The 1,153,433-nt window shown below is 42.9% G+C and overlaps 2 protein-coding genes and 3 non-coding genes across 10 annotated transcripts; 4 read left to right on the top strand and 1 right to left on the bottom strand.

Moving 5' to 3' along the window:
• Positions 1-201,628: 201,628 nt before the first annotated feature.
• Positions 201,629-384,070, top strand: LOC126473596 (phospholipase D1). Of its 3 annotated transcripts, XM_050100743.1 has the most exons (22): positions 201,629-202,379; positions 218,237-218,387; positions 224,283-224,489; positions 228,284-228,404; positions 243,810-243,961; positions 249,173-249,370; positions 267,502-267,578; positions 283,646-283,881; positions 287,453-287,563; positions 300,463-300,602; positions 303,479-303,661; positions 306,035-306,313; positions 309,752-309,963; positions 313,119-313,237; positions 318,323-318,442; positions 329,647-329,858; positions 354,496-354,621; positions 359,102-359,210; positions 359,316-359,447; positions 370,223-370,438; positions 378,510-378,632; positions 383,170-384,070. In XM_050100743.1, exons 1-22 carry the CDS (start codon positions 202,193-202,195, stop codon positions 383,269-383,271), a joined length of 3,513 nt encoding a protein of 1,170 aa, XP_049956700.1. In that variant the 5' UTR covers positions 201,629-202,192; the 3' UTR covers positions 383,272-384,070. The 3 variants fall into 3 exon arrangements, with proteins under 3 accessions (XP_049956700.1, XP_049956701.1, XP_049956702.1); XM_050100744.1 differs by lacking the exon at positions 218,237-218,387; XM_050100745.1 differs by lacking the exons at positions 201,629-202,379; positions 218,237-218,387 and having other exon boundaries at positions 224,463-224,489; positions 243,848-243,961.
• Positions 384,071-398,147: 14,077 nt separating this feature from the next.
• Positions 398,148-1,061,723, top strand: LOC126474980 (zinc finger protein jing-like). 4 transcript variants are annotated; one of them, XM_050102513.1, is made up of 8 exons: positions 398,148-398,315; positions 857,928-857,998; positions 1,021,236-1,022,289; positions 1,026,503-1,026,700; positions 1,033,509-1,033,659; positions 1,047,196-1,047,326; positions 1,055,606-1,055,673; positions 1,059,122-1,061,723. In XM_050102513.1, exons 1-8 carry the CDS (start codon positions 398,277-398,279, stop codon positions 1,059,279-1,059,281), a joined length of 1,872 nt encoding a protein of 623 aa, XP_049958470.1. In that variant the 5' UTR covers positions 398,148-398,276; the 3' UTR covers positions 1,059,282-1,061,723. The 4 variants fall into 4 exon arrangements, with proteins under 4 accessions (XP_049958470.1, XP_049958471.1, XP_049958473.1 ...); XM_050102514.1 differs by lacking the exons at positions 398,148-398,315; positions 857,928-857,998 and adding an exon at positions 859,952-859,990; XM_050102516.1 differs by lacking the exons at positions 398,148-398,315; positions 857,928-857,998 and adding an exon at positions 937,190-937,415.
• On the top strand, positions 437,807-437,913 carry LOC126476723 (U6 spliceosomal RNA). Its single transcript, XR_007587193.1, has one exon. It is a non-coding gene; the product is annotated as a U6 spliceosomal RNA (small nuclear RNA).
• On the bottom strand, positions 493,894-493,968 carry Trnat-ugu (transfer RNA threonine (anticodon UGU)). The gene has a single exon. It is a non-coding gene; the product is annotated as a tRNA-Thr (tRNA).
• Positions 494,378-494,452, top strand: Trnat-ugu (transfer RNA threonine (anticodon UGU)). Its single transcript has one exon. It is a non-coding gene; the product is annotated as a tRNA-Thr (tRNA).
• Positions 1,061,724-1,153,433: the final 91,710 nt, after the last annotated feature.

The raw sequence follows: 1,153,433 nt of genomic DNA, 5'->3' as shown, positions 1-1,153,433 counted from the left end.
CGCAGTTTCACTACAAGCCGTTTGTGTGGCACAGTGTCAAACGAGGTAATTTATAATGTTGGAACACAATATACAGGATGAGTCACCTAACATTACCGCTGGATATATTTCGTAAACCACATCAAATACTGACGAATCGATTCCACAGACCGAACGTGAGGAGAGGGGCTGGTGTAATTGGTTAATACAAACCATAAAAAAATTCACGGAAGTATGTTTTTTAACACAAACCTACGTTCTTTTAAATGGAACCCCGTTAGATTTGTTAGCACATCTGAACATATAAATAATTACGTAATCAGTGCCGTTTGTTGCATTGTAAAATGTTAATTACATCCGTAGATATTGTATCCTAAAGTTGACGCTTGAATACCACTCCTCCGCTGTTCGATTGTGTGTATCGGAGAGCACCGAATTACGTAGGGATCCAAAGGGAACGGTGATGTACCTTAGGTACAGAAGAGACTGGAACGTCCACATGCTAACATTTTTTTTGTTGGTCTTTTTCACTGACGCACATGTACATTACCATGAGGGGTGAGGTACACGTACACACGTGGTTTCCGTTTTCAATTACGGAGTGGAATAGAGTGTGTCTCGACATGTCAGGCCAATAGATGTTCAATGTGGTGGCCATCATTTGCTGCACACAATTGCAATCTCTGGCGTAATGAATGTCGTACACGCCGCAGTACATCTGGTGTAATGTCGCCGCAGGCTGCCACAATACGTTGTTTCATATCCTCTGGGGTTGTAAGCGCATCACGGTACACATTCTCCTTTAACGTACCCACAGAAAGAAGTCCAGAGGTGTAAGATCAGGAGAACGGGCTGGCCAATTTATGCGTTCTCCACGTCCTATGAAACGCCCGTCGAACATCCTGTCAAGGGTCAGCCTAGTGTTAATTGCGGAATGTGCAGGTGCACCATCATGCTGATACCACATACGTCGACGCGTCTCCAGTGGGACATTTTCGAGCAACGTTGGCAGATCATTCTGTAGAAACGCGATGTATGTTGCAGCTGTTTGGGCCCCTGCAATGGAGTGAGGACCAATGAGGTGGTCGCCAATGATTCCGCACCATACATTTACAGTCCACGGTCGCTGTCGCTCTACCTGTCTGAGCCAGCGAGGATTGTCCACGGACCAGTAATGCATGTTACGCAGATTCACTGCCCCGTGGTTTGTGAAATCCGCTTCATCGGTAAACAGGTAGAACTGCAACGCATTCTCTGTTAATGCCCATTGACAGAATTGCACTCGATGATTAAAGTCATCACCATGTAATTGCTGATGTAGCGACACATGAAACGGGTGAAAGCGGTAACGATGCAGTATGCGCATGACACTACTTTGACTCAGTCCACCGGCTCTCGCAATGTCCCGTGTAATCATGTGTGGGTTCATGGCAACAGCAGCTAACACACCAACTGCACCCGCTTCTCCTGTGACGGGCCTGTTACGGACCCGTTTGCGTGCTACGACCATACCTGTTGCATACAGTTGGCGGTAGACGTTTTGGAATGTGCGGCACGTTGGATGCTCTCTGCCCGGGTACCGTTCTGCATACACCCTGCAGGCTTCAGCTGCATTTCGTCGACACTCACCATAGATGAGTATCATCTCCGCCTTTTCAGAGTTCGAATACACCATGGTCACAGTTCCTACAACACTACACTATCACAGACGTCTGGTAACACGGTGTACTACAGTTGGTCTGCGTGCGGAGACGAATGTAGAATAACAATAGCAGCAAGCGCTACATGCGGAAAATGCGACAGCTAGACCAAACCACAACAGTGCACTACAGCCACACTCGTAAACACGGTCGTCATCGTAAACATGTCCCTGCAGATGCTGCTCGCCGACCGTGGCCCGTGTTTGTTACAACACGCAGCTGACCGTCGGAGGTTTCAAGCGTGAACTTTAGGTGACAATATCTCCGGATGTAATTAACATTTTACAATGCAACAAACGGCACTGATTACGTATATGTTTATATGTTCAGATGTGCTAACAAAACTAACGGGGTTCCATTTAAAAAAACGTAGGTTTGTGTTAAAAAACATACTTCCGTGCGTTTTTGTATGGTTTGTATTGAACAATTACACTTGCCCCTCTCCTCACGTTCGGTCTGTGGAATCGGTTTGTCAGTATTTGATGTGGTTTACGAAATATATCCAACGGTAACGTTAGGTGACTCACCCTGTATATTCCAAAATCCTGCTGCATATCGACGTTAACGATATGAGCCTGTAATTTGTTTGATTACTCCTACTACCTTTCTTGAATATTGGTGTGACCTGTGCAACTTTCCAGTGTCTACGGTTCTTTCGTCGAGAGAATGGTTGGTAGGTATGAGGTAATGCATCAGCATACTCCGAAAGAAACCTAATCGGTATACAGTCTGGACCAGAAGACTTGCTTTTATTAAGCGATTTGCTCCTCTGATCGCCGTATTGTTGGTATGGGTCGGTGCTGCTCAGTGGCGTGTGTCGCCACCGCCACCATGGTCGTGTCGTCATCCGCCGTCGTCGGCATTTCGGCAGGACTGTCCGGCTGTGGGGCGCTGTCACTGTTCAGTGCGGCGTCCTACCGGAACGCCGGCCGCTGTGGCCGAGCGGTTCTAGGCGCTTCAGTCCGGAACCGCGCTGCTGCTACGGTCGCAGGTTCGAATCCTACCTCGGGCATGGATGGGTGCGACGTCCTTAGGTTAGTTAGGTTTAAACAGTTCTAGGTCTAGGGGACTGCTGACCTCAGATGTTTAGTCCCATAGTGCTTAGAGCCATTTGAACCATTTCCTACCGGAACACATTTGCATATGTGCGAGGGAGAGGTAGGTGTAGGTGTTGCTACAGTTTCACCTGTCGGTGTTTGTACAGGTCTTCTTTGGAGACATGCTGAGCGAACATGGCCTTCCTGACCACAATCTGAGCAAGATTTTGGTTGACTATCCTAAAAGACTATCGTTCTGCAACCTCCAATTGTGAGATAAGATGGCACATGTTTAGATAGCTCGACCCGCATATGTCGCATACCATTAAGTATCAGATACGGGGTAAAGGTCGTCCATTTTTCAGCTATGTTAGCAAGTGACCGACCATAGTGTTGTAGGACGGCAACCACGATCTCAGCCAGAACCTCAAATCGTAGCTCCAACACTCTGAGAGTTCTTAATCCAAGCCGTAAATTCTACTAAATACCTAGGTATTTCAGTTACGAAAAACTTAAATTGGGGAAGGCTAACCGAAGACTGCGTTTTATTGGCAGGACACTTAGAAAACGTAACAGACCTACTAAGGAGACTGCCTACACTACACTTGTCCGTCCTCTTTTAGAAAACTGCTCCGCGGTGTAGGATCCTTACGAGATAGGATTGACGGCGTACATCGAAAAAGTTCAAAGAAAGGCAGCACGTTTTGTATTATCGCGAAATATGGGTGAGAGTGTCACAGAAATGGTACAGGATTTGGGCTGGAAATCATTAAAAGAAAGGCGTTTTTCGTTGCGATGGAATCTTCTCACGAAATTCCAATCACCAATTTTCTCCTCCAAATGCGAAAATACTTTGTTGACACCGACCTACATAGGGAGGAACGATCTACACGATAAAATAAGGGAAATCAGAGCTCGTACGGAAAGATATAGGTGTTCGTTCTTTCCGCGCGATATACAAGATTGGAATAACAGAGAATTGTGAAGGTGGTTCGATGAACCCTCTGCCAGGCACTTAAATGTGATTTGCAGAGTATCCATGTAAATGTAGATGTAGATGATGCGGCCCGCCACGAATTCCTCTCCTGTGCCAGCATGTTCATCTCAGAGTAGCATTTGCAATCTCTGTACTCAATTATTTGCTACACGCATTCCTATCTCTGTCTTCCTCTACGTTTTTACCCACTGCAGCTCTCTCTAATACCATGGAAGTTATTCCGTGATGCCTTAACAGATATCCTACCATCATCTCCGTTCTTCCTGTCAGTGCTTACTTTATACCCCTTCCTCCGCTATTCTCCAGAGAGCCCCCTTATTCCATACCTTATCTGTCCAGCTGATTTTCAACACTCGTCTGTAGCACTACATGTCAAATGCTTCGATTCTCTTCTTTTCCGGTTTTCCCACAGTCCATGTTTCACTACCATACAAGCATGTTCTCCAAACGTACATTCTCAGAAAGTTCTTTCTCCAATTAAGGCCTAAGTTTGGTACTAGTAGACTTCTCTTGATCAGGAACGCCATTTTTGTCAGTGCTAGTCTGCTTTTTCTGTCCTCCTTGCTCCATCCATCATGGGTTATTTTGCTGCCTAGGTAGCAGAATTTCTTAATTTCGTTTACTTCCTGATCCCCTTAGTCTCATGTTATGTGTAGACCAGATGTGGCTTTAATTCAGAGAAATAGTATCGGTAGCAACTGAGAGATTTATACCAAATAAATTAACAAACGACGGAACTGATCCCCCTTGGTACACAAAACGGGTCAGAACACTGTTGCAGAAACAACGAAACAAACATGCCAAATTTAAACGGTCGCAAAATCTCCAAGATTGACGATCTTTTACAGAAGATCGAAATTTTGTGCGGACTTTAATGCGAGCTTCTTATAATAGTTTCCATAACGAAACTTTGTCTCTAAACCTGGCAGAAAATCCAAAGAGATTCTGGTCGTAAGTGAAATATGCTAGCAGCAAGACACAATCAATGCCTTCTCTGCGCGATAGCAATGAACATACTATCCAAGACAGTGCTGCCAAAGCAGAGTTACTAAACACAGCCTCCCGATATGCTTTCACAAAAGAAGACGAAGTAAATATTGCAGAATTCGAATCAATAATAGCTGCCAACGTGAGTAACGTAGAAGTAAACATCCTCGGAGTAGTGAAGTGACTTAAATCCCTTAATAAAGCATGTCTTCTGGTCCAGACTGTATACCAATTAGGTTGCTTTCAGAGTATGTTGATGCATTAGCTCCATACTTAACTAACATATACAAACTTTCGCCCGATGAAAGATCCGCACCCAAAGACTGGAAAGTTGCACAGGTCACACCAATATTCAAGAAAGGTAGTAGGAGTAATCCACTAAATTACAGGCCCATACCATTAACGTCGATAGGCAGCAGGATTATGGAACATACATTGTGTTCGAACATTATGAATTACCTCGAAGAAACGGTCTATTGAGACACAGTCAACATGGATTTAGAAAACATTGTTCTTGCGAAACAACTGGCTCTTTACTCACATAAAATGTTGAATGCTATTGACAAGGGATTCTAGATTGATTCTGTATTTCTGGATTTCCGGTAGGCTTTTGACACTGTACCACACACGCATCTTGTAGTGAAACTGCGTGCTTATGGAATATCGTCTCAGTTATGTGACTGGATTTGTGACCTCCTGTCAGAGAGGTCACAGTTCAGAGTAATTGACGGAAAGTCATCCAGTAAAACAGAAGTGATTTCTGGCGTTCCCCAAGGTAGTGTGATTTCCTGTCAGAGAGGTCACAGTTCGTAGTAATTGACGGGAAGTCACCCAGTAAAACAGAAGTGATTTCTGGCGTTCCCCAAGGTAATACAAACGATTTGGAGGCAATCTGAGCAACCGTCTTAGGATGTTTGCAGATGACGCTGCCGGTTATCGACTAATAAAGTCGAAGTAGAGAGGACATAAAATGTAGACTGGCAGTGGCAAGGAAAGCGTTTCTGAAGAAGACAACTTTGTTAAGATCGAGTATAGATTTGTCAGGAAGTCGTTTCTGAAAGTATTTGTATGGAGTGTAGCCATGTATGCAAGTGAAACGTAAACGATAAATAGTTTAGACATGAAGAGAATAGAAGCTTTCGAAATGTGGTGTTACAGAAGAATGCTGAAGATTAGATCGGTAATCACATTACTAATGAGGAGGTATTGAATAGTATTGGGGAGAAGAGGAGTTTGTGGCACAACTTGACTAGAAGAAGGGATCGGTTGGTAGGACATATTCTGAGGCATCAAGGGATCACCAATTTAGTATTGGAGGGCAGCGTGGAGGGTAAAAATCGTAGAGGGAGACCAAAAGATGAATACACTAAACAGATTCAGAAGCATGTAAGTTGCAGTAGGTACTGAGAGATGAAGAAGCTTGCACAGGATAGAGTAGCGTGGAGAGCTAGATCAAACCAGTCTCTGGACTGAACACCACAACAACAACAAAGTCATCAAAAGATCAAAACAAATTGCAAAACGACTATAAGAGATGTCTATATGGTGCGAAAATTGGCAATTGACCCTAAATAGCGAAAAGTGTGAGGTCATCCACATGAGTGCTAAAAGGAATCCGTTCAACTTCGGTTACACGATAAATCATTCAAATGTAAGACCGTAAATTCAACTAAATACCTAGGAATTACGGTTACGAACAACTTAAACTGTAATGAACACAAAGAAAATGTTGCAAAGGCTAACCAAAAACTGCATTTTATTGGCAGGACACTTAGAAAATGTAGCAGATCTAGTAAAGAGACTGCCTATACTACGCTTGTCCGTCCTCTTTTAGAAAACTGCTGCGCAGTGTGTTATCTTTACCTGATAGCACTGACAAAGTACATCGAAAAAGTTCAGAGAAGGGCAGCACGTTTTGTATTATCGCGAAATAGGCGAGAGAGTGTCATTGAAATGGTACAGGATTTGGGGTGGACATAATTAAAACAAACGCGTTTTCCGTTGCGGTGGAATCTCCACACGAAATTCCAATCACCAATTTTCTCCTTCGAAAGCGAAAATATTTTGTTGACGCCGACCTACATGGGGAAGAACGATCACCACGATACAAAAAAGGGAAATCAGAGCTCGTACGGAAAGACATAGGTGTTCGTTCTTTCTGCGCGCCATAACAGATTGGAATAACAGAGAATTGTGAAAGTCGTTCGATGAACCCTCTGCCAGGCACTTAAATATGATCTGCAGAGTATCCATGTAGATGAAGATGTAGATGTTTGTCGCTGTTCTCATTTCTGATACTTCTCATTATTTTCGTCTTTCTGAATCCATATTCTGTACTCATTAAACTGTCCATTCCTTCATCACATCCTAATCCTTCTTCACGTCCACTGTGGGTAGCAATGTCATCAGCGAATCTTTTCATTGGTATCTTTTCACCCTGAATTTTAATACCGCTCTTCAACCTTTCTTTTTTTTTGCCATTGCTTCTTCGATGTATAGATAGAACAATTGGGACAAAAGACTACTTATTTTTTAATCCGAGCACTTGTTTTTTGGTCTTCTAGCCCTACTGTTTGGTCTTGGATCTTGTACATATTGAATATTACCCGTCTTTTCATGTAGCTTATTCTCAGAATTTCGAACATCATGTATCATTTTGCAATTTCGAACGCTTTTTCTTGGTCGACAGTTCCTATGAACGTGTCTCAATTTTTCTACAGTCCTGTTTCCATTATCTACCGCAACGTCAGAACTGCATCTCCGGTGTCTTTAATTTTTCTGGAGCGTAAATGATCGTCATCTAACAGGTCCTCGATTTTCTTTTCCGTACTTCTGTATATTATTCTTGTCAGCAACTTGTATGCATGAGCTATTAAGCTGATCGTGCGCTACCAAGCCCATTTTCTCCCATAACCCTTTCTTCTACTCCTTCCCCTATAATCGGAATTCCAATTCCCAATGAAAGAGTTTCCTCTCCCTTTACGTAATGTATTACACGTTCACATACTTTCTCTGTCTTTCCATCTTCTACCTGCGACGTCGGCATGTGTAGCTGAACTCTTGTTGTCGATGTTGATTTGCTATCGATTTTGATGAGAACAGCTTCTTATTCATAACGAGTCCTACTCCCGTTTTACCATTTTATTCTACTGTTGTATTACCCTATACTCATCTGACCAGAAATCCTTGTCATCTTTCCATTTCATTTCACTGACCCCCACTGCACCCACACTGATCCTTAGCATTTCCCTTTTTTTATACGTAATATGTAATAGGTTATGATAAATAGCATTATAAGAAAGGTCGTAAGCGTTGTATTAGCTGACAATTTGACGTAAAATGCTGATACCATTCAGAGCCCCTTAACGTTCAAGAACTACGTAGTCCGACGTTTACATGTGTAGAGGTAGATACGCACGATTAACCATGGAAAAAAGCAAAGCTGTCTGTCTTTTAGTTAAAATATATGACTGAAGTAATAGGTGATGACGTATGATGATGAATGTATTATTCATGAAAATTTTCATTGATAAGTATGGGAGTAGTACACATATAAATAACGAAGTACCATTAAAATTGATTTTTAATATGTGCTGAAACATGAAACAAACAGATGTGTAACAAAGAATTAAGCAAGAAAGTCTGTCGATCACGTATCACATACTGTAACGTCAGTATGGTATGCTGACCGGGGTCGAGGTGCTAAGTAGGTGGAATGAAAACTTGTAAGGAACGCAGTGTTTCGGAATAATTTTCAGCGTTAGTAAGAAGTAACATATTTCGCTGCTTTACAAGGGCCATGATACATTAATTAATACTGCTGTCAGTAATAATTCAGCATCTATATAATAGGGAAAACTGCAGCCGTAATTCTTCCCGAGGGCATGCAAATCTACCGTAGGGGTTAAATAACGATGACATCTTCTTGGATAGAGTCTTCCGGAGGTAATATGTCCCCCATTAGGACCTCCGGTTGGGGACTACACACAAGGATGTCGTCATCGGAAGAAACAAAACTGGAGTTCAGCGTATCGAAGAGTGGAATGTTAGGTGCCCGAATCGAGCGGGTAGGTTAGAAAATTTAAGAAGGGGAGTGAATAGATTGAAGTTAGCTATAGTGGGAATTAATGAAGTACTGTGGCAGGAAGAAAAGGATTTCGTGTCAGGTCAGTACAAGGTTAGCAGCGCAAAATCACGTAAGGGCAACGAACGCACGACAACGGCTAATAATCAATAAGAAAATAGGAATGCGGGTAAGCTACTACGAACGGCATAGTGAACGGCATTGCCCTATTCAAGACAGACGTGAAGTCAACAGCCGCCACAGTAGTATAAGTGGCACTTAGCTCCGCTGATGATGAGGTGTTTGAAAAAATGCATAATGACATAAAGGAAATTATTTAGATAATTAAGGGACAAAAACTTTAATGTGTGACTTTAATGGGTCTCTGATATTCGATAGCAGAGAAAGAAAGAGAAGGAAAAGCAATAGATGAATATGGATTGGGGGAAAAGAATGAAACAGAAAGTCGCCTGGTAGAATTTCGCACAGAGCATAATTTATTCATCGCTAACACTTGGTGTACGAATCATGAAAGAAGCATGTATACGTGGAAGAGATCTGGAGACACCTGAAGGTTTCAGATTGATTATTTAATGGTAAGAGAGATTTCGAAACCAGATTTTGAATAGTAAGACATTTCCAGGGGTAGATGTGTACTCTGACCAAAATTTATAGGCTACGAATTGGAGATTAAAACTGAAGAAACTGCAAAAAGGTGGGAATTTATAGAGACGGGACCTGGATAAACTGAAAGAGTCAGAGGTTATAGAGAGTTTCAGCGGGAGCATTAGGGAGCTAGTGACAAGAACAGGGGAAAAGAATACAGCAGAAGAAGAATGGCTAGCATTGAGAGATGAAACAGTGAAAGCAGCATTGGATCAATAGGTAAAAAGATGAGGTGTAGCACAAATCCTTGGATAACAAGGGAGATACTGAATTTAATTGACGAAAGCAGAAAATATAAAAATGCTTGATTTGCTGAATTTTTATATTTTCTCCTTTCATTAATTAAATTCAGTATCTCCCGTTCTATCCAAGGATTTCTATTGGGCCTTGTCTTTTTATTTATTTAATTCTCTGCTGCCTTCACTATTTCATCTCTCAAAGCATTGAGAGTACAATCGACTAAAAGTGACGTTGACAGGAAGTACAAAACGGCTAAGCAGGAATCGCTAGAGGATTAATGTAAGGAGTTAGAAAGATATTTCACTACAGGATGATAGATATCGTCTACAGGAAAATGAAAGAGGTCTTTAGAGAAAATAGAAGCAGCTTTATGAACATCAAGACATCAAGTGGAAAACCAGTCCTAAGCAAAGAAGGGAAAGCTGCAAGATGCTAAGGAGTATATAGAGAGTCTATACAAGGAATATGAACTTCAAGGCAGTATTATAGAAATGGAACAGGACGTAGATGAAGATGACATGGGCCATATGATATTTTCGAGAAGAACTTGACAGAACACTGAAAGACCTAACGAAACAAGGCCCCGGAGTAGGCGATGTTCTGTCAGGACTACTGACAACCTTGGAAGAATCAGCCGTGACAAAACTCTTTCATCTGGTGCCCAAGATGAATGAGACAAGTGAAATACCTTCAGACGTCAAGAAGAAAGTAATAATCCGAATTCCAAAGAACGCAGGTGTTGAAAGGTGTGAATATTATCGAACTATCGGTTTAATAAGTCATGGTGGCAAACTACTAACACGAATTGCTTATAGAAGAATGGGAAAACTGGTAGAAGCCGACCACAGGAATGATCAGTCTGGATTCCGCAGAAATGTGGGAATACGCGAGGCAATACTTACACTATGACTTATCTTAGCAGACTGGTAGGAAAAGCAAACCTACGTTTATTTCATTTGTAGACTTCGAGAAAACTTTTGACAATGTTGTCAGGGATACTCTCTTTGAAATTTTGAAGATAGCAGGGGTAAAATACGGGAGCGAGAGGGGATTTACAACATGCACATAAACTAGACGGCAGTTGTAAAAGTCGAGGGGCACTGAAAGGGAAGCAATGGTTGAAAAGATAGTGAGACAGGATTCTAGACTATTTCCCGTGTTATTAAATCTGTACATTGGGCAAGCACTAAAGAAAAAAAAAGAAAAATGTAGAGTAGAAATGAAAGTCCAGGGAGGAGAAATAAAAATTTTGAGGTTTGCGATGACCTTGTAATTCTGTCAGCCACAGCAAAGGTCTTGAAAGAGCAGTTGAACGGAATGGACATTGTCTTCAAAGGAGGATATAAGATTAACTTCAACAAAAGCAAAAAGAGGATAATCGAACGTATTCGAATTAAATGAGATGATGCTGAGGGAATTGATACACTCAAAGTAGTAGATAAGTTTTGCGATTTGGGCAGCACAATAACTGATGATGGTCGAAGCAGAGAGGTTATAAAATGTGTACTGGCAACGGCAAGAAAATCATTTCTGAAGAAGAGAAATTTCTTAACATAGAATATAGATTTAAGTGTTAGAACTCATTTCTGGAGGTATTTTTATGGAGTGTAGCCATGTATTGAAGTGAAACATGAACGTTAAACAGTTTGAGAAGCTTTCGAAATGTGGTGCTACAGATTAGATGCTGAAGATTAGATGGGTAGGTCATGTACCTAATAATGAGGTACTGAATAGGGGAGAAAACAAGTTTGTGGACAATTTACCTAGCAGGAGGAATCGACTGACAGGACACATTCTGAGACATCCTGGAAACACCAATTTAGTGTTGGAGGGAAGTGTGGAGGGTAAAAATTTTAGGAGGCCAAGAGATGAATACAAAAAGCAGATTCAGAAGGATGTAAGTCGTAGCTGTTATTCGGAGATAAACAAGCTTGCACAGGGTAGTGTAGCATGGAGAGCTTAAGCAAACCAGTCGTCGGACTGAAGACCACAACAACATAATAGTGGACATATAATGTGTAGTTTTGGTACACTTCATAAATGTTGTAGTAAATGGCAGGGCTACGAATAGTATCGGCAGAATTGGTAGGAAGAGAAACATAAATGAACGTGTAACAGAGAAAATGGGAGCTGAAGACTTGTCTTTGTTTTTACGTTTGTTTGTTGTCTGTTTTGCATATAATTAGAACCGCTCATCATTCAATATTAGTCGATTGTCTATTTTATCTTCTTACAGTGTAGAAATTGCATTACGTAAGTAATAAAGACTAGTTGATCGCGTAACTTCTGCGCTGTTACGTAACTAAAGCAATTACATTTGATGCAAATACAGTTTACATGCACAAATATAACTTTGGCATTTTTCAGCAATAACAAGAAACTCTTGTATTCGATCATGATGAAGAACGTTCTGGTAATCTGTTGAGAATAAAATAACAACAATAATTATTTAACATATATACCTTTCATTTTTGTTATTATTTTGTACTCAGTGAATAAATATAGTGTTCTTCATTGTGATGAAAGACAAGTTTCCTATTGTTATTGATAAATACGAGAGTTGCCTGTAAATAACAAACATATTTTGTATAGCCCAAAGATGTATTGAAGCGATGTTTGGCATATGTTTTGCGGTTTTTTTTATTTTACCTTTTGTTGAGGAAATTGAGTTTTCTGGCATTATCTGATAAATCTGTGCTGTGTATTTTTACTACATCATCCCTCTGTTTCACGTTATGCATCGATATTTTTCGAATACAACCTGAACCAAACGTTGACGATTTCAGTTTTGCTGTAAGTACTTTTTACTCTTGAGTAACAACAGGAAGATAACTACGTCGAACAAAAATGTTCCGTAAGTTACCCTTAATATATCCTCACTGAGCTTCTAGACGATTCACCGCTTCCGTTTTTTAGAGGAATGTAGTAACGCACTGACGGCATGTGAAAAGAAAGCGAGCGTTATGAGGTAACGCCCGATAGGTATGCAACACACCTAAGACACAGGTAACGCTTGTATGACTTTAACTGACCAAAGCTACTAGGAAAACTACCGTTGTCCACTCTTACTTACTGTAGTCTGTGGTTGTCTACAGTGGATCTGTAACTGTAATCTGTATATTACTGACGCATGTTAAGACCAACATAACACTGCAAAAACCAGTGAACGTCGTAGTAGGCGACATTTACATAATGCTGGTATGTACAGGATTAACGAAAGAGCATGTGACAAGAGGAATGTAGTCGAATTGTTTGCTGAGTCGATCATAATATGAACATACCTTCATGTAATGTCATTCCTCTTTCAGTTAACCAAATTAGACAAATTGACATAATTATGTGCTGTCATACGTAAATGTCTCATTAAAGAGAGTATCTTAACGTCTGTGTGAAGAAAAGGCTGTGGTATAGATATTAGTTGCATGATAGAGAAGGTCTGTAGCTAATTCAATATTTGGCGCAGATTAGAAATGTGTAAACCTATGCCATCCAACTTCTTGTTAGAATATTATAACCAAATAGCGAGGTAACATGATTACTTTTTGCTAAAGGGCTTTTAGAAGTCGTTGAATGTCAATAGGAATGATTATGGAAAAAACGACATTCTGTCAATGGATTGAGTGATTGATTATTTTGTAAAAATTTTTTGTTTCATTTTTATAGATACAATCACATTCTTATGACACAGTCATAACGGGATTCGGCCATACAATGACCATCTTCAGATTCTAAAGGCGGCATACACTGAACACAAAGCATGAGGCTGCGTTCAGTGTATGCCGCCTTTAGAATCTGAATATGGTCATTGTATGGCCGAAACCCGTCATGACTGTGTCATAAGAATGTGATTGTCTCCATAAATAAACAAAAAAATTTTCAGTAATTATTATTATGGTCACATATGGCAATACGACAAATTAAGTTAGCCATTGTATATAGATTAGATTGTCATGTGGTTAATTATTAGAGAGACTGCATGTGGGTCATACAGTAAGCCACTTATAGTCCTTATGAAATGTGGTATAATCAATGTATATTTGGAGACTAAATTCTAGGTATAGCCACAAGATTATTATTAATATAAAACTAATTAACACTGTGTCAACAAATTATAAAGCCAACAATGATACATTAAAACATAAATAGGTTATACACAGGTCATACATAAAGCGACTCACAGTCCACATGAACTGTAGACCGAGGGCTAGGTATAGTGTATGCGATCGTAAACTTGGGTAAGAACTGTAGTCTCAATTTATACTTTTTATGATATATTTATGCACTATATTACATATGTCGTCATGATTTAAATTTGCCTTACAGATAATTCTAGAGGGAAAGAATTAGTGTGAGAATTGCTGTATGTATTTTGTCGGATCAGGGAAAAGACTGATGCGGAATACGTAATTATGCTTGTTAGCGAAATGAATGGGAGTTACGTTACGCAAGTAGGCGGGTAATGTGCGGTATGTGTACCAAGGAGCTTCCTACCTGGACTCCAAGAGATAAGAAAAGATCGAGACGATAGCGTAATGGGTGGATGGCATTAGCAGTTAATATGGAGTAGTAACGTAGCTGCTTGCAGTAGAAGACGGCAACGCTTGGAAAAGTCTAGAGGCCTCTATCCAATAGCGGATGCCAGATGGCAAATTGTGATTGCATATATCGGGTTCCCTCATAGCACGAAGCGCTGTGAGCTTAGCCGCTCAACGCTACGTCTGCACTTTTGCGCGTTCGCTATCTTATTTCCTGTCGGCTTCTCTGACTCAGTGCTATCAGAAGCGTTGCGGCATGGTGTTACCTTGACAGCAGTCACGAGTTATCTCTTCCCTTCCCTTCCCTTCCCATCCCTCCGCATCAGCGCCATTTCCTGCTGCGTCACGTGCCCGGTCTCCGATACTACTGGTGTAACGGGCCGACATGTTACGGGAAGTACTGTGACTCCGCTCTTTTCAAAGATATACTTTAGCTTTCACGAAGGCACCGATAGATGCCTCCGCTGTCACGATGGCGACGCGTATTGACAGCCATTCTATAAGCTCATTTTATCTTCGGGCGTTGATCACAATTTTGGAAACTATTACTGTCCTTCCTTTCTTTGAAACTGAGAGCACCAACTTCGTATTCGTTATTTGCATTGTTGTTGTTGTTGTTGTTGTGATCTTCAGTCCGAGGACTGGTTTGGCGGTGTTCTCCAAGCTGCTCTATCCTGTACAAGCCTCTTCATCTCCGAATAACTAATGCAACCTGCATCCTTCTGAATCTGCTTACTGTATTCATCCCTTGGTCTCTCTCTACAATTTTTACCTCACATACTAGCCTCCAATACCAAATTATTGATCTATTGATGTCTCAGAATGTGTCCTATCAACCGATCACTTCTTTTAGCCAATTGTGCCCCAGATTTCTTGCCCCCCCCCCCCCCCCCCCCAGTTCTGCTGAGGGCCTCCTATTAATTACGCACTCTACCCATTTTATCTTCAGCATTCTTCTGTTGAATCACAATTCAAAAGCTTCTATTTTCTTCTTGTCTAAACTGTTTATCATCCATGTTTCACTTCTATACATGGCTGTACTACATACGAATACCTTCAGAAAAGACTTCCCAAACTTAAGTGTACATTCGGTACTAACAAATTCCTCTTCTTCAGAATCGCTTTTCTAGAGATTGCTGGTCTACATTTTATATCCTATCTTATTGCGCCATCATTTATTTGCATATAATTTAATTATTTCCATGTGGATTCTGAGACGAACTTAGAGAAGCTCACCAATGGTAAATAAAAGTGCTGGCTGCGTGATGTATATTCAAATTTGTGCACAAAATTACAATTCTCTGTGAGAAAAGTAAACATCTTCCTTTGCACATGAAAGTAACTGAAACAATGAGAAAAACACCAGCACGAACATTCATTCCTGTACTGATACCAATACACATTTCGTATTGACGTGTGCTTTAATTGAAGACATTGATGTTTGAAAAACAAGTTCGCTAAAATAACTAGCTTGTAAATTTTGTTTTATACTTTATACACAATTGACACTAAGTCACATTTTAATTCTTATTCTCAAGTATAAGTTTTTTCTTTGCTTTTTATTCTAGTTGGTTGTTTTGCAAAATAATCAATGTGTTTTGAATATTTACTCGCATTTCCGTGTTTCAGACTTATTTGTAAATTACTGACAAGGGTAACTCACTCCTCAGAGAGAGTGCTCTTTTATGCACGTAACATCGAATATTACAGAACATGTTGTTGTTGTAGTGGTCTTCGGTCAAGAGACTGGTTTGATGCACCTCTCCATGCTACTCTATCCTGTGCAAGATTATTCATCTCCCAGTACCCACTGCAACCTACATCCTTCTGAATCTGTTTAGTGTATTCATCTCTTAGTCTCCCTGTACGGTTTTTACCCTCCACGCTGCCCTCCAACACTAAATTGGTGATCCCTTGATGCCTCAGAATATGCCCTACCAACCGATCCCTTTCTCTAGTCAAGTTGTGCTACAAATTTCTCTTCTCTCCAATTCTATTCAATACCTCCTCATTAGTTACGTGATCTACCCATCTAATCTTCAGCATTCTTCTGTAGCACCACATTTCGAAAGCTTCTATTCTCTTCTTGTCCAAACTATTTATCGTCCATCTTTCACTTCTATATGTGGCTACACTCCATACAAATACTTTCAGAAACGACTCCCTGACACTTAAATCTATACTCGATGTTAACAAATTTCTCTTCTTCAGAAACGCTTTCCTTGCCATTGCCAGTCTACATTTTATATCGTCTCTACTTCGACCATCATCAGTTATTTTCCTCCCCAAGTAGCAAAACTCATTTACCACTTTAAGCGTCTCATATCCTAATCTAATTCCCGCAGCATCACCCGATTTAATTCGACTACATTCCATTGTCTTCGTTTTGCTTTTGTTGATGTTACAGAACATACTTCTATTAAATTAATAAGCAAGCTCCAAAATCTATCAGGAGCGCGAAGGTAAATAAAAAACTTTTTGGAGATAGCAGGACATGAACCAGAACTTCGCAATTCGACGTCTGTATCCACTATACCACAGTGAACATTTATAAATTATGGACTTTCTCCTGTACCACAGAACTCCTGAAGGCTTTAAATGCCAATACGCCATTACCCGACATTTAATTGCAATCAAGTCTATCAATACTGACGCATTTTCGAGAAATCCTCAATGTAGTTATTTTTTCCGCGGGACATAAGCTTCAACAAAAAAGACGATATCCAGTATACCGTCTCCCAAGTTCTTCAGCCAAAGCATATCTTTGAAAGGAAAGGAGCCCTTGTATCTCTCATAACGTATATAAAAATAGTTGCACGTACGTGCAGTAACAGAAAAAGTAAAGTCAAAACGACCTCCTCGAAAAACAGTCTGTCCTTTCAACACATCAACTAAAACGGACGAACTGACGTTCATATTATATTTAGTCTCCACATCCAAAATAGACTTGTAAATCGTAGGCCTCCATCGGAAGACACGATGCACTCTGCGAAGACGCATGCTGCCGACTATGCGCCAGCTACCGGACAGGAATGGCGCCGGTCTCGATGTCACCTATTTCAGAGTAACGTCAGAAATATGAGAGTATCGTTATCGGAAGTATCAAATACTTATTGGGAAAATAATAGTGTTTCACCGCTATTTTATTGATAATCAAAATGTCTGTAGCATTACGTAGTAAATACGTTTTTAAAAGGATTCTGTCTTGGGCAAATACAATGTCCATCTTTTCTCACCCCTATGTGATTCAGTGAATTTTCATCACCATCAGTAGTTTACCTTTATTCTCGTTATTAGAACGCGCTGATGTTCATGTAATTTTCTGTCATCTACAGTACAGCTGAAATTTGGTACAGTTTGTGATTTACAATTATTGTGGTTTCTACGTTGTCGTGAGTCCATGAAACTGTGCTGGTATATACACACTGCATTACTGTTCACAAAATATTCAGCTGCCCGTATGCTGAACGCAATGTTTTATAACAGTATTGTGATCATGTGCACTATACATTGTTGCGCTGGTAGATAGTCTGATGTATTTCCTGTGTTCTCTCCGTTGCTACACATGGTACCTGATGATGATCAGCTGTGTGAAACTTACAGTTCATAAAGGTTCATTTCATCAGCAGCTCGTCGCAGTTCTTAAACACGACGTTCTACAGATAGTTACGAGTTGTGGAGCTTCATCTGCACAAAACATATTGGGATTATTTTTTCATTCATATTTATCTCAAAAGAAAACTCTAGAATTATGTGACTTTAGACCAACAAACGTGTTCTAGCTCACAACAGCTTCTACAAAACAACATTATTTCACGCCCGCCAAGCATTGAGAAATCTATAGCTCTTACGAAAGTTGGGATGTTTCTATTACTCCCATTAAATCACGGCCTGTATCACAAATCCAGAGGCTTATATTCTATACTCAATAAAAACATGCTTGGATTATATGCAGTAGCTGTGTGCTTGAGATTAATGTCACGCTTCTTCATTCTTTTACGGAAAGGAAACGTGCAACTCTTTTTTTCACCTAGGGAAATAGAAACTTTTATTCCATTTTCTCCTCTGTTTTCCTTTACGTATTCAGTCTAATTTATTATTTTCATTTTTGCATGATTTCAGGGGCTAATGGCTGCATCTCAAGGACCTTAAAAGTATACGGAAACTGAACTACATCGACATGAGCAAAGTGTTTTCCATGTATCAACTAGTGCGAACTAAATTTTTAGTTGAGTTGTAATCGGACTTGTTGGGACTCGGGAAACACTCTCTCTGTCTAGATATAACACAGAATGAGGACGTGGATGACTTGGCGCACACTTTTATGACGGCTAAAATCAATAGCATTTAAAACTGTAAACGGTAAGTATAGGCTAATTGGGTAGAGAATAAGACAAAGAAAAGATGAAAACAATATTTCATTCATAAATTAAGTTGTTTTCAGCTGACATTACAATTGTCTGACAGGGTCGTAACTCTTAGGGGGCTCCTAAGTTAATGCGAAGAGGAAACTTGCAAGAGGGCATTGTACTATAAACCAAAAAGCTAAAAGTAATGATATGATGTTATGAGTTGGAACAAGAGAGTACAATATTTGTCATGTTAATGACGAAACTGTTCCTACAATTTTTCAGTCTTCAGTATTTGTTCTGGTATAATTATAGAGCGCTTATGCTATCATTAACAGCAAATAAGTGTAGTAAAAATGTCAGCATTATCATCTGACTCGATGCGGCATTACGTCCGTCTTTGTTACCAGCGAAAGGCTAGTTTTGCCGGGAGTGCTAGACAACTATGAATGCTTGGAACCTCACTGAAGTTTTCTTTCTCACGTAACTACCATCAACAGCGAGACCAAGTGCTGTTTAAGAGTGTTGGGACAAAGCAATGTTTCCATTAGCAAATGAGAGGGAACGAGGCAGCGCTATCTTATCACACTCTTCGCCGTGTCAGCTGGCCCTGCGCTGTGTCTTAACAACTCCGCAAATGAGCTCTGCAAACGGGGCGGCCCACACCGCGTTCACGTCGGCCAAACTGGTTCCCAGCCGCTGCACTCGCTTTCAGTGAGCGGGTCCGTGCCAAAGTATCCACGCCGTCATTGCTCCGAGTTAGACTTTTTCAACATAGTAAAGGAATCATGTAACATATACGGACCACGTACAAGAAGTGGAAAAAAATATGAAAACACCAAAAACACAACACAGTGCCATGCCGACTTGGGTGAAGGAAAACCGGTGGCATTCAAAACAGCTTTCAGTCTTCTCGGAGTAGATACACTACTGACCATTAGAATTGCTACACCACGAAGATGACGTGCAACAGATGCGAAATTTAACCAACAGGAAGAAGATGCTGTGATTTGCAAATGACTAGCTTTTCAGAGCATTCACTCAAGGTTGGCGCCGATGGTGACACCTACAACGTGCTGACATGAGGAAAGTTTCCAACCGATTTCTCATATACAAACAGCAGTTGACCGGCGTTGCCTGGTGAAACGTTGTTATGATGCCTCGTGTAAGGAGGAGAAATGCGTACCATCACGTTTCCGACTTTGATAAAGGTCGGATTGTAGCCTATCGCGATTGCCGTTTATCGTATCGCGACATTGCTGCTCGCGTTGGTCGAGATCCAATGACTGTTAGCAGAATATCTACATCTACATTTATACTCCGCAAGCCACCCAATGGTGAGTGGCGGAGGGCACTTAAGTGCCACTGTCATTACCTCCCTTTTATGTTCCACTCGCGTATGGTTCGCGGGAAGAACAACTGTCTGAAAGCCTCCGTGCGCGCTCGAATCTCTCTGATTTTACATTCGTGATCTCCTCGGGAGGTATAAGTAGAGGGAAGCAATATATTCGATACCTCATCCAGAAACGTGCCCTCTAGAAACCTGGACAGCAAGCTACACCGCGATGCAGAGCGCCTCTCTTGCAGAGTCTGCCGCTTGAGTTTGCTAAACATCTCCGTAACGCTGTCGCGCTTACCAAATAACCTTGTGACGAAACGCGCCGCTCTTCTTTGGATCTTCTCTATCTCCTCCGTCAACCCGATCTGGTACAGATCCCACACTGATGAGCAATACTCAAGTGTAGGACGAACGAGTGTTTTGTAAGCCACCTCCTTTGTTGATGGACTACATTTTCTGAGGACTCTCCCAATGAGTCTCAACCTGGTACCCGCCTTACCAACAATTAATTTTATATGATCACTCCACTTCAAATCATTCCGCACGCATACTCCCAGATATTTTACAGAAGTAACTGCTACCAGTGTTTGTTCCGCTATCATATAATCATACAATAAAGGATCCTTCTTTCTGTGTATTCGCAATACATTACATTTATCTATGTTAAGGGTCAGTTGCCACTCCCTGCACCAAGTGCCTATCCGCTGCAGATCTTCCTGCATTTCGCTACAATTTTCTAATGGTGCAACTTCTCCGTATACTACAGCATCATCCGCGAAAAGCCGCATGGAACTTCCGACACTATCTACTAGGTCATTTATATATATTGTGAAAAGCAATGGTCCCATAACACTCCCCTGTGGCACGCCAGAGGTTACCTTAACGTCTGTAGACGTCTCTCCATTGATAACAACATGCTGTGTTCTGTTTGCTAAAAACTCTTCAATCCAGCCACACAGCTGGTCTGATATTCCGTAAGCTCTTACTTTGTTTATCAGGCGACAGTGCGTCATTGTATCGAACGCCTTCCGGAAGTCAAGGAAAATAGCATCTACCTGGGAGGCTGTATCTAATATTTTCTGGGTCTCATGAACAAATAAAGCGAGTTGGGTCTCACACGATCGCTGTTTATGGAATCCATGTTGATTCCTACGACATGATACGCGAGCAAAAAACATGTTCCAAAATTCTACAACAGATCGACGTCAGAGATATAGGTCTATAGTTTTGCGCATCTGCTCGACGACCCTTCTTGAAGACTGGGACTACCTGTGCTCTTTTCCAATCATTTGGAACCTTCCGTTCCTCTAGAGACTTGTGGTACACGGCTGTTAGAAGGGGGGCAAGTTCTTTCGCGTACTCTGTGTAGAATCGAATTGGTATCCCGTCAGGTCCAGTGGACTTTCCTCTGTTGAGTGATTCCAGTTGCTTTTCTATTCCTTGGACACTTATTTCGATGTCAGCCATTTTTTCGTTTGTGCGAGGATTTAGAGAAGGAACTGCAGTGCGGTCTTCCTCTGTGAAACAGCTTTGGAAAAAGGTGTTTAGTATTTCAGCTTTTCGCGTGTCATCCTCTGTTTCAATGCCATCATCATCCCGGAGTGTCTGGATATGCTGTTTCGAGCCACTTACTGATTTAACGTAAGACCAGAACTTCCTAGGATTTTCTGTCAAGTCGGTACATAGAATTTTCCTTTCGAATTCACTGAACGCTTCACGCACAGCCCTCCTTACGCTAAGTTTGACATCGTTTAGCTTCTGTTTGTCTGAGATGTTATGGCTGCGTTTAAACCTGGAGTGAAGCTCTCTTTGCTTTCGCAGTAGTTTCCTAACTTTGTTGTTGAACCACGGTGGGTTTTTCCCGTCCCTCACAGTTTTACTCGGCCGTTACCTGTCTAAAACGCATTTTACGATTGCCTTGAACTTTTTCCATAAACACTCAACATTGTCAGTGTCGGAACAGAAATTTTCGTTTTTATCTGTTAGGTAGTCTGAAATCTGCCTCCTATTACTCTTGCTAAACAGATAAACCTTCCTCCCTTTTTTTATATTCCTATTAACTTCCATATTCAGGATGCTGCAACGGCCTTATGATCACTGATTCCCTGTTCTTCACTTACAGAGTCGAAAAGTTCGGGCCTGTTTGTAATCAGTAGGTCCAAGTTGTTATCTCCACGAGTCGGTTCTCTGTTTATGTGCTCGAGGTAATTTTCGGATAGTGCACTCAGTATAATGCCACTCGATGCTCTGTCCCTACCGCCCGTCCTAAACATCTGAGTGTCCCAGTCTATATCTGGTAAACTGAAATCTCCACCTAAGACTATAACATGCTGAGAAAATGTATGTGAAATGTATTCCAAATTGTTCTGCCACTAATGCTGCTGAGTCGGGAGGTCGGTGAAAGGAGCCAACTATTAACCTAGCTCGGTTGTTGAGTGTAACCTCCACCCATAATAATTCACAGGAACTATCCAATTCTACTTCACTACAGGATAAACTACTACTAACAGCGACAAACACGGCACCACCGGTTGCATGCAATCTATCCTTTCTAAACACCGTCTGTGCCTTTGTAAAAATGTCAGCAGAATTTATCTCTGGCTTCAGCCAGCTTTCTGTACCTATAACGATTTCAGCTTCGGTGCTTTCTATCAGCGCTTGAAGTTCCGGTACTTTACCAATGTAGCTTCGACAGTTTACAATTACAATACCGATTGCTGCTTGGTCCCCGCATGTCCTGATTTTGCCCCGCACCCTTTGAGGCTGTTGCCCTTTCTGTACTTGCCCGAGGCCATCTAACCTAAAAAACCGCCCAGTCCACGCCACACAACCCCTGCTACCCATGTAGCCGCTTGCTGCGTGTAGTGGACTCCTGACCTATCCAGCGGAACCCGAAACCCCACCACTCTATGGCGCAAGTCGAGGAATCTGCAGCCCACACGGTCGCAGAACCGTCTCAGCCTCTGATTCAGACCCTCCACTCGGCTCTGTACCAAAGGTCCGCACTCAGTCCTGTCGACGATGCTGCAGATGGTGACCTCTGCTTTCATCCCGCTAGCGAGACTGGCAGTCTTCACCAAATCAGATAGCCGCCGGAATCCAGAGAGGATTTCCTCCGATCCATAGCGACACACATCATTGGTGCCGACATGAGCGACCACCTGCAGATGGGTGCACCCTTCATGGCATCCGGAAGGACCCTTTCCACATCTGGAATGACTCCCCCCGGTATGCACACGGAGTGCACATTGGTTTTCTTCCCCTCTCTTGCTGCCATATCCCTAAGGGGCCCCATTACGCGCCTGACGTTGGAGGTCCCAACTACCAGTAAGCCCACCCTCTGCGACTGCCCGGATCTTGCAGACTGAGGGCAACCTCTGGAACAGGACAAGCAGCCAGGTCCCGACGAAGATCAGTATCAGCCTCAGACAGAGCCTGAAACCGGTTCGTCAGACAAACTGGAGAGGCCTTCCGTTCAGCCCTCTGGAATGTCTTTCGCCCCCTGCCACACCTCGAGACGACCTCCCACTCTACCACAGGTGACGGATTAGCCTCAATGTGGGCAGTATCCCGGGCAGCCACAGTCGTAGTCCGATCGGGGGATGCGTGGGACGAGCTGGCCCCGACAAACACCCATCCGGACCCCCACAGTGATGCCCATTGGCAACAGCCTCAAGCTGTGTGACCGAAGCCAACACTGCCTGAAGCTGAGAAGGGATGCCAACTCAGCCTGCATCCGAACACAGCAGTTGCAGTCCCTATCCATGCTAAAAACTGTTGTGCAAAGAACATCTGAATTAATCTACAGAGAGCACAAACAATTCGACACAAAATTTAAACGGTTATTAAAATACAAGATTGCCTAGTAGATGCAGTAATGGTGCTACTTGCGCGCTGCTGACACACTGCTCGGCGGCGGAAGGAGACCACGCGATTTTACACTATTCAGGTACTAAAACGCGATGCTACACTCTCAAATACTATAATACGTCCGAAATTTATGAATTAAACAATGCAAGTACCAAAAACACGCAAAGAAATTAAGAATTAAACTATGTAACAAATAAATGAGCTAGGAGTATACGACTTGCTGCTGGCAGCTGCTTATCCAACGGCAGCAGGGAGCATATGGAATCGGTGGGATCAGGAGGGTAATACGGAACGCCGTGCTGGATCCCAACGGCCTCATACCTCTAGCAGTCGAGATGACAGGCATCTTATCTGCGTGGCTGTAACGGATCGTGCAGCCACGTCTCGATCCCTGAGTCAAAAGATGGGGACGTTTGCAAGACAACAACCATCTGCACGAACAGTTCGACGACGTTTGCAGCAGCATGGACTATCAGCTCGGAGACCGTGGCTGCGGTTACCCTTGACGCTGCATCACAGACAGGAGCGCCTGCGATGGTATACTCAACAACCAACCCGGGTGCACCAGTGGCAAAACGTCATTTTTTCGGATAAATCCTGGTTCTGTTTACAGCATCGTGATGGTCGCATCCGTGTCTGGCGACATCGCGGTGAACGCACATTGGAAGCGTGTATTCGTCATCGCCGTACTGGCGTATCACCCGGCGTGATGGTATGGGGTGCCTTTGGTTACACGTCTCGGTCACTTCTTGTTCGCACTGACGGCACTTTGAACAGCGGACGTTACATTTCAGATGTGTTACGACCCGTGGCTCTACCCTTTATTCGATCCCTGCGAAACCCTTCATTTCAGCAGGATAATGCACGACCGCATGTTGCAGGTCCTGTACGGGCCTTTCTGGATGCAGAAAATGTTCGACTGATGCCCTGGCCAGCACATTCTCCAGATCTCTCACCAATTTAAAAGGTCTGCTCAATGGTGTCCGAGCAACTGGCTCGTCACAATACGCCAGTCACTACTCTTGATGAACTGTGGTATCGTCTTGAAGCTGTATGGGCAGCTGTACCTGTACACGCCATCCAAGCTCTGTCTGACTCAATGCCCAGGCGTATCAAGGCCATTACTACGACCAGAGGTGGTTGTTCTGGGTACTGATTTCTCAGGATCTATGCACCCAAATAGCGTGAAAATGTAATCACATGTCAGTTCTAGTATAATATATTTGTCCAATGAATACTCGTTTATCATCTGTATTTCTTCTTGGTGTAGCAATTTTAATGGCCAGTAGTGTAGATATAGGACGGTATGGTTTTCAAGGGAATGTTTTGCCATTCTTCTTGCAAAACAGTGCCACGTTCACGCAACGCTGATGGAGGTGGACAGCGATCAGCCATCCTTCTCTCCAAAGTAGATCAACAAGGCCAGTAATATTGGTGATTGAGCTGGCCAGGGGAGAGAGGACAATTCATCGTTGTGTGCACAACACTTAGTCCTGGGCGATGCGATCTGTGTGAATAGGGTCCCTGTCGTCTTGGAACATATCATCACCACTGGAAGACGAATACTGTACCAGGAAGTGGGCCTGAACCGTCTAAATGGTCACATAATCCTAGACGGTAATGTGAACTTGCACAATAACCAAGGGGAACATGGATTACCATGGTATGGCTGCCCAAATCATTAACGGACCCCGGCGGTGTTTCTCTCTTGGGACGTAAAATGGTTCAAATGGCTCTGAGCACTATGGGACTTAACATCTAAGGTCATCAGTCCCCTAGAACTTAGAACTACTTAAACCAAACTAACCTAAGGACATCATACATCCTGCCCGAGGCAGGATTCGAACCTGCGACCGTAGCGGTCGTGCGGTTGCAAACTGAAGCGCCTAGAACCGCTAGGCCACACCGGCCGGTTGGGACGTAAAGTCGGCCAGAAATTGGAAACAATGAGAAACAAGACACATTCAACCACATAACTTTATTCTATTCCTCCATAGCACAACTTTTATGGCTTCTGCACCGTGTTTCCCGTTAAGACATTTGCGTCACTGATGAGTGGTTTTGGAATTTCACTTCGTCCAGCAATTCCCTGCTTCTTGAGTTCCCTTCATGTTGTTTTGATGTTGACATGGTTCGAGACCGCGATGTTCAATTCTACGGTGACTTTTGCACCTGACGTCGTCTTATTTTTCGTCACAATCCTCTTCAATTTCTGTCTGTCCCGATCTACATCTACATCTACACTCCTGGAAATTGAAATAAGAACACCATGAATTCATTGTCCCAGGAAGGGGAAACTTTATTGACACATTCCTGGGGTCAGATACATCACATGATCACACTGACAGAACCACAGGCACATAGACACAGGCAACAGAGCATGCACAATGTCGGCACTAGTACAGTGTATATCCACCTTTCGCAGCAATGCAGGCTGCTATTCTCCCATGGAGATGATCATAGAGATGCTGGATGTAGTCCTGTGGAACGGCTTGCCATGTCATTTCCACCTGGCGCCTCAGTTGGACCAGCGTTCGTGCTGGACGTGCAGACCGCGTGAGACGACGCTTCATCCAGTCCCAAACATGCTCAATGGGGGACAGATCCGGAGATCTTGCTGGCTAGGGTAGGTGACTTACACCTTCTAGAGCACGTTGGGTGGCACGGGATACATGCGGACGTGCATTGTCCTGTTGGAACAGCAAGTTCCCTTGCCGGTCTAGGAATGGTAGAACGATGGGTTCGATGACGGTTTGGATGTACCGTGCACTATTCAGTGTCCCCTCGACGATCACCAGTGGTGTACGGCCAGTGTAGGAGATCGCTCCCCACACCATGATGCCGGGTGATGGCCTTGTGTGCCTCAGTCGTATGCAGTCCTGATTGTGGCGCTCACCTGCACGGCGCCAAACACGCATACGACCATCATTGGCACCAAGGCAGAAGCGACTCTCATCGCTGAAGACGACACGTCTCCATTCGTCCCTCCATTCACGCCTGTCGCGACACCACTGGAGGCGGGCTGCACGATGTTGGGGCGTGAGCGGAAGACGGCCTAACGGTGTGCGGGACCGTAGCCCAGCTTCATGGAGACGGTTGCGAAAGGTCCTCGCCGATACCCCAGGAGCAACAGTGTCCCTAATTTGCTGGGAAGTGGCGGTGCGGTCCCCTACGGCACTGCGTAGGATCCTACGGTCTTGGCGTGCATCCGTGCGTCGCTGCGGTCCGGTCCCAGGTCGACGGGCACGTGCACCTTCCGCCGACCACTGGCGACAACATCGATGTACTGTGGAGACCTCACGCCCCACGTGTTGAGCAATTCGGCGGTACGTCCACCCGGCCTCCCGCATGCCCACTATACGCCCTCGCTCAAAGTCCGTCAACTGCACATACGGTTCACGTCCACGCTGTCGCGGCATGCTACCAGTGTTAAAGACTGCGATGGAGCTCCGTATGCCACGGCAAACTGGCTGACACTGACGGCGGCGGTGCACAAATGCTGCGCAGCTAGCGCCATTCGACGGCCAACACCGCGGTTCCTGGTGTGTCCGCTGTGCCGTGCGTGTGATCATTGCTTGTACAGCCCTCTCACAGTGTCCGGAGCAAGTATGGTGGGTCTGACACACCGGTGTCAATGTGTTCTTTTTTCCATTTCCAGGAGTGTACATGGATACTCTGCAAATCACACGTAAGTGCCTGGCAGAGGGTTCATCGAACCACCTTCACAATTCTCTGTTATTGCAATCTTGTATAGCGCGCGGAAAGAACGAACACCTATATCGTTCCGTACGAGCTCTGATTTCCCTTATTTTATCTTTGTGATTGTTCCGCCCTATGTAGATCGGTGTCAACAAAATATTTTCGCATTCGGAGGAGAAAGTTGGTGATTGGAACTTCGTGAGAAGATTCCATCGCAACGAAAAAAGCCTTTCTTTTAATGATTTCCAGCCGAAATCCTGTATCATTTCTGTGACACTATCTCCCATATTTCGCGATAGTACAAAACGTGCTGCTTTTCTTTGAACTTTATCGATGTACTCCGTCAATCCTATCTCGTAAGGATCCTACACCGCAGAGCAGTATTCTAAAAGAGGACGGACAAGTGTTGTGTAGGCAGTCTCCTTAGTAGGTCTGTTACATTTTCTAAGTGTCCAGCCAATAAAACGCAGTCTTCGGTTAGCCTTCCCCACAACATTTTCTATGTGTTGCTTACAATTTAAGTTGTTCGTAATTGTAATACCTAGGTATTTAGTTGAATTTACGGCTTTTAGATTAGATTAATTTATCGCACAACCGAAGTTTAACGAGTTTCTTTTAGCACTCATGTGGATGACCTCACACTTTTCGTTATTTAAGATCAACTGCCACTTTTCGCACCATTCCGATATTTCTTATAAATCGTTTTGAAGTTTGTTTTGATCTTCTGATGACTTTATTAGTCGATAGACGACGAAGACGGCTGCTTAGATTGTCTCCCAAATCGTTTATACAGATACGGAACAGCAAAGGGCCTATAACACTACCTTCTGGAACACCAGAAATCACATCCGTTTTAGTCGATGACTTTCCGTCAATTACTACGAACTGTGACGTCTCTGACAGTTCCAGTCACATAACTGAGACGATATTCCATAAGCACGCAATTTCACTACGAGCCCCTTGTGTGGTTCAGTGTCAAAAGCCTTCTGGAAATCCAGAAATACCGAATCGATCTAAAATCCCTTGTCAATAGCACTCATAAACACTTCATGTGAATAAAGAGCTAGTTGTGTTTCACAGGAACGATGTTTTCTAAACCCATGTTGACTGTGTTCATTCAGCACACAATTTCGTCCAAGTTGTGACTCAGCGGATGATGTTTTTTCACCACCCCTGTATGTGGCAATGAATCTTCGATACGGCGCCCCTTGAGAAGATCAAACACTACGACTCCCTTTCTCGCCGAAGCGCCCATCACACCAGCGCCAAATATTTGCAGACATTCGAATACACTGAGCTCCGACATCATGCAATCACAGCTACCAACAACACTCTTCTGACCGTGATTCGTACTTGGAACGTGTTGAGTGTATTGCACAGGTGCCTTTCTTGGTTAAATACGTCCAACCTTCTGGCTTGGCTAGCACCCGCATTTACGTTCAAGCAAACAATTCCCGCGGAGTTACCGTATTTTTGTCCGTTCCTGTATGTCTTATCGTACAGTACGTGTTTCTACAGAAGGTCTGGGCAGTGATGTTGACCTCCTTGTCAGTGACGGTGAAGTGTTAGGCTGCAGTACGTGCGGAAGAGCAAAGTCTGCTCCGACAACGCCGGCAGCACGGCTTGACGCTTAGCGAGCGCCAAGGTCGCCTGGATGTCAGAATCGTCTGCGGCTACCACAGCAACGCAGGCAGGTCATTACACCGCAGTCTCCGTAGTAATGAGGCCGACGTACAACTCTGTGACGTCACGGTAGCAGCTCACGTGAATTTCCACACAGGGAAGCCTGCTTAACCTCGTGACACTCCACGGTAAAGAAATCGTAGGCGCCTGATTTCTGCTGTTATACCTTCATATCTACTAAATCTACATCAGTACTCCGCAAGCCACCTGACGGTGTGTGGCGGTGGGTACTTCTGCTACCACTGTTTCACCCCCCTTCCCTGTTCCAATCGCGAACGGCGCGAGGGAAGATTGATTGATGATAAGCGTGTGTTTTTGTTGTTGTTGTTGTTGTTGTTGTTGTGGTCTTCAGTCCTAAGACTGGTACGATGCAGCTGTCCATGCTACTCTATCTTGCGCAAGCTTCTTCATCTCTCAGTACCTACTGCAACCCACATCCTTCTGAATCTGCTTAGTGTATTCATTCTTGGTCTCCCTCTACCATTTTTGCCCTCCACGCTGCCCTCCAATACTAAATTGGTGATCCCTTGATGCCTCAGAACATGTCCTACCAACCGATCCCTTCTTCTAGTCAAGTTGTGCCACAAACTCCTCTTCTCCCCAATTCTAATCAACACCTCCTCATTAGTTATGTAATCTACCCATCTAATCTATTCTCTTCTTGCCCAAACAATTCATCGTCCGTGTTTCACTTCCACGCAAGCGTCTGTATTGGATCTAATTTCCCGAATTCCCTTATTATAGTCATTTCTCGAGACGCATATGAAAGGAACTAATATCTTGTCCGAGTATTCCCGGGAATTACTCTCTTTGAATTTCAATAGTGAACGCACAACGCCTGTCTTGCAGCGTCTTCCACTGGAGTTCGTTGAGCATCTCTGTAACGCTCTTCCGGCGCTTCAGTCTGGAACCGCGCGACCGCTACTGTCGGAGGTTCGAATCCTGCCTCGGGCATGGATGTGTCTGATGTCCTTAGGTTAGTTAGGTTTAAGTAGTTCTAAGTTCTAGGGGACTGATGACCTCAGATATAAAGTCCCATAGTGCTCAGAGCCATTTGAACCATTTTTGTAAAATGGATTAAAGGATCCCATGACGAAACACTCTTCGCTGGATCCTCTCTTCTATCAGTTCTTCCTGGTAAGGGTCCCAGATTGATAAAGGATACTCAAGAGTTGGTTGCACAAGCGCCTTGCAAGACACTTCTTTAATGGACGAATTACATTTTCTTAAGATTCTGTCATCTGCTTTTCCTACTATATCTTTTATGTGGTCCTTTCACTTAAGGTCGCTCCGGAAAAATTTCCTAGATTTTTGCAAGTAGTTATTGTTTACAGCAATTCGTTATCGTTGGTGTAGTTGAGCAGTAGTCGATTTCTTTGGCAACGTATGCGCTAAATGTTACATTTATTTACGTTCAGGATCAGCTCCCAGTCCGTACACAATTCATCAGTTCTCTGCAGGTCCTTCTGCAAATCATTGCAAACAGTTGCTACGAAGCCCGATTAAAATTGTAACATATCATTTCCGGATCGCTCCTTTTTGTTCGTTTCTGTGGCTATTGCATACACAGGGGAAAGAGGTTTTCTCCAGCCCGGACGTAATGAGCTGGTCTCTCCCTAATCCCCCTAAATAGCGAGTGGTCGAGGCCTACAGGTTTGTGATTTCCCATGATGGCCGGTATTTTCCGACACCCGTTGCTGAGAAGCTTTTAAAAGTCCTTCTAAAGACTGTTGTTTATATACAGTGTTACATTACACTTACACAATCATGATTTCGGCTTCAAAGTGCCATTATCAAGTGTTTTAAGTGTTATAAATTGCCTAAGATGGTATACTGTCGTATTAAAATACACTATTAGACACATTGTGTACTTTAATACGACAGTATGCCATCTTAGGCAATTTATAACACTTAAAACACTTGATAATGGCACTTTGAAGCCGAAATCATGATAGTGTAATGTAACACGTAAATAAACAACAGTCTAATGGCGGTACTGACTTTAAAGAAATATATTATGACTGTGGCATCGCATTATGAAAAAAATTATTAAATTTCGTGAAGCGTCTGAGAAGCCATCTGACACTCATCCAGGGTTGAGTCAGTGACGCCTGGCGTTTCGTTCAGAGGTAGTGCTTTAAAGTTCGTTTCTCAAGTCAGTAGCTGGTGATGAATAATCAACCATGTCTTCTTTCCACTATGAAAAGTCTACAAGAATCGAAAGTACTTTCGTCCGATACAGCGTGGAATTCTGCTTAGGCACTGTCCAGTTTTCAGCACTGTAAGCATCCGCGAACGTGTCCGTCACTCGGAGCCCTCACATCACATCGCGGTGCCAGTAGTTAGCTGAACGGTGTGCGGACTTCCTTTTATAAACACTTTAAAGATTGAATTCCGAGCCATAAAGTTCATATAATTTCAGTTGCTATAGTCTGGTTTAAGTGAACCGCCGCTATAAGTAGCATAAAACAAACAAAAATTACCCGGAAAAATTAATTTACCACGACAAAAATCATAACTTACGACCTAGAATTCCCATATGAGCAACACCATCTAGAGAAAGGCCAAAGAACCGTACCGTTAATTCATAGCCAAGCGACAACACCAAAAGAATTGTGTGGCTCGTAAAATTAACGATTTATGAGTTGATACTTGAATGATTTTCGTTAACAGATGTAGCACATACATTTGTTTACGTGGAGATAAGACAAAGACAATGAGGAACGAATAACAGCGATTTATTTCGCACATAGCATATGCAGCGTGATTAGCAAATTAGTAAACAAAGCTGCTTACGTCGTTGAATATTTGCACTATTTTCGTGGGTATAAACCGTTAGAAACATTTGGAGCATTTTAAAAGTACAGTAGTGAATATCTCGAGTTCCTTAAATAAATGTGTTGCAGGTGTAATTGGATGGGATCCAGCTATTATTCTCATTACACGCTTTTGTCCAATGAATACTTTTGCTCTTAATGATGAATTACCCCAAAATATTATACCATATGAAAGCAGTGAATGAAAATAGGCATAGTAAGCTAATTTACTGATATGTTTATCACCAAAATTCGCAATAGCCCTAATAACATAAGTAGCTGATGGTTCAAATGGCTCTGAGCACTATGGGACTCAACATCTGAGGTCATCAGTTCCCTAGAACTTAGAACAACTTAAACCTAACTAACCTAAGGACATCACACACATCCATTCCCGAAGCAGGATTCGAACCTGCGACCGTAGCGGTCGCGCGGTTCCAGATTGAAGCGCCTAGAACCGCTCGGCCACCCCGGCCGGCATAAGTAGCTGAGGGTAACCGTTTCAATGTGTTTCTCCTAATTCGATTTCGCATCAATGTACACACCCAGAAATTTCGAATATTCTGCCTTTGCAACAAACTTCTGTTCATAGTTTATATTTATCAATGGTGTTATGCCATTTACTGTACAGAATTGTATATACTGTGTTACCTCTAAATTTAGTGAGAGTCCATTTGAAAAGAACCACTTAATAATTTTCTGAAAGACATTATTTATACTTTCATAAGCTGATTCTTGTTTGTTGGGTGTGATTACTATTCTTGTATCATCACCAAAAAGAACTAGCTTTGCATCTTCATGAATATAAAGTGGCAAGTCATTAATACATATTATGAACAATAAGGGACCCAAGACTGAACCATTTGGGGACACCATTTTTGGTACCTCCCCAGTTAGAGGACCCTGCTGATTTTTGCAGTCTAGTTTCAACCTTCTGTATTCTTCCAGTTAAATGAATTAAACCATTTGTGTACTGTCCCACTCACACCACAATACTTAAGCTTATCTAGAAGAATTTCATGATTCACACAGTCAAAAGCCTTTAAGAGATGTACGCCTATCAAGTCGGCTGCATCACACAATTTTCTGTTACGATATAACTGCAAGAGTCTGTCCAGGGACTACAATTTTGTTTAATGAAACCCATTTTGAATAGACCATTACTTTCAAGTGATTATCAGTCACAATATACACAAAGTGATGGGACTGCACAGATAGATCGATACACATAAGAATAATACACTCTTCTTTCACTATTTTCATCCATTCTTCTGAATGATATTACATTAACTTTATCTCTCACTTCCTGAAGGTTGTTATACTTTTAAATACTCATGATATTTTTAAATAATCGTTATGTTTGGCTACACTAATCTTAATGCTTTCCTGCAAAGCCGCTGCCTCCAACGTGCTCCTTTTTTCTTTCGGTCCCCCTATGGATGATCCTGCAGCTAAAGATAGGTAAACTGCACAGATAAGAAAAATGCATCATATCTAAATCAAGGCGCGGTTTTGAAAGTGGAGCAGTTATTGTTTGTTCGTCTGCGATTGATAATTCCCAGATAATGTCGCTAGCTTTGAAATGTCACTGACACATCTGATAAATGAGCAGTGAAGTACAGCACTCATAATATATTCAAAACAAATGATCTGGCAAACAATAATTTATCATAAACTAAAACATGGATTAGGAAACTTCAATAAAAAAAAAGATACATGTTACACTTACTGCAGAATAATTAATAACTGTGAAATCATGTGTTGGAATTGAATAGAGCCATTTCTGTCTCACTATATCGTTTTTCGGAAACTTTAACACAAGACCGTTGTTTGCTGTTGTGTACCTCCCATCACATTTCGGTTCACAACACTTTAGAATGATAATGAATATGAAACTGCATAAACGTGCATTATGTTACGTTAAACCGAAACCAAAAGCAACTTATTAACGCATATTATGATTTATACGTGCTTAAATAACAATCTCATAACGGTAACATAGGACAACAAGTATTTTATACCCATTGCATTGTTCATATAGCACACGACGGCTGTTGACTTTCGCCGCTTCTCGCTGACGTCGCAACTACGACTTCTCACATTTGTACGGTCTTCTCATCTATGTGGAGTTGATCCGACTGCCTTTAATTGTGTTCCACTCCTCCGGCTCCGATAAACCCCACAGAGTGCTACATGACAAAACAAGGAATAAATGGTAGACTCAGCCGGCCGGAGTGGCCAAGCGGTTCTAGGCGCTACAGTCTGGAACCGCGCGACCGCTACGGTCGTAGGTTCGAATCCTGCCTCGGGCGTGGGTGTGTGTGATGTCCTTAGGTTAGTTAGGTTTAAGTAGCTCTAAGTTCTAGGGGACTGATGACCACAGCGGTTGAGTCCTATAGTGCTCAGAGCCATTTGAACCATTTTTTGAATGGTAGACTCACATCCACATAGCAGTTAATAAAAACTGGGCTCTCTACAACAGACTGAAAATAAAATCATCTCACTACACCTTAGTTCATTTTGTAAAAGGAATGACTGAGTACTGAATTGTTGTTGTTGTTGTTGTGGTCTTCAGTCCTGAGACTGGTTTGATGCAGCTCTCCATGCTACTCTATCCTGTGCAAGCTCCTTCATCTCCCAGTACCTACTGCAACCTACATCCTTCTGAATCTGCTTAGTGTATTCATCTCTTGGTCTCCCTCTACGATTCTTACCCTCCACGGTGCCCTCCAATGCTAAATTTGTGATCCCTTGATGCCTCAAAACATGTCCTACCAACCGATCCCTTCTTCTAGTCAAGTTGTGCCACAAACTTCTCTTCTCCCCAATTCTATTCAATACCTCCTCATTAGTTACGTGATCTACCCACCTTATCTTCAGCATTCTTCTGTAGCACCATATTTCGAAAGCTTCTATTCTCTTCTTGTCCAAACTAGTTATCGTCCATGTTTCACTTCCATACATGGCTACACTCCATACAAATACTTTCAGAAACGATTTCCTGACACTTAAATCTATACTCGATGTTAACAAATTTCTCTTCTTCAGAAACGCTTTCCTTCCCATTGCCAGTCTACATTTTATATCCTCTCTACTTCGACCATCATCAGTTATTTTGCTCCCCAAATAGCAAAACTGCTTTACTATTTTAAGTGTCTCATTTCCTAATCTAATACCCTCAGCATCACCAGACTTAATTCGACTACATTCCATTATCCTCGTTTTGCTTTCGTTGATGTTCATCTTATATCCTCCTTTCAAGACACTGTCCATTCCGTTCAACTGCTCTTCCAAGTCCTTTGCTGTCTCTGACAGAATTACAAGTACTGAATTAACAATAAATTATACTCTGAGGTAACAAAAGTCATTGGATTCCTCCTAATATCGTGTCGGACACCCTTTTGACCCGCTTAGAGCGGAAACTCGACCTGGCATGGACTCAACAAGTCGTTGGAAGTCCCCTGCGAAAATACTGAGCGATGCTGCCTCTATAGCCGTCCGTAATTGTGAAAGTGTTGCCGATGAAGAATTTTGTGCACGATCAGATCCCTCGATTATATCCCACGAATGTTCTGTGGGATTAATGTTGGGCTATCTGGGTGGCCAAATCATTTTCTCGAATTGTCCAAAATGTTCTTCAAACACACCGCGAAGAATTGTAGCCCAATAACATGGCGCACTGTAATCCATAAAAATTCCATTGTTGTTTGGGAACATGAAGTCCATGAATGGCTGCAAATGGTGTCAGTTCTGTTGAACCAGAGGACCCAGTCCATTCCATGTAAACACAGCCCATACCATTATGGAGCCATCACCAGCTTGCACAGCACCGTGTTGACAACCTGGGTCCATGGCTTCGTGGGGCCTGGACCACACTCCGACCCTACCGTCTGCTCTTACCAACTGAAACTGGGACTCATCTGACCAGGCCACGGTTTTCCAGTCGTCTAGAGACCAACCGATATGGTCACCAGACCAGGAGAGGCGCTGCAGGCGATGTCGTGCTGTTAACAAAGGCACTCGCATCGGTCGTCAGCTCCCATAGCCCCTTAATGCCAGATTTCGCTGCACTGTCCGAATGTCTCACATTCGTTTCTGCAGTTATTTCCCGCAGTGTGCCTTGTCTGTTAGCAATGACAACTCTACGAAAACGCCGCTACTTTTGGTCGTCAAGTGAAGGACATCGACCACTGCGTTGTCCGTGGGGTGAGATAATTCTCGGCACGCTCTTGACACTGTGGATTTCGAAATATTGATTTCCCTAACGATTTCGGAAATGGAATGTCCCATGCGCTTAGCTCCAACTACCGTTCTGCGTAAATGTCTGTTAATTACCGTCGTGAGGCCAAAATCACGTCGGCAACTTTAGATATGCATCGCTTGAGTACAAATGACAGCTCTGCCAATGGACTATCATTTTATACCTTGCGTACACGATACTACCGCCATCTACAGATGTGCATATCGCTATCCCATGACTTGTCACCTCAGTATATACGCTACTGGCCATTAAAATTGCTACACCACGAAGATGACGTGCTACAGACGCGAAATTTAACCGACAGGAAGAAGATGCTGTGATATGCAAATGATTAGCTTTTCAGAGCTTTCACACAAGGTTGGCGCCCGTGGCGACACCTACAACGTGCTGACATGAAGAAGGTTTCCAACCGATTTCTCATACACAAACAGCAGTTGACCGGCGTTGCCTGGTGAAACATTGTTGGATGCCTCGTGTAAGGAGGAGAAATGCGTACCACCACATTTCCGACGTTGATAAAGGTCGGATTGTAGCCTATCGCGATTGCGGTTTATCGTATCGCGACATTGCTGCCGAGCGGCAGTTATTACAGCCAGAGGTGGTTGTTCTGGGTACTGATTTCTCAGGATCTATGCAGCAAAATTGCGTGAAAATGTAATCACATGTCAGTTCTAGTATAATACATTTGCCCAATGAATACGCGTTTATCATCTGCATTTCTTCTTGGTGTAGCAATTTTAATGACCAGTAGCGTATTCTTTCAGTAACATTACAGGCACTCATCTCGTACCATTAAACTTGTTAATAGTCTTTCAACGTATTGATGAAAAGTAACTGCGACAGTACTAAGAAAACAGCTCCTAGTCCAAGCCGTGGAGGCCCGCTCCAGTATCATGCTCTCCTTTGCAGCGTAATGCGGACGCAGTGCGGAGCGGTATGTGGTCAGAACACCGCTCTCCTGGCCGTTTTGCTGGCGTTCCAGACTGTGGAGCCGCTACCACATATCAAGTGACAACTCAGTTGCCATTACATTGCGAGGCTCTGTGCATCCCTTACCACCAAACGCAAATCGCTAGCAGTACCGGGAATGGAAACGGGGTTGTCCGCACGGCAGCCATTTATACTGACCACTCAGCTGCGGAGCCATACACTGGCGAAATTATGCCTACACTGAAGTCTAGAGCAAATACAATGCAAAGACTGACTCTTGAAACGGTACGACTTCCTTGTGTGAACACGGCCCACTGGAACAGTGCCTCCTCAGCACGTACATCTGTCCTGTGGCTATTGCATTCCCCAGAACTCCAGGCTGGGTGGCGATTCTGAAGATCTTTGTCGGTTACATCTTACGAATTTTTCCAAAATCATTAAATAAGGATTTTTCTCCGTCTCTTCCTCTTCTTCCATCACTCAGCAACAATCTGAAATTAGCATTTTCGTAGCTTACCAGGTATAGAAGTATGAAACCGGAATTTCCCTACAGATGGTGCTATGCGTTAGTGGAGGGTAGAGAGCCTATATAGGGAGAGAGTGGCCAATCGGCCCGTTGCCGCCATGTTTTTACCAGATTGCGCGCGAAACGTGCAATTAGGTAGCGACGCAAGCAGAAAGCTAGCCACTTCACGAGTAAAATGAGGCACGTGTTTGAAGCATGAGACCAAAGCAGACCTTTTTTTTAATACTCGGTATTTAATTAAAACAAATGCCACTCGTCTATGTTTATATAGCCCTAATAAATTTGTGAGCAAATGGAAGTATCGTGAAGCAGTGTGTATGTGTGCCGAATTTCAACAGCTGTATTTTATGATGCTATATAAACATTGACAACTGATTAATAACAAAAAGAAGTTTCATGTAACGTATCTCAGAGTACATGATGCTATTTCAGATTTTTCCTTGCGGATATTCATCGCTGAAATTGGTAAACTCTTGTCTCTTTCCGTTCCCACATAATGCATTTTAAGTGTGTGTCGATCTTATAACATTTTCTTATGCTGGCAAAATACGTCATTCTGTACACACTCTTAGGAACTCTATACCACAGAAAGTCAGAAAAATATCAATACTTACGTACTCTACTGAAACAGCAGAAGGTAGTTCAAAATAGGTAACTGAATATCCACACGATAATTATAATTTACAGGAATGTGAATAGCCAAGACTACAGACCCAAGTGCGAGTCGCCAGTCGGAAGTACGAAGACTTAGGGTTCCGTATGCATGTTAAAACACATCGTGTAGCATGAATTCTCACTCAAGAACCATTAAAAGTCTAAAAAATAACGTTTAAAAAAACCTGGTTCGATTAGGATTCGAACTCATGACCTTCAGATTACCAAGTTAAAACTCTACTCCCATGCTGCAATGCCACAAAGTACAAACTCTGCCCCCATGCTGTAAGGCAACATTATTGAAAGTGTGGCGTTCATTTACTTTTTGTTTCATGGAGGGGATGAATCAGTAAAAAGGTTATTCTGTAAATGTGAATGCATGCTTTCCCGGCGTATACAGCTGGCGCAGTTTGAAGACACCGCCACCCAGCTGGAAACCCGAGAACTCTTCGCCATGTTATTCTGTAATTTTTTTAAATTTTGTTTTGTAGGCATTATAATCATATAGAAAGAAATTGATTGAAACTTTCTGGCAGATTAAAACTGTGTGCCGGACCGAGACTGGAACTCGGGACCTTTGCCTTTCGTGGGCAAGTGCTCTACGAACTGAGCTACCCAAGCACGACTCAGGCCCCGTCCTCACAGCTTTACTTCCGCCAGTATCTCGTCTCCTACCTTCCAAACTTTACAGAAGCTCTCCTGCGAACCTTGCAGAACTAGCACTCCTGAAAGAAAGGATACTGCGGAGACATGGCTTAGCCACAGTCTGGGGGATGTTTCCAGAATGAGATTTTCACTCTGCAGCGGAGTGTGCGCTGATATGAAACTTCCTGGCAGAAGTAAAGCTGTGAGGATGGGGCGTGAGTCGTGCTTGGGTAGCTCAGTTGGTAGAGCACTTGCCCGCGAAAGGCAAAGGTCCCGAGTTCGAGTCTCGTCCCGGCACAGAGTTTTAATCTGCCAGGAAGTTTCATATCAGCGCACACTCCGCTGCAGAGTGAAAATCTCATTTAAGAAATTGATTGTTCGATACACAAAGAAACCAAACGAGCTTTCTAATAGCGACAACCAGTGAGTTGATAGATCCGACCAACAGCGTGACTGTAAAGTAATTAACGTAAATAGAACCGACAGAGAACATACAAAAGTCCTTCAGTACCTACCGTATTACAACCTGTACATAATTGTACAATGGAATTGGCGTTCGAAGCGTTGAAGAGAACCAATAGTACAGAATCACACACAGTACTCGCACAAAGTCAGCGTCAGTTTGGTAAAAACATGGCGTCCTCGGCTCTCAGCCAATCAGCGATGCTATCACCATTGGCCGACACTCTCCCTCTATATACGCTCTCTAGTGGAGGGCCCTTGAGGCCGCGTCTGAAGCGTCACCTGCTCCCTATAACGGCTGACGACGAATGTCAACACACAGTAACCCAAATTCCATACGTCGGTATCTGTTACAAACCAGTAAACATATCGACTTTTGTGCCTGCAGAATACAATTTGCGGACAGCGTGGGTCTTCTGTTAACATTTGAAGAAAACTGCTGCAGAATCACATCGAATGCTTGTCGAAGCTTGGGAAAACAGTGTTTCGATTGGTTCAAAAAATTCAAAAGTGGTGACTTTGAAGTGAGAAACGGCGAGCGCGGGAAACCACCGAAAAAGTTCGAAGGCAACGAATTGCAGGCTTCATTAGATGAAAATGGTACTCAAACTCAACAGGAACTCGCGGAACAATTAAATGTGACGCAGAAAGCCGTTCCTCTTAGGTTGAAAGATAAGGGCAAGGTGCAGAAAGTGGTAAAATGGGTCCCGCACGGACTGAATGAAAGACAGCAACCAAATCGAAAGACTACTTGTGAAATGCTGCTCCCAGACATAAAAGAAAGTCTTTTCTCCATAGAACAGTGACAGGTGATGGAAAATGGATATATTTTAAGAATCCTAAGCGTCGTAAATCATGGCTGCAATCCAGGCAAACCGTCGACATCCAATGCAAGACCAAATCGCTTTGGAAAGAAAACAATGCTCTGTGTTTGGTGGGACCAGAAGGGTGTCATCTATGATGAGCTGCTAAAACCTGGTGAAACCATTAACACTGATCGCTACCAACAGCAAATGATCGATTTCAATCGAGCGTTACGAGAAAACGACCGGAATATCGACAAAGGCAACACCAAGTCATATTGCTCCGTGACAACGCCCCATCACATCGCATCAGAGAAACGATAGAGGATTTGAGTTGGGAAATACTAGGGCATGCGGCTGATTCTCCAGACTTGGCTCCTTCCGATTATTATCCGTTCGCATCACTGCGACATGCTCTCGCTGAACAACACTTCAATTCGTATGAAAAGTACGAAAATGGTTCGTTGACTGGATCGCTTCGAATAAAATATTGTTCATCAGTTTCAAAGAACAAACGTGTAATTATTGCAACCAAATTCCGGTTTCATACTTCTACATCTGGTATATTTGAATTTTATATTTTAGCAGGGAATAAAAAACATATATAACTTCACCGTTACAGCAGTGGTGTTTTATTGAATGAGACGAACTTGGGGAGCATTAACGAAAGTCGCTAAAATATATTCGTTCCCGTGGAAACTTGAAAAATGTTTTTGTGCGACTCTTTCCCTGTTGAGTTGCTGTGCTGGTCATTAGCGGCAGCACTTGCTAGTAGCCACTTGTAGGCTATGTACTGAACTACCTCTGAATCGTTTCTGAAAATAGGAGGGGCAGCGAAGTTAAAATGAGACAGATGGAAAAGAAGGAAGTAAATTGTTTATTATTTCAAAACCGCCATAACCGTTAAAACATTTATCCCATTGTAAGAAAGACAATCAATGCTTTCGTGGAAAAATGTTTGCGGTTGCTACGGAACCATGATTGTACCCAGGCGTGGACCTCTTGTTCCATGAAAATTGACAACCAGGAATGTCTTTCTTCAGGACTCCAAAAATATGGGAGTCGCATGAGGATAGAGCGGGACTGTACGGAGGATGTTTGTAAGGGCTTCCGAGCGAAACTTCTGCAGCACGCTGCAAGCAAACCTTGGCAATACTTGGGCCCGGGCACATGTTGCCATTATATTTTGACTTGTGGTTATCTGTTACTCTCAGACGTAGACGGATTGTTGATAACAAATTCCATAAGTGAATAAATGTACTGTGAAGTACTATTGACATTTCCAGCTGCTTAGAGATATACATGCAAGATGTACGCTTGTGGGCTGTGGCGGCGTACGCCTTCGGCAGCACACAGTACGGCACTGGGAAACATTGTATAGCAGGCGCTGAACTAAGTGCGATTATGACAAGAGGAGACCAAGACACGCCCCCAGGCTACGCGCCGATAATGGGCCCTGAGCGGCGTGCACATAGGCCGCCGTCGCCGATCGAGCTGTTTTCAACAGTCCCCGTTTTATCGCCTGCTTTTCTTTTTCTCATATCTCCTAATTCTGTTTTCAACTTTTCTGTGGGCTGCAGAGCGGTGTATTGTGCTGCAGCCAGCCCGCCCCCCTCTGGGGGGGGGATCGAAATCCAATAAAGGAAAAAAAACGAGCTGTCTTAATTGCTCAGTCTCTCATTCCGCATTGCAACTCAATACGTCGCACTGTGCTCTAGTCTTCCACAGAGATAGTCATCACCTCGCAGATTAGTTACCCGTGAGGGAACGTTAGTCATTGTATATAGTCGTGATATGGACACGGACAAGATTCAAGAAGTTAAGTACTCAACTGGTTCCGTAAAAAAGTGTATTTTAACCAAGTGTGGATTTTATGTTGTAGTGAGAGGAAATTGGTCACCCACCTGTCATACCACCCTCTCCTTATCCAGCCAGGAACCGCAAAACATTACAGGAGGGCACACACACAACATGAACTTCATACATAACTCTAATTATCGAGGAGGAATTTGGTAAGGGAATTAAAGTTCAGGGACAAGAAACAGAGGCTGAGAGGTCTGCCGAAGAGACCATAATTTTGTCAGAGCTTACTTGGACACTGTCTATAGCGAAGAACATTACTGTTTGCATGTCGCCCATCGCTTGCGACACTTATTGTAAATTCGGAGTTAAGTATTGTCAATCTTCGTATTTGTAATAAAAACTATTAATGTAAATTTGGTTGAATTGTTGTATAGCATTCCGAGAATTCAGTGTCCTTTAGGCACCCTATACGAGACGAATGGCAGGACCCCACAGGTATCACAGCACGCTTTTCTTCATGACAATTCTGATGCTGACTATTTGTACTTTGTAGCTCGTGAACCAAGAAGAGGCACTTCCTTTTACCAATCATATGGAATTACTTGACAGGCACTAAGCAACGTTTAAGTAACGTAATCGTGCACGCGAAAGAAATGTTATGTTAGACTTTGATGCTAATGTTGACCATATCATGACGAGACTTAGCATATAATCTAAGTAAACTGCTGGCAGTAGACAACATAATATCATAGTTTCATTAGTCGCGCTTGTGGAGAAATAGTAGTGGTTGCAAGTTATCAGTTCAGAATATGTAATGCGTTGTTCCCGTGACCTAAGTGTTCGATTGCCAGAGGAGCAATAATTCGATCTGGAATTCAATTCAGAGAATATATTTGTGTGACTGGGACAGCGGCAACCCTCCGCGGGTTTTTGGAAGGCCTTTCGAAATGCACAGGAGACGGGGAACTGCATTTCCCTTACAGACGCGGAGATATTTCGCCCATGTTCGATCATATTGTGGCAAACGAATATGCTTTCAGTGTATGCAGTATTCAACACATTGCCTACGACATCACGAAAATTTTTTGGCATTACTTTGTAAGGTGTCAGGCAAATCCAACACCTTCCATGAAAACCCTGACATGATAAGCAAATCCAGTAGTATGTCACATAGCTCCGAATAAATCGTGACATTAAATTAACCAAAGTAATACGAGTAACGAGTGAGCAAATGGAATACCACAGACTAACACAAGAATGCCTAAATGCATGTCATACCTTCCCACCGTGAGACAGACGCAGTTCCGAGGGGAGAAACGAGAACAGAAGCCGAGAGCAGAACCGTGTTAAGCGAGAAGGCCCTACGATAAGGGACGGACACCCACGTTGCCAGCTAACGGCTACGACCACACCACCCGCAAGTTTTTAGCGTGAGACTTTTTCGCGTCTCTGTTACGTTAGGACCACCCCCCAGCCCATGTTAAAAGCTAGAGCCCTCCAGAAGAACAGTATAGATCTTACGATAACACAAAAAGGGCCACACCACCCGCAAGTTTTAGCGTGAGACTTTTTCGCGTCTCTGTTACGTTGCAAACTTTAAAAACATTGCCCCACCACGAAAAGTATAACGTTTCTCATTGGACAGACAGAATTTTTGTAGGCGGAGCTTAAGGTTAACATTGAGACCCTGATTGGTCAGATGAAAACACAGCCAGATAGTTTTTTTTAAACCAACTTCGGTAAATTGTAGTAAGGAGAAGTTAGGAGAGAGTTGCTTCCGAGAGGGCGAGCTGGACGGAGCTGCGCCGGCCGCCGCCCCCTGACGAACACTGACAAGGTAATGAACGCACGCGATGCCGCATTTTTGAGCGCATAAGGCTTCACTCAGAACTGCAGAAGTCTCATCTGTTACAACCCCATTTTACGTAATACTAGTGTCTATCGTCAATTGAAGCTCATGGTATTCACATTTGCTACGTAAGTTAAAATCTGAAACACAATGATTTTTCTGTTATATAGTTATTCAGAAGCCACATCAGCCACTGTAAGTTACGACAAGTTAGATAAGTAATTAAAGATAATTGAGGGTCACTGTAGACCATTTTGAGAGTTTTCTTTTTTGTGAAACTTAATTTAAACCTAGATTATAGATCTGATCGATCCATTGTAGAACTTGGAAACCCATTCGGGGAATATTCGTTCACATTTTTGTTGAACGCAGTTGGTTTTTACCATCCTGTATTAAAACATTTCCTTTTATCAATAGTGCAATTTATAAACGATGTTCTGTGAGTAGAATAAAATTTCCAATGGTACACTTAACTACTTTTTCGACGTTATTTTACCAGCTAACTAAAAATAGGAAAGCCTTGAACCCCTTCCACTAAATTTAGTTAGTATTAAGATACCTTTACAGGGAGTGCAGTGGAGCTGACGCTGAAATCATTAAGTATTTGGTTATATCATCGCTAGTCTCACTGAACTCTTCTGAATTCTGCGTGCCATGTGTGGTCTGGCGTCTCCTTACCAGCAACAGGTTCCAGGTTCAAACTAGTCAATTCCCTAAAAAACACACTCAGAGCGTCATTGCGCGAAAGTGGTAGGGAGACACGATATATAACAAACAGACACCACGCAAAATATTTAGAACTTTAGCCCATTTAATAACGCGTCTTGTGTTATTTGCCGTGCACGGAGCTGAAACAAGAGAATGTTGATTTGAACTCCAGACGTCGTAGCATGGATAGCGGACCGTCGAGGTGGGAAGAAGACTGCTCCAGTGGGAGCTGGCTGCAGACTTATCGGCTAGTCCGATCTCTGTAGACGGGCTTAACCAATTTTAGAGCGGGTGAGCGCTAATTCACGGCGGCAGCAGCAGTAACAACTCATCGCCACCTCTGGCAATCAGAGTCATTTGCACAACGATTCGTCCTGAATGATTGTTTTTATTCGGTGAGAGTTTTGTACTCTGTAAGGAAGCCCCTTGCGGGGCAGGTCCGGCCGCCTTTGTGCAGGTCTTATTACATACGACGCCACATTGAAATGATGAAGACAGCACAACACCCAGTCCTGAGCGGAGAAAATCCCCGACCCAGCCGGGAATCGAACCCGGGCCCGTAGGACGGCAATCCGTCACACTGACCACTCAGCTATCTTCCTTTTTTTCCCACCCATTTTGTTCGTTGTTGATCGTTGTGTTTGGTCTTTGCGGACGACACATGGCATCCGTTCAAGTTCGTTGTTGATCCTTTCACTTATGTTTTTTTTTAATTTTTTTATTTATTTTTTTTTATTACAGAGGCCAACCAGCTCTAGCTCTCTGACCGAACACGCTGAGCTACCGTGCCGGCTGCTATCGGGACTAGACTAGAATTACTAGGATTAATAGGGAGTAAGTTAAGGTTGCAGCTTTTCTGCTCTACTACTCAACCTGTACGTCGAAGAAGCAATGGAAATAAAAGAAGTGTTCAGGAGCAGATTAAAATTCAGGATGAAACGAGGGTGTACCAGTGACAGGAATCGCTGATGGTATTGCAGTCATTAATAAAAGTGAGAAGTATTAAGGAAGCTGTTGAACGAAGTGAACATTCTAATGAGCATAGAATATGCACAGAGAGTAAACCAAAGGAGTATCACAAAATGGTTCAAATGGCTCTAAGCACTATGGGACTTAAAATCTGAGGTCATCAGTCCCCTAGACTTAGAACTACTTAAACTTAACTAACCTAATGACACCACACATATCCATGCTCGAGGCAAAGGAGTATCAGAAATGAGATTAGCGATAAACTTACAGCGAAAGCGGGGAACACTTAACAAAGTAAAGGAATTCTCCCACGTTAGAAACAAAATAACTAATGGCGATAGGAAAAAGCAGACAAGCACAGACAAGGAGGGTATTCCTCGCGAAATCTAGTTTCCTGTTACCAAACGTAGACCTTAAGTTGAGGAAGAAATTTTTCAGAAAGCACGTCAAGAGCACAGTGTTGTACGGAAGGCAATCGTGGACTGTGGGAAAACCGGAAAAGTATTTGAGATGTAGCGTTACGGAAGAAGGGTGAAAATTAAGTGGTTGTATTAGATAATAAATGTGCTGCAAGAAAAGCGAGGAAAGGAATATGTGGACCTCACTGATTAGAACGACAGATCTACATCTACATCTACGTGTTTACTCCGCTATTCACAATTAAGTGCCTGGCAGAGTGTTCAATGAACCACCTTCAAGCTGTCTCTCTACCGTTCCACTCTCTAACGGTGCGCGGGAAAAAACGAACACTTCAAGTTTTCTTTGCGAGCCCTGATTTCTCTAATTTTATCGTGATGATCATTTCTCCCTATGTAGGTGGGTGCCAACAGAATGTTTTCGCAATCGCAGGAGAAAACTGGTGATTGAAATTTCATTAGAAGATCCAGTCGCAACTAAAAACGCCAGTGTTTTACTGATTGCGACTCCAATTCACGTATCATGTCTGTGGCAATATATCCTATTTGACTATAATACGGAACGAGCCGCCCTTCTGTGAACTTTTTCAATATCATGAGTCAGTCCCATCTGATACGCATCCCACACCGCACAGCAATAGTCCAGAATAGGGCCGACAAGTGTAGTGTAAGCAGTCTGTTTAGTAGACCTGTTACACCTTCTAAGTGATCTGCCAATGAATCGCAGCCTTTGGTTTGCTCCACCGACAACATTATCTACACTCCTGGAAATGGAAAAAAGAACACATTGGACCGGTGTGTCAGACCCACCATACTTGCTCCGGACACTGCGAGAGGGCTGTACAAGCAATGATCACACGCACGGCACAGCGGACACACCAGGAACCGCGGTGTTGGCCGTCGAATGGCGCTAGCTGCGCAGCATTTGTGCACCGCCGCCGTCAGTGTCAGCCAGTTTGCCGTGGCATACGGAGCTCCATCGCAGTCTTTAACACTGGTAGCATGCCGCGACAGCGTGGACGTGAACCGTATGTGCAGTTGACGGACTTTGAGCGAGGGCGTATAGTGGGCATGCGGGAGGCCGGGTGGACGTACCGCCGAATTGCTCAACACGTGGGGCGTGAGGTCTCCACAGTACATCGATGTTGTCGCCAGTGGTCGGCGGAAGGTGCACGTGCCCGTCGACCTGGGACCGGACCGCAGCGACGCACGGATGCACGCCAAGACCGTAGGATCCTACGCAGTGCCGTAGGGGACCGCACCGCCACTTCCCAGCAAATTAGGGACACTGTTGCTCCTGGGGTATCGGCGAGGACCATTCGCAACCGTCTCCATGAAGCTGGGCTACGGTCCCGCACACCGTTAGGCCGTCTTCCGCTCACGCCCCAACATCGTGCAGCCCGCCTCCAGTGGTGTCGCGACAGGCGTGAATGGAGGGACGAATGGAGACGTGTCGTCTTCAGCGATGAGAGTCGCTTCTGCCTTGGTGCCAATGATGGTCGTATGCGTGTTTGGCGCCGTGCAGGTGAGCGCCACAATCAGGACTGCATACGACCGAGGCACACAGGGCCAACACCCGGCATCATGGTGTGGGGAGCGATCTCCTACACTGGCCGTACACCACTGGTGATCGTCGAGGGGACACTGAATAGTGCACGGTACATCCAAACCGTCATCGAACCCATCGTTCTACCATTCCTAGACCGGCAAGGGAACTTGCTGTTCCAACAGGACAATGCACGTCCGCATGTATCCCGTGCCACCCAACGTGCTCTAGAAGGTGTAAGTCAACTACCCTGGCCAGCAAGATCTCCGGATCTGTCCCCCATTGAGCATGTTTGGGACTGGATGAAGCGTCGTCTCACGCGGTCTGCACGTCCAGCACGAACGCTGGTCCAACTGAGGCGCCAGGTGGAAATGGCACGGCAAGCCGTTCCACAGGACTACATCCAGCATCTCTACGATCGTCTCCATGGGAGAATAGCAGCCTGCATTGCTGCGAAAGGTGGATATACACTGTACTAGTGCCGACATTGTGCATGCTCTGTTGCCTGTGTCTATGTGCCTGTGGTTCTGTCAGTGTGATCATGTGATGTATCTGACCCCAGGAATGTGTCAATAAAGTTTCCCCTTCCTGGGACAATGAATTCACGGTGTTCTTATTTCAATTTCCAGGAGTGTATTTGATCGTTCCAACTTTTATTTGTGTTATTGTAATCTCTAAGTATTTGGTTGAATTTACAGCCTTTAGATTTGTGTGACTTGTCGCGTAATCGAAATTTAGCGGATTTCTTTTAGTACTCATGTGAATAACTTCACACTTTTCTTTATTCAGGGTCAACTGCCACTTTTCGAACCACACAGATATCTTATCTAAATCATTTTGCAATTTGATGACTTTACAAGACGGTAAATGACAGCATCATCTGCAAACAATCTATGACGGCTACTGAGATTGTCTCCTATGTGGTTAATATAGATCAGGAACAATAGAGGGCCTATAACACTTCCTTAGGGAAGCATCAATGAATAAATTCCATGGTACTAGAGGGTACTGTAGACGGGAAATACTGGAATACATACAACACATAGTTAAGGTAGCTGTGGACTGAGGTGAAGAGGTTGTCACAGGGCAGGAAATCATGGTGGAACGGATACAACCTACTCCTAAAAATAAAAATGATAGCTAATAGGTGGATGAGATACTCGTCTAAGAAATAGAATTGGTGTGATCGATTGAAATGGATTTGAAATTCTGTATACTGTTTCCGTGGTAAATGGAGTGTAATAACGGCCTTGATACGCCTGGACATTGAGTCAAACAGATCTTGGATGGCCTGTACAGGTACAGCTGGCCATGCAGCTTCAACACGATACCACAGCTCATCAAGAGTGTGACTTATAAAAGTGACCTGTTATCCCGAGATATTTTTCTCTGTCGAGGTTGCCAAAGACGTTGTAAAGCACGAGATGAATTGAAATTTGTAGCCTTGTACGTTTCTAGACCAGTGGCCAGATGTTGGAGTTTACCTGTTTGAAATTAGTCCAGAGTAGCTATCAGCTGTGTCGGAGATGCGACTTTTTAACCTTGCCTGGAGGGCAAAGCGAAGATGGCGATCACTGTCGGAAAGCATTTCACGTCGGTCGTTACAGGGGTCAGAACCACGGCGGTAAACAGGTTTGCAAAGCCTGCGATACTGCGGAAAGCTTGCAACGAGTCAAGGCTATTCATTCGGCGCTAAATGATACCCCCGGTACCCGTATTTCCTGACTAAACAGGTTAACGATTCCCGCATCGACACCTTGTAATTCAAATGAAGTGACGGGTGAAAGTCTGCCTACCTTGGCACCTCCTGTCACTCGTTTTCAGGAAGCGGAATTTCTTGGTTGCTGAACGTACGTCTGCCACTCCGTCTTCGCAACCAAGAACGTTTTTATTCGGAATAGTTCGAAACCCGTCGCTGTAGCACCCTACCACAATGGAATGGAAAAGTCTTCACACTCCTTTAGTTTATTTATCCAAAAAGTAAATTCAGAAGATATGAAGTAATGAACACTGAGACGCTTGAAAAACTGTCGCATCATGCATGACGTTGAAATATACACTACTGGCCATTAAAATTGCTACACCAAGCAGAAATGCACATGATAAACGGGTATTCATTGGACAAATATATTATACTAGAACTGACATGTGATTACATTTCCACGCAATTTGGGTGCATAGATCCTGAGAAATCAGTACCCAGAACAACCACCTCTGGCCGTAATAACGGCCTTGATACGCCTGGACATTGAGTCAAACAGATCTTGGATGGCCTGTACAGGTACAGATGGCCATGCAGCTTCAACACGATACCACAGCTCATCAAGAGTAGTGACTGGCGTATTGTGACGAGCCAGTTGCTCGGACACCATTGACCAGATCTTTTCAATTGGTGAGAGATCTGGAGAATGTGCTGGCCAGGGCATCAGTCGAACATTTTCTGTATCCAGAAAGGCCCGTCCAGGACCTGCAACATGTGGTCGTGCATTATCCTGCTGAAATGTAGGGTTTCGCAGGGATGGAATGAAGGGTAGAGCCACGGGTCGTAACACATCTGAAATGTAACGTCCGCTGTTCAAAGTGCCGTCAATGCGAACAAGAAGTGACCCAGACGTGTAACCAATGACACCCCATACCATCACGCCGGGTGATATGCCAGTATGGCGATGACGAATACACGGTTCTAATGTGCGTTCGCTGCGATGTCGGCAATCACGGATGCGACCATCATGATGCTGTAAACAGAATTTAGATTCATCCGAAAAAATGACGTTTTGCCATTCGTGCACCCAGGTTCGTCGTTGAGTACACCATCGCAGGCGCTCCTGTCTGTGATGCAGCATCAAAGGTAACCGCAGCCATGGTCTCCGAGCTGATAGTCCATGCTGCTGTCAACGTCCTCGAACTGTTCGTGCAGATGGTTGTTGTCTTGCAAACGTCCCCGTCTGTTGACTCAGGGATCGAGACGTGGCTGCACGATCCGTTACAGCCATGCAGATAAGATGACTGTCATCTCGACTGCTAGTGATACGAGGCCGTTGGGATCCAGCACGGCGTTCCGTATTACTCTCCTGAACCCACCGATTCCATATTCTGCTAATAGTCATTGGCTCTCGACCAACGCGAGCAGCTATGTCGCGATACGATAAGCCGCAATCGCGATAGTCTACAATCCGACCTTTATCAAAGTCGGAAACATGATGGTACGCATTTCTCCTCCTTACGCGATGCATGACAACAACGTTTCACCAGGCAACGCCGGTCAACTGCTGTTTGTGTATGAGAAATCGGTTGGAAACTTTCCTCATGTCAGCACGTTGTAGGTGTCGCCACCGGCGCCAATCTTGTGTGAATGCTCTGAAAAGCTAATCATTTGCATATCACAGCATCTTCTTCCTGTCGGTTAAATTTTCGCGTCTGTAGCACTTCATCTTAGTGGTGTAGGAATTTCAATGGCCAGTAGTGTATTATCACTGTTCTAGTAACTGCTTTCACAATAAATGTCGCAGGCAGTATCCACAAACACACCTTTAAACGCACCTACAATAGTACATCATGGCATCACACATAACTCCGGAGATATGATATCATAAACATTCAGATGCGTGAAAAACTAACGCGTTGTGCATGATGTTTACATTTATTCTTCTTTTCCACAAACTTTATTCTCAACACATTTCGCAGACAGTACCTGCAAACGCCCCTGAACGTACCTATAAAATTTCGTCATTGTATGACACATGGATCAGGAGATATGACGTCATAAACACAGAGATGTATGAAAAATTGTCGCATCATACATGAAGTTCTAATACATGTATTATTTACTACTACTACACTCGTACAGTCGAGTCAAATAAAGGAAATCCCGGACACCTGGCATCTCTTTTGACAGCTTTCAACTTCGAAGGACAAACGGCTGTACGCAAAAACAGTAGCCGCCTGCAGAGCGTCGCGCGGAGTGGCCACACGGTTTAGGGAGCCATGTTACGTATTGCGCGGCCCCTACTGCCGGAGGTTCGAATCCTCCCTCGGGCCTGAGTGTGTGTGTTGTTCTTAGTATAATTTAGTTTAAGTAGTGTGTAAGTCTAGGGACCGATGTGCTCAATAGTTTAGTCCCTTAGGAATTCACACACATTTGAACATTTGAGCCTACAGAGCTATGAAGAGGCGTTGCCGTAGAGACGTTTACAAAATCGCGTTGTAGACATGCGAAGCAGCTGCTCACAGGGCTCAGAAACTGTAAGGGGGCCCGTTTCTTAATTTACGTACTGTAATTGTACATTTGTACATTACACATATTTCTTTGTACGTCTGCTTCATAATTGCAAAGGTGTCTTCGCGAATACATGGCAATCAATTTTTTTTATACTTCACTACAAACGCAGTACTTTTGTTATCCTATCTAATAGAAAACTGGCAAAATGAATAGCCGGGCAATGCCGGGTTTGTCGTCTAGTAATTACGGCCGCACACATTTCGCATAACCGCCTTTCGCAATTGTTGCTAAGTAACTACCGTTTGCAAGAGACTTTCCGCTGATATAATGCTCAACACAAAGTGGTTCAGTGTGCATTGTCTTGTTTTTATGTCGCATTGACTGATCTGTTAGATTTTGGCCTGTAGCCTGTAATGGTTCTTTATTTGCGAAACCATTACCACCCGCCAACCCTATTTTTCGATACCGTAGATTAATGAATATTTTTCTACGTAATGTCTCATATTTTTCACTCTATTCAAATTTGGTTTCATTTTTATATGTAAGTACGTCGATATTTTGAGATGTTGAAATCGATATAATATCTAGTGTGAATATCTTTGTACTTATTGTTATATTTGATGCTGGCTTGTAACTTTTGGCGCGGAAGCGTACAGAGTAGTCGAGTTTTTGTGTTGAATATGAACAGTCTTGACTTTGTGTTGGAAATGAAAAGATGAGTCTGAAATGTGGACAATGAAAAATGTTGTGAGTTTTGTCAAGAGCAGTAACGGCTGCGAAATTGTATGATGAAGTAATGTTTTGAACACTCGAAAGCATAAAAAGTTTAATAAATGTGAATTTTTGTGAAAAGTGAGTGTCAAGAATTATTTTCAAGTGACCATTGTTTTAAACAAAGTATGAAGCACATTGCAGTGAAAAACATAAATCATCAAATTAATCCTGAAAGATTGTCTTCGTAAGTTCTTCAAGTTGACGTAATTAACATCCGAGTGCCTTTCGCACCAACAGCGATAGTAAGGCTACCTAGACAACATTTTCAATTACGAGCCAAAGCCAGAACGATATCGTCGTTGGATTGCAAATACAAGCTAAGTGATATTATTGTTCATTTTCTTCAGTGACTGTAATCAATTGATGTAGCAATACCTGACACATTAAAGACCTTTTAGTTGCTCAATAAAAAGATCATACTTTGAGTGCTCGACGTGATAATTTTTGGACTGATTGACTGTTAGTGGAGTTATTGTTATAAGCCGCAGAAACTCTAACTCTATTTCGACTGAAAGTACGCGGTGGAAATATCGGTTGAAGATACGGTGTTTCAGCGAAAGTGTACCACAATTCTAATGGAGCGAAGCGTTCAGAATTCATGTGTCAGATTGCACGCTTAACAAACCTTGTCCCACTACAACATCGGTTAGCAGTCGGCATACGACATAACGAGTCGGACAAAAATGTAATACTTACCTGTCGTCGTGAATTACTATCGGTCTTTAACTCAGCAGATGACGAAGAACTAAATAGCTCATTTTGCAAAAAGACGTAGTCTTCCACGGCCTATGTCGGTCCCATTGAAATTCTTCTGGGTGTGCTGCCACGTCAACTTATACTTAAAATACTAAATCACTAAAATAAACTGACGTTTCGGCTGAGTCACGTTTATAATGGCGTCGCTGGAAAAGCGATGTTTTGGAACATCCGTCCTCAGCTAATTAATATTTGTCTGAATAAGGTCGCTCCAACTCGGGCGAAACGTCGCTTTATTTTAGCGATTTAGCATTTTAAGTATTTTATAAGATGACACGGCAGTACATCCAGAATGATTTTAAAGCTACCATTTTACATGTTTTTTAATTATTTCTGGCCAGGTATCGACCACATTGTTTCAACTGGTTACACCTTGAACTTCGACATTAACCAGTATTTCCGGAATCTTTTCCGGCAGGCTTCCCTTTATTTGTTTCGTCCACACCGTGCCAACCTCGTTGGATTTTAAGAGGAAACTGTTGTCCACCAAATTTGCTTTTTAGAGGGTCAAATTCCATGGTATCACCTTATTTCAGAATAAAAACAGTCTTGATTGAGAAGTGAGCGTTCAGATTGTGTGTGCTGAAAGTAGTGTGCGATAGTCGTTGAAATTTTTCCGCCGCATTCGTGTACCTTCTTGATGATACTCAGGCGATTTTCTTTTCTTTTAACTAGGTCCTCTTTACAATATATGTGTTTTTATGACGGATGGATTACATATTCAGTTACTTTTTGCGTCCATTTTCCATTTTATATGGCTTTGTGGTGAATGGCTTACATATCTAGCCACTTTTACGTAAGTTCCTATTACTTCTAGTTCATTTTACCTGCGTGTTTGTACAAAATAGGACCATGTCCTTTCCTTTATTTGTTTCTAATTAATTACTTTTTTGTTTCTATAGACGGGCAACGGCCTTGCCGCAGTGGATACACCGGTTCTCGTGAGATCACCCAAGTTAAGCGCTGTCGTGCGTGGTTGGCGCTTGGATGGGTGACCATCCAGGCCACCATGCACTGTTGCCATTTTTCGGGGTGCTCTCAGCCTCGTGATGCCAATTGAGGAGCTACGCGACTGACTAGTAGCGGCTTCGGTCAAGAATACCATCATAACGACCGGGAGAGCGGTGTGCTGACCCCACGCCCCTCCTATCCGCATCCTCCACTGAGGATGACACGGCGGTCGGATGGTCCCGGTAGGCCACTCGTGGCTTGAAGACGGAGTGCTTAGTGTTTCTATAGACAGTCTGATGACGCATTATTTATATTAAATAACTTCTCAGCTAAAGCTCGTTTTATTCTGAAATAACTCGAAACTGGTTGCACTCTGCCACATTGGAAAAACTTTCACACCCTTTTAGTTTATTTATTCAAAGAGTAGACAAAGATCCAACTAGACAACCTTTTTGATCGCAGTTTTGTCAGGTGAGCCTTAAATAAATTCTTTTCCGGATGATCTCTGTAATTTTCTCGGCATGCGGATGTAGTTCATAGTTACGTATTCCCCCGCGTTCTACACTTTCTTTAATTCAGCCCAATATCTTACTCGGAATAAGACTTGTACTCTCTGCCAGACTGTAATTACTGACATTGACGCTTTCTGTTGCATAGAGACCTCCCAGTAGACTGCGCCACAAATGCAATAAACTACCAACAATATTCAGAATGAAAATTTTACTCTGGAGTGGAGTATCGGCCGATATGAAAATTCCTGGCAGATTAAAACTGTGTACCGGACCGAGACTCGAACTCGGGAACTTTACTATTCGCGAGCAATTGCTCTAGCGACAGACGACCCATCCTCACAGCTTCACTTCCGTCAGTACCTCCTCTCTTACCTTCCAAACAGTCTTGCATGCTTCGCGGGAAAACTTCAGTGAGCGTCGGAGGGCAGGGGACGAAGTACTGGTTTGATGCAACATCTTCATCTCGGAGTAGAACTTGTAACCCACGTCCTCAGTTATGTGCTCCCCGTGGTACCATGGAAGTTGTTACCCGATGTCTGAACAGATGTCCTACCATTCTGACCCTTCTTCTTGTTAGTGTTTTCCTTGTATTTCGTTCCTTGCCGAATCTGAAAAGAGCCTCTTCATTCCTTACTCTATCAGACCATCTAATTCTCAGCATTCTTCTGTAGCACCACATCTCAAATACTTCAATTCTCTTTTTTCGGGTTTTCTCACAGTCCTATTTAACTGCCATACAATGCTGTGCCCCAAACGTACGATACATTCTAAGCAATTTCTTCCTCAACTTAAGGCCTATGTTTGATACTAGTAGACATCCCTTGGCCAAGAATGCTCTTTCAGCCAGTGCTAGTCAGCGTTTTATGTACCCATTGCACAGTCCGTCATGAGTTATTTTACTGTGTAGATAACAGAATTCTTTAACTTCATCCACTTCGTGATCACCAATCATGATGTCAAGTTTCTCGCTCTTCTCATTTCAGCTATTTCTCATTACTTTCGTTTTTCTTCGATTTACACTCAATTCATATATTGTACTCATTAGATTGTTCATTCCATTCAGCGGATCATGTAATTCTCCACTTTCACTCAAGATAACAATGTTATCAGCAAAGCTTATCACTGATATCGTTTCACCTTGATTTTTAATTCGACTCTTGAGCCTTTCTTTTATTTCTGTCATTGCTTCTTCGACGTATAAATTGAACAGTAGAGGAGAAAGACTTCGTCCCTGTCTTACACCCTTTTTAATCCGAGCACTTAGTTCTTGGTTTTCCACTCTTATTGTTCCCTCTTGGTTCTTGTACATATTGTGTATTACAAGTCGTTCCTCATAGCTTATCCATATTTTTCTCAGAATTTCAAACATTTTGCACCATTTGACATTGTCGAAAACATCTTGCACCATTTGACACTGTCGAAAGCTATTTCTTGTTTCTGTTATAAACCGCAACGTCAGAACCGTCTTTCTGCCGCCTTTAACGTTTCTAAAATCAAACTGATCATCATCTAACAGATCATCGATTTTCTTCTCCATTCTCTTTCATATTATTCTTGTCAGAAACTTGGATTCATGAGTTGTTAAGCTGACAGCGATATTTCTCACACTTGTCGCCTCTTGCAAACTTATGTATGTTTTCCGAAAGTCAGGTGGCATGTCGCCAAACTCATACATTCTATACATCAACGAGAATAGTCGTTTTGTTGCTACTTCCTCCAACGAATTTAGAAATCCTGAATGAAATGTTGTCCATTCCTTCTGTCTCGCTGGATTTCAAGTCTTCCAAAGCTCCTGTAAATTTGATTGTAATACTGAATCCCGATCTCTTCTATATCGACTCCTGTCTCTTGTTCTATCATGCGAATCCTCCTCCTCACAGAGACCTTAAATGTACTTTTTCCATTTATCCATTCTCTCCTCTGCATTTAACAGGATCACCATTGCGCCCTTAATGTTACCACCTTTGCTTTTAGTTTCACCGAAAGCTGTTTTCAGCTATCTGTATGCTGAGTGAGCCTTCGACCATCATTTCGTTTTCGATTTCTTCACATTTTTCATGCAACCATTTCGCCTCAGCTCCCCTACACTCACTGTATATTTCATTTCTAAGTGACTTTTATTTATCTGTTCCTGAATTTCCCTGAACATTTTTGTACTTCTTTCTTTCATTGATCAACTGAAATATTTCTCCCGTTACCCAAGGTTTCTTCACAGTTACCTTATTTGTACCTGCGGGTTTCTTTCCAGTTCTGTGATTGCACCTTCTAGGGACGCCCATCCCTTTCCATTGAACTGCCTACTAAGATATTCCGTATCGCAGTATCTGTAGCCTCACAGAATTTCAAGCGTCCTTCTTCATTCGATAGTACTTCCTTATCCCACTTCCTTGTACATTGATTCTTCCTGACCAGTCTCTTAAACTTCAGCCTACTCTTTATCACTACTAAATCCTAATCTGAGTCTATATCTGTTCCTGAGTACGCATTACTATCCAGTATCTGATTGCGGAATCTCCACCTGACCATGATGTTATATAACTGAAATCTTACCATATCCCTGGGCCTTTTCCAAGTATACCTCCCTCTTGTGATTCTTGAAGAGAGTATTCACTATTAGTAGCTGAAATTTATTGTAGAACTCATCTAATCTTTCTCCTCTCTCATGCCTAGTACCAATCGCATATTCTCCCGCAACCCTTTCTTCTACTCCTTCCCCAAAAACCGCATTCCAGTCCTCAATGACTATTAGATTTTCATTTTCCGTTACGTACTGATTTACCCCTTCAATGTCCCCATATACTTTCTCTAGCTCTCCACCTTCAGCTTGCAACGTCGGCATTATACTGGAACTATCGTTGTCGGTGTTGATTTGATGTCGATTCTGATAAGAACAACCCTGTCGCTGGACTTTTGACAGTAACATACTCTCTGCCGTGCCTTCCTATTCATAAAGAGTCCTACTCCCGTTATACCATTTTCTGCTGCTGTTGATATTACCCTATAGTCACCCAACCAGAAATCCTTGTCTTCTCTCCATTTCACTTCACTGACATCCACTATATCTAGACTGAGCCTTTTCAGATTTTCTAGCTTCCGTATCACGTTCAAACTTCTGCCATTCCACGCCCCGAGTCGTAGAACGTTATCCTTTCGTTGGTTATTCAATCTTTTTCTCATGATCACCTCCGCGTTGACAGACCCCTCCTGTGGATCCGAAAGGGGACTATACTGGAATCTTTTGCAAATGAAGGGATCATCATGACAATTTTTCAAATACAGACCTCATGTCCTGTGGATACACATTATGTGTCATTAATGCAGTGGCGTTCATTGTCTTCTGTAACCTCTCGCCGTTGATCATCGTTGATTCTTCCTCCTTTAGAGGCAGTTTCCCACCCCTAGGACAAGAGAGTGCCCTGAACCTCTATCTGCTTCTCCGCCTTTTTGACAAGGCCGTTGACTGAATGAGAATGAATTTTTTTACTGGAAGTCTTCGGCCGCCATTACTGATGATTTTATTCAAAATTTAAGCAGGTTTCGAATCCGTGACTGAGCATGTTTTGGTTATTGATTAAAGGCACTACACCTAGACCACGGACCGTCTGTCCGGCGACCACTATTGGTCTTTCTCTGACGCTACAGCAGAGAAACGCGCACAAGCACCGGTGAGTTTAACCCTAACAATACCAACGCATTTTCCATAACGCGTACTATTGAGAAGGGCGGAGGTGGTGTACTTTGTGCCACCACATAAAAGTTAAAAACATATTTCGTTAGCTGTTGTTAATTTATTAATATTTTTTTAAGTAGTTAGTGATGTAATAGTAGGGTCTTGGACCCGGAAATACCTTTCAGCACAATCTTACCAATACCATCGCTTTTTACCTAACGTGTACACAGAGAGGAGGGTACCAGTATAAAAATATTTTCAAAATAAAAAATTTCGTTAATTTTCATTGAGTGTTATTCACAACATTAAAAAATGGTTCAAATGGCTCTGAGCACTATGGGACTTAACATCTGAGGTCATCAGTCCCCTAGACTTAGAATTACTTAAACCTAACTAACCTAAGGACCTTACACACATTCAGGCCCGAGGCAGGATTCGAACCTGCGACCGTAGCGGTAGCGCGGTTCCAGACTGTAGCACCTAGAACCGCTCGGCCACCCCGGCCGGCTTCACAACATAGTTCTTGAAGATGTAGAGATGTGTTGGAAGAGTATTGGATTTGAAAATACGAATACGACATCTTTTGCGGAAAGTCATATTTACTACTAAGACCTACGTCTGTGGGTTACGTTTTACTAAAAAATTCAAAATAATAACGGAATCTGGTACAAGAAAATATTAAAAACAGTAAATAATTTTTAAACATGGCAAGATTACAATATTTTCAAAAGGTAGACATAAAGCACTCACGCCCCCATCATCCTTGCTGCTGTGTGTGGGTTAATATCAACACTAGGCACAAGAGTGCCATCACGTCTAATTTTCAGACGAGACCTGGTTGATTGTACAACATCTTGATGGACACATGCCTGTGTAAAGGCGCTAAGGAGAACGAACGTTGGCAGATTGCATTCCTCATCAACATATGGGCCTAGCGCTTGGCGTGAAGGTATAGAAAAAAAACTTGCTGTTCTGCCTGACGGCAGGTCTTGTCATGGGGGAAGCCTCGTCAGAGAGGTCCACCGCATGAGCGTCTAGGGAAGTAATTCCAGTGGTGGTTTTCAGTTGCCTTCCAATGATGATAATGAAATGATAATGAGGACAACACAACACCCAGTCCCTGAGCGGAGAAAATCTCCAACTCAGCCGGGAATCGAGTCCGTGCCCCTTGAGGGACACATCGCCGCATTGATCATTAACCTATCGGGGCGGCCTAGACGACGCTATAGAGAGTCACAGGAAACACAATACAGGCACCGTTGGTTATGTGGACAGCAACCGTTTCATTTCTGTCGCGTTGAGATCAGTTCTGTGTTCCGTGGCATTGCCTTTCAACAAGACAATGCAACACCATATGTGCCTATGCGGTCCTAATCTGCCTCGAAGCAGAGAGTGTTAGAATGTTGCCTTGGCTGGCGCATATTCTAGATCTCGTACCCACTGAAAATACACTCTAAGAAGAAAAAAACAACACATCACGAACGAATTATCCAAATGGGACTGAAATCGGTAAATGTGCCCAAAAACAAATGATTACAGTTTCAGAAAAATTGGGTGAAGTCAAAGAGCTTCAAAAATTGAGCAAGTCAGTAATGCATTGGTCCATCTCTCGCTCTTATGCTAGCGGTTATACAGGTTGGTATTGATTGATAGAGTTGTTGGACGTCCTCCCTGACGGGCATGGTGCCACGTTCTGCCCAACTGTCGCGTTAGATCGTTAACAATGCCGACCTGTCTGCAGGGCCCCACCCATAATGCTCCAAACGTTGTCAGTTGGGGAGATATCCAGCGTCGTTGCTGGCTAAGGTAGGGTTTGGCAAGCACGAAGAAAAGCAATGGAAACTCTCGCTGTGTGCGGGCGGGCATTCTTTTGCTGAAATGTAAGCCCTGGGTAGCTTGACGTACAGTGCAACAAAACGGGGTGTAGAATATCGTCGACCTGTGCTGCGCTGTTAAGGGTGCCGCTACTGACAACAAAAGGATTCCTGCTATGAAAGGAGATAGCATCAGAGAACATCATTTGGTGCCGCTGGTGACAACAAAAGGGATCCTGCTATGAAAGGAGATAGCATCAGAGAACATCATTCGGTGCCACTGGTGACAACAAAAGGGTTCCTGCTATGAAAAGAGATAGCATCAGAGAACATCATTTGGTGCCGCTGGTGACAACAAAAGGGATCCTGCTATGAAAGGAGATAGCATCAGAGAACATCATTTGGTGCCGCTGGTGACAACAAAAGGGATCCTGCTATGAAAGGAGATAGCATCAGAGAACATCATTCTTGGTTGTTGGGTCTAATGGCGGGCAACAGTGAGGTTGAAACCACGCAGCCGTCTGGGGCATCTCTAGAAACGTCTTCGGCCTGGAATCTCATTGACTGGAGTAGGGTTCTCATCAGTGATGAGTCACGCTTCGAACTGCAATCCGACGACCAGTGAAGACGTGTCTGCAGACGCAGTGGATACCAGCCTGATTGTCACCCGCCATAAGGTCTGAGGACCAGGAGCCATCGTGTGGGGAGCCATGTATTTTCGCAGTAGGCTATGGTTCAAATGGCTCTTAGCGCTATTGGACTTAACATCTGAGGTCATCAGTCCCCTGGAACGTAGAACTACTTAAACCTAACTAACCTAAGGACATCACACATATCCATGCCCGAGGCAGGATTCGAACCTGCGACCATAGCGGTGGCGCGGTTCCAGACTGAAGCGCTTGGCCATAGCGGCCGGCTTCGCAGTAGGACGCCTTCGGTTATCACCCGCGGCACCCTTACAGCACAGCTGTACGTCGACGATATTCTATGCCTCGTTTTGTTGTCCTTCATGCCCAGCCATCCTGGCCTTACTTTTCAGCAAGATAACGCCCCAGCGAGAGTTTATATTGCTCGTCTTCGTGCTTGTCAAGCCCCACCTTGGCCATCAAGGTGAACGGATCTCTGCCCAGTGGGGAGCGTTTCGAGCATTATGAGCAGGGCTGTCCAACCACCTCGGGATTTTGGCGATCTAATGCAACCATTGGACAGAATTTGGCGTGATGTGGCTCAAGAGAACATCCAACAATTTGTCAATCAATGCCGAACTCAATAAATACAAGTTGGGGATAAATATGCAATTAAGAGAAAGGGTGAAGAGCTATGGCAACAGCAATGGGAAAATGAGGAAACAGGAAAAAGGGTATACCAACTATTGCCAAACATTAGGGAAAGACTTCAGATGAGCTACTTTCAGCCGAGCAGGGGTATGCTGTACTTTCTTACAGGACATGGGCCATATCCAACATATCTACGTCGATTTGGAAAACAAGCAACACCAGCGTGCGACTGTGGTGCTCCAGACGGAACACCCGAACATGTAGTCCATGACTGCACGTTATACGACGATGTGGCGCTCGAACTCAGGAACCAATTACCGAACAGAGATACACATGCACTAATACGACGTGCCGAGACCTTTAATGTCCTAAACAGTTTGGCAAATGAAATATCCCAAAAGATTACGAGGGGTTTTATCAGAGACCAAAATGGTTAGAGACCAAAGATAACCCGATGAAGACACAGGTACACTTGCGAATGCCGGCGAGCGCGGAACTTGCCGGCCGCTTCACGACCGGAATCCGCCGCGCTGCAGGACCAGGAGGGCAGGTGTACCATCCCCGAACTTGACATTTCGCACTAGATTTTATTAGAAAGTAGTTACACTAGAAGAATGTAAAATTAGAACACTAACATTACTAACATAGGTAGGGCCTGCAGCGATTTTTGAGTAGATAGCCAGCCCAGTGCCAGGGACACGCTCACTGGGATTAGCTCAGTGAGCAGGCCTTAATAGTAGGTTTGTATATCATCTGGCACACCTGCAACGCTGCAGGGTAGATAGTCTTAGAATAACCCAGTGTAGTCAAATAGTTAGATTAACCCTGTCCATAGCAAGTGCCATTAACCAATTATATAAGCTGCTTTGTCATGTATAACAATAGGACCCACTAATTACCTACCCCCATAAACCATGGACCTTGCCGTTGGTGGGGAAGCTTGCGCGCCTCAGCGATATAGATGGCCGTACTGTAGGTGCAACCACAACGGAGGGGTATCTGTTGAGAGACCAGACAAACGTGTGGTTCCTGAAGAGGGGCAGCAGCCTTTTCAGTAGTTGCAGGGACAACAATCTGGATGATTGACTGATCTGGCCTTGCAACACTAACCAAAATGGCCTTGCTGTATTGGTACTGCGAACGGCTGAAAGCAACGGGAAACTACAGCCGTAATTTTTCCCGAGTGCATGCAGCTTTACTGTGTGGTTAAATGATGATGGCGTCCTCTTGGGTAAAATATTCCGGAGGTAAAATAGTCCCCCATTTGAATCTCCGGGCGGGGACTACTCAAGAGGACGTCGTTATCAGGAGAAAGAAAACTGGCGTTCTACGGATCGGAGCGTGGCCTGTCAGATCCCTTAATCGGGCAGGTAGGTTAGAAAATTTAAAAAGGGAAATAGATAGGTTGAAGTTAGATATAGTGGGAATTAGTGAAGTTCGGTGGCAGGGGGACAAGACTTTTGGTCAGGTGAATACAGGGCTATAAATACAAAATCAAATAGGGGTAATGCAGGAGTAGGTTTAATAATGAATAGAAAAATAGGAGTGCGGGTATGCTACTACCAACAGCATAGTGAACACATTATTGTGGCCAAGATAGACACGAAGCCCATGCCTACTACAGTAGTACAAGTTTATATGCCAACTAGCTCTGCAGATGATGAAGAAATTGATGAAATGTATGATGAGATAAAAGAAATTATTCAGGTAATGAAGGGAGACGAAAATTTAATAGTCATGGGTGACTGGAATTCGAGAGTAGGAAAACGGAGAGAAGGAAACATAGTGGGTGAATATGGATTGGGGAAGAGAAATGAAAGAGGAAGCCGTCTGGTAGCATTTTGCACAGAGCATAACTTAATCATAGCTAACACTTGGTTCAAGAATCATAAAAGAAGGTTGTATACATGGAAGAATCCTGGAGATACTAGAAGGTATCAGATAGATTATATAATGGTAAGACAGAGATTTAGGAACCAGATTTTAGATTGTAAGACATTTCCAGGGGCAGATGTGGACTCTGACCACTATCTATTGGTTATGAACTATAGATTAAAACTGAAGAAACTGCAAAAAGGTGGGAATTTAAGGAGATGGGACCTGGATAAACTGACTAAACCAGAGGTTGTACAGAGTTTCAGGGAGAGCATAAGGGAACAATTGACAGGAATGGGGGAAAGAAATACAGTAGAAGAAGAATGGGTAGCTCTGAGGGATGAAGTAGTGAAGGCAGCAGAGGATCAAATAGGAAAAAAGACGAGGGCTAGGAGAAATCCTTTGGTAACAGAAGAAATATTGAATTTAATTGATGAAAGGAGAAAATATAAAAATGCAGTAAATGAAGCAGGCAAAAATGAGATCGACAGGAAGTGCAAAATGGCTAAGCAGGGATGGCTAGAGGACAAATGTAAGGATGTAGAGGCTTGTCTCACTAGGGGTAAGATAGATATTGCCTATAGGAAAATTAAAGAGACCTTTGGAGAGAAGAGAACCACTTGTATGAATATCAAGAGCTCAGATGGCAACCCAGTTCAAAGCAAAGAAGGGAAGGCAGAAAGGTGAAAGGAGTATATAGAGGGTCTATACAAGGGCGATGTACTTGAGGACAATATTATGGAAATGGAAGAGGATGTAGATGAAGATGAAATGGGAGATACAATACTGCGTGAAGAGCTTGACAGAGCACTGAAAAACCTGAATCGAAACAAGGCCCCGGGAGTAGACAACATTCCATTGGAACTACTGACGGCCTTGGGAGAGCCAGTCCTGACAAAACTGTACCATCTGGTGAGCAAGATGTATGAGACAGGTGAAATACCCTCAGACCTCAAGAAGAATATAATAATTCCAATCCCAAAGAAAGCAGGTGTTGACAGATGTGAAAATTACAGAACTATCAGTTTAATAAGTCACGGCTGCAAAATACTAACGCGAATTCTTTACAGACGAATGGAAAAACTGGTAGAAGCCGACCTCGGCGAAGATCAGTTTGGATTCCGCAGAAATATTGGAACACGTGAGGCAATACTGACCCTATGACTTACCTTAGAAAATAGATTAAGTAAAGGCAAACCTACATTTCTAGCATTTGTAGACTTAGTGAAAGCTTTTGACAATGTTGACTGGAATACTCTCTTTCAAATTCTCAAGGCGGCAGGGGTAAAATACAGGGAGCGAAAGGCTATTTACAATTTGTACAGAAACCAGATGGCAGTTATAAGAGTCAAGGGGCATGAAAGGGAAGCAGCGGTTGGGGAGGGAGTGAGACAGGGTTGTAGCCTCTCCCCGATGTTATTGAATCTGTATATTGAGCAAGCAGTAAGGAAACAAAAGAAAAATTCGGAGAAGGTATTAAAGTCCATGGAGAAGAAATAAAAACTTTGAGGTTCGCCGATGACATTGTAATTCTGTCAGAGACAGCAAAGGACCTGGAAGAGCAGTTCAACGGAATGAACAGTGTCTTGAAAGGAGGATATAGGATGAACATCAACAAAAGAAAAACGAGGATAATGGAATGTAGTCGATTTAAGTCGGTTGATGCTGAGGGAATTAGATTAGGAAATGAGACACTTAAAGTAGTAAAGGAGTTTTGCTATTTGGGGAGCAAAATAAGTGATGATGGTCGAAGTAGAGAGGATATAAAATGTAAGCTTCCAATGGCAAGGAAAGCGTTTCTGAAGAAGAGAAATTTGTTAACATCGAGTATAGATTTAAGTGTCAGGAAGTCGTTTCTGAAAGTATTTGTGTGGAGTGTAGCCATGTATGGAAGTGAAACATGGACGATAAATAGTTTGTACAAGAAGAGAATAGAAGCTCTCGAAATGTGGTGCTACAGAAGAATGCTGAAGATTAGATGGGTAGATCACATAACTAATGAGGAGGTATTGAATAGAATTGGGGAGAAGAGGAGTTTGTGGCACAACTTGAAAAGAAGAAGGGACCGGTTGGTAGGACATGTTCTGAGGCATCAAGGGATCACAAATTTAGCATTGGAGGGCAGCGTGGAGGGTAAAAATCGTAGAGGGAGACCAAGAGATGAATACACTAAGCAGATTCAGAAGGATGTAGGTTGCAGTAAGTACTGGGAGATGAAGAAGCTTGCACAGGATAGAGTAGCATGGAGAGCTGCATCAAACCAGTCTCAGGACTGAAGACAACAACAACAATAATTAAATAAGATGGTGGGTTATTGTGTATAACATACTGTTGTTGTTTATGAATCATTTGTATCATAATATCTGTTTTCAATTGTACTCTTGTATCAATAAAGTTTTTTTTTTTTTTTTAATACTTGCATAAGGTCCATAGATGTACCAAAACATTATTAACTTGCTCAGTTTGTGATGCTCCTTCTCCTGAATAAAACATCCTTTTTTTCTGAAATTGTAATCATCTGTTTGTTTGTACATATACGTCACAGCTACCGATTTCCGTCCCATTCGTATAATTTCTTCGTGGTCAGTGGTTTTTTTCTGTCTGAGAATGTATTTTCTCAATAAGCTACATTCCACATTCGAAAGCGCATTGCATTACTTGCGCGTTACTCGCCGGAAATGAGCAACTTATTTACAAAATTACAAAACACACTACATTACGTATCAGTTTTTTCCAGTGCACAATCGGGAGATAATCGTCTATTTTTTCTGATTTTCATTTATTTTTTCGCTGACGACGGTTCTCATTTTCCAGAGAGTCTAAACGAATTTTGTCCAGCATTCTCTAATGACAGGGCAACGCATTTCAGTGTCCCGACGTGCGTTCCTTGATCACCTCGTCTTCGCTTTCTTGTTCACTATATCTACACACAGTCGACATAGGTTTAGAAAACATCGTTCTTGTGAAACACAACTAGCTCTTTATTCGCATGAAGTGTTGAGTGCTACTGACAAGGAATTTCAGATCTATTCCGTATTTCTGGATTTCCAGAACGCTTTTGACACGGTACGTGAAAGCGGCTTATAGTGAAATTGCCCGCTTATGGAATATCGTCTCAGTTATGTGACTGGGATTTGCGATTTCCTATCAGAGAGGTCACAGTTCGTAGTAACTGACGGAAAGTCATCGAGTAAAACAGAAGTGATTTCTGGCGTTCCCCAAGGTAGTGTTATAGGCCCTTTGCTGTTCCTTATATATATATATATACGATTTGGGAGACAATCTCAGCAGCCGTCTTAGGTTGTTTGCAGATGACGCTGTCGTTTATCGGCTAATAAAGTCATCAGAAGATCAAAATAAATTGCAAAACGATTTATAAAAGTTATCTAAATGGTGCGAAAAGTCGCAGTTGACCCTAAATAACGAAAAGTGTGAGGTCATCCATATGACTGCTAAAAGGAATTCGTTAAACCTCGGTTACACGAAAAATCAGTCTAATCTAAGAGCCGTAAATTCAACTAAATACCTAGTAATTACAATTACGAACAATTGAAACTGGAAGGAACACATAGAAAATGTTGTGGGGAAGCCTAACCAAAGACTGCGTTTTATTGGCAGGACACTTAGAAAATTTAACAGGTCTACTAAGTAGACTGCCTACACTACGCTTGTCCGTCCTCTTTTAGAATACTGCTGCGCGGTGTGGGATCCTTACCAGATGGGATTGAAAGAGTAGATCGAAAAAGTTCAAAAAAAGGCAGAACGTTTTATATTGTCTCGAAATATGGGGGAGAGTGTCACTGAAATGATACAGGATTTGGGTTGGACATCATTAAAAGAAAGGCGTTTTTCGTTGCGACGGAATCTTCTCACGAAATTCCAATCACCAATTTTCTCCTCCGAATGCGAAAATATTTTGTTGACACCGATCTACATAGGGAGAAACGATCACCACGATAAAATAACGGAAATCAGAGCTCGTACGGAAAGATGTAGGTGTTCGTTCTTTCCGCTCGCCATAAAAGTTTGGAATAATAGAGAATTGTGAAGGTGGTTCGATGAACCCTCTGCCAGGCACTTAAATGTGATTTGCAGAGTATCCACGTAGATATAGATGTAGATGTGATGTCACTTAGCTGCTCAAATACCGGTTCATAGGCATTGCTATTTTACTATCTCCGGAAGTTTTCACCGTCTAAGTCTTTACAATCAGAAATTTGTATTCTAAACGAAAATATTCGTTCTAATTGCAATACAATACAGCAGATTTCGTTTTCTCATTTTTTTTCAATAATGTCTGACGTAGGCAAAGCACTGATAATCGTCAAGCCTCCCGGATAATCGAGACTATACTGTATTTCAGTTACTCAAGGTGACTGTATGATGCGTATGGAAAAATCGTCTGTAAAAAGAATAGTTACTTTGAAGAGGAAAATTTCGATTTCTTTTTTTTATTTAGCCTTTGATTTACTCAATTATGAGCGTCAAAGTCTTTTTTTTTCGGTATGTAGCCAGAGCAGGTAACCTTATTCAGGTGCTAGAATTAGCAGGCACGTGGAAGATTAACTGGTTTGTATTGACAGTATGTGCCCGATATGTGGACAGTGAAATACATGCCATGTTCACTCGATGTCATTCACCAAGTAGCGCTTTCAGTCAGGTCTAGTGGAAATACGGTGTTTCGCTTGATTATTACTGGAACTCTTCATACATTTTGTGCCCGGTGTCTTCCGTTTATATAATCAAGTCAATAAAATCTTCATGAAGTGAACATTTTACGTATGAAATAGCTGTATGTTATTCCGACTGGTCGTTCCTGAGCTACAGAAACGTAGCGATAGCTCCTCAAATACCAGGTTGTATGAGTAGCTCTATATAACTTTTCAACTCCCTTCAGCATTATCTGTATGCCTGTATTTGTTTCGTATTCATCGTTATGTCGGCCTGTATACAGTATACAGAAGCGACAGACAGAAGAAAACTGGTTGTAATGCCGTAGTAGTGGTACGTGTACATAGCACAAAAGAATTAGAGGAACAGTACTTTGGATGACTGGCATACTCCACTGGCAGTGATAGAGGATTGAGTATGTTACCAAATTATAACTTTATCTTTCACAAAAACGACGTGGAAACAACCATCCATCACGTCATCTTGGGTGTTTTTTTAATTGAACTTTGAGAGCCTCAGTAACGTGTAGGCTGTCTGCGAGCGTTTATCACTGCGTGACATCTATGTGGCATGCTCCGTATAAGCCTGTTGAGGTCACCCTGTGGTATCTGTTCCCATTCTTCAGTGAAAGGACATGAGAGTTATTGGTGAGCAGAACAGGACGACCACGAACTCGTCTGTCAAGAATGTGCCACACTGCACGATGGTGTTTACGTCGGGACTCACCGCCGGCCGTTCCACTCTTTCAATGTGCAGGCTAAGCAAGACATCCCTGGTGACGCCCGTCACATAGACCCTGGCATTAGAAGGAATTCAGTGCCACAACCGTATGCAGAAGCCACCACATAGTCCAACAGGATATGTTTGACATACCGCCCAGCGGTAAGGCGACCATGGACAATAACAATATCCGCATACCTGTCAACATTGAAGCCTCGGCACACCAACACAGAATCTCGGAAATCTATCGAATTGCTGGACAAGATTTGGCACCTACAGCACACCACGGGTCTCCGCACATGAACGCGACCATCACCTTGAGTCAGGGGATATCTGGACTCGCATGTGAATAACACGTTTCGCCAGTTATGAAGTTGTCAATTGACTTGGGGACGACAGAACAGAAGGCGAGAAGCGATGTGCAAAATGTCTCAAGCGGGATACTCGAACGTGGCGTGTGGGTCCTAAGACCCTTTCTCGTAACCTGTTCATTGCAGTGTGATCGAACACAGCAGCTCTACCGTGGCCATCGCCTTGCCGTGCTCTGCCGATATCCGTACCACACAGCAACACAGGGATGGCCAGATATCGGTCTTCACGTGAGGCAACATTGCGAAGGCGACTTTATCCAACCTTGTTTACTGATCTGTCTCCCTGCAGCGTGTCCACAACCTGTGAGTAACAAACACATGGATATTTATTCGCACCTGCAGCAACACGACGTTAGTACATTCTTTTTGAATCAGACAGACGGACGTTGCAATTTTCACTGCATTGAGATGTCGAATTGCATATGCTTGATTTAGTATGACGTCCACAAATGACAACTGCCATCTGCATACCTCGCTAGGAAACGACAGGACACCTGACACGGTAATGCATAACACAGCCAATAGATGGCGAATAATTTTGTTTCCTACATTGAAAGAAAAGGTCTCAAGCCGTGCAATAAGACCACAGGTACCGCCTGTATCAAAATGCACTACAGGCCATTAAAATTGCTACACCACGAAGATGACGTGTTACAGACGCGAAATTTAACCGACAGGAAGAAGATGCTGTGATATGCAAATGATTAGCTTCTCAGAGCATTCACGCAAGGTTGGCGCCGGTAGCGACACCTACAATGTGCTGACATGAGGAAAGTTTCCAACCGATTTCCCATACACAAACTGCAGTTGACCGGCGTTGCCTGGTGAAACGTTGTTGTGATGCCTCGTGTAAGGAGGAGAAATGCGTACCATCACGTTTCCGACTTTGATAAAGGTCGGATTGTAGCCTATCGCGATTGCGGTTTATCGTATCGCGACATAGCTCCTCGCGTTGGTCGAGATCCAATGACTGTTAGCAGAATATGGAATCGGTGGGTTCAGGAGGGTAATACGGAATGCCGTGCTGGATCCCAACGGCCTCGTGTCACTAGCAGTCGAGATGACAGGCATCTTATCCGCACATCTGTAACGGATCGTGCACCCACGTGTCGAACCCTGAGTCAACAGATGGGGACGTTTGCAAGACAACAACCATCTGCACGAACAGTTCGACGACGTTTGCGGCAGCATGGACTATCAGCTCGGAGACCGTGGCTGCGGTTACCCTTGACGCTGCATCACAGGCAGGAGCGCCTGCGATGGTGTACTCAACGACGAACCTGGGTGCACGACTGGAAAAACGTCATTTTTTCGGATGAATCCAGGTTCTGTTTACAGAATCATGATGGTAGCATCCGTGTTTGACGACATCGCGGTGAACGCACATTGAAAGCGTGTATTCGTCATCGCCATATTGGTGTATCACCCGACGTGATGGTATGGGGTGCCATTGGTTCCACGTTTCGGTCATCTCTTGTTCGCATTGACGCCACTTTGAACAGTGGACGTTTCATTTCAGATGTGTTACGACCCGTGGCTCTACCCTTCATTCGATCCATGCGAAACCCTACATGTCAGCAGGATAATGCACGACCGCATGTTGCAGGTCCTGTACGGGCCTTTCTGGATACACAAAATATTCGACTGCTCCCCTGGCCAGCACATTCTCCAGATCTCTGACCAATTGAAAACGTCTGGTCAATGGTGTCCGAGCAACTGGCTCGTCACAATACGCCAGTCACTACTATTGATGAACTATGGTTTCGTGTTGAAGCTGCATGGGCAGCTGTACCTGTACACGCCGTCCAAGCTCTGTTTGACTCAATGCCCAGGCGTATCAAGGCCGTTATTACGGCCAGAGGCGGTTGTTCTGGGTACTGATTTCTCAGGATCTGTGCATCCAAATTACGTGAAAATGTAATCACATGTCAGTTCTAGTATTTGTCCAATGAATACCCATTAATCATCTGCATTTCTTCTTGGTGTAGCAATTTTAATGGGCAGTAGTGTAGATTTAACATACCGGACGTTGGTACAATCTGTTTAGTGACAGTAGTGGATGTAGAATTAACTGCAGAAGTAGTTATGATAAGTAGTATAATGTTGCCTGAAGCAGTTCATAAAATTTCGCTAGCTGTCGATGAGTAGAAGACAATACTAATTGTTCGGCAAGCGTTCAGCAGAGAAAAGAGTATCATCAGAAGCTCCCTACGAAAGTGTGATAGGATTACTATTATCTTATATAAACATGGTCCATCCCTGGTAGCTGAATGGTCAGCACGACGGAATGTCATACCTAACGGCCCATGTTCGATTCCCAGCTGGGTCGGAGATTTTCTCCGCTCAGGGACTGGGTGTTTTGTTGTACTTATCATCATCATTTCATCCCCATCGACACGCAAGTCGCCGAAGAGGCGTCAACTCGAAAGACTTGCACCAGGCGAACGGTCTACCCGACGGGAGGACCTAGCCACAAGTAAAAAAAAAAAGTCCTGGTGGAGAGGGTGAACAGTAATTTACGGCTGACTGCTGACGACTGTAGTATGCAGCGAATTATCCGTCCTTGAGTGAGTGTAAAAAGTACTGGATGAGTTAAAATTTCTAGTTAATGTTTTGAATCGCGGCTTAGTCTAAATGTAGAAAAACGTGCGTTAATGCAGATGATACAGTCACTTCGATGAAATATCTAGATGTAATTTGCAAAGCGATATGAAATGGAAGGAGGACGTAAGGATGGAAGTAGGGAAGGCAAATGGTCGACTTCAGTTTATTATGAGAGTTTTAGAAAAGTGTAGCTCATCTACAAAGGACACTGCATATAAAACACTTGTTGGACCCATTCTTGAGTACCGCTCGAATGTTTGGGATCCCCACCAGAACGTATCAAAGGAAGACATCGAAGCAAATCAGAAAGGTGCTGAAACTTCCTGGCAGATTAAAACTGTGTGCCCGACCGAGACTCGAACTCGGGACCTTTGCCTTTCGCGGGCAAGTGCTCCACTTGCCCGCGAAAGGCAAAGGTCCCGAGTTCGAGTCTCGGTCGGGCACACAGTTTTAATCTGCCAGGAAGTTTCATATCAGCGCACACTCCGCTGCAGAGTGAAAATCTCATTCCAGAAAGGTGCTGTTAGACTTCTTACAGGTAGGTTGGATCAACAAGTGAGTGTTACGGAGATGCTTCGTGAACCCAAATGGGAAACCCTGCAGAGACGACGCCTTTGTTTTTGCGAAACGCTGTTGAGAAAGTTTGCATAAGAGGGATTTGTTGTTGACTGCAGAGTGATTTCACTGCTGCCAACGTACATTTCGCATAAGGACCACAATGACAAGATAAGAGAAATTAGAGCTGGTACGGAGACAGTCGTTTTTCCCTCACTTCATTTGGGTGTGGGATAGTAAAGGAAATGACAAGTAGTGATACGAAGTACATAGTACCCTCCACCATACATCACACTTGGCTTGCGGAGTTTCTGTATAGATGAGATGTAATGTCCGTACGTTATTTCGAGAAAAAATAAGACAGAACACCACGTGAGAAATTGAACTGAACATTACAAATAGAAGCAGTGTCTTTTTTGACGCCAGAAGTTAAGACTATCACAAATGTGATATACCTCTTTTCTAAATATACAGTGAATGACTAATAGTGAAGGAAATTAAAAATACATTAACTTTTTGCAAGTTATATTGTAATTTTTCCTTACTGTCTCGTGATTTTACCACCCAAGGTCCGCTACGAATTGCCAATTAACCTCTCTCGTTCACAATTTCGGAACGAAGTTCGTTTCGAATAAGTATACTACAAAGAAGAATATTTTCTATATTCTCATTTGAATCGCTTCTGTAATCGCGATCAAAAAAAGCCAGTCACACATAGTTTTTAGATGTACCAAAAGGTTTAATGAAGTTGTTCATCTCATAGTAATATGGAGTTAAGAAGCACAAGAAGATAAATAAAGTTCACCAGTAAAGTTCCAGAACTGAAACCGCAATTAAAGGTTTTCGTCTAACATTGATCAATTCTTTATTAATTCCTCTCGCCACTCAGACTTACACAGAAGGTGCATAAAAGAAAAATAAATGCAGATTCTAGAGATGCAATGTTAAATTAAAATCTGTCAATACTGAAAACTATATCCATCATGACAAACTCGGAAGTGTCAACTCGTATAAACGCGCAAAAAGTCAGCGGAGATGGTTCCTTTGCTGATTTCACAATCCCTGGAAGGAAGGGGAACAGGGAGCAACGTAAGGCAGTCTGCCTAGTTTGGCGTCAGTAACGCCTCTGCGTTACTTTCACTGCTTCAGTTGATTACATATATATATTGGATTTTATCGACGCAGCTGACTCCTTCAGTTTGCAACTTATCTTTTGTTGCGTGAGAAATTTGTAATGCGTGACTAATCAACTTAAAACTTGTAACTGGAAACTGCGTTATTTTTAAATGCTAATACTTCTAACTGAAAAATTGACAAAACCTCTTATTTAAGAATATTTATTACCCTAACTGCATACGTTAGCAGAAGTATGAACTTTTACTTTATGTTCCTATCTTTATTATGTTCAGTGTATTACAGTAATTTCGTAACGATTCCAAAAATGTAAGTTAAACTGTTCCAACCGCAATTTCAACGTCATTTCTAACATGTATTTTCATAAAATAAATTATGCTGTTTCACGCTACAAGAATGCAGTGTATTACTACATTATTAGCAATACGAAAGTATTCTGAATTATGATTAGGCTAAGTGTCGCCAATGTATTATGAGCTAGAATAGCGGTAGCTACACTGCTTTCAGGTGCGAATTTTAACCGTATAATTTTCATTTAATGTGTGCGTGAAGCAAATTGCTCCAAACTCTATCTGATAATCTATAAATGAAATTGGATATAAGGAATAACTAGCAGTAGTATATAGAATGGCTTCCTCCCCAAACAATCACAATACAATGCCTATAGCATATTGAATATGTTAAATCTTAAAATGGACAACTCTGCTCTGCTCTGTTCTGCTACAAATTTTGGGAGAACTGCGTTCCCAGAAAGAAATCACGCCGTTGCAAGTATTATTAAAATTTAGTCAATTGGTTTTTCCTAGAACTCCTTGTACTATATACTGCTACCTGACCAAGCAAGAATGCAAGGCATGTCAACACAGATGCATTCAAAGTTTGAGGAGAAACTTATTGAAATGTTGTCAAATGAATGAAAAGGTTGCTTTAAGTTGAAACTGTATTAGGATTTTTAATAACACGGTATTTTAACTCGAAAACTATGCTCTTCCCCTGTCATTGTCAACAAATGACAACTGAGTCAAACAGAACTTAAATTACAAAATTTTCTCTTGGGTTTTCTTATGAAAAACATTTAACTGAAGATGAAGAACAGTTACCAAATCTCTGCACATATGACGGATAATTTTGCAATGGATACCAAAGTACTCGTATAGCTATTGTTGATTGGAATCACAAAATGGTTCAAATGGCTCTGAGCACTACGGGACTTTACTGCTGAGGTCATCAGTCCCCTAGAACTTAGAATTACTTAAACCAAACTAACCTAAGGACATCACACACACCCATGCCCGAGGCAGGATTCGAACCTGCGACCGTAGCGGTCACGCTGTTCCAGACTGTAGCGCCTAGAACCGCTCGGCCACTTCGGCCGGCGATTGGAATCATACCTTTGTATTACAACAAGTTCAATGTGCAATATGTGCTCTTGGCAAATAAGAACTCTGTCCATGATACGTCTTTTCAAACGTATAGTCACTCCATAAAGCATCTCAAAACCGTCCCCTATCTTCTGCTATACCGGAGAGCATCTGAAAGAAAAATTATCCTCTGTTCGCCTCGTCCGCCATGAGATCTCCTCACTCACCGACTACTCGGCACAGACGCTCGCAGCAGAATGACAGTGACGTCATCTGCTCATCTGCTAACACAACTTCTGGTAGCCAAAGAGTATCGCTGATGTATTCAGGTAAGCAAAGGCACACATAATGGCAAACATAAAAAAAAACTGCCATTTCTCTTGATACAACAATTTTTTCAAGAAAATAAAAATTTTTGGTTGGGGAAAATTGGAGAACAAGGAATGACTGCCCTCTTGTTCTGACCATGTAACTGTATGGACTCAAAAAGAATAGAAAACGAGCCATTTATACACTTGCAAGAACGGATCTTGGTTAGGTTAGGTTAGTGTTGTTTAACGTCCCGTCGACAACGAGGTCATTAGAGACGGAGCGCAAGCTCGGGTTAGGGAAGGATGAGGAAGGAAAGCGGCCGTGCCCTTTCAAAGGAACCATCCCGGCATTTGCCTGAAACGATTTAGGGAAATCACGGAAAACCTAAATCAGGATGGCTGGAGACGGGATTGAACCGTCGTCCTCCCGAATGCGAGTCCAGTGTACTAACCACTGCGCCACCTCGTTCGGTAACGGATCTTGGTGAGTAACGTAATTGACGTAGCTGTCATTTTTCAAATGTTTATCTTTTTTAGATCCTTTCAGTTGCTGGCGATTTCTGGAGAACTTATAACAGCCATCCGTTCATAAAGAGAGGTAAGGATTTTGAATGAGCACGCCCCAGGGGATGCTAAACTTTGGAAAGCCCACGGTCGAATTCCTGCCCCGTCCTTTCCATATACGGTCTTCTGCTCCGTCTCAAGTGACATTGTCGTCAACGATACGTTAAACCCCAATCTTCTCTCTTTTCCACACCACATGAAATATTCAATTCCGACCGTTGATTCCTCATCTCAGAATATTCAGTTCATGATCGTTTATTGTGTGCCCAATTTAGTACTCGAGGGAAGTGTGTGGGGTAAAAATTGTAGAGGGGAGCAAGAGATTAAGACAGTAAGCAGATTCAGAAAGATGTAAGTTGCAGTAGTTATTCGGAGATGGAAAGGCTTGCACAGGATAGAGAAGCATGGGGAGCTGCATCCAACCAGTCCTCGGACTGAAGACTACAACAACAATAACAACGGTGTGCGAAATTTTGTGCCTAAAGGTTTGGAATGTTAGGTGTACGTAAAGTTATACTCAAAACGAAGACTGGTTTGAACACAAGAGTGCTTTACAATGCTGTTGGAGGTGGTATGCCTTCCCGATCTAGCAACTAACTTATCCTGTCACAGGGAGATCTGCAGTTTAGAATTACATTATAACCTGAAACTTCCTGGCGGATTAAGATGTATGCTGGACTGGGACTCAAACCCGGGACATTCGCCTTTTTCGGGCAGTGCTCTACGAATAAAGCTATCCAAGCACGACTCACAACTCCTCCTCACAGCTTTACTTCCCCCTGTACCTCATCTCCTACCTTGCAAACTTCACGGAAGTTTTTATCAGCGCACACTCCGTTGCAAAGTGAAAATTCGTTCTGGAAACATTCCCCATGCTGAGGCTAAGCCATATCCCCTTACTTCCAGAACTGATAGATCTGCAAGTTACGCAGGAGAAATTCTGCGAAATTTGGAAGATAGGAGATAAGGTACCACCGGAAACAAAGCTGTAAGGACGCTTGGCGAGTCGTGCTTGGGTAGCTCTGTTGGTAGAACATTTGCACACAAAAGGCAAAAGTGCTGGGTTTGGCATGCAAGTTTGTAATATTTCTGGCTTAGTCAGCCATCATATTAAGCTCCAAGAAGCTGTTCTCAGAGCAGTGGAGATGCAAGAAGCATATAGATGACGAAATGTGGTGTGAGGTACCTGTAACAGATGTTAGATTCGGTACCATTCCCGTGACAAAGACCGCCTGCATCATACTACTGCTCTGTGATTGTCTGCTGTGTTCGGAGCAAGGGCGCCAAAACGTTATAGTTCTTAATATTAGTTAAACTACTCATTGGAATCACTCCACTTTTTAATATAAATATCTCTCAACAGCTGACTATCAATCAGTCATTTTAGAATTATTAAAAACAATTTAAATCAAAAACAAAAGACTGACGAAATTGCAGACGAAGCGTTCGGGACACGCCTTTACTGGTATGGCGCGCGAAGTGTTTCGGGCTGTTCGTCACTCTGGCAGTCGAGAAGAACAGACATGTTGTCTGTCGTAGGATGTGTTTCCAATTCTTATTTAAGTTCCTGTTCGTCACTCTGGATTAGGCAATCGAGAAGTACAGTCATGTTGTCTGTGGCAGGATGTGTTTGCCAGTATTCAGTGTTAAAAGATTCACTCCGGTAGTCATGAGGCACAGACATGTGCCACAAATAGTGTAAAGATACATTTTCGTAAACATTGTGTTTGATCATGTACTTTGCTGTATCAGAAGGTGTTGTATTAAGATCATGCAGTCTTCTCGTGTGGCTATATTAAAATATGCGAGTGGCATCCCAAAGAAGTGATACGTTATTTCAGAGCAGACCCTCACTAAAAGTCAGTTTCAGCCTCAAGATACAGAACCTACGACCTGCGTGCTGTTTTCTGCGCTGGGGACATCAACTTGAAGACAGCAGGTTAGTGAACTATAACAGAACCTTCGTATTCCACACAGTGCAGTGGAAACAACTAGGCGCCTCACGTGTACTGCATGCACAGAACAAAGTTGCTCAGTGACACCTCATCTGCAGTATTGCAGAGGAGGTAAAGGAGGATGGTCCTTATTAACAAAAAAAAAAAGGCTCTGAGCACTATGGGACTTAACATCTATGGTCATCAGTCCCCTAGAACTTACAAGGGGAGGCCGCCAATTGTGAAATTCAGATTCGATTCCTACTGCGCATAATAAGAGCTCATGGCCAGAGGTGTAATGTGGCAAAGCACCAAGATGCACTTCTCAGCCGTTGTCGAGAAAATCGACAGTTAAAAGAAACTGTTGCGGTGAAATACTCTCTGCGATTAATGATTTTCTACAGCGTCGTGGCGCAACGGTAAGCGCTCGGGTTCGTAATCCGAAGGTGGCCGGATCGAATCTCGCGTTATGCAACTTTTTCTTATTATTTGTTTTTTGTAGTTCAAATGTGTACACACACACACACACACACACACACATATATATATATATATATATATATATATATATATATATAATATACACACACACACACACACACATATATATATATATATATATATATATATATATATATATGTGTGTGTGTGTGTGTGTGTGTGTGTGTGTGTATAAAATTCGCGGCAATCAGTTGCAACAATTATGCATATAATAAGTTGTTGAAAGTCGTTTGTCGTGGAAAAAAATACTTGAAATAAAACACAATATCACAAATAATATTCAAGTGGATACAAATTATTGAAAAGTTCGGTATACACTCGCACATAATTAACAATTAGTGACCAGAAGTAGCAGGAGTATCGCACGAACCAGAGTGATAGTTATCACAGAAACATGGAAAGCAGAAAACAGCACGACATCGAGCACATCTGATAAACGATGCGTTTTTACAAGAACAATTGTTTTTTAAATTATCTGTTGGGAAACACACCTGATTGACATTCTGAAAAATTGTTCTATCGTTCATCAGGTTTGATGCATACCGCGCGTATAGTATCATATCGGCAAAAATCGGAGAAGACAATTGGCGGTGGACGATGGATTGGATTTTTATACAATCGTCTCTGGAGTTGATGTCACGGTTTCGCTCGATTAAAAAAGCACAATTTTGAAGGCGCTTGATCAAATTTTTTACCTGCCGGTAAAAATACACGTCACACGGTTGGACGAGAGGACTGCACTTTGGAGGAATGACTTTCATAGTGCACTTTGGTAACTACTTATCGTCCTGGAACATCTCATCGTATAACACCTGGTTCGTTTGCCCACCCCAAGAGCCGATCAGAAGGTGAAATTCTTTCTTTTGTACGTATGGTACATACATTTGAATTACAAAAAAAAATTTTTAAAAATGCACGGCGCGAGATTCGATCCGGCGACCTTCGGATTACGAACCCGAGCGCTTACCGTTGCGCCACGACGCTGTAGAAAATTATTAATCGTAGAGAGTATTTCACCGCAACAGTTTCTTTTAACTGTCGATTTTCTCGACAACGGCTGAGAAGTGCATCTTGGTGCTTTGCCACATTACACCTCTGGCCATGAGCTTTAATTATGCGCAATAGGAATCGAATCTGAATTTCACAATTGGCGGCCTCCCCTTGTTAGAACTACTTAAACCTAACTAACCTAAGGACATCACACAACACCCAGAGAAAATCTCTGACCCCGCCGGGAATCGAACCCGGGAACCTGGCCGCGGGAAGCGAGAACGCTGCCGCACGACCACGAGCTGCGGACCGTTATTAACACCAACAATCAATTCATTCATCCTTTCTTGCTGTAAGTTATGCAGAAGAAGGTCCGCGAAATTTGAAATTTGTGGTAAGGTCTTATGGGACCAAACTCCTGAGGTCATCGGTCCCTGAGCTTACACACTATTTAATCTAACTTAAACTAACTTACGCTAAAGACGACACACACACCCATGCCCGAGGGGGCCCTCGAACCTCCGCCGGGAGGTGCCGCGCGAACCGTGACAAGGCGCCTCAGAAAACTCGGCTAACCAGCGCGGCCGAACTTCCGTGAAGTTTGGAGCGAAGGAGATGAGGTACTAGGGGAATTAAAGCTGTGAGGAGGGGCCGTGAGTTCCGCTTGCGTAGCTCAGTCGGTAGAGCACTACCAGCATTTTGTATCTGCCAGGATGCTTCATATCAGCACACACAGAGTGAAAATTCTGCGTTGGAACTCGTTAGTTGTCACATTTACTAATTAGTGCCAGGAATGTAAGAAGTTATAAGTGACAGCAAATATTCTAGAACTGACAGAGGCAAATCCTGGAATTTTAGTATGACACATGCTCATTCAGCTATTGATCCACACCCTATCAGGAGTGCAATAGAAAATTCACTTTCCGACGCACCTCATAGTGATTCAAAGGGAGTAGATACATACCCCCGAATAAAGAAGGGTGTCGGTAGGGACGTAGCAGTATGCGCTCATGTTGTTGTTGTTGTGGTCTTCAGTCCTGAGACTGGTTTGATGCAGCTCTCCATGCTAATCTATCCTGAGCAAGCTCCTTCATCTCCCAGTACCTACTGCAAACTACATCCTTCTGAATCTTCTTAGTGTATTCATCTCTTGGTCTCCCTCTACGATTTTTACCCTCCACGCTGCCCTCCAATGCTAAATTTGTGATCCCTTAATGCCTCAGAATATGTCCTACCAACTGATCCGTTCTTCTAGTCAAGTTGTGCCACAAACTTCTCTTTTCCCCAATCCGATTCAATACCTCCTCATTAGTTACGTGATCTACCCACCTTATCTTCAACATTTTTATGTAGCACCACATTTCGAAAGCTTCTATTCTCTTCTTGTCCAAACTATTTATTGTCCATGTTTCACTTCCATACATGGCTACACTCCATACAAATACTTTCAGAAACGACTTCCTGACACTCAAATCTATACTCGATGTTAACAAATTTCTCTTCTTCAGAAACGCTTTCCTTGCCATTGCCAGTCTACATTTTATATCCTCTCTACTTCGACCATCACCAGTTATCTTGCTCCCCAAATAGCAAAACTCCTTTACTACTTTAAGTGTCTCATTTCCTACTCTAATTCCCTCAGCATCAACCGATTTAATTCGACTACATTCCATTATCCTCGTTTTGCTTTTGTTGATGTTCATCCTATATCCTCCTTTCAAGACACTGTCCATTCCGTTCAACTGCTCTTCCAAGTCCTTTGCTGTCTCTGACAGAATTACAATGTCATCGGCGAACCTCAAAGTTTTTATTTCTTCTCCCTGGATTTTAATACCTACTCCAGATTTTTCTTTTGTTTCCTTTCTGCTTGCTGAATATACAGATTTAATAACATCGGGGAGAGACTACAACCTTGTCTCACTCCCTTCCCAACCACTGCTTCCCTTTCATGCCCCTCAACTCTTACAACTGCCATCTGGTTTCTGTACAAATTGTAAATAGCCTTTCGCTCCCTGTATTTTACCCCTGCCACCTTTAGAATTTGAAAGAGAGTATTCCAGTCAACATCGTCAAAAGCTTTCTCTAAGTCTACAAATGCAAGAAACGTGGGTTTGTCTTTCCTTGAGCTTTCTTCTAAGATAAGTCGTAAGGTCAGTATTGCCTCACGTGTTCCAACATTTCTACGGAATCCAAACTGATCTTCCCCGACGTCGGCTTCTACCAATTTTTCCATTCGTCTGTAAATAATTCGCGTTAGTATTTTGCAGCTGTGGCTCATGGCTGTTGATATTCTAGTTTTACAGTCTGCGTTGTCCGTGCTGACGGGCCTACGGCCACGTGCGGCCTTGCGTCAGTTGCGTTAACCCCAATACGGCACGGCGACCGTGGAACACTGCCGGAACACACTGTACCGAGGTCGCTACGTGTTCACCTGCTGCCGCCTCTTCCAGGAAACTTTCCGACTTCATTAACATCGTCCGTCCATTTGTGGTTCGTGTTCTGCATTGCCACATTCTTCCCACAGCCCTTAAAATACACATTTTAGAGCCCATGTTTGCTGGACACTTTTTCTCGATTTTGTCCATACTGCCGTCATCCATGTGGCAAGCAAAGAGTTTACAGTACAAGAGATGAACAAGTGCTCGTAACTACTGAGGTATGCTTTTTAGAGCCCCTGTTTACTGGAAATTGTTTCTTATTTTGGTGTAAGGAACCTGCCCTCTAAGTCAGTAAAGGAGATTTAATCATATCCTCTATATACAGTACATTAATTCCGCAAATGTATGATGAGATAAAACGAAATAAGGGCAAGCAGTATGTATGTATGTATGTATGTATGTGTGTGTGTGTGTGTGTGTGTGTGTGTGTGTGTACTTGTTACGGTGACGGGTCTTGGCTTTGTGTCTGCCTTGGCTAGCCGGCCGGAGTGGCCGAGCGGTTCTAGGCGCTACAGTCTGGAACTGCGCGACCGCTACGGTCGCAAGTTCGAATCCATGTATGTATAGCGCAATCGGTAGCGTAGTAACTTACAAATATCCTGTAGATCATGATTTTCAGCGTGTTCGGACAGAGAGCTGCTGGCCCTCTGTAATAAAAAAAACTGAGTAAAGGAATCAACAATAACTTGAACGGATGTTCTATGACGTCGGCCCAGGCCAAACGCAACGAACATTACCTAACAAAAAAAAAAAAAAAAAAAAAAATCCTGCCTCGGGCATGGATGTGTGTGATGTCCTTAGGTTAGTTAGGTTTAAGTAGTTCTAAGTTCTAGGGGACTGATGACCTCAGCAGTTAACTCCCATAGTGCTCAGAGCCATTTGAACCATTTTTTTTTGTCTTGGCTATGATAATCTGTTTATTACGCTGCATTTAATAATTCATCCACATTCTTGTTTTTTATTTATTTTCAGACCTAGTTCTGTATTACTCCAGTTTTATTGTATGCTGACAACTGTATAATCCCTCGCAACAAATTTTGTTCTTCCAGCCACCGCACTTGATTAAATCGCAGTATAACTAACTTCAACATATCTGTATTTCTTTTCAGATAATCTAACCTACCTACCTGACTAAGAAACCTAATATTGAATAATTGCCTGTTGGCTTCTGCCCGGGGTTCTTTGGCTGACATTGGTTTGATGATTTTTCTGACGTTTCGCCAGCATGACTGATTGACATTGTCAAAGCCTCACCCTCCATTGCTGGTGGTTGACTGGAGTCGAACTCGCGGCCGTAGATTATATGTAACTCGCGCGCCAACGTCCGAGGGCTTTTCTGTGGTCGTTACCGTTGTGGTTCTATCCTTGACACCTGTAACGATTGTTCCCTGCAGCTAATATTCCACTCTTCGACCCGTACAATGCCAGAATTTACAGTAATAAACATGTGTCATCATTTTATGTGGAAGTTTTGATGTGGAAGTTTATTGCTAATGCAGAAGACGATAATTTTGTGGCGAAATGAAGATTTCTTTGTTCATTAATCTCGTCTGAGACCGTTGTCGCGTCAAAATAACGACTGTGTGATTCATTTACGTGGTATACTGAAGCAGATGCAATGTCAGAAAACGTCAAACCAATACTTGAAAATGGATCGACAGCATCGAAGCCAGTGCCACTTGAAATGAGAAAAAAATATGACTGAAGATGCTGTATTACTGGTTAAAATATCCATGATGAACATTGTAAAATGTGTTGCAGAGAACATGAATGGAAGTACTTTTTCAAGAATCTTCGGGAAGTGCCACGTGACTGTTCAAACAACCATATATTAGATTTTAGAGCAGCCAATTCTAAACTGCAGCTCCATTGTTTAGGGTCCTCGGAAACTATGCCTGACGAAGATATTGAAAAGACTTTGGGACGTACAGACAGCATAGTATCAACTCGGGATATGTGCGTCTCTTGCGACCGTTCTCTGTGATACGTACGTTGTGCTCAAAATGTTTTATCTCAGAGACATATTCAAAGTTAAATAAATGGATAAATATTGCTGTCCATCAGTTAATGCTTACAACGTGGCATTCTAAAATATCGGTATAGTTCACTTTAATTGCTTTTCGAGTCATTAGTCATTGTCTCGTCTATTTGACGATCAGATACAGACTCTGGCACAAACTTATTTAGAGAAACAATTTCTGCTGACAAGACTGAAATTCAATTCAATTCAATTTCGGCATCTCTGTTGTCAACGAACGCCTGACGTAATTTTTGTCCGTTAAAGTTACCATTACGTAGGGTCTGAATTTCCTAGGCTACTTTATAATTTGTAAGTAATCTTTGGTTTGAAATTCTCTGAAAGTTCCTCTCATAACTGTCTTTATGCTGGATTACCTACCGTTTGTAATTTGTTTATCGGTAAAGGTGCGATTTCTTTCTAGTCTCTGTATTCTATGTAACTTTCTAAGACCATTATCAAGCCAAGGTCGATCATACCATTTCTTCACTGGTACATAGTTGTCTAAGGAGTTGTGCGACATAAACGAAAGTTTTGAAGAAAATAAATACCGACCGCCGTATTTTTATGAATTAGTTGAGTACCAGTTTCGGTGGCTCATTGGCACCATCTTCAAGCCCTTATACACGTAGATAGGTAAGTTGTCTAAACGTCTGCGCTGCTGTATAGGTATCACTAATTTCAACTGGCTACCGTAGTTTTCTGAAACCCCTCTCCATAACTTAATATATCTTATTTCGACACCTCTATTGTCAACGTGGCCCAGCGATCTGAGGCGCTGCAGTCATGGACCGTGCGGCTGGTCCCGGCGGAGGTTCGAGTCCTCCCACGGGCATGGGTGTGTGTGTTGGTCCTCAGAATAATTTAGGTTAAGTAGTGTGTAAGCTTAGGGAGTGATGACCTTAGCAGTTAAGTCCCATTAGATTTCACACACATCTAAACATTTTTTATTGTCAACGCGAGGGAGTCGACGTCTGCAGAGAAGCTTCAAAAATCTAACGTAGCCAATTGAAATTAGTGATCCGTGTAATAGCACAGAGGTTTGGTTGACATATACAGCTACGTGGATAGGAGCCTGAAGTTGGTGCCAATGATGCACCGAAACTGGTAGCAAATAAAATAATTCATAAAATTACGGTTGTCGGTATTTACACTACTGGCCATTAAAATTGCTACACCACGAAGATGACGTGCTACAGACGCGAAATTTAACCGACAGGAAGAAGATGCTGTGATATGCAAATGATTAGCTTTTCAGAGCATTCACACAAGGTTGGCGCCGGTGGCGACACCTACAACGTGCTGACATGAGGAAAGTTTCCAACCGATTTCTCATACACAAACACCAGTTGACCAGCGTTGCCTGGTGAAACGTTGTTGTGTTGCCTTGTGTAAGGAAGAGAAATGCGTACAATGACGTTTCCGACTTTGATAAAGGTCGGATTGTAGCCTATTGCGAATGCGGTTTATCGTATCGCGACATTGCTACTCGCGTTGGTCGAGATACAATGACTGTTAGCACAATATGGAATCGGTGAGTTCAGGGGGTAATACGGAACGCCGTGCTGGATACCAACGGCCTCGTATCACTAGCAGTCGAGATGACAGGCATCTTATCCACATGGCTGTAACGGATCGCGCAGCCACATCTCGATCCGTGAGTCAACAGATGGGGACGTTTGCAAAACAACAACCATCTGCACGAACAGTTCGACGACGTTTGCAGCAGCACGGACTATCAGCTCGGAGACCATGGCTGCGGTTACCCTTGACGCCGCATCACAGGCAGGAGCGCTTGTGATGGTGTACTCAACGACGAACCTGCGTGCACGAATGGCAAAAGTCATTTTTTCGGATGAATCCAGGTTCTGTTTACAGCATCGCGATGGTCGCATCCGTATTTGGCGACATCGCGGTGAACGCACATTGGAAGCGCGTATTCGTCATCGCCATACTGGCGTATCACCCGGCGTGACGGTATGGGGTTCCATTCGTTACACTTTGAACAGTGGACGTTACATTCGAACCCTGCGAAACCCTACATGTCAGCAGGATAATGCACGACCGGATGTTGCAGGTCCTGTACGAGCCTTTCTGGATACAGAAAATGTTCGACTGCTGCCCTGGCCAGCACATTCTCCAGATCTCTGACCAACTGAAAACGTCTGGTCAATGGTGGCGGAGCAACTGGCTCGTCACAGTACGCCAGTCACTACTCTTGATGAACTGTGGTATCGCGTTGAAGCTGCATGGGCAGCGGTACCTGTACACGCCATCCAAGCTCTGTTTGACTGAATGCCCAGGCGTATCAAGGCCGTTATTACGGCCAGAGGTGGTTGTTCTGGGTACTGTTTTCTCAGGATCTATGCACCCAAATTGCGTCAAAATGTAATCACATGTCAGTTCTAATATAATATATTTGTCCAATGAATACCCGTTTATAATCTGCATTTCTTTTTGGCCAGTAGCGTATTTTCAAGTGTTCAACCAGCCGCAGCACCTTTTCATTGAGACAAGACGGATCTACAGAAATTTAAACGAAAGTTGGGAGGCGAGTTTCTACAAGTAAAATATGATGTCTATTCAGATTCCGCACCAGTAGCATAAGACTGGCGGAAGTAGCGCCGCTATCAGGGTGCAAATCAGCTTTGCTTTATATACAAGCTTCAGCGGTCGTGAGCGTTAGTTACCTATGAGATTGGACGTGGTGAGTTGATGTTAGTCAAGAATGCCTCGAAGGCGATGTAGACGCCGTTATGAACATCTCACTGACTTTGAACGATATCGTGTATAGGGCTACGAGAAGCTGGGTGTTCCTTCTGCGATACTGCAAAAAGACTTGGCGAGAATGTAGCCACTGCACATGACTGCTGGCAGCGGTGGTCACGAGAATGCCCAGTGCAAGATGACCGGGCTCCGGACGGCCACGTATTACTACCGAGAGGGAGGACCACCGTGTTCAGCGTTTGGCTCTGTCGCGTCGTACTGCATCTGCAGCAGCAATCTGGGCAGCATCTGGCACCACAGTGACACAACGAACTGTTAGAAATCTGTTACTTCAAATTCCTGACTTCAGTGGTGTCAAGCGAGGGCTCGCTGGAGAGCAGCGTGGAGGCCTGTTGCCTTTTCTGAGGAAAGTTGGTTGTGTCTCGGTGACAGTGATGGCTGTGCGTTGGTTAGGAGGTCAGTCGAGGGCCTGCAATCAACCTGTCTGTATGCTAGACACACAGGAGCTACACCTGGAGCTAGGGTCTGGGATACAATTTCGTATGACAGGAGGAGTTCTCTCGTGGTCGTTCCACGCACCCTGACTGCAGATTTGTATGTCAGTCTGGTAATTTGACCTGCCGTGTGGCCATTCATCAAAAGCATTCCAGGGGGTATTTTCCAACAGGATAACGCTCGACCATATACCGGAGTTGTAATCTAAAATGCTCTACAGAGTGTCGACATATTGCCTTGACCTGCTCGATCACCAGATCTGTCTCCAGTGGAGCACATATTGGACATCATCGGACGACAACTGCAGTGCCATCCACAACCAGCATTAATCGTCCATGTAGTGAGCGACCAAGTGCAGCAGCTATGGAACTGACATCCGGCACCTGTACAACACATTGCATGCACGTCTGTATGTTTGCATTCAACATTCTGGCGGCTACTCTTGTTATTAATGTTCCAGCATTTCACACTCTCAATGGCTTATCGCGCCCTTACATTAACCTATGATCTTGCAATGTTAATCACTTAAATACACTCCTGGAAATGGAAAAAAGAACACATTGACACCGGTGTGTCAGACCCACCATACTTGCTCCGGACACTGCGAGAGGGCTGTACAAGCAATGATCACACGCACGGCACAGCGGACACACCAGGAACCGCGGTGTTGGCCGTCGAATGGCGCTAGCTGCGCAGCATTGGTGCACCGCCGCCGTCAGTGTCAGCCAGTTTGCCGTGGCATACGGAGCTCCATCGCAGTCTTTAACACTGGCAGCATGCCGCGACAGCGTGGACGTGAACCGTATGTGCAGTTGACGGACTTTGAGCGAGGGCGTATAGTGGGCATGCGGGAGGCCGGGTGGACGTACCGCCGAATTGCTCAACACGTGGGGCGTGAGGTCTCCACAGTACATCGATGTTGTCGCCAGTGGTCGGCGGCAGGTGCACGTGCCTGTCGACCTGGGACCGGACCGCAGCGACGCGCGGATGCACGCCAAGACCGTAGGATCCTACGCAGTGCCGTAGGGGACCGCACCGCCACTTCCCAGCAAATTAGGGACACTGTTGCTCCTGGGGTATCGGCGAGGACCATTCGCAACCGTCTCCATGAAGCTGGGCTACGGTCCCGCACACCGTTAGGCCGTCTTCCGCTCACGCCCCAACATCGTGCAGCCCGCCTCCAGTGGTGTCGCGACAGGCGTGAATGGAGGGACGAATGGAGACGTGTCGTCTTCAGCGATGAGAGTCGCTTCTGCCTTGGTGCCAATGATGGTCGTATGCGTGTTTGGCGCCGTGCAGGTGAGCGCCACAATCAGGACTGCATACGACCGAGGCACACAGGGCCAACACCCGGCATCATGGTGTGGGGAGCGATCTCCTACACTGGCCGTACACCACTGGTGATCGTCGAGGGGACACTGAATAGTGCACGGTACATCCAAACCGTCATCGAACCCATCGTTCTACCATTCCTAGACCGGCAAGGGAGCTTGCTGTTCCAACAGGACAATGCACGTCCGCATGTATCCCGTGCCACCCAACGTGCTCTAGAAGGTGTAAGTCAACTACCCTGGCCAGCAATATCTCCGGATCTGTCCCCCATTGAGCATGTTTGGGACTGGATGAAGCGTCGTCTCACGCGGTCTGCACGTCCAGCACGAACGCTGGTCCAACTGAGGTGCCAGGTGGAAATGGCATGGCAAGCCGTTCCACAGGACTACATCCAGCATCTCTACGATCGTCTCCATGGGAGAATAGCAGCCTGCATTGCTGCGAAAGGTGGATATACACTGTACTAGTGCCGACATTGTGCATGCTCTGTTGCCTGTGTCTATGTGCCTGTGGTTCTGTCAGTGTGATCATGTGATGTATCTGACTCCAGGAATGTGTCAATAAAGTTTCCCCTTCCTGGGACAATGAATTCACGGTGTTCTTATTTCAATTTCCAGGAGTGTATCTTGCCTCGACAACTGTATTCGCCAAATTTCATTACACTGCGTTAATTATTTTTTTGTACTGCGGTTTTTGCCATCACTGTACAAAGAAGACTTTTTTGGCGGAAAGAGACCTGCAATATAGCAATCTCGAGTAAATTGTTAAAGCAACTGTTCCAGATAACTTTCGAACCTTTCAGCACGAATCTCCCTCCCTGATTAAACACAGACATATCCGAATCAATAGATGGCACTTGAAATAAAGGAGTGAATAACGCAGACGTATTATTAATGTCCTGTCGATGACGAGGTAATTAGAGGCAGAGCACAAGCTAGCATTAGGCAAGGGTGGGGGAGGAGATTAGTGTTTAACGTCCCGTCGACAACGAGGTCATTAGAGACGGAGCGCAAGCTCGGGTGAGGGAAGGATGGGGAAGGAAATCGCCCGTGCCCTTTCAAAGGAACTATCCCGGCATTTGCCTGAACCGATTTAGGGAAATCACGGAAAACCTAAATCAGGATGGCCGGAGACGGGATTGAACCGTCGTCCTCCCGAATGCGAGTCCAGTGTGCTAACCACTGCGCCACCTCGCTCGGATTAGGCAAGGGTGTTGCAGGGAATAGGCTGCGGCATCATTTAAGGAATCATCCCAATATTCGCCACAAGTGTTACAGGGAAACCTGAGGAAACTCGGATCAGGCTAGCCAAGCAAGCGTCAAGTGAATACTCCCAATCATACAACACTGAACACATTAAATAGTATTCAGAGTGCAATTTAGTGGTCTAACACAAATTTTAATTTCAAACACAAGCAGCCAAGTGCTATGTCGCATGATTCTGATTAACTATTATGAGTCATCAACCATTTAAGCACGTTTCTAACATTTAATTGTTTAGATAGCAGTTTAAATACGAGGAGAAAAAAAAATATCTAATGCTTTTTCTGTTATCCAAGACACTGCGCTTGTCAGTCCTCTTTCAGAATACTACTGCGCGGAGTGGGATCCTTACCATAAGACTGACGGAGTACATTGGAAAAGTTCAAAGAAGGGCAGCACGTTTTGTATTATCGCGAAATATGGGAGAGAGTGTCACAGAAATGATACAGATTTGGGCTGGCCATCATTGAAAGAAAGTCGTTTTTCGTTGCGACGGAATCTTCTCACGAAATTTCAATCACCAACTTTCTCCTCCGAATGCGAAAATATTTTGTTCACACCGTCCTACATAGGGAGAAACGATCACCATGATAACAAAAGGGAAATCAGGGCTCCTACGGAAAGATACAGGTGTTCGTTCTTTCCGCACGTTGTACGAGATTGGAATAATAGAGAATTGTGAAGGTGGTTCGACGAAACCTCTGCCAGGCACTTAAATATGATTTGTAGAGTACCCATGTAGATGTAGATGTAGATGTAGACAGATTTCAGGCAGGAGAAATAATTCACATAGATGCACAAAGTTAATGTTCACAGCAATCCCAAAATTTGAACGTTAATCGTGTATGAAGTTCGTGACTGGTCAATGAACAAACCGTGAATTCCCTAACTACAGCGGTCCGTCGACATGTTAGCTGGCCACATACAAGCGTATTTCTACGACAGGCCGGAGGGGTAAGCCAGTTCCGCGGATATTTTTGACGTATCTGGCCCGCCGATTTCACAGCTGTCGTTTCCCACTAATGTAGAGGCCCCACCCGTTGGATCTAGTCTCTCAGATGCGTGCGGAGGCTGGATACCTTCGTGTGTGGCAGAAATAGGCGTATTTTTCTGATTTATTCGTGGAGCCAGGACTGTGGTGCATGCTCGACAGGCCAAAAGTCTCGGGCGACGGATTTAAGGAAATCCGACTACGTCTCGCCGGAAGTACGTAGCATAGAACGGCGTTTGTCTGTAGTACATTTTCGAATTTTGAAACACGTTTAAATTATCGAGGAGAAGTTATTATGGACGATAGTACGAGTAGGATGAAAATTGTGGTAGTCGCCGATGATTTTTAGGATGTGTCCTGACGTATTTCTCGAAAGAAAAATAGAACAAAATCGAGCAAAATATGAATTGCGGAAAAGCAACATTCCAGGCTTATAAATCTGATCAAAAATCGTGAGCATTCCCTTGAGTATCGCGAAGGTTCAATAGCCTAGGAGAGGATGTTCTTCATTCTTCGTAAAGCACAATAATACGTAGTACCCGTAGAGTTAAGTGGACTACAATAAGGGACATAGTACAAACAAAATTTTAGTGGCAGTCACTATAGTGTTGGGTTACACAATTCATCCTCACCCCCCCCCCCCCCCCCCGCCATCCCCCATCCCCGTCATTTTCTCTTCTTTCAAGAGGCCTGCACCTTTCTGAGCTCTGTGAAATTACTGAAGGTATTTTAAATCCGCCTTTGCAACTAGAAGATAATGTGTATTTTTGTCACCAAAAGGGTTTCGCTTTTTTTTCAAACAAAACATCTTCAGTGATCTGTTAGGAAATATATTTGCAATTTGGCTTGCTTTCTAGATCTAAAAACAGTTCGTTACAAAAGTTGTTGATTTTACTTAAGATATTTCATATCCTATTTTTACTAACATTAGCAGACACTGTCTGCTTGCACAGCTTTGAGGTATTCCTTTGTTTGTGTCTTGCACCGTAGTTGTGAAGATGGATTTAAAATATCTTGAATAATTACAAAGCAACTACGCACAACATGGCCACAAAAATGACGAATGTCTTTTCTGAAACGTTATTTCGGATTGTGTAGCTTAGATTTTATAACACTTTGCTCCACATTGGAATACCGCCTAGGAGTGTTCAATGATCTTTTTGTACATCCTATTTTTTTTATATGTTTGTTCGTGTGATGTTTGTGCGTCAGTTTTCACAAACATGGTTTTTCACGGTACAACTGTGAAAGTTGGTCAACGCCTTGGCTAAATTTGTAGGAACTATAACTTGCCATCGCCTGTGAACCACAGGAAAACTCACGGACTTCCTGAACAAGGTACTTCGCAGAAATCCGCACGTGTGTCGACAGCTAATAAGGCTGGATCGCCGCTTCCTTGTATGGTCTCAAGGTCATGTCTGTACTGACGCACAGACAGGGACGGCAGGTGTTCAGGAATCCGTCAGAAATATCCGTCTCCCGTCACTAAAATTCGGTCGTGTATGGCCAGCTATTATATCTGCTGTGTCGCAGGAAATGCTGCCAGTCCTTGCCGCAGTCGCAAAAAAAATTTAATACAGTGTCATTACAAGCAAACTGATCAGTCAATACATTATAAACACATTTTTAATAGCGTGTTGATCCGTCTTTAGAATGCAGGGCAGCAGCGATTCTGCATGGCACGTGTTTCATAACTTCTTGGAACGTTTCAGGAGACACGTGGAAGCAGATGTCTACGCACAAGACACACAACTCCCGTAAATTACGGGCCGGTGGTTTTTGGCGACAGAGCTGGCGTCAAATAGTTTCCTTGATGTGTTCCATCAGGCTCATATCATGCGAATTTGGTAGCCAAGACATCAACGTGCGTTCACTATTAAGCTCCTCAAAACACTTTAGCACGATTGTAGCCTTGTGGCACGGGCAGTTGTCCTGCTGGAAGATTCAGTCGCCTTTAGGGAAGGGAGGTAGCTCGTCCGCAGTAATGTTCTATAGCCCACAACCTACACGGTGCCTTTCATTACTACCATAGGTGTTCTCGCGTAACCACAAGCGCTGCAACGAAGATGAAGAACGCAAGAGAAGAGAAGGCGGTGAAACGACGTCAGAGAATGGTGGGCTGATTAGGACCACACCACGACAGGAGCGGCCTCTGCAAGAGGAGAGTATAAGCGCCGCTGCTGCCAGCATCGGCCGCTCAGTATTCGGTTAGTATTAGCACCGCCCAGCAGAGAGTGCTACGATAGCAGTGACGTGTGATCCATATCAGTCGCTTGCATGAACATATACAGGGTGGTCCATTGATAGTGACCGGGCTAAATATCTCACGAAATAAGCATCAAACGGAAAAACTGCAAAGAACGAAACTTGTCTAGCTTGAATGGGGAAACCAGATAGCGCTACGGTAGGCCTCAAATGGCGCTGCCATAGGTCAAACGGATATCAACTGCGTCTTTTTAAATAGGAACCCCCATTTTTTATTACATATTCGTGTAGTACGTAAATAAATATGAATGTTTTAGTCGCACCACTTTTTTCGCTTTGTGATAGATGGCGCTGTAATAGTCACAAACATATGGCTCACAATTTTAGACGAACAGTTGGTAACGGGTAGGTTTTTTAAATTAAAATACAGAACGTAGATACGTTTGAACATTTTATTTCGGTTGTTCCAGTGTGATACATGTACCTTTGTGAACTTATCATACCCGAGAACGCATGCTGTTACAGCGTGATTACCTGTAAATACCACATTAATGCAATAAATGCTCAAAATGATGTCCGTCAACCTCAATGCATTTGGCTATACGTGTAACGCCATTCCTCTCAACAGCGAGTAGTTCGCCTTCCGTAATGTTCGCACATGCATTGACAATGCGCTGACGCATGTTGTCAGGCGCTGTCGGTGGATCAAGATAGCAAATATCCTTCAACTTTCCCCACAGAAAGAAATCCGGGGACGTCACATCCGGTGAACGTGCGGACCAATCCGCCTGTCATGAAATATGCTATTCAATACCGCTTCAACAGCACGCGAGCTATGTGCCGGATATCCATCATTTTGTAAGCACATCGACATTCTATCACGCAGTGTAACATCTTCTAGTAACATCGGTAGAACATTACGTAGGAAATCAGATTGCCCTCGATAAAATGGGGGCCATTTATCCTTCCTCCCATAATGCTGCACCATACATTAATCCGCCAAGGTCGCTGATGTTCCACTTGTCGCAGCCATCGTGGATTTTCCGTTGCCCAGTAGTGCATCTTATACCGGTTTACGTTACCGCTGTTGGTGAATGACGCTTCGTCGCTAAATAGAACGCGTGCAAAAAATCTGTCATCGTCCTCTAATTTCTCTTGTGCCCAGTGGCAGAACTGTATACTACATTCAAAGTCGTCGCCATGCAATTCCTGATGAATAAAAATATGGTAAGGCTGCAATAGATGTTGATGTAGCATTCTCAACACCGACGTTTTTGAGATTCCCGATTCTCGCGCAATTTGTCTGCTACTGATGTGCGGATTAGCCGTGACAGCAGCTAAAACACCTACTTGGGCATCATCATTTGTTGCAGGTCGTGGTTGACGTTTCACATGTGGCTGAAGACTTCCTGTTTCCTTAAATAGCCTAACAATCTGGCGAACGGTCCGGACACTTGGATGATGTCGTCCAGAATACCGAGCAGCATACATAACAAACGCCTGTTCGGCATTTTGATCACAACAGCCATACATCAACACGATATCGACCTTTTCCGCAATCGGTAAACGGTCCATTTTAATACGGGTAATGTATCACGAAGCAAATACCGTCCGCACTGGCGAAATGTTACGTGATACCACGTGCTTATACATTTGTAACTATTACAGCGCTATCTACCACAAAGCTAAAAAAGTGGTCTAACTAAAACATTCATATTTCTTTACGTACTACACGAATATGTAATAAAAAATGGGGGTTTCTATTTTAAAAAACGCAGTTGATATCCGTTTGACCTATGGCAGCGACATCTAGCGGGCCAACCATAGCGCCATCTGGTTTCCCCCTTCAAGCTAGATGAGTTTCATTCTTTGTAGTTTTTTCGTTTGATGCTTATTTCGTGAGATATTTGGCCCGGTCACTATCAATGGACCACCCTGTATAGCATTGAATTTGCATGTCGCCCATCGCTTACGACCACTTGTTGTAAATACAGTTTAGGTATTGCCATTTTTCTTATTTGTAATAAAAACTATTAATGTAAATTTGGTTGAATTGTTGTATAGCATTCCGAGAACGCAGCATCCTTTAGGCACCCTATAGGAGACGAGTGGGCAGGACGCTACAATGGGGTTCCTGGAAGCCCAGGTAAATGTCGCCCACAGCACAATACTATGCTACCGCCCTGCATCCGTGGTTCGATACACGTTTTGAATAGCCATCTGTCTGGATAATGGCATATTCGGACACGACTGTGGACTTGGTGGTTTATTCGGCAGTGTGACACTTTTGCATCGATCCACGGTCCAGTCTCCATGATTCCATGCCCACTGCAATCTTAACTGATTACGACGTTGAATCAACATAGGAACACGTTTATTAATGTGGCTGACACGCTTCAAAACACTTGCGCCTGCACCTGCATTGTACGTTGTCGACAGATTCGCAACGGATCGCTGCTTATCCTGCTTCACAGAGCGGGCAAGTGTGCGATCTCTGCGTTGTGTGATGAGGCGTGAACGTCCAACGCCTTGTCGCCTGCTTGTGGTTTCAACGTCCCTGAATCACTTTTCTTAGATGCTCGCGACAACAGCACCGAGCTTCGCGTTCTCCGAGAACCTCGTTCGCAGACGCCAGTTCATAACAATCTGTCCTTTCTAGACTGAATTTTGCACTCTGCAGCGCAGTGTGTGTGGCGTTTAGAAACTTCTGGTGTGCCGAACCGGAATTCGATCTTGGAATCCACGGGTTGAGAGTCGTGCTTGGTGAGTAGAGCATTTGCCCCTGAAAGGCAAAGGTCGGAGGTTCGAGTCCCGGTCCAGCATACAGTTTTAATCTGCCAGGAAGTTTCAATCTGCTGTTTGTCGAAGCCGTTTAGGCCAGTGGGTTTCGCCATTTGGGGCCTTTATTATCGCTAGAATGATTCATCATTCGTCTCTGCCTACATACTTTCTTCATCGAGTTACATGCTTCACGCCAGCAGAGTACATGTACCAGTTCTCCCAGTCTATCACAAAGTTTTTCGTAAGAAATTGGACTAGGTGGTAAGTGGTAAGTTCCTATGGGACCAAACTGCTGAGGTCATCGGTCCCTTGGCTTTGACATTACTTAATTTAGCTTAAACTAACTTACGCTAAGGACAACACACACACCCATGCCCGAGGGAGGACTCGAACCTCCGACGGGGGAGCCGCGCGAACCGTGGCAAGGCGCCTGAGACAGCGCAGCTACCCAGCACTGCGAAGTCGAAATTTATGAACATTCCCACGTTAACCCTAAGGATTTGCTGAATGATCAAATCGCACAGAAAGACGTATTGTTTTTCGATTGTACAGCTTCTCTGACTTACCGTGCCTTACTCTTGTTATACACTCCTGGAAATTGAAATAAGAACACCGTGAATTCATTGTCCCAGGAAGTGGAAACTTTATTGACACATTCCTGTGGTCAGATACATCACATGATCACACTGACAGAACCACAGGCACATAGACACAGGCAACAGAGCATGCACAATGTCGGCACTAGTACAGTGTATATCCACCTTTCGCAGAATTGCAGGCTGCTATTCCCCCATGGAGACGATCGTAGAGATGCTGGATGTAGTCCTGTGGAACGGCTTGCCATGCCATTTCCACCTGGCGCCTCAGTTGGACCAGCGTTCGTGCTGGACGTGCAGACCGCGTGAGACGACGCTTCATCCAGTCCCAAACATGCTCAATGGGGGACAGATCCGGAGATCTTGCTGGCCAGGGTAGTTGACTTACACCTTCTAGAGCACGTTGGGTGGCACGGGATACATGCGGACGTGCATTGTCCTGTTGGAACAGCAAGTTCCCTTGCCGGTCTAGGAATGGTAGATCGATGGGTGCGATGACGGTTTGGATGTACCGTGCACTATTCAGTGTCCCCTCGACGATCACCAGTGGTGTACGGCCAGTGTAGGAGATCGCTCCCCACACCATGATGCCGGGTGTTGGCCCTGTGTGCCTCGGTCGTGTGCAGTCCTGATTGTGGCGCTCACCTGCACGGCGCCAAACACGCATACGACCATCATTGGCACCAAGGCAGAAGCGACTCTCATCGCTGAAGACGACACGTCTCCATTCGTCCCTCCATTCACGCCTGTCGCGACACCACTGGAGGCGGGCTGCACGATGTTGGGGCGTGAGCGGAAGACGGCCTAACGGTGTGCAAAGACCGTAGCCCAGCTTCATGGAGACGGTTGCGAATGGTCCTCGCTGATACCCCAGGAGCAACAGTGTCCCTAATTTGCTGGGAAGTGGCGGTGCGGTCCCCTACGGCACTGCGTAGGATCCTACGGTCTTGGCGTGCATCCGTGCGTCGCTGCGGTCCGGTCCCAGGTCGACGGGCACGTGCACCTTCCGCCGACCACTGGCGACAACATCGATGTACTGTGGAGACCTCACGCCCCACGTGTTGAGCAATTCGGCGGTACGTCCACCCGGCCTCCCGCATGCCCACTATACGCCCTCGCTCAAAGTCCGTCAACTGCACATACGGTTCACGTCCACGCTGTCGCGGCATGCTACCAGTGTTAAAGACTGCGATGGAGCTCCGTATGCCACGGCAAACTGGCTGACACTGACGGCGGCGGTGCACAAATGCTGCGCAGCTAGCGCCATTCGACGGCCAACACCGCGGTTCCTGGTGTGTCCTCTGTGCCGTGCGTGTGATCATTGCTTGTACAGCTCTCTTGCAGTGTCCGGAGCAAGTATGGTGGGTCTGACACACGGGTGTCAATGTGTTCTTTTTTCCATTTCCAGGAGTGTATCTGATTGCACATTGGAACCTAACATGCTCATACATTTTAAAAGCAATTTTATTTTATCGTTTCTATCCAATATGCACTAATGACTTTTATGTAACATAAATTTGTTTACTTTCTTACGATGTATTCTTGGTATAGCCACGAACTGCTACTTACTTTTAATGAGTAACTGTCACACGCTGACTTGTTCAAATGCCGACCAAGGCTTGTAAGCGCGCTCACACAATCTTTTATTTAGCATCTAGATACGCTACAGGCACGTTACTATACCCTAAGTCAACTTGTAAGCAAGCGCTGGGGCCCCCCGCACGCCATCGGGTCGGCGGCGTCCGCTCCCCGCTGTTGAATCCCGGCTGCAGCTCACGTATTTCTGTTTCCTGCTAACTCGCGTCCAGCGACCGGACTCGTCTCCGGGATACTGAACAGCTCACCGTATCGTCGCTGTTCCAGTGGTCCAGGGCGCCACTGTAAACTGATACTAAAATCTATAAAGTTTACCTTCCTTTGTTTAGCTCCCTTTACATTGTGATGATGTTATTTTTTATACGTCTGTTTGTTTAACATTTGGTCCATGGTTTTTTGTCTGTGTAAATGCTTTTGTTATTCATTCTATAGTTTCATAAGGTTTAATGCATACTTGCGCTTCAACTGTTGCAGATTTTATTGCAGTTTCTACACTACTGACCATTAAAATTGCTACAACAAGAAGAAATGCAGATGATAAACGGGTATTCATTCGAGAAATATATTATGCTAGAACTGACATGTATAACATCTTCACGCAATTTGGGTGCAGGTGCATAGATCCTGAGAAATCAGTACCCAGAACAACCACCTCTGGCCGTAATAATGGCCTTGATACGGTTGGGCATTGAGTCAAACAGAGCTTCGATGGCGCGTACAGGTACAGCTGCCCATGCAGCTTCAACACCATACCACAGTTCATCAAAAGTGGTGACTGGCGTATTGTGACGAGCCAGTTGCTCGGCCACCATTGACCAGACGTTTTCAATTGGTCACAGATCTGGAGAATGTGCTGGCCAGGGCAGTAGTCGGACATTTTCTGTATCCATAAAGGCCCTTACAGGACCTGCAACATGCGTTCGTGCATTATCCAGTTGAAATGTAGGGTTTCGCAGGGATCGAATGAAGGGTAGAGCCACGGGTCGTAACACATCTGAAATGTAACGTCCACTGTTCAATGTGGCGTCAATGCGAACGAGAGGTGACCGAGGCGTGTAACCAATGGCACCCCATACCATTACGCCGGGTGATACGCCAGTATGGCGATGACGAAGACGCGCTTCCAATGTGCGTTCACCGCGATGTCGCCAAACACGGATGCGACCATCACGATGCTGTAAACAGAACGTGGATTCGTCCGAAAAAATGACGTTTTGCGATTAGTGCACCCAGGTTCGTCGTTGAGTACACCATCGCAGGCGCTCCTGTCTGTGATGCAGCGTCAAGGGTAACCGCAGCCGTGGTCTGCGATCTGGTAGTCCATGCTGCTGCAAACGTCATCGAACTGTTCGTGCAGATGGTTGTTGTCTCGCAAACGTCCCCATCTGTTGACTCAGGGATCGAGACGTGGCTTCACGATCCGTTACAGCCATGCGGATAAGATGCCTGTCATCTCGACTGCTAGTGATACGAGGCCGTTGGGACCCAGCACGGCGTTCCGTATTACCCTCCTGAACCCACCGAATCCATATTCTGCTAACAGTCATTGCATCTCGACCAACGCGATCAGCAGTGTCGCGATACGATAAACTGCAATCGCGATAGGCTACAATCCGACCTTTATCAAAGTCGGAAACGTGATGGTACGCATTTCTCCTCCTTACACGAGGCATCACAACAACGTTTCACCAGGCAACGCCGGTCAACTGTTGTTTGTGTATGAGAAATCGGTTGGTAACTTTCATGTCAGCACTTTGTAGGTGTCGCCACCGGCGCCAACCTTGCGTGAATGCTCTGAAAAGCTAATCATTTGCATGTCACAGCATCTGCTTCCTGTCTGTTAAATTTCGCGTCTGTAGCACGTCATCTTCGTGGTGTAGCAATTTTAATGACCAGTACTATATGTACATTGCATTCGGGAGGACGACGGTTCAATCCCGCGTCCAGCCATCCTGATTTAGGTTTTCCGTGATTTCCCTAAATCGCTATAGGCAAATGCCGGGATGGTTCCTTTGAAAGGGCACGGCCGACTTCCTTCCGCGTCCTTCCCTAATCCGATGAGACCGATGACCTCGCTGTTTGGTCTCTTCCCCCAAACAATCCAATCCAATCCGCTCTCATTCTGTATATGGTCTTGTTCAATGCCGTTTATGTCATCAGTATGTTGATTGACTATCGCCGCACATCCTATGAACGAGTTGCGATTTGACAGTCAATTGTTTGTTACTCGTCGGACAGATCATATATTTCAGAGACTTTACACTGTTTTATTGATTCTGCAGCAAAGGTGTATCGTGCCTCCGAAGTTTAGCTTTTTCTCATTTGTTTTAACAAAACTATTTTACTTGTGCTGTTCTGTTTTTGTACATTTGTTTTTCACAAACTTGCTTTATATATGTATTTTTGACCAATCCTTCATAGGACACCACCGTCTGATTATTATTTCGACGTTGGATTACCAATGATTTGAGCCTATTTCGCTTCTGAAGATGACAGTTTAAGCTGTCGAAGCCGCTAAAGTAAACAAGTAAACGTTTTCTTATGTATCTGATGACTGACTTTCTTATCTTTGTTGAAATATTCTACAGCTGCCGAACTACAGCTATGAACAAAATCGTAAAGTATGCCACCTACAAGAATGTAATTAAAAAACACTATACTTGTTTTTATTTCCACAAAACATAGATGTTTGAAACTATAGTTACAACTGATTGAAATAAGCCTTTAAAAACCTAATTCTGAAGCAATCAACATATTTCCATCACCTGCAAAGATACAAACCAAAATGATAATATACTCATTAGGTTAATGAAAAATTTAGGAGGACTTACCCGTGTTTTAATTGTCACTTTGAGGCAAATGGAGCACTGTACGTCCATTCTTCTGACTGAAGGTTTGAGGGACTTCTGCCAGTGACATACGTAATAAAATGGAACACCTGCAGCCGTCCTTTCGGTGTTATTATATATTTCATAGCTAACAGTTTGAGTGATTCAGTACATTATCTTCAGGTCTTAAATGACACTGAGGGATGAAATCCAATCATGTACACTACCCCATCACTGGTCAACACCTATGAACTGGTTTCCGAAGACTACGGTAACAGCGATGTTGGGTCTGCAACTAGTAGGAGTTGATGGTTGCAAATACAACATCGCTGTTACCGCAGTCTTCGGAAACCAGTTCATAGGTGTTGACCACTGATGGGGTCATGTACATGATTGCATGACTTGAGTTCACTCCCTTAGCTTTAGTTAAGACCTGAAGATGGCGTACTGAGTCACAGAAACTGGTAGCTACATTATTATTACCATTATTATTATTACACATTTTTGCCTCCAGGACAGTGGTTAACTTGAATGTTACACGATTATTCATTTTTTATTGTTCCCTTCTTATTTTTCTCTTCCAAAAACCTCTTCGTTCTTTGGCTGTGTTCCAGTTTCCTTTGCTCTGTCCATATTTTGCCTGTTTTCTTCCTTTCTTTTACTTCAGATTTCGTGTTCATAATTTTGTTTCTGATCGGTCTCTTTCAGCTATCATTTCAATACTGATCCCTGCTTCTTTAAGGTATTATTCTATTTCTTCAAACCAATTGGTTTTTTAAGTGAACTGTTTACTACATCAAAAATCCTCTTTGGCAGACTGTTGTTGTTCATTCTACGTATGCGTCCATAGAATGTTAGTCGGCGTTTTCTAATCATGTCTGTGAGCCTGTATGTGTGTTCATGTAATTCTTTTGTTGGTCTCTTCATCCTAATACCACCTCTGTGTACTGCTCCAAAAAATTTACTGAGCATTTTACGTTCTATTTTTTTCCGTCTCTGTGATGCCTGATGCTCCGATTATGGTCGTTTCTTTTGTGTAGAGCGCTTCTGATAGTACGATTGGCAAGGTGCCTGAGTTTAGCCTGTCTTGAAATATTTATTTTATTGTCGTACGTCTATGTCAGTATGTTTTTCTGTTCTTTGTATGTTAGATGCCTCGTCTGATCCTCCTATTTGTGTATATTTCCCAAAATACCTGAATGTTTCCACTCTGTTAGCCTTTCCGTATTTTGTGTACATGGCTCGGTTGTTGTTGTTCTTCCTTTCCATGTATTGCCATTTCTCATATGTTAACTGTAGACCTCTTTCGGCAGACACTTCATGTACCTGTTCCAGTTCTTTTTGGGCTTCTTGTCTATTATTGCTGAGTAATCCCAGGTCATCTGCAAATGCCAGGCTCTTTATGATCGTCTTGTTTGCACATGTTCTTTCTAACTGAATTTTCTTTCCATTGTTTGATCATATTGTCCTACACAATTCCGAATAAAGGCGGTGAGGGGCCATCTCCTTGTCTGACCGCTGCATGTGTATCGAATGCATCTGTGATTTCTCCCACAAGTTTTCTTCATCTACATCTACATGGATACTCTGCAAACCACATTTAAGGGCCTGGAAGAGGGTTCATCGAACCACCTTCACAGTTCTCTATTGTTCCAATCTCGACTAGCGCGTGGAAAGAGCAAACACCTACATCTTTCCGTGTGAGCTCTGATTTCCGTTTTTTTATTGTGGTGATCGTTGCTCCCTACGTAGGTCGGCGTCAGCAAAATGTTTTCCCATTCAGAGGAGAAAGTTGGTGATTGAAATTTCGTGAGAAGTTTCCGCCGCAACGAAAAACGCCTTTGTTTTAATGATGTCCACTCTGAATCCTGTATAATTTCAGTGACACTCACTCCCCCATTTCGCGTTAATACAAAACGTGCTGCCCTCCTTTGAAATTTTTGGGTGTACTCCGTTAGTCCTATTTGGTAAGGATCCTAGACTGCGCAACAGTACCCCAAAAGACGACGGACAAGCGTAGTGTAGGCAGTCTCTCTAGTAGATCTGTTACATTTTCTAAATGTCCTGTCAATAAAACGCAGTCTTTGGTTAGCCTTCCCCACAACATTTCTTATGTGTTCCTTCCAATTTAAGTCAATTGTAATTGTAATTCCTAGGTATTTAGTTGAATTTATGGCCTTTAGATTTGACTGATTTATCGTGCAACCGAAGTTTAACGGATTCCTTTCAGCACTCATGTATATGACCTCACACGTTTCGTTATTTTGGGGTCAATTGCCAATTTTCTCACCATACAGATATCATTTCTAAATCGTTTTGCAATTTGTTTTAATGACTTTATTAGTCGGTAAACGGCAGCGTGATCTACAAACAATCTAAGAAAGCTCCTATATTGTCTCCCAAATCGTTTATATAGATGAAGAACAGGAAAGGGCCTATAACACTATCTTGGGGAACGCCAGAAATCACATCTGTTTTACTCGATGATTTTCCGTGAGTTACAACGAACTGTGATCCCTGTGACAGGAAATCACGAATCCAGTCACATAACTGAGACGATATTCCATAAGCACGCAATTTCACTACAATCCGCTTGTGTGGTACAGTGTCAAAATCCTTCCGTAAATCCAGAAATAGGGAATCAATTTGAAATCTCTTGTCAATAGCACTCAAAACACTTCGTGTGAGTAAAGAGCTAGTTGTGTTTCACAATAACAATGTTTTCTAAATCCGTGTTGACTGTGTATCAATAAACCGTTTTCTTCGAGGTGATTCACAATGTTCGAACACAATATATGGCTGTATGGATTTTGAATGTGGTGTCTGTAAGTGTGTGTTGCATGAGTGTCCTTGTTTTTCTGTCTGTTCCATATTCTTCTGATGTGTCAAACAGAATCTGCCTGTCTATAGTGTCGTAGGCCTTCAGAAAGTCCACGATTGTGACAACATTGTTGTTCGTCTGTTTGACCTTCAAGCGCGTTCGCAGGTTCCAAATCTGTTCAATACGGGCCCTTCCTTTTCGGCTGCTTGGTATTCTCCTGTCTTTGAATCAGCTTGTGGTTCTATTTTGTTGAGTAATGCCTTGCAGAGAACTTTTTAGATTACCAGTAATAACGAGACACCTTTGTAGTTATTAGGGTCTGTCTTGTCACCCTTTTCGCTAAGTGGGTGAATCAACGCCCATTTCCATTCCTGTGGAATTATCTCTGTATTCCATATTTCTGTAAGTATTTCATGGATTTTCTTTGTGATAGTTTGGTCTCTGAGCCTCCAGATCTCGGAGACAATGTTGTCTTCTCCTGGGACTCTGTTCTTTTTAGTTGTTTTATAATATCTTCTACCTCCGTTATTGAAGGCGGCTTTGAATCTGGGTTTGCTACTATTTTCGTGAAGCGTAATTTTTCTTTAGGCTTCTCGCAATTGAGGAGTTTATCAAAATAATGTTTAAGAATTTAGCAGTTTTCTTTAGTATTTGTTTCCAAGAGATCCGTCTATTCTTTTCAAGCAAATTTTGGAGACTGATAACCCTCTATATTTTCCCTGAAACTTCTGTAAAAATTTCTCGTGTTATTTCTCTTGAAGTCTTCCTCGATTTCATTTAGTCTATTTTTGTCCTATGTCTCTTCTAACATATTTCGAGGATTGTTTCTGAAATTTGTGGAAAGCGTGAGACGTCTCTTCATGTTCTGTTAATGCTAAACTTTTTTCAGGCCTGGATTCTACGTTCAATGGCCTGATCACAAGTTGCGTTCCATCATCTATATTTTCGTTTCCTGGGAGGTTGACCCCAACGCATTGCATTCTGAATTGTCTTCGTGAGGTCTGTCCAACTTTCTGCTGTACTATGATTAATTTCTTCAGTAGTTTTACCTTTTTTTCTTAAATTATTCTGCGTCCACTCTTAAAAGTTGTTTTCTGAGTTGTCTTTCTGTTTCTTGGGACTGACCTTATTCTTACTCGTAGCAGATGATGGTCGGACACGAAGAATCCGTTCCGTATTCTCACACTCAGAATTTTGCTTGTATTTTTGCTTGTTATGGCTACGTGATATATTTGAAATTCTCTCCATAGTTTTTGAGCGTTTTCCATGTTGTGAGTTTTCGTTTTGGCTTTTGAAATTGCATTGACATAATTTTTATGTTAAAATTTTGACGGCAAAGTATGACGTGTTCTCCACTCTTTTTGGTGCGTTTGTGTGTTATGTATGGGCCTGTGATTTCCTTGTACTTCCTCTCCTTGGTTAGTTGTGCATTGAAGTCTCCTAATACAATTTTAACATGCCTTTCTGGTATTTTATTTGTTATTTCTTCCCTGTCTTCCCAAAAAACTTCGATTTCTTGTGATCATTTTTTGGTACGTGTGAGCTGACAATTATGTATCTTTCGTTTCCTGATTTGAAGGTTATCGTAGAGAGGTGGCTTGCGGAGTATGGGTGTAGATGTAGATCCCTTGTACTGCGAAGTTTTTGATGTGAAATTTTCCCAGAACACCCGTAAGCTGTTTGAGTTTGCCTATCTCGACCAGCGTATTTGTGTTGAGCGTGCCAATATAGTGTCTGCGAAGAGGTTTGGAAGCCATGACTCTTCTCCTTCTCATGGTGTTCCTGGTCCCCCCAGAACACTGCTGGGGCCTGGGCTACCACCCATATCTGGGAGGCTTTCCCCTGTCTACTTGGAGAGGCGTCCAATGTGGATCTAACAACCTCACACATAGTAAATGACATCGAAAGGACGGTTGCAGGTGTTCCATTTTATTATATAAATCGAACATTGATTGGTAGTTGTTGTTTTACTGTAGTGTTGTGGAATGCGTGGCGCGAGTATCATTGTGTGGTCCTCGTTTGTAGCTATTGCATGAAGTCCATGTTTCTCCTTGGAGGAAACCGATTTCTGCGAATGACAGTAGAATGTGCGTGTGGTGGCAGAGTTGAACTGGGACATGCTGCTATTAGCAATAGTTCAAATGGCTCTAAGCACTAAGGGACTTAACATCTGTGGTCATCAGTCCCCTAGACATAGAACTAATTAAACCTAACTAATCTAATGGCATCACACACATCCATGCCCGAGGCTGGATTCGATTCTGCGACCGTAGCAATCGCGCGGTTCCGGACTGAAGCGCCTAGAAACGCTCGGCCACCGCGGCCGGCCCAAAAGTAAGGTCTCCTATTTTTTTTATAAGTACATAGACCTGTTTATATGTACAATGGTTTTCACCAGATAGCTGGAACATTTAGCTATTTTTCGACATAGTCACCATTTCTGTCGATGCATTTTTGTAGATGCTGTGGCAGTTTTTGTATGCCCATGTCATTCCAGTTCGCCGCCATGCTATTCAGAAAGTTATGAACCTCTTCTTTCACCTCGTCGTCGGAGCTGAATCACTCGGACCACAATTAACGCTGACAGGTACTGTGAGACTCAAAAAACTCAAACGGGCAATTCAGAACCGGAGAAGAGGAATGTTGAGCAAGGGCGTACACATTATTCATGACAACGCTCGCCCACACATGGCTCGGCAAACCGTTGCTCTCCTGCTACAGTTTCAGTGGAACATAATCACACACTGTAGTGGGACGCGAAATTGAAGCGTCACCTATCCACCAGTGTTAGCCCAGTTTACAGGTGAATATAAGTTTAATTTAGTGTTTTGTTTATGCCTTTTGTAATATTTTTAATGTTTGTGAATTATCTACAGTTTTGTATTTATTTTTGTGTTTCATGTACGGAGAGGGCGGCGCAACGAACGGAGACAGCATCTTCACTGCCGGAACCAGAGAGAAAATTGCTGGCCACTATACGTCACCGGTCGACAGCCAAAGACCAACAGAAGATCCTGAAACCGAGTTGTTACGTCGTGCTTCTAAAAACTGAAAAAATGAGAATTTGTAATGTTTCTACAACAATGACGTAATAGAAAATTTAATCATGTTGTAAATGTTCAGACCTATCTTGTCAAGGCTCATGTTCACGTCTATATGTAGTATACATGAAGATAATAAACTAGTGTATACTACAAAAGTTTAAATACGTGTTCCGAGAATTTATTTATGAAGAATTATATTTAGGAAGAAGTATTACTGATTTATTTGACAAGATTATTAATGTTTGACAACGTTCATCGCGAGTTTGAGTCTTAAAAGTTTATTCAATGTGGTTTTAATATTTATTAAAGCAGATAACTTGCATTAATATAATTTCTGATAAGAAACAAACGACATCTAAACTGAAAAAAGTTTGCGCAAACCAATTGGACTGAGTGACGTAATTCTGCGCATACGACTCAAATGATGATGTTTTAATTACAGTTTCGTTCAAGAACCATTCAGAGACAACTTTAAAAAGAATTTAAATAATTTTGAAGTGTTTTGTAACTGGCGTAGGTGACGAAGTCTGTACATGGTCATATGTCAAAAGAAAATCATTTATACAAAACTTACGTCGTTACACTACACCACCCACCCTATAGTCCTGACTTGGCGCCCAGTGACTATCGCCTGTTCCCTAGGTTAAAAGAACATTTGGCCGGAAAGCGATTCAGCTCCGACGACGAGGTGAAAGAAGAGGTTCATAACTTTCTGAACAGCATGGCGGCGAGCTGGTATGACATGGGCATACAAAAACTGCCACAGCGTCTACAAAAATGCATTGACAGAAATGGTGATTATGTCGAAAAACAGCTAAATGTTCAAGCTGTAAACTGATGTAAACCATTATAGAAATAAACAAGTCAATGTTCTTATAAAATAATAGGATACCTTACTTTTGGGATTAACCTCATAGTAGCACTGAAACTTTCATCGCACACGAGTTATAACACATCGATTTGTTGTTATATGTCACTTTATTATACGACGTTTTCCTGAGTTCCTCAGTTTACTAATACTTTGAAACAGCTTATAGTCGTACCACATGCTTTTTGATAAAGAAAACCACCAAAACTCAACAGAGAATAGCGGCTCCTCAGTTCTGCTTGTGAGGTAAAAACGACGACACGTCTCATTGGCGAAGTTCCTCTCTACAGGCGAAAATCTGACACATCAGATTGATTGTTTCACTCACCGCACTGTAGCTGAATGACGAATTCCACGCTGTGACGTCACCAGCTCCTCATCCAGGTGACGCGTGAGAGGACGGCTTAAGGCACCGTTGTCTTGTTACTATTTGATAAAGTTTCACCCATGCTGTGGTGTTAAAGTCTTCTTGGAAGGCTCTTTCCAGTGCCACAGAAAGTAAAATATTGTGCCATTTAAAAATAAAACAGAGTCAGTGTCATAATTCAGCAATCGTAAACGTTAAAAATTAATTGCAAATTTTGCCAGAAAATTCGTCACATTTTCAGCTTAAACTTAGCTAAAAGCTCACCTCTACTCTATCTGGATACATTTGGGGGGGGGGGGGGCTCTCCTTACAAGGGAACCTCCCCATCGCACCCCCCTCAGATTTAGTTATAAGTTGGCACAATGGATAAGCCTTGAAAAACTGAACACACATCAATCTAGAAAACAGGAAGAAGTTATATGGAACTATGAAAAAATAAGCAAAATATACAAACTGAGTAGTCCATGCGCAAGATGGGCAACATCAAGGACAATGTATGTTCAGGAGCGCCGTGGTACCGTGGTTAGCGTAAGCAGCTGCGGAACGAGAGGTCCTTGGTTCAAGTCTTTCTTCGACTGAAAAGTTTAATTTTTTATTTTCAGTTTATGTGACAAACTCTTATGTTTTCATCACTTTTTTTGGGAGTGATTATCACATCCACAAGAAAACCTAAATCGGTCAAGGTAGAAGAATCTTTTTACCCATTCGCCAAGTGTACAAGTTAGGTGAGTCGACAACATATTCCTGTCACGTGACGCACATGCCGTCACCAGTGTCGTATAGAATCTATCAGACGTGTTTTCCTGTGGAGAAATCGGTTGACCTATGACCTTGCGATCAAATGTTTTTGGTTCCCATTGGAGAGGCACAGCCTTTCGTCTATTAATCGCACGGTTTTGCGGTGCGGTCGCGAAACACAGACACTAAACTCATTACAGTGAACAAAGACGTCAATGAACGAACGGACAGATTATAACTTTGCGAAAATAAAAGAAATAAACTTTTCACTCGAAGGAAGACTTGAACGAAGTACCTCTCGTTCCGCAGCTGCTCAGGCTAACCACGGGACCACGGCGCTCCTGAGCATACATTGTCCTTGATGTTGCCTATCTTGCGCATGGACTACTCAGTTTGTATATTTTGCTTATTTTTCATAGTTCCATACAACTTCTTCCTGTTTTCTCGATTGATGTGTGTTCTGTTTTTCAAGGCCTATCCACTGTGCCAACTTACAACTAAATCTTACGGGGGTGCGATGAGGAGGTTCCCTTGTTAGTTGCATCACCTCGGTGTGGAGAACTTCGAAGAATGGCTCTCTAAACCACGCACTGTATAGGAAAATCGTTTAAAGGCATTGTTTGGCCGTGTGGTGGAGTAAAACTGCTAAGATTCTTGTGACACCCTAATAGCATACAAGACAACATCAAGTTAACCATATACGTTAGATAAATATATGCCGTTACGGCACAATGATTAGCAAACAGAAAGTAAACGTTACATGTGTTTCAACAGACCTGTAATTGAGTATAATTGAATCAGGCGTGGTACTCTCTATAGTTAAGATAATTATGTATGGCGTATAATTGTAATGTTAAATCATGTGTAAGTGGAAAGGTACTTTTATGAGTTGTCTAAACCTGTCGCATGGATTTCTGGACTGCGAGAGGAGCCGGCCGCGGTGGTCTCGCGGTTCTAGGCGCGCAGTCCGGAACCGTGTGACTGCTACGGTCGCAGGTTCGAATCCTGCCTTGGGCACGGATGTGTGTGATGTCCTTAGGTTAGTTAGGTTTAAGTAGTTCTAAGTTCTAGGGGACTGATGACCACAGCTGTTAAGTCCCATAGTGCTCAGAGCCATTTGAACCCGAGAGGAGGCAGTGAGCGAGTTGACAGAGTGTATATTCCATGCTGGCTTGTTACGTGCTTTACCATGCAGTACAGGTCGTCCGGAAGGCCGAGCAGTATCAGCCAGTGAGCATGCGCATATCTACTATCTGTTGTGTTCACTACCGAAAAACTTAACAGGCTCTTACCTCAGTCTGTGCCTGCCAAGAATTGCCCCATTCCGGGCGGAAAGTAACAAGGACTAAGATCGGGTGAAGCCGAAGAAGGTTGACTAGCTAGTCTCAAAGAATTGTATTCTTTAGCGGAACAAAATTATTACGATGGGCATTCCATAAGTAATGCAATATACAGAGTGTTTCAAAAATGACCGGTATATTTGAAACGATAATAAAAACTAAACGAGCAGCGATAGAAATACACCGTTTGTTGCAATATGCTTGGGACAACAGTACATTTTCAGGCGGACAAACTTTCGAAATTACAGTAGTTACAATTTTCAACAACAGATGGCGCTGCAAGTGATGTGAAAGATATAGAAGACAACGCAGTCTGTGGGTGCGCCATTCTGTATGTCGTCTTTCTGCTGTAAGCGTGTGCTGTTCACAACGTGCAAGTGTGCTGTAGACAACATGGTTTATTCCTTAGAACAGAGGATTTTTCTGGTGTTGGAATTCCACCGCCTAGAACACAGTGTTGTTGCAACAAGACGAAGTTTTCAACGGAGGTTTAATGTAACCAAAGGACCGAAAAGCGATACAATAAAGGATCTGTTTGAAAAATTTCAACGGACTGGGAACGTGACGGATGAACGTGCTGGAAAGGTAGGGCGACCGCGTACGGCAACCACAGAGGGCAACGTGCAGCTAGTGCAGCTGGTGATCCAACAGCGGCCTCGGGTTTCCGTTCGCCGTGTTGCAGCTGCGGTCCAAATGACGCCAACGTCCACGTATCGTCTCATGCGCCAGAGTTTACACCTCTATCCGTACAAAATTCAAACGCGGCAACCCCTCAGCGCCGCTACCATTGCTGCACGAGAGACATTCGCTAACGATATAGTGCACGGGATTGATGACGGCGATATGCATGTGGGCAGTATTTGGTTTACTGACGAAGCTTATTTTTACCTGGACGGCTTCGTCAATAAACAGAACTGGCGCATATGGGGAACCGAAAAGCCCTATGTTGCAGTCCCATCGTCCCTGCATGCTCAAAAAGTACTGGTCTGGGCCGCCATTTCTTCCAAAGGAATCATTAGCCCATTTTTCAGATCCGAAACGATTACTGCATCACGCTATCTGGACATTCTTCGTGAATTTGTGGCGGTACAAACTGCCTTAGACGACACTGCGAATACCTCGTGGTTTATGCAAGATGGTGCCCGGCCACATCGCACGGCCGACGTCTTTAATTTCCTGAATGAATATTTCGATGATCGTGTGATTGCTTTGGGCTATCCGAAACATACAGGAGGCGGCGTGGATTGGCCTCCCTATTCGCCAGACATGAACCCCTGTGACTTCTTTCTGTGGGGACACTTGAAAGACCAGGTGTACCGCCAGAATCCAGAAACAATTGAACAGCTGAAGCAGTACATCTCATCTGCATGTGAAGCCATTCCGCCAGACACGTTGTCAAAGGTTTCGGGTAATTTCATTCAGAGACTACGCCATATTATTGCTACACATGGTGGATATGTGGAAAATATCGTACTATAGAGTTTCCCAGACCGCAGCGCCATCTGTTGTTGAAAATTGTAACTACTGTAATTTCGAAAGTTTGTCCGCCTGAAAATGTACTGTTGTCCCAAGCATATTGCAACAAACGGTGTATTTCTACCGCTGCTCGTTTAGTTTTTATTGCCGTTTCAAATATACCGGTCATTTTTGAAACACCCTGTATAATGCGACCGACCGCCGTGCGGGAGATTGGAAACGTCTGCGGAGCTTGTTGCGATGATGACAGACGCGTCGCCCAACGACTCGCAGTCCGTTTGTTCACTTCCAGGGCCTGTAGATATTCTGTAAGCGCCTGAGAATATCTACGATGCTCTGCTTTTCCGCCAGAAGAAACTGAATGGCAGCTCTCTGCTTGGAACGCACCTCCGTTACGGACGCCATTTTGAATGCTACGTATAGCACTGCCATCTATCGGAATTCAATGTAACAACAGGGGCTGAAGCGGGTATATTCCAAGATGTTACACAACAAATTCCGAATTTCGTATCAGAAATTAGATGAGAATGAAAATGTGCTGCATCACTTATTGAACGCCTCTAACATTCTTGAGTCAGAATTTAAATCGATTTATCAACATGTAATGAAGCAAATCGTTCATTACATTGATAAGAGGAGTTCAAACAGCTTTTATCTAATCTCAAGGCAAGTAATCCTCCGTTAATGCGGTCAATGTTCTAGTTAAATTTTTCATTGTCTCCCACTTTTGAATGTTGATTGCGAGTGGAAGGCTGCAGTATTCCAAATAGTGGAAGAAAACATGCACGGATTTTTACCTAACCGCTGAGTTGCAACCATTTGGCACAGAGCAATCTGTGCTCACTCCCCTCTTGCAAAGACCTCGAAGCATCTCCATAAAAGAAAAGCCTGAAAGAAATTTGTATATGTAAGAAAAAGGTACTCTAGATGCGAGCAATAATAGGAACGTTGAGACAGAAGAAGACATCAAGCAGAGCCGCCCATTGTCAAGACAGCCAGTAAATTTGACAAACATTACATGAAGACCACGTTCCACCCAACATGGAGAACTAAAGAGATGCTCGGTTCCATCAGAGACCAAGCAGGGCTACAATGCCTGACGTCAAGAATATTAAATGCGAATTCAGTAGTCGGGTACAGCACTGTATTTCGCATCGCATTGCTGTGAGGAGTTCCCTCAGCCAGACAGAGTAGTCTGCAGTGTAAGACCACACGTCAAAGAAGTTACGTCTTATGGTTTGTGCAGATCAAGATGCTGTGTCGTGTCAACGGCAACTGAAACTTTATGATGAGGGACGCACTGGAAAATACAGTAAAGGACGAACCAGTGTACTGGAATAGGGTTTTCATTCAAGTTGTGCACGGGATGAGGCATTTGCGATAATTCGGTAAGAACGCTGTGCTGTGGCGAGACTGGACGACCACTACTCTCATTTTACTGCAACCCCCTCTCCCTACCCATACGACTGAGACACAGTCCTCAGACACATGCCATTCGTTCTCCCAGCACTCTCTCGGTCCTGGAAAAACGCACCCCAAAATCCGTAAATGATGGTGTCCAACTGGTGCACAATACTTCGCCTGGAGAAGAAGAGTAGGAAAGTTGTCTGTGCGTTGATATAGTCGAATGCTACTACACGACTGATAACGCAGGAATTTCATTGATGTTGGCGGTTATATCCGTAGAATCAGACTCCTGGTGCTGCAATTTTTCACTAGCTGTACAAAGCACATTACTTAATGTGTGAGTCAGTCCCCCTGTCTCAGATTTGTGCTCGCTGGAACGGTATAGTCACAGTATGGCGACTGTGCAGGACAGGCAGTTCACTAATAAACGAAGCAAAGGCACCAACCGAAGGTTGCATTAATCAGGTCTTTCACTGGGCGAGCGACGTCAAGTGTTGTGCCATCTCTACGCTTGGCAGGTGCTCTGGGTGTATTCTCTCCAGACAAGATCGGACCTAGAATTAACTTGTTTGTGAATCCACACCGCAAAGTCACGTAAGACGCGTGCAGTGGCTCCCCGTGCACAACTCGCAGTTTAACAGTAACCCAAATTCTACAGTTCTGTCTACTCACTGCAGCCCGTAGTGTGAAAAGTTCCTCATCACTCCATAGAATACCGCCCGACCACATGTCGTCGACTTCAATCCGTGCCAGAAACCGAAGAGCAAATACAGAACGTCGCTACAGATCGTGTATCAGTTGCTGCACCGTCTGGATCTTGTGCGGGTACCACTGTGACATAGACCGCAAAACTTTCCATACTACACTACTGGCCATTAAAATTGCTACACCACGAAGACGACGTGCTACAGACGCGAAATTTAACCGACAAGAAGAAGATGCTGTGATATGCAAATGATTAGCTTTTCAGAGCATTCACGCAAGGTTGGCGCCGGTAGCGACACCTACAATGTGCTGACATGAGGAAACTTTCCAACCGATTTCCCATACACAAACTGCAGTTGACCAGCGTTGCCTGGTGAAACGTTGTTGTGATGCCTCGTGTAAGGAGGAGAAATGCGTACCATCACGTTTCCGACTTTGATAAAGGTCGGATTGTAGCCTATCGCAATTGTGGTTTATCGTATCGCGACATTGCTGCTCGCGTTGGTCGAGATCCATTGACTGTTAGCAGGATATGGAATCGGTGGGTTCAGAACGGTAATACGGAACGCCGTGCTGGATCCCAACGGCCTCGTATCACTAGCAGTCGAGATGACAGGCATCTTATCCGCATGGCTGTAACGGATCGTGGAGCCACGTCTCGATCCCTGAGTCAACAGATGGAGCTGTTTCCAAGACAACAACCATCTGCACGAACAGTTCGACGACGTTTGCAGCACCATGGACTATCAGCTCGGAGACCACGGCTGCGGTTACCCTTGACGCTGCATCACAGACAGGAGCGCCTGCGATGGTGTACTAAACGACGAACCTAGGTGCACGAATGGCAAAATGTCATTTTTTTGGATGAATCCAGGTTCTGTTTACAGCATCATGATGGTCGCATCCGTGTTTGGCGACATCGCGGTGAACGCACATTGGAAGCGTGTATTCGTCATCGCCATACTGGCGTATCACCCGGCGTGATGGTATGGGGTGCCATTGGTTACAAGTCTCGGTCACCTCTTGTTCGCATTGACGGCACTTTAAACAGTGAACGTTACATTTCAGATGTGTTACGACCCGTGGCTCTACCCTTCATTCGATCCCTGCGAAACCCTACATTTCAGCTGGATAATGCACGATCGCATGTTGCAGGTCCTGTACGGGCCTTTCTGGATACAGAAAATGTTCGACTACTGCCCTGGCGAGCACATTCTCCAGATCTCTCACCAATTGAAAACGTCTGGTCAATGGTGGCCGAGCAACTGTCTCATCACAATATTCCAGTCACTACTCGTGATGAACTGTGGTATCGTGTTGAAGCTGCATGGGCAGCTGTACCTGTACACGCCATCCAAGTTCTGTTTGACTCAATGGCCAGGCGTATCGAGGCCGTTATTACGGCCAGGGCGGTTGTTCTGGGTACTGATTTCTCAGGATCTATGCACCCAAATTGCGTGAAAATGTAATCACATGTCAGTTCTAGTAAAAATATTTGTCCAATTAATACCCGTTTATCATGTGCATTTCTTCTTGGTGTAGCAGTTTTAATGGCCAGTAGTGTATTTACCATAGGATGGTCAATTCTCGTGACACTGCACTAGCACTAGCCGGGGCTTGTGCTGCATGGTCATTTACACCAACAGGAACCTGTCGATAACCCCACCAGGACAGGTCGCCTTCCTCTTCCAGGTGCGACATTAAGCTGACCCATATTTTGGAATTTCAGTATGATCTTTCTTAAATCATTTAATGACATCAGGCATATCATCAGACTTTTCAGTTGTCAGTACTCTCTATGCACCACTGTAATTGCTGCCCTTCACATAAAACAACTTAACTAACAGCGACGCGAAGTTCCATACTGTTCTCTCACGATATGTCTTCTCAAATGACAGCGTGGATATCATACAGTCATACAGTGCACAGCGCCAGACTTCCACCTCCTGGCCAAAATTTGAACTATTTTTTTCCGGTGTAGATCGGTTCCGCATTAATGGCGTAGCATATCTACCGAGTTTGGCTGCCATACGATACTAAAAACCCCACCCTGGACCTCCGTGAGTAGTCGCACTTTAATTATAACAAGCAGATATTTTGGATGTTATTGAGTTTCATTTGTTTTTCATTAATTAATGCCAATGAAAACATCATCTTTATGTGAAACTAGTTGCTGTGAAGCTGCTGGTATTTTTTCTTCGGAGGATCGTGGTTCGCCAGTCCTTAGGTTCGTGAACCTTCAGACACCATTTCTATACAATCGCAGAGTTGTGCATGCAGATAAATGAAGCTGAGGAGTTATAGAACAAACAAATCCCGTACTTTCCAATCATTTGTATTCTGTTTTAGCCGTGTAGCTCGGGTACTTTCATTGTCATTGTGCAATTAAACTGAATATTATTCCATGTCTTTTTAATGGGTTGCACAGCTATGTGTTACAGTGTGACTAATGTCTAGTATTTACATCTTTGCGATGTTTTTATGAAGCAGTAATAAAAATATTTTTAATATTTAATAACTCTCTCTGGTTTTCTCATTATTATGTGCTATTCACACTCGTGGAACCGTGATCAAGATCACGGCTTCTTTGAATACCTTTTCGAACCTATAGCTGAATAGTGCTTTGTCGTACACAATGTCTGATACACAAGTGGACATTAAAATTGCAGCAAGAAGGTAAGAGTAACGCCATCTACGAGGGGTTGTTGGAAAAGTAATTCCTCCGAATTTTATATGTGAAAACTCTTAAAGCCTTTTAAGTAAAACAAATGTTATTGACATTCTACATCTTTATTCTTCACGTCTGCATATTTAAAGCCCTCTGCCGCTATGGGGCTCCTAATTACAGCGAGTAACATGGCGGTGTGTAATGTAACTATGTTGGTGCATGAGGAACAATGTTCTGTAGCCCAGTTTCACATTCAAAGAGTTCGTCCACACATGGAGTACTCTCTGCTTCAGCACGACAATGCCAGACCAGCGACGTCTGCAACTACTCGATGCCTTGGGTTGGGTGTCATCGATCATCCTCCATCAGTCCCGAATTGTCTTCATCCGATTTTCATCTGTTTCCATAACTTGAACGAGAACTTTACTTGACAGCGATGAAGCGATGCAAGCAGAGGTGAGGTTCTGGCTCCGTCAACAGAGTCAAACATTCTACAGTGACGGTATCAACAGACCGATCTCTTGTTGGGAGAAGTGTGTTCGTCGCCAGGGTGACTATATTGAGCAATAAATATGTACACATGACGAATAAAGGTGTAGAATGTTAATAGCGTTCATGGAGGTCGGCAGATGGTAGGAATTGATTACGTTTCCATAAAAATTTGACAAAATATTTGGTAAGCAATTTTATTGAATGATATAACCTGCTGTAACTCTGTTTTATAAATTTTATAAAGTAAAATTACTTCCCTATTTTAAAAATCACCATTTCTGTGGAACCGGTGGATGGTTAGAAAACTTTACTACTAACAGAGATGCAAAAGTTGGCGGTAGCTAAAAAAAGGATTACTACCTCTGTGTTAGAATATTTTAAAATGGGTCTGAGCACTATGGGACTTAACTTCTGAGGACATGAGTCCCCTAGAACTTAGAACTACTTAAATCTAACTAACCTAAGGACATCACACACATCCACGCCCGACGCAGGATTCGAACCTGCGACCGTAGCGGTCGCGCGGTTCCAGACTGTAGCGCCTAGAACCGCTCGGCCGCTCCGGCCGGCAGAATATCTTAGATTTCCAGTCTAGTAAGCTATAATTTAACGAATATCAACCTACAAACAAATTTCATTTTTATTCGGTTTTGTATACGTTCTTCATCCACTTCATTTTACTTTCGACATTTTGGTTACAAAACGCTCAGTGCTCAGAGTCGCCTGTGATAGAGCAAAGACCCTGTAATCTTTCCTGATAAGCTATCTCCCGCGTGGTATTTCTTAGCTTTGAGATATAGTTCGGAGGTTGAGATAGGAATCCAACAAGTCGGACAGGACTGTCGCAAGCTTTTTGACAGCACCCAGCAGCGCTATCTCTCTTCCGAGCAGCTACTGTAGTCTAGTTTCTGTCCAAACGCGGCGCGAACTGAACTGACCTCGTAGCCCTGGGCCCAGTTTGACTCGGAATAAGTATTTTTTAGCCGACTGGCAGACGGCCAGCTCTCGGCCTAAATATAATATTCATGAGAGTTCTCCGTTCCTTGGCGCCGCTTCCCCATAAGCGCCCCAGTTCCTAAGCTTATAACCATTCAAAAAAGCTGACTCTGACTGCGCTGCAGATTCATTAAGGCGTTTCGAGTATCGTGCGTCTTCTCGTCTACTGAAGGACGAAGTCCAAAAGCAGACCAGTAAATGGTGCCTTCTCTCGCCCGTTGTTACACAATAAGAACGGGGCGCCAACCAGTTGAATTTATCGGAATACAAATACTAGTAAGAGAGCTCTCACTAGTATTATTAATACTAGTATTAATTAATAACAGGAGTATTACTTAATACCAGCAGGTCTATACATTTTCTGAGTCGTCTCCACAGGGTGATCACAGCGCTTTACAACATTTGGGTATCAACTATTCAGACTCACACAGGCCTGATAGTTTGTTAAGTAGTATGAGTACTCTGTTTGATTTACACACATCGAAAACAGTTTTGCATCACCTCAGTTCCGAGAGCTCCGGAACCTGTACAGAAAATTGGAATGGAGATCAACATAAACATCATTTTCGCCCTTTTTATTGCTCATGAAAAGCACACATTGCATGTTGTACCACCATACAGCGAGACCTTCAGAGGTGGTGTCCAGATTTCCACATACACCAGTACCTCTAATACCCAGTAGCACGTCATCTTGTATTGACGCGTGCCTGTATTCGTCGTGCCATACTATCCACAAGCTCATCAAGGCACTGTTGGTCCAGATTTTCCCACTCCTCAACGGCGATTCGGCGTAGATCCCTCAGAGTGGTTGGTGGATCACGTCGCCCATAAACAGCCATTTTCATTTTATCCCAGGCATGTTCTATAGGGTTCATGTTCAGATGGTTCAAATGGCTCTAAGCACTATGGGACTTAACATCTGACGTCATCAGTCCCCTAGACTTAGAACTACTTAAACCTAACTAACCTAAGGACATCACGCACATCCATGCCCGAGGCAGAATTCGAACTTGCGACCGTAGCAGAGGCGCGGTTCCGGACTGAAGCACCTAGAACCGCTCGGCTACAGTGGCTGGCTGGGGTTCATGTCTGGAAAACATGCTGCCCACTCTAGGCGAGCGATTTCGTTATCCTGAAGGAAGTCATTCACAAGATGTGCACAATGGGGGCACGAACTGTCGCCCATGAGACGAATGCCTCGCCAATATGTTGCCGATATGGTTGCACTATCGGTCGGAAGATGACATTCACGTATCGTACAGCCGTTACGGCGCCTTCCATGACCACCAGCGGCGTACATCGGCCACACTTAATGCCACCCCAAAACAGCAGGGAACCTCCACCTTGCTGCACTCGCTGGGCAGTGTGTCGAAGGCGTGCAGCCTGACCGGGTTGCCTCCAAACGCGTCTCCAACGATTGTCAGGTTGAAGGTTTATGCGACACTCATCGGTGAAGAGAACGTGATGCCAATCCTGAGCGGTCCATTCGGCATGTTGTTGGCCCCATCTGTACCGCTCTGCATGGTGTCGTGGTTGCAAAGATGGACCTCGCCATGGACGTCGGGAGTGAAGTTGCGCATCATGCACCCTATTGCGCACAGTTTGAGTCGTAACACGACGTCCCGTGGCTGCACGAAAAAAAAAATTCAACATGGTCGCTTTGCTGTCAAGGTTCCTCTGAGCCATAATCCTTAGGTAGCGGTCATCCACTGCAGCTGTAGCCCTGGGGCGGCCTGAGCGAGGCATGTCATCGACAGTTCCTGTCTCTCTGTATTTCCTCCATGTCCGAACAATCTTGCTTTGGTTCACTCCGAGACGCCTGGACACTTCCCTTGTTGAGAGGCCTTCCTAGCGCAAAGTAACAATGTGGACGCATGTGACCGTCTAGGCATGGTTGAACTACAGACAACACGAGCCGTGTACCTCCTTCCAGGTGGAATGACTGGAACTGATCTGCTGCGGACCCCCTCCATCTAATAGGCGCTGCTAATGCATCGTTGTTTACACCTTTGCGCGGTTTTATTTCAAAGTGGTTCAAATGGCTCTGAGCACTATGCGACTTAACTTCGGAGGTCATCAGTCTCCTAGAACTTAGAACTAATTAAACCTAACTAACCTAAGGACATCACACACATCCATGCCCGAGGCAGGATTCGAACCTGCGACCGTAGCGGTCGCTCGGCTCCAGACTGTAGCGCCTAGAACCGCACGGCCACTCCGGCCACTCCGGTTTTAGTGACATCTCTGAACAGTTAAAGAGACTATGACTGTGATATAGTATCCACAGTCAACTTCTATCTTCAGGAGTTCGGGGAACCGGGGTGATGCAAAACTCTTTTTGATGTGTGTATTTATTCGGTTTGTTTGCACTCCCTAGGAGCATGTTATCTTTCTCCGCACATATCTCTTTATTCTATCGTTCCCCGTGGTTCCCTGTGATGTTGTGAACTTAATTTTGATCGCGGTATAAGCTCACCTATGATCTCCCACCACACTGGTGGGCAAAGCGTAAGGATGAAAGCAACTTCCGCATAATGTGTCACTGACAAATAAAATCGCTCGATGAAACTTGGACCATACATGGGAAGAACTACTACAATATTGTACAGAAGGTAACTGAAAGAAACACACAATGACATGAACAGAAATTACACTTTTATTCGAAGACAATAACTACAATGAAGTCTCCGCGATTTATGATGGTCCCCTGGACATTAAAAAAGTCGGGTCATGGAAGTTAATGGAGCATGGCGTCTGAACACCACGGATGGCAAATCATGCACTGTAACGTGCTCCTACGCTGCACACAAGATCGGTAATGAGTTCTTAATAATTGCTGTATGGTCTTTGGTCCATGTGGACGGGCCGCAGCACGTCACCCCACACCTGCTCGATCGGCTTTAAGTTCGAGGAACGGGCAGGCCAGTCCAGTCACCGAATATCCTTCCGTTCCAAGAGCCACTCCACCTGCGCAGTTCGATTCCGTCGTACATTGTCATCCATAAAAAGGAAACCAGGGCCGAATGCATCCCTAAAAAGTATTATAGAGTCACAATATCACAATACCGTTGACTGGTGAGTATATCATGCTCAAAGATTTGGAGGTCCGTATACCCACACAACGTTATGCCCCTTCATTCTACAACAAATGGACCACCAAACGCATCATGCTGGACGTGTCCTCATAAGGTGAGAGGTGAGAACAAGTAATGCACCCAATAACATTGTCGAACACGAGCGCAATGGTAGTCCACGTGTTATTATATGGGGAGGCAAAATGTCGCATGGGCATACTGACCTCCGAAGCTTTGAACAGGGTATTTTTACACTGTACTCCTTCCCCACGTGAGTCTTTTCAGGGTAGCATTCAGCCCTGATTCGTATTGACCGACGCAGGTGGAAGAGGTCGTGGAACGAGAGGATGCTCGGTGAATGGAGTGGTTTGCCGTTTTCCTCAACTTAAATCCCATCGAGCAACTTTGTAAGGTGTTTCAGAGACGTATTGCAGCATGTTCACACGACCCAATGAAAATCCAATAGTTGTCAACCGAGCTGCTGGAGAAATGGAACGTCCTGTCACAAGAACTTATTACCAACCTTGTGGACACAATGTTGGAAGGAGCACGTTTCAAAGCATGCATTCATGTCCATGGTGATCACATGCCTTATTAAGAACCTTTTGTAACATCCAGAGGGCTATAATGAATAGCGGTTAATAAAGGGTGATTATTGCCTTTGAATGAAAGCGATATTCCTATTCATCTCATTGCCTATTTCTTTCAGTTTCCTTTGTGCTATACTGTACTGCTTCTTTTAATGTATAGCCTATTTTCATCGAATTATGTTACTTGGCAATGAATCATCATGTGAAAGTTGCTTTGTTCCTTAAGTTTTGCACACCTGTGTAGGTAGATTCCTGTAGCTGCAAGTACCGTGCAGTACTGCACGTGGAACTTTTTTCAACTTTTTCCAATTTTTCCTCGCTTCTTCCAGCTGTCCACTGCTAAGCATGTTTTCTTTTTGGTCAATATATTGTCGTCCATCATCACAATGGACCCAAGAAATCTGGATATTGTCTTATGTTACATGCTTACAACTGATTCTACATTCCCATACTATTCATGTGTTAATTTATGATCCAAACTTCATTTTATTTTTCGAACCCCAGATGACTCTCAGAATCTTTTGTTTCTTCATCTCCGGTTGAATATAAGCTTTCGCGCGCGGAACTCGGTCCTCTTGTAGCCGCTCTTTGGAGAGTGGTTATACAGAAACGAGTATTAGATTAAATTCTGTAATACTAAGTGGCCTAAGAGCCAAAAAACGGTAGTAGCACTTCAAAGTAATAGTTAGTTAAAATTTTGCAAAGAGTATATATTCGAAATAGAGTAACGTAAAGTAGTACAAAGGGAATCCAAGGAAGACATAACAGAGCTGCGTTTTGTTTTGAATGCAATATATACACCAATGCGAAGCATTGTTAGGTCTCTTGAGTTTTTGTTTTCGTAGGTGGCGAGTGTGTTCGCAATTCTTCCGTGGTAGTCGGAATTTTGCGATTAGAAGCCTAATTAAACTGCATTCTTAGAAATGGATTAGACATTGGAGTGGTGGAGAATAGATTATTTTGGGATAAATTCAGAGACGGAGTCAATTAGAGGTGATTGGGTGTATGAACATTCATATTCAAGTGAATGGTGATTGTACGTGTTAAACGAAACGCTACGATCGTATACTTACGATTGTGAAGAGATTTATTGACAATACGGAAACTTTTATGGTGAATTAGGACTTTATTCACTGTATGCGAATTATTAAAGAGTATTGGGATCGAAAATAGTTTGGACTTTATCACATTAGTATCTTTGCCGCTCGTTGTCTAGGTGATTCCGCTAATAAACGATAGGTGAAAAATAGTGACTGTTGAAAGACTAAACTTGTGCTGAACAGACATTGAAAGGATTCGAACCCATAATTAATATCATGTCGTGAGAATTGAGAAGCTTAGACATTATAAGGCCCAGAGACATGTTTATAATTTATCGGACATTAATGGCAAAAGACAGTTTCATGGGAAAGCATATCTTTGGTGATAGGTACACGAAGGAATGTAGTAGTGACTGTTATCATACCGAAACAATACACACTAGGATCAACTCTCCTTTCATTGATCCCCCAGTGCTATCTTTCATTAATTTAAGAACTTAATTGTGTCAATAAAACAGAAATATACGAGACTTTCCCAGTGTTTACTAAATTCCATAATTAGCTAGTACATACACAATAATATCTGTGAACATTCAAGGGTTATTGAAGGAAGATGATAAACCTTATACAAACATATTTAATAGGACTCAACGAATGCATACAGACTTCTAAAGTAACGAAATCAAATTGCTCAGGGAAACAAATTAGTGAAAATAGGCTGGAACTCAATTGATATCTTACTCCAAACTGTCTTTCGATCCGTCGTGGTTAAAAGTGTATGAATTATCTCTGGAAAAACGCGATCAATTTTCAACTGCTAGTTCACACGACTAGAATCACAACGTGATTCAGGGATGTTTTATGCCCGAACCACACGGCAGGAAATGGTTCTTAACTAGCCAGGACAATATATACACAAAATTTTGAGATCAGCTCCGCTGCCGGGGGCAAACGTCGAAGCGATATCTGTGCAGTCGCGACGACGGTGGGTGTGCAGACATACTCTCCATAGCATATAACGGATAACCGGTGTCTATAATTATGGACATATAGGCTAATGTCGCAATTTGGTGTTCCTCAATTACTTTTTTCCATGCGCTGTCTTTGAAACATATTGTAGTCTCTGCAAAATTTGTAACTGTGTGTTATGTTTTCGTTCGCTTGTCGCTTCCTGTTATGTTCTCCCCCAAATATGGGCTGCTGTGCGCAGACTCCGCCAATTAACCATCAACTTTACAGTCTGTTTCTGCATTTAATGCCTTAGTCTTATTGCTGGCTACATTGAGACCACCTTTCACTGAAGTCTATATAAGAATGTCTCTGTTGATGTTCTTGACTGTTCAGTACCTATCTGCTGGAATAGCCCTGCCGAAGGATTACTGTGTGTGTGTGTGTGTGTGTGTGACAGAGAGAGAGGGGGAGGGGGGGGGGGCAAGTTCGCAATATTATTAGGATATCAGTTATTCAGTTGTAGTAGAGATATGGGTGACAAATTATTTGTGTATAAATCCAGCTATAATCTTTATTGTGTACCAGTTGGATATATTTCGACAATGTGATATACTCAGTATCAGCGTGCAAAATGACTCAAGGATGAACTAACAATAAATATAATTCATTTATATAATAGATTGGCGCAATACTGATATTGAAGAAAAATGACGAAATAAACTAAGAGCAAATGAGAAAAGCCTGCAAGCAACGTCATGAGTCATCAGTGGAACCCAAGATATTTGGGTGACAGAGGTCTTGTGGTTATAAAAGCAAAAATTAAGTAACAAACTCAGAAATTTCTTACTACTGCATTATAAAGAGTGTGCTGCAAACAATTCAACGTCAGTGCATCTCAATCAACAAGTGATAACGAGAACACAAATGTAAAACTATTGTTTAGGTGACAGCCTTACGAAGCAAACAAGGAAAAACTTGAGAAAAAATCGTCGTACTATTTACTGTCGCTATGGTAGTCGTTCGTAGTAGCTGAAGGGATTGATGGTGTCTACACAAAATGAAATAATTTCGGTAAGAAACTATCTATGTACGTCATAAAAGAGCCTTCTGTTGTTCATAGCAGCTGCCGATATAGCTGGATTAATCCAGAAATCTTCAAGAATATAATATGAGCAGAATACAAGATAAGACACAGATCAGTTGCAAAAACAGTGCACGAGGAAGTTGCTCTGAAACATCAACTTATTTCTGGTGATAAACAACCATATCACAAATACGTACCGCAAAGTGTGCTAGAAAGTAAATTTATGGGAATCGAACAATGTACATACATACATACATACATGTTAATAGATTGTGCTTAAGCGAGCCATTCTGTTCTAATTTTCATGGATAAAAACAGTCACGGTGTGTAACTTGTTGATTCCACACTTCCAAACAACTTACACCCAAATGATACACAGAGGATAAGTAAATACTGAACGATTACAGGGACAGTGGCACATTATGTGTCTTATAGAATATCATCAATCATCGTTTTAGGCACAGGATTCATACTTCACACGACGTGAAGGTCTAAATGATTAATAATCAAAGTTTTCATGCGAAGGAGGCACTAGAAGGGAAAATATTGTGTGTAGTATGATATTCTGACTCCAGCGCACTTTGTTTACATTTGTGAGATCACATGCACATGTCAGTGCTCTACCCATGCTGCCAAAAGCCTCGCCCACTTTCTATGACGTCATCATCATGATGTTACAAACCTTGGAATAAATTATTTTATTTTATTATCGAAAATACATGATGATATTGATAATACTGGTGCAACTTGGCGCTGATGATCCAACTTACAGACTGAGCTGCATTTGTCAATGAGCGTAGTTCCAAGTACCATGCTTGGTGTAAGACAATGGGGCTTCCCAAATTAAATAATTCTGCATCCGAATCGTTTGTATTATTTATCAGAAATATGCTAGCACACCCACAATGCTATTTCCACATAAAAAATATACAAAGACATTGGCAATACTTACAATATTTCCATATCTAAAATGACTGCAAAAATGGGTGTTAGAAAACTGTTTCAGTTCAAAACTGTTTGTACCAACTAGCAGTACCTTGGCTGCTTCGAATTGTAGTCTTCGACTATCTGATAGCAAAAGTTATCATTTTCAGCAGAAGATTGCACACGTTTTGCACATTGGGAGGAGAGGGTATTTTGTTACAATTTTGCTGTAACATGGCGATGCCTGGAGGAATTAGTTACAGTTTCATTTGATGCTTATATGTAACCGAATATAAAATGGGGTAATTTGTGCGTATTTTTGATGTGGGAGTGACATAGTGCGTATTTTTACATGTTTTTGATTATGAAGAATACAGACAATTTGAATATCGAATTATCTAATTTGTAGAGTTCCATTGTGCCTTACAGATATCGACCTATGCTCATCGACAAGCACAGCTTAACCTGTAATTTAGATCACTAGTGCCAAAGTCTTTGATAAATGATCGAATACTGGACATTAAAATACTGGGCTGCAGTCGCTGTTCTGTTGTAATGGCAAGTAAAAGAATGGGCTGTGGTTGGCTGTTTCGTTTTAGTGGCCAGTATAATGCCGCCATGGCGTCATCGAAAGAGTGCGCAGCTTGTGACATCATGATGATGACATCAAAGAAAGGCCGTACGACTTGGGAGGTCACGGGCAGAGATCTGTCCTGTGCACGTTACGTCACAAAATGTAAGTAAAGTGCGGTGGGGCTGGAGCGGCTGTACTACCGTTGTGTCCCGGTTGTGAGTGTAAAGTACGTCACTTTATGTGACGTTATAATAAACGTAAACACAATAACAATAAAGGGACAGCTGGGAAGGGTATGCCCTTGCCTTCTTCCATCTACACTGGCAGTTTATTTTCAAACTTTTGGAATTTAATATTTGCTTGGCAAAGATTAGGGCCAAGTTGTTCACTGTATACCAGTCACACTGATCTCAATATTACGCCTCAGTATTTTTCAGTGGTACCTTTTCTGTTAAAACTCATAAATGAAACACAAGTGCATTGTGTATCGCCACAGCTGCTGTCCACAAGCTGAATGGACCTATTCGTCCCCCAGAACGCTCGTACTGACAAAAGCAAGATGTCCAAGAGATATACAGCCAGCTCCCTGAGATTGACAAGGATACAAGAAGGAACCACTTATGTAGCCATAAGTGAGCGGTTTAGGGAACAGCTGATCACCAGACTTCGCACCATTGCAGTAGCTCATGGAGGGGGGGCATGTCGTGTTATAGAAGATGATGCGTCTTTCGAATGACGACGTTAAAACCAGTGACATTCGAGACGAATGGGCTGTGTGCTAGACCAGGGTTTCACCCTCTCCTTCTCCTCATCATCACACAACACAGTCGTGACACCGCATTATACATTCATCCATTACTGTCATCTGTATTCAACAGGCGCGCTTAAGACACAAAACTCACACCGTGAGTAAAATGATGTTTATATACGGAGGAAACAAACTCTTTTCAGTTAGGCTACTGAACAATCCCTTGGGGTTTTCCAACCAACAAACAACACCATATGTTATTTTTTTAGAAAAGTTTTGCCAACGCAAAGTAGGCGGGGATATCAGTTGTAATCAAGAATGTATATTATGTGGAACAAACAGGGAAAAAATAGAGAGCGGGAGAGTTGCAGGAAGATGTAGAGTCTGTCTGTGAAGGTCAAAGTAACACTGCAGTGGATTCTGATTCCTGACATTTCCGCTACTGGCATACCACGTGCTCTCAGCAAGAAGGTAAGAAGTCACCACAGTACGGTTTCAGCGACTCGTCGTTTCTCATTTTAAAATCACTGTGAGCCGTATTGGCTCTTGATTGCTCAGTCTGTGACGAAAATGCAGATAAATATCTGTGGTCACTAACAGTCACATAACATCTATACCAAACAGGATAAACATTTTAGCCTGGAGCAGATAAAATCACATGGTCCTTTACGTAGGATCAACTGGGATAAACTTAAAAAGCGTTTAAAACAACAGGTTGACTGCTTCAGACATGATAAAGAGTATAAATCTGCAATAGCTACCCACTTACATAGTAAATTCATTCATTCAAATATCGTCGTGGTCTGTGAATTTTGCCATAAGTAAGTGTCGTCAGGTATGTGGAACGAGTCAGATTATACAAAGGCAGAAGCAGCCATGGAAGACTATTTCCGTAAAGTACACTGACAACAGTTTGCAGCTACGGATAATCTACTCACTATGACAGTACGTTACAGATCATTCATTTCGGAAGAAAGTAGTCCTTAAATGCTTGAATTTTCTCATTTTGAGAAGGCAGAAGGAGCGATCTGTTTTACTTGCTAAAACTATTCAAAGGCAAAGATCGCATAAATATTTCTTTATTTAAAAACAAGTCATTTCGACAGACTTTACTGTGATCTTCAGGACTTAAAATTTTTTATGAAACGTGTTCATTTTAAGTTGGACCTAAATCCAAGTTGTCATATAGATAAAAAAACAGTGCATTATAAAAGGTCTGTCGTAACTAAAATACTTAAAAATATACAATACCTTGTGCAAATGGCCATGTTCATATACAGAGTGTCCCATTTATCTTGACCACCCTAAATAACTGTTTGTCCAGTGAAACATCCCCTTAGAAAAATTAAGAATGGCTGTGCTGGTAAACATCTACTTTATTTGATTTTCAAACAGCTGAGCAAAACTGAACGTACTCAGACATTTCTCTCTTTACTTATTCTGATCAACACTAAACTGACACACAATATTTTTAGCGCAACGCAATCTGAATTTCAATAATCCCTGCAAAAGAATGGTCCTAACTAACAATAACCTATATCTTTCATGAATCACTTACCTCACAAAAATCTTCGTTACTCGAACTACTGCAATACAGCTAGCGCCAATACTGCCAGCTAAATAGAAGATTCTAACTACTGAAGGCACTAACTGCTGATAGGCATAGTTACCAAATGAAAGATTTTGATAGAGAACAAACAATGTATTTACCTTAATAGTGGTCAAAAGTCATATATATCAGTTCATGACATCCAGTCTTACCAATTTACAAATTTCGTTTTTCTGTCGGACACACGTCCAGATCGTCCGCTCTCAAAATTCTGCCATCTCTCTCCCCACATCCATCACTGCTGCCTGCTCACCTCCCACTGCGCAACGCTATGCGCTGTTCACATCCAACTGCCCAACACTACAATAGCGAATATTCCAACAATGAGTCCAACCAGCCACAGACTGCGCACAGCACAGTCAGTGATTTTCATACAGAGCGCTACGTGGCGTTACCAACATAAAAACCTAAACAGCCTACTTACACCAGATGCAAATTACAAAATGTTTCAAGCAAATGTTCTTTAGCCGTCAGGGGGACATCAATCACCATGATTGTCTTCGTTGTAGCTTTGTTTTTTACAAAGATATGAACAGCGGTATGACTTTTTAAATGGCAACCTGTATTTTTTATTGGGTAATTCATTTCCTCTCCCAAAGACCTATTCAAAAACGCACCACACTGGACCATTCACTGAAACACAACGTTCTTAATTACGTAACAAAACAGTGAATTTGAGCCCGGGTTCACAAACTCGTCCACTTGCTGCAGTTGTCAGAAAACTAATGAAAACCAAGTAAATAAAACACAAAATTGACTTTGATTCTCCTGTACCACTGTCCAGGAGTAGAACATTCAAAGGTGCTCAAAGCGGTGACCCTGGACACCGACACACTGGTGCACTCGTTGAATGAAAGAATTATTTACTGCTTCCATAGTGGTGTTGTTTTATTTGTGCTGCAATTCTACAGCCAAGTAATTTCCTGTTTTGACTCCACGTAACTGATTCTGGTTTTTGCCTATTGAGCGTCCTGTTCTAGAAAGTATGGTGAAGGAAAGCATAAATATTATACTAATGTCAAACTATACTATGTAAAACTTTTTTCCCACCACAAACTTTTCAAGGAAGAAACTGTACTCACATGCCACATTTTCGTTACATGTCCCAATTTATGAGTGTTTGTTTTGAATAATTTCAAACGGATTTACAGACACCAGGAATCCTGTCAGAATAGTACATCGAAAGTTTGGTGCTTTTCATCATCAAAATATAAATGTGACTGCTTACTGCAGTAACACAGACGAAATTTTATTTGAAATTCTAATTAATTAGGCGACTGTGTAATAACATTACAATCCACTTCATGAAAATGTAATACACAACAGAAAGTTACTGTCATCTTTTACAATTCCAGACGTCCGCTCTAGAAAGCTGTTAGACAGCTGCTCAGTGTTGCATTGAAGACTCTGGCTTGTGTGAAGCTGGCTGTGGTTTTGCCCTGTATACAGCATCGTGGGCAGTTGGAGTCAATGCAAGCAATAATAGTGAATGACTGTATGCATCGGTTGTCAGAATTAACTTCTACGTGTTTCTCCCGCCGATGATAACGAAGTTGGTCAGTCGACATGATTCAAACTTTTTGTGGGGTCCTGCCCACTCGTCGCTTATAGGGTGCCTAAAGGATGCTGCTTTCTCGGGTAGCTATACAACAGTTCAATCAAATCACATTAACGGTTTTTATAACAAATAGGCATATTCACAATACTTAACTTTGAATTTAAAGTGGTGTCGCAAACGATGGGCTACATGCAACCAGTCAATGTCTTTCGTTCTAGACAATGACCATACAAGCAATGGATATGGATCACTAATAACTGTTCTGCAAGGCCGGTCTACTACTGTGCTCTAACTGTCCTGATCTAGTACTGGCCAGGGGCTGGTAGAAGCAGCGCTTATATTCTCTTCTTGTAGAGGCCACTCCTGTCGTAGTGTGGTCCTAGTCAGCGAACTATTGGCTGACGCCGTCTCACAGCCTTCTCTGCTCTTGAGTTCATCTTCGTGCCAGCGCTTGTCGATACGCCGGAACACTTCCATTAATCTGCTGAAGAGATAGCTCAGTTAAAACCAGCGGCATAAAGTATTCTGGTAAGGTTTGTTATGATCGCGGAAAGTGACAGTAACAATAAATGATAATTATCAGACAGAAACCTCGTGTAAGGCAATCAAATCAGTTTCCTGATTCGTACTGCAATGAGCATTAGGACAAGCGAGGAAGAGGGAGATCTGCGAGACGGCACGCAACGAGAGTATAACGGAAGGGACATTGAAAGTACTAAAAGGACACGGCGCTTTAATTGGAACGAGACTACTATTCTACCAGCAAGCAAGTTTCAGCTGTCGCATCTGGTAAACTTTTTCTCTTTGTCAAACAAGCCAAGTTGAATAACACTCACAAGTTCAAAAATGGTGGTATGTGTAATTCAGCAAACGACCTAAGAGAGCAACAAAAAGAAACAAGCAGGTAATCATTGTTTCGCCGCAACAGTTTGATAGTACGGTACTTGCCGTTACAGGTCGAAGTCGTTGTTGTTGGAACTGCTGCCAACCAATACGATCTAACAGTGGATGACGGTGTATTGTTACCACTGTAATGCATTTGAGTAGACAGTAACTCATAGCGATTAAGCATAAGCGAAGATCAGCCATCTACAACTTCTATAACGCCTCGGCACCTATAGAACGTTCATAATGAACTTTGGCAGCAGATTTCAAATGCAGACGAACAAATGAATTATTTGGGTTAAATGGGCTTACATAAATTCCTCATTTAATGCCGTGTCCGAAACATTTGGTCGCGTGTTACCAATGGCACGCATGCCACTGGTTCGGCGTCTCTGCCCTAGGGTCCCTGCTCTAAGGTACTGCTCCCAGAATGAATTTTCACCCTGCAGCGGAGTGGGCTCATATTCGGCTGCAATGTAAAAATTCATTTTGGTATCACTACAGATTATCTAGTGACACTGTTGATGCTAATCCGCCCATGGGATGGGGACATTAAGCTCAGTGCCCATGTGCTGCTATTCGACAGCTGTAAGTTATGTACTGCCACTGGCTTGGTTCAAATGGCTCGGAGCACTATGGGACTTAACATCTGAGGTCATCAGTCCCCTAGAACTTAGAACTACTTAAACCTAACTAACCTAAGGACATCACATACATCCATGCCCGAGGCAGGATTCGAATCTGCGACCGTAGCGATCGCGCGGCTCCAGACTGAAGCGCCTAGAACCGTTATACACTCCTGGAAATTGAAATAAGAACACCGTGAATTCATTGTCCCAGGAAGTGGAAACTTTATTGACACATTCCTGGGGTCAGATACATCACATGATCACACTGACAGAACCACAGGCACATAGACACAGGCAACAGAGCATGCACAATGTCGGCACTAGTACAGTGTATATCCACCTTTCGCAGGCTGCTATTCTCCCATGGAGACGATCGTAGAGATGCTGTATGTAGTCCTGTGGAACGGCTTGCCATGCCATTTCCACCTGGCGCCTCAGTTGGACCAGCGTTCGTGCTGGACGTGCAGACCGCGTGAGACGCCGCTTCATCCAGTCCCAAACATGCTCAATGGGGGACAGATCCGGAGATCTTGCTGGCCAGGGTAGTTGACTTACACCTTCTAGAGCACGTTGGGTGGCACGGGATACATGCGGACGTGCATTGTCCTGTTGGAACAGCAAGTTCCCTTGCCGGTCTAGGAATGGTAGAACGATGGGTTCGATGACGGTTTGGATGTACCGTGCACTACTCAGTGTCCCCTCGACGATCACCAGTGGTGTACGGCCAGTGTAGGAGATCGCTCCCCACACCATGATGCCGGGTGTTGGCCCTGTGTGCCTAGGTCGTATGCAGTCCTGATTGTGGCGCTCACCTGCACGGCGCCAAACACGCATACGACCATCATTGGCACCAAGGCAGAAGCGACTCTCATCGCTGAAGACGACACGTCTCCATTCGTCCCTCCATTCACGCCTGTCGCGACACCACTGGAGGCGGGCTGCACGATGTTGGAGCGTGAGCGGAAGACGGTCTAACGGTGTGCGGGACCGTAGCCCAGCTTCATGGAGACGGTTGCGAATGGTCCTCGCCGATACCCCAGGAGCAACAGTGTCCCTAATTTGCTGGGAAGTGGCGGTGCGGTCCCCTACGGCACTGCGTAGGATCCTACGGTCTTGGCGTGCATCCGTGCGTCGCTGCGGTCCGGTCCCAGGTCGACGGGCACGTGCACCTTCCGCCGACCACTGGCGACAACATCGATGTACTGTGGAGACCTCACGTCCCACGTGTTGAGCAATTCGGCGATACGTCCACCCGGCCTCCCGCATGCCCACTATACGCCCTCGCTCAAAGTCCGTCAACTGCACATACGGTTCACGTCCACGCTGTCGCGGCATGCTACCAGTGTTAAAGACTGCGATGGAGCTCCGTATGCCACGGCAAACTGGCTGACACTGACGGCGGCGGTGCACAAATGCTGCGCAGCTAGCGCCATTCGACGGCCAACACCGCGGTTCCTGGTGTGTCCGCTGTGCCGTGCGTGTGATCATTGCTTGTACAGCCCTCTCGCAGTGTCCGGAGCAAGTATGGTGGGTCTGACACACCGGTGTCAATGTGTTCTTTTTTCCATTTCCAGGAGTGTATATTTTATGATTTTGGTTGGTGTGGCTTTGAATATTGTGGGCTAGCATGAGACTTTTAATTAACTTATACCGCGATAACAGTCGTACGGACACCGCCTCGCCGGCCGGAGTGGCCGTGCGTTTCTAGGCGCACAGTCTGGAACCGAGCGATAGCTACAGTCGCAGGTTCGAATCCTGCCTCGGGCATGGATGTATGTGATGTCCTTAGGTTAGTTAGGTTTAATTAGTTCTGAGGTCTAGGCGACTGATGACCTCAGAAGTTAAGTCGCATAGTGCTTAGAGCCATTTGAGCCACTCACCGCCTTCTAATAAATGGTAGTTTGCGTGAGCGCTGCTATTTAGAAAGGAAAATATGCATATTCTTACGCAAACTGTAGTTATTAATATGGGTCTCAGGGGCTACTGGTTATTTATGTACCACATTACATAAAGATTAACTGAGATATTGCGGATGTAATGATTTGCATTATTTCTTGTTCATTATTTGCAAGGCAAAACTGGAGAGGATCTCGTCTGCCGTTAGGCGGCCAAAATGAAACATACTGAACGCATTCAGTGCTGTGAATTTTGGTAACTGGAATTAATTTTAACTTCGAAATTAATGAAAGATCAAATTGAAAAGTCTCTCGCATTTACATTTAACAACATGAATCGGCAGCGTAATGGCTGACTAAATCCTGCTAGGGGAGATGAGCTCCCTGCACTACGAAGTCATGTAAAAACATTGTTAATTATAATTAATGGTTGCGATCATGTGTGGTGACAACTAAGTCAATCATACACACTTTCTAATAACAGTTTCTATTATATGTTTCAAAAATTCAGATAAAACTTACGTTAATTATCAGACAGCACTACAATGGCGGCCTACCGCTAGACGAAACAAAACAGGAGAGATAGTTCAATCAAAGCATTGTCTCTGATCTTCATGGCCTATGTTACACAGAGATTATACCAAAAAAACTGTGTTTTGTTAATTACTTCGATATCTGTGTTTTGATAATAATAACTTACGTTCTTTACTATTTGTTATACATCGCGTACACGTACACAGTCTTGAAATAATTCATAATTCACATGTCCCATAACAAAAACTTCCTTTCCCTTTCTCCAAATGTCCATTTATGTGACGTACCGTCACAACAGCCATCTACACGACATAGGCATCTCTTCATCACTTGCTTCACAAACCCCAGTTTTTCAATGGATTTCACATTAAAAGTCCAATTCTTACTGCCGTAGGTCAAGAACAGTAATCTCAATGGATGTGAATTTTTTTTTGTCTCAGACAAATCAGAACCGTTATTTTGTAAACTCTATTTAGTTTTCAAATATATCTAAGCTATTTTTATTATTACTTTTTTCTCTTCTGCTCTCCATCCGGTAGCCGTCTTCAGATGACTAAATACAAAATAGTAATCAACTACTCCATAGCTTCATTCCAGGTGATTATAATTAAAGAATAGCTACTACAGAGGTCCAATGTGCGCTATAATAATCGTATGATAGTGAAACGTGGTACATATGCTAATGCGTTATTGCGGAACCGACTTATGGTGGGAAAAGTTAGTTCCAAATTTGACCACGACGTGCAAATCTGGCGCTGTACACTGTATGACAGTATAACATCCACGCTGTCATTTGACAAGCAATAACGCGAGTGAACAGTATGGCTATCGAGAAAAGATCATGCGCTGTTTGTGAAACAGTTTTATGTAATCGGCAGCAATTACAGTGCTGCAATGAGACACTGAAATGTCCGAGGAGATGTCTAATGTCATTAAGTGGTATAAAGAAGGTAGTAATAAAATTCGAAAACACTGATAAGCTTGGCGTGGCACCTGGAAGAAGAAGATGTCCTATCCCAGTGGTAATTATTGACGAAGTTGCTGCTGCTGTAACTGGCCATGCAGCACCTGCCAGCGCTCGTCCAGTGTGTCGAGAATTGTCCATCCCATGGTCAAAAGTCTGTTTTCATGGTCCACCACGAATTGTGCCAACATCTTCATCTCAGTGTGGCGCTTGCAACGTGTGCCACTAATTATTTGCTGCATGTATTCTAATCTTCCCCCCTCCCCCCATGAACCATGGACCTTGCCGTTGGTGGGGAGGCTTGCGTGCCTCAGCGATACAGATGGCCGTACCGGAGGTGCAACTACAACGGAGGGGTGTCTGTTGAGAGGCCAGACAAACATGTGGTTCCTGAAGAGGGGCAGCAGCCTTTTCAGTAGTTGCAGGGGCAACAGTCTCGATGATTGACTGATCTGGCCTTGTAACATCAACCGAAACGGCCTTGCTGTTCTGATACTGCGAACGGTTGAAAGCAAGGGGAAACTACAACCGTAATTTTTCCCTAGGGCATGCAGCTCTAGTGTATGGTTAAATCATAATGGCATCCTCTTGGGTAAAATATTCCGGAGGTAAGCTAGTGCCCCTTCGGATCTCTGGGTGAGGACTGCTCAGGAGGATGTCGTTATCAGGAGAAAGAAAACTGGTGTTCTACGGATCGGAGCGTGGAACGTCAGATTCCTTAATCGGGCAGGTACGTCATAATATTTAAAATCGAAATGAATAGGTTAAAGCAAGATATAGTGGGAATTAGTGAAGTTCTGTGACAGAAGGAACAGGGCTTCTGGTAGGATGAATACATGGCTAAAAACACAAAATCAAGTAGGGAAGTAGGTTTAATAATGAATAAGAAAACAGAATGTTGGTAAGCTACTATGAACAGTGTAGTGAACTCATTATTGTAGCCAAGATATTAAGCCCACACCACACACTAGTACAAGTTTATATGCCAACTAGCTCTGCAGATGAGGGGCGATTGAAGAAATGTATGATGAGATAAAAGAAATTCTTCAAATAGTTAAGGGAGACGAAAATTTAATAGTCATGAGTGACTGGAATTCGATAGTAGCAAAAGGAAGCGAGGGAAAAGTGTTAGGTGAGTGTGGACTAGGGGAAAGGAACGAAGGAGTAATCCGTCTGATAGAATTTTGCACAGAGCATACTTTAATCACAGCTTACACTCGGATTAAGAATCATGAAAGTAGGTTGCATACATGGAAAAGACCTGGAGACACTGCAAAGTTTCAGATTGATTATAGAATGGTAAGACAGAGATTTACGAACCAGGTTTTAAATTGTAAGACATATCCAGGGGCAGATGTGACTCTAACCACAATTTATTGGTTATTAACTGCAGATTAAAACTGAAGAAACTACAAAAGGCGGGAATTTACGGACGTGGGACCTGGATAAACCGAAAGAACCAGAGGTTGCAGAGAGTTTCAGAGGGAGCTTTAGGGAGCGAGTGACAAAAGAATACATCAGGGGAAAAGAATACAGTAGAAGAAGAATAGGTAGCTTTGAGAGACGAAATAGTGAAGGCAGCAGACGACAAAGTAGGTAAAAAGACAAGGTCTTGTAGAAATCCGTGGGTAATACAAGAGATATTGAATTAAATCGATGAAAAGAGAAAATATAAAAATTCAGTAAATGAGGCAGGTGAAAGGGAATACAAACGTCCAAAAAATGAGATCGACAGGAAGTGCAAAATGGCTAAACAGGAATAGGTAGAGGACAAATGAAAGGATGTAGAAGCTTATATCACTAGGGGTAAGATAGATACTCCCTACAGGAAAATTAAAGAGGCCTTCGGGAAAAAAAGAGAAGCAGCTGTATGAATATCAAGACCTCAGATGGTAAAACAATCCTAAGCAAAGAATGAAAAACCAGGAAGTTGGAAGGAGTATATAGAGGATCTAAACAAGGGAGATGTACTTGAGGACAATATTATGCAAGCGGAAGAAAACGTAGATAAAGATGAGAAGGGAGATCTGATAAAGCGTGAAGAATTTGGCAAAGTACTGAAAGAAAAGGCGAAACAAGGCCCCGAGAGTGGACAACATTTCACTAGAACTACTGATAGCCCTGGGAGAGCCAGCCATGACGAAACTCTTCCATCTGGTGAACAAGATGTATGAAACAGGTGAAATACCCCCTTACTTCAGAAATAATATAATAATTCCAATTCCAAAGAAAGCAGGTGCTGACAGCTGTAAAAATTACCAAACGATTAGTTTAATAAGTCTGACCCTATGACTTCTCATAGAAAATAGGTTGAGAAGAAATAAACTACGTTTATAGCATTTCCAGACTTACAGAAGGCGTTTGACAATGTTAACTGGAATACTCTCTTTCAAATTCTAACGGTGGCTGGGTAAAATACAGGGAGCGAAAGGCTATTTACAGTTTGTGCAGAAATCAGATGGCAGTTATCTTGTATAAGAGTCTAGTGGCACAGATGGGAAGCAATTGTTGAGAAGGGAGTGAGACAGGGTTGTAGCCTATGCCCGATGTTATTCAATTTGTATATTAAGCAAGTACTAAAGGAATCAAAAGAAAAATTTGGAGTAGGAATTAAAAAGACAGCAAAAGACTTGGAAGAGCAGTTGAACAGAAAGGACAGTGCCTTGAAAGAAGGATACAAAATAAACATCAAAAAAGCAAAATAAGGATAACGAAAAGTAGTCAAATTAAATCAGGTGATACCGAGGGAATTAAATTAGGAAATGAGACACTTAAAGTAGTAGATGACTTTCGCTATTTGGGAAGCAAAATAAACGATGATGGTCGAAGAAGGGAGGATATAAAGTGTAGAGTGGCAATGGCAAGAAGAGCGTTTCTGAAGAAGAGAAATTTGTTAACGTCGAGTATAGATTTAAGTGTCAGAAAGTCCTTTCTGAAAGTAGTTGCATGAAGTATAGGCATGTATGGAAGTGAAACATGGACACTAAACAGTTAAGACAAAGAAAGAATAGAAACTTCTGAGATGTGGTGCTGCAGAAGAATGCTTAAGATTGGATGGGTTGATCATGTAACTAATGAGAAGGTGCTGAATAGAACTGGGAAGAAGAGGAGGAGGAGATCAGCGTCGACAACGAGGTCATTAGAGACGGCCCAAGATCGGATTAGGAAAGGATGAGTGTGGAAATCGGCCGTGCCCTTTCAAGGGAACCATTTGGGCATTTTCATTAAGCGATTTAAGGAAATCATGGAAAACCTAAATCAAGATGGCCGGATGCTGGGAGAAGAGAAATCTGTGGTAAAGAAGGTAGGGCACGTTCTGGGGCATCAAGGGATCACTAATTTAGTGCTGGAGAAAAGTGTGGAAGGGGAGGGGGGAGGGTAAAAAACGCAAAGGCAGACCAAGAGATGAATATAGTAAGCTGATTCAGAAGGATGTAGGTTGCAGTAGTCACTCGGAGATGAAGAGGTTATCACACGATAGAATAGCATGGAGAGCTGCATCAAACCAGTCTTTTGACTGAAGACAGCAATTCCAATCGCTGTCTTCCTCTACAGGTTTTATCCTCTATGGCTCCCTCTAAGTACCATAGGAGTTATTCCCTGATGTCTTAACAGATATCCTATCACTTTGTGCCTTCTTCTTGTCAGCGTTTTCCATATATTCCTTCCCTTGCCAATTCTGCGAAAAACCTCCTTATTCCTTATCTTATTAGTCCACCCAATTTTCAACGTTCGAAGTAGCACCACACCTCAGATGCTTCGATTCTCTTCTGTTTTGGATTTCCCACTCTCCATGTTTCACTAATGATAAAATTCTGTGCTCCAAACGTACATTCTCAGACATTTCCTTCTCAAATTAAGGCCTTTGTTTAATACTAGTAGACTTCTCCTGGCCAGGAATGCTATTTTTGCCAGAGCTAGTCTGCTTTTGATGTCGTCCTTGCTCCATCCGTCATCGGTTATTTTGCTAGTTAGGCACTAGAATTCTTTAACGTCATCTACGTGTAATCACCAATCCGGAGGAGGACGTCCTGCCGACAGCGAGGCCATTAGAGACGAAGCATAAGTTCGGGTTACGGAACGATGGGGAATGGAAATTGGCTGTGCCCTTTGCATAATAACCAACCTGGCATTTGCCTAGAGCGATTTAGAGAAATCACGTAAAACCATCGTTGGCCCGAATGCGAGTCCAGCATGCTAACAAACTGCACCATCTCGCTCGGTACACCAATCTTGATGTTAAGCTTCTCGCTGTTTTCATTTCTGGTACTTCTCATTAATTTCATCTTTCTTCGATTTATTCTCAGTCTATATTCTGTAGTCATTAGATTGTTCATTCCATTCAACAGATCCTGTAATTCTTCATCACTTTCACTGAAGATAGCAGTGCTATCAGTTAATTTTATCACTGATATCCTTTCATCTTGATTACGTCCTATCTGTGATTACATCCTAGTTAAAGTTTTGTCCCTAGTTCCTGTCTCCAAACCACATTTAATTGTTTTTCCTGGGTGCATGGATTGTAAATTGTAATATTTCATTCTAGAAGAGGTGGTTCTTCTATCGTATTGCATCAGTCCATAATATCGTTATGATTTAGAAATGGTTCTATATGCAGTTCTAAGGCTAGCATATTTTTATTTTTATTTTTTTTATGAAACTCTAAAGTTTCTTTTTACGAGATGATGGTGAAAATTTAAGTAAATATCTCGTCAGTTGTGGAGAGGAAGCTGTTAATCCAATACTTTCTTTATGTATTGCCCCTCTCTTTTCTTGTGAAGCAGAGTCTTTACAGTACATATATCGACTTATTCTGGAGACACTCCGTAAATGATTCGCTGTATATCTCCAACGTGAATCATTTCTATTAAAACTCCAGATGCCTTTTCTTTCTATATATTTCGAATTTCTTTATACCCCACATCTGGTGTTACTTCCGGAATTTCATTATACTCAGAATTAATTGTCTGTTTATGATTCGTCTCATAAATTACATACACATATAAAAATTCCTATAAAGCTTTAATAATTTTGTCTCTGATGTTAGCTAATGCCACCTGCAATCTTAACGTTGTTGCGTTGTTATGTTCATCGTCTTACAGTTTTCGGTTGTCTCTCTTATCACATTTCCGTTGTGTCTTCTTACATACTCGCAAAGGCATTTCCGAAGGTTTAGTTTAATTCTTATTGTGTCACGTTCTTTGTATCGTTTGATCGAAACTATGGCTTTCTCTTTCCTGGATGCTGTGTTCCATTTCAAATTTTCTTTCCATTCTCGTTCTTCATATAAGCTTTCTGTAACATTTTCGTTCTTCAGATAAGCTTTATCTAACCTAACTACTTTTGTTATATAGTTGCGTCTTTCGTACACGTGTGTATTATCTTGTTTTTCTAAGATGCTGAACTCTTCCTTAATTTAATTTGCTACACCTCCATTTCCTTACACAATTTCTATTCACGTACATTTCTGATTTTTACACTTCGGATTTCCTGCCTGAAGAATTTAGTTCTTCCTAACTTTCTATCAACGTTTACACGGTATCTTACGAATCTATGATTACATTCTAAAGTGATTCAAGGTTGTCACATCCACTACAATTTCTCTTTTATAAATATTTTATGAACGAAGCCCATCAACTGTGCTTTTTTCGTGTTTTATTTCCTATTTGCATTTCTGAGTGAAACCTGCATTAGGGTTTTCAAGTTTCAGTTGAGGCTTACCGTCATCGCCTCGCGAAGCAGGGCACCGTATACTGCGAGAATCTGCTTCACTGTTAGATTGTGGTGAAATTATTCTATAAGTATATATTGAGAGAGTATTATCGACAGAAACGTACGAGCAGAGGCCCGATGTCATTAATTGGTTTAAGGAGATGATAATGGAATTCGAAAAAAATGGCTTAGTTTCATGTGACACCTGGGAGAAGAAGGCGACCTACCCGGTGGAAATTATTGACAAAGTTGCTTGTTTGATTTCATTACATACATATCGTCAACAAAATGATTTAAGAAAACATTGGTCATATTGTATCCCTTTCACTGTCTTATGTGCCACATGAAGTCGTACCAGTCATTAACACATTTATATTTTGACTAAAGTTCAGTCTTGATCACATGTATGTTTTAATGGTATAGGTAACCGGTTTCGGTTCTTTCTACAAAACCATCATCAGACCTGTGGATAAATTTTAAGAAATACTAGATACCAATCTTTAAATAAAATGAAAGTGTCTAATTATGTCAAAATTTAACAAGATAAAATAAAATTAATTATACCCATGGCTCCCTTAGGATGGTAGGCGGAGCTCTCCTCGCTGCTACGTGGTCAACTGATGGTTATGAGTGCTGAGCACGAGCTTAAATATGCAGAGGCTTATACCCTACTGCTATAAAGAATATTGCTATAAAAACTACAGTTAAAATAAGACGATTCTGCAGCATCCAACAAAGATGCAATTGTGATGTAGGCGACTCGGTATAATCGATATATACCACAACGCCAAGGACTTTCACATCTTTGATGTAACTGGCACTGTAATTGTATTAAGGTTGCCCATAGAGGGCACAACTATTACACATCGTAGTTCACTGTTTTTATCCAAAATATAAATAAGCTGTAGACATACTATCTATCTGTTAATCAGACATTTAAATGAATGAATTTTATGTTAGTAGTGTATTTCCTACTTTTATACTTTGACGATGGCGTCATATTATGAACGCTGATTGGCAGTTGTGAAGTAGTGTGACAGGAAGTAGGCGGAGCCTCTGCATATTTAAGCTCGTGCTCAGCACTCATAACCATCAGTTGACCACGTAGCAGCGAGGAGAGCTCCGCCTACCATCCTAAGGAAGCCATGGGTATAATTAATTTTATTTTATCTTGTTAAATTTTGACATAATTAGACACTTTCATTTTATTTAATGATTGGTATCTAGTATTTCTTAAAATTTATCCACAGGTCTGATGATGGTTTTGTAGAAAGAACCGAAACCGGTTACCTATACCATTAGAACATACATGTGATCAAGACTGAACTTTAGTCAAAATATAACAATTAATTGATCACTGCTTTCCAAAAATGTTTACCAAAATTAACACATTTTATTGTTATGCAAAACAGTATCAATTTTATTGTTGGTTCAATTTGTTCCATCCCATTTTCTGTTTCTCAGCTTTTTGCTGTTCTTAAATTGTAATACCAAGACAGGTTCAACATCCCTGCAAAATGATCCATGCATGTATAAGCTTACTACTACTATATGTTTTGTTCTTTGAAGACAAAAATGAGAACTAATAATGTTGTTGTGATTCTTCAACTTGTCCCGGCGTATTTGAAGCTCGAACACTCCACGGGTGTACCGCCAGTCCATAGCGTCCAACGGGCACAGTATTTCGGCGATCAGCCAAGTCACCATCGTCAGGTGCGCTGACGAACTCAGCTCCTGAGGCCGCGCGGCCGCGTAACACCCCCTCCCCCGCGAGGCGTTCTCTCCACCGTCCGCGCCCGCGGCCGGCTGGCGGTGGTCGCTGAGACGCTGATGTTCTCTGGTATATACCAGATTCCCTGTAAGTGTGGGAAGACTTTCATTGCACGGACAGTGCGCACCATCGAAGATCGTTGCCGATAACATCAGAGGCACATTCGACTTATGTACCTCAACAAGTCGGCAGTCGCAGAGCACTGTTTGTCCGAAAATCACGAAATGGACTACCAACGTACCAGGGTCTTGGCACAGACATCTAAATACTGGGACAGCGTCGTTAGAGAGGCTATCGAAACTCGTACCAGGGACGGACTCATCAACAGAGATTGCGGCTATAACCTCAGCAAGCCATGGGAACCAGCACTGAGTCTAATTAAAAAGAGGTTCAGCAAAGAAAACGAACGAGCGACCAGGGCGGATGTGGCAGTTACACCGACGCCACCACAGACGCCGCCGCCAGCCTCTCAGCGACCGCCGACGCGCGGCCGCGGGCGCAGACCGCAGTGAGAGAACGCCTCGCGGGGGAAGGGGATTTAGGACGGCCGCCCGCCCTCAGGAGCTCAGTTCGTCAGCGCACCTGACGATGGCGACATGTCTGACCGCTGAAACATTGTGCCGTTGGTCACTGTGGACCGGCAGTAAACCCGTTGACTGTTCGAGTAATAACGTTGTTGTTCTCAGCAAAATATGTATGAGCTCAGTCGATTGGGCTACCATAACCTAAGTTTCCTCCTAATGAACAGTTCTTCAGTTTTACGATTACTTTTAGAGTATCCTATTGGTATTTTGTTGTTAGCTTTACTTTCAGTTATACTAATTCCTTGCACAGGTTCTCTGCCTCTTCATCAAACTTTGAGCTCATTAATGCATAGATTTGAATGATTTCCATGGAATATATTTTATTTACTTACTAAAAAAAATCATGCTTTTCCTCGTTCAGTGTCTGCAACATAATTCTTAATTTTCATATTTTCAGTGAAGTCTACACCTAAATTTCCTCCCTAATCTGTACCTCTGTAATAAAACATATCCCGTGATATGAATTCAGTTTCGTTTTCATTATTCCACTGCACTTCTGATGATCCCACTAAATATGAGGGTTAAACATAAAGATTTCATTATCACTTAGTGAAAATAAAGTTCTGTAATTTGCTATTTGTTTGTTTGCAGCTGTATGTCTACAGTCCTGGTTCCTAGTAGACATTGAAATCCCAGAGCCACCGTTCCGTAGCGCGCTGCTAAAGGGACCAAATCGAAATGGTGCAGTCCACTGGCCAAGTGGAGTATCGTGAGGTAATTCGTTTTCGGCATTTGAAGGGAAACAAAGCAGCAACAATCCACGCTGAATCTGCGAAAGTTCACGTTAACAATACATCATCGTATGTCACTGTGGTTATATGGTGCAGACGTTTGTAGTGGGGTCAAACAAGTCTGAAGGAGGGAAGACCATCTCTCTGCGAAGAACCAAATTCGCAAAAGAAGTGGAGACCTTGGTGCTCGAATACCAGTTTATCATAATCGAGGTGATACTTGAAAAAGAGAATATCAGCCTTGCATCGTTTTACATCTTGTATGACATTTTGATCATGATCAAGAACACGGCCTCTTGGGTTCCACGACTGCTCACACAGATTCAAAAAACCCACCGTACCGAAACAGTAGCGGAAATGTTGCACTTGTGTCACACAAATCCAGATAACTCATTTAGCCACCCAAACGTTATGGACAACTGCTAGGTGTACCATATGACTCCGAGACCAAAGAACCGAGGAAATAATGCAAACATTCGGATTCACCACCGCTGAAAAAAGTGAAACCCCAACTCTCAATGTGCAAGGTGACACTGAGTGCCTTTTTTGCGGCTGGCATTGTGTGGTACTAACAGCTCATACGCTCGTAAGAGGAAAACACAATATCCTCTACCAAAGTCTCCTGACGGGTTTATGTGAGGCTGCCATTTCGAAGGGTCGTGGGGAACCTGTCCAATGGGGTAATGTTGGCACACAACAAAGCCCCATCTCATTCTGCACAGGACACATACAGGGTGCTTCTATGAGCTATCAAATGTATCCTCACCGACCGCATTCACTTGTCGTGGCACCAAATGACTTCTTCCTCTCTTCTCATATGGATGAACCATTGTGTGGCAGGTATTTCCTGAATTACAAAGAAGTGACTTTCGGTGTGTCAATGGCCTTGTTGCAATTTTAACACCGTTTCCCGTTAGATCGCCAAAATTAAGCACTGTCTGGCTTCGTTAGCTCTGACCATCTGGGATTGCTGAGCACTATTTCCAAGCAGGGAGCACTCAGCCTTTGTTTGGCCAATGGAAGACCTACGTGATTGAGAAGTAGCGGCTCCGGTCACAAAAACTGACAATGGCAAGAGAGTGGTGTGCTGACAACACAGTCCTCCCTATCTGCATCTAGTGACACCTATCGGTTGAGGATGGCACGGCGGTCTGTCGGTACCGTTGAGCATTCCGAGCCTGATGGGATGGAGACGAGAGTTTCGATGTGGAATGTTTTCTGAACAGCGAAAATGCAGACCTCTACTACCAAGATTTCTGTTAAGTCATGCGTCGCTGGGAAAAATGTGTCACATTGAAGGGTAAATATGTAGACTGGATAATTAAAACATTGGAACTATCGCTGGTACCTACGTCCCAGGAATTCGCATGTGGCAACTGGGCCTCTGTCACCCCTAACCATGCTGCACTAGCCAGCCACATCCTGAAGAATTTTGTGAGACACATGCAGTGAGCAGAGTTACAGAAAAGCTGCGTTCGCTGCACTCTCAGTCAAGGTGGAGTGCTTTAAATATCGGAGATTGGGATCGGCCCTCAAGTTGCTATAGTCATTTAGGATCCAGTCAGTATTTCTGCGGGCTAATGAGCAGTCAGTTAATATACACTATTTGATCGTAAGTATCTGGGCACCTATTAGTGGACATTAATATGGGACGTGTGTACCATTCGCCTCTGTGATACCTTGAACTCTGCTGCGGATATTTTCAGTGAGATGTCTAAATGTCTGTGGAGGAAAGGCAGCCCATTTCTTCTCAAGAGTCAGAGAAGGTGATGATCTTGGACGCTGGGATCTGGAGCGAAGTCGATGTTCTAACTCGTCCCAAAGGTGTTGCATTGGGAAAAGGTCGGGACTCTGGCCAGGCAAGTCCATTTTATGAACTTTACTAGTTACCATGCAGTGCAACAGTCAACGCTGAGCAGTATTGCAACAGATTGCTGAAGCTGGAACAGGCCATCAAGAACAAGTGTAGGGAAAACTCTCGAATGAAGTAGTGCTTCACCAGGGTAACGCTAGGAAATATGTGGCAAGAAAACCCTCGAGCTCTTCAAAAAATTTCGATGGGAGACTGGAACGTCCTCCTTACAGCACCTGTATCTCCCCATGTGGCTCTCATATCTTCAGCCTATTAAAACAATCTCTGAAAGGTCTGAGGTTCACCTGTGACAAGGAAGTGCCGGACACCGTGAAAAACTGGAGCGTCAGCAACCCAAGAGTTTCTACGCTAAAGACATCCACTCCCTTCCTGCGCGCTGGGATAGGCGTTATCAATGCCAATGGCAACTCTAATTATATATGGTTATTAAAATTTCTTTACATTCATCTGTAGTCTCCTTTTCATTTGGGCACACCTTATAGATAAATGCATCATCTTCGAAAAGTCTGAAGTTACTATTAATATTGTTTGCTAAGTCATTAACATACATCGTAAATAGTAAGGGTCCCAACACATTTCCTTGCGGCCTGACCTCAAGTTACTTCTGCATCTGTCGATAACTGTCCATCCAAGATAATATGTTGCATCCTCCCTTCCGACAAACCCTCTTTTTGCCCAGAAACGTTCAGCAAGACGTGCGCCTGTGTAGTGAAAGAGGGACGTATGGTTGAAGGAACCGCCCAGATGTGTTTACCTAAGCAGGCGACCGGGACCAATACGACTTTGTGTGCTCATTCGGTACACCTGCGCACATTATGACTGTGCAGGCAAAGCAGAGTGTGGTGTGTGTGTGTGTGTGTGTGTGTGTGTGTGTGTGTGTGTGTGTGTGTGGTGCCGACTCTTCGAGTAAACCGAAGTGCGCGAGGAGATAAACGGCCTGGCTTCACGACCTCAAAACGAAACGGGGACGAGAAGTTTATTGAAATCCACCTCAGTGAGCCATGCCTCTAGTAAAATATTTGTAAAGATTATCATGTAGCGAAAAGAAACAAGTGGGGTATTCAGAATCGGTAGAAAAAATGAAAGAAATACAACTTGCTGCCAACAAACTAATTGTAGCCTCCAAAAACAAAATAGGCAATTATTATTGAAAGTAATCGATGGAATCTTGAATATCAGGAAGTTAATTATTTCAAATGCATAAACCAGAGCTGCGGTACTTGCAGTTGTCGAATTTCTTAAATGATAAAGGCGTTCAACAAAATATTTGAAGTGATCGCGAGAATAATGCAGCTGAAATTGGAAATGGAAGTCAGGTAACTAACATAAAATAGTTTCTTGTAACAAACTGGCATGTAAAGACCCTTGCCTTCTCTTCTGCGATTCTTTACAACACTCAACACATTTTTTCCCGGTTTAACCCTTTCACTGAGCATGTAGTCGGAGCGGCCACCTCCCAAATGTGCGTAATTTACAAGTGTTGCGTACGTACGCAGTGTACTGCGTCGGAATTGCCGCCTATGAGTGTCCGCGTATCTAGCCCTCAGGAGTCACCCCAACACAGTACAAGAGTAAATCGAGAAAGAAATTAATATAGATGCAATACATTGCTGATAATTCATGGAGAGGCGCAATATACACTCCTGGAAATGGAAAAAAGAACACATTGACACCAGTGTGTCAGACCCACCATACTTGCTCCGGACACTGCGAGAGGGCTGTACAGGCAATGATCACACGCACGGCACAGCGGACACACCAGGAACCGCGGTGTTGGCCGTCGAATGGCGCTAGCTGCGCAGCATTTGTGCACCGCCGCCGTCAGTGTCAGCCAGTTTGCCGTGGCATACGGAGCTCCATCGCAGTCTTTAACACTGGTAGCATGCCGCGACAGCGTGGACGTGAACCGTATGTGCAGTTGACGGACTTTGAGCGAGGGCGTACAGTGGGCATGCGGGAGGCCGGGTGGACGTACCGCCGAATTGCTCAACACGTGGGGCGTGAGGTCTCCACAGTACATCGATGTTGTCGCCAGTGGTCGGCGGAAGGTGCACGTGCCCGTCGACCTGGGACCGGACCGCAGCGACGCACGGATGCACGCCAAGACCGTAGGATCCTACGCAGTGCCGTAGGGGACCGCACCGCCACTTCCCAGCAAATTAGGGACACTGTTGCTCCTGGGGTATCGGCGAGGACCATTCGCAACCGTCTCCATGAAGCTGGGCTACGGTCCCGCACACCGTTAGGCCGTCTTCCGCTCACGCCCCAACATCGTGCAGCCCGCCTCCAGTGGTGTCGCGACAGGCGTGAATGGAGGGACGAATGGAGACGTGTCGTCTTCAGCGATGAGAGTCGCTTCTGCCTTGGTGCCAATGATGGTCATATGCGTGTTTGGCGCCGTGCAGGTGAGCGCCACAATCAGGACTGCATACGACCGAGGCACACAGGGCCAACACCCGGCATCATGGTGTGGGGAGCGATCTCCTACACTGGCCGTACACCACTGGTGATCGTCGAGGGGACACTGAATAGTGCACGGTACATCCAAACCGTCATCGAACCCATCGTTCTACCATTCCTAGACCGGCAAGGGAACTTGCTGTTCCAACAGGACAGTGCACGTCCGCATGTATCCCGTGCCACCCGAAGTGCTCTAGAAGGTGTAAGTCAACTACCCTGGCCAGCAAGATCTCCGGATCTGTCCCCCATTGAGCATGTTTGGGACTGGATGAAGCGTCGTCTCACGCGGTCTGCACGTCCAGCACGAACGCTGGTCCAACTAAGGCGCCAGGTGGAAATGGCATGGCAAGCCGTTCCACAGGACTACATCCAGCATCTCTACGATCGTCTCCATGGGAGAATAGCAGCCTGCATTGCTGCGAAAGGTGGATATACACTGTACTAGTGCCGACATTGTGCATGCTCTGTTGCCTGTGTCTATGTGCCTGTGGTTCTGTCAGTGTGATCATGTGATGTATCTGACCCCAGGAATGTGTCAATAAAGTTTCCCCTTCCTGGGACAATGAATTCACGGTGTTCTTATTTCAATTTCCAGGAGTGTATCTTGAACTAACTCCTCAGAAGATAACAGGTTCTTGAAAACACTATGAGCAATTCAAGAAACAATCAGCACTCGTGTACCTGATCGAATTATTAAGCAAGCTTTTCAATACTATTATGCTACAACGATCCCACGGAACTTTTTGAGATTAGCTCATAAATAATTATAGAGATCATCAACACACAACAAACGTGAGTACCGTACAAATTACAATTAAGGAAAATTATACAGAACAGTCATATTCTACCACGTAATACTGACACCACTTAATTCGTTACTCTGCCAATAACAACGTTGTACTTGGCGTTCAATTACTTAATTAATTCTACATCTTAATTACAACACTTACGGATTCCAAAATGTATAAAAGTTCTGCAGTTAATTACCCATAAAAGCACTTGTCTCGGGCCAAAGATGTAATGGTTACTATGGAAACTAACAACAGTTGTATCTTCTGATTAGCGAGTCCTCTGCTAATAAAGTTTAAATATAGTCTTTTGTACTAAAACCGAATTCTTTCACAAGTAAATCTTTGCCTATTAGTTTATAGTTGTTAGTCTTTTTTTACTGTCACCTCAATGTTATCTCTCAAGACGTTACGTAAATAGTAAAAACTTTGCGTCGTTAAACTTTGTTAAAGTACTTCTCAGCTTTCTTTTTAGGGACTCGTCATTCATTTATTTATATTATATCTCTGACTTGAGCGTGTTTGCTCTACTTATTATACGCCAGATCACTAAACTTTTTTTTTTCTTTTCGGAGCCAAAATTGGATTTCACTTTATTTAGAATAGTGGGTAAAATGATAATACGGGGATTTGGCTTTAATTTTAACGAATCAGAGTTTATTTAAAATGAATCAGATCTTTACACTGGCAAATGTTGATGTGAGCGAGTGACCACAAATCTAATCTCACACTGAACCAGATAGAAACTAAATTTTTTTTAAAATTAAAGAAACACAACAAAAAACCTACGAGCCATCACCACTTCCAATCTCAACTTAAAATCATATTTTCAAAACTCAACCAGTTTAGGTGTTGGTTTCTCGTATACCCAGTACAAATATAAATGAATGTCACTCGTCACTTCCTATTAGAATAACGGTAGCATTTGGATTTTCTTTCTTCAAATGGTGCACCTAGGGCAAGCGAATCTCTGTAATTGCGTCATTAAGAATATGTACGGGGTAAATGCTGTGGTAATCGTAATTCACTTTCGGTCCATTTGTTCCTGTACTCGATTCTTACGATCAAGAAAAATTCGAGAACGATGCTCGATTATTGAATGATCCACAGTATACAACAAGTTACTACCTCGTTGTAACACTATCCCCCACAAATGTACACAAATAGCTAATATTCAACTACCTTAGAGTTTGCGTATATCAAAATCTTCAAATTATAGGCAACTCGCAAATCCTTTGGCGTGTGCAACAAATTGTTAGAGGCAACATAACAGGTTCTCGGAAGACACCATGGCGGGCTTTAAAACTTTCATTCACGGTCGTATCTAGGACACACAACTATCAGTCTTCAAACTAACACAGCGTACCAGCAACGCTACGCTAGGCCTGTCGCTCAAAGATCGCTTGACCACAGATCAAGTACAAAACAAAATTACGAGGAGCTGCGTTCCAACAAAATTCATCAAACAATTCCACGGATTGCCCTCTAGTATTGCTGCTGCATCATCTAATCTTGTATTTAAAAATCTAAATGCACTCATTACAAGTTTCCGAAACCTTTCCAACAAAATTCACGGAAAATCTCGAACTTTCTAGACAGTCGATACCGAATTCTCATAGCAAAGTATCGATAGTGACACACGTAAACGTCCAGAATGAAATTTTCACTCTGGAGCGGAGTGTGCGCTGATATGAAACTTCCTGGCAGATTAAAACTGTGTGCCGGACCGAGCCTCGAACTCGGGACCTTTGCCTTTCGCGGGAGAGCCTCTGTAAAGTTTGGAAGGTAGGAGACGAGATAGTGGCGGAAGTAAAGCTGTGAGGACGGGGCGTGAGTCGTGCTTGGGTAGCTCAGTTGGTAGAGCACTTGCCCTCGAAAGGCAAAGGTCCTGAGATCGAGTCTCGGTCCGGCACACAGTTTTGATCTGCCAGGAAGTTTCACGTAAACGTGTCTCAACCCACGTGAAGTAACACAACAGACTTCGCCTGAAGATGATGGAGAGGCATTCCATCGAAACGTTGCTACGAGACGACGACGCTACTCGGCAGACAATCCGTGAAGACTTCATGCATGAAATTCGCCGAGAAAGCCCCCACTCGCATGTAACACAACAGTCGTTTTACCGACTCAAGCTCGCGTACTCTTCGACTCCTCGATAGTGATTAACTGCTTCTTTCCACAAAACCATAGCTGAACCATAAATCTAGACAAATGTAAGGCCGTGGCATTATTCTTTAACAATTGATATAATTGTTGCGGCTGTCGTTTCATTGTATAGCGGCCAGCTCGCCCAGGATGATCTCTGGCGCGCGTTGCTGCTATCAGCCCCCGCAGCAATGGTCTTTCCCGATTCTGGATGAACACTTGTACCGCTGGTTACAATACTGACATTTTGCTGCTGTCATAATACATTGGAACGAGCTTGTTATTTACGTAACGATACGAAACTATTCAAAATTAATTTTGACACTTTACAACTGATCAGGCAGAACATTATAACCACCTAACTACTACAGACGTAAAACCCATCCAGGCGATAGCAGCGTTACCTGGCGAGGAATGATTGCTAGTCAGACACATGCACGGTGCATGTACTATCAGTGAGGTTGATGTCCGTGTGAGGAATGGGGAAGACGCGTGATCTGTCAGTTTGACCAAGATCAGATGGCCCGGAGGCTCGGCACGAGCGTTTCGGAAACGGCACGACTTGTCGTGTGTTCGACGAGTACTGTGGTGAGTGCCTTCAACACGTGACGAAACCAAGGTGAAACCACGTCCAGACTTCGTGTTGTTGGGCGGTTACCCATCACTACAGATGACGGACATCGTAGGCTGGGCAGACTGGTAAAACAGGACAGGCGGCCAACTGTGGCGAAATTAACATCAGACTTTAATGCCGGGCAGAGTACAAGTGTGTCTGAACACACAGTGCACCGAACAGTCCTAACGATGGGCCTCCACAGCCGACGACCCACGCATGAGCCAATGTTAACACGACGACAACGGCGACTACTGCTGAAATGGGCAAGTGACCATCGGCACTGGAAGCTGGCGCAGTGGCAGAACATTGCATGAGCTGATGAACCCCGATCCTTCCTCATCATGCCGATGGCAGGGCGCAAAAACGTCGTCTTCCAAGGGAACAGCTCCTTGATACATGTACGGCTGAACGGTGACAAACTGGCGGCAGCTCCATTATGCTTTGGGGCATTCACGTGGGCGTCCATGGGTCCAGTGGAGCTCGTACAAGGCACCACAGACGGCCAAGGAATACCACACAGTGGTTGCAGACTGCGTACATCCCTTCATGACGATCATGTTTCCTGACGGCAGTGGCATTTTTCAACAAGAAATACGCCGTGTCACAAGCCCATGAGTGTGATGGAGTGGTTCGAGGAACACAGTGACGAGTTCCAATTGATTGCCCCCCAACTCGCCAGATCTGAACCCGGTCTAACGCATCTGGGATGTGATTGAACGTGGCTTCAGAACTCTTCGCCCCACACCCCGGTATTTACTGAAATTAGGTGACTTGTGTATCCAAATGTGGTGCAAACTCCCTCCACAGATCTACCAAGGCCACGTTGCTTCCATGCCAAGACGCGTCGCCGCTGTTATCCGTGCCAAAGGCGGACATACCGGCTGTTAGATAGGTGGTCATAATGTCCTGGCTGCTTAGTGTATATGGGCCTGAAGCACTGAAACAGTAAGCGTCTATATGCGACTGGAGCGGTGATAGGGTTAGGGGCAGTCTTGGTTTGTCAAAACTAAACTGAGTACCTCTAAAACGTTACCTGTTAAGGCCATGATGTACCAGTAAACTCACAGGATATCTGAATCGCAGTAGGCGTCAAGTCGACCTGACAGATGGATCAATAGAGCTCTAGCCGCACGTCTGTAGCCGGCATGGGTCACTGTCGGGCTCCTTGCTGTGTGTTCCGTTGTTGATCAGCACATAACTGGCGCACCTCACCCGTTAGCAGCTTGGCGCCACTTCAGTCTTTGCTAGCTCCATATAATTGCATTATTGGGGTTAGTCTCTTTACTGAACATGGAGCTAGCAGTTTAGTCGCTTCAGCTTATCATTACACAGTGTTCCACCAGTCTACACACTCAATCTGCAAGACACAGTACAGTTCTTTCTCTACCCCTTTCCCGATCTGCTCATGAATCGAGCACGGGAGAAAAACTGTGCCTGCATCCGTACGCCCCAAGATACTTCTAATTTATCCTGAAGAGCCTTCCGCGAGATGTGCAATGAGGGCATTAGAATTTTGTGCAGACGCCCACACTGAATGACATTTAGTTTCTCTAAACTCGCCAAACGGCATTCCGCAAAAGGCACGTCGTTTTTCTTGCAAAGATTTACATGTAAGACCGCCGGCTACAAACCGAACAGAATAAATATGAATTTCTCGTTGAAAGTAAGCTGTTGGGGTCTCAAAAACTCGACTAATATTCTACCAGAATGAAAAATGCTCCTTTCACAGCACAAAAAATGTCAGTCTATTCTGGGCACAGCTGGGGACGTAAGAGAAGGAAACTAGTTTTCAACTTATCTGGCAGCTTTAAAGACATTTAAATCAAAACATCTTCACATATTCGAATTTTTTACTTGTCAGTATTACTACCCAGGCCAAGTAATATACGAAGGTTGGAACTTAAATAGCGGTAACTACACTCCTGGAAATTGAAATAAGAACACCGTGAATTCATTTTCCCAGGAAGGGGAAACTTTATTGACACATTCCTGGGGTCAGATACATCACATGATCACACTGACAGAACCACAGGCACATAGACACAGGCAACAGAGCATGCACAATGTCGGCACTGGTACAGTGTATATCCACCTTTCGCAGCAATGCAGGCTGCTATTCTCCCATGGAGACGATCGTAGAGATGCTGGATGTAGTCCTGTGGAACGGCTTGCCATGCCATTTCCACCTGGCGCCTCAGTTGGACCAGCGTTCGTGCTGGACGTGCAGACCGCGTGAGACGACGCTTCATCCAGTCCCAAACATGCTCAATGGGGGACAGATCCGGAGATCTTGCTGGCCAGGGTAGTTGACTTACACCTTCTAGAGCACGTTGGGTGGCACGGGATACATGCGGACGTGCATTGTCCTGTTGGAACAGCAAGTTCCCTTGCCGGTCTAGGAATGGTAGAACGATGGGTTCGATGACGGTTTGGATGTACCGTGCACTATTCAGTGTCCCCTCGACGATCACCAGTGGTGTACGGCCAGTGTAGGAGATCGCTCCCCACACCATGATGCCGGGTGTTGGCCCTGTGTGCCTCGGTCGATTGCAGTCCTGATTGTGGCGCTCACCTGCACGGCGCCAAACACGCATACGACCATCATTGGCACCAAGGCAGAAGCGACTCTCATCGCTGAAGACGACACGTCTCCATTCGTCCCTCCATTCACGCCTGTCGCGACACCACTGGAGGCGGGCTGCACGATGTTGGGGCGTGAGTGGAAGACGGCCTAACGGTGTGCGGGACCGTAGCCCAGCTTCATGGAGACGGTTGCGAATGGTCCTCGCCGATACCCCAGGAGCAACAGTGTCCCTAATTTGCTGGGAAGTGGCGGTGCGGTCCCCTACGGCACTGCGTAGGATCCTACGGTCTTGGCGTGCATCCGTGCGTCGCTGCGGTCCGGTCCCAGGTCGACGGGCACGTGCACCTTCCGCCGACCACAGGCGACAACATCGATGTACTGTGGAGACCTCACGCCCCACGTGTTGAGCAATTCGGCGGTACGTCCACCCGGCCTCCTGCATGCCCACTATACGCCCTCGCTCAAAGTCCGTCAACTGCACATACGGTTCACGTCCACGCTGTCGCGGCATGCTACCAGTGTTAAAGACTGCGATGGAGCTCCGTATGCCACGGCAAACTGGCTGACACTGACGGCGGCGGTGCACAAATGCTGCGCAGCTAGCGCCATTCGACGGCCAACACCGCGGTTCCTGGTGTGTCCGCTGTGCCGTGCGTGTGATCATGGCTTGTACAGCCCTCTCGCAGTGTCCGGAGCAAGTATGGTGGGTCTGACACACCGGTGTCAATGTGTTCTTTTTTCCATTTCCAGGAGTGTATTTACTCACAACCGATATAAAAGAGTTACATATTTGCACCTGTTGCTGTCCTTCAAACTAGTCATCAGCGTTGTGTAGAACCCGTTGCCAGCGATGTGGAAGGCGTAGTATACCGTTAGCAGAGCCTGTTCTTTTGATGGTGCGAATGGAGCGGTCTGCTGCCTATCTAATCTCTGAAACAGTTCTGAAGCGAATGCCACGAAGTGGTTCCTTCATCCTTTCATCCTCGGAATCAAATCAAAGTCACAAGGACTTAAGTCCGGGGAGTATGGTGGATGGCACAGTACTTCCCAGTCCCATCGACCGAACAGAGCAGCCACAGCTTGCGCTGTATGCACCCGCGCATTGTCGTGCAAAATAATGGGTGGGTTGCGCAGAAAGTGCCGCCCCTTCTTTCGCAAAGCTGGTCACGGGTGATGCTCCAAAAACGAATAGTAATACTGTGCACTGACGGCCTGCCGTAGTGGAACGTAATGCCTTAGGATAACACCATCATAGTCGTCCACGAGGATCACCATAACTTTAGACCGTTCCATTCGAACCATCAACAGAACAGGCTCTGCTAACGGTATACTATGCCTTCCATATCGCTGGCAACGGGTTCTACACAACGCTGGTGACTACTTTGAAGGACAGTAACAAGTGCAAACGTGTAACTCTTTTGTATGGGTTGTGAATAAATAGTTACCACTATTTAAGTTTCAACCCTTGTAATACACTGTTTCAAGTAAAGTAACGTGATAAGCGATGTCAGCCCTCCACGAACAAACCCTCTCCCAGAAATTTTATCGCCTCACAAAAACTTTTTGGCTGCTACATGTACGCTCTTCAGTCATATGATTTTACATATTGTTTACATGGCTGGGGAATCTTCTGGATTTTGGGTGTAGGAACAGGGACTGCAACTTTTAAATTTGCAAGACGCAAGTGCCAACATCTTGCAGCTGAAAGAGCTCACTGCGTTGGAGTAATAGGGTTAACTCGTAAAAAACTGCTAGTATGTCAAGATAAGTCGAAAAGTTGGTTCCCTTCTTTTACATCCACAACTCTACCCAGGACATATTCGCTATTTTTTGTGCTGTGACAGGTACATTTTTCATTCTCGTTCCCAACTTTTAATCAGAAGTTTGACATTAGTCCACTATGGCTTTTTATAGTCTTTCGAACCATGTTGCTTATACGGTGGCGACGTATAAAGATTTCACTAAACGACAGGACGACCATTAATTATATGCATTTTTCTACCTTTTTACAAAATTTGAACCAATTCCTACAAGGAGGAGGAGGAGATTAGTGTTTAACGCCCCGTCGACAACGAGGTCATCAAAGACGGAGCACAATCTCGGATTCAGGAAGGATGGAGAAGGGAAGCAGCCGTCCCCTTTCTAAGGAACCATTCCGGAATTTGCCTTGAGCGATTTAGGGAAATCACGGAAAACCCAAATCAGGATGATCGGACGTGAGTTTGAACCGTCGTCCTCTCGAATGTGAGTTTAGTGTATTAAACACTGCGTTACTCCGCTCGCTGATCCCGACATTTGACTGGGTGCAGACTGTGCCTGATAACCTGGAGGAAAGGACATCAGAATGGTACCATACAGACACTTTGATGTTGCCTTAGGTAAGCATGACAGAAATTTACACACAGAGAGAGATATATAAAAGTCGAAAATATTTTTTGGAATCTAATGCTATTGTATCTCGTTACTTGTTTCTACAGGAGCATTTAATCCAGCAGGAGGCACACTTATGGCATAGAAACCATCAAGAGCATGTCCGTCATGCTGCTTACACTGGCACATTTGTTGTGACCTGGCCCTCTACATTCTTCACAGCCAGGCCTGTGAACTGCACACTCACTGCCATGGCATCGGCCATCATGCAACCGCCTTGGGCCAGCCTGCCAGCGCCTTGGGCGGTCTCACTCACCATAGCCATCAAACTCGACAACTGCCAATAATTAAAGTAACACTCCAGCTAGCAGCAGCTTCTTGTACCATCCTACTAATAATTTAGGCATGCACCAGGTTAGTAGTACGCTACCTTCAAATAACTCAATGGTTGCAAGTGTGTTTGAACGAGGAATCTCTTTTGCCTGTGTAGATGATTCCACTGCTGTGTGTAGAGACCTCATGCATTTCTCCAGTCGCTGTCTGAATATTTTGGAAAGGGAACTCTTCCAAATCGTTAACAATCCACGATATCCCACCATTAATTGTAGTGTGGTGTTATACTGCAAACTGACACACCCTCAAGAACAACCTGGTGGTGTTGCAAGGAAGACCATTGTCTATGTTTGGGAGGATATTGGTCACATAAAGTAGAGAACCTCAATTACTGAGCGGTTCTGAACTTTACCTTGAGCGTCACACTGGGTTATTTTTCCAAGATGCAAGTGTCCAGTAGGACACTCAGCCACTCATTTTTTTTATCCATTAAATGAAGGGCCCAGCTACACCAAGCTTCCACAGGATATAGCCAATAAGAAGGCCATTATTAATGACCAAAATCTTGATGACATGTTTTGTATTTCACAGTCAATCCTGGTCTGTGAGAGAAATTAGAGCACAAATGCACAGCATCCCATTACATACCATACAGGTAATAATATTAATGGATGTTATGACTTTGATTGTACTGATTTTGTTGTCACACTTCAGGTCATACTATAATTTGAGAGGCAGAATACCAGTACGGTTCACATTTATGACCAGAAGAAAAGCAAACCAGATAATAATGGTACTATCACAAATAATGTTCAAATGGTTCAAATGGCTCTGAGCACTACGGGACTTAACATCTCAGGTCATCAGTCCCCTAGAACTTAGAACTACCTAAACCTAACTAACCTAACGACATCACACACATCCATGCCCGAGGCAGGATTCGAACCTGCGACCGTAGCAGTCGCGCGGTTCCGGACTGAAGCGCCTAGAACCGCTTGGCCACCGCGGCCGGCACAAATAATGTTGTTGCACTCAGATTTCAGTAGTCATATGCATATAAATTTGCTTCTATTCTCTGAGGAAGACAATCAGCCCAATTGTTGGATGAAACTCGTGTCCAAACTCCTTTCCTCCCAGTTGAGTAAAGATGGACATAAACGGAATTTTCGTCATAGATGACTGAATTCCTTTATTTCAAGTGGGCATTTAGCGAAGCATCTAATAGATCGCTCTTCACAGTTATGGGTATGTGTCGATAGACTTAAAGAGAAAAGAAATTCTTCATTTTTTTAATTTATGTTAATGTTTCTAAACCCATTAATTCAATATCGCACATGAAATATTCTTTATTTGTATGAAATACCAGTTTTGGCTAACAATCTAGCCAGCTTCAGACCTAAGATACGACACAATTTTTTCCCTCATATTAGCAACATATAACAACTTACAGAAGTGTACATAATATTATAACAGGGTTCAATAGCATACACATGAATTAATTACAGAATACATACCATAAAAATTCTTGATTAGTGTTTGTGCCTTCACAGTTTTACACATCATTAAAATTTTTCTTAAAATGACAACATCCATACATGGCATACTTAAAAACAGTTTTTCATCGTTCATGCCAGTGTAACTGAATGATGGTCAAAAACTGAAAATATACATTAAAACAGAAAAGATGCAGTGAAAATAAAAGAATAACATTTATATAAGGAGCTATCCACTAAAATGACTAAATGTACAGGGTGTTGCCTTACAAAAGCTCTTATGCCATTAAAACTTTGTAACTGTTACAATCAGTATTTTCGTCATCTCATGCGAAAGATCATCATATATATGTTTTTGCAATTATGAAGCTGTGAATAGTACAGCAGATGATCTCATTACAACAAACGCATTTTGGCATATGCATAGAACACACAGGTGTGCCCAGTACTGTAGTGAAATGTGGACTGATTACCACTGGATTTTGACATGTCACTTGAGACAAAGACAGCTAGATGGTGTTAGCAGCTGGCTATATAACATACATAAAATCTACATGTTCTAATAACATTTTAAGAAACGAGATGTAAATGTATTTAAAAATAAATGGTTGATATCAATATGCACATCTTATAATTAAAGCAACAGGACTTTAAAAATAATGACTAATATGATAACAATCTACTGATGTAATACAAACCAAGTGGTATAAGTTTATGTAATAGGTTATTGTACTCATACTTTACAGAGGATTGTTGGCCTTAGCCAATGTCTCAAAATGATTTACATTTTATTAAAAGTCTGTACAACAAACAAAATTGTAAGGAACATCTCCAACACAGACCACTACAAGCCACAACTGAGGTTGAACTAATGACAGACAATTTTTTCTTCATTGTGATGGTAATAGGTAATGAAGAAGATTATACAATTATTAAACTGAAAAGAATGTAAAATGTGTGAAAATGTACACAATAAAAGAAAAGAATTTTTTAATATTTTATGCTACATGTCTTCATGACAAACCATAGCATAAGCTCATATGCAGCATTATGAATCATAATGGAGGTCGAAATAATGTCAGGCACTTTTTATGTCTTAGTAGTGGCTTAGTAGTGGTAGTATGTAATAACAATGGAGTATTCAATTTCTTGAAATGAAAAAGTACAAAATGTATGAACATATGAGTAATTTAATAAGATATTATAAAGAAAAATAATAAAAACAGCATTTAGCTCTGTGGCTAGGTACTTACCAAGTGTGCATATAAAAGTACAATACAGATAGCGTTGTCTGTTGGTGGTGATCCTTATTATTTCATTTGTTGTGCAGTCATGAAACAAAATTAAAATTATTTTGAGACAGTGGCTAAGGCCATAAATCCATTATAAAGTATCAGTGTAATAAAGTATTATGTAAAATTATAACACTTCTTTTATATAACATCAGCAGATTCTTATCACATTAGTCACTATCATTAAAGTCCTGTTGGTTTAACTGTAAGATGAGCTGTATTGATGTCAGTTATTTAATTTTCAATACATTTCCATCTTGTTGCTTAAAATGTTATTAGAACACATAGATCTTATATAAGCTATACAGTCAGCTACTGATGATATCTAGTATTCTTAGGTTCAAGCATTGTGACGAAACCCTCTCAGGCACCTTTTGACTTCAATACCAGCCATAAAAAATGGTTCAAATGGCTCTGAGCACTATGGGACTTAACTTCTGAGGTCATCAGTCTCCTAGAACTCAGAACTACTTAAACCTAACTAACCTAAGGACATCACACACATCCATGCCCGAGGCAGGATTCGAACCTGCGACCATAGCGGTCATGCAGTTCCAGATTGTAACGCCTAGAACCGCTCAGCCATCCCGGCATACCAGCCATACACTTGTATACTATGTATATGCCGAGTGTTTCATTTCTTGAACAGTGAAAATGGGAATTTGCTTCTATACTATTCACCTGTACTGTGTTACAACAACATATATGTCATGGTCTCTGCTTCAAGATGAAGTAAACACTGACTGTGTCAGTTGCAAAATTTGAACCGCATATTGCCTTTGGAAAGACAATACTTATTACATTTAGTGGATAGTTCCTTATAAATTATTGCTCTTTTATTTTCATTGCATCTTCTCTGTATTCTTGCACATTTTCCGTTTTATGACCAAAATTCAATTACACTGGCCATGAACAATGAAAAGCTGTTTTTAACTATGTCATATATGGATGTCGTCATTCTAAGAAGGGTTTTAATGATGTGTGAAGCCTCAGTGACACCTAGACTAATCAACAACGTTTTACAGTATGTATTCTGTATTTCATTCATGCATATACTCTTGAGACCAATTACAATATTGTGTTCAGTTTGGTAAGCTGTTGTATGTTGCTAATATGAGAAAAAATCTGTTTTATATCTTAGATCAGAAAATGGCTAAATTGTTTGCCGAATCTACGCTACTGGCCATTAAAATTGCTACACCACGAAGATGACGGGCTACAGACGTGAAATTTAGCCGACAGGAAGAAGATGCTGTGATATGCAAATGATTAGCTTTTCAGAGCATTCACACAAAGTTCGCGCCGGTGGCGACACCTACAACGTGCTGACATGAGGAAAGTTTCAACCGATTTCTCATACATAAACAGCTGTTGACAGGCGTTGCCTGGTGAAACGTTGTTGTGATGCCTCATGTAAGGAGGAGAAATGCGTACCATCACGTTTCCGACTTTGGTAAATGTCGGATTGTATAGCTCATCGCGATTGCGGTTTATCGAATCGCGACATTGCTGCTCGCGTTGGTCGAGATCCAGTGACTGTTAGAAGAATATGGAATCGGTGGGTTCAGGAGGGTAATACGGAACGTCGTGCTGGATCCTAACGGCCTCGTACCACTAGCATCTTATCTGCATGGCTGTAACGGATCGTGCAACCACGTCTCGATCCATGAGTCAACAGATGGGGACGTTTGCAAGACAACAACCATCTGCACGAACAGTTCGACGACGTTAGCAGCAGCATGGACTATCAGCTAGGAGACCATGGGTGCGGTTACCCTTGACGCATCACAGACAGGAGCGCCTGCGATGGTGCACTCAAAGACGAACCTGGGCGCACGAATGGCAAAACGTCATTTTTTCGGATGAATCCAGGTTCTGTTTACAGCATCATGATGGTCGCATCCGTGTTTGGCGATGTCGCGGTGAACGCACATTGGAAGCGTGTATTCGTCATCTCCATACTGGCGTATCACCCAGCGTGATGGTATGGGGTGCCATTGGTTACAAGTCTCGGTCACCTCTTGTTCGCATTGACGGCACTCTGAACAGTGGACGTTACATTCCAGATGTGTTACGACCCGTGGCTCTACCCTTCATTCAATCCCTGCAAAACCCTACAGTTCAGCAGGATAATGTACGACCGCATGTTGCCGGTCCTGTACAGGCCTTTCTGGATACAGAAAATATTCGACTGCTGGCCTGGCCAGCACATTCTCCAGAGCTCTCACCACTTGAAAACGTCTGCTCAATGGTGGCCGAGCAACTGGCTCGTCACAATACGCCAGTCACTACTCTTAATGAACTGTGGTATCGTGTTGAAGCTGCAGTGGCAGCTGTACCTGTACACATCATCCAAGCTCTGTTTGACTCAATGCCCAGGCGTATCAAGGCTGTTATTATGGCCAGAGGTGGTTGTTCTGGGTACTGATTTCTCAGGATCTAGCACCCAAATTGTGTGTAAATGTAATCACATGTCAGTTCTAGTATAATATATTTGTCCAATGAGTACCCGTTTATCATCTGAATTTTTTCTTGGCGTAGCATTTTTAATGGCCAGTAGTGTACTAATCCATCCAAATAAAAAGGATTTGATAGTTTTTCAATCCTGAGCACAAATAAAAAATTTACAAAAGTTCATACATCTCCTGGTTGACAACACCAGTAAACTTGATAAATCCTTCAAATTTAAGAATGCTTGCCACCAGGAACGTTGTCCCTTTGTTATGAATGCTGACTTTGAGTGCCTCCATGCTCCATACTCCGTAAGTGTGACCCACAGTCTCCCATACAACCTTCACAGATCGACATGTACCATTTACAGCATGGTATCAAGTTGTGTGTGCATATGACTCCAACCACAATAATTCTTTCTGAGTCATACGTTGGGGATAATCCAGCGAGATGGTTGCTCTCTGAGCTTGAAAAACTTGCATGTGATATGGGTCAGATTTACAACAACAACATCATTATGACAAGTAGAAGGAAAACGAAGATCTATATAATAATGCAAGTAAGTCTCACATTTGTGAGTTAGAATCAGAACAGAAAACTGAATACTCCATCTAGGGACCACTGTTTTCTGACAGGGAAGTTCTTCTGTGCATTCAACAATGCATACAACTTGAAACAGCAATTACCATGACACAAACCCGTTTTTTGCATGACTTGAGTTGTTATGATGCTCAATTTGTCGTTGAACACTTGCCTGATTTCAGCTTAGACCAAGACCAGGTTAGCGCCCTGGCTGAGAGTATTGAAAAATACATCTCGTTCTCCAAGCAAATGACGCCGAGATTCTCGCTCTGCTTCCTTTACTCGCTACATCTAATGCATGCACCATTTCAGAAACTTGCTGCAACAATGTGTCAGGCTGATATGCACATAACTAGAGGTGTATATCCCGATGATGCAAAGTTTCAGCTCGTGATGAAGAAAGGAGTGTTCCCATGAGAGATCTGGATTCAATGGGAAGATTCGAGAGAACCACATTGCCCAATATAAATGCATTCGCCAGTAATCTTAAGGTAGCGCCATAACTGATGCCAAGTATGAGCATGCAGTGAATGTGAGGCAGGAATTCAACATCCCTGATTTAAGGGAGTATGCGAGACTTTATATGGACATGGACGAGCAATTGCTTCCAGACATTTTTGAGAAGTTCTGGAGTGTATACATGACCACATATCCTAGAGACCATGCCTGCTATTACACTGCACTAGGGTTTTCTTGGTACACCATGTTGAAAATGACACATCAAGCTGCCGACTGATGTCTAATAACACATGGATGGGTGAAATCTTCAGTGCAGCCAACGATCCTAGTTACATCCTGCACTTTGATGTTAACAACTTATATATGCATGCTATGCAGCAACCTCTGCCTGTTGGAGAGTTTCGATAGCTGTCTGATAAAGAAATCGCTGTATTAGGTAAATTCAGATATGGCTGCTGATTCTGACATAGAAGGCAGAAATGGCCTATCCTAATAGTTTGAATGATGTGCACAGCGATTTGCTGCTATGTCCAGAGTGACTAATTACACGAAATGGTTCCCTTCTCAAGCTGATGATGATGCTGGGAAATAAACAGATACATCACTCATTATAGATACCTCCAACAATGTATCTGTGGATCTGATTACAGTCACCTATGCTATCTCCTTCAAACAGACATGCAGATCCAAGGTGTATATTGTTATTAATATCTAAATGATGATTTCTGTGACATGTGATTTTGAAAAAGACGTTTTTAAATTAATGAATGATGCAGTTTTTGGCAATTCAGCAGAGAATTTAACAAACCAACGAGAAATTTATTTAAGAACGAAATGGGATGGGCATTGTGGCGCAAAGACTTACACCACCAGGCCAAACTTCAAACAGGCCATGATCTTCAGCAAGAAGTTCATCACTCTAGAGAGACTACGGTTTTGGTTGAGCTCAAGAAACCTTTTTATGTTTGTATGTGTATATCAGAGCTATCCATCCGCCACATGTAGCAGTTTCATTGCGACTTTGATAAAACTCAGTTTGCAAACCCAAAGTGACTTTGTATGTACATAGAGAGTGAAAGGTTGAGATCCATGTGAAGTAATAATATGCCACCAGCCGACCGTAGTGGCCGAGCCGTTCTAGGCGCTTCAGTCTAGAACCGCGCGACCGCCACGGTCGGAAGTTCGAATCCTGCCTTGGGTATGGATGGGTGTCATGTCCTTAGGTTAGTTAGGTTTAAGTAGTTCTAAGTTCTAGGGGACTGATGGCCTCAGATGTTAAGTCTCATAGTGATCAAAGCCATTTGAACCATTTTTTGAATATGCCACCTGAAACATTTGACATATCTGGATATGCAGTGAATAATCCTCATGGCATAACATCTGCCAACAATAAGGCTGTTGGTCATACAAAAAAGAGACGAATGAGTTATAGATTCAGGAGTTTGTGGGTCTTAGATAGAAAATGTATGCATACCGTAAAGCGATGGATGTCATCCAAAGATAGGCGACAGGTGTATGTCTCATGTCACCAATGGCTCTAGGGGTTGAAGACCACTTTGAGTGCCCTTGCAGTGGTGTTGCTATTGCTCTGCCTCAATTGCTGCATATGGTGTGACAAGTTAGTTATCTGTCATAGGACCATGAAAATCAATCTGTCACCTCACAACAATAAGTGAGTCATATGTTGGGATGGGACTGAAACACTTGTGCACTCTCACTATTTGCTCAAGTGAATATATTTATTTGTAAAATGTGTGTGTGGGTTTGTGTGTGTGTGTGTGTGTGTGTGTGTGTGTGTGTGTGTGTGTGTGTGTGTGTATGCGTGAGTGAGTGTGTGTGGAAGAGGGGAGTGAGCTATTTATCAAAGTCTAAGTAGTTGTTTGTAAGTTTATTCCATAGCATGAGTGCTGTAATGAAATGTGTGCTGTGTACGCTCATGTATGTGTTCATTGCACAACATGTGCATACCATTACGAAATGCATACAGATATGAGTATTTCCATATTAGTTTTTTCACCTGCTGCCAGCTACCACCATCTCTAGGCTTTATTGTAATCTAGTTCCCATGTCAAGTCAGTCTTTTTTGAAAAAGTATCTCAAATATACTGCAAATTTCTCCATTCTATCAAATCACATTGGGATCGTAAAATTTTTTCACTGCTTATCAAATTACATTGCAAAAGCTGGATTGTAGTTTTTTCTATTGTGCCATCGATGGCTTTGAAGGGAAACATAGTGTTTTAGTATTGAAAAAAGGGTTTCTGTAAATAATAAGTTTAAGAACTACTAGTGTAAAAAAATACATCTGTATATAAAAAATCATTATTATTGGTGCAAATTAATTCATTAAATGTATTTCCATATTATTATTGCTGTAACCAAAGAAAACATCGTATAAAATTAATTGTTGAATGATGAAGAAATTTGTTACCCTATGTATTCTTATTATTATTTACAGAACAGCAAATCACGGTCTTGTCAGTCATATAGTATATACAAAGGGATAACATGAGTAACAGCAATAAGGAGTAGTTTAAAGATGAGGACAAAAGGGTTCATAGACTGATGTCTTGGGACTTTGTGTAGCGATCAGCAAGTGTAGGTTTCTGGGAAGAGGTAGCATGGATTTTAATACCTACTCCGAACTTTTATTTTGTTTCCTTTACTGCTTGCTCAATATACAGATTGAATAACGTAGGGAATAGGCTACAACCCTGTCTCACTCCCTTTCCAACCACTGCTTCCCTTTCATGCCCCTCGACTCTTACAACGGCCATCTGGTTTCTGTACAAATTGTAAATAGCCTTTCGCTCCCTGTTTTTCACCCCTGCCACCTTCAGAATTTGAAAGAGAGTGTTCCAGTTAACGTTGTCAAAAGGTTTCTCTAACTCTACAAATGCTAGAAACGTGGGTTTGCCTTTCCATAATCTACTTTCTAAGATATGCGTTAGGGCCAGTATTGCCTCACGTGTTCCAATATTTCTGTGGAATCCAAACTGATCTTCACTGAGGTCGGCTTCTACCAGTTTTTCCATTCGTCTGTAAAGAATTTGCGTTAGTATTTTGCAGCTGTGACTTATTAAACTGATAGTCCTGTAATATTCACATCTGTCGACAACTGCTTTCTTTGGGATTGGAATTATTATATTCTTCTTGAAATCTGAGGGTATTTTTCCTGTCTCATACATTTTGCTCACCAGATGGTAGAATTTTGTCAGGGCTGGCTCTCCCAACGCTATCAGTAGTTCTAATGGAATGTTCTCTACTCCTAGGGCCTTGTTTCGACTTAAATCTTTCAGTGCTCTGTCGAACTCTTCACGTAGTATCATATCTCCCATTTCATCTTCATCTACATCCTCTTCCATTTCCATAATATTGTCCTCAAGAACATCGCCCTTGTATAGACCCTCTATACACTCCTTTCACCTTCATGCTTTCCCTTCTTCCCTTAGAACTGGGTTTCCATCTGAGCTCTTGATATTCATGCAAGTGGTTCTCTTTTCTCCAAAGGTCTCTTTAATTTTCCTGTAGGTGGTATCTATCTTAACCCTAGTGATATACGCCTCTACATCCTTACATTTGTCCTCTAGCCATGCCTGCTTAACCGTTTTGCACTTCCTATTGTTCTCATTTTTAAGGCGTTTGTATTCCTTTTCGCCTACTTCATTTACTGCATTTTTGTATTTTCTCCTTTCATCAATCAAATTCAATATCTCTTCTGTTACTCAAGGATTTCTATTAGCCCTCGTCTTTTTACCATCTTGATCCTCTGCTGCCTTCCTTATTTCATCTCTCAAAGCTACCCATTATTCTTCTACTGTATTTCTTTCCCCCATTCTTGACAATTGTTCCCTTATGCTCTCCCTGAAACTCTGTACAACCTCTGGTTTAGTCAGTTTATCCAGGTCCCATCTCCTTAATTCCCACCTTTTTGTAGTTTCTTCAGTTTTCATCTACAGTTCGTAACCAATAGTTTGTGGTCAGAGTCCATATGTGCCCGTTGAAATTTCATACAATTTAAAACCTGGTTCCTACATTTCTCTGTTATCATTATATAATCTATCTGAATCCTTCCAGTATCTCCAGGCCTCTTTCATGCGTACAACCCTCTTTCATGATTCTTGAACCAAGTTTTAGCTATGATTAAGTTATGCTCTGTGCAGAATTCTACCAGGTAGCTTCCTCTTTCATTCCTTACCCCCGTTCTGTATTCACCTACTACGTTTCCTTCTCTTCCTTCCTTGTATTACTTGTATTACTGTGGTAGGTGTGGGCTTTGTATCTATCGGCCACAATTATTCGTTCACTATGCTGTTTTTAGTAGCTTACTCGCATTCCTATTTGTTTCTTCACTATTAAACCTACTGTTGCATTACCCCTATTTGATTTTGTATTTGTAACCCTGTATTCACCTGACCAGAAGTCTTGTTCCTCTTGCCACCAAACTTCACTAATTCCCACTATATCTAACTTTAACCTATCCATTTCCCTTTTTAAATTTTCTAACTATCCTGCCCAATTAAGGGATCTGACATTACAAGCTCCGGCCTGTAGAACGCCAGTTTTCTTTCTCCTGATAACAACTTCCTCCTGAGTAGTCCCCGCCCGGAGATCCAAATGGGGGACTATCTTACCTTCGGAATATTTTACTCAAGAGGATGCTATCATCATTTAACCATACAGTAAAGCAGAATTTTCCCCTCGGGAAAAATTATGGCTGTAGTCTCCGCTTGCCTTCAGCCGATCACAGTACCAGCACAGCAAGGGCGTTTTGGTTAGTGCTACAAAGCGAGATCAGTCAATCATCCAGACTGTTGCCCCTGCAACTACTGAAAAGACTGCTGCCCCTCTTCAGAAACCACACGTTTGTCTGGCCTCTCAACAGATACCCCTCTGTTGTGGTTTCACCTAAGGTATGGCTATCTGTATCGCTGAGGCACGCAAGCCTCCCAGCCAATGGCAAGGTCCATGGTTCATGGCGGGTAAATTTCCATGGGATGTGCAAATATCCCTCTTTAACGTCACCATAGTAAGAACGACGAAATCCTACATCCATAACGAATGCTAGACTGTAGATTACGTTTATGTGTGACACCGTGCCCTCTATGTCAATAACAAATTCTTTGTATTTGTTTCCAATGGTCTGTGAACTCTCTTTCAACCTTTAGCGCAGATCTACCAGTTCATTTTTTGGGAACAGATGGTGCGGTGATTCTAATAGTTGTCTCCTTCTGGCAGCTTTCTAGGGAAGTATCCAAGAGATCTCAAGTAGTTTGATGTAATGCATAGGGCATAAAAAGTTTTGGATACTTCCAAAGTACAAATACAAATATCTTGTACAGCCATCTTGTAACCGCTTGCTGACTGTTTTATTTTTTTTACCACTTACCCTAATTTTCCCTTTTTTTCAACTTTTCCCATATTTTCTATGTTTCTTATGTAGAAGTACAAGTGCATAGATGCTCTTGTCGCTTACATCACCAGGTATGGCTTGTTATTTTTTGCACCATCCAACTGTGGTACCGAATCCCAACCCAGCCAGTGTATCTGCAAACTATACCTTTCCCTGCACATGTCATCACTAACAATGGAAGCGTCCATCCTGACATGTCGAAACCTGTCCTGAAATTTTTTATACAGGAAGAACGCAACGAAAGAAAGACTGTGTCTGCTAAGACACACTGCTAGCATTTTTAAAAACTTGAATTTTACGAAATTCTTAGCTCACCGGGTGGCTAGAGAAATGTATATCACTATCATAGCTGTAGCAGACAGTGCATGTGCAACATGGTGTGCATGTACATATGGTTGACAGCACTTTGATAAACAGCTAACATGGCGGAACACGATCTTATTTTGTATAGCGTATTTCAGTTTCGAACGCTGAAGATTAGATGGGTAGATCACATAACTAATGAGGAAATTGAATAGGATTGGGGAGAAGAGAAGTTTGTGGCACAACTTGACCAGAAGAAGGGATCAGTTGGTAGGACATGTTCTGAGGCATCAAGGGATCACCAATTTAGTATTGGAGGGCAGCGTGGAGGGTAAAAATAAATCGTAGAGGGAGACCAAGAGATGAATACACTAAGCAGATTCAGAAGGATGTAGGTTGCAGTAGGTACTGGGAGATGAAAAGCTTGCACAGGATAGAGTAGCATGGAGAGCTTCATCAAACCAGTCTCAGGACTGAAGACCACAACAACATTTCAGTTTCTGTAGACAGTTGCTCTGACACAATTGTTCACAGTCACTATTCGCTGGAATTTGCATTTCATTTCATATCCACAATAATTAGTCGCCTATGTGTTATCGCCAAGTATTGACATTGGAGGTAAAACTGAATTAACTTTGAAACTTCCTGGCAGATTAAAACTGTGTGCCCGACCGAGACTCGAACTTGGGACCTTTGCCTTTCGCGGGCAAGTGCTCTACCAACTGAGCTACCGAAGCACGACTCACGCCCGGTACTCACAGCTTTACTTCTGCCAGTACCTCGTCTCCTACCTTCCAAACTTTACAGAAGCTCTCCTGGTTCGCAGGAGAGCTTCTGTAAAGTTTGGAAGGTAGGAGACGAGGTACTGGCAGAAGTAAAGCTGTGAGTACCGGGCGTGAGTCGTGCTTCGGTAGCTCAGTTGGTAGAGCACTTGCCCGCGAAAGGCAAAGGTCCCGAGTTCGAGTCTCGGTCGGGCACACAGTTTTAATCTGCCAGGAAGTTTCATATCAGCGCACACTCCGCTGCAGAGTGAAAATCTCATTCTGAATTAACTTTCTTCGTGATTTCTTCGTATATGCTTGCTAATGGCATCTCTCTCTGTGCATGTTCCAGAGTGTCAAAGTATGTTCTCAATCTTCCAAAGATGAAATATGAAGAATGTGGTATGCAATCACAGATGCAAAAAGATCTATAGGAAGATGCTGCAAAAATGTCATTTAATGACAAAACAATATATGATGTAGAGAATAAAAGCAAATCAGTCTGGGATGTTATAAAAAAAGGCAAACAAATGCAGAATAATGTATTGCTAATGGAGTGGGATAAGATAATAAATGATCCACAACACTTAGCAAACTATGTAAACGAACATTTTTCAAGTACTGCAGAGAAGTTACAGCAAATTCCCCAAAACAAATATAACCGTTGTAAATAATGGTGCACTAAATACGTAGCACTAAATACGATGATGTTAGTTCCAGCCACAGAGAATGAAGTCAATAAAACTGTTCAAAAACTAAAAAATAAAAGTCAATTGCCTTAGACGAATTGCCAATGTGTGTGCTGAAACAATGCATAGAGATTATACAAGGCCTCTTAACAAATATAATAAATGAATCCTTCACATGAAGGACATTTCCAGAGCAGTTAAAACAGGCAAGCGTTGTACTTTGCTTAAGAAAGGTAATGCAGAAGACATTACTGGCCCATTCCCTGCTGTTACCATTCTCAAAAACAATAGAAGCAATTATGAAACATAGATTAATTATTTACCTGAATAAATACAATTTTTTAAGCAGATCACAGTTTGGTTTCTGAAGTGGCAAAAATATGGAGTCAACCATAGTAGAATTCACAAAAATTGTACTTGATGCTCTCAAGTAAGATGACGCATATTTTTTGATCTTTCTAAGGCCTTTGATACAGTCAACCAAAAAATTCCATTTAACAAATAGAAGCATTAGGAATAAGAAGGGCAGCTAAGGACTGATTTCGATCATACGTAGCAGATAGGGTACTAAGAGTAGAGATAACACATACTTCAAATAGGTCTAAACATTTTGAAAAACACTTATCAGAATCAAAATACATTAATACAGCATTCCACAAGGTAGCATATTAGGACCAATACTATTCCTGATATACATCAATGACTTTCCCAGAGGTATTGCTCATGGTGGAAAAATTATCTTCTCTGATGACAGCAGTCACTGAGAAAACAAGATAACTCCTTGCAGAGAAAGCAAATGAAACTCTCAAGGAAGTTTACGATTGGTCAATAAGCAACAAAGTGACATTGAAGATGAAAACTAATGCCATAAATTTCAGTTTGAAGAGGGTAAATGACAATGTTAAATTAAATGTGCATGGCACCTCTATAGACTGTGTTACAAATGCAAAATTCCTAGGAATGAATACTGATTCTCAGTTGAAGTGGTGTGAACACACAAAGGTACTTGTAAACAGAATGTCATCAGCATGTTATGCCCTTAGAATCCTATCATCAGTGTGTAACATGCAGTGTCTTTTAGTTACATACTATTCATATGTAGACTCATTTCTTAGGTATTTCATTCTTTTTTGGGGAACAAATGCACAAAACATGAACACAATTTTCAAACTCCAGAAAAGAGCCATAAGAATAATAACCAAAAATACTAGTCGAGCTCATAGTAAAGATCTGTTCAAAACACTGTGGATTCTAACTGCTCCATGTGAATACATTTACCAGTCAGTTGTACATGTCAAAAATAACATTCGTAATTACTGCACAAACAGCTCTGTCCATGACCATGGAACAAGAGCTAGACTCAACTTACATTTATCAAGAAAAAATAAACATAAAACTCAAAACAGCATTTTCTACCAAGGAATAAAACTGTACAATAGATTACCAAAAGGGATTAAAGAAATTGTAAAAATACATTTATTTAAAAGGCATCTAAAAAGTACCTGCTATGTGTTACTTTTGATGCATTGAAGGATTACGTAGATAAAAAAGAGTAGGGATTTGTTAAAAAAAGATGTAAAAATAAATCATAATAGTGATTATAAAACATCCAACATTCCACATTACACCTTCACACTGTGGTTTTTTTCCTTTTCTGGAAAAACTCACCCCCAAGCTATGCGTAGCACAATACTAACATCTCTTCCTCTTTCTGATCACAACATCTCACCCATTATAGAGAGATGCTGACTCAGTTTTTCAGGATAGCAAATGGGAAGATGCAGTGCAGAAAATGGCCCTGAGATCACCAGTGTGTGTTTGTGTGTGTTGTGAGTGAAGTGTTATGAAACAATGTGTGTATAGTATTTGCAGTGACTGATAGTGAGATAGGGGTGAACAGTGTGGCTTTATATTACTTAATAAGTTATTCTTAGAAAAAGTATTCTATACCAGGAGTAAATCTAATGATTGTCTCTAACTAGAAGTCTGTAAATGTATGTGTATACGAATTAGCTTATTTTAAATTGGTCTAAACTTGTAAATACTTTGGCATGTCCTATATCCTTGTAAAAAGAGATCTACAGATGAACAAAGCTACTACTAGTACTACTACTACTACTACTACTACTACTACAACAATCGAAATCATCTACTTATCTTGAAGACTTTCATATGTGTTACTTATTAGTAACTACCTTGGACATTCATTTGAATGATGTTGACATTTCGTTAACAGTTGTGGGAACATTAGAGGAAACAGAAAATAACTCGTATGATTCTGTGGAATGCGGTTTGAACAATGACTGTTGTGCTAATTAAAATCCAGAAGAAAAATGGAATTCCTTCTAAGCCCAAAAAAAGGGTATACAGTAATAGCTTTCAGTGATAGAGAAAAGATGATAAATTTTTTGATTAAACGAAAGAGGGAGGAAACGTCAATATCTACGAGACTGGGCGCTCTGAATTGCAAGTGAGATGAAAGTGACTAATTTACAGGCTTCTTCGACCTCGTTAAACATATTCAGGAAATTATACAGAAAATGAAAACGCAAAATTACGAGGTTTACCTCAAGTAAACATGTAGATGAGATGCGATTAATAGGTAATACTGTAGAGAGAGATATTCGTAGCTGACATGAAGATGAAGCTTATTATTATTCCCTAAAATGCAGCGTTTGAAGCCAATCAGTCATGCTTCGAGGAAAAAAGAAGACAGAGTCGCTTGTGCAGTATATCAATGCTGCGACACACTTATACATAACAATGCCAGTCATAAGTATAGGTGGAACGTCAAGGAAACATCTTCAGGAACATCAAGGCAAATTAGGACCAAAAATTTAAAAAAGAGGACTATTTATGTGCAAAAATTCTTTTAATTGACATACTTAGTTGTTTCTTCTTCAGTATGCCAGTGTAGAAGTGTGAACAGAATCAGCTAAGTGAAAAATCCGTACAATACCTAAGTTTATTTACATATAAAAGCTGACATGGTGGTTTTCCTCTGTGTGAGACAGCATATACAAGATCGTGTGCTGATTTTAAGTTCCAAATTCGCATATTATAATGTTCACATCGGTTCTGCTTAATCTTTCAGTGATTGTATCAACACACTTTTGTATTGTGATATATTGTGAAATTTCGAACGTGCACAAATGCCGCAATCAACTCATACTATTATTGTCAGTTGTAGGCTTAAACTTAATTTTGATCTTTTAACATTTTTGAGAGCAGTAGGCCTATCCTCGTTGAAAACTATCGTTCTCTGATTTCATTGTACAATTATGTGAGAAATAGATCATTTTGAGAATTTTTGGGCGCTTGTAAAACTATATTTTTGTAAGTGACTTGTGAGAGTGTTTTTGATACATAATTTATTTCATAACAAATCAGCGTTTTTGGTTCACACGTCATCCAAAGAATACTTCACCCCTGAATTTCATTGTATATGAAAGCAAATAAATGCGCGTTTTTGAGAATTTTAGGAAGCTACCAATTTCCTTTGCATAACCTACAGGGAATCTGTAGCAAATTGGCATCCATAATTTTGTTACTGTAGCAGATTTTCTAACTAATATATAGCATTGCATCTAGTTTCCCTTAAAGAGGAGAAGCCCTACACATGGTGATTCATGAAGATATGCAAATATTTTAATATGTTATTCTACAAGTAAAACTAAAGAAAAAAGTTCACATAAACGTATGTCCACAAATGTTTAATTACATAGTAGATAATAAAAGATTTTTCCTGAAATTTAGCTACTTCACTAATATGGAGCCATCACAAAATTGTATGAGGTTAAAGTAAAGCACGATTTCCATTTATTTTGTTGTTATTAATCTGGTGAATCTAACAAAATATCTCCCAGACATATATCTTCAGTAGTTTTCCAGAAGATCCAGAGAAGCAAAGACATAATTTTGTAAAAAATTTCATTTATTAAGTATTTGACCCAATTTGTTTTTCAAATTCCAGACAACTGCACAAAGTTTTCAACAGAAGTTGTAGAGAATTTAATTTTCGAAAAAAGATGGCAATAACGTTAGTTGAAACTGCGTGAATGAGTCGATAATCTGCTTCTAGTAACACCATAGCACATGTGAATTCATGTTAAACTGGTAAAAACGAAGCTCAGTGTAAAGGAAGTAGTACAGTGCACATACAGTTTGAAAATACATTCACAATAAATGTTCAAAAATGTCTCGACTAAGTTCATTGCATTTAGCTGCACGTGCAGGAATAGATTTTGTTGCTCATTTCAGTTTCACGTGGTTGTTCTTAATTTCGTCTATTGGATTCATTATGCGAGCAAGTAACACATTACGTGTACTGACTTTGTCCTCAGAAACTATGTCTTTCATCCATCCCCATACATATTTAATGTGAATGTATTGTGAAACTGTATGCACACTGTACAGCTTCCTTAACACTGAGCTTTGGTTTTTCTGGTTTAACACGAATTCACATGTTCTATGGTACTGATAAAGCAGAATATCTGACTCATTCATTCAGTTTCAGTTAAAGTTATTACCATCATTTTTCCAAAATTAATAAATTCTCTGCAACTTCTGTTGAAAACTTTGTGCAGTTTTCTGGAATTTAAAAAACAAACTGGGCCAAGTAGTTAATAAATTAAAAAATTTACAAAATTACTTGTTTGCTTTTCTGGATATTCTGGAAAACTACTGCAGATACACGTCTAGAACATGTTTTATTAGGTTCACCAGACCAATAACAACAAAATTAATGTAAATCGTGCTTTACTTTAACCTCATAGTTTTGTGATGGCTTCATATTAGCGAAGCTGCTGAATTTCAGGCTAAATCTTTTATTAGCCTTAACTCTGTAACTAAACACTTACAGACCAAGAATTTTTTCTTTATTTTTACTTGTAGAGTAACATAATAAAATATTTGCTCATCTTTGTGAATCACCCTGTATATCATCTGCATTTATCGTAAATTAGCTCTGTTCTCGAGTTTGCTGAAAACTATAAACCTCAAAAAGTTTTGGGAGACTAGTAATTTTTAGCATTAGTTTTTGTGTTGTCTTAGTAGAAATCTCGTTTTGTGTATCTGCTTCAATTCTTATGGGGAATTAGTAACTTTTTAGCTCACCAGATTAAAATATAATCAGTGGGCTTAATTTAAAATTATTTGTCACTGCACCAGCCAAAATTCAGTCCCACTGTGAATACTGTTCTCGAACATAGGATGAGTTGGTTGATGTACATAAGCAGCTGGAAATCACGGTGAGTACTGTCAAACGATTGGCTCCTGCTGCCTCAGTGTGCTGGAACAGCTTCCAACAGTCGTATAACTCTGATACCTGTACCAGAGGTACCTCAAGCACTATCGTGTCAATGGTAGATCTAGGTGACCTGTACAAGGTGGATGAGGACGAGGGAGGATTCAGGGTGTTGCATCGATCCCCCAACCAACAAGTTTGAGATGCTGCCTTTCACTGAAACTGAAACTGAGCCAGTGGGACGCACTTCACTTGTATTGGGGGAACCTGTTTTGTTCAGTGTCAGGAGGAGGCAAACGCAAAAGGGTAGGGTCTATTAATTGTCGACAGTTCAAAGGTACAGCGAATGATGGCACCCCTTACGGAAATGTCAGAAAGGGATGAAGGGACGGGAAAGGACACCAGGTGCATTCAGTGTTTATGCGTGGGGATCTCAATCAACATATTGAAGAGCAGACACTGAGGATACAGGGTGAGACGAACTGCTACGTTGGAACAAATGATGACAGTCACCTGGGCACCAAGGTCACTCTTGGTCATTCAAGCGACTGGCAAAGAAGGTCAAGGAGACCAGCCTTGCACATGCAGTTTCAACGAAGCTCACTATTTGCAGCGTTGTCCCGAAAACTGATTATGGCCATTTGGTTCTGAGTCGACTGGAAGAACTGACCCAAAAACTTCTAAGTTTCTGTGACAAGCTAGGCTGCGACTTCCTGGACTTTCGCCGTAGTTTTGAGAATTGTAGGGTTCGCTGAATATGTCGGGTGCGTGCTATGCATCAGAGGCTGCTATTCAGCTAGCTGACTCTGGTTAGGGCGCACACAAGGGTTTTTTAGATTGCCCGACTCGCCATCCAACATGGATAACGATAGTTGAAGGAAACTCAGAAGTATCAGCGTAGGATCGAAAGAAATGCCTGCCACAGGTGAGAGTATTCAAATCTTACTAGTAAACTGCTGAAGCATTCGCAACCAACTGAGCTCATGGAAAGCAGTGCATCTCACATAATACTAGGTACAGAAAGCTGATTGAGACCTGAAGTTGACAGTAGTGACATTTTTGGGGAAAATGTAACAATATATCTAAAGGAGAGGTAAATTGGAAATTGGGGTGGTGTATTTGTCGCAGTAGACAAGAAATTCAAATCCACTGAGATAGAAATTGAAGCTGCTTGTGAGATTGTTTGGGCAAGACTCGGTGCCAGGGGTAGACATAAAACGATGATTGCATCCTTCTATCGTCCACAAGACTCATTTCCTGAATTAACCGGAAACTTTAGAGAAAACCTCAGTTCGCTTGTACGTAAGTTCCCCAATCAAACAGTAATCATTGGTGGAGACTTTAATCATCTAACAATTAATTAAGAAAATTACAGTTTTGTTAGTGGTAGGTGTAATAAGACATCCTTTGAAACTTTACTAAATGCCTTCTCTGAAAACTACCTACAATAGATACTTAGGAACCCCACTCATGAAAACATCAACTGCAAGGATTAGAGGCGTTTTCCAAATGAATTGTCGCATTTACTGTCTTGCAAGAGAACGAAGAAAAGAATAGTAATATCGTATCTGCAGTCTTCTCCTCTCAGCGGCGTCAGGCTTTGAACGTGTCTCCAATTTTTCTGATTTGTACTTTGGCATCAAGGCAGTGTCATACACGGGGCAATGTCGGAGCACTAGCGATATATGAGAACCAAGAGAGAGGTTAATTCGTGATAAAATCATAACATACCAATTTACCCCTGATAATTATATTGTATCGAGTACATGTAGGGATGTTAATAAGACTGTATGGGCAAATCAAACCGCTCACGGTCATGTTCAGTGACTTATATGAGCTTCTAGATGAAAATAATTGTAGAACGTTTGAAGGTCGTCTTCATATAGCGCTCTGAAAGCCTGCAAGAATCTCAGTTTAACAAGTAAGTGCATGGGCTCCTCTATCTAGCGGCCGCCTTAAGAGGCAGTGTGAGTTATATGGCGAAAGCAGTTGCTCTTGTTACGACCCACTTATAGGAATTCTGGAGCATTAACTGCACAGATCCACAGGTGGATGATTCCCCCTCCCCCCTTTGTTAGATTGAATAGGACTTTTTCCAGTGGTTACCGTCAGCCAATGTCCGCTTTCTGAGGCTGTGGTGGTTCTTCCCCAGGACTAGGTGTTTCATTTACGCTATGAGCGCCATTGACATCTCTAAGCTCACAGGGGTCACAGGAATCACGAGGAAATGATGGTCATTATAATGTTATCAGATATGTGCAGCCCATTTATCCAACAGTCATTAAGCATGTGCTGTTTGCAATTTGAATCCCGTTGGTGGTAGTCTAACTATAACTGAGTCTTTGGAGAAGCCGGCCGTTGTGGCCGAGCGGTTCTAGGCGCTTCAGTCTGGAACCACTCGACCACTAAGGTCGCAGGTTGGAATCCTGCCTCGGGCATGGATGTGTGTGATGTCCTTAGGTTCATTAGGTTTAAGTAGTTCTAAGTTCTAGGGGACTGTTGACCCCAGATGTTAGGTCCCATAGTGCTCAGAGCAATTTGAACCATTTTTTTCTTTGCAGAACAGTTTTATCGGCGGATGGTGCTCGATCTCTGTAGCTCTCTAAGGTTGCATTTTTTCGTACAGCGAGAAGGATGATCTGTGGGTCGTTGACTCTGTATGTAGGAATACCAGTTTATTTTTGATGAACTGTGCCATTGCCCATTCTGTTTTCGGTGGCGGGGACATTTGCATATACTCTATATCTATTTACGAGTCTTATAGTGACGTTCCACACTATTATTGCGAGAATTAAATGTTTTTTTCTTTTTTTTTGGGATTTTACCTGGGAGTCATGATAGATCGCGTCCATAACCAGTATGTTTGCAGGATTGTATTTACGAATCTTACAGCGTCGCCACAAACTAATAACATTGCAGGATTTGTTTGTGTAGCTATCATGTTGTAGTAGGTTAATAGTAATGCACTACTATTCTGCTATTGTGCGCACGTGTTTATATATGAGATATCACTCATTATTAAATTACAGATATGTTTTTCGTAGCAATAATTTTTCCAAAAAGTACTGCAGTGTGCTAGTTGTCCATCTTATGTCTTTGGAATTCTATAGCTCAGTCAAAAGTACGTTAATAGTTATGACCATACTCGGAGTTTTCTGTAGTTAATATACAAGACTTATAATAATGTCGTAAATCATATTCCAAACGTTAATTTTGTTTAGATATCGTAATTGTAATTACATGTCTTCATTCCACCTGAGAGTGCTGTCTGGCTGAAAACGGGTTACCCACACACAGGAGCTAGTTTCAAAAGCATGATGGGTGGGGGAGGAGAGGGAGATTGTTGCTTATTGGTCCAGAGAGAAAGGGGATTGGGAGGCACTTAAATTGTTAGCAACGTTTACTTGCAAAGTCAGCCTCAGATTTCTGCTGATGACCGTGTCGGCATCTGCAAGTTTTGACCGGTTTACTGTAATGGGATGTCACCCTTCCTGAATGACCGATTTCGTAGCAGTGACTTTTGTGCCAACCACTGGGTCAGAGATTATTACACCTACAACTAATCAACTTTCTCGATCATTGCTGGGTTGGAGCAGCGTTACAGCTATACTCCACATGTCAGAGTTTTTAGAGTGCAGGACACTTGGGGAGGGGTGGGGGGGGGGGGGAGGGTATTGTCTGAGATACTTCTTACCTCTCTAGGTGTGTATTTTTTTCTCTGTGCCATTTCTTATAGGCTTCACGCAGAATCTTTGGTTGAAATCATAAGAACTTGCTTCAACGTCATTATTTCCACCAATATAATAACAAGCTCATTTTAACCCACCCTAATATTGTAGCGATGGTTTTGCAAAAGTTTATATATCGAGCTGTGGTGTTTCCGCTAGGTGTTCCCACCAGGCTAATCTCACCGAGGTGATGAACGCACACAATTCACCTAAATGCGGAGATAGACTACATTTTGCAAAACATCTAATAACTCATAAGAATCAAATTTAGAAATAATGTCATGTCCTCTAGATGCGTGTTTTGTAGCACTGTGCTAATTCTTATATACATGCAGTATCTTTGGTTCGAAGCATCAGAATTTTACTACAATGTCACACTGTCTAGTATTGTAGTGATGACTTAGCAGGGATTTATCTATCACATTGTGGTATTTTCTACACAGTTTGTCGGAAATCGGTAAAACTGCAGAGCATATAGAATTTGCTCGGACATATTTATTTCCAGCAATGTGAGATGGAGCTCTCATAATTGGATAAAATACGAAAAAATGTGAAAAAATATTTAAAATTTGGGAAAATACGGAAAAATACGAAAATGACTGAAAAATACGTAAAACTGGTGACGAATGAGAGTACTTATGTATCTGCCTAGGTGGGTCTCTGCTGGTGTCTCTCATGACGTAATATTAAATTGGTACTAACGAATAGAGAGCTTGACAGACATGCATTATCGTAATTTGCAATTAACAGATAGACACTATCTGATACCCTTCCCACGCTACCCGGCTTCAGAGTGAACCCCACCCACTCAGGTGCCCCAGTTATAAAACATAAACACTGAGGCGGGGGAGGGGTGCTTCAGTCTCAAAAAAATGGCTCTGAGCACTATGGGACTTAACATCTATGGTCATCAGTCCCCTAGAACTTAGAACTACTTAAACCTAACTAACCTAAGGACAGCACACAACACCCAGCCATCACGAGGCAGAGAAAATCCCTGACCCCGCCGGGAATCGAACCCGGGAACCCGGGCGTGGGAAGCGAGCACGCTACCGCACGACCACGAGATGTGGGCTTTCAGTCTCATTTGTCCAATGGGTGGGGATGGGGAGGAGGAGAGGAGGGGAGGGGAACTTGATCAATTCCCAATGGTTCCCCAGTGGGAGGGAAGCAGGACGTCCCCCAAGTGTGTATCCTGACACTGGATATGTAACATGACACCATAGGTGATAAGTGCATCAACTCAGTCGGAACTTTCCTTGCTATTCCATTTATCACTTCTGCTAATGCTTAGGAGACTAGAGAAATGCTATTTGCAAGCTAGCTCTTTTCTTTTCAATGTAGTATTGCATCAGTGGCGTTCAGGACAGGGGGGAAGGTGTTGTTTCCTGTCAGTCTTGCTGTCATCAGTGCCCCTGGGAGGTGTTGGTAGAAGTTTATGATTTCCAAAAATCTTCTTAACTGCTGATAACCCTTCAGGTGTGGGATGTATTTAAGAACCTCTACCTCCTCTCTGAGTGCACAAATACTGGCCACAGAAACATGCATGTAAGTCCCTGTTGTTTGGGTGTTAGCCACAGCTCTACTGTCATTTCATTGAGAATAGAAAATCGTGCATTAAGAATGGCTAGTTACTATCCGAAATCTAGATTTGCGTAATAAAATCTAAAAAAGGGCAACTGATTGCTGCACTCTATAATTTATCCTATCAAACTGTTTTTTGTGCCCTGTTGGACACTACACTGAAGTGTTTCTCCTGTACTGCTGCAGTCTGGGAAAAGACCAAAATATCGTTTAGATATCTGGATAGACGAAACAGAAATTCAGTCCATGTACCACTTCATCTACAAAACACTTCCATGAATGGGCAGCATACACTCCTGGAAATGGAAAAAAGAACACATTGACACCGGTGTGTCAGACCCACCATACTTGCTCCGGACACTGCGAGAGGGCTGTACAAGCAATGATCACACGCACGGCACAGCGGACACACCAGGAACCGCGGTGTTGGCCGTCGAATGGCGCTAGCTGCGCAGCATTTGTGCACCGCCGCCGTCAGTGTCAGCCAGTTTGCCGTGGCATACGGAGCTCCATCGCAGTCTTTAACACTGGTAGCATGCCGCGACAGCGTGGACGTGAACCGTATGTGCAGTTGACGGACTTTGAGCGAGGGCGTATAGTGGGCATGCAGGAGGCCGGGTGGACGTACCGCCGAATTGCTCAACACGTGGGGCGTGAGGTCTCCACAGTACATCGATGTTGTCGCCAGTGGTCGGCGGAAGGTGCACGTGCCCGTCGACCTGGGACCGGACCGCAGCGACGCACGGATGCACGCCAAGACCATAGGATCCTACACAGTGCCGTAGGGGACCGCACCGCCACTTCCCAGCAAATTAGGGACACTGTTGCTCCTGGGGTATCGGCGAGGACCATTCGCAACCGTCTCCATGAAGCTGGGCTACGGTCCCGCACACCGTTAGGCCGTCTTCCGCTCACGCCCCAACATCGTGCAGCCCGCCTCCAGTGGTGTCGCGACAGGCGTGAATGGAGGGACGAATGGAGACGTGTCGTCTTCAGCGATGAGAGTCGCTTTTGCCTTGGTGCCAATGATGGTCGTATGCGTGTTTGGCGCCGTGCAGGTGAGCGCCACAATCAGGACTGCATACGACCGAGGCACACAGGGACAACACCCGGCATCATGGTGTGGGGAGCGATCTCCTACACTGGCCATACACCACTGGTGATCGTCGAGGGGACACTGAATAGTGCACGGTACATCCAAACCGTCATCGAACCCATCGTTCTACCATTCCTAGACCGGCAAGGGAACTTGCTGTTCCAACAGGACAATGCACGTCCGCATGTATCCCGTGCCACCCAATGTGCTCTAGAAGGTGTAAGTCAACTACCCTGGCCAGCAAGATCTCCGGATCTGTCCCCCATTGAGCATGTTTGGGACTGGATGAAGCGTCGTCTCACGCGGTCTGCACGTCCAGCACGAACGCTGGTCCAACTGAGGCGCCAGGTGGAAATGGCATGGCAAGCCGTTCCACAGGACTACATCCAGCATCTCTACGATCGTCTCCATGGGAGAATAGCAGCCTGCATTGCTGCGAAAGGTGGATATACACTGTACTAGTGCCGACATTGTGCATGCTCTGTTGCCTGTGTCTATGTGCCTGTGGTTCTGTCAGTGTGATCATGTGATGTATCTGACCCCAGGAATGTGTCAATAAAGTTTCCCCTTCCTGGGACAATGAATTCACGGTGTTCTTATTTCAATTTCCAGGAGTGTATTTTAGACTTAATGGCATGCATAGATACTCAAAAAGACCAAAAAGTGTTATCAATGCGGTCTAGGGGATGTCTTCTTCTGCCACCAGAAACTGATTATAGGTCTTTTTACATTCAATCATGCTAGAATTTTAGCTCTCACTAATACGTTTGTGAAATCCCTTATATTAGGGACTGGATAGCAGTCAGGGATCGAACATGCACTCAAAGCACAGTGATCCCTGTAGGACTTTCAGGTGCCAACTTTCTTCTTAACCAAATGTAATAGTGGTGCCCACAGACCGTCGATATGTATCATTCCCTCGGATTCTACTAATACCACTGAAAAATCATCAGGTGCCAATCTCCCTGGCTGCTGGAAGCCTGGTGGACTGGGTGTTGTCTTAATATGGTCTACTGTGGAACACCATATTTCACTTAACTCGATAACTTCTTGTCTGGTTTCTGGTACCACAAATTATAGAATGACATGAAGGTATTGATATACTTTTGCCTATTTTATCTGTGACCACTTCGTTGCCCATATTGATCTCTGTTGTATGGAGGTTTAATTCCAATCCTCGGTGGTGAATGAAACCCACTCCTAACACAAGCTCAATATCATTTGCTAGAATGAACCTCCCTTCGAACTTCTGACTGAAACTCGGCTTGCTGTTACTTCACTTTCACATTATTTTCCCATGGCCAAGAGTAGTATAACAAGATGGGTTCAAGCACACTTGGCATTGTTGCCAGGTTTCCCCTCTCCCCATGAGCCTCCCTATATGATGTAATTGATGACATCAAGCATTGTTGACAGATTTCCCACCTATGACACAGGCCAATTGCCCTACCTATATAATGATGGAAAATGCAAAAGGTGTCGGGAAATTCGAAAATTGGCAGGAAACTCAAAATAGCCTAATTGTGCAACAGTGTTATCACCATTCCTATGACACCACTATTTGAAAAAATGGTTCAAATGGCCCTAAGCACTATGCGACTTAACATCTGAGGTCATCAGTCCCATATACTTAGAACTACTTAAACCTAACTAACCCAAGGACATCATATACATCCATGTCCAAGGCAGGATTCGAACCTGCGACCGTAGCAGCAGCGCGGTTCCAGACTGAAGGGCCTAGAACCGCTCGGCCACAGCGGCCAGCCACCACTATTTGAAGTTGGGGAATTGTCTAAGACATAAAATACAGAGAAATTTGAAAATGCGAGGTGGGGAATTCTCCTGTTGGTATGAAATTCAAGGTGGTGGACTTGGGAATGAAGCCACATGTTCTATAATGGCACATTGAAGATGGCTGACCTGGAACTATGAGCACAAGCTCTATGGTGTCATAATCTGGGAATAAAAGCACAGGTTCTATTGACGCCACATTCAAGAGGGCTGACCTGGGACTACGAGCATGTTTGTCAGATCACTAGTTCCAAGCATAAAATTCAAATGGCCACAGGGTTTTCCCTGATATCACACATATCGCTTTTCCTAAGTTTAAGTCCACTAATCCTATGTCTAAGCAATTTCCCCCCACCCCTCTGACATCAATGTTTAAATACTTGTCACTCTAAGTTTGTGCCTGTCTTCTTCTAAGTTGAAGTCCACTTGCAACATGCTTAAACAACTACCACCACAGCTGGAATAGGATAAGAGTGTTTATGTCCTTATTTAAGCAAACACTGCACCGGATGGGGAATCGTAGGACGCCCCTAGATAGGTTAGGGCTGCACTACACAAAGGAAGTGGCTACTCGGCTAGCAGAGTACTTGTGGCGTGCACATGGGGTTTTTTTAGGCTAGGCAGTAGTGCGAGGTGTCCTGATGAACACTCACCAGTCGACGTGCGGGCAGGGAAATCAGGACGCGCTCAGTGTAAAGACACTTCAGCTATCAAGATATTAGCAGTCAATTTTCAGAGTGTTCGCAATGAAGTTCCTGAATTTACTGCCCTCCAGGAAGCGTGTGGCACGCAAATTATTCTCGGATCTGATACCTGGCTGAACCCTGAGATAGGAAGTTCTGAAATATTTAGTGAGGGTTGGAACGTGTATCGGAAAGACAGATTAGACACCGTAGGAGGTGCTGTCATCATTGCAGTTGACAAAAATATTGTGTCTACTGAGGTCGAAGTAGAGTGTGATTGTGAAGTTATCTGGACACGTTTAACAGGGCTAGGAGAAATAAAGTTAATTGTTGGGTGTTATTACTGGCCACCAGGTTCCACCGTGACAGTTCTAGAATCATTAAAAGGGAGTCTACACTCTTTATCGCAGAAGTACCCGGATCATGCTATATTAGTCGGAGACGACTTCAACCTACCTAGTATAGACTGGGATGTCTATGGATTCATTACAGGTGGTACAGACAAGCCGTCGTGTGAATTACTTTTGAACACACTATCCGAAAACTGTCTTGAGCAGCTAAATCGACAGCCAACGCGTAATGGAAACATTTTACATCTGGTAGCCACGAACAGACCAGACCTCAGCGACGGTATCAGTGTTGAGACAGGGATTAGTGATCATGATGTTGTCATTACGACTACGGTTACGAAAATTAAAAAGTCGGTCAAGAAAGCTAGGAGAGTATTCTTACTAGAAAGAGCAGATAAGCAGTTGTTAGCATCCCACTTAGTAAATGAATCGACTTCATTTACTTCCGGTACGATGGACGTGGAAGAATTATGGGCAAATTTTAAACACATTGTAAATCATGCATTGGAGAAGTATGTGCCGAAAAGCGGGTTACTGACGGAAAAGACCCACCGTGGTTTAACAACGCAATTCAGAGAATGCTCAGGAAGCAAAGACAGTTGCACTCGCGGTACAAGAAAGGCCGGGAGAATGAGGACAGGCAAAAGTTAGTAGAGATTCGTGCTGTTATAAAAAGAGCGACGCGCGAAACATACAACCACTACCACCGTCATACCTTAGCAAAAGATCTTGCTGAAAACCCAAGGAAATTCTGGTCTTGCGTAAAATCGGTAAGCCGGTCGAAGGCCTCCATCCATCACTCACTGATCAGTCTAGCCCGGCAACGGAAGACAGCAAAACGAAAGCTGAAATTTTAAATTTAGCATTTGAGAAATCTTTCACGCAGGAGGATCGCACAAACATACCGCCGTTTGAGTCTCGTACAGATTCCCGCATGGAGGACATAGTGATAGACATCCCTGGGGTTGTGAAGGAGCTTAATGGGTTGAGAATAAATAAATCGCCAGGTCCTGATGGGATTCCAATTCGGTTTTACAGAGAGTACTCTACTGCATTGTCTCCTTACTTAGCTTGCATTTATCGCGAATCTCTTTCCCAACGTAAAGACCCGAGCGACTGGAAAAAAGCGCAGGTGACGCCTGTATATAAGAAGGGTAGAAGGACGGATCCTCAAAATTACAGACCAATATCCTTAACATCGGTTTGTTGCAGGATTCTCGAACATATTCTCAGTTCGAATATAATGAATTTCCTTGAGACAGAGAAGTTGCTGTCCATGCATCAGCACGGCTTTAGAAAGCATCGCTCCTGCGAAACGCAACTAGCCCTTTTTTCACATGATATCTTGTGAACCATGGATGAAAGGTATCAGACGGATGCCACTTTCCTTGACTTCCGGAAAGCATTTGACTTGGTGCCCCACTGCAGACTCCTAACTAAGGTACGAGCATATAGGATTGGTTCCCAAATATGTGAGTGGCTCAAAGACTTCTTAAGTAATAGAACCCAGTATGTTGTCCTCGATGGTGAGTGTTCATCGGAGGTGAGGGTATCATCGGGAGTGCCCCAGGGAAGCGTGGTAGGTCCGCTGTTGTTTTCCATCTACATAAATGTATTGATCTTTTGGATAGGGTGGATAGCAATGTGCGGCTGTTTGCTTATGATGCTGTGGTGTACGGGATGGTGTCATCGTTGAGTGACTGTAGGAGGATACAAGATGACTTGGACAGGATTTGTGATTGGTGTAAAGAATGGCAGCTAACTCTAAATACAGATAAATGTAAATTAAAGCAGATGAATAGGAAAAAGAATCCCATGATGTTTGAATATTCCATTAGTAGTGTAGCGCTTGTCACAGTCACGTCGATTAAATATTCGGGCGTAACATTGCAGAGCGATATGAAGTGGGACAAGCATATAATGGCAGTTGCGGGGAAGGCGGATAGTCGTCTTCGGTTCATTGGTAGAATTTTGGGAAGATGTGGTTCATCTGTAAAGGAGACCGCTTATAAAACACTAATACGACCTACTCTTGAGTACTGCTAGAGCTTTTGGGATCCCTATCAGGTCAGATTGAGGGAGGACGTAGAAGCAATTCAGAGGCAGGCTGCTAGATTTGTTACTGGTAGTATTGATCATCACGTGAGTGTTACAGAAATGCTTCAGGAACTCGGGTGGGAGTCTCTGGAGGAAAGGAGGCGTTGTTTTTGTGAATCGCTACTGAGGAAATTTAGAGAACCAGCATTTGAGGCTGACTGCAGTACAATTTTACTGCCGCCAGCTTATATTTCGCTGAAAGACCACAAAGATAAGATAAGAGGGATTAGGGCTCATGCAGAGGCATATAGACAGTCATTTTTCCCTCGTTCTGTTTGGGAGTGGAAGAGGGAGAAAAGATGCTAGTTGTGGTACGAGGTACCCTCCGCCACGCACCGTATGGTGGATTGCGGAGTATGTATGTAGATGTAGATGTAGAAGAAAGACCTGAAGTGGACTGCCACTCCATCACCACCAGGGGCTGCCACTGTGCCATGCCACTCTGTTCCTGGGTACACACAACTGGTGCAGATGCTACTGAATGGTCGAGAGCTGCCAGTAGCCTCAAGGCGCCGAGTATCTCATATATTGTGCAGACGATCCAGTCTCTATTGTTTAGTACCCCAGCCAAGACATCCCAGTTAAGTAGTTCAACTTTTGCCTGCAGTTTTCGTATCTGGACCTGCTGTGCTGTGCTATACAAGACGAGAATGCTCCAAATGACATTGATGCCTCTCGAATTTTGTATATCTAGGAGAGCAATGCAGATAGCAGAACGTGTATAGTTCTGGCATGTCGCAGTATTACACATTGAATTATCACATTAAGGGTGCCCCCATCACTACCACAGGCTCATAATAACCACAGCTAGGAAATTGGTGTTCCCATGCATATTTCTCACAAACACTAGCCTTAGCTGGTTTTGGCTGTTGGATAGATGTGTGAAAGCAAGGTATAAACCTCTAAGGTTTCCACATGATTTCTAAGTCGCTTCTGTTGAATATAGGTGCGAATCCTTCAACAAGCTACTACTGTGGAAAGCTTTTGCTGACCAAATTTGCGGATGGTCGTGATAGAGAGGTCTTCTGTTACAAGTTATACTTCACTCTTTACAGTGGCTAATGATTGTTAGCAGATTGAGTGTTGTAGAAACCCAGTGCTACTATGGATTCCTTCAAGTTCCCAGAGCTATATGACACCCCATGTTTTATGCAAAGCCTAACGATGCAGCACATCAGACAACAACTATGCTAAGTGGATTGAGATATGAGGAAGCGTGGAAGAACTAAACATTTAGGGGGCAGCTTGGAATAATACTCGAACTATAATTCCATATATTTAGCAATACATTAGCTCTCAAGTACACTATATTTACGTATTTACTGGTGATACATCTTTCAACCCTCTGGAAGTCTTGAGAAAGATATTGTACACAGCGCTCACTTTTATCAAACATCCTTTTGTTTTGGTCAGTGACTACTATTCTCAATACACGTGTCACTGGCCGATGCAATGAAACCTTGACTCAGATACTGACCTATAGAGAGCAGCAGCGTTTGAGGTTTGAACTTAACAGTACATAAATGATATTGCACAAATGTCATAAATGGAATACAACACTAACTCATATGATATCTTTCTCACAATAACTATCAAGCACATGGCTCGAGATATGTGTGCATAGTGCTGGTAGAATCTTACTTGTTCCCATTACTGACTCGGAATCGCTACAGCATGAAAATAAACGACCCAGATTACGTTTAAATTGTCCACATGTATTCCAGATGTGATGTAGGAAATTCTCTCAGAAGTTTGCTACAGCGTTTCACAGTAGAGCAATCCCCCGCAATTGTTCTATAAACAACTGCAACTCCCTATACCCAACAGCACACAGTTAATATAGCAGTTAGCATGCCATGTATTAGGCTACTATTACAGTGATCTATACACACACTTAAATCAATGTAACATGATTCAGCCCTTGTGCCACAGACACCTATTCTGCTGGAGGACAACACACAACTCACCATACTGGTTTGTAAATGTCACACATCTCAATATACATAAACGATAGGCATAGATATCAAGCGTTTCACCAGGATTTATAAATCATTTTGGACGAACACCGTGTATAATCACAGTTTGTAGCTTGGCCAAAGTAATGTGTCAGTGTTGTACCCACAAGTGCTGCAAATAGCTCTGGATGAGGAAGAGTAATCCTGTTATTTGATGAAAATCTCGTCTTGCATCATACTAGATGAACGATGACAAGAGTCACACGTTTGCGATCGAAGACGGATGGTAGTGGGTACAATCATTCAGAAGTGTCACAAACGATGTGCAGAGAGTTAATTTTCAGGTATACGCTTCATATGTTTCCACAGGATTTCTTAAACATTTCTAATGAATCTGAGTGTGATTTCTTCAACAACTCGCTTGTGTTGCAAGTATTTTGCTGGAAAAGGTTGAGGATGGTCGTGATAGAGAGGTCTACTGTTCTGACTTACGATACATTCCACATGCAGGCCTGCGATAGTCAGTAAATTTAGCATGCAAATGAATCAGTTCCCCAGTTGTTTCTTCTGGAGGTACTGACATATTTTTGCACACAACTCCGTAAAATATAGGTGCAGAATTGACGTCAAATAGCGATCCAGGTGCCTTCAGATCAGACAAGTTTGATGTATAAAACATCAATATAAATCACTGTAGCACAACTGAACCGCACACCACAGTCAACTACAAGTGTACTTATTCAGGAAAATGTGCTGCAGTATTTCTTAAAGTTATGAGGTCGTTGTCGTTCAGTTGTTGCAGCAGCATATTCAGTCCATAGATTCAAACAGTAGGCCACGTAGTGAATTCAGCAAGGTAGTTGCAGTAGGTTCATATTATATTTTGAAATAGGATCCCGGCTAGCTTTCGTAATAGATTCTCATCATATATACTCAACTAACTCTGATGCAGTAACGACGAAATTTTTGGAAGATGACAATATTATTATTTAACCAATACTGCTTCTCGCTCTAAGTATGCCTTGGTGTGACAGAAATTTGATATCGATGTAGGTGAAACATTGAACTCAGATCATCCTTCCTATAAACAGAAAGTGATCTAATGTCCAAGCTAGCATTGCATTTTTAAGTGATTTTTTAGGTGAGTACTCTCATAAATTGCAGGTGTTTTACTTTATACGTAGTAGACATCAAAGATTTCTAACGAATTTCTAAATGATGACAGCTGAGGAATTTGAAGAAGTCAGTTGTACGTGAGACATGTTAGTAATTGATTGGTGGGGTAGTGGGACTTTTATTTCCAATCTCACACACTTCCTTAGCATTTCTAAATCATTTAACTATGAATGCCTGCGTGATTCCTCTAGCCACACCATCTCTGCAAGGTGCTTGTGCGGGAGAACTTTCTGCTGATCACAATAGCAGGTATCAGGAAATTTGACGTGAACGGGCCATGTGTATGGTCTTGAGGGAATTCTACAAACCTGCTAGGTTTTAGGACATTGAAATATGTTCAAGTGTAGTGAAAAAGTTCCAACAATCGTTAAACTTTGAGTTATTCAATGTCGTAAGGGGTTTGATTTTATGAAAGCCATCCTGAAATAATTTAGATGAAGTTTGGACTTTTACTGTGCCATAGGAAACGGGAATATGGTCGGAAACTGAACAGTTTGAGTGCTGCAGAGTAGAGAGTACATGACACTTCACCCCATAGTATACCTGTTACAGCAAAAACTGTAACAATGTGCCCTAAAACTGTAACAAATTGCCTTCAAAACGGTAACAAATTGCCTTTAAAGTGTAACAAACAGCCTGAAAGTGTAACAATATGCTTCCCAACTTAACAAAGGCCCCCAAACTGTAACAAATTGAAAAGTATCCTGGACTTCCCAAATTTCCCACCAAACTGAAAAAAAATCCTCCTAAACTGTAACCAAATGCTCCCTAATCTATAACAAATTACCACACTACTGAAACAAATTGTTCCAAATGTGTAAACACGATGACTGGCTTTAGTGCAGTCTGCATTGTTCTAAGTTTAGAATTCAGTATGACTATTCATGACGTCATTGATAACTTCAGAATTCAACATAGCGGTCCAAGATGGTGGACCTACGTATGAGACTGCAGTGCGCAACATTACCAGTCCAAAATAGTTGCTCCAATTTCCGTGAGGCTGCAGCCTATCTACCATGAGACACCGTCATTGTCCACTCATCAAGTGAGTGAAACAGGCAGAAGTGTTCAGCACAGCCTGGTGAAAGTATGATCATTATGAAGTGTCATCAGAGATCCATCATCTCCAGATAGAAAAGTTCCAGCTCATACAATCGACAGTAAATATTAAACAATCCCTCTCTCTCAATGTTTGTTATTATTATTCATTGTGTGCACACGTTTTTAGAGTTTTAATTTATATCCCCCTCTGCACAACAGTTCTCTGGCATAGCTGAGTGCCTGATACATCTAAGCATGAGCAGAAATCAAATCAGTATGTCGATTCCATGAGGCTCTGTGTCATATATCAGAACATGGCAAGTAATTATTTCCAGACTTCGAGTTTCCAATATATCCAACATATGGAGCAATCATCATGCCACCAGCATTGCATAATGCACCTGTTACATTAGGGCAGAAATGAAATTAGCTTACATAATTGTTCCAGACTGTTTGTTTCCACCGAGCGGTCTAAGGCGCTGCAGTCATGGACTGTGCGCCTGGTCCCGGCGGAGGTTAAAGTCCTCCCTCGGGCATGGGTGTGTGTGTTTCTACTTAGGATAATTTAGGTTAAGTAGCGTGTAAGCTTAGGGACAGATAACCGTAGCAGTTAAGTCCCATAATATTTCACCACACATTTGAATTTTTTTTGTTTGTTTCCACTATCATTATCGTCTGAACCACTTGTCCAGTGCTATCTTGGTATAGTGCAGCTATAGAAGTGGTATTATTTTTTGGAAGATACAAGCTGAGTGGAAGTGACAGTTAACGTGACATTGTAGTCTTGTCCTCAGATCATGAGAACAATGTCATGTTAATTTTTTAAATCCAGTATTTAGTAATATGAAAGCAGTGCTTTCAGGCTATGAATGGTATCAATTATGTTAGAATTCAACACAAATAACTACAACATTCAACGCTCAAAACCTGGATTGTTACTTGATTTCAGACGTATTGGAGACTACCCAAGGCCAGTGAAAACATACAACAAGAATACTACGCAGTGCATTCACTTTCAGGAATCTATATTCAGAAACTTAAAGAGTGTTTGCTTAGCTGTCAAGTGTGTGATATATAAGTGTCTTGGATGGTAGGATTATGTGTATGGACATTTTTGGAAATGTTTAACATGCACTTACAAATCTCACTCATCAGAGCAATTCAGAGTCTTTGTTATTAATTTTGTTGCATGTTATGCTGCAATATGCAGTATGTATGATGCATCGGCATGATCATTACCAGAGGTTGCTAGAGAATTAGGTGTATACCTGTCCTTATTTGTATACCCTACAATGTTAGCTCAAGTTTTTTAAAAAATTGAATAAACGAGTATTTATCCCTATAAATTGTGTTTCATTTCATCAAAAACCTCAAATATGTTGAATAAAATATACAGTCAAGATTACTAAAGTTCTGATAACAACTAGAGTTATTTACATGTTCAGTAATCTAGAAAAAGAGGTAATCTGGACATGTCTCAGGGAAGGACTGGAAGGATTCATCTATGGGTAGAATCATTTAGAAGGACTGTAGCTCAAGTTTAAAAGAATAGTTGCCCATGCCCTGGATACATACATATCTAGTAGAACAGTTCTTAATGTGGGTGTCCATGACTCTATAGTTCAGTTATTGTTATGCCAAAGAGACTTAACACATTTTTAAAGGTATGAAAATTAATACTTCAGCTGTCACATTGTTAGAGAGTGAGGAACACTTAAGAGTTGTTGCAAAAAATATGATTTGTTACATTAAAACTTAACAAAATGCTTCATTTTACAGCAGAAACTGTTACAAAATGCCTCTAAAAATATGAATGTTTTATGGCTTTACATAGAGAACTCTCAGAACTGGTAACCTCAGACATCCACTACATAATAGCATAATATCATAAAACTACACCTAGAGAAGGACTTTACAGTCCATGTTGTTACGGTGTTGATAAGAGTTAAGACATTTTACATGAGATGAAACTTAACTTTTCAACTGTTGCAAAGTCAGAAAGAGACTTAAGAGTTCATAAATTTTCAGTTGTTGTCGCTGTGTTAGACAAAATTAGCAGCTCATGCATTTTCAGCCGTTCTTGACCTTAGCATTTCGTTATTAGACAAGACAAAGTGTGTATGGTATGTGGTTGCTCAAAAATTAAAGTATGTGCAAGTCAACCACGCAAGATATCTGAGGGATGGAGGAAGGCCACCCCCGCATTACAAACAAAATGCAAGACATTGAAAGACAATGAGTAATAAAGTGAAGGCAGTTTTCACACTACAACGAACCCAACAATTGACATAATTATTTGCAGATGGATTTGGGAACTTATAGTTATCTCTTGATGCCCATAACTCCTCATATAACTCGGAAAAATACTTGGATGAGGGGAGAAATTATCCCACATGAGCAGCTAGAGGTGACGTTAAGGTTGTTGGTAGCAGCAAAAAGCTGCAAGGATCTAGAATCTTCTAGTGTATTTTCGAAACAAATATTGAGTGAAATCATACCCAATTCACGTGAAAGTATTTACAGTGTCCTGAAGGAGGATTTCTTGAAAGTAAGTTGTGTACCGGTACCTCAATTCTATTATATATCAATTGTGACAATGCACAGATAATATTTTTGAAGTTGTTGTTGTTGTGGTCTTTAGTCCTCAGACTGGTTATATGCAGCTCTCCATGCTACTCTATCCTATGCAAGCTTCTTCATCTCCCAGTACCTACTGCAGCCTACATCCTTCTGAATCTGCTTAGTGTATTCATTTCTTGATCTCCCTCTACGATTTTTACCCTCCACGCTGCCCTCCAATACTAAATTGGTAATCCCTTGATGCCTCAGGACATGTCCTACCAACCGATCCCTTCTTCTAGTCAAGTTGTGCCACAAACTTGTCTTCTCCCCAATTCTATTCAATACCTCCTCATTAGTTATGTGATTTACCCATCTAATCTTCAGCATTCTTCTGTAGCACCACATTTCGAAAGCTTTTATTCTCTTCTTGTCCAAACTATTTATCGTCCATGTTTCACTTCCATACATGGCTACACTCCATACAAATTCTTTCAGAAACGACTTCCTGATATTTAAATCTATACTCGATGTTTACAAATTTTTCTTCTTCAGAAATGCTTTCCTTGCCATTGCCAGTCTACATTTTATATCCTCTCTACTTCGACCATCATCAGTTATTCTGCTCGCCAAATAGCAAAACTCCTTTACTACTTTAAGTGCCTCATTTCCTAATCTAATTCCCTCAGCATCACCTGACTTAATTCGACTACATTGCATTATCCTCGTTTTGCTTTTGTTGATGTTCATCTTATACCCTCCTTTCAAGACACTGTCCATTCCGTTCAACTGCTCTTCCAAGTCCTTTGCTGTCTCTGACAGAATTACAATGTCATCGGCGAACCTCACAGTTTTTACTTCTTCTCCATGAATTTTAATACCTACTCCGAATTTTTCTTTTGTTTCCTTTACTGCTTGCTCAATATACAGATTGAATAGCATCGGGGAAAGGCTACAACCCTGTCTCACTCCCTTCCCAACCACTGCTTCCCTTTCATGCCCCTCGACTCTTACAACGGCCATCTGGTTTCTGTACAAATTGTAAATAGCCTTTCGCTCCCTGTATTTCACCCCTGCCACCTTCAGAATTTGAAAGAGTGTGTTCCAGTCAACGTTGTCAAAATCTTTCTCTAAGTCTATAAATGCTAGAAACGTAGGTTTGCCTTTCCTTAATCTAGCTTCTAAGATAAGTCGTAGGGTCAGTATTGCCTCACGTGTTCCAACATTTCTGCGGAATCCAAACTGATCTTCGCTGAGGTCGGCTTCTACCAGTTTTTCCATTCGTCTGTAAAGAATTTGCGTTAGTATTTTGCAGCTGTGACTTATTAAACTGATAGTTTGGTAATTTTCACATCTGTCAACACCTGCTTTCTTTGGGATTGGAATTCTTCTTGAAGTCTGAGCGAATTTCGCCTGTCTCATACATCTTGCTCACCAGATGATAGAGTTTTGTCAGGACTGGCTCTCCCAAGGCTGTCAGTAATTCTAATGGAATGTTGTCTACTCCCAGGGCCTTGTTTTGACTCAGGACTAATGTGTATGAAACTCAATAGATTTGTGGGGCCTCGACTAATAACACTGTTGCTGTGAAGGAAAGTACCTCTCCGGTTCCTAGCAGTAGTGTATTGTGTGGATTCTCTTTGGTATGACAGTCTGTTCTCTGACTTGTAATGTGCTGGTCACACTTTGCATGAGCCCTAATTCTTAATAATAAAACGTAATTTATACTAATTGTATGTCTATTAACTATGTTCTTTACCCACCACTATGGCAAAGAACTACATTGGTGACCTGTGTCGACCTGACCTGGCTGCAATTTCGCGCCATGCAACCACGTCGGTAACTACGCAGTGACAATACAACCATTTTCAGACTCCAGAGTCCCACAATTATCATGAACAGATAATGACCGTCCTGCTACTTTGTGTTAAATGAAGTGCTACAACACCATGCAACCGAGAACGTCTCATCAGACTAAATGGAGGATGTGATGCAACAGTGCCATGTACCAATGACGAACAATGTCGGCCAGATACCTGAACACTACTGTCAAACAAACACTTCGTCGAGTGTCACTGCGTATTTATTGCACCCCTGACATCTTCGACATTTTCCGAGCTTCAGACCGTGAAACGTTCCGATCCGTATTCCCCACTTGAGTATTTGTGCCTACCGCATCACAGTTGCCTACACTCCCACCTGAACGATAGCATCAGACACACAATTGTCGACTGTGCACGGTGTTCCTACCACACCCACGACTTTTCCAGTGTTTTCTGTGCAACAGATTATGCAATGTCCCAAACCGTTTTCCTCATCCATGTATGCCACTCCTACTGTGTAGCACATGTCTACAATGCTATTTCCCATGTCACAAAAGATGATACAGGCAAGTGAACTTTTACCTAACGACACTACTGCTGTGTCTATGGCGCCAGGTTTCGTTACGCCAGCTCCGCTTGTGCTCTGGCCTGCACTGTGACAACTACCTTCAAAGTACTCGTCCACTTTTCATTCGACATTCAAGCTTCCACCATTCCACGCCGAACAACTCACCATGTGTTTCACCATCAGTGAGTGCATCATTGCCTCACATGAAATAACTGATTACAGTGCTAAATTCGTCATCTCCTGAGCCACTTCAACATGCAGGAAGATTTGATTAGCAACTTATTTTTCACACATCGAACAAGCATGACACAGCCAAGTCGCTGCTGCTCCAGTACTTGTCGCAGACAACAACTCAAACAGTTTGTTTACAAGGAAGCCATTGGTAACAGCACTCCTTCACAGCTATGGGTCCACCAACAAATCCTCATGGATACGAATCTAATGCCTAACCGGAAATTTGGAAATTTGTGGTAAGGACTATGGGACCAAATTGCTGAGGGCATCAGTCCCTAGGCTTACACACTAATGAAACTAACTTACACTAAGGGCAACACACACACCCATGCCCGATGGAGGACTCGAATCTCCGACTGGGAGAGCCATGCGAACCGTGACAAGACGCCCTAAACAGCACGACTACACCGGGCGGCACCTGATAGGACTCTGTACACCTTGTGGGTCGTGAAACTGCCGTCACAGGTGTAACTCGCAATGATTTCGCATGAACTGGAACCTCTGGATGTGAAATTATAGCTCAGGAATAGAATACATGACAATGGCCGGACCAACAAAGTATCAGTTATGCAGCTAACAATACATAAGTCGCTGAGTCATAGCCACCTCGCTCGATGACCCCCAATGATGCTGCTGAGGCCGACCGAGTTCACCCAACTTCGCCCGAGCTACTAGCACCAGCTGCCATGACGGACAACGCCCTTCAGCATGTCAGCAAGTTGACACACAGACCCACCTATGCAGCAACACAGTCTTACCTGCCACTCCAGCCACTCCCCGCCCCCCCCCCCCCCCCCCACTACTGCTGGTTTCACCCTCAGTTTGGGAACTCGGCGCTCAAAAGCTGTGCACCGTATACATTCCCAAACTCCAATAGTGGCCCACAGTTGGTGCACTGGGTCGCTTTCATCAGTCAAGCTGCCGCAACACACAAAATGTGCATGAGATTTAAGCATCACAGGCATGACCTTCCCGCTTTTGCCTCTACATATTTGACCAGAAAACACAAAACCACCTACTTGTTGATACAGCTACCGATGTCAGCACTGCACCCCCAACAGACAAGCCACCTCCTGCTGCCATGTCGCACTTTCAACTTTGTGCGGTGAACGATCCTACAATCACTGTGCACGATTCAACCACAGTCGATCTGTGTTCTAACGACCTGCTACTATAGTCCTTCCTCATGACAGTGTCGCAGAACCTGTCCTCGGTGCAGACAGCTCACGACATTACCAGTTGCTACCAGACCTGGCTCATGGTGTTTTACTTTGGTTCAAATGGCTCTGAGTACTATGGGACTTAACATCTGATGTCATCAGTCCCCTAGAACTTAGAACTACTTAAAGCTAACTAATCTAAGGACATCACACACATCCATGCCCAAGGCAGGATTCGAACCTGCGACCGTAGTGATCGCGCGTTTCCAGACTGGAGCGCCTAGAACAGCTCGGTCACAACAGCTGGCTTTTACTTTGGCGAGACAGCTGTCAGCCCATCACCAGCGTCACTAGTGACAAACTCCCCTCTCGATGCCGAGGATCTGTAATAATCTCTGCTATCCCTCTCACTGTCGATTCTCATGGACACCTCACCCAGTGCCTCGCCATTCTCAACGAGATTCAATCACTCCAAACACAATATTTTAACATACGCCTCTCCAACACTCGTACATGTAACGAAAACGACAACCTTCAGCAACATATCGCTACAGACACTGCCGCACTGCAAGATGCATGACTTGATATCGCCAATTTACATCGATGTCACACGCCCCCACCTTATGAGGCCGGGTCAGTCAGCTCACTAGATTTCATACACAAGTTTAGTGAGCTGCCATTATTGGATACAGTGCATGATCCCTCTGGCACAACCGGCATATCGCCCTCATGTGTCCCTACACACCTTGCAAATAGTGCTATCGAAATGGATTTGACACCAGATCGTCACCATCCTATGTCTGCCTGTTCAGCGCCAACCATGCTGTCCACCTCCACACAAACTACGTGCAGCAAAAGCTGTTGTTCATTACCTGTTAGAAGCAGGGACTGTACACCCCTTTTGTTGGGCTTGGACGTCGCTCAATAAACTTTTCCTAAAGAAAGACTGCACTTGGCGTGTGTGTAGTGATCGTAGAGCTTTAAACTCGTACACCATTATTGACAGCTACCCGATTCCTAACACTTAGGATTTAACACGATCTCTCACAGTTATATCAATTTTTCAGTGTGGTAGGTTGCAGAAAAGCATACTTACAAACTCCTACAAGTGAGGAGGACATTGCAAAGACTGCTACCATTATGCCATTTGGGCTTTGTGAATTTCTGTTCTCGCCATATGGACTCAGTGCAGTATCTTGAAGATATCATCACTTTCTCCACTACTCCAGAAGAACACGACCGCCACCTCAGACTAGATTTTGGCATTCTATTACTCAACGGAGTGATCATTAACGATGTCAAGTGTCGGTTATGACAACACGAGGTAACCTTCATTGGCCACCTCATCAACACCAATGGTATCCATCCAATTCCTAAAGAAACAGATAAAATCAGACTGTTACCGCAACCCACGACTATCACGAATTAAATTGTTTATTAGGGATGACATACTTCTGACCAATACCACGTCCCTAACGTCGTTGCCATCCTTCTGCCTCTAACTAAGCTACTGTTGGGCAAAAATGAAACTGGTAACCACCGGATCAAATGGACTCCACGTATGCAACAAGTTTTTGATGGCATCAAAGATGACCTTGCCAAGGCTACTACTCTAGCCCACCCTTGTTATAAAGTCCACCTTTCAATCACTATAGATGCAAGCGACTACACTATCAGGGCTATTCTACAACAGGAACTTGGGAGCATAGCCCAAGACCTGAGCTTATTCTCACAGCATCCTTCTAATTCCCAATGATAACAGTCCACCTTCAGTCATGAGCAGTCCACAGTGTATGAAGCCTCACATTACTTTCAGAACAATGTCAGTGGCCAACCCTCAAAACCTACACAGATCACCATCCTTTAGTGGACGCCTTCAGACACCCATCAATTGATTCTCCTCCCCAGAACTTCTGCCACATGGACTGCATCATCCAATTTACTCTTGATGTTAGGCACCTTAAGGGTATGGAAAATGTCATTGCAGCCTACCTACAGTATCCACAATCACATCACACATGGACTATGAGCAAGTCATCAATGTGTGAAGGGATGACCAGGATGTCATCGACCTACTCCAGGACCTGGAAACTGGAGTATGCTTTGAACGCCATTGCTTTCTGGGCTGTAGCAAATGTGTGCTGCATAACAGCCTCTGCTCAGTCCTACCAGGCCCTTTCCAGGAAACCTTGTTTGGCCACCTGCACAATGTTTCACACTCCAGGACTGAGCCATCAGCCAGACTTGTAACAGAATGATTCACCTGGGTGAAAGTAAAAACGGAAAAAAACTGTAAGACCTGGACTTGCAGCTGTGTAGCCTGCCAAAAGAATGAAGTCAGCTGGCATGCGCAGCCCCCACAAGGCAGATTCGAGATTCCCCATGGCTGTTTCCAACACATCCATGCATACCTTGTCGGGCCCTTCTGGAGTCAAAGGGGTTCCGACATATCCTCTCCATCATAGGCAGGCTTACATAATGGGTGGAAGCCACACAAATCAGAGACATCAGGGCAGAAACAGTCGCCAGTCAATACCTCGATCTTCCGTTCTGGTTGCCCAGTTCCTAGTATGAATGATCAGTGACGTAATTTGAGTCCGCCTTATTCAAGGAACTGTGTAACCTATGTGGAGTCTGCAGATGCCATACCACACAACAACATACGATGCACAGAACAACAGGCTGGTTGAATGCTGACACCGCACTCTTAAGGCCACTCTGTGTCTATGACAAATCATGTACTGAGGGCCTTCATGGGTGTTGGAGGGTATGTGCAACCTACAAAGAGGACCTTCATGCTTCTCTATGAGGAACCTTTATCCCTCCCTGCCAATTTTGTCACTCAAACTTCCACACCAATGATTCCAAGCTTCCAATGCTGGATGTAGGCATGTGCCAGCATGTAGCCTGCCTGCAAATTCCATCTCCCAAACCATAATCCAGGCCTCATGTGTTCATTCACAAGGCATTAGCCTTGTGTTCCCACATCATACTCCATGACAACACCATCAGGCCCACTCTGTAACCGCATATTCCACCATGTACAAAGTGGTTCGACGTGGCATGAACATATTTGACACTATCATTAATGGTAAATGCTCCACCATCTCCTTTAACAACTTGAAGCCTGCATATCTCCACCGACAGGATCCTGCACATCATGGGGCTGAGGATACTGCCTCTTCCACTCCCATCTTCAGGTCAGGCACAGCTGCCGTCCTGAGCATACCTCCTACAACCTCATTACCGACACTGGCTATCATTGGTATGTCTCACTTCGGATGACTTCGCCGTTTACCCCAGCATCTGCAAGATTACCGCCTCAGCGTCGTCCACCAGCTACAGCCAATTTCTCCCACAGCATATGTCACAACCTGAAATGCATCACTCGCACCCTGGCATGCCACAAGCAATGAAAACTGTCATACATAGCCATAAACGGCACTCCAGCACGCCAATGCCTGGTGCTCCTTCCCTCCTCCCATACTATTCAGAATGAGGGGGAGTAGGAGGACCGCCTCTGTGGTGACTCGTCTAATAATACCGCTGCCATGAGAGAAAAATTCCTCTCTAGTACCCAGCAGCATTGTATTGCGTGGACTCGGTATGGTATGACAATCTGTTCTCTGACCTGTAAAGTGCTGGTCGCAGTTTGTGTAAGTTCTAATGCTCAGTAATAAATCGTCGTTTATACCGGTCATATGTGTATTAATTATGTTCTTTACCACTGCAGCGGCCAAGCATTACAGATTCTAGGAAATTGTAGGTGTTACCAATGAGCTATACTTTAGTTTGTTCCTGAGTTGAGATTTTTAATTCCTTGCGTGAAGTCTGCCAGCAACCTGTTAATAACGTTTGCACCAGCACATAAAACTTCATTCTGAAGCCTCAGCAGCAATTCATAGTCTATACAGGAAGTTTTACTTCAGGTATTGTGCTATTGAATTCTACTGCTCACCTCCATTTCACTTTTTTTATGAACCGCATATTATATTAGGATTTCGTTACTTTGCTTAGATCTTTGCGATAAACAGTCCGCAATTTTTGTTATTATAATAATTATTATTACCAATTCCCCCTACGCCGTAGGGTCAATCACTGGTAACTTTTCTATTAATGGATTATAGGCAGGGGCCTTTTTATCTCGATCGCTGTATTCCTTGGTCACAATTTTTCCCAAACATGAGTGAGTCCTATACATTTCAGTAAATTCAGCAGTGAACTCTCGAGAGCCATTTTAAAATTCACTCCGACCTACAGACGAGAAACACTCTGTGCTTGCCAACAGCTGACTCAAACACGTTTCGCTTATCTGGTTTGCGGCGATCTGCTATTAACACGCTACGATTTGTCTGCGCGTATGTGGTTGGTATCCACAGTGGAGCAAGTTTGCCCAAACCTCCAACTTCAACTACCAGGTTTGCACGCACCTAATTTCTGCACAAAACTCCTGTCCATATGCAACGATATGTCTGTGCTTACTCTTGCGCAGACATATTTTTGCGTACAAAATGGCCTGATGGTAGTCCCCTTACTGAGCAGCATATGCGTTGCAGTTTCTGCGGTAAAAACATAGACAAGAAATTGAAAAATGATCGTTCCAGTCCTGCAAATATTTAGTTCTGAAATAAACAAAAAAATAAGGAACTACCCTATTTTGTACATTTAATTTTAGTCGATGTCTGTCGCCATCGATCAAGAACAACAATCGATTGTTCGAGACCATCGATTGTAGCAACTGTTGATATGTGCTACAGTATTCACTCGCCAGTGCCGACGCAACGGTTGCGGGAGGGCATGTAGTGCGATGGGTGTCAGCTTCACTAGCCAGTGATGTTTATCGTTATAAAATTTGGAGATAAATGTATTGTTCTGTGTCATCAGAAGAAGGGATGATCTCACATAAAACGCCAAGAAATTCTTTATGACAATGAAGAGACGAGAGCTTCATTACGTTTAGAATAGCGTTGCTTTTTTATAATGCATCACTTAGGTGACTTGAAATATGAACTGGTAATTGAGTGCAATATGTACTCCGAGTGACTGTTCGTATACAATAAGGCCTAAACATGACTGTGTTCTGTGAAGTGAAAAGATTGAAAGTGTGTTGATTTAATGATTGTGTATATTCGTGTTCTGGCGGTCCGTTTGATTCTGTAACGTGGGACAGACAAAAAGCATCGTTTCGTTGTTCCAAGAAGCCTGTATATAGTGTTGTATGAATTATTAAAAGTAGAGAATTTTTCTGTCGTTTCAAAAGCTAACAGTGTGCACAGTTGTAGTTTAATACTCATATACAGCATTACAGAGTGATATTTGTAACGAAGACACACTCTCGCCAGATTTTATGATGACAGATGCATGTTATGTTAACGAAGCAATGGCAGATGAACAAACTCTGCCAACCTCTCCAACTTCACAAGACTCAGATTTCGATGAGTTTCTAGCAATAGGAATAGAAAACATCTCATCAGCTGATGCTGCAGATGGACCAGCATCGATGGACAGCAAAACTGAAACGAATTCCGCATACGGTAACGTGTTTCGTACTAACTTTAACCAACAGTTTTCTACAATGTGTTCAATAAAAGCGTCTTAAATGAATGCGTGAAATTAACTAAGCCTTTGCTGATTTTGTCAAGTGATTAGAAAAGTATGTTTAGTCTGTGCCATCATGCAGTTTAATTCGCATTTTTGCGATCCTACAACCTACATCGCTTGTGTCTCTAAATTATGTTTGCAGGACGGTATGCAGTGTAGTATTTACGTTTTGGGTCCTTAATGCTGCAGAATACATCAGCACTGATGTTAGACAGATGAGAGTGGAGATATGGCACTGTATTGTATGAGTCTTGTTTTATGACATGTTCTACATAATTGAGGAACTCCTCACAATGGATTTATGGAATAAAACGTACATCTAATCTGACCCACGCGAATTATCGTCGCATTTCCATGGTTATATAGAAATTATTCAGTATAGTCTCTTGCAATAAGATGCTGTACACAGTATCTTCTAGACAGGACATGGAACTCAGTAGGTCTGTTACAATTTAGCAGCTAGTATCATGCATTCTTTCTAATTTTCGTATTTATATATACAAATGTACCACTGCATTTCATGGGCACTCGTCATCTGTGGTCTATCCTTTCTTCAAGGAAACCACAAATGGAATTTTCAGGGGGTCATTGCAAGTAAGCTGTGTTACAGCCTTATGTTAAATTCTAATGCATATGCCAGTTTTCTTATTGATTGGTGAACCTTCACCTATACTGCATCTGCCCATTCCTTCATTTTTAGGCATTTTTAAGACTGTTTTATTGCAAAGAGCCAGCCTTCGCAGCATTATAAATTTGTTAAATCCTTAGACAGAGCTAAGTTTCAGGTCCATACACTCTCATTTGAGAGGAAGATAGCCAGTCACATGTGATGTGACCTCTAAAAAGTGTTATTTCCCACAACTCACACTAGAAGGTGTGTTGCCAAATTCACCATTTTAATTGGTGACATGGGAAATGCAATTTGTATTGATTCATTTCCTCGTTGAATCTGTGTGCAGTATTTGCAACTCTCATGGCTAATTTTATCATTGACATTATGTTATATAAGATTCCAGAATTCTTCTATTACATGCTGCCCTTCCCTTTCCATCCCTGAAAGAATAAGTAGGCCATCTACTGCAGTAATTTTTTATTTCTTACCTTCATCAGTTTCGGTCCATAACACTGTGTGTTAACATTTTTGACAGAACTTTGCATTTTGTAAGTTGCTGCAAATTTGTTGACCTGCATTTACATAATTCCTTTCATTAAGTTTTTATTTGTTTATTCAAGCAGGTAACCCAGCTTTTAAAACTATGACCTCATATGCGAGAGGAGCCAAGTTTAGAGACAATTGAGGTTTGCTATACCTTCAGTCTATCTCCCAAATTTTAATAAAAGTGTGACAGTTTTGAGCTAGGTTTCTGTAGGCTCTGTTTGTAAGAATTTCTGGATAATAGTTGTAGTAATGCTTATCAGTTGGCACCTACGACCTTATAAAGATAAACTCAGAGTATTCTGCCTTTCATCCCTTGCTACCCAACATTTGCAAAGTGTTCAGTCAGCAAATTATTGCTCGTTTATGAAGTGAGACTGGTTAATTATGAGGCTTAGTGTTTTTCATATTTTTCATTGAGCTACCTACATTACTGTGCTTGCACATCCGTGTACTTACATGATACTGGTCTTTCATATCTTCCATTTCATACTTAACATGTGACATTCTGGTGTTCATCAGTATATAGGGAATTACTAATACAATAATAGGTAGTGGAAAGTCCTGGCAAAATGTAAATAATTTAACAAGGAAAGTCAATAATTCCCCAAGTGGGGGGAAGGGGGGATGTTGGAACTTGGTTTGTCAGGGATGAGTTGGCACAGGTTTGTCAGGTTCCACAATGTATTTTTGTGTGTGAATTTCAAAGTGGTAAATTACCTTTTACTGACAGACTTGCATAGCAGGTGCATAACCAAGTATTAAAGCAAAGTAACTTAGCTTCAGCTCATACAGATGTACACGCAGCTATGCCATCCTTCCATTGTTGTCGTGCTGTGGAATTTCAGCACCAGGACAGTGTTACGGTGAGTTTGTTTTCATTTGAGTGTTTACATCTCCCGTGTACTGAATATTTTCGAATATTGTTTTGTTGTGAGTACCAAGAAAGGTGGCACAGTTGTTAGACATGGGACTCGTACTGGCCAACTAGATTTAGATTTTCCATGGTTTCACTAAATTGTGTAAGGCAAATGTCACGGTGGTTCCTTTGAAAAAGGACGCAACTGAATTCCTTCCCTAATCAAAGCCTGTATGTGATCTCTGATGACCTTCCAATGAATGGGACATTATACACAAATCTCCACTTTTCTGTGTGCATATCACCACTATGACTCCTGTTAATTACCTCATGGACATATTTTACATTTAGGTTATAATGAACATATGTATTCAGTTGCGTAGAAAGTGTAAAAATATTATTTCAAAAGCAGAGAATTTAAGAGTTTAATTATCTCCTAGCAGAATGCTTTCTAAAATCTTACTTCAGTTAATTAATGGAATCAACTATATTTACTGATGTTTATATGCAGACTGAAATGATGAATGAAGATTTATACCAAGGTCAGAATTTGAACCCAGGTACCCTTCTTACTTGGCAGATGTGCTAATCACTTTACCACACTCACACAGTGGCTGTGCACAGATTACCCTAGCACACCACCCTACTCCCTGAAAGAGCACCTGAGCATTGAACCTGCCTTGGTACAAATTTTCCTTTGTCACTTCAGTCTGAACCTATACATCATAGATGTAGACTTGAAAAAGGTCTCGGGAACCATATAGTTTCATTTGATTGTTTTTAGTGAGTAGACAGTACAATTAAAAAGTGCCACTAACAATAGCCTTAGGAAATGGGTGCTCTTTTATATCTTCCAAATAATGGATTGTATAGGACGCAGCAGGAGCTTCTACTGCCATTCATCCTTCCTTTAGTTTGTTACTTTGTTCTTACCTTTTGGTAATCACAACAGGTTAGTGTAACGGAATGTAGTCAAATTAAATCAAGTGACACTTAGGTAATCAAATTCAGAAATGAGATCTGAAACTACATAGTAGGTGACTTTTGTTGTTTAGGGAGAAAGACAAATGACGTTGACAGGCTATACAATGCGGACTGGCAATTTAGTGAGAAAAGTATTTTCAAAAAATGAGATATTTATTACTGTTGGATATAAGTGCTAGGAAATCTTTTCAGATTTTATTAAGTGTAATGTTGTACAAAAACCAAATATGGATTGTAAAACTGTTCAGAAGAAAAGGGGATTTTGAAATGTGGCTGCAGAACAATGCTGGAGATTAGATGTGTTGATCAAATAGCTAATGAGGTGCTAACGAATTTTATTTGGGGGAAAAGAAAGTTGTAGCACAACTTGACTAACAGAGAAGATTGCTTCATTGGACACATCATCCTGAGTCATCAGTGAAGTATGGGCAGTAGTAACTGTGGAGGGAGGCTAAGATTTGACTACAGTAAGCAGGTTCAAATGAATCTTGTTTGCTGCAGTTATGTAGAATTTCTGCTTTCGTGTTGTTTACTAAAAATATTTCTCTCTTCTTCAGCCATAATGCAAACTTATTTTATGATTTTCCTTGTATTAATTTTCCTCCAGCTTTAATAATTTTTATTGAAAAATAATTATTTTAAGGTGCCTACCCATTATTCGTACCTTTAATTTGTATCCACGTCATCTGGTATTACTTCTAGAACTTAATTTTTTGCATGATTACTGGCAACTACCTGTGTTTCATCTCATTAAGGCTACAAACATTTAAAGAAATTTTGGAATGCTTCTAGCCTATGATTTGTTCTTTACTGTTAGTTACTGTACCATCTGCCACTTTAACTTACGAAATATGATGTCCACAGTTCTTTCTTTTCCTCATATTATTTTTCACATTAAATGTTCATTGTGTCCTGTCTTGTACTGTTAGAGCCATTTTCAATATTTTTTGTGTAACTCACCCTATCCAATCATGTTCCTTTTATAATTTGCTTGAAACTCACACCTACTTCCCAGTTAAAGAAGAGTCCAATTCCACCCGTCTGCTTTGATCCATGATGTCAGCAATGTGGCGGAAATGACCATTCTCAACATCTCCAATATGGCGCCCATGACGTCACTACATAAACACGACAACAAACATGAAAATACACATGAATACGACAATAACATCTCCCTCCAAAAATATAATCACACTAACAGGACAACCGCAGTAAAATGGGGGTTTTAGGGTGGGGACTAGCCAAATATAAACATAAAAAAAAAACACTCACTACGATCCCAAACCACTCAAAATGACGACAAAAAAAGTGACAAAAACACAAAATTACCACATTCTGCTTCACCCACGAAATCCACGGGAACTGGACACTTCTGTTGACCTATATAGCTCAACTGCAACTATCGATAACACAAAATAACTAAAACAACAAAAATTGGACTCGGACACTTCCCTTGACCTATATAGGTCAGCCGCAGCTGACAATACCAAAAGACACACAGCTACAATGACAAAAATTGGAACTGAACATTTCTCTTGGCCACAGCTGACAATACCAAAATACAAACACTCACAATTGCGATAAATAAAACCAAACCCACAACATCTCAAAAACATGTAAAACATCACAACCCACAAACAATAGACCCAAAAAAAAACTACTACTTACCACCAACAACAAATTTCGACGCTACACACTGGGTTGGTCACTCCAATCACCGCCTCGCATGCGCGCGTCACACACACACACACACACACACACACACACACACACACACACACACACACACACACACATAAGAATAACACAAACAAAAAGAAAACTCCCAAACCACCCACAACCTACCAACGCCAATCCAACCCCCCACCCCCCCAAAAGAAAGCCAACAAATAAAAGCCACAAAATAAACGAAAAGCGCACATTTCAACTCAAAAACAACTGCAACCTGTACATCTTACTCACTGCCCTCAGAAAAACATTAAAAATACAATAATGCCCAGGGATGCTCTTCCCCCAGCAATACTCATCTAAATGAGATAGCAGGTTAGAAGAGCACCTCTTCTCCCTCCCTATGACTGGTTTAACCACCCTCCAAAACCCCTGTGTTGTATTAGTACACGCCCCAGTTTAGTATTTTTTTAAACTCTAAACTATTGTTTACAATTTAATGATCATAACCCCTCTTACCCAAACCTCTGTATGATGAAAAAGCATCTGAAACTGCAGTACTCCCCTCCTCAATATACTCTTCAATTAACCCTATCAATTCCCTCTTAGTATGCCCCCCCCCCCCCAAAAAAAAACCCTGAAAACACAGTCTCCATACCCACTCTCCGAAGTAACAGCCCCCCCCCCCCCCCACACACACACACACCCATAAACCAACTGGAGACTTACCCCTCCTATACTTCCTCTTCCCAAACTGTGACTCATCTATCTCAACCACCAACAATAAAGGTTGGATCTTTGACAATGCCAGCCACTTGTGCTACGAAATCATTAAGCAAATGTCAGTGAAAGATTCTTAGATAAAACCAACGTACCTTACATCCTTGCTCAACACATACCTGTCTAAAGCAGAGTGTACAACATACAGGAAACACATTTTCTTCTCAGCAAGTTCTGCTGACGTACGGTCTCTTACCGTTCCTGCTGTTGTGTACTAAGTTTCCCACTGAAGGAGGAAACCATTCTAGAATTAAGTAACTTAGACCTGTGGTGAGACTATAAATAAGTATGTCAACAAAACCTTCATTCCAAATACTATTAAAGGCACAAAAGAAATATTATTAGTATTCTATACTCTTTGTGTTTGCATGCACATGACGTCATGTCACCATTATGTCACAGGACAAAGTCTACACGTGATACCAGTAGGTTCATTTAATAAAAATAAAATGAATTAAATGGCCCTGCTATGGCATATGAATAACTCTTAGGAATTATTGATTGGTATAACTCTGCACACTGTACTAGATGGTGATTATTCGCCAGAAACAAAGATAGGCTAATGTTTGGCATGGTCAAAGAAACTTGATGGAACAGCTGAGAATGTGATTCTGTATACCAAAGTACCATGTACAGATAATTTTAGGATAATTCAGAACAAGTTAGACTAATGATCTACTTCTCTTAAGAGTAGAGTGAAAGTTAATGTTAAGAATTAAAAAGAGGATCCTTGCAGTTATTCAGTATTGACATAGCATAAGTAATATGTTGCTGTAATCATTTTCACTCGTTAAATATGTAGGAGTAATCTTAGAAAGTCAAGCATCTATAAATTGAAGCAAGAGCAAAATGGACAACATTGGTCTTGGAATATGTAGTGCAAATGTAAGGGAGATTTGTAAAAGGCCAGTATCCAGCCTGTTCTTGATCATTTTGAATCTCCTCCAGGTTACATTAATGGAGAAGATCATTGGAATACAGAGACATGCTGCTAGCTGTGTAACAACTCAGTTCAATGAGTACGACAGCGCTACAGAGATGACCAGGTAGCATATTGGATTTTGTACATGTTTTCAGGGGAATTAGTGCCATTGTTTCAATTTGTTTTATTATTAATACTGATGTTCCTTTCATTTTTATTTGTGCACATAATTTTTGTTTTGTACAATGAAATCAAAAAGTTGTAATTCTTTCTACATCTACATCCATACTCCACAAGCCACCTGACAGTGTGTGGTGGAGGGTACTTTGAGTACCTCTATCGGTTCTCCCTTCTATTCCAGTCTCGTATTGTTCGTGGAAAGAAAGGTTGTCGATATGCCTCTGTGTGGGTTCTAATCTCTCTGATTTTATCCTCATGGTCTCTTCACAAGTTATATGTAGGAGGGAGCAATATACTGCTTGACTCCTCTGTGAAGGTATGTTCTCGAAACTTCAACAAAAGCCCATATCGAGCTACTGAGCGTCTCTCCTGCAGAGTCTTCCAGTGGAGTTTATCTATCATCTCCATAACACTTTCGCAATTACTAAATGATCCTGTAACAAAGCGCGCTGCTCTCCATTGAATCTTCTCTATCTCTTCTATCAACCCTATCTGGTATGGATCCCACACCGGTGAGCAATATTCAAGCAGTGGGTCAACAAGTGTACTGTTACCTATTTGCTTTGTTTTCAAATTGCACGTATGCATGGAAGCCATGAATGTGGTAAATCACTAAGCGAACACTTGTATAATAAGTTGGCAGTGAATCTATGAGCCTTATTGAAATGCTGAAAGTGGCACATTTTAGCTGTTTATGTCTCTATTACCTTATGGGTATCGGGGGATGGGAGGGTGGGGGGGGGGGGGCGGGTTCAAATCTATATTATTAGGAAGAATTTGATTCAGATGAATGGTGGACACGGTTGTAAATATCACTTGTAGACTTCAGCCAAAAGACTAGTCTGAAATCTGTCCAGGCTTCTCTTTACGCATTCCTACGGGAAGATCTTCCCCCCACCAATTCCTCTCACCACCAGTAAGTTACATTTTGCATATCATTTCTATTCATGTAATCTGTCTGGAAATGACCTCTACAGGCACCAAACATCCCCCCTCCCCAGGGTGCATGCTTGGCTACTACAAGGCCCCAGCATTTCCAGCTCTACTTCCTTTTTCTGTACTGCAAACCTATATTTAGACTACGTCTTACCTCCTCTGACTTTCCATCGGATGACCCTTTTGGTGCTGACCCTGCCTGGACTTGGTTCACGATTTTGGTCTTAATTTTTAGTTTCACTCTTGGCACTATCTACACCTCCCATTAATGATTATATGGTCCCCATTATTGGGTTTGACCTACCAGAAGTGCGTGTCGTGTGCCCACTCTGGTGTATACTCTGCCCCTGTGCCCTGTCAATCTGGCACAGTTCATTTCTGTTGTAGTACACCTACAACTCAGCACGATAACATCAAGTTCCTGCACAGAGGGTAGCCCTCTGACAATGCATGGACTGCACTGTTGGTGCTGGTGGCCATACAGCCCCAGCAGTCTCTTGAAATGGAAAGGCCTCGCATGAGGCAACAAAGTATGTTCCCAGTCCATTCCCTTCCCTGACCACACCATAGGAGGAATGCAAGACTATACGACAAGGAGCAGAATCGCCCCCCTTCCCCCTCCCACCCATTACGTGGTCTGTATGGGGACTGACAGGGCCAACGTTTTGGCCACAAAGACTTTATTTTTTGTGGAAAACGTTGAAGACAAACATGGGGAAGTTGCAACCATCTCTAAGATGAAGAGCGGTTTCCTCCTGATTAAAACGCCGTCTCCTGCCCAGTCACCGGTTCTGCTCCTGAAATGCCCGCTAAACCCGCTGGGCAGAGCAGGTAACTAGGATTGTGGAAACGACCAAATAAGGTTGGGGTCAGTTTCACCTTCTAATTTAATTATTTATTGTAATTTAATAACACATTTAAAACCAAAGCGGCACATAGCCAGACCGTTACCAAATGCAACTATTTCACGCCTGAAGGCTTCCTAACAAGAAATCTTAAAAATCAACAAGATAAAAATGCAGTTAAAAAAGCAAATAAAATAATTAAAAAAACATATATCACAACTAGGTGGAAAGCCTCAAGGCAAAGTAGATAGAACAAACGTATGCAAGGTGCAGTACAAATGGCTGAAGGCCACGAGTAAGTTTCCAAATTTAAAGTATATTACCGTAATCTTTTAAAGGCAGAAGGCCGCGGTGTTTAAGCTTGAAAGATAATTTTAAGAATAAAGTTGCAAGGCTGAAAGCCCACAATTAATTTTCCAGAATTTTTAAAAAAAATATAACCATAAGCCTTAAATATTTAAGTAGCTGAAAACAGATAATTAAACACCAGTGGGAAAGACAATGGCACTCTGAAGCCTCCAGGGAGGTCATTCTGCCCTTGTTTACTTAGGTGAGACAGGAGGTGAGCCCAACTGCACTTGATCCATCGGAACCCAACCAGGGAAAAGCCACGGACCGACCGACACAACTTACTTGCCGCCAATCAGTACATGAGAACTCAAACACAAAATGTTATGGACGTAATTATCCACAATCAAATATGTACAAACACTCGGTGTTGCTCACAGGAAAACCTCTCCAACAGCGAACCACTGAAATGAACCACAACATGAATGGACGAGGCTTGGGTACTTAAAAACACCACTCAACTTTGACGTCATTGGTCGCTGAACCACGAAGCTCGTAGCCATCGGACATCTCCACACATGCTCTGACACTGTGCAGGGACCAGTAGCGGACTCAGCAACTGCACCACGTGGAGATATCTTCCCTGGTCGCAGCAACCGACCGACTGCCTGCTGGTCTGTCCGCAACTGCTGCTCAGTCACAACTGCACTATTGGTGCGTCCGCGACTGCTGCTCAGTCGCGACTGCATCTCCCACTCACTTCCAGACACCCAATGGCGGAAATACTGGCTCGGACCCAGCCATGCAGAGGCAACATGCCCACTGACTAAACGACATCCCTGCACCAGGAAGGACTGACCCAAGTTCCACAAGATGGTAATTGAAGAGGCCCAGAAGCACTCAGAGAACCAGTTATACATCGCCCGATGAGACGACCAGCCTCTCAGAGCCAGTACACTGACAACATTTAAAATAATTGTCATTGGAACTTACGCCAACTACACACACAACCTGACAAACACTTGCACGAAGACCTGAACGATACAACAGCAACTAAGCGTGCACAAAAACAAATCGAGAGTCGATGTGTGCGCGCGCACACACACACACACACACACACACACACACACACATACACACACAGCCGACTCATGAACAATCAGCGAGCCAAAACGCGTCATCCGGTATGATGACCGACCAGTGATCCACCAAGACCGTGGCCCGGCTCGAGTGATGTGTGGTGGCAACCGTCGGGCGAACCAAGTCGGCGCAGACTTCACTGCTCCAACCCGACTGCACTGGTGCCGCATGCAACTCCCAAACTGTCAGGTCCAGACTGCGCTCCAGACACATTCCAACTGACTGGCAGACCCGAAGTCGCAATCCGAACTGCTTACGGCAGATGACGACAGGGAAGTAATAGCAGTCGAGCAAAGATACTGCGAGAGGGGATATATCAATACGCGCTGCTAGCACCACTCACGGTCAGGCAAAGCAGCAACTCAGCGACAGTAATAATTGAAATTAACGTAGTGAGGTGGAAGTACGTTAAAAACAGGGTGTAAAATACATGATGGTGGAAACACAAGCAACACACAGCTCAGCTCTCTTGCAAAAAGGTGGGTAACATTTCTGTGACTGTCACTTCCCACAGGAGTCTTAATATGGTCCAGAATGTTATCTTTCACTGCGATCCTCTTTTGCAATCTGATGATGAGCTGTGGCCAACTTAGAGTGATGGTGTGTGCACTTCATCCCTCATGTCCATAGAGGCCAAGGGAAAACAGAGTTGTTACCGGGGCTTTCATCTTAGCTTTCGAGGGTCATATGTTACCTGATAAGGTCAAGGTGATGGTCTACCTGTGTGATGTGAAACCCTATGTTCCTCCTCCTATGACATACTTCAGATCTATGAAGCTCAGATGTATGTCCTCCTGTTGCACTACTACCCGTATCTGTAGCAGTTGTGGACGTCTGCTGCACACGAATGTTCCTTGTGCCCCTCCCCCCGTCTGTGTAAATTGCAATGAGCTCCACTCTCTCTGATCTCCAGATTGCTCTGTTTTTAAGTGTGAGAAGAAAATTCAGGAGTATGAGACCTTGGACAGGCTCACATATCAAAAGGCCAGAAAAAAGCGTGAAGGTCTTAATCCCATACAAATGTCACAATCTTACGCTACAGCTGCAATGTCACCCTTCTCTGTTGACAGTGCCTTCCTCTGCTATGCCCCTTACAGTGGACCATCAGAGCCACACACTGATACCACCCCCTCAGGCAGTCGGGAGCCCTTCTGGTGCTTCCACCACACCCACTTCGGGAGCATCGGCTCCCCAAGTGCCAGGGACACCAGTCCCCATTCCGCAGCCAGAGGCCCCTAATCCTCTGGCTTCCCTAGCTAAACTCTTCCTTCGACGATTCCTGCTGGTGCACATCCAGACACTAGCTGGTGGCTGAAAGAACCACAAAGTGCTGTCCATCAGACTTCTTGTTCTTCCACTGTCTCTGCAATCAGTTCAGGGACTCCTTCCCAGTCCTCACCTTCTGACAACAAGGAGGACAAAAAGAAGTCCTCTAAGATGAAGGAAATTCCGCTGGCCCCACTCTGCATATACATCTCCTGTGCCCCAGGTGGAGATACTGGTGGTCCCCAAGACACCAGATCATCTCCCTATGCAGTGTGCCCCAGAACCTATGTCAGTAGATCCCCTGCCATCTAAATCTATGGCACAACCCTGGGTCATAACCTGCTCCTCCCTCCTCCCCCCCCCCCCCCCCCCCCTCGCCATCATTTCATACCCCCACAATATTTGGAGAATCTCATACTCCAGAGGAATTGTAACGGATTTTTCCCTCTCTTGGCTGGGCTATGGCAGCTTTTAAGCACTTACCACATGTTCTGTATTGCCATTCAAGAAATGTGTTTTCCAGCATCTCAAACCCCTATCCTTCATGGCCACCGAGGTTATTTTAAGAATTATATCGCATAGACTGTGACAGAGCATCAAGTGGAGTTTGTATGTATGTGCTGAACTCTATGTCCAGTGATCTTGTTGTGTCTCTTGATAAGCCTTTGGAGGCTTGCAGCTATGCGGGTAAGGACACACCAGGATTCCACCATCTGTAATGTTTATCTCCCACCCGATGGTGTTTCTCAGGAAGTTCTTTCTGCATTACCATCTCATCTCCCCCCACCTTTCCTAGTCTTCGGTGCCTTTAACGCCAATAACTGTTTGTGTGGTTGTACAGTGATGACTGATCATGGTAAAGACACCAAAACTTGACTGGCACGGCTCGATCTTTGCCCCCTTGAACTCTGGTGCCCCCACACTTGTGGCACATTGAACTTACTCGGCCATTGATCGCTCTTGTGCAGCTCTGGTCTTCTGCCATCTATCCACTGGAGAGTCTATGATGACCTGTGATCACTTACCTCTCCATCACAGATACGGGCAAAGATAGACACCTCTATAGCTTCCAGTCCCCTACAGGTTACCAAGCACTTCCTTAGATGATGGCATTTATGCTGATCCAGACACTATCACTGAACATTTTGCTGAACATGATACTTGCTCATCTACTTCTGACAACTACCACCCCACCTTTCAGTTCGTTAAATAGGGGTGGAGCAAATACAATTATCTTTTAGTACACGCCAGGTGGAGCCGCATGATGCTCCGTTCAGTGACTGGGAACTCTCCAATGCCCAAGCCCACTGCCCTGCTATGGCCCCAGGACCAGACTGCATCCACAACCAAATGCTGTGAAACACCTCTCAGTGGATTGTCGTTGTCACATACTTGCCCTCTTTAATCAAATCTGGAATGAGGGTGAGTTCTCATCTTGGTAGCGAGAAAGCACAATAGTTCCGGTACTGAAACTGGATAAGAACACACTGGAGATGGACAGTTATTGCCCTGTCAGCCTTACCAACATTATCTGTAAGTTGCTCAAATCCATGGTGAGCAAGTGGCTGTGTTGCCTGATTGAGTCTTGGGGCCTTTTGCTGCATCTCAGGGCAGTTTTTGCAAAGGCCGCTCCACTACCAATAATTTGGTTCACCTGGAGTCCACCATCTGGAGAGCCTTTGCATGTTGTCAGCATGTCATCGCTGTCGTTTTCGACCTATAGAAGGTGTACAACACAAAATGACATCACCGCATCCTTACTACATTACATTAGTGGGTTCACCATGGTCCACTCCCAATTTCTGTCAAGAACTTCCTGTCGCATCATATGTTCCAGGTTCAAGTGGGTGCTTCACTCAGTACCTCCCATATCCAAGAAAACGGGATCTGCAGGGCTCTGTAACAAGTGTCCCTCTCTTTTTGGTGGCCATCAGTGGCCTAGTGGCAGCTGTGGGGTCTGTGGTATCGCCTTGCATATATGCCAACGATTTTTGCTTTTCTTATTGCTCCTGTAGTACGGGTGTTGTTGAGCTTAGCCTGCAGGGCGCGACACAAAAGGCGCAGTCATGGGCTCTCGCCCATGGCTTTCGGTTTTCAGGTGCCAAGACTTACATTATGCACCTACGTCACCATCACCCAGAGCTTTACCTACATGATCAATTACTTTTTGTAATTGAGATGCACCACTTTTTGGGATGGTCTTTAATTCCTGGCTGTTGTGGCTTTCCCACTTTCGCCAACTTATGCAAAAGTGCTGGCAATGCCTCAGCAACACTAGCTGGGGTGCAGCTGTCCCAACCTTTCTGCAGCGCTACAAAGCCCTAATTCTCTCCCATCTTGATTATGGGAGTCTTGCATATGGTTCAGCATCACACTCGGCATTGCGGATACGGGACCCCACATCATTGCAAGAGGAGCTTTCCGAATTAGTCCTGTGAACAGCCTACTAATTGAGTCCCTTCATTACCTATCAGACGCCAACAATGGCTGCTGAACTACACTGTATGCATTCGTAGCTTCCCTGGACATCCCAGATATTGTGTCCTTTTCCCAGGAAGGGAGCTCCACCTCTCACAACAGCAACCCAGAACTGGGTTTACAATTGCTGCACGCCTCCAGTATCTCTGTTTGTAATTGTAACTTCCTCCACTATCACATCTAGTCAAGGAGACATCACATTTGCCCCCATGGCTTGTGCCCCAACCTCGGTTTTGCCATGATGTCTCCTTTGGTCCAAAAGATTGTGTTGACGCCATGATTTTTCACTGCCTGCTCTCAACTATCCTTAAGACATATCTGGATTCAGAGTGGTATTGTCCGATGTCTCAACAGTCAGGCTGAACAGGCTTTGTGTGTGCACGTGCGTGCACACTCTCCACTAGACGGCTGCACTGCCTTCACTGCTGAACTGATGACTATCAAACTAGCCCTCTGCCATATTCATTCTTGCACTGGCAATAGTATTCTAATCTGTAATGACTCCTTTAGCAGACTTCAGGTTATAGACCACTGCTGCTCACCTCACCCATTGGTTAGGGCTATCCGGGATCTTGTCTGACCCCCATAAAGCTGGATGGTGCTCCAGATCTTTGAGCATTTATTTTCCATAGATTGCTGGAAGTCTGAAACTCAGAATGGTCTGCCCTGGTCTCCCAAACAAAAGACAGTTAAGGAGACCATGACCATGTGGCAGTCTTCCCTGTGAGCTTCTCGCAGGGAATCCACTGTCCTCTGTTGGCGCCGCATTTGCCACTCTTAGCTGACCCATGCCCACATTGTCCGATGTAAGGACCCTCTCACTGCTGATGTGGAGCCTGCCTGGCAGTGGCCCACATATTCGTAGACTACCCTAATTTGGGTGCTTTGAGACGGCATCTTGATCTTCCTGACACATTCCCATTGGTGCTAGCAGATGACGCCAAAGTGGCTGATCTGATGTGTATAGCATGTGAAGGTGGTTTCTGTTCATCCCTGTTAGGCAGAGCTTTTTGGAGTTATTGACCACCTGAGGGATTGATGGGGTACCGCCCCCCCCCCCCCCCTTAAGTCTCTTGTCGGCCTATGCTCCGTGGCCCAGCCTGGTCTCTACCATTTCCACCTTTTTATTCTCTTTATTGTCCTTCATTTCTTGTTTTTAATGCCTTACCTTGACTGATCTTTAAATGGCTTGTCTGTGCTGCCTTTTTCCTGAGCTTTTATCTCTATTTTTTATTGCATTAGTTACACTTAAGCTTTCCAGGATTTGCCTTTTGCTTCCACCCTTTGACGCCCACCAAGGATATGCCACTTAACTGATGTAGGGACTGATGACCCTGCAGTTCCTTTCAATCCAAACCAACCAACCAACCAATCAACCAACCAACTGACCGACCATGCCCCCCTCCCCCACTTAAAGTAAAAATGAAAGTGGAACTACAGGTATGAAATATATGTGTGTCACAAGAAGACCTTGTGTTCAGACATTTGAAGAGTTTCTTATTCGTAATAGGTGTAAGAAGTGTCGTTATTCTACATTTGTAAATCTGTATATAGTTCAGATATCAACTTTGCCTTTATCCTAAACAATTTTCCATTGTAGCAGTTATTAAAATTTTAAAGGCACACAAGTAATTACATCAATCTCCATAACTTTCCCATCAGTTACATTCTGTTGCTACTTTATCTTGTTTCTCTGCCTTCTGACTTCTCCTTTTTTGACTCGGAAAAATGAACTCTGAAGTTGTTTAAACATTAAACTGGGATTCTGTCTATTATTTCTGGCATTGACTGTCATTCTTCATGATTTTTCATATAAATTAGCATATGTAGACTGTATTTTCTGTGATAGTTTTACAATTAACATTTTGTACTATGGACAGAGAAATGTTCACAAAGCTGTAGCAGATGGAAACAGGTAGATTGGTGTAAAATTGCTACTTGTATTTTGAAATGTAGAACTCCTGGCAGGAAAGATGAAGTGGGAGAAAGAAAGAAAGAAAACAGGGATAGCTTAAGAATGTAGGAAAGGTGCTGGATCAAGAACAACTTCCCTCATAGTTTCTCTGATACATTTATTTTTACCTAAGGTCCAGGATGAACTGTTTTATAATCATAATCATTACCAGTTTCTTTTCCACCTAGCCTTTCCTCACTTCTGCCAGAAAAGGGAGTCCTACATTACAGATGATAAAAGTTTTATGTATTTCTACATCTTCCCACCTGCTGCTGCTTGGTGATCAATTTTCTCTATAAATATTTTAACTGAATTTACTTCTTTGACTTTACAGGTGCAAAGGGCTTGCCTTTTAATGTTGTTCACAGCCCACCAGTCAGTTTCAAGGCTCTCCACAGGCATTTGTTCATCCCACATGTCGAAATCAAAGTGAAAATTATTGATGTGGAACGCAGCGTCACAACTCATATTCTGAACCCAAATCTGTGAGTGACATTTCTTTTTTCATTCTTTGCCTCTTTGTGACATGAAATTTGTTGTAATATAAAATTGTTGAGCCTGGTTGACATAGTTTGTTGGCTTTTGCTTTGGGATCTTTGGCTAACACTTGTCTCATGATCTTCAGCTGACGTTTAACAAATTCTCTGACATTTCACCATCATGAATGGTGGGATTGCCAAATGTTCACCCTCCATTGCAGAGTCCACCACCAGAAATGGATGGTGAATCTTTGGCGTTATCAGTAATTTGCACTGGCAAAACATAAAAAAAAATTGTTAAATATCAACAGAAATTCTTGAGGTAAAAGCCATTGAGGGATAAATCATTTATTGTTATAATCTTTCAAAGTTACAGTAGTACCATTAAGTTCCATTTTGTACACATACTAGTAAGATTACTCCAAAAACAAAAACCGCTATGGGGCCTCAGCTCTTTTGTGGGTATGTGTGTGGGGCACAAGGGCTCTCGGTCTGCATCCCATCCCCTATTCACTCTTTCCCATACTAGCTCCTCCGCCTCCTGCCACCCCTCCCCCCTCTTTATCCCTCGGTGTTTTCCTTTACAATGACCTTGCTGTTCCCTTGGTTCTGCTATTCCTTTATAGTTTTCTCTTACATTTCCTCTCCTCTTTTTTCCCAGCTTTTCCTGATCTCCTTTGGGGTTTGACTTCCCTTACTTAATTGTTTCCTTAGTGTGAGCCATTTGGGGAAGAACTCCATTCCTTGCATCTGTGATGTGGGTTCCTCTCCTCCCCTCCTTCCCCTTTTCCTTCCCTGCTGTAGCCTCCATCCCTCTTCCCCCCACCCTCCATCCTGCCTGCTAGGTCATCAGGACAGTAGCAAGTCCATGTGGTGAGGCTGTTGTGTACCCATCGGGCTGAGCCCCATGTCAATGCAGTGATAACACTTCTGGTAACTTAGCTGTCACCACCCCATGTATGCATAGGAGTGATTTCCCATCTTTTTGGGGCATCAGAACTTTCAGCAACTACCACTGTGCCAGGCGGCCCTTGCTGCTGCTGGGTGGTGCCCACGGGGTAAGCCCCTGATCAGAGTGGATGGTACATGAAGCATGCTAAAATCCACACTTCTGGCCTTTCTTCTGTGTCTGTCACTGCAGATACAATCAGTTCTCTCTCTGCACCTACTTTTGCTTCTTTGGCCTTCCACTTCCCTTTTGTAGAAAACATTGAAGTTTGGTGAAGTTGATTCCCTTAGTAAGATGAGCTCTTGTTTTCCGTACCAATTGAAAACTCTTCTGCCAGTCAGTTTATTTTCCTTTGTGCTTGTGAGCACTTAGGAGACATCGTGGTGAGTGTTATTCCTCACCAATCCTTAAATATTACTCAGAGCACTATTTTCCACAGGAACCTCATTCTTCAACCTGATACGGAATTCAGGACTAATCTGGCACAGTGCAGTGTTCATTTCATCCAGCGAGTCTAGAGAGGTCCTAAGGACAGTTGTGTTGATACCAGCACTTTCATCCTCTTGAGCGGGATATCCTTCCATAAAAAATCAAACTTACGGTTTAGTATTGCGACATGAAGTTCACCTCCCATGCACTGTTTCTTGTGTCTTGCTTGCCAGATTGCCCAATCTATGAAAAGGAAAGGATGATTCAGAAATGCAAAACACTCAACTATCTATCCTGCTCAGATGCATGATGGAAATTTGACTGTCTCCACCTAGCATCTTTCACGACTACCTTCACTTCTGTTGCGTCCTTTCCTCCTCTTCCTTCCTTTTTACCTCCTTCCGGTTCCCCTTCCTTTTCCTCCTTCCTGGCCGTTTCCGTTCCCTCCCTTCAAAGAACCACTCTTTCGCCTCAGCCGGAAAACCCTCATCTCTATCTCCCACCAGGGCTGGAGCTCCCTGTAAGAGGGGATGTCACCCCTTCCCTCTCAATCAGGGTCTAATCATATGTTCATGGACATCACTTTGTCCTTACCAGTGACAGACACTGGTGCAGCAAGGTGATCGATTCTGGCCCGTTCAGTATCTGTCCAGACTCTTGTACTGCTCTATTCCAACGGAACTATAGCAGTTACTATTGTCACCTTCCAGAATTACATCTTCCTTGGTGATCTATAGCTTATGTTGTATTGCAGGAATATCATTTCATGGAGACTCATTTGCCAACTCTTTGTGGTTTCCAAGCCTTCTGCCGGAACCGGATCAGGCCTTTGTGAACCTCCAGTGGTGTCTGTACATTGGTCCACACAGACATTGCTAGTTTCTGGGTTCCTCTTCAAACTGCATTGGAAGCCGTGGCTGTTCAGATCCATTTACACTTAGCAGTAACAATACGCAATCCTTAACTCTCCCCAGACCATCCTGCTACTTTTCCTGCTTTTCTTGCTCTCCTTCGACAGCTCCTTCCTTCCTTCCTTCTCCTTAAGGATTTTAATGCACGTCACTCTCTGTGAGGTAGTACTGCGGCCACTGCAAAAACTTGCATTATGCTTTTCTGTTGTCACCCTACAGTACATCCCTATCCAGATCTGAACCTTGATGGCCAGCCCGTCAGTGTGGTGGACTCTTATTATCTCTTGGAATTGGTCATTGATGCCTGGTTGACGTGGTTTCACTATCTTTGTCAACTAAAGCAGAAATGTTACTCTCACCTCAATGCTCTTTGATGTCTCGGCGATACCAGCTGGGTTGCAGATCGCTCTGCTCTGCTCTGCTCTGCTCTGCTGCAGCTCTACAAAGCATTGGTCCAGTCTTGTCTAGATTGTGGGAGTCTCTCATACTTCTCAGCGGAATTGTTGATGTTACAGATGCTGGAACCAATACGTCATTTTGGGATTTGACTGTCAACTGGCTCCTTTCAGACTAGCCTCATGATCGGCCTCCTAGTGGAGGCAGGAATTCCACCATTGCAGGTTCTCTGCACCAACCACAGTTGATTGCTTATGCATTAAGCATCCACTGCTCCCGGGAGCAACTGAACTACTGACGTCTCCTCTTTCCAGATACAGAGATCTGTCTCCCGCAACTGCTGCTCATTTCCTTACTCGTGCTCCTCATTCCCCTCTGCCCCCCCATTCCCATTCCCCTCTGCCCCCCCATTCCCATTCCCCTCTGCCCCCCCCATTCCCCTCTGCCCCCCCCATTCCCCTCTGCCCCCCCATTCCCCTCTGCCCCCCCATCCCCCTCTGCCCCCCCCCATTCCCCTCTGCCTCCCCCATTCCCCTCTACCTCCCCCATTCCCCTCTGCCTCCCCCCATTCCCCTCTGCCCCCCCATTCTCCGCCGCCCCCCACATTAGCCCCCCCCCCCTTTTGTTGACCTGCCTATCAACTGGTTTCCTATATTCCTTGCAGTTTTGCTCCCCCTTGCCTTTCTTTTTTCATTATTTCTTTTTGGTGTTTTTGGTCTTCCTTTGGTACCTGACCACCTCTCTCTGTAGTGTGAGCGATTTGGGGAATAATTCCCTTCCTAGCACCTACAGTGTGGATTCCTCTCATTCCTTCCTTCCCTGCCATATTCTCCCTCTGCCCTGCTAGGTCATCAGCACGTGTAGCCAGTCTGTAATCAGCACGTGTAGCCAGTCTGTATCGTGGGGCTGTTATGTACCGATCCGGCTCAGCCGCTTGACAGCACAGGGTACCTGAACTGTTGCTTCCCATGTATGCCTAGGAGTGGTTGCTTATCATTCTGGAGCATCGGAACTCCCAGCAACGACTAAGCTCCAAAAAATTAGCTGTTATCCTACAGCCATCTCTTCAATTGGTAACGGATTATTTAAGCTGCTTCTTAACGATCCTGCAGGCCTTCCTTCTCTGGCTACACTCTTGAAGGAGATCCAGGCTCACCAGCTTTTTGTGAAAAACTTTTCCCGTTACTTGGTCTGCACTAGGGTGAACGACGACCAAGCTGTCATTTTTGTGAAAAATATCAAACACAAGTTTGATGAAGTTGAATCTCCGAGTAAGATGTGATTTGGTTCACTATTGGTCAAAACTACTTCTGCCATCCAATCTGCAGCCATTCGTGCTTTAATATTGGCACACAATTCCTGGATGGTTGAACTGGTTCTCAGTTTCCTCTGTGAAAGTGGTTTTTATTTTCAGTTCTAAGGTTTTTAATCTCCCTCTGTAGTAGGGACAGGGCAGTGAGGGTTGGGGTGTCTATCACTGTAAGCTGTGTTTGGAGGTTCCTGACTCCCCTCCCTGGCCAAGATCCTCTTTTCTCTTCCTTTTACTACGTTTTTATCACCTTTTATATTTGGTTAGTCTCCTTTTACAATACGCACTTTTACATTCTAGTGGTTGAACGCTTTTGAATAGCAGGTGGTCTTGCCTGTTTCACCATTGACAGCGTGACTGCACTTTTATGTTTTTTAGCGTTTTACCTTTTATCGTTATGACTCTCCTGAGATGTAAATCCGTACGGATCTACCACCTTTGAAACAAGGGACTGATGACCTTGCTGTTCGGTCCCTTTAACCCCAATCAAGCAACCAACCATATTCTGCTGGTCTGCCTCCACCTTTTGGCCCTTCTAACTAAATATGGCCTCACTCTCTCTTTGTCTCATGTGTTAGCAGACAACAGTCATATGGTTACATCTGTCCTCGGTTTTCTTCACAAAAGTGGTTTGTCCTCTCAGGTTCAAGTCCCTGAATTTTCATCTGGAATTTCAGTTCCTCAGTTAGCATAGCTGTTGGTTACGGAGGCCTCAGCCTTACCTCCAAACAGGCCAGGTTCTCCCTGCCTTTTCCCCTACATTTTGTCTAGTCAGTTGTGCAGTTTTGTTTCCTCTTTTCGGGTGTCCTCTTCCCCATGATGATAATGGTATAGTGTGGGTGTCGGGACAGGTCAGTGGTAGTGCTGGTTCCCCAGCATCCCTGCTCTCCCTGTTTCCACCCACCCCTCCCTCCTGTTCTTTCCTCTTGCCTGACATTCCTTTTCCCTCTTTGTTTGTCGGTTACCCTTTCCCCTTGATTGAACTGTGCTGTTTGTGTTGTTTTCTGCCATCTAAGATCATTCTTTCTTTTACTCTTTTTCCCTTTCTTGTGTGTTCTGTCTGACATGCTGTTCTTCTTCTGTTTCCCTGCTCTCGCACTGTCAATAGTCTTTACTGTGTGTAGTTGGGTGGAGTGCCTCAGGTAAATGTTCCACATCAGTTTCTGCCTTTGAGAACCTCCAGCTGCTCCCTGGATGGGGCACCTCGCCTGCCTTTCTTCCTTTCCATTTTTTTCTTGTTCCTTTGTTGACCTTTGATAGACTGTAGGGTTTTCTTTCCTTGAGTTTCATCCACTATGCTCTTCTTTGGTGTATAGTATTGTTGACTTGCTTGTTCCAGATAGGATGGCCTGATGATCTCATAGTTTTGTCTCTGTAATCCTTAAACCAACCAGCTATAAACAGAAAGTACAGGATATTAGAAGAATAAATGTGATCAAATGATCTGATCTGTGGGATTGTTACAGCCAGCACAGTAATATTTAAGTATCTTCTACAATACAAATATGTAATATAATCTCTGCAGTAAAATATTAATTTTTGAAGTCTAGTAGCTGCAGATTAAATTGAATAATTTTAATCTTATGTTATTGCAAATTAGTATTGAAATGTGAATAAAGATACAGAACTGCAGATGCAGATTCTGGTTTAGTGTGTGTGGTATGTATGTTTGGCACTAGACCCTGGAGGCAAGAATCATCAGAAGTGTATACATACTCCTTTGCTCGTGCATGCTATCAGAGTAGTTCAAGAAATACTCAACAAACATGACAGCACTTGTGTTGATCCCCTGATGTCAGTCTGGTGAACTGAAAATTGCAATAACACACACACACACACACACCTGAGTTTTTATTGTGTACTGGCAAAAAATCAAGTATTACTTTTCAATGTCATTAATGTTGTAGATATACTCTGGCAGTTCAACACGGAGATTTTACTTGGCAGATCAAGAAACGTTACAGCCAGTTCCAACAATTGCATCAGCAGCTTATAATGTTCCGTACTAGTCTCAATGTGCCGTTTCCTTCACGGTCCCACCGTGAAAAACGCCACAGCTTCAGAAATGAAATATCATCGGGTGCAAAAAAAGGAGGAAAGGGAGCCTTGCCCAGGTAATCTTTCTTATTTGTCTATTTTAGCTAGAGTACCAAGATATAGAACAATTTAAACTGAAATAAAGCTGTTGTATGAACCTCACTGTCTAGTTGCATGTGGTAAAGTTTTGTTAGCTTTGCTTACAGCAAATCTGTGTATATATTCTAATTCAAACCCAACGTAGAATTGTTACTGAATCAAATGAACAGCAGAATAAAAACAGCTTACATTATTTAGGGAAATGTATATACGACCAGCATAATGCTGATTTATGCTGCAAAAGATACACCACCATAGCAAGGAGCGTCACATCTAAGCATTCCACTTGATATTTCAATTCATGCCATGCACTCTAGGTATTAATGGGAGAGAAAGTCAAATCATGTCACATTGGGGATTCTGTTGAAAATTTTTTTGACACTAAGAGGACTGTCCTAATTGTTTGCTAATATCATACACTAACTTACTCTTGCTGTCTGCTTAGTTTACTGATTTTATTACAAAAATCTGTCATGAACTTTGCTGAGGACGTTAATAAGTGTATCTCTGTCCTACCATTATTAGTTCTGTAATGCTCGGAATGCATCCCAACTTTTTGTACAGCAGCCATTCTCTTACAAGTCACTTGCACCATTCAGTGTTCGGAAATGCAATGCAATGCGATGTGGTGTGAAGTTGACACTTCAGTTAATGTGATCCTTTATCTTGAGAGGCTTAAAAATTCAGCAGTTTAGGTAATGTGGTGGAGTTTGAGTGAATTATAGACCTTCCTACTGGGCAGCTTTTCCCCACTCTACAGTAAGAGTATTATAACAGAAATTCTGAAAATTAATGTTTTAAGTTGTATTGTAAGTATTAGTGACATTGTAATTCAATATTATTTCATAGTGGTAATCACTTAATTGTATTGCACTTAAATAAAATGTACATCCTTGAGCTCTTTCCGCATACCATAGACCCCTCTCTATGGAATCCATGAAATATGAATAAAGTAATGTAAATGTTATCCACTGTGCGGAATGGACAGCAGTCCTCATCTTATTCATTGCACATCTTTTAATGTTAACCCTAATTGTGCACATGAAAGGTGATATTTACCTATATTTGTATAGAAAAATTTTGCAAATGCATAGTGAGTAAAAGAGATTTATGAAAAGAGGGGAACTACATCATATTGCTTGATGATAGGAATAGCAGTCATTGAAGTGTGAATATGGAAAGCTGGCCTGCTAGATACTGCTTTTACTAAAATGATAAAGCCTGGTAATGGTTTATGCTTACGGATGACTTACAGGGCTACCAAGAAGGGCACTGCAGGACATAAAAGTATATCACTGGATATAAAATAAAAATCTGGTTAATGATGAGTAGAGTACCATATTTGCATGAATCTAATGTTCCATTGATGTAGTGTGCGCTCCAATTTTAAAAATTAAAATGATGAAAAAAGAGTTTGTTGGTACACCACTACTAGGCTAAATTTGTTTTAAACAGCAATGAATGTATACACAGAGCAATAATTTTTGAGTGACACATTAACACAGTCAAGCATTAAAGTTTATCACTCATCCCTTCTCTTGGTTTCAAACAATGATGTCTCCAAGGAATAGCTTTTCATTTTTAGGGGTCTTGGGGCTTGTTTTCCTCTTAAAGATTAGGAATGGGGGATGCCTGTGCCCATCTGCTGCAATTTCCAGCATTACAGTTATATGCTGTCTTTCACACCCTGATCTTTTGATGGTAACTTCTTCTGTCTCCTTCTCATCAATCATGTAATTACGTAGTGTATCAAATAAAATTGGTGTCTCACGAACATTACCTATCTGGACAATTGAAAAAATTCTTCTCTTTTCAAAGTGTGATGAAATAATTGAAGTTTTTTCTCAAAATCCTGTGGAAGCTTTTGGTATATTGTGCTGTGGTGTCACATAGATAAGCTCACCCATTTCATAAAGAGATCAGCCCATCCACGGCTATTCTTAAATTCTTGCCTCGTTATATTAAGAACTGTGTCCATGTCTTTGGCTTTGTTTCTTATTGTGTCGCTACTCACAGCTTGCCCATTCTACATCCTTTCATGGACAAATTCCAAAACTTTTACTTTAAGATCAGGATGACTTCCTTTGCAACGGCCAGTCTAGTAGTGGTACTTGCAAATAGTGCCAATTGCTGTTTCTCCGTAAGCAAATTTTACTCTCAGCTGCTCTGAACTCTCATCCTGCCCTCCTGTTACCATATTTTTCACCATAAAGAATTACTTTATGCTTGAAAGTAGCATCATATGATCATCTTCTCTTTCTATTTCGTGACTACCTAATGCAAACACATTATGCAGTAATATGCCAACAACAATGTAACGAAGTTGAGAACTATAATGATGCTTTGTGACATAAGAAACAGTACCTGAATTTCAGTGATGATGTTGGTGAACAACGGATTCAAGTTTGCAATAAAAAATAATGCACCATAGAATCTTATGCACACCTCAATTTTGAATGCCGCATATGGTAAAAAACAAGTGTGCATTAGATTTGTGTAAACAAGGTAAGTTAATTAAAGAAATAATGAGAAAATATGCAAACAAAGACAATAACCATGTGAAAAACCTAGTTGCAGAAACAGCTTGGAAAGGTTACAGCTAAAAACAATAGATTTTGACACCTAAGGTACCATATGGATAAGATACATTAATTTTAGGAGAAAGAAACATGTTTGATGATAATAATAAATAAGACAAAGCCCTAGTGGAGATTCAGTTCTTTATCCGCCCATCCAGATTTAAATTTGTTGTGGTTTCCTAAAATCATGTAAAGCAAATGCCAGGATAGTTCCTTTGAAATGGACAGGGCCTCTTTCCCTCCCCAATCTGAGCATGTTTTCCATCTTTAATGATCTTTCCAGCAGTATGATGTTAAAAACACCATCTTTCTTCCTTTTGAAACAAAGCAGTGCATCAACAACGGCTGTCAGTTGGTTTGCATCCATATGTTCTACAGATCTAACTCATTTATCACACTCGGCGCGGTTTCAACTAACACATGATTTATGGTTTTATGATTATTTTCATTCTGTTATGTTCATTTGTCTCTTCTTGAATATTTTTAAAATCTGTAAAACAGCAGCACTCTTCCAGCAAAACAAATTCAGTTTCTACAAAAGCTTAAAAGCCCCCCCCCCCCCCTCCCCGCTCTCTCTCTCTCTCTCTCTCTCTCTCTCTCTCTCTCTCTCAGCACATTATTGGGCTAGGTGGATATGATTTTGATACCAGATTAAAAATTCATTTTACACCCAGTAAAGTATTACACATTATCATTCAGACCTAAATTCAATAAACTGCTCTTAAACAACCAGCTCTTGACACCACAAGTGTGTGCCTGTGTATATCCAGGCTGCTTTATTATCCATAGATCATTCATATAAAACTTCTTGCTGATGTTGCTTGGGAATTGACAGGTGTCAACAAATAAAAATTATGTAATTTATTTTAATCAAATTTTTATTTTGTAGCACATAAACTTATTGACAGTATAGTCAGTTTCCTCCAGCACAATCGTTTCCTCTATTGCAAATTCAGTAGTTAATTTGCTTTAGTGCCTGACAGTAATTAGTTTCAGTCAGAGACTCAAGTCTCGATCTGTAGTTGTATTTCTCATCTGCAATTTCCGTATATCATAGTACCAGACATAGATGCAAATTGGTTTGTTTTTATCAGAAAAAATTTCTGTACTTATTCTGATTTTTTTGTATGCCTTTGTTACTAAAGACTTTTTGTAACTCAGAAAACTGCTACTCACTGTTATGTTTTTTGCAGGTTTCCAAATAAACCAGAAGCACTTGTGCCATATGAAGATATTGACAAGCGATGTCGTCAGCTGGAAGATTATCTGAACAATCTTTTAAGGATAAGGGTCTACAGAATGCGACATGAAACGGTACTTTCTAATACTACATCTGTGATAACATCTATATCAAAATCATACATTTACTGTGTTGCCGATGTCCTACTCTCTCTGTTCCCTCCCACTTTGTGCTTCTCACTTTGTTTCTTTTCATCTGTCAAAAGATAGGTCTGCCTCAGTGTGTGGCATCAGTGACCTGCCCCTCTTTTCTCAATTTATCCAACCCCTTTCTCTTTCCTCCCTGCGAAGGAACTAACATTTCTAAAATCTGAAGTAGTTTCTTCTGCTTTTGTGTGCGAGCATGTGTGTGCGTTCTGCAGCAACTGTTATTTACATTTCAGGTTTCTCCATTCTCTCTTTCATCTCTACTTCGGTCAAACTAATCATTTCATTGACTATTTTTCTCTCCTCTTTCTTTCTCATTTTCCTTTACCTTATGGTTCCTTAGACAGAGATTTATTTCTAACTTCTCATTTCTCCAACTCATTATTGTGTCCATGTTTGCTTACAGATAAATTTATTTTTGGATGGGATCTGCCTTAAGCAAACATTTTTTTTCTTCTTTTTACCTAGACATGGTTAGTCTGATCTACAACAAACTCTGAAACACCACAGCAAAACCTACATCACACTATTCTAAACATAAAATTCAACAAATCAAATGTTGATGCTGTAACTTCAGCAAAACATGTCTGGATAAATAGAAGAAAAAGTCGGTTGCCTAAGGTGGATCCTGCACTAAAACAAAATTAATGATCCCCTTTTGAAATATGCTGCTCTCTGTTGGATCTTCTCTATCTGTCCCATTAATCCCACATGTTAATGGTTTTTGCCATGAACAATACCCAAGGATTGGTGTTAAAAATGTTTCATTAGTTACTTCTTTCATGAATGTATTAAGTTTCCTGAAGATTTTTCCAATTCATCTCAGCCTGGCATCTGCTTTTCCTTCAATTATATTTACGTTATCCTGGATGTTTTATGTCTGTTACAGTTTCCAGTTATTTATGTTCTCATTCTTTCTCTCCCTCCTCCCCCTGCCCCCCCTTTCCTCTCCCTCTTTCAGTGTATGAATCATTGGTTAAGTATATAATTTGCTTTACTTGACAGTGTAACTTTCTTTGTTATGTTCTATTTATTAATCATTTTGCCTTCAGCTCATTTCTTACTAGCAACAAGCTACATAGTGCAAAGGGTAAGGCACTAGACTCTGGCCATCCACATTTAGTTTTACCATGGTTTTGTTAAATCAATCAAGGCAGATGCCAGGATAGAAAATGATGACCAGTTTGCTCTGTCAGTTCAAGCTTGTATTCTATTTTTATCCATCTCTCATGAATGAGAAGTTAACTTCCCTTCTTTCATTCCTTTTTTTTTATTTTTTTGCATGCAGTTTTCTCTGTGTTTGTTGCAATAGCGTGTGCAATGTTTTATTAAAATTGTAAATTTGAGAAAAACAGCTTCAGTTGTGTCTGCATAACATGATGATTTTTATATTTTCACTGTGTCACATTAAAAATGTGTTATTCATACTCCTGTCATTGTACATGGTCCTGTCAAAACGGAATAGAATAGACTAACTTCCAAATATGTAAACACAAAATGATGATTATTCCACTACATAACAGAATAATTACCAATGCACTGTTAGTCCTTAAAGTATATCATCATTTTCTAATTACATTAAAATATTTCTTTGGTGGGACATTATCGTACAAAATCTTGGTACTAGAGTTCATATCATCATTAGACAAGTTAACCCTTCGACTGCAGAAGGTGCGCCACCTGCTTGGCGCGCTGAGGTGCCGCGGTCTGCAGCGTAATCCGTCTACCTACACTGCATGCTTGTCTCTCGGAGCCGCCGCTGGACCGGATCGGCCCACATTGCTCAACCTGCCCTGTGCTGAATATTTCTCAGCTGAATACGACTCGCACAGAGCCAACATGAATTTCTGGCGACTTTGAGCTGTAATATCTCGGGCAATAGTTTTTGTAAAGAAATAAAATTTGGCCATCTTATACAACTTTATGCATTCTCTTAAGAATAATAATGACAAGAATTTTACGAGCCATATTGAGCCAGAAAATTGTAGATAAATCAGCCAAAAAAATAGGTGCATGAAAAAATTTCGAAGTTTGGCTTCTTGATTCTCCTGAACTAATGCTATGACGAACATGAAACTTGGCATGTAGTAACCTAACAACACAAGGTTCTTAAATATAATGTTTCATTTCCATAGTACTTTTCAGTACTGAATGAATTAAGCACAAAATTGAAGATTTTGTAAAAACGTCAAAAATGCTGTATTTTCATTCTGATTTTGCTAAAAATCTATGCTCCATAAAATATACCAAGCTGTACAACTGGAATGATAGTTGGGCGCGAAAATCAGGCCCGAAAGAATGTAAACTTTGGGTTAGCATAACTAATAGTGTGACCGCATGATGGAAATGAAATTGAGTGTGCAATAGATTGACTGCACAATGATAAGGAATAAAAAATTTTATTCCCCTACTATTTTCCAATAGTCTACAAATTAGTCAAAAAGATGTTACTTTTTATGAAAAGATGAAAGCAGGGTGTATTTGATACTTCTTTTTCAAATATCGTTTTCTGTTAATGCTTCAAAGCCAGTCTCATTCAAACAACAAATTTTAAGCCCCCCACACTCCCCAGAACGGTCAGTTTAATTTTCAATATTGGGTAACAGAAGCAAAGAAGCAAGAAAAATCGCACTGAGAAAAGAGTTTTAACTTTGGCATGTTGTTTCTCATTGATCAAAGGCGTTTAAATCAGTTATGGAAAACATGTTTTTACAAGTAGACTGAGTGTGATCTACATTTTTACTACCAAGGATAAAAGAATATAACTGTCTATGTTACTTGTTAATAATTTAACTATATCATATGCAGATTAATGTATGGGTTTTGTTATACTGGCGCATTGTACTCGGCATAATTAAATTTGCCAGAGTACAGATATTGCGCCATCTCAATCACCAAGTCCATTCATTTGCCAGTAAACTGCTACATATGAAGAAGTCAGACTTCGTTTGACTAATTTTAAACCTGTTGCATCTGTTTCCCATCCTTCTTTTCGATCTGGGCTTTGGACTGGCACTGGCGAAGTTAAAAATAGATTTATATTTTTTTTTAATTTACATTTTTACCTCTTTTTTTTTTAGTAATTCATTCAGAAGCATCAACAAATTTTCTCAGATTTAGTTCCCAATGATTAGTAATGCCTATTTGCATGATAAGTCTCAAAGCAGGGTGCAACACATAATGAAACATTGCAGGTTTTGCATTGGTATCTAGTTTCCCAGCACACTTTTTTTCATGTAAACCATGCATCTGCGCATTAGCGTACTTTTCTGCGAATGTTCACTCATGATAACAGCTGGAAAATGTCTCCCTGTAAATCACAGAGGATTCTAGTCATCGTAGCACCCTCCCCTACCAGCTTTACTCTGTTCTGTAGCATATTTTTCTACAATCTCCCTTACGAGAGAAAGGTGAAACTCTGCGAGTGCCATTTTTTGCCCTGTTACTGACTGGCGGGGAGCATGAGCATTTAGAATGCACAAATCCAGAATGCGAAAAAAAATATTTCTTATGCCATTTCACAGTCTTACGCACTGATCCCACTGAGCTAAGTAACATTTCATAAAGGTCGACTGCACCCATACTCGAATTGTAATCTGCAATACATTGTGGTTTTTTTTTTTTTTTTTTTTTGACAGTATTTCTGTCAGTCTTCTCTGTTTGAACCGTTTGTGTTGTGTGACTTGTGGTCAGCGTGTACACCTCTCCCTTATTGCACTGCTTGATAGCAAGGACCTTGTCAGTGGATCTAAACTCAGTTTCTCCTCATTTTAATTTCTTCTGCAGTTTTGGCGTGTTTCGCCTGTTCTTATGAACAGTGCAACATGCAGCTGTTCCATGGTTGTGAAGCCAGAGGAACAGATCCAGGCTGGAGTACCAGTTATCTACATATACAATATGACCCTGTTTCAGATATGGTCCCATAAGAGTTGCCACTATGTCACCATTTTTTCCAAAATTGTGGTAGCCAATTTCTGTTGTTGTGCCTGTATATACAGTAAAATCTAGAATACACCCACTCTGACAGTCACACAGTACAAATGTCTTTATTCTGAATCTACTTCGCTTGGTTGGAGTAAATTGCTGAAAAGATAATTGTCGTCGAACAGCAAGAGACTTTCATCTATATAAAGCTTGTGATGTGGGCAAAATGAATTAGGAAATGTCTTACAAACTTTGTTAACAATCATCCAAATTTTAAATAGACTGTCGCCTCCAGTACTTGCAGAGTTATCACCGAAATATAACATTCTCAGAAATAGACAAAAACGCTCTCGGGACATATTCGCTGAAAACTGGTGTGTTCAAAAGTGTATCTCTGGACCAGCAATCACTTAATTTTAACTTCTTAACGTGCGCCATTAGAAGGCAAACAGCAACAAAACATTACATTTCCTCAAATCCAGTGTCTTTCCCCTTTGACAGCTGAGAATTCACAGATTCTGTAGTATTTTCTCTGGTGTAAACGTAAAAACAATTTGTTTCGTCTGCAATAAATTGCAACATTTTGTGAGATGTAATTATCACAAAAAATGAAAGAATGTTTGGGTCAGTGTCTAATTGACATTTGTATCCTGAACCCGAGTCATCGAAGTAATGGTTGAACGGCTGGAAATCTGTTTCTTTCCAGTTAAATGTGTCACTTAAGTGCGCTCTTTTCTGAACCATTTCACTGTCACTTTCTGATTCCTCAGATTCATAGGAACTGCTGACTGTAATTATTGCTCTCCCCTCTGATGTAAAGAGCTGAGAACTACAGCTTCGAGATTCTGTTGAAGACTCATCACTGTTAGCAACGTCAGATAATTCACACTCACTGTCGCTCTTAGTGAGCATATCCAGGATTTCTTTATCTGTGCAACCACGACGATGTGACATTTCTCATATAGAAAACAAGAAACTGGCGAAAATACAGAAAACTTAGTCGAATTCTGCAAAGAGCGAACACAGCAACAAAGATATATGCACTCTCGAACTACACAGTCAGACCGCTGAACAGTTACTAGTTGAGCAGGGCAGAGAGACAGCTCTGCATGTGTACATGTCTGTAGTGCTCAGGTAGCTGTGACTCAGCGCGCCTAAACTTGTCCCTAGCGGTGGGAAGGCTGGTGGCGCGGGATGTGTAAACACGTCCTTAGCACTGTATGGAAGATCCAAGGCCGCGTATATAGACATCAGGCACGCCAGGGGAATGACGAGGCATGATGAGTTAACATGTCCACAGCAGTCAAAGAGTTAAATATGACTAAACTACTCGTTGTAATTCAAACTACATGTGTAATACAGGGCATTATTTGAATTGTTCTAATATAGGAACTGTGTGTTCATACTTAATATAACTTTCATAATGGATGCAAACAATTTTTTGCTACTTTTAACATACACATAATAATTAAAATTATTTTTGTGTGTTGTATACTCTGTACTGAAGACTATTTCAGAGAGCTACACCACAATCCTTGCAACAGTATAATGTCATTTTTGTTTTAGTAGTTTTCCTGCAGAATATTTCACTGGTCTTTGTTGGTTTATTCTTCTTTTCTGCAAGTGAAGTTCTCTCAGTTCAGCACCTTACTGTGAGCTGTATATGAATACACATTTGTAAAAGCTGTGTGTGCCCAAATAGGACTGGAGTCAGTGGGTCCTTTTTTTTTAAATGCCTTCTGCCATGATTCATTACAAGCAGCAGCAGCAGCAGTGTGGTTGAAGCATCCAGTTGCCTCCCAAGTGAATTTGTGGTGTGTGTGTGTGTGTGTGTGTGTGTGTGTGTGTGTGTGTGTGTGTGTGTGTGTGTGTGTGTTCGAGAGAAATATTTAGAAGCAAATGTTTCTTGAAATTTAATTTTGTTGATAGCTTCTGGAAGAATCTCTTTAGCAGTATAAGGCAGTGCCATGTGTAACAACCCCTTCCCAATTAAGAAGCTATGATTGTGACAGATTATAATTCTGTAGTTTAGTTAATTATCTGCTTGACAATTATTTCACAACCACATTGTTTAGCAATCATGTCACTGAAAAATGATTTTAATGCTTTGACCATAAGTCCACCTCCATCGAGTGGTATATCGAAAAGTGCATAAGACATAAAGCTTCTTCCACTTCAATCTATTTCACTTCATGTATATTTAACCATGAAAACAGACTTGTCATTTGTAGCTGTTTCTTCTTAAATTTTTTCTGAGGTTTTTTGCTCAGACTCTCTCTCTCACAGTCTTAGTACAAGCTGTCACATGTACTAACATTTAACGGATGTGTTAATTAAAGTTAGTAATAGTATGCACCTACATAAAACTTTGTGATGTTACGGATGTATAGCTTCACCTTTGTTAGCTTTGTTCGGACTGATTAAATAACAGTTATTTGCTTGTAACTTGAACCATCCTTGTGAAGATACTTACAGTATATAATCAAAGATATTCCTCATATTATTTGATGAAATAATATCACTGACAGTGAACATAAAGCAGAGCAATACATTTTTATGAGACAGACTGTAGTTGGTGAGTAGCCCTCTTGTTACCACCCGTACAATCGGTTGCAGCACTAGAGTCCAGTCTTGAGCTGCTGACTTGAACGATTAAGTCGCTGTGGTCAAAAAAGCTGCATAACCTGTTCATTTTCATGTTGGAGCTTTCAAATCTGTGATATCACTGCTTGTGAGAACACTTTAGCCCCATTTGCTTTGAGAGAAGTGTCTGAAATACACTTTCTGATCAAAAGTATCCAGACACCTATTAGTGGACATTAATAAGGGATGTGTCCTCTCTTCATCTTGTGATAGTTTGAACTCTGCTGGCAACATTTCTGATGAGGTGTCTGAATGTTTTTCGAGGTATAGCAGCCCATTCGCCAAGATCAAAAATCGGAGAAGGTAGTGATGTTGGAAGCTGGGGTCTGAAGTGGAGTTGGCATTCTAACTCTTCCCAAAGGTATTCCATTGTGTTCAGGTTGGGGCTCTGTGCACCCCAGTCCATTTTGGGAATTTTATTGTCGACAAACTGTTGCCTCGCAGGTGCTGCTTTATACTGCACTGTCATACTAATACGAACTGTCGTAGTCTCCAAACTCTTCCTCTGCTATATGCATTACAGCATTTTCTTAAGTACAATAAGAGGACCACAGACTAAAAATGAACAGCAGCCCCATAGTGTAACACCACCTCCTCTGTGCTTCACTATTGGCAATGCACACGATGCCAGGTAATGTTGTCCGGGCAACCGTAAACCCTTCCATCAGTTCACCACAGGGTATGACATGATTCACCACTCCCAAATCACTTTGTTTCCAGTCATCCGGTGTCCAGTGATGTCACTTTTTGCACCACCTCAACCACGATTTTGCACTGACTGTAGAAATGTGTGGCTTATGAGGAGCTGCTTGACCGTTGTACCTAATCCTTTTTAACTTCCTATGCACAATCACTGCATTACCTGGACTGCTGGTAGCACTTATCAACCAAAGGTGATTCCTTTTGTCAATTTTGTGTGATTTTCTACAGCTGCCCTACCCAATGTTTGATGGTCCCTGTCCATCAGATCGTGAGGTCTGTCTGGTCTTGGCCTAGCTGTGGGTGTTCCTTTTTGTTTTCCCTTCAGAACCTCATCACCAGCTTAACTTTGACAGCTTTATAAGGTTGACATATCTCTAATGGATTTGTTACTCAGATGACATCCAATTACTATTCCACATTAAACGTAACTGAGCTCTCCCGACTGACCCATTCTGCTGTTACTGCTTCTCTACTGACGACACGATACTCCCAGTCTTCTTTTATACTGATGGGTTTGCCTATCACAGTATCTATTGGTCGATTCAGCTTCCCATTGACATGTGTGGGTAATTTCGATTAGATAGTGTATTGTAGTGCTTCATTGAGCACCACAAGGAGACAAAGCTTTCTTAGTCGTCGTTGTCCCCTACTGTTCAACCAATAAACCAAAGTCTCCTACCTGCTTTACTCATGACTGCACCTTTGTGATTGTTCCATTTCATGTATTTACCAGTGGTCACACAGGAATTTGTTTGAGTTTACCAATCCCAACTGTAATTCTTTAGTACTGTAGCCTTAGGATACTACATTATTTCATTTTGTGATGCGCACAATTTTATAAATCTGAACATTTCAAGGAAGTTACCAATCTGTGTGACAATTTGAAATCTTATCAGGATCTGACTGAATATTTGTGCCACTTCCATCATATACTTAATAGTAGATACATGCATTATCTGTGAAAAGTCTGAGGTTACTAGTTATATTGTCCGCAGGTTCATTAATATACAAGAGAACAGCGAGGCACCCAACACACTTCCTGGTGTACACATGAAGTAACTTCTATGTCTGTCGATGAGTCTCCCTCTGAGACAAATTGCTGTGTGCTCCCTACCAAAAAAATCCTCAATCCAGTCACAAATTACACTTGATAGTCTATACAGTTGTATTTTTGGCAATAAGTGAAGATGTGGCATCAAGTCAAATGCTTTTTAGGTATCAATAAATACTGCATCTATCTGACTGCCTTGATCATTGGTTTTCAGCATGTCATGTGGGAAGAGTGTGTGTTAGGTTTCACATGACTGACAATTTCAAAATCTGTGCAGGTTGGCATGGGGGTGTTTTCAGACAGTGGGCCGTAGAAAAAAATTTCTGATCATGATAGGCGGTCTGTCTAAGCTTTCAAAATAATCTTTCAGTGGCTTATATAATTGTAAGTCATTATATTGTGAGAAAGAGGTGAAGCTATAATGTTTTTAGTGAAATAATAGATGTTTGTATTTTGTTTCTGTGAGTACTTCTGTGCAAACTGTATAAATTGAGAAAATGTTTATTATTTTCAATGCCATAGGTGCTGTTGATAAGAAGTATGTCATATCCATGATGCAGTGTTATGAGCTATATAGGCAGAACATACTACACCAATACTGTAATATTTGGATTTACTTCTATTTTCAGCGTATACAAGACGTTGTGTGTCCCAGCTGTACCCCCTCCAGTGAAGACTGTGCTGCAGTTGTCACCAGAAAAATCATACATACTTTCATAGAGCATGTTTCCACAGTTACTATAGAATAATCTCAGTAATTTTATCAGATGTCTAATTTTCAGTACTTTTGGTTTCAAGGAGCTTTGATGTGATGCCATTCTTTTGGTGGAGTGCTGAATGATGGTGTGGAATAATGTAGTGCTTCCATAATTACTAGCATCCTTAGATACTTATGAACGGCTCACCTTTTAGGTTGTTAACATGTTCTTCACAGTAGCTGTAGCTATGGGGTGCCATTGCATCCTATCTCTTTTGCAGTATTTGACTCTGGAAATATTAATCAGTTCAAGATTTAGAGCTATACAAAGACTTGAATGACATGTGGTGAAAAACTGTGTGGTAAACCAGTATACCTTTCGCTGCACAAATCAGATTTTCATCTGAGCCAGGTGTAGCCTTTTCATAGAATGTTGTGATGTTTGAACCACTAACCTTGGTTTTTGAATTATTTTTATGCCTCTTTCTGCTTAAGTGGTAATTTCTCTCGGAACCATCCTTATTTGCAAACAAATTGTGCAGTCTACTTCCCAGTCATAATTTCTTGCTTTTTACACTGGATGTTTGTTTTGCAAACCACTATTAATTATGCATTTGAGAGTCCAGGGTGGAATAACAGCATTATTATGAAAAAGATAGATAGCTACTCACAACATAGGCAAGACACTGAGTCACAGGCAGGCAAAACAAAATGACTGTTGTACATTTAAGCTGTCTGCAGTCCAGCCACAGTGTATGGTCATGTGTGAGCGAGTTGTGTTTATGTGAATATGTGTGTGTTTTCTGCTCTGGGGGAAGGTCTTTTAGCCCAAAGCTTAAATGTATAAAAGTCTTTTCATTGTGTCTGTCTGCAACATCTCATCTGGATGGTTAGTAGCAGTTTATTCTTTCCGTAATATCATTGTTAAATATGCATTTATGTTTTGGCATTTTGCATCTACAAATAAGAAATAGTCTGTTGTGACTGGAATTTTAGGGCATTTAACAGCACGTTTACTAGCACACGTACAATTAAAAGAAATAGGCAACAGATATAAATAAAAATAAACAGTAAATGGTACAAAATTACATAAGTTATTGTGCTGCAGTATCAAGATATTGTGTTTGTGGCACAGACATGTGGAGTGAAACATTGAGTTGAGTTAAACCATTGAGTTGCCTCTATGCAACTGTCTGGCAGGTAGGGCAGCGGCACTGTTCATGTGTTCGTAGATTGTTGGCAGCTTCTCACTGTTGTCACTAAAGTCGTACAGAAAATATGTGCATAAGAAAAGGTCTCATTTTTTAAATTCAAAATCTGTTTACTTCAGATCAATAGAATTTCTCCAGGCACAGAAAAAGGTCTGGGTGTATGTTAGTCAGTTGTATAACACCTCCCTCCCCCCGGCCCCCCCCCCCTCCCTCCCAGGACACCCTAAAAACTAGGACAAATGCAAGGAAAGCTGGACTCATCACAGCTCTCAGCTCTGATCATGCGAGAAACAGGCCCTTGATCTCTTCTCCAACAACAGAATTTCTTGTGGTTTTTAACAGTGCCTAGTCTACAGATAACTCCAACATTCCAAAAGCATGTCTCCTCAATCATTTTCTTGTGGCTCATATTCCACAATGAGTCTCCTTTCACTTTCCTTCTTTAGTCTACAGCTACTATTGCATTGTTAGATTTTCAGCTCCACTTTCCACTAAATTTTAATACACCAAAGGCAGACTTCATTCGTATTCTTTCTTAAGTACGTTGACTTGTTGTTATTCAAGTTTGATCAAATTAATGTTGCATGTTCCTAGTTGTTCGGTCATTCCAAAGATGTTGATTTTAGTTCGCTTGGATGCTTTGATTGGGCAAGTCCAGCATTGTTAACCCATTACCTTGTGATACCAATGCAGCAACCCTTGTTTCATGGACTGGAGCATTATATTCTGCTACAGAAAATGTTAGATTAGAAACTGTTGCTAAATTGTGGTTAATATACTAATTGCTAACACATTTCTACAAAACTGGTGTTCATTTTGCCATCAACCAAGGCTAATGAGCTAATCACAAACTAGGTAATGGGTAGACCTGCACATGTCCTGTAGGATGCCACATCCTCCACTGTGACTCATCAGTCCATACAACCTCTTGTGTTACTCCACACACTGTTGGCATTTTCTATGTTTGTACTTGGCAAACACATCATCGTATGTGTAGTATAGTGTACATTGTAATTTTCCTCCCTTCCTGTTCCAGGCACAAATAAAATGTAACAAAGAAGGCAGTCAGTAAGTGTTAAGTAAGGTTTGTTCGTGTTGCTAATGTTTTTGAAGATCTGGGGCTGAAGTAGTTTAAGAATAAATTGAATAAATCCTTTCACATCCACTGTCAAGACTGTTTAGTTATTTATCCAAATGATCAGTTTTGAGACACTCAATCTTACTATCGGGTGATAGTTGTTCAGCAGTGATAATGAAATTGAATGTCTCATAACTGATTGTGTGAATATATAAACAAAAAGATACTAATAGTGGCTGCAGAAGCACTTCTTCAATGTATTCCTCCATACAAGCTCAAATTCCCCAGTTCTGTCATAACTGAAGGAAGTATTATGTTGCTGGACTCTTCTTGGAATGCGCATTAGGTTTTAATAGCGAGCCTCTTCATAATTAACATCATTTTGGTTGCAGCATTTGCCGCTAGATTTAAATGACCATTTCCATTATACTCTCACCTGTTGTCGTTGTTCACGATATGTGTATGAAATTGTGCAGTGGTTCTTGTGATCGGTGGCTTCTACCAGCAGCAACCACAAGAAAACAGACTCTTATTGCCTCTCTAAATATATTTCTGACCCCTAAATCTGTGCTACAATGGAATATTTATCTAAGGGGCAGTCAAAAAGTTCTTGTTCAAAGGCCACACAGTCAGAATCGGTATGTTGATCAGACAAAATCATCCCATCAAGGCACGAAGTTGATGATATCCATTTGGTAAAACACTGTCTCCTGCTGCATGAAAAAGTACATATCTTCCTGTTGCATATCCTCATCCACAGGAATCATCGACCTTTCAGGGCATTTTTAAAGGTACTGAAGACATTATAATTGCATAGGAAGAGATCAGGACTACAGGACAAGTGCTCAAGTGTCTCCCACTTGAGTTGACGTAACTTCCGTGTTCAGGCATCTTCAGTATGGGGTGTGCATTATCCTGAAGGAGCAGCAGCACCACTTGGTGCACCTTCTCACAAAGATGGTTTCTGACACACGTACTGTCTTATTCATATTCTCCATTCTCTGATGGACATCTACCGTTATTACTCCTTTGGCAGCCAACAAAGGAATAGCAGCACAGTGGTGATGTTGGAAAGATTTAGTAGTAATGTCACCATAGTTTCTGCATTTACCACATGCATGTCAGAAAGACTCGAATGCTACCCTAATCCGGTGCCTATATGTCTGTGTTTATATACTTACATCGGAGTCATGCTAAGTTGCACATATGTTGCGGCAATGCAAACTTTTTGATTATCCCTTATATAATGCTGTAAGAGCATTTTACAATTTATTCAAACAGCAAGCTATTGAGTTTTGTGGGCCCTATAAGTTAACTCTATTAGGATTAAGAAGCCAATGTTTTGTTTTAGTGCTTCCCTGGCATTTGTATTTCACAGTAAATGTGTACCTGGGTGCTTGTGTCTCCTGAGGAACCTCTCTGAGAGAATGCCTGACATTGCGAATCACACCTCACGCACACTCACTCAGTTGTCTCCATTGATGCACTGTAACAGACAAACATGTTTATGGTGTTGTATATCCTCAGTTGTATAGTCTAATGTTGTATGCAGTGTGTTCAGTGGCTGTCTGGGGACTGTAGTCTCCTTAGTACAGTATTTACTCGAATCTAAGCCGCACCTGAAATTTGGGACTTGAAATTCAAGGGAAGAGAAAAGTCTTCGGCCGCACCTCCAAATCGAAACAACGTTGGTCCATTCTAATACGAGACACAATTTAGGTCGAATGAATATCGATACAACTACAGCAGTTTTTCGAGTCGTAAGCTTAACAGTTAAGCTTTACCAGGTAGCCATTGCTATACGTCAGACGCTCCGTCCGTATTTATACGGGTACCCTTCCTTTTTCACGTGCTTCGTCTGGTTTCAATAGATTGCTTGTTTTTCTGTTATCTGATTAGTGCCGTTCTCTTTGTTATAGGTGTTTACGTCACTCTAAGCTGAAAATGCATTACTGTATCATGTCATGAATTGTTTGTCGCATTCTGATAATAAGTGCTTATGGCCTGTCGCTGCTCACGGCATGGCTTGCTTTTGTGCGCGCTGCTGCCGCTTACAATTAAAAAAAAAAGACAGGAATCGTCATCAACAAGAACCAAATAATAGACTGCATATGATAGAAGATGTTCTGAACGAGAGTTTAGCGAAAAATTTTCTCCATTTGAAAATCTTTGCAGACGCCTCTTTAGTATTTTACATTCTGTATAGAAATTAGTCATCTTAGATTTAAAAATCTAGTCAGTTGCCGTGCTTCATTTCTGACTGTATCACTATTATGCATAAGAATAAAACGAATATAAACATGACATGATATGTATATTCTTCCGCGTTTGCTGTTGTCTCACTCTATTTCGTAGTTTATTAGGCAGACAGGATTTAAATGAGATAGCAGCAAACACGAAAGAATACATGGCAAAATGTTGATATTCGTATTATTCTTATGGAGAAGAGAATACTGCATGTGATTCACAATTCATAAAAGTTCCTGTCAGCAACCATCTCTTCTCACAGGTAGGAAAAAATTCAGAACGTAGGAGTTGGCCCTATTGGCAAACATCCCAAACAGTCTTGCCAGTCGGATTTTTGTAGTACATTGAAATGCTGCTACATTCGAAGATGAACAATACGAAATTTGTATTTACTTCGTTGGATAATGTACAAAAATGCAGTAGTCGAAACTCGGGGCGGAGAAAAAAGCTCGTCTTCCACCTTTTTTTAAATTTATTTACTGTCGCAGAGGTTTTGGCGCCATTATTTATCTTTGTGCCTGCAAAGCATGCCTGTGTAGCACTACATATATTCGATGGCAGAAGTTAGTTGTGGCAGCACCTACCAACATTTTTCAGAACTTCCGCTTACTTTGCACTCGATTCTAAGCCGCAGGCAGTTTTTTGGATTACAAAAACAGGAAAAAAAGTGCGGCTTAGATTCGAGTAAATACGGTATACATTATTATCTTGTTTGGTAATGAATTTTTTCTCTTATTTTGGTACTTTGTATTTGAGAGACAAATTTCTAATTTGAGTATTGGCCTTTAGCATTGATTCATTTTCACGGTTGAATAAATCAGCTGAAGATTGTTTCTTTACTGTACCAGACATATGAAGTCATTCACAGCTTAAAATTTTTTTACTAAAAATCATTCTAATACCTATGACATCATTTGCTGGTGACATAATCACACTATAGTCACTTAGTGAAAAGTCTTCCTCTTCTTTCCATTTGGCTTTCTCATTCTTCAGGCTTTTTATGCCCCTGTTACATACCAACTCTCAAAATTCTACACAGGGGCTGTTGCAAATGCAAAAAAGTACAGAATATGAGAGAGGTGATGAATCAACTATAAGCTTCCTATGCCATGACTGTGAGGTACATCCACAAGCAGATTCTGTTTTGGTCTGTCTTGCTTAGTTGTGTACGAAGTCATCATTAAATTATGAGAACAGCATTTCTTGTGGATACAGTTGTCACATAGTCTGCAGTTCCCAAAGCTTTCTGTGCCCCGAATCTTTCTGTAGTCCAAGAACAAGAAAACCTGACAGTATCCCTTCCATAATTATGGTTACTAGACCATAAGCATATTGATATGAACTCCACAGATGGTACATTCAAAATAATCACTGTCAAGACATGCAAATGCTGGCTTATTTGTGTGATACCTGTGGCTCATAAACTGCTACAATGCATTGCCATGAGTGGAGGAATTGCAGACCATAAGCATATTGATATGAACTCCACAGATGGTACATTCAAAATAATCACTGTCAAGACATGCAAATGCTGGCTTATTTGTGTGATACCTGTGGCTCATAAACTGCTACAATGCATTGCCATGAGTGGAGGAATTGCAGTGCCACACCACTGCCACTGAAGTTTCATGTGTACCACCTCTGGTATGTGCAGCAATTTAAGCCAATGACTGGCAAGCATTCTATACTGTTTCTGCCAGGACCATGTATGATTTTTCTGTATATTAATAATACTAATTGCTGCATTTTCCATTACATGTTTCAATCACTTGTATTTTAGGCGTATTTCCTAGAAGTGAGTCACCTCTCATTTGTTAGGGAATTGGGCTTAAAGGGCAAGGAAGGAATGGTGCTGAAGAGAACGGGGAGCACCCAGCTTGCCCGTGCAGGCTGTGACTGCTTCGGTGTGTGCAGATGCGCGGTGTGTGTTCGGTAAGTAACCTTACTTGTCCTGTTTGCTGCCTCAATGTCCTTGTTATCCTTTTCATTTTCAGTGACTTAACTGAGACAGTGAGAGCTACAAAACCTCAGATAAATTGACAGAATGTGGGATATTACTTCGCTACCAGACACACATGTAAAGTGTACCTGATGCATAGTCATCTGTAGCTTATTGTGAATCTCTTCTTCCAAACACTATATGTTAGCCATTTATTTAAGTATGTTGCTTCACTTTGTTAATTATTTGATGATGATCTGCACAACTACCACTTCATCTGGGAATGTGCAGACAATTCAACTGTCCCAGGCTTGCTCCATTCCTTTCCTGTTTCTAGCACTCTTACCTACACTTCTTTCACTTATAACCTTTAGCTAAACCTTATTTATAATGCTCTATTTCCTTACTGAATTACTGTAATATAAAGATAATCTTACTTCTGCTTCATGGGATCCTATCCTCCAGGTGAGGTTTGTGATCCATTATGTACACCACTGTCCTCTAATCTTTTAATGTATGTCTCTCCATGACTTGAAGTTCTTATTTGGTGAAATCTACAAATACTGTGTTTTCAACTATTTTCTGTTGAGTTTAGAATCTGCTTGAAATCTGGTAGTTGTTTTTGAAACCAGCTTTATTTGATGAATTTTCCTTGTGATGCCTTTTATGCCACTCTATGGTTCATTGAAGAGGGTGTAAAATACTTCTGGCAGGAGTGTTATGCCTCTGTTTGTCATTCTAGTCCATTCTCCTGTGTTTACACAAAGAATTCCCAGCCAGTGTACATTGTAAACCCTCTTAGTGTACCATAATGTATGTAGCTGTTGAAAAACACTCTGCCACATTAGAAATACCAGCTTGAAACATTTGCCGTGAATCTGTGTCACCCAGTTGTTCTTCGGCGATAAAAAAAAAATGTTCTATGGTTTTATTTTTGTGTAGTGGCATAGAATCTGGCCCTTATGCCTTATTTTACTGCTTCATTAAGTTCTTTTTGTGTTCATTGCAGTTTAGAAACTTGTTAAATAACAACTAAGTCTTACAGTTATCATTATTATTCCGTTTATTTTTCTAATTCATCTTTAAATCTCTGTGTCAGTACTCCATGTTCAGAAAGCTTGGTTTTAAAGGTCTGATAGGAACTTCTTATGTTGTTCTTTTTGAGACAACTGTCCATTTGTGCCAGCCATTCCTTGCCATATGCACTCTTTGTGAGCTTTGTGCTTCTTAGCACCTTCCTTTCCAGTGTAATGAAAGGTGTCACAGATGACCCTTTTATATTATGCATTGTTGGTAGATAGCCTTGCAACACTGTTTCAGACCAATCAGTTTTATTATAGCACCATATGTGTCTTCACTTTTAGACTGATGTCAAAATGCCTCTGAATATTTGCTACATAGTTTGTCAATTATAGTGAGCATTGCTTGCTGTTTTTCTGTTTTCTCCAGTTAAATTCTTGATTCTACTAAGTAGTCCCCCTACTCTCCTCAAGCTATTGCATAACTTCTTGCCTTCCTGTGCTGCAGTTTTACTCTTTGGCTATATCTTTTCTCAAGACATATTCTCTAGGACAGATTACCTGCTGACAATCTAGCTTGTTTGTGGCAGGTAGATTATAGTTCTTCCACTTTGTTCCATTATTTTATATTTTGATGAAGTTATGTTTGGTCACCACGCCTGGGTGTGGTCTGCATCTTACCAAAATTTTTTATAGAAGTGTAGGCCGTGCAAGGAAGCTTGCCCAGTCTCTACCATGGTAACCAGTCGATGCAAGGGTGAATGCAAGGCGGACTCCAGCTACCTGTTGGGGGATAGCTCCTTGACCACGCTGGGATCGCACTATTGATGCCGGCCTGTCACCTTACACATGCCATGGAGTAGGTGCCTGTCTGTCTGAGAACACTAGGACTCCGGGCACTGGCCATCAAGGCAGGTAGCCTTTAACCTGGCAAGAACACTTGTTTAGAACAGGTGGCACCATCACAAGTATCGGATGTCGCAAAAAGACCTAATTATGAAAAGAATAGTTGCTGCTCACCATATGGTGGTGATCCCAAGGCCAAACTTCAGAGTCTGGTTTTGGCAGCCAGAGATTGTGGTCATGTGTGTGCGAGTTGTGTCTGCACGTGTGTGTGTGTGTGTGTGTGTGTGTGTGTGTGTGTGTGTCTGTGTCTGTGTCTGTGTCTGCCTGTCTTCTGATGAAGGATTGGTTGGCCGAAATCTTTGTTTGACAGTCTTTTTGTTGTGTTTATCTGAAGCTCAGCATCTGTGCTATATGGTGAATAGCAACTATCCTTTTCACAATATTGTCATTATTCCATTCTGGATTTTCCATTCTTTGATGAAAAGACCTAAGTTAGCAGCCACTAGCCAAAAGGCTCTGGCAGTCTCTTCAGACAAATTACAATTCAGTGCAGATTGCTATAACCTTAGAAACTTTCCCTCCTTGGCCACACTGTGAGAGGAAAGCAAAGTCTAGCAACTTGCAGACATTCTCTCTCCTCAGTTCCTGGTTTGCATCTGAACATGTGGGGGGGGGGGGGGGCCTTCTTTACTAAAACAATGTTTTTTGTGGAGAATATTGTAAATGTGTTTGGCGAACTCTCTTCCTGTAGTAAATTACGAAGTGGTTCCACCTTAAGATGAAAAATTCGTGTGTTACTCTCTTGGAAACAAATTGGTGCTGCAGCTTTCACCATAACACCCCATAAGAATGTAAACATAGTGCAGGTTAAATTTTTTCCAATGACGTGTCACTGCAGATGGATGAACTACTACATGAACATTTGGAGAAGCTAGGGATACATTTCATGCATCACGTATGTTGAGCCCCACCAGACAACAGGATTGACACTGGACCATTTATCCTGACTTTTGAGAGGGATCCAATTTCAGGAAATGTCAAAATAATGATTTACCAGTGTGATGTGAAACGGCACTTCCCACTCCCAATTCAGGCATGTGTCTTCCCAGAGTACATATGACTCAATTTTTGGAATACATATGACTCAATTTTCATATGACTCAATTTTTGGAGTACATATGACTCAATTTTTGGAGTACATATGACTCAATTTTTGGAGTACATATGACTCAATTTTTGGAGCACATATGACTCAATTTTTGGAGCACATATGACTCAATTTTTGGAGCACATATGACTCAATTTTTGGAGCACATATGACTCAATTTTTGGAGCACATATGACTCAATTTTTGGAGCACATATGACTCAATTTTTGGAGCACATATGACTCAATTTTTGGAGCACATATGACTCAGTTTGGGTGTGAATCGTGCTACTGTACTCCATATTCACTGGCCCTGATCTTGCTCCGACTGGGCTATGCTTGTCAGATTTAAGGCTCAGTAGCACCTTCGACTTTGAAATTATTGGACCCAGTCCAATATCAAGGAGTAAGACTAGCCACTGGTGCCTTCCGGACTAATTCCATAGTTCCCGTCTTTGAAGCAATCTTCTTCAGTTATGATGGTACCATCTCTGGAGTTCAGTTATGCAATCACCATCCAACAATTTGCTCATCATCCATCTTATCAGATTGGTTTTGCATACAGGGGGCATTCACCCTCTGAAACACACTATCATGTAGAATTGCCATTTGGAAGGTGCCCTCTGCCAGGCTCTCTTCATAACCCCATCAGAACGCACTTCTTATTTTTCCCAATACTCCCACACCCTGGTTAGTATTCAGGCTGCATATTAGGAGCAATCAGTTTCAGGAACCTAAAGTTTGTCTCCCTCATGACCATTCAGCATCTGTTTCTCTCAGTTCTTTAGGAGCATGAGGGTGCTACCTTCATTTACAATGATGACTGTATAAAACCACATATAGGATGGGATATACTTTTACATTTCACACTGATCAGAAATAACATTTGCTGCCAGGAATATACAGTGTTTTTACAGTAGAGCACTACTGTTTGTTAAATAGCTCTTCCTCGACCATTTTTTAATTTTTAGTAATTCAGTGATCAATCTCCAGGCTGTTGATGATGTTACTCTTGGCACTCTGAGGGATCTACTATTCACCATCATCTTTTCTCTGACCTAGGTTGTACTGGCCGCTCAGTTGTCTCTGGGTACCAATTCATGTAGATATTTCAGGGAATAGACTGGCCGACCATTGGCTATAGAACCAATTACTTGCCCAACATTTGCTTCGTTGGTCACAGGTGCAAATTTGTGAGTGCAAACAAGATGTCTCCTGTTTTGGAGATTGAACATCCCCAACCTGGTGGGTCACTGCTTCATCAGATAAATGCTGTGCTGTCAAGGAGATTACTGCTGTAGAGGGCTGCTCCTGCCATTGCTCCCAGGGAGATTCCACCTTACTGTGTCACCTCTGCACTGGTCATACCAGATTAACCCAGAGTTTTACCTTACATAATGAGCCACCCCCATGTGATTGCAGAGCCTTACAGAGAGTAGCTCACATCCTGGTAGAATGTCCCCTCCTACTGGCTCTCAATGCTAAGTATGGTCTTCCATATTTGTTGCCTCCAATATTGAATACTTACAAATAGTTTAATTTAGTTCTTCATTTTCTATGAGAAACTTATTTTTTGTTCTGAGATATAATATTTGAAACTACTTCTAGGGCAGGGTGGTCAAAGGCTGGCTGTCTCCCACTGTGTGCAGAGCCCAGTGGGCCCTCAACTCTACCTCCTCTGCCAGCTGCCTTGATCGTCCGTGTTTACTCTTCTGTCGCACCTTAAAGTTTTAGGGATAATACTCTGATGAAGGCAAGACCTTGAGGATTCCTTAACCTTGATACCAGCTGATAACAAAAGAACAGTTAAACAGATTTTTAATGTTTTCTGAAAGGTAGTGGTCTGTTCCTATCTATACCACTTTTGTTATAATGGTTCAGAGATGGGATGGCTGTGGAAGGGGCACCCTCTGTTATATGGTAAGCCCCGGAGGACACACACCTGGCTCTACCTACCTTTTATTGGTCTCACCTTATTTTACTGTAACTGATCTAGTTGCTGTTCATTATGTTTTGACCTTCTCACTTTTACAATTATGTTTCTTCTGTCTGGAAGACCTTGTTTCTTCCATAACTGTCTTGGCCTTTAATTAGGTTGGAAGGGGTCAAGGAACCGTGTCGTATTGTCTGAAAACTGTAATCCTTCAGCCCTTATTATTATTATTATTATTATTATTATTATTATTATTACAGATGTTCCTTCTTCTGTGGTGACATTTGTGCATCATGGAGGCAACGCTGGCTGTTCGTGAAAGACACCTACCTAGGCTACATACGGCCTAAAGATGGCCGTGTGAAATGTGTGATGCTTTTTGACTCTGGCTTTGAAGTTTCATCTGGTATTTATGCTACGGGACTCAACCATGGAATGCATATATTCAACTTGTCAAGGTTAATTTTGACTATTTAATAAAAATTTGCTTAGTATGTAGATCTACCTACTCAATTACTTGAATGTAATGCATATTTCAGGATGGAGTATAACATTTAAAGAATGGGTGATTAGATTAGATGTACTTTTTGTTCCATAGAGTCAATGTGAGGAGTTCCTAAGGGATGTAGAACTTGTCATAAAACAATAATACGTAATATATATTTACAAAAGAGGTAAGCTAACGTCCCTTCCACAGATCCCGAGTGAAATTGTACTCATGGATGTGGAATAAGTGAAAAATGTTAAACACCTTTTCATTTAAAAAGTAATAGCAAACATGCCACAAAGCATGTAAAGGTACAATAAACTGAGGTGCGTATGGTAATTCTTACACTATTGTAGTCTCACAGAGAAAATAAGTTTTCAGCACTTGTTAAAACTGATCGCTTTACTGCACTGAAGAGGTACAAAAATCATATTTTACGTAAAACATTATTTTATACACTACTGGCCATTAAAATTGCTACACCAAGAAGAAATGCAGATTATAAACAGGTATTCATTGGACAAATATATTATACTAGAATTGACATGTGATTACATTTTCACACAACTTGGGTGCATAGATCCTGAGAAATCAGTACCCAGAACAACTACCTCTGGCCGTAATAACGGCCTTGATATGCCTGGGCATTGAGTCAAACAGAGCTTGGATGGCATGTACAGGTACAGCTGCCCCTGCAGCTTCATCACGATACCACAGTTCATCAAGAGTAGTGACTGGCATACTGTGACGAGCCAGTTGTTCGGCCACCATTGACCAGGCATTTTCAATTGGTAAGAGATCTGGAGAATGTGCTGGCCAGGGCAGTGGTCGAACACTTTCTGTATCCAGAAAGGCCCGTACAGGACTTGAAACTTGCGGTCGTGCCTTATCCTGCTGAAATGTAGGGTTTCACAGGGATCGAATGAAGGGTAGAGCCATGGGTCGTAACACATCTGAAATGTAACGTCCTCTGTTCAAAGTGCCATCAGTGCAAACAAGAGGTGACCGAGATGTGTAACCAATGGCATGCCGTACCATCACGCCGGGTGATACGCCAGTATGACGATGACGAATACACGCTTCCAACGTGCGTTCACCGCGATGTCGCCAAACACGGATGCGACCATCATGATGCTGTAAAGAGAACCTGGATTCATCCGAAAAAATGACATTTTGCCATTCGTACACCCAAGTTCGTCGTTAAGTTCACCATCGCAGGCGCTCCTGTCTTTGATGCAGCATCAAAGGTAACAGCAGCCATGGTCTCCGAGCTGATAGTTCATGCTGCTGCAAACATTGTCGAATTGTTCGTGCAGATGGTTGTTGTCTTGCAAATGTCCCCATCTGTTGGCTCAGGGATCGAGACGTGGCTTCACGATCCGTTACAGCCTTGCGGATAAGATGGCTGTCATCTCGACTGCTAGTGATACAAGGCCGTTGGGATCCAGCATGGCATTTCGTATTACCCTCCTGAACCCACCGATTCCATTTTCTGCTAACAGTCATTGGATCTTGACCAACGTGAGAATCAATGTCGCGATATGATAAACCACAGGCTACAATCCGACCTTTATCAAAGTCAGAAACGTGATGGTACGCATTTCTCCTCCTTACAAGAGGCATCACAACAACGTTTCACCAGGCAACGCCGGTCAACTACTGTTCGTGTATGAGAAGTCGGTTGAAAACTTTCCTGATGTCAGCACGTTGTAGGTGTCGCCACCGGCGCCAACCTTATGTGAATGCTCTGAAAAGCTAATCATTTGCATATGACAGCATCTTCTTCCTGTCAGTTAAATTTTGCATCTGTAGTATGTCATCTTTGTGGTGTAGCAATTTTAATGGCCAGTAGTGTATTATTAATAATATACACATCAGTTAATCCAACTAAGAAGTTCATTCCATGAGAAGAGATATGTATTATTTATGGGAAGTTTGACGTAGGAATTGAATACTATATCTATTGGACTATAATATGAGAATATAATAGAGGGAAACATTCCACGTGGGAAAAATATATCTGAAAACAAAGATTCTGTAACTTAGAAAGCTCAAAATTTGTGTGTGTGTTTGTGTTTGTTACTGTTTCTATCAACGTATCAACGCTTTTGTTTGGTAAGTTACAGAATCTTTGTTTTCGGACTATAAGATAAGGTTTTTCCACAAATTTGATAATGAGGAATTATGAAGTCATCTTACTTTCACAGATTGGACTATTTTTGATGATGTCAACATTTCTACGTTGTGTAATAGCTTAATATAGGGATTGTCTTATATTTATAGATAAAGCTTTGGCAATTGAGGTCACACACAAATTTAATTTGAAGAATTCAGAAGGATAGGATGGATAACAGTGGCACCAGCTTGATTGAGCTTTAGGATGGAACTGAGAAAGGAAGTTGTGAATGGGCAACATATATTGTCAGGCTGCCAACCATTGGAATATATCGTGTACCTTGAATTTTTCATAAATATCTATCATGCTTAAACTTTTAACTTCCCTCCCCATGAAATCTGAAGTTAAATTATTATGATTGAATAATATCTAGTTACTTGAATGGCAACTTTTGGCCAAGCAAAGTCACTTTTCCAATATTTTTACACAGTTATCTCTCAAACTTCCAGGTAGAAATTTTGTTGCTATTTTTAATTCTCAAGTCTATAGAACAAAATGATTAGTAGTTATAGTTCATGATCATACTCTGGCTGACACTCATTGTCGATATCAGCACCTGGAATAAAATCTCTGGGGCTCTGCAGAAGTCTGGCAATCATCGACTCTGAAAATTCTTAAAATAATCAGAGGCACAATTGTACACCAGTGGGAAATCATCTTGGGTGCTATGACGTACTCACTCTGCAGCTTGGAAATCAGTGTCCAAGTTGTGTATCGGTTTTGATAAAGGCCAGAATTTAATCTCTTAAAATAGAGCATAGACCATTGTGGTGCAGGCTCTACTGGTTTCCCAGGATACAAAGTTCCCTATGAGTTATGGCACACCAACCAATGTTCCAAGCCACAGACAAGGGAGAAGTTAAAATAACCAAAGAATTGAACGTACCTTTTCTACTCATGAAATTATATTTTTCCATAAATTATCTTCCTAGCTACATTTCAGGATATATCATCCTCTTGTATGAGATGAAATGTTATCATAGTTTATTAAATAATATTCGGTATTCAAAATGGCAGCTTACAACAGTGCTGCTAATTATAATTCCATTGTGATTCTACTCTCCGCAATTCTCAATCAGAAGCAAGTCCATTGTACACATAATGTTTCACATTATATACACAGAGTCTGTATATTATGAGTCAAAGGTAATATCTCTCTCTCTCTCTCTCTCTCTCTCTCTCTCTCTCTCTCTCTCTCACACACACACACACACACACACACACACACACACACACACACACACACACAGAGTCATAAAGAGTCTTTGAGACATGTAAATCACTTGCTCATTTATGGCCAAAGTAGAGAGGATATAAAATTTAGACTTGCAATGGGAAGGAAAGCGTTTCTGAAGAATAGAAACAGACTCTCGGGTGAATCTGTAGTAAAAGGATTCAAAAACTGCTGCATATCTAATGCTACACTTGATTCAGAATGAGATGTAATATGGAAGGAGTGCCAGAAAAGAAGAAATGGCATTGGGCTTACAAATAAAGATGAAGATGATACCCCATGACGATGATTGATGATGATGATGATGATGATGATGTTTATGGTTATGATTAGGATGATGATGAAGATGATAAAATGTGGTGGTATGAACTGGTTTGTAGTAAGGAAACAAAGGAAGTGAAGAAAAAAGTTAATGTAAACCATTTTAATTCACTTTCTATTTCACTTTTCTCAAGCAGGCTCTTCAAAAAACTACGGGGAGGTGTGAGTTTTTGCCTAAAGATTTGTTTCGGCACTTAAGCATTTATGTGGTTTGCTCCTCTCACTTTAATTTGATATGAAGTTGTAATTCCAAGAACTTAATGCTCTCAGTGTCTTCAGTCTGCTTGTCAACATATTTTACATGTATACTGGGGTCATGTCTTAAAAGTTTTGCACTACAAATAGCGGGTCTTTTCAAAGTTTAATGACAAATAATTGGCTGGTAACCATTTATGAGGTCTGCTCAAAGTATTCTGGAACTTTGATCACTTTTCTACACTTCCCTTTTATTTATTGTGCATGATTTCCTGTGAACTACTCTCCTCCACAAGTGATATGCAGCTCCCAGTGCCATTTCCACTTCGGGAAGCAGTCTTGGTACTCCTCTTACTGGATCACATGAAGCACTGTCTGTAATTTTTCTTTTATCACATCTATTGTTGCAAATCTTCATGCTTCCAGTGAGGTTTTCAGCTTTGGAAATAAAAAAAAAGTGAGCAGGGGCCGGGTCTGGAGAGTATGGAGGATGAGGCAGCCCAGTGATTTCACTTTTTGGGCAATAGTCACACACCAACAGGGATGAATGTGTTGGGTGTGTTATCAGATGTAGGGGCCATTAATTGTCTCATCACATTCTAGACCATTTCCTTCTCACATTTTCTCGAAGGTGTCAATAGTACCACCGTTACGAATTCATTATGAACTAATCCTTCAAAGTCAACAAAAACCGTCAGCATTGCTTTGACACTTGACCTGACCTGATGACCTTTTTTTGGTCTTGGAGAACCTTTCCTGACCAAAAGTGAAGACTAAATCTTGGTCTCAGCATCATAACCATGACCCACATCTCATCACCAATTATAGTTCTCTTAAGGAACATCTCGTTATCATTTGCACAAGCCAAAAGCTCTTCGCAGATTGCTAGGCGAAAGTCTTTCTGGCCTTGACTCGTGGATTCATGAGTCTTGGGACGAATTTGGCAGCAACGTGATGCATTCCAAGATACTGTGACAGGATTTCATGATATGATTCCAACTAAAATGTTACATTCTTCTGCAGTCTCTCAGACAGTCAATCTGAGATTTGGCATGTACAATTTCGTTGATGTTCCTGACATGACCATCATTACTAGACGTTGAAAGGCATCCTGAATGAGGCTTATCTTTATCTTCTGCCCAGCCATTTTTAAACTGTGTGAACCCTTTGTAACTCTGATTATGGCTTAAGCACTCATCACCATAGGCTTCCTGCATCATTTGGTGTGTTCTGTGAAGGTTTTCTTGGGTTTCACACAAAATTTAATGCTGAAGCAATGCTCCTCTGACTCTGCCATCTCAGAATTTGCAAACTGTACAGCACAACACTCTAATCAATACAGCACTGAACAACAATTAATAGACATACAAGAATCAAACTTCCGGCAGTTACACATTAAACATATGCGTGTGCAGGGATGCCAGCCACATTTCACTCCAACACACCATTCGCGCAAAATTATGAATGTTCCAGAATTTTTTGAACAGACCTCATATTAATATCCATAAAAATTTCACTATTTGGTCTTTGTAAAACTAAACTTGATTTTCTCTTTATTTCAATGTTTGTATCATCTGCAAACAAAACAGACTTGGCAGCTGCTAATGTTGCTAATGAAAGGTCATTGATATGCACAAGAAAATTTTTAGGTCCTTGAGGTGGAACCTTGTGGGACACAACATGCTGTTAGTTCTTAGCTGGATGATGCCTGGTTGTTTAAGAAATGCTTTTCCATACACCCTTTGTTTCCATTGGATAAGATTTGAATCATTTTGCAGTCTTTCCAGTTATGCTGTAATATTCTAATTTACTTGAATGATATTATTTGCACAGCCAAATACCTTTGACAGTTCACATAATATATCAGTATCCAGTAATTTATTGTCTAATGAATTAACTACATTCTTGCTATTTGTGTAAATATCTTCCTCAGTACTGCAACCCACTAGAAATCCAAACCATGGCTTTGACAATTTTTATTTGTAGTCAGATGGTTAAGAAGGCACTTATATATCAGTTTTATAGAAAAAGTTCCAGAATGCTGCCAGAAGTGAAATTGGACAGAAATTTGACCATATTTCATTATTTCCTTTCTATACAAAGTCTTAACTTCAACAGATTTCAACCATTTGGGAAAAGTTCCACTGATAAATGACAGCTTGTACAAATAATTTAATAATATATTACTAAAGTAAGAACAGCATGCTTTAAGTATGTTGGTATTTTATCATAACCACTAGAACTTTCTGAAGTGACGGCCGCCTTTCCCCATGGTGTGGGGGTTGGTGCCCCATGGTAGGACGCGCAGACCACTGTTTGACTCTAGGCACAGTCAGTCTTGTGCAGACTCACAAAGTGTCAACTGCTGGGTGTGGTCTTGCTGTATAGCTGCTAGTGCAAGATTCCATGCTGGACTCGGGTGGTAGCCATCGTCCCTTTAATAAGATTCATCCCTGTTAATGAGATTCCTGTAAGGCCTTATCTCAATTAATTCTTTAATAATGCTCTTCCAAAAGCCACTGGTATGGTACAGCATTTTTGTTTCCTCAAATTGGAACATATGTCCTTTACATCCCAGACGTATTCACCTGATGTGTTCCATGCAGTGTTGTGAGATACGGTGCTGTTTTTGTTCAATATACTGGCAGCAGCACCCTGACAAGGGGTGCTATGCCAGGTATTTGCATTTGCAGTTTGTCCTTTACCAGGCTAAGCGTATCTTTAGTTTTTTGTAGTGATTGAAAGAAGGCTTTGACTTTTTTAAAATGATTTTCTCAATTTTGGCTGGGGGGGGGGGGGGGGGGGGGGATATAGGAGATAAAGACAAGTTACAATTTCTCTAACTCTTCTTTGCAAGTAGCTGTAGCACTCATTATCTTCAGTGCGTATCTAATTTGTGTTTTTCCATGTCAAATCAAATGATTTCAGGACATTTTCCTGCTCGACCATCACCAATATTGTATGTGAACATTTGCATATGTCCCCGATGAACATTGGTAAAGTTTAATGTTTGTCGAAGCAATACTGACCAAGATAAAATCACTTGTTTGACTCCATGCACAACTTTGCACAAAGCAACACGAAGATCTGGCGAATTCAGGCTGTTATATCTTGGGCAATATTTTGTTGAAAGAAATGAAATGTGGCCACCTTGTACAACAGTAAGCATTGTCTTAAAAATAATAATGAAAGAAAAAAAGTTAACAGTCATGGTCGGCCAGAAAACTTTAGACACAATCGTCCAAAAAAATTGTTATGTTTGGCTCCTTATATCTCAGGATCTAAAGGTATGGAAAACGTTAAACTTGGCTTGTAGTAACTTAACAACACAAGGTTCTCAAATATAAAGATTCATTGACGTGCCACTTTCCAATACTGAATAAACTAAGTACAAAGTTAAATTTTGTAAAAAGTTCAAAATGTACGAATTTCAACCTGATTTTTCAAAAAAATATGTTCTGTAAAACTCTCCATGTTTTTAACCCCCTAAAAAGTATATTTGATTATCCAGTACTAACTAACAGTGTTAGATAATTTGAATCCAAACTGGACGCAAAAATCGTGGCATTAAAAAAATGTAATCTTTGGATTCTTACATCTCATAGAGTAAATGCATGCTGAACATGAAAGTTAATAACCAATAGCTCGGTAGCACAAGATTGTGGAATACAAAATTTCATTCACCTCTTTTTCGGTAATGTGCAAAGTCATCGAAAAGATGACAATTTTTGTGAGACGTTGAAAATAGTGTATATTTGACACTTCTGTTGTAAATACCATTTTTTATTAAAGCTTTAAAACCAGTCACGTTTGAAATAACATATTTTAAGCCCTCCTCCCATCAGAACAATGGGCAAAATTTCCAACGTGGATTAATGACGTTACATAAATTGAAATATCTGTGTGGTGCAAAAAAGATATCTGTGTGATGCAAAAAGTGGCAATTGACCCTGAATAAAGAAAGAATAAAGAAAAGTGTGAAGTTATTCACATGAGTACTAAAAGAAATCCGCTAAATTTCCATTACGCGATAAGTCACACAAATCTGAAGGCTGCAAATTCAACTAAATACTTAGGGATTACAATTACAAGTAACCTAAATTGGAGCAGTCATATAGATATTGTTATGGGTAGAGCAAATCAAAGACTGTGATTCATTGGCAGAACACTTAGAAGGTGCAACAGATCTACTAAAGAGACTACTTACATCACACTTGCCCACCCTATTGTGGAATTATTGCTGTGCGGTGTCGGTTCTGCATCAGGTGGGACTGATGGATGACATCAAAAAAGTTCAGAGAAGGGCAGCTCGTTTTGTATTATCGCGAAATAATGGAGATAGTGACACAGGCATGATACATTAGTTGGAATGGCAATTATTAAAACAGAGGCATTTTTCGTTGCGACGGGATCTTCTCATAAAATTTCAATCACCAGTTTTCTCCTCCGATTGCGAAAACATTCTGTTGGCACCTGCCTACGTAGGGAGAAATGATTATCATGATAAAATAAGAGAAATCAAGGCTCACATAGAAAAATTTAAATGCTAGTTTCCTCCATGCATCATTCGAGAGTGGAACAGTAGAGACAGCTTGAAGGTGGTTCATTAAACCCTCTGCAAGACACTTGATTGTGAATAACAGCATAACCACATAGAAGTAGATGTAGAAACAAACTAGCCAGAAAAATCATGCTGCAAATAAAGTTTTAACTTGGTTTCTTATATCTTGTTGATTGAACTCATGATAAACATAAAACTTTAGATGCAGTGACTTAGTAACATAACGTTTTGCAATATAAAACATCATTCACATACTGCTTTCTAAGTTTCTACAAAATCAGTTCAAACTTGATTTTCGTAAATATTACAAAAAATAGGTCACATTCAGTTTGCTTGTAGAAAAGCTGTTTTGCAGTATTTATTTCAGACTAATCACAGTTGGAAATAGCACATTTTCAAGCATTCAGAAAATCACATTCAATTTTGCAATTGGTCTAACAAAACCTGAAAATGACAGACAGATCTGAGGGAATATACCATGGCAACAGGCTACATTGCAACAATCTTGTGATTTTTATCAAGTCATATCTCACTATATTGTGTTGGTAAGAAATTGTTGCTGCCAGTTCAAGAACAGGAACCAGCAACCGCATTGCCGTAGGGGTAATGCACAATAGTAGTGCAGTACCAGCCATGTGTGGGTTTCTTCATCCAGATTCCCGAGCCTCTAATTTGGTTTCTTAATTTAACTTCTAAAGCCTTCTGGTGGTACCTGTATGCTTACAAAGCCATTTGTTGATTTCTCAAATGTGTAAAAGTATCTCTCATAGGTAGCAAGCAAAAAGTAATATCAATTTCGATTTTAAACTTTTGAACATTGCAACATTATTGACATATCAATGGAAAAAAGTGAAGCGCTGATAAAATTTATGCGTCCTTGTGGTCTGGCTCTTTCATTTTAATGCCTCAAAAGACTGGATGCTTGTGGGTATCAGTGGAACACCTCATTTCCACTCTCTCTGTTCCTTCATTATATCCATCTGGCTGACGATATCAATTTCCAGAAGATGAACAGCAGAAAGTGGTTCAAAAAATTTCAAAAGTTCAAAATCAAAACTAATATTCTTTTTGCTTGCCATGTATATGAGACACTGCTAAAGATTTGACAATCATAGATAAGGTACTTAGCAAATGGCTCTGTAAACAGCAGGTGCAACTACAAGGCTTTGGGACTTAAATTAAGAACCAAAATTTCAGGCTTGGGGACCTGAATGAAGAAACCCACCTGTGGCTGGTATTGCTCAGCTACCTTATGGCAATGGGCTTGCTGGCTCCTGTTCTTGAACCAGTAGAGACAATGTTGCCATTTACCAACACAAGATAGTGAGATATTACTTTTCAATTTAAAAATAAAAACCGCATGCTCCGAAACACGAAGAACAGGTTGTTGCAATATAGCTTGTTGTCGTGGTGTATTCCCTCAAGTTTGCCGGTCATTTTAGTGTACAATGGAAAATCAAACATGATTTTATGAATGCTTGAAAATGTGCTATTTCCTACTGTAATTAATTTGGAATCAGTTATGGAAAACAGATTTTCTAAGCACAAATTGAATGTGATCTATTCTTGCAATTTTTACGAAAATAAAGTTTGAAATCATTTTGTAGAAGTTAAAGCAGTACATGAATGATATTTTATACTGGAAGACCCTTATGTTACTAAATTGCTGTTGTCCAATGTTTCATGTTTATCATGCCTTGAATCAACGGGACATAAGAAGCCAAAGTGAAAACTTCATTCACTATGTGATTTTTCCAGCTAGTTTGCCTCAATTTGTGTAGTAATTGTTAACCCATGTTGGAAATATTACGCATTGTCTGGAGGGGGGGGAGGGGGGGGGCTTAAAATACATTATTTCAAATTAGACTTGTTTTGAAGCTTTAATGGAAAATGGCATTTGTAACAGAAGTGTCAAATATACACTATTTTCAACTTCTTACAATTATTGTCTTTTTATTTTTACCATTTTGCAGTTTATAGGAAAATACATGTGTTTTACATCCTTGTGCCTCTGAGCTATTGCATATTGAGTTTCATTTTCAGCTAATGCTTACGAGATATAAGAATCTAAAGTTCACATCTTTTTCATGCCATGATTTTCACACCCAAACTCGATTCAAATTACCTAACATTATTAGTTTGCACTGGATAATCAAATATACTTTTTAGGCAGTTAAAAACATGGTCTTTCTAATGAGCCCAGCTTGGAAAATTTTATAGAACATAATTTTCTGCAAAAACACATTGAAAATAGTGCACTTTTTAAATTTTTACAAAATCTTGAATTTTTCTCTTAATTTATTCTATACTGGAAAGTGGTACATAAATGAAACTTTATATTTGAGAACCTTGTGTTGTTAGGCTACTACATGCCAAGTTTAATGTTTGTCATACCTTCAGTTACTGAGGTATAAGAAGACAAACTTTTGAATTTTTGGGGGCAATTTTGTCTCATATTTTCTGTCTGAATATGGTTCGTAAAATTCTTTTCATTTTTATTGTTAAGAAAACACTTACAGCTGGACAAGATGGCCAAGAAAAACAAGAAAATCCAAATTGAAACTTCCTGGCAGATTAAAACTGTGTGCCCGACGGAGACTCGAACTCGGGACCTTTGCCTTTCGCGGGCAAGTGCTCTACCATCTGAGCTACCGAAGCACGACTCACGCCCGGTACTCACAGCTTTACTTCTGCCAGTATCTCGTCTCCTACCTTTCAAACTTTACAGAAGATCTCCTGCTAACCAAAGTTTGGAAGGTAGGAGACGAGATACTGGCAGAAGTAAAGCTGTGAGTACCGGGCGTGAGTCGTGCTTCGGTAGCTCAGATGGTAGAGCACTTGCCCGCGAAAGGCAAAGGTCCCGAGTTCGAGTCTCGGTCGGGCACACAGTTTTAATCTGCCAGGAAGTTTCATATCAGCGCACACTCCACTGCAGAGTGAAAATCTCATTCTGGAAACATCCCCCAGGCTGTGGCTAAGCCATGTCTCCGCAGTATCCTTTCTTTCAGGAGTGCTAGTTCTGCAGGTTAATACCGAAAACTTGTTTAGTGACGTTAACTAATGTGGATAACTACTGAAGAAAATTATGTTCATTTCTTTATACTTTCTTTGTTTAAAATATGTCCTTCCAACACAGTTTTCAGTTTCCTTTTGTTTAATGACCTATGCACCTTGTCATTTTACATTTTACAATAGTTATTAAGCAAAATATTAACACCTGCCGAAACAGATTTACACAATTCCTGTGCTGAATGTTTGTTACAGACATCTACTGCAAAATCATCATTGGCCATGACACTATCATGAATTAATTTACATGCTGTTTACTGTTGGTTTTGAAGCCTGAGAAAGGAGTCACAGTGTTCATCTGACAATAGTTTTCGCATGAAACAAAAAGAATAAATTATTATCAGCAATGGCATTTTCTGTGGATATCACAAGCCACTTCTATCAAGATCTTTATTTAGTTTGTGCTCAGCATCACATGCCAGCTGCTTATCTATTGTTAAAAACTGAGCACAGTTACAACTCTTTAACTTCTTTATTGTGCTGTAACAACAGTATCCAGCAATGAATGTAGGCACTGGTAATTCTGGATCGATAAGTTCCAAATCACATTGACTGACACTTAATTTACAAATATCTGATACTGAAATGTCACAGGGAACATCAAGACATTCGGACTGATCACAGCTTTGTAGAGATCTAATTACAATTTTCTTAGTTTAGTCACCTTGTAACGAAAACTCTAACAAAGTTGGATAATCTCATCTTTTTCTCTGCCTCAAATATTTGCCTCATTGACACATGGTACTGGGATCCAGATAGCCATCGATACAATCCAAACCTGGCTTCCAAGTCATAAGTCTGAAATTTTCCAGGCAGCAAGTATGACATTTTAAGTTCTGACAGACAATACGTCCTCGGTTCTAATAATGCATGTTGTATGCTTGAGTGCAGAGTGTGTTTCCTTACTGAGCTTACCATTTGACTAATTCATAGAGCTCCAGTTGTCTAGCCAATTTAGAAAATTTTCTAGAAATTTATACCTCTCATCATCCTTGTGGCTTATTAGAGGCTTTAGCATTTCCTCTCTAAGTATAAGGCCTTTTGAAAGGGACTTAACATTAACAATTTTCTTCCATGTGCTTATTATTTTAATAAATTCAGCAGTTCCTTAATAATTTTTGATTTTATTTGTAGGCCCCAACTCCAGTAAACTAGCCTTGATGTTGTAATTGAAAATTTGACAAACAAGCTTTACATTTTGTTTTTCTAATGAAGAGGGACACCGAGCTTTCATATTGAAACTATACCCAAATTTCAATAATTTGTTTCAATGTCAAATATGGACCTAATTGCAGAAATTGAAGCTTGCATTCTCACAGATGTGTTTTCAAAGCTGGGGAAGCAAAATCTCAGAAGTTCATCTTTCAAATTCATCCAGTTATGTCTGATGCGTTTATACATGCGTACTGGGTCTCTAACATAAAACAAGGGTCCGGAATGATATGAAGGATGTGGGTAAGCAATACTAAGTTGTGATGGATTTGCAAAATTACTAACAGCTTTTCTATAACTGAGTTATTGTCAGAACAAATACAAATTACCTTTAAACGTAAGTCTTCCAACACAATCAATACTTTTTTTATTACATTGAACAACTGGTTAGCAGTCATTTTATTTACAGGCAAGATGTGGACATCATTATTAAATGATGAAATTACACCTTGCACCATAAACACATGAGCAATTGTTGCAAGAGTAGTGGTATCATGTGCCATACCAACGAAATTTCCTCCTTTTTAGTCCATGGTGGGCTTAATGTGTATTTCATCTAACATGAGTGTCACAAAACAATCATGATGATTCAGGTTTGATACTTTCTCCCTAATGTAAGCTAGAAAGTTTGGACTGTTAGGATCAACATCAATATTTGCACAGATGTTTGTAATAGTATTAGGATGAGGCAGAATAACATTTCCAGTGCTCCGTATGAATCTGTAAGCATGGCTTGAAATAAAAAACAACAAAGAAGCAAAAACTAAAACATGGGGAGAAAACCTATGTCTCTCAGAGGGTGAAAGGCTTAACTGAAAGTGGCTTCTTATGAATTTAACAGCAGGTTTAGTTTTCCCCTCTCATTCTAAGTTATCTAATGACTCAACAAGTGTGTCTTGAAGATGTTTGTCTTCCTTTTTGCACACAAAACTTTCAACAAATAGTGTAATATTGTCTACATCACGGATATTACTTACAGTTTTTGGAACTTTCTTGAAAGTGATTTCACAACCCTTAACATAAATGCTTTCACTGAGTTCCTGATTAATAATTATGTACAAAATGTGACATGGTGTTCTTTCAGTGTTTACATAAAAAACAGCATATATGAATCTTTCACTGCTTTTGACCACTTTTCACTACAAGTAACAGAGTCAAGCATCTTTATCAGTTCTTGAAATGAATTGAAGGAAAACGTCTTACTATATTCTTCTAGAGATTTAATACTGTCCTCTACGGGTGCTCTCTGTGCAGCAGCTGTTTTTCAGAAGGAGATTCTCTGGTTTTGGCATCACTTTGGACATATATGAAGGGCAGTTAGGAAATTTGCTTGGGACTGCATTTTGTCGGAGTTGTGGCTTGCTTAGTGGTGCGGTGAACGTAGACCCAGTTTCCCAGTCTACTGCTTGTATTTCCCACAATATATTGTCTTCCCAGAAGTGCAAATGTCAGACCTAATGAAGTGAAAAATAATATATTGCACACATGTCGCTGAAACTTGTTCTGATACTCAAACTTCAACTGCTATATACTTTCGTCAGTAAGTATGGCTTAAAATGAAAGGTACTCACCACAGAATGCTTGTTGGGAACAAAATTCTCATTGGCTGGAAATTAAAAATGTGAGCCTTCTTCTTCTCATCGTAATTACCGTCACAACCTGGAACACAACACTTATTCACCATGGTGATGATCACTTCTGAACTGCTACAAGCAGTACACACTTCAAAGAGCAGAAAAGCAATTTGTTTTTACAAGGGAATTCAACTTACTAACTCTACAACTCCAAAACAGTTGTTTACATGGCTCCACATAACATTCCTACTGGCTTCTAGGTCGTGCTGCTACCGGTAGGTGGCACTGGCTGTATGCCTGAAGTTGATGACGTCACTTGCCTATTGGCAGAGAGTTTTAAGGCCTTGTGATTAAGGTGATTTTGGCCTAGATAGGTTGACATAAAATGACCCATCTGCACTTTACTGTATCCATTCTTGGCAAAAACACATCTTTAAAGTGTTGCAGCTCAGCTGGGAGGCTGTCTTTGCCACAAATGGCACATGCCCTGTGAAATAGCGTTTTTAGAACAGTGTACCGCTGAGTTGGAGGTAGATAGCTCATTGTGTGTAGGTACAGATCTGTATGTGCAGACTGGGAGAGATTTATTAAAATGGGTTCCAGGGTAAAGATTTGTGTGATTTTGTACTGAAATGAAATGAAATGTCGTGTGACGAGGGCCTCCCGTCGGGTAGACCGTTCGCCTGGTGCAAGTCTTTCGATTTGACGCCACTTCGGCGACTTGCGCATCGATGGGGATGAAATGATGATGATTAGGACAACACAACACCCAGTCCCTGAGCGGAGAAAATCTCCGACCCAGCCGGGAATCGAACCCGGGCCCTTTGGATCGACAGTCTGTCGCGCTGACCACTCAGCTACCGGGGGCGGACCTGGTAGTGGAGGGAAGTTGTGTGGAAGTGGTGTGTGGTAGAAATTATATAGAGAGTAAAGGCATGACTACAGTAAGCAGGTTCAAATGGAGGTACACAGAGATGAAGAGGCTTGCACAACTGGGTAGTTTAACTTGGAGAAGGTGGTGGTGGTGGTGGTGGTGGTGGTGGTGGTGGTGACGGTGACGGTGACGGTGACGGTGACGGTGACGATGAGGATGACTACGATGACAAGTGCATGTTTTGCAGATCTCCACTATTGCACTTCATAGTTGGACATAACTCACTGGACATATTGTATTTACTTCAAAGTGAGTTACATTAAAGTAAAAGCAATTCTGAAGTAAAAATAGCAGTCTTCCACTGCTAAGCTGAGATATTTACTTTCCTCTTGTGCCTGAATCCAAAAAGCAGAATTGCTGGAAAACCATGAGAAATAGTTGTCAGCCAACCACACCTCAGACTTGGTCAGAAGTGTGATATGTCAGGCAAAGCTCCAGCTCAGAGAAGCCTGTTCTATTTCAAGAACACTTTTACATTCATCATTATACATGGCGTGCCATTGTCTTGCTGAAATATGGCATTTAGTAGAGGAACGTTTCTTGAGGCTCTAAAACTTACATGGTGTAGTTACTGTCCTCAGTAACCAATGGTGACACAAAGTCTGGCACACAGCATTTGTCCCATAGGTTGCCAGAGTGTGATTTCAAGGTAACGTTACAACACATTGCGATCATCAGTATAGGACAGGTAGAATCAGGTATCCCCCAATAATACCACATTGTACTGTTGCAGTGGCCTAACGTTGAGCCAATACTGTGAACAAAGCTGTCCTCTGACCATGCATGCAGAATGTTAATTGTGTGTTGTGGTCACATTGTGTGGTCCAGCGCCACCTTGGCACCATACTATGACTTTTCTTTCCACTTGTTCCAGACGTACAGCAGTATCTTAGTAGTATATCCTGCTGATGCTTAACATTCCATTCCACTCCACTTGGACTCTGAAGCAGTTTACTTTAATATTTTGACTTTATTTGACTAGCACTCTACTGATTCATTTCACAATTCACTACCTGACAACGGAAGAGAGAAAGAAAGTTGCTTAGCCTGTGTACACTCCATTTGTTTGGAGCTGTAATTATATGTCTGTCATACATTGTTACAAATATTCCCTGACTTTGACTACTTCCTGATCATTGTTTCTGGGTGTTGCAAGTTTCACAAATTTTCTAAACATTTTTGTGACATGAGGTGGTAGAAGTATTACTTACTACATCAATTTCAACTTTTGTTTTACGTTCAGTGACTACAACACTGCTCATAAAGAGTGCCCTAGAAGTTCCTATCAGGTACAGAACAACAAATTGGTATCATAAGATGGAGACTCATTGGACTGCCCTTTACTGAGCTTCAAGGACAGTTTTCTTGATGTTACCATGTGGAAGCAACAGTGTGAACAACCATCAGAGGTTTGGCCAAAAAGTTCAAATGAACTGGGAATGTCTGTGACTAGAAACATTCTGGGCAGCTGTCATAGGAAACTGTGGAAATCATAAGACACACCATGTCAGCCAGGAATATGGCATCCCAGAGTCCATTGTGTGGCAAACCTTATGCTTTGTACAAAAAAAAAGGGGGGGGGGGAGAGGGTTTATCGCATTCAGATGCTCCTCATCTTGAACCTGAGGACTATGGGGTATGCATGGCCACGACTTCATTGGGGCAGTAAATAATGAACATTTGGTGGCATACATCCTGTTCAGGAATGAGGCTGGCTTTCATTCCTGTGGCCTCGTCAGTCGCCACAACAGTAGAATATACCCTGATGAACAACCGCACATTGCCCTGGAAATGGAATGGAACACTCCAAATTTAAATGTGATGCTGGGCCTCACACAACAGCACATTTATGGACTATTGTTTTTTGCTGAAGCAACAATCACTTTGACATCATACCTGGACATGCTTGACCAATTTCTGCAGCCTCAGGTGTTTGCCAACAACATTCAGAATTTTGTGGTGTTTCAACAGGAATGCGCCCCACAACATTTTGCACTCTCTGTGTGTAATTACGTCAGTGAGATATTCCCTTTATACTGAATTAGACAAGGCTCACCACAGTTATGGGCAGCATGCTCAACTGATATAATGCCCTTGGCCTTCTTTGTGTGGGATCACATCAACAGTCAGATGAACAAAGTGAAGATTGGGGATTTGTGGCACCTGCATGAATGCATTTCGACAATGCAATTACACCAGCGTATGTTCAGGTGCACTGAGGAAAAATGGCAACCCTGTTAGAATATGGAGTGCAGTCATGTCGAGCAACAGTAATGATTTCAAAGAATTGTGGTGTCTTCTTTCATGTTATATTCATGTTCTTTCATATTATTGTAAACATTTCATTTGAATTAAAAAGCTCCATCCCAGAAATGTTTTGGGCTTCTCGGGCATTCTGTATATTCTTTTAATTTGACAGATTGTGTTACACAATGGGATGCCATCTCAGTTTCCAATTGTATACTTATGATTAAAGTGTTTTGCATTATGTTAAAATGCTAGGTGGTTTTCTAAATTTCATTGTCATCAAAACTTTTTTTTTCTCTGGTTTCAGTGCCTCAAGAAATCTGTTGTCACAATCAGTGCTCTCAGAGGTGTGTGTGTGTGTGGTTTTTTTTTTTTTTTTTTTTTTTAAAGAAAGTGACCTAAAGACAACATTCAAATATCAAAAGGGTATTAATTCTACACTAGGGTAATATGTAAAACAGCAACACATCAACTCAAGTTTTCACATGTTATTACTTAGCATCTGTCTCTATACAATTCAGCATAGCTTTCCTTTGCAGCTTCTAGATTCATATCTAATTGTAATTCTCTTAATTTTAGGCAGCTAATTGTGAAGTGCTGGTCTCGAAGAAATCGGAAGGAGTGGCTCTCTTTTCTCAAGGATGTTACAGCCAAAGGTAAATTATTGTAGATCTTAAGATGAAAACTTGTGGAATAGAAATTTCTTATAGAATATACTTTATAGTTACGCTATATTAATTTTAGGAAAATTTGTTTATTGCTAAGTTGGGTGAACAGACGATTATAATGTTAGCAGTTGCTGCCATCTGCTCCACTTGAAAGCAATTGGTATCTGTATTTTTTAAAGGTAAAATGGAACTCATAATTTATTGCCAGACCTGTTGGTATGCTAAGGACTGTTCGCTTCTAGCAGTGTAGTTACAGTCCATAAAACTTACTTTTGTATTTATGCAGCAGAAGGTACGTACTGACTGCAGCTTTGCTTGGTCTTGTTTCTTTCTCTGTACTACTCTATATCACTGATGCCCACTTTATGATAATTAGATCAAATGCTATTTCTTAGTAGCCTATCTACAAAAAATTTTCCTAATTTACTTCTCTTACAATTCACAAGGAAAACATCATAATGCACGATTACTTCTCCATTGAAGGCATCATCCAAAAACAAATTACCAGATGGCCCGGGCACCTGCATGGCACCATTCTGTGCCAACCTATTCACAGTCCATCTAGAGGAATCCTCCCTAGCCGTACAGAATCCCAAATCCCTCTCCCGGTTCTGATTCATTGATAACGTCTTCATTATCTAGACAGAAGGTAAGTACACTCTACCCATATTCCTGCAAAACCTCTACACCTTCTCACCTGATCCCCCTCAACCCAACAAATAATCTTTCTCGATACTAGCTCCACCTCACGAATAATTCCATAAGTACCTCTGTACCTCAAGCCTACTAACCACCGACACTACCTCCGTTTCAACAGCTGCCACACAATCCACACCAAGAAGTCCTGTCCATGCAGCCTAGCCATGCTGGCCATCAAATTGAATGCAAAGAAATAGTATAGCTTTTCTCTTTTGAGCTCCACAGCTGATTCTTCTTAATACTAATAAGAACCAGTTTGCTTGAAGAGTGTTCAAAATATTTACAAGTTTCTAACTAATAAGAACCACCACAGCTGTTTTGATACACGTTTATTATTTAATGACCAGTTTTGTTCAAAAGACAATCATCAAATTATGCTGTGAACAGACTTCATAAGAAATCCTCAGAGATGTGGTAATATCATAACTTAAGAATTCTAGTTATTTTACATAATGTCAAGACAGTTTGTCATGTTCCAGAATTTGCCTTTAATCTTACGTGAGATTATTAGACTTCTTAAGTAATGATATTGGTGCAATTCTGTGAGGATTGCTTGTGAAGATTGTTGAAAGAGTAACATAATGATGATCTTTTGAATGAAACTAATTGTGATGTAATAAATTGCATCAGTATAACTTTGGTGGTTCATATTAATATTAACCAGCTTTCGTGAACTGTGCAGGTGGGAACTCTCCCTGCAACACATCCTCCACTTTTGTATACGCCATGGCCTCAACCTTCACTAGTCCCAGTCATCCATCTGCCTCTGTCCGCATCCCTCCTCCCACTTCAGCCTCACGTGTGTGTGTGTGTGTGTGTGTGTGTGTGTGTGTGTGTGTGTTGTGTTGTGTTGTGAGTAGCAATCTATGCTATTTCATATCTTTGTTTAACAAGGAAAAAAGTTATATTTAAACTGCATATAAGCACAATCTCAGTGAACAACTGTTCACTCATCAATATAATTTCCAGCCTTTTCAACATTTTATCGACTTTAGAATAAGAGCACGCACATTCTGGTGTGTTACTAATTTCTCCCTCTGCTGTTCTGCAGATGACAGGATGATTATATCTTCAAAATGATGACCACAATGTACTTTCTTTAGTAGCCCAGACAGATGTAGTATATTACACAGATCACAAGGATACTCTTCTAATCCTTACCTGTAGTTTTTTCCTCTTGTTTGGTGGTTTTGTGTGATGCAATTTCATTGACCAAATTTTCAGTTCAAGTCTTCCTTTAGTCTTATTCACAGGAACTGCTAAAATGTTCAGCAAATAGAATATTTGATTTTTCTCTCCTTTGAGATCCAACAATACTGTTGTTAAGTAGCAATCATAGTTTTAACATTGAACATATGTTGCTTGTTCAGATGTAGGTGAGTGAACTGAGTGAAACATTCTCACATAAACATTGTTAGCAATAGATATCTGTTCGTAATTATTGCTTCAATACAATGCTTCTTGAGTGACAGCTGCAGTTAAAAGTCAATCTGACAGCTATATGCATTTGCAGTCGTGTTGAGTTGAAGGGTTCTCATTGGCAGTTACAGAAGACAATGTGAGTGACAGAGAATGATGTTCCTTCCCAGTCACTACTTTAGCAGCAAGCTCACAGTATTCTTACAAATACACATTTTTAAATATAGATTTTTTTTCCTTAGATGTCTAGCTTTGGAATTACAAATTTTGAAAAATATGACATTACTGGATGGTCATTCAGAAAATAAAGAATATTTGTACACAGCATCTTGTTGCAGCTGATCTTCATTTTCAGTAAAAGCCTTGCCTAACATTAGTGTTGACTGAGCTTTTAGTTAAGATTCTTGGGCTTTCTGTGTTGTACAGAAAGTGCAGAAAATTCAAATAGGTGGATTCACCTGTGTGCTTCTGGTTTCTGTATTTTTGATGCATTTAGATACAAAAATTGTTTTACGTGCTTTTGATAGACTAAAAATGTGGAGAACAAGAAAATTATCTCTAATTGTTCTGCTATATTTTGTCACCAGAGAAAAAACTTCCGAATTCATAATAGTGAATTATGCATAACATACATTGTATTTATTAAAAAACAAAGATGCTGTGACTTACCAAATGAGGAAGTGCTGGTAGATAGACACAATAAAAAACACACAAACATGCACACAAATTTTCAAGCTTGTGCAACCCACGGTTGCTTCATCAGGAAAGAGGAAAGGAGAGGGAAAAACGAAAGGATGTGGGTTTAAAGGGAGAGGATAAGGAGTCATTCCAATCCTGGGAGCAGAAAGACTTACCTTAGGGGGGAAAAGGGACAGGTACACACACACACACACACACACACACACACACGTTGTGAAAGCTTGAAATTTGTGTGTTTTTTATTGTGTCTATCCACCAGTGCTTCCTCGTTTGGTAAGTCACAGCATCCTTATTTTTTAATATATTTTTCCCATGTGGAATGTTTCTTTCTATTATATTCATACATTGTGTTTACTTGGATATTCATGGGCATGCTGCTAGATTTGTTAACAGTAAGTTCGATCAACACTCAAGTATTAAAAAATGCTCTGTGAATTTCAGTGGCAATCCCTAGAGGGAAGAAGACATTCTTTTTGTGAAAATCTATTGATGATGTTTATAGAACTATCATTTGTGGCAGATTCCAGAACAATCTTACTACAACTAACATACATCTTGCATAAGAACTGTGAAGACGAGATAAGAGAAATCGGGGCTCATACAGAATCATATAGACAGTTCCCTGACAGCATTAGCAAGTGGCACAGGAAAGGGGATGACTAATAGTGGTAAAAGGTACCTTCCACCATGCACTGCATGGGACTTGGAGACTAAGCATGTAGATGTAGACAATTGTGTTTTGTTTTCTAAGAGATAGAAGTGGGTAGAAAAGCTTAAAGATCTCATCTGCATTTAAAGTAATTACAACATTATTAGTTTTGAAGAGTAAAGCCCAAAAAATAAGTTAAGAGCAATGAAAGACATTTTTTCTATGTAAAAGAAATTATTGGTACTTCCATTGATATTGAGAGAAAACGTTTTACTGACATTAAACCTGGAGGGTCTCACAAGTAATCATCAAAACAGAAAATGACTTACTCAATGTGGCATGAAACATTCTTGTATAATATAAATAATTTAGGAGTAATGATAACTGAATAGTAGAGGCACAAAAACAAGACAAAACCCTGCTCGCATTCAAATTAATCCTTTTTCAAGCTACAGTTTACACAGACACTTGTACAGTTACATGTAGCACATTATAGCTGTACTGCTATTTGGGTGGGGGGGGGGGGGGGGGGAGTTCAGATTTTTAAAACAATTGCTGTACTTAGGATTGTTGTTTGATATAAGTTTGTTTGCTCTTTTTTGTCAAGTGAGTGAGTGTCTCCTCCATTTTCTAATAGCCTCCTACTACAGTACCAAAATTGGCCATTCTTAATGCATTAGTCGGTATTTCCACATTCACTGTCAATGGCCAGCTCTACTCTGGTCAGATAGCAACATTTAAGTATTTAAAAATAGTGAGCGTATTTCAACTATAAACTTTCACACAGATATATATGCTAAATTTTCAGGGGCACAGATGTGGCAATCAGGATGGCTCCTTTCTATGTCAAGCTTTTCATGGGTCACTTGGAAGGGGTTTTCCCGGGATTCATAAAGCCTTCATCCCCTAGTTTGGTTTATATACATTGATGACATCTTTGCCATATGGGCTCCTGGTGAAGGTGATCTGTTAGAATTCTTGGAATCTCTAAATACATTCTCCAAGTTAAAATTCACATAGTCATATTCTGAATCTCAGGCCATTTCTGTTGATGTTGACCTCATCCTCACTGAGGGTCAGCTATGTACAGTTCTGCTCACATTAAACATACTAACAAATAACATTACTTATATTTTGACAGTTGCTATCCTTTCAATGTCAAACATTCCCACCATAAAAGAGAAAAAGTATTTATTTATTTATTCAAATGCAGACTCTTTACAGCAGTACACGACCATTCTCATCTCACCCTTCAGTGGATGAAATTACCCCATAAGTCTAGTTCAAAAGCAGATTTCCTAGTCCATCAATTCCAAACCTGATACTGCTGATTTCTCCAAAAAACAACTTAGGAGTACACCTCTTGTCACTCAGTATTATCCAAGTCGCGAATGTATTAATTAGCTGCTTTGACAAGGCTATGACTTCCTTAAACCATCACCTGAAATGCAGCATCTTTTTGATCTTTTTGCTTCCATGCTGCATGTCTATCCTCTTGCTGCTCTTTTTCCCCTCCCTTAGGGAACATGTCTTTCTTTGCTCACCTTTTCCTATCCATCCTCCACTTTGATGATTAAGGTTCCTCTTTTTTTTCTTCCTCTCTGTGTGCTCCTGAAGGCTGACCATATGTCTAATGTGTGACTGGGGACTAGGTAACACCCAATTCCCAGCACCGGGTCAACTGGTAGGGTTCACACATACCACATGGTACAGGCCAGTCCCAAGAAGGGGAAATTGCCTGAACTGCTATCTTCCCAAATTGCCCATTGGTACCTCTGTCAGGTTATCAGGAGGTGTGACCTGAGATGTGAACAATCACCTAAGGCAGGAGAGGCTTGCCTCTGAGGGGGTAGGAGCGTGCCATCGGAGACGCTGGCAGTCATGGGGAATTTTCTCGCAATGAGCCAATCATCGTCTTTGCAGTCCATGTCTACCAAACATAAACAGAATGAAGCTCCTGATTCAAAGACCCTTCCAGCTGCACCATAGTTCCTCATGGTTTCATATACTGAAGATGGTCAGTCCTCTGCAACGGTAAATCCATTTCTAATGCAGAAAAGCGTCGATGCAATTGCCGGCCGTGTGAATTCCTGCTTTTGTTTACGCAGTGGCACTTTGCTTTTGGAGACTACTTGCCTCTTAACTTCTCCACAGCTATCCTGTTCGTCTTGAGGCCCATAGAACTTTGAATTCTTCCCATAGTGCTGTTCACACTAGGCTGCTCAATTGTCTGACTGAGGCAGAAATCCAAACATACCTCTCTGATCAGGGCATCATTGCCATCCATCGGGTGATGAAAAAGTAATTGCATCCTTAGTGCCCACACACACACACTCTTCCTCACCTTTGACAGAGTGGTGCTTTCCTCCAAGATCAAAGCAGGCTATGAAGTTATCACAGTCCAACCACACATTCTAAACCCAATGCGCTGCTACCAGCGTCATTGTTTCAACCACACTCAAACGTCTTCTTGTCACCTGTCCAAATATGTAACGTGTGGTAGGGATGTGCATGAGGGCAATTGTCCGCCTCCTCCTCCCCGCTGTGTCAACTGCAATGACAACCATGCTGCCTCCTCTCAAGATTATCCCGTGTATCTCAGTGAGCGGGCTGTTCAGACGATCTGGGTAAAGTTTAACGAATTCGTCGAAGTGAATGGAATTGATTTGAAATTTCGTTAAAGAAGAATAATAAATTTTATCTTTTGCTTTTAAGTTAATTTTCTTTCGTGCGAACTTTGTTGTAGAACCACTCTCTTATTTTCGTGTGGTAATAAAAATTTTTACTTTCTTAAGAATTACGTATATTTAAAGAAAAAATAATATTTACGTGAACTCATATGAACTGGTTAAGAATATTAGGTTGAGAATTGAGTCCTTTAAATCATTCGGCCTTGGCATACACTTTCCAGATGCAGTGGGTTTTTTGTTAAATATTTTTACTGAATTTTATCCCGGCACTAGCCATAGAACACAAGATTACCTCTATTAGCAGAAAATGTTTTAATTATTGCCAAGCCGACATTTATCACTGATCAAACCTACTTCATTACACATTTAAGATATTTTGAAAGAACCAAACTGTTTAAATTTCAATGTTAACTAACATTAGCTATCCGCCTACGAATGCACAAACGTATAATTAATTCAAATTTTATCAGCCACAGGATCACTGAAAAAGAACAACAATTTCTTAATTCACCATTGATTTTTATGCATCTGTTCCCGATTTACGGGTTTGCTATTGTTGGTCGCGGCACAGCCCAGCAACACCGCTAAAAAATGCTGAAAAATTCTTAAAGAAATTTTATAGATGACGTGGGCAAGCTAATTTACATAAATAATTCACACTTTTGATAAACTCTAATATATTTAGATCAAACAACAATACAACTCACATTAATTCGTAACGCATCGTCTAATGGCGGCTAAGTCCAGACAGAGACAAAAGAAGTCTACCCATTCGTAAAAAACTCTTTCACAGTGTCCTACCGCAATGACTTCTGAACAGAGAAGACCAAAGAATACATAATGCATTGTGCTTAAATAGTATTGCTGACTATTAACATTTCTTTGCAAATTGACGATATTATTCTCTTCTGGCAACATATCTCTGCTATCGCAAATACTGGCACATTTTACAATCACATAATAAATACAGAAAAATTCCTATCCTAAATACAGAGAAATATTACAACCAAAAAATATAAGGAGAATAACAAATGTCTTTTACACCACATTCAGTAATATTTTTGTTCAATAATTACGATATATACAACTTGCCCAGAGCGGCGTATATGGTACAAATAAACTCTTGTTCTTTAATAACATGAGTTTGCCAGGGAACGTTACAAAAGGAAAAAGTGCCTTACCCGGTCGTTCGCAAGTTATTGGCTAGTTGCAAACACTGCGTTCTACCATCTGGTGCTTAAGTGCTGTTCTTACTGCATCTCGCTCCATGAAGGACATGGCCACGCAGACATGCGACCTCAAATTCATCACTGAGGTTGTGAAATTGCCCAGTTTCATTGTAGCATCACCATTTCCTCTTCCAGCTGTGCAACAAGCCACCAAACATTCATCTCCTGGGGCGAAGTCACCTGCTACCCGACCAGCAGGCCAGAAAGGACATAAGGAATACTTCCACAAAGACTTCGTATGTCCCTCCCGCCAACAAACATCTGAGGCTTCCTCTGCCAACCGGAAAGGCTTCAAGAAGTCAAGCAAAGGCAATCTGTCCTGGACTCTGCACATCAAAAGAGGGAGAGTGCCGACACCTGTGTAGATCTCATGGAGCAAGATCCTCCAGCGTCTGCACTGTGTAACAGTGAGTCTTTGAAGGCTGGCACTTAGCAACCACCAAGGTGATACCCCTTCCTTTTCTCCCTCCTCCCCTTTCCTCATTATGGCTCTCCTTCATAGGTACATCCATGGTCTTCCATCAAACAAAGAGGATTTACAGCTGCTCTTAGAATCCCAGTGCTTGGTCTCTTCCTTCCAGGAAACAAAATTGCATCCTCATGACCGTTTTGAGCTCTCACATTTCTTTCCTGTTTGTTGTGAACTTTCCTCTGAGTACGACATTCCATCTCATGAGAGAGTCAAGCTTCTCATACGGGATTATATTCATAGTCAACCCATCTCCCTGACTACCCGCCTTCAGGCTGTTGCAGTTCGCCTTTTCCTTTCTCACTTTAACTTTTCCCTTTGTACAGTTTACATCCCTCTGTCATTCAGTGTCACCATGCAGACTTCTCCAATTTATTGGGCAGCTACCTCACCCCTTTCTGCTGCTCTGTGATTTTAATGCACACCATCCCCTTTGGGGTTCTTTCAGAACTTGTCAAAGAGGTGCCCTCTAGGCTGGCCTCAATCAACTCAACCTCTTCTGCCTTAATACTGGAGCACCCATATTTCTTTCCGACTCTTCGCATGCCTATTCCCATTTGGACCTATCCTTCCACAGTACCCAGCTTGCCCATCGTCTTGAGTGATCTGTTCTTTCTGACACCTACTTGAGCAACCATTTCCCATGTGCTATGCATTTGCTGACTCCTACCCCACCTACGATCACTCCCAAATGGCAGGCTTGCTCTCGACTAGAGGCTTTACTCCTCTCTGGCGACTTTCGACAAACAATATTTCCCCAGTTGTGATGACCAGGTGGAATATATTAAGAACATTATCCCTACTGCAGAGTGTTGCATTCCTCACAGTTCGTCTTTACCACGCCATGTCCTGGTCCCTTGGTGGAATGAGGTGTGCCGCAACACATTCGCGCGTGGAGACGTGCTCTCCACATTTTTAACCACCATCCTACAATGGCAAACTGGATTCATTATAAACAGTTGCATGCACAGTGTTGTTGCATTCTTGAGGATAGCAAAAAAGTTATCTGGATTACGTTCACTAGTTCTTTTAACAGCTCCACTCCCTCTCTCGTCCTGTGGGCCAACCTCTGGCGGCTCTCTGGGACCAAGATCCATTTCCCAATTTCTGGCCTGACAATAGCAGACAATGTCAAAGTGGATCCTATTGCTATCTCCAACATCTTGGGCCTCCATTTTGCTGACATTTCGAGCTCCTACCACTATTTTCCTGCCTTCCTCCATCGGAAATGAGCGAAGGAGACTCGGGTGATACCCTTCTCTTCCCAGAATTGTGAGTGCTACAATGTAGCCTTTACTATGAGGGAGCTATATCATACTCTCACTTCATTCCATTCCTCTGCCCCAGGGCCATCCATTGTACACATTCAGATACTGCAGCACCTTTCTCTTGCAGGCAAGCACTTTTTGCTTCATACATACAACTGCATTTGGGCAGAGGTCATAATCCCCACCCACTGTTGTGCATTTGGGCAGAGGGCACGTCTCCCGGACACTGGCATGAAACCACTGTCACATTCATACCTAAGCCCGGTAAGGACAAACACCTTCCTTCTAGGTACTGCCCCATTTCTCTCACCAACTGTGTTTGCAAGGTTTTACTAACCACTGCACAGTGTGGATTTCGAGCGCAGCGTTCTGCAGTTGACCATCTTGCCACTTTATCCACCTGTGTCATGAATGGTTTTCTGTGGAAATCCCAGACTGTTGCCATGTTTTTCGATTTGGAGAAAGCCTAGGACACCTGCTGGAGGACTGGTATTCTCCTTACTCTCTACACGTGTGGCTTGCATGGCTGCCTGCCCCATTTCCTTCAGGAATTTTTAAAAGACTGAGTTTTCAAGGTATGTGTGGATTCTACATTGTTGGACACCTTTATCCAGGAAAACCGTGTGCCTCTGGGTTCCATCCTGAGCGTTGTCCTCTTTGGTATCACCATTAACGCTATAATGACCTGTCTACCACTGGGCATCTCCGGCTCCCTTTTTGTTCACGATTTGTCTATGGACCTGTCTCATTGAGCAGTATATTCAGCAATGTCTCGATTGTCTTTACTACGGAGCATCGACAATAGCTTAAGTTTTTCCACTGAGGAAGCCGTGTGTGTGAATTTCTGATTGCGCAATTGATTTCTTCCACCATCTTTACATCTTGAGCCTGTTGCTCTTCCATTCATTGATACTATGAAATTCCTGCGGCTCATGCTCGATAGAGAACTTTCTTGGTCCACTCACGTGTCTTACCTGACAGCTTGCTGTATGTGGTCCCTCAGAGTCCTAAGTGTCCTCAGTGGTACTTCCTGGGGAGCAGATCACACCACCCTCCTCCATTTGTACTGGTCTCTTGCTCGTTCGAAACTAGACTATGGGTGTTTCGTTTGTGCATCTGCACATCCATCCCTCTTTCACCGTCTTAATACTATCCACCATCGTGGCATCCGTTTGGCCACTGGCACCTTTCACACTAGCCCGGTTAAGAGTCTGTATGCAGAAGCTACCGAACTACCGCTGTGCCACCACCGTGACTTTCTCCTTGGCAGATATGCGTACTGTTTGTCTGCCATGCGTGGCCACCCATCCTATACCTCCTTATTTGATGACTCCTTTGATCACCAGTATGGGGCGTGTCCCTCTTCTCTGTTACCTCCTGGAGTTCGCTTTCAGCTCTTGCTCTTGCAGCTTAACTTCACGCTACCTGCCACTTTCCCAGTGGGTGTGGACCCTTCACCACCTTGGCTTCTTGCAGCAGCCCGTGTTCTCTTTGGCCTTGATTCACTTCCTAAGGACACTATTCCAGCATTGCTCTATCACCGTCAGTTTCACGACCTTTGCACGGGACTTCACGATAGTACCTTTGTGTACACTGATGGCTCTCAGACTGACCTTGATGTCAAGTGTGCCATCATTGGCACCAATGTTTTTCAGTATCGGCTTCCAAAACACTGTTCAGTATTTACAGCAGAGTTTTTCGCCCTGTATCGTGCCACGCAGTACATCCGGCGACACAGGCTTTTCAATTGCGTCATCTGCTCCAACTCTCTAAGTGCCCTTTAAAGCCTCTGTGTGCTGTATACCATCCATCCCTTAGTACAACAGGTCCAGGAAAGCTGTCACTTGCTCACTCTTTATGGAGCCACTGTGATGTTTATGTGGGTTCCTGGTCATGTTGCTGTGATAGGAAATGAGGCTGCTGATACTGTTGCCAAGGCTGCAGTCCTTGTACTTCAGCTCACTAGCTCTTACATTCCCTCTGATGATCTCTGTGTTGCCATCTGTCAATTGGTGGTGTCCCTTGGCATCACCACTGGTCCTCCCTTCACCGGAACAAGCTCTGGGTTATTAAGCCTCTCCCAGTAGCTTGGACGACCTCCTCTCGGCTCTTTCGCTGTGAGGAGATTATTTTGGCTAGGTTGCACATCCGGCACTGTGGTTTTAGGCATCGGCATTTGTTAAGTGTAGCAGTATGACAAAGGCCATTTAATGTTTAGTTCAGGACTTCATTTCTCCATGACAGGGCTTCCCAATCTGTGGTCCGCGCACCCCTTAAGGGTCCACCGGCTGATTCTAGGGGGACCGCGGCCACTTTCCACCAAATCGTGCAAATTAATGAGAAAAATTATTGAATAAAAATGTGAAAATCAAATTCATCAAAATTTTTTTTTGTGTGTGTGTGTGTGTGTGTGTGTGTGTGTGTGTGTGTGTGTGTGTGTGTGAGCAACATGTGCACTTTTACTTCAAGTCGTATCCCCAAGCAGCCTTTGCGGTTCCTAAGTGAGAACATATACACAGTTTAGTGCCGGAGAATACGGCTTCTCTGATCGACAGTTTAGCAACAATACGGGGGTCGTTTCTGCACCGGCTCATGGCACTAGATGTGCTGAAACCTTTTACGCATGTGCGGAGCGAGCTTTGTCGACCAATCACAGCTCTCGCTGGCATGTATGCGGCCCCAGGCATCATTAAATGTCAAACTTACTTTGTCAGTGCACTACCTATTTCATAAGTCGATTTTTGACCAGTTTATTACTTCTAACATAGATCGGTGGCCGAAGTCAGGATCATTGAAGAAGGGTGCAGTTTCTCCATCGCCTTCACAACAGGGGAAGTTTCCAGTTGAAATGAATGAGGAGGGAGGACGAGCAAAGGAAGACTTTACATACATTTGAACATTTTTCTTCAGATTTCACGAAAAACCACACACACACACACACGCACGCACACGACTGTTACGTAATATGGGTTCTCCTTACACAACAGTAGCCAAATAGTGGAAGTGAACAGACCATACGCGGCAGCTTGTCAACAGCGAACAGTTTGGGCGTGAATTGATTGCTCTTGGAGGAAGACAGCTCCATCATATGAAATTTCAATTACCAAGTAACTTTAATCAGGCTATAGTGTGTTGAACAAAGGGAGTAAATCCACTAGTAAGTGTCTGGATACAGTGGGAATTCAAATTGGATCGTTAATTTCAAGTTGTTTTGATTCATCTCTAAACCAAAGACTATTGATACTTCGGGGGGTGGGGGGGTTCATTGGGAACATGGCACTTGCATTAAGAAGCTTTCAGTTCCCATGGGTTTTGCTCTGAAATATAAAGTTACTGTGCTCTTGACTGACTAGGGGTCCGCCATCGATTTTCGACTGAAGAAGGGGTCCGCCAGCTGAAAAGGTTGCGAAGCCCTGCTCTATGACATATTTTACAGACCTTTTGCCTTGTCCCTGCTTTCACCTGTCTTCTCTTCCGTCACTTGGGATTAACTTATAGTCGTTGTTAACTCCTCTCTCTTTGTCTTCGTGTTCTACAGTTCTGACGTGGTTGCATATGACCCTAGTTGTTTCTGTGCTTTAAAACAAAACAAAACAACAATGGCAAAATATATGCTATTAAAGGGAGAGCCACTTGCGAAGCAACTTGTGTATCAACTGTTACATGGACACTGACCTGCCTTTTAAATTGGCGTGACTACCATCAAGTTACCAGTTAGGATGAATGGGCATAGGCAGAGGATTTATACTGGCAGTACACATTATCATATTGCAGAACATTCTCTACAGCATGACAGTTATAGTCTTGGTGCCTGTTTCACCATCGTGCTATCTTCAGTTATTCCCCCGGACACCAGTTCCTCAGAACTCAGCAGATGGTTACTGGTATTAAAATGTGTTCTTGGTTCTCACCACCCACCTGGCCTTAATTTTTTTGTCTCGGTGTTTCTCCTCAGTAACAATTCCTATTCACATTCCTCCCACTTCTGCCGGATAAAATGCACTTAGCTTTCCATTCTTACTAACTCGTGCATAATGTTTCTTGTGTGTAATCTATGTGTTTCATATTACCCTATCTTCCATATTTATGCTCTCAGGTTTTCAAACCTCGTCTGGTAAATCTCTTGATGCATGGTTCTGGGTGACTTTTCCAAACTTTCCCAGTCCTACTTCTCACCAGTCTTTTTCCTTCACCACTCTTCCTTTCCTTGAACCAATCTGCCAGAAGGAGGAGCCATTGGTTCCAAAAGCTTGCAAATTTCAGTATCTTTGTGTGTGTGTGTGTGTGTGTGTGTGTGTGTGTGTGTGTGTGTGTGTTCTCCTGCTTCTGTTGCTGCTCGGTGAGTAGATTTTTTTCTCAGCTTCAGGGTGCACAAAATAAGCATCAAAATGAATTTAAATAAATTAAATGAATAGAATTATTGTACTGTGCAATTTGCTTTATAAAGAGCATGTTGCTATGACTGTGATCCATATGTGACACCACCAGATAGAAGAGAGTCATAAGTAATGCCAAGCAGCTACTGCACCATACACTGTGATCACAGTATGGGATGACCACTACTATCTTGCCTTTGTGACCATGATGAACCATAAAGTTTTGTCGAGTATTGGGTGTGGACTTGTCTGCACTGATGGTGCCACACAGTCTGCTGCAATTTGGTCTGGAAGCTTGCATTCATTGACATGTTCCATTGCTTAAAAACCACAAATATTTCAGATAGTAATGGACATGTGAACAATAGCTCTACCATGCTGGGTGACACACTGTAGTACTTTTGTGTAACTTCCAATTCAGTTTGTCCTTCACCGAGCGAGGTGGCGCAGTGGTTAGACACTGGACTCGCATTCGGGAGGACGACAGTTCAATCCCGCGTCCGGCAGTCCTGATTTAGGTTTTCCATGATTTCCCTAAATCGCTCCAGGCAAATGCCGGGATGGTTCCTTTCAAAGGGCATGGCCGACCTCCTTCCCCGACCTTCCATAATCCGATGAGACCGATGACCTCGCTGTCTGGTCACCTTCCCCAAAACGACCAACCAACCAACCAGTTTGTCCTTCAGATGTTGCGACACACCTAATAGACTAATGTTGTGATTGCAAAAGGTGCCTTGTGCTATTAAGTGATGTATCAGGCAAACACAATATTTTTGGTGGACAATTAAGAAAAATGTGTGATAACAGATCCTTCATATTGAGGGCAACATGAACAGCAACTGCTACTCTGGGAGTTTCTTAGACTCAGTTATTGCTCATCCTTGAGGCATATCTGCACAGCATATATCAACAGCACAGTCCCCGTTCACATGTGGCAAAAATTGTGAACACTTTCTTTGATGAACAGTAGGTATCACTGCTTCCCGAACCTACACTTTTGTCCATCGTGTCACCCATCAAACATGTCTGGGCTAAGATTACTCACTGATTTGTTCGTGGTAGTCCTTCGCCAAGCACTTGCAGTGTACTCTCATAAGTGATGTGGTGGGAGATCCCTAGGATTAGTTCAGTTTCATGCCATAACATTTAATGAAGGTTATATTACATGGAGGCTTGGTACCAAACTTAATTCTCAAAATCAAAGTATTTAGGTTTGTGCAATACTAATCATTTGTATATTGCCATCATGAGGACCACCTTTTAAAACTTTACATAAACAAAAGAAAAACATTTTTTATTGTTTCTCAAAATATTCTCCTTCAAGATTTATAAATTATTGCATGCATTTGAACCAATTTTGGAAATATTTTTTCAACTCAAATTCTATACCCTTAAAAATATGATTTTGGAAGGATTCAACAGCTGCTTGGGATGATGAAAATCGTTGTCCACACATTTTTTGTTCGATATAAGGGAACAAAAGTAAGTTTTTTTGTATGACAATTCAGGTCAATAAGGGCATACCACATTAATTCAGTGTTTTCCTCCATGAAAGAGGCAGTTGTGCTGTTTTGACAGTGTGCACTGTCACAATGCTGAATGATGTAAAATTTTAAATTGTTTCTTCATATTCCTTTGTTTAGTTAACATTTAGCATTAACTGTTCTTCCGTCCTGTAAAGCAATAGGGAAAAATACCCATTGTAATCAAAATAACAGTTGATCTTCAATGGACCACTTTCATTAGTTTCAGTTCATCTTGGAACACCCAGGCAGTTGTTTGCTTTTTAGTTTCCAGTTTGTGCAAATTATCCAAGTTTCATGCCCTATTACAAAGTTGGAAATGAATTTTCCATTTCCTCAGTTAAATCCTTTGCTTATACCAATTGATATGAGCCTGGTTTTGAGCTTCAGCCAAACTGTATGGAATCCATTGCGAAAAGATCTTTTTGACAACTTTAAATATTCAGCGAAATTTAATGTACTGCCTAAGAATGACTATATATCATGGTAAGCACACACTGATCCTTGTCAGTTATAAGGCACTTGGGATTCACGTTTTTTTGGAACAAAACTGAATTCAATTGACCTTCATAAAATTCATCACTGATTGAAGTGTGATCACAACAAAAGTCTTCAAACCAATTGCAAACAGTCTTTTCTGAAGGAGATTGATTACCAAATGTCAATAATGTAATTAGAAGCATTGTTGGTGAGCTAGGCCTTTATGAAAATTTTGGAAAATTACTAAGTGAAAGCATTCAAGTGAAATTTTGATTTTTTTCACTATGCTGTATCTTTTAACTCTTGCTGTAAACAAACTACTTGGCAAATTTCTGTCCTGTCACTGGCTTAACAATAACAAATATTAAAACAATAGTAATGTCACTTGTTAGTACTGATGTTTGCAAAAACTTAAATGTTATTCCTCAGATAGTGTAAAGTTCATTTCGCAGTTTAAACATTTCTCATCTTGATCAAGGTCTTCCAGTGCCCTTTAGTGTAATCTTACCTGCACATTGCTCTATTCAGTACATAAAGTGTGTTTGCGGTTGCAGCACGTGACTTCACCATGAAGAATCGTTTCAACTCATTTGCTCCAATACGCTCCACCACCAGCGTCTCTTGGTTTGTCGATGGATGTTCCTACATGAGTGCAGTGGCGGATGCCTTAGAAGCAGCAAAAGAAGAAATTTTCATTGCAGACTGGTGGCTTAGTCCCGAAATTCACATGAAAAGGCCTGCAATAGCAGGAGACACATGGAGGTTGGATAAAATACTAACAAGGAAAGCTGTGAGTGTTATTTTGTCTCTCTTTAAAGTTGAATTATATTAACTATTATGTTAATGCACACAAACAAAAATTAACATTGTAATAGTATCAGTAAAGGTTCCAGTCCTGTGGTAACACAAATAGAGTACAAAGGATGTTAAAAATGTGTGGTGTCCTTATAGGTCTGTTTAGCAGGAAACTCTGAAGAATCCAGAATTGTCAAATCTATTTTAGTTTGTGCTGATTTCATAAACCATTCTACATGGAAGGTGGAATAGTTCCTTCAATGTAACAACACTCTTCTTTGCCAGAATTGTGTAGCTTTCTGTCTCTTATAACCGACCTTCCATTAGCGTTAAATCCCAGTGACGAAAAGTAGATATAGAACCTGCAACTTACAATACTTCTATTCACGACTGCTGTGGTCTTGTTGGTTGTCTTCTGCCTTTCATCTAGCAGCTGAATCCCAGTACAACATTATTACACATGACATATTGGTCTCGGTAATAAAACGTCAGACTGCAATTACTATCTCTGCTCAATATATTGAGCGAGATGACACTAGATCATATTCAGGAGGATCAGTGTTTAAATCTCTGTAACTGCTTTATACAAATGCCAGAATGATTTGTTTTGAAAAGAACATAGCCTGTTTCCTTCACTATGTTTGCCCAATGCGAGTTTATGCGCTCTCTCTCTCTCTCTCTCTCTAATGAACTTGTCATGAAGGGAACAGTAAGCCCTAACCCCTTTCATTCTTTTAGAATCCTTACATTTGACTGGTATCTGTGTGAGATACTAGTCCTTCAGCATTACTATTCTCAACCAAAGAAACTCCTCTGATTTGTTTTTGACAGCAGCGAAAATAAAGTTTCCCTGACAAAACTGGTTAAAAGCATCCTAATGAATTTTTGGAAGATATGTAATGGAGAAGAGTGAAACTAAATACACTGTATTTATATGCATTTCCACTTTTGAGAGTATTTTTTGACTTGTTGCTTTTTTTGTTGATAGCCCATAGGATTTTCTCAGTTCTGCCTTTTTCTGTTTCAATTTCAGTTATTTAATTTTTAGTTTTCCACGCCTGAATATGTAAAAACGGAACCCTTGTATGATTGCATTGTTGTCTGTCTGTCTAACTGTTAAGAACCCTTTTTCTGAGGAATGGGTAGATATATCACATTCATATAGGTGATCTAAATGATTAATGGAAAATCTCATATAAGATGTGAAACAAATACTAACAAAGAGATAGAGGGGCTGGCCAGTACTTACCTCAGCTCAGTACAGCCGATAGATACACATAAAACAGAACTGAAAATTTACATTCCTAGCTTTCGGAACTTTGTTCCTTCATCAGGGAGGAGAGAGGGGAAAAAAGGGAAGAAGGGAAAGTGGATTCAGTTACTCACAACCCAGGTTATGAAGCAACAGGGAAAGGTAAACAGGGAGGGTAGCAAGGATGGAGGCATGGTTGTCAGAGGGAAGCCAAAAAGTGAAACTAAATACACTGTATTTATATGCATTTCCACTTTTGAGAGTCTTTTTTGACTTATTGCTTTTTTTGTTGATAGCCCATAGGATTTTCTCAGTTCTGCCTTTTTCTGCTTCCCTCTGACAACCATGCCTCCATCCTTGCTACCCTCCCTGTTTACCTTTCCCTGTTGCTTCATAACCTGGGTTGTGAGTAACTGAATCCACTTTCCCTTCTTCCCTTTTTTCCCCTCTCTCCTCCCTCATGAAGGAACAAAGTTCCGAAAGCTAGGAATGTAAATTTTCAGTTCTGTTTTATGTGTATCTATCGGCTGTACTGAGCTGAGGTAAGTACTGGCCAGCCCCTCTATCTCTTTGTTAGTATTTATATCACATTCATATTCATTCACACATTAGGCTCTATGGTCCCTTGGTGGTGTAAAAATTTTAAGCTTCTAAGTCAAGGGGCAGGAAAGGGAAGCAGTGGTTGGGAAGAGAGTGAGACAGGGTTGTAGCCTATCCCCAATGTTATTCAATCTGTATACTGAGCAAGCAGTAAAGGAAACAAAAGAAAAATTTGGAGTAGGTATTAAAATCCATGGAGAAGAAATAAAAACTTTAAGGTTCGCCGATGACATTGTATTTCTGTCAGAGACAGCAAAGCACCTGGAAGAGCAGCTGAACAGAATGGACAGTGTCTTAAAAGGAGGATATAAGATGAACATCAACAAAAGCAAAACAAGGATAATGGACTGTAGTCGAATTAAATCAGGTGATGCTGCGGGAATTAGATTAGGAAATGAGACACTTAAAATAGTAAATGAGTTTTGCTATTTGGGGAGCAAAATAATTGAGGATGGTCGAAGTAGAGAGGATATAAAATGTAGACTGGCAATGGCAAGGAAAGCGTTTCTGAAGAAGAGAAAGTTGTTAACATCGAGTATAGATTTAAGTGTCAGGAAGTCGTTTCTGAAAGTATTTGTATGGAGTGTAGCCATGTATGGAAGTGAAACATGGATAATAAATAGTTTGGAGAAGAAGAGAATAGAAGCTTTTGAAATGTGGTGCTACAGAAGAATGCTGAAGATTAAATGGGTAGATCACATAACTAATGAGGAAGTATTGAATATAATTGGGGAGAAGAGGAGTTTGTGGCACAACTTGACAAGAAGAAGGGACCGGTTGGTAGGGCATGTTCTGAGGCATCAAGGGATCACAAATTTAGCATTGTAGGGCAGCGTGGAGGGTAAAAATCATAGAGGGAGACCAAGAGATGAATACACTAAGCAGATTCAGAAGGATGTAGGTTGCAGTAAGTACTGGGAGATCAAGAAGCTTGCACAGGATAGAGTAGCATGGAGAGCTGCATCAAACCAGTCTCAGGACTGAAGACCACAACAACAAGAAGTCACTTCAATCAAAAAGTACAGCCATTTATGCCACATATTTTGATACTGAAAAACTTGCTCATCAAAACCTGTAGGGTACTTCTTGTTGACCTAGAATCATGAAATTTGGCAAGAAGCAAGGTTTCGCAGTACAAGTAAAGTAAAAAGTGTGAAACTTGTTAAATTGTAGTTATATCATACAAAAATGTGTATATTGCCATTTGAACATGAACATGAAATACAAAAATGTAAGTTGTTGCCATGTTTAAGTAAATAAATAAAAAATGTTTTATTAAATTTCCTCTCTCTACATATATAAACTGAATTCCCCTGCTTGCTTCTTTTTGTGTGTCCAAGCTGCTCTGAGAAACTACTGTAGAGATTTTGATTCAGTCTTGGAACTCATAGGACCAATATCTCGTCAGTATCAATATTGATTGACAACAGGCAAAAATCAATGAGATTCTCAGATTCTCAATTCCAAGGATGGTTGAAAAATATATATCCTCTCCTGTCCCCCCACCCCTTTTTGGGTAAATTTCTGCATGTGCCTTGTTACACCATTATGTGTTACTCGTCACTAATTGTTAGATTTCAGTAAATGTCCCCATTATTAATATCTTGGTTACTTACTGGCACATAATTGATAACTATTTCTGCACTGTAAGGGTACCTTCTTTAAGAATTTCACATCAAGTGTATGTTTAATTAATAAATACCTTCTTTTGCAGGAAAATGGTGTCAAAGTATTTGTTATGCTTTACAAAGAAGTGGAGCTTGCACTAGGTATAAATAGCTACTACAGTAAACGGAAGTTAACATCTTGCAACCCTAATATAAAGGTACACTACATCAAAAAATATTTATTTTTTATTTCTTTCTACTCTTCTGCTGCTGCTGACACTGCTGCTAAAAAAAGTAAATTAACCCGTTTCTTACAACACCAAAGCTGATGGTGCAGGACTACATTGTTTAAGCTTTTTCTTGAGCCCAGGTTCCTTTTTCCAAGATAATTGCACACGTTTGTGATAGTAAATAATTTTCTTGAGCATCTCTCTCTGGAGTCTACTGACAATTCATGCATAGCTCTTGTACTGTTAAACAACCTATGATGCTTCCCACGCTTTTTTAAAAGTTCTCGCTCTCTCTTTAACTGATATTATTTGCTGCTGACTCCAAATGGGGAAACAATACTCAGTAATTATCAGGAGAAGAGTTATGGAAGTCCTCTAGTCTAAAACTGACTTGTCATTATGTGGACAAGAGTTAACCATCTGAGCCAATTAATTTCATGTATTCAAGCAACTCAACCAAAACAGCAGATGAAATGCAAACACTCATGTACCAGGAATAATAAACTTTTATTAACGTAGGCAGAACACAGAAGATCCCCTGCAAGCACTTCAGACTAGTTTTCTGCATTAGATTAGCACGCGTAGAGATCTGCTTGTTGACAAGGAAGTTCTTGTACTGTCACTTTCACAGAATGTCTCAAGGAACACACACAACAAATCAACTGCCAGTGATGAACAACAGCACCTCTGTCAGCTGGTACACAAACTATTTGACAGCTGTGAAACATGAACACAGTAGTCAGCAATCTTGATTACTATGTCAGCCCTATCCAAAGCATTGTGCAGGAAAGTGCACTCAACCTCAAAAGTGTGCTCTTCTTTCAGCTAATGAGTCTGCTTTAAATGATTACACTTGAACCATAAAACCAGTCTCAGCCTCAAGCAAGAGTGTTGGTGGCACTTTTGGGAACATATACGCAGTATTCACTCTGTAATTTGAGTCTATAGTAGTCTTACTATTTAATAGGACATCCACAGTTTGTGCTCACCTTATTGATATGGGTGTATACATGGAGATGGTAAACAAATCCACCACAGTGGTAAAAAAAATACTTTATTGACCAAAGTCTTGCACAACAGAAATTGCTATGCACTGCCACGATTTTGGGGCCTTAGTCCCATCATCAGGTGTATCTGAAATCTAACACTAGGAGGACATCATGTTAATGCCCTAACTACTGATAGGCAAATGTCTACTGTAGATGGATCGTCAGACATCCCAAATTGTGGCTGCAAAGAGCTCCAACATTCTGTCTGGTTGCTATAGCTGCACAGGCTACACAGCCACACTGTATCAGCATTTGACTGTATGCATCCCCAGTGGCAATTTCGGGACAACAGAAATTTTCCCAGGCTGTGATTGAAAATTGGAGCTGTTTGTAGTCACAATTTGGGATGTTGTTTGATGGTCCTCCTATGGTAGATGGTTGTCTATTAGTTGTTAGGGCATTGTCACGACGTCCTACTACTGCTAGATTTCAGATACACTTGATGATGGGCTAATACCCCAAATGGGCTAAGACCCCAAAACCATGATAGCATGAAGTTAGAAATTGTTTATTGTCACTTGCTCTGGTGGGTACATCAAATCACAGAGAAATGAGCACAAGTTCCTAAAAATCCTCAATAGACAGTTCACGAAGTGAACAAAGCACTAACAAGTCCAGCACAAAGCGAAGTCAGCATAGCAACACCACATTTCTAAATCAGCACCCACTCGAGAACAGGCACAGAGTCAACTCGGCTTTGCAATGGCGCAACATGAATAGCTACAAAGTACAGCAAGGAATGAGCTGCACCATGAGCCCAGGCCACAGGCTCAGCAGCAGACAGTTACCTCTGGGTGGCACCACATGACACACACGTCTCAGCAGCAGCTCCCTTTACAATGGCAGCCCACACCCATCATTTGCAGCCTTAGTACCTCTGACATGTCCATATCATTGCTAGGCAGGGAATCCAAATCACTGTCTGTTACAAAACCGCTCCCACCGTTTAATCAGCACGTATGTTGACTGTGTCGAGGACAGGGATAGGCAAAGCAGGAACCCCTGCCAGTGGCCCAAGTGCCACATGCTCAAATGGGATGTGGCACCATCTGCATGGATTGAGGCCCAGGATTGACCTGTGGGGCTCAATTAAAATCGACCCGCAGGGAAGTGGCCATTACATGCAATGGGGGTAGCACCAATTGGTCATGCTCCTTCCACACCTCATCCCGAGAACATGCACAGTCTCACAATTGTTTAGAGCGAGCGGCACCAGTAATAAAAACAGAAGCAGTACGCGGTACGATAGGAGGCAGGGGTCCGCCTGCATTGGCTCCAATCACTTACTTGTCAGTATCTGATTCCCCTAGGTGCCTTGCACTGGGACAGAGGGTAGAGGGGGAAGGAGAAGGTCCCATCAGTGCGTGAAGAGTATTCGGGGGCAGCGAGTCACGTTGTGGGTGGAGGTGATTGCGGCGACGGACCAGCTGCTCCTGGCTGCCTGCCACCTCGAACTTGCGTCGCTCCCCCTACTGCCGACCATACTGGCCTGGGATCACCCAGGATTTATGCCAAACAAGTGGGCCCTGACATGAGACCCAACTCAGTAATACAGTAGGAACACAAAGCCTGCACTTCCATATTCAGGAGATCAAATAGGCTACATGGTTGGCACCTATGCAAAATCTCAGTGGGCTGTGTCCACTGACATAGGTGGACCAGTATATGGCCAGGAAGGTAGTGAGTGCATCCCTGAGTTTGTCGATGTGAAGATCTTTCTCCATCTACAACTTGAACATCCTGACCAACCAATTGGCTTTTGAACTGGATACCAGATGGTAGGAGGCAGTGGTCAGGTGATTGATACTATTACATCTATTAAAAAAAAAAAAAAACGCCAAAGCCATAAGTAGTGGCCATTGTCTGGAGGTCTGGAGCCCCCTCTATAACAAAGATGGTAGATAAGGCCCAGACTGTGACCCTGAAGGGTGTTTTGGACATCCGCACTACAATTTGAAGGGGCTGGCAGAATGAAAGTACAGGCCAGGTCCGCGAGTTAAAATGCTCTGCTGGGACTGACTGGTCATACACATAGAAGTGGCAGTTGTAGACAATACAGTCAATGGTAGCATCTATGCTCGGCCAATACAAGTGACGCAGCTCCAGTTTTTTCATGCGGTACATTCCCCAATGCATAGTGTGGAGGAGTTGAAATATGCTAACAGTATTACTCCTTCTCTAACATTAAGTCTGTGCCTGAGGGAGAAATAAGTGCACTCCATTGGTTCCACGTCTTTAGGCAAAAGTAAGGTCAGCCCCACTGCACCGTGGACAACACCCTGTGAAGGAGAGGGTCCTGGTTTGTCTCTGCCATTACGTGGTCTGCCGTAATGGGAATCTCATAAAGGGTGCGCCGCTGGTTCGTGTTCAAGGCAAAACGCAGGGTTTCATGTCTGTCAAAATTGGCATCAGGGCCACACAGCAAGTGAGACGGGCCATGGGCATTAAGTGCTGTGTGGTAGTTCAATATTAAATGTCATAAGTGTAGTTACAAAGAGACAACACCCACTGCTGCAGCCGTTGTGCTGTTTCATCCGGAAGGTTTGCATGGGGACCAAATGACAGCAAGTTTTTTGATCCATAATCAGATGAAACTTGGTAGATAAGGAACTTCTAGACACTATAAATAATTTCTGAATAATTTCACTGTGCTGAGTGCCCCATCTTAGATGCAAATGCAGTAAGTTATTCCATTCCATTGACAAATTTATATGACAGGACAGCAGCAACATCACAATTGAATGCATCTGTGGCCAGTGTTAACAGTTTGCCTGGCTGGAACCTCACTAAACGAGGCAACCTAAGACTCTGTTTAAGTTGCACAAAAGCTCTTCCACACATAACTGGTTAAGCAAGTGGGAAATACAAGCAGCATTTGGAATGAACTTGGCATAATAATTGACGTTGCCAGAAAGACTGCAATTCTTTGAAATTCTTAGGCACTAGTAAATTAACAATGGTGATTACAGTCTTGTGTGGGTGTAAGCCCATCTTTACTTAATGTGGCCCAAATACTTGACTCTCGGCTGGAAGAAACTACATTACGTGAGACAACAACATAGACCATTGGCTCCCAGCTCCTCAAACAGCAGTCATATAATGTGAAAGTGCTGCTCCCACGTGTCTCCCGTAACTAACAAATCATCCAAATAATTCACACAATTAGGAATGCCCTAGATGAGCTGTGCTAGATACCTCTGAAAAATTGCAGGAGCACTAGAGATCCCAAATGGCAACCTGTTGTTATATTTGTACATGCCAGAAAGCACATTAATCACTAGAAACTGTATTGTGGACTTATGAACAGGTAACTGAAAAATATGCGTCATGGGGATCAACTTTTGAAAAATACTGACCTCCAACCAATCCCGCCAACAATTCCTCTTGCCTAGGGATTGGTTACAAATCAAAATCTGCTTTGGTATTAATGGTAGACTTCAAATCACCACAGATCCAAAGTGACCCATTAGTCTTCTCTGCAATAACTAAAGGTGCTGCCCACTGACTAGACAATACTGAAGAGATAATGCCCAGATTCTGCAGTCTGTCTAGTTCTTCCTTAACTTGTTCATGCTTGGTGAATGGTATTGGATGGGCTGTGCAAAACTTAGGAACTGTTGAATGCTTCAAATAGATATGTGCCTGAAAATTTGTAGCACAACCTAAGGTGGGTTCAAGCAACTGTTGCAAAATTTTCGTGCAACACTTCCGCTTCCACAAATGGATTCGCATTAGAAATTAGATTCACCTTATGCTGAATGTGGACCCCGAAAAACGTTAAAGTGTCAAGATGGAAAACGTTAGTAGTAATCCAAGAATTTACTATAAACAAAGTTAGTTGCCGAGCTACGTTTGCGTACTTAGCTTGCACTATGATTTGACTCCTCAGAAGGTGTCACCTCCCGGTGTCCAACTAGAATTCCTCTGTCACCCCCGGTGTCCAACTAGAATTCCTAGAATTCTCTGTCACCTCCTGGTGTCCAACTAAAATTCTGCTGTCACCCCATCAACGTCCAGTTGTAAGATACACCGCATCCCATCTGCTGTTGACCCTGGCAGCAGCAGAATATCGTGCAGCAGGCTAGTGGCCAAAGTAGACGCCCACCAGACAAGGCAACACTCGCTAGGTGTCCTCGCCTTCCAGCAAGCAAAACAGATAGTGTTATGGTGCAGGTAGTAGTACTGGCAATGATGAGGGCCGCACTTTGGACATGATTTGACAGTACAACTTGAGCTGTGGTTCTTATACAATGATGAGGAGGAAAGCTCTTCAAGAGCCACTGCTCACTATGGAAGACAGTGACAGCAAACTAAGTGCTTTCATCTTTGCACATCTACAAACACAGATGGTAAGGAAGCAATAAGTACTGAATCCCATGGCATTGGACTACCAGACTCGGTGAACCAGACGATGGCCTTGGCCGAGTCATCAGTTGAACGATGAGGACGATGGTGACCAACTACTGAATCCCGTGACACCGGACTACCGGATGCATAAGAGCTAATTAAATCAGATGATGACCTTGACTGGGAGTCATCAGTTGGAAGAGTGTGATGACGACAACTAGTACTACTAATAACGTCAAACCCAGAAGAATCATCAAACAGAGCTTGTGCTGAGGCAGTCACTTCATACTCAACCTTTCATCATCATCATCATCATCATCATTTATTGCCTTATCGGGCCTTTAAGGCCTACAGCAAGAAGAACAAAAGGAAAAGTAAAGACAAAAAGACTTACAAAGGTACTCTATACAGTAGTAAAAGTTACATATGTACATTACAGCTTAAAGAAAAACGAAAAAATAAACAGGGCATTCAATCAAAGGTTTAAAAGGCAAGAGGGATACATTACAGAAACAAAAAAAAAAAAACAAAAAAAAAAAACAAAAAAAAAAACAAAAAAAAACAAAAAAAAAACAAAAAAAAACAAAAAAAAAACACACACGCAGTGTCTGTCAATTACACGAGAGGAGGGAGCTGTTGCAGATGGCAGTCCATCTCATCCGGTCGTTGGCGTCCTCCTCCACGGCTGCTGGTTCCACTTCTTTCAGGATCGTTGTTATCCTATCCTTCCATCGAGTTCTTGGGCGTCCTCTAGGGCGTTTTCCTGTGGGTTGAGAGTGGAGGACTCTGTTTGGAAGGGATCCGTCTGCCCGTAGGATGTGGCCAAACCATTGGAGTCTCTTCTGCGCCAATATTCGTCCAATGTGTGTCTTTCCATACCGCTGGTATAAATCTTCTTTTTTTCTTCGTTCCCATTTACCTTCCATGGCATTGTAGATGGGTCCATATATCTTCCGAAGTACCTTCCTTTCAAATGCACATATTGCTTCTTCTGCTGTTGCTGATGTTGCCCAAGTTTCACAGCCGTATAAAAGTACTGGTCTCACCAGTGTCGTGTATAGGTGGATCTTGTTCTTCTGCGATATCAGCCGAGATCTGAAAAGATTGTTCAGGCTAAAGAACATGCGATTAGCATTTGTTATACGTTGCTGTACTTCTTTCGTTACTTCACTTCTATTTGTTAGTATGGAGCCCAGGTACTTGAACTCTTCAACTCGTTCGAAGGTATGCCTGTCGACATCAATGGAAGGAGGGAGATCTCGGCGGCGTGATACAACAAGATATTTAGTTTTTTCCTCGTTCACCACCAGCCCAATTTTCTCTGCATTGTGGAGGAATCGGGAAGTATCCCTGCGTACTTGCTCTAGAGTGTCGCCAAGGATCACAACATCATCAGCAAATGCCAAGATTGTGTCTGCTCCCACCATCTCCATCTCTCTGGTTCGACAAGTGTCACGGCTTACTTTTTCCAGGGCCAAATTGAATAATATTGGCGCCAATGGATCTCCTTGTCTCAATCCATTTTGTATACTGAATGATGGTGATAGTTGATTACCAAACCGCACTTGGGCCGTAGACTGAGAGTAGCAAGCAGCAATTAAGCGGATGTATTTTGATGGGATGCCAAGTTCCTCTAACGTTTCCCATAACGTGGCGCGGTCAATGCTGTCATAAGCTTGTCGAGAATCGATGAAGATGAGGTGTAGATCCTTATTGAATTCGTAGAATTTTTCTATCAACTGCCTCAGAGTAAATATGTGATCAATTGTCGATCGTCCAGCAACGAACCCACATTGATAGGTCCCTACAATTCCTTCAGCCAGTGGTTTCATGCGGTTTAGTAGCAGTGTTGTAAAAACTTTGTAGCCAATTTCAAGTAACGAAATCCCTCGGTAGTTGGATACATGAGTAGCATCTCCCTTCTTGAATATGGGACATATGATTGCTCCCTTCCATTCCTCAGGAATAACTTCTGCTTCCCAGATGGTAGAAATTAATCGTTTCAAAGCACCCACCAGTGTTTCCCCTCCCAAGCGAAGCATCTCAGCTGTGATACCACTACCTCCTGGAGCCTTGTTGTTCTTGAGTGCTTTTAGGGCAACACTGATTTCTTCCTCAGATGGTTCAGGGACTTCAACTCTGTCAAAACGGCCATCCGTCTGTGTTGTCCCTACTGGTGGGTTGTCGGGATTCAATAGGTTTTCAAAATGTTTTTTAAATAGGGTTGCTTGCTCTTCTGGCGGTACAACTTCACCCGTCTCATTCGTTAGGACCAATGTACGTTGTCTGTATGCGCCTCTGGCGAATCTTGAGGCCTGGAAAAACGAGCGTGACGACTTTGCTTCTTCGACTGCAATCAACAGACTTTTGTGGTGGTCCCGTTTCTTCTTTCTCATGAGTTGGTCCGTGTTACGCCTCGCTTCGTAGTAAGCTACCCTTGCTTCTTCCGAGAGTTGCTGTAGCCATTTTATCCTCTTCGCTGATCTAATCTCAACAGATTCTCGACATTGTTCATCGAACCAAGGTTTACTTCTTCGTTTTGCATCGCAAACTAGTTCTTCATTTGCACTTTCTAACACTGCATTCCTCAGCAGCATCCATGCGTTCTCCACACTGGTAGGGTTCTCTGTTATTGTGAGATGTTCTGCAATTTTTTCTTGATAGCGCTGTCTCACTTCTACATCTTTCAACTTATTCTTGTCGAAGCGGACCATCATTTCAGAATTTCTTCTCCACATGGTTGAAAGTTTCAGACGTAGTTTGACTACCACTAAGAAATGGTCTGAATTCATATCTGCCCCGCGAAAGGATCTTACATGCTCGACACTACAATGATGTCTTCGGTCAACAAGAACGTGATCGATCTGGTTCATCGTACTTCCATCTGGGGATATCCAGGTTACTTTATGCACTGCTTTGCGGGGGAAGTATGTGCTTCTAACGATCATTCTCCTTGTATCGGCAAGGTTAATTAATTTGATACCATTCTCGTTGCTTGTTTCATGGATACTATTAGGCCCTATCGTTGGACGATACTGCACTTCTCTTCCCACTTGGGCATTGAAGTCTCCCATTATCAACTGAATTGAGTGTCTTGGGAGTTTGTCTACTACATTCTCTAGTTCTAGATAGAAGTTATTCTTTGTTTCTTCATCGGCATCCTCTGATGGGGCATGACAGTTGACTAGGCAGATCTTATATGGTTTAGCGTGTAAAATCATCCAGCAGATTCGGTCGTTTACAGGAGACCATTTGTTGACAGCCGATATCATTTTATTGTGTACAGCAAAACCAACTCCCGAAGTCCAGGCTGGGCTTAGCTCATTGCTGTTAAAGAGCGTGTGAGTATCTCCAATCTTCATAACACCCTGAGGAAGTCTTGTTTCTTGAATTGCTGCCACTATGCATTGATATTTACTCAGTTCTCTTCCAAGTTGTTTCATTCCCCCCGTCATGATTGACCTTACATTCCATGTTCCAATTCTAAATCCAGAAAATCCATTTACGTATCCAGTTTCGTCACCATTTTGATCCGTCCAGTTTTTCCTTTTGTCTTTTTCTTTAACCAGAATCTTTTTTTTACAGAGGATGGGGGGTTGGCCCATCCTCTAACCCTCCTCCTTTCTCATCCTTTACAACACGAAATAAGTGAACCTTTGTCAAGACTGAGCAGCACTGTATACACCTAGCCGTCTCAAAGAGACTACCGGTAGATGGAGACATGAAGAACACAGACTGCTAGAAGGGGCAAAAGGTGAGGCACTCTGAAAGGACTGATACTTCTGTGGCACTAAGGCTTCTGGAGGAAAGATTCATGACTGTGTTGCAGCTCTTTTTAGGTTCTAGATTCTGTATGATGGTGGGAGGGATTTTTTTAGGTTGGGATAAATGCAGTAGGTCCACAGATCAGAGTTTATCAGCTGCGGGTATTTGTGGGGCAGGTTTGGAGGTTGTGGTAGACAGTGTGGTGGTTCAAGACAGGAGTAGGAATTGCACAGGGTGGAGAGGTTTTCGACGTGGCTTGTGCAGGCAACTTTGGTTCCTCGAGGGCAAGAGTTTCAATTTGTGATGTGGAATCCAGGAATTTGGGATTGCATTGCAGGAGAATTTTATGGATGGAGAGGAGGTACTGCAAGGAGATTTGGGCCTGATTGACATGGTTTTGCAGGACTGTGTTGGTGGGGGTTAAGGATTGGCCATATCTTAACACGACAGTCATTGGAGAAGGACAGTTGCAGCCAGTGATGAATAAATTGATGGTAATGGCATATGAGGGACTCTATGAGCAAAGCAACAATGCAGGAACAGTGTGGGAGACTGGGTTCTGGTAAGTGATAAGGAAACTTTTATGTATTGACCCAGATGGAAGGAGCGAGGATCCATGGTGGGGGATAAAAACCTTTGCCACATAGTGACCTGCTCTTCACTGTTGATGCCACGTCCCTTTACACTAACATCCATAATGACCATAGCCTTCCACTATTGAATACCATCTTTCCCAACGTCCTATCAATTCCAAACCTACAACCTCCTTCGTAGTTACCGTGACCAACTATATCCTCACCCCAATTACTTCTTCTTTGAAGGCATCACCTACAAACATCTCCAGAGTATGGCACTGGGTGCCCTGGCACCATCTTATGGACCATCTAGAGGAATCTTTTCTAACCACCCAGAATCCCCAACCCCTTGCCTGGTTTATATTCACTGATGAAATCTTTGTGATTTGGACTGAGGGTGAGGACACACTATCCACATTTGTCCATAACCACAACACCTTCTCCCCCATTCACTTCACCTGGTCCTCCTCAGCCCAACAAGTCACCTTCCTCGATGTTGACCTTCACCTTAGAGATAGCTTCATCAGTGTCTCCGCCAAATCAAACCTACCAACGACCAGCAGTACCTCCAATTCAACAGCTGGCACCTATTCCATACCAAGAAGTCCCTTCCATACAGCTTAGCCACCCATGGTCATCACATCTCTAGTGAGGAGCAGTCCTCTTGAAATATACCAAGGGTCTCACTGAGGCCTTCACAGAAGGAAATTGCCCTCCCAGCCTTGTAGAAAAACAGATCTCTTGTGTCTTATTTTTCCAGTCAGCCACCACCTCGCAAAGTCCCCCATCCGGCCACAAAGTAGCATTCCCCTCATGACTCGGTACCACCCAGGACCGGAGCAACTGAATCAAACTCTCCACCAGGGTTTCGACTACCTCTTGTGCCCTGAAAAGAGGAATGTCCACTCCACTATCCTTCCCACCCCTCCCATAGTGGTATTTGCCACCCACTGAACCTACACAATATCCTCGTCCATCCCTACACAACCCCTGAGCCCAACCCCTTGCCTCATGGCTCATATCCCTATAACAGACCTAGATGCAAGATCTGTTCTACCCAACCTCCCACCATCTATTCCAGTGCAGTCACAACCATCATCTATCCCATCAAAAGCAAGGCTCCCTGTGAAATCAGTTATGTGATCTAGAAGCTAAGCTGCAACAACTGTGCTGCATTCTACATGGTATGACAACCAACAAGCTGTCTGTCCGCATGAAGGAATGGACATTGACAAAGTGTGGCCAAAAAACTGCTGGACCACCCAATTTCTGAGCACACTGCCCAACACGACATTCTTCATTTCAGTAACTGCATCACAGCTGGTGCCATCTGGATCTTTCCCACCACCACCAGCAGCATTCCTGAAATGCACAGGTGGAAACTCGTCTTTCCAGCAACCCCCCCCCCCTCCTCCCCCCCCCCCCCCTTGCCATCCGTCTCTAACATTCTGACTGCTTCTATCTGCCCTACCCTCTTCCATCCTCATCCCTGTATGCCCCCACAAGCAGCACTTTGCTATCACTATCCCTATTTTGGTATCCCACCCCCTCCCCCTCCACCTCGTCTCCCCAGCCTTTTCCTTACCCCCACCACCCAGCTTGCTTCTCCCATCACATGCTGCTGCTCACAGTCTGGCCTCGGCAGTGAGAGACTGTGGTCGTGTGTGTTTTGTCTAATTCTGATAAATGCCTTTTTCGACAAAAGCTTACATGTTTGACAATCTCTTTGTTGTACCTATAGATGCAACTCAGCATCTCTGCTATATGGTGAGTACCAACCATCCTTTCCATAATACAGATATTGTCCTGTGTTAGAACTTGACATGCTAGCTCTTCTTGGGAGTCTGCAACTGTATATATATATCCTCTCTGGAATTTGCGTTAAGAATCTTGTGCAGCAGTAGCAGAAGTTACATCTTCGACTTCAGCTGCATAATGATGGTCAAGCTGACTGACTACCAGAGCATATGTGGATGAATCAGAATTTACACTTGCATAAAGGAAGCTTGCTTCTACCTGTGCAAACCAGAGAAGTAGATTGTGAGGATCTCACTGCAAATTGTGGCATTGATGTTCCTTCAGTGGGTGCTGAGTCTTGCATTTTCATGAGAAAATTCTTTATTCATTCTCAACAGTTTCTACTGATTCTTCTGGTCTCCATAGGCTGTTCATTTCTGGTGATATCACCAGTGCTGAAATCATGTCTGGGTCACCAAAGTCACCTTGGCCAAGTGTCATTATTCTGAAATTATTAAGTTTATGTGTTTTATCAATTGTGCAAATATAGCACACAAAATGTGAATACTCCTGTAGTGGGAATAGTAAACTTTTATTAACGTAAACAGAACACAGAATAACATGTCCTGTAAGCACCTGAGACTAATTTTCTATGTTACAGTAACACTGGTTGAGCTTTCACTCTCTATTTACAATGAAGCTCTCATGCTCTCACTTTCATGGAACCTCGCAAGGAACACAGAGAACAAATCAGCCATTAATGCCAAATAAAAGTGCCTCTTGCAGGTGGTGCGCGAACCCTTTGCCGGTTGTGAGGAACATAGTAGTTGACGATCGTGACCACTGCAGACTGAGGCCTTTACTCTGTATTTCCTCATCCTCACAGCAGGCAGGTCTCTCCTATCCTGAGGCTTGACTGACCTGCCCTTCCTTCCTTTCTAATGCTCCCTGAGAAAGGAGACAGTAGTTCTGAAAGGTAGGATAGTATTTTGTACTTTAATGTGTATCTGTTGGTCCTCCTAAGGTAAGTGATGTCCAGCATCCTGTTTCCTTGTGATTTTACAGTTTTCTTGAGTGAATTGTCCTTTTAATACAATGAGACCTGTTACCCTGATTTGCACCATGGAACTGGGATACGGGGTCTCTTTCACACACAACGCCCTCAGTAATCCATTTCCATCACACATTACCTTTTTCATGTATCTGCTTGTTACTTTCTGATAGATAACAGAATTTTTATATATATTTTACTGGTCAGAAACTGATTTCTGCATAATGAGTGAGGAAACAAGTACATTCCAAATGTTTTCTATTTTTATTGCCAATCATAATATAAAGCTAGGAACTTTTTGCACATTTCTGTTGTATTAACATCTAACAGTGTGATTTGACTCTTTCCTCTACCACTCTGAAGGTTCTGCGTCATCCAGATCATGCAAAAGCTGGTGTGCTTTTCTGGGCACATCATGAAAAGCTGGTTGTAATAGATCAGACATATGCCTTTGTCGGGGGCATCGATCTCTGCTATGGCCGCTGGGATGATAATGAGCACAGGTACAATTTTTGATACAACTTTATCATTTTATGACTGTATTTTTAACAGGACATTAATATTTTTTGCTTCATTTCTTCAGTTTTTAGTTATGCTAGAACTATCTAATACAATTTCAGATTCTGAATACTAGTCAGGGACAACAATTTTACATTGTTATGTAACATTCATTGTTTTCTCAAGAGAAAAGTAATGACCTGAAGTACTCCGTAGCAATTTTAGTGCCCAGATGACAGAATGGCTTAAGGAAGGCTGTTCCAACACAGATGGCGTGACTACCCACCAGCAGTCCTGCTGTACCACATTTTGCGAGTGCACAAGCCACTTGGCTATCCCTGTCCACAGGTGCTCACATGGGCTCCCACTTAGCTACAGGATTGTCCTTGCATAAGCTGTTTGCCCTCTGCCATGCGCAGGTGCTTCAGTGCCTGCAGACTGGCACTCGAGCCAGAGCAACCTGGTTTAAGGCAGATGATTAACTTGGGTGGGGCAACTAAATGGAGATTTGAACTACTGAATGGCATTTCCAGTTGAATATGTGATTTTGACATTAAGAAAACCATTAAGGGGATGAGAACCCTAGTGACATGATACTGTTTATGCCTCGCCTATGTTGATGAATGCTACAGGTAATCTTTGTAGGATGTGCATACCTAATGTAGTGCAGCTTTTGCAACTACTATTTTCATCAATTCCTATCCATCTGAAGATGCCGCCTTTGGCAAAACTAGTCCTTGATTTGGATACTAAAAAAGAAAATCATCTTGCCATAAAACAAGAAACTGATTTGTAATTGGTATTCCAGTTGCTATCGGTTTATTTATCGATTGCCATTTTTTATTTGTAGTTTGCTGTGCTATTTGAGTTTAGATATTGTCATTTGGAGATAGTGAGTGGTGCTGTGGACGCTAGAAAATGGAAATCAGAAAATTTCTGATCCAGAAATAATTGTGCCTGGTATGGGGATTGGTCAGTGCATGGCAAGAAAATGGTTTCCTCATTTTAAGTACGGTAGTTTTGACATTAGTGACTCAACGTTCAGGAAAACTTTGGGGTCTGATGAAGACCATTCAGTCACATTAATCCACAATGATCCGTGTCAGTGAATTCGAGAACCGGCAGATGTGGTGAACTGTGGTCATTCCAGCGTCGTGTGACATTTGCATACAATGAGAAAGGTTCTAAAATCTTATGTATGGGTACCACATGCTCCACACCAAAAATCACAAAAAGCAGCAGGTGGCCATATGTGTACCTCTGCTTTTTTGCCATCAGTTGGATCATGAAGGACACTACCATTCCTATCCTGTATCATTATGGGTGACAAGAAATGGTGTCTTTAAGGAAAGGTAGTAGGAATGGTTGACCCCAAACAGAGCAGCAACTCCTCGTTCAAAGACGTGCGTGCATCCACAAAAGATAATGTTTGCATCTGGTGGAAGAGCAATGGTGTTGTGTACTATATATTGCTGTGTACTACATATTGCTTCCCTGAGGTGTAACCGTCACTGGTGACATTTATGACACTGGTGATACTATACAGGAGTCGGGTTGGAAACTCATTCTGCATCCACTTTATTCACCTGATCTTCCACCATCAGATTTTCACCATTCTGCTCTCGATCAAACAACCTTCAAGGAACTTCCTTTCCAGATTAAAACGTGCTCCGAACATGGCTCAACGAGTTTTTCACTGCAAAACCATTGTTATTTCTAGAGCTGCAGAATTGAAAAATTGCTCCAGTGTTGGCAGTCTTTTGTAAATAGTTAAGGAGAATATATATTATTGATGAATAAAGTCTCTGTTATGTATATCTGTTGTGTTTATTAAAGTTATGAAAAAACGTAACAAACTTTCACACCAACCCAGTAAATTGGAGAGAGCAGTTGTACTGTGAGCCATATTAGAAGGAGCTGCACTAAAAATTACAATGTCTGATCATGAGATTGAAGGTATTAAAATCCATATGAGTCAAAGATAAAAATGAAAATATGTGTGGGAAAGAAAAAGATCCACATCAGGTCAGCCAAAAGAGAGATGGGTCTCACAGACCATTAGAACTGGAGAGGAATAACGTCACCGTCATTTTTTGACATTATTTTGTGTATTGTATTGTTGCAGTGATGACACCATCAAAATGACTGATATTTTGTCTCAAGATCTAATAGGTATAAGAAATGGTGTTCCTTCAGTGATTGTATACCAGCCAAAACAAATGTAATGTAATACTAAATGGAGTAGAGAAGCCAGTATCAGAAAATTTAATTAATCCCAGAAAGTGTTTGATTCAGTCCATTAAGAAAAATAGTCATGTGTGAAAAAAAATATATATATATATATATATACACCTCGTAATGTACGTAAAATCTTTGGTAATGCCTCCCTCAGACCCAACATCTTTGGTAATAGCTTCTTCCTCAGATACAGGAGCTGCTTAAAGATGAATCCAGCAACACTGATCTTTTAACACCAGTATTTCTCCCTAATGTGGACATAAGTACAAGCAATGACCCAACCAACTTTGATACCTTTAGGATACACATAATCTAAATTTTGCATATAGCTTTTTACTTCATCGCAATATGATGTAATATCTGTTGGAAATGAGTGCCAAATTAGAGTCCATCAAAAGACTGATACTGTACACCTGAAGCAGCTCAGAAATACAAATGGCACAATTTATTTATGTGCTGCGAAGGAAGTTCAGTAATTTACTCACTTAGGTACCATTGGGTTGGCTAATGGAGATCTCTAGAAAGTTGTTACCCATTAAAAAGGTATGGTGACAGCCATATTTCACTGCAAGTCTTATCTGTTAAACAACAGATGTAACAACCTCTGCGAGAACCAAGTTCTACAATGTTCTGATTATTCCAGATTAGTAGACCTGGGGAGCGTCTCTCAGACATTGGCAACAGGACACCTCCCACTGCGCCGGAAGCTGACGTCCAGCCGCCCAGTGGCTGTCACAAGTGTCCCACAGTCCGTCCTCAGCCTGGCTCATGCCACCAATATGGTGGGTGTTGGCGCACTTGGTGGTAGCTACAGTAGTATTAACAGGTATAACAAATATTCATAGAATTATGTGGGTAACTTGCATTGACAGCCAGATTTCCCTGCACTTCATGACTGATATATCTGAATAATTATTTTAATTATACTATTTAATTCTCCTACCGCATAAATATATAAAGCAAGTGTATCTCCATTCCTATTTTACCTTATAATTTCTTTAAAGAATTGGGGTTGTTACGTTTTATAGAGTTTATATTAAAGTTCTAGGTGTTAAGACCTAACTTTTGGTGTGATGATGCAGATGAGGATCGTTCTTGTACAGACTGCAACACATTACACAAACGTGTTTTTAGATAAAGCATACAATTATTTAACTGGCATGAAACATTGATCATAGCTGAGATGTTTACTCTAATGCGACTCTGTAGGGGAAGGTTTGGTGGAGACCAACCAAGTCATTTAATGAAGAAGATGTGTGATTTACTTGGTGCCATTCTAGATATTCAGTTGTGCTGGGAAGTTATCCAGTAGGCTTGAGCACAGAGAATATTTGGAATGAATTGAGAGCAATAGAAATAAAATGACTTAGTAATTGGTCTTGGCGCCTGTTCAGTAGTTTTCACGAGCATTGACGATAGCTAGGGAGTACATTTTGACAATATAATTTAGTCTAGGAGTATGTTTTTGACAATATAATTTAGCTATCTGTTAGAGCATGGTGCTGTTGAGATATATCATATATGTGCCACTGATTATTCAAATCTAATAGTTGTGTGAAGTACGGCAAGGGAAGCAGAGTATGTCTTTGGCTGAAATCTGAAAAATGTAAGTTATCTCAAGAGGCAATGCTTAACCAAAAGCTCTCCAACTCCTCAGATATTCTTTTTGTGTGTGAGGAAAACAGTAGACTTGAAAAAAAAACTTATGAAGTTTAAAGAAGAACTATACAGACTAGAAATTATGTGCCTAGGATTAAAATTTAGAGAGATGAGTAACTGTTTCAAGTGGCAGATTATTTAACAGTGAAGTCATTCCTCATGCAAGACACCAGTGATAGTGTAATTCAGAAATTCTGAAATAAAAATGTGAATAATCATTTTTCTCTGAGTTCAGTCTGTGACAAGAGACTGAGAACAAACGACACCAACATCATCCATCGTTAAGATGTTATGTATGATGGGACCGCGCACAATTTATTTTTGGATTCTCATCCCACTTCTGAGCAAGAAATTTGTTTGCAGCTGTGTTCTTTTTATGAATGCTGCTGTGTTACATTTTGAGGTGGTGATGTGGGTTAGGGAGGATTGGAGAGGGAAAGGCATCATGATATTAGAAAGACTAGAGTCATGCAACCATCATACTATTATAAAATTAGAAGTTTTGTGTCTAACTGCACTGGTGTGCAGGTCAAAGACTGCCAGGAGATAACTTGAGAAGTTCAAACAAAAGACACAGATAAATATGCTTGGATTCGTAAAATGAGGAGCATTGAAGCTCATAAAGAATTATGAAGTGCAGAATTAGTTGTGGGAAAGATGTGGCAATGCTAGAAAAATCAGATTGCCTTTTTTTTCCAGGCACATATTCCATATGAGCAGTAACAAACTGACCAAAATTATCTTGTTACAAACTGGGCAACTCAAAAGCAGATGAAGACAGAAAAAAGAAGTGAGTGAAGATTTGAAGCAGAATGGGTTGGAACATAAGATGCAATAGATAAGAACAGAAGATTAAGAATAGGAAGTCGTGCAAGCTTAAAAATCTAGATTGTCTGTATTGACAGCAATGGGTAAAGGAAAGGAGGACTGCTGATATGAAGAGAATGAAGGGCATTGGTTACAAACATAGCAATATTTTTGTGAACAGAAAGGCATGAGAGGGAGAAATTGGAGTAGAGACAAGAGGACAGAGGGTTGCAATGTTTTAGATAAAGGTCTGTGCTGTAGGGACAATTCACATATGCATAGTTAAAAGGAACTCGAATGAAGGATCTCTACAGCACAGGCTCCAGGAGTCTATTGTACTGTGGTCATGATTTTGATGCTCACGTTTGACCTTTTGTTTCCTATCATCATTTATGAATTTAAATTTAACTTGCCTGTACATGCACTAACACTTCTGTCTTCTCCTATCCAATTTTTCTTCCATTCATTTCACAAGTAATGCCCCACATGAGTAGATAAATGTCTTTATAGAGTAGCTAGTTTTTGTGTAGCATAATTTACATTTCATTCTTAAGCATGCAGTTGGAATAACAGGAAAATAGTATTATTGGATAGAAACATGGCAAAAAACTATATTTTCTGCTAATGATTTGTTTCTTCCATGTATCAAAAGAAGTTTACAAACTAAATAGTGTGTGTATATATTTGCAGTAGCATTGTGCATTTTTTTTTTTTTTTTTTTTTTTTTTTACAGTTCGGAGGCAGGTGTTTCGCTAGCAAGTGAAACAAAATTCATACCAGTCGCACCAACTCCCCCTCCAGATCCTGGCGAGAATGAGAAGCAAAACACACCCGAAATGGCAAGGCGGAACCTAGTGTCTCGGGTAATAGAATCTACAGGCCAGGCACGTGAATGGATAAGCAAACTGTATCGAGGAAATGAAGATGATGAAGAGGAAGAAACCAATGATAAGGACAGCATAGATGGAGACATGGTGCTGCCACATGTAAAAATAGAAGCTGAAAGTCCCATGTAAGTGAATAAAAGTTACAAGGAACATAATTTTATTATTTGAATGTTTTGCTCTTTGTCCTGACAATAAGAATAAATAGTAATACAAAAAAACAGTACTTACTTAATGCACATGCAGTAAAATTTAGACTTTTAATTCTGTGCACTGTGCAATAAATGTGCTACAAAAATCAGAAGCTTGAAGTAACTGTAGATGCTATGTTCCTAACTGCTGCAAACTACTAAACTAAACTAAACTCCGCCTGAACAGGCCTTGAAGGCCCGACAGTAGTGATGGACTGCCGTGCCATCCTCAGCCCACAGGCATCATTGGATGTGGATATGTCGTCAGCACACCGCTCTCCTGACTTAATGTTAGTTTACGAGATCAGAGCCCCTACTTCTCAATCAAATAGCTCCTCAGTTTGCCTCACAAGGAACGAGCGCACCCTGCTTGCCAACAGCACTTGGTAAACCGGATGGTCACTCATCCAAGTGCTAGCCCAGTCCAACAGTGCTTAACTACGTTGATCTAACGGGGACCAGTGTTACCACTGTGGCAAGGCTGTAACTGCAAACTGGGGGAGGGAGGGGGGGGGGGGCAACCAGTTAAAACTGATACCAGTATTTTAGTTCTAAATATTGTTTCTGATGACAAGACTCAGCTTATGGATTAACACATTATGAAATGATATTTATGAACAATAAATACTAGCCATTGGATTAATTCATTACTGAAATTTTAATTATTGTTATTTAATTGTTCGTGGCAAATGTTCCGTTTTGCCTTCTCTCTAAACTGTTAATTTGAATTTTTTGAATGAGCATTTTTATTTTTGTCAAGAAAAACTCAGTTATATTCAAATTCCTGTTAAAAAGTAAATAAATATATTTGATGTCAAAATGTGTTTTTCATTTGAAATAATTCAAGAAAAAGAACTCCGCAGATTTTACACAAAAGCTTATTATCTGTGTGCAATTTCTATTAAATAATAAGAGAGAAAACGAATTAAGGCAACAATAATAAATCACTCCATCCACAATTTCCACCCTTTAAAACTGACTATTTGCAATGCTCAGTGTGATAAGATTCTCAAGTAAAACATGATTTATGAGCAGAGTTTCAAAAAAAGTTAGCAAGATGGTGAACACTAGTGGGGGTAAAGAGTAGAGGGACGAAGTTTTCTTTTATTTACCTATTTTATTTGATATTTTGATTCTACATATCGTGAAATGCATAATGCAAAAGTCTGAGGGAGTCTTAGAATTTCTGAATCTCTGTTCAGTGATGACCTTATTACTAGGAAGGATAGCAGTAAAAAACATACCCTACGTTTTACCTTCTTTCTCACTCAGTTTCTTCTGATCCTGGATGTTCTATAAATTGATATTGATGTATGGTTTTCAATATTCATGTGTGATGGACCCTTTCCCTTGCTGGTAATTAGACATGCTTCAATCTCGGATACTGTTAAACATACTAATTCTGATTGGCAGATAATAGTTTGCTTTAAAGTAGAACACAATAGAAATACAAAGGGTACAGTGACATGCATTTGACACACCTCTCCTCTGAGTGTGTGGATGCCCCATCTTCACTGATTAACTATATTTCACAATATTTTATATATGCCTGCTAACTCAGTGTGCATTCTTAGCTAATTGAAATAAAACAGTGAAGCTGTAGCCACCTGAAGGTTGGTTTGAACACCACAGTGCTTTATTAGGCACAGTCCTGTTGGAGGTGGTATGCCTTTGCTTGTTAAGATATGTGTGCTGACTCACCCAGCCATTTACAGGGGATAAAAATTTTTTTTGTCCGTAGCTAGTTACAGCTGTGATATATTTGCAGAAATGCATTTCTATTTTTCATCAGCTGTATATATATTTGTTCTTGACCAGTTTCAGTTTATTAAACCATAATCAACTGGAAGAAAATTAATAATGTCTGTTGGTTTAAAAAAGCATATTACTCATAAAAGACACTTCAGTATACCACATGTGACAATGCAGCATAACCAGATTTTGACAGTATCTATGACATAGGACTCAGATGCAAGTTGCCTGTTAACTGTCTGGAGGTATGTGCAACTTGCTTAAATTTTTCAAGATATTGTCGAAATCTGGTTATGTTGCATTCCGTGTTTTGTCATTGTCACATGTGGTATATAAAAGTGTCTTGTATCAGAACTGTGCATTTTTAAACCAACATATGTTATAATTTTGCTTCCAGCTGCTGATGATTTAATACACCAAAACCGGCCAAGAATAAATACTATGTATGCAGCCGATGGCAAATAAAAATGCATTTCTACAAAATTGCAGGGGAACCTACAATTGAACATGGACTCCAAACCATGGTGTAACTTGGGATTCCTCACATTAACAAATCATTGCCAGAAATCAAAGAAGTGGTAGGTGACCAAGGACTGAACCTCAAATCTTTGGATTGATAGTCAAGCTGCATCTGAACAAAATAATAATAATAATAATAATAATAATAATAATAATAATGATGATGATGATGATGATGATGATGATGATGATAATAATAAACAAAACAGAAATTGTGAGTAAACATGCCACAACTTCATGTGTGGATGAGAGAAATGCATAGAATTGAGGAACAATAGACTGCAGCTAATGAAAGTAATTGGCTTGTTAAGCCATTCCTCTCGGAAAAAAGTTTAAATAGCTTTGACCGTTCTCTGTATGGGGAGTTTTCTTCTTATGCACAGGTTGTTACTATGACTGGAGGACATATGTTTCACATGCTTGTGGTGTTTGTATTTCAGTACATGGCATTTTAGCTGTATACGTTTTATATTCTGCTGAGAGAGTAATGGTAATGGTAAGATGGAGTGGCTCTCTGCTCTTGGTTCCCTGACATTCGCAATACGTCTAGAAACAGATTATTTTCAAAGTTTTATCATCATTGTTTTGTGTTTTTTTTTAAAAAGATTAAATTTTAATTTAAGTAACTGCCCCCAGCCCCCCCCCCCCCCTCCCCTGTCATTTCAAAATGTACATCACTGATGTTAATAACAGGTGCCAAACAGCCTGAAGTCAATATAAAAAATGCCTCTCATTGTGTTTCCTTTATCCACTGCCACAAAATGGTAGGTGAGAAAAGGCCATTGGCAGTAGATATGTTGCAGGAACGCACTGCAGTGTGGAAGCATGCACAATCTAATCAGTACTACTAATCACTCTCTATAGCTAGGCTGTCTTTATTTTAGAAACTTGCCTCAGAGTTTTTATTGCAGAAAGTATAAATTTTGTTATTTCTCCGTTGATGGTCATGAATCCCTTCCGATCGGCAGTGTAGTGTGTAATCTTACAGCGTTAAAAGTATGTACTGTTCCTTAATAATTCTGTTCAATACTGTCACCTCATTAGCAGATAAAACAGTTTGAACAATGTAGTTGTCACAATTTGTACATAATTATTCTGTTTCAGGAGGAGTAATGGAACAATGGCAGCAAATCAGAATGCAAAAGGTGTCCGCTATGCTGATTTAGAAGCTGCAGCAGAATCGTCCCCACCCTCAGAACGTGTTGCAGTGAACAAAGTTAGCAGTGAACTGACCGGAATGGCAAAATTTTGGATTGGAAAAGACTATACCAACTTTATCGTGAAGGACTTCCATAATCTGGAACAACCATACAAGGGTTTGTAGTAACAGCTTAAAATCTTGACTTCAACGATCTCTCTCTCTCTCTCTCTCTCTCTCTCTCTCTCTCTCTCTCTCTCTCTCTCTCTCTGTGTGTGTGTGTGTGTGTGTGTGTGTGTGTGTGTGTGTTATCCCTTCTCACATATCCCTCTTTTATGAAGTCAATGCTAACTACAGGTGTAAGGAGCTGAAATGGGCCTTAACCCCAAATCAGTCAATACACCCTCCTCAGTATGCACATCTTCCCCTCTCCTCTCCTCCCCGCCCCTCTCTCTGCCTCCTTGCCATCAGTCCTTTTCTCTGTCACCCCCTTCTAGCAAATGAGCTCGAGGAGGGGGGGAGGGGGGAGATTTCTTTCACTCACAATACTAATTTCAATAAATAAGTAGCTGTGTACACAGCTAGTGTGCTTACTAAATATATTCTGCAGAGCAGAAACACAATATGAAATTAGTTCACTTACGTAACATATCACAGAATAAAATAACTTTGAAGTCTTGATCATTCGTTGTTGGGAACCTTTAGTGTTTTTACAGCAGAGCTGATAACTGTTAAGTGTCCTGTGTTTTATTAAACGACCTCCCTCAAGTGCATTTTGATTCATAGTAAGAGAATGAGCAGTGTCCTGGCTATTGATCAATATTACTCTTGTTACTCTGTGATATCCACTATTCATGATCCTCTGTTTAACAGTCATACTATCTGTTCACTTGTCCTTATATGGCTCCCTATTCATGATGGTATCCAACGTTCACTTTGACAATACCAGGCACAGATTTCCTGGTGCAAAGGAGACATTTAATCATTCAGAGATGAGACATGAGGAGGAGGGGGGGAGCTACTGCCCACCATCTAATAAATTTCACACTATCATAGAGACTACTGCTACATGGTGCTCCTCCTACTGTTCCTTCTGGGAGGAATCTGCTCTCTTGTGTCGGCTTCAGGGATGTCACATCAGTTTAACCTATTGTTGTATCTTACACAATGAGCCACCCCTGCATAGTGGCTGCAGAGCCTTACAGACAGTACCTTACATCCTGGTGGAATGCCCCCTCATTATTGCTCTCCAAGCTGAGCATGGTCTTTCCCAGATTCTTTGCCTCTAAAATTGACAGATGTCATATTGGCAGTAGAACTAGTTCATCGTTTCTTCCAAGAAAGTGGTTTTTATTCTCGGATATAACATTTTAAATTGCTTTCAGGTTGGAGGCATGCTGTTTGGAATTGGCTTGTCTCCTGCCACATGCAGGTCTAGGGACCCTCATCATTACCTCCTCCTGGCAACTACCTTCGTCATCCCTCATTTTAATTTCTTTTACATTTGGTTATCCCATGTGTTCTGCCACACCCAAATTTGTATTTTTAAGAGTAGCACAGTAGTTGAAGGCAAGACCTTAAGGATTCCTTATCCTGGATACTAGATGATGACAAAAGAACAGCTGAAAAGGTATAATGGATCAGAGTGGAACAGTTGTGGGGCAGGCACCCCACTCCCCCACCCCCCTTGCATACTGAGTTCTGGGGGATGTCCAAGTGCACCCAGCCATCTAGTTATATGATTATCTCTCTTACTTTATTTTGCAGTTGTTGGTCCTGCTGATGCTCATTATGTTTTTAGCCTTCTCCCAGGTAGAAGGTATTATTTCTTGTTATTGGTTACTGTCTTCACTCTTTTTCAGGTTGGTGGGGTGGGAGGGGGTGGGGGGACGGTTCGCGTACGGATGAGGTTTCTCCTGCCACAGATGAGCCCTGTGGTAGCCCTTGTCTGCTCTCAATCTGCATATACTTTTACTCCTCTTCAAATTATTTCTCATCTCTGGCTTCAGTATTCCTTTTAATTCCTCAGTTGTACTACTTCTTCATACTCTCACACTTAAATCAATTCTGGCTGGACTATCTCGTGTGCAGGGGACTGATGACCTTATTGTTTAGACCCGTTGCTAATCCCTCACTCCCCCCTCCCCCCCTTCTGCTGCAAATCAACCAACCCACATAGCGCATGGGAAAAGTCTTTGTCTTTAAATATGTCTGCTTGTGTCTGTATATGTGTGGATGGATATGCGTGTGTGTGCGAGTGTATACCCGTCCTTTTTTTCCCCTAAGGTAAGTCTTTCCGCTCCCGGGATTGGAGTGACTCCTTACCCTCTCCCTTAAAACCCACATCCTTTCGTCTTTCCCTCTCCTTCCCTCTTTCCTGATGAGGCAACAGTTTGTTGCGAAAGCTTGAATTTTGTGTGTATGTTTGTGTTTGTTTGTGTGTCTATGGACCTGCCAGCGCTTTCGTGTGGTAAGTCACATCATCTTTGATTTTAGATATAATAAAAGAATTAGTCACAAATGTGGGTTTTGGTTTTTATTATTTTCTCATTTCCTGTTTTACTGTGTGCATTTTTTGCATAGTACCTTACAGCCAACCATGAAATGTGAACAAATGACTACAAAGCCATACCAGACCAAATAACTGCTTTTTATTCATTTGTACTTCTTATATAGCCATAAAACAACTGATACTTTGGACTATAATGCAACTGAACAATGGAAATTCCAGCTAGGAATATCAACATTGTAGGAAAAGACAGATTGCTACATACCATAGAGAAAGCACGTTAAGTTGCAGACAGGCACACTTAAGATACTTATGTAAAGCTTTTGACCACAGCCTTCATCAACTCCAGCATCCACCATCCGCCCAAGGTACTGGAGTTTGTTGTTATGTGTGCATGAGGTGTGCTTGCTTGCTTTCGTGTGTGTGTGTGTGTGTGTGTGTGTGTGTGTGTGTGTGTGTGTGTGTGTTTTACTGATGAAGGCTGTGGCCGAAAGCTTTATGTAAGAGTCTTTTAATTGTGCCTGTTTGCAACTCAACGTGTCTTCTTTATGGTAAGCAGCAGTCATTGTCTTTTCTTATTATGTAATTGGATAGAAAAAATATACTCACCAGCAGTGGCAGGAGAACACACATGTATAAAAAGGTTTTACTTGTGCAAGCTTTAGGAGCCAGTGGCTCCTTCTTCTGGCGGAAGGATTAAAGGGAAAAGAAGGTGGTGAAGACAAAGGAACTGGAGTGGTTCAGGAAAAGGATAGAGTTTGGAAAAGTCATCCAGAACCTCAGGTCAGGGGAGACTTAACTGAGAGGATATATGCTTGTTGCAGACCTGGTAGACCGCAACACAACCCCTCGGATGCCGTGGCATGATATTGCCGTATTGGTGCAGGGAGCTGCTGCGAGAGATGTAGCCCGGCACTTTATACAGAGGTGGAATGCAATCAAGGTAAGTTGGGATTCTACAATTCCTCTTCATTTCATACATTTTCAGTATTTGGACACAGATAATGGTACCTCAGAGTTCAACTAATCAAGGCATTTGGCAGCCTGTTTCATTGGAAACAGTGCTAGTGGAAACAGCCTCATAATTTAAATTTCTGAATAGTTAGTGTGCACAATTTTTTGTTTGTTTGCAGTATAAGTAAGTACTAGGGTGATTCAATTTCTACATGGAAGCTGAACACAGACAGAAACCAAGTGAAGTGGCGCAGTGGTTAGCACACTGGACTCGCATTCAGGAGGACGGCGGTTCAATCCCGCGTCCAGCCATCCGGATTTAGGTTTTCCGTTATTTCCCTCAATCTCTTCAGGCAAATGCCAGGATGGTTTCTTTGACAGGGCATAGCTGACTTCCTTCCCTAATCTGATGAGACTGATGACCTTGCTGTTTGGTCTCTTTCCCTAGATCAACCCACAGACAGAGGATTTTAAGTGCAGTTAAAATAACTTGAGACTTTTCACAGTTCAATTCAGTGAAGAGTACGTGATGCCATTGGTCTGGTAACCATGAACCATCTTCTTCTCTTGGAACAACAACAGGTTGACAGGTATAGGAGACACTGTTGCCACACAGTTATTAAACAGTAACACAGGTCGAGTACCAGTTAGTTCCATGTTCCTCAGCTCTCATTGTGTAGTATACTTTTTAAAGCAATGGACTGTCCTGCATTCATGAGGTGTTGTTATGATCTAATGTGTCCGCATTGGCATTATTTCATTAGTGCTGCAGCATGTCTGAACAAGAGTTTGACATAAAAGAGGTTGTTTGAAAACTCCTTCACTTGTTTCAAAGGTATCTAGTGTTGGAAGAGGAATTCCAATCTGTGGGTAAGGCTGCAAACTAGTGTGCATTTTGTGCAAGTACGTTCAACTGAAGGACAATGTTGGGGTCCGATTTTCAAAGTTTCAAGAGTGGTGGAGAGAACAGCTGCTTCACATAACATTCACTCATAGATCTATGGTGCTGAGAATTTGAGAAGGGAAGGAAAGAAAAGGAAGAAAGAAGAGAACAAGGAAGTGTCACCAGGACATTGCCTTTTGGAATCAACAGCACGAAAAGAAGTTAAGGTCAATGGGTAGTCAACATGGACACATTCCAGCAGGAAGCAATATGTACACTGGGGGGTTGATTATTATCAAAGCACAGAGTACCGTATGTTAAACGGACTTCTTTTCAGTCTAAAATAAATAGAATTGCTTAATGAGAATAAGTCATCTCCTTGAAACTGTCTTCACAATGTCAGTTTCAAGCACTAAAAGTTTTCATGTTGGATATCAATCATTGCAACAACTGACATATGGACCTGGTGATGCCAGTAACTGCACGCTGTGAGAAGTGCGTTGTTCTAAGATATCGTGCGGCACGACAAGACTCGGATCCGTTTGTGTCACACAATGACAAATAGCTGGACAGGTGCATTGGTTAAAGGAACAACAAAAGCACCAGTAAGGAAGGTTGGCTAGATAATTATCCTTCATGTTAACTTGGCTCAAGGCTTCATTCCAAACTGATTATTGCTACCCCATTACAGAAAAGTAACTAACATGAGAAAATGACCTCCACAGCTTTCCCAGAATGGTTTTCTAATTTCCTGTTCCAAAATATTCCATTTAATTCAAAAACAGTTGTGGACAGTGTGACATAGCACACTATTGTGTTGTGTTATATAAAGCTCTGATGATGGGGTGGGGGAAATGAATATTTCATTTTGGATTTTTCTGCACAGAAAATTAAATTGGCTTGGCTGTCTTATAGCACCTGTGAAGTTCCTCAAGCCAAAATACAGACGCGACTACATTGACAAACTGATTGTGGTAAAAATGCATAGTGTTATCAAGCTCTCCCATATTGTTCAGATTTCTATCTGAATGGATGTACGTGGGCACAGGTTGAAAGTATTTGGCAAGAAACGATAAAAAGTATATTTTCAGTAATATTATGAAAAGGGTACATTGCTACTCATCATGTACACTGAAGAGCCAAACTGTTACACCTGCCTAATATCATGAAGGTCCCCCACGAGCATTCGGAAGTGCTGCAACACGACGTGGCATGGACTCGACTAATGTCTGAAGTAGTGCTGGAGGAAACTGACATCGTGAACCTTCAGGGCTGTGCATAAATCTGTGAGAGTACAAGAGGATGGAGATCTCTACTGAACAGCATGTTGCAAGGCATCCCACATATGCTCAATGATATTCATGTCTGGGGAGTCGCATTGTCCAACTGGGATTGCCCAAGTCCTTTGGAATGCACAATGGACACGAATGGATGCAGGTGATCAGACTGGAGGCTTACGTACGTGTCAACTGTCATAGTCATATCTAGATGTATGAGGGGCCCATATCAATCCAACTGCACATGTCCTACACCATTACAGAGCCTGCACCTGCTGACATGCAGGATTCATAGATTCATGAGGTTGTCTCCATACCCATACACGTCCATACACTTGATACAATTTGAAATGAGACTTGTCTGACCAGACAAAATGTTTCTAGTCATCAACAGTCCGATGTCGGTATTGACACCCCGGAAAGGCATAAAGCTTTGTGTCGCACAGTCATCAGAGGTGAGCCTTCCGCTCAGAAAGCCCACATCGGTGATATTTCGTTGAATGGTTCTCACGCTAACACTTGTTGATGGCCCAGCATTGAAATCTGCAGCAATTTGTGGAAGGGTTGTGCTTCTGTCATGTTGAATGATTCTCTTCAATCGTCATTGATCCCGTTCTTGCAGGATCTTTTTCTGGCCATAGCAGTGTTGGAGATTTAATGTTTTACCGGATTTCTGATTTTCACAGTTACACTCATGAAATGGTTGTACAGGAAAATCTCCACTTTGTCGCTACCTCGGAGATGCTGTGTCCCATCGCTTACGTGTCAACTATAACGCCACGTTCAAACTCACTTAAATCTTGATAACGTACCATTGTAGCAGCAGTAACCACTCTAACAATTGCACCAGACACTTGTTGTCTTGAATAGGCATTGCCAACCACAGCACCATATTTGGACTGTTTTCATATCTCTGTATTTGAATACACATGTCTATACCAGTTTCTTTGGTGTAGATGAGACATTAAGTCACAGACAGGCACAATAAAAAGACAAGCTATACATTTGAACTTTTGGCCAAAAGACATTCTTTTAAAATAAAAATACATACACCATCTCTCTGGCCGCAGTCCAGCCTCAGCAGACAGAGACGGTGGCCGTGGGCGCATGTGTGTGTGTGTGTGTGTGTGTGTGTGTGTGTGTGTGTGTGTGTGTGTGTGTGTGTGTGTTTTCTACTTTAAAAGAAGGCTTTTTGGCCGAAGACTCTAATGTGTAGCAGTCTCTTTGTTATGCTTGTGTGCAACTCAACGTCTCCTCCACATGGATAGTAGTGATCTATCCTTTCTGTAATACTGTTTTTATTCCATCCTGTATTCTCAGTGAAGTAGGTATGTTGACATAAGAAGCTATCGTGAATGATACTGCTAAAATGGGACCACAGCTGCCCGCACACATTTATTTCAGAACATTACTGTGACTCTAATGTAGTGCTTTAAATTGTTTCCGCAGTGACACGCTTACAAACACCATAAACAGCATATTTTACTTAGCTCAGTTGGAGGATCCTGGATCTTGAGAACTTACTTTAGAATTTTGTTAAATCTCCAAATAATTCACAACAGCCCATTGCAGCACTGACTCCAAAACAAAATACGAACAATTATGACGTGTGCCAGCCATTTATAAAATAAAGCATATATCATTGGCAACATGTCAAGTTATAATTAAAACTACTAATTTATGAAGTGTTACAAACTTTGTGTAGTGTTTTTGGGTGATTTAGTTTCAGTCTTAATGTCTGAGATTAATATCGTTCATGAATATCCATATATGACATAAGGTTTGTAAATTTAAAAGTCTATTTTTCATACTGGTCCATTCCAGATTAAGTAATAGCATTTTCACAAGGATTATACATCATTCTTTGCATGTCTGTGTGCACAATTTCTTGAATGTGCTTTTACTGTTCCTAAAAGCTCAATCAAAACTTATTGAACCACTGTTAGTTCTGATAATGAGCAACTAGTAATGTAATGTAACATGCTATAAAACTGAAACGAACACAAAATAAATGTAAAACATATAGAATACATTTAAATAAAACTCAAAATAGTGAAATGAAACTTTTTCTCTGAGTAAAATTATGTAAGTATGAAAAAAGTACTCCTGGTGTCAGGTACTTTGCCAAACATTTAAATTGAGTAGTATATTATAAGCTGTCTGAAAAAATGGTTGCATTTCACCACTCAGGGCTGGTCCAGAATTTTTAGCCACCCCAAGAAAGTAACTGAGAAAACATGGATCCACTAAAGATTTCTGAAAGACAGATAAAAAAGATGCTCATTTCTGTCACCTCCAGCACCCATTTCAGGCCTAAGGAAGAGGACAGTCATCATTCTTCCCCTGGAGTCACACCATTTACACTGTAATCATAAGTATTTATGAAACAGTCAGTATCATAAGGTTCCAGTTTAGTATTGTCATATATTTATTCTTGATCAGTGCTTCGACAGCCTGGTCATGAGGGCAGCTCACTCCCCTCCGCTCTCTCCATTCAGAACTGTTAAAAAATCGTACTTTATTCTAATCACACTATAATCTGTACATAGACAAGTGCTTCATGTGTCTTAAGTTCATTCATACTGATTAAGGTTTGTAGTGCAATGCTGTGATTCATGTTGTGTGTGAAATGTGAGCATTGGCAAGATTGCATTTAGTGGAAACTTGCCCACTGCAGGAAGTAACCAGTGAATCTTTCTTATCTTATATACAATGTAAGTGAAAGTCATTGTATTTTGCACTCTGAGAAAATTGAGCCCCAGAATCCCGTGAGGAGAGACTGGTGCTCATATATTCATGACAAGTAACTAGTAAGAATTTCCATTGTATATAACTGTGATTTGTATCTAAATACAATTCACAGTCTCATTTATAGTAACGTAAGTTGTAATTAAAAAAAATTACATTCTTTCAGCTAGAAAAGATGCGACTGAATCCGACATACCCTTTCCTGCTGCCAAAATCGTACGAGGGTTTGGATGATTATGATATACCACCAATTATTGATGCAGTTAGAAGTAAAGTAAATTGCCAGGTAAGATAAACTTCTTAACTTGTCTTTCGTTTCTTACGGTATTAGTAATTGAGTAAGTACCAACCTCCTGTTCTCGTCAGACTGGTTATTGTGCATTTCAGAAAACATGTTCTCAATAGAAGCTATCCATGAGCTAAATATTACCTGTTGAGTGCTGTTTGAAGGGGTGTGTGGAGCAGAGGTAACAAACACTGTTGAATACACAAATGTGCACCACAAAAGGAACGGTGTGAAGGAAGCTAGCTCTACTTACCTTATGTAGTGCAGTCAATGTACCTATTGGTTGTACATTGTTCAGAGCATTTTAAAAAAATGAAATGTCACATAAATGTAAAGAATGCTTAAAAGTTTCATGTAACTGAAATTCAAAGTTCCTTTTAGACATGTTCCATAATGATACGACACATAATACTAAATATTACAATCACTTCTCAAAAACCTGGCATTTGTTTATAGATGGTAGAATGTTATTGCACACTGTGTTGTTTGTTCACTTAGGTTGGCTATAACTGAAGGCAAAACACTAGTAACCCAACGCCTTTAGACTTACATTGATTCAGAGCTAGGGATCTGAGCACTCAAGAAAAGGTTTACAGAAAGAACACCGTGTGTTAGTCAGTGATGCTCACCCCTGATGCTTCATGAAATATTCATGTTTTATACACACATCAAAAAAAGTTTTGCATCACCTCAGTTCCGTGAGTTCCGGAATCTGTATAGAAAATTGGAATACAGATCAACATAAACATCATTTCCGCCCTTTTTATTGCTCACAGAAAACCACACGTTGCATATTGTACCACAATGCAGTGAGACCTTCAGAGGTGGTGGTCCATATTGCTGTACACACCAGTACAGCATACCCAGTAGCTCTTGCATTGATGCATGCCTGTATTTGTCGTGGCATACTATCCACAAGTTCATCAAGGCACTGTAGGTCCAGATTGTCCCACATCTCAATGGTGATTTGGCGTAGATCCCTCAGAGTGGTGGGTGGGGCACGTCGTCCGTGAGCAGCCCTTTTCAACCTATCCCAGGCATGTTCAATAGGGTTCATGTCCGGAGAACATGCTGGCCACTCTAGTCGAGAGATGATGTTATCCTGAAGGACGTCATTCACAAGATGTGCATGATGGGGGTGCGAATTGTCATCCATGAAGATGAATGCCTTGCCAATATGCTGCCGATATTGGTTGCACTATCAGTCAGAGGATGGATTTCATGTATTGTACAGCCATTACTGCATCTTCCATGACCACCAACGGCATACATCGGCCCCACATAATGCCACCCAAAAACAGCAGGGAACCTCCACCTTGCTGCACTCTCTGGACAGTGCATGTAAGGCATTCAGCCTGACCAGGTTGCCTCCAAACATGACTCCGACGATTGTCTGGTTGAAAGCATATGCGACACTCATCAGTAAAAAGAACATCGTGCCAATCCTGAGGGGTCCATTCAGCATGTTGTTGGGCCCATCTGTACCACGCTGCATGGTGTCTTGGCTGCAAAGATGGACCTTACCATGGATGTCGGGAGTGAAGTTGCGCATCATGCAGCCTATTGCACACAGTTTAGTTGTAACATGACATCCTGTAGTTGCACGAAAAGCATTGTTCAACATGGTTGCCTGGCTCTCGGGGTTCCTCTGAGCCATAATCCATAGGTAGCGCTCATCCACTGTAGTAGTAGCCCTTGGGCGGCCTAAGTGAGGCGTGTTAGTGACAGTTCCTGTCTCTCTGTATCTCCTCCATGTCCAAACGACATCGCTTTGGTTCTCTCTGAGACACCTGGACACTTCCCTTATTGAGAGCCCTTCCTGGCACAAAGTAACAATGCGGATGTGATCAAACTGCGGTATGGACCGTCTAGGCATGGTTGAACTACAGACAACACAAGCCATGTACTTCCTTCCTGGTGAAATGACTGGAACCGATCGGATGTCGGACCTCCTCCATCTAATAGGTGCTGCTCGTGCAAGGTTGTTTCCATCTTTGGGCGGGTTTAGTGACATCTCTGAACAGTTAAAGGGACTGTGTCTGTGATACAATATCCACAGTCAATGTCTGTCTTCAGGAGTTCGTAGAACTGGGGTGATGCAAAACTATTTTTGATGCATGTACTGCACACATCTGCAGCATTGTTAAGTATAATTTGCAATTGCATACCTCAGAAGATTGCCCAGATCAAATTACCCCATACTTTGTATCATTCCCACAGCAGAGACAAGCTCCAGAATCAGTCTCTCACTCTTCATCTGAGTGTAAACCATTATAGAACTTCTTGACAGATTAAAACTATGTATTGGACTGAAATCTGTCTCCAAATGATCCAATACATATCCTAGTGCAATATATAGTTTTCAGGAAGTTTCACCATTAAGTGTATTCATCATAGGATAGTTCAGATTTCACATCTATGCTCTTAAAAGCATATTTTTTTTTATCCCTCAACTGCCAGTGGTTTTCTGTTAGCTTAATACTCACATCATGTTTAAACTCGCCTCCCAAATTTTACCCAGTGTTATTATGTTAAGGATGTTGGTTCGGCGCACAGAGCTGCACTGTCCTTGCACATTTATAATTGAAGTGCATCTAACTCACATTGCATTACTGCAGTAAAATTGATTTTGTGAAGAAAACAATAAATAAAAATGTGGAAAGGCAACCACTCGTATGAATCTCTTTGATGTGTGTAAACATGTCATAACGTGAAGACTTAACAAATAAACTGGGTGTCTACACAGTGACAGTCATCAATTCTGTGGTAATTTGTGAATATGTGTGTGTGTGTGTGTGTGTGTGGGTGTGTGTGTGTGTGTGTGTGTGTGTGCGTGCATGCAGCAATTAGTATTAAATGTGATAAAAACTGCAGTTTGACTTAAACTATAAAGTAATAAACTTTGACAGTCTATAAGAGTGAAATATTTTTCATGCTCCACAACTGTCGGGATAAATGCGGAAGGAGCAATCAACCTGGTAAGTGAATATGTCAAAATACTGTAAAATCTGTATTTACACTGCCTGCCAAAAAAAGTGAAACACCCAGAAGGAGAGCAGAAAATTAAATTAAACTTTATGGCCTGAGAGGGTATGTGATGTGCTTTGTCAGTAGTTACAAAATAGTCAAATTTACAAGGATCTTGGCAGTACAACCCCACTTATTAATGTGGTGTTGCACCCCATCTGGCTTGGATGAACACAGCGATTCGGTTGTGACAGGTATCACAAAGCCATTTTATCCTGTCCTGGGGCAAGCTGGCCCGTAGCTGTTGTCATTGTGCCTTTATATCGTGGATATTGTTATTGGGATAGAGTTGACAGTTGAGCCAGTCCCACACTTGTGCTATCAAGGACACATCTGGGATGCTGCTGGTCACAGGATTACCTCAACACCACACAGATAGTTCATAAAGAGCGTGCCGTGTACTCAGTCATTGTCCTGTTGAAAATTGGCACCATGATACTGTAGCATAAACAGAAACACATGATAACACAGGACGTCCGTGCTGTGCCATTGCACTATCAAGAGCTGTGACCTGAAGTCATACTGGATGGCTGCCTCTCCATGACATTGGAAGAACTGGACCTCTCGCATGTCGCCACCGTTCTCACCAAGGGTGGCCAGCGAGGAAGTACAGAACCACAATTAATCAATAATACAATGCAGCACCAGCAATAAGCAGTCAATAAACACAATGCAACACCATTCATAAGCAGTCCAAGCTTCCCAGTCACAGCAGTATCACAAATACGGACCTTTGTTTTATGGTGTTAATGGCTCTGTAATGGTGTAGGGCATGTGCAGTTGGGTTGATATGGGACCCCTCATACATTTAGATATGGCTATGACAGGTGACATGTACGTAAGCCTCCTGTCTGATCACCTGCATCCATTCGTGTCCATTGTGCATTCCAAAGGACTTGAGCAATTCCATCTGGACAATACGACACCCCACGTGGCTCCAAGAACACACTTCTGAGTTCAAACACTTCCACTATACACCAAACTTCCCAGACATGAACATCATTGAGCATATGTGGGCTGTCTTGCAACATGCTGTTCAGCAGAGATCTCCATCCTCTCGTACTCTCACAGATTTATGGACAGCCCTGAAGGTTCATGGCGTAAGTTTCCTCCAGCACTACTTCAGACATTAGTCGAGTCCATACCATGTCATGTTGCAACACTTCTGCATGCTCGCAGAGGCCTTACACGATATTAGGCAGGTATACAAGTTTCTTTGGCTCTTCAGTGTATATCCTACCAGTTGTGGTAATAACATTAAACATACACAAAACTAATGCTCTCTGGCGGCTGATCTGAATGTCATAGAGAATCAAAACTCTATTAATCATTTACATATCTGCCGATGGTTTATTCGTGTGCAAAGCTACATTCAAATCCAACAGTGTCTTATGGGTGCTTCATTTTTTGTCAGGCAATGCAGCTAAGGACTTGTTGCAATTATATAAGAGGCAGTCAAATGAAAATGAGCCAGATGGAAAAAAAGTAAGTATACTATTTATTGATTCGAAAGTAGTCACCACAATAGTTAATATAGTTATCCCACTGTGAGACAGGATGGTCAACGTCTTCATGGAAAAATATTTGCAGTTGCCTACTTAATCACGATTGTACCCAGACATGCAGCTCTTCACCCAAAGCAAATCAATGTCCACAAATGTCTTTTTTTTTTTTTTTTTTTTTAAGGGGCTCTAAAAATATGGAAATAACATGGGGAAAGATCAGGACTGTACAGAGGATGTGTAAGGGCTTCCCAAATATACTATTGCACCCTAGATTAAACAATCATGACAACGTGTGGGCATGCATTATCCTGCAAGTTTTGCCGGGGAGCCCTTACACATCCTCCATACAGTCCTGATCTCCCCCCATATGATTTACATATATTTGGAGCACTTCAGATGAGGAGGTGCACACCTGGTTACAATCACAGTATCATAGGCAACCACAAACATTTTTCCATGAAGACAATGGCCATCTTGTCTCACAGTGGGGTTAATGTATTAATAGCTGTGGTGATTTCTTTTCAAATAATAAACAGTTTACTTAATTTTTTCAATCTGTCTCATTTTCATTTGATTGCCCCTGAAAGTGTTCATTTTGTTTTTATATTTATTGTTATACTATAAGAAGTGAAAAAGAGGTGACAAATGATCCTTTCAGTGTCTGGGTGTTTGAAACAGAAGAACAGGAACAATTAACTAATGGCCTAAAACAAGAACCACTGGAATGAGCCTTGGCAGACCCACAACTGAAAATACTGGTTTCAGAGCCTTTGCTCTCAAAACTCGTAAGCTTTCATTCAATCGTATGAAACTGAGATTAGAGAACAGGAAGAAGCGAACAGATGAGTAACACTTTTCAAGTTCTAGTGGAAAGAGAAGTCACTCCCAATTATTGCTTAAAATAAAAATAATATGGAAAGTATGGATTGCTACTCACCACACAGAGGAGGAACTGAGTCGCAGACAAGCACACTGAAAAAGAATGTGATTAATAGTTCAGCTTTCAGACAATTCCTCCTTCAGAAGTAGGAAGCTCTGTGGGCATTGGTGTGTGCATGCGTGTGCAGCTGCACTTGCCAGAGTTTTTTACTTCTAACTGTCATGTAGAACAGAAGCATTAATCAGGGGCAGGGGACAGCAGGGTACAGATGGGAGAAGAGAAGAGCACTGTCTAGCGGAGCATGCAGTAACTCAATTGCCAAAAGGTGAAGTGTTGGGAGGCTGTGTGGCAGGTGGAGGGGGGGCGGGGGCAGGAGCAGAAAGGGAGAGAACTGAGAAAGGAGAAAGACAGGTGGGTGCATTGGCAGAGGGCAGCACACAGAGAGGGTGAGGGGATAAGAATAGGAAAGAGGTGATAGATAGGACAGAAGTGTCCGAAACTGTGGGTAGAGGCAGCAGGTTACCATAGTTTGAGGCCAGGATAATTTCAGGGGCAGGGAATTCGTTGTAAGGACAACTCCCATCTGGGCAGTCCAGAAAAGTTGGTGGTGGGGGGGAGGATCCAGGTGGCTTGGTTTGTGAAGCAGCCATTGAAATCAAGCATGTTACATTCAGCTGCATGTTGTGCCACAGTTTGGTGGTGATCATTCTTCCTGGTGAACAGCTGGTTAGTAGTCATACCAATACAAAAAGCTGTGTAATGATGGCAGCAGAGCTGGTATATGACACGGCTGCTTTCTCAGGTGGCCTGGCCTCTGATGGCACAGGATAAGCCTGTAACAGGACTGGAATAGGAAGTGCTGGGTGGGTGAATTGGGCAGGTCTTGCACCAGGGTCTTCCACTGGGACATGATCCTTGTGGCAAGGGGTTGAGACTGGGAGTGGCATAGTGAGGGACTAGGATGTTGTGGAGGATGGGAGGGTGATGGAACACCACTTTAGGAGGGATGGGAAAGATTTTGGGTAGGATGTCCCTCATTTCAGGGCATGATATTTGGTAATCAAAGCTCTGATGAAGGATGTGGTTCAGTTGTTCCAGCCCAGGGTAGTATTGGGTGATGAAGGGGGAACCCCTTTGTAACTAATTATTTGGGGAGGTGGGAGGATTGGGAGCTTGGGGAATGGGGAGAAGGGACGACACGGGAGAGCTGTTTTCAGACTAGACTTATCTCCTGTGCTTTTTCCCCACATATCCCTAATCATCCCACCACCTCCAAGAGCCAAATATAAAGGAGCAACCCCCTTCACCCAATAGTCACCTGGACTGGATTGGGTTCCAAAATCAAATTTTGGATTGTGTGTATCCAGAAGCAGATACAGAGTAAGATTATAAGTTTGTGAAGTTGAGAGGAATTATGGGATGCATTTGAAGTTCTCAGTGGCTGTAAATATTGTAATATAAATACCACAGTAGACAGTTCATTTGAAGAAGAATGCACATCTCTATAAAGAACATTCACAGAAGTTAGACAGAGAAATATAAGTACAAGGAAGGCAGCTATGAAGAAATCTTGGGTAACAGAAGAAATGCTTCCATTGATGGTCAAAAGAGGGAAGTACAAAAACATTCAGGGACAAATCATAGTACACCAGGGGGAAAAAACAATAAATGGTCAATGGTATGACAAACTCAGTACATAGAAAAGTGATCTTGTCTGATGACATAAAAGGAAAAGAAACGAGAATCAATATGGAAGACATAAGGGATCTAGTATTAGTGAGAGTTTAACAGAGCTTTGGAAGACTTGTGATCAAATAAGGCAAAAGTGATAGATACCATTCCCTGGGAACTGTTGTCGCGTAACAAGCTAGCTACGCCACATTGAGAAGGGAGCCGAAAGGCACGCGTACACACACGCCGACTGGCGTCAAGTCTGGAACAGGATACGTTATGACTGCTATAAAGAAAATACGTAGCTTTGGAATATACTTAACTTTTAATCACTCCTTGTGATACATCTCTCTTGACTATACAAATGAGACTCGTAAGATACATGCACTGTTACAATTGGCGCCTTGCTAGGTCGTAGCCATGGACTTAGCTGAAGGCTATTCTAACTGTCTCTCGGCAAATGAGAGGAAGGCTTCGTCTGTATTGTCGCTAGCAATGTCGTCGTACAACTGGGGCGAGTGCTGTATCGTATCTCGAGACCGGCCTTGTGGTGGCGCTCGGTCTGCGGTCACACAGTGGCGACACGTGGGTCCGCCATGTACTAAATGGACCACGGCCGATTTAAGCTACCACCTAGCAAGTGTGGTGTCTGGCAGTGACACCACAGGAACTACTTAAATAGCTGGCATAAGTGGCAGCGAAACTACTGTTGAAGTTGGTGTGTAAAATCTGTGAGGCTGGAGGCACTCTAAAACATCTGGAAAAATATCATGTAGTCAATTTTGAGGATAGCAAGGGTAGATAAGTGTGAGAATTATCGGTCAGCTTAACAGATCCTGCATACAAGTTACTGATGATAATAATGTGAAAAAGAATGGAAAAGAGAGTTGAGGATTTGTTATTTGATGATTAGTTTGGCTCTCAGAAAGATAAAGGAACCAGAGAGAGATTTCTGATGTTGCACTTGATAATGGAAGCAAGAGTAAAAAAAAAAATGAGGACATCTTCAAAGGATTTGAAATGTAGAAGTGTTTGATAATGTAAAATGTTGTAAGATGTTCAGAATTTTGAGAGAAATAGTTGTAAGCTGTAAGGAAAGATGGGTAATGTATAATATGTACAAGAACCAAGAATGCATAATAAGAGTGGAAGACCAAGAAAGGGTATAAGATACACATCCTTTCATTTCTACCATTCAGTCCATACATCAAAGAAGCAATGATGAAAATAACAAATGTTTATGAGTGGAATAAAACTTCAGAATGGAATGAACAGTTTAATGAACACAGAATAGGAAATGAGAATAAACAATGAAAGATGACAGGACTGAATAGTAGCAGGAATGAATATAGTGGTAAACTTAAAATAAAAATTGGTGACGAAGAAGTAGATGATGATAAGGAATTCGATACCTTTGAAGCAAAATAACACATGATATAAGAAGCAAAGAGAACATAAAAAGCAGACTAGCACAGGTTAAGAGGGCATTCCTGACCGAAAAAGGCTGTTATCATCAACCATCAGGCATAATCTGAAAAAGAAATTTCTAGGCTTGTACATTTGAAGCACAGCACTGTGTGATAGTGAATAGTGGGCACTATGAAAACTGGAGTAGAAGAGAATTGAAGTGTTAGAGATGTAGTGCTACAGAAGAGTGTTGAAAATTAGGTGAACTGACAAGATAAGAAATGAGATGGTTCTGTGCAGAATCAGTGAAGAAACAAACTTCTGGAAAACAGTGATAAGAAGAGGGGACACGATGATAGGACTTAAGTTAAGACATTAGGGAATAAACTTCTGTGGTACTAGAGGTAGCTGTAGAGGGTAAAAACTGTAGGGAAAAACAGAAGTCAGAATACATCCAACAAATAATTGAGCACATAGGATACAGGTGCTACTCTGATGGAAAGGTTGCTGCAAGAGAGACATTTGTCACAGAAGACTAATGATTCAGAAAAAATGGGATAGGGAGGGGGAAGGGTAGAGAGAGAGAGAGGGGGGGGGTCACTATCTCTGAACAAAACTTCTCTTGAAAGCTAAGCAAGTTATTGTTCTTTCAGCGAGTCTGTCCTCTGCTCGGTGTCTCCTATATCAGGTGAACAGTATTTTATCCTCATTTGCATATTTTTATCACGGTATCTTCACAAGTTGAGAGACAGTCAGTTGTATACAAGCAAGTGATATCATTAAAATTTGTTACAAAATGATGCGAGAAGTATTGATGAGCGTACCTTGATGCAAATACTGCCAATGTAGACTAAATATTAATAATTGTAATGTAATGCATTGTAATGTGACTTTGTCATTTGACTTCATGAAGTGTAATTTTTCCAAAAAGTAGAGTGCTTAAAAAAAACTCATTCAACCAGTTGTTGAATATTGTTCATCAGTCTGAGACCCTAATCAAATCTAGTTAATTGTGGAGATAGAAAATATTCAAAGAAGAGCTGCAAGATTTATCATGTGCTCTTTTAGTTAGCACTAGAGTGTAACTGAAATGTTTGATGCATTCCACAGATATGCTGTACAAGAAATGTATTGTGAATTGTGGAGAGGTTTATTCTCAAAATTCTGAGACCTACATTCCAGTAAAGTGAAGAAACATGTTGTGTCGTCCAAAATATATTGCCTAATGAATGTAGGGCATTAAAAATTACCTAAGTATGCTTGCATAGAATGCCAGAAAATAGCCACTAAAATTCCAGAAATACGCACTACAATATGAGAAATATTGACTAAAAAGTACTTTAACCATACACTTGAAAGAAATGAACCAATGCAGAACAGAAACTCCTTACAGATTCAAACCCTTAGTGGGCTGTTCCTAACATCAATGATGATAATTCCTCCTTGTTAAGGACAGCAATGTTTTCTTTTGGCACTTGAAAGATTTTTAAAATTTGAAAATGTCCTGTCCTCTCCCTATATGGCATCAGAGGATTGAACTTCAATTCAGCTATGTCGCTTGGAGAATAGTCCTCAAAATGTTTCACTGGTTTCTGCACTAGCACAAAGTTGACATCACAAATAAAATGTAACTTATACATATGTTTTCTCCATCATATTTATTTTAGCAGAAATTGTCTCCTGTGACAGCAGATCACTGCCCATTGGTAACAGAACTATGTATTTCAAAGCAAGCATCAAAGTCCTGTTCCCTTCAGTCATTTGATTGCTGAGGCTAAGTTATTGATGTATGATTTGACATATACAAATTAACTGTGTGTTTTTGCTTCCCCACAACCTTGACACCATAAAATTCCTTCAGTATAGGGACAAGTAAAATCGAAGTAAAATTATTTAGGAGGTACACTTCTGTTAATAGTATTAATAGAATTCTCTTTCTGTGAACTCATTGTTTCAATCAGAAGGGTTGTTTAAAAAAAAATTTCACAAAGGAACTATAACAGTGTGAGGATTCATGCATTTTTAAGCCATAAGTGTGTGACCATATCAGGAATTTGTGTAACTACTTTCTTCTCATAAACAATGCCTCTTTTCTTGAATGCACACACTAAGAAGAAGAAAGATTTGGCAGGGTGTGTATTTATATGAATGGTTATGCATTTATCAAAAAATAATATTCATTTACAATTTATTTTATGACACACATAAATATATAAACAAATTAGTCCTCTATTAATGAGCATAAAGGTAAGATTTGGGAAATTTGGCCTTACTGACAATCTTTCTTGTATCATATGTGAATGATACAGGAACTGATGGAGATAGTAATTCTGGTGCCCTATTTACCCTAGCCCGCACAGATGTAGAGGCTACAAAACCTTGTTTACCAAGTATTACAGTTTGCTATGTCAAGTTTTGAAAGTTAGTGGGTCATTTCCAAAGCTGAAATATTCTTCAACTGTACTCATTTTGGCCTACTGATTTTATCCTTCATGGTTCACAGTCCAACCACAAAGATAATGTATCATTTGCATAACAATATAAGTATTTTCCTAAATTTTACAGCATAAGTGTTAGTTGTAGCAAATAATTAATAGCTTAGCTGAATTTTCTGTTTGATATAAATGTAGATAATCAAAATGAAAATCAGAATTCATACAACACATATGTAAATACACATATTATCATCAAAAACTGTGGGAACATCATTTCAGGTTGTACGTAGTGCTTCAAGTTGGAGTGCAGGCTTCCTGGAGGCTGATACATGGGAGGAGAGCATACACGAAGCATATCTGGATATAATTACACAAGCGAAGCATTACATATACATAGAAAACCAGTTCTTCATCTCACTCGCTTTCCAGAGTACCGGTGTGCGCAATCAAATAGGGGAGACAATTTTGAAACGAATTATTCGAGCACACAAGTAAGTAATTTTCTTTATCATCAACTCGTACATTACTGTAAGAGTAAATTTAGCCCAGAAAACAAGTTGAAGTATACATGATGTTTGCACTATTTCTTCAGAGTGCTTGTTTGAATGTATGATAATGAGTTAAAACATTATGACCACAAGGTTAATAGCATGCTATTCCACCTTTGGAACACAATATAGAAACAATTCTGTATAGTGTGGAAACGACAAATCTCTTATAGGTTTCCAAAGATGTGTGGCAATAGATGTCTACCCACAAGTCAGAAAATTCCCATAAATTATGAGCTGGTAGTTTGTGGGCACAGAGCTGATGCCGAGTTGTGTCCCAGGTGTCGTCCGTAGGGTTCAGATCAAGCAAATTTGATGGCCAAGGCATCAATATCAGTTCACACTCCTCAAATCATTGTAGTACTATTTTGGCCTTAAGATGCAGTTTGTCCATGTAGTTCACAGTTACCATTGAGCCTTCAGTTACTACAACAGGTCCCATGGGAGCCCAGCTGAATGTATCCCACAGTATAATACTCCATCTACTGGTCTGCACCTGTGATGTGTTGTATGTTTCGAGCATACATATACCTGGATGATGACATATCAAGACACAAAAATTTACTTATGGCCCAGTATAGATGGTCCTCTGCCCACTGCTGTTGTAATTGTCAGTGTCATAGGGTCAGTGCAGAAAAATTTAGGGGCTTCTGTTCAACAATGTGCACTGAAGATAATGTTCCTAAGCGCTTCATGCCTACTCCAGTACACCAGCATTGTACTTCTATTATCAGATCTGTCACAGATAGCTGCCTGTCCTGCTTTACGGAATGGGTAACCTTCTGATTTACAGGTTTTGTGATGAAGCATGGATATCCAACTTCTTGTTGCCTACTTGCAGTTTCACCGTTTATCAACAATTTGCCATAGATGCTCACCAGCATGCTGACCGGCATCACCATTTCAGAGATGCTCATTCCTAGGCTCTGGGCTCTTCATCAAAATCACTTAAGTCAGTAGACTTTTCCATTTGTAGCCCATGTCTCCACTAGAATGATTTCCCATTTGTATCTACTCTGCTTATGTACTTTCTGTACCATATCATATGCCCACAACACCACCAGGTAGCATTCAGTCTCGTGGTGGGCAGTCGTTATAATGTTTTGGCCCATCATTGTTGGTAAGAGAACATACACACTTGTGTCCAAAATTAAAGCAACAAATGAAAATTTTGCAAGGTTGGATTTATTTTGCCACGAAAAACTGGTTCAAATGGCTCTGAGCACTATGGGACTTAACTGCTGTGGTCATCAGTCCCCTAGAACTTAGAACTACTTAAACCTAACTAACCTAAGGACATCACACACATCCATCCCGAGGCAGGATTCGAACCTGCGACCGTAGCGGTCGCGCGGTTCCAGACTGTAGCGCCTAGAACCGCTCGGCCACCCCGGCCAGCATTTTGCCACAAAACACTATAAACAGGTGACAACAAAGTAGAAATGATGTAAAGTCACCCAACCCAGTTGACATAATCTGCCTCTCTGAACACCATGTGACCACTGGTATAGGAACTAGGCCTAAGCACAATGAGAAACTCAGACAGGAGAGTACTGCAAATGTTAGAATAAGGAAAGGTTCTCATAAAAGTATAATTAAAAATAATGTAAGTATATTTCATCAAAATATTGGGAGTTTAAAGAATAAAGTAGATGAGCTTCTGGTTTGTTTAGAAGATTTAGAAGCTGAGAATGAAATAGATATACTATGCCTGTCTGAGCATCACATTGTTACTGATATGGATAAGGTAAATGTAAGTGGTTATAAGCTCTCTGCACATGTAATGAGAGAAAATATGGAGAAAGGAGGAGTTGCCATGTATGTCCAAAGTTATCATTGTGCAAAAAGTATAGAAACAAAAAAGTTTTGTGTAGAGAAACATATAGAAGCATGTGCCTGTGAGCTTAAATTAAATAAAGGCACATTTATAATTGTAACTGTATATAGGTCCCCATCAGGAAATTTTCATCTATTTCTGAAAAATTTGGACTCCTTGTTGTGCTATCTGTCAGACAGGGGGAAGCAAATTATTATTTGTGGGGACTTCAATGTAGATTCTCTGAAAGAGGGTAATAGGAAAAATGACCTTGAAGTATTACTTGGTTCTTTCAATTTGACACCCGTTATTGATTTTCCTACTCGGGTGGTAAAGGATAGCAGCTCACTGATAGATAACTTCTTTATAGACCAAGATAAGTTTAACCAGATAAATGCTCAGCCTGTTGAGAATGGTCTTTCTGATCATGGTGCACAGCTGGTTACAATATATGACATAGCTCCATTCAGCAATACTAAACAGTCCTCCAAAGTAGTACGTTCAGTCAACGATTTAACAATTGCAAATTTCAGGGAAAGCCTACAGCAGTTAGACTGGGATGAGGTGTACCGTGAACCTGATGCCAATTTAAAATATAATTTATTTCATGACATTTTTGTAAATGCATTTGAAAACTGCTTCCCCAAGAAAATAGTTAAATATACTCGTAAGAAACCTTGTAACAAACCATGGCTTACTAAGGGTATAAAAATATCTTGTAACCGGAAAAGGGAAATGTATCTGACAGCAAGAAAGAGTAGTGACCCAGAAACTATCAAAAATCATAAAAACTACTGTGTTATATTAAGAAAAGTTATTAAAAAATCCAGGAGTATGTGTATCATGTCTGAAATCAGCAACTCTGATAATAAAATTAAAACAATTTGGAATATTATTAAAAGAGAAACAGGTCAACCAAGAGCAGAGGAAGACAGTATTACCATCAAATTGAATGAAAACTTTACGAACAAAAAGTCAGAAGTTGAAAATATTTTTAATAATCATTTTCTAAATGTTGTGGATATAGTAGGATCCAGGTGTTCATTAGAAGATGCTAGGCTGTTAATGGAAGAGGCCATACCTACGCAATTTGATACAATTGAAATCTCACCCACTTCTCCCTCTGAAATTAGGAAAATAATAAACTTGCTTAAAAGCAAAAACTCACATGGAATTGATGGCATTTCCAGCAAAATACTAAAAGCTTGTTCTCAACAGATAAGTAAGATTCTCAGCCACCTGTGTAATAGCTCTCTGGAACAGGGCATTTTCCCTGATAGACTGAAATATGCTATTGTTATACCTTTGCATAAAAAGGGGGATAGATCTGATGTCAACAATTACCGTCCAATCTCCCTTCTAACAGCTTTATCCAAAATTTTTGAGAAAGTAATGTATTCAAGAGTAGCTTCACATATCTGTAAAAATGAAATACTAACAAAATGTCAGTTTGGTTTCCAGAAAGGTTTTTCAACAGAAAATGCCATATATGCTTTCACCAGTCAAATTTTGAATGATCTGAATAACCGAACACCTCCCATTGGGATTTTTTGTGATCTCTCAAAGGCTTTTGATTGTGTAAATCATGAAATTCTGCTAGACAAGCTCAAGTATTGTGGCATGAGTGGGACAGTGCACAAATGGTTTAATTCGTACCTAACTGGAGGAGTGCAGAAAGTTGAAATAAGTAGTTCTCGTAACATGCAAAGATCAGCACATTCCTCAAACTGGGGAACTATCAAGAATGGGGTTCCACAAGGGTCAGTCTTGGGTCCTTTGTTGTTATTATTATATATTAATGACTTGCCATTCTATATTCATGAAGAGGCAAAGTTAGTTCTCTTTGCTGATGATACAAGTATAGTAATCACACCTGAGAAACAAGAATTAACTGATGAAATTGTCAATACTGTCTTTCAGAAAATTACTAAGTGGTTCCTTGTAAACGGACTCTCACTGAATTTTGATAAGACACAGTACATACAGTTCCGTACAGTGAATGGTATGACGCCATTAATAAATATAGACCTTAATCAGAAGCATATAGCTAAGGTAGAATATTCCAAATTTTTAGGTATGTCCATTGATGAGAGATTAAATTGGAAGAAACACATTGATGATCTGCTGAAACGTTTGAGTTCAGCTACTTATGCAATAAGGGTCATTGCAAATTTTGGTGATAAACATCTTAGTAAATTATCTTACTACGCATATTTTCACTCATTGCTTTCATATGGCATCATATTTTGGGGTAATTCATCACTGAGGAATAAAGTATTTATTGCACAGAAGCGTGTAATCAGAATAATAGCTGGAGTCCACCCAAGATCATCATGCAGACATTTATTTAAGGATCTAGGGATATTCACAGTAGCTTCTCAGTATATATACTCTCTTATGAAATTTGTTATTAACAACCAAACCCAATTCAAAAGTAATAGCAGTGTGCATAACTACAATACTAGGAGAAAGGACGATCTTCACTATTCAAGATTAAATCTAACTTTGGCACAGAAAGGGGTGAATTATACTGGCACTAAAGTCTTTGGTCACTTACCAAATAGTATCAAAAGTCTGACAGATAACCAACAAGTATTTAAGAAGAAATTAAAAGAATTTCTGAATGACAACTCCTTCTACTCCATAGAGGAATTTTTAGATATAAATTAAGAAAAAAAATAGTAATAAAAAAAATAAAAAATTAAAAAAAAACAAAAAAAGTAGTTATATTAACTTAAGTATGTTGTTAAATTAACCTAATTATGTCATGTATTGGAAAATTCGACTCGTTCCACATCATTACGAAATATCGTATTCATGATCCATGGAACTAGTATTAATCTAATCTAATCTAATCTAATCTAATCTAAAAAACAGAATGTAAACAACTGCAACATGCAGAACAGGAGGAAAAAATGTTGTTCTTTTTTTTCCAACTTAACAAATTTTGCACCCACATTCCGGCTACTGGTTAATGTGCTCACTATGTGGTGTGACCACCTCTGGTAGCAGTAAAGGCCTGACAGCGACGGAGCAAGGTGTGAATAATTTTATCAATGTCATGTTAAGGCAATAATGCCCATTCTTCCTGCAGAGCTGCTCGCAAGTCTTGAAGAGTGGTCGGTGGATGTTGACGTGATGCAACTGGTCTCCCTAGTGCATCGCAGTCGTGCTCAATGTTGTTCGAATTGGGAGAGTGAGCAGGCCACGTCGTGCATCCAGTATCTTCCATTTCCAAGAAAACATTAACCACTCATGCTCAATGAGGTCAAGTGTTATCATCCATCAATATGAAGTCTGGGCACACAGCCTCTTGCAACATCTGTACAAGAGGTCCCAAGACCTCATCATAATACCTGACAGCATTTAAATCTTTCTGATTCACCCATACAATTTCATGGAAAGATGTTAAAGTGACCAATATAGTCCCTGCCTACACAGTTAGCTATCCTCCTCAATATCATTCTCTTTCCACAATGCTCAGGTCTCAAAATCGTTTTCCACATTCCCTTCAGATGCGAACCCGTTTAGAATCACTCTCCAGACCAAATTGGGACTCATCTGTCAAAAGAACATTGGCCCACACTCTGATTGTACCGGTGGCATGCTGACGACTCCACTCTAGACGTTTCCTGTGTGAAGACGTGTCAGAGACACACATAAGGCAGGTCTCTGACAATGAAGGCCACTATGTCGAAGTCTTCTCTACCCCTTTTGTCTCGATACAACATGTCCGGTTACTGCTGCGAGATCCGATGCCAGTTGTTACTCAGTACTAAGGTGGTACCTTTACAGCCAAATGATAGTCCTCTCTTTCTGACCTCACATGTGGTCCACCCTGCCCTGGTCTCCGTGATAGCATTTCAGTGTCTATAAACTGTTGCCACAGCCGAGAAACGATTCCCATTCAGTTGTCAGGCCACATGAGTGTGCAACTGTCCTGCTTCCATTCTTCCTATGGCCTCCCACTGCACGGAGTCTGGTAGGTGTTTTCTCAGTGCCATACTGCACTGTCTGTGACTGTGTACACAGTGATTGTTGATGTGGATGTACCCGACAGACATTACTCCATTTGATAGATGCCCTCATGTCATCATTAATGTGGTTTTCCATTGACCAAAATGGCATCTTCCGTGCAGGACATGATCATATGGACATCTGTTGACAGTTTGTATGATCATATTGTGAATTAAACACAGGACGAGGAAACACCAGTTTGTTGCTTTAAGTTTGGACACCAGTGTAGAAAAGATTGTGGTAACAGACTGAATTTACCTTAAAATGAGAGGCGCCCAGTCTGGTAACCAGAATCTGACATGACTCGGAGACGCAGGCTGACCAGCCTAGGGCGTTGATGGTGAATTGCCAGAATCACAGAAAGACAACAGCTATGAACAACAAGAACCAAATCGATAGCCTGGATGTAGCAAGATCAGGAACCAAACAACGATGAAAACAATGTATGGTACCAGAGCACAGTCTGAACACAACTAACTTCTGAGCACCTGCACTGTAGGCTTTATAGGGCTGCCGTTAGTGCCGAAACGCCAACACAGCGGACATGACCCACGCATAATGCTGTGGCAGTGACAGCAGCACTTGCCAGTTACAGGAGTGCTGCCTAGCAGCTGTTGTCTCTGTCCATGCCTTCTGGCAGGCTGTCCAAACTGTCAGACAAGAATACCAGACCTAGTGGTGGGATCGACTTTTTAAAACCAAATATAGGATGATGTAGGTAAAGGCCCAAGGTACCACACCCTGTAGCTATTTGCCCTGGTGGGCCGTCATTTGCGAGTAATTGACCAAAAAAAATTTCATAAGGCAGGAAATTAAATCACAATTACTACATAAAATTAATTCAAAATACATGAACAAAGATTTCAAGTGGAGAAAGAATGACATTAAGATAAATGAGAGCAAATGGAGCAGTTGGTATTATGACTAAGATGATGTGACATAGGGATGGAAATAAAAAATTACATTTAAAAAAAAAAAAAAATTACTGCCCCTGATGAGATTCAAACCCATAATCTCCTACATGTGAGAGAGAGCATGGTCTTGTCTTCAGAAGGCAAAATTCCAATTAAGAGGTTGTTCTTCCACATATACTCACACTTACTTTACTTTTTCATGTCCAGAGGCCAGAGTTTTTCAACACAGAATTGGGCTACACCAACACATTGTCACTTCCCTGCCACAATTCATCAGGAATACATTTACTGGGACAGTTAGTACAGGTCCAGGTATATTCCGTATCCTGGTATTCCTTACAATCACGTCTGCCATCAAGCTCATCTACAAGGCCTCACTTTATCAAGTTTGCCTTCACTGGTGCTGCATTCTTTCTGAAGCAGTTCAAGCTTCTCCAAATCTTCCATCTCAAATTCTTGCTGCTGTTAGCAGATTTTCTCAGTAAGTTAAGTCTTGCTACTTTATTATGAGTCTTCTCACAGTGCTGTTTGTATGTCAGTGACTGCCCCAGTATGACACTCACATGTTGGTTAATCTGCATGTTCCAGGGCAACACCATTCCAGGTTATATACTGCTTTCAGTTTGTTTGCTTAGAGCAAAGATGGAAGGTACTGACTTGTCTTTAAAGGATTTGGTTTGAGGGAATTTTCCTGTTACTTTACTGACATGGTGCTGAGAGCACATTCCAGGTTTTATTTTATCTCCTCAGAATGTTTTCCTGTGTTTTATCTCTGTCACACAAATGTTGTCAATCCCCACTGCTTTTCCCCTTTGTCATTGAGTTTAGTCGTAGATAGAGTTCGTTCTTCTCTTCTGTAATCTTTGTACAGAGTTCTCATCCATACCATCTTTGACCTCTTACTCTCTCTGACACATGGTCCTTCACCTTTGTCTCACCTCTTCAACAGATAGATCCATTTCACCTTGGATTCTGAGCGTCCTACCGCTCTAGTCAAATAGTCAAATCTTAACAACAATCTCTCTCTCTCTCTCTCTCTCTCTCTCTCTCTCTCTCTCTCTCTCTCTCTCTCTCTCTCTTTCTCCCCCCCCCCCCCCCCCCCTTTCTCTTTCCCATTTTTCCCCGAGGAAGGAACTAACAGTTCAAAAACCTAAATTCGTTTTTAGTTTTATATGTGCATATGTACGTATTGGCAGTAATCGGAATTTCACCTCCCAAAAGTAAGTACTGGCCAGCTATTTTGTCTCCTTGTTAAATTATGTTAGTAACATTGACATAATTAATCAAAGATGTGGGAAAAGAAGGACAAGGACAGTATAAATCCAGTGGATAGGTAATACAAAATGTATGTAAAATGTGGAACTAATATCTGTGTACAAAATGTTTTGCCTTCATGGAAAAATGTTTGCAGTTGCCTACAGAATTATGATTATACCCAGGCATGCACCTCTTCATCTGAAGCAAATTGACGACCACCAATGTCTTCCTTCATGGCTCTGAAAATATGTGAATTGCATGGAGAGAGATTAGGACTGTATGGAGGATGTGTAAGGGCTCCCAGCGAAACTTCTGGACGGGTTCACATGTTGCCCAGTTTGTTCCAACTACACTGCAGAATATTCACTGGGAAGCCCTTATACATCCTTCAAATAGTCCCTATCTGTCTCCATGCAATTTCCATATTTTTGGAGCCATGAGAAAAGACATTAATGGTTGTCAGTTTGCTTCAGATGAAGAGGTGCATGCCTGGGTACATTCACAGTTGCATAGGGAACAGCAAACATTTTTTCATGAAGGCATTGACCGTCTTGTCTCACTGTGGGATAAATGTATTAACAGTTATGGCAATTACTTTGGACATATTCTTCCATCTCTCTCGTTTTTGTTTGACTACTCCTTATAGATCATTGTTTGTGTGTATATGTATGGAGAAGTGAACGATTTTGTAGGAAATAATGCCTGGTAAAATGATTCATTTCATGTTTAGTTCATAGTAGAAGCCCTTGAGTTGTGCTTGATACACAGTACTCTACAGGCACTCTTTCAAAAATTCTCTTTCCTTTCTCACAAAAATGGTACAGTATCTTTTGGTCTAGGAAAGGAAAAACTTCATCATTTATCTGACAGGGCTTATCTAAATTTCAGTTCCAAATTCTGAGGCCATGTTCAGTCAGCAGTAAGAGTTCATTACAGAAATGTCCTATCAGTTTGTATCATGTTCTCAATTTGTTGCAACACTGAGGTGCCTCTGCTTTTCACTAGCTGTCAAGCAGTCAAAAAGTTATTGAGCACAGTGTTTGGGTTTTGCAAGTAGAATATCAAAATGAAAAATAAGGGTGGTCTTTACTCTCCAGTTGCTCTCACAATTTTTATGTACGTCATTTTGTAACCTTGGATAACCATGTTCAGTGCACATAGCACTGTATTTTAATCAGCTGTCATTTTCAGCAGCTATGTCATTTGGTCTTTCTTTATGCTGATGTATCCCCCTGAAAAAGATTGACTAACAGGAGAAATGGTACTCAAATCGACAGTACAATCACTAAAAGTGTCCTGCAAAGTCAAATTGGTTTCTGACACCCATATGCCATTAATAATCAAATACACACTCTGTGCCCTGTGTTGTTCCTGAGGAGGCTTACATAATTCTAGCACAGTTTCAGAACTGAATAACTGGAAAATGTTTTTAAGTACATCGACATATGGCATTTAAAGGTTGAAAAGTTCCACTTGCACTGAACACTTTTATTGGAACTTATAGGTCACTATCCTATACAAGAGATGTTGCCCTCATGTTCGCCAAAAAGATACCATGATACTGTCACATTGTAGCCGTACTCAAGTCGAGTCTGGAAGCACAGTCATCAATGAAATAAAACACTTAGCACTGAATGCACATTAATTACACACACACACACACACACACACACACACACACACACACACACATATACGTCTGGAACAGAACTGACTCCTGAATGGAGAATGCTGTTGCTTATACAAAGAATATTCCAGACTATGCAAACATAAGAAGTTTCAAGAACCTTTCATAAATTTTAAATACTAAACAACAAATGTTTGTTGATGGCATTTGAACCAGAGGACTGCAGTACACCAGGAAGCAAAACTAACCGCTTCTCCACGAGGCCTGCAGCACAATGCCCTCTCCTGAAGAAACAGCCATCTGTAGTTTTAGATGTCCTCATTGGAGCCAATTACAGCACCCTGGATCTAGGTCTTGTCTGGGATAGGAATCCTCTGTATGGTAGCACTGGAGGATCATTTCATACATGTTGAATTGTTATGTATTCCTCACTTTGATGAGCTTCAGTGGTACTTGGTAGACCCTCCCGTAGAAGTTTCATGTTAATTTTGGGGCATCAGCTTCATTGAAGGAGAAACCTCCATTGTCAGTCTGAGCCTCAGGACTGCAGTAAGTCTTCATATGAAGGACATAGATGTCTCTGCGCTTTTGTCTTCTTTGTGAAGGGTCATAATCTTCCACTTCATATGTGATATCTGACAAGTGACACAGGGTACAATGTGACCCAAAGTAGTGTTTCAGTAACTTTCCACACAGGCATAAAAATGCATATCAGGTCACCTAGGCTGTCTCACTGGCTGGTGCTTGGCATTATAGTGCTGTTGGTCCTTCTCCTGGGCATCAAGGGTCTGTACACAAGGCCGCTGTCTTGCTTATGTGGTTCTGTTGACATTTTTCATGTAGTCATTCTGAGTATCATGTGACTGAAACAAGAACAATGTATGAACTGTCGTTTTGGCCCCCTGATCACAGAGCAGAATGAATAGTATGAAGCTGTAGTATCTAGCTTTGCTGTGTTTTATGTGAGTGCCACAACAGGCAATATTGTATCCTAATCTCTGTGTTTGAAATCAACCTACATAGAAAGTGTATCGGCCAATGTCTTATTAAAGCAATCTGTGAGACCATTCATTTGTGTTAATAGGCAATTGTCTTCCTGTGTGTGACAGTGCAGCCTGAAATTACAGATATAATAGTCTTAACTGGAAACTTTTTCACAATCAGAGATCATCACAAGGGGTACTCTGCACTTCAAAATTAGGTCCTCTACAAGGAACCTTGCAATCTCTGGTGCTTCAGCAGTCAGCACAGCTCAGCTTCAGTGACAGTGTAGTGGGTGAGATAGACATTGCAAACTATTATCCATCAATTCCCGTTCATAGACTTCAGGAACCTGCACATGAGGTCAATTCCAATCCAGTGGAACGGTACTGCTGCATGTGGAATTGGTATCAAATGCACCAAAGCTAATTGAGGCATGTGCTTCCATTGTTGGCATTCCCTACAATGGCTGGGTTGTGTCAAACAGATTAGTAGAGACCTGGCAAGTAATATCTGTGTCTGATTCTGACTAGAGCCTTCACAAATTCCAGGTGACCAGATGTTTGAGCATCATGAAAATACTTCATGATTGCTGGCCATAGATGAGCCATGAAGATGAGCAACCATTTCTGTCCCTTTGGGATATAGTTCCTCTTATACAATGTTCTGTTTAAAATTGGAATTTTCCTGTACTAAGTTCCTCCTCCTACAACACCTCTATTATTTCAGCAATGCCAAATCTTCCCTCTGTTCAGCAGAAGTGCCATTTAATGCAGCAGTGACCAAGATATCATCCTCACTGCCAAAGGTTTCCTTGAAAGGCAGTTGGCTTCCTTGCATTTGTGCCTGTTTTTTAATACCACTGTGACATCGTACTCCTGAAGCCTCAATGCCTATCTTGCCAGTCAACCCAGCATATCCTTCAGGCTATTCAACCAACTTACAGAATGGTGGCTGTCATAGCCAGGCAGAACTTGCTGATGGCCCAAACAACTTCAATGCATTTATTCGCAGTTGCAGAGTAGTTCAGCTTGGACTTGGAGAGTACTATGGAGCCATAAGCTATCACCTTCTCATCAGCATATGGAATTTATACTAGAACTGCACCTATCTCATACCTGATAACTTCATTGTGGAATTCCATCTCTGCAGTCTCTTTGTGCAATGCTAGGACTGGGAAAGAGCTTTCCTGCACCTCGTTCCAGAAGAAATATTTGCTGTCACCCTGCAGTAGTTCTTGCAAGGCACATGTCTTGGTTTAGAAATGCTTTATGAATCACTGGTAGTAAGAGCACATTCTGAGAAAACTTCTTATATCACATATGGGCCAAGGAGTCAGAAAATCTGTGTCTGCTCTTATATTCTCGGAATTGGGACACACTCCTTCACAAATTTTTATTTATTGGGCAGTGAGGAGGCACTTTTTGGATTCAAGCAAAGGCCTGAAGTCTGAACGCACTTCAACAAAGTTGTCTAAGATGGTGGAACAGGTTGTTCATCATAAATTCGAAGGTGGCTGGAGCCTTACTTAGTCCAAACAGCATAATTTTGAACTCGCAGAGATTGTCAGGAGTTATGAAGGTAGTCTTTTCCCAGTCAGTCTTGATTTGCCAGTAGCCTTTCTCCATGTCCATAGTTGAGAAATACTTTCATACAGTCTAGGTTGTCATCAATGTATGGCAATGTGAAGACATCATTTTTTTTGTTCAGTCATCAGTAGATGATACAGAAATGTCATGTGCCATCCTCCACGAGTATCTCCCAGAGAGGACCAAAGACTCTGTGAACATTCAGTGATGTCATCATTCAGCATCTTCTCCACTTCCTCTATTATTATCCATTGTTTAGTCAGAGACACAGTATATGAACACTGGATAATTGGAGTTTCATCATGGGCCACTGGGCTGTCTTTCCTCCATTTCAGATTTGAAAGGATCTGAAAATTGGTGCAGGACAGCTAACGCTTGCTGATACAGTTCCTTGGTCAGGCCATGCCCAGTTGCCAGTTTGATGGTAACTCCCCACAGCATTGTTGGTAGTGGTGGCAGAGTAAGATTCGGTGGCACTGAGCTGCCCATCTTGGACTGGTTTGACTCTTCATATGTATGTACCTTTAGAGATGAGTTCTGTCTGCTCTTGACAATTAGCGTCCAAAGTTATCCTTGACCTCCTACAATTCTCATGATTGTCACTAGTATGTAGATCTCTTTTGTGAGCCTGAGTAGCTTCTTGCAATTGACAAAAGCTCCTCATTTTAACTTAACATCGTGACTGATAACTGGAACTCATCTCATTAATGATAACAGGTCTTACACAGTGAACAACCATCCAGAGCAATCACTGTAATGTGAACTTATTGGAATAACTTTGTCAATCTAGAGCTCTTATCTTCTTGGGGATGTGTTCTGTCACACTGCATGCATTCTTGCAACGCATGTTCTTGTCAGCTGGACGTATCTTCCATTTAGGACCTCCAGCACAATTGCTCCCATCTCACAGAACATAATCTTCTGTAAGTGACAATGATAAACTTTCAACATTACAGAAAAAGAAGCACCTGAGTCAAGTAACGCCCGGGTAGGATGACTGGTGAAGTTGGCATTGATAAGATTTCCTGTCATCTTAGTCCATGGAGGATTTTTATCTGTGGTGAGAACACTTCCATAGATAGTATCGTCACTTAGTTTTCTTGAGTTTGGCAGCTAGACGAGTGGTTGTTACCTCCGTACGACAATGGGGAATGACTGCATCGTCTTGGGGCGTGACCTCGTCCAGGGTGCAGCGATGAGCTTCATTCTTCAGGTCGCTTGTAATCATCTTCCATTGGCCATACTGTTATTGATCTCTACCTTTCCCAATGCCCGACAGATTCCAAACCAACAACATCCTTCCTAGTCGCCATCATGAACTATATTCTCACGCACAATTACTTCTCCCTTGAAGGCATTACCTACAAACAAATCTGGGGTATGGCTATGGTCACAGGCATGGCACCATCCTATGCCAACCTATTCATGGCCCATCTAGAGGAACCCTTCCTAAAAACCCAGAATCCTAAACCCCCTCACCTGGTTCAGATTCACTGATGACATCTTTGCTATCTGGATCAAAGGTGAGGACACCCTATCCACAGTACTCCAGAACCTCAACTACTTCTCCCCCATTTGCTTCACCTAGTCCTACTCAACACAACAAGCCACCTTCCTAGATGTTGACCTCCACCTCAAAGATGGCTGCGTCTGAACCTCTGTCAATATCAAACCTACTAGCCACCAGCAGTACCTCCACTTCGACAGATGCCACCCGTTCAATACCAAGAAGTCCCTTCCATACAGCCTAGCCACCCGTGGTCGTCGCATCTGCAGTGACTAGCAGTCCTTCTTGAAATATGCCGAGGGTATCACTGAAGCCTTCATTGACCGTAATTATCCTCTCAACCTTGTAGAAGAACAAATCTGTCGTGCCTTATCTTTCCAGTCTCTCACCACCTCTCAAAGTCCCACCGTCCAGCCACAGAGGAACATTCCCCTCGTAACCCAGCACCACCCAGCACTGGAGCAACTGAATTACATTCTCCGCCAGGGTTTCAATTGCCTCTCATCCTGCCCTGAGATGAGAAAAGTCGTGCCCACTGTCCTTCCCACGCCTCCCACAGTGTTATTCCGCTGTCCACCGAACTTACTCATCCATCCTTACACAATCCCTGTTCCCAATCCCTTACCACATGGCCCATACCCTGTAATAGACCTAGATGCAAGACCTGTCCCATACATCCTCCCGCCGCCATCCACCCCAGTCTGGTCACTAACATCACCTATCTCATCAAAGGCAGGGCCATCTGTGAAACCAGCCATGTGGTCTACAAGCTAGGCTGCAACCACTGTGCTGCATTCTATGTAGGCATGGCAAGCAACAAGCTCTCTGTCCGCGTGAATGGCCACCGACAAACTGCGGCCAAGAAATAAGTGGACCACCCTGTTCCATGACTGCTTCACAGCCTGTGCCCTATGGATCGTTCCCACCAACGCCAGTTTTTCTGAACTGTGCAGGTGGGAAACTTCCCTTCAATACATCCTACAATCTCGTAACCCTCCTGACTTCAACCTCTGTTATTCACTGTCCTCAACAATCAAGCCCCCTTCCCTGTTCCCATTCCAGCACTACACAGTCGTCATCCCACCGCCACACCCAGTCTTTTTATTTCTCTCCTTTTCCACTACTCACCCCCCGCCCCCCTCCCCTGCCCTCCGTCTAACCTGCAGCACTTCACTATCTGCTGCCCCCACCATACTATCCCTCCCCGTCTCAGTCTCCTCCTTATCCAGTCCCCACTTCCATCATGCACTGGTGTTGCTGCTCGCAGTGTGCTTTCCGTTGCCTGAGGCTGCAGTCGTGTGTGTGTGTGTGTGTGTGTGTGTGTGTGTGTGTGTGTGTGCGCGTGCGCGCTTATTAGTGATGAAGGCCAATGTCCGAAAGCTTTAATTGTGGAAGTCTTTTTTTTGTTGTGCCTATCTGAGACTGAGCATCTCCACTGTATGGTGAGTAGCAACTTTCCGTCTCATAATATTGTTACATTCCATCCTGTATTTTTCATTGTTTGATTTCTTCATAAATATTCCCTATTACCTCCTCAAGTATGAGGTAGACATTTGAGGCCACTATCTCTTGTGTGCTCAGTACAAGATCTCTGGCCGCCTTAAACCTCTGTATCTTTTCCGTTACTACCTGTTGCTGAAAACGCTCCACTGTGCTGGTGGTGGTGGTGGTGGTGGTGGTGGTGGTGGTGGTGGTGGTCCTCCACACTTGGGAGTCAATGGTACCTCTTTCATCCGACCCCTTGATGGACTGTTGTTTTCATCTTCTATTGGAAGGAGTTGATAAATGTCTTCTGTGACTCCTTTCATCAAACGTGAAATTCTGTCAACTTCTGTCATACTGAGATTAACGATGTTGCATAGGGCCATAACATTTTATATGGACGATTGTGTTGTTTCCCCATGCCTGATGTGCCGTTGACTTACTTGACTTACAGCTGGCTTGGAATCCATTGGTCTCCTGAATATACAGAGCTCTGGAATGATCTGGCTTGTATTCTGGCTCTTGTCCGTGTAAAAGATGGCTTTTACATTGCGTAATTAGTCACGGTGATGCAGATGTTTTGAAGTATCCAGTGTCTCTACCAAACCATGCCACATCGTAACCACACGAAGTCCAAATACAAAAGCAGACTAGTCAGTGAAGTACAACACTTAGCACTGAAAGCACATTTATTATAGACACTAAATGTACAGCCAGAACAGTGCTGACTTCCGGAAAGAGAATGCTGCTATTTATACCAACATAGAATATTTAAAAACAAGTAAACTTTACAAGTGTAAAAGTTTTGAAAATCTTCCAGAAATTTAAATACTAAATAACAAATAGTTCCTGGTGGTTGGATTTGAACTGACGATCCACACTTCACAAGGCATGCAGTACAGCTTGCAGCAGCAATATTTGCTCTCCTGAACCATTCTTGCAATCACTGCAAGATGTCTGCTATGTATGATGATGATGATGATGATTGGTTTGTGGGGCACTCAACTGTGTGGTTATCAGCACCCATACAAATTCCCAACCTTTGCTCAGTACAACCTCATCACTTTCATGAATGATGATGAAATGATGAGGACAACACAAACACTCAGTCATCTCAAGGCAGGTGAAAATCGTTGACCCCACCGGGAATCGAACACAGGACCCCGTGCTCAGGAAGCAAGAACGTGACCGCAAGACCACAAGCTGCAGACGTTATGGAAGGTGTATCTACTTACTCTACAGCAAATTAAAATATATCTTTGACCATATATTTAACTACTTATTACATTTCAATGGAGGCTGTGGCCCATATTGCCAAAGGCTATAAACTGTAACAAAGTCACCTTTTCCACACTGTTTACACTAGAGTGACACGAAAACACTTATTCTACAAGAAGTCTAATGCTAAAACTTCAATGACATGCAGTCTGCAACCCCCCCCCCCCCCCTCCTCCCTTTCACCCCACCCTATGGCCCCCCTCAACACCATCCCCCATTCATAGTGCCACAAAAGTATGTAGTTTTTTTTGGGAGGGGGGTAATTAATGAGTTTGCTCCTTAAGCACAAAATCAATTTTTTTCCCCGTCTAGACTAATGCGTAATTGGAGTGGGTACTAGGGATATTGTAACTGTAACAGTTTCTTGATCACCATCTGACTCTGAGCTCAGAAAGCATTTGTTTTCCTTGAGAAGGTAATGCTTGCCCCTCGCAAGCCGTGACTATACAAACTAAAGGTAAACTTAGCAGAAACAGAAAATGGAAAAAACTGGAAACAGTATCATGACATGTTGCTGACCAAATTGTCAGTTGGTAGATAACATTTATTTCACTGTCTATAGCTACTGTCTGTTCTTGTAAATGCCTTAAACAGACACAGCCCATGTTTCACAAACATTTTTAATGAGTGATTATTTATTGACATCCAAGCTGCTGTAGACTATGAATGAAAATGCAGTAACTCATGCAGAGAGGGGCTGATGTCACCCAAAATGGGGTAATTTAATTTTTATTAAAGAGCAATGCTGTATTTACATTGTGGTGACATTTTGTTTTCTCTGTTTCAAGCTATATCCCAGAACAGGTGATATGTAAGCCAGCTGAGAAGTTCAGTATTCCCACTATCATTTTTGCTTCATATGAGTTGTGGGTATTTAACATGATGATTAGCTTCAACAACACAGTGCCTTACTAGCCACAGTCTTATTGTGGGTAGGATTGTCTTTGTTGGGGTAGTATTGTATTGCTTTGAAGCAAGTTATTTGAGACTACAGTTAGCCATGGAAACATAACCTAAGAGCACCTCAATATTTTCACATACCTAAAGCATTGCTTACTCTCATTATATTATGGTAGAAATTGTAGAACCAACTGGTGATCAAATATTGCACCTATTGTAATCATTTTTCTTTTTGTCATTAACATCAGTGCTCCATGAATTAGTGCAGGATGTGACTTTTGCTTAAATTTTGTTCTTTTTTTTATTTATTTATTTATGTTGTGGGTACATAACAACTCGTCAGTTGATAATATTTTTGGCATTTGTATGTTAATTATAGTCACACAGAGATATGTAGGTACTCCACAAACTACCTTATGGAGTATGGTGGAGAATACACCATATACTGCCACATTTTTCCCCATTTCCTGTTTCATTCACAACCCGTGTGCAAGAATAAAGAATTCCAGTAAGCCTTCATAAAAACTCAAATTTCTCTGATTTCAGCATCACACTAACATCATAAGATACACATGAAAGGATGGTAGATGTCATTGAATTCTTCTTGTAACATGAAAGCTTTGAATTTTAAAATAAACCTCTCTGACACACAACTGCTCTTCTGTAGCACCAGCCAATGCAGTTGGGTGATCATCTCTATGACACTGGCACACTTACTATTGATGCCATAGTGAAATTTGCTGCTCTTCTTTGGTTCTGCCCCCCCATCTCTGCATTAACACTATTGACAAGAGTCTAGAATGCAAAGCAGTATCCCTAAATCCGACGAACAAGCATTTTGAATGTTACTTCCTGCACAGATGAAGTAAATTTGCTTAGAATTCTTGAAGTGAGCCTTTGTGTAGCATTCCCTCAACTGCCACTAGTTTTACATGGTTACTCCACTGCAGGTCATTGCAGGTGTTTCTGCTGATTTGCCAACCATATAATCAAATAATAATTTGTCTTCCTGACTCTTTCATGCAGTCCTTACACCAAGCAAGCAACACTTACAGACCTTCCTGACTTTTACTACATTTTTTTGGGGTTGAAGTGTCCCTCAGCCTTCTTAACTTCTGCTGTCATTTTATGGTGCTATAACTTCCCTACTATTTAAGCAACATGAGCCACAAACAGCCTCACATAGCTTTAATGTTACACACCACATCATTTATATAGATCATGAACAGTAATGATCCCTATAACACTCTCTTTGGGTACACATGAAATTGCTTTCACATTTAATGATCATTTCTGTTATAAATGACTTGCGTACCTGTCTCTGTTAGAAAGTCCTGACTCGAGTAACAACCCTGCTTCACTATTCTGTAAGCTCATCTTATGTTCACTAGATAACAATATATCATTGTACCAAATACACATGGAAAGTAAAGACATCAGCCGGAGTATCATAATCAACTGCCGTTGGATCTTGTGCATGATCAGTCTAGGTGGCACAGTGTACACCACACTGGAATTGCACACAGGAGGACAGTGGTTCAAATCCCCATCTGGCCATTCAGATTAAGGTTTCCCATGATATCCCCTAAAGTGCTTAAGGCAAATGGCAGGATGGTTCCTTTTGACAAAGGTACCATCAATATCCTTCCCTAATCTGAGCTTGTTCTTCATCTCTTAATGACCTCGTTGTTGACAGGGTGTCGAACTCTAATCTGCTGTCCCTTTTTTGGGTCTTGTGGCTGAACAGGGCAAGCTGAGTTTCAGAAGACTGCTATTTGTGGATTCTATACTGATTCCTACAGAGTAATCTTTCAAACCCAAAAAGTTTTCCATAATCCTGCAAAAGATTAGAATTAGTGTTGTAGGCCTGTATGTATGTGCATCTGTCTTGCGACATATGTATCTGTCTGATGGCATGTCTTGAATTTAGGACATTGTTTGAAATGAGGTTATCAAGGCAGTGAAGCATTCCAAGTGATTAGTAAAGGCACATGTCATTCTTATGATAAACTGCTGCTATAGGGGGATCAAGTTCTTGCCTTACACTAGCTGTATAGAACTGTTCAGGTGTCCCATCAAGATCAGTCACATGTTGTATCGTGCAGCACTGGTAGTTGATTTACTATTTTACAGCCACGTACTGTGATACCAATGACTTTGCTGTTCATCAACAATTGTGAGGAGGAAGTATATTACAGTCTTCCTCAATAAAACAGTTTCGGAAGATGCAATTCAGTATTTCATCCTCCTTTGTGTTATCTTCTGTATCAGTGCCAATATGATCATTGAACAACTGGAGAGATTACAGTGATCAGTTTATTGACTGAATTTAGGACCGAAATTTCCCTACAATTTTCACTATTATTACGTATGTAGTGTCTGTTCTTTCAGACGTGTCCAAAAGAACAGACACCATTTTTGATTCTATGACCATTTACATATATACATGATGTAAGTGGAACTCTGGCATCAGCCACAATTGGACATTGAAATAAATACAATGGTGACAAATGAAAATTTGCACCAAACTGTGACTCAAACCCAGATTTCCCCTGGTCGCCTTAACTGCTTCAACTGTACCAGCATGGTTTTCGTCCAACTCAAATTTTCGACTTGTCATACACTACACAAGTAGCATCCACTGTCCATTATCCTCATTGCTCGCTGCTTCACGTTATTCCCATAGGAGTTCACGACATAGTGTGCATTCGCAGTGAAGGTATTGTGAGGGTTTGTACCGACGAAGTGCCTTTTCTTACAGTTAGGCCTCGGCACTACTCAGACGACAATCCTGCAAAGTCCCAAAAACTCTTCTTGCGATGGCTTTCAAGCTACTAATAGAAAAGCCATGTACTGGTTAATGACTTGGTTTATTAAAATTCATTAATTCATAAAACATTGGAAACTTCAATTGACAACTTGAATGTATCATCTAGCTGAGTCAACATCAGGTCTGAACTAACTGAATGTTTTACATTGAATCTTGAATATATACTGTAGTTGTTGAGAAGTCCATGGCAAAGAACTTCTCCAGGAAGGGCTGCATGGCACAGCACACAGCTTTGCGCACTTGGAGGACACACTGTATGATGATGTAATCGCATAGTAAGGAGATCTTGCATTGCTGCAAGTCACCCCAGGAGTAACTCAAACATAAAGTTACCACCAAACAAAAACAGTATCACAGTAGTATTTTAACTAATGAACAAGAATTATATTTTGGCTGGACCTAGTTCAAAATATCTGCTCTCGTTCAGTCATACAAGACCCCAAATTCTGAACTTGTCACACACTACACATCTAGCAAACACTGTCCATTATACTCGTTGCACATAGATTCACCTGATTCCTGCAAGAGTTCCTGTAGTGTGCATCTGCACTGTGAAGGTACCACTTTAACTAGATTGCTAGATAGGGCTTTATTTTTGAACTCATTGAATACTTCTTGCATTTTTCTCCATACATTCATTGTGTCTTAATCCAGCTGTAGTTTGTCAACAAGGCTTTGGCTTCATTAAAATCTGTGATTATTTGCTCTTTGCTTTTATAACAACTTTGACGCAGCAGCTGAACCGAAGTTAGTCTTTCCGATCCCTCATAATCTTGATATCTTTCTTCGCATAAACATGTCAAGAGTTTTACCTATTGAAACTTCACCTTCTTCCCCAGAAATCAGTTGTGGGTTGTGGTTTCAGCACTAGGAAAGGCTGTGTAGCTCTTATGAGTGTGATCAAATTCTCAAATACCAGAGAGGCTTGCCAACTATTTTGTTTCAAAATACATGTTTTTGGCAGTTCTACCTAATGTACACTTCTCGAACATCTAACTGCACCTAACAGGCAACATGCAACATTGGAAAAGCATTGGCACAGTTCGACCTTTCTCTTTAAAATACTGGTGCCTTCACACATTTCAGTGTGGCGCATGACACGTACTCAGCCATTGACCTTTCGATCTGCAGCCCTAGCATATTACCATCTGTCAAATGGAGTGTGCATGACGACTTGTGCGGTAGTGACCACTTTCAGATCTTTCTGTCACTGCCACAGCGTCACTCTTCTGGGTGCCCCAGCAGATGGGCTATGAATAAGGCTGACTCGGACTTGTTCACCTCCATTGCCACTATTGAGCCTCTTTCCAGTGACACCATTGATGCGGTGGTTCACTCGGTCACCAATGGCATCGTTGCTGCCGCAGAATCTGCCAATTACTGGCCGCTTATGCTACACGTGTTTGTAGCTTGCTCGGGCATCCCAGCTATCCTGTTCCCTCAGTCGGTCATCCATCTTCTGGAACGGCGGCCCCGGTCAGGGTGTTCGATCGCAGTTTGCATCAGAGCTCTTCTCTCTGGGCTTGAGGTTTTCCCTCTTCCAGCTCTTTTCTGGGCCCCTCTACATATACTCCCGTCGCGTGTGCCGCGCCCATGCCTTCAGCTCGATTTGGCACAGGGCCCAAAGGACTCAGTCCCTCCTGAGGCCCTCCGCCGCCACTTTCTTTCCATCCTTGCCACATTTCAAGGCTCTGACGTTGTCTATACTGATGGTTCGATGGTAGCTGGTCGTGTCGGTTATGCTCTTACTTTAGGGATCATTATGAACGACACTCATTGCCGGTTGGCTGCAATGTTTTCACTGCCAAGCTGGTCACCATCTCTCGCGCCTAGGGTATATCCGCTCCTGGTCAGGTGAGTCCTTCGTTATCTGTAGTGACTCCCTGAGTGGTTTACGAGCTATCGACCAGTGTATCCCTCACTCTCATCTGGTGATGGCTATCCAGAAGTCCCTCCATACTCTTGCCCGTTGCGGCCGCTCTGTGGTCTTTGCATGGACCCCGGGTCATGTCAGCATCCTGGGAAATGAATGTGTTGACACGCTGGGCAAACAGGCTGTCAGTGCACCAGCCTTGGAGAGTGACCTCAGGTCAGTTTTGTGGCAGAAGGTACTCCGCACCTTGGGTGAAGAATGTCGCACCCTTCCTTCACCCAACGAACTTCGGGCCATCAAGGAGGCTACCGGTGCATGGCGCTCCTCCTTGTGGGTCTCTCGCAAGGACTCTGTTGTCCTCTGCCGGCTGCGCATTGGCCACACCTGGATAACACACAGCTATTTATTGCACCGCGAGAACCTGCCTTCATGTCGCTGTGGGTCAGCTTTGACGGTGGTCCACATCTTGTTGGACTGCCCGCTTTTAACTCAGCTCAGCCAAACGTTTGCACTGCTTGATATGCTTCCTGCACTTTTATCAGATGATGTTGCGATGGCAGATTTAGTTTTGAGTATTATTCGTGCAGGGGGGTTTTTATCACTTGATCTAAGTGTTTGTCCTTTTTTTTTGTGTTGAGTCTGGCATTGGGGTTTTTAGTGCATTTCTTGGTGGTTGGCTTTTCCTTTTTTGTTTCTATGGTCGGCCAACCACTGTCACACTCAGTGTAATTTTAATTCCTTTTTCCTGGTCTCTGTCTGTGTCTTTCTTGTCCTGTGTTGTCTCTTGTCATCTCCATTGTTTGTTCTTATTCTTTGTGGGTGTTTCAAGTTCATGGAAAAAGGGACCAATGGCCCTAGTAGTCTGGTCCTTTCAATCCCACAAATCAACCAACCAGTCTAACTGCACCTAATGTACCAAAAAGAACCGTGCAAGTAATTCTCTTTATCAAGCAAAAGCCATTAGCAAGCAAGGAAGTTGCTAGCAATGGAATGTATTGACAAATGTTTCATGCCCTTATTTTATGTAACCATTCGCGAAACTTGTGCCAGGTGATGACACTTAAGTTACTTTGCTCTGGTGCTTTCTAGTGAGACGCTTACAAATTTAGCATGCTTTTGCTACAGTGGATAAATTGCCAATGACAGAAACATAAAAGTATGTTTAACACTATCAAAACCTTGATATTAATCATTGATTAAAGATGCATCAAAACATAATAAATAGATGAAGAGATAGGGAATTGAGAGTGAAGGTTGAACCACTCTGTTGATCCCCTTCATTGTAATTAGCAGTATGTGAAAAATCATGTGGAGGCTGGTTTGGACTCCCTTAGGCTCAGCTAGCTGCCCCTTCTGGAAGCCTATAACAGCTGTACTCTACAGAAGCCACACCTTCAAACCTCTGTTACATGGAACTAAATGACATTTACCATCTGTGTAGTATCAATAGTTCTGAAAAAGTTGACAGTCATTATTTAATCTGTGGAGAAAATGTCCTAAATCCTTCCTGATAATTCAAATTCCGTAATACACTATTTAAAAATATATTTTAATGTATCTCTTGGGGTGGTTCTGCCTAAGATTTGTTAACTGTTTCTTGTCACACTTACAATGCAAAAATATTATCCTGCCTTATCATTCCTGTCAATATCTGTAGCCACTGATATTGTAATAACCATATTATCACTGATACCAGTACACAGCTCATGGTCTTGCAGTAGCGTTCTCGCTTCCCGCGCACGGGGTCCCGGGTTCGATTCCCAGCGGGGTCAGCGATTTTCTCTGCCTCGTGATGACTGGGTGTTGTGTGTTCTTCATCATCATTGACTCACAAGTTGCCGAAGTGGCATCAACTAAAAAGGACTTGCAATACGGCAGCCAAACTTCTCCGCATGGGGCCTCCCAGCCAACAATGCCATACGATCATTTCATTTTTCATTTTTTCACTGATACCCTCCTGAATTATCTAGCTCAAAAAGTTATGATCTGTTTGTTAGTGAGGGATTGAAGATTTTACTGCCAAAAATCCATTCTTTGAGTAACTGCTCAAGGTGAATCTCTGTTCCTGTCTCCTGCTTTAATCAGTAACTTCTGTCTGAAGGAAGCTACAATAACCTCATTTATTTAATTGAGTACTTTACACCAATAAATATGCCATTGTCCCTGGTGTCTGTCCTACCCTTGCAGTGCATTTCCAATCATAATTCAAGATTTGGTTTCATTTAGCTTTACATTACTAATGCTACATGGGCATTATTATGTTATTGTTAATAATTGAGATATGGTGTTAAAGAGGTGCTCTTACAATGGTAACTCCTTCAATTAACGAATGCCATATTAACATCACCTTCTTCTGCCCCGAGAGGAAGTAGTAATGAGGTTGATATACTCTTTATAGTTACATATATTCCTTACAATTAATGCTAGAATGTATTAGTACTACGCTATGCATTTTGTACAAGTTGTGGTGGCAAAGTAAGTGATTTCACTTCTTTGTTTATATGTATAGGCAGAGAGCAGTATTCAGAGTTTTTGTTGTCATGCCACTACTTCCTGGCTTTGAAGGAGATGTTGGGAGCCCTACAAGTACTGCACTGCATGCTGTCACCCACTGGAATTATGCATCAATTTCAAGGTATGTATCAGTACTGCACATCTACCTGTAATATTTAACACAAACAGACTTTTTCAACCCTGTACACCCAAATTTGTAACTGCTCATTCAAATTTGGAGAAAATATCATTAGCATAATGTCGTACTATTAGCAACACTATGCTTGTGGCAAAGCACTTGGCAAATAAGTTGAACAGAACAAATAGTGTGTTGAAAAGGGGTTATTAAGATAAGCCTCAACAAAAGTAATACAAGAATGATGGATATTCTGATTAAAATAGATGATACCGAATAAATTAAATTAAATATGAGATGGAAAAGATTTCCGTTCATAGCAAAATAACTGACAACAGTTTAAGTAAGGAGGTTAAAAATGCAGGCTTTTAATAGGAAGAACAGCATTCCTGAAAAGGAGAAATGTATTAATGTCAAATATAAATTTCGAGGTTTTAGTCTCGTACTAAAGTTAAATGTGGACAATGAACAGTTCAGACAAGGAGAGCATAGAAGCTTTTGAAATTTGGTGGTACATAAGAATAATAAAGATTAAATGAATAGGTAGAATAATTAATGACAAGATGCTGAATCAAATTGGGAAGAAATGAAATTTATGGTGTAACTTCAGTAAAAGAAGGGATCAGTTGATAGGACACCTCAGGTTGATAGGACAAACCATGAGGCATCAAGGAGTCATCAATTTGGTAATGGAGGGATGTGAAGGGGCTAAATATTGTAGAGGGAAATAAAGGCTTGACTGCTGTAAGCAGGTTTGAGTGGATGCAGGTTGCAGTAGTTATGCAGAGAGGAAGAGGCTTGCACATGATAGACCAACATGGAGAGCTGCATCAAACCAGTGTACAGCTTTGATTGAGTATCATGTGTGCTACAGAGAAGCAGTGAATTGAAATTCACCTGATGTTCAGTCTTTCAGACACTATTCTTCTCATCTGAAAAAAGACTGGTAAAAAAACTTTCTGATTTACCTGAACTGTTTCAGTACTGTGAGAACCATAAAGTCCTTGGTGATAGTGTTTCAGATACTAAGTGTAACATTTTACCAACCACTTCTTCTGAAAATAATCTGATTATGTAAATTCAACAATGGCTGTTTTGTGGTAGACCACGATAATTATCACCATCAACATACATTGTTAACAGGCTCTCACTCTTCCAAAATGCAAATACCTCTAATTTTTTCTGTTATTTGTGTATTGATAAAAGATATAAAGCAGTCAATAATAAGCAGCAGCTGCTTAATTGTAACTGATGAATTGGCAGTCTTTTTAAAAATAGACTTTCCCATTAGTTTTACTACTATGTCCCTACAGAACTTGTATAAGCAGAAAGGTCTGTCAGTTCAATAATACAAGGATCGCTTTTTAAGTTGTTCCAAATGACCATAAGTGCTTAAAGAAACTGCGCTGTGGAGAAATTTGGAAATTTCATGTAAAGGTTTCCGTTGGATAATTTTTGTACAATCTTGTAGGGGACTAACTCAACAACAGTGTATCAAATTACTTTATTCAACTTTTTCAGGCTTTCTTGTCATTGACAACAAACCAGTTGTTATTGCAAAAATCATGGATGACGTGAGCAATGTGACTGAAGAGGTTAGGCATGTAACTTACTGCTAGGTGCATTCTTAGTCACGTCAGAGACTACAGTACATTCAGTTTTGCATCTTTAATGCATCAAAAAAGATCTGTTCTCTGCGCATATTACACAGTTTGAAGCTCAAAAACTGGCTCATGCCAGTTGGTGGAAGGAGGAGAATCAACCAAGGAAATGAAAAATTTGTATACTCATCATAACAGAAGAGAGATATACACATATGAGCTCAGAAGTAAGCAGCAGTCAATTGCTTGAGTGTCAATGCTGAATGATATATAACAGTTTGTTTGTGACAAGTAACCAAAGTCAGAAAAAAATTCAAAAACGTCACATCTTTCATCATCACGGCAATGACAGCTATCAAACAGTTGATCATTTGAGGGGTGAAAAATCGAATTACTGTCTCGTTGTCTGAGTTATCACCAGAAGACTTCTTTTTATGTCCTTACATCAAACAAAAACTGTGTGGACAGTTATTTTCAACACCTCAAGAAATTGTTGGATCTTTTCTAAGCCATATTATTAAGGGTCAGACTGAACCCTGCCCCCCTCCCAGAATTGTTTCAAATGTATGCTAAAGTGTGTGAATTTTAAAGTTGGGTATTTTCAGAAACAATAAAACAGTTTATGCCAAAAATTTTTGCTTGTATTATTTTTGTAAAAACTTAACAGGTGGCCCTCATAATTAACTGTGTGATTTCAGTGTCTCAATGCCAATTACAGGTGAGGTATTAATTTTTGTTTGCCATTTTTGACTGATATACGGGGAACTGTGTAACATTTGTTGGTAACGTGAAATGTTGAAAATTATTGGCTGTGAGCTCAGTGAATCAAATTGGTCATTGGAGGGCTATAGCAGTAGTGTATGCAGTAGAAGACGTACAGAGAAAGGCAGTGCAGAGCATGGACAGGGATATGAGGCACCTATTGGAAGAGTAAGTAAATATGAGTAAAGGCAGGGAACAGAGTGAAAGAAGACAGTTAAATAGGACAGAAACTGAGAGATGCAGAACATGGAAAGGGAATGTACAAAGGGCTAAGGGCACAGAACTGGGATAATGAGAAGAAAACAAAAATTAGTAAAATCAAATAAAAAGCAAAACTATAAAGAGAAACAGTGGACATAATAGAATAGTAGCCAAGTTAAAAATGCAAAGTTTTAATGTTGTAAGTGGGTGTACATTTCAAATGTCATTCATCTGGAGATATTTTTGTTTTCGCTAATTTTTTCCACTTTGAGATTTCTATTATCATAACACTTAATTATTTAAACATTCCAAATGTGTTGTTGCAGAAGATGAAGCAGAGATACACTATGTGATCAAAAGTATCCGGACACCCCCAAAAGCCGGCCGCGGTGGTCTAGCGGTTCTGGGCGCTCAGTCCGGAGCCGCGCGACTGCTACGGTCGCAGGTTCAAGTCCTGCCTCGGGCATGGATGTGTATGATGCCCTTGGGTTAGTTAGGTTTAAGTAGTTCTAAGTTCTAGGGGACTGATGACCACAGATGTTAAGTCCCATAGTGCTCAGAGCCATTTGAACCATTTGAACACCCCCAAAAACATACGTGTTTGATATTAGGTGCATTGTGCTGTAACCTAGTGCCAGGTACTCCATATCAGCACCTCAGTAGTCATTAGACATCATGAGAGAGCAGAATGGAGTGCTCCGTGGAACTGAGACTTCAAACATGGTCACGTGATTGGGTGTCACTTGGGTCAGACTTACGTATGCAAGATTTCCACACTCCTAAACATCCCCACGTCCACTGTTTATGATGTCATAGAGAAGTGGAAATGTGAAGGGACACGTACAGCACAAAAACGTACAGGCCGACCTCGTCTGTTGACTGACAGAGACCGCCGACAGTTGAAGAGGGTCGTAATGTGTAATTAGCAGACATCTATCCAGATCATGACTCAGGAATTCCAGACTGCATCAGGATCCACTGCAAGTACTACGACAGTTAGGCAGGAGGTGAGGAAGCTTGGATTTCATAGTCGAGCAGCTGCTCATAAGCCACACATTATGCTGGTAAATGGCAAACGGCGTCTCGCTTGGTGTAAGGAGTGTGAACATTGCAGGATGGAACAGTGGAAAAATGTCGTGTGGAGTGACAAATCATGGTACACAATGTAGCAATCCGATGGCAGGGTGTGGGTATGGTGAATGCCCAGTGAATGTCATCTGCCAGCATGTGTAGTGCCAACAGTAAAATTTGGAGGAGGTGGTGTTATGGTGTGGTCGTGTTTTTCATGGAGGGGATTTGCACCCCCTTGTTGTTGTGTGTGGAACTATCACAGCACAGGCCTACATTGACGTTTTAAGCACCTCCTTGCTTCCCACTGTTGAAGAGCAATTCAGGGATGGTGATTGCATCTTTCAACACAGTCAAGCACCTGTTCATAATGCATGGCCTGGGGTGGAGTTGTTACAGATCAATAACATCACTGTAGTGGACTGGCCTGCACAGAATCCTGACTTGAATCCTGTAGAACACCTTTGGGTTATTTTGGAACGCCAACTTTGTGCCGGGCCTCACTGACTGACATCGATACCTCTCCTCAGTGCAGCACTCCGTGAAGAATGGGCTGCCATTCCCCAAGAAACATTCCAGCACCTTATTGAACGTATGCCTGCAAGAGTGGAAGCTGCCATCAAGGCTAAGGGTGGGCTAACACCGTACTGAATTCCAGTTTTACCGAAAGAGGGCACCAAGAACTTGTAAGTCATTTTCAGCCAGGTGTCCGTATACTTTTGATCACATAGTGTACATTCTACCTGTGAAACACAGTACAATTCCTGTGGCAGACTGATGAAAGCAGGAAGAACTGCACATGATTATGAAACACAAGAATGAAAAGTAGTGTCTCAGTTTTTTTTCTGTTGCAGGGGGAAAGATGCTATTTTGAATAAGTTGAAGGAAGCTGGTATTGAAGACCCCAGTGAATATATAACATTCCATGGCCTGCGGACACATTCTGTCTTGAATGGGGACTTGGTGAGAATTTATATTATTTGAGAGAAGTGTGTTGTAACTTACACAGAGTTTCTTCTCTGTGAGCATAAGCTTATTCTCAAAAATGTCCTCCTTCATTCCTGGCAGGTGTCTGAACTGATATATGTTCATTCAAAACTACTAATTGCAGATGACAATACTGTAATATGTGGATCTGCAAACATCAATGACAGATCGTTGATTGGTAAACGTGATTCGGAAGTGGCAGTTGTGTTGCAGGTATGTAATTGTGTTTTTTAGTGGTGAAGGAGTGTTCATAGTGAAGTACTGAGGTAATTTGAAGAACAGTGAGTGCAGTGAAAGAGTAGGATAAGGAGAATAAATTTCACTGAAAAAGATCTTCTCGGTATTAAAACCACATAATTTTAAATAAATTCTTGAAACTTAGATATCTATAAGCAAAATAATGTTAAAACCTCAAAAATTATTCAAAGAGATGCATTGAATATTCAGCCATGCCACTATGAAAGACTCTGAAAACAATATATACTTATAAATATACACGGTCAACTAAACCTGGCCACCTCTATAGTGAAGGAAATTCAAATAGACCTGTGGGAGAGGGAGAGGGGGCAACCATGATCATGGAACCAAAGCTACTCGTATCTCCGTCTTGGAAAAAAAATGTTGACATGACCTCTGTTCATCAAATTAAAGTAACTTGAAAACTCTACATCCTACATAAATTATAACCATGATAGCTATCAAGCAGGATCAACACCCTTACAATTCAGTACATGAATTGTTGTTGTTGTTTTTGTTGCTATTGTTGTTGTTGTTGTTGTTGTTTTTGTTGCTATTGTTGTTGTTGTTGCTGTTGTTGTTGTTGTGGTCTTCAGTCCAGATACTGGTTTGATGCAGCTCTCCGTGCTACTCTATCCTGTGCAAGCTTCTTCATCCCCAGTAACTACTGCAACCTACATCCTTCTGAATCTGCTTAGAGTATTCATCTCTTGGTCTCCCTCCATGATTTGTACCCTCCACGCTGCCCTCCAATACTAAACTGGTAATCCCTTGATGTCTCAGAACATGTCCTACCAATTGATCCCTTCTTCTAGTCAAGTTGTGCCACGAACTCCTCTTCTCCCCAATTCTATTCTGTACCTCCTCGTTAGTTACATGATCTATCCATCTAATCTTCAGCATTCTTCTGTAGCACCACATTTCGAAAGCTTCTATTCAACATGACTTCACGTCCATGTTTCACTTCAGTACATGGCTATACTCCATACAAATACTTTCAGAAATGACTTCCTGACATTTATATCTATACTAAATGTTAACAAATTTCTCTTCAGAAGCACTTTCCTTGCCATTGCCAGTCTACATTTTATATCCTCTCTAGTTCGACCATCATCAGTTATTTTGCTCCCCAAATAGCAAAACTCATCTACTACTTTAAGTGTGTCATTTCTTAATCTAATTCCCCCAGCATCACCCGACTTAATTCGACTACATTCCATTATCCTCGTTTTGCTTTTGTTGATGTTCATCTTATATCCTCCTTTCAAGACACTGTCCATTCCGTTCAAATGCTATTCCAAGTCCTTTGCTGTCTCTGACAGAATTACAATGTCATCGGCGAACCTTAAAGTTTTTATTTCTTCTCCATGGATTTTAATACCTACTCCGAATTTTTCTTTTGTTTCCTTTACTGCTTGCTCAATATACAGATTGAATAACGTTGGGGATAGCCTACAACCCTGTCTCACTCCCTTCCCAACCACTGCTTCCCTTTCATGCCCCTCGACTCTTATAACTGCCATCTGGTTTCTGTACAGATTCTAAATAGCCTTTTGCTCCCTGTATTTGACCCCTGCCACCTTCAGAATTTGAAAGAGAGTATTCCAGTCGACATTGTCAAAAGCTTTCTCTAAGTCTACAAATGCTAGAAATGTAGGTTTGCCTTTCCTTAATATATCTTCTAAGATAATTCGTAGGGTCAGTATTGCCTCACATGTTCCAACATTTCTACGGAATCGAAACTGATCATCCCCGAGTTCGGCTTCTACCAGTTTTTCCATTTGTCTGTAAAGAATTCATGTTAGTATTTTGCAGCCGTGACTTACTAAACTGATAGTTTGGTTATTTTCACATCTGTCAACACCTGCTTTCTTTGGGATTGGAATTATTACATTCTTCTTGAAGTCTGAGGGTATTTCACCTATCTCATAAATTTTGCTCACCAGATGGTAGAGTTTTGTCAGGGCTGGCTCTCCCAAGGCTATCAGTAGTTCTAATGGATTGTTGTCTACTCCTGGGGCCTTGTTTCAACTTAGGTCTTTCAGTGCTCTGTCAAACTCTTCACGCAGTATCATATCTCCCATTTCATCTTCATCTACATCTTCTTCCATTTCCATAATATTGTCCTCAAGTACATCACCCTTGTATAGACCCTCTATATACTCCTTCCACCTTCCTGCTTACCCTTCTTTGCTTAGAACTGGGTCCCCATCTGAGCTTTTGGTATTCATACAAGTGATTCTCTTTTCTCCAAAGGTCTCTTTAATTTTCCTGTAGGCAGTATCTATCTTACCCCTCGTGATATATGCCTCTACATCCGTACATTTGTCCTCTAGCCATCCCTGCTTAGCTATTTTGCACTTCCTGTTGATCTCATTTTTGAGATGTTTGTATTCCTTTTTGCCTGCTTCATTTACTGCATTTTTATATTTTCTCCTTTCATCAATTAAATTCAATATTTCTTCTGTTACCCAAGGATTTCTACTGGCCCTCGTCTTTTTACCTACTAGATCCTTTGCTGCCTTCACTACTTCATCCGTCAAAGCTACCCATTCTTCTTCTACTGTATTTCTTTCCCCCATTCCTGTCAATTGTTCCCTTATGCTCTCCCTGAAACTCTCTACAACCTCTCGTTCTTTCATCTACATCTACATCTACATCCATACTCCTCAAGCCACCTGACGGTGTGTGGCGGAGGGTACCCTGAGTACCTCTATCGGTTCTCCCTTCTATTCCAGTCTCGTATTGTTCGTGGAAAGAAGGATTGTTGGTACGCTTCTGTGTGGGCTCTAATCTCTCTGATTTTATCCTCATGATCTCTTCGCGAGATATACATAGGAGGGAGCAATATACTGCTTGAATCTTCGGTGAAGGTATGCTCTCGAAACTTCAACAAAAACCCGTACCGAGCTACTGAGCGTCTCTCCTGCAGAGTCTTCCACTGGAGTTTATCTATCATCTCCGTAACGCTTTCGTGATTACTAAATGATCCTGTAACGAAGCGCGCTGCTCTCCGTTGGATCTTCTCTATCTCTTCTATCAACCCTATCTGGTACGGATCCCACACTACTGAGCAGTATTCAAGCAGTGGGCGAACAAGCGCACTGTAACCTACTTCCTTTGCTTTCGGATTGCATTTCCTTAGGAATTTCTTGCAGTTTATCCAGGCCCCATCTCCTTAAATTCCCACCTTATTGCAGTTTCTTCAGTTTTAATGTACAGTTCATAACCAATAGATTGTGGTCAGAGTCCACATCTGCCCCTGGATATGTCTTACAATTTAAAATCTGGTTCCTAAATCTCTCTTACCATTATATAATCTATCCGACACCTTCCAGTATCTCCAGGCTTCTTCGGCCGCGGTGGTCTCGCGGTTCTAGGCGCTCAGTCCGGAACCGTGCGACTGCTACGGTCGCAGGTTCGAATCCTGCCTCGGGCATGGATGTGTGTGATGTCCTTAGGTTAGTTAGGTTTAAGTAGTTCTAAGTTCTAGGGGACTGATGACCACAGATGTTAAGTCCCGTAGTGCTCAGAGCCATTTGAACCATCCAGGCTTCTTCCATGTGTACAGCCTTCTTTTATGATTCTTAAACCAAGTGTTAGTTATGATTAAGTTATGCTCTGTGCAAAATTCTACCAGGCGGCTTCCCCTTTCATTCCTTATTCCCATTCCATATTCACCTATTACATTTCCTTCTCTTACTTTTCGTACTATTGAGTTCCAGTCACCCATGACTATTAAATTTTCGTTTCCTTTCACTGTCTGAATAATTTCTTTTATCTCATCATCTACTTTAGTAGACATGGGTTTCGTGTCTATCTTGGCCACAATAATGCGTTCACTATGCTGTTTGTAGTAGCTTACCCGTACTCCTATTTTTTTTATTCATTATTAAATCTACTTCAGCATTACCCCTATTTGGTTTTGTGTTTATAACCCTGTATTCACCTGACCAAAAGTCTTGTTCCTTCTGCCACCAAACTTCACTAATTCCCACTATATCTAACTTTAACCTATCCATTTCCCTTTTTAAATTTTCTAACCTACCTGCCCAATTAAGGGATCTGACATTCCACACAACGATCCATAGAACACCAGTTTTCTTTCTCCTGATAACGACATCCTCTTGAGTAGTCCCCGCCTGGAGATCCGAATGTGAGACTATTTTACCCAAGAGGAAGCCTTCATCATTTAACCACACAGTAAAGCTGCATGCCCTCGTGAAAAATTATGGCTGTAGTTTCCCCTTGCCTTCAGCCATTCGCAGTACCACCACAGTAAGGCTGTTTTGGTTAGTGTTAAAAGGCCAGATCAGTCAGTCATCCAGACTGTTGCCCCTGCAACTACTGAAAAGGCTGCTGCCCCTCTTCAGGAACCACACGTTTGTCTGGCCTCTCAACAGATACCCCTCCGTTGTGGTTGCACCTACGGTACGGCTATCTGTATCGCTGAGGCACGCTGGCCTCCCCACCAACGGCAAGGTCCATGGTTCATGGGGAGGGGGGGGGGGGGGGTGAATTTTGTTAAGATAGCCTATACACTAAGTAAAACTGACGACAAATCTCGAAAAAATGAAAAATCTTGATAAATATAACAAGCCATTACTAATGTAATCTTCTTGGATTATCAACCCGGCAACAGTCATGAAGAAACATCAACCAGGTAAAAGTCATGAAGAAACATTTTGACAAGTTCCCTATTTGTTACCTGTAGGTAAAGTCAAGTTGCCTGAAGATAAATCAGGAACTTGCTGATACATTGCATTAGGAAAATGCCATTACATGTCTTATAACCAAGAAGGATTCGTCAGTAAAATTTGTTAAAAAAAACAACATTGTTTAAAAGATATAATTTGTTGGAGAAAACACTAGTCAGCGCAGCTTTAGTTCCATAAGGATTACAGCTCAGAATAATTATAGTACAATTTGGTCCATATGCAAACAAAGCAGAAAATGAACTGCATTGTCAATAGGTTTGTTTATAAATAAATAAATCTTCTGCTACCAGTCACGATTTTTTCTTTATTTTACCAACCGCATGACGCATTTCTAGAAATAATTCCCATTTTCAAGTGCGTTTTTGTGTGTGTGTGTGTGTGTGTGTGTGTGTGTGTGTGTGTGTGTGTGTGTGAAAAGCCATTTCTTTTGATGTTGTCAGTGTGTGTGAGTCTGCTCTGCTTCATTTTGTTGACTTTTACTGTAATACATAAGAAGTGCGATTTTTAGTTGGGTATCAATTCTTTTTGTGAGGTTAGTGGCTAAAATTTAGAACAATTTGTACTTACAGTTTCCTAATGGTCCATTTGTGTAGAGTCTCACACACACTTAACATCACACACAACTTGTTGTACACTTTACACATCGAAAATATCTTATATAAACAAAACAGTTACAAAGATCTTCTTACAGGTAGTTCACAGAGATAACATTATAGGTCTTCCACAGATCATGATATGCTTTTGTACAGAGGTTATTTATCTTAACAATTTGGCTCATGAATTACTCACATTGATTATACAATTGTGCTTATTTCTATGTTTTACTACTTTTATTTAAGTATGTTAATCGAAACATCTGAAAAAATTCACTGATTCACTTTCAAGTTTTTCATTTAATATTTTATCTTCATATTTTCTATAATGTGACTATATAGCTCGAGTTCTTCAAGCAAATCCATTTTATGTCCTTTATTTAGTCAGTGGAGTACTTTGACATTTTGCTCTATTTTTCCAAAAGGGTGTCCTGTATTATGTATGTGTGTTGCTATTGCTGATGTAGTGTGTTTGTTGTGTGTGTATGTTCTAATGTGCTCTGTGTACCTGGTGTTGATATTTCGGCCTGTTTATCCTACGTAGAACTAGGAGTATTCCTGGCACGTTACCTTGTATATTCCAGAGTCTGAATATGGATCATGATTACACTTTATATTATGTATTAGTTTTTGGTGTAGTTTATTGGATGTAGAAAACCCAATTTTTACTCTGTGATTTTGAAAATATTTGCAATCTTCTGTGATACATTGCCTATGTATGGAATGCTACGTATATATTTGTTTTTCTCTTTTTCTTCTGTGGTGCAGTTTGTACCTGGGTTTCTCTTCACTTTGTCTAAGATTTTGTCAACCATGGAAGCATTGTAATCATTGGCAACTGCTATCTTCTTCACTGTGTTTATTTCTTGTTGCTTTCCTTGGTTCAATGGTATTTTTGTTGCCCTATGCAGCATTGACCTGTATGTTGCCTGTTTCTGGATATTTGGGTGACATGAGGTTGCAGGGATTGTGGTGTCAGTCATTGTGTTTTTCCTATAAATTTTGAATGTGCATGTGTTGTTGTGTCTTGTAATATTTAGGTCCAGAAAGTTGATACTTTTATTTTGCTCATGTTCCACTGTAAATTTCATTTTCTCATTTAGATTATTGATATGATTAAGAATGTCTGTGATGTCTTTGGTATCTCCTTTCACATTAAGAATGTACCCATCTAATCTTCAGCATTCTTCTGTAACACCACATTTCGAAAGCTTCTATTCTCTTTTTGTCCAAACTATTTATCATCCATGTTTCACTTCCATACATGGCTACACCCCATACAAATACTTTCAGAAACGACTTCCTGACACTTAAATCTATACCCGATGTTAACAAATTTCTCTTCTTCAGAAACGCTTTCTTGCCATTGCCAGTCTACATTTTATATCCTCCCTGCTTCAAACATCATCAGTTATTTTGCTCCCCAAATAGCAAAACTCCTTTACTACTTTAAGTGTCTCATTTCCTAATCTAATACCCTCAGCATCACCTGACTTAATTCGACTACATTCCATTATCCTCGTTCTGCTTTTGTTGTTCATCTTATATCCTCCTTTCAAGACACTGTCCATTCTGTTCAGCTGCTTTTCCAGGTCCTTTGCTGTCTCTGACAGAATTACAATGTCATCGACGAACCTCAAAGTTTTTATTTCTTCTCCATGGATTTTAATTCCTACTGTGAATTTTTCTTTTGTTTCCTTTACTGCTTGCTCAATATACAGATTGAGTAACATTGGGGAGGGGCTACAACCGTGTCTTACTCCCTTGCCAACCACCGTTTCCCTTTCATGCCCCTCAACTCTTATAATAGCCATTTGGTTTCTGTACAAATTGTAAATAGCCTTTTGCTCCCTGTATTTGACACCTGCCACCTTCAGAATTGGAAAGAGAGTATTCGAATTAACATTGTCAAAAGCTTTCTCTAAATCTACAAATGCTAGAAACGTAGGTTTGCCTTTCCTTAATCTTTCTTCTAAGATAAGTCATAGGGTCAGTATTGCCTCACGTGTTCCAACATTTCTGTGGAATCCAAACTGATCTTCCCCGAGGTCGGCTTCTACCAGTTTTTCCATTTGTCTGTAAAGAATTCACGTTAACAGCTCATATGGGTGTTAAAAAAATGACTTTTAAATTCCATCACCAAAATTATGTGTTACCTCAGAAGCATATTACTACACCAACAATCCAAAGCCTGTATGCCTTTAGCAACATTTATTTTTCTGCTTTGTGTGTGCCAGCCACTGAATCAACTGGTGTTAGATGATTCTTTTCAGTGATGGTGGCTTTAGTTTTACAATGCTGATAATCCAAACCGATTCTGTTACTTTTGTAAGTGTTGTGTCATGCCCACTCCTCCAGACACATACTCTCACTCGCTATTCCTGTGCGTACTGTAGCTACAGTTCCTATTGCAGAACTCTTTATTGGCATCTGTCTCAGTCAGTTTTTATTTGCCCCCATTCATTTCTACATTGAAGGTAAGTCATATCATGATGGCCAAATGCAGGCTTTTCTTCTTTGATATTATGAAATGTGTTCAGGCTGTTTGTCTTGTTAGGAGATAATCTTTAACAGAGTAGATCACACTTTATTTAGACCAGGGGCGAACAAGAATTCATCTCACGAGCCGTGCACTGGCACAAGTGCCATAGCACTCCGCCTGGCTCGCACAATTCCCGCACTGCCATGCCACTCTTTCTATTGCCAGCAGGCGGAAGAGGGAAAAACTGTGAACACGCCACATTTAAATGGCAATGCAGTCACATTATGTATGACTTTTTTTCATATTTCACACTTCTCAACAACACAGATAAAAAACAAAACAAATTTTCAGTATTATTTAATTATTTTCAATGCGCTAGAGATATAATATAATTTTTTTCTGGTGCAAAGAAGTTGTTTCTCTCCTCGCAGTGTCTTACTGTGAAACAGTGTGCAGTTAAGGCCACTTAAAATGAGAGGTCTGCAATATATTCTTCCATTTGTGCCTCTTAACTTAAACAACATACTTCGCAGTAATATATAAGATCTCCGTACTATTTGTTCACTTCCATTGAAAACTGTTGCAGAATTTTTTCTGTTTGTACCACCAATTTCTTCACTTGCTGCATGCCTGAAAATTTAGCACAGAGCACTTCTTGATGTACAGAGTAGTGAATCCTGTCTGCTAAACGTTTGTCAGCATAGGGACAGATGCAAACAATATCACAGATTTTGCCACTTAATTATTATTCAGTTTCATAATCGAAAAAATGTCTTCCAGCTACATATGTTGGTCAAAATATTGTGGCACTTTTACAATCTTATTATGGAGCCATGGAATTTCTACCTGAGGAAAGCAGCGTAGATGTCCTGGACAGTTTTAAAATCTTTAAAACAAGAATTACCAAGCAGATCAGTAAGTTACACATACACAGGGCGCTTTCAACTGGAACAGTAAATGGTCTCAAGAACAGATGTAAAATTGGCAGGTCCTCAAAACATTTAGGAAATGATCATTGTAATTCTTTCAAGGCCACAATGAATTCTTCAAAACTCGTGTCTTGTTTAGCACCAGTGAGCTTAGGTAACTGGAAAAAAGGTTGTAGGAATGTGTCCCTTCTACAACAAATTTTCTTTTTAAATGCATCCCCATCAAATCAGAAAGAAGTTGTTTCTCTCCTCGCAGTGTCTTACTGTGAAACAGTGTGCAGTTAAGGCCACTTAAAATGAGAGGTCTGCAATATATTCTTCCATTTGTGCCCCTTAACTTAAACAACATACTTCGCAGTAATATATAAGATCTCCGTACTATTTGTTCACTTCCATTGAAAACTGTTGCAGAATTTTTTCTGTTTGTACCACCAATTTCTTCACTTGCTGCATGCCTGAAAATTTAGCACAGAGCACTTCTTGATGTACAGAGTAGTGAATCCTGTCTGCTAAACGTTTGTATTTTTTGGTCTTTCATTGTCAACTAAATCTTTAAATTATTTCTCCATGGTATTATAGTTTCATAGCAAATTTGCAATACCCATCACTTATGAGACTGCATAACATATATTAAGAATTCTTTTCTGTCTCCCCTGTGATTTCCATTCATTTTTAAAGGCTTGTCAGGACAGGTCACTAGATTTCCTCTTTTTGTGCAAACAGCCATTGTGTCTGATGATGATGATGATGATGATATTTGGTGTGTGGGGCACTCATCTGCGCAATTGTCTGTGCCCATACAAATTCCCAATCTTTACACAGTCCAGTCTCACCACATTCATGAATGATGATGAAATGATGAGGACGACACAAACACACTTAGTCCCTAGGTAGAGAAAATCCTCGACCTGGCCAGGAATGCCGCTATGTCAGTGAACGTCCTTCATACTGTGAACAAATAGTGAACAGTAAACAGCACTGACACCATGATTCTGCCGAACTGATGAGAGTTGTGCTGGCCAAAAAAATGCCACACTGCAATATTCAATGAAGTGTCACATTGTGCCGAGTACTTCTGGGAAAGACTGAGCAAAGCTTAGACAGCACATGCTGCTCGCATGAAGTTTACACTTCATGGCTGGCCCTTATTCAGACAACAATGCGATTGTGCCCTAAATGCCAGTATTTTTAATTTTTCTTTCCTGTTGTTATTTGATTCAGACATCTCCAAATCAGAGATTTTTATTTTATAATTTTGATAGTGTAAATTCACTTCTGATCATTGTTACCCCACCCACATTCATAATTTATTTCATTTCTGTTTCCTTGCTGGAATATCCATAAATTTCATGTACATGGAACACTTAGTAATTATAATCATTATTCAGGTCTCCATCACATTTGATTTTCTCTCTCTCTCTCTCTCTCTCTCTCTCTCTCTCTCTCTCTCTCTCTTTTCCAACTTTAGTGACTACTCATCTTTGACATTTTGCTCAAAATTATATCCACTTTGAGAATCTGGGCACTAATACTAATATTAACACACTTTATATTGTGTATTTGTGCTCATGGTGCCTTTGCATTCCCTGTACATCCACACAAATTCATGTATATCTTCTCTTACAGACAGACAAACACAGCACTTGACTCGTGCGACTGCTTAGCTACAACTTGAAAGTTCTACATTGTTAATGTCTAGAATCACACTTGCATGCTAATAATGCCTGAAACTTGCAAAAAAATATATAAAATTACATACTCTTAGAGGTGTGTGTGTGTGTGTGTGTGTGTGTGTGTGTGTTTTCTCCACTGAAAGTCTGATAAAACTATTGCTCATAGTGAATTATGGCTACATTGTAATAGCGTACCTATAAATTACATGCAGTATAAGAAATTAAATGAAAAGAGATTTAGACATATAACAATGAAGTCGTAAATTTTGTATTTTCAACCATTAGTGTTTGATATGTAGAATACATTTTATTGTAGTTGTTTTCATTAACGCTACCTTGATAATTGCATGCTGTAGGATATAGAATTGGAAGATGGTGTAATGAATGGACAACCTTACAAGGTTGGACGATGTGCAGCATCACTTAGAAAGCAGCTTTTTAGAGAACATCTTGGTCTTCTGAAAAACAGGCAAAAACTCTCAGAGGAAGACATTATGGACCCAGTGAGTCACCAGTTCTTCAATAATGTGTGGAAAAGGATATCCACTGACAACACCAAAATTTATGAGGAGGTTTGTAATGAATCATGTAATTTCTAAATGATAAAAATGATCCATTAAATTTGTATTAATCAAAAGTCTCTTACAAGACCTTGAATTATTCCTGATTATTCTTGTATACAAGCTAGGTTTTCTGTTTCTCTCTCTCTCTCTCTCTCTCTCTCTCTCTCTCTCTTCTTTTAAAAAATAGGTAAACAGACAGTTTCAAGGAAAAGATAGAGCCAGCAGTTCATATGCGATGGTATCAGTTATGTGATAATTTATTTTAAGCACTTTACTTAATCTTCCTGGAGTACTTAATCTGTTAATGGTGTTCACTTTTAATCACTTATCAGTTCAAAGTATAACAAAATATCTCACCAAAACATGTCTCCCATTCCCCCGTTGCCATATTTATGAACACCAATTGTGTTTTAATTCGGCATTAACAACAAAATAAATTAAGACAGATTGCTACTCACCACATAAAGGAGGCATAGAGTGGCAGGCAGGCAGTTTAAAAGTACAATAAAAGTCGACAGCACTATCAGCTAAAACCCTTAGTCAGATTTAGAAAAACACACATATATATTCATATGTTGTGCACAACTCACACACAGCCAGTGTCATCTTCAGGCTATCTCCAGGCTCTGAGTTAGGCCTCAGTGCCCAGAGACACAGTAGCCGTGTGTGTGTGTGTGTGTGTGTGTGTGTGTGTGTGTGTGTGTGTGTGTGTGTGTGTGTGTGTGTGTGTGTGCGCGCGCGCGCGCATGCCACACAAATTTGTTAGTAGGGATATTGCATTAAACTGTGACTGACACTTTCGCAGTAATTTTGCACAGTACTTGAATGGTTGTACATCAGACACTACATTTATCTACCCATTCTACTTAAATCAGTAGACTGGAGTTCTCATTAACTTTATTTACAGACACAGTCACACAACATCCAATACCTCTTGCAATACTCTTAAAAGAGAACTCTTTCCCAAAACTTCAGACAAGAGACTCCTTAAATTACACATCAATGTTCAATGTTCTCTTGTATAGCATTGTTCATTATTTGTTCACAGAATCTTCCATTGGCTTTTTCCACAGAGCAGCAGTTAGCGATTAAATCAGTCTGCACTTGCTCTAATGTCAGAACATCGATTGCTATGCCCCAACACCATCCATAGCCCAACGAATAAATCGAACAGAATATGCACAAACCCAGACAGAGAAAAATATCTGGAATACATAATTTAAACATGAGTTCACAGAATAACATCATCTAACATGAATTAATTACAGAAAACCATATAAATCTACATGTTTACTCACTCATATACATCACCAGAAATTGTAGCATGATAAATGTGCATATATTTCAGGATTGAAACTCTCTCAATTCCTGCATCCTTTCAGTACTGGGCTTTTCGATATTCGATAACACTGAGTGATTGGCAGAGATCTCCAACAATAAAGTGAGCTTGTTGATTGGTGTAGTTGTCTGTAGGTGAAAATTGGAAATCTGCTCCTGGGGGTTTGTAAATTGACGACACAATACAACCATTCAGTTCTACAGACAGTATTTCAATATTGTTGAATTCTGTAAGTGAGGTAGAGAGAACAGCTATATCGTTCCTCACAAAGATAGCACTGCCATATTGTCTATGGGGTCGCTCAACTGCCAGTTTCATCCCAAGGATTTTTGGTCTTCTCATGGTGTCATCTCGATGGGTTTCTTGTATACATAAAATATCACACCTAGGTTCCTTGGCAATATGTTGCAGGAGTTCTTCTTTGGCAACAGACAATCCTTCTATGTTGATTGATACAATCACAAGGTGAGGTCTTGATAAAGACCTTTGGTTTCCATTCATAGTGAAACCTATAATGCAATGCTTTTGGAATGCTGACGTTCAGTTCAGTACTGGAGAATCTAGTCCAGTACCTATGCAGGGGCACCACGTGCAGGAGTCAGCTTCACCCCCCAATAGTCATAGCAGTGTTTGGGGTTATGCTGAGGACGACAGTAATGGTGAAGCAGTTTTGACTTGGGCTGATACCAACCATCTTAATCTTGTCCATGATAATAAACTCCCACCATCTTTTAACAGTGGGCGTTGGAAACGTGGGTATAACCCCGACTTAATTTTTGTTAGCGAGAACATAGCTCACCAATGCAGAAAAACTGTTCTAAATCCGATACCAAATACTCAACACCGCCCCATAGGCTGCCAAGTGTTTGCAGCCATTACTCCTAGAATCACATCATTCCGAAGGCGATACAATTTCAAGAAAGCAGACTGGCAGAAGTTTGCTGATCTCCTTGACTCAGAAGTTTCACGCATAGAACCCTCAGTTTCCAACTATGATGAGCTTGTAGAAGCCGTGAAAAGATGCTCAAGACTCTCAACTCCCAGAGGCTGTCGAGTTAACTACATACCTGGCTTGACAGAAGAATCCGTGAAGCATCTACATAACTATATCCAACTTTTCAATGATAATCCTTACAGCATTGAAACCTTAACTGCTGGCCAAAATTTATCCTCAGCCTTAGCCAAATCCAAAAAAGAACGATGGATAGAGCTACTCGAGAACCTTGATATGTCTAAAAGCAGTCAGAAAGCCTGGCAGTTGCTGCGACGCCTGAACAACGACCCTGTCCACAATCATGGCCATGCAAACATTGCACCAGATCAAATTGCTCATCATCTAGTTCAGAATGGAAGGATCAATTGTTCTAAAGATAGAACAAAACTCAAAAGAGAACCTGAACGTGAAAACAACCATATATCAAATGACTTCATCTTACAAGAACTCAGAACCGCAATTCAGAAATGCAAAAATGGTAAAGCGCCTGGTCTAGACGACCTAATGATTGAGCAAATTAAACATTTTGGTCCCATCACGGAAAGATGGCTTCTGCAATTCTATAATGGTTGTCTGAAGCGGAAACAGATCCCTGCCATCTGGAGGAAAACTAAAGTTATTCCCTTACTAAAACCTGGAAAGGGTGCAGCTGATCCCAAGAACTACCGACCGATTTCGCTCCTTTGCCATTTGTATAAAATCTATGAAAGAATGTTGCTAAATAGACTCACTCCCATTGTTGAAAAACAACTCATACCTCAACAAGCAGGTTTCCGACCTGGAAAGAATTGTACAGCACAAGTCCTTAATCTGACTGAACATATTGAAGAGGGATATGAGAAAGGATACATTTCCGGGGCTGTCTTCGTGGATCTCACAGCAGCATATGACACCATTCAACATCGACAATTATTGCACAAAGTCTACTACATCACTAGAGACATTAATTTCACCAGAACTGTGCAGACACTTTTGGAAAACCGGCGATTCTATGTGGAGTTCCAAGGAAGAAAGAGTAGATGGAGAAGTCAAAGGAATGGCTTGCCTCAGGGTAGTGTCCTTTCCCCCATATTGTTCAACATATTTACAAATGACCAGCCTCAACCTTCTCTTACAAAGAGTTTCATCTATGCAGATGATCTTGCCTTAGTCACACAAGCCAGAGATTTTGACACAGTAGAAAACCAGCTTACTGTTGCTCTCAAGGACCTATCTGAGTACTACAGAGTCAATAACTTAAGACCGAACCCTGCTAAAACTCAAGTTTGTGCTTTCCACCTACGCAATCGAGAGGCCTATAGAAAACTTACAGTGTTTTGGGAAGATCAAGAGCTTGAACATTGTTTCTACCCCAAATATCTGGGTGTCACCTTAGATCGAACGTTGACCTACAGAAAACACTGCACTAACACCAAGCAGAAAGTTGCTGCTCGTAACAACATCCTGCGGAAGCTCACTGGCAGCGTTTGGGGTGCAGATCCCAAACTACTAAGAACATCAGCCTTGGCCTTGTGTTATTCCGCAGCTGAATACGCATGTCCTGTATGGTACAAGTCATCTCATGCAAAGCAGGTTGATGTGGCCCTGAACGAAACCTGCAGGACAGTAACGGGATGCCTCAAAGCTACACCTATTGATAAACTCCATAAACTAGCAGGTATTGCTCCTCCAGACATAAGGCGTGAAGTCGCAGCCAAACTTGAGAGACATAAAGCAGATCATAACACCGATCACCTGCTACATGGATACCAGCCACCAATTAGTAGACTCAAATCTAGGAGGAGCTTCATGAGAACTACTACACCCCTCACCGGTCGGACTGGAGCAGCCAGACTATCTCAGTGGACAGCAAAATCTGACAGTAACGATTGGATGACTCCTTCTGAGACCCTTCCTCCTGGTGGAAATCAAGTCTGGACAGTGTGGAAGTCTCTAAATCGGCTCAGGAGTGGCGTCGGACGAACTAAGGACAATCTGTTTAAATGGGGCTTCATGAAGGAATCTTCCACCTTGTGTGACTGCGGAGAAGAACAGACAACCAAACATTTAATTAACTGTCCTAGATGTCCTGTATCATGTTCCACACAAGAGCTTGTTGATGTTTCAGACAATGCTGCTGCCGTTGCACAATTTTGGGCTAATACCGTTTAGTTTGTTCTTTTATGATTTGACCTGATTTGTTATATTGTATATATTGTAAATATTGTTGTAATGTTTTTGACTCGAAATAAATAAATAAATTGGCAGAGATTAGAAAATACTTTTGTTTATTTCTGAAATCAAGTACTTTATCCATATTTTTTAAAGACTGAGGTAGCAAGTTGAAAAGAATTTTGTTGGCATTTACAGAATCTGTATAAATTACGAAGGGACTTCAAAAAATAAGTTGCTCATGTTTTCCCTCAGTAAGACCATTGCACAACAAGAGCGGTACATTTTCAGAAGAGCATACATGTTTTATGTTACCTGCAGACACAGTTTCAGTGTGGTATGGTTAACAGGGGCATCACAGCATGCAAATGAAATGGCACAATAACTTTTAATGTACTGAGAAGTTGAAGTACATGGGACAATATAATTCACATGGCCAAAAAGCCTAAATTGCACACAGATTCACTGTGCATTTAGTCCATACACCACCAGAACTTCAGTGTTGGGTCTAGCCATGTTGAAGTGATTGCTGAAGTGATGCAAACAGTTTGACCAAGGACATACAGGCATTTTCGATGCTGGTCGTTACAGAAGGCCATTGACATCGACCACGGATGACAATGTCCAGGCAATTGAAAAGGAATTTGGAGCAATCACAGATTTTCCAACAACAATGATGTTCAAATAGCGGTTCCTGAATGGCTCTGATCGAGGAGCAGATGTCTGTCATTGAGGATGCTGACCATTGTTCACAAGAACTTGGCGGCTTTGTTCAAAAATAGTGTTATGTATCTGTTTTACTCTGATGTGTAGTGCAGCATGCAATATGAGGTACTTAGCCTGCCTTAATATGTGTAATTTGCTTTTGAAGTACCCTCATAGTTTTATTCTTTTGTTATCTGTGTGGTAGTAATCCTTTTTCCTTGGATTACGGTCATGCAAATCCTTGTTTAATAATGCATTGCAATTTATTCTGAAAAACACGTAGTTTCATAAATATATAGGGTGTCAAGAAACAGTGTGAAAGGCTTGTAAAGGTGTTGCACAATAAGTTGTACTGAGAAATAATTGTTAAGAGAAAAATTCAGTACGTGTGGGCCATTTCCGAACTAATTAGCATTGAAGATGGCCAGTCAGGCCGTCGCAAGCACAAATTCAAGCAGTTTTTTAAAAACTTGTTAGGATTTCTATGTTATTAGTTATGATTTAAAAATGAAGTAATCACTGAATAACACAAGATTTTCTCATGTTTTAAAATTTCATTAACCTTCAATACAAATGAAGTGTTCTATCAAACTACCATGGTTCTCAAGGTGTTCCATCGGAGAAAAATGTATGGGAACCATTGGTGAAGATAGTAGCACATGAGACTGCTCAGCCTTTAGCTCACATTCAATTCTTACTACTGCCCCCATGTCCAATTTTTGTATAACTCTCATGTTTCGTTTTAGGAAATCGAGCAAAGAATACATTTGATCACACAGTCTCTGATGGGCTGCTTGCTTGAATTTTCACATACAGCTGCCTGCTTGGCTAACTTCAACGCTAATTAACTCGGAAACAGCCTAACGCAGCAAAACTTTTTGTTACCAGTTATTTCTCAGCACAACCTACACTGAAACACCCTAACGAGCTTTTCCAACTATTTCTGGCCACCTTGTATATCTTATATTTATAAAGATACTATCAGTCTATTTTGTTCTTTAAATTTATCCTTGCAGGATTGTCTTGAGAGGATTCCAACAATACATCTGGTGGCTTTATGTTGTAGAATTAAGACTCTCTTTAAGATTCTATAAAAAAAAAGGGCATCAAACATCTTGTTAGAATTCCACAAGACAATCCTGCAGCGATAAATTTAAGGAACTAAATGTATTGATAGTACCTTCATTAGTTATGCATGAAACTATTACATTCCTGAAAACAAACTACAATGGCTTACATAGCAATGATGTGAACGCACTTGATGCAAGGAAAAGGAATACCTGCAACATCACTTCTAACTCCAGCCCCTTCAGTGGAATGTGATATGTCCCATGTCATACAAGCAATCAATGTGTGACCTATAGTTAGCTTCTTGTGTCAGCTGAATAACCACAAAGATGTCCTATAAGTCATACCATCCCATCATAGAGTGGTTAACAACCCAATGACGGGTCACTACGTAACCACCAACTTTTGGATGTCTCATTGCATGTCTCTGCAATTGAGTAATGGAATGACTGTTTGTTGCTTCTAGACATTTGTTATTGCTTTTTAGAGGTACTGCTGGCAGGAACCATATTAAAGTTATTTGTTTATTGACACAGTCTGACAAAACTTCAACAAAAATGACAAGTTTTGACACATTAAGGGATAGTGCAGCTCATGGTATGAATTATTACAGCTAAATGAACTACTTTCATTATGTGTAAATGAACCTAATTGTCAGATGTAAAGAGAGACATTTGTATCACAATGGAGACCAGTTTATGACTGATGAATCTCTCTCTCTCTCTCTCTCTCTCTCTCTCTCTCTCTCTCTCTGGCACAATTCCACAAAATTTCAAAAGAAATTATTGGCTTCAGTTGTCATCAGTTCAACTACTTGGCTCGAGAGGCTGTGGTTGATACATAAAATTATTCCCCGACTTCCATCTCCACCTGTGGAGGATGTTTTTGGAGATAAAATGGCAACTGTTATGGATATTCCTCGCATTCAAAGATGGAACACCAGGGAAAAGTTTGGTACATCAACCATGGGGCCTCAGCCAAGAAGTTCTAACTGAAGTAGGCCTAGACACATGCGCTGATGAAAAACTGTATTGTATGATTATTTGTTATTCCAAAACCTCCATAATAATTTAATCTCAGAATGAGTCTGGAGAATCGTTGCAATCTCAGTATTACATTCAGGTTAGTGTCCAAGATTAACAGTTAATGGAAATTTCTGGTGTTTCTACTTCATACAGTTTGAATTTAGCCAGCTCATTGTTTGTTTACCCATAATCTTTCTAAGTGTTAATACTCTCTATGTTATAATTTAACTACTACCTGTCAAATTCCATTAATTTCACAGCCTGAAAATAACAAAAGAATACTAGGGTGCAGTAACACTTTTACTGGGCATTTTCGAGTGTACAGGTTGTATCGTATGGAAGTTTGAAACAGTAATGGAAATTACCTACAATGCCCATCCATTATAATAATAGAGAGTTTGGAACTTAGTATAGGCAGGTTTGCCATCACATCTATTACAGGGCAATGCACCCACTTGTATGCTGTTTTATATACATGAAACTCCAACAGTTGCACACTTTATCTGCAAAACAGCCTGTATGATACATTCACTGTCTGACAAAAACCTTCATCACTGTTTATATTCCTTACTCTTTTCTTTCCTAAGCAGTTGTTGGATTTTATAATAATAATGTACTGTAATTTTGGTGCCTTTTTTCCATATTATCCATTTGTCCAATTATATTCATGTGTAGCAAAAAGTTATAATTTGATAAAATTGTCATTCTTTCTATCCAGAAATAGGATACAAATAGGCAGCTATTTTCTGCAGTTTTTGACAGTTTGAGACTAACACATCAATAAATTTTCATTCACAGGTATTCCGTTGCATTCCTTCAGATCAGGCCACTAGCTTCTCAAAACTGAAAAAATTCCAGGAAGAACTGTCTCTTTCTGACACAGATCCTTCCAGTGCGGAGGCAATGCTGGAGAATGTCCAGGTACAGTGCTGATAATATTAACAATGATTATCTAAAGTGTGTTGTGTGGTTCAATTGAGTGTAACATAAGTACATAATACGACATAGAAACATACAGAAAAAAACATGTTTTGTTTGGTCTTTAACCCTTTTTACTGAGTATCTGTGATGAAAATGGTTGTTCGATTTTTACTAAGACATATTGGTTCATGTCTAGAACTGTCCAGGCAAACTGTCCTTTGTACTCACACCATTTCAGAATGTAATGGCATCCATTTATTTTTTGTTCAGTTTACTTAAGTTCATAGACAAAAGGTTGCTATCTTTATTTTTAAAAAGATAAAGCTGTTATGAACCCAGAGATAGTTTTGAATATTTCTTTATTAGTCTTGGTCCTTTTGGACGTAGTATGCTTTTGCCTTTCTCTGACCCTTCAACTGACTCCCCAGTCAGTAATAGGGTAAGCTACAACTCAACAAGGATTATGAAGCATGGCACAACTTGGCATTTTCCACGTCAACAAATATTGCCAGAGGTGAAAGAAGTGATAAGAGACAGATTAAAATTCTAAGAGTGACTGGAGACCAAACCTGAGATACTGAATTTGTAGTTTGACACTTCACCACTAAGCCACGTGTACCTTTATTGATTCTTCATTCAAAAAAATAGTAGTATGGATTGGTGTAAACAGGCTACAAATCAGATTTCAATTTGCACTCAGTCCAGTATTTAACTCATAAAGTGAAAAAGACCACACTTTGTTGATTTATATTTGATATTAAGCTACAGCTATCCATATAACTGGCAAAGCTGTAGCACCTCCAACATGACCAGCACTGTGATGTTGGGTCAAACTGATGGCTGCTTTTCTTCTCACACTTATTAAAAATCAATTGCCCTGTTATTTCTATGTACAGGGTGATAAAAAAAACGACAAGAATACAAATTGGAACTGGGCTCAAGGGCACTACGGCCACAAGAGGGCACTGCTTTACAAACTTGCGCAGAACGCTTAGAGACCTATTGCCATTCACAACGTGGAACTTCCTGAGATGCATTTGATGTATGGCACAGCCAAGTGCAATGGACAAGAAGCCATCTGATGGTAACATACAAAATATCATCATAGAAAGGTGCCATACCACACATTATTTGCCACTTTGCATCTTCGATTGTGCAAAACCAGATCGTTCCATGTGCCCGAGCCAGATGTTGGTCACCGATTGACAACATGGACAGTTGGGATAAAGAATGCATTCTCAAAAGGCTGCAGCATACGCCATCAACAAGTACACGAGATGTGTCCTGCAGCACTGATACCCCACAACCCTGTGTCTGGTGCATTGTACACAAGGAACAACTGCATCTTTTCCATTTCCAACACATCCAGGCATTGCAACTGGGGAACTACTACAAGCGCACAGGATTTGCATGGTAGTTTTCTAGGAATCTGCTGCATACCGAAGCATCACAGAGAGTGTCCTCTCACCAGTAAGGCTGTGTTCTCCACGAGGATGTGATGAACATTCACACCCTGCATACGAGGGCAGATGTGAACCCACATCCTACACGTGTGCATACCTCACAATGAAGATTTACCCTTAACATACAGGGTGTTACAAAAAGGTACAGCCAAACTTTCAGGAAACATTCCTCACACACAAATAAAGAAAAGATGTTATGTGGACATGTGTCCGGAAACGCTTAATTTCCACGTTAGAGCTCATTTTAGTTTCGTCAGTATGTACTGTACTTCCTCGATTCACCACCAGTTGGCCCAATTGAAGGAAGGTAATGTTGGCTTCAGTGCTTGTGTTGACATGTTTCTCATTGCTCTACAGTACTAGCATCAAGCACATCAGTACGTAGCATCAACAGGTTAGTATTCATCACGAACGTGGTTTTGCAATCAGTGCAATGTTTACAAATGCGGAGTTGGCAGATGCCCATTTGATGTATGGATTAGCACAGGGCAATAGCCATGGCACGGTACGTTTGTATCGAGACAGATTTCCAGAACAAAGGTGTCCCGACAGGAAGACGTTCGAAGCAATTGATCGGTGTCTTAGGGAGCACGGAACATTCCAGCCTATGACTCGCTACTGGGGAAGACCTAGAACGACGAAGACACCTGCAATGGACGAGGCAATTCTTCGTGCAGTTGATGATAACCCTAATGTCAGCGTCAGAGAAGTTGCTGCTGTACAAGGTAACATTGACCACGTCACTATATGGAGAGTGCTACGGGAGAACCAGTTGTTTCCATACCATGTACAGCGTGTGCAGGCACTATCAGCAGCTGATTGGCCTCCACGGATACACTTCTGCGAATGGTTCATCCAACAATGTGTCAATTCTCATTTCAGTGCAGATGTTCTCTTTACGGATGAGGCTTCATTCCAACGTGATCAAATTGTAAATTTTCACAATCAACATGTGTGGGCTGACGAGAATCCGCACACTATTGTGCAATCACGCCATCAACACAGATTTTCTGTGAACGTTTGGGCAGGCATTGTTGGTGATGTCTTGATTGGGCCCCATGTTCTTCCACCTACGCTCAATGGAGCACGTTATCATGATTTCATACGGTATACTCTACCTGTGCTGCTAGAACATGTGCCTTTACAAGTACGACACAACATGTAGTTCATGCACGATGGAGCTCCTGCACATTTCAGTCGAAGTGTTCGTACGCTTCTCAACAACAGATTCGGTGACCGATGGATTGGTAGAGGCGGACCAATTCCATGGCCTCCACGCTCTCCTGACCTCAACCCTCTTGACTTTCATTTATGGGGGCATTTGAAAGCTCTTGTCTACGCAACCCCGGTACCAAATGTAGAGACTCTTCGTGCTCGTATTGTGGATGGCTGTGATACAATACGCCATTCTCCAGGGCTGCATCAGCGCATCAGGGATTCCATGCGGCGGAGGGTGGATGCATGTATCCTCGCTAACGGAGGACATTTTGAACATTTCCTGTAACAAAGTGTTTGAAGTCACGCTGGTACATTCTGTTGCTGTGTGTTTCCATTCCATGATTAATGTGATTTGAAGAGAAGTAATAAAATGAGCTCTAACATGGAAAGTAAGCGTTTCTGGACACATGTCCACATAACATATTTTCTTTCTTTGTGTGTGAGGAATGTTTCCCGATAGTTTGGCCGTACCTTTTTGTAACACCCTGTATAGACTATCATCTTTGGAGACTGTTTAATTGGCCCCTAAATTCCCCCAGGCCAACTTGATGTCGCATGTATCTCATATTTTTGCGAGAAGTTCTGTCGGATATGCTGAATGATGTTCCCATGCCTACTGGTCGGGAGCATTCAATATCAGCACAACGGAAAGACAAGTGCGGGCATATCTGCAGATGACCTCTCCTGGCTGCTGGATTGGTCACAGTGGGCCAGTCACATGGCCACCACGATCACCCGACATGCCCCCGATCGATTTTTTCCTGGTGGTGGGGATCTGAAGGCCCTTATGTATAAAACATGTTACAGCACTATAGGACCTAGTGGGCAGGATTGTTGCAGCAGCAGGAGGTTTCTTTCAGACGGTGAGCCATTCAGTGCGGCATCAAAGTCAGCTGCTTGTCTGGGCCAAACGTTCAGCATCTCCTCTAATGGGTGTCCATGTGACTAAGTAACTGCAATGTCATTTAATAGCTCTGGGTGGCCTTTGCGACCCCTGGTTCCTATATGAATACTGACACTTGTATGCCTGATATACCACATCAGTTTGTAAAAGTTTTTTTGAATCACTCTGTGTATGGCATTTACGAAGGGATTAATTTTTTAAAGTTGTATAGCAAATGAAAGGCATTTCTCTGAATAATCTATCATAATTATTGGGATTTCAATAAATCAGTGGGCATGATTAGTCCACCTCAGCAAAACAGTCTTGTCATTGAAGAACTTTCCGAAACTTTTTTCCACAGTTTTGTTTGGACTCTTGAGTGTTATGGTGAATCCAAGTTAATCTACAGTCACCAATAGGCCAAAAAAGTGCTGCAAATTCTGGAAACTTTGCTTAATGATGTTCTTTAGTTCTCATTTTTAATAAAAATTTAGAAACAGTACACACACACACACACACACACACACACACACACACACACACACACAAGACTATTTCATAACCAGTTCTTCATGTGATGAAAGTAGTGTACTCATTCAGTTCTTACAAGATGTGATTTAAAAAAACCTCCTTCCTGTTAAATGTATCTGGTTTATCAGTCTGCCCACATAATAACTATGCTACTTCATAGAAAAAGATTTGTTTTTAGTGATAAATTTTGGTTTTAATTATAGTATTGCATCCATAGTATTTGTGTACAAATTCAACAGAGGTGAGGTTTTAAATTTTGCAAACAATTATGAATGTAATAGTTCTTTAACATGGAATAATGAAAATGTTGCAGAAATCTGTGTGAGTCACTTTTGTTGAAGAATATGTAACAAAAGAAATATTTACTTCAGTTGTTGTTTGTTATAGTTGACGTTGGCCATTTTACTGTGCTGCATTTAATTGCTGTTGTTTCTCTCTTCAGGGTTTCTTGGTGAACATCCCCTTAGAATTCCTGAAAGATGAAATTTTAACCCCAAATCCAAGTTCTGTAGAAGGAATACTTCCCACATCACTGTGGACATGATGTGTTTATTGCAGCATGGATGACATAATAGTAAAGAAATACAGACTTACACCAGCGTACATTCCATTTTATTGGAACTGTGTTGTATGTAATGTAATTATATGTACAGTACTTTTGTTGCTCATAAAACATCTTTATTTTTATAGCTACATGTGACAAGACAGACATTTCTGTTAAGTGCAGCAGAACTGTTACATTTGTTTAGTTTACTGAGATTCATATGGAAGTTGTATTTTATTGCTTAAAAAGATACGCATAAATTACCACTTCACTTTTTAGGTGACACAGTGAAATCTTGCCATTAGCTGTCTGTCAGTAATGTTCCTATATGCAAATATTTATACTGAAAGTTTTTATTATATAGTTTATGATGTTTTGTATTTTTTTATATTTTAATGAATTTTATAGAGAGTGACATATATATTAACTGTTGTTTTCATGTTTTATTTTAAAGTCATGTTCTAGAATTAGTACAATGCTGGGGTATCTTGATCCATTAGAAGTTCGGTAGCCTCTTTGCACACAACTTGATGTCAGATATGTTTGAATATGTTGATCAAAATAACCATTTTCGAAGACTTTTTGTATGTGTAGGGAAATTTTGTTTGGGCTCAATAAAAGGGACGTGTGTAAACAAATTCTCATTCCAAGTAGCCTTGTCCTGTCAAAGATGCCCAGCAATGTGTCACACTAATAATGTTTGTAAAGAGTACTTCAAAAGGCTGTGATGTACATATCTGTCTCGAGCAACTCTCTCGAAGTGAATATGTGTGAGTATATGTTGTTTTACAGATACAAACATTGCTCTTTATTTTTCCATAATCGTTCCACTTCTGTCTCCATCCCTTTTCTGTCCTGACAGCCACCCTTCTGTGAGCCACAAATGTAAAAAATGTTAATTCTTCTCGTGGACTGAATGTGCCAATCACTGGGTGCTAATGGATCTTTGTAACCTAAACAAATCAGGTAGCATAGTGGTGGAGATATTTCTTTTTCCTATTTATGCATGTGTTGACCTATACAACTGCCTATAGTGGCATAATCCAAAACACTTTTCAAGCACAGTTGCCTCATCTCTAGTTACTGTGCTGGAATATCTACAATTGATTAAAGCTACCATTAGGTGCATGTAATACTGAAGGGTATGTCGTAATAGGATAGATAAAAGATCTACTCGGCTCCTTCTTCGAGCAAAAGGGATGAAGGGGAAGGAACTGGAGAGGTTTAGGAAAAGTGGTAGAGTTCAGAGAAGTCACCCAAAACCCCAGTCAAGGGAGACGTACCAGACAGGATGAGAATGGAAGACTGACTGTTGGGTATTGCACTGGATGAGATTTGAAAACATGAGGGCTTGAAGGTGGGTGACAAGGTAATACCCAGGACAGAAAAGATTATTGCAGAAACATTATGCACAAGTTAATAAGAGTGAAAAGTTAAGTGCATTATTTGTAACAGAGGTGAGAGGGGTACAGCAAAAATAGACAGATCAGAAAGTGGAAGATGTAGAAAACTAAAACAGAGTGAAGGAAGGAATAGTTACCGTGAGAAATGTTGAGATGAAAGAAATTAATGTAGGTGGGTGGCGAGAATCAAGGACATGTTGTAGTGTTGGTTCCTACCTGCGGCATTCTGAGAAACTGGTGTCTGGGGGAAGAATCCAGATGGCGCATATAGTGAAACATGGACCGAGGTCACGACTGTCATGTTGTTGTAGAGCATGCTCTGTAACTGAATATTGTGTGTTGCTGGTATACACCCTCTGCCTATGCCCATTCATCCTGACTGATAACTTGGTTGTAGTCATGCCAATGTAAAAGGCCAAATAGTGTTTACAGCTGGTATATGATGTGTCGTTTCATAGATGGCTCTCCCTTTGATAGATGTGTTTTGCCAGTTACAGGGCTGGTATAGGTGGTGTTAGGAGGGTACTCAGGGCAAGTTCTGCAGCAGGTACAGTCACAGTTATAAGACCCATATGGGAGGGAGATGGGTGCAGAAGGAGCATAGGGTTTAACGAGGATACGGCAGAGACTGGGAGGCCGATGAAACGCTATTCTAGGCGTGGTGGGCAAAATGTGAGACAGAAAGGATTTCATGTCAGGGCATGATTTTAAGAAGTTATGGCCTTGATGATTAATACATTCAAGAGCAGGATAATACTGAGTGACCACTGGTGCATTCCGAAGTTGTTAGTTGGAGGGATCAGCAGTACCAGGATTGGATGTGATGGCCCGAGAAATCTACATTTGAACTAGACTGGTGGGGTAATTATGTCCAGTGAAGACTGAGGTGAGAATGGTGGTGTACTTCTGTAAAGAGTCTGCATCCAAACAAATCCATTTGCCTCGAATACCAAGGCTGTATGGGAGCGATGTTTGATGTGGAAAAGATGGCAACTGTCAAAATGTAAGAACTGTTGTTTCTTACTAGGTTTAATGTAGACAGAAATATGTAGCCGGCCTTTGGTGAGGATGAGATCAACATCAAGGAGAGTGGCATGGGATTCGGAATATGACCATGTGAAATTTAGTTAGGAGAAGGTTTTTAGGGATTCCAGGAATTTTAACAGGTCAGCCTCAACATGAGTCCATATGGCAAAGATGCCATCAACGTATCTAAACCAAAACAAACCAGAGGCTGAAAGTTTATGGATCCCAGAAAAAAAACCTCCAAGTGACCCAAGAAAAGGTTGGCACAGGAAGAAACCATCCTGGTTCCCATGGCTGTACCCCTGATCTGATTATATGTTTGGCCCTCAGAGGTGAAGTACTTGTTGGTAAGTTGTTGTTGTTGTGGTCTTCAGTCCTGAGACTGGTTTGATGCAGCTCTCCACGCTACTCTATCCTGTGCAAGCTTCTTCATCTCCCAGTACGTACTGCAACCTACATCCCTCTGAATCTGCTTAGTGTATTCATCAAGTATTAAGTTGATTAAGTATAAAGTTGATTAAGATGAGCAGGAAGGGTGTCACGGTTTGAAATCAGGTGAGCACCGACTGAGGAAATGTTCAGCAGCAGACAGACCATGTACGTGAGGTATGTTGGTGTAGAGGGACGTGGCATCAATGATGACAGCAAGGTGTGTGGTGAAAGTGGGACGGGCAGGGATTTTAGACGATTTGGGAAATAGTTGGTGTCTTTAATATAGGAGGGAAGTATTTGTATTATGGGTTGCAGGTACTCATCGACTAAGACTGATATAGGTTCTGTGGGTTGTTTGAAGCCAGCAACTATAGGACGGCCAGAATGATTAGATCTGTGGATCTTAGGAAGTGAAAGGTGGGGGTCCATGATTTGGGTGAGGTAATAAGTTATGTGAATTGGGGTGTTAGCCCTTGGGAGGGGCCTGAGGTTTTAAGAAGGGATTGTGCAGGTCTATTTGAATGGGGTCTTGATGGCAGAAACTGTGTGTAAAGGTGTCAGACAGCTGCCATAGACCTTCACTAACATATTGTTGTCTGTCAAGTAACACTGTGGTAATACTTCGTCTGCTGGGAGGATAATAATGGATTCATCAGCTTTTAAGGAATGCAGAGCCTGGAGTTTCGTAGAGGGCAGGTTAGAATCGTGTTGTAGGGACCTGAGCAAAGATTGTGAAGCGATGCAATATGTTGGTACACTAAAGGAAGCAATGGAACATAATCTATTGTTATATCAAACAGAGGATGGTTTCTTGTTGGTTCACTAATGGACTGTACAGAAAATAAATACTGACAATAAACTTGAGTAACATCTTTTACAAAAGTAATCATGCCCATTTTCTGACATATTGATCATAGTTAAGAGTACATCATTCCTTCCATTTTGTAGACACATAGGGGAAAAAAAAAAGTTTTGCATCACCTCAGTTCCAGGAGCTCTCCAGAACCTGTACAGAAAACTGGAATAGAGATCAACATAAACATCATTTCTGCCCTTTTTTTTTTGCTCATGAAAACCACAGATTGCATGTTGTACCACCATATAGCGAGACCTTCAGAGGTACACACAGGTACCCCTAATACCCAGTAGCACATCCTCTTGCATTTATGCATGCCCATATTCATCATGGCATACTATCCACAAGTTCATCAAGACACTGTTGGTCCAGATTGTCCCATTCCTCAACGGCGATTCAGTATAGATCTGTCAGAGTGGGTTGGTGGGTCATGCCGTCCGTAAACAGCCCTTTTCAATCTATCCCAGGCATGCTCGATAGGGTTGATGTCTGGAGAACATGCTGGCCACTTTGACAATGTCATTATCCTGAAGGAAGCCATTCTCAAGATGTTCACGATGGGGGCACAAATTGTCGTCCATGAAGATGAATGCCTTGCTAATATGCTGCCGATATGTTTGCACTGTCTGTTGGAGGATGGCATTCACCTATCGTACAGCCATTACGGCGCCTTCCATGACCACCAGCGGCATACATCAGCCCCACAAAATGCCACCCCAAAACAGCAGGAAATCTCCAGCTTGCTGCACTCTCTCGACAGCGTGTCTAAGGCGTTCAGCCTGACCGGGTTGCCTCCAAACTCGTCTCCAACAATTGCTTGGTTGATAGCATATGCGACACTCATCAGTGAAGAGAATGTGATGCAAAACCTGAGCGGTCCATTCGACATGTTGTTGGGCCCATCTGTGCCAAGCTGCATGGTGTCGTAGTTGCAGAGACAGACCTCGCCATGGATGTCGGGAGTGAAGTTGCGCATCATGCAGCCTATTGCGCGCAGTTTGAATCATAACACAATGTCCCGTGGCTGCACAAACGGAATTAATTCAACATGGTGGCGTTGCTGTCAGGGTTCCTCTGAGCCATAATCTGTAGGAAGCGGTCACCCACTGTAGTAGTAGCTCTTGGTGGCCTGAGCGAGGCGTGTCGTCAACAGTTCCTGTCTATCTGTATGTGCTACATGTCTGAACAACATCGCTTTGGTTCACTCCAAGATGCCTGGACAATTCCCTTGTTGAGAGCCCTTCCTGGCACAAAGTAACAATGTGGATGCAGTTGAACCGTGGCATTGACTGTCTGGGCATGGTTGAACTACAGACAACACATCCTGTTTCCAAGTAGAGAAGGAATTATCATATTTCTTCAAAAATGCAAGGTATTAGAGATAAAGTTAGCAAACTGGTTATAGATGTTGACTTTGACATTACTGGTTTATCATAGCACCATTTAAATAATTTGACAATTCAGTGGCTTCCTTCACAAGGATACAGATTAGCTGGCTGTTTTTCAAGGAGTTCCTTGCGGGGTGGGGGAGTGGCTATGTGTGTATTAAAAAATAAATAAATAAATAAAAAATAAAAAAAAGTATTCCATTTGAGTCCATAGACATATCATGACACTGCATTGACCACATATCTCAATGTTGTGCAGGGGCAGTTGAATTTAGTGAAACTAAACTTCTAATTGTTGTTGTTTATAGGTCCCCTAACTCTGACTTCAGAGCATATCTGCTCGAGCTAGAGAGGGTTCTTGATTCACTTTGTAGGAAATTACAGAAGTTAGTTATATGTGGTGACTGCAATATAAATTTTGTATGTGATGGTGCAAGAAAAAGGATGTTGGTAGATCTCCTAAATTCACATGGTCTGATGCAGATTGTGTTTTTTCCAGCTAGGGTGCAGGGGAACAGTAGCACAGCCATAGACAGTATTTATATTCATTCTTCATTACTAGATGGGCATTCTGTAAGTAAAAGGATGAATGGCCTTTCAGACCATGATGCACAAATTTTAACACTTAAAGGCTTTTTTACTCAAACAAATGTCACATATAATTACAAACTATGTAGGAAAGTTAATTCAACAGCAATAGAACATTTTTTAAACCTAGAGTGGCAGGACATTTATAGTGCCAATAACATAGATGATAAATATAATGCTCTTTGAGAGTTGCTTTCCATTAGAACACACTGGACTCACATTCGGGAGGACGACCGTTCAATCCCGCATCCAGCCATCCTGATTTAGGTTTTCCGTGATTTCCCTAAATCACTCCAGGCAAATGCCGGGATGGTTCCTTTGAAAGGGCATGGCCGACTTCCTTCCTTCCCTAATCCAATGAGACTGATGACCTCGCTGTTTTATCTCCTCCCCCAAACACTCTAAGTGGGGTACTAGCAGTAATAGGCAGCCCGGGTGACTGACTAATGGGATAAGGATATCTTGTAGAACAAAGTGGGAATTACATCAAAATGTCAGAAGTACTCACAATCAAGCTACAGTAGCCCATTATAAAAAGTATTGTAAGGTGCTTAGAAATGTTATTAGGAAGGCAACTAGAATAGAATATGTGCTATGCAAATAGAATAGCCAATTCACACGACAAAATTAAAACCATATGGTCAGCTGTGAAGGAAGTGTCTGATCAGCAGCACAAGGTCGACGATATAAAGTCAGTTCTTAGTAAAAATATTTGTTACTGATAAATCAGATGTATGTACAGTATTTAACAATCATTTAGTTTCTTTAGGGAATTATATAACTTTCTTGGCAAACGCCTTTCCAAAATTGATGTCTGAAATACTCTTCTGTGATAGAGGCAAGAGGGAGATTGAGTCAATAATTAATAATAACAATTAAATTACTGAAGACAAAGGACTCTCACGGTTATGATGGAGTGCCTAGCAGAATATTAAAGTATATGTTAGACCTGTATATAGCCATATTTGTAATTTTTCATTTAGGAATGATCAGTTTCCTGAATGATTAAAGTACTCAGTAGTACGATTAAAGCACTCAGTAGTAAAGTCGCTTTATAAAAAGAGAGAATGGGATTATGTAGACAATTTTAGACCTATTTCTATGCCATCAGTGTCTGCTAAAGTTTCTGAAAAGGCTGTATATGTAAGGATAATTGATCATTTCATATCACACGATTTGCTATCAAATGTACAGTTCTGCTTTAGAAAATGCTATATTCTCTTTCCTCTGTGAGGTACTGGATGGGTTAAACAAAAGATATGAAATGCTAAGCATATTTTTTGATTTAACTAAGGCGTTTGAACATATTGATCATAAACTACTGCTCCAGAAGTTGGGACCATTACAGAATACGGGGAGTAACTCACAATTAGTTCAGCTCGTTCTTTAGCAGCAGGTCATTATTCACAATGTTGAGAATGGCTGTGATCTGAGGTCTGAGTGGGGTACAGCCACGTGGGGGGTGGGGGTGGGGGGGGGGGTCGCCAGGAATCAGTGTTGGAGCCACTCCTGTTCCTTATTTACATAAATGATATGTCCTCGAGTATTACGGGTAACTCTAAAATATTTCTGTTTGCTGATGACACTAGCTTGATAGTAAGGGATGTTGCACACAACATTGGCTCGGTTTCAAATAGTGCAGTTCATGACCTAAGTTCATGGCGTGTAGAAAATAAACTAACACTAAATCACAGTAAAACTCGGTTTTTACGGTTTCAAACACACAATTCAACAAAACGTGACGTTTTAATTTCACAGAGTGGGCAAATGATTAGTGAAACTGAACGGTTCAAATTTCCAGATAGTAATCTGTCGTGGAACGCCCACGTTCAGGATCTTGTTCAAAGTTTTAATGCTGCCATTTTTACTATTTGAATGGTATCTGAAGTGAGTGATCATTTGACACGAAAGTTAGTCTGCTTTGCCCATTTTCATTTGCTTATGTCGTATGATATTATATTTTGGGGTAACTCTTCCAATTCTAAAAGGATATTTTTGGCTCAGAAACGGGAAGTTCGGGCAGTAAGTGGTGTAAGTTTGCGAAACTCTTGTTGACCCATGTTCACGGGTCTGGGTATTTTGACATTGGCCTCTCAATGTATATATTCCTTAATGTCATTTCTTGTTAACAATATTAGCTTATTCCCAAGAATAAGCAGCTTTAACTAAGTCAGTACTCGGCAGAAATCAAACCTGCATTTGGATCTGACTTCCTTAACTCTTGTGCAGAAAGGTGTGCAGTATACTGCTGCATCCATTTTCAATAAGTTACCACTCAAATTCAAAAATCTTAGCAGTAATCCACGTGCTTTCGAATCAAAACTGAAGAGTTTCTTCATGAGTAACTCTTTCTATTCTGTCAATGAGTTCCTTGAAAAATTTCTTGTTGTATTGTTGATTGCGTTTACTTAAACTTAGGGATTGACTTTTTTCGGGTTCATAAAGATTTTATTTTTATCTGTTGTTACTTTTATGTTGTAATTTCATGTACTGACATGTTCCGTGACCGTGGAGATTTTCTCCTCCATTTTTGGTCCTATGGAACTTGGCGTGTAAATAAATAAATAAACTAGCCTTGTACCTCCTTCCTGGTGAAATGACTGTAACTGATCGCCTGTCAGACCCCCTCCATCTAATAGGCGCTGCTCATGTATGGTTGTTTACATCTTCGGGCGGGTTTAGTGACATCTCTGAACAGTCAAAAGAACTGTGTATGTGATACAATATCCACAATCAACATCTATCTTCAGGAGTTCTGGGAACCGGACTGATGCAAAACTGTTTTTGATTTGTGTAATTATGGCTTTTTCTAGATAAGTTTTATCTGTAAATGAAAAGTCAAGCACATAACTCTGTAGTTAAACAATAATGATTTTCTGCTGTGTATAAAATAAAATAAAACAAAACATTCAAACAGTTTTTGTTCAGCAGGCAGTAATGCACAACATAAAACTATACAGGGTTATTACAAATGATTGAAGCGATTTCACAGCTCTACAATAACTTTATTATTTGAGATATTTTCACAATGATTTACACACACATACAAAAACTCAAAAAGTTTTTTTAGGCATTCACAAATGTTCGATATGTGCCCCTTTAGTGATTCGGTAGACATCAAGCCGATAATCAAGTTCCTCCCACACTCGGCGCAGCATGTCCCCATCAATGAGTTCGAAAGCATCGTTGATGCGAGCTCGCAGTTCTGGCACGTTTCTTGGTAGAGGAGGTTTAAACATTGAATCTTTCACATAACCCCACAGGAAGAAATCGCATGGGGTTAAGTCGGGAGAGCGTGGAGGCCATGACATGAATTGCTGATCATGATCTCCACCATGACCAATCCATCGGTTTTCCAATCTCCTGTTTAAGAAATGCCCAACATCATGATGGAAGTGCGGTGGAGCACTATCCTGTTGAAAGATGAAGTCGGCGCTGCCGGTCTGCAGTTGTGGCATGAGCCAATTTTCCAGAATGTCCAGATACACGTGTCCTGTAACGTTTTTTTCGCAGAAGAAAAAGGGGCCGTAAACTTTAAACCGTGAGATTGCACAAAACACGTTAACTTTTGGTGAATTGCGAATTTGCTGCACGAATGCGTGAGGATTCTCTACCGCCCAGATTTGCACATTGTGTCTGTTCACTTCACCATTAAGAAAAAATGTTGCTTCATCACTGAAAACAAGTTTCGCACTGAACTCATCCTCTTCCATGAGCTGTTGCAACCGCGCCGAAAATTCAAAGCGTTTGACTTTGTCATCGGGTGTCAGGGCTTGTAGCAATTGTAAACGGTAAGGCTTCTGCTTTAGCCTTTTCTGTAAGATTTTCCAAACCGTCGGCTGTGGTACTTTTAGCTCCCTGCTTGCTTTATTCGTCGACTTCCGCGGGCTACGCGTGAAACTTGCCCGCACGCGTTCAACCGTTTCTTCGCTCACTGCAGGCCGACCCGTTGATTTCCCCTTACAGAGGCATCCAGAAGCTTTAATCTGTGCATACCATCGCCGAATGGAGTTAGCAGTTGGTGGATCTTTGTTGAACTTCATCCTAAAGTGTCGTTGCACTGTTATGACTGACTGATGTGAGTGCATTTCAAGCACGACATACGCTTTCTCGGTTCCTGTCGCCATTTTGTCTCACTGCGCTCTCGAGCGCTCTGGCGGCAGAAACCTGAAGTGCGGCTTCAGCCGAACAAAACTTAATGAGTTTTTCTACGTATCTGTAGTGTGTCGTGACCATATGTCAATGAATGGAGCTACAGTGAATTTATGAAATCGCTTCAATCATTTTTAATAGCCCTGCATAATCTCAGAAGAAGCAATCTGTGATTAGGGAATATATACCAAGTTCAGTAATAAAAAGATTCAACTCCATATTTCATTAAAATACTGTATTAAGATGTTTTGCAGTGTATAATCATTTTTGTTGCATAATATGTCCAGCAATAATTCTAACAGAAGTATTATGATTATGGCTGAAGCAAATCTTTTAATTATTTTTGACATTTTTACTATCATTAAAGTGAAGTTCACACATGAAAGGACAGCTGTGCATTTTGCATATGTGTATTGTGTAAAATGCGCAGGCATCTTTGTTCCTGTGTATTTTGTTTCCATATGCAAGAGTAATAAAGACTATGGTTAGTTCTACTTAATTTCCCTCACACATTTCCCATGGCTCTATCAGTCTCCTTCATAGCACACGGTGGTAGAATGCTTCACCCATCATTTTGTACACACCTTTGTTGACCAGACTATACACTCAGCAATGTATGTCCAGCAAGTAAAGTCCTTCAACTGGCTACGCAGTTTGTTGTTGTTGTGGTCTTCAGTCCTGAGACTGGTTTGATGCAGCTCTCCATGCTACCCTATCCTGTGCAAGCTTCTTCATCTCCTAGTACCTACTGCAACCTACATCCTTCTGAATCTGCTTGGTGTATTCATCTCTTGGTCTCCCTCTACGATTTTTACCCTCCACGCTGTCCCAAAATACTAAATTGGTGATCCCTTGATGCCTCAGAACATGTCCTAACAACCGAGCCCTTCTTCTGGTCAAGTTGTGCCACAAACTTCTCTTCTCCCCAGTCCTATTCAATACTTCCTCATTAGTTACGTGATCTACCCATCTAATCTTCAGCATTCTTCTGTAGCACCACATTTCGAAAGCTTCTATTCTCTTCTTGTCCAAACTATTTATCGTCCATGTTTCACTTCCATACATGGCTACACTCCATACAAATAGTTTCAGAAATGACTTCCTGACACTTAAATCTATACTTGATGTTAACAAATTTCTCTTCTTCAGAAATGCTTTACTTGCCATTGCCAGTCTACATTTTATATCCTCTCTACTTCGACCATCATCAGTTATCTTGCTCCCCAAATAGCAAAATTCCTTTACTACTTTAAGAGTCTAATTTCTAATCTAATTCCTTCAGCATCACCCGACTTAATTCGACTACATTCTATTATCCTCGTTTTGCTTTTGTTGATGTTTATCTTATATCCTTCTTTCAAGACACTATCCATTCCGTTCAACTGCTCTTCCAAGTCCTTTGCTGTCTCTGACAGTTTAGGATATGTTATTTGTTGTGTAGTGGAAAATGAATACCTCATCATATTTCATTATGTAGGTTTCTGTTGAGTCTCTGTAAGAGTCTCAGGAAAAGAGTTAAATGACTATTCATTTGCACAAATTTTGTTGAACTTCCTCAATTCCTCATCTCCATAATGACTTAAATGAATTCCAAATATCTGAAATTAAAATGGAGTACTCTAGTTGAGATGCTGTACTATAAGAGCACCCATACCTCCTGCTGCTCCAAAATTAAACTTATGTAATGTTACATATGAGAAACGTGCTATTGTAATTCATCTGCTCAAAAGATATGATGTACAAATTCTTGAAGCAATAAGTTAAATATAATCTTAAAAGTGTATTTTGAAAGCAGTAGTTTCAAACTACAATAATCCTACTTCAGTGAACAGATTGTCCGCCTCTGTAGCTTAGCGGTAGCATTACCGCCTACCACACAGGGGGCCCAGGTTCGATTCCCGGCAGGGGACTGGGTGTTATGTGTCCATCATCATGGACTCGCAAGTTGCCGATGTGGCATCAACTAAAGAGGACTTACAATACGGCGGCTTAACTCCCTCGAATGGGACCTCCCGGCCAACAATGGCATACGATCATTTCATTTCAGTAAACACATTAGGATTAAAGGAGATTATTCATTGGACAGCTGAAGTGTTGAGTTGTCCAGAGGCACACAAAAAAGAATGGAAAAGTACTAGCTTTTGGACTACAATTTTTTTACACACATGCTGCACGCACTCGCTCTCTCTCTCTCTCTCTCTCTCTCTCTCTCTCTAACTCTTTCCTCCATTATCAATATAACTAATGCTCAAGTTGTGGCATAATTTTCTTTTCTACTTGATGTTGTTAGTTATCTATTAAAGCCACATAGTCTTCAATCTTCGTCTCTATCAGCACATTTCAAAGCTTCTGTTCTGTTCTTCCATGTAAAACTAGACTACAGACAAATACTTTCAGAAGTGATTGCCTAACACTTAAATTTATGTTCTGTGTCACCAATTTTTTTCTTTTTCTAAAACTTTTTCTTGCTATTGCTCAGTCTACATTTGATTTTGCTGTTGCGTATGTCAGTAATTTGGTTCCCAAAAAAAAGTAACTCATTTGTTATTTTCACTTCTTCTTCCTAATCCAATTTCTTCAATGTTATCTGATTTAATGTAACAGCGTTCCATTGCCCTTGTTCTACTTTTGTTGTTAGTCTTATAATCCCTTTCAAAGACATGATTCCTTTTGTTCAGCTGCTCTTCAGCATCCTTCATCTTGTCTGATAGAATTACAATGTTACTGACACACCTTGCAGGATTTATTCTTTTTGCACTTTTAATTCCAGTAACAAATTTATCCTTTGCTGCTTACTCAGTGTTGGCCTACAGACCGAATAACATGAAGGATAAACAACCCCCCCCCCCCCACTCCAATTTCAACTACTGCCTCCCTTTCATGGGCTTTGAAACTTACAATTGCGGTCTGGTTTCTGTACAAGTTGTAACCTTCTATTTCCTTTATTGTATCCTTCATAACTTCAGAATTTCAAAGAGTGAGCATTACAGTATTAAAATTATTATGCATGACACTGTTGAATGACTGTTTAATGACTTTAACTTAAATATATTGGCATCACTTGAAATATAAGTCAGTAAGAAGGAAGAAAGACTAAGATTTAACATCGTAGCATTAGAGACTGAGCACATTCTTCTCATAGACTGTCAAGTGGCATAAACTATATTTTATTGGTTCTGTTCATGGTAGCAGGTATGGAAAAACAATATAGTGCTGAAATTCTATATCAGTACGAAGAGTAGAAATTAGAGTATAGATTGTTAACATATTTAGAAGACAACTTGTGTTCTGTTGTTGTTGTTGTCTGTTAGCTTTTGTTTCTCCCTTTTTTTCCCCCTACATATTGACTGACAGAATATGCGTTCCCATATTGTTAAGTTTTGTATAGCTCATAATCAGTATGGCCAATTTTGACAAGTGATTTCTTGTGGTGAACATGTTTGAGGTAAGTTTTGACAGTTAAAGAAGTTTTGATTAACAATGAAGAAATTGTTGCTGTATTTATTAAGCTTATTTTTATATGAAATTACTTCAAAATCAGTATGGTAATTTCGTGTTGTATTGCAGTAATTATCATGGTAGATATTCCTAGAAAAACTAATTCAGTTTGACATTGTTTATTGCCAAACTCTCAATCTAATTTTTTCAACTTTCACCTTTGTACAGTTGAGTGTAAATGGAGACTGACTTATTCATAATACATCTGCATTTTTTTTTATTTACTAGTTGCTGACTGAGAGTTATATGTTAAACTCATGAAACCCATTTTGTCTTACTGGTGCATATTTCACAAGTAAGTTACACATACAGGTTAAATTTTCAATACATGGAAGCGAAGTCCTTCATTACAATACTTTTTGTTTACATGTATTCAATATCTGGTGCACTAAGTATGGAAGACGAACATTATTATACCTCATGTGTAGTAATGAATGTCATGTTTTTCTATCATTTTAAAAGCCAACCACAATCAACAACTATTAACAAACAGCAAAGGATGAAAAAAAAAGGTGTTCTTATTTTGCCTTATAACCGCGTTTGTCAATTGTTTCTTTTGACAGCCAGTATGCGCTTGATAAAGAAGTTAAAATTTTCGCTATTTATTTACATTACCGGTATTTATTTTATTTATTTATTTTTGTTTGTGGAAAAGTGAAAATTGGATATGTGTGCCTAAAGAACGAAACCTGCACAATTTGCATCTGTTCTATATACAGAGTAGTGTCACGTCATTTTATGTGTATTCTGAGTAATAAAACCCTGCCACATACTCGGGATAGTGCATAAGTTCTCTCTGAACATTTCTAAACATTATCTCACAATCATAATTACAAACTACCGTCAAAACACATAAAAAGTGTTTACGGCAGTAATGATACGTAAGGACGCGAGATGAAAAATGTGGGTTAGCGTCACCTTGATAACTGATTACTAACAAGATATATATTTTTAAAAAAAGGCTCGATAACGATGCAAGCAAGTAAATGACAGTAAATTTTGTTGTCGGGGCTTCAGCGTTTGTACGCCTCTGTATTTGTAGTGATAATGTCGAAAATATGTAATTATGCGACTTACATATACAGTTAGGTAGGGAGAGCTTTCAGTTGCTTGAGCGATTGATTTTTCTGCATCTTAACATCGTCGCTCGAGGTCAATGGGTCAAACATCCATATTTAATATCTCCACACAAAGTCATTACTCCTGCTAGAAAATTATGTAATTGACGGCTGGCCAATGAACAGTGAGAGTTAGAGAAAGGAGGGGCTAGCGTCGAATACTTGTGACGTCACGTGGAGGGCTGGCCTCCCCACTCCGCCGCGTCTGTGACGTCACGTCAGTGTTGCTGTGCGTACCAAACAAGATGGCAGACGGGCTGTGTGTTCAGGGGACGGCGAGACGAGAGAATGATATCAAAGCGAAAGACACAGTAGATATTCTCAAAATAGCTCATAAAGACTGTATGAAGGCTAAAAACGTAACCAGTGTTAAACCGTCATTCTATATTCGCGACGACAATGGAGAATTGTGTTCAAATTATCGAGTGAATGGCGTGCTGAGCTTGGGTGTGCACGCTACGAAAATGCTTTGTGGTGCCAACTCAGAACATGTGGAATTTCCAAGCCTATGTCCAAATGAGGGGGACAACTGTAGGAAGAAGAGATGTGCAGATCGCTACGACAGCTCCGAGAGCTCGGACAGGTGAGTTTTTTCTCTTTGCTGTAGCGGCAAGTAGGCGAGGAATGCGTCGATTTTATACGACAGAAACGAATACAAAGGCAGCACGGTGTTATTTGACATCTGTGGCGGCAGTTCATGTACTCAGGCAGCGATCAGGTGAGTTCTAGGGCGATGTTAAGTCAGAAGACACCAGTACGTGTCCTCAAGGCGCTGTGGCAAAGCATTTTAATTTGAACGGCTGCCGAATGTCACGGCCAGCGCAGCGCCGTGGCCTCCGCTGCCGGGTTCGATGCTTCTGCTGCAGGCGGGCCCTTCACCCAAATTCACGGGCGCACGCACTGGCGCCAGGCACCTGCCTCGTCACAACAGCCGTAACATTTCTTTGGCTTGCGTTGCAACTTCACTACTTTCTCTTTCGCCAGTAATGCAGGTCATACGCTGCGCGATGGGTACAAGCTGCTTCGTAGTGGAGAGAGCGATATAGTTTTCCGTAGCCAATAGTAATTTGATATGGATGTCGCATATATCATAATCCTCGCAGCTACCCTTTTTTAAAAAAAATAATTTGTACTTCACTAAAACAAGCAGCGAAAAAGTAACAACACAACCAATGTTAATTAATTCAGTTTGTAGCGGCATATTTTAAAGCAGTAACAATCCAACGATGTAATTTTTTTTATTTGCCCGGCATCATATTTGTTAATTAGCGAGATTAAAAAGACCCTTGTTCCATTTTTTGTATACCGAATTTTTTTGCGAAATGTTTTTTTATATTTTATTGAGACTCTAATAGCAAAAGAATTATCGCAACAATGTGAGTTTGTATTCGTTTCTGCAATTGGCTTTTTTTTTTTTTACCTATTAGTACACGACCAAAACTTTTTAATACTATATTTGTCTGCCTATCGTCTCACGTATCACAATAGGGAAAAATTATTTTATTTTAATTCTGGCGCAGTTAAGTTTTAGAACGGAATTTCACGTACTGAAAACTGGCGTTCTTCGAATCATAGAGTAATATTTGAGTGTAGCGGCAATGTCAGCATTCCCATTAAGTTCGTACATTTAAAATTGCTATATCTCGGTTTAAAGAGCAAAGAAATTTACAATGTAAATTTGTGAGAGTACATGTATTGAGCAGAGTGATTCCAATAACGAGAGCGACGTATGAGTACTAATGTATGATCGTTGTCAGCTGCGGACGACCACTGCTGGATAAAGACCGTCTCCAGACATTTCCATGCAATAAGGCCTTAGGTGCTTATAACCAATGTTGCTCCTAAACGTTATCTAATTTCATCTGCCCGTCTTCGTTCAGGACTTAATCTCGTTTTTATCTTACCTTTTTGAATCGGGCAAATAATTTTCTTCTTCCATCTATCCTCCATTCGTCTGGCGACATACCGCGTCTACCTCTATTTCATTTTCATTACAGTCGTAATTACTTCTTCCCTAATCTAGTATTTTGATTTATTACCTCTGACGCTTAGTTCCATCATTCATCAGCTCGCTCAACATCCTGTTTCGGAACTCTTTTTCACATTAAAAACCGAATCTCGCTGCCATAAGCCAAAAGTGGCAACACATGTCGATATCGAACGTTTGTTTTGTGAATCATTTGGAGTTAATTCAGAAACCTATTTTCAGTTTGTCAAAAGCGTCTGTGATTTTACGTTTATTTCTTTTGGGAAAAAAAACAGCTGCGTGGAGAGTAAAAGAAATAAGTAAAATTGAAAGTGTAATAACAACAAGCATTTGTTGTTAGCTATGCACGAAGATAATTGTTGGGTGGGAAGATAGATAGTAATCGTTATTTGATACGCAGAAGTTGCCCAAAAATGTCAGATATAATGCTTGCGAGCTACTAAGAGCTTAACTGTTGCTGCCTATTTTGATTTATATTTCAGGTGTTTGAACAGCGTCAGTATGAAACGGACATTACCGAAAGATTGCTGTAGAGTTTCACAGTTGTTTTGTAGCTGTGTAGCGATAAATTATGTTGATTTTGTTGATGTCCTCTTGTGTATCTCACATTGTGCTAACACTGCTACAAGTTTTTCCGTAGTTAATCATATGTCAGCAGCAGTGGTGTTCAAGAAAAATAAACGACGTAATTTTGGTATGTACCATTTAATTTCATTAGTTAAAAGACAATGACATGGTTATTTGATCGATGAAATGACTGGACCTTAGAAGTTATTATTTTGATAATCGAGGTTTTTCGTTGATTGCCGTTCATGCGAAGCCCACAAGCTCTACGTAGTCAGCAGTGTAAATTAAGCTAATGGACTTAGTAAATATTGCGGAAGCAAGAAGTTTAGTTGTCATTATACTATGATTACCGTAACCCTGCCTCATAATACACTTTTTCAAAATGTATAACAGAGTTGCAGAAAACGAAGGGACACAGTCTTCAATTTGATATCCGCGTCTCTCTCTCTCTCTCTCTCTCTCTCTCTCTCTCGCTCTGTGTGTGTGTGTGTGTGTGTGTGTGTGTGTGTGTGTGTTTTTAGTACACATACCACGGCTTCACAAAGTTATCGTGCAAAACGTCCATGGGAACAAGCCCCCAAATGTCAGCATGCCTATAAAAATCTTTTCATGTCTGTCAAGAAAAGTGGTGGCATATTTATTTTTACTAGAATAGATAAGCAACCATATTTAACTAGTATCCTACATGCGCAGAAGACTTTCATCTATTTTAAAAGTTATTGCCCAAAGCTAACGGAAGAAAGCCCCCAAGTAATTTGATTTAATGACGACATGCGGGACAAGAGAGATGGTAGACAAGGGAAAGATTCTTAAGGCTTCTCTCTACCATGTCCACTACTGAACAGCGGCTCCCCTTAACTTATTCGTACATCACGGTTTTTTATTGTAAGTTAGCACATCCACGTTGCTAGTTATCGAGTGTCGTCTACCCACCGTTCACTGAATCGTCGTCTTGGTCTTCTCGAACCTCGTCCTGCCATCCAATGTAGGTTTTCCGTGATTTCTAGAAATCGCTCCAAGTAAATGCCGGGATGGTTCCTTTGAAAAGGGCACGACCAATTTCCTTCCCCATCGTTGATACAATCCGAGTTTGGGCTGTGTCTAATGACTTCGCTGTCGACGGGACGTTAAACTGTAATGTTCCTTGCTTCCTTCTGTCTTTTCTTGTATCTTGGAATCCAGCAAAAATTCTTTGGTCCATCTATCATCCATTCGCCCATTTAATTGCATTTTCGATGCTGTATTAATTATGTTTTTCACACCAACAGGTTACTTCCGCCAGTTTTGCTTTCTCTTCCAGTAATTCGCATCAGTGCTTCCTCAGCTATCTTCAGTTATTGAATAGTTTTTCCGAATTAAAAGTCCATGTCTCACTTCTATCAAGTAAAAGCTGCATAACATACACTAACAGTTAATTTTCTTCTAGAAGCAGGCTCCTCTTAAATTGTACCTTAGATATTTTTATAGTTGCATGCAAGTTAGTCAAAACTTATGTTTCTTAGTAGTGGCCTTTTTTAATCAAAGTAAGTGCTTCACAAGGTTTCGTGTATATCATCGTGTTCCTATTTGTGGTTTTGTGAAATGTGCTACTGTTTTGAAATAAAGTCTGTGTTATTTATAATCCGCGTCACTAAGGAATAAGTCTACTGAGAAGCAGTAGTTTAGCATACAAACTCTTTGAATGCGTTTCTGATTGCGTTTAATCCCTGTAGCACGCGGATGTCCGCATTCGAGCAGCGCGCAGTAATGTTTAACGGCAGCTAACTTCTGTAAAACGAAAAGTATTCCTTCACGATGGACACGTCTCATTGTGAATGTAAGTGTGTCAGTTTGTAATTAATGTTTCAGGAATGGAGAAATATCGCCTGACGTATTATCCGGCCACACAATTACATTACGGGGAATAAGAATCACTGTGTGGTTATCCAAAGCTCCGAATATCACAAAGTTACTGACTATGGAATTAGAATACGCAAACGTTCTCCAGGCTTAAGAAAACTCATTTGCTGCAGAATGTAGCTTACTTGACTCACTAACCGCTCTCCTCGATCGTTTGTGCTTTTTAGTTTAGCTTCGCCAAGCGAGGACACGAACGCAGCCCTTAAATCGTTCCTTTTGTAAATTGTGTCCTTTTATATAACTGGAGGAATGATGTATCGAAGTCGTCCCACTCTTCCCCTTTTTTGCAAATGTGAAACACTTTCTTCAACACAGTACACGCACCTGTAATGTGAGCACTTTTCCGACAAAGAATTTTGAAACAATTAGTACGTAAAGTAGATGGCAGTTATGTTTCCTTTACAGTACGAATGTACACTGGCGGTCATTCTTCCTGTGGAATAAACTTGCTGTTTTCGTTTCCTCGTTTCTACTACAACGGTTTGTATGCTAGGCAATCAAGCTTTGTGGGAGATGAATGATGTGAATTGATAACATTTTTTCTGCTGTACGTTTGCTTACGTGACACACACACACACACACACACACACACACACACACACACACACACACACATGAGATAGATAGAGAGAGAGAGCTGACAGTCGCACTCCGCTAGCTAGAGATGTACAAGGTGTGGACAAAAATATGGAAACACAACACATTATCATGTCTAATACGGTATGTGAAAATTGTTGGTATTGAGAACAGTTTCCAGTCGACTCGGAATGGATAAATACCAGTCTTGTATGGTTTTCAGTGGCTCCTATGCCTTTCTTCCTGAAAAATGTCAAATTCGGGTGACGATGATGGAGGTGGATAGCGATTACGCACCCTTCTCCAAAGGGGCTCAATAATACCGAGATCTGTCGAGTGTGATAGCCAGGGGAGATACGACAATCACCCTGGTGCTCACAAAAACAGTTCTAGACGATGCGAGCTGTGCGAAGAGGCGCCCTGTCGTCTTGGAAAACAGCATCACCATCGGGGAACAAATATTGTACCACGGGATGAACCCAATCAGTCAAAACAACCGCATAATCCTTGGCAGGACTGCAGCCTTGCAGAGTACCTACGGGCCCACGAAATCTGCCCAAATCGTCATCGAAACCCCGCCATGTTTCACTCTTGGGTTGTTAACTCGGCCAGAAGTTGTAAACAGTGTGAAACTAAGACTCATTCGACCAAATGACTTTCTCCAATTGCTCCATAGTCCAGAGTATTTACTTCGGCACCAGATTTTCCTGTTGCGGGCATTGGCATCACTTCTGCAGCTCCCGTGGTGTTCTTTGGCTGCTGACAGAGTTCGCAAGTGTGACGCTCAGTTCTGTTGTGACTTTTCGTCACAGTCCTCTTCAAAGACCGTCCGACTCGGCTGCTCAGCACGCACTTTTCGTCCACGTTACTACTTGGCGGATGCTGTTTTCCCCCTTTCCCTGTAATCGGTATAAGTGTTCTATGCGGTGTCTCGGCTGTATGGTTGCCTTGATACGGAAGCATCCACCAAACAAGCACAAACAATTTGCCCACATTCGAATTTACGTAGCTCCGACATTATGCCCTCACAACTACACAAAACACTGTTGTGTCTACGGCTGACTCTTGCAACGTATTGAAGACATTGCACAGGCGCTGTTCATCGCCAAATGCCCAGCGTGCTTGGCTAGAATCTACATTTATGTTCCAGTACGCATTTATAGCGACGCTTCCATGTTTTTGTCTAACATAGAAAGCACCTCACAGTGTGTGATAGAAGCTTCGTCGGGTACCGCTGTAATTTTGTTCCTCCATTCCACGGAGATCCCTTCCACGAAAGAGCACCTTTTACAGCTCACGGACTAAGTGGGAATAAACAGGAAAACCTCCTACTAAACATTCACTCCAGAATTCCTAGAAACAGAACCGACAGAATTCAGCTTCCCAAATACAAACACACCTGTCCACGAAATAACGCCAGAGAGCGCATAAATATTACCGGACAAGCAACAAAACTATTCTTTCACCTAATTAATGAAATAAACGAAAAGAGAGAACGAATGCCAAAGCAAGATAAAAAGAAAAGTCAACATCGTTATTTTGCTGTGGTTACCATCGACACTAGAGCAAATGCCAGTCAGATAAAGGACTGGCACAGGAATAATTAAATATAAGACACCCGGTCAATATAAAAAGAAGCAGAACATCATAACATAAACTGAGATACCAAAGGACATTAGGCTTCCCAAGTGCCTCTCTCTATCTCCCTCCAGTAAAAATTGGAAAATGGGGAAAAATCTCGATTGTTTGCTTCTGTGGATAAGCTACAGTTTCTCTGATTTTTGTCACCATGGTCATGTTCATTTCGTGAGATGCTACGGGAAGAAGTCATATGCTACTTGAATCTTCTTGAGATGTGACGCGCAACACCTCAGTGCTCTTGCTGTTACTATCTGAACCTGTGACTGCTCTTCTCTGTTACTTTTCTGTATCTATTATTAGCCTCGTCTGGTAATGATTCAAGATCGGTGAGCTGTACTCTAGAAACAGTCGAACGGGGGTTTGTAAACTACGTCTTCCATTGAGTTTACTCAGGCGCCTTTCCTACACTTGTGGCCACTCAACTTTCAGTCGTTCAGGTCGTATACCACAAGCTGTTACATGGTAGTGACGGTTCCGAGTGACTGATTACCAATCGTGCAGTTAAACCTGAAACGGTCTTCTCCGTCTATTCATGTGCACGGTTACAGTTATATATGTTGAGGGTCAAGTACAGTCCTCGTCTGAAGGTTTTCTGGCATTGCGAGTCCGTTGTATACCACAGTGTAATACATGAGCCTCGGGTATTTTCCGCTGTTACAACCCTCGCCCCAGCCCCCCCTCACCTTCCCACCAGGATATTCATATTCGTAGTCAAAGCGACGGTCCTCTGATGACGTGACCTCGAGATACGCTCGAAACAATCTTCTCGTCTAACGGTCTCTTCCCGTGACATACTGAATTCAGTTTCTTAGGAACACTTCAGTCCAGTCACGAATTGCTCCGTTGTTCTCTGCGCTAGCGTTTTGTCCGCAAGGCGACTCTGCAGGACTATCGAACGCCTACCGGAAGTGAGGAACACGGCGTCAGCCTGGGCGTTGCTGTCTGCTGTCGTTCGGATCTCGAAGCCGAGGAGGAGACAGAGATATCACATGCTCGCAGTTTACTGAAGGTGCGTGCGTGCGCGCATTTCTACAGAGGTGCTGCAGGCATCATACGAGGTACCTTCCACCACGCGCAGCCGTATGGTGGCTTGTGGTTTGTGTATGTCGATGGTCTTAGCCCGAAGCAAACCCGACGAAACTGGAGCCTGCTTCTGAATGTTGCCGTGTCGTTTTAGGACCACGTAAACAAGATAAGAAAAATTAGGGCTCGTACGGAATCATACCGATACTGTTATAGACCCTTTGTTGTTCCACCCGCTGACGGAGCGAGGGAAAAGCAGGCAAAGTGACGTGCACAGTCTTCTGGGATAGCCAGGGTGTGATTCTTTTGGACATCCTGGAGAAACTGTCAATTCAGCACGCCGCAAGATGACACGGACTAACCTGAAAACCCGAATTTCCGAGGTAAGGCCAAGAAGAAGACCAACTTCCACCTGCAAAATTATAACGCCAGGCCCCACACCAGTTTTGTGACCAAGAACTCATTGCGAAATTCGGCTGGACTGTTTCACCACATGCGTCTACAGACTTCCATCTCTTTGGGCCTCTGAAAGACAGTCTACGTGCCAGAGATTTTGAAGACTCAAATGCTGTTGTCACAGCTGCAAGGAAGTGGTTAACCTCAACTGGTTTCGATTTTTACGAGCGCGACGTGTAGGCTCTGGTTCATGGTTCGCAAAAGTGTATAACGAATGGTGGTGACTATGTGGAAAAATGACAGTCTCTAGCTGAAATATTGCCCAATTTATATGTGCTGTTGTGATTTATGTATCTCCTGTAGTTTCCATAAATAAAAATAGGTGGCACTACTTTCGGAACGACCATCGTGTATCACCTCTGTAGACGTACCGCGCACGGTGCGGCACAATATGCGGTGCCTCATACTAAATACCGTACGTCGCTAGCGAAGCAGAACTCGTGTGTGGTTCGGATCGGAAAGAAATGTACGTCGTGGCAGCCGCCTGCTCGGTTTAGGGCCTTGGCCTGTTCCGAGGGTCATCCGGTTTCGCAAGAGGTTCCGAGCTTCAGCGTGATAGCCAATTGTTCCGTCCGTATCGATACACGTGGCTACCGTCGCACCGAGCACTTGTGCGACACACTCTCCAGTACTGACTGAGTATTTGGAACCGTCACCAGATCCGTTACAAGAAGACATCGATGCAGTTTAGCAGTGGGCTGCTAGATTTTTTCCGGTAGGTTCGATCAACACTTAAGTATTATGGAAGTGTTCTGTAAACTAATGTGTGTATCTTTGGAGTAACGATGGCGTTGTTTTCGCGAAACACTGTTGAGAAAATATATAGAATAGGCATTTGTGGATGACTACAGATTAATTCTTTCGTTTTAAGACCGCGTAAACAAATAAGATAAGAAAAATTAGGGCTCGTACGGAATCATACCGACAGTCGCTTTTCCCTCGCTCCGTCTGCGGGTGGAACAACAAAGGGTCTATAATAGTATTGGTACAAGGTACCTTCCACCATGCGTAGCCGTATGGTGGCTTGTGGTTTGTGTATGTCGATGGTCTTAGCCCGAAGCAAACCTGAAGAAACGGGAGCCTGCTTCTGAATGTTGCCGTGTCCTCGTACTTCAGTCATCTTAGAGTGAAACAATAAAATGTGATATTTGAAGAAGGCGGATCCCGAGAAACTGAATTTACTTTGCGAACACGGAAAAGAACATAGGTAGAGCATTTACAGAAAGATAGCAAGAGGTTCGTATTTGACTTACTGTTAACTCTCTCTCTCTCTCTCTCTCTCTCTCTCTCTCTCTCTCTCTCTCTCTATTTTTGTGTGTGTGTGTGTGTGTGTGTGTGTGTGTGTGTGTGTTGCAATTCTGATGGGCGAGGATGCATGCTATTCTGTAAAAACAGGCCGTTGAATGTACCAGGTGGTTATAATTAAAGTATAGCTGACCACAGAGGTCGAGTGTGGTGTGTAATTATAGTACAGCAGCGAAATTTGGTAGATATGATAATGCGTTAATGTGGAACCGATTTACGCAGGAAAAAAAAATTGTATAGTTTTGGCTACAAGGTGCAAAGCCGGTGCTGTACATCATCTCGTCGACGTCTCCGGACTGGACAAATTGTAAGCGGCGGGTAATAATAAAATCAACATTACGCCTTCTCATCTGTCTGATCTTTTCTGCCCACATCCCGTTCCTAATCCATTACATATGGAAACATTTTCATACGTATTTCTTGCGCTCACAGCTCCAGATTTGCACCTGGAGCGCAGAATTTTTTTTTTTTTTTTCCCCCTCCAGCGTAAATCTGTTCCGCATTAACGCATTACAGTATCTACAAAGTTTCGCTGCCATACGAGTTACAGCCCCGACTGGAACTCTGGGAGTAGCTGCACTTCAATTATAACTACTCAGTAGATACCATAGCTCCGGTTACGCGGTAATAGTCGTCTGAATGGTTTCGTATCATTGCGTGATAGCACTTCAGTCCTGGTTGACAAGTGTAAGTGAATCCAGGAAACAGCTTCGTTGACGCACCTACCATCCATTCGACTGGCTACATGCCCCATCCACACTAGTCTCATCTCCTTGCCCCTAATTAACCCACACGTATGTAAAGTTTGGTTCTAGACTTGCCTTTCTACGAAATAACCTTTGTAAACCACCAACCTACCCCCATCATTCGCTCCCAGGTTACTAGAGCCAGGAGTGTCTTACCCTGTAGTACCTTTTTGTTCACAAATTCCCGCGTGTACTAAGTTTTGTGGAAATTATGCAAGGTATTCCAGAGTTGTGCATGTTTATTGTGTTTCACCCACTTACAACCGTAATCTTCGCTCCCAGGGGTGAACAATGCCTCACCCTCACTGTTCTAATTTTTTTTTGTTTCTTTTTTTTGTTTCTTTTTTTTTTGTTTTTTGTTTCTCGTATGGTCTGGCTGAAATTGCTCCAGGCGTTCCACAGCTCTCCTGGAACACACACACCAGATGTATTCTGGTCTTGACATCACTTACACGAGGCGCAACCGACGCTCCTTCGGTTTTTGTGCCTGCGATGTGATCGTTTTATTGGCTTTCAACGGCTGCACTAGCGTTGCTGGAGTGTTACGTTCCTACATTTCACGACTGCTACCCTGTGTATATGAATCAGTTTCAAATTTATGACCCACTGGAGGTGCAGCAGTCTCTTTCACGAAGTGCATATTTTTTGTGTCAGGGCAGGGTGTCCCTGCCCGCGAATTTGGTCGGAGCACCTTTTCACTTAATACATGTCAATTTTTGTGACTGGTCAGTGCATTGCTTTTGTTCATGTCTGCACTTGTTAAACATCGTTACATGAAGATATCTTTTAATTTATCAACAGGATGACAGAGGGAAACGACTGTAATTTTCCCGAGAGAGGTAGCGTAGTGAGCGTGCCGGCTTCATACCTCTGGGACTGAAAAAACAAAGGGTTCTGTTTGGTCATTGTACTGTAAAATAACAGAGAGCGTAATGATGCGGTAATTGCGAATTTCGCGTATTGGCTAGAGGAGTGTGTTTCGGAGTCTTTGGCAGAGAACTATCCGATTGAAAATACTGTGAAACGAGAAGCCTAAGGGTAAGAGGATGTTGGAATCCTGACTCATACATTATGCTTACACGCGACACAACTTCCAGAAGACCAAAACTGAACTTGGGAACCCATATTGGGCTGTCGTGTTTACATGGCAGCCGTGAGTGGATTTTTGCTATCCCGGTCAGTATCCTATTTCCTACGGGAAATTGTTTTACACAGTTGACCTCTGAAAATCAGCCTCTCCGGTTTCCCATTTCGTTAGCACGTTGGGCGCCTCTCTTCACATAAATATACGGTGTGATTAAATTGTTGGTCTGTCCAGTATTTCATCTTCTCCTTTGTTGCACAATAAATCGCCGTGTGCAGATTAGTCGGCATTTGTTAAAACAACTACGAACTATTCGTATCAGCTGAGCGTTTACAGGGAAGCGAAAATCGACTGTGAAAGAAAAAATCTGACAACTAGACTCGCATTTCCAAAAATCGATTTTGGGAGTGTATACGTTACTAGTCAGAAGTGATGTTGGGGTATTCGGTTTAGGAAAACTGATTTTGGCCCCATCTAAACCTAGTATCAGGGAACTGCGACCGCAGATAGCAAGTGGGAATGCAAGTCGGTAAACGCCACTTAAAGATCCTCGGACAATTTACATATAACCCCCTCCCCCCCCCCCCACGTGAGCTCGTACGCATGTCCTTCCCGGGTGTGCGTCGGTGAAACATTTCAACGTCAGCCAACGATGAATAAACTTTTTTAAAAAGAAGGTGGCTTTTTTGTCGTTTTTTAGTGTGTTGAAACCTAGTATGATACAAAAAACCGTATTACCCACCATCTTTTAACAATAAACACTCAATTTAAAAAAAAGTATTTTAGAGGTTTAATTCATTTGTGTTTCATATGCTATGTCAATTATAGTTTGATGAACTTCTGCGTTGTAATCGAAAAACACAGACATTTTGGGAACAACTATTTCATTCCCACTGAACTTTCTTTTCTATATTTTCTTTGTTTATGGGAAAGAAATTCTAGTACCAGCCCTACACATTAAGTTACTGCTAATGAAGTAGTTTATTGCCATACCCGAATATAGAAACTGATTCAAGTATCTCTCCGAGGAGTTTCCTTGCCCATCAGAGCGAAACTGAAAAGGTGTTTTTGTTGGCCTTGACATTCTAAAAACGTGGTTCGATTCTAACATTTAATCCAAAATGACAGAGTGGTAGGGTGGCTAGTAAGTAAGGTCTTAGGCAACAAAAACTACGTATATTATATTTCTGTTGTACACAACATGCTGGAAACGTTAGAGAAGTTACGCAAACTGATGGGCCTCAAGATTAACTTTTTGAACAGTTACGTCGAGTTTTCTTTGAAAATTTTGGTAATGTCAGTGAGAAACAAAGTGACCGCTTTCATTACATCTAAGGTGGAAAGATTCATCGGGGCTGCCTGAATACCAGTATGATGGGCCACCACTGTCGGTCACATCACTGATATATAAAATAGGCAATTAACCTGATGCTTTATGGAAAAGAAATGAGAAAACATTCCAATGAACACAAGTGTTTGCCAATTTTCTAGTTCGTTACGAAGTTACATTGTGATGAAAGTGTAAGTAATGGAAATAAAAAATATAGTAAATGCAAATACTATTCTAAATGAAATTATGAAAGTTAAAAGTCAAAATTCTTCAATATCCTTAACACTAGTGCAATACAATAAATGTAAGTCGCTCTAGTGGTAAACAAGTGAGTACGTAGCTATTATTACTGCAAAGATCGACGCAGTCAGAATCGATAATCGACACCATGACGCAAATTTTAATTCCGCCATATTGTAGTAGTATTGTGAAGGTCGAGTGAAGTTACAAACCTAGTTCTGAAGTAAATTTCAGAGAGCTCAGAAGACGGTGCTATGCATTTCTGCGATATAGCTCTGCCGGGAAATACGTGGATTTGAGGCATGGGACGCATAAATCGTAAGTAAACTCTCACAGAAGTAGAGAGAACGTTAAATAATTAGCGCGACGTAATGGTAAATTTTAAACGCGAACATTGTTTACTAGCGCAGTCTAAGTTGACACTCTGCGCGGTGGCTGATGGGAGCGATCGTAAACGCATTTCCCATTTCAATCGCTCCCAGCAGCCACCGCACCGAGTGTCAGCTTTTATTGCGCGAGAAGTAGGTTAGGCTTGACCGTGACCGTCGTGAACATCAACTGAGCACAAGCAAAATCTGTAATGAAATTGAAAATGACCTGGGCGAAGAAGACCTTGCAATGCTCATAAACTACTACAAACGTAATCATATAAAACCAAACCCCAATAAAACTCAATTGTATGTATTCCACCTTAACAACCGGGAGGCAAGAAAGAAGTCTGGAGTGGTACGCTCTTGAACAACTGTCCCTATCTATCCTATAAGAACATCCGTCCCGATAGAACCTTAACATGTAAGAAACATACCGAGAAAACATTAGCTAAAATAGGAGCACGTAATGGCATACTGACCAAACTGACATCTGCAAAGTGAGGCAACAACTCAAACTTATTCCATACCACAGCATTCGCCACCTGCTTTTCTGTTGCTGGATTTGGTGGATACCTGCAGGAAGATAAGTGGCAGCCTGAAATCTTTTAGAACGGACCATTTATATTCATTATCGGGTATTGCCTCACCAAACGTCGGAAAATCATTCCTGAGTTTGAAAGAGAGAAACGGATGACGGACAAGCGATACCTGCTACACAGCTACCAAACCATGCCCAAAAAGCTTAAATCTAGACGAAGTTTCATAAACTCAGAACAACCAACTGAAACCCCCATAAAATCATTATAGCAAGAAGAATATCTGGAAGGCCTGATCACAGACGAAGCTACGTATTTTTTTAATTATATACTCGTTTTTTTCAGTTGTTACGTATTTTATGATATAGTTTGTACACTAATAAATAATAATATATGTGTCTAGTTAAAGCAGTTTGAATATTTGATAGCCAACTAACTGATGCCATAAATCGTCATGGGTCCAACACAGGCCAGATTACAGTCATCAAAATCGAGGCCCAACACCCCAAAACAGCAACAGCAGTGCATTCATTTTCTTACCTCACCCCGGCAACCGTTTACTAAAATGATTAAATGAACATAGTTTCTAAAAAGACGTACTTTTTAAATTATCAGATATTTTATGTTTGAGTATTTGAGTAATTTCGGGTTTCATATGCATGAAATAAAAACGCCTGATGATGAGCAAAATATGTTCGGAACGCATAGTAATATATTAAATTAAAAAATAGATACTGGTAGCAGGACAAAACAATTGCCAAAAATGCATAACCCTGTGCTGTCTGTAATAATGTGATTTTATTTTGTTACTGGTTTCGGTTCTGAACCATCACCAACGCCAGGAAAATTATCACAGATGTGTCACATGTCATGCATGCTTTGAAAGAAGTTGTCACAGCAAACCATAATTGCCAAAGTAATATAAAATCGAAAATTGTAACAAGATAAAATATGATGGCACATTAACACAATGATCAATTGTTGCCCTTGTGTCAATGTGCCATCATATTTTTATCTTGCTACAATTTTCGATTTTATATTATCTTGGCAATTATGGTTTGCTGTTGATAACTTATTTCAAAACTAATTAAAATAATACAACTCACTCTAACCAACACCAAATCAAAAGTGAAGTTTAGAAGAGAAATTTCGGAACCATTCCTCATGAAAACATGCTTAAGACAAGGTGACTGCCTATCACCATTATTGTTCAACTGTGCACGGAATACATAATGAGAGAATGGTACAAGCACAATCCAAAGATGATACGAATTGGAAGTGCAAAAGATGATATTAGCTTAAACTGCTTGGGATTCGCTGATGATCTTGCTCTCCTAGCCAACACCGTTCAAGAAGCCAGGCAAGTTAAATCACTACAACAAATAGCAGAGAAAGTAGGCCTTGGAATATCATTTGAAAAAACGGAGATTATGCTAACTGATCCACCACTTGCAAACAAAATTACAACAGGAGAACAGGAAATCAAAATTGTTGATAAATTTAAGTATTTAGGCAAAATAATAACATACAATCTAAATGAGAAGCCATCATGGCAGAATAGAATAAAAAAACTGAACTACGCAAATTACATTACCAAAACTACATACAACAAAAAAGCCTATCTATAGATGCAAAATTAAAATACTATAAAACAGTTACACAACCAGAAATAAAGTATGCAACTGAAACTATCTTCAAAACAACTAATACAGCAGAAATTGACAGAATACTAAAAACAGAAAGAAGAATAATTAGGACATGTATAAATAAACAGTATAAAATAAATGGACATTGGAGAATAGCATCAAATGAAACAGTATATAAGAAAATAGAACCAGTCATGAGCACAATCAGGAAGAAACGCATCTCATTCTTTGGACATCTGATGAGAACTCCAGAAAACAGAATTAGTAAAAAAATAATGCAAAAAATGTGGAATAGCAAGAGCGACATTAAATGGATCACAGAAATTAAGGAAAATATAAAAGAACTCCAAATTACAGTAAATGACCTAAAAAAACAAGACAGAGAAAAGCAGAATACTACAAATGAAAATCAATAAAAGGAGTACAGGAAGAGTGGTCTCAGATGAAGAAAGAAAGAAAATATCTGAAAGAATGAAGAAATGTTGGGCAGGCAGAAGAGCAAAACACCTTTCATATAAGAATAGACTCTAATAATTATATTACCTAAATATCATATTAAGTTATTGTTGAACCAAATTGTATCCTTGTGTAACAACTTGTTTACGACTTTGTATTTTTGACTAGAGTGGTCCAATGAAGGCCATAAAATAAATAATAAAAAATAATAATAATAGTCAAAGCGTGTATGACATGTGATATGTCTGAGATAATTTTCCTGCCTTTGATGATGGATCAGATCCAAAACCAGTAGCAAAATAAAATCACATTATTACAGACAGCGCAGTGTTAGGTTTTTTTTTTTTTTTTAATTTGGACATGCTGGTCACCATCGCCTAAGCAAGATGTGCAAAACAACTGATTTGGTTATTTCGTTGCTCTTTGTTATCAAACAGCGATCAGCCGAAAAACCTCAAAAAGAGACGCCTCCTGGCAATATGTGAGTAGAGCGGAAGCCCAGGCGGTCGTAAGCTGTTGGGGAACAGTTTCACCACGGGAAGATGTTTCCCTGACGGTGAATCGTTCTTGTGGAGTGGTGCGGACGCGGTCCGCAGGTGAGGGGGGCCTGGCGCCAGCTGCTGGCCGCGCCGCTGGTAATGAAACCTGATAACCCCTCCCCCTCCCTGCCCCTCGCGACACCGAGGACTCGCTATCGATCGCGGCAGCGGAGCCAGGCCCGGGTGGGCTCAGGCAGCTGTGTGGGACCGCTGTGCCCGCCGCGTCTTACACACTTGTCACTGCCACTCTAGCTCTGGACTCCCATATCTCACTCATACTCGGCAGATATTGGTGACTCACAAAAATAGTCGCAAAGAGTTTTGCGTTACATTCCTTGTGAACACTACAGCATCACCTGCGGACCTGGCAGTACGGAAGTACGATCGTATGGCGTTCTTGTTGTTGTGGTCTTCAGTCTTGAGACTGGTTTGATGCAGCTCTCCATGCTACTCTATCCTGTGCAAGCTTCTTCATCTCCCAGTACCTACTGCAACCTACATCCTTCTGAATCTGCTTAGTGTATTTATTTCTTGGTCTCCCTCTACGACTTTTACCCTCCACGCTGCCCTCCAATACTAAATTGGTGATCCCTTGATGCCTCAGAATACGTCCTACCAACCGATCCCTTCTTCTCGTCAAGTTGTGCCACAAACTTCTCTTCTCCCCAGTCCTATTCAATACTTCCTCATTAGTTATGTGATCTACCCATCTAATCTTCAGCATTCTTCTGTAGCACCACATTTCGAAAGCTTCTATTCTCTTCCTGTCCAAACTAGTTATCGTCCATGTTTCACTTCCATACAGGGCTGCGCTCCATACAAATACTTTCAGAAACGACTTCCTTACACTTAACTCTATAGTCGATGTTAACAAATTTCTCTTCTTCAGAAACGCTTTCCTTGCCATTGCCAGTCTACATTTTATATCCTCTCTACTTCGACCATCATCAGTAATTTTGCTCCCCAAATAGCAAAACTCCTTTACTACTTTAAGTGTCTCATTTCCTAATCTAATTCCCTCAGCATCACCCGACTTAATTCTACTACATTCCATTATCCTTGTTTTGCTTTTGTTGAAGTTCATCTTATACCCTCCTTTCAAGACACTGTCCATTCCGTTCAACTGCTCTTCCAAATTCTTTGCTGTCTCTGACAGAATTACAATGTCATCGGCGAACCTCAAAGTTTTTGTATCTTCTCCATGGATTTTAATACCTACTCCGAATTTTTCTTTTGTTTCCTTTGAATAACATCGGGGAGAGGCTACAACCCTGTCTCAATCCCTTCCCAACCACTGCTTCTCTTTCATGTCTCTCGACTTTTATAACCGCCATCTGGTTTCTGTACAAATTGTAAATAGCCCTTCGCTCCCCGTATTTTACCCCGGCAATCTTTAGAATTTGAAAGAGAGTATTCCAGTCAACATTGTCAAAAGCTTTCTCTAAGTCTACAAATGCTAGAAACGAAGGTTTGCCTTTCCGTAATCTATTTTCTAAGATAAGTCGTAGGGTCAGTATTGCCTCACGTGTTCCACGTATGGGGTATCAAACGAAATTTGTGACTGGACTGAGGATTTGTAGGTGATGAGGATATAGCAAGTTATCTTGAATGGAGATCCATCGACAGAAGTAGAAGTTACTTGAGGCGAGCCCCAGCGAAGTGTATTGGGCCCTAACTGATCGTGTCGTATGCTAATGACCCAGCAGACAACATTAACAGTAACTTCATACTTTGCAGGTGATTCATTTATCTATAATGATGTTCTCTCTGCAAAAAAAGCTGCAAAAATATTCAGTCAGATCTTCGTAGGATTTCAAAATTGCTCAGAAATGTAAATTTGTGCACCTCTCAAAATGCTGAAAAATACACTACAGCAGTGTCCTTTGGCTACCGTATCACTTAATCGGAACCGGAATCAATCGACTCGTACAAATACCAGAGCGTAACAAATAGACTGTGTATGAAATGGAATGATCACGTAGGCTTGTAAAGGAAACAAAAGAAAAATTCGGAGTAGGTATTAAAATTCATGGAGAAGAAGTAAAAACTTTGCGGTTCGCCGATGACATTGTAATTCTGTCAGAGACAGCAAAGGACCTGGAAGAGCAGTTGAACGGAATGGACAGTGTCTTGAAAGGAGGGTATAAGATGAACGTCAACAAAAGGAAAACGAGGATAATGCAATGTAGTCAAATTAAGTCGGGTGATGCTGAGGGAATTAGATTAGGAAATGAGACACTTGAAGTAGTAAAGGAGTTTTGCTATTTGGGGAGCAAAATAACCGATGATGGTCGAAGTAGAGAGGATATAAAATGTAGACTGGCGATGGCAAGGAAATCGTTTCTGAAGAAGAGAAATTCGTTAACATCGAGTATAGATTTAAGTGTCAGGAAGTCGTTTCTGAAAGTATTTGTATGGAGTGTAGCCTTGTATGGAAGTGAAACATGGACGATAACCAGTTTGGACAAGAAGAGAATAGAAGCTTTCGAAATGTGGTGCTACAGAAGAATGCTGAAGATAAGGTGGGTAGATCACGTAACTAATGAGGATGTATTGAATAGGATTGGGGAGAAGAGAAGTTTGTGGCACAACTTGACTAGAAGAAGGGATCGGTTGGTAGGACATGTTTTGAGGCATCAAGGGATCACAAATTTAGCATTGGAGGGCAGCGTGGAGGGTAAAAATCGTAGAGGGAGATCAAGAGATCAATACACTAAGCAGATTCAGAAGGATGTAGGTTGCAGTAGGTACTGGGAGATGAAGAAGCTTGCACAGGATAGAGTAGCATGGAGAGCTGCATCAAACCAGTCTCAGGACTGAAGACCACAACAACAACAACAACAACACGTAGGCTTGGTCATAGATAAAGCACTTATTATTACGGCGTCTGTGACGCTCTGCAGCTGTAGTAGTATTACGTAATTTTGTCGCAGTTGCGAATATTTTGACATCAGCTATATTAGGTATGGAAATCACAACCTATTAGTGAAAGATGAAAATTTTTGCCGGACTGGGACTCAACCCAGATTTCCCGCTTATCGCAAGCGGTCGCCTTAACCATCTTTCTTATCTTTTTATCAAACACCCTACCCCCCCTCCCTTTTTTTTCACCTACCTTTTCCACTTGAGGTGTTGGCCTCTAACACCCATACAACCCTCAAAACATATGTAACCTACAAACAGAAATAATATCTGATGCCACCGCTTCTTTCACCATAAAGAGAGAGAGAGAGAAAAGAAAGGATACAATTCTCTTTATTATTTTTTTCATTTGCTTTTTACTTCCACAGCAGCCAGGCGGTGGGTGTCCAGGTCGTCTTCTCTTTCATCAACGGTTGATCACGGTATAATCTCTCGTCAACCCATCTTGTGCTATATCTTCAATCTCTTCTCACGCACCAGTGCTCTGGACGGTGCATTAACGACGACCCAAAGTAATTCGTGAAGAACGAACCATACGACGCCTTGCGACGTAAAACCGTGGAGTTGCTCCCTGAATAGTGCCAAAATGCTAAACCACCATCTTGGCTATTCGTGCGCACTTCCAGGACCAATCCTAATCTCCTTGTGGCATAACGTCTACGGCCCCATTATTCGTATCTTACCTAGATAGCCGCAACAGGGTTATGAGACAAATGTGTTCAACGTTAGTATTAACGTCGTTTTGCCCGTCTAGGCCGTAACGCTATTTATTACACGCAAGTTCATAACCCATGAGAATCCAGGTCAGCTGTGTGCAATGGGGGCGTAGACACTATAGTATATGGAAATTTAGATCGATCCTGGAAGTGTGCACGGGTACCCGAGATGACCCTCACGGGAAAGTTGAAATTAATGATTTTTATTTCCCCGACGGACAGACAGCAAGTGTCCCCTATCAAACTGTTCGTCTCGACGTTGCCTCCATCAATGTGATGCCGTGTAAACAGTTATCGTTTACGCCCAATGTATGTGAAACTTCCTGGCAGATTAAAACTGTGTGCCAGACCGAGACTCGAACTCGGGAACTTTGCCTTTCGCGGGCGAGTGCTGTACCGTCTGAGCTACCCAAGCACGACTCACGATCTGTCGTCACAGCTTCAAGGTCCCGAGTTCGAGTATCGGTCCGGCACACAGTTTTAATCTGCCAGGAAGTTTCATATCAGCGCACACTCCTCTGCAGAGTGAAAATCTCATTCTGGACCCAATGTATGTGTTTCTGTACGTGGTGCAGGGAAAAACCGGATTTCGTCAAATCGAACAACTGGCAGGAGTAATCAACTATCAGAAAATAAATAAATAAATAAATTCAGAATTTCTCTATCGGCTTCAGTTTCCATGTGATATTGGTTTTTTTAAACGCGTATATGAGCCTATGTATTTAGCATCACATGTCTGGCAAAAGGAAAATAAAAGACTCTTTGTTAGTACACAAATTAATCAAAGAAATAAGCAAGATAAGAACAAAAGAAAAGTGAATAAACATACGCAATAATTTTTCTTCCCAGTTTCCCTGTCATACTTTGTCTCAGGAACGTCTCTTCGTACGGGCCAGTAATAGTCGGACAGCTATGCAGTAAATTGGGATATTGCTCAATTTCCTTTGTGTCAGAGGCGATTCCAGCCATTTGTGACACATATAAAGAACAGTCTGTTGTGTCATTCGTTGGTTTCCTACAAGTCATGGGGACACCAACGGACGTGTGGCGTGATGCTTTTAACAAGCATGTCAAGAGTGCAACAGATGTCAAACAGCATATGCGGGGGGCCCATTTTTAGTCTCGGCCGCCAACCTTGCACTCGAAATAAAGTTCGTAGCATCTCTTTTAAAAAAAGATTAAGTTTTCGTTTTTGCAGTTTCAAAGTTAATTTTCCACAGATACAACAAAAGAATTTGTGTTACTTGTACTGGTAAGAGGCATTTCTTGTTCTGCATTCACGCAAAGCACAAACCTTCATGATCCTACAGCAAGTCACTTCACAAGGTCAGAGCTCTTCTCACTAATGAAACTAATACAACAAACAGAAAGCTATGCGAGGCAACGCGAGCAAGACCCATCGGCCTCCTCCGTATCCCAGCTGTGAATGTCAGAACTGAGGATCATGTATGGAATTCCTTGTATATAGAAAGGAAATTTGTGGTAAGGTCTTACGGGACCAATCTGCTGAGGTCATCGGTCCGTAAGCTTATGCACTACTTAATCTAAACACGCGGCCCTTGTATATATTTCGATTGTTTACCAACAGTTACATCCGCAATAAATAAATAAAAGCAAATTAAATAAGACATACCAAACTAATCAGTGTGAGCATTTTCGAGTTATTTTTTAGACAGAGGATGCCGTGTCACAAAATCTGAGCCTCATAAGCAAAAACCGATTTTATTTTCGAATTCAGTAATCACGAATTACCTCAAAACATCATTCACGTTCTTTGCGACAAAAATGCTCTTGATCATAATCATTCGCAACACAGCAGGAATTTTGGAGAGTGTGCCTCAACCATTTATTCGATGATGATAAATTTGTAGAAATGTTGTTGTGATTTTTCCATTACCATAGCCTACAGTCAGTGATCCGCCGCTTAGAATAAAAGTTCAGTTCATGCTGTCCGTACATTATCAAAGATTAAAACGCATGACGTTTAGATTTCATCAGTAAAACAATAGAACTTTATAGTACCAAATGTCGACGACTTGGCTACAGTGCTGCTCTGTAGTGCAGCTTGTTAGGCATATATTGACAAATTAAAGGTTTTACAGTACTTCTGGCATAGTGGATTTAATAGTCTAGCTTTACCCAGAAGAAATTACAGAAAAATAGCGTTTGAAGCAATCAACAGTGGATAGGGATTTAAAATTTACTTACCTTTGACTGCTTAGCTTAAACAATAATACTGAGCTAATCAAACTAGAAACTGTGGTTTTTAGTATACGAGTTGGAACAAGTGGTTAAAAACTCACACTTTTGCGCTCTCGTCACTGGTTGGCTGCAGCTTGACGGCTGTAACTCCACAACGGTACTTTGGCGATCTATGGTTATCTAGCGAATTTTTCTAGATTCCACGTCGCCTATCTAATCTGACTTATTTGTCAGTATTTTTGCACACCTGTGCAATTGATAAAAATGGCCCAAAAAAAATCGTACATTTGAAGTGTAGGCATAATTGCAAAGATCATGAGTTGAAAGAAGAACGAACGCCACATTTATAAAGTATCAGTAAATTCTCATGTATGAAACACCGCCAAACGTATGATTACTTTACAAATGCGTTAATGTATTGCATCTACGTCTGTGATCTGCAAGCCATCTTGCGGTTTGTGGGAGAGGGTATTTGAAGTTAAGCACGTAAGGGAAGAAAAAGTTTAGGACAGGCTTGAAATTATGTTTAAAGTTTGTTGGAAGTCGCTAAATGCTCTCATTATGAAACATTGGATGAGTATAGTGTAACTAATTTACGCTTCGTTTTGAGCAAAAGCTACTTTTTCACGCAGTGTTTGTGACTTCATATCTCCGGAACTACGTGTCGTGCTATGATGCAATTTTGGTATACGTGGGCACTGCCGCCAAACTTTGCTGCCAATAGAGTCGATACTGAAGAAATAATAAATTAGAACGTTACGTCTGATGCTGAAGTTTTACTGCACGAACAGTAAAAATGTAGCAGACGATAAACCTCTTTTTCTTTCATCATGTTGTGAAGAGTTTAAGCACGAAAATGTTCGGTAGTAAAGGTTGGAAAGTCTGTGTAAAGTTCCATTGTATGTCGGCAAGCGCTCTCATTGAGAATTGCTGGATGAACAAGAGTCCCGGTATTCTTCCGCCGTCTGTTAACGGTAGCTCAAGACAAATCCACAGTTTCTAAATGTAATACTCGTACTCTGAGCCGTCAGATATACAATCTACAACTGGCAACTTGTATCTGGCTCCAGGATAGCTGCAGAAATGTTGCTGTTCGTAATACGCCAACGCAGAATCCCCAGGTTCTTTGAACATGAAAGTAACTTACGTCCAGTGATTGTCTCTCGAACCAGTCGTCCTTAGTTTTCTATTCCGCCATCTTCCAAGAAGTCTTCCTCGAAGTCTTTAGCCTTCAGTTATCTTAATAAAGTTTCCTGAAGAAACCCAAACGTTCAACAGTGTGAGGAAGGATTTAAGAAATACCACATGTGTCCCTCAAGACATGTGAATCGAAATGAAGATTTCTTGTGCTGTATTTTCAGTCTCATATTAAGTTGGAGCTCAATGGCTCAAATGGCTCTGAGCACTATGGGACTCAACTGCTGAGGTCATTAGTCCCCTAGAACTTAGAACTACTTAAACCTAACTAACCTAAGGACACCACAAACATCCATGCTCGAGGCAGGATTCGAACCTGCGATCGTAGCGGTCTTGCGGTTCCAGACTGCAGCGCCTTTACCCGCACGGCTGTGTTGGAGCTCATTCGAAGTCTGACAATATCCTGCGCTAAAAATACTCTCACTCCCGTTTCTCTACCGTAATCAAACTTAAGCATTTTAGAGGCGACCGTCGATTTCAACTTCCCGATGTTCTTGCTCTTTCTTTATTAAGTCACTGATTGTACTGTAATTTCACTAGTTCCACGAAAATGTCTCTGGTTTCGGACCGTTGTGGGTAGGGACTCTGTAGCATTATGAATGCGACAAAGGAACCAGCTGCTGTGTCGGTACAGGAACATCTGGCAGTTTACCGTTGTATCCGTAATGAGAGCTGTGCGGCTGTGGGCTTTGACTGTCCCACGATAATGTGTGTGTGTGGGGTGGGGGGGACGAGATCTTTGATCCTGCCGTTAGAATGTAACGTAGGCGTCTGCTCGTATAACAACACCAAAATGCTGTGGATAGTCCACAAACTTTGCAGGTGCGCAACTTTACTGAAAGCAGCAGAAGGGCTCGTCGTCTCTCAGCGTAGGTGCCAGTGTGGAATTACAAGTCACAGAGGGCCACAAACAGGTTTCTAGCCGCAGCGTTCGCTCCTGCCTAGACCAGTCCGCGAGCACACGTGTTCCAGAGAGTTCACATCATAAGGTGTAGATGTGTACAGGTAGATAGAATTCCCGTCTCATATCGATAGCTGTTGCTTTGGTGGAATTCTGACACAGTTCTTCACGCAATATCTCTCTGCGGTAGAATCCTAAAAACATTCTGAGTTCACATCGTCTGTGTAACAGAAATGTTGAAAAAACTTAACTGTTAGACACTGGTAGAAAGCCGCTGAATATTTTGTAAGCACCTGCTTAGAAAACTAGGATAAATCACGAATATTCTTTTGCCCGCATAGCTCTTTCATATAAAGTCAGGTAAATAACAGTTTTTAAAGATATTCTCTGCTACGCACTTCATAGTGATGCGTATTGAATACGTGAAGCCATAGACTGAAATTGTAGAGGTCCTTTTACGGCGCACACTGGATTACCGTCAAAGTCCCATTTGCAACCCAAAGAACGTGTCATGGGGTTAGTGCATCGCAGAAGAAAGAGACGAGCTATAAGAGAATGATGTGATTTGTACCACTCAGGTGCTACTTTTATTCTTCCTGACTGTGGTTCAACGGCAGACAGGAAAACAAAGTTTACTTTTTGATTCTGGCATTTCTATACAAGTCGCCAGGTGATTCTAAACACGAAAATGACAAGTTTCATAGAAGGAGAGGGAAATATTTGATCTTACCAGCGTAGATACGCATGAATCTTGTAATTATTTTTTGAAAGCATCGAATGTATTAGACCTGCTGGCGCTAGTTGTGTTACAAGACTCCCGTTTGAAATCGTCAGTGCAACATGTTGACGTAGAAGATGTCGACAAACGGATTTCGTGCTGTTATTAAACACGGACGTTTGAAAGATTCGACAGCTGCGCAGATCGAAACCTAACGCGGCTAAGCTCGCGTGGACTCGTCACTGATCGGTGAGAGTATTCATTCATGGATTAATGAGTTTAAACGTGGTTATGACATCACTCAAGTTGAATCTCACACCGGATGGCACCTAAACATAGCCGTTGAATAAATTCATTGTATGGTAACGGAAGAGCGCTGAATGAATATACGCCACATAGCTGATATTGTAGGCATCTCAACTGAACGAGCGCTCTACATTCTTCGGAACGAAGAAACTAAGCAAAAAATACACGAAATATCCTGGATGTCACGATTCTTGACTTTTGACCATAAAGGGATGCGGAGGAATATTCAACGTAGAATGTGGGAATCCTCAAACAAAATTGTAGATTCGTGACCGTGGGCGACACTTGGATCTATCATCACAGTCCTGAATCAAGCAACAGTTAAAACCATCTTTCACCATAACAAGTATGCAGCCAACGCAGCAGCCACAATGGCAAGTTGGAATTCGAACATGTTCCTTATTTGGTTTAGTGGGAAGAAATATTCATTTAACAATAAGGAGGCCACTTCCGCTGTGGAAACAAAGTCTAATCTTAAACTTCATATCTAATGTGCTGAACAAACCTGATGTGTCATTAGAGCTATGTGGTCGTCAAGGAACATATTGTTGAGATATTTTTTTAGCAGTTACTCTTTTTTGCTTATCTAAATATTCTCATATTTATGTGTCAAATGAATCTTTTCAACCGTGACTTTATTAACACTACATAAAAATGGTACATAATATTTCTATGATTTTTTCGTCCTTTTATGACTACATAATACCTAATTGTAGCCAAAAATGCTATATTTTATTTCCAGTGTATGTTACTAGATATAGAATTCTTCAAATTATTGACCGGAAATTTTTATCAAATAATTAAAATACTATGGAGTGGTATAGGACTGGGTTGCAAAAAGAAGAACCTTAAAGTAAATTGCATTTCTTTCGAAGATGGTATGGCCCAGTTTGCTGAAACAATGGAAGAAGAGCGGGAGCAAATCCTTGAACTAAAGGAACAAGCAGCTAAAATAGGTCTTCATACCTCTTTTGGAAAAACTAAGATATTGACAAACATCAAGCATTCATGTAAATACCTCAAAGTTCAAGAACAAAAGATTGAAATAGTAAAAGAATTCAAATATCTCGGACAATGGATTAGTTGGAATGCTGGGGAAAGCAAAGCAATGGAATCCAGAAAAAATAAACTTGAATTGGCCTTCCAGCTAATAAAAAATACATACAACAAAAAATCCCTTTCATGGGGGTCCAAAATTACGCATTACAAGACAGTGATCAAGCCAGAAGCACTGTATGCATTAGAAACACTAAACATGAATTTCAAAGGCCAAATGGAGAAACTTGAGCTAAAGGAAAGAAAAATTTTAAGAAAAAACATAGGACCAAAATTTCAAGACAATAACATTATATACATCAAAAATGAAACTCTCTACAAGAAAATTGAAAAACTTTCAGATACTATGCGAAAAAGGAGGATAAATTTTTATGGTCATCTTCTCAGAATGAATTCTTTTTGTTTTTTCGCTGTGTACTCCAATATAGAATTGGGGAGAGATAGAAATGGACCCTGCAGGGTTCTCGGGTACTGTGACTGTTGAAGACCAGAGGTCGTACATCAAGATCGAAACTTAACGCGGCGAAAAGCCGACAGAAATCCACAGTGTGTTAAGTGAACTTTATGGTGCGTTTACAGTCGACCGTAGTACAGTTTCATGTTGGGTTAGTCCTTTTCGTGGTGGACGTATGAGCAGAGACGATGATCCAAGACCCGGAAGGCCAAAAACGACAACAGATGAAAGAAGTGTGAAACATGTGACAAGTACTCTTGAAGGAGGAACTCTCTGAAGCCACGGGTTTTCCCCCAGCTTCAGTATTCCGTATTCTAACAACTGATTTGGAGAAGAAAGAAATTTATGCGAGATGGGTTCCACACTGTTTGACTGCTGAAGAGAACCAGAAACGCGTGGACTTTGCAAACTTGGCCAAACAACAATTCGACCGTGAAGGCCAAGGATTCTTGCGCCGATTTGTCGCCTCGCCTTTGATGAAACGTGGATTACAGAGTTTGAACCGGAGCTGAAATCACAATGCAGTGAGTGGAGAGGCTTCAGCTTCCCCACGTCCAAAAGAATTTCGACGCGCTCAATCAAATCTCGAGCAAATGATAATTTTTTGCAAGGAATCATCACGACAGGTAGAGTTCCATGTGGAACTAGTGTCACAGCAGTGTATTATCGTAACTTCATGCAAAACCTGCGCAGAAAAATGCACGAACCCGACCGCAGTTGCTAGAGACTGGGCTACTCATTCTCCACAACGATGCTCGATCATATGTCGGCATTGTTGTAGCCCAAATACTGCGCGAATACGGATGGGAAGAGTTCCCTCGTCCTCCCTACAGCCCGGAAATGAGTCCGCCGGATTTCGACTTTTTCCCTAAGTTGAAAAAACCTTTGCGTTGACGTCTTTATCTTTATCTGGAAGAACTTTGTACCACCGTTACCAGAACCATTCGACAGATGAATAGAAGTGGTGCTCTGGATCCAATAATAGAGCTTCCGAGACGTTGGGATTCAGTCATAGAAAATGGCTCTGAGCGCTATGGGACTTAACATCTGAGGTCATCAGTCCCGTAGAACTTAGAACTACTTAAACCTAACTAACCTAAGGACATCACACACATCCATGCCCGAGGCAGGATTCGAACCTGCGACCGTAACAGCAGCGCGGTTCCAGACTGAAGCGCCTAGAACCGCTCAGCCACCGCGGCCGGCTCAGTCATAGAGAAGCAGGAAGACTATACTGAAGGACTCTAAAGAAATACTGAAAAAAATAAACTTGTAAGTAAAAAAAAAATAGTGTGCGTAATTTATGAAATGTCCCTCGTAACTGCTTGCTGTATTAACTGTGGGGTGTACCAGGCCCACGCTGCTTGGGTTCTTTCCCGTGGGAGCGGTCATGGTAGCAATAAAGTGAATTGTTTCTTTTGATAGTGATAAAATAGGCATAATAGTGATAAAAATATAGGCATAAACTGCCCCAGCCAGATTATTAAAACATTAGATTATCTTCTAGACAAAGTGAGACTAAGCCAGTGAACCGTGACTTTTTTGTTTACATGGATACTGGACAACTAGCAAGTACCAGGTAGCGTAATAACTGTCAGAAATGGTATAGAATCAGACTGCAGAATTGAGTATCCTTTAAAGAGGGCCGGGGTTGTGTGAAGGACAAGGCGGGGCACGCCGGGGTGGACGTGTATACAGTACGTGGCTGCCGGAAGCCTGGTAATAACCAGGGCGCGGCGCGGGCCAAACTGCTGGTCAAATATTTGTGCTGATAGCCGTGTGTGCCGAGGCGCCAGATTGGCCCGCTCGCTCTTTTTATTGGCTCCACCGCACGCCGGGCCCCGGTAAAGTGTAATTTATCGCCCAACGACAAGTGGACGGAGAAAAAGCGCAGGCGCCCTCGTTGCTTACACGTTTCCTCTGCCTGTCGCGCGAAGTTGAGGTGGAAGGCATTGAGTAACAAAGTGTTTACTGATTGTGTCTGTTCGCTTGACACGTTTTACCGCCAGCCTTTTCTCTTGCATTTCACTGTTCTGATATACAGGGTGTACATAAAGTCCGGGAACACTTTCAATTATTTATTACACAAGAATATAACACTGTATAGGTTCGCCGATGATATTGTAATTCTGTCAGAGACAGCAAAGGACTTGGAAGAGCAGTTGAACGGAATGGACAGTGTCTTGAAAGGAGGGTATAAGATGAACATCAACAAAGTCAAAACGAGGATAATGGAATGTAGTCGAATTAAGTCGGGTGATGCTGAGGGAATTAGATTAGGAAATGAGACACTTAAAGTAGTAAAGGAGTTTTGCTATTTGGGGAGCAAAGTAACTGTGATGGTGGAAGTAGAGAGGATATAAAATGTAGACTGGCAATGACGAGGAAAGCGTTTCTGAAGAAGAGAAATTTGTTAACATCGAGTATAGATTTAAGTGTCAGGAAGTCGTTTCTGAAAGTATTTATATGGAGTGTAGCCATGTATAGAAGTGAAACGTGGACGATAAATAGTTCAGACAAGAAGAGAATAGAAGCTATCGAAATGTGATGCTACAGGAGAATGCTGAAGATTAGATGGGTAGATCACATAACTAATGAGGAAGTATTGAATAGAATTGTGGAGAAGAGAAGTTTGTGGCATTGTGGAGAAGAGAAGTTTGTGGCACAACTTGACTACAAGCGATCGGTTGGTAGGACATTTTCGAGGCATCAAGGGATCACCAACTTAGTACTGGAGGGCAGCGTGGAAGGTAAAAATCGTAGAGGGAGACCAAGAGATGAATACACTAAGCAGATTCAGAAGGATATAGGCTGCAGTAGGTACTGGGAGATGTAGAAGCTTGCACAGGATAGAGTAGCATGGAGAGCTGCATCAAACCGGTCTCAGGACTGAAGACCACAACAACAACATATATCATATATGTGTCATTTCGAAGAGACCATGAAAGTCTTTCTTCTTTTTCATGTATACCGCCACAGTGTAGTTTGGTAATTTGCCGATAGTCAGCGCTAGTCGCAAACATGGCGAGTTCAGGTGCGGAGCGAGCTTTCTGTGTGTTGGATTTCGACAGCTGTTTCATTAAATAGCCTCCCCGATCACCAGATCTCACGCCGTGTGACTTTTTTCTGTGGGGACACATTAAATATCTGGTGTGCGTACCGCCTCTACCACGTAATGTAGCAGAGCTCCGGAAGAGAATACAGGAAGCGACTGCCACAGTCGACGATGCCATTCATACTGGGACGGGTATGGCAAGAATTCGATTATCATATTGACGTCTGCCGGGTCACTCATGGTTCGCATACTGAATGTTCGTAAAAAAAACTTTCAGAGTTTCTCTTCAAAACGCAATATATATATATATATATATATATATATATATATATATATATATATATATATATATATATATATATATATATATATATATAATTTGTTAACATCGAGTATAGATTTAAGTGTCAGGAAGTCGTTTCTGAAAGTATTTATATGGAGTGTAGCCATGTATGGAAGTGAAACATGAACGATAAATAGTTCAGACAAGAAGAGAATAGAAGCTATCGAAATGTGATGCTACAGGAGAATGCTGAAGATTAGATGGGTAGATCACATAACTAATGAGGAAGTATTGAATAGAATTGTGGAGAAGAGAAGTTTGTGGCATTGTGGAGAAGAGAAGTTTGTGGCACAACTTGACTACAAGCGATCGGTTGGTAGGACATTTTCGAGGCATCAAGGGATCACCAATTTAGTAAGCGTGGAAGGTAAAAATCGTAGAGGGAGACCAAGATATGAATATACTAAGCAGATTCAGAAGGATGTAGGCTGCAGTAGGTACTGGGAGATGTAGAAGCTTGCACAGGATAGAGTAGCATGGAGAGCTGCATCAAACCGGTCTCAGGACTGAAGACCACAACAACAACAACAACAACAACATATATCATATTATATATGTCATTTCGAAGAGACCATGAAAGTCTTTCTTCTTTTTCATGTATACCGCCACAGTGTAGTTTGGTAATTTGCCGATAGTCAGCGCTAGTCGCAAACATGGCGAGTTCAGGTGCGGAGCGAGCTTTCTGTGTGTTACGAGTATATATGTGTTCTGTGTGTTATATATGACATCAGTACAATGTTTAGTTCTTGTGCAGTAAATAATTGAAAGTTTTTGCAGACTTTACGTACACGCTGTATACAACGCAAGGAAACAAGAGCGGAAACAAAGGCGACGGCACCAAGGCTGGCCGTATACGATCAACACCGACTCAAAGGAAGGCCTCGGTCCCCGAGTTCGATTCCCGGCGGGGTCAGGGATTTTCTCTGCCTCGTGATGACTGGGTGTTGCGTGATATCCTTAGGTTAGCTAGGTTTAAGTAGTTCTAAGTTCTAGGGGACTGATGACCATAGATGTTAAGTCCCATAGTGCTCAGAGCCATTTTTTGAAGGCCTCGGCGCTTGTTCGTGACGTCACGTCGGCTAGGCACGGCGAACGCCAGGTCTGTTGCAGGCTTACTCATAATGCCTGTGTCTCCCTCTCTGGCACAGGAAAATGTGAAACTATTGGCGGTAGTTGACTAACACACATTGTTCTGAGAGATTTCTGCAATCAATTAATTGTGAAATTCATTACACTTCTTAACAAATAGTGTACTCCTGAACTTAAATTTCCACCTGTTTTAAGGATTGACATGCAAAAACAACTTCATGGTCCACCAGCAACAGAATTCGCGCTTCTTTACCTTATTTGTAAATCTGAGGAAGTTACGTTTATACTGGGTTGCTTTTACAAGAAACTGTGAATATATTGGTGCTTTTCTTCAGGTATCTTGGTTGACTATGGGGTGAGGAGCACTGAATGTTAATGAAATATCTTGCGATTGTACACGTTGGGGGAGGGGCCGGGGACAGAAGAAGAGGCAAAAGAGAGATACTTGTTTAGTGAAATAAAAATTTTTTGTCTTATAAAGTTTCTCCATTCAGTTGCAAGAGGGGAATATTTATCTTTTCTAATGTGCATGTTTAAAAAAGTTTAAGCTCAGAAATATTTTCGATGTATGAAGCTATTTTGTTTCCTGTTTAGAATTCCTTTCATTGAAAACGACTGTAATCTAATGACTGGCAACAGTTGGACATTTACACATGTAAATTAGTTCACATTTCCAGTGACCATGTCAAACGAAAATAAATAAATAAAAGAAACGAGTTAATTGTAATGGTGTTGGGGTAAGTTTCGATAACAAAATGGATCAAGTAAATATAGTTACTTGAATGTAAAATTTCTGAAGCTTGCGAGGGGGCAAAGCATCTTCTCATATTGATCTACGTTTGTTTCGACAGGATTCAGTAATACAGAACTATGATCTTTATTTGTAGCTGTACGATAGTGAGAAAATCTTTCATATAAATAAAAGTGCAGGATTCAAAACAATACCAAACATTTTGTCCAAAAATAAGAGATTTATAGTGATAAGCACGCCCAGGCGTTTCTGCCTGCAACAGACCTGGCGTTCGCCGTGCCTAGCTGACGTGACGTCACCTACAAGCGCCGAGGCGAGCCGAGGCCTTCCTTTGAGTCGGTGTTGACATGATGCGCAACCTGTACTGAGACCATACGCGTTTCACTTAATTTTAAAGCATCTCAGTGGTCACTGTAACAATGTGATTTTTCTTACAATTCCGTTCGCCAAGCTCATAAACACTTCTCATGTTTGAAATTACAACTATTAGAACTGTAAGAAAAACCACGTTGTTACAGTGTGATGGCTCAAATGGTTCAAATGGCTCTGAGCGCTATGAGATTTAACTTCTATGGTCATCAGTCCCCTAGAACTTAGAACTACTTAAACCTAACTAACCTAAGGACAGCACACAACACCCAGTCATCACGAGGCAGAGAAAATCCCTGACCCCGCCGGGAATCGAACCCGGGAACCCGGGCGCGAGGAGCGACAACGCTACCTCACGACCACGAGCTGCGGACTGCCATGTTTACACATGTTAACTGCGCACTATCCTAGTGAGCTCTAAATGAAGTTGTAGTGCTGGCGTGTATATTTTCCAGCGCTTATCATTTGTTCAAGTAGTGCCCCATTTGTTGAAGCAGTGCTTTGTTTCCCAAGTACTAGCAGTATAGGCTGGTGAACATCTCAGAACAGTATAAATTCGATAGCGTGAAAATTGTCAAAACGTATATGTTTATAGTAATAGCTGTACAAATAGTATAGCGTCGTAACAGTGTAATGAATTTAATTTGTTCTAGATACTCCTTCCGAACCAGTTTTGTGAATAAAAACTGTATAGTTTTGTCGGAAATGGATTACATACTCCGCCAAACCAATGCAGGTGATATTTCGTCATTGGGACACCCAGCAGAAACGTAGAATTTGAAAAGAATGATTTACGCAAACTAATGTAATAAATTATGGGGACACATTCGCGTACTGCAGGAGGACGACGTGCTAAACTACTGTCAGGAAATGTGAATTTCGTAACTCAGTCGTAGATCTCAATCGGTTCCATTGTAAAGTGGTTAAATTTAAGTTTGGATGCAGTGTTGGGTATTATTCAGAGGAAAAATGTGCTTATTGCTTCGTTGGAGATTTTCGGACGGTAGCGTAAAAATGACGCAGTGCAGTGCTGTCACAATCCGACAAATGTTCCAACAGTGGTGGCACAGTGGTTAAACCGCTGAATCCCCCGCCCCTACCGTGCCCCCCCCCCCCCCCTCCAACCCAAGACATGCAGAAAAACGAATTTCAAATCCGAATCCGGCCATCAGTTTCCCGTAGTTTCCTTAGCATTATCCTAACACGATTCCTTTAAAAGAGATAACCAATTTCCTACCCCACGATTTTCCAATCGGAACTTGTTCTATGTAATAACCGGCCGTCGAGGGAATGGGAAACCCTAATCCCACACCCCTCCATGCGACCCCACTCTCAGCAGCGGTCCGCTTACACTGCCTGGTAACAGTTTACTCTCTGATACACACTAAACGCTTGTTGGTATGATGGTATTTCCATATACGTTGTCGCTGCACGCAGCCATTGAGAAAAGCATTTCACTTAGGGCAACAGTAACAGCTATAATCTCACAAAAGCCTCATCAGGCATACAACCAAAGTTTCTATAATTGTGACGATGGCTAACAAAGCCTTCTTGGGCTTTCATTTGCATCAAGTAGTTAAATTCCAATTGAAGTGGCTGGAAACTCGTAAAGATTTTATTAATTCATATCACCGTGAGGTTATGCATTCACGTATCAGATATACAGGGTGTTACAAAAAGGTACGGCCAAACTTTCAGGAAACATTCCTCACACACAAATAAAGAAAAGATGTTATGTGGACATGTGTCCGGAAACGCTTAATTTCCATGTTAGAGCTCATTTTAGTTTCGTCCACCTACGCTCAATGGAGCACGTTATCATGATTTCATACGGGATACTCTACCTGTGCTGCTAGCACATGTGCCTTAACAAGTACGACACAACATGTGGTTCGTGCACGATGGAGCTCCTGCACATTTCAGTCGAAGTGTTCGTACGCTTCTCAACAACAGATTCGGTGACCGATGGATTGGTAGAGGCGGACCAATTCCGTGGCCTCCACGCTCTCCTGACCTCAACCCTCTCGACTTTCATTTATGGGGGCATTTGAAAACTCTTGTCTACGCAACCCCGGTACCAAATGTAGAGACTCTTCGTGCTCGTATTGTGGGCGGCTGTGATACAATACGCCATTCTCCAGGGCTGCATCAGCGCATCAGGAATTCCATGCGACGGAGGATGGATGCATGTATCCTCGCTAACGGAGGACATTTTGAACATTTCCTGTAACAAAGTGTTTGAAGTCACGCTGGTACGTTCTGTTGCTGTGTGTTTCCATTCCATGATTAATGTGATTTGAAGAGAAGTAACAAAATGAGCTCTAACATGGAAAGTAAGCGTTTCCGGACACAAGTCCACATTACATATTTTCTTCCTTTGTGTGTGAGGAATGTTTCCTGAAAGTTTGGCCGTACCTTTTTGTAACACCCTGTATGCTGATTGTATTACCAGATTCTTCACTTCACGAAGGCAATAAATTGCAGTAGATAGAAAATCTTATATTAACAAAGGGAGAGGAAGAGAGAATGATAGAGCTGTTCCTCCGATGAAGGCGAATAGCAACTACAGGCGCTGATTACTGCCCCTGGCGGGCTTTTTTTCATTCTTTTCTTTTTTCCAGGCTAATGAAAACTGTGGCGCTCCTTTTCTTTCACTAGAAATGAAGGCACTGTTTCCGCATTGTTTCGCACGGCGACAACGAATGCCAGGTAACAGCGCTAATGAGTAGTCGGATGTAGAAACGTAAATGTAGAATATAAATTGTAATTAGCACTGCCTGTCTGATGTGTATCGCCACTTATTAGCAGGTGTCACGCTTCATCTGGGTGTGAAGTTGCAACCAGTTGGTGTTGTCTGCGATAAGCGCACGTAACGAAACGCGAAGAGCGGGGAGGCGGGTGTCTGATTCCTGCAGATAGACGGGAGCTATAATTTGGCCTGTGTGAGTGGTTCTGCCCGCGCCACGCCCGTTTCTATGTCACTGGAAGGCACCTATTCAGGACAGCGACTGCCAATGCCCTTTTACCAGCGCCTAGTTGTGTTACTTCAATACATATTTATTTACTTGCTGACAAATTGGGCGCTGTCCGGGTATTCATTTTGCAATTTTCTACTTGTGACATACTGTTTCTATAAGCTGGGTGTAGGTACGTTGCGTATCTACAACGCGATATTATAACCGTCTCTATGGCGACGTCTCTTCATAGCTCTATAGACGGCTATTGTTTTGTCTTGGAGCCGGTTTGCATTTCGCAGTTGAGACCTGTCAACTCGACTGTAGGAGTGTTAGTAGTAAAGAATAAGTATATTGGTGGCATTTTTTCACGCATCTCAGTGTTATGATACGAAATATATTGTGAATCGAATTAGTAGCAAAAAAGTAATAAATTTAAACGTCATGCATGATGCGGAACTTTTTCTCCCATCCCATTGATTATGATGTCATACCTCCTGAACAGAGATACGTTGATAGTTCTTAACGCCATAGCAATTGTTGCTTGACAGTAAAGGGTATGTGTATCAAGTTTAGTTGAAATAGGTCTAGTAGTTTGGGAGAAATTGTGAAACATACACACACACATACATACACATACATTTTTATAACATGTACGGATTTATTTTATACATTCGTTCGGTAGTTCCGCGTTAAATTTTGTACAGGCAACAAGTGTTGTAAAGCGACTGCCGGACTTGTATAGTTTTAGTGAAACACTGACAGTCTTGTGCCATTTGTTGCCGTTAACACTGGAACATCTGTATGAAATCCGGAAATAAACTGAACATTTTCTTCCGCCAAGACTGTAAATATTTTAATATTAATAAATATAAGAATAAAAGTAGATGTGACATACATTCAGAGAAGCAGAAAAGGAATTGAGGTATAGAATAAATATCTTTGACCACGAACTCAGCGATATGTCACGAACCAACTAGATGATAAAATTATCTTCGGATGCAATCTCTCTCTCTCTCTCTCTCTCTCTCTCTCCCTCTCTCTCTCTCTCTCTCTCTGTGTGTGTGTGTGTGTGTGTGTGTGTGTGTGTGTGTGTGTGTGTGTTTAAAGTGCAACGTTCCACATTATAACACGTGACCAGAATTATGATCAGTATCACGTGCAAATAACTAAACACTTTCGTTTACTTAATCACTGTTGACATACTTCGACTTGAAGCTATTTTCAAGTGCACACATTTTTGATTACAGCGTGCTTCAACAGTCTTTTATACTAAAAACTGTCTTCCTCATGTGCACAAAATAATGGCCGATGTTTATTGCTAAAAGAGCGAATTGAGAATATTTATCGCATGTCAGCAAATGAAATATTTATTACATATGATAGGTACAAAACGTAATAAAAGGTAGTATATGTTCTAATTATTAAAACACGTGGGTTTATGGAAATGCTCAGGTAGAAACAGCGAGCACGAGCCATTAACTTTCCGAAGAGAGGTCGGATTTTTTGGCGTAACGCGTGGACAGCAAATCATCAATCATCGACGACGTTGAAGAGAAGAAACAGCTCTAGCGTCCTGTATTCCTCTTTCTTAGTTAATGTCAGATTTTCTATCTACTGCAATGTATAATCTTCGTGAAGTGAAGAATCTGGTAACATAATTAACGTATGTCTGATACGTGAATGCATGAACTCACGGCGATATGAATTATATTAATCTTTACAGGCCTCCAACGTCTTTAAGTGGAATTTAACCACTTGATGCATTGCATGAGCTGCAAGTGATCGGTTATCTCTCATGGCAGGAATCCCGACAACGATGAAGAATTGAGGGAATTCATTAGTGTTGTGTGACCCACCAATCAAACGGGTATGTGTCAGATCATACAAATCTAAAGATCTGCGATTCAACTCGCCATCAGTTCAAGTGTCTCTCCTCCTAGTTCTTGCTTGTTTCGCTTAAAGATGTTAACATTTATATCAGTAAGTTTTTAGAAAACAGCCACATGTCACATTCAATGTTTTTGTTTGCCGGTTTCGCTCTCAAATGAACAAGAGCATGATCGGAATATACGCTGTAAAAGATACAAAATTACTTATACGGAAAACTTACATTGAGGTTACGTAAAGTACATATTCATTTTCCAGTACGGTGACTTACGTTTAAAGTTCGCTGACAGCACTAAATATTAAACTGGCTGTACTATAGTACTTAACTCACCTTTAAAGTGCGTTTAACGTACGGTAGGGAATAATGATACTGACAGCGTCAAAGATTAAATTGAGTATACAACAGTACTTGTAACGTCCGAGATACAGAGCATCCAAAGATAATTTACAAGTGCTGGTAACGAAATTTACATTTTAATCGCGTCTTTTATGCACCTGTGTATAAACATTTCATATCCGTACATACTTGCTTATCTTTCAAAATACATCCGTAAAAATTACACCATCTTTCAAAATACATTATAAAAAGTACATATTTAAAAATGCCTTTACAAATATACATTCAAAATTATTGCTTTTGTAAATATTTCTCGCTACGGTCGCAGGTTCGAATCCTGCCTTGGGCATCGGTGTGTGAGATGTCCTTAGGTTAGTTAGGTTTAATTAGTTTTAAGTTCTAGGGGACTGATGACCTCCGATGTTAAGTCCCATAGAGCTCAGAGCCATTTGGACCATTTTTGTAAATATTTCTGATACGATAATACGGCAGGTATTATATTTTGTTCGTTTATGCACAGTACTTCATGAAGTAACTGGAAAAACCATGTAAATTAAATTGAATTTGTTCGTTTCATAAATTTTGCGGGTTTTCCTTCTTTTCTACAAAATTTTCCAGTTCTTTCAATTCGGTCGGTGTGGCCGAGCGGTTCTAGGCGCTTCAGTCAGGAACCGCGCGACCGCTACGGTCGCAGGTTCGAATCATGCCTCGGGCATGAATGTGTGTGATGTCCTTAGGTTTAAGTAATTCGAAGTTCTAGGGGACTGATGACCTCAGATGTTAAGTCCCATAGTGCTCAGAGCCATTTTTGAGTTCTTTCAAAACATGTAGCACAGGACCTGTATCTGCGGTGTTGTGGATGACTTTCATACTATCTTGAATCTCACGTTTAGTTGTTCCCAAATGTTGACCCAAGGCTGTAAGATTAGAATTTCAGTTGCAATGTTCCTTATAATGTACTTTGAACGCTGTTCGAGTTTGGCCATTATAAATGCTCTGACAATTTTGGCAATGCCTGCTCTTGGTAAATTTATATTTGTGGTGTGCGTACTGTAAGAGCTTCGGTGCACACACCATCAGATTATTTGACTTGTCGCCCTAACGAAGTAGGCGAGTGTCGGCAATACGTCTCGTGGTCTTATCGTGGCGTATTTATCTTCTGCCGTTAGGTCAGACGATAGAAATGCCACTTGCACGCTTAGAGTAGCAGATTGGCGGTGACCAACTTTAAACAGAACTTGATTAATTTTCACACAAATTTATTAAAATAATAAAAATAATAGAGATTACGTAACTTGATTCTGGATGCTGTTTACAATTGACAATCTGAAGTTCCTTTGGTCTTGGTACGTTAATCTTATTCTCATATATTTCTGATACTTGACAAAGTGTCTATACATTTATCTTGATGGCTATGTACAGGAATATGATAATCTTATCAGGCGCAGACTGAAACTTGACCATAGACTGATGCAGACAAATGCAGACTGACTAATCGGAGGTCAGTACACTCGTTATAATACCTCGCGCGTTCAGGTATCACTGCGCGAGTGTGATCCGCGAGTAGAAAAGGTTCTACGTTAGCAGCAATCTCATTGGCTGCGTTACATATTAATACGCGGATCGGCGGAAGCAGAATTTGGTCCGTCTCTATGACAGCGCCATCAAGTAGTGCGGAGACGGACGAGCGCTGCGCCTACGCTGTTGTGCTTAGCGGGCCGCGCTCTAGTGGGAAAGTTGTGTACGCGCTAGCTACGCGGAACTATGTACACAACAATGTTTCTGTTCACCCATAAAATCAAAACATTCACATAACTTTGAGTTTTGTACTAAAATATCTTTTGTGTTCTGCTGCCGAACAGTACCACAGGTTACCCCCAAAAGTCGTACAAACAATACATCCATGTGTACAGACACAAATCTACGTGATGATGCAGGTACATTCCACCTAAAATGCCCCGTGGAAAGCATAACATAAGATAGTGGTCACAATAATTTGTTGTTTCAGTAACACTTTGTGCCTTGGGCGGTAGCGCAGTTTTGATCGGCGTGTTCACGCAGAGATGCGAACGGGAGAAGGGCAGGGGCGGCGGCGGCGGCGGCTCGGCGCATGCGCAGCGCAGGTGGACGACCTGTGCGGCAGACGGCCTCCTGCTCTTTGTTTTGCCGCGGAGCAGGTTTGGCCGCGAGGTGGGCGTACCGACGCTGCAGTGCCTGCCGCGGGCTTTAACACGCGCGCCTGCCTCGCTCCGGCGCAGTCGCTGCCAAGTCTCATCGAAAGAGTCGCCCCAGGCTGCGTGACACACGACGTGTACACTTTAATGTGAACACCGCCTCTGTTCGACGTCAAGGTGCAATAACCACTCGGAGACAGCAGGTGGCCTCAGGGGGGAGGGGGACGTGGAAGCAGCAGTACTCGCTTCGGCGGTACATCTACTAAAGCTGGAACGTTACAGAGAAGATTAGCATGGCCCTTGCCCAAGGATGACACCCAAAGTCGTGAAGCGTTCCACATATTAAACACCCTCATACGAAGATTATGACGCCGTAATGAAGCTGTTGACGCTTCAAGCTGCCTGTGACCCTGTTTGCTAGGCAGTAGGGCTATGAGAGTTTATCGTTACTATTTATACCTCCAGAATGAGATTTTCACTCTGCAGCGGGGTGTGAGCTGATATGAAACTTCCTGGCAGATTAAAACTGTGTGCCGGACCGAGACTGGGGACCGAACTGGGGACCTTTTACTTTCGCGGGCAAGTGCTCTACCAACTGAGCTACCCAAGCACGACTCACGCCCCTTCCTCACAGCTTTACTTCCGCCAGTATCCCGTCTCCTACCTTCCAAACTGAAGCTCTCCTGCGAAACTTGCAGGACAAGCAGTCCTGAAAGAAAGGATATTGCGGAGACATGGCTCAGGCACAGCCTGGGGGATGTTTCCAGAACGAGATTTTCACTCCTCTCTTTCAGGAGTGCTATTCCTGCAAGTTTCGCAGGAGAGCTTCTGTAAAGTTTGGAAGGTAGGAGACGAGATACTGGCGGAAGTAATGCTGTAAGGACGGGGCGTGAGTCGTGCCCGGGTAGCTCAGTCGGTAGAGCACTTGCACGCGAAAGGCAAAGGTCCCGAGTTCGAGTCTCGGTCCAGCACACAGTTTTCATCTGCCAGGAAGTTTCTTATTTATACCTCGTTAAGACACCCGTGAAGAAAACCAATATCCTTAGAAGCTGTACTACTTATCAACTTAGATACGACAGGCAATGCCTTAGGGTAACGTACTGCATTCAGATGACCAGTAGAAGCAACCTATTCAGAAGAAATCTTCGATGCCGACGGAAGCAGTGCAGTCGTTGTCGTAATGCGGAAGCGGAACGATTTATCCGACGTTCAAATGGGCATTGCCATTGGCTTTCAGGCCAAAGGCGGAATCATTTCCGAAACGGCTAAGTTTGTAAACTGTTCGCGTGCCGCCACGGGCAAAGCATGTCATGCGTGGCAAAATGGCGCTACCCAAAACCAGCGGCGAGACAACTGTGGGGCACCACGGGCCGTAGATGAGAGGTGATGACGGCGGCGGAGATGTGCACGGGCAGGTAGAGCAACTGACCTTCCAAGTGAACCAAGGAGTAAAAAAAAATGCTTTAAATGGCTCTAAGCACTATGGGAGGTCATCAGTCCCCTAGACGTAGAACTACTTAAACCTAACTAACCTAAGGACATCGCACACATCCATGCCCGAGGCAGGATACGAACCTGCGACCGTAGCAGCAGTGCGGTTCCGTACTGAAGCGCCGAGAAGCGCTCTTCCACAGCGGCCGGCAACCAAGGAGGTTCCAACAGTGTCTCCTCAACGACCGTTCAGCGAACCTAGGTGCATATGGGCCTCTGCGGCGGGCGCCCTGCTCATGCGACCGTGCTGACTGAGGTTCATAGGCGATGCATGCCAACTGCAACTGGATGTCAGACGAGTGGCAACAAGTGCTGTTTTCAGACGAGTCACGTTTTATGCTCCATCTGACAAATAGCCGTTAGCGCGTATAGCCCTGCAACTACCATCGGAATGTCAAGGCCGGAGGAGACCGGGGAATGTTTTCGTGGCATCCTCAGAGTGAACTCGTCATTCCCGAAGGCGCAATGGATCAACCCAAGTATGCATCTCTCACTGGCGACCATGTCTACCTATACACCCAGTTTGTTTTTCCTCTGCACGATGTCAGTCACCAGTAGGACAAGCATGACAATGCGGGTGAGAGACAGCTCACAGTGTACGTGCATAGTTCGAAGAGCACCAGGACCCCCCGCCACCAAACTCCTCGGATTTTAGCCCATCGAGAATCTGCGAGACCACGTCGATCGGGTTGTTCCCGTCACGGATCCTCAACCGAGAAACCTAATGCTGCTGGCCGCTGACTCCACGTCCCAGTGGATTCCAGAACCTCACTTGACTCTCTTCCTGCATGTCTCGCAGCGGTCCTTGTTGTTAAAGTTGGTTACTCACGCTTCTGACAGGTGCCCACTTTTAATGCGTTTGGACAGTGTATAAGCCGTCTAAGAGAAGCAATACTTTAGAATCTTTGCTTTATTGTCCGCCTCCGTAGCGTAGCGGTAGCGTTACCGCCTACCAATCGGAGGGGCCGGGTTCGATTCTCGGCATGGGACTGGGTGTTGTGTGTTCATCAACACTGACTCGCAAGTCGCCGAAGTGGCGTCAACTATAAAGGACTTGCAATACGGCGGCCGAACTGCCCCGAATGGGGCCTCCCGGTCAACAATGCCATACGATCATTTCATTTGCTTTATTAACTGTATCACATACGACACAAATTATGTTCGATGAATCTATCACTGTTCGCGTAAAGTATATTTAAAAACCCATTACTCAGAGCCTGTTACAGTGAAGAGTGTAGCACGTTTACGTGATTCAACATTATTGTAAGTGGTTCAAGTGGCTCTGAGCACTATGGGACTCAACTGCTGAGGTCATTAGTCCCCTAGAACTTAGAACTAGTTAAACCTAACTAACCTAAGGACATCACAAACATCCATGCCCGAGGCAGGATTCGAACCTGCGACCGTATCGGTCTTGTGGTTCCAGACTGCAGCGCCTTTAACCGCACGGCCACTTCGGCCGGCTGTTGTAAGTCAACGTATACATGATGAGCCAAGTACGTGTCTAATATTGAACTATAAGCACATGTGGGAATGTGACTCCGTATCACGGAAATGTTCGGCAAAAAAATTCACAAAATCCGTTTCAGGAATTACAGCAGAACGTAGAAGTTTGTGGAACATATCGAGAATATGACAGGATGTTGTTGTTGTTCTGGTCTTCAGTCCTGAGACTGGTTTGATGCACCTCTCCATGCTACTCTATCCTGTGCAAGCTTTTTCATCTCCCAGTACCTACTGCAACCTACATCCTTCTGAAAATGTTTAGTGTATTCATCTCTTGGTCTCCCTCTACGATTTTTACCCTCCACGCTGCCCTCCAGTGCTAAATTGGTGATCCCTTGACGCCTCAGAACATGTCCTACCAACCGATCCCTTCTTCTAGTCAAGTTGTGCCACAAACTTCTCTTCTCCCCAATTCTGTTCAATAGCTCCTCATTAGTTATGTGATCTACCCATCTAATCTTCAGCATTCTTCTGTAGCACCACATTTCGAAAGCTTCTATTCTCGTCTTGTCCAAACTATTTATCGTCCACGTTTCACTTCCATACATGGCTACACTCCATACAAATACTTTCAGAAACGACTTCCTGACACTTAAATCTATACTCGATGTTAACAAATTTCTCTTCTTCAGAAACGCTCTCCTTGCCATTGTCAGTCTACATTTTATATCCTCTCTACTTCGACCTTCATCAGTTATTTTGCTCCCCAAATAGCAAAACTCCTTTACTACTTTGAGTGTCTCGTTTCCTAATGTAATTCCCTCAGCATCACCCAACTTAATTTGACTACAGTCCATTATCCTCTTTTTGCTTTTGTTGATGTTCATCTTATACCCTCCTTCAAAGCCGGCCGGGGTGGTCGAGCGGTTCTAGGCGCTACAGTCTGGAACCGCGCGACCGCTACGGTTGCAGGTTCGAATCCTTCCTCGGGCATGGATGTGTGTGATGTCCTTAGGTTAGTTAGGTTTAAGTATTTTTTAGTTCTAGGAGACTGATGACCATAGAAGTTAAGTCACATAGTGCTCAGAGCCATTTGAACCATTTTGAACCCTCCTTTCAAGACACTGTCCATTCCGTTCAACTGCTCTTCCAAGTCCTTTGCTGTCTCTGCCAGAATTACAATGTCATCGGCGAACCTCAAAATTTTTATTTCCTCTCCATGGATTTTAATACCTACGCCTAACTTTTCTTTCGTTTCCTTTACTGCTTGCTCAATATACAGATTGAATAGCATCGGGGAGAGGGTACAACCCTGTTTCACTCCCTTCCCAACCACTGCTTCCCTTTCATGCCCCTCAACTCGTATAACTGCCATCTGGCTTCTGTACAAATTGTAAATAGCCTTTCGCTCCCTGTATTTTACCCTTGCCACCTTTAGAATTTGAAAGAGAGTATTCCAGTCAACATTGTCAAAAGCTTTCTCTAAGTCTACAAATGCTAGAAACGTAGGGTTGCCTTTCCTTAATCTATTTTCTAAGATAATTCGTAGGGTCAGTATTGCCTCACGTGTTCCAACATTTCTACGGAATCGAAACTGATCTTCCCCGAGGTCGGCTTCTACCAGTTTTTCCATTCGTCTGTAAAGAATTCGCGTTAGTATTTTGCAGCTGTGACTTATTAAACTGATAGTTCAGTAATTTACACATCTGTCAACATCTGCTTTCTTTGGGATTGGAATGACAGGATATGCTGTTTTAAAATGATGCCATTGTCACCCTTAAATTCATATTCTATGCAATGTAAATTGCGGGGTCCATCCATAAAATGTCAAAGAAAATTACGAAATGTCTTCTGAGCAGGAGATTTTTAACATACGACTAAATAAGCCACACTTTTTTTAACCACTCTTTGTTAGAGGCACAATGAAAAGAGTTCAAATTTTATGTGACTGACATTGAAGTATGTACAACCATAAATTCGCAGCAAAGCCTCAAAGCCGATTACGGACTTGAGCACATAAAAAATTCAGGCCAGGCAAAAGCCTATCGTGCGTCATACCGGACGAGTCAAAGCAATTCGTTACACTTCAATATCTACGGATGTATACCACAGACAAACGGTGCGCCTATAGATAGCGTTTCTCTTGTCCGTGCAGACCTCTGCCTTAACAGTAGGTGTTCAGTCCAGACAGATCATGCCTACAGACACCGACCTCTCGGGTTTCCAATGACCTCCTGGGACTTTTATGGTGTGGGAAGTTCTGGCACGCGGCAGCGTAGCGTCGTGATGCCGCATGTGGGACTCCAATAATAATAAAGATAAGCAGCGAGTCTTGCCACCGACCGCTGTCGATCTAACATCACAGAGAACTTACAAGGGAAGCACCTTAGCAGAAACGGGCGAAATCGAATAAACATAATTTTAATGTATTCATATCTATTCTACCACCTATCAACACCGTTTATCTGCTCAACTCTGGATTTGAATGAAGTCGATGTTTGACACCCAAGTTAACGAATCTAAGACTACAAAAGCCCAAGTCGCTGAAGAAACGATAACAGGGTGGCAACCTTGTTTCAACGAAAGATTTCCCTGTGATTTCAAATTTTTTCCAGGTTGGAATTTCAGACTGAATGTGAGAACAATTTTACTTCACCATTTTATTGAGTTGCTCGTCACTTACTAATACTGATTATTCTAATTTTAGCTAGGATATACAGTTCTTATCAGCTTTTCTGTAACTTTACAGCTTTTACCGGACCTGTAAATTCCATTTTTTCCTCGTCCTTCATCGTTCCGTACTGTGCCGTGTCATTGTGCGATTACCTCGAATATGTGAGAAATCCCTACAGAAACACGCTTCGAAATGTCGTCACTGTAATGTAATATCAGTACACTTTGACTGCATGTTTCAAACCGGAAGCTCTTCAGATATGGTCGTTGCTAATTGCAAGAAAGTCGACAAAGTACTATTCACGATGAAATCAGTAAAACGGAATCGAAGCCTAACGAGGAATTCACAGCTACTGTGCAAATTCTCACCCGCCGGTGACGACGCCACAATCACACACTGGGAAACGGGCCTGCAGCCCTACAGTGTACGAACAATAACGAAGATACTGGAGGTCGGGAAGCGCGCCGGAGCTGGCAACGAACTTCACGACAGTTCAGTGTACTTCTTCAGTTTCCCCCTGCGACTCCACAATCGATTGTTTACGAAGCAAAATTTCCGAGTGATTTGTAAAAGATTAATATTTCTTCCCGTTAACGAACGGTGTAAATACCCCTCGAGTCTTTCAGAAATCCCTGAGTCCTACAGAATACCCTGACTTTTCCAGTAAAATCAGTTTCCTGAGAATTCGCGAAATTTATCAGACAAGTTGCTATCATGAATAATATGTAAAAGACAGTCCTCGCCTACATATTCGCAGCAGTCCTGTGCCAGAAAGTATTTGGCAGAAAGTTAACATTTGTTTGAAACAATATATATTAACACATGCTGCACTTAGGCCTGCAAAAACATGTTTCGCAAAACAGAAGTCGCTCTTTGGTACCCAGTGATCATATTATTCAGATCTTTACCACAAGCTGTTCCATTCCGCTGTGTTTTAATCATTTCATTGAAATTCACATGGGCAAAACCTTGGTAAATTTCCCAGAACTGTAGTGTTTAAGCAATGAAGTAGAAGTTATGACTTGCTGGTCGGTTCCCAATTTCACAAATAGCCTCGGTGTTGTTTGTGAATGTAGGCTTTCCCGGTTTATACTGCTGATGAAATCTTCTCGGGCTTCCGTCCGGGTAGCTGCGTCGAAAATCCACGACGTTTCGATAAGTGTCATTCTCATCATCTTTTGGCGAAGTCAGAAGCCAGAAGATCAGGAGAATGACACTCATCGAAGCGTCGCGGATTTTCGACGCAGCTACCCGGATGGACACCCGAGAAGATTTCATCAGCAGCCTGGGTGCTGTTTATAATTTTAGTCTAACAGCCAGTAGAATGTCATCTATATACTACTTGTGAAAACAAAAGTAGCGGCATAAGATTTCAGACGTATTAAAAAGATCGCTGCTTCAAATCCAACGCAAGATTCAGAATGTTTCGTCTTTCCACTTGTAGAGTGTACCAAAGACGGACAAGCTGCCATAATTAAAGAGGATGGGTACCAGAGGAAGGGAAAAAAGCGAAGGACTGCAAAACGGTGACGATTGAAAATTGTCCGTTGTTCGAACTCCGATTTCCTGCCTTTTGCGATCAGTCACCTTGACTATTAGGCTGACAGCACACCTCAAGGCCTGTTCATTACATTGCAGGTTCATAATTCCTGAACGGTTTCATATCATTGCACCTTCATAGGCCCATTTCATTCAATTCATATATGTGTACTATATTGTAAATTAGTACAATGAAATCCCTAATTATAGAATTACTGTACAGTGGTTTGCATATTCTAGCACTAATACTGGTGGTGAGTCAAGATTTGTATGATAGTAGCGTACAAGAGTAAAACACGTCCAAAATATATAGCATTCTGCTACTAAATTTTCTAACACAGTTACAAAATAGTTCACAATCACCTCTTAGGAAGTACAATTACTCTGTATTATAACTGTGCACTTATCGTACATTGCGCGACTGCTACGATCGCAGGTCCGAATCCTGCCTCAGGCATGGATGTGTGTGGTGTCCTTAGTTAGGTTTAAGTAGTTCTAAGTTCTAGGGGACTATTGACCTCAGGTGTTAAGTCCCATAGTGCTCAGAGCCATTTGAGCCATTTTTTCTAGTACATTGCGCTGTATGTCGGACGTGAGACCTCTGCCTTTCGCGGGCAAATGATCTACAAGCAGAGCTACCCGAGGAGGACTGTGTCACGAAGTTTCGTATCAGCATGCACTCCGCTGCATCGTTGAAATTCAGTCGCCATATTATTATTACCGAACGCGGCGGATAACAGTATGGCTTCAACAATTACTCTATCGTTTGCATTCCTTTGTTTGGTCTGGTTTCTACATCTTGAGTTGTGTTGTGTGTCAGTTTTTTGCTGGTTACCTTTGTTGCTGCCCAACGACATTTTCAGTAATTCTGTGTGTGTGTGGGTGTGTGTGTTTTAATTCAACCTAACGTTATTAACAAATGTACGATGTCCATTATTTCAGGATTTGGCAGATTTTATTTTATTATTTAACTCTGTGTCCAGACGCTCTTCATGACAGCAAGGTAATATAAGGGAGGGAGGTCGCGTGCGCCATCCGTCCTTGAAACGTGTGCAGTTTGTTCTGCTTTGTATTTTAATTTTTTGTGTACCGCATTTTCTGAGGCGGAATTTCGAGGGCCTGGCCCAGCATTTGTCTAAATGAGCGCGGGAGACTGCCTAAAAACCACACTCAAGGGGTCGTTAAACCGGTTCTGGCTGGTCTCCCGATCTCGCAAGCTAACGCGCTCGCATTGCGCTGTTAGAGCAGGTGAAGGGTATATTTTTATATCGATCAATAAAAGAGATGGCATTAATATTGAAATTAGTAATATAGAATGATGCGCTTTGCTAATACTAATGAAAACTTCCAAGAAGTAGAAAAAATTCTTGTTGTTGTTGTTGTGGTCTTCAGTCCTGAGACTGGTTTGATGCAGCTCTCCATGCTACTCTATCCTGTGCAAGCTTTTTCATCTCCCAGTACCTACTGCAACCTACATCCTTCTGAATCTGCTTAGTGTATTCATCTCTTGGTCTCCCTCTACGATTTTTACCCTCCACGCTGCCCTCCAATACTAAATTGGTGATCCCTTGATGCCTCAGAACATGTCTTACCAACCGATCCCTTCTTCTGGTCAAGTTGTGCCACAAACTTCTCTTCTCCCCAATCCTATTCAATACTTCCTCATTAGTTATGTGATCTGCCCATCTAATCTTCAGCATTGTTCTGTAGCACCACATTTCGAAAGCTTCTATTTTCTTCTTGTCCAAACTATTTATCGTCCATGTTTCACTTCCATACATGGCTACACTCCATACGAATACTTTCAGAAATGACTTCCTGACACTTAAATCAATACTGGATGTTAACAAATTTCTCTTCTTCAGAAACGCTTTCCTTGCCATTGCCAGCCTACATTTTATATCCTATCTATTTCGACCATCATCAGTTATTTTGCTCCCCAAATAGCAAAACTCCTTTACTACTTTAAGTGCCTCATTTCCTAATCTAATTCCCTCAGCATCACCCGACTTAATTAGACTACATTCCATTACCCTTGTTTTGCTTTTGTTGATGTTCATCTTATATCCTTCTTTCAAGACACTGTCCATTCCATTCAACTGCTCTTCCAAGTCCTTTGCTGTCTCTGACAGAATTACAATGTCATCGGCGAACCTCAAAGTTCTTATTTCTTCTCCATGAATTCTTAAAGAACAAAAAAATTATAAGGCATGTGGAGAAGATCAGGTTTTTGTTGAAATGTGGAAATATGCAAGTGACACAGTCAAGACCTCTTTACACATGGCTCTAACAAAAATTTGGGTAACAGAACGATTCCCCGAACATTGGACCACAGCTATCATCCACCCACTACACAAAAAGGGAGATCAGAGCAACCCAGACAACTACAGAGGAATCTCTCTCCTAGATTACACATATAAAATTCTATCCAAGAAAGAATCAAGGAGCAAGTAGAACAGAAGTTAGGGGAATATCAGAGAGGTTTCAGACCATCGAGAAGATGTGCAGAGCAGATAATTAGTTTAAAATTGATTATGGCATACAACAAGAAACGGAACAAACCTCTGGCAAACCTTCACTATTAAAAATTTACAAGAAATCTAGGACTCCATCCAAAACTAATTAAAATAATACAACTCACTCTAACCAACACCAAATCAAAAGTGAAGTTTAGAGGAGAAATTTCGGAACCATTCCTCATAAAAACAGGCTTAAGACAATGTGACTGCCTATCACCATTACTGTTCAACTGTGCACTGGAATATATAATGAGAGAATGGTACAAGGACAATCCAATGATGATAAGAATTGGAAGTGCAAAAGATGATATTAGCTTAAACTGATTGGGATTCGCTGATGTTGTTGCTCTCCTGGCCAACACCGTTCAAGAAGCCAGGTAACAAGTGAAATAACTAAAAGAAATAGCAGAGAAAGTAGGCCTTAGAATATCAATTGAAAAAACGGAGATTATGCTAACTGATCCACCACTTGCAAACAAAATTACAATAGGAGAGCAGGAAATCAAAATTGTTGATAAATTTTAATATTTGGTTCAAATGGCTCTGAGCACTATGCGACTTAACTTCTGAGGTCATCAGTCGCCTAGAACTTAGAACTAATTAAACCCAACTAACCTAAGGACATGACACATCCATGCCCTAGGCAGGATTCGAACCTGCGATCGTAGCGGTCGCTCGGCTTCAGACTGTAGCGCCTAGAACCGTACGGCCACTCCGGCCGGCTTTAATATTTAGGCGAAATAATAACATACAATCAAAATGAGAAGTCATCATGGCAGAATAGAATAAAAAACTGAACTACGCAAATTACATTACCAAAACTACATACAACAAAAAAAGCCTATCTATAGATGCAAATTTAAAGGCTATAAAACAGTTTCACAACCAGAAGTAACGTATGCAGCTGAAACTATCTTCAAAACAACTAATACAGCAGGAATTGACAGAATACTAAAATAGAAAGAAGAAGAATTAGGACATGTATAAATAAACAGTATAAAATAAATGTACATTGGAGAATAGCATCAAATGAAACAGTATATAAGAAAATACAACCAGTCATGAGCACAATCAGGAAGAAACGCATCTCATTCTTTGGACATCTGATGAGAACTCCAGAAAACAGAATTAGTAAAAAATTAATACAAAAATTGTGGAATAGCAAGAGCGACATTAAATGGATCACAGAAATTAAGGAAGATATAAAAGAACTCCAAATTACAGTAGATGACCTAAAAAAAACAAGACAGAGAAAAGCAGAATACTACAAATGAAAATCAATAAAAGGAGTACAGGAAGAGTGGTCTCATATGAAGAAAGAAAGAAAATATCTGAAAGAATGAAGAAATATTGGGCAGACAGTAGAGCAAAACACCTTTCATATAAGAATAGACTCTAATAATTGTATTACCTAAATATCATATTAAGTTATTGTTGAACCAAATTGTATCCTTGTGTAACAACTTGTTTACAACTTTGTATTTTTGACTAGAGTGGTCCAATGAAGGCCATAAAATAAATAAATAAATAATAATATATCCAAAGATGATAAGAATTGGAAGTGCAGAAGATGATATTAGCTTAAACTGTTTGGGATTCGCTGATGATCTTGCTCTCCTAGCCAACACCGTTCAGGAAGCCAGGCAACAAGTGAAATCACTACAAGAAATAGCAGAGAAAGTAGGCCTTAGAAATAGAGAAATAAGAAAGGAAAAATCTCAGGAAAATTTTTGGCCCGATACAAGAGCAAGGAATCTGGAAGAAGAGACCAACATCAGAAATATATAAATACACAGACATGATTACGGATACAATAAGAAAAAGAAGAATGCAGTTCTACTGACATATCCACAGGATGAATGAAAACAGAATTTCAAAGCGAATTCTTAAAGTCATCTACTCAGGCAGGGGAAAAACAAAATGGATAAAAGAAGTTGAAGAGGGCCTCAGACAAGCACACATAACAGTAAACGATGCAGAAAATAGAACTGAATTCAGGATCATCATCAAAAAACATAAATTTGACACAGAGACCAGGATGCAAATGGACAGCGGAGCGAAAGAAACAACACAGTGAACACATGAAGAAAATTTGGGCTCAGAAAAAACATAAACAATCATCATAAAGGAATTCAAGCTCAAACGCTCTCTTTAAATGGGAATAATCGAAAATAATAATAATAACTAATGAAATACGTGTATCATTTAGGTTTCAAACTAATCTGTCTTAAAAATATTGTGTGGATGCCTGTCAGTTGTTTGAGGTGTAATAAATTTTAAATTTAGTTGCTTTGTCAAGCCCGCCGAATCAGTTATGTGAAAATGGTAGTTTTAGAATCTTTCTGCCCCTTTGTGTCGCCCCGGTACGTTTGGCTTTCTCCCCGTGCGGTGTGTATGGAGGTGGCCTTGCCGCTCGTTTCGGCAGGAGGAGACCGCGAGGCGGGAGCAGAAGATGCACGGCGTGATAAGAGGCGGAGCTCTTCATCGCAGTCCGTCCCGCGCGTGGATACCCGACCGCGTCTCTCCCCCAACCCCCCCCCCCCCCCCACCCCCCGTTTGCCGCCGACCCTTTCGCCGGACGACCCCGTTATCTGGTCATCCATAATTCATTCACGCGATTGTCAACCCTGCCGTATTCGGGGGGGAAATGTGCCACAGTTCTTTCCTCGTAACTGTACTGTCCCGCATCCATAAGGAGCGAAGTAGAATGGACGCTCAACTCGCAGTTGATGGCCCGTCAGAAAACGGCCCTTCCCTCCTCCTCCCCCCCCCCCCTACCTCACATAACCTCCATCCCCCTCCCCAACCGTGGAGCTTCATTCTGCTGCCCCGACTTGTTTTCCCGCCAGCCATGTGTTCTCGCCGGTAGCGGTAATACCCAACACTTCTCAGCAACCGTCATTCTAAACCGATCCCGGAACACACAGAGAATTCAACAGGTGGCCCAACAAATTGTAATTAATTTCTACTGCGTCAAACGCAGAGTTCCCACGAAATCCATTATGTGTTTTTTCAGTTGTCACCTGTAAACAACTGCTCGACCATTTTTGCTCCGAAATCTGTCGTCATACTCAGCACCTAGGATATATAGGCCGCTGCAATTCTCATGATGGGATTATCTGCCCCCCCCCCCCCTCCATCGCCATAATGACCTCTTCCACGGCTATAGCCACTACTCATAACGTCACTCAATTCTTCTGAGCGTGCGCCGGCCGGGGTGGCCGAGCGGCTCTAGGCGCTACAAAAAAATGTGTGTGAAATCTTATGGGACTTAACTGCTAAGGTCATCAGTCCCTAAGCTTACACACTACTTAACCTTAATTATCCTAAGGACAAACACACACACACACACACACACACACACACACACACACACCCATGCTCGAGGGAGGACTCGAACCTCCGCCGAGACCAGGCGCATAGTAGGCGCTACAGTCTGGAGCCGCGCGACCGCTACGGTCACTGGTTCGAATCCTGCCTCGGGTATGGATGTGTGTGATGTCCTTAGATTAGGTAGGTTTAAGTAGTTCTAAGTTCTAGGGGGCCGGTGACCTCAGATGTTAAGTCTCATAGTGCTCAGAGCCACTTGAACCATTCTCCTGAGCGTGCAGTAAAATAACAAAATCCTGTATCGGTCGTTTCACAGAGCCACACGTGCGCGAAGCCACTGCCTCATCTCCGCTGCTCATAAACTCACCTCAGTTTTGTCACTGGTTGCCGAAAAACAGCAAATTCGTCTTAATAATATTCTACGTCAACATATGTTGTCCGCAAGTCACTGTTTTATTAGAAGCTTTTATAGGTGGCAGAAGCAGAGAGATAAGAAAATTATCGCAGAATGACTCTAGCAGTATCGGATGCCTCAAAAACGCACATGAGTACTTCATCCAACAACGGAACGGAAATTCGAAGGTTCCGAGTGATTATAACTAAAGCGGCCAGTCTGGGCTATAGCTATCGTTTGGCAGCGAAACTTTGTAGATATATGGGGAACCGTTTTACGATGGAAAAAATGAGTTCCAAATTTGGCCAGCAAGTGCAAATCTAGCGCCGTGAATGCAAGAAAGACGTACAGAAATGTTTGCATATGCAATGGATTACGAACGGGACGTGGGCAGAAAAGCTCAAACAAGCGAGAAAGGCATAATATTACTTTTATTATTAACCGCCGCTTACACAATTTGTTCAATATGAGCACAGGAGGTGTCGACGAGAAGATGTACAGCGCGCCCAAAGTTGGAGCTAACTTTTTACAACGTAAATCGGTTGCACATTAACGTATCAGCATATCTACTGGACCTTCATAAATATCTGCGCTTTACAGTAATTATAACCATCCGTACTTCAAGAGAGCACCAGTTTGCTTTTAAGACAAGGAGTGATACTGGAGAAGCAATCTTAGCATTGTGTGTATCCGTATGTGTGGACAAGGAGGGAGTGAGGTATGAACTACGGCATAAATGGTAATCCATTATTTTTATGCGAAGCAAACTGGATTTAGCTACACTGACGAAATGACACAAAATTCGAAAGCACTAGAGGTGTAAGGCAAGGTCGATCATGGTTAACATCGATACTGAATTTGTATATTGATAAAAAGACGAGGGAAGTGAAGGCCTGTCTTGGTGTGAGCTGTTTGTCACAGACAGAAAACCAGCGTGATACCGTTTGCTGACTAAATGGCTGTTGACGTCGAATATAAACAGGAACTGAGTCGGGTGCTTAATGAAATGAAACCTGTGATAACTGTCGGCTGTAAAATCTACAAACACAAAAGGAAACAAAGATAACAACATATTCGCCTTTCTTGTGTACCGACAGGTGCACTTACCGCTGGTTTAACATAAATTAATGGCCCCCTCCGCGTTTCTCTGCCAGTATGTGAATTTTGGTATGGCTTTCACTAACAGCTGAGCAGATTCACGAGGGAGACTTGCGTGTACAGTTTATTACGGATATACCAGATAAGTCGTACAGCTGTAGATAATTGGTGCTACCCGTGCGAAGAAGCGTGGGCGGGTCACTAGTTTATAAATAATTTTGATTCATTATGTACAGTCTGGAAACGCACGACCGCTACGGTCGCAGGTTCGAATCCTGCCTCGGGCATGGATGTGTGTGATGTCCTTAGGTTAGTTAGGTTTAAGTAGTTCTAAGTTCTAGGGGACTGATGACCTAAGATGTTAAGTCCCATAGTGCTCAGAGCCATTTGAACCAACACAATACAATGTAAACAAGCATAACATCGACGCCTAGCATCTAAGCAATAGGGTAGAACAAACAGATGTCGGTGTTGTAAGTAGGCTGTTTAGGTTTTTATGTTGGTAACAGCACGTAGCGCTCTGTATGAAAGTCACTGACTATGCTGTGTGCAGTCTGTGACTGGTTGACATTGTTGGAATATTCGCTATTGTAGTGTTGAGCAGCTGGATGTGAACAGCGCGTAGCGTTGGGCAGTTGGAGGTGAGCCGCCAGCAGTGGTGGATGTGCGGAGAGAGGTGCCAGAGTTTTGAGCGGACGACCTGGACGTGTGTCCGTCAGAAAAATGAAATTTGTGTAATTGGATGTCACAAAATTATATATATATATATATATATATATATATATATATATATATATATATATAACTTTTGAACGCTGTTAAGGTAAATACATTGTTTGTTCTCTATCAAAATCTTTCATTTGCTAACTATGCCTACCAGTAGTTAGTGCCTACAGTAGTTAGAATCTTTTATTTAACTGGCAGTATTGGCGCTCGCTGTATTGCAGTAGTTCGAGTAACGAAGATTTTAGTGAGGTAAGTGGTCCATGAAAGGTATGGGTTATTGTTAGTCAGGGCCATTCTTTTGTAGGGATTGTTGAAAGTCACGCTGCGTTGCGCTGAAAATATTGTGTGTCAGTTTAGTGATGATCAGAATAAGTAAACAGAAAACAGTGCGTTGAGCTTTACTGTGCTGTTTCTATATCAAAAAACGTAAGAGTTTTTCCAGCACCGTCATTCATAGTTTTTCTAAGGAGACGTTTCAGTGTTTACAATCTTCACAATCTATAAACTGAGTTTCTGTGAGCCGGACCGAGACTCGAACTCGCGACCTTTGCCTTTCGCGGGCAAGTGCTCAGCCGTCTGAGCTACCCAAGCACGAGTCACGACCTGTCCTCACAGCTTTGCTTCCACCAGTACCTCGTCTCCTATTTTACAAATTTCACACAAGCTCTCGCGCGAAACTTGGAAGATTAGTACTCCTCGAAGAACTGTATTACGGAGACGTGGTTGACGGAAGGTATGAGATGAGGTATTGGCGGAAGTGAAGCTGTGAGGAGGGTAGCTCAGTCGGTAGAGCAGTTTTCCGCGAAGGGCGAAGATTCCGAACTCTAGTCTCGGTCCGGAATATAGTTTTCATCTGCCGGGAAATTTCATATCAAATGGCTCTAAGGACTATGGGACTGAACATCTGAGGTCATCAGTCCCCTAGACTTAGAACAACTTAAACCTAACTATTGTAAGGACGTCACACATATCCATGCCGGAGGCAGGATTCGAACCTGCGACCATAGCAGCAGCGCGGTTCCAGACTGAAGCGGATAGAACCGCTCGCCCACTGCGGCGGATAGTTTCATTTCAGTGCACACTCCGCTGCAAAGTGAAAAATGTCATTCGGAAATTCGTAAAGTGCAAGCAACAAACATCATTGACGTTCTCATTTTAGGATTTTAGTATGATAGGCGTTGTCCCATGTAAAAATTTGTGACTTTTGTAAAACCGTGCACTTTCGTCGACGTCTCGTAATCTGTGTACTGGCTGCAAATACGCACCTTTGCCTACAATTCTTTTCTTTGAAAACCGCATATCGACCGTGCCTTTCGTGACCGAAATATTACCGGTGTGTTAGGTGTTGTTTTTGTGGTCTTCAGTCCTGAGACTAGTTTGATGCAGCTCTCCATGCTACTCTATCCTGTGCAAGCTTCTTCATCTCGCAGTACCTACTGCAGCCTACATACTTTTGAATCTGCTTAGTGTACCGAGCGAGGTGGCGCAGTGGTTAGACACTGGACTCGCATTCGGGAGGACGACGGTTCAATCCCGCGTCCGGCCATCCTGATTTAGGTTTTCCGTGATTTCCCTAAATCACTCCAGGCAAATGCCGGGATGGTTCCTCTGAAAGGGCACGGCCGACTTCCTTCCCCATCCTTCCCAAATCCGATGAGACCGATGACCACGCTGTCTGGTCTCCTTCCCCAAACCAACCAACCAATCTGCTTAGTGTATTCATCTCTTGGTCTCCCTCTACGATTTTTACCCTCCACGCTGCCCTTCAGTACTAAATTGGTGATCCCTTGATGCCTCAGAACATGTCCTACCAACCGATCCCTTCTTCTAGTCAAGTTGTGCCACAAACTCCTCTTCTCCCCTGTTCTATTCAATACCTCCTCATTAGTTATGTGATCTACCCATCTAATCTTCAGCATTCTTCTGTAACACCACATTTCGAAAGCTTCTATTCTCTTCTTGTCCAAACTATTTATCGTCCATGTTTCACTTCCATACATGGCTACACTCCATAAAAATACTTTCAGAAACGTCTTTGTGATACCTAAATCAATACTCGATGTTAACAAATCTGTCTTCTTCAGAAACGCTTTCCTTGCCATTGCCAGTCTACATTTTATATCCTCTCTACTTCGACCATCACAGTTATTTTGCTCCCCAAATAGCAAAACTACTTGAAGTGTCTCATTTCCTAATGTAATTCCCTCAGCATCACCCGACTTAATTCGACTACATTCCATTATTCTCGTTTTGCTTTTGTTGATGTTCATCTTATATCCTCCTTTCAAGACACTGTCCATTCCGTTCAACTACTCTTCCAAGTCCTTTGCTGTCTCTGACAGAATTACAATGTCATCGGCTAACCTCAAAGTTTTTTTTCTTCTCCATGGATTTTAATACCTACTCCGAACTTTTCTTTTGTTACCTTTATTGCTTGTTCAATATACAGATTGAACAACATCGGGTAGAGGCTACAACCCTGTCTCACTCCCTTCCCAACCACTGCTTCCCTTTCAAACCCTCGACTCTTTATAACTGCCTTCTGTTATCTCAAAATGGTTCAAATGGCTCTGAGCACTATGGGACTCAACTGCTGTGGTCATCAGTCCCCTAGAACTTAGAACTACTTAAACCTAACTAACCTAAGGACATCACACACATCAATGCCTGAGGCAGGATTCGAACCTGCGACCGTAGCAGTCGCACGGTTCCGGACTGGGCGCCTAGAACCGCGAGACCACCGCGGCCGGCATCTGTTTTCTGTACAAATTGTAAATAGCCTTTCAGACCCTGTATTTTACCCCTTCCACCTTCAGAATTTGAAAGAGATCAGAATTTGAAAGAGAGTATTCCAATCAACATTGTCAAAAGCTTTCCCTAAGTCTACAAATGCTAGAAACGTAGGTTTGCCTTTCCTTAATCTTTCTTCTAAGATAAGTCGTAGGGTCAGTATTGCCTCACGTCTTCGTACATTTGTACGGTGTTAGGTGATTAACCCTATATACGCATTGTTTGCACCGTCTTTGGCCTGGGTGAATGTTTATCTACCCGCCGCATTCTTTGCAAAAGTCCCTATCTGCTCGCGCCGTGTTCCGTACGTGGATTTTTGATGTGTTTGTGTGCAGTGACGTGCGTCGCGGGGAACTGGCCGCCGTGCGGCAGCTGCGAGCGCGGCGGGGCTGGGAAGTGTTTGTGTTGAGCAGAGCCCGCCTGGGAGGGCGGTCTGGCGCGGCCGGACCCTCCGCGCCGCCACTGTCGGAGGGTCGGCTCCGCGCCGCAGGGGTGTACGCCTCATTACGCGCCACCTCTCCGCTCTCCCGCCTCCTCTTCCCTTCTCCCGCTTCTTCCACTGCTTCGTCTTCTCTGCGCCTCTCTTCCGGCTCCGCTGCTCCCCGTCTAGCGACTATCGAGCGGCGGCCGCGCGCTCACGTGGGGTGGGATGCTGACGCCGCCGTGCTGCTTATCTCGGAGTCCTCGCTGCATTCCGGCCTCGCTGGCCGGATTAAAGGGACAGCGGCAGCGTCGCAGAAATCGCCCTTACGCCGTCCTTTGGAGGCGGAAAATGACGCCGCGATTCCCACCTAGACACACGAAACTTGTGTCTGCTCAGCGATCTAAGCAAAGTTTGCCCAAATGTTGACTTTCCTCCCAAACGCCTGCCGGTATCGCCTATTGTGTAACCAGGCCTTCCACTCCACGTGTCTCGTTACTGTCTGAATGAACTCCAAACCAGACCACCATGTGCACGTTCGGCAGTAGACGTACTCGGCGAGGAAAGAATCCAAAATTTGTAGCGTGGACGTACCATTCAAAACGGAATGCAGATGAAGCCAACTAAAAGCAACGACAGGAGTTATGAGGAGTAAACGGAAACGGCAAGAACGACTTGCCACGTGGCAATGAGCGACTGTGCCGAACCCGTATTGAAACTTATCTAATATATAAACATGATTTTTTTTCCCCTTCTTCGGAGTGGACCACAGCCAAGAAGAACTTCCTGAACAAAATTTCCCACATTTGGCTATTTTGTTGTTGAGGTCTTCAGTCCTGAGACTGATTTGATGCAGCTCTTAACGCTACTCTATCCTGTCCCAGCCACTTCATCTCCCAGTAATTACTGCAATCTACATCATTCTGAATCTGATTACTGTATTCATCTCTTGGTCTCTCTCTACGGGTTTCACCCCCCAAGCTCCCCCCCCCCCCCCCCCTACTAAATTGGTGATCCCTTGATGCCTCAGAATCTGTCCTACCAACCGATTCCTTCTTCTACTCAGGTTGTGCCACAAATTTCTCTTCTCCCCATTACTATTCAGAACCACCTCATTATTTACATGATCTACCCATCTAAAATTGGTTCAAATGGATCTGGGCACTATGGGACTTCTGAGGTTATCAGTCCCCTAGTAGGTAGAACTACTTAAACCTAACTAACCTAAGGACATCACACACATCCATGCCCGAGGCAGGATTCGAACTTGCGACGTAGCAGTCGCACGGGTCCAGACTGTAGCGCCTAGAACCGCTCGACCACACCGGCCGGCCTACCCATCTAATCTTTAGCATTCTTCTGTAGCATCACATTTCAAAAGCTTCCACTTTCTTCTCGTCTAAACTGTTTATCGTGCATTTTTCACTTCCATACATGGCTACACTTGACCTTATATTTCTCTTCAATATATATTTAAATATTTTGAGGACGAAAACATGGTCCGTTCTGTTCTGTTTATTATCCTTGCAGTTAGTCAGTTTCAACCGTAGGACATTTTTAAGGCACATATTTTAAGCATCACGCTTCACTTTACATTCTAATACATTGTCGGTACCTGTGGACAAGTATTCAGCGTATTTCTTTGTGTATATTGCACAAAAACAATGCAGTGCAGTACCACATACGAACAGGAATACGATATGTACCTGTTCACAGGTACCAGTGATCTATTAGGATGTGAAATGAAGCATTAAGCTGAAAATATTTGCTTGAAAAATGACCCACGGTTGAAAATGGTCAATTGTAAGGATAATAAACAGTACACATCCTACTTGGACCATGTTTTTCATTCTCAAAAGACGTTTAGGCTGTAGGCCTCAATAAAAATAAAATTTTAATTTATTTTACACTACCGCGATTTGAGCTTTATAGCCCTTATTACGTGCGAAGTTGAAATATCACAAAATTTCCGACGGGACTGACATGTCATCATCGAAATATTAAAATATATATCTAGTCCTATAAACGAGTTGCCGCGTTACAGTTAACATTAGTTAACGTACGGACGTGACGCATACGTATCGGAGCACGGTATCGGCCGTCTTATACGCAGTACAGTATGTTAAATTTTGTCTGCCGTGCACAGTCTCAAGCGCATTATGTGTGTGAAATCTTAGGGGACTTAGCTGCTTAAGGTCATCAGTCCCTAAGCTTACACTACTTAACCTAAATTATCCTAAGGACAAACACACACGCCCATGCCCGAGGGAGGACTCGAACCTCTGCCGGTACCAGCCGAAGCGCATTATATATGTTTATCCTCTTATATCCTGTGATGTGACTACTGGTTTATAAGACCAAATATACGTTTTAATATTTCGACGATGACATGACGTTTAGTCATATTTCAGCTCAAACCGCGATGGAGTGAAAAAAATTAATATTACAATATATAGTCGAATGGAGGAAATTTCGTTCATAAACAATATTTTTGTTTGTTCTATGCGCTCTTGTGTTCTCTGCGTTCCTGTACCAGTCATCTGACTATACTGAAACTTTGTTAAGATGTTGTGCGCACACCCGCTACGGTTTCTGTGTGTGTGTGGGGGGGGGGGGGGGGGGGTTAAGAACCGACTGCCACCTATAGAGGTGGGGGTGACATACAAGCTTAACTCAGGAACGGCCAGTTTCGGTCAAATTTTGTGTACAGGGTGAATCACTTGCACCGCAAATATTGCGGAAATGGAAAGTACTATTGATGAGCAGTTTTCAAAGAGTGGGTTCGTAGTCAGGGGCTCGTGTTATTAGTCAATCAAGATATTGTAATAATAGTTAGAAAGTGTATTTTTTGTGCTAACATACACTTTTTTTAAATTGGAACAATCTGTATTGACTTTAACAGATTTAAAGTAGGGCAGACTAGAATGTGTTTGTTGCAGGATGCTAGTGCGATTCGTTTACGCGATATCGTATTTTGGAAGGTTCCTACACCAACACTTGTTTGTGCCATTAAACCTGCGTAGTTGGTTGGTACGATGTTGTCATGTTTGCTTACAGTGTGCTTCTGTTTTCCTTGAGTGCATTGCCACTTGCTAGTTAGTATGCGACAGTCCAAGCAGTAGATCGTTAGTGGACGATGTGATTTACCAAATGTAGAAAAAATCGATATGCTTATAATGTAAGGAGAGTGTAGGAAGAATACAGTTCGTCCTTGTGCGGTGTATGCGGCAAGACATCCCAGTAGGGGTCACCATCTCTGCAGTTATTTATCAATTTCTTCGACCACTTATGAGGAAGTGATAGAGTAACACCTAGACAACGTAACGGACGGAAAAAGTAACGACAAAATGTATTCTCGCTGGTTACATGGGCATTAAGACAGGATACTCCAGATGTATCGTGTACCGTGAGGAAGCCATATTGGCCAATCATGGTCAGGTAAATCGCCGAAACATGCACTGTTGGTCTGTTGACAATCCCTGTTGGCTTCGTTCAGGTGGAAAGTCAGCGTCCGCGGAGTGTAAACATGGCTTGGTATATATGTATCAAATTAGAAAGAAAAGGATACTTTTTAATGCATGCCTGGCAACACCTAGTTGAAAAATAACAACTGTCCCCGAACCAACTCTCCGAGCCTTGCATTTCGCTGGCAATGCTTTTACAGAGTTAGCTACAACCCGCGTGCGAAAGGGAAGGTTTTGAAAGAGCTCCTGTCCGGTACACAGTTTCAGCTTTTCAGAAAGTCACAAATAACTTGTATGGTGCCTGCAGTTCTTGAAAATGTACCCCTAGCAGCTCGCACACCCAATATGATTCAAATCTGATGAGCCCGGAACGTCACAGTTTTCATGTTCGCCATCTTTTTTTTCATACCTTCCCAAAATAGAGTCGAGGACCAGTCCATTGGCCTTTTGTTGTGATGACACAAAAAAATGTGGTATATCTTGCTTGATTATGACCAGGAGCATCGTATTAACAATGCGACTACGGCTGTTTGACGTCTCCATCCACACGGTGTGCGGTGGAGAGCACTTTTGGTGGCACTGCCTATTCCACCGCTCCCTTTTTCCACTGTTCCATTCGTGAATAGCGCGTGAGAAGAATTACTGTCGTTAAACCTCCGTATGTTCGCTAATTTCTCTGACTTTCCCGTTGCAACCATTTCTTGATACATGAATGGGAGGAAGTAACATGCTACCCTACTCTTATCTTACGCAATGGGGCTAACGTGTGGAACATTCAAGTCGACGCCTTTTCCATGGTCACCAGTTCTCTCGAGGATTGCCCCTCCTCACCCAGGGCGACAGCTACAGATGATAGAAGAGTGGAAAAAGAAATCTCGGTCTCCAAAGATCTGACAGTAAATAATACATTGAGCTCCTTATCCCGTAATACGCTTAAACCTAGGAAGCCTACCTGGAACCAAATTCCATCCACCCATGACATGGAAGAAAAAAAAATGGGATCAGAACGGACATCCGTTCGGAATCACAACTACACGGCCAACATGCATCCAAACAAACCACTTCGAGGAATACATGGGGTTCGGAGATCATCGAGCCGCCTGTACAGAATCAGAACATGGCTTGCCAGAACGAAAGCTGAAGGCTGAACATTCTCAGTGCGGCCGTGGCGCTCAACAACAGGCAATACAGCACTAACAAGGGAACCTCCCCATCGCACCCCCCTCAGTTTTAGTTATAAGCTGGCACAGTGGATAGGCCTTGAAAAACTGAACACAGACCAATTGAGAAAACAGGAAGAAGTTGTGTGGAACTGTGAAAAAATAAGCAAAATATACAAACTGAGTAGTTCATGGGCCACATATGCAACATCTAGGACACTAGAAACGCAGAAGCGCCGTGGTCTCGTGGTAACGTGAGCAGCTGCAGAACGAGAGGTCCTTGCTTCAAGTCTTCCCTCGAGTGAAAAGTTTACTTTCTTTATTTTTGCATAGTTATTATCTGTCCGTTCGTTCATTGAAGTCTCTGTTCACTGTAATAAGTTTAGTGTCTGTGTTTTGCGACCGCATCGCAAAACCGTGCGATTAGTAGACGAAAGGACGTGCCTCTCCAATGGGAACCGAAAACATTTAATCGCAAGGTCATAGGTCAACCGATTCCTCCACAGGAAAACATGTCTGATATATTCTATACGACACTGGTGACGGCATGTGCGTCACATGACAGGAATATGTTGTCGACCCACCTAACTTGTACACTTGGCGAATGGGTAAAAAGATTCTTCTACCTTGCCCGATTTAGGTTTTCTTGTGGATGTCATAATCCCTCCCAAAAAAGTGATGAAAACATAAGAGTTTGTCACATAAACTGAAAATAAAAAAATTAAGCTTTTCACTCGATGGAAGATTTGAACCAAGGACCTCTCTTTCCGCAGCTGCTCACGTTACCACGAGACTACGGCGCTCCTGCGTTACCAATGTCCTTGATGTTGCGTATCTTCCCATGGACTACTCAGTTTGTATATTTTTCTTATTTTTTCACAGTTCCACACAACTTCTTCCTGTTTTCTCAATTGGTCTGTGTTCAGTTTTTCAAGGCCTATCCACTGTGCCAGCTTATAACTAAATCTGAGGGGGGTGCGATGGGGAGGTTCCCTTGTAAGTGACGGACGGTGCACACAGGAAATTCCACAGGGGACGCGAGACGATCTGCTAGCGGCAGCAGTTGAATGGCTGAGTTCTTTGGGCATCACACTGTAGCAGACGCACACTGAAAAATGAAATGCTATGTAAAAATATTGTTGTCACCATTAAATATTCAGTGTCTTTCATATTTTATTTATTATAAGCGTTTTTTGCCAATGTTGCATAAGTCTCAGTACATAAATGTTTTATATTTGAATGTAAGAAACTGATGAGGTCCCTAGGCACCATGCGTTAAATAAATAAAAAATGAAAATGTTCTCTCTGAAATTCAGCAGTAAAATTTTCCGTGGTGCATAACGCCGCTAAGAACCGTCGGCCACTGGAATCCTCCAGAATATTCCCGCGCCGACCAAACGATTCTTTGACGAAACTCGCCGAGATTCGTTGGCTCTTTTGTATCTCTTGTATTAATCCAACCAAATGGATGATGGACAATATTCAAGCATCGGTCGAACATGTGTTTTGTAAGCTACAGTTTTAGTAGATGAATTGCATTTTTTTTAAGTTTCTGCCAGTGAGTCTGAACTGGCATCTGATATGACCCGCAGCTCTGCTCACATTTTGTTACGATTGTTTATTGAGTTCTGTGGTTGCATAACAAGTATGGTCGCCTATTACAATTCAACGACAGCTCCGAAGTGGATACGTATGATCGAGATCCCGCCACATGTGAAGAGCATCGAACGGTAGTTGCGTTAACGTTTCCTAATTTCGTTATCATAATCGATGTTCTGGAAAGCCTGCAACAGCGCCATTTGTATCTGAATAATGAAAATCTGCGGCAGTTACTTATTTTTACATGCTTAGCACAACGCTTTTCGAAAATTTATTCTAATTTTTAAGAGCATTTGTTTACATGAGTATTTTTTGTGCCATTCGCATTTGCGATTTTCTGCCTCTCTTGCGCTGTAGTTGTCTTTTTTAGATTATTCCAATCGGAAAATCGGACTAAATGAATCTTCGAATGATTTTATATGCTATGTTACAGATGGTATTTTTCTTTGTCTGCTTGTAATTATTGTGCCTGCTGCAGTACATAGAATATCACACACAGGCAAATCATCACTTTCACTCTTCGTTTTTGTGGTATAACATGCTACACAGGTATTAAGACAGGGTCTCACAAAGTGTTTGACACTCAGTCACAGGTGTTACATTTTCTGTGGATTGCATTATTTGTACCAGGTTGTCGATTACAAAATTTATTTTACCATTACTGACCATGAATTATCGATTACATTGTCCCTCTCTTTCTCCCTCTCCATCTGTGTGCACATATTTATAAAAGGTACTACAGTTATCATACGCAGGAGAAACATTTGAAATAATTTGCTGAAGCGCTATCTAGTTTGTCTTTGAGCATTTTTTTCTTCTTGATTTTTGCGGTGCACAGACATTTCAAGCTCTCCATTAAATCCATTGTGTGCGATTTTGGGAAGTGGTGGACTATCTTAAGATCTTCTGTGCTTTTGAATGGGTGTCCGTGTTTTTTATTTGTGCCTCTACGGCTGATTTTGTAAATTGGTTATGTGTGGTAACAGTTGATATGTTCAGTGTATCTATTTTCTAAATTCCTCTCAGTTTGTCCCTCCATAGAATATTTTGTCCGATTTTGCGACTGCAGTATAAACTCGAAAAGACAAGTACAGTGAAAGAGAAACAAAATCACACATGCAAACATAAAAAAATGTTTATATGGACAAATGAACTTGAAAATTAGAATAAATTCACGAAACGTTTAGTGCTAAGCATTAAAAAAATAACTCGCTGGTGTTGTTTTCGATTATTTAAATCACCAGTTTCTGATGTGCAAAGTCTTCGGCAGGAATACGAGATGCTATAAGGACGGTGACGGGAGAGATTCTGGTAAAGATAAAGAGAGAATCTGACGTTCTAAGGGCAGCAAATAGGGCACATGTGGAAGTGTATGCTCAAACGTTTGTGAGATAAGCTAGCATTTGCAGCAATCTGCACAGCTTTGTCTAGCATAGTTCCTTAGAAATATTTTTTTCGTGATCAGGGGAAAAGTTTACGCTCACCGTGTGTATTACAACCGAGTAGCTCCAGTGGCCAGTGTCAGGCCACGTTGAAGCCGACGTAAAAGTTCCCCATAATGCGTTATCTCGTATACCCAAGACGCTTGAACTGTACGGTGCCTTTTCGTCACGACGGTTTTACTCCGACCGAGAGAACACGGCCTGGCTCACACACCTTTATCTTCTCAAATTAGCGTCCACTGTAGCTCCCTCCGGCTTAAGAGTCCCTATACAAATGCTGTGAGAGGGGTTGGCGGTAAAACCCGTGTTGGTGACCTGGTTATTGGACGCTTCCGGTCACCCCTCGCCCTATGGTGCGTCCCTCCTTACGCGATGCAAGGAGCGCATTCCCCCGGTCGTGCACGCCCTGCGCTGGCACTTCATTTGCTGGGTGAGGAGGGAGGGGGGGGGGGGGGAGCCAGTTGAATGGGTCCAACAGGTGCTTGTGCCGGTGTTTTCATTCCTCCCCTCCATCGGGCGCGGACAACCCGTTACGTAAAACACGCCAGATTGACAGCTGGCGGCCAGGAGTGGGGGGAAGGGGGAATTCGCTCCCTTTTTACTTTGGAGAGCTTTATTCGGAAATGAGCAGCGCGTGATACCCTCATCTGTCATGGAATACAGTAACAAGTGCATGCAGATGCTTTTCGTTGTCCTTACGTAAATTTGTTTCGCTGTGTGTCTGTAGCCATTTCTACTTTTACCTTGCCTCTTGCGTGGTCTTCCGTTGTGGCTGAGGTGTTCGGAGAACGAGGGCTGACATTCGTTTCGTTCTTTGAGATGCGGCTTTGCTATTGTACCTGGCTACAAACTTTTATTTTGTTTTATTCTGTTCGGAACATGATGCTTGTGTGTGTCTGTGTGTACTGATTGTTAGGCCTTCGGCGCCTATAATATTGCCAGTGTAATGTGTCTGTAATGCGGCTTATCCCTCCGAACGAACGAGCATCGGTAGGCGACAAACCATGGGCAAATAACACGATGTTCTACATGCAGAATAGCCGCCAGAAGGGTGTGAGATAGTTGCAGTATACACATTGTACGAATAATCGCGGTATTAACTAACTACAGTCTCGCCCACACAAACACAAGTACACAAAACTGTTTAAATCTTTCCATAAATGCGTCATTAGCGCCATTTATCACAATACCAGAATGGTTTATCGTCAAAGAAGTGGGAACAGAATATGGTAACTGAAGAAACCTAGACTTAACAAAAGCGTGAGATGGTGCCTTAAATCAAGGAAGAGTAAATTTCGAGTAAACCCAAAAGTTTCACCTTTTATTTGACATACATTTAGAAGAATTATAAAGACTAGGTCTTTATTCATTAAATGCATTCTGTTCTTAATTGAAACAGAGTGGCTAACATTTTACTAACGTTGGGTTGGGATCTCCAGTTGCTGAAGTTTTCAAGTTTGCATTGTGGAAGGGGGAAAACATCCCGTCGATGTCGAGGTCGATAGAGACGGACAAGCTCGGCTTGGGGAAGGATGGGGGAAGAGAACGGCCGTCTCATTTATATGGGAGGGTTGGGGAAGGATGGGGGAAGAGAACGGCCGTCTCATTTATATGGGACTCATCCCTGCACACACCTTAATCGATTCGGGCATATCACGGGAAAACTTAAATCGATTTGGCCGGACGAGGAATTGAAAGCTGATTCTTCTGAATATGAGTCTAGCAGTCTAAGCACTGTGCATCTCGCTTTAGTACCGAGTCAGTAAATCATAGTTCATCGTGGGACACGTCGGAAAAACCCGGAAAAAAGGGAAGTCACTGGCTCCGAAAATGTTATTACTGGAATCTGCTCGTATTATGGAATGGTCACCTAGCAAATAATGTGTTACCAGCTCTTGATAGGCATAAAATATTCTCTTCCGTGCACGCCAGTTCAGTCATCACAGTGCGTTGTGATGGTGCATCGCGATTTTGATTTACCCTGGGCCATTATTTGACTCGCCACTGTATTATCGGGGGTATTAAGTTTTTCCAATTCCGATACCAATCACAAAACAAGTATTACTTCGTATTATGTGCATTCTGTTACTAATCAGAACATGTTGCGCTCTTCGAGCTTCAGCCCATCCTCAGGCGACTAATCAGAAAACACATTACATTATTATTATTATTATTGTTTGAAAGTCATCATATGTTCAAATTTATTTTACTTCCAAATGATATATTTCCGGAAATGATATCCTTATCAAAACTTTATCTACTAAGTCCGTTAACAATCCCTAGTAGCCTGTAACAGGAATTCTGAAATGCCATGTATATAGAGGGATTTAAAAAGGTTTTCCATATTTTGAGAGGTGATAGTATGGAGCAAAGCAAGTCAGTGTCCTGTAAGTATGGCCTCTAAAATGAATACGTGAAGAGCTACGAGCACCTTTTCATCTTCGCTACTGTGAAATATCTCTCTTCTTCTGGAGGCTGTTTGCTATTACGAACGACCTACAGACTGCAGTAAATATGAACACATTATTGTGTTACTGTAAAACAGCTCAGCTTCAAAAATAGTCTGCTTGCTATTACATACTCAAGAACTTCCTTTGCCAGACCACAACAGAAGAATTCCAAAGAAAACAGGTGCTGACAGGTATGAATATTAATGATCTGTCAATTTAATAAGTTATGACTGCAAAATACTAACATGAGTTATTTGCAGAAGAATGGAAAAATTGGTTGAAGCCGACCAAGAGGAAGGCCAGTTTGGATTCCGGGGAAACAAAAGAACACGCGAGGCAAAACTGACCCAATGACTTATTTTAGAAGGTAGGTTAAGGGGCAAACATGTTTGTAGCTTTGTAGATTTAGAGAAAGATTTTAACAATGTTGATTGGAATACTCTCTTTGAAATTCTGGAGGCGTAAAATACAGTGACAGAAAGTCTATTTCCAACTTGTACAGAAACCAGAAGGCAGTTATAGGAGTAGAGGGCCGCGTGGTGTGAGGCGTCATGTGATGGAGTGCGCGGTACCTCCCGACGGAGGTTCGAGTCCTCCCTCGGACGTGGGTGGGTGTGTTGTTCTTAGCATAAGGTAGTTTAAATAAGTCTGGGGACCGATGACCTAAGCGCGCGAGATTAGCCGAGCGATCAAGGCGCTGCAGTCATGGACTGTGCGGCTGGTCCCGGCGGAGGTTCGAGTCCTCCCTCGGGCATGGGTGTGTGTGTGTTTGTCCTTAGGATAATTTAGGTTAAGTAGTGTGCAAGCTTAGGGACTGATGACCTTAGCAGTTAAGTCCCATAAGATTTCACACACATTTCAACATTTTGTTGACCTAAGCAGTTTGGTCCTTTAGGAATTCACATACATTTGAAGAGGAGAGGGGCCCAGGTAGAGAATGGAGTGAGACAGGGCTGTAGTCTGTTGCCGAAGTTATTCAGTCTGTACAAAGATCAAGCAGTAAAGGAAACCAGAGAAAAAGTTCAGGGAGAAGAAATGAAAACTTTGAGGTTTGCCGATGACATTGTAATTCTGTCAAGAGACAGCAAACGACACGGAAAAGCAGTTGAACGGAATGGACAATGTCTTGACACGATGATGCAGGATTAACATGAAGAAAATCAAAACGAGGATAATGGAATGAGTCGAATTAAATCAGGTGGTGCTAAGGGAATTATGTTAGGAAACGAAACAGTTAAAGTGGTACATGAGTTTTGCAGCAAAATAACGATGGTGGTCGAAATAGAAGGGTACAAAATGTAGAGTGGCAATGGCAAGAAAAGCACTTCTGAAGAAGAGAAAATTGTTATCATCGAATATAGATTTAAGTGTTAGTAAGTCATTTCTGGAAGTTTTTGTAGAGTGTAGCCATGTATGGAAGTGAAAAATGGACGACAAACAGTTTAAGTAAGAAAAGAGTCTTTTGAAATGTGGTACTACATAAGAATGCTGAAGATTAGATGGGTACATAACGTAACTAATGAGGAGGTGTTGAATAGAACCTGGGAGAAAAATTTGTGGCTCATCCTCAGTAGAAGAAGGGATCGGTTGATGGGACACATTCTAAGACATCAAGGGGCCACCAATTTAGTACCGGAGGGAAATGTGGGGGATAAATATCGTAGAGGGAGTCAAAGAGATGAATACAGTAAGCACAGTCAGAAGGATGTATGTTGCACTAGTTACTCGGAGATGAAGAAGCTTACACAAGATAGAGCAGGATGGCGAGCTGCATCAAACCAGTCTTCGGACTGAAGATCACAACAACAACAGCGGCAATAACAACAAGAAGAGAATATCATGGCTGCCAGTTCGCTTGCAGAATAATAGGCTTCCCTTACGGTGGTGGATGGAAAAATAAAACTGCTATGTAAGAGCATTTCACAAACTTAACAGAAAACAAACTGGCTCCATTAGAACCGATATATTCGATGCACTCTGTCAGAAAAGCGAATTCGGTTTACACTTGCAACACTAGCAGATGCTCACTGCATATTGTATCCACGGATAATAACGGGGCACTGAGTCTTCATTTGTTCACTGCATTTCATAGGTCGTTCGCAGTAGAAAGAGATTTCAGTAGAAGAAATCTGTTTCAAACTACTCACAGCTCTTAAGGTATGCATTTTAGAGCTTATATTTACTGAATTTTTTTGTCTTGTCCTGGTCCACACTACCACCTCACAAAATATGCAACTTTTTTACACCCTGCAATATAAACTGTAATTACACTCCAGGAAATGGAAAAAAGAACACATTGACACCGGTGTGTCAGACCCACCATACTTGCTCCGGACACTGCGAGAGGGCTGTACAAGCAATGATCACACGCACGGCACAGCGGACACACCAGGAACCGCGGTGTTGGCCGTCGAATGGCGCTAGCTGCGCAGCATTTGTGCACCGCCGCCGTCAGTGTCAGCCAGTTTGCCGTGGCATACGGAGCTCCATCGCAGTCTTTAACACTGGTAGCATGCCGCGACAGCGTGGACGTGAACGGTATGTGCAGTTGACGGACTTTGAGCGAGGGCGTATAGTGGGCATGCGGGAGGCCGGGTGGACGTACCGCCGAATTGCTCAACACGTGGGGCGTGAGGTCTCCACAGTACATCGATGTTGTCGCCAGTGGTCGGCGGAAGGTGCACGTGCCCGTCGACCTGGGACCGGACCGCAGCGACGCACGGATGCACGCCAAGACCGTAGGATCCTACGCAGTGCCGTAGGGGACCGCACCGCCACTTCCCAGCAAATTAGGGACACTGTTGCTCCCGGGGTATCGGCGAGGACCATTCGCAACCGTCTCCATGAAGCTGGGCTACGGTCCCGCACACCGTTAGGCCGTGTTCCGCTCACGCCCCAACATCGTGCAGCCCGCCTCCAGTGGTGTCGCGACAGGCGTGAATGGAGGGACGAATGGAGACGTGTCGTCTTCAGCGATGAGAGTCGCTTCTGCCTTGGTGCCAATGATGGTCGTATGCGTGTTTGGCGCCGTGCAGGTGAGCGCCACAATCAGGACTGCATATGACCGAGGCACACAGGGCCAACACCCGGCATCATGGTGTGGGGAGCGATCTCCTACACTGGCCGTACACCACTGGTGATCGTCGAGGGGACACTGAATAGTGCACGGTACATCCAAACCGTCATCGAACCCATCGTTCTACCATTCCTAGACCGGCAAGGGAACTTGCTGTTCCAACAGGACAATGCACGTCCGCATGTATCCCGTGCCACCCAACGTGCTCTAGAAGGTGTAAGTCAACTACCCTGGCCAGCAAGATCTCCGGATCTGTCCCCCATTGAGCATGTTTGGGACTGGATGAAGCGTCGTCTCACGCGGTCTACACGTCCAGCACGAACGCTGGTCCAACTGAGGCGCCAGGTGGAAATGGCATGGCAAGCCGTTCCACAGGACTACATCCAGCATCTCTACGATCGTCTCCATGGGAGAATAGCAGCCTGCATTGCTGCGAAAGGTGGATATACACTGTACTAGTGCCGGCATTGTGCATGCTCTGTTGCCTGTGTCTATGTGCCTGTGGTTCTGTCAGTGTGATCATGTGATGTATCTGACCCCAGGAATGTGTCAATAAAGTTTCCCCTTCCTGGGACAATGAATTCACGGTGTTCTTATTTCAATTTCCAGGAGTGTATATGCACATAACGTGGAGTAGCGCTTGTTTTGTAATTGGTATCAACATCGTAAACACTTTCATGTCAATCATTGAAGTAGAATTTTTTTAAAACATACCCAATATGATGGAACGAATATCGAATACGTTTTGGGTCCAACTGAAGCAGGTGATAACGGATCCACAACCTATTTTATTGAGATAGGGAACCAATCGTCGGAAATACATATTTATTGTGTTGTGGACGTACAAAGCATACCGCATAACAGCAACATGGCTCATAGTAATTATATAAAGCAACTACCGTCAGTCATGCTTCAAGTATTGCAACAGCACATGCAATTCTGCCGCAGTCTCGCAAAGATGGAAAGTTATTAGTCACAACAGTTGGCAGAGATGCATTTAACGTACGGGTGTGGCATGATGTAGTGCCCGTAAAGCAGCATGAGTGTACAAAGAACGCTTCCCCAGTAGGCGTCATCCTAATTGGAAGAAGTTTATCTGCGTCGGTACCAACTTACGAGAACCGGGGTCGTTCATGCGACAGAGGGTCGGTCAAGGTTCTCATGAAAGACGTGTTAGTACACCAGACTTTGAGGAGATGGTGTTGGATCGTGTGGCCAGCCACCCACCAGTAAGCACCTGTCAACTTGCCACTGACGCACACTTCAAAGAATACAGTGTAGAGAGCGCTGGTGGAACAGGTATTACAACCCTGTCACGAAGAATGTGTGCTAACTCTGTGAGCAACGGAAATGAGTCCCCGTTTTTATTTCCGTCAATGGATTATCCACCGCAGTGCTGTACTGTTTAATCTTTTTGAGTTTGTATGAGGCCTCATTCACCCGTGATGATGGTATTTTCAACAGTTGCACATCCATGTCTGGAAAGAGGACAATTTCGACGCCACCCACATCGGTAGCCACCAGCAACGATTCTCTATCAACGTATGGGCAGACATTGTCCAAGATGACGTAATAGGGCCTTATATGCTGCCTCTCCGTTTGACTGGTCCACGTTACCTGGTGTTCCTGCGAGATGTGGTGGCACATGTCTTGGAAACTGTAGCTCTTGTCCGTGAAAGGATATGGTTTCAGCATGACAGTGCACAAGCCCACCTCGATGGTAACGTCCGCGAGCACCTGAACAGTAAGCAAGGTCATCATTGGATTGGAAGGGGAGGTTCTGTCCCATGGCCAGCGCGATCGCCGGATCTCATACCTCAGGACTTTTTCCTTTGGGGTTACGCCATAACGTTGGTGTATGAAATCCCCGTAGAAACGGGTGAAGATTTGCTTGCTGCGCTCCAAGCAGCCTGTCATCTGCTACAACAGACACCAGGGATCTTCGAGAGAGTGCGGCAGAACTGCAGTCGCTGTTGCAGGACATGCACTGAGACTGAGGATCGTCGCTTTGAACAGTTACTACGAGCTACTTTGTTGTTGTGCATTGTACGCTGTGTATGACCGTAACAAAATAAATATGCATTTCCTAACACGGGTCCCCTGCCTCACTATAATCGCTGTAGATCCTCTGTCACCTGTTTGGGTTTGAGCCAAAGGGTTCGAGACATCCCGCTTCCCTGGGGACTGCCCCTGACGCGAGACGTGCCGGCTAAGCCAAACAAAGACTGGCGGCGCTCGTGAGTGAGCGGCTGCGGACAGCGGCTGGCGCGTCATCGCCGGCAGAGGCACCTGCGGGCGCCGCAGGCCCGATGGAAACGCACCTGGGAGCTGCCGCGGCCAAGCGTGTCTCCGGCCAACGCGGTTTGTCTTCCCTGACAAACGAGCCGGAAAGAACAGCGCTGTAAACACACGACTGCAAGTGAGGAAGGCGGCCGACTACATCGTGTGCATGACAGAGTCTACTTCGTACAGACGTTAGCGAATTTCTGTACTACTCCAATCGCGTATTGGCTGGTGAAAAATAACTGAATGTATGACTCCTCTGGTATGTTATCCAACAGTTGCCTATACTAGATACACTGTGGTGGCAGCAGAATTATCTCATACTCTTCCTCGAATACCGCTTTCCCAAATCTACACAGCAATGAAGGTCCAGGACTGCTCTGTCGCCGGCCGGTGTGACCGAGCGGTTCTAGGCGCTTCAGTCCGGAACCGCGCGACTGCTACGGTCGCAGGTTCGAATCCTGCCTCGGGCATGGATGTGTGTGATGTCCTTAGGTTAGTTATGTTTAAGTAGTTCTAAGTTCTAGGGGACTGATGACCTCAGATGTTAAGTCCCATAGCGCAAAAAAAAAAAAAAAAAAAAAAAAAAAAAAAAAAAAAAATTGTCAACTGTATCCGCTTCTATAGAACGTTGGACTCTCCACCAGGGTGAAATTAAAATTGGTTTACACCACGTTAGAAATTTGTGCAATAGCTCCAGACACCGACAGCGAAATAGTTCAACATCTCCTAAATCGATTTTTCTGCATAGCAACGGGTGCTCCATGCTTCCTTCCAAACACTTACATGTACAACACACTCAAACTCCAGAAAGACACACATTATCCAAGAGAAAGCCATCTCCTCCTGTGAACACTCCAGGATCTCTCCTCAAGCACCAAGTCAAGACGCGGCAACTATAAAAAATGGTTCAAATGGATCTGAGCACTATGGCATTTAACATCTGAGCCCATCAGTCCCCTAGAAGTTAGAACTACTTAAACCTAACTAACCTAAGGACATCACACACATCCATGCCCGAGGCAGGATTCGAACCTGCGACCGTAGCGGTCGCACGGTTCCAGACTGTAGCGCCTAGAACCGCTCGGCCACACCGGCCGGCGCGGCAACTATCTCAAGGATACAGTTCCCCCCACATGTTCGCCACTCGCCAGTTTAACTCGTAATAATTTCTTTCTCCGACTCCTCTGAACCCTTTCGCACTTATACCATGCCTTCTTTATGTGCCGAGTCTCTTCATCCAAACGCCTAATTGTCCGACAAAAGGAATGAGACTCAGCATGTCCCGCGCCTTGAATCTCTGGGGGACTCGTCTCCACCAGACACAGTGGTTGGTCGGTCAACTTCACTCCGCCACCAGCAGTGGAAACTTTGACAATGACTTGTCGAGGCGAAACATGAGAAAAATCGTTGAACAAACGTCGGCCGAAGACCTCGAGACGAACAGGCAACAGGTCTTCAAGTGTGGGAGAATTTGTCTAGAATTTTTCACACTGTCGTTTGGATGCGATTTCCTTTCCAAATGTCCCGCACTTTGCCAGAGCCCTATCAACAGATTATACTGCCCAAAACCTAGCTTAACATTCCATCACTATTTTCTAAAAAAATACAAGTTTTAGGATAAGGCGATTACAACTTAAGTTAAAGTTTAGATCGGAGTAGAATAGACAACCAGGGATAGTGAGAAAACTGTAGATAAAATGACACCCACATACGCCGTTAGTAATACGCGTAATATAACATGGTACTCTTCACAAAAGGTGCAGAGAGCCGATGACGATGATCATGTTTGGTCTGTGGGGCGCTCAACTGCGCGGTCATCAGCGCCCGTACGAAGTCCAAGGTCTTTTCACAGTCCAATCTGACCACTCTCATGAATGATGAGGATTATGATGAAATTATGAGGACAACCAAACACCCAATCCCTGGGCATAGAAAAATATCCTTCCCGGCCGGGAATCGAACCTGGGACCCTGTGGTGCAGAGAGACGAAGTAACGGTAGAAGTAGTCCGGTATTGATTTGCTTTGTCTTGATACCGGCCGGCCGAAGTGGCCGTGCGGTTAAAGGCGCTGCAGTCTGGAACCGCAAGAACGCTACGGTCGCAGGTTCGACTCCTGCCTCGGGCATGGATGTTTGTGATGTCCTTAGGTTAGTTAGGTTTAACTAGTTCTAAGTTCTAGGGGACTAATGACCTCAGCAGTTGAGTCCCATAGTGCTCAGAGCCATTTGAACCATTTTTTTGTCTTGATACCAGCCTTAATTAGCAAATAATACTGTTTGCAATAACATTTCACGGTACTAGTCTGTTATTTGTAGCAATAACATTTCAGTTTCGTTCAAAATGTTTCAAATGGCTCTGAGCACTATGGGACTTGACTGCTGTGGTCATCAGTCCCCTAGAACTTAGAACTAATTAAACCTAACTAACCTAAGGACATCACAAACACCCATGCCCGAGGCAGGATTCGAACCTGCGACCGTAGCGGTCGCGCGGCTCCAAACTGTAGCGCCTAGAACCGCTCGTCCACTGCGGCCGGCTTCAGTTTCGTCTGTATAAAATTTTCAAGTGATTGTTGGCTCCGCTTGTTACCTCTTCTTTCGCAGAAACATAGCTGCGTGCCTGTTTTATTAACTGTGTGCCTCGTGAGTGCAAAACGCTCAAACAAAGTTGACACTCGGCGCGGCGGCTGATGCGAGCGACCGTAAATGAATTTCCCATTTACAGTCGCCCCCATCAGCCACTGCGCCGAGTGTCAACTTAGTTTGCGCGTGTAATACTATAGGCACTCCCAGAGAGGTGCTGGTGGGGGTAACTGAATCGAAAAGAGATGACATTGTTAAATGGTACTAAATGCTTCCCAGTGACTGCCAACCTCAGCTAGCACACGATACAGTGTTTAGTGCGTGTAATAGGACAATAAATAGGATGAGTTCAAACTCGTGTACCGTAAACATTTCAGCGATCATTAACTCCGTGTGTTACTACCGGTTATGTAGTTGAAAATGCCCTAAACACGGTGTTGGCTTCTAGTAAACGTTTGCATCGTTAGAAAGCAATAAACAACGGTCGATTTTATTTGATTCTTATTGACTCAGCTACTTGCATCAACTACCTTCTGACAGTGATCTTAAGATCAGTGCTACCAAAGTAGCAGTTTTATAGCTAAATTTAGCACGTTTTCAAGCGATATGGGATTAAGAAATTCAGTTGAGCATATAGTGCTATATTGGCATTTTTTCCTGGTAAGTCAACGATTTTGCGTTTCGTTCACAAAACAAAATTACGTTATCAGGAACATTTTAATTTTCACCATGCCGCCGCACTGCTTTAATCGACATCCGACGTGCCATCTAGTGTCATAGTATCATACTAGGACATCCTACGTCATTCGTTGTCGTTGGATTGGGGAATTCTGGAACCTCAGGGTCGAAACTTACGTACAAATCCAGATCGGAGATTATTTGTTGATTTTGATGTGTATTCTCATTTTTAACTAAAATATATTTCAAGTTTTGTTTCAGATAATTTTTAAGATCAAAATATCTTCTTACCGACGCAAGCTAATTAATATTTTCTGCTTTGTCTGGTAGAGTTGTATTTTTGTAGTATTAGAAAATGGTAAAGTTATCGTAAGGAAGTTTTTTTTTTTTTTGGTTGAAAAAGGGAAATGCGTTTAGGGGTATGTAATTATTCTGGTAATTTTTTATGTTAGTAGATTTGGTAGACATGTTAATGGTAGGCTATAATGATTGGTACATTGTGAAAGTGGTAGACATATTTATGGTTGATATTGGATTTGGCAGAGTGTAGAAGTGGTAGAGATACTTATTGTAGAGCTGTCATGCGGTAGGTTTCGTAAATGGTAGAAATGTTGCTATGGAGAAATAACATTTGATAGAACTGTTTATTGATATAGGTATTTCCTGGTCGTTAAGGTAATTGTGTTGGCATTTTTTCAGCATTTACCGTAAACCTTCGCGTATTTTCGGCTTTTTATAAACGCAGATTTGGCTTAAAATGATTTTTGTAGAGTTTCAATGTTGGTAGCACTGCGTAAGGTCTGTGCACAGTTTCTCGCAAGTCCCGAGTTGCTAATGACTTACTCAGTGTGAAGTCTGAGCGCAGAGGAACCGCTCACGCTCAATGCGAACGCACTTAAAGTGTTCGCAGAATGCTCAGACGAGCCTCGCTGCGTCTGTTACAACCACAAGTGGCTCATGGTCGCCCGGCAGCAAAGTGTATATGCACCTTAAAGAATGAGTTCGTGTTTGTGGTTTGCAGGGTCGCTTACTTCCGCTGCAGGCAGCAGCCGCGCGACGTACCACGTTATACTGCGCGTCTATCAGCACTTCCATCACGACACACTCACAACGCAGAGTATTATACATGATAGAAACTTTAATACTTCTCATAACCGCAGTGAGTCGTGTCTGTTGTGAAATATAGCACATTATTGCCAGATTTAAACAAATTATTCCGTGGTGGAACAGCAAATTACTTAGTGGCAGCCGGCCGGAGTGGCCGAGCGGTTCTAGGCGCTTCAGTCCGGAACCGCGGCTGCTGCTACGGTCGCAGGTTCGAATCCTGCCTCGGTCATGGATGTGTGTCATGTCCTTAGGTTAGTTAGGTTCAAGTAGTTCTAAGTCTAGGGGGCTCATGACCTCAGATATTAAGTCCCATAGTGCTCAGAGCCATTTGAACCTAAAACTATTAGCTGTATTTTTAGTACAGTCATTGTTAGATGTATTATTTAAAACACGATTGAAATCCAGCAGATTGTACATACTCTATATGATTTGTGCATCGTATAGAGCACAAGTATACAAGTACAAGACACACAATACTTTGACTTTCCTAGAGACACAAGGAATCACACTATTTTACGGAGCAGGCTGAAATGAAACAAGAGCCTTCCTCGAATCTTGTGATACTCTTGACAACAGTGAATATAAACTAACATCAATATTTCCGAATTCATGGAATTTTTGTTTATAGTTCAAATGGCTCTGAGTACTATGGACTTAACTTCTGAGGTCGTCAGTCCCCTAGAACTGAGAACTACTTAAACCTAACTAACCTAAGGACATCACACACATCCACGCCCGAGGCAGGATTCGAACCAGCGACTTTTTGTTTATCGTTCACATTAAATTGTAACCGCTCAGTGTGTGTGTGTGTGTGTGTATGTGTGTGTGTGTGTGTGTGTGTGTGTGTGTGTGTGTGTGTTTAGTTCTCTCATTTAGAAACTTGTTTTTAAACTAATAGGCAGAGACGTTTTGGCCATTGAAATTTGTGTTTTCATTACCCAGAAATTCGCCAGTGACTTCAGTGAAAAGATAGCCCTGTAAATCTGAACTGCCGGGCGGAGTGGCCGTGCGGTTCTAGGCGCTACAGTCTGGAACCGAGCGACCGCTACGGTCGCAGGTTCGAATCCTGCCTCGGGCATGGATGTGTGTGATGTCCTTAGGTTAGTTAGGTTTAATTAGTTCTAAGTTCTAGGAGACTGATCACCTCAGAAGTTAAGTCGCATAGTGCTCAGTGCCATTTGAACCATTTGTTTAAAATCTGAACTAAACATATTGCTGTACCTAGAGGTCAGTAAAATGGAATAAAATAAAGTGATACAAGGAAGCAACAAACGCTTCTTCGGGGACTTGTAGGTAGCGTCCACCGTGGGCCGAGAAATACATCGTTTCCAAAAGCAAACGGGAAAAGAAGATGTGCGTGGGGAATAAACCTAACTTCTCTCTCTCTCTCTCTCTCTCTCTCTCTCTCTCTCTCTCTCTCTCTCTCTCTCCGAGCCGGCAGCCTACACCCAGGGTCTGTGCTCTTGCGAAAGCAAAACTGACATTTCGTAGTAGGCGTCTGTTGCCGCGGGAAGCGTACTCGAACCTCGCGATGGACCATGATTAGCCTCTTCCTCCATTTTAAAACAAGACAGGAAAGCAACTAATTACGCACAACACAAAGCAAAGAGGAATTCGCAAAGGATTCCGTTACACTATCGCGCAATTGCTTGCTGAGGGTGGCGATGGCGTAAACGATTTGGTACAGTCGACTTCTGCAACCGTAGCTGAAACCCTACCTCCATTCCCCACCGGCCTAAAACTGGCACGGTTCAAATGGTTGAAATGGCTCTGAGCACTATGGGACGTAACATCCGTGGTCATCAGTCCCCTAGAACTTAGAACTACTTAAACCTAACTAACCTAAGGACATCACGCACATTCATGCCCGAGGCAGGATTCGAACCTGCGACCGTAGCAGCCGCGCGATTCCGGACTGAGCGCCTAGAAGCGCTAGACCACCGCGGCCGGCCAACTGGCACGGTCAAAGTGTCTGTCCGTACTATACGTTATTGCACGATAACCTTTTGTTAGATCTGTAGGACTGGCAGTGGTTAAACAAAACACACTAGAGCTCGAAATTTTCCTGTTCCTACCGATTCAGTACTACGGACCCCAACGATCAACAGAGTTCGACAAATACTAGCTGGTGTAGAATTCGGAGCGACTGATTTCTTTCACCAGATTTGCGGGCAACTATTGCGACATTTACATTACGGACAAAACAATCTTCTTCCGACCAAAAGAAATCCCATCTCCGTGCCAGACTGCACCTAGACGGTCACAAACGCGGCTGGTCTCGTGCAGAGCTCTCATCACATTGCTGCAGTAGCAGGCGCATGTAAACAAACTGTGTGGTTTGCGAACCAGATACTGCCGACAGCTACTGCTGGGGAGCGCAACAGCGCAACCCACGTGAGGCGGGCGCCATCTCTCGTGAGGTGGGGTTGAAGCTTTATTTTTTAAAAAATAATGTACAGCTGTTACGGCGCTGGAGAAAAATTTAGCCACTTGATGTTCACCAACTTGAATTTCAGTTGGATTTCCCATCGGCGGCCACGCTAACGTTAGCTGCCTCGTCCCGTGTGAGAATGACTGCACAGTGTTTTGCAGTGTAGCAGTACCTCTCGAGAACTAATGTTTCTGAATCGGCCGGATCAGGAGGAGGAAGGCCGGCTCGAACGGAGAAGCCGCAGGACGGCTTTGGGTGGAGTGTGAGCCTACGGATGTCGCCGTAGCGCCGGGAACGCAGGAGGTCGCATACCGCGAAACTCGATCTGCAGGCCAGCGCTGGCGGTCTCCGCTTACGCGGTTACGCCGCGGCCGCGGCCGCCATCCTATCCTATCCTGCCCTGCCCCATTCTCTGCGGGCGCCGAATTCCAGCCCGGCACCTGTCCACATTGATAGCCAGCACGCCGGGGCCGCGACGAGACACGTCAGCGAGTGGACAGCCCCGAAGCCGAGCCGCGACGTCGCTATAGGTGCGTAACAACCTGCCGCCAGCGGACTGTTACCCCTTTCCCTGAGCTTTGAAAACAACTGCAGTTAGTGATAAGCGATAAATACCGCACTCTCGACAACAAGCAAGTAAAAAATGGTATCAATAGTGTTTATTCGGAATGAAATTTTCACTGTTGAGTTGCGCCGGCGTGAAACTTCGTGGCACATTAAAGCTGCATGCCGGTCCGAGACTCGAACTCGGGACATCTGTCTTTCGGGGGCAAGTGCCGACTGAGTTACACAAACACGACTTACAGCCCGCCTTCACAGCTTTACTTCCGCCAGTACCTCGTTTCCGATCTTCCCGAGTTCGAGTCTCGGTCTGGCATACAGTTTTATCTGCCAAGAAGTTTCAAATGGTTTAAATGGCTCTGACCACTATGGGACTTAACATCTGAGGTCATCAGTCCCCTAGAACTTAGAACTACTTAAACCTAACTAACCTAAGGACATCACACACATCCATGCCCGAGGCAGGATTTGAACCTGCGACCGAAGCGGTCGCGCGTTTCCGGACTGAAGCGCCTAGAACCGCTCGACCACAGCGGCCGGCGACAGGAAGTTTCAACAGTGTTTATTTTCCGTAGTGACAAGCTTAGCAGCTGACTTCCGCATCCGATTCAGCGCCATCGAAGCAATAAGATTAGCGCAACTCCGTTCAGTAGTCGTTCATATACACTGCTGGTCATTAAAACTGCAGTGCCATGAAGACGATATGCAAGGAACGCCTAATTGGATCGACGTATACTACATACTGGTACATGCGAATTATTACAATTTCAACCCAACCGCAAGATGCACGTACGGCTAACGCCATATACTGTCTGTATACAAGATGATTCAACTACCATCTTACCTCTTTGTTTTATGAAACCCGCAACCCTTGAAATGCTACGCACAAGATTTTCATATTCCTTCGCTCGCTACGCCCTGGTTATTAGAGAAAAACGGACAGCATCTTTTCGTAGGAAATTTAGAGTAGTTAGATTTTGCACTCGTTTTGGAATTATCCAACAAAAACGCGCAAAAGTAACCGTCAAACGCGTTTGCCTTGAATAACCCGGAAAACGTGGCCTCCAGCGAGAACATATTCCGGTACAAAATTCATTAAATTTTCCACAAAAAGACGCTGCTCATTTTTTTTTTCCTGTAGAACTCAACAGTTTGTGCATAGCGAGCGAGAGAATGTGAAAACCTCGCGCGTGGTTTTTGAAGGCGTTGCAGGTTGCATAAATCCGATCGGTAGGGGTAGCTGAATCATCTTGTACGAGGGAACGATTAAGCAGCAAGTTCCTCGATGATAAATCCCATTTTAGCGTTTGTTGTTTGTGAAAAGATCGTCGTGTTAGAGCGAGACACGTCTACCAGTACGTTTCGGAACCTGGCCACTGCAGGATCGTGGGCTGTCTGCACTGCGGGTTAATCATACCGCAATGTTCCTACGCGAGTTGTTCGGGATCGGCGGACTGTCGTGCAAATGTAGAAACTATGGGTTTAGAACGGCCGTACTCAGTGCCATGCATAATCTCAGAGCCTGCGCACGACTAACTCCCGAGAGAATAGAAGAGTTATGTACTCTGCTGTGCAGGATCGCCCGGCCGCAATACATACGCTAAGTCAAGAACTGGGTGTGTTTGCAGCAAGCCAAATGCTCTCGCAGGCAGAGCGACGACATCTGCACCAACCACTGTCAGTACGGCTTTCGTTGGCACAGCAGCAGAATTAGGAGCGCCGACACACGAGTATCACGACTTCGTCTTTTCTGGCGAGTCCCGATTCTCGTACAGCCACACGATGGACATATTCGTGTGTGCAGGCTCTGGGGAGAACGAACGTTGCCATATTGTATTCATACGGGCCCAGCACCTTTCGAGAGAGCAAGGAGCCGTTGGGTACTCAGCATGATCACCTTCGGTTCACTTAGCCGGTCATTTGGACAACAGAATTGTATTTCTGACGGGTTGCGGCTGGTGGCTGCATGCTGTCGTTGAGCGGCCCCTGACTTCATTCTTCAACAAGACAACGCGACCTCACATGTTGCAATTGCTGTCCTGAGCTACCACTATAAAGTGTGTGTTCGATTCTTGCCCTGTCCACCTAGTTTTCCAGATCTCTCATCCACTGAAAACGTTTGGGCTGCCGATAGACTCTCCATCAACTACGATTCATGAACTCCGGCTTTCCGGCCGCTGTGGCCGAGCGGTTCTAGGCGCTTCAGTCCGGAGCCGCGCTGCTGCTACGGTGGCAGGTTCGAATCCTGCTTCGGGCATGGATGTGTGTGACGTCCTTATGTTACTTAGGTTTAACTAGTTCTAAGTTCTAGGGGACTGATGATCTCAGATGATAAGCCCCATAGTGCTTAGAGCCATTTGAGCAACCTGCAAGTGATCATGGGTTGCAGTATCGCCTAGTAATACAAATGTAAAGAGACGATGTAGCTAATAGTCAAATGGCTTAACAGAATAAATGGTTTAGTTTGAAGCGGAGTTCGCACTGTTTTGAAACTTCCTGGCTTATTAGAACTGCGTGCCGGATCGGGACAGCAACTAAGAACCTAAGAACCTAGCCCTCCGCTGGCTGTTCTGGTAGGTAGTGGCGGTAGTAAAGCTCTGGATGGGTGTGGGGGCAGAAGTGGAGGGTGGCTTGTGAGGCGTCCCCGAATTTCTCGGACGAGAAGTGATACTCGCCAAAGTCAAGGTTTCGGGATCGAGTATCGGTCTGCCAGGCACTTTTAATTTGCCAGGAAGTTTCGGTGATATGGATTTTAGATGTGTGTGTGTGTGTGTGTGTGTGTGTGTGTGTGTGTGTGTGTGTGTGTGTGAGTGAGGGAGAGAGAGAGAGAGAGATGTGTGTGCTAGTGCTTGTTTACAGACGTTAGGTTCAAATTGCTCTGAGCACTATGGCACTTAACATCTGAGGTCGTCAGTCCCCTAGAACTTAGAACTACTTAAACCTAACTAACGTAAGGACATCACACACATCCATGCCTGAGGCAGGATTCGAACCTGCGGCCGTAGCAGCAGCGCGGTTCCAGACTGAAGCGCCTAGAACCGCTCGGCCACAGCGGCCGGCCAGACGTTGGGAGATGTTGGAGTTAGATCAGGGTATAATTTGTGTTACATACAGAGAACCTGCAGAACGTCGTGAAGAAGTTTCGTGATCATACTATTGTAATAGGGGGAGACTTCAATCTACCAGGTATAGAATGGGATAGTCACACAATCAGAACTGGAGCCAGGGACAGAGACTCTTGTGACATTATCCTGACTGCCTTGTCCGAGAATTACTTCGAGCAGATAGTTAGAGAACCAACTCGTGAAGCTAACGTTTTAGACCTCATAGCAACAAATAGACCGGAACTTTTCGACTCCGTGAATGTAGAAGAGGGTATCAGTGATCATAAGTCAGTGGTTGCATCAATGACTACAAGTGTAATAAGAAATGCCAAGAAAGGAAGGAAAATATATTTGCTTAACAAGAGTGATAGGGCACAAATCGCAGAATATCTGAGTGACCACCATCAAACGTTCATTTCTGAGGAAGAGGATGTGGAACAAAAATGGAAAAATTTCAGAAACATCGTCCAGTACGCCTTAGATAAGTTCGTACCGACTAAGGTCCAAAGCGAGGGGAAAGATCCACCGTGGTATAACAATCATGTACGAAAGGTACTACGGAAACAAAGAAAGCTTCATCATAGGTTTAAGAGTAGTCGAATCATAGCTGATAAGGAAAAGCTGAACGAAGCGAAAAAGAGCGTAAAGAGAGCAATGAGAGAAGCATTCAACGAATTCGAACATAAAACATTGGCAAACAATCTAAACAAGAACCCTAAAAAGTTTTGGTCATATGTAAAATCGGTAAGCGGATCTAAATCCCCTATTCAGTCACTCGTTGACCACGATGGCACCGAAACAGAGGACGACCGAAGAAAGGCAGAAATACTGAATTCAGTGTTCCGAAACTGTTTCACTGCGGAAAATCGTAACACGGTCCCTGACTTCAGCCGTCGCACGGACGCCAAAATGGAAAATATTGAAATAAACGATATCGGAATTGAAAAACAACTGCTATCACTTAGTAGCGGAAAAGCATCCGGACCAGACGAGATACCCTTAAGATTCTACAGTGATTATGCTAAAGAACTTGCCCCCTTTCTATCAGCAATTTATCGTAGATCGCTGGAAGAACGTAAAGTACCTAGCGACTGGAAGAAAGCGCAGGTCGTTCCCATTTTCAAGAAGGGTCATAAATCAGATGCGAATAATTATAGGCCTATTTCGCTTACGTCAATCTGTTGTAGAATAATGGAACATGTTTTGTGTTCTCGTATTATGACGTTCTTAGATAATACAAATCTCCTTCATCATAACCAACATGGATTCCGCAAACAGAGATCATGTGAAACTCAGCTCGCCCTATTTGCCCAAGAAATTCACAGTGCCGTAGACACTGGCGAGCAGATTGATGCCGTATTCCTGGACTTCAGGAAGGCATTTGATACGGTTCCGCACTTACGTTTAGTGAAAAAAATACGAGCTTACGGAATATCGGACCAGGTTTGTGATTGGATTCAGGATTTCCTAGAAGAAAGAACACAACATGTCATTCTTAACGGTTCAAAATCTGCAGATGTAGAGGTAATTTCGGGAGTACCGCAGGGAAGCGTGATAGGACCTTTATTGTTTACAATATACATAAATGACTTAGTTGACAACATCGGTAGCTCCGTGAGGCTATTTGCAGATGACACGGTTGTCTACAAGAAAGTAGCAACATCAGAAGACTCGTACGTACTCCAGGAGGACCTGCAGAGGATTAATGCATGGTGCGACAGCTGGCAGCTTTCCCTAAACGTAGATAAATGTAATATAATGCGCATACATAGGGGCAGAAATCCATTCCAGTACGATTATGCCATAGGTGGTAAATCATTGGAAGCGGTAACGACCGTAAAATACTTAGGAGTTACTATCCGGAGCGATCTGAAGTGGAATGATCACATAAAACAAATAGTGGGAAAAGCAGGCGCCAGGTTGAGATTCATAGGAAGAATTCTAAGAAAATGTGACTCATCGACGAAAGAAGTAGCTTACAAAACGCTTGTTCGTCCGATTCTTGAGTATTGCTCATCAGTATGGGACCCTTACCAGGTTGGATTAATAGAAGAGATAGACATGATCCAGCGAAAAGCAGCGCGATTCGTCATGGGGACATTTAGTCAGCGCGAGAGCGTTACGGAGATGCTGAACAAGCTCCAGTGGCGGACACTTCAAGAAAGGCGTTACGCAATACGGAGAGGTTTATTATCGAAATTACGAGAGAGCACATTCCGGGAAGAGATGGGCAACATATTACTACCGCCCACATATATCTCGCGTAATGATCACAACGAAAAGATCCGAGAAATTAGAGCAAATACGGAGACTTACAAGCAGTCGTTCTTCCCACGCACAATTCGTGAATGGAACAGGGAAGGGGGGATCAGATAGTGGTACAATAAGTACCCTCCGCCACACACCGTAAGGTGGCTCGCGGAGTATAGATGTAGATGTAGATACTGTTTACAGTCTTCAACAGAAGTTGGTTCGATAGGTAACGTCCGAGGGGTCCGCGAAGCAGAAATAAAAGATGTGCTCTAGGAAGGTTCACTTCGCTGGTTGCGGTAAGAGTGGGTGCTCACTGCTCGGTGCAGTGAGTGCATCGCGGCGGCTTTCACCTGAGCGCGGCGCCGCGCGCAGCGCAGCCGGCCTGCCTGCCTGCCGCCGCTGCTTTACGATCTCGTAAAAGTCCGCCGCGGCCTCTGCCCTCGCGGCCTGCTAACCACGCCACACGTCCGCGCTCCGCTCACCTCTGCACGTTGCTCCCATGTGTCGTCCGTTTAGAGGCTTTGGCGGCAGAGAGCGAACGACTAGCTTCCCTGTTGCACGAATCCTTCTATGTACCCTACTGGCCATCAAAATTACTACAACAAGAAGAAATGCAGATGATAATTCATTGGACAAATATATTATACTAGAACTGACATGTGATTACATTTTCACGCAGTTTGGGTGCATAGATCCTGAGAAATCAGTACCCAGAACAACCAACTCTGGCCGTAACAACGGCCTTGATGCGCCTGGGCATTGAGTCAGAGCTTTGAGGCGTGTACAGGTACAGCTGCCCATGCAGCTTCAACACGATACCACAGTTCATCAAGAGTAGAGACTGGCGTATTGTGACGAGCCAATTATTCGACCACCATTCACCAGACGTTTTCGGTTGGTGAGAGATCTGGAGAATGTGCTGGGCAGGGCAGCAGTCGAACGTTTTCTGTATCCAGAAAGGCCCGTACAGGACCTGCAACATGCGGTCGTGCATTATCCTGCTGAAATGTAGGGTTTCGCAGGGATCGAATGGAGGGTAGAGTCACGGGTCGTAACACATCTGAGATGTAACGTCCACTGTTCAAAGTGCCGTCAGTGCGAACAAGAGGTGACCGAGACGTGTAACCAATAGCACCCCATACCATCACGCCGGGTGATACGCCAGTATGGCGGTGACAAATACACGCTTCCAATGTGCGTTCACCGCGATGTCGCCAAACACGGATGCGACCATCATTATGCTGTTAACAGAACCTGGGTTCATCCCAAAAACTGACGTTTTGCCATTCGTGCACCCAGGTTCGTCGTTGAGTACACCATGGCAGGCGCTCCCATCTGTGATGCAGCGTCAAGGGTAACCGCAGCCATGGTCTCCGAGCTGATAGTCCGTGGTGCTGCAAACGTCGTCGAACTGTTCGTGCAGATGGTTGTTGTCTTGCAAACGTCCCCATCTGTTGGCTCAGGGATCGAGACGTGGCTGCACGATCCGTTACAGCCGTGCGGATAAGATGCCTGTCATCTCGACTGCTAGTGATACGAGGCCGTTGGGATCCAGCACAGCGTTCCGTATTACCCTCCTGCCAATTCCATATTCTGATAACAGTCATTGGATCTCGACCAACGCGAGCCACAATGTCGCGATACGATAAACCGCAATCGGGATAGGCTACAATCCGACCATTATCAAAGTCGGAAACGTGATGGTACGCATTTCTCCTCCTTACACGAGGCATCATAACAACGTTTCACCAGGCAACGCCGGTCAACGGCTATTTGTGTATGAGAAATCGGTTGGAAACTTTCCTCATGTCGGCACGTTGTACGTATCGCCACCGCCGCCAACCTTGTGGAATGTTCTGAAAAGCTAATCATTTCCATATCACGGCAACTGTCGGTTAAATTTCGCGTCGTAGCACGTCATCTTCGTGGTATAGCAATTTTAATGACCAGTAGTGTATTTAGGGTTCATAACACGATCTAATTTGGATGAGCTTGTTTCCGAACTCAAACCGCACGGTGTGTCACATAGTGGCAGACACGAGTAACAAAGAAAAACACCAATTGTGTTCACAGATTTCCCGGTGGCACTAAATGTCGCGAATTGGCCCGGCAGCCAGTGGCCTCAGGACGTTGTTGTTACTGTACGACACTGCCGTGCCTGTGTTGTTAAAAAGAACGATGCGGTGTTTCTTCGAACAAGCTGCCTGCCCTAATCGTTTATATGTCCGTCAACCACGTGTCCACAACCAACACTCGTACACACATTAAGTCATTTTTCGTACATGGCAGGATATTTTTAACTGAATATCGCTGCCTGGTGTCGGCGTATAAATACGATACTGCAGTGCGTATGTTTGTAAGCAGGCATGTGTGTCCGAAGGATCATCGCGCCATTTTTCTTAACGACACAGGTCCTGAATATCGTATTTACACGCCGATGTCAGGCAGCGACTTTCAGTTAAGATGTCCTCCGCAGTGCGCGAATTACGTAATATGTGTACGAGTACAAGTTATGACGCAGAAACGACGACATGTGGAAGCTTGGGAGTGGTCGTGAGTCGGGCACGGACAGCCAGAACGGTTAACGCGACCTCTCGCGTAAAGCGGGACATCCAAGTTCGAGTCCCAGTCTGGCACAGAATTTCACTGTCGCCTTTCCCTTATACAGCTGACGGTTGTTCGTATTCGCAACTGCGAACGTATTTCATTGCATTGAAGTTATTGTTTTTTTCAGAATAGTGTTACCTTTAGCCATAGTACCCCATATATATAGAGTGTAACAGCGTGTAACGACAAACTTTCATAGGCTGTAGAGGTTGCCGAATATCAACAGAAACAGCGTCGACCAACGACGGTACAGAGCACTGAAGTTACGGTAAAACGTCATCACTTAATTAATTATTCAAAATTAAAATTCGGAAAAAGTACTGACTGCATCTATAACAAAGGAACCCCGCTACTATATCAGATGTATATACTGATTAATGGTGATGCACTCAATATCATGTCTACGCTGAAGCCGGCCGAAGTGGCCTTGCGGTTCTAGGCGCTACAGTCTGGAGCCGGGCGACCGCTACGGTTGCAGGTTCGAATCCTGCCTCGGGCATGGATGTGTGTGATGTCCTTAGGTTAGTTAGGTTTAATTAGTTCTAAGTTCTAAGTTCTAGGTGACTGATGACCTCAGAAGTTAAGTCGCATAGTGCTCAGAGCCATTTTAACCATCTACGCTGAAAATCTTCGTAACACATTCTTCCAATGATCGCACATCGATCCGAAATCTGGGCCTTACCTGCCAAAAGCGAATACATGTCATACCTGTACCGAATAGATTCTCATTAATGCTATTGATACTTAGAAAATGTAACAGACCTATTAAAGAGACTGCCTGCACTACGCTTTTCCGTCCTCTTTTAGAATACTGTTGCGCGGTGTGGGATCCTTACCAGATAGGACTGACGGAGTACATCGAAAAAGTTCAAAGAAAGGCAGAACTTTTTTGTATTATCCCGAAATATGGGACAGAGTGTCACAGAAATGATACATGATTTGGGCTGGAAATCATTAAAAGAAAAGTGTTTTTCGTTGCGACGGGATCTTCTCACGAAATTCCAATCACCAACTTTCTACTCCGAATGCAAAAATGTTTTTTTGATACCGACCTACATAGGGAGGAACGATCACCACGATAAAATATGGGAAATCAGAGCTCGTACGGAAAGATATAGGTGTTCATTCTTTCCGCACGCTATACGAGATTGGAATAATAGAGAATTGTGATGGTGGTTCGATGAATCCTCTGCCAGACACTTAAATGTGATTTACAGAGTATCCATGTAGATGTAGACGTAGATGTAGATACTTCTGTCATCTACCAAACTCAGTGATAAATAAAGAACTCCAGATCCATGAGAGCCTATAACTATTATTCCAAGACCAATCTTGCCCCTTCATGTCAGTCAAACTGTACCTGACGTCCCACACCACCTAGATTCCTCGACTGATTCTTACTCGCCAACTTAATATCCAAATTAGATCATCGATACATCGTAGAGAAACACGACACAGCAACATTCATGATGTAATCAAATCCTCAATATGCAGCACCAAAATCAGACACAACAAACGTGAACTATGCTGCTGCGTATCGCGAAAGGTAAATGTCCTTGAATAGCGCAGTTTATTCTGTCGTGCTGTAAACCTAGTCCAGTATTGTAGGCTGATTCAAGAACCATTGCGCCTTCAGCCAGTATGCGTCGTATGTCGATAACATTTTATCCCCTGCGAGTCGAGAGCTCGCAAGTAGGGGAACTGATCCCTTCAGCAACAGGATTAGCAGTGAATCGTTGGCAATAGTAGTACAAGGCGAATCGGCGTGTTGTCTTAAAAGAAACGCTTTTAGGTTGGATCGTTTTTATGATGTCAACAGTGCAGCCAAACCGGCTCATGAACAATGAAATTATGCGTGCCGCGCTGAGGCATCGTGTCGCGGACTGCGTAGCCGCTCCCGCCGGATGTTAAAAGAGTCCTCCCTCGGGCATGGGTGTGTGTGTTGTTCTTAGCATAAGTTAGTTTAAGTAGTGTGAAAGTCTAGGGGCCGATAACATTAGCAGTTTGGTCCCTTAGGAATTCACATACATTTGAACAACATTTGAAACTATGCATCAGCTCCATCTTTTGACGTGAAAACCTATGTTCGCCCGCCGGTCGAACTTACTAGTGTGACAAAATACCGTCAGATTTGAATTGCTGATAACTAGGAGACTAATAATACATTAACAGTGGTTGAGCCCCAATGTAGATACCAAATATATATATATCGTGGCATCAGAATATCTCTAGGTCTTGTTTTATGGTACCATTGTGAGCAGCTTCATATGAAGTTATAAACTGGCATAGCGTGGAAACTCGTATAACTTGGGTGACACCGTGAAGTGTTTGCGGAGCACTACAAGGATCCAAAGAGAGATAATAAAAAATATTTGCCGGAATGTACGTGAAAATCGGGATTAAATTGAAAATTACAACTATAGGAAATGTCTCATTATAGCCGTTAATACGCTCGGAACTAAAGAAGATGCAAATCAGAGGTAAGGTCGCATCGAAGTTTATCGAAAAAGCCTAAAAAGTCCAGTGCCGAGCAAATGCGAGACCTACGGTAGAGTCGAAAAGCAAATGAAGAAAAAAAAAAGCCGGCAGCCAGAGACTGTGGTCATCTGTGTGTGAGTTGCGTTTTCATGAGTGTGTGTTGTCTATTTGCGATGATGATGGCTATTTTGCCCGAAAGCTTACTTGCTGACAGTCTTTTTGCTGTGCCTATGTGCGACTCAGCATCTCTGTTATGTGGTGTGTAACAACTATCCTTTTCATAATATTGTCAGTGTACTAAAGAAATTGATAATTAAATTACGTATTAACGCAAAACACTTGTTACGATTTTCTGCCGACGTTTTCACGAAAAATCTCAACTGCGCGGACCAGAATTGCGCAGACACAATTTTTTTTTATCTCTGTTGGTCCATCGCGGATACGGGGCAGCGGCCGATCAGGTATTTAGCGAAGAAAAATCACCAAACAGACGTATGTTTTCAGAAGTTGTTATTTTATTTACACTAGATGCCGAAACCGGTCGTGTAAATAAAATAACAGCTTCTGAAAACATACGGCTGTTTGGTGATTTTTCTTTGGGAATTTTTTTTTGTTTCTGTGCACTATGGACGAGGTACATGTTACAGCCTACGTTGAGAAATCTAAACTGAAAGTGACATGCAGGACTGCCTCTGTGAGCGCCGTGGCACAAAACCTCCACGTAGCTGTGTTTGGACACCGGTCGTGCTGTATACATATGTGCGGGAGGCTTATCTACAGGGTGTAAAAGATAACTGTTTGCAATATGCCGTAGTAATGTTCAAGACGAACAATTTGATATGGGACACTTCTGGTCTATCAAGTAGGGGAACAACATAAAATTGGCCTACAAAAGCATGCGCGGCACACGAGGCTTCAAATATACTCGCCCCCTTAAGCCACCGGCGTAGTCGGTCTTACACTGTTAGAAATTCATTTCTTTCCCTCGCCAAAATTGTTCTTGAATTTTTAACAAATTTTATTCTTGCACGTTGTAAAATTAACTTTTAGTGTAAATTTTACCTCAAAATTCTGTGAACTTTAATAGCGTAAGCGCAACAGTTAAATCGTTTTCCTTTTCTGACCTTCCTATGAGATTTCTGTACTTGTAAGGGCTAAATTTAGATCAAAATTTACACATAGTTTTTGCATACCGTTTACAAAAGTCTTTTTTCTCTCATTACCACCACGAAAAATTTTTAATTACTAATTTTAACTAAAATAAAGGTATTTCAGAATCTGACTGATTAAACTAGTGGATTGGGAGGACGAAAGGATATTCAAAATCTCGATCGGCGATGATGTGATGTGGCTTTTGTAGGCAAATTTGAGGTTGTTTCCCTGCTTGACGCAACACAAGTGTTCTGTACGCGGAGCTGACTAACGTCATTGGATAGCGATATGCGCATGTACAGAGGGCGGTAGTACCGCGTACAGAAGGTACAATGGGGCAGTGCATTGGCGAAGCTGTCATTTGTACACAAGGCAATCAAGTCAAAGAGTTGCCAATGTGGTCATGTCCACACTACGCGAATTAACCGACTATGAATGGGCAATGGAAATTGGAGCTAGGCGCATGGCACATTCCATTCGGAAATCGTTAGGCAATTCAATGTTCCGAGATCCACAGAGTCAAGAGTGTGCCGAGAATGCAAATTTCTACCTCTCACCACAGACAACGCAGTGGCCGACGACCTTCACTTAACGACCGACAGCAGCCGCGTTTGTGTAGAGGTAGTAGTGCTAAAAGACAAGTAACACCGCGTTAAACACCCGCAGAAATCAATACAGGACGTATGACGAACGTATCACTTAGGACAGTGCAACGAAATTTGACGTTATGAGCTATGGCAGCAGACGACCGATGCTAGTGCCTTTGATAACAGCGCGACATCGCCTGCAGTGCCTCTCCTGGGCTCGTGACAATGTCTGTTGGATTCTAGACTACTAGAAAACCGTGTCCTGGTCAGATGAGTCCAGACTTCGGTTGGTAAGAGCTGATGGTAGGGATCGAAAGTGGCACATACCCAGCGAAACCATGGACCCAAGTTGTCAGCAAGGCACTGTGCAAGCTGGTAGTGGCTCCATAACGGTGTGGACTGTGTTTACATGGAATGGACTCGATGCTGTCGTCCAACTGACACCATATGCAGACATTCATGGACTTCATGTTCCCAAACAACGATGGAATTCCAGAATAAAATTTTCACTCTACAGCGGAGTGTGAGCTGATATGAAACTTCCTGGCAGATTAAAACTGTGTGCCGGACCGAGACTCGCACTCGGGACCTTTGCCTTTCCCGGGCAAGTGCTCTACCGACTGAGCTACCCAAGCACGACTCACGCCCCGTCCTCACAGCTTTACGTCTGCCAGTACCTCGTCTCCTATCTTCCAAACTTCACAGAAGCTCTCCTGCGAACCTTGCAGAACTAGCACTCCTGGAAAAAAGGGTACTGCGGAGACATGGCTTAGCCACAGCCTGGTGGATATTTCTAGAATGAAATTTTCACTCTACAGCGGAGTGTGGCTGATATGAAACTTCCTGGCAGATTAAAACTGTTTGCCGGATCGAGACTCGAACTCGGGACCTTCGCCTTTCGCGGGCAAGTGTTCTACCGACTGAGCTACCCAAGCACGACTCCACGCCCCGTCCTCACAGCTTTAATTCCGCCAGTACCTCGTCTCAAAGAAGCTCTCCTGCGAACCTTGCAGAACTTGCCCGCCAACGGCAAAGGTCCCGAGTTCGAGTCTCCCTCCGGCTCACATTTTAATCTGCCAGGAAGTTTCAACGATGGAATTTTTACGTATGACAATGCACCATGTTGTGGGGCTACAGTTGTTCGCGATTAGTTTGAAGAACATTTTGGACAACTCGAGCGAATGATTTGGCCAACCATATCGCCCGATATAAATCCTATCGAACATTTATGGGACATAATGGAAAGGTCAGTTCGTGCACAAAATCTTGCAATTATGGCCAGCTATAGAGGCAAGAGAATGGGGCATCCAGCGACACATTGAGTCCATGCTTCGTTGAGGTGCTGCAATACGCCAGGCAAGAGGAGTTCCGACGAGATATTAGGAAGTATACCGTCACTTTTGTAACAAACTGTTCGTCTCGATTTCCCCTGAGAAACTGTGGTACATTGTAAACTGCTACGTTTACGCCCTGTGTAGGCCGGAACGTCAGTGTAACAGACAAAATTTACGTCGATAGTCACCATAAAAACAGACTGTGAACTAACGAAGTTGTAGACATTTGCCCTCTTACAAGCCAAACTGTATGGCCCACGATAAGCCGCCGGCCGCGGTTTTCTCGCGGTTCTAGGCGCGCAGTCCGGAACCGCGCGACTGCTACGGTCGCAGGTTCGAATCCTGCCTCGGGCATGGATGTGTGTGATGTCCTTAGCTTAGTTAGGTTTAAGTAGTTCTAAGTTCTAGGGGACTGATGACCACAGCTGTTAAGTCCCATTGTGCTTAGAGCCATTTGAACCACGATAAGCCTCAAAGTCTAGTAAACAAAGTGGTGCAGTCGATGTTTGTCTTCCTCTGTACTTTGTCTCGTGTTCGCCTACAGGCGTTTACAGACAAGTCAGATGAGCGGCCGAGCGGCGTGGCAGCGCTGCCCGCGGGAAGATGGCGGAGGGTGCGTCCGTGGACAATAGAGACAGAGCGCTTTTGTGTGTCCGCCGCCGCCCACCTGCCTGCCAGACAAGTTGCCTCAGCTTTTGTCCGCGAGGCCGGCGCTGCCGAAACACGAAAACTCGGTCACCCAGCCAGTCGTGCAGGCCCAAACGCGATTCCTCCTCTGCTGTACGGGCGTTGTTTTTACTGCCTTCGCACCACCTTGCACGTGGCTCGCTGTTTCCGTATTGGGGTTACCAGTAGCTTAATGTGAAATTCCACACTTTCGTGTACACGGCATTCCTAGAGGTCAGGGTCATCTCCAGGTCCGAGAAAAATGCTAGGAGCTAAAATGAGTCGAACGTCCGCCTCGGTAGCTGCGGGGTTAGCGCGATAGATTGCGAACCGAAGCGGCCCGGGTTCGTTTCCCGGCCGGGTCGGAGATTTTCTCCATTCGGGGATGAATGTTGTGTTGTCTGTGACTACGTACCGTTTTAACTGACACGATAATCGTCTGCATGGCGTCACATGACAAGTCTAAGCCTATGTAACTTCGTACCAGGTATGACCTGGCCGTGATGAAGGTTCTGAACTGTCGAAACACCGTTGAGATGGCTGTATGGGCACGCCCCGGGGTTAGTTAAAAAAAAAATCGAACTCAGAGCCTTTAGGTCGGATGGTGAGGGAACAAAGTACACCATCATCTGTTGTATGGATGCGGTTCCTGCTGTTTCGACATCTATGAATAGAAAGAAGACCAATAGTTCTTTGCACAAAGTATCGTATGCTCGCATACTGCAACGGCGGAAGCAGTGGAAGTGTACTGAGTAATTTTCAAATACATGTCGAAACGTCGCATGTGGTACACCTATATATATATGAGATGATAATTAAACGGACACCCTAGCTGCAAACAGGCGTTGATGTACTTCATTGGGGACATGTTGAAAATGTGTGCCCCGACCGGGACTCGAACCCGGGATCTCCTGCTTACATGGCAGACGCTCTATCCATCTGAGCCACCGCGGGCACAGAGGATGGTGCGTCTGCAGGGACTTATCACTTGCACGCTCCCCGTGAGATCCACATTCCCAACATGTCCACATCACTACATTCGTAGTGCGCCTAATAGATGTTTGCCCATCATACTCATTACTCGTGGCAGATTAATCTACCAAGTCCCGTACGAGTTCGGGCATAGCGTGTGCGTTCGCACAAGAAGGTCAATGGCCGGGAAGCCATATTTTAACTATATATGACGGTAGTGTCTGTTCCCGAAAGAACAGTTACCGTGGATGACCATGCAGCTTTGCTAGAAATGAAATGACAATTAAACGGACACCCTAGCACTACGAATGTAGTGGTGTGGACATGTTGGGAATGTGGATCTCACGGGGAGCGTGCAAGGGATAAGTCCCTGCAGACACACTAGCCTCTGTGCCCGCGGTGGCTCAGATGGATAGAGCGTCTGCCATGTAAGCAGGAGATCCCGGGTTCGAGTCCCGGTCGGGGCACACATTTTCAACATATCCCCAGTGAAGTACATCAACGCCTGTTTGCAGCTAGGGTGTCCGTTTAATTATCATTTCATTTCTAGCAAAGCTGCATGGTCATCCACGGTAACTGTTCTTTAGGGAACAGACACTACCGTCATATATACCTATATATATATTTTGTTACTGTTTCCAGTCATTTATAGCCGATTGAAATGCAGTCCGCGGTTTCCGCGGAGGAATGATTAGCATTTAAGGATATGTGCGGGACGATCACTAGCAGCATCTTCAATACGGTGAAGCAAGTATCTTCTACTGCAAGTTGCGTGCTCTCCATATTTTGGGAGGAGGGAGAATGGACCAAAAAAGAAAAATTGTGCAGTAAACATCGGCTCTAAGATACATACCTTAACAGCTATGAGCAGTTGTTCAGTAGAAGGGATACGTACCTAGACAGCTATGAGCAGCTGTGCAGTAGAAGGGATATGTTTCACTGTAGCGAAGGTGAAGAAGTGCCAAGGTGTGCATTTATAGCGTAAATTTATGACTTTTTTGTGCTTCGGATTACTGTTCCTGTCATATTCCTGAATATTGACCGTTCATCGTGGAACACACTGTATGTTACATTTATTTAAGTTCAGGGGCAACTTCCAATGCCTGCACCAGTTTTCGGTACTCAGCAGATTTTCCTGCATTTCGCTACGATCTTCTGGCTTTGCAACCGTCCTATAGATAACAGTATCGTCTACGAAGAGCCTTTCGGAGCTTTGTCTATTACAACATGCACACAGCGTGTTTCAAAAATACAGGAATGCATTCACGATATGTGGACAAAAATGATCGTACAATATGTGTCCGGGAATGCGTTGTTTCCGAGTTATGGCCTTCAAAGCAGTGATGCTGACTGGAACGTTCTTCTTGCCGCAGGTAGTTTCCTTTACGGAAGACGTTCAAAATGCCATCGCATGTGAATGTTATAAGGGTAGGAAAGTTGGGATTTTAGCATAGTGCTAGAAGAACCTATAAAATAAATAAAATAAATAAAAAAAATGTTGTTTTGAATATGTTAATTATTCTATCTGTATGATGGTGATTGTGATTGCAATTGGATTTGCTTATCTGGAACGTGGACGTTTAATTATTCGTTATCAGACGCTTGACAATGGCTTTTTCGTAAAGGCAATGTTACTCGTAGTTGACCGTGAAATAAAACTGAATAATCGGACTTCGTAATTAAATCGTTTCCAAAGACTGCTGCGGTAGGTGCGGACTCATAATCTAAATCTCAATATTACAATAATTTGCCAGCCATGCCAATACGTCGTACAGAGGTGATTGTCTACTAAACATAAAAAAGTTACACAGTTAGTTAAATCAGATATATTCAATGAATAAGCCTACAGTTCATAATCCTACTTACTTTTATAAATATAAATTCTTTACAGAATCGAGTGCCTAGTGTGGTTGCAACTCGCAGTATTCTTCTATAACATGAAATATGGCGGTGTGCCAGACAATAAAATAAAATACGTGCTTCTCGCACCACTTCAACCAGAGCTCTCCCTTTCTTAATCAAACATAAGAGTAACGTAATTGTGCTTTTGTTTTATCAGCGACACAGCGCTGCAGTTGTGTGCCATGGGCTTTATTTATTTGTCACTGATTATTTATTTAATTAATATTTCGCGTTTCCGAGGAAACTCACGCTCGGCATGCAAATGTGCCTTTATAAACCACTGGCAGAACATACGCCGTGCAGGGTAAAGTGCTGGGGTCGGAGCATTTACACGCTGTAGACGATAAATATACAACTGTTTTTCACGCAACAGTCTCCAGGTAGTTGTATCAGGAAAGTTCACTTGCAACGCTAACCTTCACGCGCCACACTTGCTATTGCATATCTGGATCGGCACCTCTCCAAACGAGGAGAGCTAAACTGTCGTTGAGAGCACAGACAGTGATGGAGGCGTTTAAGCATATCCCGATCTGGACGTCTCCGCTATGGGTACAAACAGCGAACCAGCGCAGCATTGCCGTCCACCTTACCGTACACGTAGAGGACATATGCCCACCACAACATCCAATGTATCCCTCCACTCGGAATTATGTGCTATGTTAATATCTCCTTTTACGGCAACTACAGTACTGGCCATTAAAATTGCTACACCAAGAAGAAATGCAGATCATAAACGGGTATTCATTGGACAAATGTATTATACTAGAACTGACATGTCATTACATTTTCACGCAATTTGGTGCATAGATCCTGAGAAATCAGTATCCAGAACAACCACCTCTGGCCTTAATAACGGCCTTGATACGCCTGGGTATTGAGTCAAACAGAGCTTGGATGGCGTGTACAGGTACAGCTTACAGCTACCCATACAGCTTCGACACGATACCACAATTCATCAAGAGTAGTGACTGGCTTATTGGGACGAGCCAGTTGCTCGGCCACCATTGACCAGACGTTTTCAATTGGTAAGATATCTGGAGAATGTGCTCGCCAGGGCAGCAGTCGAACATTTTCTGTACCCAGAAAGGGGTGTACAGGACCTGCAACATGCGGTCGTGCATTATCCTGCTGGAATGTAGGGTTTCGCAGGGATCGAATGAAGGGTAGAGCCACGGGTCGTAACACATCTGAAATGTAACGTCCACTGCTCAAAGTGCCGTCAATGCGAACAAGAGGTGACCGAGACGTGTAACCTATGGCACCCCACACTATCACGCCGGGTTATACGCCAGTACGGCGATGACGAATACACGCTTCCAATGCGCATTCACCGCGATGTCGCCAAACACGGATGCGACCATCATGATGCTGTAAACAGAACCTGGATTCGTCCGAAAAAATGACGTTTTGCCATTCGTGCACCCAGATTAGTCGTCGAGTACACCATTGCAGGCGCTCCTGTCTGTGATGCAGCGTCAATGGTAACCGCAGCCATGGTCTCTGAGCTGATAGTCCATGTTGCTGCAAACGTCGTCGAACTGTTCGTGTAGATGGTTGTTGTCTTGCAAACGTCCCCATCTGTTGACTCAGGGATCGAGACGTGGCTACACGATCCGTTACAGCCATGCGGATAAGATGCCTGTCATCTCGACTGCTAGTGATACGAGGCCGTTGGGATCCAGCACGGCGTTCCATATTACACCACTGAACTCACCGATTCCATATTCTGCTAACAGTCATTGGATCTCGACCACCGCGAGCAGCAATGTCGCTATACGATAAAGAGCAATCGCGATAGGCGACAATCCGACCTTTATGAAAGTCGAAAACGTGATGGTACGCATTTCTGCTCCTTACACGAGGCATCACAACAACGTTTCACCAGGTAAAGCCGGTCAACTGCTGTTTGTGTATGAGGAAGCTGTTGGAAACTTTCGTCATGTCAGCACGTTGTACGTGTCGCCAGCGGCGCCAACCTTGCGTAAATGCTCTGGAAAGCTAATCATTTGCATATCACAGCATCTTCTTCCTGTCGGTTAAATTTCGCGTCTCTAGCACGTCATCTTCGTGGTGTAGCAATTTTAATGGCCAGTAGTGTAGTTGCGGGAAGAAGAACATTCTGATGAAAGTTCTGGTAAAGCTGTCGTAATTAACTTTTTGCAGTTTTTGTATATGGGGAATACATACCTGAAATTATGCGCTCTATTTTTGAAACACACTGCAAACATTAACGACTCAACAACACTTCGTTGGGGTACTCCCAATATTACTCGTACTAGGTGTGTGGGAAAAGTAATGAGACTGACTTTTTAGTTAGCAAAACTTTAATGTTTTTGAAACAACAGTGCTGTCTTGTCCCCTTCAAAGTAGTTCCCTTCGGCAGCTGTACACCGATGGAGCCGTTCCCCAGTATTAGTAGCAGCGCTGAAAAGCTTCCACTGGCAGAGCCGTCAACATGTCTGTGACATACTTTTGAACATTCTCCAGAGTCCCAAAATTACGTCCTTTTAAGACATTTTTCAATTCCGGAAAAAGAAAAGAGGAATAAGGACTCAATTGAATAGAGGGATTGTGGTGCAACAGGAATGCCTGTCAAAATTTTCATCATCGAAGTGGCCGTGTGACATGGGGCGTTGTCACGATGCAGGATCCAGTCTCCCTCGATTCACCCTTTTCTTGATTTATGCCTGATCCCTCTACTGTCAAAGAAGCAAATGAGAATTGTTGTGATCTTTGATTAGCTCATTCGAGCTATTTTCGGTCGAGGAGATGTCTAAGTATGACACTCCTCACTTTACCGCTTTGTCTGGATCGTGCTCAAAAACCCAGGATTCATCACCTTAGATAACACGGCTGAATTGTTCGTGGTCATTAGCAACCCTTTCAAAAAGAACAATGCACACGTTTCTTTGATTGCACTGCTCAATTACGAGATTTTTCGCCACCATTTGGCACAAACCTCTCGCATGTGCAAAATTTCGCCCAAAATTTGATGTGTGGTGAAAATGTTGCCGGCTGGAGTGGCCGAGCGGTTCTTGGCGCTACAGTCTGGAACCGCGCAACCGCTACGGTCGCAGGTTCGAATCCTGCGTCGGGCATGGGTGTGTGTGATGTCCTTAGGTTAGTTAGGTTTAAGTAGTTCTAAGTTCTAGGGGACTGATGACCTCAGAAGTTAAGTCCCATAGCGCTAAGAGCCATTTGAACTATTTTTAACACGAAACGTGATTGCAAGACGTTGCTCTGAATTCCACTATTTCATTTTCGTAACACACAGCTTCACTGACAGCGCTCTCAAAAAGCACGTGTCGGTTGTACGGAGCTGAAACTCGTACTAAGCATTTGGAAGGCATGAACACAACTGTCTGCACAAGTAGAACAGCACAGCGTTGCCAGATCGCGCCGCGGTGTTGTCAACCTCATTACTTTTCTCACACTCCTCGTACACCGTCAAATTCGTCCCATTGAGGACGACTTCCTCTAGTCCGTCAGCTCGTAAGTTCTGAATCCAGGCACAGATCTGGTCGCAGTACATATTTGCCGTCGCAACTTTGACTGAGTCGTTTTCTTACCATAGTTACACGTGTCAGACATACTTGCCCTTGCCAGTCGTCAGGGGAAAGCCGCGCAGAGGTGACTGTTCTCAGAATTCAGCGTGCAGTGGGGCTCCCGTGGTGTGTGGCGTGCGACGCAGCGGCCGAGCGGCGGCGAAAGCCGGCGGCTGCGCCAGCTAGGCGAGGCGAGCGCTGCGCCCTGAGCAGCGACCTGGCGGCCGGCTAGACAAAGCCGGGGTCGCCGTCCGCTCAGCGCCTCGCCACGCACTCCCTGTCCAGTCCCCGGCCTGGCCTGGCCTGTCCTGTTCTCACAGTGCCGCTGCTGCCTGCGCAGCCGGCGTCGTGTGGACTTTGCGACCCGAGACTTCGACGTCATCTTTCCGACCGCAGATACCGGCTGCTCGGGAAGTGAGGACGAATTTGAATTGTGCGCCATTTTCTCATATGACGGCTGGCAGCCGTGGTTTTTTTTCATGTTTGTTATCTGCGATCCTTCATTAGTAGCCTGATAGCTTTTATGTGGTGAGCATTGTTGTTTGGTGTTTATTTTCGTCAGGGGGCAAATGACAACTGAGCAACGTATCTTCTTCTTCTTCTTTATCGTCGCCTTGTCCCACGTCACGTAGGGTCGGCGTTGCTCTTCTGGATCCTTCTCCTCCATAGTACGCTATCCATTGCCTCTTCCTTCTTCCATCTTTTCTCCCTTAGGTCCCCAGATATCTCATCCTTCCACCTCATCTTCCGTCTTCCTCTCCTTCTCGCTCCTTCAACCTTTATATCTTCAACTCTGTTTCCGATATGCTCTTCCCCTTTTCTCTGTTAAGTGTCCGTACCACCTTAGTCTGTTCTCTTGTATCTTTTTCCCCATGGGTCCCACTTTCATAGCTCCTCTAACAAATTCATTTCCAATCCTGTCCTTCCTTGTTACCCCACACATCCACCTCAGCATCCTCATTTCCGCCACTTCCATCTTCCTTTCCTGGGCTGCTGTGATTGGCCATGTCTCTGCCCCGTATATCATAGCAGGCCTTACCACCGACTTGTACACTTTCCCTTTCAATCCAATGCTCACCTTCTTGTCACACAACGCGCCACTCATCTTCCTCCAGTTGTTCCAACTGCAATTTATTCGGTGTTGTATCTCGCTTTCCAGTCCTCCGTCGCTCTGTATCTCCGACCCCAGGTATTTAAATTTGCAGACCGATTTCAGCTCATCATCCTGGATCTTCCAAGACCTCATCTGCACATCCTTCAGTGCAAAATGACAACTGAGCAACGTATCCAAGGGATAAAAAATTATGGTAATTTCCAAGAATGATTGCCTATCGAAGCTGTAGGGCGCCAATCGATACATATCGAACGTGCGATAGTAAATCGATTATGGAATTCTCGTGACGCACGATACGAGTACCTTTGAAGTTGTCACTACAGCAACGACAAAAGAAAATCGTTAGAGAAGCACTTCTAAATAGAAAGGAGACGACTTACCTTCCTCGTCGTCGGTGTTATCGTCTTGTGACAGTCCGCGTGATGTATAAGCTGCACACAGGATAAACTCTGCCAATATCGCCCAGGAATATCGGCAGAGTGTCGCATGCGTCGACTTTCCCCTGCAAACGCAAGTTGTAAAAGTATAGGTACTGGAACAAGTACAGTTCGTCCCTCTGTCTTGGACGCCATTCTCTTTTTATGGTAGACTTGACAGACTACCACAGCCGTTCTATATTCTGGGTATGGACACTGGCGTCATCTCAAGAGACGAACTCCACAGAGTGGTTCACGAATTCGTGGTCGAACCCTTTAGCTTTGAGAGTCTGGTACGACTGAAGCTTGCCGGCCGGTGTGGCCGAGCGGTTCTAGGCGCTACAGTCTGGAACCGCGCGACCGCTACGGTCGCAGGTTCGAATCCTGCCTCAAATGGGTTCAAAAGGCTCTGAGCACTATGGGACTTAACATCTGTGGTCATCAGTCCCCTAGAACTTAGAACTACTTAAACCTAACTAACCTAAGGACATCACACACATCCATGCCCGAGGCAGGATTCGAACCTGCGACCGTAGCGGTCACGCGGTTCCAGACTGCAGCGCTTAGAACCGCACGGCCACACCGGCCGGCAATCCTGCCTCGGGCATGGATGTGTGTGGTGTCCTTAGGTTAGTTAGGTTTAAGTAGTTCTAAGTCTAGGAGACTGATGACCTCAGAAGTTAAGTCCCATAGTGCTCAGAGCCATTTGAACCAATACCCTCACAACGAAACACTTGCGGGACTCCCTTTCTATCCCACCAACAACCCAAATATGATCTTCTTCACTTTTAGAAGGTCGTCCTCTCTGATTCTTTCGTCTAGTAGTATGAGACTCGTCAACTTTTACTGTTTTATTCGGTCCACCAGTTGGCACACTGTCATTTGTCACTATCACGTAGCACACTTCTCGGCAAAACCCGCACACACGGTATTTGCCGATAACTCAGTTTCTGATGCTGTGGCTTGCAACGTGTAATCTCGAATCCAGCACGACACAAGAATTACGCTCGTCTCAATCGATAATGTGGAGGACTAGAACCACGTGTTTTTCCGCAAAGTCCGCAATGAAATTGCAACGGACCTCAGTGTCCACACTCCTCTTACGAAGTTTCACAGACTTCGCAGCATCACAGTCAACACAGTCCCTCCTTTCCTCGTCCGGCAGAAGTGCATATTTCCGCCAAAAATTCAAACATTTGTCTATGCTGGATATGCATGGAATTAGAGCTTTCCATGTGAGGCAATCCGCAGAAGAAACGTTAATAGCAGCAGACATTAAACTCGCTATCAAGAGAAACCGTGTCGATTTCCCAATGGAATCACAAACAATTACGGCGGGAATGTAATGTACACGAACTGAAGAAACAACGCAAAACTGATGAAAATGACGGTCAGAAATAATTGATGATAACGCGCGCCACGAGACTTCCGTAATCGATTTACTATCGCACGTTCGTTATGTATCGTTCGGAGCCCTCCAACTTCGATACTCAGTCATTCTTGGAAATTACCAAAATTATCATAAAAACAATGGAAGTCCCTCGGCAACCGTTTGCCAATTGCGTCTGACACTCGGATGTAATGCTGCTCCAACCGAAACATCAGTTGGGAAGTTTGAGACCACGGGTCATGTTTCAAGCGTTAAGAAAACAGGACGACCGCGTTCTGATCGAACACAAGAAAACATTGCTGTCGTGCATGACAATGTGATCGTAATCCCCAAAAAGTTGGTTCGCCGACGAGCTCAAAAATTGAATTTGTCACCAAGTTCACTGTATGAAACCCTTTCAAAACATCTGAAACTGCACGTGTACAAGATTCAACTGACACCAGAGTTGAAGCCTGCAGATCATGGAAAGAGACATCGATTTGCTCAGCGTTTCTTGGGTCGACAAGCGGAGAACGAGAACTTCACAAAGCTCAGTTGAAACGCAATTTCACCTCAGTGGGTACGTCAATAAGCAGAACTGCAGAATTTGGGGTATCGAAAATCCGCGAGTGGCTGTGGAAGATGAGAGGCATCCGCAACGCACGACTTTGTGATGTGGGTTCTCAGCAGGAGTGATCGGCCCGTACTTTTTTGAAAATGATGAGTGAGCTGCCGTCACTGTGAACGGCGACCGTTACCGAAACTTGCCTTCTGATTGGTTTTTCCCTCTTACTGATGAAAATGGCGATTTTTGCTTTCAACAAGATAGTGTGACATCTCACATAACCCGTGAAACGATTGCTCTGCTGAGTGAAAAGTTTCCTCAAAAAATTATCTCTTTGCGTCGCAACCAGGAATGGCTTACCATATCATGCGATCTTACGGCTTGTGACGTTTTTTTGTGGGGATTTGTGAAATCAAAAGTGTACGTGAACAAAACACAAACAATGGATCAATTGAAGGACGAAATTAAAAGGGTGAACAGCATCCCACCAGATGTTTCTGAATGCGTCATCGAGAATTCCAATGAACGCATTGCTCGTTACCGCGCGGCCATGGGTGGTCATATGGAGAACATAATTTTTCATACATAATGGGAGATGTTACTTAGCGTGTTTGTAAAAAAAATACAATGTCAATAAATTTTGTATTTTCTGCAGACGAGGCACATTTTACACTACAGGTTGCAGTGAATACACAGAGCTGCCGAATTTGGGATATGTTAAACCGCTTGTTGTGCACGAAGAGCCATTGCACTCGCCGTATGTGACTGTCTGATGGCTTCATGAAAACCCTTTGTTGTCGGTCTGCCCTACCTTGAAAAGAGAGCGCCCGTCAGGTGCACCGTGACGTCTGCACCTTACCGAGGTCTCCTTGTACAGCATGTGATTTCTACTTTGGAGGAGCGCACCTGTGTGGAAACCTTTGCTTTCATGCAGGATGGGGCAACGCCTCATGTCGCTCGCCAAGTGAAATATCTGCTTAATGCAACCTTCCACGAACGTGTTATCTCCAAAGGTTTTCCAGATGCATGGCTTGGAAGATCACTTGATCTGAATACAAGTGGCTTTTGGCTCTGCGGAATAAGAAAAGAACGCGTTTACCAGGGACACGTTTCGTCTCTACCTGGATTAAGCCCAATGTACAGGAAGACGTTGCTGAAGTTCCACCGGAAGTGCTGCAGCAGCTGTTGATCACGTCCTTTTCTGTATGCAGGATCTCATCGGCATCTCCGGTGTTCATACTGAACAAATTCTGCAAGCTGCTGTAGTAATAAAATCAATCCGGAACTGCGCGACTGCTACGGTCGCAGGTTCGAACCCTGCCTCGGGCATGGATGTGTGTGATGTCCTTAGGTTTAAGTAGTTCTAAGATCTAGGGGACTGATGCCCTCAGATGTTAAGTCCCATAGTGTTCAGAGCCATTTGAACCATTTAGTAATAAAATAATTATCCCTTTCTCACTTGTTTGATCTTTTTTGGCCACATCTGTTTCTAAGCCATTACACAGGGAGACATTTGATACGTCTTTTTGCATTCACAGCGCCAGATTTGCACCTGGTGGTCAAAATTGGAACTATTTTTTTTTTTTTTTTTTTTTTTTGCATCTTAACTAGGTTCCGCATTAACGCGTTAGCATATCTGTCACGTTTTGCTGCCATACGATAATTACAGCACACATTTGACCTCTGTGAGTAGGTGCGCTATAATTATAACCATCCGGTATGATTTAACGGTTTTGCCGGGAAATTCGTGAGAAGGGACTTTTTGGGGCCAACGTTGTGTGTCTGAGACCTGCCGATCTACATCTGCATCTACATGATTATTCTGCAATTCACATTTAAGTGCTTGGGAGAGGGTTCATCGAACCACAATCATACTGGCTCCCTACCATTCCACTCCCGAACAGCGCGCGGGAAAAACGAACACCTAAACCTTTCTGTTCGAGCTCTGATTTCTCTTATTTTATTTTGATGATCAATCCTACCTATGTAGGTTGGGCTCAACAAAATATTTTCGCATTCGGAAGAGAAAGGTGGTGTCTGAAATTTCTTAAATAGACCTCGCCGCGACGAAAAACGTCTTTACTGTAATGACTTCCATCCCAACTCGCGTATCATATCTGCCACACTCTCTCCCCTATTACGTGATAATACAAAACGAGCTGACCTTTTTTGCGCCCTTTCGATGTCCTCCGTCAATCCCACCTGGTAAGGATCCCACACCGCGCAGCAATATTCTAAGAGGACGAACGAGTGTAGTGTAAGCTGTCTCTTTAGTGGACTTGTTGCATCTTCTAAGTGTCCTGCCAATGAAACGCAACCTTTGGCTCGCCTTCCCCACAATATTATCTATGTGGTCTTTCCAACCGAAGTTGTTCGTAATTTTAACACCCAGGTACTTAGTTGAATTGACAGCCTTGAGAACTGTACTATTTATCGTGTAATCGAATTCCAACGGATTTCTTTTGGAACTCATGTGGATCACCTCACACTTTTCATTATTCAGCGTCAACTGTCACCTGCCACACCATACAGCAATCTTTTCTAAATCGTTTTGCAACTGATACTGGTTTTCGGATGACCTTACTATACGGTAAATTACAGCATCATCTGCGAACAACCTAAGAGAACTGCTCAGATTGTCACCCAGGTCATTTATATAGATCAGGAACAGCAGAGGTCCCAGGACGCTGCCCTGGGGAACACCTGATATCACTTCAGTTTTACTCGATGATTTGCGTCTATTACTACGAACTGCGACCTTCCTGACAGGAAATCACGAGTCCAGTCGCACAACTGAGACGATACCCCATAGGCCCGCAGCTTGATTAGAAGTCGCTTGTGAGGAACGGTGTCAAAAGCTTTCCGGAAATCTGGAAATACGGAATCAACTTGAGATTCCCTGTCGATAGCGGCCATTACTTCGTGCGAATAAAGAGCTAGCTGCGTTGCACAAGAACGATGTTTTCTGAAACCATGCTGATTACGTATCAATAGATCTTTCCCTTCGAGGTGATTCATAATGTTTGAATACAGTATATGCTGCAAAACCCTACTGCAAACCGACGTCAATGATATAGGTCTGTAGTTCGATGGATTACTCCTACTACCCTTCTTAAATACTGGTGCGACCTGCGCAATTTTCCAATCTGTAGGTACAGATCTATCGGTCGAGCGGTTGTATATGATTGCTAAGTAGGGATATATTATATCAGCATAATCTGATAGGAACCTAATCGGTATACAATCTGGACCTGAAGACTTGCCCGTATCAAGCGATTTGAGTTGCTTTGCAACCCCTAAGGTATCTACTTCTAAGAAACTCATGCTAGCAGCTGTTCGTGTTTCAAATTCTGGAATATTCCATTCGTCTTCCCTGGTGAAACTTGACTAGAAGAAGGGATCGGTTGGTAGGACATGTTCTGAGACATCGAGGGATCACCAATTTAGTACTGGAGGGCAGCGTGGAGGGTAAAAATCGTAGAGGGAGACCAAGAGATGAATACACTAAGCAGATTCAGAAGGATGTAGGCTGCAGTATGTACTGGGAGATGAAGCAGCTTGCAAAGGATAGAGTAGCACGGAGAGCTGCATCAAACCAGTCTCAGGACTGAAGACCACAACAACATTCCCTGGTGAAGGAATTTCGGAAAACTGCGTTCAATAACTCCGCTTTAGCGGCACAGTCGTTTAGTGAGCAAGGACGGAGACAGGTGTAGACGTGAACAGTCGGGGCATTGCATGTGGCGGCCGGGTCTCGCCGTGTCGTGCGACGGCCGCATCGCTCACTGTGGGGGTCGCGTGCCACGCCGACGGCCATTTTTCTCCGCGGTCCCACTGTGCTCACGGGTGTCGCAGGTGGGGCAGGGCAGTGAGCCTTGCTCGGTGCCCGCCGGTGACGTGACGGAAGGCGCTGACGCGGCGCTCTGCAACTCAACAGGCGTCACAGCGCGGCGTCCCACGTGGGCTGCCACACGTCCGGAAAGTCCCGCACGCGTTGCGGGGCTGCACCTCGCCTGCCCATCGCTTCCGCTAACGCGTGCAACACAGTGAAGCTCGTGTAGTGCATCTCACTCGATACTACTTGCTGGGCTGATTCGAGCAGTCATTTTAAGCATTGGTAATCGAAGTTTATTATGAGGCAGCTCGAATTCCTCTCCTGTGCCAACCCTTTCATCTCAGGGTAGCACTTGCAACGTACGCCCTCAATTATTTGCCAGATTTATTCCGATCTAACAATTTTCGTTCATCGCATTAGAACAATCAGGGAAGCCCGCGGCTGTGTGTGTCATAATTTAAATGATGAAAGCTACATCAGTTATACATAATTGTTAAGGCTTTCGTGGCCACTTGTTGACAAACTGCCTATTGGCTTCTGTCTCGGGTTCTTCGGCCGACGTTCATCTAATGATTTTTCTGACGTTTCGCCAGCACGAGTGGCTGGCATTGTCAAAGCTTCGCCCTCCAGTTCACCACCGGCAATGGAGGGCGAAGCTTTGACAATGCCAGCCACTTGTGCTGGCGAAACGTCAGAAAAATCATTAGATGAACGTCGGCCGAAGAACCCGAGACAGAAGCCAATAGGCAGTTTGTCTACATCAGTTACTTATTTTTAATGGTTAGCACAACGCATTTCGGCCGGCCGGTGTGGCCGAGCGGTTCTAGGCGCTTTAGTCCGGAAGCGCGCAACCGCTACGGTCGCAGGTTCGAATCCTGCCTCGGGCACGGATGTGTGTGATGTCCTTAGGTCAGTTAGGTTTAAGTAGTTCGAAGTCTAGGGGACTGATGACCTCAGATGTTAAGTCCCATAGTGCTCAGAGCCATTTGAACCATTTTTTGAACAACGCATTTCGAGAATTTATTCTCACTTTCAAATGTATTTGTGCATTTCCTTGCCTGAATATGTCTGGTGATGAAACTTCCTGGCAGATTAAAACTGTGTGCCCGACCGAGACTCGAACTCGGGACCTTTGCCTTTCGCGGGCAAGTGCTCTACCATCTGAGCTACCGAAGCACGACTCACGCCAGGTCTTCAGTCCTGCTTCGGTACCTCAGATGGTAGAGCACTTGCCCGCGAAAGGCAAAGGTCCCGAGTTCGAGTCTCGGTCGGGCACACAGTTTTAATCTGCCAGGAAGTTTCATATCAGCGCACACTCCGCTGCAGAGTGAAAATCTCATTCCAGATGTCTGGTGATGTTTGCATGTCTCATTTTGTGCCTCTCTTGCATCTTTTTGAAGTCAGGACTCCAATCGGAGTGCTTTCCAGATACGCGATATACGCGATTGGCTCGAAGACTTCTTAAGTAACAGGATCCAGTACGTTATCCTCGACAGGGAGTGTTTATCAGAGACAAGGGTGTCGCCACAGGAGACGTATGATAAGCCCGCTGTTATTCTCTGCATACATAAATGATCTGGCCGACAGGGGGGACAGCAATCTGCGGTTGTTGGCTGATGCTGCTGTAGTGTACGAGGTGGTGTCGTCGTTTACTGACTGTAGGGTGATATAAGATGACTTAGGCAAAATATCTATTTGGTTTGATGAATGGCAGCCCTAGCTCTAAACGTAGAAAAATGTAAGTTAATGCAGATTACAGGAAAAACAGACCCAGAATGTTCGAATACAACGTCAGTTGGGTATAACGTTCGCAATGCGACAAGAAATGGAATGAGAATGTGAGGACTGTTGTAGGGAAAACTAATGGTCGACTTAGGTTTGTTGCGATAATTTTGGGAAAGTGTGATTCATCTGTAAAGGATGCCACATAAAGGAGAGTGACCTATTCTCGAGTTGTGCTCGAGTATTAGGGATTACGAGAAGGCATCGTAGTAGTTCACGGACGGGCTTTCTGTTTTCTTACCGGTACGTTCGAACAACGCGCAAATATTATGATGTTTCGGGAACACGAACGGGAATTCGTGGACGGGACGTGATGTTCTTTTCGAGGAACGCTGTTGAGAAAATTTATAGAACCGGCATTTGAAGCTGACTGCAATACGATTCTATTGCCGCCAATATAAAATACGCTTAAGGACCACGAAGATAAAATACGAGAAATTAGGGCTCATACGGAGGCATATAGATAGTCGTTTTTCCCTCGCTCTATTTGGTAGTGGAACAGGACTAGTAGTGGTACAAGGTACTCTCCACCGCGCACCGTACGGTGGCTCGCGAAGTATGTATGAAGATGTAGATGCAGAGAGAAAGGCTAGCAATGTGAAACTACAATTTAACATTTTAACTAGCCTGTAGACTGTAATATTCCGCCGCGTTGTGCCAATGGCGGGTGACGCGTGTGCCTTAAGTCCTCTGTGATGCCATAATTTTCAATGTGATGGAGTCCGCAGCTGCGATGAATTTTTTGAATGATTTTTTGAAGCCTTCAGCTGCCATTTTCTTTATTTCCTGTACGATTGTAAAATTTCGGCCTTAGGCCATTTTCAAGTACACTACTTGCCATTAAAATTGCTACACCAAGAAAAAACGCAGATGATAAATGGATATTCATTCCACAAGTATATTATACTAAAACTGACATGTGACTACATTTTCATGCAATTTGGGTGCATAGATCCTGAGAAATCAGTACCCAGAACACCCACCTCTGGCCGTAATAACGGCCTTGATACGCATGGGCATTGAGTCAAACAGAGCTTGGATGGCGTGTACAGCTACAGCTACCCATGCAGCTTCAACACGATACCACAGTTCATCAACAGTAGTGACTGGCGTATTGTGACGAGCCAGTTGCTAGGCCACCATTGACCAGACGTTTTCAATTGGTGAGAGATCTGGAAAATGTGCTGGCCAGGGCAGCAGTCGAACGTTTTCTGTATCCAGAAAGGCCCGTACAGGACCTGCAACATGTGGTCGTGCATTATCCTGCTGAAATGTAGGGTTTCGCAGGGATCGAATGAAGGGTACAGCCACGGGTCGTAACACATCTGAAACGTAACGTCCACTGTTCAAAGTGTCGTCAGTGCGAACAAGAGGTGACCGAGACGTGTAACGAATGGCACCCCATACCATCACGCCGGGTGATTCGCCAGTATGGCGATGACGAATACACGCTTCCAATGCGCATTCACCGCGATGTCGCCAAACAAGGATGCGACCATCACGATGCTGTAAACAGAACCTGGATTCGTCCGAAAAAACGACGTTTTGGCATTCGTGCACCCAGGTTCGTCGTTGAGTACACCATCGCAGGCGCTCCTGTCTGTGATGCAGCGTCAAGGGTAACCGCAGCCATGGTCTCCGAGCTGAGAGTCCATGCTGCTGCAAACGTCGTCGAACTGTTCGTGCAGATGGTTGTTGTCTTGGAAACGTCCCCATCTGTTGACTCAGGGATCGAGACGTGGCTACACGATCCGTTACAGCCATGCGGATAAGATGCCTATCATCTCGACTGCTAGTGATACGAGGCCGTTGCGATCCAGCACGGCGTTCCGTATTATCTTCCTGAACCGACCGATTCCATATTCTGCTAACAGTCATTGGATCTCGACCAACGCGAGCAACAATGTCGCCATACGATAAACCGCAATCGGGATAGGCTACAATCCGAAACGTGATGGTACGCATTCCTCCTCCTTACACGAGGCATCACAACAATGTTTCACCAGGCAACACCGGTCAACTGCTGTTTGTGTATGAGAAATCGCTTGGAAACTTTCCTCATGTCAGCACGGTGTAGGTGTCGCCACCGGTGCCGACCTTGTGTGAATGCTCTGAAAAGCTAATCATTTGCATATCACAGCATCTTCTTCCTCTCGGTTAAATTTCGCGTCTGTAGCGCGTCATCTACGTTGTGTAGCAATTTTAATGGTCAGTAGTGTAGGTCCTTTCGTAGTTTCCTTGATGATTCATTCAAGTCCCACCGTCTCTGTACGTCTGTATTTTCCGGCTTTTTGTGAGACTGACTGTATCTCATGACCACACTTTTGCCATTTAATACTAGGCTAAGCGACGTGATGTCACGGTGACGTACAGCCTAGTGCGACCACGAGTCATTTGACGGTGACGTTCTATCCCGTTCCTTTGACGTCCACTGTGAATCGACCTTGGGACGAGTGTCGTGTTTCGCTGGCGTAGAGACATCGTGAACCGCGCCGGACGTCACTTCGGCGCGTCAGTGTGGGAGGCGGCCGCGAGACGGGAGTTGCAGGAAATGGCGGCGGCGCTGGCGGCGGGGCAAGGCGAGGCTAGGAGAGGCCGGCACGTGGCCGCAGAGCGCGCCGCTGATCGATACCAGACTCGACGCGGCACGGCTCGACTCGGCGGAGCCGCCTGCCAGTCGCCATGGCGACCGCGGCCAGATGTACGGGCCGGGCCGGGCCGAGCCGAGCCGAGCCGAGCTGGCCGGCGCTCGCTCGTTGCGCGCCCACGCTGCCTGCACCTGGCGAGTAAACCCGAGGAGTTACAAAGCAGCTGCCAGGCAGCTTGTAACGCGCGCTGCTAAAAGTCCCATTCGACAGCCACCTGCCGCATAATACAACTGCGCTGAGGACATCCAACTATCTGAGACATCGAACGCTGCGTTTACGTGTGCTCCCAAACCCGACTTTTCGTACACCATTTTCCACTACCCCTTCTGGTTCGTCACGTAAACACTATAATATGCGTTCAGGAAGCGTGGTTCTAGCCACGGTATTTCAGATCACAAAAATCAGTTTACGCTCCATGTAAATGCTCTACCACATTTGAGTTGCTGTTGAGTTGTCTTGCTGCTGCTTGCCTCTTTCAGTGTTGCCAGACTGAGATTCATTGCAAGAATCCTAAGGAAATGCAATCCGAAAACAAAGCAAGTAGGTTACAGCACAGTACAGTACAGTAGAGCACTTGCCCGCGAAAGGCAAAGGTCCCGAGTTCGAGTCTCGGTCCGGCACACAGTTTTAATCTGCCAGGAAGTTTCATATCAGCGCACACTCCGCTGCAGAGTGAAAATCTCATCCTGGAAACATCCCCCAAGCTGTGGCTAAGCCATGTCTCCGCAATATCCTTTATTTCAGGAGTGCTAGTTCGGCAAGGTTCGCAGGAGAGCTTCTGTAAAGTTTGGGGTGTAGGAGACGAGGTACTGGAAGACGTAAAGCTGTGAGGACGGGGCGTGAGTCGTGCTTGGGTAGCTGAGGTGGTAGAGCACTTGCCCGCGGAAGGCAAAGGTCCCGAGTTCGAGTCTCGGTCCGGCACACAGTTCTAATCTGCACATTCCGCTGCAGAGTGAAAATCTCATGCCAGGTTACAGTCCACTTGTACGACCACTGCTTGAATATTGCTCACCAGTGTGGGATCCGTACCAGATAGGATTGATAGAAGAGATAGAGAAGATCCAACGCAGAGCAGCGCGCTTCATTACAAGGTCATTTAGTAATCGCGAAAGCGTTGCGGAGATGATAGATAAACTCCAGTGGAAGACTCTGCAGGAGAGACGCTCAGTAGCTTGGTACGGGCTTTTATTGAAGTTCCGAGAAGCTAACTTCATCGAGAAGTCAAGCAGTATATTGCTCCCTCCTACGTATATCTCGCGAAGAGACCATGAGGATAAAATCAGAGAGATTAGAGCCCACACAGAGGCATACCGACAATCTTTCTTTCCACGAACAATAGGAGACTGGAATAGAAGGGAGAACCGATAGAGGTACTCAAAGTACCCTCCTCCACACACCGTCAGGTGGCTTGCGGAGTATGGATGTAGATGCAGATGAAGAGTGGACTCAGGGGAAACAACAAATATTAAACTTACCAGGAAACTATTCATTCAATTTCTTTAACAAGAGAATCACATCTTTACAGTCTTTTAGGCGAATCAGAGTTTCGTTTCCGAAATGGCAAAAATACAGAGTCAGCCGTAGTAGATTTCACAAAAGTTGATGCTCTTGATAAAGATGAGTGTGTCACGGGTATATTTTTGGATCTTTCTAAGGCGTTTGATACAGTCGACCACAAGATTCTATTAAATAAATTAGAAGCATTAGGAATAAGAGGGCTAGCTATTGACTGGTTTCGATGATAACTAACAGATAGAGTACAAAGAGTAGGGATAACACATACTTCAAATAGATCTAAACATTTGATAAAGCAATTATCAGAACCAAAATACATTAATATAGGGGTTCTGCAAGGTAGCATATTAGGACCTATACTGTTCCTGATATACATCAATGACTTTCCCAGTAGTGTTACTCATGTTGTAAAAATTCTCTTCGCTGATGACAGCAACATTATAGTCACTGAGAAAAGAAGAGAACTTCTTGCCGAGAAAGTAAATGAACTCTCAAGGAAGTTAATGATTGATCAATAAGTAATAAAGTGACATTGAACGTAAATAAAACTAATGCCATGAATTACAGTTTGTTAAATTAAATGTAGATGGCACCTCTATAGACTGTGTAACAAATGTAAAATTTCTAGGAATGAATATTGATTCTCAGTGGAAGTGGTGTGAACACACAAAGATACTTGCAAACAGAATGTCATCAGCATGTTATGCCCTTAGAATCCTATCATCAGTGTGTAACATGCAGTGTCTTTTAGTTACATATTATTCGTATGTACACTCAGTACTCAGCTATGGCATTCTTTTTTGGGGAACAAGTGCACAAAATATAAACACAGTATTCTAGCTCCCGAAAAGAGCCATAAGAATAATAACCAAAAATATTAGTCGAGCTCATTGTAAAGATCTGTCCAAAACACTATACATTTACCAGTCAGTTGTATACATAAAAAGTAACATTGGTACTTACTGCACAAACAGCTCTGTCCATGACCATGCAACAAGAGATAGACTTAACTTACATTTACCAAGAAAAAATAATCATAAAACTGAAAACAGCATTTTCTATCAGTGAATAAAAGTGCACAATAAATTAACAAAAGAGATTAAAGAAATTGCAAAAATACACTTATTTAAAAAGGCAGCTAAAAAGTACCTATTATGCAATACATTTTATACGTTGGAGGATTACTTAGCTAAAACAGAGTAGGGGTTTGATAAAAAATGCTATACAAATAAATAATAATGATTATACAACACCTTCACTTTGTTTTTTCCTTCTTTTTTTCCCTCCTAGAAATACTTACCCCCTTGCTACGCATAGCACAATACCAACACCTCTTCCTCTTTCTGAGCTCAACATCTCACTGATTATGGAGGGATGGATGCTGACTCAGTTTTTCAGGATAGCAAACGGGAAGTTGCGGTACAGAAAATGGCCCAGAAGAGATTACCAGTGTGTGTGTGTGTGTGTGTGTGTGTGTGTGTGTGTGTAGTGAGTCAAGTGTTATGAAACAGTGTGTGCAGTGACTGATAGTGAGATATGAGTGGACAGTGTGGCATTACATTATTTAATAAGTTATTTGTAAAAAAAGTATTGTATACCAGGATTAAATCTAACGATTGTCTCTAACTAGAAGTCTGTAAATATATGTGTATACGAATTAGTTTATTTGAAATTGATCTAAACTTGTAAATACTTTGACATGTCCTATAGCCTTGTAAAAAGAGATCTACAGATGAATAAAGCTACTGCTGCTATTACTACTACTACTACATTTTGTCATTCTTAGATGAAACGACAAAAAGAAATTCTTATATATTTGCTGAATTAACAATATCTAACTGATTTGCAGCGTTGGAATGTTGTAACTTAATGTTACTATCAATTCAGCCTGAAAATCCACAGTAGCAGAGAACAGATTTCTACAATAGTTCTGTAAAAGGTGGCACTTACTTGACAGGGCGGTCCTAGGATAGGATAGACATAGTACCACCTTCACTCAACTTTCTTAACAGTCTGATAAGCAGACCTTGATGTTCTATGACAGGGGGTGTCCACCCTTTTAGCTTACCTGGGCCACGCTGGAAAAAGACAAGTATTTTTGGGATCCACTAAGAATAACCGCTGGACGGAGAAAAAAGAAAAAAAAAAGAGGCAGACAGGCGGGCCAGTGAGAGAATAGCATATATATACTCTCGAGTTTTTTTAGATGCTGGCTTCTTGGACCACACTTATCCTTGCTTTGTGTTGCATGTGATCTGCAGGCTGTGAATTGGACACGCTTGTCCTATACCTAATACATTAGCTCTAACAAGGGAACCTCCCCATCGCACCCCCCTCAGATTTAGCTATAAGTTGGCACAGTGGATAGGCCTTGATAAACTGAACACAGATCAATTGAGAAAACAGGAAGAAGTTGTGTGGAACTGTGAAAAAATAAGCAAAATATACAAACTGAGTAGTTCATGGGCGACATAGGCAACATCATGGATACTGTCAACTCAGGAGTGCCGTTGTCTCGTGGTAGCGTGAGCAGCTGCAGAAGGAGAGGTCCTTGGTTCAAGGCTTCCCTCGAGTGAAAATTTTACTTTCTTTATTTTTGCATAGTTATTATCTGTCCGTTCGTTCATTGACGTCTCTGTTCACTGTAATAAGCTTAGTGTCTGTGTTTTGCGACCGCATCGCAAAACCGTGCGATTAGTAGACGAAAGGACGTGCCTCTCCAATGGGAACCGACAAGATTTGATCGCAAGGTTATAGGTCAACCGATTCCTCCACAGGAAAACACATCTGATATATTCTATACGACACTGGTGACGGCATGTGCGTCACATGACAGGAATATGTTGTCGACCCACCTAACTTGTACACTTGGCGAATGGGTAAAAAGATTCTTCTACCTTGCCCGATTTAGGTTTTCTTGTGGATGTCATAATCACTCCCAAAAAAGTGATGAAAACATAAGAGTTTGTCACATAAACTGAAAATAAAAAATTAAAATTTTCACTCCATGGAAGATTTGAACCAAGGACCTTTCGTTCCGTAGCTGCTCACGTTACCACGAGACCACCGCGCTTCTGCGTTTCCAGTGTCCTTGATGTTGCCTATCTTCCCATGAACTACTCAGTTTGTATATTTTGCTTATTTTTTCACAGTTCCACACAACTTCTTCTTGTTTTCTCAATTGATCTGTGTTCAGTTTTTCAAGGCCTATCCACTGTGCCAACTTATAACTAAATCTGAGGGGGGTGCGATGGGGAGGTTCCCTTGTAAGTAACTTGGCTGTCTCATGGCAGTCTGTGACTGATAGTGTTACGCAGACATTCATGATTCACCCTATCGATTGCTCTCTAAATAACGACTGCTAATCTGGAACTGAGCTCATGGAATTGTGCAGGAACTGTTGCCACTGCAGCAACTGGGAGATTAGCGCGTCCACTTTTGTGGCTGTTGGCAGAAGGATCCGCATCAGTGCGAGTACTAGTCGGAAGCAAAGTAGTCCCCTGTTGTCAGTGCTCACCCTGGTGGCTGACAACAACACCGGCAGACGAATACCGCGTGGCGCGGAAGCACAGTGAAGTCCACTTTGGCGAGCACCGTCTGGAGGCAACTGCTCGGAACTGAGAAGGCGCCAAGCCGGAGACAATCCTGTGTGGTGGAGGTCTCTTGTGGTTCTGTTCTCTACCTCTACCATGTATTCTGCATAGCTGGCCAATTTGTAAGTTGCTGTACCCACTCGCGCTGCTAGTGTCACATAAGCTCTCATCAACAATCAGTAACTGTTGACAAAGTATTCACTAATTCTATGCTACGGTTTAAAAATGTGTATTTACTCACGAGAAAGTTTCATAGACATTCCAAGTCTCCTGAATGGTGAAGGGTAAAAATATTCGACTTAATTATCGTCTATACACAACATAAACATGTGTTTTGGTGGCTGAATAAAGTACAAACTACAGAGACCCAATAAAACCAAAACAGAAAACACAGTTTCCGCATTCAAGCGATTCTAATAAAACAGTTTTGCATGCTTTAATTGGCATGCTTAATATTTTAAGCTCTTTTCTTGAACAGCCCTCCCCCCCTCTTTCAACTCCCAGCCATCATAACGAAATCGTACTCCCTATTCATTAAAAATATTACGAAGGTGCTGATAACATTGCCACACCGTGTTGACGAAATAGGACAATTGTGTAAAGCAGCTGATGTTCGAAAATTCGGTATCTGAGTGGACTAGCATATAATAATATTGTTGTTGTTGTTGTTGTTGTTGTGGTCTTTAGTCCTGAGACTGGTTTGATGCAGCTCTCCATGCTACTCTATCCTATGCAAGCTTCTTCATCTCCCAGTACCTACTGCAGCCTACATCCTTCTGAATCTGCTTAGTGTATTCATCTCTTGGTCTCCCTCTACGGTTTTTACCCTCTACGCTGCCCTCCAGTACTAAATTGGTGATCCCTTGATGCCTCAGAACATGTCCTACCAACCGATCCCTTCTTCTGGTCAAGTTGTGCCACAAATTTCTCTTCTCCCCAATTCTATTCAATACCTCCTCATTAGTTATATGATCTACCCATCTAATCTTCAGCATTCTTCTGTAGCACCACATTTCGAAAGCTTCTATTTTCTTCCCGTCCAAACTAGTTATCGTCCATGTTTCACTTCCATACAGGGCTACGCTCCATGCAAATACTTTCAGAAACGACTTCCTGATACTTAAATCAATACTCGATGTCAACAAATTTCTCTTCTTCAGAAACGCTTTCCTTGCCATTGTCATAATGTTAACTCATATTTTCGAAGTGCCTGTAGATTCAAACGGAGTGCCATGTCTTCACATGTCATTCTGAGGCAGTTTAATAGCTCGCTAAATGTTGGTGGTGGGTTGAATAGAGCTGCTTTTCCAATACTTTTCTCTCCCTTCTCAGGTAGTTCAGTAAACATCACGTATATTGACCTATGAAAATAATTTTACCAGCAACATTTCATCTTACCGTGGCATTTAGCCAAGCAACACGTTAAATGACATATCGACATTAGAAGATAATTAAAAAATTTGGTGTCGTCGAAGAGAATGTAATAAATCCTTGTGTCAATCGAGTAATTTACATTGAATGTTTTCTTATTTTCGTGCCATTTCGACTTTCCTTTTTTAACAGAAGAGTGGCGAGAAATAGTTCTTCATACGTCATTCTCGCAACCATTTCCCAATGAGATGTGAGCTATATTAAACAGTGGCGCCGCAAGTAGCCTGGTTCGTCAAATCTCGCAGTCAGTGGCCATACTAGTGACGTCACGAGTGTCCCTCGGCTAATGGCGGCCTTACTCTCACCAGACATAAAACGACCATTAATAGTGTACATTTAGTTTCTTGTAGACATTCTTCTAACCAGAGATGATTCTGGAGCGAGGTGCCCGTAGCTTGTAAAGCTGCAATTCTGACCAGCATGATAGTGGTTCGAATTCCGATTAGATTCCCGCAACGAGGAATCTTTGTCGCAGTGGTTACACGTAAGAGTGAGATTATTAACGAGACGTCGGTGTCGATTTCGTCTCACTTCTCTTTGTATTTTGACAACCCTTGAGTTTCTCTGCAGAGTGAATGACACCCCGTGGACGGTGGGGGGGGGGGGGGGGGGGACTAAAACTTTATGAAATACTGCGTCGCAGATTAGTCAGTGATAGGCAGGCCACCTTGTTAGAACTACAGCCTTCAGGTATTTGCACGTCTCTGCAGGAACAGGATCAATGCACGCAGCTCAGTACCCCAGTGAGGAGTGGAGAGCGAGGCTATCGCTTCCCTACCTGTCGACTGGCGTCGGCGGCGCGTCTCTAACGAAGCGACCTGTGCCAGCGCCTAATGGACGGCCTGCCCGCAGTCGCGGGTTCGACGCCCGGCGGGCGCGTCAGCTGCAGCGCAGTCATCAACCCCAGTGTGTGTGGCCTTGCTTAGTCTGTCTGTCGCCGACACACAATGTTCACAGATGGAAAAGAAAGTGTTCACAGAAGGGAGCGGTCGTTTAGCAACACACCACAACCCCCATCCCTCCCCACCCCTCACCCCGCCCTTACACATGCACCGAACGGTCGACATGGCGCAATGACAAGATGCTGGTTTGAAATCCGCTTCTGACCACCGAGTTTTGGGTTTTTCTTGGTTTCTCTAAATCGTTTTAAGCAAATACCGGTTCATTTCAAAAGGACCCTGTTGAACTGGACACTGTTGCTTACCTTTTCCGTCCTTTTCGAATCCGTGTTTGAGCTTCCTCGCTAATGACAGCGTCGTCGGCAATACGTTACAGCCGAATCTTCCTTTCTTTCTTTATAGAAACAGAGGACCAGATGACAGAGCTTTGAATTACTAACAAGCCACAGCTCCAAACATACAGAACCAAACTTGTAAATATTATGAGTTCTAATTCTGCAACCTGTATGCACTTCACATTCCCAGGGCTCGAAGTAGAAGAGGGACAATTATACGCGAGTCTCAGAAACCATGTTGTCGGTAATTAAGTATGACATAGTTGTCAGAAATGTATAATCCATGACTTCAGCTTGTAATCTCCCCCATCCTTCCTTCTTCCAGATACTGTCAACATAAAACAATGCCCAGTCCAAGTAATTATTAAACAAAGTCTTCATGAAGATTTTGACAGGAGCGAAGATTACAATAAACTTTCGAGTTTACTTAGCTTGTCACGAGATGGTTCCATTTCTTCATGTCAAGGGGTCTTGAAGCTGAAAATCTCACATCAGGTTCTCACGGTTGGTTTGAACTAAATAAATTTGAAGATGGTTGTTGCAGACTTTTTACGTAAATATATTTTCTCACATTTTAGTATATTATACAGTCTTTTGATTTTTCACATTAACAAAGCCGAAATTACATTGTTCGCACTTATTAAACAAAAATACGTACGATCACATCAGGGGCAAGCTTGTGACTCTCACTTTGCGGAAAAAAACTATCGTCCAAAGCGTTTACAATTTTTCTTAAAAAATGGATTCCTACTAGTTTTCGTTACATTATTAATTTCGATTATTATTTCATAAATGAAACCAGAAATAAAAATAGTAAACAGTACAGGATTGCGTAATTAATAATAGAAAATTTAAGTGTGAAAATAATTCGTAATGTCAAATGTTTCTAAAAAAAATAATTTAGTTCTATATTCAGAACTAGTACTTATCGATTATAACATCGAAATTATAATACTTTATAAAGTAATTAATTTTCATAAACTTTAGCTTGAAATATAATGTACTGTGCATAAAATTAAATGAAAGTTTTCAGAAAAGCAACTGTGATAACACTGACTGTCCAAAATTCGAAAAATAATACTGGTATCGACAACTACTGATGAGGAAAAGTAATGCTAGAGGAGGATGTCCCGTTACAAGCTATATTTTTATACTGTTTATTAAAAATTAAAAATTGAAAGCCAGTGATGCAAGGCCTTAATACACATTACGAATTCGATAGTGCTGCGCGTTTGATCTAAAGATGGCTGAAACCAGTTATAATGTGTAGTGAATGTTGCCGTTTAATAAATATTATTTGAATATTGTATTTTAATAAGTAATATAAAAAAGGTCAGTAGATATGTTGTGAAAAGCGAGGGTGTAAAGTATGATAAGTAGCGCGACAGCTGCAACCCACTAAATTTATGAGACATTTAAACCATTTATTGTTCCTTGCTCTTATTGATATTAAACAGTACGTTCATCGTCTGATACTTGCAGTGTCATGCTGATTAGTTTACATGTGCAAAAGGTGACCCATTCCTTTCTTTAGTCCTCAGAATCCTGCAATTGTGGAGCTAAAGCCAGATGTTGCAGTAGAAACCGACGCATTATCATATTTTGTGCCATGTGCAAACGTAATATTTTCGAGGGAAAACCTGGAAGATTTGATTGGGAGTAGTTCTCTACGTACATTTATCCTGTTCCTTTTAAATCCAGGCTAGTTATTACCCTCATTTCCTTTTTCACTCTTTGTGACATTTATATTTTACACGAAGACATCTTGACGCTCAAGAACATCCAAGTTATGATGAAAAATTCATATCATTTTTGTTCTAGTGATGAGCGTTTTGCCGAAATCAGAAACAGCAAGTAACAATCAGTTTACTGGTTAGCACTGTATCGCTGGCTCAGTCAGGAATTATTCGTTTTTAAGATCTAGATCTGAATAAAAATAGGAGAAGATGCTGGCAAAATTGGAATTACCGCAATTATCAACAACAGAAGAAAGATTTTCACTTGTATGTCATCAGCACTGGAACACACTGCAGAAATTGCACCTCTCAAACACTCGTAGTACGGTACGTCTTCATCGCTCCATATAATGAGATTCTCTGCCTATATTTAAGATTAATGTCATCGCTAGATCACTTGAAAGACAGCTTTGAATCTTCCCCCACATTATATGCATTAATATTCTTTGCTCCTTTATAAAACTCATTGTGGATGCGCGTCACGTTTGAACGTATTTTAAACAACTCATTTAATCCTGTCCTAGCGCCGACACTGTGCCACAAATTTTCACAGCGATGAACATCTGGAATTGCAGCATTGAAATATTCTCGCCCCATATGTCTTCCGCGACTGAAGCGGTTTAATGATGCTGTTCGGCGCGTGTATGGAGGGGGGGGGGGGCGGGAGAGGTGTGTCTCCCGGCCGAGGAAAACAAGCATTCGGCTGCAATAATCGGAAAGGGCGATATTAACTTCCTGCCGGGCGTTTGCATTTTTAGTGTCGCAAGCGTATCGTAACAATCCGTGAAACAGGCGCATTTATGGTTGGAAATGGTCCACTAAAATGTGCAAGCCATATCTACATCTACAGGTATACTTCGCAAGCCACATTGCGGTGTGTGGCGGAGGGCGCATCTGGCAACACTCTCGTTTTCCCCCTTCTCTGTTCCATTCTCGAATGATGCTTGCCGGCCGAAGTGACCGTGCGGTTAAAGGCGCTGCAGTCTGGAACCGCAAGACCGCTACGGTCGCAGGTTCGAATCCTGCCTCGGGCATGGATGTTTGTGATGTCCGTAGGTTAGTTAGGTTTAACTAGTTCTAAGTTCTAGGGGACTAATGACCTCAGCAGTTGAGTCCCATAGTGCTCAGAGCCATTTGAACCATTTTGAATGATGCTTGGGTAGAGTGATGGTCAGAAAATATCGTGTGAGCTCCAGTTTCTCGGACGTTTCCTCCGCGCGGTCATTTTGCGAGACATATTTGGGGAAATATGTTGCCTGACATTTCTTCGAATGTATGCTCTCGAAATTTCAATTGCAACCCTCTCTGTGACACACTACGACAATCTTGTAGCATCCGACACGTACCTACCAAACGATCCCGTGATGAAACGTGCCGCTCGTCATTGGATCTTCTCTATCTTTTCTGTTAATCATTCTTGGCAAGCGTATCAGACCGATGAACAAACTCCAAGAATTAGTCGAACAAGATTTTTTAGAGCCACTTCGTATATGAATGAATTACGTTTCCTTCAGCTTCTTCCAGTGAATCTCAGCCTGACGTCTGTTTTTCCCATAATTAGTTTTATGTGATCATTCTACCTTATCTCTGTCTCTGAATGGTTACTCGTAGGACTTTTCGGACCCAGGGAACGTCGCACACCAGACGAGTGTAACCCCTATGTTTGCGTGGTAGAGTAATGGTGGTGTACGCGTACGTGGAGAACTTGTTTGCGCAGCAATCGCCGACGTAGTGTAGCTGAGGCGGAATAAGGGGAACCAGCCCGCATTCGCCCGAGGCAGATGAAAAACCGCCTAAAAACCATCCACAGACTGGCCGGTTCACCGGACCTCGACACAAATCCGCCGGACGGATTCGTGCCGGGGACCAGGCGCTCCTTCCGGCCCGGAAAGCCGTGCGTTAGACTGCACGGCCAACCGGGCGGGCTTACGGATGTTACTGTTTTCAGACATTTTTCTCCAGTAGCGTAATCGAACAGTATTGGATCTCTTTAACTGTCGGCGTGCAAGCGCTGTATTTATTTATGATCATGGCAAAGTGCCAGACCTTGCCCGAATCATTGATCCTCCGCAGGTCTTCTTGGATTTCGCTACAGTCTCCTACGGAGGAGACGGGAAGCAACTTCTTAAGGGTTTCAAGATTAGATGCAGAAGAAGCAAGACAAGCAAGGAAAATTTGCGGCTGAAAGCTCATAAAGCGAACTTTGTCCCTGCAACGTTGTAGCCACCGCTCAGCATCGCTCGGTCCGCTCGTAATAAATCAAGGCCGCGCTTGCGCTTGACTATCTGGTGTGCAGAAAGTTGTCATAGCGCAGAAGAAAAGCAGCAGTCACGGTACACATGCAGCTGTCCCCGGGCGTGTGTCTACCCTCGTGTCTAGCATATTAAGAGGGTCACTCCAAAAGAAATACACAGTATTTTTTTTTTTTAATCCATCTTTTATTCTACATGTTTGAAAGTTTTACAGTGTGTAGATACATCCTTTAGGAACAATATTTTCATTTCTCCACATAATTTCCATCCCTGTCAACTGCCTTACACCATCTTGGGACTAGCACCTGTATACCCGCACGGTAAAATTCTGGACCAACCTGTTGGAGCCACTGTTTGGCAGCGTGCACAAGAGAGTCTTTCAGTTTCCCGAAGAGATGATAGTCACATGGAGCTAGGTCAGGACTGTAAGGCGATTGTTTCAGTGTTGTCCATCCGAGATTTTTGACTGACATGTGGCCGTGCATTGTCGTGGAACAGCAAAACTTCCTGCTTTTGCCTATGTGGCCGAACACGACTCAGTCGAGTTTGAAGTTTCTTCAGTGTCGTCACATATGCATCAGAATTTATGGTGGTTCCACTTGTCACGATTTCCACAAGCAAGAGTCCTTCGGAATCGAAAAACACCGTAGCCATAACTTTTCCAGCAGAAGGTGTGGTTTTTAATTTTTTTTTTTCTTGGGTGAATTTGCGTGGTGCCACTCCATTGATTGCCTCTTTGTCTCTGGTGAAAAATGATGGAGCCATGTTTCATCACCTGTCACAATTCTTCCAACAAATTCATCTTCACCATTCTCGTACTGTTACAAAAGTTCGCTGCATACTGTTTTTCTTGTTTCTTTGTGAGCCACTGTCAACATCCTGGGAACCCACCTGGCACAAACCTTTTTTAACGCCAACACTTTCAGTATTCTGCAAACACTTCCTTCCCCTATCCCAACGTGGCGTGACAATTCGTTCCCTGTGATGCGTCTGTCAGCAGTCACCAATTCGTTAACTCTCTGCACATTGGCTGGAGTGTGTGCAGTACGAGGCCTGCCGCTGCGAGGACAATCCTCAATATTGCCGTGCCCGCTTTCGTCACGTAACCTGCTTGCCCACCGACTCACTGCACTGCGATCGACGGCAGAATCTCCATACACCTTTTTGAACTTCTTGTGGATGTTTCCCACTGTCTCGTTTTCACAGCACAGGAGTTCTATGACAGCACGTTGCTTCTGACGAACGTCAAGTGTAGCAGCCATCTGGAAGACATGCTGTGACGGCGCCACTCACGGGAACAGGTTAAAATGAGTTTGGAAACAAGCGCGAAGGATGTATCTACACACTGTAAAACTTTCACACATGCAGAATGAAAACTGTAGTTTTACGAAAATAGTGTGCATTTCTTTTGGAGTGACCCTCGTAAGATTATGGTTGATTCCCCACGTCAGCCTTAACTGCTCTTCATGGAAGTTTGATAGAAGCAATAATCGTCCCGAGCAAAGACTGTAGCGCTGCCCGCCGACCCTCAATACGGCTGACGCAGAACGCTGCCAAGCTCGTCGTAAAGCATGGGGGGGGGGGGGGGGGGGGAGGCTAATTTGCCAAGGCGAGCAGTCGGGACACTGCGAAAACAAAGCAGGCTGTTACGTAGCCAGTAGAATTCGCTATAACGCGAACAAATATCCGTCACAATTTGCTAAACAAGCAGGGCCTGAAGCGTAGAACCATGACATCGTTGTGATTTTTTAAAACTTTGCATTCTGGATGTAGAACACTCCAGCTGTGATGATGAAAAGTTTCCGGAAATAACTGCAAACACTCGCCTTTAATGATACTTCAGTCTATACGTACCAAGACCGGTTTCGAATTGCCTAGCGATCCATCATCAGATGGTACACTTTTAATGAATGTCTGGAGCATTCTGCGGGTCGTGTAGCTCTGGTAAGATATAAAAATGAAGCAAGTATGCCCGTATGGTGGCGAGAATTTTTTACATTTTACGTGGTGACTGCCACGTTATCCTTCGCCGCGAGATCTACACTACTGGCCATTGCTACACCACAAGGATGACGTGCTACGGACGCGAAATTTAACCAACAGGAAGAAAATGCTGTATATGCCAATGATTAGCTTTTCAAAGCATTCACACAAGGTTACCGCCGGTGGCGACACCTACAACGTGCTGACATGAGGAAAGTTTCCAAGCGATTTCTCATACACAAACAGCAGTTGACCGGCGTTGCCTAGTGAAACGTTGTTGTGATGCCTCGTGTAAGGAGGAGAAGTGCTCACCATCACGTTTCCGACTTCGATAAAGGTCGGATTGTAGCCTATCGCGATTGCGGTGTATCGTATCGCGACATTGCTGCTCGCGCTGGTCGAGATCCAATGACTGTTAGCAGAATATGGAATCGGTCGGTTCAGGAGGGTAATACGGCACGCCGTGCTGGATCCCAACGGCCTCGTATCACTAACAGTCGAGATGACAGGCATCTTATCCGCATGGCTGTAACGGATCGTGCAGCCACGTCTCAATCCCTGAGTCAACAGATGGGAACGTTTCCAAGACAACAACCATCTCCACGAACAGTTCGACGACGTTTGCAGCAGCATGGACTCTCAGCTCGGAGACCATGGCTGCGGTTACCCTTGACGCTGCATCACAGACAGGAGCGCCTGCGATGGTGTACTCAACGACGAACCTGGGTGCACCAATGGCAAAACGTCATTTTTTCGGACGAATCCAGGTTCTGTTTACAGCATCGTGATGGTCGCATCTGTGTTTGGCGACATCGCGGTGAATGCGCATTGGAAGCGTGTATTCTTCATCGCCATACTGGCGAATCACCCGGCGTGATGGTATGGGGTGCCATTGGTTACACGTCTCGGTCACCTCTTGTTCGCACTGACGACACTTTGAACAGTCGACGTTACATTTCAGATGTGTTACGACCCATGGCTGTACCCTTCATTCGATCCCTGTGAAACCCTACATTTCAGCAGGATAATGCACGACCACGTGTTGCAGGTCCTGTACGGGCCTTTCTGGATACAGAAAACGTTCGACTGCTGCCCTGGCCAGCACATTCTCCAGATCTCTCACCAATTGAAAACGTCTGGTCAATGGTGGCGGAGAAACCGACTCGTCACAATTCGCCAGTCACTAATCTTGATGAACTGTGGTATCTTGTTGAAGCTGCATGGGCAGCTGTACCTGTACTCGCCATCCAAGCTCTGTTGGACTCAATGCCCAGGCGTATCGAGGCCGTTATTGCGGCCAGAGGTGGTTGTTCAGGGTACTGATTTCTCAGGATCTATGCACCCAAATTACGTGAAAATGTAATCACATATCAGTTCTAGTATAATATATTTGTCGAATCAGTACCCGTTTATGATCTGCATCATTTCTTCTTGGTGTAGCAATTTTAATGGCCAGTAGTGTACTACCGCTCTCCCCCCCCCCCCCCCCCTCCTCTTCGCCCTCCGTCCCTGTTGCTCAGGCAAAAACACGACGGTGCTTCCACCCTACCCAGATCTTCAGTTCGCTCCGCAGAGTGAATAGATGACTTTTTTCTGGCCTTATCCGGTATCTTCAGGTGGTCTGCATGTTAATCTTGATTTGGCAATGTTAGTGATTGAGTGTGGCCTGTCGTCACCAATTTCCTCTTCATCGTCCCCCCCCCCCCTCTCCCCACGCCCATACGGAATTTGTGTACGTCTGGCTGCATCTAGTGTTATCCCATGTGAAAATGGGAAACGTTTGTGAATCGTGTAACTGAGGCGGGACGTGGAAGCCAGCCTGGTATTCACTAGTTGTATGTGAGAATCCGCGTAATATCCACATCCACGCTGACCACCACACCGGCTCTCGTCATTAATAATCGGCCGGGCCGATTCGATCCATCTCCGGCGCGCCTCCTCGAGTTCAGGAAGCGGCGTGCTAACCCCCACTGTTGCCTGCGGGGGGGATTGAGTAATAGATGCAGATGTATACACGAAACACGTTGTGGCGACAGCAGTGCTGGTCCGTGCCCGTGGCGTGTGCAGCCTGCAGGTGGAGCCGTGGGAGCGCGTCGCCTTTCACATTCCCCGGCGCTGAGAATGCTGCCTTCGTCCCCACCGCCGCCCCCGCTGCCGCCTCCGCCTCTCCCACGCCTCCCGCTGCCGGAAGGCGCGCCGACTCCCGCTGTCCGTAAAGCGCTACGCACCCCGAGTGTCCTGCCGAGCTGGCGACAAAAGGACGCAAAAGACGTCGACGATGATAGGAGGAGGGGGGGGGGGGGGGGGGGAGAGAGCAATCTGTCAGACCGCCCATGCGGACCCGTTTCCACCTCCTCTGACGTGCCGAGTGCTTGGGATGGTCCCGAATGCTAAAAGAGTCTGGTTAGGCCATTCCTCGATTGTTGATGTACAGGTGAGCCAAAGGTAACTACTCATTTTCGTGACATACATGTTTAGTATAGATAATGTATAACTATACAAGAGCACATACACTGACTGGCCAGAACAGTATGACCACCGACCTACTATCGCAGTAAATCCGTCCAGGCCATAGCTGCGTCATCTGGCGAGAAATGACATACGTAGGTCACATGTAGTATGAGTAAGTATGCTGTCCGTGTGTAGAATGGGGAGGACGCGCTATCTATCTTAGTTTGACCGAGGACAGACTGTGACGGCCCAGAGGCTCGGTACGAGCATTGCGGAAACTGCTCGACCTAGCGGGTGTTCGAGGACTGCTGCGGTGAGTGTCTCCAACACGTGGCGAAACCTAGGTGAAACCACGTCCAGACGTCGTGAGGTTCGTGGGCCACCCTTCATTACAGATGCCGGATATCGTAGGTTGGGCAGATTGGTAAAACAGGGTGGGGGCAAAACGTGACGCAACTAACATCAGACTAATGCTGGGCAGAGTACAAGTGTTTTTGAACTCACAGTGCACGATGGGCTTCCAAAGCCGACAACCCAGGAATGTGCCAACATTGGCAACCACGACTGAAATGGGTGCGTGACCACTGGCACTTAACGTTGGAGCAGCGGCACAGCATTACACGGTCTCACGAGTCCTGATACCTTCTTCATCATGCCGATTAGAGAGTGCGAAACCATTGTATTCCAGGAGAACAGCTCCCTGACACCTGTACTGCGGTACGGACACGAGGTGACGGCGGCTCCAAATATTCATGTCGGCATCCATGGGTCCAGTGTGTAATGAGACATCCTTCTCTGGCATTACTATTTCTCAACAGTAGTTGTCGATACCTGTATTATTTTTCGAATTTTGGACAGGTCAGTGTTATCTCAGTTGCTTTTCTGAAAACATTCATATAATTTTATACACAGTATATTATATTTCAAGCTAAAATATATGAAAAGGAATTACTTTATAAAATATTTTAGTTTCAATGTTATAATCGATAAGTGCTAGTTCTGAATGTAGAATTAAATAATTTTTTTAGAAACACTTGACATTACGAATTATTTTCACACTTAAAATTTCTATTATTAATTATGCAATTCTGTGCTGTTTGGTATGTTTATTTCTGGATTCATTTATGAAATAATAATCGAAATTAATAATGTAACGAAAACTGATAGGAATTAATTTGTTAAGAAAAATTGTAAACCCTTTGGAGTATTGTTATTTCCGCAGTGTGTGAGAGTTGTAAGGTTGCCTCTGATGTGATCGGACGTATTTTTGCATAATAGGTGCGACCAATGTAATTTCTGCTTTGTTAATGTGAGAAATAAAAAATATTGTATGATGTACTAAAATGTGACAAAATCAGTGGAAAATATATTTATATATTTATGTAAAAAATTCTGCAACTACAATCTTCCAATTTATTTAGTTCAAACCAACCTTGAGGACCTGATGTTAGATTTTCAGCTTCGAGAATCAGACCCCTGGGCACAAAGAACTGGAGCCATCTCAACATGACAAGCAAAATTTTATTGTAATGTTCGCTCCTCTCGAATCTTCATAAAAGACTTTACTTAATAATTACTTGTACTGGGCATTGTTCAATGTGAACGATAGATGGAACAAGGGCGGAGATTACAAGTGGAGCTCGTGCAAGGCACCATGACGGCCAAGGAGTATTGTACAATGGCTGCAGACCACGTACACCACTTAATGAAGGTCAAGTTTCCCAACAGAAGTGGTATGCTTCAACTAGATAATGCGCTGTGTCATAATGCCATGAGTGTGATGGAGTGGTACGGGGAACACTGTGGCGAGGTCCAGTTGACCTGCTGGCCCACAAACTCGCCAGACCTGAACACGGTCGAAGACGCCTGGGATCTGATTCGACGTGTCGTCAGAGCTCATCGCCCCCTTCCCGGAGTTTACTGGAATTAGGTGACTTGTGTGTGCAGATGTGGTACCAACTCCCTCCAGCGACCTACGTAGGCCTCCATGGTTCCATGCCACGACGCGTTGCCGCTGCTGTCCGTGCCAGAGATAGGTGGTTATAATGTTCTTACTAATCAGTGTATGAGGCATGTTCAACGCGGCCACCACGCAAGTCTACACGAAGAGACCACCTTTTAGCCGTAGCCCGGAGCACGTTACATAGTTGGTCACTTGATGTTGTTAACTGCTCCCACAATCGAAACACGCAACTGACTCGGGGTGCTGATGATTCGTAACCCTTAGTCTCGTTCTTCCTTCAGTTTTGGGGTGTCCCTCTCGCATTCTTGCACCTCATGGTAATTGTTGTCGGCACATATCTGGCAGTTATAACGGTTCACAAAGCCTCATGCGTGAAACGTGGCCTCATCTGGGCAGAGAACGTTATCTAGCAGTTTTTATTTTTCACGGCCTCCAAAATGGCACCTTACGTTTCGATTCGGGCGGCATAATCATCCTCCTCCAGGTGATGCACATTACCTGGTTGCGGTACACCGTCTTCTCCAGCCTAAAACGAAGAGTATGCCAGACAGTCGACCGTGGAATATTCAGCTCCTGGATCAGCTGACGAACGGAAGCGCGTGGGCTCCTTTTATGGCCTTCTCAATGCTCCGGACTGCGTCGTCAAATGTTGATGGTAGTGCAGGACGTTCCTAATTAAGGACGAAGCCTCTACGTCCGAATTTGTTGACAAGAAGCATAATATTGGTCTTTGTTGGTGACTCATTTCGGCCGGACGCTGTGGTCGAGCGGTTCTAGGCGTTTCAGTCCGGAACCACGCGGCTGGTACGGTCGCAGGTTCAAATCCTGCCTCGGGCATGGATGTGTGTGACGTCCTTAGGTTGGTTAGGTTTAAGTAGTTCTAAGTCTAGGGGACGGATGACCTCAAATGTTGTCCCATAGTGCTTAGAGCCATTTGAACTCTCTCTCTCTCTCTCTCTCTCTCTTTCGACGGCACAGCTCACGCTCTTTCTCGAAGCTTTGCAACCAAGTGTGTTGTACTAGAAGTGCGTCCGTCGCCGTGTGACAGCACGCCTGAATCTCCACAATCGGGGCGCAAAATTGTCGCCATATGTTCCTATATTCGGTCCAAAGTCGCTTGTGATCCAGTGATGGATTTGGCGAGCCCAGACGATTCACTGCGAGCCGTACGTATTCTGCTGCCAAGTGCATTATGCGTAACTCGTCGATCTGGGAGATAAGAGGGCATCCAAACGCGAGCGGCTTGTTTCGTTACGGTTTCGTTTAGTAAGCGCGAGAGCGCAACGGAGATGCTTATCAAACCCCAGTGGCACACGCTTCGGCAGAGGCGTTGTGCATCACCAAGAGACTTCTTGTTAAGACTCTGAGAGCGTACGTTCCAAGAAATCAGGCAACATGTTACTTCCTTCCACATGTACCTCCTGAAATAACCAAGCAAACAGGAATACGAAGGCTTGCCGGCAGTGTCAGTTTCCTTTAGTCTAGATGGCACTGCGTCACGTATCACAGTCAATATGGCCGACTTCGGTCGAAATCAACGTTGCATTCTGCTAAACATAATGAAAAAAGTAATGTTTTGAGGAAGCAGTTGTTGACAGTTGTAGAATGTATGAGAAATTTCATTCTGCGAGTATATACTACAGCTGCACATAGGTATTTTTTTTTTTTTTATTTTCAATTGAGGTTGTAACTAAGAAGTAAGTCTAGATGTTACATACAGTGCAATGCCTCGAATAAAAAGGCACTGTGTATTGAGTCAAGAATTGAAGAGTACGTAATAAATAAAATACAGCTGAAGGCCATAGCATACCATTCTGGAGTGTCTTTGGGACACAAGTATCACTGCCATTGTCGCTGTACGCGTTGGTAGTCTGCAATAAACACATGTTAAATATAGGCTGATAGTGTCCTGTACAAATATGTGCACGAATTATCGCCTGTAGACACCGCTAGTGATGAGGTAACGTACGAGTATCCAGTCTCACAAATGCATTATTTTATAATAATTATACTACAGTATTCACTATCATTGTTTGTACAGTGCTGAAATTAACATGTCAGTATTGTTAAGTAACAATGTTGAGAGTACCGTACAGTCTGTTACACATGGCAGTAACAGCGATAAACCATCGCAATTCCGTTCGTTTTGGCATAGGCTGAAGTGTAGGACCAATGATAAAAAGTAATATATCACGCAACATACATCAATAAAATAAATAAATCGTATCGCGGAATGTTTTCGACGGGTGTGGTTCAAATGGCTCTGAGCACTGTGGGACTTAACATCTGAGGTCATCAGTCCCTAGAACTTAGAACTACTTAAACCTAACGAATCTAAGGACATCACACACATCCATGCCCGAGGCAGGATTCGAACCTGCGACCGTAGCGGTCGCGCAGTTCCAGACTGTAGCGCCTAGAACCGCTCGGCCACCTCGGCCGGCCGACAGGTGTCGACGCTTCCCTATTCCAGTTTTCAACTGTTTTCTTTTGAATCTGAAATGGGAAATTTTTTAATTGGAGAGATGTTTCCTGGGAGAGTGTCAGATCAGACGCCCCAACCCACAAGTTGTAGGAACAGGAAAAATTTAATCGTTGTTCTCTGCTTTTAGACTCTTAACGCGGTGTGAAACTCGAAGTACCCCATTTCAGATTAGGGCCTCGACTGGAACAGGAACTGACTGAACGTCGTGTGGCACGCTTTGTATGGCCTCTTCACGAAAGCCTGCCCAGCTTGGGTGGCGCTGCTGCCGCTGGGGTGGGCCTGGGCTTCACTGGAGCTCAGAACACGTCACCCGCACTGGCAGCGTTTCGTTAGGGCGTGTCTTCTGGAGAAGAAACGCGTCGTTGAAAATCTAAGTCAAGCGGCTCGCCAGATACGACGTCAGGTGATAATGCATCTGTCTGCTCAGGCTTTGGGTCGGGTTCGATCCTTACTACCTACCGTCCCACGTCCAGTTTTTTGTATCGCTCTCTTGTTCGCTTTTAGGAAACAGAACAACACGTCTAGCGACGCTGTCTCTGGCTGGCTGCTCGAATTTGCGCTCAACGGCCTGATTGGTTAGTTTCAATGCGACTTAACTCGGAAACGGCGCAATGTATCGAATTTTTTCTTAACAATTGTTTCGCAGCGAAACTCACCCTGCAATACCCTTAGAAGCTTCCCAAACAGTTTTTAGGCATGTAGTCCCACGCGACAGCAAAGAAACGCAGGCGACTCCATATATAAAAAGGGTAAAAGAGCGGACCCGCAAAATTACGAACCAGTATCCTCAATATCGGTTTGCAGCAGCATTCTTGGACATATCCTGAGTTCAAATATAATAAATTTCCTCGAGACCGAAAAGCTGATGTCAACAAATCGGTACTCTCTTTAGAAAGCATCGGTCGTGCGAAAAGGAGCTTGCCCTGTTCTCACATGATACTCTGCGGCAAACAGTCGGAGTCTACTTTCCTACATTTTCCGGAAAGCGTTTGACACGGTGCCTCATTGCACACTGTTGACGAAGGTCCGAGCATGCGGAGAAGGTTCCCAGTTATGTGAGTTGCTCGAAGACTTCTACATCTACATCCATACTCCGCAAGCCACCTGACGGTGTCTGGCGGAGGGTACTTTGAGTACCTCTATCGGTTCTCCCTTCTATTCCAGTCTCGTATTGTTCGTGGAAAGAAAGATTATCGGTCTGCCTCTGTGTGGGTTCTAATCTCTCTGATTTTATCCTCATGGTCTCTTCGCGAGATATACGTAGGAGGGAGCAATATACTGCTTGACTCCTCGGTGAAGGTATGTTCTCGAAACTTCAACAAAAGCCCGTTCCGAGCTACTCAGGGTCTCTCCTGCAGAGTCTTCCACTGGAGTTTAACTCCGTAACGCTTTCGCGATTACTAAATGATCCTGTAACGAAGCGCGCTGCTCTCCGTTGGATCTTCTCTATCTCTTCTATCAACCCTATCTGGTACGGATCCCACACGGCTGAGCAGTGTTCAAGCAGTGGGCGAACAAGCGTACTGTAACCTACTTCCTTTGTTTTCGAATTGCATTTCCTTAGGATTCTTCCAATGAATCTCAGTCTGGCATCTGCTTTTCCGACGATCAACTTTATATGATCATTCCATTTTAAATCACTCCTAATGCGTACTCCCAGAGAATTTATGGAATTAACTGCTTCCAGTTGCTGACCTGCTATATTGTAGCTAAATGATAAAGGATCTTTCTTTCTATGTATTCGCAGCACATTACACTTGTCTGCATTGAGATTCAATAGCCATTCCCTGCACCATGCGTCAATTCGTTTCAGATCCTCCCGCATTTCAGTACAATTTTCCATTGTTACAACCTCTCGATATACTACATCATCATCTGCAAATAGCCTCAGTGAACTTCCGATGTTATCCACAAGGTCATTTATGTATAGTGTGAATAGCAACGGTCCTACGACTTCTTATGTTGTCCTCGACGCTGAGTGTTCGTCAGAGACAGTTGCATCGTCAGGAGGGCCATAGGCAAGTATGACAGGATCGCTTTTATTCTCCAAACATGTAAATGATCTGACGAATAGGGTGAGCAGCAATCTGTGTGCTCATGACGCTTCCGTGTACGCGAACGCGTCGTCGTTGGGTGGCTGTAGGAGGATAAAAAAATGACTTGGACCAAATTTCTATTTGGTGTGATGAAGGACAGCTTGCTCTAAACGTGAAAAATGTTATTTATTGGAGATGAGTAGAAAAAACAATTACGTAAAATTCTAATTCAGAGTTAGTGGTGTCGATAAAATATGTAGGTGTAGCGTCGCAAGGCGATTTGGAATGGAACGACAAGTAAGGGCAGTAGTAGGGAAGGCGAGTGGTCGGTCGACTTAGGTTTATTGGGAGGATTTTAGGAAAGTCAGCTCATCTGTGAAAGAGACCATATGCATATCGTTTATACAAGCCATTGTTAAGTATAGCTTGAAAGTTTGGGATCCACACCACATCGGATTAAAGGCAATCATCGAAGCAATTCATAGGGGAGCCGCTAGACTTATTACCAATAGGTTCGACCAGCAAGCGAGTATTACCAGGATGGTTTGTGAACTGGAATGGGAATCCCTGGAGGGAAGGCGATGTTCTTTTCGCGAAACAGTATTGAGAAAATTTAGAGAACGCCATTCGAAGCTGGCTGGAGACTATTCTGCTGCCGCCAGGGTACAACCGCGTAAGGAGCACGAGGATAAGATAAGAGAAATTAGGGCCTGTGTGGAGACATGTAGACAGTCGTTTTTCCTTCGCTCTATTTCCGAGTGGAACTGGAAAGGAAATGACGAGTATTGGTACGAGGTACTCTCCGCCATGCACCATCCGGTGACCTGCGGAGATTGTAAATGGATGTAGATACTGTAAACAGGCTATCAACTACTCGGTTTCTGAGTTAATTACTGTTTCATTTTGTATGTGCGTTGATAGCTGCATTAGGACATTCCAGAAGGTTTGCCATGGCCTCCAACTTTAGTGTACGAGGTGCATTCAAGTTCTAAGGCCTCCGATTTTTTTTCTAGTTAACTACTCACCCGAAATCGATAAAACTGGCGTTACTTCTCGACGAAATCGCCCTGCAGACGTACACATTTTTCACAACGCTGACGCCATGATTCCACGGCAGCGGCGAAGGCTTCTTTAGGAGTCTGTTTTGACCACTGGAAAATCGCTGAGGCAATAGCAGCACGGCTGGTGAATGTACGGCCACGGAGAGTGTCTTTCATTGTTGGAAAAAGCCAAAAGTCACTAGGAGCCAGGTCAGGTGAGTAGGGAGCATGAGGAATCACTTCAAAGTTGTTATCACAAAGAAACTGTTGCGTAACATTAGCTCGATGTGCGGGTGCGTTCTCTTGGTGAAACAGCACACGCGCAGCCCTTCCCGGGCGTTTTTGTTGCAGTGCAGGAAGGAATTTGTGCTTCAAAACATTTTCGTAGGATGCACCTGTTACCGTAGTGCTCTTTGGAACGCAATGGGTGAGGATTACGCCCTCGCTGTCCCAGAACATGGACACCATCATTTTTTCAACACTGGCGGTTACCCGAAATTTTTTTGGTGGCGGTGAATCTGTGTGCTTCCATTGAGCTGACTGGCGCTTTGTTTCTGGATTGAAAAATGGCATCCACGTCTCATCCATTGTCACAACCGACGAAAAGAAAGTCCCATTCCTGCTGTCGTTGCGCGTCAACATTGCTTGGCAACATGCCACACGGGCAGCCGTGTGGTCGTCCGTCAGCATTCGTGGCACCCACCTGGCTGACACTTTTCGCATTTTCAGGTCGTCGTGCAGGATTGTGTGCACAGAACCCACAGAAATGCCAACTCTGGAAGCGATGTGTTCAACAGTCATTCGGCGATCCCCCAAAACAATTCTCTCCACTTTCTCGATCATGCCGTCAGACCGGCTTGTGCGAGCCTGAGGTTGTTTCAGTTTGTTGTCACACGATGTTCTGCCTTCATTAAACTGTCGCACCCACGAACGCACTTTCGACACATCCATAACTCCATCACCACATGTCTCCTACAACTGTCGATGAATTTCAATTGGTTTCACACCACGCAAATTCAGAAAACGAATGATTGCACGCTGTTCAAGTAAGGAAAACGTCGCCATTTTTAAGTATTTAAAACAGTTCTCATTCTCGCCGCTGGCGGTAAAATTCCATCTGCCTTACGGTGCTGCCATCTCTGGGATGTATTGACAATGAACGTGGCCTCATTTTAAAACAATGCGCATGTTTCTATCTCTTTCTAGTCCGGAGAAAAAAAAATCGGAGGCCTTAGAACTTGAATGCACCTCGTACTTGTTCGGTACTCTTTAGATTTTTGTCTCTTAACAACTTTTGTTACTTTTTAAAAAATTCTGTGTAACCTAACTTGATGATGACTCAGATGAAACCGGTAAAAATAAAAAAAAAATGAAACGATCGTATGGCATTGTTGGACGGGAGGCCCCATTCGGGGCAGTTCGGCCGCCGTATTGCAAGTCCTCTATAGTTGACACCACATCGGCGACTTGCGAGTCAATGATGATGAAGGACACCCAACATCCAGTCCCCTGCCGGGAATCGGACCCGGGCCCCCTGTGGTAATGCTACCGCTACGCTACGGAGGCGAACATGAAACAGGTAAAATTGTGAATTATATGAGTGCGATCTGGAGTGAAAGGTGCAAATTGGGTCTGTTAAATATGAACACGGTGTTGTACATGGATTCGAGTCTTCATTTGATAAAATCGTTGATCCCGAACACATCTGGCGATTGGGATAACAGGTAGGGGAAGCTGCCGGAGGAGCAGGGGTGGTGGAGGGGGAAGGGGTTGTGCTGGTGGTACACCGCAGGGCGACTTGCGAAGTACACTTGTACTCGTAGATAGATGTATGTTAGTATCCTGGTCGATTTGATTTACCATTTGCTGTCGGTCGCTGATGATCGTGGAGCGGCCTCAGTGAGCCTACGTGCGTATTGGCAGGACACAGTGGACAGGGTAGTGTGTGGTGTTCTCAGAGCAGGTAGCGAGGGTGTTTAGTGTACCTCGTGCCAGCTGCTATTCTACTGTCGTTCTTCGTCTCTAATAAGGCTCTTGAACAAAGTTATATTACTGTGTATACACCTACATCTATACCCATTGCCGGCCGCCGTGGTCGAGCGGTTGTAGGCGCTTCAGTCGGGAACTGCGCTGTTGCTACGATCGCAGGTTCGAATCCTGCCTCGGGCATGGATGTGTGTGATTTCCTTAGGTTAGTTAGGTTTAAGTAGTTCTAAGTCTAGGGGACTGATGACCTCAGATGTTAATTCCCATATTACTTAGAGCCATTTGAGCCATTTTCTACACCCGTCCTATCTGGTATGGTACTTGAACACTAAAGAACATTCTAGGTCGACCCACACAGGTGTTTTATAAATAGTCTTCTTTGAGACTGACTAGATTTTCCCAGTATCGTACCAGTGGACCAAATGCTGCCATCTTCTTTACTTATAGTTGATCCTATGGTGTAGACACTGCCCAGTCACATTAATGCGATCAAATGCCAGACACATGAATAACCACATTTTGATGCGCGGACCGCTGCGAGACTTGAAGGAAGAGTATCATTGAAGTTTTGCAGGAAGAGTGTCATTGAGGTTCTGGAAGGTAGCGACAGGGACAGGAATGTGGAGCCGTGCCATTGGCGTGGCCAGTTGCACTAGATTTCCCTGTTAAGGATTCACGGCGCGAACACCCCGACCGAGGTGGTCTTGCAGATACTCGATTGGATTTAAATCCGGGGAGTTTGGTGACAAGTTGAATACGGTAAACTCATTCCGGTGCTCTTCGAACCAACCACATACACTACAAGCTGTATGATGCGTTGCATTGTCCTGCTGGTAGATGCCATCGTGCTGAGGGCAAACAAAACAGTATGTAGGGGTGGGCATACTTGTGTTGATCCACTGGGCCTTCCAGAATGGCGAGATCATCCAGAGAACGCCACGAAAGTATTCCCCCGACTGTAACACTCCTTCCTCCGGTCTAGACTCTTCCGACAATTGTTGCAGGGTGTTTGCTTTCAGTCCGATGGAGCATAAACGTGATTCATCTGAAAAGGCCACCAGTGGACGCCCAGTTGCGGCACTGACGTGTTAATTTCAGCCTTCGTCGTCGATGAACAGCAGTCAGCATGGGTGCACGAAGCAGGGGCCTGCTGCGGAGGTCCGTACTCCCTCTGAACCGTTGTGGGGGAGACACTCCTGGTAGCGCCTTGGTTCATCTGGGCAGTCACTTGCTCGACACTTGTACGTCTGTTCGCCCGTACTCATCTTCTAAGCTAGTCCATTCCTATCCCCTATGGTCCGTGGTGCACCACAACTGCCTCCGCACTGCCATTTTGCAATGCACGGGGTACTTTAACCACGGTGACACACAAACACTTCCATTTCGGAAATGCTTCAACCCTTGGCTCTAAAGCCAATGACCATGCCCTTTTCGGACCGAGGAAGTGTGACGCTGTAGATGGTGATCTACCCATCGGACGGCGACATTAAGCTCCACGCCTCCTTTGGTGTTGTTGGACAGCAGCAAGCTATGTACTGGGGCCAGGTCTGACCCTTGTTATGAAGAACAGAAAAATGGAATTTAAACTCCACATGCGCAAAGAGTAGTCATTTAAAATAAAAGGATTCGCTAAAGATATAGTTGCGACACGCCGCGAAAGATAAAATACCATTCCTCGCTAAGAAAGAAAAGCTTTTCCAATTAGGTGACTGAACTTGCTCCTCGGGATACCTCAGCCGCTATGTCGCATGACTCACTCTCGCTGAGCGTGTTGGCAGAGTGCCACGACATTGGTCTGTACTTTGGAGCACGGATGTTCAAATCCCCGTTCAGTCCCCCACATTTAGCTTTTCCTTGGGTTTTCTAAATTTCCTAAGACGAACTGCATTATAGTTCCTATGAAAGGGCATGGCCGACTTCCTACCCCATCCATTCACAGTTCGCGCTTCGTAATGACTACATCGGCGACCGAACGACAATCTCTGCGCCACATTCCTTTTTCTGTCACGTGAAATCAATTTTAACTAAGACGAATATATTTGTTGGAAGGATTCTGGAAACAGATCCGTTTAGACCATATGAAAGTAGAATAGAAATTCTCAAGGAACTTAAATTGGAATCTGTGGAAGAAATAATAGGTAGCTCTTACTAAACCCTGTTCGATAAATTTAGAGAAAAGGAAAGTAGTAAGCCGGCCCTTGTGGCCGAGCGGTTCTTGGCGCTACAGTCTGGAACCGCGCGATCGCTACGGTCGCAGGTTCGAATCCTGCCTCGGGCATGGATGTGTGTGATGTCCTTAGGTTAGTTAGGTTTAAGTAGTTCTAAGTTCTAGGGGACTGATAACCTCCGATGTTAAGTCCCATAGTGCTCAGAGCCTTTTGAACCATTTTTGAAAGTCCTAAGGAAAATTTTAGGACCTGTATACGTCGAAAATAACATGGAGAATAAGAAGAAATGAAGAATTAAGACGGCTGTACAAACACCGTAACATCGTCGAAGTGCTCAAGTGGAGAAGGTTGAATTGGGCCGGCCATATAGCAAGAACGACAGAGAATAGACTACCTAGAATGGCATTCAGCATACATTAGATGGAACGAGAGGAAGAGGGAGACCCAGAATAAGATGGCGGGATAACATTCGGGAGGACACAACTAGGATGAACAGCGACAGCAACTGGACAAACAGCGCATTGGACAGGCAGGAGTGGAAGAGGTTCGTGGAGCAGGCGTATGGTCGATAAGGCCCTTGCCATATGTAAAGTAAAGTAATATCCGAAGAAGACTGTGATAGTATTATGTTGCCGCTAAAGTATGTGTCGTGTATGTATCATTAGAATAAGATAAAAGACCGTAGGTACGTCTATAGCGAGGCCTACGAGAAAGACAGGCCGCGGCGCGTACATCACGAAGGTAGTCCTGCGGTCGCTGGCTCGCTCGCTCAAATCAGCAGACAAACTGCGTCTCTATACCTGTTCACTCGTAACTAGGCGTGTCCGTACAAACGAAAACTGAATCTTCTACTGGAATCCGCTGTTATGGAATCTCACTGTTATTACTTATTAGGCCTACAATGTTGGGAAGTCCATGGGCCTACTTAAAATTTGTTACGGCTGTACCGGTGTGCAATAAAATAAAATCATGCTAAAATGATTATCAGTTACGTAAGGAACCACTTCCAGTATGTAATGAGTACTGTTAAGCGGAAGAGACTAAATACTATAAACAAGCCGTTATACCATTTATATCGAGTATTGATCTTAAATTAAATTTTGCTGTACTGTTAATCAGTAAGACTTCATAATAGCAGATTCAAGTGGAAGATGCAGTTCCCGTTAGTACTTACATGCCCAGCTGCGAGTTAACAGGTTTCGAAACGCATTTTGTCAGCTCAGCTGAGCGAGCGAGCGAGTTCAGGACTACCTTCGTGACGTACGCACCGCGGCCTTTCTCGTGGGCCTCGGTCTGTAGACATTTTCCTCTGCTTCACTGTACGACTGGAATGGGAAAGAAACTCCGTAATATTGTTACGATCATCTCTTCGCCGTGCACTGCACAATGGCTTGCGGAGTGTACATGTAACTGTAGACTTTGTATACGATACACGTTCGTTATGTGTGAAGGAGTGTGGCCGTGATGTTTCCTGCGCTACCTGCGCAGCGTCAGGAGCACGAGCGAGCCCGTGGCGGCTGGGGCAGGGCGCCGCCTCCGTGCTGTGGCCCACCTCCCTGCCCACGACTCATTACGTGACACACCGCACGCTGCACGCCGCCATTAATTAGGCGACAGAGGAGAGTCACCGCGCGAAGTGGTGGAGGTGGCACACACAGGGTGCGGCAGCCGAAACTTCGTAGCCTCTCTTAAGGTACCTCACAAACGGTGCAGATTGGCGTGGGAGGAAAAAGAGAATTTTAAATTTCCTGCAAATCCATAGAAACGTGGTTATTTTCGGGTGTTTTGTATTGTCTCAGCAATGTTGTTGCTGACACAAAATCGGAAGCTTTGAACACTATGTGATCAAAAGTGTCGCGGAACGTATGAGGGTTGGTTCAAATGGTTCAAATGGCTCTGAGCACTATGGGACTCAACATCTATGGTCATCAGTCCCCTAGAACTTAGAACTACTTAAACCTAACTAACCTAAGGACATCACACAACACCCAGTCATCACGAGGCAGAGAAAATCCCTGACCCCGCCGGGAATCGAACCCGGGAACCCGGGCGTGGGAGAACATATGAGGGGTCGCTCCAAAAGAAATGCACACTATTTATGTAAAAATACAGTTTTCATTCTGCATGTGTGAAAGTTTTACAGTGTGTAGATACATCCTTCCCGCTTGTTTTCAAACTTAGTTCAACCTGTTCCCGTGCGTGGCGCCGTCACAGCATGTCTTCCAGATGGCTGCTACACTTGACGTTCGTCAGAAGCAACGTGCTGTCATAGAACTCCTGTGCTGTGAAAACGAGACAGTGGGAAACATCCACAAGAGGTTGAAAAAGGTGTACGGAAATGCTGCTGTCGATCGCAGTACAGTTAGTCGGTGGGCAAGCAAGTTACGTGATGAAAGCGGGCACGGCAATATTGAGGATTGTCCTCGCAGCGGCAGGCCTCGTACTGCACACACTCCAGACAATGTGCAGAGAGTTGACGAATTGGTGACTGCTGACAGACGCATCACAGTGAACGAATTGTCACGCCACGTTGGGATAGGGGAAGTAAGTGTTTGCAGAATACTGAAAGTGTTGGCGTTAAAAAAGGTTTGTGCCAGGTGGGTTCCCAGGATGTTGACAGTGGCTCACAAAGAAACAAGAAAAACAGTATGCAGCGAACTTTTGTAACAGTACGAGAATGGTGAAGATGAATTTGTTGGAAGAATTGTGACAGGTGATGAAACATGGCTCCATCATTTTCCACCAGAGACAAAGAGGCAATCAATGGAGTGGCACCACGCAAATTCACCCAAGAAAAAAAAATTCAAAACCACACCTTCTGCTGGAAAAGTTATGGCTACGGTGTTTTTCGATTCCGAAGGACTCTTGCTTGTGGAAATCGTGACAAGTGGAACCACTATAAATTCTGATGCATATGTGACGACACTGAAGAAACTTCAAGCTCGACTGAGTCGTTTTCGGCCACATAGGCAAAAGCAGGAAGTTTTACTGTTCCACGACAATGCACGGCCACATGTCACTCAAAAATCTCGGATGGACAACACTGAAACAATCGCCTTCCAGTCCTGACCTAGCTCCATGTGACTATCATCTCTTCGGGAAACTGAAAGACTCTCTTCGTGGAACAAGGTTTGAAGATGATGACTCCCTTGTGCACGCTGCCAAACAGTGGCTCCAACAGGTTGGTCCAGAATTTTACCGTGCGGGTATACAGGTGCCAGTCCCAAGATGGTGTAAGGCAGTTGAGAGGGATGGAAATTATGTGGAGAAATGAAAATATTGTTCCTAAATGATGTATATACACACTGTAAAACTTTCAAACATGTAGAATAAAAGATGGATTTTTTTAAAAATTATGTGCGTTAATATGAGGCGCCCCTGACCCTTATCATGTCTTGAACTGTGCTGAGGACACTTGGAATGAATAGTCTGAATGTCTCTAGAGGAATTCTTCGTCAGGAGCGGAAACCACAGAAGGTAGTGACGTTGGGATCAGGAGCGAAGTACACGTTCTTCCTCATTCCAAAGATGTTCTATTGGATGCCGGTCGGGACTCTGGGCAGGCCAGTCGACGTCCGGCATACTAATACAATCATCGTCGCCGAACTGTTCCTCTCCTGTAAGCAGCAGCAATGCCGTAAAATGTGTCCATATCATTCCGCATTTAGCGTTTTCTTAAGCGTAATGTGGGGATGATATCCTAACGACGAAATACGTCCGCATCCCGCAATAACGCCTCCTCCGTACTTCACTATTGGTGCTACACATGATAGGAGGTAGCGTTCTCTAGCCACTATCGGATTGCCACATGGTACAGTGTGATTTATCACTCCAGATCACTCGTTTCTGGTCATCCACGGTCGAGCAGCGTCGATCGTTGTGCCACCTGAAGCATGGCTTACGACGATTCTTTTTACTCCCTAAGCTGCTAGTTGGAGCGGTGGAAGCACTTTGGAACTCACAAGTGATTCCTTCTGCTGCTTTCATGCAATTTCTACAACCACTCTCCGTAATGCTCGTGACCAGATGAGGTCTGCCTGATGGTGGTGGCTGTGTCTCTCGGTACACTAGTGGTAAATTGTGCATTACACAGGGGTGTCTGGATACTTTTGATCGGATACTGTATGTGTCTGCTAGTGTACTCTTTTCGCTCAAAACGAAATGGAGCCTTCTGCGTCCAAGATGTAGCGTTGTGTGCTCTGCTGTAGGTCTTATCGGTGTGTGAGCCAACCTTCCGGCTGTGCTGTAACTTCCCGGTAAAAAGACACAGCGGGTACGTCACTGACTTTCCTCGTTCTTTCAAGAAAGCTGATATGCTGCCGTCTGTACTTCCCTGGTATGTCGTCACTACCATTCTGTTCAACAACGTGTAACCGAGCAGAAAAAACGTCAGATAGCGTTTAGACACAAACGCTGCTGCTAACCTTGCAAGTCAAAATAGTAAGCCCAAAAAAATTTTCACAATATTCCTCAGGAGAAATGCCAAGCCGAATAACTGCTTGCATACGGGCCAGAGGTGGACCAACGCTTTATTGACTTGCTGAATTTGTGAGGTTCTTGCTCTTGAGTAAATGATACGATTTTTCTGAAATTGTAATCATCTGTTTGTCCCTACATGTACGTTACGTTTACCGATGTCTGTCCCATTCGAATAATTTCTTCGTGGAGCGTTTTTTTGTGTAGTATCTGAAATAAATAGATACTTTTATGGTGCTAAACGTGTTTAGTAACGTTTCGCTTCTGGGACACGGGTACGCGAGCCAACCCCGGATCCAATCCGCCTTGTGGATTAGCGACGAGAGATACGTAACAGGCCATCGTCGATGTGATTTTTAGGCGGTTTTCCACATCCATCTAAATAAATGCGGGCCTGATACCCGTTTTTCGCCCTAGGTACATTTCAGGCAAACACTTCTTCGAAAGATTTGAACATGGCTCTACTCTAAGACACATGCAGAAGGGATGCAGAGATATCTTCCTGGAGGGGGAGGGGGGGGGGGGACGTCAAGGGGGGCATCCAGCCGCCAACAGCTTCTAACGCTCTGCCAAAGCCGATATAACAAATAACGCCCTCGTAGTGAAACGGGAGGAGGCAAAGGAGGAGAAGAAGAAGTATTCTCTCTCTCTCTCTCTCTCTCTCTCTCTCTCTCTCTCTCTCTCTCACACTCACTGACACACACACACACACACACACACACACACACACACACACACACATATATATATATATATATATATATATATATATATATAATTTTCGATTATTCCCTTTTGAGACAGCGATTGAACTTGAGTAGTCATGATTTCTTCTTTCTTCGTTCTTCCCAAATTCTCATCATACGTTCACTGACTTCTCTCTTGCGTTCTTACGACCATCTTTCTCCCGTTCTGTTCTCCGTATGTTCTTGTTTGAGTGTGTGTTTCTGTATGATGTTTCTAAACTGTTCTCTATTGTTTATGTTGTCTTGTGTGATCTCCAGTTCTTTAATGTCTTCTTCTGCTTCAGTGATCCACTTTTCTTGTCTTTGCTCTTGCGTACTATCTCAGAGATTGGTCTTGTGAGCCTGCTTTTATTCATCCTGCTGATATGTCCATAAAATTTCATCCTTCTCTTTGTAATGGTGCCTGTTATTGTTTCTGTGTCTTTGTAAATCTCTCTAGTTGGCCTCTTCATCCAAATTCCTTCCCGAAACACTGATCCATATATTTTGCTCAGAATTTTTCTTTCCTGCTTTTCAGTCTCTCTTATCTTAGTATGACCATGAATCACTGTAGTTTCTGCAGCGTAAAGTGCTTCTGGCAGGACTACTGTGTTGTAATGCCTTAGTTTCGCATTGACACAAATAGATTTCTTATTATAGTGATTCCAAAGGAGCTTATGTGCTTTTTGTAATCTGGAGATTCTTTCTTTATCGGCTATTGAGTTCAGTCCTGATGGTTGGATTATCTCTCGCAGGTATGTGAACTGGGGAACTTGTGTCACTTTCCCGTATTCTGTAGTAATGGGGAGACTATCTACTGGTTTGTTTTCCATACACTGTGTTTTCTCGTAGGAGATTTATAGCCCAGTATATATATACGCCAAATTGCATCGCTTCATTTCTCAGTAAAGGACAACTGAACCAAAATTATGTAAGCTCGGCTGAGGAAATCCAATTCAAAGCGATAACAAGATGTTTATCTTCACTGGGTTTCTGAAGTTCAAAGTATTAATCAACATTACTACCTTGAGGTTCTCGCTCAACAGCGTGAGAAAATAAGACAAATATGTCCCGTATTGTAGTAGAACAAGTCGCGTGTTCGGCATGAAGACAACGCACCGGCTCATACCGCACTGTCTGTCTGTTCAGAGGGGTCTAGCGAGGTACAGCATCCCAATGTTAGACCACACACCTTAGTCGCTTGATCTAGTAAGGTGTGACTTTCGTCTATTCGCCAAGGTCAAATCTGCAGTGAAAACAACAAGACTTCAGTCCTTCAAGCAGTGAAAGAAAAGGCGACATGCATCATCGAGGAGCTCACAGAGAGAGACATGCAGTACTGTTACCATCAATGGAAAATTCGTATGGAGCTTTGTGGGAACAGAGGAGGGAAGTACAATATTGGCCATTAAAATTGCTACACCAAAAAGAAATGCAGATGATAAACGGGTATTCATTGGACAAATATATTATACTAGAACTGAAATGTGATTACATTTTCATGTAATTTGGGTGCATAGATCCTGAGAAATCAGTACCCAGAACAATCACCTCTGGCCGTAATAACGGCCTTGATACGCCTGGGCATTGAGTCAAACAGAGCTTGGATGGCGTATAAAGGTACAGCTGCCCATGCAGCTTCAACACTGACCAGACCTTTTCAATTGGTGAGAGATCTGGAGAATGTGCTGGTCAGGGCAGCACTCGAACATTTTCTGTATCCAGAAAGGCCCTTACAGGACCTGGAAATGCGGTCGTGCATTATCCTGCTGAAATGTAGGGTTTCACAGGGATCGAATGAAGGGTAGAGCCACGGGTCGTAACACATCTGAAATGTAACGTCCACTGTTCAAAGTGCCGTCAATGCGAACAAGAGGTGACCGAGACGTGTAACGAATGGCACCCCATACCATCACGCCGGGTGATACGCCAGTATGGCGGTGACAAATACACGCTTCTGGTGTGCGTTCACCGCGATGTCGCCAAACAAGGATGCGACCATCATGATGCTGTAAACAGAACCTGGATTCATCCGAAAAAATGACGTTTTGCCATTCGTGCACCGAGGTTCGTCGTCGAGTTCACCATCGCAGGCACTCCTGTTTGTGATGAAACGTCAAGGGTAACCGCAGCCATGGTCTCCGAGCTGATAGCCCATGCCGCTGTAAACGTCGTCGAACTGTTCGTGCAGATGATTGTTGTCTTGCAAACGTCCCCATCTGTTGACTCAGGGATCGAGACGTGGCCGCACGATCCGTTACAGCCATGTGGATAAGATGCCTGTCATCTCGACTGCTAGTGATACGAGCCCGTTGGGATCCAGCACGGCGTGCCGTATTACTGCCCTGAAACCAGATTCCATATTCTGCTCACAGTCATTGGATCTCGAACAATGCGAGCAGCAATGTCGCGATATGATAAACCGCAATCGCGATAGGCTACAATCCGACCTTTATCAAAGTCGGAAACGTGATGGTACGCATTTCTGCTCCTTACACGAGGCATCACAACAACGTTTCACTAGGCAACACCGGTCAACTGCTGTTTGTGTATGAGAAATCGGTTGGAAACTTTCCTCATGTCAGCAGGTTGTAGGTGTCGCCACCGCTGCCAACCTTGTGTGAATGCTCTGAAAATCTAATCATTTACATTTCACAGCATCTTCTTCCTGTCGGTTAAATTTCACGGTTGTAGCACGTCATCTTCGTGGTGTAGCAATTTTAATGGGCAGTAGTGTATATTAGGCGCGACAATTACTAAATATGTATGTTGTTTAATCAAAATGTCTTACAGCAACAGTGCTGCTATTTTGCAGTCTCCCCTCGTATTTCTTCCCACGAACAACTCGCGAATGTGACGGGAGAGGGTGGGACTGATAGTGGTAGCAGTGGTACACCCTCCGCCACACACCGTAAGGTGGCTGCAGCAACGCCAGCACGGGGCGCGCCATGTGGCCGGCTGACGGGCGGGGGGACGCAGCGTCAGCGCGGCCCTCGCTGAGCCGGCCCGTGTTCCGCGTGGGTGGCGCCGCGGAGCTGCCAGATGGCCGCCGCCCCCGCCCCCTCCCTGGGGAGACGAGATACTCCGCGCCGGCCCGCGATGGCGCCGCCCGCCTTCACGGCATGTAAAACTCGCCACGGCGCGCCGTCGCCGAAATCACTTCCCACCGAGACACGCGGAAATTAGCTGCTCGCCTGAGAAACTACCGCCGCCATCGACGCGGTCGAGCCCTTAAAGAAACGGCCACCAACACGTACTACGAGGTGCATTCAAGTTCTAAGGCCTCCGATTTTTTTTCTCCGGACTGGAAAGAGACAGAAACATGCGCATCTTTTAAAATGAGGCCGCGTTCATTGTCAATACGTCCCAGAGATGGCAGCACCGTACGGCAGATGGAATTTTACCGCCAGCAGCGAGAATGAGAACTGTTTTAAATACTTAAAATGGCGACGTTTTCCTTACTTGAACAGCGTGCAATCATTCGTTTTCTGAATTTGCGTGGTGTGAAACCAATTGAAATTCATCGACAGTTGTATGAGACATGTGGTGATGGAGTTATGGATGTGTCGAAAGTGCGTTCGTGGGTGCGACAGTTTAATGAAGGCAGAACATCGTGTGACAACAAACCGAAACAACCTCGGGCTCGCACAAGCCGGTCTGACGGCATGATCGAGAAAGTGGAGAGAATTGTTTTGGGGGATCGCCGAATGACTGTTGAACAGACCGCCTCCAGAGTTGGCATTTCTGTGGGTTCTGTGCAAACAATCCTGCATGACGACCTGAAAGTGTCATCCAGGTGGGTGCCACGAATGCTGACGGACGACCACACGGCTGCCCGTGTGGCATGTTGCCAAGCAATGTTGACGCGCAACGATAGCATAAATGGTACTTTCTTTTCGTCGGTTGTGACAATGGATGAGATGTGGATGCCATTTTTCAATCCAGAAACAAAGCGCCAGTCAGCTCAATGGAAGCACACAGATTCACCGCCACCAAAAAAATTTTGGGTAACCGCCAGTGCTGAAAAAGTGATGGTGTCTATGTTCTGGGACAGCGAGGGCGTAATCCTTACCCATTGCGTTCCAAAGGGCACTACGGTGACAGGTGCATCCTACGAAAATGTTTTGAAGAACAAATTCCTTCCTGCACTGCAACAAAAACGTCCGGGAAGGGCTGCGCGTGTGCTGTTTCACCAAGACAACGCACCTGCACATCGAGCTAACGTTACGCAACAGTTTCTTTGTGATAACAACTTTGAAGTGATTCCTCATGCTCCCTACTCACCTGACCTGGCTCCTAGTGACTTTTGGCTTTTTCCAACAATGAAAGACACTCTCCGTGGCCGCACATTCACCAGCCGTGCTGCTATTGCCTCAGCGATTTTCCAGTGGTCAAAACAGACTCCTAAAGAAGCCTTCGCCGCTGCCGTGGAATCATGGCGTCAGCGTTGTGAAAAATGTGTACGTCTGCAGGGCGATTACGTCGAGAAGTAACGCCAGTTTCATCGATTTCGGGTGAGTAGTTAATTAGAAAAAAAATCGGAGGCCTTAGAACTTGATTGCACCTCGTACAACGTTCCTCACACGCGAGGCCTGTGTCACAAGGACGCGAGCTGTGATGGGGATCACTCAGCAGCGGAATATGACGGCAATTATTGGTAAAAGAACGGAAAAAGGAACGCTGCTCCATGCGGATAGCCCGTCACAAAGTCATACCGAACAACCGCGATCGTGCATCTTCGCATGTGTCTTCTACCGTACGGTCCAGAGGCAGGGTTTATTCAGTAAGCAGTACAGTCCTTAAAATAGCGGACTATGAGATACAACTACTTAACTTTCTCTCTACAGGACACGGCAAGGCTGGCGGAAAAAAGCATTTTCACCCATCGTTAACCACACCCGCGCCCTTCCAGTGCACGGATTGGCGGTTAGTTTCTCGATCATAAGTGGAAAAACAAGATTCGTCACATTTTATCACTCTTTCAAAGAAATTAGCTTTTTTCGCTCTCGGTGATGCTGGGCATTCCAGTGCAGTGGACTGGCGGTTAGTTTCTCTACCATAAGTGGAAAAACAAGATGCGTCACATCTTATTACTCTTTCAAAGATGTTAGGATTATTTTCAGTGGAGTTCAGAGTGTCACAAGAAACATTGTCGCCGCACGGGGTAGCCGCGTGGTCTGGCGCACGTTGTCACGGTTCGCTTGGCTTTCCCCGTCGGAAACTCGAGTCCTCCCTCGGGCATGGGTGTGTGTGTTGTCTGTAGTGTAAGTTAGTTTAAGTTAGATTAAATAGTGTATAAGCTTAGGGACCTATGACCGCAGCAGTTTCGTCCCATAAGCCCTTTCCACAAATTTTCCGAAACATTGTCATGAGCTTCTTTTCGTTCGCTCGTGAGGATTATCTGCACCATTCTCGCACACGCTTGTCTTGTGTTAAATTGGTTATGTAAAATTTGCCTTACTCATTCTGTGTCAGTATCAAAAGTTTCAGCAATCTATCGAATACCGGCGGAAACATCGAATCAGATTACTTACTTTCTCGGTATTTTCATCCGATTTCTATGTTGAAGGGCGTCCCCGGTGTGTGTCATCTTCAACGCTTCAACAGCTCAAAAACTTTATTTACTGAAAGATAGATTTCCGTAGCAGTTTTTTTGCAAGTTTCATGTGTAACTTAGCGACAATTCGTTGCTGTATTATTACATATACCGTTTTTCCGGCGCAACAAAATAACAGCCCTTAACACAAAAGAAGGCCAAGGCCCCAGTGGTTTATGTGCACACTCCAGAGTCGGCGCATTTGACTGAGAAGGCTTCACCCTTCAAAGCTATTGGTCGTTCATCTTCCGCCCATGCATTCTTCTCTGTGAGAGTAGTACGTCCATTATTTTATAGCCATACCTCCTATATGATGGTGAGGAAAACCATCCTAAAGTACAGGTAAACGACTGTCTACAAAAATACAGACAAGTATCGACAAATGATTGGAATAAAGAATACACTTCTCGAAATCAAGAGACCGACATTAAGCCAGTATATCATCATAAATACCAAGCAAACCTTTGTACACGAAAAGCTGTAATGACTGAAAGTTTGTGACCACTATAGCACGACTAAACTACAATCGTGCATGCTTCCGACGGCATCTACACCGCATTCACGTTGTTGAGTCGCCGCTTTGTGAATATGGAATCACGGAGGATGTGAACCACTTGTCCTTTTGACCCGACAACCAAGGACAACAATTCCCAACACTGATTCGGCGATTGGTGACGTTAAAAACGCTCTTTTCTAACATACGTACTGACACTCCTGATGACAAGAGACTGTAGGGTATTTAAGTAACCCTTTCACTTCCCGTACGCAGAAAAATTAAATTTGCGATATAGATATATGCAATCAGATGAATTACCCTTAAACTGAGTTTGAAGAAACTATGAATTTGAATTTGCCTGTTAATTTACGCGAATTAATACAAAATTATACTGACTCTTCTAGGACCTGCGAAGCAAGTATATTCGCCGTATTTCTATCAGTAATGTAAATCTGTTAATTATTTAGTTATGTAGTGTGTACCTTCCATTTTTTTTACTGACCTAACGCAATACTGCGCTTGTTAGATTCTGAACGAAACGGGGCACTTTTCTTTGGACATTAGGCTACCTCTTCTATTTATTCAAGATGGTAAGCTCCAGAACGATGAGCAATAGCCAAGAATAGGTCCAACCAGTGTTTAGTAAGCCATCGCTCTCGTGGACGAAACACATTTCGGTACGATTTTTCAAATTAATTGCAGCCAGTCATTTGCTTTTCCTTCAGCTTGATCCTTTTAAAGTTGCTCCGGAAGGCTTACTCTTGGCTATTTTACAGTTGTTACTTGTTCACTGATTTATCAGCAGTAGTGTATCGAAGAGTAATAGATCTTCTGGCGAGTTTATGAGCAGCAGGATACATTTATTTACGGTAAAGGTCAACTGCCAGTCCCTCCGCTAAATGTCGATCCCGTGTAGATTTTCGTTTATTTCTACATCTACATCTACATCTATACTCCGCGAGCCACCTTACGGTGTGTGGCGGAGGGTACTTATTGTACCACTATCTGATCCCCCCTTCCCTGTTCCATTCACGAATTGTGCGTGGGAAGAACGACTGCTTGTAAGTCTCCGTATTTGCTCTAATTTCTCGGATCTTTTCGTTGTGATCATTACGCGAGATATATGTGGGCGGTAGTAATATGTTGCCTATCTCTTCCCGGAATGTGCTCTCTCGTAATTTCGATAATAAACCTCTCCGTATTGCGTAACGCCTTTCTTGAAGTGTCCGCCACTGGAGCTTGTTCAGCATCTCCGTAACGCTCTCGCGCTGACTAAATGTCCCCATGACGAATCGCGCTGCTTTTCGCTGGATCATGTCTATCTCTTCTATTAATCCAACCTGGTAAGGGTCCCATACTGATGAGCAATACTCAAGAATCGGACGAACAAGCGTTTTGTAAGCTACTTCTTTCGTCGATGAGTCACATTTTCTTAGAATTCTTCCTATGAATCTCAACCTGGCGCCTGCTTTTCCCACTATTTGTTTTATGTGATCATTCCACTTCAGATCGCTCCGGATAGTAACTCCTAAGTATTTTACGGTCGTTACCGCTTCCAATGATTTACCACCTATGGCATAATCGTACTGGAATGGATTTCTGCCCCTATGTATGCGCATTATATTACATTTATCTACGTTTAGGGAAAGCTGCCAGCTGTCGCACCATGCATGAATCCTCTGCAGGTCCTCCTGGAGTACGTATGAGTCTTCTGATGTTGCTACTTTCTTGTAGACAACCCTTGCCCTTTTCTAGCGTTGCAGCTTTCCTATATACAACGGCAGAATCTGCGAACTGTCTCTTGGAGTTTTCGACGTTATCCGCCAGTTCATAAACGAGACGTTTCAAAGGCTACGTTTCAAAGGCTATGCGACAAACAGCTAGGACTGATAGATCGCGGAACAACTTTTGGTATAGACAAAATGTTTGCCGACGCTTCCCGGCATCACTAGGCAGGTCTATTGTTCTATTGTTATTGGTTATGCCAATGAGAGACGTACCGACCGAGGTGACTCAGTGGTTAGCACACTGTATTCGCATTCGGGAGGACGACGGTTCAATCCCGCGTCCGGCCATCCTGATTTAGGTTTTCCGTGATTTGCCTAAATCATTCCAGGCTAATTTGAAAGGCCACGGCTGACTTCTTTCCCCATCCTTTGCTAATCCGATGAGACCGATGACCTCGCTGTTTGGTCTCATTCTCCAAACAACCCAACCAACCTGACCTGAGAGACGTTAGGGCGTTGGCACACTGAGGCGTTTCTATGCAATGTGTGTTGCCTATAAGCCAGTCATCTGACCCACTTTAAACGCCGTAGCTCAGTCTTTTGAAATCACTGAAATAACTTTCTGCACTTCGAGAGTGTTCCTGCTTAGGTGAATGGTAACGTGGTTGCCTCCCATGCACCGGGCCAGAGTTCGATTCCCGTCAGCGTTGAAGATTTTCTCCGCTTGTGGACTGGGTGTTATGTTGTCCTCATTATCATGTCATCATTACAAACGCGCAAGTCACCCAATGTGACGTCAGATGAAATAACACCAGTGGCCGAATTTCTCCGTACGTGTTCTCCCCGCCAACAGTACCACACGATCATTTCATTTCGACTTACGGACACTCTTTCTTAAGGTTTTCTTATTGAAAATCACGCTATCAGTTTATTGGGGTAGGTAGTATGCAACTGCGGCACGCGTAGTTAGTAGACCGCGCTAGTTCGGTGAAATCTCGTCGCCGCAGGGCCGGCGAATTCAATAAAATGGTCTTGGTGTCGCCCAGAAACGTCAGGGAATATTTTGTCTGTAACAAAAGTTGTCCCCCACGGCATGATCTATTACCCCTACACGTTAGTCGCAAGGGCTATCAAGAGCAATAGTCGTGTAACAATCTCTTGGCGTCATCCCGAAGTTACTTTCATGTCCGTCGATTTTGTCTCGTTAAAAACCACGTGTTAATTTCTGCCAGATAGGCAGTACTGAATCCTTGCACCAACCTGTACCGTATTTCGTCCACTAAGCATCAGTGGCGGACCTACATTCAGTGCCTTTCGCAAGACTGGGAACATGCCGCTAACCTGGGCACCGTTCTCTACGACGCTCTGTGTGTGATGGACGGACGGAGCGTGGCGAGTTTCACAAGACTACTGTTTGTGAAATGCTGTGCAGGTGGTTTTCGTTTTCCAAAATGGTCTCCTGACTGGAATACACCCATTGTGCCTGGTACTGATGCTATTAGTCTCTCGTTGCGGCAGCATAACCCTGAGTGCTCCCGTTCTCCTGGTGGCCACAAGGAGGCCTCTGTCTCTGCGCACAGTGGACCATTGTTGAGCGCCTCTGTTGTCGGGGAGTCTCGTCCTTACCACCAGGCAAGTACACAAAGCTTAGGGGGCGGGGAACGGAGCAGCTGAAAGACCGAAGGAAAGAAAAACATGAAAAAAATATCACACTAAAGCTGTTTTCACCCCTGTACCTGAACGCGAACGTAGAACGGATGAGTTTTGTGACGTCATAACGAGGAATTGCACATTGGGGAGCATTTGTGTGTGTGAACAACAGAATCGAACTTGTTGGATTTTCTCATCGCACTATGAAAGGAGAACTAATGCGATGCAGGATAGCTTTCTGTGTCACAGTTCTGACTGAGTATACGTCATATTGCAATACATGTTTCTAAAATTAGATTGCGTGATTTTTGTACTAGAACTTGCATATGACCGAACTATATTGTTTCACTGCGTCGCCACGTTGAAGCGGTTAAAAAGCTCGTCGTTTTTAAGTGCAGTGGTATGGTTGTGAATGTAAACCTATCAACATTTACTCAGTCATTGTCTGTGGACGTATTTGCTGGTTATGTAGTACTGGACTTTGTATGACATAAACTTCAAGATACATAGGCATCTGTGAAATAACATTTGAGTGAGCCAGTGAGGCATGCATAGAAGCGCATTCGGAGCATACTGCTTTCGAAAAAAGCGATTTGTGTTCAAGTATTTTCACGTTTTATTGCTCGGGAAAGTTCCAAACTTATTCAGATCTATTGACAGCGATAGTTTCCGTAATTAATTCCCCTTTGGGCAAAAGAAAAATCCGGGCGGCGGATGAACGACCGTTGGTTTTGTACACCGGTCAACCTGAATGTGGTATTTTGGCGGTTTCCCACGCTAGTTTAGGCAAATGCTGGGCTGGTCGCTAATTTCCGACTCAGAAAATGTAATACACAAACAGTTAAGTTACGGCAACAAACAGAACAAAGTTTACACTATTCACCGACAAATGGCGCACTCGATTTCCAACAGCATAACTGACGGTTGCGACGACAGGAACGGCATCCGGCCGAAAAGTTAAATAACTTAAATTTACCTAATCTTGAGTACACCGGACCCCGTTCTTGTGGATGGGATTAACGCTGAGAAAGTGAAGAAGACGAAGAAAAAATAACTGTCTTACGAGGAAAACTGACAACTTTATGTAGACGAAAGGGTTTCAGCCTATTCAGAACACTTTACCTAGAGGGCCCTTTTTGAATTTTGGCTTAACAAGCACAAATATAAATAACCTTCATACATCTTCATCTTCTGATGAGCCATGCCGAAGCTACATATTCATTTTAGCAGCGTGGTACTAGGTTCTAGAGGTTGCTGCTTTGGGCTATGTGGACTTTATTGGTGTTAATAATATCCAACTGACAGCTTCCATTTTCCTTGCTTGTCGGCCGCAGAATTAACAACTATCTATTATAAAATAATGGTTCAAATTGCTCTGAGCACTATGGGACTTAACATCTGTGGTCATCAATCCCCTAGAACTACTTAAACCTAACTAACCTAAGGACATCACACACATCCATGCCCGAGGCGACCGTAGCAGTCGCGCGGTTCCAGACTGAGCGCCTAGAACCGCTCGGCCACCGTGGCTGGCTATCTATTATAAACGCCGAGTGTAAGCAACAATACGTTATCATACAGAATGTGGTGTAGCTTATCCAGACTCAAGTTTTCTGTTTATTCCCGAAATCGCATAACGAGAATATCGGTATGGTTTCCCTGAAAAGGACACACGTCATTTTCTTCCCCACTCTTTACAAATCCTAGCTTGTATCCCGTCTCTAATGACCTCGTCGTCGACGGGGCTGTAAATCGTAACATTTCTTCGACTTTTTTTGCAGATATAATTATTTTAAAGCTTTTTTAACACTCTAATCACCCTTGTATCTCTTTTTTGAATTTTCTGAATCAAACTCTCTGTGGTCGGCAGAAGTTCCAGGACACATTGGCCAAGCATGTCTCATATGACCGTATTTGAGCGCTCACGTACGACACTGAAAACCGCGACCACGTTCTCGTCCACGTCGCTTGAGGGGAGTTTAGCTTGTTGTAGAAATGAATGTTCTTGCATTTCCTCGGGTACGCAGGACTCAGGCTGTAGTGGTGATATTTGAAACTCGCACTCCTCGGGCTGCGCGAGCTATGAAAGGTGTTTTACTCTCCACTGTCTTCCTCTCTCCCTTTGACGAATTTGTTCCGCAGGTTCTCGGTCTGCACTGTTCTGAGTGACCTACACATCCGATCATGTATTGCTATGTCTGGACCATTGCCATTATGCGTGAGTTAGATATGATACAAAGGATACCAACACGTCCTCTCAGAGGTTGGTTTACTAAGCACGAGAACGGCAGGAAGATGGTCAGCCGCAGGGGCAGGCGCTACAAGGTGCTTCGCATCACAAGGAGATGAATCTCGAGACATTCCGTTTCAAAGAAGAGTCGAGGAGCATATTAGTTCCTCCCACATACACGTAACCAACTGACAGCAAAATCAGACAAATGCGAGCACACGCGGAAACTTAACGACAATCCTTCTTGCACGCACAATTCGCGGGGAGGCGGTAGTAGTGGTATCCGAAATATGTTCTGCCACATACCGTAAGGTGACTTGCGGTGTACTCTTATGTGCGTACTATATAGGCAGGTGAAACAACTCGTTTAGCGAACGCAGCGTGAAGTACATCTACATTTACGTGATTGCTATTCACAATAAATTGCCTGGCAGAGGGTTCACTGAACCATCTTCAAGCTGTCTCTCTACCGTTCCACTCTCGAACGGCGCGCGGGAAAAACGAGCCGTGGAATTTTTCTGTGCGAGCCCTCAGTTCTCTTATTTTATCGTGATGATCATTTCTCCGTATGTACGTAGGTGTCAACAGAATGTTTTCGCCATGGGAGGAGAAAACTGGTGATTGAAATTTCATTACAAGATTCTGTCCCAACGAAAAACGCCTTTGTTTTAATGATTGCCGCTCCAGTTCACGTATCATGTCTGGGGCACTGCCTCCCCTATTTCGCGATAGTCCGAGACGAGACCCCCTTCTTTCAACTTTCTCGATGTCATCCGTCAGTCCCACCTGATGCGGATCCCACACCACACAGCAATACTCAAGAATAGCGCGGACAAGCATGGTGTAAGCAGTCACTTTAGTAGACCTGTTGCACATTCCAAGTGTTCTGCCAATGAATCGCAGTCTTTGGTTTGCTCTACCCACAACCATATCTATGTGGCGTTCCAGTTTATGTATATACTTAAGGCTCACCGGCCATTTGACCATCTTCTTCTGTGCGGATGCACAAACAGTGCCCGAACTTTTTCGGGAATCGGCAGTAAAGCCGCGAGTAATGAGTTTAATGGGCAGGGGCATTATGAATATAGTGTGGGACAATAATTTGCGAATGTGGGTCTGACTGGAGGCGTGCGAGAGATAAGTCCCTGCAGTCGCACTATCCTCTGTGAACTCGGTGGCTCAGATGCCGGCACGGTAGCTCAGCGTGTTCGGTCAGAAGGTTAGTATCCTCTATAATAAAAAAACTGAGTCAATCGGTCAACAACGAACTTAAACGGATGTCATACGACGTCCGCCCCGAGCAGATGCAACGAACAAATGGGGGAAAAAAAGGATAGAGCGTCTGCCATGTAAGTAGGAGATCCCGGGTTCGAGTCCCGGTCGGGGCACACATTTTCAACAGTCCCCGTTGACTTATATCGTCGCCTGTATGCAGCTAGGGGTAATCATTTCATTGTAGTTCCAGTTTAGGCTATTTGTAATTGTAATCCTTAAGTATTTAGCTGAATTTAAAGCGTTCAGGTTTGTGTGACTTATCGCGTAATCGAAATTTAGTGGATTTTTTTTAGTACTCCGAATAACTACACACTTTTCTTTATTCAGGGTGAATTGCCATACAGATATCTTATGTAAATCATTTTGCAATTCGATGTGGTTATCTGATGAATTTACAAGACGGTAAATGACAGCATCATCTGCAAACAATCTGAGACGGCTTCTCCGATTGTCTCCTGAGTCGTTAATATAGATCAGGAACAACAGAGGGCCTATAACACTTTCTTGGGGAATGCCGGATATTACTTTTGTTTTACTGTTATTTTGAACATTTTCCGTCTATTACTACGAACTGTGACCTTTCTGACAGGAAATCACGAATCCAGTAAAGCTGGCGCTGTGAACTAAATCTTGCTATCGTCGACATCCACACTGAAGTCTCGTCATCAATTCTTGCAACTCGAGCAGCGTGCAGCACAGAAAGCTTAGGCCTCGTTGCTCGGCACGTGTGTCGTGGCGAGGCGTCGCGGCCAGCACGCCCCACTAGTTTGTGAGGAGACGCGGAAGCGGTGGCGCCGGCGCTGCTATGTCCTTAGCAGGCGTCGGCTTCCTGCCACGTCACTTCCGGCGCCCTCTCCCCTCCCCTCCGCCTCCGGCTTGCGTAACGCACAGCAGACGTTACCGCACACGGAGCATGCGCCGCTGCGGCGCGGCCCACGCGCAGAATCGCCGCGGCCCTTCTGGCGACTCGTGCCCGTATTCCTGGAAAGCGTCTCAACTGGTGTGCTGCGACCTGTCTGCTAGACTGCCGCCACGCACGTGCTACAAGAGCGGCGCTCTCTACTTTTGTACTCCGCAAAAAACATCATAGTGTGTGGCGGGAGGTTCTCTGTGTACCAGCTTCACTTGCCCCCTTCCCTGCTCGTTTCGCGAATGGTAGATGGGAAGAACGAACGTTGGAAAGCCACCCTGTGAACTCGAATCGTTCTAGTTTTCACCTTACGGTCTTTTCGCGAAATATACGTAGGCGTAAGCATTATTTTGGCTGACTCTTCTAGGAACGCTCTAGAATTTCGACACTGTATTACACTCTGAAGGACAACTGTTGTGGCGTCCGCCACTGGAACTGGATGAGTACGTACGTGATACCTTCGAACTCACTAACCGAACCTGTGACGAAACGCACTGCTCTTGGTATCTTTTCTATTTCGTCTACCAATCCTATATGGTAAGAGTCCCATACTGACAAGCAATACTCAGGCAACAGTCGAACGAGTATTTAGTAAGCCACTGCCTTCGTGTTAAGGAAGGATTCTTGCTGTGGATCTTCGCCCGGCCTCCCGACTTTCTTACGATTAGTTTTATGTTGCCGCTCCACTTTATATCCCGTACGCATACTCTCAAATATTTAATTGATGTGACTACTTCAAATGATTGTCCGGAAATCGTGTAATCATACAATAACGGAGATATCCGCCTCTTCATGTGCCAATCATCTAAAGCCAAATCCCAACAAGACTCAGGTGTGCGCATTTCACTTGAAGAACAGAGAGGCTCGGCTGGAACTGGACGTTACATGGCAAGGCAAACGACTGGAGCATCGTTCAACGCCAGTATATATGGGTGTTACCCTTGACCGAACTCTGACCTTCAAGAAAAATTGCCATAACACCAGGCTGAAAGTTATTTCAGGGAATAACATCTTGAGGAAGCTCACATCCACCGCCTGTGGAGCAAGCCCTCCCGTCCTGAGAATTTCGGCTCTTGCTGTGTGTGTCCGCTGCAGAGTACGCTTCACCTGGCTGGACTGGATCCAAACAGGTTGATATTGCAATCAATGAAACCGTCCGAATCTTGTCGGGATGTATGAAGCCAACTCTAGTCGATAAAATGTACCAGATTCTTGGAATAGCTCCCCCCATTATTAGAAGGGCTGTTGCTGCTGATGTAGAGAGGACTAAGCAGACTTATGGTCCCCGACACCCACTGCATGGTTATCAGGCTGTAGTCCGTCGACTGAAGCGGAAAAAGAGCTTCGTCGCCAGGAATCAACCACTAGAGGGAACACCAGAGTCTAACCGCATCACCAGATGGAAGCGCAAGCTACCACCTGATATCCCTGAAAAGGAAGAGCTAGCTCCAGGAAACGACTTGCCCTACCCTATTTCGAGATCGCTCAACCGTCTTAGGGTGGGCGTTCCTCTATGCAAGAACAACATGCGAAAATGGGGCATTCTTCCAGCTGATGGAGATACATCCTGCGAGTGCGGAACAACGCAAGACCCGGCCCACCTGCTAATATGTCCTCAACTTGAACAACCCTGCACAACACAGGGAACCAACAAGGCCATCGGAGTGTCTACCTTCTGGAAATCCTGACCGGACGCGGAATTGAATGAATGTGCAATATGTTACATTTATTTATCTTGAGGGCAAGAAACCACTCCCTGCACCAAGCGCCGATCTTCTTGCACGTATTCCTTCATTTCACTACAGTTTTCTATGCGGCGTAATTACGACCCTGAAGGAATCATTAATTGGGCGTTCCGATTCGAATTCCTACTCATCGCTACTTGTGAAGTTGCAGTCTTCTGGCTGGTTTCATGCTGTGTGCCATGCTTCGTCTCTTGTGGCAGTATCATAATTTCAGAGTACCACATACACAAAATGTCCTCAATTATTTATTGTGTGTTTTCTGATTTGTCTTTCCCTACACTTTTTGTCGCCTATGACTTCCTCCGTACCAAGGAAGTCAATCGCTTATGTCTTAAAACATGTCCTTTCATCCTGTCGCTTCTTCCACATAATATATGTGATTCTTCCGAGACTCTTTACATTTCTTATGTTGTCAGTACACTTTATTTACAGCATTTTTAACACTAAATTCCAAACACTTCTCTTCTGTTCCTTTCTGTTTTCTCCCACAGCCCATTATTCATTCACATACAATACTGTGCTCCAGATACATCTTACTGTAGTACCGTGAGCTCTGGATAACCTTGATTACATCACAGAGCCGACTACGGGACTGACACCTTCTTAGCTCTACTTGTTCTCTTACCGATATTCCACCAACGACCTTGAAGTTTCAGGGAGAAAAGTCTAATTATGAGGTAGGAGAGTCAAACCGTCTTTCCAAATCACAAACCTTAGTTTTCACTGAAAGGACACAATTTATTTACTTTGACTCAGCCTTGTCAAGTCCTTTCTCGGGTGCTCTAGCTGCGTTTTTTCCCCTTCTTTATAGTTCGTGTGTCGGCATTAGTTGCTGATCGTGCAGCAAGGCTAACGGTCTTGTGGAGAACCAGGGGTAATCCCCAAAACTGACGGTTTTGTTTTTTTCATGTTCGAGGATAGGACGGGATACTGTCACCCTCGCGATGCTGATTGAGGAGTCATTTGAAAAAGTAGTAGTGTCTCCAAAGTTTGAGAAGCTGACTAGCGACCGAGAGAACGTTGTATTGACTCCGCACCATCCATACCGCATTCGAATGGCGCCGTTGAGAGAGGGTGATACGGCGGCCGGTCGGTCCTGAATAGTTTGTCACGGGTCTTCAGCTTTATGTTAACTAAAATAGTCACAAAGTGTTTTACCGTTGTTTTTGTTGTGGTCTTCAGTCCTGAGACTGGTTTGATGCAGCTCTCCATGCTACCCTATCCCGTGCAAGCTTCTTCATCTCCCAGTACCTACTGCAACCTACATCCTTCTGAATCAGCTTAGTGTATTCATCTCTTGGTCTCCCTCTACGATTTTTACCCTCTACGCTGCCCTCAAATAATAAATTGGTGATCCCTTGATGCCTCAAAACATGTCCTACCAACCGATCCCTTCTTCTAGTCAAGTTGTGCCACAAACTTCTCTTCTCCCCAATCCTATTCAATACTTCCTCATTAGTTATGTGATCTACCCATCTAATCTTCAGCATTCTTCTGTAGCACCACATTTCAAAAGCTTCTATTCTCTTCTTGTCCAAACTATTTATCGTCCATGTTTCACTTCCATACATGACTACACTCCATACAAATACTTTCAGAAATGACTTCCTGACACTTAAATCTATACTCGATGTTAACAAATTTCTCTTCTTCAGAAACGCTTTTCTTGCCATTGCCAGTCTACATTTTATATCCTCTCTACTTCGACCATCATCAGTTATTTTGCTCCCCAAATAGCAAAATTCCTTTACTACTTTAAGTGTCTCATTTCCTAATCTAATTCCCTCAGCATCACCCGACGTAATTCGACTACATTCCATTATCCTCGTTTTGCTTTTGTTGATGTTCATCTTATATCCTCCTTTCAAGACACTGTCCATTCCGTTCAACTGCTCTTCCAAGTCCTTTGCTGTCTCTGACAGAATTACAATGTCGTCGGCGAACCTCAAAGTTTTTATTTCTTCTCCATGGATTTTAATACCTACTCCGAATTTTTCTTTTGTTTCCTTTACTGCTTGCTCAATATACAGATTGAATAACATCGGGGAGAGGCTACAACCCTGTCTCACTCCCTTCCCAACCACTGCTTCCCTTTCATGTCCCTCGACTCGTTTCTGTACAAATTGTAAATAGCCTTTCGCTCCCTGTATAAGTGCCGTAATGACAGGGAAAGGAGGATGGAGGAGTGAGGAGCAGTGCAGCTAGACTGTTATCATTTTGGAACGAGGGGAAGCGGATGTGATGTCGGAAGTGTCTCTGAGCTACAGATGTTCCTGGAAGCAGATAGCAGATGGGGTTGTGGGGTTATGGCAGTCGTCCGAGAGGCTGAAAGTGGTATTGGAACGTTCATCTACAGATAGGATTTAGAGGCTAGGGATGTAGTTGGTCGGATAGGTAAACATAAGTACGGGTACTGTGTTTCCGTGGGGTACAGTATGTAGGGTGTAGAGATGGTGGGAGGGATCGTGCTGATGTAGGCTCGGCAGCAGGATGGGACTGCAGAGCACTGGCGTACAGTGGAGTTTTGGTCTTCAAGTTTTGGGAATTAATAGGATTTGCGAAAATGGTGAAGGAATTTGAAGACACGTAGAAATTTTATCATTTGCTGTAGAGTACGTATGTGAATGGGACGACGATTTCTGAAGGTGAGGCGTAGTGCGTGGCGTTCAAGGACTACTTTTTTCGGACGCGAAGGTCAGAGCTATTTTGGCGCGAGTAGGGATAGTCCAGCTGGTTATTGACGCTTCCCTCTTATAAATGGCTGCCACCAAAAAGTCGCACTTGAAGTATCGGGCCTGGGCCGTGAGTTATTTTAAACATACGAAAGTCACTACAAGCGGGAATACACTCGACAACTAGTGTAGTGTGGCTGCGGGTAACAGTCCGTAAACGAGTACACGGCAAGTGTTTAACAGCACAGCGACAGTCAGTCTAAACAACATCGACAGACAGCGCAGGGGTCGTCCCCAAAGGGCGGTCCTGCGGACACCTTTCCTTCCTTACTTGCGAGTGCTGCGCGTGCTGCTGTAGAACTTCGCTCTGTTCAGCCAAAAATACCAGAAGGCTGGGTGTCGGATAGAGCAGGTCGCGGTTGGGAGTATCTGGAAGGAGAATTCCAGTTCTGGCATTCATCTGATAACCAGGGGGTATCTCCAGGAAACATTGGTCAAAAAAATGTTTAAATGTGTGTGAAATCTTATGGGACTTAACTGCTAAGGTCATCAGTCCCTCAGCTTACACACTACTTAACCTAAATTATCCTAAGGACAAACACACACACCCATGCCCGAGGGAGGACTCGAACCTCCGCCGGGACTAGCCGCACAGTCCATGACTGCAGCGCCTTAGACCGCTCGGCTAAACTTAAACTGTGTATTTTTTTATGACACCATGTTGTTCATTGTGCCAGACAAATATTAAATTTCCTTTTATGCGTGTATAAGTTTGTTGTGCCTGTGGGTGTAATGATAACATGAAGTGCTCATTTCTCATAGCAGATAAAGCATTGCGTTTGTACACGTATCTGTTGCGTTCTGATATGTTGCTGGAGGTGTTTTGTCTTTGGAGAAGAAAGTGTGTAACTAGCTTCAAGAGTAAGAGGTCGAAGCCACATTTGGACTATTGTCCATGGCACTATACTCGAATGTAATCTTGAAAAATGCGCGGAGTAAAGAAAAAAAGTATCTTGTCATCGATTGGCACGGAAAGAACTGCAGTAGACATTACCAAAGTTTCCACAATAAATGTCTCGCTAAAAATTAATAAAAGCCAACTCGAGTAGTCGCGCGCGTTAGCACGCAGCTTCAGCGATTCTGGGAGGCGCGCCGGCCCCCGATCGAATCCGCCCGGTCGTTTAATGACGGTGGACGGTTGTTTGGCCAGCCTGGATTTGGTTTTTAGACGGTTTCCTACATCCAACTAGGTGGATGCTATGTTGGTACCCACGTCACGCCGCAGTTACACGATTTGCAAACATTTAGAAAACATTCTCACACTTTCACAAGGGGTGACACTAGACGCAGACAAATGAGGTACACAGATTCTGTCCTGGTGGGGAGAGCGAGCGGTGGGTGGAGCACAGAAAGGGAATCCGGCACCCTCTGCCACTAACACCGCTAAATCCATATTAACTCGCCGACCATTTGAAGACATGGCATAAGCCCACGAAAAAAAAAAAAACAAGTTAAGCATTTACCTATTTTCTTCTCTTACCGTGGCAATGTGTCAAAACCCGTGCTTTATAATCTACATAATTATTTCATTCCAAGCTTCAGTTTACTAATTTTGTTTGCGTAGTTAGGGATTGGACAGTGGTACAGCTCTAGCGTATTTTGCATTTCCGCAATGAAACTCAACATCAGTGTCTTGATATCAAAGAGCCATCAGAAAATAATTTGAGACATAATGTCTGCGGAACTGCAGCGATTACTGTATGTTGTACATAAAAAGCAATGTCAATCGCGTTTATTTACTGTAGTGAGCGCTTTCGGTCAGGAGAGAAATTTGAGGCAGCAGTGACGTGGGCGTTGAGGTAATAGCGGCACGTATCTGTCAAGTGCTAGTTCTTGTCAGCGCAGTGTAATGTTGAATCGTAAGGCGTACCGAAGCGCAGACGGCCATAATCAAAATGGGGCCTTACTTACCGAGGTGCAATGGTCTGCTTCCCAAATGACTCCCATTAGCGAACTTGTCATAAATCGCTCCAGGCGAATGACACCGAATCGCTCCTTTGTCTCGTCCTCGGGGATGTCTCGATATAGACGGCACGTTTAACACTTGTCTTCCTTCCTTTTTTTACGACGTTTTTATTAGGTCGATTTCCTGTCTGAATGTTCGGTATAAATTTTGCAATTGATTTTAAACTAACTTCCCGGTAAGTTAGAGACATGAAATTTTAAACAGCTCAGAACTGGATGCCAATGCAGTATTAACTGCCTTCTTTCCTGGTTTGCGGCGGAGGGTACGTTGTATCGCACTGCCATTTCCCACCTTTCCTGTTCCAGTGGCGAATGATTTGCGGGGAACGATTACTGCTAAGCCTCCTTGTGAGCTCGACTATCTGTAATTTTTACCTTGAGGGTCTTTTCGCAAAATATACGTAGGAGAAAGCAATATATTAGTTGAGTCAGGTGAAGAGAAACTGGAGTAAACCTGAAATTTATCACACGATTGTGTTGTAATCTATCAAAAGGTTTGAAATCGATTGAAAAATTTTATATTAATTTATTTATACTTCGGTTCCATCCTTCAGAGGCGTTGTTATAGCGACGGCGTTTCCCATCGCAATTCCACATATCTCTTGCATTATGCTCGTTATCGAGCAACTGGTCCACAAAATTATCGTGGAGTTCCTGAATCTTTTGGTTTACAAGCGTCCTCATCTGACTACACAGCCAACTAACACTCAACATTTCCAGGGGAAGGTGTGTGAGAACTGAATACATTCTCATGTGTCAGCATATTTCTTCTTTCACCTTGTAGGCAGGAACGAGCTGCAACACTGATGGTTTCCATAAAACAATGATTAAAATGGCGATTACAACCCTTAATCTCCGTTTCAGGAAATCAACTTCTAAGTGGACGATAGCAATTTTGAAGACCGTAATGAGAGGCGCAGGTTCCATCCACAGAAGCTGGCATTAAAAAAATAATAAAAAACGATCAAATATTTTTCGCTTTTCGTTCGGCAGCAAAGCGGAGGCAGCTGGAATAGTGTTTGTTTCCTCGCAAGAACTGTTAAGATCGGCGTGTAGTATAAACAACTGTCCAAATTGCTTGTTCGAAGCGGTCTTTCCCAGTAGTAAGTTGCAGGTAGCGGCGGACAGGTAAGTGTAAGCTACTTTTGAAATTGCCTGGTCCACTAACAGAAGTGTCTTGGGCTCCACAGAAATGTCAGCACGTTCCATCTGCACAAATCTGTCACAGATTCATTTAACAAACAGTGTAAGTGTTTTCTGCAGCTCAGTCTAGGTGCCCTTGAGATACTGGTTGAGAGGAAGTAGGTACCACTGCCCGACAGCGCTCACAAAAACTGCCGCAGACAGGCTATTACGTCGCTGTATACACAGGATGTTACAAAACGGTACCGACAAACTTAGAATGGTTGTAGAGGGTGCCATGAGGAACAAATTGACGATAGCAATCCGTGTCCGGAAACGTCATCCAAAGATGGTACAGAGCGTCGAAGTTGTAGGCACCGGCGCCTGCCACTAGGCTATCCCTACGTGACTTTGTACGCTGACGGACCGTAGGTGGAACGTCTCGCAGTGTTGTTCATTATTCAGGGATCACGACTGAATGCCACTATCGCCAGTGGAGAAGATGGAGATAGCTGCTGCGTAGACAAGCTTTGTCTCCTATGAATGTGATGCTCTGTTGAGCCGGTGGGTGGCTGATTCATTTACATCCACATGGTTACTCTGCAATTCACACTTAAGTGCCTGGCAGAGGGTTCATCGAACCATTTTCATACGTCTTCTCTACCATTCCACTCTCAAATGGCGCGTAGGAGAAAGAAACATCTAACTCTTTCCGTTCGAGCTCTGATTTCTCTTATTTTATTATGATGATCATTTCTCCCTACGTAGGTGGGTGCCAACAAAATATTTTCGGATTCGGAAGAGAAAGTTGGTGATTGAAATTTCGTAAATAGATCTCGACGCAAAGAAAACAGCCTTTGTTTCCGTGATTGCCACCCCAACTCGCGTATCATATCAGTGACACTCTCACCCCTATTGCGCGATAACACGAAACGAGCTGCCCTTCTTTGCACTTTTTCGATGTCCTCCGTCAATCCTACCTGGTAAGGATCCCACACAGCGCAGCAATATTCCAACAGAGGACGGACAAGTGTAAAGTAGGCTGTCTCTTTAGTGGGTTTGTCGCGTCTTCTAAGTGATCTGCCAACAAAGCGCAGTCTTTGTTTCGCCTTCCCCACAATATTATCTATGTGGTCTTTCCAATTTAAGTTGCTCGTAATTGTAATTCCTAGGTATTTAGTCGAATTGACAGCCCTTAGATTTCTGCGATTTATCGTATACCCAAAAATTATCGGATTTCTTTTAGTACCCATGTGGATGACTTCGCACTTTTCTTTTCTTTCTTTAGTGCCATTTGTCTCTTTTCGCACCATACAGAAATTCTCTCTAGATCATTTTGCAATTGGAATTGATCGTCTGATGATTTTACTAGACGGTAAATTACAGCGTCATCTGCAAACAATCCTAAGGGGGCTGCTCAGATTATCACGTACATCATTTATGTAAATCAGCAACAGCAGAAGGCCTATGACACTACCTTGCTGAACGCCAGATATCAGTTCTGTTCTACTCGATGATTTACCGTCCATCACTACGAACTGTGACGTCTCTGAGAGGAAATCACGAATCCAGTCAGACACGGGTTTCCATCTACAGTTTATTTTTCTCCTGGAACCCTCTAAAATCTCCAGTGTTTTTCGGTGTGCGGGATAAAAGTAAACTGAAGATGGAAACCCGTGTCTGAAACCGTCATTCACTGAGGTAACAGAGCATCACTTTCAAAGGAGACAAGTCATTTCTACGCAGCAGCTAGCTCCATCTTCTCCACTTGTGATCGTGGCAGTCGGTTACGATTCTGAATAACGAACGGCATTGAGAGAATTACCACCTACGGTCCGTCAGCGTACAAAGTCACGTTTGCTGCACTGTAGTTTCTTCTCTAGATTGTCGCACAGATGACAAAATGGTAGATATCGAAATAGACGACAGAGGGATAGAGAAACAATTAAAATCGCTCAAAAGAGGAAAGGCTGCTGGACCTGATGGGATACCAGTTCGATTTTACACAGGGTACGCGAAGGAACTTGCCCGCCTTCTTGCAGCGGTGTACCGTAGGTCTCTAGAAGAGCGTAGCGTTCCAAAGGATTGGAAAAGGGCACAGGTCATCCCCGTTTTCAAGAAGGGACGTCGAACAGATGTGCAGAACTATAGACCTATATCTCTAACGTCGAGCTTCGAAAAAGACGTTCGTGTGAAATCCAGCTCGCGCTATTCGTCCACGAGACTCAGAGGACCATAGACACGGGTTCCCAGGTAGATGCCGTGTTTCTTGACTTCCACAAGGCGTTCGATACAGTTCCCCACAGTCGTTTAATGACCAAAGTAAGAGCATATGGACTATCAGACCGATTGTGTGATTGCATTGAAGAGTTCCTAGATAATAGAACGCAGCACGTCATTCTCAATGGAGAGAAGTCTTCCGAAGTAAGAGTGATTTCGGGTGTGTCGCAGGGGAGTGTCATAGGACCGTTGCTATTCACAATATACATAAATGAGCCGGCCGAAGTGGCCGTGCGGTTAAAGGCGCTGCAGTCTGGAACCGCAAGACCGCTACGGTCGCAGGTTCGAATCCTGCCTCGGGTATGGATGTTCGTGATGTCCTTAGGTTAGTTAGGTTTAACTAGTTGTAAGTTCTAGGGGACTAATGACCTCAGCAGTTGAGTCCCATAGTGCTCAGAGCCATATACATAAATGACCTTGTGGGTGACATCGGAAGTTCATTGAGGCTATTTGCGGATGATGCTGTGGTATATCGAGAGATTGTAACAATGGAAAATTGTACGGAAATGCAGGAGGATCTGCAGCGAATTGACGGATGGTGCAGGGAATGGCAATTGAATCTCAATGTAGACAAGTGTAATGTGCTGCGAATACATAGAAAGAAAGATCCCTTATCATTTAGCTACAATATAGCAGGTCAGCAACTGGAAGCAGTTAATTCCATAAATTATCTGGGAGTACGCATTAGGAGTGATTTAAAATGGAATGATCATATAAAGTTGATCGTCGGTAAAGCAGATGCCAGACTGAGATTCATTGGAAGAATCCTCAGGAAATGCAATTCGAAAACAAAGGAAGTAGGTTACAGTACGCTTGTTCGCCCACTGCTTGAATACTGCTCAGCCGTGTGGGATCCGTACCAGATAGGGTTGATAGAAGAGATAGAGAAGATCCAATGGAGAGCAGCGCCCTTCGTTACAGGATCATTTAGTAATCGCGAAAGCGTTACGGAGTTAAACTCCAGTGGAAGACTCTGCAGGAGAGACCCTGAGTAGCTCGGTACGGGCTTTTGTTGAAGTTTCGAGAACATACCTTCACCGAGGAGTCAAGCAGTATATTGCTCCCTCCTACGTATATCTCGCGAAGAGACCATGAGGATAAAATCAGAGAGATTAGAGCCCACACAGAGGCGTACCGATAATCTTTCTTTCCACGAACAATACGAGACTGGAATAGAAGGGAAAAGCGATAGAGGTACTCAAAGTACCCTCCGCCACACACCTTCGGGTGGCTTGCGGAGTATGGATGTAGATGTAGATGCTGCCGAAGTGGTGGCCTGGTGGCAGATGCCGGCCCCTGTAAAAACTTCGACGGTCTGTAGCGTTATTGGATGACGTTTCCATACACGGGTTCCTATCGTAGAGGGATTGCAGCAGGTTAACGGTATTATTTTGTAAAAACCTGTATACAGCCGTTTGTCGCATAAGATCATTGGCAACGAGTGTGGAGATATGTGTACGAAGAGATTTCCGTCGAATCGTTGACCTCGGTGAATGTTATCCAGGTCGGTATGGTACCTCTCTCTCTCTTTCACACACACACTGGCACACACACTGCACTGTCGAGTCAAGAGGCTGGAAGAAACGCGGAGAGGAATCGCGGCCGCCCCCGTTATTTGGGTCAGAGGGACCGCGCGCACCGCGGACGCAATAAGCGTGGGCCGGGCCGGGCGAGACAGTGGCCGGCGCTGGCGCCTTTGTGAGGGCGCGGCCTTGGAGCAGCCCTGAGGGCCGTGGCGCCTTTGTGCGGAGGGAAGAGGGCAGAGGGAGCGCGGCGCTGGAGGGCCGGGTCGATTGTCTGGGGCCGCCATAATAGCGCTCACCCTCCCGTCCGCGGACGACGCTCACAAACCGGGGCGCCGCGCCGCACCTAACCACTGCCCAAATACTGCCACGTCCAGGCACCGGACTCCTCCGAGAGACGCGCCACCTATTACGTTGCCGAAATAAGTTCGTAGAATTTTTGGTTTGCATGGCGGAATTCCTGTTGCTGTGGGTTTCTTTATCTACTGGTACTTTTTATTTGCAGTTTTCATATCATCGTTTTGTCATTTGGAGATAATGAGTGGAGCTGTGGATGCTAGAAAATGGAGTGTCAAGTGGTGAAATTGGAACCTTTCCGTGGTATTCTTTTTGAACGGAGTAGAGGGGTTGCAGCAGCGGACGTAGCCAAAAAACATTTATGCTGTGTATGGGGATAATGCCATTGGACAGAGCATGGCAAGAAAGCTGTTTTGTTGTTTTAAGCAGGATCGTGTTGACACAGTGATTCTCCACGTTCAGGAATAACTACGGGGTTTGATGAAGATCGTTGAAACGCATTAATCCACAACTATCCACGTCAGTCTACGCGAGAAATGGCAAATTTGATGGACTGTGACCACTCCACGATCGCGCAACATTTGCATGCAATGGTGAAGGTTCAAAAATCGGGTGTACGGCTATAGCAAGCTGTAAGCAAAAATCATAAATGGCCATATTTGCATCTCTGCTTGCTCGTCATAATTGGCTCGGAGGACATCGACCATTAGTATCCTGTACCGTTGCTGGTGAGGAGAAATAGTGTCTTTGTGCCAACTAAAAATCACGTGATTTCTACAATCACGGAATCGAAAAGTTACACCAGCGCTGGAAGGCTGTTGCAAATAATGAAGGAGACTATATTATTGATGATTAAAGTCTCTATTATCTATATATCTCTTGTGTTTATTAAACTTGTGGGAAAAGTTACGACCTTAAGGACGAGAGTATGTTTTGAGTGATATGTCGCTGCCAAGTAATATGGCTCGATGAAACTTGAAGCTCACATCGAAAGAACAGCTACAGTATACTACAGAAGATAACGGAAAGAAATACGCAATGAGACAAACAGAAATGGCACTTTTATTTACGGTTCTTAATAGGGTATGTGATCACCGCGGACGGCAGTGCAACGTGCTCCCATGCGGACCAAAAGATTGGTAAGGAGTTGTTGCGGGAAGGCGCTGCTGTACCAGCGCGATTGGTAATTGCCGGATGGTTTTTGGTGACGTGGAGGTGCTGCAGTACGTCTCTCCAGTACATCCCCCCCCCCCCCCCCATCTTTGTGTTCTTGCCATCCACACACTGTTCACCATGTTTCTCACTCTTTTTTGTACTGAGAAATATGGTGAACAGTGTGTGGATGGAGAGAACACAAATATGTGAATATATGGCAGTAATAAAAGTGGTAGTGCGACCTCCAGACCAGATGTGAGGAAACGCAGATCAGCAAATCGTAAGTAATTACTTTTTTTACAAAAAATCGCGAAGTGAACTGTTTGATAATCTATAACTAACAAAACTGTATCGTTATAGATCCCACTGCTGATGCCTTAGAACCGGAGAAGGCGAAACGCGTGTGGGATAAATAAAGTAACTGGCAGCGGGAAAAGACAGTTTGATTTGCAAAACAAGTATTTATATGCTTGCTGCGGAGAATGGCCACACAAACAAACTTGTTATAGTTTCAAACATTTTCTAAACTTTTACTGACTTTCATGCTTAAAGTCAGGTTTTAACGCATTAACTCACGTGTGAAATAATCAGAAGTTTGGAGCTGTTTTATAAGTGGGAGTTCAGTTCTTTAAACAATCGGGGTTTGCTCGTGTTTTGTGAAGCCCTTGTTAAGCGAGCAATTGTCTGCTCAAAACTGAATACTCGCGGTGAGTGCGCCTTGCGTGCCTGCGTGTAAATCAGCCGCTACTCATGTCGCGAGAGACGCCAATGATCGAATTACTGTGCCAAGAGTGCACAGATCCAAAACCCTGAGCGTGCCGTAGAATGCATGTCCACAGAGACATGTGACTGGCGTCGTCTGCTAACATCGGAGCCGTACGTCTGAGTGCGGCCATGAGTACCATTGCTGGCCACCTACAGATCCTCTGCCGCTGCCCCCCCCCCCCCCCCCCGGGTTTCAGAAAAAAGCTGGCCACGTACAAATTCTGAAGAATATAGAGTCGCATTATAATTTATTTCTAACGTAAGTAGCGCTTTCCAGAATCCGCCCGCTATGCGCCTGAAGTCACGCAAGCCACCTTGGGTCTATATAAGGGTCACAGACGATTTCGATGTCACCGAGAACTGGAAAGCGGGTCTGTCGTGCGGAGGAACAGACAGTTTAAACATTAACCTGTAAATTCATCCGGTACGTAAGTGTTCTGTTACACAATAAGATAGTAATAAAAATAATCGGATGTTAACATATTTTCGTCACACTCACTCACGTTACAGGAATGGGTTTTGTCTCTTTGTAATCTTTATTTTACCGTCTGCTTCGCTTTCGTGACACGCTGCTTAGGCTGCAGGAGTACGTGATATTCCTCCCACCAGCGAAACCAAATATCTGAAATCAAAAAGATGTTTATGGTTTCCGTTGAATGAATGGCTCTGAGCACTATGGGACTTAACATCTATGGTCATCAGTCCCCTAGAACTTAGAACTACTTAAACCTAACTAACCTAAGGACAGCACACAACACCCAGTCATCACGAGGCAGAGAAAATCCCTGACACCGCCGGGAATCGAACCCGGGAACCCGGGCGTGAGAAGCGAGAACGCTACCGCACGACCACTAGCTGCGGACTATGGTTTACGTCAGATGGACAAAGAAAAGCATAAATAATAATGTCAGTAGATGAAATACATGTTTAATGAAAATAGTGTCAATACTGAAATAGTCCGAGCATGGGAACGAGAGAAGTAATTGTCGATGTGTCGGCCGTTGTAGCCGAGCGGTTCTAGGCGCTACAGTCTGGAACCGCACGACCGCTACGGACGCAGGTTCGAATCCTGCCTCGGGCATCGATGTGTGTGATGTCCTTAGGTTAGTTAGGTTTAAGTAGTTCTAAGTTCTAGGGGACTGATGACCTCAGAAGTTAAGTCCCATAGTGCTCAGAGCCATTTTTTGAATTGTCGATGTTATTTGGCGCTTTGGTAAAAGCAAAACACAAAGGATAAAGTAAAAAGCCCGTATTTACTACTTTGTAAATATTGTTTGATCTCAGTCCAGTATGCAGTTTCTTCTGCATTTAGTACATCTTTTTAACTATGGGTATTTCTGTTCGAATTATTAAGACTGAATGTGCAAATTGTTACAAATTTCCACTTTTCACGAAGAGAGTTTTTCAAACACGTAAAAGAAAATGTCACGTTTTGAACGAGTGCAAAGCAAATGGTAAATATGAACAGAGGTATGATCCTATGAAAGTTCTTGTAATTTTCTCAAAGAAATGAAGGTTGTTGTTCTGAAATGTTTGGATGACGTTTTCACTATCCCTTCAGTTCTCAACAACGTCGGGAAATCATTATACGATCATTTTCAAGAAAAAGCACTATGGCTTTTATGTTTGTCATTAATAAACTCTGTTATCATTGCTAGTACCTTTATTGTGTTGCTGTTTTTCGATTTGTTGTTTGGACGGCCGCTCATAAACTCACTTTAACTGTTTAGGTGCTGAACCACATAGCACAAACCTGAGTCTCACAGCCATGTAACTCTGGCACCGATATCTACACGAAGACAAGGAGTCGTGACATGGCACGCTCAGTACAGGAGTACTACGCCGAGGGTGCTACCGTCGAGTCGATGGAGTCGAGGAAGATGGCGGTAACAGGGGTTTAAAGCGCAGCCGAGCCGTCGGGATGTCTCGCTACTGTACGGAGGAGCTGGGTTCAATTCAGGGCAGTCTCAGGGATTTTTCCTTGATCCGATAACTTGGAACGGCGTGCACTCGGTCAAGTAAGATGAACTGAAAAGCTACTTGAATGAGGAGTAGCGGCTTCAGAGTTCGGAAAGGTGACAACGGCTGGGAGAGCGTTACTATGAACCATTGCCCTTCCGAGTGACTCCCCAAGCAGAGAATGAGACGGCGGTCGTGAGCATCGCGTGGTCCTCAAATGGTTCAAATGGCTCTGAGCACTATGGGACTGTGGTCATCAGTCCCCCCAGAACTTAGAACTACTTAAACCTAACTAACCTAGGGACATCACACACATCCATGCCCGAGGCGGAATTCGAACCTGCGACCGTAGCAGTCGCGCGGTTCCGGACGGCGCGCCTAGAACCGCGAGACCACCGCGGCCGGCTGCGTGGTCCTCAGGACGTTGTTTGCTGTCACATTAGAATTCCTGTGTGTGGAAAGCGTACATGTTGGCTACCTCTCGCGTATAGTGCCTTTGTCTGACCTCAGGTCATAACGGTACCACACAAGTCTCAAATGCGCTCCCGCGCGGCCGGACTGGCCGAGCGGTTCTGGGCGCTACAGTCCGGAACCACGCGACCCATACGGTCGCAGGTTCGAACCCTGCCTCGGACATGGATGTGTGTGGTGTCCTTGGGTTAATTGGGTTTAATTAGTTCTAAGTTCTAGGGGACTGATGACCTCAGAAGTTAAGTCCCATAGTGCTCAGAGCCATTTGAACAAATGCGCGTTTTTAACTGAATGATACTTTGTTGATCTGAGAGTGTGTTAGACATTGTCTTCCGCTTGTGACTGATAATCGATGTACTTGAAACTGACTCCTAAACAGCAGTTAAATTGCATTAAATGACATTCCTCTTCTGCTAGAATGTCCTGTTTTGCAGGATTCAGTGTCCATCAGCTCACATTTCACCGTTGGGTCACAGCTACGGCTGCCAGCTCTCCCGTATTTTACCCACATTTTCTCCTGTCTCCCGTATTTACGACAGGTCTCCCGTATTTTACGGGTTTTCCCGTATTTTATCCATCTCACTTATTTGACGTATATTTGATAATGTTTTCCCTCGAGTTTGATAAAGTTTTATTTATTTACGCTAACACTTACGTACCATTCAGGGATTATCGTTCCCAAACCAGATATCAAGATTTCCAGTTTATCATCTTTGACTTATCTCTTTTTCACGTTGGCAACTCGAAGCTTCTGTGACGAAAGTTGTCCCTCGGTAGCATCTAGATGCGCAGTTCGATCTCAGTCCACTATGCAGTTTCTACTGCATTTAGTACATATTTTAACTATGAGTAGTTCTGTTCGAATTATTAAGCCTGAATTGCAAATTGTTACAAATTACAACTTTTCATGTAGAGAGTTTTTCAAACACGTAAAAGAAAATGTCACTTTTTGAATGAGTGCTAAGCAAACGGTAAATATGAACGGAGCTATGAGCCTATGAAGGTTCTCGTAATTAAATGTTTTTAAACATGAATGGCCCTATGATGCTATGAACGTTGCTGTAATTAAATGTTACGGTAACTATGAATAGTGCTATAATGATACGAAAGTTGTTTTAATTAAGTATTTAAATACCGTGTACAATCGCGTACTAATCCTTGTTAATTTTCAACTTGTTTTGTTAAAGAAGTTCCAATATGTAAAAGTACAGGAAAACACACATTATTTGTATACTCTTGTGAATAGCTGTATATGGCAGACTCCTAAAGGTAAAATAGGCCGATAATACCACGATGGGATTATTTTGGCCAACATTGGAAAATCTCCCGTATTTTTAGTTTGAAAAACCTGACAACCTTGGCCACAGCAGTGGAAATTGTATTTTACCCGCATTGTGCTACAGATTTACAAGGCAAACGGGTTCTGGCCCGGTTGCCGTTGTCGACTGTGGCTGTTGATACCGTTAGCAGCAAAAGTAACTTTACCAGCCTGGCCACTTACCCATAAGTTAAAGGGAAACTGAATTTGCTGGAAAGTTAAAGGGAATATAAAAGATTTGCGTTAGTATGTATATGGAGTTGAACTGTTCGTTGACGAAGGAAATCTTCTTGGTAACTTTTTACAAATCGCGCCGGCCGCGGTGGTCTAGCGGTTCTAGGCGCGCAGTCCGGAACCGCGCGACTGCTACGGTCGCAGGTTCGAATCCTGCCTCGGGCATGGATGTGTGTGATGTCCTTAGGTTAGTTAGGTTTAATTAGTTCTAAGTTCTAGGCGACTGATGACCACAGAAGTTAAGTCGCATAGTGCTCAGAGCCATTTGAACCATTTTTTACAAATCGCTCGTGAGTTTTTGCTTTGGAGACAATCTGTTGTGGAGCTGCGTAATGCAAGATGAAAGAGGGTACTGAATTATTGTAATGTTTATTGCTTTGTCGCTGCAACGTCCGTCGCATGTCGCCGATGTCCAAATTCTCCGTTACTGTCCGTTGGTTGTTCTTGGGCTTCAAATCCGTTTTCCATCGCACGATCGCGGAAGCGACGGAGTGTAATGTACGCTCGAAAATTTGTCAAATAACTATGAATTCGTCATTCGCGCAAAGGCAACGGTTTTTTTAACTATACAAAAAGCATCTTCGAACACAGATCATTCGTAAGTTAAAATTGGATACTTAGGCTTCGGCTCTCTTTTTAGTTAATTCAGCGCAGAGCAGTACTTTGGCAACACACTCGTATATCATGCTTGGAGTTAACAATGACCTCAGTGGAGAGAGCGTTCGGTTTGTAACATTATACGTGTTAACTTTCAAAGTTTGACACGGCATGGTGACAAAAGCTGTATGGTTCACAGAATAAAACTGTAAATCGTAGCTGAATTCGAATAAGCCCCTAATAGGTGGAGCGGATACCCAAAATATTTCCCTTCTGGCCATAAAAACGTAAAGTTGCCCTGACATGAGTATATAACAAAAACTGGTTCAGGGAAATTTGTAGTTTTATTCTGTTTAATCTGGAAATCTCAGGAAAATCTTTAGATGAAACATAGTCGCCACCCTTTGTATATGTACATAGTGATAATGAAACTAATCTACAGTAGTCCTACGACGATCGATAATGTTCATCATCTAGCTGCTCGCTTGTTAAAAAGTTTATGTCAGGGTTCTTTGCACAGTGGTCGATATTACAACTTGCCAAACATTTATCCTGAAACACTAAACTCAAGTAAGGAATATTGTTGACTTTGGAAACGATCACCACAGTAGCGTGGGTAAAGAGGTTTTGAGCTGGTGTGGTAGTGTTTATTGGGTGAGTGTTGCACACACGTATAATATTTCGTCATTGCCAGGGGCTTAGCGCTTGGCCGATAGTGCCGGGAGCTCGCAGAGTGAAGCCGTTGTTTGCCCTGCGGCTTGACTGCCGCGTACAAGAGCAGGCCGGCAGCTGTACAGCTGCGACGGGCGCAAGTGCGGGCCGCTCTTAGAAGCGCAGCTGTGGCTCGGAGGCCGCTCGTTCCGTAAGCTGTTACTTCCCACTCGTATCCCAGCAGTTGAGGCGCTGGAGTGAGCGGGGTGCCGTCAGGCTCGCTGAAAGACACGGCAGCTGCGTCCCACGGATGCAGCCAACAGCGTGATAAACTTCCTGCTCTGTGGCTGGATGGAGATCGCCGTACGGCAGCATCGAACTACCCTTCGTGGAAAAATGTCCATGGGTAAGTCATGTACGATAACTGTATTCCGTCATCTTCATCATGATCATCATCATAATTAGGAGCTTCAGCTATTGAGATGTATAACAATGAGCCAAACCGCGAGATGGTTGGTTGGTTGAGTCGGGGGAGGGGACCAGATAGCGAGGTCATCAGTCCCATTCGTTTGAGGAATGATGGGGAAGGAAGTCGACCGTGCCCTTTCAGAGGAAACATCCCGGCACTTGCCACGTGACGAGCCAAAGAAACTGGTACACCTGCCTAATATCGTGTAGGGCCCCCGCGAGCACGCATAAGAGCCGCAACACGATGTGGCATGGACTCGACTAATTTCTGAAGTAGTGCTGGAGGGAGTTGATACTATGAATCCTGCAGCGTTGTCCGTAAATCCGTAAGAGTACGAGGGGGTGGGGGGGGGGGGTTGGAGATCTCTTCTGAACAGCACGTTGCAAGGCATCCCAGGTATGCTCAATAGTGTTCATGTCTGGGGAGTTTGGTGGGCAGCGGAAGTGTTTAAACTCAAAAGAGTATTCCTGGAGCCAGTCTGTAGGAATTCTGGACTTGTGCGGTGTCGCACTGATCTTCTGGAATTGCCCAAGTCCGTCGCAATGCACAATCGACATGAATGGATGGAGGTGATCAGACAGGATGCTTACGTACATGTCACCTATCAGAGTCGTATCTACACGTATCAGGGGCCGCATATCACTTCAACTGCAGCCGCCCCACACCGTTACAGAGCTTGAACAGTCCCCTGCTGATGTGCAGGGTCCATGAATTCAAGAGGTTGTCTCCATACCCGTACACGTCCATTCGCTCGATATAATTTGAAACGAGACTCGTCCGACCAGACAACATATTTACTGTCATCAGCAGTCCAATGTCGGTGTTGACGGACCCAGGCGAGGCGTAAAGCTTTGTGTCGTGCAGTCATCAAGCGTGCAGGAATGGGCCTTGGGCTCCGAAAGCCCATATCGATGCTGTTTCGTTGAATGGTTCTCACGCTAACACTTGTTGATGGCCCAGCATTGAAATCTGTAGCAGTTTGCGGAACGTTTGCACTTCTGTTACGTTGAACGATTCTCTTCAGTCATCTTTCTTGCAGCATCTTTTTCCGACCGCAGCGATGTCGGAGATTTGATGTTTTACCGGATTCCTGATATACACGACACAGTTGTGGAATGCTCTTACAGGCAAATTCCCACTTCATCGCTACCTCGGAGATGCTGTATCCGATCGCTCATGCGTCGACTGTAACACCACGTTCAAACTCGCTTAAGTCTTGATAACCTGCCATTGTAGCAGCAGTAACTGATCTAACAACAGCGCCAGACACGTGTTGTCTTATATAGACGTTGCCGACCGCAGCGCCATATTCTGCCAATTTACATACCTCTGTATTTGAATTCGCATGCGTATACCAGTTTCTTTGGTACTTCGGTGTATATTACCGGATCAGAGATGAACGGATAATAATGCTAGCGATAACATGGGATGGAAATGGGGAAACCCACTGACTAAGCGACTTTGACTTAGGTCAGATTGTTATGCCCCGACGCCAACGAACGAGCATCAGGGAAACGACGAAGTTGTGCTACTGTAGTGGGCATCAATGGAAAGTGGTTGAAGGACAGTGAAACCACGAGTGGCCCACAATGTGTTGGATGTCCACACCTCATCACAGAATGTAGAGATCGGAGACTTTCCTGCTCCGCAAAGAAGAATACTTTCAATCTGTGGCAGATCTGCCGACAGAGTACTATGCTGATGGAGACACAAGTTTTTGGGGTATGCCATTCAGCGCACATTGTTGGAAATGGAGCTCCCTAGCGTACGACCCCTATGTATTCCCATGCTGATCAGAACAACATAGAAATTACGATTGCGGTGGGAATGGGAGCATCGAGTTTGGGCTGTGGATCGATGTAAACGTGACGTCTGGTCGGTTGAACCACAAGCCGTGTTACACCAGGTGGATGGTCGTGTCCCACTATGCCATCATCTTTGCGAACGGCTGCTCTAAATATGAACTGCGCAAGGACAAAGGCGGTGGGGACAGTATTATGCTATGGGGACATTCACCTGGGCACCCATGGGAGTCGTGGTAGTAATCGAAGGGACCATAACGTGTGTGCACTGGGTGAACATTGTTGCGGACCACCTTCATAAATTTGTATTTGATGGCATCTTCCAGCAGGGTAACTGGCCGTGTCACAAGGCCAGAGTCGGGCCGCAGGGGTTTGAGGAGTATGATACTGAACACATCTGGGACGCTACAGAGCGCCATCTCCGCATCTATAAAGCACCGGCTCTTAATTGGCGGTAATTACGTGACCTGTTCGTAGACAACTGATGCCACTTACCTCTGGTAACCTACCAGTGACTTTTCGAATCCTTTCCACGAATAATCACTGCTGTATTGTCTTCCAAAGGTGGCCCAATACCATATTAATCAGTTGGTCACAATGTTTCGGGTCATCAGTGTATGTTACACTTCCATCTTTTCTAACGCCTTGTATCTACCTTGCATTAGGTCATCGTCTCTGGCGCAGTGGTAGGCATTGCACGCGCATTCGGGAGGACAGTAATCCAAATCCCGGCTGATCAGCCAAATTTAGAATTTCCGTGCATCGCCTGAATCAGTTAAGGCAAATGTCGAAAGGGTGCCTTTGAAAAGAACACTTGCACTTGCAGTTTCCTTCCCCAGTCTGATGTTGTTGTCCGTCTCTCACTGCCCTGCAGATGAGACAGTTCTGATGGTGCAGGACACTACCCATCTCTTACAGAAGGAGGATAAAGAGATAATACTCTGCTGAGTACAGCGACACATTGGAATCGAGGGGTACAATGTAGCTGACAAAGCAGCGAAAGCACCCTGCCAGGAGAACCACGGCTCACTGTGACGTCACCGTACAGGCCGTAGTGTCGTGGGCAACGAAACTGGTAATGGCTGAATGGGAGAGACACTGACAATAAGAGAGAAAAAAGCAAACTGTGGCCTATCAAACCGAAAACCCGATCCAGGCAATTTCCTTCCGGTCTTTATAAGTGCATAGACCTGTTTATCTCTACAATGGTTTACATCAGTTTACAGCGTGAACATTTAGCTATTTTTCGACATAATCACCATTTCTGTCGATGCATTTTTGTAGACGCTTTGGCAGTTATTGTATGCCCATGTCATACCAGCTCGCCGCCATGCTGTTCAGAAAGTTATGAACGTCTTCTTTCACCTCGTCGTTAGAGCTGAATCGCTTTCCCGCCAAATGTTCTTTTGACCTAGGGAACAGATGATAGTCAGTGGGCGCCAATTCAGGACTACACGGTGGGTGGGTGGTGATGCTCCACTGAAACTGTTGCAGGAGAGCAACGGTTTGCCGAGCGATGTGTGGGCGAGCGTTGTCATGGAGAACGTGTACGACCTTGCTCTACATTCCTCTTCTCCCGTTCTGAATTGCCCGTTTGAGTTTTTTCAGAGTCTCTTAGTACTTGTCAGCGTTAATTGTGGTCCCAGCGATTCAGCTCCGACAACGAGGTGAAAGAAGAGGTTCATAACTTTTTTGAACAGCATGGCGGTGAGCTGGTATGACATGGGCATACAAAAACTGCCAGAGCGTCTACAAAAATGCATCGACAGAAATGGTGATTATGTCGAAAAATAGCTAATGTTCAAGCTGTAAACTGATGTAAACCATTGTAGAAATAAACAGGTGTATGTACTTATAAAAAATAGGAGACCTTACTTTTGGGATTATCCTCGTAATATAAGGTATATTCGTTCGTACCTTCTTCGTGTGTTTCAGTATACTTTTGTTTTCGTATAAATGTGTAGTCGGAAATTGTCTATTGAAAAAAAAATCATGTACAGCTGTAAGGTCTCGCTGATGCTATTTAGTCCTTAGTTGTCTGAGGATGCCCTTGACAACGAAATATAAGTTAAATATTGTTGTGGAACATCAGTACTGTGTATTTCAGTTTTTGTTCGATAGCTATTAGTGATGGTACATCATTTTTCTTTTGTTTTCAATGCTCATACAAATATTACTGAGGGTTGAGTTGGGTTTAGGAAAGGAGGGACAAAATTCCCCTACTTGTAAAGTGTGCCGCATTAGGTTTTTTGGTTTCTAATTGATGCTCCATTTTTTGGGGGTTTACAGAACATAAAAATATGTTTCAGTGATCAAAATGACAGGTTCACATGAACGTGAATCAGGTTTAAATGACGAGCTGAAGACAGCAGTGCGTGCATCGGGCTTAGAGAATATGTCACAGCGGAAAGACAGTGACGACGAAATGAGAGCACGTAGACATAGACATAGACATAGCTGGCACGGCCGGATCTTGCGTGTGGACGGTCGCTGGCTTGCGGGGCGGGAGTGGTTTAAATCGACCAGCCGGGAGCGGCGCGGCCTTGGCATTCCACCGTGTCCGGGGGTGCACAACGCGCCGCCGCCATCTTGGCCAGCGCCCGTAACGTCTCCCTCTTCCGTCGCTCTTCACACACAGCCCACAGCGGCCGAAGCCGAAGCCGTACAGTGTAACGGTGAGGTCATTAGTCACGTAACACGGGCTCAGACTGTCCAGGGGGCCAGGACGCGTCCGTTTCAAAGGAACCAGTCTCGATTCTATTCGATCGTTTCGAAGAAACCACGGAAAGCCTTGATCGTCGTTGAAGGAACAATACTGAGTAAATGCTCAAGCAGTCGCAGGACATTGTTAACACACCCATGCCCGAGGGAGGACTCGAACCTCCGCCGGGACCAGCCGCACAGTCCATGACTGCAGCGCCTCAGACCACTCTTTCTTTTGTTAAAATGGTTTGGAATATATTGCAACCTATATTGCTAATTAATTATAAAAAAATTATTGAATCTGTTGGAGTAATATATTCGCTGATTTCTCAAGTCATTATATCCAGTCTAATATGATACTACATGGGGGGGGGGGGGGGCGGATGCTATAGTCCCCATAGCCCCTCCCTCCCTTGCCACCGCCCCTGTTTTTGGGACTGACAACTGCCAGCGTCGGCCGATGTGGCCGAGCGGTTCTGGGCGCTACAGTCTGGAACCGCGCGACCGCTACGGTCGCAGGTTCGAATCCTGCATCGGGCATGGATGGGTGTGATGTCCTTAGGTTAGTTAGGTCTAAGTAGTTCTAAGTTCTAGGGGACTGATGACCTCAGATGTTAAGTCCCATAGTGCTCAGAGCCAACTGCCAGCCATTGCACCAATCGTCGGTCCTCTGCAGACCTTCCTGCATTTCGTTCCAGTTTTCTGGGGTTGCAGCCCCCCCCCCCCTCCCCCTCCGATGAATTTTTTCAGCTTCATATTCATTATACAGAACTGAAATTTTGCCCTTCCCGCAGTGCCAATAGGTTCACTGAGTCAAATTAAGCCAAACCACCGATCCCGGAACACACAGTTTTTATCTTCCAGGAAGCGTCATATCAGCGCACACTCCGCTGTAGAGTGAAAGTTTCATTCTAAGAATGTGTCAGTTTTAATATCATTGTCTTTGATTTACATGTTTAAAAAAATCAATGCAGTTCTAATCATCTTAAGAATTGTCATTAATTCCCTTATTATTAAATTCGGGGTAAATTTATTTTGTACGTCAGTCCATTTTAATGCCACCAGTGAGAAAACGTTTTCTGCGGAACAGCTGGAACCAGGGATACTAAAGATGAACGATACGACATGAAAAAGCCAGGGATTTTGTTCTGGAAAACCTCTTCCTTGGTTTTCTTCCATTACTCAATCACACCCTTATTTTTGTCATCAAAAGACTGTGCCGTCTCCAGGCTTCTTTTAATTGTTTGAAATTCTTGTATAAGGAATCCATGTTCAGTTGATCGATCTTTGAAACTTCTGCAGCTTTGTGAAAATGGTCGTTATTTATTGGTGATTTTAAGTTTAAGAACAGCGACTTGAAAAGGATGTAGTTTTCTGAGAAATCATATCATTACAGATACCCAACAAAATTGGTGTAGAACTGTAGAAAATCGTTCAGAATAGATTGTTGTGCGTTAATGCGTAATTCACCCATTATTTCTCTTCCCTTACTTTCGAAAAAGTTGTCATTTAGTCTTTGCTCAATCTTTTCGCGAATCCCGTGCGTTTCAGCATGCATCTCAACAACTGGCAGAGGATCTGATTCAATCTTCTTCATTGTTGTTTATACCGAAAACATTATGGTATGCCGGCCGCGGTGGCCATGCGGTTCTAGGCGCTTCAGTCCGGAACCGCGCGACTGCTACGGTCGCAGGTTCGAATCCTGCCTCGGGCATGGATGTGTGTGATGTCCTTAGGTTAGCTAGGTTTAAATAGTTGTAAGTTCTAGGGGACTTATGACGTCAGATGTTAAGTCCCGTAGTGCTCAGAGCCATTTGAACCATTATGGTGTGCAGAAACGATAAATACGTCAAAGCGCTTTTCTCTTCTTCTTTACAAGCGATTATCTTTTCTATTAGACGAGCACATTCCATTTCCATTGCGGAATTCCAGAAAATGAGATTTTAGTGCAGGCCATATTTTTAATATTATTTCAACAGTAGGCCAAGAGAGAAAATATTCGTGGTACATGTTTTGTTAACTCTTCCCATTGCATCTCATTCGCTTCAAATTGGAGTTGCGAGTCCGCTCTTCGTTTCGCAGATCTACCAAAGTGATTGCGTATTTTCTGTATCAGCCTTTCTACATCCCCTACCAGTTTATCAGTACTCTATTTTGCAGCATTGTGGAGAATATGCTCAGGGCAACCAGCTTTGACAATTTCATCATTTTCAGCTAAAAGAAGTGTATAAATGGAATGGTTTCTGCCGAAGCTTACATTAGTGATGTCAGCGGCAAATGCCAAACCTTTATTTAAAGACATTCTATTTCTTCTGCAATGTGTCTGTTAATAACTTCGAAACTTGATTCGTACATTCATCGGTACATTCTACAAATTCCAGTAGATGGTTACAACCCCAATATGATAATCAAAGCATCGTAAGCAAGCAGGAAACATTTTTCTTCTTTTTTCTTTTCTTTTTTTTTTTTTACTAATTGCATCTGTCGCTATAGGAAAGTATAGATTTTTTCCCTTGGATGGTCTGTAAAATATTTTTAACAGATGCTTTGGCCAGTACTTCACGTACAATAGCTTCCGCTTTTGTTCTTCCGGAGCTAAAACTTAGAGCGATTTTTGAATCACTGCAGATATATGGTAATAATTTATGTGAACAGCCCATACCATTGTAACGAAGAGTATGCTTTAGCGTATGATAAACGTGCGTGTTCTCCAGCAGTAATCTTGTCAGTCTCCGAGGCTGATGTTTCAAGCTTCGGGAAATATTTAGATAAGGTACTTGATGCTCTATTGCTAACAACAGTCATGTAGATTTAGTAGATACATGTTTTACATGAGCAACGCCTCCATGAGCACACGAGAAATCTTTATTTCACAGGTGACTGCATACCTTGTAGGAGTTTTCCTTCACTTGTCTTAACTATTTTCCCAGTTCAGATTAGACTTTTGGCTTTTTTTAGAAGGTGTTCCACCACTTCTAGACAAATTATCTGTGTCATTCTCAGTTAAATCACTCATTTTGTTTGTAGTTTTAGAAATAATTCACAAGCATAATACGTTCAACACTCAGCAGTAGTTCCAAAACAATGAACGAAATTTCAAACTAGAATGACAGTCAAAGATGGAATTAAAAAATCCTTACAGCGCTGTTAACAAGCATGCATTGACACAGCGTTTAAACGAGTTAGTAAAAGTATGGAAATGTTAAACATAAAACTGTAGAAAGAAAGTGCGATGGATAATAAACTAATAGAAGAACGTAAACAAACACACGGTAGCAACGCGCTGGTCCTGTCTCCATGAGGTACGTGGGTAGATAATAGCTGCTTGCCAGCTGTAGGACGAAAGATTTCGCAATAGTAATCGAACAAGGTTGAAATACAGAACAGAGCCTGTCTCGGCGGGACATTTAAAATTATACCGGAAATACGGGACATGTCGGGAAATAAGGGGTGTCTGACAGCACTAGTTACAACCCTAGAGGCGCTATATCTGAATTCGTTCGATGTCTTCTGCTTGCCTAGTTGATAAAAGACTGCAAACACTGAAGCAGTACCCTGGAATGGTGGTATTATCGGCTGGTACGCAATTTCCTTTACAGTTGTACTGCACTTTCCCAGAACGCCACCAACAAATCTACGTCTTGTTTCTATTTCTTATGATCCTACTTGTTCGTCGCGTTGTATGTCGCTTCTACGTATTACACATAAATATGTCAGCCATGTTACATACATTAGAAAATTACCAGTAATCTTTTAATTAAATAGAACCAGGGTCTTTCTTTTTGTTATGGCCGTTATCTCGCATTTATCCAAATTATCCTTTCATGGAGCAATTGAAAATTTTGTACAAGTCTTCATGCATTTTCAAATGACCGTCTAATATCAATATGTCCACCAATAATGTAATAATGCTGCTGATCCTATCCGACAAATCATTCATGTATACTAAAAACAGTAGAGGCCCTATTACGCTGCCTTGGAACACACTCAATGTAGTCTTTGTTTTTGTGAAGCATTCGCCGTTCAGTATGACGTGCTAGGTAATATTAATCAAAAATTCATCCAGCCAGTCTCATGTATGTGAAGATACTGCATAGAACCGTACCTTAGTTATAGGGTGACGATGTGTACAGTGTTGAAGATATTTCGGGAATCAAGGAACCCAGAATCCACTGTTTACGTGCACCTACTGTTTGCTCGATATCCCGCATGAGTAATTTCTGTTCAAGAGTTACGGTTTTCCGTCAGTGCGCGTTGGCTCTTTGAGAGAGGCTTACATCATAACGTTTATGCCTAATATTGGTTCAAATGGCTCTAAGCACTATGGGACTTAACATCTGAGATCATCAGTCCCCCTAGATCTTAGAACTACTTAAACCTACCGTGAATGCGCGTTGGCTCTTTGAGAGAGGCTTACATCATAACGTTTATGCCCAATATTGGTTCAAATGGCTCTAAGCACTATGGGACTTAACATCTGAGGTCATCAGTCCCCGTAGAACTTAGAACTACTTAAACCTAACTAACCTAAGGACATCACTTATATCCATGCCCGAGGCAGGATTCGAACCTGCGACTTTATCAGCAGCGCGGTTCCGGACTGAAGCGCCTAGAACCGGTCGGTCACAGCGGCCGACTGCCTAATATTCTCTAGGGTCCTGCGACAGGAGGATGCCGACGATAGTGGTCTGTAATTGTGCAGGATGTGTAGCGGCAGCTGAAGTGTGCTGGCCCAGCTGTGGCAGGTGGCAGCTTTCGACTGACTGGCCCGCATCCCGCACACCTGCCCAGCACACCACCAACACCACCACCCAGGCTCCCCCAAAAGGCACCACTGGTGCTTACCGCTGTCCAGTTGTAGAACCGGCTACTGCCACTGCCAGCTGCGCCGTGTCTGATGTGACGGCTGACTCAACCTGCCTGGTGCGACATACAAGTTGTATGAGTCCGCCGGCTACTTCCTGCAATGGAAGTGTGAAGTGGGTTCTTGGAAGCGTTCCCAAGCGAGCTCTGTGACGCGTCACGTTCTCTTCTTGAAGAGCACGCGGTCAGCAGGTTGCTCACAGCAGTGCGAGTAGGTAAGTATGTCACATGCCTTCGAGCCTGTTGAGATGAGGGTTCGGAGGCGGATAAGTAATTCGGTTCGGATTCTAACTGGAATGAGTATTTATTTCCTTTTGTGGCTGAACCGACCGACGGCCGCGCCAATATTGCGGATTTTGGCTGTTAGCAGTGGGGTAATGAGGGTATGGCAGCGACGGCGCGTGCTCTGCGTGCCTATTTCTGTACGGACCCAGTTTTGCGATAGGCGAAAAATGAACAAGAGAAGAGGAAGAGTCAAGTAATAGCGTTAAGGAGAGGAAGGGACTGGATTGGAGTACTAAAATGGGAAGCGGATGGAGATGTATGAAAGGGAATCTTGAGAGACCTGGATTGGAGTATTCTCAGCAACATTTCCGTAAGACCTACCTTTCCCTGATGCAGAGACGCCTGTTTCTTGTTTTCAGCTACCAGATTGTGTCAGTCTCATTAAGTGAAGTTAGGCAACTCAGCGAAAGTGTAGAGAATTTATTTTGTATTTATAGTTTTGTTGCCGGCCGCGGTGGACGAGCAGTTCTAGACGCTACAGTCTGGAACGACGTGACTGCTACGGTCGCAGGTTCGAATCCTGCCTCGGGCATGGATGTGTGATTTCCTTAGGTTAGTTACGTTTAAGTAGTTCTAAGTTCTAGGGTACTGATGAAATGGTTCAAATGGGTCTGAGCACTATGGGACTTAACATCTGAGGTCATCAGTCCCCTAGAACTTAGAACTACTTAAACCTAACTAACCTAAGGACGTCACACACATCCATGCCCGAGGCAGGATTCGAACCTGCGGCCGTAGCGGTCGCGCGGTTCCAGCCTGAAGCGCCTGGAACCGCTCGGCCACACCGGCCGGCAGAACTGATGACCTCAGATGTTAAGTCCCATCGTGCTCAGAGCCATTTGAACCATTTGTAGGTTTGTTCGTTAGGGCTTCGCATTGATCGGCACAGAAACATCGATAAAGGGGTCGCGTAAATGTTGCAAGCAATGCGGCTTCGGAATGTGTGTTATCCCATGTCTTGAAATGTACCACACCAAAAACGATTGTTGAAATATGTGCCTTATACTTCATACTAAAGTCGTGTCGATCTCAGTAATGAATAAAAGCATCGATGTTGGGGAGACCTCTGAAGGGGGACTGCGCTAAGCCGAGACAAGAAACGACATCCAGCAGAGTTTCATCGAACCGCTTGGACTGGTGGTCTGGCTTTTTGTACCAGGCTGGAGCCGGCGCGTTGGTGTTCCCTGCACTGTGGGGGAGACTCGCAAAACATGCTCAATGTTGTGGTCGGAGCACACCAAGCCTCGTTTAGCGGCTAAACACTTTTCCACTGACGTTTTGTTTACCTTCCACAAAAAAAGTAAGACAATCCGGGTGAAGAGAGTACTTGTGAGATAGGGGACTGCCAGTGAGAATGTCTGCATTTGGGTCAAAAGCCAATCATTCAGCCCGCCAGGTGTTATTGGCCGGAAGGGCTAAATCTATAAACAATTTCGAAAGCTGTCTTGAGCTCACGACAGCGGGAATATCTTGAGTGTACGGGGCAATACATGTTCCCTCTGTGGTATGGAATAATGGTTCACATCGTTACCAGTTTCGGGAGCTACATATCTTCACTAGTCCATAAAGTTGCGCTGCCGGTAAGGAAAGCTTACAGGAAATTGCAAGGACATCCCCTTGTGTAGGCGTGGAATTCTGATTAGCCTTCTTCCAATATTTGTCGGCCGGTACTGTGGAGCAGCGAGTCCGCACGTGATTAGTAGGCGCATGTTTTGCAACGCATCCTGGAGGTATTAGCCACCTGGAGGTAGTGTATGATGGAGGAGACGGACGCGGTGAAAACTGATTAAAGCTTTTGTCTCCGTGGATATCTGAAGTGCTTTGAGTTTGGCGTGAGTCTCGACCTACGCATGTCTGTACAGTAACCCGTCCTTGTCTTCCTGCAGATTGCTGTAGTGTGTGCAAGAGAAAGGTTCTCAGTTGACTGATAGTGGTGAACGTTTCCGGTTCCAATGGTCTGATTTCTTAATACTTTTGAACGAATTAGGTATCTGAAGGGCATTTATCGCAGCCTTTGCCGTGGTTTGTGTACCTGTACCGAACATTGATCCGGGTCCGCCGATAAACGTTTCCTTCCTTATCAGTGGTACAATACGTATTTGACTCGGCCGCTGCTCGCCGCTTAACCTCGTTGAATGCGACCGTGGAGTGAGGCTCGGCCGGACGTCGCGGCATCTCCGGCGACGAGTCCGAGGATCGTGTCCAGTGCCCACCTGGTGACCGCCTGAACAGCGTCCAGACGCTGATAGCACTCACGGGCGCGATGGCCACAGCGCGTAGAATCTCATGTAGTTAACTTCGTGTCATTTTCGGACAGTAAGAAGAGTAAGTGCAGCCTGATTAAGCGTTTCTTGCCAAATGTTTGGACACTTGTTCTCGGCAGGTGCTCTGAGCGACCTTATTATGCGAACTCATTGCAGTGGCTCCAACCGGTCTGGCCCGTCTTTCGTGCAGAGGGACGGCATAATCAGTCCAGCTGCACGACAGAAGACACAGCTGTACAAGACTATTACTACTGTTTTCTAACAATGAGAAAGAACCTGATAGCTTCTCATTACAAGGTTAGTGAATTTCGAGGGTGTGTAGCCTGTCACATAGTTTAACTGTTTAGTATGAAACTGGATTACACTGTAACATCAGTAGTAGGAAACAACAATGAAAAACTTAGACTTTTTGGGACGTTTTAGCGATGTTCTAATGTGCGGCACCTCTCAGAATATGAAAAACCATACAAAGTTCAAAATGTTTTTCCAAACCTCGTTTCACACAACAATACGGTTCAGGTGTCTTAAATAACTGAAGAACAAAGGCTCCACATTACAATTTTTTATATATTATTCCAACCATAAAATTGAAAAATAATTATTTCACTCTTCTTGCTTTCTTTAAGATGTACAGATTTTCTTTTCATTGCAGGCACCGTGGTCTACAGGTGCTTTAGATTCCCATTGGGTGCAGAGAAATATTAAGTTCTTTAAATGTAGAATTTCTGAATACCAGTAATAGAAGTTGCAGGCGTCTTGTTCACAATTATCATATTTATTTCACACTTTTAAGTAATTTATCCTTCAGATGAAATAGTAAGAAATACAAGGCATCAACTGTTTGCTAACAATGGCAACTTTCACATCATTATTTTCCCGCCAGCCACATAACAACAGCCACGCCACACAAGCACCTAACAAGAACAAAGCTTTTGTGCATATTAGAGTGATTCTTGTACGCAACAAATCACTTACTTGTATTCTTTGAAACTGCTTTGGAAATGTATAATTAACAATTTTAATCTCGATCCTGCAAATCGATTAATATTCAATAATTAAATATCGAAATAAACAAAATATTTTACGAAATGAATTTACATTTTGCGAATCCGGGTTGATGTCAGCTGCTCGTGACAAATGAAAGTTTGTGCCCGGCCGAGACTCGAATCGGTATTTCCCTCTCATTCCGATCGGGCGCTTCAACCAATTCGGTAATCCGAGCGCGGCCGCTGAGCGACGCAGACTTCCATATGTCACGGAGGCGCACTGGCATGGCCCAAGTCGTTAAGGCGGCCGCCCGCGATAACAGGAAAATCCGGATTCGAGTCTCGGTCTGGCATATACTTTCATTTGTCACGAACAGCTTATGTCAATCCGGATTCGCAAAATGCGAATGGATTTCGTAATAATTACCGCAGCTGCAATCCTCAGAACAGTATCTGCTCCTTCAGACACTGGTGCATGTCTGAAGGACACTGTAATGCGAAGATACAGATACTGTATGAAAACACACTTTGTTATCATTATTGATGTGAATGCATTATATAATAACTGATCAAAAATAAAAAAAATATTATTGATGCCAGATTCATATTGGAACGCATAGTTTGAAAACTATCTGATTAACATCTGAAAAGCCCGCCCGGTTAGCCGAGCGGTCTAACGCACGGCTTTCTGGAGTGGGAAGGAACGCCTGGTCCCCGGCACGAATCCGCCCGGCGGACTTGTGTCGAGGTCCGGTGAACTGGCCAGTCTGTGGATGGTTTTTAGGCGGTTTTCCATCTGCCTCGGCGAGTGCGGGCTGGTTCCCCTTATTCCGCCTCAGCTACCCTGTGTCAGAGATTGCTGCGCAAACAAGTTCTCCACGTACGCGTACACCACCATTACTCCAACTCTGGGTTCGGTGTGGGGCGGCGGAGGGGTGAAGTGGACTGCGGTAGTCGTCGTGGGGTTGTGGACCACTGCGGCTGCGGCGGGGACGGAGCCTCTCCGTCATTTCTAGGGCCCCGGTTAACATACAACATTTTAAAATAACAAAACCATTATTATTTATGCCAGATTCATATTCGAGCTCACACTTTGAATACAAAACTATCTGATTAACATCGTTAAGACCATCCAAAATGCAGGATCGCAGTTTTCACTCTGTGGAATCGTGTCGTGAATTCATCGTACGTTTCGAATACTCCAGTACGCGAGAAAATAAGGGCCCTTGACGACTTCGAAGGAAATCGCCAGTGCGAAAATTTTTCCACCCTCTCTCAAATATCGCTGTGGTCTTTCGTAAGGTGAAACAAGCAGTTAGGACTCACCAGTCATTTCCTCCTCATACAGTGTGTTAACTGTAAGACGGCAGAGTTGTGAGGGGAGTGCGGGGAGAGGAGGAAGCAAGCATTAGCTGGCGAGGTGAGAGGTGGCGTTTGGGGAAAGGGGGGGGGGGGGGGCAAGGCACGCCTACCAGTTGCAGTGCTGGCACTACAAAGTGCACGTCATGCTTACACGAAAGCAGACGAAAGGCTTGGAAGTTGTTGGCGATTCCCGAGATGGGCTACCAACTGCCTCTTCACTCATTTTGATAATGTTTAGCACAACTGCACAATAAAAACACGCAGAACAGTACAGCGCAAAGCAATAACGAAGCAGACGACAATGGCTACCTTGTACAACACAGTCAGCTACGTAATGTTGGCAGCAGTCGAGACTGCGTGCCTACCGAAGCCTCCCGACGTTTACCGACTTATACCGATTCAGGACTTGGGAGAGGTCTGCCATCTAAAAGTTTACACACTGTACAGTGCAGGCTTTCACGGCCAGTATTTATGCAATTGTGATTTTTGATATATGGGCGCTAGGTCCTGGCCAGTGTTTTGTCTTCTACTGCGGGAGACCTTCTCGTAGGCTAAAAGACGCAGTTGGGTAATTTTCGTCCTTACAACAGGCTGAGCGAGCCGAAATGTTGGCCCTGCCTGGGGCGCTCAGTGGCTTCTCGGACGAGGCAGCCGTTCGCTGCCGGCATTAGCACCCCGCTCCCGCAGCCCTCGCGTGGCTTCGCTGTTCACACGCATTCGCGGCTCTCTAACCACTGCGCCCGCCGAACAATCGAGAAGCTTCAAACCGTCCATGGGAACGAGGCAGCAGTCCGTGCGCTTCGTGAATATCTGTTAAATTCCTCTGCCGCACGTTAAGTGGGATCCATTACCTGCCATTACGCCGGCGTGTTGTGAACCTTGTAAGATTATGAACACAATAACCGTAACTTGCAGTTGATTACAGGCGGTGGTACGGCAGCAGTCATTACGCTTTTGCGTCTGTCCGACTCAAGGTTGCAATCACGCTGGCGACTGGTGCAACTTTCTATAACATAGTGACACCTACCTTCTGTTCCAGCCCCTACTAATAAAGTCGATCCTCAGTTCCACAACCTACTTATATTGTAGTCGTTTATTGTCATTGGTTGCAGTTCCATGGTTATGTTCTCGACGTAATCTGAACTTGATAAAGAACTAGGGATCCGCTCCGGCTACGCGCGGGTAGCACTAACTATGTGCCACCGGACGACTGGTGTGGCGTAGCAGTGATTTTGTTTAAGGGCACTGCGCAGAGTTATGATTAGAAATCAGAGACCAACCTTAGCTAACCGAATATCATCACTTTCAAATTAAACAATTTAAGCATTACATCTACATCTACATCTACATTTATACTCCGCAAGCCACCCAAAGGTGTGTGGCGGAGGGCATTTTACGTGCCATTGTCATTACCTCCCTTTCCTGTTCCAGTCGCGTATGGTTCGCGGGAAGAACGACTGTCTGAAAGCCTCCGTGCGCGCTCTAATCTCTCTAATTTTACATTCGTGATCTCCTAGGGAGGTATAAGTAGGGGGAAGCAATATATTCGATACCTCATCCAGAAACGCACCCTCTCGAAACCTGGCGAGCAAGCTACACCGCGATGCAGACCGCCTCTCTTGCAGAGTCTGCCACTTGAGTTTATTAAACATCTCCGTAACGCTATCACGGTTACCAAATAACCCTGTGACGAAACGCGCCGCTCTTCTTTGGATCTTCTCTATATCCTCCGTCAAACCGATCTGGTACGGATCCCACACTGATGAGCAATACTCAAGTATAGGTCGAACGAGAGTTTTGCAAGCCACCTCCTTTGTTGATGGACTACATTTTCTAAGCACTCTCCCAATGAATCTCAACCTGGTATCCGCCTTACCAACAATTAATTACACTCCTCTTTCTGGCGTGCTACAGAGCCTGAGGCTGAGCGGACTGTCTGACTACAACACACACACACACAGAAAAATGCGACAAGGGACTATCTGTAATCCACCATAGTTCAGCGAATTTGTACCAAAAATTCATAAATTACAAAGTGTGCGAGAAAAGTAGTGACGCTGATTTTTTTTATCTCCAAAAGTTTTTATTTTTTTCAAACAGCAACGTTGTCCACTAGAAAGTGGTCTTCTTCGGCAACTACACTGAAAAGCCAAAGAAACTGGTACACCTGCCTAATATCGTGTAGGGCCCCCGCGAGCACGCAGAAGTGCCACAACACGACGCGGTATGGACTCGACTAATGTCTGAAGTAGCGCTGGAGGGAACTGACCATGAATCCTGCAGGGCTGTCCATAAATCCGTAACAGTACGATAGGGTGGGCATCTCTTCTGAACAGCACTTTGCAAGGCATCCCAGATTTGCTCAATAATGTTCATGTCTGGGGACTTTGGTGGGCAGCGGAAGTGTTTAAACTCAGAACAGTGTTCCTGGAGCCACCCTGTAGCAATTCTGGACGTGTGCGATGTCGTATTGTCCTGCCGGAATTTCCAAAGCCTGTTGGAATGCACAATGGACATGAATGGATGCAGGTGATCAGACAGGGTGCTCACGTACGTGTCATCGGTTAGAGTCGTACCTAGACGTATCAGGGGTCTGCACACGCCTCACACCATTACAGAGCCTCCATCAGCGTGAACAGTCCTCTACTGACATGCATGGTCCATGTATTCATGAGGTTGCCTCCATACCCGTACAATACAATTTGAAACGAGACTCTTCCGACCAGGCAACATGTTTGCAGTCATCAACAGTCCAATGTCGGTATTGATGGTTCCAGACGAGGCGTAAAGCTTTGTGTCGTGCAGTCATCAAGGGTACAGGAATGGGCCTTGGCCTCCAAGCGCCCATATCGATGCTGTTTCGTCGAATGGTTCGCACAATGACATTTGTTGATGGCCCAGCATTGGAATCTGCAGTAATTTGCGGAAGCCTTCCGTCTCGTTGAACGATTGTTTTCAGTCGTCGTTGCTCCCGTTCTCGCAGGATCTTTTTCCGGGCGCAGCGATGTCGGAGATTTATGTTTTACCGGATCCCTGATATTCACGGCACACTCGTGAAATGGTCCTACGGGAAAATCCCCAATTTTTCGCTACCTCGGGAATGCTGTGTCCTATCGCTCGTGCGCCGACTATAACACCACGTTCAAACTCCCTTAAATCGTGATAACCTGCCATTGTAGCAGCAGTAACCGATCTAACAACTGCGCCAGACAGTTGTTGTCTTATATAGACGTTGCCGACCTCAGCGAGGTTTTCTGCCTTTTTACATATCTCTGTGCTTCAATACGGATGTGTGTACCAGTTTCTTTGGCGCTTCAGTGTACATACCGTGGGCGTCGTTGTTCCCAGTCTTGGTAGCAGTGCTGAAAGCCTTCCAGTGATAGATCTTTTAACTCGTCGGTCACGATTTTTTAAATCCCAAAATGACATACTTTAAAGACATTTTTCGATTTCGGAAAAAGAAAAAAGTCACAAGGAGTCAGATGAATAGGGGGTTGCGGAAGAACAGGAATGCATCCTTCCGTGATGACAGTGGCCGTGTGACATGGGGCGTTATCATGATGGAGCATCCACTTGTCTGCAATGTCCGGTCTCTCTCGATGCACCCTTTTCCTGAGCCTTTGAAGGTCAATTTTGGAAAACCCTTTTTTCCTGGAGAAACAAATTCTTTATGCACGATACCCCTACTATCAAAAAGCAAATCAGCTTTGGTTTGATCTTTGATTTTCTCATTCATGCTTTTTCGGTCGGGTAGATGCCTGAATGTGCCATTCCTCGCTTTGCCACTTTGTCTCAGGATCGTGCTCAAAAAGCCAGGATTTATACATTACCTGTGATCACACAAGTGAACCTTTCGTGGCCATCGGCAATACTCTCAAGAAGATCGACGCACACGTTTCTCCGCCTGCCCTTCTGCTCAGTTGTGAGGTTTTCCAGCAGCATTTTGGCACAAATCTCTCGCATGTGCAAAACTTCGATCAAAATTTGGATTCGGAGTGTTTGTCAGTTTCTGAAGTTGAAAGTCTTCGTGAGCGAGGTCCATCTTCAACGTATTCTCGACCTTCCAAAAATGATTTGTGCCAACGAAAAACTTGTGCTCTTGATAAGGAATGCTCCCCATAGGCTAGTTTCAACTTTTTAAAGGTCACACGTGCGGATTCCTCAAGTTTAACCCAAAATTTTATATTATTGCGTTGCTCTAAATTCCGCTGTTCCAGTTTCGCAACACACAACAAAAACACAGCTTCCCTGATGGCTCTCTCAAATATCGCATGATGGCTCTACGTAGCTGAAACTCAGACTGAGCATCTGGAAGGGATGAAAACACCGGTCTACACAAGTAGAACAACACGGCGTTACCAGGTCGCTCGCAGCATTGTCATTCTCATTACTTTCCCGACTCACCTCGTTTACACACGAACCTTCCTCGAGAATCAATGTATCAATTTGTGAAAACCTTATCAAAATCCCTACAGTACTTCCTGTGATTGGCCTTCACATATAGGCCCTTTAATATATATATTCGTGGTCTCGCGGTAGCGTTCTCGCTTCCCGAGCATGGGGTCGCGGGTTCGATTACCGGCGGGGTCAGGGATTTTTCCTGCCTCGAGATGACTGGGTGTTGTATCATCATTCATCCCCATTGCGGTCAGAGGAAGGCAATGGCAAACCACCTCCACTAGGACCTTGCCTGGTAAAGCGGTGCGTGTTTCCCGCATCGTTCCCCTACGCTCTGTAAAGAAGCATGGGACTTCATTTCCATTTTTTTCCATAGATTCTTTCGTGAGGCTCAGTGCCCTGGTTTTAAGTGTGAAAACATCGCGGCAGCGAAAAAGATTGAGGAATTCTCCTATCTAGGAATTAAGATCGCAGAGTCCGAACCAAGGGAGGTATCTGAAGTAGATTAAGACTTGTGAAGAAGATAAGAAGATTTCTCCAATAAAAAAAAGCTTTACTGGTATCACGTGCCGGTATGGAAATATAGAGATACTGAAGCGTTTGAAATATGGTGCTATCGGAGAATGTTAAAAATGAAATGGCTGGTAAGCTACGAAACAAAGGCCTGGTAAAAGTAAGACGCGAGAAAGATGGTGTATGGAAGACCCTTTGACAGTAAGAGGCAAGTAATGAAACCTGTTACGAGATTGCACAATATTTATGTGTGTGCTGGAAGCAGCAGTTCAAGGGAAAACTAATAGGGACAGAAAAAAGACTCGAAAATGCAACGTAGTTTATGACAGATAATGAATGTACTGGAAAAGCATTAAGCCATTCGAAATACTGATGACTCGAAAAAAAAGAAGTCTTGGCATACCAGCCAAGAGACTGATGAGACAGGGGGGGGGGGGGGGGCGGGGTTAGAGAAACTCTTTTGTATATGTTGCGCAATTCATGCATAACGAGCGATTTCCTGAGTCTTCGACGTAATGAATTGCTCATATTGATCGTAAATTATCAATCAATACACACGAGAAAGGACGTGCCTTTCGCTCATTTGCTGTGTATGTAATTTGTATGACAGTACTGCTTGACAAACCTGGCACTATCCGGCTATTCGTTTTGCCAATTTTATATTAGAAACGAAACAAAAAATGAACTCGAGAACACCTTTGAAACTATGAAGCAGTCGCACACAGAAATATCTGTGTTGTACAGACGCATAAGTAGCCTACCGTGTCCCGGACAGTTTGTCGTACGCTGGGCGCAGCTGTTTCGTGTATCCACATGGCGTTTTTTTAAACATCTCGATGGGAACGTATCTTCGTAACTTTCTAGACAGCTATTGTTTTCACCGACGGCCGTTAAGCGCTTTGTAGTTGAAAGTTGTCAAAAGCGCTGTCAAATGTCAGGGATTACCTTAAGTTTCCTGGACTGTAAGAGTGTCTTAGTAGTGAAGAATAAATGTATTAAACTTCATGCATGATGCGGCATTTTTTCACGCATCATTGTGTTTATGACATTATATCACTTGAACCGTGTGTCGTGCTGAGATGTATTTGTGTAGGTGCATTTAGCGGCGTCTGTGCATACTATATGCGAAATAATATTCCAAATAGAGTAAGTAGCACATAAATAATAAATTTAAACAGCGTGCATGATGTAGCAGTTTTTCACGAATCTCGTTGTGAGTGACGTCATGTCTCCTGTACTATGATAGGTGAGTGTTTTTGCCCCAATATCGATTGTTGATTAGCAGTAAGAGACACGTGCACCAAGTTTGGTTGACATGTGTCCAGCGATTGAGGAGAAGATGCGGAACATAGACACATACAAACATTAATTTTAGTAATGCACTACTGACCATTAAAATTGCTACACAAAGAAGAAATACAGATGATAAACGGGTATTCATTGGACAAATATATTATACTAGAACTGACATGTGATTACATTTTCACGCACTTTGGGTGCATAGATCCTGAGAAATCAGTACCCAGAACAACCACCTCTGGCCGTAATAGCGGCCTTGATTCGCCTGGGCTGTTGCTACGCACTAGTGAAATCAAGGGCACAGTAAAACTTCTGCACACACACACCTTTATTTTCACACGTCCATTTTACAGTTACAGTTAAAATATCCGCTGCAGAGGGCAGCACAATGTACAGACTTAACAGAACGCGTGTACCGGTACAGCTGCCCATGCAGCTTCAACACGATACCACAGTTCATCAAGAGTAGTGACTGGCGTATTGTGACGAGCCAGTTGCTCGGCCACCATTGACCAGACTTTTCAATTGCTGAAACATCTGGAGAATGCGCTGGCCAGGGCAGCAGTCGAACATTTTCTGTATCCAGAAAGGCACGTACAGGACCTGCAACATGCCGTCGTGCATTATCCTGCTGAAATGTAGGGTTTCGCAGGGATCGAATGAAGGGTACAGCCACGGGTCGTAACACATCTGAAATGTAACGTACACTGTTCAAAGTCCCGTCAATACGAAGAAGACGTGACCGAGACGTGTAACCAATGGCACCCCATACCATCACGCCAGGTGATACGCCAGTATGGCGATGACGAATACACGCTTCCAATGTGCGTTCACCGCGATGTCGCCAAACACGGATGCGACCATCACGATGCTGTAAACAGAACCTGGATTCATCCGAAAAAATGACATTTTGCCATTCGCGCACCCAGGTTCGTCGTTGAGTACACCATCGAAGGCGCTCCTGTCTGTGATGCAGCGTCAAGGGTAACCGCAGCCGTGGTCTCCGAGCTGCTAGTCCATGCTGCTGCAAACGTCGTCGAACTGTTTGTGCAGATGGTTGTTGTCTTGCAAACGTCCCCATCTGTTGACTCAGGGATCGAGACGTGGCTGCACGATCCGTTACAACCATACGGATAAGATGCCTGTCATCTCGACTGCTAGTGATACGAGGCCGTTGGGATCCAGCACGGCGTGCCGTATTACCCTCCTGAACCCACCGATTCCATATTCTGCTAACAGCAGCAATGTCACGATACGATAAACCGCAATCACGATAGTCTACAAACCGACCTTTATCAAAGTCGGAAACGCGATGGTACGCATTTCTGCTCCTTGCACGAGGCATCACAACAACGTTTCACCAGGCAACGCCGGTCAACTGCTGTTTGTGTATGAGAAATCGGTTGGAAACTTTCCTCATGTCAGCACGTTGTAGGTGTCGCCACCGGCGCCAACCTTGGGTGAATGCTCTGGAAAGCTAATCATTTTAATATCACAGCAACTTCTTCCTGTCGCTTAAATTTCGCGTCTGTAGCACGTCATCTTCGTGGTGTAGCAATTTTAATGGCCAGTAGTGTATCTATGGATGACGGCTATGCACCGTGTGCCAGTCGTTTGTTAATATGTTAAATGTTGTGACACCGTTGATCGGAGGAGTGTACTTTAAATTGTATGCCGCGCCTACGTCTGGCTAGGTAAGTCAAGCCAAAGGTCGAAGGAAGGGAAGGCTGTACCACTTCAAATAGGGCCATTGCGGTGTCCAAAGCAATCTTCGGCTTGCGCACATCTTTACTTCATGCACATGCCTGTGACGCGTGTAGCTGACTCAGGACTTGTGTGGTGTGAGCAGCGGGTGTCGCGCGCGCAGGAAGCGCCGTGACAAGTGCTGAGGCAGGCGGGCGGAGGCGATGCGGACTATCTGGCCCGCCGTAAACGCCGGCCGGCGATAAGCGCTATCTGGCTCGCCTCGCCAGTACAGGGGGAAACTCGGCCGCCGCGATGTCCCGCGCCAGATAACGCCCGTACCGTTCCCGGCGCCTCCTGGCAAACATTTCACTTCACCGCAGTACCGTTCCGGCATATTGCAACACTCGGGAGGATTCACCACAAGTGGTACATCCTGTTGCGCCCGCTAACGGAGATCTATGGCTACACTCAGGTGACAAAAGTCGCGGGATCGACATCTACATCTACACCCATTCTCCGCAAGCCACCCGAAGGTGTGTGGCGGAGGGTACTTTGAGTACCTCTGTCGGCTCTCCCGTCTATTCCAGACTCGTATTGTTCGTGGAAAGAAAGATTGTCGGTATGCTTCTGTGTGGGCTCTAATCTCTCTGATTTTATCCTCATGGTCTCTTCGCGAGATATACGTAGGAGGGAGCAATATACTGCTTGACTCCTCGGTGAAAGTATGTTCTCGAAACTTCAACAAAAGCCCGTACCGAGCTACTGAGCGTCTCTCTTGCAGTGTCTTCCATTGGAGTTTATCTATCATCTCTGTAACGCTTTCGCGATTACTAAATGATCCTGTAACGAAGCGCGCTGCTCTCCATTGGATCTTCTCTATCTCTTCTATCAACCCTATCTGGTACGGATCCCAAACTGGTGAGCAATATTCAAGCAGTGGGTGAACAAGTGTACTGTAACCTACTTCCTTTGTTTTCGGATAGCATTTCCTTAGGATTCTTCCAATGAATCTCAGTCTGGCATCTGCTTTACCAACGATCAACTTTATATGATCATTCCATTTTAAATCACTCCTAATGGCTACTCCTAGATAATTTATGGAATTAACTGCTTCCAGTTGCTGACCCGCTACATTGTAGCTAAATGATAAAGGATTTTTCTTTCTATGTATTCGCAGCACATTACACTTGTTTACATTGAGATTCAGTTGCCATTCCCTGCACCATGCGTCAATTCGTTGCAGATTCTGCTGCATTTCAGTACAATTTTCCATTGTTACAACCTCTCGATATACCACAGCATCATCCGCAAAAAGCCTCAGTGAACTTCCGATGCTATCCACAACGTCATTTATGTATATTGTGAATAGCAACTGTTGTGCGACACTCCCTTGCGGCACACCGGAAATCACTCTTACTTCGGAAGATGGCGGTATGCGCGTATACGAGGTACAGACGGGCAGTGCATTGGCAGAGGAGGCACTTGTAGTGAGGTGATTCATGTGGAAAGGTTTCCGGCGTGATTACGACCGCTCGACGGGTATTAACTGACTTTTAACGCGGAATCACCATTGGAACTAGATACATGGGACGTTCCATTTCGGAAGTCATTTGGGAATTAAGTATTCCGAGAACCACTGTGTCAAGAGAGTGCCGATAATATCAAAGTTCAGGCTTTACCTCTCACTAACGGCGTTCACATAACGATCGAGAGCAGAAGCGTTTTCGTATCGTTGTCAATGCTAACAGACAAGAAATCAATTTGTGACGCACGACCAACGTATCCCTTAGTACAGTGCGGCAAAATTTGGCGTTAATGGGCCATAGCGGCAGAAGACCGACGTGAATGCCTTCGCTCACAGAACTTCATCCCCTATGGCGCCTGTCTTGGTCTTGGTCATACCGGTTGGACCCTACACGACTGGAAAACTGTGTCCTGGTCAGATGAGCCCCAGTCTCATTTGGTAAGAAGCGTGGGGCAGATCTCAAGAAGGCATGGACCCAAGTTGTGAGCGAGGCACTGTGCAAGCTGGTGGCAGGTCCGTACTGGTTTGGGCTATGTTTACATGCAAGGGGCTCGATAGTCTGGTCCAACTGAATCGATCATTCATTATGCTCGGCTACTTGGAGACCATTTGAAGCCTTTCGTGTACTTAATGTTTCCAAGCACCAAAGGAGTTACTGCGGACGGCAATGCGCCATGGCACCGGGCCGAGATTGTTCCCACTTGGTTTGAAGAACATCCTGGTGAAGAACATCCTGGAAATTCGAGCCAATGATATGGCCACCCATCGAACATTTAGCGGACATATTCGAGAGGTCAGTTCGTATATCAAATATTGCACCGCAACACTTTCGCAGTTATAGGCGGCTATAGAGGCGGCATGGCTCAATATTTCTGCAGAAAACTTCCAGTGACTTGTTGACTCCACGCCACGTCGAGTTCTTGTACTAGTCTGGGGAAAAGCAGGTCCTATACGGTGTTAGGACGCATCCCTCAACTTTAGGCACCTAGGTTTATATTCCGCAAGCTACTTTACCATGTCTTCGGGAGGGTACTTTAGGCACTACAATCAACTCCCCCTTTTCTTTTCCGCTCGCGAAAGATGCGCAGGAAGAAGAATACGCGGTAAACGTGCTGATGGGTTCTGATTTCTCTGATTATTTCGTGAGATACACGGGTTGTTGGGATATGTAGTGCAGGTATTTTTATTGATGATTGTCAGTATCTACTTCGTTTTCAGACCAACAATTATAAATATTGGGAGTAGTTTTAGGTTCGTTAGTAACTCTAAGTACAAATGGCAAGCGCCACGCTTTAATGCTTATTTTCCCGTGAGCAGCAGGTCCGTGTGGGCGCAAAATGGGTAGTCTATACTGACAGGCGCAGTCCACTTAACGCTGTAGTTACGACTGTGCAGAAAACATTAGGTAGTAATTTATGTGACATGTTTGCGGGAAGATTGTTAGACATAGGAAAACGACGCGGGTACATATTAAGGCACCAACAATCCCAATATCTGCACTTATACCCCTAACACTCTTATGTTGCGAACTCTCTCCTGTAACATCTGCCTGTGCCAAAATACTTGTCACACCCTCGCACTTATTAAACCAACCCTACGCGCCGCTCTTCTTTGGAGCTTCTCTGTCTCCTCCAATAATCGTACTTCCTAAGATTCCCACATTGACAAGCAGTACACTAGAGTCGATCGGACGAATATCTTGTAAGCCCCTTCTGCTGTGAATTAATGTTATTTCCTTATAATGCGTCCCTCGAATCTCAGCCAGATATATGCTTTTTGTGTAACTGGCTTTATATGTTCGTTCTAATTGAGGTCGCTACATATGCTTATTCTCATACATTATATGGCGGACACCACTACATCTGTATCTATGATCTGCAAACCACTGTGAAGTGCATGGCAAAAGATACTTCCCATTGTACCAGTTATTACTACTTTTACGTATACCACTCACACTTGATGTGGCGGAAGAATCACTGCTTGACCGACCGAAATGGCCGTGCGGTTAAAGGCGCTGCAGTCTGGAACCGCAAGACCGCTACGGTCGCAGGTTCGAATCCTGCCTCGGGCATGGATGTTTGTGATGTCCTTAGGTTTGTTAGGTTTAATTAGTTCTAAGTTCTAGGGGACTAATGACCTCAGCAGTTGAGTCCCATAGTGCTCAGAGCCATTTGAACCATTTGAATCACTGCTTAAACGCCTCTGTGCGCGCTGTAATTAGTCTCATTCTGTCTTGTCAGTCCCTACGTGAACGATACGTTGGAGGTTGTGGTGTACTGCTAGATTCGTCACTTAAAGTTGGTTCTAGAAACTTTGTAACTAGGCTTTCACGGGCTAATTTCCGTCCATCTTCAAGACTCTGCCAGTTCAGTTCTTTCATCATCTCCGCGACAGTCTCCTGTGTGTCAAAAAAATGCGCCTGGCGTCTTTCAGCAAGGATACCCTGTATAGATAGCCAGGTACTTTGTGTAGAAACGGTACAGAGTAGCCTACAGCGAACATTTGCGCGTACTGTCAGATGCCGTTTACAACAGAATGCCATATCTGTAGGACGAGCCGTGTGCATCGTTTCTGACTACATAGACTCTTGCACGACACAGCTGTCAGAAATAAGGTTCAGTTTTTTTACAGTCCGTTGGCAGTATGCTTTGGGCATAGAACTATTTCCTCGAATATGGCTGCAGTGAGGTTTCTTATTCGATTGACACGCCGCAAGTCGTTAATTCCGTCACTGTCCTATTAATGTCGTTAAACGGGGACAAATTTATTAGTCAGAAAATTGTTCGTCGAGGGTCAGCGTACATTCAGTGAGACCTGACCCATCAGGTGACGGGCGACGTGTGTGAACTATTACAGAACGCTCTCGTACGAATTATACATTGGTACTTGGGTGCTTTCATTACGATCCCATTTTTTTCCGACAATTAATTCGAGTTGGGATATTCTGACTACATCCGAGTAAGGGGCAAGTTTCTAACGCGCGATGAATGGCTAATGTCGTTGTTCTCGCAGTAATTTGTTACTCGCGTAAAACTTCCTCTACAGTTACCACGGGCATCGCAATATTCTCTAAGAGTCTTATTAGACACAGCTACTTCTGACATATTAATGCGTTCGCATTAGAACTGAGAGAAGTATACGGTATCGTGTTTACCCTTATTTCAAAGTAAATTCAAAGTTTTGCAGAGAGCTGTTAATAACCACACGTGCAGAAGTACTGGCATTGTTTATGGGAAAGGATACGCACTCACCATTCAGACAGATTCTTCTGAGTGTTGCCGGCCAGACGTAGCGTAAGACTTCCATTCGAGAACGTTTCTTCTTTTTATTTAATTTTACAGTCATTTGGCGTCCATGCCGCCTAATGAGCCCCGTATTACACTAGTCGTACTTATGCTGATTACAACAATTGTATGTTAATCGTACACCGTTGATGTGCCTGAGGCATATAGAGTTTCACCTGATGCGATAATGATGTAGGCCGAGACAAAGAATCAAAATATGTACCAGTACCCGGATTCGAATCCGGGTCTCCCGGCTGCTTGGCAGATGCACTACCCGTTACGCAACACTGGCATCAGAAGGATGCCGTGCTAAGGTGACGAGTGCTGGTGTGGTAGCTGAGTAAGAGTGTGGCTGAACGGCTAGCACACCTTCCTAGCAAGCTGAAGTCCCGCATTCGAATCCTGGCACTGGTACAAATCTTACTTCATTGTTTCGGACTACATCATTAGCGTAATATTATGTTGTACATTCAGGGCACGTAGTAGCCCATCTCTTGAAGAGTCAGTGATTATTTTACAAGTTTTCTCATATTCTGACGTGGCGTCCGAGATGGTATTACTGGGTAATTACTATAATTCGCTTAGAATGTTACAGGAATTTACTTGCTGATCGCCGTGACTCACACAAAAATATTACGTGATTTAAGTCGCCTTCTGGTGATGAATCACCGGATAGAGTTAGCGAGCTGCAGTGAAGTGAACGGATCTTGGTCTTGCACAGTGACGAGATTGTTGGAGGCGTTATCTTCCTCTGTTATCAACGGCTGTGCTCGGTATTGTCCCTGTGACACAGTATCAGAGTGACTTTCGCTCTACACACAGCCTTTCATGTCTTATCGGACCTTGAGGACAAATATTTGTGAGACTTTTTTTTATCAGTCGGCGTAAATACTTGTTTCTTAACTGGATCCGACACTCTTGAGAGAGGAGGCACTGACTGGTGTGATCCGAGATAAGGTAAGCCACGGTTAAGTAGCGGCGCACGAGTGCTTTCCCGACAGGTGCGGCAGCTGGCGCAGCACCGAGCGGCCAAGGTCGCGGCTTGGACCCCGGAAGGGGAAGGGGAAGGGGAAGGGACGGGAAAGGAAGCGAAGGGCCAGGGCTAAGGGCGCCTGCGCTGCGCCTCCAGCCGCGCGGTCGATAGGCAAAAGGCCCGCCCGCCCGCCCGCCCTACACATAGGCCGCTCAGGGCCTAGGCTCCAGAGAGGGGGGGGGGGGGGGGGAAGAGAGCTTTCCTCAGATGGAAACCTGCTGTGGCGACAGAGAAGGAATGTGTATTCTGGTACCTTTACCTGGAAAGTATTTGTGAGGTCTTTGCTTTACCTTTCCGCTGCTGCAGACGTGTTCTCTGTGTTCCGCGTTGAGAGCGGCTTTTGTTATGGCTGCACTGCTCGTCATGGTGAGAGAGGACATTCCAGCCGATACGAAATACTTACCTCCGAATGAAATACTTATCCCCGATTTTTCGAAAACCGTTAGGTGAAAAAAAAATTGTTATTTGGTTTTTGCTCGTCTTACGGTCTGACCTCTTCACTCGATGTTGTTGTTGTTGTCTTCAGCCCAGAGAGTGGTTTGATGCAGTTCTCCATACTACTCTATCCTGTGCAAACTTCTTCATCTCCCAGTACCTACTGCAACCTACGTCCTTCTGAATCAGCTTAGTGTATTCATCTCTTGGTCTCCCTCTACGATTTTTACCCTCCACACTGCCCTCAAATACTAAATTAATGATCCCTTGATGCCTCAGAACATGTCCTACCAACCGATCCCTTCTTCTACTCAAGTTGTGCCACAAACTTCTCTTCTCCCCAATCCTATTCAATACTTCCTCATTAGTTATGTGATCTACCCATCTAATCTTCAGCATTCTTCTGTAGCATCACATTTCAAAAGCTTCTATTGTCATCTTGTCCAAACTATTTATCGTCCACGTTTCACTTCCATACATGGCTACACCCCATACAAATACTTTCAGACGAGACTTCCTGACACTTAAATCTATACTCGATGTTAACAAATTTCTCTTCTTCAGAAATGCTTTCCTTGCCATTGCCAGTCTGCATTTTATATCCTCTCTACATCGACCATCATCAGTTACTTTGCTCCCCAAATAGCAAAACTCATTTACTACTTTAAGCGTCTCATTTCGTAATCTAATTCCCTTCACCATCACCCGATTTAATTCGACTACATTCCATTATCCTCGTTTTGCTTTTTTGATGTTCATCTTATATCCTCCTTTCAAGACACTGTCCATTCCGTTCAACTGCTCTTCCAAGTCCTTTGCTGTCTCTGACAGAATTACAATGTCATCGGCGAACCTCAAAGTTTTTATTTCTTCTCCATGGATTTTGATACCTACTCCGAATTTTTCTTTTGTTTCCTTTACTGCTTGCTCAGTATACAGATTGAATAACATCGGGGATAGGCTACACCCCTGTCTCACTTCCTTCCCAACCACTGCTTCCCTTCCATGTCCCTCGACTCTTATAACTGCCTACTCGTTTCTGTACAAATTGTAAATAGCCTTTCGCTCCTGGTAGTTTACCCCTGCCACCTTCAGAATCTGAAAGAGAGTATTCCAGTCAACATTGTCAAAAGCTTTCTCTAAGTCTACAAATGCTAGAAACGTAGGTTTGCCTTTCCTTAATCTATTTTCTAAGATAAGTCGTAGGGTCAGTATTGCCTCACGTGTTCCAAAATTTCTACGAAATCGAAACTGATCTTTCCCGAGGTCGGCTTCTACCAGTTTTAGCATTCGTCTGTAAAGAATTCGTGTTAATATTTTGCAGCCGTGGCTTATTAAACTGGTAGTTCGGTAATTTTCACATCTGTCAACACCTGCTTTCTTTGGGATTGGAATTATTATATTCTTCTTGCCTGTCCCATACATCTTGCTTTCCAGATGGTAGAGTTTTGTCAGGGCTGGCTCTTCAGAGGCTATCAGTAGTTCCAATGGAATGTTGTCTACTCCCGGGGCCTTGTTTCGACTTACTTCACTCGATAAACAACTGAATTTCTTTTCGTTATCCATCACACATACTGCCCTGTATCAAATTAAGTAAAACATTGTACGCAATATTAAAGGGATTTCAGAGGTAGAAACACCTCGCGTGAACTTAAACTTAATGGCTGGTTTTAGGTCATACGTTGCAGCGAATGCAGTGTAGATCAGATGTCGAAATTTTATTTAAAATTGAAAGCAGAACGATATCTCATTTCGTTCTCGAGTTGTTGTTGTTTTATATCCGATGGGCAGCCGCGCGCCACGCGCCCGGTTGTGCTCGTACGGACTTGCCGGCTTCTATGAAATACGTATCATCCGATTTTAAGAAAACAGCTAGGTGAAAAAATTTGATTTTTGCACATTTTATAGTATGATACTTCGCTCGATAAAGGACTGCATTTCTTGTCGTTATATGCCTTAGTTACTACGCTGCTTCAAATTACGTAAAACACTCGCGAAATTTTAAAGAGTTTTACAGAGGTAAAAACGCGTAGTGTAAGCTTTGCGTGTGGTACATTTTAGCTCACACGTTGCAGTGCATGAAATGTAGGTAATATATGGAAATTTTATTTAAAATTGAGAGCCGAACGATAACTTGTTTCGCTCTCAAGTTGTTGGGTTTCATATCCGACGGCCTGATGCGCGCGATGCCGATTTCATATTACTTTTATCTTGAAAGCCTTCTCAGTTTAGTGTTTTATTTTTAAAAAAGCTTCTTTCTACCATTGTCCATTCTTTGATCTTGTTTCCTTGTATTTCTTTTCCTACTTCTGTAAACCATGCTGTTGTCGATTTCTTTATTCAGAAATACAGGATTATTTGTTTCGTTTGCCTGTTCTCATTCATTCGGTACAGATGCTCAAAGAAGGTTAAGCTTCGACTTGCCATTACTTATGATATTTTCTCTACGTTTTTGTAGATCTCCTCGGTACTTCTAGTTCTCCAACTATCTTTAGTTTGTATTGCACACATTATTTTTTTAATAGCCCTTCTTTCAGGTGCTTGTATTCTGCCCAGCTTATAGTTCATTGCTAAGCATTCATATACATATTAACATTCTGGTCTTGCCACTGTGGTGTAGTGTTTTATTTTTATTTGTTTAGATATGCATTTCTTGTGGTAGATATTTCTTGTCAAGCCACATGCTCTTCCCATTTTATTAATGGTTACATTTACTGCAAATTTTTCTAGTCCATTCTGCTGTATATTTTCTCGATTATATTTAAATTTTCTAACTCTCTTTATTTTACTTATTTGTGTTTCTTTGTATTTTTGTACTTTTTATATTTGTCATAAATTGTGTTGTTTCAACTGAAATTTTGAGACCAATTCTATTTGCTTTTTTCCCAGAAGATTTGAGTCATATAACTTTTTTTTTTCTTTTCTGTTCCAGGTATGTGCAGCTCAGCCACTTCCAGATCTTCACTCTGTAAGTTGTGTATAGCTGTTGGATTCAGCTGTTTCTTTTAGCAATCTACAAGTATTCCTGGAGAGCATCATCACTTGAACAGAAAGTCCTTGTGGTTGCAAGCGATGTATTATAAGCTGTGCGTCAGTGTAATCAGATTGTCTTCATGGTTTGGTAAACGCGTATGTTATTGTAATCGTTGTTACGTCAGTGGCCAAATCCATCACGTTTTGAGGCCCACTTCGAAATATACCCGGTAAACGTCACAAGTCCAGTATTTCCAGGCGTACAGTAATTGAGAGCGCTTACCATCGTGCTCGCATGCGTAGTACGGGCTTGTGAGTTCACAGGTTCACTGTCTGAAAAGTACTCGTGTGTAAGATTCCAACCCATTAATTTCAAGGAATACTGTTAACTTATATTTATTATCTAAATAAACAAACCGACATTTCAGCTGCTGTAGAAGCCAGCGTAGGTAACATGTAGGCACCCTAAAATTAATAAGAAAAATGATTTAGCAGACGCCGATATCATACTTACCTCCAACTCGGAAGAAAGTGTATCAATAACTGCTGCGTCTGCCTGAAGCAGTTCTGTTCAAAAACTGGACCATCTACCTCATCGTTTATGATTTAGATTCCATTTTGACCAACAGCATTCGTAATAAGTTGTTCGAAATACGTTTGCTAGAAGAAGACGATGTGACTGACATTAAAGAAAAAGAATAAAAATAGCTATTTTGTCCTTAGAAAGTATAATTAATTTTCTGATGTACGTCATTCACTTACAAGGTTGCCGCTGCAATTAAAATCTTCCATTGGTGAATGTTCAAGAGGTAAGTGCTGTTTGATGTGGCTTTTTCTTGAGTCCGATTGCCTGTGTCGAGGTAGTTCGATATCCTCCGCCGTGTGTAGCAGCATTATCACTGTGACATTTGACGTAATCAAAGACGCACGACATATGGAAATCACCATATATCAGATATGAGTGGTCAGTTTACTGTATCATGTACCTGCGTAGTGTGTTGGGTCACTGTGAACTACGTGTAATCAAGTCTTCGGTTATGTTGATGTCATTTGGCGCGAACACAGAATAGAGAACTGAACGTGTATATTGGATTTATTCTCAGATGTCCACAGGAGTAAATACAGTTAGCGTGTATAGCAAAAGTGATGCGAGAACTTTATGTTGGGTGCATACTAAATTTAAATGAAATATCACGTAAATTTAGGGTGTAGATTAGGACACATTACAGACGACTGTGTACGGTTTTTGAAGGTAGCTCAATCAACGACGATGCTGTCTACAAACTCTTGCCTCCTCGCAACCATTGTTCATTAAGACATCGTAGCGCTTGAAATATTCGTTATGACCAAAACGTTATCACTGAAGTATTGCACTAAATGCGCGCCACACTTCTGTTTTCGTGTGATGCAGAGGCTCTTTCAGAACTGCGGCATCGATTTCTCTGCCAGTTCACGTACGCCGACAAATGGAGGCGTATTTCCTCAGAGAAAGAGAGCATTTCAGGATCAGTCTCTGTGTCACGCGCAGACTGCAATAGCAGCTTGCAATAATGACGTCGCGAAGTAGTGCTATTTTGTCAAATGACGACGTTATTAGAGAACCGCGCCAGTTGTGTGGTACAGAGTATTTATGACACTCAGCTGTAAGCGCCGCAATAAGTTTTTTTGTTTACTTTACTAACAAAAGCACCAATACTGGATACAGTCAGCTCCAAATGACTTTCGTGATTTTATTTATACACGTGAACGTTGATTTAAAGACGATTTGTCCTAGGATGAACAAAAATTCATAGTCTCAAAATTGTGACGAAGATGGTTGCGTTACAAGCCCCTGTTAGACCATCGGAAACATTTGGTTTTATCGTCTTTGTTGAATGAACAACATATTCGTTGGGTTCCACGGCGAGGGTGCAGACGGCGCCGTTATAAAACACTAAAACGACTTACCGACTTTCGACGGTCTTTTTAGCGCGTTTTACTCCAAGACTTACGTCGTTCTTTCTGTATATACACATACCCACTGCGGTCTTCATTAACATTCAAGTTCGTTGGCAACAGCACAGAATATCTCTACTCACCACGTGTTTTTACTCACTTATATCAGATGAAGAGTCGTCACAAAGTACATGGGCGCCAAAGATGCTGCGATATCATGATAAAGCACTAAGACATGCCACTACAGAAAGAAAGAGACAGGTATTACTTCTCACGTATTTGTTTCCATCTGATATGAGTCAGAACACGTAATGAGTCGAGATATCATGTATTATTGTCCAGCGAACTTGAATAGTAATGAAGACCGCAGTGAGTGTATGAGATGATAAGCAGTATTCGTTCAAGAAAAATGAAGAAAACCAATGTTCCTTGATATCATTTCACCGAAGTAACATTGTAACACGAGCTGGTAGCGCAGTCGTCACTGCCACACTTCTGAAATCTTGAATTTTTGTTTATACTGGAGCAAATTTGTCATCTCGGTCGACGAAGATATCAAACGTGAACGCACAGGGTCCGTAGACGAGCAGGTGAAAATTCCACCTACACCAGCCAGCGTCCCAGCCGCGGTACATACACTACTGGCCTTTAAAATTGCTACACAACGACGATGACGTGCTACAGACGCGAAATTTAACTGACAAGAAAAAGATGCTGTGATATGCAAATGATTAGCTCTTCAGAGCATTCACACAAGGTTGGCACCGGTGGCGACACCCACAACGTGCTGACGTGAGGAAAGTTTCCAAGCGATTTCTCATACACAAACAGCAGTTGACCGGCGTTGCCTGGTGCAACGTTGTTGTGATGCCTCGTGTAAGGAGGAGAAATGCGTACCATCACGTTTCCGACTTTGATAAAGGTGGGATTGTAGCCTATCACGATTGCGGTTTATCGTATGGCGACATTGCTGCTCGCGTTGGTCGAGACCCAATGACTGTTAGCAGAATATGGAATCGGTGGGTTCAGGAGGGTAATACGGAACGCCGTGCTGGATCCCAACGACCTCGTATCACTAGCAGTCGAGATGACAGGCATCTTATCCGCATGGCTGTAATGGATCGTGCAACCACGTCTCGAACCTTCAGTCAACAGATGGGGACGTTTGCAAGACAACAAAGACAACAACCGTCTGCACGAACAGTTCGACGACGTTTGCAGCAGCATGGACTATCAGCTCGGAGACCATCACAGACAGGAGCGCCTGCGATGGTGTACTCAACGACGAACCTGGGTGCACGAATGGTAAAACGTCATTTTTTCGGATGAATCCACCCTCTGTTTACAGCATCATGACGGTCGCATCCGTGTTTGGCGACATCGCTTTGAACGCACATTGGAAGCGTGTATTCGTCATCGCCATACTGGCGTATCAGCCGGCGTGATGGCATGGGGTGCCATTGGTTACACGTCTCGGTCACTTCTTGTTCCCATTTACGGCACTTTGAACAGTGGACGTTATATTTAAGATGTGTTACGACCCTTGGCCTTACCCTTCATTCGATCCCTGCGAAACCCTACATTTCAGCAGGATAATGCACGAACGCATGTTGCAGGTCCTGTACGTGCCTTTCTGGATTCAGAAAATGTTCGACAGCTGCCCTGGCCAGCACATTCTCCAGATCTCTCACCAATTGAAAAGTCTGGTCAATGGTGGCTGGGCAACCGGCTCGTCACAATACGCCATACACTGCTCTCGATGAACTGTGGTATCGTGTTGAAGCTGCATGTGTAGCTGTAGCTGTACACGCCATCCAAGCTCTGTTTGACTCAATGCCCAGGCGTATCAAGGCCGTTATTACGGCCAGAGGTGGTTGTGTTGGGTACTTATTTCTCAGGATCTATGCACCAAAATTGCGTGAAAATGTAATCACATGTCAGTTCTAGTACAATATATTTGTCCAATGAATACCCGTTTATCATCTGCATTTCTTCTTGGTGTTGCAATTTTAATGGCCAGTAGCGTATTTCGAGCAACTGTTCGCACGGACACTATTATGATTAGTACCACAGAAAGGAAAATCCGACACTCAGCAAGTTACTGGTCACCGTTAAGGAATCAGGTCTCGTCAAGGCAGGCCCACAGTTTTTTCATTTCGTTAAATTATACCAGCGACAGAAAGATACTTCAAACATCCGTCATAGCGACACGAGCGATGCAAGTGGGGTTTGTCCACGATCACCGTAGAAATGAAATACAGGACGATTCAGTTGCATATTTGAAGTGTGCAAATGGTTCAAATGGCTCTGAGCCCTATGGGACTCAACATCTGTGGTCATAAGTCCCCTAGAACTTAGAACTACTTAAACCTAACTAACCTAAGGACATCACACACATCCATGCCCGAGGCAGGATTCGAACCTGCGACCGTAGCAGTCGCACGGCTCCTGACTGAGCGCCTAGAACCGCTAGACCACCGCGGCCGGCTGAAGTGTGCAATTTACAGCTGTAAGTAGCTATATAACAAAATTATTTTTTCGTAAGATATCATATATTAATAAGAAGGTCTTCTCAGCAACTAACTACAATTGAATTTGGTCTCAGGAATTCAGTCTATATCACGCAAAATAAATACTACTGTTTACAATGGAATTGCTGCAATACCGGAGTTACGTTTTTTTGGTTCAAATGGCTCTGAACACTATGGGACTTAACTGCTGAGGTCATCAGTGCCCTAGAACTTAGAACTACTTAAACCTAACTAACTTAAGGAAGTCGTCGCAGGATTCGAACCTGCGACCGTAGCAGATGCGCGGTTCCAGACTGTAGCGCCTAGAACCGCTCGGCCACTCCGGCAAAAATGTCCAGTTGTCCAGTGAAGTGTTGGACTGTGATCCGTCTATCACATCGAATGAGAGTGTCCGCACGTTCCAACATTGCAGGAGATCACAGCTGTCCAGTGGGCAAGCGGGAGTTGGACAAGTTTGCGCGACCTTGTTGCGATGATGACAGACGCTTCGCCCAACGTCTCACCTTACTTTTGTTCACTGCCACGTCTCCGTAGACATTTTTCTAGCACCTATGAACATCAGCGATGCTCTGGTTTGCCGCAAAAGGAAACTCAGTGAAGCCGCGCGGGATTAGCCGAGCGGTCTTTGGCGCTGCAGTCATGGACTGTGCGGCTGGTCCCAGCGGAGGTTCGAGTCCTCCCACGGGCGTGGGTGTGTGTGTTGGTCCTTAGGATAATTTAGGTTAAGTAGTGTGTAAGCTTAGGGACTGATGACATTAGCAGTTAAGTCGCACAAGATTTCACACACATTTGAACATTTCTGAATCTCAGCGACAGCTCTCTGCTTGGAACGCATCTCCGTTACCGACGGCTTTCTGAAGGCTACGTATAGCGCCGCCACATATCGGCACTACATGAAACTGTAGGGGACGCAGCGAGAGTATTTCACGATGTCCCACAACAAATTCCACTTTTTCTCAACCGAAATTGGCCGAGATAAAAATGTACATTACTTATTGAACGCCCATCTGTCTGTCTGTCTATCGCTTGAGCGTTGTCCCGCAGTGACGCAGGATCAGCCATCGTTAATCTGATTTCGCATGTTAATGTTTAAGGGGTGGTCGGACGCCCTTCCTGCCGCCACGCTGTACCCCCCCAGGATGGAATTAGTGCACCCCAACCGTCTGTGTCGAGTGTAATCCATGGAATAGTGCGAAAGTGTTCAGATGTCTGCGAGCCTCGTAAATGAGGCGGGACTTGGGGACCGGCCCGGTATTCACCTAGCGGGATGTGGAAAACCGCCTAAAAACCACATCCAGGCTTATCGGCACTCGTAGTTAATTCGGGACCGGCGCGACTACCCGAGGTCAGGAAGCAGCGCGTTATCGCTCTCGGCTACCCCAGCGCGTGCTTATTGGACGCCCATCGTAAAACTAAAATGAAAACATAGTGCAGCTCTTGCAGAACAGAGCGACGTAAGTTTCATAGTTATAAAGTGAGTAGGTTGCGAGTTTGAGGTACGTGCGCGACGTGGCAACTGTGCTCCGCGCCTCCAAGTGCTCCTGCAGAGCTGTCAATCCCAGTAATTTTGAGCGGACTATAGAATCAAGTGCGGCCTGCCCAGCTACAAAAAGTCGAAAGCTGCGATTGAAACTACGAGCCTGCCGGTTGCCGCGAGGGAAGTATTGTGAGCTCGCGTTTGCGTGCCGTGTCGTGGCACGGGCGGACGAGAGCGGCGGTCCCATTCCAGCGCGGCGTGCCGTCCAAAATAGCGCCTGGAGCACGGCCAAGCCCGCGGGAGCCGCGTGCTGTCTGGCCCGCTGGACTGGCCGCTGGCCGCCGGCCGCCACTGCTGGAAACGCGCACCTGCCGTCTGGCGCCACAGGTACCACCTCCCTGTGTTGTTCTATCTGTCGTGTACTGCTTCGCACACAACGGCAAAGAGAGGTGGGCCACAGACTGGTGCTGCAGCTGTCGTAGAGGAACGGGATGGGACCAGAAATGGTAAATACAGTAAACAGGCGTTTTACGGAACTTACAGCTTTCTCCAAGTGTCGCGTACAAACTTTACAAAAGAACAGACACCAATAATGTCCAGCTATTACAAGAAGAAAAGAGTATTGCTTAAAAACAGTCTTTGTTGCAATTTTAGTTTTTTATTTTTCAACGACGCGTTTCGCCCTTTTTAGGCATCTTCAGATTATCTTTTCTAGATGGACGCGAGAGGCACCAAGATCTGCATAACGCGTTCCCGTTCACAGGAGCGAGTAACAGAGTAAGATGGGGACTCAGGTAGTAAGCATACTACCTGAGTAAATGCAGATCTTGGTGCCTCTCGCGTCCATCTAGAAAAGATAACCTGAAGATGCCTAAATAAGGCGAAACGCGTCGCTGAGAAATAAAAAACTAAAATTGCAACCAAGACTGTTTTTAACCAATACTGTTAAGCACTGGTTTGCTGTATGCCACATATGGATTGGAAGAATTTCTAAGAAGAAAAGAGCGTCGTGCAGTACGAGGCTCCCGCTGCTAATTCAGGGACGAACTGTCGAAGGCTAAGACTGAAGAGTGTCGTAACTAACACTGAAGACTTTCGAAGACTGCGACTGAGACTGGAGCCGTGTAGCTACCGCCTGTCATCCCATATCTTACGTTTCCGTTGCCAGTTGTTAGGCGCCGGTGAGGGTGGTATCTATCTGGGGTACTATACTTCCGTTACAGCCCATCTAAGGGCCACTTTTAAGCCACTAAGTTACAGGAGCTAGTTAGGGGAGCCAGTATTAGAATTTAAAATACCTTTGGACGACTTAACTTCAAATAAGCCGAAGGCATAATTATAAAACAGTTGTAAGATCAGCGCTGTTGTGTTGCAGTGAAGTCTGCACATAAAAAAAGACTTACGAACAGGTACTCCATACAACAGAAATGTGAATGTTACGATTGGCCGGAGGAGCAACATTGAAAGACAAAGTGCACAATGACCTAGTAAGAGACAGCTTTAAGGTCGAACCCAGAAATGAAAGTGTGTCAGAATCCAGACTGGGACAGCACTTTCACTTAACACAAATAATTGACAACCATGATGTGGGCATGGATGTATGTGATGTCCTTAGGTTAGTTAAGTTTAAGTAGTTCTCAGTTCTAGCGGACTGATGACCTCAGAAGTTAAGTCCCATAGTGCTCAGAGCCATTTCAACCATTTGAACAACAATGATGTGAAAAAGTATCTTTCCATGGCTCCAAAGAGGAGAGGAAGCCTCAACTAGTTCGTTGACAAATATGCAAAGTGATATGAAGGAGCCAAGCCTTAGTGTTGATGACACCTACCAGCGGGACAGATGACACCGCATAATTAGGGAAGCTGACCCCAAGTAATGAGATACGCTGGGAACAAAGAAAGAAAGACCGTTTGATTAATTTCTTCTAGATGGAGTCCGTTCTTTCTTTCTTTTGCTTGTGCCTTTTTCCCGCAATGACGCAGGATCGGCATGGTTAATCGGATGTGGCAAGGTCTGTTTAAGGGGTGGCCGGATACCCTTCCTGCCGCCACCCCGTACCCCCTGGGACGGAATTAGTGTACCTCAATTGTCTGCGTCTAGTGTAATCCATGGAATAGTGCGAATCTGTTCAGACGTCTGCGAGCCGTGAAACTGAGACGGGACGTGGGGACCAGCCCGATATTCACCTATTGGGATGTGGAAAACCGCCTAAAAACCACATCCAGGCTGGCCAACACACCAGCCTCCGTCGTTAAGCAGCCGGGCGGATTCGATCCGGGGCCGGCGCGCCTACCCGAGTCCAGGAAGCAGCGTGTTAGCACTCTCGGTTAACCTGGCGGGTTTCTAGATGGAGTCCGTAGCCTATATAAAATTATTAAAGCAAAATGAAGAACAACGGCCTTCAGTAACAATCGTGATTTTATTTCGTAATCTTCGGGTGCTTTGATAGTCTACATCTTTTTTTTTTTATTTATTTTTTTTTTTATTTGGAAAAATAAGCTACGATATGTCAAATGTCAGAGTACCTGAAGATGATTCCCCAGTAATCGAAATGCATATTGCACTCAAATAAAATCACGGTTGTGACTGAAGTCGAGTATTCTTTATTTTATGAAAGTAGAACAGTCACGGAAGAAACACTGAAAGCAAGCGATAAATTTTTTTAAAACCTTGTTAAATGACGACATTATTCCTTGATTTTGCATTAATATTTAGATAAAAGTCTGTTGTCATGAAACAGTTTAACAGAACCGTTACGAACAGTTCACGCCGTTTGTACATTGCATATACCTTGCGTATTTTGCTTTATGACCTGCCCTGAAATGTGACAGTTTGGTGCCAAGTGAATATTAGTCCTATTGGAATTCGACAGAAAAACCTATGCGACCCTCGCGTGTAGTTGATTTCGGTCGCTATGTCTATTTTCAAGTGTTCAGTAGACGCAGATCTCTCACAAAAGTGCACGCAAAGTCCATATTACACATATGTGTCACTTGTCAGCAGATATTGTGAAACTGATTTAACAGTAAACAGTGCAAAGACCCGTGGATGGTCAGTGCTTGGTGCAAATATTTACAGCCGACCCACAACTTAACGTAACGTTATGAGCGTATTAGGCGGAAAGATCAGATGTCGTTTGACCACGCGATCGGCGATCCGTCACAGAAATCGGTGTAACCGTCAAGTGTTTAGCAGTTTCCTTCTAGAGTGATGTATGGTCGAACATCCACATGAACATGGGAAGGACAAAAAAATGGCCCTGAGCACTATGGGACTTAACAGCTATGGTCATCAGTCCCTTAGAACTTAGAGCTACTTAAACCTAACTAACCTATGGACAGCACACAACACCCAGTCCTCACGAGAGAGAGAAAATCTCTGACCCCGCCGGGAATCGAACCCGGGCGCGGGAAGCGAGAACGCTACCGCACGACCACGAGCTGCGGACTGGGAAGGACAGATGCCAGACTTGGCTTTATTGAAATAATCCTAAGGAAGTGTAATTAACCCACAAAGTAGGTAGCTTTTTCGACCATTTCTTTTGTATTGTTCGTCGGTCTGGGACCATTACCAAGCAATTTTTGACAATTTTGTACATTTTCCTTAGAAATTCATTGAACGTCTCTCGTCTAATTGTCCTTATTCTCGTATTATTTTGTTAGATTTCGCTGTCTTTATCTCGGGAATCTTTAATGAGACATATAAACAGTTTCATTCGAATGTTCGTTTTGCATACTTGAGAGGCAGTAAACAAATATTGCACGCTTATAAAGGCATTTTGCTTTTAGGGAAACGTCAGTCACATAACATGTTATGCAAGTTCTTCTCTATAGGAAATCAACTCGTATCTTAATAGTCTGTTAATGGTGGAGATAGAGAAGAACACTTGTTGAACATTATGTCGACTGATCAAACAATCAGTGTCGAACTCTACGACTACGTTGTTCATTGTATGTTCAGCCCCAGCTAAGAAGAACGAACGCTCCTGATTGGTCGTCGGCCGCAGTGTTCGTCCACCGGGTGTTGTAACGCCACTGGAAATAGTCCTGCTTATGTGTTAGGAATGTTTGACTCCCGTAGTCCTTGTGTGGAATCTCATCGGACATTTACTTTCTCTGTTGAGCCAGTCATGCCCTCGTGGTCTCGTCGTTCGTATGATTCTTGTAGGCGTGTAAAGCTGCTTCGTGTTCTTCAGTTAAATATAGTCGTAGAAACCATAAAGAAAGTGTGCTTAACCGTTTCCAATTAGTTTGTAAAGAAACAAACGATGCTACCGACACCACAGATGCGGAAATAACAACACAGTTTACTGGAGTTTCTGGGCTACTTGCTCTAAGAAAAACAAAGCACGGGTAAATTAGTTACTCTTGACTGTAAGTATTAGCTTCATTGGCTTCAGTATTTGATATAGTGTAAAATCTGTACAGTAAGATAAATCACTGTTAAGTTGAGGCAGAAGAAACTTGTAAATTTGAATTTGGTTTTTAATTTGCCTGGGTGGATACTGTCAACTATAACTGACTCTTCTGGAGCGTATGTAGCAAATATGTTGGTAATAGTTCTACCAGTAATGTAAATCTATTCATTTTCTAATTATCTAGTTTTCTCTATAGCTGTTTTGTCTCTGTTTTGTTTTAACTGACGTAGCGGAATACCACACGATGTTTCAATCTGAACCGTTCTAGTTACACCTCTCCATGTACTCAGGCAAAGATTTCGAATCCAGATAGAGACCTCAAAGCCAATAATTAGATTAAAAAAGTTCTTACAGCATAAATACCTCGTGCGGATTAAATATCTTATTTTTGTGAAGTATTTTCAGCCTGATCACTCGTGAGGCGTTTATTTGAATGTTATTATATTAATTCAACCATTTCACAAACTGTACTAAACTGCATTTGACGTAATCCCTGCTTACTTTTGTCGTTTTTACCAATAACATGTAAGTAGATGGAATTAGAATTTTTGTTGTTGGGCTGTTAGGGTAGATTCGTGCATAGATGCAGCCTATTTCTCGCCTGCGTTTCGGCAAACTGTGGGGAGGACAGTGCAGCTGTGGTTAAATGCGGCAGGAAGACGATGCCCGCAGCCGTAGCATAATCTTGCCCATCAGTGGTGGCGGCGTTGTGGCATGGTTTACTTCTGCGGGGAAGAGGCTCTGGAGTGATAAATGCAGAGGAATTAGTTGTGCAATGTTGACTTTCTTGTCACGCTTAGGATAAAAGGAGTATAATCGCAGAAAGGGACTGAAAAAAGACCCAGAAGTTTCCGGGAGCAACAAATTATCTTTCGGAGGAGAAAGTTCAACAAACTGACGCGTCGTGCAGGTACCGCGTAAAGCACGACTGCTGCGGCGGCTGACCTTGCGTTGGCCCGGCGTGCCCTTTTTAAATACCCGAGCTGGCGCGCCGTGCGACCGACCGCAAGTGCAATTGTGTCGTAATCAGATTGCCGCCGGCCGGCGCGGCGACCGCCAAGTGAATCACTGCCACGTCATAGCGCCGCCCCCCTCCCCACCCCACCCCAAAGCCCATTCGTCCCCCTCTACGCGCCTGGCTGCAGGCGGCGCGTGCCGAGCGGGCCCGACTGCGGTGACGTCAGCAACCCTTTGTGCGCGCGCAGCCGCCTCCGGCCGCCGTCCTTTGTTTACCGTTTTAATACCCGGCGCGGCGCCACGGCTGTGACTCGCCACGAGCCGTGTGTCTGCGGGTCAGTTGGCAGCGGGCCACCTCATCTGCCGGCATTTTGTTCTGTCTGGGCGACTGCCGCTCCACCCGGCACTTCCACTCGTCCAAGTCAGGTTCCTTCAGCTGCCAAGAGCTCATCAATGTTTCCGCTTACGAGGGTTTGGCCCGTGCCGAGTTCCGACTGATTAGATGTGCGCTTCCAAGGCACGTCTCACAGCTGGTACTTTCACCTCGGACGCCGACAGTAACGATAATTCTTTATTTAAGCGAGTTATCGTACATCGCGGGGTGGACGATAAAAAACTGTGAGAAATTATTTGCATTTAGGGAGAATGGGATTATTTATGCCGTATGTAATGTCAGTGGGGAAGAGATGTAAACGGATTGAGTGCCAAATAGGAGGAACAAAGTTAGAACTTGTGGACGGTTTCAAGTACTTCGGATGCATATTCTCACAGGATGGCAACATAGTGAAAGAACTGGAAGCGAGGTGTAGCAAAGCTAATGCAGTGAGCGCTCAGCTACGATCTACTCTCTTCTGCAAGAAGGAAGTCAGTACCAAGACTAAGTTATCTGTGCACCGTTCAGTCTTTCGACCAACTTTGTTGTATGGCAGTGAAAGCTGGGTGGATTCAGGTTACCTTATCAATAAGGTTGAGGTTACAGATATGAAAGTAGCTAGGATGATTGCAGGTACTAGTAGATGGGCCGTCTGTTGTAGCCGAGTGGTTCTAGGCGCTTCAGTCTGGAACCGCTACGGTAGCAGGTTCGAATCCTGCCGCGGGTATGCATGTGTGTGATGTCCTTAGGTTAGTTGGGTTTAATTAGTTCTAAGTTCTAGGGGACTGATGACCTCAGAAGTTAAGTCCCATAGTGCTCAGAGCCATTTGAACCATTTTGAACTAGTAGATGCGAACAATGGCAGGAGGGTGTCCACAATGAGGAAATCAAAGAAAAACTGGGAATGAACTCTGTAGATGTAGCAGTCAGAGCGAACAGGCTTAGATGGTGGGGTCATGTTACACGCATGGCAGAAGCAAGGTTACCCAAGAGACTCGTGGATTCAGCAGTAGAGGGTAGGAGGAGTCGGGTTAGACCAAGGTGAAGGTACCTGGATTCGGTTAAGAATGCTTTTGAAGTAATAGACTTAACATCAGAAGAGGCACTAATGTTAGCACTGAATAGGGGATCATGGAGTAATTTTATAAAGGGGACTATGCTCCAGACTGAACGCTGAAAGGCATAATCAGTCTTAAATGATGATGATGATGGTGATGTAATATTTTCTTAAAAAGGCGCGCCACGGTATCGCATGAGACAAGGAGGTCAGGAAGACGTGGATCATCTTCTTCTTCTTCGGCACTACAGACCTGGATGGTTGCTCAGCAATCTGCCTCTACAAATCTCGGTTTTTTCTAGTTTTCTCATCAATTCTCGTCCCCAACTAGTTAAAATCGGCTAATGCATTGTTCATCCATCTCACTCTTGATCGGATGTTCCTTCTGGTGCAATACAATTTTTCTGTCCACATTCTTTTGGGCACCTTGTCGTCTGCCATCCTCTACATACGTCGTAATCAGTGATGTGACACATGTAGCTATTTGGTAGAATTCATGATTAAATTTGATTCTCTGGCCCTCAGCTTTCCTCAAAAGGCCATTATTTTTCGTAGGTTTTTTTCTCCCAAAACCTATTTATATCTACATCTGTCACTGTCCAAGCTTCTAACCGACATATAAAAACTGGCTGTATAAGAGAACAATATACCCTTCGTTATGATGCTCTTGTTATTAGGGAATCTTTAATAACCTCCATGTTTTGCCTGTATTCTTTCTCTTACATATTGTCTCATGGTGTTTTTACTGGTTAAGATGCCACCTAGTTAACTGAAACAGTTCTTAGATGCCATCAGGTCCTATGGTATTATTTTGAACTTCGAATCGGACATTATCATAAGTTTTTGTCTTATTTTGAATTACAGTGAGCCCAATTTTCACTCTTACTGCTACCACTATTCAGCATATTTGTATTAAGGGTCTTCGTACCCCTTTACGCAACTGCAATACCATCTTCTCCATATACACATATTTGGAGATGTTTTGTCTAATTTTGGGACGGAATCTGCTCGTCGGTTTAATGGCACATGTGCCATTCCAGGTGTGATTTTTAGGAGGTTTCTCACATCCATTGTGGCAAATACCTTGCTGGTTCCCAATCTCAGTGTTAGAAAACATTCCACACAAAACAGTTACGACAAGACAGCACACAGAACAGAGTTTACACGTTTCACACAACTTTTCTACGTCAGGTTCACTGACATCTGCGGCTGCTTAAAGGACCGTCTACCACCTCATAATTACTCCTATTGAATCAACGAAACGCAACCGAACCAAGGGGCTTCGCTGGATTCAGAACTATTAACTTATCCAAGCATTTTACAGAAAAGTATAAGGACTGTGCGAAAGTATTTGAATTTCATCGGAAACTGGTGTTAATTATACTGGTGTTCCAGTTCAGAGCACACGACTTTCCTGTTCAGAGGAGAGTGCTGTTCAAAGCAACCCTCGGCTCGAGGACATTACTTATTGCGCTTTAATAAGCGGAACGACCGATTACTGTTCGATTAACAACCATAAAATATCCAGGATTACGCGCCCATAGCGACCTAAACTAGAAGTTTAGTTTAGTTCAGTTATCTTCCCGTTCCGTTGATTACAATTGCAACCTCTCACTATGAACGAATCAGTTTTGTGTGCCATGCTGACCATTTCATAATTGCCTTAACCTCATGTTTTGTGTATTCATGTACTGACTTATAGTTAACTATTTTGAGTCTCTCCCTCACACACACACACACACACAAAATATTATTACACATTCAAAAAACTTCTGTAGAATGATAATACAAATCTAATTCTAGGGAAAGGGAACGCCAGATTAAGATGCGTTAGAAAATTCCTAAGAGGATGTCTAATATCCCTCCATTCCAGCGATATGGGTACCGTCTCATAAAGTAGTGTTGATATGTGTTCGGCTCACGGTTCCGCCTTCGGTAGCCACCACCCCTGGGTCACGGCAAACACGTCTCATGAGCGAGACGATGGTCGTTAGTCCTTTAATAGAAAATAATACCGGGCATGGCGGATAGAACGAACAGTTCAGATTTCGTCTTTGAAGGCAATTCTAGAATAACGATATTACCTCGATTTTTGGACGCGGTCTTCAATTTGGAACTCCGTTAGAGTGTGTATTGTGTTCACCGGCAGTGATACGAGCTCTCATTCCTTGCAGTCCCATCGTTCTCCCCTCTGCTGCGTGTTACAACTATCAGCGACGAACATGGTTTCCAGGCGGCCACTGTTTCGGGGCGGCGATCTCCCTAGTTTGGTATCAGACTACGATGAAATCAACATAAAATGAACATAAAATTCCCGTCAAATAGACTATCTTACAAATCCGTCGTTCTACAGATTCACGAATATTTGTCGTCAGTGTGGGATATTTATCAGGCAAGATTAATATAGGAGATAAAAAAGATCCAAAGAGCAGTGGCGTGTTTCGTAAAGGTTTCATTTAGTAAGCAACAATACGGTAACATATTACTTTCTTGTATGTAACGCTCATGACGTGAGACCATAAGCAAATGGAAGAGCTATTGTGGCGGGTTGTTGGTGGTGGGGGGGGGGGGGGGGTGATGGTGTTATCCGAAGTACCCACCTTTAAGCACCTTTAAGTGATGTGCAGTTTCATAGCTGTAGATTTAGATAAACTTGTACATTGTTCTCAAGTTTTAGGACAACCGAAGACTTTGTTAGCTCCTAGAAGGAAAAGATAAATCGCTTCTGTATCAAAAAATGGTTCAAATGGCTCAGAGCACTATGGGTCTTAACTTCTGAGGTCATCAGTCCCCTAGAACTTAGAACTACTTAAACCGAACTAACCTCAGGACATCGCATACATCCACGTCTGAGGCAGGATTCGAACCTGCGACCGTAGCAGTCGCGCGGTTCCGGACTGAAGCGCCTAGAACCGCTCGGTCACCAGCGACCGGCGCTTCTGTATCGCTGTGTATTTTATTGAGTAGCTTTTTGTTAGAACGTTCCTGGTGAAGGGGGCGTCAGTGAGTGGGTAATTTTATGGTTTGTTAAAGAAGGGGAGACATGCAACAGGTGGAAGCTACAAGAAAATTGTTCCACCCTTTTTATCTCTCCATTCAGTGTCTTGGAATGCTTCTTGATGCTATTTTCTTCTCTCTGTCAAACATGACCCTCCGAAATTCGTTGCCATTCCGCGCATTCAGTTCAACGTGACTGATGCCGTTGTGAAAATCAGTTTCGTATCTTATCTCGGTTACTCCACTCCGGTGATGCAAAGTATCTGTCCTTGTGTTTGTTACTTGACATCGAACTTGGCGACTATATCAGGTGATAATTGGCCTCGCTGTGATCTCTGCGAATTGAATGAAGTGACACCGAACTTGTACAGGAACCAAACTGTAGTTATGAGCAGGAGGAAGGAGGCAGTGGTTGAGAAAGTAGTGAGACTGGATTGTGCTTTATCCCCCGTGTTAGTCAGCCTGTCCTTAGAGCCAGACGTAACGTAAGCCAAGGAGAAATTTGGAAAACGAATTTAATTTGAGCAAGAGGAATAAAAACTTTAAAGTTTACCTGTGACATTGTAAGTCTGTCAGAGATGGCAAAGGTCTTCTATAAATGGAAAACAAGGGTAGTGGAATGTTGTCGGGTTAATTCAGACGATGCTTGGGGAGGGGGTGGGGGGGGGGTGGAATAGAGTAGGACGTGTTGCGCTAGTTGAGGAGTTTTGCTAATTTGGCACCGAAATAGCTGAAGGCGGCAGAAGTAAAGCGGAAATAAAATGCGACTCACAATAGCTAGAAAAAAAACTTTTTTGTATGAAGTATGTTAACATCGAACATAAGTTCAAGTGTTAGAAAGTCTTCTGAAAGTACACTCCTGGAAATGGAAAAAAGAACACATTGACACCGGTGTGTCAGACCCACCATACTTGCTCCGGACACTGCGAGAGGGCTGTACAAGCAATGATCACACGCACGGCACAGCGGACACACCAAGAACCGCGGTGTTGGCCGTCGAATGGCGCTAACTGCGCAGCATTTGTGCACCGCCGCCGTCAGTGTCAGCCAGTTTGCCGTGGCATAACGGAGCTCCATCGCAGTCTTTAACACTGGTAGCATGCCGCGACAGCGTGGACGTGAACCGTATGTGCAGTTGAAGGACTTTGAGCGAGGGCGTATAGTGGGCATGCGGGAGGCCGGGTGGACGTACCGCCGAATTGCTCAACACGTGGGGCGTGAGGTCCCCACAGTACATCGATGTTGTCGCCAGTGGTCGGCGGAAGGTGCACGTGCCCGTCGACCTGGGACCGGACCGCAGCGACGCACGGATGCACGCCAAGACCGTAGGATGCTACGCAGTGCCGTAGGGGACCGCACCGCCACTTCCCAGCAAATTAGGGACACTGTTGCTCCTGGGGTATCGGCGAGGACCATTCGCAACCGTCTCCATGAAGCTGGGCTACGGTCCCGCACACCGTTAGGCCGTCTTCCGCTCACGCCCCAACATCGTGCAGCCCGCCTGCAGTGGTGTCGCGACAGGCGTGAATGGAGGGACGAATGGAGACGTGTCGTCTTCAGCGATGAGAGTCGCTTCTGCCTTGGTGCCAATGATGGTCGTATCCGTGTTTGGCGCCATGCAGGTGAGCGCCACAATCAGGACTGCATACGACCGAGGCACACAGGGCCAACACCCGGCATCATGGTGTGGGGAGCGATCTCCTACACTGGCCGTACACCACTGGTGATCGTCGAGGGGACACTGAATAGTGCACGGTACATCCAAACCGTCATCGAACCCATCGTTCTACCATTCCTAGACCGGCAAGGGAACTTGCTGTTCCAACAGGACAATGCACGTCCGCATGTATCCCGTGCCACCCAACGTGCTCTAGAAGGTGTAAGTCAACTACCCTGGCCAGCAAGATCTCCGGATCTGTCCCCCATTGAGCATGTTTGGGACTGGATGAAGCGTCGTCTCACGCGGTCTGCACGTCCAGCACGAACGCTGGTCCAACTGAGGCGCCAGGTGGAAATGGCATGGCAAGCCGTTCCACAGGACTACATCCAGCATCTCTACGATCGTCTCCATGGGAGAATAGCAGCCTGCATTGCTGCGAAAGGTGGATATACACTGTACTAGTGCCGACATTGTGCATGCTCTGTTGCCTGTGTCTATGTGCCTGTGGTTCTGTCAGTGTGATCATGTGATGTATCTGACCCCAGGAATGTGTCAATAAGTTTCCCCTTCCTGGGACAATGAATTCACGGTGTTCTTATTTCAATTTCCAGGAGTGTATTTTTCTGGATATTGACTTTTGAAATGTGGTGTTACAGGATAATGCTGAAACTTACATAGGTTGATAGGACAGTCAACGAAGATGTACTGAATCCAATCGTGGAGAAAAGAGCTTTGTGGCACAACTTGACTGGAAAAAGGGATATGTTTATAGGACACTGCCTGAGGCAACAAGGAATAGTTAATTTGGCGAAGATGCAAAGTGTGAGAGAAACATTCCTAGAAGGAGATCAAGGCTTCACTACAGTGAACAGATATAAGTGGATGTAGGTTGCAATGGTTATGAGGAGACTTGCACACAGTAGACTAGCGTGGACAGCTGCAACAAACCACACTTCAGACTTACGGCACATCTTTGGTACACTGCAGCCATAAATCAGTATATAAATGTAAGCGTGCGTACGTGTCGCTACAACTTCGCAACCCACCACTGCAACCCCTAGGGCTTGTATGGTACGGTATCCTCCATTCCCTATCCATAAGAAGGTTTCGTTTTGGAACCACAGGCATTGGTTTAGAAGATGTGGATGTCAAAAGAGGGCGTCTGAACGATGGCCTTGTAGGAAATCGGCGGAGCAGCTAGGAATCCAGTATCGAAGAGACCGAAGATTGGTCAGAATGATTCTTCTGGTCTAAAGTGTTAGAGAATGTTCGATATTGTTCTTGAATATTCCGTTATGCTGTTGTGGTGGGGAAGCTTTCCAGCGCGAGGGTACATAAAGTCGATGGCGAGACGCATGAGTCAGTATACTCTTGAAAATCGGTTAGAGGGGATAAAGGAAAAGTGTAAGCGATAAAACTTAACTGAAAGTGTGTTGCATAAGGTGGTGAGCAGTGTATTAAAGGGAATTTTAGTTAACGGGATGCCAAAACATAAAGGAAGAGAAGACCTTGGCAATAGTGAACTGAAAAGAAGGAAACAGAAGAACAGTGAGAAAAAAAGACAGGTAGGACGGAGAACAAGATTACCTCTACAACGGGAGAGGCAAAACCGATGAGGAACGAGATGCAGTTAGAGAAGAGGACCGAGTGAGACACTCAGCAAGCAGACATGGAGAAACTGCTGGAGAAACGAGATTATGAAATGAACTAGGTCGATATTCGTGAACGATCGCGAGCTCGTGAACGTCATATTAGTTGCCACTGGCAAAATGGGTCAAGTGTGCCAAGAAAGTGAGTAGAGAAACGCGAGCAAATTGCTGCGCGAGGAGAAAATTTTGATCATCACCATCGGAAGTGCCACCATCAGAATTATTTCATTGCATCATTGAAGAAACGCCGGACTCAAAACATTTGTTACGCGATATGAGAGCGTTTTTGCTTGCTTTCAAAAGACATCATTTGGTGCTACTCCATAAGCAGTAATATACAGCTATTTAATACTGTGTTTTCGATTAAAGGGCAGGTTTATCACTGAGTAGGATCATTGTTACCATTGCCAAACGAATGTTTGAAAATGTATTTCATTAGAGAAGAACAATCGGAAATCGATCAACGTTACGAAAGTGTAAATGGATAGAGACGAGAAATAATTTCAGAACTACAGGGAATTTTACGTAAGTACAATCAATTGGATTACTTATTCAAAACAGCAGTGGGTCAAATGGCATTCCATGAGTTGTTATTCGAGCCAACTGAAGACCAGTTTGAGGACGCGAACGTCGATTCGATACATCTTAGGTCAGTGAATATGTCGTCACTGTGGACCGTGAGTACACAAGTTGTGGTGTAATTATTTGACGAAGAATAGAGAGGAAAACATCGCTCTTTCAATTCACTTCAATATCGGTTAATTTTTATAGGAGGAGAAGAGGGTTACCATTTCAGTTTGAAATGGTAAAGTAAAGTAAAACCAAACACAGGCGCAGAAACAAATAGAAATGTAGCTTCGAAGGAATTTTGTGTGCATTGCACAATGGTGAAAAACAAAGAAGGTTAAAATCCTATTACCAATTCCCGTCATTTATTTGAACAGTTTTTAGTTGCTGTGTACACTAAAGTGGAGGCAGAAAGAACCGAAAGAAATTGCGTACAGAAGAGAACATTCATTTGCTAGACGTTGAGGGCTTTGGAAGGCTGGTGGTATTGCTGTCAACTGACGTAGGAAGTGCACGACACAACGATAAGTGCACGCAAGAATCTATGACCTGTGTAAGAAAACATTGCCGTCCTGATTGATTCATAACATTCGCTTTCAGTTCATCATGGTCGAGATCAAAGGAGATACGATCTATGGACTTGCTCCGATGGATAGTCATGACGTAATAGCTCGAGTTTTTCTACCGAACAAATGATATTAATGGACGTTATCAAAAACGTATCACGTTTTTAGAACCGTCAGATGCTGGATGTACACAGTCGAATGGCAGAAACAAGAATTACCTCTTTTAAAAATTAAATTTGGATACATGACAAAAACGTCTAAACCAGACTGATGAAATAATACGAGGTGCATTACACAAAACAGTAGTAAAAAATATTATTCATGATCCATGTGGAAGATTAAATTTGATTACGCCTTGTTTGCATGAAGACTAGTGTACAAAGAGATATCCAAAATGTTATTTAGATAAGACACAAACGGGAGAAGATGCGCATCCTGAGTACAGAAGACGGTCTCCGGGAACTGGTCGTTCCACTGCCAAAATGCGAGTACGAGGTAGCCAGTGCGAGGTGCCATACAGTCTGCTTCTCCCAAAAATATTTCAATCAGCCATAAATGTGAAGTAGAGAAAACAGGGAACAATATCCGAAAGATAAAATGTTTTAGTTTCAAAAGGGCAGATGTATAAATTTTAAGGAAGCGCCGTGGCGAATATTGGGTTTCCTGTTTCCCCAATACATGATTGAGAACCAACAGTTGTTTATCTGAATAAGCATATGGAAAACGACCAACGAGTATATTTTACACGAGAAAATGAAGAGGGAGTAGGCAGCGGATTGCTTGTGAGTACAGTAACTGCATTTTTCCAACCACATTAGAATGATCCATTTGAAAGAACACTGATATATGCCAATGTACCTTCGTATATACAAGGGATATAACAAGACGAATCTTTCAGTGAAAAAAAAGTACTCCAGTCGAAGGTTACGAAAGAATCTTCAAACGTGCATCCAAAAAATGTCGAGTGCTTCTATCTTCAAAAGCTACTGAAATTCGGGGAAAAGCATGTTTTACAGCTTTAAAAACTGTTGCTGGGTACGTGTGTGAGACGTACAGAGAATCATGTCAGCATTTAGAGTTAGTGAAAAATGATAACTCTCGGGAGAAGCTGCATTTGCAGCAACCACAGAAGAAACGAGATATGTATCCAAAAATACTGACAGCATGTAGTTCATCAAACCCAAACAGATCATGGGAGAAATTCAAAGAAATATGAGCAATGATGTGTTGCATGCGATGCGATAAGTTCATCATGAATTAAATACACCGAATTCAGTACAAAAATGGTTCAAATGGCTCTGAGCACTATGGGACTTAACTTCTGAGGTCATCAGTCCCCTAGAACTTAGAACTATTTAAACCTAACTGACCTAAGGACATCACACACATCCATGCCCGAGGCAGGATTCGAACCTGCGACCGTAGCGGTCACGCGGTTCCAGACTGAAGCGCCCAGTACCGCACGGCCACAACGGCCGGCCGGAGTTCAGTGAATAGATGTCAATCACTTATTCATTTGGAAGAAAAATGCTTAGCAGTAGGCTATTAAATTTTAGTTGAAACTCGAAATGCAAGGGCTACGAGAGATGGAACCGATACACTGAATTCCGAAATTTTGGAAGACAAAAGTTATAACTTTGATGAATTGTTGCAAACCATTGTCAATAGAAAGTCAAAAGCAGGGTTATGATTTCATCATGGATCATCAGAGTCCGCAGCTCGTGGTCGTGCGGTAGCGTTCTCGCTTCCCGCGCCCGGGCTCGATTCCCGGCGGGGTCAGGGATTTTCTCTGCCTCGTGATGACTGGGTGTTGTGTGATGTCCTTAGGTTAGTTAGGTTTAAGTAGTTCTAAGTTCTAGGGGACTGATGACCATGGACGTTAAGTCCCATAGTGCTCAGAGCCATTTGAACCATGGATCATCAGAACAGAGGTACTGATGGAGTAATCTATTTGGAGGCACCAGCAGGTAATGGAAAGGCATATTTGATAAGTTTTACGTTGACTGTAGTACGCGCCAGAAAAGAGTTTGCGCTTGCAGTGGCATGATGTGGACTCGCGGCAAATTAAAGCGGGGAGGACTAACTGCCCAGTCTGCTTCGAAATTGCAGTCACATTTTGCAGAACAATAATTTCCTGTTGGTAATGAATTATGAGCTTATGGACGATGTCAAATTTCAAAACAGTGTATAGGAATCTTTTGGGACGAATGTAGAATGGCCCATTAAAAATCATTCGAAGCGTTTAATAGAATACTAAAAGATCTCCGAGGTATCTCAGAATTAATGGGAGGGGCAAGAGTCATACATTCTGAAGATTGTCAGTCAATAAACGCAGCCAGTTATTCCAAAATCATCCCAGCACATGAAATTAGTGTATGTTTGAGACAATAATTTGTCCAGCCTCGAGTGAATAAAAGTACGATTAAAAACAAAATTGAGAGTTTAGTGTAAAGAAGCAAGACTTTCGTCGAACACTCTTAAATTTGGTGAAGCCGTTCGCCCAACTGATTGTGTAACTGGCCAAACTGAACTTGCAAATATTTACGTAACATTGTCGACAGTCCAGATGAATTTATATGTGAAGCTTATGCGAACATTGTCCAAATTACACAGATCAAAGTTCGTTATTTGAGAGAGCCATTTTAGCGGGAAGAAATTAAGTAGTTCACGATATTATTTTAAGAATTCAAAACAAGATTCCTGGCGAGGAAAGATGTCTGGAAAAGACAGAGGAAAAATAGTATTCATTCCGAGGATTTCTCCTACCTGTGGATTTACCGGTTCAGTTCAAAAGATTGCAATTTACTGGAAGGTTAGCATTTAGTATCATTTTAAATAAGGCACGAGGACAACGTTAAGAAATTTTGAAGACTTTTTTCCTCACTGTCAGCTAGCTATACTGATACGTAACTTGCTGTAGAATAAGAAAATTCAAGGAATTTATATATCTTCTCAAATAGAATAAGTTAATCGAGTGTGAAAGAAGTGAAAACGGGCAGAGCTGCCCTACACTAAAACAGATACAACTGTATTGAGAACTTGCCGCGCGGGATTAGCCGAGCGGTCTAGGGCGCTGCAGTCATGGACTGTGCGGCTGGTCTCGGCGGAGGTTCGAGTCCTCCCTCGGGCATGGGTGTGTGTGTTTGTCCTTCGGATAATTTAGGTTAAGTAGCGTGTAAGCTTAGGGACTGATGACCTTAGCAGTTAAGCAGTTAAGATTTCACACACATTTGAACATTTTTTGAGAACTTGTTGATTTTGTTCAGCTTTACGTTTTCTGTGTATAAAGGTCCATTTTTCAAAATTCTCATTTGGTCGGGTCAGGTTTTTGTGTCTGGTGCTATCTTTGGTTATCCTGAGGTGCACTGTAGTGGTTGTGTTGTTGTTTTGGAACTCGTCACTGTAGCAGTGCGGTGCTCACCAAGACAACTTCCGTCTTTTTCGCATCAGTGTATATTTCACTGGAAAAATACGAGATTTACCTGTAATATTCTCGAGCTTTTATGAATATTCTTGACAGCAAAGAATGTTTTCGAATCTTCAAAAATATGCTCTAGAATAATCCAGAGTGCTCTAGATCATTGAAGAGTGTTCTTTAACGTAACTTTCTAATTTTCTGGAATGTTTTAGAATGTTCCCAAGTGTTTCGGAATGTTCTCGATGTTCTATAAGGAAATGAGTAAGTGAGGGCCAGAGTTTTTTAATTCAAATTAGGGTACTGTGGATTTAAGAATATTTAAGAGTATTTTTGAGCATGGACTACGAATTTTTTTCGAGTTTTTTTACGATGTTCTCGAGTCATCAAGAAATCTCGAAAACAATTGTAAATAAAGACTAAGCGATGCGTGTCGTTTTCAGCTTGTGAATTAATTCAAACTTTGTAGTTTTGTCCTAGTATAGCTGCTACTGTTTTCTCCTATTTATGTTGTAGTTAATCCTAAGTGTTTTTTACCATACTAAGCGTAGGACTTCTTATAAAATGTATCGTAATGAACATAGTGTAAACTATGTAGATGATTTTACTGTATGTCAGAGGGTCCCAATAGACCTAGTCTCACCAGAGTAAATAAGTCCATAATTGTAAACATAGCTTCAAGTACCGTAGAACGCAGTCAAGCCTAGTGACTATGCGTTTGTAGATATCGACTAAAGCCTGTAACGACACATTAACATTTTGAGACCGTAATTTGCGCAATTAGTCTGTCCATTGGCCTCCTCCATCAAGCCTAAACGCTTGCTAGGCGGCACCCGGGACTAAGCAGGTGTCTTTATTTCAGGAAACAACGCAGGCGGAATTTTTTGAGTCGGAAACCGGCAGGGGAAAGTGGCAGATGTGTTCTTATCGGCGAGATAAATTTTCTGACGCCAACACTGGAGTGCTGGTCCGTGTTGCTTATCGTTGCCCATAAACTTGCTCGAGTACGTCCGATAACTACAAAAGTGCCGTTGTTTCCAAGTCGGCGGAGATATAATTGTCGAATGATTTATTGGACTGTACTCTGGTTCTTGTCCATTAAAGAAGAATAAGAATGTCGCTAATTAGCTAGTTGTAATAAATGGGAAGCTTTCGGCTGCAGCTGTAGGATAATACGTGCCACGTGAAGGCTGTTGCGTACATCCCTATTCGGTATAGCAATGGCTTTAAACCATCTGTTTGCTGGAAGCCTCTTCGTCCAGGCTTCCCGGCGGTGGAAGGTTCCTCGCTCTTCCCGCGACCAAGCTCATAGTTGCCGTCTCAGTCGAAGTATTTAAACTTCTTGGCGTATAGCTTACGTACCCGCTATCTTGTCGAAAGTAGGCATTATGAGAACTGTACTTGTAGTACAGTTATAAGGTTATCGTTTAAAGCATCAACCAGCCATAAGTATGATTTAAAAAAAGTTTTAAAAATTACGCTACCGATTTGGTATTTATTACAAATTTATCTTCAGACTGCTATTACAGATTTTCTGGCTTTCCTGCAGGTGCCTCGATTCGTAGTCGTATTGGTTTTGTGCACTACGAAAAACAAAAATCTTTTGCCGTTCACAAGTCGGCACACCTATGAAAATGTTCTTTTTTTTTTCTTTTTGACTTTCACAGAAAAATGCATGAAATGATTTTAAGGTTAGTAAAACATTAAATATGGAAAAACTTTGGTGGTGTACATTTTTATGCGACAAATTCTTTGTGTATTTGGTTATAAATTTTAATTTCTCCCCATATGTGAGTGCTGTTAAACTCTCGGGCATCCGTCTGGACACTCACCTTTCTGCGTTTTATTGCAGCAGAGTTCATGGGCACAGTGAAATATGTCTGCACTAGAGCTGTGAAATTAGTTTAGAGGTCCAAAAGATAAGCAAAATTATTTGGAATGCATTGTAATATATCATTCTATTTAATGGTTAAGATTATATAAACAAAATATTGTATATAAACAGGAGTTTTTAGGTGTGAACTACCTGATCAAGTCATTAACTAATCAGATGAAGCATATGTATATTGAATATGGGCCTTAGATGACCAACACCGCGTTAAGTACAGAAGCACAGTGAAACAAGGATTTTACCTCCTTCGTTACTGTGGTGAAATTGAATATAAACATCGAACCTGAAGTTGCATTCAGTATTATAGATAGCATTCAGATGTATTTTATTCATTATCCAGTTATTATGTAAGTGAAGCAGGGCCATGTTTTGTAAATGTTGAGCTTGCGTGCTGCGAAAAAAACGTAGGATGATGTGCATCCAGACAGTTGCCTGAGAATTTAACAACACTCACATACTGCGCGTGCCAAAATGTGGAGAAATTAAAATGTGTGACACAAATACACGAAGAATTCGCCGCACAAAAATATACGCCACCAAAGTTTTCCCATATTTCATGTTTTATTAACTAGAAAACAAGCACCTCCGCAAGTTTACCGAATTTTGAACGAAAAACTTTTTATTGATCGTAGTGCACAATACCAATACGACTACGAAACAAGTCCCCAACAGGAAAGCAATGAAAATGTGTAAGGGCTGTCTGAATATGGACTCGTAATAAATCGTAAATCGGTAATGGCTTGATTTAAATAAACTTTTTTTAAACTATAATCGTGGCTGGTTGCTGTTTTTAATTATAAAGCTTATAACGTACCTTCCCAGTATTAGGTCGTGTCCCGCATAAACTGCGCTACTCATAGGCTAACTTGTAGCAAGGTCAGTGTCACGTGTTGAATGAGGAGTGGCACGTGAGAACTATCTTCAGTACAGATTAGATAACCATCTCGTAATCTCTAAAACAATTCAAGTAAGGGCGCAGAGAAACGCTGTTGATATCTCCTGCTAGTAGTAATAATTAATGAGCTGAGAAGTTCTCGATTGCAACGAGTTCCAGATGAACGATGTCGAGTATTCAGATCTCAAAACCAGAACAAGACCTGCCGTTTCTCGTTGCGGATCCGGTCGTGTTGGCAGTAGTCGATACCATAGTGAGGAACTTTATTGGCTGTTGGAGCTTTCCTGCTAGTTAAATCTGTACTCGCCACGCCGTGTGACCTTCACAAGGCGATTTAGTCGTACGGTGGTGAATGAACTTGCATTCGAGAGGAATGAAGCTGATCTTCCGCACAGAGTTGCTACACAATTACGAGTAGTTCGTTCTCACCTATCAGACATTGCCCTCTTCGTACCTCTCGGCGGCAGGGTTATTCACGAAAAACAAACCAGTTGCTGGCTTTGACTACATATGGGGGAAGTATAATGTACACTGATCAGCGAGAACATTATGATTACCTACCTAATAGCCGCTGTGTCCAACTTGGTGCGACGCGTCGTGGCATGGATGCATTGAGGCCTTGGTAGGTCACTGGAGGAAGTTGGAACCACGTCCGCACGCAGAAGTCGGCTGTGGAGGCCCATCGTTAGGACTGTTCGGTGCACTGTGTGTTCAGACACACTTTTACTCTAGCCAGCATTAAAGTGTGATGTTAGTCCCGCCACAGTTTGCTGTCTGCCCTGTTTTACCAGTCTGCCCAGCCTACGAAGTCCGACATCTGTAATGAGGGGCAGCCGCCCGACCCCACGACGTCTGAACGTCGCCACATGTTGAAGTCACTCACCGCAGCAGTCCTCGAACACCCGTCAGGTCGTGCAGTTTCCGAAATGCCCGTGCCGAGCCTTCTGGCCATCATCATCTGCCCTCGGTCAAACTGAGATAGATTGCGCGCTCTCCCCATTCCACACACGGACAGGACGCTCACTGATACTACACGCACCGTGCGTGTGTCTGACTGGCAGCCATTCCTCGCCAGGTGACACTGCTATCACCTGGGCGGGTTTTCTATCTACAGTAGGTCGATGATCATAATCCCGTGGCTAATCAATGTAAACTGATGTATGGAAGTTTTATATATTCGGCGCCGCATCCTTTGCGAGTGCCAGTAAAGTTCATACACTGAAGTTGTGATTCCACCCACTCTTAAACAGTACATTGAGACTGTATAATCACACTTGACTCGTCGCTGCTTGAGTAGTTAATGTTAGTTACTTAATAGAAATTATACGACATACGAAGCGCGACCGGGCACACAAGTATTTTCAGGACCATGTCTGATCAACAACTGTCCAGTTCCGTTAACGCTGTAAGTATTTTATACTTGGAACATTATTACGTATATTTTCATGTACGTAAACAATCAATTTCGGCATTCTAGGGGTTACTTCATTATCCGTTTCTCACCGTAGCTTGGTGAATATGTATTCTCCTCACATCTTCAGCTGTGGCTCCCGCTGCTGAGCCAGCTAATGCCGGGCTTTCCTAGGAGCAGGAATTTTGCGCCGCGCAGTACGTAATGCGCCGTCCACTCAGCAGTGGCGAAAGAGTCAACGTGTTTTCCGACACGGCGCAATGCACAGCGCGCCAGCGCTTTACGTCAAGCGGACCGTCTGACTGGTTGTAGACGAGCCCAACGCGCTGTAGGCTGCATTCTAGTGACTGAGTGCCAAAGGCGGTGGAAGAGTATCCTTGATGACTACAGAACGCAGAGAAAGGAAGAAATTGGTATCACAGAATCTGCTGCAAAAAAAGTACAGATCCAGATAGTCGGACAGGCTGAGATTTCTAGAATGTGTGGAGGACGAAAGGAACACTTTTTTGGATGCTACACCGCAAACTGGAAATGTGAAAAGTTGCCTTAACGTGTCGTGCTGCCTCTGAAGCAACGCTGACGGTAATTGTCCAGAAACAATTTTGCCGCATACCAACGTCCTACGACCAAAATGAGGAAGGAAAGTGATGTCTTTCCGAAATATTTAAATGAGAACAAAGAAGACTGATTTTACTTTAAAAACTGCCTGGAATAGCTGCCAGAAACACCACACAAGAGGATGAAGCAGATATTTTCTTCAGAATCATGGCTATGACCGTGAAAAAATTTCCGCCACACCCCACTAAGTAGACCAAGACTGGAGTTATCGAATCGTCAGATATGGAAGTGATTAACTGACATTGTCGAAGCCGTTCTAGTTCATTAGTGAATTATAGTGAAGTCATTTGTCATCGACACATCTTAGTGACCAGTAGTAATATAACAAATAATACAGAGCGAGACAGTGGTTCGTATAAGGTGCGATACTCTATTTACTTCATAAAACTCAGTGAAATATACACACATCAAAAAAAGTTTTGCATCACCTCGGTTCCTAGAGTTCCGGCAGTTGTACAGAAAATTGGAATAGAGAGAAGCATAAAGATCATTTCCGCCCTTTTTATTGCTCATGAAAACCACACATTGCATGTTGTACCACCATACAGCGAGACCTTCAGAGGTGGTGGTCCAGATTGCTGTACACACTGGTACTTCTAATACCCAGTAGCATGTCCTCTTTAATTGATCCAAGGCTTTATTCGTCGTGGCTTACCATCCACAAGTTCATCAAGGCACTGTTGGTCCAGATTGTCCCACTCCTCAACGGCGATTCGGCGTAGATCCCTCAGAGTGGTTGGTGGGTCACGTCGTCCATAAACAGCCCTTTTCAATCCATCTCAGGCATGTCCGATTGGGTTCATGTCTTAAGAACTTGCTGGCCACTCTAGTAGACCGATGACGTTGTCCTGAAGGAAGTCATTCACAAGATGTGCAAATGGGGGCGCGAATTGTCGTTTATGAAGACGAATGCCTCGCCAATATGCTGCCGATATGGTTACACTATCGGCCGGAGGATGGCACTCACGTATCGTACAGCCGTTACGGCGCCTTCCGTGACCACCAGCGAGGTATGTCGGCCCCACATAATGCCTCCCCAAAACAGCAGGGAACCTCCACCTTGCTGCACTCGCTGGGCAGTGTGCCTAACGCGTTCAGCCTGACCGGGTTGCCTCCAAACACGTCTCCGACGATTGTCTGGTTGAGCACATATACGACACTCATCGGCGAAGAGAACGTGATGCCATTCCTGAGCGGTCCATTCGGCATGTTGTTGGGCCCATCTGTACCGCGCTGCATGGTGTCGTGGTTGCGAAGATTTACGTCGCCATGGACGTCGGGAGTGAAGTTGGGCATCATGCAGCCTATTGCGCACAGTTTGAGTCGTGACACGACGTCCTGTGGCTGCACGAAAAGCATTATTCAACATGGTGGCGTTGCTGTCAGGGTTCCTTCGAGCCATAATCTGTAGGTAGCTGTCATCAACTGCATTAGTAGCCTTTGAGCGGTCTGAGCGAGGCATGTCATCGACAGTTCCTGCCTATCTGTATCTCCTCCATGTCCGAACAACATCCTGGTTCACTCCGAGACGCCTGGACACTTCCCTTGTCGAGAGCTCTTCCTGGCACAAAGTAACAATGCGGATCGCGATCGAACAGCGGTATTGACCGTCTAGGCATGGTTGAACTGCAGACAACACGAGCCATGTACCTCCTTGCTGGTGGAATGACTGAAACTGATCGGTTGTCAGACCCCCTCCATCTAATAGGTGCTGCTCATGCATCGTTGTTTTACATCTCCGGGTGGGTTTAGTGACATCTCTAAACAGTCAAAGGGACTGTATCTGTGATACAATATCCACAGTCAAAGTCTGTCTTCAGGAGTTATGGGAACCGGTGTGATGAAAAAATTTCTGATGTGTGTATGAAAAGTGTTTTGTGGTTGTACACAGCTGGGGTTTTTATTGTATGTTACAAATCGAATTTCATGCAGATAATAAAAATAATTAATAACAATTGTAAGAAAACTGCCTCCCAAGCAACACACGTGGACTGAATAGTTAATGCGCTTGCAGTTTCATTTTCTGAGAAAAAAAGAAATGCTCTCCGTATTTGAGTTTTGTCTCCCCGCCAAAGCTAAACGCCCTGTCCTGTTCTCGCGGCGCAGAATTCCTGCTCCAAGGATAACCCGGCTTAAGGGCAGCAAGCGACTGCCGAGCGTGTGAACGAGATACGGGCCTCGGCCTACCCATTCGCACTGTCCAATAACGTTGCATGTTCTCTGCGCTTAAGGCGTCTCTTCCTGCTTTTTAACCGAATACAGTGAGTGCAGTAAAGAAAAGAAGAATATATTATTGTTTGTAATGGAGATGTCACATTGTACTAATGAAGATTCTTGCTTCTCCGTTCTTGGAGCTTCGTCGCCGCAGTTTGGCTTCTATTGGCTTTAGTCGTAAAGGTGCATTTACAAGGGCCGTATTTTACGGGAATGCGTGGTCATAGTAGTGTTGCCGTCAATACTGCTGCAATGCGGCTTCAATACGCGGCAGTAATGCAGTATAGCCGGGAACTGTTGCTGATGGAGCAGATGTGGCCGAGATATTGCTGGTGGTGTCCGCCTACGGTGGTAAATGTTTGCTATAGCGGGGACATACCTGCCTCTGTCTGTGCCTGTAAATGCTTCCCTCTCGTTCTTGCCGTCACCCTCGTTTCCTTTTTCTCACGCAGACAGCGTTGCGTTGCTGCGTAAAGGGATCTGAGCGGTGGAACAACGGTGGTGCTTCAGTTCGGCAGTTTGCGCTCATACGTAGAGATGCTATAGTAGCTGCTGTCTACAAGGAATGGTGAGGTGGACGAGCTACAGATGATATTCATAAATGCGATTTATATATACGACCAGAGCTACGGCACGTAGGAAGTAAAGTAATTTGCGAATCGTATATATCACAAAGTAATAAATTATGTTACTTTCATTAAGAGTTTATTAACAATCTGTCACAGTTACAGCACATATGTTTGGCGACTAGTCTCGAACCAGCTGGTTTATTCTCAAGCTTGGCCTACTGACGCTGCACTGAAAGTGCATTTCTTAATGACAATCATCAAAATGGCAATATATGCTTTGTAAAATGTTCTCGGACGACTGTCACAATCAACATGTACCTCTAAGCAAATCAGAATCAAACTCAATAGGCCAAGCTTGAGAATTAATCAGCTGGTTCGAAACTAGTCACCAAACATCTTTACTGCAGCTGACAGATACTTTCACGAAAGATTAAAATGTTGCTGCTCCTGTGTCAACAAAATGTTGAAACTGAAGGACTGTCCTAGTCTTGTTGGAACGAACGTTCTCAAGATTTTAGGAACCTTTTCGTGTTGCACGGCGCCTCTCTTGTAACGTCTTTCATTGATTAATGCGGAGCTTTTGCGTGTTCGACGATGTTTATCACATTTTTATACAAAATATTTCGACGACTGAGGAAGCATCTTCTTCAGGTGTGACGACCTAAGTCATCGTCCGCACTCGCACGTGGACTCCAACAAGACTCCAGGCAGCGAGTACGTATAACGAATCAGTTCGCAGCACTTGAAGTGGGCGGTTGGGCCAGTCGTTGAAATATTATGCATAAAGTGGAATTAACTGCTCATCCGAATAACCGAAAGCACATCATTTGTCTATCATGCTGAGGAAACGCGAGAGATTGCGTCATCTACTGAAGTTGGACGATGCTGTAGCGCTTACTAAATAAACCAGTAACGGGACTTGCCGCTGTCCTTTGTCTCCTCTATTAATCCAATCTCATAAACGTCCCACACTGGCAAGCAATACTCGAGAATGTATCGAACGAGTGTTCTGTAAGCTGCTTTATTTGTGAGCGAATTACGCCTGACACTAAACTAGGTAGATCACTTCCGCGGAGCACGGAGCGTCTGGAAACCAAGATGGGCATAAATTCGACAGCTGAAACACAGTAGACAGCGAACTTTATGTTTTCAAATTACATAAGTCTAAATCAGTACCAATGAACGACAGGCAGAATCGGTTTACACAACACAAAGTCCGACAGAGTTCCAAATCGAAGTCCAAGGTCAGAAAATAAGGTAATATCTGTATTCGGAATCGACGTAAATACGACGTCAATAGCGATATAAGAACTGTCATGCCTACCCGCCGTGCATAGTATTTACGGTGTCTTAACGATAAAAGCGAAGTACTCAGACGACATTGTCGAATGTCAGAGTACCTTCTTACACATACGTACCATCGGCTGGTACATAAATGATCCGAGCTGCAGTTCTCTGTGACAGATGGAAGGGCCACCACAGTGGATTAGCGTTGTTCGTGTTTAGTGTAGTTAGCAGGCCTCGTAGAGAACGCAAGGGGCGCGAACGGCATCAGATGCTGAGTGATCACCTCGAATGATGCGGAGATGCCCGGTACTAGTGTGAGACTGCGTTCTCAGCACGTGGCCTCGTTGTGGATCTTTAGTTGGTGGGTTGGTCGGGTCGTGCAGTATCCAGACTTGTAGGGAATTCGGATGTGACAGTGGGCCCATGTCGGATGGCGTGATACCTTCAGGACAGGCACACTCGCCCTCAAGCGTCCGGTTGATAGCGTATGACTACCACAACTGAGGACAGACGTACTGTGCACCAAACACATCGTGACGCCTTCACATCTGCGCCCCCATTCAAAAACTAGTAATCTCCCTACAACATCCTGTGTTATTCCGCGCCGTCGGTCAGAGATGATGAGCAGCCGGGCTAGGGAATTACCAGCCCATACGTAGTGTGCAGCTGTCGTGACCACGAAGCGTGGACTGATGATGAATGGTGTTCGGCTGTGAATCCCGGTCTGCACCATCATGAATGATCTCAGTCGGCCGGCCTCGGTGGCCGAGCGGCTCCAGGCGCTTCAGTCCGGAACCGCGCAACTGGTACGGTCGCAGGATCGAATACTGCCTCGGGCATGGATGTGTGTGATGTCCTTAGGTTAGTTAGGTTTAAGTAGTTCTAAGTTCTAGGGGACTGATGCCCTCAGATGTTAAGTCCCATAGTGTTCAGAGCCATTTGAACCATTTTTTATCTTAGTCGGCGACCTGGGAACAGATCCTATTCTTCTAATGTTTTGGAGGGGCACAGCGGTGTTGCTCCTGTCGTGGAGAACCACCTGGTAGGTCTTCAGATCGTGGCTGGTGGTGACAGAGATTTCTTACGGCACAACGGTGCGCCACGGACCTCCTGCGTCCTCATGCGACAGTATCGTGGCGCAAGAGGAGGAGGAGGATATTAGTGTTTAACGTCCCGTCGACAACGAGGTCATTAGAGACAGAGCGCAAGCTCGGGTGAGGGAAGGATGGGGAAGGAAATCGGCCGTGCCCTTTCTAAGGAACCATCCCGGCATTTGCCTGAAGCGATTTAGGGAAATCACGGAAAATCTAAATCAGGATGGCCGGAGACGGGATTGAACCGTCGTCCTCCCGAATGCGAGTCCAGTGTGCTAACCACTGCGCCACCTCGCTCGGTCGTGGCGCAAGACATGGTACTTCTGTAGCCAGCAGAACCCCCACATCTCTGCTCGCAGAACCGTGTATGCGGCCAGCTCAGACGTCAACTTCGTCCCGGTGTCAGTACTGAGGATACCAAGGACCAGTTACAACAGTTTTGAACCAGTTCAGGAGAGGATACAAAGGGTTATGGCCCTCTTCCAACTGAAATGTGCATACATCTAGGCCAGAGGGGTACAACGTCATACTGAAAAGTGGGCACATACTGGTAAGTTCTTTGTAACTTTGACTCGATATTGTAATCACTGGTGTTACATGCCAGTGAAGTTTCATTTCGTTTCATTCCGGGTGCTTCACTTTTTTTTGACACGCTGTGTACTTGCAGTAAAATCATAACGCCCATCTGATCCCTACGTGACGAACTAGCTGCGACACCTGGACATTTAACTGGCTACCGTGAGTCCATCTCGATACTCCTTTACGTTCTCGGCGTTGCTTTTACGTGTGCGTCGGATGTCTTGCCCGTTGTCCTTTGCCTGTGGTGCGCTGCTACGTACCGGTGACGTGGACGAGAGGTGTAAATCGGTACGCAACAAGTAGCTGCCGCTAGCTACCCCCCCCCCCCCTCTCGACCCTTCACCTAATAACGCTCACCCTCTGGCCATGTCCCCTTAATAACGTGCTCCCCTGCCTCTGGCGTCGCCGACCCCAGCGCTCCGCGTTATGCCGACGCCACGCAAATTTTCTTTCATATTGACGTCCTCCGTCCAGAGGTGGCGGTTGATGCCGTCACGCCGGCGGGGGTGGCCGAGCGGTTCTAGGCACTTCAGTCTGGAAACGCGCGACCGCTTCGGTCGCATGTTCGAATCCTGCCTCGGGCATGGATGTGTGTGATGTCCTTAGGTTAGGTTTAAGTAGTTTTAAGTTCTGGGGGGACTGATGACCACAGAAGTTAAGTCCCATAGTGCTCAAAGCCATGTGAACCATTTTTGATGCCGTCACCAGGAAACAAGCCTACGCGGATAAAATTTTCTTCACATTTGTTGGACCAACGCTTTCTGATCCGATTTGATGAAATTATTGTTGTTGATGTGTTTCCCAGCCCACGAAACGCCCCGTGAACTGGTGCAGACCGGAGTTTGAACCAATGGACGAGAGTCTGAAGACGAACGGTAGATGGGTAGATGATTGAGACTCAATACCCTCTTCAAAATGTATTCGGTCTCAGCTGCTTTTGTGTCACTGCAGGATGGGTGTTCCTGTGACACTTCACAACTTTGAACTTCCAGTTATATTTAAGTGCAAAACCAGCTAACTTCTGGATGATATTGATGCAGGAAACAGCCAAAGGTTGCAAAATTCAGTTCTTTTAATTTAACTGATGACATGTTTCGGGTATCAGAACCCATCCTCAAATGATCCAAACAGGAAAAATATTGTATTCTGCGAAATAAGTGATAAGTGAGGGAATCGTATTGAGACCTACTGGAGATCGAACCGCGGCCTCTTGGATTTGTACTCTGGCACTCACACATTGAGCCACCTGTATGATTAGTTCATTAAACTGTGATGCTAAATGTTTCGTATGTGTAAAACCCTGGTGAATCGTAAGAGAGAGTCTTCAAGTAGTAATCGGATTGCATTAAAACGAGTTTATATCCAACAAGGCTACTTCTTGAAGTACATCTGGAAAACTCCATTATGCCCTGGAAGTTTTAGAACAGCGTTGCACTGCAGTAAATTATAATTCCTAGACAGGAAGTGAACTTACACATCTCCACTTCCTCTCTACGACATGTGGGTGATTGATAGTTTCTAAGCCTATGTGTAACCGCTTTTGGAAGATAACACAGCCAAAGGTGTCAGCTGTTCCAGCCTGGAGCTTTGTCGCGAATATGGGAGCCGTCCCCTCGGTAATGAGCGCGGAGTCGGCAACACGTGGGGTGTTGATGCCGACGCGCAGCCAACAGCCAACAAGTGCGAATAAGTTTTGGGCTTGCAAATCCCCTGCTCACGCCTCGGAGCGTGTGAGCCGAATTAGGCGCTGCTAACTTCTGCCGAGGCACTACAGGCGGGCTTACGTACAGGGAAAGATGCCAGCAGCATATCATTGTGTGCCGAGCTAGTGCTGTGGTCAGCTGTCGTATAAATATGGGAGCGTCACAAATCCCCAGAGAAACTGACGCCGCTTCAAAGTTCTTACCGTTCTCGTATACTGATGTCCTTAACTTACGGTATAAGCGCACATTTGTCAACAAGACAAAATATCTCTTCAGCTGAACGTCTGCGTTTTTTTCGGCAGCCTTTTTTTCTATGTAGCAGCTAGACACAGAGAATGTTCGACTGTAACATACTATTCTGCTAACATGTATACGACTAATCATACACAGTCAACGTGGAACATGTTCAAGCACTTAAATATTCTCTCTTCAAGATACAACCCTTTCCATTCAGATCATCTTCAAACTTCTTTCCAGTTTCTGCCAGAATAGCATCCAATCTTAAAGCTTCCACTTCTCCCTGAATTTTAATTAGGCTACACCCCTGTTCCACTTGCTTTCCAACTGCTGCCTCTCTTCTAAAAACTACATTAGGCGTATGTACAAGCAGTAAGTAGACTTTCTCTTCTTGTACTTTGTCCCTGCTAACTTCATAATTATTTTAAAAAAAAGTATTCCATCAGCATTTTCAATTTTTTTTCCTAAATGTACCTATGCTATAAATGTACGTTTCCCATTATCCGACATATCAGATAAGTTGCAGAATCAGTATTGTCTCACGTGTACCCATATTTCTCCGGAGCACAGACTGATCTTCCTCCATATCGGCTTCTCTCAGTCGTTCCATTCTCCTGTCGATAATAACAGTGTATAACACATTTAAACGCTGTGTTTGCCCTCTGGATAAAATTATGGTGTTTCATTTCGTGTGGTTATGAGGAATGAGGATTTGAAACTAAACATTTCGTATCACACACCGTTTTGCAAAAGCAGAGGTCTTATTTTTTTATGAAAAATACATAATTTTGAAAGTTTGGAAAGGCGAATATTTCACCCGGGGCTAAGTTTGTAAGGACATTATTTTTTCTTAATCATGTTGTGCAATGTTTCTAGCTAAGGACCAACAATATTCTGCCAACGTGCTGCAGTTCCAACGCCCCACAAACTGCTTTTCCATTGCTACAATGTGCTGGTGAAAATGTTCCCCGTGTTCCTGTCTTGTATCCCTCACTTTCAGAGGGAATAATCAAATGGCAATCAATGAAATGCAAATTTGGTGACATACGACACCACATACGTTGGAAACATCATGATGATCACAACCTCTTTATATTCATCCAATTAGTGATTTCCGAGTAAGTCCGTACACAGTTACTTGAAGGCATTCCATGCATCTTTTTCAGTCTCAATTAACGAGTTGGTGAAATCTGCATTTGCATAGGCTGACGTGTTTGAGGACATGCGCCACTGACATTGGGAAACTTTGTCTTCAGGTGTGCAAAGGTTCTCCTTCTCTGCCCAGCACTTCTTAATTTCTTCATTAACCCCATTTCAATATGCAGAGGTGGGAGATACATATCTTCAGAGTTTACTAGCGGCTCCTACAAAACACTCATTTTACCTGGAATGAATACGTTTCGCTTAGGCCACTCTTTACGTACGTAATATTCTTTCTTGTTGCGACTGTACCACTCCCAAAGAAAGCATTCGTGTAACGTGGTTGTATGCCAATCAGCAGCCCTATTACTTCCAGATTTGCACACAGTTTATAGTTGTACATATCGTAATGTAAGTAACTGAGTAAATCTCGCATAGATTCACAAGGCTCTTTCTTGTTCACTGCGGTTCCGGCTGGAACTGAGGGATATTTATGACCATTATGAAGGAGGACTGCCTTTAAACTTGATTTCGAGGAATCAGGAAGGAGCTTCCGTCCCTCATGGTTGTGAACTTGACGCAGTGCTCCTAACAATTCACTGGTGCCACTACTGTACCAAAACTCGTTGGAGGAAGAGAAAAAGGTTTCAAACTCGATCTGACGCCACCAAGATGAATCGCTTTCATACCCTGAGCTAGCAAATCCCATCCTTGCAATCGCGAAGCCAGTAACTCTCTGACAGACTCAAGTCCCTGCATTGGTCCTTAAGTTTTCCCTGTGTAATGCGATGAGATGATGTTGACTGTAATCGCAAACACTCAGGATCCGGACCAGCACGTGCTGTGCCGGTTGCTGCTGCAGTTTCGTTTGCACAGCTGTCGGACAGCTTCTCTATACGTTTTTCGTCAATGATCCAATCACTTGGTGGCTTAGAAAATGCAGAAGCTTCATCAGGAACTGGCCGCATGGCTGAGGGCAGGTTTTGATATTGAATAGCATATTTTGATTTTCCAGAACTCCCTTTCACTTTGGTCAAGCAAAAATAACAGTCAGTGGCATGATCCTTCTGTTCGCGCCGCGCCATTTGTACCAGAAATGGCATTGATGCTCGAGAACCATGCAGCCACGTACGCAAGCTACTTGAAAATGTGCCACAACAATGACGAGGAGCAAAATGCTTATCTTGGTCCTCATCTCTGCAACCAAAATACAACTCGTGTGCCTTCTTAACACATATGTGACAAAACGTATTGGGGTTATTTACACATTGTCTAGACCTTTTGTTCAGAAGTACACTCGTACGTAAAAAAATAAATAAATAAATAAATATCACGTAAGCACAACACACAGTTACAGTAGCATCTGCCATTACAGTGTCGCACCAATACTCTTTCTACGAAATTGTATGAAAACTCACCAGATGGCAGCGCAAGGCGGAATAGTGAATTCTTTTTTCAAAAAATGGCTCTGAGCACTATGGGACTCAACTGCTGAGGTCATTAGTCCCCTAGAACTTAGAACTAGTTAAACCTAACTAACCTAAGGTCATCACAAACATCCATGCCCGAGGCAGGATTCGAACCTGCGACCGTAGCGGTCTTGCGGTTCCAGACTGCAGCGCCTCTAACCGCACGGCCACTTCGGCCGGCGAATTCTTTTTTGATAGCAAGTACTAGGTGGGCGAACACAGAGATCAAAATACTCGTAGAAAAGGAAGTTACCCTGTCGCATTTTAAACGGAAATTTCAACTAAATTAAAGCATATTTCCGTACAGAGAAAAACTGGCATCCACAAGAAACTGTACGTGAAGGAGAAAAACTAAAAGCAAATCTGAATTCAGCAGTCGAAAAATTAATCATCACGTATTTTCATGCAGTGGGCAAAAAGTGTGTTACATAGTGTAATTCGTTTTAATATCTGGCAACTACGACGTATTACAATGATGGTTCTGTAATCCTGCGTTCTTTGATACTGGCTTCACTAGATTCTCCTTGAAGTGTGTTGGTATTTAACCAGTCTCGTATCTCCTACATATACCAGGTGGACCAGATCGTTCATTTGGAACAAATAGTTTTTGTGTCGTTATAATAATGTTTACGATTCGAATGTGTGCTTTGTGTGAGAGTACGGGGTCTACAGTCGAGCTACGTTTAGGTACGTATCTGCAGTGCTGTAGTACGGATGTAGATGAGATATTGATTTCTCTCTCTCGCTTTCTCTACCACTGAACAAACCCCGCAGCGTAGTCCCGTCCTGATGTGGGATGGTTTGTGTGTGCGTTGTGGGAGGTGGGGAGGGAGGGGAGGGGGGAGCGCCACTCGCCTCTCTAGCATTGCGCCAGCATTGTCTGCGCCGTCCTTTGAATCGAGAAAGCTGAGCGATCGATTGTGCGCCGTTGATTAGGCTTATTGTGCCGCGGCCAAAGGCAGCATGAAAATTTCATAAAAATCGCTAATGGAATTCCGCCGCCGGCGACGGATGGTCCATTTGGCGACGCGCGAAACGCCGAATCACTGGCAGCTTCTGACTACGCTGAAAACGGCCCAGCGTATCTCACCATGTTCCCCGGTACCGTAGTGGTGTAACGTCGAACGGCATCTCTACCTTGCGACGCGTGGCCTTCCTCTTGGTAGCCCGACCTGTACTCGGCCATGTAACGTCAGCGATTTAACTGATTTACAACACTGCGTGGTGGTGTTTTTGAAGTATCGTAATGATATACTAATTATTTTACAAACACCCTGCACGATACGGAAAATATCTATACCTGGCATTAGACCGTTTTTAATATCTTAACCATTTGTATTATAGTTTGTAAAGTGACTATTTCAAAATAACGTTGTATATTACAACTGCCAGCTGGTTCCAACCTGATGCCAAAAATGACGAAAAGTATATCAACTGAAACAATTAAGTATTCGTATTCGTTTGTCAGTGGGCATCAATTTGGTTCAAATGAAGTTAAAAACGGTGTTTGGAAGTATACAACTGGGATGTGCCACATCTCTGATAAGCACTCTGTGCTGTCCGAAGCCTCTTATCGCAGTCGGTTGGTTACGATGTTACTACGCTTCACAGGTATTTTTAAACAGGTATAACTGCAGATATTACTAATGGTGAGTGAGGACAGTCTACTGAACAACATCACACCAGTATTTACGTCGTTTGCTGACTAATAATTCTAGTTGTTACAAGTTTTATGTTTTTAGGTTGGGTAGTACCTCGAAGTACATGTGGCAAGAGCAAGCCATTAATGCTTATTTCCCCCTGGGCAGCAGGTCAAGTGTAGAAATGTGAAGGCGTGAGCGAAAAACTGGTAGTCTATGCTTCCAGGTGTCGTTCATTTCACGGCCCAGGTAAGGCCATGGAGAAAACATCAGGTCTTGAAGTTTGTGACGTGTTTGTGTGAAGATCGTGCAACACAAAGAAAGAAAAAAAATCACTAATGTGTGTACATATTAAGGTACCATATATAAAAATATTTGCACTTATTCCCGTTACACCCTGTATGTGAGAGGCATTCGATGGAAACAAAATCATATTGTAAGTATGGATCATATTTGTAATGTCTGTCTAAGATGTATGTCCAGTTTGGTAAAATTTCGTTCAGAATGCAGGTCTGATTTTTCTTTGTACAACATTGATTTTCCTGGTAATTTGTGAGACGGAAAGCAGAAAGGGACCTCTCGTCGCAGAAATAAAATTTTCACTACAAAGAGAAATGTTCGACAGTATCTAAAATATTTATTTTCAGCTTTTTGTATGTTGCAGTAATTTACTTCATTCTGTACATGCTCGTATCGATTTGAAAATTGCTTGAATACAATAGGAGTCAATAGTATGATTAGAAGCAAACGACCTCTAGTTATTCTGACAGAAAAACATTAGCCCGACAAGAAGCCAGTTTTCCAAATCCCGCAACTGTGTATGCAGTGTTTAATAAAATAGTGCCTCCTAAATTTTATTGGCATTTTAAGAAGCTCAGAGCAGCTACGTATAATAGAATGTTTTGTGAATATAAGTGGTCCGTTTTATAGGAGAGTTATGAATGCTTACAAGTGCTTACAAGTGTTACTAATTTGCAGCTGGCATCTCTAAAATGCCACCTTATAGCTGTCGTTACTGTAGCAACAAAAATCTGCACGTGTTCCGCTGTTGCTGCTGGAATTGAAAAAGTTGAAGTTGCTGCTAATACATATGAATGGCAAAATATCTTGAAGATCCCCAAAATGTATCTCATATAATCAAATATAACGACTTTTAGTTCATAGTTAGCTACAAAGGTATATACGTTGCTGGTAAAACTGACTTAACAGCCTAGGACTCGACCGAGGCAGTTCTCTTGCCTTCACTTCGTCCCATTTACTATGCATTCAGGGCAATCAGACTGCAAAATTTACTACTGTATGACTCGATTTGGCGCTGTGTTGGAGCCGGTCGCATTTATTACGGCCCTAATGCATGTAGAGGACGTGTAGAAATCGGCATAATTTCCCGCGAACAGCGTGAAAAGTCCAAGATGGACAGTGAGGGCTGACGTCAGGGTATTTTGCGTCGGGGTCAGCAGTTTTAAATCTGCAGTACCGCAGAGTCGCTGATAATGATTTCTAGAAATGTGGGAGAATTTCATAATGAATAAAAAGCCTGTTCCCAGATACCAGGAGCCGCTCATTTGCGATCGCCTTTGCAAGTTTACAAAGGTACCCCAGGACACACCTCCCGTGTACCGCATAGCGAAAAAAAAAAGTTCAAATGTGTGTGAAATCTTATCACACACACACACACACCCATGCCCGAGGGAGGACTCGAACCTCCGCCGGGACCAGCCGCACAGTCCACGACTGCATGACCGCACAGCCGGCTCGGCCGCTGAGTGAGTGGTGTCGTACGCAGTAAGTGGGTGGCCGGTTTCCTCGAGACGTGACGGACGCGCCGCTAAGCGCCGGTTTCCGGCGCTAATTCGCGGCAATCGCAGCTGTCATCTGGCGTGGCGTGCCCGTGCCGTGTCGGTATCGCCGGATCGCGTAATGCTCGCTTCCGCAGGGGCCGCGCGGCACGCACCCCGGCATCGATCCGACACCGGCTGGCAGAGGCGCCCCCCCCCCCCCCCCTTCTCCTGTCTACATCAGAGCTGCACGCGGCAGAGTGCCGTCCATCGCTACGGGCCCGTAGAGCCAATAGCTACCTACAGGGTGTTACAAAAAGGTACGGCCAAACTTTCAGGAAACATTCCTCTCGCACAAAGAAAGAAAATATTTTATGTGGACATGTGTCCGGAAACGCTTACTTTCCATGTTAGAGCTCATTTTATTACTTATCTTGAAATCACATTAATCATGGAATGGAAACGCGCAGCAACAGAAGGTACCAGCGTGACTTCAAACACTTTGTTACAGGAAATGTTCAAAATGTCCTCCGTTAGCGAGGATACATGCATCCACCCTCCGTCGGCATTCGGGAGGACGACGGTTCAATCCCGCGTCCGGCCATCCTGATTTAGGTTTTCCGTGATTTCCCTAAATCACTCCAGGCAAATGGTTCCTCTGAAAGGGCACGGCCGACTTCCTTTCCCATCCTTCCCTAATCCGATGGGACTGATGACCACGCTGTCTGGTCTCCTTCCCCAAAAAACCAACCAACCACCCTCCGTCGCAAGGAATCCCTGATGCGCTGATGCAGCCCTGGAGAATGGCGTATTGTATCACAGCCGTCCACAATACTAGCACGAAGAGTCTCTACATTTGGTACTGGGGTTGCGGAGACAAGAGTTTTCAAATGCCCCCATAAATGAAAGTCAAGAGGGTTGAGGTCAGGAGAGCGTGGAGGCCATGGAATTGATCCGCCTCTACCAATCCATCGGTCACCGAATCTGTTGTTGAGAAGCGTACGAACACTTCGACTGAAATGTGCAGGAGCTCCATCGTGCATGAACCACATGTGTCGTATTTGTAAAGGCACATGTTCTAGCAGCACAGGTAGAGTATCCCGTATGAAATCATTATAGCGTGCTCCATTGAGCGTAGGTGGAAGAACATGGGGCCCAACCAAGACACCACCAACAATGCCTGCCCAAACGTTCACAGAAAATCTGTGTTGATGACGTGATTGCACAATTGCGTGCGGATTCTCGTCAGCCCACACATGTTGATTGTGAAAATTTACAATTTGATCATCAAAATCGAGGAAGTGCAGCGCATACTGACGAAACTAAAATGAGCTCTAACATGGAAATTAAGCGTTTCCGGACACATGTCCACATAACATCTTTTCTTTATTTGTGTGTGAGGAATGTTTCCTGAAAGTTTGGCCGCACCTTTTTGTAACACCCTGTATATCTGCACGACTAAGCCGCAGTGCCTGCCAGAGGGCCCTTCGAACCAAACTCAGACTATTTCTCTACCGTTCCACTCTCTAACAGCGCGTGGGAAAAACGAACGCGTAAATATTCCTGTACGGTTGTCTTGGGTATTAATAACCGCTTCAGCTGTATTTAGTCCTTTATTATTGGATCACTACCGGTTTCGCATCTGGAATGTGTTTTCTTATAGGACAACTATCCAAGGATTTCCACCCAATAATATCCAAACAGCAGACTCTGTACACGATTTATTAAATTGCCGATACTAAACTCTTTTAAATAACAACAAGTTCATATAACTTACAAAACTTAAACAAATGGTTAAAAGAATGAGATTTAAAAACATTAACGACGGCTTGCCACCATAAAAATCAAAGAACCTTCTACAATAGTGTTTTTTTCAGTTTACACAAGAGACAAAATCCAGTAATAAGTTAACTTAGCAATACAACTTAAGATCATTTCCAAAAAAACTTTTAAGAATAATAATGACTCTTGGCACCATAAAATCGGAAAACATTAAGAGCAGTAATAAACTTAAATAATAATAATAATAATAGTAATGGCAACTTGACACCATAAAATAAAAGAAATTTCTCGTGCAAGAACAAATTACAATGGTGCTTTAAAAGATTTTACTCCATAGACCAAGATCCAATAATAAGTTAACGTGGCATTACAATTTAAAATCATTTGTATAAAAAAACTTTGAGAAAGATAATGGCACTTGGCACCATGAAATCAAAGAAGCGCCACACACAACCAATAGATACAATAACAAAACAATAATTTGATACAACCAAAGGTCAAGGGCAACTCCCAACTCAACCACAGACGAGCGAGCTCTCGGCACTTCGGAGCCTTCCCACTAGAAACGGTCCCCGAAATAAACCGCTGAGAGCTCCCCGACATGCCTCCCACAACTGACCATCACTTACGCACCTTGGATATGTTCTGTAACACACGACAGATAATATCAACACAAGATAAAATTCAAAATACAGTATAACATCCCGACAGCACATGATAACCACGGCGCCGTTTACTCGGGTGCTCTTAACAAGTGCCGGAAGCCTAACTCAAAAATCTTAATAAACAATTCTCGCTTCTTAAAACAAAAAACAATAAAAGCCAAGCGCACATGAATAGTCAAACCACAGTCTTAGAAGTGCCTTAATGACACCAAACGCGACCATTCCACCAAGTTAATAACACAGTGAGATAAAAAATACAGAACATACCACTAAATGCTGTGACCCAAACCAAATTGACGAGATCGTGTTGTTCTGGTCCCAGAAGACCACATATACCAAGCAGCAGTAATTCACTATGCATATACTGTCCAAAACCGCCTTTCTTAGTCAGACTTCACCTAACACATCAAATGCCAAATATACCATACATGAACGCAACTCCGGGCAGGTAACAGGAACCACCTATGTGAATTCCTTCAAAAAGGAAAAAACAGGCACCACAAATTGCTCTGAGCACTATGGGACTTAACTTCTGAGGTCATCAGTCCCCTAGAACTTAGAACTACTTAAACCTAACTAACCTAAGGACATCACACACATCCATGCCCGCGGCAGGATGCGAACCTGCGACCGTAGCGGTCGCGCGGTTCCAGGCTGTAGCGCCTAGAACCGCTCGGCCACAACGGCCGGCAAACAGCCACCACCAAAGGTAACGGTGAGCAGACCGGGTGGACAACGACCCGTTCAGCAGGATAACCAAAAGATACTCCAGTTGAGCAAATAAATTAGTACCAACAAATACCGTAACGTGCCACACATACACACACACACACAGCAAAAACTTCCAACAACGCCGTCCCACATCAGAATGGAGTTCAGAAACCGCTGCTGGAGCTTCCAGCGGAAAATCTGACGAGCCAACCGAGCCCACACCCTAACCTGGCAGACGACTCCAAAATTCAGCAACTAGTTGTCTCCGGGCCTGAGTACCACAGGACCCCACCGGACCTCCACACCAGACAGGCAGGCAGAACAATTACGCCGACTCCAATTAATCACCACCGCATGGCCAGCGCAACGGCGAGTCGCCTCCGCCCCAGACCACTCTGCTCATATTGCGAGGCTCAACAACCTTAGCGCCAGTCACCAGCAGGTCAGGCAGAGCGAACTTCACGTTCCGTGCAGTACCCGGAAAACGACTACCCTCTCGCTTTCCGCCGACCACCGCAAACACACGCCGGTGACGTAATAGCCAATCACCACCGGAGCGCCACCCACACCAGAACAGCGAACTATAATCGATTATAGCGCGCACTCTAAACGAGACCAGAGTATAGCGGCGCGCGATATCAGCGTTACTAAATGCCACTTAACATCTGTATACGTAGATATCCAGAAGGAATAACAACCCTGAGATATACACTACTATGGTAAATTATTTTAACATTTTTGTACGGGCTCTGCTTTCTCCATTTTATCATGGTAATGATCTCTCCCTATGTAGGTTGGCGAAAATAAAATATTTTCTCTCCAAAGGAGAATGCTGGTAGTTGAAATTTCGTTAAAACATCTTGGCGCAAGGAAAAATACCTTTGTATCAACGATGTCCACCCCAAATCCTTCATCATGTCCGTGACACTCTCCCCTCAATTACTCGATAATACAAAACGAGCTGCCCGTCTTTGAACTTTTTCTCCGTGTCCTCCGTCGATCCTGTCTGGTAAAGATCCCGTGCGGCACAGCAGTACTCTGAAGCAGAGGACGAACAAACGCAGTGTAGGCAGTAGTTCTGCTGCATCTGCTAAGTAGGCTTCGGTTTGCCTTCCCCACAACATTATCTGTGTGATAGTTCCAACTTAAGCTGTTCGTAAATGTAATTACTAGGTTTTTAGTCGAATTGACAGCCTTTAAATTTGTTTGTTTTATCCTGTAATCGAAATGTAACAGATTCTTTTTTTACTCTTGTGGATGACCTCAAAATTTTCCGTATTGAGAGACCATTGCCACTTTTCTCACCATTCAGATATCGTGTATAAGTCAGTTTGCAATTGGTTTTGATCTTCTTATGACTTCTTGACGGTAAATGACAGCATCATCTGCAGACAACCTGAGACGGCTGCTCAGATTATCTCCTAAATCGTGTTTGTATATCAGGAACATTAGAGGGCCTATATCACTTCCTTCGGGAGCACCGGATATCACTTCTGTTTTACTCGATAGTTTTCCGTCAATTATTGCGTACTGTGAGAGGAAATCTCGAATCTAGTCGCACAACTGAAACTGAAGCAATTTGATTAGAAGTCGCTTGTGAGAAACAGTGTAAAAAAACCCTGGAAATCTAGGAATATGGGATCAGTTTGAGATCCCCTGTCTATAGCACTCAATACTTCATGCGAAAAAGGACTTAACTGTGTTTCACAACGACAATATTTTCGGAATATGTGCTGACTGTATGTCAATAGACACTTATTTTCAAGGCAATTCATAATGTTCTAACACAGTATTTGTTCCAAAATCCTTTCCCAGAATGTGGGCTGTCATGGCCGCGGTGTTTATGTCGTTGAAGCTTTCAGTTTTATGGGCATTACGCCGTTGTCTAAGCAAGTCACGTTACAGTGCATCAGTCCCCATTTACACGTTCGTTAAAGCGCGCGCTAAAACGAACGGGAAGAGTTCCGTGTGGTTAGCGCATCACGAAACGCACATTACTGGGAGAAGCTAGTTTCACTAGAAGCTTGCTCTGAAGTGACGACATAATGACGTGTAGTTATCCAGCACATCTGTCGACTGCTATCGACTTTCGCTGTCGCATCAAGATTTACCGGAAGTGAGATGTGCGAATGGACCCTCGGAAATAATGACATATTCAGAAATGAACTGCTAAATATTTGTCACAATCAATAGTACAAATGTAATTTTTTATACACTGATGGAAAAACAGCACCAAAAATGAAATTTCAGGAATGCATATTCTAGGTAACATATTTAAGTGATTAACATTGCAACATCACAGTTTAATGTAAGCGCGAGATAAGTCATTGAAAATGTGAAATGCTGATACATTACTAACCGGTGTAACCGTCAGAATGTTGAATGCAAACATGCAGATGTGCATGCATTATGTTGTACAGGTACCGAGTGTCAGTTTGCGGCATAGAGTTCCTTGCCTTTTGCGCTCAGTAGATCAATAAAGGGGTGATTAATGCTGGTTGTGGATGACGCTGCAGTCGTCCGATGATGTTCCATACAGGGTTATTACAAATGATTGAAGCGATTTCACAGCTCTACAATAACTTTATTATTTGAGATATTTTCACAATGCTTTGCACACGCATACAAAAACTCAAAAAGTTTTTTTAGGCATTCACAAATGTTCGATATGTGCCCCTTTAGTGATTCGGCAGACATCAAGCCGATAATAAAGTTCCTCCCACACTCGGCGCAGCATGTCCCCATCAATGAGTTCGAAAGCATCGTTGATGGGAGCTCGCAGTTCTGGCACGTTTCTTGGTACAGGAGGTTTAAACACTGAATCTTTCACTTAACCCCACAGAAAGAAATCGCATGGGGTTAAGTCGGGAGAGCGTGGAGGCCATGACATGAATTGCTGATCATGATCTCCACCACGACCGATCCATCGGTTTTCCAATCTCCTGTTTAAGAAATGCCGAACATCATGATGGAAGTGCGGTGGAGCACCATCCTGTTGAAAGATGAAGTCGGCGCTGTCGGTCTCCAGTTGTGGCATGAGCCAATTTTCCAGCATGTCCAGATACACGTGTCCTGTAACGTTTTTTTCGCAGAAGAAAAAGGGGCCGTAAACTTTAAACCGTGAGATTGCACCAAACACGTTAACTTTTGGTGAATTGCGAATTGCTGGAGTTAGCAGTTGGTGGATCTTTGTTGAACTTGGTCCTGAAGTGTCGTTGCGCTGTTATGACTGACTGATGTGAGTGCATTTCAAGCACGACATACGCTTTCTCTGCTCCTGTCGCCATTTTGTCTCACTGCGCTCTCAAGCGCTCTGGCGGCAGAAACCTGAAGTGCGGCTTCAGCCGAACAAAACTTTATGAGTTTTTGTACGTATCTGTAGTGTGTCGTGACCATATGTCAATGAATGGAGCTACAGTGAGTTTATGAAATCGCTTCAATCATTTGTAATAGCCCTGTATGAGCTGGATTGAAGACAGATCTGGTGATCGGGCAGGGCAAGGCAACGTGTGGACAATCTGTAGAGCATGTTGGGTTACAACAGCAGTGTGTGGGCGAGCGTTATACTTTTGGAAAACACCACCTGGGATGCTGTTCATGAATGGCAACCCTGCTGGTCGAATCACCAGAGTGATGTACAAATTTGCAGTAAGGTAGCGTGGGGCAATTAGGAGAGAGCTGCTGCCGTCACGTCCGAGACCATAACCCCAGGTGTAGGTTCACGATGTTTAGCACCAGACAGGCTGGTTGCAGGCCATCAACTGGCCTCCTTCAGACCAACACACGGTCATCACTGGCACTGACGCAGAACCAGCTTTCATCAGAAAACACAACAGACCTCCATCCTGCCCTCCAATGGTTCAAATGGCTCTGAGCACTATGGGACTTAACTACTGTGGTCATCAGTCCCCTAGAACTGAGAACTACTTAAACCTAACTAACCTAAGGACATCACACCCATCCATACCCGAGGCAGGATTCGAACCTGCGACCGTAGCAGTGGCGCGGTTCCGGACTGCGCGCCTAGAACCACTAGGTTCTATCGAGATGGAAGACCATCGTGTCCGGCTTACGGCTGTGGCGCACCCTACTGCATCTGCAGCAGCAGTTGCCACGTGGCCGTATGGAGCCCCGTCCTCTTGCCACTGTACACTCTCGTGACCACCGTTGCCTGCAGTCATTTACAGTGGCTGAATCATCTACATCTACATCCATACTCCACAAGCCACCTGACGGTGTGTGGCGGAGGGTACCTTGAGTACCTCTATCGGTTCTCCAATGAGTTCTCGCTTTTTGGGGCGGGCGGAATGCACGCCACAGGGCGTCTTGCTCAGGACTGTGGCTGAAGTAACCGATTTGTAAGAGATGGTTGTGTCACTGCCGTGGCAACTGCTGCTGCAGATGCAGTAGGGTGCGCCACAGCCGTAAGCCGGACACGATGGTCTTCCATCTCGGTAGCGCCACGTGGCCGTATGGAGCCCCGTCCTCTTGCCACTGTACACTCTCGTGACCACCGTTGCCTGCAGTCATTTACAGTGGCTGAATCATCTACATCTACATCCATACTCCACAAGCCACCTGACGGTGTGTGGCGGAGGGTACCTTGAGTACCTCTATCGGTTCTCCCTTCTATTCCAGTCTCGTATTGTTCGTGGAAAGAAGGATTGTTGGTATGCCTCTTTGTGGGCTCTAATCTCTCTGATTTTATCCTCATGGTCTCTTCGCGAGATATACGTAGGAGGGAGCAATTTACTGCTTGACTCCTCGGTGAAGGTATGTTATCGAAACTTCAACGAAAGCCCGTTCCGAGCTACTGAGCGTCTCTCCTGCAGAGTCTTCCACTGGAGTTTATCTATCATCTCCGTAACGCTTTCGCGATTACTAAATGATCCTGTAACGAAGCGCGCTGCTCTCCGTTGGATCTTCTCTATATCTTCTATCAACCCTATCTGGTACGGATCCCACACTGCTGAGCAGTATTCAAGCAGTGGGTGAACAAGTGTATTGTAACCTACTTCCTTTGTTTTAGGATTGCATTTCCTTAGGATTCTTCCAATGAATTTCAGTCTGGCTTCTGCTTTATCGACGATCAACTTTATATGATCATTCCATTTTAAATCACTCCTAATGCGTACTCCCAGATAATTTATGGAATTAACTGCTTCCAGTTGCTGACCTGCTATATTGTAGCTAAATGATAAGGGATCTTTCTTTCTATGTATTCGCAGCACATTACACTTGTCTACATTGAGATTCAATTGCCATTCCCTGCACCATGCGTCTATTCGTTGCAGATCCTCCTCCATTTCAGTACAATTTTCCATTGTTACAACCTCTCGATATACCACAGCATCATCCGCAAAAAGCCTCAGTGAACTTCCGATGTCATCCACGGGGTCATTTATGTATATTGTGAATAGCAACGGTCCTACGACACTCCCCTGCGGCACACCTGAAATCACTGTCACCTCGGAAGACTTCTCTCCATTGAGAATGACATGCTGCGTTCTGTTATCTAGGAACTCTTCAATCCAATCACACAATTGGTCTGATAGTCCATATGCTCTTACTTTGTTCATTAAACGACTGCCAAGCCTTTCTACAGTATTGCAGGAGGAACATCCAGCTTCTCGTAGCCCTGTTGTACAACCTAGTTCAAACTCAGGGAGGTGTTGATAACGGCGTCTTTGTCGTCCGAAAGACATTCTTGACTAACATCAACTCACCACGTCGTGCATCTAAAGCAAATGTGATCTGCATCCTTATGCGACTAGTGCGAAATTGGAACCAACATCGTCTTTCAGATGTAGCAACACGCCTACCAGCGTCCGCTTATGTCGCACAGCTCTTTCTTGCTGCTACCATTCTGTCCGAAGAATACCATTCATAACTCTCCTGCCATATACACGTGACGGAAGAGAAATTCCGACATCAGCTGCAATCGGGCGGTGAAGTAAATCCAGTGACGACAAGTGAAAGTTTGTGCCGACCGGGACCCGATCCCGGATTTCCACCTTATCGCGAGCTGTCGCCTTGACAACTCTAGCTATCCTGGCACACTTCCTGTCCAATCCAAATTCCCATACGTCGTACACATCATACATAGTATTCTCTGTCTATTATCCACATTGCGTACAGCCTCATTCCAGCAAGAGGTCGAACGAAGAGTCGTGCATCCACACTGAAGGTATCATTCTTTGCCATCGAGGAGCGTGTAGTCAGAGCTGTGCTGTCTGTTCTTTCGGATGTCATGGAGAGGGCACACTGCGTATGCAGCGTGCGACATATGAGAATTTGGGATAGACGGGAAGCGTGCTCGGTTAGCCGATGTTGATAAGGCGACCGCTCGTGATGAATGGGACATCCGGGTTCGAGTGAGTCCCAGTCCGGCACTTGTTTTCAATCGTTGCCACTGGATTTATTTCAATGCCCGATTACAGCTGAAGTTGATATTTCTATTTCTTCGTTTCACTCGCAGCAATTTGACCTTTCGTTTTTTTAATCAGATTGGTGTCACAAAATCGTTCAGACTCACTCCTGGTAGATAGCACTCTTGTATGTAAATAACATCGAATATTACAGAACATACTTTTATTACATCAGTTAGGAAGTCCCATAACAGGGCGCAAACCTACTTCTTTCAACTCCACATCTCTAAACTACAGGCACCACACACACGGGTGTTAACAACTGGATCGTTTTCGATGTATAATAATACAGCTCAATTTGTCGTGTAATTTTTAGGTGAGTGTCCAAACAAAACGAATCAAATTGGAAATACTGAATTTCCTAGGCCTACAGTAGTTAAATTATTACAAATGTGATATTGTACTTCACAGAATATGAAAATTGAACCCACAGAAGATGACACATTGGTGTCGAAACAAGTCTGGGGAAATATAAAAATAAACTAATCGTGTTTGCATAAGGCTGATTTCCAAAACGACCCAATTTTTAAATCGCAAAGACGAAGAACGAAAAAGAGGAGCTTCAAACCTTAGTAAAATGTTAACAACAGTATCTCTCAAGGATCTTCTGAAGACTTTTCCCACCGATGTGTCACTGACTGACATCTAATTATAACAAACCGTACCAAGAGTGACGTCTTTGTGATAACTGCGCCAAAGTCTTCAAATGGTATACCGTCATATCATGAAAGACACGGTACGAAAACAATGAAGTACGACAAAATCTCGATAGTTCTTCATTTTTCAACTGCTATCGAATTTTGTAGTCGCCTGTAGTTTTATGTCGAGATGACATTTGGACGTCACTTCACAGTAAGCTTCACTGAAGATAATAAAAATATCAAATTTCGTTATATATAAATATGTAGCTGTTTTCTACAGTAAATAATCGATTATGCTTATTTATAAATCCTATTTGAGCTGTGGATTGGACATCTGCTCGTATCTGTCAAGCGTATGTTCAGAAAATGAAGTCTGTCAAAAAAAAAAAAGAAAAGAAAAACACACATTTGGAGTACCAGTACTATTTCCATTTGAGGCCTCAGTGGTATGTCATTCTTGGCAGTATTTTTAAATGTAGAGTTTTTCTTATTTCTTTTAAAGCTGTTATCGCCTCTGCTACTTTTGGAATAGTCTTTATTTTGATGTCGTGAAATTGCTCGAGCAAAACGAGTATTCTTTGCACCAAATAGTCATATTCTGCCTTCTTTCTCGTCCAAATCACTTCGAGGGCGCGAGGTGGAGGCAGTGAATTGCACAGGTGCACACCGCCATTCCGTCATCTCCGTTTGAAAGCACACGTGTAGGTGAACGTTTGGGTAACATTCGTTTATCATCGGATGCGCGTTCACGCGCGAATACGGGCGCAGCTCGTGGTCTAGTTCCTTAGCGTTGCTATCTCTAGATCATGGGGTCCCGGGTCCGATTCCCGGCCGGTTTGGGGATTTTCTCTGCCCGGGGACTGGGTGTCTGTATTGTCCTCATCATTTCATTATCATCATCATTCGTGACAGTGACACGATTGGACTGTGTAAAAAATTGGACTGCGTAAAAATTGGGGCTTTGTACGGGCGCTGATGACAGGGCAGTTGAGCGCCCCATAAATCAAACACATCACGCACGGATACGTGGCACAGCTAAAGACTTGCCTTTCGTTCCTGTGGAGCATGCAGCAGAAGGATGGGGATAACGAATTCAGACAGCCTGCGTAACTATAGTCTAGAGTGACATTCTGGTCAAAATCGACTAGTCCAAGTGTGTACGGTTTTCGTGCGTGTGTAAATCGGCAACCAACCACGACGCGAATGTGTCTACTACGTCTGTGATCTGTAAATTGTGCCGTGTGCTGCACACTGCTCGTGTGCAGAAATAAGTGTGTGACGGTATTTGCCAACATCGAAAATTAACCTATTCTACCCGAGCTCACTCCTGTTATAAAAATGGATTTCGTATTTTCGTGTCTTCCTTGTTCTTGCTGTGTCGTTAGCTTTGTTTTCGTGACACAATGAAAAGGTTGGACGAAGTCCTTTCATTTTTCCTGCTAGTGTTGTCCTGCAAGAGAGACGAACTACACGAAAGCAAAAAAGTATTTGTTTTACAGGGAGAGAGCCTACAGTTTGCATAACTAAGATATACGTGTTTCAATGAAAATATTTCAACAGTGAGAAAGTAAGACCTTTTTAACGAGAAAAATAATTTTCAATTTATCAAGAATACAATATTTAAAGGAAAAATAAAAGGATGCTACGAGGGGCATTCGGAAAGTAAGGTCCGATCGGTCGCGAAGTGGAAACCACTGTGAAAATCAAAAAAAGTTTTATTTGCAGCAGTTAGCTACACTTTCCAGTTGCTTCTCTGGGTAATCGCAGCCTTAGTGTCGTACCAAATTTATAATACCCTGGTCGTAGAAGACAGCCGCCTGTGCTTTCCGCCAGTTCTCTATGCTGGTCTACAATTCGTTGTCTGCCCCAAAATATTGTCTCCATAGTCAGCGGTTCATGTGAGAAGGGGGAGCCAATTACGGGCTATATTGTGTGTGTTCAAACACTTCCTATCGAAAACTCTGCAGGAGTATCTTCATTGCCCCTGCAGAGTGTGGCCGAGAAATGGCATGAAGTAGGGAACGCATGACAATTACGTTACGCGGGTTGCATGAAATCAGGCAAAACCCGTGCCCAGGACGTCGCACTTGGCGGCAGACATTATTTTCAGTACATCTTCACGTGCTGAGTGTGCGCCCAGAACTGAAAAGACCAACGTGACGCGATGAACAGTCATACTAGAGACACTGCCGAGCTCATCTGTGCAAAGCTTCAGCAGATTTTCACTGTGGTTTCCATTTCACCTCCGATCGGAACTTACTTTCCAAATAACCTTCGTATTTACCGCGTTGTAGATGTTTCTTGATGTGTTTGCATGTATAAGTTTTCTCGGGCAAATTAATGTATATGTTTTGGAGTGTTTGGACGACACTTCTTTCAGCTCTCAGGGGCATAGAGAATTTACCACCTGCGTTTGACAAGAACATCCACTATGACTTTTGCGTTGGTCATTAATAAACTCTATTATAACTGCCTGTGCCTACTTTTTGGTAAAATATTTCGATTTTTCGTATAAAGGACAGTCTCTAATAAACTCGTTCATCGTTCAGATGCCAAAATGCACAGCACACAGATCTGACAACACATGTAATTTTGGCGCTGACGTGTAAACGGAAATGACTGCTCAAAACGGATGAGACTCGTACAGGAATAAAACGCCAAGGGGACTGCAGTAGCCACTTGGCTCGAGCAGTCAACTGGGACTAGAAAGTCGATCGTGTAAAACGGGCTTACGGTGTACAATCGGCACATTCCAGCTCGTTTTCGAAATACAGAGCGACAATAATGCTCCAAGCAGATCGTAAGCTACGCTGTTGAACACGAAATCGGGTGAGTACGAGTAGTTTTGTTTATATTGATTTGTAACAAAGGTTTTTTTTTAAGGGTGCATTGTGGTGCAATAAATAGCAGCAATAGAAACAGCACACGACAGGGCGGTTTACTTACGAGTCTCTTATAACCTGCAGGCATTTTGCAAAGAATGTCGTTGCCTTATAAAAATAAAAGAATTAACTAGCAAAATGCAGTAGACATGACCTTTTGCAGAAATACGTCGCATATATACTCAGTAACGTGAAGTTTTTTTTTTCCTACGCTTCCAGCCGAAAGATGACTGCCGAACATAGGTAAAGTGGTATGGAATGCAGTGCTTGTATTATTTAACGTAATAAACGCAATAAACGAAATAAACCACCAGAACTGTACATGAGATGAAAACCAACAGATGTGATAATGAAGCGTTAAATGCAATAAATATTTCCCATCATCCAAGAAATTAATTGCTGCTACATTTGAGCCACAGACATTAAAACCGCGAACGGCAGAATCGTCCTGACAGTAGAATTTTGAAGGAAAGGAAAGTACATTCACAAAAATATACCTAAATTGTTGGAAAGTTGAAGGCAGTTTAAGAATGTACGAATCATTAAACTCCATGCAAATTTGTTGCTTGCCAAGAAAAAAAGCCTATCATAAAAAGAGCGGCAGCTACATAGATACACGCTTCTCATGCGTGAAACACCACGTTTATATCGCCTTGCCCTCTGCAAATTAATCTGCAGTTATACGCAATTTCGATTTTCTTCGCGAATGCGTCATACCTTAAGTCATCGAGTCTATGAACTTCGACTCTTTGTACATTTATTACACGATCATTCGTGCCTCTTGATAATTTGCTTATGCTTTGCGCGCATAAATATAACTATTTCGTAAATGAAATAGAAATCATTTCAAAAGAAGTAGTAATCGTACGTTTGACTTTCTCTCGGTCGGGGGCACTAATGTCGCTCCATCGGTCAGACGGTGACGACTTTCACAGCTGTGGGTGTCGCGACTCTGTATATGTGGCGCAACTGCAGGGACTGTTGTTGCGCACTGAAAGGAAGTTTAATGAGGCACAAAAGCCTCCGAATGCCTAACAGATCCTCAAAGACTAAAGAAACGTAGTTAACTGACTGTCAGACTTAAAGAAGCTGATCAAGCCGAGCATTAGGAGACGATACGTGATCACACAACAGACGGATTATAAAGTCGTCCGACCGTTGCTAAATATCGCAAAACCGCGCCGACGTATGTTGTGGAGCGTGTACTGCAAAGCGTTTGCTTTATTTAGCACTAAGGCTCCGACAAGTGGGGGCGGGCAGTAGGGGGGGGGGGGGGGAGAGAGGCAGGAAGTTATCGCCTTGGTTACCGCTTGAGGCAGTGGGGTTTACATAAAAAACTCTTTACTTGTAAGGACAATAAAAAAATTATTACTCGTAAATTAAATTGGGCGTATCATGTATTGTAGTTAATTGTGAGCAGAGTTCATAGCTACATCTTCTGTACTAATAATAAAATTGTAAACCTGTCGTGCGTATCCGCTTGTCTATTTGAATACGCTGATCTCCAAAACCGCTTGACGAATTTTCAAAAGGTTTTCACCTGTAACATGTACGTAGAATTGGGGCAACGCACAGACTTCGTTACATCAAAATCGGACCACGGGAAAAAAAGACATCTTATTTAAATGTTTATCTAAAATCGTCTGCTCAGCTTAATAGTTCGGATGAGTAACCATCACGGCGTTGTACAGCAAAGAACCAACAGATTGTGCTGTTATCTTATTTAACTTATTGAAAGTGCATTTTAGGAAGTCTACGTCAGTGACAGAATTAAGCGCCGCAGTCTTTACGAATACAAACTAGCTGTGAATTATACTTGGCTAGGGTATACCGATTTACTGATTTCGCTTTGTGTATTTTTGCTTCCTTCGATAAGTTTCGTTTATGTTCTTTGCTAGCAAAAACGAATTTATTAAATTGCTTTGTGATTTGGGTACCAACTCATTACATTTTGATTTCGTTTTGTTTACGAGTAAAATTACCTACAAAAAAGTCGAGTCTCTCTGAATACACCAGAATGGTGAGCATTAGGCGGTGTCAAGAATTCAACGGAGATTAGGCTTTAACTCGTTCTTTGGAAACTGCTTCCAGATGCGAGGCGTCACGTGACCGTGATCGAGACGGTCATGCATTACCTCACACCCCAGAACCCTTCATTCAGAGAGGCCTAAAGTGACTTCTCTCCGAGCGGAAATTTTGACGGGAAGTGGCGCAGGCGAGGGAGTTTTTATACAACGAATCCCGCTTGTTCCTAAGAATTTACCAATTCGCTTTAAACGCGAACAACTCCCTGGAGGTTATGTTATACTGTGACCATTCACAGAGCATAAGACCAGAAGCTGCGGGTTGCAGGTGTGGACCTTAGTGTCTGCTGCTTTTCGCACTGCCACCTCTGCACCGCTCTTTACCGTGTTAGTGAAACAGAAAAGGTCTTCGCTCATGTCCCCAGTCATACTACTTTCAAATGTAATGCACAAAGCTTTGTAAGTCAAAAATAAGTACTTGGGCATATACGTTTGACTTTGATAAGAGACTCGGCAATGTAACATGCGAAGTGCAGGGGTATACTGAAATGTGAAATCTGTTTATGTAGAAGCCAAACAAAATACGCAGTTACACTCTTGTATGACGCATTAGCAGTGACATCAAAACTCCCCGTGGCTCAGTAGCTGCGCCAAACGAGCGTGTGACCGTACGGCTTTATGCAACGGGCTCTCCTCTTTTTGCGGAGAATTTAAAACCCCGGCGCTGCCGCGAGTCGACCGCTCCAGCGTAAATCAAAGGCAGGCCGCTCGGGCATTATCAGCGCGCGTGCACGTGTCCAAACAGTCCGCTGCTCGCCTAATTACTAAATGTGCTGTTGCCGGAAGCAGTCAGGGAGAGAGAGAGGAGTAGGGGGGCGGTGAGGAGTAGGGGAAGGGGTTGGGGGGGGGGGGGAGGGGAGAGGCAGAGCGGGACAGCGAGGACGCTGTAACACAGAGAGAGGTGTGTGTTTATCCGCAAGACCCCTCCCACATACTCCGAGCTACAAGCGGGCACGAGTGGGAACGATTCACTCGACATTGTGCGTCTATGCTGGCATCTCGCGCTGAAGATAACGGGCGTCTTCCACCTGACTGATCGTCAGCATTGGGCCGTCTCATGTGATGCTGCGCCGTGTGGCGGGTCCCTTTCTTAAAACGATATCTGACTTTATTTAAATCTTCTTTAAGATTGCCTCCATTCCCGAGCACTGCTTCTCCGCCAAAGCGTATGCTCACTTTACAATTTTGTGCGGGTGAGCGACCGCAGTAAGGAGCCTACGTAAAAACCCCAGGAAAAATTAAGTTACCAGTACATAAAAGTCATAACTGGCACCCTAGATTTAGCATCTGATTGTGTGAGACATGCACCTCTAATAAAACTATGAGACTAAAAATATCCTTTCCAAAGCGTAGGTGTCTGATGTACCTTCACGCACTCTGTGCAAAACTACTAAAAATAAACGAATAAGCTTTCATATTAATTCACATTTTAAAATAAACCATTTAATACAGATTTAAAGCAATATTATTGCAAGACTAACATTACATGTACTGCATCTCGTAGAACTAGCTGCCTTAGCCTGACGCAGTTATAAACAGGTCACTTCAGAATGGATAAAGTACAAAGAGTATCTTATCATACATATTTTTATCGTTTGTTCTTAAAAAACCTTGGCCGGTGTGTTATATAGTGCGACTCGCTCCACGGAAGCTGTTTTACGCCTCTGCCGCATCCACATTAGCTTAGCGGAAAGGCATGTGCATGGTGGCTCAGACGTTCTTCCCAGTAGCCAAGCAACAAATTTTTCCAAAATTATTAATAAAAGAATCGTTTCTCACTTGTCGCCTTTCTTCCATCACTCAGCAACCGTCGCTCTTCACGGGACAAAGTTTGCAAACGTGAACGTAATACCTGCAGCATTCCAAGGAAAAGTGATAGGACCGTTATTGTCTTACAGTGTACATAAATGATCTAGTAGAAAGCATCGGGTGCTCTCTAACACTGTTCTCAGATGATGCGGTCGTCCATAAGTCTATAACTTAGCACAATGCCAGAAGACAGCATCGATTTGCAGAATGACCTGCGCAGGATTGATCAATGGCGCAGGCTCTGACTGTTGACCCTGAACGTAAAAAAATTGGAAATTTGTTCAAAAATGGGTCTAAGCACTATGGGACTTAACATCTGAGGTCATCAATCCCCTAGACTTAGAACTAATTAAACCTAACTAACCTAAGGACATCACACACATCCAAGCCCGAGGCAGGAGTCGAACCTGCGACCGTAGAAGCAGTGCGGTTCCGGACTGAAGTGCCTAGAACCGCTCGGCCACAACGGCTGGCTGTAAATTTGTAGTAAGTTCCTATGGGACCAAACTGCTGAGGTCACCGGTGCCTAGGCTTACATACTACTTAATGTAGCGTAAACTAGCTTACACTAAGGACAAAACACACACACACACCTGCCGGAGGGAGGAACCGAACCTCTGACGGGGGGAACCGCACGGCCTAAACGTAACTTATTGCGCATGCATAGGAAAAGATATCCACTACTGTATAGCTACACTGCCGATGACAAACCGCTGGAAACAGTAACTACCGTAAAATATCTAGGAGTAACTATCCAGAACAATCTTAAGTGGAATGACCACATGAAATTGTTGTTGTCTTCTGTAAAACAGGAAAAATGCTATTTACTACTTTTACACATACAAATTTTAGTCTTTAACGCAGTATTTATATATTTATAAAAGACACACGAAATTTTGTACACATACTTCGTTACAACATGCTGTGTATTTCTTCTTGGATTTTATAAAATTTAAGGCCGTTGTTTTGTTTCACAGTTTGCCATCTGCAGGCATATAGAATTTAATGTAGAACAGTTATTTGCTTCCAAAATTTACGATTGGGTATTGTATGGTTGTGCCTGCCATTAACTAGTAATATGTGCAAGATTTTGTGTGCGTGTGTGTGAGTGAGAGATAGTTAGAGAGAGAGAGAGAGAGAGAGAGAGAGAGAGAGAGAGAGAGAGAGAGCGACAGAGAGAGAGAGAGAGAGAGAGAGAGAGAGAGAGAGAGAGAGAGTTTTATTTATTAAGTATTTCTTGTTTATTTTTATTTACTACTGTATTTTTTATTTTGTGTGTGTGTGTGTGTGTGTGTGTGTGTGTGTGTGTGTGTTTGGAATGAGGTTTGGGTTTTTATGGATTGCTATTGTCTGATAGTTCTTTCTACATCTACATTGATACTCTGCAAAATCACGTTTAAGTGCCTGGCAGAGAGTTCATCGAACCACCTTCACAGTTCTCTATTACTCCAATCTCGTGTAGCGCACGGGAAAGGTGAACACCTACATCTTTCCGTACCAGCTCTGATTTCCCTTATTTTATCGTGGTGTTCGTTCCTCCTTATGTAGGTCGTTGTCAAGAAAATATTTTCGCATTCGGGGGAGAAAGTTAGTGATTGGAATTTCGTGAGAAGATTCCGTCGCAACGAAAAACGCCTTTCTTTTAATGATGCCCAACCCACATCCTGTATTATTTCTGTGACACTCCCATATTTCGCGATAATACAAAACGTGCTGCCTTTCTTTGAACTTTTTCGATGTACTCCGTCAGTCCTCTCTGGTAAGGATCCGACATCGCGCAGCAGCGTTCTAAAAGAGGACGGACAAGCGTAGTGTAGGCAGTTTCCTTGAGGGCAGAGAACAGAGTCCCATTACAGCAGAGAACTGTGTACTCATTTATTACTTGTTTTCCTTCATTTATGGCTTTCTGTCTTCGATAGTTTTCTTCAGTTGTTAGTTTTTGTGAGGGGCTGAGAATTTTGAAGCCAGTGGTGCTGTTTGTCGGGCCGTGCTTTTGTTCATAAGATGTTCAGCAAATGTAGAATGACAGCTGTTACTTTTTAATGCTCTTCTGTGTTCTGTGTATCTAGTATTAAAGTTTCTGCTTGTCCATCGTATATACAAGTAAATTTAATACAATCTTGGCATGTTATTTAGTAAATAAGAGGTGTGGTGTGTTTGTCTGTGCTTGTCTTGATTGCTCTTAGATTTCTCTGTATTGAGTTATATGCGACGTAGGCCGTTTTTTAGTCCTCGTTTTTTGAATGTGTTGCCTATTCTGTGGTTCAAATGGCTCTGAGCACTATGCGACTTAACTTCTGAGGTCATCAGTCTCCTAGAACTTAGAACTAATTAAACCTAACTAACCTAAGGACATCACACACATCTATGCCCGAGGCAGGATTCGAACCTGCGACCGTAGCGGTCACGCGGTTTCAGACTGAAGCGCCTTTAACCGCACGGCCACACCGGCCGGCCGCCTATTCTGTGGGTTGCGTTGTTGTAAGTGAGAGCGTACCATTTGCTTGTTGTTACGTGTGGCCCGCATCTCGTGGTCGTGCGGTAGCGTTCTCGCTTCCCACGCCCGGGTTCCCGGGTTCGATTCCCGGCGGGGTCAGGGATTTTCTCTGCCTCGTGATGGCTGGGTGTTGTGTGCTGTCCTTAGGTTAGTTAGGTTTAAGTAGTTCTAAGTTCTAGGGGACTTATGACCACAGCAGTTGAGTCTCATAGTGCTCAGAGCCATTTGAACCATTTTGTTACGTGTGTTTCTGGTTCAACTTACACTTGTAAGTGTTATGCGTGCTTGTGTCGTGTGTGTTTGTATATTTGTGACAGATTTCTTTTGCGTGTTGGGTTTCCGTTTATTGTTGGTACTATTAACCAACAAAAGCGTAAGTGGCCCTGGACGCTTATCAGTGCCCACCTGTTTAGTGTAATGCTGACTGAAAAGGTCGGTGATTTGTTCCTAAAATCTCGTGTCAGGCATCATAGCTGGGTGGCAGTTACTGGCGGTTAGTGGTTAACGCTGCACGCGCCCTGCAGTGCGGAACAAAGGGCGCCCTCCCCTTGCTTCTGGCCCTCCACATTATCTTGCATCTCTGACACGGCTGTTACAGGTGTCGTCTGACGAACGCTTGGTCAAGCTGGGAAGTTAATTCTGCCCTTGAGTAGGGGTAACAAAACGACATTAAACTGCTGCAGAGATTTCGAGTTGACAGCACGTGTTCTGTTGTTGTCGAGTTGCGTCTGATTGATTCTCAGCCTACTTTCGCCTTATGGTTTGATTTAACTTCCCATTGTATTAACTGTATCACTATCATAATTATAGATATGCTCTCCGTCTCTGTCTTCATTATCACCATCTTCATCGTCACGCTCTTCGTACTCATTTAGTAGTTGCTCTTCTCGTTCCTGAATCTTACTTTGGTCCGCCGGTGGTCCGGTCATCTGATTGCTTGTACGGTAACCGGATTACGGGACACTGCGGTCTGTCTTGACGCACAAAAAGGTCAGCAGAGGGATGTTCAAGCAACTGCTTTGCAATATCTTTATTCCTTAATCACATTTATGCTATAGAATTTATCTCTTTTTCAAAGCAAAAGCTCCGTTCTTGGACTCAATAATCGAGATCAGAATAATCTCCGCAAAGGTACAAAGTCACTTACTTTCGTCTGCAAAGGTGTCCATTATTTAGGAACACACATTTGAAACTTCTAAAATATGGCACTGGATACCTCTACGACTCAGAAAAAGAGGAAGACACGGCTGCTTTGGAACGATGGAGTGAGGCGTGCGATTCAGCAGAGGACCGTGCAAGAGGAGGACTGGCAACGTGGAAGCAGGTGGAAACTTGGATGCATGGTGTAGAAAACTCGCAGAAAGAAAAGAAAAGAAAATAACTTGCCAGCCGCCATAAAAAGTTTAGCTACTAATAAAGTACAGTTTAAGAAAATTATGTACTGGTGGCCAACTCTTACTCCACTAGCTGATTTCGTTGTAGAACTATTTATATGAAAAATTTTTGAGGCTTTCGTGGCCTCTTGTTGAAATTTTGTTTGTTGGCTTCTGTCTCAGGTTCTTCGGCCGACGGAACAGCAATAGTGGGTAAAATTTTGACACTGTGTGTCATTCGTGCTAACGTAACGTTAAGGAACTCGTTAAACAAATGTCGTACGAACAACCCGGGACAGAAGCCAAGAAGCAAGACGTTATTTGCTGTATACATAATTAATAAGGTGAAATAACGTGTTACATGAACCTGACACCGGCAAATCTACAGTGCGGTAGAGTGATCTCTGTAAACGAGTGTTGTTAGCTGCTTTTCTGATTGATGATGCATGGCTATAACAGCCTAAGAATCACCTTGTGATCTTCAGTGTATATACATTTTCGTATTTGTTACGAATTATGCTGCCTCTTTACACAGGCACTGTCATGCACGGGTCTTCTTCCATTAGTGTAAAAATTGTCGTATCAGATCTACATTTCATCTTTATAAGGGGCCACTGTGGCACTCACTGAGTACGTTTGCGGAATCCTCGCCGCATTCCCCTCTGGAATCCCTATTTTCACACCAGTCCGGATGTACTTTCCGTCTGGAACTATTCTTCGCTTTCATTGTTGTGTAATACCGAAGAGTCGATCAGTAGTCAAAGAAGCTTCTGAAATTTTACGTTTTGAGTTCACTATTATTGAAAAGTTCGTTTCCTTTACGCGGTCGCCGAGGAGCTTTCGCGGCAGCAATCCACGTGCTCAAGGCGCAGCGAGCCGCGCTGTTTTGACGTAACTGCCCTACTCTAGCCGCGGAACTCTCACCAACTTCTCACACTCCTCTACTTCTGAAACCATCACTAGGTGACAGTCGCCAGTTTCAGTTTAACTGACGAGTCAGTGTTGGGTAGATACTGCTGCCACTGTTTTGTGTCGTGTCGTGTCGTGTCATCCTCTGCAAGAAATGTCACTAGGTACTGTATGGCCAGCACGCCGCTCTCGCTGTCGTTGACGGGCTTCTTGATGTTAGAACCGCTACTAATACGTCGAGTATCTCCTCAGTTCCTATCATGAGGCCGAGTGCACCCAGTTCCAGTCCTCCTATCGAGAAAAATATCCCTGGCAGTACCGGGAATCGAACCCGGGATCACCGCGCATCAGCAAGCCGTGTCGACCACTCAGCTACCTAGGCGGAATCACTGAGAATAACGGTGGCGAATCTTATTACTAGCATCATTTAACAATGAATTTTAATCCGTTCTTTGGACCTTTCTGTTATTTGCGTCATTGCTTTTTCAACATACATTCTACTTCGGGGAGAGTCGTGCAGTATCGGCCTGCCTTACAGTAGCGGCCGCTACTGTGATCTCCCTTTCCGCCTCTAAATGGCAGAAGTGTGCTGTAAGCAGAAGCAAGCCTATGTGTCCATGTGCACTGACCTCTGATATCTTCCTTCCTCTCTGCAGTGCTTTCTCTGTTTTGAGTGCCTGACGCTGTTGCTGTAGCACTTAGCGCATGAAAGATATTATCAGGCCTGTGGTACCCGTTTTTAAACTAAGTGGTTAATTTCGTTGGTATACCCCGGCTATGTATGTTATGTAAGCAATGACATCTGAGAAAGGTTTCGAGATGATTTCTATGAAAGAACGTACAATATGACTAGGTACTACTGTGTGTCTGTAGTGCTGTACCGGCCACCCGATTGTCTTTCAGTATCGGCTGGAAGTAATTGTAAGTAGTAAATTACATTTCTGCTTCCTACTTCTTTTCAGACTTAAAGGTTGGAAAATGAGAAAAAAAGTGAAACGAAAATGGAATGAAGAGTGCATGAGAAACGCTGTGAGCAAGGTTATGTCTAACAAAATAACCGCGAGGGTGACAACTAAAGCGTTTTCAGCAATTACAAAAGAGAAAGATCGCCATCGAAGAGAAGACATTAGAAGCCATAAGTAAATAAAGGTTGAAACAGAGTTTAAGAAAGCTGAACTCAAGTCGGGTGCTCCATGTTCCGGCGTAACGACAAGCGCCGGCACGAAGATCAACAGCGTAACCGCAGAGATGGCTGTGAGACAATAGTACGCTGACTAGGACCGCGACCGCACCACGACAGGACTGGCCTCTATCAGAAGAGAGCAGAAGCGCCGCTCCTGCGAGTCCCGGGCGGACAGTAGAAGACGCGCACTAGTAGACCCGGACTAGAAACCACGCACTAGAAGAGAGGCACTAGAAGGTCCGTGATGGGTGGTCCAGATGAACTTCTGTGAATCACTTGTATGGACATTGTATATAGCGAAGGAAATGGGTCATTTGCATGTCGCCAGTTGCTTGCGACCCGGTTAAGTATTGTCAATCTACTTTATTGTAATAAAAACAATTAATGTAGTTTGCTTGAATTGTTGTGTAGCTATACGAGAAAGCAGCATCCTTTAGGCACCCTATAAAAGACGAGTGGGCAGGACCCCACACTTCAAAATAAAATAAACACCCAAGGGGTGTCCGCGGAAACTCAGTTACAAAAGCCAGCCACTGTGGCCGAGCGGTTCTAGGCGCTTCAGTCCGGAACCACGCGGCTGCTACGGTCGCAGGTTCGAATCCTGCCTCGGGCATGGATGTGTGTGATGTCCTTAGGTTAGTTAGGTTTACGTAGTTCTAAGTCTAGGATACTGATGACCTCAGATGTTAAGTCCCATAGTGGTTAGAGCCATTTGAATCATTTTTCAATTACAAAGCGGCGAATAAAACTAGAGCGTACAGGAAATAAGGGTCGACAGAAGACTGTGAAACGTGCCTTACGTGTGAAACGTGCATTACGTGTTGGAATCATTTGAAGAAGAATGGGTGCTGTGTAACAAGTATAGAGGCTGGGCACGTGTTGGATGTGCGGATCACGAAAATATTTTGTATTTTATTTGCGATCTCTGTGAAACAGTGAGGTAAACATTGGTGAATTGAGCTGAAATAGTAACTATAAGTACCCTTGCTTATTACGTGGTAAGTATCAGTGCAGTGTGTCATTAGCAACCGATATTACCACAAAAAAAAGCACTCCGTCGTCCGGCCACGAGTGGCCTACCGGGACCATCCGACCGCCGTGTCATCCTCAGTGGAGGATGCGGAATGGGAGGGGCGTGTGGTCAGCACACCGCTCTCCCGGTCGTTATGATGGTATTCTTGACCGAAGCCGCTACTATTCGGTCAGGTAGCTCCTCAATTGGCATCACAAGGCTGAGTGCACCCCGAAAAATGGCAATAGCGCACGGCGGCCCGGATGGTCACCTATCTAAGTCCCGACCACGCCCGACAGCGCTTAACTTCGTTGATCTCACGGAAACCGGTGTATCCACTGCGGCAAGGCCGTTGCCCAACCGATATTATCACAGGAAAGATAATGGCCGATATAGCAAGAAAATTTCTACAAGCCTTGTAATTGTGGCCCTTTTATTTTCGATGTAATTAAGCACTAAAAATCTTAACTCTCTTCATTTTACAGAACATGTCTTGAGGTGATGGAATGGTATATTAATATTCGGATTAACCACCACAGTTACACAGTAAAGTCGATAAACCTAAGCAGGCCGATACTGCACGACTGTCCCCCACTAAAACTCCGTATTCGTCGAATTACCACCGTCTCCCTTCGGCGCCCAGCGGGCGCTCAAGAAAAACTAAAATCTTTTCTCTGCGGAAACCTGTGCTCGAATTCCCCAACCTTCTTACCCGTACAGCTCTGGGAAACATTCAGGCCTTTCAGCAAAGCAGCGGTTTCGCCTCCGCCACAGTCAAACCCTTCGGATCCGCCCACTTTCTGGCTGACTGCATTTCACTTTGTCCTTCTGCCTCTTGGCAGTACCTCTGGTGCCATTATTAACCGTACCAATGTTCAGGAGGTAAAGGGAACACACCAGCCAGGCACTATTCGGCGTCGTCTTCTGGAAATATTGCAAATGCCCACGCACACCGTATTAACACGAACATTCTTCTCGCGCTAAGGCGGTATCAGATTATGCTTGCAGCTGCGTCTCGCAACCAGTAGGTTACGTAGTAAATTGGACCGGTGGACAAATAAAACTACGGAAGGAGGCGCAAGGTTGACGCGTGACGTGCTACGGTGTCGTGGAATAAATAAGTAGAAGCGGAGGCGGGTGTGTGTTACGAGGAAGTGTGGAAGGATCAGCAGAGCACAGAAAAGACTGACTGATAAAATAGAAACATAAAGAGGCGCTGATGGAAGCACGGCAACAGGTTAGAGGCGCGTGTTCTCGTGAAGAGGGGCTCGCATAAAGCATTGTCAGCGGGCTGGCATCCGCGCTTATCGAGATGGCATTACGTTCTGCTTAGCACACTCTGCAGCAGGCATTCCTCTCGGTACGAAGGGAAAGCCAAGGCGAGGCAGCTGACCTCGCCGGCCGTCAGGAAGAGCCGTGGCGCGCGACCTTGCTCCCCTCGCCATCCGATACTGCCGGCACGCTAATTACTCGCGTCTCAGCGGGTCTCTGGTATGAAGTTTAACAACGGCCGTTAAAGATAAAGAAAAACGTCTTCGTCGACAGGCTGATTGACGGTCGCTCTCCTTTATACGTGAGCGGGAAACAACAAGATTAGGGTTTAAGGTTCCGTCGACAACAAGGTCGTTAGAGACGGAGCTCGAGGGAGGAAATGGGCCGTTCCCTATGAAAGGAACCATCCTGACACTTGCGATTTAGGGAAGTCACGCGAAACCTAAATCTGGATGGCCGGACGGAGTTTACATGTAGAGTAGAACGAGATATGAACCACGTAACGTCCCGAGGAGAAAACCACAACATGTCGAACACTAAATCCATTTGGTGCTGTAGGGTAAAAAAGTACGTACTGAATTACTCCTCTGTTGGGGACGACATGTGTCAGAGTTTATTAACTTTTGTACACATTTCTGAAGAAGTTAGGAGCATCCAAGTTAACGGGTACTGTGAATTTTAGATGCTGCCAGGAAGTCAGCACTTGTTTTCTGCCGCAGACATCGGTAGAGCGATTACATGCGAGTGCATAGGAAGGGAGAACAACCGGAATCAAGTTAATATGTCGCCTGGAGGAATGACGAACTACAAAATACGACGGAAGACAAAACAGACATGAACATTGCACCAGTGAATTTTACTAGAAATTTATGATAGTGATAGTCCTTATTTTGTGAATTAGTTTTTTTCCTATTGTAATCAGAATAATTTTTTCAGTAGTGTGCGTGTATCATTATTGCAGGTAACCCTCGAGATTGACACTTGTTAATACGTATAAATGATGGAGAGTTTTCGATCACGAAAAGAAAGCCGCATGCAAAGTGTTCCGATGCAAACTCGACACTTGTGTTCTGACGCCAGCGAGTGAAATGAACTCGATGTTTTTTGATTCCCCACGTTTGTGATTCCTGGCGGGACACTTGTACGACAGTACACTCAAGAGCTTTTTCTTAATTTTTTAATTAGTTTTTTTAGAAATATTAGTGCTTTTGTATTGATAACTAGTAATACGATGCAGTTACATAAGCAGTTCACATCATGTAAACAATTTTACGCAGCATTGTAAGCGCTTCAGTGCTAGCTTCATATTAAAGGCTGGGGCTCAACTTGACTGAAAGCCCTGTGTGAGAGTATACTTCTTGCAGTTCTTCTCATATAATAACGAAGCAATTGAAGCGGACAGGATACAGTTTAGTCAACAGCAGATCTCTCAATACAGGACTTATGCAATGACGCCGATTTGTGCAACCGAAGAAGAATCAGCGGTGTTTTCCTCATCACCTCATGCTTACGACGGGGTTTGTGTGAGTTGGATGCGGTGCAGATGTTTCTTGAAGCAGTTGCCATTGCTGCTGACATATGCGATGATGAGTCTAAGATCGGCATATGTGCGCCCGCCCGAGTAGGAAAGGATACAGCAGTCTCGATCTCTTCACTTACCTTTGGAAGACGCCTGTCAGTCTTTGTTGCAATACTCCGCGGTGGAAAGGAAAAATCCTCGTAGAAAATCGATGTCTGTGGCTGATTTCTTCATCTTGGACGCCCTTCTTAGCAAAAACTCTACGTCAGTAGTGGAACGACATCCAGCAAACGGCTGTTAGAGGGCGTGCGTAGCCACAAGTGGTTGTCCTGCGTGCCGAAGCAGCGGTCATTAAACCGGCCGCAGGTTCTAGGAAACATTACTGCGACACGACCAGAAATGCTAACCCTTCCAGCACTCCCTCGTCTTCCCCGTAGACGCCACAGCAGCGTCTCTCACGAGAATTTTGAGTCGTTTCCTTTCATTATACCGTAGACACCCACACGGACCAACACAAGTTTCCCACAAGACAAGGAGTTGCGGGAGCCGCAACATAGAATGTCACCGCACACGAGTACTGCCACGTCAGCTAGGATGTAGCTTTCCACAGTTGCTTATAAGTCTTCTCCTGTAAAATGCCTCGTGTCGACAGTTCCATAGACCTACACATTCGAGGACTGAGTTAGGAAGTGAATTTTTTATTATTTAGTCCCTTCTTCAGTAGACACAAGGGAACTTGTATAAAAGAATATCAGAATCTTCGTGATTTACCGACTATAACTAGCGTATTCTAATTTCTCAGATTATAAATACACGGGAGGAAGATTTCTCGCGCGTGTGATCCGCTCTAAAGTGTTCTGACCGAGCGAGGTGGTGCACTGGTTAAGCACACTGGACTCGCATTCTGGAGGACGACGGATGAAATTTGCGTCCGGCCATTCAGGATGAGGTTTTTCGTGATTTCTCTAAATCGCTCCAGGCAAATGCCGGTGTGGTTCCTCTGAAAGGGTACACGGCCGATCTCTTTTCCCCATCCTCGAAACAATCCGAGCTTGCGTCCCATCTCTGTTCCGTCTCTCGTGACCTCGATGTCGACGGGACATTAAACCCCAATCGTTCTTCTTAGATCCACATGTCCACGACTGCTCTGCAATTCACACATAAGTGGCTGGCAGGGAGTACAACGAACCTCATCCGAGCTTTTTTTTTTCTACCCTTCCACTGGTTCCGCTTATTTTATTTTGATGATGATTTCTTCCGGTGGTTGTTGCCGTCAATAAGACATCTTTGCATTCGGAGGAGAAATTTGGCGATTGAACCTTCGTGAAAAGATCTCGCCGCAACGAAAAACACTTTTGTTTCAACGATTGCCACCTCAACTCACTTATCATATCCGTGACATTCTCTCCCCTATTTCATGATAATACAAAACGAACTGCCCTTCTTTGGACTTCTTCGATGTCCTCCATCGATCCTATCCGGTAAGGATTCTGCGCCACACAGCAATACTCTTAACACAGGACGGACAAGTGCAGAGTAGGTAATCTCTTTAGTTGTAGTGAGCTGTACTCGTTCTTTTCGTCTAAAGTTGAACTTAAACATCACTGGGACTGTCACGAAACAGCCTACAAACTCGACATTTTAGATTAATTTTCGTCTCCTTCCCATTCGCACCACTACCTGATTCGGTCCAATGGGTTTCTTACAGAAGGAGTACTTGTTTTCATTTAGTGAGTTATAGTGTAACAAGTTCGTTTGAAATTCCTCCAGATCCTGCAAAGATACGTTAAGTTTTACATTTTACATTCTTCTTAGCCCCGTTCCCTGCCAACGAGTGCATCTTATCTTGCAGCAGATTTTAGTTTCTCTCAATAAGTCCTATTTGTGCCATCCTGGGATGCAATTGTTCTAATCAGCAAAGAGTAATGCTCCATTTTTCCATGTTTCGGTGTCTCCCAAAACATTTTATTGTATATTAACCGGGGGCCTAGAAACGACATAGAGGCTCCGTCAGCCGGCCGAAGTGGCCGTGCGGTTAAAGGCGCTGCAGTCTGGAACCGCAAGACCGCTACGGTCGCAGGTTCGAATCCTGCCTCGGGCATGGATGTTTGTGATGTCCTTAGGTTGGTTAGGTTTAACTAGTTCTAAGTTCTAGGGGACTAATGACCTCAGCAGTTGAGTCCCATAGCGCTCAGAGCCATTTGAACCATTTTTTTTTTGAGGCTCCGTCCCTGCCGCAGCCGCAGTGCTCCGCAATCCCACGACGACTACCGCAGTCCACTTCACCCCTCCGCCGCCCCACACCGAACCACTCTTTCAGGGTTATTGTGCGGTTCGGTCCCCGGTGGACCCCACAGGGAACGTCTCAGACGGGTGTAACCCTATGTTTGCGTGGTAGAGTAATTGTGGTGTACGCGTAGGCGGACAACTTGTTTCCGCAGCAATCGCCGACATAGTGTAACTGAGGCGGAATAAGGGGAACCAGCCCGCATTCGCCGTGGCAGTTGGAAAACCGCATAAAAACCTCCACAGACTGGCTGGGTCACCGGACCTCGACACAAGTTCGCCGGGCGGATTCGTGCCGGGAACCAGGTGCTCCTTCACGCCCGGAAAGCCGTGCAGTAGACCGAACGGCTAAACGGGCGAGCCTCCCAAAACGTACCCCCTGTGCTAAAGTGCGTGGCGCGTTCGCAGTATTATTTCCAGATAGTATGTTACATGCGTACCGAGTTTGGTTAAAATTCTGATGTATTCCTAGGTCGATACAATGCACAGTACGGATTCAGTCAGCGGTAAAAGCCACTACGTCGCCAAGTTATGCCATCGCCGACTGAATCGGTGTTAAACACCTCCCTGTCATAGGATACCACTGTGCTCTCATTTAGCAATATTCATTCTTTCCTTCATTATTTAGTGAATGATGTTGCCTCGTTTCCTGTTGACAGTCCAGATAACATAGCGTGGCTGCATTTTCAGGCAAATCAGTAGCGATATCGTTGGACGCAAGCCGGTTCCTGATCAGCGGGCACAGCCTGCCACTCACAGGTCAGAGGTCACGAGCTCCATCGCCGTCTCCTGGTCTCTCTTCGCCCAGACATTAGCGTGTGCGGGTCTCACATAAAACAACAATTACGTGAAACTGGAAAGCGTGCCAAAAAAATATACCGCGTCCCCTCTCCCACGGGTCGTTATCCGCATTTTCTATGGTGTTTCGGCACGTATCTGCAATTTCATTTTTGCAACGTATAGCTGCAGCCATGCCAAACAAATCCTGCACATCGCGTCAGACATACGACCACCCAGCCTCGACTGACAGCGTCGGCTTGTTTTCCTTTACGAACAAAACGAGTTTTGAATTGTAACTTTGAGTTACCATTCGATGGAGCGGTCCAAAATTAGTGTAGTGCGTTATTCGTCTTATCGATACGTATTGACAGGAACAGTAAAAGACGAAGAACCATCAGTACTGCAGCAGCGCCTGAGCAGCGCTTCTGCGTGGCGGTGGCAGTGAGCGCGGGTCAGCGTGGTGCTGTCGCTGGCGGAGTACTCCTTACTGTCCCTGTTGAAATGAAATGATCGTGTGGCATTGTTGGCCGGGAGGCCCCATGCGGGGGAGTTCGGCCGCCGTATTGCAAGTTGTCTTTAGTTGACGCCACATCGGCGACTTGCGACTCAATGATGATGAAAATAATGACGAAGGACACGCAAAACCCCCGTCCCCTGCCGGGAATCGAACCTTTTTTTTAACGTATATAGACTTTTATTTACAAAATAACAAATTCGTTTTACAATCTACAGTTTACATTTTACTTGTAGAGACGAGACAATCCATTCTTTATTTTTATTTTTCTGTTACTGTACTGTCCAGGTAATTATTTCATTTGGTATTTTTTTTTAATTTTTTTTAATATTTTTCGAAAGTCTGTCAGAGGTTTTTTTAGTTGTTTCTTGCACCGTTTATTGTTGTAGTTTAGCAAACCCGGGCCCCCTGCGTGGTAGGCAGTAACGCTACCGCTACGCTACGGACACTGTCCCTGTTACTAAGTATCGATAAAACTAATATCACACTAGACTAATTTGGGACCGCTCTGTGGAATTGACATGTAAAATTCACTTTAAAAATAATTTTGTTTGTAACGGGAAACAAACCGACGCTTTCTATCGAAGCTGGGGGCGACATAAAAGACGTGATGAGCAATCTTTGTTTGGGCTGACTCCGGCTAAACATTGAAAAAACGGAACTGCTGATATGTGCCTAAACTCTACAGAAAATGCAGCTGACGACTCTTAGGAGAGACGCCCTGTAGATACATGGGAAATGTAGAAAAACTACACACTCAGATCTTCGCGGAAGAACATAAACCAACGCTCCAGCACGCAGAGAGGAAAAATCCGAGCGTACTTCTCGAATATAGTGTCCGCTTGTCGAGTGCCACAGTTGCTTCGTGGTGCTCCGAGCTGGGTCGGGGGCTGTTTAAGTGATCGCCTTGGAGGTTCCATTTCTGATCAGGGAAATGCATCGCCGCAAGCACCTCACCTTGTCTAGCGTGGCGGCTGACCGTAGGGGCAAAGCGGAACAAGGAAGGAAGCAAGGTGATTAGCTTTAAAGTCCCGTCCGTGGCAGGACAGAGACGGAGCACTAAGTTGGACTGAGGGAATTATGGGGAGGGATATTGACCGTTTGCTTTTCGAAGTGACCATCCTGGCATTTGCGGAAACAACGGAAACCTGAAATCTGGGTGACCGAGCGGGAACTTTAGCCGCTGTCCTCCCGAATGCAGGCCCTGTGTGCCAACCACTGTACACCTCGCACGCTACAGTGCGGGACGGTCTGCATCGTTGGTTGGGGGAGTCTGGTGTAGAGACTCGTAGTCTGCCACTGCGTTGTGTGTATGGCAGTAATGCGTGCTGTATGTCTCTATTTACGGAGCGCTAGGGTCGGTACACGTATCTGTACAAAGCTTTCTCGTCTAGAATTCCTAATATCCCCACGACCTCAGAAAATTTCCTGCCTCCTGAAGAGGTTTGCAACTGCGTCCTCCTAATGGCATCTCTTTCAACTGTGCGCTGATGCTACGTAACAAGAAACAACACCTACTCCCATATTTTCCAACCAGTTACTGATGTGGCCCCTAGGACTCAACGTGACACCACTACCTTATCCCGTGCACACAGCGGATGTCCGTGAACTATCCTCTCCTACGTACCTGTTCCCATATATTGACGACTCAGCTTTTCAGGCCGTCCATCGTGCTCATCATTCGTCCCAGCTAACCCTTGAACTACGTGTAAAAAATTTCGCCACCTGGTGTAGCCAGCTGTACCTCTCCGTCATCCATGCAACAACCCTAGTGACGAAACTGTGTGCCCGACCGAGACTCGAACTCGGGACCTCTGCCTTTCGCGGGCAAGTGCTCTACCATCTGAGCTACCGAAGCACGACTCACGCCCGGTACTCACAGCTTTACTTCTGCCAGTATCTCGTCTCCTGCCTTCCAAACTTTACAGAAGCTCTCCTGCGAACCGGACGAGATACTGGCAGAAGTAAAGCTGTGAGTACCGGGCGTGAGTCGTGCTTCGGTAGCTCAGATGGTAGAGCACTTGCCCGCGAAAGGCAAAGGTCCCGAGTTCGCGTCTCGGTCGGGCACACAGTTTTAATCTGCCAGGAAGTTTCATATCAGCGCACACTCCGCTGCAGAGTGAAAAACTAATTCTGGAAACATCCCCCAGGCTGTGGCTAAGCCATGTCTCCGCTATATCCTTTCTTTCAGGAGTGCTAGTTCTGCTAGGTTCGCAGGAGAGCTTCTGCAAAGTTTGGAAGGTAGGAGACGAGATACTGGCAGAAGTAAAGCTGTGAGTACCGGGCGTGGGTCGTGCTTTGGTAGCTCAGATGGTAGAGCACTTGCCCGCGAAAGGCAAAGGTCCCGAGTTCGCGTCTCGGTCGGGCACACAGTTTTAATCTGTCAGGAAGTTTCATATCAGCGCACACTCCGCTGCAGAGTGAAAAACTCATTCTGGAACCCTAGCGATAATTACAACTACACAAGCAAGGTCACTGGCGTGTTGTCTGGTAATCGGTGAGTGTGAACTGTAGCCAGTTACGATTTTGACGAAAAGCAGTCTTCTAGTAACAGGATTCGAACTCACACGCTCTGTCTGTGTGATACACTGTTAACACAGTTTTGCAGCTTGCGCTAGTGTGGAGAGGCTGCGAGTTGTTGCGCCGTCTGCGGTGACAACGCACCAGTCAGAGGAGGGAGGCGAGGGGCTCACGTACCGTAGCAGACGCAGGCAGCTGAGAAATGATCCATGTATTAACCAGCAGCCGTCATACATACGGAGTGGCTTCGTATAATTCCGTCCCTCCGGTTCGTTCGTCGCTAACCTTGGCCGACGAATTCAGATTATCGCTTGATAAATGGCGGGGTCCGTACTGGGCGGTCTTTTTGACTGTGACTGATTTGGTGGTGAGAAAGGACACGACACGGCGCAGCCTTGGACATCGGCAGCCGTAAAAACGCTGGACGCAGGTGTCCAGAGGGCAGGAGTGTCACCCTGCTGTCGGAAGCGTGGAGTTCGTCTAAGTTCGCTGAGAGATATACCCAGAGTGAAAAGTCCACTGGGTGCGGAACGAGCTGGCAAAGCTATGGGATGCGTACCACAAGTGGAGTCCGGTCGCGGATAAGTTGCATCCCCCTTGGTTCAAATGTTTGGTTCAAATGGCTCTGAGCACTATGGGACTCAACTGCTGAGGTTATTAGTCCCCTAGAACTTAGAACTAGTTAAACCTAACTAACCTAAGGACATCACAAACATCCATGCCCGAGGCAGGATTCGAACCTGCGACCGTAGCGGTCTTGCGGTTCCAGACTGCAGCGCCTTTAACCGCACGGCCACTTCGGCCGGCTTCAAATGTTTCAAATGGCTCTGAGCACTATGCGACTTAACTTCTGAGGTCATCAGTCGCCTAGAACTTAGAACTAGTTAAACCTAACTAACCTAAGGACATCACACACATCCATGCCCGAGGCAGGATTCGAACCTGCGACCGTAGCGGTCGCTCGGCTCCAGACTGTAGCGCCTAGAACCGCACGGCCACTCCGGCCGGCGCATCCCCCTTGCCCGACGTGTAATCACCAGGACGCACTGCACGATGTCGCTTTGGAGAGCCAGCCGTAAGTAGTCCGCTGTGGCCCATTACCGCACTACGCCTGACGTTAGCCGTCCAGAGATTACAGCAGCTTGCATTTTCACGGGGGATGCGTAAAAACATCCTTCTTCGCCCTCGAAAACGGGCACATCGTTGCGCATGCGTATCTGAATGGGAGTACAGACGCTGTGTCATCTCGGTGCGCGCGTGACTTGGTTGGGGAGAGTATTTAGTACACAACACCACTCGTACACCTCGATACATTGTAAATGCCTATTCTACGGAGACGGCAGTTCAAATACCCATGTGGCCATTGAGATTTAGGTTTCCCGTGATCTCCTAAATCGCTTAAGACGAATGCTGGGATGATTCCTTTGATAGGGCACGGCTGGATTCCTTCCCCCTCCATCCTCATCCCGAGTTTGTGCTACGTCTCTCGCCCGCGCGCCGACGGTACGTTAAAAGTGCAGCATTTCATCCTTTCTATGGAGAGCGGTCAAGGATGTACATTTTATTAAAGCGTAATACAGTGCTTTCCACTGTTGTTGTTGTCTTAATTCTGAAGACTGCTTTGATGCAGCTCTCCACGCTAACCGATGCAGCGCAAGTCTCTTTATCTCGCGTAACTCAATGTACGGCGATAGGTTACATCCCTGTCTCATTCCGTCAGTTGCTGCTTCCAATTCTTGTAGCTGCAGTGTGGTATCTGTACATGTTGGAGATAACGTTTCACTCCTTCTGTGTAATCCGTGCTTCCTTCACAATCTCAGAGAGTGTAGTCCATTCACGTTACGAGATATTATTGTGTTATATTACTATTATTAATTATATTATAGCGTGCAAAATTAATTTTTGGATCTTCTGTGAAGATACTCTTCAGTGGAGCAAAAGCGTTTACCGAAAGGAAAGCTACGTAATTCAGGTTTCAACACCACGTTACCCATGAAGACAATAAACATGGCTCGAATGGGTTGTGAAAACATTTGTATCCAGGTATTTGACTTCTTTCTGCATTAATGTTCAACCTTTACAGTCTTTATAGAGGTTGGTTTAGTTTTCACATTACTTCTTCAAAGGACTTACAGAATATATTGTGAAGCAGTTGTCAAAATACTCGTACAATATTGTTTTAGAAAATGTCGCTTCAGGTATGATCTTCTTGCAGTCCCATAAATTTAAGATTTTTTGGTGCTGATATTTCATTGTTTTGAGATGACAATTTTTGTACATTGAATTCTATGAGAAGTTCTGAATTGTATGTACTGGGTCTCCTCAAGATTTAAGGGGCTCCGGAACGCCCTATACTTGCAATGTTAAAATAACGCTTATAAATTACATCTTTCCTCACAAAGTATTTGAGGTAGGAAGTTGAACCTTTTACAGATTATTTATTGGAATATGGGCTACAACTTAACACAGAGATTTTACAAAATTTTAGTTCGGTTATTAAAGATGATTTTTTTTCAATTCTAATGAAAATTCACAACATTTTTTTGCAATTTTTTATTTATATATTCAAAAATATACAGTTTTTTGGAAAAAGGCTGTGTTAAATTATGCAGAAGGTACTGTGTAACATTTACTGAAAGTTTGAAACAAATATGTTTGGAAGATCCTTAGAAAACATGTAATTAGTATGAGAAAATAAAAGTTTTGGGAATCGAGCGACAAAGATTGGATTAACTTTTTAGTGCATTCCAGGTCCATAGGATGGATTATCTTCATCCTCTGCAAACTCCTCCTCCAGCTTCCTCTTGTTCCTCCTCCTGTCTACTCTTGCTTGTATTTCTAGACTCTTTACAGCCCTGTCTGCAGCCCGAAGGCGTTCCTTGTCTAAAGCAAGCATCGCTCGTTGTTGTGTTCGTAGATTTTGCTACCATTTTCTTCAGTTGCAGTTACTGCAACACTGTTCCAAAAGGTGGTCATGTATGAACACTTATCACATTTCAGTTGTATTTCACTAGCAAGTCCTACGTGCTTTATTATGGAGAGTTCCAGACCAACTTCACTACAATGAATACATCTTACACAGTTTGAAAAAATTCCTTTGAGAACAGACATATCAAATATTTCATTCACATCCGATTCGCCCATAAAACATTCATAGTTTTCACTCATTGAACCAAGCTTCTTCTGTGAAGTATTTTCTTTCCCACTTTGACTGCTATGGGCAGGTGTACTTGAGAGGTTAGGTTCACTCACTTCGTTATCGTCTTTATTGTTTACAGTAATAACACATACCTTTGGCTTTCCAACATTTCTCCTTTTCTTAAAAGCCTTCAGAGGATTTCTAATAACTTTACTTTTACTCATTATTATACTTCAACAAAACAGAGACTCAAGAAACAGAATTAATTACGAATATTTTCGAGATAACGACAGAGTAAATAAACATGAAACAATCGACAATCACACCAGCGATATATATTGAACCATCACAGGTTTGCCACGACACATACTTTATCTCACATCACTAAAATGTACCTGATGAACACGGACGTTAATAATAACACCATTTGACAGCAGTTTAACAGCGCCAAAGTGGGTCACGCCCATGTAGAACACATTTCAAAAAAAAATTAAAAATAGTTGTAGTCTTCGGAACTGAATAAATTATATATGTATTAAAATGCAATAGTCTGCAGATTCAGAAAACGCAAAAAAGTAAAAATTGAACTTTTCATGATTTTGAGCCTTAAAGATGATCTTTTTGTCTTGAACCATATGTTTATGTTTTCAAAATTTTAATTAACTGCCTTTTCAGTAAGATTACCGGTACTACTTCTGATTCCTATACTTCCATCATCTGCAAATAGGACAAAATTTGCGTCTTGTAACAGTTACGATAATGCAATTAGAAGATTATTTATGTATTTGAGAAACAAAAGAGGACCCAGAAGAAAACCGTCTGGCACATCATGACTGGTTATTTCAAATTCTTTGTGGCTATTGCATATCCCAATTCGCTCCATCAAACGAGTAAAAAAAATTCTGTAACTGAGAGACTAGTTAGTGTTGCACTCTCGTGCCAAATGTTCGAATGTTCGTGAATTCCTAAGCGACCAAACTGCTGAAATCGTCGGTCCCTAGACTTACACACTACTTGAACTAACTTATGCTAAGAACAACACACACATCCCATGCAGGAGGGAGGTCTCGAACCTCCGGCTGGAGGGGTCGCGCAAACCAAACGGCCACTCCGCGCGGATCACTGTAGAAGCAGTACCTCTGTCAAATACTGTACCAAATAGTTTGCCGCGTAGTAAAGTAGTCAGAGACTGCGAATAACAAGTCTAAAGGCGTCCTGCTCGGTCTGAGTTGTGCTTTCACTGACTGGAGCAGAGTTTTACCAGCGACCTCCTTCCACAGGTAATCTACACTTTCCCCGAACTCTTTCAGTGAACGAAGACGTGAGTGCCGTCCGAGCTCGTGGAATAACTCTGCAGAAGGCGTTTCGTGCCAGCCGAGACATTCCGCCGCGAAGCAGCTGACAGATGGCTGGCCGGTCTGTGCAGTGGCAGGGCTCGGTTCAAAACCAGTTGTGCGGCGTGGCATTCCACGGTGACCTCACCGGCTATTGCCGACCAGCTCCATACTAGTCGGGCGGCGGCTTCACTTTATATCGTCTTATCGTCCACCTGTTTGCCCTCGCTGTTCCCGGCAATGGAGCAGTTCTAGGTGTATATTAGTACAGAAATTTGATTGGATCATAAAGAACAAGTCCGTGCCAGAACACTTGTTGAGAGACACACAATTTCACTGCCGTGCAGCTTGTGTGAATTGCTTCGCAAATTCCTGTGTTGTAGCAACGGAGTCCACAGACACGGCAGACTGTCACGATGATCATATTCGTCACCCATGTGTCACAACATGCAATCGTACGTTGCGTTTATTCTCGTCCAGGAAGGACATATTTATTTTTGAGAGTGAAGGACCTGGTATCGGCGAATAGATACGAAAAAGCAGTGTCTTGTGTTGTTAAGAAGTACGATGCAATGTTCCTTCGGATGTGTACGCACGACACGGAAGTTTTCATTGTAGTCATTCTAATATACAGCCGAAAGTGATTCATATTCGCAACTGCGAATACATTTTTCTTGCAGAGCAATAAAACCCGCGGTGTCCCCCATTACACACGTCACCTTTTCTCTTTCCTCTCTGGAGACACCTAACGAAGGACGTTTCCATTAGTGAGGTCGAGCAAATACCACAAACCACGGCCTCCCATATGTGGTAAGTTGAGCACGCACCTGCGTCTCGACTGCTGTACCTCTTGCATGTTGTCTGAAAGGACATCGGCGTTGTGCGTGTGTGAGTGCGCCCGCTCACGCTGACTCACTGAACTCGCAACCAGATTCCCCGTGTACTTCCGCACGTGCAGAGCTGAAGCAACGTGAGAATTTGTAAGAAGCCGACTGACTATATCATACGATGCAAGCTGCTCTGCGCTGCGCCACATCTGTGACTATTCGACCAGCGGCGATAGCTGTACACATCCACTTAAATATCCCGTAGTGCGTGGCGGGGTGTCTATCATATCTTTCCACGCCTTGCTCCTGACGACTCGCAAATGGACCGCGGAAAAATGCTAGCCTCCTGTGTACGCATTCTAATTTATCTTACATCGTTCTAACTCTCGATGGAGGTAAGGTTATAGTTTGTCGCCTGTCTTGCAGCTATAGGGAACTTTCCCATGATTTTCTTAGTAAGCCAAACTCATCCAAAGCTCTTCAAACAGTTTTATCGCAGTAGAGACCGCCTCATACGAGTGCTAAAGAGCTCTACACATTCGCTGACCGGATGTTTGTTCAGAAATGGTTCAAATGGCTCTGAGAACTATGGGACTTAACATCTGTGGTCATCAGTCCCCTAGAACTCAGAACTACTTAAACCTAACTAAGCTAAGGACATCACACACATCCATGCCCGAGGCAGGATTCGAACCTGCGACCGTAGCAGTCGCGCCGTTCCGGACTGCGCGCCTAGAACCGCTCGGCCACCGCGGCCGGCGGATGTTTGTGCAGCGCTGCCTACGCGTGGTTCGACGTTAGCGCTGCTCGGCGGTGTTAGCGATGTTCGCTGCTGTCGTTGGGTGTCTCAAGGCTTGACCACCGACTCCCTGTTGTATGTCCTCCTGGACGGCGAATGTTCGTCAGAGATGAGGCTATCGTCTGGAGTGCACCACGGAAGTTTCAGAAGACTGCTATTGTTCTCCACATACATAACTGATCTAACAAATAGGGTGAGCCGCAATGTGCGACTGTCTGCTGATGATACTGTTGTAGCCGGCCGGAGTGGCCGTGCGGTTCTAGGCGCTACTGTCTGGTGCCGAGCGACCGCTACGGTCGCAGGTTCGAATCCTGCCTCGGGCATGGATGTGTGTGATGTCCTTAGGTTAGTTAGATTTAATTAGTTCTAAGTTCTAGGCGACTGATGACCTCAGAAGTCAAGTCGCATAGTGCTCAGATCCCATTTGAACCATACTGTTGTATACGGGAAGCTATCGTCTTTGAGTGACTGCAGGAAGACGCAAGAAGACTTCAAAATTTCTAGTTGGTGTGATAAACGGCAAAAAAAAAAAAAAAAAAAAATGGCGAGCACTGTGGGACTTAACATCTGAGATCACCAGTCCCCTAGAACTTAGAACTACTAAAACGTAACTAACCTAAGGTCATCACACACATCCATGCTCGAGGCAGGATTCGAACCTGCAACCGTAGCAGTTGCGCGGTTCCGGACTGAAGCACCTGTAACCGCTCGGCCACTGCGGCCGTTGATAAATGGCAGCTAGCACTAAATATAGTAAAATGTAAGGTAATTCACATGAGCGGGAAAAACAATCCTGTGATGTTCGAATACAATGTTAGTGGTATGCTGCTTGACACAAACACGATTAAATATCTAGGTTTAAATTGCAGAGTGGTATGAAATGGAACGTGCACGGCAGGTGAGGACGGTATAAGGGAAGACGAACGGTGGAATTCGGTTATTGGGAGAATTTTAAGTAAGTTTGGCTTATCTACGAAGGAGATCGCGTGCAGAACATTACTGCGAACCATTCTTCGGATCGCCACCAGCTCGGATTAGAAAGAGACATCGAAGCAATTGAGAGGCGTACGGCTATATGGGTGCAAGGTAGGTTCGATCAGTACGCGGATATTACGGAATCTCTGGTGGAAAGACGATCTTGTTTTTGTGTGAGACTGTTGAGAGAACTTAGAGGAGGATCCTACTGCCGCCAACGTACATTTCGCATAACAGACCGCGAAAACAAGTCAAGAGAAATTAAGAGTCGCACAGAGGCAAATAAACAGTTGTTCTCCACTGGCTCCAGTTGGGAGTGGAACTGGAAAGGGAATGAATAGTAGTGATACAAGGTACCCTCCGGCATGCACCATACGGTGGCTTGCGAACTTTGTGTGTAGATGTAGATTGTCCTTCGTCAAACTAGTTGTTAACTACGGACTGTTCAGTTTCTGGACACACCTTTGGACGAACCAAGAATCTGGCTGGCCGGAGTGGCCGAGCGGTTCTAGGCGCTACAGTCTGGAACCGCGCGACCGCTACGGTCGCAGGTTCGAATCCTGCCTCAGGCATGGATGTGTGTGATGTCGTTAGGTTAGCTAGGTTTAAGTAGTTCTAAGTTCTAGGGGGACTGATGACCTTCGAAGTTAAGTCCCATAGTGCTCAGAGCCATTTTTTGAAGACTCTCTGAAAAAGAAAAATGTTACAGTAAAGTAGATTACAGTATTGGACTTGAGCTATCGCACGAATAACAGTTTCGTAGTATCTTTCGCTGTAATGAGGGTAACTTACTCTGTCTCGTTATCACTTCGTACGTTAGCTACTTGGAGTCGTAAAACATTACTTCCGGCTTCAGTCTTGTAGGCGATAATGATTCCCGCAAAGCTTTAAGACGCCTCAGTAGTATACATATTGAAGCTCTCTGGCCGCTGGTACACATCTCTATAGGTACGAGCCTCCATAACTCACTTGTTGGACAGAACAGTTGCAGAGGCTGCTGGCTTTGCGCTTTACGGGAAAATCTGATCGACGACTCGATATTTTATCTGCGGTTTGTCTCACTATTAAGCTGTGCTAAATAAATTGCTATGCTATTTTCAACAAGCTGATTACCTCTTATTTTTCAAGCTCATGGGCTTTGCAGTGTTAAGTGTTACGAGGCGGCGCTTTCCTTGTGGCGTGGACGCTCTGCGTTGCCTCGCGCAGCAAGACGGTGTAAACGTTGGCAGGCGCTGTTGTTTATATCCGCCGCATGTTTACGTTTTCGTGTGAACCATTTTTGTAAATGTTTCATGCACCTATGTGCCTCGAGGAAGTCGGTTTCAGTTTTAAAATTTCGTCCTCGCTTTTCACGACCAAACTTAGCACGTAGCAACGCCTGTCATGTACAGCGAGCTGGTGTGAGGCGTAACGTCGAAATCATCAGTGGCGACCATAATTGAAAATAGTGGCTGGCATAGCAAAGCATCTCCGTCTCCATGCATTTGCAGTCAGCGAAATCATCTTCTCAATACACTTTGACGGAGAGAGTCAAGTATGCAATTTTCACAACTGCAAAAGAAATGTTAGCGGTACACTGAAATTAATATTGAACTTGATTTCGTGCTACATATGGCAACGAGGTATTCCGGCAGAGTTCGCGAAAAATGAAATTTCTTCTTCTTTGCCTCTGCATCGGCGCGGAATCGGAATGGTTGTTAACCGATTTGGCACGGTAAATTTAAAAGGTGGCCGCATGCCCTTCGTGTCACCAGCCCGGGAATACGTGCACTGTAGCCGTCTGCGTGCAGTGTTGTTCATGTGAAAGTGAGCGGAAGTTTTGTAAATGACTGCGAATCCTGTAACTGAGCAGGTATTTGGGTGGCAGTCCTGTATTCACGTAGCGGGATTTGGGAAACACACAGTGTCTCTATATCTGCGGTGTGAGCATAGTCAACTGCGCATGTTATTAATATCGAGCCGGGCTAATTACGTGATTTTGGGACGACGCTGCTTGCCTACATTTTGCGGTAACAGCGAAACTTGAATGTTACACGAGTCACCTTTTTTATATGTACGTTTTTGCATGTTTGAGTGTTAGTAACAGCTATGATGCGTTATGGTTGATGTTGCGGATGTAAAGAGAAGTCTGTGATAGGAGGACCAATCACTTTTCATAGGTACGTACAACAAATATATAATTGTAAATTTCATACTTGATAAGAGGCAATTAGTATATTGAAAAATATCGAGACACCGTGTCATAAAGTTTTGCCGGCCGCGGTGGTCTCGCGGTTCTAGGCGCGCAGTCCGGAACGGCGCGACTGCTACGGTCGCAGGTTCGAATCCTGCCTCGGGCATGGATGTGTGTGATGTCCTTAGGTTAGTTAGGTTTAAGTAGTTCTAAGTTCTAGGGGACTGATGACCACAGATGTTAAGTCCCATAGTGCTCAGAGCCATAAAGTTCTGTATTATGGAGCTAATATCTGCCATTTTTTGGCCGCGTGTTTGCGAGACAAGTGCAGAATAAATTTGCAAGTGCGTTTGAGCAAACTGCCAGTCCAGTCAATGTATACATATTCGTGTTACGTTCATTTGCAGATAAAATTTATATGACAGTCTGTAGTGTGTTCAGGTCCTCAAACCGTTGTGCGTATCTAAGTAGCTTTTATAATGAGACAGTTTGCTACATTAAGTTGAAATTCAAATGGCTCTGAGCACTAATGGGACTTAACTTCTGAGTTCATCAGTCCCCTAGAACTACTTAAACCTAACTAACCTATGGACATCACACACATCCATGCCCGAGGCAGGATTCGAACCTGCGACCGTAGCGGTCGCGCGGTTCCAGACTGCAGCGCCTAGAACCGCTCGGCCACTCCGGCCGGCTCCATTAAGTGCTTCCTGTGTTCTAGTTTCCTGAAAGATGGACAAACAGTCAAAATACAGCTCCAGAAAATAAAAAGGAAGAACTGCGTCCCTACAAACGTATTAAAAAATGTGACCTAAACTTTTCGCAGAAGAATGTTTTGATCGGTTAGGTGGTGTGAAACGCATATTTTCTGTCAGAATTTCATAGTTCGAAATACATTGTTTTTTTAGTAACAGTTCGGCGACCTATACAACGTCGTTGTAACGTAATTAAATAGAACAAAGTTTCGACAATATGAATAAGTGCGATAGAGAACGTAAATAAAGTACTGTTGGTTGTCACATCTGTTCCCGTAACCGAAAAAAAACTAAATAAAATGGAATCTGAGCCATGTTACTGTGGCGAAAAAGCACTATACCCTTGCTCTTCACATCTTCAGGCTAACTTCAGTTCCAGACATCAAATTGTTAATATGTATAGAAAACACATATAGAGTACTTCTGAAGGTGATGTATCTGTAACGGCGAAGTGGTAACACTCAAAATACGCTAAGCGCTGTACAGCCTAAAATGCGCCGTCCCAAAATCACGTAACTTAAGCTGCAGGAGATGTGGACAGAATACTCGTTCTGCGCCTCTGAATGCCCACTCCATAGAGATATTTCTACTGTGTGTGTGAATCGCCTTGAGACCGCAGCCAGACTGGCCTCGTCGTTGACCCGCCGGGCGGATTCCATCCCGGCTCGTGTCGTCTGCGGTCCCGGAAGCGCGTCACGGAAGATGAAGCGTATGCTGATTTACTGAGGAACAACGCACAGCAGTCATCTGCTGTTTAGTTTTTCTGATTTATTTTGCTTCAGTTGGCCCGTTTCGGACGTTTTCACGGGTGGTGACTTACTGAGGAAGAATTTACAGCAAACATCCGCTATTTAGTTTTTCGGATTTGTTTTACTTCACTTGGCCCATTACGGACGTTTACACAGCAGTTCCGTTATGAAAGTTGCAGCTTTGGTTAAACACCAGATGAGGCGAATAAGAGCTCTGTTGTCTGTCCCGTTACTCGCCTTTCCTCCCCCGTATTTCCAGCGAGGTTATGGTATTCGTATCGAATGCATGGCGTTCACAATTTGTGCGTCTGACTAAAGTAAAGCTACAGCGTAATAATTAGTGGCGATCAGGAACCGAATGTTCCGATACGAAAACAACGAAACACATTTTTTTGTTAAAAACAGTTATTTTTTCTCAAAATATTCACCTTTAAAATTTATACACATTTGCAAGCGTTCTTTTTTTTCCACGAGGAAACAAAAAGTTGATAGGCGATGAACCAGGTGAGTGCGGGCAGTGAGGCTTTAATTCCGTGTTTCACTCTGTCAAGTAAGAAACTGTTTGACGCACTGTAAGACAACTGGCATTGTCGTGAAGAAGAATACCGCTAGATTTTCGCTTGTTTTTTTAACTTCGTGGATGACGTGGAAGAAACGAGATATCTCTCTCTATATCGGTTAACCAGGGGCTCGGCCCAAGTTGCAGTTTGCCTATGTGACTGCTTTCAGAGGCAACATAACATTTATTTTCAATATTTCACACGGTTATTGACCGATTTTAAAAATTTAAAATGGTTTCATAATCTGCTCATTAAGACGTGTAATCTAATGTTGAATTTTTAACGCAGTCAGTCAAGTACTGCAGCTAGAGATTGTGTGTACCTTTAGGCAGCATAATTCACGGCGCGCAGATTCCCAGATCATATTCATCCAGTATTCGATAATAAGCACACTTAGCGACTACCAAAAAACTTTACACATGATTTCAAACTTTACCAAATCTTTTGTCGCAGGCTGCCTCCACAAAACGATGAAAGGAAACACGTTTATTGTTTACTGCGGTTTCGCTGTTCACGTAAAACTGCAGCAACAGGCATGACGCTTCAATTTATTACTTCTTTAGTTCCAACTGTATTTGCATGCAGTATCCACATATACTAGTGAATGTATCTTCAAAGTTATACAATTTTAGGACACCAAGTTCGGGAGATATGACGTTAAAGCTGTACACTAATTTTTCGTTCCTCGATCGAATTTTTGAGCATTTCCCTGCACCAATGGAAACTAGTCAGTGTTCGGTCTAACTTAGGTCAAATTGTGCGGAATACATTCAAAACAGGGTTTTTGAGCAAATTTTTCATGAAAAAGCGAATGTACTGCAGTGTTCGATATGCCTGTATCTCGCGGTAAGGCCATATATTACACTGTCCAAGATCTTTACTAATCCTTTATAAAAGCTAGGACCACACTCTGAATTCTATAAAAGATGTGAAAAATGAATTCTATAAAAGATGTGAAAAACTATCCTAGTACATCATTAAAGATTTCATAAAAAGTTTTTTTTGAAAAGATATTTGACAAAAATATTTTACTGTGTAATACTGGCCAAAGTCACATGCAGAACAGCTTTAATCTCGCTGGACACAGCGTCGAACTGTTTGTGAAACAACGTATAAAGTCGAAATTCATGTACGCAAAGCGTCGCTGACGGAAGCAAAGCCACGTGGAAATTTTGCAAAGTCCAAACGGTATTTTCTGAACGTGATTGGTTACGAAGATTTCAACGAAGCAAGTTAAGCCTTTACGAAATCCTAAAATTTCGTCCGACGAAAAGCTCCACGTAAATTTCAGTTTTGTCACAACACACTTTCGCAACTGCAATTTTTTCTAGGGGAGAGTATTGTATCTTGATGACAGCGTACCTAGGAAGACTTTTCCGAAAGAACAGGCACCACGCATTCACGTAGTTCTTTAAAATATTAACAAATGTATCTGTCTTTAAAATGAAAATTTGTGTCAGTTTCAAATAGCTTCTGCTTGAAACTTTGTTTAACTGTGGCGAAGAGTTCTCGGGCTTCCAGCCGGGCGGTGTCTTCAAACTGCGACGTTTCGACGAGTGACATACTCATCATCTTCTGGCGAAGTCAGAAGATGAGTATGTCACTCGTCGAAACGTCGCAGTTTGAAGACACCGCCACCCGGCTGGAAGCCCGAGAACTCTTCGCCAGCTGTATACGCCGGGAAAGCATACATTCACATTTGTGTTTAACTGTAATTGATTTATGGTATCACTTCAACTTAATTTCATTTCAGTTGCTGATTATTGGCGTGTAGTAGAACAATGGAGTGACAGACATGAATACAGCAGTGACAAGATTTTCTCGATTGCGACCCTTTTGAAATTTTACTTTTCAAAGTAATTTTTGTAATTTCAGAAAAAGTCTACAGCATATAAAAAGGGGTACTGTACCAAAAAATGGAATGTGAAAATGTCTTAAACTTGAATTACAAAAATGGCTAGAGGCGAAAACCTCAAATGTGTGGCAGGCTACAGCACTCTACCGTCTCCCATGCGAAAATCAGGTGACGCATTTTACAAACACAGCAGCGCCATCTGGTGGTCGTTTGTAGGCGACCCTAGTAAAAACACGTTTCAAACAGACACGATTAACCTTTAACAGGCTTTCGCAATATATGAAATTATTTAGGGGTTTGGCAGACAAAATGGTGATGTGCAGGTGTTTGTTAGTGGTGGAGGTGAATGTGTGTGTGTGTGTGTGTGTGATATAAAGTGGCGTGTTTTGTCTCCTCTTTGGCCCTAGTGGAAGCGGTTGTGACTTGTTTGTGAAACGCGGTAAGTTGCGGTGAAGGAGGCGGTGCGCCAGTCCAGTACGTGCTGTGACGTGCGCTAGAGGGCGCGACACGTGTCCACACACACGGGCACACGACTCTGCTCCCTGTTCGACATGGCATCAGCGCGCTGCCGCCTGCGCAGGTAACACGCGTTTACTCGTACGACACGCTGCCCGCGCTATTCCTGTCCGCGGCGTCTCGGAGTCCGCCCGAGACTCGTGCGGAAATTCACAGCCACGACGGCTAACTGTTTCGCCCAGTTCGTGTCAGCACGTGTACCTAGTTCGCTCTCATTACTAATATGTTCATACACGCTGTCACCGCCGCTCCTCTCCTCTCCTTCCTTCCCCCCAAAACGTGACAGTGTTTTCGTCGAGCGAACAGCCGAATATTTGGATGTGTGCGTAATGTTTTCTCCATCGAGAGATTAAAGCAGCTGTTTCGTATTCAACGTATTTTAATAACTCCACTAAATGGAGAGTACAGTGGTAGAATAAATGTAAATATTCGCTACGAAACTTTTAGCTAAAATACCGAATAAACGTGGTTCGTGTGGGTCCGTGCGTACTGTATGTAAAACTGGAATCGCATTTGGATGCACGTCGCTGCAAACCCGCGTCCAGTCATCCAGACTTAAGTTTCCCGTGATTTCCCTAAATCGCTCCAGGCAGATAACGAAATCTTTCTTTTGAAAGGGCAGGGCCAATTTCCTTCCCCATCCTTTACACAATTAAAGCTTGTGCTTCGTCTCTAATGACCTTGATGTCGACGTGACGTTAAATACAGTCTTCCTTCCTTCATGTAATATGTAAAGCTGCACTAGTCTCGGCCGATTCTCCCTCGTATTACGCTTATTTTCTCGCAGTGTTCGAAAATAGGGTCTAAATTGAATGGATATTTACTAAAAGTGCCATCAGCCAGTATTGCTTATGATACGATGAGGTTGGAATAACATAGCCGTGTTTTTTGACCTGGTGCATATATTTGGCCACATTCGTTCGTTGGTTCAGTGTGAAGATTGGAGTAATGTATCGCCGTGCTCATTGTAGGTCCTGTTGAAGAAAGCTGGTAAAGTGGTAATTATAAAAAGAATTAAGTTCCGGGAATAGAATATCATTCGCTGTCTTTCCATAATTTCAGATGCCGAGAACCTCCTTGCAGTATTAACTACTTATGAAATATTGGAGTCGGGAGGGGGCGGGGCTGAGGAAAATGTGTGCTTGCTTTTTCCCTGAAGCAACGCGAGAGCTCAGACTTCCCTATCGGGCATACGGCTGTTTTGTTCTGAAATTTTGGAAATGGGTTGGGGGGGAGGGGAGAGGGGGTGGGGGGGAAGGCCTTGACTCAACTGTCCAGTGTAAAACAATTTCCCATTTCTCCCCAAAACGAGGACTACAAAGTAATTTGTACGTTCGTCCCTATTCGAATTTGGCAGCATCAACGAGAATTCTGGCTCTTCCCTCGTGAAACGTCGTTTGTAGATTTTTGAAACTCGTCGTTTATGTAGCATAAAATTAGTCGTAAGAGTAGCAATATTTTAAATTTTTATGATTATAAAAGGTGACTTCAAAGTTCAGATTCTTTCAAATTGAAATTCTATCGAACACACCAGTACATTCAGTCTGCAGTTTTGCTATTCTTTGAACATCTATTTTACAAAAAACTGAATGCAGTCAGTACGTATGGAATTGTAACGATGTTGTAACTAAGGATCTGAAATAAGTGCATACGACTTCCGCAGTTACGGATGCCTCTCGCAGAGCATACCCAGCACACATGACTCGTTGTAAGCGCTCAGTCAGAACATGTCTGGCCCAAGTTATTCTGCCAACGTCCATTTATTCTGCCTCCCCTTCTTTTGAACAACATGAAGCACATACTGCCACACAAAAATGCAATAGTCTACAGTAATTCTATTAACACTAGATCACTAAATCCCCATAAAATTGACGAGTGCAGTAGGGTATAAAACAGGCCATTTGTACTTAACTTGGTACGTAACATACCATTGGCGACGACAATGGTAATTAAATAATGCATTACCTAGAAATTATGACTTTCTTGGAACAAAACTTATAGTAACCTTTACGATGGTTAGTAGCAATGTAACTTTCTCTCATCTGTAGGGTTCTGTGTTTAAAAAATAGGCATAAAGCTGGAGATGCATGTGCGGCCTGGTCCGGCACAGTGAAACACTAAGAACAAGTACTACGCAGTCGATGTCGACAGTTTAATCATCAAAAATGTTCCAGAGTCTCGTGAGGACTGCAGTGCATTTGTTGTTGTTGTCTTCAGTCCACTGACCGGTTTGATGCAGCTGTCCATGCTACTCTGACGGTTAACAGACACAATGTCAGCAGTTGACTCTGACTTCGTGTCACTGCTGGGTAGTAAATGGAATTTTTGTCTTCTGTTCGCAGCCCAGGTGCGCGTTAAGTCACTTGATGTATGGGGAAAGAAGTAATTTCATGTGAAAATGATTTGACTTATGCGAATTCTAAGCATGAATAGGGTTGGAGTGTCTATAGGGGAGAGGATACTGTAGTTGACTGCCGATGCGAATGCCCGTGTTTCGTTTCTGGGGAATCGCTTGAAATATTTCTACCATGTACAAGGTTAGGCGGGAAAAATATCGAAGAAGTTGACGTGGAGGCTGCTGAAGAGTAGACCCCGTCACCCGTTCATTTGTGTGTTTAAAGTCAATGCCGTACTTTGTGTGTATTGGTGATTACCAAAAGGGAAAATATCAAGTTGTTTTATGTTCCCTAAAACTGAACTGCAAAGTTGTAAATACTTCAGTATTTTTCTTCAGTTCTAGAGAAAACTATGGGAAAGTATTACGAACTGAGTTTGCACCGGTAAACATTGTACTGTTCCGCGCTTTACCGACGAAGTTGTTTTAATTGGAAGAACTGGGTTGAGAATGAAGAAAAGATAAAACATAGGAAAATTCAAAGAAAGAAAATGGCACCTATTATTCAATGAAATAAATTGCATTTCTTTAATGTGATGTAAATTGAGATTACTTCTGTTACTTTCTAAATAAGTAGTTTTGGGCTTATTAAATTAGAAAGGTAAAGCACATTTACAGCATGTCACAGTACATTAATCGATAATAGTAGTCTAACTTTAGATGTCTAGCCGTGCTAGGCAAAAATTCTTGCACTTGGTGGCAGCTGTGTTGTCTCACCAGAACACACAAGAAACTGCTTTCCACATTTTCTCCCAAATGAATCTGTTGCATCAGATGCTACTGTTTTCATAACAGCAAAGTGACTAATATCAAAACTAATGCAAAAAAGCAAAAAAATCTGCGATGTAATTTCAATACTAGTGTTATCCAGACTTGTTTACAGGCTGACCAAAAAATTACTTCAACTTTTTACTTATTCTTCACTCATTCATTCCGATGTCTTGCAAAACTATAACACGACAGGCAGAGGCATTAGAAATCTATAAATTTGACGATACTATATTAACAACTTCTAATACGTGTAATTCATTAAAGTCTTGGCGGGGCGCCTCTTATACAAAGCAGAGACCGTTTGCTGATAAATGCTACTGCTGGTGAAGAAAACCAGGAATTAACTATACAAATACTCCTTAACTGATACTGATATACATAAGGGCAGCTAGTTATCAATCTAAAGCAAAATAAATTCTTCCATAATTGGCACAATGAAGTAATGTTTTGGCCGTCACTATTTGTCACCACACGTAATGCAATTCGTGGTAGTGTATTTCTCGGATCAAGACGTTAAATACTGAGTACTCAAGAAGACACTCTGAATTTTTTGCTACTACACGTGGTCTGTTTCTGCAACATCTGTTAAGGATGACGCGCCGGACGGATATCGGGAAGTGCTAGAAATGCTTGTCTGCACCCAGCAGGATACCTGTACACGCAGTAAATGTGCCTCTACAATTTTTTAGTAAGTCAGACATTTTCGGTTACCTGTTGCAGGAACAAAAGCAAAAGACATTGTAAAATTCTGCGGGTGAGTGTGTTATTCTACTTATGTGGGGGTCATCTAGTTAAATATTGTCATGTCGTAATGATCTGATAGTATTGTGGTACAGACTGTTACGGTCAATGACGTTGGTCTTATATATGAAACCACAAATAAATGACGCTGGAATATGGGGGACGGTGGAGATGGCAGAAACCTGCAAGTGTGCGGAACGTCTGCACTCTGATCAGAGGCCTCCAACCATCAGTGGGTATCCCTGTCTTCAGTACGTAAAGTTCAAGAGTGCAGCACTCATTTTCTCTCTAGATGCTTGGAAATTGACAATTGGCTCTTTTCTCACATTTCGGATGAGAGTAATTCCTGTCCATAGCTGCAGGTAATGTATTAGACTATCGTAGCCTTCGTCCAGGTACAGAGAGTGGCGGCCGCTGTTGAGAGAACACGGCGCTGCGCTAGCGAAGCCTAGCCTAGAGTTAGCTAGTCTAGCAGCTCGTGGCCTTGCACACGGCACTGCCTTTCTCCGGCCTCGAGCAGTCCCCACACTGCGGCCGTTCCTCGTGCTCGCAGACTGCCGGCCAGCTGACACAACGGTACACCCTCATAAATTCCGACCGAGTGCACTAACTTCGCACCCTCACATCGCTCTACAGCTGGGGATTTTATCGGAACATAATCTTTGGGGAAGGCCTGTTGTTGCTTAAAAGACTAAGTAGCCTCCATTATGAGTGCTAAAAATCTAGTTAAGGTGCTCGCAAAAATTAACGTGTGGCGGCATTTGCAGTTTACAATGGCTGTGACTGCACGTGTAGCAAGAGCTTACGACCTATAAAGTAAACGCCTCAGTTAAACCATTCCTCTGGTAAAAGAAAGGAGGTAGTGAAGGTTGTGGCGTGCTTTTCGGACCGTTGCTAGCAGCGCCCGTCTTCAGGTGAAGTGCGAGCAGAACTCAGATCCGTCGACAGCTGCTCGTGACATAGCCAGTGAGAGCAGCAGCAGCAGGCAGGCGGCGTGTTCTGTAGCCCTGACGTGAATGTAACTGACCAATACTCAGTCCGTTAAGGAGCTTCTGTAATGCCAAAGTTTCACAAGGTACCATCACAACAGACAGTTTCCTAGCGCCTAACTCCGTGACACACACCTCCGAATCACATCTTGGACTATTCAGTAACTGTAACAGAGATTCTTCTCTTTAGCCGGCCGGTGTGGCCGTGCGGTTCTAGGCGCTTCAGTCTGGAACTGCGTGACCGCTACGGTCGCAGGTTCGAATCCTGCCTCGGGCATGGATGTGTGTGATGTCCTTAGGTTTAAGTAGTTCTAAGTTCTAGGGGACTGATGACCTCAGATGTTAAGTCCCATAGTGCTCAGAGCCAATTTTTGTAAACACTGTCTCAAAACTACCTGCATTTCAAGGATGAGTCTGATCAGTAGAGGCGGCAAGTTGAGGCAACGTTTTACTCGTAACTACACTAACCAGCAGGAAAAACGCAACAAACACTTAATAAACGATGTGTAATTATCTCTTTAATTCAAGTGTAGCACTTCATCAAATGTTTTTAGACGGGGTATGTTACTAACATTGCTTGGCGAGGAGGCTGTCAAGCGCAGGTTGTTTATTGCATTAGCCTTAATTTTTCTTCGTGCTCCTGACACACACCTTTTCCTGCTCTTGTAGCTGTTATTGTGGTATTGCTCCCCTCTCAAGTGACTATCGTAACCAGCTTTCTGCAGCAAACATGCCGTTTAACCCTGGAGATGTTGCCAAAGCTGGTACTTTGATGGAAGATGGACGCAGAATACGTTACGTTGCCGAAGTGTTGAGAAGTACACCTTCCACGATTTCTAGAATCATAAGAAGGTACAGGGGAAACTGGAGGCTACGCAAAGAAGGCAGAATCAGGTCCGAGAGGAACAATGTCAGCGAAAACGACCACTTCGTACAACTCAGTTCTCCGACACCGTCACACAACGGCTGTTGAAGCGCGATTAAATTCGAAGAGTCAGTGTTACTGAGAACACCGTCCGAAGAAGGGCGGAAGACGCCGATCTCCAATGCAGAAGACCAGTTGCAGGCTGAGAAGCCATCAGACAGCATCGCACAGCTCGACTGCCTTCCGTGAGGACAACAATGGGACCAAACGTTGCCACCGATGAGTCGCAGTTTGGCCTGCTATCACCCAAGGGTGGAGGGGCTTCTGTGGGAATGTGTTCACCTTGCACTTTATCGTCCAGGACTGCGTTATAGGGTTGTTGTCTGATGTGGGCTGCAATCAGTAGGACTGCAAGGATTGAATTAATCTTAGAGGGGCAGCCTTATAGCACTCGGGCGAGCAAATCCTTTTGTAGCATGTTGTACCTTCCACTCCATTTATTGGTGATGGCTTTACGCTAACGCATGACAATGCATGTCCACATTTTGTGAGAACTGTGCTGCGGCTTGGGTTGCTCAGAGCCCTGATTTGAATCCTGTTGAGCATGTATCGGACCATTTGGGAAGAAGCGCTCGTCAGCACTATTCAGATACTCTATAGGGTCTAGGGGAGTCTATCCTGAAAGAGTAGATGATTCTTCAAGAGGACATTGCAGGATTAATAGAGCATGACGGTAAGGTTGGGTGCCGTGGTTGGTGCAACAGGAAGTGGTTCACGCTTTTGAAGATGAGAAAAAAGTTTGTGAACTACAGAAAGCAGAGATAGATTACCTTCATGATCTGCCTCAAAATTTGCGCCAAGTCCGAAACTATTCGCACTAGTTCGGCATCTCTAGCTTAATTTCTGTGTCTTTTTTATTGCTAAACTAGATGGGACGGTAACTCAATATTTTACCATAAAATAGTAGATAATTATCATAAAAGTAACTGCAATTTAGAATATATTTTGTTAATAAATTTAAGTGTCGAGCTTTGTGTGCTGGCCGGTGTACCGCCTAGGACTAATTTACTCAACGAAATCGTGTTGAGGCATTCAGATTTTTTTTTAAAAACTTAATTTTAATGATTATTTTATTCTATTTATAAAGTCCCCTGCCTGCCCCCCTTCCTTCCACCACCACACCGAACCCTTAACTTTCCTTTCTCGCAAATGTTCCAGCAGCGTTTACACTCGCCATGTACTCATCGTTAGGTGAAGGGTGAACGGAACGCAGAACCTCGTTTTAGGAAGTTCCCCAGTGCCTATAACGAATTCGTCATAGCTTCGACGTTGGAGCTGAGCCGCGTTCTTTGAGCACTGTTTTTAATTTTGAATAGTCACGTGGAGCGAAATGTGGAGGGTGGAATACCTGGAGGAAGACGGTAATAACTAACTAATTTTGACAGGCGACTCGAGAATTGACGAAGCTGATCACTTACAAATTTTGAGTGTTGATCGCAATACAGTCAGATATTAAGTAACTAATCGGCTTTGGTTGATCAAAATCGTCTTCATAGCATATTTTCACTGTAATTATTACAGAGATATGTGTTAGACATTAAAAACTCGTTATGAGTAACTTGTCAAATATCCAAAATTTGATCAGAGCGTGCATGTTGGCATGTAGAACTAAAAGAACTGTAAGCAGTTACCTGAGTCGATCGCCAACATAGTGTGTGTTAGCGACATCGGCTTCCGACAAGGGAGATTACCATCGCAGTACCCATCAGATTTAATGGTAAGAGGGCCCAGTGGAGTGCCCGTCAAAAATTGAAGACAGGTCAAGCGTGACCACAGGAACAACGTGTACTGGACAATGGAAAAAAAGCAAAGCAGAGTAGAGTGAACGGTCCAAGGACATGATCTGCAACATACAGCAGCCTTAAACAGCAACGGCGTCGTGTTAAGGGGTCACGTTGTTGGAATGCCAAGCGGGTGAGCTGTTCAATCCTCCTTCGCGCTATATTAATTAATTAATTTATTTTTCGTTGTTCACTGTATTCTACTTTGTCTGTCGTGGTGTAACGTCCGTTTGCAACAGCGAAGTGTAGGATAGGGGACTTAAGGCAGTTGATTCTACACAAGTACTCTATTAACAGACGAAGGAAGTGGCTTTCAAATGGGAATCGCAAACGTTTGATGACAAGGCGACAAGTCAACCGTATCCTCCACCGGAAAACAAACGTCTGGTGTCATACACGGCGTTAGTGACAGTGTTTGTGTGTGTGTGTGTGTGTGTGTGTGTGTGTGTGTGTGTGTGTGTGTGTGTGTGTGTGTGTGTGTGTGTGTCTTATCGACGCACCTAATTTGTACGCCTGGTGAGATAGGTTTCCTTGCCCGATTTAGGTGTTCGTGTGAATGTGAACACTTCTAAGGAAATGATGGAAACATAATAGTTTGTCACATAAGCTGCAACAAATGAACGCAACAGTTTCACAATCATACGGGTTCCCTGTGCTGTCAAAAAGTATGTTTTTAACGTTTTTGAAGTTGCGTTCAGTTTTGGAAGTTTTGACTCTCGAATTCCTTTGTTGTAACATAGTTCACACCTGTCTGAGAGACGTCCATGTCGTATCTGCTGTTCCCGCTATTCACACTTACTTGCGACGGTAACGTATTCTTACCGCATGACACAATAACCAGTGTATAATATGACAACTGCCAAGACTACAGAATGAGATAAACTTGTCAATGACCGGACGGATAGTTCATAATGATGTGAAAAAAAATGAAAGTAAGTGACGTGATGGAGTTTTAGAGTACTGCTCGTCCGGCGTACGGTCCAACATCGTGACCACTAGACCACAACGCCGCGGCTATTGAGCTTCTCTCGATAATGCACTTCTTAATCTTCACCGTTTCTGTTTTGCCTTTTTTTTCTCAGTTCAGTACACCTTCTGCCTGTTTTCGTGCTTGATCTGTGTTCAGTTTTTGACTGAATAGCCACAGGGCTATCGTACTACTAAATCTGAGGGGATGCAATGGGAGTTTCCTTTGTGAGGCGGCCGGCCTCTCGGTTATAATATAAAACTACTCGCGTGTTCTCCAGCGAAAGCCGATGCTGTAAATCTAGCCGCGTGGCGTGCCGACAGCTGAGAAGTCAGAAGAGGACGACGATGCGGTGTGGCGTGTGGTGCAGAGTAGCTGCAGCTGCAGCACGTGGTGGCTGCGGGCACCTGCTGCTCGTGCGGACTCTGTAAAGATGAGACGCTCGTGTCTCCACTACCCTGCGTCCTGACACTGGGCTGTCTGAGAGTCGCTTCAATTAAAGCGTGGGAACCATCTAGTTGTCGAGAAGGCATTGTGACAGACGAGCGCATGCAAATGGGCAAGTCAGGGACGTATTGCGGGCACGAGGTATCGAGAAGCGTTCGCTGCTACACACCCTTTTATTTCCTGAACGGTTCAAGATATACATAATGATTCCTCTCGAATGATAGTTCGCACGGTAGCAGATATTTTAAGTAGTTCGTGCTGTTCATTCCGCCAAAAGGGGCTGTCTCGCAGTCTCCGTCGTTATATGGAGAAAGAAAATCGTCAGACACTGCCACGATACAACATATTTCCTCTTGGTCATATTTTTAAATCACGCAGAATGATCTGTAAGTGGAACTATGCTAAAAATTAACATACCAGAAAGGACTTACAAAATCTTTTGTAGATCTTTATGACTAATGTAGGGTGTTTAGCAATTGCTATTAAAGGCTCCTGCGGATTGTAGAGAGAACGTAGTAGACATTTCTGACAAGAACCCATGTCCATAAACGTATCGTTTGGATGTAACAGGCGTCTGAAGATAAAGATCGAGCCACCTAGACATCTCCCGTTCACGACATGCCTACGGTGGACACGGTAATTCTGACCTGTGGACTCCATAGCAGCCCACGGCATGGGCAATACGTAAACTACTCGTCGTCGTCGTCGTCTTTTCTACGTCACGGGCGTTCTCTTCAGAAGCGAGAGTGCGATGCGTCCGTGAAATGGCGGTCAACGTTCCTAGCTGCAAATGTACGAGTAACTCGCAGCTGTAGCAGTAGGACGAAAATGGCATGTGAAGTTACGAATCAGAACAGGAACTGAAGACGGCGTCCGTTCTCAGTTTGTGTGCTTAACATGAAGCGGAGGACTGAAAAAATTCCAATGTTGAAACTTATTTTATATCCAAATGGTACATTTCCGTAAGAAAACGTAAGCTACGAGATCCTCTCAACAATGTGTGGAAGTCTGTAACAAGAATTGCGAAACGCTTTGTATTACGACGGAGCTTGTCAAGTAATCTCTGCTTGGCTGCGTTTACTCCCCGTAATCGGTTTCCGACCGTCTTGGCTCTCAATTTTAATACCTCTCTCTCACTTTTGTGGAGTTTCGAAGCAAAGATTACGACGATTTTCGTCGGTAGAGTTCGGTTTTAAAAATACTGCGAATGCCGCTGTAGAAAGATTAACATGCCATTAAGCAAAGCGTATTTGATTAAGTATCTCGATCGTAAATATCAGTTCCATTAACCATGTAACAAAATTACATATCCTTTACGTAACATCAGTTGCGTAACTCATATTTCACGAAATAAAAGGATTTGTATATCTTAGGCGGAGCTCAAGTACAGCGCGATCCGAGTATGTTTTTTTTTATCCGGCGTACGAGTTGACTCTGATAGTTTAAGAGCACATAAATAGGAAGGCACCCGATTTAGCACCGGCGTTACTCTTTTAATTTGTATGCCTTCTTTCCTCTCGTAGTTCATTGTGGAAGGCCTACTTTATTGGACAGGACTGGCCAGTCGTCAGATTTAGTGGCTGATTATGGAGATGCGTGCCGTACCGGCGAACTGCTGGCGTGTAATCAGTTTATCGCGTGCGCGCGGCGTGTGACGCGGGCGTTACGTAAGGCGCGGCAGGGGGACCTAGACATTGAATTCGGCGACTGGGTAACGAGGCCAGCGAGCGCTCACCTCAGCTCAGCTCGCGTCACGTCACGTCACGTCACGGGCCGGCGGCGAGCGCGCGACACGCCGGGCTCGATGGCGCTTTTCCTCGCGCACAGGTACGTGGGCGCGCGCGCGTGCGTTTCTTCCTCTGTACTTGCCTACATGTTCACCTGCACTCTGCAGTCCAGGCTACGGTGTGTGGCGGAGGGCGTTCAGGTACCGCTGTCATGTTCATTTCCTGTTACATTCGCCAGTGGTGCGTGAATATGTAGGAGGAAGTGTGACTTTGCCCGACTCGTGTTGGAATGTGCGCTCTTGAAATTTGAAGTTAACTTTCTCGTGATGCGCAACGTGATTTTGTTGCGCCTGCCGTGGGAATTTGATGAGGATACCCATAACACTTTCGCCCTTTCTACAAGAGGGCGCGTGACGTAATGCGCTCCTACTTGGATCTTCAGTCTCTTAATGACACCTGGTAAGCGTTCTCAGAGCGACGATTAGTACTCTCAAGATCGTTTCAGCCAGTGTCTTGTAAGCCTTTACTATCGTGGATGAAGTAATTTCGTCAATACGCACTCCACACGACGCCAGTGGCTTAATTGTGAACTGGCGTAGCAGGTGGTAGTGAGACTTCGGTGCCGCGTCGAAAGGGTTAACATTATGACAAAAGGAGTCATGCACAAGAACACTCGCCTTCATCGTTGCTGCCGGAATCATTTGAAAACATTCATCTTACGCGCCTTTGTGGGTCTGATGATGGCACTAGCACTGAAATCGTCTTCAGGACCATGAAAACATTTATTCGTACTGTCACCTGGATCTTCATTCTCAGTTCGAACGTCTGAATAACCATCGTTCATTTCTTTCCGTTTCCTGAATAGGGCCATCTGTAAAAGAGGAGGAACTTCGAGACGGCAATACACATTATTTCAAATATAAAAATATGATCAAAATGCTGAAGAGGCAGAAAGTTCACGAAGGCCACAAAGTTTGATGCATTGATTAATGGTGTAAACACATGAATAGACCAAGTAGTTACAATATATCACAGTGCGTAGAAAACAAGTTACCTCGAGACTCGGCCGAAACGGATCGCAAGCGGAAGCCCTGTCCCCATTGTGTTAAGAGTCTTCCTTTCCTGTAACTAGTTTCATGTAAACATTCCCTTTACATTTCTGAAGGCGGTGACAATTCAGGAATTTTATTGTTACTGTTTCGAGTGATGGCTCGTGGGAAACCGAATAGCAAAGGCATCTCTCCTGTTTACACGCAAAACGTCACATATACGTATATTCGCCAACCGTCTATCCTTGCGCAAACGTGCCTGTAGGAAGACCAGCATTTATATTTTTCTGGCATTGCTACTTACATATAAAGGTAATCCGCCGCGAGCATCATGACGGAGCTTCCAACATTACTAGTTGTTGATGGATCTATCTTCAGCAAGTGGTGGTGTCTCGAATTTTTGGACTTCACCTTGGCAGAAGAGTGTGTTTGTGGAACATCGTGCTGTTCTTGTCTCCCGAAAGAAGTTGGGCTCTTCAGTCGTGAACTTTTCGGCGTATTTTGTCACATCCACCGCACGGCACAGGACCAGCTGTGTTTAATTTCGGTGTTGCTTTGTGTTACGGCGCACCCTCAGCTTGCACGTCTAGCGGCTGGTAACTCGATCAAAAGTAACTTCCGCCGCCCAAGACTAACCACTAGCCGCCGGCGTACAGGGCCTCTCAAGGAGAATTATCGGGCCGTTGACATCGGCAGATAACTTATCTCGCGGCTCGAGGTAGTAGCGGGACCTCAAACGCTGGTTCCCACTTGCGATAATGTGCCATTGTGTCACCCAGTTGTGTGCCGCCGCTGCCGCCGGCATGTGTGTTGGCCGTGTAATTTGGACGGGCCGGCGCACTAACATCGCGGCAGCAATCATCAGCTGCACGACACCGCGCCTTCCACCTCGGGTCGCACCTGCTTCCGGCTTGCCTGCTGCCCCCGCTGTACACACGTTAGCGAACCGGTCGCTCCACGAGGCCACCCAGCCCTCAAAGCGGCTTTCCACTCCCTCTTCAAACAATAGAAGTTCGAAAGTATATTGGGAGAGTAACAATCTGCGTGTACTGGAGGAGAGGCGCTCGAAACGCTTTTATACCACTGCAACTAATAAGATAGATTCAGGATGAAAGCGAACTTACATTGCATTTGCAGATTTGGAAAAGCCGTTGTATGCAAAGCATAGTGTAGTGTTCATCGCAGATACAGGAAAGGTTTAATAAGGGATACTTACGCACCTCTGATATTTGGTGGAAAGATTCACCAAACAGCTCAGGTGAGAATAAAAATTAGTGATATTGGTGTGGTCACGAAGACGAAAGATGATTTATAGAACATCCTTAGCACAATGGAAAGAATATTGTTACCGGCATGGTGTGAAAATAAACAAGATAACGACTAAAGTGATTAAATGGAGTACTAAAGAAGAATATGATGCTCAAACAATGAGAATTAGAAGGGAGGGGTAGGATGGGAGGAATTTACCTGTTTGTGAGATGGTGGTGGTGATCTAGTGAGATCAAGAGGTGCCGAGAATACAGGAAAGCAGATATCTCTGGAGGCAGGCCCAAACAAGAGACTAACTCTTAGGACACATTTAAGACATAAGAACATCACTGGAACAATAGCAGAAGGAGCTATTGAGAGAAAGAATGCTGGGGACGACCAAGGATGTCACACATGCAGCAGGTAGTGAATGATGGAGGATGTGGTACGTGCGTGGAAACGAAGAGGAAGGCAGACGGAAAAGCGTGCTGATAAAACCAATCTCAGGATGATGATGAAATTTGATTACAGGGTCATCGACGGAAGTAGACTATATGGAACTGACTTGTTAGGCACAGACAGCAGTCGCAGAATGTAAAAACGCAGTTAATGATTAAATACCTAAAATGTACGTCTTTTAGTTGATGCCTGCAATATGAACAAGAACAGATAGAAATACAACGTAATGGCGTGCGCAACGTATAGGCGAGCTAGGTGGCTAAATCTCCAACTTTAATTAGTACTGAAGAGGACGAATTTGGATATATCGGAAGAAAAATAAAGGGAGATGTAGGAACATAGTAGCAAAGGCACAACACACAAATGTAAACTCTGAGACGGGGAAAAGATTAATAAAAAGCTGCATCTGAAAGAGTGCTCTGTATGAGTGCGAAACATAGGGACTAGGGAAGACGGAAATTAAACGATTAGAAGCCAATGAAATGTGGTGTTCCAGCAGGCCGTTGAAGATATGAACTGATCAAGTAAGAAATGTACTCCTAAGAAGACAGGAATAAAAAATTGTATAAAAGATTGTAAAGCATCACAGAACGTTTGGTCATACACAGGTTGATTAAAAGAACCAGGGATTTTGAGATTTGTATTGGTAGGCCTGGGCGACTGTTAACGCTGAATAACATTTGAAACAAACTCTCGTCATCCATTTAGTGAACATGGATACTTGGAGTGTTGCGTAACATACTTACGCCATCGAAGCTTTTTATAAAACCACTGACAGTGTGGAGGCGACACGTAAAGATTTCTCAGTGACATTAAGTCGCCCAGCTCACGTTCCATCAGCACACGCAGTTAATACGAGGGTACGTAATTTTGAGGAAATGGATTCAGCAGTGAAAAAGAAACCTCCAGGCCGTGTGCGAACCGTTCGTATACCGGACAATATTAAAGCTATCCATCTGCTATCATAAGAAGCCCACATTGTTCAATCCGTCATCATGCATAGTCTTTACAGTTGCAAGTGTTCAAAAAATATATGTACAGCATTTACATTACCGTCCATGGGAGTTGCAGATCTTTCAAGAACTTAAACCGAACGATTACCAAATTCTACGGCAATTCTGTGAACAATAAGTTCAAAGACTTGCGGAAGATGGACGAAGCCCATTTTCATCTTTTCATGGCTTTGTTAGCCAACAGTTTTCGTTATTGGATACAAGAAAATCCAGCTCAGTTACAACAATGTCCATTGCATAGCAACAAAGTCACAATGTGGTGTGCTGTGTGAACATTGGCTTAGGCCTTTATTTATTTATTTATTTTTTTTCGAGGACGACGAGAATGGCGGATCGGTAGGTCGCCGCGCTCGAATTCTTAATTGTGCAAAAACTACAGACATTTCTACAAATTGACAGTAGGTGGTTTTAGCTAGACAGACTGCACGAATATCGGTAGCAGCTGTATACCAATTATTAATCAACAGCATAATTTCGAGAAAGGGTAGCATTCCATGGCTTCCCAGGTCCCTTGATCTGTCAACTTGTGGTTCCTTGTTGTGGCTCACCTTAAAAGCAAAGTGTTTAGTAGTCGGCCTGGTACAACAAAATAATTGAAAGCAATTGTGGAAATTCCTGTTGAGATGTGAATTCGAACAATGCACAGTTTAGCCAAGATAGCAGAGGTATTTGCGCAGAAACCGAAATGATGTGCAGGATGTTATCTTCAACAAATAAGTTTGCTTTATGTATTCTTAAATCGCATGTTTTGTACTAGTAAATTACACACTTACTTAAACATTTGATAGAAATATTTTGTCTTCATTTTCCCTTGTCTTCGAATTACCTTGTATTAAGACATGCCATTACTGAAATCTATAGCTGAGGGAAGTGGCACATACCGCAGGTCATTGATAATGTGGGAAGTAGCAGTTGTGCTTCAATGAAGAAGGTAGTTGGCAAGCGACCGGTATGGAAAATTTCATCAAACCAACGTTAGACGCGAATTTGGTAATCGTTCGGTTTAAGTTCTTGAAAGATCTGCAACTCCCATGGACGGTAATGTAAATGCTGTACATATATTTTTTGAACACTTGCAACTGTAAAGACTATGCATGATGACGGATTGAACAATGTGGGCTTCTTATGATAGCAGATGGATAGCTTTAATATTGTCCGGTATACGAACGGTTCGCACACGGCCTGGAGGTTTCTTTTTCACGTTTTACTTTGAGAGGTACTAATAAACGGGCGAGCTGTATAATGAGTATGTTATTCTGCTGTCCAAGTTTAATTCTGAGTGGTGGTTTCTACGATCAGTGGCCCGTTGCGTCTCGTGCAATAAAAATTGGTTTCTTTTGTTGGTTTGTTTTGAATGTAAGACTTCGGGGCAGACGTCGCAGTATTATTAGGTTGTGGAATCGATGTATTTGCTCCAGACTAGCGGTCGACGAGACAGCGAAGCGTCAGCACCAAAGATATCGAAGCAGTTATTCCGGGTAGGGAGTAGCTAGAAAGACGTTTATGCAATCACACCGTTAGATAACTGGCATTCGCGAACACAAAATACCGCAGTACAAACATTTAAAGCGTGTCACGTAGGTCAATGTCAGCTTTAGATATATATCCAACAATTATCTCGCAGTAACTCAGCAGATTATATTACCTATGTGCTATTAATGAACGGTTCAATGTAAGGACTTTACACCATTTTTCACCTGACGAAGTGTGTTACCAGTGATTTAGATGGAAGACACTAGTTTTCCTACTTTATTACTCCGCAGAAATTACAAAACTGAAGCGTGAAGAACGGCTTTCTACAAAATTATATGAAGTAGGCTGTTTCCTCGCTTTATTAATATTTTGAAACACTGGCTACTAGCATCCCAGGGATATTTTTTATCACATCAACCCTTCCTCTCAAATACTAGTATACAATTCACATACTTGTATGATTGAGTTACACGTATTCATTTTGTGTGTGACATTTGTATTTTGTGTCCGCAGCCTGTGTCAAACGAGTAGAAGTGTAGAGAAATAACATGTTTGATTGTAGGCCCCTGTAGGAGGCATAGCCAGGCTACAGAATAGTAACAGCGATACGAATCAGTTAAAGGAAATTGGAAGCAGTTACGACCGTTTTAATCGCTCTCTAGAGTGGACACCACACTTTCCTAACTGATGAAAAATAGCATTCCTTGATATTATTAGTGTGAGTACAGCCGCGGAACTGCACATTACAGGCTTCTCGCTCCCCTCACGTAAAACTGTGTACCGCTGAATAGTACGTCCTCCGAGTCAGTCTGAAGCAATGCCTATGCATCTCGTACGTCGTGCAAACAGCTTGCAGAAATGGAAACGCAAGAAGTGGCTCTTATTTCGCAAGAGTACAAATGCAACGGGCAATCTCACGTGTAACACGCCGGGTAAGCAATGAAGAAACCCCTGGAACAGATGGAAGCACCGTGCACGAGTGGGCCGCGAGCGTGCACGCAGCCGAGGGCACTCCTTGGCGTGAAGGCGAGCCGGAGGGAAATGTCGCCACTTCGCGACCCTCTGGCGGCGGCGGCGGCGGCAAGGGCGAGAGTCGCTTTTCATCGCGCGCCACTGCGAGTCAGTCCTTGCAACGGTGCTACTAGCTGAGGGTTAGCGCACGCACACACGCGCACATATATGCGTCTCAAGTTCCACGGCCGACTGCTGTTTTCACGGTACGCCATCACGAATGATCGATACTCCTTATTTCGTCACCAGACAAGACCTACACAGCAGGCTGCCCGAGGACTGAGCAGCCAGAAGGCAAATGGGACTTTATCTCTGCCACCCCACCCCGCTCGCAACGTGAATCCACACAACTGTGGGGGCAATGATCTCCAGAAAACACGCGGGTTCTAGCCTGAAGTCTCTTTCGATTCCAAATTTATCGAGTCCCGTCATTACTGGCCGTCAGGTGAAAAATGGTGTAAAGTCCTTACATTGAACCGTTCATTAATAGCACATAGGTAATATAATCTGCTGAGTTACTGCGAGATAATTGTTGGATATATATCTAAAGCTGACATTGACCTACGTGACACGCTTTAAATGTTTGTACTGCGGTATTTTGTGTTCGCGAATGCCAGTTATCTAACGGTGTGATTGCATAAACGTCTTTCTAGCTACTCCCTACCCGGAATAACTGCTTCGATATCTTTGGTGCTGACGCTTCGCTGTCTCGTCGACCGCTAGTCTGGAGCAAATACATCGATTCCACAACCTAATAATACTGCGACGTCTGCCCCGAAGTCTTACATTCAAAACAAACCAACAAAAGAAACCAATTTTTATTGCACGAGACGCAACGGGCCACTGATCGTAGAAACCACCACTCAGAATTAAACTTGGACAGCAGAATAACGTACTCATTATACAGCTCGCCCGTTTATTAGTACCTCTCAAAGTAAAACGTTATATATCTGGTTCTGCATTCTGCAGGTTGATTTGTAGCATAGCTGAATTATTCAAATTCACGAAGGGCTGTCACGGACAAGTTTTGAGGCTTTAGTATATTCATAGTATATTATGTCGTTTTCTACGATGAATCTTCCCCAGTCTCTCCTCTTTTTCAAATCATCCTTCTTCTGATATTACTGACATTGATTCTCCTACTGGGCTAAGTGAGGTCTAGAATTACATTGAAATTACATATCTATGTATGACATGCAGGTGTACAAAACACAAATAATACGAACGTCAGGAAGGACAATACAGAAATGGTGAAAAAAAATGGATGCACACACAAAGCCTGGGCCAGAGTGGTCCGCCACAGTAACACCATATGTCGAAGTCCAATACATAGTGAAAGTAGACCGTGACATCCTTTACGCCCAGTCGAGACGCAGTAAGGAAATAAGCCGTGCAGGTTTTCGCAGCAGACACTTGTGAGCCTGCCTTTCTTATTCCCGAGTTTAGTGTTGATTTTTTTTCGGCGTCTTATGAAATACTCTAGCTTAAACGGTGGGAAAAGTGAAATACGTCGTCGCGCAATTATTTGCGTTTATAAACTCAGCAGTGTGCAAAACATAATATATTTCTTTTTCTATTTATCGAAACATGTCTGTGCACTTCAGAGTATAAGTAATCTGCGCAACTCGTATTTCTGAAACTACATTGTGAAAGTGCATCTGTACATGTCTGCTTCTTTTTACGCATTTTTATCGCGCTCCAGGCCCTTTTTACGCTTATTTCCTCGTGTACAGTCTCCTTCCAAAATGCAAAAGCTGTATTTCTCACTTCGTTGTTTATTTGAACTACTTCTTTCAATGTGCCAAATATACATCATAATACTTCATAGAATTTTTCACCGTATTTGCGAAATTACTCATTTACGCACTTCTGTTAAGTCGCTTCATCTGCACTGCCGTAAGCCATCCGTAAAATGAAGATGGTACAGTATTTACAACTTCTCTATAACTGATGCGAAATTTTTAAGTGGTACGGAATCTTATTGCATGGCTTGTCTTTGTTTTGAGTTTCCACTGTCCTGCTGAAGCGCATATTCGTCATATTCGCAGAGGCTAACTCAGAGTTACATTTCTCAAGAGCTCTCGGTAAAAATTTGGCGAAATCGAACCAAAGGTTTGTCAGTTTTCGATTGGGTTACGGAGATGGGATTCACATTTTCTTTTGTCCCACATTTGTTTTGTGATCGATAAATATATACGACAAAAAGTACTGTAAGGAACAAATCCCGAAGTTCAAAAATTGTCGTGTTTCTTAGGCGGTTGTACAGATACGATGTTTCGGTGACAGCATTAAAAAACTAAAAATTAGGGATGGTACTTGCTATTGCGATACAGCCGTGCTGCAGCAGCAACAACAGCTGCTGCTGCCACTGGAAGCCGTACGACGACTGCAGATTAATGGAATTACGACCACTGCCTTCCGTGGCGCGACGTCTGCCGCCACAAAGTTCTTCTACCATACTGCATCGATTAGAATCTTCGCTTAATGGTTTCACTCCTGTTTGTCACATTCATAACACACACTGTTCGATAAACAACTAGTGACTCTATTAACGTTTCTCTTAAACATACTTAAAAGTACACAATGCTACGCATATTAAATTGAGTAGGAAGTTAAGAAGATTTAAAATTAACTAACGTACATTTGATAAAGGAACTAAACGTCAAACTGTGTAACTTGTGTGTGACACCATGTAAGACGACTTTGGGTTTCCCATGTGGCGGATACATTTTGCACAAAATTTTCTCACAATGTTTCGTTATTTACGACAGAAAGATGTAACTTGCGTAATGTTCGAGGAATAAGATATGTTGTTGTTGTAGTAGTAGCAGTCTTCAATCCGAATACTAGTTTGATGCAGGTCTCCACGCTAGACGATCCTGTGCGAACCTCTTAATCTCCGAATAAGTAGCGCAAGCTGCACCCATTCGGACGTGCATACTGTATTCATTCCTTCGTCTCCCTTAATATTTTAGGCCCACACTTCTCTCCATTACCAAATTACGGTTCCTTGATGCCCCAGAGTGTGTTCTGTCAAAGATGCCTTCTTTTAATCAACATCGGAAGTAAATTTATTTTCTCCCCAATACTGTCCTGTGCCTCCTCATTCGGTACGCGATTTATCCATCTGATTTTTCAGCATCCTTTTATAGCATCATATTTCCTTTCTATTGGCAGTCAGCATTTTATATCTTCTTTAATTCAGCCATCGTCAACTATTTTATTGCCCAAATGGCAAAACTGATCTATTACTTGTAATGTCTCATTTCCCAACCTAATCCCCGCAGTACCATTTGATGTCGGATTAAAGTGTGGTTGTAATCGGCCTCTGAGTGTAAATTACACCACCCAACTTCAAGAGGCGAAAATTTAGGACGTGGGCAATCCTACTGCCAGAGTGCCGGCATACCGAAAAGGTTAAAGCGGGTTGTGAAGACAGTAGAAGGCTTAGCGGTTGACACACAAGCACTTAAGGATCCCATTTGTCATCCGCACAGACCTCTGCTCACAAGATGTGTTGTAATGCCACGAAACACGGGGAGAGTATTGTTAGCTACATGGAGGATGACTGTCTAGTCAAGTAATCACTTGAACGTGAGGACACCATCTACTAAAATACAGAGACAGTCGTGGTATATTTACAGTTTCCATTGACGTGATATATCCGACATTGTCCGCAGCTCGTGGTCGTGTGGTGGTGTTTTCGCTTCTCGGACACGAGGTTCCGGGTTCGATCCCCGGCGGGGTCAGGGATTTTCTCTGCCTCAAGATGACTGGGTGTTGTGTGTCCGTCATCATTTCATCATCATTGACTCGCAAGTCGCCGAAGTGGCGTCAACTAAAAAGGACATGCAATACGGCGGCCGAACTCCCTCGCATAGGGCCTCCCAGCCAACAATGCCATACGATCATTTCATTCCATCCGACATTGATAATTTTGTCAGAAAGAGAAGTTTAGGATTTTTGGTTCCTGCCTCTCAAAGCTCGAGAGGAACTCAGATAATTCAGTTACGTTACGAGCAGGCGACAGTGAAACCGTGGAGATTGGCTGTGGCCCCTGAGAACACGCTGCTGGCTGGCGTGTCCTTTGTGTGCGCGCGGGCCTGTGGCGAGGGCGAGTAGCGTGTCAGCTCCGTGACTGTGCTAGCCCCAGCCCCACGACGTTCGTGACGGCGGCCTAGCCAGTAATAGGTGAAGGGCGGCTCTAGCCTAGGCTAGCGCAGTGGTTGCGCCACGCGGCCTAGATGCCGGCGCGGGCCTTGCGCAAGGCACCGCCCGTAAATATGATGAGGGTGCACCGCTTGTGCAACTCCCCCGCCGGCGGCAGTCCCTTCCCTGCCCGCCGGGCTCACGTTTCTGCCCAGGTAATGCGCGAGGACGTGCCACGGTAAATACGAGAATACCAGGTTGGTTTTCACAAGGGACGATCATGCATAGAACAGATCTGAAATCTGGAATCTGTAAATGATTCTCCACATGAGAAACACCCGAAACACAGTGGTGACTTTTGTAGATTTTGAAAAGGCCTACGACTCAATAGACAAGAGTAGCGCTGTGCAACACGCTGGAAGAATTCAGCATTGACAGAAAGAGCAATAATGCGGCAAACATTAACTGACAGTCTCCAAGGTTAAATTTATGGGGGATATCTCTGAACCATTTGAAATCCAGACTAGAGTGCAATAGGGTGACGGACTTTCACCATTACTATTTAATATCATACTTGAATAAATTATCAGGACATGGGAAAAAGTCAAAGGAATCCAAATTGGCATTAGAAAAGATAATAGATTCAGTGTGAAGTGTTGAGCTTTTGCAGATGACCTTACAATCCTCACAAATAATTGAAAAGAAACCACTAACGCCATAGAGATGTTACACGAAATTGCAGAGAGAACTGGGCTGCAAATTTCGTATGAGAAAACCCAGTACATAGGAAGAGTGCCACAAGACAAATTGCCTATTGTGACAACCCATGGGAAAATTGTACAAGTACCACATTTTAAGTACCTGGGAGAAATAATCCAGCCATCAGGGATCAACCTAAAGGCCAATGAGAAAAGAATTAAAAAAAACTACAGAAAGCATATAAACTCATGTGGAACTATTATAACAAAAAGTCCATATCCACTAACGCAAAATTGAGGCACTAAAACACTGTCTTACTTCCAAATGGTTCAAATGGCTCTGAGCACTATGGGACTTAACATCTATGGTCATCAGTCCCCTAGAAGTTAGAACTACTTAAACCTAACTAACCTAAGGACATCACACATCGTACTTCCAGAAGCACTGCATGCATCTGAAACAACACAAATAGGTGGGCAAACTAAAATCAAAGAAATAGAGAAACAAGGAAAGAAAATTCTCGGGAAAATTTTTGGTCCGATAAAGGAATCTGGAAGAAGAGACCATCATCAGAATTATATAAATACACAGAGAAGATTACGGGTACAAAAAGAAAAGAAGAGTGCAGTTCTACGGACGTATCCACAGGATGAATGAAAACAGAATTTCAAAGCGAATTCTTAGTCATCAGCTCAGGCAGGGGAAAAACAAAATGGATAAAAGAAGTTGAAGAGGACCTCAGACAAGCACACATAACAGTAAACAATGCAGAAAATAGAACTGAATTCAGGAACATCATCAAAAAACATAAATTTGACACAGAAGCACTTAAGGATGCAAATGGACAGCGGAGCGAAAGAAACAGTGAACACATGAAGAAAATTTGGGCTCAGAAAAACATAAAAAATGATCATAAAGGAATTAAGTTCAATCGCTCTCTTTAAATGGGAATGATCGATAATAATAATAATTTGCACGTTTACGAGGAAAGTCAACAAGGCAGTTTGGGACCGGTTAAGAGCCGACTCAGATTTGTATATACACACACACACACACACACACACACACACACACACACACACACACACACACTCTTCTTTATTACGGAGAATGAAAACTACTTATTTTTTCTTCTCGGATGAACCACGTAAGGACCACGTGCCAGTTTGATCTTCAGTCATTGTTTTCTTCTATTAGTCTTTAATCGAAGTTTTTTCTTCGTGTGTGCTGACCGATTCACACCACTATCCTTCACTCCCCCCTCGAATCCTTCCACATTTAATACTTTTCGCTAAATACTTGTTTCGATTATTTCTTCAGCTTTTGTTTTCTGAATCCTTTTTTTCACTTCGTTGCTCCAATTTCATTTTCTCCCTCAAATATTTCGAGATCTTCGTGGTTAATCTGTTCTTTTGCACTCTATATAAACACCCGAAAAAAATGCCAGCCTTCGTTTTCTCATTACTTCTCATAATCTTCCTATGTTTCCACCGAGAAGTAGGAAGAGTCGTACGGCAAGTGCCTCCCCCCCCCCCCCCCCCCCACGCTCCCTCTCCACCCACACAGGAGGAACACTGCCAATGAATGTCTCTTTAATTAGAAAACGTGTATACGATTCCATACCGTTCAGTGAATTTCGAGCGTATGGCGTCTTGTCCCTTCTTTGCCGTTTTTTGAATTGTTCGCATGCCTTTTTTTTGCATATAGTGCGCATAGGCTGATTATTAATTTGTGTACATGTCGGCGAATTCTAGTGTTGGCAGTATTATGTCAAGCAGTTTCACACGTTGCAACAACCGTTTTGCATCGCAACCACTGTCGCACGTCGGAAGTGCTTGGCCACACTATGCCACTTCTTAAAAACGGAAATTAGCAACCAGCATGAGAAGCTAAGTACTTGAATTTTTCGTACATTGTATCGCGAGAAGGTTTCAGTGCTCTAAAAATTCAGCGTTGCCGAACCCAAAGATAAGGCCCTGGTTTCGATTCCCTCATCCGCGTGAGGTCAAATGAGGAATCGCGTGGCTGTGTCTGTTAGTTGGGTAAGTGTGTTAAGCTCGGACAACTGAATTTAAAGCTTAGAAGGTACATTATAAATTGAAAATTTAAAAAATCCAATAATGAAATTAACATTTCGTATTCACTTATTACCGTGCTGTACAATTTTGGTCTCGACCGCCGTTAATTGAATTTTCTTACGCATAGAGAGACGTTGTAAAGGAAAATGCAGGAATTGCATATTTTGCGCAACAAACATACACGCCGATACTCTGCAAACCACTGTGAATTGCATGGCAGTGTGTATCATTAATTAGTGCTTGTTCCCGTTAAGTTTTGGTTCGGAGCACGGGAAGAATGACCGCTGAAACACTTCTGTGGGTGCTATAATTAGTCTAATCTTATCTTTGCTGCAGGGGGTTGAAGTGGATTCCTCACAAGAAACGAAATTATAGTGCTGTCTTGACATTCGATAAGTACGCTTTCGCTTGGTAGTTGCCTCTAGAGGCGCTAAAAGGAAACTCGGATGTTAGAATCAGATGTCACCGAATAGACGTGGAAAGCAATTTTGATAGTGTTTCAAAAGACATTCTTACATGGGGCAAACAGACGAGATCATTATTCGTGCTCCCCGTCATTGTGTGCGTCCAATATACCCTGTTTCTGTCCTGTGTTTGCTGTTGGGCCCCACACACTTCAGCAATATGCTGCGACATTATAAGCCGCGAAACCAGCACGCAAGCCACCGGAGTGGCGCTCATCGGGCTGGGAGCTGCAGGACATTCGAAATTTTGTTCTCGATTTAAGTTTTCTGCTAAGATACAAGGGGCAGTCAAATGAAAACCGAACACCTGCCACAACGGGACCAAACTGGAGTCGTTACATTCAAAAGTAATCACCATACGCGTTGTAACACTCGTCACGAGACGATAAATTGCTGTTCCGCGAAACGCGATTGGCTGGTGACGGATGCGCAATCGCACCCACTCCAGCACTTCCTTTTCCGACTGAAGCCAATGTGCACGCGTGCCTTTCTTCAGGTCGCCAATGATGTGAAAACCACGCAGTGAAAGATGCTGACTGTACTGATGATGATGATGATGATGATGATGATGATGATGATGATGATGATGATGATGAGTTCCGATTTTGTCCGTTTGGCAGTGTCAGGGCGGGCGTTATCGTGCAGCAGGATGATTCCGTCCGACAGCGTTCAGACATACCGAGGGCAAACGGCAAAGCCAACAGTGTAACCATCCCAAATCTCTCTCGTCAAAGGATTCCACAACTGTTCGCACAAGTTCTGGTAAGGGCATGAAGACCATCTCCTTCCCATCGCTCGTAGAATTCTGCGAGCGTAGAATCATGATAAATGCGCAGCGCTGTCAAGACACTTTGCAGAAACTGCGACGCACCAGGAATTCCATCGGACGGACTCATCCTGTTTCATGGCAGCGCCTGGCTCTCTCTCTCTCTCTCTCTCTCTCTCTCTCTCTCTCTCTCTCTCTCTCTGCCAACCGGACGAAGGCTCCGCTTCACCGATTTGGTTGGGAACCACTTCAATATGGTGGGTACAGCCCTGATCTTTCATCACGTGGTTTTGAGATCTTTGGCGACCTGAAGAAAGACCTTCGTGGTCGTACGTGGTAGTGCAAGAATGGGTGCGGTCGTGGAGCCATCAGCGACAGACAGCGTTCTGCGAAACAGGAACTCATCTCGTCTGCAGGGTGATAAATAAATCTCTTAAAGCCTATGGTGATTACTTTGCAGTGGAAACATTCCGTGGTCCCGTTGTGGCGTGCGTTCGGTTTCCATTTGACTGCCCATACATCGATCCAGTGGTTGAGCACAGGGCAGGTAAGGAGTTGATATTGGAGCCACGCCGCACCGCACCTGCTCAGTAACTACTGTGGCGCGGGCCGAGCGTCGGCTGAGCTGAGCTGCGCAGCTGCTCCACCGCGAGGCATGCGATGGAGGCGGCGACGGCGACACCGCCGCGGGAGGCGAATGGCGTGACGCGCTCTCAAGTGACGTGCCGGTTTACTGCAGCAGTGACTTATGGCTCAGAAATGAGAAGTTACCTGCAGCTGCTATTGCATGTTGTTTCCTAATGTGGCCGAATGCGGAGTTGTTTCGCAAACCAAATTTAGCAAAGTCACCCAGCAGTAGGCTTACCATACGTCCGGGATTAGCCCAGACAATCTTTTTTAGTACTGCTTTGGGTTATGTTACGATTTGAGAATTATATGACTCGAGAAGATTTTTTAACATTCAGACCTATATGTTAGACATTGCGCCGGTAAAGATTCATACGGCCGTGCCTCTCTCTCAGCCGATCTCGGAGCAAGCACTGATATCGATTTACGAAGAAGTTGCCTGGCCTGATTTAGAAGAGAGTTTACAAGTTGTTAATGAAATTGTGTGTCCACAAATGTTGATAATCATATTGCTAAACTTACCGTGTAAACTACACAAGGCTTGAAAAATATCTGGAGGTGAGGACCGCATCTTGACTGAAATGTGGAAATACGCAGATCATGATACAATGAAACATATCCATCATATCATAGCAAAGTTTTGGGAAACTGAAACTCTACCTCGCGATTGGACCGTAGCAATTATTTAGCCACTTCATAAAAAAGGCGATAAGAGTGATCTGAATAATTACTGAGGAATCTCTTTGCAACCAACGACATACAACATCTTTTCGAGACTGTTGTTAAACACAGCTGAATCAGTCTTAGATCAACAATTGGGCGAATATCAAGCTGGTTTCAGGACATAAAGATCCTTTGCAGAGCAGATCCATAAACTGAAGTCTGTTATATCGTACGCCAAATTAAGACCAAAAACGTTTGTTGTGACCTTCGTCGACTTTCAAAAAGCGTATGACTCAATTGATCGAGAAACAATAAACAACACCCTTGCCGAATTTGGTCTAGATAGGAAAACAATCAATCTGATAAGCGCCACTTTAAATAACACAGCGTCAAAGGTAAAGTTCAGAGGCGAACTATGAGAACCATTTGAAATCTGTACAGGAGTGAGACAAGGCGACCTGCTCTCTCCATTGCTTTTCAACTGTGTTCTGGAAAAGATAGTCAGAGAGTGGAAAACAACCGTACCGCCAGGTTATGGGATTCAAATTGGACACACAAGAAATGGCCTCAGTGGAAACTGTTTGGCTTTTGCTGATGACATGGCACTAACTGCAAATAACATTGACGAAGCTATGGTTCAAGTGTCCAGCCTACAATCAATTGCTGCTAAGACTGGCCTAAAAATAGCATTTAACAAAACTGAATTCATCACAAACATCAAATACGCTCCTCCTCATATTGAAATACAACAAGAGAAAATCAAGCAGTCGAAGAAATTTAAATATCTTGGAGAAATAATTACACTTGATGGCGGTTCAGAAAATGCAGCTGTAGAAAGTAGGTGCTCTAAACTAGAAGGTGCTTTTCGTCTGTGCAAAGACTTATACAAAAGCAAAAGCCTGTCTTTAAACCTAAAACTTTGTCATTATAACACCGTAATTAGACCGTCAGCTTTGTATGCATCAGAATGTTTAAACATGACGATGAAAGGACCACTACGAAAACTTGAAATAAAAGACCGGAAAATTTTGAGGAAAATCCTTGGTCCCATCAAAGAAAACGGAGAATTCAGCCGAAGACAAAACTGTGAATTATACGAACATACAGAAGACATTGTTACCAGCATGAGTAAGCGGAGAATGACGATTTTTTGGTCATCTGGAAAGAATGAACCCGCAAAGACTTACTCATCGCATACATTCATCAATTTCAAAAACAAAATCGTATTCAAAGTGGGCAAGCCAAGTAAAGGATTTACAGGAAGCTGAAATTTCATTTGATGACATTCAGGATCGAAAAGTTTCCAGAGAAAAGTCAAAATTACTAAAAACCTTATTTCGCTTACTAAGCCAGTTCCACGTCTTGCCCGCAAATGGTCAAAACACAGAAAAGAAGCACAGCCAGCCAAAATGAAAATCTACTGGCAAAAGAGGAAAACACAATCAGGGAAGAGAGAAAAATCTTAGTGGTCCATAGCAGGCAGAAACGATAGCAAAAAGATAATTCAATACAAAGGGTTAGGTAGTGGTTAAAGAAGTAAAGCCATAAAATCTTATATCTCGATAAAAAGATTTTATATTGCCCAGTCATTGTTAACCGACAGTAATAAATACACTGCCGTTTGTGAAAAGTGCAACACCGGGAAGGAATTACCCGAATAGCGCCACACGTGGTGGAAGTGGCGGCGGGTGTGCAAGCAATGCGTGATACGTTTTGCAGCGAGATGGGAGTGCACGTACGTCGAGCAGAGCCACCTCGTGTCGGTCCGACAGGGTCGGTGTTGCGCCTAGTGTAGTCGGTGCGGAGCTGTCACACGAGGTGGAAACAATCCAGTGACTGCCAGTATGCCTCGTCCACGTCAAAGGGAGCCACATCGGCGTGTGAGCGAGTTCGAACGGGGCAGAATGATCGGACTCCGGGAAACGGGGTTGTCATACCGTGATATTTCGGCTCGCACAGGGTGTGCTGCTACAACAGTGACGCGTGTGTGGAAGCAGTGGATAGAGGAAGGTCTTACGCAGCGACGAACGGAACTGGACCACGGAACATAACAGCACGGGATGACAGTCATCTTGTCCGCATGTCTATTAACGGACCGTACAGCGTCATCCACAGTGCTGGCTCGTCGCTGGAGCACTGCAACAGATGTGAACTTGTCTGCATCGACGGCTCGTCGCCGTCTGCTGCAGGTTGGACTGGTTGCACGTATGCCATTACGTCGGCATCCATTGTCCAGAAACCACAAGCTCCTCCAACTGCAATGGGCACGTAAACACCGTCAGTGGGGTGCTGAGTGACAACGCGTAATCTTTTTCGGATGAGTCCCGCTTCAACGTGTCCTACAGTGATGGCCGTATCGTGTCCGGCGGTACCGTGGTGAGCGCATCCTGGAGGGCTGCATTGTGGAGCGGCATAGCGGATAAACACCAGGTCTGATGGTTTGAGGATATCACCTCGTACGTATTGCGGGAACTTTGAACAGCAACCGGTACCTAACGGATGTTGTGGAGCCTTGAGGTACTCCCACTGCTTCAGGCATCTCCACAGCCCACGTTTCAACAGGATGACGCGTGGCCACATATTGCGAGGAATGTACCGGCCTTCTTCGAAGAGCGACGGATACCATTGCTTCCCTGGCCTGCACGTTCGGCAGACACGTCGACCATGGAACATGTCTGAGATATGGTTGGTCAGCACGTGGTGCGTCACGGTTCTCAAGTGGTAGGGACAGAGCATCGAGTGACATTATACTGAGTGCACTATCCGAAAATTACCTCGAGCAACCTCCAAGAGTCGGTTCTCTGTTTAAGAGAACCGACTCATGGAGATAACATCTTGGACCTACTGATAACAAATAGACCCGAACTTTTCGACTCTTTAAGTGCAGAACAGGGAATCAGTGATCATAAGGCCGTTGCAGCATCCCTGAATATGGAAGTTAATAGGAATATAAAAAAGGGAGGAAGGTTTATCTGTTTAGCAAGAGTAATAGAAGGCAGATTTCAGACTACCTAACAGATGAAAACGAAAATTTCTGTTCCGACACTGACAATGTTGAGTGTTTATGGAAACAGTTCAAGGCAATCGTAAAATGCGTTTTAGACAGGTACGTGCCGAGTAAAACTGTGAGGGACGGGAAAAACCCACAGTGGTACAACAACGAAGTTAGGAAACTACTGCGAAAGCAAAGAGAGCGTCACTCCAAGTTTAAACGCAGCCAAAACCTCTCAGACAAACAGAAGCTAAACGATGTGAAAGTTAGCGTAAGGAGGGCTATGCGTGATGCGTTCATTGAATTCGAAAGTAAAATTCTATGTACCGACTTGACAGAAAATCCTAGGAAGTTCTGGTCTTACGTTAAATCAGTAAGTGGCTCGTAACAGCATATCGAGACACTCCGGGATGATGATGGCATTGAAACAGAGGATGACACGCGTAAAGCTGAAATACTAAACACTTTTTCCAAAGCTGTTTCACAGAGGAAGACCGCACTGCAGTTCCTTCTCTAAATCCTCGCACAAACGAAAAAATGGCTGACATCGAAATAAGTGTCCAAGGAATAGAAAAGCAACTGGAATCACTCAATAGAGGAAAATCCACTGGACCTGACGGGATACCAATTCGATTCTACACAGAGTACGCGAAAGAACTTGCCCCCCTTCTAACAGCCGTGTACCGCAAGTCTCTAGAGGAACGGAGGGTTCCAAATGATTGGAAAAGAGCACAGGTAGTCCCAGTATTCAAGAAGGGTCGTCGAGCAGATGCGCAAAACTATAGACCTATATCTCTGACGTCGATCTGTTGTAGAATTTTAGAACATGTTTTTTGCTCGAGTATCATGTCGTTTTTGGAAACCCAGAATCTACTATGTAGGAATCAACATGGATTCCGGAAACAGCGATTGTGTGAGACCCAACTCGCTTTATTTGTTCATGAGACCCAGAAAATATTAGATACAGGCTCCCAGGTAGATGCTATTTTTCTTGACTTCCGGAAGGCGTTCGATACAGTTCCGCACTTTCGCCTGATAAACAAAGTAAGAGCCTACGGAATATCAGACCAGCTGTGTGACTGGATTGAAGAGTTTTTAGCAGACAGAACACAGCATGTTGTTATCAATGGAGAGACGTCTACAGACGTTAAAGTAACCTCTGGCGTGCCACAGGGGAGTGTTATGGGACCATTGCTTTTCACAATATATATAAATGACTTAGTAGATAGTGTCGGAAGTTCCATGCGGCTTTTCGCGGATGATGCTGTAGTATACAGAGAAGTTGCAGCATTAGAAAATTGTAGCGAAATGCAGGAAGATCTGCAGCGGATAGGCACTTGGTGCAGGGAGTGGCAACTGACCCTTAACATAGACAAATGTAATATATTGCGAATACATAGAAAGAAGGATCCTTTATTGTATGATTATATGATAGCGGAACAAACACTGGTAGCAGTTACTTCTGTAAAATATCTGGGAGTATGCGTGCGGAACGATTTGAAGTGGAATGATCATATAAAATTAATTGTTGGTAAGGCGGGTACCAGGTTGAGATTCATTGGGAGAGTGCTTAGAAAATGTAGTCCATCAACAAAGGAGGTGGCTTACAAAACACTCGTTCGACCTATACTTGAGTATTGCTCATCAGTGTGGGATCCGTACCAGATCGGTTTGACGGAGGAGATAGAGAAGATCCAAAGAAGAGCGGCGCGTTTTGTCACTGGGTTATTTGGTAACCGTGATAGCCTTACGGAGATGTTTAATAAACTCAAGTGGCAGACTCTGCAAGAGAGGCGCTCTGCATCGCGGGGTAGATTGCTCGCCAGGTTTCGAGAGGGTGCGTTTCTGGATGAGGTATCGAATATATTGCTTCCCCCTACTTATACCTCCCGAGGAGATCACGAATGTAAAATTAGAGAGATTAGAGCGCGCACGGAGGCTTTCAGACAGTCGTTCTTCCCGCGAACCATACGCGACTGGAACAGGAAAGGGAGGTAATGACAGTGGCACGTAAAGTGCCCTCCGCCACACACCGTTGGGTGGCTTGCGGAGTATCAATGTAGTAGATGTAGTAGTAGATGTCTTGGCTTTGTGGGCTCGGATACAAGCTTCGTAGAGGGAAATTCCTCAGGAACGTATTCAGAACCTTTCTGATTCAATGCCATGGCGCGTAGCACCTCTAATCGCAGCGCATGGTGGCCACACGACATACTGAATAGTCGGGATCAAAGGACGTGTACAGATTTGAAAAGGTAACCATTTGTTTCTTGTCATGTACCTAACATGTGGTATTAAATAAATTGAGTTCATGCGTTTCCTTATTGGTGTTGCAATTTCCACAAACGGTAGTGTATTTTGTCTTTTTAGAAACCGCGTATGAGATAAGACAGCAATTATTTTGTCTCTGATCTTGCGTCACTGTTCGACAACTAACTCTATGAACATATATTTCTAAAGGATTACTAGTTACTGTTAAACGACGAAAGGCATAATTTCGTACCTTGTTCTTCAATTATTTTTGAGGATTGTAGATGTTAACTTCATACATGCACTTAGTACATTGTAATATGTGTTTAATGGTTGATATGCCGCAGTAATATTTCATTAATATCTGCTTTGACAAGATGGCGCCTAAAGGCATAAATCGGAGCTTTCCGAAAAAGCTTCTAGCTTATTTGACTAATGGGCCAGAACTAATCTCTAATATCGTCTGCCCCTCCCCAGAGAGAAAGGCAAATGAAAATCCAGAGAGCAAACACGTCAATAGCTGCCCTGCTAATAATCGCGGAGGACAAATTACTTAAAGTGTATCGTAAGGAAAATGTACTTTCTACGCTGGACGCGTTAAAAGGAATCCGAAATGTTACAATCGGGTATCATTGAATAGAAGTGGAAAGCAATCTGGGTTTCAAAAGAGTGATGTGTTAGGTTGGAATATCTCTACAATGGTTGAATTTGTTTTCACCTGCGACATCTACTCCAGCTGGAAGTCTTTTAACTGTGGGAATATTTACGCTGGAGAAGGGGGTGTACTTCTGTGTCTACCGTTAAAGATCTGGGAGATGTTAAAATTGATTGGGAACTTTCTTGTTGCGAACTTTCTTGTTGCGAACTCTGATGTAATTAAAACAAACCGTTTCGGAAGTGTCGTGTCTAGTGAAAAATACAAATGAATAAATAAAGTTCAATTTTCGAGTAAACTGTTCAGAGTTTTGAGTAATTTCCAAAAATATTTCGTGGGTTGGAGTTTGAAGAAAAATCCTAATTCATTATTTTCGTCATGTGGTCTTGTTTTCATGTGCGCCTTTGGTCTTCAGGTGTTAAATTGATTGAAGCAGACATAGCATATCGATGCGACGAAGTTTGTCTAGCCACAGCAATGTACACAAACCGTGAACAATATACCTTTGCGATGTTACTGCACATTTACTGTTTAAAAAAAAGCATCCTGGTTAAGCCTGAGAAACGGGGAGGGGCGGTGGTAATGATGTACACTCGAGCACTCTGACGAGTGGAGCGCGGGTACACTCTTCCAGTCTGATGCTCCATTTTTACATGACTGTCTGGTGTGATGCACCTCTTTTGAAACTTTGTAGGATCTGATAAAATTTTCGCGGGTTTCAGCGGTTTAAAGTGCATTCGTAAATTTTGTCGGATCATTCGCACACACGGCGACTCGTTTAATCTAAAAAAAAAAAAGAAAGAAATTCATAAGCGGGAATAATTTTTTTCTCGCAGGGCTCGAAGCCTAGCTCTGCGTAACAAAGGCTGTGTAATTTCCGCAAAGTTGGTATATGTTTCTACCGTTCGTAATGTTCGCAGTAGTTGAGTCACTTATCCAAATCAGCAGATTATTTGTGCACATTTCGCTTTAAGATACTCCGTCAACACGTCCGTCAGCAATGTTATTCGTTTGCCCTTCCCATCGTCAGTGAATTTAACGACGTTGACAGCATGTTGTAACGGCTGCTCGCTAGGTCACTTCCCGGCACCAATCTTCGTGATTGGACAGGGAGGTGACAACGCGCACCATTTTGAACTGGGATGCCGCTACGCCTAATCACGTGACAGAGTTGTCGCAACGGCCGTGTCTTTGGTTAGCTCTGTCGAGTAACAACACACTTGGGGTATTCAGTTACTTCTGACGTTCAAGACTCAAGAGATTTCATTACGCCTCTCGTGTTGGGTTACATCGCAATAATGGAGGCTGGGTACTGTGAGAGCCTGCGCAAGTATCGCTTTCACATCCAATGAATGTGGTGTGTCTCGAAACTTCTGGAGGGCATAGAGACAGGTGGAAGTCTTCCTGCCCAGTTGAGATGGACAGGCGGTAGAAGATTGATTTCTCACAGGCGCAGTTGTGGTGTAAATGGAAAGTAATCCACAACATAACGTGGGTGAATGCTTCGACTTGGCGGACAGAGCTCAGTGGGATGCGCGGTGAAGGGATGTAAGTGGGGGGGGGGGGGCTGGCACAGCAGCTGGGTCTGCGGCTGCGTGGGACGGGAAGCAACACAAAGGCCGGGAGACCGGCGGCACTTGCGGGCCACCCTGTAGCCCAGGCGGTGGGTTTTCTAAAAAGCTCCGAAAAACGTTATTGACGGGGCCAGGCTCCCAATCTCCTCCTTTCTTCTTCCCTTCCGTCCCCTGCCGCTCCCCTCGTGAGCCCCCCGCGCCCCCGGGCAGAGCTCGGGACAACACAGCTGGCCCGACCAGGCAGGAGGAGGCAGGGCAGCTGCCTGGCCTGGCTGGCGGCAGACTCACGGGGCTCGTGCGGATGGCTGCTCACTGCTCACTGCCCGCCCCACAGTCCTGTTAAACTGCTGCCTGCCTCGGCCTCGGCCTCTCTGCTTCCCTGTGTCCAGCAGGTACGGCGCGCGGATAGCGCAGTCCAGCGATACACACCATCCTTCTGTAACAGGCCAATCACTGCTTTCTTGATTGACGACGTCCCTCAATACCGTGACTGGAAATCGAATCAGTTTTGGTTTCAACCAGAACCTTCATTTTTCTGACTAATTTAGAATCATTCTAGGCTCGTCTTAGGGTGAAGCGCACGGAAGTTAAGATTATAAAGGGCAATCAAAAAGTTTCCTTGAAGGTGTTGCTGCTGCGTATGTGCAACGCGGCGCGGCTCCGATGTGTGTATATAACTTGCAGTCAAGAGCCTAGTGTGACATTCGTGTCCTTCCGACGTGCGTGCTGTGAATGCGGAAACCTGAACTATGTCTACGTTCTTACCAAATGCGTCCAAACAGGACCAACGCGCTGTTATTCTTTCCTTGATTACCGAAGGACAGGCACCGAGGAATTAAGAATGTTTGTCGGGCACTACGTCTGTTGGAAACCACCTTTGTGGAACGGTGCTGCTGCTTCATAACGCACGTACCCATATCGCAAACATCGTAACACAGAAGTTACGCCAACTCAAGTGCGAGACACTCGAGCGTCCGCGCGATATTTCTCATCTCTCCCCTTGTGATTATCACGCCTTGGGTCCCTTAAAAAAGGCCATGGAGGATCGACGATTCCTGTCTGATGTGGACATGCAGCGGGCAATTAAGGACTTCTTCCCACAGCAGGGCACAGTATTTCACCAGACCGGTATCTTCAACCTGCTGCATCGGTCGGATGGTTGTCTCAGTGTTCACGGCGGTCTTGTCTGATTGGAATGCCGACTCTGCGCTCTACGGCCTTCGAGCTCAAACTTCTTGATCGCCCATTATATCATAAATTGGAAGCAAGTCAAGTCACTATTTTATAAAAGTTTCCTTCGTTATAAAAGTCAAAGCCGGTTTCAGACATGGTTGTTTGCAGATGACGCTGTCGTTTATCGACTAATAAAGTCTTCAGAAGAACAAAACAAACTGCAAAACGATTTAGAAAAAATATCTGAAAGGTGCGAAAAGTGGCAGTTGACCCTAAATAACGAAAAGTGTGACGTCATCCACATCAGTGCTAAGAGGAACTCGTTAAACTTCGGTTACACGATAAATGTCTAATCTAAAAGCCGTAAAATGAACTAAATGCCAAGGTATTACAATTACGAAAAACTTAAATTGGAAGGAACACACAGAAAATCTTGTGGAGAAGGCTACCCAAAGGCTGCGTTTTATTGTCAAAACACTTAGAAAATGTAACAGACCTACGAAGGAGACTGCCTACACTACACTTGTCCGTCCTCTTCTAGAATACTGCTGCGCGGTGTGGGATCTTTACCAGATAGGACTGACGGAGTACATAAAGTTCAAACAAGGGCAGCACGCTTTGTATTATCGCGAAATATGGGAGAGTGTGTCACAGAAATGATACAGGATTTTGGCTGGAAATCATTAAAAGAAAGGCGTTTTTCGTTGCGACGGAATTTTCTCACGAAATTCCAATCGCCAACTTTCTCCTCCGAATGCGAAAATATTTTGTGGACACCGACCTACATAGGAACGATCACCACGATAAAATAAGGAAAATCAGAGCTCGTACGGAAATATACAGGTGTTCATTCTTTCCGCGCGCTATATGAGATTGGGATAATAGAGAATTGTGAAGGTGGTTCGATGAACCCTCTGCCAGGCACTTAAATGTGATTTGCAGAGTATCGATGTAGATGTAGATGGAAGTCCGTCAGTAGGTTCCATTCACACATTGTTACCCATGTATCATCTGCTCTTGTGCTGTACCAAAAATAATGGTTTCGTCGTTAACACCGCCTTTGTTCAATTTACTTTATTTAGTTAAAGACCTTATGCGTGATGCATTTGAAAAAGGTTGTAGCTAGGGTGCTGGAGGGACTAATGCTGACCGCCTGCTTATTTGAATTCCTTTTTTTCTTTTTTTTTTCCTCTCTCTGAAATTCTCGTTGCATTACCCGGTATTCGATACGAAGAATATTTTCTCTTACACCGTTTGCCTTTTTCACTTGAGTCGCTCACAATTATACATTCAGTTTTAAGGCAAGCATGCGTCGATCATGTGCTTTACAGCCGGTCTGCCAGTAGCGTTTTTGTATTCACAGAAATATACGAAGGCGACCTCGTTATTTGTTTCTCGCACATTGCAACCGCAGACAGCATGGTGCTAACAACATGCGGGGTTAAATATGTGAATGGAAACCATCACAAGTTGGTCCATATGCCTGAAACTGATTGTGACCTGAATAAAGAAGGAAAAAGTAAGTAAAAAATATGACGTCTGGCTTTCACTTTCTCGTCACTATACAACATAGTCTCTCACATTCGAACTAGACTCCGAAAGTTGCTGTACTGTGGCGAAACGAAAGATTGGAAAAAAAAGTTCAATGAAGTGCTCCGAGAGTTAGTTAAGCTGCAAGTTATCCCGAACGTTTAATTTATTCCATTATTCAGACAAGACTGGTGCCAAAAACCCACTAGAAAGCTTACAGTACCGTTACTTTGGACAGTTGCACTCTGTAGTTACATTTGTTCGCGCTGTTTTGTACAACTCACTTGTTAGAAACCGACGAATTAAGCAAACACAGTGCAGCTGAAGTCTACTACAAAGATATTAACGATACTACATTTATTTGCACCAGTGTCGTAAAAATCGTAAAAAATCATTAGGGGCAAATCTTTTTGAATCTGTGTTTGAATAAATGTTGGTCGTGACTGTAAGGCGTATGTTTATATACATGAAAAAGTTAATGCCAGACTAACCTTCGCCTGCGTAGCGTAGCGCTAGCGCTTCCGTTTCCGCTACCACGCAAGGGGCCCGGGTTCGATTCCCGGCAGGGGACTGGGTGTTGTGTGTACATCATCGTTGGCCCGCAAGTCACCGAAGTGGCGTAAACTAAAGAGGACTTGCAATACGGCGGCCCAACTCCCTCGCATGGGGCCACCCGGCTATCAATGCCATACTATCCATTAACGCTACGTTTGAATAGAGCAGCAAATAAGCAAAATTTTTCTTCAAAAATTAAACCATATTCAAATATTTGCAACAAATAGGCGGCTGAATAAAATTATTTTCGTATTTCCTGTTGTACGCTGACGGTGAGAAACGACAGGAATTCCGTATTACAATTTTCATAACACTTGGAAGACACACAAAATAGTATGATTTCGAAGACACTCCTCCAATATTTTTTGCCCGAAGCAGTTGTACATTGTTTACCGGTATACTGATACCATGAAAGGAAAGAAGACGCCTTCAAAGTTTCTGACCTTCGTGTGAAAGTGTCATATGTGATTCTTATTGTTGCGCTGTTGAGTGACATCCCTTAGTGCTGTCAGTATGTAGCAAACTCAATCTCGGCAAGCGTTTAGTTTTATTGGCAAACTGTAGTACATGGCACCCGGGTGGCTGACTATTGGGATGAGCGTATCTTGTAGAACAAAGCGAGAGTTATATCAAAATGTTAGTAGTCACAATCAACCTACAGTAGCCCGTTACAAACGGTACAGTAAGGTGTTTCAAAATGTTATTAAGAAGGCAAAGAGTATGTGGTATGCAAATAGAACAGCTAATTCACAGGATAAAATTAAAACCATATGGTCAGTCGCGAAGGAAGTGTCTGGTCAGCGGCACAAGGTCGACGATATAAAGTCAGTTCGTAGTACAAATATTTCTGTTACTGATAAATCAGATGAATGTACAGCATTTAACAATCATTTTATGAGTATTGCTGGTGAATTAAACAAAAATTTAGTATTTTCCAAGGAATCATGCCACTCTGTTGGCCAATGCCTTTCCGGGATTGATTTCTCTTTGATACAGACAAGGGGGAGATTGAGTCAATAATTAAATCACTGAAGACTAAGGACTCCCATGGTTATGAAGGAGTGTCTAGCAGAATATTAAAGTACTGTGCTGCACATGTTAGCCCTGTATTAGGCATATTTGTAATTTTTCCTTTAGGAATGGTCAGTTTCTTTCGAAATTAAAGTACTCTGTAGTAAAGCCACTTTATAAAAAGGGATAATGTAGATTATTTTAGACCTATTTCTATGCCATCAGTGTTTGCAAGAGTTATTGAAATGGCTGTGTATGTAAGGATAATTGATGATTTCATATCACACGATTTGCTATCAGATGTACAATTCGCCTTTAGAAGTCGTTTAACAACTGAAAATGCTATTTCTCTTTTCTCTAGAGTTGGATGGGTTAAAGAAAGGCTTCGAATGGTAGGCATATTTTTTGATTAAACTAAGCCGTTTGATTGTGTTGATCACAAAATATTGCTCTATAAATTGGATCATTATGGAATACGGGTAGTAGCTCGCAACTGGGTCACCCCTTACTTTAGCAACAGACAGCAACAGGTCATTATTCAGTGTTGAGAATGGCTGTGATGTGGGGTCTGAGTTGAGTGCCCCAGGGATCAGTGCTGGGGCCACTCCTGTTCCTTATTGATATAAATGATACGCCCTCTAGTGTTACGGGTAACTGTAAATTATTTCTGTTTGCTGATGACACTAGCTTGGTAGTAAAGGATGTTGTGTGCAACATTGGCTCGGTTTCAAATATCGCAGCTCATGATATAAGTTCATGGCGTGTAGAAAATAAACAAATGCTAAATCACAGTAAGACTCAGTTTTTACAGTTCCTAACACACAATTCAACAAAACCTGACGTTTTAATTTCACAGTGTGGGCATATGATCAGTGAAACTGAATGGTTCAAATTTCTAGGTGTTCAGATAGATAGTAAACTGTGATGGGAAGCCCACTAGGGTACAGCTGCAGCGTGAACGAATCCTAACAGCCGGAAACTGAAGCGTCAAATACCATGTACGTGTGTTTCGTGAAATCGATGAACGGCGGAAATCAATAAAATGTCAAATACCGTCCAGTATAATAATAACTGGAATTAATATACGGTTAAGCTGCGGTAACATACTTAACGCTGGATGAGGTGGTCACTATTCGTTTGGCGACGGAACATGGACGTGACTGTCTCACAAGATCGATCAACTTTGCAGTGGTATCCCAGACAACAGCAGCATTTAGCACGTCGATCTGGAAAAACACTCAAGACTTCAGACACTAGTGTCTCAGAGCAACAAGAAAATACCTGATACATAAGTAGAAATTATTTGCTTCATAAAGTACATCTACATTTATACTCCGCAAGCCACCCAACGGTGTGTGGCGGAGGGCACTTTATGTGCCACTGTCATTACCTCCCTTTCCTGTTCCAGTCGCGTATGGTTCACGGGGAAGAACGACTGCCGGAAAGCCTCCGAGCGCGCACGAATCTCTCTAATTTTACATTCGTGATCTCCTCGGGAGGTATAAGTAGGGGGAAGCAATATATTCGATACCTCATCCAGAAACGCACCCTCTCGAAACCTGGACAGCAAGCTACACCGCGATGCAGAGCGCCTCTCTTGCAGAGTCTGCCACTTGAGTTTATTAAACATCTCCGTAACGCTATCACGGTTACCAAATAACCCTGTGACGAAACGCGCCGCTCTTCTTTGGATCTTCTCTATCTCCTCCGTCAACCCGACCTGGTACGGATCCCACACTGATCAGCAATACTAAAGTATAGGTCGAACGAGTGTTTTGTAAGCCACCTCCTTTGTTGGACTACATTTTCTAAGGACTCTCCCAATGAATCTCAACCTGGTACCCGCCTTACCAACAATTAATTTTATATGATCATTCCACTTCAAATCGTTCCGCACGCATACTCCCAGATATTTTACAGAAGTAACTGCTACCAGTGTTTGTTCCACTATCATATAATCATATAATAAAGGATCCTTCTTTCTATGTATTCGCAATATATTACATTTGTCTATGTTAAGGGTCAGTTGACACTCCCTGCACCAAGTGCCGATGCAGATCTTCCTGCATTTCGCTGCAATTTACGTATCGGCGCAAGGTCATCCGACTCCTACAGATTCCTCAGCTCCCTCAAAATGGCCAATTTATGTCGTTCGTATAGTATGGCCGCTTGCCTGCTTGTAGCTCGTGTTTAGGGCACGGGATATGCTCGGTGAGTTTGCGTCGCATTTCCTGCGGCTGGCGTGTCGGTGGCGTGGATGCGACGGGCCGGGTCAAACAGGTGGATTGGGGAAAGGGGGGGGGGGCAGTGTGGCGGTGTGGTCGGGAAATCAGCGCCGGCCGCCGCCGCTTTCCGGAAATGGGGTGCGCTTTGATTGGCCGGCATTTGTATTCAAATCAGGCGACTGCATAATGCGCCGGGCGAGCGCCGCACCTGTGGCGGATCACAATGCGCCACCGGGCAGCGGGCAGAATAGCGGCGAACGGGCGCGCGCTTCCCACGCAAAGAACAACACGGCGACCCCGGATGTGCCCGAGGCTTTCCTAGCGGACCAGGCCACTGGCCAAGGGGCGCGGGTCGTCTCTTTTACTGTGTGCGTACCTGGTCAAAGAGGCGCACAGCCTTTCTGAACGGCTACACTATGATCAGTTGGCTCTCACATGCCAGTTTTTGGTAGCAAGCAAGGGGAGGTTTACTATCTTTAGTCCGAAAAAAGCGTGTTCTTTGAGACTTGTTTTCTCGGGATGTTATAGATACCAATCTCAAATTTGGTCAAAATTTTATTGATATTTCCTCTACAAATTAGAATTTTTTCTACCGGGCCGGCCGGTGTGGCCGTGCGGTTCTAGGCGCTTCAGTTTGGAACCGCGTGACCGCTACGGTCGCAGGTTCGAAACCTGCCTCGGGCATGGATGTGTGTGATGTCCTTAGGTTAGTTAGGTTTAAGTAGTTCTAAGATCCCGTCGCAACGAAAAACGCCTTTGTTTTAATGATTGCCACTCCAATTCACGTGTCATGTCTGTGGCACTCTCCCCCCTGTTTAGCGATAATACAAAACAAGCTGCCCTTCTTTGTACTTTTTCGATGTCATCCGTCAGTCCCACCTGCTGTGGATCCCACACCGCACAGCAATACTCCAGAATAGGGCGGACAAGTGTGGTGTAAGCAGTCTCTTTAGTAGACCTGTTGCACCTTCTAAGTGTTCTGCGAATGAATCACAGTCTTTGGTTTGCTCTATCCACAACATTATCTGCGTGTCATTCCAATTTAGGTTATTTGTAATTGTAATCTGTAAGTATTTAGTTGAATTTACAGCCTTCAGATTTGTGTGACTTGTCGCGTAATCGAACTTTAGCTGATTTCTTTTAGTACTCATGTGAATAACTTTACACTTTTCTTTATTCAGGGTCAATTGCCACTTATCGCACCATACAGATATAACGAAGAAACACTATTACATGTTCATTAGATACATGACGACCAACGAAAATGTACACACACTCCACATTGCCGACAAGTTGAAGCCGCGTGCGAGATGGGAATGATGTTATATTGCGCCTGCTCTCAACTGACAGTGAGTTACCCACAAGCATCAATAGACCTAAAGACGTAGCGAATAGAGCAGAGATGTTACAGAGCAGATAAAGCAGTGTGTGTGCTGCATTTTGAGGTGGAAAAGGTTGTCACTGTGCCACAAAGAATTAAGATTTTAGGTCAAAGTATTTAAAAAGTACTGTTTGTTGTAATTTTGTGGTGGTTCAAAATGGTTCAAACGGCTCTGAGCACTATGCGACTTAACTTCTGAGGTCATCAGTCGCCTAGAACTTAGAACTAATTAAACCTAACTAACCTAAGGACATCACACACATCCATGCCCGAGGCAGGATTCGAACTGCGACCGTAGCGGCCACGCGGTTCCAGACTGAAGCGCCTAGAACCGCACGGCCACAATGGCCGGCTTTTGTGGTGGCAAGAGCAGTAAATGTAACTAGTTCAGTGATTTGTATCCTCAATTGATGTTTGTAACAGTGAAGATTAGGGCGAACGTAAAATGTTCCCATTGCCTTTCTCCTTCTAACGATTTACCAACTTCCACAAGGAAATGAAACGATGGTATAGCATTGTTGTCTGAGGATTGTTCGGCCGCCTCGTTGAAGTCTGTTTGACGCCACTTCGGCGACTTGCGCGTCGACGAAGATGATATGAAATGACTAGGACAAAGCACACCCAGTCCCCGAATAATAAAATCTCCGACCTGGCCAGGAATCGAAACGCATACCGCACGATCTAGGGGCGGCGTCGCGGTCCATTTAAGCACCGGCCATTTCCACAATGTTTGTGCGGGGATCAGCGATGAAATTAATATGGTTGGGTCGGTTTTCGAAATGACTCGTTAAAACTGCGAAGCGCAAGGTGTTCCTGATCGTTGAAAGTAATGTTTTGAACGGTCCGGCAGGTGTTGGCACAGCACGCCCGCATATCGCAGATGCAGTCACAGATCATTACGCGGGGAGGAGGAGAGAGAGAGATGCGGATCTGCGGTATCTGATGGCGTGCCACCTGCCACGGCTCAGCAAGTCCGCCGCCTGCCCCCACCCAGACTGCCCAAAGTCGTTGCTGGCAGCTGCTAGTCCAGCAACTGTCTTTGTTTCGCCAGTGAGTCATCTGACGGGAGATCCGTACGCCATGAAGAGTCACAACGGGTGAAAAGTTTCTTTCGTCCGTCCTCGGAGCCTCCTTGGTGGCGCCTCACGAACTGTGACTGCACCAGAATCTACGCTGTCTAGGCGCTGTGCGGTGCGCGAGAATAAATTACACGACGTACCGCTCCGTAGATACACTCGGAAACGTTTATTGGCAGACAGGGGTTAATTCTATTCATTATTAAAATCAGTTTAAATAAGGCTTGTCAGCGTCGAATTTGACGCGTGGGATAGGATGTGTTAAATCATTATTCCTATCTCACTAATAAATGCGTTGCAACTGATAACTTTCAGAAACATTCTGGGAGACAGCCAGTGCTCTGGAAAATACACACCGCTAACATTTCGTACAGTAACTTCACAATAGAGCGTTGATAATGCCCACAAAACCAAAACACGAGACTAGTTAAAAATGTCGGGGAAAAAGTTACAGAAAAAAAACCACTCTCGGTTTACCACCTAAAGAAACTGAATTTACTGGTACCACGCAGATCTCAAGACCGTCCAGCTCACTAACTAGCACCATCCAGCTAGCTGCTTGGCTCCACAGCCTAATTTATGGCCTCTGCCTGTTGAGCTCCTGCATATTCGCTAAACGCCAACACTCGACTAGCGAACAAAAATTGGCTCAATTAGAAATCCGTGTACACACAAGGGAACGCAAGTCTGGATTCTTCAAGGCTTGCAGTATATGATAAGTGTAATTTATTGGATCACTGACTAAAAGTTTCAGAAATACGCTTAAGTACACAATCTCTGTCCCGAGAGGAGAAAAGACTTCCCTCTTACACTTGCGAGGACCATTGGCCGACTCTTCCTGCGTGCACCTTGCCGCTCAACGAAATTGTTTTCGCATTCAAGCGTTTTACCAGACAGCTTCAGGAGCTAAGTGCAGGGATTTCAGTTGGCCATTACATTATCCAATGAACAGCAATCCTCTGCAGGGTTCTGCTTCCTGCCGGGACATACAGAATCTGTGTCCAATAGGTACTGAAAAACGCGTTACCGTTACGCGAAATTCATGAAGCCTTAAGCCAGCGTGGTAGGTTCTGACTAAAACGCATTTACAAGGGTCACCAAAAAGACCGGTACATCAGTCTCAAGAGTGAAGAAAATCACCCTTCACCTGATAGCGTAAACTAGCTCTGGCCTCGAAGTTCGGGACCAGAAGGTAAGCAAATGTGGTACTTACAACGCCAGCAGCCAAAGGCGCCCTGCAAATGTTGAACCACATCGGCAAATTAATTCCCATTCAGTGAAGTAAAATTGAAACCTCGAGTCCTAATCATCTGCCAATTTGAATAACTCAGAAGCCAACTCTTATAAGCAAGTGAAACGTATTTCTATAAGCAGGCTAATGGTAAAGCCTATGGATGCAAAAAATGGAAAACGCGTGGATCGTGTTCTGATGGTAACGGTATATCTTCTTGTTCCGAGATTGATTGAGCGCGGGAGGCCGAGTAGCGAGTTGAGACGCAGAACGCAGTGCTGTGGCGGTGGCTATGACGACACAGGATACGCCGGAAGCCGCGTCACAGGCGGCGGGCGCCACTTCCGCTTCCGCCGCTATCGAGTTGCGAGCCACGCGATCTGCGCATGCGCAGACGCTGGCGGCCGCGCGCCGCACTCACTTGCCGGAGGGGCACCCTGGCCGGTGTCTCAGTACGCTGTTTCTGAATGTCCCCACCGCCACACACGAAGCGGTGTTTCGCGGAGTACATGTGTAGCTGTACTGTATGCCCAGTCTAAAATGACTCTTCGCGAACTCACTGGCTGTAGAAATCTGTTGGCATTGATGGGTACTTAATCTTCTCACAACCAACTTGAGTCACTAGACATCAATGTTCAACGGCTCTATTCTGTCAATAAGTAAGATTATTTCAAACTGTCGCATGTAGCGTACCAGTGTTCGTGGAGTTCACGTCAAATTTTGCGTGCGCAGGCGCATAAAACGTGGTACTGTCAGATACCTAAAGTTGGCAGTGACCAGAAACCAGTCAGTATCGGTCGACTTCATTCGAATTCTATCTATTCACATAATCTCATCGGTTACTTTGCCGAGAACTTATGATGCGGGCGCATAGTAGAGATGTAAAAGTTTCTGCGGCCCTGCGTAATGTGATGACGAGAAAAATCGTAAAGCGTTTAATCCAGAGTCCACTAGGGCCTTTCATAGTTTGTCACAAGCAGAGCTGATTGCTTTTGGAGACGGACGAGGAACATAAGTGATCGCAACAGACGTTCTTCTCTCTCTCTCTCTCTCTCTCTCTCTCTCTCTCTCTCTCTCGTGTGTGTGTGTGTGTGTGTGTGTGTGTGTGTGTGTGTGTGTGTGTGTGTGTGTAGGGTGGGGTAAAGAAATCGAATGAGGCTTCTCTTTGTTTTTACGGTATCTCCACGACGTCCATCCTTACGATTCTTTCACTAGCTGATCTTCCTATCCTGAAACCAAAAAATAGGCTAAATGTTACGACAGTTGGTAATCGGTTGCAACATATCTAGTTCAGTACACGACCCACATTCTCGCTATATTTCCTGTACAGTTACTCCCAAAGCAGTTGATTAAGTCAGTCCATCGCTGCGCGGTAGTTTCTGCCATTCCGTATTTTAGGCAAATCTGGAACAAGGCGTGTCAACTGCACTCTGCGACCATGGAGGTAACCTTACATGTTCGTCAGCTGACTCTGGCGCCTTTACAGCGTCTCACTGTCGTGGGTAGGTGTTGAGATAGTAGCGCGAAAGCTTTTCCCCTGTACCATCCGTCTACTTAGGGGGCCAACGAACTATACGACCCTTTTGCCTGTGTCACAGCACGTGACACTGCATGTCTTCGGAGCTGCAGCGGCCGTATCTGACGGGGAGCGAACTACTATTTCATACCAGTTTAGTACTTATTAGCTACGCGTTTATTTAGAGTCAGGCTCTTGATAACACATGATTAAGTTTAGGCCTTCAGTGGGTATACTTTCATCCACATTCTTATTTCCCACAAAGCGTTGAAATTCTATGCCTGGCAAGGCAACTAGTGTGATGTCACAAGTTCGTTGCGCCGCATTTTTCGTGGGCCTCGGACTGCTAGGAGAGATGTGAAGCAGACTCGGCAAGCCCCGTTACGGCGTGTGGCGGAGGGTGGATGGTGTACTACTGTCACTTACCACTCTTGTTCCAGTTGCGAATGGTGCTTGGGAAGCCTAAGTGTGAGCTAGAATCTCTCTAACTTCACCGTCATGGTGGTGTTACGAAACATATATGCAATATTTTTGCTGGCACAGTATATGCTCTCGAAACCATGTAAATTAACTTCGCCTTCATGTATAACGCCTTTCTTCACTAAAATCTGTTCTGTGATCGTGACTGTTTCTTCGTAAGTTATTATAACATGCACGATCGCTGACACTCCCAACTATGTTAGTCAAAATAATGCCTCACGTCGCGTCTGCCATTGGATCTGGATGCGCATCTGCGTAACACATTCCGCCTTTTAAACAAACCCGAGACGCATGTGCTTTTCTGCCCGCAGACCCACTATTTCCTCTGTCGATTCTACCTGCTATGAATTCCAGATAGACGAGCGGTACTTCTGTCGAACGAGAGTTTTTGATGCTATCTCCTTCGTGGTTGTATACTGATTTCCTGTGGATTCTTTCAGTGTGCGTTTGAAATGGCGTTTCAAATGGCTCTAAGCACTACGGCACTTGACATCTGAGGTCATCACTCCCCTATACTTAGAATAGCTAAAACCTAACTAACCTAAGGACAGCACAAACATCCATGCCCCAGGCAGGATTCGAATCTGCGACTGTAGCAGCAGCGCAGTTCCGGACTGAAGCGCCTAGAACCGCTCGGTCAAAGGGGTGACTCTGTGCTTTTCCCACGATTGGTTTTATATGGTCGTTCTACTTTAAATCACACCGTGCTCCCAGGTCTTTAATGCATGTGACTGTATTGGCTATTGGATAATCGTGTAATTCAGCGATAGTCCGTAGTTTTGTCTATTGCAGCGTAATACTTTAAATTCGTTGAGGGTCAACCGCCGAAACCTGTACCAAACCTGTATCCTCGTACCGACTCGTTTGTAATTGGGTAAGGATGTAGGCAGACCCCTGAGTACCCAGCAGGTAACAAATATCTCGAAACTGACGGATAACCAGACCCCCAAGCCGACCATTGGTCGGCATATGGCTTGAGTAACATCCAAGACGCCATTCTGTACACATTTTCCTTAATAAGCACTGTTTGTGTAAAACCGGTGTACAGTACAAGAGTCGCTGTAGCCGACATATTTGTCGCGAGAGAATTCAGCAACTGTATTTATGCTTTAAACAAAAATTATACACGTTGAACATTAATAAAACCGACAAACTGCAAGACGGATTCCTGGATAGAAACAGAGGAAAAAGTCCTCTGAACACGTGTCCGGAAATGGACTGTGTGCGTGCAACGACAACAAAGTACAGAGCTGCATCGCTTCCACGTCGCAACAAATGTTGAAAGTGGTCTCGTTTTGATTGCAGGTGACAGGGGCAGTAGCGGCTGTCACGCGTACACCCTGCTGGCGGGCCGCTTGCTGCGGTTTGTACCAGTGTTCGTCACAATGTCCTGTACAATCCGTTCCTCCAAATGTTGTGTGCGCGCAGTCTGCCATCTCCCTGCACGTTCGTCTGTCTGAAAGGACCCATGATCACACAGACGTCAAGAAAAGGTCTTGAAATGTGTGATGTCGTTGATGTCTGTGAAGTTACGTGTTTTCGTATAGCTGTGCTGCCTCTCGACCGTTTCCATCTGCTAAGCCGAACACAGACACCATCTAGGCTTGTTCCCGACAAAAAAGTCCTCCCGTTCTCCTACTTGCAGCACGCTGCAACGCACAAGGAACGCACGGCATGTAGTCAGAGGAACGTTCATTCGTCGGCGGCATGAACCGTGGCAACGATGCATTTCCGGACACATGTTGATCGGACGTTTTTTTTTTCCTTCATTTCGAGTCAGGAACCCGTCCCTGCAGCTTTTCGGTATTATTAATGTTCACCCCGTGTATTGGTGTGTTTCAGTCGCAGTTGCACATTTTTACAGTACGATTAGTTTCGATCTCCTTAGATCATATTCAGATCTACGAATAGGGATTGGTCAAAAATATGGAAACACCGCAAGAAATGCATGTTCGAACATAAATGCAGATGCTAGAAAAGCCTGCGTATTGCTCTGTTATATGTGACGACGAACTGCACCTGTGCAATGTCCACCGTGCTCAGAACAGTGCCCTGTGTAGTTGCAAGTGCATTATGTCGGAGCTAAGCGAACTCGAACGTTGGCAAATTGTTGGTGCTCGTATGTTGTGTGCGCTTTCGTAACCAAGGTAACCGAAGGGCGAAGATGTATGAAGCATAGAGAGAGAGCTGAGAAACATGACACGCAATGTCGCAACGCGGACGGAAGTGTGTGCTAAGTAATTGTGACAAATGGCCATTAAACGGGAGTTTGACGAAAAGTAAGAGGACGACAGCTGCAAAACCCACTGCAGAAGTCAATGGTGCAATCGCGAACCTTGTCACCACCAGAACCACGCGAAGCAGAGAACTGCAAGATCAGCTGGAATTCAGAAACCACTCATCAGTGATGTAAATGCCCGCAGCGGGAGAACTTGTGCTGTAGTCATAAAACCTGGACTGTTGAGCAGTGGAAGAAAGTCATTTGGACGGATGGCCATGTTACACAATGTTTCCAACTTGTGACGGAGTTTATGTCCCAAGAGTGAAACATGCCGCGGGTTCTGTGATGGTTTGGGCAGCCACATTGTGGTATTCCATTGGCCAAGTGGTTTCTCTGCAAGGCTGCATTACTGCCAACGAGTATGTGACCATTTTGGCTTATCAGGTCCGTCACGTTGTATGACGTTTGTTCCTCAATGGCGAGACTGTGTACCAAACTGATAGCACCTCTGTTCATATGGCTCGCCGTCCCCAAGAGTGATTTTGTGAGCAGAAGGATGAATTTTCGCATCTCCCACGGCCTCGACGCTCACCAGATCTTAATATTATTGAGCCTTTGTGGTCTAATTTGAAGAGAAGAGTGCGTGATCGCTGTTCACCTCCATCGTCGCTACGTGAACTTGTCACAGTTTAGCACGAAGAATGGCATTACATATCCTAAGAACGGTAAAAGGCGTGTATTTATCCATTGGGAGACGACTGGAAGCTCTTTCGAAAGCCAGCTGGTTTCCTTCACCGTACGTTGGATGCCAATGCGTTGTGTTTCTGGTGTTAGAATATTTTTGTCCAACCGTTATAGTTGCTCTGTTGTAGATACAGACCTGACAGGTAGCTGATCAATCAGAATACTGTATGTAATCTGATGTGTAGTTGCGATACAAACACGGTGGGTTGCTGACGCAACTACATAGATCTGAGGATGATCCAGGGAGATAGAAGCTAATTGTTCTTTAAAATGTACAGCTTGAATAAACGGCATTTGTTGTTGTCTTCAGTCCTGAGACTGGTTTGATGCAGCTCTCCATGCTACTCTATCCTGTGCAAGCTTCTTCATCTCCCAGTACCTACTGCAGCCTACATGCTTCTGAATCTGCTTAGTGTATTCATCTCTTGGTCTCCCTCTTCGATTTTTACCCTCCACGCTGCCCTCCAATACTAAAGTGGTGATCCCTTGATGCCTCAGAACATGACTAGAGCTGCATGGCCTCGTGAAAAACTACAGCTGTAGTTTCCCCCTTGCTTTCAGCCGTTCGCAGTACCAGCACAGCAAGGCCGTTTCGGTTAGTGTTAAAAGGCCAGATAGTCAATCATCCAGACTGTTGCCCCTGCAACTACTTGAAAAGACTGCTGCCCCTCTTCAGGAACCACACGTTTGTCTGACTTCTCAACAGATACTCCTCCGTTGTGGTTGCACCTACGTTACGGCCATCTGTATCGCTGAGGCATGCAAGCTTCCCCACCAACGGCAAGAAAACGGCATTTAAAAATTACAAAAAATGTGATGAAGTGTAAATAACGCCACATTGGACAGGGCATTCGTGGCGATAATGTGCAGTTATCTGTAAGAAATTGACAAATCCACAGCTCCGATTCAAATCAAATTGCTGACTTTCACTTCCGATGACTTGCTGGCTTCGTGTTCGCTGTTACTGGGGGGTCCGTGTTGGGACTGCACTGTAGGACGATCGTTGTTTCTGGTAGTCTTCTTTCTCCCGCTGTGCCACCTTCTCGACGAACAGGTGCGTTACCTAGTGGCGCCCCCTCGTGTCTGGGTGTTTCCTCAGGACAAAGCTGTGCGTGGCACAAAGGTGGTCGGAGCAGAGTTCTGGGAAACGTGTGGGAGCGCCGCGGCGCGCAGCTGTCGCGCCTGCCTCTGCTGTTTGCGTGCCCGCAGCCGCGCCGGCAGATGCCGGGCGCGCTAAACACAGCCTGCGGCCAGCGCTCTTCCTGCCGCGCCGCCGTCTCCTCCGCTCCTTCACACAAAAGCCTAGCCTAGCCTTGTCGATCGGTGTGGCTGCTAGTGGGTGTGTGGATGCCTTTACACAGGGCGTCCCACACCCAAAGTCATAGTTATTCAGATGACAATGCATTCTAAACTGAGAACTGTGAGATTTCGAACTAATTACCTGAAATCAATATTCAGTTTTCACTAACGTACACTTACACCAGAGCTTTTACCATCTCAGTTCCTGGCCGAGCATGTGTGACGTCTCGTTGCCCAATGTCTACGGCAATGAGTTCGAATATACAGTGAGGTGACAAGTCATGGGATACTTCCTAGATGTTTTGCCCGGAGTAGTGCAGAAACTCCAGGTGGCATGGACTGAACAAGTCGTTGGAAGTCCCCTGCAGAAATACTGAGCCATGCTGCCTCTATTGCGAAAGTGTTGCCGGTACAATATTAAGCCCCGTAATTGTTCGATGGTAGCGTGTCGGCCAATCTGGGTGACCAAAATATTCGCTCGAATGTCCAGAGCGTTCTTCAAAATGGTTCAAATGGTTCCAAGCGCTATGGGACCTAGCATCTGAGGTCATCAGCCCCTTAGACTTGGAACTACTTAAACCTAACTAACCTAAGGACATTACACACCTCCATGCCCGAGGCAGGATTCGAACCTGCGACCGTAGCAGCCGCGTGCTTCCGGACTGAAGCGCCTAGAACCGCTCGGCCACAATGGCCGGCAGAGCGTTCTTCAAACCAGTTGCGAACAGTTGTGGTCCATTGACATGGCACATTATCAGTAACAAAAATTCCATCTTTGTTTTGGATCATGAAGTCCGTGGATGGTTGTAATGGTCTCAAAGTAGCGGAACATAATCATTTCCAGTCAATTTATTCGGATGGAGCAGAAAGTAAACATAGTTGACACCATTATGGAGCTACTGCCAGCTTGCACAGTGCCTTGTTGACAACTAGGCACCATGGATTCGTGGTGTCTGCGACACACTCGAACCCTATCATCAACACATACCAACTCAAATCTGGACTGATCTTCTTGCATCGTGGGTCTGCTTCTGTAAACTGAAGGGTAGGCCGAATGTAGAGAGTGAGTAGGAGCAGGAAAAGGTGAAAATCTCTCGGTACTGCTCTTAGAAATGGTTTTAATATATCACAATGTTAACTGAATACATAACTTTGCACCGAGGTGCGAAGCCTTAGACCCGTCGTAAGTAGTACATAGTCTTTTGCTGAAGCGAAGTGTCCCGGCCATCAACTCATGATCAAATCGGCAGAATCTGGAGCGGAGCTCGTAAAACTCTCCCGCTCCGGCTAGAGTGCGTTGTCGTCGGTGTGTCGTAGTCGTACCGACTTACCTGAGCGCACGTGCGTTGTGGCATCGTAGCTGTCGATACCACAGATCTGACCAGGTCACGGTTTCCCCGTCTTCTAGGGTCCAACCGCTATGGTCCCGAGCCCGGGAAATGCGCTGCAGGCGATGTCGCGCTATTAGCAAAGGCACGCGTCGATCGTCTGCTGCCACAGCCCATTAACGTCACATTTCACTATGCGAATCGTGGCCAGAAATGAAAGAAAAACTTTCTTACTACGGTCTGGGAGTCTAACAGCGGACACTTGTATTTGTAGCCTGCTCGTACAGAGCAAGTCACGTCAGAGTACGTTTAGAGTGAAAGTTACAAATTATGTCTGTGACCTCTTTCTCGAAGGTTAAAGGCCACCGGCTTTCCGCACATTTGCGCTAATCAATGATAATTAAGTGCTCGAAATCCATTTGTTTGATAAAGTCGTTTCTACGTTAACAGTGATAGACTGAAGTCAATAGTCTAATTTCACGCAGTAGGACTGGCTAGTTGCTTGAACTCTTTAGACAGACGTTATAAGCTTTGCATAAACATTTATCTATAAATGAAAATACTGAATTTTTTTTTTTTCTTCAAGAACTTTCTTCGTGTAGCATGAGCTTTAGATATCGTTTTCAGCAATGCTGTTTCTTGGTTGGTCCTCTGTTGCGCATCTGGACAGCTTCATGAAACAAAACTTTAAACTTTACTGAAGTACAGAATTTGAAATAATGAGAAATAATCTAATTAAATGCCAAAAGCAATTAATTCTGTATGCAGTAAAAACTTAACTGAAATTCAATGCTGAAGTATATTATAAAAGTTGCGTGACACCAAGTGCAATTTCTGACTTGAAATTCCACAAAAATACTGCTCTACTCAGAAGAAAAACAGCCGTTTGAGATTACCTACAGTGTTTACTGTAAATTAATTTGCTTGCTTATCACAATCCCTCATAATTCAGACTACGTTCTTTCTTCATACGAATGCAAAGTGAGATCTGCCCTAGAATAAAAGTAACTTACCTCATGCTGAGCAGGTTGTTTTAAGTCTGGTGCACTGACGTTCTAGAAAGCAAATAGAAAGCATATGCGGTAGTTAAAGGAAAAAATAAACTATTCACTGCAGAATTTGTTTTTTGCTTGTCAGAAACAATCTGTGGCTTCGTGTGGGGTAAGGTGCAACATCCACACTACAAAATGTTCAAAACTTTACTAAGAATAATGTAGAAGGGTTTTACTTCAAAGAAAGTCGTTCCTGAAAAACTGAACTCTGGATGTCAAAAAAGACTACAACATAAGGAGACCCAACTAATTACAAAATCGTATCAACACAAAAATTACGGACATTCCAGCCAATTGCCGTTATTTGTGACATAATCAAAACAAAGTTAAAATTAACTTTAATCACGAATTTTATTAATTATCTGCGGGACAAAGTCGTACTTCAGTTAATAGTTTGACAAACATTTCGTTCATGCATTGGTTGCATTGAAAAATTCATCCAAAAAATCTTCTCAGTCAGTAGAATCAATAACAAATGTTTGCTGACAAGTTTTAGTCTCCGTAAAGACGTGTTCCAGAATATTTTTCTCAGATTCACAAATATTAAATCACCTTCTCTAAAAACTCAACCGCGCGCTACCATGCCTCAAATGAGAATGCCGCAGCACAGCACAACTCATTGGCGAACATGCGAACAGCAGATAAACTTAAATACATTCGAGGATCTTTCTTATTCATTACTCGGTGCAGCGCGCTCACTCATCTTTGTCCCAGTACAATAAAGATGAATTATTTACAGTGGCAGAAAACATATGAAAACTTTACAATGAAAGGAAATTTACCGACAACTGAAACTATTTATGTATTCTAATTTTACACAACAAAAGGGACTGAATGCTGTATTTCCATTCTTTTTTCCTGGCCCATTCCTCGACAGTCACCCGTTGACGATGAGGAGACTTCTCTATCGCGAAATGCGGATTCTCAGTCCCCCAAAGGCCAATTTTGCTTATTGATGAACCCGTCTAAATGGAAGTGGGCTTCATCGCTCAATCAAACAATCCCAATTCCCATCATGGCCCGCTGCCAACAGTAGAGTTTGAACGTCCAAACGCAAACCATTCAGAAGTTATGACAGTTTTATTACATGCAGTTCGATAATTGTCATCCTGTATGTTGATATAGATGCATTTTACTATTCGAAACTGACACGAAACTTGGAGCTACACGTGTAGGAAATGGTCTGAGTGCGAAACCCGTGCGTATTTCTCTGCTCCATAGTTCACAAGCGTATCGGTAAATTTACCTCTAAGCCGCAATTCCCTCACAATGCCCTTTACTCGATCAAAATATTCCTTTTTATGCTAAGAGCCATTCTGTTATTTATTATACCAAGGAAGAAGGGAAGGTTATGGCTTCAAGTACCGTTTTCATATACAACGTAGTCTTGTTGACAAATTGATTCGTTATTTACCATCTGCTAGGTTTCTCATTGGGTCTTTCTCTATATTGTCAAAACATTGTTACCCTAGTGTTGTTGAGTGACAAAGAGGCCTCTAAGTTAGTCTGAAACATCAAACCGCTTCTTCTTTTCGTCATAATATTCACGTTAGATTTGATGTGCATAGTTATTTGCTAATTGAAATCTATTTATTACGAGGTCTCTCTAAGTAGCTACTTGAGATAGTTCTTGAAGGGAACAAAGCAAGCGCGTACGTCATGCACAATTGGTTCAGAGGTAACTCTAACGATAGCTTGTTCAGTTACTGTGGAAACAAAGCAGCTGGTACAGGTGAGATATTCGGCAGTCGATGGAGTAAGTGGAACTATAGCGAGAAATGCACTTTAAGTACACTTTCACATCTTTATAGCTCTTCAGATACAGGCACAAAAGTAGACTGGTGGAGGGTATACATTAACTCGTTACAGAACGGAAAAGTAAGGAAACACAGCCCAACTTCGATCAGAGAATTCAGAGAGAGAGAGAGAGAGAGAGAGAGAGAGAGAGAGAGACAGAGGGGGGGGGGGGCGAGCGCAGACAGCTGCTGCAGCGTGGTTTCGATCGCAGCTGGTGGGGGAGGCAGGGATCAAGATGGCGTCCTGGCGCCTGGACTTCCTACTGACGTCCCGCAAAGTGAATGTTCAGACCGAAGTCACGTGCCGCAGCTCTGTGTCAACCACACTAGCGTAGCTCGTTGCCTTTCTCCTTCCCCACAGAAATCTGCGTCTACTGTCCGTCTTCCTCTTCAGTTCACATATACGGCGAGGAAAAAATGACGGTCTGTATACCGTTGCATCCACTCCAATCTCTCATTCTTCTGATTCATAAGCAAGTGTACCGTTAAACATATTTGTCAACTTTCTTTTCCGTGTCTGAAGAAATGCTTACAGGACTGTAGTGAATAACAGACTCTCCGAACTCTGAAACTAAGTCTCGAATGAGCCCATCCGCTCCAAAGCGCCCACAATTCCTAACACGCAGGACGGCTGTCTATGGCTACCCTCGTTTTAGTGAGCTTCAAACTTCATATTCAGTGTATGCAGACAATAAATTCCATTGGCCATTTCTCAATCGCACTAATACTATTCCACAGGAATATGTACCTTCGTGGCAGTGCTTCTAAAAAGAATTACATCTACCAGAAGTTGGGGAACATCTGCCACAGTGAGAAAATCACTCGCCTTTTAGTCCGTCCCGCCGGCCTCGACTTCACCCTGTTTCGTAGGATCAGGCAAAGAGCGCCTATCCTCCACGCCGGATAAGGACTTATTTCCCGGATACCGAAAGCGACCTTAGCGTGCACAGTAGCCAGGTGCGGCCAGCAAGTGTGTTACAAAGAGAATAACTAACTTGAAAGATAGGCAAAAGCAAAATATCGCCTACTCGTATTAAAGTTTGCAAACATAACGGGAATATTTTACTTGGAATCTTCTTCTCCACAATGTATGCCCGCATCCCTGCGCGTTTGTTACTACTGTTCATCGTTTCGTGCCGTGCCGTGGACGTCCTCGTGTTCCACATCTACAGACGACCACCGCTCGCTCTCTGGACTCCGTCTACTCGGCCCTCGGCGCGCCGATAGCGGTGCGGTGCCAGGAAGAGCGCGACGCGGCACAGCGCGGCTTCCGCCGCAGGAGTTTTTGTGCGGCGGTTATGTGAGCAGATGGGGGCACGTGTCTGCCAGATAGGCGGCAGCAGCCAGCGTCATCACCGCCGTTACACAAGACGGCTGCCGGGGCAAGGTCGCGGGCCGTGCTCTAGCGCGCTGCCACCCCAGTGGGAACTCCGTCGTGCAAAATAGGCGAAGTACCCGAGCGTGAAATAAAAACTGGCCGCGTGCGATTACTGCTCGCGCTCTGAGGGTTCCGTAGAAGGATATCGATGGATATAGAAAATTCATCCATCCCGGGGATCGAGGATCTCGACCATTTTTGCCATCGGCATCGATACTGGCAAGATATCGATCTCGAGTATTCCCAGACATTCGAGAATCCTAAGATCGAAGTTGGGTAACAGCCGGCCGGTGTGCCCGAGCGGCTCTATTGTAGGCGCTACAGTCTGGAACCGCGCGACCGCTACTGTCGCAGGTTCGAATCCTGCCTCGGGCATGGATGTGCGTGATGCCCTTAGGCTAGTTAGGTTTAAGTAGTTCTAAGTTCTAGGGGGCTGATGACCTCAGATGTGAAGTCTCATAGTGCTATAGTTCTCTGAGCCGTTTCTCGAAGTCGGATAACAAATGACAAAACAATATTTTTCGTGTCACATAATTACAAATTAACGACTTTCGCATTTTATTCCTTTGTTTGTACTGTGAAATCTTGATTCTCGCCAAACTTCATAATTCTAGGCCTAAGGGAAGCACCCTATAGTTTTTGGTGAGTGAGTTTCCGAGCATCACAATATACAGGGTGTTACAAAAAGGTACGGCCAACTTTCAGGAAACATTCCTCACACACAAAGAAAGAAAATGTTATATGGACATGTGTCCGGAAACGCTTACTTTCCATGTTAGAGCTCATTTTATTACTTCTCTTCAAATCACATTAATCATGGAATGGAAACACATAGCAACAGAACGTACCAGCGTGACTTCAAACACTTTGTTACAGGAAAAGTTCGAAATGTCCTCCGTTAGCGAGAATACATGCATCCACCCTCCGTCGCGTGGAATCCCCTGATGCGCTGATGCAGCCCTGGAGAATGGCGTATTGTATCACAGCCGTCCGCAATACGAGCACGAAGAGTCTCTACATTTGGTACCGGGGTTGCGTAGACAAGAGCTTTCAAATGCCCTCATAAATGAAAGTCAAGAGGGTTGAGGTCAGGAGAGCGTGGAGGCCATGGAATTGGTCCGCCTCTACCAATCCATCGGTCACCGAATCTGTTGTTGAGAAGCGTACGATCACTTCGAATGAAATGTGCAGGAGCTCCATCGTGCATGAACCACATGTTGTGTCGTACTTGTAAAGGCACATGTTCTAGCAGTCCAGGCAGAGTATCCCGTATGAAATCATAACGTGGACGAAACTAAAATGAGCTCTAACATGGAAATTGAGCGTTTCCGGACACATGCCCACATAACGTCTTTTCTTTATTTGTGTGTGAGGAATGTTTCCTGAAAGTTTGGCCGTACCTTTTTGTAACACCTGTATAACATATATGACCAAATCTTCTGATAGCATTGACTTAGAAGGGTAAATTTGTTACACCGCCAAGGGACCATAGGCCTTAATATGCGACATTGTCAACTTGATATGTGAATCCGTTCCTGAAGAAAATGGTTTAACTGTTGGGCAGGCAGTAGGCAGGCAGACAATAAATTGATATTATAAGTGTTCCTATTTACCGACTGAGGTGAGGTGCGGAACTAAAGAAAAAGGGGCACGGAATACGTCGACCACTTAATCGTAGTTTTGTAGCTAGACGGAAGTCTGAGGCAGAAATAGAACAAATGCTAGATTATGGGGCATCGCTACACAATTAGTGTTCAGAAAATACAAATAAAACAGTAGCCTTATAACTACGTGATACTCGAGGAGAAACTACCACGGACAAGGAAACCAGAGTATAACAATAAATAAAAATCAGCTAAGTTACGTACATGGGATTGTACAAAGTATGTTGATGAGAAGCAAAATTTTCATAAACACGCAAATTTTCTGCTAACGGGCTGTCTCACGAGAAAAACTGCAACGATTGGCCAAATTTAAGTTCCATTTGTCTCTGTGCATCGCCATGTACATACATGCTCCGCAATAATTCGTAGTTACATCAGCGATTGTTTTTGTTACTATTTTAGTTCTGTGTTGAGCAAATATTGCTCAGTGTGGGCCTTAAACTGTCTTGATCACTACTCTAGCCACACAGTGGTGACAGCAGAATCGTCATTCTAGTAGATGCTCTCTACATTTATGCCACGTGGTTTCGGTACAGCAAAATTCGTACTGAAGTTGCCTGTGAATCTGTTACACCATCGCATGGGCTACACCGTCACTTGTCAAAAATTGTAGCTCTGCGTCTGTGAATTTGTTCGAAGTATATTATTCTGCCGCCTTGATAAGGGTTCCAGCATATGATGTAATATTCTAAAACTGAACGCACTAGCGTCTCTCCGACTCCCCCTCCCCCCCCCCCCCACCCTCCTCTTAATAAACGCCGAACCACCGTCCTGGCAGCGTCTTATGGCCTCACTTCACTCTCGCCTTCAGCTTCGGTGACAGCTTCACGCGTTCTACAAAGTAACAACTTTAATTATATGTTGCAATAGTTAAAAAAGAAAGAGGACGGCAGGGGGCTTGTTCGTGCGAAAGGTGGAAACTTGAAGTGCGATTAAACTCAAAACGTGCTGTAGATTAGTGGACGCGTAACCCTGTAGTAGACATGCACTGTAGACAGTCAGTCGCTGCATCACCTGTTTGCTTAGCGCATAACGGCCGTGCAGACGCTAAGCTGGAATTCGTACTGCAGCCGCGACATTATTTATTGTCACAACAGAGCGTGAAGTACAGCATCGTCGACAGGACCATGCAAGAGATAATTGATCGTACAAAATAAATCTGACATGCGTCTAACCAGTTGCGTCCTACAACGTGCCATGGTAACTACTAATGTCGCTGGCTAACGAACTTGTCTCTTGTCTCGGTACAATTAGGCATGCCCACGCCGTTGCTTGTGTTGAGGCGTACGGTACATATGTCTGGGATGCCGCGGTTGCGTCTTTGATAATTCTCTATAGCCAAACAGTTCGCACGAACCTCCTTAAGTTTCATTACATAGGAAGCGAGAAACGTTGCTCCTTTAGTGAAGACGCTTTGCGAGGACGGGTGTGGACGGAAGTGGCGCGGAAGTGGAACCTGTTTGTTGTGTGTCGGCACCTGGCCTGGCCTGGCTGACGCCTAGCCGGTTGCTATTTGTCTGACAGGAGACAAAGGCGTGCACCAAACAGCGACCCAGCCGGGGCCGCGGCAGCTGTGCCTGCCTCTTGGCGCCGATGGTCGTAGTCTCCGTGCATCTATCCTGCACGTCACGCTCTGCTCTAAACGTGAGATTCCGCTCGGGCGGCTAACAACACTGTTGCTGCGTATCAGTTAGATGCGGCTCCCACCGAATAGAAAAGGTACATGAACAGTGACGCGTCAGATTGGATTGACAGTGGGCGTCACGGAACATTCCGCGAAGTGTATCAAACACCGCCACTCACAACATCCCTCAACACGTGGTCACGAAATATCAAGAGTTCTCTAGAAGAAAGGGTTGAGATGCACGTGTTGGTGAACTAGCGCGATCAACTTGCTCACTGGCAGTGAGTTTAACTAACCTCACCGTGGTTACTAATGTTGTAATATAGATTTTGTTCCTCATTAATGGTTCTTTTATTACTCGGTGGTGGTAAATTCGTATGGGACCAAACTGCTGAGGACATCGGTCCCTAGACTTACACACTACTTAATCCAACTTAAACTAACTTACGTAAAGGACAACGCGCTCGCGCAAATATTTTACGAAGTGTCAAAGTATCAGAAAGTGGGACATCTAGTTTTATTTATTTATTTATGTAAACGGTTAAATCCTAGTAATAAATTTCTGAACAGATTTGGATTTACGTTACATATGGGTCGGTGGTTAAGTGGATACGCGCCAGGCTACAAATCCAAAGTTGTATTCTGCCAGGAAGTCTCAAAACAAAAAACTGCGATAACCTTTCTTGCAGGGATGTTAGTCTTGCAATACATGCAGGAGACCATTCGTAACGTTTGGAAAGCGCGAATAAGGTACTGGTAGTTGGATCTGTGAGGATGCATTTGTGAGTCGTGGATGCATATATTTTACCGTAAGAACATCGCCAGCAAAGGGCAAGGTTCCGGAGGTCCCGGTCTGGAAGACGGGCAGGGTCTTTCGAATCAACGCAAAGACAGTTGCATTGTGAAACATTCAGTCTGTGCGTATCATATATGCGTTTTCCCGAACAAATACTTGTTTTGAAACGCGTATAAGAATTTTTTTTATTTTTCCGTTTCATCCAATATAGCACCGACAACAAGACGTTTGCTTTGTGGAGCAGTCACGTTGTAACACCCGTCGTAGTCATAATGGTCATTATAATACGCCTCTAGCTCCATAGCTTCTTTTTTCTTTTCGATTACGAGGGCGTGCTGTAAACAATTACCTCCGATGTTTTTGTTCGATTCTCAATACCGGCTGAGGCATTACATGTCACTCCCACTTCTCGGCCGACTTTGTCGTTCCGCTGACGCAAGTTGCAACCCTCTGCTGGCAGAAGCCTGCGAATTGTGATTTGTAGCGTAACTGTGTCGGTGCGTGAGAGACCGTCAAGAAACTGAAATTCACGTATTCGGAGAGTCCTTCGACACGTAGGGCACCGTGTCTTTCTGCGTGACATTGCCACACCATACACGAGTCCAGTGTTCACTGCCGTCGATCCTCCTCCGATTGGCGCCATCCGATTTTAATAAGTTTCCTGAACTTGAACACCTCCGAGGACTTCACTTTGATGCGTTCCAAGGAGAGGTGAGATTGTGGGTCTGTCAACAAAGTTGAACATTCTACGGTGACAGAATTAACAAACTGGTCTCTCATTGGGAGAAATGTTAGTTGCTAGGATGACTACATTGAGAAATAATTTTCTAAACATGAAGAATAAATGGGGATTTTTCTACAACCCCATAAAGGAACAGTCACGGAGTTCGACAGCATCCACTATGGATGAAATTCATGAAGAATAAAGCTGTAACATGTTACAAGGTTTGTGTCATTTAAAAAGCTTGAAGAGTTTTTACATATAAATACGGAGGTATTACTTTTCAGCACACCCTCATAATGACTTGTTCACACGGACCTAATGCTTTAGTTGGAGTAAAATATTTATGGGAAGTCACCTGTAACGTAGTTGTTTCCATAAAAGTGCAATATTAAATGAAATACTGTATTTGTACTGTTCATTCCAACAATCGAGAAAATCTAAGTTTCACAAGCCACCACAGTCTGAATCACCTTCACCATCGTTAATCACACCCATCATAGCAAAATAAGTAGTTATTTATTCTTTAATCAGTATATTGACCACTTGGCAAATGCAGCTACTAATGTCGTTTCCTGTCAGTGCTATTACCAACAAAGTAATCACGAATCAATCAGTTAAATTTTTTCTAGAAACCATCTAATCTCCTTGCACTAGATTCTCTACCATCTATCTGTGCCATCTATATGCCCTCCAACGAAAATTGGATTAACACCTTTGCCGCTAGGAGCGCTGTAGTGTATCTCTAGACCAAAGACGTCAGAGAACAGTCGTTTCGTTGCACTGGACGAATTTCATGATTGTGGATTGCAGTATAGTTTATACAGCCAAGGTTCCGGGAACGCCGTTCTCAACCGTTCCCACCCATCAAAGCTCTGCACGTAGTGTGATACAGCTGCGGCACTAACGCATTGGATTGGGTATTGACTGGCCACCAGGAAGTACCTTTCTCGTGGTTTTCGTAAATCGCTCAAGGCAAATGATGGCCTGGATCCTTTGAATAGAACACAATACTGTCGATGCTTCGTTTTAGCGTGTTACCCGTCTCTAGTGGTCTCGTCGTCGAAGAGACATAAAATGCTGCAGTGCTTTCCTTCCTTCGATGAGTCATAACTAGACCTCGGATTTAGGTAAAAACCTATTTTGTTCTTCATTAAATAAAGGCAGTAAAAGTTGTACGTACACGAATTACACCAATTTATGATCGAAAACGCTACTTTTATAACACTTAAAAATACCTGATTTCAGGTTAGTACCTGATTTAAATTTTAAAAATCCAATTAAATAAAAATTTTTATGACACATTCTCTCGTGGTCTTACCGGCTAAGAATTACGCAAATATCTGATCGAAAATTGTAATTCTATAGTACATACCTAAATTCATGTTAGAATCTGACTGTACGTAATTTTTAAAAGTCCAGTCAAATAAAATTTGTATGACTAAAACTACTCTTCTGGTCTTCCCGGCTACTTAGAAAACAGTAATTGAATGAGAACTGGTTTGTCTGCATGCGTGAACGCCAGTCTCGGCTCAGACGACGACAGCATAAGCCAGGCTGTTCCAACCCGGCCTGCTCCTCAGAGCGCTGTCGCTCGCTGTGAACCGTCAAATGGGCCGGCAGGCCGTGGAGGAGCCCTGTGTTCTGCCTCGGGCGCCTTCCTGCCCTTTAGGAACAGCCTGTTTAAAACACCTGCACTGTGTTCATTCAGTGGGTCAGTGTGCTGCTTGGATGTGGTGAAATAATTCACAGCGACAGTGTATTTGTGGAAAGTCAAGCATTCGTCACTGGTTACAAGAATTTCCTGATTTCTCTACAGACGGGAGAGCTCTTTACTGCAAAGTGTGCAACAAAGGCATAAGTAAAATGTTAACCTTGTATCTGCTAAGCCCAGTGATGCCACTGTTTTTTCAGAGTTCACTTGGACCAGACACATGTGAATGCAAACATATTTCTAAACTCTTAATGTAGGCTAACTTCGCTAAGGAGAGCTCGTATGTAAATTCTTCCACTAAGTATTTCCCATTTCTTTTTGAACAGAGGTCGCATTTAAATCAGCATGTTGCGTGGATTAAACACCAGGCAAATAATAAAAAAAAAATCAAACTTGAAACAAACGTTTGTAATTAAATGCAACAAACAAAAACGAATTTTATCTTGACCTGTGTCGAGACATTATTGTAGCAAACATACCATTCAATGCAGTCGAAAATAGCCAGTTCAAAAGTTTTCTAGAGAAATACTGACACAGCAGCATTCCATTAGAATCCACACTGAGAGAGAATTATTTAGATACTTCATATGAAAATACATTGAGCAGGATTGGGGAAGATATAAGCGATTCGTACGTGTGGATCTCTGTCGGTGAGACGACTGACAGATTTGATTGTTGGAAAGTTAGATCCAGATACTCGCTCTGTACCTCATCTGATCTGCAGCAAGGAGGTAAAAAAGACTAACCAGGAAACACTTGGTCACTTTCTTAATAAGGGCCTCAAATTACTTTTCCCCAACAGTCTAGTTGAAAAACAGTAAAGTACTTTTAATCTTCACTGATGTAGCCGCATACACGATTGCTGCTGCTAAGTAGTTGAAAGTATTTTACCCAGCCTTGCTCCGTATCACATGCCATGAATCGCGCAGCTGAGGCGATACGTCTCGAATTTCCATTTATAAGTAAGCTAGTTTCAACCATCAAAAAGGTTTTTATCAAAGCATCAACAAGAATCCAGTCACTTCGAGAGGAACTTTGCAACGTACCACTTCCACCAGAACCCACACTTAATCGCCGGGGGACGTGGCTAGAGGCCGTGAAATATAACAGCGAACAACTGGAAGACATTAAGAACATTGTTCTTAAATTACGGTAGCAGACAGTGAGAATTACTTCAGTTGAAGGTCTTCTAAAGGACTTAACGATTTCCAACGACATTGCATACATAAAATCTCATTCTGTATTTTTGGTCCCTATTATTAAAGCTCTAGAGTGTTCAGGGAAACGAGTCTACACACAACTGCCGTTGATAGAAGAGGTGACAGAAATAATCAACTTGGTCCAAGATTGTATTGATATGAAAGTCAGTGAGAAACTAAAGACAGTGCTGCAAAAAACAAGGACTGACGACCCTCTGCACAGTGGCTGACGTCTTATCAGGCAAATCACTAGAACATTAGTGTCCAGTCCCATTGTGCCTAATACACTCATTTAAATATGCTCCGGTGACATCTGTTCACGTGGAACGCTCATTCTCGGCGAATCACATTCTATTAGAGACGCAGTTTCTCAACGGAAAATCTGGAGAAAGTGTTACTTATTTACTGCGACTGTAATTTGGACACTAACAGAAATCTATTTTTCTAGACAGTAAAATGTCAGATATTGGTCACCTATTTTCTGATTTTTATAACCTATTTTTGTAAGTGACAGAAACTATTTTAGGTACCTAATTTAAGATTTTTAGAACCTAAAAGGCCGAGGTGTAGTCATAACTCCTCTCTAAGTGAATCACAGAACAACGAGAAACTGATATTTGCAGAAGCACGGCAGTAATTGTCAAAAAATTCTATGTAGGAAATCTGAAGAAAGATGGTGGCTTGTATTGTTGTCGGCCAGGTTGAGTTAGTTGAAATCTCTCCTCAATCTTACTTAGACTTCGGTGCCAACGAAGTGTTTCATACGCTCAGATCGATTTGTTTCATCTGCTGCTTTTGTGCAACGATAACCGTGCCGTTATTCTTATTGTATGAAATAGTTTTGAAAAATAGAAATAACGAATCTTTTCTCTTCTATGTATGTTAAAAGCCACAGCTGATTTTTCTCAGGGCGCCATCACCAACAATAGCTTACATAACCCAACTTGAAGACATCCACCCTACTCACGATAGATTCAAATCATTTTTAACTATTACGTGACAATACATTTAAACAATTCGTAATTATTTTTTCTGAGGGGGCTGGATGTTCCAGTGTGCAATGGCAGAATAAGCATTTATTGATATTGTTATTAATAAAAACTGTACCTCTGGCCCAATATGAATGAAAAATATTACAGGACCCCGTTTTCAGATTATTAAAATATTTTTATACTTTAATGTTATAAGACTTTTGGAAGAACTTAATTAATTTTTGTAATTAATGGCTTTGCTACAACAATAAGCCTACACAGAAATGGCCAGGGCAACATTTAATTATTACGCACCGAACCGTATACAGGATAGCTACTAACTATCTACAGAAATATGCACTACAATTATTAATCTCATATATATTCAACGAAATTATGTTCCTACTACATATAATTGTATCAGTTACAGACCGTGAAAATTTAACGTCCGTCAGTGAGGACCGCAGAATCGACAAGACAATGAAACAAAAACCACTCATCCTTTCTCTGCAAAAAACAAAGATAATAATTTTTGTAATTCTGATATCACAGATAACTCTTCTCCACTGTTAAGGCTGTGCAGTTTATTTCTACTATTTTTTACTGTGTTGTTCCTTTCGGAATCATTACCGATTTTCTGTTGTTGTTGTTAAACTTATGTACTACGTACCTTGCTATAGTGTTCGTAAAGAGAATCTGTAAGGATGCCTCTTGAAATGTACTGAAAAGGGGAGCCTTTAAAGGTAAAATTAATGCAAACATTCGTATTCTTACTTCCATAGATAAGAAATTGCTGCAGATTTTAACAGCATTCATGTTTATTTACGGCAATAAGTCTTCTGTACAGAATTTTCTCATCGTCTTTCTAATGAAATATAGTAAACGCTACCTACAGCGTAGTAACACGGCACTGTTCTGTAACATTTTGCCGTGATTACCTGTCATGCTTGCTATTACGTCCACTGTATTTTACACACTGTAAGTACACGACTCCTGTTCTGACAGCCCAATGGACCAATTTTTCTTTCTTTTGTTGCAGGTGAGTTCTCTTCAAACGTCATCCTGCGTAGTTTATCTTGGGTGAGTACTCAGACTGCAGAAAGTGTAATAGTTCAAGAACGCGGAAGAACAAAACATGGTTAGGAAACTGAGCTTCTGTACCAGTCCTAGAAGTATTTATTCCTGTACAGTTCGCGAGACTGTACTGCCGTTGTGTTGGCCTTAAGTGACGTAACGTTTTGCTGATGTTCCGCCTAAAGTGAGCACACCCCCATTAGCTTTCCGTTGTCGTCCAGTGTGAACTGAAGTTATCGGTATCGCGCTGGTGTACTTCCGCCGCCACGAAGGTTGCGTCTAACGGATGTGACGTAATTGATCTAGCCTTCCGCCTGACGCTGTGCCAGAGTCGCAGCATGCGAATATCTAAACTCATATTGCCCTGGATAATGGATCCACGGATAGTATTAGCTGTAGTCACGCGCATTTCGCAGGTGCTGTAGTTAAATCTAACGAAATTCTATCTGGTGAAAACTGCACCAATACCCAGTTAGATCTCAACAAAATATCTTGATGCAAAGACTGGTAATTGGCACTTAAGCGGGATAAATGCAATTTGTGACTTCACGAAGGGTAAAATCGATGCAGCCCTCGATTTCGGGATTAATGAGGCAGTCAGTCATGTCATACAAATGTTTGGGATGAACAGCATGCAGCGAGATAAGATATCGGATGACCATATAGGTTCAGTTGTACGAAAAGCTAACATGAGAGGCTACCATGAAACTGAAGTTTGTATACAAAAGGCATAGTATAAAATAAATTGCACGACATAGGCTTGAGTACTGCTCCGGTTTATGGGACGAGTAGGAGGTAGGACTGACACACGAGTCATGGAGCCTGTACGTAGCCCGATAAGAACAAAGGGAGGAAGAAATGAAATGAAACGCCACGGGTTGATGGGGTATGTGATGCTGATTCAGTGACTGAAAAAAAAAATCTAGTCAAATTTACAAAGAACTTGGAAGTATGAACGATGATGCTCCCCCTCTGGGTTAAATGCATACACTGAGTCTGTTGCGAAGAGTCCTATAAAGCTGTCTAATGCTTTCCTGAGAGGAGCTGGCCCGCACCTGTCGCTGGTCCTTGCCATCCTGGATATTGGCTCTGGACAGAGTATTTGACGTCTGAGCTGGCCTCACACCCATTCCATCGGGTACAGAGCTGGGGATCTTGGTGGCCACAGGAATAGCTCAGCACCTTGCAGACAGTTCATGGCGACATGTGCATTATCCTGCTGAAAAATGGCACTGCGATACTGTCGTGACCGATTGGTTGTAGGCACTTCAGTCTGGAACTGCGCGACCGTTACGGTCGCAGGTTAGAATCCTGCCTCGGGCATGCATGTGTGTGATGTCCTTAGGTTGGTTAGATTTAAGTAGTTCTAAGTTGTAGGGGACTGATGACCTCAGATGTTAAGACCCATAGTGCTCAGAGCCATTTGAACCATTTGATATTGTCGTATGAGAGGTGTAACACGTGAGGGTGCAGGGTATCAGTGGCGTATTATTATCTCATCCGAGTTGCCTTATCCACTGCTAGCCATGACCTGGAGTCATACGCAATGGCTCAACACACGATGACACCAGCAGTAGCACCGCTGTCTGTCTCCAAAACATCTTCAGGTCGCCGCGATATTCGCCAACGACGGTCATACGGGGTAGTGCAGAACGTCGATTCTTCGCTGAATATGATGCGACGCCATCCACCAGAAGTTGGTGCTTCCTGGGCATGACAGCACTCGAAGCGCAGCCGTTTGTGTTGCGGTGTTAACTGCAGCTTACGCATGGGACGGTAATTCCCTAGTCCGAATGCTGCTAGTCTCAGACCAACGGTGCGGGCTTGACTCCTCTGTGGTGGTAAGACTTGGTCGAGCGGAATCCTGTGACGAGTACGTCTGCCCAACAAATCTGGATACTGCACTGTTCGACCAACAGGCCAAATCGAGATGCTCACTGAGGCACCTTTCAAACTCTTTCAGGTGCTGATAACGCCGTTTCACACGGGTACGCGGCATCACAGGTGCCTTCACGGTGAGCGCCCAACACACGACGCTGTTCACGTCCCTTACATATCCTAACAGGGCTGCTAATAACAGTAAAGACGAACATCACGGATACATGCTCCGGAACTAACAACTTCGTATAGTAACTAATGAAATGGATTTACGAAAGTTCCTGTGTCCGCATATTTATTTTCAGAAATGTATGTTCATTCACCATACTAATGAATCGCGTTAACTTACTATACTTCTCTATGTAGTTGGTTTTGCATTGTATATTTGTAGAACATTTAAGATAACGTTTATAGATTCAGTGATTTTATTTCGAACGTTATTTCTGACATGCGTCAAATAGGGACAGGAACCTCCCCAACGTAGCGTAATTCCAGTGGCGGGACTTTCCTATAAGAGCCTTCGTGTGGCTTTGTCAACTTTCGGTAACTGCATAAGTGACTTTAATGAACATGAATGACTCAGACGTAAGGCAGGTCTTTTCAGGACGGAAAATTATGTACTTGCAATTGTATCGAAACCCAGGAACGAAGGTGTAGTCATCTTCAGCGCTTGCAGATATCAGAAACTCCTTTCCAGGGCACTGCTCTTGGAAAGAAATGTAGTGGAAATCTGACCGGAATAGGTAACAATGGTGACTTAAAACAGTAATATCGGTGGCTCTTAATGAAACTAAACTCGTAATACTGGCATTGTCATTCAACTTTTAGACTGGCAAACAAATATTATTGCCCACATTTGGGTGGCAAGTAACGTGGCGCTTCAGATACACGACAGTGGCGTGATATGAGTGTAACCTGACGGCAGCAGAAGTCATGCGTCGCTAGTAACGTGACACGGCTACTTCGGACGATGATGCTGTTGTGGCTATAGTAAACTAAATTAATGTCAGTCAACAAAAAATCTAAAAGACATTGGTAGGTATACTCTTAACAGGCGAACGAACGTGTTGCCTTTAAAGGTGTTCAAGGAGTTGAATCTACGTCCTGCTTTCTTTTATTTTTTCCCCGAAGAGACACTACTATTCCAAGAATTGTGACAAAGTTCAAAGGTAATATGGGAACATTCGTATTCAGACACAGTCGTTAATTGTGGAAGAAGACAACTGATCGTTACTGGGAACAATAGATTTTACCTATTGTATTTGCAGCATATCAGAATTAAAGCTACTGCCAAGTGTGGATTAACATTTTATAATTACAATAGACTGTCTTGTTAGCTGTTTCACATACAGATCGGTTATTTTTAACAACTATTATTGGGGAATATGGCTGAAAGGTACTTTCACTGAAGCACTGTTTTGGGGCGAGTTGCTACTTCGGGACCTACACTTTTTCGGAAGAAGACTGCAAATTTCCTGTTATTTTGCTACCGATGAAAGTTTTGCTCCCACACAACATTTAATGAGACCGAATCCTCGTAGACAATTAACTAATGAAATGCGCATGTTTAATTGGGGGTTATGTATGGAAATAAGTACTGTAGAAGTTTCTTTTGTTGTGTTTCTACCAAAAATTCAGGCGTTGGCTGCTACATTAATTGTGACATGGATAAAATCGATGTGCCACCTGAAGCTATTCCTTTGTTACATAACTTTATACGGTTTCGTGGTGGTGTATATTCAAATGGTTCAAATGGCTCTGAGCACTATGGGACTTAACATCTGTGGTCATCAGTCCCCTAGAACTTAGAACTACTTAAACCTAACTAACCTAAGGACATCACACACATCCATGCCCGAGGCAGGATTCGAACCTGCGACCGTAGCAGTCGCACGGTTCCAGACTGCGCGCCTAGAACCGGTGTATATTCTGTCATGTCAGCACCAATGTAGACCATTCCGTTGACAACGAAACAGAGCCTCTGTGGTTCCTTTTGTAGCCCATGTGGGGCATTGTTTTGGCAAAACCGAGTATGTTTGTAGTTACAAACAGAAAGGATGTGATATCACATTACACCTAACAAATCAGTAAAAAGAACTGCCGACATATTTAATAGAAAACCGCCTTACGTATTTATATTTTGTTCTAGCTACTTCCTCTTTCACAAATAAATTAATTTCAGTTACTGTACCTGTATCAGATATTAAATTTGAAATTGTTGCCCGGGCTTTTCTCTGTGCGCTACTGTCGCATTCGGCACAGCTTGGATCGTAAACACATGGATGTTTCTCCACAAGACCAACAAAATGAGTATTGAACTCATAAGCGTCAGTCATAGTCCTGGGTTCAGAGACAATCGTTACCTTGGGCGCCTAGCGACCCAGCTACGTCGCGGCAGTGTGTAAGGTTGGCGCTGTCCCATTAGATTTTGTGTAGCATCTGGAGATGTGTGCGTCGGGCCACGCCACCCGCCACTGCTCTCGCCACGTCCAACTAGGCGCAAATTGAGAGGCGCAAGCGCGTGTGGCGCGGCGCAGTGCAGTGCGCATTTTTGTAACTTCACAGGTTTAGGGACCGCTCTGAGTGGGACGCGACGCGATGCTCCAGGTCACGTGATGATGTGGGTGCGGCACGGCTTCTCGCGCCGCGCGCCTCTGCTGGAGGGGTGAGGCCTGGAACGGGAAAGTAATTCTCCAATATACTCCCTTCGATACCGCGTATATGGCCAGTGGTCGTATTGGCTGTTCCGAAAATTATTGCCTTACTGCTGAATTCTGTCATTGTGTAGTGTTTCTTTTTCGTCATTTAAGCCGTCGATCTTTTTTCATTAGTACGGAATATTTTTCAGTTACTTATACCTGTATAGTTGGCGGTTTTGTTTCGTTATTCTTATTCTGTCCAGAACGATGACTGGTGATCCATTAGCCACTGGGATTATGCCTTCTGCCTCCACGAAGTCTTCATATCATAAGAAGGGACAGACGATTCATCGTGAGGGTAGTGAAATAGTAAAGAATACTATAAAATTGTGAGATCAAGAAGCGAGGCAGAAATTTTAAATATTATACAGTGAAACAATGTTGTCTACGTGTTGCGTATCATGCTGGCGTATTTGTACGATGAAACAAAAATTCCATTCCAGCGAAATTTCCACGGATGTATTACCTTGGTGCTTGTATTAAAAAGCGTCCAAGATATAAAGTACCTAAGGTTTACTGACATTACTAGGATACTACCTGCATGTGGACGTCACATCTTCACTGTAAGTTAGTCGAGGACCTCCACGAGCGATTTTGATTGGCGCATGGCGACGAGATAAAGCATTTCAGTGGTTGCGGACACGAAATCAGCATTTCTGATCCCCTATGGTACACAAAACGGGTCAGATCACTGTTGCAGAAGCAACGAAAAAAGCATGCCAAATTTAAAATAACGCAAAATCCCGAAGGTTAGCAAAGTTTCACAGAAGTTAGAAATATAGCGCATGCTTCAATGCGAGGTGCTTTTAACAATTTCCACAACGAAACTGTCCCGGAATCTGGCAGAAAACCCAAGGAGCTTCTGGTCATACAAAAAGCACACCAGGGGCAGGACGCAATCAGTGCCTCCACTGCGCGGTAACAACGGTGAAGTCACTGATGACTGCCACCAAAGCAGAGTTATTAAACACGATTTTCCGAAACTCCCTCACCAAAAAAAGAGGAACTAAATATTCCTGAATTCCAATCAAGAAAAACAGCGAAGAAGACAAACATAGAAGTAGATATCCTTGGTGTAGCAAAGCAGCTTAAATCACTTAATAAAGGCAAGGCCTCCAGTCCAGACGGTATACCACTCAGGTTCCTTTGAGAGTATGCAGATGCAATAGCTCCATATTTAACAATTATATACAACCGCTCGTTCACAGAAAGCTCCCTACCTAAAGACTAGAAAGCTACTAAAGTCACACCAATACCCAAAAAGGGAAATAGGAGTAATCCGCGGAATTACAGGCCCATATCACTAACGTCAATTTGTAGTGCGGTTTTGGAACATATATTGTATTCGAACATTATGAAATACCTCGAAGAAAACTATTTACTGACATATTCAGCACGGATTCAGAAAATATCGTTCTTGCGGAACACAACTAGCTCTTTACACTCATGAAGTAATAAGTGCTATCTACAGGGGTTGTCAAATTGATTCCATATTTTTAGATTTTCAGAAGGCTTTCGACACAGTTCCTCACCAGCGTCTTCTAACTAAACTGCGTGCCTATGGAATATCGCCTCAGTTGTGAGACTGGATTCGTGATTTGCTTTCAGAAAGTTCGTAGTAACAGACGGAAAGTCATAGAGGAAAACAAGAAGAAATATCCGACGTTCCCCAAGCAAGTGTTATAGGCCCTCTATTGTTCCTGATAGATATTAACATTATAGGAGACAATCAGAGTAGCCGTCTTAGATTATTTGCAGATGCTGCTGTTATTTGCCGTCTTGTAAACTCGTCAGATGACCAAAATGAATAGCAAAATGTTTTAGATAAGATATCTGTTGTGGTGCGAAAAGTGGCAACTGACCCTGAATAAAGAAAAATGTGAAGTTATTCACATGAGTACTAAAAGAAATCCGTTAAATTTCGATTACGCGACAAGTCACACAAATCTGAAGGCTATAAATTCAACTAAATACTTAGGGATTACAGTTACAAATAACCTAAATTTGAATGATCACGTAGATAATATTGTGGGTAGAGCAAACCAAAGACTGCGATTCACTGGCAGAACACTTAGAAGGTGCAACAGACCTACTAAAGAGACTGTTTACACCACGCTTGTCCGCCCTATTCTGGAGTATTGCTGTTCGTTGTGGGATCCGCATCAGGTGGGACTGACGGATGACATCGAAAAAGTTTAGAGAAGGGCGGCTCGTTTTTTATTATCGCGAAGTAGGGGAGATAGTGTCACCGACATGATACGTGAATTGGAGTGGTAATCATTAAAACAAAGGCGTTTTTCGTTGCGACGGAATCGTCTCATGAAATTTCAATCACCCGTTTTCTCCTCCGATTGCGAAAACATTCTGTTGGCACCCACCTATATAGGGAGCAATGATCATCACGATAAAATAAGAGAAATCAGGACTCGCACAGAAAAATTTAAGCGCTCGATTTTCTCGCGTGCCGTTGGAGAGTGGAAGGGTAGAGAGACAGCTCGAAGGTGGTTCATTGAACCCTCTGCCAGGCACTTTATTGTGAATAGCAGAGTAATCACTTAGATCTAGATGTAGAAATTAACTAGGTATACAACGAGGTACACAAATGAATTATTCCGAAAGAATTAATATCCTGAAGGAGTGCGGTAATTCAATGTGTTGAATTTGTTAAAATATATTGCTGGCAAAGCAGACCCACATTGATGACTATGTTCTTCGAACGACGTGAACTCTTCCCCTCTCAAGGCACGCATGGCTAGCTTGCGCATTCCAGTCATGTGCGTTGTTCTCAGGTGCTGACAGTACACTGACAATAATATTGTGCAATGGATCAATTGTTTGCTTTCCTCAGTATTCACTCTTGTGTTCGCGAGGTACACATTCAGTTTGACAAGCCGTTGAGAGAGTAACCAGCGTTTGGCATGTGCGCGTCACTCCAATTGAAGGGCACATTCGTCGTCATTTTCATATTTCTCAGATGAACAGGAAGAAAATTCTTTGGTAAGAGTCCATTCTAGTCGTTCTTTATTAAAAATAAGATGGGATACGGAGATTCCGACAGAATTTCAACAGAATTGGCGATTTATTTTCGTGTTAATTTTTAAATTTTCGTGTTAATTTTTAAATTTTCGTGTTAATTTTTAAATTTTCGTGTTAATTTTTAAATTTTCGTGTTAATTTTTAAATTTTTCTCGTTCGAACAGACATAATCATTGTATGTCTCGCACGTGCGTTCGGAAATGGACACGCTACATAAAATTCATTTTCTTGGGACAGACCACCTCCCAAGTCCAAAGCAAAATTCTACAGTGTAGCTAAATTTCATTAGCAGCAACATGTGGTGTAATATGCGCCACACGCAAAATCATAGCGACCCTAATTTTTCATTACAAAGGTTCAGAATTTCGCGCAGTGTCTTACTTACATTTAGCGATATAGTGGGCACTTCACCATTAAGCTGACATATAAAGTTACAACTGAAGTATTTTTTCTCTTTTCTTTTAACTGGTAGCTTCCGCAAAATGGTTTGCGAAAAATTAAAAGGCTGACGCTTAGAGTTCAGCGTAGCGCTTCGCCAACCGGCGCGGCCAAAGAATGTATACTCGCCTTGGTATGCGCAGGGCCTACCCATGCGGCATGTGCGTGACGTGCGCGTCGCGTTGTAATGTGTCACTTGACATGTGCTATACGCGTCTCAGTTTGCACCTACCGTCACTCCGGTGGGAGGCCTACTTCAGGGTATAAGATGCCGATGAACGGATACCGTGGCTAGTGCAGTGAAGCTGCTACCTACACCTCTGGCACGCACTGTATGCAGCCTGTATGTGTAGGCGGTGTACCTAAACTTTACGGTCTAAAGGTAGCGTGGAAAGCATAGATAGTCAGAGAAGCAGACGTCATTTTGTAAAAGCACTTAAGGTAGCGGTGGTGTTGAGCTGCTAATGAATGTTTCGCGTTTCAGTTGTTACGCAACCGGTGGTGGACATGTTTAATGCATGCCGTCTGGCCGAGGTGTCAGTGGTCTTACGTTGCCATTAATTGTTCATTGTGAGTGTGTGCCGCCAAGGACACTGGTCTGCGGAACGGCTTAATCTGAAAACTTTTTCTCCCAGATTGCGCTTTCTGTTTCTCGTATATTCGTCACGCCCAATAACATACCATGGGTTTTTTCATGTGGTAATATAATTTTCATTCTGTTTTTCATTTGCTCGAAACTTGTGTGTTCGGATAATGGTGAGGGCGAGGAGAAGGGGGTGGGGAACAGGGAGAAAATTTGCTAAATTTACATTCACATCTGTGCTTCGCAAGAGATTTTACGGTGTGTGGTGGAGGGCACTTTCTGTACCACCGTCACCGTCACCTTCCACTTCACTTGTTCCAGTCGTAAATGGTTTGCGGGGAGAACGATTGTTGGTAACGCACAATGTCAGGTCAAGCTCTCTAATTTGATATTAATTCTCTTTTCGCGAGATTTACGTAGGATGAAACAATATATTGGTTGACTCTTATAGAAACGTAAGCTCTCGAAACTTGTAAAGATCAAACACGTGATGTGAAATGCTTTTCTTGCAGTATCTGCCACTGGAATTGGCTGAGCATCTCTGTGACGCATTCAGGCTTACGAAATATCTCTGTAATGAAACGTACTGCTCTTCTTTGGATATTCTCCATTTCTTCTGTCAGTCTATAGTAATAGTAGTATTAGCAGTAGGGTAACTCGCTAAAGGTTTTATTGTAGTTGTAGTTGTAGTGGTAGTAATATTATAGACATATGAGAATTAAAAAAATATATAAATTCATTATTATTCAAGAAAAAGTGGTTTTATGGTATATTTTAGCTTGTGAGATAATAGGATATAATTATGTCTTGTCACTCGTGTCGTTTTTGGATCCAGACTGACCACCAGTATTCAAGCACTGGTCAAACAAGGATTTTGTAAGCTCCTTCCTTTGTGGGTGAAATAACCTACGAATAGTTGTATGTGGTCGTTCCACTTTAAAACGCTCCGTACGTATACTCATAGATGTTCTATAGATGTGGCTGTTTCTGATGATAGTTCGGCACTCGTGTAACCATATAATAATGGGTCCTTCTGCCTATTTATGAAGAGAACGTCACATCTGTTTGTTGAGGGTCAACTGCGAAGCCCTGCACCAAGCGTCGATCTTCCGCAGGTCTTCCAGCATTTCGCTACAGTGTTCGAGATTTCCCACTTCTCTGTATCGAACAGCATCATCCGCGAAACTGTTATCCACTACGTCATTCAAATATTGTGAAAAATAAGGGTCCCACAACAGTCCCTTTGGGTACGGCCGAAGTTACTTTCACTGCTGAAGATTTCTCCCAGTTGAGAAAGACGTGCTGTGTTCTGCGTGGTAGAAACTCTGCAGGCCAAACACACAGCTGGTCTGATATTCCGCACCCTCGTACTTCGTTCATTAATCGGCAGTGTAACACCTTATCGAACGCCTTCACGAAGCCAAGGAACACGGCATTTACCTGGGCGCCTATGTCTATTGCCTTCTGGGCGTCGTGGACCAAGAGAGCGAGTTAGGTTTCAAACGATCGTTGTTGTCGGAACCCATGTTGATTCTGCAGAAGACATTTTCGGTCTCCAGAAATTTCATGATACACAAGCATAAACATGTTCCAAAATTTGTAATGCTGATAAAAGTAGTTGGTAATTGACAGTGAGCGGTTTGAACTGCTCCCTCCGGCAGTACACCAGTGGGAGCTACGCTGGCATTTTATCCTCCCTTTTTTGACACTATCTCTGCACAAAAGTAAAATGCCTGTCAGTTTCAAGTAGGAAACTGTACGAGACGCGAAAAATTTGACGTGATTTTTGTTGGGAGCAGAGAATTTAGTAATTTTTCATTGCCGCGGAGAAAGTAACGCTATGGTAGGTGCCTGCAGGTGGAATTTGTCGCAACACAGAAGCTTGGGATCTGGAACGTCGGGTATCAGCTGATTTACATCCCTCCATAGAGTTACAACAATAATTTCGTGTGGCTCAACAGCCTCATGCGGCTTCTTTCATTTGGGTGCCACTAACCCACCCCGGTAATCCTACAATTTAACGTGGAATCCGGACCACGTGTCGTTTCTGGCGACTTTTCACGTCATTGAGAGGTCAAGTGTAGATTAAAGGCAGACTGAAAGATTTCCAGGATTCGATCCCAAGACTGTTCGGTTTCCAAGCACCCGCTTTATTGGTAGACCACCAGGTCCGACGTACTGTAGGGTACAAAACGTTAAACTGTCCATCGTTATACAATGATGAGCCAGAAAATTATGACCACCTGTTGACTAACTTGTTTGTCCGTCTTTGGAACGAAATACATCACTGATTATGCGTATCACGGATCCGACAGTGTGTTGGTAGGTTTGTGGAGGTATGTGGCATTAGATTTCTATGTAAAGGTCGTGTAATTGGCGTAAATAACGTATGCGGTGTTAGGGCCCGATAGAAACCCAGATGGGCTCCACAGGATTTACATCAGGCGAATTTGGCCGCCGAGACATCGGCGTGAGTTCACTGTAATGCTCCTCAAGGCACTGTAGCGCGGTTCAGGCTCAGACGTGGACAGTTACATTGCTGAAACATTCGACATCGCTGTCGGGGAAGACGAAGCATGAAGGGATGTGCAGGTGGTCCGCAGCTGTCAGCGTGACTTCGATTACTACCACAGGTCTCTTGCAAGCACAGGAGAATGTCACCCATAGCATAATACTGCTGTCACCAGCCTGCGACTGTGCCGCACTGCATGTTTCGAGCTACCATTCCCCTCTTTGCACGCGTTTGTGGAGACTGCCCTCGAGCTAGGGTAGCAAAAATGTGATTCACACGAAGAGCCGACACCTTTCTATTGATCGACGGTCGAATCCCGATGGTCCCGTGCCAACTTCAGTCGTAATTGACGGTGTCGTTGTGAACACGCAGAAGTGGTCTGCTGCGGAGTTCCATGTTCAGCAAATTGCGATGAACGGTGTGTTGCGAAACTCTTGGGCATGCACCAGCACTGTGCTCTGTCGGCAGAGATGCCACAGATCACAATCTATCCAACTTTACAGATCAGGCAAGCCTCTGAATCTCACAGTCTGTGAAGAATCGTGGACGTCCAACCATTTACCCCCTAGTGGTGGTTTTACTGCCCCTACCTCTTCCCGTGGAGTCTCAAGACAGTAGCTCGTGAACACTGGACCAGCTTCTCCGTTTTCGAGATACTCCTTCACAGGCTCTGCGTAAAAATCTGTCCTGTGTCAAAGGTACTTATCTCAATGAATTTAACCTCTTCTCAAACCATGCTGTGTCTGCTCCGCTTACTTTGGTTACCGTGCCACGTGCCCGCAACGTCACGAGGCGGCTTCCGACGTCGCGGTCGATAGTGGTCATAATGTTTCGGCTTATCAGTGTATTGTCTTCGGCTGCTCTTACTTGCACAACGTTGATGACGTCCATTACAATCGACAAAGTGCTGTTTAATCTTCTTTTTGTCAAAGTGCGAGCATTGCCAGTAGAAAGTTCCTGGCGCTGCTTGCTTTTACACAATGCTGTGAATTAGCAGTCGCGCCTTGTAACGTAACCGGTTTTTCTAGTTGGTAGTCGAAGAATTAGTATTGATTGGTCCTGGCTAAAACTCGGCGAAGTCGGTAGAGCGATGATACTGTTATTAGGTAAAGACGACGTTACAAAGCACAGTGCTGAAGCGAACTCTCGACGTGTGCGTGATATTTACTTCACCAATTGTGACCAATATTTCGCTACTCGTCGTAATTAACTCGTTTATATTCGATGGTTTAACAGTTGCTATAAAAATATTAATGACAAGTTCAGTTTAGTTCCACCGACACCAACCTCCCCATAGTTTGGTTGTAATTTCAAATCTCTAATAAGTCGTAACATTGTGATTGCTCCCTAACGTCAAAGTGTTTCTATATATGCGCCGAGCGCTTCAGTCAGTATTGTCGCAGCACGCAAAAGATCAGTTATCTCTAAACAATTTTGTAATTTCGAATCACAAATGCGTAAATTAGCACGAAAGGGTGGTTTATTTCACAATAACAATCACTTCCTAACAAGGCCGTGAAGAAGAAGCTTTCCGTGGTAGTGGTAGTGGTGGTGGTGGTGGTGGTGGTGGTGGTGGTGGTGGTGGTGGTGAGGAGAGGAGGAATTTATAAATTATCTGATTTAAAACTATTGCCAAGTTCCAGAGTCCATTTGCAATTACGAATGAAGTTAATCGTCTATCACTGTTCAGTGCCTAACTAGAGTTGAGTTCGAGTTATCTAATTAAGAAGTTCACTTCAGTATAATATAAGGTAGTCCTCTATCTGAATTCTAAACGATGTTATAGTTGAAGTCAATGCTTCGTTTCACTGCGTCATAGTAGATCGCAATTTTCAATCCTTGAAAAAAAATCCAACCGCGCCTACATATACGAATATTCAACCAAGTCTGACCAGCTTCGGCTAACTCTCGTAACGTAGTGACAATGGATCAATATTTCCTTAGCAATTACTCACGATTCTCAAAGAGTACTCACACGAAGTATTCTTCGAGAACGTCGGTTCTACTTTTCTAATTTTAATTACAATTTTTCGATTTACTATGATTTTGAGTTTACTGAGAATCTATCTTTCTTTTGTAAGTTGATAAATTACTAAGTATAAGGTTCTTGTTTGTTACTGGTTATTTTCCAAATAATAGTGTTACATGGAACTTTGGTTACTTGTTCACTTTTCATGGAATTTGGAACTTGTTTTGGGGAAATTTTTGGGGTATTGGTTGCTATTTTTTCTTTTATTCTTTTTCGTCCGAGGAAGTGGCATTACAGCCTTCAAGAATAGCATTGTGCGCGGAACCTAGTCACAGTTCTAACGATGATGTAGCATGGTGACGAATGATTGCAGAGCTGGTAAAACATCGATAGAGGCCAATGAAGGATGGTTAATTAACGTGTAATATTGAAGCAATGCGGAGATTACATACAGCTGTGACATAACGCGGAAGAGCAAGTAAATGATTGGGCCATGAAGTGTTTATTGAAAAAGAAGAAACAAGCCTTTGCAATAAAACATAGCATTAACTCAGTCACGAAGGCGCTGCAAACGCCGACGGCAGAGAAAGTAATGAATGCTGCGTCGCGTTATGCAACCCACAGAACGTTGCTTGTGTTGCTTCGGGCGTTGTTCAGTGGCTGCGCTGCTTCGTTGTCCACGACTGAGTACTCGTGTGCTTCCCTAGGCCGTTCTCCCCTGCTCACAGTATAACTAGGCATTTATTGTGTGGTGTGACTTGTCCTGTAGGTCAGCTCTCATCTTTTGCGTCGTTACTTTACCACTGTCAGACGGACTGCCAAGCCCTGCCTTTAGAACTAGCCTGGCATGTATTGAAAACGGTGGTATGCAACATTGTCTCGTATCAACGCTCGCTTTCTTTACGCTTCGACGGAACACCAGGAAACGCCCCTTGTCACAAAGCACATTCCGAGAACTTTCTCTCAGGAATAGAGTCGACTCTTAAAACAAATTCGTTGTTCCTGAGATAGCTTTCTTACTATTTGTTTCGAAAAGGCTACTCACTTGCGCAAGAATAAGTGGAAACAGTCCGTGAATTTCGCCATAAATCACTGTACGTCGTCTGTGTTCGAAAGACGATGCGTGGATGGTTTGTGGGATAACGTCTTTCGTTCGCCTCTTTATCCGTGCTACCATGTCGTCAGTGGTTGTCTAACAACGACCAGGCTGAGAAAAGTGGCCCTTTACAACTAAATTACGCACTGTCCATCTTCTGCTGGAATTTCACCAAATGAACTCGGTATTGAACTCTTGTCTGTTGTAGGGTGCCATAATTCTTCTAAACGGGTTGTTGCTGGGACCTGCTGTGCTGGCTTAACGCTTAGTTTCCCCTTATGACAGGTATTTTTCAGCACTCACTGCTAATAAACTCCTGAAAAACGTAGCAGGAAGGAGAGGTTTGCGGGTGACTGCCGTTAGGGGGAGCATGAAATGGATGATGGAAGCTCGCACATTCCACTCCGGAGTTTGATTAGCTGAAAGCGTTGTTGCTGGAAACAATGATTTGGAGAACTGTGGAGCTCACAATTTGGAGAAAGCCGAATTTCGTAATCTTTTTGAAAGTATTAAGACTGTTGAAGCATCTTAATTAACGATTGTAGAGTAGTTTAAACTAGTCAAAGGAGTCTGGTGATAAATTATTTGGAGTGTCAATAGTCCAGCAGTGCGCTATTCATACAGTTCGCGTGGTATTCTACTAAGCTGTACTTATTTTGACAAAGTGGTTTTTTACAAAGTATTTGGATTTTGGTTCCTGTGACAAAAAACTAAAACGAGTGGTGAATGTTTTCAAAAAGCTTTTTCCCATTGACAGGAGAACTGCCCTATTGTTTTTGAACTTTAGTTGGTACCCATGTTTGTAGTTATGTGAATATTCTGCACATGATCTTGAAAATTCTCTCTTAAGTTGGGAAGACAGAAGAGCAGTATTAAACATACATACAATCGAAACGGTGGGGGTAGAAAATTGTGGACTGCAACATGAAACTAAAATCAGAGAAGTAGTAAGACTGAAAAGTTATGAAGACATTAAAAACAAAAACATCTGTAGTTAAGATGAATGTTGTTTCAGCATTGCATAAGTTCTGCAGATAATATTGTCCTCATTTGCAATTTCGACAGTACCATAAACGATAGTTTCATTTAAAAAAGGATAATAAGCAAATAAAAGATGAACGTCTGATTTGAAAACTGAAAGAAATAAAATAGAAAAATTTGATAAAGTTCACTATTTAAGCACTTTAATTGCAGAAGCCAATTGACGCTGCATGAAAGTCTGAATAAGAATTACAACAGTACGTGCTACCGATGAAAGGCAAAAACTATGTTGAACAAATCGTTTAACACAGAGGGGGAAAAGTGAGTACATCTGTATGGCTATAAAAGGTCGACACCGTGAATCTCTCACACAGAGAAGTGATAGAAATGTCGTTGGATCAGACTCACTAGCACCAGCTGGGCAGAAAGAAAGTCCAACAGTGATTTGAAAGAAGTAAATCAACGAAGAAATCTCGTAGCATCTACTCAAAAGGAAAAGTTTTTATACTTATTTGGACAATACATTCTAACGAATATACCGGGACGGGAATTTTGGGAAATAAAAGCAAGAAATAGCGAAGGAAAAAAAACTGATCTGTTGGTATCAGCAAAATGCCGGTAGGGAATGAGGACAGCGCAGGTTGCAGAATAGTTTGCAGCCACTAGTCATCGGCGCTAGAAGTTGTTTGAGGGCAATTTTCTTATTAGAAACTCCCAACAGATACGCTCGCGATATTGTACTATACAGTCTACTTGGCGCCGAAATCGTTGCTGCGCGCGCTGTGGTGATAATTTCGGAGTTGGCAGGCACTAGTTTGTGTGCGGCTGTCGGATCGGCCGTCTGCCTACCTGTGGGAGGGACCTTCACCTTGGCCGCGTCTTTTTGTTTCCTGTCTGCAGCCAGCGTCTAGAGGCCGCGCCACGCCGAACAAACACGAGATCGTTAACAGCTGTTTCTCGTATAACGTTTAAAAGGACTGCTGCAGCTACTTTCCTCCCTAGTGCAGCAGTGCTGCCACCTGGTGAACGACAAAACGCACAGGCGCAAGTGCGCAAAAAACGACTCGTCGAAATTATTGTGGTTTTTATCACCGAGATACAGCCTTACATACGTAACATATTACTTGGAAAGAAACGTGGCCTCACACACATCACTGTGTCAGCATTATTATTTATTTGTTCGTGACGAAGAAGAAAGTAGATTTTATGTAAATAAAAACGCTTAACGCTACAGAGTACTTTTCAGTGATGAGAAAACCTAATTTTCATAACTTTTTTAAATTGTGTAGTCTTTCCTGATTATACTGATACACATTATTGGGTTTAGAATGGAGGAGGACCGGCGTATATCAAATCGTAGTCATGGTCGTGTGCGCTACCGCCACCCCCTTATTTAAATGATAGAAAACTAATAGTATTTCGCAAAACAATTGGAAAATATTTGCTTCAATGCATTCTGTTCGGGGTTTATTGTATACGTTGATAACACTGCTGGTTCCCAGCGTCTGTAAATGATCATACTTGCTTCTATTTATTTTCGCTTTGTAAGGCCGTTGCTAGGTGTTTTGCCGCACTATGCGAGAACAGAAAAATGCAACCACCTCTTTTTTACTACCATCGGGGGACCCGACACCCCTCCTCCACCTCCAGCATTCAACGGCACGAAAGTGAAAATATATTTTACAGTTCATTGTTAAACTAAGTTGACCAGATATCCTGATTTTCTGGGAACAGTCCTCAATTTTCATGCTTTGTTCTCGATTCCCTTAAAACTGATTGAGGACTGCGAATGTCTGTCATTTCTTATGTTTCACCTCATTTTTTGAAATATCGTAAAATAATTGAAATAAGAAGAATGTGCTAAGCATTTTAAACTGGAACTCAACTGAATAGACCAGTGCAACGAAATTTGGCATCAATTATTTATTCAATTACAGGGAAACGGACTCGTAAAGGTGTTTAACTAATGGGAGACATGACGGTGCATCACAGTAGGTCATCTGGAATATTTTAGTGGTATTTCCTTTCTATTTTAATTGAAATATTTCGAATGAGTAATAAATCGTATCTTCATCACCATCCACATTCTTGCAATTACATCAATGGTGCCTGGTTTGCATTTTCTACTGAGAATTCTAAAAGAATTGTGCTGCCCCTCCCGCCGGAGGTTCGAGTCCTCCCTCGGGCATGGGTGTGTGTTGTTCTTAGCATAGGTTAGTTTAAGTTGTGTGTAAGTCTAGGGACCGATGACCTCAGCAGTTTCGTCCCTTAGGAATTCACACACATTGATTCTGAAACTTGTATTAGCGATTAGCAATGGTTTTAGCGATTTCTGATGCGTACTGAAAACGATTTTGTGTTTTAATTTGTCCTCTTTCAGTTTTTTCACCTCCCCTTTGTTCAGTTTTTTCGCAGTGTCATTTGAAATCAATTTATTCCACCCTTTCCTGCCCCTAAAATTTTGATGCCGTTAGCGGCCGCCTATTTTTGTCAAACGGTAGAAACGACCGTGTCGCTTTCGTGAAGTGTTTGGTTTACATTCTACTGTAAGTTTTTTGCCTAAATGCTATAGTGTGTAACTATTCGTTAGTTTCCAATAAATACCAACAATGTCACATAACAAGAAATTCGGCAAAAGAAAATTCAAGATCAACTAATTTACAAACAAAGCGGTCCATACTACTGAGAGGAACCAATGTATCAGTTCTTCACAGAAGAAACTGACAAGACTCGCCGCCTAATGATTCGAACCTTTTTTTTTTTTAAAGTGCTGCTTTTTATAGCCGATGCTAAATCTCCCCTACTAGTCCGTTCAGTAGTTTTTAGGCAATCTACATCATAACATTGTTTACATTTTGCCACTTCCTTTATCGAAGAAGATGCTTCAGTAATCCATAACTAGTTTTGTAATTATATCACAATATCCGCCCCCCCCCCCCCCCGAAAATTTACACACAATTATGAATTAAAAGCACAGTTCTGTTGATAGGTAGATAAAATTTATGATAAGAAATTGTATATTCATTGATGCAAAATCTAGTTACCCTTTTGTAACCACAGGCATCAAAAAGAAATGTAATAGTTACTTTTTGCCGAAGTATGTGGACATAAATATAAATAATGTACATTCACCAGAGGAGGAGTGAATGCTAAAAGGTGTGCCAAGAGGAAGCTTGAAGATGAAGGAATGCAGCAAGATAAAAACTGTGCATCACCAATGTTCTGAGGTATTTTTTTAAAGTGACTCAAATCTTAATTCACAATTTCCTACAAGTTGTACTTCTCAGAAATTAAGCACGCATAGCTCTGAGTTTATAAAGTATTGCACTATTTTTTTCTGTAAGTTTTAATTGCCTGTACCTAAACATTATTGTATGTTCATATAAATTATAGGGAAATAAAATTTCTCATCAGGAAAATATTCAAAAAATTAAAATCAGATACAATAAATTTGATCTCGCTAATATACTTACTGTGCGGTGCTAAATAGGTCTAGTATATAAGCCAACATATAATACATATTTGGTACCCTCTACATGTGTACTATGAGATTAAATGGTACCTGAATTTGAGAAAGCATTTTAGAAAAACATGTGCATCGCTTTTCTAAGTATTGTGTTTATGAAAACACAATATGCTCTAGATTGTACCAAATAGTTGCAAGTTGTTAAAGTATACTGCGTAAACTGTAAAACATACGCCAAAAGTGGTAGTACGTGAAAGAAATAGCTATTGTCACATATGCTTTTCACAATATATATAAATGACCTAGTAGATAGTGTCGGAAGTTCCATGCGGCTTTTCGCGGATGATGCTGTAGTATACAGAGAAGTTGCAGCATTAGAAAATTGTAGCGAAATGCAGGAAGATCTGCAGCGGATAGGCACTTGGTGCAGGGAGTGGCAACTGTCCCTTAACATAGACAAATGTAATGTATTGCGAATACATAGAAAGAAGGATCCTTTATTGTATGATTATATGATAGCGGAACAAACACTGGTAGCAGTTACTTCTGTAAAATATCTGGGAGTATGCTTGCGGAACGATTTGAAGTGGAATGATCATATAAAATTAATTGTTGGTAAGGCGGGTACCAGGTTGAGATTCATTGGGAGAGTGCTTAGAAAATGTAGTCCATCAACAAAGGAGGTGGCTTACAAAACACTCGTTCGACCTATACCTGAGTATTGCTCATCAGTGTGGGATCGGTACCAGATCGGTTTGACGGAGGAGATAGAGAATATCCAAAGAAGAGCGGCGCGTTTCGTCACAGGGTTATTTGGTAACCGTGATAGCGTTACGGAGATGTTTAATAAACTCAAGTGGCAGACTCTGCAAGAGAGGCGCTCTGCATCGCGGTGTAGATTGCTCGCCAGGTTTCGAGAGGGTGCGTTTCTGGATGAGGTATCGAATATATTGCTTCCCCCTAATTATACCTCCCGAGGAGATCACGAATGTAAAATTAGAGAGATTAGAGCGCGCACGGAGGCTTTCAGAAAGTCGTTCTTCCCGCGAACCATACGCGACTGGAACATGAAAGGGAGGTAATGACAGTGGCACGTAAAGTGCCCTCCGCCACACGCCGTTGGGTGGCTTGCGGAGTATAAATGTAGATGTAGATGGAAACGAAAAGTACCTTGTGTCCGTTAACATTATCACTGAAGGACCACAAACAAAATATTTATTCACTAGGTTGAGTGTGCTTAAACATGCGTGGAAAATCGTACTGTCTCCGTTATAGCTGCTGCGGCACGAAGGACATAGTAAATTTCTTTGCTGATTCTTATCATTTACGCTAAATGTTCCCTAGCAAATAACTTCCTGAAACATTCTGTCGAAAGTCTGTAGCACGGATATTGCATGACATTTCGTCTTGTAACATATTCAGTAAAAACAGATTTTGGATGATTCAGTAAAAACAGATTTTGGATGATTCATTAATTAAGCAGTGGTATGGGCACATCAATCATAAATGACTGGGGTCATGAAATATTGTATTCAGATTCTCAACGTAAGTTCCATTAACTCTCAATCTCGCTTTTTTACCATTGTTATAACTAAAAACACAAGCGAAATTTACGTATTCTCGCAACTTCTGAAATACGATCTGATAGTTGAAACAATCTGGCGTATTTATAAACTGTGTTTTGAGTGGCTGATGAAAGATGTTAATATTTTTGTGGACATCAGCCAAGACTCGGAGCACGAAGTAAGAAATGACACGGCTCTAGACGTGCGGAAGCAATATATGATGATGGCTCCAGATTTTAATCGATAACATGATACGAAAATTTCAGTTGACCGCACATTATTTTCTTCAATAAATCAGCTGATTTAAACGCTGTAAAATAAGTTCGTATTTGCCATCTTGTCGTATACTTTTTATCATATATTGAAACGGTTGTTGCTAAGCTGTCGCACTGCCGTCTTAAATGAAACAGATTCGAACGTAGCGTGACTTGGGTTTGTAAGTCGGTCGAAAATGGCGGTACCGTCGCCGTAATTGAAAGCACGCCGCCAACATAGGAATAAGACGTGTAAGTATATTTAGTAAGATTTTTTCCCTCATTTGTGAAATTTCGTGATTCAAGCAGCGACTGTGGCAAAAATGCCTATATACCTACTAATTAATTCGCATGTACTACCATCAAACCTCATACACATTAGCGATGATACTGTCCACCACTTACATAATTGCGGTACAGTTTCGATCGTGCTTTCAATTGTTTGACTCTCATTACGCGTTTAACTACAGAACGTGGACGTGAAAATAAGACATCAAGCTTGCATAAGATAATGAATGGAACTATACAATCTGGATTTCGTTATGCCTTCTATTGTCTTTAAGTCGATATTCCGATTAAGGTAAACGTGCTGAACTGCACCTGAAAGTTTTAAGATCTGAAGAAAAAAATATCTGCGTAGCTGGTGCTCAAGTGGAATATTAGATTTTTTTTCCTCAGTTTTTCTCTATAAACGTCCCATATTACATGTATTCTTAAGTGGCTAACAAATTTGGCGTGAGACTATTGCAATATGACGAAATTTGGCAACTTTTCTTTCCTTCTTACAAATGTACTATTATAGACTGCCGCCACACGTGGAAACTGAAAACGGTGCCATTCGATAGAATGGGAGAGAGATCAGGCAGCGTACGTCGGTAATAGCCATAAGCTAGGACCATCAAGTTATTGCAGCACTTGATCATGAGATTTTAATTTTAATTATAGCGCTCTCTTACTGTTTGATTTTTGGTGCTAATTAGTGTAGTGGATTTGTTGCAATTGCCGCGAAGCCCTCACTGCGTACATTATCATCATGATACCGATGCGCGATACAAAATGGAGCCAGTACAGTTACTAGTCTCTCCGAATTACACGTTCTCAAATTGGCTCAATACCGTTTCGCGTGAAAGACGACTTTCTTCAAAAGATTCCCATTTGCGTTTATCGACCATCTGTGTTACACATCCTCTCCTGTAAGCTACACCAACCATGTTAGGATCCTAGCAGCGCATCTCTGAGTACGTTCGATATCAAACGTCGGAGTCGTTCTCCAGTTTGCTGTTTGCTGCACACATGCGCTGTATTTTTTCAGAATACACATAACGTATCACGAATGATTTTTAGGGTGCTCTGACAGTACATGGTAAATATTTACATTCAGAACATTAGCGGTCCTGTAATTCTTTCTAAAAACACAAAGAACGTTTTGAACAGAGCTGTGTTAACGCGTCGCCAAGGAGGAAGCGGTAAAGGACGTATGAGAGACATTTTCGCATTTTTAAGTTTGATCCAAGAAAGTTAGATTTTTCCTAATATGCAACATATCATAGTTATGTTCTAGTAAAAAACTGAACAAATGTCTCGTCGTATGTGCTTGTAAAACTGGGATAAATTGTAGCTCGTCGACTTTGAACAGTGAAGTCATACCGGACCCAATTAGACAAGATTTCAGAACGATAATACCGACGGCAGTTGAGAGATGTATACCAAATAGATTAACCAACGACGGAGCTGACAGCCCTTGGTACACGAAACGGGTCAGAAACAACATAAAAAAGCATGCCAAATTCAAACTAAAGCAAATTCTCAAAGATTGGCGATCTTTTACAGAAGCTCGAAATTTAGCGCGGGCTTCAATGCGAGCTGGTTAAAATAGTTCCCACAAAGAAACTTTGTCTCGAAACCTGGCAGAAAATGCAAACAGATTATGGTCGTATATACAGTATGCCAGTGGCAAGACACAATCAATGCCTTCTCTGCGCGATAGCGAAGGATACTATCGATGACATGTTGCTAAAGCAGAGTTACTAAACACAGCCTTCCAAAATTCATTTACCAGAGAAGACGAAGTAAGTATTCTAGAACACAGCTATCAACATGAATAGCTTAGAAGCAGACATCGCCAGAGTAGCGAGGCAACTTAAATCACTTAATAAAAGCAAGTCTTCCGGTCCAGACTGTGTACCATTTAGGTTCCTTTCGGAGTATGCTGATGCAATAGCCCCACACTTAATCACATGCAGCCGCTCGCTACCAAAGATCCGTACCCAAAGACTGGAAAGTTGTGCAGGTTACACAAATATTCAAGAAAGGCAGTAGGAGTAATCCACTAAATTACAGGCCCCTATCATTAACGTTGATATGCAGCAGGATTTTGGTACATATGTTGTTTTCGAACATTGAGTTACCTCGAAGAGAACGGTCTATTGACACACACTAAACACAAATTTAGAAAACATCGTTCTTGTGAAAAACAACACAAGCAGCGTACAGTGAAATTGCTTGCTTCTGGAATGCCGTATGTTGTGTGACTGGATTCGTGATTTTCTGCCCTGTCGCCCCCACAGATCGTAGCAATTTACGAAAAATCATGGAGTAAAACAAAAGTGATTTTTGGCGTTCCCCAAGGTAATATTACAGGCCCTCTGCTGTGTGTGTCAATATAAATCATTTAGGAGATAATCTGAGGAGCTGTCTCAGGTTGTTTCCAGATGATGCTGTCAAGTAAACTCAACAGAAGATCAAAACAAATTGCAAAACGCTTTAGAAAAGATACCTGTATGGTTCGAAAATTGGCAGTGGACTCTTAAATAATGAACACTGAGATTATCCACACGAGTGCTAAAAGATAAATTAGTAAAATCTAAAGGCCATAAGTTCCACTAAATACCTAGGAATTAAGATGACGAACAAATTAAATTGCAAAGAACACCCAGAGAATGTTGGGGGTGGCGAACCAAAGACTGCGTTTTATTAGCAGAACACTTAGAAGATGTAACAGATCAGCTAAAGAGATCGCCTGCACTACGCTTGTCCGCTGTCTTTTGGATTAGTACTGCCCAGTGTGGGATCCTTACCAGATAGGACTGACGGATTACATCGAGAAAGTAAAGTACAAAGAAGGGCAGCACGTTTTTATATTATCGAGAAATAGGTGAGAGAATGTCACTGACCTGATACAGGATTTGGAGTGGACATCATTAAAAGAAAGGCGTTTTTCTTTGCGGCGGAATCTTCTCACACAATTTCAATGATCAGCTTTCTCCTCCGAATGTGAAAGTATTTCGTTGACAAGGACTTACACAGGGAGAAACGAGCATCAAAATAAAATAAGAGAAATCGCAGCTTGCACCGAAAGAAAGGTGTTTTTTTCCGCGCACTGTTCGAGATTGGAATAATAGAGAACTATTGTGGAGGTGGTTGGGTGAACCCTCTGTCAGGCACTTACGTTTGATTTGCAGAACATCGATGTAGGTATAGAATATACCACAGGAACAACAATAAAAAAATAAAAATTACTACAGAAAGAAAACAAAATATACATCTGTCAATTTACGCGAGTGACTGAAACAACCACAGAGAACCTTTCAACGTTTACTACAGTCGCGGTAATTCTTCATGATGAATTTTGAATAACACGGGACTGCCGCGGCAGAGTGGATCTTTTGGGCGGGGACTAACTAAAATCTAACCGCAAAAGCAAATAAATAGTAACATGTAAAAAATACAACGAAGGCAGTAACAGAAAACAGTGGAAAATCAACACAGAAATCATAAAACAAATCGCACATCACACGTAACGACGATTTACAAAAAATAACGAAATGTGAACGCGGCAACTAAAATTTGGCTATACAGATCAACTTTAGGTACCGATTACAAGGATTATTTCTCGCGTATTTGCAGTAGGTGCCCCGTGCTTTTTTTAGGATTTTCATTTTTGGTGTCACTCTAACCTCTTAGATTCGTACCTTGCCTCACCTCCGAAGCTATACCACATTAGGAGAAAAAGACCAGTATTTGTGAGAACCAAGATTGTAAAAATGTTAGCTGTCGTCTTATGTTCCTGCCTAATCTCTCTCTCGGAAATCGTGCCACATTCGGAAAAAGCACCCAAATATTTGCGTAGAAGCACGATTATAAATATGGTTGTTACTCGTTTCACTCGCAGCAATTTAAGGTGTACTCTTAGGTTGCTGCCTAACCGCACTCTAGGAAATCGCGACGTAATCGGAATAAACAACATAGTTTACATCAGTTACTGAGATAACTACAGAAAACATTTAATAACAGGTCGCTTCAAGCAGCTTGCATCCTTCCCATCGTAATTTCATAACGTCACACTTCACGTCGTGGCTCAAAGCTGAGAATTTGAATAGGACACTAGAATCGACTCTAAAATTGAATATCAGCTGATAAACATCAGAGCGAAATAAGCTTCGCAAGTTAGTGTTGGTAAAAGTATAACATGGAAAGCGACCTCCACCTCGCAATATAATGTAAATACGGACCCAACAGTTAACGTACCTGCATTCCATTCGGCCAGAAAAGATCGTGACAGCTGAAGCGGGTTCCGCGCAGTTGCTTTGAGCGTCCGCTGCTACCAATCGGATAACGCGATTTTGTTTGCATTTCTGTGGCAACGCCGCATTGTTGCCTCAGTTCCGTATCTGTACCAGAATAACAAATTGACAGTTGACCATGGAAAGAGGTTGTGATGTAAGTTCACCAGTACGTGCAAGTGTAGTGTAGTTACGATAGCAGTAACAGTGTAGCTGGATAGCTCGTTATCCTTCAGTATTTGAAATAGTTTCGTAGGTATAATAGTCTAAATCACTTTTTTACACAATTTAACAGTTAGTTTCACACCTTCCGCTGAAGAAAACATACCGCACTGAAAAACAACTATATACGAAAAAATCGTTAGTTATTTTCCAGACAGCAGTTTCCTGCAGCTGGAATGTCCGGTAGCGGAGTAATACCACTACTGTGCACAGGACACACGATATTCGCTCTGGTTGTTGCTACAATATCTGATCTGTAAACAGCTAGTTCTGCCACTTTGTTTCTCTGAATCCAGGTAGTGGCGGTTACAGTTCCCAGTCAATGCTGTGGCAAGTTTTGTTGGAAAGGTTTGTGTGCATCTGTTCGGATTTTATAGAAGAGTCTGATGCACAATCTGTAGCGTGAACAAATGAAGACTTCAACGGAACGATGTGTGTGACAACAGGAATTGTTGGATGCCGTTTTATTTTCACAAAGGAGGGTGCGATGCTTTTTTTCTATTAAAAAAATTATCTGTAGTTAATGCTGATACATTTGGCAACGATAGAGTAACAAAACAGTTCGGATAGTATTTTTGCTACCGATAATGCTAGTACTATCCGTACAGTTAAATGTGCCAGTTGCGTCAACAAAAAAAAGTTAACTGCCTGGTATGATAGAAGAAAAATAATACATACTTTGAAGAGAATACGTGAAAAACGGAACTTTAGTCACGAAGTCAGCAACTAGTGATATGTTACCACAGGACCACGCCCACAGTGTTACCACTCCCACATCGATCTCATTGAACTTTTCTCCTCTCAGCTTAAAGCGGATGTCGTGGAGAGAAATACGTTTTACGCTGCGAGACGGAGACAGGTCGATGAGGCTGTCACAAGAATAACGCCAGTGAAACGGAAGAACACGTTGAACCGCAGATACGGCGTCCCTGACTCGGCGCCAGTGTGGTCGTGGCGAAAGAATAGCAGTGTCGCTACGAAGATGTTGGTGCTTGTGTTTCCGTATGAAAACAGAAAGTAAGATAATACTCGGTTACTACACACACACACACACACACACACACACACACACACACACACACACACACAGAGAGTTAGTCATTGCTCTTGAGTATTAGAAAGCTTGTTTCGTATACGCGTGTAAGTAGGGGAATACTGCTAGCGTGCTTGAATGTTTTATCAAGAAAATGTCGGCGACCTTCTGCACTTCCCGATTGAAAGCCAAATGTCGCAGATTTTCTTCCTCCGAATGGAATAGATTGTTTACTGGTAGGTCGGAGAGTAGTGTGGACACAGCGCGTTCTAGAAAACCTGGCACCGACCAGGTGATGGGCAAAGAATAAGGCCCGTATAACTCCATGAAAGTTGTCACAAATCTTTTATAAAAGTTAGGGTCAAGCTCTCTCTAAGATAAGATGGAAGCACACCAGTACACCGTCAAAGATTTTATTAAATTCTTGCAAGAAGAACCTGTGACACAACTCGTGCGTACTCGAGTACTCTTTTAACGAAATGGGGAAAGTACGGACAGAAATAAACGCGCTACTGGTTCAGGAAAGTGACGTTGAGCTCTTACTGCACGAAGCAGCTGGCCGTTATCGTAGGTAACGTTTTCAGAGACACGGCTCGATAGGCTGTGCCATTCGTATAGGGCTTATTTGCACTCGTTATGTCAGCCGATTGTGCCAAGGACACGGCGGCCACGTGTGGCGCTCGCATGTCCTGTGCAGCGCTGGAGTAGCGTCAGTCCGCGATGACCGCGGCGCCCGCCGGCGCGCAGCTGAACACGACTGCTCACTTCACTTCACGCGGCTCGCTTTCTGGTGAGTACTTTGTCGCGATGTGGGACATCTACGTCTATACTCAACTCACTCAGTGTTTTCAATCGAGAATGGCGCGCAGTATGAACAGTGTCGTTAAATCTGCCACACGAACTCTAATTTCTGTGATGACCTGACTTTCGTGATTGTGATAAGTACGTTTGAATGGTGCAGTTCTGTTTCCATGCAACGGACAAAATATATCGAGCAGCTCTCCTACGTCTTCGATTACATTTACTTTTCTTTGATATTTGAATCATCTTTACGTGAATACTTCGCACTTAACAAATCATGTAGTGAGCGAGTTACTCACACAGTTAAGTATATCAAAAGTATCCATTTATTGACAGTATTTTCTGTATCACGCAAAAGTCGCCTGACAGTGTGTGGCGGAGAGTACATCCGTTACTACTATCATTTCCCTCTTTCCTATTGCATTTGCTAATGGTGTGAAGGAAGAATTAATTTCTGAAAATGTCAGTAAGAGCTCAGATTCATTTGATTATACCTCCATGGTTATTTTGCGAGACGCATGATGGTTCAACTAATATGTTGCCTCATTTGTCTTTGAATGTGTACTCCTGTAGAATTTGATGAAGGCATCACCTTAACGGTGACGCACTTACTAAACGAGACATTAACAAAACGCGCGTAAATAATTACTAGGTTTCTAGGAAAGTTCCTGGTGCATGTTTGTGATGTGGGCTCTGGGTATAGTACTGAGAGTTTTACACTGGCTTTGTTGGCCATCATATTCTTCTTCTTTGTTCCGTGAACAGAAATATGCTGTTTCCACAGTTTGTGGTCAGTGGCTTCCTTCTCCATTTTGCTGTTTCCGCGTCAATTAAAACATAGTGCCCAGGATTTGTGTCCTCTTCCGATCTTGCCTTCTCTTTCCCATCACATATCCCTACTTGGTTTTTAAAATGCCGATGCCCGTTCCATTTTCTTTTTCTACCATCAATTACATCCAATAATTCAGTTTGACTCACGGTATCTTCGTTCGTTACGCTGTCAATCCATTTTATTATTTTTTTTCCTCCATTCCCCGTCATGCCTACATTTCAAAACCCTCGAACTGCTTACAGTCTTCCCTCTTCATGATTACAGTTTCTGCATCGTTCAGTATAATACTCCAGACAAAACATTTCGTCTATCGTTTTTTGTTAATCCTATTTCTATTCCGCTGCGGAAAATCATCTTCACGTAGAATACCAATTTTGTCTCGCTGTTCTTCTCTGCCTTCCCTTACATTTGCTTTCTGTTCTGCTTCCTATGTACTGATAATCGTCTACATACTCGGGTTTCTCTCCATTGAGCATTATTTTTCCTCTTTCCTCTTTTCCTATTTTTATTATTTTTTCTTTACGGTTTTCATTCCACGATCTGTCGTTTTTCTTCGTTCTTCTCTGTCCTACCTAATATTAATCAGTGCTCAAATCATATCTTTTAAATATATGTTGAAAAATGAGATAGACTTTCCCCTATTTGTGGTCAGCTGATTTTAATTTCATTATTGATGAGTCATTCTCACTGAAGCTTTTCATTATATTGCACCTGGAAATTTTCCCTAGAGTTCTTCTGGCGTGAAAACACCAAACTCGCAAACAATACTTACCTCCGGTAATTTGCAATTAGGGTTTTGGCAAAATGCGCATATCGACGAAAGAAATCAAAGAAGTAATTCGTCTACTAATGTACAGGATTATTTAAACTGATAGTGAACATACGCAGCTGCGAAGCCAACGAGTGCCGTGTTTTTTTTTTCCTGCGAGATGATACCGGTGGAAATGTATTGTAAGGTAAAGTGGAACGCTGGGCCGAACGCACGAATTACAGTTCAGTGTAGTGAGAAGCTGTCAGTCCTGTCCCCTTATTCCGTAGACGGCTTCAACTCGTCAAATCCTCGCCTTTGAATTTTAAACACTTTCGTAATGTAGGAATTTCCCTTGAAGTTAACCGATCGCGGTGGCGCAGTGGTTAGCACCCTGGACTCGCGTTCGGGAGGACGACGGTTCAATCCCGCGTCCGGCCATACTGATACAGGTTTTCCGTGATTTTCCCAAATCGCTCCAGGCAAATGCCGGGATGGTTCCTCTGAAAGGGCACGACCCTTCCCTAACATCTACATCTACATGACTACTCTGCAATTCACATTTAAGTGCTTGGCAGAGGGTTCATCGAACCACAATCATACTAGCTCCCTACCATTCCACTCCCGAACAGCGCGCGGGAAAAACGAACACCTAAACCTTTCTGTTCGAGCTCTGATTTCTCCTATTTTATTTTGATGATCATTCCTACCTATGTAGGATGGGCTCAACAAAATATTTTCGCATTCGGAAGAGAAAGTTGGTGACTGAAATTTCGTAAATAGATCTCGCCGCGACGAAGAACGTCTTTGCTGTAATGACTTCCATCCCAATTCGCGTATCATATCTGCCACATTCTCTCCCCTATTACGTAACAATAGAAAACGAACTGCCCATTTTTGCACCCTTTCGATGTCCTCCGTCAATCCCACATGGTAAGGATCCCACAGCGCGCAGCAGTATTCTAACAGAGGACGAACGAGTGTAGTGTAAGCTGTCTCTTTAGTGGACTAATGCGATGAAACCTATGACCTCGCTGTTTGGTCTCATCCCCCAAACAACTCAACCTCATTCCTTGAAGTTCTTTCTCCGGTGCCTTTAAGTAATCATTATACAGGTCCTTAGTACAACCAGCATGACGCAACTCGGTGCCAGAACTTTTTTAAATCAAATGACTTGTTCCAGCCAGTTAAACTGTTGCTTTATTGTTTGCCACATCTCCAGAGCTACACATAGTTCTCGAAACTGAAGGTAGCGTCAGCTTAAGAGTTTAAACTGTCATTTTTTTGCAGCCTTGAAAGAACATCGACGGAGATAAGCCAGATCCAATTTCAGAAGTTAAGTTTTTATTGGACTGAATGGTTAATAGCCTACTAGCTTGATCCCTGCCGCTAATAGTGATAGCAAAAACATGAAGTTTCCCAGAGAGCAGTTTGTCGCATCGTGTTCTCCACAATGACGTTAGCTACTCAGCGGGACTTTCCTTTGCCGCTTGCGGTGAATACGTGCCTCTATTAGAGCTTTGCGCGACGGGTTCTTATGTACTGGAGCAGGCTCTTGTAGTAAACGTTTAGTGGAAAACTCTTCAGGACTGTATGACTTACAGTATTTTTTAATTTTTTTTCAAAGTACGCCCACATACGCGTGAAATCTAAAAAGTTTTTGAATCGCCTATTTCCACTCCCTCCGCCCCTCTTCGAAAACCACAGTCTGGGATATTAATCACGGCTGGAATGACGTCGTAACACTGGTCCGAATGGGAACTCCCCTTTACTTGTCAAGTATTTAGCTGCCGCCAGACACCTCGTCCTACTTTCCGCAAATAGCAGCACGTGGGCTTCCAGCTGTTTGTGCTGTGGGTAGAAGCTTGACGTCACGTTCTCGGTAACGGTGACCAGGAAATGCAGCGTTGGCGTGACGGGCGCCAGGTGATGCATGCCGGTGAATACCAGAAGCAGTGCAGAGCCGATGGCGTCGATACGGCGCGGGCGCCGGCGAGCCGAGGCGCCATTAGCCGATGGTATCGGCTGAGTGCAAACGCGTGTACTGCCAGCCAGCGGGTAGCGGAGGCTAGGGTTTCACGCAGTTTCCGCACAACCCGTGGACGCGACTACGACACCCAAACGCCGCCATGTGGCATTCCAACTGGTGTCCTCTAAACTGCGGTCCGTAAAATTTGTGCCGAAAAAGGTCTGCTGATCACCTTTGCCCAAACTGCGCAACTTGCCCGACAGGTAGAAGAGCAGTGTGTTCTTCTGTGCAGCACTGATAAAGAGGACTGGAGATGACTGTACATCAGTTGTAATACCAAAAGTTTTTTCAATCTCAAGTGATCATATTTTTTTTTATTTTCTGTCGGACGCATCAAAAAAAATTTCTAATGACCAGTTGTTCATATACTAAAACAGAAAACACGAAATACAATTTACAAACACGAAATTTAAAAAAGGGAAAAAACCATTTATATTCTACTTGACAAAGCCTACTTTAAAATAAAATGGAAATATGATCTATACCCGTAGATGAGCGTATGGTATATTTAATCTGGATAAGATACGTTGTCATACTAACTAAAAGATCAGGATTATTAAAGTGCAGGGCGGGGCAAAATTATGTCAACACTATTTGAGAGAAAGCGTTTACTCGGAGTTTTTGTTACACAGCTTCTCAACTTGACCACCAGCACGGTTAATGCACTCAAACCAACGTTCAGCAGTATAATTTAATACCAAAACACACATTTCTGGCGGAAATGTTGGCTATCACACCTTTCATTCAGTCCTTGAGTTCTTCGAAGTCTCACTTCTGGACTATACGCGCGCTCCTTTAGCATACCCCATAACTAGAAATCGCAGAGTATGAGATCCGAAGATTGACAAGGCCATATCAACGGTCCGTCGTGAACAATCAGACGATTTGGGAACAAATGGAAGTAGCAAAATGGGGCGGTGCACCATGTGGGAAACACTCTTCTCGTCTAACTTGTAGCGGCACGTTATCAGTGGCAAACTAACAACCTAGAATACCAAATGAAACAAACTTCAGATTGTTCACATAATTTTGACTCACCTTGGGTATAGTTGACGTAAGCCGCACATAGCTTCTCCTCCCACTTCTAGCGCTAAATGGGCACATCCTCTGTCACGTCAAAACGTGAAAAGAATTTTCCTTATTACGATTGTGCATATTATTGTCATTATTACCGAGTGGTTGATGAGCGTTGTATATCAAGACATCCGGAACAGAGAATGCTTCGTAAAATATCTTACGTAATAACAAACAGAAAATTTTAAGGTGACTGCTTCAAATATTACAAAGTAGTAGGGAGTATAAATCGTAAAAGAAGGAAAGGCAAAAGTTAAATGTTAAAACAATCAAGAAAAAGTGGAATAGGTTCATTTAAGAGGGCGTATTCTAGAGCGTTGTGTTGAAGCTCTGTGGCGCTGCCGGCCGCTGTGGCCGAGCGGTTCTAGGCGATTCATTCTGGAACCGCGCTACTGCTACGGTCTCAGGTTCGAATCCTGCCTCGGGCTTGGATGTGTGTGATGTCCTTAGGTTAGTTAGGCTTAAGTAGTTCTAAGTCTAGGGGACTGATGACCTCCGATGTTAAGTCCCATAGTGCTCAGAGCCATTTGAACCATTCGGTGGAGCTCTTCTTCCGGCTGCTGCTCATTTGCATGGCGGCACACCACCTTGGTGCGGACGTTCGGAGCTTTTCCGGTGAACGAGGACTCTCAGGGTGCACGTAGACCATGACTTGATCAGGTACGCAGTTTCTAGGAATACTACACGAAAATTTCAAGGGTTTTTGTACGTGGACAAATTTCACAGGGCGTAGTATTCAAACATTATTTAAACTATACTTGATGCCGCCAATTAGAGATTTCCGTCTTTAGCAGTATTTCTTTCCGCTCTCCATAGACGTTTTTGTCTCTAATTTTGATGTTTACAGAACCGAATTTTCTAAGAAATTCGTGGGATTTCGGCAAGGCCTACCATGTACCCATTTCCGCTGCCGCTAGTGTGTATCGCCCACACAAGCCTACTTCATAAATTCCTTTTATACCGCAGAAAGCACTACATTCGCAAAATATAGAGCCTTCAAAGTGTATCTTAATTACTATACGATATCTTAAGAGCAGAAATCATACTAAGCAGCTGAAAGAAAGTGGCTCAGCACGACCATCATTGTAACGTATTTATAACATGGGAATAAGTGAACCGTATGTGTTGTGCGAGAAGCGGAAATACCTGCTCTTTCTCCCACTAAGTTGTGTAGTACTCTCTCAAAGACTATTACATCGTGGATCAGTCAGTGGCGAGCACTTGAAACTACGCCGAATTGCACTATGGAGTGAACATATTTCGGACCAAGATCAGTTTTAAACAGTCTTCCTTAACGAAACCATATCGGAATAAACACGATAAAACTAGTTCCGTTAAAATGCTCAGTGATGGAACCACACATGATAAAATAATGGTAAGGATCTAGTTCCACCCCCCCCCCCCCCCCCCACCATGAACCATAGACGTTGCCGTTGGTGGGGAGGCTTGCGTGCCTCAGCGATACAGATAGCCGTACCGTAGGTGCAACCATAACGGAGGGGTATCTGTTGAGAGGCCAGACAAACGTGTGGTTCCTGAAGAGGGGCAGCAGCCTTTTCAGTACTTGCAGGGGCAACAGTCTGGATGATTGACTGATTTGGCCTTGTAACACTAACCAAAACGGCCTTGCTGTGCTGGTACTGCGAACTTGCAAGGGGAAACTACGGCCGTAATTTTTCCCGAGGGCATGCAGCTTTACTGTAAGAACAAATGATGATGTCGTCCTCTTGGGTAAAATATTCCGGAGGTAAAATAGTCCCCCATTCGGATCTCCGGGCGGGGACTACTCAGGAGGACGTCGTTATCAGGAGAAAGAAAACTGGTGTTCTACGGATCGGAGCGTGGAATGCCCGATCGCTTAATCGGGCAGGTAGGTTAGAAAATTTAAAAAGGGAAATGGATTGGTTGAAGTTAGATATAGTGGGAATTTGTGAAGTTCGGTGGCAGGAGGAACAAGACTTTTGGTCAGGTGAATACAGGGTTATAAATACAAAATCAAATAGGGGTAATGCAGGAGTAGGTTTAATAATGAATAAAACGATAGGAATGCGGGTAAGCTACTACAAACAGCACAGCGAACGCATTGTTGTGGCCAAGATAGACACGAAGCCCACGCCTACGGCAGTAGTACAAGTCTATATGCCAACTACCTCTGCAGATGACGAAGAAATTGAAGAAATGTATGATGAGATAAAAGAAATTATTCAGATAGTGAAGGGAGACGAAAATTTAATAGTCATGGACGACTGGAATTCGGTAGTAGGAAAAGGGAGAGAAGGAAACGTAGTAGGTTAATATGGATTGGGTGTAAGAAATGAAAGAGGAAGCCGCCTGGTAGAATTTTGCGCAGAGCATAACTTAATCATAGCTAACACTTGGTTCAAGAATCATCAAAGAAGGTTGTATACATGGAAGAACCCTGGAGATACTAAAAGGTTTCAGATAGATTATATAGTGGTAAGACACAGATTTAGGAACCAGGTTTGAAATTGTAAGACATTTCCAGGGGCACATGTGGACTCTGACCACAATCTATTGGTTATGAACTGTAGATTAAAACTGAAGAAACTGCAAAAAGGTGGGAATTTAAGGAGATGGGACCTGGATAAACTGAAAGAACCAGAGGTTGTAGAGAGTTTCAGGGAGAGCATAAGGGAACAATGTACAAGAATTGGGGAAAGAAATACAGTAGAAGAAGAATGGGTAGCTTTGAGGGATGAAGTAGTGAAGGCAGCAGAGGATCAAGTAGGTAAAAAGACGAGGGCTAGTAGAAATCTTTGGGTAACAGAAGAAATATTGAATTTAATTGATGAAAGGAGAAAATATAAAAATGCCGTAAATGAAGCAGGCAAAAATGAGATCGTCATGAAGTGCAAAATGGCTAAGCAGGGATGGCTAGGGGCCAATGTAAGGATGTAGAGGCGCATATCACTAGGGGTAAGATAGATACTGCCTACATGAAAATTAAAGAGACCTTTGGAGAAAAGAGAACACTTGCATGAATATCAAGACCTCAGATGGAAACCCAGTTCTAAGCAAAGAAGGGAAAGCAAATAAGGGAAAGCAGAGAGGTGGAAAGAGTATATAGAGGGTCTATACAATGGCGATGTACTTGAGGACAATATTATGGAAATGGAAGAGGATGTAGATGAAGATGAAATGGGAGATAGGATACTGCGTGAAGAGTTTGACAGAGCACTGAAAGACCTGAGTCGAAACAAGGCCCCGGGAGTAGACAACATTCCATTAGAACTACTGACTGCCTTGGGAGAACCAGTCATGACAAAACTCTACCATCTGGTGAGCAAGATGTATGAGACAGGCGAAATACCCTCAGACTTCAAGAAGAGTATAATAATTCCTATCCCAAAGAAAGCAGGCGTTGACAGATGTGAAAATTATCGAACTATCAGTTTAATAAGTCACGGCTGCAAAATACTAATGCGAATTCTTTACAGACGAATGGAAAAACTGGTAGAAACCGACCTTGGGGAATATCAGTTTGGATTCCGTAGAAATATGGGGACACGTGAGGCAATACTCACCCTAAGACTTATTTTAGAAGCTAGATTAAGAAAATGCAAACCTACGTGTCTAGCATTTGTAGACTTAGAGAAAGCTTTTGACAATGTTGACTGGAATACTCTCTTTCAAATTCTGAAGGTGGCATGGGTAAAATACAGGGAGCGAAAGGCTATTTACAATTTGTACAGAAACCAGATGGCAGTTATAAGAGTCGAGGGATATGAAAGGGAAGCAGTGGTTGGGAAGGGAGTGAGACAGGGTTGTAGCCTCTCCCCGATGTTATTCAATCTGTATATTGAGTAAGCAGTAACGGAAACAAAAGAAAAATTCGGAGTAGGTATTAAAATTCATGGAGAAGAAATAAAAACTTTGAGGTTCGCCGATGACATTGTAATTCTGTCAGAGACAGCAAAGGACTTGGAAGAGCAGTTGAACGGAATGGACAGTGTCTTGAAAGGAGGATATAAGATGAACATCAACAAAAGCAAAACGACGATAATCGGATGTAGTCGAATTAAGTCGAGTGATGCTGAGGGAATTAGATTAGGAAATGAGACACTTCAAGCAGTAAAGGAGTTTTGCTATTTGGGGAGCAAAATAACTGATGATGGTCGAAGTAGAGAGGATATAAAATGTAGACTGGCAATGGCAAGGAAAGCGTTTCTGAAGAAGAAAAATTTGTTAACATGGAGTATAGATTTAAGTGTCAGGAAGTCGTTTCTGAAAGTATTTGTATGGAGTGTAGCCATGTATGGAAGTGAAACGTAGACGATAAATAGTTTAGACAAGAAGAAAATAGAAGCTTTTGAAATGTGGTGCTACAGAAGAATGGTGAAGATTAGATGGATAGATCACATAAGTAATGAGGAGGTACTGAATAGAATTTGGGGGAAGAGGAGTTTGTGGCACAACTTGACTTGAAGAAGGGATCGGTTGGTAGGACATGTTCTGAGGCATCAAGGGATCACAAATTTAGTAATGGAGGGCAGCGTGGAGGGTAAAAATCGTAGAGGGAGACCAAGAGGTGAATACACTAAGCAGATTCAGAAGGATGTAGGTTGCAGTAGGTAGTGGGAGATGAAGAAGCTTGCACAGGATAGTGTGGAGAGCTGCATCAAACCAGTCTCAGGACTGAAGACAACAACAGCAACAAAGGACCTAGTTACCCTTCGGTGACCACATCTCGCAGTCATGTGTAGTTAAGTCGCGCAATGTGAAGTAGAAACGACAACCGCCTTGATATAAGCGAAAATACATAGCTACAGATATGAACTTACGTACACCTGTCGCATAAACAGTCGTTAACTTATTTCGTAAAGGCCTCTTCTGTCAATTGAATAAACATATGGGAAAAGGGGTAACATTGAGATAAGTCGATTTTTGAAAATTGACTTTCATTGATACACGCGCACACACACACACACACACACACACACACACACACACACACACACACACACACACGTGCTCAGGCGGAAGTGAGGCCTTACACAATAGCTAGCAGACACAGCTGAAGGCTGTAGGCCAGTTCTGGGAAGCTGGAGGCCGACGCTACTGTACTGGACGTGGAGAGGGCAGCTGTGAATCATTCTTCTCTCCTCTGTTCAACCACCACCAACACCAAACACCCTGCCGCAGCAGATATCTGACGTCAGTGTAGCCGCCCCATCATTAATATTGGGTTTTTCAACGGTTTCCAAGGTGCCTCATTTTGAAACCTCCAATAAAAACACTGCTCTGCGTAATGACGTCCCAGTAAATCTCGACGATTTGAACTCACGTCAGAGACAGGCAGAAGTTGGCTTATCTACTTATCAGGACTGTAGTGATCGCGTGATTCGCTCAGCCAGAACATTGACCCCCACGCCCCCGCCCCCAGCTCGCCAGATCTGAACCCGATCGAACACGTCTGGGATGCGGTTGAACATGGCGTCTGAGCTCATCGCCCCCTCGCCGCCCCCCCCCCCCCCCACCACCAGTCATTATTTAGAAGCGCTGTACCGAGAGTGACAAAATTTATGTGCAAGGTGTCGACTTGGAACCGAATCTTATGCTTGTTGCAAGCTTTCGCCTTTTATCAGTGGCTATTGCATATTATGAATCGCCCCCTTTGATGCTGTTTCCACATACCCCATGGGAGAACATACAGCGGTAATGTTCGAAAATCAAATGTGCCAACACCAGTAACAAAGAATATTTCAGTCAGGGTTGGAAGCGTGCTTAGGTAGCCTAGTGGTATGTCGTACTGGCTACGATAAGCAGGAAATCTCACTCTGGCACAATTTTCATTTGTCACAACTTAATGAGCATTTATGAATGGCCTTCGCTTATATAATTTCACGTCATTGTGTCCGAGATGATTTCATTCCCATCAATCTATTCATTTCAGTTCGCTGAATTTAATTTAGGTATATTACGGTTTCCCTTTGGATCTCCATTTTCTCTAATCCATCCTATGTGGAAAGAACTCCAGATGAATGTACTGTGCTCGACCAAGGCAGGTGACCGGTTGGTGAGATATTAAAGTCACAAACGGGAGGACCGGATTTAATTCCCTGTCCGCCCGTTCCGATTTCTGTTTTTGGTAGTTTCCTTGAATGACTTCAGGCATTTGTTGAGACAGGACATAGCTGGTTTCCTTTCCTTACCTTCTCCCATCCGAACTGCTGCTCAGTCCGGAATCAGCTAGTCATCGATGGGACGAAACACCATAATCTTTCGATGTTTCTTTTTGCTGCGATTCTAATAAGCGTTCCATTAATGATCATAAATGATAAGTGTTACTTCCCTTTAGTAGAAGTCTGCAGTTTTTCAGCAGCCACCAGCGCCGCGCGACAGTCCCAACTTTCTTAGCCCAGGACGCTCATTCTTGTGTGTGAGGGTCGTTCGGTAAATAATGTCCCCTCTTCCTTCTTCTTTCGTTCGGTAAATGTCCCCTTTTTTTGCAGCCTTTCAAATATACTGGGAAACGTCCTTTGAGGTGCTTCATGTGTGCGAAGTTTCGAAAATGTCCAACGGATGGCAGAGCCGTAGTGGAGCATCAAAGTGGCGTCTACGCAAGACACTCGTTATAGGCAACGTGCTGTAATTGAATGACTGTTTGCGGAAAAAGTAACCCTGGGAATAGCCATAAACGTTTGTGTGCAGTGTATGGTAATGATGCAGTTTGATAGGACTATTGGGATGTTGTCAAAGAGAGTTAAAACGTTAATAGTGTTAAAGCCTTAAGGAGTGCAGCAACTGTGTTCCATGATCGGCCTCGTTCGGAACGTCTTGTCACAGCCACTGTTGCCAACATGTTGAATCGCGCGGATGCCATTATTCGTGCAGGCTGGCTCATCGCAGCTGTAAAACTGGCGCTACAAGTGGCTCTGAAACTATAGCTGAACGTTGAACTGTGTGTGGAGTGTCTGAGATTCTTGGATATTCAATGGTATGCTCAAGATGGGTTGCACGAATGCTCGCAACAGACCACAAATTCGAAGAAAAGCCGTTTAACCTGAACTGTTTGTCCAGTGGAGAGAGAGAGGCCTTCGTGTCACGGATCGTGACAGGCGACGTAACGTGGGTGCATCACTTTGCGCCGGAAACAAAATTGCAATCACTGGAGTTGCGGTATGCAGAATCACACAAAAAATGGAATTCAAGTCAGTGTCCTCTGCCTTTTGAGGTAGTGATGGTGTTGTTCTCGTAGATGTGTCGCCACAAAGGGTTAACCATCTATTCAGAGGCACATGTGAAGACTCTGGAGAATTGGTCTGATAAGTACCCAAATGCAATCTTGATGTATCAAGATAAAGCACGACCCCACACACATTTCAGAAACCAGCAACACATCTCTTAGGTGCGTCGGATATAATTGCCTCGTCCTCGAACTTCCATCTGCTTGGGTGGCAAAAGGCCTTTCCAAGTGGGACCGCATTTCGAAGATGATGACAATGTAATTCATACAGAGAAAACATGACTACGAGGACAGAACAATAACTTTCACCAAGATGGAAATATATGCTCTTTCACAACGCTGGCGTACGGCCGTAGAACGTTAGGGTAACTAGGTGGAAAATAGAACATGTGAAAAATGCTAATTAATATTGTCACCAAATTCTAAAACTTAATAATATTTGTTCTGAGAAAAAAACTATTAGGCATTATTTATCGAACACGACTCGTACTTGATCATTGCGTTTGATTAGTAGAATTTCAAAATGCCAGAATGTTTACGCCGGATAGGACGTGTGCGCCTTTCTTCAGTAACCTTGTTTGGTCCGAGTTTGTCCTCTGTATCTCTTCGTCGACAGGAAGTTAAACTCTGAACTTGATTCTTAGATTCTCCACTTGCGCTGCAGTGAATAAATAATAATCTTTCTTTGGATTTACACCACAATTCCGTTGATTGCATAATAAGTAGATGCCTCTATGGGATGAAAAAGTTCGGGATATTTAAAGAAGCGTGGTAAAACGCTGCTGCTACATGTGTGAAAAGAAATGCGGCGATTTATCGCATGTAACGAGTACTAGGAGGGTGAGGAAAGGTGAAGCGGCAAAGGAAACTACATTACACGACAAATGTGGTTTTCGTAAAGGCAGGAAACATGCTGCAATTGAAATCCGGAAAACAGGCTAATAATATGTTACCTGAATAAATCACGGAAGAGAGTATAGGTACGTAGCGTCTGTAAGACGAACAGTTTCTTGATTAGATTCTTCCATCAGACTAAGAAAATGCCCAATGCATTTGTTATACTTCTTGAATGAGTACACCATAAGCGTAATACTTTTCCCTTGGAATTTGCTGTAGCGTTCATACGCAGTCGTGGACACGTTCTTGGTACGATACGAATTTGTGCTTTGTTCCAGAAAGAATGAAGACAGCAGAGGGTCTATTCTCTAGCCTCTGTCACATTGACACCGACAGATAGCTTGCAGTGTCCTCACACAGGAAGAGAGGAATGATGGATTGAGTAGTCTCCTGCCTAGTGTAGGTTTTGTTGGAGGCGGTGGCCTCGCCCACGTGCCGCGCAGCTGCCAAGGTCACCCAAGGTCAAGGCACGGTCCGTGCCCCCTCCTGCTGCTGAGCACTTTGCGTCAGAAGGTGCTTCCACCGCAGACCTCTCCTGTTAAGTTACCTGCAAACCATAACAAAGATCTGAGTAGACAAGTCGAGCAAAGCGCTCTCCCGTTTTGAGGTTGTTTGAGTAAGCGTCGGTTACGACGGCTGTAAGAAGGAACGTCAAATGAAAACCTTAAATATGTAATAAAGCGAAGTATGGGACAGCAACATGTAAGTTTGCCAAGCATGTTGTGGATTTTCAGATGCACAAAAGCTTAGACCAGACCCTCCTGAATAGCATTTTCGAACCATTCCTACATGGACTGCGTACGTTTTCAGACACTTTCAATATTTGTTCTTTCCTGAGTTTTCTTTACAGCAGTAGTTCCTTACAGTTATACTTTCCTGCTATTATAGCACAATGGAGCGAACGTGACTATATTTTCATGGTTAGTAAATCTGTGGGGCGGAAGGTATCAATATCACTCCGCCTTATATTTTTTTTCCTTGACGAATGGCCGTTTGAAGTAAGCTGACAGTAAGCATCTGCAAAGTCCATTAAGGTCTCTGACTTTATGGTCAAGGTTATTCCGCAAGGTATACATACAGGAGGAATTTAGTACGTTGCTTGACTATCTTAGAAACGTGAATTGTAAGAATTGCAGAAGTAACTTCTGCATGAGGCAGTACGTACTTCTTGGGTAGTTTCCCTCTGCCTTTGGATGAGAATATGTGATGTTCTTGAGCTTCCTGAACTAGCTCGTGATGAAAGATGAGCCATCTTTCGCCACCTTTCGCAGGAGAGCTTCTGTAAAGTTTGGAAGGTAAGAGACGAGATACTGGCAGAAGTAAAGCTGTGAGTACCGGGCGTGAGTCGTGCTTCGGTGGCTCAGTTGGTGGAGCACTTGCCCGCGAAAGGCAAGGGTCCCGAGTTCGAGTCTAGGTCGGGCACACAGTTTTAATCTGCTAGGAAGTTTCATATCAGCGCACACTCCGCTGCAGAGTGAAAATCTCATTCTGATCTACAGTATCGTTTACAGAATCAGTCCGATAGGTTCCTCGCGTGGTTTTCCATACTTCGTATATATCTTCGCCGTCCACAGCCGTATACACACAATTTAGTTTGGCGTCTGGGAACGTTGCTCTCCTACCTCGTGCCAGATAATGAAAGAAAATCAGATGTTTTTGAAGCAGTGCGAGGTTTTTGTACAATGAGCAGTTTGTGCGGTTATATCACTAACATCTGGACCGGTACTCGAAACCGGCACTTCACTATTTGCCAGCATTGCTCATACTGACGTGAGCCCTCAAAGCACCACTCACAACTGCATTTCTATCCTATTTCGCAACATCGTTATTAAATGGTGTCAAAATTATCTGCGACTTACGTCCGTCGTTTGTAACTCGTCTTGTGCAGTCTGGATTACGAAACTATACTCAGTGTTAAAACACAAACGCATTCAACTTAATGTGTCAAACTAGGCTGGTGAAATGATCGGATTCTCATCCCGGCACACAACGTGGGTTCACGTAACCCATGACATCCAATGGACAACATAGGATAATTTTCTATGCCATATTACGGAAATCATTTCTGGAAAACTGGAGGTGTGCGTGTCCTCTGCTGGGAAGTCGACGTTAGTGGAAATGGCCTCTCCAGGTTATGTGGCAGCGCTGCAATGTAATTAGTGTAATTAACGACCGTGGGAACGGATGTCCATGTGAGCCTTGTGCGTGCGTGCGTGCGTGTGTATGTGTAGGGGGGGGGGAGGAGGGGTCAGCGTTACTAGCGCTATAACCTGCAAGACTGCGGAGAGAGTGCTGATGAAATCTCTTCTTACTTGCGGGGCAAGGACTACTATTAGCCTACCTCCCAATCTGGGACGAGTTTTAGATACTTGACGTCCGTGAGAATTGGCAGTATGCAAATATTGTTTTGCCGGTTGTCACGGCAATAAGACACGGACATGAATATGAAAACATTTCAAAACGGACGGTTACTGAGAGAGTAGTGGAAGTAGAAATTATTAAGGGACAGCAAAGTGAACCAATGTATTAGGCAAGTAACTAGATATAATGTAAATATCATTGTAATGAAAATAAAGTGAACTGTCACTAGGCGAACGGACGTTCACTCGATCAAGAAAGTACTTGGCTGCATTCCAAGAGGTAAGAGAAACACGATGACGGTGATAAAATTTCTACTTCTGACAGTGTTCGAGCACAAGGCAAAACTTCGCCGGCCGAAGTGGCCGTGCGGCTAAAGGCGCTGCAGTCTGGAACCGCAAGACCGCTACGGTCGCAGGTTCGAATCCTGCCTCGGGCATGGATGTTTGTGATGTCCTTAGGTTAGTTAGGTTTAACTAGTTCTAAGTTCTAGGGGACTAATGACCTCAGCAGTTGAGTCCCATAGTGCTCAGAGCCAAGGCAAAACTTCTCTCTGGAATTCCTAATTATAGAGGTCAGTATGGAAAGGACGGTGGCTCTGTCTTGTCCGTTTGGAGTATAGCAGTAACCTAACTGTTCAAAAAATGGCTCTGAGCACTATGGGACTTAACTTACAAGGTCATCAGTCCCCTAGAACTTAGCACTAAGGACATCACACACATCCATGCCCGAGGTAGGATTCGAACCTGCGACCGTAGCGGTCGCGCGGTTCCAGACTGCAGCGCCTAGAACGGCTCGGCCACCCCGGCCGGCTAACCTATCTGTGGGGTACCGTGAAGCATGCAAGGCCTTGGGAACATTTTTGTAGTGCGTGCCACTGTGAAAGTATATAGAGGCTCAGTGGTGCTGATTTTCTGTCTCTCTCTTTACCTGGAAAATTTAAGCAACGTTTCCATAAAGAAAATATTATGTATCGAACATAAGACATATTCGGTGTAGCACAATTAGTAAAATTAAGAAATACTCTCACACTTAAGCATTTAACTCCAAATCTGATACCCATTTCAAGAGGATAAATAAGCCTGCTGGCATCATATTTCAATGAAGGGCTTGGAGAAAGGGCAGTCGGCTAAGAGCATGTGCAGCCCCAGTGGACATCAGTCTAGGAAGCAAGGCCTGAAAAAGACATCGTCGTTGTGGTTGGTGTCAAGTCCAAGACGGACCCGCAAAATTGCAGACCAATATCGCTATTTCGATTTGCTGCAGTATGCTTGAATATATTCTCCGTTCGAATGTAATCAATTTTCTTGAGACCGAAAAGCTTGTGTCCACGAATCAGCATGGTTTTAGAAAGCATCGCTCATGCGAAACTTACGTTGCCCATATTCACATTGAGATACTGCGAACTATGGATGAAGGGTAACAGGCAGATTCCATAGTGCTAGATTTCCGGAATGCATTTGACACGATGCCTCATTGCAGGCTGATAACATAGGCACATGCATATGGAATAAGGTCACAGATACGTGAGTGGCTTGAAGACTTCGTAAGTAATAGAATCCAGTATGTTGTCGTCGAAGGCGAGTGTTCATTAGAGACAAGGGTATCGTTAGGAGTGTCCTAGGGAAGTGTGATAGGACCGCTGTTGCTCTGTGTATACATAAACGATTTGGTGGGCGGTAAGGCCTCGAAGTCGAGTGACTGCAGGCACATTCTAGACGACTTCGACAAAATTTCTAGTTGGTATGAAGAATGGCAGCTAGCTCTGAATGTGGGAAGATGTTAGCTAATGCGGATGAGTAGGAAGAGCAAACGTGTTATTTTCGGATACAGCATTAGTAGTGTATTGCTGGACGCAGTCAAGACGTTTAAATATCTGGGCGTAACGTTGCAAACCGGTATGAAATTGAACGAGCATGTAAGGACTGTTGTAGGGAAGGCGAATGGTCGATTTCGGTTTATTGGGAAAATCTTAGGAAAGAGTGGTTCACCTGTAAAGGAGACCGTCTAGAGGGCGCTGGTGCGTCCTGTTCTTGAACACTGCTGGAATGCATGGGATCCGTACGAGGTCGGATTGAAAGAGGACATCGAAGTAGTTCAACGGCTGGCTGCTAGATTCGTTACCGGTACGTTCGTTCGAACGACACGTAAGTATTACGGAGATGTTTCGGGAACTCAAGTGGGAATCCCTGAAGGAAAGGCGACGATCGTTTCGAAGAATGGTATTGAGATAATTTAGAGAACAGGCAATTAAAGCTGACTGTTGAATGATTCTACTGCCATCAACGTAAGATACGAAAAACGCGCCCCATACGGAGGCATATAGATAGTCATTTTTTGCCCTCTCTCTGTTTGCGGGTGGAACAGGAAAGGAGATGACTGGTAGCGGTGCAGGGTACCATCTACCACGCACTGCAAGGTGGCTTGTGGAGCATCTGTAGATACACAACATATTGTGGAGCATTCAAACTCGAAGCTGTGTGGAGGAAAGTAAGTGTTACATTCTTACGGCTCAGTATTACGCAAAAAAATTGAAATGGAGATTTGTTGACACGAAAAAGAAAGAAAAATGAGAATAAACGGAGATACATCGTAAGCACAACATAAGGGCAGTTTGCTAATAACAGCTTGAAAAGGGATCATGGAAGTAGTAATAGCATCTGTAGCGGTATCAGTTGACCGGCTAACACTGCTGATCATCACTTTACTGTATCTATTTTATTAAAGTAAAAGTAAAGGCATACAGGAAGACAATGTATGGACACGTATATCTGTCGTGTTGTTGTTGTTGTTGTTGTTGTTGTTGTTGTTGTTGTTGTTGTCTTCAGTCCTGAGACTGCTTTGATGCAGCTCTCCATGCTACTCTATCCTGTGCAAGCTTCTTCATCTCCCAGTACCTACTGCAACCTACATCCTTCTGAATCTGCTTAGTGTGTTCATCTCTTGGTCTCCCTCTACGATTTTTACCCTCCACGCTGCCCTACAATACTAAATTTGTGATCCCTTGATGCCTCAGAACATGTCCTACCAACCGATCCCTTCTTCTCGTCAAGTTGTGCCACAAACTTCTCCCCAATCCTATTCAATACTTCCTCATTAGTTATATGATCTACCCATCTAATCTTCAGCATTCTTCTGTAGCACCACATTTCGAAAGCTTCTATTCTCTTCCTGTCCAAACTAGTTATCGTCCATGTTTCACTTAGATACATGGCTACGCTCCATACAAATACTTTCAGAAACTACTTCCTGACACTTAAATCTATACTCGATGTTAACAAATTTCTCTTCTTCAGAAACGCTTTCCTTGCCATTCCCAGTCTGCATTTTATATCCTCTCTACTTCGACCACCATCAGTTATTTTGCTCCCCAAACAGCAAAACTCATCTACTACTTTAAGCGTCTCATTTCCTAATCTAATTCCCTCAGCACCACCCGACTTAATTCGACTACATTCCATTATCCTCGTTTTGTTTTTGTTGATGTTCATCTTATACCCTCCTTTCAAGACACTGTCCATTCCATTCAACTGCTCTTCCAAGTCCTTTGCTGTCTCTGACAGAATTACAATGTCATCGGCAAAGCTCAAAGTTTTTATTTCTTCTCTATGGATTTTAATACATACTCCAAATTTTTCTTTTGTTTCCTTTACTATCTGTCGTAGAAGGCTTAATAATAATCTGCAACAAATACGTACAAATTTGTAGGGGAAGAAGAAAAAAGTCAAATAAATAGCCATGGCTCAGGATAACGCTTCGTATCTCTCTCTGGCACACCACACGCCATTCCCAACTGCCACGCTAAGGAGCTGTTCCTTTTTATCCCTACTTAAGCTCCGCTAAGAGGATGAAACGAAACGAAATAAAATCGAACAAAGGAGGCTTATATATGATAAAATATTTCTACACTTAGCGAACATGGGAGAGTTCGATGTCTTTACAGTAAGAAGGGAGATTCTTTTCCCTTTTTCCCTATGTCTGTATCGTTTATTCAATATTTAAAACCTGCCCCTGAAATAACGAGTATTTTGGCATAAAAAAAGGTCCCGAAGAGGGGGTCGCCTACGGATTTCTACGGCGGGCGGTACCAGCACAGTTACTATTTCGATTGATTGACACTTTACGCAGCTACCCTTACCGTCATATTCAAGTAAATACTGGGATGACTCCTTTGAAAATACATTAATACTTTTCTTTTCCATCCGTTTGCAACGCAAGCTTGTGTTTAAGGGATTACAGCTACGTCGTCGACTATTTTTCCGTCCCCCTGTCAACTGATGGACTCCAGCGTCTTCCGTAAGATTTACATCACAGGTACATAACACTTTTCTTGAAGAACTATCCAATAAATGTTTTTTCATTTGCTTCCCTTACACTCTCTCTCTCTCTCTCTCTCTCTCTCTCTCTCTCTCTCTCTCTCTCTCTCTCTCTCTCTTCCAGCTTTATGCAATGCACATCACTTCTTAGCGTCAGCCACAAATATTGAAACAGTGTCGCAACTTCCAGATGTTTACTGTCAGTGCTGATCTTGTAGTGGGATACTCCTCCTCACTACATACTATTAAACTAGCGACGTAATTTCAGGATAGCCCCATTTTAGTTAATATTGTGTTGGAATTAAGTTTTGTCGATGTTTCATTAGTGGTGTTTTTTTTGATTTACTGGAAAACATGTTAAGAACTTTACCGAGGTTCTAACTCAAATAATGCCTGAAATCACGTATTTTCATCTGGACTTGATTTCAAAATATTTTATATGTTCTTAATTTTCATAATTGACTTTTAAACGTTAATTTAACTGTTAGACTTTCGATATAATATGTTTAACACACACACACACACACACACACACACACACACACACACACACACATACACACACACACACACATACATACACATACGTAAAGGGGAAACGTTTTTGGCAAATATCTCGAAAAATTCTTGACCAACTTACTTCACGTTTTTACACGATACTCTAATAAACTTTCACGCGGACATAAACTTTACATTTTGTTAAACAGTGCACAGGTTTACTGTTACAAGCAATTGTGAGAAAGAAAATGCCGTGAAAATTGCGATTTGTGTATCTTCCTCACAGCTAGGTTCAACCAGTGACGGCTCGTGCAAAATTTTACCAGCGTTTGAAAATATGGTGGCCTCTAGCCGTTTGACTTAAAAGGGTTGTGATCATTAATAGATTGAATACATTAGTTTACGCGTTTCAACTGGATAGTTTAAATGTATTTAAATTTTATAATTAACATCGCTAGCAATAAAATAACATCGGAAAAATTCGTGGTAGCAGCAAGAATTGAACCCAGACAAACGAACTGCCAGTCAATGAGCTTAACTACTCGGTCATGGCGCCGTTATGTCAACTTCTCCTCAAAAATCCCTCATATTCTCCACTTGCAAGTACTTTACACACACATTCAACGAAAAATGACCTGGCCCTGAGGTCACATCAGAGCATGTGGTCTAAAACAGACAGCTGTGTGGCTTTTCTGAGTTGATCGTAGTGCGGCTCACAATTTTTTCATCCCTCAACATTGTTTTCTAGTTACTGCAGAGTGTGTGCAGGAAAATACGTTTTCGTGCGTTCTGTTTGCATATCAGCAGTTATTCAAAGAGAAATGGCGTGATTTTAGTACGATAGTTACTGTGTGCTGTAGCACATTAGAATACAATGGGCGGCCACTGGGTTTAACTAAGATTTTTAAGCGACTCTAATTGCCAATCAATATTTCTTTGGTAGTAATAATAATAAACAAGACTCAAAGCCAGGGGGAGGGGCAGGAGGAGATAGATAGAGGGAGGCAGAGGAGATGGACAGAGGGAGGAGGAGGTGCGGACGTGTATCGAAGTCACATAAGCTAAGTGGAGGAAAGCATTGCTCAATCCAGAATTGGTTTGAATAAGTTTTAAACGCCACCAGGAGCCAAATGCAAAGGATTACAACCAACAAAAATGGTAATTCTAGTCACTAGTGTTGCCACCACAAGCTTGATCCATAACGGAAAACTAAGGTCTAATTGTCAGTTGTGACGTCCGAATATTTACGCACCCTCGGGAACCCATCGGAAACGAGAATTTCTCACATGGCCCACGACTAGTGTCGACTCGTTGGGGTGGAATTTTAACCGGTGGTTTTGATCCAGCACTGTGTATCCCTGTTGTAACTTTATTAGGAATATTGCAGAACGCAGTTGACTCTCTTACAGTTTGTGAAAGACGCAAGGGCAAAACAGAGCTACGGCCGGAGGCGTTGGAAACTGTGTCCGGGAGAGGAAAACAAAATGCACGGAAGGAGGGGGCCAAGTTCGCGCAGCGGCGGCGGCGGCGGCGGTCCGCTTCACGGTCAAGAGCGCGCTGGCGCTGGCTGGCGCTGGCTGCCGCTGCCGGGTTCGTTGGCAGCGGGCGCACTCTCGCTGTTGTGCAGATTCGCTTTCCGGCGCTCACCTTGCTTTCGTTTTTCGCGGCCTCGCCTCGCCTCGCCGCGCCACGCTGGAATGTGGGTCGCCTCGCCTTTCGCCGCCCCTAGCCCGCCCGGCCTCATTCACCGCTCGGCTGTTCGCGCTTATGTCATACCCCGGCCCCGGTGCATGGCAGAAACTTTGGACGTTGCCCGACCATGCTGTTAGTTGCCCGCCCGGTTGGCCGTGCGGTGTAACGCACGGCTTTCCGGGCGGGAAGGAGCGCCTGGTCCCCGGCACGAATCCGCCCGGCGGATTTGTGTCGAGGTCCGGTGAACCGGCCAGTCTGTGGATGGTTTTTAGGCGGTCTTCCATCTGCCTCGGCGAATGCGGGCTGGTTCGCCTTATTCCGCCTCAGTTACACTGTGTCGGCGATTGCTGCGCAAACAAGTTCTCCACGTACGCGTACACCACCATTACTTTACCACGCAAACATAGGGGTTATACTCGTCTGGTGTGAGACGTTCCCTGGGGGGTCCACCGGGGGCCGAACCGCACAATAACCCTGGGTTCGGTGTGGGGCGGCGGAGGGGTGAAGTGGACTGCGGTAGTCGTCATGGGGTTGTGGACCTCTGCGGCTGCGGCGGGGACGGGGCCTCTCCGTCGTTTCTAGGCCTCCGGTTAACATACCATACAATACAATACAATACAATACAATACAATGTTGTTAGTCGCTGGTCGGCATGTGCCTTCACGCTAGACCAGTGTTTCCCGAACTGTTTCGCGGGAAGTAAGTGCTTCGCGAAAAACTGTCAATAACACGGCTTTTTTTCGACGTTATTGTTTAAAAAAATATTATTCCTGGGTATTAGATATGATTTAAAACTGAAGTAATCACTCACTATACAAGGTGTTAGGTTTCTTTTAAATTTTGTTTTATTAACCTAAAAAAATAAACAGTATTCCATTAAAGTACCAGGATTGTCAAAGTGTTCCGTTAGAGGAAACGTTTGCTAACCCCTTGCTAGAGTGTTAAAGGTATTACTTACCGTCTTCCATCGTTTCAGAGATCGGTATTCAGAATAGCATGTACCTACACTAGCCACCTGTCTGTAGTGTGGCTTTCGAAATGGAAACCAGCGCGAACGCCCCCCCCCCTCCCCTCCTCCTCCATTATTTGCTTCGAATGCCGGCCGTACTTAGCGAATGGATCTGGCAGAGCGATTAAAACGCGGTCAAGCATATCTTCTACGAATCTCGCCCGGTATTATTATTTTTATATATTTTCGGCTTTCGGCCTGAAATCCATAAGGCAATCTGTGATATAGGAATTTTCAACCATTTTCCGGGTAAGGTTACATTTATTAAAATATTTCTCAATTAGTTTCAAAATTACAGTAGGACCTCTCTAATTCGTCCTCTACGGGACCATGAGCATGGTCGGGATGTAGATGATGTCGGATTATCAGAGGGACACTTCCATTGACGCATAACACAACAAGACAGCACAACTGGAAAAACTGTCCGAAATACTGTTCCGTGTTGAGATGTTGACACCCAAAAAACATTCGCAGAAGTGTAATGTACAGTAGTGCCTCTACTTTGAAAGACATGTGTATCTTACGGTAAGATAATGTTCCTACGAGTGAAAGTTTAACATATGTACCTACCTTATTACATTTCTTTATTGGCACGTAACTGATTTGCAGTTAACTGTTTAAACCGTGAGAAATCACATATCTTCAGCAGGACGAAAAACGTCTGTAATGTTAGTCTGCTTAGCAGTAAACGACCTTGATAATACTACAATGTTCCGATCTAATTAGAAACAAGTTATTTCATACTAAAACTGATCGAATTCCCGCACCTAGCGACAGTCAACAGCCTGCTGATCCGTATGGCAGACGATGAGCTATTGACAAGTCTAGACTTGACTGTAGCAGCGACCTTCTACGTAAATGAGCAACGGAAATGGGAAAGTAGGACTAACAAGGGAACCTCCCCATCGCACCCCCCTCAGATTTAGTTATAAGTTGGCACAGTGGATATGCCTTGATAAACTGAACACAGATCAATTGAGAAAACAGGAAGAAGTTGTGTGAAACTGTGAAAAAATAAGCAAAATATACCAACTGAGTAGTCCACGGGTCGGATAGGCAACATCATGGAAACAGTGAGCTCCTGAGCGTCGTGGTCCCGTGGTAGCGTGAGCCGCTGCTGAACGAGAGGTCCTTGGTTCAAAGCTTCCCTCGAGTGAAAATTTTATTTTCTTTATTTTTGCGTAGTTATTATCTGTCCGTTCGTTCATTGACGTCTTTGTTCACTGTAATAAGTTTAGTGTCTGTGTTTTGCGACCGCATCGCAAAACCGTGCGATTAGTAGACGAAAGGACGTGCCTCTCCAATCGGAACCGAAAACATTTGATCGCAAGGTCATAGGTCAACTGATTCCTCCACAGGAAAACACATCTGATATATTCTATACGACACTGGTGACGGCATGTGCGTCACATGACAGGAATATGTTGTCGACCCACCTAACTTGTACACTTGGCGAAGGGGTAAAAAGACTCTTCTACCTTGCCCGATTTAGGTTTTCTTGTGGATGTGATAATCACTCCCAAAAAATGATGAAAACATAAGAGTTTGTCACATAAACTGAAAATAAAAAATTAAACTTTTCACTCGATGGAAGATTTGAACCAAGGACCTTTCATTCCACAGCTGCTCACGTTACCACGAGACCACGGCGCTCCTGCCTTCGGAGTGTCCTTGACATTGCCTATCTTCCCATGAACTACTCAGTTTGTATATTTTGCTTATTTTTTCACAGTTCCACACAACTTCTCCCTGTTTTCTCGATTGACCTGTGTTCAGTTTTTCAAGGCCTATCCACTGTGCCAACTTATAACTAAATCTGAGGGGGGTGCGATGGGGAGGTTCCCTTGTAAGCAGAGAGTCCGACCATCCGATGTCGGATTAGCGAGCTTCTACTGTAGTATTCTATTTCTGATGACGGATAGCTGCTGATTGTTATATGAAACCAGTTTGCTGGTATTGACACATTTTACATTCGAAAAAAGTGATTAATATGTCCGCTTAGTAGTACATCACATTCACAATGATTCTCGAATGTGTAGTCGGTGAACACGACTGGGGAAAGACTAATGTTTAAATCTCATCTAATTGCGGACCTTATATATATTCATTCGCCGTAAATGTATGGAACCAGGCTATCGAAGAAATGTTTATAATTGTCCGTAATATTTTACTGTTCTGAGTATCGATGACTGATATTGGTCTTCCCATTGGCGTCTTGTTTTTCTTTGAAACGTAGTCTTCATATCTGAAGGCGGCAATGAGATGTTTCCAAAAGTGTCTTTTTGAGCGGCTGTCCTCGCGAAGCCATCGACCATGTCATTATACGTACTTAATGTTAGTTTCTTCTTTGATAAATTTCACCCTCTCCCCGAAATTTTCGTTTTCTTTGGTAGCGTCCATAATGGCATAATTAGTGGACTAGTTTTCTTGAATGTCTGTATATTTTGGACTAAGCTTCTTCCGTCCATTACAATCTCTCTTTCTTTTTAAATGAGGTTCTTTCAGTTGTGTGAAGCTACAAATACAGCTGTGACTTCTGCAGAAATGCTTAAGTCTCACCGGGAAGCGAAATCAGTACCCTGTAATCTGTGCTTGGACACAGGAACGCACAACCTCTCTGTAACTACCTGCGTTTTTGGAGCTGTCGGTATATGTTTTTCAAAATACGTCGGGAAGTTCAGCAGTCCAGTTTTTTAGTAAGCGTTTTGCACGGGCGAATGTTTTCGTTGGAAAACAGAAAACATCGGCTGCTGAAATTACTCATTTATACTGGTAATCAGTATTAGTCTATGTTGTCCTGAATTCGTTTATTCTCTGTCCATTCATTTGTCGTTGAGACAACTTGTCGAGTTCTTGTACCAGTCAGTGGCGAACTGCAGGAAGTCTTTCCAAGAGGGAAAAGTCTGTCATTAATTTCCACCGTAAAGAGTTAGTTATTTCTTGGTTATGTCTGCAGTTTCTGCTAAGAAGTGCTTTACTGGCGTGGATCGCACAGCTGTTACACAAGTTGTCTTGTCGTGTCCCACTGACGTGTCCTGAGAGGGAGTGGAAGGACTGCGGTGGTGCGCGTCAGAGAACTTACTTGGCATGAGGTCTCGGTGGTGTGGGCCGCCAACTCCTCACTGCTCCGTTGTAGAGAAGGCTGCAAGGTGAGCTAGAGTACGGAACTCGGATAGGATCTTAGGGAAGCTTTCATGTATGAACACTCGATGTATAGAACGATTATACTGGAAGTACCCCTGGCACTTTTGATTTAAATAAGATTCTATATACAATCTCCAATGATTGTCTATCTGGCTACGCAGTTGCCATTCCTAACTTCCCAAACCTAAGTCCTACTACAGCAGAGGCGAGCGCACCAGACTAAGTGTCAGCTGTGTCGATTCAGCCCAAGTCCCTACTTGTTGCTGTGCTCAATACTCTCCTGCAGCATCCCGACGCAGACTAACGTGGACCGGCGTCCTAAGTACCTCACTCCATCACTGTCCTTCGATCTAGCGCCTATCCGCTTTTATAGGGGGTAGTGCACCCGGCACCACTTGTTCTAGAAGGTTCTAGCGCCCCCGAACTTTGAGCCCTGAGTAGGCTAGTCACGCGGCAGCATGTGATGGCTACGTGATGAACTAGCCATTCTCCACTGTTTGCTGTGTCCAAGGGTTGCCACTAACTGTGCTTGAGCCTCGTGATACTGCATACTCCGCTCTTGTTAGTCGAGTACACATTACACATGAGATAGTCTGGTCACGTCCGCCTCGCTTGATCTGTAGCAGTAATTTTCCAGCCTACAGCCTGCATGATTTTAATTCTATCTTCTACTATTCGCGACAGTCTGTCGCCTGCGTAGAACATGCTACCATAGTTTTAGATCTTATTAGACTTCCGCATATTGACAGCAGAATATTATGGTCTGCTCACCACCGTACTCTCGTAATCGACCGAATACGTTGAGACAAGGCTGGATTTTGAGAGATACGATCTGTCCGTAAGATGCGTGACTCCATTATCACTCCTAGAAATTTAGTTCGACTGTTCACCTGAAAAAGCTAATCTTTTAATCTCGTGTGTGTTAGTCTCTGTGGAATACTTCGGCTGTCAAAGTTAACAATAGATGTCTTGAGAACTGTAAGCTTTCAGATGCCAACCACGTTTTTGCCTGGGGCGTTGCTGAACTCGTTACTCTTCTAGTTTTTTCAAGACTGTAGCAGAAGTACGTAAGTGTGTGTAATCGCCATACTGAAGTACCTGAATAGCTCTTGGGAGGTTTGTTTCCAAGTCCACTGTGTAAACATTAAACTGTATTAGTCTTAAATACCGATCCCCGTGGAAGGTCAACAGTGGCGTACCTTGAGTTTATAGTTTCACTTGTTAGGCGTAAGAGGACAGCCCTCTTACACCGTAACTCAAGTTTTGTGGCTGTTCAATCTCCAACATTTGCCATAACAAGGGAACGATCTTTCTTACTTATTTAACGTAGAAAGATATTTGTAAAAACAATTTTGACAGTGTCACAGTTCAGAATCACCACTCACGATGATTTTTAATTAATTGCTCCGAGGTTTCCGTAATGTACGAGTATGACGAGACTGCTTATCGATCTCTAGGTTTCAAAACTGATATAACTATCTGCGTAGTCCAGGCTTTAGGAAATGAGTCGCATAGCCACATTCGATTGTAAATTTCCAGCAGTCATCCTTTTGCGGGTTCAGATAAATTCCGCAGCATTGCATAAACGATATTGTCCACTCAAAGTGCTGTTGTATTTGTTGTGCGGGTTAATGCACTCGATAGTCCTTCCTTCGTGAACGGAGGGCGTGTGAAATGGTGTGATACTTACGAACGCACTATTTCGTCTAGGAAATATATCTGCGAGTAATTATCTATCGTTCTGAAATGGATAGTCATTGGTTCCTATGACGAAGAGCCTTAGTACATTTCCAAATATCTGTGAGATTCTTTGCAGCTCTCATTCTTCTTTTTCCCCAAAACACGCTTCTCTTGGGAATCTGTTTTCTTCTACTGTATGAATTTATCGAGAGACTGGTTTCCACGATATTCTCCCAACGCGCATCTTCTTGCCGCTATTGCTCTTTAAAAATTTTCATACCTCCAAATGGGTTCACTTGGTTCCTTCGATATTTTCTTCATGAAGGTTGTTTCGTGAGCTGCTTTATTAGTTCGCCGAGTGCTTTATAACTGTCCTCTGCATTGTGGCATATTCTAAGGTCAGATATTGGGTACTGAGTTCTAGTATATTTCCCATTACGCTTGTTTTATTCACCGTTTCACACGTCTCTGTTTCACTGTCTGACGTCGCCGTTATCCCGAGTTCTATTTCGGTTGGGAGATGATTTGATCCCTTTGTGTCACTACGAACTGTTCGTTGAGCTTAAGTAGTTAATTGCGGAGAACATTTCGGTAGATATCTCACTGTCTAGATACTATGATTGTTTTTCCATCAGTAAGTAGCACTAACCCATGCTGTTCACTTGTCTCGTCCAATTGTATCTCGTAGCCGCCTGTAACTCCACACCCCACAAAACATGAGATGCAGAAACGTCACAACACATCAGATACGACCGTTGCGGCTGTGTAAAAATATTTTTCTATGGTCTGTCATGGATTCTGGTTCTAGGCGGGTAATAACGAAAGATTAGCCAGAAGCTATACATGTCTGAATAAATTCTAGCGGTTACAACTTCAGGCTCTTCGCCAGGTCATAGTTGTGTAGAAAGTATTTTTCTGGATAAGAATGGCTACTCCTCCCCTGGTAACCAGCCTGTCTTTCCTTAAGACATCGTACGCAGAAAACACTGCACATGAAACAGGCTTGAACTTTTCCGTCATTGCTGAGAAATTTACTTCATTTCAGAGTAATTCCTGTAGCAACTTTAATGGCCATGCTGATCGTGCATTCCACTGTGAAATTTTAAATATCCTATTTTATAAGCTATTCGATGCTCCGTTATAGCCAATAATAAACTGAAGATACGATCTGTATAGTTTGGGTCTTACCGAAGTTCACCCTGTGAGGTGAACATGTGTAAAGGTTTGAAGTTATTGGCCGTATAGGTCGCTGAGGAGATACGTGACTTGAGCGATTTGAGCTCCAGCTACTGATGTTATCAAGTTGCGGAGTGACGGTGTTTGTTTTCCTGTTACGCCGTGGAGTGAAATGGGTCGCTCTCGACCAAGCTTGTCCGGCTTACTTTCACTTCCCTGTGGGGTCGCTCGTTGCCTTCAGTGGAGGAAATTCTTCCATTTTATTTTTTCGGCGGCACAGCCGTATTGTTAGAAAGATTCAGTGCTAATGAATGGTACGCCGCAATGGCGAAGATGTATCAATTTAACATATTGCTCGCTTCTTCATAAGATAGATTGTTGTAGGTAGCTATTTCTCGAACTTGTTTCTTCTGGTATATATACGGCATCTTCTGTCTATGCCTAAATGGTCTTCTTGGCAGTAAATACTTACAATGGACGGAGGCAGCCTTCTCTGTGGTGTATGTTGTTCGCATCATCTTATCAGGCCATTGCATTGCTTGCTAATGTGGCCGTAGCGTAGACATCTGAAACATGGTCTCACAGCAGTTACATACGGTTCTACAAAACCTCATTTCATGAATATATAAAATAGCGACAAAGTTAGGGCATCAAATCTTAACAAATAAGTTTGTTTCCAGAACATTTGAACTCGTTTTCGCGTGACGAGTTTTGAAAATCTCCGAGCTTCTGTAACTTTACACACTACAAATTATACGTAATCTCGTCTTCATGAATGAAATTTGAACATCCGTGAGTACAGTTGTTCTTTCACCATGTGTGTGGGGAAAATATACACCTCAATTACTTTCTTCGAAAACGTAATTCCTACGCCAACTTATTTCCTGTCTCACTTTTAATGAATTTTATTTTCGCACGATTCTTGCCGGTAACACACATTCACAATATTTGTTTTCCTAATCAGCACTATGGAATAAATTAGGTTACCCAAAGCCACTAGATGGTGTTTAACATCATTTCAGCCGAGACTTTCAACGTGTTAAGTCCCATAGTGCTCAGAGCCATTTGAACCAACTTTCAACGTACATAACTTGGGCCCAGATGTCTTAAATGTGTTTAGAGATGTTCGTCGTTGTGTGAAGTTGACTGTGACATCTCCTGCCTGTGCTCTTTGTTTTTCTCTCGCCTGTCACTTGTTGTCGGTTGTGGAGACTTTTCTTTCTTTGTCTCTACTACAGCCTTCGCTGGGTTTCCACTCGTCTTTCCCCAGGTACTTCGGGACTTTCATTCCTTGTTATTTTGTCAATATCGAGTTCCATCTCTGAGTAGTCAGTCATCTCTCCAGCATTTATACCTGCTGTAGTATTCATTGCAGGGGCTAAGACAGTGCGCATATAGGTGTCGGTGAAAAATAGTCGTATGGCATTTATTGGTCGGGATGTCCACGTCGGGGTTCGGCTGCCGTATTGCAAGTCTTTTTAGTTGACGCCATTTCGGCGACTTGCGTGTCAGTGATGATGAAAATGGACAGACAACACCCGGTCCCCTTGCGTAGTAGGCTACCGTTGCGTTGCGGAGGCGGACGGGTGTCGGTATTGTAATCGACACGAAGACTGTTACAGTTTGGGTGGAGTTTTTGTGTTACTGCAGGGAGCGGGGCATCAGCTGCATTTCCGGATGTAGTGACCGGACCCCAATCTGTCCACATCGCTACATTTTTCGGGCAAATTTATCTTAGAAGCTTCTGTGACGCACAGTTGGTCGTAGTTGCTTTTATGTAATCTCCCAGTAATCCACATCGACATACGTACTTGGCAAGCCACCATACGATGCGTGGTGGAGGGTACCATGTACCACTGCTAGTCACTCTCTTTCGTTTGCCACTCACAAATGGAGCGAAGGTAAAGGGACTGTCGATATGCCTCCGTACGAGATGAAAGTTAGTGGCAGCAGGACTGTTCTGCAGTCTGTTGCGATGCCGGTTCTCTAAACTTTATGTATAGTGTTACGCGAAAATTTCATCTTCCCTCCAGGCATTCCCATTTGAGTTCAAGGAGCATTTCTGTAATACTCAAGTGTTGATCGAACCTACCGGCAACTAGTCTGGGCAGCAAGCCTCTGAATTGGTTAGGCTGTCTGCCGTTAATCCAACCTGTTGGGGATCCCAGACACTCGATCAGTACCAGAGATTTGGACACAGCCTATATAGATAAGCTAAACTTCCTTAGACCTACCGTACAACCGACCTCAGCGTTCGTGCCACGCCGTATAGCTCTGCAACGTTGAGCCGAGATATTTGACTAACGCGACTGTCAAGCAGCACGCCACTAATCCTGTATTCGAACATTATTTTTCCTACTCATCTACATTAGGGTACATTTTTCTACACTTGCAGCACGCTGCCATTCAATATACCAAACAGAAATTGTCTCAGTCAACTAGTATCTTCCTTCTGTGACGACGACACTTTGCCGTGCACTGCAGCGTCACCTCCAAAGTCACAGATCAATGCTGCTCACTCTATCCGTCAGATCACCGATACCTTTTAACTACTATTTACTTGAGATTAGAGAAAGTATCGTGGATCACCAGATCGCGGCCTGCTGGATATGCAACCAACGTTTAGTCTGCGGGAGACTTTTGAGTAGCAGTGAAGAGCTGTACAGGGCTCGTATTATTGGAGTGGGGGTCACAACAGCCTACCCTTGTCTCACGCGTCTGAACAAGGCCCGCCGATTCCATCTCACTAAAATCTTAAAAGTGTACTTGGATTTGAAGTTGATTCGATACCTTTGATTTGTCTGCTCCAACCCTTGTGTCCGCCGCATAACGAACTCTCGCATCATCTGGAGCACTTGGCCAGATGTTGCTGAAATTTCTTTTGCTTGTGCAAGGGAGATAGGAACTATTCAGTTGGGCTTTTCGAGAGAACTGAGATTCAAATCCTCCGTTGGGTCGTACTGACTTGTTCTTCCTATTTTCCACCAAACACTTGAAACGAATAGGAGGATGGTTTTTCGTTGACTACGACTGATGTATGCCTACCGGACTGTCTCTGTCGATGGACGAGAGGGTCTAATTTTACCAAAGGCATGAAACGTTTGGCCACATTCAGAGAAACTGTATGTGGAACGTGAAATAGCTTTGATAAAAGTAACAGTATCTGACACAGTTGGCTGCGATGTCTCAAGGAATTCAGTCGCCTAATTCGAAAGGCATTTTCTTTCTTCGCACTCAGTGACACCTGTGGCACCCTTCCTCTGCGAAGGCTACGGAGGCGGGTGATAGCTTTGGTGAGTAATTACGTACCTTTCGGCGATTTTGACCTGTTCTGTCGACCAATGATTTAGAAAATAGGCGTTGTGAAGAAGAGCAGGATCTCTTCTTTCGAAGGGAAGTGCTTCAATAGCACAATGATTCCGTAGGGCTTGCGTTAGTTGGGTCTGTTTTTCTTCGTGTTCTTCATGAAACTTATTTACATTTGCAATATGTTGTACGAGGGGCGGTACTAGATTTTAGTCTTCGTGTTGATATTGAATTCGTATGGAGATCTGAAAGTTTTTTTTGTGCCACCGTTGAAGAAAAAGAAAAGATTTGTTTCTAGCGACCGATTCGAAAGTACGAGACACGAAGTGACTAATAAAATCAAGATGCATTCCCTATTCGTTTAATAACCATTGAAGTTCTGACTTGAGCTACTCCATATGTATTTATATGTAAATATTAGTAATTACAACTTAACACTCAATTTTTTTTTCAAAGGGTAAAAAAAAAGAAAAGTGATACTTTGCTGAGTGACAGACACGTGCACCACAATATATCAAATTTATATTATTTACGGAAGCTGATGAAGGGATTCGATATTGACGTTCCCACTAGTCTTGGTCATTAAATTAGCAGTACTAAAGCACCACCCAGTGTTGTCGGTGTTCTTGATGTCTAATTTCCTACTCCAGTGGGCAAGACATCGAGGAGTGACGGGTCTTTTCAGTTGGAATCCCTGCGAGATGTGAATGGAAAGAAGATGTTCCCCGTTGGGATATGTGAGGTGAGAGTAACACTTCCAGCTTGTACCTCTCAACCAAAGGAAATCCCCAAAAGCTGAAATGCCCAGTAGTTGTGAAATTCTGGTTCCATCATGACGTCCCAGAATATGTTCTGGGATATAAATCGCAAAAACGCTGGTTGTGGTTATTCAGCGCCGCTCCTTGTTCCACATGTAGAGGAGAGCTCCACATCCAGAAGCAGTGCTTCACTTCCAGCGCTGCAGTGGGGCAGGTGCCGCCTTCAGGCTCCAACTGCTGCATCTCGTCACGCGCTGGTGGCAGGGGCACTGTGCGGCTGAGGACTCGGCGCCGTAGCAGCTTCACGCCGGGCACGCGGCTGAGAATTGGCAAGTGCGGGGCGCGAACAATGGAAGCCCGGTACCGTCCCTAGGCGCCTCTCTCTCTCTCTCTCTCTCTCTCTCTCTCTCTCTCTCTCTCATGGCAGCCCGCGCACGTGTTGAGCGTCGGCGGTGATCAATACGGAGACGTGCGGGCGTCGGCCGCACGCTGCGCCTAGGCCGCCTGCCAGGGCGCCACTGCACGCTTCTTCACGGCGCTGCCCCGCGGAAGAAAATGGTGTCTTCACCAGAACTCCTGACTGAGTTTTTTGCTGTGCGAAACACTAATTCCCGGCTCTACGATCTTCACGCGGTAGGTGTTTGGTTGTTGGACGTTCGTGTCTAATTATAGCCTTACATCGTTGACAAAAACCCTCTGTGGAATTACGGAATATGTTTCAGGGTAGAGTATTATGACTTAGTAACAACGCAGATCACCTGTATAGGAACAGCATGGATCCGGCCAGCATAGCTCTTGCGAAACCCAGAGTGTCGTAGCAACAATTGCACCCAATATCCTCCAGATCTGTTTTGCATATTCTAGTATTTGTCTAGTCTTACTACTTCTCCCATATACTGCTCCTTCCGGTGCTATGTTAGTTATCCCTGGATGCCGTAGCACGTGTCCCACTAACCTGGCCCTTCTTCTGGTGCCGGTCTTCATTAATTCTTTATGATACTTCTTTTCTCACTTTATGGGTGCACTTTATTTCTAACATTCATCGATAGCATCATATTACAAATGCTTCTAGTTTATTTTCCTGCGCGCCAGCATACTTCACTTGTACCCAGTGGTGTGCTCCCGACACCTTCTTTCAAGACCCTCCTCCTCGGTACCAGACAAGAATCTGATACGACCAGAGCTCTTCTCTCGATGAAAGATTTCTTCGCTTGTGCTAAACTACTTTTCATATCTTCCATTCTTCAGCCATTCTGTGTAATCTTAATTCATAAATACGATAAATGTTTCGTTTTCTTAACTATATCTACATACTCTGCAAAACACTGTGAACTGCATGGCAGAGGGCACTTCCCATTCCACTCTCGTAAGGGGCACGAGAAGAATGACAGCTCAAACACCTGTGTGCGCGCTGTAATTAATCTGTAAGGGATGTTCAAATTTAAAGCTACGGAACGTTGTAACAATCAGATCGGTTGAAATTCGCATATGTCACTCTGGGATGACGTACAGACGGGAACGTAGTGTCGTCACCTCCCCATAAAAAATTGCAAGCTGGTACCAATGGGAGGAAAGGTGATGCTCGCCAGCTTTTTCGACGCCCGAGGTCCGAACCAAATTGAATTTCTCGAACGCGGAAAAACCATTAACGTGTGCTGTTCCACTCTCTTTAGCTTTAGCAAGTCCATTAAGAGCAAACGGCCTGGGCTGCTCACGGAGGGAGCAATTCCGCTCCACGATAAAGCGCTGCCATACGTCTAGAAGGCGACACAAAGTGCAAGGCCAGCTTGAAGAGCGAGGAGCTACAGCATCCGCCGTACGACCGGGGTGGGCCGCCTGCCACACCTCAGACGGAAGAACGACGAACGGAAGGGCTGGTTCCGGCCGCAGCCGCAGCAGTTCCGGTAACCCTTCGGCTCGTGTAACAGTGGGGTATTTGTGCTCGGGCCTCCGGTGATTACTTTTGAATGAAGCCTTCGCTTATACCCTCATTGTTATTTCGTACCTTTTCTTTTGAACACCCCTTACAATATTGCCTTCGCGATCCTACCGGAGCGGTACGTAGCGGGTTGTAATATATTCCTAGGAACACTATTCAAAGCCAGTTCTTGATATTTTGTAAGGAGGCTTTTTCGGTATATAGTTTGTGTCTGTCTTGCAACATCTGCCAGTTCGGGTTGTCTCAGTGACCCTGTCCCATGGGTCAAACAAACCTGTGACCATCCGTGCTGACATTCTATTAGTCCTGTCTGGTACGGGTCCCAATTGCTTCAGCAATATTCTGATATGTGTAGCATCAGTTATCGGAAAGCAGTCTCCTTTGTAGACTGGATTGCATTTCCCTAGTATTCTGCAAATAAACCGAAGTCTGCCATCAGTTTTACCTACAACTGAGCTTATGCTCCATTTCATATTCCTACAAATTGCTGCACCCAGGTATTTGCATGAGTTGACAGATTCCATCTACGACTCGTTGATTTGTTGTCATAAGAACCTATCTTTTGTGAACTGCACAGTTTTACATTTATGAACTTTAAAGGAAGTTGACAGTCTTTGCACAACTTTCAACATCTTATCAAGGTCCGCCTGAATATATTTGAGCACTCTTTTTATTTATTTATTTATTTTTGGATCCCTCCTTTCACAAAGTATTCTGCTAGTTATATGTATATGAATTGTCTTTCAACTATTCTTCAAAAACCTGAAGCACATTTCTTCTACATTCTTTAGCTAGTTTGCTGACGATAGAAATTATGTTTTTGTTCCCATTTGTTCTTTGGAGTTCATCGTTGCTACAAATCCCTCGTGGTATCTGATACCAGTTTCAGTGTGAAGTTATCCTCAGATCAGATCTATTGGTTTCTATTCCGTCCAACGTTTATCCATCATGAGTGTGCTTCGGAACTCTGTTTCATGTGGTACCCAAAGAAAGCATTTACTAATACTGCACAGGAAATCTTGTCAGGCTCCCCAACTAAAAAACTGGAATCGCCCCGATTGATTCTTCGCTATTGTTAATATTTGCAGCCATTTTTCTCTCTCGCTAATAACTTCAGTTATGTTTTGTCACAAAGATAAGAAAACTTTCGTCTTTCGCAACTGAAATTTATTCATCTGTGTGGTATCGCGTACCGACGCCACCTCCGTTACGCCTCCAGCGCTGCGATGTAGGACGGCCGGCGGCAGCCGCTCAACCCCGTGCACTTTTGAGCATCTTCGCTACGACACGGTCGTTGGTGCCCAGTACAGCTAGACTCATTGTTGTTGACATTGTTATAGCTGGACTCTTTCTTGCTGCATTATTTGTAATGTCGTCCTTCGCTTGGAGAAATAAAAGTTAAATACATCTTCTGATTGTTGTGTTATCTTGTTCGCTAATCATTTCTGCTACTGTCCAGCTTCCGTGCATAGCCCACCTCACGTTAACGTTGTGTATGAATTCGTGTACAACACTGAGTGCCAGACATGTTTCGCCTACTCGTCTTCAGTGGCCTGTAACAAATATAAAATTATTTATTCATATTTTGATGTGAGATTTGTAGCGATTAGTTTTGAATCTAGCCATTTCCATGTCTGTAACATCAAATTAATTCCTGGCTTTTAAGACAATTTTTAGCTAATGGGGTAATATTTCCGCGTCGTGATGCTAGACCAGAAGTAAAATTTCCTGTACTCCACGAAGACGACGCTGTAAAACAGTTTAATAAAGCAGAACTGCCGTTTCTTTCGCTCAAGGTCGGTCGCTGGTATCTGTTTTCATTGGAAGAAACCTTCAGAATAAAGATTCCATTCGGCACAACTTAAAGCTGAAAAACCTGCCTGTAGATCATAACAATGAGGGGGAAAAACGAGGAACTAAATGAATTTTGGCATGAATTTCGGTGGATTTTGGCTGACCGGAAACTAAGTGTAAAAGACGGTTGGAAATAAACAGAACACATTCTTATCGACTCATTTCTTGTAGTTAAAATCTTAATATATGACGGGAGTTTTATGGGGGAACCACTATCCTAAATCCTTAATCAGTAGAAGAGAGTGGTTCCATTTTGCTCTATTTTCCCACTCCTTTAATCTCTAACAATGACTTTTTTTTTTCTTCAATTCCTCGTCTTCTGACATGTTTGATGCAGCCCCTCGCTAATTCCTCTCCTGAGCCAACCTTTTTATCTCAGAGCAGCAGTTGCAGCATATGTCCTCTATTATTTGCGGGACATATTCCAATATCTGTTTTCCTCTACAGTTTTTACCCTCTGTAGCTACCTCTAGTACCATGGAAGTTTCTCTGTCTCAACACGTGTCCTGTCATTCTGTCCCTCCTTGCCAGTGTTCTCCATACGTTCCTTTCCACGCCGTTTCTCTTTAGAACCTACCCATGACTTACAAGTGCACCTAATTTTCAGCATTCTTCTGTAGCACCACATCTCAAATGCTCCTATCCTGTTGTTAGACTTCTCTTGGCCTGGAATGCCATTTTTGCAAATGATAGTCTGCTTTTAATGTCTTCTTGCTCCGTCCTTCATGTATTATTTTGCTGCTTAGGCAGCAGGATTCCTTAACTTCCACGTCTAGGCTGAAAACTGACAAGCTACACGGTGGTTCGGAGCTCACGTGAAACTTTAGGTCTGCCAGTAAGCTGCTATCTGGTTTTCGAAGGTTAGGGGAAGCCACCTCCAACACGACCAGGTCCATTAAAGCACTATCGAGACGTTCGGACTGCTGACAGCTTTACTTCATTGTATGAAATGCCGCCTACCCGAAATGCAGGTAACAGTACGCCATGAGCGCCGTGTGGTTTGACAAGAAGTGCTGCTGCAGTCGTAAACATTATGCATTCTCGTGTGTTTCCTTCGTATTGGTTGTTGAAAACAAGAGTTCCTGCTTATTTGAAGTACCTGATATTGAACGTCACTTGTCACTGCTCTAAAATATGAAGAGTCCCATTTCTGGGGACAGTACCGTTGCCATATGACACACACTACCGGCCATTAAAATTGCTACACCAAGAAGAAATGCAGATGATAAACGGGTATTCATTGGACAAATATATTATACTAGAACTGACATATGATTACATTTTCACGCAATTTGGGTGCATAGATCCTGAGAAATCAGTACCCAGAACAACCACCTCTGGCCGTAATAACGGCCTCGATACGCCTGGACATTGAGTCAAACAGAGCTCGGATGGCATGTACAGGTACAGCTGCCCATTGCAGCTTCAACACGATACCACAGTTCATCAAGAGTAGTGACTGGCGTATTGTGACGAGCCAGTTGATCGGCCTACGTTGACCGGACGCTTTCAGTTGGTGAGAGATCTGGAGAATGTGCTGGCCAGGGCAACAGTCGAAAATTTTCTGTATCGAGAAAGGCCCGTACAGGACCTGCAACATGCGGTCGTGCATTATCCTGCTGAAATGTAGGGTTTCGCAGAGATCGAATGAAGGGTAGACCCACGGGTCGTCACACATCTGAAATGTAACGTCCACTGTTCAAAGTGCCGCCAATGCGAATAAGAGGCGACCGAGACGTGTAACCAATGGCACCCTATACCATCACGCCGGGTGATACGCCAGTATGGCGATGACGAATACACGCTTCCAATGTGCGTTCACCGCGATGTCGCCAAACACAGACGCGACCATCATGATGCTGTAAAAAGAACCTGGATTCATCCAAAAAAATGACATTTTGCCATTCGTGCACCCAGTTTCGTCGTTGAGTACACCATCGAGGTCGCTCCTGTCTGTGATGCAGCGTCAAGGGTAACCGCAGCCATGATCTCAGAGTAGATAGTCCATGTTGCTGCAAACGTGGTCGAACTGTTCCTGCAGATGGTTGTCGTCTTGCAAACGTCCCCATCTGTTGTCTCGGGGATCGAGACGTGGCTGCACGATCCGTTACAGCCATGCGGATAAGATGCCTGTCACGTCGACTGCTAGTGATACGAGGCCGTTGGGATCCAGCACGGCGTTCCGTATTACCCTCCTGAACCCATCGATTCCATATTCTGCTAACATTCATTGGATCTCGACCAACGCGAGCAGCAATGTCGCGATACGGTAAACCGCAATCGCGATAGGCTACAATCTGACCTTTATCAGTCGGAAACGTGATGGAACGCATTTCTCCTTCTTACAGGAGGCATCACAACGAAGTTTCACCAGGCAACGCCGGTCAACTGCTGTTTGTGTACGAGAAATCGGTTGGAAACTTTACTCATGTCAGCACGTTGTAGGTATCGCCACCGTCGCCAACCTTGTGTGAATGCTCTGAAAAGCTAATCATTTGCATATCACAGCATCTTCTTCCTGTCGGTTAAATTTCGCGTCTGTAGCACGTCATCTTCGTGGTGTAGCAATTTTAATGGACAATAGTGTATTTAATATAACTTTGGAAATCAGCTATGAGAGATGTCAATGGAAATAGGAATTCGTGTAAAGGTGAAATTTTGACGGATGCTGCTCATCGTAGCAATTCGTTGACTTGCCCTGCTTAGGCACTTAATGTACAAGGTTATGTTTAAAGTTTGAGCAAACGAGACAGATGTGGGAAAAGCGTATGCCTTTGGAAAGGCAGCGTGGACTGCGCTGTGTTCGTTTTCTGCTGGAATATTTCATCATACATTCTTCTCCTTGGTTTTATTATATTTCGTTTTATTTTCGCCGTGCTCTTAGCGGATTCATTGACACTTACCTTTACATAGTCAGATTGTACGCAAGGGATTACGCGGAACAGCTCTTTAATCAGACAGGTAGGCATCGTGAGTTGTATGATGGAGGTACAGGGATATCAGACGTTAGTCTCGGCTACGGCGATAAACACTGAGGTGACATGACGTAGGAAAGCCACTCTGAAGAAAAGAAACTGCTGCATCTGCATAATATCGTGTAGGGTCCCCGCGATCACTCAGAAGTGCCGCAACACGACGCGGCATGAACGCCACTAATCTCTGAAGTAATGCTGGAGGAATTAACACCATGAATCTTGCAGGGCTGCCCACAAATCCGTAAGAGTATGACGGGGCGGAAATATCTTCTGAACAGCACGTTGCAAGGCACCCCAGATAGCCTCAATAATGTTCAGATCTGGGGAGGTTGGCGGCCAGCGGAAGTGTTTAAACTCAGGACAGTGTTCCTGGAGCTACCCTGTAGCAATTCTGGGCGTGTGGGATGTCGCATTGTCCTGCTGGAATTGCCAAAGCCCGTCGGAATGCACAGTGGACATGAATGGATGCAGGTGATCAGACAGGATACTTACGCACGTGGCATCTGTTCCAGTCGTACCTAGACGTCTCAGGGGTTCCAGATCACTCCAGCTGCACACGCCCCCAAACCATTACAGAGTCTCCAACAGCTTGAACAGTCCCTGTTGACATGTAGGGTCCATGGATTCATGAGGTTGTTCTCAAACCCGTACACGTCCACCCGCTCGATACAATTTGAAACGAGACTTCTCCGACCCGGCAACATGTTTCCAGTCATCAGCATGAGGCTTTGTGTCGTCCAGTCATCAAGGGTACACGAGTGGGCCTTCGGCTTCGGAAGCCCATATCGATGATGATTCGCTGTATGGTTCGCACTCTGACACCTGTTGATGGCCCAGCATTGAAATCTGCAGCAATTTGTGGAAGGGTTGCACTTCTGTCACGATGAACGATTCTCTTCAGTCGTCGTTGGTCTCGTTCTTGCAGGCTCTTTTCCCGGCCGCAACGATGTCGGAGATTTGATGTTTTACTGGATTCCTGATATTCACGGCACAGTCGCGAAATGGTGGTACGGGAAAATCCCCACTTTTTCGCTACCTCGGAAATGTGTCCTATCGGTCGTGCGCCGACCATAACACGACGTTCAAACTCAAATCTTGTTAACCTGCCATCTTAGCAACAGTAACCGATCTAACAACTGCGCCAGACACTTGTCCTATAAAGGCGTTGCCGACCGCAGCGCCGTGTTCTGCCTGTTTACATATCGCTGTATTCGAATTCGCGTGCCTATAACAGTTTCTTTGGCGTTTCAATGTGTATGCACGTATGCGGATGGTGGAAGTATAGCATACATAAGACATAAAAGGCCAGTGTATTGGCGGAGCTGTCACTTGTATTCGGGTGATTCGTGTGAAAAGGTTTCCGACGTGATTGTTGCCGCAGGTCGGGAATTAACAAACTCTGAACGCGGAATGGTAGCTGGAGCTGGACGAGTGGAACATTCCATTTCATAAATCGCTGTAGTATTCAGTACTGCGAGGTCCACGGTGTCAAGACTGTGACGAGAATATCAGGTTTCAGACGTCACTTCTCGCCACGGACGATGCAGTGGCCGACGGCCTGCACATATCGATCGAAAGTAGCTGCTTCTGCGTACAGGTGTCAGTGCTAACAGAAAGTCAACACTGCGTAAAATGACAGCAGAAATCAATGTGGGACGTACGACGAAGCCGTTAGTACAGCGCTGCGAACATTCTGCACCCAGATCGCCCGAAGTGGATCCCATCGATCGATCGATCACTTATGGGACGTAATCGAGAGCTCTGGTCGTGCAGAAAATCGTGCACCGGCAACACTCTCGCAATTATGGTCGGCTATAGAGGCAGCGCGGCTTTGCGTTTGTTCCGGGGCTTCCAATGATTATTTCAGTTCATGCCAGGTCGAGTTGCTGTAAATGCCGGGCAAAAGGTCAGACTCGATATTAGGAGGTATCACATGACTTCTGCCTCATCAGTGTATTTACTCGGTTTCGGAGGTCTTTAGAGATGGTATTTGTCTGATGTGTAACAAATCGAAACTAGGTCGATAAACTGTACAGACGGGCTGAAGTTTGAAGCTACGTGGTATTCAGTGCTACAGAAGTATGCTTAAGATCGTTGGGATACCTCCGATAATTAAGAGAATCGAGCCAGGAAGAAAATAACTTAAAACTTGACTAAAATAAGGGATTGGACGCATTCGAAGGTATAAAGGAAGTTGCGAGAGTGTCTGCCAAACTGTTCTGATGCTGTAAAAGTTGACGTACTCCCGACATACTCTCCTCGGCCACTCGTTATTACTTACTTTACCTATGGAGCATCTCAACAATTTGTGGATCGAACACTATTTAATCTCCCTCTTTATACGACTACACACTCTCATTGCGTTTTACAGACAAGTTCTTAACATGAACACAGGAAGAAGTGTTAATGCTGTTGATATTGCTGTCCATCTGACGTTCGTGTCATCGATATTTTCTGGAGCAGCATTTGTGGGTGACATCAGGCGCAGCTGGACAAAGCACGGCGCGGCACGAAGCCCAGAAGAAATAACTGACAAACCACAACAATAACAAACGAAAACGTAACAACTACGCTGCAGAGTAGGGTTAACTTTAATTCTCGAGCCCCTCTTCCCATTAACAAGAAACTTGTTCATTTACATGCTACAACAGTATCAGATTTTCGCAACAGTCCACTAAATCCATCAGAGTTATTACTTACAAAATCGTGGAAAATCTCGCATGCCCACAAACGATTAATTTGGTAATGGAGTGAAGTGTGTGTGTGTGTGTGGGGGGGGGGGGTTACGAGTAAAAATTGTAGAGCAATACGAAAGTTGAAATTTCCTGGCAGATCAAAACTGTGTGCCGGACCTTGGCTAGAACCTCGGTCGTTTGCCTTTCGTAGGCAAATACTCCATCGACAGTATACATAAATGACATTGTGGATGACATCGGAAGTTCACTGAGGCTTTTTGCGGATGATGCTGTGGTATGTCGAGAGGTTGTAACAATGGAAAATGGTACTGAAATGCTGGAGGATGTGCAGCGAATTGACGCATGGTGCAGGGAATGGCAATTGAATCTCAATGTAGACAAGTGTAATGTGCTGCGAATACATAGAAAGAGCCCTTATCATTTAGCTACAATATAGCAGGTCAGCAACTGAAAGCCGTTGATTCCATAAATTATCTGGGAGTACGCATTAGCAGTGATTTAAAATGGAATGATCATATAAAGTTGATCGTCGGTAAACCAGATGCTAGACTGAGATTGACTGCGAGAATCCTAAGGAAATGCAATCCGAAGATAAAGAAAGTAGGTTACAGTACACTTGTTCGCCACTGCTTGAATACTGCTCACCGGTGTGGATCAGTACCAGATAGGGTACAGGATCATTCAGTAATCGCGAAAGCGCTACGGAGATGATAAACTCCCGTGGAAGACTCTGCAGGAGAGACGCTCAGTAGCTCTGTACGGCCTTTTGTTAAAGTTTCGAGAACATACCTTCACCGAAGAGTCAAGCAGTATATTGCTCCCTCCTACGTATATCTGGCGAAGAGACCATGAGGATAAAATCAGAGAGATTAGAGCCCGCACAGAGGCATACCGACAATCCTTCTTTCCACTAACAATACGAGACTGGAATAGAAGGGAGAACCGATAGAGGTACTCAGGGTACCGTCCGCCACACACAGTCAGGTGGCTTGCGGAGTATGTATGTAGATGTAGACTGAGTTATACGAGCACGACTCACGAGATGGCGTCGCAATTTCACTTCTGTCTGTAACTGATATCCTACCTTCCAGGCTGTGAGGGCGGGTCGGGAGTCGTGCTCAGGCAGCTCAGGGCACTTGCCCGCGAAAGGCAAAGATCCCGTGTCCGGGTCCCTGTCCGGCACGCAGTTTTAATCTCCTAGGAGGCTTCAGATAAGCATCCATTCCGCTGCAGATAGAAAACTGATCCTGGATATCAGCGTTTTTTGTGGTTAGCACAGACGATAATGGACAAGCGTGGACTGTCTCCGTCTGACCAGTTTCCGGACTGAAAACAGAAATGACAAGAGGAGGATGAGGAAAAAGCACTAGGAGCGACGTGCTGTGGCGGCGACCGCTGCGCCGGAGTGCCCCGGTTTCCCACGGGCGGGTCCACTGCGGGGGAGGGCGGCGGCGGCGATCAATACGGCGGGCGGCTGCCGGCTGCCGGCTGCCGCGGCTCGTGGCGCGGGTCAAGGCCCGGCGGGCCCACGCTCCCAGCGCCGCAGACTTGACCCACTTGCGCCGGCGCCGCGCCGCGCCGCGCCGCGCGCTGCTATTTTTATTACCGCCGCCCGGCTGTCCGCGAGCTTCTCACACCAGCTGCTCGCTATACGTTATCCGCAGTTAGCTTCGCGAGACCGGGGGCCGCAAGTTGGGACACCATACACGAGGTCACTACCCGACCTTCCGGAGACCCCTGCCAATACAAAAGGGACTACATCAGTAATGATGCTGCTGCCGCAGACGCATTGAATTGCACGTAATATTCCGGGCTATTCTGCTACGGTCAGATGAATTTCCTGTTGAAACTCAATGTTCAGCCCCCGTCTGCGGAGGACATCTTCGAAGGGAGGCTGTCTCTTTGTCGAAGGTCTGATTCACATCTTAGCTTTGTACTGGTTCAGTCCTGAGTAACAACTGTCTCGAAGCTGCAGATACAGAAAATCTGTCGTAAAGTTAAAATGGTAGCAACATTGAAACCTTGAAAAAATGTGACAGACCCAAAGAATTTTCGACCAGTCTCTCTTCTGTCCTCTGTTCAGGAACGTTGACACCGCATTGTAAATGGTTAGAACAGCGGCAGAGGTTAAGAAGAAAGAGGAAAACGGTTCCAGGCACCCCATCGGTTCCAGGCATCCCATGTCCGGAAGCGAAGCATCGTGTCCTAGGCTGAAGTCGAGAAAGAACAACTGAAGTCATTATATCGTCAGCTTCCGCCCGCCGAAAAGAACTGCTGCAGAATAAGGCAACTGGAAGTAACAACCAAAACCTAAAGAAAGAACCCGCTGCTGATTTCCACCTACCCTAACAGACGTGGAAGACTTTGAACATGCTATGAACTGGAGTGACATGGTGCAAACAAAACGTGAAGCAGTGGGGGTATATTAATGGGGATGCAACTTGCGAATATGGGGACTTTTAAGATAACTTCCTGAAACCGGCACACTAGAGAACCTAGTTTCAGTAAGTGTCCCAGCAATCAAAACTCGCCGAATTTAGGCCTCAAAATCAATTTGACATGTACAGCGTCTAATGTACACATTGTAGATAATGATTTTGAATTTGTAAATAATCGTACTGTATTGTACTGGAAATGATTGTGGTAGCGGCGATTGTGGTTGTTGTTGTGGTGGCGGCGATTGTGGTTGTTGTTGTGGTGGCGGCGATTGTGGTTGTTGTTGTTGTGGTGGCGGCGATTGTGGTTGTTGTTGTTGTGGTGGCGGCGATTGTGGTTGTTGTTGTTGTGGTGGCGGCGATTGTGGTTGTGGTTGTTGTTGTGGTGGCGGCGGTTGTGGTTGTGGTTGTTGTTGTTGTGGCGGCGATTGTGGTTGTGGGTGTTGTTGTGGTGGCAGCGATTGTGGTTGTTGTTGTTGTGGTGGCGGCGGCGATTGTGATTGTTGTTGTTGTTGTGGTGGTGGTGGTGGTGGTGGTGGTGGTGGTGGTGGTGGTGGTGGTGGTGGTGGTGGTGGTGGTGATTGTTGTTGTTGTGGTGGTGGTGGCGATTGTGGTTGTTGTTGTTGTGGTGGTGGTGGTGGTGGTGGTGGTGGTGGTGGCGATTGTGGTTGTTGTTGTTGTGGTGGCGGCGATTGTGGTTGTTGTTGTTGTTGTGGTGGCGGCGATTGTGGTTGTTGTTGTTGTGGTGGCGGCGATTGTGGTTGTTGTTGTTGTGGTGGCGGCGATTGTGGTTGTTGTTGTTGTGGTGGCGGCGATTGTGGTTGTTGTTGTTGTGGTGGCGGCGATTGTGGTTGTGGTTGTTGTTGTTGTTGTGGCGGCGATTGTGTGTGTGTGATAAGTAATGTCTCAGTAAGTAGCAAACTGTCGAAAAAAATATAACAACCCTTGAATATGTCCACGGATGGGGAACGACACCTTGCGATTTCAACAGCAAATTAATTCGACTGCGGCATAATACAGGGAAATATTTTAAGAGGAATAAAATTTCTGGCCGTAAATTTTTCGTTCTACGGAGCTCTGAATTGCATAGCCCAAAAACCTGCTCTAGTGCATTGTTTCATACCATGCCTTGTAAGGCCTTCTTTCCGAATCCATAAATATGGATTTTTCAGATGAGTAATTATTCGATCTGGATTTTAAAGTGGAGAGTATTTAGCTGTTGCGCCAAGGATGTTAGAAGTTAACGAGAGAGAGAGAGAGAGAGAGAGAGAGAGAGAGAGAGAGAGAGAGAAAGGAGAAGACACACATCAGGCAACAGTTTGTTCCACTATCATATAATCATAGAATAAAGGATCCTTCTTTCTATGTATTCACAATACATTACATTTGTCTATGTTAAGGGTCAGTTGCCACTCCCTGCACCAAGTGCCTATCTGCTGCAGATCTTCCTGCATTTCGCTACAATTTTCTAATGCTGCAACTTCTCTGTATACTACAGCATCATCCGCGAAAAGCCGCATGGAACTTCCGACACTATCTACTAGGTCATTTATATATATTGTGAAAAGCAATGGTCCCATAACACTCCCCTGTGGCACGCCAGAGGTTACTTTAACGTCTGTAGACGTCTCTCCATTGATACCAACATGCTGTGTTCTGTTTGCTAAAAACTCTTCAATCCAACCACACAGCTGGTCTGATATTCCGTAGGCTCTTACTTCATCAGGCGACAGTGCGGAACTGTATCGAACGCCTTCCGGAGGTCAAGAAAAATAGCATCTACCTGGGAGCCTGTATCTAATATTTTCTGGGTCTCATGAACAAATAAAGCGAGTTGGGTCTCTCACGATCGCTGTTTCCGGAATCCATGTTGATTCCTACATAGTAGATTCTGGGTTTCCAAAAACATGATACTCGAGCAAAAAACATGTTCTAAAATTCTACAACAGATTGACGTCAGAGATATAGGTCTATAGTTTTGCGCATCTGCTCGACGACCCTTCTTGAAGACTGGGACTACCTGTGCTCTTTTCCAATCATTTGGAACCTTCCTTTTTTCTAGAGACTTGCGGTACACGGCTGTTAGAAGGGGGTCAAGTTCTTTCGCGTACTCTGTGTAGAATCGAATTGGTATCCCGTCAGGTCCAGTGGACTTTCCTCTGTTGAGTGATTCCAGTTGCTTTTCTATTCCTTGGACACTTATTTCGAAGTCAGCCATTTTTTCGTTTGTGCGAGGATTTAGAGAAGGAACTGCAGTGCGGTCTTCCTCTGTGAAACAGCTTTGGAAAAAGGTGTCTAGTATTTCAGCTTTACGCGTGTCATCCTCTGTTTCAATGCCATCATCATCCCGGAGTGTCTGGATATGCTGTTTCGAGCCACTTACTGATTTAACGTAATACCAGAACTTCCTAGGATTTTTCTGTCAAGTCGGTACATAGAATTTTACTTTCGAATGTACTGAACGCTTCACGCATAGCCCTCCTTACGCTAACTTTGACATCGTTTAGCTTCTGTTTGTCTGAGAGGTTTTGGCTGCGTTTAAACTTGGAGTGAAGCTCTCTTTGCTTTCGCAGTAGTTTCCTAACTTTGTTGTTGAACCACGGTGGGTTTTTCCCGTCCCTCACAGTTTTACTCGGCACGTACCTGTCTAAAACGCATTTTACGATTGCCTTGAACTTTTTTCCATAAACACTCAACATTGTCAGTGTCGGAACAGAAATTTTCGTTTTGATCTGTTAGGTAGTCTGAAATCTGCCTTCTATTACTCTTGCTAAACAGATAAACCTTCCTCCCTTTTTTTTATAATCCTATTTACTTCCATATTCAGGCATGCTCCAACGGCCTTATGATCACTGTACACACAGTCGAAAAGTTCGGGTCTGTTTGTTATCAGTAGGTCCAAGATGTTATCTCCACGAGTCGGTTCTCTGTTTAATTGCTCGAGGTAATTTTCGGATAGTGCACTCAGTATAATGTCACTCGATGGTCTGTCCCTACCACCCGTCCTAAACATCTGAGTGTCCCAGTCTATATCTGGTAAATCGAAATCTCCACCTAAGACTATAACATGCTGAGAAAATTTATGTGAAACGTATTCCAAATTTTCTCTCAGTTTTTCTGCCACTAATGCTGCTGAGTCGGGAGGTCGGTAAAAGGAGCCAATTATTAACCTAGCTCGGTTGTTGAGTGTAACCTCCACCCATAATAATTCACAGGAACTATCCACTTCTACTTCACTACAGGATAAACTACTACTAACAGCGACGAACACTCCACCACCGGTTGCATCCAATCTATCCTTTCTAAACACCGTCTGTACCTTTGTAAAAATTTCGAAATTTCGGCAGAATTTATCTCTTGCTTCAGCCAGCTTTCTGTACCTATAACGATTTCAGCTTCGGTGCTTTCTATCAGCGCTTGAAGTTCCGGTACTTTACCAACGCAGCTTCGACAGTTTACAATTACAATACCGATTGCTGCTTGGTCCCCGCATTCATACCAAGATTGGGGAGTGTTTCCAGTAGTTCCAAGTTTTAGGCGAACGCCCTGACTTCAGCATAGGAGCACGTGATCCTTGTTACAGCGATAGTTGATCGGCAGTTGCAGTAATAGTACAGCGTACGAAAAGTTTAGGCGAATCAGGAGCTACGAATTATATGCGGAAGTCTGTAGATAGCTCGTGTAGGTGCTTGGCGAAAAAACTCCAATGGCAAGTGTTCAAAAATGGCTCTGAGCACTATGGGACTTAACATCTGAGGTCATCAGTCCCCTAGAACTTAAAACTACTTACACCTGACTAACCTAAGGACATTACACACATCCATGCCCGAGGCAGGATTCGAATCTGCGACCGTAGCGGTCACGCGGTTCCAGACTGTAGCGCCTAGAACCGCTCGGCCACTCCATCCGGCAACTGTTATTAAAGTGGTGAATAATCTGTACTATTGCTATGGAATCTGAAGTGTTGATTCTTGGTGAGTTTTCTAACCTCCTTGTTTCTGATGCGCCCATACATCTAAGCGTCGCAATGAAGTGCAACGATGACCGTTAACCATCTGAACCTTTGAATCTGCACTTGTAAATCACTTTGCCAATTTGACTGTATACTCGCAAGATGTATTCAAAATTTTTCGATATTCTCCGACTATAATATATGAGCAATTTTTACTCTGTAAGTTGTTATCGCACACATGCTATGTGTCTGAATACCTACGTACTACATTACCGTAAGTCAGGCTGCGTGTTATTGAAAGTACGATAATAACTAAATCTTCCCCTGAAACACTTTGCGTGAGAATGTTTGAATTCCATTGAAGACAAAAAGAGCTACTATGATAAGGCATTGCTCACAGACTTGATAATTGGGCGTTTCCTGTTGACAGATTTCTGAAATGTTCTGCAGCACACGAACAACGAAGCTACATGGATTGTAACGTACATAATGTGCAAGATTTATTACGTGTCTTGACAAACTGCTGAACAGTTGCGAGCGCGCCAATGTCGAGTCTCGCACTCATGGGTGTTTATAAAACACAATCGCCGAAGAAAACGTGATACAGGCATCTTTCTGTTGACTTGCTGCGTTCGGCAGGAATGTATTCTTGTTGCCATCACAGATAAGAACGTAAGACTTGGGCAGTGCTTAGCACACACACGGAGGAAACCCAAGTACACGAATGTCTAAGTACTCTATCTGCAGTATAGACAACGTTACCACTGTGTATGGAAAGCAGTGAAGATGATTTTTTTCAGTGCTCCATACTACGTTGCATTTACGCATATGCCACATATCACACCCTCTCAACTTCGTCACTGTTATCTGTAAGATATCAGCTGCTGAGTTAGAGCTCTGGGATTCGAGAAGACGAGCGGTGTTATTAGTCAGTAGTGTTATTAAGGCGTCTAGAGCTACCTGCGTACTTGCCGGTATTTACGACGGCGATACATTTATTTTAAAACCGTCCTGCCACGTTACGTATTGGGAGCTCTTGGATTGTGTGTCTCCGTTGCAACAGTTCGAACAAGACGCCAAAGCGAGTGACTGGACACGCCCTCCAATCGAAACCCAGAACAGACGCAGTAACCACTTCCGGGTTGTGGCGCTTCGGTGGCAGGGCCGGAGATAAACGGAATCCCAGATGAAAGGCCAGCGGCCCCTCTGAGCTGCTGAATACTTCAGGACGATTGTTCTAAGCAGGGCACGGTGTAAACGCTGCGTGACCCATCGGAATACTGGGTTTCAGCCCGACGAGTAATCGACCGTCTGTTGTAGCCACTGTACTTACAAACGAATTAAAATTCGTTTAGGGTATTCCAGAAACGGGATTAGCTGTACTGACCAATCTGGAGCATTGATTTTCATTTTTGTTCAGTCAGAAATCACTGGCAGAACATTTATAGTAGTTTTAGCAAGCTTCTTTGTGAGATGGGCTCGAAATTGCACCCACATGACATTCCTGTAGAGATGCCGCAGAATCTCGTACAGCGTGCGCATAACTGCCGCGTGGGCGACTCTTTCTGACAGAAATGTCAAATTTAAGCGTAGTTGCACTTGACTAACGCGAGGTAGACCATGAGAAAAGCAAATAGCGTGGGCTTACTGGACCTAAGTTTAAATGCGATGTCACGCTTAACTAGACATACATTGTAGTTAGTAAATTCCGTGCAGAGTAACACCGGAAACTACTGCAGATAACTATTTTCTCAGCATTTGATTAAGGTACACCATAACTAAACGTACGTTACTGAGGATTTGCGTTGACCAATCACTATTTAAGTTCTAAATTTATTTAACTATTCTTTATCGGTTTGTAACTGTGCCACATCCATCTACGGAAGATTCAAATTCGGTATCACTGTATAAGACCAGTAGTCTTGTTGTTTCCGCTCAGTTCTCATGTCGCCTTACAAATGTGACCACGGAAAGCGTAACGCGTTGCAAAGTCTGATGTATGTGTGTCCAACGTGAAAACTGTGTGCAGTGTGTTGTGCTTACATTACCGTGGAGAGATTAGTTACAGAAAAGTTAATGCAGACAGTGCAGGGAGTGAATCAAATACAGTCGTTACAAATTTTTTTAGCACTATTAAGTGTACGCATTGAAATGTCATTGACATCAGTAACTAAATTTTTCGGGTGCATACGCCGCTTCCTGAATTCATTTGAACACCTTGCTTACCAGCATAAAACGCGCGACCTGCTGTATAAACATAATGCAATGGTGTCGTTTGTCTTGTCACTGATCTGCTAGTGTTAGGAGCCGTCAATATGTCTGTTGGTCGTTGTCATGTTGGGGTTGCGCACGTTGATATTGCGGAGTACGCGTTATCGGAGGAGTCGTCCCTACATCTGCCTTCTGCGATTTAGGGAAGGCCCCGAAAACCTAAATCTTGAGGGCCGGAGGGGGATCGGCTACAAAACATTGTAGACGAAACCAGCACTGCGGCAAATTAAAAAACAGTCTTTAGACATTAAAGGAACAAAACGATGGACTTCTCACCGGTGAAAACATATAATGTGACAAGCTGTGTCTTTTACAGTTTCGTGAAGGTTGTAAATATGGATAACATGTGATTGTTTCCATTCAACTGTGGCGTATGATGGGACTTCTTTAATGGTCCGGACGTTCATTAACATCAAACTTTGTCAGAGGGGCCTCTATGGGCATTTAAAGGAAAGGTAAGCGGTAATGTTTGACAGGATCTTAGTTCAGAGCTCGTTCAGTAATGTAGTAATTGTTTCGAGCCAAGGACTCTTAAGTTGACAGGCGTAAGTATCCAAGATTGGTCTGATGTGTATGAGCGTGAAATACATTTTCTCTGACCGAGTTTTCAGTAGCCATTGTGATGTGTCTTGAAGAAAGCACTGACAGTTCGTAATTATCCTTTCATTTTGAAGTAAATGGAATAGTTTCATGTACACCTGTACTCGGCAAGCTACCGTACCCTGCGTGGTGGCGGCCACAGTGTTCAAAAATAGTTACTTGCTCTATCATCCTACATCTACATCTCCCAGTGTTCCTGTTCCATACGCCAAAATACAAGTCGACCATACGTTGGGTCAATGTGTGTCAGACCTTGTGCTAAACCCTGGTGAGTGTAAATGAAATCTAACTGAATCTGAATTAATCATGAATTAGGCACACACTTGAGATTCAGTGCTTTATTTAGTATGCACAACGTAATTATTAACGCTTTAATTTTTTTAAGTGCTAGCAGTGAATCTAAAAGGTGGGTAATTGCCATCGTATGGATGTAATAATAAACTCAAAATTAAGTAGTACACTATGGTATACTATAAAACACACATCGATTATAATGCAATAAAAAACAATTACATTGGCATGCGCTTTACAGAGATGTACTTTCTGGATGAGAACTACTACCTAAAGATCTAAGAGTTGGCAGAGTTAACGAATAAGGTGGATTTTCTTAAAATCTCGCGTATCTTCGTGTGAAAGGTACCATAACCTGACTGTGGCCATCACAATATGTCAGGAACCATAACCGAGGAATCTTAAAGATGAGGAAGCACTGACGAGTGTGAGGCAATGAAAGCTATCTTGAAATTGAGCTAAAATACTCTGGCTTGTCCCAACACGCCGCAGCTGTAAGCGACTCGGCGACTTCATCTGCTTCTGTCTGTAACTTCTCCATTCATCATATCCTCAGTTACTGCCATTCTGATATTTCTGAAGACTGTCACAACCGCTTTGCTCCCGTCTCCCGCCAACAAAAGGCGTCCACGAATTCTCTGAAGAAATTATTACCGCCCGGCAACGGCATAACTATTTCTTTTACAATATATCGCGCTACGAAACGGCGAAATGTCGAAAAGCCAATGAACTGAATTTTGTCCCCTCTTTCCTTAAAAGCTTCCCGTCAAGTGTTACATCCTCCTCACGTCATCGTCTAACAAGCCAATCGGTGCTAATTCAGCCGTCAACTAGCCTCGCATTACGGGTCCCATGAAAGTGTTAAGAATACTTTCTGTGACACTAGTTCCCAACTTTGCTCCCACGTCCGAAGATTAAGCAGGTCAGACCTGTTTGTCAAATTTTTATGAAAGCCAAGAGATGCTTATCTGTCCAAGTGTCTCTCTTAACAAGCTATTAACGCTTGACACGCTGGAAGAGTTCCGTCTTCTGGAGCGAAGACTTTTTTTTTATCTTGAGCGACCCGTAGACTGTCCTATAAGCGGACAATGGCTTTTCTGCTTGCATTCTGTGCGACAAAGCGACTTTCATCCCTCGAGACGGCGAGGACGCCTTACCTGCAGTTTCTTCTCCCTCTGTTTCTGCGAAAGCTGGCGTGCCCATGGCCTCTTACAGCTCATTTTGCCGGGCCTCGCTACATGTCGCCTGTCTCATATTCTCAGCACTCCTCACTTTCGAAGGAAGCCCATAAAACAAATTAACGTACACAGAATCACCTTAGATTATAAAAGGTTAAGACCAGAAGGTAAGATAAACACACAACAATCACGTGATGTCATGATCCTCATTAAACTGATTCAACCCCCCTGTAGTTGCGTAATTAAAGTAATAAATGAAGCGAGGCCAGCCGACGGGCTTGCAGCTTTCCAGACTTGTGAGGAGATAACTGTCACCTTTACTATGCCGTAATGTGGAAGAATATTGTGCTTACAGCAGTTTCCCATTAGCTTAAGAACGAATGCAGCAAAGAATTAACTACTTAGTTTGTTGTCATGCTATCACGCAAGATGTATATTGAAGGAAGCAGCGTTGCTTGTTTCAGTAATTCGAGCGGTGTGGTCTCGAATTTTGTCGGGAATGTTCTCGCCGATGAACAGCACTTGTCCTGCAGATCGTTGAGCATATCAAAGGAGACCACACCTTCCTTTCTTCCCTTCCGTTCTACCCTTTTTTTTTTTTTTTTTTTTTGTATATATCAAACATAAATCGTCCAAAGATGTTCTATGCGACTCTCAGAAATTTTCAAGAAAATCGACTTAGAAAGTATGCTGAGCTTCTTTAATACCCTAAATCGACGGTATAACTTTGACAGGCTGTCTATGGTAAAATGGTCTATTGCCACCTGGGGGGCTCAGTTTGGATTCTGGGCCACTGAATATTTTTAAACAAAAGTGAACGTTCCACGAGGATTTCCGCGAAGAATGAAAAATTTTAATTTTTTAAAGTTTAAACAATCTCTATTGACAATTTTTATAAAATATTGGTAATTAGGAATTTAAATTTGCTGTGAGAACTGTGTTCTGTGTGCAACATGCAATTAAAAATAAGAATAGGTGCATTTTTCGTAAAAATCGCCACTAGGAGTTACTTAGTACGAGGTGCATTCAAGTTCTAAGGCCTCCGATTTTTTTCTCCGGACTGGAAAGAGATAGAAACATGCACATTGTTTTAAAATGAGGCCGCGTTCATTGTCAATACATCCCAGAGATGGCAGCACCGTACTGCAGATGGAATTTTAAATACTTAAAATGGCGACGTTTTCCTTACTTGAACAGCGTGCAATCATTCGTTTTCTGAATTTGCGTGGTGTGAAACCAATTGAATTTCATCGACAGTTGAAGGAGACATGTGGTGATGGAGTTATGGATGTGTCGAAAGTGCGTTCGTAGGTGCGACAGTTCAATGAAGGCAGAACATCGTGTGACAACAAACCGAAACAACCTCGGACTCGCACAAGCCGGTCTGACGACATGATCGAGAAAGTGGAGAGAATTGTTTTGGGGATCGCCGAATGACTGTTGAACAGATCGCCTCCAGAGTTGGCATTTCTGTGGGTTCTGTGCACACAATCTTGCATGACGACCTGAAAATGCGAAAAGTGTCATCCAGGTGGGTGCCACGAATGCTGACGGACGACCACATGGCTGCCCGTGTGGCATGTTGCCAAGCAATGTTGACGCGCAACGACAGCATAAATGGTACTTTCTTTTCGTCGGTTGTGACAATGGATGAGACGTGGATGCCATTTTTCAATCCAGAAACAAAGCGCCAGTCAGCTCAATAGAAGCACACAGATTCACCGCCACCAAAAAAATTTCGGGTAACCGCCAGTGCTGGAAAAAATGGTGTCCATGTTCTGGGACAGCGAGGGAGTAATCCTTACCCATTGCGTTCCAAAGGGCACTACGGTGACAGGTGCATCCTACGAAAATGTTTTGAAGAACAAATTCCTTCCTGCACTGCAACAAAAACGTCCGGGAAGGGCTGCGCGTGTGCTGTTTCACCAAGACAACGCACCCGCACATCGAGCTAACGTTACGCAACAGTTTCTTTGTGATAACAACTTTGAAGTGATTCCTCATGCTCCCTACTCACCTGACCTGGCTCCTAGTCACTTTTGGCTTTTTCCAACAATGAAAGACACTCTCTGTGGCCGCACATTCACCAGCCGTGCTGCTATTGCCTCAGCGATTTTCCAGTGGTCAAAACAGACTCCTAAAGAAGCCTTCGCCGCTGCCATGGAATCATGGCGTCAGCGTTGTGAAAAATGTGTACGTCTGCAGGGCGATTACGTCGAGAAGTAACGCCAGTTTCATCGATTTCGGGTGAGTAGTTAACTAGAAAAAAATGGGAGGCCTTAGAACTTGAATGCACCTCGTACATGCAGGGTGGCGCAGTTAAAGTAGCCCGCCTCTCCTTTCACTGCAAATGTAATATTTCAACTTCTGGAATGAACAGCTATAACAGTGAACTGTTTTATGCGATAATAGGTCGTTAGCATTCTTCTGTCAGCATTGCAGGTTAGACGTTTCTCTTTGCAGTCTGGAAAATGATTTTCTCGACAGAAGAGAGAGTTGAACCTGTAGAAGCATATGTGAAAACGGATTCGATTAAGGAAACCCGAGAAATTTTCGTGGTAAAGTTTCCGGTTGGAGGGCTACCAGCAAACAGAGCAATGCAGAGACTGTATGAAAATTGGCGCACCTGCGGATCTGTGCGAAATGTAAAATGACGAAGAATTATTTCAGTTCGCACACCAGAAGTTAATTGCAGACATTCGCCGAAGAATTTTTCAGAACCCAATGCAGTTTACACGCAATTTGGCCGGACTGGCGCGTGTACGTAGAAGGGGTTGCCAGCGGATGTTGGAAAATCTTAATTTGAAGCCATATCGTGTGACGGTTGTGCAGCAATTGAGGAGGATGATAGAAACGTGTAGATACAAGCGCGTGGGTTTTGAATAACATCAGTCATGGTTTGTTGCACCGTTTCCATTACAATCATAAGAAATGAAGCATGGTTTCATCTTCCCGGTCAGGCGAATTCACAGAAACGAGGTACTGGACAACGGAAAACCCTAACATTCTGTGTCAGCAATCCCTCCATTGTGAAAAAATAGGCGTTTGTTGCGGTGTAACAGGAACGTACATCATTGTATTCATATTTTTGTCATTATCCTCAACACGGTTGCGTATATGGAAATTTTTGATAAATTTTGTGCGCAACTCACTGAATATGAAAGAGAATACTGCTTCTTCCAGCAAGGTGGGGCAATGTGCCACACGTCTGTGGTATCCCTGGAACGAGTCCATGACTTCACTAAGGGACGAACTGTCAGCAGACATTTATGGTTTCACTGAGGGACGAACTGTCAGCAGACATATATGGCCACAACGCTCGCCGAATCTAACATATCATTTTTTTACTGTCGGGACACTTGAAGAGCAAGGTCTATGAAACAAATCCGTACATAATACAGGAACTGAAAGACAAAATCAGTTGAGAATTTGCCGCCATCGATATCCGAACTTAAGGTCGGGTGTATCTGAATACGCTTAGACGTGCACAGCTGTGTATGGATGTTGCTTGGGGGTCACTTCCAACATCTTATATAAACGTATTTTTCACTGTAAATAAATGACAAGTCCGTTTCAACTATTCGTTTCTGTAATTTCGCTGCGTTTCCTCTGTACTTAAACGGGGTACTTTTATCTGCGCTACCCTGTATTTGATGAATTGCGAAAGTATTCGGTAAGAATAGAAAAACAAAAAAAAGATCGAAACGAGACAGTCTAGCAATCAAACGATTACCATTCACGAGAGCTAATGATTTTTCATCTTTTTATATTTTATGCTTCACAGAAATGCTCATAGAACACGCACTTGTGTAAAAATTTGCATCAGCTGGGAATCGAAGACCTCTGCGTGGTAGACAGACTTTCTATCAGAATGCTACGTTACCACTCTACCTTTCTTTGGGGGTATTTACGGCACTCTGAAAACTTCAAAGTAGATTTGCTCACATTTTTTAAGATTTGCATCGAACTACTTTTAGAGAGTGATACAAGATTTCTAACCTCCGTGTAGCATAAATATTACAAAAATCCGATTCGCATGTGGTCTCTTACAAAACACCGTCACTCAAACCGGACACGTGACAAAGCGCGTAGATACCCATTTTTGTCTTTCCCTCTCCTTTAATGCATCTTTGCGTAGGTCCCACACAGCCTAATAATACTCAGGAATTGCCCAAACGATGGTTTTGTGAACGAGCTCCGTGGGGTTCTTCCAGCAAATCTAATATGGCATCCGCTTTTCATTCAGTTAGGGTTATGGGATCGTTATAAGGATAAACTGATGTCAAAAAATACTTCGACAGTTGCTGATTGTGATTGACACCAGTGATTGTTCTCATATCGGATCCTTTAGTCTATTTGGGAGCAGCCTCTTGAGCACTTAGATGCGTCAATCCTAAGAAAAATAAACGAAGTTTTGGACGACAAAGGCGGCCCCTGGACGCACTGGGGGGGGGGGGGGGGGGGGGGCGGGCGGTGGGTATCGCATTATTTCCGCCAACCTTTGTTCGGGACAGATTGCTCTCTTTCTACACACCCACGCGCAGTTTTGGTGACCTGCTGTAGGTTTCATGTCTTTGTGCATCGACATAAAGGTACCTCATTTTAATTTCTGCAAAACAACTTAAGCTATAGCCAACTGTTTCGGTATGGACAATTTAATACAAAACGTGAAGTGCCTGTCTGTTACCGATAAAGTAAGGCGACTGGATTCTGCTCCTGGCTGTGATAAGAAAGGCAAATACTTTTGGCCGTTTTCAGTCCCTAGGCTCAATCTAGTATCTGCCTCGCCTGTTCTGTTCAAAAGCGTAGAAAAACAACTAATAATCGCCGAACAAAGACGACGCGTCTCCAGTAACCGCTGATAGCACATGGACGATTACCCCGCCCTTGTCGTGTGTCCACCGATAGGTAGACGAGGTGGGAGTCCAGAGCGCACTGCGGGACACGACGGCTGGCTTTTATTATTTAAAGAGCTGCGGTGTGTCTGCCGTCCAAACATGGCGGCCCACCTAACCGAACCCCTGTAGGCCTGTGTGTTGACTTGGCGCAAAGGCCCTGTAGCAGTGGCCACTGCTGGTCCTCCTCTCTGCTGTTGCTTCGTCCCTCTTTTCGTTACCCGCGCTCCTCCTGCAACGCCGCTCGAAATTCAAATGCCCCGACGAATAATTAAGCTATATTCACAGCTAACTACACCAAGAAGATAAAAAGATAGTCTTGAGAAATGTGAAGGACTGCACATAAATACCTCTCTAATTAGAAATGAAGACGTACGTAATGAGCTGAGTATAGATGCTGTTAACTTGGATGGATGGATAGATAGATAGATAGATAGATAGATAGATAGATGGGAACAACAAGTCCCCTCTGTTATGTACCGCACAGTGGTGGTAGAATATGGATGTAGACACGAATGTAGGCCAAGAAAACGGAACAGGCGCATGGGTACCTAATTCCTGTAATGTTTAAACTGGCGTCGGCCACTGCATTGTCGGTGGTGAGAGGTAATGCCCGAAATTCATTATTATCAGCACACTCTTGAAGCTTTGGACCTTGAAGCTTTGGACCTTTCCCTAACGAATTCCGATATGGAATGTTCCATGTGTCTAGCTCCACTACCATTCCAAGTTCAAAGTCTGTTAATTCTCGTCTTGCAGCCATTATCACATCGAAAAACTTTTCACGTGATTCACATTAGTGCAAAGGACAGCTCCGCCAGTGCAACTCCCTTTTTTATCTTGTGCATATGATAGTACCGCCATCTGTGCAGGTAGCACATAACGTCTGGTTACATAGGGAATTCCAATAAATAATGATAAAAGCACATTTTAGTCACTTTACTGTTAATAAACAATATTTTCAACATGATCTCCGTGCTTTTCAGTGCATAACTTCATGCGCTTTGCATGATTAGGGTGAACTCTTTGCAGTAGGTCTGAAATATACATATATTCCAATAAGTCCAATGGATCGCATTTTTACGGGGTTTCACACAAGCATTTTCTTCCCCATTACACGATACGCATTCATTACAGGTAAAACTGCCACATACAGAAGAAAAATTGAACTTCTTGGGTAGTAGCGCCGATAACAGCAAGGTTCGCAAAGATGCGGAGGCTCTACATGTGTACATTAAGAGCATCTTGCAATGTATGGCAAAGAATACTACCACTATTATTTCTCCCCGTTCCTGCTCCACATACAGTATGGCTCGTGGGAGAAATGATTGTTGGTAAACGTCCGAGTGAGCTCGAATTAGTCTGATTCTCACATCGTGCCTATTTCGCAATATGTATACGGGATAAAGCAATGATTTTCGTAATTTTATTGAAATATGTACTCTCAGAATATTAATAGTATACCCCTCTGTAATGGACAGTACCTCTTTTGGCGTCTTTCAATGGAGATTGATAAGCACTTCTGTAACGCTCTTGCTCCTACTAGACGGATAACCCACGACGAAATGCACCGTTCTTCTTTAGACCTTCTCTGTCTCCTCTATTAATCCTACCTGGTAAATGCCATAGATTGTTATGAAATACTGAAGAAACGGTCGAACGAGTGGTATTTTTAAGCCACGTCATTCGTGGATAAAGTATTTTTCCTTGTCATCCTTCCAGTGAAACTAGTGCTTGGAACTTCTTGTACTACCATTACTTTTATACTGTTTCACTTCGTTACTGTAGATGGTTGCTCCTAGATATTTTTCCGATATGTTACTGATTCCATTGATTTATTGTTCGTACTGTAATAGGACAGCACAGTTTTTCACCCGTTTATGAGCAATTAATTCACGTTCAGGGTCAACTGCCAGCCCGTATGCCATATGCAAAGTCTGGCGGAGCCTTCCCACTCTATCCATTAGATCGTCTCACGTATTGTGAACTGTAACGTCCCTGTAACACTTCCTTGGTGTATCCAGAAGTTACTGTTACAAGGGACGATGTCATCCCGTCAAGAATGAGTTCCATCATGGTCGTAAACCACGGTACAAAGCTGGTCTTAGGCTCGGCTAGCTCTGGGTGTGTCGAATTTGGATCAGAGGCAGGCGGTGCGATTAGCGAACAGGTGACGGCCGCAGTCGTCAGACGAGGCGCGACAGCCCCACCAGAGCAACTGCTCCGCAGGGAGTGCGTTTCTTATTTTGGCAGCTGTCGCTCCCCGAGTACCGCGCGTGGCAGGTAATTCGAGATAATAGCCCTCCCTTCCCATCAGTCTGCCATGTACAAACTGAAGAGGGGCGCCGGGGCAGCGCATGCGCCTTGGCTGCCACACGTGCGTGTGCGTGTGCGTGTGCACCACTGGGCCGACGGGCTTCCTACGCACACACCTTAGATTCAGACAACACTCGCCTTTGGGGTAAGAACCACCTGCCTATTATACTTCAGAAGACAACGTCACAAACATTGAGATACGTGAGAAACTGCCACATCATACATGTCGTTTAAATTTGTCAGTCCTGTGCTACTAATTCTTGTCGCAACATATTTCACAGTCAGTTATCCATATATGCCGCGGGATGTTGTCGACACACAGTACGATAGATAGGACATTATAAACACTGTGATGCGTGAAAAAATGTCGCGTCATGCATAAAGTTCTAATTAATTTATTCTTTACCACTAAAACACTACCACTGCCGAGTCAACTTAAGGAAATGCGTGTCACCTGACAGCGCTTTTAGCAGCTTTAAATTGCAAAGCGCAACGGCTGTAGGTGAAAACAGTAGACGTTTACAGAATTACATTGTAGGCTTGCATTTGCCATTACAATTAACAAGTCACAGGGCAGTCCGTTAAATACTGCGGAGAGGATTTGTCATCTCTCTACTTTTTTCTCATGGAAAATTTTGTCACTTGCTAAAGGGCGGGCTCACCAAGAATTTATTCGTCGTGGCTCCTGGATATTAATTAGAAATATTGTTTTTTAATAATACCTGAGTTAAAGTTTACAGAGAATTTGTATTCTGCGTAGTATGTCTCTTAATCTGGAGTTATGGATTTGTACATTATGCATATTTCTTTGTGCGACTGTTTCATAATACCAAAGCTCTTTTCACAAATACATGAAATGATTTTTTCTCAGTATTGCACTACAAACAGTTAACTTTTTGTTTTCGTTTCTTATAGAAAATTGGTAAAATGAATACACGGACGGTCACTGGTTTGTCAGCAAGTATCTTATAAAGTTGTCTAGTCTCGTCTCTCTGTGTTCAACCTTGCTTGCGCCGTTTGTCGATATTTCCTTAACGCAGCTAGTCCCCGGCTGCGCGCCGTGTACGAATCTCTGTAGTGTCTCAGCTGTTCCTGGTTCCTAGGCACCCAACACCCGTATCTGCTGTTGTCGTTGTTTGGCTAAGGTTCACCTGACATAGTATCCGGACACCAAAGCTTCTGATCTGTATCGCTAAAAACTGATACGTGCTTCTTTCATTTTCTAACATAACAAAGTTAATATGATGGAATAAACATTTGTTCTGGGACCGCTCTGACATGTTGAGGAAAGAGCGATTCTGAGTTCGAGTAGTGACAAGAAAATATAGCAGGATTGTCTTGTTCACAGCGGAAATGCCCACCAGTCCCGGCCGTTGTGGCCGAGCGGTTCTAGGCGCTTCAGTCTGCTTCGGACATGGATGTGTGTGATGTCCTTAGGTTAGTTAGGTTTAAGTAGTTCTAAGTTCTAGGGGACTGATGACTTCAGATGTTAACTTCCATAGTGCTCAGACCCATTTGAACCATTTTGAACCAGTCTCGCAACGGCTTTGACGCTATGTGCCCAGACAAGTTCCCACTCTGCTGAATGCAGCTGAAATTTGTAACTGATTTCATTTAATTTGATGATCCGATGTAAATAAATGCCTGTTGCATTCATCTCCAATGGTAAATTTCCAGACAGTTACTGACTTGACAGTGATTTGACTAAATTCCATAAACAGTGAATAATTAGCTGACAAAGGTCGCTGGCGGTCCCAGTATTAACGAAGTGTATGGGAATGGTTACTAGATTTTACTTCTCCTAGTGTTATAATCAGCGCTTGCGTATGCGACAACTATAATTAATGGTCGTGGTGTGTGTCTCACTACCGACAGCGTTAGTTTGCATTTGTTAGTAAGATTCCGAAGCAGAGCCTCTCACTAATGTATTGGCGCTGCAGCGAAACGAACCTCGGTTATCTTTCGTAAGTGAGCACGTGCTACTCACCTACACCTGTTCGGAAAGTAAAGCGAGACCATAGAAGGAAAATGGAGGAAGAAGAGGAATGCTGACTGTAACATGGTCTTACATGTTATACTGTGGAAAACAGATGCCCAGTGGATGGCGTCGCGTGTACAACGAACGAACCGTGGGTCGATTTTTTTAATTTTGCAGCCGGCCGCCTCTTGATATCGTCAAGTGCTTTAGCTCATGTTTTCGAGCGGTATGAAACCCGTGTCGTGTTCCGCGCGAGACGTTCAGCTGTACTTTCATCTTTGTTACTTCCCTTTCCGTTTGAACGCCAGGGGGAACTTAACCCATGCGCTGCAGCCTCACGCGCGCGCTCCTTCGCGTCTCTCTCTCTCTCTCTCTCTCTCTCTCTCTTTCTCTCTATATCTCTCTCTCTCTCTCTCTCTCTCTCTGTGTGTGTGTGTGTGTGTGTGTGTGTGTGTGTGTGTGTGTGTGTGTGTGTGTGTGTGTGTACATGGGACGGTTTGTTTTTTTTAAAGCTCTCGTTGCGTTGTTTGCGGCCATTACTCGATTAACCTTTCAGAACTCCCCAAGTAGGCCAGTCGCGTTTCGAAACTTGCCTCGTCCTTTGTTCCTCGTATTGCGTCTCCGTTTAGGGGCTGCGCTGTGTGTGAGTACGAATGTGATTTTGAAAACTTCTGTGTCGCGGTAACATTGCTTACGGCGATCCACTCAGCAGGCGAGTGGACTAGAGGTTGTGAATGGGGCTGAAATTAGTACACACGGTGTCTCATTCACTAGCCCTCGTCTCCGCGCTCCCACCCCTCCTGTTAAACAGATTTATTTTATGGGTTTCTCCCAAGCAGTATGAACTAGCAGTGTGCAGCAAAAGAGCCCTATCTGCGAAGAGAATATGAATGAATGTATCTCCTTTTGGGTTCTCAGTTGTGTAAGAGTCACCTTATCAACAGGAATGTTACACCTTCACTTATTAAAAAAAAATCCGATTAACAGTTGTGTACTTTCTGACCATACATTCAACCGCGATCGATTTCAGTATCTAGACTCCATCAGCAAGGCAAATTAGCAAACGCCATAGAATCAACGTCGTCGCAAGTACTTGCTAAGAAGCAGGCTCGTATATAACACCTAGTTTAACAGAAATGCTGAAATCGCGTGCGTCTCATTGCAGATGTCGCCCCCCCCCCCCCCCCAACTGATAGCGTGACTGTTCAAACGACATCATGTTGTAACACCTGTAGCTACTCTATCAACTTTTATTTTATGGAACATATTTCGGACTAAAGTCTCTTTTTTAATGGCCATTCTGCGCGAAAGAACTGAAAGCACGATGGTTTAAATAATCACCATGAAAGAATTTCAGTAGCTACGAACTGATTTTCTCCACCTCTGCTGTCAGCAAGTAGCTAGTTCCTCGAAGTTCGCAATTGATGTAGTAAAACTGTGTTTGCACCTAATACGTGAGAGCGCCTGGTTGTGCGGTGGTCGCTTTTAAGTTTGTAAGAACTGCCACTAGAAGTCGCTGTTGAGATGTCATTACCAAATTTTAATCTGTCATTCGCCGATATTTTTGAACAATGACAGCTCATAATTGGTCGAGTGGTATGTTTACGGTAGATCAGTAAAGAAAGGGGTTGGTAAAAAAAGAGGAAAATTTACGTTAGATGATTTTTTTTACAATGTTCCTAAATGCTTAAGTGAACCACAATACCTCGAATTTCGTTAATCTTTTGGTAATCAATAACCACCAAACAAGATTGTCTGCAATCACTTTGCAGAATGTCGTGTCGTTTTGCTTCGGTCAGCGATGAATTTCGTGAAGTTCGACCGATATCGGTTGTTGTTCCAAAAAAGTCGATGCTGAGCGCAGTGTGATTAAAGAGTATCGGCAGGTGCCTTATCGTGTAATAAAGTTAGACACAAGGATCTCTCTAAGGTTCCACAGCTCAGCACTGTTCTTCCTAATAAGAGGACTCCTCTAGTATATGACAGTATCCCCGCAAATCCCTACTCTCACATAACGAAATGCTAAATAGAATAATAGACGACAACACAAGATTCATGTGTCATTTCTGCTCCGAAGATTCTTTCTTGTATCACTGCATTAGTACGAAAGTGTCGAACGATCTTTCGAAACTCTTAGCGTCAATAACGCTTTTTGAATGCTGCACAACTAAGCAGCGAGCACATAGAAGTAACTTTAAACGTGCAAAGTTACAGAAATTAGATGCGAGCCAAGTTCAGTGTACCTGTGCTTAACGCGCCAGTCGTCATCGTTCAGCATTCCACTGGTCGGTTCCCTTAGTCGGGTGCATCAGTAAGTTTCGCGGGAATGCACGCAACAAATGACGCCGCTGCGCAAGGCGGACAGTAGGGGGCACGCCAGCGGACGGCAGTGACGCGCGTCTGATGCAAGTAACGGTGAGCTGCTGAGCTGCCCAGTAGCCGTGAGGAATTCTGGGGAAGTCCCTTACCGCATATTATTAGAAGACGGTGGTCTCGCTAATTACACTCCAGGACGTCGCTAGCGCGAATGCTGCGTAATGCATGCAGCCTGGGATAGAATTACGTCGTGCCAGCCGTGGCAGCACTGTTCCTTTTGTCAATTATTTCTCACTAGCTGTCTTCAGCCCTCCAATTTCCTTAGTGTTTCTTCTCTGTCCTTTCTTCCGTAATTAATCCGGCAGTTTGTTTCGCCGTGAATGATGCAGGTAGAACATTTATCTGTACAGAATAGCGGCGCATTTCCACATCATTGTATCACATGCGCTGTTTCCTAACAATAAAAGCTGCCCTGCAGTGTTGTGTACATTTCTCGATGCATAGCACCCGTCTTCCATCCGCACACTCTCGATATCATCTATTTCTGGGCCACTGTTTCGACCCGAAACTTGACTGATCGAGACGATGTTGGAAAGACGTTATCTCAGATGTTCGGAAGATCAAGAGAGAGGGCGTCTTAAAGAGGTTATGGAACTCCTACTTCTTAGTATACAGACCTACCTACAAAGTAAAGTTTACTGTGCTGTCATTGTCCGTACATGACACGGGCTGTTGAGGTTTCGCTTGCAGACGGTACTACTCCAGCTGAGTCAAGCACGCCTATAAATAAAGATCACGACTCCCAGTCGCCATGCCCCGCCTCTGATCCAGTCGCAGGCGACAAGTACAGTTGTCAACCACGACAAGATATGTCAGTCTTACTAGTCGTGTTACAATTAGAGACGGCATGCTTTCGCTATGCTCAGTCCTTCGAACCCAGTTGAAAGAATTTCCCCGTCTTTCCCTTCTCAAATACTGACCTGGAAAAATTATTACACTTAAGGCATCAGAAACCCACCAGCAAAATAACCGGCGAGTGGCACGCCGTCGAAGCATCCTTACTATGGATGTTGTCCGCGTCTGCCCTCTGTCGAACCAAGGCTCTCAGCCAGTTCCGATGTGACGTTGCAATGTCCCCTTTGAAAATTAAGAATGACAGTGCTGGAAAAACTCTTACGTTATTTGATTTCCAAACAGCTGAGCAAAACTAAACGTACTGAGACTGTTTATCTTTACTCATTCTGATCATGTCTTAACTGACACACACCATTTTAGCGCAACGCAGTCTGACTTCCAATAATCCCTACAAAAGAATGGCCCTGACTAATAATAACCGATACCTTTCATGAATCACTTACCTCACAAAAATCTTCGTGACTCGAACTACTGCAATACAGCGAGCGCCGATACTGCCAGCTAAATAAAAGATTGAAAGATTCTAACTACTGAAGGTACTAACTACTGATAGGCTCAGTTAGCAAATGAAAGATTTTGATAGAGAACAAACAATGTATTCACCTTAATAGTGTTCAAAAGTCTATATATACTGCTCATGACATCCAATCTTACAAATTTCCTTTTTCTGATGGACACACGTCCACATCATGCGCTTATAGTAACCTCTCCAAACTCTGGCATCTCTCCCCCCACATCCACCACTACTGGCAGCTCACCTCCAACTGCGCAGCGCTACGCGCTGTTCACAGCCAGCTGCGCAACACTACACAAGCGAATATTCCAACAACGAGTCCAACCAGCCACAGACTGCACACAGCGCAGTCGGCGATTTTCATACAGAGCACTACGTGGCGTTACCAACATAAAAACCTAAACAGCCTACTTACAACGTCTTGTACAAATATTAAAGTGGCCGTGTTGGCGAGAGTCTGTCCCGGCCACTTATTCGCCAACTGTAGATTCTTACACAGTTCCCTTCACCATCAGTTTTTGCTGCCAGTGTACACCCGTTACCTGCATCGCTTCAGACTTCAAACCAAAAATTGCGTTATTTTGGCGCGTTGTAGCTGGTCCTACTTGCTCATATAATAGGCCTACTACAAACTGACAAATCTGTCCCAGCCTCTGAAAACCCAGGCTACTGTTTTACCTGGCGGAACGATCTCCACGTAATTTAAATGTTACTACATCGTTTGGCTTACAGCTCCCGTGATTAATTTTGATGAAGAGGTTGTATCATAAAGCAGAACTTCTCTGTAACCCTACTATTTACTCAGAATCTAGCTGGTATTGTTAGTCTGATATCATCGTTGAAATGCTTAAAGTGGTTTACGTTCGCAGAGGTCGGTGTTGTGTGGACGTGGGCTGTCGTTGGTCGCTCTGCGTAGCAGCAGTATCGAACAGCTAGGTTATACGATGACCACCTACTGATGGAGAAGTGACACGCTTCGGGCTGCGTGTGCGCTCATAAAGCAACTCTGACGTTGGCAGAATGTGTGCCCTTCATTATTCGTGGTGAACCTTTCACCAGCTCGGCCATGGTGGTTTGTGGTGTGTGTGCAAACCTAAGTTTTCTTATTAGTATTGAAAAATTTTAGTGCTCCTGATAAGTGCAATAAAAATAAGATTACAATTTGCTGAGTATGGATTTCGGCTGTTTAACAACCATGTTCAGATCATGCTTACTAAAGAATCAGTACCTTTGTACAATGTTTGCGACAATAGCGTTGTTATAGGACTTGAGTACAGCATTAGTCACATCATCGTTACGAAGTGTAACATGTCAACAGTAAAAAGTTATCGTAACTGTTAACGTCTAAAACCGACGTAAGACTCATTTCTTATCAGTGTGCTCAACACCACATCGTTACGAAATAATGGTACTAGAACCAAGTAAATGAACGTCATGCTGTTTCACGGCGATCGCGACGCTGTTTACTCCAGTACATAGAGCTTACGTGGCAGGAAGCAGTAGTAAGAGTGACGAGTTCTTAGTCATATCTAGAGGCACAGTGATTCACCAGGAAGCATTAAGCATCGCTCTTGAGGGAAGCACAGTATTTATTGGAACCGGCCATATCCTACACAGCTAATGCAGCTGCGGAAGACAACGGAAGAGGAGGTCGTCAGACGGCTCAAGAGCCAAATACACGTGTGGCTATCTGGCGATAGCAAACCTCGAAACTGGTAGTCGCTGGAAAGTTAGTTTTCGATTGTGACTGAAAATAAAACTGTGTTGTATGTGGGTGTTTGCTGGTTGGCTGCTGTTAAGACGTACCGCTTTTTTTCTGTTGCAGGTGAGTGGTGGTTCACAGCTTGTTCGTGCCGTCAGCGGCACGCTTTCCTCCATTGTTCCTACTGGCGACCCGTAAGTACTGTCGTTACTCGACCTTCAACTAACTACTTTCGCCATTTCCAAAGGGAAATGGCTTGCTGGCGAGAAATATTCTAACGTTTCACGCATTCGTAGGGATAGAGGCTAGATCTCCAGTAGCTTCTGTCAGACGCTGTTTAGTCCTATTCGAGGCGAGGTTGAAGTCTTGAAAATTTGCAGTCTGTACAGCCACCCGGAGTCAGATTTTTAGGCTACTGCCGTTAGTCTGAAACTAAACGTTTCTCGAAGTAAGACATTATTTCCGGCAAGCTGTGCAGAACTTGCTGAGAATAGTGTTCATTTGAGCCGCTGTTTGTCAATTTCAGCTACAGAGCAGTTTTCAAAAGGGAATGACTCTACAAGAGAAGAACAAAACGATCGCACCAGACATACATCTAGCGGTTACTGAACAAGTAAACACCACGGTTTTTATGACATGCAGATATTATTGTGAGAAATAGCACCATAAGCTACCGCGGTTGACGCCTGTAACCACTAAGTTGGTTGTCTTCGTATCGAAAACCTTGCATTTAAAGTAACGCTTCCAAAGTACAGTTTCACTCACTACACATTATTGTAATAAATCTAACCGAAGTCACGCGCTTCTTGAGTGGCTTCAACGCGACAGTTCCGTGGAACACTTATTTTCTTCATAACACGAAACCTGTGATACAAAAATTACAATAATATGGAACTTCAATTTCAGAAACCTGTATTGCATTATGTCACCAGTTAAGTTCGGTCCGCAGTACAGGAAATGAGTTTCACATTTCGTAGCATGTGCGGTAATGTGCCTGGAACATTTTTAACTGATATTGTTGATGATCTACTCATGAAAGAAGAGCGGGCTATTGTATAACTGTTCTTTCCAGCCAAGTCAGAGCCAGCAGAGATTGTGGCAAAGGGGTTTCCCAATACGGAATATTTTTGAAGTGCTTACCAGTTCCGATAACCAACAAAACAGGAAAGAAAACCCTGCTCAAGGAGGGGGACTGGAACTGTTTTTGCCTCCAGAGCAAAAAGTCAGTGTCTCTCTCTCTCTCTCTCTCTCTCTCTCTCTCTCTCTCTCTGACCGAAACCTCGTCAGTAGGATTCGCTTTTAGGATTTTTATAAGATTACGAAATATCTGTGACAATTCAGTGCGTTAAAGAAATTAGTAATACCGTCACAGGCAGGAGTTAACGGAAGCTGTATTCCGTAAAATTCGTACGATTTGACAGAGCTGCAATATTATTTCCAGTGACCCAATAGAAGAGCCAGTTGGAGGCAAAGAAATTGATAACGGCTGTTAGCACCAAATTTCATCCATAATTCGAAATTGTAGACGTGGCTTTATTCAATAAACGGGAAGTATAACGGGCGAGAAAAATTATTTTGTTATTGCTATACGATCCATTTCATCCGCCGTGGATCTAATTGTCAGTTTTCGGAGGCTTACGTCACTCCTCTTGCTCAAAACCGTGATACATAGATAAATGTGTGTTTGGAACAAAGCGATGTCATATCGTGAAGTATAGTTATCGACATTAAACACACAGAGTAGGTAAAGACATGTTCCTCCCACGTTGTCTGACAAGTTTCACATGCTTTCTCGCTTCAATCGTGTTTCTTCATTTTCCCTGATTCGCGATTTTGAGAATTCATCACCGCTTCGTGTTACTCAAGAACAGCCTTACTTTGTGGCTGAGGGAGTAGTTTGTTGTACTTCATGTGTACTGCTGTAACCGCACGAGGTCAACGAACGTACGTAATTAAGAAAAATCTCTTGAGATACGGAAAGCCGAATGTCAGGCGGATTCAGTGTGCAAACCCTGGGACGCGGGCGAGTCTGCGCTCGAGGCGGGAGACTGCGGCGTCCCCCGCGTGGCCGCAGCCGCGGGAGGTTGCAGGCGGAGCAGAGTCCCGTCTGGTCGGCCAGTGCTGCGCGTGCGCGTGCGTGGGTGTGGGGAACGCATGAGCCGACGCCGCTGCCGCCGCGCCTCCACGTGAGTAGCGAAGCCCGACTGGTGCGGGCGCCACTACAGTGCCAGTACCGTGTGTACTCTTCATTAAACTGCCAACACCCGATGTATATAGAGCAGCTAATGCTGTGGTTTCCAGCCACCATCACCCCAGAAACAGCCCAGATATCAGCAAATAACGCTCTAAAGTTAGCGCTAGCCAACACACTATGGATGGTAACGTTTAGTCACGTTTCAAACGAACAAAACTCGTTTTTGTACGTTTTCTGCCAAACCGACGGTTAATAAGTTAATAACACGGTTGGTGCTGCTTCTTTCTTATTCCCGTGTTGTATGTTATCTTTGATGTCACCCAGTCGGTCAAGGTCAAAGTTCATTCGCCCCCACTAATTGTGATTTTATAGCCATCGTAGCCGAAAATCTGCTTTCACAAGCTGAGATGAATGAAATTGGTAATCTCATTGCACTAAGCTCAAATTTGACATTTGAAAATATTTTTTCATTCACTGAGAAAAGGCCTGAGAACACAAACATTTGCTTGTCTACTTCTCCAAATCGGTAAGAATGTTGCTAATGTGTTGTTGTTGTTGTTGTTGTCTTCAGTCCTGAGACTGGTTTTATGCAGCTCTCCATTGTACCCTATCCTGTGCAAGCTCCCAGTACCTACTGCAACCTACATCCTTCTGAATCTGCTTAGTGTATTCATCTCTTGGTCTCCCTCTACGATTTTTACCCTCCACGCTGCCCTCTAATGCTAAATTTGTGATCCCTTGATGCCTCAAAACATGTCCTACCAACCGATCCCTTCTTCTAGTCAAGTTGTGCCACAAACTTCTCTTCTCCCCTATCCTATTCAATACCTCCTCATTAGTTACGTGATCTACCCACCTTACCTTCAGCATTCTTCTGTAGCACCACATTTCGAAAGTTTCTATTCTCTTCTTGTCCAAGCTAGTTATCGTCCATGTTTCACTTCCATACATGGCTACGCTCCATACAAATATTTTCAGAAACGACTTCTTGACACTTAAATCTATACTCGATGTTAACAAATTTCTCTTCTTCAGTAATGGTTTCCTTGCCATTGCCAGTCTACATTTTATATCCTCTCTACTTCGACCATCATCAGTTATTTTGTTCCCCAAATAGTAAAACACAGCTTCCAATGTGTGTGGAACGGAAATTGTACGATCAGTGTGTGTATTGACAGTTTCACCTTACGGTGAGGGCTGGCTAGTTAAGAAAGTGGGTATGCATGATAGAATTTACTAAGAAAAGATGAAAACAAACAAACATTGGAAGACATAATTATGATTGTAATGAAACTGATATTGATGTGAAAGTGACATGTAGCAAGGGAAGTTCTTCGCTATATGTCAAAAAATTAGAAGAGATTGAGTGTACGACATAAGGAAAGTGCGTAAATTGCGTTAGAAGATATGCAGGAGCAATATGCATTCTTATTGCTGAACATGCGTGGAAAACTCTAGAAGTAACATCAGTCCAGCAGCGGATGTCAAAGGTGACGGCTATGCAGACGATGTAATAAACATTAGTCTGACAAATATAACATGATAGATATTGTTTAAAATAACCGAATCATTAATAAGCCACAATTAACTCCTTTTTGTTTGACCTCTTCAGAAAATTAGTTTCACCGCTCTGTGGTAGCTAACTCCACCGAGCTGGTGGACAGAGCCTATCTCCGCCACTGCCACGTAGTTTGAGGAAATTATCTTAATGAAGAACCTCGTTCTTTATAACATAGCTTTCCATTTGATTGGTGTTAACCCCTTAACTTGCACTTTCGAACACAGATTTCTAATAACCATTGTTAGAGTCCTAAGAGTTACATTGTTTTTAAACTGGCAGTGTTGCTCTGTTATCTATTGACTATGCACAGGTGAAAGCGCCATCTAGCACGATATTATGTCGCCAGAAGGCATGTACAGGGTGAGACTAAATTCCGTTTTCCGCGCAGGGTAGCCGCGCGGTCTGAGGCGCCTTGTCATGGTCCGTACAACTCCCCCCGCCGGAGGTTCGAGTCCTCCCTCGGGCGCGTGCGTGTGTGGTGTAGGCTTAGGGACCGATGACCTCAGAAGTTTGCTATCATAAGACCTTACCACAAATTGCCAATTTAAATTCCGTTTACAGATTTTGAGGAAAGTAAAATTTGTAGTAAACATAGTGTCAAAGATCCATACCTTTACAAACTATGAGTACAGTACTTGTTCATCTTCGCTGCTGTGAAACATCTCTCCTACTGAACAAGTGTTCATAGCTCTTGACGTATACATTTTAGATCCCATGTTTACCAGACGTATTTTTCTTGTTTTTGGTATAAGGAACTTGACCGCAGTCTGTAAAAGTAGGTCATTTACGTGATATATATATACACACACACGTCGGGTTTCACGACAACTGTGAGCTGCCGGATGACATCACCAGTAATTGAACTTTCACGTAGCCTACGTCAGTTCACGTCGGTAAAACACGGGTAAGATTACATTGATTCGCATGGAAATAAAGTAATATTTAGTGTAAGGGAAGACAAAATTCTATATTTTTAAAGTAAATGCATGTAGGAATCCCCAGGTTGAGTAAAACCAACCAAACTACTTTTTTTTCGTAATTTTGTTATATGCCATTATACTCCTGGGACCTTGTTATTCACAGGAAGGGCAGTCCTCCGTCAGTCTGAATAACCTAACATTTCTTTGCTGATCTACATCTACAGATACTGTGCAGTGTAAAGTGCAGGATACTTGATAGCAATATGAGCGATTTCTTGTCATTTTCCGTTTTCTTTTAAACAGCTGGAAAGCTGACAGAGTGCCTGTCTAGTACTCGACTCTCTTATTCGCGTGGTTCCTGCGGTACGATAGATACAGCTGAATTATCGCATATTGTTCCGCAAACACAGGTTCTGAAAATTTATCTAATAAGGTTTCGCGAGAGCAGTGTCGCCGTTCCTCCAAAGACTTCAGTTTCAGTTCCTTAAGCATTTCTCTTTAATGTTCGCTTCTGTACTGACTCTTTACGAGTCAAGCACCGCGTCTAAAAGTTCGATTCCCACTGCCATGCATATTTGATAAGGACTGCAAACCATTGGACAATAGTACACAGATGGTCACCGCTGTAGCGTTGTTTCTGTTTTTCCTGACAGATGCAGCGCACTTTCGCCGGACACGTCCAACGAATGAATCATTTGCCTCCGCTACTATTGATTTCAAGTGTTAGTCCCATTTCGTATGACTTTTTAGTATTTTCCTGAAGATTTTTAAACGGTGAAATGCCCTAGAAATGTACTGCTGATCTTGTAAATAGATATTGTCGTGTTTATTCCTCTTCTTTGTCAACATTGTGCAGTATTATCGACATTTAGAAAGAGCTGCCATTCAATAAACAAAGTGCAAATACAAACTCATTCGACGTTCGTTACATTAATAAATCAATGTTCACCCTATCCTATACATTTAGAACACTGATTTTTCATTTCTGTGAACTATTCGTTGTTTAGTATAAAATACGGCTTTTAATGGCCAAAGTATACGTGTGTAGATAACCATGTGATCGTAACTTTATCAAGAGTTGACAGGTTGCCACAGTGTCTGTAATCCAGGAAAACATGATGTACTTGCTCGCCTGCATCTGATTCTTACAAGATACCGTGTGTGTGAATGGAGGAAGCTGTGTTTCACAGTAGTGGTTTGTACTCCTTCTTTCGGAGAAACTTCTTTTCCTCTAGAAACTTCATGATGTTTGAGGTCACATTTGTAGTACTAACAACAGAATGACGTTGGCGTTAGTGATCTGTAATTCGGTTCTTAGGAACTGGAATGTTGGATACTCAATACTACGAGCAACTTCCTTGTCTTTTTCCAAGTCGGGTTATAGTTGTTAACGCCTTAAAGAAAATAAGACGTGCAAATAACTTTCATGACTTGTTATTTTAGAGGATATTTCGCCGAAGTCTTTCGCAAACGCTTGAGGACTTTCAACGAGGAGCAGAGCTGGCGGTCAGTAATTTCGCGATCTTCTTCACGGGAGATGGAGATCACTTTTCCGAGCGTTAAGCCGTTGGAAGACAGTGAGGATTCTTTGAAAGTAAATCTGCAACAGGTTCCTTCGCGGTCACTCTGTCTGTGGTCGTTGTGATGTAGGGGTACGAAGCTTATGCTGATAAATTTGCACTTTGCTGTTATGATTTTGCGTCATGTTTAAAAGCTTGTACAGCTGCACTTCCTGCTGTTAATATCTCTGTCGGCTTCTCAGATGTTAACCCACAACTCCCTCCAGGGACTTATTTGCGTCCCGTTTCTGCTGGGTATCGTTGCTCGTTCGAGGCCTCGTGTACTCTTATTTCTCTTTTATAATTGCGGCCACATCAAGACGTCAGTTGTGACAAGGAATCTCAGTTTAATGACGCCCTGCCAGTTGACTTTCGTTTCGATTTTGTGGCAATTGCATGGTGTAACGTAAGAGGAAGTGCCACAGGATATTACTTGTTAGCTTTTCACGTAATTAGACTCTGATTGTGAACTCCGTTACCAAGGTCACTTCTGCGCTGTTATAATCCTGCACTTTCTGCAGTGTCTTCCAAAGCTGTTAGTTTGGATCCTACAGTTTGCCGATAAACTTGCCTGTCGTCCTCAGATAAGAGCTTGTAAAAGAAATAATAGGCTGCAGTAAAGCTGCTTCAGCAAGATTCGTTGGCAAACAGTTCTAAGCGCTTTGCGAAGTCGGCGTGTCCAGCACTGTCTAAACACAACGGGAATGACTGAGTAACCCAAGTGGTGGTCTGTTCGCGTTTTGTTAGACTGAATGAACTTCATTGTGTTAGATAAGTGATTAACTTCACGTGAGGGATTCTAAGCCAAAAGAATCAAATTAAATTTTGCTGTCCACATCGAAATAAACAAACACCACGCATGTAATCGTTCTATACCTTTACTAGCACGCAAAAAGCAGTAACAGGGACATTAGAGAAACGTTCTGTGACAAATACAGTTCGAATGAGTATATTGTATCAGCGTTGTTGAATATTAAATATGCGTGGATCCAGAAATACATTCACTTACTCGAAACACACTGACGCGCATAACTTATTCATATCCCGTGATGTTAAAAAAGGGCACTCCTGAACACGTGTACAGCAGCTCTCAAATTCGAATACAGCGAGGGCTGCGGTTCTCGACCGCTCAGAAGTAAACACATTTATAATTGGTTCACGCGCACGAATGTGAATCTGATTCATTAATCCAGTTAACTTATTAATTAAATGAGAAATCATAAGATAGGAAACACGGCGAATACACCGAATGAATGGGAGCATGTGTGACTGTTAGTTTACTAAATAGTACATAAATTGTAGAGAGGAATACGGAGCAACTTTACATTTGTATGTTGGTACTGTTGCAGCGACGTGTTGTTGTTGAGCTACAAATTACACTATTACTAATAGAAAACCTTTTATTTGGAAGAGAACCTGATGTGATTTTGCAGGGTTTTTTTTAAAAAAAATTAAGCTTTGGCTGCGCCTCACCTCGCTGCATGATTCCCAGGTAGTGTGGCGACGATGACGCGCTGGTGTTCAGCGATTCTGCATGGAAAATGCCTCGATCCGTTATACCTCTATTACAGCTATTGTGCTGTCGGAACTGTCGTCGTGAGTTTGATGTCGTTGGACTGAAGTTTCAGAGCGTGCACAACTTGAAGTACACGCCGCTGACATGTTTATAAAGTACAGGGTGTTTCAAAATGAATACGCCGGTTTTAAGGCGTTTTAGCATTTATTACGTTCAAGTTACAATTGTAAATAATACGCCAAATGAAAAAGCAACTCAGTTTTGTTTGTATACCTGTGCGCAATAGGAAGAGTATGGAATGACAGTGTGACTGAAAATCGTGTTGAACGAGTGTGAGTCTTTCACGCTTAGCCCCAAGAAAATCCCCGCGGGAAGTTTATGGGCCTTTCTTTTTCGGTGAATCAACTGTGACTGACTGAGTTTGCTTCTCTTGATGTGCTACAGCTATGGCCCGTGCCTCAATGGGAAGAAGCTGACACAACACACCTTTATTAGGAGCAAGATGGTGCGCCGCCTCACTGGCATAGCTAAATACGCTACTGGTTAAACGACGTTCTATTATCCAACCGGTGAATTGGGCACAAGGGGCCGGTTGGCGCAGCATTTTATGCACAACCTCCACGTTCACACACGATCTGATGCGATCATGTGTGTGTGCCTCCGATACCAGCTGATCTATCCGACTTTAGAAACAGTGTTATTGCGACAGTTACTCCTGACACATTGATCAAGGTTTCGGAACAAGTCTCCTGTCGACTCGATGTGTGATCGGTTTTCACACTGAATAATTGTATGCAAAACTGTTTGTGTTTCTCTTTAATTTGGTGTATCATTTATAATTGTAAGGTGAATGTAATATGTTCTACAAAGCCTTAAACCTGTATATTCATTTTGAAACACCCTGTAATTCGTCTGTACAGTGTCCTATTCCAAGGCAGGCTTCTTCACATAAAAGCACTGTTATCAAAGTGTTCAAACTTGATTTCGTGCACACGTATTGTTTAATCAGTCAAAAACTAATATGCGTCCATTACATTTGCAAAAAAAATGCCGTAGTGGAAGTGCACTGAAACGTGTAGTTGGCAGACGCCCCTTTGCTGTACGGATTGGCAGGTGGTTGTGCATGTTTCTTAAAAAATAGTTTGTAACAGATGGCAGTGGCGCTCAACGTTTGTATCGGGAAAGATCAAACGTCCTCTATTAAAGACACTGATTGTCGTATTGGTAAGCATGAGACTCTTCTTAAGCTTACTACTCGGTACTGGGGAGGCCTGAAAGGCGAGGACACCTCAACTGCAGGAGGAATTTGTTGGCGTAGTTTACGATAACTCTTGTGTCAGCGTAAGGTAATTAGCAGCGACAAGTAATGTTGACCACATTATTATCTGGAGAGTTCTACGTGAGAACCTGTTGTATCCGTACCACGTACAGCGTGTGCAGGCACTATCAGCAGCTGATTTTCCTGCACGGGTTCACTCCTGTGAATGCCTCGACCAACAGTGTGTCACCCCTAAAGTGTTTCATACGTGCTGCTACGTTCATTTCCTATATGTTTCCCACGATTGTGTTGAGTTAGACAATCTGAGATCTAGCATGGCAATAAAGCGTTTCCGGACCCGTGTCCATTTAACATTTTCTTCTACGCATGAGGAATGTTCTCTGAAAGTTTGCCCATACGTTTCTGTTGTACTCCGTACGCACAAAAACAATGAAACAGTTGCATTCAGGTACGCGTATTACTTGACATTCAGTACAAATACAATAAATGAAATAATAAAGGAACAAACGACATAAATAAGCTTCCTGGAGCTATACCGTTATAAGTCATTGTTATGACTGGAAGCAGGCCGGTCTTCCGTCAACGATAGACAGCGGCAAGATATCACGTTTATCAAGCCAGTCCAGTCCAGCCATCCGAGCCGAGCCGAATTAGATCTCTTTCCCACAAGCACTGGTAGGTCACAGACAACATAACTTTCTCGCAGATTAAAACTGTGTGCCGGACCGAGACTCTAACTCGGGACCTTTGCCTTTCGCGGGAAAGTGCTCTACCATCTGAGCTACCCAAGCACGACTCACTCCCCGTGATAGAGCACTTGCCCGCGAAAGGCAATGTTCCCGAGTTCGAGTCTCGGTCTGGCACACAGTTTTAATCTGCCAGTAAGTTTCATATCAGCGCACACCGCTGCAGAGTGAAAATCTCATTCTGGAAACATCCCCCAGGCTGTGGACAAACCCATGTCTCTGCAATATCCTTTCTTCCAGGAGTGCTAGTTCTGCAAGGTTAGCAGGAGAGCTTCTGCAAAGTTTGGAAGGTAGGAGACGAGATACTGGCAGAAGTAGGGCTTTGAGGATGGGTAGTGAGTCGCGCTTGCGTAGCTCAGATGGTAGAGCACTTGCCCGCGAAAGGGAAAGGTCCCAAGTTCGAGTCTCGGTCCGGCACACAGTTTTAATATACCAGGAAGTTTCATATCAGCGCACACTCCGCTGGAGAGTGAAAACCACATTCTGGAAACATAACACTTTTCATTGTTCACAGGAAAACAAACTCACTTAACAACTGCAGATGAGTACTCCGTCAGTGGACTCAAAATAACTCCATTATATAAACACGAGCTCAGTGAAGTTTCGTCTACTCACATGAGAGAGCTGGACAGGAAATACTGGAGAGGTATTGTTTCTCTGTGAATTAAAAGGCGAGCTGCTTTTGTGGTGGGAAGTCACCTATCCGGAAGAAAACATGACTAAAACAGCATGACTAAAAATCTGTTTCCGCACTAGGAGCGTAGAACCGTGTGCAGAGTGTTACGTAGGATCTGATTCATAAGGCGCCCTGGAGTAGGGTCGATATAATACACTGCAGTTGCCACTTGTGACTTAGGGTAGACAAACGTGGGGATCGCTCGCTCACTCCTAAGCTTGCGGACTTAGGCGGAGGCAAGCGCATGACCACAATCCGGCGATCTACCTTCCATCACGCGACCAAGCTTTAGCCACCTCCAATATCTTACTATATCCCTATAACACAATTTATACCTTAATACGGTTGTCCTGCAATTCGATGTGGTGCACACATTTAATATTTGTTCTTCACCAATTCATTTAAAATCAAACATCAATTTTATGCCATTACAAAACCATTTCTAATAGTATGCGATTTTTCCATCCCCAGCAAGGCGTAAATTATTAGTCCTAGTGAAAAACGACTCGAACTTTTTTTTTGGGGGAGATTTAATGTAGTTCAGTTTTCTGCTGGAAAACATACTCGCTAGAAACCGCGATTTTAGAGTTACCCAAGAAAAAAGCGAAGAAATGTCCTTTAAACATCCCAATGCTCTTACCCCACCGGTCAGGACTTTTAGTATGTTGTTCGTGGGCCTCCCTCCTAACACTGTACAAAAATTTGCGACTACACGATTTTCCCCCCTAATATTCCTTCGTTGCCTGGACTAATACTGAAGTCGGAGTACTGAGGGGGTCGTGAATTCTGTTTACCGTACTTTTGGCCGTGTCGTTCGTACTTCGACCTAGAACAATAGAATTGAAAAGGTGATTCGTTTATATAAGAAGATTGTTACAAACCTCACAAAAATGCCTGCATTCGGTTGGCTGGCCAACCTGCATACAGTATGGCCTTAACACGACTATCCAGGATATCTCTGATATTTTATTTGGCCGCTTACTGCTGTAACAACACAAATATTGCTGAAGTTTGTGAGGTTCACGAATTTGTGGGCTCCATGAATTTATGGCTTTATCACATCATCTATGCGCCTCCTGGTATGATTTTAGTAAGATTTTAGTAATAAGGATGCAGATTCAGGTGTGCGTAGGAATGTGACACTATCACAGTGAAAGACACTGCGACCTATTGTATACAGCTTTTGGAATGTAAAACTGTCCATGGTCGGAAGGTAAGTTCATTTTTTGAACAGTTTCGTTCCGTACAATTAGTCAAATAAGTTTGTTGATATGAACCACTACATAAAACATAACAAATTACAGCCAACATAGGCATCGTCCAAAGACGTAAAAACATTATGAAACTATACTAAACAAACGCAACTGGCCCATGGTGTAGCGTCACCGTCAGCATTGTCATGTTTTTACGTCTTCTGACGATCTCTCTCTTGACTAAAGAATCTTTACATTTCACGTAATTGCTTAGAATGACAGACATACCTGATGGTCGTGTAAATTGAATCTGGTACTAACATAAAAGAAATAAGATTATGATCAAATATATTTGTATTCCACAGTGTTCAAAGGTATATTCTGCGCAACAGTTACATGAAAACTCTAAAATCAGATTTAGAAGCACATTATTTGTATATTAAACAAATACAAACCGACTTAGGTATATTAAAGCAGACTTATCGTGCCTTTGTACACAAAATAATTTTAAGTTGATTGTGGATTGCAGAGCTTTTGATGTGGTTACTGGTTCCGTGGCCCACGTAATTTGAATCTTAGACAGTGCTTATTATTGTGCCAAAGGGAAGAAAGCGGGAACAGTCGTAGTGAATACGTCGTAGTACAGGGAAATTGATGCCTTGTTGCGGACGGTAACGCAGGAAGGGCTGTCCCATCACAATAGTGCGTCGTTGTTATGCCAACGAAGTCTGTCAAGCTAGTGAAGGTCACACGATGGACATGGTGGCAGGTCGTCAAAATTCGCCTTGTGCCCTGACCGCACCGCCTTATCTTTTGTGTCAGTAGGTCTGTATTGTTAAGCTAAGATCGGGAACAAACCTGAAAAAGCAGTAAGACTCGACTCTTGATGCGGGTGTTTCAAAGAACAACCCTTGTCATCACGTCAAGATGACGAGATGCTCGAACCCTCAGTCACTGCTACGCTTATGGTGGTCTCTGGTCTCATGGTGACAACATGCGAACCATGCCGTATCAGCGAGTACTCAAGTTTGCAGCGGATTGCGAAACCCACTTCAGGACTGACGTAAACGGCAACTGGACTTCGCCCATCTTCTAACACGTATCTAGCAGAAATGGAGACCCCTTCTACACAGTATGTGACGTGCAGAGCTGCATATGATACAGTATACGAGAAGAGAAGACTGACACATCTGGGACGGACATGAAAGTATGCTCTCTCTCTCTCTCTCTCTCTCTCTCTCTCTCTCTCTCTCTCTCTCTCTGTGTGTGTGTGTGTGTGTGTGTGTGTGTGTGTGTGTGTGTGTGTGTGTGTGTGTGTGTGTGTGCGCGCACAAAATATCTGCGTTAGAATAATGGAAAATAGGCCGTCCGTAGGGAAAACAATTCAGTACTAACAGACGTTAAGTATAATTAAGCATATCTATAAATTTTTTATTAATTCAAAAGCAGTGAAAATGATGAAACGTTTTTATGAAAATTGAACATGATTTTGGACTCAACTTGTGTGTAATTTAACCTTGTCAGCTTCCTCATACGATGGGTTCAAATGGCTCTGAGCACTATGGGACTTAACATCTGAGGTCATCAGTCCCCTAGAACTTAGAACTACTTAAACCGAACTAACCTAAGAACATCACACACATCCATGCCCGAGGCAGGATTCTAACCTGCGACCGTAGCGGTCGCGCGGTTCCAGACTGAAGCGCCTAGAACCGCTCGGCCACTCCGGCCGGCAGTTGAGTGGGTTTGCTGTTCTTAAATTTATCGTGTTTTAAATAAGAACCACTCCTTTCATATATGGAACATTGGCCGTATCGCAAATATCTATGTTTTATTCTGGCATATCACCAGCGTCGATTTCACAAACGATTTATCAATAAGTAGCTGTACCGCTACCTCACGAAATCTTGCTTTCTTTAGGTCAGACATGCCACGTTTTTGTAGCAGTATGATACAATTTAATTTTCACATGGTTCAAGGCTCCTGACCTATACTCAGTCTCCATTTTCGTAACTTTGGAGCGAAAACTCAACGGTAAATTGTTAGGAGGGAGGATGTAAAGTTCCAAGGCTTTTTTTCTTTTCTTTCGTATTGACATAAAATATAATCATATTGCCAGCCGGAGTGGCAAAACGGTTCTAGGCACTACAGTCTCGAACCGCGCGACCGCTACGGTCGCAGGTTCGAATTCTGCCTCTGGCATGGATGTGTGTGATGCCCTTAGGTTAGTTAGGTTCAAGTAGTTCTAAGTCTAGGGGACTGATGACCTCAGATGTTAAGTCCCATAGTGCTCAGCGCCATTTGAACCATTTATAATCATGTTATACGTAGATATTGTATTATACAGTAGGCATAAAAAGCTACTCTTTCTTAGTGTGATCAAGAAGTTATATAAACCTCGTTCTGTGAGAGCAAGAGACTGCGCTTCTCAGCTTTCCATTTCCTGTTTGAATGGTTTTCAAATTACCTAGTGTGCTTTCGGGTTACTGCTACGTTGTTCCACGCACTCGTCCCCATTTTCTTTTTTCCAGCCAGAAACCAGACTTCCGTTTTAAATGTTGAAGGGGACGAGAGGCAGGGATGTAGCCTATAGCCCACGTTATTCAGTCTGGAAAGAGAAATAAGATTGACGGAGAAGAAATAAAAACTTTGACGTATGATACTGACAATGGAATTCTGTCACATAAGGCGAAAGACCTGGAAAGTCAGTTCAAGGAATGGATGACTCGAATAGAAGTTAAGACTAACACCACCATAAATGAAAAAGGTTAATGGTGAGTAGTCTAAATCAGGCGATGCTGTGGAAATTAGATTAGGGAATACGATGCTGAAAGTAATGGAAGAGTTTTGATATTTTGAATGCAAAATAACTGACCGCGGAAGAAGTGAATATGTAATAAAATAGACTGGCAATAGCAAGAAAAGCATGCACGAAAAAGGTAAATGTGCAAACATAGAATGTAAAGTCATATTTTAATAAGTCTTTTCTGAAAGGATTTGTTCGGAGTGTAGCTTTATATGGAAGTGAAATGTGGGCTGTTAAACGTTACAGACAAGACAATATAAGATTTTAAAATTTATTACAGAAAAATGTTGATTAGATGTGAAGAGTCTTGCATAGGATAGACCAGCGTGGAGGGCTACAACAAACCAGTCTTCCGACTGAAGAGAACACCATGTTAACAGTGCTAATTACCCGTACAGCCAGCGTAGCGTTATACCAAAATACGGCGAGCAGCGCGATGGCCACATGTAATAGGTATGCTGTGGCTGAGGAAATAATGTTAACGATGAGCTTTGTGTCCTCGTAAAACGAAAACTCGAAGCATCTCTGCTTGACGTTCGAGAAGGGAGCGTGAGGACTGCGAAGGCGTAATCTATATAACTAAATTCGGCAGTGGAACCTCGCTCGCGGCCCGCTTTTCGAGATTCAATTTCCCCGGAGAGATTGCTAGTTACTCGTGCTACAGAGCGGCCGCGTTTATCCCTGCGCGCTGCTGACACTTCGCGCGCTGCCACCTAGTCAGCAACCGCGTAAAGTTAGAGGTGCATAGCGGTGACAAGGAAGTGGAAGGGTATCTTTCACTGTCACTTCGAAATACAGCCACGCGTGTGTGTATCGGCAGTGATCGCGATCTTTCAAATCTCAGAAGACAAACCAGGCGATAATCGATGCTATTTACATGTACTATAAGGCGTGTCATTTTAGAGGGCGAAAATAAAATTACATGGTTTTTGTGAATGAGTGAGCGCAAAAGTATGTCTTTTGATGTGTAATATCCTAACGTAAAATTATTTTTTATGGATAAATATTTAGCTTTGTAAATTTCCACTCGATTACAATACATACTGAAATTTCCGACCAAAGGGCATAAATTAATATAAAGTTCATCAAAATTTGTTCAAAAAGTGGTTTAATCAACTCAAAAATTTTGACTTCTGTTTCTATTACCAAACACCGAAAGCGCATTGACAAATTGTAAAAAGCTTCAACCAACAATATTCATCAAACCTTGCTTCGATTCATTCCTAGAAATCATTCTTCTTCTCGCTTCCTGGCTCCTAATGCATCCTTCTCGTTTCTCATGAGTATACACTTCACCAGAAGTCTTTCTTAGTTTTTTCAAACACCTCTATGGACTGTCGATGACATGGCCACTTTGGAACTTGCATTGGCTCGTGAATAAACTTTCTTATTTCTGATAGTTTGAGTTCACAAGTAAGTGGAAGTTCATACACTTTTTCTGAGCAGTCTATTAGTTTCAAAAGTGAAGTTGCATTTGGATTTACAGCAGGTGTTTTCCTAGGCTCAACAGATAGGTCTCCTGGTGTATTATCATCTTTATTCCTCATTTCAGTTAAGTTCTGCACCCCTGCTTTTCTTTCTTTTTAGTCTTTCAAGCGTAAAAGTGACTGAAGCACTGCTTCACTAAATGTGAGTCACGATTAACTTAAGATTATTGGCAAAAAAATCATCTTCTGGGTTTTAAGAGCTTAAGTTGATAAAGTTTGTGGTGAGGTTCTTCCAGTTTAGGGAATTTCGATTTGATTGTAAACCACCAGGAATAGTAAACGCCAACAACGTATTCCGCAAACAGCTATAATGTCTTAAAGTTGTTGCCTTTTAAGGCTATGTTTTGAAACTGACACGGGACAAACCTAATTTGCGATTGTTTACTTCCGAGAGTGGATTACAGAACCAATAATGCCAAATCAGTTGTAAGTTGACTTGCCCTTGTAGCTTGAGTTATCCTGTAACTATAAGCCTGACCTGTAGGAAGATCTTTGACAACAGTGTCACTCAGTGGAACCAATGGATCTGGAAAGGATATTTTGACAAATAAGGGTTTGATATCAAGTTTTATTGCACTGTCAAGCATGTTGCCAATCTTACCACTCCACTTGTTTTCAGACAAAAATTTCCCAGCCAACTGTTAGATCATGTATCAATGAAGTAGTTCATTGATATGAAGGGCACAAACCAACCAGAGACGAGTTTACGATTCAGCTTTGTATCAAACCAATGCAGGACTCCTCCTTCCCAACGAGTATTAATATTCGTTGAGTCTCCACCAATAGCCAGCAAACTTTTATCAATGCTGGTTTTATTTTAAAAATCCAGAAGATGGTTAGCAAGAACTTCAGCCGGCTTCCTTTTCGTTAATTCTTTCTGTGGAGTAGAATGTCCGATACCTTCCACCTGGTTCACTGCAATGTAATACTCTTCTTTCCTCCAATACTTACAAACTGATGACTTGAGTTACCTGCTTGTAACAGAACTTTAATGGAATCTCGGCGTTCATCAAAGAAGATACATTCAGTCTTGCCTATCCTACTTCTAACTTGTGGTTATTCGTCAAGTGATTCCATGACTCTTTCTTGGGACTTTTTACATAATATTATCAACCACAAGTCTCCTGTCTCCTTCATTAACGAATCCAGCTTCCAAACGTGCAGCTGTTGTAATGGCAGCTGTAGCTCGTAGACATAATACTTCGCAGTGAAACAATGCACCATTATAATGTATTATACTAACTTGTACTTCTAGCAGAAGGTACATCAGAATCATCACGCGGTATCTGCAAAGGATCTCAACATTCAACATCAGGTCTCTCTTCATCTTCTTCGGAGAAAAAAATTTCATTTGGTTGTAATGCTAACTTTCCCTTTCTTTGTGATTCTTCAATTTCTCCAGGCGTATTTCATGATGAAATAAATCTCAGGTGAACAGCCTGGTGTGAGTGTACAAAGGACACAATATTTCGGCAATCGACCTTGTTGCCATCATCAGGTGTGCTGATGTACTGCCAAGGGACGGTTTTTTTTTAATGTGTGTCTATGGAGGCCCGTCGCATGTGCGACTCGCAGAAGCCTTCGCTGAAGCATATGAAGAACAAAACACCCTGCCACAATACGAACTCAACGAAGCAGAGAGACAACAAGAAACCGCCTTCACACAGTTCGTTGAAGATTTCTTGGGCCGCCCCGCAACAACCCAGCCACTTCTCACAACCGCTACAGAGGTGAAGAAAGTAATACAGAAACGGAAGGGGACATCTGCACCTGGAACAGACACAAGGGACGGTAGGCGTGAAATGTATAATAGATTTCCCCCTCCCCTACCCTCGGGCGCTCCCTCTGCCGTCCGCGCCGCGGGCGCTCTCTCGGCCGTATGCAACGGGATTCGACGCCCGGCTTGTGGCCCAGCGTCTGGGTGTTCCCCCATTAGGTCCGCGCCCATGGAGGTTTTCCGGCGGCGTTTCGGAGGTTCCTCCCCCTGCCCTAAGCCCATCTGATTCTACCTCCGTGGTGTCTTGAGCTGAGATGTTGAGAAATTCAGTCAGCTTGTCTCTTCCATGTGGCCAAATAACAAACGTGTCGGCCACGTACTTGAAGGAACAGATAGGTTTCACATGCGCTGACTCCAAGGCCTCTTCCTCGAAATGTTTCATGTACATGTTAGCGACGACATGAGAGAGGGGACTCCCCATAGCAACACCTTCGGTCTGCTTGCAGTAGTCACCGTCAAATAGAAAATATGTTAACTTAGAACATGTCTGAACAGATCAGTGGTTTTCTCATCAAATTTCCGGCCGATGAGCTCCAGAGATTCAGGTAACTGAATCCTAGTAAACAGGGAAACCACGTCGAAGCTCAAAAGTTTGTCAGATTCCTTAATCGTGAGGTCGTTGATGCGTCCCAAGAAATCGCAAGAGTTGCGGATACGGTGTGGGCATGTCCCCACGTGAGGGCTGAGCAGCTCCTTGAGGTACTTGGCGAGAGGATAAGTCGGGCCACCAATATTGCTGACCATAGGACTAACGGGACGTGTTCCTTGTCGACTTTCGATAAGCCGTACAGCCTCGGAGGAACAGGGGCCCTGGGTCGTAACATCTTCGTGACCTCTTCAGGGAAGCCGGAATATTTGAGAAGCGCCACAGTTTTCCTTTCGACCCTCTTGGTAGGATCGGTGGCAATCTTGTGGTATGCGGTGTCATCTAGCAGGTCCCGCATCTTCATGGTGTAATCCTGGTGGGACAACATTACCGTAGCGTTACCCTTGTCTGCCGGTAAGACCACTATGTCTGGACTTCTCTTAGCTTTTCCTTTCTTTTCTGCTTGTATTCAGAAATTCTTCTTAACTCATCTTCTTGACTTCTCTGGTTTTTAAATTGTATTCTTTGCTCAGGTAAATCTGGTAACCCAATCTGATTCTGTCCAACGGATCTACCCTGACCTTTGTTAAACATCAGTTCTTTGACAGGGATCGTCGTATCATTAGAACAAAAGCAGGAGATGTACACTTCACGTTCACAGTCAGCACCGCCTAGACATGGACCCTCAAATTCTGAACGTAGCTTATTGTCACGCTTGCGACTGAGCGTTTAAAAGAGCTTGTCTGACGTTGCTATGAAAGCCTCGTTCACTTCCAGTGTTGCTTTGGCCTTCTTCCAGTTGTTTTGTCTTCTTCAGGACAGTGGCTCTCAAACTGAAAATTGGCACCTCAAAACAGCTGTCTGCTAGACTCGACTGTTCAAGCACTTTTCCATAAATATCGTTTGCAAGACTGGCTACTGAGTATTTTCTGGGATTCTCTTCACTCTGTTCTCTTAGCAGAAGCCCTCATCTTAGAACATCACGGAGAGTTGTGAGCTCAGAAGGCAGCGTTTGTCGCCCAGTTCTAATCAAGTTCACCATGTGAGTGGTAGTTGCCAGTCTTGTCTTCGTTTTACTAACAGTGGTTCCGAATTTTCAGATTTTACAAGTGGAAGAAACTATTAGTCTCTGGAAAAATAAAGGAAAGAAAATGTCACTATGTGTATGAATTAATAACGAGACACTCTGATGCAAACGAGTACTGTTACTTTAAAAGCTTTCGCGAGTGGCATAAAAAAGTATACAGATTTTGTAGTATATTCTTATCCTTAGAGCAGAAATACAGACAGAAATAAGAAGGGACTCCCGAAAGCAGATAGTTTCCTGCGAATTTTACATGAAACTTCCAAATATCGTGAAATTGAAGTAGCTATTTACCAAACAAAACGATTTAATTGCCATTTCTTGTAAATATATTTGGAAACTGCTGACAAAAACATAACTTTATTACCCCCATCACTTTTTGAAAAATGAAGTCAAAATATTTGACACACCCTAACACACCATCATGTCTCTCTAGACATCTGCAGGGCCGACAAGACATTCCTACCGGACTCACAGATGAACTACAAATTGTTAATTGTCTGTTAGATATTAATCACACCCATCTTTTATTAAAGAGACAGATTTTGCCGGTGAAGACAATGGGGGCGGGAGAAATAGAGACGGATTTAGAATGTAGCATCTATTGTGAAGACACTGAAATCCGTTCAAACAGGAAATTAAAAGCGGGGTAGCAAGTCTCTAGCTTCTTCACTAACAGCCCATATATTATACTTCCTATTGAGTACAAAGAACAAGTAGCTTTTCTGTACAAACTGAGTTATTCACCGTAACTATTGAGATACTATAAGACACATCGAAAATTTGTTTTTCTGTCAGTGTTTGGTGGTGGCCTGTAGATCAAGATAGTTCTATAAAGTCTACAGCTGAAAATCCACAGACCAGGTGAAAAATAAATTATATGATTGTAGTATGGAAATAAAATTGCCATCCTATTTATAGAAGGCCGAAACAAGCTGCTTGCGGTAGAGAGTGGGCAAAGAGAGGTAAGGAAAAATCCAAGGAAGAACAAACTCTACGAAGTGGGAATTCAGCGCATTGTGGCGTGTTCAGCAAGGTAAAATAGAGGACCAGTTACTAATCACAATGAAAAAAGTATCAGGTGACAAATTCTGCGACATGTCGAGTACTCAGAAGCTAAACTGGTTAGGACTTTGAAAATGAAATACGATAAATAATAAATCTGTTGTGCACCGACGTTGAACTTAAGTCAGAGCACGTGGTATGACGCTTAGTTTACAAACAGTTCTTTTACTGCGTTGAAGGTCACGCAATCACATTTAAACGATAGTGAAAAGCGAGTAAACAAAGAAACAGATTCTGCATCGTTATTTTGCCCACATATTCCTGTTGACTGGCGTAAACATTAAGTGTATTTCGGAAACAGTAAGAACTATTAATTGTATGAGTAAAGTTGTTGTTCTGTCCCGTTATTGCAGTCGAGGATACGCCAAGGCCAAGCTTTTGTCGCCAAAAGAATTTTGTTGGCCGTAAAGGATCAACAGCACAGTTACGAGAAGACGCTGGTGTGATTAACACACATCGCATCGTTCAAAAAAATGGTTCAAATGGCACTGAGCACTATGGGACTCAACTGCTGTGGTCATAAGTCCCCAAGAACTTAGAACTACTTAAACCTAACCAACCTAAGGACATCACACACATCCATGCCCGAGGCAGGATTCGAACCTGCGACCGTAGCGGTCGTGCAGTTCCAGACTGTAGCGCCTTTAACCGCATCGTTCAGATAGGTGCCAGACAATCATGTGATAGCGTGGCAGACCAGGTGACCGAACCTATGTTCGTCAGGCAAGCAAGACTATTATATGAAAGCGTGGTGTCTGTTCTTTCGAACATGTCGGAAAGAACAGACACCACGCATTCACATGACTGATTCGCCTCGACGGGCAATGAATCCACCATCAACAGTGCGGGTGCAGATCTACGTTAGACCTCTTGAGAGACTCTTCAAAGTAGCGAACATGGAAGACATGGACGAGGGCTGCCGATACACGGCGTTCGGTGGGAGTATTGCTCGGATGAGAGGTGTGCCGAGGTAGTCCGCGCAAGTGCGATAAACATTGTGTCCGGGTGGCGAGGTTGATAACGCAACTGTCTAGTAAGCAGGAAACCCCAGGTTCGAATCTCAGTCCGGCACTCATTTTCGCTCATCGCCGCCGATTCCACATGAAGTCCCGATGCAGCTAACATAAACAGTTCTTTCTCTTCCCTTTCTCTCACAGTCCCCTCCCCTCCCCACCTTCAGTATACATAATAAGACCACGACGTTGCAATGGGCTGATAATTTCCTCTTTGTTCCCGTTATTCGAAACGGATGAATGCCGTGGCCAACATTAACTCGCAACTCTCGTCAAACAGCCAGGGCTATTCAGAAGTACATTTGGACGGTGGAACCTACCATCGTTGACTGAACTGCGTAAGTGGTAACAGGTCGGATGACTACTTTTGGATTAGTGTAAAGCATTATGAGAAATGGGATACAATGCACTCGTACAGATTCACCCCAAAGTTATGACGTCTGCTATACTACAAATAGGCAGACTCCAATGTATTGCTCTAGAACGACGCCAGGAATGGATGCCTGGAAAAAAATCTTGAACTATCAGATGCTATATAAACTGCTGTAGCACGTTGGGGCGTTGTTGGGAAAAGTAAGAGCGCGGATATGAATTATTAGACAGGCACAGTGTGGGAAGTGCGCACGGCTGCCGCAGGAAATCCGGCTCCTCGGAGAGTAGTGCAGCTCGAGCCTAGACCAGCGGCGCCCGTCATGACGGACCTAAGCAGTCCTCTGAAAACTACGGCACGAGCGGCCTTAGGTAAAAGGCTCACGTTATAGAGGAACGGGCTTTAGATCTTCGCCGGACCATACAGATTTGGGTTATTCGTGGTTTCCAAACAAAGATAAGCTGAGCCGGCCGGGGTGGGCGAGCGGTTCTAGGCGCTACAGTCTGGAATCGCGCGACTTCTACGGTCGCAGGTTCGTATCCTGCCTCGGGCATGGATATGTGAGATGTCCTTAGGTTAGTTAGGTTTAAGTAGTTCTAAGTTCTAGGGGACTGATGACCTCAGATGTTACGTCCCATAGTGCTCAGAGCCATTTGAATTTGAAAGATAAGCTGAATGGGTTAATGGCTCCTTGCAAAGGAGTTACGGTCAACTTACTTCCTCATCCTTGCCCTTTTTTACCTAGTTCCGTCTCAGTGACGTCGACAACGATGTGACGTTAAACTGCGATCTGTAGCACCTTGCCTCGGTATACAAGTTGATTAAAATTACTTGATAGTTGATACTTCACGTGTTGGTGGTGTCTTCCTCCAGTCAGAACTACGCCTGAAGTGTTCGCCAGACAAGGAAATGGAAGTGAACTGATCGTTTTTCTCTTCTTGTGTTTGTATCCGAAACCAGGGTCCGGCTCTTTTTATTTCACATTTCGTGACCCATCATAAACAACACACAACAAACGATGACAACGAAATAACGCACATTTCGCGCACACCGTTAGCCAAAGACTTCTGGATTCTTTCGGACAAAACGTAGTTCGGCTTCACGCATTCAGCTGTTATTACAGAGATCAGACTGCAGTGGGTAAACTTTATACGACACGGCGTGAAACCGAAGTTCTTGAAGGCAGCAAATGAACCTTGCAGCTCGTTCTATAGGTAAAAAACATCAACCGTACAGTCTCAAGGTCTGCCGCAACGTAGTGATAACGTGATAGATTGAGACACAGGAAATAATGTCGGGTGATAATATTTTTTATTTTTTAAATTTATTAAAATGGGTTATTTTCAATTAAATAGTTTCAGTGCAATTTCTTTTATTTTTAAACTTTCGTTATGATTTTCATCATCGTATTACCTTTATTTGCTATTATTTTTCTTCCTATCATTCCTTTTACGTTCGTATAGTACAGTTCGCTTTTAGCGCTGAAACTGAACATTTCCTGTCTTGAGTTTGCTCGTAGAGGTCAGCTTTAATCGCCGTAAGCTGCAGGTTTCTGACCGCCTTTCTCTCGGATTCATTGCACATAAAGAGCTTGTGGTTAGACTAGGACAAGAGTGTAAATAAGGGCTACAATACGCGTTATTTGCCATAATTCAGTCAGTGGTCATTTAAACTCTCCTGTGGACAGAAAATCTCGCGTTCGCGCCATACCTGATGGCAGTAGCTTCCGGTATTGCTCATCGTTAAACGAACAGCACTTCAGCTCTTCTGAACTGATCTGCCGTGTTCGCGTGTCGCCTTCAGCCGAGCGGTAGACAATTTTAAACTTATTGTAGTAATTACTTCTAGTTTCGGACTTTTTCTCCGCATGGATGTCAAAGATACCTTTGTGTAGATTCGCCTTTACAGCACGACAAGTCGATAACTTGGTAAGAGAACTTACAGGGAGGGCAGCAGTGCAGGAAAAAACACAGTATTAATTCTGCCGTTAGTCCCCTCCTCAGACAAAGTGTGAGGTTGGCAGAGAGATTTTATTTCAGCTCTAACCCTTGAATAATTTTCATTGTAAATAAAATCTTTTCTTCTTCCTGGTAAAATTAAACATCCACAGTCAAACTTTTCTTGCATAAATAATCATAAGTTTCTGTAGACTCTGCAAGTTAGGTGGACCTTACCAGGTAGAATTAGCAGAGGAAATAGAAAATTAAGGGTTCGATCAGTAAACAAGAGCATTACGGAGCTGCTCGTCGAACTTCAGTAGCAAATGCTGTAAGACGCACTGTGCGGCATCCGTAGGTTTACTCATAAAATTCCGTCACTGTATGTTCTTAGAAGTCGAGGAACATATTACTTCCTTCCACATACATCCGACGAAATGACCACCGTGCAAAACTTGAAAATTTAGCTCGTACGATGATTTACCGCCAGTCTTTTTTTCCACGCAACGTTCGTGAATGGAGCCGCATAATAGTACCAGACGTATCATCCGTCAAACACAGTAAATTAGCTTGCGGAGTATAGATTTTGCTCTACACGAAACTCGAATACAGCACCACCCACTTTTGCCTTCGCGAGAATATTTTCGTAGCTAATGATATTAGGATGATCCCTACACGAAGGATAGAAAAACACTAGTAGATTAGTACACAGCACTGAATACGAAGCAGTTATTGCATAGGCTAGGAGACTCTCTGTGTGTGTGTGTGTGTGTGTGTGTGTGTGTGTGTGTGTGTGTGTGTGTGTGTGAGTGAGAGAGAGAGAGAGAGAGAGAGAGAGAGAGAGCACGAGCGTGGGAACAGCAGTGTAGGGCTGTGGAGAGAACGGGTTACGGCGCACAGCTTACTGCGCCTGAGAAACAGCTTGCTGAAGAAGAGTTGGTTATGCATCGTGCTTATCCCTGTTGTGAAACGACAGCTGCGGCAGTATCTTCTCAATGTACTTGTCGTGTTAAGCGTCAGTTTAAGTTCGGCTTAACATAAAAGATTGAGCAGTAGCTGACATGTACAGGGCCTACATCCGGCAAGACACCTGGTGTAAGGTAAGGTGTGGGGCGGTGGTACTGAAGGTGTACAGGCCCGGGCGCCGATATGTAAACCATTTGAACATTTCAGACGGATATGCAGATATTGTTAATTAATACTTCAAGTTTCTAGTAGCCAGAATGTAAAGGACCATTTCAAATCTCTGGCTCCCAAGGACAGTATATATATGAACTCAGCCAGCATGCGCAGGTAAATTGCATTTCAGCGTTTCCATTTATTGTGAACAGGCCGAAGAGAGATAAGGAATTGTGAATGTAGGATTCTCTGTGGCTAAAAATAAATTAGCTTGCTATGAATACTGTGTAGCCCCACGGAGCTGGGACTGTGTGGAAGGGGATTGCAAACGTATCAGACGTGAATTTTTGCCTTTGCGCATGCTGCCAAGGAGTTCGCTTCACCATCGACGTAATGTGTGCAAGTCGATCACCTATCAATAAGCATCGAGATCGTGAAGCAATTAGACATACTGTACCGCAGGATTTGGGTGCTCTGTTGCTTCTGATACACACAAATGATCTTTCGATTGTCTTGTCTGCTGTTTGGACAGATGATAAATGAATAGAAAGAAAATGTAGTGAGTCATTCTACAGTAAAGGCAACCAACGAAATATTCAAAACGTCAACAGATTGTTAAAGGCCAATGAATTGCCATTACGTTTTGAGAAGACTTACTTCTCATGGAAACCCACAAGATATAAAAATAGTCTTTACAACCATTGAAATGCAAGCAGTAGAAAGGATTAAGTTTTTGGCTCTACAGATCACAACCTCAACTCAGAAACCTACACCCTAGAATTAAAGGAGGACCTTAGTTCAACAAGTTAGATATGGAATCGTCTTTTGGAAGAGAAAGTAATATCGAAAGAGACAAGCTTGTGACAGGAATTATATCTGGTTTTAGTAGGCATGGAGGTTGGGAATAGCGTTGTCGATATTTTTAAAAATATCTCGAATCTGATGTATCCCCTTCGATGTATCACCAAAAAGTACGATACATTGAAGGAAAAAAAATGTATATAGTTGCACATTGTAAATATACTGCCGGTTTTAGAGCTGTATATTTAAATATTGATTCCTTATTAGATGTTCTGTGCATCAGCAAGCTAGCAGTCTACCTATCTCCCTTAAAGCAAGAACTGAAAGAAAAACAATTTAAAAATTAGTAAGTTAGTAATAGGACTTAATGCGGATGAAAAGCTTGCATTACAATACTTTTTTGGTCAACTGTTGTGTTGTTACTGAAAAACTGTGTAGGCCTTCTTAATGCATTGTTATGCAATATTTCATTCAGTTTAACCTCTCATACCTTATTTTCATAATTTGTCGTTGGCTAAATGTCCAAATAAACCTTTCACGCTAATGTAGAAAAATTGCGCGGTGAAGCTACATGTTGCAGTTTTTGTTGTTAGCGCCGAGCGTCGATTACGTCAGCATTTCCCTTCACACGGCTCCACCCGCCGCAGAGACTAATCTTGTCATTTAGGTTTTGGTTCAGCAACTGTTTCTGAAGAATGTCGATGTGAAAAAATATCACCCTAGCTGCGGTGATTTTTTTCCAAAGGCAACTGGTGCGCTATTTCTTCACACCGGTAATCTAATTATTCCATTCACGCTGACCCCTCCTCTCTCCCCCCCCCCCCCCCCCCCCCCCCCCCCCCCCCCCCCCATATGCAGTCGGACAACTTTTTTTGTGACACCTATACTTGTTCTCCCAGCCCAGTGAAAGACTAAGACTGGACGCAATGGAACCTCAGAAAGTAGGGCGGCTCCTTCACAAAGTGAAAGTGAGCTAATGGTCTACAATAACTTCAAAAGAACAATTTAAAATGTTTTCCGAGAATTGAGGAAAAAATGTATTATAAAATAAAAATAGCGCCGTTGCCGTTTTGATATCGATACATTTGTGAAGATAATTTAGCCGATGTATGTCGATGTTTTCTTGGGGGGGGGGGGGGGGAGGAATAATCTACATATCGATATTTTATTAATAACCATAGTTGGACACTCGCAAGGTTCGATTACTTTGGCACTGTTAAATAGGAAAGGTGCATCTGACCACTCCTCGAGCTGAAAAGGACAGGCTTTGAGCTGGTCATAGAGATCGCTCCCCAGTGTTCTTGGCCGACCATGTAACTGTTGAGCTTAGTTCACCGCCTTATCTTGTCTCGTAGTTTCATTATGTAGATTGCATATCACGTGCTTTGGTGGAGCGTTCGCGAGTTTTCAGTTCTATCCCCCAACCCTTCTACATACTTACCAATTCGTGCGTAGTATGAAGAAAGAAAACCGTCGACAGCCCTTTGCATTAACCAGAAACCTTCAATTTTAGCATAACGTTCTCTCCATTCGGTACATTTTGGAGGAAATGTTCGTTGACTCTGAATTTTATAGTAAATTTGTTCGACTGCCTGTGATCGGCGTACTACTTTTTAACACGCACGTTGCAGCACAACGACCCACTTACTGACTAAAGCTTGGTGGTCGAAACATTGAAAGTATCTCGTTCCCTGGGGTGTCTCCTTAGACAGTTGTCGCCTGACTTTCTAGGCAACTAGTAATTTTAGTTTGTTCCAGGCTGCTGGGACGTAAGGATCGAGGAGCACCAGATATGCTCGAAAGACGAAACTGTTGTGGCAAATAAGCAAAAATATACTGATAAATAAATGGCAGACGACGGGTCGGTGAATGGAAGTACAGAACACTTTTCAGAACTTTAAGGACGAGGTGATGCTGCGGTAAGACACAGGACCCGCGTTAGGGAGGACGTGGGTTACCCGTCTGACTTCTCGGAATTAGGTTTTCCTAAACAGATTCAGGCAAATTTGAAACGGACGAGGTACAGCTTCCTCCCCTTTCTCCTATACGAGGTAGTGTTCAATCCCTAGTGATTCCGTTCTCGACGAGGAGTTACCTTTTAATGAGTAACCCTCCGTTTCCCTGCACTTGGTTGGTTACTGCTGCGGTGTGTGTGTGTGTGTGTGTGTGTGTGTGTGTGTGTGTGTGCTAGAGCTTGCAGAAAGGCCGTTCAGCAGCTGTGGTGTGGGCGTAGTGGTGCAGCGAGGCGCAGAGAGCAAACAGGTGAGGAGAACCTGTGTCCGCCGGCGGCCGCGTGGGTGGTCTGCAGCGCGGGCGCAGTGTGTGGCGAGCCACGCGCAGTAGAGCTGGCTGGCCGCGCCGCCTGCGTCCCGTGCTCTCCGTGTCGTGTACAAGGGAACCCCCAACTCCATTCATAAAACTGCTGATATTGTTCTGGGTTTATCTGAAAATGCTTGCGTAAGGGACCTGCGATCTCTGGTGGCTTGTTACACAGTATTTGCATTTTATTTGATTTCTTACCCACATTTATCTTTGCATCTGTACTGCACCGAAAACATTTACACTGCACTGTCAGTGCCATCGGTATGCGCCGTGTCTTGTTCAGAAACAAACTCGTTTCAGTCACACACAGAACTTACTGCTGGGAACGGTAATTCCCACTGTACTCTTAGCTCTGAAGGTGCTCGGGGTTGTCTATCGGGTTGTTAGTGGTTGTCGACGTTAATCGTATGTTAACAGTGGTACACAGCAGAACAAATAAGTTTAGCGATGGAGAGTTGGCCGATATGCACCTCGTGCAAGAGCTCACTGTATGCGATGGAAACGTTACACGACGACGCTATCCTGATCTATTTCTGCAGCGGCAACCACCACAGTACAGTACTTTGGCAACTCTGGCTGTTACATCATTATGTATTTACGATCTGCTGATCGCGTATTAGAGGCTTTTTCCTGTTGTGAAAGTATTTTTGGAGATTCAGATGTAGGAATGGTAACAAACTTAAGAAACCATAAATTATATTATTACTCTGTAACGACCCATTGGGGACCCCGGGCCTTACACCAAAACACTAAGAGAATATGGTTGAACAGTCTTGGAAACTTTGTTGGTGGAGTTAGGGTTCGGCCTGTAAAAGCTGCCCTTAACCCAAAGGTTGCTTTGAACACGGCAGTGCTTTCGCAAGGCATGGTTCTGTTGCATACACTATTCCCTTGGATCATCAGACGTTTGAAGTGACTCGTATAGCCCGTTACAATGGAGGATACATTTTAATATGGACTACGTATCACGGTTCAACTTTGTTACAATAAGAAATCATTGCTGGAAATGAAAGAAGCGAAACGTCACACACATTGCTATAGCCCAGACCTACTAGTTTGTAGTATAGCACCTGCCAAATTACGTACAGGGATATATGGTATTCTTCTGTAGGAAACATCTTGAGACCGGTTGGTACATGCCGGGTCGCTCGGCCAAGACGCGTCAAACACGTTGTCTCTGTTTTTATGCATGTGCGTGTGCAATTTCGTTTATGTATTGAATACATGGAGTCGGCCTAAAAAAGTACTCCTTACAAAGTATCATGCGAGCCCGGAATCAACTGATGATCTTAGTTTTAAGTTACAGAAAAAAAGTTGTTGTTAGGTGGAATTTTGTGGGGTCATTCCATAGAGCAGTCGCCTACTAATCTGGTGCGATATTCGGTTTAGTGCTTATCACATCTGTGCACATTGGTAAGTGATACCTTTCTTGCCAGAGTTTGCCGCGTCTCGTGTGCCGGGCGTCGCTGAGGTGTTACGTGAAAGTCTGCTACTGCCATACGTAAGTACCGCTCTACACTGTTATGCCTTTCCGCCCATATCGAAACATTTCGCTGGACTACCGCAGTACGCTAATTTGGGACTCCGCTGTGGACTGAACACACACAACAGGGCTTTAAAGAAGATAAAAAGCAATAATTGATGCGTTTTACTGGCGATTGAGCTCCGTGGCTGAGGATTATATTATTTTAATGAATACAGCGAGCATTTTTGTTTAAACTAAGACGCGTTTCAGGCTTTCACCCATGTCCAGTTAAGTTAATACGTATTTGAGCCTTCAGCCAGTACATAGTTGCAACACAGACAACAGATTGGATGCTGCACTGATTTTTGTACTCTGCTTGTCGTTCAGATTTTCATCTTTATGGATGTGGCATAAACACTTTTTTACTTCTGTTTTGCACAAAAACAGCCCACTATACGCCATGTTGTCGGAAAGACAGACTAGAAATTCAGGTGCAGCCTCCAATCTACTGTCGATGTTGCAACTATGTACTGACTGAAATTTCAGGTATGTTACGACAGTGATTGAAGATAGGTGGAAGCCCGGAGCGCTCCTTAGCTCAAATAAAAGCACGTAACAAAGTGGCTCGTCCCTGTATTCATTAAAATAATAAATTTATCAGGCTTTTCCGTTGATAATGGGCGGCTCGTGAAACACACAATGACACCGTCTACGTAATGCCTAAATGAAATTGCGCATATGTGCAGAAACAAACAGAAATGCGCCTGATGGATGTTAGGGGAGAGAGCAGTCACGAGTTGTATATCTGCCGCGTATAAAGTGTGCTGCCCTTGAGGCGTCAGACGATGACCCCGGCAGCATGGGGCGGGTCCGTGACCCAGGAAACAGATAGCATGCGGCAGTGCGAACGGCAGCTGGCAGCGCAGCTCAAGACACACGTACTCCTGCGCTCATCGTAAAGTCCGATGTGTCTCGTTTCTCCTGAACGTACACTACGGCTGGTCGCGGGCGAGCCTCGCGGCACGTTGGCGTATCAGCGTAGCTTCGCTGCATACCCACCGTCCGCCATATTGTAGGAATGTCCATGGAGTGAGTACAGCGAACTGGGCATGTCGCCAGCATGAAATCGAAAGTCACATGACGGTGGTGTCACACTACTGTTTATAATATGCGCTAAAACCGAAACTTTGATATTGCACGTTCCTGTCCTACTGTTTCCACACATTTATTTCGTAGTAACAGCAACGGTCAAAGAAGGAAAAGTTACTATTCACACGTCAGTACCACAAAGTCTAATTATTAGATACATTACTAGCAAGAGGCGCTGTAGGAGTTGATTAATATCGAATCACGGCGTAAGGAAGTTGTAATATTGTAGGCCCAATTAATGTGGCCATAAAAATCACATATTTAAAAATGCTAGATACGTTTGGTAGTGCGGGAGTGTACTGTCAGTCTGTCTTTGAATGTATATAAATTTCCAGTAATTTACTCTTACAGATAAAGTTTATATATGGCAGTCTGCATTATTAGCGCCAGATTATGTACGCCTCGAAGCCATTAGGCTTATTTTAAACGAATCACATTAGGAAACTCTAGTACGAATACCTTTGACGTGGAGAAAGTCTATGCGATTACTGCATCAATTTCCGTAATGGTGCTAGAAGACTAAACATATGACAGCAGAAAGTAAAAAACGGAGAATTAAGACCCCTGAACATGTTTCCTAGTGTAATAAATCGTTAATTTACTACATGGCATAGGTGCAATTTCTATATTTTTTTCGGAACACTTTCACATTGGCGTAATAGGAAGCTATTTCAAAATGTCGCCGTAGCCTAATTTATTAAAACCGAAACACCGCAATACGACAAAGTAGAAAAGCAAAACACTAGCGCTGGCTGTTCCTTCTTTTCTTAAGAAAAATTGAAATAAGAGGTGTGACACTTCTCGTCAATGAGCGAAACGCCCTTACGTTTCTCTGTTCAGTGTTTGAAGGCAAGTTAATTTCAGTTATCGAATATCAAGTCACTCAGATGCGTTAACAAATTACATGGTACTTTTGAATGGGATTTATCTGTACTGCAGATGTTTCAACATCCAAAATATGCGGAGAGCTAACGGAGAAACAGTACGTGGCGTTGTAGTCGGGTGGCTTTTACACGTTGGTAACACACACTCTGTCCGCGCATCTGGATGGTCACTCCACAGATGTGGGCTGCGCACAGAGTGAGGTGGCGCAGTGGCCAGCACAGTGGACTCGCATTCGGAAGGACGAGGGTTCAAATCCTCGTCCGACCACCGTGATTTAGATTTTCCGCGATTTCTCTAAATGGATCCAGGCAAATGGCAGGATGGTTCCTTTGAAAGGTCGTGGTCAATTTCCCTTCCCATCGGTGCATGTGCTCCCCCTCTGTTGACGTCGATATCAACTGGGCGTTAAACCCTAAGCTTCCTTCCTTCCTTCCATGGGATCCGCGCCGAGCTACGACCTGGATAAAACAACTGAATAACACGATGTCAGAATTCATGTCCGTGTGATTTGTGAAACCGACGAATATTTGGCAAACAGTACTTCAAATGTAATTTGGTTACATTTGTTACACGCTTCACAAGAAAAATAAACGTTAGACGTGAAAACGAGTACTAAAGAAACCTGTCGAAACATATGCATAGGAGATGTATGACACAAGAACGTATTGTCGAGATTTCACAGGATACCCAAATAGTCGAGCTGTTAACTTCAATATTTTATTAGTAGTCGACAGTTAAGTTAATCCGATTTCTGATTTTCTTTCCGCGTACCTAATACAGCCAACACACAATTTTCGTTAAGATCCGATATCTGTACAATCTGCCGTACCGCTAGCAACGAGTTTTCTCAACGCATTTTAACAATTTTTTGCGACGAAATTCCACTACGGAACACGAAACAGCTTCACACATTTTTACAAAGAGTAAGAACGATAAGACTACGTTTTCACGGCGGGCAAGACATTAAAAACAGCTAGTGCCTAATTAGACTTTAAACAAGAACTACATCGGCAGTGAGTATCGGGTGGTGTGCGCGGTGGCCGGCGACCAGTCGTTGGCCGCGCTTGTTTGCACTGCGGTCGATCTTAAGATGAACACAGCAGACTGCTCCACATCTTAATGCCATCCGTTAAAAGAACGTCTTTGTTACATCATCTTCTCCATTGATAGCCGTAAGGGAGAAAAGGGGTGAAACCTCATAGCTCCTGAAGGCAGGAACCTCGTAAAAATCAGTGATCTTGCAGAATTAGATAAGTAAAGATCATACTTGCTTAATGAATACCGTAAGAGATATGGGGTTGGTTGGAAGGCTTTGCAGTACGCATTACCCAGTGAACTCTTTTTAATAGGGGCGCAATGAAAAGCGACAGTAGTCACGTATTTAAAGGCGTGTGACCGGACCCTGCAAACTGATGTAGCAGCCTCGAGGACGGGACACGGACAGAGCGCGCTCCTGCCGTTATTACCTGCCGAACGTAATGAATAGCCCCTGCTGCAGGCGGGTACTGTGCTATTAGCAGCGCGCCCTCGTGTCAGCCGAAACAAAGCAGCCGCGCCTCGTCTCGTGCATTCCGAGCTGTGGAGGAATATCCGAACAGCTACGCAATTGCATTGCACCACGTTGGTAATGGGGTGGGCGCCGTCAGTAGCGAAAGTGGCCCCTGGCAAACATAATGAGCTTGATGCGGCCGCTACACAGTTCGACATACGCAGCTGGTTATGTTTGTACCTGTTACTTTTGTTTTCTTACGTTACACCCGTATAGTTGTCTTCGTTTTTTATTCCTTTTTTCTCCCCATTTGTTTTCTTCTGTTACTAATTTCCTGTGTACGCTAACTCGTGTTCAGACATTTTGTGGGATCCGTGCTATGCACGCAGCAGAAAACGTAAATGACACAATCAGCAATTATAGCAAAGACTGACAACTGAAACTAAACATAAATAAAAAAGATGTAACGCGCTTCAACAGACGAAAATAGCTGATTTCGCTTGACTAGCCGGCCACGGTGGACGAGCGGTTCTAGGCGCTTCAGTCCGGAACCGCGTGACTTCTGCGGTCGCAGGTTCGAATCCTGCCTCGGGCGTGGATCTGTGTGATGTCCTTAGGTTAGTTAGGTTTAAGTAGTTCTAAGTTCTAGGGGACTGATGACCTCAGAAGTTAAGTCCCAAAGTGCTCAGAGCCAATTGAACCACTTTTTCGCTTGACTAATCGTTCGGCCGTTAAGTTCGTGCTGTCCGGAGCGGCGTAATGTGGAATTGTCGCAGAAATGCCATTGTGTGCGATTGTGAAGAGATTCAGTGGATGGTCTGGCGGCTTCTCGATTCACAACCGCATAGTGTCAAGCGAATAATATCTGGCGCCATCAGATTTACGACAGTTCACTTGCTTCCGCTGTTAACAGGTGTTACGCCACCTGATTTCCGCAGTTACAGGAAATTAAACAAGATCTCTACGAATCCCAATCTACTCACGCCTAACGACTTGTCACTGTCAAATGGTAAACCTACTCAACATGATGCTCCTGACATGGCTGCCGTGGGTTTTAAACCTCTTGAAGAATGGAAAGATCGGTGGAAATTGACAGATGTGCGCCTGCGTGACATCTCAGATGCTGATCTCCCAGGTGGATCTCACTTATCACGATCGGCCTGGTCCGGCCTGAATCGAATCCGAACGGGCCATGGCCGGTGCAAAACTGCACTCACAGGCAGTCCAATCCAGATAGCGACTGCGGAGCTCCACGCCATGCTGTAGCACACGTTGTCAGCGACTGCCAGAATCGAGCATAACATAGTGTAGGTAATTTGCTGTTAGCATCAGGAGAGACTGGATATTGTTATGAAACACATGTAACCTTGTCAAGTTCATGGTTTCTTATTTGTGTACCGGCCACGGCGGTAAAAGCGCGGAACGTGAAGTTTATGCTAAAGGGTATTGACAGCCGTTCATCTGCGAATGGAGTGGGAAGGAGGTGAAGCATTGGCGTCTGGTACAATACGTACCCTCCATTTGCAGAGTTCTAAACTAGATGTAGAACGTGCGTGGTTTTTATTTCGTTAATCTGCCTCTATCTATCTCTAAAAGAGATTCCGTACAGACGTTGGCACTACTAGTGAGTTTCTAGATAGCTTCACAACGCAAGTGTTCTGTGTGTAAGTGATACGCATAGCGCAGTGAACCGCCACTTAGATGTTACTGAATTTAGCGTCCGACACATTCTGCATCTCATGTTAGCAAGTAAATACTACCGACGCGCTATCTGCAGGTGGAAAACTGAGAAGTGGTCTGTAAGCACCATTAATGTCACGCAGTCCTAGGTATAGACATAAAGCGACCTGTTATCTCGTACAGTCAGGGTTAGCACAGAAACCCGATAAGAGATAGCAGCAGAATCGACGCGTATTGACTCGCTCGTGAGAATGAACGGTTAGTGGTAAAGGCGGTGGGAGAGGGGGGAAGTGGGCGATGATTCTTTCATCACGATCAAACGAGTTTTTTTTATCCAGTTGTAGTACCCACCTTTGCACGGAGACGGCGCAACTAGGCTCTTTCTCAGACATGCATATAGCCAGAGGAGAAAGAAGCGATAACTGACGGATAATATTTTTGCAACAACTGAGGATTGATAAGGATACTTGGGTTTGTATCACATACCCTTTTAACCACCGAACCCCCGCAGCTACTGTAATTAAATACAAGAAGGAACATTTTGTAACATACAGGATTCACCCTCAAGATTGCTGTTTCTCTTCCTCCTCCGTTTATATAAATTGAGTTACTTTATTGCAAAAACATTTAAATGCACAACCTACAGTTTTTTCCCCAGTGGCTTCTTTGTTGCAAATACAGATAAATTATGATGGATGTGGTGGCAGTGACATAAAATTTTATGACGCATGTTAAGGAATAATGTATGGCAAGGAATAACAGAATGGAAAAAAAATTAGTTTCGGCATATGCACTACTGTTACTGTAGAAAAAATAGTCTCAACAATAATTGTTGTGAGCGAAAAAATCCTGCTTCTCTTAACTTTGCAGACGAGTCAATTAGGCCATAAAAAATATCCTTGATGACACCGTGTTGAAGCGAAGTCCTAATTTATTCACGTGGACGTGAATAATCACGTCAGAAGTAGACGCCCAAATTAGTTTTTGAATTTAAAATAATAGCGTCGAAAACGAGTCAGACCTGTAACATTGTTTTGCTCACAAGTACAAAAGACCGACAGATTAGGTAATGTAGCGCACAGGAAGACGTCTGGAAAAAAGGAAAATGAAAAACCTATGGTGCTTTGTGCAAAACTGAGTGTAAAATCTTTATTTCACAGACACACAAAAAATACAAAAGATTCAAAATGCAGCAACATATTACCAGTACATTAACCTCACTCGCGGCCCCCCACCCCCCTTCCCCCTTCCCCCTTCCCCCTTAGCCCCACCGTGGATTCTTCTGTTTGACATAGTGGCCACGTCACACGCAGCAGTGTGTGTATTTCGAGCCACCGGTTGAGAGTTTCGTCGCTGACGGCGAGGCTTCCACACGAGTGATGCGGCTTCACGGCCGCTGCCGACGTGCGGCGCGGCGCGCCCGCAGTATATTTCACGCTGCCGTAACTCGCCGCTGGCCCCGCGGTGCTTCTGCTTTAATAAACTGTAACACATCTCCCGCGCGGCAGCTGCCAATTCGCACATTCGGGCTCCCGGAAATTATTCAAATCGCCCGAATCCCCCGTCGGGGCCAATAGTCGTAAAGGCCTTCCACGGAAAATATGGAGCGAGCAGAACTGCGTTAATGGCGACTCTTGGCAGTCGGCGCTGTTGCCTGCAGGTGGTGCCGGAACAAAGGAAAGCCCGCCTTCCCGGGAACTCGCCGTGCGACGTGCGAGTATGCGAAGCGAATGTCCGGAGACGCTAGAGGCTTTGCCGCAGTAGCCGAACCGACGGAGAAACGCCAAGTTAAATAAATTGGAAATAATGGCCTGCACCGAGAGGACAAATGTCGGCAACCTACGAGACGAAAGGAAACAGTAGGTATCATTTTCATTACATCTTCTTCGTGTTTTAAATTGTCTCCTTGTGTTGTGCTAATGGTAAGCCAGCCACAAATACCTGTGATAAGTTATAGCACTTCTATTCACATAACTCTCGTTTTATTTAGTATTTTATGTCACGGGGTTTAATATAGGTTCATTAAAGTCTGAGAAAGTAAGCATGAACGTGCATATAAAAATGTAGACACTAGTGCGTTTCTTAATTCTCTTTTTATAATACAGATCGTTTCAAAAGATTCATTCGATTTCACATGACTATCTTCCTCATAAATGAAGATAAAAATTGAGGGTGCACTCTGACATTCCCGTATGAGTACCAAGTTTTTATTTTACAATGAACCATCCGATTTTGAAAAGCTACCTCTTCTATCTGTATGTAACTAAAACTTCGGCGTACTTGTTCAGTCACATTTAGGATCAAATCCTTCAAAGTTGACACTGTAACCTTTGGCCAGATGCGGTTTACATTCAAAGAAATCGTGTGTCGGCGGCAATTCAGAGATATATACCAAAGAAATTAATAAAAGATGATACTGATCGCCCATGGTACACAAAATAGGTCAGTAGCAACGAAAAAAGCATGCCATATTTAAAAGATCCCCAAGATTGGCCAAATTTTACAGCAGCTTGATATTTAAGGCGATCTTCAATGCCAGGTGCTTTTAATGGTTTACACAACGAAAATTGTCTCTGAATCTGACAGAAAATCCGAAGAGATTCTGGTCGTATGTTAAATACACCAGCGGCTAGACACAATCAATATCCTCAGTGTGCGATAACAATGATGTTATTGATGACGGTGTCTCTAAAGCAGAGTTACTAAACGCGGTTTCCGAAATTTCTTCATCAAGGAAGACGAAGTAAGAATTCGAATCAAGGACAACAGCTAACAGGTGTAACCTAAAAACAAATATCCTCGATGTAAGAAAGCAGCTTAAATGACTTAATAAAGGCAAGGGATCCGATTCAGATTGTACGCCAGATTCCTTTCAGAGTACGCTGAAACCACAGCCTCATACTTAAGCACTCACATACAACCTCTCATTCGGCAAAGGATCCGTACCAAGAGATTGGAAAGTTGTACAGGTCACACCAATACTCAACGTCGATTTGCAAGAGGATTTCAGTGTATACATCGTGTTCAGTCATTTCGAGTTACCTCAAACAAAACGATGTATTGATAAACAGCCAAAACGGATTCATAAAGTACCGATTTACTTCTTTATCTCACGGTGTAATGAGTGTTACCGACGGGGATGTGAAATTAATTCAATATTTTTAGATTTCCAGAAGCCTTTTGATACGTTCCCCACAAGCGACTGCAAATAAGATTGCCTATCTTCGAAGCAGCGTCTCAGTTTTGAGCTGGATTCGTGATTTCCCGTCAGAAGGGTCACATTTCCTATTAATTGACTGAAAGTCATCGAGTAAAACAAGGGTAATATCTAGCGTTCCCCAAGACAGTGTTATACGTCCTCTGTGATTCCTGATCTACGTAAACGATTTTGGAGACGACCCGAGCAGCCCTCTTATATTGTTTGCAGATGATGCTGTCATTTAAAGTATGGTAAAGTCATCAGATGATGCAAACCGATTACAAAATGATTTAGACAAGGCATTTGTACGGTGCGAAAAGTGGCAACTGACTCTAAACGATGAAAAGTGTAAAGTCATCCACGTGAGTATTAAAAGAAACCCCTATATGTCGGTTTCACGATAAATCACACACATTTAACGCTGTGAACTGAACTAAGCACTTCCGGATTACAATTACGTATAAAGTAAATTGAACTATCATATAGATAAGTGCAGAAAGCGAACCAGTGTGTGCTATTCGCCGACTGCCACTTACGCCTTCGTTCTTTATACGATGCTTTTACGGGAGGAGTATCTCCGTCTTAGGATGTGACAGCTGTTTTCGCCAATTCATCGGTCGAAATTGCCATGCGCTACCCAATGAAGAGGACCAATTAGATATACAGGCCAGCATTCGAGCGCGCCAATAAACAGCTTAATCAATTTAAAAAAATTGTAAAGTATGTTATTGAGCGCACGTAAATGATTACAGGACAGACGGAGTCATACATTCAGACATCATTTTCAACTTGTTAACTTTATTTGCAGTCACCACGATTGTAATTGGACTGTGGGGTTACTTTAAAGTAGAAATGGGAAATTAGTTTTAACATATCACATAAATCTTGAACGACGTGAAGTTTAAGTCACAGGCACGTAATACGAAGTCCAGGACAAGCTAGTATGATTTTGTTCCTAAGCATCTCTCAAAAATTTTAAACATCGTGTGGTATATGTAAATGTTTCTCTGGCGGATAAAATTTTTATATGTGCCAGACTGCCAATATTGCGAAGGCTATGTTCGAACGTGTTAAACTTCGATGAAGAGCGAACATGTTTTTCCATTACGGAAGCTTGTAAAATGTCGCAAGTGCGTTCCCGCCGCACGGGCGTTCGGTTCTGTTCTGTTCAGTCTGTTCAACGTTCGTAGGCTACTTTTGCGGCTAAGGGCGTGAGTTCGCAATTGGTCGGTGGAATTCATGTACTACATTGTACAACCAATGATGTACACATAGGTGGAGATGGCGGTGACAGAAAATGCAGGCTTGGTTAGAGTAATTAAAATGAGTAAAGTGTATTTGTTCCCACCAAATCTGGGAGTACATTGGTTTTGTTGAAGATTTTTGTGGGTGTTTTGGTTAACGTAGCTCCTAACTTGTTACTCTGTTTTGTCTTGGTGGATATTTCTGAGGAAGGAGCATGTAAGCAGTTGGAGACACTGTGTGGACTTTAGTCAGTCCAGCAGTCGGATATTTGGAATATTTTTGAGTGCGCGTAGATTACTAAAGATTGAGCGGCGATCCTTCGAAAGACAGATTCATAAATTAGCAGTGCTGAGAAGTGTTCCAGATACGATGCAAAATTGATCATTGGAGATATAATAGGTCGTGTTACGTGAACGCGTGCCTCGCGTCGCTAGGGGCCAGAGGATTCCTACCGCGGAGAGTTTGCGTGACACGGCTACATCACGAAAGTCAGGGAAAGGAACGTTTAAAAGCGATACTCGCCTCTGACCCTGTCGTTGCACGCATCCTGCCCTCGAAGAAGACATAGGGTTGCACGGAGTTTCAAACGCGCCCACGGCCGGAAATCTTCGCTACGCTAGCGATCATCGGCACGCAAGACAAATAATGCGACGTGTAACACTACTGATTAGCAAGAGAACCCTTAGTGGCAACCATGAACCAATTGTAGTCGCTGCTACACTTTGAAGATAGTCTACAGAACGGGCGCCAATCTCGCTTCGACTCGTTGTACGTGGTTTAAAATTGTCGATGTTGCAATACCACGGATAAACGCCTTCCAGCGAGCTTATTGCATTCGCCTCGATTAAAAGCTACAAATACTGGAATGGAAGTACCAGAAGTATTTAGACCACACATTGTCGGGTGGATTGCCGAGTATTCTACGAAGTAAGATTGAACAAGACTGGTTCAGATCTACATGGGTTGAATATCACGAAAATGTTTGCATGAAAACCAAAGCAGTTTATTAGCTTTAGTTGATCGCCGCAACGCCCTTATCTTCCATTAAAATAACCACCTCCAGGTAACTGATGACTAAACAGGTCACCTCCTACCAATCACGTTGGCGCTCATAAGAGTCGCAAACTTGTCTACAAAAACCGGTATAACTGCTCCGTTATCCCGCGCACGGGATTACCACTTCATCTTACGTTTTCCGCACTGGAAAAAATACTTCGTGGATCACGATTTATCATGAAGTCCCCATCAGAAACCAGTAACATTACACAAGGAGCACCGCCATTTCAAAGAGCTTACGATTCGTCGTCGTCATTCAAGAGAGCTGCCTACCGCTCAGAGATTCCGCCAGTTACCAACAAATCGAGAAAATGTTTAAACATTCAGATCCATCAGCTCCAGAAATGGAATACGGAAATCCTAATTGATCATACAGTTTTCCCGCCAATACCGATCCTGGAAAATGCTGCCTCCTGCCAAGATTTTTGAAATTAATTTCTAAATTAAATCGCCCTGGAAAATATCTGATGTCTTGGGAAAGGACTCTTAAGGGAGCCTAACGGCGACGAACCATATCGTATATCTCCCGTACGCCTCATTTCAGGACAATACCGATATTCACCCCTTTAGGTTCAGGAATGAGATAAAGCGAAACTCCTAGCTTAATGAGGGTGGCGGAAACTTTGTCCGACGGGGGATTTCGTTCGGCCGCATATCGGATGAGATTCAAAAACCAAATAAATCCCCCCTCAATTAAAATGAATGTGTGTGTGTGTGTGTGTGTGTGTGTGTGTGTGTGTGTGTGTGTGTGTGTGTGTGTGTGTCGTAGCTCGTAGCTGGCCGAGATACTGTGGTGACGCCTGGCCCGTATACAACACGATTACTTCACAACAGAGTCCATACAGAACGAGAAAATTTGCCGGTCCGGGAAACAGTGGCTGAGTCGTTCTGTAACAATCGAATAGGTGTGCGCTGTGCAAATGTGATGGTAAGAGCGTGAAGGCAGAATGCGCAGTGCTGGCGTGCACAAAGATGCTGCCCCCCGCGCGGCGTGTTTTTGCCGTGGCTCGGCCGCAGCTGCCTGGGGGGCGGAACCCGGTCTAAGCTCACACCAGCCGCGAGGCGGCGCACTAGTTCGGCTGGTGTGTCTCGAGTGTTCTTGCCGTCATTAACATCACTTCGCCGTTGCTTACGAGTGCCACTTCAGACCATTGACCATTTTTAACAAGTAATCCTGTCTTCATCTTGCTTGAAAGATGTGAACAACACAGCGCATTGCCAAGCGTGGTATGCCGTCGCCTTCACCTACCTTGGAACTAACTTACTCATACTGTTGTAGTTTAATGTGGACTCGAACAACGGGTTCCCTTGACATATATCACTATCTAAGCGTTCCTAGAGTTGAAAGAAGCGATAAATGGAAAATCCGACAGGGCATTGAAACCCGGAAATTCGGATTTCTAGTCTAGCACTCAACCACTTAGCCAAAGCTCAAAAAAATTTTGCCCTGCCTGGTATCCACAACCGTGATTGGGCTTGGATTCAAGATAGACACGGAATGAAAGAATAACCCTTACGAAACTAAACAATCTTTCACAGTGAAATAAATACAAAACAACCAAAACAACAAATGGCTTCCGTTCGTTAGTGCTCCTCTTTACACATTCTGTGAAATCAAAATTTGCTACTGGGTAATTTTCAACACCGTTTTGCCCCATCGCGTGCGTTGTAACATCCTTGGATCCTCATCGGCAGGCGAGGCCCCTGTCCGATATTGCACCCCTCAAAATTAACCTCGATAGCGTGAGAAGCGATCGACATTCATCCTTGGTACCTGCCCAAAACATGACTGATAGATTTCCGTGCTGAACCCGAGGGACTACATCTCCGATAGGTTGTTCGTACCTGGTCGTTTCCACACTCTCATTCAACAATCATCGGACGTCAAACAAATTCCGTAGTACTAGGTGAATGGAACCAGACTCCATTAATCTAAGTTCTCTTCCAGGTGTTACCCTCTTCACGCGTAAAACTTGCTTAGGGATCTGTACTGTTGTCCGTAATAAGCGCCGTAAGACGACATGCGGTTTAGGTGACGCAGCCTTCCCGAACGCCGTCTGAATGGCAGCGCACCATCCCGTTGTGTGCCCTTGCCACTTACGTCCACTCATGTTGCAGTGGTGAATGGACTACGGGAAAAACAGGAGTTAGTACGCCTACCTGTGAGCTCGAATGTCTCTGATTTTTACCTCCATGGTCTTTCCGTGAAATGTGAGTTGACTCTCCTAGAAATGAACGCTCTCGGAATTTTAATAGTGACCCACATCTTCTGAAGTCTGTGACTTCAGTTGGCTGAGCAGCTCCGTTACACTTCCGTGCTAAATAAACGAATCTATGACGAAACGCATTGCTCTTTCTTATCTGCTCTATTTCATCTAACAGTCCTTCCTGATTAGGGTCCCAGATTGAGAAGCTATCCTCAAGTATCGGTGGAACGAGAGTGAGAGGGGACTACGCTTGTCGAGGTAAATCTGTCCGGCATTTGATATTAAAGTGATGAGTTTCGTGGGTCGTTTCACCTTAAACCATTTCGTTTGCGTACCCTTGGACATTTAATGGATGTGACTCTTTCTGTCGACTGTTCTGCAGTCGTGTAATTATACATTAACTGGTCTTTCCGCTTGTTGATGAGTAATGCGGAACATTTATTCGTGCTGCCATTCCTCGCTATAATTTCCAAGCATTGCGACTTTTTTTTATTCAGGGTGGTTTTGCTAAACGGGGAAAAACTGCAAGAAACAATCTTTGAGAGGATAAGGTGCGAAAAGGTCATATGTACGTATTTCCAGAAATTGACTCAACTGATAAGGACCACAGTATCAACACCAGGCAGGTGTTCCGCCAGCATGAGATACGCCTGACCACCATGTGAAACATTTTCAACAACTGCCACTATCCGTATCACTTACACTACTGGCCATTAAAATTGCTACACCACGAAGATGACATGCTATAGACGCGTAATTTAACCGACAGGAAGAAGATGCTGTGATGACATGCAAATGATTAGTTTATTCAGAGCATTGACACAAGGTTGGTGCCGGTGGCGACACCTACAACGTGTTGACATGAGGAAAGTTTCCAACCGATTTCTCATACAGAAACAGCAGTTGACCTGCGTTGCCTGGTGAAACGTTGTTGTAATGCGTCGTATGAGGAGGAGAAATGCGTACCATCACGTTTCCGACTTTGATAAAGGTCGGATTGTAGCATGTCGCGATTGCGGTTTATCGTATCGCGACATTGCTGCTCGCGTTGGTCGAGATCCAATGACTGTTAGCAGAATATGGAATCGGTCGGTTCAGGAGGGTAATACGGAACGCCGTGCTGGATCACAACGGCCTCGTATCACTAACAGTCGAGATGACAGGCATCTTATCCGCATGGCTGTAACGGATCGTGCAGCCACGTTTCGATCCCTGAGTCAGCAGATGGGGACGTTTGCAAGACAACCATCTGCGCGAACAGTTCGACCAGGTTTGCAGCAACATGGACTATCAGCCCGGAGACTATGGCTGCGGTTACCGTTGACGCTGCATCACAGACAGGAGCGCCCGCGATGGTGTACTCAACGACGAACCTGGGTGCACGAATGGCGAAACGTCATTTCTTCGGATGAATCCAGGTTTTGTTTACAGCATCATGACGGTCGCATCCTTGTTTGGCGACATCGCGGTGAACGCACATTGGAAGCGTGTATTCGTCATCGCCATACTGGCGTATCACCCGGCGTGATGGTATGGGGTGCCATTGGTTACACGTCTCGGTCACCTCTTGTTCGCATTGACGTCACTTTGAACAGTGGACGTTACATTTCAGATGTGTTATGACTCGTGGCTCTACCCTTCATTCGATCCCTGCAAAACGCTACATTTCAGCAGGATAATGCACGACCGCATGTTGGAGGTCTTCTACGGGCCTATCTGAATACAGAAAATGTTAGACTGTTGCCCTGGCCAGCACATTCTACAGATCTCTCACTAATTGAAAACGTCTGGTCAATGGTGGCCGAGCAACTGGCTCATCACAGTACGCCAGTCACTACTCTTAATGAACTGTGGTATCGTGTTGAAGCTGCATGGGCAGCTGTACCTGTACACGCCATCCAAGCTGTGTTTGACTCAATGTCCAGGCGTATCGAGGCCGTTATTACGGCCAGAGGTGGTTGTTGTGGGTACTGATTTCTCAGGATCTATGCACCCAAATTGCGTGAAAATGTAATGAAATGTCAGTTCTAGTATAATATATTTGTCCAATGAATACCCGTTTATCATCTGCATTTCTTCTTGTTGTAGCAATTTTAATGGCCAGAAGTGTACAACGTGTGCAGGCCTTATTACTTATGAAGTCACTTCTGCTGCGACGGTTTTGTTGGTGGCTCGTCGCGTAGGTCACGATGCTACTGTAATTTCCGTCCTATTCCCAGTTAAGACTACCTTCGCGAGGGTCGGCGTCCGCAACCTTCACAACGCCCACCTGTGGGCTACGGTTAATCCTCACGGTTTGCTGGCAGTGAACCGTACTGTACCAGTACTCCGTGCAGTTGATCCTGCCTCCCCTGCTGCTTCAATGGTGCGAAGAGTAATGTGACTGTTACGTGATGGTGCTCCAGCTCACACACTGGTACAGGCAGAACATTGGAATTTGCCCAGTGTGTTCTCTCCTGTGCTTCCAGCCACTGAAACCAGCACTGTCAAATATTATTTATCTCCAACGTCAGGAGGGTGTACCTCCCTTGGAACGCATTTCTGGCCATCTTCCCGTGTGACCTTTTGCTCCGCTATGTTTCCCACCGTTCAGCAAAATCATCCCGTACACAAGTCTCGCAGATCAGTGTCGTCTCTGCTCGGCCATCATTTAGCGCTAGGAAGCTGCCGGAGTTGGCGAAAGTGTGACGGGTGGCACAAAGTGCAGGAGGGGATGTGGGTCGTCGCCGCCGGCCCGGCGCCTCGGTCAGCAGTGCGTGCGACGTGTTCCTTGTACGTGCGCGGCTCGCGGCTCTTGGCTCGGCAGCCGTCTGGTGCGGAGCGTCCCCGCGGCCGCCGCTGCCGCTGCTGCCGGCGGCTGTTGCGGGCGGCCTTGGGTGGCCGTTCACCCGGCGGGCGGCTGGCCGCTGCGGCGCGCATTCCTGCCCGCGTCTGCCGTACGGAGATCACCTAACACAAACTCCACCACTGCGTGGAGCTTTTCCTCCACAAGGTCGGAGCAGTCCTTTTTAATGCACCGATCAAGTGGCACATCGTACATACATAGAGCCATGTCTGGACAGACAATGGCAGGCGAACCGTAGACGACATAACCAATGAAGTTCCAAGCTATAATAACCAAGGGGACACGCACTCTGACGGGAGAGACGAGCAATGCGCATCCAGCCGACACACACCAGTGTCTTCCTGGTCATGACGATCTTGCAGGTACCGGCCGACACGTTTCTAGTCCTAGCAAGGTTATCACGGATTCGGATTAATCTGGGTGATGTGATCAGAGATCGGTCAAAAAAAGTAATCTGATGCTATTACAGACCGCCTGGGTCAGGAGCTCTAGTGGTAGAGCGCTTCAGACAGAACTTGCAGAATATCGTTAATAATTTTCCTGATCGTGCCGTTGTAATAGGGAATAAAATGGAAGTGTCATGCGATCAAAACTTGCGTCAGATACAGGGACTGGTGTGACAACTTCGAGCAGGTAGTTACAGAGGCAACTAGTCAGGGTAACTTCTTGGACCTCCTGGCAACAAACAAAAAAAAGGCTCTGAGCCCTATGGGACTTACCTTCTGAGGTCATCAGTCCCCTAGAACTTAGAACTACTTAAACCTAACTAACCTAAGGACATCACTCACATCCATGCCCGAGGCAGGATTCGAATCTGCGACCGTAGCGGTCGCGCGGTTAGAGACTGTAGCACCTAGAACCGCACGGCCACTCCGGCCGGTGCTGACAAACAGACCTGAAATTATCTAACCAGTTAACAGAGAGAAAGGTATCAGTGATCATAAGAATGTGATAACATCTATGACAACGGGTCTGGTACAGAATGTTAAGAAAGTTAAGAATATGTTTTTGCTTTGCAGCAATGACAGGATACAAATTTCAGAGTATCTGAGCAGTCGGCATCAAATATTCGTTGATGAGGACGAAGATGTGGAAAACGAATGAAAAAAAAAATCAGAGGAATCGCACAATATGCCCTTCACAAGTACATTCCGACTAAGGTCTTAAGGGAAGGGAAAGACCCATCATGGCTTAATAGCCGTGTCTGAAAACTGCTACGTAAACAAAGAGAACTGCATCACAGACGCAAAAGAAGTAAAAACCTATGTGACAAACAAAAGCTCAACGAATCAAAAATGGGCTTAAGGAGAGCATTGAGAGAAGCGTTCAGTGAAATTGAAAGTAAAACTTTGTCAACCGATGTGAGTAAAAACCGTAAGAGATTTTGGTCGTATGTAAAATCAGTAAGCGGTTAAAATCATATCTTCATTCACTCCGTGAGCTTAACCGAAACGGAAGATAACCGAGAGAAGGCCGAAATACTGAATTCGGTCTTCCGAAATTGTTTCACCGCGAAAGATCATAACACGATCCCTCCACTGAATCATCGTACGAACGTTGTAATGGCAGAGGTTGAGATAACCGACTGCGGAATAGTAAAAACTGCAATCGCTTAGTAGTGGAAAGGCATCAGAAAGCGACCGGAAGAAAGAGTAGGTCATTCCCGTTTTTAAGAAGGGCCATAGTACAGATGCACACAATTATAGCCCTGTATCGATGATGTCAATCTGGTATAGAATTACGAAACATATTTTCTGCTCAAGAATTATGATGTCTTCAGAGGATGAAAATCTCCTTTATAAAGATCCTGCAGAACTCTGCTTGTCCTATTCCTCGACGAGATCCACTGTGCCGTAAACAATGGCGCTCAGGTTGATGCCGTGTCCCTTGACGTCAGGAAGGCATTTGACACCGTCCCGCACTGCCGTTTAGTGAAAAGAATACCAGCTTATTGAGTATCGGAGCAGATTTACGACTGCATTCAAGATTTCCTTGCAGATAGAATTAAACACGTCGCTCTTCACGGAGCAAAATCGACAGATGTAAAGACAATTTCCGGCGTACCACAAGAAAGTGTGATAGGTCCTTAACTGAAGCGTCATATGATCTCTAAGGCTGTTCGCAGATGAACGGTTGTCTACAACAAATTAACAACACCAGAAGATGGAGAATAACCCCAGAGAATTGATTAATGGTGCAGAAAGTTGACCCCGAACGTAAATAAATGTAACATATTGCGCATACATAGGAAAAGAAATCCACTACTGTACAGCTACACTACTGATGACAAACTGCTGGAAACAGTATCTACTGTAGAATATGTAGGAGTAACTATCCAGGGCAACCTTAAGTGGAGTGACCACACAAAACAAATAGTGTGAAAAGCAGATTCCAGACTCAGATTCATAGGTAGAATCTTAAGGGAATGTAACTCATCCGTGAAGGAACTGGTTTATAAGGTGCTTGTTCGACCGATTCTTGAGTAGTGTTCATCTATCTGGGATCCCTAGCAGGTAGGGCCGATGAAAGAGACAGAAAATCCAACGAAGAGTGGCGCCCTTCGTCACGGGGGCGTTTAGCCGGCGCAAGAGCGTTACGGAGATGCTAAACAAAGTCCAGTGGCGGACGTTACAAGAGAGGCGTTGTGCATCACGGAGAGATTTAATATGGAAATTTTGAGAGAGCACTTTGCGCGAAGTGTCGGACAACATATTACTCCCCTCCCTCTCCCCCCCCCCCCCCCCCCACACACACACACCCCTCTCTCACGTAATGACCACGAGAAGAAAATTCGAGAAATTAGTCAGTACAGAGGCTTCCCTACAATCTTTTTTCCCACGCGCTATTCGCGAATGGAACAGAGTTGGAGGGCTCAGTTTGTGGTACAAAATTACCCTCCACCTTACACCTTTAGGTGGTTTGCGGATTATGATGTAGTTCCCTGCTCTTCTCCTTAGGTGGGTGATTTATAGTATTCACCGTTTATTCATAACCACATTGACAGTGGTCTGTCATTCGCATGCTCTTCTACTTGTACACCTACATATGTGCTGCTTGCGCAGGCATAATGGCATAAAAACGGAGGAGGGTGGAGAGAGGCCGAAATACTAAATTCCGTTTTCTGGAATTGTTTCACTGGGGTAGACAGAACTGTCGAGGAGCGAATCGTTCCCAGTGAATGGAAAAATGTGCAGGTTATTCCCGTTCCCGAGAAGGCAATGGAGCAGACGCCCCAACTATAGGCCAATATCGTTCACGTCAGTGAGTTGTAGGATTCTAAAACACGTTTTCAGCTCGCCCATTGTGATCTTTCTGGAGACGGATTACCTCCTGTGTCGGGTTCCGCAAACAACGATCGTGTGATACCCTGCTCGTCCTGGTCGTGTACGATATCCAACAGGAAGCAGTAGACACAGGCGCACAGTTTTATGGCATGTTCCTTCCCATTCATAAGGCATTCGATAATTTTTGCACTGTCACCTATTGAACAAAGTACGAGCGTACGGGATATCAGACTAGCTTTGTGAAGAGAATGGAGAGTTTATACGAAATAGACCATAGTTTCTCATTCTTCAGGGAGACAAGTCTTCATATGTAAAAGCAGCCAAGAGTGTACTCTAAGGGAGTGTTGTAGTACTACTGCTGTTCCCAGTATATGAATATGACCAAGTGTACATAACTTCGAACTGCTTGAGGCTGAAGCTGTTCGTGAAAGATTGTGTTGTGCGTAGAGAAGTGGTAACGCTAGAAAATTGTAGCGAAATACATGATAATATGCAGAATGCGACACTAGATGTTGGTCCTCATCATAAACAAAAGTAAAGTATTGCGCATAAATAGCCAGAAAGGTCCATTATGATTGCACGATTGCAGCAAAAACACAGGAAGCAGTCTCATCCTTTAACCCTGCTGTTCTGTTTATTTTTATTGTACCAACAAATGTACTGTTCGGATCAATATGAACGTACATAGTAAAATGCTGGAAAAAAAACTTCTACTCAGAAATATTTTTCGTACAGTCGTAAGCCATCGATATTTTTGATATATTACAATATAATAATAATAATAATAATAAATAATAATAATAATAATAATAATAATAATAATAATAATAATAATAATAATAAACCCCGTGGAGGCCCGGGAAAAGAATCAGCCTCCGGTATGTTCTGCCAGTCGTAAAAGGCGACGAAAAGAACAAACCACTAATAGGGCTAACCCCCCTTTTAGTGTGATTAGTTGGTTCAGGACAGAACTAAAGAAGCCTCGGACAAGCGCCGTCATGGTCGGGGACGACGCTTGAACCCTATGCCCGCCCACAATGGTAACGACACTGCTAGCCAACTGGAAAATGATTTAAATCCAAATAGAGGTGTTTTGCAGGATATGCTCCCTGCAACCACCCTAGAAGGAAAACAAAGACAGAGGATGAGATGGTCAGATGAAGTTAACAGACACCTCACGTTCTGTTATTACCTAGGAACCAACACAACTGGATACAGATCACAAGTATACACAACATTTATTACCAGATACCCAGAATTAAAATTTTTAACAGAACAACGATTAGCTGATCAGATCCGTGTAATAATAAAAAATAACAGGATACCCCAGTCAGAATTAGAAAACATCAAACAACAAGTACAACAAATACTGGAACAAAATAATGTGCAATCAGATGAAGAAGAAAATACAGTAATGGACTCAAACACCCCAGAGCAAACAAACAAAGAACAACATGCACCAATTAAACAATCAGAGGAAAACGAAATCTTAAGACAGCCACCAGAACAAGCACAAATAGAACACGAAGTGACACAGATGTTAGATATACAAGAAAAATTTCAGCTAACATATATAGAATACAAAGACACAAATACAGACATTAGACCATTCTTGCGTAGACCACCAAATAACCCACAAGTCGAAACAACAATAAAAACTATCAACACAATCATACACAACAAAATAAATGAAAACACAACTATGGAAGAGTTACAACTACTGGTTTATATAGGAGCACTCACTACACTAAATATACACACTAGGCAGAGATTAGAACCAACCAACCAACACACAGAAGAAACCCACAAAACCAGCATGGCAACACAGGCTACAGATCAGAATAGAAAAACTGAGAAAAGACATCGGACAGCTAACACAATTTATAAGAAATGAAATCTCGGAAAAAAACGAAAAAAATTAGGTAAAATCTCACAACAAGAAGCGACAGAGCAATTAGACGAAAAGAAGCAGAAATTACAAGCATTAGCCAAACGACTCGGAAGATACAAAAAAAGTGAAAATAGAAGGAAACAAAACCAAACATTCAACACACACCAAAAGAAATTTTACCAGACAATAGATAACACACACATTAAAATAAACAATCCACCAAACATAAGACATGGAACACTTCTGGAGCAACATATGGTCAAACCCGGTACAACAGGCATGCACGGTGGATACAAGCAGAAACAGACACATACAAGATGATACCACAAATGCCTGAAGTGATAATTTTGCAACATGAAGTCACCCAAGCAATTAATTCTACTCACAATTGGAAAGCCCCTGGAAATGATAAAATAGCAAATTTCTGGTTAAAGAAGTTCACGTCAACACATTCACATCTAACTAAATTATTTAACAGTTACATTGCAGACCCATACACATTCCCTGATACACTTACACACGGAATAACTTATCTGAAACCTAAAGATCAAGCAGACACAGCGAACCCAGCTAAATATCGCCCCATAACACGCCTACCAACAATATACAAAATATTAACTTCAGTCATTAAACAGAAATTAATGACACATACAACACAGAACAAAATTATAAATGAAGAACAAAAAGGCTGTTGCAAAGGAGCACGAGGATGTAAAGAGCAACTGATAATAGATGCAGAGGTGACATATCAAGCTAAAACTAAACAAAGGTCGCTACACTACGCATACATCGATTACCAAAAAGCTTTTGATAGTGTACCCCACTCATGGTTACTACAAATATTGGAAATATACAAAGTAGATACTAAATTGATACAGTTCCTAAACATAGTAATGAAAAATTGGAAAACCACACTTAATATCCAAACAAATTCAAATAATATCACATCACAGCCAATACAGATTAAGCGTGGAATATACCAAGGAGACTCATTAAGTCCTTTCTGGTTCTGCCTTGCTCTGAACCCACTATCCAACATGCTAAATAATACAAATTATGGATACAATATTACTGGAACATACCCACACAAAATCACACATTTGCTATACATGGATGATCTAAAACTACTGGCAGCAACAAATCAACAACTCAACCGATTACTAAAGATAACAGAAGGATTCAGCAATGATATAAGTATGGCTTTTGGAACAGACAAATGTAAGAAAAATAGCATAGTCAAGGGAAAACACACTAAACAAGAAGATTACATATTGGATAACCACAGCGACTGCATAGAAGCGATGGAAAAAACGGATGCCTATAAATATCTAGGATACAGGCAAAAAATAGGAATAGATAATACAAATATTAAAGAAGAACTAAAAGAAAAATATAGACAAAGACTAACAAAAATAGTGAAAACAGAATTGACAGCAAGAAACAAGACAAAAGCTATAAATACCTATGCCATACCAATATTGACCTACTCATTTGGAGTAGTGAAATGGAGTAACACAGACCTAGAAGCACTCAATACACTTACACGATCACAATGCCACAAATATAGAATACATCACATACATTCAGCAACAGAAAGATTCTCATTAAGCAGAAAGGAAGGAGGAAGGGGATTTATCAATATAAAAAACCTACATTATGGACAGGTAGACAATTTAAGAAAATTCTTTCTAGAACGAGCAGAAACTAGCAAAATACACAAAGCAATCACCCACATAAATACATCGGCTACACCACTACAATTGCATAACCACCTCTACAACCCTTTAGATCACATAACATCAACAGATACAAAGAAAGTAAATTGGAAAAAGAAAACACTACATGGCAAGCACCCGTATCATCTAACACAGCCACACATCGATCAAGACGCATCCCACACATGGCTAAGAAGAGGCAATATATACAGTGAGACAGAAGGATTCATGATTGCAATACAGGATCAAACAATAAACACCAGATATTACAGCAAGCATATTATTAAAGATCCCAATACCACAACAGATAAATGCAGACTTTGCAAACAACAAATAGAAACAGTAGATCACATCACAAGCGGATGTACAATACTAGCAAATACAGAATACCCCAGAAGACATGACAACGTCGCAAAAATAATACATCAACAACTTGCCTTACAACATAAACTTATAAAACAACATGTTCCCACATACAAGTATACACCACAAAATGTACTGGAGAATGATGAATACAAATTATACTGGAACAGAACCATTATAACAGATAAAACAACGCCACATAACAAACCTGACATCATACTCACCAATAAAAAGAAGAAATTAACACAACTAATTGAAATATCCATACCCAATACAGCAAATATACAGAAGAAAACAGGAGAAAAAATTGAAAAATACATCCAACTGGCTGAGGAAGTCAAGGACATGTGGCATCAGGATAAAGTTGACATTATACCAATTATACTTTCAACTACAGGAGTCATACCACGCAATATCCACCAGTACATCAATGCAATACAGCTACATCCAAACTTATATATACAACTTCAGAAATCCGTAATTATTGATACATGTTCAATTACCCGAAAGTTGCTAAATGCAATATAACACATACCATACAGTTAAATGGAAGTGACGGTTGATCAAGGTCCGCGTCAATTTCCATTTTTAACCAGACTTAACGTCTGAGAAAGTAAAGAATAATAATAATAGTGCACAGAACTTGACTAAAGAAAATTTATTTTAATATTCACACATGAAAATTAGAAACACAGTTCCATCAATCCGTCCGTTCGTCCTTCCATATCACTTTTTTCGTTCTTACTCATTGCAGTTTGGACACAAATAGGTGACATGCGTTTTGCATCCATGTTTTACTTTCCACCCAGCTTATTGTCACTGCAAGGAGGACAGAATTTACAGCGTGTACGTTTAGTAGGGTTTCGTATTTTATGCTGACATGGGCGCACACCCCACTCCTTCAGGGTCTTAGATGCTCCTTACTATTCTCAGTCAAACTTATTATTTTTATTTTTTTAAGGATTCCATGATACAATGAGCTCTGCTACCAGTGATTTTACACGTTCCTCCAAAAATTATCTTGCATTCCAATTGGGGACAATCGAAGTCCACAAGGCATACGCATTATAAACAGCAACATCAAGAATATTGTAGAAAACTGTCATGGGCCATCTGTTGGTTTTTCGTTTGCTTGTACATGTATCTTCTAGCTGATTGAGCGTGTCCACGGCCTTTGCTTGAGTTACAATCTAAAATCATTTTCAGCTTCTTATCAGCCCTGTCACTGATTTCCCCATCATGGTGGGGAGTGTCATAAGTACAAAATACTTATTTCTCTTGGGAATATAAGTGATCACCATAGTGTCATCTGAGAAGAAAAATAAAGACCAATGATCCTCATTGGTCGTTATATTTTGTGGAAGCTCCGGCTTCTTTTGCCTACGGTTCCTCACATTGTCTGTTTTCTTTTCAGGAGCAACTGTTCCAAATTGTATGACGTAAAACAGCTGTCACATGTTACATTATGATCTCGCAAATCAGAGGTGAGATTAGCTACTAACCTCATTCCCTGATTTTTATGGTGCCTGTCATCTTTCCTTTCCTGTATAAATTTGGGCTTTAAGTCTATATGCTGTTAGACAGAGTCCATATTTTTATCCCATAATTTGCCGATTTGCTTGGGATATACGGATTGCATTGTCAGCGGCCTCTGTGCTCCTAACTGCTCGTTTTTCCTAGATTATACGGTTAGGGAGGTCTTCTAACCACTTCTCCCAGATAACACGAATTGCGGCAAGTTTGCCGGTACGTCGTCTATACTCTGTTGTGGATTTCTTATCAAATCGCAAGACAAGCGATATTTCACAGAATGTTTAGAGGGACATGATTGCTCGAAATATGTTCCGTTCAGTATCCTTATACCACAAACTTTAGATTCCACATGTGATCAGTACACACGCGCAAGGAATTAGTCCGTAGTATGCGTGAAAAACAGATCAGTGTTCGTCCGTTGTTGACCATAAACTCGTTACACATTTGACATCTTTTTTTTTTATTCTGAAGCGATGTACAAGTCACTACTTCAAATGAACTTTTTACATATATTTTTCTGATGCATGCGTACCAGGTAACTCCTGGGGAACTCTTGATGACGTTCGAAGCAGGAAAGCGGCCCTATTGTGCTACTGATTGCAACCACCATTCTGTGTTCGCGTTTTTAGAAATAGAACTCTGCACACTATGTTGAACAGGCTGTGCACTGCCGTCGCCGTCATCAAGACACTCGCTCTCAGATGCATTACTGACAGGACCTTCGAACTCTGAAAGTGGTTCTTCATCTGTTGAAGTATTTACTAATTTTTCTAACTCAGCGTCAGTCAGTGACGTACTCGCCGCCATTTCGTAATTCAGCCTGATCACAAAAGATAGAGAATTCAATGTCAAAATTCAGACTGAACAGGAACAATGGATAATTCGAACAGTTGAAAAGTGCTAATGACAAGTCCATTTTTATAAAAGCAACGCCATTGTTGATTTGTTGAATATTGAAAGTAAGTATGAACAATGAAAGTCATCAGTACTACAAAGTATATTAGATAACTATAAATTAATTTACGTTAGACTAATCATATTAAAATCGGGTCACTGTGACCCGAACATTGTATGATCTGTAACTATTAAGTTTTATTACCAAATGAGTTTGCCGGACGGAGAGGCCGTGCGGTTCTAAGCGTTACAGTCTGGAGCCGAGCGACCGCTACGGTCGCAGGTTCGAATCCTACCTCGGGCATGGATGTCCTTAGGTTAGTTGGGTTTAATTAGTTCTAAGTTCTAGGCGACTCATGACCTCAGAAGTTAAGTCGCGTAGTGCTCAGAGCAATTTGAACCATTTTTTCAACCAAATGAGTTTAAATGTTTTAAAACGTCTTTAAACATGTACTGCCTTTGCATCTTCAGATGGTCACCAAATTTCACAAAGTTATATTGATATTTAAATAATAATGAGGCAATACTGGTCCTACGACTTACCTTAGAAGAAAGATTAAGGAAAGGCAAACCTACGTTTCTAGCATTTGTAGACTTAGAGAAAGCTTTTGACAATGTTGACTGGACTACTCTCTTTCAAATTCTGCAGGTGGCAGAGGTAAAATACAGGGAGCGAAAGGCTATTTACAATTTGTACACATACCAGATGGCAGTTATAAGAGTCGAGGGACATGAAAGGGAAGCAGTGGTTGGGAAAGGAGTGAGACAGGGTTGTAGCCTCTCCCCGATGTTATTCAATCTGTATATTGAGCAAGCAGTAAAGGAAACAAAAGAAAAATTTGGAGTAGGTATTAAAATTCATGGAGAAGAAATAAAAACTTTGAGGTTCGCCGATGACATTGTAATTCTGTCAGAGACAGCAAAGGCCTTGCAAGAGCAGTTGAATGGAATGGACAGTGTCTTGAAAGGACGGTATAAGATGAACATCAACAAAAGCAAAACGAGGATAATGGAATGTAGTCGAATTAAGTCTGGTGATGCTGAGGGAATTAGATTAGGAAATGAGACACTTAAAGTAGTAAAGGAGTTTTGCTACTTGGGGAGCAAAATAACTGATGATTGTCGAAGTAAAGAGGATATAAAATGTAGACTAGCAATGGCACGGAAAGCGTTTCTGAAGAAGAGAAATTCGTTAACATCGAGTATTGATTTAAGTGCAAGGAAGTCGTTTCTGAAACTATTTGTATGGAGTGTAGCCATGTATGGAAGTGAAACATGGCGGATAAATAGTTTGGACAAGAAGAGAATAGAAGCTTTCGAAATGTGGTGCTACAGAAGAATGCTGAAGATAAGGTGGGTAGATCACGTAACTAATGAGGAGGTATTGAATAGGATTGGGGAGAAGAGAAGTTTGTGGCACAACTTGACCAGAAGAAGGGATCGGTTGGTAGGACATGTTCTGAGGCATCAAGGGATCACCAATTTAGTATTGGAGGGCAGCGTGGAGGGTAAAAATCGTAGAGGGAGACCAAGAGATGAATACACTAAGCAGATTCAGAAGGATGTAGGCAGCAGTAGGTACTAGGATATGAAGAAGCTTGTACACGATAGAGTAGCATGGAGAGCTGCATTAAACCAGTCTCAGGACTGAAGATAACAAGAACAACAACAACAACAACAACAACAACAACAACAACAAGAAACTTATAACCATTTCAGGTCATAAATATACGAACAGGACAGCAGTGTTAAACGTATAGTAGTATGCGTACGCAAAGTTTTAAAGTGGAAAGACCACATGAAACTAATCACAGGTAAGGCATGCCACAAACCTCAGGAAATGTACCCATCTACGAAGGGGAAGCTTACAAAACCCACGTTTAGACAAAACTTGGCTGTTGCTCCTCAGTGTGGGACCGTCACTAAATGGAGTTGATAGAGGAAATAGTTGAGGTCCAAAGAAGGGTAGCACGTTTCGTCACAGGTTCATTTAGTAAGCGCGAAAGTGTCCCCGAGATGCTCATGCAAAACAAGTAGCACGTGCTGAAAGACAGACGTTGCATTACAGAGTAGTTTACTTCTAAAATTGCTAGAGCGTACTTTTACAGAAGATGTGAGCCAAAGTAGAGCTTCCTCCCAGTTACAATTAGCGAAAAGCTAGAAGGGAGATTCGAGCTCACATAGAGACCTACCAACTATCTTTATTCTCGCCCACAGTTCTTGTCTGCTGGAACAAGTAAGATTGGAAGTGTAATGCTGCGCAAAGTATCGCTCGCCACACACCCCAAGTAATGGCGAGGAATCGTTAAAAGCGCAGGTAAGGTCCACGTTCCTAAACTTAGAGCGGCTGCTGTACACCATACAAGTAAACGTTTTGGCTGATGACGTCTGTAGCTGTATGATGCTGGTCGGAGATGACTCAGATGTGTACAGGGAGGTAAAATCATTACACTTGGCAAGAAATTAAATGATGAGCGCTGGATGCAAAGATTGCCGGCTGACTGTAAATGTAAATAAACTAACGCGTGACTTCACGGAAATACTAGTTACCGTTTGATCTCGCCAACTCCATCGCGCACTGCAGTTTCTCATAATCTTCATGTATCTCGCAGTTTAGATCGAAAGCGAATTAAGTTGGAATGACCATATAAATCTAGCAGTGGAGATGGCAGATACCGGACAATTTTGACGTAGTCAGTCATGCAAAGAAAATCATCGTATACAAAATCTTTGGTTCCCCATTCGTGAAGATCTTAATCGTCCGGTATTATAACTACCGTTAACGGATGTTATGGGGAAAATTCCATAAAAAGCTAAAAGATTCGTCAAGGATTTGTTTGGTCAGTGTGAAAGTGTGGCAGAAATGCTCAACAAACTGACGTACGTTAGAAAGATGTGTATCGCAGAGGGATTTGATGTGGTATTTCGCCGTGCCCGCGTTCCAAACTGAGTCGAGAAACTTACTGCTTCCTCCAACAAATTTCGCGTAATGATCTCGACGCTACAGTTGGAGAAATTCCGGCCTATAGAGAAGGGTACTGACAATCTACCCGTACGTCACCCGCGAACTGGATAAGACACGGGAAATGATAGCAGTGCACAAAGCACTCTCTGCCCAATACCGTACGTTGGCTTGCAGAAAATATGTGTTGTTGTAAATTTATTTTATTCTTCTTGGTAAGATGTATCTACGTGCAGGCTGACGTGACAGATTTCCGTACTTGATGTGCTGTTTGTGTTCGGCGCACCGCTGTGAAACGGTTTGAGCAGACACCGACTCTACCAGACGTTTCACATTACTGGGGCTCAATCATCGTAGGAGGTATGAAAAATAGATATATGACCACATCTTCAATATATACTCGTACGTGCTACGCACTCAACAATGCGTACAAACGGAAACTTGATAGCAGAAACTAACAGGACAATTTACGACTTTATTCGTCATATTGGGTGTTTGTGGTATTCTGAGATGATATCGTGACTGGTCTCATCAAATCAGTTATTAAACGAAAAGATAATGAAATACGATCCTGCTGACCCTATGTCATTGATACTAATGTAACTTCTGGTCGCTTGGGACTCCAGTATGTCAGCTGTACAACTGTGCAGTGCCTTGCCAGCTAGTCGCCTTCCTCGTCAGTACAGTGGTGGATATCGCTGAAAGCTCTGAGTTTAACGGGACAGATGCATTGACAACATTGCGCGAAATCTTTCCTCCGTCTCCTTGTCGACGCTGAGCTTTGCTGATAGTTTTATTGATGTTTACCGCGCAGTAGGTGTACGAGGGCGTGACCTGCGCTGGTGGCAGCGTGCCAGGACCAGCTCAGCTGCGCAGTTATTTACACTCGGATAGCGGCGCCTTTCCATGTGCCCGAAGCAGACGCCAAAGGCGCGTGCCGGAGCGCTATGAACTTCCCGGTAACGCCTGTCCCTTGCGTTCGCCCGAATGGCAGTCTTGGTTCCCCTGTCCGCCGGGTAACCTGGTTCCTCTACATGAACACTCGCGGTTTCTCTGTACCCTTTCTGACCCTCCGCAGGCCACCTTTTTCTTAATTTATCCTCGTAATCATACAGAGAGATGTGTGCTCGAAGAGGTAATGTGCTTCCTGACTCGTACAAAAATGCGGACACACAAAATTTTGAGCGTGTTGAGCATTTCAGTGACGTTATCACGCTGCTTTATTGCATTTGGTTTGGGTCTGCTGTCTCACGCTGGCGGTGGTTAGACCATATATTTTGCTTCACTTCAGAAAGCTTTCTCAATTTTCCGACAACGTTCCACCAGAAAGATGCCAAAGAAAGATTTTATATGATTTTCGACAATATGTCGCATGCCGAGCAGAATAATAGCTATTGTGTATCGCTGCGTGACACAAAGAGGTGGGCCATCAGTATGTCGATTGTTAGATCAGGATTCATATTTCGACCCAGCAGCAGTGAGCATTGTCACATTTCTTTACCTGTTTAGCTAAATCCAGAACTTGAAATAAAACGGATAATTATGTGAAATCATTTTGCCATACTTCTACTTCCAGAAAAGGTGAAACGGTTGTGCCCTTAATTGCTCCTGACCACCGTTACGTCTGTGTCCAGGCAAGCAAGGCTTGACTGAAACAACCCGTACGAGCATCAACGATCTTGCCGAAATGAATCTTTCACTATGAAGCGGAGTGTGCTTTGTTTTGATTCTTTCTGGACTGGAAAGCTTCTTCAGGAAATGCTAGTGCGAAAAAGTATTCACGAGGACTTGTCAAGTTTCGAAGGTACTGCCGAAAGTAATTGTGAGGACGAATTGTTACTCGTGCCACAATAGTGCAGTCGGTTAAGAGAATTGGCCGCTAAAGGCAGGATCCCGTGTTCGACACATAGTCCGCTATAGGAAGTTTGTGTCTTGCGGATTCCCTCAGATTTCTTACGGTGTTAATAGTTTTTAGCAGAAGCGCGATGGCACGTAAATAGCTTGTCCGGACGGTCAACAGTGATGCCCAAACTGTTTCCAGAGCATCTTTGTCGGTTATCCTAAATTAACCCAGACGATCACGGTTAACTCTTGACACGGCGAAATCGGAATATTTCTAGAGAACTTGTAAAGAATAATGGATTGCACTTTCTTTACGATCTGTCGGTCGTTGGACCCGAAGACCTAGTAGAAAGCGCACTTTTTTAACTGCTAGAAGATGGATGTTGTAACACGAACAACTGCACGGCTGCACTTAGTCACGGTTCCGGCTCGGTAACACAGAGAAGTATGTGCCAGGCAGACACCCTCTGCGAGCTCGCATGCGGCGCCATTGTTAACTGTTTGCTTCGCCGATCCGCCGTCTGGGTGGTCGAGGGGACGCTGGCCGAGACAAAGTGAAGGTCTCCTACCAGGTGGAAAATTTTACACCCCCCACGTGGTGTAGCAATTCGCCTAACATCTCTCTCTCTCTCTCTCTCTCTCTCTCTCTCTGCGCGCGCCCTCCACTTCCCCCGTCCCTTTCCACCACTACCCAATACGAAAGTTTAATAGGTGTCTTGTTGGGTCCTGTGAAGAAAGGCTACATTGTTCTCGCGGCGCTCTGTTGGATAAATGTAGAGATATGGTATTGGACAAAATCTGTGCGACACTTCTTCAGCCACGGCGTACGTCTCGCGTAGGATCATGACAGTCTTGGAGATTAGGGAGCGCACGTGTGCACGTAGTAATATTTCCTTCGCTCAGTATGCGAATGGGATAGCAATTCGCTAATATTTGTTCGAAGTACCCTTCGCTGCTCAGTGTACAGTGACTCGCAGTGCTTACGCAGGTGTTGGGTGTTGCGTTGTGACGGTTATGTCACTCGATTTGGGAATACGCGAAGATCTACCAATTTGCCCGTTTGTAGTTTCCGTGGGATTTCTACAAGTAATGGCACGTATAGCAAAGATGCTTTAGTAACGTTTGCATACATAGGTTGCATGATGCATTCTGCATAATGCATATATCGATCTGACAAGTCACATCAAAACAAAACAGTTTCAGCATGTTATTTGATACGTGGCTAAATCAAATCCATTGCTGCATGGTTTTTACAGGTAATGTGGAGTATAGGAAATACTTTGGCGTGAAGCAGTGTATACATCATAGACACCGAGAACAGTGACATATTAGTCAGTACATTAGTTTCCTTGACGTTCTATAAATAACGAGAATGACTAAATAAAGTTTCGTGTTTTATTGCAGGCGTTCTGAAGCCATCTCAGTTTTTCCGTGCTGGGGTATTCGTCATTGAAGTGATTAGCCTATAAGTTTTTGAATATCTTTCATTACTCCCTGCATATAGTATTTCTACTGAGTGATTGTGGACCTCATAATTTTCTTGTTTACTGGGGAAATCTAGAAAACTTATTTCTACTCAGACGTCCAGGAAAAATAAAACATAAAGAGCGGAAAAATAGTTCCAAAATAGGGATATGATTTTTGTAAACGAAACAATTGTGCTTACTACGCTGTAACAGTAGCTGTAATACAGATAAATTATCCACGTTAAACAATAATTTGCCCTATGTATGTCAATAATCAGCACTTAAAAAGTGAGTCCGTAATTTAAAAAAGTGTAGTCTGTAAATTGGATGTATTTCTACAGACGTATCTCATAAGACGCAAATCAGTTTTATCACATTAACAAATCACTGCCAGAGGTAAAGAAACGATAACGGAAAATAAGTTGAACTGAGCGAGATTTGAAGTCTTTGTAGTCGGGCAATATACCACAGGCCACGAAGAGTCATATTAACGAAAGAGATCACAGTAAATACGTGAAACAGTGCGTTATGCACTAAATGAATAAATTCAGTGTTTGTGGGCCAACGACTAAGATCTTCGTTTGACAACAGTTTGTTAGTAAAAAAAAAGTGGCTTTTCTGTTCCTGCTTATGCTAGCAAGGTCATTTCTGAGAAGGTTTGGAACAGAAGTAGATACAACGAAATGTTATTTGTTAGACATTATTAAGAGCATGTCACAGCACACGTACTTCCACAAACAGCCTTTACGACGCCCATCTATCAGTTTAACTGCTCATTCTTTGCATCTTTCTTTAGTTTCCGGAAAGACTAGCGATATGAAGACACCTTCATTATAATTTTTAGAGTCAATAAAGTAACAACCTGGAAGTGCTCTTTGCGTCCTAATAATTAAATAAGCCATATTAGTTTCATTCTTTTAATCCCTTAGCAATCAAAATTATCTACAGCAATTGATGTGAAAACTAATGCGGTAATCACCGCATGACGAATCTTTCATCGACGATAAATTACATAAAATGAACCGAGAAAGAAGTCGCAGAAGTGCGCCAATACTTACTGTACTTGTACCTGCAAGTATTTACCCCGGAATAGACGCTGAGAGAGCCAACATCGGCCTACAACAGCATCACGCGCACTACTCCACCCACATCCTCCAAACGGCCCGGATCTCCCCAAGTGATTTCCGTAGGTTGGGAGCCCTGAAAGCATACATTCGTGGCCGTCGATTTGCTTCGGACGGGGCACGATCATGGTTCTGTAGTTCCATGATGGCACTGACCGTTTTGTCTGACAGTAGGAGTAATACATTAATACAGTTATAGCGATTACTTTTGTAATAATAAACAGTTCACTTATTTTTTCCCCTCGGACTCGTGTTCATTTGATTCCCTACTATACCTTTGTCCGCCAGACTTCATTGCCATAGCTATTAAGAAAACTACACCCCCCCCCCCCCCCAAAACACAGAGGTGGTAAGACTAATCATAAAACTCCACGCAGAACAGTGTTGTGTTAGTTCTACACCGCCATCCCCCTGCCCATTATTGCAGCATAACGGCAGGATTCATTTAGTGAAACGAAGTGCCTAGACAGTGACATCGTTTGGTCCAGTCAACTTCTCCCAATTGAAAATCTCCTGTAGTGGATTAACACATGGGTGTGATAGTCTACTTAAAAATGTAATCCATGAGGTAGTTCACAATAACAGAACGACAGACGAGTGTAAGCCCATCACCCACTAAGAACTATCACGGCTGAGATATTCGCTGGTGTTTTCCCTCTGATGTACGGCTAATGCCGGGATATGAAATTCCACTAGGTTGACAGGATAGGCAAAGCAAGTGAAGGTAATGCACTAAGTAGGGAAACCTCCAAGTGATATATAAACAGAGCTAAAATAGTAAAACGTTCTCAGACGCTAAACTGAAAAGGTATTTCCACTGTCCTGAACAGTCACCGTCATCTGGAGCGTACAGCACCAGAAAAACATCGCTTTGCGTTGTCTTAAGCACATATACTTTCACGTAATACCTTCACCTTATTCCGGATGTTGCTACAGAATTTCCCGAGACACTACCGTCTTCATTTGACATAAAAACGCAGTTGATATTGATAAAAAAATTATAGCACCGAAGTGCATTAAAACTTTATGGAAAAATCTAGACCCAGATGGGAATGTAACGTCCAATTAGCATCCACTGCCACTTCTATTTCTCTACGAGTAATATTCTGGCCAGATATCTTCTATAAGGTTCGCTGTTATTTTCACTTGAGTTAAATTTATTGCGTTCGCAACTAGGATGAAAAATTTTAGATAAATGGCTAGTCTCCTCGCTGTATTTGCGTCTCGTGTGACGTGCGAGGAGTATAAACAAGATGAACTGTCGCCATTGGGACTCATGCCAAGGCCTGTCCACGCGAGAGATGTACTCTGCTTGGGCTTCCTGTTTGCGTAATGTCCTCGGCAGAGCTAAATAAATTGGAGAACGTACAAGTCAAGTAATCTCGCGCCCGCGAAGCAGATGTTGTCCGGCGAAGGAGCAGAATCTGTCTTCCTGTCCGGAGAAAACAGCAGGTATCACACTTCAAATACAAAGGTCCGGGGTTCGTTCCCTTACACTTGATTTGTGTGTATGTTCGCGTTCATGTAAAAATAGTAAATTATTGATCCCACGTTATTTGTAATTTTTTTCGGTTTACAAACTGTTTGGATGAGCTGTTAATTTGCTCTGCTGTAAACACACCCCGCGTTTACTAAGAACCAAGTGAGTTAGTGACAGACAGCTGAAGAGCAGACTGGTCAGCACAGAGATAATTCTAAGACATGAACTCTTGATTTACCTAACATTTTACATTTGTTATAATACCCATTAATACAAGCTCTTGCAGGGTGTTGACATAGCGATAGAGAATAGTTTTGCCCCTCTTATGCGACAAGGATAATACGAGCTGCTTGGACAGTTTACTATTTCGGAAACGATACCAGATATCAAAACGAAATGTGAGTGCTGGCAAGTGATAGTACGCAAAGTGATAAGTACTTTGCTATAAAGGGCCTGACATCACACAACAGAGCCATTTCACGCCTCTTTTTTTTAATATGTGAGTGGATAGCCCGAGCCTCTCTCTTAAGAAGCACGAGCTTCCATCTTCTCACAGTCATTGTCCTTTCCGTATTACTGAGTGCGCTGTTGTACCGCGGAACAAAGGAAAGCGGAGAAAAGAGCGCTCTGTAGTGCTATGCCAAATTTCGTTGTCACCTTCGATATCAAGTTGACTACTAGGCGTTTTCCCATTGTCGAGGCAATCAAATTCCCCCTCGAAGTCGTAAGTAATCAAGGGTTAAACACAGTGCTCGCGGGAGCATTGTTTGACTTCCTAGTCAGCACGTGCGGTAGCCCGTGCACATTGTTTCATAGCCCAGTACACGCCCCAAAAAGAATAACGCAGATACGAAGAACTCTTTTGTAGGTAGTACCTGTCCAGGGCTCGTTTTATCTTCTCAGGGGCCAGGCCTAGGCAGGCGGGAAGACGAGTGTGTACCCTCTTCGCAAGCTCGGAGGCAACATGTTGTTTACAGCATCTGGTCCACACCTGCTGAGCGATGTCTTAACATGAAAGAAAGGAAAGACAGCGTCTTACCGCCTTGTTTGGCACTTCCATTTAGAAAATTACTACTTTCTGTGAAAATTCCATTGCAAACCTTTACGAATATTGAATCACTCACCTCCTCATTCCACGTGATCAACATATTGTAATAGTCACCGACATCAATAGTGTTAAAGTATCTCACTTCGTTTCAAATCAAAATCTCTTTTGTCTTTCGCTTTTGGTTAAAGAAGGTACGTATTACAAAGGTTGCTTTAAACTTGCCCTTTTGCCTACTATTATTTGCCGGAAACTAGTTCCAGGCCTTAAACAATTCAAAAAATATTCAGGATGCTCCAGTTGCGTGGTCCACCCTACATGTGTTGCTATTTAATTTGGCCTTTTAAAGACCACACACAACTACTAGTTACTTTAGGCTTCTTGTTCCTACCTTCATCATTTTTATCCTGTCTCTACGGGTCTGGCGAAACGATCTGACATTGTAATTACAAACAGTACCTCTCTTATTACACAACATTTCAGCACGTTTATCGATGTAAAATGTATTTGGTACACTTGCCTTTTGGATTTGTAAAAATGAAGTCTATGAAACAAACTCTTATGGTTTGAAAACCACATCCAAGTGGTATCCACTTTTCTCAGTACACTCTGCCGTTGCTGCCAAGGAACCACGGCTTAGTACTTCGTTTGGTATGGAAGAGATTTCCCTAGCGAGTCATCGCTTGGAGTTCGTCCCTTGCCACGGGATATGATTACTTACACCTTCGGTATAAAGTATCCCCACAAAAAATATCACCTTGCTAAGATCTGTGGTACCTACGGGCTAAGAAATGTATACACTACGAAAAATTAAGGTAAACAAGTAACTTCATTTTGAAAGAATTTATCACAGTGGTAACTGTGTGAGCCTCTGCCTCACCTTGCTGGAACCATATTTGGTTGTGATTTAAGTGAATTGTAGTTAGTTGGGTACCAAGAAATTTTCAAGCACTTGTCGGTAAAATGCTTTTTTATTCCAATCTATGGTCACAAGTGAATTCTTTAGACGATGACCGGTTTCAGTCTGTAATGACCATCCTCAGATCTCTTTTACACCATGTCCTAAAGTGATACGGCCATAATGGCATCGTCAAAACATAAATATAATGAGCATAGCATCGTCACATAGATTTAAGATATGGTGTAGAATAGGCCACATCGTCCACATAGTGATTATTGCCAACTAGCTACTGAGGTACAATAGCATCCAGAAACCTACACCCTCCCTGTAGGGTAGACAAACAGGTTTCTGGATGCTACTGTACCTCAGTAGCTAGTTGGCAATAATCACTATGTGGACGATGTGGCCTATTCTACACCATATCTTAAATCTATGTGACGATGCTATGCTCATTATATTTATGTTTTGACGATGCCATTATGGCCGTATCACTTTAGGACATGGTGTAAAAGAGATCTGAGGATGGTCATTACAGACTGAAACCGGTCATCGTCTAAAGAATTCACTTGTGACCATAGATTGGAATAAAAAAGCATTTTACAGTAATGGATCACTGTTTGTAGACGCGATTATGTCGCAATTGGTGAAACTTGTCGCTAACGCTCTGCAGTATTGTAACCTTATGTCCATTGTTATTCCGTCACTATGAAAGGGACAGTCTATCATATGCTGCGAGTTTTTACGTGTCAACGAAAGCTGTGATTGTTAACATAACTAGGAAATTGGAAATGAGCTTCGTCGCTAATCAGGAGAACCAAGCCATCAGTCATGACTTCAGGCCTTTGTTCTGCAGATTTTAAGCGTAATATTGAGTCCTTTATTGCTGAAACACGGTGTATTTGTAAGGCTGAAAGTGTAAATAATATGAAGTATTCGCCTGTCGCTGCTACCGAAAGGTGTCCGGTGTGGGTTAGGTTCCAGACTGTGAGTTAATCAATGTTTTCTGATATAGGGACTGATTATGAACGACCTGTTGAATTTCAGTTTTAGAGCTGAAGTACCCTCTCTAAAGGTTTCTGTCCAGAATGAAATTGTGTTGCCCGAAGGAGCACTTCCTATTTAATCGCTTTGAAATGGGTCGAACCTTGCACTGGGTTACAGTGCAAGAGAGTTTTCACGATTTGATATCGCGAGGCATGCTTGCAACAATGAACAAGTTGTGTAATACGTTAGTTGTTGTTAATTAAAAACCACCAGAACTTTTGCCATACTGTGTTTGTATACAGGGTATCACAAAAAGGTACGGCCAAACTTTCAGGAAACATTCCTCACACATAAAGAAAAGATGTTATGGGGACATGTGTCCGGAAACGCTTAATTTCCATGTTAGAGCTCATTTTAGTTTAGTCAGTATGTACTGTACTTCCTCGATTCACCGCCATTAGGCCCAATTGAAGCCCTCTTGACTTTCGTTTATGGGGTCGTTTGAAAGCTCTTGTCTACGCAACCCCGGTACCAAATGTAGAGACTCTTCGTGCTCGTATTGTGGACGGCTGTGATACAATACGCCATTCTCCAGGGCTGCATCAGCGCATCAGGGATTCCATGCGACGGAGGGTGGATGCATGTATCCTCGCTAACGGAGGGCATTTTGAACATTTCCTGTAACAAAGTGTTTGAAGTCAGGCTGGTACGTTCTGTTGCTGTGTGTTTCCATTCCATGATTGATGTGATTTGAAGAGAAGTAATAAAATGAGCACTAACATGGAAAGTAAGCGTTTCCGGACACAATTCCACATAACATCTTTTCTTTATTTGTGTGTGAGGAATGTTTCCTGAAAGTTTGGCCGTACCTTTTTGTAATACCCTGTATAAGAGCTACAAAATTCACAGTAAAATCAAAGAAAAGCTGGTGACCTGGGTAAAGGTACGGCCGCCGAGGTGGTCATTAGAGACAACATAAGTCCGGATTGGGAAAAGAAGTCAGTCGTGTCTTCTTCAAAGAAGTCACCTCGACATTCGTCGTAAGTGGTTTAGAGAAACGGCATAAATGGCAAATCAAAGAGGATTTGTTTCCTGGTCCTCCCAAATAAATCCATTGTCTGGATAACACTGTCGGTCAGAAAACGAGTTGAGAGGTTCTGTTCAGAGGCGTGCGTGGGCAATAATATGCTGTGATTGGTATTCGGTATAAGGGTTGCAACGGCGAGGAGAGATGTGGGGACAGCGGTTTCGTTTGGAGACGCAGGAAGCGCGTGAACTAGTTAGTGTTGTGGCCAGTGAGTCACGGGAGGAGAGGAGAGAAGAGGAGAGGCGGGGATCGATAGCGCGGCCCTTAATTAAAGGGAGTGCCTGTTGGTGGCGCAGCGCCGTCACTTGTCGCAGCTCCCCAGGGACGCTGGTCAGATTGCGAGCTCATCGTTCCGAAATGGCCAGGGGCTGTCCCGTCCGGAGCAGGGGAAGGCGGGGAGGAAACCCTGCAACTTTGGTAGGCACCGTCCTTTAAATGTTGTGCCATTGGGATTCTCAGATCTAAAATTGTTCACGTCTTCGCAAGAAGTAAATGTGTAGGTTTAAACAAGGGTTGGGTGATTTTGGGGTCTCGTAAGAGACTAGTTACGTCTGTCACGTAGATATTGAAAATACGCGGTTTGAGATCCTCTACCGTGTATATTATTTTCATCCTAAGGATTAGGACATCCTCTGTTGCCTTCCAAATGATATCTTTTTTTTTCGGTCGGCAGCCTCTATTATTTAACGTTGGGGCTCTGATAGTTTTACTACACACATAGGGTGTCCCACAAATGTTGCGATAAACTTCAAGTGGTTGTAGAGGGTGTCACGAGGAACAAATTGGACATAGAAACACACATCCGGACGATGCTCCAGAGCGCGGAAGAAGCGTCTACCCCTTCCAGTAGACCACCTCTTCGATAGCAAAAGTGCATTTGTTCGCTGAACGTCTCGTAACGTTGCTTGTTATTCAGTGATCTTCATTGATTGCTTTGATCGGCAATGGAGAAGATGGAGCTAGCTGCTGTGTAGAAAGGCATTATGTCCTGAGAATGCGATGCTCTGTTGCCTCGATGGGTGACAGTTTCGGACACGAGTTCCCATCCGCTGTTTTTCTGATGGAACACTCTAAAATCCCCAATGTTTTTAGGTGTATAGGAGAAGAATAAACTGCGGATGGAAAGCCGTGTCCGAAACAGTCATACACTGAGGAAACAGAGCATCGCATTCTTAGGATGCAAAGCCTGTCTATAGAGCAGTTGGCTCCATCTTCTCCACTGGCAGTCGTAGCAATCAGCCGCGATCACTGTGTAACAAGTAATGCAAGAGGTTTCGCCTACGGTCCGTCAGCATACAAACTCACTTTTGGTGTCCAGTCCTAGCGGCAGACGCCGGCGCCTGTAACTTCGAGCTATGTTGATTCGTTGGATATCGTTTCCGGAGACTGGTTTCCACCCTCGATTTATTCAACAAGGCACCCTTTACAACCAACCACTCAAAGTGTGTCGAAACATTTCTGGGACAGTCTGTATGAAACCCCGGACATTATATCGAAGTAAATTTTCATGCAAACGTTGTCGTTTAAGCATCAGTTGTTCGAATACTAACAGTTTTGTATTTCGCCTTTCTTCGCTTTTACTTCTAACAGTACGGCTGTGCTTTCGGCTTACTACTCCAGAGTAGGAGGAAAACTGCGAATTGCGCTTTTGATAATAGTAATGTCCGTCAAAGTAACTGTGTTTCAGAACTTTCTGATGCAGTGAATATCTAGATAGAGAATCGTTGTCCGACAGACAGCGTTAACGTTGGCGTCGTCCGGGTGCGGTCCCCGCTTTCACCTTCGGTATCGTAGTTACCTCAGGGTTTAGTGACCACTGATGAAATAATCCTGCCCCGAATAGATTGCGTATGGCATCCATTTGATTCTTCTGCGTGACATGAAGCAATACCAGTCGAATTTGAAGGAAAACTTCCAATAATAAAAGAGCGAGGGGAAGAAATCCGTGATGCTATGACAAGCAATGTGAAAGTCACTTTAATGACTAAATGATTGGACACAGGTCCGTTGGCGTTGCAGACGCTGTGGAACGGAAGGCGAAAATGAGCGAAAAGAACTTGTTCGCGGACGAGGCGTTTGGAGTATGCGCGGAACAAGTGCACCTTCTTGACCAAGTGAGTCTCGGGTCCACAGCGCCTTCGGCTTACGTTGATTGTGAACCAGTTGTAGGTCGAAGTAGATTTTGTTGACGCAATGCGATGCCTGTTTCGAGGAGGCGGGGGTGTTTTGCTTTCAAGCGGGACCATCGTCTCTTCTTGTAAGAAAGCCAGGACTTGGTGCCTAATGGCTGAGGAGAAGTGAAAGAGCTCCAAATGAAAATGGAGCATGGGAAGAATGCCTTCTGGTGCGCGTCTTTGTGAGCTGTTGTTTGTCTTAATTTTCTCTGTGTAATGCTCTCGTGGAACTAGTTGTGACTGATCGGCTGGTAACAGGCACGCACTTACGTGTATAAAGTCGTGGAAACACTCGTGGCAGTACGAGTGCCAACATTCAGTGCTTAACGTCAGTAGCGAAGAGCTGCAGTACAGATAAATTCTTGCTAGCCACTGCTAACAACTCTGTTAAGTAAAAATAAAACCAGTATCGCTTTCGAATCGAAAGTTTGATCTGTGGACTATTGCGCTCGTTTACATAGTGCAGACCACGGAAGTGGTGTGGAAGACGTTGATTGCTAGGCTCACAGTTTGAACAACGACGCGGAAACTGTTGTGAGGTGGACACGGAGCAGAAGGGCTGGCGGTGACGGTGCACGCGTAGCGCACGTGTGCCCGCGGCGTTGCCGGCGGCAGGCCGGGGAAGGCGAGGCAACGTGGCCTCCACCCGCCACCGGGGGCAATGGGGATAGCCAGCTAGCTGCTGGGGCTGCCGACTCTTCCTCCGCCACCACCACCCGGCTTCCAATGACCTACTTTGTCAGTGAGACTCCAGTACGGTCTTGTAAAAAAAAATTACCTAGCACCCAGCCCTTAACTGTGCTCATGTCTGCAAGCTGCTGGGCTCAGAGACTTCAAAAAATGAAATGTGTTTAATGTATCAAAGCTAGCTTACTACGTATCGTAATAAACAGCGCGCCTTCAACGTCAACTCCTGGAGAATGGCCGCTTCTTGACCGCTCCTTGCATTACGCTCTTCTGCTGTATGCAGTCAGGATGCTTCTGCGGTTTCGTAACAGTTTCTTCCATGATACATTTGTTTGGTTTACTATCTGCCCTGGTAATTAAAATACCTTACTTCAACCTTAGTTTTTGAATGCTTTTCAGTCAGTATACAATTGCTTCCAAAACATACCTGTGATCCATACTGGAATACTATTAGTGTGTGTGGGATCACATGAATACTAAAACAAATCAGCTAAATTTCGATTATGCGGTAAGTCACACAAATCTGAGGGCTGTAAATTCAACTAAATACTTAGGGATTACAATTACAAATAACCTAAATTGGAACGATCACATAGATAATATTGTGGGTAGAGCAAACCAAAGACTGCGATTCATTGGCAGAACACTTAGAAGGTGCAACAGGTCTACCAAAGAGACTGCTTACGCCACGCTTGTCCGCCCTATTCTGGAGTACTGCTGTGCGGTGTGGGATCCGCATCAGCCGGGACTGACGGATCACACTGAAAAAGCTTGTTTTGTATTATCACGAAATAGGGGAGACAGTGTCACAGACATGATCCGTGAATTGGAGTCGCAAAAACAAAGGCGTTTTTCGTTGCGACGGGATCTTCTCATGAAATTTCAATCACCAGTTTTCTCCTCTGATTGTGAAAACATTCTGTTGGCACCCACCTACATACGGAGAAATAATCATCACGATAAGAGAAATCGGGGCTCGCACGGAAAAATTTAAGTGCTCGTTTTTCCCGCGTGCCGTTCCAGAGTGGGACGGCAGAGAGACAGCATGAAGGTGGTTCATTGAACCCTCTGCCAGGCACTTTATTGTGAATAGCAGAGTAATCACGTAGATGTAGATGTATTCGAAACAGCACGAATGATCACTGCCTCATTGGACTCTCGGTAGAGCGTCTCGGAAATACAGAGAAAGCTGAATTAGCAGACGTCTTGAAGGATGTAAACATACTGCGGAAGCCTTCGTATAAACTTAAAAGAACCAGTATTCCACGACAAATCTAACAATAAAGGACGTCGTCCTCCTCCTACCCGCTTACTTATCGTTTGCGTATGGACAGCAGCTTAAGTATTATACCAATTACAGTACGTACGTAGGCATTTAAATTTTCATTATTTTCTTTGTAAGGCTTCATGCATGAAAATAGTTCAGCGAAGAAATTTTTGGGGTTCAAATGGTTAACTATAAAGATTTGACCGTTAGATGTGTGGTTGTGATTCTTTCTTCTCCGGTTAGTACAGCATTGTTGCTCGCAAGTATAAATAAATACTACATGGGCACTAAGAATCGTCAACTTTTTAGATATAATCACCTAGTGACTTTTTTGCGTATTTTTATTCATTGTTCAACTGCAGGATATTATTTTTGTTTAACCCATTGCACATAAGCAAGTAATGAGTGTCAGATATAAAGATTATAAGTGGAATATTTTGTAGTAATCGTCTGGTCAGTTGTGAATACACAGACGCAGCCTCCCATTACGTTTATTCACAAACGAAATGCACTGAAAATGTGTGAGAGTGCCTGAGGGACCAAACCACTGAGGTCATCTGTCCCTACACTTACACACTACTTTAACTTATGCTAAGAACAAACACACACACACACACACACACACACACACACACACACACACACACACACACACACACACACACACGGAGGGGCCGCTCAATCCGTGTCAAGGCGCCTCAAACCGCGCGACCACTCCGCGCTGCAAGAAATATACTGCGAAACCGTTAGTTTGAAAGAAACCGTGACATCCATAACGTTCTTGCTAGGGGGGGGAGTCTAGTTTAGCTGATACGTAATATACGGTGTACTTAGTACATCGTGGGTTCTGTCTGTAGCACACACAACTAATGGGAGGACAGGAAAATGCTGATCACCGCTCACAGTCTGTCAGTAAAAGGTAAATCTAGTCATGCTATTTACAAAAATTTATACGTGAAGTAAGTTGGTTTCTTGAAGAGCAGTGGGTACCAAAAGTAGATGGAATTGGCCCAGTTCAGGTATGGTACGAATTGTCTTTCCCGAGTTCTTTGACCCTAAAAGATCCATAACAGCAACACGTCCAGTACGAAATTGCTTTATACATCACAGTAGTCATGGCAATTTCCCAGACTACAGCAAGAATATAGCGCTCCAAGTTAGTGTTAGATTTTTAACGTATCTCAAAAGATAAATTATAAAAATACGCCAGGCGGCGTAATGTTTTGGATCATAAACATAGTGCGAAAATTTTGCTCTTCTGTGTATAAAATTAGCTGCAAGCTGGCCAAAGAACGTGATATGATGTATGCTGAGAAAAACGGCAACAGAAAAAGCGCAGTAAGTATGGCACAAACACACAACAATGCTTAAAACATGCTGTAACGTACAATAAATAAGATTTAAAGAACTCACTGATGATGGAGACATTTGTCGCTGAAACTAGTTTGAGGGAATAAGTAAACAACAAAAAAGTGTTTTGGATCGAGGCGGACTCACAACTCGCATATTGTTGTTTTTCTATGGTAACAGGAACCAAATGGAAGAGTTCCAAGATAAAGTTATTATTACGTCAGATGATACAAATTTCGCGCGTTTTAGCAGCACAATCGCCTGTGACCTAATTGGAAGGAAACTTAGTTCAGCCCGGCTGTATTTTTATGGTATAAGGAATGTATATAACTTTGCCAACGGCAGTAGCCGGTCGATACATGAATAATTACGGGAAAGCTAGCCAGCGACACCGCAGAAGTTGGTGATTTATTATTTTCGAATCGCATCCTGACTGTACTCTGATTTTAATGAACTTGGATGGCAACGCACCGCTAAAATGCCTATATGTGGTAAAGAAGTCACACGTCTTGCTAACTTGCCCTCTGTCGGAACAGTCTATATATTTCCTGTTCTTTTACTAACTTTCGCGCAGACTATTACCAGCAACGCTTGGAACCTTACATACCGATGCTTCCGTAAAGTTTCGCCAAGACATATCAAGTGTTTAAGAATTACACGACTTCGACCCCGTGAATGTTTCTTTCATCCGCGCTTACTAAGACAATGAAGTTTATTGTTAACGTTAACAGCTATTCACCCAAATTGTTACTTGAGTGCTGTTTGTCTTTGAAGCAAAAATAGGTGTTACTCGTCGTTAGCAACTGTATTTTAGTTTTTTATTTAATCAAAATTGTTTCACCTGTTTGTTTGCACACCTTCAGTGCGCACGCTGACAAGAAGAGACACAACTCAAAACTGTAATACTTGAGAAAAGAAGCTTCCTTTAAATGTCAACTAAGTATTTTTGACAGTAAGTTCAGTAGGTACTGCATACAGCAGTAATTGGAACATGTGTTACGCTCTGGTAGAATGTGAGGTATTATCAGCTAATTATTAATTATTTCTTCGAATTGTGTGACTTTTTGCCTTTCTAAATCTTTTTGTTATGACCCACAGTAACACCTTCGTCACTTTTCCACTCCAAATTGTATATATTAAGTCTATCAGGCAACATTAGTACAAAGTTAAAATAAAAATTTAAGTAAGCTGCAACGCACGAAATTTCGTAATGTTTACGACAGCTGTAGTACTCATAAGTATTTTTCCATATGCATGCATGCATGCATGTCTGAAGGACACGGTAATGTAAGATGTAGACACTGTAAACACAGACACTGTAATAATCAAATCGGAATGCGCCGCTCCTCTTGAATAAACCATGCACACTTGCCAGCAGCAACGCTGAAGCGACACCGTTTTTGTCGTGGGGGATCATGAAGTAGCCTACAACAGAGCTGGCATAACTGACTGGAGTGGACAAATTGCGAGACAAAGGTGTCTGAGGCTTTTCGTGCACATTGGAGCACTTCACACCAATTTTTCAGTGGCGTTAAGTAAATATGCCGTTTATTGACTTCTCACTTTTCTTGCCGGGGTGCTAGTGATCTACAAAGCAAATAAAAGAAGTAGAAGTTTTCTTAACGATAAATATTTTCGTTTTGAGCCGCGTCTCCTGTGTTATATATATGTGGTAGGAGACATGAGTTCTAAAATATGAATTTCGAGTTAGCTCAAAAGTGATGTAACGAAACAGTACGTATCTCACAAGAAACTCTTAGACCCCTGAAGGCGCATAAATAAAGTAGGTGAAACATGTTTTGTTAAATAAAAAACATAAAAATTCTATGAGAAAAGTCGTCCAACAGTTATTCTCATCTAAAGTATATTAACAAAATTAGTTTCGCCGTAGTTATACGTTTCAGAATTCTAATTAATGTAGGTTGCATGTCTACACCCACGGCCACCCGTGAGAGGAACAGAAGTGGCTGCGGTGCAGTAAACGAATGACGAATGCCGCGCAGCGCAGCGCAGCGGTGTGAAAGCGGCGGGAACCGTTTTGGCGGTCAGCTGTTGAGTGGAGTGCGGCCTTGCGGCCGACATTGGCACCGTTCGCGGCTCCCTGGCCGCCCTCATGCCAAATGGGACGGACGGCGCACAGCCAGCAGGAGCAAGGAAAACTACCTGTCTCCAGTTTACCGATAGTAACATTAAACGAATAATAAAACCAAGTAGCTGTCATTAATATTAGGTAACTTCACTATTTAAAGTGTATGTTTTGTTTACAAATATACATGTAACAAATGAAATTCCGATAAACGACAAATACAGTCCCTTGCTAAACCTAAATAATGGCTTGTAAATTTCTGAGCAACACTATAAGACAATATTTCCTTTTATAATCTTTAGCAATTCAGCGCTACAGTGTCGTTAAGATGAATAAATTTTCCTTCAAAATGTTGGACATATCATTCCTTGTTTAAGGTGCTGTCAACGAAAGTAATCTCCCACACATGAGATGACTAAATACAGCCCCATATCGGCGCACACCCCCAGCCGTGTTTTACAGCAGGCTGCAAATGTCTAGCCTGTCAAATTCGGTAGTCAGTCGGCTTGCCCCACACCTTAGTTCTTCCGTCTGTTGGCAAGACGTTGAAGGTCCTCTTAGCAACAAATACAGGATCATTCCACCACTCATAACCCTTCGCTAATATGGTTCCTTGTGAATTGGAGCCTTTACCTCGATTCAGCTTGTTCACGTACAGTTCTTTCTTACCACATTTGGTTGCACACTACTTCTTTAATGAACCTCCTGGCAGTTGATTTAATTGCTTACCATGTTATTGCAGCATGGTGGATTACAAATTCAGGTGCTCTTAACCAAGGATTACGCTCAGTCTGTCTTACGATTAATCGCCTTTCTCTTTATTAGTTTCCCTGGCTGGCCTTTCCGAAGTGTGTCTTATAGAATCCCTATTCGTACTTACGGCTATACTGACAAAACTAGCGACATCTTCGTGACTGCGACCCTTCCAACAGTGAAAGATAAGCTGTCACTGAAGACTTGTCAGTTTCCATGCGCCCCTCTAGGACCTCGCACACCACATTGCGGCAGGACGGAACAAAAACAAGTGAGCGGATACGGAGAAACGAGCCATATCATAACTCTCGCGACACGTATTTATACGAGGTGACGAACGTATTGCTCTTACGTGCTCAAATATTAATTCATTACTTTACGATCCTTTCAAATTACTGTTTTCAAAGATATGTTTATTTACATTTTACAGGGATCCAACGATGCTTAAAAGCTCACTTTCGTCTGATCCGTAGCATTTTTGTGTAACTTTCATACGTAAGCACTCAATTGACATTGAAAATTAATGAATAATAAAAACACTGGACCACGATACGATTCAGGAATTTATTCCAATTTTGAAGTGCAACTGTCGACATTGGTTGCTGCGTTAGGGAATGGGGATGAATTCTTAAAACACGTCTTGCTATGCATGGAAAAATTTAATTAACGCTTTGTTTTATTATTTAAATCACTAACGAAACGGTTGCAGGCTTTCGAAAAACATAGATTATGATGAGTGAAATCTAAAATTATTGCAAACATTGCCTGGCTAAATATTAATGACAGCCACTGTGCGTATTTGGTGGCCGAAACGTGTTTGCGGTATATATTTTAATAACTAGAAAAAGTAGCAAAAGTTGAAAGAATTGTCAAAATTGGAACTGTTACGTTTCTGGAACGTTGTTTGGTAAAGCTTTTCAGATATACTGAAACTCTTTGGTACATATACCTGCGTCACTGCTTCCTCACAGGGGTCTTCTATTTTTGGAGTTTCCTGTATCTTGCAAATAAACACTGCAGGCCGTAAAAATGTTAGAATTATGAGTTACATTTTTTGTGAGATCTCTGCGTGATGTTGGCTCAAAAGCTTATTTAAGAGACTTGGATCTCCAGACACTGTGCAGCAGGTGATTATGCTGAAGTTATTACTTTTGGCGCGTGAAACTGTCTTCGGAACCAATGTTGTCACATAATTAGACTACTAGTATAAAAGTCGCTTTATTTAACAAAATTTAAGATAGCGTCAACATCGACACATTCATAGTGAAGTCGAACCAAACTTTGTTTCGAGCGCCATGTACTTTCAGTGCACAGTCTTGCTGTCTTTTGCAATAAAAATAGTGTTAGTTTACTTCGCGTGTGTACTGTCAGTACACGCCGTAATACGCAGAGAGCTGCAGTGACTGGAATAGGAGTACACCCACAAGACGACGACCAATTCTTTTTAAGAGAATGTGTGATTTTTACGTATTTTCAGTAGCAGGGTGGCAAACAAAGTAAACGCTCTCTCAAACGTATTATTTTTTTTCCGCCGGCACTGAAAATACCGAAGCAAAATATTTTTAAGGTAAATGTTTTTGTATTGCTGTATTTTCCTGCCAACGTAGTTAAGTAATCAAAGGAGAAAAACAAAGAACTGTGGTCAGTAGCGGGATCTACAGTCTGTGTTCGTAGGTTTTTTTTCCAGCTGTCACTCTCGATTAACAACCGCCAAATGTCTGTAAAATCTTTCATTTTAGTAGTATCTTAATAGAATTACCCAGATTGTGCATACTGTACTTTTAAGTGCTGCCATTCGATCAGAGAGAGAGAGAGATATCGTGCTACGTACTCAGTATATTACACAGACCAGCGTTTCCCCACCGTTTCTCCGTGGTAGGTATCACATATTAGCTGAAACCTTCAACCAAGTTTGCTACTTGACGAAACCTTTAGGTTTGAAAACAAAATTAAGATTCCTTCTTTTAAAATGACGAAATATAAATTAACATTCCATTAGATGGAATGTAAGTCTTCATGGTTTCGTAGAACCAATAAACGAGTCGTTGAGACTGTTGGTACTGCTAATTTCCAACAATCGTTTTTATACTGTGTTCGATGTCTGCCAATGCACATCGTAAGTGATGCTAAAGAAAGTTCATTTGTTTTCTCGCTTATGAATTCATTGCGACTTATGAGTTGATACAGATGGAATCGATAGAACTGACACATTTTAATACAGGATACAAATTACTGACATTTCGACAAAATAACGTACTTTGTGCTTTAAAAAAAATTTGTTTAAACGTATTATCTTCGAGTCCAACACTGTACATAAGCTTGAAATTTTCTATCTGAATATATTCCTCCATTTGCTGGTACTGAAAATAGTCTTAGAACGGAGACCTTTGCTTGTCTCGTGTAGTTCGTACTAAGATTTATTACCGATGACAGCTCGTAACCTTTACGACAGTATGGATTCTGAAAGAAATAAACAGATGTGTAAAAATAGTCTATAAAGCTTCCGTTAAAGAAGTTTTCAAAACACATCTTCCAGTGTCTTTGAATGTTTGTATTACCAGATTTGTATTATGACAATGAGACTTTACTTCAGTGGAAACAATTTTAAACTGAGGATTCTTTAGCGATCAGTGGACAAAACACGCAAATGGATTAGGGAACGTCGAAAAAGTCTGAGGGAGGCATTTACCCACCCATAGATGTCAGTTGGTTGAATCATATTCGTGTGGTGAATCTGGTGGTGATCTTGAAGACCTAATAAATACTAATGGCTGACGAAAAATGATAGTAGAGATTATTTACAACGAGAGTAGAAACGAAGCAATAATTTAACCTGTTGGTGTGTAAGGTTGAAGGAAAAACTGTTAAACTTACAAAATTGAAATTGTTTTACGAAGAAGTGATTGAAGAATCCATAAGTAAGAATCCTTTTTGTTTCTGTGGGTAATATCCCTAGGTTGGGATCGCTGATGCTGTGAGACGCACGTTTTGGTTTATTGTAAACTCGCGACAGCGTAGTGCTAAGTAACGGGGCAGGGGCGCCTTCTATACACCGCGCAGCAACCGGAAAGTTCCCAAGGGGTGTGCGAACGCAGACAGGGGTGTAGAGGCGCGAAGCAGCTGCGGGCCAGTGCATCCGGTCCGGGTGGTGGTGGTGGTGGTGGTGGTGGTGGTGGTGGAGTGGTTTTTCAGGTCCGGCCCTGGCCGGGCCCGGCCCGCGTGGGAATGCCGAGCGGCGCCAGTGGCCGCTCAGCCGCCGTACGCGTCGCGCCGCCGAGCGACCATGGGCTGAACGTGATCGTAATCGGTACCGCGCGTGTGTGTGTGTCGTGTCGTGTGTAAGCTGCCTGCCTGGACGCCGAGGATTCGTATGTGCTAAGCGCAGGCGTCCGAGGATGCCTTCCCGTCCATGAACCAGTCTCCGGCCGATGACAAAGCTTTCTGCTGTCGTTACCAGCGCGGAACAATGAAGACGATCTAGCGGTCGCACCAGTAAGTAGCATTGTACGTGCTCTCGCCCTTTTCGTCATCAGGAATTCTTGTAATCGCCAATAAAATAACACAGGGCAAACGTTATGGAAAAACTGTCTGCCGATTTCTTTGCCCCTCCCCCGGGTTACATCTACAAATACACTAGGCGAAATGCTGCACAATGTGTGGTGGGGGGCGCTTCGTACCGGTATTGCCGAATTCCATTCCCGTGTGATGCAAGAAATAAGACTACTTACTGTGTTATAAAAGCAGCTGCAGACCACGGCGCTCCTGAGCTCACGTTCTCCTTTATGTTGCATATGTGGCCAAGACTGATGACCAGTTGTATATTTTGCTTATTTTTTCACAGTTCCACACAACTTCTTCCTGTTTTCTCATTGATCTGTGTTCAGTTTATCAAGGCCTATCCACTGTGCCAAGTTATAACTAAATCTGAGGGGGGTGCGATGGGGAGGTTCCCTTGTAAGTGTAGGAAGAAGCCACAGTACTGTACGCAGAATCTTGCATCGGTATTGGTTTCATCCGTTCCATATCTCACTGCACCAACTACTGTATGCAACTTCAGCAGTTGCAGGGTAATCCAGTATTCGGAAGCAATACGTTGTTTACGGACGAGGCTTCATTTACAAGTTATGGTAATGTGAATCTGCAGAACATGCACTACTGTTCCGTGCAAAATCCCCACAGGATTCGCCCAAGTTGCTCATCAACGACAGTGGAGTGTCAATGTTTGGTGCGATATCATTGCTAACTGTATTGTAGGTCCTTATTTTTACCGTGGAACATTGAATGGACAGCGATATGCATCATTTCTTCAACACACTAGCGCTCCTCGTGGAGGATCTAGGATTGAAATCTTGTTTACCAATGCGGTTCAAACTTAATGGATGTCCAGCACACAGTGCAAAAGTTACCAGAGACGTTCTAGATGCGACATTTCCAAATAGGTGGATGGGGTGGGGAGGTACTGTGCGATGGCCAGCACGGTCCCCCCAACTTGACGCCGTTAGACTTCTTTCTCCGGGCCGCAGTGAGAGACAGTGTATCAAGAACCCCAACGACAGCAGAGGATATGAAACATCGTATTACTGCGGACTGTGCAGCAATATCTGTAGAAACTCTACCATCTGTGCAACACTCTCTCGTTACCCGTCTGCAAACGTCTATTGATGCAAACGGAGAGCACTTCGAACGTATGTTGACGTAACACAGTTTCATTGGTCAAGGTGAAGGTGTGTTTTCTATGCTGGATGTAATGCACAACAGCACAGTTTCTGTGGCCGACAGGGCACTAGTAAATGTGTTTAGCAAAGTGAATTTAAGTGTGTTATCTCTAATTGTAACTCTGGTTGTCATTTCGCTAAAATAAACATACATTTACGATTTGAAAAACGTAACTTGGTGTTGGACGTGTTACTTGTTTATTTTTGTGGATTGTGCATACCTTCACAATGTGAGCCCCTGACACAGGCTGCATGAGGTGCACGCTCCAGTCTCAGGACGCGCGCTAGGTGTGCGCTTCACTTATTTCAAGTGTCAACTTAGCTTCGCAATTTCTCGGGATGTACTTGACGTATTGCGATGCAACCAACACCATTATTTTTCTCATTGTTCATGCTATTGATTGCATATGAAATTATAAGGTGTGTCCGTTTAAAAATACACCAGTTTGTGTTGAAAACAGTATTTGTTTACGTTTTAAAATTTCGCATAGTATTTGGTTTCCTAAGAACCTGCCGTACGTCAATGCAGGTGAAAACCGTTTTTGGGTATCTAGTGTTCCAGACACATTTGAGGTAGCAGAGTTAGGTGAGACATCCTATCTTAGAGACCTTCTCACAAGTGCAATCAAACATATTAAAAACCTTAGAAATTCATTGCAGAGGAAAAATAAGGCTTCCCAAAGGGGGTAATTAGAGAACACAAAATGTATATGAAAAAATAGTGTGACAAATTCGTTAGCGTCTCTAATTTGTAACCGTGGTGTTGTTTTTCTGCTCGACGTCCATATCGTAATACGCTACAGATTAATCTGTCACCACTGCCTTCATTTAGTGCCCATGAATACGTCACATTCAAAACAGATGTGCTGTATCACGAACTTCAGTATACTCCCGTAACTAAGTTCATGCACATCATTTATGTTTTACAGAGCTACTGTAGTTTCTTGTGGTCAACAAGATACTTGGGCGTCATCTGTCGCTTATATGTGCTATATCTTCAAAATGGTTTCCTGCAGACCATCAGTGCTTCGTTTTTGTCTTCATTCTCGTATGTATTTGAATCAACGTGTGCCATTTTTCAAGGACAGATGTGCTCTGTTTGATTGCCGATGAAACAATGTTCTGTCATAGAAAATGGCGCTGTAGTGCTGTGAAATCGGTTAGTAAAGTATAAACTCCGTTTAAAATAACTTTGTAATTGACCTTTCAACGTGTCGAATGGTAGAGACCAGTCGCCAACGCATAGTTGTTCGTACTTAGGCCTCATATGCTCACCGTTTCGTGCTTTATTGAACCATGCAGAACCTTGGGTAACGTGCTTAACTGCACAGCGGCAGTACTGCCTCCCGCTCCCCACTTCCCCAAACACACAATGCAATCTGCCCACCACAAAGTTAGTGTAATCGAAGTATAGTTGCTGCATTGTGAAAGATTTTACCCTTGCACAATGGAGATCACATCGTGCTGGAATGTTGTTTGATTTGGCCCTTGTTGTCTTTGCTAAGTGTTTCCTATCTGTAATACCAAAGACTACGTTCTTTGACTTCGACTGTGCAATTTGTGAAGGGCGTCCGAGCTTTGGGACAAATGGGGTCTTATTAAAACTCGTGAGAGCAACAGCACCTGAAGCTTACCCACAGCTTTTGAATGAGACATTAATAAAAACGTCGTCTCTGGAGGCACTTAACTTCCTTTTGAAGTACAGCTCTGAGGTTGGTTGGAATGATCGTAGACGGGGATTGCTGCTTCCAGAAACTTACAGCAACGCCCAGGGGTGCTTTCGTTACCTTTCGAAGATATTCCCTCACTATTATCATCTACATAAAAAGGGCTACTCTGCAGTTCACACTTAAAGTGGCTGGAAGAAGACACATAAGGACACAGTGTTAATTTGCAGACTGATCCTCTTCACTATGCCTCCGAACATGGAGAACATTCTCGTCATGGCGTCTCTGCCGAGAGACATCGCCGACAGCCACACAACGCACTTCTTTAGGGATACAGCTATATGGAAGAAGCTCCCAAAAATCATATTGATCCATCGATTGCAGAACCTTGCATCCCATTTAATAGTTCCCACATTTTTATATTTCTACACAACACAGTAAGGTCTCACGCATTTCCGGAATTGGAGCTTGCCTCAAAGAGTTTAATGTCTAGTGCATTAACAGTAGTATTTGTATAACAACAGTGAACAATACCATGGAGTTGCAGAAGACAACTAACTGCAGAGTGACATGGTTCATAAATTTTACAAAAGATCACGAGTCAAAGATATGGATAGAGCTAACTGTAGTAAGACTACTCGAAGAGCTTGGAAATGGCATATGAATTGTGTGTGGCGCTCTGGAATTGCTTCCTCAAAAGCGATCCGACTGGAGAGCTGCACGACGTGTCTACGAGAGATCAAATTGGAGGCGCATTCCCGATGTGCCCTCCTGTAGAGGGATAAGACGTGGTGACGTAGTCAGTAGCAGAACCATTTGCGACCTCTCAGCCGTGTGTTAAAATATGTTGACCCTCTCGTCTCTCCATAAAGTATTTCCGTACAGTTGCTGGTTAAAGTTCGCGGCAACGGAACGGTCGGTCAGATGGCAGTATGATCACACAAGACCGAACTTCAACGCAAAACTGTTTGCTATGAATATCGCACAGTGTAATTTGCGTCCAGATAAAGTACAGAAAAGGTCCACCGATCCATCTGACCGAACTGCGCAACTTTCCCAACAAGCAGAAGAGTCAAGGCCTTTATTTGCTGTACAAATGAATAGTAGTGGAAATCCTCGAACAAGAACTACAAAGCCAAAAATTCTGCAGTCGGAAGTACCGGACTTCATTTTGTTTTCAGACGGACGCAAACACAAAGTTTTTACTTAGAACAAAATCTTCAGAAACTGAAATGCAAAATAATCAAAGCCTAATTATAAACATGGGATTTAAAAATCGTTTCTGTTCAGATGGACAAACTATATTTTAAAAGTAAATATAAAATAAAAATTATAAATTATCTCTAGACTTCCTTAGTGTAGTACGTATTCTCCTTATTTTGTCGTCAGGAAATAATGTGTTACACTCTATGGATATCTAGAGAGAATGAAGATAGAATAACAAAGAAGATCCATGCATTCTTCAGAATGCAGATTGAACAGGAGATCTTAGTCAAGACACGTATTCAGACTAGAAGTAAGAAAATCCAAAGGTTTTCAGCAATTTAAAACAGAAACCAGTGTGTTAGATGGTCAGATCAGAGGAAAACGGCTCACTTTGAAAAAATGAAAGATTTGGCGGAAGAGGAAGAAAAGAGAAGTAAATAGTTAGCTTTACGTGGTCCTCAGTTGGCCTTTAACGATGAGAAAGAACATAAACTATTACCCATACCTTTCGAAAAGTAAATTGTGCATGTGCACTAGTTGCGTTGTCATACTAACCAAAAGGCGAGGATTAATATATAGGTAACATAAGCTGTACATAGATTCTCCTCCCACTCATGGCGGTACATGCGCGTTCTCTACACGTGGCTTCAAAACATGAAAACCATTTTCTTGAATTATAATTTTCAGATCATTGTCTCTATTGCCAAGTCGTGTATGTTGCACTGTACATCAAATGAGCTGTTATTTAAAAGGACAATCTGCATCGTAAATAACTCGCATTATAACAAAGCAAAAATTTTAAGCTGACAATGCATAACAAATGGTTCAAATGGCTCTGAGCATTATGAGACTTAACTTCTGAGGTCATCAGTCCCCTAGAACTTTGAACTACTTAAATCTAACCAACCTAAGGATATCACACACATCCATGCCCGAGGCAGGATTCGAATCTGCGACCGTAGCGGTCGCGCGGTTCCAGACTGCAGCGCCTAGACCCGCTCGGCCACCCCCGGCTGGCAATGCAGAACATGATATTTCAGCGTGGTACAGAGTATGCATGATAGTAAAAGGAAAAACAGGATTTCAGTGTTAAAACAATTAGATCAAGTGCATTAAACATGCTCATGTAAATAGCACATCGTAGAACGTTATGTTCATGCCTGATGGCGCTCTTCTTCCAGCAGCAGGATGTTTACGCTACTTCTCATTTGCATGGCTGCACTGCACCTTAAGCGGGCGTATGGAGCGTTTTCGTTGGACTGTGCAGGTGGACTGTGACTGTAGTAGCAGGTGGTTCCCAGGAAAACTGGACACAAATTTCACCGGACGCGGTATTCATGTCGTTACGTCGTTCAGCCCAGCTTTGAACAACGGAAGTGAGTCTAAGGCCATGTCATTTAGAAATTCCGTATATAGTACTAACATTAGGGAATTATAATAGAGTCCGTTAATGCTGAAAGCAAAATTCATAACGGATGCTACTGGTAACGGATGTATGGTAAATTCTACACACTGCTGGGAACATAAGAAACAGGAAAAATATCGCACATACACATCAGAATCAGTTATTATCTCGGGAATATATAAGTACATGAACACGACAGCCAATATTTAGCGGGGAACACACGTCGTCTATTTACAATATTCTTTGCGTCTTACATTTTTTATTGCTGAACAACGAAAAAAGCTTTGTCAATGGAGCGGAAAGTTTTGAAATCCTTTCCATTAAACAGAAGTTTTGAATTACTTTTTATTTAGGCGTTGTGTATACGTTTTCAGTATCGAGGTATTGTAAAATCTGAAAACCGAATTAATATTTCAGATATTTGGATTTATGTTGAGAAAACACTAGAAGCTAGAATACCAAGTCGTCATGCGTCCCGCGCAATGGTTTGCGAAAACAAAGAAGAAATAAAATAGAGATATAAAGAAACAAGAGTACGAACTCCACTGCCAGGAAGTGTGAATAATGTTTTTATAATGGCGGTCGCGTACCTAAAATTTTATTCCCCAATAGTCTTCCATGCTTGCTCTTCAAATCTCTGAAGCATCAGTGTAAACTAATTATAGAAGCTATTCACAGCCATAGCCCTTACGTGGCTCGACCCAGCAATGCAACACTAGGGAGGGTAGCGGTATCGGGCTAATTCCCTTTGTAATAGTCGGCGCCACCGTCGACAACTTTCCTCTCGAGGATCCTTGATGGTGACATTCAACTGTCCTACATCTTACTAATAACTGTAAAGTGCATGGTAGGCGGTTCTGTCATTTTTCCACCTATTAGGGTTTTCCTTCCGTTTCATTCGTACATAGACTGCTTAAATGCCACTGTGCGCTCTTAAGTCTGATCTTCTCTTTGTGGTCTGTACGGGAGGCCAGCGAATTCAGATTTTTTCGAAATTTTGGGGAAATGTCCCTTTTTTTCGGAAGCTATTAGGGAAACGGAAACCTAGGGAAATTTTTGAGGAAGAAAGTTTCGGTGCCGGGTAAAAGGGAAAAGCGTTTTATCTGCCTAGCCTTACTACTAACGCCATCTCTGACATTTTGGTTGAAATAACACACACTTCGTTTTCTAGATATTCACTAGCTTTCACTCTTTCTTCTGCTTTTGTGGGAGATGTTTGGCTCACTGCAATGATACCTCTCTATGACGCCACTATGATTTGTAAATGCCCAGTTTCAACCGTTCGGGATGTCTGTCGTCTTTCGTGGTCGTATCGAGTTCTGAGAAGACGCCATACTGGATTTCTCGTGTATTTGAATCTTGTATTTGAGTGGTTTTATATTGTAACGAATGCCCTGAGAAAATATACTGTTGCAAAGATTGATCTCTCGAAAACGTATCCGTTTTGGTATAATTTGTTAAAATTAAATGTAAGGTAATGACAGATGGCGGTTAAGAGACTGTATAGGAGGTGTAAATAAAAAACAGACTTTTTTTTGCGTTCACACTTGTGTAGTGGATAGAGATGCCGAGTTACGAAGTGAAGTATAGGTGGTGCGCTAATGGTAAATCAATAGAACAATGCAAAATATATCAAGGAAACAAATATGATGCCCTAAAGCGATTTTTTTTTTCTGGTCGGCCAACTGGTTTTATTTACAAGTTAAAAATTTTAGTTCATATACTATAATTTTCTGATATGTACGATAATTTGGAGCCCTGAAAACACGATTCCACCTCTTCAAACTGCCAATATTGATAACAATTAATAGTTAAAGGACTAGGTAGGTTTAAGGTACTTGAGGGGAAATTTGGCGAAATGGTATCATTTCGAGGAATTTTTTTGTTTGCCATGGAGAATTTAGACAATTTAATCTGGAAACGCTGCGGGAGCGATACGTAGGCGGCTGTAGTATATTGCAAGATTCTTCAGATAACACTGGTCCTCGAAGCTTCTAAGTAGGCTTTTGCGGGATAGTTCGCGCCTCTCTTCAAGCGTATGTCAGGTCAGGATAATAGCCATTTACGTATGACGACGCTCTTTCGTGCTTAAAACAACGCTCTGGCTATTCCAGCTACAGTTCTTCGTATACATTCAATATGACGTATTAGTCCAATTACGTGTGGATCCGATTGGCGGTGCGTATTAATGTCTCCGCCTGAAATGCGCTACGTGATGTTTCGGCGTTCTCCGATTGGTGACGTCCAACATGGCTCGTCCTAACTCTGAGCAATTGTCGGCCGGATGTGTGTCGAGCTGTGTTGGTGGGGGAGGGAGTGGCCGGCCGGCCGCTGGCTGGCGACTATCGATCGCCGCTCTGGGCTCTTCTTTGTTGCGGGCTGCCTCTGGCGTGTGCCGTACATCTTGTTGTACGGTGCCACTCGCCCTTCTGTCTATCTACTTTCACTGCCATAATGATTCGCATTTCTGCCTTCTCGCTGAATATAGCGTGATTGTTGCGATATGATGTACGTTAGGCAAATGGCCTTTCTTAATTTATTTTTTATAGGAAGAACGCTTGTGCAAACCATTCTTGCGTATCGTACCAGTAGATTCAATTTGCTTATGTAATGCCTTTGTGTGCGTGTAACGCACGTCCACTGATCAGCCGAAACATTACGACTACTGCCCACCGCGACGTAGGCTGCCTCCAGGTGGCGTTGCGGGCTCGTGACCGGGTAACAAATGTATATAATCGGAGTAAGCACGGACTGGGTATCGCCCAAGCGAAGATAGGGGCTGCAAATCAGCAACTCCACTGAGATAAGGGACTTTGACAAAGGGCGCATTATTATTACGCCGAGCCTGTGAACGAGTATCTCGAAAACGGCGAACCTGGTCGAAATTTCTCATGCTATTGTCGTAAACACCTACGGGAACTACCACTAGGCGCTAAATGGTTGGACGTCCACCACCCTTCACATAAGGTGGGGTTCGGAGGATTATCTGCTCTGTATAGTAGGCTAGATACTGATCTGTGGCATCCTTGCCGAAAGAGCACAATACTGGTGCGCGCACAAGTTTTTCGGAGCACATCGTTCATCGTACATTACTGTACATGGAGCACCGCAGCAGACCACTCCTACGTGTCCACATGTTGACCCAGTGACCTCGTCAGTTACGAACGCAGTGTGTACGGGACCATCGGGATTCGACCTTTGATCATTGGACACATGTCGACTCTTCAGGTCTATGGTCGTCTCCACGAGCGCCGTCACAGAGGTGAACCGCGTCTCGAAACGTACAGCGCGTCCCGGATACAGGCAGTATAATGCTATGGGTGGCAGTAATCGAAGACACGCTAGCAGCTGCGAACGACCTGCACCCTTCCATACTTGATGTCTTTCCCGACAGCGATATCATCTGTCTACAGTAGTGCCCATCTCTCGGAACCAGAACCGCACTATAGTGATTTGGGGAACAGTATAGTTGAATCACTTTGATGTCTCGGCGACCAGATTCGCCCGATGTAAATCCTATGAAACACATCGGGCACCCTAACCGCGTACGCAAATCAACGGCCCGTTATTAACGCGCATTACATGACCTTTGCGTAGACATATATTCCTACATACGTACCACCAAACTGTCGGATCCCTAATACGCAGAATCAGAGATGTATTTCGTTACAAAGACGGACCAAAAAGCTATTAAACATGTGATCATGATGTTTCTCCTCATGAGTGAATGTACGTATGACAGACTGTCGCTGACTTTAACTGTGGCATCGTAATTCTTCAATACTCGAATGATCATCTACGCACTCGCTACTGTTTTTGTCGAAACAAACCAGAACTCCCCCCAGCAATACATAAACAGATACAACTTTAAAATTACGATGCTTAGTTAGGTACAGTGGATTGGGCTTAAACTCATGAAACGTCGCTGAGTGTTCATGCAATTGGAGCAATTTTCCTACATGTTACAAATGTTTTGCTTCTCATAAATTTATTAAAATCTATCGAACGTTCTACGCCTAAATTATAAGTGAAGAACATTATTGCGCGAAGAATAGTATTAAGAAGTATTGCCATCTCGAGGCATATACTAATACAGTAAGCTAAATGAATTGACTAACATTGTAACTTGTTCTACAGAATAGTGTATTTCGTTCATTATTGTTTTCGGAATGATTGACTGATCTTCTTTGCCGTTGAATATATTGAAATTCCGTCATTGGGTTGTTTAATGTGCAGATATTCGGTTTTGAAAATGTATTCACCAAAGATACCTAATTTGTGTTTCCCCTCTCTCACTTGTGATTGGGGCGATTATACTGATTGAATAAGATCGCTAACCCCATCTCGGCAGACGTTTCGCTGTAAGCTGCGAAGATGGCGATGACTAGTTTCATAACTAATCAAATTATCCGAAAATGTTTAATCAACTTAAGATTCCGTCACTCTCTAAAATACTTCACGACTGATTATATACCATTCGCCATTAACCACTTTTCGATCATCTAAAGCAATGTTCGCGACTCTAGCAGTATCATTCAAAACAACCGACATTTTCTTGGGAATGCTTCACGAACTAATCTCTGTTGTTGGTTTAGATTCCCAGACAATTAATGGACGATCAGTTTCAATCTCGTACGAATATATCAGAGTTTCAACTCGATTTTTTTTGTATCCTCGGTCAAAGTTTTTGAGCATTTACTTAATCCAAGTGACAGGAACTTTCCTTTTTTTTAAAAAAAAAAAGCTTTGGTCAAATTTTGCGGACGTTGTTTTTCACAGCTAAACGTGTGTGTAAAACCGTGAGTACTGCAGCCGTAATACGGCTAAGGATGCCTTATCTCACGGTGCGTCACATGTCGATGCTCTTCGATGTTTGGAATGATAGATTTTCTTCACTGGCGGAAACAACTCAATGACGACTAATTTCTGTATGGCAATTAAATCTTTTCCGAAGGCAAGATATCATCAGAAGTTTAACGAAGTTATTCGAGGCATATTTGTTTAAGTTCGACTTTCACGAAAAACGTAAAAAAGAAATCTTTCGTTGTGAAAATTCACGTGAAATTCAACTTTTCAACAATCGCTTACGGTAAACAAACTATTCGATGAAATACTGAGCTGCTATTGTTTGAACAGTGACAGATAAGACTCGACTCATTCTTCGGCAGTTACGAAACGTAATTCATATGGTGGACTGCACTGCTGTTAACGCAGAGATAATATTTTTCTGCGCAGCGGTGTGGATATTTGCTCAGGAAATGGGATGGATTTCATTTCCTTGCACAAACACTCAGCGAACGGTCCTGACCTCGTTTCGACACTGCTCGGACATTTCTGCGTGGCCTACTGCTAAACTTAACAGTGCTGACGCCAAGGGCGAGTGCAGGAGGAGACAGATGAGCAGCAAAGAACCGCCGTGTGATTCGGGGGCCATGTGGCGGTATATATAGTTGTTGTAGCTGCTGCGAGAGGTGTTGCAAACAAGTCGTCAGGGCCATGAACGCAAGAGAGGAAGTATTTTATTTTGTTAATTACAGTGTACAGACACTGTCTAGTGTCGAAAATGAAAACATCTAATCAAAAATTAATGAACCAAAAAGAAATCTTAAACACAAAAATTATGCTCTTAGTTCCAAGTAGTGGTAATGCAAAAGCGTTAACCACAAATTTCCAAAACTTCCAGCGTACCACTCCCTTCTCTCTGTATCTCTCTTCGTAAGTAGTGGGGTGCCATCTTTCAGCTTTATTCCGTGAGTCAATAGCGAAATTTAGTGCATTTGCGGACTTTCCACTCTCCCTCCTCCTCCTCCTCCTCCTCCTCCTTCTTCTCCTTCTTCTTCTTCTTCTTCTTCTTCTTCGTCTCCGGTTTCAGTAGCAAGCACGAGGTTCGCTTACCCAACTGATCTCTTGGCATACGTAATCTACTATGACCAGGCGAAATATGTAAGGGATTTGCTCAATAATAAATAGATGTAATCGTTTAGCTTTTCAGTTTCTTTAGCTTTGTCTTCAGTGTTCTGTATGCGGGGTGCTCCGAGGAGGTAGTGTGTTTGTTGAATCCGCCAGTGCGCTCGTGGCATTCTTCATGGGTTACTGCATGTTAATGAGAAAAAAATATTTTTACTTTTCTTTGGAACACAAACTGTTGTTTTAGATGTATATATGCAGGCTGAAGCGACGAATGAAAATTTGTACCGAGGCCAGGATTCGAACATGGGCCTCATGCTTACTCGGTAGATAGACAAACCACTACGCCACCCTGTCACAGTGGCTTTGCACAACTGCACGGGTACCCTGGCACGCCTTCCTTCTCAGTCCAAATTCCCATTCACGCCTCAGTCCACTTGGTATTTCCTCTGAACTCTAACATCATTGCAGGGATCACCAACTGTGTTGGAACAGTACCCCAGCTTCGAATGAAACGATGCTTCCCGCCTGAAACTCGGGAGTAGGTGCTTTAATCAAAGCAAACTATACGGTGCCAGAGGCCTTTTCAAGTCTTAAACATAGCGAAAAATTAATGGCCTCTTTGGAATAACTAATTTATAAAATCCCCGTATGCCGAATGTTAAAAAAGTCATTAGTATGTTCGTATCAAATCTACTCAGGCAGTTAAACCACAATTCGTTGTTGTACAGAAACTGCCAGCAGACATACAGTGCAGCCAAGTGCGAAGATAGGAAACAGACGAATTAATTCCTTTTGTAAAATAAACTAATTATAGAAAAATTATTTCTTTGCAATTAGCAACTACTACAGCATTCAAACTTTCTGTGTGCCCGACCGAGACTCGAGCTCGGGACTTTTGCCTTTCGCGGGCAAGTGCTCTAACATCCCCCAGGCTGTGGCTAAGTCATGTATCCGCAGTATCCTTTCTTTCAGGAGTGCTAGTTCTGCAAGGTTCGCAGGAGAGCTTCTGTAAAGTTTGGAAGGTAGGAGACGAGATATTGGCAGAAGTAAAGCTGTGAGTACCGGACGAGAGCACTTGCCCGCGAAAGGCAAAGGTCCCGAGTTCGAGTCTCGGTCGGGCACACAGTTTTAATCTGCCAGGAAGTTTCATATCAGCGCACACTCCGCTGCAGGGTGAAAATCTCATTCTGACTCCAGCATTCAGTTAGACCTTTAGGTACGACAGTCACAGCCAAAAATTTCGTTGCTTTTGTAGAAATAAATAAAATATTTGCTCCTAAAAAAAGAAACAATGATAAATAATGCGCTAAAATGTGCTTATATACCATGGCTCCGCATCCAATTGAAAATTTTTTTTCACGATAATATCAGTTATCGGAGACGATAGTTTTTTTACGAAGACCGTATTGAGTAAATGCTTAATGAAATTCTTGTTGCGTTAGATTTGTCAGCCTCGAGCTTTCGACAATTTCCTCCGTCTCCATCGTCAGGAGATTCATTCTTGAAACCTAATAGATGACGATGACTACGGAGGAAGACGTCGAAAGCAGGAGATTGCCAAATCTAACGTAGCAATAACTCAGTGAAGTATTTATTCTGGCAAAACAGTGTGTTTTGCCAAGCTGTCGTGATGTCGTCTCTCACACTAGTGTAATGGTACTGTGAAATATCTCCAGCCACACGAAGTTCGCTTCTCCCTATCCTGAATAACTACACAGGACACAGTGCCTTGGCGTGGTAGAAGTATTGAGCTTCGGCGTCCGCCGCCCGGAGGCTTCCTCTTTAAACGTGCTCGATTGGCGCGTGCCAGGCCCGCGGAAGGGAAAGGGAAGGAAGCGGCGCCCAGGACACCCGGCCGCTCACCCCCTGCACCAGCCAGCGCCGCTCTCGTTGCTTAACGCTAGTACACAGCCAGTGCAGCTCGCAGAAAGATGGTCGTCGTGAGAGCTATGGTAAAGACAGCTTCAGTTTCGTTGGGACTTGAGCTTGTTTATGACGGGAGAGGATACCAGTCGGATTTCAGGAAGAAGCGACCGGACCACGTCTAGCTGGGATGCTGCCATTATCGGTGGTATTTGGTCGGCGATAATGGCTTTCCCTAAGTTGGCTGTAGTTGGGTTCGCATAGGTTACTTTGCGGCAGATAAGAGGTTGGATTCCTATGGAGTCCGGGGAACGTTTATGGACATCGGGATGATAAGTAATAGTTTCCGAGGTTCCGTACACGCGCGGACTCTCACGGAACGTCGAGGAAGAGTACGCTAATAACTACTCAGATTTCGCAAATTACCCTTGAATTATAAAAGTGTGTTTTTGGATAATCAGTTGGCTTCTCGCTGTTGAGAGAAAAGAGCTTAGTAGTGCTGAATCTAGTGCCGAGAAAGGAAGTTGCGGACAGGTGGTGCTTGAATATAAGGGGTTGTGAAGCTTAAGATAGTGTTAAAGTAATATATTGTGAAAGGGACCAGACTCGTATTTTATTACAGATTTACATGAACACATTATATGAAAATATCTCATAGTCAACACTGTTAGAGATGCCCGAGCAACAATAACTCTAATGCTGAAATTTTTACAATAGCAACTTTTTTGTCTAGCCGCGTGGGGTACTTCAGTAAAATAGATAAACAGGAAATCGGCAACAAATGCAAAAGGAAAGAAACCGTGTGAAAAACGGAAATGGCTTAGTTACTGTTTTCCCTAATGTACTTGAAAAATGAAGCTTAGATGCGTTTTGTGGTCTAATCAATTAGTCTTGAAGATCCACTAATTGCATAGTTCGCTGTAAGGAAAATGCATTTTTCTCTCTTGGTATTTGGGCAAAATCAAAATAACCTTATACAGTTTCGAGAACGACAAATGCGCGCGAGAATTTAAATTCTCGTTTCAAATCGTCTTTTGAATCGTCTTTTGAATCGACTCGCCCAAAAATTGTCTGAGGGACGTAATAAGTGTAAAAAAAGCTCTTACAGTCACTCAGTAATGTCTCCTATGCTTCCATATCAAAACATGATAAGAAAAAATAATAGCATTCCTCCAGAACAACTTGGACAGATTGCACTTTGCGAAGTGTTTCGTACAAAGTTTATATGTATCATTAGCGTACAATTTTCTTCATAATAAAAATACTTGCAATTGAAAGGCGTTTTTTTCTTTTTCTTCTTTCTTCTTCTTTCTTCTTTTTTCGTTTTTCTTTTTTTTCCAGTCGTATCGACCAACCAGGATCACGTTGACAACTTCAGTTCCTCTTCTTCCTTTGTTGTTGTTTCCTGTTTTTCCAGTATTCCCTAGTTTTCTCCCCATGGAGTCCATTCCTTTCTTCTGCCTATGTTGTTCCCGATTTTTTATTTCTTCTCCTTTGAAAGCCTTCCAAATTTAGTATTTTATTTTTAAAACTGTTTCTTTCTGCTGTTTCTGATTCTTTGATGTTGTTTCTTTCTAGTTATTTCCTTACTTCTGTAATCCATGCTATCGTAGATTTATTCTTCCAGAAATATCGGAATATTCGTTTTGTTTGTCTTTTTCCATCCATTCGGTAGAGATGTCCGAAAAAGGTTAATGTTCCTTTGGCCATTACTACAGATATTTTCTCTATATTTTTTGTAGATTTCCTCATTACTTCTTATTTTCCAACCATCTGCAGTTTTTTATTGCACCTATTTTTTTTTCTAATTACCCTTCTTACCAGTACCTCTAGTTTGTCCATTTTATAGTTCATCGTTAGACATTCAGATCCATATAAACATTCTGGTCGTACCACTGTCGTGTAGTGTTTTGACTTTGTTTTTCTAGGTATTCATTTCTTGTTGTAAATATTTTTGGTCAAACCATATGCTCTTTCCATTTCGTTAATTCTTACATCGATTGTAGATTTTTCTAGTCCATTCTGCTGTATAGTTTCTCAAAAATATTTAAATTTGTTTACACGCTCTATTTTTACCTATTTGTGTTTTTATGAATTTTGGCGCATTTTTTTATATTTGTCATGAATTTTGTTTTTTCAGCTGAATGTTTGAGAACAGTTCTGTTTGCTATTTTTTCCAGAAGGTTTATCTGAATAACTGCTTCTGTCAGGTTTTCTGAAAGTATTGCAAAATCATCCGCAAAAGCCAAGCAGTTTACCTTAATTCCATTTAATTTCCTTCCCAGAGTTATTGGTTCAATTTTGTGATTTTTTTTTTAAGCTCCAGATTCCATATCTATAAAAAATTTTTCTAGAACAGAAACAGTAATGGTGATAAACCGTCACCTTCTCTAACACCAGTTTTTATTTCAAATGGCTAAGATACTTCTCCCATAAATTTGACTTTAGATATTGTACCTGTTAGTGTTTCACGAATTATATTAGCTAATTTTAACACCAAATTCTCTAATGACCATATCTATTGTTTCTCTGTCTATACAATCAAATGCTTTCTTGAAATCAAGAAATGACACTGTTATTGGTTTACTGGTTAACGCGTTAATATATAATTACTGTCATATAAGCATTGTTTGTCATCCGTCAGTTATAGTATATAAGATAAAACTTGGAGAATTTCTAAATTTTGACATAAAAAGTAATAATATTCATTAGCTTAACATTACTACACTCATGCAACATGGCTTGCTGACGTGTTCTGAAAATGTCCAACGGAAAATCACGCATCTGCTACTAATTACGATATTTGTGTCCCTGGGATAAGTGCGCTTTTGGGCAACTTGTGGAGCTCGTGTGAACCGGAGATTCCGCTGAAAGGCAGCACTCTGTGGAAGGTTGTAACCCGTGGACGAGGACACAGAACCGACAGAAACGTTGCATGAGGCAAAAGCCCGCTACCTGTCTGAATTGCAGAAATGTTAAACTAATTTCCATCTGGGCAGAATTCTGGAACGTCTAGAGCAGGTTTCCGTGTAGTGGAGGTCTTTTGGAGGGGTGCAGGAAGGCAGGTTGCAGTTACGATATGGCTTCTGAACGTTATGTTGCAGATGTAGAGGGACCAGATTGCTTACAGCGACTTGTAGCGAATGAGGAGCGTGAAGTGGCGGTTAAAATTATTTTACAAACGGCTAATGCGGAAGGGGCATCTGAAGTGATTTGTTTCCAGTGTAAGGGCACGAGGGCGGTAGAGTAATCTGTAATCCAAGAGAACAAATCTCGCTAGAATGAGATTTTCGCTCTGTAGCGGAGTGTGCGCTGATTTGAAACTTCTTGGCAGATTAAAACCGTGTGCCGGACCGAGACTCTAACTCGGGACTTCTGCCAGAAAGTTTCAAATCAAGCTAGGTTGGGTAGAACTGATAAAGATGTTTCAGTGGAAATCAAAGTGGGTAACTGCAAGAGAATGGATTCTCATACTAACTTAAAACTATCCAGATATTGTCATTCCTAAAGCTCGATGTTTTAGCTTCGTGGAATACCAGTAGCCGACTAATAGCAATTGATATGTTTTCTTGCCCACTGGTTGTTTACGTGACTGGCGACCCTTTTTAAGAATTATTTTACAAATATCGTTGCGTAGGAATTGACAATGGTTCATGATAACGTTGTAGTTACGTCGAATATCGAAGTCTCATGGAGCCCCTTGGCTTGGGAGAACGGGAACGGAGAAAACAGACGTTTTATTTTCAATGGCTCGGAAGAGGGAATAAATATAAAGTGTGGTAAATAGCTTCGAGGAAAAATATTATCTACGTAGAGAAATGTTAGTAAAATTCTGACAAATTAAAAAAAAATTTTACTTAGCTTTCAGTGTCGAAGGAAACATTACGAAAAATTACACGAAATTAACGTATTTTAATGTAGTGTACGTCGGTGCAGTGACAAAAACCTGCATAAGAGTCGCATTTTTCTCATTTTGCATGCGGATTCGTAACAGTTATAGGTGTGTCCGTTACCTCCACATCATAAAAAAGCCTATATTAATGGCAGCATTAGATAAAGCTGTGTGTGGAACAAAAAATATGTGACTACAGTTACTTATTCACTGTGACACAAGAAACAAAGGTAGCCTGAAAATGCTCAAGGGGTGCGATTTTAATAGCAGAAGCGTGAAATAAACCGTTTATTTCAAAAATAAAAAGGCAGCATGACGTCCCTCAAGAAATTAGCAGCATATGTGGACCCATGTATACAGCAGACTGTGGAAGACAATTACGCTTTCAGAAGCCTGAAATTTTATTTTTTTCTATTCAGCCGGCCCCGCAGTGTACCACTGCGTAGTAGTTGTAACGATAAATCTATTGGCACTTTCCGATTCTCCTGCGAGGACTTACTCTTCTTTGGAGGGTAATTGCGTAGCGAAACAGTCGGAACCAGTATATTTCTGTGAGTTTAGAGAACGTGGACATACGCCTACCCCGCCAACTAACAGGAATATGCTGTTACTTACGGTCGTGTTCATGTGTCATTCCTCGGCGTGAGTTCGTGGCACGTAACTCGAGACTCCTCAGTGAACGGCCACCTTTGCAGGAGAGTGCCAGTGTCTTGTACGGACCTGAGTTTGTGTAAAGCGGCGACTCCCAGGGTATCGATCGGCGGCATGGGTCGCGTCTTCCAGAGACAGGAAATGCCGCCGCACTGGAGGCCATTGACCCTGCGGCCCGCAGCTACCCACGCGGATGGGACTGGGACTGTGCAGTTACGCAACGCGTGCACGCACCGCCGCCGCCGCCGCCTCCGCCTCCAACACACAGCCCTGTTCCAGTCCTGCTTCCGCCGCGCGCGGGCATCCCTTTCCCAAGCACGTCCGCGCCACGGCCACAGGTAGGTCCCCTAATGGTAAAAACTAGGCTCACAGCGGTCGGCGCGTCTATCCCCGTAATACGTCCAGCGGCGCAAGCTCCAGCCGAGATGCGTAAATAACTAATTTTCCTGTTTCTAAACGTGTAACCACATAGCCACCATACAGTGTATGGTGAAGGGTACCTTTTTGATTTTCCGCTCTTCCCGTCCAAGACGCGGGCGCGGTATACGTGAAGAAATACTGTCGGTGCCCCTACTTACGGGCAGATAATTGTAGCGTCATGGTCCTTAAACGAGATGTATGTTGGACGAATCAGTAGGTTTCTTGCCTAATTTTGAAACGTGACGAGGCAAAATTTTCCCGTGATCTGCTCTATGCAATACACGAAGCCTTTCTTACAGCTTTTCCCACTGGAGCTCATAGAGCATTTCTGCGATGTTCTCGTGCTGATTGATCGAACCAGTGAGAAAGCGCGCAACTCATCTTTGAGTCTCTTCTGTCACTTTTTTAACCTATGTTTGTAAGGTTCCCAGGCTGATGCAAAATGTCCAGGAATCTGCCAACAATTTACGTGACACTTTCTTCAGAGTATTGCAGTAAATTTGCTGCCTCGCTGGCTAGATTTTTGTGTGGTTGTTCCACCTGAAAACCCTTCCTATAGAAACTCCCACCAACTTAACGGCTTTGGACTCCAATAACTGATCGCGTATTTACACGATATCCTATCTTCTTGTACATTTAAATATTTCATAATGTATGTATTTACGTACGTTTAGGGTCAACTAACAATTTTTGCGCTAGAAACTGACCATCTAGAAGGCTCTCTGCATTACATTCAAACAAATTCCACCGGTAGAGGCTGCTTAGCGGTAGTGTACCTTTGCCGGTGACAGAGGGTGGGTTTTGGCGTACTTTCGATGAAGCAACCATTCTAGTATCTTAGGTGAATTGATTATAGAAACCAAGGAAAATCAATATTAAGAAAGCCATCAGGCACTGAACGCGCCTCTTCTGTAGTTGATTTGTATTTATTATTCTCTTGACAAAAGCGCGTCCATACTTGTTCAGGAAAGTGCAGTAATTTTTAAACAAATTGAGAGACATAGGCATTACCTTCATCTGCAGTTTCTGGTAACCCAATCTCATATCACTAAAGAGACGTCCGTGGCTTCATTTAAGAGTATAATTATCATTTTTTTGCATCCTGGTATCCTAGCCCCCTTTATTTTCTTCAGCCATAAGTAGTTGTAATATAAACGAGTCTTGCTTTGTGCTGGCGTCGATGTCAGTCGGATAATTCCAGTAGTCTATGGAAAATCCGTCTGGTATTTCCACCACTGCTATAGGCGATGAACTGGTTGGCACGCTTTTATTAAAAAGACGACGTGCTACAGGTATAAGATCTTATGCCTGGAAAAGTTAATTGTGCGGGTAAGTATCCTATTGGAGCCACCTTAATGCGAACTCTCTTAGCTACTCCCGTTGCACTGTTTGTTTTTGCGGCCCACAGTATGTAACTGTGTGTGTGTGTGTGTGTGTGTGTGTGTGTGTGTGTGTGTGTGTCAAAATGGCTAGCCATTTACTTGCAAAAACGGAGACTAGTATTTGGTGAAACTATTTTTTGAACATTCCTATTTTAACTTCCTCCACATCAAGTATCTCATATGCTCTTCTACTAACTCACGCAAAAGAAACATAACAGTCAAGCTTCGACACTAATTTTGCAAATTTGATAGTGCCAAGCGTTTAACACCGTCGCGGTGGTGGCGCTAGGAACAATGCATGTTGGTGGACGGCACAAAGTATTGAGCCACGTGGCTGTGCTTGTTTGGCTGGCGGCCGGCACCGGAAGAGACGCTGGGAGCCACGGGGAGGCCGGAAATTGGCGGCCGTAGCTGCTATTGGCTGGCTGCGCGTGACGTCAGCGCAGCCTCAACAAAGTAATCCTCATTAAACGCCCTTTCCGCTTCCCTCCCAGCTTTAGCCCCCATAGAGCCGGTACATCCCGTCAGTCCGAACGGCTGCGCTCCGCAGCTGTACGAAACAAGTACCGGTGTAAGTTAACGTGGATAAACGTGGAGTGTGTTGCGTGTGTAAGATATCTGTAGGATACGTATATTCAGAAACGTGTTCTCCCCCCCCCCCCCCCCACCCGACGCTGTCTGGAGTACTTCAGTTCCTTTAGTGCAGTTTCGCCAAACTAGGGCCCGAATCAAGTATTCGTGCAGACCGCGAATCTCAGCCGTATTTTGTAGTAGTGTGCATCTACCAACTTAAAGCCTAATCCAGAAACGTCAACTACAGTTAAGATCTTCTTAAGAGTGTAATTTTCCCTCTCAACGACGAACAAATATACTGAGAGAGAGAGAGAGAGAGAGACGACCATTCCTTTAGAGACTATTTGTTAGTTTCGAAAATTTCCCCGGCGCTAACTTCGCGGGATGACATAAAGCCCACGTGGAGACTAAAAGTACTATCATTGTAGCAGAATTTGTTCAACAGAAAACAGGTTAAAAAGACTTTCGACATGTATTTTGATGAATGAATCATTCGTAGTATCACCCAGTGACTTTGATTTGACTCCAATGAAAAATTTATTTGGCGCCTGAATTCTGCAAGTTGTTTCTGTGCGCTGCATGCTTTTTGGGATGTATAGCTGTTCTACGTCGTGTATCCTAACGACACTGCTTAGACGCTTGTGTAGTCTACCGCTTTTAAACAAGCATATAGTGTTCTTTAAAATAAAGATTTGGTTCATTTAGTTCATATACCATATGCAGAACTAGCCTATTTAGGAATCGAAGACTGTCAGGAAAATAAGACTCCTGTGTCCGCCAGTCTTGCCGTAAGAGAGTGAGTGGGCTGTCTGTGGGATAGCAGATTACATTAACATGCTTATGTATAGGACTACTATTTTTTAAGATCTTTTCCCCTCCTCTGGCTTTCCAGGAACAATAGTGTCATAAGTAAGGGTACTGATGGTCTCTCGATCGTGTTTCGTCGTAATGTTTAGTAACGCCTCAGTGTTCAGAGATGCTCAGCAGTAGTTCAGTTACGACGAAAGATATCGAAGAGAGTTAGACAGCATTTTTTATACGGGTGTTTGTGCGACTCGGTGAACGGAGCAAGAGACAGAGCTCAAATCTTTAGGAACACTAACCAGTAACGTTAAGCGAAATAAACATGACGTCGAACTCGAAAATCTGTAACCATAACAGCGTGACATCGGTCCAGCGATATATACAAGTAATGGTGTCTTGCAGAATATGAAAAATCTCGTGTCGTTGTCATTTCCTGGTGGTCAGAAAGTGTCCCCTAAGTTACTCCACCAATCTGAACAAGATGTTTTTGTCCACAATCAAATAGTTGCTCAGCCTCGACGTTGAGACGTGTACAAGGACGGATAATTATATTAATGTAAATGTTACTGTCACAATAAAATGTTTGTCTGTGGGTAGGTGAGGAGACCTAAAACTGTAACGTTCCATCAAACCAACCACCGTTATTGCGCGTCAGAGATAGACGACTAACATCAGATTTGATAAACTATCTCAAAATTTATTGCAATGTTCGCATCGCGTTGCCGTCAAAAAACAAGTTTATAAGAGTGACTTGAAGGGCAATGTGAAAGATCAGTTAGGTAATGCAGCTGTTAGCAGATACGTGACATATCGTTGTGTGGAGGTGGAAGTGCAAGGTTAGCCTTAGTCTCGTTTACCTTTGCTTTATATGAGGCACAGCAGAACTTCTCAACACGGAGGCTGCAGCTATCAACACACATTTTCCTTTATGTGAAAATTGTTGACAAGGCTATCGAAATCTGTAGCTCCACGAAATAACCGGGTATGTTTGAGTTCTATTCTTGAAGAATTGACCACGGCTGGCTTATTTTTAATAACATAATCTCCGCGTACGTAATACGTCGGTGTGCGTATTGTCTTTGGCAGTTCTGTATTGTTGTATTTTGTTTTTCTGAGAGACACATGAGCTGATATGGGGTTTTTGCGAGGTCCTGTATCTAGAATTAACGAGTGCAATCCATAGAGTATAAATATTTTTGGAGTGAGCATGCGGATGCGCAGAACGAGAATCTATCTGCTGTATTTCGCGCGGCGGTAAGTCACGTGATTTTGGGATTGTGCATTTTAGCCCGTATAGCGCTCAGCGTATTTTGCTTTTTATTACTTCACTGCTACTGACAGATCACCTTGAATTACCGAAAAACTTTGTACACGCATTTTACGGGTATCTTAAAAATTTGGTACCAGGAACTGAAGTTGGCTGGAAGAAAGAAGAGTAGTGGCGTGGACTTTTTCGCTACGGTAGCGTGTCTCTGATTCTACTTCATTTGCATTTTTCAGTAATAACGGGATAAGAAGTGACTGCCAATAATATTTTTGTTTAGTTTATTGCACAGATTCATATTGTCCAATTACATTACAATGACACTGTATAGGAAGCGATTCCATTTGGAAATGCTTAGATACAGTTATTTGAGAACGTGCATAAATTGGAGGTAATTAGTCATGTATAAATTTTATCTGGCTGGCAGTTTGCTCAAACGCACATGCTAATTTATTTAGCACTTTTCTCGCAAACGCATGACCATAAAATCGCAGAAATTACCGTGCAATACAAGACTTTATAATACAGCGTCTCACTGTTTTTCAGCATATAAAGTTCCCATATCAATATGACGTTCATAACTGTGCATTTGTTATGCATACGAAAAGTAACTGATCCTCCTTTCACATATTTATCTTTATATCCATAGCAACGGCTGTACTGCTCCATTGCTGTTACTAAAACTCAAACGTTCAGAACGGTGTATACAATAATTCGAATAGTTGTAATATTCAAGTTACGCTATTACTGCAAATTTCAGACAAGCAGCATCTTACAAAAATGTTGAACATGCGCAGCAGACCATCCGCACTTCAAGAGATATATACTCACTCTGTGGTGCAACCCATAAGCATAAGCTCTCACTTCACTGACTGTACGATATCGCGCTGTTCCACATCAACAAGGGATGCCGTTGCATTACGTTGTTTTCCTCACTGCTGTGATGTAACAATACATCGTATAAATGGAAGCATATAACACAATTTTTATTCATTACTGCTTTATTCTACCCCAGGTGGGTGGAATTAGCTAATCGTCAAATAAAGCCTCAGGCAGAAACATGATGCTTTAAGGGACATACTGCAGTCGTGGGCTCAGCTGCAGCAGATGCTCGTAAATTGAAGCAGAAATATTGGTAAAAGAATCCATATTGGGTGTGTACACGCATCTTTATTGCCCTGTACAAACAAAACCAGCCAATTGAAGTTCACTGGGACATTTTAAAGTGTTAACCGTCAAAATGATGGTGCGACTGGCTCGCTCAGTGAGATCAAAATCTGGAGCATTCCTAGTACTGCCAAAGCCACCTCATCGAGAGTCTTCTTAGAGAGCATGTGTAGTATAAGCCTGTACCACATGCGTATGATGTGGCACATAAATTAAATTTTAATACTGTTGGAAGTGGTAAATCTTGTTGTGCTGTAAATATGTCATAAAACTGAATTTATCAATCGCTGCTTGTATTACTTTGTTGCAGAAATGAATAGTATTCGAACTTGCATATGCATATTGCAAAAACCCTTCATTAGCAATCTCATAGCCTAATAGCGTAACTGCTTCCAAATCACTAAATACAGGGTGACAATTATTGAACTATATGAAATAAAATCGTCATAACTTATGCACGTTTTGCGTTAGGACTGTCATGCTGCACGTCTGATGGGAATGATGGGAATTAGTATGGTTTGGTTTAGCAATGACGCCCACTTTCATTTGGATGAGTTCGTCAATAAGCAAAACTGGCGCATTTGGAGTACTGACAATCCGTATTTCGCGATAGAGAAGTATCTCCACTCTCGACGGGTGACTGTGTGGTGTGCAGTGTCCAGTCACGGAATAATCGCTGCGATATTCCTTCATGGCACGGTGACTACCGAACGTTACGTGAAGGTTTTAGAAGATGGTTTCATCCCCATTAACAAAAGTAACCCAGATGTCAAGATGTGGTTCATGCGAGACTGAGCTCGACCCCCATCGAAGCAGGATAGTGTTTGATGTCATGGAGGAGCACTTCGGGTCAGCATTATTGCTCTGGGGCCTAGGCTAACCAGAGGCCACTGGCATGGGCACCATATTCTCCAGATTTGAACACTAAGACTCCTTGTTGTGGGTCTATATTAAAGACAAGGTGTACAGCAGTAAGCCCAAAACTTTTGCTGAGGTGAATCCAGCCATTCAGGAGGTAATCGACAGCGTCGAAGTTCCGACGCTTTAGCGGATCATGTGGAAGTTCGCTATTCCTCTGCGCCACGTCATCGCCAATGATGGGTGGCATAAGGAACATGTCGTAACCTAAATCCAAATATATGTAATGACGTTTACATGTTGAATAAAGTGTGCACACGCCGTCGTTTGTAACTAAGTTTTTTGTTCATATAGTTCAATATTTGTCAGTCTGTATATGGGACATCTGGTATCTGATTTTTTTCCATGATGGCTCGTGTATGCCGCGGCTGCATTTAATCGTGAGTGGATCATTGCAGGCGAATCAATTAAATGTTGTAAGTAACATGATCTGCTTACTTCAATAGTTGTCATTACACTTCTTGCTGTATGTATTTCTTTTCTTTTTTGTATGCATCTAGTAGAAAGAAAACAAGAGATTATCTGGCTTGCAGATAGCCAAGATTTCTAAGAGCTGACTGTACTAGCTAAAACTCTTGCGTTTGAATCAGTCTGATTTTGACTCGAAAATGATTAAAAAAGGGTTACAACTGTAGACATTAATTCGGGAACCATCTCGCAGCCAGTCATAGAACCCAAAGTTATGTATCTGAAAAGTGTAACCTTATCATCGCTTGAAATATTAAAAAAAATTTTATATCCTCCTTTAATTCTCTTAACTCAAATAAGCGTTACCGCAATTCAAAAATCATGATACAACAATGATAAGGTCGCCGATTACAACGAAACTCAAAGAACCAAGGACAAACGTGTAACGGGATTTAGAGAGAAGCTGTAATAAATTAGCACGATTATGTTGATATTCGTTAGCAGTTTGACCCCGAACTCATCGTATGCGAGAAACCCGATGTCTGTAGGAGAAACCTTCCACTAGTGATGCATATCTAAAGTTCTACCAAAAATATGCTAAAACAACATACTTTCTATCGTTGTGAAAGTTTTTGTTGTTGGGTAGCAGGTTACAGTAAAATATGCTACCCCCACGAGCGGTCATACCGTTGTTGTGACAAGAATGGTAATGAGTTGCAGTGATGCCAAGTAACCTCCCGTCGTGACTCGCCGAGTATTAACCGTGTTAACTGCCAGGTGGGTCCCATAGTTAGGAATCGGTAGACCTAGGAAGGCTTCGACCAGTTTTTTTAAGCCAACGTTGCCTAGCTTACAGTACTGTTAGATAGCAACTGTTTGCTATGTTACGATTTTGTACTTAGCTTCGTTTTGTTTCCTTTCCTTGTAACAGGTGTACATAATTGCTGCAGTTATGTGAAACGTGCCTAATATTTGGCGGGAGCCGCTTTTGGAGGAGCGCGGCCGCCTTTTGCAAATCGCCACTTCGGCGACTTGCGTGATGATGATTGTGATAACACAATAGCCAGTCCCCAAGCGGGGAAAATCTCCGACCCGCCCACGATACGAACTCGAGCTCCTTGCGTGACATTTAGCCGCACTGGCCACTCAACCACGGAGGCTGGCTGCAGTTATGCTCATTATGTTTTATGTCAGTGCATAAAACTGTTTCAGTTACGATCATGAACAACATTTAACGGACAGGTTAAGGTGGCTCCACTGTGGGAGGAAGGCGGGGCATGTCTGCCCCATCCCCACCCCCACAGCCTCCCCCATACCCTCCCCCACACCCCGGCACCACAGCCCCGTGGTCTATGTGAGGGCGTTCTTCCTCCACTCCCCCCTGCGGCAGTCAACCAATTTAAGTTACCACACTCTGTTTACAGATTTACGTAGTGCTTTTTAAGGTCCAGTAACAAATCTTACAACAAAAATGCCGCTCTGTGGTGTTTCGTGTAAACTCTTCCCTCAAGTGTGAAATCCGTTACTGGCATCTCGTCCGTAGAACAGGTAAGATTTGTTCGTGAACAGTTCACTGATTTCTGTAAAAGAAAGTAAAGCTGTCCTCAACCCTACTGTTGTTTTGAGCACCACAGTGAAGGCTATTTGGGTGACGGTATGCTCTGAAAACAAACTCCAGTACAACTTAGGGCTAAAATTACACATGAAACGATTTAAAACTGTAAGACTCATTGAAAGGAATAAAGTTCAATAGATAATAAGCGGCCAAAAATATGTAGGTAAACAGCATCCTTGAGCAAAAAACGCATTAATAAGTTCTGTCAGTTTAATCGTTATCGTTTTTCAACGGACGACCAATTCTTTGCCAACGGACGACACAGTTAATATTGCATCACATAAAGTTTGCGTGTGTACATCTGTTTTCTGTACCTTATCGAAATTTGGCCCTGCAATCGTACGCAGATCTTCCACATGTCTTTGCGTACACGGAATAAAGAAACTACGTCCAGCAGAAACAGTATCACCTCAAGTACAACATGTATGTTGAACTTGGAGAGCTGTTCTTCTGATTACATAGTACTAATAATTGCCGGCCGCTGTTATGTCCTTAGGTTGGTTAGGTTTAAGTAGTTCTAAGTCTAGGGGACTCATGACCTCAAATGTTACCTCCCATTGGGCTTAAAGCCATTTGAACCAAGTACTAATAATTGCTTTAAACGTCAAAATTCCTGTCGCGCATTCCTTCACGGGAATTGATCTATTTTTCAGATAGGTGATATGATCTTTTAGTAGATAACTGACGCAGAATTTTATTTTCTTAGCACCGTTGATTCCAGTAGAATACAGACGCAGAGAACAGTCATGAATTGTAAGATTTCTTTTCACGAGGCACCTTTCTATTCTAAGACGCTCGTTCCAATTGCGGCGTACCTTCTCGCTTTCTCGTTTTCGAGCTGCCCTAGCACTACCTACAAATTGCTGCACTATTCCCTATCTTCTTTCCGAACTGATTAAAGAACAGCGCTTTTGTTGTGTGGTTTCATTCACTTGGTGTAGCAACTTCCTATCTCGTCCGTAATTAATGTGCTGTGTATTTATAAAGCTGCAAATGGGTACTAAATCCCACCAAGACACGAGCTGACATTTTCAGACCAACTGTCAGTGTACTAGTCTTCCTACCTAGTAGAGTCATTGTATCCTTATTACCAGATAGTCGTTGCATGACCGAAAATTTCTGCGGCAACAGACGTTGTGGCGATGGTGGAGAAGGGGATGCCTTCCCGCCCATATGGTAGCAGCTGTTGCTGGGCGCTTCACGCCCCTCACGCACGCCAAGCTCTCATCAGCACTCCAGGGAACCATTTGACAAATTGCTCAGTGGCCATGCCCACTTAATTATTAAACGGAAAAACATTTGTCAGAGATACGGACATACGTAACCTTGCGATAACCAACAAAAAGTTCCGTCTTGAAGGAAAGGGGGTCGCCTACAAAATCTTCAGACTGATAGGTTCTGCACGTTACCTCATTTCGCGAAAGACACACAATAGCGTCCTCCAGAGCGATAGAGTTGAAAATTTCTGTTTAGCGTCGAATGTATGGGTTGGAAGGGCGACCCACATCGAGTTGGTTTTTTGTCAACACATTTCCGCATTTCTGGTTTAAAATTTGAGTCCGAAGCAATGCCTAATGTGATTGTGGTTGAGCGTTATTCTCATTCCGTGGCAAGTGCCTTCAAACAGAAAAGCTACTCTGTTGATGAGCCGGTTTTTCCAGACGCCCAGTAACCATCGGTATGACAAACACAGCGTCGAAGGACTTGCGCCTTTGCAGTTGGTGTGAAGAATTCCAGACCAGTGGAACTCGGAATGCTGTTCTTAACGGACAAAAATTATCAGATGCTCTGTAGCTTGTTTATGGTATATAGAAATGATCTGACTGATACGTCGGAAGACCCATGGAGGACTGTGTGCGGGGAATTATCAAACCAGAAAATTATAGTGAAATGCAGGAAGAATAGCGGAAAGTAGATGCTCAGCGCGGAGAACCCGTTTACTCCCAACGTAAACACGCGAATAGGCGGAATGACGCGATGTCGTTTGACTTACGCGATTGACGATCAATCACTGGAAACAGTAAAAAAAAGTTAAACAGAGCCATATGCACTGGAGCTGCACGCACCAAAAAAAGCTTTGCGTCACCTCGGTTCCGAGAGTTCCGGAACCTGTACAGAAAATTGGAATAGAGATCAAGATCATTCCACCCTTTTTTTATTGCTCATGAAAACCACACATTGCATGTTGTACCACCATACAGCGAGACCTTCAGAGTTGGTGGTCCAGATTGCTGCACCCACCAGTACCTCAATACGCAGTAGCACATCCTCTTGCATTGATGCATGCCTGTATTCGTCGTGGCATACTATCCACAAGTTCATCAAGGCACTGTTGGTCGAGATTGTCCCAATGCTCAACGGCGATTCGGCGTATATCCCTCAGAGTGGCTGGCGGGTCACGTCGTGAATATACAGTCCTTTTCATTCTATCCCAGGCACGCTCGAAAGGGTTCATGTCTGGATAACATGCTGGCCACCCTAATCTAGCGATGTCGTTATCCTGAAGGAAGTGATTCACAAGACGTGCGCGAATTGTCGTCCATGAAGTCGAATGCCTCGCCAATATGCTGCCGATATGGTTGCACTGTCGGTCGGAGGATAGCATTCACGTATCGTACAGCCGTTACAGCGCTTTCCATGACCACCACCACCACCACCGCCAGAGGCGTACGTCGGCTCCACATAATGCCACTCCCAAAACGGCAGGGAACATTCACCTTGCTGCACTCGCTGGACAGTGTGTCGAAGCCGTTCAGCCTGACAGGGTAGTCTTCAAAAACGTCCCCGACGATTGTCTGGCGTTGCTGTCAGGGTTCCTCCGAGCCATAATCCATAGGTAGCGGACGTCCACTGCAGTAGTAGCCCTTGGGCGGGCTGAGCGAGGCATGTCACCGACAGTTCCTGTCTCTCTGTATCTCCTCCATCTCCGAACCACATCGCTTTGGTTCACTCCGAGATGCCTGGAAAGTTCGCTTGTTGCGAGCCCTTTCTGGCGCAAAGCAACAATGCGGACGCGATCGAACCGCGGTATTGACCGTCTAGGCATGGTTGAAGTACAGACAACACGAGCCTTGTATCTCCTTGCTGGTGGAATGACTAATTGATAGGCTGTCGGACCGCCTCTTTCTAACAGGCGCTGCTCATGCATGGTTGTCTACATGTTTGGCCGGGTTTAGTGAGATGTCTGAACAGTCAAAGGAACTGTGTCTGTGATACAATACCCACAGTCAACGTCTGTCTTCGGAAGTTCTGAGAACTAGGGTGGTGCTAAACTTTTTTTTGATGTGTGTGTTTCAGGTGAACTATCAGATTACACTAGAGGTGGAAAAGTCAGTTTCAATTACTTAGTTTCAAGTTCCTTAGATGGAGACAGAAAGACAGATTTCATGGATTAATCCCAAAAGAAATTGAATTTATTACGCAGGAAGTGCCTCACAAAACCAATAATGTTAAAAAGGTGAAATTGTTGAAAGCGTTGCAGACGATTACCTTGGCACCAGTCTGCGCAAGAAAACAACAAAAAATCATCTTAAAATCGGCCCTAATTTTAGGCCGTCTCAGTTGCACAATTTTTGTGGTGATCGTTACTTTCCGTTTAACAACCCTCTTCAGATTTATGTAGTTGTCTGTGCAGTCAATCCACATTGCTGACAGAATAACCTCCGTTACAAAGTCCATTCCTGTTTTAAACAGTAAAGCTTTTTCAGCTACCTACTACTTGCTAGTAATTTATCGCTTACGTCACTAGCAAGTCGTGAATGTATCAACAAGTTTTACTGTTAAAATAGTCAGGTTCATTGTTACGGTATTATGAATGTGACTAGGTGTATCGGTAGCTGCATTTATCTGGAGATGGTCGTGCTACATCGAAATGAGTAATCGCCATAGGAGTTGTGCAACTGAGACGGTGAAAAAAAAAAAGGATAATTTTAATGTCAATTCTCTTTCCCAATAAGTAAGTCAGTATCACTATTACCTTCTCCATTTTCATCGCTGTGTGTTGTGTTGATGGGTCCAGAATGTCTCCATCATAATTTAAGAACACAGCTTTCTAGAACGTAAGTCAAAAACAAGTTATTAGAACGCTGATCAACCTTCGACCTGAAGTACGGAACATTTTTTTTATGAACACTACTTCTGTTCCAAAGTGTCCATGACTTGCCTCCTGCAACAGTAATTGCTGCCGGTCGACTCTCCGCAGTGTTGCTAATAGTGCTGTGAGAGTACCCGATTATCAGTAGATAATCACGAGACTCTCCCTAAGCCATAGACAAGCCTAGAGGCCTGAGAACACTACATACCGTATTTATTATTCATCAGCCCAACAGCCGAATCTTCCGCGTGTTAGGCCCCAACGCACGCATCTCTAGCTGCTGGGGCTGTGCGTAACAAAAAAAAGTGTTGCATAACAAAAACTGTGCCGTGTTGTTAAACGCATCCACTGAATTTACTTAAAATTTTGTAAATGGAAACGTCGCTTATTATTCTCACAAATGGTGCGTTTAGGCTTTAAAATTGTTTATCATCTTAGCAAAGGATATTCGGCTCTGCTGTCTGCCGTGCAAGAAAGATGAACTGAAATAAATCACTGCGCGGCAGTTCGCATTTTTAATTCTAAGTTGCTTTAGCAAATTAACTTCTTTGCCCTTTTTTCCAAAAATGATGATCACTGTTCACGTTTTTGCGCATGGCGTGACAATAAAACATTTTATTAAACAAATTTGTTACTTAAACAGTGAGGATAAGCTTCAGTGAAATGTTTCGTAAATAATTAGGAGAGTATTTTGCAATTAGATTGAAACCATTTAATAACCTAGAAAAAAGTCGAAATAACATGATCTTTCACTCTCTCAACATTCTTTCTCAGCTTATTTACACACCTTACTGAATACTTCCAATATACACATTCTTAAATCATGTAAAACTTTACTCTTCTTAGATTCCTAATGAAACTTAATTTCGGTAACTAATAATCAACATTTTCTCTGGATATCAACGTGCACATATTGTTAATCACAATGAAATCTTTATACTACAATAATTACAGAACTACTGGAGCAAAATAAACTCGGTGCAAATTACTGTTTTAATGAGCCGTTTCTCTGTACAATGATATCAAATCATTTTGTATCCACTGTTGCACATCACGGAACATCTCAAACAAAAATCAGTTTGTCTCCCTCTCCCTAGCTTTACTCGTTATCAGGTAGTCAAATAATACGTATCACTTACGTGATCGACATGGAAAGATGAGCAAAGTGCTAAAAATTCCGGGCAATTGTGATTGCTCTTGGTATTTAAATTCAAAGATACGCCAGATGGCAAATATACCAGACAAAATGTGATTCCTCACAATATTTACATTTTTAGAACGTTTCTCCTGACAGAGAGAAACTTTACCATGACATGATGCCTGTTGTCGCTCATATCAGGATCAGTAGTTATTTTTTTGTTTTAGGGCGCAAAAACAACTGAAGTCATACGCGTCCATGTTAGAATCTAAGACGAAAGAGTTAAAAACGACTACGCGTGAGGCCCAATTGACGGAAGGGTAGACAGCTAAAAACAAAGACTCTCTCTTTGAGGAATGTCCATAAAATACGGCATAGCGACAACGGAGGTCCTGAACTAAAAATTAAATGTCGTTCGCAGTATTGTTACGACAGATCAAAAGTTAAACACGGTCAACAGCTTGCGCGTCGTTCGCTAAAACGGCCGGTAACTCAGGCGGCAAACACAAATTAGAAAGTAAATGGTTACAAAAAAAGGGCATTCGGTTAGGAATTGACGAACTGTCAAAGTAATGATTTTGGTGAAGTTTAGCAAATACGAGTTGCTGGGTTTATAAAACATCGTTCCTGTGAAACACAACTAGCTCTTTATTAACATGAAATGTTGAGTGCTATTGACAAGGGATTTTAGATCGATTCCGTATTTCTGGATTTCCGGAAGGCTTTTGACACAGCACCACACAAACGACTTGTAGGGAAATTGCGTGCTTATGGTATATCGTCTGTTATTTGACTGGGTTTGTGATTTCCTGTCAGACAGATCACAGTTCGTAGTAACTGACGGAAAACATCGAGTAAAACAAGTGATTTCTGTCGTTCCCCAAGGTAGTGTTATAGGCCCTTTGCTGGTCCTTAATCTATATAAACGATTTGGGAGACAATCTGAGCAGCCGTCTTAGGTTGTTAGCAGATGACGCTGTCGTTTATCGACTAATAAAGTCATCAGAAGATAAAAACAAATTTCAAAACGATTTAGGAAAGATATCTGAAAGGTGCGGAAAGTGGCAGTTGACCCTACATAACGGAAAGTGTGAGCTCATCCACATGAGTGCTAAAAGGAACTCGTTAAACTTCGGTTACACGATAAATCAGTCTAATCTAAAGGCCGTAAATTCAACTAAATACCAAGGTATTACAATTACGAACTACTTAAATTGGAAGGAACACACAGAAAATGTTGTGGGGAAGGCTAACCAAAGACTGCGTTTTATTGGCAGGACACTTAGAAAATGTAACAGACCTACGAAGGAGACTGCATACGCTACGCTTGTTCGTCCTCTTTTAGAATACTGCTGCGCGGTGTGGGATCCTTTCCAGATAGGACTAACGGAGTACATCGAAAAAGTTCAAAGAAAGGCAGCACGTTTTGCATTATCGCGAAATATGGGAGAGAGTGTCACAGAAATGATACAGGATTTGTGCTGGAAAACATTAAAAGAAAGGCGTTTTTTCGTTGCGACGGAATCTTCTCTCGAAATCCAATCACAAACTTTCTCCTCCGAATGCGAAAATAATTTGTTGACACCGACCTACATAGGGAGGAACGATCACCACGATAAAATAAGGGAAATCAGAGCTCGTACGGAAATATACAGGTGTTCATTCTTTCCGTGCGCTAGTACGAGATTGGAATAATAGAGAATTGTGAAGGTGGTTCGATGAACCCTCTGCCAGGTACTTAAATGTGATTTGCAGAGTATCGATGTAGATGGTGTCAAACGTGCAGTTTCAATTGCTGGTGGCACACTGTAGTCGAACCCGCAGTCGTAGGTTGCGTATTTGCCGGTCCGCGGTCTGGAAGCTTTCCCTTTGCCATTCGCTATTACACACCCGTCGTTCGCCGCAATGGGGCAACCCAAGATCTGTTTATTCTGAGGCTTTCCTCCTCATCGTTGAAACAGTTGGCTGCGAAACCCCCGCAAATAGTTTCATGTATTAAAATGTTTCTCTCTCAATGGAGTTGAATCCTTGTGATTTAAAACGCATTCGTATTGTCTCGTAGTTGTGGTGAACGCTGAACTATGCCCTTAGTGTATGATAGGAGGTTAAGCGACATACATCACCCTTCCTCCAGACAGGTTCTCCAAACACTTATTCATACGTCACTACTGATTGTAGCGTGTTCATTGCTCACGATTTAGGATCCGTCATCCCGGACCACATGTAGCTGACGGAATGGAACGGACGAGGTGGACATTACGGACAAGTGTATTTTGTCGTCAACGGAGAAGCGGCTGTCCTGAGTGAATTGAGTAACGTCACGCGCTGCTGGCGAAGGCTTGTCATCGACCTCGGCCGGTCAGCTGCTGGGGGCGACCGGGCGTGGTCGCCGGGTCGCGCCGCGCCGCGCCGGTAAACTGGTCGGGCGGCTTCGTGCCGCTGCATCTGCTGACTCCGCCCCCACACCGACCTCTCACTCCTGCCGCTTCGCCACCTTAAAGGGCCTGTGTACACGATGCCTCCTGCTGATCGACTTTGCGGGCGCGGTTGCCACTTTAACACAGCACATGCCCATATTTTTTTAAAAATCGATGACGTGCATCCCCTGTAGGAAACTCGTGCTCTGTTGGACACAAAACAGCCGAGTGTGACAAATCAGTTTACACAGTGAACCCACGTAACGCGTTGCCATTTTTAGCAACGGATAATTACTAATGTCCTTTGCTGCCGAAAGAACCTGTAAGTGTGGAGGAGTGCCTAGCTACTTTACGACCAATTTATTTGCTTGAGCTATCGTGAACGTATTTTAAGTAAATAATTATTCGAGGAGTATAGCGCTACATCACTCTTCATTAATGGTCGCGTTACATCAATCTAAGGAAAGAAACTTTTTTAATACTGTACCCTCCCTGTTGTTTTGGATCGAAACATTCTCCTGCAGTATTTGTTACCATCATGAAACTATGCAATATAATTAATTCAACAAACTGATTGATGGTGCATCAGAATTGAAGGTACCTCGAACATTTGTAATTCGTCGAAGGGCCTCGGTGTGCGGCTCCGGCATTTTGTATGTTACGTCAAACAGAATCTTCCCGTACGACGGGTTGTTGCATAACAGTGCAGCAAGCTACAAACTAGCACATTTCCAACACGTTTCGCCGCAGTTGACTTGCGGCAAACGTTTTATCGTAGCCGGTAGTAGTTTGCTTCGACGGAAAGAAAATTAAAGAAAGTAGGACGAATATCGCCAGATTAGGAACGGGAGAGGGTCCACACAGCTCAAAGGTTGTGGAATCTATTACGGCAGAAGTTAGTTCTGTCGTTGGCTGTAAGTTTGACGTGCCACGACGCTTAATTGTTCCGAAATGAAGTGAAGTGTACACGGAGGAACTAACTGATGTAGGGCCAGAGTACTACCGTGGCTAGAAAAATCGTGCGGAAACTATTTTCTTGCACTGTTCGAAGAATAATGCACACCGCTATTCAAAGAGAAGGAACAGATTTCAAACATTTATTGCTTCCAAACTACGTTCCTGGAAAGAGAGAAGTTGAAATTTTTATGCGTTCAGTATGGGAACCAAGCGTTGCACCACAAATATCAAAACGATGGCTCATTTTCTGCAACACACAAAGCAGCTGATCTCTCGTTATCGAATCCACAGAATCAACTGTGCGATGTCGCAGACTTCCAAAGAGTGTCAGGCACAGGGGGGATAAAAACGCAGTCTTTTACGTGACTGGAGACCTCGGAGACCACCGACAAACACGTCGGGCGTTACCTGAATGTCGCGGTTCCAGGACTTTGGACTGGAAAAGGAGCAGCAGGATGTGAACTTCATCGCCTGTGGCCTCCCAGGTCTCCAGACCTCACACCTAGTGGCTTCTCTCTGCGGGCTTACGTAAAAGACAGCGTTTTTATCCCCCACATGCCAGATCCTTTTGAAAGTATGCGACACCGTATTGTTGAAGCTGTGGATTCGATGACGAGAGACCAGCGACTTCGTGTGTGGCAGGAAATGAGCCACAGTTTTGATAATTGTCGTGTAACGCATGGTGCCCACGCTGAATTCATAAAACTTTGAGCTTTCCTCTTTCCAGGAACGTTGAAATTGTTTGTCTTTCGTAGTTTGGAAACAATAAGCGTTTGAAATCTGTTCCTTCTTTTTGAATAGTCCTATATATTGCAGAAAGACAGTCTTACACGTTTTTTCGCATCGTTGTCAGAGAGAACGCGGAATCGCGCGAGGTCTTAATAGCGGCCGCAGCCTGGATACATCCACTAATTGCGATGTGCTGCGCGCAAGATACAAATTATGCGGCGTATTGTCACAGATTAGCAAGGAAACGTTAAAGACGAAGCCAGATCAGTTCTCGGCAAAACTGCACTTACAAAACTATCTTAATAAGGGCCAGTAGGCTCACTTTGCCCAGGGCGACTGGGTTACAATGTCCAATACTGAACTGAAGGATAAAACTCCTAAGTGCATTATGAAGAGCCAGAGATCGCACATTGTTAGTAGTCAGTACTCCAGCTGATTTGCTTTGGATTTCCGCAGAAATCTCCACCAAGGCAAAAAAGAACATATTTCAAATCTACGTAGATCGAAAGTCACGTCAAAGTCAAAATATTTCAGGTTTCTTGGGAAACGAATGCAGTTAATGAAACCTCGCCAAGTCGTCTTCTCTTCCATCAGACACTCTCTCTAGCTAGCTGAAAGCAGCATGTAATGAGAGACATCAGTTTACGAACCACGTACACTTTCAATAAGCCGCAACATCCGCCTCCAGACACGGGAAAGTCTGAAAAGGTTTCCACGCCAGCGCAGGCGAAATCGTAGATGAATTTGTATTAAGTCTCGGTCCTGTAAGAATAAATAGGTTGATCACTATGGATCGTTTTAGCCAAGACACACAGAAAACAACAGTAGCAAACAGCACCAGTGTGTCTACGACATGCCTGCTACAGCAGGGAGAATGTGAACCGCACGCTATTCCTAAAAGTGTTTTTAAACGTGAAGGTCTTTCAGGCAATCAGTGGTTCTGTTTTGACTCAAATGCTGGTTCTCAACGTCGAGATGCTGGGAATACCTGACGTCTCTAAACCCATAATCGAGCCTAGCAAACGCGGACCGCTGCCTTCATTATACGTTGAGCGCCTCGTCCCCTGCCGTACAGCATACGTTTAAGGTGGATAAGGGAAAATCAACCCACTGGGTCCAGTCTCGCCGAACAAGATAGGACCACTAGTCCGAGGGGCTCGCGGAAGCACTGTTGGACGCAAGCCAGCTCTTGCGTTGCTTCATTCACGGGCACATGATGCGGCCTGAGACTCTTACTGAAAAGCAAATAAAATCCGAACCGGGTAACTAGTCCTCCCACCCTCGTTCTTGAGGTACAAAACTGATATTTGCGCTCTCTCTACCAGTACGGTCTGAATTCCACCAAGCCAATTACTCCTGTCGTACCAGGTGGCTGTATCTAAAGTGCAGCTACACACAGGCCCAGGGCGGGCTGTGATGATCGTATGACAGCGAAATTTGGTACATAATGCTAATGGTTTTTGACACTGGATAAAAGTTCCAGGTTAGGCCGCCAGGTGCAAATCTGGCGGTGTAAACTGTACGATTATATGACATCGACGCTGTAATTTGACAAGCCGGAACGTGGGCGAACGGTATGGCCATCGAGAAGAGACTGTGCCCCGTTATTGAATCTGTTTTCTGTGACCGTCAGCAGTTACAGTGCTGCGTTAAGAGTGTGTCGCCGACCGAAAGGTGTGAAGGGAAGACGATGTCATTAAATGATAAATCTGAAAATACGGGTGACCTTGGTGTGGCAAACAGAAGAGGAAGGCAACGTTGTTGTTGCCATGCTTAACAGGTCCCGGATTGTGCAGTGTCACGAGAACCGCCCATCCCATGGTCAACAAGTACGGAAAGTTGTACGGTCTGTTTTAGTGTACAAGATCCAGACGGTGCTGCAACTGAACCTCATAACCCGCAGCAACATTCTGAATTCGCTCTCCGGTCCCTGGCACGGATTAAAGTTAGACTTGCGACGAGGCAAATTTTACACCACAGTGTGCAGTGAATACACAGAACTCCCGAACTTGGGTATTGTCAAACCGAGTTATGTACGAAGAGCCATTGCACTCACCGTAAGTGACGGTGTGGTGTGGTTTCACAAGCACCTTTACCCCTCGGTCCGGTCTTCTTAGGTGTACCGCCACGTCTGCACTTACACAGCATGTGATTCCCGCTTTCGGAGAGCGCAATTGTTTAGAAACCAATGTTTTCGTGCACGATGGGACATCTCACGTCACTCGTCCAGTGAAAGATCTATCTAATGCAACCTTCCACGAACGTGTTACCTCAAGAGGTTTTCCGGATGCATGACCATCGAGATCACCTGATATTTGTGTGACTTTCGGCTCTGGGGATACCTAAAAGAGCGCGTCGCGTTTGCCAGGGACACGTTCGGTCACTACCTGATGTGAAGCTGCTCAGATTCCCCCGGAACTGCTACAAGCAACTGTTGATCACGTCGTTTTAGGAGTGCAGCACCTCGTCGACGACTCCGATGCTGATATTGGACAAACTGTCGTACGTGACTGTTAATAATAAAATCAACATTATCCCTTGCTCACTTTGTAAGGTTGCGGGGGTTTGTTTGTTATTGCTTGCTTATTTCTGAATTGAGAACAACTGTGTGAGGTGAAATGACAAGTTCAATGTCGCAATATTTCTCACCAAATTACAGCTTTTCACACAGTTTTCAACTCGCCAACATAAAAACAGTGCAATGGATAACGCATTTTGCCAACATCAAAAAGTGAAATAAGTTTATACACAACAATGTTAAATATTAACTATCTGAAAGAACATTGATCCTAAGCACAATAATATGGAAGTTTAATTTGACGTTTCTTTACAAAATTGCTCCTACACTTGGGTTATGATGTTGGTCAGTACTACGAAAACCGTCAGATTCCGGTTCAAAGTTCGGTACTATTAAGGATGACAATCAAGTCTACGGTGGATGGTTAGTCTAGTGACAAATTTGAGCGCAAGATTACCCAAAGTCGCTCGAGTTTACAGTGGACGCAAGCTGGTGAACCAACAAAGTTTACGCCTCTGCACGCGGTATTTATGGTAAGCTGCGACGTGCTGCTGTCTGCAAGGCCGCTCTCTCCCACTGAAATTCCTACAAAACTAATCTGGCCTTTGCTGAACTTTCCAGCAGCAACATTCCCTATGTTTCTCGTTATGTGAGAAAACATGTACTCAGCCCTAGTCTTACTAAGTGGCGATATACTCGTGCATGGTTACAGCAGCGTGCATAATTATAGTGCCCTCTCAGTTCTCGCAAGAACAATTAACTAATCTGGCTGGTTCGTTTCTCCACAGTGGCAGCTAAACGTTGCTACAGCTAATTTTAGCTGGAGTGCAGACGCTGTGAACGCAGTGTCCACACCAATTTCTTCTCTTCGTCGTACGGAGCGTCAAGCGCTCCGTTCTGCACTTCACGCCAGTATAGAGAAGAGTCCCCCACACAAAAATTTCTCTCTTGTCCTACTCGTGACAGAACTGCCTCCCTCCACTTGGGTTCCTTTTTCACGTCACGGCTTTTTTCGACCAATAGGAGCGTTCCTTTCATTTTGAAGAAACACCCTCTACCAATCGTAACGTCCCTTCTATCAAACTGCGTCGAAACTTCGATAGTTTTCTCCTTCCTAGTGAGTTTCCGCCAATCGGACGTTTTGTGCCCGTTCTAAACGCCTAAAGTACATTGACCTTACCGTTTGTCGCACTCGGTGGACGAAAATGCGCCACTTGCTTTTGTTCGCATTCCGTCGGAATTTCGAAACGCAGTTTTCTAAAGCTGCTGCTCTGCCCTTGTACCGATGCCCTCCCTACCGGTGGCCCTCCAGCTTGAATCACCTGGCCCGGGGTCGCTGTCCTCTTTCCTGCCACCCCCTTAAGTGGTCGCCGGCGTAACTCTCGCAGCGCGGTTTCGCTACGCCGTTGTGGACAGTCGTCGTCTAAATCACGGACTTCCTCTGTCCGGAGATGGTGGAGGCTAAGCAGCGGTGCTGCTGTTCCTCCTTTGACAGCTCTGTTGGGATGGGCCTCTGGCTACTTCGCTAGTTTTAGACTGGCGAAGTATTCGATTGCTGGTAGGTCTTCTGGCATCATCGTAACCGTGGGAATTTTACGGATTGTCTTGACGGCATAATTTGAGTATGAAGTCTGGATTTTGTTCAGTGAATCGGTTCATTCCCTCCTCGGTGTAGTTCTTCTCGAGCTCCAGGAATTGCTGGTATGCTGGATGCTGTTGGATTTCCGGACCACTTCCCCAGCCGCCGCGCCCCGGGCTGAGACCTCAAAGATGTGTTCCCAGTCCGTGGGCGTGAAGACAGGGTGTTGGTTGATGATGGTCAGGTCCTTCATCGATACCAGTCCTCTAAGAGCCTTGTTGTTCCTCACTGGTCCGTAAGGCTGGTGAGGTAGGGCCGGTTTCGTCCTGTCGGCTGGAGTAAATGGGTAGGGGTTGTCCAGGTGCGGGTATGTCCCGTCACGAAGAGACGCGGCGACCTTCCGCAGCACAGGCTGAACGCTGTGCTCCGTAGGGAGCGGCAGGCATTGAGTCTCCGCCGCAGCAAGTGGGGCTGTCTCAGTGTGCGTCTCCTCGTCGTGTGCCCGCGGCTCGACCTCCCCGTCGGGAGGGAGAGCAGGCTGCTCCACTTCAGTGTCCATGGGTGCCTCCGGTCCGCCCGTCACGTCGACTGGCGGCGCTGGTGGCTCCGTCTGGGTGGAGGCGTCAACCCCCGCTGGCCGACTCGCAGTGGAGCTGGCGGTGGGGGTAGCCGTCTTCCTGAGGACCCGCAGCTCCTCACGCAGCTGTTGCAGCTGGCGGTGAACAGCCACGAGTTCCTCCCTCATGGCGGCCCTCTCGGCCGTGAGGGCGGTGTGGAAGGCGGCCAGTGCGTCGTCCGTGGCGGCTTCGCGACGGCAGCTGGCTTTTCAAAACTAAAAGCGACTCGACTCGCGTTCCCTGTTCTACCTTCCGCTTAAAGACATGCATTGTATAGGAATGGTGTGTTAATTACCGTCATTTGACTGACATCCCTTTTTGCATTACATATTGCTAGGCGAATGTTCTCATAACTGTCGACTTAAGTTAGGTGTCATTTTCACCTTCTCAATGCGATTTGTAAAGGTCTCATGTAAGGTGCGAATCTGACCATTTATTCTGCCACCTTACAACTTATTTGACCATTTCTGCCCATGTCTTGTTGCTAATAAATTACATATAGAAATATTATGTGTGTCTTTTTTGCATTCACAGTGCCAGGTTTGCACCTGATGGCCAGAACAGGAACCAATTTTTTTCCAGCTTAAATCCATTTCACATTACCGCAGTAGCGTATGCTACCATGTTTCGCTGCCAAACGATCCGACAGTGGACCTTTGTGAGCAGCCGCTCTTCAGTTATAACCACCCGGTATTGTTGTTTGCGGGAGAACCGGGATCGCGGTTACTGAGAAGCATTTCGCGAATTGACGCAGGTGACATCGGGAGCTGGTGAATTAGGCGTCGGGCGCTACAGGAAGAGGAGCGACCGAGTGCGCGCGGCGGCTGGGCGTGACCTTGGCGCCCGCACCGGTCCATTGACCGGCGGGCCGCCGCCGCCGCCGCAAACCTGCTCTTCCGGTCGCCGCGACCGCCGCCGCTGCCTTTTGTTCCGTCTGCCCCGAGCTGACCCACTCCACGGCCACTCCAAGAGATGGAAAATATCCTTTCCCGCCAGTTCCTCATCACTTGCGTTGCTGTTTCGGCCGTGAGCCCCAACGCTGGAATAATGCAGTTCTCCATTCTTCTCGCTTGCGTTATCCTTCCAGCATTACTGCTGCATCACACTTGATTGACGATCTGCTGCATACACCGCCTGCCCAAAAAGTTCACTCATTTTATTCCCAACGCCTAAGCGACGCAAGCGCAGTATCTATTGTGGCAGCTCGAACTAAGAAAAGTAAGAAATGGATCAAGTACATACTAGTGGATGTGTGGCCAGTGTTTGTCAACGCTGTTGTCGCAAATACCTACTGAGCAATATCTCTAAATCAAGTGTTTGACACATTCTCCGCGTTATTTTGAAGAAGAGGGACTGCGAGTACTGTTCGTCCCGCACGCTTTCACTCCCGAACAAAAACGGCGACGCGTGGACGCATGCCTCGACTTGACTGAAATGCAATACGCGGACAATTCGTTTCTGTAAAAGATCGTCACTGTTGAAGAGCCTTAGTATTATATTTGCTAACTTAACACATAAACGACGAAGTGCATAAATTCTAGAGAAGGGTAAACACGTGGAGGACTTAACTGACATATGAACAAATGTGACGCGAGAACTGATCTTTTCGGAGAGCGACTTGTCTCACAGTTTCACTTCGTTGTATGAACTTCGTGTGCTTTGTTCGCACGAGATTATCTCGACTTTTCTGTACTTTTCATCTAGTCTCTGAACTTTTTGGACAGGTAAGACTCATACCTAGACCTGCGTTTGCGATTCTTCCTTCTCACCATCTATTCAACAATTTCCTCCATCAACTCATGTGGTAATCTCATGTCCAAGCAGTCTCTCTCGTCTGTTCATCATGCTTTTGTTCTCGATGGAGAAGGCTTCTATTCCTTATACGATCGATTCAATTGGACAACAGTGTCCTGAATCACCACAGTAGAAAGCATCTTACAGTTTCATTTATTTCCCATTACTCTCTCTTCGTGTCCGTCTACATTATCACCTCAGTGCTGGAATAAATTTCTTCGTGGAAGGAAAAAATCAAAATTTATATCGCTCTGGAAGTACCCGAAACACTCAGGACATGGCTCACATGCCAGAAACGGTAGCTTCATGCGAAATCTGCAACTGCGCTCAAAAACAGTTAACCGTAAAGTCACATTGGTATAATGCAAATTCGCGACGCCAGGCAGCTGTGAGGGATATGGCGGGAGGATTCATAGCGTATAGTTCCATTACTTCTTCCCCCCCCCCCCCCCCAGTTCTGTTTACGTAAACGTCGAAAACAAAACGCCCTTCTCATTTCGCTCTCCTATTTATATCATGAATGAGAAGTGCTTGTTTGTTCATGTAAAGTAGCAGTCTCCCTAAAAAGCACTCGTTTTAGTTTAAAATTTCCGACAGTCTCTACTGGTGTTCGGATCGTGTCCACTTGTCGCACCAGTTGATTTGTAGTAAAGTGATTTGTTCATTGATTTACTATCTGCAAGTTGTCCATTTCGCATTTTTAGGTGAGATAGGATTTGCTTAGATTAAGACTTAGAACGGCCATGCGATCTTTGTAATTTGTGGTGGTTTCAAAACTTTGAGAGTTTCGTGACTGCTTGTTCACTTGATGCCTGTCGGCTTTAGCGTCGGAATCTTCGGCCAGGATTTGTTGAATGATTTTTCTGACGTTTCGCCAATAGGAGTAGTGACTGCCATTGTCAAAGATTCACCCTCTTTTGCTGGTTATGAACTGGGGTCGAACACGTAGCAGGGAGATTACTTGCACTGCCCGTGCTAATTTGCAGGTGTGGCGTGGTTTGCCATAAGTAGCAAGATGCGCAACTTTATTTGTTAACTGTGTAAACAGTGATTGTCTACTTATCACGATAAAATTATGTAAATGACTTACTGGATAAAATATGTATATAAGTGACATCGTTGTGTTTAGGGAGGTGACACGGTAATTTGTTAAGAGAAGACACATTTACATGTCATCACTTATCTGGTACAAAGGCTGATGGCCACCTCCTAAACATAAATTAATTTAGCGTAATGCGCGTAAAGCATCCGACATCTTTTACGCAGCCAGCCATCAATGACTGGAATCAGTCACAGCCTAAAATTAGCAAGGAATTTCTGTGCAGAGTAATGTGGAATGAACACATCTTACCGTGGGCAAGACCGATATCGGAACAGTTCATTGCAAAGATGCTCGGGAAGGATGAGCCAAGTAACAGAAAAGTTCAACGAACTGTCGTGCGAGACGTTAGAAAAAGACCGTCTTTCATGGAGGGTTTAGAGTTTCAGATAATATCAAGAATCCGTGTTACAATACGCGCCAAAAAGTGTATATATTACCTTCTCAAACTCACACCTTACATAATAATCACGGAGGTGAAATTAAAAAAATATAATCTTATCGCATACTGTAGGTGATTGCAATATGATCGATGGTGCTACAACGTGAAATCATCGCCGCACACCGTAAGGTCTACTGTGGAGTGCAGACGTATCACCATCCCTGTAGCGCCTACTCAGCGGAGAAGCTGGTGGTCAAACGAAGTCCTACAGATCCGAACGCGTGTGTAGATTCCCGCGGTCGAGCGTCGGTCGTTGGCAGTCGCCCAGAGTCCTGTCTAGTTACCTGGCTGCCGCGGCAGTACAAAGACGCATCAGCTGTCGGTGCGTCGCCTGGTAACAGCCAGTAATTGGTTGCTCAGCTGATTCGTCGTCAGCGTAGCGGTGTCCGCAAAGTCGAGCTCCGTTTAAACGAGGTAGACGGTGGAAGTGGAGAGCCGGCCGCCCGCTTCGCCGGCCAGTGAAACCGTATCATCATCTGGCATGCGAACGGGCCGTCAGACGGACAAAAAGGATTGATAGCGGCGCGCGGAGGGCGGCGTTGCCGCGCCACCCGGGCGCCGTGGGAAGCCGGCTGCGGCCACACCTGTGCGTGCGTGCTGGGAGACGCGGCAACGCCGCGCCCGCCCCAGCCAATGGGCGCGCGCCCCGGCCCGTGCGCGTCTGCGGCAGAGTGCGCGCACGTGCTGCGTGCTGACTGGTTTACTCTGCGAGGGCGCCTCAGAACCGCAGACGGCCGTGAGTACAGGACACCGCCGATCTGCTGTCGCCTCGGTCCGTGTTCAGTGGACAGTACGCGACTTATTGTCACTAGCTAAACATTAAGAAAGTTATGCAACAAAAACTGAACAGCCAAACGTTAAAAAACAAGATGATTCTGCCTATATAAGTACAGTGGAGGCTGCCTGCATCTTTCAGTAGACTTCTACGGATAGTTGAAAACTAAGATTTGGAAGAGGAGACTGGAGTGGGGGTTGGCGACGACAAAGGGTCGGAAGATTCTGTATCGCCAATATCTTGACGACAATGGCGAAAGTATACAGATATCTGGGAAAAGGAAGAAGGAATACGGGTTACTGGAACGTATCGTAACAATCTTAGTTTTTCTAATTGGCATTATAAAATTGGTTTATGTTGCAGACAAACGTATACCAATGCTATAACTTAGAACAATAAGACATCCAAATGAATTATTGTAAGACTCGCGCTCAGCACATCGAAAATAAAATTAACATCCCATTGAACCAATTGAGTTATAGTATTTAAAATATTTGAACAAATTACTGGCTGGAGTTAACACCTAATGGAGTAGAAATGGCCTGCAGTGCGTCCGGTACAGTAAATAATTCTTGAAAACTACGCTTGTAATGAGTCTGGAAAAAAAAATCCGTGTGTCGTACGATATGGAATGAATGAATTCATGATGATGATGATTGATCAATGATAGCTGGTCATAAATGATGAATCCTCATTACAGTGAATATGTTGTGATAACTGAAAATTTTATGGCGTTGGGAAGTCTACTTCTAATGCGCTAACAATTTAACAAACTAGAAAATTTGGAAATTTGTGGCAAGTTCCTATGGAACATAACTGCTGAGGTCATAGGTCCCTAGGCTTACACACTGCTTAATCTAACTTCTGCGAGAGCCAGGAAAGGTGTTGGAACATGAAACTGTGTTAGGAGACAAAAGGGGACAAACTGGAATGGAAAGCGTATTTAAGCTATAATGAAAAAAAAAAAGAAAGCATCTTGGGCGGGATATTTAACCAGTCTAAAGCCTACAGATGGATCAAGAAAGTTACTTGCCGGATTCCAGGAAAACATCGAGAAGATTACTCAGTTGCTGATAGGTAAATAGTTACAAAATGTAGAGGAGCGACATGTTTGCATGTAAATGAAGAGCGTAATTACTGAATGAGTCTAAGCTACCAGTGGACGTCAAGAGGGTGATGATGGTATAGACAAGCTCTTTCGGACATAATTAATTTTGTATGTTTCTAGATGGTCTGAGCAATTGCTGAACTGTATAGCGTTCATTACATGTCTAGACGGTTGTCACTAACCGTATAAAACGATTAGCCATCAGTTCTCTGAAGAGATTTGCGATCCCGTAGCTTGTGAGCACTATCATTGGGTGTGCCGAGGACCGCTCCTATATTTTACGGGGAACTGGGCTTCGCCCACTCCTGTTCGAAACGTTTGCGCATTTGTACGCTAAACAGTACTCTGTGGAACTGCAGACTCGTTCACGACGATAGATTTACACCACGCACGCGAATAGTCCAGGCCCGAATCCATGCGTGCGTACTAGACTGCAATGAGGGCACGACAGCAATGACGAAAGCCTGGCGATGTTGGGTTCAGCCCTGACTGGGGAGAAGGGACGAAGGCTGTGGCTTTTTTTTCCGTACTTATGATGGAATCGAAGCCTTAAAGATCCGCAGGAATTTCGGAACTTGGTTAGAAATGGACATAGCTAACTTCGGCAAGCTGCTGTCAATGATGAAGGAAGGAATTCGCTCAAGTGACAGAGTAATGTAGGAGTCAATTTCATGTAGTCGGAATTAAGAATCAAACCATTTGTTCACTCATTTTGTGAACGGACTTCCTCGCCGACTATTGCCAGTTTCTCCTTCCTGGCAAGCTGAAACAAAGCAAAAGACGCAGTCAGTCCAAACGTAGCCTTTCTTTAATTGCGGCTTTACATACACAAATCGAAAATCGCACATGTATAAAATTATATGCGTAATTACTCTGAAATAAACGCTTACCTGTGTACTTCATTGTAATACAGCGGGCGCGATTATAATACACCCACATTTCCTCACTGTACCCCTGAACAAGGACGCTTATTGCTTGTTCGGTCGTTCGATTTCTAGAACACGAATCAGTCCGTACAAAAAATGATTTTCGCCAACAGCTTGTGTAATAAGAAGCTAGTATGTGAAAATAATTAACTACTGGCCATAGGTGTAAACAACAGTAGTAAACCATTTAATAGTAACAATGAGAAGGCATATTCAGAATTCTCCCTTCCGTGCATGGCCGTCTAGTGCGCATGTGCGGATTCGCTGGAGTTCTGAACTGCTTTCTAGTTCAGAACAGGGATAATGTGCCTGCTAATTCTTAGTTCCACCATTCTGTCGCCAGATGGTAGGTGCGCTAGATCTTACCATTCGTGGCGCATCGTCGTCTAATAACGCCTTTACAATGTTAGAAATCGCTGCTTTCTTTTCAGGAACAATATGCGCACAGGAATAACAAGGAGACTGTCGGCAAGGAACAGTTCTTCGGAAGCCCGGTACAGACTCTGTATGTTTTGAGGAGGCTGTGCAGTGAGTGCTGTTAAATGGGAGCTCGTCACCTGCCAGTGTCCACCCTGGGCGCGCCTCACAGAACAAAGAACTGTCTACAAGCGGCAGCTGCATTGCCGTCCCCTCCCTAGCTGCTTCTGCACCTTCACAGCGATCGTCCTGGGAAAGCATGTCACACACGTCGTCCCACGCTAAGACCACTTTTCAGGAGAAAGTAATTGATGTTATGGGTATCTTGCAGACATGGATCTGCTTCTTCACGGATAACAGGTGCACTGCTATGTGCGATAGAAATGGCGCGGCAACTAGAAATGTGCTAAAGTTGAAGTACGCGGGACAGTACGATTCTTGCGAGCAAGGCGTCTAAATTGCACACAAAAAATGGCTCTGAGAACTATGGGACTTAACATCTGTGGTCATCAGTCCCCTAGAACTTAGAACTACTTAAACCCAACTAACCTAAGGACATCACACACATCCATGCCCGAGGCAGGATTCGAACCTGCGACCGTAGCAGTCGCGCGGTTCCGGACTGAGCGCCTAGAACCGCTAGACACCGCGGCCGGCTAAATTGCACGCAGATTCACCGTGAAATTCTTTTAGTGTGTGGACAAAATGCAGTGTCGTGTGAAGTCTTAACTAAATCGTCCCGATCATTTGGCGTAGGCCACCGAGACGTGGCTGATGCTGAGCTGGAAGGAAGGTCATAGACAGCGACCAGAGAAGACGACGTCTGGCCAATTTAGGAGGGAAGAGTTTTTCTAACGATGAAGACGTCCACACACCCGGTTCTCGAATGGCTTCGTGACCAACGAGCGGATTTTCACTGTCGGGGAACTGAACGATTGCTTGAAGTTCCGACCGTTGTTTAGAGACTTGGCTCCTGTATCAAAGAATAGTGTCTCTTGCCTGTGTCACTTTCACGTGTAGCGTATCACTGAACAAAAGTTACTTGGCCTTCGGCAGTAACCTGCAACTTAGCTTTTGAAGTCCTCTCGTAGTATAAAGTTGGTATTGAATTTTGCTATAAGAATGGAGTAAAGTGCATCGGAGTTTTAGAAGCGTTACATACTATCTTTGGTGAGCCTGCTTTGAGTAAAACGAGTATTGTGAAAGTTACGAAGAAGGCCTTGAAGACGTTGAAGATGACGAGCGCACTGGACGCCCCAGCACACCATCAAAACCGATGAAAGACCATTGAATCACAGAGAAGTATCTGTTGATGTTGGAATATCAATCTAAAATTGTTGAATCTCGAATAAAAACAGCAGCGAGTTCGAATTGCCGAAGATCACCAGATGAGTTCAACAATTACTGATGCATGTCGTAACTGGTGATGAAGCATGGTCTTGAGCCTATGACGTCGAGCCAGTGGAAGCATTCTGGATCGTCTGGACCTAAAAAAACTCAAGTACGATCATATGCGTAGTTTACTGTGTTTTCCGGTTTCAATGGCGTATTGAATTCTCAGTTCGTGACAGAGATTGAACGATCAATAAGGCATATCATTTAAAAATTCAACGCCGTTTGTGTAAAACAATCCGAAAAACGACATTTACCGGATTTGTGGCGTAATATTTCATGGCGTTTGCACAATGAAAATCCAACTTCGATATTCGCTTAGATGAGCGCAAATGGTTGAGATTAAAATCATGTGTACACGATACTATGCATCGCATCCTTTTATATGATCTGATGATGGGCTTTGCTCGAAACAGATAGACAAATAAAATTGTAACAAGTGAAATTTTATGTGCGATCAAATAAAGCGTGCGATCAAATAAAGCCGTGATATAAGATACGCAAAGTTTTTATGTAATGATCGCAGGCCTCCTGCCAGACTTCACATCACAACTTAGATTACAGGTTTTTAATTCTGCAGCTGGTTATTTGTTACGTTCCAGTTCTACAAAGTTGCTAAGTGAACCGTTGCTGAAGAGAATCCATGTTTAAAATTAAAAACAATTACCTATAGTTGTCGGATTGAGGGAATTGTAAAGGATATGATTATGGACGGGGATCACGCAATGGCAACGAAAGCTAATCAGCTGTTTGGAAGATTCCATTACGCAACCGCTGTATTCACCGTGAAGCGAAACTTTGTATCGAAACGTGGTGTGCTTGAAGTAGCGTTTTATGAGCTGCATACAGAATCCAACTAAAGACTGTGAAATAAGATAAAAGCGTTGATATGTGGAGTACTCGCGCTGTGTACTCCGTGTCGACTCGACAGCTTTTACGAGTCTTACGCTTCGTGACCATGGTCAGAAATCACTAGACCAAAAGAAGACGACCTTGTGAAAGCTTCACGAACGCCAGTCCAGGTCCCCGCGCTCTGGCTAGAGGCAAAATTAGTACGACAATGCTGTTGTGTTGGTGTTCATCAACTAATACAAAATAAGCCCTTCCAACGTGGACTTTATCACATTGTAACGGATACCGGAATATCTCTGCGGAAAGCGGCGATCATTCCTTGCCAGTGAAACAGAGCAAGATGCCCGTGCTTAGGTCACTGGACTTAAATTTAGCCCAAGAATTATTTCGATCCCCATCCATCAGTTCAGATGAACGTTTTCTGTGGTTTCTCCGTATTGATTAGAGCGAATGACTGATGGGTTTTTTCGTGAGTTGCACAACAGCTTTCCTTCTCCGTCCTTTCCCTATGCGAGTTTGTGCACCATATCCAATGACCTACTCGCCAATCCGAATCTCCGTACGAGCGCACCTATGCAATAGCTCATATGGTTCAAATGGCTCTGAGCACTATGGGACTTGACATCTAAGGTCATCAGTCCCTAGAACTTAGAACTACTTAAACGTAACTAACCTAAGGATATCACACACATCCATGCCCGAGGCAGGATTCTAACCTGCGACCGTATCGGTCGCGCGCTTCCCGACTGAAGCGCCTAGAACCCCTCGGCCACACCGGCCGGCTATGCCGTAGCACGTATTCTAAAAACTCCTTCGAAATCACTTAAATCAGTGGAGGCAGGCTTGAAATAGTTTATGGGCAAATGCCACTCCGAAACGCGCCTATGGACGGTGGTCAAATTCTGCTGCGTTTTAGAACATTAACGGCTACTACCGTGAACCGTGAGCTTCAACCTGTCATCTTTCGTCAGCCCATAAACCCGTTCCGCGACACGGTTCTCGTCCCCAGGGCTACGCAACAGCCAGCTACGAGGAGTTGTGTACCGTTATTTGATAGAGCATCTACGGAACCTGGTGTCTGTAAATTCGCACCTATGGTATCGTATATTATAGTAACGGAGGCCGGAGCACTACTGTGCAGTAGCGTAAGAACTCTGTGAAAGAATCTGCGTGGCATCATATTTATTGCTTGCTGAGCTGATAAGTCTAAGAAAAAGTGCAATAGGGTTAGATTAGATTAGATTAGATTTACTTTCATTCCAATTGATCCGTAGTGAGGAGGTCCTCCTGGATGTGGAACATGTCAGAAAAACAACAATACATGACAAATATTTACAACTAAAACAAATAAACTAATGTACCATTCCACAGGTCCCAAGTGGAATGATCGTCATTTTTAATGAACACTAAGAGTCATTTTACAAATACTAATGCACTGAATTTAAAATAAAAAACGTTTTTTATTTATTTATAAGGTAATAAACATGTAATACAACTACTGTAATACTGATTTACAATGAACACATTACTGCACTGAAATGGTGCAGAAGTTAGATTATACTTACACACACACACACACACACACACACACACAAATTTTCAGTGAACACATTACTGCACTGAAATTGTGCAGAAGTTATGTTGTACTTATATACAAATCAGTTGGTTTTACTAAGAAATTCATCAATGGAGTAGAAGGAGTTGGCCACCAATAAATCCTTTAGGCTTCTCTTAAACTGAATTTCATTGGTTGTTAAGCTTTTTATGGCTGCTGGCAAGTTATTGAAAATGTGTGTTCCTGAATAATGCACACCTTTTTGTACAAGACTAAGTGACTTTAAATTCTTGTGAAGATTATTCTTATTTCTAGTATTGATTCCATGAATTGAGCTGTTGGTTTGAAAAAGTGATATATTTTTAATGACAAATTTCATTAAGGAATAAATATACTGGGAAGCTGTAGTTAGTATCCCTAGTTCCCTAAACAGGCTTCTGCAGGATGTTCTTGAGTTCACACCACATATAATTCTTACTGCACGTTTTTGTGCCCGGAAAACTTTAGCTTGGCTTGATGAATTACCCCAAAAAATAATCCCATATGACATTATGGAATGAAAGTAAGCATAGTATGCCAGCTTTTTCATTTTTATATCCCCTACGTCTGACAAAATTCGCATTGCAAACAGAGATTTGTTAAGACGCTTCAGCAGTTCTGTGGTGTGCTCCTCCCAATTGAATTTATTATCAAGCTGTAATCCCAAGAATTTAACACTGTCCACTTCTTCTATCTTCTTGTCATCATATGTTAGACATATACTCTTGGGACACCCCTTACAAGTTCTGAACTGCATGTAGTGTGTTTTTTCAAAGTTTAGTGACAAAGAATTGGCTAGGAACCAGTGATTAATGTCCACAAATATTTTATTGGCTGATCTTTCTAAGACTACACTTGATTTGCTATTTATTGCAATGTTTGTATCATCGGCAAACAAAACAAACTTGGCATCTGGTAATGTTACTGATGAAAGGTCATTGATATACACAAGAAAAAGTAAGGGCCCCAAAATGGAACCTTGTGGGACCCCACATGTAACTAGTTCCCAGTTGGATGATGCCTGATAGACATGTATCAAGCTCTTTCCTAATAACACCCTTTGTTTCCTGCCAGAGATATAAGATTTGAACCATTTTGCAGCATTTCCTGTTACACTATAATATTCTAGTTTACTTAAAAGGATATTGTGATTTACACAGTCAAATGCCTTTGATAGATCACAAAATATACCAGTTGCCTGCAATTTTTTGTCTAATGAATTAAGCACATTTTCACTGTAAGTGAAGATAGCCTTCTCAATATCAGAACCTTTTAGAAATCCAAACTGTGACTTTGACAGTATGTTATTTGAGATAAGATGGTTATAAAGACGACAGTACATTACTTTTTCGAAAATTTTTGAGAATGCTGGTAACAGTGAAATTGGACGGAAATTTGATGCTATTTCTTTATCTCCCTTCTTAAACAGTGGCTTAACTTCAGCATATTTCAGCCATTCAGGAAATATTCCACTGATAAACGACTGGTTACACAGATAGCTTAATATGTTACTTAGCTCAGAATCACATTCTTTAATTAACTTTGTTGATATTTCATCATACCCACTAGATGTTTTTGATTTTAAAGATTTTATGATGGACATTATTTCTGTTGGGGTAGTGAGGGTCAAATTCATATTATGGAAATTACTTGAAATGTCTGGTCTAAGGTAATCCATAGCAGCATCTACCGAACCTGACAACCCCATCTTTTCAGTAACAGTTATAAAATGTTTGTTAAAAAGTTCTGCAACACTATACACATCTGTCACCAATGTATCATTTACTCTTAATGCTATTTGTTCCTCTTCATGTATGGTCCTACCGGTCTCCTCCTTCACTATATCCCATATTGTCTTTATTTTGTTATCTGATATGACTATCTTTTCCTTGTAATATATTTGCTTTGACATCCATATTACAGTCTTCAATATTTTGCAGTATTTCTTATAATGTGCTATAGCATCAACATTGGAAATGTTTTGGATTGACAGATACAGTTTTCTTTTTGTTTTACAAGATACCCTTATTCCTCGAGTAATCCATGGCTTCTTTGTAGATTTTCCTCTAACCTTGGTAAGTTTTGGGGGAAAGCAGTGTTCAAATAAGGTAAGCACTTTATTAGCAAAAATGTTATATTTTTCATTCATGCCATGAGCACTGTAAACATCAGTCCAGTGAATGTCTCTGAGGAGTGTCCTAAAATAATCAATTTTTGGCTTACTGATTACCCTCTTGAGCTCAGATTTAACAGATTTTATATCCTGTTCAGTATTAACATTTAACAGAAGGAACTGCATGTCATGGTCTGAGAGGCCATTGGCTATTGGTTTTGTAATATAATTTTGTTCATTGGACTTTTCTATAAAGATATTATCAATGGCTGTTTGTGAGCAAGTGGCTATCCTAGTGGGGAACTTTACAGTGGGAATTAAGTTGAATGATAGTGTTACTAACTCAAATAAGTTCTTATTCGGAGAGTCTTTAAGGAAATCTACATTGAAATCACCAGCAACCACTATTTCTTTGTTTTTGGTTATTAAATGGGCCAGTACAGCTTCAAGGTGGTTTACAAACAGATTAAAGTTACCTGCAGGTGCTCGATATACACTTAATATTATGAAAGATTTTTTGTGAAAATCTAATTCTGTTGCACATGCTTCCATATGCTGTTCTAGGCAAAATTTATGAATGTCTATGTTCTTAAATTTATGATAGTTCCTGATGAATGTGGCAACTCCTCCTTTCTCCATTTCTGATCTACAAAAGTGAGATGCTAACCTAAACCCTGTAACACTTAAAAGTTCTATACCAGTGGTCACATGATGTTCAGAGAGGCAGATTATGTCAGCTGGGTTTGAAGACTCTAATTCATCTATGCAGATAGTTAATTCATTAATTTTATTTCTCAGTCCTATTTTTCAAGGCAGTTTACTCTTCCCTTTCCTGTTGAGATGAAGGCCATGCCTAGTATAATCCCACCTACTGAGAGAATCAACATGAACCACACCAATGTGTGACCCCGCACCCGACATGAGCAGCCGTTCCAGCTCCAAATTAACTCTCTTGACAGAAGAGTTCAAATGAGGTCGGTCATGGCGCCCAAGAACAGATACAAACTCAACACTAGTATGCTTCGATGCTGATGCAATCTTCGCCAGGTCACACTCTATACTGTACCCAGGATTTCTGTCAATACTGTTACCTGCCCCACCCACTATAACCACGGTGTCTTCCTTAGTGAAATCTTTGCAAAGTGATCCTAAATCCTCTGTCACCTGCTCCAGACCAGCACTAGGTTTAAAAAAATTGGTGACCTGGTATTCTGATCCTAGTTCATCCTGCAAGAGTTGGCCAACACCTCTTCCATGGGAACTACCTAACAACAACACTTTCTTTCTCTTTTCTGATTTCCCTACATTCTTACTTTTCAATCTGCTGCTGAAATTATGAAATTATGAAACAAAGTAATTTTGTCAACCTGTCGAAAAACGAAGGAATGAATGGGTAAAATCGATTCAGTGGAGTCGGATGTGAATACTTCGGGAGCGCAGTCCTCATGAAGTCGGGTTGTGTGCAGACTGATATTGAACGCAGAGCTGAGGCATTTCTTTCCACTGTGCTTATTAGCACGTATTTTCCGCGACACGGATCTCTTACCCAGGGCTACGCAATAGCATTCGCAGAATTTTCACCTTCACGGCAGATGAATGGTTCTGCTGTTTCCCGTGTTAGTCATGGGAATTCAGGAGAGGTTAGTCCGTAACAAAGGGCGTAGTTTACTATTACAACTAAAGGAGAAACTTTTTTTTCTCTCTGGAGAAGTCCTACGATATATCATGTTACTTGGAAAAAGATGAGGAAAGGGGTTGGGGGAGGGGGGGAGAGGAAACGAGAGGGGGGAGGAAAGGACAAAAACAAAACCTCTGTTGGATCATTGTGAGCGAGGAGAGAAAATTGCTTGCTCGGGACACTACCCCGCAGAGAAACTTCAATAGAAGTTCGTTCGTTTTACAGTCCGATTTCATGTGATAGAAATCAAGGAATGTGTTCGCGAAAATGAAAAGTATCAACTCGGGATTCGAACCTCTATTCCCCTGTTTTAGCAGCCACATTAACCATTAAGCTATCCGAGCACGTCTCCACTCGAACACATCGCAAATATTTTAATTACTGCAAAAGCTACTTTCTGGCGTACTCTGGCAGACAGAATAACTTTTAACAAGAATTTTATAGTTTTGCTTCTGAGATAGATTTTCAGTTAAAGACGGAAGCAATTTTAAAAGGGTATATACGTTGCAGTTAAGTAGCTATGAACCTATTGTCACGGGATAGTAAGCCGCATAGCCACCGATCCATGTAATTAGTACTACGCAGACTATATTCTACTATGCACCAGTGTGTGTGCTGTTTTAAAACGAATGGTAGGTTAAAGGTATTTGCTGAACTGAGAATCAAACAGGAGTCTTCCCTTTCGCGTACTGAGCTGACAAGGCAAGAACAACGACCCGGTCTCACGATTTCAGTTGTCAGTACTAGTCCTTCGTCAGTAGGTTTCAAAGCAGCTCACCCGCTGACGCAGAGTAGGAGATGCATTCTGCAAATCCCCTGTTGACTGGCAGAGCTATTTCCCAACAATATTCTTCTTGCCAGGAGAGCCCAGCCACTAAGAACTTAGTTCGGAAATTGGGACAGAGGTACTCTCAGAATCCAAGCCGTTGACGCAGTTCCAGAGTGACACCTGGACGGCTGAGGCTATAAGAGAAAAGTATGGCTCCGGGCTCGAGTCTTTGTCTGGCGCATCGTTTTTATCTGCATTTCAGGTTTCATAGTACTTTTATCGTTCTCAAAAGGGATGAAGTAGTTGGCCGACCGGTTCTAGGCGCTTCAGTCTGGAACCGCGTAACCGCTACGGTCGCAGGTTCGAATCCTGCCTCGGACATGGATGTGTGTGATGTCCTTAGGTTAGCTAGGTTTAAGTAGTTCTAAGTTCTAAGGGACTGATTACCTTAGAAGTTAAGCAGTGCTCAGAGCCAACTGAACCATTTTTGATAAAGTAGTTATCAACACAAAGATTGGTTTGAACACTCCTGCAGCAGCTGGAAGTGACATGCAATTTCCTTCCTCCAAACTCATGAAGTGACTCACCCAGCCATTATTAGGGGACATGTAGTTCCACGTGGACGCTGCTGCAGCAGTCTTAAGTCTCACAAACTGCATGGAGAGATATCGAGCCGGTCAGAGGAATGGAATGAGCGTATGTCGAATTTTTACTTAGACGGAATGACAGAATTATTTCTTCTCAAATAAGATAAAAGAAAACTGATAAAAGAAAACTGATAAATGAACACAGTCTGGATCACAACTTTTACTTGCCGACAATGTGCGTTGTCTACAGGTCCGGCGCCGCAAAGTGCAGTTTGTCACCATTTGTGTAAGACTGTCGACGCACTACACTTTTGCGGCGCCAGACCTGAAGATAAGCAACGCAGAGTGAAACCGGTAGTCGGTAAATAAAAAGCTGTTATCCAGACAGTGTGTCGTCTGTGTTTTAACAAAAGGGTTCTTAAGATATGGCGTCAATTATGAAAACTAACTTTAGCAAGTGATAGCGGGAGCGGAAAATGCGTTGGAAGAGGTGAGCTATGTTTACAGTGCGGCTAAAGCAGTGTGCTGTTGCACCGCCCTCTGGTAGCGCGCCAATTGCAGCCAGGTGCCCGGCAGGGGCGTTCGCGTCAACAACCCCGCCCAAGGTTGCGGAGCGCGCTCATTGAGCACACCGAGCCACGCGCCCCGTGTAGTGTCGCGCCGAGCACTGGCCAGCGTCTGCACAGAACCTCTTTTGTCTCGCCCTGGCGCTCCCCACCGCACGCAGCTGCGCGCCGTGGTGGGGGCGAGTCGCGCCCCGCCCCTCCCCTCCCGGCCCCGCCGCGCCGTACCCTGCCGCTCGCGGCGACTGTAGTCACCTCTGTGGCCGCGGCAGAACGTGTGACTGACCATTCCCAACATGCCGACCAGCCGGGAGCCGCCGACAGCGAGCTGCGCGCGCTGTCACGAGGTAACGCGGGCGCAGCCGTTTCGCTATCTCCTTTGTGCAGCTAGCGTTTCGCCTTCAGTGTCTTACACGGCCTTCTCCCTTCTGTTATCACAATCCAATCTATCTGTTTCACACAAGTTTTCACCTCATTTACTTCATTAATAACTAGGTTCTGTGCTACTATTGCGTGATGTCACATAGGTTGCCTGATTGCATATATAAAGGCGGTTGCCTTAAATCCATTTCGTGACATTTCGTTTGAAGAGATTGTTGCAGTAGCCTCTTACTAAAGTCCATTAGTTAAACATTTGGCTTTCAGCGCGACGTTCTTCACTCTTCTTTATACTGTAAACAACTGTCATAGACTCCTAAACATTTCCAACTTAAACGACGGGCTTGCATGGAACATATGCACTGTTTTGTTGTTCGTGTAATCGACAATGTAGAGGATCTAAATAAAAAATAAGTAGACAGCGTCAGATGAAACGTAACTCATGACTCTGATGATTCCCAGAAAATATGTTCAGACAATTTTTTTTTTGCTATGACTGAGAAACAGTTTTGGCCTCAGTCTGGAGTCAATTTGACAATTGCACATTGTCGTAAGGGATTGTATATACTGGAGATAACTCTGTCGCAACAGACTTAATAATAATACAATTTCATTCAATGCATCTAAAATCAACGTCAAGATGTAAACCATTCCAAAATTTCTCTACAAAATTCGTAGTTTGGAGATGTATTATTATTATTATTATTATTATTATTGCTATTGCAAATGAACCAGTAAGTAATCTCGTTTTGCTATATAGGAGGTGGTGATGGGCAAAATGTGTGTGACGAGAGAAGCTCCCAGTGACATTTGTAGCTTTGTGTACTAGAGCCCATTTTGATCTCTTTATATAAAAGTCAATGTCGTGACTGATGATCATCGCCCAGTCCAAACCACCAAGGATAACAACCTGAAGTTTTAAGAGGGTGTGGATAAGACTGTAGACATCGTTTAAGAAGGGACTGTCGAAATTCCACTCCTAAGGCGGTAAACTAGTGAGTTTTTCGAAAATAACTGCTGAAGTACTAAAGGATTTTAAGGTTGCATCTATGACAATTGCATTTGACGTCTCGGTTAGAAATTAAAAAAAAATACGTGTTTCAGTGCGCCTGCAAATTCAACACCTAAGGCAGTGCGATAGAGAATGAAATTTTTTTAGAAAATATTTCAGTACATAAAAAAATTTAACTCTAAATTTTTGTAAATTGATATTTCACTTCAGTTTGATATAAAGAGAAATTTGTTAGAGGATGAAGGATGCAATGGAAATATCTTCTCAAAAACGCAAAGAGAATGATTAACAAAACCTTTTGACTCCAGCTACCAGAATCGCATTTTGGTCGGATGTGCATTCGGAATAGACTATACTTACATGGCCTTAATTAGCGTGAAAGGCGTAGAAGGTGGTGCAATTTGTGAACAGCAAAAAATTCGATTAAATGAAACAAAAAATCTCTGCAAGCCATACAGTCTCCACGAGCGAAGCAGCGAGCGCTAAGCTATTACTGTATACACACTGAAGAACCAAAGAAACTGGTACACCTGCCAAATACCGTGTAGGGCAGAAGTGCCGCAACAAGACGTGGCATGGACCCGACTAATATCTGAGGTGGAGGGAAATGGCACCATGATCTTGCAGGGCTGTCCATAAATCCGTAAGGGGTCGACGGGGTGGAGATCTCTTCCGAACAGCACATTGCAAGGCATCCCACATATGTTCAATAATGTTTGTCTGGGGAATTTGGTGGCCAGCGGAAGTGTTTAAATTCGGAACAGTGTTCCTGGATCCAATCGGTAGCAATTCTGGACGTGTGGGGTGTCTCAAGTCGTCGGAATGCACCGTGGACGTGAATGGATGCAAGTGATCAGAGAGGATGCTTACGTACTCGTACGTGTCACGTGTCAGTATCGTATCTAGACGTATCAGGGGTCCCATATCACTCCAACTGCACACGCCCCGCACCATTACAGAGCCTCCACCAGCTTGAGCCATCCCCTCCTGACATGCAGGGTCCGTGAGTTCACGAGGTTGTCCCCATACCCGTATACGTTTATCTGCACGATACAATTTGAAACGAGATTCGTCCCACCAGGCAACGTGTTAGCACTCATCAACAGTCCAATGTCGGTGTTGATGGGCCCAGGCGAGGCTTAAGGCTTTGTGTCGTGCTGTCATCAAGGGTACACGAGTTGGCTTTCGGCCCCGAAAGCCCATATCGATGATGTTTCGTTGAACGGTTCGCACGCTGACACTTGTTGATGGCCCAGCATTGAAATCTGCAGCAATTTGCGGAAGTGTTGCACCTCTGTCACGTTGAACGATTCCCTTCAGTCGTTGTTAGTGCCGCCCTTGTAGGATCTTTTTCTGGGCGGAGCGATGTCGGCGATTTGATGTTATACCGGATTCCTGATACTGACGGTACACTCGTGAAATAGTCGCACGGGGAAATCTCCACTTCATCGCTGCATCGGAGACGCTTTGTTCCATCGGCCATGCACCGACTATAACACCACGTTGAAACTGACCTAAATCTTGATAACCTGCCATTGAAGCAGCAGTAATCGATACAACTGCGCCAGACACTTGTCTTAGAATACGGCGCTGCGGTCGGCAAAGCCTGTATGCCAGTTTACATCACTGTCTCTCTCAATTTGAATACGCACGCTTATACAAGTTTGTTTGGCGCTTCAGTGTAATATCACTTGCTGCAAATTGTGTCGTGATAATTCAGGGAGGGTATGACAATTTCACCTGTTTCAGTAACAGTTCAGCAGGAACCTGGTGTATTCGGCACTACATTCGCAATGCGACTTTGACTCCAACGAAGACTGTAAAATTATCGGCGAAACTGGACATAATTAGGAATGTGCATTAATTACGTGACGGGAATCTGTAGAAGAGAATGTGTTCGCATTTGTACTCGTCAATTTGGATAGCGTCTTTCACAAGAACATCCGGTGTTTTCAAGGTCTAGAAACCTTTTAAGTAATTTGGTTAGAATCGAAATATTCTCCATATTCATAATGTGAGATGGTCTGTCTATTCCAGTATCGCACATCCAGAGGGCTGTGGCTGTTACTTATAACGATCCAAAATCTGGTATCTTGCAGCAAACTTTCGGGTATGACCATCGTCGGCGAGTAGGGTGGAGACCTGGGGAGAGGTCTCATTCTTGCAAGTTTCGGGCAGGCGTGGCGGCGTTCTGTGAGGAGCCATCGGATGTGGCTTCTGTTTATAGCCGGTAGCGACCGAGGGAGCTGTGTCGTGTCAGTGGTACGTCAAGGACAACCTGGTCATGTTTTACCTCTCGAGCGACAGTAGCGTGGCGCCATTTCCAACAGGACAGAGCTCGTTCACACTTAGCTCGTGTGTTCATGAACTGTGTCCGCGTTGTTGAGGTACCCCGTTGTAAGCAAGATACGCAGATCTGTCCCAGATAGTAAGTGTTTGGGATCAGCTGGGATGTCAATTCGACCCCAGTGCAAGTATCCAGGAAGTCAAGGGCCAGTTGCAACAGTTGTGGCCCAGTTGAGTGTCAGCAGAGGGACAAAGGTTTTATGACACCCTTCCCAACCGAATCAGTGTATGCGTCCAGGTTAGAGTGTGTGCAAAGTCGTACTGTTAAGTAAAATCGTACTGTTAAGTAAAATCGTACTGTTAAGTAAAATCGTACTGTTAAGTAAAATCGTACTGCCAAGTTCTTTGTAATCTTTACTATTTTGTAATCACTGAGACAGCATCTCATACTTACCTCAACCGGTGAAGTGTCATTTCGTTTTCTCCTTCCTTTCTGGGTGCTTCACTTTTTTTTATGGTCGGGCATTGTATATTATAGTGACGTATTATTGGGATAAACTTTCACTCTGCGAACTTACCTTGGTTATCCATTGATACACTACTTTCCGGTATATAGAGGACAGTGCAAGGAAACGTCTGTATGAAATCAACTCAAATGGCTTGCAAGGGGCAGCAGGAGTCTTTAATAAAAAATATTCCGATCTCTGTCTTCCCCAACAATAAAGCCATCTATAGCTCCCTTCGATATCGTGGAAGTTATTCCTTGCTGTCTTAAAACACGTCCCTGACTCTACTGTGTTTACCACATAATTCCTTTCTTCGCCGCTTCTTCGGAGGATCACGTTTCTTGCCATTCCATTTAATTTTCAGCTTCCTTATGCAACAACAAACATCGAACGAATGTTTTACGATTTTCCCACATTCCGTGATTCACGTCCGTACAGTGCGGGGGTCCACACGTATATATGAAATTCGTCTACGAAGTACAGCCTATGTATTATACTATCATCATCCTTTCGCGAGGAATGCCCCCTTGACCTGTGATAGTCGGATTGTTATGCCTTCCTTGTTTCGTAGGTCTTTGGTTATTTAGTTTCCAAGGTAACGGAATTCCTTCATTTATTCTGCTACGCGGTATGCAGTTTTCATAGAATTGTCGCTTATCCCATTTCCGCTGCTCTCTAATACTTCCGTTGTTATTCGGCTTTATTTCAGTCCATATTCTATGTGCTCATTATACGTGTTCATGCCATTCAACTACTGCTCTAATTCTTCACACTTTGGCAGATGTTAGAAATGTTATCAGTGAATCTCATCATCATTGCCCTTTCACCTTGAATTTTAATGGCACAGCCGAAACCTTTCCTTAAATTCCTTCATTGCTTCTCAAGACATAAAAGCTGAACATAGGGGAAAAAGACGGCATCCCAGCCTTCATTCAATTTTTTAATGCCACTAAATGCCTGTTGGTAATGCAGTCTTGTTATTCTTATTTGGCTGTTGTTGTATATATATTTCCTATAGCGTGTAAGCACTTTTCCCAGATGTTGAAATATTTTGCATCACAGTCTATCGTCCAACGCTTTTTCGGGCCTAAAAATATTATGAAAGCTTCTCGAAGTTTTTTGTCTTGATCCCGCTATAAGAACACCACAGAACTGGCTCTATGGTACCTTCACTGTTCATAAGACCAAAATTGATAGCCGTCCTTTTCCACGGTGTTGTACATTACTGTGGTCAGAAACTTGCATGCGTGAGCTGTCAAGCTGGATAAGAGATTGTAATTGGAAAATATTGTGTGGTCACCGGCGGTTAGAAATTATTGGTGGAATGTTAAATTGATCGAACACGGCCAATATTCGCGTCGAATTTATAGCTTTTAGGTTTGATAGGGTAATTGCTGACATGTAAGTCAAAGCTTAGTCGAATGGAAGTCTGCAGAAACTTACGAAAGTTGGAAGGCAATTTTGTGCAACGTTGTAAACGAACGAGAAAACTTTTTCCTGTACAATGTGTTCTGAAGAAATTATTTACTAGACAACATTGGATCAATCAGCCAATAAAAATAAATGTACTCGATGTTGTCAGCAACGTGTCACTGCGGCGTTCTCGTTGCTATGCACGGATGGTGTTACGTTGCGTGGTCAGCGCTGATGTGGAATGTCTCCGGTGGTGCCCCCTTGACACAGTTGTGCAACTTCTACAAACAACGTGGTGGCGCCATTACAAAAACAAAACCACGAAAAAGGCGCCGTACGGGCTCCTTTCGCAAATGAACTTGGGGCAAGAGCCGAGCAACTAACACCTCTCGCTGGGCAAGAGCCGAGCAACTAACACCTCTCGCTGTACGTGTACATTATGTGCCCATATTGTAACGTAATTTGTCCTAGATTACTAAACCCTCGTAAAATTTAAGACTGCAGGTGTAAAAGCGGACATTTTGTACCTAATGTGGTATCTGACATACCGCTGGAGATCTAATAGTTGTAACCGACTAATACGTAACCTATAAATTACGACTTCCTTTGAAGAAAATGTGGAGTAGTAAACTTAATGATTTAGCAGCAATGTAATATTCCCCCACTGCCCTTTACTTCTCTAGGGTTAAATATTTATGCAGCTTCTATTTCTTGTGATGTGACTATGTTCATTCGTAGTTGCTGACGGTGTGCTTCAGTAATACGAATAAAAAAGAAATGGTTAGAAACTGTTTGACGAGAACTTTTCCTCGAATTGTTCTAGTGTTAGAAGAGGAGGAGAGTAATTTTTCAGTTGAATTATCAGTCTCAGATTCGGAATAGTGTTTCAATAAGGAGGGTAGAAGAAAGGACGTAAAACAGTGACTAAATATCCATATGTCTTCGTAATTCAGGCAAGTCAAATTCAAATATGTAGAGCAGACGACAGCAGGGGACTCCTCACGATAAAGTATATGCAGCTAGAAATGTCGGAGTTAATGATCATACCTAAGGATGCTTGATACCCAGCAATTGCTGTAAAGCAAAGCAAGCTCATTTTAGGTAGGAATGCTGAATTGTCGAAAAACGAAAAGTACTAAATTCTCTCTCCCTAGTTACCAAAACCGTTCAAACGGCCTTGTGTTAACGACGACGCACGCTATTCATTACTCAGAATCGCATTGTTTACAAGGCCTCTGCTTAGCAATGAGTGCGGCACATTCCTGAATTCTGTTGCGAATATAGTCCATTTCTTTGCAGACATGATTATTGAGTTTTTTCCGAGCTGTAATTTCACATTGTTGTTGATTGACGAAACAGTTTGCACTGTTTCGAAATGACTTCCAATGTGAACTCCAGTTACCGCTTAGCAGGAGCGTGTTTTCCGTGTGAGTGGACGTAGACTAATTATAAGAGAAACGTCTTATTTTTGCTTTATACAGAGGTTGTGGTGTGCATCTCGGATTGAACGATTCGGATTCTTCATTTCGCCAATCGAATTATTTGTTAACAACATACTTGCGGATACCTGTAAATTCTGCATCCTATTGCGTTTCAAACTGTGAGACCCCGTCAACTATCTCAGTCATCGTAATATTATGTTACGCGACAGACGAAAACCAGCGCTAAATTCCCATTTGTTCTCTCCAGGTACTACAGAAGGAGCGTTGTTGTCTGTCGCGGTTCTCTCCTTGCCGTGTCATACTGCAGGTCCCATTTTACAGATACATGGACGAGCCTTGAGCCAAACATCCTCTAGTCAGAAAGTCATTTGTGAGTCAGCGGTGAGCAAGTGACTATAGACAAATATAGGGGTACTCGGTACCAGCAGCACACATCTCCCCAAACGTTATCCTGGAAGACAACTACTGCAGGGTATGACCCTCTGAAGGTAAGCCTAGGTTACCCAGGGTTTCAGCCTATCCCATGGTGCTAACACAGTCCTGTTCGTTTAGCCAAGACTTGTCACCGGGTTCCGAAAAGTCGACGTAGCGGACGCTTACGGGTTGCCTCCACCGTACGTCTGCTATGTCGACGCGACTACGAACATACTGCGAGTGTAAGCCGTAGACCCGACTAGAGATCCAACTCAGCGAAAGGGCACTGAACGAGAGGAAGAGCGGAGGAACGGGCGTAACCGGTTTGCTGACTTGCAGCGAGGTAGCACCAGTGTTTGCGGCGCACGCGAGGAAGAGCAGCAATACCTATCGGACAATTTTAATTTTTTCGTACAAAAAGGAGGGTCACCGAAGTCTCACACAGTCGAATTAGCTACTCTGATCAAGTAAGGAATTACTTACGCGTTGCTTCTTCCCATTACCGTATGACGTGCCTCGTCCGTTTTTAACTGCTCTGTGCGTTTGGTTTCTCACCTTCAGCTGGTTACGATGTTATTGTAGACACATGGGATGGAGCCACTATGCTCAGTACACCAGTAACCAACTGGCGGCTTAAATGTCGGGGAAAACGAAAAAGACTCAGATGTACTTAAAGTGTGAAATAAAAATTACTTTACATACTTTTGAAAGCAAAAGTTTCGCATATAAATGACAAAGTAAAACAACGTGGACGTTCACTATGTTATTAAACAGAAAGACTGATTTTAAATTTTGTTGTTTTCTACGCTAGGAGCAAGAATGAAGACATTCTTGTGGAACACGTGGAGCACCTAACAACACTATCCGATTATTATATATCTCATCTACTGGGTATGTAGGCACCTACGTGTATAGCAAAAAGTATGCTTCCTCAGAGGATAAATATATGGCAGTGTGTTTTGCTCCCAGAAGGGTCTATAAAGCTGTAATCGTTTTAACTTGGATATAAATGTCATTGGAAATGTCAGTAATTAGCCTACTGATCCCGGAAACTGTGGAACGGACACCAATATTGGTGGTTTTTGGTTACTTTCACAGGACATTACCTTGCAGTATCGTCTGTACTCTCATCAGAACTAGGCCGCACTATAATTTTTTTAGGTAATTCCCATGTTAGTTGAAATTGTTACTGGACTTCCACGCTTCAACCCCCCCCTCCCCTCCCCTCTGTCACAAACACGTATGCGTTACCTGCATAGTAACCTTTTGCGGACTGAAGTCCTCACAGTTCATGTGCTATTGTGTGGGACGCAGACATTTGGTACCATAAAGGCAGTCTATGTAACACTTAGTAGACGAACGAAAAATATCAAGGTAGAATTTGGCCCAGTGTGATATGTAGATAGCTACACGAGAAAGAAGAAACAGGAACTGTACGAACTGCTGCTGCAGCCAAAACTGTTCAGAAACATGTCCAAGAAGATTTCGGTAGGCAGGAAATGCGGCTGGGATGCGTGAACATTGCATAATACAGTTTTGAACTGTTAGTCTATTCTGTTTTTTTCTGGAGGTTTCCAGAGGCGGATGTACATAGTCTAGTCGAAACTCGGTATATTTCGGAAAGCACTTTGATTGCTGCAGGTCATCAGTCATTGATATGAGAGTAATGAGTATTTTAACAAACGTTTCCTTGTGAATCAGACTGCTAATTTGTGCAAGTCACTGCACATTTCACAAGAAGTGTGTGGATTCCGGGCGTTACCGCGCATGGGTCTTGAAGGGTCTTTTCATCCGGTTTGACAAAGCAGACGCGCACGGGGAACTGAGCTGGCCAACGAAAGGTGCTGATGGAGGGTGTTAGTCACTCGTTTTCCGGACGTGCCGATCCGTCATTATCGGAGCTAGGAAGCGGAACTTGACTCATTGTGGCAATCTGGCATTCTGGTGGCCATTCGGCAACGTGTGTCGAAATATTAGTCAGGCGCTCTACGAACATCGGGCATGTGGGGACATCCGATTCATCGAAAATAAGAGTTAAAAAAAAAGTTTATTTGTAACTTACACCTCAGAGAAGGAAATAAACCACGCATGCTTAAATACAAGGGACGGAAATAAACACGAGAATACACAGTCGGTGGTCTTAACAATAACCAATTTACAGCTACACCTACAGTATTCATTATTTATCTGAAATACATCCACATGTTCTGACGGAAATACCGCGTTTTAATCGGGTATTTCAATGTTTCCGTTAAAATTCTGTGAACGGTGCTTCGGGAAACCTCAGGAACCAACGTGCAGAGATCATCCAAGGTGATCCGCCGACTTCACGCATGCTTCGTTCAGCCTTCAACACTGTCTCCTCAGAAACTCTGTCTCCCGCTCCTTTGTTCGTCGTGAATTTCGGTCCGAACAGCAGCAAACCAATTACGAACATTTTTGACATCCATGCGCGACTTACCATAAACTTCCGTCAATTGGCGATGGATTTCAATCGGCACAGTGCCCTTCGTTCAAAACCCGAATAAGTGCGCAATTCGCACTTGACGGTAACGTCAAACGGGAGCTCCATTCTCAACGGCTGCCAAGCCAAGACTCAGCGCGGTTTGCGCATGTTTACACGCAGCGCGTGAAGCACTCTTAATAACAGTGTGACCAACTGCCACACAGAGTTCTGTACTTACAAAAATAATAATAATAATATAATAATAATAATAATAATATAATAATAATAAACCCCGCGGAGGCCCGGGAAAAGAATAGGCCTCCGGTATGTTCTGCCAGCCGTAAAAGGCGACGAAAAGAACAAACCACTAATAGGGCTAACCCTCCTTTTAGTGTGATTAGTTGGTTCAGGACAGAACTAAAGAAGCCTCGGACAAGCGCCGTCATGGGCGGGGACGACGTTTGAACCCCATGCCCGCCCACAATGGTAACGACACTGCTAGCCAACTGGAAAACGATTTAAATCCAAATAGAGGTGTTTTGCAAGATATGCTTCCTGCAACCACCCTAGAAGGAAAACAGACAGAGGATGGGATGGTCAGATAAAGTTAATCGACACCTCATGTTCTGTTATTACCAAGCAACAAACCTAGAAACCAACACAGTTGGATACAGATCACAAGTATACACAACATTTATTACCAGATACCCAGAATTAAAATTTTTAACAGAACAACGACTAGCTGATCAGATCCGTTGTAATAATAAAAAATAACAGGATACCCCAGTCAGAATTAGAAAACATCAAACAACAAGTACAACAAATACTGGAACAAAATAATGTGCAATCAGAAGAAGAAGAAGAAGAAGAAGAAGAAGAAGAAAATACAGTAATGGACTCAAAATCCCAGAGCAAACAAACAAAGAACAACACGCATCAATCAGTCAGAGGAAAACGAAATCTTAAGACAGCCACCAGAACAAGCACAAATAGAACACGAAATGAAACACATGTTAGATATAGAAGAAAAATTTCAGATGACATATATAGAATACAAAGACACAAATACAGACATTAGACCATTCTTGCATAGACCGCCAAATATCCCACAAGTCGAAACAACAATAAAAACTATCAACACAATCATACACAACAAAATAAATGAAAACACAACTGTGGAAGAGTTACAACTACTGGTTTATATAGGAGCACTCACTACACTAAATATACACACTAGGCAGAGATCAGAACCAACCAACACACAGAGGAAACCCACAAAACCAGCATGGCAACACAGGCTAAAGATCAGAATAGAAAAACTGAGAAAAGACATTGGACAGCTAACACAATTTATAAGAAATGAAATATCAGACAAAAAACGAAAAAGGTTAGGTAAAATCTCACAAGAAGAAGCGGTAGAGCAATTAGATGAAAAGAAGCAGAAATTACAAGCATTGGCCAAACGACTTAGAAGATACAAAAAAAGTGAAAATAGAAGGAAACAAAACCAAACATTCAACACAAACCAAAAGAAATTTTACCAGACAATAGATAACACACACATTAAAATAAACAATCCACCAAACATAACAGACTTGGAACACTTCTGGAGCAACATATGGTCAAACCCGGTACAACATAACAGGCATGCACGGTGGATACAAGCAGAAACAGGTACGTACAAGATGATACCACAAATGCCTGAAGTGATAATTTTGCAACATGAAGTCACCCGAGCAATTAATTCTACGCACGATTGGAAAGCCCCTGGATAAGATAAAATAGCAAATTTCTGCTTAAAGTAGTTCACCTCAACACATTCACATCTAACTAAATTATTTAACAGTTACATTGCAGACCCATACACATTCCCTGATACACTTACACATGGAATAACTTATCTGAGACCTAAAGATCAAGCAGACACAGCAAACCCAGCTAAATATCGCCCCATAACATGCCTACCAACAATATACAAAATATTAACTTCAGTCATTACACAGAAATTAATGACACATACAACACAGAACAAAATTATAAATGAAGAACGAAAAGGCTGCTGCAAAGGAGCACGAGGTTGTAAAGAGCAACTGATAATAGATGCAGAGGTGACATATCAAGCTAAAACTAAACAAAGGTCACTACACTATGCATACATTGATTACCAAAAAAGCTTTTGATAGTGTACCCCACTCATGGTTACTACAGATATTGGAAATATACAAAGTAGATCCTAAATTGATACAGTTTCTAAACATAGTAATGAAAAATTAGAAAACCACACTTAATATCCAAACAAATTCAAATAATATCACATCACAGCCAATACAGATTAAGCGTGGAATATACCAAGGAGACTCATTAAGTCCTTTCTGGTTCTGCCTTGCTCTGAACCCATTATCCAACATGCTAAATAATACAAATTATGGATATAATATTACTGGAACATACAAACACAAAATCACACATTTGCTATACATTTATGATCTAAAACTACTGGCAGCAACAAATCAACAACTCAACAAATTGCTAAAGATAACGGAAATATTCAGCAATGATATAAATATGGCTTCTGGAACAGACAAATGTAAGAAAAATAGCATAGTCAAGGGAAAACACACTAAACAAGAAGATTACATATTGGATAACCACAGCGACTGCATAGAAGCGATGGAAAAAACAGATGCCTATAAATATCTAGGATACAGACAAAAATAGGAATAGATAATACGAATATTAAAGAAGAACTAAAAGAAAAATATAGACGAAAACTAACAAAAATACTGAAAACAGAATTGACAGCAAGAAACAAGACAAAAGCTATAAATACTTATGCTATACCAATATTGACCTACTCATTTGGAGTAGTGAAATGGAGTAACACAGACCTAGAAGCACTCAATACACTTACACGATCACAATGCCACAAATATAGAATACATCACATACATTCAGCAACAGAAAGATTCACATTAAGCAGAAAGGAAGGAGGAAGGGGATTTATCAATATAAAAAACCTACATTATGGACAGGTAGACAATTTAAGAAAATTCTTTCTAGAACGAGCAGAAACTAGCAAAATACACAAGGCAATCACTCATATAAATACATCGGCTACACCACTGCAATTTCATAACCACTTCTACAACCCTTTAGATCACATAACATCAACAGATACGGAGAAAGTAAATTGGAAAAAGAAAACACTACATGGCAAGCACCCGTATCATCTAACACAGCCACACATCGATCAAGACGCATCCAACACGTGGCTAACAAAAGGCAATATATACAGTGAGACGGAAGGATTCAAGATTGCAATACAGGATCAAACAATAAACACCAGATATTACAGCAAGAATATTATTAAAGATCCCAATACCACAACAGATAAATGCAGACTTTGCAAACAACAAATAGAAACAGTAGATCACATCACAAGTGGATATACAGTATTAGCAATTACAGAATACCGCAGAAGACATGACAATGTAGCAAAAGTAATACATCAACAGCTTGCCTTACAACATAAACTTATAAAACAACATGTTCCCACATACAAGTATGCACCACAAAATGTACTGGAGAACGATGTATACAAATTATACTGGAACAGAACCATTATAACAGATAAAACAACACCACATAACAAACCTGACATCATACTCACCAATAAAAAGAAGAAATTAACACAACTAATCGAAATATCCATACCCAATACAACAAATATACAAAAGAAAACAGGAGAAAAAATTGAAAAATACATCCAACTGGCTGAGGAAGTCAAGGACATGTGGCATCAGGATAAAGTTGACATCATACCAATTATACTATCAACTACAGGAGTCATACCACACAATATCCACCAGTACATCAATGCAATACAGCTACATCCAAACATATATATAGATATATATACAACTACAGAAATCTGTAATTATTGACACTTGTTCAATTACCCGAAAGTTCCTAAATGCAATGTAACATATACCGTACAGTTAAAAGGAAGTCACGCTTTATCAAGGTCCGCGTCACCTTCCATTTTTAACCAGACATAACGTCTGAGACAAGAAAGAATTAATAATATATCCTACGCGAGAGTTTCAAGTTAGGGAACAGGGAGATGTCACCTGGTGCAGAGACTGGTGGATAGGATGAATGAAGAACCAATTCAAAGCGCAATTCATTTACTTTCGCCGTTCTTATCGCTGAAGTGTGGGATGATGCATTATTTTGGTTAAAGAGCACTTTTCCGTGCCAACTTTTTTTTTTTTCCAGCCAGTGCAAGCTTCAAACAGTCCAACAGCAAACCGTGTAGTAGGGTCCACTTACGGTTATGCTTTTTTCCAAATAATCTATGAGGATTATTCCTTGGGAATCCCAGAAAACTGGCCATTAACTTACCAGCTGACAAAGCGGTCTTTGTTTTCTTCGGCGCACTTTCGCTAGCACTTGTCCATTGTTCGGACGTGTTTTCAATGTGGTGTGTAATTAGGATCCAGGTTTCATCAACAGTCACAAATCAGCGCGAAAAGTCTTGCGGCTTGCGATTAAACATCGCCAGTTATTGAAAAATTGTGCCAGATACACTTTCGGTCGACGGCGAGTATTCGCGGCACCCAACTTGCTCACATCTTCTTCATAATCAATTCTCCGTGACGACATTATGCACACGTTAAGTTCAAATGCCCAGAGTCTCAGTCGAATAAAAATTCCGTGTTATTACCGTCTTGTAGTATCTTAGCATGGATTTTGACTGTGTTTCCAACGTGATGACCGCAATTGGACGGCCGGAGCGCGCTTAGTCTTCAGTGCTTGTCCGACCAGGTTTAAATTCATGACCCAAAAGTAAATCGTCTTCAATGAGGGTGCAGAGTTCGTGTGAACTTGTTTCAGTTCCGTTTTGATTTGTGCGACTGTCCAACCCTTCAAACGAAAATGTTTAATAACTGCACGAAATTCGGTTTTCTCTATTTTCAATCACAGTAGACACACTGCCCAGTTCAGACGGCTCTCAACAATGAATTGTGCGCTGTACTTTATTGAAAGGGTCGTATAAAGAATTTCAACAGTCAAGCTTACCAATCATTAAGGCGCAACAAAAATGTTTCACTTTTTGATGGAAATTCACAAGACTTGTCAAACCACCCTCGTAGATACATTATGAAGCACCTAAAAGTTGTTTCTAAGTGTTTATAAGATTCTCTTCCTATTCTTGGCGTGGTCAGTAGTGTATTGAATTTGGCGTAAGACATTTGTCGAGAACATCTATTATGAATTTTGTTTTGGTCATCAGTCAGCTACCATCACTACCAGTTCCGTAACGCTGAGACTAGGTTCCGCCGGAATTGGCGTTCCGTCGATGATGTGATATGACGTTCCGTCTGATGCTGAACACATCACCGTTTGACAGGTCGTGACATGACGTCTGAGATCTTTAGCTGTGATTAGACATTGTCGTGTACTGCCAAAATATTGATTCTGGAAGTCACTCTTGCCCTATACATGGAACGTACAGTAGAGAATTAAGTCGGTAGGTACCACCTGACAACGATGTTACTGCACTTGGCCTCCCGTGGCCGTTACCAGAAACAGACGATGACGTTGCCGTGAACAAATGCAGCGCCCTCGTGAAATATCGCAATAAAAACTTGGAATAAGCCGACCAAAGCACGCTCATTCCCAGGTGCAATAATATCGTGGTCGCCAAATACTGTTCACAGCTCGGTACCACAGATCGCTTGGTGCAGGGGTGGGGGAGAGAGACAGCGGAGCGAACCCGGGAGGAAGTGTTAACACCCCTGCGGGCCGGAGTGGACGTCGCTCTAATAGCGGGACTTGTGGGGGTAGCAAGGCCGGCAACGTGGCAGGAATGAGACGTTACCTGGACAGGACGGGACTAGTGGCTGCTTTGCAGTTCTAGTTCAGTGGCGGCATGTGCGGCAGCGGAATGGCCTACTCCAGGTACAGTACACGTGCTTGTCCACATTCTTTCTGTTCGTTCTGCTCTCTTTAAGCCTGTTAGTTCGGTTTATTCAGCACCTCTGCACTTTGATCAGTCCCCGCTCCAAATTTCGCTCAAAACTGGTACTACGGTGCACAGTTCCTTTCTTTTTGTCCCGATTCTCGCGCAGTTAAGGCCAAATGGGAGATGCAGCTTAAAGGATTAATATGACATCAGTTCGTCCTGGAGTTTTTACACAGTTTATCGGGCAATGCTTTCTTGTATCAGCATCACGTTCCCAGACAACTTTTCTTACAAAAAACATCTTATCTGAAAAGTCGCTAATACGCCGTTCCATCAGAACAGGACATCACCTTAATACGTAACTTAAAATAAAAAAGTACGCAATACATAACGGTTTGACAAATATGTGATCCAATACAGCGTTTGCAAAAGTTGCTTGCATCATCCTGTGAACATAGTAGGCGCAGGACGACATGGGAAATTGTGACGTGACGGTGAAACAGAACGTTGGTGATACCTCTTTTGCATGAAGGCAGAATTATCAGCATAGTAGGACGAGGTGTAAAGTACGGCCGAGGGTAATTAGTTGTGCCTTGGCAAAGCCAGCGAGCATGATTTCATGACAAGCTACATACTGTTTGTGTCATGAATTAAATAAAGGGTGACAACACAGTGACGTTCGCGTGATGTCACGTGTCTTCTACTACAGTGTGTTGATAGAAGAAAACCGAGCATTTGTCGAATGGGGTATTTCGCAGCTTTCGTATTTAAACTAGAATTTTAGGAATATGTGTAGTTTCGATATAATGAGGCATTAAAGATTTTTCAAAACACGATCCGAATTTTCCGAGATTTATGATACCAATGTGTTTAGAGACCTGGCGTCAGCAGATCACAGCGTTAGTTTATAAAATCCAGTTATTAACAGAGGTTTACTGCCTGCCTGTCTGCGTATTTCTCCGTTCGTATTTTGATACGCAGGCTTATATCATCAGTAGAAATCATTTGTGTATTTTCAATTCCGCAGTGTTGTCAGTAGGATCTACGTTAATAAAGTTTAGGAACACATTACAGGCAAATCAGTTTGGCGCTGCTTGTCACAACGTAAAAACCAGTCTGTAATCGCTACCCAATTTTCTTTGAAAATTATCGATTGTTTAATAGTGATGTATGCGTCTGCCATGTATTTCGTCTGCGCCGTACGTTTCTTGTTTGCTTATTTCCTGTTTACGTTCCACAAGCAGTGCTCCGCTTCCCCTATCCCTCTCGAAGGATTTTGTTTCTGGCCTAGGGCAAGGAAACCATTAGTACTCATACACCTCGGATTTTAGCGGTTTCTTTTCGCTTGCCGAGTATTAGTAGATCTCACCGCACGATGGGTCTACTTCCGTTGCTTCCCGCATTTTGAATTGTCTCACGCTTACATTCTGTGTGCTGTTAACAATTCCTAGGAAATTCCAATACGTGCAGTTTTCTAGTAATATTCTGCTTTATTTTGCGCCCTCGTGTCGAAGTTGTGTATTTAGCTTCTGAGTGACTTCTTAATGTCGTTTCCGGTGCTAGAAGAAAGTCAAGGATCTAGAGTTAGTGTCCGTTATGAACGCGAATGGAAATATATTTATACGAAACAACATCGATCCAGTTCCTTCATTTAAGCGACTCCTGCTGAGTGGGAAACGGCTCGCTCACCTCTTCGTAAATGTTCCAACGTACCCTTTGCAGATGCCCGACCCACTCTGATAATACTAGCTGAATACACATGGTCAGCCCGCGTTGTCTTTATTGGGTTTCCCGCAGCGTGCTTTGGAGAACGGCGTGTTTCTTCTGTTTCGGTCCAGGATGTGGGTCTCAGGCAGGTATGCGATGAGTGTACGGTCAGGAACGAGAGGGTAGTGCAGCCTGAGGAGATTTCTGAGTGAGTGGGTTGCTGGGGGGGGGGGGGGGGGGGGACGCGTAGTGCCTGCCACAGCTGGCAACCTTGCCTTCTTGGGCCGCTGAGGGGTGGGAGTTGGCTAGGAACGTCCTTCCTGTCCGCTGGTGTTCCACTGTCCGTCGGTATCGGGACAGAGTAGGCGTAGTCGTAGTCGTTCTGCAAACATTTTTTGGAAGGACTGCGGGCTGCTCATTTTATTTGAGATAGGAGAAATTTGTAACGCTAAGTCCCGCGCCCCCCAACCGGAGACTGAAGACCGCTGGAACTGGGATGAACCTTGTTAGTGCTGTGCTATAAAGCAAGGGTCTGACGTTATAGACAAATGGTCGAGGGTGGATTTTCCTCACTGAGAGGGAGTGAAAGAATAAGAAAACTGTTGCTTAAACATTTTAAAAACTCATTTATTTGCTAGATAAAATATATACATGTAAACGGTTCAAAGCGTAATTATATCAAGCCTTCTAACTTTATCACTATTTTAATCTTGCTCAATACCCAATAATGCAGGAAATCTGTTACTCTCTTCTTTATGCACAGTATATTTTTCTTTGTTCGCGTTCTGTAAAACTAAATCAGTTTTAACGGCCAGGCATTCTGCGACTGTGGAAGAACACTCGTAGGGTAAACATTACATTTGTAATGTAATCTTCATAGTGTGTCGCAAAAACTAAACGAAGCAACGGTCGCCGGTTCCTATGTGGTATACGGCGGTAAGTGTGGGGGGGGGGAGTGATTGTATTGGTTGAGTTGCCACTGGCGTAGAGATTATTTTCGACGTAATGTTCTGGAAAGTTTCAATTCTCACGAAGTATACAGTGTTCCATATTTTGTGTAGCGTAGTTTGGCTGCTGAAAAAGGATTAAAGTAGCTTTCATAGATATCGACGGATAGCAAATGACATGTTCAGCACAGTCGGCCGGTGGGGGGAGGCTTTGTACCCGCTCTTGATTTTTGTTGCCGTATTAAATTTCCGTGTTGCCAATAATAGCGTCAGTCTTGCCTAACAGTATCTTAAGTGAACTTTCAGAGCTTTTCTTGTCGAAGTATATTTCGTTCAGTATCATACGCAAAACATGTGAATGAATGAAACTCATCTGCAACAAAAAAGTAAACTAGTCGTCCTCCATCGGTTTTAGATTTCTCTAAACAGTCCATAATGACAGGTTTGCTGTCGGTTTTCTTTACGTTATTCTCGGCGATTTCAATAAACTGTGCATTTTATTTTGGCTTTCATTTCCTGTGCGACCTGTTTTTGCAATGTCGCTGCAACACTTTGATTGGGACCGTTGATTTAGATTCTCCTTTTAAAAATAAGCAATAATCATATTTGAAATAACACGCTTCACTGTGCACATGCCTTTTCATTGAATTTCCAGTCATTCGACGACGATGCTTTCTTGTACCCAACAGCATAGTAAGTGGAAAATGGTTTATCATTTATCATACTGCCCTGTTTGGCTTTCTTGGGTCACATCCGATGTCGCTCTCGAACGTGTGCCAAGCAAACAGTATCGGAGACAACCAACCAGTCAGAAATTGCGTATATTGCCACACCCTAAGCTTTAAGTAGTGCGGTCGGTATCGCCAACTGGTGTAATGACAGTTTTGCAGTTTACAGGGTAGGACTGCTGATATATTTTTATAATATCAGGAGTCCGATATATCGATGTTTATTATTAGATACTCTGTATATCAACAAGGTAGCAGCCTGCTTATCCCCCTTTGAGCAAGAATTGAAAGGTGGGCGATAACCATTTTGCTAACAATGGTAACTGCGTGTAAGTGGCATAATAAAAGGTGTACGATGGATCCGTTGTTCGGTTTCATCACATGTCGGATTTGTCCAGAACACTTCATGTCGACTTCCCTGTAATTTTTTTTTTTTTTTTAAGTCTACGAATCCTGCCTCGGGCATAGATGGGTGTGATATTCTTAGGTTAGTTAGGTTTAAGTAGTTCTAAGTCTAGGGGACTGACGACCTCAGATGCTAAGTCCCATAGTGCTTGGAGCCATTTGAACCATCAAATCCCTAGCGACCTCGCAGTTGTAGCGTCAAAATTGCGCGGTGCACCTAAAACGTTACATTGTTAGCGCCGAGCGCCTATTACATCGTTATTTCCCTTCACACGTATCCGTCCACCGCGAAGACTAATCTTGTCATTTATATTTTTTCAGCAACTGATTTTGAAGAATGCCGATGTGAAGAAATAGCACAGCTGGTGTGAAATTTCTTCACATCGAAAGTTTTGTCATTCCATTCACACCGCCCCCCCCCCCCCCCCCAGTGCATGCGGACTACTACTTTGTACTGCCTATACTTTGTTCAGTCAAAGAAAGAGACTGGACCTGACGAAAGCTCAAAAAGTGGTAAGACGCTTTCACACAGTGAAATTAAAATTGTGTCCTACTAAAATTTCAAATATTTCCCAAAAATTGCGAAAAAGAAAATATCGGCACTCGATATTGCCATTTCGTTATCCATGTATTAGGTGAAAATGTTGCCCATATGTGTAGATACTTTTGGGGAAACGTCGATAAATCGCTATCTTCATCAACAGCCCAAATATAGTGTGAGGCAGCTACGACAGATCACCCCAAATACGTTCAGAATGAATAACTACATCGAGTTACAGTTTTCGCACAGTTATAGCGAACAGTGTGGAGACTTTCTTAACGTTAGCAAGTTATTTTAATCGTCCATAGTCACCGAATTAAGACAGTTACTTGTATAGGAGTTGATCAAATATTATCAAAGACAACAACGCCGCAAACCACTGTCCCACCGTAATGAGAAGAGGTTTGCACTATTACACCAAATGTAAGCAAACACTAAACTGGGGTATGGTTCTTGTGTTTACCTTTGTGCTAGAAGCCCATCAATTTTCTGCGGTTCTAACAATAACGCAACTTGCTCGCGAAGCTATTTATACATTCTTAACGTACAAGACAGTCGAAAAAGTGAACATCGATCCGTCTTCGCAAACACTATAAAAAGAAAATCCAGTAATTGGAAATGCGGAGAATGAAATACGTCAAGGAAAAAGTAGAGCCATTGACGAAAGAAACGAAACTAACATTTTTAGCAGGAGTAACACGCTATGCAAATGTCACTAAGAGACATCTCGGAAATGCGCGAGAGACGAACCAAACGAGTGTTGTGCGAGCGTTACATTCGGTCGCATTTCATCCCCCTCACATTTCACTGCACCTACAGCTTCATGACAGTAACTTCAAAAATGCTGCTGCCGCAGTTTGTGGAAGAAATCCTACTGGACATAAGGCCGTCAGTGTGGTACCAACACGACTGTTGACACTCCCTTTCAGCAAATGTGATGACAAACCCTCTTAACAGAACATTTGGACAGCTGGAGAGCTTTGGAACGGTCGTTTGGGAAACGCAAAATGGTCTGCACACTCACCAGACTTTACATTTTTGTATTTAATCTGTGGCGAAAATTAAAGAGAGGTGTTCTCTAGCAGACACTGTAGAGTTTTAAAGGCATGAAATGCCTTTAACTCGAGATGAAATTCATTGTGCAGTATTGTTTCTCCGGAATCCCTTTATAGCGCGTAGCAGTGCTGTGTCAACATTGTGAGCACTCGGTACGACAGCTGTCATAAATACACGAACTCTGCCTGATCTACGTGTTTGCTTGCATTTGGTATAACCGAGCAGACGTCCGTGGAACTCTTCTCCTGGCGGATGGACAGTGGTTTGAGGCGCTGTTATCTTGATGCTATTTAATAAAGTCCCACACATGTTACGTCGTTGAAGTTCTCTTAGAAGAACCTTTCAAATGCCACAAAAAATATATACGCGTATATAAGGGGTAGTCATATGGAAACGATACAGGTGGAAAAAACTAAGTAAACTTATTTGTAAAGTAATTGCCATAACTGTTAATAAATTTCGATTCCCGGCGGGGTCAGGGATTTTCTCTGCCTCGTGATGACTGGGTGTTGTGTGCTGTCCTTAAGTTAGTTAGGTTTAAGTAGTTCTAAGTTCTAGGGAAACTGATGACCATAGATGTTAAGTCCCATAGTGCTCAGAGCCATTGGAGCCATGTGTTGATAAATTTATTCCGCTGTGAGACAAGACGGCCAATACCTTCATGGAAAAAACTGTTTGTGGTTGCCCACGATTGTACCCAGACTAGCGCCTCGTGGTCCGAAGCACATCTACGGCCACGGCCAAGTTGTCAAGATATTTTTGAGTAGCCGCAGAGGATTTGTTGGAAAGGCTTTCCACATCCCCATTCAGTTCAGATATCTCCCCATGTGATTTCCATATTTTTGGCCCCCTGAAGAAACATTCGTTGCTGTCGATTTGCGGCAACCGCAAACATTTTTCCTTGGAGGTGTTAGTGAAGCTATCCGTTAGGACAGTGCGGCAGTATTTGGCGTTGGTAGGCTTTTGCAGCAGACGACCGACGCGCGTGCCTTTGTTAACAGCACGGCATAGCCTGGAGCGCCTTACCTGGGCTCGTGACCATATCGGTTGGACCCAGACGACCGGGAAACCGTGGCCTGCTCACATGAGTAACGAACTGATGGGAGTGTAAGTGTCGCGCAGATCCTAACAACGGAACCTTCCCATCGCACCCTCCTCAGATTTAGTTATAGGTTGGCACAGTGGATAGGTCTTGAAAAACTGAACACAGGTCAATCGAGAAAACAGGAAGAAGTTGTGTGGAACTATGAAAAAAATAAGCAAAATGTAGAAACTGAGTGGTCCATGAGCAAGATAAGAAATATCAAGGAGAGCCTAAACTGAGGAGTGCCGTGGTCCCGTGGTTAGCGTGAGCAGCTGCGGAATCTAAGGTCCTTGGTTCAAGTCTTCCTTTAGGTGAAAATTCTACTTTATTTTCGCAAAGTTATGATCTGTCCGTTCGTTCATTGACGTCTCTGTTCCCTGTAATACGTTTAGTGTCTGTGTTTTGCGACCGCACCGCAAAACCGTGCGATTAGTAGACGAAAGGACGTGCCTCTCCAATGGGAACCGAAAACATTTGAGGTCAACCGATTGCTTCACAGGAAAACACGTCTGATACATTCTATACGAGACTGGTGACGGCAGGTGCCTCACATGACAGGAATATGTTGTCGACCCACCTAACTTGTACACTTGGCGAATGGGTAAAAAGATTCTTCTACCTTGCCCGATTTAGGTTTTCTTGTGGATGTGATAATCAATCCCAAAAAAGTGATGAAAACATAAGAGTTTGTCACATAAACTGCAACAACGGACGGACAGATAATAATTGTCTGAAAATAAAAAATTAAACTTTTATTCGAGTGAAAACTTGAACCAAGAACCTCCCCTTCCACAGCTGCTCACGCTAACCGCGGGACCACGGCGCTCCTGAACTTAAACTATCCTTGATGCTGCATATCTTGCACATGGACTACTCAGTTTGTATATTTTGCTTATTTTTTTCATAGTTCCACACAACTTCTTCCTGTTTTCTCGATTGATCTGTGTTCAGTTTTTCAAGGCCTATCCATTGTGCCAACTTATAACTAAATCTGAGGGGGATGCGATGGGGAGGTTCCCTTGTAAGAAGCCATGGACCCGGGTTGTCAACAAGGCACTGTGCAGGCGGGTGGTGTGGGCTGTGTTTACATGGAATAGACTGGATCCTCAGATTATGTTCGGCTACTTTGAGACCCTTTGCAGCCATTCATGGACTTCGTTCCCAAACAACTACGGAAGTTCCCAAACAATGATGGAATTTTTATGGATGACAATGCGCCAGTCACAGGGCTAAAATTGTTCGCGATTGGTTCGATGAACAATCAGGACAACTCGAGCGTATGATCTGGCCACCCGACATGAATCCGATCGAACATTTATTGGACAAAATCGGGAGATTAGTTCGTGCACAACATCCTGCTGCGGCAACACTTTCCCTATTATGGAGGGCTGTAGAGGGAGAGCATGGCAGAATATTTTTGTAAGGGACTTCTAACGACTTGTGAAGTCCATTCCACATCGAGTAGCCATACTGTGCCGCACAAAAGGACTTCCGACACGGTAGTAGCCCTTACGAGGTGTGGTCTCTCAGACCGCGTGCTCTGCAAGGCCAGTTGTGATGGAATGCTTCTATACTACCCCTACCCATCTTAAATTGCCAAGCCTACGATGTTTTGCTGTCGCTATCGCCATCTGTTTATTGTTGACACGTGTTACTGATAGGTGTTGGAGTCTCCTAGACTCGTGAACTACGTACCTATTTTCTTCAGTACGGTACCGTATAGCTCAATGTGTTCACACGAATTTGTCAGTTTTAACTTTCACGAGTTTGATGAAATTGTTAGTCGGTCCGTGGAGGAAGGTGTCAGTGATATAGATCGAGAAATATACGAAAAAATGAAGATTTTACATTAGCCAGTGATTCCAGTTCTGCTATCGAACAAGAGTATCATTGAGAGGAAGAAATTCAGGAAAGTTGTGATGGGGATCTGTCTGTTTCTTCAATGAAATACTTCGTGTCTGTTTAAATCGAATGTGTTCTGAGTGGTAATAAGAAGAATGTAGTTCCCAGCAACCCATGTGAATTTGACAGTGTTTCTTTTTCTAGCTATCGGATGGAATCTTTATGCGCAAATTTAAACCCTGGAATTGAGTTCTGTATGGAAATTTATTTGCTACAGAGATTGTATAATTTTTCAGAATGTAGAATTCAGTACCCCTAACAGTCTATTTATGTGTACTATTTAAAATAACCACACAAAATTATGTCCTTTTGTGTGATAATTATTAAAATGCTGCAGGTTTATTTAGTGCAATAAAATAAATTAGAAGCATTTAAACAATACTTAAATAATTGTGAAAATAAATGTTATATAGCATAAATTAAAAATTTCATATGATTTTTGCCTTCAACCTCCGTTTAAACACACGGTTCCCAGAGACTCCATGTTGTGTTACACGATACAGAAAAGTCACCTCGCGAGTTACGGGTTAGAGGTATCCCATGACTTTCGTCACCTCACGGTGAGGGCGTAGCTTCATCCGATTTTGCTTTGTTCTTCTCTTGAGCGTCGCTGTTTGTGTGTTCCTTATCCGAATCACAATAATAGTAAAAGCAAGCTGTTTCCAGGTCAATGATTGAGCCCTTGTGTTTGAGGGCTATTGCTGTTCCGCTTTACGCTACACTGACAAATACATCCGCTTTGTTAATTGTTGTCCATCTCCTCCCGTACAGGTAATACGTAACTTTCTACTGTTGACCTTTTTCGCATACGTCAAGCAAACGCATTTGCTGTCATCATAATGTGGCGGAGTGCGAGATGACGTCCGGCTGTCGGCCCGCGGCTACTGTAATATGGCGCCGGCAGGTGTCGTCGCCGTGGGAGCGGGCGCGAGCGCCTCGTGTTCGGCCCACTTCCCGACTAGCCGCCACACCAGCCCAAACACAGCGCCCCCTCCCCTCTCGCCCCTCCGCGCGGATGCAAATAGCGTTCAAGGCCTCGGCCCGGCCGCTACATAACGATTCGGTAACCTCTGCCGGTTCAGTTTGCCGCCGCGCGCGGCGCCACCGGCCGGGTCCCCCACCATCAGCTGTCGCCGCCCCCACCACTCGGCTTCAGCTTCCCTCCCTTCCTAAGCCTTGCCGCCGTCGTTGCCGTGCCTCCGCTCCCCGCGAAAGATAGTTCAAGGACCTTAACAATGCATGTGACCTTTAGTTGAGTTTATTGACCTCCGCATAGCTGCAGCTACCATCTCTGGCTCCCACTACCGCCCCGCTGTTACAGATACCATGTTCTGGGGACGGGGCCGTGACCTTGGTTCCACTCGTACTGATTGCTTAAACGCGAGGCGTGGTAACTTCACACCCGCTCGAGTTTCGTAGTTCTCCAATCCTTGTTGTGTTCGCAACCATACACATGCTGCTGTGGTCAAAGGTCGTCAGCACGTCTCTTGTGCTGAATATGAAGTTGACGATTTGAACTGTTGTGGTATCGTTACGAAGCAAACTGGAGTAGTCAATGCTGACAGGATGATAAGACACAAAAATCAGAAAAAGATACATGACAGGGTTGCTCATTGTCAGAATTGTTATTTATTTATTTAATTCATACAATATAGTGGAGGCAGTGACGGAAACAGGATTATCACGATGTGAGAGGCGTTTGTTAAGGACACAAAAGTTTGCTGAAGATGTAGGAGAAACCACTAAAAGTGAAGAGTCGGTGAACAGGAACTGGGTCATATGCTCAACGAAATGGGCCAAATGATAGCTGATGCCTAAAAGATGCACATAAGCAACAATATGTCAATGGTGTGCGCCACAAGTAGACAACGTCAGCAATGGCAGTTTTGCTATAAGCGAATAGGGACAACTTTGTCCTCAGTCAAGGCTCGTATCTTGCTGCCCTGTTTGTTAGGGAAAGCAAAAGATTGCCAGATTTTTCATTAGTATATAAACAAAAATTACATTTTCTGAGAATCTGTCACCACTCCAATAAGTTGTGAAATCATTTCTACTATTTCTACTACTACTACTACTACTACTACTACTACTATAATTATTATTGTTATTGCCTTTATATTACAAAGAATAACTACAGAAATTGATTCCGGATTTGGAACAGTGGTAGGGATGACCAGAAAGGCTCTCTACTTGGACGTTGGCAGTCTACTGAAGAGCTGCTGTTACACTTTGACTGATTCATCCATATTTTTAATGTAAAATGCCCCAATCACGAATAATGATGTTTACTGCGTGCAGTTGGAGATAAAAATTCTGTTTTTGGAACAGCAAGATAATATTAGTATCAATGACACTTCGATCCGTGCACTAAGCCACTAATTCACACTCCCATGATTGAACTCAGTCGAGAGTAACACAGTAGAGAAGTATTTTTGGGGAGCTGGGGAGCTTAGTCATACCCACATTTGGAAGGACACCCCCCCCCCCCCCCCAATTAACATTTCCACTGGTTCATTAATGTCCTTCAAGGGACTGCTGCGTGGTTATTTAATCGTACCAGAGTTCCATCCATGTATGTGCACAGCGAGAGCTTGTCTTTGGGTGGGGTGTTACGGTAACTAAAATGATGTACTCCATCAGTGTTTTCTTCTTATCTGTTCTGTTAGCTCTGATCACACAGCACAGCATTAGCCAATTCGCCGGTGTGTGCCAAATGAATTGGACAGAATTACACGAAAACCTGGTATAAGCACATCATATCTGTATCTTAGTTCCAGACTTGCAAAAGATGCCAGTTCCCAAACAGACAGCTTTTTACAAAGCCAAGTATTGTAGATATGATCAGTCGCTTACAGGATAACTATTACTTCGTCTTCCACACTGTAATTCATCTTTGTCAGTTAGGATGCAGTTCTTTTATTACAGTGCTGCTGAAAACACCAGCACTTCTTTATGCTGAGTCTACAAAATCATGTTGTAAGAAATTAAGCTTACTCACATATCTGTTAAGATCCAACAGGTTTTCCAATAATCTGTCAACTCGATGCCTCTTTGTTTCAGTGGCGTGGCGACGCTGAGCTGCACGGACTGCTCGGCTTCGTCATCCAGCAGCGGCACCAGTGATATAACAGAGCCTTGCTCGCCGTACAGCCCCGCCTCCTCCACACACTCGTCCTCTAACTCGGAGAGTGGTGACGACCAGCTCCAGCAGCAGAGGAGGCAGCAACAGCATCTGCAGAACCAACGCACCTGGTCTACAGCCTCACAGATGGCTCCCAATGTGCCTTCGGAGGGTGAGCGGGAGCGAGACTCGGGTCCCTGGTCTTGGGCCGGGGGCAATGCCGAGGAGGAAGAACGTGGCCCGCCACCGCCCCCGCCACCGCTGTTGGCCGCCCCCGCACCGGCCACCACCGTCGTACACCGGCGTTCCGCCACGTCCGTGGCTGCCTCCCGGTCGCCCTCGCCCTCGCACAAACGCCTGAAGGTGGAGCTCCATCACACTCCTCTCCTGCACGGCAAACGCTGCTGCAAAGCGGCAGCTGTAGCTGCTCGTCAGCAGGGCAAGATCACGGAGTACTTCAAGACGCAGGCCAAACCTGTAAATGGTGCCAAGAAGGAACTGGTGGCACTGGCCGCAAAAGCGGGTGCCGTGACAATGTCCCGGAGAGTGACCGACGCTCGTGAGGGACGCAAGGGTGTCCTAGAAGAGGCGTCGGGTCCCGTGGGGGCAGCGTGCCGGCGCGTGTCTTCCTCTGCACAGAAGTTGAACACTCTACTGGGACCGCCACCACCCCTTCCTGCAGAATCCCCAGCGCGTCCCCCGAAGGTGGATTGTAGTGGGTCCACAGAGACCTCGCCACCTCTAGAGACGGAAGCCCCGTCTGTTGCAGATGGCAACAGTCTTCACCTAGTCGTCTCACCGTCTGGTCCCACGTCCTGCTCCAAACCGTCACTATCTTCACCTATCCTCTCTGTGCCCAGGACTATACGTTTCCCAGCAGCACAGTGCAGCAAGGCACCCACTCAACTGGATGCACAGGATGCCGTAGTTTGCCAGTGGTCGGACTGTGATGTTCAGTTTGAAACGAGCACTGCTCTGCTCGAACACTTGCAGGTAAATAAACTGGTGTGTAGCTGTTGATCTTTTGTTGTGTTTATCAGAGTCCGATTGTCTGTGAGTACCTCTACATTATTACCTCACGTGTCTCTCTCTTTTTAGCTATTCCTGAGGATTCAGACTGTTTGAACTAACAGTGTCAAATTGGCAGTCTCTGTGTCCTCTAACTGGTATATTCTTATTTTTATCTGTTGATGTTTAGTAAACTGAGAATGTCATTCATCTCCATTCTGATGGTTACATTCTGCTATTGCTGCGTTTTATGTGATTCTGTAAATGGATTGCTACAAATGTCTTGCTCTGTACTGCTGTTAGAGGGAGAAGTGTATTCAAAGTAATTTTTAACAGCCACAACCTACTTGGATGCAATATGCCATTTGTCTCAGATGTAACTTTTACTTCATAAAACTAAAAACAGTGTGAGGCAGCTCTTGTTCATTGTGCAGTTGCAACCCATGAATTAAGTTTCTGGCAGCTGGCATGTCCAGTAAAGTTCTTCCCGCATAACTCTCCATAAACTGTAGAATAAATTGTAATGAGTGAGGTACAGTCACTGATAAGCTGCAGATACTGACAAAGTGCTCTGGAAATAACAACAGTGAAATCAGCTGCTGGTACTTACAGCCAAATGGAATCAAAGACACAGAATGAATGAAAGTTTGTTTAAATGTGTCAGTATACGGAGGGGTATTTTTATAGACACTGAGAGTACAAGGGATACTTCCTGAGGAAGATGCAGTCTTACAACAAAGTAGAATCGACTTGCATGAAGGAAAAAGTATGGGAAAGTTGATAAATACACTCCTTCCAGTTGTCAGTGCAGTAAAATATCAGTTTCGTAAGCTCAGCTGGTTTCACAACCTCTTCTTTGATGTGTTAAAATGCTAAGTCGTTTCTCACTCAATTAGACTTGCGTTTTTATGTGAATACTTTCAGTGAGGATAAGCTGGATATTGATCTATAGATGACTTGTTTAGTTGAACTGAAACTGACAGTATATGTGATGTCTGTCCTTTTGGATCCTGCACCCACAATGAATCAAGACAAAAAGGAATTGGACATTAGCTGCCTGTTGGTGCTAATTTATATCAGTGAGGCTAGTTGAAAATTTGTGCTGACCGGGATTCGAACACGAGTCTCCTCCTTACTAAGCAGTTTCGCTGACCACTACGCCATCCAGGCACAGTGCTCACCACAACTGCACGCCTCCCGTCAGACCCAGATCCTCAACTTACACCACACACCAATGACATAGAGACCCTGCTCATTAGCCTCATTACTCGGAACATTTCACCGATTCCCGTAAGAGTTAGAGTTCGATGTGCATCTGCCCTGAAGGGATCGTTGGCTGTCATCACCTTATTGTGTCTGTTCTCACAGACTGTCAGTTGTCACTAATATTGCTAAACCAATAAAAAAAATCAACCTAGTGGAGCAGAGGTAGTCAATCATTTTTAAACTGCTGCCCAATTTTGAAGTTCTGTCAGAAGTAAAATTTTATGACAGACTACCGGTTCCACAGTTCAGGTGATTTATAAGGTAAGAAAGTAACTTGATAAAATTCATAAAGCAGAGCTGCAGCAAATTAAAGCATATAATAATAATAATCACTTACCATATACTTTGTCAAAATTTTATGAAAACCTAAAGAAAATGTCTTTAAACTCTCAGGCACCCACCATGCAGGCTGGCACGCCCACTAGTGAGTAGGAGGGATCAGGTTAACTACCACTGCTGCGAAGCAGTGGGAAAAGTTGGTGAAAAAGAACAAGAAGAAGAAAAAGTGAATCATTCCGTCGAGCAATTGAATCTGGCGTTTTGGGATTCCTGTGGTAACAAACAGATTGGCACATCAGTAATTCCAAGAAGTGACAGTTAGCCTTGATCATCCAGACTACATATTTGAACAAGGAAAACTTGCTTTGTGTTTGGAATGATTGGAAGAGACTTCCTATTCATCTAGGAGTGTACTCTGTCTGCTCCAGAGCAGAGATTGAGGCTCTGCAAATTGGTCTGAGAGGTTAATTTGAAGACATCTGGGTCTTCCTCTAGCTTGACAGACATGAGGATTAAGATAATTGTAATGCTGCTCTTCCTCTCTATTACATATGAATACTTCTTCACAATTGAACTTAAAACAAGTAAGAAAGTAGTGGCCAATTGATAAATCAGAGGTACAGAGATTTCCGAAAGATTCACATGGTGTAGCTAGGCAAACTGCTGCATGTCATCTTGTAAATTGAAACCGAAGAGCTGTCGATTTGAAACCTACATGTACCTTACAGTCTAGATGTAGCTCTCAAATAACTCCACTCTCTTCAAAAAAATCAGACGTAACGTTTCTAAATTTATGGGCATCACGTTGGTTGACATGTCCCTTCCTAAATTAGCTGCCTTTATCCTTCACAGTACTTCTAGCCCAGAGCATATACTATGTGATTTGAGAACATGCATTGCACTGATGCATAAAATGTCATGGAAAAGTGGGATTTGGTATTACTGACCCTTGCTTTTCCGGTATTCTTATGATACATTATCACTCCCTCAAATAAGACGATTTTGAAACGTTGAGCTCCATGCTGTCTTGTAATATTCTGGTCAATCTCACCACAGTTTTTGCTGTTCAGTGTAATCTCTTAAAGTATTTTCTTTCTCAAACACACTCAAATCAACCAGGAACACTCTAAGGGTGAAAAATATGTAATATGGAAAAATTAAAAATTAACTACAGTTTTTGTGCATACTTCAGCTTGCCAGCACTTGGAATGTACTCTGAAATTGCCATTTTCTTAAATGTTCTTTTGGTATACACCATTAATCTCTCTCTCTCTCGCTCGCTCTCCCCCCTCCTCTCCCCCCTCCTCTCCCCCCTCCTCTCCCCCCTCCTCTCCCCCCTCCTCTCCCCCCTCCTCCTTTCCCCCCTCCTCCTTTCCCCCCTCCTCCTTTCCCCCCTCCTCCTTTCCCCCCTCCTCCTTTCCCCCCTCCTCCTTTCCCCCCTCCTCCTTTCCCCCCCTCCTCCTTTCCCCCCCTCCTCCTTTCCCCCCTCCTCCTTTCCCCCCTCCTCCTTTCCCCCCTCCTCCTTTCCCCCCTCCTCCTTTCCCCCCTCCTCCTTTCCCCCCTCCTCCTTTCCCCCCTCCTCCTTTCCCCCCTCCTCCTTTCCCCCCTCCTCCTTTCCCCCCTCCTCCTTTCCCCCCTCCTCCTTTCCCCCCTCCTCCTTTCCCCCCTCCTCCTCTCCCCCCCTCCTCCTCTCCCCCCCTCCTCCTCTCCCCCCCTCCTCCTCTCCCCCCCTCCTCCTCTCCCCCCCTCCTCCTCTCCCCCCCTCCTCCTCTCCCCCCCTCATCCTCTCCCCCCCTCATCCTCTCCCCCCCTCATCCTCTCCCCCCCTCCTCCTCTCCCCCCCTCCTCCTCTCCCCCCCTCCTCCTCTCCCCCCCTCCTCCTCTCCCCCCCTCCTCCTCTCCCCCCCTCCTCCTCTCCCCCCCTCCTCCTCTCCCCCCCTCCTCCTCTCCCCCCCTCCTCCTCTCCCCCCCTCCTCCTCTCCCCCCTCCTCCTCTCCCCCCTCCTCCTCTCCCCCCCTCCTCCTCTCCCCCCCTCCTCCTCTCCCCCCTCCTCCTCTCCCCCCCCTCCTCCTCTCCCCCCCTCCTCCTCTCCCCCCCTCCTCCTCTCCCCCCCCTCCTCCTCTCCCCCCCTCCTCCTCTCCCCCCTCCTCCTCTCCCCCCCTCCTCCTCTCCCCCCCTCCTCCTCTCCCCCCCTCCTCCTCTCCCCCCCTCCTCCTCTCCCCCCCCTCCTCCTCTCCCCCCCCTCCTCCTCTCCCCCCCCTCCTCCTCTCCCCCCCTCCTCCTCTCCCCCCCCTCCTCCTCTCCCCCCCCCTCCTCCTCTCCCCCCCCCTCCTCCTCTCCCCCCCCCTCCTCTCCCCCCCTCCTCCTCTCCCCCCTCCTCCTCTCACCCCCCTCCTCCTCTCTGCCCCCCTCCTCCTCTCTCCCCCCCTCCTCCTCTCTCCCCCCCTCCCCCTCTCTCCCCCCCTCCCCCTCTCTCCTCTCCCCCCTCCCCCTCTCTCCTCTCCCCCCTCCCCCTCTCTCCTCTCCCCCCTCCCCCTCTCTCCTCTCCCTCTCTCCTCTCCTCTCCTCTCTCTCTCTCTGCCCCCCTCCCACGTTTGTGTGTGTCTTGTCAGCATTTTAATGTACATTGTAAATGTGTATTGCTTGTTATCAGGTCAGCCATGTCAACCCTCAAACACAGTCACAAATCAGTTGTGAAGGCGAGAACTATGTGTGTTTGTGGACAAGCTGTAAAGTTTATGGCCGCACGTCTTGCTCTCGTTCGTGGCTGGAAAGGCATGTGCTTAGTCACGGCGGTAACAAGCCATTCCGCTGCATTGTCGATGGCTGTGGACAGCGATTTAGCTCACAGGTGTGTAGCGAAAGTGCTATATATTATATAATATGTTTTACTGTTTTTTTTAAGAATCACTTATTTTAATCCAGTTTTAATTTATATAACAATGTATGACATTTGCAAGACTTCTGAAAACAAGTTGAGGAGGGGGGGAACAGAGATAAAAAAACACTTGTAATGTTCAGAAATAAGCTGAAATAATGTTCAGAGAGGTGACATGCTCAATGTGACAATATAAAAGGAACCCTTTATTATAGAAGATATTAGATGCAGCAACACAGTTCGCTGCCACGAAGGGAGAAACAGATTAAAATAAGGTAATTAATGGAATGTTCATCATTTGAATTCGGTTTACCTTGGACCACCGTGTATCGGAATTATAACAATGAAGCAGAAAAACAAGGAAAAAACATATTTCATGCCAAATTTTCCCATATATCTCAAAAGCTGTGTGTTTTTTTGAAGATGATTTACACAAAAGTAAAATAGGTAAAATTTCCTTCAAAATGCACTAATCAGGTATGATTTTTTGAGGAGCAGTAATGTGATGGAACAAGCTCAAAAGCAATGTTTTTGACCCTTATGCGAAAACACACACAATAAATAAATTCAGTTTTCTCAGAGGGCAAGGAGCAAAGTGACAAATTACTAAAACTGCCTTCTTGGCCTTCTCGCTCTCTCTCGCGCGCACACACACACTTGTCTCCGTTTGACTTTTGGTGGCCAAGACAATGTCCTTCGGCAGTAGAAAGTCCACATGTAGGGTCTTGGGCAAGACAGCAGTACTGCTAGGGTCTTGTCCAGGTTATTTTCATCGCCCGTATTAAAATTGTCACCTATGTTGGAGTACGAACCTTTACAGTGTGGTAACAGTTTCGTGCAGAAAAATTCTTGCACTTTCATTGTGAAGCTGGCCACCTACATGGCAGGACACATGAAATTCTGATTCAGCACTCCAAAAAAGAGAGAGAACTGCTGAGAAAGATTTCTACAAATCTTTTACAGAAATGACAGTTTTAAATACAAATTGATTGGACTAATTTACTACATCCTTCAGGTTTTGTCCAGCACATGATAAAAATAGTTTGTGCAGTTGGATATATTTTCAGGCATACTTTACAGATCTTTTGGACAAAAATACTATTCATAAAATTCATGTGCTGTAATGTAAGAAATAAGTTACAGCAGATAATACCACTGTTTAGGTGACTGTATACCACCTTCTGGCAATATATTGTGAGGTGCATCCAAGCTAACACAAGCTTTACCACAGACAGAATTCCTTCCTTTGCACTGAAATTTACATGAGCAACCCCTCTTTCAATATTTCAACATTGGTACATCATCAGACTTCAGCCTAACTCTGTTCCATTTGGCCTGTGCAGTCACAGACGCCACATCGCCATGTCTCCAGCACATTGCTGGATGTGACCTATTATTCCTGCAATGTATCAGTATACACAGTTAGAATTTGACCAAAACAATTTAGGTTTCAAACATCACTGAAGACGTTCAAAAACGAGCAGTTTTACAGAAGAGAGATTTCAGTGTAAAAACAAAACACACAATATAAGAAAAGAAATACAATGTTATTAGAAACATTGTAGTCTTGAGCTTTTTTTGTGGCAATGTCTACTTCAACAGTCTTTCTGACCATCTGTGCTAAAATTATTGCTTCTGGTTCCTTGTGATGCTTCCTTTGGATGTAACTGAGTGAGGTGGTTCAATGATCAGACACTGGTCTCATATCTCATATTTTGGTGTGTGTGTGTGTGTGTGGGGGGGGGGGGGGTTGTTTTTGGTTCAAATCCCTGCCTAGACAGCCAGATATAGATTTCCTGTGATTTCCCTAAATTGCTTAAGGTGAATGCTGAGATGTCTTCTTTGAAAAGACATTGGCAATTTCCTTTCTGTATGAGAGAGAGGGCCACAATCTCTAGTGAGCTTGTCAATAAGATGTTAAACCCCACTCTCTCTTCTTTTGGGCATATTGAAACATTCAACTTTATGGTCTTTTGAAGCATCCTTCCCAAATTTTGTCATGCAAGTATACGTATGATCCCAGTTTAACTCTCCACTAAGTTGTTTGGCAAAGCATTAAAAAAATTGCATACAAGCTAAAATCTGTTGAAAACTTGGTTATTTTTAACAAAATACCCCGTGTAGTGTTGGCAGGAGAAGTCGGCAACATTGGAGAGTTCTGCGATTTCCACAGATTTACATTCTGGCAGGAGCTGAATTTTAATAATATATGAGGATTCATTTTTAATGCTTCACGGACGCACTGGTAAAGTGTGTGCAGTCAAATCAGATGTTTAAAATTACTGCAAATAGACCACACATTGTAAAATGCCAGAAACATGTAATGAGCTGTCTTTTAGGTACTAGTTACGGTCATACTTCACTCTGCAAGGATAATCTGTTTTCTTCAGATCATTAGTTAAGAAATGTTAGTTTTGTTTGTATTCTATTCAAGAATCCTAATAAAATATTGAAAACACATTTATTCTGCCAATCAGTACTCAGCCAGCATAAAAAGACTGGATTATCAGCTATTACTTGTTGTAACTGTGACACCAGTTTCTTTTCAGAGAGATAAAAGATACAATTTCTGTAAGGTGTTCTTACCAGGAAAAATGTTTCCTAGTATTCACTTGGAAAGGAGTTACTGTGTGTTTGAAGTGGTTCACTGTATGATAAAATAATATTTTTGCTTCTTGGAACTTATCCCTTACAAACTACTTTTTTGACCTATTTCTGCACTTCTTTTTGATGTGCATTTGGCTTTCCAACAGCTTTCTTTTATGTTTCTTGTAAATTGTAACTGAGGGAACCACAAACACTATGCCTTACAGGAGATTCTGCACTCTGAATACTGCTGCTACTAAGCTGCATACTGCCATATACACTCGTGCTCATAAATAAAGGATAATTGCAGAATGTGGTGCTGCACAACGTGGCACTACACGAAACTGGTTCTAATAGCACAGGCACATAGGGAACACACATGATGCAGATCTGTAAGTCCACTGTATTGGTGATAAGTTGAGAAAACTGTCCTGAAACACATGTACTACAAAACGCCATTGTTTCCTACGCATGTACTCTGACATCAATATAGGGTATGATCACCATGCACACGTACGCAGGCCGCACAATGGGTTGGCATACTCTGGATGAGTTGGTCGAGCAGCTGCTGGGATATAGCCTTCCATTCTTGCACCAGTGCCTGTCTGAGCTGAAGTATTGTAGTGGTTTGAAGACGTGCAGTGATACGTCGACCGAGAGCATCCCAGATGTGCTCAGTGGTATCTGGTTCCTGGTTCACGCCAGATGAAAACCTGACTAGAATCACTGTTCAGAGTATATCTGGACTCGTCCGTGAACATAACCTGGGACCACTGTTCCAATGACCATGCACTGTGTTCTTGACACCAGGATTTACGGGGTCAGTGGAATGCACCTTGCTGGTCTCCGGGCGAATAAACCATGTCTGTTCAGTCGTTTGCAGACTGTGTGTCTGGAGACATCTGTTCCAGTGGCTGCGGTAAGGTGCCGAGCAAGACTACCTGCTGTACTCCGTGACCATCTGTGGGCACTGATGACGAGATACTGGTCTTCTTGTGGTGTTGTACACTGTGGATGTACTGTACTGTAGTGCCTGGACATGTTTTCTGTCTGCTGGAATCGTTGTCATAAGCTTGAGATCACACTTTGTGGCACACGGAGGGCCTGTGCTACGACCTGCTGTGTTTGACCAGTCTCCAGTCGCCCTAGTATTCTACCCCTCATAACGTCATCAATATGTGTTCTTTGAACCATTTTCAACACAGTCACCATTAGCACGTCTGAAAACGTCTGCACACTTACTTGCTGCAACCTACTCTTGACATGCACCAAAACGCCTCTGCATATGTGGACTGCTGCCAGCGCCACCGTGCGAAGACCGCAGGTCAAATGCACCGCATGGCCATACCCTGAGGTGATTTCAACCCGCAAACTGCCCACCGGAGTGTTGTTTCACCATGTATCAGCATTATCCTTAATTTAAGAGCATGAGTGTAGTTTGAGATATGAGTGAACATTTGACCGGTGGTAGAGCACAAGTGCTATCAGAAAAGAAGTAAAGCAGCAAAACGTTTTTTGAGGAAATGTAGCAGATTATAAATTTCATAAATATGTTAAAAATAGTGTAAATAAGTACAGTGGTAGTTGTAAAAATTGAAATTAGTGCAGTACAAATTACATTGAGTTTATTCCTTTATGTGCAATATCCTAAATACTGTATTAAATTTCAGATTTTGTTATTTTACTTTGCAAGTATTATGAAATATCTTCTCCTCCTCGCCTTCTCACATAGTGTGTTGAATATAGTGTTTTTCTTTTGTGCATCTGTCCATATCACTAACAGTTGGTTGAAGTACATTCACTAAAATATTGTTATCATTAATTGAAGACAGCATTCTACAGGTAAAATAAAATAAATATAAAAGCAAAAGTCTGTTGGAAGGAAGTAGGAGCTGTCTCAGGTGCTAGTCATTTTACTCTTTAGTGTCACAGAATGATTAAAAATGACCCAATCACAGATTTTAGAAAGAAATTACAGGAAAAATTCAGAGAAATTAATAAGACAGATAACTTTGGGATTAAAGCACCTTTCACTAGAATTGCTCTACCTAATCCAGAGACCATCCTGTAGTCAATACTTGACACTCAACTGCCACCAGTACCGTTAAATTCTCCAGTCTGTTATTCCAAAGTGAATCTCGTGCACAAAATGAATACTCGGAGTGAGGCAAAAAATTTAAAAAATTGGAATATTATCAAAAACATTATTATTATTATTATTTAAGAAACTAACAAAATAGCTCTGGCGTAAATGGTGACGTTTTCAATTCATTGCTAACCAAATTAAATTATTAGTTTCTCACTTTGGGAGGAAATGTTGCACTTACTAATGGCCATGAAATACAGTTGCATTAATTTTATTTGTGCCGACACAGCAGAAACTACCAATAGACTTAAGTTTTGAAAATGTAGGGTGTCCCACTCAAACCACCTGGATTTCAAAGACCCAGGGGAAAAAAAAATCCACAGTAGATACAGCAATGAAAATTGCACCACATTGTACAGCATCTCAAAGAATTAATTTGTCTTCAGTACACCTCTACATGAGAACCATTTGTAGCACAAAGAATATTGAGTGTGTGTACAATTTCTTCCCAAGTTCTTCGTAACATTTCCTCTGTTATTGTTGCAGTCGCATTAGTGATACGATGTTGCATTGGAGGAATATCGTCCACTTTGGTCACCTACACATGGTCCTTCATGAATCCCCACATGAAGAAATCAAGTGGCTTAATGTCAGGTGAACGTGGTGGCCAGACAATGGGTCCGATCCAACGATTGGGGAATTTCCTATCCAGGAACTTGCGAACAGGCGTTGACCAATGTTGCGGAGCTCCATCTTGTTGAAAAATGTTGTTGGGTTGGAAGTCTTGTATCTGAGGGTACACAAACTGCTCCAACATGTCCAGATACACTGACCAATTCACTGTCTGTTCCGCAAAGAACAATGGTCGAACAATCCTGTCATGCATTAGCCCGCACCAGACGGTTTAGGGCTATCATGAACATGTTCAATGACAACATGCGGATTTTGCGAACCCCAAATTCAAATATTATGCCTATTAACCCTTCCTGGTAGATGAAAGGTTGCCTCCTCTGATAACAAACATCTTCCTGAGAAGCTGGCAGTAAATCGTTGTTGGCATGGTTTGTCATTCAACATCGGATGTTGCAGAATATGCATTTTGTAAGCACACATACAAAGAAAGAACGAGATTTTCACTCTGCAGCGGAGTGTGCGCTGATATGAAACTTCCTGGCAGATCAAAACTGTGTGCCCGACAGAGACTCGAACTCGGGAGCACTTGCTCGCGAAAGGCAAAGGTCCCGAGTTAGAGTCTCGGTCGGGCACACAGTTTTAATCTGCCAGAAAGTTTCACACATACAAAGACTCTGGTGAACTACATGATGCAATGTTGTTTGAGGTACATCAGGTTGCCTAGATGCTTGATGAATTGACTTACGTGGGCTTTTTGAGGAACATTTCTCTGATGTCATCCACTGTCTCTTCTGAAACTCCGTAATGTGCACTGCCAGAATGTTTCAGAACACTTCCTGTTGCCAGAAACTTCAGATACCATTCCTTAATTGTTTTCACGTCAGGTGTATCACATTCAAACACATGACGATAATTTCTTTGCACAGTAATCGGCGATTTTGTCTCTGCAAACTGCACTACTGCTTGTGCGCGCTGCTGTGTAGTCATCATTTTCACTTCATGCGACCATGCTCTTCTCTCGCGACGATACTTGGCACTTCTGATGTGGGAATATAAATTCTTTGAGGTGCTCTACAATGTGGTGCATTTTTCATTGTCGTATCTACTGTGGTTTTGTCTCCTGGGTCCTTGAAATCGGGAAGGTTTGAGTGTGACATCCTGTATAATGCCTTACGTAATTACAAAATTCATCAGGACATTAAAATTCTATAACTGACAAAGTGACAGCTTTTTCCAGAGCAGCAGCTTTCTTTTTAAATTATACAATTAAATAACCTTTTTACTAATGTATACCATACTCATTCCACATCAATCAAGTTTTTCAGCATTGATGGACTGGGTGTGTGAAAGGTGAGAGGGTGGGAAGGTGGAGGGGGGGGGGGAGGGGTGGAGATGGGCGAATTCATTGCACTTGAACTTCATCAAAATGGAGCAAAACAATACGAGACAGTAATTTAAAAATGTGATGCATTGCAGACGACACTAGAGCGGCACGTCAATAGCCACTTCAACCAGACGGAATCGAGTGGCAGTGGCGGTAGTGCGCGACGTACTCCGGAAAATGTGAGCAATAAACTCTTCCGGCGCAATGGGAAGAAGTTACGCTATCGACGACAACCTTGGTCAGGTAAGGCCTCTGATCCTTCCATGGTGTGATGCATTTTTCAGGAAGGCAATTGCGTGATGTGGTTGTCAGCTGCTGCAACCTGCACTTGTGAGAGTACTAAGCTAAAGCATTTTATTGTTAATGTATCACATTGTTAGTAATAAAAGTATCAAAAAATTCTATATTGATCGTATATTAGATAAGTGTGGATCGATGGCACAGTAATACATTCCCGGACTACAGATCCTGAGGTCTTGGGCTCAATCCCTAGTCAGTCCTAAAATTGTTATGTTATTCATCACTTCTTTCACTTCTGGCAAAGTTTGAGTCAGAGTTGTGCTGTGGTCGGAATCCACGTTAATCTGTAGATCCCCTTACAGCTAGCTGGGTAAGTCAGTTCAGAGGTCGGAGGAAGGCAACAGCATACAACCTCAAATAGCACCACACCTAATAAGGCACTGTGGATTTCAATACAGTATTTGGACTGAAGACTGCTTTACTTTTATGTAATAAATACAGGAACCATAGTTTTTGATAAAATATATGATAACTTAGCTGACACAATCAGATGTAACTGTTAATAATGTAGGACAACCTTGTCTGCAGAACCAGGTGCCAACAATAATAGAATATGGAGGGATGTGGTTAGGTACTGTGAAGATAACATAATCATTATCTAGAGAAGTCAGTATCTATCAGCCAGCATAGTGGTCTGTAAAAAGAATTGTCACACAATGTAATTTTGTGTTACGGTCTCTTTCTTCCATCTGCTAGAAATTCAGTTTCTTTCTTTTTCTTTTTTCCTTTGAAATAGCATTCTGTTGGGTCTGCATTTGGGGTAATAGTTACAGTTTCTCTGGCATTCAGTTTTCAAAATTATCAGAAAAAGTTATTTATATGCATGGCCCAGTTTCAAATGAGGAGTCCATCTGTACTGCGAGGATGGCTCTATAGTTACAGCATTAAAAGTTCATTGTAAGCAACTATGAAGTTGTACAGAGCTGAGAGTTTGGCCATTTTCATTCAATTTGCATAGTTCGTCATATAGAATTCAGCATGATCTTACATCCTTAAAAAAAGCCTCTCTAATGAATATCACTAATTATTATTATTATTATTATTATTATTATTTCTTTCCTTTCTCAGACATTATGTCTGGTTAAAAATGGAAAGTGATGCGGACCTTGATAAAGCATGACTTCCTTTTAACTGTACGGTATGTTACATTGCATTTAGGGACTTTAGGGTAACTGAACATGTATCAATAATTACAAATTTCTGCAGTTGTATATATACGTTTGGATGTAGCTGTATTGCGTTGATATACTGGTGGATATTGTGTGGTATGACTCCTGTAGTTGATAGGGCACTGATCCATATGTAATGATGATGATGACGATGATGATGATGATGATGATGATGATGATGATAATAAATAGAAGGAAACAAAACCAAACATTCAACACAAACCAAAAGAAATTTTACCAGACAATAGATAACACACACATTAAAATAGACAATCCACCAAACATAACAGACATGGAACACCTCTGGAGCAACATATGGTCAAACCCAGTACAGCATAACAGACATGCACGGTGGATACAAGTGGAAACAGACACATACAAGATGATACCACAAATGCCTGAAGTGATAATTTTGCAACATGAAGTCACCTGAGCAATTAATTCTACGCACGATTGGAAAGCCCCTGGATAAGATAAAATAGCAAATTACTGCTTAAAGTAGTTCACCTCAACACATTCACATCTAACTAAATTATTTAACAGTTACATTGCAGACCCATACACATTCCCTGATACACTTACACATGGAATAACTTATCTGAGACCTAAAGATCAAGCAGACACAGCAAACCCAGCTAAATATCGCCCCATAACATGCCTACCAACAATATACAAAATATTAACTTCAGTCATTACACAGAAATTAATACCACATACAACACAGAACAAAATTATAAATGAAGAACAAAAAGGCTGCTGCAAAGGAGCACGAGGATGTAAAGAGCAACTGATAATAGATGCAGAGGTGACATATCAAGCTAAAACTAAACAAAGGTCGCTACACTATGCATACATTACCAAAAAGCTTTTGATAGTGTACCCCACTCATGGTTACTACAGATATTGGAAATATACAAAGTAGATCCTAAATTGATACAGTTTCTAAACATAGTAATGAAAAACTGGAAAACCACACTTAATATCCAAACAAATTCAGATAATATCACATTATAGCCAATACAGATTAAGCATGGAATATACCAAGGAGACTCATTAAGTCCTTTCTGGTTCTGCCTTGCTCTGAACCCACTATCCAACATGCTAAATAATACAAATTATGGATACAATATTACTGGAACATACCCACACAAAATCACACATCTGCTATACATTTATGATCTAAAACTACTGGCAGCAACAAATCAACAACTCAACAAATTGCTAAAGATAACGGAAGTATTCAGCAATGATATAAATATGGCTTTTGGAACAGACAACTGTAAGAAAAATAGCATAGTCAAGGGAAAACACACTAAACAAGAAGATTACATATTGGATAACCAGAGCGACTGCATAGAAGCGATGGAAAAAACAGATGCCTATAAATATCTAGGATACAGACAAAAAATAGGAATAGATAATACAAATATTAAAGAAGAACTAAAAGAAAAATATAGACAAAGACTAACAAAAATACTGAAAACAGAATTGACAGCAAGAAACAAGACAAAAGCTATAAATACTTATGCTATACCAATATTGACCTACTCATTTGGAGTAGTGAAATGGAGTAACACAGACCTAGAAGCACTCAATACACTTACACGATCACAATGCCACAAATATAGAATACATCACATACATTCAGCAACAGAAAGATTTACATTATTATTATTTCCTTCACTTTCTCAGACGTTAAGTCCGGTTAAAAATGGAGTGACGCGGACCTTGATCAAGCGTCACTTCCTTTTAACTGTACGGTATGTGTTATATTGCATTTAGGAACTTTCGGGTCATTGAACATGTATCAATAATTACGGATTTCTGTAGTTGTATATATATGTTTGGATGTAGCTGTATTGCATTGATGTACTGGTGGATATTGTGTGGTATGACTCCTGTAGTTGATAGTATAATTGGTATGATGTCAACTTTATCCTGATGCCACATGTCTTTGACTTCCTCAGCCGGTTGGATGTATTTTTCAATTTTTTCTCCTGTTTTCTTTTGTATATTTGTTGTATTGGGTATGGATATTTCGATTAGTTGTGTTTATTTCTTCTTTTTATTGGTGAGTATGATGTCAGGTTTGTTATGTGGCGTTGTTTTATCTGTTACAATGGTTCTGTTCCAGTATAATTTGTATTCATCATTCTCCAGTACATTTTGTGGTGTATACTTGTATGTGGGAACATGTTGTTTTATAAGTTTATGTTGTAAGGCAAGCTGTTGATACATTATTTTTGCGACATTGTCATGTCTTCTGGGGTATTCTGTATTTGCTAGTATTGTACATCCGCTTGTGATGTGATCTACTGTTTCTATTTGTTGTTTACAAAGTCTGCATTTATCCGTTGTGGTATTGGGATCTTTAATAATATTCTTGCTGTAATACCTGGTGTTTATTGTTTGATCCTGTATTGCAATCATGAATCCTTCCGTCTCACTATATATATTGCCTTTTCTTAGCCATGTGTTGGATGCGTCTTGATCGATGTGTGGCTGTGTTAGATGATACAGGTGCTTGCCATGTAGTGTTTTCTTTTTCCAATTTACTTTCTTCGTATCTGTTGATGTTATGTGATCTAAAGGGTTGTAGAAGTGGTTATGAAATTGCAGTGGTGTAGCCGAAGTATTTATATGAGTGATTGCTTTGTGTATTTTGCTAGTTTCTGCTCGTTCTATAAAGAATTTTCTTAAATTGTCTACCTGTTCATAATGTAGGTTTTTTATGTCGATAAATCCCCTTCCTCCTTCCTTTCTGTTTAATGTGAATCTTTCTGTTGCTGAATGTATGTGATGTATTCTATATTTGTGGCATTGTGATCGTGTAAGTGTATTGAGTGCTTCTAGGTCTGTGTTACTCCATTTCACTACTCCAAATGAGTAGGTCAATATTGGTATAGCATAAGTATTTATATCTTTTGTCTTGTTTCTTGCTGTCAATTCTGTTTTAAGTATTTTTCTTAGTCTTTGTATATATTTTTCTTTTAGTTCTTCTTTAATATTTGTATTATCTATTCCTATTTTTTGTCTGTATCCTAGATATTTATAGGCATCCGTTTTTTCCATTGCTTCTATGCAGTCGCTGTGGTTATCCAATATGTAATCTTCTTGTTTAGTGTGTTTTCCCTTGACTATGCTATTATTATTATTATTATTATTATTATTATTATTATTATTTCATATGGATCAGTGCCCTGGTGCAAGTCTTTATATCGGATGCCACCTTGTCGACTTGTCTCTCCCTGATCTACCCCACTTACCCAACCGGGGAAAGGGGACCTACAGTTTAATTTAGGATTTGAACCATGTGTTTTTTCTGGATACTCCTCACATCATTGAGAGGCGAAAGCTAGGTTAAAGTAAAGACTGAAAAATCTGTGGTCCGACCAAAATTAGATTACGCAGCCTCTCGGTTTCCACACACTTACCTTTACCACTAGTTCACATGAAATTCATTGTTGCTACGTGCTTCCTGTCAGTTGTGAAAAGTATGAATCTGACAATGGGAGGTTGCGAGGGGTGTTGTGTTAACTTTTAAAACTACCTACACAATGGAGTAGGTTTGGGTCCCAGGCATCACACCCTGCAGCAGCCCACCCTAGTGGGCCTTTGTTTGTAATTCATCAAAAACAGTTTTACGTGATGCACTATAGCCTTTTTGACAGAGGTTTTATAGTGTAATGGTTGAGACTTAGTGTTGACATGCTGAAGGTGGCAATATTCCATATGAGGCAAAGTGTTTTTTTATTGTTGTTTCACATTGTTAAGTTCAATACCCGTTTGTTGCTTTTAAATTTTTATTTTTAAATATTTATTGAAATTACTTTTATTGTTATTTTTATTCAATTAATTGGTTCAAATGCATATTTATTTCTTGTTGTTTGCTTTGTCATATTAATAATTGTATTAAGTTTTTTATTAATTGTATTAAGTTTTTTATTCAATCACATTTTTCCTCGTAATATTTTTTTTAAATTTGGGTTCTTTATTTGTATGATTTTTAACTATTTTTAACTATTTTTATTTATCTGTATTGTAATCTTTAATTATTAAAACACCAATCCATCAACAGAAAAACAAAAAATTAAATAATGTGCCAATATTTCAATTGTTGTGCTGTAATCATAAAATTTTTTGCATTATGAGATGCACTTTTATTGGGTGGTAATCATTAAACAAACAGTCAAACATAAATTATTCTCACACGATGGACAAAATTCAAATGCTGCCCTCCTGTAATCACATTCTTTCTTCAACAAGCTCAAAGGAAAGTACACTTCATTAACGTTAAGAGATACTGTCTTTCCATTAATCCATATCGAGCATACCGTGTCATATTACTAAATGCTCTTACACACAGAATCCAGTGAACAAATGAATGGATTTTGGATATTATGCAGACAATGCAGACAGTATATCGTGGCAGTCGGCCATGACTGTAAACAAACGAGAACTTCGACTGGCCGAGGGCAGAGGAGTGGTGCAGTGGAGTAAGCTGTGCCTCCCTCTCTGTGTTCTGTGCTTCCACGAAAGAACAACTGACATAAGTCACAGGAATTGCTGATTTCTTTTCTTGCCGTGAGAGTCTCATTCGAATCCCTTTATGCATCAGGGTTAGTCTCAAACTACAGTACACAAAGCAGTTTGAAGTGGCTGCAGCGCAATTGTTTGCTGCATTTGGCAGTGGTTGTTCAGGCCTGACATCTACTGGTATCTTATACACCCACAGTTCAAAATACCCCACCACCTAAAACTGCCACAATATAGTGTCCACACAGCAGATCTTCATCTTTAGCAATTTTGCTTTTATCTTGAAGTAATTTGGATGCACCCCTAAAGTTTTTTTTTAATTGTATTTTTCAACTGATAACTAAAATAAACCTCACACAGCTGACACAGAGGAGTACATTTTAGTGGACTAACTTTCACAGTGCTCATAGCTTTTCCAGCCTATTTACAAATACTTTGTTATATAATGTGTTACTGCCCTCACTACTCCGTGATCAGGTTACAAATAAAAAGAAATTACATTTGAACTAATTTATTGCATAAAAATAAAGGTAAGTCATTTTAATAAAGACTTAAAAATAAAAATTTAATAGCATTTGATGCAGTACAGACCAACGACCTTCAACACGTCAGCTGCTCTCAAATGTTGTTATTTTTAAGGCTCTAGTGCATCACGCAGAATTAATTTTCATTGATAACTCACAAATGACGGCCCACTAGAGTGGATGGCTCCAAGGTGGAATACCTGGGACCCCATACTTCACCACTGTGCAGATGGTTTCAAAAGTCGATCCATCTAGGGACTTCCCTTGTGTGTGCAAGAGTTTGTAGTTCATGTCTTACCTTACTATTTCTTGAATTGTCATCCTTAACTGTCTCAACTCTGTAGGAGGGAATCTGTGGTCTTTGTTAATTTTATTTTATCTGGTGTGATATTTCTGAGAGTGATTTTGTTCTTACGATTGACGTGTCAGTAATATCCCCTATTTCAAGCACAGCATTAAGTGCCATGTGAAAAATTTTCTCAGAGTTTTGGTAAACTGCATAACATAGCAAGAGTTTTGATGCTTCCAGAATTGTGGGCAGTAGTGCCAGTCATACATTGAAATAAATAATTATTCCGCTCTTAAAGAATTGCTTTTTGTACCTCTGAATTGCTGTTTATGTAACGGAAGGTAAGAAGGTGCTGGGCGTTGAGGCAATTTCCTGTTTAATGTGTGTACCTAAACCTATCAGTACAGTGTGTTGCATAATATTTATCAGATTTTTGTTTTATTTTTGTAAAATCTCCTTACAGTGACTAGCAGTGTTTCCTTCATGTGTGTAAGAACTTGTGTTTTGTCTAGTATGTCTGGGCTCTTAAATTTGTTATGAATTATTGATTGTTACTGTCAAGTGTGCTTGAGATTCATCAGTGTATGTGCTTATGTCCGACAGTGTTCTCTACCACTGACTGCATCAACGATCTTCAGATGCTTGCCAGCATTGAGCAGTGCATTTAAATAGAAGTGACAATAAGCTGTGGCTGTCCCTTGAATTTTTCTCTCTTGTCTTTGAGGTACATACTGAATGCCGTTTGGTGACAATTTGTAGAGTTCAACATAAAGCTGTTAGGTGGAAGATGCAATTTGCTTAGCCAAGAAAAGAAATTTCTGAACACATTAACTAGTAATCACAATAACATCATTACTCATCAGTTGAAATAGTACTGGTTATAATTATATTGAAAATATAACACACATTTTTAAACCTAAATTATCAAAGAAACTACCCTTATGGTAAAAAATGGAAGTTCAGTGGGTGACAACAACAACAACAACAACAACAGTGAATGAAATCATGTTTGTTTTCAAAGCATGTTAACTGAATTTTAATTCCCATTAATCACGTTCCATAGATCCTGTTGAGAAGCAGAACTTTCAGAGATGTGAAAAGTGCAATGATAAATAGCAGAAGAGAAGCAAATATTAGAAACTCAATTTGTACAGTGCATACACAATAAAATATTGCTCTACTGCTTAATACTGTGGTTAATGGGTCCAGGCAGACAGGTTTTTTTAGGTTAAAGCAAAAGTCCAGACAGATGACAATTAAGGTTAATAGATTAAAAGAAACTTCACATAGAGTATCAACATACTTAATCAAAATATCAGGGGAATAAAAAATAAAGTAGATGAGCTATTAGTGTATTTAGATGATGTCAAAAATAAGAATGAGATTGATATACTTCGTCTGTCTGAAAACCATGTAACTGTGGACATCGATAGTGTCGGTATAAGTGGGTATAATTTAGCATCTTACACTTTTAGATCTATGATGGATAAAGGGTATAAATGCAAAACTGTAGAAGTAAGCAAATTTTGTGTTGATCAGCACTTTGAGGTTTGTGCATGTGAACTGCAGCTAGATAATGTAGTACTGATATTAGCAACAGTGTTCAGGTCCCCATTAGGAGACTGGGAGCTGTTCATAAAAAAATTTGACTCCTTATTATGCTGTCGGTCAGACAAAAAGAAGTAGTCATTAATCTGTGGTGATTTCAATGTAAACATTCTAAGTAATTCCAAGAGGAAAAGTGAACTAGAAGTGTTATTAACAACATATAACTTAGAATCGGTGATCAATTTCTGTACACGTATAGCTCAGGACAATAGCATGTTAATAGATACCATGTTTGTACAGGAAGAGGATGTAAAACAAACACATGCTTTCCCTGTGGTAAATGGACTGGTAGGTTTTGTAAGTCCATCAGTTGTGCATCGTGGTCTAACAGGATGTACAGTTCAGAAACCATTATGTAAAAGTGTGAGGTTCCTCAACCCGGTATCTATACAGCACCTAAGAGAAAGCTTAAGATATGGTAATTGCGAAGATGTGTATAATGAGCCAAATGCTAATGATATAGCCCTCTTTGAACATTGTGTCCCAAAGAAAATTACTAACTGTATCACCATACACTTTTCAAAGAAACCTTGGATTACTACAGGTATTAAAGTGTCTTCAGAAAGAAAAAGAAAACTGTGAGAGACAGCAAGAACTAGTACAGATCCAGTAGTAGTTTTACACTATAAAAATTATTGTAACATACTGAAAAAAGTTGTAAGGAACTAAAGAAATATGTATGTTAGAGAAGAAATTAACAACTCTGGCAATAAAATCAAATCAATATGGAATGCTGTTAGAAGGGAGACAGGAAAAGTAACCACTGGGGGTAGGTTGTATTACTGTTACAGAGAGAGACCATCCTAACCAACAGTACACAAGTAGCTAATGTATTTAACAACCATTTCCAGGAGAAAAATTGGTGAGAACAGTTCAAAAGAAAAAGCTAGGCAGTACATGGAAGAGTCTGTTTTGAAAAAAATTAGATTGTTTCACCTAACAACCTCTTGTGAAATAATTAAAATTATTAAATATTTGAAAAATAAATATTCTGTAGGAGCAGATGACATCTCTAATAAGATATTAAAACAATCTGGAGCAATTACAGCTGATGTTCTGAGACACATGTGTAATGCATCACTGACTCAAGGTATTTTCCCAGATGGGTTGAAATATGCCATTGTTAGGCCTCTCTATAAAAAGGGTGACACCACAGATACCAATAATTATTGGACAGTATCCTTGCTTACAGCGTTTTCAAAAATCTTGGCGAAAGTAATGTACTCGATCGGTTAGCCATCTCAGCAGTAATGGGGTACTTCGTAAATCACAGTTCGAATTTCAAAAATGCTGTTCCACTGAGACACAATATACAATTTCACTGTCCACATAAGAGTGCCCTTAAATAGTAAAATGTCACCAATAGGAATTTTCTGTGACTTGTCCAAAGCATTTGATTGTGTGAACCATGACATATGTTAAAGAAATTACAATTCTGTGGTATAAGTGGAATAGCATATGAGTGGTTTAAGTCATACCTGCAGAACAGAAAGCAAAAAGTTTCCTTATATGGGTCAAGTGACTTGTAAGTTTGCCACTTCATCTAACTGGGATGAAATTACATTAGGTGTTCCACAGGGTTCAATCATGGGTCCCCTTCTATTCTTCGTATATGTGAATGACCTCCCTTCCTATCTGAAACAGGAAGCTGAACTGACACTGTTTGCTGATGATACAAGCATCATTATTAATCCAAAAAAAGAAAGTCAAATTGAAAATGATACAAATAAGGTCTTTGGAAAAGTCATTAATTGGTTTTCTGCAAATGGGCTTGCTCTAAACTTTGAAAAAACACAGTACATCCAATTTTCTACTGCAAAAAGGACAGTTCCTTCAATAAATATAACACATCATCAGAAGTCATTAGACAGGGTAGAACATACTAAGTTTTTGGGTGTACACATAGATGAGAATTTGAATTGGAAAATTCATATTTTGGATCTTCTAAAGTGACTAGGTTCAGCAAGTTTTGCAATTAGAATAATTCCCAATTTTAATGATATAGAGATTAGTAAGCTAACGTACTTTGCATACTTTCACTCTCTGATGTCATACAGAATAATATTTTGGGGTAACTCAACATTTAGACAAAAAGTATTCAGTGCTCAAAAGAAAGTAGTTAGAATAATGTGTGGGGTTCATAGCCGCACATCTTGTAGGCATCTTTTTAAAAGACTGGGAATTCTTACAACAGCCTCACAATACGTCTACTCACTAATGAAATTTGTTCTCAACAACATGGACCAGTTTAAAAACCGCAGTGACATTCATGATTATAATACCAGAAAAAAGAAAGGCTTACACTATCCTTTACTTAACCTATCTTTGGCACAGAAAGGGGTAAAATATGCTGCATTAAAAATTTTTGTCAAAGTACCAGGTGAAATAAGGTGTCTGACAGATAGACAGCTTCAAAAATAAATTGAAGTCATATCGCCTTGAGAACTCCTTCTATGCCATAGATGAATTCTTGAATAGGAATAAATAAATCTATAAATATAGTATATGTATTTTGTGCCATTTAAGAAAATGGGGTAAATAATAGAAAAAAAAATAGAAAAAAATCAGTGGAGGTTGAGGCGTGGTGGGTAATGGGATAATTTCAAGTTGCCACCCCTCGTACCTCACCTGCCATTCATCAACATCTTTGCCTCTGTACTTCCGCCTTGACTGACATCTCTACCCAACCTTTTTGAATTTACACATGTCTGCCTGTGTCTGTATATGTGTGATGGAAGAGTGTGTGTGTGTGTGTGTGTGTGTGTGTGTGTGTGTGTGTGTGTGTGTGCATTTCTTGTGCATTTGACACGTTCCACATCATAACGGCTACCGTACCGTGCGATTGATCAATGGAACACGCAACCAACCAACTAACCAGCCAACCATCTGTGCTTATATACATCTTAATGTGAGCTATTAACTTATCCATGATAGTTACTAATAAAAAAAAGAGCTACTGCTTCTTCAATTAGACTGTATGTAATGATCCCATTGTCGATGGAATGTTAAACACTAATCTATCTTCTTTCCTATTCATCAGTTATGTGAAATCATTGTCATTTATCTATTCATCATCATTGTAAGCCAATTCGAGCACTTCGTGATGTGGCCTTTTGGGAGTCAGTGTGCAACATAGTGTCCCTGCAGTTCTTTCATTTCTGCTGATTTATCTTTTACTGGTAACATAATATTTGTTTGAATAAACTGAGGCATTTCTAAACACTTACAACTGTCACTGCTATCATTTTCAGGAATGGAAATTATTTATTGATGTAACTGGTGTAGGAGGAGGATACATTGATGCTCCAGTAGTGAACAGTTTTAACTCCTGAAGATGACAGCACTGACAGCTGTTGAAACTGTGGATTCTAATTCAGTTAATGTGCATTCTGAACTGAGATGATTTTATTTAGTCATGTTGCTGTGAAAGACTCTTAACACACACAATATTAATTTCAGCAGTAACTCTTTATCTGGAAAGGACAAGAAAGAGGAAGTTCAAGAGTAGTGAGCTGAGAAAAGATCATGTTATGTCTTGTTTAAAGTCAGAGAGAGAGAAATGCAAGATGGGTGAGGGGGCAGGAGGGAGGGAGAGAGAGAGAGAGAGAGAGAGAGAGAGAGAGAGAGAGAGAGAGAGAGAGAGAGAGGGGGGGGGGGGGGGGGGGGAGAGAGAGAGAGAGAGAGAGAGAGAGAGAGAGAGAGAGAGAGAGAGAGAGAGAGAGATATACTAGCCTATGATTGGTCTTGTGTGTGAAGACATTTTCAGCACCAGATTAATATTGTGTAAGTGGTTTCTTTTATTTTTCTTTTTTTTCCAGCATGGATCATGAATTTAGAAATGTGTTTTCATCAGTATCACATGCACATGCATCATGATCAAAATAATTGCAATTGTAATTTGAATAGTTTATTATTTCTGACTTAATTTGGTGTTTCAGCTTTACTCTGTATCTTTAATTAGTAGCAAAATTATAGGAATGTAAGTTTGTCGTAGTGAATGGTGTTAAATGCACCAAATAAGAAACTTTATAAGTCTTCCTTTTTAAGTGAACCAACCTCGTTGTAAATGGCATAGTTGGACTGGATATAAGCCTGACTTTCGGTATTAATAAGGGATCAGGAAGATATGTACGTGCACTCATAGCCAATGATCTGATTTTATTATTATTATTTTAAGATATCAGTTGTCTCGAGATTTACGTCTATGGAAGCTGGTTTGGAATGTATGGTATGTTATGGCTGAAAATGTGTAGCAGGCAAGTATGTGCCTTTTGGGCAGTTTTGTACCAAGCCTGTAACGAAGCAGAATTCAGTAATACATTTTCCTTGACATTATGTAAGCTGAGTGCATTTTGTCATTGTAACAAACATTTCATGTTGTGAAACAAAAAGCTGAACAGAATTAAGAGAGAGCTTAAAATGCTAAAGAGTTTGTAAGACTGCTGCAGTGGAGCTACTCAAAAGGTGCCAGTGCTATAAAATTTTCAAAGGGTTTTGGCACCCATTTATAATCAAACCCACAACTGTAGTGTACCCTTTAATTGCCATGGGTTTTGGTATGATCCTATAATTTTCTGATAAATTTGGAGTCTGTTCTCCATAAAGTAATGCAAGTAATTACACCTCTCATTACATCTTTGTAGGAACTGGATAGGTAGTTTCACTGCAGAAAGAAATTTTGATAAAAGCAAAATTTTGTAATGGTACCATAGCCAAATTTCAATAATCTCTACTGCACAATGTCTGTTAATATATACATGAAACATGCAGATGCTGTTTTCATTTAAGAACATGTCCTAAAATTGATAACTGCGTGTGACTCTCGACAAATCAAACGTTCTCAGTGGAAAGACAAATATATATTCTACCGGACAATGTGAACCGTCGGTGACACGTGTGCTGTTCTTTTCGGGACATCTGGATGGGGACTTCTAAGTACTGTACTGCCCTTCTTCGTATCCGTGTGCATCACTCGTATGTATTGACCTACAGAAAATTTCTTAAAGTAACAATGAGTCAGGAGTCTCGAATTTTTTGTCAGACATTTCAGACAAGAAAATTGTGAACATTGCATTTACATAAATATTCATTTCTCGTTCATAGATACACGTGGAACAACATTCAAAATTATTATTTCAATGACACTTTATCTTGGCTCCATATCAGTAACATTGATGTGAATATGAAAATTAATTACGTTTTGATAATTGATATTGAGATATTGTAACCCTCTAGTTATATTTTAAATATCTTGCAGAACACAATTTTCAAGTCTATTCGATTCAACTGCAATCCTGTTAGGCAATACCACCATTGAAGACAAAACTAATTGCCTTTCCTTTTTGCGTTTCAGCTCGCATGTTTGACTATTTTGACTCTGGAATCATGGAGGGTCTACAGCATCGGCTTCTGAATGTAACTGAGAAGATAACTCGTGGAAATGTTGAAACGGCTCCAGCAAATGCTGTTTTCCTTCAGAGCAAGGTCTGTGTGTTGTTTTGAATTCATTGTTGTACCATGTTCTGATGGAAATTTTTCACTCTTTTTATAAATGTCTGTCTTACCAGTATGTTTATGGGCCCTTCCTTAAGTCCCATCTGCAGTAACAATTCACTACATAAGTGAAGTGTTTACCAGTCAACAACATATAAACCACATACAAATCATAGATACACATGGAACAACATTCAAAATTATTATTTCAATGACGCTTTATCTTCGCTCCATATCAGTAAAATGAGGAGGTACTGAATAGAACTGGGGAGAAGAGAAATTTGTGGCACAACTTGACTAGAAGAAGGGATTGCTTGGTACGACATATTCTGAGGCATCAAGGGATCACCAGTTTAGTATTGGAGGGCAGCTTGGAGGGTAAAAATCGTAGAGGGAGACAAAGAGATGAATAAACTAAACAGATACAGAAGAATGTAGGTTGCAGTAAGTACTGGGAGATGAAGAAGCTTGCACAGGATAGCATGGAGAGCTGCATCAAACAAGTCTCTGGTCTGAAGACCACAACAACAACAATAAAAACATAAATCATTGATAGGCTTTTGAACAAGGGCACTTCCAGAAAGCTTAGCAAGTATTTCTGTGTTCATGTGCCTTTTGATTGCTCAACACAACTATAGAGGGCACTTTTATCTTTACTCCATCCATAATTTGTATTCTACAGAGAACTTTTCAAAATCTTGTTTGAACATGTTCAATTTGAGACTGTAAATTCTTTCTGCATAGTTCTATGCAAACCAAAGCAGGTATAAAATAGTCCACAACTTTCTTCTGAGACTAACAGTATATTTACAACATTGATTGTTTACTGATCTGAAACGAAAATAACATACATCATTTAAACAAAACAGGAAAATCCCAGATGTCTCATTATGCATTAAGCTACTGTAGAGTCTTGATACTTAGTCTTGGAATTAAAAGTTTCCAATAAATCTGAGCCTAATTAAAATAAAGAAATCCTAATGTACAGTGTATCAGTCCTCTATCTTACTCCCTCTTCGCAGGCACTGGCAAAGATCAGGCATTTCTGGGTGCCGTCCACATACAGGTGTCCTGGAAATCTCCTTGAATGGTGTTATCCTCAGCAGCCCAGACTGTGTCACTGAGCATTTTGCTCTGCTCGCATTCTGCCTTCTCAAACACTGTCTGGAATTACTCCCTTCGTCTTTCGTGCTTCACCACTTGGGTCCTTATAAAATCCTGCATTAGTGAGAGGGAATTAGCCAGCACCCTTGGTATCCACCCTGACATGGCTCGTCTCCTGGACCGGGTGCACACCCAAATGCTTAAACACTCTCAGTGGTTAACCAGATTCATTTACTTACCCTTTTTAACCATCCCAGTGCCAAGAACACATTGTTACCCCAATTTTGAAAATATATAAACCACCTGTTAAGATGGACAGCTATTATCTGATCACTTTAACCAGTGTCCTTTGCAAATTACTTGAATGTATGGCGAGTCGAAGACTGTAAAGGATCCTTTAATCCCGGGATGTTTCAGCTTCGACCTGGGGTAGTTTTTGCTGAGACAGCTCTACTGGAGATAATTTTGTCCACCCGGAGTCCACTATCTGAAGAGCTTTCTGCAGCTGCAGGAGAATTGAGTTTCACAAGGATTTGTTCTAAATGTCTCTTTCTTTTTAGTGGCTATCAATGGTCTGGTGGTGGCTGTGGGGCTTATGCTGTTGCCTTCATAGTATGCCAGATGATTTTTGCACTTTTTGTTCTGCGATGGGCATTGCTGAGCACAGACCGCAGCAAGCTCTATGCTGAGCACCACCTTGGGCTCTCACTTGTGGCTTCCATTTTTCGGCTGCCAAGACCTATATTATGCATTACTGTTGGTGTCGTACGGTCCATCCTCATCTGGCTCTGTACCGTAATGGCCAGTCTGAGTGGTTGACACTCATTGTTTTTTTTGGGACTGGTCATTGTTGCCTGGTTGACATGTTGGTCATGGTTCAAAGCTCTTTGATGTCTTGGCAACACCAGCTGTGGCATGGACTGCTCTACTCTGCTACAGCTCTACAAAGCATTGGTCCAGCCGTGTCCAGATTACAGGAGTCTCGCATATCACTCGGCATCACTTTTGAAATTAAAGGTGCTGGACCCGATACACCATTGTGAGGCACGTTCAGCAACTGGCAGCTTTTGGACTAGCCCCACGATCATCAGCCTCCTAGTGGAGGAAGGGGATCTACAGTTACAGATTCTGCACCAAAAGTAGATTGCTGGCTCTTGTTTAACGTTCACAGAAAGGAGATACAGCTGCTGAAAATTATCTTCTCCTTCTCATACAGTCCACCACATAATTAAGAAGTGAGATTCAATTCACCTCATTATATTATCTTCAAATTACAACTCAATACATGATAAAATGAGGACAGTTACCGACTCATATACTTCCACTCTGTACTATGTACATAACAGATCTTATATTCAATTTGATAATTAACAGTTGCAATACATTCATTGTCCTTGACATTTTGCATTCATAGACTTCTTGGAACTCTCTTCTCCACACCACCCGCTCCATGGAACTGCTATCTCTACCTAAGCAGGTAGGGCTGTCCGACTGCTACTGACTTCGGTGCAGTTACTGGATCATTAGCTCTGGTGTCAGCACCTGCAATTTAAATCACCTCCCAACAGTGGGTTGCTCACCACGTATCGACTACCCAGTTGTGAAAATCTCTCTTCTGACATACTAAGGACATGATATTCTTATTCAAGGAGTGGGATGTATCACTACAGTACAATCTAGTACTGTGTTATTAAAACTACCATGTGTTTTGTGATGATGCTGTTTAAGATAAAAACAAATGTGCATCTGCTGGAGAGCACCATTGTGCGTGCTATTACACAGTAAAAACCATCATATTAAAATAAAGTTAAATATAGAAAAAGAATGTTGGCAAGTTCTACAACTGAGAATAATAAAATGTATCGAGTGTGTATGCAAAGATAATACAATAATTTAATAAGCAGGCCTCTAAATGGATAATGGAAGGTGCTTCTTGTTAAATTATGTAGTAATTTAACAAATAGAATAAAAGGTACAAAACAGGAATGTTGTACTGCCGGAAGATTCAATCCACTTCAGCGAATTACAAAATAATTTAAGAATAAAATGCAGAATACGGAAGGACAGAGAGGAAATGTTAGGCTACTACTGAGTTCATTGCAGCCACAAGAACTATCTTCTTTCCAGCATGTTTTTGATCCCAGTCACCAATGTACTGTGGACGACTGCAGAAGAGGTCGTGTTGGAGCAGTCTCATTGTCTTCCCAAAAAGGTAGTAAGCATCAGAATTACTCTTGTTTCTATATATCATTAGATCACAGTTTAACACACATCAAAGTATCAGATTGCTCAGCAAAAATGTTTTTGGGAGCAATAACATGCTGAAAGGAAGCAACTTCTAGTGGCTGCAGTGAACGCGTTGCTGGTGTGACATTCCCTCTCTGCCTTTCCATATTCTGCAATTTATTTGTTAAATTATTTCATAGTTTACTGATGTGCAATGATCTTTCTGATGTATTTTATTTTTAAAATTACTTCATGGAGCACCTTCTGTTATCAGTTAGGAAAAACTTCATTAGAATGATGGTTTATCTTCTCATATACTCTCCCCCATATTTTATTATTTTCAGTTGTTGAACCCTTTCACTACCATCAGTCAACCAGCCAACATTCTTTTTCCAGTGCATATTCTTTTAACTTCATTTAATTACTATGAATTATATTATGTAATTGTGCCTACAGTGATGCCCTCTAGCAGAGGCACATTCGTTCTTCTTAGTGGCATTATGAAACCCACAGTAGTTAAAGTGACAGAGTACCGGTTGTACAACGTACGATGTGTTCCACTCTTTGATGATATTTTATAATACGAGCTACCTCACTTTCTTTTATTTTTATACTGTAAACAGGGAAAACTTACGTTGAACAATTTTTTTCAATTATTTTATATCTGAAGATCAATGCTAGCAGAATCGAATCCAATCATGTCATACCATTTTATATCCTTGCAGTCTAGACAAAGTTTATATTAAAAATTAAGATCACTTTTCCACATTCTTGATCATGTCAAGCCCTAGAAAACTTGTAAATTATGATACAAGTATCCTTATACTTATGGTTATAATAAAGGGAAACATTCCACGTAGGAAAAATATATCTAAAAACAAAGATGATGTGACTTACCAAATGAAAGTGCTGGCAGGTCGACAGACACACAAACAAACAAACACAAACATACACACAAAATTCAAGCTTTCGCAACAAACTGTTGCCTCATCAGGAAAGAGGGAAGGAGAGGGAAAGACGAAAGGATGTGGGTTTTAAGGGAGAGGGTAAGGAGTCATTCCAATCCCGGGAGCGGAAAGACTTACCTTAGGGGGGAAAAAAGGAAAAAAGGACGGGTATACACTCGCGCGCGCGTGCAAAAACTGGCCAACCCCCAACCCCTCTACCATAGGGGTCAACTTTTTTTATTTTCATATGGGAACCTCATATTTTTATTGCAGATTCTGCTTTTATGCGAAACCTTGCCCCCCCCCCCCCCTCCCCTTTGTGGTAGATGGCACTGTAATCGACAAAATGAAGTTTTTCTAGTTTTTGCCATTAAAAACCGACGGATTTGACTGTACATTACATTTGTGATATAAATGAAAACATTTCTCTTCTAAACAGTTATAGTTTTTTTAAAAAAAAGTTTTAGTTTTGCAACTCTGATTGTTCTGTGAAACTTTTATGGTTAGACATTTAAACCTTTTTAGGGTGGAGCTTTTCCACATACAAATCAACGTGGTGACCATCTCGAGAGTTCTACTGTGACTTCCATGTTTGTTAGTTACTAACCTAGGACTTCACAGGCTGGGGAGCTGAGATGTTATCGATACATCTGGAGATTACCCACTAAAAAACGTCTGTGACTGTCGGGACAGGTTGCCGCCTGCAACAGATCTTGCAAGGGTAGGTTATGTTAGTAGTGGGTATCGCACATCCACATCAGAGCCAAAGTTAGCCAAAGTTCAGTATAGTGAGAGCAATTCAGTGTGAGCTTTCTGCTGCACCATGTCAGTGGTGACTTTATGCGGCATCAGGCTGAGGTCGAACGCCAGCAGCTCGCTGTTGTGTGGCACTTCCCATTTACTGGAAGGCACAGTTCTGCTGAAGATGTTCCTCGAGGGGGGGCTGCCTACTCGACAAACTGCGCCACTGATTTGTTGGAGAGCTGCAGGCTGTTCTCTCACTCTTTGGCAGTGAATGCTGCCTTATTTTCCTCTGCTTTGGTGTTGGTCACGCCCACGGCTTTCGGCATTAGCGCTGTTGCCATTGGGGCGATGGATGTCTTTGTGGTGCCCCCTCTCCTGCAGTGCAGCTGGGGTGGGCATCCTAAAAGTTTTCTGAGTATTGGCAACACACTTCTACGTGGGTGCAGGAGTGTTCGCTGGGGTTTGTACCCGTGCTGCTGATCGTTGCGCTTGAGCGAAGACTACTTGCAGTTGCCTCAAAGCTGCCTCCTTCTCCACAGCCAGGGTAGCTGCTCTCTGCTGCCATGATGGCTAAAAGAGCCACTGCAGCACAAAGGTTACCGCCTCTTCTTGGGGATTGAAGCTGCGTCCTGCCCACCTGCCTGTGGGCAATCGTCCTAACTGTTGGCAGAAGGAGCTGCCTCTGTGAGGTCCCTCTGCTGTATCAGGCTGGTCTAAGCCCATCGTCGTCTTCTCCGCCACTGTGCTGGTGCACTGCGGCCACCGTGCCACCTTCGAGCCGACTTCAGCTTGAAAAAGTCGGGCAGCCACGCCAGCTGGTGAAGTGTGGCCCACCACACGGAGCACAGATTGGCAGAACTTCTCTGCCGCAGTCACGACTGCGGCTGCCGTGCTCACCTGAGCATTTAACGCACTGTTCTGCATTGTGGCAGTACTTCACTACATGGCTTTCACCCTGGCACTTGAAGCACTGGGGCTGAGGGTCTGTGCCGGACAGGAGAGCTGCTTCTACCACAGGTCTGCCCAGCAATTTCCACAGTGACAAGTCATCTCTAGTGCTGTAGGTCATTTATCACTGTGATGCCAAACAGTGAGAGTCTTCAGTTGTTGGTTCAGTTATGCAGCTGTACAGCCACATTCCTGAAACCTGTGCACAACAGCCTTTCTCAGACTTTTGTCTCATTACAACACTAAGGCAGCCCCCTCAGGAGTGCCTTCTTCTTCTTCTTCTTCTTCTTCTTCTTCTTCTTCTTCACACTTGATGCAACAGTTATCTTTTCTCGTGCCGGCTGCGTGTCGGCAATGTGGGCAGTCACAGTGATCGTGATCATTGTGTGGTCAGCCACGTTCACTGCCTGCATGCAGATCGTAGTGTCCGAATTCACAGACTTGTAGACCACCTTGTGCTTTCTGCAGCTCCTCATAAAGTCGAACAGTGCTGCCCCGCACCTCTGCACTTTACGTACAAAGGGGAACAGGCTGCAACTCCTCTTCTGATTCTTCTTGGCCTAGTCAACAGCTGGCGTGGCTGCCCGGCTTTTTTCAAGCTGAAGCCGGCCTGAAGGTGGCACAGTGGCCGCGGTTGCACCGGAACGTTGGAGGAGAAGACGACGATGGGCTAAGACCAGACCGAGGCAGCAGAGGGACAGCATGAAGGCAGCTCCTCCCGCCAACGGTGGGGATGATTGCCCAAAGGCAGGCGGTCAGGGTACAGCACCAAGCCCCAAGAAGAGGCAACAACCTTTGTGCTGTCCTACAGGAAATGGCAGTGTCTCTTTTAGCCATCACGGCTGCAGAAAGCAGAGCATGACTGAGCCCCTTCATGGCAGCATATTTCTTCTGAGCAGCTTTCTTCCCCGTGCTGTGGCTCGGAGAACATGACAGTTTACTTTCGTTGTCAAAACAATGTCTTGCTTTTAAAGTAATATAATTTTCTGTTCAATTTATGTTTGATTTTGGTGAAACCCAACATCATCATTGGTGCTTGATTTCAGTGAGTCCAACTGGAATGTCCAGTGACTGATTTGGTAACATTCTTCTATCCAAATACTGTGCCTCTTCCTCTAGTTGCTAGCAGCTGCCAGTGCAATACAATCTACAAACATTGTATAGAAAATGCCACAGATACACACATACCGAGTGAAATCTCGCACACTGGCCTACTGCGTGCCCTACGGCAATGCCAGCGCATTGATAAGCATAGGCATGGAATGACTCAGCTCCACTCCACTCCACTTTGGAGCTCTTTTTGGCACATTTGAGGTAGTAGATGTTTTATCTGTAGAAGAGAAAATTGAAATAATTTTTATTTGTAGCAAGGCTGCAAAAAAATTGGACGCCACTGTTGCTGTTTATGCTGAATGTTTTGCTGGTAAGCTATAATATTGTATGACTACAGCAGTAATAATGAAATTGCAGTACTAGCTGCAGTGGCTTATAATCCACAGTCAGGAGTTGCTCTCACAAATGTCTGGCCAGTTCTGATGAGTCAAAAATACTGTCCCTACTATATCTCCAAGCATCAAGAATTTTGAATTTTATGCGAGTTATTTATAGAATCTAATGGGGTTTTTCATTGGGCCCTCGTCCAATTACAGACACACCCATATCACGAGCTGTGCTTACTGAAACAGGCGGACACAATTTAGGACAAACTTGTGCTTGTTTACTTGCTATCACTAATCACAACAAAACTACTGATACGGGGTAACAACTAGTCTGCAATAAAAATGGTAGTTCTCATTTGAAAATAAAAAGTTGTAACACAAACAGAAATCTCCTTCGAAAATATTTATCTTCCATCTGTATCATTTTGTTCGTACAATGAGTATCTTCGGTGTTGTTTATCTCTTCCAGTTCAATTGTATATTGAAACATGATGAAGGGGGAGGAGATGTACAATAGTCTTACTTGGTAATTCTCACTATATATTTGGCACTTAGCATTTTGGACAGTGTATAGCACTTGCCACCCAGTGAACTTTAATAATTTGTCAAGGCTTTGTGACGTGATGTCACTGACCAAAATCCTGCACAAGTGGCAGCAATTTAATACAGTATAAAAATTTCAATGTGTCAGGTTTTGGGCAATTATCCATCAAAGTGCTCTTTATTTAATAAATGCTAGTAAATTTATTTTTATTCTATTCTATTCTATTTTATTTATTTTGCAATTGCAATAAGCTAGCAGATGTGATCAGTTTGAAGATAAAATGGCAGCTTTGACTTACTTGTGCCAACTTGTTGATAGGTGCTGGCGCGGCGGGTGGAGCTCGACGGCAAGACGAAGGTGCTGCTCAGGTGGTTCCCAGAGCACATGTGAGTGGTAACAGCAGTGGCGGGTGATACACTTGCGTATCTCTGTCATTTGCATACTTTGTCAACTTACTGATCACTTATTTGTTTTGTCTTTCAACTTGAGGCAGGCACCGGTGTCGTGGGATACGGCTGTCCGGGTTGTGTTTCAAAAGCAGCCTCCTGTCCGATTCCTTATTCCTATACACACTTTGAGAGTTTTTATTGTCTGTCATCTGATCTGGTAAGGTCTTATCTTTATATATGCGAAAACACATACCAGAGTTTGGCATCATTTTTGCTTATTTTAATATTTGTCTTTTCCTTTGTGACTACAATGAAACCTCTGTGGTTACTTTTAGTACATTTTTCATATATCAGCTCAGATGCCGAACTGATGAAATACATAGAGTGGTGGCAGTACTGAAGTAATCAATATATATTAGTTGACTTTTGTCCTGTGAATTTTTGCTTCATGTGGCTGTAAGACCTTTGTTGGAAAAACTAAGCCTTCAACCAACAATTGTAGATAGGTCTAGAAAATTCATAAATTTCCATTAGCAACTGTAAACATAAAATAACATAATTATTTAAGGTGTGAGCCTACATTTTGCTCTCTTAAATCTTCTGTGGAAGGATTTGACAATCTCTCACATGGAAATTTACTGTTACTGGCTTTAAGTTGAAAGCTATTATACTGAGCTTCCTCATCACAATTCTTTGTGAAAGTACTTCAGTGTTCTAGCATGTACACTAAGATGAGATGTTTGTGGTGCAGAAACTGACAGAGGTTTCATTGTGCACTGTAAGTCTCAGGAGTAAACATGTATGGGACATGAAAGGAGGAAGAATAGCATGCGGGAAGTAATGTGTTCAAGATCCTTTTCAGCGTTGCTACATATTTATATCACTATAGACAAATTTATCAGTTACTGATCCTTGTGAAACCTGGTTCGTTTTGGCACAAATTCCTATTTCCTTCCTTCCTTCCTTTCCTGTGCTGCAGGGTTGCTTGTGTGAATGGGGAAATGCTTGTGCTTGCCATCCGTATGCTGATTTCTGTGGTGTAGAACTACTTTGGAGACTTTGGAGACTTTGGAATTCGTTGAATGTAGCTGATACTTTCTTTCATCATAAATTATAATACACTGAGGTGACAAAAGTCATGGAATAGTGATAAGCACATATAAATATGGTGATAGTAGTGCATACACCAAGTATAAGAGGGCAGTGCATTGGCAAAGCTGTCATTTTTGTACTTTGATGATTCATGCAAAAAAGTTTCTGAAATGATTATGGCCACACCATGGGAATTGAAACTTTGAACATAGAATGGTAGTTGGAGCTAGATTCATGGGACATTCCATTTCAGAAATCATTAGAGAATTCAGGACTAACTTTCAGGCATTACCTTTACTACAGACAGCCTTCACTTAATGAGCAAGAGCAGCGTCGTTTGTGTAGCATTGTCAGTGCTAGCAGACAAGTAACATTGTGTGAAATAACTGCAGAAAAAAGGGAGTGCATAAAAATATGGTGTTAATGGGCTGTGACGGCAGACAACCTAACCAATGAGAGTTCCTTTGCTAATGGCATGACATTGCTTGCAGTGCCTCTCCTGGGCTTGTGATCATTTCAGTTGGACCCTAGATTACTGGAGAACCATGGCCTGGCCAGATGAGACCTCCTGGTAGGGCTAAAGTGTGGCACAGACCCCATGAAGCCATGCACCCAAGCTGTCAACAAGGCACTGTGTAAGTTGGTGGCGGTTCCATTATGGTGTGGACTGTGGTTACAAGGAATGGACTGGGTCCTCTGGTTCAACTAAAATGATCATTGCCTGGAAACAGTTACGTTCAGCTACTTGGAGACCATTTGCAGCCATTCATGGACTTCATGTACCCAAAAAATGATGTCGTGTCACAGAGCCACGGTTGTTGGCAATTGGTTTGAACACATTCTGAATAGTTTTTATTTGGCCACCCAGATTGTCCAATGTGAATCCCATCAAACATTTATGGAACATAATCCAGAGGTGAGTTTATGGACAACATCCTGCACAGGCAACAGTTTCTCAGTTACGGCTGGCTGTAGAGGCAGCATGCAGTGGATTTCCAATAACTTGTTGAGTTGATGCCACATGAAGTTGCTGCACTATGCCGGGCAAAAGGAGATCCAGCACAATATTAGAAGGTATCCCACGACTTTTGTCACTTCATTGTTTGTTGAGTTTAATTATACTAAGAATAGTTATATAGTATACCTGAATTCATAAACATGGTTTTACATGTAGCTCAGATCTGTTCCATTATTTTGACTGTAGACTTGGTCTACTTGTGTCTATAGAAGTCAGGAAAATTTTATTGTTTCTGTAGTACATAGTAAGTGGTGATGCAGTAGCATTTGAGTGTCTAAGAATTCTGATGGTACATTTAGAGAGATCATGTGAGTGTGTAAGCAGCACTGTATTTTGGTTTTAATGGCTTCTATTCTCTCCATATCTCTCACCTGCTGCTGCACTTGAGATCTGCATTTTTGTGCAGATAGTTTCTTGTACATTTTTTATTAGTTTGACACATTATTTAAAGTAACACAACACTTACAAACATTGTGCTTTCTGTAGAAAATTTCAGATGTTACAAATCTCTGTAATTAACTGTGTGTTTGCGTTTTTCATTGTGTGAAACTATAATTGCAACAGAGCTAAAATAAGTTAATTATAAAAAAAATGCAAACCACAAAAAGCTGTATTTAGCTTATGATAGGACCAAATGTAGTGACTGATTTAAATACCCAGTGATAGCATTTCAGAAACTGGGAAATAACAGAAATTTCTCAGCAGCTTCATACTTTTTGAGCTGCAGAGGAGAAGGGGTGCACAATTCCTCATAAACCCTCTAACCATTTCTTCAATACTTTTCGATCTGTGGTCATTGAAGTTCAGTAATGCTAGAAAATTATAGAAAAATATAGAATTCAAGATTTCAGTGACAGATTTTCTAAGTCCAGGCTGAATATCATATTCATTAGTATGAGCTGCTGTCACAGATTAAGTGCTGCATAGCATCACACTTTAATGGAGGGAGTATGGACCCAGAGCCAAGAGACACAGCACTCGGAGAAGATAGTGTATACTTTCCTGTTTAAAACTGAGGATGATAAACATCAGTACATAAGCAGATGTTAGAGCACATTATGTAATTTTTATTTTCCTGCTGTAGGTATCTGCTTTATAATAGGACATCCTGGACTTGGTGAGTAAGTTAACTGGAAATAAGGTGATTTCCCATTTTTTCATCTTTGTTGTATTGGAAATTTCCTGTCTGTTGTATTGTGGCACCCCTGCTGCACAGCAGATGTCCCATACATAAACCACTGATTTTCAAGTCACCAGTTATTGTACTTGTAGGGGCCTCTTTCTATTTTGGTCATGTCTGATTGTTTTGTAATATGTTGGTGTGTACATTTTCAGCATTCCAGATGAGTGGGTGCCAGAAGCAGATGCGCGGCCTTCGAGAACTGTTCCGATTCCTGGGTTGCCGAGTACTTCACTGGAGTCACTGCATACGGTCCTCTTCTCTAAACCTAATTCTTCACGGAAGAACCGTCGCAAGCAGACGAGGACGACGTGATGACCGCTTGTCACATTGTTAGACCGATTGTAATTTGCTGTGCCTGTCATGGAAGCAGAAGTGAACTGTTGGACTGTTAGTGTAATTAAGAAACTGATTAACTATGGAGACACTTGCTTGCTGATTTCCTTCTACCTCATACTGCTATTTTTTCCTCGTCATCTTTCTTATTACGTACATGTTATGCTTACTTTGTCTCTCTAATGGTTGCCTGTTGCTTATGTTACGGGTATCTCTTTTTAGAAAAAATAGTTCTCAAATGGTTTATTTGTTTGTCAAATTAATAAACAACAAATTTAGTGAAATTTTTGAAAGAGAGTAATGTCTTCATTCGGGTTGTGTGAAGATTAGGAGGAAATCGACAGGCATAAAAAGGAGCTGCTTCGGCTAGCGTCGAATGGTAGTCTTATGATCTCTTGCACCGAATCGTATATATTGTAAAAAAGAAGGGGGTGGAGGAAAATCTCAAATGCCCTACAAATCCAAAGTAAACTAATATTTGAAACTAAAAGGGAGTCAGTGTGTGTAATGAAAAGACGAGGAAAGCACTGTGTGAATGGGGCCATCAGTAATAATAGGATTTTGTTACTGAACAGTAGCTTTCTCTCTTTTTTTTTTTATGCCGAAGCACAAACTCGTTATGTTTGCTACACAATAAATATTGCTGTACTAGTATCTTTCATTGAAATTGCCTTTAGAATTCAGTATAAAGCAGTACTGCACTCCATCAGTATTACATAGTGATATAACATTGATGGTTGAGTTGTAGCATCAGTTTGCAGCATTTATCTGTTCTCTCACCCCCTCCGCCGGTGTCCCTTAAAAGACATTGTACAGTAGAAAAAAAGGTTACGCTATTTATGCAGAACCATTTCAGACAATTTGTTCCTGTTTAGTAGTGTTAATGATTACAGATGGACTGCATTTTCAGACGTATAGGTTAATGTCATGTATATAGTTGGAAATGGGTTGAGAATAAGTAGTAGTTAGTAAAAACAGTAGAGGGATCTCTGTTTTGAATGTGAATAAACCATTGATAAATTAGTTATCTTTTTGAGAGTGGAGATTTCTCCACACTACACCTCCTCCCCTTTGGAAAAGAAGGAAAGCAGGAATCAACCAGCTGAACAGTAGCACTGCCAAATGTGATTGCATTGTATATATAGACATAAATGAATCTTTATGTAATTAATTTTAGTTGTATTATTTTGCTCGTACCTTTTAATTTCCTGTATGGTTATTCAGATTGTGTGTTCAGAAATCCGGTCATTCAAACTGACGAGACGCCAAAATAATTTCGAGTGACCGTGAATGCTGGATAATTCTGTAGTAAATTAGCTGGAAAATGTACATAAGTGTTTATATGAAGTTATGACTGAAACAGAATATTTGGACTCCACCTGTCTAACAACTGTTCTGTGTAGTATAGTTTTCGGGAATTAATATTCTGTTTCTTTATTTAAATTTTAAATGAAACTTTGTATAGATGGCTGAGTAGTTTTTGTAATAACAAACAATTTTATAATGTGTGCAAATGCAAGTACGTGTGCATTTAACAGTTAACTTATAATTGTGAAACTGAAGGACCTCGGACGTTACAAGTAACACAGAAATACTTTCAATCAACGTATCACTGCCAAAAAGCTGCCAGACACTGCTAATGATTTGTCATTATTTAGCTGTGTTTTGTTTTTAATAAGATAGTGTCTTAATAAAGGTAAATTTCTTCCACAAAGTGTGATCACTGCCACTATTGGTGAGGAGTTTGTGTTGTGTGCTCCGTGCAGTATGATATACTTTACAGCACTGTTTGTTTAAGTGTTGTCACATACAATACAGCGAGAATTTTCCACTGTGTTTGTATTCTGTGCCATATCTGTCATTTGTTTTGTCTGATTACTGTAAATGTGGCCTGAATTGTGAATTGACTTGTGTTTATGTTCAGCAATAAAAATAAAATTGTTCAAGTTTGTCATACAATTGTATTTTTCAGTAACTTAATACTTCTGTAAATCTATTGTTAGTATCAGTTTGTAATTCTCTAAAATTAATGTGCTTTGTTTTGTTTTTCATAAAAAAAAAGAGGATGCGTGTCCTGTTTGACATTCATATATGTCAGCTAAGTATTCAAAACAAAATATTGTGTTGTTAAAATATTTACCAACTCCATATTTGCTTTTAATCACAACTGGAAATACAGTTGTATATGCTTGGTGACAAAACACACATGAAACGCCTGCCTGTTGTTCCAAATGTTGCAATAATTTTTCTATAGTTGTTTCCATATTTTGGTAGATTGATTTATTAAAGCAGAAAGAATTTTTTAAAGTGTCTACATATATAGATATATATATATAAAAGAGTGTGTGTGTGTGTGTGTGTGTGTGTGTGTGTGTGTGTGTGTGTGTGTGTGTGTGGGTGTGAGTGTGTGTCTGTGTGTGTGTACACAAATGTAAAAAAAAGTGTGTTCTTATGATCACATTCACCATGAAAACCCAACATAAAGATATCTGTGATAAGTTGGAAGTAAATTTCTTTCTCTGCATGAAAAAATAAAAAGGAGAGACTGTTGGAATGACCGCTGTTAATAAATATACAATTTCATGACTAGGCCTGACAATCTTGTTTATTTCTGATTTAATTTCACATATTCTATTTTTGTGGTGTGTAAGCAGCATTTTTTAACGCTGAAAACACAGGCTCAATTTATTTTCTTTAAGCACACTTGATCTCTTTAACTCATATCTGTGTAATTTTATGTTTATTTATTTATGTTACAAAATGACTGCATCTGTATTTAAATGTAACATTTTCATGTACATGTTTCTGGTTGTATTACACAACATTGTATAAAACTTTGTTTGAAGACATTTACGGTTGTGTTCAGTCTTCTGGTTTTGTCATTTATACTTCTCAAACATGTAATAAAAAAAACTGAATATATAGAACTTTGGAGGAATTCATTTTGTTGTGTTGTAGTTTTGTGATAAATATTGAGTACTATTTAAAACTCATAAGTAATGCATTTTCAGTTTTCTGAAGGAAGCTTTTCTAGGCATGACAGGACTACACATACAGAATCATAATATACTTTTTGTTAAATGTTAGTTTGTGCTGTCACACTTTTGAACTAAAAGTGGATTCATCCTTTACTGATGATTGAATGTCAAAGTCAACTGATAAGAGATAGTTCCAATCAGTTGCAATGAGATAATGCAAAGGTATGAAATCAGTAGCTTCATAAACAGAGCTTGCATTAGCATCAGGTTACAGCTTTTCACAGTAGTAACAATAGTTACCATTCTGAGATTTAGATTTCTTTTCCTTTTTTTACTGCAGGTCTGGCACTTAACTATGAATAAAATTGTCATAAAGTTTGTTTCATCGTGAAGGTACCTCTCCTACAGTATCTTATCAAAAAGAGTAAGAATGTAGTAATGAGAACCGTACATTTGAACTGCAAGATCCAGTCACATATAACGTGTCCAGTTGTTATAATTCAATAAAATTTTCAATTTCAGTATAACCACAGAGTACCTTAGTCCAATATGGATGAAATATTTTTGTAACAGTAGATGCACAGAATCTCTTGTGCAAGGAATACTTAGGCAACTGATTCTCCCCCTTCCCCCTCCTTTTCTTTTGTTGATACAGAAACCTTTTGTCCATACATAAATGGAGCTATCACAAGGAATTCTTATTCAGTGTTACCTTGGAAGAACTGTCTGCACACATTTTTTTTCTCTTCCTGCTCAGTTTGCTGCATCCAGAGTTACATAGTTTCAAATATAGAATTCAGGTGTGATTATGCTCTCCTTCAGCTATTTCCCATGAGGACATTTGTCATTATTAGAATTGTGTAAGAGAGCAGTTCCTACTATTCCTTTCCCTTTGCTGCTCTGACAATGCTGTTTACGGTTGTCAACAAATGGGTAGTGTTAACCAGGAACATATTTGCCTCCATGTCGGTCACATTTATGCTGGCGATTGATGATGTACGAAACGGAAAAGGAGGGGGGTGACAGGACTGGAGGTTAGAAACAAGGAAATAAGTTTGACAAAAAAAGGGCCCTAGTAGGTTGCTCTAGGTAATGTCACCTGTTTCAAAATCTTGATATAGTAAATTTTAATATGTGAAAAAATAATATTAAACCAAACAGGGAAACAGTGGTAAGACACTGGACTCTCATTCTAGAGGATGACTGTTAAAATCCCATTCTGGCCATCCAAGTGTGATTTCCCTGAATTGCTTAAGGCAGATACCAGGATGTTTCCTTTGAATGGGCTTGGCTAATTTCTCTTCCCAGTCCATGCTTGTGCTCTCTCTAAATGACCTTATCATACATGGAACATTTAATTTTAATCATCTTTCCTTTCATCAAAAAAGGAAAATTGTAACATGTAATGAACTTTAGAAGAACAGAATCACTCTTGGTGATACGGAAGAAAAATTATGTAATTTACACAACAAGATTTTGATTCCTCCTTCAAAATAATAATTGTTCATTGATGCTATTTTGCAAAGCCACCATGTGAAATACTGCTGGAGTCACAGTTTTTGAGATCATCTTTTATCAGTTTACCCTTTTGTTGAGTCAATGAATTGTTTCACCACATGCAAAGAGATTGGGATTGGTGTAACTCATCAACTCACAAGTGTTCAGAAGCATGTCCGAAAGCTTCCCTCAGCAATACAGTCAATCATAACTGCAGCTGTTACCAGTTAAACATGGCATAATTATGGGCAGCTCTTGCTGTCATTGAATTTACAACTCTAATGCATTTGTGAAGCTTTTCATATGTGATACAGCCAGAACATCTGTGTCGAATTTCTCTGCTGATGTTTCAAGATGTGTACTTTTCAGTCAAACCGATGTATGTATCAAATGGAAAGTCAAGAAATGTCAGACTTGTGCAGGCTAAACAACTTTAAACAGGTTCAGAAAGACTTTAATTTTGGAATGATGAAATTCTTCCTATCATGTTGTCCATTTGTAGCAATTTTTAATCGGTGCGTATTATTTAATCATACCAGAATGAAGTTTAGGATGTCTGTTTCTTACAGTAATGTGCAAGTAAATGTTAAAAAAAATAGTAAGGCTACTCTCTCTTCCCACTGGGAAATTCAGACGTATTGGTAACAGTGAAAACACTGAAAGTCCATGCACGTGATAGTTAAGGGCTAGCCTATTGAGTACAAGAATCGATGTGGAGAAATATCATAATCTTGCAGAGAAGTGCATAAGTGTCTTTCTGTAAGGTCAGAAATGAATGTGCAAAAGGAATATAAACTTTTGCTACCAGTGGACAGCATGGAAAATGCTGTAATGGGTTGGTTAGTGGCAAAGATTTCCTAGGGACACAATTGTGAACAGACCCTTTTATCAGCAGACAGATTCTTCATCACTTTTAATGCTAGTCATAAATGCTGGAATAAAGCTTACAAAGACCAGTTTCAACACTTACAGTTGTAAAAAAGTGATGAGCACTATACCACTTTTCATTACGTCAGAGTGCAAGAGCCAGTCCCACAAAATTGTTTATTTAAGGAAAATGAAATAAATTTAGTTTCTTTTATAACATACAGTGAAACAATTGCTTCAGCAGAAATATTTTGACTTGTAGAAATATCAGTCTTCATATTATCTTCAAAAACAAATGCTTTGTTTGTGAGACATTCCATTTAAAGGTCTGGTGTTTGAAAAAGAACATATACTCTAACTGGATACATAAATTGAGCTCATTTTAGTTAGTACTATTATTATCATTATTGATTTAGTTGTGAATAAAGGTTTTTATTTGTGTGATGTTTCAGATTTCATGTTAGTGACTGTTTTAAAAAATAATGTAATACCTATGTTGCCTTGTGGGGTGAAACCTGTTTACTTTTTAAACAAGGTGCAAAAAAGATATGGCATTTCATGTTTTGTAGATCTTTTGCTACACACTGTATGAGTTAGATATATTAAACGTACAACAGTTGAAGATGATGTTTCATTTATTGAATTTTAGTAAAATTGTTAATTTTACATAGAACATGTGCATTTATATTCTTGCAAGATAAGAGTGTAATATTCTAAGTTAGAGGTTCTATGACATCATTTCTGCACGTAGTATGGTAATCAGTTAAGAAACGAAATATCGGCTGACAAAACTTTATCTATGTTTCATTACATATCATAACTTTGGTACCACTGAGACGTGTGGCTGATTCAAAAGGTGACAACATTTATCATGTGAGTTTAGAGTGAAGTGGACTGAAGGTATGTATGTAGCTTTGATTTGTTTCTTACATGACTATTTTTTTTTAAATGTGTTACAATCATCAGATTACAAATTAAATGACATAAAGGAGTACATATTTTGGGAACAGAACATATAAATAAATATAACACTTGTAGGAAACAATGGATAAAAAACGAAAGTAGGGCCAAGTATTTACAGAACAAAGGAGATGAGTTAGGCTAGTTAAGCTCATTTCACGATGAGTTGCTGACATGAGTTCCTTGAGGCAGAACTGGATGGGGCAATCCAGATTGATATAAATGTGTTAGGTTGTTTGGACCTCACCATGATTGCAAAAATTACACAATCTGGGTATCCCAATTTTAGGAAATTTCTTTGGATCTTCCTGTCAACGATACATGATGGGGTTTACAGGGATAGTTTTTCTAATGGTTCCACGTTTTTTGTTGTCTCGTTGTCTCTGTAGGCTTCTACTGAGGGAGCAAGGAGAGGATATTGTTTGGTGGCCAGTATGCTCTTTCTATAACATGAACTGCACACACATATTAACTAGATTCTTTATTCCTAAGAATAAGAAATCTTCTTCACTTAAGATAGTCATTGTCATTGAAGCTCTTTGTAATAATCCATGTAGCCTCACTGCTGGTGATGTACAAAGCCCATTATGTACACTTTCTGGTCGCTATGGGCTGCCCGACTCTGAGCTAGAGGCTGTGACTGCGACTCCAGCTGGGCTGCGACTGATGGTGGACTGGAACTCACTCGGTGCAACAGACTCGAACCCAGTCAGTGCGACAGACTGGCCCTCCTGTCCGCAGCGGTGATCTAAATACTGGTGACTGAGAGGGTGTTGGCGGCACATTGCCTGCGAGTCTTTGTTTGGCCTCTGTCAATCTTCTTGCAACCTCTTTGCTGCGGGTGTGCTGGTGCCAGCTTACACCAGCACATTCCTCCATCCCATGTGCCACACCGTAGTCGTGTAGTGAGACTGCAAACGACAACGGGGAGGGAGGCAGGACCCTGGATGTAGAGATGGGCTGGGAGCTGAGACTGTGGAGGACGGTGTACTCCCCACCCTACTGCACCATCTGGCTTGTTAAGTAACAGCAACATTCTCCGGAACTGCTGCCGATGCACACGTCCGGGCATGAGGGTGTGTGCTGGGGTATTGACAGTAATGGCAATGGTGGGTCCAAGACTGTGGGGTCAGCGAGCAGGCACGGTGGGGGTGAGGGCGCTTTGTCCATCCGCTCCTCCTGGGGTGCCCTCGTGGCACCAGCGGGCAGCTGTGAAGACCGCGTAGTCCTGTGAAGACGCAAATCTGAGGGACGAAAAGCAGCAGAGTCACGTGGCAAGGGACGTGTGTGAATTTGGTTCTGGTGGTGACGCTGCAAACCATCGGGACCTGCAATTAACTGCATATAAAAGGCAATGCGTTCCTGGATCACTCCTCTCTCCCAGCACCCACGGTTGCCATAAACCCTGTACAGAACAAGATCACATGGAGCAAAGCGATACTTGCAGACCATTGGCGATGCTGGATGCTGCAGTGGGTGGAGCAATTGTAGCAGCATCCGATGGCAGCGGCCGTGCAGAAGTTCCGCTGGTGATGGTCCGTCTCGTGGGTGGGAGCGATAGGGAGCGAGAAAAGTGTCACAGGGTGTGTTCCTGTGTGTGGGTGGTATGAAGCTTGGCCATCTGTTGCCTGAAAGTGCAAATGAAGCGTTCTGCTGCTCCAGTGGACTGTGGGTGAAACAAAGCACTTACGAGATGATGAACACCATTGTGTTCATAAAACTCTTCAAAGTCGCGAGAAGTGAACTGTGGTCTGTTGTCCAAAACAAGTACTTCTGGCAAACCATCTATGCAAAATATTGACAATACTTGAGTGGTGCTACACGATGTGTGAGAGTTCATAGGCTCCGAAAATGGAAACTTTCTAAAACAGTCTACCACTATGAGCCAATAAGTGCTCCAAAACGATCTTGCGAAGTCAATGTGCACTCGTTGCCACAGCAATTGAGTTTTAGGCTAAGCTGAGAACATCTGTGGTAGAGTGGATTTGTTCTCCACACATGTATGGCACTATGACATCATCTGTTCATCATGGGCATCCATGCCCTGCCAACTAGTGCGAACAATTCCCCAATGTCCGTGCTGGAGCAACACTTCGGGATGAGCACATCAGCGCACAACTCAGTTTTGGATACTGTTCAATGAATGAGGCCAAGATGATCCCTCTAAATAGAACAAAGTGAGATGGAATTTCATCACACCATACACAATACCAAGGCCCTCTTCCAATTCAAGAGAAATTGCACCGAGTTTTGAGTTAACAGCTTTGAGGCAAAGGCGACAGGTCTGTCTTGTGCACCAATTCTGAATTAAAGCATAATGCCAATTCCGTATGAAGAAGCATCTGTTACTAAGCAAAAACATTTTGAGTTTACAATCTTTAGTCCACACAAAGGGTACATTTTTGCGATGCAATGGAGCTGCGATCTAAGTGGCATTTGGTATGAACCAAATGTATGTCATCTTGCATAGTACTGACTGCAGTTCACACACATCGCAAGGAACAGGCAGTCCATGGTTGCAAGAAAATGAGATTGAAGGAGGTGCGCACCCTGACTGTTAATCACATGGCTTAAGTATTGTGGTTCAGTTTGGAAAAAGTTGCTTTTTTCGAGATGGCACTTAAGTCCTGCTTCTGACACTCAAAAAAAGAGTATGCAAATTGGCAATGTGTTCCTCTGGTGTATGACCTGAGATGACAGTATCATCAAGGTGGCACTTTTGCAGTCAGCTGTTCCAAGTAACAAGGAAAAATGGCAGGTGCGGAAGCACTGCCAAAGGGCAAAAACAAATACCTCAATAGTCCCAAGTGTGTAGTTACAATGAACACTTTCTGTGATTCTTCATCCAATGGAATTAGCAAATAGGCATCATTCAAATCTGTCTTAGAAAGGTAACGTCCTGCACCAAGCCTGTCCATGAGTTCTTCAGGATGAGTTAACGGATAAGTGTCAACTATTGTCTGTGGGTAGACTGTAGATCTGAAGTCAACACAAATGCAAATGCAACAAGAAGGCTTAGGTAACAAAACCAGTGGACTTGTCCACTGACTAGCTTGAATAAGAGCAATTGCACCATTATCTTGCAATTCACTGGCTTCTTTGTCTCCTAAAGCAATTGGAATGGGGCGGGCCTGAAAAAACTTAGGCTGTGCATTATATTTCAACATAACATGTGCTACTAAGTTATTAGTTTTTCCCATTCCTTCTGAAAACAGTTCAGGAACTTCTTTGAGCTAGTGACATTGTCTTTCGGATCACAAGTGAATATGGGAAGTACAATGTTCTGGGTGCTAAGGCCAAACAAATCAAAGGCATCTAAACGGAAAATGTTCTCACTGTGTCTTGATTTCAGCACAGTAAAATTCACTGTCCTGGTGATAGATTTGTATGTGGCAGGCAAACTACACTGTTCAAGAACTGGAATTTCCTGTCCATTGTAAAGCAGTGAGGTGCTTGCTAGATTTAGAAAGGGGTGGTGAGCCTAACTGTCCATACGCGGCATGATTTAGCAAACTTACTGAGGCGCCAGTGTCTCAGGAAAGTTCATATGATGGCCAGAAATTCGTAATAAGGCAAATAGTTTATTAGAACATCATTGCACAGCACTAGTGTGAGAATGAGTCACACACTTAATCTTACTTTAGTCAGAACCTATTGCAGGTTTGGAAAACATAACGTTCACTGGTCCGCAGCTCATGGTCTCGTGGTAGATTTCTCGCTTCCCGAGCACGGGGGTCCCGGGATTGATTCCCGGTGGGGTCAGGGATTTTCACCTGCCTTGAGATGACTGGGTGGTGTTGTGTCATCTTCATCATTATCATTCATCCCCATTACGGTCGGAGGAAGGCAATGGCAAACCACCTCCACTAGGACCTTGTCTAGTACGGCGGCGCGGGTCTCCTGCATTGTTCTCCTACGTTCTGTAAATGAGTGTGGGACTTCATCACCATCAATGTTCACTGCATGTGCATGAGCATGTTTTCTCTGGGAGCTGGCAAAATTTGCGTTTTTGTGCCATTGCAAAAAAAAAATTACGTGATGAGCAATCCTGTGTTTTATGGTGAGCAAAACTTCTAGGGCAAGACTTCACTAAGTTCACAGGTCTGTTTACCTAGACTATGACTGTCCATGCAGCTGTGTACGTGCTCGTTGTTGTGGCTGCTTGGGGTCGTCTTGAGCGTGGGGAGACTCGACCTAACAAATCGGGGCCTGGTCAAACTTATCGGCCGTTATGGCAACCGAATCATATTGCTCTATGATTTGCAGCACTTGAGGAAATGATGGATCAGCGTAACACTTCCTAGTCGTGCCCATTAATTCTGTGTACCCACCGATGGTACATCTGTTCCGGCTTTTTCTGCAGTTGAAAGAAGTGATATCTAGCTGCAGCTACTTGGACTTGCTGGTCATAGTACTGAGTTAATGCAGCGATTACTTAGTCATAACCGAGTTCGTCGTGAGAGACAGCTGGGAATAGTTTTTGTATTTACCTGAACAGTGGAGACCCCACAATCAAAAGAAAATATTGTAACTTCACAGTACCTTGAACTCGATGAACTACACAATGAGCTTGGAACTGTGTCAGGTATTTGAGCCATTACTCTTTGGTGTCATTAAAATTGCCAGAACATTGGTATGCTCAATGAATGTACCTCCATCCTCTGTCTGGAGTGTGGGACTACAGCTGGTCAATTTCCAATAATACAATACCAGTAGCCGTTATTTAGGTTTTATTTTTAGGCTACCAGTTCCGACTTTACATTAAGTCATCTTCAGGTCTGCTTAAATTGAGTAACCTTTGTGTTACAATACACAGCAGCACTGTAACTGGTCTCGTGAAGATTATTACGGGCATGCACGATCCTTGGAGTTGCTCCTCAAGTTGCTGACAGCTGTCCAAGGACCACGCATGCCCGTAATAATCTTCACACCAGTTACTGTGTTGCTGTGTTTTGTAACACAAAAGTTACTCAATTTAAGCGGGCCTGAAGATGACTTAATGTAAAGTCGAAACTGGTTGCCTAAAAATAAAACCTAAATAATGGCTATTGGTATTGTATTATTGTACATTGGTATGCTGGTCGGTGGCACTCGTTGGGTTTGTCGGTCGGCCTGCAGGGTGGCCGACGCAGCTTTTGCAGCCAGAGGTTGCTGTACTGTTGTCAGGAAGGCAGCAAGTTTGTGGTTCTGAAACTGAAAAGCTTGTTTTAGATCCATCACACTGGCGATCTGTGGTTGAGGTGTGAGGGCACAGGGTGGATGGGGCGGGGTAGCCACGGTTTACACAGATACATTAAAGCAAAAAAGCAAGCAAAACCTCTGAAAAGAAAAAGTTGATTAGTTATGTGGCTCTCCTCCTGGGATATGTGTGAGAACACAGCAAGAAATTATCAGTGAGCACCCATGCAAGCTCAAATATAAGAGAAGCAAGCAAAATCTTCTGAATTATACTCGTTGCCATCTTTTATGTCGTCTCATTGTCTTTGTAGGCTTGTATCAAGGCAGCAAGGAGAGGATGTTGTTTGGTGGCTGGTATCCTCTTCCTTTAACACAAACTGCACGCATATATTAACTGGGTTCTTTATTCCTAAGAATGAGAAATCTACATAAGATAGTAGTTGTGGTTCTAGTTCTCTATAATAGTCCAAGTTAGCCTCACTGCGGGTGAAGTACATAGTCCGCTATGTACACTATTCTGGTCACGCTGTGACTGCGGCTCCAACTGGGCTGCGACTGACGACAGACTTGGAACTCACTCTGAGCGACAGACTCGAACCCACTCAGTGTGACAACTGACCCTCTCATCCGTGGCGGCGATCTGAATACTGGTGGCCGAGAGAGTGTTGGCAGCGCATTGCCTGCAAGTCTGTTTTTGGCCTCCGTCAATCTTCTCGCAACCTCTTTGCCGCCTGGTGTGCTGGTGCCAGCTTATGCCAGCACACTGCACGTTGAGGATCTACACTACGGGCTGAGTTTGGTGTTAGTAACTGTTGGTTGCAGTGAGTAAGCTGTTTCTTGACTTAGCCATTGGGTAGCCAGTTGAAAACCTTATATTTGGTATTATTCAGATGTGGAGGACTTCATTCCCACTTTGTGACTGAGATAATTTCAGCCAGGTGGTATCCTATCTGTGGTAGTAGGTGAGTAGCACCTCTTGCTGCATGCAAAATCAGTTTGTTTAGTGGGAGGATTTGTAGTAGAGGCATATTCCCCAGCAGAAACACAAATGGCCAGCGCTGTTGATTTTACCGCTTCAGTTTAGCATCGCAATTTGAACACCCGGCTTTGTGGAGGATACTATTTCTGCTGCTGACATGATGCTGATACAGTGGGAGAATTGTCTGTAGGGCACAAAAACATAATATGTGACTGATTCAATGAAGCTTCAGTTTAGTACTCTCAAACTTTGAAGCAGTGAAGGTCTTTTTTTAAGGTGTATTGGATGATTAGGTGCTAGTGTACGAGCGATGCTGACAATTTTTCATGCAAAAGTGAATCTGAGAACTAATGTTACGGAAAGGATAGATTGCTATCCAGCATGTAGCGGGGATGTGGAGTCACAGATTGACCTCGGCAGCCACAGCGATCACGTGTGTGTGAGTTGCGTTTAAGTGAGTGTTGTGGGCGTATGTTGTCTAATTTGGAAGGAGGCCTCTCTGGCTGAAAGATTACTTGTTCCACAGTCTTTTTCATTGTACCCATGTGCAGCTCAACATCTCTGCTATATGGTGAGTAGCAATCTATCCTTTCCATAATATTTTCATTATTCCATCCTGGATTTTCTGTTCCTATAACTAATAGCTTGAGATGGGGTAGTATCCTGATATTGAAACCTGACTAATATAACTGAAGAATTCAGTTAAATTGTCACCAGAATTAGTGAAATAAAGCGGAGCGAAACTGGAGTTCGGTTCGTACTCCAGAAAGAGTATGATATCTGCCATGAGGTTCAATTTATTAGGAAGAAAGCAACTACCAGTAAACCGGAATGGAAATATGTACTGTATGGTACAAGCAAAGTTTTCTGAATGACTTAGAGGACCAATTGTATTGTGAAAAAAAAATATTTATAGGAGATTTACGAGGGTTATCTAGAAAGTAAGTTTCAATCAGTCACGCTATGGAAACCACGGCGAAAATCAGAAATGTTATCTGTGACAGTCGGCTATATTTTCTAGCTACTTCTCTACATAGTCGCCACTCTGACTTGGACTTCTATCATAATTTGTACCCGCTTTCCAATACCCTCATCGTAGCAGCAGCTGCCTATGCTTTCCACAAATTCTGTACATTGCTTTGCAGCTCATTGTCTGTCCCAAATTGTTGTCCTTGTAGCCAGCAGCTCATGTGAGCAGGGACAAAAATCAGAGGAAGGTCATCTGGGCTGTATGGTTGGAGATTACACACTTCCAATCAAAAACACTGCAGAAGCATCCTGCAGTGTGGGACTGAAAAGTGTCATGAAGAAGGAAGTGTCTGACAGCTATGTTATGTGAGGTTGCCTGGAACCATGCAAAAATCTCTCGGCAGGCAGCCGTACCTGGCAGAGTACACAATTTTATTGTCATCTTTATGTGCTCACTGTTTGCTCAGAACTGTAAAGAGCGACATGACACAATCGACAGGCATACTAGAGAGACTGCTCCACAAATCTGTGCAAAACTTCATCATATTCTCAGCGTGGTTTCCTTTAATGACTGATTGGAACTTACTTTCCGGGTGCCATTCATAAATGTTCGCATAATAGATGATCAGGTTTTAGATACCTGTGTGATTGGCAAGTTGTACTGCAGGAAATACTTGCCCTCACAAAATCAACAGCAGTAATTGGGTTGATGAAAGTGGAACAGTCATTGATTATATTTTATAAACAAAAGCTAGCCAGCATTCACTTTCATGATGTCCAATACAAGCATCCAAAACTGAAACCTGTTAGCTTCTTCCTCAGGAAAGAAAGAAGGATACATTGAGGAAAGCTAAAAAAGGAGTGGCAGGTCACTCACTTGAGATTAGAGAAAACAAAGATGAAAGGACAGCTGTTAGAGGGAGTAAGAGATTAGACAAAGGAATGGGAAGACTTCTTAGTGTTACAGAAATAGCCTTCCTGGAGATGACAAGCTGTTTGTTATAGATAGGATAGTGGAAAGACCTCATGAAGTCCGTAACGTAAATATCAAAAATTGGAAAGTCTCTGAAACAAGTATGAAAGAAATCAAAGACTAATTCAGAAGCAACATTCAGAGATGTTGACAAAAGGAAAACAAATCTGTAAGTAAAGAATTGAATACCCAAAAAAGTTATGAGCAACAGATATATACTCTGGTTAAAATTACTTTGTGATTGACACATTGCAGTGTGCGGATATATAAGGGCCCATTTTTGGTCACGAGACAGTCAGTCCACGGCCGAGTTTAGGGCAGGAAACCTGTGTTGGTTAGAACAACAACAATGCTTCAACTTACCTGCGAAATAAGTGTTACACTATTAGGCTGTGTGTTAAAACAATTACAGTGTCTGCTCAATACGTACCTTTCTATTCTTCAAGAACAGTGAATTTGTGATTAGGTTTTTACTGCTCGTAGATGTTCAATAGTTAACTATTGTGGTGGTATGAGGAGGTTTGCCTGCAAACTATTAATGAGGCTTATGGAAAGTTTAAATAATAGTGCACTGGCCATATATAACTGTGTATTATTGGGGGGGTTGTGAACAGTGAAAGTAAAAGACTGTGAAACACAACTGTGCATCTGTTGGCTACATCATTTACAGTAGACAGTGTTGTACTTCCACAACTTATTTTTTCAGCCAGTACGTCGACACCGATGACGAACAACGAAGAAATAAAAGAAGGCAAAGCCTTCGCATGCGGTGTCCCGACGTGAGGAATATTGTATGTGGGCACAATAAACTAGAACTCACAAAATTTGACAGTGAAGTGTGAACTTGAATTGTTTACAGTACAGTTTTAAATGGAAGAGATGCTACAGCCAATCAGTGCTGGGGTTTCATAACAAAGAAGGTGCAGAAGCCAATCAGTGAGTGGGTTCCATGGAAGCAGCCACTGAGTACAGGAGCAGCCAATCAGCATGCAGGTGGACACAGCTGACCGAGATAAACAAGACGCTTCACCAAAAGAATTACAACTTGCCACAGCCATACAGATGATGAATTGGATGACAACCGCAGCAGCTGAGCAGCAGGAGAATGAGAATAAAATAATTTAACAGCAAAAGCTGTTTTGTATTAAGTGATAAATAATGAGAGGCCTTAATGAACAAGACAGGAGACAAGGCACAACAGGGGACTGGTTCTGTAGACAATTATAAATCAAACATGAATGTAACTTTGGAGGACGGAGATGAAAGTCCTATTGCAAAGAGCAAAATGGACAAAAACAGTACTGAAGTGGATGAAGTCATTAAGGTTAAGTCAGCAAAAACAAAAGTGTATGGCAGACGGAAAAGTGGAAGCGATGTTAAGGCAAATTATGAGTCGTTTGAATAGTATGAAAATTAGTTTGAAAGAAGACATTAGGAGGTGGGAAAATAGTATAAAGAAAGTAGTATATAATACTAATGAGAAATTAACATTGAGTAGTGAATGTGTAGAAGAGAGAGAGAAGATGTCAATAGTAGGAAGGTGGATGTTTTCAAGAAACAAAGTGCTGAAAATAGGATTAAACTTGAGAACCAAATCGCCCAGATTAAAATGATTTTGAAAGGGATGTAGAAACCAAGAGTGCAGTAGTGGTAGAGGAAAAACCAGTAAAAGTAAATGAAAATGTAGATTCAAAATTGACAGAAATGGAGATAAAGGTGGAAGAGATACAAAATCTAAAGCACAGCGAAAGTGACAGCAGGTCTGACAGCAGTTGTAATGATGATAGCAATTACGAATCCAATAGTGATGAGGATGAGGTGTTTGAATTTATAATTGATAATGGTGGCAATGTGGCAAGTAAAGAAAGAATAGGACCATGCTATTTGTCATTTGACTATGTCTGATAATCAGTTTGGTAAGCAAGATGATAGTTTTTCCAGGGAAAGAATTAATGAGGATTTGGTGTATGAAGAAAATCACATGGTAAGCAAAAAGGAAGTGTGTCACCCTGTAAAAACAGCAAGTGTACAAAGTAAATGTGTTAAGAGTTTACTGGACAGTGGTAGTGATTTGAATGATGTTTCACAGGCATTTGTTGAATCTATTAAGAACACAGAGAGTATAGCAGTGATGCATGTTTCTGGAATAAAAAATATTGGTGTTACTGGTAAGCTATCAAAGAGTGTGAAACAAGAGGTACTATTAACTGCGGTATTGACAGGACAGCTGTTGGAGTGCAATTTCAAGTTCAAAATCTCAGCACTGATGTAATATTTGGGACAAATTACTTGTGAAAATAGCAAGTAGTGGGTTCAACATTCTTTGTTGGAAGGGGAGGGGGGTCATCAGTCTCTATGTTGGATTCATTATGTGGCAATATTGCTTACCCCAGCTGTCTGTCTCATTTTTCTTGTTTCCTGAGGCAGTCAAACTCTCCTCCTATCCTATCTGTAGTTTATAAGTAAATCAGAAACATTCTTTCTTTGACTGTTATTTGATTTTGTGCAGTAACATACTTAATATTTTGGCTAAGTTTTATCAGTGTTATTTGTGTATGTATTATGTTTTGTTAGTTATAAGTAAGGGAATCATAAGAGGATGGAAGAAAGCAAAGTGGTTCCATGGTTAAAGAATTTCTGTCAAGAAGGTAAGGTAAACAGAAAATGAAAGGTGTCAGCATATGTCAAGGATAATTAACATCTGAAGTAATCAGCTCATGTGTGAAATTAGTATAATTTGGTGCAGCAGCAGGGACAATGTGCAGCATAAACCATCTGAAATACTAGATCTTAATATTAATTGTGATGTAATAGAAGTGTTTGTGTTCGGTGCAGTCAGTATATTGAGGTAACTATATACTTATAGAAGTGTTTCATGGCACAGCCTTTTCTAACAGTAAGGAATTACAACTTAAAACATAGTTGCCTGGAGTAATGTGTGTGGAAAGAATAAGCAAGGTTTGTATGTACATCGCCTTCAGGGCAGAATGTCAAGCAAGTAATAGTTTTTCCAAGTGATAATTTTGTCTGATCAGTAATGAGAGTAAAGTTTGCCTTAGCGTAAGGATCTGTTACTGTGGGATGCTTTTCAGTACAGTCAATTTTGCATTGAATAAGCAGAGCAGGTGTTTATTAGATAATGAAACAATAATAAGAAAATAATGAATAATGTTAGGGTCTTAATGCTTTCGGAACATGTCTCTGCAGTAGGGATATTTTTTGAGAATGCACTCCACTAGCTAACAAAGTAAGAAAGGTAAGTAAAGTAATGGAGCTGACAGGCACGACTGAGTAATGAAAAAGATAACTGTATACAAACAAATGTGGTGTAACTATCCTGATGATCTATTTTTAAACCAGGCAACATTGGGTACTGTGTATATTGTGCAATTCATGACACTGCAACTGGGAATGAGAGCATAACAGAAAGAACAATATTAGTGAAATACAAGTCACAGAATGCTGCATTATCAGATCTATAGGTTATCTGAAAACTTCTATTTCTGTTCTGAGGAATTATGAGCTTAAAGTGGTAATACTGGAATGAAGAACAGTAATTTTGATGATTGATAACTGTGGTGCTGGACTGATCTGAATATTCTGAGAAGTCAACCATTTGGTTACATTTTGTGATGATCTAATTTTCTGGTTGAATAAGAGTAGTGCTTAGAGTTGGGTAGAGAAATGGGGCAATGATTTGGTACAACTTCCATCCCCTTAATTTTGATTTGAATAGTAATTAAGCCATGTAATGGTGACCCCATTCTGTTTTCATAATGCAACGGTTAGTGAATCTATGCTACTGCACATATTGAGATTTTACTATTTTGCAAATGGGGAAGAGACCCAAATCTTTCCAGTTTAACCAGTTTTAGACAGTTATGACTTCGAGTAATGTTTTGTAGTGTAATGTGCACTTGATTTAGAATTTTTTCTAGTCACAACCTTTCATACTATAGTCAATTTTAGTGCTCATTATTGTAATGTTATGAGAACTATGTAATGTATTTATTTATGATTTAACAACTATCATTTGCCATTGACATTTTTTTCTTACACCTAAGTTAGAAGTAAAAATGAACTAAAGTAGGATATTTTATCTAATTTTTTCATGTATTGTGATAGAGGAGAACCACCTCCAAGGGAACTGATCGCAGTGCATTTCCTTGCTAACTGCCACTTGGACCTGTTGAAGGTGTGGACAGCTTTGTGAGAAAGTGTGTGAAAGCTCATTGAAAAAGTGAAAGTGCTTGTGAAAATTAATAAACAAGGAGCAAGTGAAATTTTTTGTCTAAACATGAGTGCAGTGTTATTTAACTTATTTGCTACCAATGAGGATTAATTTTTTGTTAAGCAAGACAGAATTTCTATAAAATGATGTGTATCTTTAAATGTAATCTTCGCTTACCCAAAAAGGACATCACTTATGATGATGATGCAGAATTTTGTTAAAAGTTGTGGATATTTTGTGCAAAAGTACAATATACTGTATGTAAATACACTCCTGGAAATGGAAAAAAGAACACATTGACACCGGTGTGTCAGACCCACCATACTTGCTCCGGACACTGCGAGAGGGCTGTACAAGCAATGATCACACGCACGGCACAGCGGACACACCAGGAACCGCGGTGTTGGCCGTCGAATGGCGCTAGCTGCGCAGCATTTGTGCACCGCCGCCGTCAGTGTCAGCCAGTTTGCCGTGGCATACGGAGCTCCATCGCAGTCTTTAACACTGGTAGCATGCCGCGACAGCGTGGACGTGAACCGTATGTGCAGTTGACGGACTTTGAGCGAGGGCGTATAGTGGGCATGCGGGAGGCCGGGTGGACGTACCGCCGAATTGCTCAACACGTGGGGCGTGAGGTCTCCACAGTACATCGATGTTGTCGCCAGTGGTCGGCGGAAGGTGCACGTGCCCGTCGACCTGGGACCGGACCGCAGCGACGCACGGATGCATGCCAAGACCGTAGAATCCTACGCAGTGCCGTAGGGGACCGCACCGCCACTTCCCAGCAAATTAGGGACACTGTTGCTCCTGGGGTATCGGCGAGGACCATTCGCAACCGTCTCCATGAAGCTGGGCTACGGTCCCGCACACCGTTAGGCCGTCTTCCGCTCACGCCCCAACATCGTGCAGCCCGCCTCCAGTGGTGTCGCGACAGGCGTGAATGGAGGGACGAATGGAGACGTGTCGTCTTCAGCGATGAGAGTCGCTTCTGCCTTGGTGCCAATGATGGTCGTATGCGTGTTTGGCGCCGTGCAGGTGAGCGCCACAATCAGGACTGCATACGACCGAGGCACACAGGGCCAACACCCGGCATCATGGTGTGGGGAGCGATCTCCTACACTGGCCGTACACCACTGGTGATCGTCGAGGGGACACTGAATAGTGCACGGTACATCCAAACTGTCATCGAACCCATCGTTCTACCATTCCTAGACCGGTAAGGGAACTTGCTGTTCCAACAGGACAATGCACGTCTGCATGTATCCCGTGCCACCCAACGTGCTCTGGAAAGTGTAAGTCAACTACCCTGGCCAGCAAGATCTCCGGATCTGTCCCCCACTGAGCATGTTTGGGACTGGATGAAGCGTCGTCTTACGCGGTCTGCACGTCCAGCACGAACGCTGGTCCAACTGAGGCGCCAGGTGGAAATGGCATGGCAAGCCGTTCCACAGGACTACATCCAGCATCTCTACGATCGTCTCCATGGGAGAATAGCAGCCTGCATTGCTGCGAAAGGTGGATATACACTGTACTAGTGCCGACATTGTGCATGCTCTGTTGCCTGTGTCTATGTGCCTGTGGTTCTGTCAGTGTGATCATGTGATGTATCTGACCCCAGGAATGTGTCAATAAAGTTTCCCCTTCCTGGGACAATGAATTCACGGTGTTCTTATTTCAATTTCCAGGAGTGTATATGGTATGGGGATTTGTTTGCAATATATATCTGGTCAATCCAATGGGGGGGGGGGGTTGTGACGAAGCAAGCTGGGATATTTTTACTTGCCCTCTTGTTTTACCATCTGCCTCCTTAAAATTCACCTTTTCATTTTGAAGTAATTACCATTAACATACACGAGTATAATCTGCATTTTCATAAAAGAGAAAGGTTGGCCTTCAGTTTTAAAGAATATAACATAAGAACTAATTTTGCACTTAGTTTTATGTATGCAATTGATTTTCTAATTTAGTTTGACTATTACTACTTAGCATCTTTCATTATAGGGCAAAATCAGTAATTGTTTTGTAACTTAAATTCTATTGTTGTTGTATAAACAAATATATATTTGGTACTAATTATAAATATCTGGGGAACAACTAATAGTAATCTTTAAGGATCTACTTGGCACTATTCGAAAACATATTAGCAAAGCCGGCTCTTAATTAATTCCTAAGTAATAAATAGTTTTGTCCAAAGTATTGTTTGCATAGTTATATTTGTTAATTTCAAGGTACAAATAATTCGGCCCAACTCTTATAGTAGAAGAAAATGTTAAAAAAATGGAATCTTTCGATGTATTCAGTTAATTTAATGAGTTAAGTTTTAATTGTAATTTCTGTAAATTAAACTTCGAACAATATGTAGTTTCAGCACCTATTATTGTGAGGATATATGAGGGCTCGATTTTTGGTCACGAGACAGTCAGTCCACAGCCGAGTTTCAGACGAGAAAGCTGTATTGGTTAGAACAACAACAATGTTTCAACTTAACTATGGAATAAGTGTTACACAATTAGGCTATGTGTTAAGACAATGACAGTGTCTGCTCCGTACATACCTTTCTTCTTCAAGAACAGTGAACTTTGTGGTTAGGTTTTTACTGCTCATAGATGCTCAATAGTTAATTATTGTAGCAGTACATGGATGTTTGCCTGCAAACTACTAATGAGTCTTATGGAAAGTTTAATCAATAGTGCACTGGCCATATATAACTGTGTAATATTGGCGCAGGAGGGGGGTGGGGGTGAACAGTGAAAGTGAAAGTAAAAGACTGTGAAACACAACTATGCATCTGTTGGCTACACAACTATGCATCTGTTGGCTACATCATTTACAGTAGATAGTGTTGTGCTCGCACAACCCATTTTTTCAGCCAGTATGTCAACACTGAGGATGATCAATGAAGAAATAAAGGAAGGCAAAACTGTCACAAGTCCATAAAGAAAATATAAAAAATAACACTATGGAAATCCTCTGAAATAAGTATGAAAGAAATCAAAGAATAATTCAGAAGAAACATTCAGAGTTGCTGACAAAAGGAAAATAAATCTGTAAGTAAAGAAGAGAATACCCAAAAAAGTGGTATTGTTATGAACAACAGAGCAAACAACAAACAAGAGGAGTGACAGTCAACTCTGGTTAAAATTACTTTGTGATTGACACACTGCAGTGGGGAGGGCTGTACTTCACAAGGTGCTGGACATACTTATAAAACAAGCAACACAGCGAACATATGGCACCCAAAAAGGAGCTGCAATTGGTAGGCGGCTGGCCCATATCACTCGACACTCTGAAATGCCAGTGACAAAGTAATTTTAATTAGAGTACAGTATTTGGGGAGCAAAGTCAAATAAAGAATACCAAAGAAATGGAATGAAGTAAAAAAAGGTTCAAATGGCTCTGAGCACTATGCGACTTAACTTCTGAGGTCATCAGTCGCCTAGAACTTAGAACTAATGAAACCTAACTAACCTAAGGACATCACACACATCCATGCCCGAGGCAGGATTCAACCTGCGACCGTAGCGGTCGCTCGGCTCCAGACTGTAGCGCCTAGAACCGTACGGCCACTCCGGCCGGCGAATGAAGTAAAAACTGATATTAAGAACAATGATTGAAGAAGAGCAAGACTGTAGGAAAATCTAATTGTAATAGGACAAAAACTTTCAAAACATGTGTAATTGAAGATTGTAGTTCATGAGACCAGTTTCAGACATATAGCACACTTGCAAAGATATATACCAAAATGAGTAGCTATAGATAAACACTTAAATAATGAACACACAAACAAGAGCAGTGACAGTCAACTATTAATGTTGGCAGAACTTCCAAATGAACAGGTAACAATAAATGAGAGAGGTTACAAAAGTTGTTGAACTCATAATACAAGACACACAATGTGGCTGGAGGAGACAGCAGGAGCTAATGAAATGAGAAGCAATAAATATACTGACTTAACAGAATTCAAAGTGGGGATGTTGACTTTGTCGTGTACAATCCAAAGATTGATTTGATTCAGCTCTCTGTGCTCAGCTGTTCTAACCAAACCTCTTCATTTCTACATGAATACTGCAACCTACAGCCATCTGAACCTGCTTACTGTAGTCAAAGCTTGGTCTCCCTCTACAGTTTTTGCAATCCACACACAACACTTCATTCCCTTGCCAAACTGATGATCCCTATATGTCTTAGGGTGTATGCTGTCAATTGGTCCTTTCTTTTAGTCAAGTTTGCCAAAAATTTCTTTTCTCCCCATTTCATTCTCATTAGTTGCGTGGAACATATCATTTTGAAAGCTTCTGTTCTTTTCTTATCTGAACTATTTACTGCGCGCATTTTACTTCTGTACAATGCTACATGCTGATAAAATATCTTCAGAACTGACTTCCTAACACTTACATTTGATGGTAACAAATTTCTCTTTTTCAGAAATTATTTTCTTGCTATTTCTGCTCTACATTTTATAATCTCTGTCTTTTACCAATTATCACTTATTTTGCTGTCCAAATAGTGAAGTTCATCTACTACTTTAATGTCTCATTTCCTAATCTAATTACCTCAGCATCACCATATTTAGTTCAGCTACATTCAGTTACCTTTATTTTACATTTGTTGGTATTCATCTTATAACCTACTTTCAGAATACCGTCCATTCCATTGAACTATATTCTATCCCTCCTAACTTCAAGGGTTTCAGAGTGAATTCCAGTCATCATTGTCAAAAGCTTTCCCTAAATCTACAAATGCTATAAATGTAGGCTTGCCATTCTTTAGACTATCTTCCAAGATAATATATAGGATATGTGTTATCTTGCTTCTCTGAGGTCTGCTACCATCAATTTTTTTCCATTGTTCTGTAAATTGTGTGTCTCAGTATTTGTGGTGTCATCCACAGAATGAGGTATTATGCAGAAGCTGGTATCTCAAAGTGACACCACAAATAAACACAGTCACTGTGAGACATTGGTGTAGGCATGCTGTCAAGTGTTTTTAGATGCTCAATTCATCTTGTTACCAAAGTTAACTATTCACCATATTCAAGTTTTAATAAATTACTAATAATTTGTGTGCATGTTGTAATATCTGCTCAACCTCCTCCTGAACTAGACTTTCTACAATACATCACAGTACTTTGCAGTTATGATTTATTAACCAGTGGTTCAGTATTATTCACACCTGTCAGCAACTGCCTTCTTTGGATCAGAAATTATTATGTTCTTCTTGAAGTTTGCCTTTTTCATTTATCTTACATATCAGGTGGAATAGTTTTGACATGGCTGGCTCTCCCTAGGATCTCAGTAATTACGATGAGGGAATGACATCTACTCCAGGAGCCTTGTTTCGACCTGCATCTTTCAGTGCTCTACCATATTCTTATCCCTGTATCACATCTCCCATCAAATCTTTATCTACTTCCTCTTCCCATTCTATAATATTGTCTGCAAGTTCATTTCCATTGTGTAGCTCTTCTAGATAATCCTTCCACATTTCAGCTTTCCCTTTGTGGCGTCGATAGGTCATATCGACCAAACAAATTACAATCTTTGGAACATTAACTGCTCTGACGAGCCGCCATGTTTAATTCAGTCTGCCTTTATACTTCATGCAGTGTCCATGTGTATCAGTCTTTACGGTAAAATATATGTGTGTATAGAAAACTTGGGAACTGTTTATTATGTATATTATGATCTGTATCCAGAATCAGATATTGGTGATCCTGGACAAAAAGTTCTACATCTTCCGCGACTTCCACGCCGGTCATATAGAATCAACAGGTTTCACATCCGACGCCATAGCTACATCACCAAACATTCTTTATGAAGATTTGGAGGCCCAGCTCTTACGACCAGGCCAACACAACCCCCCACCATCAGTTATTTCGCAGCTAACGGACAATGACCTACGATCTTTGACAAGGATAACCTCTACTTTAGCAACTCCACAATGACTGAGTGTTACGCAGTCATTTCAGATAATGGACTCGGGCTTTGTTTTGCCGGATTACGCACAACAACAAGTGAAAAGTGAAGTGGACGATCTACTAAATAGTGAGACGATTGATCACTCGTACGAAGTTCAAAGGGACCAAAATTCACACAGTTGCTTTGATCCTCTATGTGTCATGACGTCAGTTACAGTAGTGCCATGTGCAACGGCACCATTTGTGCAAAACGCACGTGCAGTCAACTATTACCAAGCTACGCCAGCCTCGCCTTCCTCACAAATCAGTAACAGACATTTTTATGCGTCCAGTTTGCCAGAACAAACCACGGATCGGCGGCCCAGTTTCACGACCACATGGGTACGAGTGTACCCATCATAGCCTCAACACCCAGCAACGTTGTACTATGACAGTGTGACTGCCAACAGGTTTCAGCAGTGTTTTATGGTCCTACAACGAAGGGTGCATGGCTAGTGTGTGCGGGAAACTCTTGTTGTTGCCACTTTAAGCTCCAGGCAACCCTCCCCCCCAACCCCCCCCCCCCCCAAAGCCATGGAGGGTCTTGATTCCAACCATACTGCAGTACTGTCTGCGTTTGCTGTGCCAGCCTTCCACATCATTTCCGAGTAGGACAATGTCAGTGCAATTCCTGCAATTTCCAGTCCAGTTTATGGGCCCTCATTACACGCTGCTCAACCGTTCGCTCCCACAGTACCAACCGTGCTAGCCATGTCGTGTGTTCGGGTGTCTTCAGAGACACTACAACCAGCCGTTGTTCCAAACGTGAGTGCTAGTAACATTTCTGCTCCAGTGATGCCAGATCCCAGCATGAACTCTTGTGCAGCAGGACCGCATGCCCTCCAAGACACACCGAGGCCACCTTCGTCTCCACCTCCAGGCCGCCTACCCGAGCTACCTCCCCTATATGAAGACAATCCAGTTTCATGGTTCGCACTGGTGGAGCACCTCTTCAGGCTGCATCAAGTGACTGATGACAACTCCAAGTTTCTATGTTTGGTCACACACCTTCACGACCACTCGGATTTAATTTGTGATCTACTTTCGCCTCCATTGCCACTGAAGTACGAGTTCGCCAAGAAAACAATATTGGGCCAACTTGCCTACTCACCACAGGAATTAATAATCAAGATTCTGTACGAGGAGCACCTGGGGGACCGCACTCTGTCACAACTTTGGCGCCACCTCAGGTTACCCGTGAGTGAACACACGATGTCAGACGTCACCCTGTGGGCAGTACGGTCTGCCAAGTTACCTACCAACCTACAGATACACCTACTGCTGCACTCTTTTGAGTCTATTGGGTCTCGCCTACGCATCACAGATCAGCTGTATGCGCTCCTGTGCCAGAAACACCTACCTCATCCACCATCATTGTATGGCACTACACCTCCTGTTTACCAGCTGTCTGCAGGCAGGGGCAGGGCATGTTCTGCTTCCACGCCTTCTATGTCACCAGGCAGTACTCATTCGCTCTCTCCTCTTTCAGAGCACTCAAAAATCGCCCATGTTCCACACATCCCGGTTTATGTCCCAGAACAGACCAACGAGGACAAGCCTCCCGCCGCTATCACAGTCACCATCACCACCACATTTGTCTCATCCGTACTGTCGGTACCACAAGATTTCTGGGGCTGAGGCCAAGAAGTGCAGGCTACCTTGCCAACACCCAAACGCCGACCACCGGAACTAAGTGACACCGAGTCCTGCGGGGAACTTCACAGGCATCCCCTAACATTGCACTACATCCACTCATCCGATCAGCCGAGCGGTCATTTATACGTGAGAGACATTTCATCGTAGTTTGTCTACCTATTGACACTGGCGCTGACGTGTCTATCACATCTTGATCGTTGGCTCCTACCGAGTTTTCACTGACAAAGTCTCTTCTATGTGCTGTCAACACATCAACGTTAGAAACTGTTGGTTCTGTGAAAGTGATGGTGCACCTAACCCCTTCTCTGCGTTTCCTGTGGACCTTCTACATCGCCGATATCAATGAACCAATTCTTGGTATGGATTTTTTGTCCCATTACAAGCTCTCCCTGAATGTAGTCCAGTGTTCAGTGTTACACCACCCGTCTAACACTCAGATACCATGCTCCGGCACCCATTCTCCTCGTTCCATTTCCGCTGCAATATTGGATTTAGTTTGCGAGTATTCCACCCTAGTGGGCAAGATTGTGACCTGCTTCACTAACCTACTTTCAGAATATGACTTAGCAGTGCACTTCCGCCAGGAGAACAACGAGCTGAAACAATGCATTGTTCACTCACACTTACGAGCTCACTGCGGCCTGCACCTAGCTGTTGAAACTGCAATCTGCAGTTCCTTCACTGGATCGAACTTCATTGCCAAGCATCAATTCAAACACTCATCAGGTTAGTTCAAAAACATTCATTGCATGTGACGATTCACTTTCAGTGACCTCCACACCGCCCAAGCGCCCACTACATGCAGTGCCTTGTGTTTCAGACAGTGTCTCTAATAACAGTCACTTGCACAGCACGACCACACCCACTATGCAGACAGCCACCCCGCTTGTTGACAAATATTCCCCCTCTCCTGCACGCCAGCCAAGCAACTCGGCAGCCATCGCTGTCCCTCGTGCGACTCCAGCGCCTCTCTCGCCTGCACCGGTTGCCGAAGGCAGAGTTAACAACAGACAGTCGCTGTGCGCCCCACTCCGCTTCATGCTGCACGTGCAGCTAACCTCTACAAACGACACACAAGATAATTACCACTGCCTGCCCTCCTATTAGACACAAGGTTGGATGCATCAACCCCATTAAGTTGCATGCGGCCCGGCAGCAAATTAACGGACTTCTGGAGGCAGGCATCCTACAGCCATCAGACAGCAATTGGTCTTCACCAATGCACCTTGTCACCAAATACGACGGTTCTTTTCGAATGTGTGGTTTAAATGCTCCCTCTGGCATGGACAATTACCCCATGCCAAGCATAAACGATTTCACTCATATGTTATCAGGTGCCACAATCTTCAGTGTGATTGACTGCAAACGTGCTTATCAGCAGATTCCCGTAATGCTGGAAGACATTCCAAAGACTGCGATCATTCCAGTACAACTTCATGCCATTTGGTTTAAAGAATGCGGCACAAATGTGGCATCATTTCATTGACTCAATCTTACAACAATTTGAGTTCTGCTTCGCATACCTGGATGACATATTCATTTTCAGCAAATCGACTGAAGACCACGAAGATCATTTATCCCAGGTCCTCCAGACTTTGGAATCCAATGGCGTCGAGGTCAGCAAAGAAAAATTCCAATTGCGTCAGTCCCCTGTGACATTTCTGGGTTACACCGTCTCCGCAGATGGAATACAGCCTCCCAAATCCTGCACGCAAGCTATCACATCATTGCCACCCTGAGCTACGTACAAAGAACTAAGATATTTTGTAGATACTATAAATTACTACCACCATCATCTACCTTCTGCCGCTGCCATGCAGGCCCCGCTGACGGACTCGCTCTCCAGCAAACAAACTTCAGGCGTTAAACCAGTCCGCTGGACTGAACCCATGTTAAGAGGCTTTCAGGGCTCTTAAAACAGCTTTAGCTCATCACACAGTCGTACTCACTCAACCTGATCCGTCTGCCGATTTGTTCATCACTATGGACGCCAGTGACATCGCGGTCAGGGCAGTATTACAACAGAGCAAAGGTGACACAGTTTCACCACTTATTTCTTCTCCAAAAAACTGCCTACAGAATAGAAGAAATATTCCGCTTTTGATAGAGAGCTTCTGGCAGTGTACGAGGCCATCAAACATTTCCCCACTGACATTGAGGACCATCCTTTCTTCATTCTTACTGATCACAAACCACTGGCAGACGCCGTCTGCAACCCACCAGAGGAACCTCCCCCCCCGACACTTCTGCCATTTTGATCTGGTCTCTCAATTTGCTACAGACGTACACTACATCAAAGGCAAGGAGAACATCCCCACTGATTTCCTCTCATGGATCAATGCCATTTCAAGTATCATCGATTTATCCGACCTCGCCACTCTACAGGCTTAGGACGAGAACACTCAGCGTCTGCTCACGGACCTGCAGGCTTCGCTCGTGTTTACCAAGGCTAAGTTCCCTGGAATTTCAGATCGTGTGGTATGACTCTTCTAGAGGCATTCTGCGGCCTTTGCTCCCACCCACGCTGCGCCGACAGGTTTTCAATGCCTCGCATAATCTCGCCCACCCGAGCATCTGAGCCACCGCTTGCCTCGTCACTGACCATTCTGTGTGGAAAGATGTGAAACGAGACTGTCAAACATGGGCACGCAGCTGCATTTCCTGTCAACGAAACAAAATAGGACGTCACACCTCTCCACCACCACACAGCAAGTTTGACATGTACAGAGATGTTTCTGTCATGTACATATCAACTTATCGGTCCCCTGCCTCCATTGGAGGGCCACAGGTATATTCTGTCCACAATAGACCGAATGTCTCGTTGGGTGGAAGCTGTCCCCTTATCCAAAATCACAGCAGAAACTGTGGCCCAAGGATTCGTTTCTTCTTGGACCACTAGGTTCAGCTGCCTGTCCACCAACACAACCGACCAGGGTCAAAATTTCGAATCTGCACTTTTTACAGTTCTCTGTAATCTTTGCGATATTCAAAAGACCCATACGACAGCCTACTATCCGCAAAGCAACAGGTTGGTGGAATGATGGCACCACACCCTTAAAACTGCACTCAGGTGCCACGACTGTCTCTGGTCCGAGGCACTTCCTTGGGTGTTGCTGGGCCTATGTTCTACATTTAAACTAGGTTTACATGGGATGATTTCCGAATTCGTTTTTGGTGAAAACCCGGTTTTACCTGGGGAACTAATTCTCCCCCAAGATCCCGGGGATTCCCCCTCCTTCCCAGACTATCGGATGGATGCCACCGAGGAACTCAACGTCAAGATAGGGTACAGCTTGTCCCTCCCACAAGAGTGTGATCCATCATGTGTTTGAGCTTTCATTTCTTCGGACAGCTCAATACGCATTCGAGGAGGGCACACTCACACACCACCTCCTCTCGCATACTCCTGAGTTGGCCGACGCATCATTCCCCCCCGCCCCCCTTGGTATTCGGATTATGATTTGGACCAGTGGCCACCTGCCGCACCTTCACACACCAACCTGACGGAGATGGAGCTTCCGGTTGTGCGTCTGCTGCCTCGCACCACTCATGCCGATGCTCACTCCCACACGACCCCCTCCCCTCCTCAGGGCTCATAGGCCGTACTCCGTACTGCGTGGGGGGGGGGGGGGGGGCACTGCATGGTGTTGGTAAGTCACATCGACCACACAAATTACAATTTTTGGAACATTAACTGCTCTGACGAGCCGCCATGTTTAATTCAGTCTGCCTTTGTACTTCATTCAATGTTTATGTGTATCAGTTTTTATGGTAAAATATATGTGTATATAGAAAACTTGGGAACTGTTTATGACATATATTACGATCCGTATCCAGAATCCCATATCTTGTTTGTGTAGCACCGACATATTCTTTTTCTCCAAAGGGTTCTTTAATTTTCCTATGAGTATCATATTTTCCGTAGTCATGCATGCTTTTGCAGCCTTACATTTTTTTGTTTAGCAATTTTGCACTTTCAGAAATGAAACTGACAGAAAATACTTCTTCTTGCATGCTTCAATTGCTGTATTTTTAAAACTTCTCATTTTGTCAGTTGATTTTTATATGTTGTGTGTTACACAATTATTCCTAGGGGGCCTTGTCCATTTACTTACTTGATTCTCTGCAACCTTCACTATTTATTTCTGTGTTACCCATTCATCTTCTGTTGTAGTTTTTCCCTCATTCCAGTCACTCGTTGTCTAATGCTTCATTTGAAAATACCAACAAACACTGATTCTTTCAATTTAGCCATTTCCCGTTTAATGATGGGGAAAAAGAATGAAAACAATCATTTCGCTTGGGTGTAGTTTTATGTACGGTCTTAAACATAAAAACTGACCGCCGGCTGGGTGCCAAAGAGACTAAGTCCGAGTCGTTCACTTAAGGTGGCCAATAAAACTGACCGCCCCTGAGAACTCTTAAGTCCGGCCATCTGCACAATCTGACAACACTGCAATATGCGGATGTGTCAGGAGGAAGTGTTGTCTACTTCCGAGATGTTGTTGGCTTGTGTGAGCCCATGGTCTAGTGACAAGCTGGCACGGTAGCTCAGCGTGTTTGGTCAGAGAGCCGGTTGGCCTCTGTAATAAAAAAAACTGAGTCCGCAACGACCAAACACAACGATCAAAAACACAATGCGGAAAAAAAGTGGTAATCGCCGTGCATTCTAAACTCACGGTCGCCTGTTCGAGTCCACCCGTAATTTTTTTTGTTATTACATTACGGCGCTCGTCTAAAGTTAAGAGTTTGATTGAACGTCGAAGATAATTCGCTTCAATTTTCCCCACCAGCAATAACAAGTACTTCCAGAAACAATTCCGCAGGACAGCTCGTGGCTGCGTCGCGATCATAACAGCTTACGCTCGAGCGTTTCCACGCGCTGCAGCGGCTACCGGTAGAGGTGTACACGTCCCGCTTTTAACCCGCCCATGCTTGCCCGGTGGCCAGGCGGGCAGGCCGCCGCTCGTTGTCAACAGAACGGGCAGGCTGCTTCACTCCCAGCCAAGCCAAGCAGAACCCAACCCGGGCAGGCTGCGGGAAACTTGCTTGCCTTCCCATATTACTGCTGAGCTGCGCTACGCAGCCGTTTAGTCTGCGCGCGTCATTGTCGTATTATGAACGTTAATCGAAAGTCTTTATTTTACCTGAGCACCAAAAGACAAACCCCAACATTATATATATATATATATATATGTATTACATTCAGGTAAAAAAAATATTGGTTTTATTTGTATATTCTTCCTTTACGCGTATATTTCGGGCTTCTTATCTATATAAATAAAAATTAATTGCCAAATGTGTTGATAAGCTTAAAACTCGATAACGCCTGGACCAGTTCGGCTAAATTTTTTTTGCTGTGTTCGTAATTCTCAGGACAAGGTTTTTATGAAATAAAATTTTTCGAAAATCGACCGAAAAATTGGAAAATTTGATAAAAACTGAAAGTGCGTTTTCATTGTGTCCGTGTGTTTGTATTGCATACAATCTTGATGAAATTTTGCACACTATACCTTGAAACCAAGAGGAAGGTCACAGTCTACATAAAATTTCATATGGTGCATGGCAGAGGTTCCTTTACATAACGGAACTCGACAAATTGTACGTATTTATTCCGATCTTGATGAAATTTGAAACACTTGATATTCAAAGCAGGATGAAGGGCGCTGCCTGCTTAAAATACTGAATGGTGCATGGCGGAGGGTACTTTACGTACACACTTCTACACCAACCTACAATTTTATTCCGATCTTGAAGAAATTTTGCACACTTGACCATCAAGAGGAACATCACTGTCTACATAATATTTCGGACAGTACATTGAAGAGAGTACCTTACAAAAGATTTTGACATCGTTTGCGGGTTACCATGAAAGTTCACTATGTACGCATGTTTCCATGGAGAAGGTTTTTGAATATTTACATGTACATATATATATATATATATATATATATATATATATATATATATACTCATAGACAAATACACACACACACACACACACACACACACATATATATATATATATATATATATATATATATATATATATATATACGCATATACATATACATATATATACATATATAAATATATATATATATACATATACATGCACATGTAAATATTCAAAAACCTTCTCCATGGAAACATGCGTACATAGTGAACTTTCATGGTAACCCGCAAACGATGTCAAAATCTTTTGTAAGGTACTCTCTTCAAGATCATATACATTTCTTTTAAACGAAATGTCTATGATCTTTTTGAAATTTGAGAGCTGTCTGACACATTCACAGTCATCGTGTTGGACAATTCGCGCACAGCAAATGTCGTTTAACAGTTGCAAACCATTTTTGGTTGAGTGAACGTGTTATATTGGCTGCAAAAAACCTTGATGTTAACGAAATGAATTTTCAGATTCAAAATATGACGCCTGGCGAATTGCTGACATACAAGTCGGTTTATTCCGTTACTAACCAAGATGATGTAGTCAACTATCCTACGGAATTTTTAAATTCGCTGGATTTCCCCGGATTACCGCCTCCCAATCTGTAATTAAGTCGGATCGGCAATCATGTTGCGAAAGGTAAACCAGCCACGTCTTTGTAATGGCACCCGGCTTGCGGGGAAGAAGTTAAAGAACAACGTAATCGAAGCCACAATTTTAAAAGGAAAGTACAAAGGTGAGGACAGTTTGATTCCAATATCACTAAGATTCCGACCGACATGCCATTCGACTTTAAACGGTTATAATTTCCAGTGCAGCTTACATTTGCCATGTCGATAGATAAATCGCAGGGGCAGTTGTTATATGTTTGTGGCATCAACCTTGAAAATCATGTTTTTCACATGGCTATTTGTATGTCGCATATTGCCCTGTCGGGACACCTTCAACTTCATTTGTTTACGCACCAGAAAACAAAACTATCAATGCTGCGTATCAAAAAGTATTACAATAAATGCTACCTAGCAATAAACTTTGACACTGATTCACTGATCACCACAAAAGTTGACAGATATATATGAGTTTTCATAGATAGGTGAAGAGGAGATGAACTGAGGTGGCGGAATCCAACAGAGAGAGGACGAGGAGAAGGATAGAGGGTGGGGGGGAGATGGGCCAAGGGATGGGTTCAAAAATGGTTCAAATGGCCCTGAGCAATATGGGACGTAACTTCTGAGGTCATCAGTCCCCTAGAACTTAGAACTACTTAAACCTAACTAACCTAAGGACATCACACACATCCATGCCCAAGGCAGGATTCGAACCTGCAACCGTAGCGGTCGCGCGGTTCCAGACTGTAGCGCCTAGAACTGCTTGGCGACTTCGGCCGGCCAAGGGATGGGGAGTGGGGGGGGGGGTGGAGGTGATCAAAGAGATAGTGGGAGAGGACTAAATGGATAGAGAGAAAATACGGGAGGGAAGATGGACTACGAGAGTATGGAATAAATAAATGCCCAGGCAACGCAATGCAGTCTGTGCTGCACTTTTCAACACCGAAACGGATGGATATTTGTACTAAAGAAGTGAACCTCCACCCCCCAAAAAGAAGATTGATCACCTCCCCAGAAGAATAAATTATCTACGCCCCTATTAACCACTGTACTGCAATGAGAACCAAATTGAGATTTTGGAAGTCTAGATTCTTTAACTTTAGTATGTTTCAGCCAAGTATGACACCAATTATATAAATATTTAACTACGTTTCCAGGATGTATTTTACTGGTTCTGTGAATTCATTCGAAGTTGGAAAAATCATTCTAAATTGCCAAAATGCATTTTAACAAAATCGAAGGACTTGTTTCGTATCCAGTTCGTCTAAAAACTATAGTACTGGGAATACAATGGCGACCCTGAGCCATTTTTCGCGGCTCCTACGTTTGCGTCATGAGAGTCCACACTTGTAGTCTAGGTCAGCATCATGAGGGACCATATTTCGGACCATCATGATGCAGACTAAGACGACGAGTGTTTACTTGCATGATGCAAATCTAAACGACGACTCTAGACCCTCATAACACAGACCTAAACGACGAGTCTGAATCCTCATGACGCAGATATAGACGCTGTGGAGAGGGGCTCAGAGTTTCCATTATATTCCTACTACAATACATTCATGGAAAAAGACGCTCTTCATTTTAGGAGTATTTGTAGTGTCCAGGTTTTCAGCATCTTGACTCTGCATGTGGGATTCCCCTTAATATAGAAATACAAGAATAAAATTACATTTTGCAATGTGTGTGGAACTCAACAAAATAAATTGTAATTTAAATTCATAATGTGTATTGCCTTACTCCACAAATGAATATTTTATTTTGCAGAACACTTTTCAACATAAAATCTTTACAAATTTTCCTTCAGTTCCCCTGAAAGTATTATTTAGGCCAAACCAGATACTCCTAAAAATATTTGGCTACTTTTGCAAACCCAAGTAACAGAAAATGGTTTACAAACAATAATTAATGTCACTTGGAAGGATTGAAATCAAAAATTTTAGTCTAAAATAAAAATGAACTGTATGCATTACAGAATTTCTATCTCAGAAATTGACGCCCAGAAAGCATAAGAAAGAAATCTGCACTCTTAATTAGTAAATTTGCGCTCAAACTCATAGTTTCCCGTTTAATGTTCTACTGTATTTTCAATGTGTCTGCTGATTAGTGTTTGAATTAATTATGACGAGATCGTTAAGTCTGTCTGCATTAAGACGTGATCGTTTTTCGCTAATTAGGTTTCCAGCGCAACTAAAAATTCTCTCACTAGACGCAATAGTGGCTGGTATATTTAATATTTTTCTTGCCACACACGCAAGTCGAGGAAGTCGTTGGGAGTTATTTTTCCACCACTGTAGAATATCTCCCTCGTTCACACAGTGTCCTTGCAAGTATCTGCTGACTTCATCATGTAGGAGAGGAGGCTCTTCTGCCCAGTCCTCAAATTTCGCCATTTTGTACGGTCCTGGATTTGTTTCTTGGGTGCTGTGATTGGGCACTTGTACTGAAACTGTATAGGTTCCAATTAATATTTGCAGAATAATGTGAAGATCGTACTACACATAGTTGAAATTATAATAGGTTTTAGATGATGCTATCATTTATCGTCCTGTAAAGTCACCAGAAGATCAAAACTAACTGCAGGACGATTTAAATAAGGTATATATTTTTGGTGTGAAAATTAGCAGTTGGCAATAAATAATGACAAGAGCGAGGTTATCCCTGTGTGTACTAAACTAAGTCCGTTAAACTTCGTTTACAAGATCAACCAGTCAAATCTAAAGGCTGTAGATTCTACTTAATACCTCTGATTACAATTACGACCTACTTAAATAGGAATGGACACACAGAAAATGCTGTAGGCGTTTTAATGACAAAACACTCTTTTGGAGCATTGCTACGAAGTTGGAGAGCCTTACTATTGACGGAAGAGGTCGAAAAAGTCTAAATAAGGGCAGCTGGTTTGGTATTATCGTAAAACAGGGGAAAGAGTGTCGCGGAAATTACACAAGAGTTGGGGTGGTAATCATTTCAACAATGGCGTTTTTTGACGTGGCGCGATCCATATATGAAATTTCGATCACCAACTTACACCTCCGAATTCGAAGAGATATTGTTGAGTCCCATATTCATTAGAAGAAATGATCATCAGAATAAAATACAAAAAAGCAGCGCTCAGACGGAGAGCTGTAGGTGTTCTATCCCGCGCGAAATTCGAGAACAGGAGACAAATAAGTTGAAAGTGGTTCGATGAACCCTCAACTAAGCACTTGCGTGTGTCTTGCAGAGTAACCATGTACATGTAGATGAAGAATATATGCATTATCTTAGGAGCTTACCTTCAGCACACATCTGTCGTGCTGCTTGGTAAACTTCAATTTTTTCATCCTCGGTTAACTTTCTTAATGTGCGGTAGTTAGCCACCATAAACGTTGCAATTTTATGCAACATACTAACGCACATTTTCTGTTCTAGGAAGGCATCAGCGGCTTGTTTCAAAGGTTTCATGTCCTGAAAATACATTTTCTCAACATACATATTTCACAAGTGGTTCTATAATATTCAGATGGAATAAAATTACAAACCTCTTCATCGTTATCCCGTACGGTACAGTGACTTTTTAAGGCATAAAACCACGGTAGAACTAAATGTAGGGTTGGATCCTTGTCACTCTCTAGATCAACTGTGGCTTCTTTAAACGGCTTAAGAAATTCTATAAGCTGGCCAGTTATATGGTGGTCATAACCCAGCATCTTATCAGAGGCACCTTCATTATGTAAAACAGCCTTCACTGAATCAATCTGAGAATGGACTGATACAAGCATGTCAAAATAACTATTCCAACGAGTTGAAACCCACTGCTTTAAAGATGAGTTCAGTCTCACACAGAGACCTCTTCTCTTGAAGTACGAAACCGTAGCCCGCACTGTATTAAGAATGGCTAATATATTTGGAACATTTTCTTTCAAAAACTGTTCGCTCAGAACATGTTTCAAGACTGTGTTTATACTATGAGCCATGCATGGAAGACGCTGATATACTTCGAGAGCTTTGACAATGTTACTGCCCTGGTCTGTGACAAACGTAATTTTGGCAATGTCTTCACGAGAAACACCCATAGTTTCTAAGCCATCTTCCAACTCGTTTCGAATATTCGAGCCAGTTTTTGGGCAGTCAGGAAACGCAGAGCACATTAGTACATATTTATTCAAACGCCAGTCTGAATTTATGTAATGCATTGTCACGGACATTTAATGCACCCCTTTGTAATTGTCTGTCCATAGATCAATTGTACTGGCGCATATACCAGAACGAATCGCATGCACTATATCTGGGAGCATTTTGCTGCGCACTTTGTCAGCTAAGGTTTGAACTTTCCTAGCTACTGTCACTCGGGAAGGCATAACATTTTTAATATCAACTGAGCCATATTTTTTACCTATGTCGATCAGTGTCTGCCCTAAATTAAGAAATCCTTCTCCCTCTATACTGCTAAATGGTCTCAGGTCCTTAGCACACATTTCGACGCACTTTTCGGCCACTAAATCTTTGTCCTCTTTCAAGATATTTACGGAGTGAGGGAACTGCTTGTCAAATTTGCACACATGTCGTAACATACTCGAGGTTCCCGAATAAGTACTTAAGAGCTTTTTATATAGTTTGCATTGAGACATACCTACCGATTTATTTGAAGCGGCCTCATAAACACACGAAAACGTTTCCCATGCGGCACTTGTGCTCTGTTTCGTTACCAGCATGTATTCGCCAGTTGTCAATTTTTTTTCAATCTCACTAAAGTTCGACCTATTCATTGTGCTGCCTCCACCGTTGCGATAAATGAACTGCAGGCTAACTACCTGGCTACTCTAGTCACGGTAGCTTGACAGCGCAACCTGTTGTCAGGCGCAGCAAGCTGAGCGGGTCCCGTGAAGCTTGGCAGGCTTGCGGGAACCCAGGTAGCCCGGGCTTGCGGGAGCCCGTATCGCCCGCATTGCCCACTATGCCTCAGTACACGCGCACTCTTGTGTTTACATCGCGGCAGGCTGACCTGCATGAATGGTTGCAGAGGTGCTAGGGGCAAGCAGGCTGCAAGGGGAATTTGTACACCTCTGGCTACCGGCCACCGGCCAGACGCCACCCGCTGCATGGAATCCGGCGCCGCCCAGGTGAACGCTGTGCGACGCTGTCAGTGTATGTATTAACTGTCATTTTCGATTGTCAAGTTCTAGTTATCATCTTACAGTTAAGAACTGGATTTTGCATACCTGAAAATCATGATCTACGGTTAAGCATTATGAATTTGAGTCACAAGTGGAAAAAGGTGTAACAACTGAAACAGTATTTACTTTTGGTATAACAGAGGGGTAGATGCAGAGGAGGCAGCTAGGAAGATTTGAACTGTGTGTGGAGTGAGTGCTTTTGGGAAAAAGACGCCAGAAGAAGATATTCTTGTTTCAACAAAGATCGTTGTGGCATGAATGATTTTCCACATTAAGTAAGTCTCGACCACTGATATATGTGATGAATTATCATTTAACCATCATGCAACATTTTCATTCAACAAGCAAAGTTCAGAGGTCCGGCGGAGGAGTACTGCATGCTCTAATTCGAAACAACAAAAATCAACGGAGTGAGTATTATTGAACGTCATCAGGTCGCTCATTGAGCATTTCTATGCAGTACTGTTGCTGGTGACGAGCTATGACGCCTTTCTCGTTAACTTCCTAAGAACAAATGAAAGGGGGAGCCCCACCAAAAGACGTAAACTCGAACAAAGAGTAGTGTGAACATAATATTTTACATCTGAGAGCCCCAAAAAATGTGTTATGAGCTACTTATTCTGCTCCAAGGGGTGTGTGCATCACAGCTGGAATTTGTTGCCAACAACTGAGGCACCTTTCGGTCGCAGTGTAAGAAAATCGACCGACAAAACTACATCATCTGTACTACTACATGATAACGCACTCTATTGATTTGAGAAACTAAACTGTCCAAGAGATTGATAGGAAAGTCGTCTCTCAGGCACTTGTATTGCTAGGGAAGTCCTCTATCAAGCACTTGTCCCTCTCGGCATATACTCGTAAAATTTTACCTTTCCCGCTCTTGATCGATCAACCGTCAAGGCAGTTCATTTCTCGATGAAAATACTCTCAAACTACACTGGTTTAATGACAACGTTAGAACCAGTAGGTTTCTACGGGCGTATAATTTGTAAACTACTTTAGCATCGTCAGATTATTTTAGATATCGTGAAAGAAAATTCTGCTGCTGATTAATTTCTCTTTGATGATTAGTGTTGCTTTCAGTAAACGAATGGAAAACGCAATTAAAATATTCACTGTACCAACACAAATTAAATTCAGCTTACTACAGAAACATCAGGACGGCAGTCTATCTTAATAAAGCATTAAGTATCTGTAAGACGACTGTACCTATTGTAATACGAATTCATAGGATATTACCGACTTTTGACTTCGAAAAAGTCTGTATTTACTTCTTTTCCTGTACCATCCGCAAGTATTACGAAAATGTGGCAGTTCATAGATAAAATTATGTATTCTTATCAACAACAAATATGTCGGCAGAAAACAAAAATAGCAAAATGAATTTGGCAGTACCGTAAGGTTTTCGATCTGACACTAAGGGTTACTAGAAGTAGCAAGACGAATTTTGCTCGGGCGTTGTACTACGATTCCCTTATTGAGTTTGTATCTGCCTGCTTGTAGCTCTGGTACAAAAGAATTAAAAATCTGGCTTTCAGCGAGTCTCGAAAGGCGAACGAAGGCAGCTTGCACCTGGAAGCCAAGCATGTTACCTGAGAACTGGTTTCTTCCTAAAGGGGGTAGACATCATTTCGAGGTTGAATTGTTGGCAAATGACAGTCAGACGTGTGCCGTTGGTGTGTGTGTTTCGATGTGTTGAATTTGTACCAATGACTTTTCTATAGGTTTTTTCTGTCCCAAATAGAGAGTTGCAGTCTCCCATTAGTATTTTCATATCATCTTGGTGAATTCTGCTCATAATATTTTCGTGAGTGTTCCAGAATTTTTCGACTTTTTCGGTGTTTTACTTATTTTCGATGCTGGTGGGGGCATGTGCAATGATGAGTGTATATTTTTTATGGGGTCTCTGAATGAGAATAGTTATGAGAATAGTTATAAGTCGATTGTTGATGGGTGTGATTTCTTGGACAGAGTTGATGATAGATCTGTGTTCGAGAAATGCCATGCCGAAGGTTAGTGCGCATTTCGCTACCTTTCGTTGTGTTTTGCTCTTGAAGATGCGATGGTTTCCGTAATGCAAGGTTTCGTTATCAGCTATTCGTGGTTCTTGAAGAGCAAGGGTGAGAATGTTTTGTCAGTCGGTTTCTTACGTGAGATTATTTAGTTTTCGTGTCTGGATCAATGCATCGATGTTTAGTTTTCAACTGCATGTTTTCTGCTTGTAGGGAAATTTACCAGAGATCTCCGATATTCTCTGCCGTGCTAGCCTGGACTCCCCAGAATCCGAAAATACAGCTGCCGCCTGTCGACGGGCGGGTTGTGTACCACCTGGGTAAGGTTGACTTTGCTTGCACAGTTCATCTTTGCTTGTGTTTCATTGCTTTGGCCTGGGTGACACCAGGACCAGACCGGACCAGAGGGTATGAAGCCGTTTGAAGCACATATTTTCTGCCGGGCTCATTGAGCTAACAGACGGTGACCAGAGTACCGGTGATTTTCACTCAGACGTGTCTGGATATTGGGTTCAACGGATTGAGTAGCCGTTCAGGATTGTGTTAGTATTTGGTTCACCCCAAGTATTTGATTTCAAATGGCTCTGAGCACTATGGGACTTAACATCTATGGTCATCAGTCCCCTAGAACTTAGAACTACTTAAACCTAACTAACCTAAGGACATCACACAACACCCAGTCATCACGAGGCAGAGAAAATCCCTGACCCCGCCGGGAATCGAACCCGGGAACCCGGGCGCGGAAAGCGAGAACGCTAACGCACGACCACGAGCTGCGGACGTATGTGATTTCCTCGGTACCACCCATATGTGGGAAGCTTTCCCCTATCCGCCACACGGGTTTATTATTATTATTATTATTATGTAATCAGCAAATCTGATATGGTATATCTTCCCATCACTGAAATGGATGTGTATTGTTTGATTCAACATTTCCATCACATAAATATGGGTTATAATTACGTTACATTGCTGATAGTAGACATATTTCTCACTTTTTCTTCGGCAGTTGCTAAATGTTACTTCATCAAAGGAATTATGTGGTCAGCATTGTTGCAATACTGACTTTCAAATTATCCGATTTCTGTAACTCCGTTTCGAAACCAGATCGTTCTAATCGGATTCAGCCAGTCAGTCTTAATGTGGATATCCGACTACGGTTCTCATCATATGATAGACTGGGTAAACGACATTCTTAATCGGACTGTTGAATCTAGTTTATTTACAGGAGCAGAGCCCCATCCATCATAGCAGAGCAGTGCAAGATTGGTTTCAGGGCGAATAGAGGATATAGCTGTTGCCGTTTGTTCCACGATCACTGAAGATCAACCAGATATTGAATACGTGGGCAGAAGTAACAAGGTCATTACCATGTGGACGTACAAATGCAAGCGACCTTTTCGTGTCACGCACAATCTGAATCATAATTAACATTAGAGAGACAACCAACAATAAATATTGCATCAAATATGACTGTAAAGTATTTTAATGCGATGGGAAGTTACAAACTGAATTTTTACCCAACCCACGTCCTGCATATTACGTTAAGTAAGTAAGATGTATTAACTCCATAATATCGTTAGGAGAGACAGTGCGCTCTTGTTGTCGCGGCGCGCGACAAGTGCAGCGATTAGCAGTGCCCAATGCCGCCGCGATTTGTTTATGTTGGCTGAGCGTGGACACTGCAGCAACGCTTCGCCATAAACAGAAAGAAATCACCTTGGCTCTGACTGCAGTGAGCGGACATCACTGCCTGCATGTTCTTATAGTAACAAACGTGAGACTCTACTCACAGGTGCCATGGAGGAATTGCAACGGGTATCATGTCATTGGTCATCAGAATATTTACCGGTGATGAAATGTCCACTCTACTTGAATCCCAAAAAAATGGGAACTTCCCCACAATGTAATGTGAGATGACACTAACACACAAGGGTATATTATGTCTTGGAAGCGTATGTTTCATTTCCTTTCTCATATCAACGCCCTAGCTTTAGTATGAAGTGAGAAAATAAACACGAAAAACTAAAGTTCCTGAGAAGCATTTCCTCTTCTCATATCATAGGTTTTGTTTTAGTATGAAGTAAAAAAGTAAACAGTTTAGGGCTCAGAGCACTATGGGACTCAACTTCAGAGGTCATCAGTCCCCTAGAACTTAGAACTACTTAAACGTAACTAACCTAAGGACATCACACACATCCATGCCCGAGGCAGGATTCCAACCTGCGACCGTAGTAGTCGCGCGGTTCTTAGTTAGGTTTAAGTAGTTCTACGTTCTAGGGGACTGATGACCATAGATGTTAAGTCCCATAGTGCTCAGAGCCATTTTTTTAATGGTGGCGGACATAATTTTGCGCTGACTACCTACTTAAGTAAAGATAGTGTGGTTGCTGTCGTCACTTCTCTTTATTTGGTATCAGCTTGAGTAATCCGATTTAACGAACGTAGTACTCTATTCGCGAGCTGGTAATGATACAGTATGACTACAGAGATCATCGTGCGGGTATTACATTAATTCTGCAGTGAAATGCTTAACAAATATTACCCTTAGCTATGCAGCTGGAATGACTCATTACACTGGTACTCCACGTTGCACTTGGTTAAGTGATCAGTTCGCTGCAATACTGCTTCTACAGTTCGTAAATGCTTGTATACTGACCATTCGTTATTTGCCTAAGTATGAGCTACAGTGTGATTCGCATGTATATTACGTGGGTTAGCGCCGTCACAAAGCAATGACTAGTGGCTGGATGCCGTTGAAGTCCCGTTACATTGATAGCAAGACAAATGTTCGCAAATCACCTCTATTATCTCAAAAAACAATTGCATCTTAAATATCGAAAGACCAACGTCCACACTGTCACATTGCGTTGAAATACAGCAACGACGGCAGATGAAAATTTGTGACCGACCGGGCTTCGAACTTGGACCTCCTGCTTACTAGACATTAGTGTTCACCACTGTGCTTTTTTTTTAAAAAAAAAAAAAAAAAAAGAAAGAAGACTTTCTGCACCAGATAGGCGGAGGCAAAGAGGGCAGGGGTCAAAGATCCGAGGTCTGGCCACAATACCTCCCCCATACCTGTCACTGAGTAGCTCCATTATTCCCATGTATTCCATGTTTGTTCCCACATATGCCTTAAATTGTAGAAAAAATTGAAGTTGTAATTAAGGTAAAATAAATTACAGATTGCTGCCTCCAATGGCGTGCGTTCCTTGTAGAACATAACTTATAACAGTCAAAAGGGTGACGGAAAAATACTTAACAAACATTCATTCTAAAAACATATTCACAATTTATCATGCACTGGATGCATATGAGGTCTGAAAGGAAGCCATATATTTTTCAACAAATGAAAGAAATTTCGGAGCCGGAAGGGTTTGCCAAATTAGAACAGTTCTGACTTTAGAACCGACGTAAAAGTAGATTCCAGGAATAAAAAAAGTGAAAGAATAGTATTCTGCTTCTAATCAATAAAACTGTCCACTTCTTTGTAGCTCACATAAAGCAATAAACAAAAAAATTTGAAACCATTCCTTATACACTCCTGGAAATGGAAAAAAGAACACATTGACACCGGTGTGTCAGACCCACCATACTTGCTCCGGACACTGCGAGAGGGCTGTACAAGCAATGATCACACGCACGGCACAGCGGACACACCAGGAACCGCGGTGTTGGCCGTCGAATGGCGCTAGCTGCGCAGCATTTGTGCACCGCCGCCGTCAGTGTCAGCCAGTTTGCCGTGGCATACGGAGCTCCATCGCAGTCTTTAACACTGGTAGCATGCCGCGACAGCGTGGACGTGAACCGTATGTGCAGTTGACGGACTTTGAGCGAGGGCGTATAGTGGGCATGCGGGAGGCCGGGTGGACGTACCGCCGAATTGCTCAACACGTGGGGCGTGAGGTCTCCACAGTACATCGATGTTGTCGCCAGTGGTCGGCGGAAGGTGCACGTGCCCGTCGACCTGGGACCGGACCGCAGCGACGCACGGATGCACGCCAAGACCGTAGGATCCTACGCAGTGCCGTAGGGGACCGCACCGCCACTTCCCAGCAAATTAGGGACACTGTTGATCCTGGGGTATCGGCGAGGACCATTCGCAACCGTCTCCATGAAGCTGGGCTACGGTCCCGCACACCGTTAGGCCGTCTTCCGCTCACGCCCCAACATCGTGCAGCCCGCCTCCAGTGGTGTCGCGACAGGCGTGAATGGAGGGACGAATGGAGACGTGTCGTCTTCAGCGATGAGAGTCGCTTCTGCCTTGGTGCCAATGATGGTCGTATGCGTGTTTGGCGCCGTGCAGGTGAGCGCCACAATCAGGACTGCATACGACCGAGGCACACAGGGCCAACACCCGGCATCATGGTGTGGGGAGCGATCTCCTACACTGGCCGTACACCACTGGTGATCGTCGAGGGGACACTGAATAGTGCACGGTACATCCAAACCGTCATCGAAGCCATCGTTCTACCATTCCTAGACCGGCAAGGGAACTTGCTGTTCCAACAGGACAATGCACGTCCGCATGTATCCCGTGCCACCCAACGTGCTCTAGAAGGTGTAAGTCAACTACCCTAGCCAGCAAGATCTCCGGATCTGTCCCCCATTGAGCATGTTTGGGACTGGATGAAGCGTCGTCTCACGCGGTCTGCACGTCCAACACGAACGCTGGTCCAACTGAGGCGCCAGGTGGAAATGGCATGGCAAGCCGTTCCACAGGACAGCATCTCTACGATCGTCTCCATGGGAGAATAGCAGCCTGCATTGCTGCGAAAGGTGGATATACACTGTACTAGTGCCGACATTGTGCATGCTCTGTTGCCTGTGTCTATGTGCCTGTGGTTCTGTCAGTGTGATCATGTGATGTATCTGACCCCAGGAATGTGTCAATAAAGTTTCCCCTTCCTGGAACAATGAATTCACGGTGTTCTTATTTCAATTTCCAGGAGTGTATTTGTTATTCTTTCTCAGCTTAAAATGTTCTTATGCAATATAAAACATGTACTCTTCTAAGTTCGAAGTTTTGTTTGTTAACACGTAAAACACGAACTGTCCCAGAAGCCACGAAAAACTGTTATTTTTTGCAGACGGGTAACATTTCCAGTTGGGTTGTAAAGCTTCAGTTATCGGTATACGACTTTCTGCGGTTCTGTTGATAGTAGGCCTACTTATTTCTTCCTATTCCAGTTCCAAATCCTGATTCTATTTTCACATAAGAACATGTGCGCTACAGTTTCTACAATCCGACATTTGTCGCAGTATGGAGATGGTCAAAATTTGATTTTCCATAATCGTTCCGCTGTGGGTATGGTTTCGTTAACAACGTCGTACCATAAGGCACTGACTCTAGTTGGTAGAATTTTACTGTTGATATTTTTCCAGACATTCATCCAGTTTTTAGTAGGTTAATTTACCTGAATTGGGTTGTGAAGACGATGTCTGGTAATATAATCATAAACGGTTGTAGTGTTGGTTTGTGCTGCTGGAAGTCTTATACAGCCGCAATCGACATAGTACTTTCGGACGTAATCTAGGCTGGCATCTATGTGTGCTACATTAACAGGAGCGTTCCTATCCCCAGGATATAACGAGAGAAACAGAAGTTTCGTGATGCCTATCTTAGTGGCATGTATTAGTTTAAAAGCACGAGTTAGAAACAGTGCGTCACATCTAGATTTAACGTCTTAAATTCCAAGTCCTCCGTTTTGCCTCTGCAAAGTCGCCGTGTGGAAGGATACTTTGAAGATATTTTGTTTCCACACATACCAACACGCTGCAGCTAGTATTTTATGTGCGGTGACCTGCGGTATCAGTAAGACTGCTGCGACATGATATATTTTGCTAAGTATGTATCTATTTATAAACTGAACTTTCTACAGTCGGTCTAACGATCGCATGTCATGGTCCTTCAACAAGGCTCCGATGACATTAAGTTTCCTTTCCCAACTGTTCGTAGCCATTTGCTTGGAATTCGCCCTTAACCACAATCGGAGTTGGAGTCTCTGTTCAGTTACAGCTAACCAGTGCGCACCTATTGCACTATTTGTAAGAACCGAGATGCAGTAGGGGAAGGTGGGGGAATTACACGCATGTGGGTAATCCCACGCAGGCTGATTTACGAAGTTTGAATGGCGCAAGCTGTTCCCAGTTGGTGCTACACCCTGCCGGCAGGAGTAACAACTACTATGCGAATCAAAATATCCACGGGTATTTTGCCGGTCTATAGTGTCCAACGGGCACAATATTTCGGTGATCATACATGTCGCCATCATCAGGTGAACTGACGGACTGAGCTCCTGTGAACGTGCCGGCACGGAGATCCGTACGCTATGGCTGCTCAGAGGGAACTGGGTTCGGTCGCGGCGGCGGCCGATTTAAATACCCTCCGCCCGCGGCGCGCTCCCTCCGCCGTCCGCGCCCCGCGCCACGGTCGCGCGGTGGAACAGATTGCGACGGCGTCTGAGATGACGTCAGTGTGATGGCTCTGTCCGCCGTGGTCGTCACAACTATACGTTTGCTCGATTTACTCTTGATTAACCCGATCGCTGGTTCCCAAGCCTTGCTAAGATTATAGCCACAGTCACGGTTCATGAGGTCGTCATTGGTGCGAATTTCGATGGCCTCTCTAACAACGCTGTCCCAGTATCTCGACGTCTGTACCAGAATCCTCGTGCGGTCATACTCCATGGCGTGATTTTCCGACAAACAATGTTCAGCGACCGCCGACTTGCTCGGAAACATCAGTCGAGTGTGCCTCTGGTGTTCACGGCATCGATCCTCGACGGTACGCATCGTCTGACCAATATACGACTTGCCACATTGACACGGAATCTGGTACACGCCGGCCTTCCTCAAACCGAGGTCATCTTTGGCGCTCCCCACCAGTGCACGAGTTTTATTTGGAGGACAAAACACAGTTCCGACCCGGTGTTTCTTCAGAATGCGGGGGATTTTCCCCGAGAGTGCGCCTGTGTATGGAATAAATGTAGTGCCTACCTCCTCCCTCGTGACTTCATCCATCTCAACAGGTTGTGCTGCAGTGGTTGGGCGGAGAGCACGTTGAATCTGCTATTTGGAGGACAAAACACAGTTCCGACCCGGTGTTTCTTCAGAATGCGGGCGATTTTCCCCGAGAGTGCGCCTGTGTATGGAATAAATGCAGTGCCTACCTCCTCCCGCGTGACTTCATCCATCTCAACAGGTTGTGCTGCAGTGGTTGGGCGGAGGGAGCGCGCCGCGGGCGGAGGGTATTTAATCTGCCGCCGCCGCGACCGAACCCAGTTCCCTCTGAGCAGCCATAGCGTACGGATCTCCGTGCCGGCACGTTCACAGGAGCTCAGTCCGTCAGTTCACCTGATGATGGCGACATGTATGATCGCCGAAATATTGTGCCCGTTGGACACTATAGACCGGCAGCATACCCGTGGATATTTTGATTATCAAATACGCCGGGAGAAACTCAAGAATCACAACTACTATGCGGCTTATGCCAGCCATTTTCCTGTGGCATTGTTGGAGTAGTGAAGTATTGTTTATTTTCTGCGTGTCTCATGTAATTTTGGTCAGCTGTATTTTGCAAGGTAAGTGCTACTATAAGTTGCTTTAATGTAATTCTTGCATATCAACTACTAACCCTAGATGAAACCTTTAATTTAATTGTGGATTTGTCCCACTATTTGAATTAGGTGCCGAGTTATGCTTAGGTTACTCATCGAACTTACAGTGGGGTAATGCCACGCAGCTGCAGAAGTGCGTGGTATTCCCCATTGCAGGTTATATTTTCAATACTAACGAGATTTTTTTTAATCTCAGATGGGTAGATATTATAAAAGAAAAACCCAGAAAGCAAAATGGACGCAAAAGGAACTTTGTAAGGCTCTTGATGCCATCAAATCTGGAAGAGAAATAAGATAAGTATCAAGAACTTTCTGGATTGATGAAGCTACTCTGCGAACGAGAATGAACGTTAAAAATACCGAGGGTCCAAAACTTGGAAGATACCCAACATTTTCGACAGAACAGGAAAATGAGATTAGGGATCATGTCATTACAATGGCATTACATGCATGCAGCTGCGAAAGATTGCATTTGAGTGTGCAGAGGCTAACAACATTGCAAACAATTTTGATAAGTCATCTAGGTTAGCTGTAAAGGATTGGCTAGCTCTGTTTTTAAAAAGAAACCCAAATATTAGCATAAGAAAACCTGAAGTAACTAGCATTAACAGAATACAGGCATTTAATGAAGAAGAGGTTAATGCATATTTTAAAAACTTAGAACATGTCTTTGATAAATGTAAATTTAAAGAGGGGCGAGTGTTCAACGTCGATGAAACAGGCATAAATACAAAAGCCCGAGAGAATTTCGGCTCCTTAAGGTGTTAAACAAATAGGTGGGGCCACGTCTTGGGAAAGGGGTAAAAACGTGGCTATTTCAGAAGATGTCTGTTTAGTTTGTAGAGAGTTTGGGAAGGACAGAGAACTATGGTACCGATGTATTTCTTGTAGCAGATGGAGTCATGAAGAATGTAGTGGCTGGAACACTCCAAAAGGTTACATGTGCGATCTTTGCTGTATGGTATGAGAAAATGAACTCTTTTCACATAAAAAAAATGTAAAAAACGAAAATTATAAGATATGTTTCTAGAATTACATTATTTCGTTCTTAAATATACTGTTTACTATTTGTAGTGAGTAATAAACAAATAAAAATAGCAAGTATTGTACATTTTTATGGTTTGTTTGTTTTACGTGTTATTACCCAGTACTTTGCGTGTCATTACCCTCAGGGGTGGGAAATACCACGCATTTGCACTTTTTTTTATTTTAATGTTCAAATTTAAGGTACAGTTTACAACTATTTATAGACGATTGGAATATGTGGAGAAATGTCCATTGTATGGTATGTACTTATTTTCGTAAGTTTTAATGACGTAACGAATGGTTCACATCGATTTTTCCTTAGGTGCGTGTATTTCCCCCACTCTCCCCTATTTTGGATTTAAAATTTTGTAAAATTGTGGTAAGATTTTACGGGACCAAGCTGCTTAGGTCATCAATCCCTAAGCTTACTCACTACTTAATCTAACTTAAAATAAGTTACGTTATGGACAACACACACACACCCATGCCGGAGGGAGAACTCGAACCTCCGACGGTGGGCACTATCGGGATACAGAAGCCAACGTCTCTGCAGCACCTATCTACACACGCTCCTCGTCAGACGCGAATTCCCATCTTTGCCGCATACCACATGCGCGGTACCTCCCGCCCGTCCCCCCCCCCCCCCCCCCGCCCCCCCCCCTCGACCCTATTCCACTAGCTGGCGTCCACACTGTAGTCCCGCGAGGGTTCGGACGATGATGTGCGTCTAGTACTGAAAACTTTCGATGACTCGTCGAGTCATGAATAATTATACAGGGTGTTTCAGGAGGAGCCGGCCAGAGTGCCCGAGCGGTTCTAGGTGCTTCAGTCTGGAATCACACGACAGCTACAGTCGCAGGTTCGAATCCTGCTTCGGGCATGGATGTGTGTAATGTCCTTAGGTTAGTTACGTTTAAGTAGTTCTAAGTTCTAGGGGACTGATGACCTCAGAAGTTAAGTCCCATAGTGCTCAGAGCCATTTGAATCATTTCAGGAGGAATAGTAAATATTGTAGGAGGTGGTAGTATAGACAAATTGCAGAAAAAGTGCCATATAACATGTGTCCAATTTTTAGGAGTACATATAGCTTGGTTCAATGCATTTTCGTTTCATATGTTGGTCCTTACAGGAATCAGTTGTCTACAATTCCTTGAAAATGACCTTCTAGCGATATTGGAAGAGGTTCCTTTGGCTACAAGAATGCGTATGTTCCTCCAGCATGATGGGGCTCCTGCACATTCTAGTCGTCAGGTGACACATTATCCGCGCCTAACATTTCCCGGAAGATAGGTCAGTAGATATGGGCACTTTTCTTGGCCACCAAGGTCCCCCGGACCTTATCTCTTTAGATTTTTGCCTGCAGGGATGGTTAAAGACAAAGTCTACAAAGAAAAAATAAACCCAAGAGCAGATTTGATCGTTCGGATTATGAATAGTGCAGCCCTTATAAAAGAACGCAAAGACGACCTCAGAAGAGCTACACGTGGTGTTATCAAGAGAAGACAAATGTGCATTGAAGTTGGTGGGGGAATTTTTGAAAATCAACTTTGAACGTCCTCATTTGCCTTTCCTTTGCGTTTGTTGGGGTTACGTACTAACAGCTGTACCTCTGTACTCAATAAAAAGTGGACGCATTTATTTGGAATTTTTTATGCAATTCGTCTGTACTACCACCTGCTAAAATATCTACTATTCCTCCTGCAACACCCTGAATATGGATATATGTGTGATGTCTGTTCTTTCAGACATGTCCGAAAGAAAAGACACTACGAATCCGGGTTCGAACCTGATCAGGCACAAATTTTCATCTGACGCCGTTGTTCTATTTTAACGCCCATGACAGCCAGGACATCTGTTCTTCGATATTTAATTGATTAACAAAGCTCTCTATTTCGATTCGTAGTGTCGGGACCAACATACGAAACACACACACCACACACACACACACACACACACACACACACACACACACACACACACACACACACACACACACACACACACACACATTTTTATCTTAAGTGCTGTTCGGAAAATGTTTTGCAACTCACTGATAGTGCCGGACTGGAGCTACATCAACCTACTCATTTCATTAGATACAGTTGTAATTTTCTGAACAATTCCTCTTTAATAGATGACAGCGACAGTGTTTCTCATCATTTACTGTGTTGGAAACCTGCTTCTTTCTGCCCTAGCCTATACTACAGCAATGAGTGATTGCTCACATTCTTGATACATCACTGGATGTGCTACTGCAACTGTAGCCAAATATTCAAATCCCACTAGAAAAGTATGTTTCAAGTCAGATGGTTTTGCTCTTTCCTTACTGTAATTGAAAACGATCACAACGAAATTAAGTATAGGAATCCTATGAAACCCTTGAATTCATACTGCGGTGCTGTGCAGATGAAAAAGTAGTTTTTCATTATTATCAGATGACACAATACATTTGGATAGTGTCTTGTGTTGTGGATGAACATACCATTGATGCTGTTACTGTTTGATAAAACAAATTGTGCTGGCACACACAAACTCACAAACACTTCCTGATTAGATCTGACATCAGTTTACCAATTTAGAGACAGCCAATATTTTAAGTGTAACCTTAAATATCTACATTATTTGTAACTAATTACATTAATTTTTTACATTTATATTGTTTGCTGAGGCAGTGAAATATTTTATATTGTATTATTACACAATGTCTTTTTCCATTATTACAAAAAATTATACAATAAGAGATTAATCATTAATAAATGAACATGATCTCTTAAATCAGTCACAGAATTATGTGCAGTGGGTATAAGGAAGCAAAAAACCTCACACAGCTTCTGCCTTTTTCAACTTTCACAAGAGGAAGAGGGGGGGGGGGGGATACAATTTTGTGATAGTCAACAAACAGTAACTTAAAATATGGCACAGCTGACATTTAAATACATCATTATTTCACAGTACATAAAAGCAGATGGAATGGTAATTCCTTCACCAACATGACTTAATGAAGTTAATCAGACCATTCATTCGAGCAAAGGTATAATACCCGCCAGAAAAGCTGACAACAAAAAGCCAGGCCATGCCTGTCTTCTGGCGGATTTTTCAATGACAGTGATCTCAATAACAATATTGTACAGCAAAGATACGTTGCCAACTCAACCACTGGAGAAGCTCCAAAATTGTGAATAGTGTCTGGTGAATACGGTTTCTAGGTTTCGGTCCGATTAAGACAGCACACAAATAATTGTCGCAGTTATTAATTTATTACAATTAGTTTGCACTCAGAGCATCGATGTATTACAAGTAATTACACTCTAACCCCTAAACCTAGTTACAGAAATGCGAATAAGACTCATTGACATATAATGAGGATATTGATGCCCTTCCTACCCGCAACTTTGAGACGAAGCTATAGTCACTTTAGAGGTCACTCACAGAACACATCAGCTGGTATCCTTCATGGTAGTATAACTGAATCTTGGCAACAACACAGAATATATTTGGCAACTCTGTGACCGATGAGTTACTTCCTTGATGGCACAAAAATATCGAGCTGAGTTCACTTGATATTATCTTGTCATTTCAATTGAATAATGAGATTTTCTCTTGAAATGTGACCTAAGGATGTCAGTTACTGCTTTCGAGTCAACGAAAGTCGTTCCATACGGGAAATACAACTACTCTCGTCTCTTACGTTCCGATTTGTCTGCCATAGCGGTTACTGGGCCAATAAGTAAGTGAAAGACACCCCATCCGTTCGCTAGCTCCCAGGTATATGCCGGCACCGTACCGGTAGCTCAGTATGATCAGTCGGAGGGTTAACTGCCCTCTGTAATAAAAACCTGAGTTAACGGATCAACGACGAACTGAAACGGGTGTCTTGCGACGTCCGCCACGAGCAGATACAACGAACCAAAGCGAACAAAATGAGATTAAAAAAAAAGAAAAGGGTAACGTGCTTGCCTGTCAGTTGCAAGCTGCCTTTGTTCACCCTTCGACACTCGCTAAAAGCCAAATTTTTAATTCTTTTGTAGCAGAGCTACAAGCAGGCACATACAAACTCAATAAGGGAATCGTAAGACAACGCATGAGCAAAACTCGTCTTGCTACTATTAGTAACCATTAGTGTCAGAGCGGAAACCTTACGCTACTGCCAAATTCATATTGCCAGTTTTGTTTTCTGCCGACATATTAGTTGTTGTTGTGAATACATAATTTTATCTATGAACTGCCACAAGTTCATAATACTTGCGAATTGTACAGAAAATGAAGTAAATATAAGACCTTTCTGAAGACAAAAGTCGGTAATATCCTACTAATTCGTGTTAAAATAGGCTCAATCGTCTTACAGATACATAATACTTTATTAAGATAGACTGCAGTCGTGATGTTTCTATAGGAATAATGTTAATTATGATTCATATTGTGCATGACACGAAAAGGTCGCTTGCATTTGTACGTCCACATGGTAATGACCTTGTTACCTCTGCCCACATATTCAATATCTGGTTGACCTTCGGTGATCGTGGAACAAACGCAACAGCTATATCCTCTATTCGCCCTGAAACCAATCTTGCACTGCTGTGCTATGATGGATGGGGCTCTGCTCCCGTAAATAAACTGTTATCTCGTTATTTCATATACTTACATTTAAATAATGTATTTGTAGTAAGCACATTCTTTTAGTATTTTCAATAGTCTGCTTGTGTCTGTGTGTGTGCGGATGGATATGTGTGTGTGTGTGCGAGTGTATACCTGTCCTTTTTTTTCCCCTAAGGTAAGTCTTTCCGCTCCCGGGATTGGAATGACTCCTTACCCTCTCCCTTAAAACCCACATCCTTTCGTCTTTCCCTCTCCTTCCCTCTTTCCTGATGAAGCGACCGTTTGTTGCGAAAGCTTGATTTTTGTGTGTATGTTTGTGTTTGTTAGTGTGTCTATCGACCTGCCAGCGCTTTTGTTTGGTAAGTCTCATCATCTTTGTTTTTAGATATATAATACTTTATTAAGACAGACTGTCGTCGTGATGTTTCTGTAGTAAGCTGAATTTAATTTGTGGTAGTACAGTGAATATTTGAATTGCGTTTTCCATTCGTTTACTGAGCGCAACAGTGATCATCGAAGAGAAATTAAACAGCAGCAGAATTTTCTTGCACGATATCTAATACAATCTGACAATGCCAAAGTAGTTTACAAATTCTACACCTGTAGAAACCTATTGGTTCTAACGTTGTCATTAAACCAGTGTAGTTCGAAGAGTATTTTCGTCTAGAAAAGAATTGCTTTGTAGCGAATAAGCACTATGTTCGTTAAAGCGGATTACTCAAGCTGATACCAAATAAAGAGAAGCGACGACGCCACCACACTATCGTTACTTAAGTAAGGAGGCAGCGCTAAATTATGTGCGCCACCATTAACGTTACTGTAAGCAGTTTGACATCAACACCACCACAACTACTGACAACCTGTACCATTATCATCACACAGTTGTAACTCACAGTGATTACAAGATGCTGGTGTTTGTCAAGAATAGCGGAAAGCGCCTCATGAATGTGAAGTTCCATTTGCATTACGCCTAGGACGGAGAGAATCCTAAATAACAATAATAGGTCACCCAGCGAAGACAAGAGTCCACGTATTGTCTCAAGTTCTTGCAGTTTGATATTAATGCAGTTCCAGATGGTTTCACACTAACCCGTTCTTTTGGCTATCGGAATACTCATATGGGAATTATCAAAGTGTAATTGCTAGAACGCTCAAATACCTTAATAACACGTCATTCTGGACTGAATACGACTCGGAAAGTGAAGTTAATTTAATGTTTCCGTCCATCTCCTGACGTCTTACTGAATGAAGAATGAAGTGAACGCACAGTTGTGTAGCTTGCCGCATGGATTCTGTGAAGTGTTGTGGTAGCTGGCAGCCATTGCTCAATACAGACATGTGCAAATATCATTACTGCGCTAGAGGGAACTCGTCTTTGTTGCATTTTTCCCATGCCGTAATTAGAACAATAACATAAGGCTTATTCTACTGAAGTACTTGATGCCCACAAATCCTTAAATAGCAATCTCCGTGCGGTAGTAATGCATGAAAGGAAACAGACTGTTGGACAAAAGAATGGACAGCTCCCTGCTTTTTGCTAAATAGCAATCTCCGTGCGGTAGTAATGCATGAAAGGAAACAGACTGTTGGACAAAAGAATGGACAGCTCCCTGCTTTTTGCTTTTCCGATAGCGCCTACGATAAGAATCTGGTGCTTCAGAACCCTAAACTGTTTATTTTTTTACTTCATACTAAAACAAAACCTATGATATGAGAAGAGGAAATGCTTCTCAGGAACTTTAGTTTTTCGTGTTTATTTTCTCACTTCATACTAAAACAAGGGCGTTGGTATGAGAAGAGGAAATGAAACATACGCTTCCAAGACATAATATTCCCTTGTGTGCTACTACTGCGTGCATAAAAGCTCTGCAGTAAATTTTTGCGTCTTAGACGAATTTTAGTATCATGTTACATTACATTGTGGGAAGTTCCCATTTTTTTGGGATTCAAGTGGAGTGGACATTTCATCACTGGTAAATATTCTGGTGACCAATGACATGATACCCGTTGCAATTCCTCCATGGCACCTGTGAGTAGAGTCTCACGTTTGTTACTATAAGAACATGCAGGCAGTGATGTCCGCTCACTGCAGTCAGAGCCAAGGTGATTTCTTTCTGTTTATGGCGAAGCGTTGCTGCAGTGTCCACGCTCAGCCAACATAAACAAATCGCGGCGGCATTGGGCACTGCTAATCGCTGCACTTGCGCGCCGCGACAACAAGAGCGCACTGTCTCTCCTAACGATATTATGGAGTTAATACATCTTACTTACTTAATGTAATATGCAGGACGTGGGTTGGGTAAAAATTCAGTTTGTAACTTCCCATCGCATTAAAATACTTTACAGTCATATTTGATGCAATATTTATTGTTGGTTGTCTCTCTAATGTTAATTATGATTCAGATTGTGCGTGACACGAAAAGGTCGCTTGCATTTGTACGTCCACATGGTAATGACCTTGTTACTTCTGCCCACGCATTCAATATCTGGTTGATCTTCGGTGATCGTGGAACAAACGGCAACAGCTATATCCTCTATTCGCCCTGAAACCAATCTTGCACTGCTGTGCTATGATGGATGGGGCTCTACTCCTGTAAATAAACTGTTATCTCGTTATTTCATATACTTATATTTAAATAACGTATTTGTAATAAGCACATTCCATTAGTATTTTCCATAGTGTTTAAGAATTCAGGCCCTGTCGTAGATAAGTAATCTAGATTCAACAATCCGATTAAGAATGTCGTTTACCCGGTCTATCATATGATGAGAACCGTAGTCGGATATCCACATTAAGACTGATTGGCTGAATCCGATTAGAACGATCTGGTTTCGAAAGCGGAATTACAGAAATCGGATATTTGAAAGTCAGTATTGCACATAATTCCTTTGATGGAGTAACATTTAGCAACTGCCTAAGAAAAAGTGAGAAATATGTCTACTATCAGCAATGTAACGTAATTATAACCCATATTTATGTGATGGAAATGTTGAATCAAACAATACACATCCATTTCAGTGGTGGGAAGATATACCATATCGGATTTGCTGATGACATAATAATAATAATAATAATAATAATAATAATAAACTTGTGTGGCGGGGAGAGGAAAGCCTCCCACGTATGTGTGGTACCGAGGAAATCAAATACTTGGGGTGAACCAAATACTAACACAATCCTGAACGGCTACTCAATCCATTGAACCCAAAATTCAGGCACTTCTGAGTGAAAATCACAAGTACTCTGGTCACCGTCTGTTAGCTCAATGAGCCCGGCAGAAAATATTTGCTTCAAACGGCTTCAACACCCTCTGGTCCGGTCTGGTCCTGGTATCACCCAGGCAAAAGCAATGAAACACAAGCAAACATGAACTGTGCAAGCAACGTCAACCTTACCCCGATGGTACACAACCCACCCGTCGACAGGCGGCAGCTGGATTTTCGGATTCTGGGGAGTCCAGGCTAGCACGGCAGAGAATATCGGAGATCTCTGGTAAATTTCCCTACAAGCAGAAAACATGCAGTTGAAAACTAAACATCGATGCATTGATCCAGACACAAAAACTAAATAATCTCACGTAAGAAACCGACTGACAAAACATTCTCACCCTTGCTCTTCAACAACCACGACTAGCTGATAACGAATCCTTGCATTACGGAAACCATCGCATCTTCAAGAGCAAAACACAACGAAAGGTAGCGAAATGCGCACTAACCTTCGGCATGGCATTTCTCGAACACAGATCTATCATCAACTCTGTCAAAGAAATCACACCCATCAACAATCGACTTATAACTATTGTCATAACTATTCTCATTCAGAGACCCCATAAAAAATATACACTCATCATTGCACATGCCCCCACCAGCATCGAAAATAAGTAAAACACCGAAAAAGTCGAAAAATTCTGGAACACTCACGAAAATATTATGAGCAGAATTCAACAAGATGATATGAAAATACTAATGGGAGACTGCAACTCTCTATTTGGGACAGAAAAAGCCTATAGAAAAGTCATTGGTACAAATTCAACACATCGAAACACACACACCAACGGCACACGTCTGACTGTCATTTGCCAACAATTCAACCTCGAAATGATGTCTACCCCCTTTAGGAAGAAACCAGTTCTCAGGTAACATGCTTGGCTTCCAGGTGCAAGCTGCCTTCGTTCGCTTTTCGAGACTCGCTGAAAGCCAGATTTTTAATTCTTTTGTACCAGAGCTACAAGCAGGCAGATACAAACTCAATAAGGGAATCGTAGTACAACGCCCGAGCAAAATTCGTCTTGCTACTTCTAGTAACCCTTAGTGTCAGATCGAAAACCTTACGGTACTGCCAAATTCATTTTGCTATTTTTGTTTTCTGCCGACATATTTGTTGTTGATAAGAATACATAATTTTATCTATGAACTGCCACATTTTCGTAATACTTGCGGATGGTACAGGAAAAGAAGTAAATACAGACTTTTTCGAAGTCAAAAGTCGGTAATATCCTATGAATTCGTATTACAATAGGCACAGTCGTCTTACAGATACTTAATGCTTTATTAAGATAGACTGCCGTCCTGATGTTTCTGTAGTAAGCTGAATTTAATTTGTGTTGGTACAGTGAATATTTTAATTGCGTTTTCCATTCGTTTACTGAAAGCAACACTAATCATCAAAGAGAAATTAATCAGCAGCAGAATTTTCTTTCACGATATCTAAAATAATCTGACGATGCTAAAGTAGTTTACAAATTATACGCCCGTAGAAACCTACTGGTTCTAACGTTGTCATTAAACCAGTGTAGTTTGAGAGTATTTTCATCGAGAAATGAACTGCCTTGACGGTTGATCGATCAAGAGCGGGAAAGGTAAAATTTTACGAGTATATGCCGAGAGGGACAAGTGCTTGATAGAGGACTTCCCTAACAATACAAGTGCTTGAGAGACGACTTTCCTATCAATCTCTTGGGCAGTTTTGTTTCTCAAATCAATAGTGTGCGTTATCATGTAGTAGTACAGGTGATGTAGTTTTGTCGGTCGATTTTCCTACACTGCGACCGAAAGGTGTCTCAGTTGTTGGCAACAAATTCCAGCTGTGATGCGCACACCCCTTGGAGCAGAATAAGTAGCCCAAAACACATTTTTTGGAGCTCTCAGATGTAAAATATTATGTTCACACTACCCTTTGTTCGAGTTTACTTCTTTTGGTGGGGCTCCCCCTTTCATTTGTTCTTAGAAAGTTAACGAGAAAGGCGTCATAGCTCTTCACCAGCAACAGTACTGCATAGAAATGCTCAATGAGCGACCTGATGACGTTCAATAATACTCACTCCGTCGATTTTTGTTGTTTCGAATTAGAGCATGCAGTACTCCTCCGCCGGACCTCTGAACTTTGCCTGTTGAATGAAAATGTTGCAGGATGGTTAAATGATAATCCATCACATATATCAGTGGTCGAGACTTACTTAATGTGGAAAATCATTCATGCCACAACGATCTTTGTTGAAACAAGAATATCTTCTTCTGGCGTCTTTTTCCCAAAAGCACTCACTCCACACACAGTTCAAATCTTTCTAGCTGCCTCCTCTGCATCTACCCCTCTGTTATACCAAAAGTAAATATTGTGTTGCAGTTGTGACACCTTTTTCCACTTGTGACTCAAATTTACAATGCTTAACCGTAGTTCATGATTTTCAGGTATGCAAAATCCAGTTCTTAACTGTAAGATGATAACTACAACTTGACATTCGAAAATGACAGTTGATACATACACTGACAGCGTCGCACAGCGTTCACCTGGGCAGCGCCGGATTTCAGGTGGCGGGTGGCGTCTGGCTGGTATTTTGGATACACTAACCTGTATGCATTTGTGTGTGGCATAGTCTAAATTTTGAATGGACTAATATAGATCTCAAAGAATTTCTTCAATTCATTGTTTATAGACTTGGATTTTTCATGTGTCTTCACCAGGACCAGATCATCGATTTCAAAATTTGTAGGTTTCAACTTCTTATCATGTCTGTTTTTCCTCAATTTTCCTTATTGTTCCATTACTTTCTTGACCCCTTCTTCTCTTTCCTGTGAACTCATAGCCTTACATGCAGAGAATTCAATTAATTCATTGGTCAGATTCGGTGGTTTCTTTTGATACATTATTTCGTAGGGGCAAAACCCAGTAGATGAATACTGTAAGCTGTTCAGTATATCTTCAAAGCTGTCTACGTACTCTATCCAACTTACATGATTTTTGTTGCAATAAGTTCTAAATAATCCCCTATTTCCCTCATGTAACATTCAGCCGGATTGCTTGATGGGTGATAAGCAGATACCAGAATATGGTTTATGTTTTCATCCTCAACAAATGATTTATAAAATTTAGAAGTAAATTGTGCTCCATTGTCAGAAAGTATGCTCTTCAGTTTTCCTACCTTTGTGAAATAGTCTCTTCTAATTTTCAAAATGAAGTTCTTACTTGTTGCTTCCTTTACCGGATATGGTTTAATGAATTTTGAAATAAGTGTGTGTGTGGTTTGAGGTTTTCCGGCGCTAAACAGCGTGGTCATCAGCGCCCAAACGCATAGAAACAGGAACACATGCAGTGAAGGAACGAAGACGGACAGCGAAAAAGGAGAACGGCTAAAAGACACAGACCTGACGCTGTTCCAAATCCTCACATACAGAGGCAAAAACAAGAGGAGAAGAAACGCACTAAAAAAGGAAAGGAAACACAAGGAAAAGAGAACAGAAATCGAAGGGAAACAAGTAGGTAATCGTGACTGGCGGACCTCTTACCTAAAACCTGGGTGAGCCAGTCACCCAGCAGCACATTAAAATCCTCTCCCTAAAATCCGAGGCAACAAATTGGACAGGACACAAAACCGTAAGACCTTAACCACAGTCGTTGCGTCGTCTTGCAAAATAGAGGGCAAATCCGGTGGCAAGGAAACCACCGCCCTCTGGTCACAGAATAAAGGACAGTCAAGTAAAATGTGGCGGATAGTAATCTGGACGCCACAAGCACTGCAGATTGGGGGGTTCTCCCGCCGGAGTAAAAACCCGTGCGTTAAGGGACTGTGCCTGATGCGGAGGCGAGTGAGGAGAACCTCATCCCGCCTGCATGACTGGTAGGACGTATGCCATGGCCGCATGGTGGCCTTGATCAGACGCAGCTTATTTTCACTGATCCACCACAACAAATATGTAACAAAATCCTCCTTTAGCCCTAGGCACTGATCCATAAAATCAACTGCTACAAGTTGTCGTTGTTCTTTTGGCAAGATGTTTTGCACATATCCTTTGCAGGTTGGATTACTAACTTTTGCCCCCTGCCACCTGTCACATGTAGATAATTGCTTCCTCACCCTCGTGGCAATATTGTAAAAGTATACATTTTCTTGGATCTTTTGGATACATTTCTGTGTCCCACAATGTCTGAAACTCTCATGTACATACTTTATCAATACTTCAGTAGACTGCTCTGGCCAACACAATCTCCAAGCATCACTGTATCTTCTTAAAAGTATACCCTCGTGCACAGTAGCTACTGCTCTACTTTATCGTATCCTCTCTTACCCAGATAACTTTTAACTAACTTCCAGTTGGAATCGTGGTTCTGATATCCACAGATGTCGTTACAAATTTTCCTGATTTCATTCTCATCTTCCACCCCTTTTAGATACATAATCCAAAATTCGCTTTCACACTCATCACTGTTATTTTCACCTTCTCCTCCCATTGGCAGTCTTGATAGAGCATCAGCAATTAGATTTTCTTCGCATTTTATATACTTTACCGTATAGTTGAACTGTTGGAGGAATAGTGCCCACCTTGTTATCCTGCTGTGATGCAAAGTACACTCTTGTATATAGATTAAAGCCTTATGGTCCGTGTTTACTACTACTTGATGTCCTAATAAGTAATTCTTGAATTTGATGAAAGCCCAATAGACTGCTAACAATTCTTTTTCGGTGACAGTATATGACTTCTCATGTTTTTGTAAAGTTCTACTGGCAAAATCTATTGATTTATGCTCTATTACACCATCTACAATCTTTTCTTGGAACAAATGAGCTCCCAGTCTGTAGTCACTGCTGTCGGTCATGATGCAAAATGCCTCTGTAAGATCAGGTCTGTATAACGTTTCACTATTGCACATCTGTTTCTTGATGTTGAATGCCTCCTGACAATCCTTGTCCCATACCCAAATGATGATCTTCTTCAGCAAGTTGTTCAGACATGGTGCATTTAAGGTTTGACTGCTGACAAACTTCCAGTAGTAGCCACAAGTTCCATAGAATGATTTAAGTTGTTTCTTAGTCTTGGGCACAGGAAATTTTGCAATGGCTTCAAGTTTTTCTTCATCAGGCAAGATTCCTTCTTCTGAGACAGTATGGACTAAAAATTTGAGTTGTTTAAACCCGAATTAGCACTTCTCTAGTTTTAATGACATACCTCCCTGTCTCAATCTATATCACACCTCACCCAAGAAACGTATATGTTCTCCCAACTTTTTCCTGTTACAAATATGTCATCAACATAAAGGACTAGTTTGCTTAACAATTCTTTTCCTAAAACAAAATCTAATGCTCGGATAAATTCTGCAACTGATACATTAAGACCAAATGGCACAACACAATAGCAATAGCATCTTCCTCCATACAAAAATGCGCTATATTTCCTAGACTGAATCTCCAATGGTACCTGATGGAAATCTGCTGTTAAGTCTAAACTAGACATGTACTTCGTATGTTCCAATTTATGTAATAACTCGTCTATGTTCTCAGGGTGATCAGTTTCTCTCTCAGGGTATTTGTTTAAAGGTCTCAAATCGAGCACAAGTCTTACTCCACCATCACGTTTGGAAACTACCACCATTGGGTTATTGTATGCACTATTGCACCTTTCAATTACTCCCAACTCTTCCATATTTTGTAGTTCTTTCTCCACAGCTTTTCTTTTTGAGATGGGTACTCCATATGGTTTGATAAAATGGCCCATGAGGTTTTAGATTAAGTCTACATTCATAGTTTTTCACTTCCCCAGGTTTCTCACTAAACACATCTTTGTACACACACAACAAACTACCTAATTGATCTTTCTGTTCTTTACATAGACTCCCAGCCTTCTTTAGTTTGGTGGCCACTAATTCAGCATACTTGTTTTCACTGCATTCTCCTCTATTGTCTTCTTCGTTATAGTCAGTCTTTTCATTTACACAAACCACTCTTCTAATTTGAAAATTGTTCTCTAGGCAATTTTGGATGATTAGTTCAGTCACATGTGTTACATCTGTCTTTGGATTGGTAAGTTTAAACTTTTTGTTATTCCAGACAAAATCTGCATTTACTCCTTGTATCCAACTCATTCTGAACAAAATATTTTCATTGAGGTCAGGGGCTACAAAACATGCTTGGTTATATCATTAATGGTGAAAGATATTAAGGCTTGCCTGTTTACAACTTTGCTGTGCCTACCAGTTACTCCCTTAATTTTGATTCCAATAACAGGAGATTCTTTGAAGTCATCACTATGTCTTACCTGGTCTCTAAATTTTTCCAAAATGGCACAAACAGGGCTACCCATGTCCAAGAGGCAAACTCCCTCATAGTTTGCAACTTTTATATGTATATACGTGCAACCTAAAACTTTTTCCTTCCTGCTTTCCTCATCTTCATGCAACAAATCATCTTCAGTCTCTCTAAAGTCCAAGTCATTTATACCATTTTTTCCTGCACAATTTCTCTAACTTGTCTGTATTTTACTTAAAGCTACATCAGATGATTGCTTGATGTCATGTCCCTCTTTTACACAGTCTACTTTTCCTGGAACTGATCTCACTGTAAGCCTGCTGTTTGGTTTCTTTGAGCTACACCCTCTTGTAATTCTACAACTCTCTTACTTAAATCTATAACATTATTTTTACACAAATCTACTTTTTCATCACACTTCAGTTCTACATTACTTATTTGACTGGTAATGTCTGTAAGTTTTAACTCAAGAGTTCCTTTTGTAAGCTTCTACTTTTCTTCTAAAATTCTCCTAGTCTGAACAACCTCTACTTTAAGTTTAGAATTTTCTGCTTCTACATGTTTATCTAGTTTTTCGAATCTCTCCTCGTTTTTTTGACAACTATTGCATGAAATTAGCTTCTAATTCATCTACCCATTCTTCTACCACTCCCACATGAGTTCTGAGTTCACCCTGCCCTGTCTCAACAGTAATTCTTAGTGCTACCAGACTCTCCTGGATTTCCCTTATCTGATTAGTATTTTCAGTAACAGTATTCTTTAATTCCGCCATTTGTTCACTGAATTGCTGCCTTAACCGTTGATCTTGCTGACTCAACTGTTGACTTTGTTGACCAATATCCTGCCTAATCTGTCCCTTCACTTCTTTCATATGCTGCATTAATAACATTAACAAATTATCTCTGCCTACTCTTCCCTGTGTAATTGGAGTACTCGTGGTGACATTTTCACTGGAACCCTCTCCACCAAAACTTTGATCTACACTTGGGTTACTGCTGGACGATAGTTCACTGATACTCTATCCTAGATCCGAAGCGTTTTCTACAGATTCACAGCCTACACACTTCTCTTCATTCATTTTCGTCTTCTTGTCACACAACACTATTTAAAAATAGAAAATTAAAAGAACAGTTACCCTAAAGTGGGGTGACTTTGAACATTTTAAACTCATTTTTGTAAATTAAACAGAAACTTCTGAAGATATTTACATGAAACCTTTTGAGAAGTTGCAAGAAATGTTGCTGAATATGATAAAGCAGATTATACATTTTTATCCCCCATGTACAGTTTATTTTTAAAAAATTTTCACTGTTCAATTTCACCCCATGGGTCGGGGTCACTTTGAACATGGAAAAATTTGCCTAGCAGCTGTACTTAATGCATATATTAATGTATTTGATACTAAACCAGTTATTATTAAAGATTATGAATATGTTATGGATGTCTAGTTGCATCAAACCTACTGTAAATCCTCATACTCAATATCTTGGTTGCATAAAAAAAAGTGGCCAAAGAGATTAAAAAGATGTTGGATTGGGGCATAATTGAACTGTCTACTTCACCATACAGTAGTCCCTTGGAAGCAGTGGGAAAGGCAGATGGTAGTTTATGCCTAGTTTTGGACATACATGATATAAATAAAATCATAAAGCCTGTTCGTACAAAATCCGCGAATTTAGAAGAATTGGTCCAAAGTTTTCATGGGGTACGTTACCTAACCTCATTGGATTTAAAATATTCATATTGGCAAACAAAACTATCAGAAGAATCTAGAAAGTATATGGCTTTCATATTTGCAGGAAGTAGTTATCAATTCAGGGTTATGCCCTTTGGACTAAATGTTAGTGGTGGAGTCTTTGTAACAGCTTTAGATACGGTGTTGGGACACAATCTCAGAAAAAAGATCACGTCATATGTTGATGATTTCTTAATAGCCACGACGACCTGGGAAGGTCCTGATACCAGTAAGGCATTCGGCATTGCCTTGGCAGTGACGTTATCCACTCGTTGCTTTCATCTCCAGATAAAGCAATTCTGATGGCGTGTATTGGGTGGCAGAATGTGGTAAATGGTTAAATATGTTTTCAAAGAGGTTCACATAGTCAATCCATTTTGTATGCTTATTTGGAGCATATGTCTGCATGAATCTATTGAACTATTTAAATATGCATTCCATTGGACTGGCTTTGGGATGGAATCGGGCTATCGTAATCTGTCTTATCCTATAGTTTCCTAGAAAATTTTTCCACCTGTAACCCATAAAATGCCACTATCTGAAATGACAGCTTCCAGTTTGCCAACTGGGGTATGGAATCTTTTTCTATCCTGTTAACTATGGCTGTGGCTGTGGAACATTTGAGCGGATACATCTTTAGGTACTTAGAAATTAATCGTAAACTGCGAAGACACATTTGCACCCTCCTCCAACTGCATAATGTCTTTCCACTTACTGTCAATCATTTGTAATTCCGACATACGTTTACACATGTCAAGAAAATTACATCTGCACGTCTGATCTTCAACCAACAGTACTTTGTACTCTGATGCCTGTTCGATAAGTTCTGCATTTTCTGACATGCACTGTGGCAACCTAGGTAAGGCATCAGCAATAATGTTATACTTTATGTTAATGTATACAATCCGAAAGTGATACTCTTGCAATGCTAAAGCCCATCTTGCCAAGCATGCGTAACAGTTTACAGTAACAGTTTACATGTTAACAAGAAACTTAATGGACTGGTGGTCACAGAACACTTTTACTTTTATACCGTAAACGTAAAAATGAAATTTCTTGGAAGTCCAATCTACAGCCAGGGCTTCAAGTTCTGTTACTGTGTATGATCGGTCACATTCTGTTAAGACACGACTCACAAAACAAATTACTTTAATTTGTTGTTTGCTGTCTGTTTCATCCACTTGGCACAGACAAGCTCCTAGTCCTCTAAAAGAGGCATCAGCAGCAATGCAAAAATCTTTGTCCATGTCGAGGTGATATAGGATACCTGCATTGATTAACGCTTGTTTGATTCTGTTGAATTCCCTCTCGCAGGTGGAATTTCACTGCCAAACTATATTCTTCTTAAGCAAATTTAACAACACATTACTATTCAGTGATTGGTCAGCTACAAAATGCCGAAAGAAAGACACTAAGCCCAAAAACGCCTTCAATAGCCTCTTTGTACGGGACGATGGAAAGCTCTTTATGGCTTGTATCTATGTTTTTGTCATCTGGAATAATGCCTAGAGGTGAGATGACATGTCCCAGGAATTTAATTTTCTCTCTCCAAAATTTTGATTTTCCTAGGTTGGCAGCGACTCCAGCCTGCTCGAATTCGTTCAGTATTCTGTGTGTTATTTCCATGTGTCCTTCCCATGTGGTAGTCGCAATTAAGATGTCACCTACATATACGGTTCCTCTATCAAGCAACTTGGGACCTAACACCAAATCAAGAGAATGGGAGTACATTGAACTGGTGGCTCCGATCAGCAAAAATAAAGGCTGTATACTTTCTCGACTGTTCTGTCAAGGGGATTTGCCAAAATGAAAATTGAAAATCAATGGAGGAAAGATATTTTACTCCAAAGAACTTTTGTGACTGTTCCTCCAAATTCTCTGGCCTAGTCCTTACTGGCACAATAATTTTATTAATACCATGAGCATCTAACACCGGGCATATTTTCCCACTATCTTTTGCAACTGCTAGTAACAGGCTGCTGTAAAGTGACATTGATGACTCCATTATTCCCCATTCTAGCATCTTACGTATTTCTGATTTTACTGCCTTCTTTTTCGATCATGGAATGGAGTAAGTAGCATTACAAAGGTTTTGTGTGGTATAACATCAATATTGCATGTATAATCTCTGATGACCCATGGTCTCTCAGAGAATACTTCTGTGTGTTCGATCAATAGCTTAGATAGTTGCAACTGTTGCTCTGGTGTCAGATATGTGGATTCCTCTACTTTATCTTTTACTGCTTGGCAAGGCTATGTGGTACCAAGATTCTTTCCACTGTGATGGTTATAATCTTGCCCCCCCCCCCCCTCCTCCAAAAAAAAAAAAACACTGCTGCATGTGCAGTATCTTTGGCAGGTTACACTTTAACATTGTGACAATATTTGCCATGTATAGCTTTAGCGCGCAGGAATTCCAGTTGCACTCTTACTTCTCCATTCTCTAACCTGCAAATCCCTTGAGAGAGGTCCACATAGGCATTCCTTTCTCTCAAAAACTCCCAACCCAAAATACAGGTGACTCTCAATCCCTTTACAACTAGGAAAGTGCAATTAAATGCTTGATTTCCCATAAATACATCCACCTGTACCTGGCTCTTAACTACGTATGCTTGGGCACTAATAGCGCCTGACACTTGCAATTCTGAACTGGCAACACTGGAACTTTATGCCATTGGCACAACTTCCCATAGAAATCACAACTCTCAACATTTACAGTGCCTCCTGTATCAATTATGATATTAACAGGTATACTAATAACTTTAGCCTGTATCAACTCACTAAAAGTTCCTCCTTCATTCCAACACCATCATTATATCTTAACTTACTGTCTCTCTGTTGTGAGCTCTCCCTCCATCCCACGGCCAACATCGGAGAGCTAATTGGGCCCTCCTTAATTTGTCGAATCAGTTGATGTAGGACGATTATCATTCATCATATAAATGATTCTCACACTTTGATTCTAGTTCTGCCAAGCCGGATTGTTTGAAGTACCCGCTTGACCGTATTTCTTCCTATTACTATTATTGTTCGCGTATCTTTTGGGGTTATTCTGATTATCCTGTCTCGGATACCATGGCATTGCAAAGCTATTCTTTCCCAGGGGCCCTGCGTCTTGCATTGGCTGTTGATTGCCACCTCCTGGGCCAAACCCTTCCTCATATCTTCGTTTTCGTCTATATTGAGGTTAACTTTTTCCCCAAGCCTGCCTATTGTTATTAGCTTTGTCATCGTTTGGAAGACTGATTTCCATTCATAGGTTTACCATTGTGGTTTCGCCCATTAGAACAATTAGAACAATTACCACAATTATTCCAATTATTTTGCCGACTATTATTATTGTTCTTCTCTTTATATTTGTAACCATTTCCATTGTTATTTTGCAACTTTAAGTCTTCCTGGGTTAGGTCTGTCAAATCCAAGGCAGACAAAAAATTATCCAAATCATTGTGTGGTACATGGATTAGTTTTTCTCTAATTGTTATAACCTTTAATCCTAATAAATTGCATGGATATACAACATAGAGCAATAGCGAGTTACATGCTTCCAACTCCGAATCTGTCACTCCACTGCCGTGCCGTAGAGGTGGCAAAAAATGACGTAACTGATAGAAATAACCGGTTACTGAGAAGTAACGGTTACTGCGATAACCGTTCCTCTGATACAGGCAGTTATTTCAATAACTGTCTAATGTCAACAGTGCCTCACGCCATCTGTTGACCGAAGACCGTACTACGCTTTCCCGTCAACTCATCGGAGATCTGACTAGGAACTAGGGAGAGGGTAGACCATTTGGTAGGCGTTCTATAGGCCATGGGAATAACTGTGAGACTGCGCGCCATCTGTTGATAAGAACTGTGTACTATATCGTGCGTCTTCGTTACTTTTAGCACAAACAATTAAATAAAGTTAATGTCCGAGCGGTGGCTGATAGGAGCTGCAGTACAGGCATTAACAAGTACGGTCGTTCCCTTAAGCCACCGCCTCATATGTCAATTTAGCTTGGACGGGTAGTATAAAGAGAGGTACCATAAGGAATTCGAGCGACTATGGAAATAACTGTCAGAGATCTGTATTTTCCTCTGGCAGTTATCTTTATTGGCTCACAGTTCTCGCTCTCTGGCAGTTATCGGGCTACCATTACAGGTAACCTGGAAGTTGGTAACGGAATAACTGTGTGTCTGTGTTGCTGATACAGTGACTCCAGTCTTAGACCCTGGTGATATTTCAGAGACGATAGTTACTGGAGCGAACAAATATTTACGTACTTCTTCGGAAATAGCCGCTGACCATCGCGAATGACAAATAAAATGTCAGGAAGAATAACTTAATACAGTTGAATATAATAATTATTATCCTCATCATTTGTCAGGAGATTGTCAAAATATGTGAATATATTACAGTAACTGCTAATATGTACAGAATTGATACACTGTCAGAATAAAACACAGTTACGCACTTTTAATAAATTTATCATACACAGAATACCCGATCTTGACTGTAGCAACCAAGTGCTGTCAAAACTGAAATATAGCAGAATTTTTACCTAAGCTGGTCTATCAGTCTCTGTTAAGATATTCATCTACAGAGCAGAAGGAGGGGTCATTGGAAGCGTCCGATCCCACCCGTCTGCTTCGACGTAAAAAAGTGTTGTTGTATGTTAACGTCATTACGGCACGGTGTTTATGAGTTGGTTTTCGTGTGTGTGTGTGTGTGTGTGTGTGTGTGTGTGTGTGTGTGTGTGTGTGTGTGGAGGGGGGGGGGGGCGGCGGCTGGCCGATCAAGTTTGCAGTGCCGGAATTTGCTGGTGGTAATTAATTTTTTTTTTTTTTCTAGCTGTGATGTTTTGTGTGTTTATGGAGTATTGAATGTGATTTAATTTATGTAGGGATGATTGATTTGTGGATTTTTGGGATTGTGGTTTTATTTTTTGCAGTTGTAGGTGTTGCTTTTTTTGGCATCAGTAGCTGTGGTGGACCTATATAGGTCACCGGGAATGACCAATTCCCATTTTCATAGTTGTACGTGTTGATGTTTTGCTATCGTCATCTGAGGTTTACCTATGTAGGTCAAGGGAAATGTCCGATTCCAATTTTCGTGCTTTTAGTTTGTGGGTATTGGTGTTTTGGTATGGTCACTTATGGTTGAGTTATAGTGTTCAAGGGAAGTGTCCGATTCCTGCAGATTTTTGTTGGTGTAGCAGAATGCTGTAATTTTTTTTTTTTCTTTTTGTTCTTCATTTCGTGTTTTGGGATCATGGTGTGTTTTTTTTACTAGCTTGTTCTCACCCTAAAATCCCCAACTTCCCGCAGTTGTCCCGTTGGTTTGATTGTATTTTTGTGGTTGATGTTATTGTATTATTTATATGTATCTTCGTGTTTGTTGCCGTGTGTGTGTGTGTGTGTGTGTGTGTGTGTGTGTGTGTGTGTGTGTATGTAGTGACGTCATGGACACACTTAAAATAGCCATTTCCGGCATATTGATGACGGGTGGAATCAGACACTTCTGTATCAAAAAGTCTTTCAAACACACTGTAAACCGTGCTTTATCTGAAACCAAGTTTTTAATGGTTGCTGATTTGCTGGCAGTTTATTGAAAATGCATGTTCCTGAATATTGGACCCCTTTTGGACCAAGATGTAGATTGCTGTTCCTATTTCTAGTACAGTACTGATATTATGTATTGAGCTATTGGTTGGAAATACTTGTCACAAATTTCATTAAGGAATAAATATACTAGGAAGCAGTGGTTAGAATACAAAGTTACTTGAACAGGTTCCTACATGATGCTTTTGAATTTATACCACAAACGACTTTTATTACACGCTTTTACATGCAAAAAACTTTTGCTACGTTTGATGAGTTACCACAGAATATGCTCCCTTATGAAATAATAGAGTGAAAAAATGTGGTATGCCCTTCCCAACTGAATTTATTATCGAGTTGTAGTCCCAGAAATGTAACACTGTCAACCTTTTCGATCTGCATGTCTTCATATGTTATAAATATGCTGTAGCTGGAGAAATCGAGCAGTTTCCAAATCTCACATAAAACTTGGATTAGCGTACTCACACTTTCCCCAATAGGACTATCTTTTACAGCACAGGCGTAAACGAATCTGTCACATTACGTAGATTTTTTGTTGTATTACAAGGTTGTACACTTTATTCTATTATGTGAGCAGCACAAGAAATTAAGCTTCGAATTTAACCTACAGTACTCAGTTTACATTTTACTTCATACTTAAAAACGCACGTTGTTAACATTTTACTTAAACAGTGCTGTGGCGAAGTTCTGCGTAATTTCTGATGCAGCTGCGAAGATAATATTTCTAATAGCGACCGATAACCTACAAACATATAATATGAAACACTAATAATCGTTCTAACATTAACTAAAATGTACCCGGAGTTAATAAGCCAAGGTTATGACACGATTCATACGACTTTCCTGCCATTTCACACTACTCGCAGTTATACTGATAACTAAACTGGTGGATTCCAACTATGTCGTTATTTAACTCTCGGAGTATTCGGTATTCGCTAGCGAAAAATAACTTGGCAGTTATTAATAACCGTTAACAATAACGGTTATCAGAGAATAACTGGAACTGTGATAACGGTTACTCCAGAATAACCGTTTGGCCCACCTCTACCGTGCCGTGACATGCGGCCGGCGCCGTTCATAGCCAGGTGGCGTTCCCGCACTCGGCCGAACTGCGGAGCGCGTCTATCGCTATGTTCGCGTACTGACGTAGCGGCACATTTAAATCTCGTGGCACTGACACAACACTAATATTGGGTAGAAGTCTGGATTTTAATGATCTAATCACATCACGATTTGAGATCGGTTCATCTCAATATCACGTTTTGTTAATGTATTTTTCGAAATAGTTCCTTAAGCTTCCTTGTTTGGGACTACATGCCTCTGGACTGTATACTTCCTTTCTAAGTCTTTGTTGAATACAGGGTGACCAGTATTTATTTAGAAATGCTTTCTCGAACTGTTCACAGGTGTAGCTAGTTTCAGCTGCATCTGTTGCCCATAGAGGAGCATCTCCTACTATGTGCGAAACAATAAACTGTATCTTTTGTTTCTCGGCCCATGCTCTGGGCAATATATTTCGAAAACTTTTTATGAATACTACAGGGTGAATGTTTTTCTTATTGGTGGAGAAGGTTTGAAACTGGCGGTGTTTGATTAAACTCTCCTCCATTGTTATTGAAGATACAGTAGGCACAGCCCCCACACCATTCAATAATGGGCTACACGTTTCCGCCGGTACCTCACAAACTGTGTTATAGGTGGCAGCTAACGGTAGATTATCATGTGAAACATGAGAAACAGGTATATCATTGTCCTCCCTTCTCATGTGGTTTACCCTTTCCTGTTGTGTCTGATTAATCAGACCAGTTGAGTGAACTGCGCAAATAGCATGTTTCACTTCTGTCTTTATTTTCTCGTCTATTTGTTTCTCTTTGTCACGATCCATTTTTCTACTTTGTCTATGACCTTTTTAGTGTGTTCCGCTAAGCAATTCTGTATTTTTTCTTCATTCCCTATTTCTATGTTTTCTACTCTCTCTGTTATGTTTTGGATATCTTCCTTCATATTATTTTAGTCTATCTGCAGATTTTGTACATCTGTCGTTAGACTGGCTACCAAATTTGGTAATTCTTGGTATGCTTGTTTTAAGCTAGCGATATCTGCCTTCATGACTGTTGTGTCGGTAGCTGGGCCGACACCGTGAAGTTGAGATGGCTGAAAAGGCAAGCTAGACTAACGCAGACGGGCGTGAAGTACTGGAACAGGATACGTAATTAATGTTAGGAAGAAAAGTACGGAGCAGGTTTAATACTTAACTTTACTCAATCATTGCGGTACATCGATCTTGACGATACACAGGAGACTTTAAGTACAATCACTGTATGGCTAATGGCGCCTTGCTAGTTCGTAGCCATTAACTTAGCTGATGGCTATTCTGTCTCTCGGCTAATGAGAGAGAAAGGCTTCGTACATCTGGTCGGTAGCTAGGTTCTCGTACAACTGGGGCGAGTGCTCTCTCGTATCACGAGACCTGCCTTGGTGGTGGCGCTAGGTCTGCGATTACACAGTGGCGACACGCGGGTCCGACATGTACTAAATGGACCGCGGCCGATTTAAGCTACCACCTAGCAAGTGTGGTGTCTGGCGGTGACACCACATTCCTCCCCCGCAAATCGGTGAACGGTCGTGTGATAAGGCTTCCGCCCGCCGTGGGGAGGACCACATGGTGACGTATGCGAGGAGGTGGGGAGCCTAACAACAGGCGAGGCTGTGCCACCCGCACCCGGCCATTCGGTCCGAGGGGAGCTAGGAAACGCCTGAAAAACTAGTCCAGGGTGCACGTCAACATGCGGTGTATGCGCCCGTAAAGAGACAGGAGGGACCGAAGGATCAACCTCCATTGCGTCGGGGTAGCCGACGCGCGATGACGTCATGTGGTCCGGAGCGGGCGGGAGTTCCATGGCGGAGGACAGCTGGTCACGGGAAGCGATCGGCGGCGCGTGACCCTGGGAGGCGCTTGGCGGCTGCAACGAAGCGTCGAATGCGGGCGGCGCCGGCGGGAGAACAAGCGGAGGCGGCGGCGGCTGCTGCTGCTGCGGCGGCGGCGGCGCGTCGCCATGGGGCAAAATGGAAGGCATCGTCGGTAACACCTGGGGATGAGGCGAGCCAGTAGATGGGTCCCCAGGGCGCTGACCGGACGGCACCGTCGCTGAAAGCAGACGGGGAGCGGCAGAACCCGAGCGACGACAGAGGCGCAGCTGATTGAGATGCCGACGCACCTCACCAGAGGCCCCCAAAACCAAATACATCGCGCGGCCGAGGCAGCGAAGAATGCGCCCTGCGAGCCAACGCCGTGAACCTCGATAGTTGCGATAAAATACAACGTCGCCTGGAGCAAAAGCAGGAGTCTGCCGCTGCAAAGGAACCTGATGCGGCGGATGCAGCAAAGACATCAAGGTGCGATGAGGACGACCGTGGAGCAACTCAGCCGGCGAGCGACCATCTCGGGGCTGAGAGCGATACGAAGACAAAAAGAGCAACAATGCGTCCTCCCGAGAATGCGACTCGTTCAATTTCAACATCTGTGACTTGAAAGTCCGGACCAATCGTTCAGCGGCACCGTTGGACTGAGGCGAAAACGGCGCGGATGTCAGATGTTGAATACCATTGGCCTGGCAGAATGACTGAAATTCTGCGGACATGAATTGTGGGCCATTGTCGGAAACAATAGTCTGCGGAAGACCTTCAATGCAAAAGATAGCAGACAACGCTTGGATGGTGGCGGAGGACGTCGTGGAAGACATCCGGACAACAAAAGGAAAATTATTGAAGGCGTCGACCAGAACCAACCATCGAGCATTCCAGAATGGACCAGCAAAATCAATGTGCAAGCGTTGCCAAGGGGAAGTGGCTTTTGGCCACGCAAAGACTTTCCGCGGCGGTGCGGACTGTTGTTCGGCACATGCCGGGCACGAAGAACACATATTCGTAATCGCAGCATCGATTCTGAACCAAGTACAGTGCTGACGAGCAAGTTGTTTCGTTCGCACTATACCCCAATGTCCTTGGTGAAGAAGCCGTAAAACAGAGGACTGTAACGAACGTGGGACCACGACTCTGGACTGATCATTATCAGAACGCAACAACAAAACACCACGTCGAACAAAAAGTCTCTCCTTGTGAGCAAAAAATCGGCGAACCAACGGATCCTCGATCCGAGACTTGGACAAAGGCCATTGCGTAGCAACAAAACGTAAAACAGTAGCAAGGACAGGGTCAGCAGCTGTGGCTGTAGCGACACGACGAAAATCAATTGGAAACGATTCGACCACTTCATCGGTTTCCGAATCAATGAACATGCAAGCAAGTTCGGAAGAATCGAATGCTTTATCCTCAGCAACAGGCAAACGGGACAACGCATCGGCGTTTCCGTGCTTAGCAGTGGACCGATACAAGATATCGTAGCGGTACTGCAAGAGGAAAATAGACCAGCGAATGAATTTCTGCGCTGTACGTGGAGGTACAGGCTTGGTCGTATGAAAAAGCGATGTCAAAGGTTTGTGGTCTGTGATGATGGTAAAGTGACGACCATACAAGAAATCATGGAACTTAGTAACACCAAACACGAGAGCCAAAGCTTCTTTCTCTATCTGTGAATAATTTCTTTGCGCAGACGAGAGCAATTTGGACGCAAAGGCAATAGGGCGATCATGGGAGCCAACTTTGTGCGCAAGCACAGCACCGATCCCGAAATCCGATGCATCTACCATCAACAAAAGGGGTTTCTGGGGATCGAATGGCGTAAGGCAAGTATTAGAAAGCCACGCCGATTTCAACTGGCGAAAGGCGCGTTCACATTCCGTCGTCCTGACGAACGGAACACCTTTACGGCGTAAGCGATGAAGCGGAGCTGAAATGGAAGAGGCATTGCGCACATATTTATTGTAATAATTAATTTTACCCAACACACTCTGTAGCTGTTTCACATTTTGAGGGGAAGGCAATTCTTGTATGGCACGGAGGTGCTCTGGACTCGGATGTATGCCTTGGGCATTAATGACATGTCCCAGGTATGGTAAGTCACGAGCAAAAAACACACATTTGTCCTTCCTCAAGCGAAGACCATTTTGCCGCAAGACCTGAAATAATGTTCGTAAGTTCGCAAGATGATCTTCTTCTGTCTGTCCGGAGATCACTATATCGTCCAGATAGTTTGCTGCAGTAGGGACCGACGCACAAATAGTTTGTAAATATTGCTGAAACAAGGCAGGGGCGGATGCACACCCGAAAGGCAGTCTTTTGAAGCGGTACAATCCAAGATGCGTGTTAACCACCAATACGCGCTGGGATTCGTCGTCCACCGGTATTTGCAAGTACGCATCGGCTAGGTCCAACTTTGAAAAATATTTTCCCCGGCACAGTTTAGCAAAAAGATCTTTCGGGCGGGGCAAAGGAAAAGTAGCAGTCACTAGCTGTGGATTCACTGTGGCCTTGAAGTCCACGCAAAGTCTCAATTTTCCGGAAGGTTTTGGCAAAATTACTAAGGGTGAGGCCCAGAGAGAAGCTTGCACACGTTCAATTACACCCTGTGATTCGAGATCGTGTAACGTTCTTGCGACCTCATCACGCAATGCGTGGGGAACATTGCGCGCCCTGAAAAATTTCGGTTGCGCGTTTACCTTCAGTTCTAAATGTGCTTCATAGTTTTTAGCGCAACCTAAGCCCGGTGCAAAAATGTCTGCAAATTCGTCACACAGCCGAGAAACACTGTCTGTAGGCACAGTCTGATTCACTGATAGGACCTGATTTACAATAGACATGTTAAACAACTGAAATAAATCTAGACCAAACAAGTTCACTGTAGAAGAAGAACGAAGAACGTAAAATGACACAAGGTTTGTTTGTCCCTTGTATGTTGCAAGAAGGCTGCACTGTCCTAACACAGGAATTTTCTGTCCGGAATATGTAGTTAGCTTAACATTTGCGGAACGCAACGGAGGTTTGCCCAGTTGTTTGTACGTGTCATGATTGAGCAATGAAACCGCAGCTCCGGTATCGAGCTGGAATGGTATCACTTTGCCTTCAAAGTCTAAGTCCACAAAAAGTTTATTGTCCTGCTGACGACAAAAGCGACTGTTTTGTGCAATTTGAACAGACACTGGTACAGAATCACTTGCTAATTGATGTGATTTCCGGCGACGTCGACGCACAGTTTTTGTGGGACGAACACAGTTACTGTTAGAGAAAGTGTCACTGGATGAAGTGGAATTAACGACATGAATGTCCATAGGCGAAGGTCCACGAGCCTGAGTGTCCTTGGTTCGATTCCGGCGTGAAGCAAAGGGCCTGGAATGATTGTGATTGTCTGATCTGAGCTTTTTCTGGCAAACACTTTGAACATGTCCTTTCTTATTTCAGAAAAAGCAAATAGCTTGGCGTGACGGGCAATGTTCACGCGAATGTCTAGTAGCACACCGCGGGCACGATTTCACTACATTTGTGGGCTGGCGCGGCACACGTGGCTTAGCGCGCGGCGGCAGCTGTGCGGACGTGCGCGAGGCCCGGTTACCGGGCCGCGCAGCGCGTCCAGCGGGCCGGTTAATGTTACACACGGCTGGCGAAGTTTCAAAAGATTCCTGAGCACAGTCAAGTGTGTCCTGTCTATCCAATATGTCTATCACTTGTTGAAGGGAGGGATTAACTAGTTTCAAAATTTGCTCCCGTATGCGAACATCAGAAATGTTCTGTGCAATTGCATCACGCACCATTGTATCTGAATAAGAAAGACCACAGTCACATTCAAAGGCACAGTCCCTAGTAAGTCCTTGCAATGTTGCTACCCACTCCCTATTAGTTTGACCGGCCGTACGTTTTGTACGAAAGAACGTATACCGTTTTGCAACCACATTAACTGTTTCTTTGAAATAGGCATCTAATGCAGACAAAATTTCCTCGTAGGACAGAGTTGCTACGTCGCGTCGGGGAAACAATTTCACTATCACACGGTATGTGGACACACCGACACAAGAAAGCAAAAACGGCTGCCGCTCATTACTTTGAATTCTGTAGGCAGCGAGGTGGAAGGCAAACTGGCGGGAGCACTCCCGCCAAGTCTCGAGGGTGTGGTCAAAACTTCGAAATGGTGGTGCAACGGCAGGTTGTGGCTGCCGTACCGGTGAAGCGGCGGCGGCCGCATCGGTTTGAATGGTACGTTGACCCTGGACGAGCTGTCCAAGGGCATCCAATAACGCTTGCGTCTGCTGATTCTGCAAGCGATAAAATTCGGACAGTACATCTGGAGAATGTGGCGAAGCCATGACACAATTAAATGTAAGCAATCAGAAAGAACTCTTTTCCCTCGTCGCCAATGTTGTGTTGGTAGCTGGGCCGACACCGTGAAGTTGAGATGGCTGAAAAGGCAAGCTAGACTAACGCAGACGGGCGTGAAGTACTGGAACAGGATACGTAATTAATGTTAGGAAGAAAAGTACGGAGCAGGTTTAATACTTAACTTTACTCAATCATTGTGGTACATCGATCTTGACGATACACAGGAGACTTTAAGTACAATCACTGTATGGCTAATGGCGCCTTGCTAGTTCGTAGCCATTAACTTAGCTGATGGCTATTCTGTCTCTCGGCTAATGAGAGAGAAAGGCTTCGAACATCTGGTCGGTAGCTAGGTTCTCGTACAACTGGGGCGAGTGCTCTCTCGTATCACGAGACCTGCCTTGGTGGTGGCGCTAGGTCTGCGATTACACAGTGGCGACACGCGGGTCCGACATGTACTAAATGGACCGCGGCCGATTTAAGCTACCACCTAGCAAGTGTGGTGTCTGGCGGTGACACCACAATGACAATGAAACTTTTCAATTGTTCACATATTCCATTTCCCCTTTCCATTTTCCTTTCCTCTCTCTCTCTTTCTCTCTCCTCCAGCAGTCTCCACATTTATAACTGTACTCTCTCCCTTTCTCTTTCCTCCTGTTGTCTCTCTCTTTGTAACTGTATTCTTTCCCTCTCTTTATCTCTTTCCTCCTGGGTCTTTCCTCCTGTTGTCTCTCTCTTTGTAACTGTATTCTTTCCCTCTCTTTATCTCTTTCCTCCCGTTGCTTTTGGAGCTGATCTAATTTCATCAAACTAGCAGTTGTGGTGTCGTAACCTTGCGCGCCACACGTAACTGTTGGCTTAGTTGCAGCTGCAACAGTTTCACGTGCAACAGTTGGCAACACACTGCCGTCAGTGCTATACTCTATCTCAGCGTGCTGATGTGCAGTTTCTGTATCATCATTTGTAATATTGTCTTCCATATTTCTATGCGAGGTAGATCCCATGGGGATTTCCTCTAATTTGTTATCACTGTACTCTCGTGAATCTGTTTCCACATCGACCTCTCTCCTAGTCTTGCTGCATAATCTCATGGATTCTGAATGATACATTATTTTAGCACAACTATCTTCACATGGTAATCGCAAAACAACAACAACAATAATAATAATAATAATACAATCTACAATTTCTAATTCAAAATCTACCTTGAATATAAATTTCCTTGCCTACTGGACTCACTGTTTGCCAAACACTACCACTCGATATGAACCATGAATACTCGCACACAACATGACACATGAAAGCAAGAGATATTTTCAGAAGCCCTTACCTTCGTTCTCATTGTCGACTATATTCTTTTTATTCATGTGGTGGTTTCCAGGTCTTCAGTTTTCTCTTTTCATCGAAATTAATAATCTTCATACACATGAAGCAGATTACATATACAAGCATTAATTTTCTTATCTTAAAATATTTTGTTTATATATACATAAATTTCTAGAACATCGAGCCCAACGTTGGGCACCAGTTATCGCGTAAATTACTTTTTTGAAAAGTGAGAACAAAATGTTCCATTAATTTGGAATGAATTGTTTGATTAAAGAAAATCTCTTCTACGTTCATTTAAACTCACAGCTAAATTATTTCAGGATGCTATGGCCAGAAATATCATGTGTATTCCAACGTGAACACATCCGTCTTACTCACGATGGATAAAAAAAATTATCTTTCTTTAATGTTATGCAATAAGCAAATTTAATATAATATTCAATGGCAGCATACACAATTAAAATAATTCCTTTCAATAAAACTGTACCTCTGGCCAAAAATAAAATGGAAATTATTATGAGACGCCATTTTGCGTTTGTTGTTGTTGTTGTGGTCTTCAGTACTGAGTCTGGTTCGATGCGGCTCTCCATGCTACTCTATCCTGAGCAACCATCTTCATCTCCCAGTATCTACTGCAACCTACATCCTTCTGAATCTGCTTAGTGTATTCATCTCTTGGTCTCCCTCTACGATTTTTACCCTCCACACTGCCCTCCAATTCTAAATTGGTGATCCCTTGATGCCTCAGAACATGTCCTACCAACCGTTCCCATCTTCTAGTCAAGTTGTGCCACAAACTCCTCTTCTCCCAAATTCTATTCAATACCTCCTCATTAGTTATGTGATCTACCCATCTAATCTTCAGCATTCTTCTGTAGCACCACATTTTGAAAGCTTCTATTCTCTTATTGTCAAAACTATTTATCGTCCACGTTTCACTTCCACACATGGCTACATTCCATACAAATACTTTCAGAAACGACTTCCTGACATTTAAATCTATACTCAATGTTAACGAATTTCTCTTCTTCAGAAACGCTTTCCTTGCCATTGCCTGTCTACATTTTTTATCCTCTCTACTTCAACCATCATCAGTTATTTTGCTCCCCAAATAGCAAAACTCCTTTACTACTTTAAGTGTCTCACTTCCTAATCTAATTCCCTCAGAATCACCCGACTTAATTCTACTACATTCCATTATCCTCGTTTTGCTTTTGTTGATGTTCATCGTATATCCTCCTTTCAAGACACTGTCCATTCCATTCAGCTGCTCTTCCAAGTACTTTGCTGTCTCTGACAGAATTACAATGTCATCGGCGAACCTCAAAGTTTTTATTCCTTCTCCATGGATTTTAATACCTGCTCCGAATTTTTCTTTTGTTTCCTTTACTGCTTGCTCAATATACAGATTAAATAACATCAGGAAGAGGTTACAATCCTGTCTCACTCCCTTCCCAACCACTGATTCCCTTTCATGTCTCTCGACTCTTAACAGCCATCTCGTTTGTGTACAAATTGTAAACAGCCTATTGCTCCCTGCATTTTACCCCTGCCACCTGCAGAATTTGAAAGAGAGTATTCCAGCCAACATTGTCAAAAGCTTTCTCTAAGTTTACAAATGCTAGAAATGTAGCTTTGCCTTTCCTTAATCTTTCTTCTAAGATAAGTCGTAGGGTCAGTATTGCCTCACGTGTTCCAATATTTCTATGGAATCCAAACTGATCTTCCCCGAGGTCGGCTTCTACCAGTTTTTCCATTTGTCTGTAAAGAATCCGTCTTAGTATTTTGCAGCTGTGACTTATTAAACTGATAGTTTGGTAATTTTCACATCTGTCAACACCTGCTTTCTTTGGGATTGGAATTATTGGTATTTCGCCTGTCTCATACATCTTGCTCACCAGATGGTAGAGTTTTGTCAGGACTGGCTCTCCCAAGGCTGTCAGTAGTTCTAATTGAATGTTGTCTACTCCCGGGGCCTTGTTTCGACTCAGGTCTTTCAGTGCCCTGTCAAATTCTTCACACAGTATCATCTCTCCCATTTCATCTTCATCTACATCCTCTTCCATTTCCATAATATTGTCCACAAGTACATCGCCCTTGTATAGACCCTCTATATACTCCTTCCACCTTTCTGCTTTCCCTTCTTTGCTTAGAACTGAGTTTCCATTTGAGCTCTTGATATTCATACAAGTGGTTTTCTTTTCTCCAAAGGTCTCCTTAATTTTCCTGTAGCCAGTATCTATCTTATCTCTAGTGAGATAAGCCTCTACATCCTTACATTTGTCCTCTAGCCATCCCTACTTAGCCATTTTGCACTTCCGTCGATCTCATTTTTGAGACGTTTGTATTCCTTTTTGCCTGCTTCATTTACTGCATTTTTATATTTTCTCCTTTCATCAATTAAATTCAATATTTCTTTGGTTACCCAAGGATTTCTACTAGCCCTCGCCTTTTTACTTACTTGATCCTCGGGTGCCTTCACTACTTCACCCCTCAAAGCTACCCATTCTTCTTCTACTGTGTTTCTTTCCCCCATTCCTGTCAATTGTTCCTTAATGCTCTCCCCGAAACTCTCTACAACCTCTGATTCTGTCAGTTTATCAAGGTTCCACCTCCTTGAATTCCCACCTTTTTCCAATTTCTTCAGTTTTAATCTACAGTTCATAACCAATAGATTGTGGTCAGAGTCCACATCTGCCTCTGCAAATGTCTTACAATTTCAAACCTGGTTCCTAAATCTCTGTCTTACCATTATATAATCTATCTGATACCTTCTAGTATCTCCAGGATTCTTCCACGTATAAGTCCTTCTTTCATGATTCTTGAACCAGGTGTTAGCTATGATTAAGTTAAGCTCTGTGCAAAATTCTACCAGCAGCTACCTCTTTCATTTCTTACCCCCACATACTACGTTTCTTTCTCTTCCTTTTCCTACTATTGAATTCCAGTCACCCATGACTATTAAGTTTTCATCTCCCTTCACTATCTGAATAATTTCTTTTATTTCGTCATACATTTCATCAATTTCTTCATCATCTGCAGAGCTGGTTGGCATATAAACTTGTACTACTGTAGTAGCCGTGGGCTTCGTCCTGATGATGGTCGAAGTAGAGAGGATATAAAATGTAGACTGGCAATGGCAAGGAAAGCGTTTCTGAAGAAGAGAAATTTGTTAACATCAAGTATAGATTTAAGTGTCAGGAAGTCATTTCTGAAAGTATTTGTATGGAGTGTAGCCATGTATGGAAGTGAAACATGGGCGATAAATAGTTTTGACAAGAAGAGAATAGAAGCTTTCGAAATGTGGTGCTACAGAAGAATGCTGAAGATTAGATGGGTAGATCACCTAACTAATGAGGAGGTATTCAATAGAATTGGGGAGAAGAGGAGTTTGTGGCACAACTTGACTAGAAGAAGGGATTGTTTGGTAGGACATGTTCTGAGGCATCAAGGGATCACCAATTTAGTACTGGAGGGCAGCGTGGAGGGTAAAAATCGTAGAGGGAGATCAAGAGATGAATACACTAAGCAGATTCAGAAGGATGTAGGCTGCAGTAGGTACTGGGAGATGAAGAAGCTTGCACAGGATAGAGTAGCATGGAGAGCTGCATCAAACCAGTCTCAGGACTGAAGACCACAACAACAACAACAACCACCCTGTATTCACCTGACCTAAAGTCTTGTTCCTCCTACCACCAAACTTCACTAGTTCCCACTATATCTAACTTTAACCTATCCATTTCCCTTTTTAAATTTTCTAACCTACCTGCCCGATTAAGGGATCTGACATTCCACACTCCGATCCATAGAATGCCAGTTTTCTTTCTCCTGATAATGACGTCCTCTTGAGTAGTCCCCGCCCAGAGATCCAAATGGGGGACTATTTTACCTCCAGAATATTTTACCGAAGAGAACATCATCATCATTTAATCATACAGTAAAGCTGCATGCCCTCGGGAAAAATTACAGCTGTAGTTTCCCCTTGCTTTCAGCCGTTCACAGTACCAGCACAGCAAGGCCATTTTGGTTAGTGCTGCAAGGCCAGATCAGTCAATCTTCCAGACTGTTGCCCCTGCAACTACTGAAAAGGCTGCTACCCTCTTCAGGAACCACACGTTTGTCTGGACTCTCAACAGATACCCCTCCGTTGTGGTTGCACCTACAGTACGGCTATCTGTATCGCTGAGGCACGTAAGCCTCCCCACCAACGGCAAGGTCCATGGTTCACGGGGGGTGGGGGAGGGGGGCGGGGGAGGGTTTGCAATTACTGGGATTAAATCCTTTGAATACTTTCAGAATTAAATAGCTATGAAGAATTTTTTTATCAATTATAACAGCAATGGCGTCGCTTCAACAATACAATTACAAATGACCAGGGCAACATTTTATTGTTATGTAATTAATTAAATAAGGGGGATAGGGAAGGTACTTTCTTGCTACTAACAAAAACATATATTGCATTAAATACTGACATATATACACTACTGGTCATTAAAATTGCTACACCATGCAGATGACGTGCTGCAGACGCGAAATTTAACCGACAGGAAGAAGATGCTGTGATATGCAAATGAGTAGCTTTTCAGAGCATTCACACAAGGTTGGCACTGGTGGCGACACCTACAACGTGCTGACATGAGGAAAGTTTCCAACCGATTTCTCATACACAAACAGCAGTTGACCGGCGTTGGATGGTGAAACGATGCCTCGTGTATGGAGGAGAAATGCGTACCATCACATTTATGACTTTGATAAATTCCAGATTGTTGCCTATCATGATTGCAGTTTATTGTATTGGGACATCGCTGCTCGTGTTGGTCGAGCTCCAATGACTGTTAGCAGAATATGGAATCAGTGGATTCAGGAGTGTAATACGGAATGCCGTGCTGGATCCCAACAGCCTCGTATCACTAGCAGTCGAGATGACAGGCATTTTATCCACATGGCTGTAACGGATCGTGCAGCCACGTCTCGATCCATGAGTCAACAGATGGGGACGTTTGTAGGACAACAACCATCTGCACGAACAGTTCGACGACGTCTGCACTAGCAAGGGGTATCAGCTCAGAGACCATGGCCGTGCTTACCCTTGATGCTGCATGACAGACAGGAATGCCTGCGATTGTGTACTCAACGACGAACCTGGGGGCATGAATGGCAAAACGTCATTTTTTCAGATGAATCCAGGTTCTGTTTACAGCATCACGATGGTCGCATCTGTGTTTGGCGACATCGCGGTGAATGCACATCGTCATCACCATACTGGCGTATCACCCGGCGTGATGGTATCGGGTGCCATTGGTTACACGTCTCGGTCACCTCTTGTTCGCATTGACGGCACTTTGAACAGTGGACATTACATTTCAGATGTGTTACAACTCGTAGCTTTATCCTTCATTCGGTCCCTGCGAAACCCTACATTTAAACAGGATAATGCACGATCGCATGTTGCAGGTCCTGTACAGGCCTTTCTGGATACAGAAAATGTTCCACTGCTGCCGTGGCCAGCACATTCTCCAGATCTCTCACCAATTGAAAACGTCTGGTCAATGGTGGCCGAGCAACTGGCTCATCACAATACGCCAGTCACTACTCCAGATGAACTGTGGTACTGTGTTGAAGCTGCAAGGGCAGCTGTACCTGTACACACCATCCAAGCTCTGATTGACTCAATTCCCAGGCGTATCAAGGCCATTATTACGGCCAGAGGTGGTTTTTATGGGTACTGATTTCTCAGGATCTATGCACCCAAATCGCGTGAAAATGTAATCGCATGTCAGTTCTAGTATAATATATGTGTCCAATGAATATCTGTTTATCATCTGTATTTCTTCTTGGTGTAGCAATTTTAATGGCCAGTAATGTATTTAGCAGAAATTCTAAATACGCTACATACAGTAGACATAATTCGTTACAGACCATAACCTAAAGGTGACATCAGAACCAACCAGGCACGGAAGTCAAAGAAGAAGAAGAAGACAATGAAATCTTTTCTCATATACTATGACATGGAGATAATAGTAATTACAATTCTCTGAGCACGTGTAGCGGCTCCATCGGTGAAGTGATTAACATTACTTTTTTCAAGAAGCGAGTCAGCTGTACTTTTGCAGTCAACTGGGACTTTCTGTATGTGATCCACTAAAAATGTAAGCTAAAGCAATTACAAAGGAGTCCTCCTCGCTAACACTGGATTGGGATTGCACCAAATCCATCAACTTATTTGCTTTCAACTATTTTAGCTGCTTTTCTATGGTGGGGGGGGGGGGGGGGGGGGTGCGCGCGTGTGAGTGTGAGAGAGAGAGAGAGAGAGAGAGAGAGAGATTGATAGTGAGTCCATATATATATATATGCATGCATGCGTATTTTATATAGTGGCAACACACCTGTTTTGTCTGATAATTCCTTTAGGAATAAACTAGATCTACATTCAAGAACTCATTACCATAGTATCACTTTAATTATGTGCAATATAAACAAGTGAGTAATCTTTAGAACTGTCAAAACTGGTTATGGCTTAGTAAGTAAACACAACTCTCTTCTTTCAGTCCAAATACATTGTCCTTCTATTTAAATTATGATAACTACACCCATTTTACTTGTAACAAAGTTGGAACTGGTCTGTATCAATATACTGTGAATGAAAAGCTTAAGTCTGCTTCGTATAGATAATACTGTTCAGAAATAGTTTTTGAGAGAGCAGAACTAATAATTTTAGTCACTTTGGATGCTTTTACACATAATTAACACTTTTCAACAGTTGCATAACTGGTGAGTGTTTCATCTATCGTGATGTGGAGCACATGTCAAATTTATATCCTTTTCCACTCATGACTTTCACTTAATATCTTTAACTCTTTTAAATTGTATCTTCATGTGTGGTTAAAGTTTTCTTCCAGAATTTTTCTATAGTTTTATCTGACCAAAATAAACATTCAGAGCTCACATCACTCAAGTTAGACAATTAATGTGCCACTTGAAGGCAATATTGTTTCCATTCCCACCAGTTCTTACTTCAAAGTTCTTAATGGTTAATTCTGCAAAATGTCTTGCCAACTCTTCCCATAGTTGTTTTATTGATTTTATACTACCAAAAATTTAAAAAATTGTGTCTATCATTTAACAGTGAAACCATCTAGATACTCTTATAAATAACAAAATTTGCACAACCACATTTTCATTACAAATTTATGCAATATATCACACAAAATCTAAGCAGCATTCCGACATTTTGCCAGAAGATGATGGGTATGAAACTCATTGAAATGTTGCAACAAGACGACGCCACCACTCGGCTGATAACCTGAGAAGAATTCATCAGCAAAATCTAAGAATAGATTAGATTAGATTTACTCTCATTCCAATTGATCCGTAGTGAGGAAGTCCTCCAGGATGTGGAACATGTCAGAAAAACAACAATACATGACAAATATTTACAACTAAAACAAATAAGCTAATGTACCATTCCACAGGGCCCAAATGGAATGATCGTCATTTTTTAATGAACACTATATGAAAGAGTCATTTTACAAATACTAATGCACTGAATTTAAAATAAAAAAGGTTTTTATTTATTTATAAGGTAATAAACATGTAATACAACTACTGTAATACTTATTTATAATGAAATGGTGCAGAAGTTAGATTATACTTACACACACACACACACACACACACACACACACACACACACACACACACACACACACAGACACACAAATTTTCAATGAACACATTACTGCACTGAAATTGTGCAGAAGTTATATTGTACTTATATACAAATCAGTTGGTTTTACTAAGAAATTCATCAATGGAGTAGAAGAGTTGGCCACCAATAAATCCTTTAGGCTTCTCTTAAACTGAATTTCATTGGTTAAGATTTTTATGGCTGCTGGCAAGTTATTGAAAATGTGTGTTCCTGAATAATGCACACCTTTTTGCACAAGACTAACTGACTTTAAATCCTTGTGAAGATTATTCTTATTTCTAGTATTGATTCCATGAATTGAGCTGTTGGTTTAAAAAAGTGATATTTTTTTAATGACAAATTTCATTAAGGAATAAATATATTGGGAAGCAGTAGTTAGTATCCCTAGCTCCCTAAACAGGCTTCTGCAGGATGTTCTTGAGTTCACACCACATATAACTCTTACTGCATATTTTTGTGCCCCGAAAACTTTAGCTTGGCTTAATGAATTACCCCAAAAAATAATCCCATATGACATTATGGAATGAAAGTAAGCATAGTATGCCAGCTTTTACATTTTTATATCCCCTATGTCTGACAAAATTCGCATTGCAAACACAGATTTGTTAAGACGCTTCAGCAGTTCTATGGTGTGCTCCTCCCAGTTGAATTTATTATCAAGCTGTAATCCCAAGAATTTAACACTGTCCACTTCTTCTATCTTCTTGTCATCGTATGTTAGACATATACTCATGGGACACCCCTTACAAGTTCTGAACTGCATGTAGTGTGTTTTTTCAAAGTTTAGTGACAAAGAATTGGCTAGGAACCAGTGATTAATGTCCACAAATATTTTATTGGCTGATCTTTCTAAGACTACACTTGATTTGCTATTTATTGCAATGTTTGTATCATCGGCAAACAAAACAAACTTGGCATCTGGTAATGTTACTGATGAAAGGTCATTGATATACACAAGAAAAAGTAAGGGCCCCAAAATGGAACCTTGTGGGACCCCACATGTAATTAGTTCCCAATTGGATGGTGCCTGATAGCTTGATATATGTCTCTTTCCTAATAACACCCTTTGTTTCCTGCCAGAGATATAAGATTTGAACCATTTTGCAGCATTTCCTGTTACACTATAATATTCTAGTTTACTTAAAAGGATATTGTGATTTACACAGTCAAATGCCTTTGACAGATCACAAAATATACCAGTTGCCTGCAATTTTTTGTCTAATGAATTAAGCACATTTTCACTTTGACATTATGTTATTTGAGATAAGATGGTTATAAAGACGACTGTACATTACTTTTTTGAAAATTTTTGAGAATGTTGGCAACAGTGAAATTGGATGGAAATTTGATGCTATTTCTTTATCTCCCTTCTTAAACAGTGGCTTAAATTCAGCATATTTCAGCCATTCAGGAAATATTCCACTGGTAAATGACTGGTTACACAGATAGCTTAATATGTTACTTAGCTCAGAATCACATTCTTTTATTAACTTTGTTGATATTTCATCATACCCACTGGATGTTACTGATTTTAAAGATTTTATGATGGACATTATTTCTGTTGGGGTAGTGGGGGTAAATTCTTATTATGGAAGTTACTTGAAATGTGTGGTCTAAGGTAATCCATAGCAGCATCTACCGAACCTGACAACCCCATCTTTTCAGTAACAGTTATAAAATGTTTGTTAAAAAGTTCTGCAACACTATACACATCTGTCACCAATGTATCATTTACTCTTAATGCTATTTGTTCCTATTCATGTCTGGTTCTACCGGTCTCCTCCTTCACTATATCCCATATTGTCTTTATTTTGTTATCTGATATGACTATCTTTTCCTTCTAATATATTTGCTTTGACATCCATATTACAGTCTTTAATATTTTGCAGTATTTCTTATAATGTGCTATAGCACCAACATTGGAAATGTTTCGGATTGACAGATACAGTTTTCTTTTTGTTTTACAAGATACCCCTATTCCTCGAGTAATCCATGGCTTCTTTGTAGACTTTGCTCTAACCTTGGTAAGTTTTGGGGGAAAGCAGTGTTCGAATAAGGTAAGCACTTTATTAGCAAAAATGTTATATTTTTCATTCATGCCATGAGCACTGTAAACATCAGTCCAGTGAATGTCACTGAGGAGTGTTCTAAAATAATCAATTTTTGGCTTACTGATTACCTTCTTGAGCTCAGATTTAACAGATTTTATATCCTGTTCAGTATTAACATTTAACAGAAGGAACTGCATGTCATGGTCTGAGAGGCCATTGACTATTGGTTTTGTAATATAATTTTGTTCATTGGACTTTTCTATAAAGATATTATCAATGGCTGTTTGTGAGCAAGTGGCTATCCTAGTGGGGAACTTTACAGTGGGAATTAAGTTGAATGATAGTGTTACTAACTCAAATAAGTTCTTATAGGGAGAGTCTTTAAGGAAATCTACATTGAAATCCCCAGCAACCACTATTTCTTTGTTTCTGGTTGTTAAACGGGCCAGTACAGCTTCAAGGTGGTTTACAAACTGATTAAAGTTACCTGCAGGTGCTCAATATACACTTAATATTATGAAGGATTTTTTGTGAAATTCTAATTCTGTTGCACATGCTTCCATATGCTGTTCTAGGCAAAATTTATGAATGTCTATGTTCTTAAATTTATGACAGTTCCTGATGAATGTGGCAACTCCTCCTTTCTCCATTTCTGATCTACAAAAGTGAGATGCTAACCTAAACCCTGTAACACTTAAAAGTTCTATACCAGTGGTCACATGATGTTCAGAGAGGCAGATTATGTCAGCTGGGTTTGAAGACTCTAATTCATCTATGCAGATAGTTAATTCATTAATTTTATTTCTCAGTCCTCAAATATTTTGATGCAATAAAGATAGCTGACATTTCACATTGACTGAGTTAAAATTGGGTAGAGTTAAAATATCTGCTGACAGTTGAAAATTCTTAACCAATGACTGTTTATGCTGTTGTAATAAGCTGGAATTATGTTTTTTGATTTCTTTCTCAAACTGAAGGTTTGTCTCAGTTCTAACCTCTCTTAAAATTTGCTTTCTTTCTGTCCTCCCTACCCTAAAAAAGGGTCTTTTCTGAATCCTATAACCACTGGTATTTTACCACTCATGACAGTGCCTCCCACCTTTAACTTTCCTGCTATTTTTCAAGGCAGTTTACTCTTCCCTTTCCTGTTGAGATGAAGGCCATGCCTAGTATAATCCCACCTACTGAGAGAATCAACAGGAACCACACCAATGTGTGACCCTGCACCCAACATAACCAGCCGTTCCAGCTCCAAATTAACTTTCTTGACAGAAGAGTTAAAATGAGGTCGGTCATGGCGCCCAAGAACAGATACAAACTCAACACTAGTATGCTTCAATGCTGAAGCAATCTTCGCCAGGTCACACTCTATACTGTACCCAGGATCCCTGTCAATACTGTTACCTGACTCACCCACTATAACCACGGTGTCTTCCTTAGTGAAATCTTTGCAAAGTGATCCTAAATCCTCTGTCACCTGCTCCAGGCCAGCACTAGGTTTAAAAAAATTGGTGACCTGGTCTGATACTAGTTCATCTTGCAAAAGTTGGCCAACACCTCTTCCATGGTGACTACCTAACAACAACACTTTCTTTCTCTTTTCTGATTTCCCTACATTCTTACTTCTCAATTTGCTGCTGAAAGCTTGTTGTGCCCTGTCTACACCTGTAACTGCTTGAGGCTCACCAGCTTCTAACTGAAGCAACAGGTCAAATCTATTTTCCACATTCATCATGAAGCTGTCAGACAAAGTTCTAGGCCTGTTCCTCCTGTTGCCTGTTGCCACTTCCCACCTCTCTTTACCCTCCTTAACCTGTCAAGATCTCCCCTGGCCTTGTCTAACTCAGCCTGAAGGGCGGCAATTTTCCCCTCCTGTTCTAGTATCTTCCTATCTCTACTACAAATCCTACAAAACCACTGATGAGTCTCATTTACTTCCCCTATTCCCACGCCACTACAGTCACCCACATGGAAAAAACTACAGCACCCATCACACCAAAGCCCCGACCTAACAATTCTACAGCAAGTCAAGCACTTTTCACTCATGATAAACGTAATAGTTTATTAAGAATAAGTCAGTTAAATTATAAACACAAAAAGCAATTTAACATCCAGTAAGCCTCTCTGGATGTTATATTTTGGATCTTGGTCCATAATGACATGTACCACCACCAACCGGTGGCCACAAATAATCATAATCAATGGCTGCACTCTCCTACACAGGGATAGTGTTTGCGCACATTCTGTCATTTGTGCATCTCACATTAGCATGTAGTCAATAGCAAGCACATTCCAAGTACACTGTTTTGGCCACAGGTGGCACTGGCCTCTATAGGAATGTTTTGCACTCATAATCCTACTTCCAGATGCAAATCTGATGCGTTGATACTTTTGTATATGTACCCCCAATTTACTAAAGAGTTTCTCTTCATTGGATAAAACAATAAATCGATAAAATCACATTGCTGGTATCACAAATGTCACATACAGTATACATTTTGACCACTCCACCTCCATTCTTGTATCACAACAATTTTCCAAAAATAATATAATTTCAAATAGTTATGCTATTGATACAAATATCAGTAAAAATTGAAGCCGAAGACACTAAAGTTGGTTAACTGATAAAACTGACCATCTTACTACTATCAAAAGATAAATTATTCGTATGTATTAAATTTTCAAATTTTAGTTCAAGTCGAAGATTTCGTTTTTCTTAAATGTTAAGTATGTAAATAATCATCTCACAAAAAGAATTAATTAGCATTATTCATTCAAAATTATATACAATATACCAAATACAATGTTGTCAGTATTGAAGGGCAAGTTTCGTATAATCTTATATTCTAACAATAAGAGATGTTGACTGTCTGCAGGTATATAATTTCTCATCAATTCAAAATTTACTGAAAATATACAGTAGTTAACCTCTCATGGATATTACAACAAAATTTTACCATCCACTTTAGATAAACTGCCCCATATCAAAATACACAACTATTCTTATTTCAGTTTCTTAAACAAATTTGTCATTTACATTCGATAAAAATTTAAGTAGTCATTATTTTTAATATTATAATTACCATTATCCAGGTTATTGGCCTCTTTTCATTAGGTACATTACTACTATGGAATTTTCTACTTCTGTGTGTCCCGTAAACAGTTTTCATCACTATCCAGTTCAAACAAAACATTACTTCTTTAGTCAATTCTGTGTTTGTACAGTTTTAGGTCTACAATGTTTCAGAGTCTTCTTGGATTCTGGGTCCACAAGAAATTATGCATTCAGGTGTGGTATGTTAGTTCTTTGAAAAGTTTCTGATATATATCGAAATATTTTGAAATTTATGATTTAATTTCTTTAGATTTTTGATGTGATTCAGTTAAACCATATATCCTACTTAATTTTAGTTTCTTTAAATTGCTGACCGCATTTGATTTTCTTTCCGAAACTTTCTTACCCCAGTTGTCTCTTACTATTTTAAGTTTTTCATTTACAATCAAATCTATTCCAAGAGGAAACAAAATGTTTTCTTCAATAAGTGTGTGTGTTTTTCTACCCATCATGCTCTCAAAGACATAATGTTCCTACTATCCTGTGTCACATTATGCAACGCATCTTCCATCTCTTTTACAAATTTTGTCCAGTTACTATGGTTTTTATTTATTTATTTTTTATTTTGCAGTAGGTCTACGTCTACATCTACATCTACATATACATACATACTCCGCAATCCACCATACGGTGTGTAGCAGAGGGTACTTCGTACCACAACTAGCATCTTCTCTCCCTGTTCCACTTCCAAACAGAACAGGGAAAAATGACTGCCTATATGCCTCTGCCCCTAATCTCTCTTATCTTATCTTTGTGGTCTCTCCACGAAATATAAGTTGGTGGCAGTAAAATTTTACTGCAGTCAGCCTCAAATGCTGGTTCTCTAAATTTCCTCAGTAGCAATTCACGAAAAGAACGCCTTTTTTCCTCCAGAGACTCCCACCCGAGTTCCTGAAGCATTTCCATAACACTCGCATGATGATCAAACCTACCAGTAACAAATCTAGCAGCCCGCCTCTGAATTGCTTCTATGTCCTCCCTCAATCTGACCTTATAGGGATCCCAAACAATTGAGCAGTACTCAAGAATAGGTCGTATTAGTGTTTTATAAGCGGTCTCCTTTACAGATGAACCACATCTTCCCATTATACTACCAATGAACCGAAAATAACTATCTGCCTTCCACACAACTGCCATTATATGCTTGTCCCATTTCATATCACTCTGCAATGTTACGCCCAAATATTTAATCGACGTGACTGTGTCAAGCGCTACACTACTAATGGAGTATTCAAACATCACGGGATTCTTTTTCCTATTCATCTGCATTAATTTACATTTATCTATATTTAGAGTTAGCTGCCATTCTTTACACCAGTCAGAAATCCTGTCCAAGTCATCTTGTAGCCTCCTACAGTCACTCAACGACGACACCTTCCCGTACACCACAGCATCATCAGCAAACAGCTGCACATTGCTATCCACGCTATCCAAAAGATCATTTATGTAGATAGAAAACAACAGTGGACCTACCACACTTCCCTGGGGCACCCTCACCTCCAATGAACACTCACCATCGAGGACAACACACTGGGTTCTATTACTTAAGAAGTCTTCGAGCCACTCACATATTTGGGAACCAATCCCATATGCTCATACCTTAGTTAGGAGTCTGGAGTGGGACACCGAGTCAAACGCTTTTCGGAAGTCAAGGAATATGGCATCCGTCTGATACCCTTCATCCATGGTTCGCAAGATATCACGTGAAAAAAGGGCGAGTTGCATTTCGCAGAAGCGATGCTTTCTAAAGTCGTACTGATGCATGGACAGCAACTTCTCTCTCTCAAGGAATTTCATTATACTCGAACTGAGAATATGTTCGAGACTCCTGCAACAAACCGATGTTAAGGGTATTGGTCTGTAATTTTGAGGACCTGTCCTTCTACCCTTCTTATATACAGGCGTCACCTGCGCTTTTTTCCAGGTCCCACATAACACATCAATTTCCTACATGCACCAGTCTGATAGGATGCTAGGTGTCTTGTGTAAACAACATTAACCCATATGTTTCCATACTTTTGTTCCATGTTTATGAAATGAACTTGAGCCTTTGTCTGAATGAATAATTTTTGGCTTTCCATGTTCAACAAAAATCTTTCTTAATGTAATTAAGCTAATCTTTAACTGTACATAAATTTATTCTTTTCATTTTTCAAAGCATTTCTTTGGATCTATATGACCAAAACTAGGGTGCATATAGCCCATTTTTTGTCTACATGTTCTTTGGGTCAGAATACTCTCCAGTCAGCTGAATTTTTATGTCCTCAGTAACATTCCTTCATGAATTTTATAAAATACGTGTAACTTGTTATTTCTCTTTCACCCTAACTTCCTCTTTAACATGTCTGTTTGCAAGGCCATCTTTTGCAGCAGTTGTTAAAATTGGTTATTATTGATTTTCTAACAATGGAAAATCCAGGATGGAATGTAACAATATTATGACACGGAAAGCTGCTGCTCACCATATAGTGGGGATGCTGAGTCACAGATAGGCACAACAAAAATACCCTCACAATTAAAGCTTTCAACCATTAAGGCCTTCAAATGCCTTAATGGCCAAATGCTTGAACTGTGAGAGTCTT

Source organism: Schistocerca serialis, chromosome 4, assembly GCF_023864345.2.
Source record: "Schistocerca serialis cubense isolate TAMUIC-IGC-003099 chromosome 4, iqSchSeri2.2, whole genome shotgun sequence".
Taxonomy (NCBI): domain Eukaryota; kingdom Metazoa; phylum Arthropoda; class Insecta; order Orthoptera; family Acrididae; genus Schistocerca; species Schistocerca serialis.
This window is presented reverse-complemented; position numbering and strand designations above follow the sequence as displayed.

What these genes read in the sequence shown, in the direction of transcription:
- LOC126473596 (XM_050100743.1), top strand. Translation starts at nt 202,193, where the DNA reads ATGATGACAGATGCATGTTATGTTAACGAAGCAATGGCAGATGAACAA. An exon ending in GGAAAGGGAGCCTTGCCCAG is followed by an intron (nt 224,490 to 228,283) that starts GTAATCTTTCTT and finishes TGTTTTTTGCAG; the next exon opens with GTTTCCAAATAAACCAGAAG. An exon ending in TCTGGAACAACCATACAAGG is followed by an intron (nt 309,964 to 313,118) that starts GTTTGTAGTAAC and finishes TGCTTGTTGCAG; the next exon opens with ACCTGGTAGACCGCAACACA.
- LOC126474980 (XM_050102513.1), top strand. Translation starts at nt 398,277, where the DNA reads ATGTGCAGATCGCTACGACAGCTCCGAGAGCTCGGACAG. An exon ending in AGCTCCGAGAGCTCGGACAG is followed by an intron (nt 398,316 to 857,927) that starts GTGAGTTTTTTC and finishes TTTCTGTTGCAG; the next exon opens with GTGAGTGGTGGTTCACAGCT. An exon ending in CTCTGCTCGAACACTTGCAG is followed by an intron (nt 1,022,290 to 1,026,502) that starts GTAAATAAACTG and finishes GCTTGTTATCAG; the next exon opens with GTCAGCCATGTCAACCCTCA.